Genomic DNA, 1153433 nt, shown 5'->3' on the forward strand with positions numbered 1-1153433 from the left:
TTGAGCAATGAAAGGTAAGTGGTATGGTTGGTCCTTTTACTGATATACCTAATATCAATATGCTGCATGTTGTTTTGGCCTGTGAATCTTGCACTTAGAATTACAAGAAGCAATAGCAAATAGCTTTCATCCTTTACTTATTTCCACATCACTAATAACAATTATACCTATAGGCCAATAGTATAGCGAGGAGACAGTTAATTATAATTACACATTTAGGCAAATGCATGGTTGGCTTGCCTAGTTAGCATTAAAAAAAGACATAATTGAGCTATATATAATACACATCAGTCAAACTGTCAAGTTGCTGGATTTAACAAAACTCAGCCAAGATTTTTTTTTTTTTTTTTTTTTTTTTTTTTACTGTAGAGGCTTTCAGTTTAACAGCTAAATATTTCAGCTGAGTCTGAACAAAAGTAAAACCAAATCCGAATTCTAGTGCAGTGTAGCTCATTTGTGTTTCTAATATTATCAACCGTTCTTTTATAATGTATTTAAGTGCTATCCATGCAAAAATAAAAAAAAAAAAAGTTAAAACTAAATTAACACTATGATGGCATTTTTGGGGACAGGGATTGATGTGAGGCATGAAATTTGGACCGATAATACCTGCTGTTTTTTATAATGGAGCTTCAACTGGAACTTTATGTTTAAAGCTGTATATTTGAACAAAAGTTTCCTTAGTAGCTATGAGGAAGCAAAACCATTCAGCTATTACAATTGGACTTTAAAAATGAATTACAGATTCAATATTTAAAACATTTTAAAAGTATATGTTTGCTAAAATATAATAGAAAATCCTTTATATTTGTTTTTTTTCTTAATTGTTTTGGTTCTTAGACTATATAATCAAGTCATGATCTATACTGTACACTCAAAATTCTTCTTCCAAAAATATTTGCATAAATGGAAAGAGAGTTGTTTAAGAATACTGATAAAAAGTTAACTGAGTTACCAAGATAAAAACGAATTCAGAAATGATGATTCATGATCCTTAGAGATTGCTTTCCCTTCCAAAATGGGCTCTAATCACTACAGTGCTTCGTGGGGGGTGGAGGGGAAAGGCCTTCATTTGTTTGGTTGTTGTTTCTTTAAATAAAATCCACCCTTTAAAAAACTATTATTCCTCTAAAAACAATGAAATGACCTTTGAGGAAAACAACTCAGCTTGAGAATGAAGAGTGTTTATCAGTAGAGTATTTGCCAGGAGTAATGTTAATTAGCATTTGTTTTTTAAAAAATGCAGTCACGAACATTTATCACAAAAGAGTAAGAGCCTGGTCCTGCTCCCATTGAAGTCAATGGGATTTTTGCCACTGATTTCAGAGGGAGCAGAATCAGGTCCAAACATACTGAAAAATAATATAACTAACTGGCTGTTATCTACTGTGCTCTTAATGTTTGATTTCCCATATGTGACTGGTACTATCTCAGGGTGAAAGTCACCTCTGTGCAGAGGGCCAGTACAAGGCCTACAAGGCCTAAGCATTCAAAATTGGGCTTAATTAGGATGTAAGAAGTGCTGACCTTCTGCACAGGGTAAATTTCACCCACAGCATATAGCAGACTTTACAACATTCTTGTAGCATACAGCAGCTAAAAAGTGCTTTAATGTCATCCTGGGATTGATCCTCAGCTAGTTAAATTAGCATAATAGCATCATTTACATGAATGGAGCTACACTGATCTATGCCAGCTAAGGATCCGTCCCACATATGTTTAAAAGATCAGCTGTGAAGAACTGGTCTTTTCCTGGTAGTTAACAATAACCTATTCCTCACTGGTCAAACTGATTTAATGGGCTATAAATGAAATATTAATCTTAGGCTATTAGCAGCTGATGATGAAACAATGTCACTGGTTTAGTGAGTAGAACCTTTCTGAATTATTATATACTACATGGCTTTTCTACATTAACAATTGGCAGTGTAAAAAACCAGTTGTAATAAACAGGTGTGATTTGCTATCCTTGTACTCTGCCATGGACATTTACAACAGAAGCGTGCAAGGCTCCTTCCCCCTAGCACCAGCACAGCTGGCTTTCAATCGTGCATCACCTGTGGCTAAACTACTTTCACTGTTTATTAAAACACTAAATCAGGAGCATTAAACTCCTGCATATTTCTTTTTTAAAAAGCAAAAGTTCAGTGCAGCCCAGCTGTGGGTGAAGGGCTATTGAAAGCAGTGACCATGCCAACAGTTTTTTTTCCCACAGGGAAGGGGGAGGGGAATATAGGTTGGGTATGAAGTCTTTTCTTCTTCATTAGTATTCTCAGAAGAAAAAAGGAGAAGGGAGACTTGGAATGCGAAGACAGGGGGGGAGCTTGAAGGAGAAAGAGCCACGAAGTTTAGAGAGGGAAGATGCGAGGACAATTGAAGGACAAAAGAGAGAGCTTAAATAGAAGAGGGACAACAGGGAAATGAAAGAGAAAAGCAAGACAAAAGGGCATATTACCTGGGTTTGAATTTGTTCTGATATCCATGTATTATAAAACCATTCTTTTCTCTGAAAGAGGTTCTGAATACATAGTGGGGTTCTGATGATATTGCAAAGCTAACTCACTTTCTCATGTGCTATCACCAGACTCCCTGAATATCTATATAGCCTAATTATTCCTAGTTACCTATGTATGACTTTGGCTAACAAGCTGCCGTTTAACAAAACTCCATGATTCTGAGGCCTCGGGCTAGATTGGTAAGAAGGAAACACAACTATGTACAGAAACATTTCCATTTATAAACAAGTAACTGGTACCAAAAAATTGGAGAAAGCACCAAAGCATTTCCCAAGCTGATAGCATATTAATTGCATAACTCCCTTTTTTGTAACTAAGTATAAAAGGCATATTTTAATAACTATAAAAATGAAAGCCAGAGTCTTCCAAGGACTGAGGAGTCTTCCAGGGCTGAGTTAGTGTTGAAAATGTCCTTAACACAAAGGACATTTGATTATGCTACCACTCTCCCATAGCAGTTTCTGACCAATCCGTTTTAAAGAATTGGGTTCATGTCTGTTCTATGACTGGCAAGCTGACTGAGGGTGGAGCTTCCTACGACATCGCTGACGGAAGAGGAAGTTGTAATGGTATTATGCTGGATGACTTGCTGTTGCGAGCAAGCTGGGACGGGGCTTGCAGGAGGACTATTCTCAGGACCTGGGGAAAAAAGAACACACACTAAAATGATGTGTACATGTCGAATGCCTGTGATGTATTACAGTGCTGTTAAATAGAAGATGGACCACCAAGGATGCAGTCCTGCCAACTCCAATCGTTCAAAATCATGAGATTTTAACAATAGGAGATATGGAGGGGTTTTTTTTGTTTTGTTTGCCTTTGAGGTTTTTAGAGCCTTTGAGGTTCACATTTTCAAGCTTTTCTCCACGAGGGCTAGAAACTTACTCCCTTTTAAAAACGAGAGTCATGTAATAACCTGATTCTAGGAGTTGGGACTTTTTCTAACCAGAAGACTTTGATTAGAATTACAAGAGTTGGTAACTGGGTGCTTAAATACTTTATTTATTGCAGCAGAGGGGATTGAAATATGCATTACAATGCAATGCAGCACAGAAACGTTAATATAAGCAAGACTCAGTAGTAAAGATAATGAAATCCCATTGTCCTTAGGACTAATACTAATACTAGGCCTTATTCACTTTGGTGCAGCGGGGATAGAATCTGGCCCTATTTCCCATATTGATAATTTTCCTAATGTAAAGAAACTCCCAAAGGGCATAGAGCTGGCATAGCTGGCACCTATGCAACCCTTTCTGGAGACACCAGTGCAGGGGTGAGAGGGAGGGGGTGAGAGTGTGTGTGTGCGCACATGTTGGGGATACGACTGGAGCACACTGAACTCTGTCTGTTTGTTGCTTTAGGGGAATATTGCCATCTTGCAAATATTAAAACAGCTCTCAGGCTGCTCTAACCTATTCTGGAGCCAGGCAGAGAAGCAGGGAGTTATAGCAATCTTCCTCTGCCATGCTGAGCAGAAACTCAGCACAGCAGAACACCTGTTCCTATACATGCAGTATGTCCACTTGGATTGTTTCTCTCTCTAGTTAGCTACAGTATCTTCATTAACTTTTTCTTTTTTAATGACAGATGAATATTAAAGAAGAGATTGAAGAAGAGATTGCGTACCTCAGACATACCAAGTTCAGAGTATGGTACCATTTTCGTTGGAGGAAAATGTTTGTAATTTTTTCCTGCTTAGTTTTTCTTTCTATGATTAGACTCTTTTGGGTTCCACCATTACCTCTGCTCTGAGGTATTTTACTGGACCCACCAGCATTGTTGCCTGTCGTACATTTGTCAGAATGGAGCATTGAGTTCACTGGGGCTCCTCTTCAGGGGAACAAGTGTCTATCTGTGTGCATCTCATTGCAGGTGCAGTGCCATTGCTTCAAGCACCATGGCGTAGAGACTAGTGATATTTTATGTTTGAACCACACCATGCCATTTTTGGTTGGGGCTTGGTAAATACAAAACTTTATTTTACAAATTATTAATCATTAAAACATACAGTCCTAATCCAGCAGAAATCAGTCTCCTGGCAAATGCAGTAGTTTGTCTTCAAGCACTCAATTGCAGGATTAGGGTTCATAACAGTTATAAGAGTGCTCCTTTAAATGTATCTGCTCACCCCCCAGATATTTCATTTTAAACCTTAATTCTAGGATGTTCAGAAAGAATGGTTTAAATGAAAGGACTGAATGGGTGGAGGAAGGGACTGGTACCTTTGATCGCTGTTCTTATGAATGATTGTAGACCATGGAAATACACCAGTTACTTACTTATATATCCTTGCGACTCTTTCTGCATGGCTGTTATTGGACAGTCTTTATGTGTTAACAATAGCTGTTTCAGCTGTGCTACCTCATTTTTCAACATGGAAACCTCATTCTATGGAAAAAGAAAAAGAGACTTTTACTTAAGACAGTGGCAAAAAGTTAACAAACGAGTGAGACTTCGCCTGTAACTAAGAAAACTGAGCTGCATAGGATTGATCTTTGCACCGAATTTGGCCTACTGTATGAGAATTCTTTTACACAGTAGCTATTGGGACAAATTCCTTCTGTTACATCAGTGCCAATCTGGAGTATCTCCATCAACTTGAGCTATTGTAACCTAGTGTACTAGTCTTGCGTCTGGTTGCATTTACTGTTTGTGTCACAATATTAGTGTTATTTAAGCACCATTATTGTCAATTTACCATATGTTGTATACACAATGCTGTAGATCTGAAGTAAGTACATTATGTGTGTATAATTTTGCTTGGTATAATGGAAATAACACAAATGTTAATTAAAACAACCTTAACAAAGACATTTTTAGTTAAAAAAATCCTTGCTCCAGGTTTTTCTTTGATCGAAAATGTGTCATTTTGCCTTTTAAAAAAATAAGGTAATCTTATCTTGCTTGCAAATCTGGACTCTTCATTATTATGGGTAAGGCTTATAGAATCATATACAGAATCAGAGAGGGAAAAGATCCATTAGATAGTATGGGTGTTGATTTGCATAAATTATTACTCGTCCCTGTAATTTCACTGTACACCATAGCTCCCTCATCCATGGTATGTTAGACTCACTTATCCTGAGCCCCCTCAACAACCACAGACATACAAATACAGTAATATATAGTAAACACATATTTCAGTGATTTTCCAACAACTGCATTTTAATTGGTAGATTTATATAATGTAATTTGTCATACTATATGGTCAAAATGCCTTTTGATACAAACAGGATTAGTTTGCCACAAAACAACTATTTAAAATTTACCAAGTAGTGAAACCTTGTTTTCTTAATTAACTGAGTACAGGGATTGGTTCATTCTTAAAATTAAAGGAGTTTGTGTTTGTCTGAGAATTGCTCCCACCTGATCTGTTCTAATCCCAATTTTAACTGAGGTTGTGTCTGTAAATTTAACAACTCCTTGGACAGTGTGATTTTACATAAAAAAAAACCCCACATTTGTTTTTTAATTATTGTCCAATTTATTTCCAGAAACTTCCATTTACATTGATCCCCACCAGCTGGTGATTATAGAGCAGGGGTGAGCAAACTTTTTGGGCCGAGGGCCACAACTGGGTGGGGAAATTGTATGCAGGGCCAGGGCAGGGGGTTGGGGTGCAGGAGGGAGTGTGGGGTATGGGAGAGGGTGCGGTGTGCAAGAAGGGGCTCAGGACAAGGGATTGGGGCAGAGGAGGGGCGAGGGGTTTATGAGGGGGTTCAGGGCAGGGGGTTGGGGTGCAGGGTGTGTGTGGGGTGTGGCAGGCGGCTCAGGGCAGGAGATTGGGGTACACAGGCATGCAGGGTGCAGCAGGGGGCTCAGGGCAGGGAGTTGGGGTGCAGGAGGGGTGTGAGGTGCAAGCAGGGAGCTTAGGGCAGGGAGCTGGGGGGCGGGGTGAAGGAGGAGTTCGGGCTTCAGCCTGGCGCCACTTACCTAAAGCAGCTCCGGGGTGGCAGCGGCCCGCACCGGGGCCAGGGCAGGCTCCGTGCATGCCTGCCCTGTCCCCAGCCCTGCACCGCTCCAGGAAGCACTGAAGCCCCTGGGGGAGGGGGAAACGGAGGGCTCCGTTCCCAGCCAATGGGAGATGTGGCGGGGGGGGGGGGCGGCGGTGCCTGGAGGCAAGGGCAATGCACGGAGCCCTCTGCCCCCCCGCCCGGGGGCCGCAGGGACTTGGTGCCGGCCGCTTCTGAGAGTGGCACGGGGCCTGTAGCGCCATAGGGGGCAATCCTGCGGGCCAGATCCAAAGCCCTGAGGGGCCAGATTCGGCCCACGGGCCGTATTTGCCCACCCCTGTTATAGAGAATGATTGAAAAGCCATTGGTAGATCCAAGGAGATTTCTTTGGATTTCTCTCTTTCACACATGGATGAAAAACACCACATAAGTAGTAGAAACAGGGTGTATAGTTAGGAAGAAAAGGGGGTTTCCTTTCTTTACACCTATCCCAAAAGGTCTAGGCATTTAATTTTTTAAAATATACAAAAACTAAGAACCCCCCCCCCCCCAAATTCTTCTTTACTTTTCAAAACCAAACACTGCTGGCAACACAAGATTCTGATCTTCGGCAACATTGCGGCTCCTTTCTGCTGCTCTGCTGGTACAAAATGTTCCTAATGCTGGGGTAGCCAGCTATGGGACGCTCACCCTAGTATAGGGGATCTTCCAGTGGTACATATCCAATATAACAGCCTTGCAAAGTTTCAAATCTAAGAACCTGAAAACAATTCTAAAACACTTCACTGCATTCAGAACTAAGAAAACATTTTTGACCATTTGGGGATTATGGTGACAGATGCAATGATGTCTATACATAAATGCAAAGTGTATGGGGAATAAACAGGAAGAACTGGAAGTATTAGTACATAAACTGAATTATGATTTAATAGGTGTGTGGCACTCTAACTCAAAGCAGCACCCCAGAATACCCATATTCACCCCAGTCATATAATTATGATATATTTCATACATGCCATGTAAGATATCATATGAAAGGTCATGATCTGCTGAAACCCATTGCTCTGTCAAAATATGAATATCATTAGTGTGTGTGAAGTTATGAGATTTTGCTGTATGATACAGAAATATGTTGTGAGTTTTAGAGTCTCCACTGCTAGTTCTCCAGTGACAACAAAGGAGGTAACTCACTCCCAGGAGGTGTTAAATGACCATTAATCGGCAGGAGAGTTGTAATCAAGGGATTTACAATGCTGTAAGAGGGCTGTGCAAGCATCACGCAATGGGGGATTATTTATCTCCATGACTCAGGAAAGTCCACCAGGACATGTTGGGGCTAGTGTTTTCCAGGCACATGGACTGAAGATATAAAATAGGTGACAATGGCATCATGCTTTGCCTTTCTCCTCACCCATCTGCACTGGAAGCAACAAGAATGCTGGGAAGACAAAAACTTGAACTGAGGAGACTGGTCCCAGGCTTAAAGGGGCAGCCTGTGTATTAAGAACTATAACCTACCTGCAACATCCAGTGCGGTGAGAAAAACTGCTTGATCAAAATACTGCCTAGTCTAATAAAGTTTAAGATTTAGACTGTGCACTTTCCTTTGCAAACTAACCTGATGCAAAGGAAACATGGAAAGAAAGGCTAAGGCACAAAATGAGATAAACTAGCTATAGACTTAAAGGGTAATAAGAAAACATTCTACAAATACGTTAGAAGCAAGAGGAAGACCAAGGACAGGGTAGGCCCGTTACTCAATGGAGGGGATGGGGGGAACAATAACTGGAAATGGCAGAAGTTCTAAATGACTTTTTTTGTTTCAGTTTTCACCAAAAAGGTTAGTAGTGATTTGATGTCTAACTTAATGAATGCCAGTGAAAATGAGGTAGGATCAGAGGCTGAAATAGGGAAAGAACAAGTTCAAATTTACTTAGACAAGTTAGATGTTTTCAAGTCACCAGGGCCTGATGAAATACACATTAAAATACTCAAGGATCTGATTGAGGAGATATCTGAGCCATTAGAAAGTATATTTAAAACGTCAAGGAAGATTGGCATGATAATTGCCCTTTCCTATCTATAAAAAAGGGGAATAACAATAACTCGGGGAATTACAGACCAGTAACCTTAACTTCAGTACATAAGATCATAAGAGCAGCCATATTGGGTCAGACCAAAGATCCATCTAGCCCAGTATCCTGTCTTCTGACAGTGGCCAATGCCAGGTGCCCCAGAGGGAATGAATAGAACAGGTAATCATCAACTGATCCATCCTGTTGCCCATTCCCAGCTTCCGGCAAACAGAGGCTAGGGACACCTATCTCACAGAACTGGAAGGGACTCCGAAAGGTCATTGAATCCAGCCTCCTGCCTTCACTAGCAGGACCAAGTACTGATTTTGCCCCAGATCCCTAAGTGGCCCCCTCAAGGACTGAACTCACAACCCTGGGTTTAGCAGGCCAATGCTCAAACCACTGGTTGGACATTAGGAAAAACTTCCTGTCGGGGTGGTTAAGCACTGAAATAAATTGCCAAGGGAGGTTGTGGAACCTCCATCACTGGAGATTTTTAAGAGCAGGTTAGACAAACACCTGTCAGGGATGGTCTAGATAATACTTATTCCTGCCATGAATGCAGGAGACTGGACCAGAAGACCTCTCCAGGTCCCTTCCAGTCCTACGAATCTATGATTCTCATAATTATTTTCCAACTTTCCCTTCACTGAAAGGAACTTGGCTTGTAGATATACTGATGCCAACCAGCAGGTGCTGTGAGCTAGCTGTTCATCATCACCCCCAGAACCTCTTTCTTCAGTACTTTAATCCCTTTAGAAAACCATGTGCCACCTGTGGAGGCCAAAACATGGCCACAGACCAAATATGGCTCTCTGAGTTCCACAATAAAATACATGGCTGCTCTCATCTAGATTCTAGAATGTGCCATTGCGGCTAAGGATGGGATGAGTCCCAGTGTGAAGAGTTACAACTTTTTCAGAGCAGAGTCTACACTGCTTAAGATAAGCCATGCCTCCATATTTAAAATAAGGGCAGCAGTAAGCAATTATGTAAATGAACATGGACTTTTGACTCCTGGCAACCTGCAAGAGCAGCCCTTAACCAGAGAAAATCAAGCTGCCTTTGGTGTAGACGCTGCCGCCGCCTGGACTTTGACCACTTATCACTTTCAGACTATATTTACATGCTGTTCCCTTCTTTTTCTTACCACCAGGCCATTCTATTTATAATCGTGTCCCACTGTCTTTGAATTAGGATTAGCTGCATACCCTTTTCTGAAGAAGTCTTTTATAGCTGAGTTATGGTCACTTAAAAAAAAAAAATAAAAAGAGTGACAAAAAAAATAAATAAATATATGACTCAGTCCAGTAAAGCCTCTGAATCCCAAGCTTTTCCTGGCTGGTTTTGCTGAAATTAAAATGTGTTTTTCATTTACAAGTGTATATCTTGATCGGTCAACTTTAATTATGTCTGCGTTCAAAGTATTAATCTAATGTGCAGCGGTAGCACATATGACAACCGGGGCTGGTGGTGTACCCAATGCCCTTGAATGTAAACAGTGCCTCTATGTCTTGGGAATATAGACAGTAGCTCACACCTGAAGCTGCATATTTGTCTGGGTGAGTTCTTCTGCTTTCTTTTCCAGTGACATCACCCAGACCTTCCTCTTCTGTCTGCAGCGTGTGGCAGCCGCTCGATTCCTTTCCAGAAATTTCCGCCGCCTCTCATCTGGGTCTTCATCCACCACCCTCCTCCGGCGACCCCCAGTGGGCTGAGGCGGCTGTATTGTCTGAGTGGGCTGCATCTGCTGTGCCGCTGGTGAAACCTAACGGGAAAACAACAAAAACAAATTCAACATAGATGGTGAGTGGATGGGCTCTAGTCGATGCTGCGAATTCCAAAAAGGAAGAAAAAGTGATGTCAACTGACATTTAACAAAAATACGACCAGGGTGTATTCTGAGATGGCAGACTTTCTGGCAAGATATGAGAGTGGCACAAGTAGAAAGACTCCGTCAGATGCCACTTAAATTATTCTTTGACAAAAAGCCAACACGATTAAGGGGAGATTTTTGGAATGGCCTCCTGAATAGCAGCCAGGGAAATTATTTTTCCCCCTTTGGTTATTAAAATGTTTTATTTAAGTTGTGACAAAGAAAGCACCTGATTGATGAATGAAATGTCAGGCTTCTCACAGTGACTTTTAATTAATCAAAGCAAAAGAGTGGATGCCTTGGGATTTTTTTCATCCCATTCAGAGTTTTAGGACATCTCTGTTTCACATGTTCCTTAATGTATGTTCAAGTATCGTACACATCTTTGGAGAGGCCAGCAGTAGTGCTATTAAAACCTTAGGCTGGGATTATCTAAGGCATCTAAGGATTTTAGGTGACTGGCTCCTATTAAAAGTGAAGGGGAGTCAATTGCCTAACTCCTCTACTTACCTTTGAAAATCCCAGCCTTAATCATGCTACAGAGTCAATGTGGAATACAGGACTCAGTGGAAGCCTGAACTGTCAAATCAGAATTAATCCTGGTATTCTGGCTAATGGCCAAAACCTGCAACTGGTCTCTGGTGACTTTAGGGGTTGGGAGTGCTCAGCAAGTTGTAGGATTGAGCCCTAAATTTCAACTCAGGTAATTACAATCTGTCTGCCGCCCAGGCATCAATTAAAAGCATGCCATCCCCTTGCAAAATCACTTTTCTGTCTGAAAGTTTTATTCTAAAGGTCACTGTCACTGCCAGAAGTCAGCGAGCATTATTATTCTGTTTTCCAGTTTGTTTATTTTATGCATTGACAGCACTTTGTGTACAGGCAGTTTTACTTTGTCGCTATATAGCTGGTTGGTTTCTCCCTTGTTGAAAAAAACCTATAAAAAGAAACATGAGCAGAAAAACCCCAATGAAAAAAAAACTCATTTAAAGAAGGATTTTTTTTAAAAAATGCCAGGACCTACTATTTACTGGATGTTTATTACAAACTGATTTTTTTTTAAATTAGTCAGTTCTTATAAATGCTGGTAAAAAGCCATAAACCATGTCCACACTGCAGTCTCCAATGTTGCTACCACTGGTGGAGCTGCACCAGTGGAGAATTACAGCTTGCTAGGGTAGACACAGTCACTGTAGTTACTAGCATTGTGGTGGTGGAGTAATGTTTGGGACTTTCCTTAGCATGTAGTGCCCCCTAACTGGCTAAAGGAGGTTATTGTTGAGCAATGCCAGATGCTCCCCATCCACTGGGGCTGAACTTGCTACCTCTTTAGCAACACGTCTGAAATGTAGAGGTCTCAAAGATCGCTTTTAATGTCAACATAACATCAAAGGCCTTTCACTTTCTCACATACACCACCTTTTGAGACTTCAAAGATTGGTTATTTATGTTTCTGGACACCAAAAGCTTTCCTTTGCCTGTTACTCTCTCCGTTTCCACCCGGCATAAAAAGCTTTTCTGTGTCTCTGTTCTCAGTTGGGTCTACTGTGCCAACATATTGCTATAGAATTTTTTTTTAATAGGGTGATTTTATTCTGAATAAATAGTGGATGGTTTAATTTTCAGTAAGAAGTGATCAGTAGCTGGCTAGCAAGAGCCAGTTAACAAAACATCTTCCTTCCATCTCTGGCAGGTATTAATTAGAAAGGCTGCAGTTGCATCACTAATGATATCACGTGGGATAATTAATGGAAGCTCCCAGATATATCACGACCCTGAAGTCTATTAGGCCTTATCTTGATAATTGTCTAAGCATTATTCTCCAAGGAGGGCTCCCTCTCCACCCCGTGTGTTGCACGCTCCATTAAGAAAGAGGATGTATAAGTATTATAATTAGGATTCATTCATTTTTAAGGGCTGCTTATCATGTATCCTAATCTACACACAGGTAGAATGGCAAAAAGAACAAAGCAAAATGCAAACCATCCTGCTGTGCCTAAGTTGTCATGGTGGCAAGTTTGATCTAAAGAAATTTCAATGTGAAAAATATAACAATACCCAAATCATTTTTGTAATACCTGAAGCAAAACAGCTTCCACAAAGCAAAACATCTATCACTCAGAAAGGGACACACTAAATGACTATTTCTACCTTGATCCTTGATCCAATACGTCCCTCTATTCTTTGCAACTTAACACAGGATTAGTACTCACTCATTCATTTTAGCAAAACATAATTTGTTAGGTTCATGTGTGTCTTAAAATGCCTGTGGAAAAGTATGCAATGAATTCTGACATTTCACAAGGGCATGGTGTAGAACAATGGAAGTTATGACAAGGGAGCATGCAGCACACAGCAATTCAGATCATGCCTTTCTTTGACAGGAGGCGTGGAACTGAAGTATCAGGCTCAAGAGAAGAAGGAAGTTAATAATTAGTAAAATGCACCATAAAATTAATGTGTCTGCTGAAGCAATCTGACCCTCAAAGAGGCCAATACCGAGTGATTATGGATGGGTTTAGAAAGTAATAACCTTGTATTTATTACTTGCAAAACCCTTCTTTTATCTCTGTTAATGCCCCCTTTCAGAAAGCGTTATTGCTGTTGTGTATCAGGAGGAGACTACTGTGTTGTCAAGGGAAGCAGCTGATGTATAGATCCTACTTAGCCTCCGGACAGTGGTTCTCAACCTTTTCATGACAATTATGTCTGTTTACAAGATCAAGATCTTCTCTGTATCAGCTGGTGCCCACAGTCTCCAGTTCCACTGTGGGTGCTCCAAACTTCATGTTCCTGTTTGAAATGAGCTCCCCAAGGCTTGAAGTGTTCACAGTGGAATCAGATCCAGCCAGTAGGGTATTAGGTCCCCACAACAGTTCATCATTAAAGAGCAGGAAGCTCCAAATCCTGAGGCATGTAACAGAGGTAGGGTGCAAATACACTCACTCATTAGGCTGATCGGTCTATTCTCTTTAAATTTTGTACATTTATTTTTCACTTGTAGACAATTCATTACCACACTGGTAGCTCAAATCAAGGCCCTATCCTGCTCCTGTTTAAAGTCAATGGAAGTTCTGCTATTTATTTATAGGCTTTTCTGTGGTGCTCAACTCAAGTATCTCAGCACCTCAGGGCAAATCCCACAGGGATGGAACCTCCTTTCAAATGGAGTGCCATGCAGACCAATCTCTAGCTATGTCCTTCAGGCAGCCTGGCTGGATGTTCAGTCTGTGTCTGTCTTTGGCAATTATGTCTGAAGCTTTCAGCATCTCACACACACTAACTAATGTATCCTCACAACACCACTGTGCTCTGTGAGGCAGGTCAGTATTATTACACTCATTTGAAGATAGGAAACTGAGGCGCGGAGAGATTAGGTGACTTGCCCAAGCTCACAGAGTGTCGAAGACAGAGCGGGGAACCCAGGCCTTCTGAGTCCCAGTCTAATGCTCTGAGCCCCAAGATTACCTGTACTCTGTTACTGACTTCAAGGACAGACAGATCACACCTCTTTTGCTTTCTATGTTATGAGATTATATAGGGACTTTTACTGCAGTTGTTAAAGAGCTCTGGAAAAAATAATTAATAGATGGAAAAACAACAGAATTCATAACATTTTACGTTGTAAGGAATACTGTAGGGAAATCCCACCGACTTGCAGCAAGAGCAATAACAAAGTAAAACAAGATGTCAGTAAATAGTTAATGTGGTTGGACAGTAGGATGTCAAATCCTCTTATTTTTAATGTCTTGTAAGTTTTTCTAAGAGCCGCCCATGAGGTATCTGTAAGCAATTAAGTGCTTCACAGATTTAACTCCTCCTGGGTAATAAGAAGTCCTCTTTGTTCTGTATCCATGACTCCACTCCCATCCTTCTGAACTCAGATGATAACTTTGCTCTCCAGGTCTGATATCCTGAAGTCATGGCTGACCAAGGACCTTCTCTTTCTTCTCAGATCTCCCTGGCTTGTCTGTCTTTCACCACCTTAAAATATGGCCAGAAGTCCTCTTAACATCAGCTCTGCCTATGCCTAAATTCTTATGTGTGAGTTCATTACTTCCTCTTTCAACTAATAGTTTTTCTTAATCCCTACCCTTTAAATGTCAGGGGGTTCAGAATGCTGTAGCAAGACAACACTTTCACTCCAAGAAATAAGACCTTCATCTTCCATTACCTTTGCTGGCTTCCCATCATCTGGATCCAATTCAAAATTACCTTTCTGGGTTAAATCTTTCCCCAGCGACTGGCTTCATTCTCTCTCTCTCTCTCTCTCTCTGACATAATATTCACCTACTAATCCTCACCTGTTCTCCAGGCTAATCTTGGCCTTCCCTCTGTCTCTATTCTGTAATTTTCTACAGTTGTAATTACAGTTGTAATTTTCTTTCACCTGATCTACAGTATCTGGAACTACTACTCTCTCACTACAAGACAATGAATAACTTCAAGTCTTTAATTCTTGCCTTAAAATTAGAGCCAGCCCTGACTGCAAACTTGGGGTCTGGATTTGGATCCGAATGTGACCAAAATGCAAAAGCATTTAGACTGTAGTTTTTGGTTTGGTTCCCATGATTGAAATAAGGGCCAGCAGCAAAATTTGGATCCAGAACCAAAGTATAGTTATACTTAGATCTGCGGATTTTGTTTGAAGCCATCTATACTTACACCCTTATTTTTTGAGATAGCCTTATGATTGACATTCACTATAAAGTGTCTTGGGACACTTCATATGGAAGTTGCTATACTATATACAAATAAAATATATGCAGGGTCAAACTCATCCTTCAAATATGCATGTGCAATACCATTTACTTCATTGGGGCTTGTGGGACCATCTCTGAGGGCAGAGTGTATTGAACAGTTTAAAAATATGAGCTGCCAAGTAGTCATCCAAGCTCCTTAGACTATGTCGACACTGTGTTTTACAACCCGCGCAATGAGTCTCAGAGCCTGGGTCTAAGGATCGGGATGCTAAAACCAGCTGTATAGATGTTTGCGCTCAGGCTCTGAAACCAGTCCCCTTCCCCAGGCTTCAGAACCTGAGCCTGAATGTCTACACAGCTGTTTTTAGTGCCATAGTGCCAGCCCAAGTCTGTGGACCCAGTCTCTGAGACTTGCTGCTGCATGTTTTAAAATGCAGTGTGGACGTATCCTTAGTGCGCCAAGCTTCACAGTGTGCCAAACTCCATAACATACCAACAGCATAAATGTACACTTGGCACTTTGCTGAAATCATGGCCTGAACAAGCTTTGGGGCTTTTTTGTAGAAAGTTAGACATTTGAAATACATTCTTTTCTTTGTTACTAAGTAAGTTTTGATCCGGGATTTTTGAGTTAGAGCTTGTTGTAAGGTTAATCTGGCAGCCAACAACAGAGAAAATCTATTAGCAACCAGTGGACTTGCTTTTGAAAAGCCATGCACATGTAATCTGTTTTTTTAAACTTGCATCAGAACAGAAGAAGATGATAGCTCATTAAGTGGTTCTACCTGTGCTTGTCCACCTGAGTGCAGTGGTGGGTGTGGAGAGGTCTGGTGATGTGCCGGGTGCGTGTGAAGGTGCGAGTGGGAGTGATGGTGTGGATGGTTCTGCTGGTGATGGGGTTGAGGATGAGGATGGTGTGCTGGATGCTGGTGCTGATGCGGGTATGGGTGATGAGGTGGCAGTGTCTGGTGCTGATGTGGATGTGAGTGCATATGATGATGTGGTGTCTGGTCCTGTCGGGAGCTCATCATTTCCATCATATGGCCCATGGTGTTCATATTTCCATTTGACATGGCTGCAGGATGATGAGTCAATGCTGCCTTCAACCTCTGAAACAGAAGAAAAAGGGTGGGTGGGGGGGGAGAGAATTTGAAATCAATAATACATTTATTAGAGGTTCGTTTTTCCAGATTTGTAGAAACTCTTAACACCTGAAAGTGTCTGGTTTTGTAATTTTTGTGATTTTTTTCTAGATTTTACTTCTTGGCTTAAGTATAGTGCTTTTCATATAACCTTCAATGTCTGTTAGGTTATAATCTAATTTTTTGATCATTATCAGTCAAAACCTATAGAACACTAAATATCTGGATCATAATTTAACAGCTATAACAAGGAGTCTGGTGGCACCTTAAAGACTAACAGATTTATTTGGGCATAAGCTTTCGTGGGTAAAAACCTCACTTCTTCAGATGCATAGCTTCTTCCTATGCATCTGAAGAAGTGAGGTTTTTACCCACGAAAGCTTATGCCCAAATAAATCTGTTAGTCTTTAAGGTGCCACCAGACCCCTTGTTATTTTTGTAGATACAGACTAACACGGCTACCCCCTGATAATTTAACAGCTACAGATTTTCATATGATTGTGCTAGTATGCTGTTGAGGAAAAAAGTATTCTTTTATTCTTAGTCAGCTCATTAAGTTTAAAGTCTCATGCAGTCTTAGTTTTTTTAAAAAAAGAATACCTGCTAAAATGATGCCTTGAACAAAGATCCACACTAAATTACCATCCAGTAATACAGACATTTTTTTACTGCCCCAAAGAAATAGAATATTGACCCTTTTTTTAAATTTCAGAGCCCAAGAACACAAGTCATTTTACAATATTTTACCTCATAAGACCAAACCTTTGTCCTCCCACCAAACTAAAAAAACTATTAGTTAAGTGTGGTCTTGCCATTAAGGTCCTTTGTGTCTGAGCTCGAAAGCTCAAATGCTAACTGTGGTTCATTGTTGCATGCTAATTCCTGCCTCAGTGATGTCCTCATGTCTTTTACTGATGCTGGAGTTGATTTTTGCAGTTCTAACTCCAGCAAAACTACAGTTAATGTCAATAGGATTCTTCTAATTCTCCCACCTTAGGATATCCCGCAATAGCCAAAGGAAGTTTAATCTGAGTAAGTATTGCAGGATAAGGTTCTTTTGTTCATTGTAATGATAGCTAAGGGTGGAAGAATTTCCCCCCTCAATTATTGGATGTACCAACATATTAGCCATATTGTCACACCACATAGTCTTCACATTGGATTACCTAAGACCAGCTTCCTATTTGAGCTCAGCAAAGTCAGTGCCAAAGTTAGTTGTTTTCCAAATCAAAATGCAGCCCTCTCCCCCCCACCAAAAAAAACAACAACTCCGGTTAGCCAGCACTTTTATAAATCATGAATACCTGTATTTGTCAAAACACTCTGAAGCTCAACTACAGTGTGACTTGTTCTAAATGGCATAATTTTCAAAGCCAAAAATGGGGCAGGGGAGACCTAATTTGCGAATAATCTTTTTCTTTTAGCTACAAAAACTGTGGCTATTACTGTGGCGTGACTTCAAGCAGAATACAATATTTTGTTTTCTTTCCATGGTCCCTTCTACCACATCCATTTATCTGCGATAGCAAATCAAGAGAGACACATGCAGCTGGTTTCAGTCAATAGGGGTAATTTCCATTTGGTCTGTGTATTTTACAAGCTCCTTGTTCACGTTTCCCTATGGGAAGGTGGGCCAGCTGCCCTGGATCAGGATCCTGGTAAGAAACCAGCTATCTTCCCCATCCTGTCCCAGTGCAGCGTTTCTTTAACTTCACACTTCACACACCCCCACACACCCCAAGGCAATTTATTTTTCATTAATGAGAAGCTGCTGCCAATTAGAAACATTTGGGGAACTATCAACATTTTCCCTTGTCTTCGGCAAGATCAACTGTTTTGTGTTGTAGAGCGCTGGAAAAATCCCCAGGAATTTAGTAAACTCTTTGCAATGTGTATGTGTTGGGGTGGGAGGGGAGACTTCAGTTTTGTTGTTTGTTTGGGTCTGGTAATTCCAAACTGCTGTTTTATTGTAGTGTAGAATACAATGTGATGGCACCATATTTACATATGTTCTAGTGCATTTCAAGGCAAAGGGACTCAAACAAAGATACGATCAAGTACCCAATCGTGCTCCCATTCACATCAGCAGAAGTTATGCCACTGACTTTAAAGGGAGCTCCTGGTGCTCAACAATTCTGAACATTGGACTAAGAAAAAAGACAAGTGAGTACTTGGAACTCTGCCATTTTTTCCTGAGAGTAGGTGGCATCCACATTTCTGAAGATCCTCACACTGTTTCCTTACCTTAGATTCCACCTCTAGATGCCTCACCTCAGAGTAACCAGTCACCTACCCCAAAAGGACTGCAGAACATTTCTTTAATAGCCCCTCATTGCAGATCATTAGTTAACCAGAGGGACTGCTATTGAGCATCACTGAGCAAACCCTGCCCGGGCAGAAATGGGTAGCAAGAGACTAAGATGAGGAATTGGCAATGAAATTAGGTTTCCTGCATGCCACTGCAATTTGTTTGACATCTTTACTGCTTTTTTGCCATTTTTTCTCCTGTGTCTCAACATCAATAACTTGATGGTCGAAAAAAATGCCATTTTTTTCCCCAACAGGAATTTCCCCCCAACATCTCCAGTGGAAAACAATTGGTGTTTTTCAGTGTTTTTAGAAGAAACCAAAAGTGAAAAAACAGATTTTTTTTCTGATCACTAAGTTTTTAAAAACTGAAAATAATTTGGCATTAGACATTTTCTGTTAAAAAAACAACAACCCTGAACCATGGATGGAAAAAAACAATCAGTGAAAATATTTGTTTCCTTCTCAAAGCTATTTTTGTTGAACAGAAATTTAAGTAAATTATTTTGATCATCTCTAAGCTTCAGTCACTGCATGAAATAAAACTGTACTGTCCTATTCATCTTTTGCTCTCTAGCTCTCATCACAGTAGTACTCCAGGTTAGGACAGCAAGGAAGCAAAGGATATGAATATTGATGTTTTTCTAATTCTAATTCAGTTTGTGCTACTGCACTCATATAAATATATCAAGCGGTCTGTCCCTTTTCCCTGCGTGGTGCACATGCCTAAATCCCATTAACATCAGTGAAGAAACATGACCAACTGTAGTATCAGCTTAATGTCTGCAATGTCCTTTATCAGAGACTTTAACATGCCCTTGCAAGCAGATGGAGTGTGATTTGAAAGGTATTTCCTAGCTCTAACTACTATGTCCTAGTCTCTAAAGTATGATATTGTATTATAAACTCCATAGAAAAAACAGGAAAAATCCATATGTTGGCCTTCCCTATACCTATATATCTATAGTAATGTAGCACCAATCTACAAGGTGAAAACCTGACTCCTTTGGAGTCAATTGCAAAATTCCCATTGACTTTAATGATGCAAGAATTTTACCCATAATGTTTCTTGATAATGACAACATCTCCATATACCAATAACCACCTAAGCAATCACTGTACGATCATGCACAAGACTACCATAGCTAATAGTATTGCAATGGGGAAGCTGAGAGCAGAATTTGGCCTAGGGTACTTTAGAGTGTCACAATGGATTTTCCTCCTTGCCTCATTCAATGATTGTGACGGGAGAACGTGAGAATAAATTTCACTCAATTCTTAGCTGTTTATAAATATTTCATACTGTAAATAGCAGGAACCACTTTTTGCAAATCTTCATGCTATTTAAGTTCATAAAAACAAATTGGAGGGGATTCATCTCTATCCAAACAATGAACACATTTCAGAGACTGATTAAACTTAGATGTCACATTGAGAGCTTGATCCTGCATTCCTGTGCACTTAAAACTCCTACTAACTTCAGGAGAAGTTTGAGGAATACAAGGTATGCAGGATCCAGCCATAAATCACACTGTCCTAAAGTTAAGAGAAAGGGGACACAAGTTGCTAATCTTCTAATTGGGTGACCTTAAGCAAGGTCTCTGTGCCTTTGTTTCTCCATCTGTGAAATGGTAATAATGATATTGACCTCCTTTGTAAAGCACTTTGAGATATATAGGTTTCAGAGTAGCAGCCGTGTTAGTCTGTATCCGCAAAAAGAACAGGAGAACTTGTGGCACCTTAGAGACTAACAAATTAATTTGAGCATAAGCTTTCGTGGGCTACAGCCTACTTCATCGGATGCATAGAATGGAACATATAGTGAGGAGATATATATACACATAGAGAGAGCATGAAAAGGTGGGAGTTGTCCCACCAACTCTAAGAGGCTAATTTCATCTTTTCATGCACGCTGTATGTGTATATATATATATCTCCTCACTATATGTTCCATTCTATGCATCCAATGATGTAGGCTGTAGCCCACAAAAGCTTATGCTCAAATAAATTTGTTAGTCTCTAATGTGCCACAAGTACTCCTGTTCTTTTTGAGATATATATGGATGCAAGGCAATATGTAAGAGTAAGGTATTATTATTATGACTCACTCTCAGGCTGTTTGGCACATCTGAATTATACTCTCCCATTCCTCTGAGCTCTTTTACATAGTCTATTAGAGGACTGGGTCAAAAGAAATCTGATGAGGTTCAACAAGGACAAGTTCAGAGTCCTGCACTTAGGATGGAAGAATCTCATGCACTGCTATAGACTAGGGACCGAGTGGCTAAGCAGCAGTTCTGCAGAAAAGGATCTAGGGGTTACAGTGGACGAGAAGCTGGATATGAGTCAACAGTGTGCCCTTGTTGCCAAGAAGGCTAACGGCATTTTGGGATGTATAAGTAGGAGAATTGCCAGCAGATCGAGGGACGTGATCATTACCCTCTATTCAGCATTGGTGAGGCCTCATCTGGAGTACTGTGTCCAGTTTTGGGTGCCACACTACAAGAAGGATGTGGAAAAATTGGAAAGAGTCCAGCAGAGGGCAACAAAAATGATTAGGGGGCTGGAGCACATGACTTATGAGGAGTGGTTGAGGGAAATGGGGTTATTTAGTCTGCAGAAGAGAAGAATGAGGGGGGATTTATAGCTGCTTTCAACTACCTGAAAGGGGGTTCCAAGGAGGATGGATCTAGACTGTTCTCAGTGGTACCAGATGACAGAACAAGGAGGTCTCAAGTTGCAGTGGGGGAGGTTTAGGTTTGATATTAGGAAAAACTTTTTCACTAGGAGGGTGGTGAAGCACTGGAATGGATTACCTAGGGAGGTGGTGGAATCTCCTTCCTTACAGGTTTTTAAGGTCAGGCTTGACAAAGGAATGATTTAATTGGGGATTAGTCCTGCTTTGAGCAGGGGGTTGGACTAGATGACCTCCTGAGGTCCCTTCCAACCCTGATATTCTATGATTCTATAAGATTTTGTAACAGCACTATACATGGACTGCCATCAAGTCTACAGCATATCTCAGCTTCTAATAGAAAGCTAACTCCGTTGTCCTCCCAAACTCAAATTTGCTAAATTGAATTAATCTTTAGGAAGAAATGATCAGTTGAAAACAATGAAACCGGTAATAAAACAAACTGCAGAGTACACAAAAGATGTACCATCCGAAGTAAGCACTTTAATACTTCTGAGATCTGGGCCTGAATCTATGGTGGGCTGTGTAGCTTCATCTCCTAATGCCATACATATAAATTGATGACATCATCTCACAAGATAAGACCTTCAGACACTGAGCATTATCATTTTGTTATTTCTGGAAGTGTCACACCTTGAAGTTGTACAATGGTAGTGACTGACAATAGTACAATGGCGTTCATCACAAAAGAACCATCCACTGGTGATGGCATTGCTGAAGGGATGTCCATTGTTTTGGGAGTGCCTAAGTGTAGGTTGGACCACAATGGAAGTACCAGCAAAAATAACAATAATAACACCTACCTTCTATTTAGTGATTTTCATCTGTAAATCTCAAAGCATTTTACAAAGGAGGTAAGCATCATTATTCCTGTGCATAGAATATTTTTGACTTCCAATTATTTAGAAAAATAAGTTCCCTGTTAATTTATTCTATATCCATTTTGATCAATAAATACCCTATAGCAGGGACAGAAATATGTTGCAGAAATACACTTGAAACATACTCTGTGTTTCTTGATTATTAAATGCAAGAAGTGATATTTGTGAAATGTTAAAGTTGACATTTATTTGGACAGAACTCAGGAAATTCAAAGTTAAGGTTCCCACAATATTTGTAATTCGGTCTATGTGTGTACATTATTATTTCCATTTTTATCCAGTATTTGATTATTCATTATTCTAAGGAAAGGAAGGAGTGAGAGCCACAGAATAAAGACAATGGACTTCAAAAAAGCAGACTTTAGTAAACTCAGAGAACTGGTAGATAGGGTTCCAGGGGACGAAAATCTAAGGGAAAAAGGTGTTCAGGAGCAATGGCAGTTTCAAGGCAACAATATTAAAGACAGAACAGCAAACTATCCTGATGTGCAGGAAAGATAGGAAGAATAATAAGAGGTCAATATGGCTCCATCAGGAGCTCTTTAACGAAGTAAAAATCAAAAAAGAATTCTACACAAAGTGGAAACGTGGATGAATTGCTAAGGAGTACAGAAGACTAGCATAAGTATGTAGGGACAAAATCAGAAAGGCTAAGGCACAAGATGAGTTGAACTAGCAATGGACATGGAAGGCAATAAGAAGAGGTTGTTTAATACATTGGGGCAAGAGAAAGACAAAGAAAAGTGCAGGTCTTCTACTTAATAACAGATGACATCAAGAAAGGTGAAGTATTTATTACCTATTTTGTTTCAGTCTTCCCTAAAAAGGTAATTGTGACCAGATAGTTAACATGATTAATATTAATCACAGGGGGGAAGGAACACAGGCCAACATAAGGAAAGAACAGGTAAAATAATATTTAGATAAGTTAGATGCATTCAAGTCATCCTAAGGTTCTTAAGAAACTAGCTGACAGAATCTTGGAACTGTTAGCAATTATCTTTGAGACTTCAAGGAGGACAGGTGAAGTCCCAGAGGACTGGAGAAGGGCAATATAGTACCGCTCTTTAAAACGGGGGGAAAAACAGAACTGGGGAATTATAGACTGGTCAGCCTAACTTCGATACCTGGAAAGATACTGAAAAATTATTAAACAAATAATTTGTAAGCCCCTAGAGCATAATAGGGTTACAAGGAATAGCCACCATAGATCTGTCAAGAACAAATCATGCCAAAAATCTATCTAATTTCCTTCTTTGATGGGGTTAGTGGCCTAGTGGATAGTAGGGGAAATGATATATCTAGATTTTAGTAATTTCTTTGACACCATCCTCCAAGACATTCTCATAAGCAAACTACAGAAATGTGTGTAGATAAAAGTATTATAAGGTTGGTGCAAAACTTTTTGAAAGACCATACTCAAAGAGTAGTTACCAATCGTTAGCTGCCAAATTGGGGGATGTACCTAGTGGGTTTCCACAGGATCTATCCTGGGTCTGGTACTATTCAATATTTCCATTAATTACTTGGATAATGCAGTGGAGAGCGTGCTTATAAAATTTGTGGATGATACCAAGCTGGGAAGCGTTGCTAGCACTTTGGAAGACAGGGTTAGAATTCAAAATGACCGTGACAAATTGATCTGAAATCAACAAGATGCAATTCAATAAAGACAAAGTAATGAAGTGCAAAGTATTAAATTTAGGAAGGAAAAAAATGCACAATTATAAAATGGGGAATAACTGCCTAGGCAGTAGTACTGCTGAAAAGGATCTGGAAGTTATATTGGATCATGAATATGAGTCAACAATGTGATGCAATTACAAAAAAGGCTAATATTATTCTGGTGCGTACTAACAAGAGTAGTGTATGCAAAACACAGAAGGAATTGTCCCATTCTACTTAGCACTAGTGAGGACTCAGCTGGAGTATTGTGTCCATTTCTGGGTACTACACCTTAAGAAAGATGTGAGAAAATTGGAAAGAGTACAGGGGGGAGGAACAAAAGTGATAAAAATTTTACCATACCCAATTTATCAGGAAAAGTTAAAAAAAACTGGGCCTGTTTAGTCTTAAGAAAAGAAGACTAAGCGGGACCCGATAATAGTCTTCAAATATGTTAAGAGCTCTTATAAAACGGACAGCGATCAATTGTTCTCCATGTCCAGTGAAGGTCGTTCAAGAAATAATTTGCCTTATATGCAGTCTGGGAGACACAGGTTTGGTATTAGGAACAACTTTCTAACTTTGAGGATAGTTAAGCACTGAAATAGGCTTCCCAGGGAGTTGTGGAATCCCTGTCATTGGGGGTTAAGAATAGGTTAGATAAAACACCTGTCAGGGATGGTCTACAAACTCTACATATATTTTGTCCTGCCTCAGTGCAGGACTCATGAGGTTCCACCCAGCCTTACATTTTGATGATTATAATATGGTATCTGTAACCCAAGGTCCTCTTGATGCCAACTGGCAGCAGGAATAAGGGGTAAAGGGATCTCCAGGGTCTGCCATTTATATTCTAATTCATGAAAAGGAGTGCTGTGAGGTCTCTAACAAAAGTCTGTGTCACACTGGTCATAATTGTAAAACACATCAGGCAGTTTTTTAAATAGTTATGTATATACACTGAAAATTATGTTCTTAAAGTCTGTATCTAAGGGCTGGTCACCAGCAAAGTTGAAACACAATTTATCTATCTGTTTATATGTAAACTAAGTATTGTATGGTTCACAGTGGGCCTCTACTCACCAGTCTGAACTGACTGTTAATGACAGGCTGCGAAATCTTCAAAGAAGAAGGTGGGCTGGACATGTCATGAGAATGTCAGATGAACATATTCCTAATCAGCTCTTCTACGGAGAAGTCACTCAGGGAAAGCGCTCCCATGGAGGACAAAAGAAGCGGTTCAAGGACACGCTGAAGACTTCTTTGAAGTCCTTCGAGATCAACACTGCCACATGGGAAACCTTTGCACTGAACCGTCCAGTATGGCGCAGCCTCATTCACACAGGCAGTAATAGCTCTGAGGCGAGGCGTATTGCTGAGGCTGAAAAAAAGCGTGAACTGTGCAAGTCCAGAGCTGCTCGTACATCATCAACAGTGCCATTACATGTCTGCCTGACATGTGACAGGATGTTCCATGCCCGAATCGGACACACAGAGCCCAGTCATTGAAAGAATGAGTTGTTGAGGTCTTCATTGATAACGATGGACGAACATCAGTAATCATCTGTTTCCAGTATCCTTACTGACTGTCACTTGAATCTCTGTCCTTTGATAATGAATTTATTTTTGTTTCCACTAACATCTAAGTGCTGTGTTCTGAGGTATAACTAATAAGCCTTTGTGAACAGCTAGCCAAGTAATTTTGTGAGTGTTCAGAGAATAAGGAGATAGACAACAAAGGGAATGCTCCATGGACTCAGGGGTGGTGTGTTCCTATGGCTAACCTGTATAGAGATAAGCGAGGCCTGGAAGTCAGTGCTTGTGTTACAAAGGCGATGGTTTCAGGGAACTGACAGCAGGCACATGCTAAGGGAAGATGGTGGTGAGATGCCTCATAACCTAGGTAACCCTGGGAAGCATATTTAGTTACAGGATCACACAAGAATGAGCAATGGGACATACTATTGGCAAATAATATCACATAATGTAATAGAGACTAACTCCTTTTTTCCTACACCGCTCTTCCAGTGAGATTGTATATATAGGATAAACTACGCTATGGTAGTTTAATGTTTAACTGCATTGTTTTCTATGATATATTCACATATGTAGCATTTTGTAGTGCTTCCTAGGTGTTGTTTGATCATGTAATGAATATTGGAATACATGGGTACAAGTAGAGACTGATTTCATCGGGAGTTTTGTCTGAATAAAGAATAAGGGCTGCAGGATTTGCCTCATTCAGACCAGATCTGAATCAAAACCTCACATCAGACAACTCTTTAACTTTTGGGAGAGGATGTTTCAAAGTCTGAACCCAAAAGTAGATCTGAATGTCAAGGTAAGGATTTCTCTCTCTAAAAAACAGCATTGACACCCCAAATCTAAGCACCCCTGAACTACGCATAGGGAGTAAAAATTTGGATTCTGATCCAAGTTTTGTAACTTCGATCTCTATCTAATATTTCCTAGGGCTCTATGGGTTGAACTCTATATAGCTATGGCTGTAGCAGTGGTGGGTCAGAGATTGCAGAAATCCACCTCACGTAGGGAAGAGAGGTTGGAACAGTGTCAAGCAGCCACAAGCCCCACGGTTTTGGGGGACCAGCAGCACTGTCCCCAAATAGGCAGAGCATCAAGGGTGTATGCTGCTTCAGTGTCGCCACAGCAGTCTCCATGGCTGAGCTTTAACTGAGCTCCTGCCAGAGATTAAACCTGAGTCTATGAGCAGAACTCCAGGGGAATGGGGACAGAGGAAACTCCCTGTCCTCCCCGAGGGGGTGAATCCCAAAAAAGTAAATGGTGGATGTTTTCCCTTTGTCAGATAAGGAAAGGGATGTGTCCTACTGGGCTGATTTTCAGAAGTCCTGAGCATCCACTATTCTAATTGAAGTCAGGGGGAGATCTGGGTGCTGAGCATTGTGAAAAATCAACCCATACAGGTTCACGTAACGCACACAAGAGAACTGTATTCAGGTTTTTGTCCCATGCCCATCATCATGGTATCTGAGCAACTTCGTCATGGTATCCTTGCACTCGAAAACAGAAGTTGAGAATATTATACTCCCTTGCTGAGCACTAACCCACTGAAAGCATGACTCTGCAGCTACTAGTAGAAGATGATAGCTACTTATTTCCATCTGCATAATGCCTAGTAACACGACTCATATTTAGTCAGCCTCATTCAGGAGATTGAACACGCAGTATATGAGACTTGAGTTTTGCTTTTGCTGGTGTAATTTTGGAAACTCGTTACTGGAGTAAACACATTTTAAAGGAGCACTAGGAGAGTCAAAATCTGATGCACGTACGTTTTAAAACTACATTTTATTGTTTTAATCCCAGATGTGGCAGTACTCAAGGGCGTGTGCACACACACACACATGAACACACAAATCCACTGCTGTATACACAGGATACAATCAGATTCTTAGATTTTGTTTCAAGATTATACCAATAAGTGTCTGAAATGGAAAACCAAGGCCATAACTACTTACAGCCATTAAAGATCCCATGGCACTGTTTCAAAGAGTATTGATGTTTGTTTGCCTAGTGTCCTGACTAATTCAACAAGGGTAAAGATTTCGCCTACCTAATATTCCCATGTAGTTTCAGGTGAAGTCATTTTTCATTTCTAAAACGAAGTGGTCCCTAAATATACAGTGTAGTCTGCAAAGTATTTAGAGATTTTTCTGGAGAAGCAACACTACGGTAAATAAAAAGTGATACTATTCTTATGATTATTTCATGTTTTTAGGATGAATTCCGGTATGAATAAAGTACGATAACTGCAATTAAATGGATGGCTTTCAATTACCTGCCTCCGATAGTCCTATGACTGATGATTTCCTATGTACAATATTCTTATTCTCTCTCTCTCTAAATATCCAAACACACGGGATGTAGGTATGGATGATACAGTCTAACAACCTTAATTTAACCAAGTTTATTTTTGGAAATTTGCCTGTTTCTTAAATAAATATGTCAGTGTGGATAGTTATTAATATGAATAGCTATCTGGATTGATATGTATTGTCCCCTCAATGGCTCCATGCAAAGACCAAAGTCTCTTGTACCTTCCCTTTTAACAGCTTCTCTTCACACCTCCATTGTGTCCCTTTGTACATCTCCCCCCTATGCCACACCAGATCGCTCCCATGTCTCTCACCACCCCACTCCACAACACTCTCCCTCACAAATCCCTGCTCCCTTCAAGCTGCAGGACTTTGGTACAGACACACAGTGCTCCACATCCACCCCAAGCCCTATGCACAGCCACATACTTCCTCCTTCAACCCAGTCCTCATCCATAAACAAGCTTCTTTTCCCTTAGATGTCTGTCCCCCACCCCCTACTACTGTATCTGCAGTAACTCATCACTTCTCTTTAATCCTGTGACAGTTCTCAAGATACCCAGGACTGAGAGTCACCCCTGCCTTCAGCATGAGGAATTGTTGCTTGTGCTTAGCAGGGTGTCATCTCCCCGACACCACTACCCTGTCAGCCACCAAGCACTCTCCTCTGGGGCTTTACTTTGCCTTGCAGGTTAACAATAGGTGCACCCACATCTCCAGGTCCCTTTGAGGGGTTCCCCTGGAGTGTTCAGCCCCTTCTCCACTGAACACTCACAGAAATACCACTATTCAAGTAAGTAAAAAGCTTGTTATAAAGAGGTGGATGATAAATTGTTCTCCTTAACCACTGAGAATAGGACAAGCAGTAATGGGCTGAAATTGCAGCAAGGGAAATGTAGGTTAGTCATTAGGAAAAACTCCCTAACTGTAAGGGTAGTTAAGTACTGGAACAAATTACCTAGGGAGGTTCTGGAATCTCCATCATTTGACATTTTAAAGAACAGGATAGACAAACATCTGCCAGGGATGGTCTAGATAATACTTAGTCCTGCCGCAGTGCAGGGGACTGAACTAAATGACCTGCTTAGGTCCTACAGTTCTATAATTCTGCTCTTCGCAAAGGAACAGTGTACACACCAGCCTATATGATTCAACTCAGGATCATAAATGATCTGGAGAAAGGGGTAAAAAGTGAGGTTCATAAATGATCTGGAGAAAGGGGTAAAAAGTGAGGTGGCAAAGTTTGCAGATGATACTAAACTGCTCAAGGTAGTTAAGACCAAATCAGACTGTGAAGAACTTCAAAAAGATCTCACAAAACGAAGTGACTGGGCAACAAAATGGCAAATGAAATTTAATGTGGATAAATGTAAAGTAATGCACACTGGAAAAAATAACCCCAACTATACATACAATATGCTGGGGGCTAATTTAGCTACAACGAATCAGGAAAAAGATCTTGGAGTCATCGTGGATAGTTCTCTGAAGATGTCCTCGCAGTGTGCAGAGGCGGTCAAAAAAGCAAACAGGATGTTAGGAATCATTAAAAAGGGGGTAGAGAATAAAACAGAGAATATATTATTGCCCTTATATAAATTGATGGTACGCCCACATCTTGAATACTGCATACAGATGTGGTCTCCTCATCTCAAAAAAGATATACTGGCACTAGAAAAGGTTCAGAGAAGGGCAACTAAAATGATTAGGCGTTTGGAGAGGGTCCCATATGAGGAGAGATTAAAGAGGCTAGGGCTTTTCAGCTTGGAAAAGAGGAGACTAAGGGGGGATATGATAGAGGTATATAAAATTATGAGTGATGTGGAGAAAGTAGATAAGGAAAAGTTATTTACTTATTCCCATAATACAAGAACTAGGGGTCACCAAATGAAATTAATAGGCAGCAGGTTTAAAACAAATAAATGGAAGTTCTTCTTCACACAGTGCACAGTCAACTTGTGGAACTTCTTACCTGAGGAGGTTGTAAAGGCTAGGACTATAACAGCATTTAAAAGAGAACTGGATAAATTCATGGAGGTTAAGTCCATTAATGGCTATTAGCCACGATGGGTAAGGAATGGTGTCCCTAGACTCTGTTTGTCAGAGGGTGGAGATGGATGGCAGGAGAGAGAGCACTTGATCATTACTCCCTCTGGGGCACCTGGCATTGGCCACTGTCGGTAGACAGGATACTGGGCTAGATGGACCTTTGGTCTGACCCAGTACGGCTGTTCTTATGTTCTTATATTCTTATGATCAGCGCCTTGCTTAGTATCACAGCACTTAGATATATTTATAGTGAAAACAAGAATAAGTTTATCAAAGATTCAAGTGATAGGAAATAAGAATATTGAAAACAAATGGTTATATGTAAAACAAAATCATAACACATTTTCTAGAGACTAAACTTGACTAACAAATTAAGCTCCTCTCTAAAGAAGTTTATCTCACCTGAAGTTCTCTACAGAGTTTTCAACCAAGGTTGGCTGAGATTCCATTTTTATGAATGTAAACACATTGCCCATTTAATTCCTAGGTGCAGGATAAGAGGGTCTCTTCTTTGCTTTCTATTTATACCCCTAAAATTTATTGTTTGTATTCAGAGACAGAATAACCATCTGTGGCCTACTTTTCCTGTGCGCTGCTTCCTTGTTGACTGCATGTCTTTTCGTTTACTTTATATGTAAATGGGTATCTATTGTGTTAGCTTACAATACTTAATTTACATCCCATCAGAGAGACAAGAGAATAAACATCTTATCTGACCAAAAATCTGTTTTTTCACCTCTGCTGGTGACTCATACTTTGATACAGACTCTAAGAATATGTTTCTAGTATACATACATAACTCCTTACATAGTGTCTGTACATATTTTCACAATGATATTAATGACCAGTGTGACCTCAGCTTTCACTTAAGATCTCACATGACATTCTTTGGTGAACTAAAACGTACATAACAGAATCAAGATATTTCTGTAACCCTCTTGCCAGTTGGCATTCAGGGGTTCTTGGGTCACAGATCCACTTTAAGAAATGTAAAGTATGAAACATGAGAGATAAACGCAGACAGTTTATAATATTTTAACAGAAAAATCTTTCCACACAATAACCACATAGTCAAAAGCAGAAATGTTCTTTTTTCCCATTAGGAAAAAAATGAGTGATATACACTGTATATTTGTACCTCAGTTATATTCTCTTTCAAAACAATACAGCAGGATTAAGCTAAGAATAAACTTTCCAAGCAAGTAACCTTTTTAAATAGAAATTCAAATTTGCATGGCCTGATTTGTCAGTATAAATCCAGATCTATCTACAATGGAGGAAAAATGTATCTGCTGACGCATTCTAAACTGAGTCATACTAACACTGTTTAAATGCATCGTAGTCCTGTTGATGGTATAGCATATTTGTCTGCAGTTTTAAATGGCTGTGCCCCGCTGTACACAGTGGCTAGATAAACCATGTTTAAATCACACTTGCCCAATCTAAATGTGTCTTTGCTTAATTCCTGCTCCCCTTCTTTTTCCTCATTCTAGGGAGGGAAGGGTGCTGTCCATTCGGTGAGTCCCTAAGTCAACCTGCTAGCGCTCAGGAAAGCCAGGTGTAAACATGGTTTTGTACTGTAAGAAGCAGTTTGGCTTCCCTATAGCACATAATGGAGGCTACAGCACAGGTGCAAGATGTCTGGGGCTTGGCCACAGACCCAAGTGCTCTGGTTGACACATTGCCAGGGTCTCTCCTCTTACAAGGAATGTACTCTACCTTGCTCTTGTGTGGGTTCACCGTGGTTGGAAAGAGCTCTCTTCACACACTTTTCCCAAGTGTACCATGCAACAGAGGGGAGAAATAGCCCTAAGTCCTTAAGACCAAATTCTTAAGCAGACGCACATTGTGTGGGCAGGAGGGCATAAAAAGCCTTCCCCTGTGCAATTAGCATTAAGGGCCAAGCAGAACTGCAGTTCCCTGCACTCCGGGGAGCACAGAGACTGCTCTCTCCCTGAGGGGAATGCAGTGCCCCAATGGAAGTGGGAAGGAAGTGGAGTCATGGCTCCTTTCCCCCCACCAGGCACTGGCCAGCAGCACCTGCCAAACTCATGTGGGACAGTATAATACCCTCCCTGGACTGTAATGGCACATGCAGATTGCCTCCTGGAGCTCACTGTCTCTTACTATGGGCTATGATAGGTGGCACAATGTAGCCCTTAGAAAGGTACTTTGGGGACCCAATTTCCCACCACTTTCCTCGAATCTCATGTTCTTTGAAAGGGGGTGGAAGGAAGCATTTATAAAGACCTGTTTTGACGCTTAATGCAGCTCCCTGTCTACTCTCTCAGCCTGTCTATTAGCCATCAGTGTTAGTCTTTCTGATACCAGCACTGTGTGATTCATCTGACACATACACCAGAAAAAGTCACATTCTGACGAAGATAGTGATGCTGTGATCTCACACTTCAGCACTCTCGGTAACTGCACCTAACAGCGGCTCCAGTTTCCTGCTGCTTCAGAAAGATAAGGTTTGGAGAGGTTTTAAAAACATTTTTTATTCCAGGCTTGCTTGTCTCACTGTGAAGCTAATGGCTGGCGGCACATAGCAAGGCAAAAGGGATGTAGTGAGCTGGAATAGGCCAAAAAGAACACAGCAGCTGTAACCAATATTGGGAATCAAACTTTAATAACAGTGATAAGTTAAATATATAAAATAAACTTAAGCCAAATTCCAATTGTGTATTTTCATCCTACCTACCTAATATGCCCCCTATAGGTTGAAACAGAGAAGTCATGCTTTGCTTCTACCACTACATGCGGTGCCAGTACTGTAACTGTGGCACTTGTAAAATAGATAGCTTGTTCCACCTCAGAGGGGGCAGTGTTTCAGAGGTGGGCGATGTTACCTCCTACCGGATTTATGGAACTCACTTAACCAACCTGCTTCTCTGTTTCCCCACCTGTAAAATGGGGATCACAATGCTTATCTAATTTTTGTAAAGTGCTTTGAACTGTGTGGAAGAAAAGCAGAACAGAAGTGCTAACGTGTAATTAAAGAAGTCTTTTCTCAACAGAGTTTACAACCTAAGGGATAAATGGTGCCATTTGGGCACCACGGTACAATGGGGGTGGGGGGGGAAGAGGAGGTGTGTGAAAGGCACAATCCTCCCCTCAGTTATGTGATGTGCAGGCGGAGTGGACAAGGATGATGCAACTGTTCTTTAGGTTGCAGCTAGATGGGAACTTATCTGGATCCGAATGTATCTGAATCCAAACTTCTCCACAGTTTAGGAGTATTTGAATTCAGGCTTTTCCTTCTGGCAACTGTTAGAGCGGGAAATTATGACACCAAGAGGCTTGCAGAACATGAAAAAAGATGGGGGGGGGGGGCGGGAGGGTTAGATGGCTCCATTTGTCTTTATGCCATTTTGTACCATTCCTTAGAGAAATGGATAGCGAGGCCCTTGTCTTTGCCTGCGTGCTATGTGAATTCATATCAGAGCAGCCTGAAAGCTGTTTGGTATTAATAGAGAGAAAACTAGAGAAACCAGACACTGCAGTATTAAGCTAGTGAACCACATCACTCACCCCGCTTTTTTAACAAGTATCGTGTGCTTAAATTGCAGCAGGCTCAGATCTGAACCCACCCTGCCAGTGGAGCAGACGATCTCTCTTTCCCACAGCAGAGCATGGAATGTTAGCATCCTACCACAGTCTAGAAGCTTAATAACCAATTATCAACGTGGCCAAATAAGTTCCCACTCACAACTACTTCTCCTTGGAAGGCTGCCAAAGTATAGAAGACAAGGAGAGGGGAGGGTGAAGCCAAACCAATATGGGGGCTTGGGTGGGCGGGAGGAAGGGTTAAGGCAGCTAATTTTTCCTTTTTTCCCTGTGGTTAAAGCAGTGACAGATAATTTATCACACATTTTGATGGTGCTCCAGCTGGCAGGAAAAAGAGCTATCTGTTTATTAATTCAATTAGCCTGCTTATTTATCAGTGGAGGGCTAGAAGGTGCAGTCACAGGCCACGCTGTGCCAGTTTCAGCCTGTCTGCAGCTGGACCTACAGGGAAACAGTAAGATGGAACATTCTCACCCCTGCAGCTCTGACTATGTGCATTGATCGCTGTGTTTATCCAGAGCTTTTTGATGTGAGAAAAGGAAAAATTAAAAAAACAAACCAAAAAAAAAAAAAAAAAACCCAAAACCAAACCCCATACATTTTTGATGAATGCTCAAGATGGGCCTAAAACAGAGGTCTGGCTTTTGTGCCAGCAGGACAATGTTATAAATGTATTCGTTATGTCTGACATTCTGCCCTGAACTAATTTTTTAATTTGTGAAAACCAATGAATACATTGTTAATTTCAAGTTCAATGGTGATATTGTTCCAACAGACTCATTAATATAACACTGAGGTGATGTTTAGGGTAATGAAGCTCCCTAGTTACCTGCCAGTATTTGAAATCGATAAAAAGGGGACATTTGTGAGGGAGAAACAAACAAAAAAACAAACGTATAACTCCACTGAATTCCTTTGAACTAAGCAAGTGCTTCAGAGGGGCAGGATGGCAGTGATGTGCTGGAGGAGGCTCTCAGGGGATCCCGGTTAAAATTCTGCCATCAGATTGAAGGAAGGGTCGGTAAAATATTTTCTTTTTTTTCCCATTGGCAGTTATCATCACCCAAAAGTCCATGCCTTTCTATAAGCAGGCATGCACTATTGAATAGATTCTCCAATTCCTCACGCCTCTACTCTATGAGCATGTGCTCCCTAGTATATGGCATTTATTTCCAGATCAAAGGTCAGAATCTCTTTTTAAAATATGACTTCACATGAACTGTACAGTGAGAAAGCAAGAACTATTTTGTTAAAAAATAAGCAGTGTCCTTGCTATGGAAGGATATTTGACATGCATGTCCAGCCCTCAATTAAATGTATTGTTCATGAATATTTGTCTATGCTACTCTTTGGCTGCAGCTAATCCATGGATGTTTCTTAACTATATTATTGGTTCTATAGAATGCACAGAAGGTGAAAAACCCTTTATAGTGGCATTTCATTTATCTCAGTTTGTTTTCACAAACTACCAAAAAAAAAAAAACAAAAAAAAAAACCCCACTTGGGAAGGAGGTTTTAGAGGAAGAATAGTTTTATTCCATAAGTGACAATAAGCCAAAATCCAGCATCCTTACTCCATCCTTAATCAGCTAAGAATCAGCTAAGGTTCAATAAAAGTTTTGTGAGAGCAAGGATTAGGAGATTTTTAGTGTCTCTCCTAAATTGCAAACCAAATAAAATGGAAGAACTAACTCAAACTGATCAGTTATTTTAGCTATTTGTAGCTTTCCGTTCTCCAAGTCCCTGTCCACTCCAACGGTGGAGATTTCTGGCACTATTGATTCAAAGCTCTAGGTTCAGAAATTTTGTGGGAAGAGCCAGTCCTTTGAATGGCCAGAGGCGAGCAGGGCTGTTGCTAGCAACTTGAAATATATATACATGTGGAAGATCTGATATGATACCCATAATCTCAAAGGTACGCATACAGACCTCTATACTAATATAATATTAACAAAGTTGGTCCAGTTATATAAGCCTTTTTAGTTGTGTTTTGATAAAAAGGCTTTTATCTTGCTACATTAAATTATAATTGTACAATGTGGCACACATGGCTTATTCCTCCCTACCGATACAGAGCCCATCCCAGCATGAAAAAAAAAAAAATCTAGTGACTTCATGTCACTAAATATTCCTAATTTCTGTGAGATTTCAACACTGCCATAAACAGTAGTTACTTTTTTTCCTGTGGCTTATATAAAGCATCAAACTTCCTCATCTCCCTCTCACACACATACGTGCACAATGTTCTAATTTAGGCCTTAAAAAAACAGGCGCATTCCCCCAACCCTCACTCCAGCAATTAGTATTTTGATTCACTGACTGCTCACATGAACATGGGTTTCTCATGGAGTAAGAACTGGTCCATAATCACTTGGGAGCTGTACATGTCATTCTGTTCATTCGATTCCCCATCCCTCCTCTTCTTGACGTGTTTAAAGTAAGAATCTGTTTTTGGTAAAGTTTCTCCAAGCAAACTTTAATATTATGAAACTGTAAAAATCTTATAGGCCCTTCAGAGCCAGAACACCATATCAAGTTAGGATGGCAATGCATGTTTCCACTACAGATGAGCTCGCTTGAGCCTTTAACAAAGGTTCCCAACAAGTGTAACCTGCCCCACCCATCATCTCCACCACCCCCTCTGAATTTTCCTTTTTGCTTCTCATGCCTAAGGATTAATTTTATATTTTGAACTGAGATTCTGTTTGACAGATGATTCCACTAATGCCAATAGTTTAAGCCACATATCAACATTTTAAAAATTCTTAATTTTCTCACTGCAGCCATATTGAACAGTTTTGTGCAAATGAGACTTATAATTACCCAGATAAATCAGTCCAATGTAGTATTTCTTAGGATCTTTCTCAATATACTCCCTGGAGGATGGGATCCCATCTGCTTCACTGCAGTCAGGCTAATTGAAGGGCACTGACTTTTCCAAATGGATTCATTAATTACCCTAGCTAGATTCTCTCTGGGGTTCTGTATTCAGTAGGTGACACTTCAGCTGTACTATGCCATCTACACATGTTCAGCAATGTTACCCTGGTTCTCAGTTATGATCTAAAACATTTGCAGATGCGCTGGCAGGAATGATTTTGCCTTTGGAGTACAATGTTACAAAATGAACGTAATTCCATTCCTCCTTTGCCTATTAATTTAATGTGCATTCAGAATCTATAAATATTGTAACCGAGACTGTTTCAATATGTTTTACTCCCTGCCATCATAAATATAAATGATGGTCAGAGAGAAAAAAGCATTAATTTGAAGGTATTGAATTGCCAAAAAAAAAAAAAAAAGTATTTACTATTGTGTTGCAGAAAATCTAGTTTGTTCAACAGCATGTGAAAGAAACTATTAAACTTAAATGCAGTGCTGCCCTGCATAATTATGGGAATGTGATGATTTTATTTAACATGATAGTGGGCCAGATTTTAAATAGGCTCACGCCTAATCCCGTTGCTCAGCCAACAGCCTTCCAGCCAAGGGAGAAAACTAAAGAGCTACCTGATGCAGCCCTAACTTTAAGGAACAGATTTTTATGTTACTTGTCAGATATACACTTCTCTTTTCTTAAAGGTCAAATGAGAGCGCCCCTGTAAATCCACAGTCTGACTCTCTGTTTGAATATATATATTTTATGGCTCAATCCTGCAAACTCTCATTACGCTGCAGCAGAATTATGTTACTGCTATGTAGCGATATATTACAGTATCTGAATGACTATATCTCTAATGTGCTAATTTTACGCTATTTATAAGATTATTTTATATATCAATATTTAGTTTGTAAATTCATGCTGTGGTTGGTAACCATGAGGTAGTTAGCCTGGGAATTAAAGACACAATCCCTTGTGATGAAATAACAACACTTCACACTTTCATCCAAGGATCTCAAAGTATTGCATAAAATGGGCCCACCCTGAAAATGAGTTGGGCTATTAATGTGAGTAAGGACTGTAAGATCTGGCCCAGTTTAATGATGAAATGTCACGCCTCTCCTGTGATGTGGACGCAAGTACTCTTATACCCACTTTACAGATGGGCAAACTGAGACACAGAGATTTCCCCAATGTTGTATTGTCAGTCAGTGGCAAAGCCACAAACTGAATCCAAGGGTACTATGTCTCAGTCTCCCACACTAAGCAGTAGAGAATACTCTCTTTCATTCACTCTTTGCTTTAGTGCCTTAAGTCTTTATGATACAATAGGTTTCAGTTGTTTGTTATCCATGTTTACAATTTTCATCATGCTTTATTATAGGTGAGAACACAATGATTACACGATATTCTCTTTTATGTATTTTATCTATGTTTGTATTGCTTGCTTTTGCAAGTTAATGACATACACAAAGTTCAATCTAATTAGGTGCCCTTACACATAAATAATCCTTGCTCCACGAGATGATTTGCAGAGTGGACCAGGCCCTATACACCCAATATGGACTTTTCTCTTCCCTCTTACTACAGTTCAATGATTGTGCCTCTAAAACTCACCCCCAGCCCAAGAAATGACTAAGAGATATTATTAACCCAAGGTAGATAAGGAGCCTCTTTTGGGGGAAGGGAAAATCCTCCACCTCTCTTCACTGTGTTTGCCAGTTTGTCTCTTTTAAATAAGGCACCTCTCTCAGCAGCTAATAAATTCACTCCTTTACTCTCGCCAGCAGAGCAAGTTAAGCACCTTCAAAGAGAAAGCCTGAGGCAACTCTGTCATCACCTGGCAGAACAGAGTTATTCTGCATTTGAGTAGTTAGCTATTTGATTTTTTTTTTCCAATTTTGTTTCCCTCTTATCCCTCCCCAGTTTATAAACAACTGTTCAAAAATTGCAAAGCAGTTCATAAATTGCTCTGTAAAAACGGGAAAAGCTATGCAATAAGCCCACTTCTATTACTGCTTGTTTTCTTATACAGATTTGGTGCTGGCAGACAAGTTCCTGCAGGCAGCATCCATCCCTTTCACTGCACAAAATAATTCTGTACAGAAAATATATATTTTCCCCTCAGCTGGTGAAATTTGGCGTAGCCCTACTGACGGCAATGAAACTATGCTGATTTACATCAACTCGGAATCTGGCCTTGTCTATTTTAATTCCATGCTAACTTTGTTGGTTAGCAAAGCGTGTGGTTGTAGCTGATTTCTCAGAAGTCAGCCAAAGCTTTTGTTTAGTTTTAATACCTTTTTATCACCTTTATGACAGTGAAAATCTGTAGCCAAAATACTCCATCTTAGAAACCTGGGGTTGAGGACCATATGAACTACAAGAAACTGCTTGCAGTAAGGGACTGTCAGAATGCTTGGCAGTGTCAGAAAACTATCTAGGCTTTACACAAAAAATAAAGAGCAAGCAGCTAAAGTTCTTTTGAATTGAATTCTTTGAAAAAACTAAAAAGACAACTTTACATGACTGCATGAACAAGATATTACGGGTCAAAACAGCAAGCTAATCTCAACCTATTGTGCCACTGCCCTATTGTAATAGATCTAGCAAATATGACATATACATTAGTGAACTGAAAAGTCGTTAATCCCTTTGTACAGCCGATAAACATGATTGACTGGACTCTTCCCTACTTCTCTCACCTCCTCTTACTTCCTTTGACCTTCTCACCTCCCTTTCTCTATCTCTGCATAGGAAAAGAAACATGCAATAGGAAAAGGATCTGCAATATGGATCAGACCAGAATTTGCAACATGGATTGGACCAGAGATCCTTCGAGTCTCATATAGTTCTGTCAGCAGCCCATGCTTTCTGCTTCAAATGTTAGTAAACACAACTTCACACCCATCATGCACTTATAGCATCAGGGGCAAAGTTCCATTCAGACACTTCTGGATCAGAAGAATGATTTTCATTCTAATTTTCTACCACATCACAGTGTCCTCTCATCGCAGTTGGCTGAAATAGTAAGCAATTTTTGGTTAATTTCAGATTAAATTTGAGAGGTTTTGTTTAAAAACAAAGAAACTTAAATGGCAGCTGGTCTTGCCAATCCCTAGCAGATCTCAGCATTTACCCTAGAATCTTGTACTCATTTTATGTTCTTTTAGTGAAACAGATGGGTTTTTTAATATAAACCCGTAACTTTTCTAGTTGACCGTTTACTGCACTTGCTATTTAAATAAAAAGAACATACAGGATTTCAATACTATTTTACTATGCTTTAAAGTCCATACCTCTGCGTGGCAAGTTTTAATTATTTATTATTTTCTGACTGAAAACCATTTGGACGGGGATGACATTGAACCTTTGACCTTAAATTTGCTACAATTATAAATGAAAAGTAAGATTCGTAACTTCAAGACCAACAAAGAAAATTTGGTAAGGACTTGTCTATGCACAGAAATTACACTGGCATACCTTAAATATGTATTAAATTGGTGCAAACCTCTGTGAGAGCATGCTTATATTGGTTTAAACAAAGTTTACATTGGTTTAAACCAGGTTTAAACCAATATAGTGTCCATTCACAAAGCTGAACTGTTAACTAAAATTGTTTAAAATCAAGCATTAGTTAAATTAATACAACTTTTGTAGGTCTTGTATGATTTTGTTGTTGTTGTTGTTTTCTTTGCTCTTCTGGAGGTTTAAACCAAACACCTGTCAAAATACTCTGTTAAGGATCATACAATATCAGTGGTATTTGACTTATTTTCTGGTAAACTTGCTCCCCCTTATATTGAGAACAAAATGGGATAAATGGAAGCCACTGCAGAGGTGATGGGAGAATAGACTTCACCACACATATGAAGTTGCTGCCCGGGGACAGCTGAGTAAACAGCTTGCAAAAGCTTGTTTGAAGACTGCCAGCTAGTTACGCCCATAATTTCATCTCTATTAACAAAAACAACTAAACTGTCGCAGTGTTGATTATCCAGCACAAGAATTATAGAGTAATATTCTGCAGCAGTAGGGGCTGCGTTTTGATGTTCTTTATGTACTCCCACCTTGCTGATTTACAGGACAGCACATTAGGATGTCAATCAAAACCAGCAAACATGTGAAACGATGCAAAACAGAGGTTTCTGGCATTATCATCACATGCCAGATAGAAAAATAATTCCATAATACCGACTACAGCTAAGTGAGTCAGAGTAATATGTCTTATAAATGTGTCCTTCTATGCAGGAGGTAGAAGGATGCTGGGAAAGAAAGACAGATTTTACAAAACAATCCAGAGCAACTGCTTTTACAAGTAACGCCATCACCAAATCCAAAGATCTGGGTTTTGTCTACTGCCCCATTTACCCAGTCTGAAGCAGCAATAGGTTTTACCTGCTCAGACTTATAAAATGTCAGTGATGAACTGATACAAAGCAGAAAACCGCTTCTGCCTTGACAGCAGTAGAGTAATGGAAAGTAATGGCTAAATTGTGACCTCCTTACTGCAAACATGAGGGTTATTCAGTAGGACTATTTGGGTGAGTAACTCTTCACCAGTGTGAGTAAGGGGGTCACAGTATGACCATAAATCAATATGAAATACTTTAGCTGGTGACCATAGGCACAAAAACAAAGCTGACAATTCTTCATTCATCCAGAATGGAGCCCTCTTGCACAAGTCCATCAGTGAATGAAAAACCATTATGGGACGGGAAATATGAAATAAATGGCACGGACTCTATTCCAGATTAAAATTACAATGCTATAGGCTTTCTACATTGTTGTCCATTTGAATTTCAAAGTAAAATAGGTAGAGAATGTTCCTCACAAATTGCACGATGATCACCCTTTCCAAAACCCTTAACAAAAGTAAAAGGAGAAGGTGAGCTCCCTCAGGCAGAAACTGTTGAGAGAGGATCTGATGTAGGAACCAAACAGGAGTCTTTGTGAGGGATTTGTATCAGCTTCCAAACTTTTGAATCTCAACCCTAAACAATTGAGGTGCTAGATAATTAAGAAAGTTGTATTTAAAATAATCTAAGTTTAACAGTATATGAATAACCTCTACCCACAACATCCATACGTCCCCCTTCTCCAGCAACCTCAACTCTTGAAGAATTTTGTTTTGAAATGTTGGTACCTGTGGTCCAGATTTTACCTGTGAAAGGCCTAGAGAGCTTAATGAAGGCATTAACAAAGACTTCGGAAATGGATACGCTGGTTTTTGTATTTTCTTTCAAATTAACATGCCCTCTGAAGGGTGGATTTACACTCATTCAAACTACTGCTGGTCAGAGTTGTTTCTCACCATTATCTTAATGTATTTATGCACTACAGAAATTGAACAATAATTTTAATCGCAAGAGTGGGTGAAGATATTAAGTTTTCTCTTAGAAATTATCTGGAGGCATTTTAGCCCCCCACCTTCAATAAAGAGCACCTTTTATCTTTTTCTTTTTCCAACTTCTTTGTCACAATACTGTGAAGCAGTTTCTTGGGCAAAAAAATAGAGATGAACTGACTGACTTGAGCTGTCTGGGTAATAGGCTTTATGTAGTACACAGAATTCTAACATAACTACCCTCACATCACCAGAACCATTTCTGGGCATATGTGTGTGTACATATATTATAAGTGGTACTAGGTACACTACATACATATACACACACACAAACGGTTTTGGCAAGTTGAAGAAAGTTATATTAGAATTGTGTGTGTGTATATGTATACACACACGCACATACACACACACAAAATTCTAATAGTACTTGTGATACTGTATAAAAAAGAAAGCTGACCATGTTTGCACTAAGGTATCACCACTGATGTATCACCACTGTTGCAACCACTGATATATCACCACTGTTGCACAATTGTGATAAATCTTATACAAAGTATGTCTTGAAAGGTATCATTGGAAAACTGTAATCTTTTGAACAATGTTATCCTGTTTATATGAGTATATTATCATTGTATATGAAGTTATGAATTGTTGCTATGCATTTGTATCTCAAACTTGTTGTGTTCCTGGGTAACAGCCATAAGACAGATTTACATCAAGACCAGCCAGCAAATTTGATGGGCCATTAAGGAGAATCAAGTATTCCAATGCGCCCTTCCTGAGGACGCCTCAGGGAGCATATGGACACTGGAGGCTCAGCGACTCAGCAAGGCACATAGAACATGTGATCCAAGACACTGTTTGACCCAGTAACTTTCCATGCACATGGGCTGAGGGTATAAATTGGAGACAGACATCACCTTCTTGCCTCTTTCCTGCGCCACATTTCTGGGCTATGATTTCTAACAAAGGAAAGCTTTGAACAATGGACTGAGGATCTCCAATCTTTCGGGTTATCCAGAGAGACTTATTGCAAGCTAGCAAATTTAACATCGCTGCTATTATTCTGATCTACAAACTCTGAAATCAACTGTAATGTATATGATTCATTTTAATGATTTAATAACTCTTTCCTCTCTTTCCCCCCTATTATTAAGCCTTTAGTTTAGTTTACTTAGAGACTGGCTACCAGCGTGGTTTTTCGGTGAGATCATGAAGCATATTTTGACCTGGGGCTAAGTGGCTGGTTCTTTGGAACTGGAAGAACCTAATATATGTGATTTCATATAACCTCTGTATAAACCCATGGTTCACCCACATCTTGAATACTGCGTGCAGATGTGGTCGCCCCATCTCAAAAAAGATATATTGGACTTGGAAAAGGTTAAGAAAAGGGCAACAAAAATTATTAGGGGTATGGAACGGCTGCCATATGAGCAGAGATTAATAAGACTGGGACTTTTCTGCTTGGAAAAGAGACAACTATGGGGGGATGTGATAGAGGCCTATACAATCATGACTGGTGTGGAGCAAGTAAATAAGCAAGTGTTATTTACTCCTCATAACACAAGAATTAGGGGTCACCAAATGAAATTAATAGGCAGCAGGTTTAAAACAAACAATAGGAATTGCTTCACACAAGGCACAGTCAACCTGTGGAACTCCTTGCCAGAGGATGTTGTGAAGGCCAAGACTATAACAGGATTAAAAAAAGAACTAGATAAATTCATGGAGGATAGGTCCATCAATTAGCTATTAGCCAGATGGGCAGGAATGGTGTCCCTAGCCTCTGTTTGCCAGAAGCTGGGAATGGGCGACAGGGGATGGATCACTTGATGATTACCTGTTCTGTTCGTTCCCTCTGGGGAACCTAGTATTGGCCACTGTTGGAAGACAGGATACTGGGCTAGATGGACCTTTGGTCTGACTCAGTATGGCCGTTCTTATGTTCTAGTGTAAATATTCATTTGTCACAGAATTTGTCTGGGTGGTGAATCAGGGGCTAGAGGGACTTAAGGGGACTGTCTGTGGCTTCATAAAAAGAAGAACAGGAGTACTTGTGGCACCTTAGAGACTAACAAATTTATTAGAGCATAAGCTTTCGTGGACTACAGCCCACTTCTTCGGATGCATATGCATCCGAAGAAGTGGGCTGTAGTCCACGAAAGCTTATGCTCTAATAAATTTGTTAGTCTCTAAGGTGCCACAAGTACTCCTGTTCTTCTTTTTGCGGATACAGACTAACACGGCTGTTACTCTGAAACTTGTGGCTTCATAATGACTAGTATAGTAATTTGGAAGCACACATTTGTTCCCGACTTGGTGAAATCTTATGATAGAATATACCACCAGTTTGGGGTACATGCCCTGTTTTCTGGCAGTTTGACCTGAGATGGGCCTCTTGGTGATCCATACCAGGCAGTGTGACAGTACTCTCTTATATACACACCTACACAAAACACTTTGTTAACTCTGAGCTAAGACTCAGAGACTTGCAAGACTACATATGTCACCAGTAACATGACAAAACAAGAAAGGAAGTAGAGTTAATTTGTTTAACCACCCATTTATACTCCACTGATCAGTTTCTCTCAACCTAAGCTACCCCCCTTCTAATACCACCCTTCCCCCTATCCCCAACCTTATCATGACCAGACAGTGGGTACCCTGGAACTTTGACTATATTCACTGGTTATACATTCATGGGTCTTGATGATTTGTAGAAGGTTTACATGGATTTCATAAATTACATTGTTCTGTATGTGGTTTTGAATGGCTGTCTGCAAGTACTACAAGATACAATGTTAGATTGCAAATGGTTGTTGGGGTAAATGCCTTTTCTGTGTTGTTTAGGAAAACCTAGGTGAAGGGATGATCTGTGCTGCCTGTGATTTTGTGTCGAGATTACAGAACTGAAATCTGCAGGTGTGCACCTGCTGGTGTATTATATTAATAGCTGGAGTTAAGTCTCCTTCCTCCAGCTTTTTTTTCAATCCTTCCTATCTCTCTGTAAACGCACCCAACTTCTGCTCATACCCCGCTTGTGATCAGTCTGTGCACCCCCAGTCAGCCTAGGCAGCCATCTATGCTTGTTACTTATCCTGTGCCTCCCTCCCCCATTCACTCTAGGCAACACCTCTTCACTGCCTATTAAAATTATCTGCAACCTCCCTGTACCTCCATTCACGCTATGTACTTATTAAGTTCCTGCATCGGAGCATTTCATATCCATATTCATTAGTGTTTGTAAAGCGGCTTGAGATTCTTGGATGGAAGATGTTCTGCAGGTGAATTGTATTATTGCTATTATGGAAGTCCAAATGGAAATGTCTGCCAGATTCTGCAGAAGCCTGAACGTTCCATAAAGCTTCACTTCTATGCAAGTAGAGAGTATAGAAATGTAAGTATGGAATATTAAAACACGGGTGGGGGTTTGTTAATGTTTTTAATTGTTATGAAGGCAACAGTTGAGAGAGAGCTCAGAGATGGCATTGTTTTTCCCCATTCAGCATACCAAGGAAAAGAAATGATAGAAATAGGAGGAACACCAGAGGAGACCTACCACTGCTGAGAACTCAAGGCTGCAGAAGTTAAAAAGCATACCACCCATCCCGGGCAGGACTGTGCTGTTGTGCACAGTGACTATAGCTGTGGAATTAAAAACAAGGTTACAAAATAAGAAGAATAAGGAACCAAAAAGCTGTGTCCAATCCACTCAAACACATATGTGAAACTATAAATCAAATATTAACAACACAGCGAACTGGCAGCTGGCATAGTAAGCTATGTGCAGCTATGAGCCCCCTTGCAGATTTTTTTGTTTTGTTTTAGGAATTGGCCACTAAATGAACTATTAAAAAATACATCTACTCATTGGCTAGACCCGAGCTGAACACAACTACTAAATACATCAAGAAATAAAATCTACAGTAGAAAAAGCATGGAGAATATTTTAAGTTCTATCTTTTCCAGTGCATTCAATGAACAATGGGACTAATGGCTCATCGCTAAAGTTTAATTCTGATTTTTGTACTAAATGCATTGGTAATGTCCTAACCATTGTATTTTCCTTCCATAGCAACAGAACTCACCTCTCCCCTTCCCGGCACTGCTCACTTCTAGGTATTGACTCATACATAGGAGGAAGGGAAGGTAATAGATCCATTGGGTGCATAGTGTGAGAAGGACCCAACTAATCTCTACATTTTAATCATTCCTACTTATTTGCTGCTGATTGCCTGCTTGCTTATTTTGCCTATAGTCATGCCACCTTGGATTGGGATGTCTTCAAATCTCATAAGCCAAGCACAGTCAGACCTAGTTAGTACATGAATGGTAAAGATCCGAGGAAAATCTAGCTACCTCAGGAACTTAGTTATTCAGTTGGCATTTTTCTCTGCATTAGCAGAAAACAGTTACTCATCATGGTTGAGGGGGCATTTTACTATTGGAGGGGCCATCTTTTGAGGAGGAGTCTTGGCCACCTGTAATAATTACAGATACCATGAGACTTTTACCAAGAGCAGTTGTGTAAACCCAGAAGTCCAGATCAAACTCTAACTTGAATTACAGTTTACCTACCTAAAAGTATACCTGCAACCCAACTGGATATGGCATTCTTCTCTTCCTGTCCTAAACTACTGTGTAGATTTGCTCAGAGTTTTTAGAAGCTGCCACATTTCATAGACTCATAGACTCACAGACTTTAAGGTCAGAAGGAACCATTATGATCATCTAGTCTGACCTCCCGCATGATGCAGGCCACAAAGCCGTCCCAACCTTTTCCCTTGACTCTGCTGTTGAAGTCCCCAAATCCTGTGGTTTAGAGACTTCAAGTAGCAGAGAATCCTCCAGCTAGCGACCCCTAGCGACCCGTTTGAAAGACAGCTGCATTTTAATGGGAAGGAAAATAATTCTATGTCTTTGGCATAAAAGTTAATGGGCCTGTTTCTCTATTACAGGGGTGGGTCACATCTGGGTGGGGAAACTGCATGCAGGGCCATGAATGTAGGGCTGGGGCAGGGGGTTGGGGTGCAGTAAGGGGTTCGGTGCGCAGGAAGGGGCTCAGGGCAGGGGGTTTGGGTGCAGGAGGGGATGCAGAGTGTGGGAGGGGGCTCAGAGCAGGAGTGCAGGGAGGAGTGCAGGAGGGGGCTCAGGGCAGGGGGTTGGGGTGCAGGAAGGGGTTCAGGGTGTGGCGGGGGCTCAGGGCAGGGGGTAGAGTGCAGGAGGGGTGCGAGGTGCGGCAGGGGGTTGCGGTGCTGGAGGGGTGCGGGGTGTTCAAAGGGGCTCAGGGCAGGGGGTTGTGGTGCAGGGTGCAGGAGGGTTTCAGGCTCTGGCCCGGCACCACTTACCTGGACCAGCTCCGGGGTGGCAGCAGCGTGCACTGGGGCCAGGGCAGGCTCCCTGCCTGCCTGCCCTGGCCCTGCACCGCTCCTGGAAGTGGCTGGCACCATGTCCCTGCGGCCCCTGGGGGTGGGGGGAAGAGGCTCTGCACGCTGCCCTCGCCTGTGGGTACATTCACCGAAGCTCCCACTGGCCGCAGTTCCCCGTTCCCAGCCAATGGGAGCTGTGGGGGGAGGTACTCACAGGCAAGGGCAGTGCGCGGAGTCCTCTGCCCCTCCACCCCCAGGGACGACAGGGACGTAGTGCCGGCTGCTTCCGGGAGCGGTGCAGGGCCCGCAGGGCCACGGGGTGGCAATCCTGTGGGCGGGATCCAAAGCCCTGATTGGCCGGATCTGGCCCATGGGCCATAGTTTGCTCACCCCTGCTCTATTACCTTGCAACTTGTTTAGTCATTTAGATGGGTTTAAACTGAATGCAAAGTGGGTGAAAATGCTCTCAATCTAATCTGTTAGCTATTTAAGATCATTTCGCACAAGGTACAAGACACTTGTAGAATCAGGCCCAATACGTTCTAGAGGAAAGATCTGGAGACTATTTTTGCAGGGGCAATAATTCACCGTCTTTTTTTAAACTTCTCTCGTTGCATAGGATTTGTATGTCTCCCTAGATTTCTGTCCCATCACTCACGGCCCCTGAAATCCACCTGCTTTACAAAGAAAAACATAAATACCACTTTTAATATCTGAACTGCCATCCTCCAATAGTTCCCTAGTTGGGACAGTGCCTGCTTCTAGCTATGTGAAAAAGAGCCAAATTGAGACCACTGAAGGAATGACCCGAATGTAAACGCTGATTCTATGTCTCTATGGTATTTATAGAGCATCCAGTATTGCAGAACCTAGGCACACCAAAATGGCACACATCTCTCTCTCAGCCAAAGGGAAAAACATGTTTGATGTAATTCATAAAACTGCATCTAATGAAGAGGGACCTTTTCCATCATTTTTTCAACATGGGCACATTTCACCACATTGGCTCAACATCATGTGACAACTTTTGTACACATTTGTAGACAGAACATTTAAAAACTGTGAAAATTAGCACAGCTGATATCAATTAGTACTAGACGATACAGTAAGTTAACCAAACCTGCCACTTCAAAACAACCAAAAAAAAAAAAAAAGAAAAAAAAAGAAGCAGCTCTGGGGATTAGAACACCACTTCAGAGGGGAAAAATACCCTCAAACCCACAAAACCACTGTTCCTACTATAGTCCTTGTTGGTGGAATAGTGAAGCTTAGCACACAATCTTTTTGAGGGCACTAGTACTGATACAACATCTTTTTGAGAGTTCTGGTACAAAAGAAGCCCATAGGAGCTTTCTGCTCCTGAAAAGTTATAAACTGTTTCAGTGGCCGAGCACAGAGGTCACCACTCTAAGTCACCATTTACCCTCAGTTACCGCACTGTGGTATCAGAGATACCACAACCCCTCATTTTGGTACAGGAGATGCTACGTTTGGAAATTACCATGGTATTTCAAATGCCACTGTGTAGTAATGTGGGAAAATATTGACTTTTTAATGGTGATCTCAGCAGATTATTCCAAAATCTGTGACTAATTACAATTAATGTGGAAAGTTCTGCTAGACTGAGAGGTGCCTAGAAAATCATGAAGGTCCTTGATGCTGCTGCTGATTCTCATGATAAGTTCAAGACTGTTCAGGCTATCAGATCTTGCAAAAGAACCGAAACTGCTTTTTTCTGGTGGCATGCCTAGGCTATGTTGAGGGTTGGAGGAATTTTCTGACATGCACTTATTGATACTGTGATGCCAATGGGACTGAAATGTCTGAAAGACTGAACTTCGATGGCTTAAAAAGAACTGATAACTACAATGAACCGTTTGGGAGAAAAAATCTTGTTAGAGATGCAGAAACTGAAAGGTAGCAGAACTTCTACTAAACTATAGTAAGTGCCTTTTTACAGGAGGTGCTGTTAAAATGTTTTCTTTCCTCTTTTCACTGGTAGTTGCTGTTGGTCGTAGCAATATTCCCCACTGTCAGTACAGGGGAATACCTGATCAAACGAGGAATATCTTACCCCAACTATTTTACTTAGCTCATTGTACCTGAACAATGAAGAAACAATAAAAAATAATGTTGACTTTCCTTGCTGTGATTTTCCCTCATGTTAATGACTTTCTCAAGTTTATAATGTGTCTTCCATTAATTCATATTGGAAACTTTGACCTGTTCTGGCTTCCATTAGCGTCAACGGAAACACTTCCAATGGGAGCATTTTGCTTGAAAGTCTATTCTTTACCTTGGCATCTAATGTTCTAATCAGACCTCCTGCCAAGTAAACTAAAGTAAACTATCACAAGTTTGGTAGGATACTCAGGATGGGCCTGATTCTGCAAACATTAGTGGGTTTTTACCTTTCAAAATAGATCAATTTCAATGTAGTGATCCAGTTCTAATAGTTTTGAAAGTTTGAGGGTATTCAGGTCTGCAGTATTCAGGCCCTTCTCTACTTGACTGTCTAAAAAAATTAAAGCAGAGCAAATAAAGTAGGAGTTTACTCTTTTCCTTTTTAACTTTAAATTTTTATTAGATTCTTTTTGTACTTTATGAACATTTCCAAATAATTAGACCATAATGAGGATTAATTTATTTTGTTAACAGTCCTCCCCTTTCCCCCGGGTCAAAACAGCCAAGCTAATGAAGGTCAAAAAGCAGCTAACACAAAGAAACCACTTTTCAGAAGGAATTTTACTCCATGTAATTTGGAATTATATGTTACCACAGGCCACTACAGTACATATGTTAGTTAATATGGCATTAAGGGACTCATCCAACTCCCTTTAAAGTCAGTGGAAAAACTCCTTTCGACTTCGGTGGGAGTTGGATCAGGCCTGTAATGTGTGGTGAATGAGTAATAAAAATAATACACAAAACAATTCAAGTTTAATGGGACAACTGTCAAAATACCATGTCAGAAGGAGCCACAGACCTCAAGAATGTTTGTCAATAAGCCCCTTTTCCATGTTTCCCCTTCATTTATATTACTGTAGCTACAAAAATGACAGCAATGTAATATTGAGAATCTGACTTAAACCCAAATCAGCCAACAAAAAATTCAAACTAAAGCTGGGACTCCTTCCTTAGCCCAGCTCATTGTCCCTGGATATTGCCAAAGTTTGGGGATGATTCTGCCATGGGCCACGCTATGGGATATTGGATGCAATGGCATGCTCCTATTCCAGCTGAATCAGTCCCACTCACAGTCTCCTCGTGCGATCTATTCTTACTAAGACTAGGAAAAATCAGTGTTTGGTAGATGGTGGGGAGAAGCTGTGCAGAGATTATTCTAAAAAGACTATAATAGGGTTCAAAAAAGAACTAGATAAATTCATGGAGGATAGGTCCATCAATGGCTATTAGCCAGATGGGCAGGGATGGTGTCCCTAGCCTCTGTTTACCAGAAGCTGGGAATGAGCGACAGGGGATGGATTACTTGATGATTCCCTGTTCTGTTCATTCCCTCTGGGGCACCTGGCATTGGCCACTGTTGGAAGACAGAATACTGGGCTAGATAGATCTTTGGTCTGACCTAGTATGGCCGTTCTTATGTTCTTAGCGATCACTACCTGGTCAGGGAGTGTTCGTCACATGAATGTGCACACATGCCTCTGATCTTTGGAGAGGAAGAGTTTTTAAGAACATTTTATTATTTAATACCAGTAGTGCCTACAGGCCCCCATCAGGATCAAAACCCCATTTGGTAGGTGCTGTACAGACATATATAACAAAGAAGGTCCCCGTCCCCTGCGAACTTACAGTCTAATTAGAGGTTTTTTTAGTTTTAAGATACAAACAAGATATGTCAGGCTTGGCAGGGAGGGGCTCAGAGTGGAGGGAAGAGGCAGCCAGCACAGGGGCAGGCAGCACTGCTTGCTATGCTGAGGAGACTGTAATGGCTCACCATGCCTTGTTAGTGGAGTGAGAAGAGCAGTGTTTTCGGTAACTACTTTGTTCATGCTGGGAGCTATGGCTAGAGAGGCTATCGGCATGGGCTGGAGAGGGACAACACCCCCATTGCCTCCCACTAGCGAGAAGGTTTTCTGCCATAAGCTTATGTGCAGCTCTAACAAAAATTCGGACTTACATATGCTGCAATATCTAGACCCGAGGTATAGCTAGTCTGTGGGAAAGAGCCTTGGACAGCCATTTCTAAGGCGTTCCATTGACGGCCAATTCACAGAATAACAGTGGCATAAGCATCAGAGAAAGTTACTAATCTGTTTGCTTGACTGCAGAATGGGCTCAGAATTATCAGGGAAGAGGAAGAGGTGAAAACAACTTTGAATGAAGGAATGGGGCAATCCAGATGATGTCCTCCAAATTCACAAGATATCTGAAATGCCTCTTGGGTATGAAAGAAGGGGGAGGGAAGAGACTCTCTTCACCCTCTTTTAAAACAGAAAACAACAATGCAATTGTAATGGATGTTAAATGAAGCATGTACTGTAACATACTGCAGTGTGTTTTTTAATTTAATATCGACAAAACAATTGCTTACAACTGTCTGTGGTGATAGCAAGTGTTTGTTATCCTTGCCTGCTCTATAGTGACAGCCCTTTAACATCTGAAAACAATAAATGGAATGCTAAAATGCAAACAATGCTTTCAGTTCATTGATTTAATGATCTAAAATAATGAAAGCCACATCTCATTTAATAATTTTGTAATTGTGGAAACCTGGCATTACCAGTGTACTTTTGCTACTGTTTCCATTAATACTATTTTCTGGATTTTATAAACAGAGAATATGAATAGTTACAAATGGCATAAAATATTTACCCATGAGAGAAAAGGTAAAAGCCACAAGTCTTAAAATAGTGGATACATTTGATTTATACAACACCAAAAGCACATAAATGGCCCCACTAAATCTTACTATCCTAAGTATAGATATAAATTCCCAGATGACAACTGAAACGTGGAAAAAGCATAAGCATTTAGATCTGCAATCTTCTATTGCTTCAGTAAAGTACAAAAGAAAATAAACTTACAAAAGTTAGTATGATATACAGTAATTTAACAACAAGGGCATTTACTCCTGCACAGGAGGGTAAAGACTTTATTATCTCCTGGTTTGAACTTCCTTTTTCTTAATAAACAAAAATAAAACCTGGGTATGAATTCTATATAATATGCTTGATCCTACTCCCATTTTAGTCAATGGAAGTTTTGCCATTGGCCTCAAAGGGAGTGGAAAAAGCCAAATAACACTTAAGACAAAACTACTATAAATAAATATTTAACAACTGCTAGCTAACGCATTTTAGTTTTGTTTTTCTTCTAAGAAGTATTAATTGTGTAGCCTTGTTCTCTCTGTTACACTAGTGCATTTCCAATGAAGTCAATGGGGTTGTACTTGTGTAAACGGAGAGGCTATTCTGGCCCACTGCGTTCAACGAGAGTCAGTAAATGTTAGTATCTAGTTAGACATTTGGTCACGTCATCGAGCATGACACCTAGTCCCAGCAGACATGAATGGGTAGGGTAATAAGCTCAGACACAGAGGAAAGCTTCTGAGAAAGTAAGAAATCCAATATAACAATAAGTATAGAAACCACAATACAATGTTAGGTATGCTATGCTGAGTAGTTTTTTTTCTTAATTTAAGTATCAAAATAAAAATTCATTAAAATCCACAAGCAATTAAAATACCCCATAATCTCTTTCAATAATTTCAAAACAGACACACAAGAATCACTCTCAAGTAGAGTTAAACTCCTTTTTTGGCTAGTTACGCTTCCTTTCTAACATCTGGCAATCTGTACCTTTACCATACAAAGTTTGTGAAGGAACCCCCCGCCCCTCTCATTTACGGTACTGTACCTTATATAGTTCTATAAATAAAGTCCTATAGGTCTAATCATGTGAGGTGTTTATGTTTCATGATTACAACTAATAGTTTGTAATGGTTTCATCAAACCTTTCAGTCACTGGATGAATTTCTGATGAATTTAGCAAAGGAAAGGGGTGAAAAAAAGTATATAAAAAAAGTTATATGAATCTATTTAGCAATTTTCTGACAATTTCACTGCCTAATGGTCATCAGAATAAAGTCACAGCACCTGCCAAGAGTTTGGGTTACTTTGCTGAACAAAAGCTAAATCCAATAAGACTTACCTCGTAAGTCTGTATGTACATGTGGCTTTATAAATGCAATGAACCACAGAGTTGCTCACTGAATCTACTGTGAATCACAGAACTACTGTATGACAAGCTGTGTGGAATGCTTGCATTCAATTCTCAAAATATGATTTCAGGCATTTGCCAATTAAGAAGTAAACCCAAGTTTTGCTTTATTTGTTCTCACAAGAAGCCCCATTTACTTGCACACCTTCCCCTCTCTGGTTCGACCTTCCTTCAAATCTTCCTCCCAAAGCGGAGGCCTGAAGGGCCCCCAGAGAAGGCAGGGAGCATGTGATTCCCAGAGATTTGCAAAGAATGGATTTCCCTCCACGCAGCTGCTCTGAGCACCCCTTACCAGGCAGTATGCTGCCATTGGCACAGTCTCTGCCATGACTGCACAACAGCAGCCTCAGAACATGCCCAGCAGGACATAATACTGTTTCAAGAACCATTAACTCACTGATTTTCCAAACAGAAATTAGCGGGGTCACAGTCAGAGGACAGCCTCCTTCTTGTATCAGAGGGGTAGCCGTGTTAGTCTGGATCTGTAAAAGCAGCGAAGAGTCCCGTGGCACCTTATAGACTAACAGACTTATTGGAGCATGAGCTTTCGTGGGTGAATACCCACTTCGTCGGATGCAGTCTCCTTCTTTACACCCTCAAAGCACCGTGGAACACTGATCTCACAGAGCTCCAGCAGAGAAGTTTCTCTAGGGCCCTTCTGAGGGAGGGGAGAGACACCATGTAGCTGCAGCTCCACCATCTGCATCCCCTAAGAGAGGTCTGATGGCTCTTAGTCCCTTCTGTTCCTAGAAACAGAGGGAGTGATCAGAGTCTCTGGTTTTAATAACGCAGAATTCCAACACAAAGGAAATAACTCTAATGTACTTAATGGACCATCTACACTGTCTTGAAGCTTGGCACCTATTTCACAGTAGGCCAACTTTTCTAACTCAAGCCTTTTGCCAATCCAGAGATGCTTCCATGAAACAAAGAGGAAAAAACACACCTCGTGCATAGTTTAAAGTCATTTGTAAAGGGAATATGTTTTGGCTTCTCTCCCAGTTACACAATATATGAGTTATATGACTCGATCAGACCCAATCGCCCTCTGCCCCCAAAATTTATTGTGGTTACATTCCTGCTTTTGCCTTTTGGGGCCTTATGAAAGAACAATTCAAAATTACAGTTAATAACCTTCAGCCCATTGTTCCAAATAACTATCATCAAAATACTATTTTTGGCAATGTAGACATTAATTAATGACATCTGCATTGTTCAGAGGGTGGGGAGGGATCTGTCACATGCCTATAATACCTAGGTAACCAACAGTATTTTGATTTCAAAGTCTATACTAACGCTGAAGAGCTACCAAATAAATGTACAAACAGAAATAGATTTTAATTCTTTTGTTTTGTTGATTAGCTTCAAACTTCAGAGTTACTATTACCAATATGCTGCCTTTTGAAGAATCAGTTTGAACTGAATGCTTGGGAAAAGTGACTGATTAACAGACCTGGAGACCAAAGTCCTCTGGCTCACAGAAACAAAGTGCAACATAGACAGCATGAGTAAAAGCTTCTTCACAATGCCCCTCCCCTGACTTGGAAGAAATACCTCTAGAATTATGATTAAAGGCTTAATCCAAAACCCAGTTAAGTCACTTGAAGTATTCCCACTTCAACTGTCTTACATTTCCAAGTCCATTCAACCTCTGAGCACTCTACTGAGATTGACAGGGTTGCCAACAAGGTGATGTAGGCACCTGTCAACTGGAACGAGACTACTAAACTCCTTTTGAAAAAGGCAGCAAATAACAATCTGATGGCAATACTTGTTGACCATTAATGACCTGGGCTGGATTCTATGCAGGGGTCATTGTCTAGCTGGCTGAAAGAAAAGGGGTTGTTTCCCCTTTAAGGGCTGCCCCAGCAACTGGTAACAGAAATAGAGGATAGGAGAAAGTTTATGCAGACAGAGTGGGTAGGAACAGGAAGCAGCTAGACCAGTTCTGGGGCACTGCCCTTCTAGCTAGCCAGTTGTGGGGTTATTTATATCCAATGCTGTCCAGAGAAACCATCTTTCACCTGGATAGAGCTGGCATCACCCTCCTACCCACCCATGAAATCTGAAAAAGGACGGAGTCCCTTCAGGGTCTGCTGTAGGCATCACACTACTTACCCCTTTTTATTCTGGAGCTGGGAAGGAAATTTTACCTCACTGCCAGATTTTTCATAGCAGGTTTGGGACCCAGTGGAGCAGGACAGGGGGGTTAGGTTATAATGTTGCAACTTAATACATAAAACTTGTGGCAGATGTACAGTTCAGGTACTTATTCTGGAAGGGATACAACTATTGGATAAAATGGATTGGAAAAGAATTTTGAAGGAAAACAACAACACTTTAGGAACAATGGCTTTCAACCTGGGGTCCGCAGACTATTCTAAGATTTCCAAAGGGGTCTGTACCTCCATTTGAAAATTTTAGGGGTCTGCAAATGAAAAAAAAAAAGGTTGAAAACCACTGCTTTAGGCTGCTGAGGAAGGGGCAGGTCAGGGCTCCTACCTCTGGTACAGTGGAAAATTGCCCCGCCTTATTTTCTAGCCTGCTTTAACCTTCATATGAGGGAAGGGTGTCAGGGTACCAGCAACGGGAAGGCTGGAACCAGGTTGGGGATATGTGGAAATGATTAAGGAAACTGTGATAACCTGCACTGTACAATTTATTTCCAGGTACTCTCAGATATTGTAAATTAATGAAGTTGTGACCTAATGAAACCTCATTCATTGCATCCTTTCTTTCTTTCTTCCAGCGTGGCTGGGCAATGGCCTAGAAGTAAAGGCTGTATACATGCCATTACTCCTGAACCACCCATCCAGCAGAGTTTTCCCTTTTTAACAGGTATTCGTGCTATAAAATCTAACCTGCAAATTAGGCATATATGACAGTGACCTGATTTGCTGCTGTGCCATTTGTGCATCTGAAAATGTATATTTTTAATATCATGCTGCCAAAATGATGCAGTATCCTTCATTAACAAAGTTAAATGCTGAATCATGACAAAGTAACCTGGAATGGTGATCTGTACTTTGTTGTAATTATATTAGTAGTACAGATAATCCACTGGAAAAAAACGGAGCTGATTTAATAGTTAACAATATTAAAACAAAACCTTAAAGCTGATTGCGTGGGAAATGTAATGAATAGTATTGAGAAATCACCTCTGAAATTAGTTGTTAATAAGGAGGAATTTTCATTTTTCAAAACACATTGTATGACAGTACAATCAAAACAAAACTTGGGAAGGGATGTAACTGGCATTCACCTATTGCGCATCAAGTAATGGATGAGGAATTGGAGCTGACATCCTGGCATAACCAGCAGTTTGGGACCTATTTGTATGTGGTTAGGAACAAAATCCTAGTTTGCTGCTAACGTCATTTGACAAAGTGGCATTAGTGATGTGGATTGGCAGGATTTCCTCTCCTCCCCCCAATAATAAACACCCATGGCATGCCACAGGCATACAGTAACTTGCGCATGTCATAAAAACTGAAAAGGGACCTGGTATTTAAAATCAGAACAACTCTTATTCCAGTGCTGCACATGTACAGACAAGAAGTGATGACATACACTACAACTGTTTTAGATCCTGTACATATAAGCAAGCAATCCATGTCCCACAATTAACCAAAATGGAATGGGAATATATTTAAGGCAAACCTATTTATATAGAAACATTGTTAGCAAATATTATATTTGATAATCAAAAAAAAAAAAACCCAAACAAACAAAACAAACAACCCAATCTTCCCCCCAAAAATAGTTTAAGCCATACACTGTGTAAATCAATTATGCATAACTGTACAATTTTAGTATTCTGTGTATATGTACTCTGAAATTTTTGAAGCACTACATATTTATAACCCTGAATTATTGCCTTTGAAATATTAAGTCTTTTCACCCAACATAACCTTGATACATCTTCAGATATAAACAACCAAAGCCAATTTACAGTCACTTTTGTTTCCGACCTGATTAGAAAAAAAACATACATAATAATTGACTAGAGTTACCTTTCATTTTGTTTTCCCTTCAAGGGTAGGTTATTTTTATACAGACATACATAGTATCTAAATGCAATTTTTCTAGGCTAGCTAACATATGTTACAAATATACACTGAGAGCTTTAAAAAGTCCTGACTGTTTCTATTGCAGTGTACTGTGACAAGGTAAAGCAATGTAATTAATCATGCTGATGCAAATGAAGATTGCTTTTTGGTTGAACCAGTTTGTTGCAACAATTGCCTTCTGACTGTGTGCTTTTCATTAATACTGTAACTGTTGGGGCACTACTTACTTCTTGCTTTAAATATGCTTTTCTGTAAGTCAACTAACAAAACTAATTAGGAGCTGTGAAAGACCATATTGATAGAGTAAAACTATATAAAACAGCTCTGACAATTCACATGGTGGACCCCATATATCATGGGATTTTTCTTAGTACTCCAGGCCCTTTTTCCTAGTATAAATAAACCCATGTAAAATCTCAGGTTCTTAAACTTGTCTTTAGAAAACCATATGCTTCCTGAAAGAACCATTTTTAAATTACACATAAACATGTTTAATCAATCTTTACTATGTAGCTAGGGATTTTGGCAAGAAAGGCTTTTGGGGGGATTTTTTTTAAGGTAGGCGTATGGAACTTACAAATGGAAATGTACAACTAACACACAGTGACCTGGTCTCTGATGAAAAACAAGTTTTACAATATTTTGCTATGGCAGGACCACTGTAATAATTGAAAAATGCAATCACAGCAGCTCTGCTCAGTATACAAGAGAGGGACTTGGGTTTACAGTTTTCTCAAAGGTAGAGTAGCTTTGAAGTCACTGGAGCTGTGACAATTTACACCAGCTGAGGATCTGCCCTCGAGTGTAAAAATCAAACTCAATTTTCAAAAGTGATTAATGATGTTGGGTGCACAACACGGGACAATCTTAAAGGAGCCTGAGGTTCACAAGGCAGGCGCTCAGGCCTTTCTGAAAAAAATCAGGCCTCTTTAAGATGCCTCTAAAATCGCTACTTTTGAAAATTCAGGCCGCTGAACATTCATGCAGCTAAGGTGACCGATTCACAAAAATACAATGGAACAAATACAGCAAATACCCCAAAAAACAGCTGGAGAGGGAGCCCCACCCATCATCACTGGAAAGTACTCTCCTCCAACTGCTTCATAAACGTGTGCGTTTCTGGTTCAATGGGCCCCTTTTACTCCCTTTTCTCGATGACCTCCACAATGGAGCTACCAGCCAGGGAGATCCCAGCGTCTTTTGGCCTGTGGTTCATTTAAAATTCTTCCTAAGCTGACTGGAGGTGGGTCAGTGATGACAATGGGGGGGACTGACTGGGTCCCAGTCAAAAGTAACAATTCCTGGCAAGCAGTCATGCATACATACAGAAATAAGTCAAAGGGGGAAGCGGTCAGAAGTATGGAAACACCAGTGGTATTCTTTTTTTAATGAGATTTGCTTAGGATCACAGAACCACCAGCAGAATTTCCAGGGAGCTGTGGTCTTTAAAAAGTTGCTTTGGGTAAGGAGAAACAAATGTAGTCCAGGCCAGATTGCTGCCAGGCCAGTCACGATCCTACTCCGACTTACATCCAACATACGAGTTGGAGAAAATGTCACCAATCAAGACACAGGGAGGGGTAACCTACACCTCCCTGCAGACGCACGGCCCACTACACCTCCAGGGGGTAATTAGGCAAGCAATCTTGTCTTGGGATGTCTGCCACACGAAGGCAGCTTTAAACTCCACAGGAGGCTCTTTGGCAGCAGCTGCTCTGCATCAGCAAATTCCCTAGTCGTCCTCAGCCATTCCTCTGCCATGAGCCGCGTTTCCCAAACTGTACTAGTAACCACTAGTAACCAACGTGACCCATACTGAATTTAGCCCCATAGCTTTAATCCATTAGTTTTAAAACAAAAGTTTAATTTTTTAAAAAGGAGAAGATGAAGTAAAAATAAATGGGTGCAGAGGGGGGAAAAGAAACCTTCTTACAAGTGAAATTAGTGCTGGAGAGACAACCCTCCAGTCTGAATTCCTGTTTACCTGCAGAACTAGTAAAGAACAGACAACAACAGTGGGAGCCACCCCTTGCTAACCTGCCAACCTGCTTTAACCCAGACTTAGAGGGACCACCCATGAGAGAGTATCTTAGGCTTTGTGCCCGATCACTCTTCAGCTTCTCTTCTGAGACTGCCAGCAAAGATGCCAATTAGGGCCAATGTGATTTGGTCACCCCTCCACTAGGAACTAGAATGAGACCACCAAGGAATGCAATTCACACAGGTTCTCAGACACTACTGATGTGGGCTGGATTTGAACTACTGACCTGGATGTGAAATCTCATTTGTGCTGTATCCCCAACTTCTGAATCCTCTCTCTCTTCTCTGCCTGCTTCCCCCACCCCTTACACAATACAAAGTCTGGATGAAAAAAATGAAAATATAATTAAGATATGAATATGACCAAATTTCAAAAAACACCTATTGGAGCAACTGAGGATGGGGGAGTGTAGTGAGTCGGTGTGGCTCCCTGCTGCCCCGGAGGAGGACGAGCCCATCCGGAGGCCGGAGTGGACAGAGCTAGGGAGCTCTGAGCCCACCCCTCAGGGGGTCAGGCGGCGACCCAGAAGTACAAAGGCTCGCCCTCAGAACTCAGTCAGGGCCCAGCCGCCGGAGAGACCAGACTTCTCCAGCCTAGCTCGGGGCTGGGAAACCTCCGCGGACCAGGGCGGCCGCCAGGAACCACCGGGCCTGCCCTGCGCCCGCTACCCAGAGGAGCCGCCGGGCCTGCCCTGCGCCTACTATCCAGAGGAGCTGTCGGACCTGCCGAACGATCCCTGGCCAGATGAACCCATGGTCCAGGATCTCCCTGAGGCCGACACCAGCCCCCAGATTCCCCTAGAGGGGGAGGTAGGAAGTAGCCCGGGGGCAGCCGACCCCAGTCTGGCTGCAGCAATGCCAGAGCCTATGTCAGTGTGTTGTGGCCAGGATCCCCACTGACCAAGCAGTGGGCCTTCTGCCGCTGCTAGGGACCCGGGCTGGGACGCAGTGGAGTGGGAGGGCCTGTGTCCCCCCGCCACCCAACCCGTGGGTGGCAGACTCCCCCTCTCCCAGGCCTGTTGAGGCTTAGGCCTACTACTATTGCTCAGCCCTGACTGAGGGCCTGAGCGCTTGACTCAGCGCTTGTTGCCCCGCCCTGACCCAGGGCCGGGGCTTGTTGCTCAACCCTGACTGAGGGTCTGAACCCTGACATAACGTTGGTGCCCGCCCTGAGCCAGGGTCGGGCTTACTGTATCTTTCAGGATTGCAAGGACTGCCGGGGGAGACCCTGCAGCCAGACAAAGTGCCCAAGCCCCAGTAGGTAGTGAGTCGGTGTGGCTCCCCGCCGCCCCGGAGAGGGTCGAGCCCCGGAAAACTCTTGTACAGGGAGATACAGAGATATGTTTGGGGGAACTGGCAGCTTGGCAGGGGGGAGAGAGAGAGAAGGGTACCCACTCTTTCCCTCTTCACAGCCTCCTTCTTTCTTCTGCCCAACAATCCACTCCTTTATCAGAATAAAATCTAGGAAATGTTATGGTAAAGGCTGCACTGGAGAGGAAATAATAATATTTTGTCTTTTGTGCCCTTTTACTGTTTTCTCCCAGTCCCAGTCTCTTTCTTTGCAGGTCTAGCTCCTGAGCTTATATAGTCTATACTTTTGTCTTCTCTTCTCCCTCTTCCTCATTTTCTCCTCTGCTAAATCCTCCTCTTCCCTCCTCCCCCCCACTTCTATCTATTCTTCCTTTTCGTTCAGCATTCCAGCTCTCACCCTCTTATCTTTCCCACTCTCCATCATTCCTTCCAAAACTCTCAGTTCTTTGTCTTCCCTTGTTGCATCCTACCACAATCCAGAACTCACATCTGGGGCAGTGGTGGTGAGAAGTGCAGTTGCTAGCTAGGCCAGAGCAGATCAGTAGCTGCTTGCTAGCAGTAGTGTGGCTGAGCTGTCTGGAAGCTCACCACTCACAGACCTGCAGTCAGATTCCCTGAATCCATATGGATCTGAGACTACACGCAAGAAAGCGCTGGCTTGAAGACTCATGAGGAAAAATAGGACAACTGGGGTGTGTGGGAGGATAGGAAAAACTGGGATATTCCTGGCTTTCAGAGAAACATGGCTCAGCCTAAAGGGAACAGGAAGAAAAAACAAAACAAAGAGTAGTAGCTTTTTCTTATATATATATAAAAAAATATATATGTTTGCATGGGTCAAAATCCTGCCTGATTTGTCAGAATTGATGAGGTCTTGCCTCAGGTACAAACAAATAAGTATATTAAAGAGTTCAAGCCAGGAAGAGTGCTTTGTGACACTGCATGTGCCCTGCGTCTGCCTCCTGATCTCCTACCTCGTTTGTCTGTGCTGGCAAATGTGAGGGCACCTAATGAGCCACAAAGTCTTTCTAAAACCTTTATGATTTTACTTTAAAAACATTTTTTTAAGTGGTTCAAGTCACTGCCTGTAAGGTGAGGGGGGGAAAAAACGTGCAAAGAAAACCTGGTATTGGCTTGGTCACAAACCTCCTGTTGCAGAAATTCACTGTTGAATGCTCTGGTCTGGTTATGTCCTGCAAAGGTCCTGTCAGCCTAAAGTGGCTCCAGGATCCTGCAAGAAGATATTTCTGTCAAGTCTGCAGCAAAGACAAGACTTGAGCTCTGCAGCTGCACAGAGTGGGGAAGAGGAAAGGAGGCAAAGGCGAGTCTCATTTCTATTCTAAAGGAATTAATTTGCCAATTATGGGGCTGGTATGGGATAGCCAAACTGTGAAGTGCAAAGAGGATGAGACTAGCATTATCCATTTTGCTTTTACATTGAGCAGCAAGGCAGGGGCAGACGTTCCCCAGTTTAAAACAGCAGTGGCTTAAAGTCTCCCTAGGCTTGTGAGCTTGGAGGGACTGGTGGAAAAAGGGAGAGAAGAACTTGCTCACCGAGCCGGTTTTTCCAAGTTCTCACAGCTCTAATTATGATGGTGGGTGAGGAGAGGCTACTTGCCAGTGTACCCTTGGCAACCCATTGCTACATCCTTTAAAGTTAGCGCAAAGAGTAGGTAAAATATGAACTGACAAACGGATCTCACAAATCTCACACTCCTTTTTCCATGTAGCTTTGCTATGTCACCCGTCCACTGCTTAAATTGGAGACACCCTGGGCTATGCCATACTGTATATTTGTAAAAGTTCCCACTAGGTACAAAGGTGACGCCAATAGGAAACCATCAGTCTTTATAAAGTTGAGTCATTTCTTTTTTAAAAGAACGAAGGGGGGGCTCATTCATGGGCCACATTCTGCTCTCCTTTAGACTGGGGTAAACCCTGAACAGCACTGGTGATTTCAAAGCAGCTGCTCAGGATTTAAACTATGTTACTAAGAGCAGAATGTGGCCCAATGACTTTAATTTTTTAAACGCACAATAAGCCATATGGATTTTCACTTATATTAGAAGTATAAAGAGGTCTCCGAAGTGCAGTTTGTAAGGGCTGAGGAAAGTGTATACTGTGCATCAGACCATAGAGCGCAGTATGTATCTAGACCCCTGTGAGAGGCATTCAGCCATACATGCAGTGCCCGCAGTGACTTCAGCACAAGAAAAAGAACCCTGTTGCTTTAAGAACAAGCTGGTGCACCATGTAGCAGAGAAGCCTGTAGATTCAGCTGTGTTCTTACCTCACTTTCCCTTCTGCAGTGACCTCATCCTGTTACAATGCTACTATTCATGCAGATGGGGTGGAAGACTGCATACAAAAGTTTCATTTAGGCACATAAACATGAATATTTAGCCTGTTTGATTAAAAATGAAAGCCAAATATTTCTGCCTTTTGCAACTGGGGGGAGATTTTTTTTAATAAGCCTAATTTTATTGACCGGCCGTGAAAAGAATAATATAATGAAATGCATTTAATGCTTTCACTGATAACCATTCAATTACTTTTTTTATATCCCAGTCCTTAAGTTCAATAGATTTTTCTTTTCTAAAAAAATAGCAGTGGAAATCTAAAAGATGCATCTTAAAATATACATATAGGCTATGGGCCAGATCCTCAGCAACTTCTATAGATTGTTGTAACTGACGCCAATGGAACTGCTCTGATACACCAACTGAAGAACTAGTCTCAGGCCTCTTGAAATAAATGCTATTTCACAAAGCAGCTACTGCATCCTTTTTCATGACCCTCAGAGCTGTTAACACACATAACTATGGTGACAAGCACTGTATAATATTTACATCTCAATTTGGTTAACTTACAGCTACAGTTGCTTGAGTACATACTTCACTATCCCGTTGGTTATATCTTCATGTCTTTTGACGATTTTTGTGGCTTTCATAAAGGACGCTGTACATGGTTCTGCATGGCTGTCTAGTAGCCTTTAGAGTAAATTAAAGCTTTGTGTTGGAAATTCCCAACTTATTCATAAGTACACAACAGGGCTGATAGGTGTTCACGTGTGGCCCAAATCATACATCCATTGATTTTAATGGGTGATGGATATGTTCTATGGATAGTTATCACACTGATATGTACTATTCCCTGACAACCCCCTGCAGAGTTCTGATACCCACCTATGCCCCCTTTTCCATGCAGAGCTGTACTTCTCCCTGTAAATCCCCATACATCCCCCACTTCTGCCCATAGTTTTCAATGCCCCTTTCTCATCCCTCTATAGGCTTCTTCTTCCTCCCATCCTCCGCTCATCCCTGCAGCCCATTAATAAAAATAAAGAAGAAAACACATTTTCAATTTGGAATGAGATTATGGAGGAGTATATGCAGGGGGAGCCCACTGAGCTAGGGGCCAGGGAATTCGCTGTGCAGCAGAGGTGGGAGCCAGTGGGTAACAAGGACCAGGAGGGCATCGGCCAAAAGCTTGTCTGCTTATCCCTGCTCTCTAGGCTCTGCTCCAGCAATGCTGCAAATCTCTGTGCATCCCACATCCATTTCCCTCTTTATCCACGCTTCATCAACATCCAGAATCTACCATGTCCTTTGCAGTCAAATCTCAACTTACTGAACTTCCTCAGATCCATCAGAGTTTTATCTATGTCAAGATTGCAGGATTATCCCCTGCCTCATCAGATCTATTCTTTTTCTTGATGCACGTGGAGAACAGTTCCGCAAAGCAGGAGTAGGTTACTAGTTAAGTAATTATTTGGTATATATCACCAAGGGAAAATTCTCTTTTCAGATCCAGATGGCAAATCACAACTCTGATATCCTGCTCTCCTGGAATGCAGCAGATCTCCCTTTGCTGTCAAGGGGAAACCTCCATATGGTGAGAGAGCAAAACTGAACTCCACAAGAAAGATTTGAGAGGACAATTTTGCTCTAATTTTTTTAGCCCATTAATTAACATATCTTTACAAGGGTCTGTCTGAATAGCTATTAGTCTCATATAACAATGTTGATAATTTTACAAGCAATTTTTTAAAAACAGTAATAAACATTACAAAATTCCTCATAGTAAATAATGGCCTAATTCTGCACTGTCTTACATTCAGCGTTGGGGCTATTTATGTGTAAGTCAGTTCAGAATATAAATTACCATAGAGAAATACTCTTCCTTTCTCATTTGGCTTGGTCCCCTAGAGCCACCTGACTGCGTGCCCTGCACAGCAAACTATCCCTTCCTCACTGGCTAGAAGGGAGCATTCACTCATCTCCCACACACACTCTGGCATCTGGTAAAGGTTTAAGAATTCCTCATCTTCCACACTGAGAATCATCTTTTAAATCGAGATGAATTCTCAAAAGATGACAACTCTGACCTTAAAAGCATTTCAAAAGCCACAGTTGTAGTAAAAATGATTGTTGCAAGATTCCACTGTGATGATTAAGCAAATGTTGGGGACGACCCTGAAAACTGCAGAAAGGAAAACTTGGCATTGTTGCTCCAAATCATCCCTAACAGATTAGATTTTACCCAGTGGCACTTTCAATTACGTGCCTCAAATAAGGATTTAATTTAGATTTAATAAGACAGTTATTGCATGCTAATTAAATACTACAGGATTATTAAAAACATATTTTCTTCAGGTTTAACAGCCCTGTAGTCAACACATCTATCTGAACCTGAATACACATGGTTTTAATCTTCCGTTTGAATTAAGTTTAAACATATTGCTGAAAGTTGAAGTATCTCATTAGATTCCAGCAGACAATTACTATATGTCTGTTAACCATGTATGGATTTGATGGAAGGATTACTATGTTTATACTTATTATTTATCTATTAAATAGTTACATTTAGTTTTAGTAATATATTCATGTTTCACATGCAATAATTGCATTTAAATGAAAATGAATATTTAAGTATGGACATGCAATGCTATGGAGATTCACACAGGATTGTTCAGTACATTTTCTTTTAAAAACTGATTCTCTATCAAAAAGCATTTCATTGTTCTCAGAAACAAATCTGACTCTTAGAAGACATATAGTGCATTTTTATATAGCATATGTTAAAAAAAAAAAAAAAGATTATTTTTAGCAGTTGCCAAGAATGATGTCACATTTTAGTCTTTAGCCAATTCCTCAGCCAATTGGATTCTACTTCTGAGACATGTAAAACTATTTATCTTTCTAAAAATCTGGCAATTGCATTAAACACTTCCACTCATATTGATGTATTAGGTACCCCTAGCAACCCAATAAACACAAAATAACCTCGAAGATTGCCTTAACTAATAACCTAATTTAGATATTACAGGTATTGTTTTAATTAGTACTTACAAAAATACAAATAATTGATTAATGATTGATAGTCATGTACAGAGTTACAGATGGTAAAATCTAGGGGGAAATCCTGCCCCACTAAAGTCAATGGGAATTTTGCTGTTGACTTCAACAGGGCCTGGATTTCTTCCTTAAAAGTTCTATATAGGGCCTGCCTGATCCCATGGCCACAGAAATTAATAGCAAAATTCCTATTGATTTCAATGAGTGCAGGATGAGGCCGATGTTATGATATTTTTATCCATAGCTGGAACTACTGATGACTGTCGAAATAAAAAAAGGTTTAAGGTAGAATGCATGCTTTGAAGCTATTACCCACTTTCTATTATATAGACTCATAGGACTGGAAGGGACCATGAGAGGTCATCTAATCCAGTCCCCTGAACTCATGGCAGGACTAAGTATTATCTAGACCACCCCTGACAGGTGTTTGTGTAACCTGCTTTTAAAAATCTCCGATGATGGAGATACCACAACATCTCTAGGCAATTTATAGTAAGACCATCATATACCTGTACATCATAGGTATATACCTAATGCCTATGCTCTCACTGAGTCCATCCTTCCACAAGGGCAGGGTTATAGTTCCTGGACAGAGGATAGATCTGTGATTAAATAATACTACACCAAAATTTGCATTTTTGATGGAATTTTTTAGGGCTTTTTTGCCCCTGGTGAAAACTGAATATTGACAAAAAAACATTTGTTGAAAAAATTGAAATATTGATAATTTCAACCTGCTTTAATAGATTCTCATCATGTACACAGATCTTCTACTAAAATCTTGGGAAAGGCCCTAACTGGAACCTGAATCTAAATCCCCATCTGACTCAAACTTTGAGTTAATTCTAGTCCAGATTCAAAGTCTGTGGTTTTGGCCTCTATCTCTGCAGTTCTCATCTAAATTTATCCAAGCTAGTCAACCCCTATCTTAAAATTTCAGTCTTTTACTGCATACATTCTGTTTATGTCAGCCAGTTACATAGCATACAAAGGTACTTTGTAATAAGTCAGCAGTATAAACAGGTAGGGAAGGACATACTTCATAACCTATGTAGTTAAGAAGTCATGGCCATGTCCTGGGGCTAACAAATTATTAACATAAATCATGAACCTGGAGACCTAGGTGTAAATTCTGACTAAGTCAAAAGTAAAAATGAGTTTTTTTCCATCTTAGACCCAATTTTGAAGACACTGTAAAACCACTACCAAAGTCAGCATGATTAGTGTCTCTTTTTCTGGTGTCCACAATTCAAGAAGGATGTTGAACAACTGGAAAGGATTCAGACAAGAACCATGAGATAGCCTCAAAGAGCTCAATCTACTTAGCTTAACAAAGAAAAGGATAAAAGGTGACTTGATTACAGTATGTAAGTACCTACATGGGGAACAAATATTTAATGATGGATTCTTTGATCTAGCAGAGAAAAGTATAACATGACCCAATGGCTGGAAATTGAAGCTATTCAAATTCAGACGGGAAATAAGGCAGAATTTTTTTAAACAGTGAGAGTAATTAACCATTGGAACATTTTACCAAGGGGTGTGGTGGAGTCTCCTACTGACAATTTTAAAATCAAGAAAGAGATGCTCTAGGAATTGTTTTAGAGAAGTTCTGTGGCCTGTGTTATACAATAGGTCAGACTACATGACCACAGTGGTCCCTTTTGACCTTGGAATGTATGAATCTGCTGAAGTGAGGCCCAGGATTGGAAGAGAAAAGGTGTTGCAAGTCAGGATAAATACACCCTGGCAGATTGTATCCACTCCTGCCTACTCTGTAACTATTAGATCCTCTTAGTCCTTTGCTTTCACTTACACTGAATTCATGCAGACTTTTAAAAGAAACCAACCACGCAACAGATATAATGGACCACCAGGAATTTTATTCTGACAAGTGTGCAACCTTATTCATCTAATAGTCATGCTCCTGAAGCTGAACCATAGAAAACAGAGTAAAATCAACAAAAATGCATATACTTATTTTTTCAGTTATTCTTCTAGACAACACAGGAAAAGAAAAAAAATACAGAAAGTATGCAGCAGTATCCATGGGATGACAATCTAAAGCACAGGCACAGAGTTATACTCAGTGCCAAATTACAATGACATGCTTCAGTAACACGAGTTGCTTACTGTTGAGGTTTCATTTAACCACGGTGCTTCTAGCGGCTCTCTGAGCTATGGGTTCCTCTTCAGAAATACAAAAGCAAAAGGTCTGAAGTCATTGCTCAAGAACGAGAGTGTGTCAGCAGCACAGGCTGCCTGGTGATTTGCTGAACTGCTCTGCCAGTTGTGATTTTTCTACTAACTTAACTATTATGGGTTTTAGTAACAAAGCATCCACTTGGTCAACCAGCATATACTCCATCATTAACTTAATCTCAGTCAGAAAGATATCCCTTTACTAAGACCTTAATACCTTGGCTCTCAATAAAGAAAATGCACATCCCTAAAGATTGATCAGTATTTGCAATAATGACTATTATTTGGATTATTTGTTTTACTTTTCCATTATTATTTCAGAGGTGACAGGTTTTGCCAATAATAAGGTGTTACAGTTATTTTGTCTCAGTGCTCCAAAGCAATCTACAACTCTTGTTATTATAACAGTGTAATTATTAGTGTTAAGCAAATGTTTTCCTAGTGCACATAGCCATCTGATAAACTATAATTTGTGACTAGCCATTGTATTTAGTAATAGACTAACATGGAGTCAGAATCCATTAATTAGCTTCTGGCATAAAGCTCTGGTATTCTGTGTAACAGAGCAGAGACTAATGCTAGCATTGTACTCAGGGTGGCTCCCACGTTGGGATCCCAGTGGATTCAGCTGTATCTACAAATACATGCCAGGAATCTTTTCTTTTCACAGTAGTAAAGCCATTATCAAATCAAAGGGGTGGCACTTGGAAAGGAAGGATCATATTCTACCAATCAGTATGCGCTCTGCATCTTTGATTTTTATGTTATTTCCACACCAAATGGGATATGCATTTCAATTACATACCAATAGCATTCTCTGATCCAGAAAAATAAATTGTAACAGCCTTTTGAGTGAGATGCAATTGAGGAGGAGGGAAAGGAGATACTTGTCTACTAAACTGGGGGTACACCTAAAAAGATGGTTTGACACCTCATTAAAAGAGAATTTGCTCATCATGCAGATATTACTTGATTTTCCTGGCCTGTTTAGCCCAATCTAATCAAAAAACCTGCATCCAGCGGCAACCAGAAGGCCAATAGAACTTGAGCACTGGTGAATTTTTTCAAGAGACAATTTTCTTTTTTAAATATGGAAAAGAGATAAAGGGCCTGACTGAAAGCCCATTGAAGTCAATGGACAGGCTCCGACTGACTTCAATGAACTCTGGCTAAACATCAGAGTGTAGTCCTCACTATGCCACTAATACATCAGGTTTCAAACATACCCTAAAAAGTCTCAACAAAAACAGACAATGACTCAAGAAGTTAAAAAAAAAAAAACACCAACTCTCTGACCAAGTTAATAAAACTGTTCCAGTACATTCCAAAATGTACAATTAGCTTCAATTAAGTTAAAAAGCAAGATCAGAGTATCAGGATTGTGGTGTTGAAAGCCGGTGTGGTGGCTCTCTGGAAGGCCCCCCAGCCTCTGTGCCACAACGATACACAGAGCCATCACACATGAGCAACAGCCTGAGTGCTCACAGCCTGTGGTCCCACAGCAGCTATGCTGACTGGCTGGAGAGACAGCACTCCCATTGGATACCTGGACTATATAAAGACCTCAACACAAAGAAGCTACCTTGTCTTGCTACCTTGTGTAACTTTACCTTGCCACCCAACTGCCTTGCCTGACTCTGCCCTGCTGCTCTGTAGCCTCACCTAGCCCTGCCTTGCTGATCTTACCTTACTGACTTGCCCATCATGGCTTTCCTAACCCACTGACTCGATCCCTTGGATTGGATCTCCTTGCTACTGATTCTTGTGAGCTCTCAGACCATTGCCCCAGACTGCCTCTGATCGGGATTGATCGACCAGCTACCCAATCACCTGCACAAACTTGCCCACTGCTCTGGGTTCCCCCTAGCCCACTTCAGCCATTGGGCTTCACACTGACAGCACTCATAATTGGCTCCTGGTAAGTTCAAAAACTGCCCCCAGTAAAGCTAAAAAATGGCTCCAACAAAGCTCAAAGGCCACTAGAGCAAAGCAACCCAGAGCTGCGAACCTCAAACAAAGTAGAGATGTTTTACAGCTCAATGGCCAGATTATTTCCTCTATGTGGAAAAAACTGAGCACAGAACAGGAATCCCTGCAAATTTTCCATCACAGAATTTCCACCAAAATATTCTGTGGGGTTTTCTTTTTGTCAGGGGTTTGGACTATAATAAAACAATGACCTTAGAGAATGTGCTTAGTGTACCCCTTTACTTCCTTCTCTAGTGCCTGGACATGCCTCCACCTCCCGCCTTCCTCTGAATGGATCCGTGATCTTGCAGAGAGTAGCAGAGGCAACTGATGATTCTTTTTGCATGACCAAGGAAAGGATCAATGCACAGAGGTGCCCCCACAAACAGTTCCAGGGAGCAATCTGGGCCCAAGGATCTTCAGGTGTTTTGTTAACAGTTGAATCAGGAATCTTTAACTTATCCAGTACTATTGGGACCTCTGACTACAAGCTGCAGGGTGTGGAGACAGCACACTATCTTTATCTGGCCAGTGTTGCAAGATCTTGGTCCTGTGAATGTTACTCATCACTCACCATATTGTGAGATCACAAATATATTTAGTCAAATTGCATAAAATTTGGTAAGTGCTAGAAATGGAACACGTTTGGTGATTTTAGAGTCAATCTATTTAGTGTCATTGATTAGCACTAAGATGGTATGGAGTCACAGTGATAGGTGCCTTAGAAAAACCTTAACTAGACAGATGCCAAAAGTTAGCTATAGAGTGAGATAAACTGGTAGGTGTCTATAGAGACACAAAGACAAAGACAGAGTAATATCTTAATCAGAGGCTAGGTCTACACTACCCGCCTGAATCGGCGGGTAGAAATCGACCTCTCGGGGATCGATTTATCGCGTCCCGTCGGGACGTGACAATCGATCCCCAAATCGACGCTCTTACTCCACCAGCGGAGGTGGGAGTAAGCGCCGTCGACAGAAAGCCGCAGAAGTCGATTTTGCCACCGTCCTCACAGCGGGGTAAGTCGGCTGCGATACGTCGAATTCAGCTACGCTATTCACGTAGCTGAATTTGCATATCTTAAATCGACTCCCCCCTGTAGTGTAGATGTACCCACAGTGTTACAAGTACTGGCCAAATTCATTCTTGGGGAAATTCCACATACACCTCTACCCCGATATAACACGAATTCGGATATAACGTGGTAAAGCAGTGCTCCGGGTGGGGCAGGGCTGTGCACTCCGGCGGATCAAAACAAGTTTGATATAATGCGGTTTCACCTATAACGTGGTAAGATTTTTTTGGCTCCTGAGGACAGCGTTATATCGGGGTAGAGGTGTACTCCCATGGAGTTACAACAGGGAATAACTGGGACCTTAAATCTTAAATCATGAGGCTATTTGTGGGTTTGCCGTATTGTTTTCATTAAATCTATTAATGCTAGCATCAGGTAAGATTTTATATAACTATTTTAGAATTAAGTTTTCCAAAAGCATTTAATGGATGTGTCATTTTCAAACAGCTAGGACTTATTTGTGAAACAGAGGCTTTTAAAGCATCCATTCTTCACTTTCTGGCCTGAATTCTTTTGTAGCATTATTATGGGCTGTTACACTGCTGCTGCCTTCCCACCGAAGAGGAGGCTGCATTTCAGGGCTAGAAGAAGTGATCTCTAGACACAGTTTGTAAATCAGATTCTAAGGTCTGTCTGGTGCTTTGTGCTCTTTGGATGAAATATGCTATATAAAAGTTAATTATTTTATACTTCATTCCTTACATTTGGGGTGTATTTATGGATACAGAATAACAAATTGTTTAAATCATTCATCTCTGACTGTGCCTTGCCTCTATAAGAGGAAAAGCAGTGTTATTGCCATAGTCATATATGAAATGATACATACTATGTAAAGCTCTACCTAGCAAAACCCCTTTGAAGCTCTGCTACAGCTCCTTATTTTAGGCATTAGAAATAAAAAATGCCAGACAGAGTACTTGCCCCTCAAGCTATGGGACAATCCAGGATACAACAGCATAAGTCCCCCAACTCTGAAAGGGGAGGTTAGCTAAGGATGCCTGTGAGACCATAGTCTTTGTGCCATTTTCTAGCTTCCAGAATATAGGAGTTGGTTTGACATTGAAAGGCCTTGTAAAGGTTGGTCATTCTCTCAAACCTGACACCAGCCATAAATCCAAGTAACTGTGCAGCCAAGCACTGGGTGTTGGTTTTTTTTCCCCAGGATGAGATGAGAACACATACGAAACAACACACTTAGACAGTATGGTATTATTTACCTACAGAAGAGTCAAAGAGATCAGTTAACAGCCTCAGAAATGATCTCAAGTATTTGAAATTGCAGTATATTGTAAGAAAGCATGGGTAGAGGGGAGTACAAGTTACACAGCAGTGAGGAAAAAAATAAAGATTGCACTTGTTTTTAATAAAGGAAAATGAATCAGGCAAGTGTTCAGAAATAAGTTACTGAAGCTGTTTTATAAACTAGCTTCAAAATCTCTTAACGGCATTAGCTTACCTTCTGTTGTGTCTAAAGAAATATATCTGAACCAATAACATTCTCATGAGATTTCATTACTGAAAAGGCTCATTAGAAAAGGCATTAAAATACTAATTACCTCATAAACTATTTAGTGTGTACCCACTGGGATAGTACTTACTAGTGCTCAAGCTCTTCATAGATCCAGCTAATCAATTAATGCTCATTACAACTAGAAAGAGTATGCAGACTGCACCATGCAGGAGAAATAAATAAGTCAGAGGTTAGCTAAGAAAGTGAGTTGGCTGTAATAGAGCCCTCCTTTGTAACACAACTGTTGTCTGCTACAATTTAATTTTAATCAGCCTTTCTGGTACTTCTGGTAATGTGACTCTTCCTGCCTTAAGAATCTCAGCTATTGCTATTGCTTCTTAAGTACATAATTTATTAAGGGAGACACATTGAATGGCATGTGGGGATTAAAGTGGGCAGGTATAGTATTCACTAATGCCATGCTAACATTACATATTGTGGGTGTAACGAGAGAGATTTTTATAAAGGAGCACGGAGCCATGCAGTGCAAGTTTTCTTCTACACGTTCAGACACAAAACAGTGTAAAAGTGGCCATAGTGTGAATGAGAATCAGGCCCAGAAAATCTAATGTATAATGGCAAACTTCCAATATTGTGGGCAAGTTTTGAATCTAATATTGTAAAACTGTACATGCCTGACCATGCCAGAGCGGTGTAAAGGGGCCATAGTGTAAATGAAAATCAGGTCCTCTCTCTGTATCCTTTTAGAATTACTTCATAAAGAAACTACAAAATTCCATCTCATATTTCTAGAACTCTCATGTACAGGGCAGCTAATAGCATACTTTTTTGTCAGTGTTTTGTCAGAAGCCATACATATTTTAAAAACGTATATAATTTAAAATAATTTTCCAGGTAACTGCAAAGTAATGCACATTGGAAAACATAATCCCAATGTTCCATACAAAATGATGGGATCTAAATTAGCTGTAACCACTCAAGAAAGAGCTCTTGGAGTCATCGTGGATAATTTTCTGAAAACATCCGCTCAATGTGCAGTGGCAGTCAAAAAAAGCGAAGAGAATGTTGGGAATCATTAAGAAAGGGATAGATAATAAGACAGAAAATATCATATTGCCTCTATATAAATTCATGGTACACCCTCACCTTGAATACTGTGTGCAGATGTGGTCACCCCATCTCAAAAAAGATATATTAGAAATGGAAAGGTACCGAAAAGGGCAACAAAAAGTGATTAAGGGCATGGAACAGCTTCCATATGAGGAGAGATTAAAAAGACTGGGACTGTTCAAAACGCAACTAAGGGGGGATATGATAGAGGTCTATAAAATCATGAAGGGTGTGGAGAAAGTGAATAAGGACATATTGGCATAACACAAGAACAAGGGGTCACCTGATGAAGTTAATAGGCAGCAGGTTTAAAACAAATAAAAGGAGGCACTTCTTCACACGATACGGTCAACCCATGGAACTCATTGCCCAGGGGATGTTGTGAAGGCCACAAGTATAATTGGGTTCAAAAATGAACTGGGTAATTTCAGGGAGGACAGATCCATCAGTGGCTGTTAGCCAAGATGGTCAGGGATGCAACCCCATGGTGTGGGTGTCCCTAAGCCTCTGACTCCAACATGCAAGGATTAGACATCTGCAGATGGATCGCTCAATAATTGCCCTGCTCTGTTCACTCCCTCTGTAGCATCTGGCATTGGCCATTGTTGGGAGACAAGATACTGGGCAAGATGGTCTGACCCAGTAGGGTAATTTTTATGCTTTATGCTCTTTAAGGATATATACTAACGAGAAAATTAATCTGTGATACAAATTCACATAACAGGACTGAGTGGAGTAAAGTTTCGGTCATATCCACAGAGTTACAGTCACATTCTTCCCTCACTTGCACCTGACTGATCTCCTGATGTTTATGCAGTTTAAAAGGGCTGGCTAATTTTATGACCAATTCAAGATTTAAAGCAGTATTCAAAACTTGAGGTACAAGTTCCAGACAGCTTGGAAAAATGTGAGGTTTGGGCTACTGAATATTTCTTTAAACATTTTTGTTCCCCTCTTACTTGTGGAAGCTGGACAAAAATTACTTGCCAAAAAGAAGTGTTCTTGCTTGCATAGCAGAGGCTTCTAATTGGTTGGAAACTTTTTTTTTTTAATTAAACTTCCCCTGAAAACCAGTTGTTTGAACTGAGGCAAAAAAAAAAAAATGTTTTGTGAGACCTGAAAAAGTTCTAGACGTTTCATAAAACCTAAAATACACCAGACTCTCCCATCCTATCCCCTACTTGGAGTGGTGGATGTGAGGAAATTCCCCTTCCCTCTCAGAGAGGCCGGGGTAGTGGCATGAATCTTTCTTTTTCTTGCAGAAGTAGCAGCAGGGATCTTCCCTTTCTCTCTCCTCCACTCAGAGAGGAGAAATGGCTTATGAGAACCCTCCAATACTTACCTGGGCAGCTAGGGGTCATCTGCTTGGGTGGGAGGGTTGGACCCATAGCACTCTTCTCCTGCCTCACATGCAATCCTCTGCTGGGGTGGTGGCAGCTAGGGCCCCCAAGAGCTGTTGGTGTTAACACTCCATTGATATAAACTAAACAATAGGTTTGGGAATTAACATACCATTGAGATGCATTGGGCTGATCATACCTCTCACAGCTATGGTTTCAGGCTGTCTGCAAATTCAGGAAGATAACAGTGCATTGATTATACTCAGGTAATGACCTCAAACTTTCCTTCATAACCATGAGAGCAACAAATATACTTATTTTTAAATGAAAGCTGAGATTCTGCTGTGATCACATGACTCCAGGAGCTGGGGCTCCCAACATGGAGCGCTTATGGCTATGCATTAAACCGGCCCAGGTTAAAGGGATGTAGGACCTAAGCCTGACCCATAGGGTCCTCCATGCCAAAATACCCAATTGCAGCAGAAGTGCCTTATTTCTGCTTTGAAGCCTTCACAGTCCTATGTAATGTAGTGTCATGCCCCATGGCTGGTTTCACTGCAGGAATAGGTGGGACAAAGAAATGGGTTGTGGAAGTGGAAACTGCACAGATTCACCAGACTATAACACGACATTAGAGTTGAAGGAGTATACACCATACCTGAGCTGGTTGTAGTAGTGACCAAGGCGGGGCTGCACATGTGGTCCACCTCTGCATTTCCTCTCCCCTGGATTGCCATAGCTCTGTGCAAAGCCATTTTACGTGGGGCTTCGGGGGGCATTAGGTGATCCCTAAATCTACTGAGTTAATATAACAACATCCTGAACCTTTCAGTATGAGAGAAACACGTTTAATTTTTAAAGTTTTAAAATGGAACAGTCTACCCAATTTTCTGAAGTGACAGATCCTAATATTCTTGGAAGTCTCCGTAGCTGCTAGTTTCATCACGGGAGCAGAAAGCCTCCTATATGAATTCTCTGTGTGCTGATGTATATATTCACAAGTTATTTGCATAATCCTTAAACTCCCTCTGGGAATCCTTTATTCAACTACCTAACGCAAACACTACTTAGATCAAGCTTCCCAGCAAACTAATCCACCACTAACACCATTTAGAAGATAGACGGTTCAGCAGAACAAATTTCCCATTGTTGATGTAAATGGAAGTCACCCCAGATAGATGTTAATAAGTGAGCTTTGGGTAATACCCCTTGCTTTTCAGTTATTGATCCTCAACATTCTAAAGTATTTCATGAGATTGAAATGCTTTCTTAACGAACAAAAAAAAAAAAAAAAGCACTGCCCAGATAAATAAAAAGGCAGAGATTATATGTGTTTATATAGATTAAGAATGTGCAGCAGAAACACAAGGAATGAATCATTCTGGAAAAGAAAAATATAAAAGCAGCCATTTGAGCAACAGACTTGGTTTAAGAAATACACACAGCTCTTCAATTTATCCATCTTAAAATCTCAAAACTCTGCCTGCTGTTAAAATGAAGCTTTGAGAATTCCACATTTTAATAACCTCCTGTTATTAAACCCTGGCTTTAGCAGGAAGGTCTAGTTAAGAAAATCCTAGGTGATAATGTTCACTCTACTTATGAAATGAGATAAAGATGTTTGTTGCAGGAACCCAATATATACTCTCTTCTCCCACACACACACACACACACACACACACACACATGCATCATACAAGCCTACGGAACTGCTGTACATGATTATCAGATCAGAAAGCAAACTGGGACTTCACATTCTTATCTCTGTACTTAGCACTATGTTGGCAGCAAGAATAAAGATCATTCTGAACCTTGTCCTAATGAAATCTGTGTCTCCATTAGTAAAAGAATCTAGGTCTATCTTCTCCACAAACATTTTTGTTGAACCACATACAGTACAAGAAGCGGGCTCTAGACTGAACCAATAACGATGCTAAGTATGTTGGGAAAAAAATGTGAAAAGTTGGCACAGGGCAGCTAATGTCATACTTCGGTATATAGTAGTGTTCTGTCAGAAGCCAGACATATTAAAATATTTATATAATTTAAAATAATTTGTACAGGTCTAATAAAGACTATTTTAGGCTTTAGTACATATTTAAACATTTGTTTGATCCCACCAGGCTTCATGTGTAACCTTGGCACTTGAGGGCAGAACTGAGGATATGCCATTACTAAACTTTTCACATTAGTGTGAGTGTGAACTGAAATACCATAATAAAAATATCACAATATTTCTTGCAAACTTGAAAAGCAGCACTGAATTACATATGTATTTCCAGATGCAGAATGAAGAATGAACTTTGTTTGTGTATACACTGAGGAGTGGCTTTTAGGTTAATTTAAACATTCCAGAATAATATGGCTTAGATGTAACAGTTTGAATTATCCAAACTTTTCAGAGAAAGAGTTGGCAACTCTTGGCTCAGAATCATTATTCACCAGTACAAATACCAGACACAAAAGAGACAAATATTTTCTGAAACTGTCCAAAGTTACATATTCATTTTTAAATCTCTTGATTGTCTATTTGGAATTGCACAAATGAATTTATTTTGAAAGATCACATAATAAATAAATATATAAAATAATGCTGAAAATTGTTCAGACAAATAATATTCATATAGGATGATTGAAGATGGTGATGAAATATCAATGCATGAAAAGAAAAGATATCTAAACAAAGTGAGGCCACCAAAAATAGAGCAAAACATTAAATTTCATCCTCCCAAAGTTTGTTTGTCTGTTAGAACAGAGTCAAAGATGTCTTCACTGCACAGTTAACCCAGGTGTTTGGTGCTGGGGCTTAGCACGCAGGTTAGCCTAGCCCATGTATGTGGGTCTCCATAGCAAAGACATACCCAGGTTACTGTGCTCGCACTGTTTCTGTACTTCCCTGTGTGTGTGTCTGGGGCCAAATCCTATGTTTCTATGAGGTTCCGGGATTCTTTCCCAGTCAATTGTGTCAATTGCAGGAACCTTGTGAGGTTAAAAACATGAGCTAGTCCTCAGCTGATGTAAAGCAGCATAGCTCTATTGAAGTCAATGAAGCTAAACCACTTTCCAGCAGCTGAGGAGCTGGACCATATCGTTAAAAAAATATTCCTACCCTATGTCACCAACCTCACCTCAGAGTCTCAAAACCAGAGGAATCAGAAAAATCTATTTTAAACTGTTTATATTGCTTGTTTCCTTTTTACACTCTGTTTGGAAAATGAAAACAAACTAGTCCCTTTCACCTTTGTATCTAGTCAGTTTCAAGGCAAGCTCTGAAATGACAGCACAATGTTGCAAAGTTTGGGTTGCAATGTTACCAGGAAATGGTGGTTGGTTTTGTTTTTTGTTTCTAAACTGTTTCCCTCAATTGAAAAATAAAATTCATGCAAACATTTATATTTGTCTCTGTTTTTGTGACATCTCATTTTTAACACAACTTAAATATGGAGCCAAATTATACCTGACGGGATCCCTTAACTTGGATGCATGAAGATCTAGTAAGTGGAACTTAATTATCAACAAAAGTACATCCCCACTGATAGTATCTAACTAATCATCTAGTAAAGCTATCTTAAAAGAACAGCTTTATTTTCTAACATTTTCCAGTGTAGTCCTGATTGGTTTCAATAGTGTGCATAAAACTTATATAAAGAAATTATACACATATTGGAAAAAAGGAGACTGAGTTAATCAACCATTATTCTTAAAGGACTTAGGGCCATTCAATCAACCTTCCTAAGTACACCAGACATACCCTTTACCCTTCCCCTACAGCATTAGAGAGGCATGGGGCACCCAGACATTAACGATCTGAGAGACATACTGCCAACTTTCCCGGAGTCCAAGGCACCAGCTAATTATATGAAATGTAGTTGCCTTTACCATAACAGAGGCATGACCTACAAAGGCTACAGTCCCCTGCATGCTAATAAAATGTTCCTAATAAAGATGAGAGTGGTTGTTGGTCACAGTGTCACTAAAATTCTCTAAGCAACACTTTGACTCCCACAGAGCTAGGCAATGAAATACATTACACTATAGGTGGGATACAGAATGCAGAGGATGTAACTATCTACCCCATATACTGTGTAGTCTGCCTGAAACACACATTTGAAAACATTATTCATGGCACTTCATATGCTAAAATCTCAGATAAACATTTAATAGGCCAATGTTTTGCTAGTAAAAACATCAAGTGTAGCATAGTAAAGTTTGCTACGCAAGTGTTTCCAGGGTGGGGCACCTAGTCTGTCTAAGGCATTTCAAATTACCTCCTTGATAACTAGCTGAATATAAATGCTCTACTGAACATCTGGAGGACAGTATGTAATCCTCTCACTTCTGGAAAGTGTCACTGTCAATATTTGAAAGAATCAAACTAAAGAGGGGTAGAAATGTATGAATGTCCCTTCAAACTTAACTTCTAAACTGTTTTTGAACTATGGCCCTTATCTTACAAAAAGCCCCACAGGGGTGTCATTCTGAGCCTTGGTAGAGCTCATTGTGGGATGAGGGCCTGTATTGGCAAATTCTATTATCTAACTAAGTAATTACAGAATCATAGAATATCAGGGTTGGAAGGGACCTCAGGAGGTCATCTAGTCCAACCCCCTGCTCAAAGCAGGACCAATCCCCAACTAAATCATCCCAGCCAGGGCTTTGTCAAGCCTGACCTTAAAAACCTCTAAGGAAGGAGATTCCACCACCTCCCTAGGTAACCCATTCCAGTGCTTCACCACTCTCCTAGTGAAAAAGCTTTTCCTAATATCCAACCTAAACCTCCCCCACTGCAACTTGAGACCATTACTCCTTGTGCTGTCATCTGGTACCACTGAGAACAGTCTAGATCCATCCTCTTTGGAACCCTCTTTCAGGTAGATGAAAGCAGATATCAAATCCCCCCTCATGCTTCTCTTCTGCAGATTAAACAATCCCAGTTCCCTCAGCCTCTCCTCACAAGTCATGTGCTCCAGCCCCCTGATCATTTTTGTTGCCCTCCGCCGGACTCTTTCCAATTTTTCCACACCCTTCTTGTAGTGTGGGGCCCAAAACTGGACACAGTACTCCAGATGAGGCCTCACCAATGTCAACTAGAGGGGAATTATCACTTCCCTGGATCTGCTGGCAATGCCCCTACTTATACAGCCCAAAAAGCCGTTAGCCTTCTTGGCAACAAGGGCATACCTTCAACTCATATCCAGCTTCTCGTCCACTGCAGAACTGCTGTCTAGCCATTTGTCCTTTTCTGCAAAACTACTGTCTAGCCATTCGGTCCGTAGTCTGTCATTTACATTCTCAGTGCTTAAAGAAATTGTCACAGATGGATATGCACACTAAAAACATTTATTATTTCTAGAGAAACCTCAAATATTAAAAACTTTTATATTGCAGGGGAATGGGATCTGAAGCTTTGGATTCTAATACCTCCCTCCTCCGCACCCACCTACTGCGACTTCAAGATTGTGTTACATTCAAAACCGGAAAGAAATGATTTTCCAGGCTTGGTTTGGATGTGGCTGAAATCTTATGAAAATAGGTGCTCTCGTAAGATTTCAATCCAAAATGGTGGAACCCAGAGCATCAGGAAATCTGATCTCACAAAACGTTCATAATTGAGGATGACTGAAATCTCACAAGAAGAACTACTTTATGACATTTGTATCTTTGAGTCAAAAATCTCATGAAAGCAGTTCAGAAGATTTCAGTGTTATTGAATCCAAACTGAAACCCCCACCTCCATTTGGCTTTGACCCCCAGACACACTCTGGAACTGGATGTGTAAACTGTCTCCTAAGCCCAACTTTGCCGATAAAATACATGACTTGTGCACATATTAGCTGTAAGTAAATTCTATCCAGAGAGCAGTAGCATGATCTGATGGACAGAGCTCAGAGTTGGAAACCAGGAACAACTTTTTCCACCCGTCTCATCTCTGCCACTAATAGGTTGTGTGCCCCTAGGCAACTCAATTCACCTCTCCACCTCAGTTCCCAAACTACAACATTGTAACAATATTTAATTACCCCAGATGAAAATTAGTTAATGTTTGTACAGAGCTTTTAAAATGTACCTGGTACATAATATAATAATAGGAAGAGACAGAAGGGAAAGCCTAAAACCTGTACACAGTGAAGAAAAGTGTTTTCTAACTTGCTGTTTAACATGAGGATTTGTTTACGGTACAATAAGTTTCTTGGCTGATAAAATCTGGAGCTGTTCATGTTGTATTAAATATTTTCCCTTGCCTCTGAGAGCATTTATGTTGTGAGGAGACTTACTGTACATCCCAAGTGAATGCCAGACTTCGGCAGGCCTGCCCAAAGTGCAAAACAACTTCCATTATTAGTGACTCTTGCAAAAATCTTGGAAAGAGTGAAAGCTGTACAAATTCCAAGCAAAAGACTGAAGTATATCTCTGTGACGCAGAACTTCCCTATAACACAACAATTTTTTTTATTATTTCCTTTTTTCCTGGCTTCGCTGACACAAGGATTTGCTTTTATTTGCTCCAGTTCCCACAGACACACAGATAGACACATACATGAGTTTACATGAACAGGACTTTGTCTGAAAGGGAGAGCTCTGAACCAGACTACCACAGTCTATACACACACACACATGCATCTGACATAAGTCTTTAGAATCATACAACAAACACAACAACAAGATCCAGCAGCTCGTGTTTGGCAAGATGCTAGGTACAGCACGCAAATATTGGGATTGTATTTCATTTATTGCTATGGTTACAAAATCAGGGTGGACACTGAAGGAAGACGGAGAAAGAGAAACAAATCTGCAAAGACAGTAAATCCTATGAGAAAACAGATGGGGTGGAGAGAGGGAATAAGAGAGGGGAGGGAGAGTAGTTACTATGCGGGGAGACAGAGGTCATTTCAACACCCAGCTGAATAAAGGCAAACAACATAATAAAAATCCAAGATCTTCCAGTCAAATAGTCAATAAGATCACTGTAGATAAAGTGACACAAAGAAAGAAAAAATGCTAAGAATCACTATAACTTGTGGCAACACTTTGTGCACACTTGGTAAAAGCGAGATTAAATATTCAACATGTATTCATAGCCTGTATGACTAACTAACCTGGCTCTTCCTCGATTTCACTTGTCAAGCTACTGAGGGCTTAAGAAGAATTAGTTTCTACTGACTTTAGTTCAATAATGCAGCATTTAGGCCTGATGGGTATATGGTCTCATTTCAGTACACAAAATTAAATATGGCTAGCCTTATCCATAGTTTTATATTACCCAGGGTGTTAAATATTCCAAGGCAAGGCAACCATACCGTCTACAGGAAAAGCTACTGAATTTTGCCTGTAGAACTTTTTAAATGCAATATCGCATTGAAAAGTTGGCTTTTCATAGCTTAAAATGCAAAGTCATATAATAAGAGATATATTTGCAGTAAAGTCAGTGGAGAATTAAATGTGCAATTCATGTAAACAACTGCAGAAGCTGCACACTTCTTAACCTTTGAACTGCCTTGAAAATGTACCATGTAATAGTTTATGTCAGGATCTTTCTATAAAGCAAGACATCATTTTACTGCTGTTTTGTCTTGCTTAGATTTCTCTGCTAGATTCTGAGGGGGCATGTGAAAAATTGTTGTTCAAGGCTTGGCAAAGAGAAAACATTTTTCTTTCCAATCACTGGTGCTGTGCTTAGAAATGTTTATGTCCATGAAAGAATTTTTATTGGTCCACTAAGGTGATTTTAGCCCTGGTGGGTTCAAACTTAAAGCACAGGAATCTACTAATTTATTATTAAACAATTTATTTCAGTATTTTTGCTGTGCTACGGAATGTTAACAATAAAACTAGAACTTTAATAGATCTGTTACTGCAGGTACTTCTCATGTCAAACCCCCACCTGAAGTCAACATGGAAAAATTACAGTACCGAGACCAGGATTTGTCCTTTGCTGTGCTTTCCTTTTCAAACAATCTCCAGAGACTAGCCATGTCCCAAGATGCTACTGATATCATAAGGAGGTCTTGTTTCCATGTTCAAGAGTAGCTACAATAACCCAATTGAATTAAGTGCAGAAAACATCAGACAAGAGAGAGTGTGTTAAATTCAACATTTTTTCCACTTAGCTTAATTGGGCCATCATAACTCCTTGTGGATGAGGAAACAGGTACTATTTATGACATCTGAAGCAGCACAGAACTTAATAGGTCACTCAGAAAGCCAACATGTAAGTAAATGGAAGCTACGACTCCTACCTTTACAGTTGATCTTTCTCAACATATTTGAAACTCTGCAGTTATGGAGAAACTGTATAGATTCACATCTGAACACATAGCTATCTGGGCCCCCACAAGACTGCTGAAAAGGGGGACTTATCTACAACCCGGCTAAGATTTTCAAAGCCACATAGAGAATCTAGATGTTCCATTGCCATTAATTGCATTGGGAACTGGATATTCAAGCCTTAGGTGGCTTTGAAATCTCAGCTCTAAAATGCAAAAACTTTGTAATATTTTCCATGTCTGAAAAGTGTCACAATTTTATTTCCTTCCTCTTCCCCATAAGTTCTCAAAGATTTCTTAGATCGATTATATTAGACCCAGTTAATATGGTTAGTATTGCCATTATAATTAGGAACATGTTCATTATCGGCTTATTGGGTTTTCCTTTTCTAATATATTATGTACGTACTTTTTCATTGGATAAAAAAAATCATGTAACTTTTTATATCATTACTGTTTGCCCTACTAATGCTTAAAGTGCACTAACACTAGTGCATAACTCCATAAAGATAATAAGAATCTGTTGGGGGGGGGGGGGGAAGGCCACTGAGGGTATGTCTATACAACTTGCAGGAGTGAATCTCCCAGCCTGAGTCAACAAGATAGTGGGGCTTATGCTAGCACTATAAAAACACTTTTGAAATTGTGGCTTGGGTGGGAGTTCAGGCTCTGAAGCCCACCTGAGCTCCCCCACCCCTCAATTCTTCCAGAAAAGGGAGGCACAAATAGTACATTTTATTTTGGTTTTGTAAAACCATTGAAAAGTTTTACACAATTAACATTTAATATGAAAAATGTTGAAAAAATCATTTTAAAATCAGGGCATTCTGAGTAGCAACCTGTTCTTCATCCTCTACTCCAATTCTGGCATGCAGCAAATAGTCCAGTAAAGTCACAGAATCAGAGATTATGCTTTGCATCATTTGAAAGTTTGCATTTCAAGTTTTCATATGGTATATATAGTGTTAGTTCCAGCTCTAAGAATTCTTGTGATAGTGTAACTCATGCCCATGTGGTGAGGCACTCTGTCCCCCTCTAGTAGCACCTAGCCCAGGTAGAGCTTGATGAGTCTGCTACAGCCTTAGCTAAGAGCCAGAGGCTCATACACCAAGTTTCAGAGGTCCCAGGTTCAATCCCACCCAATGATGATTGGGGTCTGTTGGTGTTACAATAGCAGCTACCTAAATCAAGTTGGAGTTCTAAACTCTTAAAAATCTGATTTTCAGACTTCCAATGGGACAATGCATACTACTCATTTCTGACCTAGGTGGTTCATAAGATATCAGAACAGGGGCTAAGCAAAGGTTTGAATACGACTGCCTCTAAAATTGCAAACTCAACTAACTGCAGATATGGTACATGAGCAGCTAATGTGATAGTAAAGATGGGGCAGGCAATTTAAGGTCCATAATACCTTTAGTGTATTTAACCACATGTTCATATGCTAGATACACTTTATGCATTTTTAACCTAGTAATTTTAAAGATACATATTACCTCATTAGGAGGGGGAAATATATAACATCAGTGCTTGCTGGGGTTTTAGCTCTGAATCTGACAAGAAAGTAATATTGATGTAGAGGTTCAATCATTCATTCATTAACTGAGACAGTTATAAAGCATTATGTAATATTCTGAAGGAAAGACGTATCATAAAATAAATTGTAAATTTTTGTGATTATAACTTAAATCCATTCTGGTTTATTAGGTACAGCAGATTAATATTTCAAGCAATATATTTTAATCTAAAGTAAAATTTAAAAAATCTAACATTAGGTCACTGGATTTTGCTTCCCCTAAATGGCAGGAAGAAAAAGCTGATTTAAAAATTATACCCTTGTTCCTATTCCCCACAATAAACCGACTTTGGAGAAGTTATTATGGTGAAGTTCTTTAGATTTTGCCATCTATACTGAATAGCCTTCATATATGCTATTTGTCTACAGTGACAAGGTTTATGAACATTTATTCTACAGGAGCAAGGTAATCACTTAGAGACCTAAACACCATTATGTCTAGACTATGGGTCACATCCTGCTAGTCCCATGTAAGGCATGAGGGATTTGGATTACATCTATATCTCATATCTGAAGAGGAGTCTACCATGGAATCTATTCCGCACCCCTTTGTGTTGAGAAGTAAACAGTCAACTATGTAGATGAGTGCTGATCCAACTGCCATTGACTTCAGTAGCCGTTGGCTCAGACCCAGTCACTGGCACTTCTCCAGTTACTATGGGCTGCTTCAGTGACTTTTGTATAGTATATGCTATGTATATAACTCACAGAGTGCAACCAGCAAAATGGCACATATGTGGAGTTGGATGCATCATTGATAATAGCATTAACAAATTGTGAAGAAATCTGAAATTCATTCCTAACGTAGGGCTCGATACTTTGGGATGCTAAGTGCTCTCATCTTCCACTGACTTCAACTTCCAGGAGGTACTCAGCACCTCACATTAGCAGGTCTTTGAATAGGAAGAAGATTGTTCTTTTTAATAAACATGGCAAACAACATGACAGTGAAGAAGACTGAAGTTAAAATGCAGATTGTCAATCTATTAACTAAGTCATAAGGAATGTTTCTCTCTAAATATTTCCTATGTTTTCTTCCTTTATTCTATTTTTTCCATGTAGATTTATATTCCTAATGGATGAATGAAAAGAGATGTTACGTTATATGTGTATTTTCTCATGCATTCATTATATTTGTGTTAACTGCAACATATAATCTAAATACACAATGTGAAATACGAATAGGAGTGAATTTTCGAAGAGGGAAGATCATGGTCTGTAATTGATGCCTCTGTTCTACTGGTTGACACGTGTGCTGCTGCTTTTCTAAGAGAGAGGGGCAGAAAGCCCCATAGAAGCAAGGGGAAGAGGCATCAAGAGTTGTTTGGGCAGTATTTTGTTTTGCAATGTCTTGGTCCTGTTACCAACTCAGACTGGGGAAGATTTCACAGAGCAATACCTTTATGTATCAGAGTTCAGGGCAAAAACGGTTTCTTCAGATTAAGGAGTGATCTGCTTTAAAGTGTAATTTCAGATATTACAACACAGAATTCTCACCATATGTACCAATAATTTAATTTTGTTTTAAGTAGCCTCACAATTTCAGTAAAAAAAAAAAAGGGGGGGGGGAGGGAGAGAGAGAGGAAAGGTGGTGGGCAGAAACTTTAGTCTCCAAAACACATGCCAGTTTTGGATTTATTTAGCCAAGGAGTATTTGGTTTGGCTTAACATTGCTTGGGTTGAAAAAACACATGCCTATTCCAAAAAGATTTAACAAGGTCTGCTGCAGATGCTGTTGCCATTTGGCATGTCACTGTTACTGTGTGGCACAGAAAGAACTCTAGACCACAGATTTTGCTTGGCTGAAGTAGCCAGCATTTTTGGCTACATCTGTTCTTCTGGCCAACTGGCTGTATGTTTACAGAGTGTGGTTGTAGATGGGGTGTTAACAAAGCTTGGGTTAACAGTCTAACCCAAACTAATAGTGAGGTGAATGTGTGACCTATCATGACTAAGAAAATAGAGACAGGAAAACCTTGTATGTTTTCTGGTCCTAAACTGTATACACAGAGGGTTTCTTGCATATACTCTACCAACTGACAGGTACACCTTTTCCTTTGCCTTGGGATGAATGACAATCATTTTACAAACAGACACTATATCTACTAATCAAACTAGGAAATATAAACATGTGGTGGTTTAAGGCTATATGAGACATTAAACTTTGTGGGCCTGAGTCTCCTTGCTCATGTGTTACAGTTTTATACTGGGGTAATTCCACTAACTCCAAAGAGCTCATTCCTGGTTTACATGGGGATGAAAAGACAATCAGACACAAAGTATCTTGAAATGCACCCACCTATTTCATCCGTCAACCTGTGACTTTACACTTACAACTGCCATCAAACAGTTATTACAAGACTAATATTTTAATACATATATATTTAATATAACTGAAACAAAATGTTAATGTTTCAGTTATAATGTAAGCATATGTTGATGGGCACAGCTATGGGATATTATTACTGTATGCTCCACGGGAAGTGGATGTATGGGGCCGAGGGACTTAGAAACTCAATGCTAATGACATTCTCACAAATAAATCCTCTGCATACTACAGGGGAGGTTTGAGCGCACAATACACACATCACAGTAACTTCAGGAAACATTAGAAGCAGTGCTTAATTTGTAAAGAAAGAGGTGCCGGGGCTCAAGCAATTTTTTTTTTTACTTTCATATCTGATGCAGCAAGCCTAGATTAAGCACTGATTAGAAGTAACTATTTCATTTAAAATACTAAATCATTTTTGTCCAAATTATCACTTTGTCAGTTGCTCTAACCTCATCAGCTGCACTCAAGAAAAAAACCACATAATCTTGATTTTCCAAGCATTGTTTAGTTTGTGCCCTAACACTGTTCTCTGACATCACCTCTGCATGCCACATGCCTGCCTAGAAAAGAAATCAGACAGTATGCCCATGCCCACCGCACCAGACCCATTTATTCATAGATTCATAGATTCTAGGACTGGAAGGGACCTCGAGAGATCGAGTCCAGTCCCCTGCCCTCATGGCAGGACCAATACTGTCTAGACCATCCCTGATAGACATTTATCTAACCTACTCTTAAATATCTCCAGAGATGAAGATTCCACAACCTCCCTAGGCAGTTTATTCCAGTGTTCAACCACTCTGACAGTTAGGAACTTTTTCCTAATGTCCAACCTAAACCTCCCTTGCTGCAGTTTAAGCCCATTGCTTCTTGTTCTATCCTTAGAGGCTAAGGTGAACAAGTTTTCTCCCTCCTCCTTATGACACCCTTTCAGATACCTGAAAACTGCTATCATGTCCCCTCTCAGTCTTCTCTTTTCCAAACTAAACAAACCCAATTCTTTCAGCCTTCCTTCATAGGTCATGTTCTCAAGACCTTTAATCATTCTTGTTGCTCTTCTCTGGACCCTCTCCAATTTCTTTCTTGAAATGCAGTGCCCAGAACTGGACACAATACTCCAGCTGAGGCCTAACCAGGGCAGAGTAGACCGGAAGAATGACTTCTCGTGTCTTGTTCACAACACACCTGTTAATACATCCCAGAATCATGTTTGCTTTTTTTGCAACAGCATCACACTGTTGACTCATATTTAGCTTGTGGTCCACTATAACCCCTAGATCCCTTTCTGCCGTACTCCTTCCTAGACAGTCTCTTCCCATTCTGTATGTGTGAAACTGATTGTTCCTTCCTAAGTGGAGCACTTGCATTTGTCTTTGTTAAACTTCATCCTGTTTACCTCAGAACATTTCTCCAATTTGTCCAAATCATTTTGAATTATGACCCTGTCCTCCAAAGCAGTTGCAATCCCTCCCAGTCTGCAAACTTAATAAGTGTACTTTCTATGCCAATATCTAAGTCGTTGATGAAGATATTGAACAGAGCCAGTCCCAAAACAGACCCCTGCGGAATCCCACTTGTTATGCCTTTCCAGCAGGATTGGGAACCATTAATAACAACTCTCTGAGTACAGTTATCCAGCCAGTTATGCACCCACCTTATAGTAGCCCCATCTAAATTGTATTTGCCTAGTTTATCAATAAGAATATTATGCAAGACCGTATCAAATGCCTTACTAAAGTCTAGGTATACCACATCCACAGCTTTTCCCTTATCCACAAGGCTCATTATCCTATCAAAGAAAGCTATCGGATTGGTTTGACACAACTTGTTCTTTACAAATCCATGCTGGCTATTCCCTATCACCTTTACTCTAGTGTTTGTTTACTTACAATTTTTTAACCCAAGTTCAGACACCATCACAGAACCAGCCAGCCCATTTGCTGATTTTTCACACATCTGCACCAAAATTCCTATTAAACATGGTAAGGATCAGATGGTCCACTCTCTTTAACTTCATCTCACCCAGAATCAATGGAGACTGGTAACATCTGAAAGTGCATGTATGCTGACAGCCAATTACAGGCATGGATAAAGATCACATGATCCATGACTAAGAATGCCTGCCTACTGCTCCAGGTAACTGCTGTGTAAAAACAATATAAAAAAGGATTTGTAATTGTTTCTTTTTACCATTTTGGCTTCTGAATGCATTGGAGGGACTTGGGGTGACGCACACGGGTTATTGAGATTTGGGCCTTGCATCCCCATGATACTGGAGTTCATTGACATTTGTCGCTCCATCTTTAAAAGGAAGAAAAAAAGAAAAATGAATTAAACAATATAATAAAGTCTAAAAACATTTTCAAGGGCATATGTTCAGTTTCTCTTCAAAGGGACCCAGCTTTATTTCTTTGAGTCATCCCTCAAAAAATTGTTTTGTGAACTGCTTATATTTGCTTATTCTCCAAATCTGTCCTACAAACACAGCTTTTCTCAAAAGCCATTAAAAAAAAAGAGTTTCTTTTCAAAACAAACATATCAGCCACCCAGGTTTAAGCTTTTTTTTGTAATGATTCCCCCCCTTTTAGTATAACAACACTCTGAGTTAAGTGGTTTTAAAAGCATCACTGTATAAAGTTGTGGCTTCTGCTGTCAATGCAGCCCAGCTCAGCTTGTTGAAAACGTAAATAAAAATCCATGATATAGAGTGTATGGAACATGAGTTGGGCCCTTCTTTCTTCTCTGGGACTGCTCAACCAAGGGGAGTTTTCCATATATCCCAGGTCATGTTAGTGAAGCTTTGGAATCTAAACTAAAACACCCTACCAACCCTTTAGAACTCTTCTTGCAAGCTAAATTCACTACCTTATAGTACCTCGACAAATTCAAAAGACAGTTGGAACAAGGAGAATTTACTATTTAAAACTGCTTCTCTCTAATGTTTTCAGTGAAGAGAGATGTGATAGGATTCAATGTTTTATTCCATTTAGCAACAGATGACTGGATTCACTCCTGTGGGTGAAGTGGGAGCAATTTGCACCCCTGAATGTGAAGATAAGCTGTACTTTAAAGGGATATTCACCCCACTTAGGGCTCCTTCGGAGTCCTTCCCAGACAAGTGCTGCTACACTCTCATTTCTGGAAGACTTAACACAAATAAGAGCCCAAATCTGTTGGGTGAATCACGCCCACAGTCCCACCATTGTCCCACCATGCACAAAACAAATGGTATGTTCTTCCCTTCCAAGAGGTGGAGAAGGATACTTTTATTTTAGGAATAGCACAAACATTAGCTCTCAGATAGCCTTGCAAAATGAACACATTCAGACAGTGACCTGTGAGTGTTTTATTCCATTATTTTTAGCCCTTTCTAATTAATTTCTGCCCTTTGTCTCCCAAAACATTTTATATTAACAGGGCTGTTAAAATACTATGAAAAGTAGGGGCTGCATCTTGCAAGATGGGTAACTGAAGTCAATGGGAGCTGAGGGCAAGGGCAACCATGTAGGATAGGGTCCATATCTACACCAAATGACTGATTACTGGTTCTGAAAAATAAATTACTTTTACTTCTTAGTGACTCACCTCCTCACAGTAGGTGAGTAATTATTTTGAGACTAAATTGGCATTGTGCATGTGCTTTGTCCAGTAAGGGCCCAATTCTAATCTCACAATTATATAACTCCACTGCCTTCGATGAAGACGCTGTTGATTTACACCAGTAAGTAAACGCAATATCAGGATCCAAAACATTCTAATAAAAATAAGGACCTGATTCTAGAATCACATAAAGTGGTTCAAATCAGGTGACCCTCTACTAGAGTTAATTGAGTTACATCTGTGTAAAACGCGTAAATGAGCGCAAAATTACACAAAACTATGAATTCACTTTCACTGTGTGCAGTGAGGTAGATCTTTGCCCCTGATAATGCCTGATACAGTATAAAAATAAAATAACTTACTGGCATTAGTACTGCAGAAGATCCAGGCATGGTAGGATTGGGCAGGGTGCCAGGCATAGAGGCAGGCATGGGTTGTCTTTGTCGGTTGTGTAGGTGTAGTAGTGAAGACAGAGAACCTGGGACAGGCCTAGGAGAAAAGGAGAAAATGTTGTCACGGTCTGTGGAGACTAAAGCAAGCTCGACAGTCCCAGACATTACTATCACAAATAGCAGTAGACAACTATATAGAAGTAGAAGATATAGTATTAGTGCCACTGTCCGTAAATCCATGTAACAGAAAGTATTAAGGAAACGGCAAGTAAAAACCAGGTCTGATTTCCTTTGCTATTTGTTAGTGAATGCCCTAATTTGCTTTATTTCCTGGCAAGTATGATATAGACATTCTATAGTCAATACATTGTTATAAATTCTGTCCACAGACACAAAACAGTGCATGATAGTCAATTAAACATGCATAAATTAATAAAAATCTTATCACCTATAAATTACTTTAATTTGAACATTTTTCACTACTGTATATACAAATATATCTTCTACAATAAACCCCATTTCCTCCTTCCAAAGCAACAGGCCTGATTTTACTGGTCAGCATGTCACTCATGGCACTAGAAATGGGAAAAGTGAGAATTAAGATTAATTCTCAGAGTCAGATTAAGGGGTTTGTAAGGGGAAAAAAGGAGTGGGAAAAAAAAGCAGAATAGGTTAATGTTAGCAAAAGGCATTAAAGGGATTTAGAAGTGTTTTTACAAATATACCGGAGGAAAATAAATATTAGGGGGAAAGTAGACCTATTAACAAATGAGAAGGATCATTAAATGAATGGATTCAAAAATAGCTGGGATACTGAACTACTATTTAATAACTGCCTCTAAGAAGAAAAACATTTGGGAAGTAATGACTCCCTTGAAAAGAGAGGGAAAGTGAATGATGTGAAGACAAAATCAGGCCGCCCAGATCATATGGAGCTTGGGTGTCAGGGGAGTTAGTTAACAAGTTATTCAGGGTTTTTTTGAAAAGTCCTGGAGAAGCGATGGAGAAAAGCAAACCTAGTACTAATTTTCCAAAACCAGGAAAGAAGACATGCAATATGGTAACAAATAAGGCCAGTGCAATTTTGGGTGTCACAGACAGAGCATCACAGACCAGGATGCACCAAGGCATTGGAAGGAGTTAAGAGGAAATGCAAATAATTAGGGAGCTGGAGGGACTGATTTATGACTTAGGTAAGCAATTTGTATGGAGCGAAGATGAGAAAAGTCTACAAATATTTGAAGCCTCTACACTAAAATAAGTGCCCCCATTCCACTGAGGGGTCCACTGCCAGCGACTGCAGCACCCAAAATGAGCTGCTCTCGTCAGGGAGTTGGAGGTCATAACCGCAGTGCTTGGGAGCAGCAAAATTCAGCTCACCCTCTGGTTATCCACTGTCAGTGGGGCTCCTATGAGAGATCAGGCTGCACTTAAAATCTCCCTATCCCTGTGAGAGGAAATAAGCACAAATGTTGCCTTATCTCCCCAGGGTTTGAATTTCCCCCATTGCCTGGAGTGCAGCTGCTACTAGCATCTGTGAGCATGAATCAAGCATCAAGGATGGAGAGAAGTTATGTAGGGTGGGACTGTACAGGGAGGTATAACTAAAAGTAGTGAGATAAATCTAAAAATGAGAAAAATGCGGCTGAATATGGGAGAAACTTGATATTTATTTGGGGTTTTTAGGCTGCAGTCGTCTCCCAATGGAAGTGGTGGAAGCTACCCCCACCCCACTGGACAATGCACTGAGTTTATGTAGAGTACAATCTTGCAGAAGGATAGACAAACTACCATGACCTAAAGGATTTTTCCCTTTTTTAACTTCTGTGAGCTCACAGAAGGATCCTATTCAATAAAATATCAGTCGACTCCCAATGAAACTGAAGTGAAACAAGTACCAGGACAATAGCTTTTCCATCCCCCCCCCCTGCCCCCTCCTCCCCCCGATGCATTCACACTGACAATCTCGTATACAGGCCCTTTGTACAACTCACCAGCTTCATAATAACCGTAGGTGTTAGGCTGTTTGACAGAAACTTATTTTGGCCTGACCTATGCAATTTATGCTAGTGAACCTCCAGGGACGGCACGGTTTGAATTCTGCTTATATGTTCCAGAGCCAAAAAAATTTCTGAAATTGATTTAATGAGCCTGGGAATATGGGACTTAGTCAAAAGGGAATTATTTGTATTTATTGAAATGGCAAATAAGCTACCTCGCTGTACCCAGTCTCACCATTCATGCTGCTTAGCTTTGTGGGTCTGCATATGCTTTACACTTGGTGAAAGATTTTTTTTTCAACACCTCACTACTTCTAGGGTTTTTCCCACTACTAAAGCTCCTGCTTGCCCTTTCCCTGAGTACGATCTTTCCCAGCTCTGCAGTACAATCAGAGATTTTGTGTTTCAAGGCTGACTCTCTTTGTCAAAAAATCTGCACTCTTGCCACTAATAAAAATGCTATATAACATACACACCAGACTCATTTCTGTAGTAGGGGTGTTTGACACTAGCCAGTGCACACAGATATTTCTATTTCTTCCACACTGGAAACAAGCCATTGATTAACACACACACACACACACACACACACACACACACACACACACACTTTCCTACAGATTGAAACTGCTTGAAATACTAAATTTGTCTATTCTTACATTCCATCCCATTTATCACTTCGCTTAAGAGGACAAAGTGCTCTTTTTTTGTTGTTGCTTTTTAACCTTCTGTAGCAGCAGATAAATCAGTGAGACAAAAGTGATGCTTTTGTGACAGACAGGTATTATCATTTTTTATGCTGAAAGTGCACATTGTCCTCCGTTCACCTCCCATCTTTGTACTCTTGATAAAATGCTGAAGATGATGAACAGCCCCCTGACCTGTCGGTCAGTGCTGCTGACTCAAAGGTTTTAGGCCCTTAGCATTAGTCGTTTTCTACTCTAGTAAATAGGTTTGTTGGACAAACAACCTGCAAATAGGGAACTGCTCTATAGAGGAAGCAACATACCAGTCTAGACACTAATGAGACCTAATTTTCAAAGATGTTAAGCCCTCACAGCTATTTGACTTCAATGGAACTTGTGAGTGCTCAACTGTTCTGGAAAACTAGCCATAAGTGAACCCAATGGAGACATTTTGCAACTTTTAACTTCTCTATGGCTTCAATGGGGTCATGCTCAGGACCTATATGCATAGACTAAAATAAAGATAACTCCAACAGTGTATCAAATGCAACACAATGCACAGCTCATGAGGGATAGCTGAGTGGTTTGGGCATTGGCCTGCTAAATTCAGGGTTGTGAGCTCAATCCTTGAGGTAGCCATTTAGGGATCTGGGGCAAAAAATCTGTCTGGGGATTGGTCCTGCTTTGAGCAGGGGGTTGGACTAGATGAACTCCTGAGGTCCCTTCCAACCCTGCCTGATATTCTATTCTGACACCAGGCATGCTACCTGCTATGATGAAAATCCCCTTTGAACCAGTTCTATTTATTGTCTAGTAAGCACTTATTTTACGCATTAAGACCATTTATCTTCACTGAAGTCTCGTGCTTTCTCAGTTCACAGAAATTTCTAGCTGAGGTTCCCTGGGGTTATTTTCAGCCACATAGGACTAGACCCTCATGGCTTTAAATGTAGCAGGACTGAAGCAGTCAGGAGCATGTTTTCTAGTTCGTGGAAGAGCTCCAGATCAAAGGATCTTAAGCATGATACATCCCATCCTGCTCCTCCTAACAGCCTCAATTCAAATGAGAGCCAATGTTTATTATTAATTATTATTATTATTATTATTATTTGTATTGAACCATGCCTAGAAGCCCCAATTAGGGATCAGGGACCCGCTGTGTCAGGTACTGCCCCAAAGGGCTTACAGTCTATGTATATGTGTCAGGAGTAAGGGCCCACAGCTAGCCTACTTACCTTAGCTTAACCCTCAGCAGTCAAATAAGCACAGCTAGGTCCCAACTGAGCCGCCTGATTGGTGAAACTGCCTGATTGGCTGAGGGGATCAGCAGGCCCACCCTTAAGACTAGCAATAGCAGCAGGGCGGTGGTTGCTCAAAGCATACGCCTATGGCTGTGTTAGCTTCAGTTCCTGCCTTGTTCCAGCCCTGTCCCACCCTCACTCCTGCCTCGGACCCAGCCCTGCATCTGCCTTCCCTTACTCCAGATAACCCGGTTCTGACTTTTGGCTTCAATTCTCTGGCTCTGACTCTGACTTAACCCTTAGTTCTGGCATTCAGGTCCTGATCCCAGTTCAGACCTTTGACTCTGATTCCTGGCTCTGACCCCTGGTTTCTGACCCTGGGCTCTAGCTCCTGATCCTGGCTCTGACCCTATGCCCTGACTCCTGGCTCCTGATCCTGGCTCTGACCACTAGGCCTGACTCCACAGCTCTGACCACTAGGCATCCACATCCAGGTCCCTAATAGTTTAAGCACCCCCTTCCCCAAAACTGTAATCCCCATCGGGGAAAAGGGGCCCGGTTCCCTGCTGGCACTGATCCCACCAAGGCAAATATCTCCCTGTTGGAAACAGTGAGTATACAACCTGTAGACTCAGATTGTTGCCTTGCAGGTGCAGAATATGGCACTGCAGATGCAAGCCATGCCACCCTGACACCCTGCGAACCAAAGATTCTGTTGCCGGATAAGTTTGATGGCAACCGTGGCAAATTCCACGGATTCCTGAATCAGTGTCAGCTTCTGTTTCTGTTGCAACCGAGAACATTCCCCAGTGACCAAGCCCATCAGCTTGCTAGTCAGGGAGGCCCTGGCCTTGGCTTCCCAGCTCCTGGAGAAATCTGGTCTGCTCCTGGCTCAATCTGAAAACTTTGTGCAAGCCATGACAGTGATCTTGGATGACCCAAATCACATGCGCAAAGCAGAGTCTGTACTCCAAGCACTGTGGCAGGGGCACCAATCGGTTATCAAATACGCTGTATAATTTTGATGCCTGGTAGCAGATGCTGAGTGGAATGAGGCTGGGCAATGTTACCACTTCCAGTTCAGCCTGCTGATGATCTAATCGAACTGTGCGTTAAGATCGATAACTGTATAAAGGAGCATCTCCAAGAGCAAGGGTCAGCCTCCCATGTACCAGCGGTTTCCCTGGCTCCAACTCACCAATCACTGGCTTTGCCCTCCCAGAGTGAGCCCATCCAAATTGACCAAGCCTGTCCCAGCCTTTCTGATGCTGAGAAAAATTGACAGTGAATGGTGGGCTTATGCCTGTACAGTACTGCTGAGAACCTCAATGCTTCACAATGGGCTGTCCTGCAAAGGCCTGACCTGCATCCCCACCAGGAAATGCCAAATCCCAGTCCCAACAGAAGGTGGGGTAGTGTGTTCCCCTCATTCCAGTACCCAATAAGGATATTTGTCCACCGGTATTCTAGCAACAACTAACCCAAACCCAACACATCTCTGACTCCCTCTCCAACTTTGTAAGTGCTATTGGATTCAGGGGCCTCCAGTAGTTTCATGGACTTGGACTTTGAATAAGTATATATGATTCCCATCCAGTGGGAAAGATCTCCAGATTTGGCAGAGTCTATCAATGGGTTGTTCCTCTCATTGAAACTAGTAACTTAGCAGATTGCCCCTTGGAGGACACCACTCTCCATGGTCATAGAAAAACCCTTCAGTTTGGGCGCATCCGAGCTCAACACCCTCCGGTTATCCTCGGTACGCCCTGGCTCACTATGCAGGATCCGCATATCTGCTGGTGGGCAGGTGCAGTACGTTTCAGGTCCCTGCACTGTCAGCAGTCTTGTCTCCCAAAATTGAGCCATAGACCAGAAGCTCTTTGCGGCTCAGTTTGCCTCCTTGGAGATTCCGAGCCCAAGGCCATTAGTTCACAGGGAATCTCGGCACCCTCCGTTTCCCCTCCTATCACCTCTGCAATAACAGCTAAATACCAAGAATTTGTTGACATGTTTGATAAGAAGAATGCACTGCCTGTCTGCCTATCCCTGGCCTTGCAGCTGCAGCATTTCCCCTGCTGTCCATATGTGTGTGGATCTGGGCACACATGCTCTCTTTTGGAGGTCCCTCCTCTTCCTATGTCAGCCTGCACTGGGCCAACAGGCCTTTTTGTCCCTCTTCCTGCCCATACTCCTCCCCGTGCAGTTTCCTACCTTCACCTCCTCATTTGGCCATGTCCTGCCCCCTTGCTGATCTCTGCTCCCTCCCATAATCCCCCTATGGGATCGCCTCCCTCCTGCAGTTGTTGCCAATTCGCCTGCCACACCCACCTGCCCCCTGCTATTTGTTGCTCCCTGACAAGGTGGGTGGGGCCTTGAGGTGGAGCATGGGTGGGACCATAGGGGGAGTGGAAGAGCACGGGCAGAGCAGAGCTTCCAGCACTCCTGGGCATAGCCTCCCCAAATGAAAGACTCATGCGCCACCTATGCTTGAGCAATATCTTTGTTGTTTTCTGAACTATCACCAAGATGAAGGGGTTTCCCTGCTTCCCTAGGCTGAATTAGTGTATAATAATGCCACACACACTTCCACCCAATAAAGTCCCTCTTTCACCAACTTTGGGTTTCATCCTCATTTTCACCCGGACAGCCCCATAAAGTCTCTCATACCCACTGCTGCAGACTTCACTTCCCACCTCTGCCAGCTACACCAAGAGTGGAAGGAATACCCGATAGCTACTCAAAGGGTTTATAAGCACCATGCTGACCTTGCCGTAAGTGACCAGGTGTGGCTGTCTACTTGGTATCTTAGGTTAATGCATCCATCAGCTATGTTAGACCACCAGTATCTACGTCCATTTAAGATTCTGGAATGGGTAAATCCAGTGGCATTCAGCTTACAGTTGCCTGAGTCTGGAAGGATCCACGAGGTATTCCATGTCTCTCTGCCAAAGCCTTACCTCGAAAAATTGTTTTCAACGTGGTCCACCCCCACCTATCACCATCCAGGAGCAGGAGGAGTATTTGGTTCAATAAATCCTTGCTCTTGACACATTGGAGGGAAACTCCAGTACTTAGTGGACAGAGAGGGTTATAATCCAGACAGACGATCCTGGGAACCAGTGGAAAATATTCACACCTCAGACCCACTGCAGGAGTTTCAGGAAGTTTATCCTGACAAGCCCAACCCTGGGACTCCTGGAAAGCACCCTCAGAGGAGGGGGTACTCTCAGGAGCTTAAGCCCCAGACAGTCTAATGAGCACAGCTGGCCCCAACTGAGCCTCCTGATTGTCCAAACTGTCCAACTGGCTGAGGGGATCAGCAGACCTGCTCTTAAGACCAGCAGCAGCAGGGCACTGGCTGCTTCAAGCAACCACCCACAGCTGTATTAGCATCTGCTCCCGCCTTGTTCCAGTCCCACTCCTGCTTTGTTCCAGCCCTATCCCAGACCCAGTCCTGCTCCTTCCCTCCTTTACTCCAGGTAAACTGTTTCTAACCCTCAGCTCCAATTCCTGGCTCTGGTATTCGACCCCTGATTCTGATACTGACTTTCAATTGTGCTTCCTGGCTCTCACTCCTGACTTCAGCTCTGACCCTTTGCTCTGACTCCTGGTTCTTGACTCTGGCTCCAACCCACTAGGCTTGACCCCCACTGCTCTGACCATGAGGCATTACTGCCTACATCTCGGTCCCTAACAATATGATGAGACACAACAGGTGAATACAACAATCAGACAAGGATGAAACAATCATCAGCATAATAAGCAGCAGTCGCAGCACACCAGCTGCCTGCACATTGTCAGGTGTTACCATAGATTTGTATTTTGAACTGCTTTCAAAGTGGAGCACCTCAGAAAGCCTAGGGCATCTGCAGTGCTACCACATTGCTTAAGTATCTGAAAAGTGCAGCATGAACTACAAAGATAAATCCTCCAAATTCAGGCAGAGGGGAAATATTTGCACCAGGAATTGTATCTAAGACCATAAGTGCTGACTCAGTTATTGCATGACGGCCGGCAATCACTTGACCTATAGTACCACTACTGAAACATACTTTTTCCACTTGCCTAATTGTTGCCTGGTGCTTTAGAAACTTTCATCCTGAAAAGCCAGGACACTTTAAGACTGTGATTCTGTCCACTTTCAGCCTACTACATCATAGGAGAAAAGCATTGTACCAGACACTCTTTTGGAATCCCCTATGTAATTTTATAAACCTCACCTGACCTACAGTACCTGCAGTTTAACAATGTTATGGTTCCAATATCATCAAAGAGCAGAACACTCTAAGAAACAAGAGCTTTGTTTAGCCAAGTTAAGTGCAGAACTGAACTGTATTCTAGGAAAAAGAAAACTGGCACCTAAACAAGCAGATCTTTTCCAATATAGCAGAGATCTCTGTTTGTATTTCACAGACAATTCAGACTCTTTTGTGTGATAGATTTTTTTATCATCAGTAGTAGACACTTATATTATGGTAGCAGCTCAAAGGTCCCAATTGGTTAGGCACTGTACAAATATAGATAAGTGACAGCCTTTACCCCAGTGGGTTTACAATCTAAAAGACACAAAACAGATGAAGGACATAACACACACAGGATGGGGATATAACACACAAGAAAATTAATAGAATGAAGATCTGGCACAGCTTAGTTAGTTACATTTTTGATGTTGGTTTTGTCTTTTTACATATTTATTTTTTTAACTGGAGGTAGAGGTATGGTGGGGAATGACAGGAATGGGGAAGCTTGAAAGAGCAAGCGTGTAGGAAAAGGAAGGAAGGGAAAGAGGGGCAGTCCCAGCTCAGAACCTGCCTAGCTATAATCAGACTTGCAGATGGAAGCAGGACCAAAGAACTCTGAGGGGAGCCTGCTGGGTGAAGAAAGTGGACAGTGGAAGCATGTGACTAAGAGAACCAGGCAGAGGAAAAGACGGGCTAGTGAAGGAGAAATAGAGCTCAGGAACAGGTTTGAGGAGTTGGAAAACGAAGAAGGGGCACAGCAGGTGGTTGCTGAAGGTAAGAGGGCAAGAAAGAAAAGAAGAGCAGCTAGTCCTATAGGAAGAGGGGAAGAGTCAATGGAGATAATAACACCAAATATGAGCCCCAGGAGGATACGGGATGGGTTGCGGAGGATTGCAAGGGACAATAGGAATTGAGAGGACTTGCAGCCAGAGGGAACAGGGGATAGACCAGAGAATCACACCACCACCAAGAAAAGGCAGGTCTACGTGATTGGGGACTCCTTACTGAGAAGAATAGACAGGCCTGGAACTAGAGCTGATCCGGAGAACAGAAGGGTGTACTGTCTGTCTGCCGGGTGCTAAGATATGGGATGTGGATCTGAGGCTGAAGAGGATCCTAATGGGAGCGGGAAAGAATCTGCTGATTGTCCTTCATGTGGGAACAAATGATACAGCTAGATTCTCGCTGGAACGTATCAAGGGAGACTATGCCAGGCTGGGGAAGACGCTAAAGGAAATCGAGGCTCAGGTGATATTCAGTGGGATTCTGCCTGTTCCTAGAGAAAGGCAACAAAGGTGTGACAAGATTATGGCAATCAACAGATGTCTCAGGCAGTGGTGCTATAAGGAGGGCTTTGGGATGTATGGCCACTGGGAAGCATTCATGGACAGAGGACTGTACTCTCGGGATGGACTTTACCTGAGTAAGGAGGGAAATAGACTTTTAGGATGGAGGCTGGCACAACTGATTAAGAGAGCTTTAAACTAGGAGTTTAGGGGAGATGGTTGGGAGATGTCCAGGTAATCTGCCGGAATTTAACATTGAGAGGGAAGAAAACGAAGTAAGAAAGGATACAGCCATGGGTATGAGAATGGACATAAGGAGGAAGGGTAGTGTAGATACCAGTCTAATAGGTGATACTGGTGGTAGAGTGTCTGTGCCTAATCGGGTAAAGAATGTCAGTGAAGCCAAATGGCAAAAATTAAGATGTTTGTACACTAATGCAAGGAGCCTAGGTAACAAAATGAAGGAACTAGAGCTACTGGTGCAGGAAGTGAAACCAGATATTATAGGGATAACAGAAACATGGTGGAATAGTAGTCATGACTGGAGTACAGGTATTGAAGGCTATGTGCTGTTTAGGAAAGACAGAAATAAAGGCAAAGGTGGTGGAGTAGAATTGTATATCAATGATGAGGTAGACTGTAAAGAAATAAGAAGGGATGGAATGGATAAGACAGAGTCTGTCTAGGCAAAAATCACATTGGGAAAGAAAGCTACTAGAGCTTCCCCTGGGATAGTGCTTGGGATGTGCTATAGACTTCCAGGATCCGATTTGGATATGGATAGAGACCTCTTTAATGTTTTTAATGAAGTAAACACTAATGGGAATTGTGGGATCATGGGAGACTTCCCAGATATAGACTGGAGGACAAGTGCTAGTAATAATAATAGGGCTCAGATTTTCCTGGATGCGATAGCTGATGGATTCCTTCACCAAGTAGTTGAAGAACCAACAAGAGGGGATGCCATTTTAGATTTGGTTTTGGTGAGTAGAGAGGACCTCATAGAAGAAATGGTTGTAGGGGACAACCTTGGTTTGAGTGATCATGAGCTAATTCAGTTCAAACTAGATGGAAGGATAAACAAAAAGAGATCTGGGACTAGGGTTTTTGATTTCAAAAGGGCTAACTTTAAAGAATTAAGGAAATTAGTTAGGGAAGTGGATTGGACTGAAGAACGTGTGGATCTAAAGGTGGAGGAGGCCTGGAATTACTTTAAGTCAAAGTTGCAGAAACTATCAGAAGCCTGCATCCCAAGCAAGGGGAAAAATTCATAGGCAGGAGTTATAGACCAAGCTGGATGAGCAAGCATCTCAGAGAGGTGATTAAGAACAAGCAGAAAGCCTACAAGGAGTGGAAGATGGGAGGGATTAGCAAGGAAAGCTACCTTATTGAGGTCAGAACATGTAGGGATAAAGTGAGAAAGGCCAAAAGCCATGTAGAGTTGGACCTTGCAAAGGGAATTAAAACCAATAGTAAAAAGTTCTATAGCCATATAAATAAGAAGAAAACAAAGAAAGAAGAAGTGGGACCGCTAAACACTGAGGATGGAGTGGAGGTTAAGGATAATCTAGGCATGGCCCATATCTAAACAAATACTTTGCCTCAGTCTTTAACGAGGCTAATGAGGAGCTTAGGGATAATGGTAGGATGACAAATGGGAATGAGGATATGGAGGTAGATATTACCACATCTGAGGTAGAAGCCAAACTCGAACAGCTTAATGGGACTAAATCGGGGGGCCCAGATAATCTTCATCCTAGAATATTAAAGGAACTGGCACATGAAATTGCAAGGCCATTAGCAAGAATTTTTGAAGAATCAGTAAACTCAGGGGTTGTACCGTACGACTGGAGAATTGCTAACCTAGTTCCTATTTTTAAGAAAGGAAAAAAAAGTGATCCGAGTAACTATAGGCCTGTTAGTTTGACATCTATAGTATGGAAGGTCTTGGAAAATTTTTGAAGAAGAAAGTAATTAAGGACATTGAGGTCAATGGTAATTGGGACAAAATACAACATGGTTTTACAAAAGGTAGATCGTGCCAAACCAACCTGATCTCCTTCTTTGAGAAGGTAACAGATTTTTTAGACAAAGGAAACACAGTGGATCAAATTTACCTCGATTTCAGTAAAGCATTTGATACAGTTCCACATGGGGAATTATTAGCTAAATTGGGAAAAATGGGGATCAATATGAAAATTGAAGGGTGGATAAGGAACTGGTTAAAGAGGAGACTACAACGGGTCATACTGAAAGGTGAACTGTCAGGCTGGAAGGAGGTTACTAGTGGAGTTCCTCAGGGATCAGTTTTGGGATCAATCTTGTTTAATCTTTTTATTACTGACCTTGGCACAAAAAGTGGGAATGTGCTAATAAAGTCTGCGGATGACACAAAGCTGGGAGGCATTGCTAATACAGAGAAGGACCGGGATATCATACCGGAAGATCTGGATGACCTTGTAAACTGAAGTAATAGTAATAGGATGAAATTTAATAGTGAAAAGTGCAAAGTCATGCATTTAGGGATTAATAACAAGAATTTTGGTTATAAATTGGAGACACATCAGTTGGAAGTAACAAAGGAGGAGAAGGACCTCGGAGTATTGGTTGATCACAGGATGACTATGAGCCGCCAATGTGATATGGCCATTAAAAAAGCTAATGTGGTCTTGGGATGCATCAGGCAAGGTATTTCCAGTAAAGATAAGGAGGTGTTAGTACTGTTATACAAGGCACTGGTGAGACCTCATCTGGAATATTGTGTGCAGTTCTGGTCTCTCATGTTTAAGAAGGATGAATTCAAACTGGAACAGGTATAGAGAAGGGCTACTAGGAAAACCTGTCTTATGAAAGGAGACTCAAAGAGCTTGGCTTGTTTAGCCTAACCAAAAGAAGGCTGAGGGGAGATATGATTGCTCTTTATAAATATATCAGAGGGATAAATATCAGGGAGGGAGAGGAATTATTTAAGCTTAGTACCAATGTGGACAGAAGAACAAATGGATATAAACTGGATAGTAGGAAGTTTAGACTTGAAATTAGACAAAGGTTCCTAACCATTAGAGGACTGAAGTTCAGGAACAGCCTTCCAAGGGGAGTAGTGGGGGTAAAAGACATATCTGGCTTCAAGACTAAGCTTGATAAGTTTATGGAGGGTATGGTATGATGGGATAGCCTAATTTTGGCAATTAATTGATCTTTGATTATTAGCAGTAAATATGCCCAATGGTCTGTGATGGGATGTTAGATGGGGTGGAATCTGAGTTACTACAGAGAATTCTTTCCTGGGTGCTGGCTGGTGCCCAGATGCTCATGGTGCCCATATTTGGGGTTGGGAAGGAATTTTTCTCCAGGGCAGATTGGCAGAGGCCCTGGAGGTTTTTTGCCTTCCTCTGCAGCGTGGGGCACAGGTCGCTTGCTGGAGGATTCTCTGCACCTTGAGGTCTTTAAACCACAAGTTGAGGACTTCAATAACTCAGACATAGGTTAGGGGTTTGTTACAGGAGTGGGTGGGTGAGATTCTGTGGCCTGCGTTGTGCAGGAGGTCAGACTAGATGATTATAATGGTCCCTTCTGACCTTAAAGTCTATGAGTCAGCACAGTTTTGTAGGCATTGTCACAAAGGCGACTCTTGTGGGGAGATTTTAAGGTTGTGGCTGCATGGATTATACCAGAGATTTTCCCAGGCCTAAGAGGTGGAAAAAGCTCAGAGGTGTTTGGGGGAGAAACCGACTAGTGGATGGTAAAGGCCGGGGAGGTTGGCAATCTGAAAGTGTTGGTTGATGTCACAATACATTACTAGAGCAGCTAGCTAAGATGAGGCTAAATTGTGAAAGGTCTTAAAAAGTAAAGATAAGAAGCTTGTTTGATTTGAGGTGAAGCCGAGGAGAAGGGGGCTCCAAAAAGGTAGTTCGGGTGGTTAAAGCAGCAAGTCCAAAAGATGTACTTCGGCATTGGCCCTTTGAATGGACTTGAGTGGAGCACAGTTGCAGTAATCAGGGCCAGAAAGCAGGAAGTTGTAGTAGTCAATATGTGAAATGATGAAGGCATGGTCAATAGCTATCAGAGATATGGAATTCACTGTGCTGACATATAAGAAATTGAGTACAAGGAGCAACTCCTCTGCCTCAGAATTGTAGGGTGTTTTTATTTAATAAAAGGGATGGCATGCTTAAGTACTACCGGGCAAGGATTGGGGAGAAAACAGAGGAAGAAGATGTGGATGAATACTCACATTCCTTATAACAGCTGATTTGTGGAGTAACACCTCCAAAATTCCCTAAGAGTGCTGCGCTCTTCACCTACCCTGATGAAAGAAGGGCACCACAAATCAGGCTACCACAGAGAATATAATGGGCCACACCAGGGTCTGTTTGAGGATTATTATAGGAGGGATTTTTGAGGGGCTCCTGGATGTTGCTATTTAAAAAAAACAAACAGGAGTCTAGGGGCTAGTTAGACCTCTGGAAAATCTTGGATTTTAAGAGATCAAAAAAGTAAAATTTGGCTACTGTGTCAGTTTTGTGCCGTGATTTATATAAAGGATGAAGACTCTTCAGTCTGCGGCTGTTCCACTGCTTAACAATGATTAACTTCGTATATCTTTTGGCCTGACAGTAATTTGGGGACCTTTGAAGATTATTGGGGGGGGGGAGGCAAATGTCCCCTTCCACACACCGCCCCATTAGCACCAGGCCTGGGTCAAACTCTGTTTAAGGGTTTAGTTAATAATAAATCGTGCCTTTCGAAACTCAAATTGTGTAAATACCTCCTATATTTCCTGAACACATGTTCTACAAACCTCTGGGAATTCAGCATAAGTACAAGGACCAGCAGGTCCCTGAAAGCTTCACAGAACTTATTAACATTTGCCTTTTGGCTCTTGTGGGTCTTAGAAACTGCTGGTTTCAATCTTTCTTTCTCTCTAAATATTTCACTTGGTCTTGTTGCCTGACCCATTAGTAGAATAAAAAAAAAAAAAGAGGAGAGCTAGCATAGTTTCTTAGACTTTAGCCTCCTCAGAGCAGAGACTGTCTTCCTCTAAGTTCTGTACACTGCTGGCACTCCACAAATGATAACTATGCCATTGTTCCATATGTAACTGAGTAGAGCAAAACTAGGGAAAACAGCTAAAGGCACACTGGAGAGATTAAAATGAAGAACTGGCTCAGATAAAACCTATACTATAATAAAAGAATGGTATAAAGAGAAAAACAGAACGCAGGAAAACATGACAAAATATGTCCCAGGGATGTTGAGAGCACTAGTAAGTGTCCTTTATCTGATTAAAGTATTGATGCATGCTCTCAGCTCAAGCCAGACCAAAAGTTTGATCATGCAGGAAGACAAGGGATTTTGTCCCACCACAACTAATACTCTAGGAAGAAAAGAAAGGGCACTGACCACATGAACTAATAACTGAATATCCTATACAGCATTATTACCTTAAAACAAATTTTAAAAATAGTTAAGGCAAAACATTTTCAAATGTGTCCTCTAATTTGGGGCATTCAGCTTGAGACATTCAGATTACTCAAGTAGGCATCCAAACGTTAGACATGCAGAATTAGTGGACACTTGAAAAATCTAGGGGTCAGTGAATAAAAATGTCAAAGGGTTAAACAAGCTGAAAGACCCCTAACCCTAACCGCCAGCCACTGGTGACAATGGAACATGTATTAGCTGTTCTGGTAACCTTGTCTATATAGAAGCGTTAGAATGTTCAGCCGCTCCAGCAACCCAGTCAGTTAAATATTCTTGAGTGCTTTACAGCAGCACAATATGTATTTTATTTTCATAACTTTGCATCATAAAACAACTATAGCTCTCAAAAAGAGAAAGATGATGAAGAGAAAGGTTCTCCCCACCTTCAGCAGGTTGACAGGGTAACAGCATTTCACTGAGCACTTAGAACCAACAGCTCCCTAGATTGGATATTTTGGAAAACAAATTTATCAATTAACTTTTCTGATTCTATTCACTTTTATTATTAAGCCAGTAAATGTTAACAAAAATATAAGGAAAACTGGGTGTTTTAAACCTAGTTTTATTCTAAAAGAAAAAAACCTGCCTTCTTTTTGAAGTGATTTATTCATCCTGTCTTTGTTCTTTTTTTTTTTAAACTTCCCAAACAAAGCAGAAGTTTGTCTCTGAAAATAAGATGGCGAATTACAGCTACATTGTGAAAACAAAGGACCAACAGTTTCTCCAGTGCAGGCTTGTTACCATGAGCTAATAATTTAAGCAAGCTCAGCCTCTTTTTTAATAACTGTGTGCCTCTAGGCAAAGTATTTCTACTAAAAATTATTGAGGCATGGAACAAGGCAAGGTGTGTGAGCTAATGTTGGATTGTTCAGTTACTAAACCAAATCTTGTAGCACCGAGCCTGCTCTGAACTGACAGATTATTTCTCTGTATACACTTGTATAAACATACTACTTAAGGTTGAAATCTGTGTAAGCTTTCTTTTCAATTAAAATGTCAAAGATGACAGCACATGTTTTCACTGTCCTCAACCAAATGATGGATGCTGCAGCAGGAGTTTCATGCCCCGTGTTTCAGAAATGTTTGCCTCCCTGGGGTGTCTCAGGATGTACTTGCTGACCCTCTTCTGTGCCCTTATGCTATACTGGAAGAACCAAGGGTTTGTGTTTCAGATGGCTTAAGGGCTCTTTATCCCTTTCTTTCTCAGATTCTCCTCAAATAAGGAATGTTGTCACCAAATAGGTTGGAAGGACAGCTTAGAGCTAAGGCACTGGACTGGAACTCAGGAGATATGGGTTTAATTCCTGGCTTCAGACAACCATGGAAAATTCCCCTAAAATCTCTGAGCCTCAGTTCCCCATTTATAAAATAGGAACAATACTTCCCTCTTCCCACTTTTTGTCCATTTTATCTACTTAGACAGTAAGCTCTTTAGGGCAGAATCCTGCTTCATTGGGTATTTGTATTACCACAATGGGGCTCCAATAGTTCTTGGGACCTGAAGGTGCTACTGTAATACAAATAATAATTAACAGCAGCTATAATAAACAGATGTAATACTCTTATGAGAGCTGGAGCATCCTTGTGATAAGATTAGAGTGGAAACATTTCACAGAGATAATGGCAGCTGAGGAGGAAGAAGATATATAAATACATGGGATTTGCTGTGAGAATACAAATTTAATATACTTGTAATTAGGGAATAGGTAAGCAGTGTGAAGGGGCCTTTTGCAAAAGCCAAAAATCAGATAAACAACACTCTTGACAGGAAAACATCGTGGTCTCTACAACGTGCAAACTTCTCTCCAATCTACGCTGAACCTGCTCTACTTCCTTTGTATAGTCCCTGCATGAGACAATTGCACCATACCCAACATAAGGTAAAAATCTGCCCAACTTTTCTATCAGAAGATATTTAGATTATTACCAGATCTAAGTTCTATAAATGGGGCTAAAAACCTATCATCTTCAAGAGATGTGAGTTAGAAAATTTTAAAATTCCATTATTCCCATTTTACAGAAAATGAGACAAAAAAGAAGTTTGGTGACTTGCCTAAGGTGATATCTGAGGTCTGTGGCAGATCAAACCCATATTTTCTAGCTTCTAGTCTTGTGCCTTAGCAACAATATATGCCATATTCTGTACGTATTTCATGTTGTTCTTAGTTTCCCTCTCTTCACAAACCTGTTTAGCAAGTTATAGCCAGGAGATAAGGCTGCCAAGAACCAGTTTATGGTCAGTAACATCCCACCAACAACCCCTCTTCTGATTCCTTTAAAAATTTCATGAAGATCAAAATGAATATTAAACCATTTCTTGGAAGGAACCTTTGTGCCACCTGCATCATATTAAAAGTTCCTAGTGACAACCGTGTTAGTGTGAATAATGAGAGGGATGGGATGGAGAGCAAATCATTAAGAGAACAGGAAAAAGCCAAAGAAAACAGCTCAAAATGTAGCTCAACACAGATGACCGAGCAAATGTTGATTGCTCTCATTATTTAAAGGACTATGCTTTGTCTTCTCTGTCCACATAAGCAACTGATGTCAGTGGGAGTGGTTCCCTGATTGAGGGAACATGTATCTGAAGCTACTTTTTGACCTAAAGATGGTGCCGAAAGCACCACTGGAAATACTGAGCTAATCTGATTCCTAAACTAATTTGATAACAAAAACGCCCAAGTGCTCCTCAGGGAATAGAATCAAGTCCCCTGCTGTTTTCCTAATAAAATCTCCCATCTCCTTGAATACTGCTGGATGATGAACATAGTAGAAATGCCTCACCATGAAGTGTCACAGGACATGATCTAAAGCCCAACGAAGCTAATAAAATGGCCCCCATTGATTTCAACCATGTTTGTATCAGGCCTGCAATGTGAAGTATTGCCTTTTAGATACCGACATTAAGATTATCTTGAAAAATATGTGCTAGCAGTGCTAGGGACTATTTTTCCAGCAGTGTTCAAGGGGAATGGGTGAAAACTGATTTGAAGTTATAACTCACACCAGTGTTTTTGGTGCCTGCTCCATCCCTTTTAAGTACTGTATTGAACATGAAGCTGCAGCTGATTTTGAGGTTGGAGTTCATTTGTTTTCACATCAATGCAATTAATTTCCATTGGAGATTGCATCTTGGGCATTTAATCAAAATAGGCCTAAAATAATTCTGGAAAGCTCATCTGTCTCCAATCTATATAATGTTTTAAAAATTGGATGCATGCCCTGCAATAACATTGCACTTTACAAAGCTGAAAGCTCTAAACTTGGGGGTATCAGTTACATTTAAACCATGGTAAATTAAAACATCCAGTTTCTGGTTTGCATTGATTTATAAATATTGACAAAATTACTTTTGCAGTCATTACCAATGTGGGAGTATGGAGTTAAATTTGCAACAATTCAGGGTTGTTGTGGGTTTTTTTTTTCATTCTTATTGTGACTATAGAAGCCTTTCATATTGCAGATTAAGTTCCAGATAACTTGAAAATCATAAATCTTTGTGTTTTTTTAATGAATGCATATGACCGACCCAAGCCAATGCCCATAATAAAAAACAATAATACCGAGGAATATATAACCTGCTGGTTCCCAAGTACAGTTTTATGGCATGTACAGTACAACAAGTCAAGGTGGATGTTTACTGCTGTCAAATGTTTTGAAGACCAAATGAGAGAGGAAATGTGATTAAAAAAGTTAAAAGGAAAAAATATTAATATAAAGCCTCTTGATTTCATAGTAAGAGTTTACTGTACTCTCCTGAACAGTTCTCAAGAACACAGACTCATAGACTCTAAGGTTAAAAGGGACCATCATGATCATCTAGTCTGACTTCCTGCACATCGCAGGCCACAGAACCTTGCAGACTCACTCCTCTGGCTGAGTTACTCATAATTTAAAGACTTCAAGTTACAGAGAATCTGCCATTTACACTAGTTTAAACCTGCGAGTGACCCGTGTCCCATGCTGCAGAGGAAGATGAAAAATGTCCAGGGTCTCTGTAAATCTGACCTAGGGGAAAATTCCTTCCCAACCCCAAATATGGTGATCAGCTGGACCCTGAACATGTTAGCAAGACCTACCAGCTAGACACCTGGGAAAGAATTCTCTGTAGTAACTCAGAGCCCGACTCATGAGAGATGGTAAAATCAGAGGCATTTCAGTTTGAATTTTTTAACAAGTATGTTCAGAACTTCTCTCCTAAATAGTTTTATATACTGTTATACCTGATGGCTTCCAAAATATGCCCATTTATGTGTAATATCTTCATTAAGCAAAAGTCATTAAGCAAATATAAATTTGAATAGACAGAGCACAACCTGTGACCCAGTCATCCTCATAATATCCTGAGAAAACAATATAAAATGATCAACATACATACAACAGCAAAAATAAATGGGCCAGATTCTCAACTACTGTAAACTGATCTAGCTCTATTGAGGACAATGTATCATTTATATCTGCATAATCCTGCTCCCATTGAATTTAATGTGAGTGCTGCTATTAACATTAATTAGAGCAGGATCAAACTAATAAATATCTAATCTGTGGTTGAAATTTAAGATACTTTCCTAAGTAATATTCTGAAGTAGTAAGTTACACAGGTTAATGATAGAATATATTCCATAAAAATGTATAGTTTATTTTAAATCTATGCTTTCTAATTTGTGTTAAATATTTTTTATGGCTTGGCAATTCACATCTGCATCTCCTTTTTTTTTCTTCTCCCACCCCTCCCCTTGTCTAGCCCAGAAATCTTATTTTAAAGAAAAAATATTTTCCCAAGACAGAATTTAATGTTAAAGATGAGGATAAAATCCAGTGTCCCATTTTAGTATAAAAGGCTTAAGACCAGACCTCAGTCATGAAAAAAAATGTAAAAGCACACTATACTACATCACTATTCGCCACTTTATTCCTACTGTTTTATCTCATCTGTTCTTGCCTGGAAGGGTTCCTCAGGTGGCCCTTGAATGTCTCCCTTTTAGTAGTTCAAATTAATTTTACAATATTTATGTTTTTCCCTGTTTCCCTTGTGAAGATTGTTATTGAAACACAATACTTTGGCTAAAAAAATCCCTTGTAATGTAAGTAACATAAGTGGCAGTGTTCAAAGCAATTCAGATTGGGCTTTGAAAACTCCTGAGTGCAGGACAGTCTATATTACTGTCTGAGATTTCGCAAACCTCTCTATTTTGGGGATCTGCAAAGCTAGTTCAAGTTGAACTAATTTCCTCCCATTATTTAAACACATTTTATTTTCAAAGGCCAATCAATTTTAAAATAAATATGGATTTCTACCGGAAGAGATGATGTGCAATGTTTGAGGTCTATAGATGGGAAGGCTAGAAATATCTGATTACTCAGGCCCGGTCCACACATAGTAGTTTTTGTACCAGTATAGATATTTTGGTTAAGGGGATGATTATATAGATACACACACACACATTGATAAACAAACATAGTTATAGCAGTACAACCGCTAGTGTGGACACAGTTATACCAGTATAAGCTTATTCCCCATACATGAATAAGCTTCTACTATATAAGTATATTTATACTGTTATAACTGCGCCTATGCTTGTGAGTGGCGAGGTGAGGGACTCTAACTCTTCTGCTATAGTTATAGTGGTACTATTTTTGTGTTTAGACAAGGCCTCAATTTACATCGGCTTTGTGATGCTGTTCTGAGGCATATCATTCACTGAATGCAGCCCTTCGAGGATCAGCAACATAACTTAAACTGACTGACAGATGCTCCGATATCATGTTCCAGAATATTGCTTTTATGTGAAGAACCACCAAAATAGTTGAAATCAGCTGAGGCACCTGAGTTAAGCATTTCCAAATTTAAAAGGTTGGGAATGGTATTGTGGAGTTGTCAGTGGAAGGCCTTTCACAACGTAACTTGCTTCCCCTGCTAGCCTGACAGAGTAAGAGCATATGGACATTCAGAACCCATTTCATTTTTCAAGTGTTTGCTTGATGGGGTTGGGGTGTTTGGCTGGGAAGGGGAGAAATGATTTTTGTTTGCTTTCTTTTTTGGGGGAGGGGACGTCCTTTTCCATCTCCCTTTTGTAAAAGAGTCAAAAATATAAGTTTTCCTTAAATTATGTGCACATGTCCTAAGACATGTAGATATCTTATAAATATGTAACTTAACAAAAGGACACAAAGTGGCAGCTCCCTCAAGATTGGCATAACTGAAAATAAATTGGATCTTGAGTAGAGGGGAGCAACCCATATGGTCAACCTTTTGGGAAATTTTTAATAACCACCTGCACACTCAGCAACGTCCTGGTGAAAGACCGTTGTGTTGTTTACACCTTTATTTTGGTGGCACCATTCTGCAATGGAATAAATCTATGAGACTGCACTACGTACAATAGTCTTCTCCAAAGACATGATCTCAGCTTGGAAAAGAGCAGGAATCTGCACAGCAGTGAGCACGGCTGATTTCCAGGTGTTGGAAGACATAGCTTACTCACTTCACTGTGTTGCAGAGGCATAACAAGTGTGATGGATACAAAGAATACTGGTAAAGTATGGTTGCAGTTGGTCAACCAGCACAGTTTCTTGATGTTTGTGAAGCTTGAGAAGGGTGAATTTAGCTCTTGAGTCACCTTACAACCTAACAATTCACAAAAAAAGTTTGATTCAGAAAATGTTAAGAGAAGTTCAAGATTTAAGGCCAGTGAGCCAAATTTATCCCTGGTATAATGCCACTGAAGTCTGTTTATCTCTATCTTAGAAATGGCAATCAGTCTCTTAAAAGGAGAAAATGTGGGCAGTATATATAAATGATACTTTGCATTTGGCAGAAGTATAAGACCAGCTGTTTGTTCTTTATATTGTGGCTATACATCTATCGAAAAAACCCTTGCTTAGCTCCTGGTCTTATTTCTACTGTAGACTTAACCGTAAGCCTTAGATAAATGTGGTGTTTGGGGTTTAGAGCTAAGTGTCATTTAATATCATTTCTGATGTCTCCATACATGATAATGAGCTTCTTTTCACAAGGGACTTGGGATCTGATTTTAATTTGTGGTAGGGTTATGGTCACAATAAACGTCTATTTCAGATATTCACGAGAAGTTGCAAATGCAAATGGAAATAAAAAGTGACTGTTTTCTTGTACATTGAAAGCTATGCATGTAAAACATACTTATAGTAAATATCTGTTCCACATGGAAGCCTGCCACAAGTCCATGATGAGACTATGCCTCCTCCTTCAACACCAAAAAATATCATACTTGCAAGTCTGAGCGGAGATGCTGTAGTTTGCATGGCAAGGTTTTAAGCCTCTCTTTTGTGGTTTTTAGCTACAGGGATGCCAGTTTGTGTCATTGTGTCTTGCTGACACTTAGAATCATAGAAGATTAGGGTTGGAAGAGACCTCAGGAGGTCATTTAGTCCAACCCCTGCTCAAAGCAGGACCGACACCAACTAAATCATCCCAGCCAGGCAGGAGCGCCGCCAGCTTTTCTGCCGCCCTAGGCGGCGGAAGGTCCCGCCGCCGAAATACCGCCGCGGTTGCCGCCCCCCAAATTGTAATGCCTTAGGCGACCGCCTAGGTCGCCTAATGGGTTGCGCCGGCCCTGCAGCCAGGGCTTTGACAAGCCGGGCTTTAAAAACCTCTAAGGATGGAGATTCCACCACCTACCTAGCTAACCCATTCCAGTGCTTCACCACCCTCCTGGTAAAATAGTGTTTCCTAATATCCAACCTAGATCTACCACACTGCAACTTGAGACCATTGCTCCTTGTTCTGTCATCTGCCACCACTTAGAACAGCCTAGCTCCATCCACTTTGGAACCCCCCTTCAGGTAGTTGAAGGCTGCTATCAAATCCCCCCTCACTCTTCTCTTCTGCAGACTAATAAGCCCAGTTCCCTCCGCCTCTCCTCGTAAGTCATGTGCCCCAGCCCCCTGATTATTTTCATTGCCTTCCACTGGACTCGCTCCAATTTGTCCACATCCTTTTTGTAATGGGAGGCCCAAAACTGGATGCAATACTCCTGATGTTGCCTCACCAGTGCCAAATAGAGGGGAATAATCATTTCCCTCAATCTGCTGGCAATGCTCCTACTAATGCACTAGGAACTTAAGTGAGACCAACAATTTATTTCCTGTAGGCTACCAAACAGCCATTGGTAAATCAGTTTTATACAGTCTGGATTTGAACCTAGAGGGGAACGGTTCTGTAATCCATGACCAGCCCCCTGAGTAATCCAGTCCACGAGACAGATTTAAACTGGAGTTACTCAGATTTACACAGTTTAATTCAGGGCACAGTCACCCTTACACCACCATACCATTCAAGCAGCCAGGGCTGTCTCAAGAAGAGGATGGTGCTCTCCGAAAAGGACGTTAGCTGAGGCAGACACAGTATATGTGGATTCAGCTTATTCTCTGGGCAACAGAGTTCCTATGAAGCCCTGACTGTGATTTAAAGTTGCCCTTCCCTTGGCAGAACCCCTTTGGCAGGATGCAATGCAAAAACAATCTGCACTTTTCTTGGGTGAGTTCACCCTCAGGCAAAGAAAATTGTGCCAGTCCTTGGAGTTGAAGGAAGCTTACCCTTCTTACCCTCCATATCATTAGGGATGAATCAAGCCCCTTAAGTTAAAAAAAGAAAATCCCACACTGGCTGAAAAATGTATCAGCTCCTCCAAAACCAAGGGCAACATCACTGTTTAAAAAAGCAACCTGGGAAACTTGTTCTGGCCCACTAGGATTTGCAAAATTGCAATGATATAAATTTGAGCAAACCTACAAGTTCAGAGCAGCTGAAGAACAGGCAGGTGCCAATCCAATTTATGAACAAGAACAACTAGTTTGTATTCCAATACTTCTGAATCAAGTAACTGGGTGATGATTTTAATAGCTGTAGGTGACAGTTGGGGTATTTAAAGCAACATAGGTAAATATCTTAAGTTTGATTGTAAAACAAACAAACAGCAGCAGAATAGAGAACTTAATGTAGTGATGAAAGGCACTAATACTTAATCGTGGCTTGATAAAGTCTTTTTACTATGTTACTTTTTCATGAGAAATTTTTGATTTATTTAACCAGCAAAAAGTACATAATTTGACTTTCCTAATTACTGACCATCTTAGCCTGGGTTTGGGTTTTTTTTCATGTCCATCACAAGTGTATTATTTAAAACCCTTTGATGCTTCTCTTGAAAAGGATATGCTAGGAAATAAATCATGCTTATTTGCAAGAGGAAAAAAAACAACAACATTGCCATAAAAGTCAACAGAAATAAGGCGTATTGGTCACAGGTATGTGACCAATGTTGTGATTTTTATAGTACCTGTTATTGTTAACAGACTTTACTGAAACCCACATTCATTGCTTCAGAGAAGCATGCCACTTAGCGCATAGGTTCGCATGAAATGTTGTTCACTGGATGGTTTATGATTGTGTCTTTACACTAAATATGAAGAACTCCAAACTACCTGTATACCAGCAAGCAGCTCCACTCCCTCACTCTTGCATGATATCCCCACAGTCCTACTTTTCTGAAGGCCTTTCTCGTGTGAATAGGCTGCTATGACACTTAGCTGAGGTTGACCAAACCACAAACTATTTTATTATGTTGTGCAAAATCCTATGTGCAAAACCCCTCTTTAATTAAGGCAGAGAAAACAGCACTGTGATTGTAATTATCTAGGACTGCTTTACCCCTGGGAATAATGAAACAAAATTGGTCCCTCTCTATTTTTGTTTTTAAACTGAGTAAACCAAAATCAGTTTATTCAACTCAAAGTAAACCAGACAGATCTCACTTCTAAAAGTAAGGGGGGGGAGGGGGGATGACTGGAGGTTGGATATGCAAGGATGACTGAACTGCAAACTGCTGGCAAAATATTTGGCTTGCTGTTGGTCCATGGCCAGTGTTTCCTTTGTAAATTAATCTCACATCTTTATTAAGTTAAGCATTTCTTCTTCTTTTTATTTGAAACATATTTTAAATATTTTGCTTTTATGACGTCCTGGAACACGATATGTCCCCTTCCAGATCAAGAAAAATGGGAAAGTCTGACATTAGGCGAAATCACATAAACACACGTTTCAGCCAATCCGAAAATATTTTTAAAAAATAATGTGTCAAGAATGAATGCAGAGAGAAACAACCAAATGGCATCCTCGCATCATCTGCTGGGGAACACTAATCCAAACTGCTTTCACAAAAGAGACCTTGCTATATAAGAAATGCAAATACACCTGTAAATCCAATAGTTTTTTTCCAGACTTCCTATAAGATTTAAGCTTACATATTTTTCAGTTGTGATTTTTCTTGAGAAAAAAAGTCCATTAAAAAATCCCTTCTAAATGCTATATTTAATGTGTTTTGTTTGTCTCACCCAAAGAACCTTCATTTTTATGACTAACAGAGCCCAACTTTTAAATGGAATTTCATGGATTTCTTCATTAACTTGTGATTCATCCCACAAGAAAAAGAGAGAAAAGAAAAATAATCTAGGATTCTTCCTAAGAGGCCGATATTGAAAAGTGTTTAGCAATATGGGTGCCCAACTTGAGACTCCTTTTAGAGACCTGATTTTCAGAAGGGGGTGTACAGCATTTCTGAAAAGCAGGCCCCTTTGAGGCACCAAAATAACTAGTTACAGTAAGAAGTCTTGGACAGATGCTTCAGCTCTGAAAAGTTCTAAGCTATCTCATGCTAAATAAAAGTGCAAGTCTACACAGAATGCACAACCCTACATTTTGTCCATTCATGGGACTCTCATTGAAGTGAACGGGAGCTCTTGTGTGGAGGTCTTGGTAGGATTGGACACATTAAGCGTTCCCCACTGAATACTCTGAAAGGGTAGGGAGAAAAACCATCCCCCAAGTCTCTTCCATATACCTTTTTCCAAGGCCATTAGGCCCTGATCTTGCAAACACTGATGTGAAAGTTTCAAGATAAGGACATCCGTAAGTGTTTGCAGGACTGGGGCCTTGCAGGATTGACATGGCCCAGAACAAGTCTAAATTAAAACATAATTTGATTCAGTCATCCCATTCAAACTTAGAATTGTTACAGATGTGGGCAAATTTTGTCGATGAGTTTTTCTAAGCCAAAAAAGTGGGGAAGATAAAAGAAGATATTTTTCACGGCCATATAGAAAGCTGGAGAATGGAGGAGATTATGCCCTCAACTAAATAGTAAAGGAATTTAATTGTAATTAGGGCTGTCGCAGTTAACTCAAGTGATTAACTAGACCCCTTAAATCTGTCAATATTTCTCCTATTTATTTTAACCGTTTCATCACTTACTGTAATTTAAATGAATATCATTAAAATAGTAAATGTCAACAAATACCATCACTGCAGCACCTTAAATTATGATATATCATTTTCATTACAATAGTGACCAAAAATCCCCTTTGTGCTAGGCGCTGTACAGATACATATGAACACATGGTCCTTGCCCTGTTAACAGACAAGACAGATAGGCAGACAATAGACAAAAATATAGAAGCAAAATGATTGCGATAAATACATGTCTTGTTAGTTACTTTTTCATCCCTAGCCCCATCTGCAATCCCACCATTCTCTAATGCCCTTCTTCCCAGACAACCAGCTCTGCTATTGCTGCTCTCTCCCTCCTTGCTACCCATCCAATATTGATGTCTGCTCTCCTAGTTCTCCAAGCACCTTGCTATCCTACCTCCACTGAAGCTGTGTGATACTTTGTAGATTTAGTTTACACAGGTTCATATCAACTGTTTCCAGTATGGGTTCACAAGGCTTACATTCACTTTCACTTGGAATGTTTCATTGGGCTGTACTAGTTGATAATCAAAGCTCTATAATCTGTTTGGAGGAGATGGGGGAAGAAAAAAGGAAACAATGTATTACAGACTCTGTAAGCCCCCAAATCAAAGCAAAATTCATGCTCATCTGCCAGGGTTTGGATCAGGTTTTTGCCTGAATGGGGGGACCTCTTTTTGTAGAGAGGGGTTTTTAAAAATTCTTTTGGGAATTTTGACTGAGTCTATTAATTGACATTGAGCCAATCAGTTAATTCATTTGGATATTTAATGTTTATCCCATTTGATAATTACAGTACACAGACGTTCAGATATTCCTCTGAAATCCAGTACACTCTGTCCTCAATATAAGACTCTTGGATAAAGCAGACTAGTGTTCCTGTGCACCCAATTCAATTGAATCTCCACTCTAAAATATCACCTCACAATAGCAGGGCCCCTTTATAACAATGCAAAATGTTGGTCTTCTCAAGCTTAAGATCCAGTATTTAAAGAAGATGAAAGGGATCAGTTAGATGGTGCATGGATATCTAAATGTCACTACTGAATATACTAACACCAACCATACTTCTTGGGTGCAAGATGAAGAGGTTGAGACCAAATGCTAAGGCCCTCCAGAATCCAAAAAGATAACGGGTGCTCTAACATTAGTGTTGTCACTTCGTTGTCTTTTGCCTTAAAGGTGGTCAAACCCCTACCCCATGGAAAATTTAGATTTAGAAACCAAATATTTATTATTGTCATTAGTTTTCTGCAGAAAATTTTGACTTTTGTCACAAAACAAAACCCCCACAAAACTGACCACATTCCATCTTCTCACAACTGAAAATCAAAATGTTTTTGATTTTGGCAAACATTTTCAGTTTTCTGACAAAAAAATGTTGAATGCTTTCCACACAAATTTTAATTTAGTCAAAAACCCAATTTTAAAATCAAAACAAGTTTTGATGGAAAATTTTTGCCCACACTCCTTTACATATCCAGGCAGATTCTTGTTAATCCACTTTTTAGTGAACTGCACACTTTATATTCCACACAATAATACTGTATGTCTTTTGTCACTTCTCAGCAAAGATTTAATACCTGATGCTGTAATGAGGTCATATATGACTCAGATATTCATCAGCACAGCACAACGGTGGGGGGGAGAATAGTACATCTTAGTTCATAACACTGTAGTTGTCCAATAAATGTGTAGGTTTAGCCTCAATTATTCTGCTCCCTCAGCCACTCATATTTCTATATATATTTTACAGGAGAAGCCAGTTTATTCAAACTGTTTCAAAGATATTAACCATCTTCAGATAAATGGAGATTTCTATAGTCAAGGGAGCGACAGGGTAAGAGAAAATGGGCCAAATTTTCTTCTTCTGTAAATGGGCACAGCTCTAATGGCCTTTGCAGAGCAGCACCCGGGTACACAGCAGAGAATGTGACCCAATATCTTTCTCTTCATCTGGTTAGCTGTCTTTTGCAAACTGCAGGAAATAGTTCCTAGTAGAGCATGTGATATAATCACAGTTATCTTGGATTCAAAGTCAGAAACTCTAACCTATGTATATAAATGTCTTTGGTAGGTAAAATTGTACCTAACAACATTAGTATGTAGGACTGTATAGAAGAAATGGCTGTGACACATGAAGTGCCCAGTGATACTGCTGTATGAAAGGTGCTACACAAAAATGAAATGTACTGTATTCCACATATTGTACCATTTAAGAGCAGCATAAAATACCCACTTTGAAGAGTAATTTTATCTACTGATATATCCTATCAAATTGCCTGGTTGTAATTCTGATGTGCAGAAAACTGCGTCTTTCTTTCAGGATTGTAACCAGGGTGTTCATACCACTTTATTCATTTTAACACTGGAACTTCGTGCTGTGGCTATAATGAAACACCAAGGCACTAAATTAATTATGGCAGTGGGTCTGGAACCAAAAGTGTTCTATTGAGTGGGTGATATTTTACTGGCTGTGTCTGAATCTAAGAATTCTACAAAACAAAATAGACCAAGTGTTGCGTTTCATTAGGCTGCACTATTTGATAATCAAGGCTTTACAATCTGTTTGGAAGCAAAGAAGAAAGGGGAAGAAGAAAGGAAGCAATGTATTACAGACTCTATATGTCACATTTAAGAGTAGACATACCTGCTATGGGAAGGGTGGTGCCCAACTATTGGTAGTGATCCAAAATTTGTGTTAATCTATTGGGTCATCTTTGAAACAAAGTAGCTGTCCAGAAGAACACGTCCTGAGGATGGAAGAGTTGCAAAGATGCAGGTTTAGGGGAAGAAAGAGAGAAGAGCTTTATAAGCTCATCAAAAGCTCACTGAAGTCGATGAAAAGACTCCCATTCACTCCAAAAGGCTTTGGATCAGGTCCTAAGTCAAGACATTTTCTTCCCTCTCCAGAATTGGCTGGACAAACTGGAAACGGTTTGGGCAGTGGGACAGTGCACTCCACCCATAAACAGAGCACACACGGGAGAATGCGCTAGCAGGCAACAGATATTTTGTCTCCAAGCCAAGATAAAGGGTTGTGTCTCCTACCAGCCCACCCTCTGAGACAATAGTATAAAAGGCTGTAGTGAGGTTATGTCTCTGAGGAAATCTAGGAAGGAATGCCATCTGAGTGGTAAGCAGGAAGACATGTGCTCCCTGATGGTTGGTGTTGAAGTGGAAGGCATTAATAAGTGACAGGGTGCAGAAAGTCACTACCAGCTGGAGCATTTCCACAGAGCTCCATCTTTCTTTGGGATAAAGGGAAATATAAATCTGAATACAGGAGCAAATTCCCATCAGGAGAATCACCACTTCAGCTAGGTGGGAAAACTAAAGGATGGGCAAGTCCTTTTGCAGTAGAGAGGGAATAACACAGTTAAGTGGATACTAACAAACACTAAACAGTGATGGCAAAATTACTGTTTTGAAATTATAAATTGCATCCACATTAACACCAAATGAATTAACAGAGATTACCACTATTATGAGTACCAAATGGTTTTAAAGGGATTATGGCAAACAGGAGCTGGATACAAGGAGTCAATTATCTACTTATCTTGTCCATCTATTATTTAAGCGCAGAGAAAGACCTCGCAGTCTCTTAATACTAAAGTAACTTAATTTATTATCCCAACTGTAGTTTTCATGGCAATTGGGACTAGACTATGCCCAGCCATGTCTGAGTGAACAAAGGAGCAGGCGGAGGTAAGAAGGGGAAAGGCATAAGAAGCCTTCCCCTGTCCCTTTATCACCAGTGCAGGCACTTGGCACAATTTGGTCTGTGTGCTCCGTTGAATGAAGGTCTAAAGGTGAGGATCATGCTACCATCATCACTACCTTACCCAAAATGAGAATTGTTCTGACTCCAACACACCCAGGGCTGGAAGATCTGGCCAAATGTGGGTAGGAGTGTACTCTGCCCCTTACAACGGCTGGTGCAGCAGTTTAAAGTTCCCAGAGACTTTGTATCTGATTTTTCTTGAACACTAATTATGCACCTAAAAATGTTGTTGTAGAAGAGAAATTCTCATTCCATGAGATGGCACAAAGACTTGCCTATAACTTTGGCAGAGAAGGGATAAGGGGGAAAAAAATTACTATGAAGACAAAGATAATGATAACTATGAAAATAATTTTATCACCAAATATAATATGTTGCCATCAAGGGATAGGTCTCAAATCCCTTCTTGATTACACACCTGTTTTGCACTGGTATAACTCCATTGATTCACACTGATAACACTGGTGAAAAATCAGGCTGATAGTGCATACTTTCTAGGAGTGTGCAAAAAACACACCAGTTTTGCAGAAAACTATCATGATGGCAGCCCCTGATATTCACTTGGAATTCTGGATTTACAAAAATCTGAAATCTTGAAACAAATCCAGTGAAATCTTCTTGTTATGAAGCAAAATCAGCTCCCACTTGCTCTCGCAGAGAACCCCCTTCACTAAGAGTCTGTGGGATCCCCTTTACCTGGAGTCAAACCATGGAGGCGAGCAGGGAGCTGATGAACTTTATAACTGACCCTCTCATGGGTTCTATTGGACAGTAGAAGTTGGCTGGCCCACTCTCTTGCATTCAATTCTTGGGGTACTAAAGTTAGTCAAGTCAGTACGGAAATGGCACCAAGTTAGTTCCTCATATATATATATATATATTCTCATCAGCAGAGCAGACCACTGCCTGCCCCCCAATTCAGTACCAATTTAAATTTGAGCACAGCTGAGCAAAAATTATCAGCCAAAGCTTTTTTTCAGCAAAAATATGTACATTTGGGTTGACCAAAACATTCAGCGAATCCATGTCAATTTCACCCTCCTCCTCTCCAAAAAAGCCTATGAAAATATTCTGAAAAAAATCAAAATGTCTTGTTGGGACATTTTCTAAATGAAATGTTTTGATTTACCGATTTTAAATGACAAAAAAAATTCTGATTTTTTTGGAACTGCCAACAAACCAAAAAATCAGTTATTTGCCCAGTTCTAATTTTAAACACTAAACATGGGACAGGAGTCCTTGGAATTGTCTTTTAATGTGGTTCATTTGCTAACATGAGAACACCAAGCAGAGATAAAAGTCAGGGCAGTCATCATCAGAATGACTAAAAGTAGTGTCTGGAGAACCGCTGCTGCCAAGTGGCTGAGCAGCCAGACAGTTCCCCTAACATTGGCGCCTGTGGACTGGAAATGGGTTGAACTTGCTAGCTCCACAAACACTAAAGAAGGGGGACAGCTGCCCAGCCAGCCATCCCAAAATACTTTGCCACAGGGGTTTTTCAGACTCCTTACCCCCCTTTTGCAGAAGACAATTACGGATAAGGAAGACACCCTGGGCCTGTGGAGGAAAGCACCTGTGTGGGAAGAGAAAGCCTGGCTGAATCTTCTTTGCGGCTGGCATCAACTTCTAAGAAATTGGTTTTAAAAATGAACCATGAAACCTTGTGAATTCAGGCTTCCTTGCAAAAGTTTTGCACAGCTCTAATAACCATGGCTGACATTTTTCAAAAGTATCTATTTGTTTTGGATTCCCAGCTTGAAACACCTTCGGCCTGAATTTCGGAAATGCCAATCCCCCACTGCTCCCATTGATATCAAGTGGAGTTGCAGGTGCTCAGCACATCTTAAAATCAGGTCCATGGTCTTTCAAGCTGGGCACCCAAAACTGGAGGAACCCAAAAAGAGTAGCTACTTTCAAATATTTTGTCCTATATCTATTTGCATTGTAAAAGCACCCATCACTCTGGACCCTTCCTACTATTGTTTGATTTTTCTTGGGAGCAGTTGGGAAGTGCACACTGCAATGTTTATTGCATCTCATCACTCATGTGCTTTTATTGTTGGGATATACATGAGAGAGATTCAATCTCCTTTTCTATTGTGTTACACTAAAGTAAGTTTATTCTAGCAGCAGAAGTGACCAGGAATACAGATATCTGACATGCAATGTATTTTTTGGAGGGGGCAGTCTTCGGGATTTCCCCCTTTACTCCTTTCACCTGGCTTCAAGCCCATTGTGGGATGGATGCAGCTCCCCGTAAAGGCCATCAGTGTGCTACATGCATCAGTCATAGGGTATTCCTTAAGAGCAATATGATATGCTCCCCCAGCCCTATAGAGGATGTGGTGCATTGCTTTCTCAGCACTACAAGCCCCTGATGGTTTGAGATACATGAGATCCAAACTACCTCTCTCTCTCTCTCTGTAATGCAATGTGTTGCAACTGGACTGCTAGACTGGCCTGTATAATACATTTTATATACATTGATAAGGGAAATAACATGCACACAGAATATGTGTCAGGATAGGTATCTGTATTGATGCAAACAGATTGTGGCAAAGCCTGTATCTGTGCACAAGTGGGGGAGGATAATACAACAAGTCATCCTCTACTTTGTACTTCTGCACAAGACCAGCCACAGTGTGCCTGGAGGAAGCAGGCACTGCACAAGCCCACACAGTCACTCTCTTCTGTCCCGTGTTTCCCCCCTCCCCCCGGCCTCTCAAAGGGGCAGGGAGAGGAAGGATGAGGGAAAGGCAATGCAATCTACCAGAACTGGTCAGGCATAGGAGGATCACACACTGCATCTCCCCAAAAAGTGGTGGAGCTACAATAAACATTGCAGTGTGCACTTCCCAAGGCTTCTAGGAGAAAATACAAATCAGACAGACTTCCTATTGGAACTCCCAAAGCAGTACAAGTCCCCTCTGCAAGACTGATACCTTCAATGGAGGGCTGGGGAATGTGACCCATGTGGCATATCTGTATTGTATGTGGCACACTGTTGGCCAAATATTCAGTGTGGCCTCAGGCTGGCCTTTAAAACTGTACAAGTCTGGCACATGAGCATGGCTAACTATCCAGCTTGAAAATCGTGGCATTTATGAAAATGTGGCTACATGTTTACTGTGTGGAAAATTATAGATAGGTTCTGCAGTGGGATATCTGAAGACTCAGGAGAAGATCAGGAGTTAAATTTGGCCCCAGAGAGGGTAATGGGGTTTCATGATTGTAACTGAAACAAGTATCAGGGGGTAGCCGTGTTAGTCTGTATCCACAAAAACAAGGAGTCCGGTGGTACCTTAAAGACTAACAGATTTTTTTGGGCATAAGCTTTCGTTTTTTTACCCACGAAAGCTTATGCCCAAATAAATCTGTTAGTCTTTAAGGTGCCACCAGACTCCTTGTTGTTTTAACTGAGAACAGTATTTTACTTACTCTGGTCCCAGTTCAGAAAAGCACTTACGCACGTGCTTAAGACCATCTTTATTCAGCAAAGCACTTTGATGTGCTTTGCTGAATTGGGTCCCTTGTCTACTGCTGAACCAATGGAAGCCACTCTCCTTGTTAGCATCATCATCAGTAAAGTCCCTGAGGGAGTCTCTTCCAGGAATGGTATCATAATGGCAGACAACTTTTGACACAGAAACCTGATTCAGAGCTCCTGTGAGGAGACTGAGTACTTTGAGGAAACCTACAGATACCAGGGATCTCTTGTTCAGCCCACATCTATGTCCAAGCGCCATACAGATAGCTATTTACTTCATGTTAATTCCTACTTATCCCACATGAATGGTTATGTACTTGCACCTGCACACCATGAATCTACAGAGGAAAGATCACATTTTTCTATACACGGTTAGTCTCAAGAAAAATGCCTTGAAGTCTGTTCATGGGAAGTACAAATATAAGCACCTGAAGGCCCTCGTCCTGCAAAGAAAGCCACAGGTAGGCATAAAGCCCCACAGACTCACATGTGGCACTGGATGGATGCAATTTATGTCCATGTGGTTTACTCTGCAGGATTGGGGCCTCAGCGATCATTAGTTTAAAAAACAAAAGGCAAACAGAGTCAGAATGATGTCAACAGGCATTAGTGTGGAGCTCCAAGGCTCCTAGGGATGAACTACATAAATTGCCTCCTTAAATGATTTATTTTCTAGAGAGTATCTTTAACAGTAAGACCTTTTACTTGCTCTATTAGACAGCGGCTAAGCTGGTCTCTTCATACAGTTACAAATTCACCAGTTACACTTAAAGAACCATCCTCACTTGCTCTTTTCCTTTTTCTTTTTTTGGGTCTTTTTGTAAAAAAGACACCCAGTTTCAAACCATTTTAAAAAATATCAAAACCCTGGTGGAAAATAATTTGCAGCTGTGATAATATCACATTTTTTTAAATACCATAATATAGTTTTACTTTTAATAATAAAAGATAAAAAAGAGAGTCTGTGAATAATTAGAGATTGCAGTCTGAAGCCAGTTACAGTCACTGCAATTGATAATAAACTTAAACCCCTTTGGGAACAGGTAAATGCTTTGCAACCCTGACCCCCTTGCTCTCACATTACTTAACAACCCTGCAGTTCCAGCATTACATCACCATTCAAGCGATTGGTTCCTGCATTTTAACTCTCTCCCTGTCTCCTCCGATTAGGAGCGACACAGTGATGGGTGGGGGACGGACTTCTCTTGAGTTTGCTGCTTCTTGTTTGGGTTTGGTTCATTTTAAAACCAGCTTCTGCTCTACAAGTCCAGGTTACACTCACCAGAAAAAAACTCTAGCAAAGTGAAAAGGAGAGCAGGAAAGGGGGATCGAGAAGTAGGAGGAGAAGAAAGGGAAGAAGGAGGGGTGGCAGAAAAGTCTATAGAAATCAGAAAAGGAAAAGAAAATTAAAAACAAACCTCATGGACATCACTGAGCCTGAATTCCCTGCTGAGGTGCAGAACATGAGAGCCCTGGAATGAGTGTATGTAGAACTTGAGCCAAAGCTTAACTAGCCCGAGTGAGTCATATCCTTCCCATTTGATTCCAGTCCAAATGATGATGTAATGCTCTGGCCCTCTCTCTCTCTCTCTACACTACCTCCCGCCTCCCTGCTCTCCTTTTTAGCTCAGTGCTGGTGAAGTCACCGTTTAAATCTGGCAGAACTGAAGCAAAAACTTCAATGTAACCAAAACAGCCCCAGGCCAAGTTCCAGACGTACTGAGACTTGGTGGTGCAATTGCCATTGGAAACGGGTAAACAGAGAAAGAAACAGTGCCGCCTCAGAATGGCCAGAGCAGCTGCCTGCGAAATCAGAGTAAAACCCGGGGAACTGGGCTGTCAGTGATTTACTGGGTTTGATCAGAAGATATTACACACACAAAAATGCCCATGTGTTTCAGGACCTCAAGAAGGAGAAAGAGCAGTTGGGAAAGGAGAAGAAAGGGAGACAAGGAGTGTAGAAGAAAACATTTTGAGTGTGGGGGTGATCTTTTAGGGTGTGGGGAGAACAAATATTCAATATAGGCATTTGCACTTGTAGAGGTTTGATTCATTAAATCAGAGCAAATCCACTGACTTCAAGCTGTGTAAACCCGGCAAGAGCTTGAAACCAGGCCCCACATTTTTGCAGGGTAATTGTGGGGCTCTGTTTGAGTTTCTTGGGCTGTCAGTGAAGTGAAATGTGCAGGTGTTTTCTTTCCAGAGAATTTCAGACTCTTATCTAAAAGCAACAACAACAACAACAACAAAAAACCACCATCAAACCCTATTGTATTCAATCACACCATTGCAGCACCACTATATGTTCAGTCTCAAACTTCTTAAAGAGATTCTTCTACAAGCTTAAGAAATATCCCATATACTTAAATGGACAATACACTGGAACTGGTAAAGATTGCTTAAAAAAGAGGAAACTTTTCAAGTGAAATATTGTAGTTATATGACACAAATGTTTCCAGCTTTAGCAGCTATATTACATAGGGCTGAAATACACCATGTGTCTATCAGGGTAGCTTAATGTCACCGAGGTTTCTTTTACTGTTCTTTCACAATTACTTTTGATCCATGGAGTAAAAACGTAGCTCCATTGTAAAATGCAATGCTTGTGTTTTTAAAAAGTAACATTAAATTTCCTATCACTCTATTATCCTTGAATATGCCAAATGTGAAAACATAAGTTACGGAACTACAGAAAGATCAGCATGACTTGCACTTAGAACATTGCAAGGATAACCAGAATAGGCCCTCTTTAATTACAGGTCAAGAGAAGAATTTCAACAAGCAGCTCAGAAAACCCAAACACTACCCTATACAAATAAAACAGAAAAGCCTTTACTGACATCTGGGTTGCCAGCCACATCCACCTTTTCCATACCTATCACTTCATTGGACAGCTCAGGGTAAATTTCAGTATTACAAAAGACTTGGGGGGGGGGGGGCGGGAACACCCAGAGCTTTCATAAAATTTGGTGAAAATACAAAAGCCAATGATATTTTGTTCATATTATGGTTTCATTTTATAGCAAAATATTTTCTATTGCTTAGAAGCATCTTGGCAGTAAATGGCTCTTTGTAGCTGAATGATTGATCGCTCCAGCCGTTTAATGCCCCATATGCTGCAAAGCAATAGCGATTATTGTTAAGTAGCGAAGTTTTCCCAGGATGCTGTTATGGCTATCAATGTTCTTAAAGATATATACTTCCAGGGGTCAATGCTGCTAATTTCAGCTTGGTTGGTTTCAGTCATGAATTTAAATGATTAATTTTCTGGGCATATCAGTGTAGGACACAGGCAGGGTGAGAAGGGGAAAAAGCAGTGGTTTGTCCCATTCAAATGGGAAAGCAGGCTGCCCTCCTGCATGACATCCCCAATCGATATTGATGCTGCAGCCACACTGAGTGACACCTTTATCAAGCAAAGCAGCACTGAATTAGAGGTGATCGGCCATAATTATTACTGGCGCCACCGAAGCCTGTGGCTTGACGGCATCAGATGTGGTTGTTATAAAGTTTAGTCCATTGTGTCAGTGGCCTATATAACTCATTTATGTCTGAATTACCAGCTATTGATTTTTTTTTGTCTTCTGTAATGTAATAAAATAAAAGTTAGATCATTCCAAAAGCTTTCTTTTAATTCCAGGCCTTTCTGGCTGTTTTATTTTTAATCCCAATCCTTTTTCTTTTCTTCTTCCTCCTTTTAAAAAAAGCTATATTAATTTTCTTGTGAAATTGCGACAGCTCATCTTTCCCTCTCACTCCCCTTTTATTTTGTTTTCTTACACTTGCAGCTCTGGGTTACACAGCTTAACCTCATTATCTGCCTTTCAGTTATGCCATTGGGATTGCTATAAACAAGAGTGGTCCCAAAGCAGAACCCTGCCCCTGAACACCCCCAACTTTTGAGGAAGTAAAGGTCTGATACAGGCATAAACTCGGGGGCTGAGGTCCATGTCTAGTAAAAGAGGAGCTGCCACTAGGGCAAATATTTGCAGACAGAAAAACTAGTATACTAATCAGTGAGGTGTTACAGATCTCCCTGCACATGCACATGTATCCACTCCTACAGCCTTTACTCATTACTAGCCCCTTTGGCTCCAATGGCATTATTTACAGGAGTAAGGCCCATAGTTCAGCCACCTACTCTAAGTAGAAAGTAGCTGGAAGAGAAAATTCTGTTTGCCCAAATCAAGCACAGACTCCACGTTCCCCTCTATGGATATCTTCTTCTGTTAAAGGGGTATGACAGTGACAATATAGTAATGCTAAGTGGTCCATTAAGTCATTAATACTTACAGAAATATTGTCTCTGAAGGAAAGAGCTCCTTGAAATCAGTTTTTTTTTTTAAAGAAACAGCACTGATTCAAACAGATTCTCATGAATTAGAGATTTCTCAAATAAACAGATAAGACCGGTATGGCCTGGACAGCACATTAAGACACTTTTTAAAAAGCTAAACTGTTTTTATACCAAGTTCATGCTTCAAAGGAATTTAAAAAACATTTGTACTTGTTGGTGGGAATGCAAAAGGTTCTTTCCATCTCAGGTATTTTCAAGGCCTATTGATTTTTTTTTTCCTTTACAGGAAACGCTGTTTTCCCATTTTCCTTCCTGTGACCAGTCAATGATAAAGAATATCCTGTACTCAGAGGAAATTCCACTCACATACAAGGGCTGCCCCTTTTTATCTGTTTATTAGCCTCTTTTTCTTCTCACTTCCCCACATCTTGCCACTATCCTTATGTTTTCAGCAGTCAGCTACACTCAAGAATAGGCCTGTTGTGTTGGGAGTTGTGGGATGTTTTAATTCTAATGGGAGACTTCTTCAAAGCAGTACCCAAGCCAGTCCAGTAATGATTCCAGCTTAGCTGGCTAGCTCCGGAATGCTTACAACACCCTCCCTGCAGCGTATTTCATCCTTAGGGAAAGGGTGGTGAGGCACACCACAGCTGTTTGGTGTAACAAAAAATGACAAATTCACTGCTTCTGCTAAAAGGTTCCAGTCTGAACAACATCTGAATTTTGAGAGCTCAGACCTCAGGGCACACTAGGATTATCTCAAAAGCAGCAATATTATAATAAGGAAATTGTATGGACTGCTTGAACATGGTGTGAAAATAGATTGAGAATGTGACTGGATAAATCATTGGTTCTAAACACATATGCACGGGCATACCCACAAACTCAATGGCTCTGATCCTGTGCCTGTTGAAATCATTGGCAATGGGCAAGAGATAAGGCCCTAAATATAGTGTAAAACTGTATTTATTACATATTTTGTATACACTACTTGGCTTTTTTATGGGCTTGATTGAGAACAATATTCTATAACAATTATTCCATATCGAGGATGATATGTTTGTCATCCAGACATTATTTTTCATTTTTAAACCTGGATCCTTACAGTCCCTGTGGAATTAAGGAGGCCAGATAATTTGAGGGTTAAATAAGCTTTAATGACTATCATATGTACAGAGCCTTAAACCTAGCATTGAAAAATTATTTTTTTAATAAGTGGCATCTCTTCCTTTTTTAATTTAAAATAACCATCCAGGTGGTTTCGTAAGGATTTCTTTGCAAATTACTTCCAGTGAACCTTTCCAGTCACAGACCACTGCAAACCCATGTGGTGTTATTCAGCGTTCGGTTCAACTTGGGTGTCCTGTGTTTTTATAGTGGACAGAGTCTGAGGAATTGTCTGCCCAAGTGCCTATATTTAAGGGCTCGATTTCACAAGATACAGAGGTCTCTAGCCCTAATCCAACAAGGATTTAAGCATGTGCTTAATTTAAGCATAAGTGGACCCACTGACTTCACCTGAACTACTCACAAGTTTAAAATTCCACTGGGGAAGTGGAATTTTCTAAAGCATCTACGTGACTTAGGAGCATCACTCCCATTGACTTTCAATAGGACTTAGGCTCCTAAGTCACTTAGGTGCTTCTGAAAGTCTTTTGCTGGATCAGGGTCAAAGTGCTCAGCACTTTTCAAGATTGAACCCTAAGAGAGGTAAAGCATGTCTCTCTGTAAACTCCCTAAATTGTTTTAAAATAAAATAGCAAGAAATATTCTTTGCAGGAAACACCCTCAAACTTCCAATATATCTGTACTGTATGAAACTTGTTTGGACCAAATCTCTCTCTCTCTCACACACTCACACACACGCACATACCCCTTAGGAAAGGTGCAGGGTTGATAGCCCTGGAGACTGATGCTCTTTAATAGTCCACAAAATATGTACAATACAGGCACGAATGGCAGCAAAATTTCCCCTCATTTCACCATGAATCTCAACCATGACCTTAAGGGACAACCTCTAGGGATATGAGAGTAGTTAAGTCTCCTAGCCCATTCCATTCTTAACCTCTCAGGTGAGATGGTTAAGCCAGTTAATGACAACTGTGCTAGCATTTTTTGTGAGGTGGACATTTAACAACTAGGAAATAGAATGAAACATCACCTACTCATTAAACATAGGCCAAATAGCCTTGGGCCAGCTTTGAGCTGATGACCTGAAAGTGAAGAACTCTGTATCCAATTACCTATCATTGAGTCAGCCAGTCCGAGTAGCTAGCTATTTTATTACAGCTGTAAACCACAAATGCTTACAACAAATAAGGCAGCAATTTATGCAAAATAGTAACATTTTACATTTCTATAGCACCTTTCACCCTGAAGGATCCCAAAGCACTTCACAGACTATATATAAAAAAACAACAACAAAGAAATGTAATCACCTCTGACAAGAACAGTGGCAACCAGCCAGCACACTGCACAAGAACTGGGGGAGAGGAAAAGACAAAGGTAAACACCCACTGTTTTTAAAATGCCATGTAATTATCAGTGTTTATGAAGAGCAAAGTGAGACCTAATTCTTCCCTCACTTATATCAGCATAATTCCATTTGCTTCAATGGAGTTACTTATTTACACCAGCGTACGCTACTCTGTAATGAGAACCATAATTATTTCTATTCTCACTCTAGGAAACTTTGTCACTGTTATCTCAAATATCTCAATCTTGTTTTTCATAAAAAATGGGAAATAGGATCTGTTTCCTCATGAAAGCCGGTTGGGAGTTTTTCAATGATTTTTTTTTTTTTTTAAATGTTTCAATAAAAAAAATTCCAGTTTTCCCATTTGAAATGACATTCCATTTCAAAACTTAAGCTAAGCTTCAGCTAGTGGGGGAAAGGACAAAAATCAAAATCAAAATTTCAAAATAAGTTACAACATTTTGATGGACCCAAAACAACTGCAAAAATGTTGGAGGTTTTTGGATCACAAATATTTTGGCAATTTTGACTTTTCATCCCAATTTTCAGCAGGAAATTTTTTTAAACTCTTGGAAATATTTGCAGGATGGGAAAACTGTTTCCTGCCCAGCTCTATTCTGCATCCCCTCCCAGTGTACTTTAGACAAGAAGAGAACTGACCTCAAATTGGGAGAGCAAAAATTGAAGTAATGCCATAAGGCAAGTCTGAGCTGGGGAGCAAAGTACAGGAGATCAGTAATACTGTAGGAGTGAGCATTGAATAACAGTTCAGTTCAGACTCTGAAATTAATTTTAGTCTTTTCATGACATTTTTTCCTTATAGGTTTCCTTTAACCGTCTGTTTTATTCCTTTAGCCTGAAAAATAAAATAATAATAATAATTTATATCCCGGTGATTTTTTTTTTAAATCAGGCAAACCCCTGGGACTTAACTCCTGTTGGAGAATGGGGTGAGGAACAAATTCTGGAGCTCAGGTCTCTCTCACTTTGGCACTGTAAATTCAAGGCACTGTCTACTAATAGCTAGTGCTACGATTATGTCACGGAGGTCACAGAATCTGTGACTTTCGTGACCTCTGTGACATTTTCTGCCCCGGGACTGAACTGCTGTTAGTAGGCAGCCCTGCAGCTCTCAGCAGCTGCTGGCGGAAGCCCCCAGCAGCTCCTAGCATCTGGGCAGCAGGGGGACCCCGGAGGTCCCTGGGGGTCCCCCAGAGCTCCCATTCCCCCCCAGGTGGCTGGGCTCCCCGCAGTTGCCCAGACACGGTGGGCAGCAGGATTGCCCCCACAGCAGCCTAGCTGAGGGTATATGGCCAGAGCCCCCTCAGCTGCTCAGTTGCCAGGGCGGAGATTGGACCCTGCAGCAGCCCAGCCGCTGTGGGTGCTGGACCTTCCTCCCTCCCCATTTTGTCAGGGCTATTTTTAGTGAAAATCACAGACAGGTCAGGGGCTTCCGTGAGTTTTTTTTTTATTGGCCGGGACCTGTCTGTGATTTTCACTAAAAATAGCCCTGACAAAATCTGATCCTTAGTAACAGCACATAAGTTTGCTTGCTTCTAAAGAAGTGCCTTCTTTGTTGATAATTCAATTGGCCATTCATTATTTCTTGCATGAGAATCAGTGACCATCGTCAACCATTAGCAAACATTTGCTGGATTCTAATCTGGGCAATCTGAATCTGATTTGTATTTCAGGAGCCATGACAGCACAACCCTCCAACTAACAAAGAGTTTTTAGAAAATATATGATACAGTTCAGATGCCAAAGGATTTTTTAAAAATAAATACTTTTCAATTATTAATAATTTAGTATGTGTATAGTGCCATAAGTGTGCATGAACATTAAAATCTAGTTGCCTGATTCTGCACCCACTAAGTTAATGGCAGCACTCTTCTTGATTACAATGGTACTGGATTGGTCCCATAAATAGTATCTCTTTGTCATTCAATGATTCTTATTAACACAAGGAGTTGCATGAATCCTAGTGACATCATTTTTACGTGGCGCCATCCATCGGCTTCCCAGCAGAGTTCAGAATTAATTTATGTCAAACATCCCATGTCTAGATACCTTATCTGTAGCATCCTTTAGTCTATTTTAGCATTGTACTGTGCTTCTGAGAAACAGGAAGGTTTTTGGCAAGAGTACTGAGATAAAGCCACAAGTAAGGGTCACGTTGTGAGCCCCTTACTTGCAATGGTGAGCAGTTACGGGAGTTGTCCCACTGAAGTCAGTGCTCTCCAATGTAAGTAAGGACGTCACAGATTGACGCCTAAGAATTTAAGCTCTTTGACTGATCAAACAAAAACTGTTAACTGATAGAACATATTTTATTTTAATAAGGAAAACACCTACCTTCCACCTTACTATATAAAATGGGGGTAAAAACGAAGCCTAATTCCTGTGCACTGCTATTTGTGGTACATTTTTCTGATATTTGCATTTATGCATCTGTGCATTTTACCAGTGACCTTTTCTCAAACTGAGAAGATTCCAGTAGCACTAAGTTATGTAGTTAGGAGCCCACCGACACTTTGGCGCAGGAAGTGGGGGTGGGGGAGGGAAAAAGTTGAATATTCTCAATTCCCACAGTTTGCAGGGCAAGTGGTATCCATATTTTTAAAATATTGATCATTCTAATATTCATATGAATGTTTCAAATTTTTAGGATTGAATGATTGGGAAGGCACATGCAGGCTACTGGCAGATTCTCATTTAAAGGACTGAAACCCAGAGAGGCAGTGTATATGGACCTCATTTTACTACTACTTCTTCAAGCATCACAGAGAGATATAAAAATGTCTTTATGCCTATTTGAAAAGATATGCCTGATAACATGTATTTTCAAAGTTTATGTAACATTTTTCTAGTAAAATAAAATATCCTTAGTTCAACAAGGTAATTAAGCACATACTTAACTTTAAGTATGTGAGCAGACCCACTGAATTCACTTCAAGCTAGGAACATGTTTAAATACCTAGCAGAATCTGAGCCTAACTTTCTTTCTCCTAATATCACAGGGTAGCTTCCCCAACATAGGCTGCACTTCCACACAGTTGCTAATAGATTATAAAGAGTGAACATTTATAATCAATGGCAATGCAGAAGTAGATCTTACTACCCTTTACCAAAGCTCCTTTCCCCAAGGACATCAGGTACTGAAACACTTGGGAATACTACCAGAGCCTATTTCTTATGCATTGGCCTGTTGATAGCCTGGAACTTCCCTCAACTGACAAAATTCTGCAAACAATCTTTTAGACCATTTTTAATAATAAAATAAAGACATTGTGATCACAACTTATACAGAAAATAAAACCGTTCAGCTGTCTGCTGTCACCCATCAGAGGAATTCTGCATCTGTATCCCATTGAACTCAGAAGCCCTTCCTGGCATTGGCATACCATTCTACTCTAATTACATTCATTACTTAACAAGGATCATTATCATCTTGCAAAACTTTTGGGTCACTGAAAGGGATTTCAGGAATGCCACAGTAAAAACGGACAGCTTGTTGATGCCACAATCTGTGATGTTAATTCTGTGTGCTGTTACTTTCACAGGAAATCTACTCCTGGGTGCTGCTTCACATCCAGCCATACTTCTCTATACATTCATGTGTGCATGAATTATTTGGAGGGCTGCATGTGTGGACAACGATGTAGGTGAAGTACCCGAGTCTGACAAAATTCTTCACTCCCTTCAACATTCAGGTTCTGTCATGATCATCAACTTGTTTATAAATCCTGTGTTGATGCAAACTATCAAGACAGAGCTGAGATAGAGTGAAATCAAAGTGATTAGACACATTTTTTAAAAAAATTATACATGTTTTAGTAGCTTTAAATGCTAAACAAGTTGATTACATCATACTACACAGTAAAAATGATTCCAGAGTAACCAAGGAAACTGTTTTTGCTAAACAACAGCAAGAGTCCCTTCATTTACATCTAAATTCACACAAGACAGAAATTTAGTTTAATCTCACTTTACAGAAATCTGATGCTATAATCCCACGGCGGCTGTTGAGATTGGCTGGGGTGTTCTTGTTGTCAATTCTTAGGGCAAAACTCCTTGGGGACTGCAGCAGGGCTGTGTCAGATGAGGGCCCCTTGTTTTTCGAATACGCTATCCTTGGAGGCCTGCCAAAGGCCCCAAGTTTGGCAAGCTTCAGAGCACAATCTTCTAAAGCCCATTTATCCCGTTTAGTGTTGATTGTCTTTTTTATTTTTCCTTTTGGTGTGGCTTGATTTCATTGTGTTTGTTTGTTTTCATTGTGCTTGGGTTATCAATTTAAGTTATTCTGTATCTTCAGTCTCCTCAGACATTATGATATGCCACTGATAGCCATGACCGTGGTAGTCTAACAATCACTTCTGTGTTTTGGGGGGTCAAATCATGAAGTCATTACTCAGTTTGGGCTAACTCCTTACTTGGGCAAGATTTTCATGAGGCTGATTCTGAGAAATGCTGAGCATTAAAAGCAATAGTATCGTAAATGCTCAGAAGCTGCTGAACTGAGGGTTTAACAAACGGGAGTTTTATCTGGTGGAGTCTTGGAAAAAACTGAAAAGTCTCCAGAATTTGGCTATTTCATATCCTAACAGCTAAGGTGATTTATATACACACATACAGAATGATTTAAGAGATACAGAAATATTATTACTGTAATAATGGCAGAAACCATTATTGTTAAGGTTACATCTTCATTTTTATTCAAAGTTTTTTCCAAAACATTCACCTTTTGGATCTGCAGTGTCGTAACCATGTTGGTTCCAGGCTATGAGAAATAAAAGGTGGGTGAGGTAGCATCTTTTTTTGGTCCACCTTATGTTGAGAAAGAGAGAAGTATTCAAGCTCCACAGAGCACTTCTCTGGTTCTCACTTTCACCAACAGAAGTTGATACAACAAAAGATATTACCTCACTTACCTTGTCTGTCTCACCTTTAGGATGAAATTTTCCCATGCTTGGTCTTTGCCATATAGTGACTATTTCTGGAAATATTTTGATACAGTTGCTCAGCCATTTTTGAGTAGAACTGTGAAAAACAAACACTTTAGATAATTAAGAAAAAAAATCTTGAACTTTTTATTTTAAACTGCTCTACACGCAGAAATCTTGAGAGTTGAAAGTTGAACTTTGTCCTGAAAATAGCTCACAAAAACAAGTGGTTCTGAAGGCACTGGTGAAAATTAAGTTTGATTTGATGGAGCTGTGAGTCTTTCAAAATCCTATTCCACCCATACAGAATATGTTTTCCACATGTTTTCTCACAAAGATTATAAAACATGCAGCTGAGGAAGGCCATGCTGCACATTTATGTTGGTTAATTTAGATAGCCCCTGTGAATCTTTTGTGGACAGCCAAGAAAGGTTTGTAAGATATAAAATGGTTGAGGGAGGAGGGAGCTTGCACACTTGGCGAGGTGCACAGGAAGGAGACCTGCTTTGAAACACTGTAAGAGCTCCACTTGGAAGAGTTATAAGAGACGTTCTCTTAAAGTACTTTTTGTAACATGTATATATTATGAAAGGCACCCACAATGGAGCTTAGATTCTGTGCTGTGCAGGGGAGGGGGCAAAGGTGGCTTTAGGATACCAGTGTACCCTTCTGAATCTGGGTTGCCGCATGGGTCAGCACTTTTGCAGCCTTACATACCTAATTCATGAAAATCTCTTGAGAACTGCCTATGGGCTATTCCACAGCCTGCAGCAGCACAAAATCTCTGTAGTGCTCTGCTCAGTACTACTGAGGCACTCTTAACACACCAGATTGGCATACCAGGGCCACAGCAGAATACAGAATCTCTCTCTCAGAATATACTCGTACTGTACAGCTTAGTGACCCATACTGTCAAAGAGTTCTTCTGCGTATACATCATACTTTCTAATCCATCCAAAACACAGCTGCTAAAATTATCTTCTTCATGCAAACTGCTCCCCCTTGCCCAATGTATCAACTTTAAACTTCCCCTTCTCACTTTTATCCATCCTATCCAAGTCTACATCCCTTTCCTCCACCAAAAATGCCAATCTTTGAAGACTTATGCATGTCCTTTTCCTACATGAAAACCTCCCAGCCCAGTCCACCAAACCATTACCCTCTCCTCTTTCAGTTCCCATAAAACTCAGGTCTTTCCTGGTGCCTATAAGCAGTGAAATAAAAAGCAGAAAAACAAAATGACCTTCCAAGTAATCCACTCCTCTAGGCTTTTGTATGTGTGCATACACTTCACCATAGCTATCATTCCTGATTCTTCATTATTAGCATGTTTGCATGAAACTTGCATTTTTTCCTCCAAATGCTTAGTTGTCTTTCTGATGTTATTCCACTGTTGGGAAATAACAAGACCTGGTACATCTCTGAGACCCCTTTAAAACCTCGTGTTTGCGATGTCTCAAATAAGACTGGCTGCAGGTGTGAAACAGGCATAAGCGGCAAAGGAAATAATAAAAGATAAAGATCTTCTTTCCCCAAAATGGTCTTGGTGATAATGAATGAGGAAAGACATCTGCAGAAAACACATGATTTATAATCCAAACTGTTGCTAAAAATGTTTTTCAAATATTTACCACCAGGTGCCAGCAGTTCTTTAATGCTTTTTATTTTCCATTTCTGTTATATACATTTGAAATAGTGCCATAATCTGAACTAGGAGTTCAGATGGGGTATTCAAAAGGGGAGAAAAATGTAGGGATGAGAGGAAACTTTAAGAAACCAAGATCCTATATTTTCATGCAAATACCCTTCTAGCAAAGAAGAAGGGAAGAAAATTCAGGCCTGATCTACAGAGAGTTTTTGTACCAGTATAACTGTCAGCTAACAGTCTGATTTTTTTAAAGTGAACTAGTTATGTCATTATAACTCTTAGCATGAACACATTTATAATGGGATAAAGGTGCCTTCTATGGATAGAATATATATCCCTTCTCATAATGGAATACACTATACAAGTATAACCACCTTTTTACCAATATAACTGCATCCACACGAGGATGGTTGTACCACTTTTACTATACCAGTATATTTAATGTCATATAACGTGTGTGTGTTTAGACAAGGCCTCAGAGGGTCCTGTCTGGACTAGGAAAATGATGTGTGTTTTGCAATAGGATGACCAGATGTCCTGATTTTATAGGGACAGTCCCGATTTTTGGGTCTTTTTCTTATATAGGCTCCTATTACCCTCCCACCCCCTGTCCCGATTTTTCACACTTGCTATCTGGTCACCCTAGTTTTGCAAATATGTTAGCTAACACATGTTAATTAACATGTTCTCAAACACCAGTTAGTACCAACTGTAGATAAACAGTAGTAGTAGGCATCCTTCAGTCTCAAGAGACCATGGGTATGCGGCCCTGAGAGATAAAGAATTTACTCAATTGTTTTTATGGCAGCCATAAACATGGCTGAAGAGACCCACTCGAGTGAGACAATCTCTGCCGCATCGGTCACATTTAAATGTGATGTTTCGACCATCTGGGCTCTGCCTTCTGTGAGCTCTTTTCTGCTCTGCTAAGATGGACTGCTTCCTCTCATAACTCTGGAGACCTTTGTTATGCTCTTGTCCCCTGCAGTCTTGAGTGTGATCTTCCCATTTTTCCATATCCATGTCCATTTCTTTGATGTCTGGCTTTTACACACCCTTGAAACGCAATTTTGGGTGTCCTTTGGGTCTTTTTCCAAATGCCAGTTCACCGTAGAAGATGTCCTCTGGGATGCGCCTATCATCCATTTGGCACACATGCCCAAGCCAGCGGAGGCGTCTCTGTTTGAGGAGTGTTTGTATGTGGGGTATGCTGGCCCACTTGAGCACCTCAGTGTTGGTGACTCTGTCCCTCCAGGAGATTCCAAAGATTCAATGAAGGCAACACATATGAAAGCTGTTGAGCCTCTTTTCCTTATGAGGGTATAGTGTATGTCTCGCTCCCATACAAAAGTGGGCTGATAACACATGCACGATACACACAGATCTTGGTGTGTTCTGTCAGTTCATTGTTTTGCCAGCCCCTCTTGTCCAGTCTAGACCAGTCATCAACTCTCCCAGTCGATCGCAATCTCTGGCAGTGTAGCGGGGCTGCCGCTAAGGCAGGCTCCCTGCCTGCCATGGCCCCACGCCACTCCTGGAAGTGGCCAGCATGTCCCCGTGGGCCTGGGGGAGGAGCAGGGGTCTCCGCACGTTGCTCCTGCCTCCAAGCACCGCCCCCGCAGCACCCATTGGCCGGATAAGGGGGACTGTGGCCAATGGGTGCTGCGGGGGTGGTGCCCACAGAGAGGGGTAGTGCGCAGAGCCACGTGCCCCAGCAGGGGCCTTAGGGTGCGTTGGCCCCTTCTGGGAGCAGCATGGGGCCAGGGCAGGCAGGGAGCCTGCCTTAGCCCCACTGCACCGCCGACCGAGAGTTGCCCGAGGTAAGTGCTGCCTGGTGGGAGCCCGCACCCCAACCCCCCTCCCAGAGTCAGCACCCTGAACCTCCTCATGCACCCCAAATCCCGACCCCCCTTCCAGAATCAGCACCCCGTAGCCCCTCCTGCACCCCAACACTCTGCCCAGCCCAGAGCCTGCACTCAAACTCCCTGACCCAGGCTCAGCCCAGACCCCTCACCTCCACTGCAAACCCCTCGGCCCCAGCCCAGAGCCTGCACCCCCTCCCGAACCCCAACTCTCTGCCCCAGCCTGGTGAAAGTGAGTGAGGGTGGGGGGAGAGCAAGCAGGGCAGGGCTTCGTGGAAGGGATGGGACCTTGGGGAAGGGGCGGGGTAGATCCTGGGTTTCCCTTAAATTCAAAAAGTGATCTTGGGCATAAAAAGGTTAGAGACAACTGGTCTAGACATTGTTGTGGTAGCTTTTCCAATGCAGATATTGAGTTCTATTTCAAGTGAAAGGTTGACAGTGATAGTAGACCCCTGGTATGTGAACTCGTTCACCACTTCAAATTCATAGTTGATCTTGATGGAGGGTGCTGCCTCAACTCCTTGGCACATTGTATTCATCTTTTTTAGGCTTACAGTAAGCCCGAAGTATTGGCAGGCTTTGGAAAAACTGTCCATTAGGCTTTGAAGATGAACTTCTGTGTGTGCTGTCACCGCTGAGTCATCAGCAAAGTGAAGGTGTTGGATAAGGGCCTCCCAAGTCTTGGTTTTAGATCTTGCAAGATTGAACAGCTTTCCATCAGATCTTTTGTGCAAGTAGATTCCCTCAGTTGAGGAACCAAAAGCTTGTTTCAGTAATGCAGAGAAGAAAATCCCAAACAGGCAGTGGGTTTGATGAGACACAGGTAGTACTGCCTACTCTCATTATGGTAGCAGGCATAGCCTGACTTGACCTGTAGACAAATACAGTTGTTCTTAAAAATGCATTAGCTGGTCACGGTTAGCCCTGGTGCCCTTGTTGATCAACTTAAGCAACATACCAGTGAAGATTTACTACTGTTTGTTTACAGACATCAAAAGCAGATATTCAAGAGTTACATCAAAATAATTTAGTCCTAAAACATCAGACCTTAAGAGAAGCCGTTTTCCTACTTTTTATAGATGTTCAATCACATACCTGTAATACAAAAAGTTATTATACAAATAGTCTTAAACTACCAAAGTGAGCATTCTGTGCATTAAATTTTTTTACAAAGGGTCACAAAGTAATTTATAAATAAAATATACTGAACTCATTTGAAACATTTAATGCAATACAGTCTCCCTCCATAGATGTATCTGACTAAATAGTCTCAATGAGCAACATGATTAGCAGCTATACCAGCCTCAGGTTGTGATCTGGTCTGCTCTCATAAGCCAAACAGGGTTGGTCATGGCCAACAATTAGATGGGAGATCTCCAAGGACATTCTAGGGTGCTGCAGGAAGTGGTGTTCGTGATTCAGTAGATGGCACACTTCCATTTGAGTCAGTTTTGGACCAAAACCTACAAAGGAAATTTTGGTAGTGTAATTACCCAAATGGGATTTTGGGCAGAACACCAGGGCTGAGGATGATCAGTTGTCACACACTCATGGTTTGTTAGGGATACAGAGCGTTTTGCTATTCTTTTTTTAAAAAAAGGCATGGCTGCGCTACAGTCCTCTACAGAATTGCTTTACCTTGTATTTAAAAAGAATTAATTTCTAGCTCTTTTACTTGAAAAAATAATGTTCCGAATGGGAACCAAGTGTTACCAATGCAGTGTTATCTTTCTAAGTCCTACCTACAGCAAGTGCTTCTCCACAGCATTACTTTACTTTATATAAAACGTGTTTAGAGCTATAAAGCCCTGTAAATCAGGGTTGTATAAATTTATTTTATCAAAGCAAGCATAGTACCATTTTAGTAAAAATTTTATCAATATTTTGTGTTTTTAATTTTTCCTATTTGAATTAATTTATGAAGTTTTTAATACAAAAAAAACTCTATACTTGATATATTTGAGAAAAGAAAGTGCTATGACTTTTAGGATCATTTCACCTAAAATTGTGATTTTTGCATTTTGAGGTATGACAAAACTGTGGTTTTGCCAAAAAAAAATTTGTTGTGATAAACAGCAAGACATAATCACAACTAGAATCATAGAAATGTAGCACTGGAAGGGACCTCAAGTCCCCTGCACTGAGGCAGGACTAAGTATTAACTAAACCATCCCTAACAGGTGTTTGTCTAACTTGTTCTTAAAAACCTCCAATGATGGAGATTTCACAACGGTCCTAGGTAATTTTTTCCAGTGCTTAACTGCCCTTACAGTTAGGAAGTTTTTCCTAATGTCCAACCTAAACCTCCCTTGCTGCAATTTAAGTGCATTACTGCTTGTCCTGTCCTCAGAGAATAACAAGAACAATTTATCACCCTTCTCTTTATAACAACCTTTTACTTATTTAAAGACTGTTATGTCATCCCCCCTCAGTCTTCTCTTCTCCAGACTAAACAAAGCCAGTTTTTTTTCAATCTTTCCTAGTAGGTCATGTTTTCTAGACCTTTAATCAGTTTTGTTGCTCTCTTCTGGACTTTCTCCAATTTATCCACACCTTTTCCGAAGCGTGGTGCCCAGAACTGGACACAGTACTCCAGTTGAGTCCTTATCACTGCTGAGTAAAGTGGAAGAATTATTTCTCATGTCTTGCTTACAACACTCTTGCTAATACATCCCAGAATGATGTTCGCTTTTTTTGCAACAGTGCTACATTGTTGACTCGTATTTAGTTTTTGACCCAGATCCTTTTCTGCAGTACTCCTTCCTAGGCAGTCATTTCTCATTTTGTATTTGTGTAAATGATTATTCTGTGCTAATTTCTTTACATTTGTCCTTGTTGAATTTAATCCTATTTATTTCAGACATTTCTCCAGTTTGTCAAGATCATTTGAAATTTTGAATTAATTTTGAACAAATATACCAATCTTTTAATGATCACAGGTGGGGGAGCTTAGCTCTACATCCCATCCAACAGACATGGCCCCCAGCAGAGCAATGCCCACTAATTGCAGATATCAGATTAGTATTGATGAAGAATAAAAAGAGTGCCACCTGCTGAATTACCACCTAGAACACACTGGAGATTCCCCATCCAACTATAGACCAGGCTCAATCCTGTTTATTTTATAAAATCTGACAAATCACAGCCTGAGGTGGTATGGCTCCAAGCCATACTAGTCACTCGGGCATCTTGTCTCATAGGCCTTGATGCAACAAAGCACTTAAGTACATACTTAAATCCTATTAGAACTGGGTGAAAATTTTTGGATACAACTTTTTTCAGCAAAACATACAGATTTGGCAACACAACTGTGTCATGATTTTTTGTCAGTTTTACTGAGTTGTTCATCTCAGAAAAGAGCCCCCCCATCCCAAATTAAAAAAAAGTTTCATTTTGCCTTTTTCTAAACAAAACTTACTGATTTTTCTCTGAAACTCATTTTTGTTTCAAAATTTCCATTAATTTTATTTAAAAAAATTTATTTATTAAAAAAAGCTTAAAATCTAAATAAAATGTTTTGTTTGGGGTCAACTCCTCAAGCTTCCGGTTTAGCTCAAGTGCATACAATGGGAGACAATTAACCTTATACTTTTAGGTCTGTAATTGAGTGACCAGGGAGGTTGAAGTGTTCTCCGACTGGTTTTTGAATGTTATAATTCTTGACGTCTGATTTGTTCTGCTGATAATACCCCACCTTAACTGACTAGTCTCATTAGAGTTGGTATGGCAACACCCATTTTTTTCATGTTCTCTGTGTATATATATCTTTCTACTGTATTTTCCACTGCATGAATCCGATGAAGCGGGTTTTAGCCCATGAAAGCTTATGCCCAAATAAATTTGTTAGTCTCTAAGGTGCCACAAGTACTCCTCGTTCTTTTTGTGGATACAGACTAATACCGCTACCACTCTGATCCCTCTATTATGGTTTCCATTGGGGTGGGCAGGCTTAAAGTGCATCTGGAGCTCTCTGGAAGCCCTAGCAGTGTGGGACTCACTGTATCATCACATCCTACGTATGCTCTAGTCTCAGCCCTTTCACACACAGCGGTCGCTAACTCATTACAGACTGAGCTGGCCACTTATTGGCCCCCATTGGAGCCCATGTTGTGGGCTATTTGCACCACTGACACACCTCTCGAGGGAGACTCACAACTGCCAGTGACCCTGACACCCTGGGTTACACGGATAGAAGCTAACGCAATCCAGGAGCAAATACAACCCACAGAGAACATATGACCACTCCTCCAACTTGAAATTTTAACTTGCCTTTCCTCTAATTTCACAAGACAGTTTTAGAAAGTAGGTAGTGCTTTAGGACTATACATATCTGCCTGTTGCCTGTATCAGTTTGCACTCGGGTGAACTGATTTTGTAGAAAACAGTTTCATAGGGGAAAGAATAGTTTACTCTCCACTGAACAGCTCTCAGCTGACTCTTTCAAGTACTGAGGAGTCATGATCTCTACTTACTACACACAAACAAACTGGTCAAATGAAGACCTTCTTAACAAAATGCTCATAGAAGTCAATAGCCTAAAGAAATGTCTCTCTTTTAGTTAGTCAGTCTGAGACCTTAGTAAATGTAGTATGCTAACAGCTGTGGGAAAACTGACATTTAAAAATATAATCAGTCCAGAAACATGGCTCATGCACAACATCTTTGAGTTCTTATGTTTTATTAGCCATTTGGATTCATTACTGTTTTGGGGAGGAAGGAAGGGAGGTTGATGTTCCTGGAAGTTGTTTCGTTAAAATGTATTGAGCAGAGCTTTCCAATCACGCTTTAACATAACATTGCCCAATCTTCAAAGCTGGATCGTGGGCAATGTATCACCATTTTTTCCATCACTGAAATTTATTCTGCCACACAAGAGGTCATGGCAGGTATTTTAGGGACCTTCCATAAGAATATGAGCTAACCTCCTCTAATCCCAATACACACGCTGATCTTTTCTTGTTTTTTTCTTTCAGGCTAGGCTGCAGCTTGGCTTGCAGCTACCGCACTGTCATTGTGCTTTTAAATTATGACAGTCTGAAAGAGCACTGCAGTATTTAATAGCCTGAGATCACAGACTCTCCTGACACAATACTTAACCAGGTTCTGTCTTTCTTTCAGTGCACTCATTATTTGTACATGTTCTATGACATCTAGGGAGATTATGTTATCACTAAAACTCTTTTCTTTTGCTTTTTGCTCTTCCATTGTATTTATCTTCCCCACCTCACTTTCTCAATGACACGGTCAATTTTTGTCAAAGAAGAGCATTAACACAGATTTGCGAGGCCCTATTCACTAATCTTTTAGGAGTCTTTGGGTGCCCTTTAGGATTTAAAACAAACACTGCACACTGGAAATGACTTATATTCCAAAGCTCAACAAACCACCTGATTATCACATAAAAAAAAAACTCCTACAAGTCTTTGTTCAAACTTCTTCAGACTCAGCTATTCAAATCTCAGGGCAGAAAAGCAGAAGTAGTGAGGGTTCAGAAAAATTACACATAAAACACAGACACGATATTTTGTAGTAAAGAGTTGAAGTGGAGTACTTGCATCTGACTGTAGCCATATTCAAGCTGTACTTCCGGGAGGGGTTCTAATAAGAGCTCCAGTAAAGGTTATAACCCAAGATACATTTCTCCTTTGCATTTACAGACTATGAGATTACTTTATAAATCTTCAGATTGTTTCTATACACCTTCCTTTCCCAGCTCATGCCCTCAGTAACATAGAGTGAACAGTGCAATGAGATTTTGTGAAGTGAATATATCATATGGATGCACATTTTCCAAAGCAGAAAAGTCAGCACCTTACTCTAAGCCTACCCTGCATCTGTCTAATGCACAGAAAAATCATGTCCTTATCAACATTTCTACTGAAGACTCAACAAATACCACTGCACCACCACATTCTTGGGCTATGAGCTTGTCAGATCTCATAAACTGTGTGTGATCCAGGGACAGCCTCATGCCAACTGGCAGAGGGCATAAGGGGTGCCTAAGTGTTACAGGACACCACTGGGTCTGATATATACATTCTGGTTCACAAGAGTGTCACGTGAGCTCTTTAATAAAAACCTGTGTCACACTGGTCAGCAATATCTTTACAAAATGCATGTGTGGATGTTGTGTAATGAGTTATGTATATTCACCGAAAATTATGTTCTTAAGGTCTGTGTATAGGGCCTGGTCGCCAGCAAAGGTGAAAAGCAGGCTCTCTTCCATAGAAGAGATGTTTACCTATCTATCAGTTTACACGTCAACTATGTATTTGTCTGATTCACAATCAGCAACCATTAGCATGCTAAGCTGGTGGGGACTTCAGAAGGAAACTAACAGAAAGATGTAAACAGAGGGAGGGGGGGAGGGATAGCTCAGTGGTTTGAGCATTGGCCTGCTAAACCCAGGGTTGTGAGTTCAATCCTTGAGGGGGCCACTTACGGATCTGGGGCAAAACCAGTACTTGGTCCTGCTAGTGAAGGCAGGGGGCTGGACTCCTTGACCTTTCAAGGTCCCTTCCAGTTCTAGGAGATGGGATATCTCCATTATTAGTTATTAGTAGAGTCGTGGGGACACCCTACCTTGAGGTGCCCATCAAAAGTTTGTTTTGGTGTATCTGGGGGCAACAATGACACCCTGGCATCCTTCACCTAGGAAGTAAATGGGCAGCGAGTTTGCTTCCTGAAAAAGGGATCTCACCGAGGCTTGGCTGAAAACACTGGAGAGAACGTTGGGTGACATAAGCTTCAGTAGACAGGATGATAACTTGTTAGATAAATTTCATCTCAAGAAGACACAATATGATTCTGTTTTATATGTAACCATTTGTTTCCAATACCCTTCCTCACGATCACTTGAATCTCTGTTCTTTGACAATAAACTTATTCTTGTTTTCACTACAAATATGCCTAAGTGCCGTGTGTTCAGCAGAGCTGTCTTCTGAAATATAACTAATAATCGGCAGTGTACTGTTCCTGTGGGAACAGTAGGCCTGGTAATTTTATGAGTTCAGTGGATAAGAGGCTGGACACTGCAGGGAACACTGGGAGCTCTCAGGGGTTGGTGTGTGGTTTTGCTAACCAGTACAGAAAGAGCGAGGCCTGCAGAGGTTTGAGATACTGTATATGTTGCCAGAGGCTGGTGGCTTCAGGCAGCTGATCCACAGCAAGCACAAACAAATTTTCGGCACACTAAGGGCAGGTGGTGGTGAGTTGCCTCGCAATCTGGGTGCTCCTCAAGAGGTCACACTCTGCTGGATTGGGCTTGAGCAGAGGGACCTCCAAGGAAAACCAAGGTGCTGCAGGAAATGGTGCTGGTAATGTAACGGGTGGCACTTGTCTATTTGAATCAGTCTTGAACCAATGTCCCAGTATGGTATAAGAGGATACCAAGCAGCTAGAAGTGTTGTCTTTTCAGTGAGGCATAAAAATGCCCTTGTGATGGGTAAAGATCTCATAGAGCAGTATTGAGGAGTACCAATGTTAATTTAGAGCATTACATTTGGTCCATTTCCTTACCTTGTTGTTTCACTGTATATGGTGTTATTTATTTTCTATACCAAACTATTAAGTGTGGCTGCATGCCTTGAAATGGCTGAAGTGATGATCCCTATGTATCTATAGTGTAAGTACTTAGGTTTCTTTGAGAAAAGGGCTCTTTGTACATTTGTCATTATCTTTTTAAACTTCTAAAGTTTGCTTGTTTTCCCCCCATCTCTTTCTTTTTGTGCCCAGCTGTCTCTGGCTTGGGCATTCCCTCTAAAACTGGCGACATCTGTTCCTCTGATTCCAGAAAATAACTATCCCCCGATTAAACCAAGGCATATTGGATCTGACACACAGGCTGCTGTTTTGACTTGTTCATCTCCCACTTGACCCCACTTAGTAGGAAGCAATGCTTCAAGGTGAACCATCCACCAATTCTGCACCATATACCTGTAGCTACTTGAATATCCGCAAAGCAGAGAAACAGATGTCTTCATCTGGCATCAGACTCATAATTCTTCACTGAAGTCCATGCAGCCAGCCCACCTAACTGGCGTTATGTCCTCTGTTTCTGCCCCATCCCTTTGATACTGAAAAGGTTAATAACCTGCGATTTGAAATATCATGCGCCAATTGCCATAGTCTCTCACTTGGGCTCTCATCTTTTAAAATCAATGTTAGTAGTTGGCCCCTGGCAACACAATAGTATTTAACTCAAAGTTTCATGCAATAAATAGCTCAGATTTAAAAACACACACACACACACACACACAGAACATTCTATGATTGCACAGCAGTTTTATGCATCTAGCAGTTTTACATACTCCGCTGTTATTCATGTAAGGCCAACCAAGCGGTCCTCAGGGGATGGCATGCACAAGCATAACATTCTAAGTGTTAATAGGAAACGGATCTGAACAAAGAACCGCATTTCCCTATTATATTGTGTTTCTGCTTTAGTACAACATGTCAGCTTCCTTCACAGCTGGCTGGTTTGCCTGTTGTATCATCTGCCTGTAACTTTCTTCTTCTTTTCAATCCAATTTATGTACCGTGTGTGTGTGTGTGTGTGTGTGTGTGTGTGTGAGAGAGAGAGAGAGAGAGAGACCTATTTAAATTATGACATACTTTGGAAATCTTGTAACATAAAGTGGCTATCATATCACAAAAGGAAAATGAAGTTATGAATGCATTAGGCCTAAAGAAGAAAACAAAAAGTAATGATCCAATACGGTTTCCAGATGTCCGGTTTTCAACCCCAACACCCAGTCAAAAAGGGACACTGGCGGCTCTGGTCAGCAATGCTGACTGGGTTGTTAAAAGTCCTGTTGCAGCAGGGCTGTCTGGCTCTCTACCTGGCTCTGTGCGGCTCCTGGGAAGCGGTGACGTGTCCCTCTGCACGCTGCCCCTGGCCAGAGCACCAGTTCTGCAGCTCCCATTGGCCAGGAATGCCAGCCAATGGGAGCTGCAGGGGCGGCACCTGTGGGCGGAGGCAGTGTGCACTGCACAGAACAGCCTGGCTGCCCCTATGCCTAGGAGCCAAGGGACATTTTGCCACTTCCGGGGAGCCCCTGAGGTAAGCACCTCCCGAAGCCCGCTCCCCCTCCCACACCCAAACTCCTTCCCAGAGCCCTCACCCCCTCCCGCACCACAATCCACAGCGCTGATCCCCCTCCTGCACCCCAAACCTCTCATCCCTAGCCCCACCCCAGAGCCTGCACCCCCCACCGGAGCCCACACCCCCCACACACACCCTAACCTTCTGCCTCAGCCCTGAGCCCCCTCCCGTACCCAAACTCCCTCCCAGAGTCCACACTCCGAACCCCTCGGCTCCACCCCCCATACTGGAGCCCCCTCTTGCACCCCAAACCCATCCCCAGCCCACCCCAGAGTCCACACCCCAACACCCTGTCCCAGCCCAGAGCCCCCTTCTGCACCCTGAACCTCTCATTTCTGGTCCCACCCCACAGCCTGCATTCCCAGCCAGAGCCCTCACCCCAGGGGTGAAAATAACATAAAAGACTTACCGGTACGGAGGCCTGGCTCCGGTCCCCCAGAAGGGGGGACCTTGAGCAGAAGGGGGGCTTGGGTTCCGGCAGCGATTTAAAGGTCCCGGGGCTCCGGCCACTGCCGTGGTAGCCCCGGGAGCCCCGGGCCATTTTAAATCACCGGGCCCCAGGGCAGCTGTCTCTTTTGCCCCCCCCCCATGTCGGCAGCCCTGCTGGTGTTGGGGGGAGGTAAGAAGGGGCAGGAAAGTTAAAGCGCTGCCATGGTAGCGCTTTAAATCAGCTGCATATGGGCCTATACTGGCGGCCACTTCTTACCAATACTCTGTACTTCAGGGTTCTCTCACTGCGAAGCATCCCTAGCTTTTCAGCAACATTCACAGTCCCAAAATAGAGTAAGTTCAGAGTCTGTCACACTCTTGTTCAGCATTCTGTCGGCAGAGTACTCTTACCCCAAGGTCCAGGATGTGTTCCTCCCGTGGAGAAAGGCCACCTCCCATGGCGAAGCTCAGATTTGTAAAGTAAATTTGTAAAGATTTGTAACACTTAGCTAATTTAGGAGTCTAAATCTCATTTTCACTTGGGATTTTGGCTCCTAACTGCCTAAATTCCTCTTGAAAATGAGAGTTAGGTTCCTAAATCAGTGAGGCACTGGAACCCTGAGAACAGCAACACCAAATATCTTTGGAAATCTAGACCCTACTTCCTGGCTAGGGCTTAGCTCCCTTCAGGACTACAGTTTATAAATCTGAGATATGGCAGGTATTTTCAATTTTTTAGTCACTCTTTACCCCCAAGATACCTATACTCAGTCACACTAGCCACGGCCAGTTTTCACCACCAAGCATTCCCTTTTCCTCAAGTTTGCTCCTGTGAGAAATCACCACCAATCTTTTAAGCCAAAGAGGTGTGTGGACTGAGCAAAAGAGGAAGAAGACAATGTTTCTGCTTTTAATAAGCACAAACAGAATGTTGGAAAATATATTAAATTAGAAAAAGCTTCTCCACCTATGTTGTCCACTAGACACTGACAGCTTGTACCCATTAAAGAACCCATAGAACTATTCATAAATATGAGCATTAGGGCTGCTAGAAAATTTTCTAGCAAACCTTTGATGGAAAACTGGGTTTTCCTGGAAATTAATTTTTTTTGGAAAGTGGCTGTTTTTCTTTAAAATTTTCATTAAAAAAAGAAAGAAAAAATTGTTTTTGTTTGTTTATTTATTAAAAGTCAATGTTTCCATTAAGACAAGGTGGGTGAGGTAATATCTTTTATTGGACCAACTTCTGATGGTGAGAGAGACAAGCTTTCCAGCTTACACAGAGCTGGATCCCTGACCTGAAGAAGCTGGAAAGCTTGTCTCTCAACAACAAAAGTTGGTCTAATGAAAGATATTACCTCACCCACCTCATCTCTCCGATATCCTGGGATCAATACGGCTACAACAACAATGCATACAATTTTTCCACAGAAAATTTTGATAAAAAATGATTGATAAAAATGAAACAAGTTTTCCAAAGTTTTCTAAGGAGGAAAAAATTCTGACCAGCTCTAGTGAGGGTCCCTGGCTGATATCACCATCATTCCAACTCAGGTAACTACACTCTCCTACCTACAGTCTCCTGAAGTTTCAAATAGATAGGACGTTGCCTCTGGACATACATTCTTTAGGAGTATTAGCTGTGTGCTATTAAAGAGTTGCAGCACTGCACTACAAAGGAGGCTTCATTTCAGCAACAGAGACCTTCTATAGCTGTTTGCAAAGTGTTTTGAAATCCTCAGAAGGACAACACAATAGAACTGCAATCTGTTATTTTAAGTGACAGCTACTACAGTTTAAATTCTAACTGAAATTCAATAAATCTTTGCTTATGTTCATATCAACATTCCCAAACTCATAAGCAACCATTTTTCTGGGAAGAGTGTCTAATAAACTGACACTGGCATAATTACAGAGGTATGAATTCTTATGTTAAGTGTGATCTACTCACGAATCACGATCGAGAAGGAAAAAAAAAGGACATGCTTGGTGGTGTGTTTCATTTCCAGTAATCTGAGGCACTTCACAGTACATAGAAAAAGTAGCCAAAGAGCAAGGGATTAGCAGAAGGAGCTAGCAACAGGTTTTATTCCTCTTCTTTGTTATGCAATCTGCTGAAACCCCAGGTAAGAGAATTAAGGGCAAAAATATTGTACGTAGTGCATTTCTGAATTTTCTGGGTAACTAAAGCCTGGATTAGGTGATGGGGTGTGCAAGGCTTAAGGCCAAAGACTGGATGAGTTTAACCCACCCCTAACTGAAAAATGTACATAATCTCCCTGAAATGCTTAACCTGGACTGCTCTACTGACATTATGGAATCTAGTAATAAAAATGAAATTCTGATCAGAGCATTTGGGGGGCATTAGTGACATCATGGGAAGCCAATTAGAAATTTCTTATTGTATCCAGAATTCAAGAGCCATTTCATAATCTTTATATTAGTTTAGACATAACACTTTGGGTGCGTATTAGCTGAATCTAAAAATCTGCTCTGTTCAGTAAATAATAAATACATTTGAGAAACATAAAGTTTATGGTAGATAGGCACAAAGACTCCCATTTACCACTTCTATAAGTAATTTAATTTAGTGTGATTATTTTATGTCGTTTAGAATTAAAAAGTAGCACTAGGGTTTTTTTAGGAAGACACATGGGGGGCAAATTCTAAGTTGTTTTACCTTTTATTCAGACCTATTGACTGACTACATTGGAGCTTCATGAGGAGTAAATCAGTGCAGAATTTGACACATGGCTGTTACTGGAAAAGTATACTGTATTTATTGGGCAAACTGCAGGTGTCACAGGTACCATGGAATCCCATTACCTTGCTTGAAGTCCCTAAGCTTCATTCATTTATTTATGTTTAAAGTTCTGTTTGAGCTTTGCCAATTCTCAAAGGGACTCTTGCTTTAAAAGCTTTTAAAGCTCCCAAAGACTCTCTCTTGTCCACCATCTTGGACTTAGTGGAAGGGTTCCCCCATAGATACTTTTCTAACTTTAATAGAGCTTTTAAAAACATGGCTGAAAGCAATAGCTATTCTCTGTCAGATAAACTTCATTTTTGTAATTTAATGTAAGGATTTGGAAGTGGCCATCAGATCATACTGCAGCTCCAGAAAACCCTTGTGGTCCCCTGCGGGTTCTTTGCTGTGAAATCTCATGGGATCTGCAAGTCCACTATGCTTTTAAATAGAGAAGGGTCCAATGAAACCTTGGATCTAAACACTCCTGAACTTTGGAGAAGTTTGGAACCAGATTCTAACCTGATGATTGATGTCTATGTCTCTGATGGGGTACATTCTCTACTTTTAAAATGATGCTACAGGATGTCAACCTCAAAGCCCTATACATTCAACTCTCTGTGCCTTCCACCAGCAATGACTTTTCTGCATTCTAATTCTGATCTGTCAATCTCTTTTCATTTAAATCCCTCACAAAGATGCACATCTGTGTGGCTCACAAGAATTCATCAACAATACTGTGATACAGGCTCAGATTTTCAAAAGCACTTCCTTTGAAAATCCCAATCATAAGCTACATATTTAAAAAGCACGCTAGCTATTCCCAGTGGGTCTGTCTGCTTTGTGTCAGGCATTGCTTACATTGCAAGGTCTTTAGGATAGGGCATGTCTGTATTTTGTGTCTTCTACAGGACTGAGCGCTCTTTTGGTGCTTAACTAATAATAAATAATACAGAACTGAAATGCAGCTTCAGTGCTTTAAGAGAGCAGTATGCGCAGCATATTGCTGTTTAGCATTGGTCTTCTATGTCTATTTAGACATTTCAATAATTATACTGCGCACACACGCGCACACACACACACACACACGTAATATCTGAATATGCTTATGTTCTTTACAATCTTTCTCTGCTATTCCCAAATTAGCAGCTGCTGTCTCTGCCCCTTGTACCTCCAGTTGTGAGGCAGCTGTCAGCCTCTTCCACTAACCCTCCTAACCCCCAACTAGAGACTCGATATGGCCTTCACATTAACCCTTGTTTTAATCAGCTTGGAGCCTGAGAAACCTAGCCAGCGTCCTCCTGGGAACATTATGAACTGCTGGTGGGCCATTGGGCTAGACCTCATCTAGCAGTCTATTTGATACAGTTGCCTACATTTCTATGTGAATTAATGCAGACGTGCTCTTTCTGGTGCATGCTGGAGCTCTTTGGCACAGCTGTGAAATCTGAATAATCTTTTATAAAGAAGACACAGACTGGGGTGGGGAATAGCAGCAGAGTGAAAAGCAGTCAGAAGCCAGTCTCGACAAGGGGCATGTTTTTGAGGAAAATGGCTTTTTAATTTATTTATTGACGTGGCAGATAGATAAGCAGCATCCGCTATTCTCACTTTCTTCTGCAAGCTTCTGCACAGAGAGCTCGAATGCAGACACTGAAATAGGGCTTACGTTTGGAATCCTAATACATGAGATAAGCAGTATCTTTTGGTACAGGCAAGTATAGGGTTGGACAATTGCCTGCAGAGATGATGCTGAGCCAGAAAATCAGCAGCTCCTTGTATTATTTCATTAGCAATAATTACTGCCAGTGCTCAAACTGTATATGACATGGTCTTGTACACATAGTTGATTTGGTGTCTATTCATTAAAGAGGTGATAGGTGCAGAGTGAATGATGTCAGCAATAACTGATTTAAAAGCATGAGAGAGTCATAAGCCAGGCTATTATACCTGCTCAGTAAACATCCCGGAAATTATAACTAGCAGTTCATCATTCATCTCAATCAGTGTTCAGTGTGTGCAAACAAAGAGATTTACAAACATAATAAAGCAATAAAAACATCCCCAGAATATTTTGATGAACAAGTTTATGACTGCACTAATGAGCTATGCCAGCATATAGCTAACCAGCTGGTTTAAGATTGCTGATTGGTTCCGCTATATTACAAAGGAGAGACTGAGCAGCCGGAATTTTGCAGAATTAATTAAAGAGAGAGAGAAAGACCAGACTCATAGGTAGGTGCTAAAGACACAGTGGTAGGAATTATGAAAGGAGGCTCTGTTTTAGGTCACTAAGTTATTAATCTGACAAGCTGCATTTGAAGATCAGTGTTCCACTGAAACCTGGTACTAGTCACTTTCACAGTGTGTGGGAAAATGTCTGAGCTGCCAGACAGATAGGTTGCATTGCAGCAATTGGGAATCCTTTTAAGGAAGAAAGGGGTGTTGGATACGTATCAGTACAGGATATGCCCACACAAGCTTTGTGGGTGTGTGTTTCTAAATGAGAAGTCATGTCAGACCATGGCACCAAGGGGCTCAGCTCACACACAATGAAACCACAGACCAAAACACAAATTGTAGACATGGCTTAAAATGTGAACAACTTAAGGGAACGGACATATGATCCAAGCCACACTGATGCCTACCTTGGAACCCTCTGGTGCAACTCTTACTCACATAGGTGAGCACTTACATGAGTGAGTGTTGACAACTGTGAGAAACTGCTGATCAGTCAAGCCCTATGTGTTCTGTGTCCTTTCACCAGGGGCAAAGATAGTACAGCCAATTTGCACATGTGGATGTCTCTCCACACAATCCTTGCATTCTGACTGGCTCCCTCATTGTGCGGAGGCCGATGCAAGAGGAGACAGATCACCTTGTTCTTAGTCACAGTCAGACAACAGATACAAATAGCTGAGAAGCAAATGTTGCAATCATCGCAATTCATAGGCCAAAAACTCTTGCTAATTAGCCAAGCCCTGATAGCCAAATAAATCCTAAAAGGGATTGACTACTGTGGGTCCAGTTGGTTGGCATAGGGAGCCGGGTATTGCAATAAGAGGGTCTTTCCAATGAGAAATAAACCTGAAGTCCTAGCTACTTAAAGTGACAATTAAAGATCCCATAACCCTTTTCACAAGAGTAAGGGTTATAACCAAAGTTTTCCTGGTTAAATACCACTTTGGGTTCTTATATTCTGTCCAGACAAACCTCCTGTAGTTTCAGATGGATGCAATATTCTCCTTAATCCCATCTCTAAAGTGTTGTGTAGTGCTGCAGTGTGCTGTTAAATAGAGTAGCTGCCATGTTGCACCTAGCAGTGGATGGATGGTGAGAGTACTTGGGATGAGGGTAGGGAAGATAAGGGTGGCTGCTCATCAGATGGAATGTTCAGCATTAATTTACACGTCTCCTGCAGGCCTGTAAAAGGGGTATGGGGCATTGCAGAGAGTTCACCTCTGCCCTCAGCTTACCCCTCCTCGATCCCTGCCTACGCCTGGGGAAGAAGAAACAATGTCATCCCTTACTGTGTCCTGCCCCAGCCAGAATCACCTGCTTTTCATCCTCACCAGCAGACATTCGGCCATCAACAAAATGTGGCTGTTCATCTGTGGAATTGAAAGCAGCACCAGCCAAAACAAGTGACAGTTACACTATGCCCCAGTTTAGGAATCGAAAAGGAAGAAGCATACCATATCAATCAAAGAGCATGGGAAGGTAAGAACAATAACCATAAGGGAATTTGGCCTTGACACTGGTGTAAATCCCCTTGCTCTTGTGAAAAAAGTACAATCAAGCCTGATTTTTATTAATATTAGATATGTAACTGAATGTGCACAATGTACAAAGTGTGCAACTACTTGCACACACAGTCACAAATGTAAGCTCTCTAACCCGGCTATTGCAGGAACAAATGGCTGATTCTGATCACCCAATTGGTACACACATTGTACACACAAAAGGCAAGTGCATCTTATGCATACAATTGCACACACATTTATGTATATAATTGCGTGTGTTTTTTTTAAATATGGCCCTAACGAGGACATCTTGTCAAGACTTCAGTATTATAGCTCATCTAAAAGATTTTAGCCTGTCTTAGAGAAGTGTGACCTCACCACTAGTTTATCTTTTTTGGATACTGAGTACAATCTACGGCCTGATTCACAAGTGGCTATTCTTTCTGAATAAGCCTGTCTTCCTCAAGTTATAAATAGTGTGAAGTGATTCCTATAGCTCTGGGCCTTGAAAAGTGGGGGGAATAAAAATTACAGTTGCCGAAGGCAAATTCAAGGAATTATAATCATGAAATAAGCCACTGTAAAGGAAAAGGGTTGGGTAAAGACATCAAATAAATGTATAATTAATGTGCCACTGTCTTCAGAATTCAAATGAAACTTCACATTTATGAACAGTTACCAGTACCTACAGCAGCTGATTAGAGCAAGGATAAATGAACAAGGTTAATTAATAGTTACAGAGAGAAAAATACTGTTCCAAAGAAATAACCTGAATTTTTCAATAAAATCACTTTGAAGTACTTCAAAAACTATAAGTCAAATATTTTTGTCTGTGCTGTCAGTTTCCAATTCTACTTTCTAAATGAGAAAAAAAAAGTATCTTTTATGGGCTATTACTTTCAAATAGGAATCACACAGTATTACATTAGTACCTTCATATCTACAGGTTGTAACAAATTATTTGTATTCGATCCAAAATATTTCACGTGGGGATTAAAAAAAAAACCAAGAGCTGCTAAAAGAGCAATTCAGCCATGTAAAGTTGTGTTAGCTATATAAGCAGCCAAGACAAAAGACAAAAAAGGGGTTAAGTCATTGCCCCTCTTCATTCTAGAACTCCTAAGTCTGGGGCACTGAATTTCTGGAGCGGGCCATATTAGCTTTAACTTGGCCATTCAAAAAGCCAGACTTTTTCTAACAGGGCTGTTTTAACAGATATCACAACTGTATATAACAGACCTCTTTTTGTTAATTTGCTTTTCAAGACATGTGAAATGGCTGAAGTTTTTTTTTATTTCTGCTTTAGAAAAGTGATAAAAATTAATTACTCCATAATCACATTGATGAAAAAGTCACACCCCCCCCCAGAAGTTAAACTTTTACAAGATTAGGACTCAGTTTTTGAAATATAATTAAGACATGTTCTGGCCACTATGCTACAGTCTATCATTTACAGCTAGGACAATTTTTTAGAGGTTAAAGTAGCTAGTGAAGGGTTCTCCTAATGCTCCCTGATCTACCAGAAAAATACTGAGAAGTAAAAAATTATACTAAATGCAATAGAAGTGCTATGAAATTAATGCAAAACCTCTTAGGTCCTAAGATTTACATGCCTACGTAATTTCATGCAAATCAGAATTAATAGTGAGTTTTGCTTCTTTAATAACAAGTAAAAACAATAAGGAAAAAGAATTTTGCTTCATATTGATTATGACCTTGTCCATAAACTGGGTGCCAATTAAACTGTTTTGGTTTTTTTGCTCCTTTCTATTGGTAAGTGTGATTAGCTTGCTAGGGGAAAAAATACACACAAATGTGTCTGTCAGACTACTGTCCCATATTCCCATGGAGTTTGGTTTTGTGGAGATAGTAAAGTTGGTAAAAGAACACTACTAACTCTTTTACTGAGGCACCGAACACTTACACACCAACTAAACTTTACTCAAGTGAGTAGCCCCACTGAAACTCATGAATAAAGTTAAACATGCATGTAAGAGGCCATGGCTACACTTTGGGGACTATAGAGGCATAACTACAGCACTGTGGCTAACCCAGCATAACCCCATAGTGTAGACGTAGCCTACAATGCTGGAAGGGGTTTTCCCATTGGTGTAGGAAACTCCACCTTCCCAAGCCCTAGGTGGACAGAACCGTTATTCCATTCCATTTATCTAGCTGTGTCTATTCCTGGGGTTAGGTTGGCATCGCTACGGTGCTCAGGGACATGGATTTGTCAAACCCCTGAGAGTGGTAGCTATGTTGACCTAAGTTTTAAGTGCATGCCAGACAGAGTTTGCAGGACCTGCGCTCAGGGTCCAATTCCATAGCCTTTACTCAGGTTGACTATAGCACTGAAACATTTGAGTAACCAATTAATTATGTGACTAAGTAAATGCCCTCTGGGTGAGGAAGGGTTTCAGGGTTGGGCCATTCATGACTTTGATTCTCAACAAATTTCCCTGGCACATGCTGTAATATATTTGCTAGAAGACATACTGTTTTCCAGCACCAGTCCTGTTTTTCCTAGTAACTGAAGAAAACCCAAACCAAACAAACAAACACAAAAACCCAACAACAAAAACAAAATAATGTCACTCAGCAACTAATTTTCTGTACACACCTCTTTTCCCTCTTCACACCACTGCTTAATGTGGGCCATTGCCACCATCCCTGAAAATAACCTAAAAAGTTTTTTTCTGTTCTTCCAGACCAGGACATTTGGCTCTTCTATTGCCTAAGTGCTGGCAAATCAGAAAACTTCAGCATAAGACGCCAACATCCATTAATCAAAGAAACTCAGTCAGTGGAGAATTAACTTCATAACAGTTTTAAACTATCTCCTTTGGAGCTCTAGAGCAGTGACCTGGACTGCTTACGGGCTTTTTGTTGGTGTGTACACAAGCGTGTACACACGTGTAAGATAGCAGTAACCTGGGCAGCCTGTCCTCTTTTTGGGTGGGAGAGGGGTGTTGCTGGGTGGAAAAGTTAAAGATTTTTTTTTTAAATTGGTGTTTTAAAATACATAAATTTGAGGAAACACTCCAGAGTACTTTACATTATAACGTTACGGCTCCAGGCTTGATTGATTTTTTTCTTTCATCTATTATTTAGAGATAGAATGATTATAGGTATTACATATTAAATATTACTTGCAAGGTTACATTGAACATCCTATAATATAAGTATATCAAAAGCTAAATTCTGTCCTTACTTAGACCGGGACAGTTGCCATAGATCCACTCCTTGAGTTTTTAGTTTTTACTAAGGTAAAAGTCCCATTGATTTAAAACGTGAGTTTTGTCCGAGAGAGACCTGTACAAGTACTGCAGCAGCACGCCCCAAAACAATTATTTAATATTAAATAGTGATAAATAAAAAAGAATTTCATTTGCTGGTTCCCATGCAATAATATCATGCATGTGTGGCTACAAACCCCATAGGAAAATGTTTCAGTGGAAATGAAGGGGAAAAGCCTTGTAGTCTTCAATGTATAATTCTTAAAGAAGCAATAGGAATTCTGGGGGAGTAAGGCCTGAAGACTGAGGCACTGCAACAGTAAAGTATAAATTGCTACTTAACTTAGCTGTGATCTTACGTTTTAAATGTAATCAGAACAGGCATGACAAATCAGGACACAGTAAAACTTATAGCCTGTTTAGGAATTTTCTTTGTAACAGTTTATATGCTTAAAAGTAATTAAAAACAACTACTTTTTTGTGTGCTACACACAGTGATCTCAAGCATAATGTGGATGCACAAAGATTTCTTCCATATAATCTCTTGAATAAAAAATTACTGTTGTGTGCTTTATTAATTCAATTAGCTTGAAAATTACCAATTTGTAAAACTCATGACTCACCCTCCCTCAACTGATCATGGCTAAACAAAGGTTGGACATTTAACTTGTTTTGTTTTAATGTATTGCAAAAAGTTGCAGACATATTTTGCATAATGGTATTTTGGAAGTTAGAGTAGAATTTTTTAGGCTATTACAGTATGTGAATCTGATCCATCTCACACCTCACGTTCTGACAAATCCTATTCACAAATATTTTTTCAAGTAAGAACTTTTGGGTATTGAAATAGTCTGCTTACTTTGTTATATGGTAAACATCAACCTGCAAGAAGCCACTGTGCCTTTTCCTCTGCTAACTTTTTTCATTCAGGGTACTTCTGAATTATGTGGTATTCTTGATCCCAAGTGTTCAAAAATCATGAGTCAGGGCCCACCAAAATGAGGAAATTAGTTTAAAATTATGAGGTCTTTTTTAAATTCTTGTTTGCCTTCCGGTATTTGAGCCTTTAGGAGGTTAAATTTTCTAGCTTTTTTCCACAACCATGTGGGCCAGAAACTTTTAGCTGAGATTTTGATGTATAACAGTACAGCAGCTAGGACTTTAAAGAAAAAAAAAACCCAACAAATATTGTGAGATACATGATGAAATGAGAGATGGCAACACTGTTTGGCCCAATTCAGTGATCTGAACCCCATGTAAATTTATTTAGGTCCTGAGAACATGTTTTTTTGTGCAGCCTTGTTTGAGCTACGGAAGCTGGACATAGTGGAATTTCCTTTTTTGAAGGGGTATGGTAGATAGACGAGACAGAGTGGTAGAGTAGCGAGTGGGACAAGGCCCTCCCAAACATGCTAGGAAGACTAGGGGACCTTTTTCTGGTTTTCACTCCTGCCTGCCCCCACCCTCAGTCCTTATGTTTTCACTACTGGCCTTCTGAATGAAGAGGGCAACTTTTTCCTGAGTTGTAGAACATCATTTCTGATACAGCTACAGCTGTTCTTCTCTGGCCCTTCAAAGAGCTTAAATACATGGACTCAATGATCCCAGCCCGCCAACCTACAGGAATTAAGACTTGAACTGCAATTCCATACATGGTACTAATTTAAAAACTGGCTGTACCAAGTTCTTCACAGGTGTTTATACAATGTCTAGCACAATGAGGTCCTGGTCAGTGACTAGGCAGTATGATAATACAAATAATTAATAATAATAATAATAATAATAATAATAAAGGTACGCATGGAGGAGAAGAGACAAGGTGCCTTCCTTCCCTCTTCTGCTGCTGAGGGGAAATCAGATAGAACCTTGGTCACTGCACTTGCAATTTAAAACCAACAGCATCACTTGGCTCCCCAAAAGATGTGGACCAAGGACAGGTACACTGGGCTACAGCTAGGCTGTCATGGAGGCTGCTGACCTGTTAAAGGGCATAGCAGTGGTCACTCCTGTGTGGTTGTCACTGCTATGTGGTCAACCCTAGCAGCACCAGGGACCTTATGACTGCCTCTGGCATGATGGTTTCCATGAGCTCTTGCTAGTGTGATACACATCTACAGCGGGACATGGTTTGAAGCCAGGATCTAGCTCTTCATGACTACAATAATACAATGGATTACAGGATTATACAAGAATAACAATTTCTACTACTCTTTAAAGGTATCAGCCCTGCTTTCATTCAAGTCAAGGGCAATATTCTCACTGATTTCAGGGTTGGGAAGGAATTTTCCCCCAAGTCAGATTGGCAGCAACCTTGGGAAGTTGCTTTCCTCTGAAGCCTGGGATATGGCCACTTGCTAGGTATATCATCATCTGGGTATATCTCACTTAATCAATTCTCTGCCATTGCAGGGGCCTCAGGCACTGGGGCAGCTTGGTCTCTCCTGTTCTCTGCCTATGGTACATAATAGTTTAGTTTCTTGAGGGCTGAAATACTTTGGTCTAATTCTGGTTGTTGGGCATGGTGTGGGGGTGACTGGTGGATGTTTAGTGGTCCATCAGATACAGGAGGTCAGACTAGATGATCTACTTTAATGGAGCAGAAGCAGGCCCAAGTATTGTAAGACAAATGCTGTGCTTCCCATAATGGTTTCAAGATATAGATAAAAATTGCTGAGTATATCCTTTTAGAATTTTTTTCCCAGTCAGTTGTGGCCTTAACTTTTCTACTTGAAATCTGACAAAGAAAAATAATCTTGTTGATATAAAATACTGTATAAAAAGAGAGAGAGAGATTACAACACCTGAATACATGAAACCAAGTTAACAGAAGGTGAACAAATAGCAAATTCAGGTCATTCTCATCTAATACCTTGTTTGCAACATGCACTGAAAGAATGCCTTCTCCAAGTTTAAATGGTTTGTTTTCTGCTAGGCTAGTTAACTATCAATAGCACTGAACAAGAAAATGAATATCTTTACTAAGCCTCCCCTTCCTTTGAAAAGCATAAAATTCCACTATCTATAGCAGGGGCGGCCAAACTTACTGGCCCTTCGAGCTGCATATGACAATCTTCAGAAGTTCGAGAGCTGGGGCACACCTTCCAGGAGTCAGGGCTTCAGCACCTTGGGAGTCATCTGCCGGGGCTCAGTGTTTCAGCCCTGCTCCTGCTGAAGCTCCAACAGGCGCACCCTGTGGGGCTGAAGCCCTGAGACCCCTCTCCCTGCTGGGCAGAAGCCTCTATCTCTCCACCCCACTGCAAGGCAGAGTTCCTGAGCTCCCCCACCCTTCCAGTCTGGTAGGTGGAGAATGTGGGAGGGGAGGAGGGGGGGGCGCTCCAAGAGCCGCACTTTAACTGTAAAAGAGCTGCATGTGGCTTGGGAGCCACAGTTTGGCCACCCCTGATCTATAATCACTTACAGGATGATTCTCTGCAATATTATCAAAAGCAACCAGAGCACAAGCCTGCCTTACTTGGGGAACCAGTTTTTTGAATGGCTTTGAAAAACAGGCCTAGTGTTTCTGCAGTATATTTGGAGATGACAGCAGCTGGGTAGTCAGAGAAATCTGCAGCAGGAAGATGCCACTGAGACTTCTCTTTTTCACTTCCTTTCTGATCCAGTAGACTAGAGGGACTGCAAAACCACATGAAAAAAAAAAAAAAAAGAAAGAAAAAAGGGACGTCCTCTGAGTTAAGAGGGAGAAGGTTTTTTGTTTGTTTGTTTGTTTGTTTTAAGTCTCCTCATTTTGGTGCCCTGCCTTCTTCCTGGCAAAGAAGCAGTCTCAAAACAGAACAAACCTTCCTCTTACATACATCATACCATTTCCTTGCACATTTCATCATCACGGAAAGGCAGCTTGCATGCTCAGCTTATTGATGGGCATCACTTCATTTCGTACTCTCTTCCTTTCTGGTTTTCAAGGAAATGTGCAACAGTAAGGATAAATCTACACTCAGAGTTTTAACTCCCTCGATTTAATTGGCATCTAACCTGATGCCAATTAAAAAAGCTCAAGTGAAGACAAGACTATTGATGGCTTGAAAAAATTCTACCATTTCAATTGTTCAATTGTGCTACTGAGGCACATCCCATAGTAAGAGGAAGTGGGGAGTCGCATTGTCCTTTGGAGAGTGCCCTCTTTCAGAGGGTGCAACGTCCTCCCTCCTGTGCATGTAGAAAGGCCATAGCCTCGCCTGCTCCTTGCTTCCTTTGGAATTCTGTGCACCTTTTAGTGCAGATGGGAGCAAACATGTCCCCAATATTAGTGCTGCAGTTGTGCCTGGCTCTTATTACAGGCTGTGCAAAGAATGGGGAGGCCCCTTCCCCACTCCCTCACCCACTGCACTCCCTTGTAAGGGCCAGCCTCAATCTGGCCTTAAATGAGGATTAAAAGGTGCATAAAAATAGAAGCTGATGCACACATAGACACTAAACTGTATTACTAAATTCCAGTGCGAAAAGAAAGAGTCAGCTGGCAATGCTGAAGCTTTGCTGTACTGACTAAGGAAGGTGTTGGAATGTCAATCCACGTGCCATCCCCTTGCATGGCATGTAAATGAAAGGTACCAGGAATCTCAGATGTACTTTCACAAACGGCACTGAAGTATGTACAAAATCCTACTGATCTAGGAGACTGCTAGCAAGGCTGTTCAGTAATATCAGCGATGCACTAATTCCGCTTCAAGGGTTTGCACAGCCTGGATTTAAATATGAATTTAACCTTCCTTGTCACAGAAAAAAGAAAGCCTCCAAAAAATTTGATATAAAGGAACTGGATTGTAACAGAAAACTGTAAATGCTATATGGACATATGTTGTTATTATTTATACAGGGCTATAAATGTGCTTGGTGTCTTAAAGACAAAAAATAGGCCCAGTTCTGATCTAACACTCAAGTAACTCCACTGGTTTCTGAGGAGTTACTCCAGACATACACCAGTTTGTTTACTATTATTTATATTATGGCAGTGCCTAGAGGATCCAATCGGGGTCAAGGCCCTGTTGTGCAGACATATGAAAAACATTCCTATCCCCAAGATTTTACAATCAAAAGAAAGAAAGAACAGATCTGGTTCATAGTCTCTGCCCTGAAGATTTCAGTAGCTAAGGGCTTGATCCATCTTCCACTGAAATCAATTTCAAACTGTCTTTGACTTAAATGGAGGCAGGAAAAGGCTCTACAAACATTTTTTTAAAACTCATTCTTTATTTTGTATGAATACTTATTTGGCTCCTACTGAGTCTTTAGGAACAAGTGCATTGTGTCAATATGCAATTCCAGAGATATTACTGAAGGAAACTTTGACAGGATGCCTTGTTCCAGGCTGCCCCCTGCTACATTAGCACTCCAGGTTTTTGTATTATAAACGTTCTGATAACATGGTTGAGTTAGGGTTACCATACGTCCTCTTTTTCCCGGACATGTCCGGCTTTTCGGCACTCAAACCCCTGTCCGGGGGGAATTGCCAAAAAGCCGAACATGTCCGGGAAAATGCCAGCGGGGCACTTCCCCAGCCGGGCTGCTCTGCTCCTCCCCTGACTCTTCGGCTCTGTTTAAGAGCCGAGCTGCCCGAGCGCTATGGGCTTCAGGCAGCCCCCTTGCCTCCGGACCCCAGCCACCGGCCGGGCACTTCCCCTACCGGGCTCTGGTGGCGCAGGGTCCGGAGGCATGGGGGCTGCCCGAAGCCAGTAGCACTCGGGCAGCTCGTCTCTTAAACAGAGCCGAAGAGTCAGGGGAGGAGCAGAGCCTCCGGCCGCGGCGGCTATGCTCCTCCCCAACTCTTCGGCTCTGTTTAAGAGCCAGGCGCTACGGGCTTTGGGCAGCCCCCATGCCTCCGGACTCTGCGCCGCCGGAGCCCGGGAGGGGAAGTGCCCAGCTGGGGGCGCAGGGTCCGGAGGCAAGGGGGCTGCCCGAAGCCAAAGCACTACCGGCTTCACAGTTTGCCGGGCAGCCTCCAGACCCTGCGCCCCCGGCTGGGCGCTTCCCCTCCCGGGCTCCAGCTGCGCTGGAGAAGCGCTGGCCGGGGGCGCAGGGTCTGGGGGCTGCCCAGCAAACCGTGAAGCCGGTAGCGCTCGGGCAGCCCTTTCCGTGTGGCTGAGAGTGGGAGGGAGGAGAGGGCGGAGTTGGGGCGGGGTGGGGAAATGGGCGGGGCCAGGGCCCGTGGAGGGTCCTCTTTTTTTATTTGTTAGATATGGTAACCCTAGTTGAGTAATATACTTTGTCATTTTGAAATTAAAATAAATGTGTTACAGGAGAACAAGAAAGAATCTGAAAGCTTCTGAGGTTTGCTCCCATTAAAACAAAAAAGACTAAATATATTTTACTAATTTTCTATAAAAATACAACGACAAAAAAACAACAATATGCATTTTTTCAAATCAAGGGCCTATGTCCTTCTTTCCTACCCATTTAACTAGCAAAATGCCATCTGGAGTCCCAGCTTTGTATTGTCAATGAAATAAGGATTTCGGTTCTTGCTGGGTAAATACAGAAACTATACCTCAGTGAGTGGCATTCGGACACATGTAGCTTAGGGGAGCGAAAGCAGACATACACTTTTTGTATGCTGCTAGATCACTTGAAATGAAGTATTCCTAGATTCTACCCCATGATGTCTTGTTCTTTGTAACTGGTTCATTTAAATAGCACTGAATAATTCCGACTTTATGAAGACCAAGCCCTGTAATCTGTCTCCTTTCAAAATCAAAATAATATGAGCTTTCCTCACTGTCCATACATTTGGTGCCATGCTGGAGAGCAATCACACCTAGGGATACTATTATGAAGGCAGCTGCTGAAGTACTTTCCAAGGATTAAAGCTTCTTTTCAAGCGTGTGCTGTACTACTATCCATGAGTGCGGGTTCATTCAGGGGCTAGAGATTTTACAGTAAGACAAAGAGTACACTTGTCTCACAATGAGCTGTGTCTTATGTAGCAACATAAAAACAGGAAGCATGGAATGGCTGATTCAAGCTTTGTGACCACAATGTTCAAGAGACAAAAGCTGCTAGGAACTGTTTATCCTCGGGAAGGCTGAGGCTTAAAGCCCTTCCAAGCCCCACGCCTGTCACTCCCCTAACAGGCTCAATTTTCATTCTGAGCCCAAATGCATCTGAGCCTAGAGAGGTTACCCCAGAGACGCAAGTTAGGGAAAAAAGAGATTCAAGGCAAGTGGTATAAAGAATCACAACACTGGCAGTAGCACCAGCCTATCGTTTATTATTATGTAAAATAAAAAAAAAAAGTTTTCTTGACTTCCACCAGTTCATCCCACCATGGGCTGCAACTGAAACAGATCTCAATGTAAGCAGAGTCTGATGTAGTCAGTATTTGAATAGGAAACCCAAGGAGAGGCGAAGTGCTGTATGAAGCGGTGATTCAATAGGTGATGGTAGTGATGAAGATTCCTCCCCCTACAGTGGAGTATTTTCCAGGAGGTTTCTCTGGCCAGCATAAGTTCACTTTGTGCTGTTTATGCAGTGGAAAGTAATCTTAGTGGCCCCAAGAATCTGGTCCATTGAGAATACTTCACCTTTGTTAGAGGGCCTCTTCTCTTGATCAACTGATATTTGTCAGTTCCATGAGTACTTACTTAAAACAGGCTTCACTGGCCAGGAAACTGGCACAGAGACTTGCCAAAAGTATGCCAATACTGACTCAATGCCCCAACAACAAATATGAGGTGCATTGTGCTGGTAGAGATTCCTTCTTTCAGATGAGACACAAAACACAGATTCAGATCATCTGTGGTTATTAAAAGACACTTTCTGCAGGAATACGGACTTGGTGCCAAATACACTGTAAAGACTACAGTGCCTAGATATTACCACACCCTGAGCTCCATAGTGAGTTTTTACTCACTGAATTCATTAGGAGTGTTGTCTGAGTAAGGACTAGTAAAGATCACAGAATTACGCCTAAAGTCTGTAAAGAACTTTGAAAGTTGCTGTATAAATATTACATAACTGCTCCTTCTAATCCAGACAGCTCACCAGAAGTGGGAAGTTAACTCATCTGTGAGTCCAGCTCATCTCTTGAAAGGAAAGGCAATGTAAGAAGTCCAAAACACAAGAGACCAGTTCTGACATTTTCAGCATATAGGTGCTAAGTTCACATCTAATTAGAGTGTGTAATTGTATCAATAGGAGATAATTATTGTCCGGCTGCTGAACAAGGTGTTTGTTTCCATGATTGTTATAATTGTGTAACTGTCAACTCATCATAAAAGTCTCACATTCAGAAAAGCCCTTTGTAAAGCAAATAGCAAAATAAAATTTCAGCCTGACCTATACAAATAAAATAAAATAAAAAACACAAGTTGGTAAATGCAAGATCCTGTTGTTCCAAATTGTATGTTAGTATTAGTAACAGCTTCTCACTTTCTGGAGTTTTAATTATGACTCAAGGGACTGGGAAAAAGAGAGGGAGGGAGGGAATGTAACCTTTAACAGCCTCACTGGTTTCTATCCCTACCTTTACTGCTGTTGAACTAAAAATCTCCACAGGCTAAAATTCTTTACATTGCAAATAAAATAGTTTTTCCCTGGTTTTTATCAGCCCAGGTCCCTCAAGGAACTGACAGCCGGTTTATGTCAATGAACGAGAGTTATTGTTTTCAGGTTTGTTTTTCCTGCAAAAAAATGGTGTTGAACTGAAAGCAAATGTTGCTAATAACAAACAGAAGGCTCTGATTTGGGTTTCTACCAAGACAGCATTTTTGTGCATATTGTATGGTACTGAAAGCTTTGCAAAAGATGTAAATTGTATTGTACTCCTTCTCAAAGTTCCTAATGCAGTGCCACAGACCTTAATCCTAATACCATGTGATGTGATGGGGTCCAGAATGGCTAAAGCTGAGGAAGAAAGCCAGAGAGGGGAGGGAAACTGTGAGGTGATTTTAGGACTTTAAAAACGGAGATTACACTGATGAAGTTGCCATGCCTTGCCATAGCAATTCATTTAGGGTCTGGGAGGGGTTTGGGGGAAGGTGATAATCATTCACTGTGGGCTCCATCCTGTGAGATGCTAGGTGATTCCTCTGAGGTGCTGAATTCCTTTAAATCCCATTGATTTCAAAACCCATCTTTAGCTGACAAGGAGGCATGGGTTGGTTTCCCAAAGCACCAGAGACAAGTTCTCACATAAGATCTCACAGCTCGGAGCAGCTCTTCCTGTTTGCTGACTGATCTAGTAGTATTGATTTTGGAGAAGGTCAGTGGTCCTTCCACTTAGCTGATGGATGAGCAAAGTGACCGTACCTTTCTTATATAACTCAAAAGGAACTTCTCTAGCTGGTTAACCAGGGGAAGCACTGATGATCTCTGAATGGAGGTCTTAGCCAATCCTCCTTGACCATAAGGAGGCTGTTTGTAATGGATGTTTAAGAGATTAGGGAGCCTTAAGGATTCATCAAGGGTTGTTAGAAACCTCTGGGGAAAACATAAATTTAGGGTGGGTAGTTTGAATTAGAAATAGTTCAAACTGAAGTAATGAAAGCTTGTTGTTTTTTAAAAAAAAAAACATTATTGGTATGGTTGGCCAGAGCAGGAGGTGTTGACATTGTCTTTTTTCAATCAAATAAAATACAGAGTTGAGAGAGTTTTCCCATTTTGACTTACTTCTGACTTCAAGATTCAAATGTTTTGAAGCATCAAAGAATGAAAGGTTCAGTTTTCAAGACAAACCAGTTGTACATCCCTAATGAAATCAACAGGAGACTTAGCCCCCTCACTGAGCCCCCTTGGTCATCCAATGGAACACAACTCCAGGAGCCTTTGCTGACTCCTTAACAATCTTTGTACCATAATAAGCAAATTAACCAAAGAAACCAACAGTTTTCCAGAAACATGCACCTGACAATACTTGAAGATTCCTGTTGGTATGTCTGAACTTCCAGCTTTCATAGTCTGCCTTCATGGAGAGTTCTCTGAAGGTTACAGAAGTAGATATGTGACATATAAAATAAAAAGAGTTCATAATTTTACTCTCAAAACTACTGTATGTAGAAGTTTTACATGCAAATAGGAAGAATGATTTTTTTAGGCTACACTAACAGTTACAGAACCAAAATATAACTATTACACTATGCAAAAACATAATTTGTCAAATTCCCATGGCAGCAGTTTTCAAACTGTGGGTCAGGACCCCAAAGTGGGTCGTGACCCTGTTTTAATGGGGTCATCAGGGCTGGTGTTAGACTTGCTGGGGCCAAAGAGCAAGCCCAAGCCCCACCATCTGGGGCTGAAACCCAAGCCCAAGCCCCACCACCCTGAGCAGTGTGGCTTTGGCCCCCTGCCTGGGATTGTGGGCTCAGGCTGTGGTCCCTTCTCCCCCGGGATCGTGTAGTAATTTTTGTTGTCAGAAGGGGGTCACAGTGGATGGATCTGGGAAGTTTTCCACAGTCTGATATGGTATTTTACGTTGGGGATGAGAGAGTGGGGCAAAATCCTATCCATATTGGAAATATAGTACATTGCTGTAGAAGAAATTTTCCTGTTTTCAATTATTTTGTATGTCTTTCCCTCTACTCCCTGTTTAAGACCTGATCCTGCAAATCCTTAATCATATGAACAGTTCTAAGGAGTTAAATGTCCCATAGTTATTACGGAGGCCTCTTTGGGTTTCAGGGTTTCACCAGGTTCATATCCAGTGGAGGGAGGGAGGGATGGAGAAAGAAAGAAAGAAAAACAGTTATCCAATTTTAGGAAAGAAAGGATCAAGACAAGAATAGATCATGAAAAACAGCAGCCGGCATGAATATTTTCTGTATTTTTAATGAAGCCCAAAATATAACCTAGGGACTCTTTTCAGGTTTGTGAGGAGAAAAAAAATTATCCATCTCCGTTGATGTTTTGCTTTTCAGGATGCTTAAAAAGCTAACACATTCTGAGCTGGTAATGGTTAACCACATTCAAAGGTGTCGCTCTCATGGTTGTTCTTGGACCTCTTGCAAAAGAATTCCCTAACTCTTCTCTCAGTCCAACTAAACCTCACAGTTTCTCTCACTCCTGCAGAGTGGTCAAATTATTTCAAGAGTCATTCTAACTTAGTCTCAATCAAAATCTGAGTCACATTCCCAATACTGAGAATGTCAATCTTGAGAAGAACCACAGTAGAAATTATATGCTGACGAAATGGTAGTATTCTTCACTACTCTGCAGACAACCCAGGTTTATTTCCAAATTCCCAGCTCATCAGACTAGCAGTAGTGTAACAGTACAGTAGCTTACTAAACCTGAGGCAGAACAAAACAAGGGGGCATTATCATAAAAGAGAGATATTTTCAAAAGCATCTAAGAGATTTAGGAGCACAAGACCCATTGTCTTTCAGTGGTACTAAGCTCCTAAATCCCTTCAGCGCTGTTAAAAATCTCCCCCAGAGTGAATTAAGGTTTTCATCCTTCCCTTATGACTCTTGGCCTGTAGATTAACATAAAATATCATCCAGTTTCCAAAAGAGAGTGGTACTAGATCCAAGCATAACTTTAAAGCTACTGAACATCCCGCTTGATTCCTAAAATCGTCATTAAAAAGTTAACGGTTAATTAAAAAAAGAAAGATGCAGTACACTGAAAATGTTGTTCAACAAATATTCTCTTAGCGGATGTAGGTGTGGTAGTATTGGAGGCAGTTGACTTCAGAGCTGTTGTAATTTGGGTCATATTTATGTCACTGAAATGTAATCATTTTTGGTTTCCACACCACTACATTTTTAGACATATAGAACAATCCTGAAATGGTTTTGTAACTGGAAAAAAAAATTGTTTCCTTGTTTTGTTTAAAGGGACATTGTCAAGTGGTCTACGCCAAAAATGTATGTTTTTTTTAAATTAAAAGAAAGATGTGGGTACTACCAAATATGAATAGTAAAGTTTCCATTAATTTAATTCAATTAAATGTATGTTATTCCCTGCAGAAGATGAAACCTAGGAGATGAAAAAGATTATGGGTCATATTCTGAAGTTCTCACTTAAGCATCCCATGGAGGCCAATGGGAAAATTAAAGCAGGCCTTCAGAATTTGGCCCTACAGTATAAACAGGAAATGCAATCAACAAATCTAGTTTCACAATGATAAGGGAATGAAAAACAAAAAATTAAACAGCATAAATGCTGAAAAAAAAATTACATTTTTACAAAGAAATCTGCCAGCTTTAACAAACAACCTAGATAGTTGCTAGCAACAAAGGCAAGGGACTTAAAATAACAATCAACATGTCTATAACTCAGCTGGACACTCATGTTTATTGCCACAGACCTGAAAGCAGCATGTTTCAGTATAAGTGGAAATGTCAGTGTCTGCCACTGTGATTCAAAGGCCTGCCTCAGTACACGTGCCTTCTCATCTCTCCTCATCCAGGTTTCCAGCATGAGATGCTCCAGAAGGAGTGAGACGTCAGCTTCAAAAATTTATTGTAAAATGTCTGGTGGGAACAAGCTCCCCTCAAGAGCAGAGTCACATCATGCGGAACAGCATCTGCTAACTCTTATTTGAAAGTCTACAGTGTGGACATGATGGGAGGAGAAAAAACAATGGAAGAGAAAGAAAAAAAAAGTGTTGTGGCTCGTGCTGTCTCTTCGAGCTGAGCTGTGGATGTCTCTAAAGGGTTCCATGGACAAAGTGATTATGTATTTGGAAGTAAAGAAATTATTCAATTTTTAAGACGAATGGGTGGTTTACCAACTCCAAACTAATAAAATAACACCTCTTTCTCAGACAGGATGCCCCCAGAAATATCCCTTTGGGTTCTATTTGTTGCACAAAAGATCTCCAATCTCCCAATCAAATGGGAGCTGTACTGTGCCTGGTGTTTTTATTTGGGGACACTTCCCAAATAACTTTCCCAGAATCTTTATTTTTGCCACAAAAAAAAAAGTAGTCATATAAGCCACTATGAGCTTTAAGAAGATATGAGCTTCTCCGTGATATGCCAGGAGTTAAATCCCATGAGTTTTAGGGTTCCTTCCATGATATATTTCCAACTTGTATTACTGTATTGTAGGCAGAAATTAGATTCCCACTGAAAGCAAAATTTACCTCTGTGACTCCGGATACAAGATTCACACAGCACAACGTCCAGTTGGGAAAGGTCCTACTCTTCTTAATTTTCTCATTACTACAACACTAATTGCACTTCCCTCTCCTACTTTCTGCCTTAGAAGCTTGCATTATTTTGTATGCCCACTTTATTTGCCTCTGTATCTGTGTTTCCCTGTGAAGAGGCATCGCTTGCTTCAGCTCAAACACATCTTATGGCATTTCTGGATTCCAGATATAGCCCAGAGCCAACTGTCACTGTGTTTCAAATGAGATACCACTGTAGCCGATACTAATGATTTGGGGACACAACTGGAACGTGAAAGCACTAAACTGCACATGACTGAACTGGAAACAGCAAAAACCTTTTGTGGAAGGAAATGGGACAGATATGGAAAGAAAGAAAGAAAGAAAGAAAGAAAGAAAGAAAGAAAGAAAGAACCGAGTTTCTCTCTTTCCACAAGTTCAATGTTGCCACCTTTGAGATTGGCTGTCCTGATGATGCAATTATTGTGTCAGCATGCCACAACACAAAATGGTGGACATTCTGACACCGTGTGATCACCCTGCACCAAAATGTTATCACGCTGCACCACAATATTTTAACAAAGCAATGTTTCATGAGCCCCAAAGGTATATGTACAGTCCATAGACACTGCATGCAAGAAATAAATGTCCTGTTAAAAACAAATTATACCGTCCCAAATACACCTACATCCATTTACTTGGTGTTTTGTATCTCTTTGCCTCCAGAATATTGGCCAGTGTGGCACAATGAGATATATAACTTATAAGATAAATGAGCCAAACTATTCCTGTCACTGATAAGGAAGAGAGGTTAGGCTATACATACACAAGAGAGAAAACACAGTATAACTAAAAGCAGTGAGACTGAATGGCACCACAATCTATAAATCTGTATTTCTTCACCACAGAGAATATCTCTGTTCACACCAATGTCATTAATAACCAGGTTGAAGGGTGCATGAGCGAGGGTAGATGGATATTTGACTTTTCTATCATAAAATATCACTATAATTTGATCCAAACAGAAATGCAGATCCATCCATCTACTCAGCCAGAACAAAAGGAACTGAGGGCAATTGAAGCTTTAATGACATAATGAGAATGAAATCCCGCAACCAAGAGGAGTGTCCAGCCATTTCAGAGGGGAAAAGCCTCTCTTTTGTACGCTAAAGCTATACACTGAAATTCATAAAGTTATTTTCCCCTCTTGGGATTTATACTCTCTGTACAAAATATAACCAGGAAAATTAGAAAATGTAGTTCTAAGCACTCTGTACTTTTGGGCCACAACCTTAGTTGGTTTCAGAGTAACAGCCGTGTTAGTCTGTATCCGCAAAAAGAAGAACAGGAGTACTTGTGGCACCTTAGAGACTAACAAATTTATTAGAGCATAAGCTTTCCGAAGAAGTGGGCTGTAGTCCACGAAAGCTTATGCTCTAATAAATTTGTTAACCTTAGTTGGTGTATGTCACCATACCACACCAGTTTACACAAGCCAATGATCTAGCCTTATCTCTTCATGCTGAAGCTTGAGTGTTTGTCTTATTTGAAACTAGAGTGAGATGCCTGTTCCTCAATCTTTCAGGTTTTTACTAGAAAGAAGTAAGAAGCAAAACCAAAGTGCCATTGATTTAAGATTATAAAGCTAGACCCTCAGTAGATTATATACTGGTGCAGCTCCACTGAGCAGAGCCATAGCTTTCCAATATGTTTTCTCAGCCCAAGTGAACAAAGGTAGTAGTAATGTAAGAAATATCAAAATCATTAAAACTGGGTGTATACAATCAAGACAGTCCTATATTATTACCTGAAAAGGCAATGAAATGTCAAAGCCAGACTAGACTTTTTTGGCCTCCAAGAACATAGACCCTAGTGAATCCTTTCATTTGAGATTACATCCCAAGTCTGGCCAGACTGTTCAGGCTACAGACATCAATGTCCTGTCATTAGTCAACTTCAGGAAATATATAGTATTCATTGCCCAATCTGCAAAGACAGGAAGTGGAGGAAATGGAAAAGTTGGGAGGGTGGGAAGGGAGGAAGTTCTGCTCATTGGTAGGTGATGGAAAGCAGTGAGAACACGACTGCTTCTGTTTGTTCAGTCCAGTCATCTAAAGCTTCAGTAGAGCGACAAAGACCTTTACCTCCTCTTGTGGGAATAGAATAAACATCACTGAGCCAGAATGTGAAGGCAAGTCTAGACCTGAGCAAGAAGGATGCTTTGGAGTTGGACTGCATTAAAGAAATTCCAGAAACCAACAGACAGAAGCTGTGCTGCTGTCGCCTTCCAAACAGGCAGTGTTTTTAGATTATGAATCAACTTACAGAGCGAGGGCCCGATCCAAAGCCCATTGCCGTCATTGGAAAGACTCCCATTAGCATCAGTGGGCATTGGATCAGGGCCAGAGTGATGAAGCTCAACAAAATATTCTGAAAACTCAAAAGCCTTCTATACTTTGAAGGTGTGAAGAAAGATTTCCTAAGCAAATCATGAAGCTGATTAGATATACCCCTGAAAAGTATTCCAGATAGAGAAAGATCTCAGGTACTTAAAATGTCCCACTACAAATGTATGGGTAGAGTTCATTGTTTTGAAGCATGGACAGACAAATGACAATTGGATTTTGACAGATGAAAATGATTAATCATTGTGGCTTACAAATGGATAATACAATGAATTCACAATTTTTTTTTGGGGGGGGGGAATGGAGGTTGCAGCTTGATCCCCATGTCTTCAAACATAGGCAACTTTGGAATTGGTCTCATATTTTTCAAGCTTCTAACAGTTTTGTCTTCCTCAATAATGTCTCTCATCCTGATTGTTTCTACCCTATCTCTGCTTATTTTCTACAATAGAATAGCATAGCTTTCTTAGACCTCTCAGACTCTCTCTAAGCAGTCCAAGCCTAACCCTAGGATTTTTGTGAAGTATGATCTGCGGGATCTCACATATGGTTGCACAAATATTGTAATACATTTTGGATGGAAGGTATTGGCTGTGGTGGGGAGAGAGAAAGGTGGTCACAATGGTTAGCACTAATAGAGTTCAGTCATCTGGCAGGGAAGTCAGATTACTGGTGACTGGAGGAAGAAGAGAGCTGAGTCCCCTGTTCAATCTTGTGGAAGGAAGGAAGTGATGATGGTGAGCAAGCAGGCAGTGAGATCTTGGTGTGTGCTGGGAGGAATGTTGAGAGAGTGTGGTACCTTTGTAGCTGCACACACAGCACATGTCTATGATCAGCTCCATGTGAGCTAACTTAGAAATCAATGGGCCTGATTTTCAGAGGGGTGAGCATCTACAAGTCCAACAGAAGTCAATGAGAACTATGAGTGTTCAGTTCTGCTGAAAGTCAAGTGCCAAAATATAGATTTAGGAACCTATGTTAGATACTCACACTTGAAAGTATTGGATCAGGGGGTTGGTAATGGGATGTAAAGCCTCTCAGAAGCTAGGCTACCAATTCAAATTCAGCCTGGATCAGTAATAGTTGGCCAGCTGATAGACGGCCTAACTGAAATGAGTTGGTGACTCCTCTCAATGGCAGTATCATAACTGATGTTAAACACATTTGTTGGGAGTCTTGGAAGACAGGCCAAAGTCTGAAGAGATCTGGAGAGAACATTATTTTTCTTACTGTTAAGAACATAAGTACAGCCATACTAGGTCAGACCAAAGGTCCATCTAGCCCAGTATCCTGTCTTCTGACAGTGGCCAATGCCAGGTGCCCCAGAGGGAATAAACAGAGCAGGTAATCATCAAGTGATCCATCCCATCACCCATTCCCAGCTTCTGGCTAATAGCCATTGATGGACTTATCCTCCATGAACTTATCTAGCTCTTTTTTGAACCCTGTTATAGTGTTGGCCTTCACAACATCCTCTGGCAAGGAGTTCCACAGGTTGACTGTGCATTGTGTGAAGAAATACTTCTTTTGTTTGATTTTAAACCTGCTGCCTATTAATTTCATTTGGTGACCCCTAGTTCTTGTATTATGAGAAGGGGTAAATAACACTTCCTTATTTACTTTCTCGACACCAGTCACGATTTTAATGTGCTCCAGGTCAGGTCTGAGGCACACTGGCAAGAGAGCATAGGAATCTTGCACTGCCGCTATCTGTACAGATTGTCCTACAGATAAATATATTTTGATATACAGCACTGAGAAGTGCAGAGTGAGTGCTGCAGGGGGAGCCTGAGGACAAATCCTAGCTGACTTAGCCAAAATTTCTGCTGTGGTATCTTGGGGAGCACATACTGCAGGTGCAGTTCTGCCATACTTCCAGAGGTATAGAATGCCCTTCACTCAGTGCTCAGCCACATCTTCTGCTTGGTGTGTGAGGACCTAGCACTGCCCTGAATTAACCTTTCAGGTAGATAGTGCCTGTAGGGGAGGAGGAAAGGAAGAGCATATGAGGTATCCAGAGGCATTGTGCAAGACCCCTGTACAATAATCCAAGTCCTCCCTCACATGTGTAAAAGACAATCCAAAAGTAAGCCATATGCAGCCATTCATTCCTCTTTCATTTTTGATACAGAACACCAGGAAAAAATGCTTTCATCAGAGTTATGTTTTTCTTCAAACCATGCGTCTTTGCATTGCTATCCATTAGAAAGGTCACAGTTGTCGCCTGCCCACCCCCTCCCCCTCTTTTTTCAGTTGCTGCAAGTCCAGCATGATTCCTTAAGTTGCAAAATGTCAGGTAAAAACACATGCTTTTTCAGTACTTGAGATTTTAAATTTTGAGGGCATTGAAAAAACAGATTTTAGAAGAGTGTTTTAAAACAAAGAATACTGCCTGCACTGAACAATTCACTTTGAGTGGGTTTCTTTCATTTTGAAATGGCACTGTCAATTAAGCTATGTGAGTGGCTATAAAAAGCCCGTTGCATTACCAGATCAACAGGTACAGTACTTTTATATTCCTTATTGACTTTAAATTCTTTAGCATCTTAAGTTCACAAGCCCTGGCTAGTCACAAGTCAGATGTATGGCACACACGAAAGATATACCGGACCATTGGTTTTCTCACTGATGTTATAAATTCAATGCAATGAGGCATCCATTAAGTATTTATGAATCCTGACATACTACCACACAAAGATTAATCCTGACTTTACAATTTATTAGACAATGTCTTGTACAGAGTTACTATAGTTTTATCATGTAATGCTAGGTATGTCAAGTTGGCATCTCATATGGTCTATCTTAATTAATGCGGAGATCATTATTCATGACCTCACTAGACCCAAAAGCAAGTCAATAAGCAAGGTGATGCCCCATGACAAGTAGGTCTTCAATCTCCAGTTAAAGGTTATTGAATTTTCAAAAATATCAGAAATCTATCAACCACTAACCATTACTGCTATCCCTTAACATCAATGAAAACACAATACACGCAGTATGGCACCCATCAGTTAATCAAATACTGCTCTGTGACTGCCCTGAGTCAACTCTGCTTCTTTCTTGAAGGCTGGACTTATTTTGAGAAGTTCATGAATTGACAAGAGACAAGAGTTCATCTGTGTAGCTGATCCATGACTGGGAGAGGTTGCTCAGAAACATTCACAGGAAGGGGGAGAGAATAACAGAGGGTTTTTTTCCCCCTTCACATTGGTGGTGTTCCTAAAAGTTTCCGTCTTATGTCTTTTTGTATTTACCAGTTAGCACAAGTTAGAATACTGACCCCGGAATGTCTCCCTGGCATGAAAAAAGTACTCAAGGACTAGCAGGATAAGGCGGAAGAAACCATTTGAAGTGGTGTAAGTAGCTCAAAGTGCTATATCCTCATCTCACATCAAGAATAATATTGTACCTCTATTAGATTGTGATAATTAAATATGCTGTCTGGTTACAAACACAATATGTCCATTTAACATATATTGAAACTTTTGTAGCAATATAGGGGCTTGGATAATGATGACATATTGTACTTAGAATCATTGAATCTCAGGGTTTGAAGGTCATCTAGTCCAACCCGCTGCTCAAAGCAGGACCAATCCCCAGACAGATTTTCACCCCAGATCCCTAAATGGCCCCCCTCAAGGATTGAGCTCAGAACTCTGGGTTTAGCAGGCCAATGCTCAAACCACTGAGCTATCCCTCCCCCTTCACAACACTTTGTTGTGTGAAATTAGACATAGAAAAAGGGCAATATGCACAACGTATGTATTTCTATATGTCATAAGTTTGCAATAAAGGATATTATTTCACTGTAACAAAATATCATGGTTGCAGCATTCTTAATGTACTAGATACACCTCTGTATACAAGGTTATGTTGCTTTAATAAAATGAAAAATTACCAGAAGAGCGTTGAATTAGCTGGTATCAATCACCACTTCAGTGTTGGTGGTACATTTTCCATGCACTTAGGCAATGTCGTATCAAAAATTCCCAGCTATTCCTACAGGGCTCTATTTAGGGTTGGAGTTTTTATTGTTTTTTCCTGGGAGGTGTGGGCAGGATGGGGGTGAGTTATACTTGTGCACATAACTTTTTTCCCCAGCGGATCTTCTGCACGACAGGACTGTTGCATTGGCGGTATGGAATTCAGCAGACAGAAATGCGTGACCACAAGATAGCATCTGCATGAGGTTTGGCTAACAGTGTGTCATGATTTCAACAGCAAGCAAAAGGATTTCCTCCTTCCCCACCCCCCTTTTTCTTACCATAAATGTATACCATGTAAGTTTCAATACACGGTGATCACTACTTTGTAATTATTAGTATTTTCCCCCAAATAAAATGCAAAAACAAAACAAATAGATAGACAACTATGGGGCATTTACAAGGGACAGTTCAGTTAACTCGCCAATTAAATCCAGTGTTACATCAATGCTTACACGTCTACCAGCAACCAAGAAATGGTACAAGAGTACACACACTTGTATTGGATTATTGGTTCAATTAGGCTAGACTGCTCCCATACAGCACACATATGCTGATGCTTCCAGTGCTTCCATTTCTGAGGCCTGACAGAATCTGTTGCCATTGCATATTCCTGGGCAATGGGGCTGGAGCCACATAGCCAATCTGTTAGTACTAAGATAAGGGGAATTTATCTCCATCTCAATAAAACAGAAACACTGATGCAAAAAAGCTACTTAACACTGTTGCCACATTATGACACTGAGGTTTTAACATCCAAAAAACCTGGATAGTGATTAAAAACAAAATCCTTTACCCTCAACACTGCTCTGATCTAAGAATATCAAGAGTCCCAAATATAAATATCACTGAATACAATTTTCTTTGCATGGTCCACTACTTATGTATTATGTTACAAAGACTATTTTTCATTGTCAAGTTCACTCCTACATGGGTTAATGGCCCCTTGATGGACTGGGAGAATTTTAATTGCATTTAAAGTATTCAACAATGTTTGATTTCTAAAATGGATGAGAGGTTTGGATTTAAGGCAGATTCTTTATTTGATCCTGCTTCTCTGTCTGCCTGTCTTTCTTCCCCTTCATAAAAAAAATCCTGCCCTGCACACAGTGAAAAAAATCCATTTTGTAGGATGTGGGTGTGTCTAGTTCCATCAATTTTCTGTGTAAATGAATCACAAATAGCCTGCTGCAGGGTGAAATAGCCTCTAAGCATACAAGTAGTCACTGGCAGAAGATTGTTGTATTGCAGGTCAAGTTGAAAGAATGTTCCCTACAATGGAATATATCAGTTTGGGGTTGTCTTCTGATCGGGAACAAGTGCTCCCCATAGAAGCTGTTTTTTTAAGATTCTAAAAATAAGTTGATATATAAAAGTGACTTCGCTGTAACACAGTGAGTCAGATCAAGGAGTAAGAGCCATTTATAGATTATGAAGTAAACTTTACCCCGAACCAACTGCTTAATCTGCAGAAAGAGGAGAAATATATTTTCAGCTTGGATGGAGCCTCATCTGCATAGTAATTTTGGGGGCAACAGGGAGACCCAAATGATTAGGAAACAGGCAACAAAACATACAAATAAAATTCCAACCAACTACATACACTCGTATAGACTAGGGTAATATAGATGATGTAAAAAGAACAGAAGAACAGAAGTACTTGTGGCACCTTAGAGACTAACAAATTTATTAGAGCATTAGCTTTCGTGGACTACAGCGTCCGAAGAAGTGGGCTGTAGTCCACGAAAGCTTATGCTCTAATAAATTTGTTAGTCTCTAAGGTGCCACAAGTACTCCTGTTCTTTTTGCGGATACAGACTAACACGGCTGCTACTCTGAAACCTGTCATAGATGATGTATATAGTTTGCTGCGCTTTTGCATCATTTAACAACTTTTTAAAATCCCCCCTCCCCAATAGCAATAGTCTCCAGATAAACAACTATAAATGTGAATTTATGAAGTTTCATTATTACCATCTAACACTATCATGAATGGATATCTTTCTGCAAAATGGACAGTAGTTAATAGGGTGACCAGATCAGCGCTATAAAATATCGGGACGCGGGGGCGAGCAAAAAAAAAGGGGGGGGGCGTTTCAAAGGGGCTGGGGGCATTAGCTGGCCCCAGCCACACGCGCTGCCCTCCCCATGGAGCCTCCCGCCCCCCGGCCCACCACGGGCATATGCGGCGCGCGGTGGGTCCGGGCAGGGGCCGGGTGGGCAGCGCGGGCCAAATCCCCACTGCTGCCAGGGAGCCCTGCGCCAGTCCCTCCCGCTCACGGCTGCGGCTCCTTCACAGCGGGACGCGCCTCCTGCCGCCCCGCCACATGCAGCGCGCGTCCCCCACGCCTAGTCTCCCTCCTGCCGGGAAGGAGCCATTGGACGCACGCCGCATGTGCCTGGTGCGGGCTGGGGGGCGCGTCCCGCCGGAAAGGAGCTGCAGCCACGAGCGGGAGGGAGAGGTGCGGGGCTCCCCGGCAGCAGTGGGGATTTGGCCCCCACCCCCGCGCCGCCCATCCGGCCCCTGCCCGCTCCGCGCTGCCCCCACCCAGACCCACCGCACTGCCTTGCGGGCTGCAGGGCTGAAGCAGCCTCCAGTCTGTGCTCCCGGCCCCGGCCCCCGGCAGTGCTCGCCGTCGACGCCGGTACTCCTGCTCTGCGAGAGGAGTACGCACAGTTGACGGGGGAGCCTGCCTGCCGCGTCTGGACCCGCGGTAAGTTCGAACTAAGGTACTTCGACTTCAGCTACATTATTCACGTAGCTGAAGTTGCGTATCTTAGTTCGAAGTGGGGGGTTAGTGTGGACCAGCCCTCAGAATAGAACAGAATTCTATGGGCCCAATTCTTATTTATACTAAGGCCTCTTTAGGCTGCCAGAGTGGCCTAATGGGATCTCAGTGTAAATGGGAATTTGATTCTATAGGTTGATTTAAAAAATTCTACAGAGAAGTCATCATTCTCTATTAAATGCCACAGTACTTTTCCACCAGGATTTGTCAAGAAAAGCATTTAGTATTAAATCCAGGTGTAGATTGTCCTTCTTCAGTATATTTATTGTTGTACATTCTACTTATTATAAATTTGCTTTTGCAGGAGAATGTTTAAAAATGTTTTTTTACTTTTAAAGTCTCATTTCAACAATAAAAATTTATCTTTTTCTTGACATGGCTGTGACATCCAACAGCCAATCTGAACACAATTAATATTAGTTCACTTGAATGCTAATGGCTAAAACACTTTGAACTTTCATGCTATAGATATCACATGACTTGATGAGGCCCAGTACAAAATAGTACTTTGGTAGCTGGCATTAGGGTTGCCAAGCCTCCAGGATTGTCTTGGAGTCTCCAGGAATTAATGATTTACATTACATTTCATTACAGATTATGTTGCATGATGAAATCTCCAGGAATATATCCAACCAAAATTGGCAACCCTAGCCGGCATTGAGTTTTTGTCCATATCTAATACAGGTCGGGGAAGTCCAGTATTTTGACTGGATTCTATGTGTCACCCTTGAAGAGCAGAACAGCACAGGTAACAGTTTATTGGCTTAATTTGCCAACATATTACAGAATCTAGGATTCCCTCCACATCCTGCAGCTAGAGTATGTGTGATGTTTTAATTCTTACTGTATTTATAAAATGCCTCTCTGAGCACTGGTAGCATGCACAAAAGAATTTTAGAATTAAAATGTATTTCTTAAGAAATACGACTCTGTTCAATCGGAAAAGACCGTTGCAGCGATGTGCTGCCAAACTTTTAACAAGGGACTCCCTCAAGATTTTTCTGTCTCTCTAAATCTCATCCAACACCAACAGATCTTGAAATCACAAGTGTGGAGACATTTCACAACTCCTCAAAATAAAGGCACCGTGACCTAGTCTCACACATTATTATTAATTAATATTTTATAAAACAATCTAGATGCTTTAGTCTGAGGACCTCTTACCACTCCACTGTAATCCCTGTTGGATGGGATTTTGCAGCTCCTACAGAACTCTGCAGAATTTGGTAGTCTGTCCCATGAAATGAATCACCATTTCATGATGGCTAAGTGTATATATCTAAATAACTATTAATTATTCACAGAAATGAGCCAGGTCTACTACACAGGCAGAACAGGCCAGCACCTAGGAAAGTGAAGTATTGGGACAGCAAAATGTTTAAGGACGGTATATTATGAAAGTGACCGTAAGCTGTGAGGAGTGGACATGTTTTTTTAATTTGACTAGAGCAGCAAAATCCAGACAGCTGGTGTTGGATATGTATCAACAGAGAGAAAGCACTAAGTTGAAAATCTGAAAGACACTTTTTAGAGTAAAGCATTTAACGAGCATATCATTCTTCACTGGTAGAGTCTGCATGAATTTCTATACATCAGGTCTTCCTAAGAAGTGAAAATAAAGATATTATTTCTCTTTTCTCTGTTACATACTGTATTTTATATGCTCTCTCCCATAAATTATTATTTTCGGTGTACTCCAATAGATTCTCTACTGCTTGCATTTCACAGAGTGGAATATATATTTTCTCTGTATAAACCTATGTACCTGCCTAATTCTCATTATCAGGGATGGTGGTTCCACAGGTGCATTGATTCAGCACACATCTCCATGACTGGTTGCAGAAGTTAGAATAACCATCAAAGTGTGTGAATGTTATTTTAACACGTGCGATATCATAGACCAGCTAGACTCATACAGGGGAAAATACTAGATTTTATTGCCCAATATTTTAAATATCCCACAAACACACATAGACATAGGTACATACTTTGCTATGGAAATAGAATTAACAAGAAAGCAGAGGCCACATGTATTTTTTGGCATCCAGGATAAATTGACCTAAAAATACAGTTTGTCCATCTGATAAAGCACTATCTAGCTGGGTGGTAGGAATCAATGTCAGTAAGGATTTTCTAACATCCCAGTCTCTGGTAATTTTTCACGGACTGAGAATACCGGTTCCACAGATTTCCTTCTAAATGTTTCTTCCCTCTGGGGAATGCAGGTCAAGCTCTGAAAACGTATCCCACTTCCTTGCCTGACATGGCCAATTCCTAACCTAACAGTCCTTAAGAATGTTCAAGAATTCCTTGAAGAGATTTTGTATTTTGATTTTCTGAAGAGAAGTCTTCATGAATCTGAAGATGGCATAAAAAATTATAGATGAATTTAAACCCCAGATTTGAATGAAACACATGAACATGCCCACACAGAACTATGGAAAAGTTCTGAGGTGATTCGCAATTTAGACCAATCTTTATACAAGGCCTGAACCAGAACCCTAAAACTGAACACACCTGATTTCAATAAAGCTTTTGATACTCCCTTGCACAACCTTCTCATAAACAAACTAGGGAAATACAATCTAGATGGAGCTACTATATGGTGGGTGCATAACTCGTTGGAAAACAGTTCCCAGAGAGTAATTATCAGAGGTTCACAGTCAAACTGGAAGGGCATATCAAGTGGAGTCCCACAGGGATCAGTTCTGGGTCCGGGTCTGTTCAATATGTTCACCATGATTTAGATAATGGCAGAGAGAGCACACTTATAAAATTTGGGGACAATACCAAGCTGGCAGCAATTGCAAGTGCTTTGGAGGATAGGACTAAAATTCAAAATGATCTGGGCAAAGTGGAGAAATGGTCTGAAGTAAATAGAATGAAATTCAATATGGACAAATGCAAAGAACTCCACTTAGGATCAGTTGCACACATACAAATTGGGAAATGACTGCCTAGAAAGGTGTACTGTAGAATGGGGTCTGGGGGTCATAGTGGATCACAAGCTAAATATGAGTCAACAGTGTAACACTGTTGCAAAAAAAGTGAACATCATTCTGGGATGTATTAGCAGGAATGTTGTAAGCAAGACATGAGAAGTAATTCTTCTGCTCTACTTCGCACTGATTAGATCTTAACTGAAGTATTGTGTCCAGTTCTGGGCCCCACATTTAAGAAAAGATGTGGACGAACTGGAGAAATTCCAGAAAAAGCAACAAAACTGATTAAAGGTCTAGAAAACATGCCCTATGAGGGAAGATTGAAAAAAATGGGTTTGTTAAATCTGGAAAAGAGAAGACTAAGCGGCGACATGATAACAGTTTTCAAGTACATAAAAGGTTGTTACAAGGAGGAGGGAGAAAAATTGTTTTTCTTAACCTCTGAGGATAGGACAAGAAGCAATGGGCTTAAATTACAGCAAGGGCGGTTTAGGTTGGACATTAGGAAAAACTTCCTAATTGTCAGGGTGGTTAAACACTGGAACAAATTGCCTAGGGAGGTTGTGGAATCTCCGTCATTGCAGATTTTTAAGAGCAGGCTAGACAAACACCCATCAGGGATGGTCTAAATAATACTTAGTCCTGCCATAAGTGCAGGGGACTGGACTAGATGACCTCTCGAGGTCCCTTCCAGTCTTATGAATCTATGAATTTAGGGTAAATTTGGATCTAGCTTTGAATGTCATACATAGATCAGTATCTCAGTTACAGCAAAGTGGGTTACAAAGGTGAAACAGTAAATGTACTCGATCGTGCCACACTAATGGTCCTATTTCATAATAAATATGCCTAGCTGCCACATACCAAAGCTTGTTAAGTTTTGTTTTTAAGAGCTTCCATGGGTATGTATGGACTACTGAATTGCACAACTAAATCCCCCCACCCCCCTGCTGAATCAGCTTGTAATTTGTGATGCAGATAGGCCTCTGCTGTATCTCAGTTAGGGTAAGGTAAGTTTGCCTGGTTTCAGCAAACCCAAATTGGAAGATTATAATTGCCAAGGTTAAGATCTCCTGTGTGTCACTTCAGAAGATCATGCAAGCCCTTGCAAAGCTAGCCATTTTCTCTCTGTATAAACCCCCTGGAAATTCCACCTCTCCTTCATTCCTCATTTTTTCTTCCTCTTAGTTCAGGACTGGAGGAGGGGAGGGTATGAAACAAGGGGAAGCTGGGAGAAGGTGAAAATGGAGGGAAGCTAAGATAATGTCTGCATTGGTAGAGCTGCTGTTGCATGCAGTGAGGAGATGTACAGGGAATCCAGAGGGCCAAGGAAAAAGGAATAATACAAAGGGGAGAGTAGCAGGTGAGAAGGGGTAAACTAGTGAGGATTCAGAGAGACTGTTAGAAGGAGGCTGAAATGAGCCACGCAGGTGGCGGTACTGGTGCAGGAAATGAGCAGGTAAGGGAGTTCCTTACAGTAGCAGCAAAGCTAAGGCAAGTGGGGGAGCAATGGAAACAGCAGAAACCACTGGGGATGAGGGAAGAAAAGGGAGGACAAAACTGTGGGTGCCTAGTTAGAGGCAGGTGAGAACGGAGTTGGCAGAAGCAGGAGTGGCACCAGGGTTTTTGCCGCCCTAGGCGGCAGCGCTCCTCCTCTGAGCATTCGGCGGCGGGGGTCCTTCTGCTCCACGTCTTTGGGGCACTTTGGCGGCGGGTCCCGGAGCGAGTGAAGGACCCGCCGCCGAATTTCCGCCGAAGACCCGGAGCGGAAGGACCCCCCACCACTGAATTTCCGCCGAGGGTGGCAAAATGCCACCCCCCAAATCCTGCTGTCCTAGGCGACCACCTAGGGTTGCCTATTGGAAGCGCCGGTCCTGGGCAGAAGGAGTTCTACCAGCTGAAGCTTGCTGCAATAGCTCCTGGCCAGCTAGGGTGATGGGTGCTCTCTCAATGTATCTGCCCATAAGCCAGAAGAAACAGTGCCATTTGGAAAGGCTGCTGGAGGTAGGAGGGAAAGGTAGGAGAGAGAGATCTGCCTAAAGATCATGGGCCAGTTTTAATTCTCAGTTACACCAGGGTGAATCTGGAGCATATCCACAGAAATCCCTGGAATCCACAGGAAGACCATATGGCATTACAATAACACAGACCCCTCCCTATACATAAAAGTTAGGATCATAAATTGAACTACAGCAGAATTTTTAAAACCATATAGATGAGAATAGTGCTAGAGCAAAAACAAAGCATGAACTAGCCCAGGTCACAGGCTGAGCTGCCGCTGAGCCACGCTAGATCAGAGGCATGAGGCAGCACTGCAGTTGGCTCAAATGTAAGGAGATCCACCAGTGGTGCAAAGCCAGTATAATGGCTCCTACACCCTTCCTCCACAACTGACATGGAGAGCATCACTGTGGGAAAAGGTGCATCAGCCCTTCAGACAGTTGGCAGCTGGTGTAAGTCTGCTAGGGAAGCTGGAAAACTGCACAGCTAGCCCAGGTTTGGGCAAGGAGAAGGTGGCTTAAAAATTACCTTTGCACATCTCCCTTCTGAGTTGTGCTGTGTGCTCCTTAACAGCTGCCTAGGATCTGCACCTAGTTCTCCTATATTTTAGATTGGTCCAGTATTTTTATATATATATGGAACAAATGTGTTAACTCAGTATGAATAAATGAATAAAACAGCTTTTAAAAAGGAGAACGTGAGGGTATTTAATCAATCAATGGTAAGTATTTCTCAACAATCACACAGAAGAAGCGAAGCATGTAGTGAACTTTAGATTGCAGCATGTCTTTACTTGGTATTTATATGCACAAATACTGGGCATTAATCATTATTTATAAAAATCCCATAAAAGGTATCCATGATTTTTTTTTGTTATTCCATAAGTGAGTAATGACTTGATCATTTAACATCCATGAGTCATAAGTTTTCCCTTGTAAAGAGGATAAGATCAAATCCCATGGCAACATGTTTGGTCGTATTTAAGCCTTAATTGAATGTTTTTCCCCTTTCCTCCTTTGCCCTCCACCTTCATAGCATTCTCTGCTGTATTCTCTTCTCTGGCTTAGAAAGTGGTCTAAGTTCCAGTCACAATATATCAACATATGCTCCTCAACAATGTATTAACAATTCCAATCCTACCATGCTAAAATCTGTCTTGAGTCAAAGTAGACAAATAAATGCTCATCACCCTGCGTCTAACTGTAGCTGAGGCAGCAATATTCCTCACTCTTGCTGATAATATGAATGGATTTTTCCATGGCATGTCAAATCAGTTTTTGTTTGTTTGGCTATTTCTGAAGGAAGGGAAAATAAATGCTTCTAGACTTTAATCGTGTTGTAGTACACATAGGCTGCTAGTAAGATACTCTCTGTCCAGAGCATAATAAAAAATTCCTGAAGTGAAAAATTTTGGCTTTCACTGCTCTCTTGCTATATCTATACTTTGGGAATGACTGGCAATAGCAACATTTTTTAAATGCAGTTTCAGGGGAGTTGAGCGCACAAATCCCATTAACAATAATGGGATTTGTATGCTCTACTCTAAATACTTTGAACATTCTCCCATAAAGTTATAATGTCTTTCCCTCCCCTCCCTCAAAAACCAGTAACAATTCTACATTATTTAACATAATCTCACTGACAGGTAATTTTGTGACATGAAATTTATGACAGACTTGTCCTTTGAGGGCACGTTTCACCATTAATGTTTCCTTTTAAAAACTGTAGCATGCATTAAATGCTCATACCAAGCTTCCTCATGTTTTCCTTGGAAAATCTTGCTTTCTGTGGTATTTTACGTTCCCCAAATCCCTCTTTACTTCCCCCTCCTCGTCTTCCAATACCCAGGACACACTTGAAAATGAAATATTTCATCTCCAAAGACCCTCCTGGTAAAATATTTTTTAAACAAACACATTACAATATCCACCTATTACCTCAGACATTCATGTGGTGTACATTTTAAATAAATGTCTACCAGTTTGCAATTTGACCAAGTAAACATGAATTTAACATGACTGTTCCAGCAAGCTACTGCTTACAACCTATTATTTGCCACCAGATGTCTATGCAGTTCATTAACAAAGAGGGCCACAAGCTCAAGCTCTTATAGACCAAAGGACTATCTGTGATATAAAGATGTTCTGCTTTGGCTTTCAGCTCTTATAAAATGCAGGTTGCTTTACCTCGTGTATTTGTGTAGGTGACTCATTTGGGAGTTCTCATAAATACCTTTCACATGATGAATCAAAACAAGTCATGCTACTAATTAGCATGAAATACAAAATAATTTCCTATCTATGCAGACAAAATAAAGACCAATAGAAGAGGACAATGCCTTTTTCAGTTGTCACATAACCCAATGAGATTCAAGCACCACCATTGTGGATATTACCAATAGAACACGACAGAACATCACAAGAAAGACTCGTGAACTGTAGTTTAACATATGTCATTGTTACTTTACAAGGTAGAATCTCAAGTTCTAACGAAAAAACTAACTGATGAGGCAGCAAGTTAAGAGTAGGACCTATTAAACTAACTTACAATATAAGTGGAGTTCTTGTGTATATTGCGGTGCACCAGGACACAGGAGATAGTTCAATTCCCACCTTGACCATGGATTTTCTGTATGGCTTTGGGCTGGAATGACTGAACTTGCCAATCAAAACTATATATTGTGGTATTGTGCAGCATATTGTTTTAAAACCCTGTGTTTGCCAAACAAGCTCTAACATTCCTGAGACTTTACACTTACTGATGTGGCTTGAGTTTCTTGCTTTCCTACTATCAGCACTTTCAACTTCAAAATGTCATTTTACATAGGGGGATCATTATTGTACTGCGAAAGTGCCTACGGGTCCACCACCATGGTTCAGAGCTCCATTGTGTTAGTCATTGTACATTGTCACAGGCCGGGCTTCCCCTCAACTACAGCGAGGGTAGCTCATGAAACTAACTAGGAACCACCACAATATTTTTTGTCTTTATAGAACTTAATTTTGCTTTTAAAAAAAAAAGTCTCCCTTTTTTAACTAACAAGCAGATAACAATAACAAAACGTCTTCCCCTTTTTAGGGTACAATTAAAAAAACCTCACAGAGCATTCTCCTCTTTGCACAGTACAAACAAGGCTCTCCAATCTGTACTCAGGAGATAAGTATTGTCTTCCCCATTTCCAGTCACATCTTGCTGGCCTTTAAAAAAAAAAAAAATCTCACAGCTGGATCGTATAGTTCAAATTAACCGCATCTGCACTGGTTCTCCAGCCCACTTAATCCCTGCCCGATTAAATTCCTTTCTTGCAGAATGTGTAGGGAAAACTGAGTTGTTGGCCTACCAAGATAACTCTGCTTCTGCTGTTGGGGCTCACCCAAGAGCAAGATGGATAGTATATGAGACATGATATGGCTCACAGAGAATAGCAAATAATGCTGAAAATACAATCTTACTGTCTAGATGTTACCTATGTTGGGTACTCAGAATTTTATTTATCTGCTAATGGCTGCTGCTTTTGATCCTCAGCCATTTCTTGAAAGACATCTTGCAGTGGACGCAAGACCTAAATACAGCAGATTCTACTAGACTGAAGTCAAGGGCAAAACCCCTACTAACAATAATGGAAACCAGATTGGGCCCATGATTTATTAGAATGCCATAGAATTGGATAAATAAGGAAAAGATAAGGTAAGATATTTTCTGCCATGGTGTTTCCTCCCCTATGAGAAAAAAAATATATGTCAAACACATCACACTATAGTAATGTACAGTTCTATAGTACATGCCATCTGAGGAACTCAAAGTGCTTTTCAAACTTTTAATAACAGAAGTCTCAAAACATTCTGCAAAGCATGTGCTATCATTCCCCTTAAACAGAAGGATAAACTTAGAGAAAGAGAAATGTGCTTGTCAAAATTTGCAGAACAAGTCATCAGCAGAGCCAGCAAAAGGATCTGGTAACCCTACTCTAAATATTAGACATCAGTACCTTTCCCATATAAAATAAGTTCTGAAAGGCTGACTCCTGAAAAGCCAATAGTATTTCCCTTTTATTTAATCAGGATCATCCCCCCACCCACTGACTCCATGCACACACTCACAGGAACAAACAGGGAAATGGAAAATATACTCTACTTCTGATGCACTTATTCCAAATACAGGATGGTTTCTAAACCAAGGGGGAGCACATGTTCTCTGAAGCCCGCCTGCGCTACCACTGAATGGCCCTGCTAAGGACTTTAGCATTGCAGCCGGCATCACTACAAAGGCACTCACTTCTAGATTAGTGGCAGTTGGCGACTCAGTCATCCATTTTTCATTTTAAAGAAACCTTTTTAAGACTGCATTCTTATTTTCAAGTGGCCTATAAATGCACTTCTCCTGTTTTCATTTTCTTTATTCAGCCCTGGGGATTTTGGACCCTCTTTGCAAGCAATAAATTTGTCCTTAAACCTTTCTGGTAATAATATATTTAAAAATGAATCAGACAAGGGGAACAAAAACACAGGCCACCTTTCAAAGCATTTTTGGCAAAGCGTCACAGCTACACAGTGTTTGTAATCAAATTGTGGTCACTAAGCAGAGTGCTATCGACCTCTACAAAAATGCAAAGCCCCATGTGTCAAAACATGTATTTTACTCTGCTGCCCCCTCCAGGGCCATCCTCCCCCCTTACCAGGCTGACAAAGTGGGCCATATACATTAAAAAAAAGGGGGGGGGGAATAAGAAAAAAGGGAAAACATCTACTGCAGCTTTTAAAATTGGTGCTCTAAAAGATTTATTTGAGGTCTGAAGAGACAGCACTCAGAACCTGACAGTATGACTTACAGCACCGGGGGGTGCAGGGGAACGGGGCACAGAAGCAGCTTTGGAGAAGAAAAACTCCAAAGTCTCATGTTTAAAATGCTCTTGGAATACCTCCAACTACCAGTCCAGAACAATGTTGACATTTAGCCTTTCTAATCAGTGTTGTCTGTCACCCAGGGCAGAGATTCCTGCCATATGACGGAGCTCTTCTGCAATTGGCAGCACCAGGCTCCGTCCCTCTGTTCTCCGCTACTCTCAGCAACCACGCACCATCACCTATACTGGCACTCATGACAGACCCCGCTAATTTTAACTCCACAAGAATAGGCTGGGGCATATAATGGCATGGGGCTGGGTGCAACGTATACACAGGGTTTATGGCTCAGCATTATCTGCTGCCTGGAAAGTACTTAAATACCACAAATGCACCTCATTTGATGAGTGCTGGATGGCTCCTGCCAGACTGGAATCAAAAGGTGAAATAAAAGCTCATTTTAGTGCAGGTTCTGTTTAAAGAAATCCAACAGAGGCTGTATATTAAAATATTTCATGCAGCAACAGACCTGGGCTCTAGAGAAGGTGATATGTGTTGAAGGGAATCAGCTTTCTCACTCATTCACCCACATTTGAGAGATATGGATAAAAATGCTTTATAAATACTATTATATCATATTTATTATTATTATTATTATTACTATTATTATTTCCCAATAGGGTTTAAGAGTCATGAATGGTCATTGTACCTCTCATTGTTTAGAAAAGGATCTTATCTTCATATACTGATGAATACACTCTTATCCCTCTTATGAGTGCAATCTCAGGTGCCGTGAGGAACAGAGAACCACAAAGAACAGCTGTTTCACATTACATTTTGTCCAGCAATACAGGACAAGAAGACAATCTGGCACAATTTAGGCCTGGATGACAGCCAACTCAACAAAGATCAAGACTGGAAGGTGCTACACTGAGGAGGCAATGGTAGAGCTTGATGAGGGAGTCTGCAGTGACAGCCTGCACTATATCCAAGTATAACCAAGTCTCTATCAATGCCTCATTTTTAAGAATACTAGATTAACCCACAAAACAAAGAAAAAGAAAAGCAGGGGAAAGAATTCTTACCATTCCAAGAACTGTACAAGACAACTAATAGCTGCCTATCGCCATTGATAAATATACACACATCTCATTGGTATTATTGGGAGTTCTGTTGCAGAGAGAGATGGGGAAGTTTATTTTATGTATTGCCACTGTGTCATTTTGAATTCTTAGTCTCACACTGACCTTACTTCAGCAAGGCACTGAAGTGCAAGTCTAACTTAAACCAAACAAGCAGTCCGACTGACTTCATCTGGAGTTGGGATTACACCAGGGCCGGTGCAACCCATTCAGCAACCTAGGCGGTCGCCTAGGGCACTAGCATTTGGGGGGCGGCATTTCGGGTTCTTCGGCAGTGGCCGGAACTTTGGCCGCCCCGGTCGTCGTCGGCATTTAGGCGGAGGGAGCAGGGGCAAGGGGACACAGGGAGGGCCGCCTGCAGCAAATAAGGGGGGGGGACAGCACGCAGCGGAACTGCTCCCTGCCCCAGCTCACCTCTGCTCCGCCTCCTCCCCTGAGCACGCCGCCCCGCTCTGCTTCTCTCCCTCCCAGGCTTGCGGCGCCAAACAGCTGATTGGCGCCGCAAGCCTGGGCGGCGGTAGAGGTGGAGCAGCGACGGCGTGCTCGGGGGAGGAGGCGGAGCAGAGGTGAGCTGGGGCAGGGAGCAGGGGGAGGGGGAGCGCCTCAGGGCGGGGGGGAGCTGCTGCGGGGGGGCACCTCCGGGTGGGGGGGGAGCTGCCACGGGGGTGGGGGGTGCCTTAGTGTGGAGAGCTGCCACAGGGCTCGGGGGTGGAGGGGCGCAAGGTGGAAGTTTCGCCTAGGGCGCGAAACATCCTTGCACCCTTCCTGGACTACACCTGTGGAGGTCAACAAGACTATTCGTGTACTGAAAGTTAGACTGATGCTTAAGTACTTGTTGAATCACGGCCAGGGCCCCCCAGTTCTGCAAACAATTAAGCATGTATGAAACTTCACTTACAAAATAGATTCCATATACTTCAGTGAGACTATGTCTCATACAAAGCAACTCAGCCTCTTAGCAGTCTAAACTACTTTAAAAGTTAATTGGATTTAGACTCCTAAGTGCCTAAACTACTTTAGAAAATGGGATTTAGGAACCCAAGTCACTTAGGCACTTTAAAAAAAATTAAACTATAAAACTACTCACATGAGTAAAGTTGTGAACATGGTTATGATCCTGCAGGATTGGGGTCGTGGTGGATTTCTTTGAAGATGAAATGGTCTAATTTTGGTTTTTTTTTCTGATTTTGGAATAGAAATAATTCAGCAGAAAATTCAGAAGAAAAAAACCCAAATCATTATTAAATGTAACTTGAATGGAAACTAGTTTTAAATTCCAATTTGTGAAACTTTTCTACTGAAATTTTTGCCCCATTTTTCAGCCTAGGACTTCATCCCTTTTGAAATTTTTTACAACATAATTAGGGTTAGAAGGACTGTTTTTACTGGTAAATGGCGAATTCACGGTATACACACAAACCAACAAAAAATATCTGTAACAGTCAAAATTTACAAATAGGCAAAATAAGAAATATGCTGCCTGAAAACTTATTTGAGTTTGATTTAAGGATATTTACTTTGTATATTTTGACATGTGATGTTGACAATTTGAGTTTTAATGGTTATAAAGCTTTAATTTTTTGAAGCTCAACATCTATTGTACTTAAATTAAGTATAGTTTGACCTCCCCCATAATTTCCCACAATTGTAAACATGTAAATTGATTTAAAAAATTGCTTAAAACCCATAATTATGTGCAACTATGAACATTTAAATAGATAAAAATAGAAAAAATACTTAAAATAATCAATACTCTCAGTTGAAATTATTTTAAAAAATTGAATTCTGCAAAGCCTATACTAATTAATGAACAATATATAAAATAAACAGTTTCCATCCAAGAACATATTACAGGATAAAACCAGGGGCAAGGTTAAGGTTAGTGAATGATACGAGTTGGCTGGGACTGTATGGCAGGAAGGAACTGGCTAGATCACTTAGTTTTCATTTTCATATTTAGGCCCTGCTCCTGCAATGAGTTCTGCAGGAAAGGGACTTGGTTTGATGCTATGTCTTGGTTTTTGTTTGTTTGGGGGTTTTGTATAAATAAAGTGTAACTTTGGGAGGCATAGGGTTTAGAGGGAAGAGATAACGGCAATTGACTCAGACATACTTTAAAACTTTGTAATGACTTTTTGTTTGTTTGTTTGTTTGTTTGGGAGATGTTTATTTCATTTTGATTCTAACTGTATTACCTTATCAAAACCGATTTGATAAACATCCTCTTCCAAAAACAATCCAAATGTTTTAGCTCCATTTTGATAAAGACAATATGCTATTTAATCACATATTTTAACTCTCTCTACTTTTACACCAATCAAACTTTTAAGAAGCAGTGGAATAAAAGGAAAAGAAAGAAACAGTGCAAAAGGTACTTGGAACCAATCCACTACTGCTAAAGAGGAAGAACAGACATGAATGGAGATGAAATGCAGAAAGGTTTTTGTGAAATCCGCCTGGTGCAAGATGAAATAATATAAGAAAATCTCTATGCCCTTAACCTCATGATGGATAAACAATGCTCACAGTCAATGACATTACCCAGAAAATACTGTGCTGTTTTGTGTTTGTTTCATAGAGCACAATCTGGATAAAAGACCAAGGAGATTAGAGTAAAATGAGACTATTGAGTTACCTCTTAGAGCTGGTCAGAAATTTTCCAACGAAACTGTTTCATTGGAAAATGCCAATTTGTTGAACCCAAAATATTTCATGGAAACATCTTCAGTTTGATGAACTTTTGTTGAGTCACAGGCTGGTTTGATTTCCTGGCAGGAATCCAGAAATCCCAAGCTTTTGCCAGTACTGTTAGCTCTTCTAAACTGAATTGTCAAAGAAAGGCATCTATTTATATAGCAAAAAGTGTCCTTTCAAGGGATATAGCATTTTAAAATGCACACACATTGTCCCAATCCTGCACATACTTACACCCATGCTTAACTTTACCACAGTGAGTAGTCTCATCAAATGTACTGGCAGGATAGGGCCCTAAGGGACAATTCTGGGTCCCACTGAAGCAAACAAATGTTTTACTGTTGACTTCAATGAGATCAAGATTTGGCCTAAGAACAACACTTCCAAAATGGATAAAATAGTGATATTTATTGGATGTGGTTAGTTATCCTCCCAAAAGCCACATACAAGTTATATTTATATGTACAATAATTCAGATGGTTGCCAGCAAAATTTGTTTTGAACTGGGCACGGCAATATTTCGTAGGTACTATATATGTACAGGACTTTGATTTTCAGTTCTTTTGCAAAGTTGGAAAGAAGGAACCTTTTACCATGTTTTCACTTGTATCCTCCCACCCATCCCCAAAGGCCCTCTGACTCACAGTAACGCTCCCTCTGGTCAAGGAAGGCTGGACACAGGTCCATCTGCAGTGCACCAGTGCCAGTGTGTGAGCCAGACAGAGACACTCCCTGCCCGCCAGGGCAGGGCATGCTGCACTCCCAGCCCTTTCTGGCCTAGCGAGCAAGAATTATTTACTAGTATTTTTCCTTAGAGAGACTACTGCATTTTAAGGCAGGCGCCACCCTCTTTTCCATTCTATCATCCTGTGTGGGAGGAAGGTTCCTTAATTTGGGTGGGAAACAATCTAAAGTCTAATTTATATCAGAGCCACATTACCCATTAACAAAACACAGGACCTGGATTGGAAACTTGCCTGAATCAAAAACCTTGAACTATAAGTCATATCACTTCTGCTTTTTTCAAATGCAAATTTCCTTTGTTACTGATAACAAAGCGGGGGGGGGGGGGGGGGGGAGAAGAGAGAGATCCTCAAGGTTCCTGGTAAAACTTAGTTGGAGGCTGCCTCTGTAGCACATATCCAAGATGGATCCCATCAGGGTGAAAGGTGAGTGAGTAACTTGTTTGAAATAGATACAGGCCCCAACCAAAACTCTGGATCCCAACACCTTAAGATTTTGACAAAGGTTGGATCTGGAACCAATCTTTGTGGTTTGGGCCTATATCTATTTTAAAACATTTGGCTCCTGAAACCCAGTTGTTTTAAACAATTGGAAGTCACTGGAAATATGTTACCAAGGAAGTAAGAAAAAAATGACAACTTCTTTGTCTAAACAGGATCAAAAGTGGCGAGAACTGGACAAAATTAAATTTCTCAAATCAGTTGCATTATAAGAAAAATTGAGGATTCACTTTGATGATGCTCATGTTCCTGTTTGTTCATTTTCTGTAAACATTTGTATGAGCAGTATTTTGTTTGGAAAAAAAGTTAGAAACAAGCAAAAATCTCACTCATACTTGTTTGAATGTGCTTGTTACACGAATGTATAATTCAAACTCTGGTGACCAATAAACACACAGCGAATAGCAAATTATGAATGGAAATGAAATACTCAAAGCAATAGTCTAGAATTTAGTTCACAAGCTATTTAAATATTGGCTGGAAATAATTTTCCTGAAACATTGGTTGAATTGAGCTGAATAACTTCAAAAAAAGCAAATTAATAAAAATCAAAGTCAGTTTACAGATTATTTATAAACAGGACTAAATATATCAAATGTGTTATTTGCTACAAAGCATTAACTCAGCTCTACAAGTTCCTTGGTAGACATGAAGAACTAAGGAAGCAAAACTAGGAAGCAGTTAAGGTCACAGGACAAAAGCTTAAGGAAACATAGTTGAATTTTGTCAATGTGATATGGGTCCTTTTCCATCCCTTTCTTACTATTTAAGTTCTCACTACATCAGTTTGTCTGTCCCAGCACTGCCAACTCTCACAACTGTAGTGTGAGTCTCACGATATTTGGTGTAATTCTTAAAGCCCCAACACCTGGAGTCAAGTGATTACATGAGAATCTCTAGTTTCATTTAAAAAGAAAACCAATTTCTAGTCCTCATGGATGAGAAAAGCTTGAAAACATGACCAAAATAGTCCCCAAAGGAGCAAAAACCAGACAGCAAACTAAAAAAACCCCAAATGTATTATCTCATGTTTTGCGGGGGCTGGCTCATGATTTTTTAATGATTAGGGTTGGGAATGTGGGTTCATTCTTTCAGTGCAAATAATATGTTACACTTAAATGTGACAGGTCTATAGAATATGTTAACGTGGAAGTGCAGGAGATTACTTTTAACGGTGTTTTTAAAGATATATAAATGGGCAAGAAAAATCAGTGAGCTTAATGAGGTGATGGGAAAAAAGGATTCTAGATTTGAAACTTTTAGCAGCAGTATTTCTGAGGTAGAGTAAGAAAATGAAGGCTGTGTGGAGGGTGTTTCTGTGCTCAGTAATGACCTAGCTAAGTTCCAGCTAAAAATTAAGGACCTAGAGGACAGACTTGGATCAAAACTTACATCTGTTGGGTGTGCCTGAAGATTTAGAAAGAGATGACATGACGGAATTTTTGCTTAAACTTTTTAAAGAGACAACTGCAGAGGCCTTGCCTATGACTACTTTGGAAACTGTAAGAGTGTACTGTTCCCTACAGCCAAAACCAAACTGGGGGAATAAGCCTCAGACAATTATTATTACACACTTGTGTTGTCACAAGAAGGAGGGAATCATGTAGCATGTAAGGAAGGTTAGGATAATAATGCAAGATTATGTTTTCTTGTTTGTCCCCAACACCATTTTTTTCAGGAACAGAAGGTAGAGATTATCCTTCTACTTTGAGAAGTAATACTAATATTGGAAAAGATCCTAGAGTCCTTACTTAGAAAACTCTCATTGATTCCCATGGGAATTTTGTCTGAGTAAGGACCACGAGGCCCTAAATGGGATAGGAACAAACAAAATAGGCGGAAGGCAAATTGTTCTACTATATTGTACCTCTCCTCTTCCCTTTCCTTTTTCAATTTTTTTGTGTGTGTCCTTGACTATAACAACTTGCAGTCTAGCCTTTCTTGGTGGAATGAGTAGACATCAGATGCTAGTCAGTTTTGTACAGCATATTCGTTTGAAGAGTAAACACATACATGTGAACTAACATGAATACAATGCCAAACTCTACCTTCAGATGTGCTTGCACAAAGATGTCATGGTGATGGGTTCAGTAGAAGAACCAGAACAGAACAGAACTTTTATTGACTTCAGTGGAGGCCCTTTCAAGATATATTACCCACCATGACAGCTGTGCTCTCTGGAACAATAAAGATGACAAAACTCAGGAGAACAAGACACACAACAGGTGGAGATGAAATTCTTTTGATCAAGGGGTTCAATTGTTAAAGGAGTTTCCAAAGAAGATCTCGCTTATCCAAAGCCTAACCAGTTCAGGGCATAGTATTTTGATAAAACATGTCCACCATAATAAGAACATTAAAGGGAACAATGTTCTATATTCTCCAAGCAGAGCCTCCTACAAACAGGGAAAGGAGAAGAACAGAAGACTTCATCAAGTTCATTAGGGCTCATATTATATTGATCTTGTTTATATGGGAAGTACTTAGATTCTGTGGTAATGGTCACAACAGAAAAGTCTAAAATAGATCAAGTCAGATAGGTTTTGGATGGCAGACAGAAAGGAAGGCTAGGGTGCTAGCCTTGGACTCAGGGGACCTAGATGCAAATCCCTCCACCACTGACTTCCTGTGTGACATTGCACACATCTCTCAGTGACTGCTACATTGCCTCAGTTCCCCACCTGTAAAATGGACAAAATAGCACTTCCTTACCTCACAGTGGTGTTGCGAAGATAAACATATTAAAGATAGTTAGGTACTACAATAATGGGAGTCAGATAAGTATCTAAAATAGAATTTGGCCAATCTTATTCATTTTGACTAATACATACATAAGGAAATGTTCTAAATTTATAGTTCTCTGCCTCAGTGATTAGGCAGAATTATGGTATTGAGTATTGATTTCTAGAATTATGCACTATTAATGCAGTAGGAGTTGGAAGTCAGGGAACAGGATGGTTGGACTAGAGTGAGAAACTGAGATTGATTATACCAAACTTCCTCAAGGAGAAATGCTAGTTTAAAGGGAAAGGAGTTGCCATGGGGATTAATTATAAACATCAAAGCTGGTAAAAAGCAACAGTAAATTAATCTTAAACATAAACCAGAACTATACATTATGATTAATACCATTCAACTTTGCAAAATCAAGATGAAGGAGACAACAAACAATTTGGAAGGAGAAGCAGCTTTCCCCATTTAGAGCCAGGAAAATGTTTGGATTTTGTGTATGTGTGTACGTGTTTTTTTTAAAAAGTAGTCAAACTATTGTTAAATCATAGATTAAAAAATGCGTCATAAAGCACATTTTCAATTAACTATTTTTTTAAAAAGCAAGTACTATGTCTCACTTGTTTTTCCTTTTATCATTATTATTACTTATTTATATTATTATAGCACCTGAACGTTCCAATCAGGGACTCACTGGACTATGCATGGTGCAAACCAGTGGGCAGACATGGTCCCTGCCTAAAAGAAATACAATCCTCTTCCCACCTGCTTTTCCATATACTCCATTCTTCTTTTTATACTTTGAGATGTATTTTTTCACTCTTCTTCAGTGTCCATGTTTTGCCAGAGAAGAGACAGAGTTTCTGTTTGCCATGCTCCACAAACTGGCTCGGATTTAGGAGGAGGAGGGATTAGGCTTTGGATCACAATTAAATGCTATGCAAAAATCCCAGAGCTATGCTTATCACTAACAGGATACAAACTAATCCATTTCCACTGATGAAGGCTATGCAGCAATGCTATCACCTCTCACTGTTATTTTTCTCCTCTCAATCAAACCCTTGACCATTGTCAGGTACTCAAATACTATGGTGATGCGAGTGTATAAAACTAGATAGCAAGATTAGATCATCCATACCTGTTAGTAAGAGAGACTGTGCAAGCACACACCTCAGGCACACCCACAAATCCAGAGCTTCCAGGTTATGAACAATGCAAATGAAATCATCTTATCTATTTGCAGATGATGCTATCCTTTTTCTACATAAACCCCAAATTTCTGTTACACAATTAGAATAGCATCTGAGACAGTATTTGCAGTATCTGACACCATACAAAACTAACTGAAAATTCCTTCCCTGCAGACAAAGTTTTTGGTACTTTGGTCAGGGGCAACAATATCACCATACCTCACAAAGATCTCTCTCTCGCACACACTACACACAGATTTCTGAGGCTGTATGATATTGTTACTTGCCCAAATGCACACAGACACACACTGTCTGGTTTGGCAAGAGACCTAGGGCAACTGTAGCAGTGCAAAAAATAAAATGAAGGAGGGCACACATTCCCCTAATTGAAAATTCAGTTTTCTATATGGGACAGATCATGATATGCAACAGAACAGAATAATACTGACAGAATAATAATGGCAGATACTGGTGGCATCTATGTGAAACCCATCTAAATTAGCCAAGATGTTCTACACAGAACAGGATTAAATTTCCCCCGAATGTTGTATTTGCCACTAATGTTATATCCACACAAGAGTCTCATCCAATACCCATTGAACTCAATAGGAATCTCTCCACTGACTTCAGTGGGCATTGGATCAAGTCTTTAGTCAGCAGCTAAAAGGTAAATGGGGAATACAAAAAAAGTGCTTGGTATGCCCTCATATCAGTGGATTTGAGCTTCTAGCTAGGATATGAAATACAAAATGTAAGTAGTAGGAGACTAAAATTTGTTATATTATGTCCAGAAAATATATTGCTCTTTTGAAAAACTACCAGACCAAATATAAACTCCTACACAAGGATGTCTATATGTATTTGCAAATAAGACATTCAGAACAAATAGCTTATTTTAGGCAACTTTCACTGGTATGGATTCTAGACTACTTGAACCAACTGCTCCGAAAACACAGCATATCAGTTTTCTACAATCTGTTAACAAAACATGAAGAATGACACCACAAGAACAATTAAAACAACATAGGACACAAACAGAAAGTCATTATTTCCCACAAGTCTTCTGAGCTATGACAACCTCTCAAAGCTGCCCCAGTCCAACAAACATCAGCAAAACGTTGTGCTTCATGGACTGAGCTATTCTCCTAACATCCTAATGTTGTCATATCAACACAGCTAATCTCAATTGTCACACTGCCCGTAACTTTCTTTTTTGGGGGAAGGTTATCTAGAAGGTCATTGAGAAGCAGCTCCGGCATTATCTAGAGCATTATCTTGATCCCTCAGATTTCCTGGAGCCCTTTCAATCTGGTTTAAGAGCTGGTCATGTTACAGATACAGGGCTATGGCTTGGGTATTGCTAGTCTCATTGATCTATGGGCTTCTGCTGATGTAAAAAGGCTAAGTGTCTATTCTGATCTGATTCTTTCAGATCTATCAGTTGGCAGATTGACTCTGCTGCCCTCCCACTCCCCACCTTTTGTTGGTTACACTTAGGGGAGAATGTACTGCACTGACACTTGGGAGGCTAATCTCACTTTTACTAACTGGTATTAATAATTCTGTACCTTTCTCAATCTTGAATATTAAGCAAGGCATCTCAGGTACCCAATCTGGGAACAGAACCTAGTTCTCCACTTTTGCAAACTAGGTGACCTGATAGCAAGTGTGAAAAATCAGGACACTTTTTTTTTAGGGGGGGGGGGGGAGGGAAGGGGGCAGAGGGTAATCATTGCTTATGTAAGACAAAGCCCCTAATATCAGGATGGTCCTGATAATATTGGGACGTCTGGTCACCCTATGGCAGACTCTATTCTCAGACACCCAGCTGCACTGACTCAGTAAGAAACAGTACATCCACTGTACCAAATGAGGCAGGAGGCTGTGGTTAAAAAATCGTGTGTGATCATGTAAGTAAAGACTGTATCATAGAGTATACGCACGACAGGATTATGGTTGTATGGACAACCCAAACTAATAGCATTCTTTTAACACAGTTTTTGTATGCAACATTATCCAGAAAAGTGTAGCTAAAAACAAAAGTTCTTGCAGAGAGCCAATTAAACAATGAGACCCTTGCCTCACTGGAGGAAAAAATGGATACTAAAAATCCATGCATTATTGACAAAGCCCTCCCCAGAACTAGCTGGCTCTGAGCTTGACAAGATAATGCAGAGCTACTGAGACTAGCATACTGTACATACCCAGAAGTCAGTCTGAATATTTTGTACAAGTTACGAGACACACAGGACACACCCTTACACAACTGTCCTTGGTTTGGGGACACATTTTGTACCCTCCTATTCTACCCGGCAACCAATGTACTTCACAGAGATTGAATCACAGTCACTAACAACCAATAAATAAAATTAATTGCCATGTATCAAATTAAGATACCATATCTTTGAAAGTTTACAAAAATGTTGTTAGGGAACAGATTAATAATGCAAAACTTTCACTGGGGCATACTGCAGGGGTTCTCAACCTTTTTTCTTTCTGAGCCGCCCCCATGCTATAAAAACTCCATGGTCCACCTGTGCCACAACAACTGTTTTTCTGCATATAAAAGCCAGGCCCAGCGTTAAGGGGTAGCAAGCAGGACAACTGCCTGGGGCCCCACGCCATAGGGGGCCCAAGAAACTAAGTTGCTCAGGTTTCATCGTCAGCCTGGGGTGGCAGGGCTCAAAGCCCCAGGCTTCAACCCATGAGGTGGAGCTTCAGCTTTCTGCCCTGGGCCCCAGCGAGTCTAATGCCAGCCCTGCTTGGCAGACCCCCTGAAACCTGCTTGCGGCCCCCCAGGGGCCCCGAGACCCTTGGTTGAGAACCACTGATATACTGGAAAAGGCTGAAGGTGTGAAATAAAATTTTAAGTATTCTCCTAAATGTATTTTTTGACCTCATATAATCTGGAGTAACTATGGACAGTGCAGTTGAAACTGTACCATTTTGACACAACATCTGAACAGCTAATTTTTGTGTTCACTTAGGAACTAACATTACCCACATCCACAAAAATTCAAAACAAAACTGAAAAATGAAAACAGATTGGCACATGAGGGATCTAGTGGGGATGCTTTTGAAATAAACAAATACTATCATGTTGTCACACTAGATCAGTGATTCTGAAACTGTGTGTACAAAACATCATTGGACAGTGAATCCCTTGATGATCTGCAGAATGAAACGTTTTGAAATCCACAGGGTGGGGTCCGGGAGAGGATCTCTCTCATGAAGTGCTCTGCAGAATGAAAAGTTCACGCGCCTCAGAGACCTACTGAAGATGACCTAAGGCCCGGCATAGAGACTGCTAGGATTCTTCCATTGACCTAGCTACTGCTTCTCAAGCAGAGGCAGCTCCAGGCACCAGCGCAGCAAGCGTGTGCCTGGGGTCGGCAAGCGGCAGGGGGCAGCCTGCCGGTCACCGTGAGGGCGGCAGTCAGGCTGCCTTCAGCGGCATGCCTGCAGAAGGTCCTCTGGTCCCGCGGCTTCGGCGACGGGTACGCCAAATCCGCGGGACCAGCGGACCGCCTGCAGGTGTGCCGCCAAAGGCTGCCTCACTGCCCTGCTTGGGGCGGCAAAATACATAGAGCCGCCCCTGTTCTCGAGGGGGTGGATTTCTACAGCAACAGAAAAACCCTTTCCATCACTATAGTAAGCATCCACACAACAGCACTATAGTAGCGTACTTGCAGCAGTGCCGCTGTAGCATTGTCAGGGCAAGCTCCAGGCACCAGCGCAGGAAGCAGGCTTGGGGCGGCCAATGGAAAGGGGCGGCACGTCTGGGTCTCCGGCGGCAATTCGGCAGCGGGTCCCTCGGAGGGAAGGACCGGCCGCCGAATTGCCGCCAAAGAATGAAGTGGCACGGTAGAGCTGCCGCCGAAGTGCCGCCAATCGCAGCTTTATCTTTTTTTTTCTTCTTCTTCACTGCTTGGGGTGGCAAAAAAGCTGGAGCCAGCTCTGAGCATTGTAGTGTATGCATATCCTCAGCCCTGGTCTACACTAGGAAATTAGGTCAGTAGAACTACTCTGCTCAGCAGGGTGAAAAATCCACACCCCTGAGTGACACCGTTAAACCGACCTAACCTCCTGGTGTAGACAGCAGTAGGTCAATGGCAGAACTCTCCTGTTGACTTACCAACTGCCTCTCAGGGAGGTGGGTTACCTCCACTGATGGGAGAACCCCTCCTGTTGGCGTAGGAAGCATCTACACTGAAGTGCTACAGCTGGGAAACAGCAGGGGGAAGAGACGGTGATAGGGGAGTGGGGCAGGGGGAGGGAAATGGAGGAGTGGGGCGGGGGAATAGCAGGGGGAAGTGAGAAGGGGAAAGGAGTAGAGTGAGGGAAAAGGCAGTGGGGGAGGGGGATAGGAGCAGGGAACAGTGGGGAGAGGAAGGGGGATGGAGGCAGTGGGGAAGAGGAATGAGATAGGACAGGGGGAAGAGAAGGGGATCAGGAAATGGGGGAGTGGGGAGGGGGATAGGGGCTGGGGACAGTGGGGAGAAGAAGGGGTGGAGTGGGGAGAGGCTGTGGGCAGCAGGGAAGGGGGATGGGGAGGAGACAATGGGGAAGGGGGATGGGATAGGGCAGGGGGAAGAGAAGGGGATAGGGAAATGGGGCAGGGAGGTGGAATCTCCCTGAGCATTTCACAGTCACCATCACCATTCTGGGCAGGCAGTCTGTAATATATCCCTACTGCTATATACTATGGTACAGTTTTGTTCATTTAAGATTTTTACTACATTTGACTATGCTTTTTTTCCCCACATATAGTGTCACTCCACCCACCAGCACAACCTGTTCTGTCCTTCCTATATATTTTGCACCCTGTTATTACCTTGCCCAATTGATTATCTTCATTCCACCAAGTTTTATGTGATGCCTATTATATCAATATCCTCATTTAATACCAGGCACCCACATTCACCCATCTTAGCATTTAGACTTATAGAATTTGTATACAAGCACTTATAATATGTGTCACTTTTTAGCTGTCTGCCTTCATGTGATGTAGTTGATTGGGACTCTTTTTCATTTGACTATGTCTCATCAGAACCTGCCTGTACTTTATCATCTTCCATCCTTCCTAGGGATATAGCGAATCCCCATTAATATATCCTCCTCTATGGGATGTCTCTGTCTGAACTGCATTCTCCCCCGCACCTGTCAGCATTCCCCCAGCCCTTAGTTTAAAAACTCCTCTATGACCTTTTTCATTTTACATGCCAGCAATCTGGTTCTGTTTTGGTTTAGGTGGAGCCCATCCTTCCTGGATAGACTCCTCCTTTCCCCCAGTGCCCAGGCCTCCCAGCAGCTTTAGCCTCCCCCTCCCATCCCCCCGCCCCACCATTTTACAAAGGTTCAGATACCCCTGCCTAGCTACTGTCTCTTGGAGAGCTGGATTACCTACACCGACAGGAAAAACCTGCCCATCAGCATAGGTTTACTGCATTCATCACCATAGTAAGTAGGCATGAGGGGGTGAAATCCTGTCCCCCCTGAAATGAATGGCAAAGCTCCCTTTGATTTCAGTGGAGTCAGAATTTCATCCTGGATATGTTAATGGGAGCAAGAAAAGGCCACAAGTAGTTGTACATTTCAGTCTTGTGGAGAATGAAAGAATGTCCTGGCTTTGATGTTCAGAGGGGCAGACTTATTTCTAAACAGCCCAGAAAAATATATAACGATCGTGAGAACATTATAGTAATGGATGAGGGTTTGCATTTTCCTTTTGCACATTGTAACAACTTACAATATCATCAGTCAGACATTTACACTGTAACAACTAAGCCCAGCCATCAGTCAAGGTAGTGCAGCTCAAACGGCAAACACATCGCCAAAACAAAAAACCCAATGACCCCGCAACGTCTAATCTCATAAAACGTTTGAAATTTTTCATTGCAGCAAACGTAGCAGCATTAGAAAACGGGTTGCTCTGTGGTTCTTTGCGTGAATCAGTGACAGCCCACAGGTAGCTATTTTTAACTGACTGAAAGGCAAACTCCTCCATGGGATATATTTTTACCATGGCCTCATCTTTCTTTCATTAAAAATGAGAGGAGCGGGCTGAACAATAAAACACAATGTTAAGAGAGAAAGTAATTGTGTGCTGCACTTCCAAGTGAGACACACACCCCCTTCGCACCTTCAGAAGGAAGCGAGGCCTGACGGCCCCGCTACAAATCATGTCATCAAGGAAAAATAGTGGATTTGTTACCACTGAGGCAGTCACCACTCAAGAGAGGCCCAGAGTTGGAACAGTGACAACTGAGTTGCATTACTAGGAGATTGGATGTTTTTCTAAAAGATATACTCTAGGAATTATCTGGGGGAAGTTCTATGGCCTGTGTTATACAGGAGGTCAAATAACATGATCGCAATGGTCCCTTCTGGCCTTGGAATTTATGAGCAAGATATTCCCAATTTCCATCACCACCTGCCTCCTGTACTATCCCTGCCTGGCTCCAGCCCTTACTGTTGGTACTCATTTTGATCAATAATTAAAAAAAAACAGAATAAATTGTGCATGTTTTCTTTCTCCTCCTCTGATTGTTGACTCACTCACTAGGCACTGTAACCAAGTTTTGTTTAGTATCAGAGGGGTAGCCGTGTTAGTCTGAATCTGTAAAAAGCAACAGAGGGTCCTGTGGCACCGTTAAGACTAACAGAAGTATTGGGAGCATAAGCTTTCGTGGGTAAGAACCTCATGTCTTCGGATGCAAGAAGTGAGGTTCTTACCCACGAAAGCTTATGCTCCCAATACTTCTGTTAGTCTTAAAGGTGCCACAGGACCCTCCGTTGCTTTTTACAAGTTTTGTTTGTGGATAGTGATATGGAGATTACATAACATACAGACGCCTGACAGCATTAAAAATGTGGTGATGAAGCAAACTATCCCAAGAGATCAGCTTTCCACTGTTTAAAAAGCAATGCACTCCCTGACTCTGTTAATACTGAGAGAGGTGAGCCTTTACATGGCCAAGGGCCTACACCTCATCAACAAACAAAGAAAAAGGATCATGTAGAGGAACTCGCTAGTTCACATTTATTTAACCCTTTGGCACCAGCTGTCTCTTTTCACCAGGCATCCTATTGCTGGCAAAGATAAATACTGGGGCTGCCGGTGCCGAGGAGTTAATCTTAATAATTTCTGTTTTTTATTGTCAGGATGACTCAGTTGCTTCCATTCATCTCTGGGCCAGCAGGTCACGGGGTTCAAATTCCACATCAAGATTTGGGCTCAGTCTCAGTGCTGACTCTGAACTGCAGTACTAGGAGAGGAGGAATACATTATATTGTTACAGATGCTGACTCTCCAATGAGACATTAAACTGAGGTCCCTTCTGCCTAGCTCCAGTTACAACCCACGTGGAAATTAATGAACCTTCGGCACTTTTTTTGCAGCATGGGGTATAAACCTGGTCACTTGCCCAGTACTCCCTCCCTTATTCAAACAGGCTCTAAAATTCAAGACTCTGTGTGAACTTCTGCTAAATGCATAATGGCTATGTTGTAGGTTGCAGAGTAAGTACAATACTGGTATCTGACTCATTGTTTGGCGAAGTACAAATTTCATCCTTATTTTTTAGTGTCAGGATGAGACACAATATAAGAAATCAATACAGCTGAGAAAGATTCAGAATGGACTTGTTACCTGACAGCTTTATTTGAGTTCTATGAACTAGCAACCTCTATTTCTCAATATACTGGGGTGTAAGTGGTAGCGGTTTATAAAAACACTTCTGTCATTTAAAAGAATGGAGAGGTGATCATTTCTGTGCCCCAGGCCAGCCACCAGCTTGCCAGGGAGAAAGGAAGTGAGTGGGACTTTCCTGCCCACTGCAGCCCAGCAGGGGAGCTGATATCTGGACACTGGGTTCCACCAACCTGTCTCCCGCTTCCCACTAGCAGCATTCTTTGAGGGTGGGGATGGTATCTGGACTAAGCCCTCTGTTAAGAAAGAGCTAATTTTAAATAAAATCTCTTCTTCTGGTTTTCCCTGAAACGACATTGCTTTGCCTCAGGAAACAGGAACCTGATGAAACATAAACCCAACCCAAAGGAGTTCGTTTCAACCTTTCACCCACAACTTCCTTGCACGTTGAGAGGGAAGCAGAGAGGGGTGAAGGTGAAAGAGCATTAGAGCTTGAACAAGTGTTTCCAAATGTTTTGCAGTTATTCACAGTTCTCAGCTCTTCCCCTCCCCTCCACCAGCCCTGCTACATAAAGTATTTGAGCATAGCTATCCAATCAAAAAGAAAGCCTCTTTCCCCTTTCAGAGAAACCCATATGTTTTATTACAAGCTTTATAATGCATTAGGTCTTGATTAAGATAACTTGGCATAAGTCAACGTGGTAGATGAGATGAAAACAATGCAGCTGAAGATTTCCCACAGAGCCTGGTAATCCCTGTGATATTGTTTGCTAGGTTCGTGAATCCAGTAAACTTCAGCTAGACTAAAATGAAAGATGAACAAAACTTCCCCCCTACTACTCCCTGCCTTCAGTACAAAAGCAGCAGATTCGTTCCACTTCACTTTGTGTGCAAAATAGGTCTGTATGTGGTATTTAAAATTATTCCCAAGACTACATCTGCTGAACTAAGGAGGCGTGAGCCAGATAGTCTCTCCTGCTCAATCTCTGTGAAAGACTTTGAAAGTTAGATCATTTTGGTGGGGGGAGGAAGAAAGAATACTCTTCTAATTCTTCAAATTGTTAGTGTTTAAACATGTTATTTAAACACTGTTATTTATCACTGAAGTTATCTTTTTCTTGGAGTTTTTGAGGATGTAAAATTGCCAATAACACAAATTCAACCCAACATATTCTTCCATTGGTTTCAGTTGGTTGAATTTGGCCCATTATCTCTTTATGTTCTGTACAGAAATAGTATGAGAAAATAGCATGCGTATACGACAGAAGACAATGCTTCAAGACTAGCTATACTGTAAACAAACTTTATAGCATACAGTTAGGAGTTTTAACACCATTTTGTTACTGACTTGCTGTGTGGCCTTGGGAAAGTCATTTAACCTTTGTGGGCCTGATTCTGATCTCAGTTCCACTAGTTTTAACCAAAGAAACCAGTTGAACTGAGATCAGAGTTGGGTCCACAGAGATTAAGTGACTTTCCCAAGGTCACACAGTTATTGACATAGGAACCTGGCTCTCCATTTCTTCGTTTTCCCATCTGTAAAATAGGAACAATATGTATTTAGTCACATGGGAGATTTGAGTACTAATTAGTTATTATTTGGGCAGTATTTTGAAGAGATAAAGTGTAATACGGACATCTGAATACTATCATCAATGTGAGCGTTTTCAGAAAAACCAAAAAGTTGCCACAACATCCTTTAAAACACAAATGCCAAGTCAAATCTTTTAGCCAGAGTTGGGGGGGAGAGATGTCCTATTATTTTTCACTACTTTATCAATAAGAACATTTTATGAATATGTTGTTGGATTTTCATGCATGGCAGCTCTCAAGAAAAAGGACTGAGCACCCATCTTCAGAAAATCAGATCCCCTTAAGACTGACACTGTAAAGCACCTAAAACTGGAGCACTCAATCACAGCATTGCTAACTTCCATAAGAGTCTTTCAATTTTTGGTATTTTTCTTAGAGCCTCCATTCCCACAGCCATTTGACTACATAAGAATCTCATCGTTCATTTAAAAAATAAATTGAAAAGGTTTCTATCCCTCAGGGTTGCAGAGAAAAGCTAGAACACATGACCCAACTGTGCCCTAAAGAGCCAGAAGGCAAATAAAAAGCATCTCAAATTTTTTAAAACATCACCCAATTTTTAGCCCAATCTCATGATTTTGGATGTTTGGGGCTGATAATATTGTCGGTACTTTTGAAATTTTGGCCTTAGTGACACGTGCAAGATTACACAACAAGTCAGTGGCAGTGTCTAGCATCCAGGGTTAATCCCATCACCTCGCCTTCACTAAAGGTGCTAAAGAAACAGTAAATGCAGTTTACAGTGCATGCAATTAACATTTCAGTTCCATAAGTGTGAATGAACATGATCTTCAGGCTTATAGGACGGTGGACTCTACAAATTACTGACTATTTATTAATCTTACATGGTTTGTCATACTCTGTGAGAAGCATGATTTTTTCGCCACCAAAGGAGGTTTCTGACAGACTTGAAATTAACACAAGTCTCCCCCCAACCCTCTTTATTATTTGTCCAAAGGAAACTAACATCAGTATAGCTCTAGGACCTGAATTTGCATGTGCTCTGGCAGAGTCTGCAAGGGAGTCTGAACATTTATTTTGCAAGTTTCATAAAAAGAGCAGCAGTCAAAAAAAAAAATTCTCAGTGACACAGAGTGCATATTTAAAAGGAAGAGACCAGTCCTCATCAAAATGAAACAATTTAAAAGTAGCCCAATTTTGAATCTAAATGGCAAGGGGCTCTGTGCATGTGCAAGGTCTCCCCAACATCAGCCCCAAAGGCCTGGGAGGTGTAGAGAAGGCAGAGTTCCAGACTTCCCAAATGGGGCAGTGGCTGGAGTAATGCTATTACAAAGCCATACCAAGACAGCTGCTGAGGGAAATAGCTATCTTACCCGGGATTGCAGTTGTGCTCCGAAGTCAGGAAGTCTGGCTCATTCACTGATCTCCAACTGGCTCTGTGCCATGGAACAGAGTGGAATTTGGCCCCCTAAGTCTCATTTTTTTTCCTCCCAAAAATTCTTTCTTCAGGATGGAGTCTATGAGAACAATAGACATTTTACAAAAATCTGTGGGCCTGATGCCCTTCTCTTAATCGGGCAAAAATCTCACTGAAGCCATTGGGAGTTTTTGTTGTGCAAACATAGGATTGAGCACAGTGTGAAACTTACCTATTGAATGCCCCTGAATTCCTCCCAGAGCTGGTGCTAGCCCACTGAGGGCCCTAAGCAGGACTATTCTGGCCCATCTCCCCCACACACAACACATAATAAAAAGCAAATGGGGGCTCTCTTGAGCTGCTCAAGGCCCTACACAATTGCTAAGTTTGCTTATGCCTAATGCTAGCTCTGCCTATTGCCTTTGGAGGTAAACTATACCACTTTACTGAAGTTAGAAGCACTGGGGGGGAATAGTGACAGAGGAAGGGTGGTCCAGTGGTTGCAGCACTACTGTAGGTCTTTGGAGACCTGGGTTTGATTCTCTACTCATCCACAAACTTCCTGTGTGAACCTGGGCAAGGCCTGTTTATTTTCTCTGTGCCTCAGTTCCCAATCTGTCAAATGGGTACTTCCCTTCCTTGCAGAGATGTTGTGAGGGTAAATCTATTAATGGGTGTGAGAACTTTGAGATCTACTAATGAAATGTACTGCATAAGAAGAAGGTATTATACTTAGCTGGCCCTTCACATTTCCCCCTGTGATATTCTGCATAGGGGAAGGGCTCAACATCTTTATACAATTGCTTTTTGCAAGCAAAAGGTAAAACAAAAGTAGCAAACAAACTAACCCTGCATCAGTTTGATGTTGATTTGTTATGTACATGAAATGAACATAGAATGACAGAGAACTAAAAGCACTTGGCAAATGAAACAAGAAAATCAGCAGGCAATTTATTCAAACCAAACACTGATTTTCTCAGTCTCGTATATTTTTGTTCTTATTTTGCCCAGGATTTCCAATGCCAGCATCTTACAGGTGTTTGACCACTAATACAAACTGTTGGTACCGCAGTATATCCAGATTTACCCTGCAACACTGCACAAATAAAAACAAACAAACTGCAGATTAAGGCCAAATTTTAAACTAGTCATTTTAAACATCTATTTAAAAAGGTAAATAATTGCTATTGCATTGCTAAAAGCTGAAGACACAATTACAACAAACATAAATATACTTTTAAGGGACAGAGAAAAAAATGTTGGATGCAGTTGCAATCAGTCTTAATTCATTCTTTATTGCTGCTCTGGTTCTGTGTTATTTGAGCTGGTTTAACTGTTAAAAGCGTTTCGAATGTTCACATGGTCTGCATTAGGTTACCGAATAAAAGTAAGTACAATCCACCAAATGTAACTTTCTGAAATGCAAACCACATGAATTTGATTTCTTTGTGGTATAACTTTAATTGGGTTCAGAGGTCTTTCAGACTTACCTATCTATTTGCTCTCTGATGGCCCGATCTGATAAGGCTAATACAAAGAATCTGAGAGCGCAATCTGAACTGCTTGCTCTCAGTTACAGTATATGGCTTTCCACTGTATGGTGACAGCACTTCAATCTGGTCCCTTTTGAGATTACAAATTCAGACCCTTTTAGGGCTACAGCCCCCATCAAACTGGAAGTAGCCGGGTGTTCCATCTGGTAATAAAAGACTTTGCTCATATGCAATCCTGCAGTCTCAGTGTGTGTGTATGGTGTGCATATGCAGAGTGTTTTACATGATCAAATATCATGCATCAAATATCAGACATATATTGGCATGTTCTCTGTTGTAATATTCTCATACAGAACTGACTGGAAACAAGAGTTGCAGCCAAACATGAAATCCTCAATGACAGATTGGCATTCTGGATTACAACTATTTTGGGGGTTCTGCTCAGTAGCCAATACATCGTATTGCCTTAGGGGTGCTGACTCATTATTTGCTCACCCTTTCTCCTCTATTGTAGTTTCTAATCCCCCATTCCCTTCTGGGATGAAACAGTACTATTTCTGCTCAGGTCCTGGGTCTGTATCCCTACTTCTAAAAAGTAAGGCATATTGAAGAATGAATTTTCATACTTCTCTGCTACTGTGGCCCAGTTATGAAGCAGAGCGACATCTGCTTGCGAGAACACCTCTGCTACAATTCTGAGCAGAGTGGCTCATGAGAAGCAGCGGATGGGCCTGTATGTGGTTACAGGATGTTCTTTGGCTATCTTTTTTACAGAGCTTCTTGGTCGTCTGAAAAATCATTTGAATGGTAAAAGAACTGCAAGTCCTTTTGACTACGGCTGCTAGCTCTCTGACTTTTGGAATGGAATACTTATTTTTAAAGAGCAGTATGAAAAAATATTCAAGTTACTCAGTTATTTTAGGACTCCTCCATATCAACAGGACTATAACAGCTTTTAAACAAGAACTGGATAAATTCATGGAGGTTAAGTCCATTAATGGCTATTAGCCACGATGGGTAAGGAATGGTGTTCCTAGACTCTGTTTGTCAGAGGGTGGAGATGGATGGCAGGAGAGAGATCACTTGATCATTACCTGTTAGGTTCACTCCCTCTGGGACACCTGGCATTGGCTACTGTCGGTAGACAGGATACTGGGCTAGATGGACCTTTGGTCTGATCCAGTACGGCCGTTCTTATGTTCTTATATTAATAAATCAATAACAAATCAATAAATAATTAGTTTAATATCTGATACTGATCACCTTAAAACCACAGTTTGGAACTGTCTAGAAATAAAGGGTTCATCAAAATTTGAAGAGTTCACAGTTTCTAAAAGCTCATAGAAATTAAAGAGAGCTATTTATTTCTTAGAAATTTTGGACTTGATCTCGCAGTCCTCACTTAGGCAAAAGTTCCCGCTGCAGTTAATGGAAGTTTTGTCCAAGTAAGCAGATGCATGATCAGGTCCAAAGAAATGAGTAATGAAAAAATATTACAGAAAGTCATCTAGTTCAGGAAAAGGAATTTTTACACCTGAGAAAACTGTTCGCTTTTCAACATACAAGTTCTAAACTTTTGGAAAAGTTCTACATCTTTCATCATTAAATCCCCAAGAAGTGTCCACGGTGTCCTGGGGCTCTCTCATCAAACATTCCTTACTAGTAGTGATTTTCTCCAGAGTAATTTCTGCTGTGTGCACACACACATATGCACACACACACCCTTCTACCATTGCACACCTCTCCATTACACTCACAAGGTTTACAAACAAACATTCTTGGCAGCCTTGTTTTGGCATTCTGTCCACTATAAAAACATGCAACAGAGAAGCCTGTAAACATAGCAGGAGTATCAATGCTTTCCTGATGAATCACATGCAAGCAGAACATGGCAGGGGCAGGAAAGTTATTAATACAACAGTGACAGGTATTATGCAGTATCTATTGTCATTGCAGGAAAGGTCTGTTGGCTTTGGATTATTTATGCTGTCTTTGAGGACTGAAAAAACACTTCCCCGATCTAGTCATAGAGAACGGTGAACTGACTAAAACACGTTTTCACCCATTATTCAAACTGAATCTGAAATGAACTTTTTTGAGGTTTGAAAACATTATTAGCTTTTTCCTTGTCTTTTTTCCACCTACTTTTTTGTTCTCTCTGCATTTCTGGTGGGGATTGATATGTTTATGTATTATTTGCATTATAGGAAGTATCTGGCTGCCCCAAACAAAGATGTACAAGGAAGTAGCAAATTAAAGACAGTCCCTGCCATAGCAAACTAACTGTCTAGGAGACTGGAAGCACAAGAATTAAATAGGAAAACCTATTATTGTGGGTTTTCAAACTCAATTTTGCTAACCCACGTAGTACCCACGTAGTTTAAAAACATTTTCAGTAAGCATCCAAACTTTTCCACTGAACTCACTGGGTTTGTTGTATCAAGCCTTATGAGAACTTCCAACGTTTAAGTTTACTCCTCACTACTAGTCACTTAAAAAATTATAAAGCTAAAATGAAATTAAAATGTTCTTATGATCTTCAAGATTTTGTTTGGCAAGAGATAGTCAGTACCAGAAGTGTGTGCGATCTCATCTCTCTGTGCTTCCTCTAAATTCTGGAACTGAGGAAAACCAGCAGCCACAGACCCCAGGGCTTTGAAGGATGAGAGAACTCTATTTGACCTCTGAAAAAATGTTGTCTGTTACCCAAGGTATATTGAACAGGTGAAAAATTCTCTAACAACTGTTCTATGAGGTGCTCCTTAATCTACCCAATGGGGCGAGTTAGCCCCAGTTAGCTTGGCCTTCAGAAAGAGAGCCCAGACTGGAAACCGACACCAACTTTCTCATGGCCACTGGGCTGAACCTTGTTTACTACATTTTAACTCAAACCCTTTGAGTCATAAGTTCCATATCGGAACAATGGAACTATGAAAGAGCCCAAGGGAAAACTGGCAACAAGCATGGATTTTCATATCTGTCATGGAGCCCAGAATTCATACCTCATAATCCCTCGTGGCATCACTTCAGCATGTGTTGTGACACAGACAAGAGAACTCACTATCAGTTTCCACCAATAGTGGGTTTTGCAATTGCCCAGCATGCAGTGTGCTGCTTTACTACTTTGCAGCAGGAATGTGATCCTGCTTCTGATACTGATGTCCCCAACAGATAGCATATAAGAACTCACAGATATTCTACCTCTCTTTTTTAGATGGGCCTGGAACTCATGGTTGAAAGGGAAGAAGAAAATAAAATGTGCTACAAGGAAATTTTAAGAAATCAATAAGAGATAAAAAGTTTTCCACAACAGGTTCTTTAGACTCAGTAGTATATGGCCTAGCTCTCAATCACATATGTTCAGTCCAGGCTTAATTTAAAACCTGTACCATGTAACCTCAGGCCAACAAACTACATGAACCGAGCCCAAATCAAGAATATTAAATGAGATTCTATAGGAAATTGGCTCAATTTTGACCACGTTCTTTATGCATTTAAATCTGTGATTCATTTCTTAAAATTTTATATAAATATTTTAAATATAATGGCTTGTTTAATTTAACAAAAAACATTTTTAAACTCCTAAAGAATCTTGCTATCTTCGGCCCATTCATCTGATGCTCATTAACATGTCCCAAAACATTGCACTGAGTGATTCACAATAATAATCTCTGGAAGAAGTTCAACATATCCAAAAAGGAAACTCTTACAGGGACACTAACCCCGCAGTTCATACCTCTACAATACAAAATGGGGAATTTAGAACATAGGCCTGACACAGTGCATGCAGCTGCTGTGCAAGTTTCCCATTCACAGCTCTGCCGATATACCTCCATATTACTGTACCATTCAAATCTCCAACCTCTCTTCATTAGAGACTGCCAATCATTATAAGCCATGCCAAAACTGGTGGTGTTTTTGTGCTGTGGACAAATATTCCCTGGGTACATGACTGAAAAGTTCAAGCTCCACTCCATTAGCAAACTTAACCAGAATCTAAATTATTGTCATGCTGTGGGGTTTAATATAAACCACTTTAGAAACTGCACTTGATTACAGTTTGCATTTGTTAGAAACTAAAAAAACTACAGTAAATTTCCAACTTAGTAACGTTTAAAACACTCTATAGACTGTCCAAGATCTATGACATCCACTGGAATTTATTTATTGTAACAAAGAAAAACGTTGTCCTTTAATATTAACCTGAGCCTCTTCCTTATCAATACAACATGCTCTTTCCTTTCCTTATTGGGAGTTGTGTGTGCATGTCAAAGGGAGAATCCCATTGAGTTTAACATCAGCACTGAATGAAAAGGAAATAATGTCGATATATTATTCACCAAAAGCTCTATATCTTCAATGGGCTTTGTTATTTCCCCATGGCTCCAGCTTTGATATAACTTTCATTAACATGAGATTCTGTGCAGAAATGCATGTTTAATTGATTTCTGAATACTTTCAGACACTATATTGTACATTGCAATTGAGCCAGTATATTGTATACTGTAATTGGTTGGAGATAAAAAAAATCAGTTCATAATTACATAATTATTACAATTTGATGTACATTGCAAAAAATATTCACTGACAAACTTAGTTTGATGGTGTTTGTGTCCCTTTTGTGTTACCTTATTGCACATATTATACATGAATAAATTTATTAGCCAGAAAGTTCACTGAAACAGGGACTTCCAAGTGAACTCTAGAGAATCTTCACAGAAAGAAAATGATAAATTCACAAACAAAAATAGTAACACCAGAAACCTGATTCTGGGCTTCATCCTGCACCCTCTGATGTCAAGGAAAGTGTGGCTTTCAAAACAAAACAACATACACAACTTTTTAGGAAAGTGAATTTGATTTCATATATTCATGTTCCTTTATTGCATTTTCCTGACATACATCCTATACCTCAGTTATTTTAGAGGAAAGGAGTGAGCTGGCTATTTTGAGCCCTCACATTTATATTATTGGCTATCTGGGATGCTACGGGTAAATAACCAGAGAAAGAAAAAGAAAAAGAAAATAACCTAAGATTCCCCAGGAAGCACACACAACTTTCCAATGGCTAACAGCCAAGTGGAAACCCACTTCTTAACTTAGTTGGAGAATTGTTTACTGAAAACATTTTGAAGTCCTGCTAAATATGTATGGACCTTATCACGGCACTTCACTTGCACCAGAGAAAGTTGGTAACAGCACACAGATTTCTCCCTTTGTTTTTCTCCAAAATAAATCAGGAACATTATGCCCTGGCAGAGTTCTGTTGTGTTCACGTGAGTAAGATTCTGTGACAGCAGGATCAGGATCTAAGTGTGGAGATTGTTCCCAAAAAACAATCAGACTGGCCCCCTTCTGAAGTCAGTTTTCTCTGACAGGCACCGTCCCTCCATCCATCAAGAATGCACACATTTAAATTCACCGTCAGGTTTTACCTAATAGCCAGTACCATATTAAGACAGTTTAAAATAATAACCATTCATGTGGAACTTTGACAAAAGTTTCCTGAAAACTTAGATACAATAAAACTATTTGTTCTCTATCACCAATAGTTATTTCATTTTTTAAAATATATTTATCTGATGTAATTATCTTTGATAAATCCATGCTAACTCATACCTACTAAGTAGTGCTTTGCAAAATACATCCTTACCTTATCCATAAATATCATATCAAACATTTCTTAATATGGGGCCACACTATGTGACTGATTTTTAAGCAAAACACTTCATTCAAATGAACGGGGAGTTCTATTTATTCATAGATTCCAAGACCAGAAGGGACCATTGTGATCATCTAGTCTGACCACTTCTATAACAAAGGCCAAAGAACTTCCCCCAAATAATTCCTAGAGCAGATGGTAAAATATGACCCATAAATGTTCCTAGACCCACTTTTTCCTAGACCCTCTGTCTGACCAGTCATCACTGTTTTTCAATCACATACAGTAGAAAATAATCATTAAGGCTTTGCTGAATAAAACTTACATCCTTTGCAAAATCCTTTAAGATCTACTGATGAAAGAAGTAAGAATTATTATTCACTACATCAATACCGAATCCGATTCTTCTCTTGGAAAAACAGAGCAGTCTATAACTTTTTACTGAGTAGTGAGAAAGTAATCAGGGTTCTTCAGAATACATAAATCTCTTCTCTGCTTTGTACTCATTCATTTCTACTAGCAAGTCACCACCACCACACATTTTATCATTTCTTTGAAATTATATGGGCTGAGGCAGCATCTCAAGGCATGTTTGCTCTTCAGAATCTGCAAATTAATTTGCTTTTGCGGCAGAAGGTAGAGCAGACATACACCAGCAGACAAAAAGAAAGGTCTATATTGTTTGATTTAGAGTTTTACTGCAGATTAGGTACAAATCATAAGGGGCCGACACTCGGATAAATCACATATTGGGATCACGCATTAGAGCATGTTAAGTGGAAGCCTGTGTGATGAAGAGCAGAGCTGTGCACTTCAGCTGTGCAGAAATCTAATGATCTTTCCTGATCTAGGAAAAACTTGACCTGTTGTATCAAACCCACTGTGACTTCAAGGTGCTTTTCCACCCGAAAGTGATTTTACATCTGTTTTAGTTCAAAGAAGGGTGTACATTTATGACTATAAATGTTGAGGACACCTTTAGAAAAGATTTGTATGTATACATATCTACTGAACGTATGTAAGAGATACAGATTGTCAGAGTTAAGTAATCTGTATTCCCTGACTATCAAGTGTATCACCTACATTATAACTGTTACTGAGATGTGAGAATTGACCCAATTCTATGAGGTATCAATACTTTTGGTTGGACATTGTAACAGGTCCAGTACACTATAACATCACATTTTTGTTGATCAGCAGGACAAGTTTTCTAAAGAGGCAACCTAATACTCCCTTCTCCGCAGAGAGATTGAGACTAAGCCTAGGAATGCCAAGCCTGAAACAGAAAACATCAATGTATAGAAAAAAGAAGGAACAATAGCAGCTGAAGGTTGGGAAACTTACAGCACTACTATCACACACGCAAAAAGGACATAAAAACTCAAGGGATAAAAAACCTACCCGGGAAATTTCTGCTAACATGGAAAGAGCTTCCTTCTAGTAAGAAAAAACAACAACAATAAAAAGCAGCACCACAAATTCACACAACAGCTTAGGTGCCACATTTTTAAATGAGAAATTAATGACTCATTCCAAATTAGCCAAGGCATTTTCAAAGAGAGAGAGAGTATTCATTAGTAAATTTAACCCACATCATTATACACACACACATACACACACACACTTACACTTCAGTACAGGGGTTAATTTCAAAAGTCAGATAAGAAGTCTCCATTCCTGGTTGACAGGCTATTTATTAAATAGCTACTGATCTTCCAATCACTCCCCTGAAGGTCATCTTGATATACCTTATTGCCCAGAATCTCCCAGGGGACCTTATAGTAAGAAACAGACATTGGAGAGGTAAGGGAGTATATGGTTTTGGATGTGTGTGAGATGTTATTAACCCTATTGTACACTGGCTGAGCCACTGGCCACGTTTCTTTTTCTTCCTGACTCAGCAGTGTCAGAAGGGCCTCAGAGGATTTAAGTCAGCAGCTCATGAATCTTCTCAATGCAAACAACCAGGAGAAGTAGTAGTAGGAGACAGAGGGAGGAGAGTAGTGGGAGAATGCATGGAGGGATCTTGGGGCAGATGTACTGGTGCTGTGTGGGAGGCCTGCTGGGTGGCTTGAATGGCTCCCCTGCCTTAGGCACCTTGGCTCTCAAGCACACAGAGGCACCCGCACCATGAGATCATCTTGTTTTGTCAATGGTTCAAGGGACTATGCAGCCCCAAGGCTTCCAAACAGCTTTGAGCTAGGTCTTGGCCACTTGCTTGACTCTTGAAAACGTCTCATCTCTCCCCTTCCTCCCTGCCTCTCATCTTGCCCTCTGCAACCCATAACCCCTGATAAACCAGTTTTCCTTGCCAACTACTGATGATTTCACTCCCTTTTTAAACCCCTTCATTAGGCTCCTCCCAACTTGCCACTTCTAGCTTATCATCCTCACTGTCAGGGATCTTCTTCTCACAATCCACATTCCAAAAAAACTCTCTTAATTTCTTCTCCCACTCTCTCTGTTCACGCTCTTCCATTCTACCAGATACTCTACAATTTCTTTCCCCGATGTTGTGCCAAACGGCCACTTTGTCTTCATAAAAAATGTCCGTCTTCAAATGTTCCTCTGATAATGGTGTTTATTATACGAACCATGCTGTCTGTCACTTTTAGATTCTAATCTCATTGCTATACTGGTCAGATCTCCCTCTATGTTTAGTAAAGTGCTAAGCACACTATTGGTTCTCAGTATATAATAACACCGAATCCTCTCTTTTTGTTCCATTTCAGCTACAGAATTGTACCAGTGGTTCTGCTACAGACACAGTGAGTACCAGTTATATCTCCCACTCAGTTTCAAAAAAAGAAGCGTACATTTTCCAGGAAGGCTGTAGCCACCTATTAAACGGACTGTTAACTACTATGGAAAAAGCTGTCTTACACTAGCCAAAGAAGTCCACAGATAAAGCACAGAGAATATCATGTTGTCAGTAACTTGCCTTACTATTATTTTCCCATTCCTCGGTTAAGACACTATTACGAATCTGCATGAATTGCATGAAATATAGTTATAATAAAATGACAAACTCAGCCATTGTACATTCTAATACAAGTCTCATATCTGGAGGAGGGTGCTGATTCAGCTTATCTGCCTTTCCATACCTTTGATGAATGCTGGTCTTATATCATTTTTTTCCCCTCACTGGGTATGCCTTACTGTTTTGACACTGTGCAGCTAATCTCCAAACAATGTGCTATTAATCAACCAAAGACACCCTTCACTGTTAAGTGTTCCTCGAATTATTTTCTTTAGCACAAGTAGTTACTAGTTACATAACTCCTCCCATGTTATTTTTTTTCCCTTGGGTAAGGACTGCCTAACCACATAAATACTATCTGGGATGTTTATACCTGCCTGCCAGCTTGCTGCAATAATAATACGGGTGCATGTTCTCAACTGGGTATATGATGGGTAAGGTATTAGCCAATGCCCTGCATTTTTTTAAAGTTATTACTCTTCATGTTCCTCCCCTCTTCTGATTGATTTGGCTCGGTGCCTTTTCAGTAGCAGCATCTATTTAATATCTGAAACAATGTGTATATATTGTCTCAGTAAGCCTTTCTTAACTATCCTCATCCGGTCATGTTTTCCATGCCTTGTATCAATATAATATTTTATTTGCAAGCCTTCAGAGCCAGAGCATGGGGAAGAGGAGGGAGGGAGAGGAGAGGAAGGAGGACAAACAACATCCAGTCGAGTATCCCAGCTGTTGTGAACACACCCACTTCTCACGATGAAACAAAATGTGCGTGGGCACAGGTGGGTCCCAGCCTCTCTTGCTGGAGCAGAGCCCAAGTACAGGGTCTGAAGGCAGACTTTCATTGCTGTTTGCTGTTTTTGTTGGAGTCTGGCCATTGAAAACATTTGCAGGTGGCTTGGCCATATTTTGACACTTAAATATCTGTGGTTGTGATAAAAATCAAAATATTGTTACAAGATGGTTCTATATAACCTTTGGGGCCTGCTTCTGCTCCCACTGAAGCCAAAGGAATTTTATTCAGTTGCTCTCTATAACCGTTCGTGTTCATTAAGAGGCACATTCTCTGGGGCAATTCATGTTTAAGGTAAGTACACACTTTCATTTTGAGGGAAGGAGCGAGCAAACTTTCCTAAAAGTTTTACACACATATGGGCCCAAACCAAAGCCTGAGATCCAAACACATCTGACTCTGGGGTGTTCAAAACCTGCACCAGGACCTTGATCTTAATTTTTTTTTAAAGGCCCAAACCAAAACCACCAAACTTTGGTCTGCTTGTAATTATGTTTCTAGTTATAGACCATCTCTGACTTTTACCATCAGTTTCCTAATATTGAAACCACTGGCTGGTCTGTATTCCTCCAAGATAAGTCCTGACTACAATCCTTACCATATTTAGAACTGATAAAATGAAGATAATGGAACTGACAAGATATATTCTTTGAATAAATGCAGCAGGCCCCACAGGGAAAAGTCTAAACAAAAAGAGACAAACAACATGGATGCTCAAGATTTTGGGAATAGATGATATCCCAAATGCAGCAATTATCTCCTTGGACACACCAGGAAAACACAAAACCATCTTCAATGAGGGGAGAATGGAATATTTTGGAGGTTGTGTCACAGGCCTCATTCACATAAAGAACAAAGATGCTGACAAATGTCTCTCAATACAGCATCTCTAGACACAGCCTTCAGCACTCTCATATTAATCAATCACATGACAGAATGGTGGGTGGTGGGAATATGGTTGCCAAAGACCAATTAACTAGAGATTTCCTCTGGAACACCCCAGCGGGGGATGGTCTTTACCATCACACATTGGTGTATACAGGAGTGAGAGTAGCTGATGACCTGGCCAAAATGAGAAGATTAGAAACTCAGATTGGAATGACAATGGTTAAAGATACTGACCCCCTATCAGTATATTAGCTGAAATACATAGTCAGAAGATGAAAGATCCTCTGATTGATATCAAAGCATCTTGTAAAAAAACATCTGATATCTTGAGACTGTGAATGAGGCACAATGCAGGAATGAAAATCAGTAGAGATAGGACCAAGATATATCCATTCTGCAACATGTGTTGGGAGCATGCTTTAACATCTGCCCATGATTTACAAGGTAGTATTGTAAAGAAAAGGAATTGGATTGGACACCAAGTATCAAACTAGGGTAGTCAAGTGATTTAAAAAATTAATCGCAACTAATCGCACAATTAATCGCACTGTTAAACAATAATAGAATACAATTTATTTAAATATTTTTGGATGTTTTCTACATTTTCAAATATATTGATTTCAATGACAACACAGTATACAGTGTACAGTGCTTATATTTATTTTTGACGACAAGTATTTGCACTGTAAAAAACAAAAAAGAAATAGTATTTTTCAGTTCACTTAATACAAGTACTGTAGTACAATCCCTTTATCATGAAAGTTCAACTTACAAATGTAGAATTATGTTAAAAAATGCATTCAAAAATAAAACTATGTAAAATTTTAGAGATTGCAAGTCCACTCAGTCCTACTTCTTGATCAGCCAATCGCTCAGACAAACAAGCTTGTTTACATTTGCAGGAGATAATGCCGCTCGCTTCTTGATTACAAAGTCACCTGAAAATGAGAATAGGTGTTCTCATGGCTCTGTGGTAGCCAGCTTCGCAAGATATTTACGTGCCACATGCACTAAAGATTCATTGAAGTGTTGCTCTTTTAAGATTTCGGAAAGCATGGTCCATGCCTCGTCCCTCTCAGATTTTGGACAGCATTTCAGATTCTTAAACCTTGGGTCGAGTGCTGTAGCTATCTTTAGAAATCTCACATTGGTACCTTCTTTGCGTTTTGTGAAATCTGCAGTGAAAGTGTTCTTAAAAATCAACATATGATGGGTCATCATCCAAGACTGTTAGAACATGAAATATATGGCAGAATGTGGGTAAAGCAGAGCTGGGGACATACAATTCTATCCCAAGGAGTTCAGTCACAAATTTAATTAACCCATTATTTTTTTTAACGAACGTCATCAGCATGGAAGCATGCCCTCTGCAATGGTGGCCAAAGCATGAAGGGGCATACGATGTTTAGCATATCTGGCACGTAAATACCTTGCAATGCTGGCTACAAAAGTGCCATGCAAATGCCTGTTCTCACTTTCTGGTGACATTGTAAATAAGAAGAGAGCAGCATTATTTCCTGTAAATGTAAACAAACTTGTTTGTCTTAGTGATTGGCTGAACTAGAAGTAGGACTGAGTGGACTTGTAGGCTCTAAAATTTTACATTGTTTTGGGTTTTTTTGAGTGCAATTATGTAACAACAACAAAAATCTACATTTGTAAGTTGCAATTTCACAACAAAGAGATTGCACTACAGTACTTATATGAGGGGAATTGAAAAATACTATTTCTTTTGTTTATCATTTTTATAGTGCAAATATTTGAAATAAAAATAATATACATTTTGCATTCTGTGTTGTAATTGAAATCAATATATATGAAAATGTAGAAAAACATGCAAAATATTTAATAAATTTCAATTGGTATTCTATTGTTTAACAGTGTGATTAAAACTGCGATCAAGCACGATTCATTTTTTTAATCGCGCTTAATTTTTTTGAGTTAATCACGTGAGTTAACTGTGATTAATCGACAACCCTAATCAAAACCTTACAAAGGACTCTGCATGGTTGCAAAATTCATTCTCAAACTTCATGCCTGATATGATTATCGCAGGACAAACCATCAAAACAACAACAATTTGACAGAATTAAGATATTGGTCATCACATAAGGTCCCCCAATGCAGACACTAGCAACTGATCAGGAAACAGATCCTTTTAACCTACATTTCTCAAGCTGATCAAATGGAACCTGAATCCCAACTGTTGCAAACTCAAAACCTGATTGACAGGATCTTGCAAAACCACATGTAGTTCTTGGTCATTGTACTTAAATAGTTGCTTGGAAGCCAAGTGCAGTTCAATATGAAACACAATCACTGAGCATTAAAGATTCCTTTTCAAATTGGAGTCATTTACTCTGAGATACATTAAGGTAGAAACTGAATGGATGGCTTATTCATACTTAACACAAACAAAGTAACTAACTGTTTTGTTTCTTAAACCGGGGGGGGGGGGGGTGAGGGGGAGGGGGAACAGTATACGATCTGCAAACCTTTCCCACTGAGAGGCTCAATCCCTGAAAATCTGCAAACTATTTAGAGAATGGGACACCAACAAGGAGGTGCTCTCAGCTAGGGAGACGCAGGTAGAAGATATTTAAATCCTACAACATCATTTGTGACCAAGAGAGCTAACATTATTATATACTAAATACTGTTAATGTACAATCTATTGAATATATGTGGGCACATCTACATAGTATATTTGCCTAAAACACATACATTAATACACCTCTGCATTCATTGTAAACTCCGGAATCGTAGTAAGAGAGCTTTGTGTGGAGGACCCACATTGGGGTTGGAATTGAAACTCTCTTCCCCATGGTGTGGCTAGGGTGTGGGACTCCTCTGTAGCAGATTGCCTAAGATTTCCACCACCACAGTCGTGTTTGGGGCAAGTGGATCTATGTTGTTTGAAGACTCTCTAGCCACATCCTGCCAGCCCACAAACTGTCCTCTCCAATCCCACAGGCAGAGTCACTCTGGAGTACTGCTTTGCAGTACAAAAGAGCACGCTAAGTCCCCTTGTGGGACTCCCCAAACCCTGCAGAGTGAAAACGTACATTATGACTGCATTTGGGGCCTTGTGTGCCAGGATTTCACCCTAAAATTTTACTTTTAAGAATCTGCAAGCAGATCAACAATTACTTGGAACCACAATTTGGGGCAGTGACTGTCTTCCTGTGTGTGGACTGTGCCAAGCATATAATAGGCACTATCAAACTACAAAAGATAAACAACATCATCTCTCTAATGCTGTTTCATTCTCTGCAACCTCCAGTGGTTTTAGATGTTTATAGCTGTTTATCTCTGTTTTTATATGTTGCACAGGTACACAGGCCCAAGTTTTCAGACTTGTATGTGCAAAACTGTGCACACAATTGGCATATACAATGTTTATATGTTTACGAATGGCTAGTCTTTTTATCTTAAGTTACGGTGATTTCGTGTGCCATTAAAGTAAATTTTGTGGATGTATTGCATATATTTTTATGCATGCAGTTCTGAAAATTTAGGCACAGACAACACAAAGTTTATGTAAACACAATAACTGTTCATGGTATGAATATAGTCAGCAAAAGACCTTACAAATCACAGTTACATGGGAACAAATATTAGTCTATCATTTAAATTAGGCACCATTTCAAAAAGGTCTTCAGTGCCAAAACTCCATTTACTTTAATATTTCCTAGATTGTCTTTGTACTTTATCTCTTGGCAGTCCTCAAATAAATACAGCGCTCAAAACAGAGAGGACCTGATCCTGCACTGTGTTCAGGCCTCCTGCCACGTGCTGAGCACCATCTTCTCCCAACTGAGTCAATGGAAAGTAAGGGCACTCAGCACTTGGAAGGATGGTCCAGAAATATCATCTGTCTTCTTTCTTCCCAATAGAGTTTTAAGAACAGTTTTGAACTTGGAATTTAATAACATAGAAACAAAAAGAAGCAGGAAGTACATCCAAATACAACAATCTAATATTACAGAACCAGAGACATTGGCTTTAGAATAGTGGCATGAACTGTGGCTGGTTTTCCACATGCTGTGCATCACATATTATAGGGGTCTCCCCTGCGTGGTGATGGGATCAACACATGTTTACGTATACTCTTTAAGTATCCAGAGCACAACATATGGGCCAATGCCACAACCGCCAGGGAGAAAAATAGAAACAAAGGGAACGGACATACCCAATCTGTCGGTTTGTGGAAGGTGCTTGTGTTATGACCGAGCTGGACTGTGGAGATGGCATGGCTTGTTGAATCACAACGCTGGTGTCATGGTTTGGCATCCTAGTATTCGTGAGCTGGTGGGTTCCGGGTCCTGCCATTGCTCCTCCGACTGTGTTATGCATCGAGATATTCTGTGAAAGGCAGAGAAGTGGGGGAGAGAAAATGAACATTTTATTTTGTTTCCATGCTCCGTATGCCTAAAATTAGGAATCTGGAAGTGTCAACAAAAAATGAAAAGTTGCTGGCTCCTGGCATACCTCCAGTCAATATATCTCACTCTAACAACTACAAAGAAATGAAAAATATCTATTTATTTTTACAGGACAATACAAATGGAAAATACCTGGAAGTTGACTAATCACTCTTCTGTGGTTCTGACTCGTGATTTATAATGGGGATGTATAGCACATATTCCTTTGACTGAATAAGATATATATTTTTCCTTTGAAAATTATTTTCGCGGTGAGTGCATGGCACTTTGATTTACTATGCTGGCTGTTCACCGAGAATTAGATCTGCTTAGAAGGACAAGTGAATCAGGTTTTATGGTCTTAGAGTAACAACCCGTACGTGATATTTCATGAGAAAGCCATTTCTTCTAGATGCAGTAGGTGTCCTATAGCAATAATGTCCTAGCGAGGCTGGTGAATAAAAATAACTTTATGAGGGCACTTTCTACCACCAATCTAGGGATTGTGTTGCAAGAGAACGAGCAGTAGCCTACCACTAATAGGGGCTCACCTCACTATGTAGCTTATGTAGGCTGAGTTCATTGTACATCCCAGGGGCTCCTTGTATCCCCCAGGGCCGCCCAGAGGGGGAGGAAGTGGGGCAATTTGCCCTAGGTCACGGGCCACGCAGGGGCAACGTGAGCCCTGGCTGAGAATCCCTTTCCTGGCTAGAGACGCCTTTTTACTTACCAGGCGGTGGTCCGGGTCTTCAGCGGCATTTCGGCGGTGGGGGACACTTCAGTCGCTCCGGGTCTTCGACGGCATTTTGGCGGCGGGTCCTTCAGTGGTGCCGAAGACGCGGAGCGACTGAAGGACCCGCCGCCACAGACTCGGAGCGCTGCCCGGTGAGTATGTCTGCTCCCCCGCTTTGCCCCAGGCCCCTGAATCCTCTGGGCGGCCCTGATATCCCGCTATTCCACTCCCCACAATTTCTCTGTGAGCCATCCTCCCACCCTCCCATTTTTTCAAGGAATCCATGCAATCCCCCCAATATCTCCTTTGCCAGGGGTTGTGTGTGTCCCCACTGCCACCTTCCCCCCCCATTGCCAGGGACTCTTTATAGCTCCTCTTCCCCCATTTCAAGGCCCCCTTCATTCTCCCCCGCAATAGCAGGGGCTCTGTGTACATCCTTCTCTCCCCCTTCCCTTCTTCCCCACCTGGCCTGAATTCTAAACTGTATTCATTTCAGGCTTGATCCCAAACCCACTGAAGTAAATGGAAAGACACACATTTGCTCATTAGGCTTCTGATCAAGACCAGAGCCAAATGGATTTCTTGTGTCTGTGGAGTGAAACCCTAACTATCAGCAATGAATAACTGTAAATGTTAATAATAAAATAAAATAATAATAATACAAGCAAAATAGTCTATTAATATCAATGACCAGACAAGTTAGAGATACAAGATGCACATCTATAACTTGTTTAATCTTTCCTCCTAAACCCCAGCCATCCAGCCCCCTTTATTTGTTGCTCTTCACTGAAATATCTCCAGTTTGCCAATAATATTCTGATAATAATTAATCATGTTTAATATAGCACTAAGCTCTGCCTAGGGACCAACCAATACTGGGGCTCCATTGTGCTAGGTTCTGTACAGACACATAGTAGTACCTCAGCCCCAATGTGCAGAGAGCTGAAAGGTATTCCAGGAGTGGCAGCACAGGACTGTTCCTTTCCCGCCAAAGGCATCATGCCTCTCTATACATGGTCCAAAACTACATTGACCTTTTTTGTTGCCATATCGTACTGCAAAATCACATCAAATTTTCTGTCCGCCGTCATGACTAAGTCTCTTTCAGCATTACCAGCTCCCAGGATTTCTCTGTGGCTTCGTTTTTCACCAATAAATAGTATTTGCTTGAATTTTTTTGAGCTGAATTTCAATAAACTTTCTGCCAATGTTTCTAATTTATCCAGGTCTCTCTGCTTTATTTCAGTCCTCGTTAGTGCAACTCCATCCAATTTAGTATCATCTGCAAGTTTTATTAACTTGTCATTTATTTGCTGTTCTAGATCATTAGGATGTTACATAAGACCAGACCTAACACAGATCCCTGTTCTCTTTGTGGAATTTGACAAATATTTTGCTCAGTGTAGAGAGGTCTGGTGCTTTACAGAGCAGGAAGGAGGTGTGGCATTCCTACCCTGTGGATCTAAGTAGGAGCCACAGAGAAAATAAACATAATCCACACAGTATGAGGCCCCTCTGCCATGCCACACAGCCTCTTCTTGTCACTGGCAGCATGATTCCTCTCCCTGCACATACTTCTTATCCAGAAGGGGCTACTCACATGAAGCAGCAGCATACATTCCCACACAGATCTCTGAGGTTCAGACAACCTCTGCTCACTAGACTGCTGCCACTGACCTGTGAAGGGGTCTGCTCCCCACAAGTGCTGCTAGTGGTCTGGTGAAGTTGTCACAGGTGACCTTCTGTCTTGGCACCCCCAGTTGACAGCCACTCTGGCCCTGCAGTGATCTGTCCCCTTCTGTGACTCGGGCCTCCGGTTGGCCACAAGTTGTGTCCAACCCATCTGGGGTATATAGAGCCCAACAAATGCTAGTTCCATTGCCCAGTAGGGGGTTCAGGCTTCACCCGGTCAAAATCCCAGAGTCAGGACTCTCTGGGATATGGGGTCTCTGTAGTCCTGAGTCTCTAGTAGCAGGGATTGGCTTTTCGCCTCCAGCCCCAACACAGGGTGGTCAGGGGAACTCAGGCCCATCCTCTCCTCTGGTTTCCAATCCAGGGCCCAATGATAGGCGGCTGAGTCCTGCCCCCTGGGGTGATATGCGACTGCCTCCCTGGATCACTTCCTACCAGCCTCCCCACACAAGGGGGAAAAGCAAACACGTTTAAACAAAATAAATCAAAGAAGAAGTCTTCATCCTTGCAAATGCCCAAGATCCTTTTCCCTCAACAGGTCAGGTAAACCCTCAAGAGGCCAGGGCCCTGGCAGCTGGGCCATCCACAGTGCTCCTTTTGCAGAGCTTCTCACCTCCACCAGCTGCCCACAAGTGAACTCCTTTTAAGCTCCTCCTCCAGCCTGGGTATACACTGCCAGGTGTGGCAGGGCAGAGTTGCTTGGACTCAGAGCAGGGGGGAGAGCAGTGGAGATGCTTTCTCTTCCATGCTTCTACCCCACTTTTGCCCATTCCACCCATGTAGGGCATTGGGATGTATATTTTGGGAACCCATAATATGCAAAGGGAAACAGGCCAACAAGCCAAAGAGTACTTTATCACACACGGGAAAAAGATACGTCCTATAACGAGCTCCACACATGCAGACTCCTGTGCCTGTGCAGATTCCTGTTGACTTCACTTCTGTTCTGCATAGGCGGAGCTCACTGCAGGACTGGGGTACGAGTTTCAGTTCCTTTGTTCAATGTTTTCATTTTCTTCTACTTGTCTCACTCTCTCCCTGAGATACTGATGGTTTGAGTTACAATGTGTATGATATGCCTTGATTGCACACTAGCTATTATAACTGTAATCGTTAGCCTACATGCATAAACTTGTAATGCAGTCTGAAAATTATAATTATTTAAAATAAACATCTCATATTGTCAGTGGGGTGTCAAAGATAGCAAAAAGCATGAGGGATGGAAAACTAAAATACCTGCTGGAACATCCAATGAATTAATCCCTGCAAGTAATGCAAGTGCTGTTGTCAGGTGTGATCTGTATCTAGGTACCAACCCACAAAAAAAGAAAGCCTGAGATTTCCCAATGAAATGTTAAACTTGGCATGACTTACATTTACAAGTAGAGAGTTTTGCAACCTAAGAATTATTTGCATCTGTATGCTGGTTATGAATTTACAGAGCAGTCAAAATGTGTTTGCATCAGTGCTGATCCCTGAACCGGATCCAAAGTAGATCTGAACTCCTCCAAAAAAAATTTAATAAGCTTCATTTAAATGCAGACACTATTTCAAGGGACTGCAGGCTCTCATAGCAAGGGAAAAAATTCTAACAACAGTAGTAAGTAAAGCAGAGAAACCCCAAACTAATGATTATATCCTTATTTGGTTGTGTGGATCTCCAGTAATATTTCCTTTTAAGAAATTCTGCATGCTTTTCAATCAGGATGGTCAGAGGATCATGCCTGTATCACTGCCACCACATCTCTGAGAGAAGATAGCTGAGTGGATGAGATTCCCTTCAGAAGCCATCGGCCCTAGGGCTGGATGGAAAAGGGTATTCCTGTCCTGTGAAAACTTTCAAGATTTAAAAAATCTTCCGATTTCACATTGGGATGAAAATGAGACCTTTGATGAAGTTTTTTGACAAAAAAACAGAGAGGCCACCCAGCATAGCCAATAGCCTGGTGGCTAAGGCACTCACCTGAGCTGTGGGAGACCTAACAAATGGAGTATTGGCTGTTCTGGTCCTTCTCTCACACCAGCAATTCCATCCTTGTCCTGAGAAACTTTCCCAATGAAAAACTGTTTTGTCAAAACTTTCCCGACCAGCTCTAATTGTCACTATTCCAAACCATCCAGTAGAGGACATTTTTGAGCTATGTTATTATTAATCATTTTATTATACATGTGCGTTCCCAACAGGAATGGGACCTGTTGACCTGGGCACTGGAGAGGCACAGAAAAAGGCAGTCTCCGTCCTGAAGAGCTACATGAGGATTTATTTTCTCTAGGGGTTAAATACAGTGCCTCAGCCAAAGTTCCCAGTCACAAAGAGGAGAGAGACTAGGACTGGGAACAGAAAAAACTTCCCTGGCTAACAGTGCAAAGCCTTTACAGTAGGCTCCTGGGCCAGGTGTGCTCCATTAAATATTTATTATTATTTAGCCTTTAAGTATGTTGCCTAATCTATAGATTATATATAAACTTGATGCACAAGGAGACGTATAAACATAACTTCCTTTAAAGCGAATAGGAATTCCCTGTCCCCTACAAGAGGATGATAGACCACTGAGTCAGACTGATTTGGGGCTAAATACAGTGTTCTCCCTTTCTTATGTTCCCAAGAAACATTTCCCAAGTCCCCAGGAGACATTTTTTTCCCATGTTCAATGGCTTGCCTGATAGATAACTCTTTTCTTCTAGAGGCAGAAGTCTCTAGGGGTCTCTCTTCCATGGTCTAGTGGTCAGGTGCACATATCACATCCCAAACACCACTAGTGGACATCCTAGTGGTAGTTAAAGCAGAGAAACAAGCAATTCAACAGTCACAGGAGATAAACTGCCCTTTCCCTTCTTAATAGTAACTCCTCTGGTGAGACTGCCAATAGGCAGCCAACTGATATCATTTGCAATAAGGATACCCATCCATTAGCCCACAGAACACAGAATATGGATTCATTCTTTATTGGCTACTAAGCGCCCATTAGATGACATTGATTTTCACTCATTGCTCACTACCTCTGGACCTGGAGTTTGGACCACAGACTTGCTCTGTGTCCACTTACTATTCCCTTGGGCTATCAAGACTTCAAGACATGTTTTAGTAAGTATAGCACATACCAGCTTACACAAATGGGCAACAAATCATGTAGGAGTTTCCTGTTTAAAATGAGCTTTTCTGCAGTGGTTGAAGAGTCACTCTTTGGTAAAGAGGACTCCCACCTATAACCTAGACCAACTGCATACAACATATGGGTATTTTGCAAAATATTTTATAACCATTAAAGTCAATAGGTCTTTTGCCATTAACATTAATGGAAGCAGAATCTGGCTCATTGCAACTTTGTATGTTTCTGCAATAAGTGTATCATGTACATATATATTTTCAAAACAGAAAATATCATTAAGATATTAAGGTTGCTAAGTGTAACTCAAGTGAAAATGATCATTGAGCATATCCATTAATACAATAAATTAAAAAACCATTAAGAATTATGGAAATCACAAGCTAAAATAAGGTTACATAGACAATTCTGATATCAACCTTAATGCTCACACATACCATTAAGGAGACATATTCTAAGTTGTCACCCTCCCCCAAACACTCTTAACTCTCTAAAAATATTTTCCTAGCCTACTTTACACAGAAATTTTCAATTTCATTATCTTATTGAGATTAAATGGGAGTGGTATGTGTGCTTTCCTCAAAATAAGCCTTACAATGGAGTTCTCAACACAACCTTAACTGCGCGCACACACACACATACTTCTGCATGAAGAAATGGATTAGAACTCAGGAACCACTATCGTTGAATGAGACCTGCTCAGAATACAGCTAAGGATCTCTCCCTCAGAAACTTGGAGGCCACTGTCAAATAAAATTATAAAGCAACTATGGTAATTTAATAGCAACATATTTCACCAGAGTGCTTATAGCCATATGTAACCAGAGATCAAAATCACTAGCTCTGTGTTAATTCTCTCTCTCTCTCTCTCTGTCTCTCTCTGGACTGGGAAGGAAGGTCTTTTAAAATCCAGATACCAAATCTCCTCACTACAATTGTCTGGTGATAAAATTGATATTTTAGTTCCTCATTGTTTAAATCAATTCTGATAAAGACAAAGAATACAGCTGCATTATCTGTTCCAAAACCCATCCACTGAACTAACATAAACAATGGGGCAAAATTTGGTACCACTATGTATGAGCTCGTACACTCTGAACAACCCCAACAGAGGAACTGGCACAAAAAACTGACTGCAATAAAGCAAGAATTCTTTTGCTAATGCTATGGAAAGGAGACAGGGAAAAAGTCAATTTAAAGTTTATAGGAAATAAGAAAAGAATGGGCATGCAGGAAACAGGGTAGAGGTTAGTAGATGAAGAGTGTAATAAAATACATTTTCAAACTATAACATCTGTACAGCTTGTATGGGAAAAGGCACTAAAAAGGTGAAAAGGACATTAAGCACATAGCAAAGAACTTTTCAAAAATGCTGTGTAGTAACATTAAGCATAGGAAGAGAGCACTAGGAATATCCTATTGCACACTGCTCAAATCCATTTAATTCCCTTCCTTCGTGCAAGGTATGAAGTCATTAAAAAGGTCGACACATAAAAGTACCAAAGTGATGCTAAAGGATCTATTTCTCATACATTTCAAAGAGAATGAAATACTTACTAAACAGCCAGAATATAAAAGTGACACTCTTTTAAAGCTGCTAGTGACACATCACAGAACTGAGGAGAAATGTTGTGGGGGGCACTGATATTTTCTCCCCGAATACACATCACAGCTAGCTGCACAACTGCTTGAAGATTCAATGGCCAGGAGCATTAAGTGTATTCCTGCATTCTTGAACTTCTGGCAAGACTGTTCAGTCACATGTTACAAATGTGATTTTATGAAGGGGGGGGAAATGTTACAAAATACACTGTATTCTCAAGAACCACAGGTAATAAATAGATATACCAGTGGCGGAGGGGAACCAATCCTACTCTCACTGAAGTCATCAGGCCTTGAAGCTATGCTTATCTATCTTTGTAGGCATTTATAGTGCACCCATGATCAAAGTATCTGGACACTATGTTACTAGGGGTAACATTCTCAAAAGCACCTAAGTTACGTATGAGTCTAAGGAGCCTAAGTCTCACTGAAAGTCAAAGGACTCAGGAGCCTAAGTGACTAAATTATTTTGAAAAATAGGAGGCTAAGTCACTCAAGCAATTTTGAAAATTGAACCCTAGGTATCCATCACAGAACCTGTGGGGAAACTCCCTTTTCATTTAAAGGGGGGGAGGGAGAGTGAGTTAAGTTCAACAATTTTAGAAAAGAGACCCTGAGAGCTACTTGTGAGATACTGGTTTAGTTGGAGGAGTTACGAATAAGGAACTCTTTTTAAAATTCTTCCTTTTATCCTTATTATTGTATACACGTACCTGTAACAGATGTTATACACTGGGTTACAGAGTATGTTCTACGAGATGTTATCAGAAAGCCTTCCTGATGTGCATCACAGTCTGGGGAAAGGTGAGTCAAGGTCAGTTAAGGACGTTCGGTGATAATATGTAAAAACTAAAGCCTGATCCTACTCTACTGAAGTCAACAGGTGTAATTCTATGCTGCATCTCTAAGGTCTTGTCTTCACTGAAAAAATTAGCTAGCATTACTACACTTCAGCTATTCCACATGCCAGCCTAGCCTAGCTTGAGTGAGAATGACTGCATTGCAAAGCAATACTCCAGTGACACCGAGTGATTTGATGAGCACAAAGGGGCCAGAATGGGGGTGGGGATCTCACCCAAATGCAATGTTCCATTGATTTCAATGGGACAGGAACAGGCCCTCAGAAGGTTTTGGTGAATTTGCCGGTGGAGTGGAGCGCAGAGGTAATTGTCGTTTCTGGCAGGTTATAACACCACTCTCTAGATCACCAGTCTCGCAATACCAGTCATTTTTCAATCACCTTCGTGGCCAGATCCTCAGCAGTTGGCTATTAACATAGCTCTGTTGGGTTCAATGGAGCCCTACTAATTTACACCAGCTGAGAATCTGCCTTGGTATGTTTAGTGGAGCACTGTCACTTCCTTTGGGCTCCTCCTTGTGCCCTTCAGAGAAAACTTTTACATCAAAAACTCCTTTCCATGATGTGTTAAGAGTCCCACATTGACCGTTCATTGTGGCTGCTAGCCCTAACCAAATGCTCTCTGACTCCTCTGATATCCTGAGGAAAATGCAGGGGATTTAGTGCTTTTGGTCTTTTATCTTAATTTTTGTGACATGATCTAATTACAGACATTCAGTGGTGCCCTCTAATTACCAGTGGAAATGAATACTGAAAGATGCCCCTTGTCTTCCAGGCCTCCCCCCCGACAATCCACCCCCTGCCCTTTTCAGCATGTCTCTACAGACTACGTTTTTGACATATGTTCTGAAGCCTTCTTTACATATGGAGTAATATACAATATACACCAGATGTACCTATGATAAGCCATTACACTACAGGAAAGAAAAAAGAAATATGATATGGGGGAAATTAGTGGAAGCATTTAAAGGAAGAAGAAATTTTGGAACAGCAAGGCTATGTCTCACCAATGTCGATATTACAGATTAAGTTTTAAAAGGAAAATAATTTCCTATGGGAAAAACGAAGATATACTGCATGCTTATGACACAAAGTTTACTACAGCTATACTGCGTTTTGCTCAGGGTTATTTATTTCACACACAATCAATTGCCTGGGATAGTCACTCAAACAGTACAGAAAACAAAGAGCTTCTTATGTTCAAATAAACCTCAGTAACACTAAATGTGCATGGTACAATTAGGGTCATTTAGTGTATGTTGCACTGGGATACTGCACTGCATCCTGCTAATTGGAAGCTGCAGAGCGAGGGAAATACAATTGGCTGCATGGTTCTATACACAAATTTTGTCAAACTTAATGATAAAGTCATAAACTGAATATTTTTTTCTTCCAATTGCGTATTGTAGCATTTATAAACAGGAATCTGGCAACATGTCAGTGGTGCAAACTGATTTCCTTTTCTAAATACAATTTTAAAAAGCAAATAAACGAGGTTATGTCTGCTAATGAAACATTATATGCTATGCTGGATTTAGCTTTTTTTTTTAAATCTGTCTTGAGCAGATGGAACACCAAACAAAAAAACAACAAACTTTTCTATAAAGAACGTATTTACATGAAAATGCATTCCCTATAGAACTTTGTTTAAAGAAAAACTGTGTTATGTCTATAATGTTATATTGAGGGTCTGAGCATGGTCCCATTAGATCAATGTAAAAAAACCCCAAAGAAATCAGCTAGCATCCTATTAACTTATTATTTATTATTTGTACTACAATAGTGCCTAAAGACCTCAACTGACATCAGGGCCCCACTCCATTAGGCAGTATATAGACACATTAGGAGAGCCTGTACTTGTCCCAAAAGAGCTTAGAATCTAAATAGACAAAACAGACAAAGGATGGAAGGGGGCACAGAGGAGGAAGTGACTAGCCCAAGATCACACAGCAGATCAATGAGAAAGTCAGGAACAGAATCCAGGGATCCTGACTCTCAGTCCAGTGCCTTATCTATTAAATCACACTACTTCTCAGCCTTCAACATTACACTGTAGTTACTTCACTATTATGTTAAGAAGTATGAAAACTATTTTCAGAAGGCTAAATTATAAGCCCTAGCCTCTGGTTTCGCACAGCCATTATTACTTATTTGTATTTTTAAAGACAAAACTGATTGCACATACGAAGGTCGGCACTCAAAATGGGTATGTGTCAGTTTTGATAGGGCAATCAGTTAGGGCTTTTCTACACGAACACTTAACTCACGGCAAGCTGGGGTGTAAATCTACCCTGCACTAGCCTGGGTATGTCTACACAGCACATACACATACACACACACACACACACACACACAAACAACCCCCCAAACCATGGCAGCGAGTCTCTGAGGCCAGGCCAACAGACTTGGACTCGTGGGGCTTGCAGTGTGGGGCTAAAAATAGCAGTGTAGACATTGGGGCTTGGGCTGGAGGCAGGCGCCCAGGCTCTGAGACCCTCCCCTGTAGGCCTGAGATATAACTCAACCCCATACTAAACCAGCCTTGGGTGAAACTCAAGGATTTCACCACTAAAATTAAGAAAAAATGCTCCACTGCTGTTAAGGTGACCCCACCTCAGGAATGCCCCTAACAAGAGTTATAACGCCAAAGATTGTAGAGAAGAAACAACCAGGTGCTTGGAAGTTTAAGGAAGAAACAAAAAGACCTCAAAAACTGGTAAAATAGATAAGATAAGCTCTGACCAGTGAATTTATGCTGACCATCTGCACAAACAGAGAAGGTCATAAATAAGTTACAATTTGGGTATGAGAAATAAAATGTAAAAAGAGTTGAGCAGGGAGGAGAAAACATAGGTGCCAGTGCATGATTGGTTAAAGTTTGTTACCTAGGAGTACTGAATAATGTGATAAGTTTAGTGAAGTTAAAGGAGGTAGCTAGTTTTACCTATATGATGTAACAAAAAAAACAATGCTCTTTGGGAACCATCACTGGACTGGAATTTAACATCAAGCTGCTAGAACATTGACTCCTCTGCACGACCGTGATGTGCAGAGGCATCATTGGAAACCTCCAGACGAGAAGATCCTGACTGGCCATCAGGTCAATTTTGTCTGTATATTGGGAGTGGTGAGCATAAGAGGTTTGCTTGGTATATGTATTCTGTGTGTGTTGCTAATGAATAGATGTTGAGAGCACAGCTGTGTAAGGCTCTCTCACTGGGAAAAGGTTCTGCAGACCTGTAAAGCCCTGAGGGAAAGGGCAGGTACTTAAATTGACCAGGTTTCTTACTGAGCCCTGTGGGTAAGGATAAGTGCCTTACACCCTGAGCCCATGGAAGGGAAAGGGTGGGGGGTGCCTATGTTGATTGGATCACGCCTTGGGCCCTCGGTAAGGCATAGGTGGGGTGCCCTGGACTTTTTCTTTTTTTGGTGGGTAACACGCCCCTCGCTAGGTTTCAGAGTCCAGGCTCCAGCCTCAGCCTGAGTGTCTACACTGTTATTTTTACCCCTGCAGCACAAGCTCCACTGGCCCGAGTCAGTTGACCTGGGCTCTGAGACAGCACAGTGGGTCTGGTTTTGCTGCACAGACTTAACCTAAGCGTCCGTGTGAGCCCTGCTGCCACACGCTAAAAGTTCCCCAATGAGCTTTAATCTACTCCCGTTTCAAAGTGGGGGAGATCAAAGCGCATTAGGAAACTGGTGTGCAGCAGCAGGGTCCGCCTGGACATTTAGTGAGCGGCAGGCTAGTGCGGACTAGATTTACGTTCCAGTTTTCCATGAACTCAGCATTTGTGTAGACAAGCCCTCAGAAATACAGAAGTGGCTGTCAGATCTGGAAACTAGTTAGCGGCTAGCTGAAAAAATGGCTTTCCTTTCTCTTTTACAAGAAATTTGTTTTTATCCACATGAAGTAGACATCCTGGGGCAATCCTTTAGATTACAAGTCTTTAGAAACAACTAGCTAAAGATGTGCTTTTCAATGTTAGATGAGCAATTTCTAGACTATTAGTAGCAAATTCACTGGACAATGTTTTGGCATCTAATTTCTTAAGCTTTATTTAGCGATTTTGTGACATTTACTTTACTGATTTCATTGGCATCATGCATGAGTTACAGCAGTGACTACTTGACTGCATAAGAAGTGGGCTGTAGCCCACAAAAGCTTATGCTGAAATAAATTTGTTAGTCCCTAAGGTGCCACAAGTACTCTTGTTCTTTTTGCGGATACAGACTAACACAGCCGCTACTCTGAAACCTACAATGACAAGAGCATTCTTCAGGCCCGATTGCTAGGTCAAGAAGCACAAGCTTTCTAGCTACAACAGACACACACAATTTTCTAGTCAGGCAGTTGCATACAGCAAACCAATAGATGTAACTTTTCTGATAAGAGGTCAAGAGGAAATGTTTCTAGCCAGTAATAAAATGCTCATACTAAAAACTCTCTTGAGCTCCTCTGGCTGTAGCAGCTTTGGTGAGACTGGCAGGATGAAGCATGATAGGGTCCAATACAACGAGGGGCGGGTGAGGGAAGGAAGGATCAGGAGAGTTGCCAGTGGTGCCCCAAAAATCAGCATGGGCCACTGTTAGCTACAGTTCAAAGGTCCAGAAATCAAGGGACTGGGTTAGCTAAGGATCTGTGAGTGAAGGGATGCTCTTAAGGAGAAGCTGAGCAGGGCAAAACGTTGTTGCTCTGCTGTTCCTTAGAGGGTCAAGTTCACTCATCAGTCCTCCTGGATCCAGAGCAGGATTCACGAGGACAAGTTATGGATTTTGCATCCTAGAACCCAGTGTCTAACCAACTAGCAGTTATAGATTTGGAGGGAGAAAGTAAACTTTTTGGACGGAGAGAACTTTTGGAATCATGAGCACAAACTGGGGGTTTAAGAATAACTTGTAATTTTTGTAATCACAAGTAATTTTTTAAAAATGTTTGGATGCAGAAAGGCTACCAGATTAGATAGGTCTAGGTAACTGGAATGGAAAATTTCAAAAGTTAAATTCTCCTGGTTAGAGTCACTGTTCAATGAAGAACCCTTAACTCTGAACAAGTACATTAAGGGTTGAGGATAGATAAACTGGTAGATATTAATGTTCTGTGGAGCTGCAAGGATGACTCTGATGCTGTAACTGTGTTTTGTTTCAATAATAAAGTTGCATCACCCTCAAAATTAAATTAAAGAGACACCATCAACTTGAAATTCACATTTCCGCCGGAATATTTTATACCTATCTTTCTTACAAGCAACACCTAGTTGTATTACAATTGAGATTTAAGGAAAAACAATTTTTCCTACTTTCTTTACTGTGTGCATTTAACATCCCTTTGTGTACAGTCAATGTCACTTCTTGCATCATGCACTAGTACAATAGTAACATATCTCTAGTCCATGCCTTACCTGAGGTTCTGATAGCCCTGAGATCTGAAGGAATGCAAGGTGACAGTGCCAATTTCAAGGAGCATGGAACCATTCCTCTGCCATAAAGGGTTCAGGGACGCCGGAACGGGGGAGCAGGGGGCTATGGTCCTCCCACTTTTTACCAGCCATAAGGGTGAGCAACAGGGGAGGGGGCAGAGAGAAGTGAGCGGGGGGGTGGGTGAAGTCTTGATCGGGAAGAGGCAACGCTAGGGTGGGGATTCAGGAAGAAGGGGTGACATGAAGGCAGGGCCATGGTTCGGGCACCTGTTGCCCCCCACTTTTAGCTTTGGCTGCTCCTGATATGGTTCAAATGCTACCTCTCTAATACAGAAACCAACTTAGAGGCAACTTCTAGGAGGTAAAGGAGAAAGATGTGTGGTACATCCTATCAATGCATTGTTTGAGCTGTTAACCACAATACTGGAAGCCAGGAAAAAGGAGAATGTTTGGCTAACAGCACTGAGGAAATAAACATAGATGAAGGAACTGAAAATGCATGAGGACAACCCTCCTTCAGCTCTATTTTAGGCAAAGGAAGATAAAGCCTTCAGGCCAAAGGTCTGTTATCCATCCTGTCTTTCATTTGCCTTTCCAATTTGGATCTTAAAGTATATCAGAAAGGCCACACTCTAGCTGAAGATTGCTGAGAGAGGAATTATTAAAAGCAGAAAGGCAGCAAGATCAGTAGTCAGAATGTAATATGGAATGGGAAGTTATTAAGTATATTGGGGATTGGAGAACTAGAGCTCATGAGGATGGTTCAAACAAACTCAAGAAAGCTGTTGAAGGTCAGATATGAGGGATAGGAAGACAGAGATCTGCATTCTATTCCCAGCTCGGCTAGAAATTCATTCTATGACCCCGGGAAAGTCACTGTCACTTAACATTCCTGTGCTACAATTGCCCTGTATTTAAAAAGGGACTAATAATGCTGCTAAGGCACTTTGAGATCAATGAATGAAAAGCATTTTTTAAATTATTCTGAACACAACATAGAATATCTACAGAATCAAACACAATAAAATCACTTTAAACAGAAGACTTATGAAAAGTCAGGCAGCTCTACAGGGGAGCATGGAGTACAGGCACACTTGAAAACCAGTCTGACACAAATGACAGAGGAATATATCCATCCACCCTAACAGTGCTAGAAAAGAACTGATGAATCTTAAAGTCTACTGTGTGTTGCTTACTTAGCCCTTTGAGAGCATTGTAAATGTCAAAAGAAAAATAGCTGGACGGTATAGTGTATAGAAATATTTTCATTGCTGCCTAGCAAACAGGAAAGCATAGATGGAGCCTAAACTTTGAAAAATGACTAGTGATTTTGGATGCCCAACTAGAGACACTTTTATAGGATCTGAATTTCAAACAAAGGTGTTCAGCACGTTCTGAAAAACAGGCCTCTTTAAGGTATCTCCGGTTGGGCTCCCAAAATCACTAGTCACTTTTGTAAAATTAGGCCATGGAACTCAGCAAGATTACACAAAGGAGTGGATACTTGGTCACATGCAGCCTCTATTTTGACTGGAGTAAATGGAGAGTAAAACAAACACGCTGTACTATATTCAAATATTTGATCATGTTAACAAGCAAAACACTTATCTTGATGTACATGCATAATTTCCATCATAATTTCATAAGCATTATTAAGGTGTGCACATCCCAGGGAAAATACTACACAATGCACATGCTTCTACAACAGTGAGGAAGTGTCCGACTCAAGCATGACGAACCAGTTACTCATTTTTCACTCTTTCTCAAATAGTAAATAACTTGTCAATCACAAATTACTCGTGATTCAGCTGTATATTCCCTCTAATCTGGGAGAACAAAACCTGATTCAGGCATGAGGTTCCAAGTGAGAACTAGTGGCTAGCTAGGTATATTTCTTTGATAAAGGGGATATCAACAGGAAGGCCCATATCATTCCTACTGAGTGGTCTTTTCTTCCCAATACTGCAGCCCACATAAAAGAGTATGCCAGCAGATGGTTTAACAAAAGCTGGTCGGGATGGCTTGTTAGCTGCAGGTTTAGGCATGAATTAGTGGGGTGCTGCTGTGACCAGATATCTAAAGTTGACAAACCATTCTTCAGAAAATAATGCCATACTCCTGATCTTGTATGAAGAAAGCAAATAGTATACTGAAGCCAATGAAGGCAGTTAAAGTGCCTGTTGTAAAGCCACCATGATCAAGGTTTGGATGGAGGATGTTGCTTCCTCAGGAATCAAAACATAGTTATTGTCTTTGAATCCTATACTTGTTGTCAGGTGCTCTTAGGTGTTCAACAAAAGGCTAGAGGAAGAGTCTGTTTTAGAGATCCATCTGATCACACTTTGGGTGTATAATGGAAATGGCTCCCTATTTCAATACCACTTTGAAGTCTGCCATTTACATAAAAAGGTTATAGGTGATGCCTCCCAGTGAGACAATTTACAGGCACACCAGGAGAGAAGGGTAAGAAAGTAGAGTATCCCAAAGAATGAAGTTTCTAAAGCTATTTGAAGCAACTGGTCATCTAGGGCAAACTAAACAATATAAGTTAGTAGTCGGCTCAAACTATTTGGCAGGAGTTTAAGTATTTACTTGCCACTCTGATAGAGTCAAAACCAAAAGATAATAAGCTGGGGGAATGGGAGATATACTTTAATATAGTGCTTCTTTCAAGGTATGGGATTATGTCTTAAATTTCGGTGTGAGATTAACTGGTTTAGGCTCCAGTTAATTTTGTGAGCTAAACCAGTAGGTTTGGGTTGTGTGAGTTCACATGCCCCTGAAGTTTACAAATATTAAAAAACTCCAAATATATATCAATGCAAACTTAGCTACACTCACCAGCTTTCTTAATGAAACTTTAAACCATGAGATGATGGACAATTGGAAAAAGACAAAGATAGTGCCCATCTTTAAAAAAGGGAAGAAGGAGAATCCGGGGAACTACAGACTGGTCAGCCTCACCTCAGTCCCTGGAAAAATCATGGAGCAGGTTCTCAAGGAATCCATTTTGAAGCACTTGGAGTAGAGGAAGGTGATCAGGAACAGTCAACATGGATTCACCAAAGGCAAGTCATGCCTGACCAATGTGATTGCCTTCTATGATGAGATAACTGGCTCTGTGGATATGGGGAAAGCAGTGACGTGATGTATCTTGACTTTAGCAAGCTTTTGATATGGTCTCCCACAGTATTCTTGCCAGTAAGTTAAAAAAAGTATGGATTGGATGAATGGACTATAAGGGGGATAGAAATCTGGCAAGGTCGTCAGGCTCAACGGGTAGTGATCAACAGTTTGATGGCTAGTTGGCAGCCGGTATCAACAGAATGCCCCTCGGGCCGCTTTTGTTCAACATCTTCATTAATGATCTGGATGATGGGATGGACTGCACCCTCAGCAAGTTCACAGATGACACTAAGGTGGGCAGAGACGTAGATACGCTAGAGAGTAGGGATAGGGTCCAGAGTGACCTAGACAAATTGGAGGATTGGGCCAAAAGAAATCGGATGAGGTTCAACAAGGACAAGAGCAGAGTCCTGCACGTAGGATGGAAGAATCCCATGCACTGCTACAGGCTGGGGACCAACTGGCTAAGCGGCAGTTCTGCAGAAAAGGACCTGGGGATTACAGTGGATGAGAAGTTGGATATGAGTCAACAGTGTGCCTTTGTTTCCAAAAAGGCTAACGGCATATTGGGTTGCATTAATAGGAGCGTTGCCAGCAGATTGAGGGAAGTGATTATTCCCCTCTATTCGGCACTGGTGAGGCCACATCTGGAGTATTATGTCTAGTTTTGTGTCCCCACTACAGAAAGGATGTGGACAAATTTGAGAGAGTCCAGTGGAGGGCAACGAAAATGATTAGGGGGCTGGGGACATGATGTACAAGGAGAGGCTATGGTAACTGGGCTTATTTAATCTGCAGAAGAGAAGAGTGAGGGGGGATTTGATAGCAGCCTTCAACTACCTGAAGGGGGGTTCCAAAGAAGATGGAGCTAGGCTGTTCTCATTGGTGGCAGATGACAAAACAAGAAGCAATGGTCTCAAGTTGCAGTGGGGGAGGTCTAGGTTAGATATTAGGAAAAAATATTTAACTAGTAGAGTGGTGAAGCACTGGAATGGGTTACCTTAGGAGGTGGTGGAATCTCCATCCTTAGAGGTTTTTAAGGCCTGGCTTGACAAAGCCCTGGCTGGGATGATTTAGTTGGTGTTGGTCCTGTTTTGAGCAGGGGGTTGGAATAGATGACCTCCTGAGGTCTCTTCCAACCCTAATCTTCTATGATTCTAGATCAGAAATTGTAAGGCCTCATGACAATGTCTACTAGGCATCAGACAGGATGCTAGTTTATCATTCTGAGAAAGATTATTAATAAGAAAAATTCAAGTCCAAAGAGTTTTAAAGGGAAAAATATTTCTGTCTCTGCATTAAAATTTGAGAGAGAGGGGGGAAATCTTTGCTGCTCTTATTTTGTTTTAAGGAGGAAATATGATACTTGAAACTTCACCAAGGTTTGATAAGGAGCGCTGTGATCTATGAAGTCCTAAAATGACTAGTGTCCCTTCAGAAAGGGACCAGACAAAATACTACCCTACAATACTTGTCTGTCTCTTCCTACAGTAAACATTGCTAATGCTCCTGGAGAGGGGCTGACCTTGCCAGCCAATTACATTATGCTAATTTGTCTGTTACTAAAACTCCTGCAGAGGCATTCACAGCTCAGAGCAGGACAGAGATTTATATTGTGTATTCCAAGCAGCAGACTATGTATGTTAATCTCTCTCTCCCTCTCCTTCTAGTTATAGTTCCACAGGGCAATATCTACATGAAACAACTCTGTACTTTCTAAATGATAGTTCTTGCCAGTTCTGTTCATTTTAGAAGACATGTCCAGGCATTACCTTGCCCTTCTCATAAACAGCTACTTTTTTTTATCTAAGTAAACATGCTCTTGGCAATGGTTGTCTTCCTATGAAAATGTATGATTTCTTATACACTTTGAAAGCCTCGCTGGAATGTATTAGCTTGTTATAGCTATATGGCATTAGCACCTATCGTGCAAAGTGATGACATTGTAAACCGATAGAACTGCACTATGCTAAGTTGTCTACATTGTACTAGTATTTTATTATGAAAGTAGGTGCTGTTTTAGAGCCTGGATATGCAAACTCTTACTCTTGCAATTAAACAAACCCAAAGATTCTGCTCATGTAAGTAAGGCCCATAAATTAGTTTTTTATACATTATTTGTATTAAAGTAACACTCTAGTTTGGGGCCCAATGTTATACATTGCTTTACTAACATCCAGCAGAAAACGAGCCCTGCCAAAAGAGCTTACAATCTATATTGTACTACGAACAAAATTCAAGAGGTTTGGTTCTACCAACTGTCCAAAAATTTTTAGTTGAGATATGAGACTAAGAAATTTACAACTTCTCTCTCAAGAACGATCTGCACTTTCTGATTTCAATCATGTTGGAAATACAGGAGGAGCTTTAGTCTCAGCATTTCTTTATTTCAGCATCTGGTCCCAGCTGGATCCAGAGGTTCAGAGGAGAATAAAAATGAAAAATATACACTTTTAACAGTTAACTGAACTTTTCTGTACCTCAAAGGTTTTGTTCCAGAACTGGGCAAAGGTTTAGGTCAGTTCTTATTTTATCAGAACTGATTTACCCATGCTTAATATTTGCAGCTGCAATTTTCAAAGGGAGTATAGGAATTAAGTACTAATCTGTAATTGAATTTCAGTGAGATTTGGGTGCCTAATTTGCTTAGGTTCCATAGACAATCCCAGCTTACATCTTTATTACTGTACAGTATTTGATTTCTAATAAAAAACGGGAGCAGAAAAGTACAGAATGAAACTTATTTTTAGACAGAACCCCTAAGAACAGGAGTGGGCAAACTATGGCCCACAGACCACATCCGGACTGCCAGCCAATTTTATCCAGCCCTTGAGCTCGCACTGGGGAGCAGGGTCAGGGGTGCTCTGCGCTTGCCGTGGCTCCACGTGGCTCCTGGAAGCAGTGGCACGTCTCCCCCTCCGGCTCCTACGTGTAGGGGCAGCCAGGGGGCTCTGCACACTGCCCCTGCCCCAAGCACCACCCCCATAGCTCCCATTGGCCAGGAACTGCAGCCAATGGGAGCTGCAGGGGCGGCGGCATTGGACAGGGAAGCACACAAAGCCACCTGGCCACGCCTCCATGTAGGAGCTGGAGGGGGGACATGCCGCTGCTTCTAAGAGCTGCTTGAAGTAAGCACCGACTGGAGCCTGCACCCTTGACCCCATCCCAGGCCCCAAGCCCCTGCCCCAGCCTTGATCCCCCTCCCGCTCTCCGAAACTCTCAGGCCCAGCCTGGAGCACCCTCCTATACCCCAAACCCCTCATCCCCAGCCCCACCCCAGAGCCTGCACCTACAACTGGAGCCCTCACCCCCCACCGCACCCCAATCCCCTAGCCCAGCCCCCTCCCACACCCTGAACTCCACATTTCTGGCTCACCCCCAGCCAGAGCCCTCACCCCCTCCTGCACCCCAACCCCAATTTTGTGAGCATTCTTGGCCCACCATATGATTTCCATACCCAGATGTGGCCCTCGGGACAAAAAATTTGCCCACCCCTGCCATAGAATGTGAAGCATTTTAAAATTCAAGAACCATCAACCTCAGGGAAGGACAGTGAAAAGGAAAAAGAAAAGAAAAAGAAAAAGAAAAAGAAAAGCCCAAGTTGTAGGTGCCGACTTCCTAATTTCCGCAGGGGTGCTTGACCCCCTCCTCTGCCCCAGACCGCACCTCCACTCCACCCCTTCCCCCAATTCTCCACTCCTGCACCGCCTCTTCCCACCCTATTCTGCTCCCTCCCCTGAGCATGCCCCGCCTCTTCCTGCCCCGGCTCCTCCCCCTACTCCCAGCACACTAATGAACAGCTGATCACTGGTGGGCGGGATGCGCTGGGGGAAGGAGCTGATCAGCGGGGCCCACCAGCAGGCAGGAGGTGCTGGGATGGAGGGGAAGGAGCTGATCAGTGGGGCTGCTGGTGGGTTCTGAGCACCCACTATTTTTTTCCATGGGTGCTCCAGCCACAGAGCATCCACAGAGTCGGCACCAAGTGACAAACTGGGAGAAAGTTTTTTTAAAACTGGTATAGTATAGGACTGATGGAAAAATGGGAAATTTCTTTCTCTCTCTCTCCCCCCCACACACAATTAGTTATTTCTGTTTTGTGGGGTTCAAAATGGCCCCAATTTCCATTTCCAAAAATCTTCATGATTTTTTTTACAAAAAATGTTGATGATAAAATAATTATTTTTTAAACAGAAATTGTTTTTTAAATTATTGTAACCAAACTATTTTTTGCCAGCATCCAAGTTGGCTTACTGAAAGCCAGGTTTTGGGTAACCCAAACATTTCAATCATGGATTTTGAAAATGGTTTCAATATCAATTTTGATACACATATCGATAAAAAAAAGTGACAGAAAATTTAACAAAAATTGCAGTAATGTTGAGTATTTTGTGAAAAGTTTCCTTTGGAAAAACCAGCATTTTTCAATTATAATAATTTTCACAGAAAAATAATCCACCAGGTCTACTAGAAGATAACTTTAAATAACATATGTCCAAAACTGACACAGAGTAAATTAAGGCTTTCACTCTATCTTTGGGTTCTGGGGACAAGAACAAAATCACTCCAGCTCTGCTGTGATACTTTATGAAGTTACCAATATCTACCAAACACTATTTAGTATGGCTGGGAAAATGTTAGGTCTTTATCTTTGCAGCAGTTAAAAACATGGTGGCACAAAAACACACTAAAATACTTTATTACCTATTAACAGTGGGAGGGAACCCACAAAAGTGCAGACATAGTTGATTGCCTTCAAAATTTCAAGCCTATCCCAATGCATTACTGCATGCGGTTGGAACAGTGGGCCATGTTATGAAGTAGGGTTTTTAGAAAGGTGCTCAAGCAAATGCACCCATCACAAAGCAGTCATTAAATCTCCTAGTATCCAAGAGAGGAACCAAGGTGGATGTCTGGAAGGCAGGTTGATATCCCCAATAGCTTAAAATTAAGGAAAATTCTTTTTTTACTCCCTCATAAATTAGGGCAAACTGCATTTCCCTGCACCAGCTGAAGCTGCTATGCTCTGATTAGGACTCCATAGGAGCGTGGACAAAGGCGGCGGCAAGGGGATCCACTGAATCACCACCACCACCCATCTTGGTCACACCTCCCCCAGTCAGCAATTCCCCACTTTTGAGACGGCACAGGTCAGCTCCAAGCCCCCACTCCCAGCAGAGGGAAGACTGCATGCTCCTTGCATCATCAGCACCCCCAGTGGGCAGATTTGCCACTGCTAGGCCACTGCATTCTGCAATTCTTTGGCAGAAGCCTGCAAAATCCAAGACCGACTCTAGCTCTACATTGGCAGCATGAAGGAGAGCAGCCACAAACGGCTCAGCACTCTGACTGGCTGAACATATGGTCATTACACACAAGGGGCCAAATTGATCAGTTATGCAACTCCATTGTCATCAGAGAGTTATAATACAGCGGGGTGAACCTGGCAAATGGGTTCTCTCTTTCAGAATGTGCAGCCCACATGTGGCATTGGCTGTTATTTGTTCTCTGCAAGACAACTTGACTTCATCTGGCGCTTATCCTGAAGTTCCCTGTTAGTGTTGTTTTTCTCTGGGCTGAGATGTTTTGTTAAGGCCCCTTACAGAAAAAAGAAAAAAATTACACCAGGCAACTCCCGCCCTAGCATAAGTTTCACATGCAAGGAAAGAATGGGAAGAGCACTGGCATTCCCTTAGCCACCCAGCTGCCTGATGTCCAAAACTCTAGTTCATCTTTAGAAAAAGTCCCTTTAAGGCAGCGGTTTTCAGCCTGTGGTCCGCAGTGGATGAGAGAGTCTGTTCAGATACGTTTCTCTCTCTCTCTCTCTCTCTCTTTTTAGAGTGTCGATAGGTTTTTCCATGACGCCAACGGGCTTAACGGGCTTACGGTTATTCTGTGCTGTGTTTCTGAAGCTTCCAAAAGGGTATTACCGTATATAGTTATTAGAAGGTGATGAACAAGAAAAAAATCGGTACCCCTCAAGAATTAACTTAGCTTGATATCCACAGCCCTGCGCAGTCAATACTATTTGAAATAGACTAGCTTCAAGTTTTCCTGGACACAGCCCTGCCTGTGACCTAAGAGGTGACAGTGAAATCATGCTGCAGGCTATAGAAAGTCCAGAGGTGATGGTGAAAGGCACAATGCCCTGGCACTAGACTTGTTTTATGCTATTAAATACAATTTTTGAAAGATGTTTAATAAAGAATGCAGCATTAACATATTTTGCTGTAGAAGCCTTGGAACAAGTTCTCTCAGCCCAATGCAGCAGAGAATCTGGCCCCTTCACTGAGTTTTTAAAAACATCCCTTTTTGAAAGTATAGAACAACCACCATTCAGAAAGGAGACCAGATCCTCAGATGGCATAAATCAGCACTGCTCTCTTGAAGATCTGGCCCACGCAGTATATATAAAGACAGTGCTATAAATTCCTTACCTTCTCAGATCCTTCCTACTGTGTTCATATTCTTTAAATGATATTAACTTTGAATGGATCAACTTTGGAACAAGAAGGGAAATTTTAAACATGCGGTGATATTATGCTAGTAATGTAATTCTGCTGGCAATGTTATAGTTATGGTATAGTTCACCATATTACAGGAGTAAGCCTTAATCATAACCTACATTACTTTTTTTTCCCTACAGTCTGGTTGTGGTGGTTGCCCACTCCCAATTTGCCATCCTATCACAGAGACAAGAAGGGGTAGAGAGCGGAGCTGAGAGACACTGATACAGTCCATCCATCTGCCCTTCCTAACAGTGAGTGACTCCCCATTCCAGTTAATAAAGAGCTCCTTGTCCCTTCATTATGCAGTGTAATCTTTTAAAGATTACACTCTCATTTGGGAACAAGCCAAGAGCCAGTGGGAAATTCTCTAGTAAATTGGCTAGGGAGACGACAATACGAAGGGCAGCTGGATTAGAGCACATTTTTTCAGGGCATTCCTATTCCTGGGGCCCTCGGGCATTGTTAGAACCCCTGTTGTCTGGATTCCTTTCACTGCCATGTTGTCAGGATAATGCTATTCAAGTGGTGGATACAGATTAGCTGTTCTTGAGATGGGATGAGAAGAATTGAATATTGAAATGTGACAGGAAAACAAAGAGAAACCCCAGTAATTTAAAACAAAACAATGGAATTTTGTTTTCTTTTTTTAACATTGTATTTAACACTTTACCAACAGAACAGGTAAAACATACTCATTCCATACAGGCTGCCGTCGTCCTTGTCTGCTGGCAGGAAGTTGATTTAAGCACTCAACCATGAATGCTGTTTTTCCAGTCCCTGACTCCTCCAGCTCACCTGCACAGTGGAGGGACGTATTAGCTCCACCAAGCCTGTTTCCCATCCCATGCCTGCTGAACCTAGGGTTGTGAGTTCAATCCTTGAGGGGGACACTTAGGGATCTGGGGCAAAATCAGTACTTAGTCTGCTAGTGAAGACAGAGGGATGGACTTGATGACCCGTTGGGGTCCCTTCCAGATCTATGAGATAGGTATATCTCCATTTATTATTATATTATTTTTGTCTGTGATGTGAATAGCTAATGCAAGAAAATATGGGGATGCCTTACACCCTCTCCTGTGCCACCTCACATGCTGGGCCATGATTTGGCCAATAAAAGTATTTAATTGTATAAGCCAATAGGAACATCATCTGGATTTGAATTTTTTATTTGAAAAATAAAAGCACTCCCTCACTGAAAAGTTAAGAAAATATCCATGGTTTGCATAGGAGATGAGCATGAACATCACATATGTTGACATGGCTGATGATACTGATACACAAACAAGAGAAAAGACATACAAACCACGGTCATTCCAAGTTCCATTTGAAAAAAAAAAACAGAAAAATGTGGATGTCTGACAACTGGGAGAAAACCATAAGATCTATGAGAAATGTTATGGGTCAGCTTCTTCAAGGGTACTACAAAGAACATAGATTTGAAAATAAATTAATTAGAGTTAGCTATTTTTCAGAATTTATTAATGAGAAATATGTTAAATATATTGTTTTATCTCCTTCAGGAAACCTCACTAACATTTTATTCGTAACGTGAGTACCACTAATTATTTCTTTTCATATAACAAACAAAGATGTTTTTTAGTGGAAAAGCAAGTTGTTGCAGTCAGGGATTAGAAACTAATCAGTCTTTTGTTACTGACTCTTAAATGACCTTGGGCAAGTCACTGAACTCCTCCATAACTTAAAGTTACCCATCTGCAAAATTGACATATTAACAGTTATGTACGGTACTAAACAGGCAGTAGCTAAAATATATTAAAATGGGAGGTTTTGGTTTTGTCATTCCAAGTCTCAATATTAAAGTTCGGTTTCAGCAGTCCTTCCCTATTCAGCAAAGCATTTACATACATGCCTAAAGCAAAGCATATGCTTAAGAACCATTGAAGTCAATGAGACTTAAGCATGTAGTTAAGTGCTTTGCTGAAATGGTGGTTGAGATGGGCTGCCACCAAAAAAAAAAAAAAAAAATATGGGGACAAAAGAAGAAATGTGCCTGAAAGGGGTTCAAGCCTATATTCAGCCAAAGTAGAGTGTGCAGCAGCATATCACAATATGCTGAGGAACACACCCAGTACTTCTTGCCCCTATCCCTATAAACGCCATCATTCAGACTTGACCAAAATGGAAAACCAGTACCATTGCAAACAGGATTTTTGGGGAGGGGGATTAAGGGCTCTTCTGAAAATTTTGAAAAACCTGATACACATTCCTGTGTTATGGAGTCACTTAAAAGATTTCATGCACACACAAAAGCTGACTGCGAAGAGCGTTAACTGGTATTTAATTGTAACAACTTGCCAATGGCAAACTGTATTGGATTTTTAAATCATTAGACACAAAGTACACTCTGATATCCCATGAGACAGGCACATATGCTCCACACAAAATGGGAAGGAAAAAAGGAAGAATATAAAACAAAAAAACAAACACAACAACCCATGTACCCCAAACCTAAACAATATAAAATCAGAGCAGTTTCTTCCCTTCCCTGTATGCAGGAAAACCGTCCTTATCTCCCATCCATAAACAGGTCTCTCGTGTCTCCTCCTCTTCCTGTACAGTCATGTTCCCTGACATTTAAACTAAACATCCAGAAGGACAGTGGGTTGAAATTTTCTGAATTTCAGTTTTTCAAAGATAATCTTAATTGAAATCCTTGATAAAAGGAAAAAATGTCAATGGCATTTTCACAGTTCCCACCTCCCAATCTTACAGTATTTTGACCAGCTCCACTAATGAGTATTTCATTGCAATATTTTGGCCTCACCCTTCCAATATACTAAAAAGTTGACTTCTTTGATATATTACCTTAGTGTTCCATTCAGTTCTTTCTCCTTTCCATCTGTATTTGCTGGTCTGTACCTTTCAGTTTTCCCTGTGACTAACTTTTCTTTTGCATCCATCTAAGTTTTCCACTATTTTCCGCACGAATGTAACTCTGACACTATCACTCACCTGGGCTCAGGAAGCAGGAATAGGGCTTGCCAGTTCAGCATAAGTTAAAGCTGATGGCTCTTCTCCATTCTGCCCATTGATCCCCTTCCCCCCTGCCCTCCATTCCCATCCACGCCACTTAGAGATCTAGCTAGTCTGTCTTTTCAACTCTGAGATATTCAACTCTGAGGGAATTGGCAGTGGGGGTGGTTGTCTACTATCCTTTCTTCTCTTTGGAGGGAGAAGTGATGGTGCGTCTCCCTCATCCTGAAGGGCAAAAGGAAGAAGAAAGAGGGCACAGAGCTTCCTGTACTTGCAGCTGGAACAACTTTTCATTCCCTATCTCTGCTGCATCATCTATTGTTGTGAAGACTGGGAAGCCCAGAAACTCCAGCCTGTCACCAGCTCCACTGCTGCTCCTTCTTCAGACTCCCCTCTTTTCTTCAGCAGACAGGAAGAGAAGGAGTAGCACTCCTTCAAATAAGAGGGAAAAGACAGGAAGAGGAGCTCTCTCTTAGCAGAGAAGGGAAAGCTGTGCTCACACACACACCTCTCCTCTTATTTTAAACTCTACCGAGAAGGATGTTGCAAAGCTTATTTAATTAACAATTGTAAAAAATGTTAGGCTTCTTACTAAAGTGTGATACAGTATAGAGGTCTCAAGTATGATAATAAACACAGGGAATATAATGAGACTCCACGTGGCCTGGTCTTTTCTATCCTCTCAAGATATTTTGGTTGATTTATTTTCCAGATTTCCCTCATTTAGGAAGACAAGATTCAACCTACTAACAAGAAATACTGGGGCAGTGGCCCTCATCCTGTGGGCCACAGTTCCACACCACTTCCTGCCTCTGGGAGTCACCACCATCAGTCAATGGGTGCTGCTCAAGCCTGCTGCTTTTCCCTGTCTCTGGTCTTCTACAGAAACTGCAGTGACTTGCTAAGAGCACCCCATAACTTATTGTGCCAATGCTAGCAGCACCTCCCCTTCCAGTAGGGAACAGCACAAAGGTTTATGGGACTCATCTGAAAAGAACCAGTTGCAAATGTCTGTCACAGTATTTGAATAAGGCTGAGAATTCCCGGCTCTGGGGGAGATGATAAAAAAGAAGCTAGCGCTAATGGAAAGAGAGAGGGAATGCAAAGCTTACACGATAAGCCAGACAAACATTCCTAAAGATTAGCGTGTACATTTTTACCAAGACTCATAGAAATCCTGTTGACCTTCAAGAACAGATTTCCAAATAAAATCTGGCACAAAATCAAAATGGACAGTTTCCTAATCTCCAAAGAAAGGGAAAAAATTACTACTTTTCCATGACCATGAGGTATTTCCTAACCTCTTTAAGCACATTTTTCCTCAGGAAGATCTTCTCTTAATAACGGGATGCCACAGACTATCATTAAGCAGGATCCAAGGCTAGGGGTAGGGGTGGAGGAGATGAAAAGGGAACTATTGAGAGTTCATCTCTCTTGTTTATTTTGAGACACACTTATGATTTGAGTAGGACTATTCAATTTGCATTCAAAGGTTCAGTACTCTGAAGAATATAAACAAAACTAGCCTGGGCCAGGAGCCAGGATAAAGTTTTCCTCATAATCATAGGGAAGAGTCAGCTTTGGCTTATCCTTTTATATGGTAATCACAACTCTATATTGACTTTTTTGACATAGAGAGAGAAACAGGGGAAAAAAGAGACTAATAGTCCATTTCCACAGTGGCAGCTTTTCTAGTGCGGTCATATGTTTTCTCAGATTTTGGGGGGTTGCACTTTCCTTCATGAACATTTTGAACCTTTCATGCTGATTCCAGCTTGGTGTGTTATGGATGGGAGCTTGTACCCTTTGAAAGGAAAGGCAATAATCCATCTAGGGTTAGGGAATTTTCCTAGAGCCAGTGCAGAGTTGTGTCAATTTTAATATCATGCTAGGGAGAGCACACATATGCAGCTCTTTTCACTCTAGAGGATTAAAAGTGACCTCTCTTACCAAAATCAATAAGGGCAGTTTGCTGCGACTAATAGGTTGTAGAAATTCAAAAGAGACTGTTTGTACCGTTGAATTCATTCTATCTCCACTATTTAAACCCTCCTACCCCTTGGCCCCTTGCAGACAGGCAGATCTGCACTTTGACATGTGCACTCACATAATGAACCGACACATGCTCTCTTCCCAGAGACCATATCCAGTCCCACTCCTGGGTCATCTTCATGTCAGGGAAGCGAGAAAGCTACTCTCTATTTGATAAGAGACTGTTATTCTATGGAAATGTATGTGTGTGTGCATGTGAGAGAGAAAAGCTGGAATAGGGAAACAGCATTTGAAATGCACCCTTCTTGCTTTCTGATGTAGTTAAAAGTTTAGTGGTACATATTTTCAGAAACTCCATGTATACCCAAAAGCACTCAGCCACTGCACTTTTCCAAGACCTGAGCATCATTTTTTGTCTTTGAGAGGACTTTTCCTTCATATCTTTGCTTAAGCTATACTGGGCCAAATTCATTCCTTGTGAAATTCCACTGAAGTCAGTAGAGTTGCACCAGGAATAAATATAACCCACTCCAATTGGATCAAAAGAATGAACACCCAGCTATAGGCTTCATTCACTGCAATAGGGTCCATTCACTGCTACGGCTCACTCTCAGAAGCTGCTATTCCAGCTGCTGTACATTCCTCTAGTCCTTTAATTTTATTACCCATGATGCACCACAGAATTATCAATAAAGTTAACAAAACGGCCCCCACAATCTCCACCCACTGAACCACCTTCTCTTTCTCTCAACCTAAACAAGAGATAAAAATCACTTTCCCCGTCCCCCCCAACCAATGCTTTTAAAAAGCAGTATTTGCAGTCTGACAAATGTAGATGGAATATGCCACATTTGTTGCATAATTTTACTGTTTGTGTTTGTTAGGAATCACTAAGGAATCTGTACCAGCTAACTTGCAATAAGACCATCACAAAACTAAAGCAAAATTTAAGCAGCTGAACTGGCGAAGATAGCATGAGAAAACTAGACTCATCCTCAGCAGTCCATCCTGGGGCTGATAAGGAAAAATAAAAGACAAGAAAAATCCTAAAGTGAAATACTATTTTTATAAAATTACCTGAATGACCAGTTTAAAGCATGTTTGGGATTAAGGTCAACAGGGTTGAGGGACATTGAATATATGGGTTAGAGATGAACCTAAACCAACCAATCTGAACATCCCTTAGCTCTTAGGGTCAGAACCCAAATCTAAATTTTGCGGCTTGCCCTGTCTGTGTAATAACAGGCTAACCAAAATCCCAGCTTCAAACACCTCTTCATACTGGCTGGCAGTGGACAGAAACCTAGTTTGGATCTGATTTTTGAGCAACGGACCTATTTCCACTGTGTATGTGCCGCTCTGTGCATGTGTGTTACCACTACTGACTGAGGCACACACCCTCTTTGCTGCCAGCATAGCAGCAAAAAGGGACATAGTTAGAAAACAGGGACATCCCTATGTCACAAAGTCCCTGGGCTACTATTTCAGCCCCTTGTGGCTAGTGAAAGCTGGCATAAGTTAGAGCAGCCCACTGACTGTTCCAACATAGCCCAAGGAGGGTGGGATATGCAGCACCAAGATTAGGGCAAACGAATGCCTGAAGTTGCCTTTTGCCCACAACCATCTGACTTGCATTTGGCCATACCCAAAGATCTCATGCATAGTGTTTTTCAAATCCATCCCCAAATCCATATGCTACACTAGAAATGTAACAGCTCCCAGAACAAACACCAGGACATGTGACCTCTTAAAGAGGATATTGACTAAAGTAACCCTGGGTGATTTGACATAATGTGTTTCTGGATAACTACTGCACATTTCCCAGGGCCTATGAGTGAAACCATTTATATTTAGTCCCTGTCTATATAGACCAGGTAAACTGAGTTAACTCCTATCTAGAAAGAACTATACTGAGGCATGGCTCATTAGAAATGCTCATGGATGTCCCTGGCAAGGGTACAAAGGCGTCTCACTGATCAAAGTCATACATGGGGAACATGTGACTACAAAAACAACAAGGAGTCTGGTGGCACCTTAAAGACTAACAGATTTATTTGGGCATAAGCTTTCGTGGATAAAAACCTCACTTCTTCAGATGCATAGAGTGAAAGTTACAGATGCAGGCATTATATACTGACACATGGAGAGCAGGGAGTTACTTCGCAAGTGGAGAACCAGTGTTGACAGGGCCAATTCAATCAGGGTGGATGTAGTCCACTCCCAATAATAGATGAGGAGGTGTCAATTCCAGGAGAGGAAAAGCTGCTTCTGTAATGAGCCATCCACTCCCAGGCCCTATTCAAGCCCAGATTAATAGTGTTAAATTTGCAAATGAATTTTAGTTCTGCTGTTTCTCTTTGAAGTCTGTTTCTGAAGTTTTTTTGTTCAAGGATAGTGACTTTTAAATCTGTGATAGAATGACCAGGGAGATTGAAGTGTTCACTTACTGGCTTTTGTATGTTACTATTCCTGATGTCCGATTTGTGTCCATTTATTTTTTTTGCGGAGGGACTGTCCAGTTTGGCCAATGTACATGGCAGAGGGGCATTGCTGGCAAATTAAGGCATATATAACATTAGTGGATGTGCAGGTGAATGAGACCTTGATGGTGTGGCTGATGTGGTTGGGTCCTCTGATGGTGTCGCCAGAGTAGATATGGGGACACAGTAGGCAACGAGGTTTGCTACAGGGATTGGTTCCTGGGTTGGTGTTTCTGTGGTGTGGTGTGTAGTTGCTGGTGAGTATTTGCTTCAGGTTGGGGGGTTGTCTGTAAGCGAGGACTGGCCTGTCTTGATTTAAAAGTCACTATCACTGTAACTTTCACTCTATGCATCCGAAGAATTGAGGTTTTTACCCACGAAAGCTTATGCCCAAATAAATCTGTCAGTCTTTAAGGTGCCACCAGACTCCTTGTTGTTTTTGTACATACAGACTAACACGGCTACCCCCTGATATGTGACTACACTCTCACATACTTTCAAGTATTATTGTATGACGCCATTGTGCAAGGAGGATCCCACTTACAGTGGAGTGATGCTGAATGTGAATAGTGTGAGTGACACCAATGACAGCAGGAGGGACAATATGGTTACTTGCTTTCCTCCACAAAATTCTCTAGAGGGTACAATACAATCACTCTGCTAGTTTTCACACATGTACCTTGCAATGGTTTTAGAGGCCATTTGAAAAAGGTAAACCTATTTTAACATGTATATAAATATGGCTGAAGGCTAGTTTTTCAAAATTTCCCATTCTGCACTGCCACAGATTCCCAGTACCTCAAATCTGGATCTTCTATCTTGCTGTGAAAATGCTCTTGCCCCATTAGATTTATGATGTGCCCTGTTTATTTATATATTTATTTGATTTGATTTGCTTTGAGCCTGGGGCTTAAATTAAGGTCCTTACCCACACATTCTCTCCGTATAATAACAATCACCATTATTTATATAGTAAGTAACTTGGGGAGAGGGGAAGCGGGGTAGAGATCCCAACTGTAAAGCTTTAAGAGTCCCCAGGGAGGTCTACAAATAGATGGCTGGTAGATATGCAAATGAAAGAAATCCAGTCAGTGCAAGAGTTATTCTGGTTTTGAAATCCTTAAATATATCCATGTAAGCGTTAGACAAAGCTATAAATAAATGATAAATCATGCAATTATTAGCATTTGAATTTTGGGAAGTGTAGGGGGATAATCAGGAAATAATACAAAAGATCTGCAAGCGAATGCACCAATTAGCAATAAATAAGGCTTGGTACTGACTAACTGAACCAATGTGGATCTCATTAGAGAGCCATGGAACCTGTTGCTGCAGCAGACCTCTTCAAGCACAGGAAAGGTGAGGTAACCGAAATGTCAGAGTGCCCACCCCACTCCCCAGCTCTCTTGCTACAGTATTGTAACCACCTGGGCCAAAATGACTACCTTATGCTCAGTGAAGGCCATTCCACTGTTCTCCAAAACTTTGATAGGTTTCCTGTTCTCAGCTTTTTTTACGCTGGCTTTGGAATTCCATCTAAACAAAGATGACCAGAAACACACAGCTTGCTCACACTGGAATTTTTTCCCCTCTTCCTTTCACCTCATTTTATTAATGGTACCACTTAAACAGATAAAGAGTTCACACACACGGCAGGAGTGGGGGTGAAGGGAAGGGAAGAGAGGGAGAGAACCTTGTCTTATTAGATTAGCAACAGACATATCATATTAATGCAAAGAATCAGCATATGGTTCTAATAGGCTTTCTTAAAATGATTTATCAGCTGTGATTAAGCCCTCAACCACCATGTCTATCTTCATAAATAAAGTAAAAGTGCACCTTGCTCTAAAACATATCAGCAGTATCTTATTACCCAACCATGTATGCTGCACTCCACTTACAGTCTGGTTCTGGGGAGTGAAGAGTTTGTGTTTAATAGCAGAGTGTACACTATAAGGCGATTGCCAAGATTTAGGAACCTTAGCTAAGAGATAGTCTTACTAGAAAGCCATTACAGTGAAGGTTTATCTCCAGTATGTGCCACGAAGTCCAGGCTGCTGAAATATGAACAGGTAATTACAAAGCTATGCTTTTAAAAAAAAAAAAAAAAAGCAGAGAAAGCCTAGTGGAATGGCTTCATTAACATGCCACATGGTCATGAAAAAAATCTTGGGATGAAATCAGCAGGCTCACTTTTTGCAGCCAACAAAAAAAAAAAAAAAAGGACATTCAAAGAGGATGACTCAGTTTCATCACTGGCACAGAGGGACAATAAAAGGGAGTGAGAAGGTCAATCTGGCTATTTTACTCAGAGCACTGAGACTTATCAACTGGAATTCAGAAGAACATGGATGGGTTCTGGTTAAAGAAAGGTTTTGGCTCAATCAAAAAATGTATCACCCCCCGCCCCCAAACTGCTTCTCTGCATGCATTGGGCAGGAACTGCACGAAAAGCATAAGATCTCCTTTCAGAGCATGGAGACTACATCCACAAATCCGTTCAAACAGAACCCATTGCTACAAAGAAAAATAAGTATCCAGCCTGTCAGCAGAAGGTAAACTGCCACCCTGATGGGAGTGAAATGCAAACCTTGTGAATACTTCTGCAAGCCTGTCTCATGAATTGTGTTGTCTTCATGGCCTTCCTGTGCAGTTGAACAGAAAAGCAACTATTTGTGCCATAGTAGAGTGTGCTAAATACCTGACAGGGCAACAAATACATCCATCAAACAAGGATTATCTATCCAAAGGGCAGAAATGCCAACAGCAGAATTCTTATACCAATCCAGCATGGCAAACTGAGGAAAAAAAGGATTAAAATTCAGTGAGATCACCCATGAAGGAGAGGGAGTGGAGGTGTATGTCGTCAGCCCCTAAACACACATAATCTTTAATACATATATGTCTGTGAAGGGCACTGGATTAGGAGTCAGGAGCTCTGGAGTCAATTCCAGGCTTTAAGGCAGACTTCCTGTGTGATTTTAGACAAAAATGACAATTTCTCTGGGACAGATTTTCAAAGCTATTTAGGCACCTAAAGATGTCTATAGATGCCTAGTGGGACTTTCAAAAGTACCTAAACTGGTTAAGTGCCTAGCTTGCATTGATTTCTCACTCCGTACCCTTGATTTCAAAGGAACTGGGCATTAACTTGCTTGGGTGCTTTTGACTTGGGTGCAGATGGGGCACATGTCTGCATCTTTAGGTACCTAAATACTTTTGAAAACCTGGCCCTCTGTGTGCCTTAGTTCTTCACCTAGTAAGGCTGGAACAATAACTCTCCCTACAAAGGCTAGGTCTACACTACCCGCCTGAATCGCCGGGTAGAAATCGATCTCTCGGGGATCGAATTATCGCGGCTCGTCGGGACGCGACAATCGATCCCCAAATCGACGCTCTTACTTCACCAGAGGAGGTGGGAGTAAGCGCCGTCGACGGGGAGCTGCAGAGGTCGATTTTGCTGCCGTCCTCACAGCGGGGTAAGTCGGCTCCGATAGGTCGAATTCAGCTACGCTATTCGCGTAACTGAATTTGCGTATCTTAAATCGACCCCCACCCTGTAGTGAAGACCTGCCCTAAGTCACAGGGATGTTGTGAGGATACATTCATTAAGTATGATGTGTTCAGATAAAGTGATGGTGGGCACCTGAGTACCTAGGTGCTTTATCTTAAGCAATGAATTCACATGATGAGGCATGAAAAGTCCTTGGAAAATTGTATCAGACTCAAGAAGCCTGACAAATGAACAGCTTTACCACTGAAAGGATTTATTTTAAATACTTAATGATAAATTCTCGAGCAAAAACCCCTCTAACCTAGCTAGACTGCACCTTTTCAATACCTAATTGCATCACCCAGAGGAGGATTTGGCTGCACTGGATGCCTTTTAACATGTAAAGACTTTGCCCTTAGTGTTTGGGGACTGAAATATTGATACCTTTTGGGTTTTTCGGGGGGCGATTTTTTACTTTGTAAACTTGAACATGCTGATTTATCCCTTGGACAATAGCTCTGCTTGCACAATGGGGCCTTGGCATCAGAATGGGAATAACCCATAAGGTAGTTCTGCATAGCAGTCACGAGTTTTCTGGGGGTGAGCTTAGGGTTTGTTTGTACTACTTAGCAAAAGGAGTCAGACTGGGTTGGAATACTTCACTCTGAAATGTTTACCATCAGCATACCACACTTCTCCGTCCTGTTCCATTTCAGCAGCCATGCTGTGGCTTCAGGACTCATAGACTTTAAGGTCAGAAGGGACCATTATGATCATCTAGTCTGACCTTCACAACAGAAGTAGGGAGCTAATGGGAATGGTGTTGAGATGGAGTAAATGCTCAAAGGGATCATCATACTCAAAAGGTTCCAGATTGCCACATTTTGGAGTATTGCAGGTGCCAAAAGTGTTCACACTGTCTCCTAAAAAGCCAAAGTTAAAGAAGAGTGAATCTGGAACGTTTTGCCCAATGGCCCCAGAAGACACAGCCATAACCTTGTACCTATACATTTTCTAGACTGTTGCTAAGCATTGCTCTTAAATCATTTAGGGGGAGCACACTTCTTGGAAGGTGGCTATTTCTCCTAAATGCCCTGTGCTAAATCTGTAATCAAACCAACCAACCATCATAACACATGTTCCATGCCTGCTATTTTCTGGTTCACTTAGGCCAGGTCTACACTATCACTTACTGCGGCATAATTACCTCACTCGGGGGTGTGAATAAGCCAACCCCCCTCAGTGACGCAAGTTACACCAACCTAAGTACTGGTGTGGACAGCACTATGTTGATGGGAAAGCTTCTCCTGCCGACATAGCTAGCTCCTCTCGTGGAGGTGGGTTTATTATGCCAATGGAAGAGTGCTTTCCCGTCAGCACAGAAAGTCTGCACCAGATGCGCTACAATGGCACAGCTGCATCGGTGCAGCTGCGCCGATGTAGCACTTCTAGTGGACTAGCCCATAGACACCTTTTATCAGAACTTCAGCAATTCCTTACTGAAACTATAACAGCATTCCTCATCCAATCTCCCAAGCAGTCATGCTTCACTAGTGGAACGATCAGCTTCAGGATCGTCATACAAATAAACGCTGTTGCATTTTGCATCAAATCAAGATTATTGTATGTGACTAGGACTAACTGCAAACTAATATACCGGCCCAAAATGAACCATGATAAACGCTTTAAAAAATTACTTTTTGACAAACAGTATTATCTGTTTGCTCTTTCCTAACCAGGTCCATACCATTTATCTTAGATATTTCTAAGGTGTCTGTGTCTAAGCACCATCTTTTTACAATTGAATCTTGTTAACATATACTTGCTAAGGTGAAAATTTATAGTGTATAAACCGCTTTGCCAATACCATTGCAAGTAAGTTCTAATAGAGTATACACAGTGGTGGATTAGCCAGTGGGCCAACGGGGCCAATGCCCAGGGACCCCAGCCCTTCACTGTAGTATCTAGGCCCCAGGCACACAATTAGCAGTTTAATGTGGTTCTTTGCCTGCCAAAAGACACCTATCAGAGTAACAGCCGTGTTAGTCTGTATCCGCAAAAAGAAGAACAGGAGTACTTGTGGCACCTTAGAGACTAACAAATTTATTAGAGCATAAGCTTTCGTGGACTACAGCCCACTTCTTCTATATGCATCCGAAGAAGTGGGCTGTAGTCCACGAAAGCTTATGCTCTAATAAATTTGTTAGTCTCTAAGGTGCCACAAGTACTCCTGTTCTTCTTTTTAAAAGACACCTAATAGCCCCCATTGCTGGTTTCAGCCGCTAATTTCTGAAGAATTCACTAGAGATGGTTCCACACTTTGGGTCTGTTCCTATTGCCACTAAAGTCAGTGGAGGAGCCTATATTTTTTGTGTCAGAGTTTTAAATGTGTGTGGCAAAAGGAATGTTCTTTTAAATCAAATATTTTTCTTCAGAATTGTGGCACTGCCATCTGTCTGTTAGTTTCTTGACAGAACAACAGCAGTCTCTTTTCTTTAAAAAAAAAAATAAATAAAAACAAACCAAAAACCCATTTATTCAGGCAAGATCTGTTTTCCTGTTTATCTTCTAAAATATATACAAACCTCTAGGCCAGGATTATATTAGGTGAATTTGAACCTGGGACGGGGGCAGAGGAGCAGCTAAACTTTCTCTCCTTTCAAAAATATGCCTACCCAATATGTTGTCAGGTTCCACATTCTTCACTGCAACTGGTGTCAGACTTTCCTGTCCCCCCAACCCCCTTGCTGTGACGTATGCTATTGGTAAGAGTTCAGAGAATATCTGATACTATATATTCTGATGATCACAGAATCATAAGGCCAAATTTACTGTTGATTGGTAAGGTGGCGTCAGAAAGACACAGCCTCCTTTAGATCTATTTACACTCTACCGATTTGTAAGAATCTCAGCTGGTGTAATGAATATGCTGGGGGAGCTGGAAGAAGGGGCAAGCCCTGGTTATGCCTTTCAAATGCATGTTAGATTGTTATGTCCTCTCTTAGTTGGCATGTAGCCAAACTATACATATTTCGGTTTTTTAAATCCTTCCTTACAGTTCAATCATTCCACCACCAAAACCCCATTTTTTTGGTTTCTTTTTACTGGACGCCTGCCAAGTTGTCAAAACCTTTCTAGTAATGAGGTGCCTAGCAAAGAACACAGTAATCCTGGCTAATGCAATAGAAGAAGAGAATATTAACGTTTTGCTTCCTGAGTCGATGGGGTAACGAATGATGTTACAACAGAACTATCTCCCACCCCACCACCATGGCTTTCGCACACTCCTGGAACACAGAGGGTATGTCTACACAGCAAAGAAAAACCCGTGGCTGGTCTATGCCAGCCGACTTGGGCTCGCGGGGCTTGGGCTGCAGGGCTGTTTCATTGCTATGTAGACTTCCTGCAGGGTCCTATAGCCCACGCGTCAGCCCAAGTCAGCTAGCGTGGGCCAGCCACGGATGTCTCGTTCCTTTGTAGACATATCCAGAGATACTGGATGGAAAATTTCAAAAGTACACTGTACGCTGAGCTACCACATGCTTCCCAGTTCTAGTATGCATTAAACAGAACATGGTTTGAACCTGTACAGAACGCAGGTGAGTTTTAATGGGCTAACTTCATTTAATTGGTAGGAGATGGATATCGGTTCTTCCCATCTTTGACACTGCTCTCTCAGACCCATGCTCATGAGCAGATTTGCCAACAAGCCCTATCCAGGGTCATATGGCTGCAAATATAACCTGTGACAAATGCTTTGGATACTTAATGCTCAGATCAGTGTAAATCTAAAACCTCATGCTTGCAGGCTGGGACAATAATCTGATCTGCCAACACTGCCTATCTTGGTGATTTGGGTTGCAGACTCGGAGGCAGAGCCATGAATTGCTGTCTAGTGTCAAAGATACATAGATGGCTCCCTGGCCTGGGGCACCACTGGGTGTTTAGTTTTTCCTTTTCCTGCTTCCAGAAGGTAATTTATTTTTGTTGGTTTTTTTAATTTTGTTAGTAAATTTAGTGGTCAGGATGTTTGAATCAGGAATAGTGCAGCCAGATGCTGTGAAAGCTTCTTCCACATGGCTCTGTCAATACACTTAATCCAGACCTGCAGCATCCCTTGTCTTTCAGGCCTTAGCCTCTCTTGAGCAGGAACTTCCAGTTACATTAGATTATGCCAAATTACCCAAGCCGTTTGACAACAAGCATCTTTGGAGAGTAGAAAGAAACCACCAAGTTCCACTTGTTACTTGCTTTTTGTCATTCCAAATTCAGGTCTTGGAGGTCAATTATTACTACTTGTACTACACCAGTGCCTAGTGGCCTCATCTAAAATTGGGGGCCACTGCACTAGCACTATTATAAACACATAGCAAGAGAGTGCCTATCCCAAAGAGCTTACAGTTCAAATAGAGGGAGAAAGGAAAGGTTATTATTCCCATTTCATAGATTGGGAATTGAAGCAGAGAGAGATTGACTTGGCCAAAGTCACACAGGGAGTCTAGGGCAGACCTGAGAAAAGAACAAACTACGATCTCCTAAGTCCCAGTCCAGTGCCTTGTCTACAAGACCACCTTGCCTTAAAAGAGTCAGTGCACTAGCTGTAGGATACATAGACTTGGAAGGATTCGATTTTTATTGCTAAAAGTCAGTAAATGCCCATTTCACAGCCTACATATAAACCAACGAAAAATATTTCCATCGATAATAATTGAAATTTACAGACAGGAAAGTAAGAAAAATGCTGCTTGAGAACTTATTTGAATTTGATTTAAGAATATTTATTTTATATGTTTTGACATGTGATGTTGACAATTTGTGTTTTAATGATTATAAAGCTTTTATTTTTTTTAACCTCAGCGTCTACTGTCATTAAGTAATTATTATCTGACCCTTCCTATTGTCTGACCTCCCGTAATTTCCCTCAATTGTGAAAATTTAAAATGATAAAAATCAAAAATAATGCTTAAAAATAAAAAAACACTAATATTATCCATCAAAATTATTTTTAAAAAAAATCAAATTCTGCCAAGCCTAAGGATACAGCATGCAGCTTTTCACAACTAATTTGGAGTGTCAATTCACCACATAACCAATTTAATCAAAACAGAAATTCTCATGGAATCTGAAGGTTGAAGGCAATTTGGGTGAAAGTGATCAGGAAATGATTTCATGATTCTAAGGAAAGGAAGGAATTAGAGCAGCAAAATAAGAACACTGGACTTCAAAAAAAGCAGAGTTTGACAAACTCAGACAACTGGTAGGTAAGGTCCCATGGGAAGAAAATCTAAGGGAAAAAGGAGTTCAGGAGAGCTGGCAGTTCCTCGAAGAGCCAATATTAAAAGGTAAAACAGCAAACTATTCTGACGTGAAGGAAAGATAGGAAGAATAGTAAGAGGCCAATATGTCTCCATCATAAGCTCTTTAATAGCCATAAAATTGAAAAGGAATCCTACAAAAAGTGGAAACATGGACAAAATCTAAGTTCAAAAGAATAGCACAAGCAGGTAGGGACACAATCAGAAAGGCTAAGTCACAAAATCAGTTACACCTCGCAAAGGACATAAGAGGCAATAAGAAGAGATTCTATAAATACATTAGGAGCAAGAGAAAGATGAAGTAAAGTGTAGATCTTCCCTTTAGTGGGGAAGGAAAGCTACAAATGGATGACACGAAGAAAGCAGAGGTGTTTAATGCCTCTTTTGCTTCAGTCTTCACTAAAAAGGAAAATTGCAACCAGAGACTCAACATAGTTAATAGTAATAACAAGGGGGAAGGAATGCAAAATAGGGAAAGCACAGGTTAAAGAATATTTAGATAAGTTACATGCATTCAAATCAGCAGAGTCTGATGAAAGTCATGCTAAGATACTTAAGGAACTAGTATCAGAGGGGTAGCCGTGTTAGTCTGGATCTGTAAAAAGCAACAGAGAGACCTGTGGCACCTTTAAGACTAACAGATGTATTGGAGCATAAGCTTCCGTGGGCGAATACCCACTTCATCAGATGCATTCAATAAAGACAAGTGCAAAATACTACACTTATGAAGGAAAAATCAAATGCACAACTACAAAATGCGGGAATATCTGGCTAGGCAATAGTACTGCTGAAAAGGATCTGGGGGTTATAGTAGATCATCAATGGAATATGAGTCAACAATGTGATGCAGTTGCAAAAAAGGCTAATATCATTCTTGGGTGTATTAACAGGAGTGTCATAAGTAAGGCACAAGAGGTAATTCTCCCACTCTACTTGGCACTCGTGAGGCCGCAGCTGGAGTACTGCATATAGTTCTTCACACCACACTCTAGGAAGGATGTGAGAACATTCAGACTAGAACAACAAAAATGATAAAAGGTTTAGAGAATTTGACCTATGAGGAAAGGTTAAAGTTTAGTCTTGAGAAAAGATGACTGGCGTGAGGGGAGGGAGGTGGAAGCATGATAACAGTCTTCAGATATGTAAGCGCTGTTATAAAGAGGACGTTGATCAATTGTTCTACATGGGCACCGAAGGTAGGATAAGTAGTAACAGGCTTAATCTGCAGCAAGGGAGATTTAGGTTAGATATTAGGAAAATCTTTCTAACTATAAAGATAGCTCAGCACTGGAATAGGCTTCCGAGGGAGGCTGTGGAATCCTTGTCATTGAACATACAGGTAGTCCTCAGACTTATGACACAATTAGTTCCTTACAATTGCATCGTAAATTGGAACTCAGAACCGCAATCTACTCCATTGCTGGACCGTGTGTCGTAAACTCGAAACCTATAGTTGTAAGTCGAATCAAGGTATCAATGTAGAAGCGTCATAAGTGCCGTTTGTCGTAACTCAAACGTCGTAAAGTCGAGGCCTGCCTGTATTTAACAACAGATTAGATGAACATCTGTCAGGGATGGCCTAGGTGTAATGCCTCAGTAGAGCAGGCTGGACTAGATGACTTCTCAAAGTCCCTTTCAGCCCTACATTTCTATGACTCTGTGGATTGCACATGGTCTCATGTTTTAAAAAGAAAATAATTTACTGGACTGTAGCCTTGAAGTTTTCAAATAAGGAAACTTGCAAGTTAAAAAAAAAAAAACAATTGTCTTCTTTCTCATAGGATCTCTGTGTCATGCTGTTTTCTCTTTAGCCACTGTGAAGTAAACTAAAATAAACATATATTTTTTTCATAGTCCGATGTAAAAGAATCTCCTAATCCAAAATATTTTGGAAGCCTTTTCTCAGTCATGCATAACATCTCCGGGCTGCTCACATTAAACCTACTTACCATCACTGCAGAAGGCTGCAGAAAGCTATATTTGCACTTCAGAGTGGGACTATTAAGAGCATTTCATGAGTATTACACGTGAAGGAGTCACGTTCCTTTGTATCCTTTGTCTATTGCATTTGCGTATGGCCCTAGTGGGGCCAGCTTCAGATTAATATCTTACAGGCAGTTGGTAATGTAGGAATGAATGTGTAGCAGGCTAATTGGAAACACAGAACAAATGTTACACGTTAACTTGCCTCTGTGACTTTTGCTTTTCTTTTGAAAAACACACATTTTGCTCCCTGGAGATGGCTCATGGCAGCTCCAGTGGCTGACAGAAGGAGGGCAGAATAAGACCTCCAGAGGACCTCAAACAACTGGCAATTATCAAGTAACATGATGCCCTAGTCTAGGTTTTAATCAGATTGTGCAACTACCCCTGGTTAGCTGAAACTGACCCTGCAACATCATACTGTATCATTTGTGGTTAACTTCACAGGGCCCAAGATCATGAGATTGCTGCTCGTCTCTTATTCCTGCAAGATAAATACCACACTGTAGGTGCTGCACTGGAATCTTCTTCAGCACTGATAATCTGTGTAGAAATATTAACACACAAAAATGTCCTAATTTGCTATTTCTGCCAGCTTTCTGCATACTAGTACTAATCAATCTAAGATTAGACACATTTACTCTCTTTACATGGCTGTTTCATAATACTCATCCTATACGTGAGTCTGTAATGGCCGAACTGGCTGGAATATTTTCCCATTCCCTAACCAGAACCCAGGCACTTTCATGTTTGGAGCATGCCCCTTCCTGCCCTCAGCATGCCTAGTACTCCCTTCCTCCCTCTCCAATATCTAACCCCAGCCTCTTTCCATCCTCCAAACCATTCTCAAATAACCCCTTGGACTCCCTTCCCATGACCTTGAACACATCTCATCTTCCTCTTCACAGCCCAGCAATAGGCCGTAGTCTCCTTCCAAGAACCCCCATAGCTCTCGTCCTTTACAAGTTGTCCTATAGTACCTCAAAGATCCTACTGCAAGGCCTTTAATGCTGCTTGCTTAAGATTTCATAAGCTTGGGGTGCACTTCGGCATGCACAGTCCCAGAGCCTGTGCACTCTGAATTCAGCAGCAGCCAAGGCGCAGCACGACCAAACCTAAATTGGGAGCACTCACTACCCCAGCCAAAGAAGCAGGGGCACGATGGGGGACTGTTGCTTACCCAAGCCAAGGGTTAGGAGGTACGGGTGAGCCTCCTGCTGGTTTTAGCAGTGAAGGGGGAGTTGTTTCCCTCCCACCTCCCTTATTTTAGCCTCAAGTGTTGTTTAAGATCTAAATTAGACTAACAGATACAGATCATCATTAGACTAGCTGGGCCCTGTAACAAGAAGTTCAATAGTAGGGGATCCTATTTGCCAAGTGATAGATTAAGGGGGAAGCAGTGAGGATTGCTGAGAGGTAATTGGGGCCCAAAGGAAAGTTAAGGAGAGGTATTTCTGAGAGTTGCAAAGAGGAAGGAGGGAAGCTATGGATTGACTGGGTGATCCCACAGGAGGAGGAGGATGGAAGCCTCACTTTGTTTAGATATGTTTCAGTTCAGGGAAGCAAACAAAAGGTTGGGTGCTTATTTGAAAGTTTTAGCAACTCATCCATCACTTTTATTTATCCCTTAACTATATTTAACTTCATTATAGTCACCTTTAAATTATACCCGCATGCTATGATAGCCCAAATGCAAGGATGTTGGGTCAGGTTGAGTTAGCATATTTAGCCCATTGTAAAGTGACGTAGATGCTCCTAACTTTATGGATGCCAGGTCCATATTTGGAAATGGGATACATGATCTAATGAACTATAGTTTCTCTCTACCTGTACCCTATAACAGTGTTTCTCAAACTGGGTCCACAGACCCCGGGGGTCCCCGAGGCTACTCCGGGGAATCCGCGGGCCCCACTGATCAACTCCTCCACCTACCGAAGCCAAACCGGAAGATTTTAGGCACTTAAAGTCCGGTGGCATAGCAGGGCTAAGGCAGGTCTCCGTGCACTGCCCCCGCCCCGAGCACTGACTCTGCAGCTAACATTGGCTGGGAATTGCAGCCAATTGGAGTTGTGGGGGCAGTGTCTACGGGCAGTGCACAGAGACCCCCTGGCCTCCCCGCCTAGGAGCCGCTGCCAGAGAGATATGCCAATCCTTTTTGGGAGCTGGCTGGCCAGAGCCCTCACCCCTCACCTCCTCCTACACCCAAACTCCCTCCCAGAGCTTGCACCCCTCACCCCCTCCTGCACCCAAACTCCCTCCCAGAGCTTGCACCCCTCTCCCCTGCCTGCAGCCAAACTCCCACCCAGAGCCCACACCCTGCACCCCAACCCTCTGCCCCAGCCCAGAGCCCACACGCAAACTCCCTCCCAGATCCTGCACCCCTCACCCCCTCCTGCACCCAAACTCCTCCACGAGCCTGCACTACAACCCTCTCCTGTGCCCAAACTCCCTCCCAGAGCCCGCACTCTGCACCCCAACCCCCTGCCCCAGCCTGGTGAAAGTGAGTGAGGGTGGGGTAGAGCGAGTGAAGGAGGGAGGGGGGATGGAGTGAGCAGGGGGTGGAAAGTGGTGGAGCGAGGGTAGGTCCTTGGGGGAAGGGGTGGAGTGGGGGTGGCACCTGGGGCGGAGCTGGGGATGTAAAATCAAAATGGGGGTCCTTGGATTACTAAAGTTTGAGAATCGCTGCCCTATAAGGTAGATTTTTTCCCCTTGAGTTTGAATATTTTACCAAAAATACAATCTATATCAGATAAAATTAGGAGTGATGAAAAGTAAATCTAGAGACACAATGGGGGATATTTAACAAGAGCAGAAATCAGATCAGAGGTATTTCTATGCCAATTCCATTCTTCTACTTCCTCTCCACATCCCCCCCAAAACATCTTTTAGCAAGTGAAAGGATTTCACGCTTGATTCCTATTTGTCAGAACATTCGATTTTACCAAGTCTCTCCCTCAAGAGGCATGTGGTTTGCATAGGTTTACTTAAGTGTGGACCTACTAATCAAAAGCTGGCTAAGACACTTTGGGAGATTTAAGCTTGGTTATGCATTTTTATCAATGATTACAATGGTTAGAAAACATGTCACAATCTATAGTGCCACCTAGTTTCCATCCAAAAAAGGTTCTACCAGGTAATGGAGGTCTACCTACTTTCACACAACATCCATAAACACTTAGAGGGTGGGAAAAGGGAAAGAGTCCGTTGCACTACGACATACCCTTTTATTGTTCTCTTCTTCTTGTGCCTTTCTAAACTCGTGTTCTAAGGAACAGTCAATATCATTGAAGAGGCCCACTTCCTCACAGTTCTTCAGGAATCGGGTTGGTGTAGGAGTCTGGTCTGAGAACAGATATCAAAAGGATCTACAATGGATGTTTTGCAGTAAAACAAGGATAAGTAGAATACACGTTTTGAGATAACATCTCTTTCCCAGCAGATGCACAAATATCCACCTGCTCCTTGCCCTCCCCCCGCAACCTCCCAGAATTAAAAACAAAACAAAGCCACTGAGTTTTGCCATGGTATGTGAGGCGCAGGGCTGGAGTTTGGCCAAGGGTGTTTTACAAAGTGTGCAGTACTTTATTTGTAGCAGCTGTCATTCAGCTAGATTTAAGAAAGATTTTAAGGGTCAGATTCCCTGACAGCATAGATGGACAAAAGTGTACCTCTAATTTGCACAAATCATCACTGAATTTGTGCATAAAGCTCCAATAACTGTGTGCCAATAGTTCATTAGACGCACGTCCATGCAGACTCAATGTGTGTGTTTCGCTGCAGGGAGGGAGGGAGTGTACAGATTAGCTATACAATTCTGTGCCTGAACTATCTGAAAATTGGCTTAAGCATGCATATTTTTGTCCTGTGGAACACATAGTAAAGTTGCAGTAATGCAGAGAAGCACTATTGAGTAAGTGGGTTCCAGATTTATTTTTTTGAGGGAGAGGTTGAAATCATACCAGAAACATTATGAAAAGATTTTTGAGACATTGACCACACCAAGAAAACATGGAGAAAGTGTCAACATTTATTGTCATTCATTTAAAATGCTGAAAGATTTATGATCAAATTAATTTAAATATTCCTAACTCCTGAAGCCCTTCTCCCCCACCCCTCGCCAGAATAATAAAGAGAGGGTCAGGTTTCTCTTTAATGTTACACCCAGAAGGGGCTCAAGAAGGTAAGTGGTATGGAAAAAGCCTTTAGGCTTTTCTTCAAGATCCTGAGGGGGTTTTTTTATAAGCAATTGTAATGTTCCCTGGAAGTTTCACCTCCAGTGACAGCACTGACCACAGGTTTCTGATTCATCGAGAGCAGTGGTCTCCCCTTCTTTGTGTCTCTAGTAGTTTACACCCCCCTCTCCTTCCACACAAGTACATATACCGATAAAAAAAATGCAACTCTCACTAAATATTAAATAACAGTAATACATTGATTCAAACAGAGCCATTTAAGTATATAGGCAATACCATATCATACCATCCTTACTTCTGCACTGCTGCTGACGGCAGTGTTGCCTTCAGAGCTGGGCACCTGGCCAGCAGATGCCAGTCTCCACTCTGCCTTCAGAGCTGGGTGGCTGGAAAGTGGCGGCTGCTGGCCAGGCACCCAGCTCTGAAGTCAACACTGCTGCCGGCAGCTTCTCACCCTGGCCCCTCCTGCCCAAGATTACATTCCCCAGTTTGAGAACCTCTGGTCTAGAATAATCCTCAGCAGCAAGGAGATAGTCTAGTTTGCTGAGTGAAAAACTGGGAACCAAGAACTCCTAATTCTAAATCAGCTCTGACACCACCTCCCTCTGTGGTTTGGGGGCAGATCTTTAATCTGTCTGTCTCAGTTTCCCCATCAGTCCAATGACACTATAACTACAGTACCATATTAACGGAAAACTGGCAGGTTTATAAAATACCAGGTCTATCTACAGACATGTGGCAAATCAGTAAATATCACTGGGAACATCCATTCGAACTCAAAATGGGATAAACAACAAGGGGGAAATTCATATTTGTTAAATCCAAACAGCAAAAAAAAAAAAAAAAAAAATCCCTTTTTTCCTCCCTGCATGATTCCCAATCTAGCTCAAACTACTACTTATTTCCTTTGTATGTTTTGACCCACATACATACAGGAACCTGCTACCATACTTGGTCATTGTCAACTCCCCATATTGTTTGAAATTCAGCCCATAAAGGATGAAAACAAGTGTCACTCTCACTAATCCCACCAGCACACAATGGCCAAAATTCGGACCTTAATATAGTTTTAGCATCTATGCTAAAAAAAAATCAACATACACATGAAAAAGGAAAGAAAAACAGTGAATGTGAATGTGTGTGCATATATTAGTTTTCACTGATAGCTACTATATTATTTAACAACCACTAGAATCAGAAACATGACACTCTCAAAGCATCTTCTCTGAAATCTTGGTATAAGGAGCTAGTTTAGGGTGACCATACATCCCGTTTTGGCTGGGACAGTCCCTTTTATAAGCACTGTCCCGGTCACCCCAACTTTTTTGGCAAAAGTGGGCATTTGTCCCTTTTGTCCTTGCCAACTTGATCAGTTGGCAAGAGCAAGCAGGAAAAATGCCTACTTTTGCCAAAAAAGTGGGGTGCGGAGGAACATGCAGGGGGTGTGGAGTTGAGATGCCAGCTCCGTGCAGGGAGGCAGGCAGGGCTTGAATGAGCCGTGACACCAGCCCCACGCAGGGATGGGGGGGCAGGACCCATACAAGGATGCAGGGGGGAGACTCAGGCTAGCCTCATGTGGTGTCCCATTTTCCCTTTGGGAAATATGGTCACCCTGAGCTGCTGACATCAATGAGAATTGAGGACACCCAATGCTTCAGGATCAAACCAAAGTAGTTAGTGTAACCACACTGAACTCAGTGGAGTTACACAAGGATTAATCTGGCACTCTGCCTGGAAGCGCTCTAAAAGGAAGGAGGAGCACGTTTTATATCCAAGGGGATAAACAATAACTCTAATTACTGAAAAATGCAATTTACTTTGTTATGTAACTCAAGCTGAGGAATGCCAAACTCTCCTCGACATAAAGGAGATATTCAATTTAGAATCTATAGTAAATATATAAAATGTTTTCTTAGCTTATTCAATTATATGTTCATATTAGATAAGGTAGGTTTCATTACAATCAAATCTGCACCAGAAAGCAGGATTTCAGAAATAAGTTAATCAGGTTTTTTGGCAAATCTCATAAATAGCCATAATCTAGAATTAATGTGGGCTCACAGGTTGGCCTCTGTCACACAGTAACAGACTCAGGCTAACAGCAATAAATAAATACAGAAATAAAATTAAAATAAACAAACAGACAAAAATTCGAATTGCCCTCCTTTACAGAGCTACCTATACCTGAACCTAGAAAAAGGAGGTTGAAGAGAATGGGTACAGCTAAGGTCTGGGCATGTTTCATTGAAGTACATGACTGGTCAAGAAGTTAGGCATTATTTCAATCTGTTTCACTAGGCCAGGGGTTACAGCATTGACAGCAAAGCATTTCTAAGGCACACCCAGCTGAATACAGCAAGTAGACACTGACTAAGAGCGGCATCATAGAATCATAGAAGATTAGGGTTGGAAGAGACCTTAGGAGGCCATCTAGTGCAACCCCCTGCTCAAAGCAGGACCAACCCCAACTAAATCAGCCCAACCAGGGCTTTGTCAAGCCAGGCCTTAAAAACCTCTAAGGATGGATCATCAGCATCTATTCGGAGAATACGAGACTGAGACAAAGTATCGCATCATGTCAAAAGTTTAGAAGTGATCAGTAGTGATGAAGTAATCTCAAAAAATTGAAGGCCAGATTCTGCCATCGTTACACAGATTGAGTGGTACATCTACACCAAGAGCAGCCCCTGGGCAATAAATGGAGAAAGCTATTACTCGGTGTGAGTTTGGGTGACAGAGTCTGCTCCTCTGGAAGATGTTTTGAATAATTATCCAATTATTGGTGGCAGTTCCTCAGCTGGTCTAAACTGTCACGAGCCCACTGACTTCAATAGGTCTATGCCAATCTATGCCAGCTGAGGACCTGTTCTTGTATGGAATTTTGTGGTCTAGAAACCCGGCTGGCAACCTCATGAGATAAAGATTTCTCACAAAGATTCACAGTCCTCCTGGGTGTCAGCTAAGCCACACATACCTCAAGAACAGACTTCCCCAGAACACTGTGGCACTTCTGTAACCAGCAGAAGCCAGCAGGGCAGAGGTCCACAGAAATTGTGCATGGGGAGGGAGTTACCTAGGAACTAGGCTGTGAACCCCTTACGCTGACGAGCAGTTACTCACAAATGTAGTCCCACTGACCTCATGGCTGCTTTGGTAAATGTTCACAACCTAGCTCTTGGACTTCAAGGTAATCAAATTTAGACATAGGATGAGAAGAATACTTAGGAATGCTTATCTGGTGTTCAAAAGTCTGTTATTACCAGAAAGGCTAAGAATGACATCAATTTTAAGTAAAATATAAACCTCAAATTTGAGGATAATACAACCAAAGGCAAGGTCCAGCTGTCTAATCAAGCAAATATTATGAGTCAACCTATTGTACCGTAACAGACAGATTTTCAAGAGAGCTCAGTACCCACTCTTTTGGGCTGATTTTCAAGAACTCAACTCCCAGTTCAGCACCAAATTAAATAGCCAGACTTTTAAAAAAAAATTATGTAGAATTCAGTACATTGAGTGCGGGTTGGGTGCTGACTACTTTTGAAAATGTGGCCCTTATTTGATTGCATAAATGGGAGCTGAATTCTTTTTGAAACCCTTGCCACAACTGTGTGCACTCAGCACTTGGACATTTGGCCCTTGGCTGCTCTAGACTCGTTTAAAATATATGGTGTGAAGTAACAGGAAATCTGAGGTCTTAACCAAAGTAAAAAAAAAAAAAATCTATTATGTATTCACTATGTTTTGAAACTGCCAAAGTTGTGCCCCCCCAAAAAGGAGGATCAACCTGAATGGACTGCCTTTGAAACAACAGCCCTAGTAAGCACGTGCTAGGAGGAAATGCGTTGTTAGTTTCTTCTACTGAGCGTTTATTTGAATTGTCTACCAGAATGTGTTTTGCAACCCCAGAACTGCCTCCTAGGATTTCATCTAGCAAGACATGAATGGAAATATTACAGCATGATGTTGGTTGGGGAAAAAAACTGCAAAACCAAATGATGTCCATAAAATTTTTTTTTTATTTTAACAGAACTCCAGCTTTTTAAAGTTTATATTGACCACTAAACCATTGCAAATGTTATTCATCCATAATGTAGATATTGGACAGCACATAGCCAAAGGCTGTAACTTGATGCTTCATCTTTCTAAAAAATTGTTTAGTCTGCTGTGCATTAATAACTGGAATTTGGCTTGTTCAGCTGTGGAGCAGCACTGAAGTTATATATTTATCCATGTTTTACTTTCAAGCAATGATAACAAAGTCAGAGTGATAGGACTAGTACTGAAACTTGAAGGGCTGCCCATCACACAGACTAAAATCATCCTAGACCTGAGAAAATTTATTCAAAACTGAATCTGCATTTTCCAACAAAAAAATGTTTTGTTAAAAAATTCCTGACCAGCTCATTTTTTCCATCTTTTTTTTTTAAATATTGGAAGGTGTCAATATATAAATACAAGATTCAACATTAAAAGATTGCTCTTTTGTAAGGATTTTGTACATGTCATATTGGGAGACAGTGGAAAAGTCTAACTCCTGGCTAGCACTGAAAATACTACACCTGCCTTTGCCATAGGGCAATTGCAGCCTCAATTCTTTGAAGGGTATTGATGACAGGAACAACTTTGCCAAAAAAAGGGAAGACAAGACAAATGTCTAAAGGGAAAGCCTGTCTCCTCCTCTCATATATCATTTCATTTTTTCTTTATGAAATCCAAGAATAAAACATCTTTAACTTTAAGGAATTTAAATTTCCCCAGGGTTTTGCTGGGTGATGAAACGACTGCTTCTCAGTATCTCCCAAAGAGTGGGAAAACTATCAGCCCTTCTGAAATGAGGATTGCAAAAATATTAAAAAAAAAACAACCTCTTAACTTACAGGCAGGGTGACTTGCCCACAGAAATATCCAGATGATCTCCTGGTTGGAATAACACACACACATGCATATTACTCTCTTTGTGTGCACGCACCCTTACACTCTCCCTTTTTCACCAATACAAATACCAATTTTTTAACACACAAGAGCGAGTCCCTCAAATATGATCATATGTCCACTGGGCTCATTAAGTTCTGTACTTCCACATGAAAGCTGGGTAACCATGTGCCTTGTGCACACAGTTACTGGTCTGGATGCAAATCTAGTCCCCAGTAGTCAGCCATGTATCTTCCTTCAGAGATCAGCCCAAGGAAACAAGTGGAAGAATCATACTCCAAAGGTTGTTGAGTAGTAATAGAGCCACTCCACTCAGGCTACTCCTGATGGCTGGAGCCAGGACCAGCTCCAGGGTTTTTGCCGCCCCAAGCAGCAGAAAAAAAAAAAAGCCGCGATCACAATTGCAATCGGCGGCACTCCGGCAGCAGCTCTGCTTTCTTCTTCGGCAGGAATTCGGCGGCAGGTGCTTCCCTCCAAGAGGGACCCGCCGCTGAATTGCCGCCGAACAGCCCGATGTGCCGCCCCTTCCCCTTGGCCACCCCAAGCACCTGCTTGCTGGGCTGGTGCCCGGAGCTGGCCCTGGCTGGAGCCAAGTCTATGGCCCTAGTATGTAGCTTCTAAGTTGGCTGGAGAAAGGAGGAAACGACCAGGGAATGTGTACATTGGAAGTTCTTCTAGCCCTGCCTCTCACTCCAGCCTTCCCCAAACATGCATGCTGCCATACAGGCAGCTCTCACAAAGCTGAACTCTGCATTGCCCTGGGAGTGTACACACGCCAGTACAGTGGACTTCAAACAGTTCCACTGCCAAAGGACACCACTACCTGCAAAGAGAGAATTTTTAAAAACTTTCTATTTTTTTTTTCTTCAGAAAACGCAAATTTGTTGAAACAAACTTTTCATAGGAAAGGGTCAGTTTCGACAGATTTCTCAACTCAAAAATTTTTGAAAAAAAGTCTTGAAATTGTCAGTGAAAAATTCCAGGTTTCCAGTTTGCAAAGACTTTTTGTTTAGAAATTTAAGCTAATCTTAGTTAAAAAAAAATAAAGTCAAAATCCAAACAAAACATTTTGAAATTATCAACACGCAAAATGTTTCAATTGACTTGCACTGAAATTTTTTCAGAATGTTGGTTCACAAAAATTTTTCAAGGTTTCAACTTTTCCTCACCCTTTAAGACAGGAAAGTTTTTCAAAATCTGAAAAACTTTTTTCATAGATTCATAGATTCTAGGACTGGAAGGGACCTCGAGAGGTCATCGAGTCCAGTCCCCTGCCCGCATGGCAGGACCAAATACTATCTAGACCATCCCTGATAGACATTTATCTAACCTACTCTTAAATATCTCCAGAGATGGAGATTCCACAACTTCCCTAGGCAATTTATTCCAGTGTTTAACCACCCTGACAGCAAGGAACTTTTTCCTAACATCCAACCTAAACCTCCCTTGCTGCAGTTTAAGCCCATTGCTTCTTGTTCTATCCTTAGAGGCTAAGGTGAACAAGTTTTCTCCTTCCACCTTATGACACCCTTTCAGATACCTGAAAACTGTTATCATGTCCCCTCTCAGTCTTCTCTTTTCCAAACTAAACAAACCCAATTCTTTCAGCCTTCCTTCACAGGTCATGTTCTCAAGACCTTTAATCATTCTTGTTGCTCTTCTCTGGACCCTCTCCAATTTCTCCACATCTTTCTTGAAATGTGATGCCCAGAACTGGACACAATACTCCGGTTGAGGCCTAACCAGCGCAGAGTAGAGCGGAAGAATGACTTCTCGTGTCTTGCTCAGAACACATCTGTTAATACATCCCAGAATCATGTTTGCTTTTTTGCAACAGCATCACACTGTTGACTCATATTTAGCTTGTGGTCCACTATAACCCCTAGATCCCTTTCTGCCGTACTCCTTCCTAGACAGTCTCTTCCCATTCTGTATGTGTGAAACTGATTTTTCCTTCCTAAGTGGAGCACTTTGTATTTGTCCTTGTAAAACTTCATCCTGTTTACCTCAGACCATTTCTCCAATTTGTCCAGATCATTTTTAATTATGACCCTGTCCTCCAAAGCAGTTGCAATCCCTCCCAGTTTGGTATCATCTGCAAACTTAATAAGCATACTTTCTATGCCAAAATCTAAGTCGTTAATGAAGATATTGAACAGAGCCAGTCCCAAAAAAGACTCCTGAGGAACCCCACTTGTTATGCCTTTCCAGCAGGATTGGGAACCATTAATAACAACTCTCTGAGTACAGTTATCCAGCCAGTTATGCACCCACCTTATAGTAGCCCCATCTAAATTGTATTTGCCTAGTTTATTGATAAGAATATCATGCGAGACCGTATCAAATGCCTTACTAAAGTCTAGGTATACCACATCCACCACTTCTCCCTTATCCACAAGACTCGTTATCCTATCAAAGAAAACTACCAGATTGGTTTGACATGATTTGTTCTTTACAAATCCATGCTGGCTATTCCCTATCACCTTACCACCTTCCAAGTGTTTGCAGATGATTTCCTTAATTACTTGCTCCATTATCTTCCCTGGCACAGAAGTTAAACTAACTGGCCTGTAGTTTCCTGGGTTGTTTTTATTTCCCTTTTTATAGGTGGGCACTATATCTGCCTTTTCCAGTCTTCTGGAATCTCTCCCGTCTGCCATGATTTTCCAAAGATAATACTAGAGGCTCAGATACCTCCTCTATTAGCTCCTTGAGTATTCTAGGATGCATTTCACCAGCCCCTGGTGACTTGCAGGCATCTAACTTTTCTAAGTGATTTTTAACTTGTTCTTTTTTCATTTTATCTGCTTTTTTTATTTTTTGGGATGAGAAAACAGTTTCCCACTTTGCTCTAATTTTATGGGCACAGCAAGCAGTTATGCATTTTTGTATGCCCTGCTTTTCAGTGTATTGTACATTTTTGCCTGTCCTGACTTGAAATTTTTACCCTAAATGTTATTTTCAAGGGGAGGGGGAGAGCACATTCAATTTTGGCATTTGTCAATCTTGAATTGTTAAGTACCGAAGGCATGATTTTAACAAACAAAACAAAAACAAAAAAAACATGTACACCCAAATGAAATGTTTGCAAGCAGTTGCTGACTATTTCTAATACAGATGGAGATGTACTGAAATATATAAGCTGAGTGGTATGCAAAAGAGAACAAATACCTTAATTACTTTTGACAAAGATCTTAGTTCATTTATATATGTCCCACAATGTATACATATAATCACCATCTGCTTGGATTCTTACACTGCACCTATTAACATTGTAGCTGAGTGCTCACCATCTAACTCATGCTCAAAGGCCCAGGTTAACATTTCCTTTTTTGATAGCCTTTTAATTTGGTTAAATATCTTGAAAGTTATTAGTAACTCACAGGAGCACCTTGGGATAAATGCATTATGTCATTCTACCTCTTACAAATACATTTTCACCTTCTCATATGGTGCACACCTGTGGCATTTTGGCAAGGCACCCGGTTACAGCATTTAGTTCACCCACTGAGAATGAGGAAGTGATTCCCTAAAAGTCATGATCAATATGAACTGGCTGGCCTAAAGCTAATCTCTTAAAATTGTTTGCCCCCTCCTTTTGAAATATGCATGTTCCTATAAGTGCAAAACCAAAGAAACATGACTACTGATGACTAAAACAAGCATAACTGTAAGGAAAAACATATAGCAAGTTCTTGACCCATCTTTGCCCTGTCTCTCCTAATACAGTCCAATGGACAAGCTCCAGACCACTTCATCACAGCAGTGGAAATGAGCGTATGAGGACCTGTGAACACTTTTACTCCTCAGTGCAGCATGATTACAAAAGTACCTCTGCTAAATAATTTTTATGGAGTCACTGAGAAAAATCCAGTGGAGTAAACTAGTAAATAAATAATTTACACCACAGAACATATGTAAGGAGACTATGTGAAGAACTCTTTAGAGACTTGCCCCACCATTGTTTCCAAAGTCCTCTTCCGCTTCTATTAGTATGGATATTTTATGTTTGTTTGTTTTTTGAGGTTTTCTTAAATGCACCCAAACTCAGAGTTACAGTTTAAAATGGGGATTCCTGAGTTTTATCCACACACAAAAAAAGTCTGAGCCTGTTGCATATCCATTCAATTGTTGCATTGATGCACCTACAACGAACACATTCGGATGGAATTTATGCAGGCAACAGATGCACTACTGTTTTTAGCAGGTACAACTTACTCAGAAGGAGCCCACTTTAGAAAATCTGTCTCCATGAGTACTTAATATGTCAAATAAAGTGAATAAACCCTAACTGGGCATCATAATTTAGCACATTTTATTTTTATATTTAGAATTTGGAATCTTAAAATGGTAAAAAAACTAAGTTTCTAAATATTCTATGGACATAATCTTAGGAATATGCTTAATGTCTTAAAAATATACCCTATAAAACATGAGAAGGGGGAAGCAAAAGGGAAGGAAGCAGAAACTAAAATCAACAGCCAATGCTAGCAAGCCACCAGTGTATGTATGGGCATGGACATACACACCCATGTGTGAAAACTTCAGAACCAGCTCAAGAATAAGGGAATGAGAGGATGATCCTGTACCTAGTAATGTTTTTATCCCAAGGGGCACTTTAGCTATTGTCACTGTTTTAGTTTTTTTTCAGCTGGCTGATTTATAGCTATTGACGTACGTCAGTATCTTAAAAAGGTGACTATTATAAGTGGCATAAAATGGGTGCTGAGGTGCGCTTTTCACATATGAAAATAGTGACTGCTGGAGGAACTTCACAGATGTACTTCAGTAACCTTTTTGTCGCAGATTTCTGTAATGCCACTCTTAAGTGTGTATATTTCACTGGAATGCTGATAGATGGAGGCAGCACTGGAGCTGCCTTTTCCCCGTTGACCTGATATATAATATAGGCAAAACCAATGTGGCTAAGGTTCAGCAATCTCTCTCTCTCTCTCTCTCTCATACCAATCCTCAAACAAGACAAACAAATACCAGTTACCACCTTGTCCAGAGGTGAACCACATAGTTTGTTCCATCTCTACTTGTTATTTGATTGGAATACTTTGAAATTAACCTCTTGGAGGTATCTTGACAATAGCCTTCCAGCAGGAGTCATAATATCAACATCAAAATAGGTACCTCGCTTGTCTCTTACGTTCCATGTCTTCTTACCTGATAACATATTATCTGTTTTTATTGAAGGAAACTTCAAAGTCATTTCGTGTTTGTGCCTGTGAATCATCAGATGATCCTCTGTTGGAAAACGCTGTCAGGCAAACACAGAGAGAGGAAGAAAGAAGTATTTAGTTCTCTAATAAATTTTTGGCAATGGACAGGATTTTTTAAAAAATTCATCCAGCCATCCAAATGACACAGGAACAGCCAAAAACAATTCTAAAATGCAAGTAAGCATAAGTAAGAACTATCTTTGTACTCTATGTGTGAGAGCAAATTTGCTGCAGTGATCTCTTGGACAACACCCAGGTAAAAGGGTTAAAATGCAGATGGCCTATCTAGTCATATACCCAAAATACACACCAGTAGCAAAATTCAGATTGGATACCCATGCCGCCAGCTTATCCTTACTTAAGAACAATAAAAAAGATAATCAAAACAGCCAGCCTTCCCCTACCCAAAGGTGCCCAGGTATCATGCATTTTCCCCCATATGATTCATGTCTGCAATAGATCAAGTAGGTTCTAATCAGAGCTGATTTATTCCAGCCACTATATGGTGGTACTTGATTTCTACTGGGTATTTATAACCAGGAAGATATATTAAACTAATTTCCTTTTCTTTGCCCAGAGGACAAGAGGGAAGGGTTATATGTTGTAAGAAACCTTACACAATATACTAATGGGTGTAATTACATTTATAATCCTGATAACAGAATTATAAATTTCAACTGTTTCTTTAAATAATAATAATAATAAAACAACAGAAACTTGAGCAAACATTTAATAATTATAAAAAAAAACTCGGCACATTGTGGTCTAAATGGTGCCTGTTGAAAAACTTATTATAGTGAAAGAGCAAGTGGACACGACCTTACTAGGCAGAGAGCGGAAAAATGGGGCAGCCTGTGGATTTAATAATCTGAGGTCAACATGTAAGTGAAAAGAACAGGAGTACTTGTGGCACCTTAGAGACTAATAAAGGTGCCACAAGTACTCCTGTTCTTTTTGCGGATACAGACTAACACGGCTGCTACTCTGAAACATGTAAGTGAAAGAATCTGGAAAAACATTTTTGCACATATTGGACAAATTTAATATTTTACTACTAGTTATGATAATTCTTTGCTTTAACAGGGCTAGTCAAGGAGTAGCAAAGGCGGCTAAGATGTGTCTGGATAGCTTTGTAAAGAGCGGCATTTTAAAGCAGCAGGTCCCTAGAAGACAGACAGACAGAAACTGGCAGTAGTAAAATGGAGATGATTCGGTGCCAATCCAGACTAAGTACCTCTGCTGGTGGCTATAGTATGTTATAAACAGACACAGTAAGTTATACTCTGCAGCATCTATGTGCCTCTCAGTATTCACAGAGTACATAATGTGGATGATATGTCAAAAATGTAGATAGATAGATAGATAGAAAGATAAAGTTCCAAGAAGGAGGGGGGGGGGGGGGGGGAGTCCTTTTCCTCACTGTGAAATCCTGGTTCAGTGTTTACTCATCTGGAAGAAGTAAAAGCACTAAAAATTTACATTCAGAGCAAATGGAATGTGGGAAAGACTCTCCACGCTAATGTTGTGAGCAGGAACACATTGTTGAAATGAATTCTCCACCATGGAATGTTATGCTTCCATCTTCAGTGTGCAAATCAGCAGGGCCTAAAGAAGGCCTGGTGGGATTGGGGGAAGAAGCCATTTCTTTAATCCAGACTTGTGTCTTTTCTGTAAACACACTTCCTTTATGGTACACATGGCCAGCTAACTCATTCTTCGAATAGATGCACTGGTTGATGGAGAAGGAAGCCCCTAAACCTCTTAACTAGTTTGCAATACTGTAGTATGCAACTGATGTCTTATAGTAAACAGAAGATGCACTATAATTTAAAGGTGAACTTAAAAGGTATTTTTCATTAAATAAACAATAAAATAGACTATTTGATTTCCCTCCTCTTTGACTGTCCAGTAGAGGTGGAAGCCAAATTCACCACTGCCATAAGTGGGCTCAATTCCATTGATTTCAATGAAAGGTCCATCAGTTGATGCTTCTTGTGAACTTGGCCAAGACTTTTAAAAAGATTAAATTAAATTTTGCTGAAGAGCTTGGAGATATTTTAAAACTAATCTCTTGGCGGTAGGGCCTCTAGTGAAGGTTCAGCTGTGTACACACAGACTTAAAACTACAAATGCACACATTCCTCATTTAGGGACTGATCCAAAATCCACGGAAGTCATTAGTAAGACTCTTATTAAATTAAATGGTGGAGCACATTAGTTATGTGCCAACACATGAATTCAAGATTTCCACATTTCTACTCCAACTGTGGATAAAATTACCAGCATCTAAAACTCTAATAATAATATACGCTGCACTTCTATAGCTCACATCAGAAGAGTACATAGGATTTTACAAACATTAAGGACTGAAGACTCAACACCCCAGCAAAGTAGGGAAGTGTTATCCTCATTTACAGATAGGGAAACTGAGGTAGGGGAAGTAAAATGACTTACCCAAGGTCACACAGCAGGTCTATGATAGCACCTGAAAGGAAGCCCATATCTTATTACTCCTAGTTTTGTACTCTAGTCACTAGACTAAACTAGTATGGGGAATGCAAGGGATGGAAGTTCCTAAATTGCTTTAGGGATTAATGACGTTGTTATCAATTACCAATTGTGTTGAAGAAACACTGAATTCTAAACTCAGTTCTTAATGGGTAAAATACCTGTCAATTCCCTTATAATGAGGAAAAGATCAAACATGTAATGTTATGAGCCAGATTATGTCCTCAGATGCATATGTGGGGCTGCCATTCAAGTAAGCTGGAATGTGTACAAAATGGGTCAGAATTTGGCTAAGAAATGCATTTTAAATGAAGCATATTTAATATGAAGATGTCCTATAAGATGATAAGCATGGAAATGGCAATAAATACAAACGCACACACAAATAAAACTTACTGGTTTATACAAATGTGTGAGAAGCAAGGGCAAATATTACAAAAGCTATAACCATACTAAGCCAGTACGTTTCCTTCCTGAGCTGTTACCACTTGAACACTTAAAGAAGTGTGCAGTGTTGCTTAAAATATTTGGTTTGAGTTTGGGAGCGAGAAAGGCTTGAAAAAACATTTAGTGACACACACGTGAATAGCTGTATATTTGCTTTCATCATTTTGTAATAATATCTTTGTGCAAAAAGAGAAGGTTTTTGAAAACATTATTATTAGGCGTGTGTTAATATATCAGGAGGCATTATACAAGCCAGAGCTGGCGCTGAGGGCTCTGTTAATATTGCTGCTGACTCCACTCACCTGTGAGCAGCCTGGGGCACTGCAGACAAAAGGCCTCTCCTGCTCCAAGTTCATCTTTGATTCCTCATAAATCTACATGTTAAAAGGTGGGGAGGGGAAAAAGGGAACCCATAAATATATGCACCCTAAACTTCAGGAAACATGCAAAATAGAAGCATTTTTAACGTTAAAACATTAATTTCAAAACTCCCAAAACTGACAAGAAAAAATTCATCGTCATTTCAGGGTCCTAACTTACGGTACTAATATTCACTAGGCTCCCTACAGTCTAAGTTCTTATTGCTCTTTCCTGGGTATATATTTACTCTGAAGGAAGAAAAAAGCCATTAGGCTGTTTCAACAGAAATCCTGCTTAGGAAAAAAAAAAAAACATGCTCAGTGTTATTATTAGATAAGACCATGTCTGCTCAGAAAGATCCTGAAATTAAGGGTTTTTACTTTTCCTCCTTCAGTTCCTGACCGAACAACATTTAAACCAGACTAACTGAAATTTTTCTAACTGAAGAGCCTACATTTTAAGTAGTGAATTATCTTAGGTAACATATTTAGCATATAGTATTATATATGCAGTCCAAAGGATCATAAGACTTGAAATCTAGCAGAGAGCAGAACTGTAATGTCCCCAAAAGCCATTGCAGCTCAGTATTTTAATTGTGGACCAGACCTTGGGAGAGAGCTGTTGAGTTAGAGAATGAGAAAAGAACAATAAAAAGAGGCGGAGAAATAAATTTGCCTCTCCACATAGTATGCAACTCTCAGAGTGCAATATTACAGCTGAATTTGTGTCAGTACTCAAGCAGTGTTTCTCACTGATTTGGACTAAATTATTTTATAAAGCATTTGTTACTTCCTAAGTGGCCAATCACCACACTATTTTGAACCTACTATTTCTACAAGTAATATCTAGGATTATAATAAATTAACTACATTAGAAAACAATGCACTGGACAGCATTTTGAGTGTATTCAGTTTCACTCTGTCCCTGCTTAGCAGTATCCCTGCTTAGTCTTGAGTCTTTCACCCAATTAAAGAGGGGAGAAAGACATTTTAATAAGTAGGAAAATTTAATTATAAAGGCCCCAAAATTGGCAGATGGCCTCCTGGGCAGGTGTTGAACCATAAACGACTTGCACCTATTTTTAAGAAAAAACAGAGTAGACTTCAAGTTGATTGTTCCTTTATCATTATGACAGCATAAACAGGAATCTATAATGATGCAACCAAATTATACAGATGCTAATTTTCAAGGCAGCGTTATTTACTTAGAAGTTCTGAGAGTATCCTGCAAAACTGTAAATATCCAGTAAACAGTTTGCATTCTTACCTTGAACATCAGCCCTAACCTGTATCTATAAGCACCTATTCCCCATTATCATATTTACTACAGCAGTGAAAATTCCAGATGATTGGATTTCTACCATATCCTGTCTTTTTCTTTTTTTAAATGAATTTTGTGCTGCTAAAAAGGTGCTGGTTTGATTGTCAGCGAGACATACTTCCTGTTTACCAGGTGAGGTACCACATACCAGACAGCAGCATGAGCTTCCCTATGATGTGCTGTCTGTGTGCTTTAACCCTGACCCAGGCAGCCAATTTCTATGAGTGAGGAGTCAGTCGCCATTTCTATTAAGCCCTTGACCTCACTGCCAAGGCTGCCAATAAAGATGACAATCAGTGCCATTTGCTTTTTGTGAGGGGGACAACTATGCCCTAAAACTCGGCTGAGACCAGCAACTTATTTCACTGAATGGCCAGCAAAGTTAATAAATTTTAGACCAGAGTTAGGACACATCTACACACAAACTGGAATGGAAATGTGTGCAGACATCCCTATTTCAGATTATGAATGCTCTATTTTGATATAACTCAAATCAATTTTAAATAAAATTGAAATAAGAAATAGTGACCATATACAGATTTGTACTGACATAACTGAAGGTGCCAGGTGTGAGCGGCGACCAATTTTAGTTATGTTAGTTCCAGTTTGTGAGTAGAGTGGCCCTTTAGATTTGACCCAATAACCTAGAGATGGAAGGAGTCAGAGGATTTTTGTACATTCCTATCTTAAAGCAATGAAGCAATAGAGAAAACTAACCAATACAAAAATAGCTCTGGTAAATTCATTTTAAAACTCCTCCTTTCTTTAATCCTGGAATGTTGCCTTTTTCTAAAGTGCTTTTAAATAGAACTCTAGAAAGACTTTTTCACAGGAAAAAACTATGTGTGGATAATGAAAGACTTTATCTGATATCTCAATTACTTCTGCAACTGAAGCAATACCAAACACTCTAGCTATCCCTTTCCCTAATCCTCAGGGGAGACAGAAAACTGCACTTCCCATGGGAGAAGAATGGATGATGCTTAGTGAAAAGGAAACAGAGTGAAATAATTTTGATCCCAAGTGTACAAGTGAGTTTAAAAATCCTACCAGCCATTCTTATTGCATTTCCTTCTCTAATCAAATGTTATTTTTGTAAGAAATAAGGCCAATTTTTTCAAAGCTGGAAGCCAAAACTTAAATACCTAAATCCATAGTTAGTCAGATGATTATTAAACAATTGTAAATATTATTTGGATACCTAAATAGGGATATAGGCACCTAAATCTACACTAAATATAGACAGGTATCCCATAGGAAAATTTGGTCTTTGTCTTTTTTCACCACACCCCTCAAAAATGTCAGATTCATTGGCTAATCATTTATGATAAATGTATAAATAATTGCAAGTCTCCTATGCAAATCACATTTCACAGAGAATTTTAAGATAACAAACTAAACTAAAAACAAATAAAATTATAAGGCAGAATGCTCATTAATCAATCAGTTGCACACATATTTTTACAATTATCCATAATTCAGTATGGAAAAAAAATACATGCCCTGTAGAATATTATATTAATTGTAGTTGTAGCAGTGTTGGTCCCAGGATATTAGAGAGACAAGGTGGGTGAGGTAATATCTTTTATTGGACCAACTTCTGTTGGTGAGAGAGACAAGTCCAATAAAAGATATTACCTCACCCACCTTGTCTCTGTAGAATATTGTCCAGCATAGCTTGCCCCTAAAAAATGTGCTATCAAGTACCACAAACCTCTAGAGTCAAATTACACTATGCAGAGTAGTTATCTGCATGTGTGATATCATTAAAACTGAAGAATAACAACACCTCTCATAGCAGGATTTTTCCAGTTGTGCTTTGGAGAAGTTATATGGAGTCCTTGTCAAGGTGTGGTGTAGGTCTCACATCCCCCAGTTCAGAATAGTGACAGTTGCATATACCTATAGCATATGGTTCATAGTGTAAGGCTCATGCATGTGCATCACAACATAATGTAATTCAATTGTTTTACAAATGTGTGCAGGTGCACCAGCATGCATGAGAAAATAACCCACCCAGGGCTGTTGCATCTAATAAAAATCATATTAACACCTCCATCTAAATGAACCTTTAATGCCCTTAAAATTCAAATTACATTTACAATGGATTTTCCATAGAATTTCATGTGACAACCACAACACCACCAAATTAATTCATACAATGAACATCAAATGAATCCAGAACGCTTGGTTAAAAAGTTACTTAGGTCTGAATTCTTGGCTTCTATTCTTATCAATTCCTCAGTATTTGGCAACTTCAGAACTGCAAACAGGAATTATTAATATAAGTGAGCACTTAAAATGATATCGATATGTCAGGATCAGTTCTGATATCATTAACATGGGTTTGAATGCATTATGTATCTGAAAAGGGGGTTGGATTTTAATAGCGATGTTAACAACATCTGTCAGCATTTATTGCCCTATTGTGACTAAATAAAGAGTCTCATTGGCAGGATACATATGTGAGGAAATCTGCTACATTGTTGTAGCCTGCCATTCCCCGGAAATATCATTCTGCCTAGGAGAAGCTGAGGTAGTCAAATGAAAAGATTAAAGGACAGAAGCATGCAAGGGCTTCAGTAGCCAATGCTACATATAAGAGAAACGAAGTTGTGTGTCAAAAAAGGGGCTTGCTTTGTTTTTCCATTTTTATGTTACGCACTTGCAAACACGTTTTAGAATAATTAATAAAACTGAAACACATAGAACAAAAGAAAACGAACCACCCTCAAAATAAAGCAAAACTTCATCTCCTCTCAGCAGCATCCTCTTCTGAGTTGGACTAAAAGTCTTCTCAACAAGGCTGCACAGAGCTTTAGCATCATCACCTCTACAATTAGAAAAACACTTCAAGAAATTCGCACCAGGAAAGTCTGCTCTCTTTTCTCTCTCACTTTAGAAATAAATAAATAAATGAAAGAATAAATAAATAAATAAAAGTCAGCGGTATTCTTATTGCTTTAACTGCTAAAAGCATCAAGCAGGCTTGTTTCCTGTTTCAGTGTTATTCTTGAAGTGGGCTACAGTCAGAATCTGATTTTCATTGGGCCATTATTATTTGCAGCTGTGTGACCTTTTTAACCATTTTTAAAGTGACTTTTCAGCCTTCAACCGCAGACTGGCTGAACATTGCAACGTTTTCAACCCTGTGATTAACAATGAAAAAGGATAGATTGTGTGCTGCACTGAGGATAGGTCAAGGCCCAAATTCTACAGACACTTACTCCGGTGAGTAATTATACTCATGGAAACAGTCCCTATAACTGACATTATCCTGCAAACACTTGCACAGGTGAGTAGTGCCCTTTATGCTGGTGCAGGTGAAGAAGGATAGGGTGGATACAGACTGCTGTTCCCAGCATAGGACCCAATCCTGAAAGTATTTATGAGTGTAGTGCTTACTACTCTAATGGATGACAATGGGATTTCATAATGACAGCCCAAGGATGCCATGGAGATCTGTGGCAGTACTCAGGGTAGTAAGCACTACATATGGTACTAATTGTTCACAGTGTCATGCACACATTTAAACAGTATTAGAGGAGGCTGGGGGTTATGCAATATGAAATTAGATTAAACCTGGGGCGGGGGGAACCCACACCAGTACAAAAAAGGCAATCTCCAGACAATGTAAAATGTTAAGTGGACAGACTAGCCCAGCTGGCGATACTAGTGACCAATCCTCGTAGTGCTATTACAGATCGTTATTTTTGGAACTATAGTGCGCACAGGGTTAATGACCAACTTTGTTACCAATTTCTCCCTGCCTGAATAAACCCAACTGCCAATTTTCAGGATCGCTGCAATGAAATGGAGTATGGTGTTTTTCCTTCTCACAGACTGTTCAGCTGAAGTGCTTGTTTTCTAACACTAGCATCATGCTTTCCACATACACGACTTATTATTATAGCACAGGCCGCATGGGCTGTTACAGTGAAGGGTCTGTCAGCATTTCCAATAGAAACCCCCTATTTTCAGGATTAAAGCATTCCCAAACAGTTCTGGATGCTGGAAAGTAATCTATGTTTGGAGTCCCCAGGTAGGATCTTGATGTGATAGATTGCAAGGGCTCAAATCCTCAATAGTACTTTCGTGATTTTTCCATGATTATATTTATATGACATTTGTATATGGGGGAAAAAACACTCCCACTCCAGCAGAATGCATCTTCTGTGTGGCAGGAAAGGTGTGTAAATGGCACTCCGCCACTGACACCTGTGAAGTGTTTGGCCAGTTGAATACTTCAGTGTGAATTCCAAATGAAGTGCACAAGCATTCCCATTTCTGTCACTACAAAAGGCTTCTAAATGCTTCAGATTTAATGCAGTCAGTTAGTTCATTTACTGCAGGCCTGGACAAATATAATGCAGGGCATACAGCACTTTACAGTCCTGCATTTTTGCCCTGTCTGTCTTTCCCAGGTCCACCTGTCTGTCTGTCCCATGTCAACTGGGATAGAAGAGAAACAGAATGTTTGCTGCTACCTTTGCTTTTGGCTACTAAGGGCCACTGTTCCTGCTATTTATGAAAAAAAGTGGATGTTGTCTCACTCTCTCTAGCATTTCTTCAACTTTTACTCCATGCTGTGGCTTTAGAGGATGAAGAAGAGAATTGGAGAAACCCAAAGAGGGAAGGGGACAAAGACAGGGGAACTCCAAAGAGGAGTGGGGAGGAGGATTGTAATTCCACTCACACACATACCCCTGACGCAGAAGAAAGAGGAAAAACATGCTATAGGAAGCAGCAGATCTACTGGCTGCCTCCAGTCACAGCAAACAGAGATAGCATGCCACTACGTTTCATTCCACTCAGGAAGATAATATTAGGCAGGGGGGAAACTAGGCAATGTTTAGATGAGCAGTGACTGAGTATGGGAAGGTCTCAGGGCCTGGTGGTAGTCTTCACAAGTTCCTAGATACTTAGATTCTAAGGCCAGAAGGGACCATCAGACTTCCCCCAAATAATTCCTAGGGCATTTCTCTTAGGAAAACATCCAATCTTGATTTTAAAATTGTCAGTGATGGAGAATCCACTATGACGCTTGGCAAACTGTTCCAATGGTTAACTACTCTCACTGTTAACAATGTACACCTTATTTCCTGTCTGAATTTCTCTAGCTTCAATTTTCAGCCATTAGATTACGTTACACCTTTCTCTGCTAGATTGAAGAGTCCATTATTAAATATTTGTTCCCCATGTAGATACTTATAGACTGATCATGTCACCTCTTAACCTTCTCTTTGTTAAACTAAATAGATTGAACTCCTTGAGCCTATCACTATCAGGCATGTTTTCTAAACCATTAATCAGTCTTGTGGCTCTTCTCTGAACCCTCTCCAATTTATCAACATCCTTCTTGAATTGTGGGCACCAGAACTAGACACAGCATTCCAGCACCAATCACACCAGTGCCAAATACAGACATAAGTTCAGGGTACTTTTCTAGACTTTTGGTTTTCTCCTACCACTATGTCTTTTTGCTCACTGACAGTTTTTGGAATATTTCAGAACCATGACAAAATATGGCATCTATGTAACCCAGATACAGGAGGTCAGGGGCTATAAAAAGCACAGGTGTTTTGATTATCCAACCACCAATATGAAGCCATTTAACATGAGGACACACAATAAGCAGTAACCTGTTATTTTAGATATATACAGAAGAAAGATGTATTATTACATAGAAATGACCATTTAGTTGTTAACTAATAGGAGATAGATCACAAAGGAAGTAAGAAAATTGGAGGTTAAAGATTAAGGAAGAAGTAACAGGGGCTCTGATAAACTGTTCATGAAAGTTGCCTCAGCACAAAAGTATCCTAAAACTCAAACTGAATCTTTATAAGGAAAGGGACATTACTCCAACGCTGGAAGCAATCCTTCTGGGAGTGAGGTAATCATTTTACACACACACACACACACACACACACACACACACACACACACAGATTGGCTAAATGGATTCACTGCCTCTCTTGGAAGTACTCCAGGCCTTTCTTCTGGGTGTGACATCACTAGAAGTGGCAGCCTCGGTACCCAATATGTCCACAGTAAAGCAGAGTGTTTTTTGGATATCTGTGGGCAGTTATACAAAGTCAGAATCTCATACTCAACTCATCACTACACAATCAGTCATCCTCTGCCTCTCAAATTGTTCTACATGTTTTAAAAAATTGTACTATACAACCAACGGCAACAATCTTCTTCTAAGAAATAACCATCACCAGCTGACATCTTAAAGAGAAATACACCTCTACCTATCCTCAGGAGCCAAAAAGTCTTACCGCGTTACAGGTGAAACTGCGTTATATCGAACTTGCTTTGATCTGCCAGAGCATGCAGTCCCGCCGCCCCCGGAGTGCTGCTTTACTATGTTATATCCGAATTCGTGTTATATCAGGTTGCATTATATCGGGGTAGACGTGTATGTTTCATTTTGTTCTTTCACTAAGCAAGCCTTAACCTTGGGAATAATTACTTGGGGCACAAGCCCATAGACAAGTTAAAACTTCTATTAATTGAAATCAATATTTACCAGAAAACTCCTGCAGGAATTAAGGGGGAAATATATGAGCAGATTTCTGTCTGTTCAAACTTTTTTTTTTGTCTGCTGTCATTGGTCTGAGACTCCCCTACACTCAATATTGTTCTTTGATTAATTCTGATCAGTATCACCCAGTAAGGAGCAATTCTTGAGGTACTCTCAAGAGGATTGCAGCTGACAGCAGCACAAAAACAGATTGCTGAAAAGGGGGAAGGGATTAGGTTCTGAGATTATTCATAAAAAGACCCAGCAGATTTACACCCTATGGGACAAAATCCATCCCAATGTGTACATCAAGCACCCAACCTCACTGAAGTTAATGGGGTTGTGTTAAAGTGTAGTCCTATAGCTCCCACAAGTACAAGCAAAGCTTCCAGAACTAAAGAAGCTGCTACACTTCACATCAGTGGCTCTTTCATGCATATGCTGATGCCAAGAGAGTTATCGTGGGTGTATTAAAGAAAAACAAGAAAGGCTTCAGATCATCTTCATAAGTCAACAGGACAACTTGCCTATTGCTATGAAGCAAAAACATCAACTTCAAGGAGGAACTTGAGTGTCGCACTCTGAAAAAGAGATCGACAGGAAATTTGCAAAGGGCAGGAAAGGCAACTGCGGGGTGAGATGAAGACTATGAAGCAGAGGGTGTCAGTGATGAACTCCCAATAACATCTGGCAAATAAACTAATCTTCTGGGATTTTCCAATGTTGGCAGAGAGTGTATTGTCCATCCCTTCAAAGACTGACATCATATTTCTATCTTTGGGGTCACTGCATGTGGAGCTCTGTGCTACAAGTCACTTTTTTTGTTTTCCAGTTCAACTTTTATTATTAAACACTAAACAACTTTGCCTATTATTGTTTGCATACAATTACTTAAGAGTTTTCCCTCCAGTAATAATATTGACTAAAAGCTTTTGAAGGGTTGTTTTTTTTAAAGTGCACTGTTACTGCAGTATACTAATTGTTTGGTTTATGATACACAAATAGATAAAAGAATTCACCTACCTTGCATGCAAATAAATAATTGTATTTCCAATGGGAAGAGAAAAAAGCATGAAAGACATCCTGGGGGAAACAACAACATGATCCTGTTTAGCTGACTTTCATGCCAGCAACAGTTTATCGTGAACTTTGAAAACTTTGCCAGCCAAAATTCTCCTTTTGGTTTATTATGAAAGACTCCTAAACAAAAGTTCTGCCATCAGACAGTAACATATTTTATTCACAATACTATATATCTAAACACCTACAAACATAGACCAACCTCTACCATGCCTTTTTTCCTTCACAGCTGAAAACGTAAGAGGTAAATAAATGCTTTTATTGTGTAGGAAAGGCAGACTATTAATAACTCATTCACCAGCCTTTAGCCAGTCATTTTTCCATGTCAGTGGGCCAAAAGGAACATAGTTTTATAGTTTTTAAAAGAACTTAGAGAAACCCACACCATCTAAAATTACCAAAGATATTATAAGGCCTGATCTAAAGTCCACTAAAGGCAATTGAAAGGTTCCCATTAACTTCAATGAGCTTTGAATCAGAATCTTAGGGTATATCTACACTGCAATTAGACATCTGTGGCTGACCCATGCCAGCTGACTTGGGCGAAGGGGCTCTGGTTAAGGGGCCCCAGCTAAGGGGACGTTTAATTGCAATGTAGATGTTCTGGCTCAGCCTGCAGCCCAAGCTCTGGGACCCTCCCATATCTAAGAGCCTGGGCTCCAGTCCAAGCCCAAATATTTACATCACAATTAAACAGCCGCTTTGCCTGAGCCCTGCAAACCTGAGTCAGCTGGTACAGGCCAGTCGCGGGTGTCTAACTGCAGTGTAGACATACCCTCGATATGTAAGTTTAATGATATTACCATAGGGGCCAATTCCTTGAGGTGCTGAATGTCTTCTGAGAGCACTGACAATCCTCAACTCCCATCAGGCAATATTCAGCACCGCAGAGTATTACATTAAAAACTAAAAATGTTCACTCCAACCCTGGTAATCAGGGTCAGATCTAGCCTTGATAGATACACATACTAGACATATAAAACTACTGGGCCATTGACACACATTACATATATTAAGACGTTGTTAATTTAACATTACTAAGAACAGCATAGCAGCCTCTATCAAGTGAGCTTTATTCACTGTAAGTTCATGCATGCACGTGTAGAAATGCAGAGCAGAGCAATTATCCATTCCAATTGGTCTCATTCAGATAAAACATTTAGTTTCAGAGCCATCCTAGTAGCCTCCTAAACAACTAATGTGACTGTAAACAGTGAAAATCAGTTGTAAGTTTTCTACTGAGTACAGAGGGCCGGGACTGGACTCTAGAAGAGGTTCACATAGGGTGGGAAAGGATCTGTTTGAACTATATAGCAACCTGAAAATACAGAGACACTCATGCAAGTTACAAAGCATTAAAATCATTGGGCTTCTTTGTCTCAAAAGCCCTCTTGCACTTACACACTGCAGTAAGCCGTCTCTCCTCCAGACTGCAGAGATCCCAGACTGTCCTCATGGCTAAAAATCTCTATGGGCCGAATTTGTTATTGATCTCGATGAGCTGTGGTGGATCAGGTCCATGACCTCAATGATCTTTGGATCAGGCCCTCCTGGCCTAACTCAACTGAAGTCAATGAAGTTACACCAGGAATTGGTGGCAGGACCAATTTAGGTGTCATTGCTAAATCGTGCCCTTCTACAGACACAGACCTTCTCTAGATCTATTAATAAACGAACTGAAATAGAACTGCACATCCACCCGCTCTGTGCTACGTCACATGTGGACATTTCTCCACTGCGAATCATTGCCATTTGGAATTACCTTTAGCATACTAAACCTGTTTAAAAAGATTTGCTTTCCAGTTTACATATTGGCCTTTTGCACCCAGAGCACTATTTTCCTGTGACTAAGCAGACTCATAGGTCATTACTCTCCCTTCCCTTTTCCCCACCTCAAATTAAAAAAGGGGGGACAGAGGGAAATGCACAAATCCAGCAGCAGCTCCACTTTAGCAACCTGGGCATAGTCCAGACGGAACCTGTCACTCTTGTGTAATAACCACTCCACCAAACCCAGCTACTCAGACTATGGTTACTATGGATGGGAGAAAATCTGCCCCCAAGAAGCAAGCATTTACATAGCACTTGCCAGCAACTGAACACAATTCATATGCAGGAGCAGATCTGGAAGATGCTCCTACAGTCACATCCACAACACCCAGATCCACTTGGCTGACCCAGAAAGATGTGAAAAGAGATCTCTACTGGTGCTGCTGCATTTCCCTCTGTATGTATGCATGAAGGGGATTTTCTTCCCTCCCTCTCTCCCCTGATCACCCCTAAAGATTGCAAATATGCCTCAGTTACAAAATTACTCAGAAATCCTTCTCAGAAAAGACTGCTACATTACCAAATGGATTTTTAACAGCAGCCTTTGTGGCTAAAAGAATATTGCCTCCATTAAGAGGGCAGTTCATCACAATAAAACTACTTCCCAGCTAGTGAGTAGCCACAAATTTCTGGCAGCGACCAAGCCATTACTATGAGAAAGAGTATTAAAAACAACACATAAAAAAAAAATCGCTTTCCAGAAGAGAAGGAAACAAACTGGGGACTATCCTCCGTAGACTGCACATTCATAGGCTGCAAAAAGCAAACAACTTTTACACTCTGCAAGTGTAAAGCGGTGAAATTCAAACCTCTCTAAAAACCAGATTTGTAACTTGTACTTACATGAACGCACAGCTTTCAAGCCTCAGCCATCAGAACTGTAGAAAGAATTCTTGGCCGAGATTATGAAGAGTGACTAGTGATTTTGAATGCCTCGCTTTTTAGGAGTCCAAACTGAACTACCTTAAAGGAGCCTCGTTTTCAGAAAGTACTGAGCCCCTCGCTCCAAACAGATCAGACCTCTTTACAGAGTCTTTAATTTAAAAAACTAATCAGCAAAGTTCAGTTTTGTTCACTCTCCTCTCAACTGGGGAAAAAGACTTAAGGGACTATGGTCAAAAATTCCAAGGGAATTCATCTTGAGTCAGAGACCAAGAAGGGATAAAGGTGAATGTTTGCTGTAGAGATAATATCTATAACAAGAGGGTATAATGGAAAAACATTTGCATCTGTAGCAGTTACTACCAAGCTTAGTTAGCCTCTCTGTTTAGCACATGTGCAGCAGAGGTTCTGTTACCTGGAGAATAAAGCTTGATCATTTTAGGTGCTGAGTGCCTCCTGAGGTGTAACAAGCACCACCAACTCCCAGAGAAATCACTGAGATTTTAGGATCCTCAACACCTTGCTGGACTGGGCCCTATATCTACTAGGAAAGAAGACAGACAGGACCACTGAAGAAAAACCCATGCTATTTATTAATGTATTATTGTACCCAGTCAAATTGCCCATATATTTGACTGGGTACAATAATACCCAGTCAGTGTCTCTGAAACACACAGGAGACATTGAGAGGGAAAATGGCAGAGGCTCTTTTTAAAGGCTTATGGACCTGAAATTGTGATGCAATAGAAAATTAAAGATCTATCTTTATGATTCTTGAATCAGGTGCTTAGTGAATTTACAGACATGATTTGAAGATTACTAACTGGACACAAAGAAAGTACCAGTATGGCAAAAATACATGCTATCTTTCAGCTGCCCTCTCACGTGACATGAAATGTAGTACTTCTGAGGTATGTGCAGAGGGTGAGACAGGGGAATAATGGATCTCCGAGGTATAACGGAGGACTTGTCTGCACTGTTCGTTTGATTCTATCTGCCTAATTATATGTCCCCCCATCACCATAGTATCTGAGTGCCTCACAAACACTGACTGATTTTCAAAACATGTGTCAGGGGAGAGCTGTACCCATGATCTCTCCCCAGTCTCTGTGTGGGCAATCTTTCTGGGTGAAAAAACCTCCACCTTCACTTTTCCCAGAGTGGAAGTCCATGGTTCTTGTATTCCCTCAAGAGTGAATCCTTCAGGTGACAAGGTTTGCTACCTTCTCCTCTCCCTAGATGGAACTCCATAGTTCTACCACTCTGAGACTAGACCTTGCAGGTTCAGCCTCCACATATAACCATGCTCACACGACAGGTCCAGCTGCAATTGGTACCTGTGAGAAACTTCTCTCTGAGAGCCTGTGACCAATGCTGATTAAAATGACTCAAAACAGTTTGTTCCAGATAGAGGTATTGTCCATTCACCCAAAGATACACAGCAAGCAGAGAAAAAGGTCTGCACACCTGGGCCTTGCCTGAAGCTGATCATTTCCCTCAACACACAGGCAAGTTTAGGTGCCTCAGACACTCCTCTCTGTCTTAGTTCCATTTAGCCCAGCTACCTCCATCTCTGGGCAGGGAGAGACAGACTGTCCTCTTGCAGTATCTTATTTTCTCTCTCTCTCTCTTCTCCCCACATAGCGCCTCTCCAAGAGCAGCTGGCCACTCAGCTCCCACACACGCTTTTGCTCTTGAGGCAGGGTTTTTATAATGGCTGTGTTCCTTTGAACTTAGGCTCTGGCCTTGGGGAAAAAAAGGCCTGTTACCCTGGCTGGAAACAGCAGGTAGGTAGATATTTCCCAAAGACTAGCTCTCATTGTTCTCATGAGGATCCTTGGTATTCTTCCTGGAGATAACAGCGATAAGGTTTGTTTTCTGCTTGTTCCCCTTCTATAGCCTCTGTTGGTTTAACTCCATGCAGTCACCCAGAATAAATATCATACAGATAAACTGAGGTACATATAATATTCCATACATAATTCTGCACCTATCTCTCTCCTTCGCCACAGCCTCCTATGAAGTCAAAATGTATTATTGTCCCCATTTTACAGGTGGGGATCTGAAGCACAAGGAGATTAAGGCAGAGATTTTCAAAAGGAGTCTACAGCAGTTAGGTGCCCCAAATTACATTGCACTTGAATAATATTTGGGCACAGTCATTTCATTAGGCTCCTCTGAAAATCTCAGCCAAAGGTCTCACAAGAAGTCAGTGGCAAAACCAGGAATTGAACCTATATCTCCTGAGCCCAATTTAGTGTCTGGCCATAAAACCATCCTGGTAGGACTTGGCTGCCTGGATGGGAGCGGTTTTCTGTGTTTTTTACTTTTTTTAAATGTGTATAAACTCAGTTGATGTCAGGGTGCATAGATCCAAGGATAAATGCTTTTTTGTCATTAGAAATAAAAAACATAGAATACGTCAAATTATATGAACATACTTGCACTCAGTTGATAAACAGTGATTTCAAAGGCAAACATCTTTGACAGTCTAATAATTGGAAGCTTTTGAACATTGGCTCCTCTAAACATTGTACCATAAACATTTGTATCTTCTGCAGGTTTTTTGTTAGGAGTTATTGGGGAGGGGGTTGTTTGCTTCTTTTTGAGGAAGTGAAGGTTAATTGTCACATCACGCTCTTGTGGGGACCACACAAAAATATTTCCCTTTCCTTGTAGAAAGGCTAGAAAACATGATGCATGGCATTCTCTAAGGTTATAGGTAATAAATACTATTCCATAGAAAACTTGCCAAAAAGGCCAGGGGATTTTACAACAACAGCTTGCAGGCACAGCTCTTTCCGCTGTGATCTAGCATGTGCTCCATGACATGTGCTATTCCATAAGCAAAGAAAACAGGGTGGATTAGTTTAAAATCAAGGTAATTTAAATCACCAGTTTTAATCATGATTTAGATCACCAAGCAGGAAACCTTGATTGAAATAATCATTTTTAATCTTGTTTTGCATTTGTACTTTTCTTTAGACAAATATCTGAAAAGTTGATTCTCTTTGGTAACCATTAAAACATGTTGATTTGCAACTAAATGTTGCAATGATTTGACTTTACATCCAATTTGGTACTTCTTTCTGCTAATCAGGATACACTATATCTATACACATTTATTTTAGCAATTAACATACATTTATTCAGATTAACAATATTTACATTTTTATGATGTTGGAAAATGGTGGATGATTAATTTTATCTGTGATTTGAGTCAATCTCTATTTGGATGAAAACCAGAATTCAATTAAAATGCATAAAACAACATTTTAATTAATTAAATCAAACAAAATATTTAATTAATTAGTTAAATAAAATTAAGTGTGAAAAGTTTACCAAAACATGTTTTACATTTAAAACTGATTTATTGAACAAAAGGAAGTATTATCTGCAATTAGAGAATTGAACTGATGGTGGCCAGAAACAATGTCCAAAATTTTAGAACTAGTAAATCTCATCCTTTCACACGTAGCTTTTATTCATAAACTAGAAGAAGAGAACAAGGTCTCCGGCTTTTTCAACTCCCAATCAGTTTCTCAACTTCAAATGAATTAGTTATTGAATTACACCAGTGGGAGCTGCGATTGGCTGAACCGGTGGATGCAGCAGGTAAACAAACTGGCATGGCCCGCCAGGGTGCTTACCCTGGCAGCCCGTGTGCAAAGGGTTGCTGATCCCTGGACTAGGGACTTGTTATGTGTTGTTACAGTGCCTAGAAAAATGGGGTCCAGGTCTATGAGTGCAGCTCCTAGGGCCTACCGCAATACAAACAATAACTGCTAGGGCTGTTGATTAACCGCAGTTAACTCATGTGATTAAGCAGGGGTGAAAGTAATATGAAACACTTATCGGTATGGGAGCATGGCTCCGGGCCCCCATAAGGGGCGGGGCTTGAGGCAGAAGGGGCAGGACTCAGGCAGAAGGGGTGGGGCTAGGGGTCAGCCTCTCCCAGCCAGCCAGCCCATCCACGCTGCCTGGCCCGCACCACCCGGGGCTCTGGCGGCGATTTAAAAGGACCTGGGGCTCCAGTTGCTGCCACGGTAGTAGTGGCCGGGAGCCCTGGGCTCTTTTAAATTGCTGGCCCCGGGACAGCTGCCCCTTTTGCCCCACCCCATCGGCGGCCATGGGTGGGGGGCAAAAGGGGCAGTGACATTAAAATGCTGCCAGGGGAACATTTTAAGGAGGGTCCTCTGCCACAGCAGCGCTTTAATGTCGGCTGCATACAGGCTTCTTACCGTTACGCCGTGCCGGCCCACTTTCACCCTTGCGATTAACTCAAAAAAATTAATCATGATTAATCGCAGTTTTAATCGCTGTTAAACAATAGAATACCAACTGAAATTTATTAAATATTTTGGATGTTTTTCTACATTTTCAAATATTTGATTTTGATTTACAACACAGAATACAAAGTGTACAGTGCACACTTTATATTATTATTATTACAAATATATGCACTGTAAAAATGATAAACAAAAATAGTATTTTTCAATTCACCTCATACAAGTAATGTAGTGCAATCTCTTTATCATGAAAGTTTTTCTTGAAAATGTTTTGTTTTCAAGTTTTTTGTTTTTGCTTTAGAATAATAGAATATCAGGGTTGAAAAGGACCATAGAAGGTCATCTAGTCCAACCCCCTGCTCAAAGCAGGACCAATCCCCAGACAGATTTTTACCCCAGTTCCCTAAATGGAACCCTCAAGGATTGAACTCACAACCCTGGGTTTAGCAGGCCAATGCTCAAACCACTGAGCTATTTCACCCTCCACTCCACTCTACTGTAGGTTCCTACTTTAAGAGGGTGCAGGCCCAGTGCACCTGTGTCTCATGAGTACAGCACTCCAATTGGGCTTAAAAGAGGGTACCTGGGCCCTAAAGGGAAGAGAGACATGATGAGGCAGGGCTGCTTGGGGGGAGGAGCAGACTGGCAGGAGGTGAGTGCTGCCAGAGCCAGAAGGTATTTCCTGGGGGGAGGCTGAAAGGCAAGGAGAGCAGCAAGCAGTGTTTGCTAGCTGTCCTCCCTGAGCCAGGGCCAGAGGAGGCAGGAGAGCAGCAGAGGAAACTTCCTGCTGGCTCTAAGCCAAAAACCCCAGGGCCTGAGAGGATTGAAGGCTGGGGAACATTTTACCCTCTAATGTCTCCACCTCGGAGAGATGGGCCTAGGGGAACAGTGAGAGGGCCAGGGGAGGGAGGGATGCTTCGCTTGCGAGGATGATCTCCGCGTAGAGAGACTGTGGGGTTCCTGCTGAGAAGGGCAGGGGCTGCACTTCAGTTGGAAAGGCTGTGGTGGCTGTCCTGGCAGAAGGATGGAAGAGAACCAACAAGGAGCTTAGGTGTGGCAGAAGACACCAAGTATGGTGAGAATGCTCTCACAGCAGAGAGGCGGGGGGAGGGGAGGTGTTCCCACTGGGAAGAGCAGAGTTTTAAGGACTACATGCACTGGGGGTGATATGGACTGTGAAAAATTTCAACCAGCTCTACTCTTTATGCTCAGGGCAGGCTTGCGCATGTAACTCACACTAGGAGAATTAGTAGGGCTACATGAATAAGTCTGCTAGAGCTGCCAACTAGAGGATATAGTCCTACAGCCCAAGAAATAAATGTTTATGCTTTCAGCAGTGAAGGTCCCATGTTCAGATACCACTGCTGGTTGAAGCAAAGTCAGTTATAGATGCTTCCTGAGATGCATAGGTATGAGACTTTCACACACTGTAGACCATGATTTAATGACAACTCTTTCTGCTGTCTGACTTGTATATTGCTAGGCTATTCATTTTGGTGCGTGCAAATCCCTTTGATGTTTCCAAATAATAAGGAGGGTTTGAAAAGGAAAAAAAGGGGGGGGAGGGAGGAGAAGAGGCCCTGACAGGCAGCTTTGAAGGAACATGGGTCTGAGCAAACTCTGAAGTATCTAATTCTAAATTGGGCTTATGTGAGAACATTTGAAAGGAACAGAAATGAAACCATAGAATTAACTAAGTTACTGACTTGTGGGTTTCTCTCAACTTTTGAAACCCTTCTTCTATAAACTCTGGTTGTTATAAAAGCTTATTTACTTCAAGACAACAATGGAAGCTGAGAGGGGAAAGCCTGCCTTATGGGAAATCAAAACAAGCGATCACTGGGAGCACAAAGATGGAAGGGGCTTGATCATTTGCAAACATGAAGTGAGTGGGTTTTCGTCTGTAGGTTTTTTGGCGGAGAGGGGAGATGGGAAACAAAGAGTTATTACCGTACCTCTTTCTGTCCTCTTCACTGTAAAAGATATGCTGACCTCTGGCACCATCTTGGTACCTATGGCCCCAATCCAGAAAGACACTTAAGGATGTGCATGTGCAATAGAACTACGTGTGTGCTTAAAGATATGCACATGTGTAAGTGCTTCACCGGGAGGCTGCATTACTAACCCCACAAGGCCAGACTTTCATGTCACCAGATACCTTATGGTTACACATCAAGTGTTTCTGCTTATTATTAAGACAAAGTAGCACATTCTTTAATCGCAGATGCTAAGGAAAGCCTCCGAATCCATTTTGATCTAGGGAAGTGAGTAGGACGCAACTCTATGTTGTGAATGTCATGAGATTCATGTTCTATTCCTGGCTTGGCCATAGCTTTCCTATTCTTTTGCTAAAACCCTCAGTGCCTTAGTTATACCAACTTCAAAACAGGGATAATAGTGACCCTCCTGTTTGTAAAAGGCTTTTAGATCTACAGATGAAAAGTGCTAAACAAATGCATAAAAAAGGAGGAATTTAAAACCTCATTGAAATGTTGATAGGCTCTCCAAAGTATGTTGGGGTTTTTTTGGTTTTTTTTTTTTTGTGACTGGATCACATTGTTGGGACAGGACACTGCCTAGTGGTAATACTCTCCACACTTCCATGAATCACCTCCAGCACTGGTTAGCATTAGTAGAAGGAAGCATTCTGTACAACCTGAGCAGAAAGGAGTGCTGCGTGTCCTCTCAAAGTGTGACCCATCTGGCCAAGTAAGAAAGGTCTTTGAAGGGAGGTATGTGCAAATCTCACCCAAGTGGATGGCAGCTACGTTGAAGGGCCTTGAGTGAAATGGGAAGATGCAGAGGAGACAGACACATGCTCACATGTGTGAAGACAGGCAAAAAAAACCCCCAAAAACAAGGAAAATCTATTCTTCCTCTCTTCCCAAATATCCAGTTCTCCTTATAGAGGACACCATCTATGAGTCTAACAGTATTTATATCCCATTGTTTTCCACTGATTATTTGTTTAAGAAAAGAAAGTTGCTTCATATGATTTAATGATAAATCTACAATCATGAACTGTGTTAGGGAACTGCAATCAATTTCTAACACTCATTTTGTGGTTCCAAGGCTTCTATAATTTGGATTCTCTACCACAAGACCCTTCCAAATATGCCCCAAATACCATCCATCTGTGACTAGTTGCGAGGCAGCTCAAATTTAAACATTGAGTGCTATAGGAAAAAAAGGAAGGAGGAGGACAGATTACTTAGCATGATGTTCATTCGAAGTTATTTAGATGTTTGTCCTTACTGATTTTATAAATGAGGATGGGCAACACAGATTTTAGAGCTGTGCAAATTCTGTAGCGTTTGCTTTGTAAAAGGATTTTACAAACTGAACTGTTTAGTCCAGTTGTCAGGGGTTAGAGGTGAATCCATCCAGGCAGACTACCTTTGAGGTCTGAGCCCAAACTTCATCCTCCAGTGGTAATATTCCCTCTCTCCCCCCACTTAAACATCCTACAAGCCCTAAGACCTCACTGAAGAGATTTAAGATAAAAAAATAAAATAGGGAAAGTTGTCCTGGGAACTAATTGAGGCAAGAAAGGGACCAGCGCGAGGACAGGGAGAGAAGACTGCATAGAATTGGAGCTTGCATGGATTTGTAAAATCCTCATGCACGTGGAATATATTGAACCTTGAACCTAAACTAAGTTTGAATGAGTTTGAGGCTTGATGCAGATGTTTTGCAGAGCTCTGATAAATGTTGAAGGTGAATGTTGAAGTAAGAGAAATCTCAAGCAATAAAGTTGATTGTTTATTTTTCTTTTCAGTCCATTGTCAAATTTACTTTGTCCCCCTTAAGCCCAGCATTGGCATTTCCTGCATCTGGGTGATGATGGCAGTCTCTTGTACACCACATAAAACAGATTTTGAATTTTGAAAGCACTCCTCGCCTGGTTTCTCTCCAGATATATACCCCTCCAGTGCAGGGGAATATTTGCATTTTCCTGATTCAATTGACATTCATCTTTCAGGTATATAAACAATGTGATTTTAATCTCTCTGTGTACAAAATGGACAGCAACAGCCCTCATAGAAATAAAGCTTTATTTAAAACAAATGGCCCTTGAAATCAATGGATCAGTGCTGTAAGAGGCCTGGCAATAGCACAGAGAGCTTTTGTATTGTGAGTCTTTATTTATTTTTTATTTACATTAAGAAAATATGAATAAGACAGTCGCTTAAAGTCACTACTTTAAAAAAAACTGAAACGATTGTTTTCAGCCAATTGCTTTCCTTTCTGTGGCAAAGCTGTTATATTAAATGGTGTTCGAAAAAGTGGCCGAGAAGCTCCAAATGCTGAATGCCATTGCAGAGCCCAGTTCAACATGGAAGAAATTCTCCTCCCTAGCAAGGTCTGTCTAACAGTGATAATGATGTTGGCTATGGACTTTGCAGTTCGTTTTAATATTTTGCAAATGCAGGAGAAATGCAAATTTGGAAAGTTGCCAGATTTCATGGGGATCTGAAGATTAAATAATGCCTAATAATTATTATTTGATTATGCCAAAGCATGTTACACATATTAACTCTCAGATCGCTCCTAAAAAGTATACAGGTATTGTCCCCATTTTACAGATGGGGCACATGAGGTTAGAGTGATTTGCTCAAAGCCACATCAGTACCAGAACAGATTAGAACAAAAATCTGTGAGCCACAAAGTCCTCCGTTTCTACCACATAACCAAAAAGATTTTGAAGCAAGAGTTAGGGCCCAATCCTGCAAACCCATACTAATGTGACTGGCTTTCCAAGGGCAAACCGTATGTGTAAGTGTTTCCAGGACCAGGCCCCTAACCAGCTCAACTTTAAGAATCACTGCTTTGTAATTTTGTTGTATGGTTGGCTGTTTGATTTGGTCTCTCCAAAACCCTGTTGGAGCTCCAAGGATCCTGGTCCCTGTTCATCATTGCCTTGTCCTTGTGTGGTCATTAGTACCCCGATTCAGTAAGCACTTAGTCACATGCCTAAGTTTAAGTACACAAGTAGTTCCATTGACTTCATTTTGGACTACTCACGTGTTTACAGTTAGGCAAGTAATTAAGTCCTTGCTGAACTGTGGCCTTACATCAGTACAGAAGTTGACTTTGCTCCCACTTTGCAGTGGCATAAGTGACTAGTCAAGATGCAAAGCTATGATGAATTGGGCCCCCCTGACATTAACAGTCCATCCCCACCATCACTCCCCATCTCCCATCAAAAACAAATGCATCCACACACTCATGGTCCTCTGGTTTGGCCACTCCCTCTTTCCATAGCAGGACTGAAAAGGAATTATTCTTGAGCTTGTCAGGGCTATTCCTTGTCTAATCATGCAAGCCTGAGTAACACAAGGCATTCTCTCCTCTGTGCTATCTACGGAACCACACATGCTACCAGTGACTGGAAAGCTAAGTAGATGTATATGGTACTTTCCCCACCAGACAATTACTTTCTATTTATACTTAGATTTATCTTTGGTAGTTAATTATTCCATAGTTATATCTTCTGTGGACACATTCTTTCAAATGCTTTGTGCTAAAAGGCCACACTACACATGAGGAGGTATTGCTATAGAATATGTCTGTATGTCATTTGTGCTTTATAATGGTAGAAAGTGCCTGCTTTCATTCAGACAACCTGCATAAAGAAAAATAAGTACAGTAACTAAATATATTGCAATAAAACTGCCCTATAGCATTTACAATTTCATGCAATTCTACTTTAAATAAAATGTTTTGGATATTGTAGTATTTAGGCCTGTTCTTGCATGTGGTCTTCATTGGGTTTGATTTTCAGAGGTGCTTAGCATTCAACTCCAGTTGACTTCAGAGAGAGCTGTGGGTGTGCAACACCTCTGAAAATCAGACTCAGGCCTTGTCTAGAGGGGAAATTCGATCTAAGGTACGCAATTTGAGTTACGTGAATAGCATAACTCAAATCAACATAACTTAGACCTACTTACCGCGGGGACCACACTACGCGATATCGAGTGTGGGAGCATCTCCCGTCGACTCCCCCTATTCTTCTCAATCCGGTGGAGAATAGGAGTCGACAGGAGAGCGATCTGTGGTCAATTTAGCAGGTCTTCACTAGACCCGCTAAATTGGTCGCTGATGCATTGATCGCTGCTCGTCGATCCCCTGGTAAGTGTAGACAAGCCCTTAATGTCTTCTTAATGTGACTACTCACATGAATATGGACTACCCACAAAAATGAAGATTCTTTGGCCCTTAGTTCTTTATATTCACCATTGCAATACATGCTAAGTAAACATTACTAACAATAACAAAAACCACATGCTCATTATTTTAATGTATTCTCAAACTGTTCAAACACTTCTGTGGTGCGTCAGATGTACAGTAATAAAATAGGGGGATTTGTATGACTTCACAAAAAAATATTAGACTATAATTAGCACACCATGAAAATTTGTTATATCAATATCTCTATGACTCAGCTGTTAACACTCTAGCAACTAAACAAAAGAAGTGCATACGGGTCCAAGTTTCAGGATTTAGGCTGATATGCTATGCCAACTGCTAATACTGAACGTATGGTCCTATCACTACAAACGTTCCTTGTACAAAACTTGCATTGTACTCGGTGAGAGTTCCACAGGAGCAGCGCTTGCAGGATTGGGCCACTATGCTATCAGATCTCATGCTGTAATCTTTGAGCCATATCCTCAACTGGTGTAAATCACTGTAGCGCCATTGAGTTAAATGGACCAATGCTAATTTACACCAGTTGAGGATGTGGCCTTTAGCCCCTCCCTCCCTCCTCCCAAGAGAGCTGAACTCCACAAGCAGACTGGAGTAACTGTAGCAGGTAATCAAGAGCTAGCTATTACTGTTGCAACAGAGTAGCTATTCTCTAAGTGATACTAACTAAACCCATTAAATTGAAGGAAACAAGAAACAACCCCCAAGTAGTCATTAACAAAATTATTCCTAACCAGGTGTCACTTAAAGACTAAGTAAAGCTATCATTTTTCTATCATTCATCAGTAAAATGCTGACTTTTTATATACAGTAAACACAATTTAAGCAGATGGTAAGCTCTCAGAGGGCACAAAACATATACTTAAATAAATCAATGCTGCTAGACGTAAAGTTTTGCATTGATAGTCAGCGGAATTTGTGGCGCATCTTCTTAACATGATTTACTGTCACTCTGAGAAAACAAGCCCAAGATCTAAGTCTAACTGATTAAACTCTATGTACTCCTTGGAAGAATAGAGCTCACACACTCCTACACTGGAGAAGAGTCACTGTCGTCTACCACACCCTATTCCTTAAAGAGAAACATGCCTCTGAATACTTTTGTTATAGTGCATTTCAGGATATTCAGTGTTTCTTTTTTAATGTGTAGGATGAACACATAGAAGAACAAAATAATTCAATAGCCTAAGCCTTGATCCTGCAAAGACTTATACAGGTGACCTTAAAAAGGGCTAAATGTTTGGGGGGAGGGTAGAAGAATACAATAGGGTCACAGGAACAAAAAGAGGGACAACAGCAGGAGAATCTGCTCAATATCTTAGGTGTCTATATACAAATTCAAGGAATATAGGAAATAAGCAGAAAGAACTTGAAGTGTTCCAAAACTAAATTGTGATTTAATTGGCATCACAGAGACTTGGTGGGAAATCTCATGACTGCAATAGTGGTATAGAGGGATATAGCTGGTCCAGGAAGGACAGGCAGGGGAAAAGGGAAGAGGTTTTGCTTTATACATCAGGAATATATACACTTGATCTGAGGTCCAAAAGGAGGTGAGTTGAAAGTGTCTATGTGACGATAAAAGTGAAACAAACCAGGGGCAATGTCAGAATAGGGGTCTATTATAGACCACCAAATCAGAAGGAGATGGTGGATGAGGTATTTCTAAAACAAATAACAGAAATATCCAAAACACAAACCTGGTAGTAATGAGGGACATTAACTACCCAGATATCCGTTGGAAAGGTAATACAGCAAAACACAAAATGTACAATAAGTTCTTGGAATGAATTAGGACAACGTTTTGTTTTAGAAAGTGAAAGAAGTAACTAGGGAGACAGCCATTTTAGACTTGATGCTGCCTAATGGTTGCAAATCTGAAGGTGGAAGGCAATTTGGGTGAAAGTAATCAGGAAATGATAGATTTCATGATTCCAAGGTAAGGAAGGAGTGAGAGCATCAGAATAAGGACAATGGACTTCAAAAAAAGCAGACTTTAGACAAACTCACACAACTGGTAGGTAAGGGCCTATTGGAAGAAAATCTAAAGGAAAAAAGCTCAGGAGAGCTGGAAGTTTCCCAGGGAGACAATTAAAGGCGTGACAACAAAACTAGTCCGATGTGAAGGAAAGATATGCAGAATAGTAATAGGCCCATATGGCTCCATCAGGAGCTCTTTAATGACCTGAAAAATCAAAAAGGAATCCTACAAGAAGTGGAAACATGGATGAATTGCTAAGGAGTACAAAAGAATAGTATAGGCATGTAGGGATAAAAATCAGAAAGGCTAAAGACAAAAGGAGTTGCATCTAGCAAAGGACATACAAGGCAATAAGAAAAGGAGGTTCTATAAATACGTTAGGAACAAGACAAAGGAAAGCATAGATCCTCTACTTAACATTGAGAAGGCTGTGGTGTTTAATGCCTATTTTGTTTTAGTCTTCATTAAAAAGGTAAATTCCTACCAGATACTCAACACAATATTAACAACAAGGGGGAAGGAATGTAAGCCTAAATAGGGAAATAACAGGTTAAAGAATAATTAGATCAGTTAAACATATTCAAGTCCACATGGCTTGATGAAATTCACCCTAAGGTACTTAAGGAACTAGCTGAAACAATCTGACAATGGTCAGCGATGATCAAGAACTCATGGAGGATGGGTGAGGTAGGACTGGAGAAGTGCAAAATTATCTATCTTTAAAAAGAGGACCCAGGGAATTATAAACCAGTCAGCCTAGCTTTGATACCTGGAAAGATAATGAAACGAATTATTAAAACAATCAGTAGGTAAGCATTTAGAGGATAATAGGGTTATAAGGAATAGTCCACATGGATTTATCAAGAACATATCATGCCAAACCAACCTAATTTCCTTTTTTGACAGGGATATTGGCCTAGTGGATAGAGGCAGGCTGTACATCTGACCCCAGATGTACAGTACCTTCCCTCTTAACTTGTGTATATTTAATTTTAAACATTAACTTTAATAAATTTTTTGATCTATCTTGATTTTAGTAAGGCTTTTGATTCAGTCCCAAATGACATTACCAAACAAACTAGGGAAATTTTGTCAACATGAAATTATGAAAAGGTGGGTGCACAACTGGTTGAAAGACCATTCTCAAAAAGTATTTATTACTGATTCACTGTCAGACTGGGGGGGACATATCTAGTGGGAACCCACAGAGGTCTGTCTTGGGTCTGGTACTATTCAATATTTTTATTAATGACTTGGATAATGGAGTGGAGAGCATGCTTATATAATTTGCAGATGACTCCAAGCTGGGAGGGGTTGCAAGCACTCTGGAGGAAGGATTAGAATTCAAAATGACCCTGACAAATTGGATAATTGGTCTGAAATCAACAAAATTAAAGTCACTAAATACAAGTGCAAAGTACTACACTTAGGAAGGGAAAAAAATCAAAAGTACAACTACAAAATGGGGACTAACTGGTGAGGCAGTAGTTCTGTTGAAAAGGTCCTGAGGATTATATTGGATCGCAGATAGAAAATGAGTCAACATGTGATGCAGTTGCAAAAAAAGCTAATATCATTCCAGGGTGTATTAACAGAAGTGGCATATGTCAGACACAGGAGGTAACTGGCCCCCCTCTATGTGGCAGTGGTGAGGCCTCAGATGGAGTATTCTGTCCAGTTCTGGGCATCAAACTTTTAAAAAGATGTTCATAAATTGAAGAGAGTTCAGAGGAGAATAACAAAAATGATAAAAGGTTTAGAAAACCTGCTCTATGAGGAAAGTTTTAAAAAAACTGGGCATGTTTAGTCTTAAGAAAAGAAGACTGAATGGGGGGGGGAGGCAGATGTCAGTGTTCAAATACATTAAGGGCTGCTATAAAGAGGACAGTGATCAGTAGTTCTCAATTTGCACTGAAGGCAGAAAAAGAAGTAATGGGTTTAATCTGCAGCAAGAGAGATTAGGTTAGATATTCGGAACATCTTTGTAACTATAAGGATAGTTCAGCACTGGAATAAGCTTCCAAGGGAGGTTGTGGAATCCCTGTCATGGGAGATTTTTAAGAACAGCTGTCAGGGAGGATCTAGATTTACTTGGTCCTTCCTCAGCGCAGGGGGCTGGACCATATCACCTCTTGAGGTTCCTTCCAGACCTCTATTTCTATGGTTCTGTACGCTTAACTTTACTCAATATGAGTAGCCCCGTTGGCTTAAAGGGACTTACACATGTGCTTAACTTTATGCACTGTGAGTAGTCTTGGCAGCATCAAGGCCATAATGTATGCAGGAAAGAAACAGATACTTTAATAATCTTACTTTGGACTAAATCCTACTGCAAAAATTTACAGCCTAATCAGGAATCATAACGAAATTACATGTCAGAAGAAATGCCTAGAGTTTCCTAAATTGAACTGGAAATAAGTTATATTTTATTGGTTGATGTTTAAAAAAGTTATTTGTGTGGAGAAATGCAACTGATAAACTTAATCTCTGAAACGGAATGACTGTAGTTGAAAGTATGTTTATTTTAGTCTCAGACAGACATTGTGGGTGATCTAATTTAAAAAGTTCTGTCACAGGAAGCTAACAAAACTGTGTCTTTAGCTCATCTGGCCAGGCTCTTGCCTGGGTAAGCAAGAGACCCTGGTTAATTCCCACCTCTAGCTTCCTCCTGTAGATGAATTTCACTGCCAGGCATGCCCACTTATTTAGTGAAGCACATGGTGGCAGCAGCCTCTGCTGGTGAATGTGTGCACAGAAAATGTCACATCTGGATAACATGAAAAAAAGCAACCTGCTTTATTTTCATCATTTACAATCCACTTAATAGATTAAATTTAAGTGAATGACTTTGTACTATGGAGGCAGTGCATCTTTATGTCCATAAAAAAATAACTGGGGGGTGGGGGGGAAAGACAGCTTGCTGTGAAGTTTTGCCAATTTTATGCTTACATTAGCCAGGAATAATAACAGTTTGCATGAAAGTGGTACAGTTCTTCCAACCCCCAAAGCACGTAGCCCATGAGAAGACTGGGGTGATAAACTAGCCCCATGAAGGGCAAACTCCAGTAGGCTTCCAGTTCTTTCCAAACTAATCTATAAATGAAAATGGCTGAATGAAAATGAAAAATGAAATGAAAATGCAATTTGTGTGTAGGTGAGGCAGGGATCATGACAACATTTAAGAGATGCCAGGAAACAGAAATGAAGCAAGGACACATACATATAGGCTGCAATCAGTCTGTAGAAGCCTGGACAACAAACATTGATTTTTACTGGATATGGCATATCAAATTAGAAGAACATACATATTTATTTTATTATAGACAGAACATGAATGGGGAAGAAAGTTACTGGACTGAAGCAAACTGATATCAAATGTAAGGCAGAATTCAGAGGAAAGACTCATTAAAGTTACCGATTTCACATTCCAAACACCAATGTGTTTGTTGTTGCTTTAATTTGATGGGCAGAGTGTTGCTGAATGAAGATCATTTTTCTGACTCGCGATTTGTATAAATAATTTTAACCTTCATTACCCACCTTGTTTTGATTTTTACATGAATATTTTTTCAAGGCTTTGAAAATGCAGAAATTAAAAATATCCTAGTGATCAGTGCCAGCACAACTGTAGAAAGAGCAGCAATCTGGTTTAATACCAAAACGATGTACTACTTTATTTTTTTATTCATCTAGTACAGAGAATTATCTAACCCAAGACATCCACACACAAAAAAAATCAGATAAATAACATTTTTAAAATAGAAATTTATTTCAGAATAATGGTGTGATTTTATAGCACACCAAATCAAATCTTGTTTACTCTTTACAGTGAAGAAATTGGTTGTTTTTTTACTTTTTTGAACACAGAACAGCTTCACTGGAGTAGAGATTCACTTTAACCAACATGACACTTGCACTTTGGAATGAAAGACAGATTGTTTCAGTGCATTCTGCTCACTATAGAGGAAGTTCCATTGCAAGGGATATTAACATGGATGGGTGAACTTGATCCTAATGAGTTGGGAGGAGCTGAAGATGTTGTTGATCCTGAAACATCTCCTGCCCTCCCTCATCCCCAATACTTCCCATTACTTTTGTCAGTGGTCTCCTGGGGGACAGAGAGGAGAGTGCAGGGCCGGTGCAAGGAAGTTTCACGCCCTCGGCAAAACTTCCACCTTGCACCCCCGTCCGGCCCCCCCAGCCCTGCGGCAGCTCCCTGCCCGCTCCCCCCACGGCAGCTCCCCTGCCCCCCGGGGAGCCGTGCGGCAGCTCCCCACCCCAGCTCACCTCTGCTCCGCCTCCTCCCCGAGCACGCCGCCCCTGCTCTAATTCTCCTCCCCTCCCAGGCTTGCGGTGCCAAACAGCTGATTGGCACCCAACCCTGGGAGGCAGAAGAAGTGGAGCAGCGACTGCGCGCTCGGAGAGGGGGCGTAGCAGAGATGAGCTGGGATGGGGAGCTGCCGCCTGGCTCCCCGGGCTGGGAGGGTGGGGAGCTGCCATGCGGGGGTGCCTCAGGGTGGGGGGGAGCTGCCGCAGGGCTCCCCTCCCCGAGCACGCCGCCCCCACTGGCAAGGACAATAATTGCATGGAGCGGCCGCTGCGCTGGGAGAGGGAGTCTGAGCCGCACGTGTCAGCATGCTGCCGGCAGCCCAGCCCAGGAACGCTGTAAAAAAAAAAAAAAAAAAAAACCTGGGGGCACCACTTTTTGGCGCCCCCAAATTTTGGCACCCTAGGCAACCGCCTAGTTTGCCTTAATGGTAACACCGGCCCTGGGAGGGTGGCTAATGAAACAACTCCACTCCTCCATTATCTTCTCAGGGTACAAACTACCTCCCTCTTTTGGTTGGGGCCTGCCAGGAAGGGAAAGCCCACCTCCCACCCTTAATCCAGGCACAAATTCCTTAGGAGCAGGTATCTGCACACACACTCGTTCCCATCCCCCACTCCGTATCTGAGAAACCTACAAATACTCTCCCCCCTCTCACTGATCAGTTCTTTCTGCCACTGCTTAGAGGAAGCACTGCTTAGGCTCAGGGGCACCTAACCTCTGGGAAGTTCCTGGACAGTTACCCCTATCTCAGTGCTCCAGGGATGTCTTGCCCTTAGGGAGCTGCAGCAGGACAGAGAGTGATTTCCACCTCTTATTGCTAATCTAGAAATAGAGGAAGGCCACCAATCTAGAGGATATTCTGTTTTGATTGAAGAGACAATAGCCCATCCTGGTAAGCAAGGGTTAAGATAGGAAGATGTAACAGAGATGTAGGGTTTTGGCAATCAAGCAGTCCAGAAAACAAAAAAATTAGAGAGGTAACCTCAAGGCCTGTAGAGGGATGCTTTATGAGAAGGAGGGTCTGAGTGGTGGTTCTTCTTCCTTTCCCACAGGAAACGGGATGGAGGGATGCATGTACTCTTCTCTAGCCTTCACCCTACTTAAGTCAGGAGCAGAACGTGTGGGGAGAGCTAGGACTGCAAGCTCTTCTGGCACAAAACTGTGTTTTGCCAGCTGTAAACAGAATACAGGTTCAATTTGCATTCCTAATTTTGACCCCTCTATGTTTGAGTGAGCTCAGAACTAGGCAAAACTAGTTTGCCATTTTTTAGTTTGCAGTCAATTTACAGTGCGTCGTTTCTACTAAATGGTGGATTGATGGAACTCGGAGATCTGTGACTGCTTTTGAAACATATTGCTTTTAGCAAAGATTGCAAAAAAGATGACATGAACACCACAAGCGAAAGTGTGCCTGCTTTCTCTGCCATACACACAAGTGTATGGCAGACTTGCAGATATATTTTTTCCACCTACATTTGGATTTTACATAAGGTCCTTAAAGCATACTTAAAATATATATATTCAAACATAAACTGCATTCTGCTGAACAGAAGGACACAAAAATTAACAACCCAGGAAATTCATCTTCTCCCAATCCCCACTCCCAAGTGGCTTTACCCAGACTGTTTTTGAAACTCTCCTAAAATCCTCTGGCCTTTAAATAGTGGCCCAAGTTCTCACTTTCTCTGTATTTATAGCTTCCCAATCTTCCAGTGTTAATAAAAGGTTTAGTTGTTCACATGAGATTCTTTTCAGACTACAGATTGTGGGTTTGATGCAAGGCTGGGTGCCACCTAGAATTTGGCTGAGAGAAGTAATATACGTAGGCGTTTGTTTTTAAAGCATAGTTTGCCCACAGTGCCGGAGTTTCTGTCTAGCCTGCTGCAAATTATGAAATGTGTGCAAACTCTCTTCATGGCATGAATCTAGTAAACCCCTCCTACAACTAACACTAAAGATTAGCACTACTCATATTTGATCATCTAAAATAACAGCCAGCAAGAAAGCATAAGTATGAGAGAGTGATTTTTCCTAGGTGCAGGGCATTCCTGAACTACTGGCTTTAGAGCCCTTTCCTGTAATTGTTCAGTACATGGAATTCCCCTAGACATAAATGGAACAGCACCAGGAGCTGGTGATTTGTTGATGTTTGGCTTGAAAAAATAATTCCTAAACTTTTTTGAAATATTGTAAGTCAAATATTCTCCACTATCTCTCTATAAACAGGAGTTACATGTACTTGTGCCAGAGTATTAAAGGGGGAAATTAAGCCCCTGTATATTTTGGTAGCACCCTACTGAAGGTCAGAGTTTGACAGTTTAACATGTACAAATCCTAATACTAAGGCCATTATACTAATTTAGGGTTCTCTAAATTCACTTGCTTTAGCAGGGGTAGATTAAGTTTAAACAGGGTTTGGGTCCACCATACGTTCATAACCCCCACCCACTCCCCTAATAAAGGTCTTTAGGCTTCTGGACAGATTCTTCCACTCAATCTATCCTAGGGTGACCAGATGCCCTGATTTTTTAGGGATGGCCCCGATATTTGGGGCTTTGTCTTATATAGGTGCCTATTACCCCCCGCCCTGATTTTTCACTCTTGCTGTATGGTCACCGTAATCTATCCCCACATCTGAAGAGACTAATCTTCCCCTACTTTCTTCTCAAACATTCAGCCTTGCTCCCAGCTAAATCCTTGAACTCCCTAATCTTTCCCCAGCCATCTCACAACTCCCCTTCCCCACACCAGATAGAGTCCTTGAGCTTCCTCACTCAGAGTGTTAGTCAAAACTTGAACTGCATGGAAAAACTGGTTCCTGCTCTATTTTTTTTAAATTCCCCAATATGACAGTGAGCGTTGATCTAATTCTGCTGCTCTGATTCATGGCTGCATCCTGGCCGCTTTGGACCTGCTGAGCCTGGATCCCCAGGGTTCTGCCTTAGAGACTAATCCTGCAAAGCCTTACTCAGTTGAGTAAGAACTGTGCTCTTCTTAGTCTGCTCTGCGATTTAATTTTTAGAAGTTAAAAATGAAAGCTGCAGACATGCCTCCCTGATAAGTTACTAACAGAGCTATTGAAATCCCCAGCTACAAAATGTTTGAACAGAACTGAATGATGCAACAAAAATATACTTGCCTGCACAACTGAAACAGTGAAGAATACATTGGACAAAAAAGGAATATGCCAAGATACACCTACATGTATATTAAAACAACAAGGAGTCCGGTGGCACCTTAAAGACTAACAGATTTATTTGGGCATAAGCTTTCGAGGTTTTTTTACCCATGAAAGCTTATGCCCAAATAAATCTGTTACTCTTTAAAGGTGCCACCGGACTCCTTGTTGTTTTTGTGGATACAGACTAACACGGCTACCCCCTGATACTTGACTACATGTACATTCTTACTCATTTGGAAGGTTGCTGACATGAGAAAGAAACACAATATAAAGAAGCTTTATAACATACGGGGAAGATGTGGTTCCATCTCTATATATTTTGAATTGGCTACAATAAATATTTTTATTTCTGTGTTAACATATTGAATAAATATAGTTGTTCCTGATATTCATTTAGCTCTTGATTTTCATAGATTCATAGATTCCAAGATCAGAAGGAACCATTGTGATCATCTAGTCTGACTTTCTGTATAACACAGGCCATAGAACTTTCCCCAAATAATTCCTAGGGCATCTCTCTTAGGAAGAAGAACAGGAGTACTTGTGGCACCTTAGAGACTCTAAGGTGCCACAAGTACTCCTGTTCTTCTTTTTGCGGATACAGACTAACATGGCTGTTACTCTGAAACCTCTCTTAGGAAAACATTCAATCTTGATTTTAAAATTGTCAGTGATGGAGAATACACCACAACCCTTGGTAAAGTGTTCCAATGGTTAATAACTCTAACTGTTAAAAAGTCTGCCTTATTTCCAGTCTCAATTTGTCTTGCTTCAACTACCAGCCATTGGATTGTGTTATACCTTTCTCTGCTAGCCTGAAGAGCCCATTATTAAATATTTGTTCTCCATATAGATACGTATCGACTTATCAAGTCTCCCCTTAACCTTCTCTTTGATAAACTAAACATTGATAGTCTCAAAGAGCCTAATCTATCAGGCATGTTTTCTAACCCTTTTATCATTCTTGTGGCTCTTCTCTGAACCTTCTCCAGTTAATCAACATCTTTTTTGAATTGTGGGCACCAGAACTGAATACAATATTTCTGCAGTGCTCATACCAGTGCCAAATATAGTGGTAAAATAACTTTTCTCCTCCTACTTGAGATTCCCGTGTATGCATTCCAGGATCATATTAGTTCTTTTAGCCACAGCATCACACTGGGAGTTCATGTTCAACTGATTATCCACCAGGACCCACACATCTTTTTCAGAGTCATGACTTCCCACCCTAGAGTCCCCCATTCTGTAATTATGGCCTACATTCTTTGATCCCAGATGTATACATTTACATTTAGCGATATGAAAATACATATTGTTTTCTTGCACCCCATTTTCCAAGAAATGCAGATTGCTCTGTATCAGTGACCTGTCCTCTTAATTATTTATCTCTCCCCTTTGTTTTTATTCCAAAGAAGAACTTTCCTAATTGTACACAACTTTCTCCTTTACATTAAGATACTCCTAAGATAGCTAGTGCCTAATGCTACTAAAATAGTTAAACTAGCTTCATGCACTAATTTTAGCGTTGTCAGGCATCCAGTTTTAATCCGGAATGCCCAGTCGAAAAGGGACCCTGGCGCTTCTGGTCAGCAATGCCAACCGGGCTGTTAAAAGTCTGGTTGGCGGCACAGTGGGGGCCCAGGGCTAAGGCAGGCTCCCTGCCTGCCCTGGCTCCCGGAAGTGGCCACCAGGTCCCTGCAGCCTCTAGGCGCATGGGTGGCCAGGGAGGTTCCATGCGTTGCCACTGTCCTGAGTGGCAGCTCCGCAGCTCCCATTGGCCAGGAACCGCAACCAATAGGAGCTGCGGGGGCAGCACCTGCTGGTGCGAGGGCAGCACGCGGAGCTCCCTGGCCACCCATGAGGTTAGAGGTGCAGCAACTTGGCGCCCACTTCCTGGGTAAGCGCTACCGGGACCCCGCACCCTGAACCCTCTCTCGCACCCCAACCCCCTGCCCCATTCCAGAGTCCCCTCCTGCACCTAAACTCCCTCCCGGACCCCGCACTCCCCCCCGCTCCAGCCCAGAGCCCCCTCCTACACCCCAAACTCCTCATCCCCAGCCTCACCCCAGAGCCCGCACCCTCCCCCCCGCACTCCAACCCCCTGCCCCAGCCCAGTGAAAGTGAGTGAGGGCAGAGAAGAGCGAGTAACGGAGGGAGGGGACGGAGCAAGTGGGGGCCAGGCTTTGGAGAAGGGGTGGGGCAATAAAAAGTTGGCAACCCTAACTAGTTTGTGTGGTACTGATGTGGCTCTTAAACCTCTGTCAGGTAAAACTGAATTAAGTTTTCTTCTAAGGCCTTGTCTACACTAAAGGGAAAAGTTGATCTAAGCTACGCAATTTGAGTTACGACATAGCTTAAATCTACTTATTGCGGAGTCCACACTATGCGACGTCAACAAGAGATGCTCTCCCGTTGACCCCCCTTACTCTTCTCGATGAGGTGGAGTACAGGAGTCAACAGGAGAGCGATCGGCGGTTGATTTAGCGGCTCTTCACTAGACCCACTAAATCAACCGCATATGCATCAATCGCCACAGTGTCGATCCTCCAGTAAGTGTAGACAAGCCCTAAGAAAGGAGTATGATAGCAGTTGGCTGCCTGAGATCAATCATAGGTTGAAGAATATGGACAGGAAATGGATGTTGTTTCAAATCTTCAATCCAACATTGTTTTCAAAGGATAAGGGGGAATATTTTGACAACTTGTAATTAAGCTTCAGTCAGCCACTTTGTATCTCTGTTGTTAGGTTGTTGACGTTTTTCCTTTATGCAGATATTTGAAAGGCACACCAGCATTTTACATAAATTCTAAGCATACAAACATGAAAGAGTCAGCCACAAGATACAATAAATAATTGATAGGGGAACACAAATCAGCACTCTCCACTGATAAAACTCAGGGTTAAGATTTTTTTCAAAGCAATCTAAGGGATGTTTCATTAATTTTTTAATGGAAGGTGTGTAGCTAAATCACCTAGGCAGTTTTTAAAATATCAATTTAGAAGTCTCTGTGCATTCCACTAAGCCTCCTGGACAGTTCCTTAGCCTTTATTAAATATTTTGGTTTTGAGAGAAACATATACCCCCCTCTCTTTTAAATTTCAAACATTATCCATGCCAACAAGGTCAAATACTTTCCTTGTACAGATTATTAGAGTTACTTATTTGACATGGTGTGTGACTTCACAATCTTTGTACTTCAAGATCACAGTCCAAGACAAATTCTGCCTCATTAATCAAGTGAAAAAAGTTACATGAATATTTCCAGTCCATTTATGTTTTTCATTTTTGAAACAATATCTAGAAGAATTCAGCACATTCTGAATAGTAAAAAAAATAGTTATATAGCTCAGTGGGTCTCAGCCAGGAGTCTGGGGCCTCCTGGGGGGGCCACGAGCAGGTTTCAAGGGGTCCATCAAGCAGGGCCAGCATCAGACTCACTGGGGCCCAGGGCAGAAAGCCAAAGCTCCACTGCATGGGGCTGAAGCCCAAGTCCCTGAGCCCCACCCCCAGGGGCTGAAGCCGAAGCCTGAGCAGCTTAGCTTCATGGGGCTCCCTGTGGCATGGGGGCCCCAAGCAATTTCCCTGTTTGCTACCCCCTAACGCCGGCCCTGGCTTTTATATGCAGAAAATCAGTTGCTGTAAAACAGGTGGGCCGTGGAGTTTCTATAGCATGCTGGAGGGGCCTCAGAAACAAAAGGGTTGAGAATCTCTGATATAGCTGAGGTAATGAAGCTACAGCACCACAAGCCAACACTGATTATGAAGTACATGCTGTATGATCCATTTAACTGTAACTTAATTAAGACATAATAGGCCCAATCCTGGTCCAATTGAAGTCAATGACAAAACTCCCATAGTGTCCCGTGGGAGCAGGAATGATCTGTGGCCTCTGAAGAGAAACAGCCTGCAGCTCTCTTGTGAAAGTAGTGACCACTTTTCCAGGGTAACAGAAATCATTCATCTGAATGAGTATTTCCTTCTTTGCACTATAGGCGTTTCTGAAATATATTGCACCCAGTGCTGCAAGATAGACAGGCCACCAAGAACTTCTGCAGAAGTCTCCTAATAATGCCTGCCCTTTATTGAAACTGACCTCTTTTCACCTTGTTAAAAGCAGTAAGATGCAAGTAATAGATCATGCCAAAGGTTAACCTCCGGAGATATTAGATAAAGGTGTCCAGAGAAATACCAAAAAAAGGGGTGCTGACAAGGAAACAGAGAGACTTATGATTAGGAAGTGTGAATAAGCTAAAGTTTCAAACATATTCAGTGTTTTGTTAGAAATGTTGAAGTATGGAAAAATATTCTGTGTACATAATACTCAAAACATTTATATTAAAACTAATAAATAAATGGAGATATCCTATCTCCTAGAACTGGAAGGGACCTTGAAAGGTCATCGAGTCCAGCCCCCTGCCTTCACTAGCAGGACCAAGTACTGATTTTGCCCCAAATCCCTAAGTGGCCCCCTCAAGGATTGAATTCACAACCCTGGGTTTAGTAGGCCAATGCTCAAACCACTGAGCTACGTACTTTACCAATTTTGTAATGTGAACTGCAACAAATGTTATTACAATTTTAATAACAGAGTACACATACCCCCAAACTCCCTCCAAGCAGGGCCGGCTCCAGGCACCAGCTTAACAAGCAGGTGCTTGGGGCGGCCAACGGAGAGGGGCGGCACCTGTGACAATTCGGGGGCGGCAGGTCCCTCACTCCCTCTAGGAGCGAAGGACCTGCTGCTGAACTGCCGCCGCCAATCGTGGCTTTTTTTTTTTTTTTGCTTGGGGCGGCAGAAATGCTGGAGCCGGCCCTGCCTCCAAGCATAGGCACTGACTCCGTGGGTGCTCCGGGACTGGAGCACCCACAGAAAAAAATTGGTGAGTGCTCAGCACCCATCGGCAGCCCCCTGTAGCCCCGCCCCACCCCCCTGCTCCAGCTCACCTCACCTCCACCTCCGCTGCAAGTGCGCTGCCACATCCTGCTTCTCCCCCCCTCCCTCCCAGCCCTTGTGCCGCAAATCAGCCGATTCGCAGGGCAGGAAGAAGAGGGGGAATGTGGCATGCTGGGGGAAGAGGCGGGGCTGGGGCGGGGATTTGGGGAAGGGATCCAATAGGAGCAGGGAGGGGCAGAGTTAGGGCGGGGACTTTGGGGATGGGGCTGGAATAGGGTGGAATCGGGGCGGGGCCGGGGGCGGAGGCACCCACCGGCGCCGGAGAAAGTTGGCATCCATGCCTCCAAGATCATGTCTTGCATCACCACTGTGATAACAACTGAAGAACTAAAGTCCCCAGAGCAAATTAAGAATTTTTCCCCTATAAAATGGTAGATTTTCCTATAACTTGCTTTTTAGCCCACCACATTGAGGCAGGACCATATACACCTAGACCATCCCTGATAGGTGTTTGTCTAACCCATTCTTAAAAATCTCCCATGACAGGGATTCTACAACCTCCCTTGGAAGCTTATTCCAGTTCTTAACTATCTTTATAGTTAGAAAGTTTTTCCTAATATCTAACCTAAATCTCCCTTGGTACAGATTAAGCACTCTATTACTGGTCATACTTTCAGTGCACATGAAGAACAATTAATCACTGTCCTCTTTATAACAGCCCTTAAAATATTTGAAGACTGACATCTGGTCCCCCTTTCGGTTTTCTTTTCTGAAAACTAAACACACCTATTTTTTTTAAAAAGACTTTTCTTCATAGGTGTGGTTTCCTAAACCCATAATTTTTCTTGCTCTCCTCTGGACTCTCTCCAGTTTGTCCACATCTTTCCTAGAGTGTAGCACCCAGAACTGGACACAGTACCCCAGCTGAGCCCTCATCAGTGCCGAGAGTGGAATAATTAGCTCCCATGTCTTACATCGACACTCCTGTTAATACACCCCAGAATATTAGCCTTTTTTGCAACTGCATCACTTTATTGACTCGTATTCAATTTGTGATCTACTATAAGACCCAGATCCTTTTCCGCAGTACTTCTACCTAACCAGTTATTGTCCATTTTGTAGTTGTGCATTTGATTTTTCCTTCCTAGGTGAAGTACTTTGTATTTCTCTTTGCATTTGTATTTGGCCAATTCGTCAAGGTCATTTTAAATTCTAATCCTGTACTCCAAAGTACTTGCAATCTGATGGGTGTCATCTGCAAATTATATAAACAAACTCTCCACTCCAATTTCCAAAGTCATTAATGAAAATATTGACTAGTACCAGACCCAGGACAGTCTTCTGCAGGACCCTACTATATACACCCTCACAGTTTGACAGCAAACCATTGATAACTACTATTTGAATATGGTCTTTCAACCAGTTATGTACTTCTAGTACTTTCATGTAGACATTTCCCTAGTTTGTTTATGAGAATGTTAGTTGGGACTGTGTCAGAAGCCATCCTAGAATCAAAATATAGCATGTCTACAGCTTCCCCCAACTCCATTAAGCTAGTAATGGAAGGTAATTCCCTCCTGCCCCAACCCCGGGGGCAATCAGAGAAAATCCTGGGGGATCTTCTGAAGACACAGGGCCTCCACATCAATAGAGGGACCACCCCCCACTCTCTCCACCTCACAATCAGCATAATTTCAGTGACGCTTTCATCTGTCTTACACTACCCATCACCATACACACTCGCTCCAATAGGATTATGCAGTGCAGAAGGGGCAACAAAAAGTTAATGCAGCCTGAATTCCTCTAGACAGATTATTTGTGCAGCTTGGTAAGGACTGCCCGTTGTCTTCCCCCTGAAGCCCACAACTCTAGCTATGTCCCCAATCTCAGATCATTAGCCCTGTCCAGTGCTGTCCATGACATTCAACTCAGGAATGGACAGTGGTAAAGAGAAATCCTGCGTTAGAGGTAGGAGATCCTGTTTGAGATGATAATATGGATGGGCAAGAGGGGAGAGAAACTGTGAAAGCCTTTAAATTTAGAGACCATATCATGTTCACCTCACAAATGCATATTGAGTGTGACAAGCAGGATTTGGCTCTAGAACTGTACATTATCAGAGGGTTGTTGGTGGGCACTGGAATGTTCATACTGTTTGTTTGTTTGTTTGTTAAGAGAGATGTAATACTAAAGTAGGTGTGTTGGGAAAAGGCTACTCAATTATAAAAAAAAGTGGCATGGCTTTTAGCACATTCACTTAACTATTTTAAAAACAATCATTTATGGCTTGCTATTGTTTCCATAGTAAATTGAATATTTTAGGCCCTCATCCTGAGAATTATTCCCTGCAAGTGCAGGGGTCTACCCAGGCAAAACAGTTTCCAGGATTACAGCCTTGGTTTTGCCCTTCAGTAACAGAAATGTTATAAAGAATATTTTACAACATATAGTCTACATTTGAGACATGGAACTGCCCATTTTTGTGTAAGAGTGGTGGATACAAATAAGAAATTTATTTGAAGGCCTGCAGTTCTGTGAGAAGAGAGACTATACAAGCAACACATAGAGCAGTGGCTCTCAACCTTTCCAGACTACTGTACCCCTTTCAGGAGTCTGATTTGTCTTGTGTACCCCAAGTTTCACCTCACTTACAAACTACTTGTTTACAAAATCAGACCTAAAAATACAGAAGTGTCACAGCACACTATTACCGAAAAATTGCTTACTTTCTTATTTTACCATGTAATTATAAAATAAATCAATTGGAATATAAATTTGTACTTACATTTCAGTGTATAATATATAGAGCAGTGTAAACGTGTCATTCTCTGTATGAAATTTGAGTTTGTACTGACTTCACTAGTGCTTTTTTATGTAGCCTGTTGTAAAACTAGGCAAATACCTAGATGAGGTGATGTACCCCCAGAAGACATCTGCATACCACCAGCCGTATGTGTACCCCTGGTTGAGAACCACTGACCTAGAGGGTGCTCTATTAACAGAGAGTGCACTAGCAGTGACTATGTTCTCTGCAATACACTGGTCCTAAATTTCGCTGCAAGGTATCATGGCTTCGGTGGAATATTGGCAATGTACTCTGCAGCACACAGAAACTACCTGAAACTGTCACAGAGAATTCAACAAATAGATTTGTATTTCTATTTTCATGTTCAATTCACTAATAAAGTCACTGTAATATCCCTTGCACTAGGTATTTTGAATTTAATTTCCATATTAATCTTAAATTTTGGAAAGTTTTTCCCATGCGTTACCCCTAACTTTTCAATATACTGTAAGATTTTGTATTGACAATGCAGAATAGAAGTTGTCAGGAGGCAACTAAGCAGGAGACAGCTGGGACTTTTGGCATCCACAAAAATGCATTTGGTATCTTGGCACAGATGTTCAGTTTCAGCTTGTGGCACTAGGGAGATGTATCTTTTCTTTCCAAGCTTGTCCCCAGAGAGAGGGAAGTGACTTGAAATTTAGGAATAAAGGGTCTTGATCTCCATGTTTCTCATCCTACTATCTTTTCACAAGAACTATCCACCCAACAATGCTCTCAATGCCCACGTCTATATCCTACTACAATGAATAAGAACACAGGTGAATATTTCTGCAGAAAAGAGCTGAGCAAAACATTTAAATGTCATCATTAGGTTTCAAAGCTATCGCCCACTCAGATGACTAGTGCAGTTGACTCCTCTCGGATCAACACTATTTTGAGAAGCTACCTTCAAAACCACATGGGGGTAAGAACTTATGCTCTCAATTTCATTGGTGTAAAATAGAAGCTATTCAAGTCAGTGGTGTTACTCCTGATTTACACCTACATGAGTGGGAGTGGAATTCAGGCCTTGATTTCTCAAATAAAAGCATCGGTCCAAATTCTGTTCTCAGCTACATCACTGTAAGTCTAAACAAACTTCTTTCAAGTGAAGTGATCTTAGGGTACATCTACACTACAGCGGGGAGTCGATTTAAGATACGCAAATTCAGCTACGTGAATAGCGTAGCTGAATTCGACATATTGCAGCCGACTTACCCCGTTGTGAGGACAGCGGCAAAATCGACTTCTGCCGCTTTTTGTTGGCGGCGCTTACTACCACCTCTGCTGGTGGAGTTAGAGCGCCGATTCGGGGATCGATTGTCGCGTCCCAACGGGACGCAATAAATCGATCCCCGAGAGGTCGATTTCTACCCGCCGATTCAGGCGGGTAGTATAGACCAGACCTTAGATTTACACCAGCATAGCAGAAACTAGAATATGTATTTGTTATGAGTCAACCAATCTGTTTTCTTCTTTTTTGCTTAGATTGGAGCGGAAATTAATGTGGATGTTTTGGAGCAGACAACATCCCTGTCAAATTATATAGTAACTTCTCATGCTAAAACTTGTTCGTTTTCACACCATCATCACTGATGACCTCAGCACAGCATTGCTCTGAGAATAATGATTTAGTCAACTGCAGAGCCAGCAGGGGGGACACAAAACAACGTGTGCTTAAATAGTGCTTTTAAAAACATTTTGGCAAGGAATAATAGGGTTTATTATTATTATTATATCATCTAATCTGGAGGATCTTTCCCCATCAGTTTCAGTTATGAGGCTTAAAACTCTTTGCAGTATCCTCTTACAAAACAGAATATGCAAAAGTTACCTACTGTGTGCAGTTTTGCTAACACTATGGGCCAGATCCTCAGCTGGTTCCATTTCATTTAAGCCAATGGAGCCACACAGATTTACAACAGCGAAGATCTGGCCACATATGTTAAAATTTCTCATCTTGACTCTGTATATCAGAGCATCAGGTCAGTTGCTTCCGCACACATTGAAGTCTGCTGTGTAAACATATTTGTTTAATTATTCTTTAGATTGCAACTCTAGCATGTAGCAAGTGTCTTATTTGCAAGTGTCCTGGGCCGTAACTGTGATGACATACAATAGAGCAAAAGCATTCCTTCAGAAGTGTGAAAAAATCTTGCCACCAATCAAAATATTATAAGTCCATGGAGCTACAGGAAAGTGAACTAACATTCCGAATAAGAAAATATTAGGCCCTATCCTCGTCTTGCTTAACCTGTTTTCACACAAATATGATTGTATTGAAGTCAATAGAGCTACCCCAGATTCACAATGGTGTAATTAAGAGCAAAATCTGCGCCAGTGCTAAGAGTCAAATTCTTCGCCTATGGTTAACTGAAAAACCTAGTGGGATTTTGGTATATGTTATACAAGCCTGAGGCCACAGTGGTGTCTGTCGGGGCCAGTGTAAGTAGATGGAGCACCTACACATAAAACTTGTGAGAGGAAGAGATAGAGTGGAAGGAATATGAATTGAGCACGAAAGTAAGTATTCTCAGTATTTCCCTCTCCCCAGACACAGTAAGAGTTGTCACAATAGAAGGAAAGCTATACAAACATGTTCATTTAGAAGAAACAGACATCCTCAACTTGATGACTCAGCTTTTGCTTTAATAATAGGATTTGCACAAACACACAACTGACAAATTGATACACTGCATTCAGAATATACCCCATGAATCTAATTCTCCTCTCACAAGAGAAACTCCAGTGTAACTCCTCTGCTTTCAGCAGAGTTGCTCCTGATTTATATCAGTGTGAGAGAACACTTTTAGGCCCTATTATGATTAATATTTTTGGTTTCTACCATAACAAAAGTATCTTTCCACTTTTATAGATCTTCATTTGATCCTTTCTTTCCAGTTTCATATGTTATTTAGAAAACATTTGTGTCATTTAGGAGGTCCCTGTCAAGGATGTTTCCAAAATATTAAAAATATTATTTTCCGTCACTTTCTGCAATAATGCTTTGGACACCTGAAATTAAAATCTTTTTCCTTGCTAAATCTTTTTCCTCTTCATCTCATGTGAACACACTAGTTTATTAAGGCAAGGGAATGAAAGACAGATCAGAATTTTAAAAAGTTGGTCTAGTTTTGATCTTCCTAACCTTTTAATCTGTTCTTTTAACCCTTTTCTACTGCCTATCCATTTAAAATAATATACACCGGATATATGTGTGTGTGCGCGCGTGTCTTTGGGAACATGGTGATGGGGGAAAAAGAGTAATAATTCCCCAGCTTGTTTTTTTAAAGCATAAAAATATAAAATTTAAGCCTCCCTAGTCTTGCTGGAAGATTACCTGGACACCAAGGGAAGTCTCTGGAGAAGTCAATGTTGAGAACAGAATTTGTGGGAACGTTGAATCTTTAAACAAAGATTAATTTTATCTCCGACCTTCATTAAACATTGAAATTAAATGGTTAAATGTTCACAGCAACAAAAAAGAGTTCTAAACAATTGGACTAAAAATCCCTTCCCCTCTCTACTGCTCAGCTTTCACTTTTTTGCTATATCTTAATTTTGCCATTTCTCCAGTCACCACAGATTGTTCCAAGGTAGATAAAATTTGAGTTTCTAATATAAACAGTATAGAATGGTTTTGTATATCTAAACACACACATTTACTCTATATATACATATGCACACATATGTATATATCCATATCCACTTTTACAGGTCCACCTTAAGAGCCTGCACCTACTCCCATTTGAGTTTAGTGACAATTATGCCCATTGACTTCACTGGGACGGATCTGACTGACTAAAACTAATTCTGAGTGGTGACTATAAATACACCATGATTTGCTACTCACAATTTATGAGCTTCATCACTTAATATAAATATTACTTAAAATATAATTATATAGTTGCAGTAAACACTAAAGTGTGAATAATGGTGTGCTAATTCACACCTCATTGCACTAATGGCAATTGGTTTTGTAACCTCAATGCCCAACACATACACTATGAATTAATAACATTAATACAATAATTCACACCTTGGAGTGTCTTGCTGCTTAATTAGGTAAAATACTGTTACATGGATATGTAAGTGCCCAAACACAACATGTCCGTATTCTAAAGCTGAAAAGTGATCTAAAATGCTCACTTACAAACATTTTAAGGGAGAAAAAATAGCAGGTGCAATATGGACATACACACACACACACTAGTTAGCAGTTTACTTGAGTACTCCAGGAAATGCCTCAGTTTAGCTCATCCTGCTATAGCCACTTCATGCAACATATCCTCAGTCTAATCTTAAATTCCATTTATTGTGCTACAGAGCCCCCTGTGTTGAATGTTTTATATTAGCTACCATTACTCAAGTCTTGCCAGTCAGGTATTGAAGAACAAAAATCTGGGAACTGCTGGCCCCTCTTTATTTCCCACATTAGTCAAATGACTTTCTAAGTACTTGTGAACAGCTATAAATGATGCCATATCACATACCATGTGCAGTAGTGGCGTCCTGGCGTCCATGAACCTACATTGCAACAGGTAAAAAGGCTGCTACTGTCAAACTGTAGGGAAAAGATTTTTCAACTTATTTAAATAATTTCTCTGAAGCCCTCTGTTTCCTACCAAATAAAACGCACACAAAAAATGTGTCACTGAGCCAACCAGAGTAACCTCAGTACCATGGACTGATCGTTGGAAAACTTCAAACATAAATAATTATTGAGATCGCCCAGATCACTCCACTGAAATCAAGTGCCCCAGCAATACAAAGTCATTGGGAAGGAAAGGAATTGAAATGGAGGGCAGATGAGGATGGTAGTATTAGAAAACGTCACTTGCAGAAGATAGCGAAGAAGTGGAAAAGAAAACAATTATTATTTAAAGTGTATTCAGATGTAAGAAATAGAATACATATTAAGGGGTGATCATCAAATGGCCAAAGTATGCATAAAAACACCAAACGGTTGAATTCCTTGGGTACCCAGGACTCCCACTGAAATCAATGGGAGTTTTGGGTGCCCAAGGAAAGCAAAATAAGGCTCTTATTCTGTTAAAGTTATTACAGCATTTGTGGATAGTTTTCTTACTGAAACTGAAATTCCCTTACGCTTGCCTCTCTCTTCGGGCCTCCCCACTAAGGGCATTCTAGTAAGTTTTAATCAGTCTACTGGAGTCCCCTTACTATGAAGGATTATATTGCCACATCCTAAGATCAGCTTGAACAGAATGCTGCCACAATAGCAAGTCCTAATTAACTCAAAATATGAGATTCTAAACAGGAAAATTAAACAAACACTACTAAGTGTAACTTTCTGAAATATTTATTTTGAAGCATGTGGGGGATTGACTTCTTGAGTGGATTCTCAAAAACGAAGACAGAAACAAAAACCAAAGCATAACAGCTAGTAAGCTAAGGAAATTGTACTAAGCTTTGAATGTTTTACTTTGAAAATCCTAGAGCCCTCAATAAAATCCTTAGTCAATCTCTTCTTGTTTATAAAACAGTATTTGGTATCACCATCTTGAAATCTACAAAACAGATACAGCCATCTCTCTTTCTAAAAATCTCTAAATCCAGATTTGCAGCTGCAGTTCCCATTAATGAAGCTTTGATGGGTAACAGAAAAAATGCTGAATGCCAATATTTTTAATTATACAGTAAAATAACTTTAGTGAAAAGACTAGACATGCTATTATTTTAGAAGTGCCAGAGTTACCACATCAACCGGTGCCGTGGTATAGGTAAATGATCAGTGTACAAACAAAATAATTACTTGGCTAAAACAACATACCACAGTATTTTTGCTTCAGAAAGTGTCTTACAACAACAATTATTACTTATACATTGAGTATATCAGAGAGTATACCTATATTTATTTTTACAGAAATGTAATTTTGAGACGTTCACAGAAATATATTCACATTATACATAGGTATGTAAAACTGTACCACAAATCTGTAAAAGCACTGATCTTATTCCTGTAATGTGGTTAATATTCAAATTAGACAAGAAAAGAAATTGAGATAATTGTTTTGTCTACCTTAAAGAACAATCTTTTAAAGATTTTAAATTGATGTAGCAACGCAATTTGTAGTAGGAGGAAAAAAAGTGTGCTGAAGGCTAAGGCTAAAAGTTACTAAAAGCTAAAGTTGCATTAATTTTGTGACTGTTTATTATAATAATGTTTTTAAAATGCAGAAAAACAAAGAACTCTTCAAGTACATCTCTAACAAAGAACTACTTGCCTGTATCTTATAGAATTTACTACGTTTTTCTTTGCAATCAAACTTTCTCAGAGACAAATAGCACAGGTTACATGACATATAACACTTTCTCAGAGAAAAACAACCTGCAGAAATCATGTGTTGGGATACAATAGAATGGTCACCAGGACAACTAGCCGATTGATCAGCCGTGACAATATCACTTATGACTGAGTCAAAGTCAGCAAGAGTGTGAATCTCAAAAATGTTTTCAATGATTCCACTAAAAGATGTTACCAGCTTATTGTGATGAAAGTTTATACGTGAAAAGTTGGCCCAAACAAAATTCAAGTCAGCTAAATACAAGTTCATTTAGTCAACACAGAAACAGAGCTGTATGCATAGCTGAAAGACCTGTTGCTCTCTATCGTTAATGGGTCCATGTCTCAAGCAACTCCGTCGATTGAGGTATATATGTAACGAATGGTTAAAGCTAAATTCTACATAGTCTCTACTTGAGAAAAATTCCCATTTTGTTAAATTAGAGACCTGAGTAACTGAACACTACTTTAAATAGGTGGCAATTTTATTACGTTATTCCAAAAAATAAAGCAAAATTAATTTCATGTATAGCGAGGGTTATTCCAAAAAAAGTTCATTTGGACTAAAATAAAACTTTACGTTAGTTTAAAGGTGGCCAATCCATAAACAGAAGGTTTATTAATAAATCAAAGCAACAGGTCTGCAGTAAATCCAGGAGGTTGCTAACTAGAAAAAGAAATACAAAGTGACAGATTTCTAGGGAAAAGATCTTTGACCAAAAGAGAGTGTAGTCAAAAGATGGGCAACAATACCATCCTGCATAGTTGGAGATATACAAATCTTGCCTGGGGTCCCAGAAGGAAGTAAAAAGTGTCTTAAAAATGGCCCTGTTAATAGTTAAGGGCCAAATCCTCCTGCAAAACTGCCACTGATATCCATAAGGATTTGCCGGAGTGACGACAGAAGGATTGGGCCCTAAGAATTGTCTCAAGCCAATGCAAGGTCCATTGTTACTGGAATGAACTCTAACTCTCACAAACGCAGTATCACACGAAAGACCCCTCTGAAGGATAAACAACCACCTTAGGACATTTCAGGGTATTTCAAAGCCTCTTCTAAACTACAGAGAGCAAATTAATACCAAATTTGAACACATGGGGCCAAATCTTCCTCCCCTTATTCATGCAAGTAGCCCCACTGCATCGTAAGGTGAACAAGATTATGGATACAACCTCTCCCCATTTTACCTTCACTTTTAGTAGTAATACTTGTTTTTCTTCCCTTTCTTTTCCCATAGGTTAAATAAAGAGATCAGACCTTCCCTTGTTCTGAGAGTTGGGTTTCTGTAAAACAGCCTATATTATCAATTGATTTTTATTTGGTTCTCTTTATTTGGTTCTTTATACGAGTTAAAAAAAATCTACTTTTGTTCCCAAATCTTAAATCTCTAAAATAAATGGCATCCAATATTCAATAGTCCAAGGCAAAGCTTATTGTCCTTCCAAGTAGACCAAGTTACTTCCAACCTCATGTCAAGAATATCAAGAAATTTCTTTGTCTTTAGAAAGAAATCTCTTCATCACATAAAATATTATCTGACCTCTCATAATTGTCCAATTAAAGTTACAATAAATAGACAATTTCAGTTTGTTCAATTCAAATATTTAGTATTTCTATTTCCTATCCCATGGTAAATGCATACATGAAAACATTTAAGTTTTGGAAGTTTGATGGTCTAGACATAAAGACAGCAGAAACATTACTAATTCTATGGACAGTAATAGACACTAATTCTTTACAAACCATGCATGAACCAAGCCGAGACATTATCCTTTTCTTATCAATAGTTAAAGATCACTTAGTCAATTAACAGGAAAATAAGAGACTTCTTACCATTATCTATAGAGTAAAATCAGGAATGAGTTGTTTTGTTCAATCAACAAGTCAACTTTTCTCTCCTAGTGACTTTTTTTGTTTTTAAAGCTCCGTTTGCCAGTGATAGCCAGGGAAGAGGTGTCACTGTATATTTCTCTATGTTTGTATTTAAGACGATCAGAATCTTATTTTATTGAACCAATAGAAGACAGATCTCGTACTTTACTATCACGGTTCCAACCAAGAGCTAATCCCCAGGTAGTTCTATTTGCCTCTAACAGTTTCTTTTTGTAATGAGACTAATTTTTCCAGTAGCCTTTAACTCAACTAGATTAACTGACATGGAAAATGTGACTAAAAACTTGTAGAACTGTCTAGCCTCCAACCCAGCACAAAATCAACTTTGTAGTAAGTGCTGAAGGACATCTAGCAAGCAGCAACTTGCTCAGTTTATAATCCTGAAATATATATTCACAGAGAACTGTACTACGCCATCTAGTTAGCTGACAGCAGGCTTCACTTTCTACATTAGAAGTGGATACCTTAAAATACAGGGCTTTGGCACTTGAGAATGTTCAGTTTCTTTAAATGAATATCACTACTGGGATAATCCACATCCAGTTGATATGGGAAAATTTAGCTTATAATAGCAGAGTGACCTTCTACATCTAACTTTGATTTACAAGATAAAAGCAACTTTTAAATTAAAGAGGCTTTCTGCTAATAGAGCTTATTATTCCAGAGACAGGAATGATTTTCCTCGAAAGTTGTCCCTGTGTGCATGCCTATTATCTTCGTTTTTCTCCTTCTACTAATGAGCATTTATCTAAAGAGCCTGTTAATCCTCTGATGTGTGCTTCTGGTCAGAGGTAACAGTTTGAATAAAACCACTAATCACTTATCACTAATCACTGATCGTTAACCACACTTTTCTCTAGTGCTTTGCAACCTGCACTGCTCCCTTTAGGACTAAGGAGTAACAAATAAGAAGTTTAACATTTTATAAGTATTTTTAACATAGTAATGCTGACTTCATCCAAAGACATTTTTCTACAGAAATTTTTAAAAAAATTCTACCAAAGTACATGTACTTCAGAACAAATTCCCACAAACTGTGTCAGAGTATAGATTTTCTTTCATTTTGTTCTCACCCTGTAACTCTAGAAACAATTTATTTAAAAAAAAAAAACTTTACAGTCTGGTTTCTGGATTATTTCTGCATGACAGTTTCTTAGAAGAAAGTTCTTCCTCCACTGTTATTTGACACACTGTATTTTCACCAAATGACCAGGCAAAGAAACTCTGGTGTAATTTAATGGATTAGGAGAAGGGTTATCTTTGAAATGTATGGTCTCCAGGAAAACCCAAGAACCCTATTGTCCTTTGGTCTAACCTCTGTTTTCATCTGTCTGTATATTGTTTCCTACTGATAAACTACAGAAATCCTCTGGCCATGCTGTTTTAAGTAAGTACTATTTAAGCATTTTAATTGTAAAAGACACACATATGGACATTCATTTTATTTTATTGCTATCCATGTCTTTGAACCACTTTTTTTCTTTCAGACTGTAACATTTATAATAAACCCTGGAGATGACAGATCACTCATCATGCCTGGACATAAATAAGAGAAAAGGCAGAGTTTAGCAGGTATCCACCTTATATTTCAGAAGCTCTTAAAATTCTGGAAGGACAAAACTTAGCTAAAGAGAGGGAGAGAGAAACCTAAACCAGAGGAGGGATAAAGGAGATATGCATTGAACTGGGGGGGAGGAGAGGGTGTAAAAACGATGTGCTTAGCCAGTTGGATTGTAAAAGGGAGAGTTGCTTTGTCAGCATTTCTAACCCCCTGAACCCTACAGTATCTAAGGCTGTTAATCAAACACTTACTAGTCTGCAGAATGACGTAATGGCCCACTATCCAGCCTTATTCCCTGAGATATGTCAGAAGGGGTGTGGGGGGGAGACAACCAAACATAGCGATGCAGACACCTAACAACGAAATATACACACAGCCCACTCTAGCCCTGAGCCTTAACAATAGGCATCATGTGGGGACTGGAGATGAGGAAGGGGAGGGGGGTGATCAGTTTGTTGTGCGATTATCAATAAAAGTCCATATAAGAAACAACACATACAGATAAACCAGCAACTCGTATGCAGCTGAGCCTCCGGTACTTTGGACTAAGAAGACTCTTCCAAAACTTAAATCAAAGTTGCAGCGATTGAAATCAAGTTCAGTTAAGAAGAAAGCGAAAGCTTCAAGAAGGGAGGGGGGACTTTGAGAGCAAGTCCAGCAGCCAAAGAGCTGTCATTTCAGCAGCAGCAGCAAGACAAGATGTTATGCCGAAAAGAAATAAGGCAAAGATGGGGGGGGGGGGGGAAGCAGCATCAACCTTCTACTTTTGTGTCTAGTTTAAAAAAAATCCTCTCCCGGAAGAGCTTAAACAAGAATTATAATTTATTTGCAACAATATTTACCTACACGCTCCCTGAAGACAGCGGAGATGGCAGCAGCAGCTACATCTCATCTCAGCGGTTCTTCGACACACATGCATACACAAGCACACGGTCCCGGCAGCATACTAATGACTTTGCTAGCTCTTGTTTCAACACACACACACACAGAGACACAGAGAGAGAGAGAGACAGAGAGTTTCAAAACTTTCCAACTTTTTGGTCGGTGTGTTGAATTGAGGAATCTCAAAGTTGCTCCCCTCGCTGCCTTTCCGCTCCCTCCGCCTGCTTACTGCGCTTCGTGTAGCTTCAACAACTTTTCCGGTCCCCCCGCCACCCCGCGATTCCTGTTACACCCTCGCCCAGTCACTTAGAGGAGTGAGAGGGAGCGATGCACACACACACACACTCGTTCAAAAAGCCATCTTCATAGAAGCATCTCACTGATCAAACATCGCAGCCGGAACGGGAGCGGGGAAATCTCAAATGGTTACTATCATTACAATTAAATTGAAAAACTAACAGCCGTTTATCACAGCCCCCGGAGCAGTCCCAGGGTTAATAACAAAAACTGTTTACTAGCCCCTCAAAACTCCCACAAAACAAAACAAACCCCTTTGCAATTCATGAGATTTCTCCCTCCTCACTTTAGATCCTTCCCCCCACTCTGCTCCCCAGTTAATTCACACATACTCCCAGTCCCTAGATCAGTCCCATGCACACAAGTACTTTAAAGCGTCCAGAAAGCGAGGGTTTAAATGCACTGAAAAGTGAGTTTCATAAAGTCAGATCAGTATTTAGAGGAACTTACCAAACAAGTGTAGAAGGGAAAGGACCAGCAGCTTGGGTGAAGGAACCACGTTGGACTGAGAGAAGGTTACAATACGTTCTATTTAGAGAAGCATTACATCACCCTCGGTGACGTCACGTGGGATTCCTGAACTTCTAAATCATTGCGGTCCCTGTTCAGGGGGAGAGTGGAGGGGTAGGCGTGTCCGGGGGCGTGTCCTCCCCGGGCTCCGCCTCCGCCAGCAAGCCACAGTAGAAGGGGCGGATGGAGGGGGAGGCGAGCGCAAAGCAGGAACAGCGCAAGCAACAGCTTGCAGAGCTGGATGTGACAGGACTGACATTAGGCGTGTGAGTCAGCTTGGAAAAAATCTCCTGCTTTATGGATTTCGGGAGGAAGCAGGGACGAATCCAAAGAGGCGGGTTCCCTAGGCTGTATTGATTTGCAGGGGCTGGGCACGGACTGTTTCCCGAACTGGATGGGTTGGTCTCCATTCAACTAAGTGTGGCACGGGACAACACCCGTTCCAGTCTGCTGAATAAACTCCGGCGCTGCTAGTATACTGTGTATAGGCTGATGGACCCAAACGAAGCAAACACCGAACCTCCTTTGGGAATTAATCCCTCTTGTGTTTCAAAGAGCTCGCTCTCTCTCTCTAAAGAGCTGAGCTAACCCCCTAAATCTGAACGCCCCACTACTTTTGGGGGGAATGGTGATTACTAGGGGGATTTTAGTGCCCACATCCAATTAATTCATCTCTAGATTGTATTGATCCACGGAACTACTTTTCTTACAAAGGGGTTTTATAATAGGACTTTTATTAATATATAGTTCTTCGTAGACGTGATATCGTTGGAGAGATCAGAAGTTACAGCAAGGGAGAAAAGATATTTTGAGTCTTGCACATGCAGAATTAAAGGGACACTGGCAGGGAACCCCCCCCCCCCAAAAAAAAAAAAAGTGCATTACCTTCCTTATCTTACAGCTACCACACAGACCACTACCAATGACTCCAGCATGCTTTGGGTCAGGCCCTTAGTGTCTGCACAAGGAAGAAGAATGACTGAAGAAAAGGAATGGGAGTCAGGAGATCGGTTCTAACCTGATTCTGTTATAGACATCCTGTGTTACCTTAGGCAAATCAGTTGAAAGTGAGTCTCCAGAAAGGTTCTTAGCTGTTGTTCTGTGAGGATAGTACCTTATCTATTCACAAGGTGTTATGTATTAAGCATCAATGTGATCAGCAGCATACAAGATGTAAAAATACAATCTTAGCCCCAATGCTGCAAACAGTAGCATGTGTGTGATCTTTAGTCCCGGGAGCCAATTGGACTAGTCCTGGGAGTAAAGTTATACACATGCAGGACTGAGCCCCAGCACCTCTAGACTTGGCAATTCATTGCCCTGGCACCTCTTTTGGGATCACTTCATTGATCCCATATACTAAGTATTATTCATAGTGGTTAGCATTATATCCTACTAGTCATCTGGAGATAGCATGTTCAAAAGGCAGCAGAATCAGTCCTAAGATCCTACCTCATCTAGTACACGGTCCTTTGAATAAGTGCCCCAGCCCAACCTTTTCCCTTGCTGGCGTTTGATTTATTAATAACTCAACAATAAAATATAAACTTCAGCCTAAACTTCCTCCACAAGCCTGGGTTCCTAGATCAACCTAACTACCCCTGTTTTAGTTTCCTGTAGCCCAAACAGACACTCTCACCCTCTGTATATCCGTTTGGAGCTAATTGGAGGAACCTGCTATTATGAGTCAGCAATAATTACTCAGAATCTTGATGCAAGCTTTTAGCCACAGAGCCTAGGGTGATGCAACATAAATGCTCTGCATTTCTATACAACTGCTTAATAATTACTGTCCTCAACTTTTAACGAGTATTTTATTTAGGGTTTAAAGCCCATAGAAAGAAACAGAGGTCCTCATGATGGACTTTGAGTTAGTTTAGCTAATTAGGATAGGGATGAAGGAACTATGTGCAGTATAGTTTGTATTCATTTTTCCAGGTATTATTCTTGGAAATTGATAAATAAGCCTATGTTTATAAAACACCTTTCATTCTAAGTGTTCCCAATTCATATTACAAACTACAAATAGAAGAATCACTTCACTCACAATTGCAGCTACTTCTGGGGTGAAACATGGCAGTTATTTAACAGAACACAGGAATGCTGTACAATTAAGACCATATATCAGGACCAATGTGTGGGGAGGGGAGAGACAAAGCTGTACTGTTCTTTTGTCAATCAGGAAATGCTGTGTCATCATTCAATTGATATAATAAAATTCTGGGAAATGTTCTTCCATGTAACTGGACTCATGTCAAATTTTTTGGCATTTCAGTAGTGGGATAAGAGCTTCTTTCTCCAAGTTTCTCAAAGAGCCCAAAATGAAATAGCTCATTATTTGGTTACTGTTTTAGGCCCTAATCCTGTCTCCCACTGAAGTCAGTGCAACATCCTCTTCAGTGATGGCAACAGGGATGTGGATAGCCGTGGGAATGGTTTTGGTTGGATTTTGGGGGACAGAATAAAATTGTGACTAATATTTATTTTTGTTCAAAATTTATTTTGATTTTTATAATTGAAGGTGGGTTTTTTGTTGTTTGTTTGCGTTGTTTTTTAGAATGATATTTAGTGCTCAGATGATTTGCTGCTAGACTATAGCGAGTAGAATCTGGATCCCATTTTGGGTCTATACTATTTGACATTTTCTCTTTAACACTGTGTTTAAAATGCTTGATATCATAATTGCTCAGATATTTTGCATGCTGTCACCTGTGTGTCATGCAAAGGGACTTTTAATTTAGATTGTCATCTTGTTTAACTTACTGTGGCATTAAGTGGAATGCACCCGGTATGTTGTGCTCATGAATTCATTGTGCATCAAGAGTTTCATAGATTCTTTTCTATTAAATAAGGTAGGTGCTGGTTATGGAAATAGAACAGACTTAAAGAAGCAGACATTTGATGCAAAATAGCCCACATCTTTAACACCTAGGCCTAGCTTTTTCCCAGTTACCCATACCTGCAAGCTCCAACACACCACTCAAAAAAAACAATGATATATATATCATCTTCCTTTGAGTCAATATGTCCCTCTCCCCTCCAAACTCTGAACCCATCCTGTAACCACCATCAGCTCTTGTTCACATCCCCCTTTGCAGTCTCCTAATCACCAGCATCTCCCTGCACTCTGGATCCTGCAATCCTCACTCCTACCTGCATTCCAGTTCTGCTGCTTTGTCCTCCTACCCGTACGGGAGCATAGAGAATAGAAGAAGTATTTTCCATGTGCTCAGTTCCTGTGCCTGGTGCTATAGCAGCACCTGGCAGCAGGGAGGAACAACTGCTGACAAAGTCCTGCTCAGTCCCTGTAGTCCCAGCTTGGAGCATGCTCAGTGCAGATGGAATCTTCAGCAAATTTAGAAACTCTACCAAGTTTACTGAATATGGGTGAATTGCAATTTTTAGAGGCTAATAACTTGGCCAAATGGCAAAAGGCACACCCCTGACACCAGGAGGTCCATCCTGTCAAATTTCAAGTTCCTGCTCCAAACTACGGAGGTGCTAAACCTACTCAGCTAAACAGTTGTAGGATTAGTTGGTGGTTTTTTTTTTTTTTAAATGAGGGCAAAACAACTTAGGTAATGTCATTCTCAGAAATGGCTGAAACATTTTAGTTGAAACTTTCCAAAGAAATTCAGCCTGAGGCAGACATCCAGCATAGAAAATTTCAGCCAAAACAGTTAATGTGAAAATAGGGCCTTATAATGGGAACTGTTGAATACCCTTAACTAAGGAGATACTACTCACTCAATCTATACTACTATGCTGCTGTTTCATAAATAATAGCAGGTGTAAAACAACCCAGTCCTTTCCAGTTTTTTTTCTCATAAGATTCTATTAAATGATTATATATAAATTATTATTTTTTTTGTCTATCCTTGAAAGTATGAAAGTATCTTTTAAAACATTTTTACATCTGTCTTGTGTTTTCCTGTGAATGGTGTTAAGATTACTTGTATTAAAGGGCCAAACAATGGAGAAGGAAAGGATAGAGGTGAAAACCCCACAATCCAGAATAAAGAGAAGCTTAATGAAAATGAAAACTAGTCAGTTTTGCAGTATGCTGAGATGAATTGGGATGACACTCAATGGTAAAGGTAAAAGACCATAGTGCTGTTTCAGCAAACAGCCAAAATCTTAGTCATTCCAGTAAAATCAATGGTAAGTATAAAGTAAGGATATTACAATAATTATACGAGTTTTGTGGGTTGAAAATCCGTTTTCACCAAGACATTATTGATGTCACATAAAATTAATATTTAGTGCTGTCTTACTTAGTTTCATATTTTACATACCTGTTCTTCTCATAACATCATTAAACATGTGGTTAAGCAAGGTGGTGCCAATGCTGAGTGTTACTCTCATCATTTTTGGCATTTACGATCACCTTGTGACGAGTACTTCACTAGAATCTCAGCAGCTTTTAACCCAATCGAACAGTAATTCATTCTCCTCTGTACAAACTGCTAAACATTTCACATCTGTCAGATCCTTTGCAGTCACATTTATGGCATGTGAAATTTTATCAAAGATCCATACTAGTCACAAAAAGAATTAAGGCTCTAGAAATGAAAGGCGAGGAAGAAAGGTTTTCGCTCCCAGTTTTTAAAATACTCAGTCTGTTTTCATAATAAATCTTGCTTTAAAAGGTGATGTAAATTATGCTATTTAGTAATTAGTAAAACCAGCAATTTCCTGGGCAAATGTGAACAGACTGTTTTTATGCAACAAACTCTAGACAGCACCAACCACACCCTAAATAGTAGATCTGCATTTAAAGATCCCCTTACCCTTTCTACTTAATTTCAGCCATGTTAATAAACAAATTATCCAGTTAACATGGGTACCAGGAAAGGGAAGAAATTGCTTTCAATAACCTCAAGAGATCACTGAGACGCACAGTAGTAATCTTTGCCATATGAGACAAGGGTCAGAAATGGGGTAGAGAATGAACCAAAAGTTAGAGAAAGTCAACACAAAATCCCTTTTTTGCTTACTGCTTTCATCTCATCTCATATTCTTGTTCAAATTGCCATTTCTCCACAAAATCCCTTGGACAACAAACCTACTCTCAGTTATACCAATGTAAAGAGAGGAAGGATGGTGTGGTGGTTAACACACTGAACTGGAACTCAATCTACATTAAATTCTTGGCTTTATCACAGACTTCTTGTGTGAAACTGGGTAAGTTGCTTAACTTCTCTCTGTATTCCAGGTCCCCATCTGTAAAAAGAGGGGAGTTTGATTACCTTTTCTGTTTAGACTGTAAGCTCTTCAGTGAAATGCTTGTCTTACTATGTGCATGTACCATGCCTAACATGATGGGGCATTGATCACAGTTGGTGGCCACCACTATAATACAAACAACATAATAGTTCTACTGAAATTGCTACTCAGGCTAACAATGAAGGGCCTGATTCTGCTTTGATTCCATTGACATCATTGATTTAAATGGGAACAGGCTGGGACACAGAATACTGTTAAATTCCCCCAAACTTCAGGAACACAGAGTTAAGGTTGCTTGGTGGTTCTTCATGCTCTTCCAAACTTAAACCTCTTAAAACCAGGAAACGAAGAGCTGGGGAAAGGTGAACCCGAAGCCTCTTTCCCCATTCCTGGAGGGAGCATGGTGAAAAAGGGGAGTTCTGAATTCCTCCTCATGATCGGAGAGCAGTGGAAAGTAAGGAGAATGCTGGAGCCCCCTCTCTCAGCCTGGTGAAAAAGTCTTGTGGAATGATTACAGGGGACAGAAGGCATTTGGAGGGGATGGGAGGGAAGGGCACATATGGCTCTACTTCCCTTTCCCCTTCCCCACTGTTGGAGAAGGAGCCCAACCTGCCCCCCTAATGGTTCATCTCTACCAGGCCTTCTGAGCTCCCAGAGAGCAAGGGTCCCCTTTGAGAAGAATCCCTTATTCATTGAGAGTTCATAAAATAAAATAAAAAAAAACACTACTTTGGGGAGGGTGAGGGAAATGCAGTACTATGTCAAAGTTGTAGTTATCCAACTGGTTTTTCAAAAACTGTTTTTTTTTTTTAAATCTCTTATTCTAATGAAAGAGTCATCATCTAGGGGTATGCTGGCCTCTCTGTATCTGTGCCAGAGCACAGCCTTATGAAGCACCCACCCTGTACCCTCCAAAATCCCCCACAGTCCCTGCACTGCGCCAACATCCCCCACACTCGCACTGCTCTAACCCACCATATTCCTTAGTTCTGCACCAAAAAGATATAACAATATGAAAATGTTATAAGCAGCTCATTAGAGAGACAAGGTGGGTGAGGTAACATTTTTTATTGGACCAACTTCTGAGAGAGAGATACTACCCCACCCAACTTGTCTCTCTGATATCCTGGGACTAACATGGCTACAAAAACACTGCATAAGGAGACTGTGTATGATGAACCCCTTCACCAAATGACCCAGTAACTTGCTTTGTTTTGATCATGCTAACGTGTGTATGAGTAGAGTATGAATCATGATTACATTACCCTTAATGCTTACTAGAGTCTTTCATCTTCCCTCTATTTAATTAAAGCTAATTTCCTGGAAAATTTACTTCTTAAGTAAAATCATAGTCTACATGTGGATTGTAGAGCACCTTAAAATATTGCTCTTAAACCAGAAATTTTGGTCTCACTACACAACTTCCAAAAGAAGCCCAGGGCAGAATGCAGGCAGAGAGCAACAAACACACAACATACTTTCCCTGAAGGCTTCCAAAGGGTTGGGCTCAAACTCACAGTGCATAGGTATTGCTCAGTTTTGATGACCACAGCTTGTCACTTGGAGCCATTGTGTGCCAGTCCGTTAGCTGTAACTGAGCCCTACTCTTGCTGCTCACATGCATTTCACTCTCTTAATCATGTAAATTTAGTTCATGCCAACCTGGAGTTCCAAACTTTACCCTCAATGACTATTTCAATACTGCTTCCCCAAAGGGGCAGTGGGTGCTGTGCTATAGCTGAGAGAAATCAAGAGTGGCTGAGGTTAGTTGGGGAAGATGAGGACCATACCTGGAACCATACATAGAATCTGGGGTGTGTGCAAAAACAGTCAGAAGAACCAGGTGACTCTGTAAACACGTGATTATTTTGGCGGATCTGTATATCAGGAACACTTTCTTCAAAAGACCTCAAATTTGGACCACTAACCGTACTGCCGCACTTTCATGAGGACAGCAAATTTCTAGACAGATTAAGCATGTGGATTTTAGAGCACTTAGAATAATTAACTTTTAAACAGAAAGTGAGATTCAACCTTAAGTACTACAAAGGTGGCGCTGATCTACAATATTGATTTGTTGTGTAGCCCTTCTGCCAGGTGAAGTCAGCAGCAACAAGGGCCAGATTCAGTTTCTAGGGGTTCTTTTTCAACAATACAACACAAAACCAGCTCTAGTCCCCACCCAGTGACTTGGGACAATGAAACACCACCCAATGGGCACCTCTAAGAGGCAATACTTCCCCTCTCACAAGCACAGAGTCTGAGTGTAGCAAGAACTTTTAATAAAAGAAGGGAAGTAACTCAGCATTCATTTGGGAAAACCCTGCTACTAGGGCTCATAAACCATGAGCAAAAGACCCACCCCCAAGTAAGTTGGGCAGTGTCCTTTTCCGCTAAGGGTCTTAAGTCAAGCAACCCAAAAGTCCCATCCCTTCTCTGTACCCCACTCACAGTTGCTGTCCTTGGCCAGTACAGCCCCAGAGTTCACCACCTAACCTGTGTGGGGGGGAGGGGTAAATGAGGCACCTTACACACTTCACTGCTCAGGCACTCACTCATTGCTCCAACGGCCAATTGCCACACCTCTGCAGGGCTCTTCTCTGGACCTCTCCACCAGCCTCCCTGCTGGCCACTTGTCATGCCTCTCCACAAGCTTGCCATGCCTTTCCACCAGGCACCCTGCTAGCTGCTTGCCACACCTCTCCACCAGCCACTCTGCTGGCCCCTTACAAAGATCTCTTCTGGGCCCAGCCACTTAACACAGTTTTCAGTGATTTCAGCTATTAGTGGGGAAGCCTCGCTACTGGTTCACACTGGGTAGTCTCTTGCAACAGAGACACTATCAGAAAGTAGATCTAATAGGTCAATTGAATCTAAATTTGCACTTTTATTATACTACTGAGAGAGAACAAGTCAAATACAGTCTAAAGACACTTTATCAGAACCCACACCACCAGATACAACTACCCCCTCTCCACTCACTGGGCTTTGGAACCCATGTCCCCTGCCTAGCGAGTGCCATTCAGTTGAGGGTGAGTCTCTCCGTTGGGGTATGCCAGGTACAGTTCTGCTGCCCTTGGTTCACACAACAAGGATAACAACCCTTTATTACTCCTGCACCAATAACAAGGGGACTGGGGATCTAACACCAACCACAAGTGATCATTTGGGCAAGCAGTCCCATCATGCTAAGCACCTAAGCAGGGTGAGTGTGTCCATGCAAACGAGATCAGCTCCTGAAGGCTTTTTCCACAGCTAATCACTAGATGTCAGGGGAGAGCTCATTCAGACTCTGCTTACAGTTGTTATATTTTGTGTGTGTTTTGTTTCTAGTAGCCCACCGATACATGCTTTCTTATATAAAGAAAATATTGAAATAGTTATTGAGGGTAAAGTTTGGAACTCCAGATCAGCATGAGCTAAATTTACACGTGTAAGAGAGTGAAATGCATGTGTGCAGCAGCAGTATGGCTTTATTAACAGCTAGAGGTTTGCTTTATATGTGACTAAAGTGCATATTTTTTATTTTTATTGCCCCTGATTTTATTGTAAATAGAGGACATCTCTGCATGAATACTCATTAGCAGAGTAATTTGAAATATATTTAATACTGAGTATTAGACAAGAACTTGGCAGGTTTTTAGTTGTGACTGATAGGTTCCAGAATCCCTTTAAAGAACTATTGATCATCACCAGTCTTGAAATGTTAGATTAGGGTCAATCAGTTTTATGCTTACGGAATTGTTATCAATTTTTTAAAATCTGACTTCAGGGCTTCTTATTTAGTATTATTTTAATGTGAGGCTTTTTTGAGAATGATTTTTGTTTGTTTGGGACAATTGGGACAGTTGGATTTAATCACATGGCTCAATGTTTTCTGAGGATCCTTGACTGAATGAAACAGTCCCAGGTGTCCAGCAGAAGTCATTTTAACATGTTTTCTCAGGCCACTAGAAGAGAGCGGAAGAGCATAGCAGACAATTCATTCTCTCCACAGAAGGAAAATTCAAGGCACTTAAGCATATGCCTAAGTTTAAGCATGCAAGTATTCCCAAAAATCAATGGGACTAATCACATGCAGAGATAGTCACCGTTTTTGAAACAAATAAATTGTGAAAAAATGGCTTCCCTCTCCCATGAAACAAGTATTAAATTAAAAATTCTCCCCAAAAACTTTTCAGTTTTAACTGAGTTCAAAGAAATTCAGATAGGTGAGAGAAGTGTCTGAAATATCTGATCGTTTGAATGCCTATCAGCACATTTAGAGTCTATTATTATATATTATGTTTTTGGCAACACCCGTGATGTGTTAGGCATTTGCCAAATATAAAAAATGCATTGTTATTGCCCCAAAAGAGCTCCCGTATGACCAGTTTTTTAAAATACGTATACATTTAATTCACTTCTCAACATTGCTTTTTTGCAATGTGAGGCTGGTTTAACAAATACTCTTAGCTGCAGTTTGGATGTGATTAGGCACTGGTTTACTGTTACATGCATGGAGACACTGGTTTAATGCATGCTTTTTAGGTAATGTAGGAGTCTGCATGTTTGGGCAGTGTCCTTTTCCCCTCAGGGTCTTAAGTCCAGCTACCCAAAAGTCCCTTTAACGTGCCCATCCCTTCTCTGTACCCCACTCACAGTTGCTGTCCTTGGCCAGTGCAGCCCCGGAGTTCACCATTGCATGTTTGTATATTTTATTGCCCTTGCAATTCTAAAGATAGGATAATAATTAAATGGGGGAAAGGAGATTTCCTCCCCGCCCCCCATTCTATTTAGGTCCTTATAACATACCAGTTGCTCTGGCATCTACATGCCTAGTTTGGAAGTCATTAACTGAGCAAGAGAAACCTTACGTGTAAATTGTTCCATGAATTCAAATGCGCCTCAGCTTGTCCCATCTCTAGTTTTTAATGCAGCTGAACCACAGCTGTATTTAGCTGCTACTTTACACATAAAAGTCATAGGTGGTTGGGAAAACATAACAAAAAACATCACAAACTATTGTGAATATATATATATAATGTTTGACACTTTCTCTCCCAACCTCTTCCTCCCAAAATGTGGTGTGAAGATGGTTTGTTTCATATGATTCAACAGAAAAAATCCATTGCCTCAAAATTTTGTGAGAAAATCCTACATTTTGGGGGGAAAGTATCAAAAAGAGATTAGAGGGATTTTTTTCATGAAAATCTGCACACACATACTCTGTCTCAAACTCCTCTACAAACTAACCAGGTCAGAAATATTTTTTAAAATGCCTTTAGGGTAAAAACCACTCCTTGTTGAAGGCCCGTACAAGGCCTTTCATGCCACAGAATCACCATAGAAGCACTCTGGTGGCACCTTAAAGACTAACAGATTTATTTGGGCATAAGCTTTTGTGGGTAAAAACCTCACTTCTTCAGATGAAGTGAGGTTTTTACCCACGAAAGCTTATGCCCAAATAAATCTGTTAGTCTTTAAGGTGCCACCAGACTCCTTGTTGTTTTCGTAGATACAGACTAACACGGCTACCCCCTGATACATAGAAGCACTGTGTATGTGGGAACATGGGTAGAGTAGCCTTTCAAGAAGACCACTGCACATCAGGAAAGGAATTCTGCACTGTATAAAACCAGACTAGGGATGGTTGATGGAAGGGTCATTGATTTATGCTGATTGAGGGGCCATGAGCTTCAGTATAGAAGTCCAGGTAGGCTGGGTGTGACGCAATGCACCCCTGTATTCGCACCCTACATGCTATTGTAATAATCTTTGTACAAGGTATGCCTTGTGAGGTATCATTTGAAAACTCCTATCTTGCTGATTAGTAATATCATGGTAAAATGTCTGTAGCACCATTATGTGTAAAGTTATGAATTTCTCCCTGTATGATGTTGAAAAGCATCTTCAGACTCACATAACATCAAACTGGTCAAACAGACCTGTCACATACACTGCCACCCAGCTCTGAAAGCAGAGCGGAGAGCAGTGGCACACAGCTTTGAAGGCAACACCGCACCAGCAGCAGCACAGTAGTAAGGGTGGCAATGTGAAAAGAGATATTTGCCATCACTTTTTGCAGCAGATTTAGTGCCCTCTTGCCACCCTTACTTCTCCACTGCTGCTGCCACCCGAGGACTGACAGCCAGAGCCCCGCTACCTCCAGGGAAGGGATTGGGGTGAGGGAAGGAGAGCCTGAGCCTAGGCTGCCTCCCGGTGAAAGATTGAGGGAGGGGGAAGGAGAACCCAAGCCCAGGCTGCTTACCGGTGAGGGACTGAAGGAAGGTGGGGGGGGGAAGCAAAGCCCAAGCTCAGGTGGTGTGGCTCCGGCTGTCAGCCCCGGGGCGGTGGGACTCCAGCTGTCCCCTTTGTCCGTGTCTCCCAGGTGTGCTGCATGAGCCCATCCACCCGGGGCTGATAGCCAGAGATCTTAAAAATAAAAAAGCATGCAGCTCGCATCTCCCTTGCCATATTCCTGCGCCTCCCTTGGGAGGCCTCCTCCATAGTTTGAGAACCTTAAAGGAATAACAGACTGAATATATTTTTACTATCCAGGAGAGGGCTGGGCAATACAAAACATACATTTTGGGGTAAAAATCCGGGACTGGGAGCGCGTTGAGGTCAACCTGCAAAAATAACCAAGGCTGGTAAAAGCCAGAGTGTAATCGAAGTGTGGCTGGCAGGTTGCAGTTACACACAGATACTCAGAGTGTGGCTTGTATGCTGGAAGGCTGTTGGTGAGTGGCTCAGGTGGGAGCTACTGAAGCAAGGCTTTGTAAGGTACACAAAGTTACAGGGCCGGGATGACATACCCCCTCACTAGTCTGGATTGCATCCTGGTGTGTCAGACTAGGATTAATTTTTTATCCCACAGCCTGGAGCTGCAAAGGGAGTGTAATGCTGTCCCCCCATAGTCTAGAAGTGGTGGGTTTACAACCTCTACACCAGTTCTCTGTACAGTCTGTTTTGTTGGGCTTTGCACAGGGAGGGTTGAATTTCTCCCTTATTCTTTAGTGTAAGTCAGTGCTCTGAAGGAGGACATTTCAAGAGTCAACATGCAACATGCAATTGCAATGTAAAATGACAAAACATCAGAGGCATAAGGGCAAAGCTCTGGCACCATTGAAGTAAATTGGAGTTTTGCCATTGATTTCAGTGGGACCAGATTTCACTCAAAATTGCTATGCAATATTCAGTTTTATTTTGCTTAAAACAAATTAAAAGAGTAATTCTGACAATATGAAAAAGAAATAATGGCAGCCTAACATTTAAAGTTGTTTTCCGTTTAAAAGAAAACATAGTAAAACTGTTCCTGTATTGTTAAGCCTCGTCTCCCATTAAGAACTTAAATAATATACTACTGACATCATGACTATATAAATTACATGCTGTTTTCATATTTGTGACATAGAGATCATATTACTAGTTTATGAAAAATGTGTAATTTACAATTCTTTATTTAGGATGATCTACTGTAGTAAGTATTATAGAATTAAATCCACATAGGAAAACATCTGCTCTACAGTACTTTGACTTTATTACATACCCCTCCAACAGGTATAAAAATGCCAGCAAAAGAAAAACAAGAGCCCTACAGTCTGTCCAAAAAAATAGTATCATACCCCTGTAAGCTTTTTGATTAAAATAAAGTATAGAATCGTGTTTGTTTCACTGCCACAAATCTAGCAGTGAAATTCTGGCCCCACTGAAGTTTATAGGAAAACTTCCACGGACGTCAGTGGGGACAGGATTTTATCCCAGGTCTGCAATCAATCATTAATATGTCACAGTGTTTAGCTGCTGACCGCACAGAAAAAAAATAAAGCAAAATACTCTGAGATATTTGCAAATGTTTTAGAGAACTGAGACTCTGGCAATAATCCCACTATTGGTCACTCCTAGAATAATATTGAATAAAATTGATACTTGTGTGTGTGGTACACATTGAATTTTAGATTTATATTTCGTAGTACATCTTTTCAGAACTCTACATTAAACTTGCCTAGTTTATGCATAAAATTGACTCTTTATAGAACATACTGTATCATATTGTTTTCATAGCTGATACTGAACAAACATCTCTTAAGATTTGTATGTTATGTAATAGTTAGCCTCACTCTTACCTGTCTATATTATTGCCATCCTCATAACATTTTGCTCCTTGGTTGATACAGAGAAATATCTAGCCTGCCTAGATATCTTTGAGTACCATCCAAGGTAATACACATGTGGGTTTGGTTAACCCAAGTTGATAATACCTGCAAATAGTGCAGGCCATATATTTGCTTTCCTCAGAGTTTCAACTGCATTTTCCTGACAACATGACTGCAGTAGTACAGAGAAAATTAAGACAAAACATGAAAATGACAAAAAAGCAAGAAGTAAAACAGCTGCTCAGCTGTACAGGATGTGCTCTTTTTCTCTGATTTTTTTCTTCCAACCCCTATATCAAGCAACATGTTGCATGTTCTGAAGATAGTGCATCAGCAATGCAGAATTTAAGATAAGCAGATAGAAAAGGCTCTGCAGGATCTCTAAAAAGTCTATTTCAATGAGATTATAAATTCCATTATCTAACTAAATATGGGAATATATGAGTGAACTACAGTGTGAGCTGTGAAAACAGCACATTCCAAAGTATTATTTAAACTTGCAAATGGTAGACTACTACCCAGAAATAACTGAACCTTTGTCATTAGCAAAGTTAGGAAATGGGAACATGCTGTGGGATTTTAAAATAAAAGGAGAAAAAAAATTAAGAGATCTCACTTTTCAAACAGATACACCAGAATGAAATAGTAGACTATGAGCCTCCTTTTGGAAGTGATGCACTTGCTTCTCTTAAGCAAGAATTAAAGTAAATTGCAAGTACATAATGTCATATAAAAGTTACTGAAGGGGTTACCCATTTACATTGCAATGAAATAGAGGAAGATTTGTAGGAAATATTAATGAGTAGCACAAATACAACATTATAAAATCCATATTTTAACGTCCATCTCAGGAAAAACTCCCATTGATTTCAAGGGAGTTTTGTTTGAATGATTGTGAAGATCAGGCCCAATGAAACTACTGTTTCTATCTCAGTTCAGAGAGAAAAGTTAGGGTACAAAGATACCTAGTTCTTCATTCTAGGTTATCATCAGAGAGTGCGGAAAGCTAGGGAAGATGGGTGCACCTAAATATCCTCAGACTTTGTCTACTTGAGGGCCTTCAACCATACAGTGCCTCTGAAAATCAGGCTATAGCATACTATAGCAAGGGCTGGCTTGACAGGTCTCTAGGAACCATAGGAGCAGAACAAGAAAAAGAGAGAACTTATTTGTATGAAGTTCCATAACTAAACTGTGTTGAATTTTTGTTTTAGTAGTTGAGAAGGGGAAGGGGAAGACTGATGTAATTTTGATGCTAGAAGAGCTCATTTGAGTGGAACACTCATCACAACAGCATATGAAATAAACAAGGCTGTAAAGACCACAGAGACCAGAATGGAAAGGGAATGGTTAGACAGTCCTAGATTCATAGATTCTAAGGCCAGAAGCAACCATTGTGATCATCTAGTCTGATCTGTGTAGTACAGGCCATCAGACTTCCTCAAAATAATTCCTAGAGCACATATTTTAGAAAACATCCAATCTTGATTTTAAAATTGTCAGTGATAGAGAATCCACTACAACCTTTGGTAAATTGTTCCAATGGTTAATTACTCTCACCATTAAAAATGTCTGCCTTATTTCCAGTCTGAATTTGTCTTGATTCAACTTCCAGCCATTGAATTGTGGAATTGTGTTCTACCTTTCTCTGCTAGACTGAAGAGTCCATTATTAAATATTTGTTCCCCGTGTAGATACTTACAGACTGTTATCAATTCACCCCTTAACATTCTCTTTGTTAAACTAAGTAGACTGAGCTCCTTGACACTATCAGGCATATTTTCTAATCCTTTAATCGTTCCCGTGGCTCTTCTCTGAACCCTCTCCAATTTATCAACACCCTTCTTGAATTGTGGCCACCAGAACTGGACACAGTGATTGTACCAGTGCCAAATACAGAGGTATAATAACCTCTCTACTCCTACTTGAGATTTCCCTGTTTATGCATTTCAGGGTCATATTAACTCTTTTGGTCACAGTGTCACATAGTGAATAATCAGCTGAATATGAGTTCCCTAACACCCCAAAATATTTTTCAGAGACACTGCTTTCCCAGATATAGTCCCCCATCCTGTATGTATGGCCTATATTCTTTGTTCCCAGATGTATACATTTACATTTAGCTGTATGAAAATGCATACTGTTTGCTGGCAGCCAGTTTACCAAGCACTCTAGATATCTCGCTATCATTGACCTGTCCGCTTCATTATTTACCACTCCCCCAATTTTTGTGTCATCTGTAAACTTTATCAGTGATGATTTTATGTTTTCTTCTAGAGTTGGTTTTCTGTAGAAAAACTACCTAGAAAATACAGAGATTTAAAATTTGTCTGACTAATATTGTGCAAGAGTGAATAGGATGTGGAGCTAGCAGTTTGAGCTATTACTGAGATCTTATTATTTGTAAGAAGCCAGAAAAGACAGGAACCAAGTTTGCTGGAAAAACAAGGGGAAGATGAAGATCCAGGATAAAATCCTGATGCCACTGAAGTTTTGCCTTCAAGGGGCCCAGATGTTTGACCATAAATTTCATCTCTGCTGAGGAGAATATGTGAGATGCAGATTTTAAGAGGAAGAACATTGTACCGGAGATGTTGGAGAAATTCTATGAGGATTACTGAGCATACAGTAGGCAATTACTGAAGTTGTTGATGACCCAGGAAAGAAATTACAAACAGGGACTTTGTCTGGAAGGATATTGAGGGAGAGGGAGTGCTGAATCTGTCTGTTCCTGAATAGATGGCTCTCTCAGAAGGAGATAATGATTTTGGAGTAAGAAGCTGTACTTTTTTTGTTAAAGGAGTTTAATCATAGTTCTTTCCCAACAGGGGATAAACCTTTCTCTAAAAACAAATTTGCTGAAAATGACTGCTGTTCAAGACATTGAAAATCTGAATGCAGATGAGGGTAGCTAGGCAAATAGTGAGATGGAATGAATAAGGAGCCTAAAGGCATCTTGAATTGATTAAGGAAGACAACACTACAACTAATAAGAATGTATAAGGATATTGCTATATACTTTGTTTTATTATTATCACCAAATTACCCTACTGTACTTTTTTAGATTTCATGGCGGTCTTCCTCTTCCGAGATGATTAAAGATCAGTTCCTAATTTTATTTATTTCATGTTGGAAAAGTGCAGAAATCTGCAATGACTTTTCACATTTTATAAGAGAACCTTTACAATTTGTATTAATCTAAGTCAAATTTTGTTATTTATAAAGTATTAAGACAAAAAGAGCAAAATAAAATCAAACAGAGAATTGGAGAGAGACTGCTCAATTTCAGAGCAAAATTTCAAGCGCTTTAAAAACTGGAGAGGAATGTCCTTTAAAATTTTGTTTAAAACAAACAAATAAGCAGCCTACTGTCCTGTCTGAGATTTTGTTTTTAAATGTATCTCTTTATAAGAACTACTGTGCAATATTTTATGCTATGCTTTCACAAATAAATCCTATTCTGAGAGATACAGTATTAACATAATGGGTGCTATAGAAACAAAGTAATGAAGTATACCTTTTTTGTCTGGGCTGCCATAAGAAACAAAGAATAAAAACTGTACTTTCTGAAAAGGATAAAACCAACATGGAAACACACAAACAAACCTATTGTTAAGCTTCTGCATCAATGTTACAAATGACAGAAAGTAAAAAACCCAAAATTAGACATTAAAAAGCAAAACACTTAAGATAAAGAAGTAAATTTTTCATTCATTCATAGTATACCAGGAAGATCTGCTGTGCCATGTGTCTTAATTTAAAAAAAAAAAAACTTCTTTTAAAAAAAATCCACTTGACAAAGTATCATACAACAACAAATCTGTGAGAGTAAGTTATCTGGTAACAAGAATTCCAGATTAATCAGAGTAACTGGACTCTTAGTGATGAACAAATCTTTTAGCACATTACAACAGTGCATAAAGTACAGTATCAATGCAGGACATAAAGCATACTATTAGTACAGACCATAAAAACAAGCCTTCATTTAGAAAAAATCGTAAGCACTCTTCAGACAAAAAACAGTTGAGCCATGTTTATTAAGAAAAAGGGCACATATAAATAGTTCTGCCTTTTTTCTTCTTTTATACACTATAATTTTCTCTATATTTTATACTTCATTCTCAGCGTGGTTGTCATTAACAATAGCACCCTCTACAGTAAAACTCAACACCTACAAATCTTTTGTGTTCCACATTTTAGTAAGAGAAATGCATGGCCAACATTAGACAAGAGATAAAATATAATTAATTACATTGCTGAAGAATTTTTTTATTGTTTAGAGCTTTCCACAACTTACCTATAATTATGTTCATTATAAAATTCCAGCTGAATAAGCTAATGGCAGTATTCTATATACATATATATATGATATTCTTTAATTTTTTTTAAAGCTCCAAATTAGATCACTTTCATGAGGTGTCTTGCCTCTCTAATTTGTATTGTTTAGTGGTTGTGACATTAAAAACACAAGTTAGTGAATTTCTAAATTTCACTCAATGTTGTATCTGGAATTGAAAGGGAAAACACCATGAAAAGTTCCATATGGCACAACATGTGGCAGGCAGGCAGTCTTCTAACTAACATAACCCCAGTGCTCCATATACACCTCTGGCAGGTACCTAATATAATTTAAATTCATGAGTTCTATTGATTTCAAAGGGGCCAGGGATTTCACCCATGATCTTGATCAGTTATCTTAGGAACAGCCTACGATCATGGCCTGCCTCAACAGCTGTGTGATTTTCTGGTACAGTACTCTGTGTATTTTATCCTAAGATGCTGATCTGCAGTATCAGGGCACAGGATCATACTTGGCAGTGGTCCATCAGCCCTTGACCACATCTCTTACCACCTTCAGAGCTAAATACAAGACCTGCCTTTTACTTTAGCTTTCTGAGAATAACTTCCCTAAAGATGGCAAACAATAATACAAAAATTCTGCATTTCAGATCAGACATGACAGCCATACCAAGTTAGCAAATACATTTTCCTAGAAATGGGTGAGAAAACAATGTTTCAGATAGATTTTTTTTTCCTTTTTTTCTGGTATACTGAGATTAACTGCTCATTTTGTTATGGACCAAGTTGACAACCTGAATTTCTTTGACAGAAACTTTGTTAAATTGTTTACCTAAACTATTTTTTGCTTAAAAGGTAATAATATTTTAATGATATTTTATAATTTTTGCACCAGACCCTCAGGTGGTGTAAGTCAGTGTAGTTCTATTGATGTTAAGGGAGCCAAGACAATTTATATCAGCTGATGATCTGGCCCCCATCTTTATTTTTAAATCACAAAACATTCTTTGGTAAATAACTTTTAAGTAAGACAAAATGACTGCAATGTAGAATTTACAAAGGGAGTGAGGGGAGAGCTATTTGGGAAATGTCTTCTTTAATAGGCACCTCTTGCCACTCTCAGGGTACAGGTTACACCCGACTCCAGCTCTGCTTAATCGCTGGTGGTAACAAGTTCTGTAGCCCTCAGTCCTCCACTGAGAATGCTCTCCCCACCGACCCCTTTCCACAAGTGTAAAACTAAAGTAAGTCACTCAGATCATCCCAAATGTGCTTACTGCCGCTAACATAGTGCTTTAATCATTTGTTTTACTGGTGCACTAATTTAAAAATTCTATATTAAACACTGAATGGAAAGCTCTTCAACCTCGCAAGCTTGCTGCTGAATTTAGTCACTTGAAACCCATATCTTGTAATAGATGGCGCAAGTGTAGAAAAAGTAGTTAAGGCAAAATAACACTTGGCAACTCATACTTGTAATCTCACATCTTTACATTTTTGTTTTTTTAAATTGAAGGACTAATTATATTGGTTTAAACTGGTTTGATATGAAGAACTATAGTAAGAACTAATCGTTGTTTATTTTCTTTCCAGACATGTGCTCTGAATAAAAATTGTTTCTAGACATGATAGAATGACTTTTCCAATGACTCAAAGACACGTTCCATAAAATAGGGTTTGAAGAAACTGGGGTTTGTTTTCTGTCTAAAAATAGTAATTGAAAATAACTAGAACATCTAAGCTATGACCATTTAGAAATGATGAATCAAAAACTATAGAATGAGGTCAAAGTCTTTAGCACACTTTTTCCCTCCCAGCCCTTTTCATTTGAGGGTTAGTGTACTTATTCTATTCTAATCAATTTTCCTCTTGATGTTTTTATTTGTGATTTTAATTTACAGGGGTAACGCAAAGTAAACAGTCATATTTCCAAATGGCGTGTATTTAAGGGTCTCCACAACTCCAAGGCAAAGTGGAGTAAAAAATAAACTTCTTCATATCATAGAAAAGGCACATGGACCTTCATGTTTATTTCTGTGTAACAAAGATCAAAGAACCAATGTTTTTTTGCAAGCTGCCTGGTTGCCAGTGTTTCAGTTGTTTAGGCCTTTGTCAGGCTAAGTGTCTTGTTTTACCCTATCTTATAATGAAGTTCATTTACAATTCCTTTAATGTGCTGTACTCAGGAGTTAGAGAAAAAACAAACGTAAAATGTTATTTGGAAACTGGGTAACCTGATTAGTTAACAGTGAGTTATTATAGCTGTGTGATTATGGTACAGCAACTACACAAGTGCAACAAACTTGTCAGAATATAGATTCTGAAATAATTTGTGTATCTTTATCAATCTTCTTCTCTTTCCCCCCCACACCTCCAAAATAACACAAACCCATTTTCTGATCCCAATAAAGCATTCTGGGGTGTGCATTGGTGTCCTGCAATTGTATTTCTTAGATAATTAAAGACAGTTGGCCTTTGACCTCATGCCTCATACTCAAAACGTGCAATTGTAGGACAACAATGCATGCCCTGTCCTGTCTCATTGCTAACCTTAAACATGGTTCATCTCTTCAGGTAAGAACTCGGATCTGATAGTCAATATGTTTACACAAATGACTCCATAAAGGTTTGAGAAAGCCCTTGATGGAACATGTAAGATTATCAGTGTTTGAAAGGTCATTCAGAATAATTATCTGTATCCCAAATCTTGAAATAATTAGGGCCTATTGGTTTTAATAATACTGCTCCTCTTCAAATAAAGGATAATAATTTTACAGAAATAAAACTTTGCATTTCCTCATGTTAAGAAACACAGAAGCTAGGGCATAGCCTTGTGTTTCCAAAACTAATTGCCCCAGACTTGACCCCCAAGCTTTGTACAGAACTAAACATGAGCCTCAATAAGCTCTGAATAAATTTGATATTGGGATCTTCCTTTCCTTCTTTTCCGATGATGTCTTCTAATACAAAGGAGTCCTCATCAGTGAGCTCCCTGTAGAGGAAGCACCCTCCACAGCTGATTGGGATCACATTAGAGCAGTGGTGGGCAAACTATGGCCCGGGGACTGCATCCAGCCCTTCAGAAGTTTTAATCCAGCCCTCGAGCTCCCGCTGGGCTCCACATGGCTCCTGGAATTAATGGAGATATCCTATCTCCTAGAACTGGAAGGGACCTTGAAAGGTCATCGAGTCCAGCCCCCTGCCTTCACTAGCAGGACCAAGTACTGATTTTGCCCCAGATCCCTAAGTGGCCCCCTCAAGGATTGAACTCACAACCGTGGGTTTAGGGGACCAATGCTCAAAACCACTGAGCTATCCCTCTCCCCGCAGCAGCATGTCTCCCCTCTGGCTCCAACGCGTAGGGGCAGCCAAGGGGTTCCGCATGCTGCCCCCGCCCCAAGCACTGCCCCCATTGGCCAGGAACTGTGGCCAATGGGAGCTGCAGGGGTGGCACTTGCGGACTGGGCAGAATGCAGAGGCACCTGGCCACGCTTCCGAATAGGAGCCGCAGAGGGGACATGCTGCTGTTTCCGGAAGCTGCTTGAGGGAAGCACCAGCTGGAGCCTGCACCCTGACCCCCTCCCATGCCCCAACCCTCTGCCCCAGCCCTGATCCCTCTTCCGCCCTCCAAACCCCATGGTCCCAGCCTGGAGCACCCTCCTGCAGCTCCAACCCCTCATCCCCAGCCCCACCCCAGAGCTTGCACCCCCAGCTGGAGCCCTCCCGCACACACACCCCAACCTCTGCCCCAGTCCAGAGCTCCCTCCCACACCCTGAACTCCCCATTTCTGGCCCCACTCCAGAGCCCGCACTCCCAGCCAGAGCCCTCACCGCCTCCTGCAACCCAGTCCCCAATTTCATGAGCATTCATGGCCCGCCATTCAATTTCCACACCCAGATGTGGCCTTTGGGCCAAAAAGTTTGCCCACCCCTGCATTAGAGGCTGATGCTGTGTGCCATGCTATATGCATATCTGTATATTCAGTGAAAACTGCACACAAATAGTGGGGGAAACAGTGAGTTGTCAGGTTGTCTCAGACCTCTTCAGCATAACTGTCCAAATCAAGCATTTACTTCTGCTTGTTTGGAGGCTATAGTTCTTGTTCAAAACAGATGAGTAGCCACTTAGTACATTTGATACAGAAAGAGAAAAGAGAGACAGACAGTGGAGGGAAAAAGGAAGTCTTCCTCCTGCACATCATAATTTCAGAAGTAACTACCGTGTCTTTAGCATCAGTCATCTATTCATTAATAAGAACATTGAAAATCTCCAGAGCATTGATATTAAGACCTTTTGCGACGGAAGAACCAAAACATACACGGGCTCCAAATTTGAAGGTTTAGCTTAGTTTGTAGGAGGTATTTTGGACCAAAAATATCATCCCAGTTAAAACTCTGGATTGTAACAAATCAATGGCTGTTTATCTGCAGCCATTGTACAGCACATTGACTTCCAAAGCTTCTTAGAGTGAAATTCACCCTGTTAGGGAGGGCTTACTGAACACTTTACACACCAATTAATCCCCATCATGGAGCTGAGTGGTAGTGCCACCAGATCATAAATTGTAAGAGGATGGATTTGAGGACCGGGGAATGCTTCTTAATGACACTTTACAGTTGCCATGTGAAGGTGGAAGAGAAGCATGCAAATTCAGTTCATAATCTGGAAGAGTGGCTGCAGCCCTCCCGTTCCTTGCCCCCACATTGAGGTGGTGGATTTGGTCCCCCTATCAAGTGTATCATACTTTCCTTCCCAAGCAGAAAATCTGTTCATTTCAGTCTGTCAGTATGTTTCTGCATTGAGGACCACAATACATTTTTTTTAAATGTACTCAAGAAGTCATCAAATTAAGTCATTATCTCATAAACTGAGAGTACAGTAGTCATATTTAAGCACAAATTTACTGATGAGCAGTCACATAATATTATCTATCATACTCTACAACATACTTAAGAGTGTGTGAAAGGCCAATTCTAGCTCTGCCTCTTTGTCTGGTATCAGCATTTCTGCCACCACCAAGGTGCATAAGCCAACACAAATTCATGCACAAAAAAATGACTTACTATTTCAGTGCCCATCCTTGGACCCTTTCTAATTTTGCTATATACTTTTCAGTTATGATGCCCAGGACCAATGGGCACAATGAACCATATAAATAATTTATATGACATAATATTTTCAGTATTATTTTATATTACGGTCATTATACAGCCAAACATTGTTTGCTTTTCTGACCACTGCTGCACACTGAACAGCTTTTTTCTTTGGCACCATGTTTTATTTAGTGATTTCAGTTAATTTGCAACCCACAGATGTGTATGAATATTTTTAATTATTTCTTCCAGAGTTCACCTCTGACTATAATGATGGTAAAGATACATTGCATTTATATGGCAGTATATTTCTCCATTTCAAAGAGCAATCATTTAACATAGGTAGAAAGCTTTCTTCATAGGCCTAGCCCAGTTGTTCTCAACTAGGGGTACGTGTACCCCTGGGGGAATGCAGAGGTCTTCCGGGCGTACATCAAGGCATCTAGATATTTGCCTAGTTTTACAACAGGCTACATAAAAAGCACTAGCAAAGTCAGTACAAACTAAAACTTCATACAATGACTTGTTTATAGTGCTCTATATACTATACACTGAAATGTAAATACAATATTTATATTCCAATTGATTTATTTTATAAAGATATGGTAAAAATGAGAAAACAAGCAATTTTTCAGTAATAATGTGATGTGACACTTTTTTCTATTTTTATGTCTGATTTTGCAACAAGTAGTTTTTTTAAGTGAAGTGAAACTTGTGGGTACACAAGACAAATCAGACTCCTGAAAGGAGTACAGGAGTCTGGAAAGGTTGAGACATTGGCCTAGCCTACATAATACTTGCACTGATCTAACCAAATCAGTTTTCTAAAGCCTGATTTAGTTATTAGAGTGCAAATCTGTGTGTGGCCACTTATTTCAGAATACAAGTGGCTAAAAGTGCTTAAACACTTTAATTCTAAAATAAGAGAGTGTCCACACACAGACTTGCACCAAAATAACCAAATCAGTTTTAGGAGGCCAATCTAATTATAACAGAGCATGCTTGTGTGTAGACCCAGTCTTGGAATACCACAAATGGAAAAACTCCAATGGAATGGAACACTTTTAGCATTGCCAAAAGAGTAGAAAATTACACTTTGTATAAAAAATGAGCTTAAGTGTTCCTGATTTATTTTTTTATCTGCGTTCAATTAGATAAGTACAGTTATTTTCTATTTATTTATTTATAGACATCATTTTTGTTATGCCAGAGTTTCACTGTAAGTTGTTCAGTGTCCAGAGAACAGAGAGATGTGTTTATAAAGCTCTTATCTATAATTAGTGTCACTCAGTGAAACAAGGCACCTCTGTTTTATAACTGCCACAGCTGTCATGCTTTTTTCAGAATTAATTTAATTGATGGACTATGTGAGCCACAGTTTCTTTAGAAAGTAAAATAAAATGTGTTATTGCACTGGACCTGCTACTCTGAGTAACCATATCAGGTGTTAGTCGCCATGACAATACCACTGCTCAGAAAATGCTTCCACTTAATTATACTTGTGCTTTTAAATAACTGGGTGTCATAAAATCATGGTGTATAGTTGAATTGGATTAGCTTCATCCCATCAGGTTACAACAGATTTTTAATCTACTCATTAATCCGTGGTCATAAATTCTAGTATCATATAGATGTAAAAGCAGCCATATTGAAATTTGGGGGAGGATACATTTTATGGATGTACTTTTAAGCAGAATTCCAATCATTGAATCACAGAATCATAGAACTGGAAGGCACCTCAAGTGGTCATCTAGTCCAGACCCCATGCACTCGTGGCAGGACTAAGTATTATTTAGACCATTCCTGACAGGTTTTTGTCCAACCTGCTCTTAAAAATCTCCAATGATGGAGATTCCACAACCTCCCTAGGCAATTTATTCCAGTTCTTAATCACCCTGACAGTTAGGAAGTTTTTCCTAATGTCCAACCTAAACCTCCCTTGTTGTAATTTTAGCCCATTGCTTCTTGTCCTATCCTCAGAGGTTAAGAAAAACAATTTTTCTTCCTCCTCCTTGTAACAACCTTTTACATACTTGAAAACTGTATGTCCCCTCTCAGTCTTCTCAATAAAAGTACCATGTCCACTGGAAGAAGGTTAAAAATGCCTCAGTGCCGAGTTTAATTTTTCTGTAAGACGCTTTTTTGTTAAAATAAGTTGTTGTAAGAGAAAATACGTTAGGAGCAATATTGTTTCCAGACATCATAATAATAAACATATATTAATAATATAATAATAAACATAATAACATCATAAACAATCTTAGAAGCAATATTTTCCTCAGACATCATAAACCACCATCAAGTCTCACTCTTCCTTCTAACAATTCCCTATGCCTAAATGGATGAAAACATAACCCTATGTTGGTCTATGCGTAGGAGAAGATTTTTGCTGAACCATTCATCCTGGGTACCCCATTTTCTTTTATGTCAGCACCTCATCAGGCCTCTTGCAAGGGTATGTCTTTTTTTCCTCCATATTAGGGAGTTCTCATCTAATCAGTCATCTGTTCAGAGGACAGGATTCTGATCTATTAGAGACCCAGCAAAAACAGTACTATGGCTCATATACTTCTGTCTCCCAGGGTCAATTTATCAACTTTTATGCTGCTTTCCTACTTTTCTGGCCAGCAGAACAAGAGACCTTTCTCAGAACTTGAACTGAAACTGCTTCAGTGTTGGGAACCACCTCCAGCTACCTGACAATCTTTGGCATAATTCAACCATTTGATCTCCATATATATATAGTACTATTAGCAGGTCACCAAACCAAAACATGGCTATTTAATTTTTATTGGAAACACAATCATCAAAGTGATGCACTTTAAATCCAGTAAGCAATTCTAGTCATTACGAGTAGTTCTGTTTTGTAAACTACCTGGTATATTCTAGAGATGTTCATTTATATTTTTCTCCCTTATTCATCACTTGCTACAAATATCATGCAACTTTAATTGCATAATACCAGCTGTATTCAAAACTTTCTTACTACCAAATAAAGTTAGATGATAAAGCTACAGGAGAAAACAATATGTAATCATAATGGGAATGGGAAAGGAAAGAAGTATAGACAAAGATGAAAAGATGTTTTCCATCTGATATTTTAAATTAGATGGGAAGCTGATGAGCTTGCAAAATATAGTAAAGCTGTTTGAGCAAAAGGAACTACAAATCAGGCCTCACACCACCAGTGGTGATATTATGGCAAGAGCACATGTTGAGCACGGAAAGTTAAATAGAGAAAGCGAAGGTACTAGAAACTGACTTCGGCAAGTTCATAAGGGTTTTAAAAACAAAGAAAAACATTTTCAACTGGATTCCAGACCCTGAAATTATAAGGGAACCAATGAAGCTATGCTATACTTTTGTCTATCCTCCAAAATATACATTGTGTGGTAACACATAGCTAGGATTCTCGTATCTTAATGTAATATGATTTTTTTAAATTCTTTAAATATTTAGGGCCAAATTCTGTTCCCATTCACAGATGTGCAACCTCATTTGTGTTTCGACTGCATGGTTAATGGAATGCTTGAAGAAGCAAAGTTTTAATCTGCAATGGAAAACCCTAAGGTTCACAGCTAACTCTAAAAACTGAGTCTGTGAAACAGATGTTCATAAAGAAAAAAGAAAGATCATGAAAAATTGTCTGAAATTATATAAAATGATTAAAGCCCAGGATGTAAATCATACTCATCATAGTCAAATCCAGCAGAGTCCTTTGATTTGGCCCAAATAAAGGGTGGGGGGGTCAGTTTTCTAAACACACAAAGGTCTTCAAATAGCACAGAACCTGGAGAAGAAAATTAAGAACATACTGGATTTGTGAACATTTCTTCAATCCAACAGTGCTTGGGCATCACCTGTGGCGCAGGTACCCAAGAAGGCTAGGGCTACGAGATTCTGTGTGGATTACAGAAAGTTCATTGTCATCAACATCTCATGCCTAGAGCAGATGAAGTACTAGACAAATTGGAGGGTGCACAAAATCTTACTATGATTCACCTCACAATAGTCTGTTTGTTGGCAGGTATCTTTGGACCTTGAGGCTAAACTATCATTTACCACACCTGTAGGACTTTTTGAGTTCCTGGTTTTACCTTTCAGATTGCAGGGAAGTAGTCCGCAGTCACTCATTGAGTGGAGGGAGTTGGAGGCTGGCAAACCCAGAAAGGGGGTGGCGGGGAGGAAGCCAGATATATAGGAAGATATATAGGAAGAAGCTCAGGGAAACAGCAGCAAAAGGTAGGACTGCACAGAGACTGTGGCTGCTTGCTATGGGGTCCCTTAGCTAGACCCCAGTGTAGAGGCTGAGATGGGTTCCTCTAACAGTCATTGGTAGGGTTGCCAATTTTCTGATTGCAGAAAACCAAACACCCTTGCCCTGAGGCCCTGCCCCTGCCCCACCCCTTCTCCGAGGCTCACTCGCTCTGCTCACTCATTCCCCCTTCCTCTGTCACTCGCTCTTCTGCACCCTTGCTCACTTGCTCATTTTCACTAGGCTGGGGCAGGGGATTGGTGTGCGGGAGGAGGTGAGGGTTCATGCTTGGGGTGTGAGCTCTGGGGTGGAGCTGGGGATGAGGGGTTTGGGTTACAGGAGGGGGCTCCTGCCTAGGGGGTAGGGCTGAGGGGTTTGGACTTAGGGAGGTGGTTCCAGCCTGGGGCAGGGGGTTGGGGTGTGGTGGGGGTGCAGACTCTTGGGTGGGGCCAGAAATGAGGGGTTCAGGGTACAGGAGTGGACTCAAGGCTGGGGCATGGGGGCTGGGAGTGTGTGTGGGGGGTGAGGGCTCTGGCTGGGGACTCTGGGGTGTGGCCAAGGTTGAGGGGTTTGGGGTACAAGAGGGGGCTCTAGGCTAGGACCAAGGGGTTCAGAGTGCGGAAGGGGGCTCCAGGCTGGGGCAGGGAGTTGGGATGTGGGAGAGGGTGTGGGCTCTGGAAGGGAGTTTGAGTGTGGGAGGGGGCTTAGGGCTAGAGCAGGGGGTTGGGGTGTGGGAGGGGGGAAGGGTGTGGACTCCAGGCAGAGCTTACCTCAGGCAGCTCCTGGAAGTAGCTGGCATGTCTCTCTGGCTCCTAGGCATGGGGCGGCTAGGGAGCTCCATGCGGTTCCCGGACAATGGGAGCTACAGAGCGGGCTCTTGGAGTGGTGCCTGCACCATGGGCAGGGGCAGTGTGTGGAGCCGCCACTGCGTCTAGGAGCTGGAGGGATATGCCAGCCGCTTCCGGGAGCCACGCAAAGCCAGCTGCTGCAGCCAACTGGACATTTAGTGGCCCGGTCAGCTGTGCTGACTGGTGCCGCCAGGGTCCCTTTTCGACCAGGTGTTTCAGTCGAAAACCAGACACCTGGCAACCCTAGTCATTAGGGAGTGGCAAGGGCATTGGAGATGCCAGCCAGACAGCAGGTCTGGACAGACTGAATTCTCTGGAAGGGGAGGACTTTAGTGACCTGGCCAAAGTTGCCAAGCCACAAAGAGGAAGCTGCAGACCTGGGAGTGAGTGGGGCAGCAGAGCGAGACCAGATGGAGAAGACAAAACCGGAGGGAGAGCGCAAGCTGGCAGAGCTAATCCCCACCAGGAGGTGTCACTTGCAGAGAGTGAACCCCATGACAAGGTGCTTCATATCAAAGGGATTGTAAACATAATAGCAGGTAGTACATCCAGGAAGGGGGAGCCAGAACTTCCCTAGGATACCCAGCATGTAACCCCACTCAGTTCCTTTTTTAAGGAACTTAAGGAGCTTATTATTATATTTAAGCGGTGAGGGGGAATGTTGAGAATGCAAACAATAAAAATAAGAATTAATTAATAATGAGAGAAATAGCTGTATTATTTTTATGAATATTCTGTGTACCTCAGTTTACCTTCTTGATGTTAGCTTGATTGTCTGCATGGCATTAAGTCAAAGGAAGCTGTTAAGGGAAACAAACAGGAAATGAAAAAGGACAGATAGGTGCCGTCAAAGAGAATACTAAGGGAACAATGGGGGAAGCTATTTATTGGGATGTTACCCAGCCTGGCTCCAGCCAGGGTGGCAAAGTCTATTCTTTCCAGGCCCAAGCCTGGGATCAAAGAGAGGAAGGGGGCGGGGTTAGAATGCAGTCAGCAGCTGCTTGAGGAGAGAGTCAGAAAGACACTAGGGCCTTGTCTACACTACGAGAGTAGTTCGATTTTACTTAAATCGAATTTTTGGAATCGATATTGCAAAGTCGAACGTGTGTGTCCACACTAAGGACAGTAATTCGACTTTGTGAGTCCACACTAACGGGGAAAGCGTCGACATTGGAAGTGGTGCACTGTGGTCAGCTATCCCACAGTTCCCGGAGTCCCCGCTGCCCATTGGAATTCTGGGTGGAGCCGCAAATGCCTTCTGGGTAAAAAAAAGGTGTCCAGGGTGCTTTTGGGTAACTGTCGTCATCCGTCCATCACTCCCGCCCTCCCTCCCTGAAAGCGCTGGCGGGAAATCAGTTCGCGCACTTTTCTAGTCAGTGACAGCGCGGACGCCACAGCACTGCGAGCATGGAGCCTGCTGCAACCATCACTGCAGTTGTGGCCGCTCTCAACGCCTCGCAACTTATCATACACCTTTCCCTGAGGCAGATGCAGAAAAGTCAGGCGAGGAGGCTACATCAACGCGGTGATGGCCTGAAGTCTGAGAGTAGCACAGACCTCTCAGAAAGCAGGGGACCCAGCGCCGAGAACATCACGGTGGCAATGGGTCATGTTGATGCCGTCGAAAGGAGATTCTGGGCACGGGAAACAAGCACTGAGTGGTGGGACCGCATAGTGCTGCAGGTCTGGGATGAATCCCAGTGGCTGCGAAACTTTCGCATGCGGAAGGGAACTTTCCTGGAACTTTGTGAGTTGCTGTCCCCTGCCCTGAAGCGCAATGACACCCGGATGCGAGCAGCCCTGACTGTCCAGAAGCGAGTGGCCATAGCCCTGTGGAAGCTTGCAACGCCAGACAGCTACCGGTCAGTCGCGAACCAGTTTGGGGTGGGCAAATCTACCGTGGGGGTTGTTGTGATGCAAGTAGCCAAGGCAATCGTTGATGTACTGCTGCCAAAGGTAGTCACCCTGGGAAACGTGGAGGCGATCATAGATGGCTTCGCAGCGATGGGATTCCCAAACTGCGGTGGGGCCATAGATGGAACTCACATCCCTATCCTGGCACCGGAACACCAGGCCAGCCAGTACATTAACAGAAAGGGCTACTTTTCCATGGTGCTGCAAGCACTGGTGGACCACAGGGGATGTTTTACCAACATCTACGTGGGATGGCCGGGCAAGGTTCATGACGCTCGTGTTTTCAGGAACTCTGGTCTGTTTAGACGGCTGCAGCAAGGTATTTACTTCCCGGACCACAAAATAACTCTTGGGGATGTGGAGATGCCTATAGTCATCCTCGGGGACCCAGCCTACCCGCTAATGCCCTGGCTCATGAAGCCCTATACTGGCGCCCTGGACACTGAAAAAGAACTCTTCAACTACCGGCTGAGCAAGTGCAGAATGGTGGTGAAGTGTGCTTTTGGCCGTCTCAAGGGGAGATGGAGAAGCTTACTGACTCGCTGTGATCTCAGCGAAACCAATATCCCCATTGTTATTGCAGCTTGCTGTGTGCTCCACAATCTCTGTGAGAGCAAGGGGGAGACCTTTATGGCGGGGTGGGAGGTTGAGGAAAATAGCCTGGCTGCTGATTACTCACAGCCAGACAGCCGGGCGATTAGAAGAGACCAGCGGGAAGCGCTGTGCATCCGGAAGGCTTTGAAAGCAAAGTTCCTGAGTGAGCAGGGTAACCTGTGACTTTAAAGTTTGTGTATTGAGAAGCTAAACCTGCCCCCGTTTCTTTGCCCAGTTAATGTTGACTATCCTATCCAGTTACATACCCCCTTCACCCCACTTCCAACACACGTTTCAAAATAAAAATAGTTCTACTTTGTTAAAGCACACCGTTTTCTTTAATACTGTATTCGCGGGAATTTTTTAAAACTGGGACGCAGACTGTGGTGCGGAGCGGGTGTACTGTAGTGGCGCGAATGCAGCTTCTAAACTCAAGGATTGACAGGCTCCGCTGCGGTGGGATGGTTGTTTCAACGGAGCCTGTCACCCCTCCTGATAGGGACTGTGTGTATGGGGGGGTCTATGTGACTTTGTGGCAGGGGGAGGACGGTTACAGATCCCCTGCTGTGTGGCTCTGTGATCCTGCCTAAGGACCGCCGCTTAAGATCTGTAACTGCCCTCCCCTGCCACAAAGTCACAGAGCAACCCACCCCCCACCACATAACATGAAAACAACCTCCCAGACTAACCAGGGTAACTAGTCACTGCATCACTGCACTATGTATGTGCCCTGCTGCTGTGCCTGCCCCCGACTATATACCCTGCCAAAGGTGACTGTCCTGTCGAATTACCAACCCCCTATCCCCCCTCCTCCAAAAGAACATGATGGAAACAGTAGTTAACAGAAACGTATTTTTTATTATCAACCAAACATGGAACTGGGAAAGTGAAACTTGGACGGGGGCTTGTGTCAGGCGGGAAGGAAAGAACTTGTCAAATTTTGGGGAATGAGAGCCTTCTGCTGCTCGAGCTCTCTGCAGGGGTGGAGTGAGAGTTAGCAGGGACTCTGCCGCCTCTCCTTCTGTGCACTTTGGGTGAGGGGAGTATGGGACTTGGTGGCGGGGGAGGGCGGTTAGAGATGGACTGCAGCGGGGCACTGTCCTCCTGCCTCCGTTCCTGCAGAACATCCACAAGGCGCCGGAGCGTGTCCGTTTGCTCCCTCATTAGTCCAAGCAGGGTTTGAGTCGCCTGCTGGTCTTCCTGACGCCACCTCTCCTCCCGATCCATGTTGGCTTGGTGCATTCGGGTCAAGTTCTCCCGCCACTGGGTCTGCTGTGCTGCCTGGGCTCTGGAGCAGGCTATAAGCTCCGAGAACATGTCCTCCCGTGTCCTCTTCTTCTTATGCCTAATCCGCGCTAGCCTCTGGGAGTGTGATGACAGGCTAGGTTGTGAGACAGTCGCAGATGGGGCTGTGGGAATGGGAAAAAGGGAGTGAATTCCTCAGAAAGATAAATGTAGTTGTGAACAAAGAACATAGTCTTTCTCTGTTAACAAGACCATGCACAGCACCTATCACATGCGCACTCAGCACAAGGTCGAATTCTCGGCCTTCGCATTCAGTGCCTGGGGTCTTCTACAGCACATTTGAGAAGCCTCTCAGGAGAACGGAATTTCTGTTGCAGGCAGACATGGTAAGCCGTAGACTTGTGGCAGCTTAAAACTTTAATATTAGCAATGGCCTCATTTCACATTGAAATCAATGTCGGTCCCTGCTGCCAGCAATTCGGCAAGCAGGAAGTCTGCTCCTGTCCCACACCCTCGCGGCTGTCCCCGGGAACGATCCCTTTCGGCTGCCCCTCTCCCGCCTCCACCGCGTGGCTGCAAACCAGCGGTTACAGTTCTGTAAAGGAACGGCAAAGCAGTCCCAACACTAACATTCCCCTACCTCATTCAAAGCAGGTCATCATGAGCGACATCACCCTCATGAGGATCTCTGACAGCGAGAAAGAGAGAATGCTCCGGGAAAGCCTGCAAAGACCAGGGCCGTATGCCGCCATGCTGTGCAGAGCAATGATTCCAGAGTACTTGATAGTCTCGTGGCGTGGCAACGTGTCCTACTACGGAGGACCCAATAAGGCCGCTCTCCCCAAGAACCTAATGCAGCGGATTTCCAATTACCTCCAGGAGAGCTTCCTCGAGATGTCACAGGAGGATTTCTGCTCCATCCCCGGACATATAGACCGCATTTTACTGTAGCTGCTGTAGCAGTGACTAACCAGTAGAGCGGCTTGGGCAGGACAATCATGCAAAACCGGACATTGCTAGATTTTTTTTCAATAGTTGTACTGCCCATGACTGAACCGTTAAGCTAATCAAACTAATCATGAGAAACCCATTTTTTAAATTGTTAATATTCCTGTTCTGTTACAAATAAATGTTTAGATTTTTACAACACTTACTGGCTGATCCTTCCCCAGATTCTGTGTCCGGGGTAACGGCTGGGGAGGGTTGGTAGGGGATCTCTGTAAGGGTGATGAAGAGATCCTGGCTGTCGGGGAAATCAGCGTTGTGAGCGCTGTCGACTGCCTCGTCCTCCTCATCTCCTTCCTCATCTTCCCCGTCCGCTAACATGTCCGAGGATCCAGCCGTGGACACTATCCCATCCTCAGAGTCCACGGTCACTGGTGGGGTAGTGGTGGCGGCCGCACCGAGGATGGAATGCAGTGCCTCGTAGAAACGGGATGTCTGGGGATGGGATCCGGAGCGTCCGTTTGCCTCTTTGGTCTTCTGGTAGCCTTGTCTCAGCTCCTTGATTTTCACGCGGCACTGCGTTACATCCCGGCTGTATCCTCTCTCTGCCATGTCTTTAGAGATCTTCTCGTAGATCTTTGCATTCCGTCTTTTGGATCGCAGCTCGGAAAGCACGGACTCATCGCCCCACACAGCGATGAGATCCAAGACTTCCCGATCAGTCCATGCTGGGGCCCTCTTTCTATTCTGAGATTGCACGGCCATCACTGCTGGAGAGCTCTGCATCGTTGCCAGTGCTGCTGAGCTCGCCACGATGTCCAGACAGGAAATGAGATTCAAACTGGCCAGACAGGAAAAGGAATTCAAATTCAAATTTTCCCGGGGCTTTTCCTGTGTGGCAGTTCAGAGCATCCGAGCTCGTACTGCTGTCCAGAGCGTCAACAGAGTGGTGCACTGTGGGATAGCTCCCGGAGCTATTAGCGTCGATTTCCATCCACACCTAGCCTAATTCGACATGGCCATGTCGAATTTAGCGCTACTCCCCTCGTCGGGGAGGAGTACAGAAGTCGAATTAAAGAGACCTCTATGTCGAACTAAATACCTTCGCGGTGTGGACGGGTGCAGGGTTAATTCGATGTAACGGCGCTAACTTCGACATAAACGCCTAGTGTAGACCAGGCCTAAGACAAAGTTGCAGGGACAGTCTGTCTCTCTCAGCAACACACACAGGTAACTGGGTTGAGTAGAATTTACCAAAGCCTGCAAGGAAAGATTAAAGTTAGGTAAGAGGCAACAAGTGCATAGACATTTGTTGTTTTAGCCTTTTCTTTACTAAAGTTTGGTTTAGATGAAGAAGCTGTTTCTGAGTCACTTTAAATCACCTGCTAATCACAGCCCTCCACCGCAAGGAAAAGGAGCTTACAGATGCCAAACACAGTTGGGCCTGTTGTGGTAGGGTTACCATACGTCCGGATTTTCCCGGACATGTCCGGCTTTTGGGGGCTCAAATCCCCGTCCGGGGGGAAATCCCCCAAAGCCGGGCATGTCCGGGAAAATTGGGAGGCTCGGCCGGGGCCTCTTTGTGCGGGGCCGGGGGCATGGTGCCCGGCCGGGAGCCGGGCCGGGGTCGCAGTGCCGGGCCGGTCTGGGCCCGCGGGGCCGGGGAGCCGGGCCGGGGTCGGGGAGCCGGGAGCCGGCCCGCGGGGCTGGGAGCCGGGGGGTGCGCCGGGGGTGGTCGGCCAGGGCCCGAGCCGACCCAGGCTGGAGCCGCCGGGGGCCAGCCTGGGCCGCGCCTCCTCCCCCCCCCCCACTCCCCCTTACCTGCTTCAGGCTTCAAGCAGGGGAGGGGGCGGAGACTTTGGGAGGGGGCGGAGTTGGGGCGGGGGCGTGGGCGGGGCCGGGGGCGGGGCCGGGGCCCCCGGGAGTGTCCTCCATTAGGAGGCACAAAATATGGTAACCCTAGTTGTGGTAACGTGGTTGGGAAATACAGGCAGGGGCTGCCAACCAGAGATCCAGTCGAAGAGTGGTTGGTCACCTTAAGAGAGGTGAAGGAAGTCAAGCCTGTCACTGGAAGGGTGCACTTGAGAGGAAATAAAAGGGGTCTAAAGTGCAGCTTGCCATGTAACCATCATATGGGTCAAAACCACACTCTGTATTTGAATACCTGCAGGCTTTGAAAGTGTGCAGATTCATTTCAGATTTAGTGGTTCAAGCCCATCTCTACAGCATGTGTGCATTATAGTGGTTGTATCAGTAATACAGGTAGGGATGCATGGTTTCCATTATAATGCCCTGTTTTCTTACCTTGCTGAAACAATCACATTTTTAGGCTAATGCTTATTCTGGTGCAGTACTGTATTTTCGTTTTTTTTTTTTTTTTAAGTCTGAGGAGTCTTGCTAACCGAGTGAAAAATGCACTTTTCCCCTTTGTGGTTTTAAAAAAAAAAACTTTAGACATATCTATGGTTCGATATTTTGCATGTGCACAGTCCTCATTGAGGAATAATGCCTTCCCTGGTTTGAAAAAAACCTTCAATTTATCACAGTTTTGGCCAGTGGAAAATTGCATACTGAATATTCACAATAAAAAGTCATTAAGTTTATAAGAGCACCTAGCAGTAGATACAGTGATTTATTAGACTAGCTTGATTTAAGAAACTTAAAAATGCCACTGGGGAAGTTGGCTATTTTTTACTGTACTATGCATTAATGCTGTTTTAGACAGACAAATTCCCTCCATAATCTGGTATAGTCATGTCTGATTTATCCAGTGAAATTTAATTAGATTTATTCAGGGGGGAAAATGTAGAGGGTTGTGACACATATATATTGAATGATCTGTTACCACTTAAATGTTCAAGACACTCCAAGGTATATGGAAAAATCATTAACAGATTAACTATAGCTGTACACAGCAAACATTATCTACCTGTCCCAAGAACACTCTATAGAGAGAGAGAGCTATCAGTTAATGAAAAGTGGAATAGTTTATCCCAGAAGCAGACTAAATTATTACGGCATAATTGTCTCACTTTTATTTTTCTCCATTCCCTTTCCGGAGAATGAGCCCCAACATATAAATGAAGTGATCTAAGAGAAAAATAAATACCATATCCACATTCCCCCACCCCGCCAAAAAGAGACCCACAACAGTAGTCTCATTTAAGTCACAAAGCTCCAATCTATCACTGACAATATTTCAGGCTCAGAATAATCCAATGCTAAGAGCCGCTCTAATAAGATTTAGTATAATTGGGAGGAAGGGGCCTTGCTGTTAAATCAGGATATCCCCAGATATAAAAAACTAATGCTAGAGTACAGGTTTTATTGCAGCAAGCTTGTGGTTCCTATTGCATGAAAAGCTCCAGGAAGTGCTTACTGAATATTTATACTTACAAAACAACAGATAAATAAATACAAAAAATTTAAATAAAGTATTGTCCCCCTCCAATTATACAGAAATTGGTTAATCATGACAAGATAATTGATCAAAGGGTCTGTAGAGCTGTCTCATTTGGAGCAGCTGGTGTTTAGCAGCCTATGTGTTAGGTACCAAGGAAACCTCAAAAACAGGAAATATCAAACACAACTCGGGAGAGTATAACTGTGGTGAATTTGTACTGTTCCGATTCACACAATGATTTGCAGATGTCCTCTGAAACCTATGGCCAAATTATAAGAGGCTTGACATGCTTACTCTTCGTGTGGAGCTGACCTACCAGTCACTACAAGCAAAGTGGAGGTAAAATGTTGCAATTTAGCTTTTGCCAGACAAGATGGATGAGTTTTCAAGGTGTTTCAAATTATTCTGTTCTTAAAAGAAAATAGCTTCATAAAATACATTAGTTAAAAAGTGCTTAGGCATCTGTTATCTGTATAGTTTCAGGAATTTATTATGGTCACAGCACTGTAAGACAAACTCAAACCTGGGGCCAAAATCTGCTTTATTACATTGGGGTAAATCTGAAGCAACTACCCTGAATTCAGTGCAGTTTTTCCAAATGTATATTGGTGTAACTGAGATCAGAATGTGGCCCCTAGTGTAACTGGGTGCAATTCTTTATCAGCTTAATGTGGTTCCACGTGTCTGACACTGTTTAGGTTGTGTGGCTTACTCTCATATCAGGAAATGTACATGCAGTTCGTCAACTGGTATAAATTTTCATTTCTCCATTGACATCAATGACTGTTTATGCCACTGAGGATCTGCTTCATTAAGTGCCATTAATGTTAGGGTTTGTGATGGGGTGTTCACCCCACACTAGCCCTGGAAGGGTTAATAGAAGCAAGAGAGGACAGTTAACCCCGGGCTGCACCTGGAGAGAAGCTAGGACACAATGGGTATGTCTACACTTCAATTAAATGCCCGAGGCTGGCTCATGCCAGTGGGCTCAGGCTAAGGGGCTGTTTAATTGCGGTATAGACGTTCAGGCTCAGGCTGGAGCCTGGGCTCTAGGACCCTGCAATATCTGAGTGTCCCAGAGCTCAGGATACAACCATAGCCTGAACGTCTACACCGCAATAAAACAGCTCCATAGCCTGAACCTCACGAGCCCGAGTCAGCTAACACAGGACAACTACGGGTGTGTACTTGCACCCACAAGGGCTTAATTGGGAATGAAGCTCACCTGGCCAGAAACTGGCAAGGCTTCTATAAAGCCAAGGAGCTGGCAACAGAGCCCTGATACAAAGGGGAAGAATAGGAGCCTGTAGTAGGAATGTAGGAAGCAGTCAGAGGGAAGAAGCCGTACAGGCTGAGAGAATAAACCTAAACTGCTGATTCAAGGGGCTGTGGATTGGAACCTGGTGTAGAGGGTGGACCCAGGTTCCCCTACACCCCACTGTGGGAGCAGCAGAGTGGATATGGAGACTGTGTGGAGAGTGACTCTGATGAGAGACCTTGGAAGAGGAGAATGATTGTGACTTGGCCAGAGGACTAAGCCACAAAGGAGAAGTGCTGCAGCCCCTGACCAGTACGGGGGGAGGGGTCACAGAGCGAGTGACTGAGCAATGGGCTGAGTGACTGCTGGACGGGCGCAGACAGTGGTGAGCTAATTCCCCAGATGAGCCACAAGGAGGAGCCACCAAGTACTAAGTAGCACAACCCTATTACAAAGTGCATAAGGAATGAGATGGAGGATAACATGGAAAATATTATAATGCCACTATACAAGCCAGTGGGTCACCCACACCTGGAAATATTGTGTTCCGTAATGATCACGTCATCTCAAAAAGGATATTGCAAAAATTACAGGAAATTCAGAGATCAGAATAAGTAGGAGGCATGAAAGTCTCTCATATGAACAGAGACTGAAGATTCCGGTTCTTTACTTTAGAAAGGAGATTAATAAGAGGGGACATTATAATAGCATACAAAATAATTAATGGTACTGAGAAGGGGAACTGGGACCTTTGATGCTCCATCTCATAATTAAAAAACAAGAGGACAGTCAGTGAAATTAAAAGGCAACAAATTCAAAGCTGTTAAAAAGGAAATACTTTTTCATGCAACACATAATTAGACCATGGAACTCATTGGCACAGGAATTCATTGAAGCCAAAAACTTAGCAAGATTCAAAAGAGGGACTGAACATTTATATAGATGGCAAGAGATATGACAGTTATTGCTTAAAACTAGGCTTGGAAGGATTCAATTTTTATCAGTAAACATCAATTTTAACGCACACACACACCCCTACCTACCTACCTATAATAACTGAAAATTACAGAGAAGCAAAGTAAGAAAAATGCTGCTTGGGAATTTACTAGAATTTTGATTTAAGGATATTTCTTTGTATATTTCAGAGTAGCAGCCGTGTTAGTCTGTATCCTCAAAAAGAACAGGAGTACTTGTGGCACCTTAGAGACTAACAAATTTATTAGAGCATAAGCTTTCGTGGGCTACAACCCACTTCTTCGGATGCATATAGAGTGAAACATATATTGAGGAGATATATATACCCACATACAGAGAGCATGAACAGGTGGGAGTTGTCTTACCAACTCTGAGAGGCCAATTAAGTAGGAGAAAAAAAACTTTTGAAGTGATACTCAAGCTAGCCCAGTACAGACAGTTTGATAAGAAGCCCTTGAGGAATTCCACCATGATTTCAATAATTTCCATCCCACCATCAACCTCAGCCTAGATCAATCCACACAAGCGGTCCATTTCCTGGACACTACTGTGATAATAAGTGATGGTCACATAAATACCACCCTATACCGGAGAACTACTTTCTCCCCCTTTCCTGGATGTACTACCTGCTATTATGTTTACAATCCCTTTGATATGAAACAACTTGAAGAACAGCTAGCCAAAGACTCAGAGTAATAAAACATTTTTTTAGTACATCAGAAGCAGGAAGCCTGCTAAACAACCAGTGGGACCACTGGACAATCGAGATGCTAAAAGAGCACTCAACGATGATAAAGCCATTGCGGAGAAACTAAATGGTCTTCATGGTTGAGGATGTGAGGGAGATTCCCAAACCTGAGCCATTCTTTTTAGGTGACAAATCTGAGGAACTGGCCCATATTGAGGTGTCATTAGAGGAGGTTTTGGAACAAATTGAAATTAATAGGCAGCAGGTTTAAAACAAACGAATTTTTTTCACACAACGCACAGTCAACCTGTGGAACTCCTTGTCAGAGGATGTTGTGAAGGCCAAGACTATAACAGGGTTCAAAAAAGAACTAGATAAATATATGGAGGATAGGTCCATCAATGGCTATTAATCAGGATGGGCAGGAATGGTGGTCCCTAGCCTCTCTTTGCCAGAAGCTAGGAATGGGTGACAAGAGATGGGTCACTTGGTGATTATCTGTTCTGTTCATTCCCTCTGGGGCACCTGGCATTAGTATCTTGTCTTCTGACAGTGACTGGGCTAGATGGACATTTGGTCTGACCCAGTATGGCTGTTCTTATGTACACCCCTTCAAGTGTCTGGCCTCATTCCTTTATGTCTCCTAGGGTGGAATTCTGTGGTTCTTCCCTTTTGGGGGGAGGGGGGTTGACTAGTGATGAACATAGTCACCAGACAGCCTTCTCAAACCTAAGTATATAGCATGACTTGATTTTTGTCATTTCTAGAAGTTCTCTAGCAGATTGCCATTAAAAGTGTATGGTGGAAAGTAAGTAACATTACCATGACTGTAACAGAACTCCCTTTATTCAGCATAGGAAGTACTGCAGTAAGCTTAATTAGGCAAAGGGTAAAGACTAATGAAAAGCACAGTTCACCAATACTCTAGAAAAGTGATTTTTTGGAATCCCTTCACAAACGAATCTTCAAGACCTTTCACTGGATCCTATTTCTGGAGAACCAACTTCCTCACAACTCTTACTGTTCTCTCTCTCTCTCTCTCTCTCTCTCCCCCATTCAAGTTTATAATACACATATAACCCTGACAGGTGCAATATAAAAACCACAGATTTTAAAAAACCGACAGTGACCAATGTCAGGTGCTTTAGAGGGAATGAACAGAACAGGCAATCATCGAGTGATCCATCCCCTGTTGTCCACTCTCAGCTTCTGGCAGTCAAAAGCTAGGAACACACTAGTAGAAGGTGCCTACATTGTAAATGTCACTTTTTTACCAAATAACAGTAGCATATAAGCAGCCATGATAGAGGTCTTGTAGACTTAGCAAGGCAAGATTTGTTGTCAGGTGTAAAAATATGCATAGATGCCTGGCTTGCAGGAATTCTCAAGAACCAGACTGTAAGTTTCTGTTGCATTAAGTTACTCTTTACAAAGAACAGTATTTTGTATCCCCCTCCACCTGAATTATTCTCACTTCTTCTCTCATTTCTACAGCCCAAATTTAAATAACTGTTACTGACAATACTTTTCCTCCCAACTAAGCAGTGCATCAAGGAAAGGCTTCCAACTCAGCTTTTCCCAGGCATTCTAAGAAATATTTCTACTTTTGATCACTACTGTCTATTGGGTGCACTTGCTCCCGGTGACTGACCTACAAATTCTCCACTCACCAATCTATAAATATCAACTACTAACACCTTCCCTAAAGCCAATATTGAACTTGAAGAAAATTCTTTTGGGTGGACTCACCAAATACTGCAGGCTAAGCATATTAAAAGGTAGAAGTATAGCTACTGTATCACAATGTAATGCCCGTTATCTAACACGGTCTTGTCTCTAGGAATGTGCTATTCTTAATACAAAACAACCCATCTTCTCTTGTTGCAGTTTTATGACAGACTGCTATAATATTACTGCAACACTAATTTCTAGAGCAGAACAGAAAGACCAATTTGGAGGAAACATTATTGGCATCAAGAAGTATTGGGACTTGTCTCAGTTCAAAGTAACAGATGTTATCCTTTTATTTCCTGTTAGGTTAACTTGACAGGAGGCTTTAGTGATGATTTGGAATCTATCTTCCATGTCACTGTCAGTTGTCAGTAAGGTCACTGAAATAAATACATTTTAAGAGTTGTAGACTGTAAGTCCTTGAAGCGCAAAAAAAAAAAGCCAGTGAATTAGTATGACGTTGCTCTGGTAAGTAAGGACATGCAGGTGAATTGACATCTGGTTCTCGGAAGGTGTTGAGTGCCTCTGTCCATAATTGCTCTCTAAGAAATTTGTGTGGTGGTGTTTTGTTTTTTTTAAAGAAAGGATTCGTGAGAAGGAGCCAGTAGTCCTGAAAACTAAGACAACAGATAGCTAGACAGCAGCCACATAAGCTCCCTCACACTGCCCAACCACTGTATTTCAAACGATGACCTCAAAGTGTACATGAGAGTAATTCAAGCTCCCAGTTGTTGCTATGACTACTAGAAGAGGTAACTGAAACAGAACATCTGCCGACTAGGAAGTGGAACTACAAGAACATATAACACTGGACAGGTATCAGAGTCCAAAGGCTGCTCACCATACTAACATAAGTAGTGCAACTGACATCAATGGCACTACTCAGGTGAGAAAGGCAACTAAGATTTGGCTCCAGGGTCATCTTTGAACCAATGATCTAAAAATGAAATGCTTTGTAGCCTATAACCAGTGCACATCATAGCAGAAAGTGATACTTCTCTATATACTGAAGATGTTGGTCCACTAGAAGATTTATATATCCTCACAGTGTATTTTGCACAGCTACAAAACGTGAGGACATCAGGTATACACAATGTCCTCCTACAATACTTCAACGCTCACTGACCTGAGTGAAAACGTATTGATTTTTCACAATGGCTCTCCAAGTGCCGTTAATTTGGACAGAGAGTCTGAAAAAATGGGTACCCTTGTCCTTATCACAACAGGACAAAAGAGGCATCCATTCTCATGGGAGTTCAGGGCTCTGTCACGTTCCTTTGGTTTATGCTAATTGCATGCTCATGTCATTTAACATTTTGTTGTTACTCAGCATATTCCAGTGCTACCCTACTAAAATGAAAAATAAAAACAAAAGGCACAGAGGTATTTTAAAAAGTACCCCCAATAGCAGGATATGATACCGTTTTTAATGTACTTAATCATGTATAATCTAAAGCATTATTTGTCCTTATGGATTTCACTTTATAGATGAGGTTGTGGAACAAAACGTTGTTATCCCGCTATACAATAATTCTTCCTTTGTACACAATTCAGTCTCTCAGACTCCAGCAGCCTCCCTGCAGGCAATGTCTGCAGAAACTGTATATTACCATAGTTCTGCATCATATCAAAGTCATTGATTAAAATGGAATATAAGGGATGTGGGGAGGAGGGCAGATCAAGCCTGCTAAACAGTTGATTTATTACCATATAAGAATATTATTTTTGTTTAAAAAAAAAATGTCCCAAAAGGTCTGTTTTTGATAATTTTGCCTCGAAAGGAGAATTGACATATAGGGATACATTTTCAAAGCATTGCACAGTGTTTTAACAATATGATTCCCATTGACATTAATGAGTCACGTGGCTGAAACCCTGCACAGGGCTTTGAAAATAGACCCTAGAGCCTTTTAAGCCTTCCTTTGGGAAACTGGAGCACATGCCTCCTAACTAACCTTGGAATTATGAGTCAAGATTACAAATATAGGCCCAGATTCACGCCAGCATTAGTGGGCTTTGTGCCATGCTGTTTCAGAGGATCTTCTGAATATGAAGAGCTGCTTCAACATCACCCCTTCTCCCTCTCTAACCAGCATCGAGGAAGTGGTTAGAGAAAGAGGCATGGCTGAAATTTCCCTAAATCCTGCCTCCCAGTCAGCTCCACCTGCTATATATCACCCATTAGGGCCACTGGAAGCTGGCATAATTTAAAGCAGCATTCAAACTTCTCTTAATTATGGAGAACCTGGATAGGCACAGTCTACCCAATATCAAATTGCATCCCTCCCTGTCTCGAACGGCACTGTCACAACTGTAGAACAAGAGTTGGAGGTTAAATTAGACGAGTGAACAGACCCAAGACTAGTGATTTTACTATATGAAAAGTCTGCCCACTGTTGAACAGGGAAGTATGCCTCCCTTCTACTAAGATCTGCTCAGCAGTAGAGTGAACATTTTAAATGGCTTATGCAGCTTTCTTCCAATGAGAGAGGGCTTGTTTCCCCTCAGTACACATGTATACATTTGCACTTTTGGAGAACTTAACAGTTTGAAGTTAAGAACATGGGAGGGGAAATAAACACTGGGGCAATTCCATTCCTGCTGTTGCAACATCCTAGGTTTAACTCACTTAACTTCAGTAAATTTAGTTTTAATATGCTAGAAAGGAATTGTGAACACCATTTGTCCTCCTCCCCCTCCCGTAAGGATAACTCAAAAATAAAATGGCCAAGTCTGACATTTCAATCAATATATCTTAATGAGACGTGTGTGTTTTGATAAATTTGAAAATATTTGGTTGTAATTTTTTTTAATATTTAAAAGTGTGAGACCAAGCATATGTAGCAGCAAATTCAGTTAAACTGTTAGCACTTAAAGATGCAGAGTCATGCACAAGGGGGGGGGGGGAAGCAGGGGCACAGCCCCCTCAATATTCATCTAAAATATGAATTCAACCCCCGGCTGCTGCTTTAACATGCCCCTCCAAAAGTGGTCAAATTTAAGTTCCTGCTCACAACCCCGGATATAGGACAAATGTGTAAGCAGGTAATCAGCTACACTCCCATCAGCTTCAGAGCAAGGGAAATGTGACAGTTAATCACATTTGCTGGTGAACTTGTTAGCTACACAGATAGAACAGATGTGCATAGAAATGGTATCTGCTGTGCATGGAACTTGTGTTCCTTGTAAATACTGCAATGAGATCAGCTTTGTGAGAAGGAATCAGAAGGTGTTTAATGAGCAACAACACAAAGTACAGTGTGCAAGTTTTAGCTGCACACTTCTGGGTTCCCAACAGATGGCAGTCAGCCTTTGTCTGACTGGTGCTTCTTAGTTAAAGAAGTGGGAACTTACTATTTTCTTTTTGATACAGCAAGCTAATTGCAAAATATCACATTAATGCAACATTAAGGCTGCACAGTTAACCACAGGAAATACAAAAGGTTGACTATGCAACCTTAATGCTACCTCTTATGTATATCAATTGTAAAACAGTTTAATCATGTGATGCGTCTTCTTAGTTACACATGAAACAAAATTAGTATTGTATAACAGGAGAAACAGTATAACCATATAATTAGACTGCATTCTAAATGATATGAACAATAGGGCAGAGTTAAGGTTGAACATTCAACAGTAACATCTGCATTTCTTTGACTCCTGAGTAGAGATGGAATCAGACCAAACACCTCAGGCAGATCAGACCACCCTCAACTTTGGGGAACTTCAGATTCAGATCATATGCCAGTATCCAGAGTTCACACCTTCAGTTATAATTGTGAAACCCTAATACTGTATTCATAGAGTTAATTCAAGTAATATACAGCTTGAGGCTTCAGCTGTGTCCATGGCAGGTGCTTCTAGGATGAAACACAGGAGCTGTTTAACAGCATCGAGTAATACTACCTAACAATAAGGAATTACAAATATTTTTTTAAATACCCTGGTCCATCAAAAGTAGTCAGAGAGCCATTTACAACTCTTTGATTCCCTGCCCAGCCCTGGATGCATATTAAAGCAAAGGACATATGTCAGCTGGGGATTGCCGTGGCCCATCATATTCCTGCGCCTCTCTCTCTACTACCTCAATATGCTCTAGGGAGGGAGCTGGCTATACTGGATCTACACATCCAGGGTGGATGGGAGGTTATTCCCCAAGGGATTCGAGGTCAGACTCCACTCCTTTTGCGCTGAGTGAAATGGATAGAGAATCTGTCCCCATATCTAATTGAAATGGCAGAGAGAACTTGAGTGGTTGTAGATACATAAGTGGGAATTTTCCAAGACACTGGGGTTAGCATTCATACATAATAGTGTTTAATTCTCAGCTCTTCATGACCTGCCAATTTAATATATCTAAGTCAGCTGCGCTATATATACTGTGGTATTGTATAGATCCTAGTACTTCTATATAGTCTATCAAAGCTTTTTTTTATTTTCTTGAAAATCTGCTTAGGTTTATTCAAACGATTTTATTGTTGAGGTTATGGAGTATGACCCTTTATACTGTGCTACTTATACTAAAAACTAGTAAGACTAAATCCCAGAGAGTTTACTTCATTCTTTGAAATCATTGAAAGGCCCTTTTGATTATTATAGCAATCACTGTGTTTAAGACTGATATGGCACATTTTTTATAAATCCCTACTTTCTGTTTATTTGGAATAAAAACTCCTTTGGAATAAAACTGTCTCCTTTGGGTAAAATTTCTGTTTTTTCTCAGCCTGGGGAAAAATATTTCCTCACACTTGAAGACATTTGATTCAGTGGTCTGGTTCAAGTTCCAGAAATACAAAAACTCTTTGAGGCTTCAGACATTGTTTCTGCTTACATGTATAAAAACAGATTTTGCAATTCATTAATGTAAAGACTTTGTAGGGACTGCCGAATTTAGCTCAGTCGTCATTTTGAAATGTTAGCTCTAGACTTGCATAAGGCAATGTTTGATATCAAGTTTTTAGTGCTGCAAGACCAGAAAAAACACTCAAAATGGTGAACATTCCTGAAAATGTATTAATAGCTCCTATTTTGAAATCTCTTATTACACGTCACTATTAATTAAGATAAATAAGTGCATTATTCTGTCATACAGTGGAGAAGATCAGAGAGGAGAGACAGTCAACTATGTCTAAGCCTTGAGGTTTAGAATTTATCTGCAGTAGTTTTCAACTTTTATTTATGGTGAGAATAATCCATTATCCTTTTTTCAGCAACAATAACCCTCTTTAAACTTTATATTTTTATCTTTGTATCATGGTCTTCTAACAATAGTTAAGAAAAAAAACTTGACAAATGAACAAGACCTCCAATTCTATGATCTGATCCGCACAAGTAGATGCCTGTGTGTTCACAAAGCCTCAATGACTGAATAGGAAAGGGCTCCTGATGTGTGTGGGCAAACACTTGCACCTGCAGGAGCCTCTCCCAGATCTAAATTTCTGCCCACACAAAGGACCAGCGTCTAAATAAGTAAATAGTTACCACAATTACTTGTGGAACCATAATTACTAGAGATTATCAAGTCCAGTCTTGACCATTAGCTATTTTCGGATACTTCTGAAATAACAAAATATTACCTTATCTTCCTGTCAGGCATGAGTTCTGGACTAGTCACCAGATAATGTGAACACTGGTCCAGGGGATCCCTCAAGATCCATGTGAGGAGGGGACCCTGTGCATGCAATGATCCCTTCCATATAATACAGATGGTCAGCCTCCTCCACAGCAGAGTCACTATGGCCACCAAACTGGGGATGATACTAAGTCACATACCCATACGTGACTTTAGACAATCAAACTCTGGTATACATCTTAAACCTATTCACAGATTTGGGTGTCCTTTATGGAACAGTGAGGTCACACATCTGACAAACTTGCCATCATTTTAGGAAAAGACTGAATAATTCATTTTGCTTGTCTTACATGATGATAATGGTATTTAAATTTACTCTCATAACAGAAATGGAAACAGTAGCCTGGTTACTTTATTCTTCTATTGTATAACTGTTAGTTGTGTTAATATCCAAAAAGATAAACTAAATACACACTAAAAAGGACATGCCTAGGGAACTGAGCATTTACAGTCCAGACAATAAACTTAAAATCTTACCTTTTATTAATGTAAATCAGGAGTGTAGCATTGGGCCATCATCAAGTGCAGCCCCTGCCTCAGTTTCCCCATGTGCTTCAGATTCTGTCTCGCTGACTAGATAGTTGATTTTTATCCTTGCAGGGAGGAACATTAGGATAAACTAAAGTCCAAAGCAGTAACTCCAGCAAGCCATTCTTCTCCCACTCCCAGCCATAGGCTTGCTTCAGGACCTGAGCAATGTGTCTCAAGCAGGGGAGTGAAAGGAACATGGGTGTAGTTATAATGGGGAGACATCTTCCCCACCACAATCTGTCTTGGACAGGAAAATACTATCTTTCCCTCTCTCACCTTCCAGCTTGTGGCTGGCTGAGGAGGAGACGGTGGAGAGGGGCAGAGCAAAGTGGGGCTACAGGAGGCTCAACCCACTCTCTTCCCCTGCCCTCCGCCCAAGGGAGCTAGTTTCTGGGTTCCACTGCATCATCCAGCCAATAGGGGGTCAAGGATTGATCTTCCCCCTACAGGGCAGGGAAGGACTTCAACCTTGTCCTCTCTTCTTTAGTCTTCTCAACCCTTGCCCTTCCTGGGATGCCCTCTGGTCTCCTGAGCTTGTGAGCAGGAAAGGGCAGAGCTGGATGAGCTGGATGACCTCCGGCTGTAGAGCAGCTTCTGCTCTTTGGATAGAGGGACAAGGGGAAATTGTGGGGTGGGGGCATGGAGAGAATTTTTAGGGGCAAGGGCCTGGGTTGACTCAGGAAAGGAGGAAATGTGGTGGGATAGATGGAGTGGAATATTAGCAAAGTGAGGAAAGGGACAAGGACTGAGGTGGTCAGGTACAGAATACCTCAGGGAGAGGCCTTCTAAGGGGAAGCAGGGACAAGGGGGCTGTACTGGGTGGGGAGACTTTGGATAGAGGGGAAGCTGACATGAAGTAACTGAGGGGATCTTGGGGAAAGGCACAAGGGAGAGCTGGGGTGGGTGGACAAGTATAGGGCCCCTTGGTGAGGGAAGAATCTGGGAGGGGGGACAGGAGAGGTATGGGGGACCTTGGGAAGGAAGGAAAATAACTCTGGGAAGTGTGATACAGGGAGCAGTGTGGGGGTTGAGGGAGACAGGTACAGAGAGACCTTGACAGAGGCAGATACTTGTGGGGATGTTTGTGGAAGACAGAGACAGAGGCGCAGGGTAAAGATGGGGGAGCTGGAGAAACAAATAGAAAGGATTAAACTAAGATTTTGAATGACTGTCTTGGAGAGAGAACCGGAAACTTCCAAGGAGTGGAGAAGAGAAGTAGAGGCTTTGAGGAGTGGGCAGACAAAGTGCAGTTTTGTGGGAGAGGTGAATGTAAAGTTTGTGGGGAAGGAAGGGAATGTGGGGTGCATGGGGTGGGGGAAGATATGACAAAATGTGAGTTTTCTGCAGAAGGGAATGGGGAGTTGGAGGAGGATGGGGCAAATATTATGGTGATGAAAAGAATGTGGAGTGTTTTGGGGGAAACTAAGAAGACAGATAGGAGGAAACAGTGTTGCTGTGGGGAAGTGAGTTTGTCCACTCTTCCCTTCTGCCCTCTCTTCACCCCCCTACACAGTTTTATAAAATTACATTGGAGAAGTTTTGTTCCACTCTCTCTTGGAAATTTAGGTTGTCACTTACTGCTATCAATATTTCATTTCTAGCACTTGTGTTCATAATGGTTCAGCATCAATTTATGATTTACACACTTCATGAAAGGATTGCCTTCTAAAATAAACTTCCTCTAAAAGACTGTGAAAACTGCCAGAAACTTGTTAATCTGCATCCTCCGAAAATACCTGCCAAAAGTACAGTAGGAGGTTTCCTAAAGCAATATACAAAACTTTATCTGAAAAGAAAGCAACAGCAGCCGATGCAGTACATCTGCCTATAAGCCCTCGTTCTCTCAAGTGATGGCAAACCGAGGCATTTCTCTCCAGACTATCAAGTGTGCCACCCAGTGGTAATCTACTTTTGTTGTGCTTCAGACTCTTTTAGGATTTTTCTCCTTGGAACCCAAACAGGAAATGGAACATTGTCTGAAATGTTGTTGTAAGGTAGCTCATGCTGAACCAGCCTGCAAGGAGTCTTACAGAACCCTATAATCTGTCTTAACTATTTATAGCATAGCAATTTAGTTACATCTTCCACCCTAGCTCTAGTCTATTCCAACAGGAAACTCTGGGTTACTATCCCTAGTCAGTATTTTGGAGTGTTAGCTAGTAAGATGCAATTGTAACTGGACTCTTGGTGGAAGAGGGAGAGTATATTACAATTCTGAAGACTGACACTGTGGGGGTGGGGCAGGGGTTGTTATTTGTCTACTGTAAAAGGTGTGCATGGTACTTTATAGTTCTGGTCAAAAGATTTAAAATAATATTACATTTTGATGAAACACTAAAATGATTTTTAAAGTCTTCCCATCTTTTTGTTCTGTTTTTTGACAAGCTGTAGTGGTTTATTTCAATTTTTTTAAAGAAAACATTCTTAATTTTCACGTCATACTTCCTAGATCAGATTGGCTAATAATAAGTAGGATCAACTTTTGGATCTATTAATGGCTCTTTAACATCACTGAATATGTTCTTCAGACTTACTAATTTCAAAGAAGTCATTTACATTAGAAAAATTAGACACTTGCTTTTGTTAGCTGATATACTGAAATCAGACATTAAATCAATAGGGACCAGATCATCTGGTCCATATTAGTCTCAAAGTGTTGACTCTCCATTGATACCCCTTCTTGCATGAAAGGAGGGGGTAGTGCCTCCAAAGTCTTCCCTCTAATAACCAACCCAGGCCCTGCAGAACTCCCTACACAAGGTCAGGAATATGAGGCTACTGAAGGGACAGGCTAGGAACAGGGCAGGCCATGGTCAGGAAAGGAAAAGTTAAGAGTGAAGCTAGAGGAAAAGTCCTGTAAAAGCAGCAGCAAAAAGTTAATGATGACCCCTTCCACACTGAGAGTCTCAGGGACAGGGGCAACAAGTGGAATCCTGACAACTTGGCTGCAAGCAACTATGTCTGGTAACCAGGGAGGAGGACAGCAGGGGCCCTGGAACCAGATAGAGGCACAGGGTGTATGTAAAAAGGTCTCTGGAATCCTATGTCTCCCCCCGCACACACACACACACAGACACCTAAGATCCACAGGATTTAGGGTAGTAACTACTAGCTATTCTGTAAGAGAGCAAACCCCTTCAGGGTTTTCAATGCACCCCTGAACTAACTTCTGTGGGTATTTCTCCAGAGAAGTGGGGTGATCCAGGCCCTGCTGGATTCAGAAAAGTTCCGGTGGTGGGTTTAGATTTAAAAAAATATTATATCTGATATTCAAGACTAGAGCATTGAATGGACTTTACTGAAAGCAGCTGCATTAATTCCAGCAACTGGAAACATGACAAATAGTTACCATGCCACTGAAGAGTTATATGTTTGGGTTTGAAACCCATTATCCTTGGGGAATATTCCACAGTCTGATTCACTGAGTGGTAGCAAACTCATATGATGCAAGATCCCTGTATTGATTGTGCAATGCCATTATAACAAACCAGAATGTCTGTTTTTTCTAGAATTACCTTGTTAGAGTAAAAGTTATTTTAATTCACAGTAACAAAGTAAGTATACGGCAGAGATTCTTAGGTCACATTTCCATTCAGTTTGGATAATCTAGCTATGCAGTGACATGCCTTCAACTGCTTAAAAAGTCCATGTGACAGGCAAATGTTGCAGTTTAAATGTATAGATACAAATCAGCCATAGTTTGAGGAAACTCAAAGAGCTTGGCTTGTTTAGCCTAATCAAATGAAGGCTGAGGGGAGATATGATTGCTCTCTATAAATACATCAGAAGGCTAAATACCAGGGAGGGAGAGGAGTTATTTAAGTTAAGCGCCAATGTTGACACAAGAACAAATGGATATAAACTGGCCATCAACAAGTTTAGTCTTGAAATTAGACAATATTTCTAGCCATCAGAGGAGTGAAGTTCTGGAACAGCCTTCCAAGGGAGCAGTGAGGGCAAAATACTTAACTGGCATCAAGACTCAGCTTGATAAGTTTATGGGGGGATAGTATGATGTGACTGCCTACAATGTATGTAACCGATCCATGACTGTTAGTAGCAAATATGCCCAACAGCCATGATGGGACATTAGATGGGGAGGGCTTTGAGTTACTACAAAGAATTCTTTCCCTGGTGTCTGGCTGTTGGGTCTTGCTGAAATGATCAGGGTCCAGCTGACCACCATATTTGGGGTCAGGAAGGAATTTTCCCCTGGGTCAGATTGACAAAGCCCCTGCGGGGGTTTCATCTTCCTCTGCAGCATGAGGCACGGGTCACTTTTAGGATTAAACTAGAGTAAATGTTGGATTCTCTGTAACTTGAAGTCTTTAAATCAAGATTTGAGAACTTCAGTAACTCATCCAGAGGTTATGGGTCTGTTACAGGAGTGAGTGGATGAGGTTCTGTGGCCTGCAACGTTCAGGAGGTCAGACTGGTTGATCATGATGGTCCCTTCTGGCCTTAAAGTCTACGAGAAGGGGAACAAATATATTGAAAATAAAGCTTTTTCTAGTAGTCCTTTCCTTTTCTTTTTAGTTTTCCAAAAGTGGCTGACAATCTTTCTTGCTCCTGGAACCTCAGCTCCCTGAGACTCACCCCTGTATTCTAACATTTATGTGTACAGTTGAAACAAAAGAACAGCTGGGAACTTCTGTGCTTACGCATCTATGACATTCAGTGGCAGTGATTTAAAGCTAAAGAAGTCTTCTTTGATAGATAGTACACAACTTTCACTGTCTCCCATTTGAATGACTAGCATTAAATTAAGATCCTTATTAATATATAGATGAGTGTGTGCAATCCCATTTGACCTCTAAACTGTTCTTTTGGAGTTGACGAGCTCTGTTTTATGTTTTTTTTTTTTTTTTTTAAATAATGGCTTAACATTAAGAATGACATTCTGCTATGGCCAAGGTATGCTGCTACATGATCATACATAGATGAGGTTGGGATTTCATCCATTCTTCTTGTAGCAGAAGAGAGGAGCTGTTCTGTAATAATTTATACTGCAGAAGGCCTTGTTAGTGGGATGTTTACTGCATGACTATTTGGGGATAAATATTGGATTAAATATTGGTTTTATGGGAATATGTTTAGTTTAATAGCAGACAGTTGTTGGAGAGCTGTTTGAGGGAACAGACTGACACCTACGGACACCCACTGCAGAGTCTGAAAATGTTAGGCCTCACAGGCTTCCATTGGGGGATGGTAAACCTTTAGGTAAGATAGACATGCATATAGACTGTTTGTTGTGTTAAAATCCTTTTTCTCTTATATATGCTTTATTCCTACTGTTCAGATTAAGAAAGCTGTCTGGTCACTAACTCCCAAAGGGAAGAACTGCAGGTGTCTGACTCAGTCTCACCTGCTGGGTAAGCACAGTGGATATACAAGGTACTGTAGCTCAGGGCTAGGCCTAAGAGTGGGAGTATTGTGTAATTGTGCCCCAGAAGAAGAAAAGGCATGTGGGGATGCATTCAGAATGACCAGTGTGCGGGGATAGAGGTGCAACTAGTCCTGTAACCAGGAAACTCCTCTTTTCCCATTCACAAATACTGGCAGTGTCTGCACTGATAGTCATTTTAAAAGTGCAGTATGTAATGGTGATCAGGGTTTGTGCATAGTACAGAAACAGTTTTCACAAGAGAACAGAAGCTCCTTCAGCCGATTGTACAGACGATCAAACTTTTATTTGTTGTTTCTCTGCGGGAACTTAGTGGCTGTGGGAACTAGTGCTGGGGTGATGCTCTGGAGACTGAAGATCTTTATGCACAAAAGAATGAGAGCATGGGCAGTGGTCTCTGCCAATATGCTCAACCTTGACCTCAGGAGTTAAAGAGGGGAGCGGGGAAACACAACTCCCCCTTTTCTGCTTAAAGCAGATGGGAAATCCCCCTCTCCTCCCTGGCTTGGGTAGACAGTGCTCTCCCACAGGTCCCCCTCCTCCCTGGATGATGTGGTGAAAGCTCTCCTTTCCTTTTCAAGTGACTTCAGCCCCTACGTAGCCAGGAGGGACCTCCTCTTGAGATGAAAGGGTAGTTCATTCTCCAGGCCCATTCTGTTCTTGGCCGCTGAGACTGCCAACAGTAGTGCCAACTGCAGTAGTGGCTTTTTTTTAATGGAGTGGGCACTTGTGTACGTGGAAGTTAATGAGATTAGTGCTCTTTGCTATTCTTAAGTCTCAAGCATTTTTGTTTATTTGTATTTGCTTAGTGGTTTTTATGCTTCAGGGGAAAGGAAGCAGACTTGTTGTGTATATTTAAAAAAAAAATGAAATATAACAATTTAACATCTTTCTCTTGGATCTGAGTGTGTTATTTTTCACACACAGAAGGAAATATTTTTAAATGACTTTTTTGATGGCTAAACTCACATTTCTGAAAAATGCTTATAAGAGGCTCTGCTGCCAGTTTGTTAATCCTCTGTACACAAACCACCCCAAAACCCACTGTGCCTGCTGGGAAAAGTGCTACTACTACAAATTTAAATGTATAGCTGTGGAAATACTCTTTAATTCTGACTTTTTTTTTTATATATATTTTAAGATTCCATTTAAGTTTCTAGTCCTTCCAATTGGGGAAAATAACCATCTAAATATGAACCAACTGTGCTGTTATTTTGGGTCTTCCAACACAGAGGTTTAAAAATGACTCTAAGAGGTATAAAATGCACATTAGTTTCAATAGACTGTTAATTCTGAAACTTAATGATAATTTAAATACCAAAGTTATCTATTAAACTGTTGATTATGCTGGTAGAAATGTACTGCTAATATACTGTAATGGGTCTGGTGTTACTTGAATGGACATTTCAAAAAAAGGTAGCACATTTTAAAGATACAAATAATTTAATATTCTATCAAGTAGTTGTGTGTATGGTTTTGGTGGGAAGAGAAAGCAAGCTCGTGGGAAGAACTGGAAGTTCTCCAGAGAAGGTCTTGGGAAGGTAAGAAAAAAGATTATAAATTTATTTTATAACAGCCATCAAATATAACAATATTTGGTCACTACCAGCTGAGGTTGGACTCAAGCCAGCAGTGGAAAAATCAATGGACTGTTACCTTAGCAGATTCACTCAGCTACTAAACTTAAATTGCTTTTTATTCAGTTGGAATGTTGACATTAAAACTTCTCAAAGAGAGAATATCAATTTTTTTTAAAAATCAACACTCTCTCGATCATTGTCCTTGGATATTTTGAATCTCAATAGGCAGAAGTTCAGAATTTTTCAGGTTAGTTATCAGCTATTTCCTTTGCTCTCTGCCATTTGGCTGATAAATCCAGACTAGACTGGAAATGGGAATTGATGTTGGTTATTTCCTAATAGAAATAATAATAAAAACCTTCACAGATTTCTTCATGTCGTTTCCAATAGGCATGATTTTAAAGAACACACTTTAACTTGGTTTTGATTCCACTTAAGTTTAAGGGCCAGATTCTCTGATATGCTGTAATTTGTGCAGTTCCATTGTAGTTGGGAGAGCTGCACCAATTTAAGACGACATTATCTGCCTATAATTGTTCTTAGTTAGCCCAGTTTACTGTAAACCAATTATCTACTGCTTTACTTACATGTTTTACTCTCATTGTTTTGTGTTGCCATTCACACTGGACAAGAAAGTTTAGTTACTCTTTTGAGAAGCCTCTTTTCCTCCTATTCCATGAGGATTGATAGACGTGTGATGACATGGATAGAGAGACTGACATACAGTGTTCTGCCCGATACTTTTCCTGCCAAATGAATGGTCACAGACTTTTTTTTTTTTCTTCTGGCCAAGTCCGGGTGGACTACTTGTATATTGCTCTTGTATGACTTCATATACAGGACATTTTCTCTACTTCTTGCTTTGATGCTTATGTATTTGCAAGGCAAATTTCCTACTATAAAGTAGATCAGAATGTAGCTTCCTTTTTTTTTTAAAAGTAATCTGCTGTTTTTATCCTATTAATTGGTCTTTGAAAATTCCAATATTGAGTATTGATGTTGATGTATTAACAAAGTATGATCATTTGAGTATATATGACATCAGCAGTTTATGCCAGCTTCCATAGAGGGAGGTATGACCTTCAATAATCAAAGATGTATGCTGATCACAGAGCAGCCACTTGCATTTTCTTAACAAATGTGCAACTTCTATTTAAACAGTGAAAAATATTGCAAAGAGTTGGAGAACAAATTTGACAGTGCAGCCCATTTAACAGCTTTTAAACTCAGAAGCAGCACTAAAGGTCTCCAGACTGAATACAGACACAAGCTAGAACAGTATTGCAACAATGTGTCATATTCTGTGTATTCCTAGGCATTTGGTTTTATATAACTCATATGTAGCCTAGGATAATTAACCTGTTAGTCACTGGATTGAAATATTGTACAAACTACACATCTAACCAAGGGATTGTCAAAGGACAAACTGAGCAGCAATACAATTCACTTTTGCTTAGAAAAATCACTGCTAAATTTACAAGAGCCAAGGAAGATACATAAACTGTAGTGAACATCGATTTTAGAAGAATGGATTTGTATGGTATTAAATGTGGTTGGATTTTCTCAGAAGTCAATATAGTTGCGCCAGTTTACAATCAGAGACTTTAGCCTATGATTTCTTGACATTGCAATGACTGTTTGTTACCACTACGTGTAACAAATTTTTGCATATGAAAGATAAGATTTCTGTCAGTTTCACAACTGTGGTTAAGGATAAAGTTTCACTATTTCGACAATTGTGGTTTAAGTTTTTTTCGGGGGTTGGAGGGGGAGTTTAAAGCTGAAGTTCCATCCTTGGGCAAATTTTTACTCATTTTCACAAATGCCATTTTTGCTGTGAAAAGAGATTTTCACAATTACATTTTTTCTTTGTACCCCTGCTCTCCCAACATAAGTTCTTCCCTCATTTTTATGGAGAACAATGAAAATGAACAATGAAAGCTTGAAGATGAAACTGCAAAAAATATTGCATTTTTTTAATACAAAACTGAAAAAGGGGGGCTGGGTTTCTTGTTTTGTTTACTGGTTCCTCAGATGGCATGATTCTTTCCCTACACCTACGCAGCTCTAGTATCTCTCTGCATGGAAAATGCTGCACTTTCCAGTACAAGCCTGATCAGCTTCATATAGAAGGGTGTCTCTCTCTGATGCCATCATTTTATTTTTGTTTTGCAGAAGGAGGAGGAGAGTAATAATTATGTGCTCTTTTTCTGGATCTTAATATAAAAGCCCTTGTACTGAACAATAAACAATCACAGATAGCAGCCACCTATGATTTACTAAAGTTAAACTAAATTTGAGGTGTGGTGGCTTATGTCTATTTGTGATCATGCCTGCCCTTGGAAAGCAATGCATCAGCTTTGGGAACACTAGTTTTGGGTTGGATTGACAGGAATTTCACCTTGAATTATACTAAATTGATAGGTGGGAAATGCAAATAAATAAAATGATGCAAATGTTCCATACAATTTCCGTCTCCCTCAATATTTCTGCTATGTTAAATCATGGCACAACACTGAATAGCTTGTTAAATAAGAAATCTTACAATAAGTAGCTTTCTAATCCATAGAAAAACAGATCTAATTTGCACCTTTCAAGGTATGTTTAGTGGAACCTATAGTGACTCAACATACAAATGTTCATAGTGTGTCCTTCTGAAATCATGCTTTATATCCCTGCCTTGATTAAAGTTCTTATTTGTATCTCTATGATATTTTAAGCAGGAGATTGTGAGAAGAAAAATGGTTTTGAATGTATGATTAAAATAAGTGATGGCAGAAATGTACATCTTATTCTGAGTGGGAGAGAGCAAATCAAACCGAAGCACTTTTGGAAGGGGCCATATTCTCTCTTGCTCCAAAATCCATTCAGTGCCAATTTGCGCAGGCTTTCTGGGAGCCAGTTACCGTTCCTTGAACTTTGCCTGCACAGCAACAGCCCAGGCAGAAGTCAGGCTACTGTAATCTACAACAGGTGAATATAGTTTCTAAGGACGGTCCTCCAGCTGAGAAATGCCAGAGCAGAGCAGGATTCCCGCTTCACCTCCTCCTCCTTCCTCCTGCCCCTTACATTGTGCCTGGGGAGCGGTGGCAGCTATACTGATTTTTTGCCAGCTGAGAACTCTCCTCTACTGGGGCAATTCTCACCTAGGGTGACCAGACAGCAAGTGTGAAAAATCAGGACGGGGTGGGGAATAATAGGAGCCTATATAAGAAAAAGACCCAAAAATCAGGACTGTCCCTATAAAATCGGGACATCTGGTCGGGACATCGGGACATCCCTAGTCTCACCAAACCAGACAAAGCTAGTATCTGTCATTTTGCACCTATGAATAGCTGAAAGGAGCCAGATTGAAGGAGAAAAATCTGTCATTATGTGTGCTTTAATGGGTCACTGGCTAACAACTGGGTCACATGAAAACACACCGAGAAATTGAACTTTGATCAATAATTTTAAAAAGAGTTAAAGTTGTTTTATTGGAATCTTGCTAATGCCCAGGGCCAGTGCTACCACTAAGGCAAACTAGGTGGTTGCCGAGGGCGCCAAGATTTGGGGGCGCCAAAAAGGGTGCCCCCAATTTTTTTTTACAGCGTTCCTGAGCTGGGCTGCCGGCGGCGTGCTGACACGTGCGGCTCAGACTCCCTCTCCCAGCGCACCGGCTGCTCCACTTCTCCCGCCTCCCAGGCTTGCGGCGCCAATCAGCTGTTTGGCACCGCAAGCCTGGGAGGAGAGGAGAATTAGAGCGGGGGCAGCATGCTGGGGAGGAGGCGGAGCAGAGGTGAGCTGGGGTGGGGAGCTGCTGCACGGCTCCCCGGGCTGGGGGGTGGGGAGCTGCTGCGGGGGAGGGGATGCCTCAGGGTGGGAGGGAGCTGCCGCAGGGCTCCCCACCCCAGCTCACCTCTGCTACGCACCCTCCCCGAGCACGCCATCACTGCTCCACTTCTTCCGCCTCCCAGGCTTGGGGCGCCAATCAGCTGTTTGGCGCCAATCAGCTGTTTGGCGCCGCAAGCCTGGGAGGGGAGGAGAATTAGAGCGGGGGCAGCGTGCTCGGGGAGGAGGTGGAGCAGAGGTGAACTGGGGTGGGGAGCTGCCACACAGCTCCCCGGGGGGGGGGAGCTGCCGCAGGGGGGTGCCTCAGGGCAGGGGGGGGAGCTGCCATGGGGGGCGGCACCTCAGGGCGGGGGGGTGGGGTGGGGAGCTGCTGCAGGGCTGGGGGGCATAAAGTGGAAGTGTCGCCTAGGGTGCAAAACTTCCTTGCACCAGTCCTGCTAATGCCCCCCTCTCCCCAAAATACCCTTCGCAAAAGTTCTACATTTTTAAAAAAGCCCAAGTGTTATAATATTTGAAAAGTAACTGTTAAGGAATTCAGTCTGTTCCAGACACCCATACCACTCATTCTCACCACACACAATTTACAGCTCCAGCGCAACCTTAAAAAATATTTTAAACATTCAAAAATATCTATGAAAAGGTCAAAATAACAACCTATGGATCAGAGCTCCTTACATCCTTACTCTTAAGGGACAGCACTGTACTTGGGGCCGGGTAGTAATACTATTACACATTGAATAGCACTTCCTTATCAGATAGTACCATTGAAATGAATGGAAGTACTTGAGAGTAAGGTACTACTCAGTTTGAGTGAGATTTGCACAATCTGGTCCTTAGTGAACAGCCCCATCGACATCAATGAGACTATTACTAGCAAAGTTCTAATCAGCATGGATAAGGGTGGCAGACTCTGGTCCTGGGAGATCGTGGATGGAATCCTATTTCCTCATCAAGGTCTGTTTCCAATAAATCCCGACAGGGACATGTGGCTTTCCCTAATTCCATTGCTGCTCTTTTCTGATCTGCAACTGCTGAATTCATCTAGCACCCATTCCCAACCTAGTGGGCTCTTATTGGGAAATGTTGTTATAGGGTTCCTAGACACTACAGCAGGGATGGTCAAACTACAGCCCATGGGCTGGATCCGGCCCACGAGCCATTTTAAGCCGGCCTGCAAGCCGCACCGCGTGGCTTGGCCCCACTCCAGGTGGGACGCTGAGTCGGGGGCTGCACAATGCAGCTCGGCCCCTCTCCAGTACTCCAGCCAGGACGTAGGGTCAGGGGCTGCACCACGTGGTTCCCGGAGCTGCGGCATGGCCCCAGTCTGGCTCCTACGCACCATGCAATGGGAGCTGCAGGGGCAGTGCCTACGGATGGGGCAGCATGCAGAGCCACCTGGCCACATCTCCACATAGGAGCTGGAGAAGGGACATGCCACTGCTTCCAGGAGCCACGTGAGGTAAGCACCACTCGTAACCTGCATCCCTGAGCCTCTCCCCAGGCCTCAACCCTGTGCCCCAGCTATAATCCTCCTCCCGCTCCCCAAAACCCTCGATCCCAGCCTGGAGCACCCTCCTGCTCCCCTAACCTCTCATCCTCAGCCCCACCCCAGAGCCCACACCCCCAGCTGGAACCTACACCCCTTGCCACACCCCTGCCCAAGCCCTGATCCCTCTCCTGCCCTCCAAACCCCTCGGTCCCAACCCAGAGCACCCTCCTACACCCCAAACTCCTCATCTCCATCCCCACCCCAGAGCCCGCACCCCCTCCCGCACCCTAACCCCAATTTTGTGAGCATGCATGGCCCGCCATACAATTTCTATTCCCTGCTGTGGCCCTCAAGCTAAAAAGTTTGCCCACCCCTGCTCTACAGTAATACAAATAATAAGTAATCGTAATTCATCATGGTGCCCCTATATTCACATCCTACACACTACTGTAATAATCTTTGTGCAAAATATGCCTTGTGAGGTATCATTTGAAAACTAACCACACCCTGAGCATGAATATCCTTGCATGGTGCATGTGTACATTTAGAGTTATGAACATATGCTGGAATTATGACAAAAGTATGTGCAAACCAGGTATGTCGGGTAGTTGTTAAACAGGTCTATCCTACACAAAGGAATGTGTGTTTACCTCAGGACCATCAAGACAGCAGAGGGAGGAGATGGCAGGAAACAGAACAATTTGCATTTCAGCAAACTCAAATTGGAGAAGAAAGACCATGGAGCTTCCTTCACTACCAGACTCCATGTTGCCTTTCTCACAGCTTGAATAAACTTGACTTTAAGGAGTAACCCACAGAAGAATCCATTTCAAAGATTTACTGATCTATAAAGACAGGGGGTTGAACCTCAAGTGATAAGCAATTGAGTCATCTGTATTACAAAAGTGTACAAAGTGAGGTCTTTTCTACAAGCAAATGACACACCAGTGATTAATATCATTGTCAAATATATGTATTAACACTATATGAGGAAATATGGATACTTAATGATGATATGTTTTAAAGTTTGTAGTCAAATAGGGAGAAACAGGTTCCCTCCAAGACAGGTGAAAAGGCAACTATATACCTGTCTATGTAAATTAAGTATGATGGAATCAAAAGAATGGAAGCCCTATTTACATACGGGGGATGGGAAGTCCACAGGAAGGTAAGATCAGTATGAGGTCATCCTGCCTCTTATAGAATCATAGAATATCAGGGTTGTAAGGGAGCTCAGGAGGTCATCTAGTCCAACCCCCTGTTCTAAGCAGGACCAATCCGTAACTAAATCATCCCAGCCAGGGCTTCGTCAAGCCTGACCTTAAAAACCAAGGAAGGAGATTCCACCACCTCCCTAGGTAACCCATTCCAGGGCTTCACCACCCTCCTAGTGAAAAAGTTTTTTCATAATATCCAACCTAAACCTCCCCCACTGCAACTTGAGACCATTACTTCTTGTTCTGTCATCTGGTACCACTGAGAACAGTCTAGATCCATCCTCCTTGGAAACCCCCTTTCAGGTAGTTGAAAGCAGCTATCAAATCCCCCCTCAATCTTCTCTTCTGCAGACTAAACAATCTGAGTTCCCTCAGTCTCTCCTCATAAGTCATATGCTCCAGCCCCTTAATCATTTTTGTTGCCCACCCCTGGACTCTTTCCAATTTTTCCACATCCTTCTTGTAGTGTGGAGCCCAAAACTGGACACAGTACTCCAGATGAGGCCTCACCAATGTTAAATAGAGGGGAATGAACATGTCCCTCAATCTGTTGGTAATGCCCCTACTTATACAGCCAAAATGCTGTTAGCCTTCTCGGCAACAAGGGCACACTGTTGATTCATATCCAGCTTGAAGCAAAGTAATTGAATTTTGAAAGATATAAGCAAAGAGAGAAGCCACTTTTGGCATCCATCACTAGACTGACACAAGGAAACAAAGCTTTTGCAAAGTGAGAAAGATGGGTCCTTCAACCAAGGAAAGTGGGGTGGGGATTTGTAGTCCTCTGGGAACTGAATATAAGTGAGAAAAAACATCTTGAACAAAACATATATCTGGATAGATTAAGTTTTAGACTCTTAAAAGTATATTTTGTTTAACTTGTAATTCTATCTTCATTTCTTATACTTGAACTCACTTAATCCTATGTATATTTTGTTAATACATTTGTTTATTTTTAAAATAAACCAACTCAGTTCTGACTTTCAAGGCAAGATTGTATTCACCCCAGTTAAGTTAATAAGCTGGTGGCTTTTGTGTCTTTAGAGGTACAAATGAACCTTATTATTTCTCTGAGCTGTCCAGCAGAGGGCTGGACATTACAGAGCACACGATTTAGGGAGAATTTGGGACTGGGAGTGTGTTGAGGTCACCCTGCAAGTAGTAACCAAGGCTTCTGGAAGCCAGAGTGGAGTTGTAGACTGGCCGCTGGCATCAGAGCTGCTGAACCAGGGATGTCTCACACACAGACACTCAGGGTTTAACCTGCATGGTTCTAGGCTGATTGTGAGAATTCTGGGTTGGGAGCTACAGCAACAAAGTGTTGTAAGCTGTGTTCCCTGTGAGCTGCACGCTTGGGCGGCCGCCCAGGAGAGATTCAAATGCCGCCTAGCTGATTAGCAGAGCGCACACAGCTGGCAGCATGTGTTCAGGTGCCCCTCCCCCCCATATTGCTCCGTCCTGCAGCTGCTTCGCTCCCGGGACTCTCCTGTTGGCTGTGCAGGGGGGTGGGGTAAGAGGAGGGTGCTGATGTCAGAGTGTCCTCCTCCTCCCCGCCCCTGTACCCTATCTCTGCAGAGCAGAGAGGACACAGCCTGGCTCAGGACTTGGAGAGCTGCTGCGGTGAACGGCGAGAGTGCCTTTCTTTAAAAGACAGTGCACTGTTTTCTGAGATTTCCCCAACAGCCAGCTCACACAGTCTCTGTCGCTTTCCCCTCCCCCTGCCCACATACCCCATCTCTGCAGAGCAGGGAAGGGTAGACAACAGGGCTCAGGACAGAGCAGGAGAGCTTTCAGTGTCTTAAAGAGACAGTGCATGGCATCTCTCGGAAATGTCCCCAGCAGCCAGCACACACAGTGTCTCTGTGTCTCTCTCTCTCTCTCTCTCTCACACACACACACACACACACACACACACAGTGCCTCGGTGTCACACACTGTCTCTTTCACACTCACCTCCCAACACATACTTGTATTATTGTTCTTGGTACTTACTTCCTGCAATGCACATATATTCTCTATAATTTTATTCTTTCAAATTGCATTATTTTAGTGTTTTGACTGGTCTATGCATTTCATAATTTTTATTTCTCTTACACTTAAATTTAATTCTTTGAGTAGTGAGTTCTAAAATGCCTAACCTGTCCTGGCTGGAGTAATTATCCCTATGGTAACTTTTTAAAAATATATATTATATCTAGGTGTTTTGTTTCTCCTGGTGGCGCACATCCGCACATACCTCGGTGCACATAACAAAAATTTATTCTGCACATAGAAAAAATTAGAGGGAACAGTGATTGTAAGGCACCCAGGGTTGCATGGCAACTGATGACACAACACACAACCCCTTACTGTCTGGATTGCACCCTGATCCGCATCACAGTCATCCTGGAATTTGAAACATGTAGTTTCATTCATGAAGGAATATTTTTCAGATCGTTATAACAAAAGGAGTTTCATTTAAAATGGAAGCATCTTTTAAACTTAGCCATAGTGTTCACCTCAGTGAATACTATAATAACTCTGTCTTTTCATGACTGCAAATAATTCCTAGTCTCATCTAATACTAAAATTAGACTGTCGAATCACTCGGGCTAGAAAACTATGTAGGAAAGTGATGCTTTAATCATGAGCTCATCTAGCATTCTGAAAATAGGAAATATAAAATAGTCAAGAAGTCCCCTAGAAATGTAAAGTAAAACTGGAAAGATCAAAAAGAGGACCATCAGAGGGCAGATAGACTATATAATAGAGGATGAAATGATTAAGTGCAGGAAAAAAAGGGAAGGTGTCCTATCCATTAAGAGAAACCTAGTCTGAGGAAACTGTGTGACCTTATGCAGAAGACTAGAAGTTAAGAACATGAAAGGAATCATATATATTTTTCCTTACAGATTTCTGGCCTTTTTCAATAGTTGAAAAGTGCCATATTGAGGGGTATGGAGACTCTGAAGTTCTCTGCTTATCTACAGGTACTCTCAGCATACGCAACCGAGCTAGTTTCACTCACACTCTTCTTGGAGTCCTTGACCTCCCTGCAGAGACAGCCAAGTAGGCTGCCAATTAATTCTAGTTGCGGTGGTAGTTTTCTGATATAAACATTTAAACTTGTCTGCATCAAAATCATAAGTCCTGAATGATGGCCAAACTCTTTTTCAGACAGAAATCCCAGCAGACATGAGTAATCCTTTAGAAGTCAGTAAAGAGCAAAGCTCACATTAACTTCAGTGGGGCCAGGATTTCACCTCTATATCTACAGTACCTCATAGAATGCTACACATACCAACACCAAGTCTTTTCTGTTCAGATAGCAGCTAATCCTCTTTTCTGGCACAGTACACAGAAAATCTGGGTGCATATCAGGGGCTTTTGTTTTCTTGAACATGTTACAGCTCTGGACCAGTCGTCTTCTTATTTTGTTGGTGTATTTAATGCTCAGACATTCTACAGGCAGTGACTATGCAAATTTCTCAACACAGCTCTGCTAAATGACCTGAGTCCTGACCTGCAGCATGCCTGCTGTGGCAATCCTGGAGCTCTCTTAGAAAAGGGACCATCAGTTTTGTCAAATCATAGTGATTTCATGAATTGTAAGAAAAGAGAATAGTATAAAACTGTATTCTAAAGAGAGAGAGAGAGAGAGCAGTGCTTGCCTACACAAATATTTCCAAGGCATCTACCTAACTCAACCCCACCAGCTGCATCTGCTGCCAAATCTGTAATGTGTCAATGTTCACCTTGGAATGAATGTGGGTCTATTATGTAACTTGACACATCATAACAGCCCCACACTCATATTTCCCACAAGCTACGTGTGGCTTATTGCAAATGCATTTGACCACGGTGTCGAAAGTTCCTGATTTCAAAGCCTTTGTTCCCACATGTGAATTTCTGTATTCTCGTACAACTATTTCCCAAAATTTATAAAAATGCTGTTTGTCCTCTATTTTAAAATCTATAATATACAAGCAGAGAAAGCGGCATATGCCTGTCTCAGTTAGTTAAGGATCCAGTCCAATTCCTCTTCATGTTAATAAGGGGTTTTCCATTGACTTCAGTGGGAGTGCATCAGGTTCTAAAAGACCAAACAGAATGTAAGAAAAAAACTTTTAGTGAGACTAAAACCCACATTTTTTGTGTTTTTGTTCACTTCACTACGCAGGTGAGTACATGAAGTTAATGGCAAATGTTTTCAATATGGCATAATTTTATGACAGCAACTTTGCAAGTATTGGAAGTGGAAAACAAATTATTTGAAAAGGACTCACTTGCTGTGAGTGAGGAAATGCCCTCCAGAAATAAAATGTGGTATATTTTATGTATCTAGAAAATAAGAATAAAATCATCATAAAAATAAAGGGACCAAATTTTTGTCTCATTTATACCGTTGTAAATCTAGAAACTCCATTTCCTTATGTGGATTTACAATGGTATAACTAAGTAGAATTTGATACATAATATTTTAGAATTTTCATTAGCTAGTATAGCTGAGCCCAATGTAAAATGATTTGATTGCATAATGAGTTCACAATGTAATGTAAAAAAATTGAGTAGGGGAATGGATAGCTCATGTTATTGGTGATGGGATCTGTGACCTTTCAACTCTAGTCACTAGTTCCAATATGGTGGAAGTAGATAATGATCAAATATTGGGTTACCATCTGATGACTACTATGTGATCAATGTGAAATGAGTTGGGTCTCAGCCCAGTTGCTAGTGGACAATTGTCCATATCTCAAACCGCCACAACAGCTGGGCCCCTATTGGCAGTTTCAGCTGAGAGGCTGAAGAATGAATGGACCTGGAGATTGACTTATTCTCACACCCCTAGAGATGGCCCCTCCAGATCAGGGTTAAGGCACATTCATAGAACAACGTGTAAGCTCACACTGCTGCTGCCCATGTGGTACCTGTTCTGATCTAGAGGACTTCAGCATTGAGGGTTACCTGTCTGGCACTTTTCACCAACACTAAATTCACTAAAAAATTATTTTAATAAGTACATCATACTTGAGTATTATGGGAAGTGATAAATGAACCTTAAGCAAAGATTCAGCAAAGATTTAACAGAATGTTCAACCATTAAGAGGTGCTGTTCAGGACCGGCTTCCTCATTCTTTCCATCACTCTTCAGTCTTCTTATATGAAGACAGAATCATTAGGAAGAAGCCAGCCACCCTCCCCTGCCCTACAAGGAACTACTTTTCATGGGGAGTCCATAGCACTTTCTTCAGCAGCAGTATATAGCCACTCACAAAGTGGCAGTGTCCAGCAGGGAGACCACCAGGACCTCTGACCCTCCATCTAAAGCTGGGAGAGAAGGAGAAGCAATGAGAGGGGCTTGGAGGGGTGAATTCTGTAGCTGAACTTCTTAACATATTTAGTTCAGGGACTGGACTAAGGCAGTGGTTCTCAAACTTCTATATTGGTGACCCCTTTCTCGCTGTAAGCCTGTGAGTGTGACTCCCCCTTATAATTATAAAAAAGTGTTTTTAATTTAACACTATTATAAATGCTGGAGGTGAAGCAGGATTTGGGGATTTATCATTCAATTAAAGGGAAGAATCTGAATTTATAAAACATTTAAAGTCACATTGTTAGCTCATACGGGAATAAAGCTTCCATGGTTTTCAAAAACTAGGAGCATAAAGCATGCTGAATGTACTGTTCTGGCAGACATTTCAAGCAGATTTTACATAGATTAGACTTCCTGAGCTGAAGGATGACCACTTATACATGGGACATTTCAGGGGGAAATATAAAGTGGGAAAAGGAACATTGTGGTGGACATTTCTTCTAGAATAAAATAATGGACACTTATTTGGCCAATTGATTTATTGCTGCCAATATAGTGTTTATATAATTAGTTTTTTTAAGTAGGGTTACAAGTTACATACTAGTTTCTATGCAGTTCTTTATTTATACTCTTCCTTGGTTCAGTTTCTCTGGAGACTAAATTTTCTTCAACTTCTGTGACTTTAATTTTTTTAAAGAGAATGGGATGGAACTGCCTAACAGTCTAGGTCAACATTTTGTCCACTAAAACAGTTATAATCTAGTAGGAAATATCATAACTAATTTAGACCTCCATTGTTGTGCCTGCGATGTTGTACCTTCACTTATTTTCACCTGAAACTTAGGCTACTTAGACAGACATCTAAGTAACTGTAATTCTAACTGGACTCTTAGATGTCTGTGTATTGTAAACTTCAGGCACAGATAAATTTGGATGTAAACTTAAACCCACAGTAATTGTGTCATAATTTGTCGATACAAAGATGTTTGATTGTATTGTAGCACCCAGGAACCCTAATCATGGACCACGTCCTCATTGTGTTAGGTGTTCTAAAATCATAGAACAAAAAGATAGTCCCTGCCCAAGAAGCTTACAGTCTAAGTAAAGAGAAAGCCCAGGCTTTCAAAATATCTTTAAAAAATGCCATTGTCATTGGGAAATTAGCATTATTTCCCTCTTCCCTCGCTCTGCACCTCCAACACAGTCACTGTTCATTTAATTGTGACATTCTGAATGATACCCTGGAACCCCCATATTCATCATTCATATGTGGTTGTGATATTTCATACAAAGCCTGCCATGTAAGGTATCGTATGAAAGGTCATGATCTGCTGAAACCCATTGTTCTGTCCAAATATATATATCATTAGTGTGTATAAAGTTATGAGATTGTGCTGTATGGTTGTTACTGAAATTTGCTAGTGTCAAACAGAGGATCCCTGCCAAAGTGCATGTTGACCACCCATTAATCAACTGTATGACTCAACTATGCAAGCACCACACAATGGGAAATTCTCAATCACTGTGACTCAGCAAAGCCCACCAGGACATGCCTGGGCTAGTATCTGCCAGGCATATGGGCCAATGGTATAAAATAAGGAACAGTTGCAGCATGTCTTGGCCTTTCTCCTCCCCCACCTACGCTGGAAACAACCAGAATGCCAAGAAGACAAAGATCATCTGAGGAGACTGGTCCAGACTTCAGGAGAAAGTCTGTACATTAAGGACAGTAACATCCAGTGGGGTGAGAACACTGCTTGATCTTAATGCTGCCTAATGTAATAAGGTTTAAGATTTAGATTGCTCTTTTTTTTTCTTTTTTTCATTTTCTTTGGTAACCATCTCTGTCCTTTTATGCCTGCCACTTATAATCACTTAAAATCTATCTTTCTGTAGTTGATAAACATTTTATATTTTACCTAAAACATTGCATTTTGTTTGAAGTGCTAGGAAATTCTCAGCTCAGTTACAAAGGCTTGTATGTGTCCTCCCCACATTGAGGGAGGGGTGGACTGGGTTATGAACTTACACTGGTCAGGTTTCTGACCAGGGCAGGACGGTACAGCTCAGGGGTGCAAGGTTGGGGAGCTGGGGAGAATTGGCTGGTGCCTTTTCCTGTGTGATTCATGAGAGGTTTTGGGGGTGTTCATACAATCTAGCTGGGCGTGGGGCTCCACCTGCTGTTGTACTGAGTGATAACAGCTCCTCGAGGGGTTTGCTGCTTGTCACTAGCAAAGCATTGTGAGAGACAGTCCAGACTGGAGAGTTAAGGAGGCACAGCGGTACCCCAGTTCCAGGTTGTACCCCAGGGAACCTGTCACAATAGTATAAAAAATCACCCGCCAGGATACTGCTCAGCAATGTGGCCCAGCAGACGCTCCCATCTGTGGGACGGGGAGGAAAGCCCCAGTGAAGCACCCCCTCCTTCAGGATAGGATGACTACTGACTTTGTTTTTAGAAAAAAGTGATGTCTGCACAAAGGCGTTTTCATTTTTATAGCTGACATACTTTCAAGAGGTGTTGTCTGGACCTTAAGGTGTGATTTTTAAACTGATTTAATTGAACTGGTGCAAAAGGCTGTGTGGATGATGTTATTTTGGTTAAACTAGGCTTATTTCAGTATAGGTAAAGTCAACTAGGAACAGGTTTAAACTAAACCAGAATAAGCCATTCTTCAACCAAAATATGTAACCACATAGGAGTTTGTAATGGTTTAACTAAATGAGTGAAAATTTGGGCGTAGACACAGCCCAAATACATTAGGGTTGGCAATTAAGATATATGGGACAGATAGGTGGAATGTCTGGATTATGGGTAGGACTTCTGGTTTTGGGGGTTTATTAATTTTATTTTGGAGGGTTATTTTTAACAATTGAGTTTTATGTAGATGTTCCAAAAATCAGGGTTTTCAGGGCTTTTCTTTGTATATACTGTAAAGATTAATATATATTATACATTACTCATTACAGTAGTCTGAGTACAGTATGTAATGAGTAACCTTTGTAATGTTTCCTAGTCTGCTTTAACATAGTACTGTTTAAACAGGACTACATTGAAATGCATTAGGGAACCTTTAGGGCTCAGCAGTAGAGTGTACACAGACCAGTTAATGTACAACACATTAGTGCACTTTAGAAATCACACCCTTGTAGTCTGCATTACTGTGCAGTGTAGGCAAGCCCTTAGATACAATTAACCATTTCCAGTGTTTTACTGTTTATGGGATAATCACCAATTTCAGAGTGTGTGTGTGTGTGGTGGTGGGAGGGTGGTATTTTAATGGTATTTATCATTTTAATACTGAAAATCAGAAGCCCTAATTATGGGAGAGTGTTTTATTTGTGTGGGCTCTCCTAGTATTACTTTTCATCTTGACCCTAGTGGCAGCAAATGAGAGGATTCTAACAATTATTGCTCTTAGAAAAAGGTGAGAGACCAGTGGAGGATCTGTTCTGAGAGGCATCTTTATTCTTTTTCAGTCTTGTGTAACCAGTCATGCAAAACTCAATTTGACTTCAGTGGGATCAGAATTTCACCCCAGGTGGCTGTAGCAGGGGGCTAGAGATAGTATTGAAAACACTTTCTGTAGGCAAGACTATGAGTTCTGCCTGGTTACAATTGTTGTTTGTTTGGCTTTTTCTGTCCCCTTTTGGAAATTGTTAGTGGAGACACTCCTATTTTCCTAGATACATTTTAGGGGGGGGGGAGAACAGGAGTACTTGTGGCACCTTAGAGACTAACAAATTTATTTGAGCATAAGCTTTTGTGAGCTACAGCCTACAGCATCCTAGGCTGTAGCCCACAAAAGCTTATGCTCAAATAAATTTATTAGTCTCTAAGGTGCCACAAGTACTCCTGTTCTTTTTGCGGATACAGACTAACACGGCTCCTACTCTGAAACCTGTCATTTTAGGAGGAGACGACTTCCACTAAAAAGTGGCTTTTGCTTCTTGCCTGGATGTCTTCATTAAGGCCTTGTCCATATTCAATGTTCAACAGATTAAACTACTATGCAAAATTGCACCAGTTGAACTTAATAGGTTAAAAAACATATTTAGTTAAGATAGTATAAATTCCTATGTAAAAACTTTGATATCAGTTTAAACCTTGACCTAAACAGACTTTAGCCACTTTATTCCAACAAGTGTCCACCCAAAGACTTGCACTGAAATAACTAAATCACTTTTAGGAAACTGATAAAGGGCTTGTCTACACTGCAAAGTTGTCGACAAAACTTTTGTCTTTCACGGGTACTTAACCCCACCCCCTCCCCCCCGCAAAAGTTTTGCCGATGCAAGTGGCAGTGTGAACGTGGCTTTGTTGGCAGGAGCGCTCTCCTGCCATCAAAGCTAAGGTCGCTCATGGGGCTGGAAGTATTTTGTCGACAAAGTACTGAAAAAGAGCATTTACACATGTTGACTTTTAGTGACAAGTGTCACTTGTCTCTAAAAGCTGCGTGGTGTAGACGAGCCCAATGTTAAATTGCTTGCAAGTTTGTGTGTAGACCAGGCCTAAGAGTTTTTCTTGACTAGTTCCCAGTTTAATTAAGCTTTCCTTTGAAGGCATGCTCTATCCCAACTACTAAAGTAGCATAGCCATAGCTGATCATTTTGCTCTTGCATGAGGTGAAGCTGGAGGAAAAGGATTCACCTGTCAGAGGCCCAGTTTCCACGCTGATAGGGGCAGAGTTATAAAGGGTCATGGGAGCTTACTGGAGGAAGTTTTTAATCATTCAAGCAATAGGAAGAAACAGTTTTTGTAAGATGCTCTATGTAATCTCTTTTGGGGCAGAGGGGTCTATTTGGGGGAAAATATAAAGCTTACTTACCAAACTGTATCTGTAGTGCCTTTTGTGTGACATTATTAATATTTGTATATTTATAAACAACTGCCACTTTTTTATTAAATCACTTTTTAAAATGTTCCACTAAACCATGGGTATTTATAAAGGCTTTATTTTAAGATCATTTATTGGGGACTGGATTCTCCAGCTGCTGTTGCAGCAGTAGAAGGAAGTAGAGAGGTGGTGTGGTTCCCCGCAGCCCTAGTGAGGGACGAGCCCCGGCCTAACCCCTCTACATGGGGGTGCTGAGATCTACTGAACCGAGCTGTAAACCCTGTGTATAATGGAAACCACTTCAAGCCAGGGGGTGCAGCAGCATCCCTAATTCCAGCATCTATACATACCTGGGCAGCTTCAGGATGCCATTAGCAGCTGCACTCTGTGCCTTTGTTACCTCAGGAGTGAGATATTGGTTAAAATCACCACTGGCTATGGCAAATAGTGCCATTGCCCTATACTCATAGGGACTGAAATTATGTTACTTCATGCAACAGAAAATACTTTCCCCCTACCCCAGTGGGCCGTACTCACCATGTCTGGGGCTGGAATGCAGTGCTGTGCTGAAGTGCTGCAAAGCTGAAATGTCAATAAGCACGTATTAAAAATGGAAATGGAAATAAAGGAAGGGAGTTCTGAAACTTGTATTTACCTTTCTGTTCTGACTGTCAATCCAGTGGTACATCTGTCTATTTTTTTATCAGCAGTTTCCAGCATGGAAGCCTTGAAGGGCAACCCCTTCACACCTGCAGAACACCTGACCCAGAGGAGGACAAATAGGACTAGGGAGGACATGTTCAGAGAGCTCCTGCAATTCAGGATGCAACCTGCATCGGACCATGACTAAAGGGCTTAAAGGGTCAAGATGACAAACATCACAGAACATAAAGATAGGACAGGAGAAAGGCCCAGGAGCCCAGCAGGACAAGGAGATGGAAATGTACCAGGACATAATGGGTCTTCTCAGGCAGCAAACCCAACTGCTGCAGACCCTGGTTGACCTACAGGTCAACAATTACAGGTTCCACACCATTTACAGTCTTTGGAGAACTGCATAATAGCAACTCACTACACCCCCTCAATATACCATATGGCATCATGGGGTACATAATTACCCTTACCATTCCATGTCAGGGGAGAGCAAGGAAAACAGCAGTTTCACATAGACTGATCGGTGAGAACCATAGTTGGTGTATGTGGAGCCACCATGGACTACATTTGTGCACTGAAACAGACAGAGATGTTTGCTGCCTTTCCAATTTTAAAGTTCCACTCTGTACATTTATGTTAAAAGTTTATATCATATTGTTTTTCTCACTCAAAGTTCTATTTTTGGAGAATAAAATTATCTCTAATAGTACACAACACATTGCAAAATGCATAGTGGTAGTCAAAGCAAAGAGTACTTGTACGTGTACAGCAAGCACCACATAATCCATAGCTTCAAAAAACATCCAATTGTACACACAGCAAGCACTACACAATTCTTAGCAGCACTCAGAGAACACCCCAGTGCACAACACTACTGTGACTGACCATTAAAGTTTTCTTTCAAAGCCTGCCTCAGCTGCACAGCTCCACATTAGTGTCTTGTAATGGCCTTCTTATCTGGCTGTTCAAAGTCAGCAGACAACCACTCCCCCTTAGCAGCAGCTTTTCTCCCTTTGTTTCTCACATATGCAGGACACAACAGGCAGTGATAATCATTTGGAGTTCTCTGAACACTGCCAGCATGCCTTCAATCTACCAAAAGTACATTCAATAGTCATTCTGATTAATTTTTTCTTGGTGCTGTCCGGATGGCCAGCATACGGCTTCATGAGCCAGAGGAGCCATGGGTTGGCTAGGTTCCCGAGAATCACTACTGGCATTTCAATATTGCCAATGGTCATCTGCTGCTTGGGAGAGAATGTCCCAGCATGCAGCTATCAAACCTGGGATCTCTGGAGTAAAATGCATGAGCCTCTACTGTATGAGCTAAAAGCCATATGGCCCTCAGCTAAGGCTGTAGTGCAGACTCATTAATCTCTCTCTAAGTGGTCTCCGTGCCATTAGATGGGACAGAGCACCATACCCAGGAGGTGTGTGGGTTACACAAGCTCAGCACACAGTTTCAGGAATGTGGCCTTTCACATCTGAAAGTTCTACAGCCACTACTTGTGGCTGCATTACAAACCTGCATTACAAGTCAGTCAGTGCATTACACCAGTGAGTGCTCATTTTGCAGGCCCAGAAGTGGCACTCTATCATCTGCAGCTACTCTGCGAATGCCACCAGCAAACTTGAATTGTTTTTTGTTATGTCCCTCAGCAAGCTGTCCTTGAAGAAATCCTCATGGTCCTAGTTGTTGTGGTCCTTCCTGCAGGTCGGTAAATCATGTGTCCTGTATTTGCACATTTATGAGAATTGTGTAGAGCTTTGCAGGCTCCATGCTTCCATCAAAGATGACAGACACCAATTAGTGCCACACAGGTTTGTGGGATTTTTTTAAAAGGCGCACAAATTATGGAACATAGATGGCATTAGGGGATGGAGAAAATTGCATGCTGGGAATTTGACCTCTAGGTCTCGGAGATCCCTGGGTGAGACCTTTCTATCCCACAATACATTTCAAAAAGTTCACAAAAGGCATGGCGGACAGGGGCATACTGGGATACCTACCTGTTGTGCACTGCACTTTGCATTGATGCAAGCACTCTGTGGGTACACACTACCGGTGCCGTAACAAGGGCGGGGCAAGTGAGGCACTTGCCTCGGGTGCGCAAAGCAGAGGGGCACAGCTCTACCGCCCAAGCGGGACGGAGGAAAAAAAAAAGCCGCGATCGGTGGCGCTTCAGTGGCAGCTCTACTGCCACCGCTTCTTCGGCGGCAATTCGGCGGCGGGTCCCGTAGTCCCTCTCGGAGGGGAGGACCTGCCGCCGAATTGCCGTCGCCGCTTCATTCATTCTTCAGCAGCAATTCGGCGGCGGGCCCTTCCCTCCGAGAGGGACTGAGGGACCCGCCGCCAAATTGCCACCGAAGAGCCTGGAGCCGGCCCTTGCCTCGGGCGCAAAATTTCCTTGTTACAGCTTTGCACACTACATCAATGTAAGCAACTATGCATGCGCACAAGCAATGAACAACCTTTGGCAGCTGTACGCTGACATAACTTGCACTGACCAAAGTTTGTAGTGTAGACATGGCCTCAGGCAAAGAGGATTTGGCATTTGTCTGCTCCAGTACATACTCTGCTCCCTCAGAAGCCAACAGTTCTTATTGAATTTCATCCCCAAAATAAGAGGTATTTTTCTGGCAATGGAATTAGCTACAGAGCAAGGACAGCATGGATTCACCAAGCTTGTCAACCACCAAAACAAAATATAAAATTTTGCATCTGCAGTGGTGGAAGCAAAGACCCATTTCTAGTGGATATAGCTCTGTGGATGTATGTGCACTGGAGCTGGAAGGTGTAATTTCTAGCTTGGGTACATATGCCCTCACTAGCTCTGCCCGAGCGAGCATGCTAAAAACAGAAGTCTAGCTGCAATGGTGGGACAGGCTAGCCCAGGGGCTCTCAAGACAAATTATTTGGTGGCCTCAGGGTGCGGCCACCAACTCTTGCTGGTGGCTGCTCTCACACTTTTCCTAAAATATTTAATTAGCCTTAGGAAAAACAAATGAATATGCACATATACACATCCAAATCGTAATTTATTATTTGCTGGTTAGTAAGTCTGTTGTGAAAAGTGATATTAACACACATGCAAGTGTCATTTTTCACAGCAGAATTACTCAGCCCTGGCAAGTCTGGGGACAAATTAAGCCCTGGATGGGAGGTCAGGGGAGGCAGTGGGGCCTAGGGGCGATGGGGGTGGGTGGGCGGCTGGGGGAGGCAGTGGGGGGCTGAAGCCTAAAGCCCTGTAGCCGGAGGACAGAGCCTGAAGCCCTGCGGCCAGAGCCTGGGGCTGGAGCCTGAAGCTCTGAGACCAGAGCCTTCTGCCACGCCACCAGGGCTGAAGTCCAAAGCTTGAGCCCCGCCAAGGTGGTGCACCCAGGAGCACCAGGGAGGGGGAGGGGCCGCTGCTTTGCTCCTGCCCCCAATCACAGCCCAGGAGGCTGTGGCTGCAAGAAAAGCCCCTGGTGGCTGCATGTGGCCACGGTGGCCGCATTTGAGAAACGCTGGGCTAGCCACCCTGAGTATGCTCTTGTCCAGGGATGGGCAGACTTTTGGCCTGAGGGCCACATCTGGGTGGGGAAATTGCTTGCAGGGCCATGAATGTAGGGCTGGAGCAGAGGGTTGGGGTGCGGGAGGGAGTGCGGGGTGGGGGAGGGTGCAGGAAGGGGCTCAGGATAGGGGGTTGGGGCGCAGGAGGGATGCGGGGAGCATGAGGGGCCTCAGGGCAGGGCATTGGGGTGCAGGAGGGGTGCGGCAGGAGGTTGGGATGCGGGATGGGTGTGGCAGGGAGTTGGGGTGCGGGGTGCAGGAGGGGTTTGGGGTGCTGAATCTGGCCCATCAGGACTTTGGATCCGGCCCACGGGATTGCCACCCCCATGGCGCCGCGGGCCCCGCGCTGCTGCTGGAAGCAGCCGGCACCATGTCCCTGCGGCCCCTGGGGTGGGGGGGCAGAGCCCCTCCCGCTGCTCATGCCGCTGCGGCTACACTTCTGTTTTTAGAGCCCTAGCTCAATCAAAGTTAGGGTGGGTATTTCTACTAAAGCTGGAAATTATACCTCCAGCACCAGTGTAGACATATCCTATGTGCAGGAGGAGGTCTGGCTTGAGGACTCAAGAATTAGAGGAGTTAACCTGAGTTTGTCAGAGGGTGGACATGATGTCAGCTGGTGGCCTGTGAAGCACAGACACATTCAGCCTATTGTCCCTTTTGCTGACTCAGCAGGCTGACTGCTTCTTTAGGTGGACAAACCACCTAAGGTGGTGGACCCCAACACTAAATCCTAAAATCGATAGCCTGCTGGGACACAACACTATTTTGTGAAGTGTACCAGGATGCTGGGACAGGCCGCAAACTATCATTCCCAGTTTTCAAGGACAGATGGTCTCTCTAATGAAGACACTATATAAAAAATATAATGTCAAATGTTTCTGCAATGGAGAATAAAATATAAGGTTAGTTTCTCTGGTCTGGTCAAACTCTGCTTGTCACTGGGCACCAAGGTGACTTTAAGCTTCCTTTGCAGTCCTGGGTTCTATTCTGGTCACTGATCTACACTGATCTGTATTCTTGGCACAATTAAAGCAGCCTGAGGAGTATTTTAACCTACACAAGCTGCCTGTGGATCTCAAGGGGCTAACTGGGGTTCAGCAGAGCACTGGGGACATTCTAGTTATGCCCTCTTTCCCTCAGACGCTAGCCTTCTTCTAGCTCTTGGTACAAGGGGTAGGTAGGAATCACTAAGGTGGCTCAGTGCTACTGGATGACTCCTCTAGCCAGAAGGAATTGTCAAGAGTCAGATTAAGCCAACGTCAAGGCTATTTTGTACCATCCGCACATAGCAGAGGTGAGAATCTGGCCTATGTAGTTCTTAAGTATCCTTTGAACAAATTATAAAACACAACAAAATTTGGGTGATAAAGCTTGGTTCCTATAATGTCTTTTGGCAAAAACCAAAGTGAGTTATCCCAATTTCTAAAATAAATGCCTGTCTTGTGAGTTTCACCACTTCAGGTGTCTGCAGAGATAAAAAACAAGCAGTTTTGTCAGGAAAGATAAAGGCCCCAGTGGCATGGGCCTGTGCGTGTGTGGAGTTCCTTTTGACTTCAGCAAGGCTAGCTCTGTGTGGGCTCAGGGGTCTGTCTGCACAGAGGTCATAACAGAAAGCAGGACCTAAACATTCAGAAATTAAGCTGACTGCCCAGTTTGCTCAGCCCAGCTTACTGAAAGTGCCAAAGATAGGAATCAGTCTTCACTATGAAAACACTACAAACACTACAGCACAAACAAACAAAAATTGTATTTACAATTGGAATTTCTTTACTTGCTGATGGCAATTATCTTGTTGCAATGTGACATTATTTGGGAGCCTGATGTCACACTAAAAGAACAGGAGTACTTGTGGCACCTTAGAGACTAACACATTTATTTGAGCATAAGCTTTCGTGGGCTACAGCCCACTTCATCGGACGCATAGAATGGAACATATAGTGAGGAGATATATGTACATACAGAGAACATGAAAAGGTGGGAGTTGCCCAACCAACTCTCAGAGGCTAATTAATTAAGATGAACTGTTGCGGTTGTATCTTAGAGCTTGGCTGTAGACAATGGATCGTGTGGTGTGTCCTGGATGGAAGCTGGAGGCATGTAGGTAAGTATAGAGGTCAGTAGGTTTCTGGTATAGGGTGGTGTTTATGTGACCATCGCTTATTAGCACAGTAGTGTCAAGGAAATGGACCGTTTGTGTGGATTGGTCTAGGCTGAGGTTGATGGTGAGATGGAAATTGTTGAAATCATGGTGGAATTCCTCAAGGGCTTCTTTTCCATGGGTCCAGATTATGCAGATGTCATCAATGTAGCGCAAGTAGAGTAGGGGCATTAGGGGACGAGAGCTAAGGAAGCGTTGTTCTAAGTCAGCCATAAAAATGTTGGCATACTGTGGGGCCATGCAGGTACCCACAGCAGTGCCACTGACTTGAAGGTATATGTTGTCCACACATGTGAAATAGTTGTGGGTGAGAACAAAGTTACAAAGTTCAGCCACCAGGTTTGCCATGACATTATCGGGGATACTGTTCCTGACAGCTTGTAGTCCATCTTTGTTTGGAATGTTGGTGTAGAGAGCTTCTGCATCCATAGTGGCCAGGATGGTGTTTTTTGGAAGATCACCGATGGATTGTAGTTTCCTCAGGAAGTCAGTGGTGTCTCGAAGATAACTGGGAGTGCTGGTAGCATAGGGCCTGAGGAGAGAGTCCACATAGCCAGACAGTCCTGCTGTTAAGGTGCCAATGCCTGAGATGATGGGGCGTCCAGGATTTCCAGGTTTATGGATCTGGGTAGCAAATAAAATACCCCTGGTCGGGGTTCTAGGCATGTATCTGTATGGATCTGTTCCTGTGCTCTTTCAGGGAGTTTCTTGAGCTGATGGTGTAGTTTCTTTTGGTAATCCTCAGTGGGATCAGAGGATAATGGCCTGTAGAATGTGGTGTTAGAGAGCTGCCTAGCAGTCTCTTGTTCATATACCAACCTGTTCATGATGACAACAGCACCTCCTTTGTCAGCCTTTTTGATTATGATGTCAGAGTTGTTCCTGAGGCTGTTGATGGCGTTGTGTTCAGCACGGCTGATGTTATGGGGCAAGTGATGCTGCTTTTCCACATTCCACATTCCAAAATTTTTCCACATTTTCCACATGATGTCACACTGTTAATTAACACCCCCCAAAAAAAACCTCCTCCATCCTGCTTTAAGAATCATAAAGCATCATTATTTTAAAATGTAGTTCAAAAGTTTAAAAAATATCTTTTTCTCAGTGTTACTAGTATAACAGCAGGGTTAGGAGTCAGAGGCAAGTCACTACATCGCAATTATTGCAGGACCTAGAGAGATGGTAGAGCACCACCTGGAGTTTGTGAAGCCTATCAAAGAATTTTTAAAGGTTGTTTTCAACATGCCCAAGTTTACAAGACCCATGCGTTTCATAGTTTGCCTGCTTTGCCAAGAGTGCTGGAACTAGAGGTGCTGGGGTACGCAGCATCCCCTGGCTTGAAGTAGTAATAACAACCAAATACATGGTTTCTGCTTTCGGTACAGCCACTATAAAAATTGTTCAAGCATCCCTGTGCTTTTCTTCTTTTTTTTTAATTCATATGTCTTTTCTATAACAAAAATATTAGGTGAAAAAACTATTCCTGTTTTTTTCGCACATGCCTTTCTTTTTAAAATAACACTGATTTTTTCCCCACATGGGTTTAATTAAAAGTGAACACAAAAACCATGTGAAGTTTGGCATTAATCAGATTAAATGTATAAGGCTTCACACAGAAGAAGTCTTTACCTAAAAACCAGTGCTTCATGGATCATCCAAACTGATGCAGATTGTTCAAGCCTGTAAGTGGGATGAGCCTACCCATTTAGAGGTAAGAGTCTGTGGGGGCAGTCCCGCCTAGCAGATATGGGGTAAGGGAATCCAGGCCCTCCCACTCTATTGGCTCCCAACCCTCACGAGCACCATAAAGCAGGCATCTGCTTCCTGCGGTCTGGCTAATACTCTCCCCTGGGTCTCTTTGTACCGCTCTACCCCACCCCTTCGGGTGCATTGTGGCTTGTGGTTGTCCCTGGCAATCTGGTCCACAGGTCTCAGCAGGCTTGGGAGTTCTGGCTCCAGGCAGCAGACCTCACCCTGAGAATGCTCTCCTGGTGTAGTCCCGCACAGGTCTGCCTCTCTTCACACTCCACCGCCACCCTGCTGTGTTGAAGAGACTCTCTTTAAGTCCTCCTCCCAGCACGCCCTCCAGCCTTACAGGAACGGGCTTCCTGGACCCAGAGTTGTTCCTACACCCTTATGGTATCCACCTCATCACAAAGCCTAACAATCAATACATGGAAGAGAAAAATGTCCAAGGGGAAAATTCTCAGCTGGCGTAAAGTGTCGTAGCTCTGTTGAATTTGATGGTGTTAGGACAATTTTCACCAGTGAGGGTCTTCTCCTAAATGCACATACACAGTCACCTTGCACAACCTATTTACACTCATCCCTTTTTAATTCAAAATATTAAAACTAGGGCTCTAATGCCAAAAGGAACGTGCAGATTTAAAAAAAAAAAAAGTGTTTGACAGTCAGGTCCTGCTGGTTCCTCACAGTTGCTTCCTCAACCCTATGAGGAAGCAGCAGGATATAGCTGTTGAGCACTGTGGGTTTTTATCTGTCTTTTTCACTTTCTGGCATTGTCATTTTCTATGTTGGGGGCCCTAAAGGGTTATTTTTAACTAAGTTTGTGAGGCAACTGTTTGTGTGTATTTGGAACTTTTCTTTTCAAAGCAAAAAATATGAACTTAGAATCTGTTAAACTACAGCTAAGTATGTATAATATAATATATATAATATAAGTATATTTCCAGGGTACAACAGGTGTATGTAACATAGGCATGAGTGAGACATGCTGATGTTTTTGGCTCCATTTCTTATGTATCATCTCAAGGTCTAGTTGCACATACGTTATGTATGTAATAAATTTCTAATAGTAGTCATAGAGATATTCAAGCATCTGTATGCCTAAAAATATAAAAGGGAAATATTAAAAAATAAAGGAGGTAAACCAGATATGCTCACCATGACTATAAACTAGTGATCATTTTAGCAAGTATATAAAAATGTGAGACCTTTTTGTTTTTTAAGCTTCTCAAGTCTTTTTTTCCAGCACAGAAGTTAGGTGTGCATATTTTATGCTGGAGGGTGGAATTGTGTGGAGAATAAACTGATGACTGAGCACTGATATGAAGTAAGCACAGAACAAAGAGCCAGAAATTCTGAGGAGCACCATAAGGACAACCATCATGTTTGACCCCTGGGCACAGTGGAGCATGTGTGAAAAGATCCTTGCAGGATCTCTCCCTTCAGTACTCATGAGGGGGTAGGGAGAGGGGGCTGACTTCAGTCTAGTTGTTTATATATAGGAGATTATAAATAACACAAGGGAAAAGGTAATTTAAAGCATCAGGCTTGGTATCGATGGATCTACAGCAACACTTATGATCAGCTATTCCCATTTTATATTGATTTTTTTTTAAATTACAACTAGACAGATTTAGAATATAAAATGACTATTAATGTTTCTGCAGTGTAGCTGTAACCATGTCAGTCCCAGGACTCTCTAGTAATGTTTTCCTTTTTTCTGAAAGAATGAAGTCCACTTCTCTGCCCATGTTTCCTTAGATCCATAGGACCTCTGTGGCTGGAAATTGGTAATTTGTGATTGGATAGTGAGTAAGTATTCTTGGTTGAAGTAGGGGGAATTTGCAAGGTGCAGAAGTAAACAGAGTGAAGATAAAGGGTTTTTTGGATATTTTTACTCACAAGTGTGTTGGAGCTTTCTAACAGGAAAAGTATATTCTGCTACCTCTTCATACCACATAAACTATCACCAGCGTTTTACCACCTTTCTGTTTCTATAGATCATGAGTTAAGCCAGTGTAGATGCATTAATTGATCCTTATAGCCAGTGTAGATTTATTTTTACCTACTCATGTTTCATATACGATGATCAAATCATGGAAGGAGATGTTCTGAATAGTGAATTATTTGGATTTTGTCTCCAAAGACTACATCAGGGATGCACAGGCTAAGAGAGGTGTGTGTGGTGTTTTGGTTTTGTTGTTGTTTTTAATAAATCTGGCCATGGGACAGGTGCCTTTTTGAGTCTTCAAGAGTGTAGTGCTTGTTGAGTGCAAAGTGGGAAATCCTTAAGCTTACAGATTGGATGCTGCAAGGTGCTGTGTACCCTCAAGTACCACTGACTTCAGTGGGAGGTGTGAGTAGCTCAGTACCTCAAAGGTTCCAGCCCTTGTTTAGGTATATATGGTCATGAAGATGAGGAACAGGATAAATCTTGCAGAAGGCTATAAATTAGTTATAATTATTTGAATTAACAATATGATAAATGTTAAAGGTACCAGCGCACATTTGAGTATTATGAGCAGGCATACGTTAAATTGTAGTACCTTTTTCCTATGACATGGCGTGGCATATTTTGTTTAGGGAGGTAAAAAACAATGACAGTTTTTGTCAATGGTATTAACTCTTTATTTCGTTTCATCTGTTCTCTCCCATTTCACTCAGATCTCTGCTTAGCGTGCTCCTTCATACTGAATTATATTTTGCCTTTTAATTTTTTTCTTAATATTAGATCATAGGCATGAGAGTTTTAGTTCAAACATTACAGCTTTCTGTTCATTCTGTACTTTGTATATGCCATCTTCTTGGTGGTTCAATGACTCAGCTTCAGTTATGTGCAGGATCTTTCACCTCTAAGTTATATAAATTCTATTTCTAGCGCTGCAGCATATTCATTATTCTATACTGGTGAGTCCGAGAGACCCTTGTATGGCACAAAAAGAGAAGCCACTGTTAAAGAAACTAAAGGCTGATTTTTGTAATGTCAACACTCTGCTCAACACAGAGGAAGATCTAATCACAGATTTATAGACCTTAGGCCTATGTTGGAGAGCTATGTCAATTTTCACCAGTTGAATATATGACTTTCTGTTACTATCTTTCAGTACTGTGGTGCCAGTATTCAGTTCTCTGGATCAGTCTGATGACAAGTGGCATGCTCTCTGTATCTCCAATTTAAGCTGTCACAAAATATACATGTTTACTTGACAAGCCCCAGTTGGTGGTGATTGCAACTGATTTGAGATGTTCTCTGACACTCTCTTTGCCTTGTAGATTCTCACCACATCCTAAGGATCATTTGCTCTGTTTATTAAGCTGAGTTTGTCTTTTGTTTGGGAACTGAACTTATATTGAACACTGGCTTGTGAATTTCTCAACATTTCATCCTCCAGGAATATTACAGCCAATGTGCACAAAGATTATAGGGATTGTCAAGCCCTGGGACTTCCTTTTTCTTATGGACTGTAAACCACCTCTAGTGCCTTATGTTGTCATCTGATTTCTTCCACATCTCCCTCTTTCTCCTAGTCTATTTCAGGAATTTTTGTTAAAGACAGGATTCCCTGTGTAACTGTTGGTATTCCTAGTTAATACAGGATTTCCTATGTAACTAGGAGATTCTCTGATTATATATACTATTCACTTGCTAAACAGAGTGGTATTTCTACTGGAATCTATGGCTCAATGCAGAATTCTCCATGTAATTGATATTTTTGGCTCAATGCAGAACTTTCTGTCTAACTGGGAATTTCTCAGGCTAAACAGAGGAGAGACTGTGCTGGAATTGCAGGCTTTAAAATACAGAGTTCTCTATGTAACTGGTAGATATAGAGACTAGGTCTGATTTTTTCAGTTACTACATTTCTGCACTTGGGCCAGGAAGGAGCTGCTGGAAAAGGGAAAATCTAAGATTGCACTAAGCCATCTTTGTGCTTCCTGTGTTCTGGGTCCTTGCAGAGGCCAGCCCAATCCACTGGTGTAAGTTAGATCAACCTTAGGAGTGCTCTAACGTGTGCTCTGATTCCCATAACTGTCTATAGATCTTGGGAATCAGAGATTAGATCATCTACGGCCCTGATAATCCCACCTGTTAATGGTCCAGAGCTGAATTTTACTAATCATGGGGCTCAAGCAGGTGTAAATATGAGGCAGAAATTGCAAATTTCAAGGGAGAAAGAGGAAACATTTCTTCAGCAGGTTGATTTTTTAAAAACAATAGTGCTTGTCTGAAGCTGCTCAGTAGGGTTTGCAATGTTAGAATATGTCCTGGGGAGATGGATTAATGGGCAAAGCACAAGTGAAGTAGTCAAAGATGCATAATAGACATTTGTCACATGAATACCACTTCCATATATGGTCTTTGTGTGCACACTATCTCTTGCTTCCCCTGGATTATATTTTTTAACTCTTCCCTGAACAGTTTGAAGCAATTTTCAGGAAAAGGGGGAAAACAACTCTAAATAGGAAATGTATACTTAGCAACTAAGAATAATCTTCTGATGATTCATACAGATTCTAGAACTTGATAAAAGTTCATTGTTGTCTAAGAAAAGTGCAACATTTGTTTAGATTTGGCTGGCTTTGTTGGCTAAAGAAAAAAATAGTCTGAAGTAGAGCAAGTAAAGAATTTGAATTACAAATACCATACGATGGATAGCATCAGCAGGCCTTTCTCAGTTTACTTAAGATAGGGGAAAATGCTTTTCTACTTTAAGATTTTTCTTATGAAAAAAATCAGTTATAGATGTCTTATGTCTGACTAAATTTGGGGTAAATTTGCACTAAACGTGTTTTATCCTCTGTTAGGTCAGTTATGTCAGGACATGCCATACGGTCCCCTTTAGATGAGATGAGAAAAAAAAATCCATTAGAACTAGCAGAAATTTCAGATTGCTATGTACTAGACTTTTGTGTTAAAATGCTACCAGGCTATTAAACTGAAAGAAAAATATACTATGAACTTATAAATAATTATAAAAAGCAAATTTACCTTTTATTGTAGGTAACTGCAAACATTTTTTATCACTAGTTCATTTCAGTGAATACTGTTAAAAACTTAACAGCTGTTTTAGATAATTCCGTAGATAACCACATTAATTTTGCTTAATTTTTAAAGTATTCCAAATATTGCTTGCAATAAGGATAAAGTAGGATAGTTGATATTTATAAGTTGGCAAGTTTTGACACCATTGAAAAAGCTTATATTTCATCATTTCAATTTTATAACAATAATGTAATGTAATGTTCAGCTCCAAATTTACTCTAAACTAATCAAAACCAAGTAGCCAGACTTCTTTGTTCTGGACCACAGGTAACTGGTCATTTCCCCCCAAATCAATGCATTGCAGGGTTTGATCTCCTGTTTATCTGAAATGTAATTTTTCTGAAGATGCACAGTCTCTCAAAAACTTCAGCTAAATAGTTTTGATCTATTGTTTTGAGGCATCTGGAACTGTTGGGGGATACAGTGCTTGTCCAACTTAGTATTTTGTTCTTCCATTGCACCCTGAAGCTATGCTATACAGTGCCAAGAGAAAACTAATTCAGCAGTATAAATTAAAATAGGATTCCCATGACACAAACTGCATAAATATGTTTTATTTATATAATGACTTTGCAGCAGTAACATGTCTCTGCTGCTGCCTTTTGACTCATGAGAGGCCTCATATACAGCCAACATTCAATGGCAGACAGCAAAGACGAAACAGCATTTTTTTTAATTAATTTTTTTTCTGTTTCGATGGCGGTATTGCCTAACATTCCTTTTTATTATTGCAATGACTCTCTTCTTTTTTCTTAGACAAAAGAACCCAAAACCATTTCCAAGTATAACTGCAATATTATAACATCCAGTACTGTAATAATATTTTGTCTTTAAACTGCTTCACAAATTTATGTCATCCTTGTGCAAGGGTCATGATAATCTTCTCTGTGTTGTTCCAGTTTTAGCATATGTGCTTCTGAAGTAAGCATTTATATTCCAGTTTATAGAAAGCTATAAATGATCATACTAGGATTTCCTTGCTATTTGAGAGTAGACTGTCAGGAGCAAAGGGTTTGTCACCCTCTAAGCATCAGGGGAGCAACTGCAGAGTGCTTCAAACACAGGCCTTTTGACTTCCAAAGAGCATTAGGATATTATCAGACTTCAGCAACCCAGAACAACGAGACAATGGTGGAAGTCTAGCCTCAGACAAGTCACTACATTTAAGTTACTACAGTCAACTACTACATTGCAACTACAATACTACTAGTAAATGATTATAACCTTCAGTACTGCAGTCGAAGGCCTTCTCCTAGCACCCAAGAAGTCTAAGCAGCTAGGGGACTTACCAAACCTAAATGAGATAAAAAGCAATCTATTGAAGAAGACATTTATTTTTTCCTAAATAAAGAATTTTAAACTTTATAAAAATAGACTTAAAATGACTGTTTAGTGGTGAGACATGAAGATGTGAAGCTAATGAAGGGACACTATAGATTCAGTGTGCCTGTTCATTAGAACAGGTTTCAGAGTAACAGCCGTGTTAGTCTGTATCCGCAAAAAGAAGAACAGGAGTACTTGTGGCACCTTAGAGACTAACAAATTTATTAGAGCATAAGCTTTCGTGGACTACAGCCCACTTCTTCGGATGCATATAGAATGGAACATATATTGAGGAGCTATATATACACACATACAGAGAGCATAAACAGGTGGGAGTTGTCTTACCAACTCTGAGAGGCCAATTAATTAAGAGAAAAAAAACTTTTGAAGTGATAATCAAGCTAGCCCAGTACAGACAGTTTGATAATAAGTGTGAGAATACTTACAAGGGGAGATAGAGTCAATGTTTGTAATGGCTCAGCCATTCCCAGTCCTTATTCAAACCGGAGTTGATTGTGTCTAGTTTGCATATCAATTCTAGCTCAGCAGTCTCTCTTTGGAGTCTGTTTTTGAAGTTTTTCTGTTGTAATATAGCCACCCGCAGGTCTGTCATTGAATGGCCAGACAGGTTAAAGTGTTCTCCCACTGGTTTTTGAGTATTTTGATTCCTGATGTCAGATTTGTGTCCATTAATTCTTTTGCGTAGAGACTGTCCGGTTTGGCCAATGTACATGGCAGAGGGGCATTGCTGGCACATGATGGCATATATCACATTGGTAGATGTGCAGGTGAACGAGCCCCTGATGGTATGGCTGATGTGATTAGGTCCTATGATGATGTCACTTGAATAGATATGTGGACAGAGTTGGCATCGGGGTTTGTTACAAGGATAGGTTCCTGGGTTAGTGGTTTTGTTCAGTGATGTGTGGTTGCTGGTGACTATTTGCTTTAGGTTGGGGGGTTGTCTGTAAGCGAGGACAGGTCTGTCTCCCAAGATCTGTGAGAGTAAAGGATCATCTTTCAGGATAGGTTGTAGATCTCTGATGATGCGCTGGAGAGGTTTTAGTTGGGGGCTGAAGGTGACAGCTAGTGGTGTTCTGTTATTTTCTTTGTTGGGCCTGTCTTGTAGGAGGTGACTTCTGGGTACTCGTCTGGCTCTGTCAATCTGTTTTTTCACTTCAGCAGGTGGTTATTGTAGTTTTAAGAATGCTTGATAGAGATCTTGTAGGTGCTTGTCTCTATCCGAGGGATTGGAGCAAATGCGGTTATATCTTAGAGCTTGGCTGTAGACAATGGATCGTGTGGTGTGTCCTGGATGGAAGCTGGAGGCATGTAGGTAAGTGTAGCGGTCAGTAGGTTTCCGGTATAGGGTGGTATTGATGTGACCATCGCTTATTAGCACAGTAGTGTCCAGGAAATAGACCGCTTGTGTGGATTGATCTAGGCTGAGATTGATGGTGGGATGGAAATTATTGAAATCATGGTGAAATTCCTCAAAGATAACTACATGAGATGGAAATCTATTCAGTCAAATATGTCTCAGTCCTGAAATGGGATCCACATGGCAGAGCCGTAAGCCTGTACGGAGCCCTGCTGTAGGCTACACGCCAGTTTGCCTATGCAGAATCAATTGCAGAATTGAGGTTTTAGGTCTTATCCCTTTCAAACTCTGAAATGGGTTCACATGTCTTGCCAGCCCTGTCTGTGCTCCCCTCTCCTATGATTTTCTCCCTTGATCTTTCCTTTTTTTTCGCCTTGTGCTTTCTTTTTGTGCTTTCTCTCCCCAACCTACCAAAAGAGCTTCTGAAATATTTCACCAAACTATTTTTGCTTGCACTGAAATTAAATTCATCTGCACAATGAACCAAACCTCATTAATGTGGGTGATACAGATGAAATAACAAAAACAGGTGAAAGGAAAGGAGGTAAAATTTTCAAAATACTTTGCAAAACAAATGTAATCCCTTTCACCTCTACTAAATGTACATTTCAAGATTTGGACTGCATCACAACCACATCACCATGACCCTGCACCATGGTCTCATGATTAGAGAAGATACTGGGAATACTAGTCCAAAATCATCTTCTAACTCACTATTTGCAAGCCATTTCATCTCTGGGTATCTTATTTACATACAGAACTATAAAATTGGATTAATACTTATCCACCTTTGTAGAGCACTTTGGCCCAGATCCTCAAAGGTATTCCTGTGCCTAACTCCAGTGGTAGTTAGGCATCTGAATACATGTGAGGATATGGGCCTTTGGGTTTTTCAGATAAAAGTGTTATACAAGACTAAAGGTGAGTATATATTTGTTTAAGAGGGATCAGATGAAGTGCATAACAGATATAGTCAAGCTGGCTTAGTGTAAACATTAATTTGTTATATTTTTTATATTAGCTAAGATTTTCCAGTAAGCAATCTCACATCCCCTGGAAATAAAACCACTGAAACGGAGGCTCTCTCAAAAATTCTTTGTTGCTGAAAAGTGAAATCTGTTCCAATCTGCACATATTCCTTCACATATTTGTACATATAAACTATGAAACGAAATAGAAGCCAAATTATTTGCTGTATTAGATAAAAATTGAGAAAACATTTAATTTGGAAATCGTTAATATTCTGCTTCAGAGACAGAATGCAACTGTATGTGTTGCAAGTTTTTTAATCAACTGATGTGAAACTAGTATAATCATAGTGAATTAGTGCAAAATGGTGTGAAGCATGGAAAATGTTTTCCATGAAGCAAGTTACTATGAAAAATGAAATGACTGTTTATGCACATAGTTAAAAAAGTTTCTGAATGAATTTAGTGCAAGGTACCCATAAAATTTGGGAAGAATAGCCCTGACTTCAGCCAGATGTACCCTGGAGGACCTGATCCAATTCCCATTGAGTCAATGGAAAGGCTTCCACTGACATAGGATTCAGCTCGGTATGAGCTGGATTCGGCAAGCCTTCTGCACAGCTTTGCCAACACACCTCATTACTGATTTGCAGCAACCCTGTTATTGCAGGCTGGAACCAGCAGAAATTGCCAGCATTGCTAAATTATGCAGTGGTTTTGTGAGGTGCACTGCAAAAATTTATTTTCAGTATTTGTTATTATCTGTAACCTTAGAAACGATTTGAACTATGTCTCCACTAAACTGTGCCACCAAGCCTTCTCCAACATGCACAGTAGAAATATGACTAGGGAAAGAAATATTTAAACAATATCACAACTTTAAATTATCCTGTAACTTGTTCCATGCAGGCAGACTGCCTGAACAGAAAAAGTTGCAAGATTGGGGTTAAAGCCCCGATCGTGCAAATACTTTACTTTACTACTATGAGTAGCCCCATTGTTTTCAAGTAGAGCATGGGAGAATCAGAGCCTAATTTAATACATAGCCCTACCTGCCACACCAGATGTTATGCTGATCATTTGCTAGTTAGGTATGGGTTTTATTTATTGTGTAACAATGTAGAAGTAACATACTTCTACAGCTTCATGTATAGCACTATCTACTAGCAACCCTGTACTGTCATGTCCATTTGGAGTTTATCTTACTCCAAATTCAGAAAATTGTTCCTTCCTGACTTTCTAAAACTCTGCATGTACTTGCTCCATCCCATCATCTGCTACCTCCACGAGTTGCTTCTATCACCCTCCCCCTTTGTCTCTTTAATTTAGGATTCACACAACTCTCTTCAAGCTTTCCTTTCCCTTTAGTAGTGTATCCTTCCATTCTCCAGGTCACTGTAATTATTTCTAAAAAGTACTTCTTTACCTCATTACCACTTCTAAATTTCAGGTCCTTTTTCTTACACTCTACTCTTCTCTCCAAATGGCACCTCATTTAAGCTTTTTGCCCACATAAAAGCTTTGGTAGTGGTGATGGGATATACAAACCTCACACGGGAGAAGAAAGGGCTATGGAGTAGTTCTGCACCCACGTAGCCCCACCCTGCCACACCTGCAAAGCCTGCACAAGCTGGAGGCAGATCTTAAAAAGGGAAGCACAGAAGCTCAGAGGGAGGAAGATGGTGGAAGGGAGCAGACCTATGCTCTTGGGAAGGAGTAGTCCATCTTGCTGGCTGAGGCTTGGAGACGCTGACCTGACCAAGTCTGTAAAGGAGGGACTGGTGACTTTTGAAAGTCAGAAATTTAAATTTTGTGTTCTGGTTCTTTACTTTACCCTGGGGGAAAAGGGGACACTGGTAGGAGGCAATCCAGGGAGGCAGCTACACAGCACCCCAAAGTGCAGGTCTCAACAGCCTACCACTGGGTCCTGGATTGCAATCAAGTGGAGAGGGTGGACCTGGGCTCCCCTACCAGCCCCTAAAGAGGGAATAATGACCAAAGTTTATCCCTTAGCTGGGAATCTAGTTGGGGAAGATCCTGAACGTGTAAAGGTCCCGACCCTAAGACCCTGACACAAGGGGGAAGCCCTAAAGCCCTTACTGACTTCTGAAGACTTCCACATTATTGGACTATTTATATGTACCCTGAAAAGGGTGGACTTAAATGTGTGACCCAGCTGGAGGGCTGTGTCACAAAAAGGACAGACTCGTATGAGGCAGAGCTATAGTGAGAAAGGGGAATGACTGGGTGGAAGGCAGCTTGTTACATCCTGGTCTGACCACTAGGAGGCACGGTGAGTATTTCCCTTCACAACTGATGCAGAATGTGGACAAACTAACCCCAGTTCTGCTATAGGGAATTATCTAATTTAAAAACAAAAAACAAAAAAAACCTTACCTCACCAACTAGACAGGACTAACAAGAAGATAGATATGGAGAAGCTGTTGAAGTGGGTGACAGATAACCAGCAGCAACAGGCGGAGCAACAGCACGCCACCAACTATTACAACGGATGGGTGCCCAGCAGCAGCAACAAGCAACACAACCGCAGCAGCTTGTTCAAGAGCTGGTTGTACAGCAACAAGAACAATAACAGTGTCTTGTTCAACAGGTGTTGACACCGGTACATCCGCAAGGGCGGCGGCGAATCCTTCCACAGGAGCACCTAATGCAAGCCTGGCCACTACAGTACCAGGGAAGTTAAGAAAGATTGGGCCAGAGGATGAATCTGAAGCATTTTTGGTTACATTCAAATGGGCAGCAACTGCAGCACAATGGCTGCCCAAACACTGGGCTATTTTGCTGGCTCCATACTTGATGAGAGCATCCCAGGCTGCCTACAGGGGACTTGACCCAGTCACCACACACGACTATGTGTGTGTCAAAGCCACCATTTTGGATTATTTAGCCCGCCCCTCTCCCCTCCCCCGGCATGTTCCCTATAGTGGCTGAAACAGTGTCATTGTTTCCACAGTCATAGATATCCACCGGGGTCCCAGCGCTGGGTAGTGGCCAGAAAGTCAAGATATGCTGCTGGTGCTGGCTCCAACCAGAGATGAGGACCAGCAGATGGCTGAGCAAATAGTAATAGAACAGTTTACCCAGATCCTCCCAGCTGGGGGAAGAGATTGGGTGGTGAGGCATCGACAAGAAGATGTAAATCTAATGGACAATTACATGGCTGCTGACCAATTTCCTTCTGGGACGACGGGGTGTAGCTATACTGGGGCCAGGGGAACAGCTTGTCCCAAGGCAAGGGATGAAAGTAACTGGTGGGATTAAGTGAAACAGAGGGACCTCTTGCTGGACAAGGGGCCCTCCCTCTATCCGAAAGAGGGAGACCAAATGCCCATTAGATGTAGAGCTTCTAGCCAGAGATGAAGATTTCATAAGAGAACAGAGAGATGACCAGATGCTAAGGTGGGTCTATGATCAAGTGGCAATGACCAATAGCGAAGAAGTGGATACTCAGCTGCTAAAACAATGGCTCTATTTTGAATTTAGGAGAGAACAGTTATATCAGCTGGAACAGGACCACCAAATCAAAGAGATGACAATACAGCTCCTTATGCCAAGAAGGTACCAAAGAGAAGTGTTATGGATCACTCACTTGACCCCATGTGCATTCACTTGGGGGGTGAATAAAACACTCAAACAGGTGATGAATAGGAGCTATTGGCTGGAAGTGCACATGAAGTCAAGGATTATTGTGTGTCATGGCAAATGGCTGGACCCAAGAAGACCCTGAAAGCCCCTTAGTGGAGATACCATTTGAAAGAACTGGGATGGACCTAGTGGGACTGCAGGAGAAAAGAGGCAGGGTACTAGCATATCCTGGCAGTTCTAGATCACACAACCCAGTATCCAAAGCCATCCCCCTCTGCTCTATAAATGCGGCAACCATCATAGCCGAGTTTATGAAATTATTTGCTCAAGTATACCAAAAGAGATCCTGACTGATCAAGGAACTAATTTTGTGTCGCATTTGATGAAAGAGCTGTGGTGATCTGTTAAGGGTTAAGACACTAAGTACATCAGTTTACCACCCCTAAATGGATGGATTGGTTGAGCAGTTTAATTGGACGCTGAAAAGATGCTGAGGAAATTTGTAGCATCAAACCCCTGCCAGTTATTTCCACCACTGCTGTTTGCCATCAGAGAGGTTCCACAACCATCCATAGGATTCTCCCATTGCCTTCCGTATAGGAGCGCAAATCTCATGGGATTTTAGACCTCCTCCGAGAAGCATAAGAGGAACAAAGACCAAAGGTGATGAATGTAGTTGTGAGACAGGCTTAAGACTTTAGGGGGACTTTTCAAAAGAAAAATTATTGAAAGACCAACAGAACCAAGAAAGGCCTATAACCAAGGGACCATCTATGAGAATTTAGACCTGCTTACCAGGTACTATTATTGCTGTTGAGTTCAGAGTAAAGATTACACTGCTCTACAGCCAAAATGCTTCTGAAATAAATGTAGTCAAACTTTACTAATTCTGGGTCACTGAGAACGAAAATGATGCTTAAAATTGTTGATTGGCTCTAGTTTTCAAGATATACTATTGGGTCAGTATATACGACCCTTGACTTGGGAATGGCGGAGGATAAGTGAGTTATAAAGGGAAGGGATCTCAATTTAAACCAGAAATGACTAAAATACATCTTTGACTGGATCTATGAATAAATCTATGATTGGGTTTGGACAGTACTTGCTTTTTAGGCAAAACAATGAATGATGCAATCTGAAGCTGGTATTGCGTCATACATGATATGAATTGCATCATGTTATTCCTAGAAGTCATGGATGATGCAATCATAACAAAGCTTACATCACTCTGCTGAACAAATTGCCCTATATCAGCTCTAGAAATCATACAGTGTCATGTTCTCTTATTTGTCAGTGTTTGATTTTGCAAAGGAACACATTTCTGTTTAGCCAAAGTGAGCAGAGATGCCTTGTACTTGTGTGAACAGTGTAGATAACTTCTGCTATGTTTGTGGTGAAGTGACTTTTGCATGACAAAAGCGCAGAATAACCACTATGGTTAAGAAAGCCTATCACCTTTATTTTGGCTGCAAAATTGGAGATCAGGACAAGAGGTGGGCCCCATACATATGCTGCAACACTTGTGCAACAAATCTTCGCCAGTGGTTGAACAGGAAAAGGAAATCTAGGCCTTTTGCAGTGCCAATGATTTGGAGAGAGCCAACAGATCATACCAGCAATTGTTACTTCTGCATGGTGCCTCCAGTTAGGAAAGGTGTGTCAAAGAAGAAAAAGTGGACTGTGCATTATCCAAACATTCCATCAGCTATATGCCCAGTACCCCACGGAGGAGGACTGCCGGTTCCTGATGCACCAGAATTATCTCATCTGAGTCAGACGAGGAAGAGGATGAAACTTCTGGTCCTGAACCATCAATGTCACAGGACCCACATTTTCTCCCATCCTCCTCCTCTGAATCACACCTCATAACACAAGGTGAACTGAATGACCTTGTCAGGGATTTGGAACTACCCAAGAGTAAGGCAGAGCTGTTGGGCTCCAGACTACAGCAATGGAATCTCCTGGCAGGTGATGTTAGGGTTTCCATGTTCCGTGACCGTCAAAAGGATCTTGTCCCATTCTTCTTCATGGAAGGTGATCTTGTAGCCTGCAACAACATCGATGGTGTGATGGCAGCCCTCAACATAGTTCACAACCCAGATGAGTGGAGACTGTTCATTGATTCATCGAAGACGAGTCTTAAAGCTGTTTACTGCATAATGGCAATGTTTTGCCATCAATTCCAGTTGGTCATGCAGTCCATATGAAGGAAACCTATGACAACATGAAACAACTTTTGAGGTGCATAAACTATGACCAACATCAGTGGCAGCTTTGTGGCGATTTGAAGGTTGTTGCTCTCTTGCTTGGTCTGCAGGCTGGATACACAAAGTACTGCTGTTTTCTCTGCGAATGGGATAGTCGTACAAGAGATTCCCACTACATCAAGAAAGATTGGCCACTCCGACAGTCATTGAAGCCTGGGAGGAAAAGTGTTCAGCATCCACCACGTGTTGAATCAAGGAAGATTTTGTTACCACCCTTACACATCAAGCTGAGTCTGATGAAGAACTTTGTCAAGGCCATTGACAAAACACAAGCAGCTTTCAAGTACCTCTGTGGAAAATTTCCAAGGTTAAGTGAAGCTAAGATAAAGGAAGGTGTCTTTGTTGGTCCTCAGATTCGTGAACTTCTTCGAGATGATGCATTTGACCATGCACTGCGTGGCAAGGAAAAGACGTCATGGAAAGCCTTCCAGTTAGTGGCAATAAATTTTCTCGGAAACAACAAGGCAGACAACTACAGGTTGTTGGTGGAAAACCTCCTCAAGGCATACAAAAGCCTTGGTTGCAATATGTCACTAAAGATACATTTTTTGCACTCTCATCTAGATTTTTTTTCCACCGAACTGCGGAGCAGTGAGCGACGAGCACGGCGAGCGATTTCACCAGGACATTGCCACAATGGAGAAACGCTATCAGGGCAAATGGAGCCCATCAATGCTTGCAGACTATTGCTGGACAGTGACAAGAGATGCTCCATTTAATGAATACAAGAGACAAGCCAAGAAGCGCCGAGTAGACACTGAATAGGACTAAACTATGTACATAATAGATTTTTGCCTTTTGTTTCATAATAAATTGTATTTATATAACCCTTTTGCTGATTTTTAAAGTGTTACATAAACAGGACAGGTGAAATATTATCATGTAAACAACCATAAACACATGAAAAGACCTAGGTTTACAATTTATGATTAAAACTCTACTATCTACACAATATACATAGACATAAAAAGTAAAAACTTAAATATCTTAGAAACAGTAGCCAATCAGTTGTTTTAATTGTCATATTTGAATTCAGCACATCAAAATACATAATAAATAGCACATTTTATCTCTGAAGCAGACAACTTCTCAAATTGTAGACCAGTGTTATTGGTCTGGTGGCAGGGGCTGTTCAAGGTCATGAAACAGGTGGGACTGGTCAACTATGAAATCTGACAGCCAGGGAAGAAAAAGGAAAGAAGTGTACAACGTTAACCTTTCGAAAGCCTGGAAAGATCAAGAAGGTCTCCTTATAATACCCTATCCACCCAAACCTAGGCTACACCCTCAAGCACCCATAACACCAAAATCCTGAGCCATACCGATGGGAGAAGAGCTTCAATCAGAACAGACAGCCCAAATGAAGCAGCAGATTGAATCCTTCCCTGCAGTATTTTCAACCTTTCCGAGACACACTAACCTGCCTTATCATCACACAGCCACAGAACCAGGACAATGGTGTGATACTATACCCCATATTCTTCATAGTGATATTATTATGATATGATTATTGTACAATTATGATGCATTTTGTACGAGACGGGGCATGTAATGTGTCATTGGAAAAGTTATGATTTACTGAATATGGTTATCTTATTTGTATGCATGTATCATTTTTGTATCCAAAGTTATGAATATTGACTATGTATCTGTATTTCAAATGTAGTCACACTTGGGTGACACCCACTATGTAAAATGTTTCCAGTCTAGATAGCTGGCTGTCAAGGGCCTATTCAAGCTAATGGGCCATTAGGAATAACAATAGGCCTTAGGAGAAGCTTATTCCCCACCTGGTAAGCTTTCGTGAGAATGTTCCAGACTGCCTGTAAGTAATGGCTGCTATGACTCAACAAGGTATGCAAGGGCTGCAAGGGCCTGTGACCACCTCACATGACTCTGGACTCCATTTGGGATGTCTGTATTGTACCACAAACTGGTCTGGGAACCAAGTTTGAAACAAAGGGTTCCCACCACAAGCTATATAACGCAGGGAGTGACATGATCTGTGGTTCTTCACTCCCCCACAACTGAACCACTAAGAGAAGCTCCTAACTTGGAACGGCGGTGGGGATCCCAAGCTGCAAAGCAAATGTAACTTGTCTCTTGAGAATCTGCAAGCCTGCTTGTATCATAAGTCAGGGTGAGAATTTGCTAATTCATATCCTATCTTTCTAATATTTTAGGCTTAAGTTAGTGTTTCTGTTTATTTACTAGGTAATCTGCTTTGATCTCTTTGCTATCACTTATAATAACTTAAAATCTATCTTTTTGTAGTAAAACTTATTTTATGTTTTAATCTAAATCAGTAAGTTTGGACTAAAGTTCTTGGGAATCTTAGCTCAAGGGGCAAAGGCTGTTGCATTTCCTCTCCACATTGAGGGAAGGGTGAACTCTATGAGCTTACTCTGTATAGTTCTCTGTGCAGCGCAAAACAGTATAATTTTGGGTTTATATTCCAGTAGGGTGAGGGGGGAGCATGCCTGGGGAGCTGGGGGTTATCTTGGCTGTAGCCTGTCTATTGTTGCTTCATGCAGCGGCTGGTCAGAGAGCCTGCATATAACTGCAGCTGGGTGTGTCCCTGCCTGTGTGAATGCTGGTGGAAGTGTAAGACTGGGAGTGGGTCTGCAGCTTGTCACAGCAACACAGTGTGAAAGGGAGCTCAGACTGATGAGTCAGAGGGCTCAGTGGTACCCCAGTTCCAGGCACCCCAGGGGTGGACCCATCACAAATTGGTCCTTGAAAACCCACAACCACTCCCGTGAAAGATGTGGGACACCGTCCAAGAGGAGCTATGAGCCATGTTAAACCAGGGGTAGTGGAAGAGTCTTGCAGTGGTAGTGAAGTCCTATTGTGCTGGTACCAAAACCAGATGGGACAACCTATTCTTTTTGATTTCAGAAAGGTAACTATAAATCAAAGTTTGATGCCTACCCTATGCCCAGAGTAGATTAGTTCACTAGAAAGGCTGGAAGCTGCCAACTATATCTGCACCCTAGACCTCAGGAAGGCATATTGGCAGATCCCTCTGACCTCAGAGTCTCAGGAAAAGACAGCTTTCTCCACTCCATTCATTCTGTACCAATTGTGAGCTATGCTATTTTGCCTCCATGGGGCAGCAGCCACTTTCCAATGGCACATGGATCATGTGCTGTAACAACATGGTCAATATGCTGCAGTATCTATCGATGACATTGTGATTTACAGCTGTAAATGGAACAACCACATATGACATATTACCTCCGTCCTACAGATTCTGAAGGGTACAGGATTCACTGTGAACCCAGCAAGGTGTACAGGATTCACCGTGAACCAAGTAAGATGGCAAACTGGAAGTTACTTATCTTAGTTATATCATAGGAAGGGGCAAGTTACGACCATTGGCAAACCACAGGCCTTAGCAACCTGACAAAAATAAAACAGGTCTGACAGTTTTTGGGCCTAACAAGCGATTATGGGCATTTTGTACCAGACTTTGCCATGACTGCAGCACTCTTCCTTTTGAAGGATACCAGTCCTAAGAAAATTGTTTCGTCTGGAGTCTGCGACAGAACATTTTGGAATCCTAAAGACTCTCTGTGTCAGGAACTGGTAAGTTTTCACCCAGATTTTTCCAAAATGTTCATACTACAAACAAATGCCTCCGCTGAAGGATGTAGAACAGTCTTTTCCCAGGAGGCTGAGGAAGAGGAACACCCAATTCTCTATATAAGTAGAAAAGTGTTCCCCCAGGAGGAAGCCTATTCAGACACAGAAAAATAACCATTAGCTGTGAAATGGGCTATGGATGTCTTAAGGTACTATTTGTTGGCAAACCCCTTCTCATTAGTAACTGAACACACACCTCTTCGCTGGTTGAACATCATGAAGGATGTCGACCCAAGAATTTTATGCAGTGGTACCTCTCCTTACAGCTATATAGTTTTCAGGTACTCCACCGAGGTGGGACAGCCCACCAAAATGCTGATTCTCTCTCCCCCTCTTCTTCCTCCCCCCAAGAAGGAGAGCAGAGGACACAATCCTGGATCCTATTTTGAGGCGGAAGGTATGTGATGGGGCATACAAACCCCACATGGGAGAAGAAAGGGTTAAAATGCACCTCTAGGACCCTGCCGCACCTGTAAAGCCTACACAAGCTGGAGGTGGAACTTCAACAGGGAAGTAGAGGAGCTCAGAGGCAGGCAGTGGAAGGAAGCTCTTGGGAAGGAGTACCCCAGGAGCTCTTGCTGCCTGAGGCTTGGAGATATTGACCTGACCAAGACTGCAAAGAAGGGACTGGTGAAGGTCAGAAGCTTTAATTTTGTATTCAGTGCTTTACGCTGGGGGACACCGGTAGGAAGTGATTCAGGAAGGTTGCTGCATAGCACCCCAAGATACAGATCTTAGCTGTCCATCATTGGGCCCTGGATTGGCACCCAATGAAGAGGTTGGGCCCCTAAAGAGTGGACAATGACAGAAGCCTACACTTCAACAGGGATATTAGTTGGGGAAGATCCTGAAGGCATTAAGGGTGCAGACCCGAAGATCCTGACCCAAGGGGGGAGCCTGGAAGCCCTTGATGACTTCTGAAGACTTGCACATTATTTAACTCTTTATGTCTCCCCTGAAAGGCAGACACAAATGTGTGATCTGGCTGGAGGGCTGAGTTGCAAAAAGGACAGACTGCTATATGCTGCAGCTATACCATAGGCACCGAGTTTCTAATCTACCGGGGGTGCTCCCGCCCCCACTCCACTCCTTCCCCCAGTGCGCCACCCCTGCCCTGCTTCTTCCCACCCCCGCTCTGCCCCCCCCTTCCCGCCCAGTTCATCCCCCTCCAGGATAGGAAGAGAACCTGGCACACCCTGGCCTGACCACTAGGAAGCACTGCTGGTGAGTGCTTCACAGTAATCAATTGTGTAAACCATTTGGAACTTCTTTATAGCTAATGGCTGTTAGCCAGAATGGACAGGGATGGTGTCCCTAGCCTCTGTTTGCCAGAAGCTGGGAATGGGCGACAGTGGATGGATCACTTGATGATGACCTGTTCTGTTCATTCCATCTGGGGCACCTGGTACTGGCCACTGTCTGAAGACAGGATACTGGGCCAGATGGACCTTTGGTCTGACCCAGTATGGCCGTTGTTACGTTCTTATGTTATGTTTATACAAGGACACAATATAAAATTAATTACATTAAGTTTCATTAGTAATTTGTCATTTTCAACACTTTTCTATAAAATGTTTAACTCATTGCAGTCCAGTTTTAAGACCAACACTACCGCACAGTGGCACTTGATTATTGTGTGTATTAAGGTTTTGACTCAAGCCCCATCAGGATTGTGCTGGGGACTGAAAACAGATAGGAAGATATGGTACCAGCCCCAAAGAGTTTAAAATTGAGAAACTCAAAGCAACTGGTATAGTCAGTACCTGAATATTACTCTCCAGGACAGGACCAAACTTTGTTGACAACGTGCGACTCAGTACTATTGTGGGAGGGCTGTTGGAGTGTTATTATTCCAGAAAAAGAATGAGACATATTAGCTGGTGGTGTGAGAGGTTGCACCACTTCTGCATACTCCACCTTTTCTGTGGATAGGGAATGTAAATTCCCATTCCTGACCCTCCAGCACTCTTCAAAAGTATTAATTGCACCTATTTTTTTTTTAAAGATAAAGCCCTCATGATGTAAATGATTGAGATGTATCATTTTAGTGGGCACAGAAAGTATGGCTGCATTCGTCAGTCATAAACACAGTTCAGAATAGTAATACAGATAATGTTACCAACAAATAATAAGACATTCTTTTTAAAATCAGAGGACAGTGGAGAGAAAAATTTGGTGGCTTGGGAGGCTGAAAAGTATTTTGCAAGTGTAGAGCCCTAATAAGGGAGGCACTTTTATCTAGTGGTTATAGCAGAAATTAGGTATAGGCAGAGCTGGGTTGTATTTCCAACTCTGCATCACTTTCAGGCCTGATTTTTTTTTTTTTTTTTTAACATTCTTCCCCTACAGATTTCAGTGGGAGTTATGAGTCCTTACTATCTGCTGTTTTAGTTTTCCAAGCTGGAAAATGGAAATAGGCAAGTATCATTATCTGTGTAGAATGCTTTGAAAAGCCTGAATGAGAATTGGAGTAAATTCAAAATGTTATTCATAATAAAGATATAGCACTTCAAAATGTGCTGGTGGGTGGGGAAACTAATTTTATAAGAAGCATCAAGATAACTCAACCACACTCTTCCAGATAGTTGGGAGGAGGGGGGGAAGGGGCATACATATAGTGTGGGGAAATTGACTCTGAAAGTTCTAAAAATTGTATTAAGATGATGTTTTAAAAAAAGTGAACGGTACAGATTTTAAGCGTAGAAGTTTCTGCTTATCAGGGAATAACGTACAGATTATCAACGGGTGCGAAGTTCGGTTTAAGATCGGGTGGCATAAAGTTCTTTCTAAAAGAGCTGTTTATCACGGGGGTAACATGATGTGTTTCTCTTATGCACTAGAAAGAAAGGTAACTGGATGCCAAAACTGGAGAAGGGGGGGAAAAGTAAGCTCAGGGACAATTGTGACAGACAAACATGAATAGGGAAACACAAGGAGTAGTTTTGGCATATAGGGCCTGATCCTGCATCACTGAAGTCTACGGGAGCAGGCCCTTAGTTAATTTGGGAACAAAAAACGGATTCTCTGAAAAGAAGAGAAGTAGTAAGAAGATGGGTCTGAAAAAGTGTTTAGAATAGATCATAGGAGTAAGTTACTAATCATGGGCCTGACTTGATGAACTGCCTCAACTTGCAGTGAAATCATCAGAAGTTAAGCCTGCTTAACACCTGCTAAATCAGGCTCTAAAATACTAGGGAGGAGTGACTTAGGCTTTGTCTATACCAGGGGTTGGCAACCTTTCAGAAGCAGTGTGCCGAGTCTTCATTTATTCACTCTAATTTAAGGTTTCGAGTGCCAGTAATACATTTTAACGTTTTTAGAAGGTCTCTTTCTATAAGTCTATAATATATAACTAAACTATTGTTGTATGTCAAGTAAACATTTTAAAAATCTTATTTAAGAAGCTTCATTTAAAATTAAATTAAAATGCAGAGCCCCCCGGACAAGTGGCCAGGACCCGGGCAGTGTGAGTGCCACTGAAAATCAGCTCGTGTGCCGCCTTCGGCATGCGTGCCATATTTTGCCTACCCCTGGTCTATACTATCCTTTTAGTGACACAGCTGTGCCGCTACAGCTGTGCCACTAAAAGGCTCGCAGTGTAGCTGCTGTTTGTCGGCGGGAGAGAGCTCTCCCGCTGACAAAACTTCCACCCAAACAAGCATCAGCAGCTTTGTCGGCAGGAGCGTTCTCTCACTGACAAAGCGCTGTTCACACCGGTAAAACTTTTGTCGTTCGGGGTGCGTGTGTTTTTTTTTTAAACACCCCTGAACAACAAAAGTTTTGCTGACAAAGTTCCAGTGTAGACAAAGCCTTAGTCAAAGGCATTACCTGGATCATTATCTATGGGATACTGAGTGGCTCCCAAGAAGTGTGCTCAGCATTTCCAACTCCTATTGACTTCCGTGGGAATTGTGTTCTCACCAGCTCATGGAGTCCCTGAAATCCAGAGAATTTAGTAAGCACCTATATCTTTATTTTTATGTATTTATTAGTGATAGTAGACTAGTTGTAGAAAGCAGCTATAGGAAAGTGTTGACAGAGTAGTGATATTTACAGTTTTGTTTCACTGTGGGCTTGATCCTGCATCCACTGAACATATGGGGCAGCTCCCATTGACTTTAATGATGCAGGATCAGCCCCTTACGTAATTCATGTACACAATACTCATTCTACTGAGTATTGGTCTCCTGCTTCTCTGTACAATTTTATTATTTATATTACTATAGAACTCACAATGTGCTAGACACTGTCCATACAAAGATCCAGTCCCCAGCCTGTAAAGGTTAATATTTAAGGCTGCGAGGTTACAAACTGAGCTGTGGACCCCTGCACCCACACAGAGATCTACTGATTTTAATAGTTCTCTGCATAGAGTTAGGATCTGATTGTACAGATTAGAGACCTATGACTAAGAAAAATGCTTAAGGTATTTTTCTCCTGCACCTGTCTGTTGTTCTAAGTCCCAAGCCTACAAAAATTTGCCATGAGTAATCCTATAAAATTTAGTAGCAAAATTAAGCATCTGCATCAATGTTTGCAGGATTGGGGTCTTAATTAGGATCAGATGTCTCCCAAACTTCCCTTTGTCTTAGCCAATTACTAGTTGACTAATTTTCTTGTAAGGATAATGGAAGAAGTGGGCCTTGAGGACAGATTTAAAGGAAGAGAGTAGTGATCTGTGTAATGAATATGCTTGATACAAAGGTACGTCGAGACTAACCGCCGAATCGGCGGGTAGTAATCGATCTATCAGGGACTGATATATCGCGTCTCGTCTAGACGCGATATATCAATCTCCGAACGCGCTCACCGTCAACTCCAGAACTCCACCAGGGCGAGCGGCAGTAGCGGAGTCAACGGGGCAGCCGCGGCCGTTGATCCCGCGCTGTGAAGACCCGAAGTAAGTCGAAATAAGATATATCGACTTCAGCTACGCTATTCCCGTAGCTGAAGTTGCGTATCTTACATTGACCCCCAGTGTAGACCAGCCCAAACAGACCAAATGATAGGTTTTAGATATCAGGAACCTGTGTATTACTCAAGAGAATTCTAACTTTAATATGGAATGCCTTAGAGTGTTGAAGTGAAGACAGGCTTTCCTTAAATCTGTATCTTTGGAAAATAAATGTTGTGCATTTTTAATGCATTTTTTTAATGTACAATTAAGTAAAGTAAATATATACACTAGGAACAATTTTTTTGATTGGATGTTATGCAACATATAGGGAAAAATCAGTGTTAATTTATATGAAAATTGGGAAACTGATCTGTGAACAAAGATGCAGGTTATTTTGTCACCATGAGGTTTTAGGTTCTCAGGTACATAGGTAGTCAGAGATGGCTCCAAGATTTCTGCTGCTCTAAGCAAACTGGCATACCCTCCATGCCTGCAGTCACTAACCATTTTGCTGCCTTGAAAGCTTTGCTACTCTTTAGGCAATGACCCCTTCAGCAATGATGGGAGCAGCTGAGAGAGCAATATAGTTAATAAATCAGAATCTGATTCTGCAGACCCTTATGCACATGCTTAACTTTAGGCATAGAGTTAAACACATGCATAAGTATCTGCATGATTAGGATCTTAAGCCAGTATTTTTATTTTTTTGCAGCACTGGTTTTGCTTGAACTACTAGCATAATTTTAGCATAATATACAATATAGCAAAGATGGGATAATTATTAAAAAAGAACTTTAAAGAACCCACCTGACAGGCAAGCTCTTGCTTTTTTTCCCTTTTAATTTTAAATAAAGCTGTCTATGAATTTTAGCCTCAGGAGAACTTCATTCAAATCAATTAATCAGTCGGCCTCTCCAGTGACTAGCTTTCTGGAGACAAAAAAGTCAAAATAGGTTTTGAGAGTGAGTTTTGCATTTTTATGTTAATTTCCTTCTCCAGTTCTATCAGTTTTACACCACAGCACAATCCCGATTTCTTGCTCTCCTACTTCAACTCCTACCAACACAAGAGTTCAACATGCAAAGATTAGCAGAATCATGTCCTTATGCTGCAAAGATCTATCCTACAGAGCCAAATTCTGTGCCAATTAGACCTTCTGCTACTTCATACTCCAATCCTCTAAACAGTTATGCATGTGCCTAATGTTATTAATTTGAATAGCCTAATTGATTTCAATAGGTTACTTACTGTAGTACAGTCAAGCACCTGTGTCTGTAGGATGAGGGCCTAAAGGCTTGATTCTGCAATTAGCTGAGAACTCTCAACTCCAATGAGATGGGGTTGAGGGTACTCAGTACCTTTTAGGTGCTGACATTCAATAAAGTCAATGGGGATTGTATGAGCTTTAGGTGAATGCACTGCTTAGACCAGTGGCTCTCAACCTTTCCAGACTACTATACTCCTTTCAGGAGTCTGATTTGTCTTGTGTACCCACAAGTTTCACCTCACTTAAAAACTACTTGCTTACAAAATCAGACATAAAAATACAAAAGTGTCACAGCACACTATTACTGAAAAATTGCTTACTTTCTCACTTTTACCATATAATTATAAAATAAATCAATTGGAATACAAACATTGTACTTACATTTCAGTGTTTAGTATATAGAGCACTATAAACAAGTCATTGTCCATATGAAATTGTAGTTTCTATTGACTTCATTAGTGCTTTTTATGTAGCCCATTGTAAAACTAGGCAAATATCTAGATGAGTCGATGTACCCACTGGAAGACCTCTGTGTGCCCCTGGTTGTGAACCACTGGTTTATACCACTTGGTGAACTCCTGTACTGTGGGTCCCCCTCTGTGAACCAGATAATGCTACTGTTAGTAAAAATAAGGTGTCATAGCCTATTCCACAAGTAGTCCCACTGATTTAAATGGGGCTAATTATTGTGTAAAATACTATTCCAGGGATTGTCAAACTGGGGGTCATGACCCCTCAGGGAGTCGCAAGGTTATTACATTGGGGGTTGCGAGCTGTCGGCCTCCACTCCAAACCCCGCTTTGCCGCCAGCATTTATAATGGTGTTAAATATATAAAAAGTGTTTTAATGTATAAGGGGGGGTCACACTCACAAATTGGTTTTATGGGGTAAACAAAAATGAGCTCTTTATAATTCCCCCCCAATGTGTTACTGGAAAAAGTTAAATAAAGTTACAAACAAATATAACATTTCCCCCCTCCAAACTTCACAGTGGCAGTCACACCAATCTGTTGTGTAACACAGCCTTTGAGCACTGAAGTATCTATGTAAACTGCTGTTAAGTCTCCCCCTGAGAAGGTGATGAGTGTGGCCTGGGTCCCTTGATTCTGCTGCTGCTGCTGGAGGAGGCGGTGGCTGCTGAGGTAGCACAGCTGTTACAGTGCAACACTGGTCCCTCCTCCCAGCTGCGGCTGCCTCATCTCCCCCCACCCAGCCCGTCCCTCCCCTCCGCCGCTCCCGACGCTGCTGCTGCCGCCGCGGCCACCTCCTCCTCCCCGCCCCCACCCTCTCTCTCTCTCCATCTCTCTCTGTCCCGTTCCCCCTTTCCCCCGCCTCTCTCCGCCCTGCCGCCGGCGGCCCTGGCAGAGCAGGCACTGCAGGGGGATCTCAATGTAACACCATGACAGGCATCGCCGCCGCCTCCTTCTTCTCCAATACCTGCAGGTTCGGGGGCTGCGGGCTCCACTTCCCAAGCCTGGCTGAGCTCATCGAGCACATTGAGGATAACCACATCGGTGAGTGGCCGGGAGGGGGACCCCCCCCCCGCAGCGCTGGGGAGCGGGGTGCATGTGCAAGGGGCGTGGGGCTGCATGCCGGGCACGGGCAGGGCGGGGGGAGAAGGTGCCGGGGTGGCTGCATACTGGGCATGGGCGTGTTCGGGGCGCGGGGGGGTGTGAAGTGCAGGAGGCGGCATGGCAAGGCGTGGGGCGGAAGGGGTGCTGGGGGAGGCTGCGAGGGGGGCACGAGGGGCTGGGGCGGCTGCACAAGGGGGCATGGTTGGGGGGGGCAAGCTGGGCGCCGCTGCAGCGGGGAGTTAGTTTGCCTTGGCAGGAGGCAGTGCGGAGAGCCGGAGGAGGCGCGGGGAGGGGGAAGAGGAGGACGGGCACGGCACGCCGCCTGCTGCTTCCGCCCCGGCTCTGGCTGTCAGGGCTCCGGGGAGGGAGGGAGCGAGCCGCGGCAGCCATTCCGCTTCCTCCTCTTCCTCGCCGCCGCTGCTGCTGCGTCCTGTCAGCGCTGTTGCTAGGTGTGGTGGGGAGGATCGGGCGCTGCCTGCCCGCTGCAGCCTGGCTGCCCTGAAGGCGCCTCTCCGGGGAGGAAGGGTGTCGGGGAGGCTGGCGGCTGGGTGGGCGTGGAGCAGGGCCCCGCCGGCGGGCGGGCGGGCGGGCGGGGGTGGAGGTTAAGCAGCGGCGGCTGCTGCAGGGGCGAGGTCTGCGTGCGGCTAGTGCCGCGCCTGGGGTCAGGAGACGCCGTGCGGCTCCAGCAGCCGGGGAAGGAGGAACCCCTCGGTGCAGCGCTGGCGGGCGGGGATTCCTCGGCGCTCTGCTGCTGCCATTTGCTGGTGAGCCGCGGCCAGGCCTCTGAGCGGGGTCCCGCCGGCGGGGCATGGAGCTGGGCGCTGCGCCTGTCTGATCATCACCTGTAGGATAGCTCGCTCCCCCCCCGTACACCGTGTTGATCAGACAAGCGCCTTCAACAAGTCCCCTGCCTGGGATGCCGCGGTCCCGAACAAATCTCCGGGAAGATCCGCCCTGTGCCCGTTCCGAGGGGAGTGGGGGCAGGGATTATGCCCAGTGCATTATGCAGCAGGAGGTGGGGTGATGACTCGTCAGTCTGCTGCCTCCGGGAGGGTGCCCCTGGGTTTGTATCCGCACAGCAGTTTGCAGTTACGTGCAGGTATGAATGTGTGAGGAATGACCCCGGCTTCTGTATGCACATCCAAAAGTTAACACTGTGACAAAGCTTTTTTTTTTTTAATCTTTCAGTTAATATGTGAGCAAAAGATAAAACACGAGGCCTATCTTCTGTACATGGATTTTTCTTAGAATAAGCTTTGTTTAAAAAAAATAGTTTAGCAAATCTACTTTTTTTTTTTAAATTGCTGTCTAGAAGGTAATACAATTGATGCATTACAAGAAAAAAACGGTGGGTGAGGTACTATGTTTCATTGGACCCAACTTCTGTTGGTGAGAAATACAAGCTTTCATGCTTATACAGAACTGGAAAGTTTGTCTCTCACCAGCAGATGTTGGAGACATAAAAGATATTACCTCATCCCTCTTGTCTTGTTAATATCATGGGACTGATACAGCTACTAGTACACTGCCTTATCAGACCTTATTTTTGTTGTCCCATTTAACAGGGGTTTTACAGTGACTTTTAGGCAATCCCTTCTGTGTAACCTCTTTGCTGTGTTTTATTAACAATGTAAACTAAGCTGTCAGAAATATAATTTTCTTCAAAGTAGAAACTTGACAGGTTAGTGACTCCTGATTTGTTTTAATCTGAAAGAGGATTATATTATAAAGAAGATGTAAATAATTAGATTTGCTGTGATTCAGTAAAAATATAAGTAAGCAGCATGCTGGTATACAATGATGAAACACGCATGCTGTTCCGTTTTATGACTTCTTTAATAAGCCGGCCCCAACATTTGAAAAAAAATAATTGAAATTTTGATGAAGTTAATAAACTTTAAAATTAGACTTAACTTAAAATTGAGTGTCAAACTGCATTAATACAGTGTTATAGGTGAGATTTAAATTGCAAATCAGGAAATTCCAAGGTATGATTTCCATAACCATAGATGTTTACATGTATGTGATAAAATCATATTCAGGAGCCATTCTCTAACTTTCAGATTTAGCACACCATATCTCAAACTGAAAAATACATAGTATACTCTTGTTATAATCTTAATCAGTGTTGGTATAATGGATTCTCATTTTGATACTATACTATAAACCTGTGATTCTCAACCTTTCCCCATACCGTGAACCATGTTGCAACAGGAAAACGATTTGGGACGTCACTCTCAACTAGACATAAATAAAGGGAAGGTGATCATGATAGTCCCTTCCCGTTTGAATCTGTTTGCACCCCCAAGTTGGGAAATCATGCCATAAACCAAGCCACGTACTGCCTGATTGCGGCCTGTGGACCGTAATTAGAGCACCACTGCCATATAGTTGTACAGAATATTTCATATGCATGAGGGGGAAGGGCAGGCTGAGTTACATTAGGAAACTATACACTTAATTTCCTAATATTTGTGCATTTAAAATTAATATTACATTAATATATATTTGTATGTAATGCTTTTATTTTCTCTAAAAGAAAGTTGCAATGATCACAGATTAAATACCCACACGTACATTCATATGAGCATGAGATATGACACTGCTTTGAGTACATTTATTTGAAGGTTCTTCCATATGGGATTGCACGTTCAAATAACATTACACAAATTTGTGGAAAATAGCTTATAGTGCTTGTGATTTTCAAACATCTATAACATTTATTCTGTACCAGTTTTCTACAAATATGTCAAAAGGTTTTTTTTTTCCTGATGGAAGCCGGTAGTCACTGCATGGGCTCAGAAGTCTGTCCATCCTGAGTTTGGTGCAGAATTGGATCTGAAGTGGATTTCCAGTTTGATGTTTTAAAAATACATCCTATTGGAGTTGTCAGTAAAATCAACTGGAAAAATTCTTACTTGGTGAAGAATCCTGAGCTAAATTCAACCTCAGTGTAAGTCACTGCAACTTCATTGAAGTCAGGGCTTAGTTTGAGTTTTTTATACCCTCAAGATATATGGATGCAACTCCTAGTAAAGTCATTGGGAGTTACATGTGTTAAACTGAACACAGGTCTCATTTCTTTCATACTAAGACCCTACAAGCTCTTTCACATGAGCAAGACCCCATTACTCTCATGGAGCAGCTTAAAAAAATCCTGACATAAAACTTCCTGAACTTTCCAAAACTCTTCAATTTTGTCATGAGAAATTTCAGCTGAAAGAGAATTTTTTTGAAAGGTTATAAGCATCTGAAAATGGAGGCTTATGAAATTGTCTTTACAAGGTGTGTGTTGTGAGCATAATACTGTAATATTCTCTGTGTTGAGAATGCTTTTGTCATATACATATACAATCAGGAAGGGATTAATTTTGGACATATAGAGTACATGGTAATATTTCTTTTAAGAATAAATGATTATTTTGAAGACATCTCTTGTACTTTGTATAAGAATAAAAACAATAGGATTAGATTTGATTGTTGTTAATTTTAAAAAATAAAATAAAATGTCCTGTGTCACAGGTATGCAAACAGTTAAGGTTTATTGTTAATTTAGACTTGGTCCTGCCGACTGCTTTGTGTGAATGGATCCTCACAACATGGAATCCCATTGGTCTGCCCATAGGAGTCAAATTGCAGCACTGGGGTCTTAAACAGAATACACTATTCTGATAGTGTATATTTTCATAGAGAGTTACAATGAATCTTGTGTATTAGCAAAATAATTGATTTGAATTTAGTCATTTTGCACTGTATGTGGAAAGGTGGAAGCTACAAAGTATTTTAATTCCTAAGTACTAATTAAGGGTCAGTTTTTGCCACCCTCCTTCATAAAGTAAGGTACAACTTACTGTGATTAAGGATAGCAAAAACTGGCTTTATATTTTGGCACCAAAATTCCCTGTTAACATTTCTAATCTTCAAGTGCCAGTGGATGATGTTTTTGAGAAATTCTGTAGGTGCTTTACTTACTTAGAAATACAAAATTCATGATTGCAAGTGTGACAGAACTTGATGTCTATCAATAGATTTTTTTTTAAGAGCCTTAGTGTTAATTTTATGTATTAATTAGTACCTACAGCAAGCAACTGCCATAAAAGGTAGATGAAATAACTGGTGCAGATGAGCTGGGAGCATTGCCATCTCTTTCTGTGCTTGGCAGGTAAAGAATAATTAAACTCATGTTTGGTGCCACAGACCTATCCCAACACATACCAACGCTACAGTCTGGTTTTTATGACTGTACGGTGCAGCCTTCAGGGTTGGTTAGGCTTACTCAGGAATAATTATCTCAGGCCTATATAAGGGACCCCATGTACTCCCTGTTGTAATGGGACCAAATTCTGCAGGAACAACCCCGCCATTCCATAACAACATTAACTTATTCTGTTCCCATAACAGATAACCCTCATTCCCATCCTCTACCTCCACACAAACACACGTACCTACAGTTCCTAGATGAAAATACTCATTAATGTAAAATTAATCAGTGATTATTTTCTATGGTAATTATTTCCTAGAATTTTTTTTTATACCCTTGAGATGGCCTGGCTCTACCCAGTCGGCTTTGGCTTCCATGATGTCCAGACTCAGAGCCTCCTTCCCCATATGTGTTCCAGGAAGCAGGGATGATGGAAGGTTCAGGGAAGGGAGGGTTGTAGCCTGCTTCATGGGATCATCTCCCTGCCTCCTGGGGTTTGGCTGCTATGCAGGCAGCCTAGCTCATCAATCTACACGTTTGACTTTCCTACTCCCTGGCTAGAAGCTGAACGTCAGCTGTGGCTCCCTGATCCATGGAATGGCACAGAGGGCATGGACTCTGATCCAACTAACTCCCCTTTTGGAGTGTGTCGGGAGTCAAGGGCAGCTACAGGTGGGTCCCAGGAAGACAGAAAATAAAATGTTCGGTGCTTGGCTTCAACAGAATGGCAGATTCCACAGGAGACATGGCCGATGTTGTGGTCCTAGTGGATTGTATTAGCTTTGTGGAAGGAATATCTGGTAAGGGAACAGATACAGTACTATATACAGCCTGTCATTTTGCAGGGCAGTCCTTAAATTCATTACGATTTTCTGATTCAGATTTAAATTTCATCTTCTGGTTTTCTCACAGCAGTTGCTGAAGCCCACTGGGTAGGTCACATTACTGGCATTCTGTGATTTGATTCTTCATCCTTCTACTTCTTACTAGCATTTTTCAGTAGTTGAACTCCAGCCAGAAGAGCAGGGCACACTAGCTCCCTAAAGGTTTAACAGTGCAAGTATCATGCTCTTTTGGTCTTGAGGTGCTCAAACAGAGATTGTTAGAATTCTTACTCATATTATTTATTGCATTAGTTTTCTTACCTTCATGGCTTCCGTTGGCCCAAGTTTAATATTTTTCCAATGTGCAGATCAGGTTGGTGCTGATATCACACTATGTGCTAAATTGATTACCTCTGTGCATGTATGGTTCATCTGGACCGTTTTGCCTCCCTTGATATCCAGCAGGTGTGAGGGTATCAGATGTGAATCAAATGGAATCGGGGTGGATCAGAGTTACATAACCGTTTAATGAATATAAATGGTCTGAAGAGACAAGGAAAAGTGGGAGGGTGGTGGGAGAGAGTAGTGAAGAATCAAGGCTGAGTACATTCTTATCCTTTATGAGGGTTGTATGATATAGTACTTAACTGAGATTCTGAAGCATCAAAAGGGAATCTTTCAGCCTTTACTTGTACTAAGGCCACACAAAATAGACAACTTACAATAACTGAATAATTCAGTATAACTTGCTCTAGAAAATACAATACCGTGTTGCTGCTTGTCTCCCGGATAGTACCGTATTCATACAGTAGCTTTCACTGTCAAGACTTAAAGCTGGAACTTTTTTTTTTTTTTTTATGGAAATTTTTACTCTGTTCCCAAACATTAGGATTGATGATGGAACAGGGGAAGCTGTTACACTAAGTAGTGGAATTATCAGGAAAGAAAAAAGAAACCTGCAAAGGAGAAACTGAGTGACATAATGAAGATAGAAAAATTTGGGCACAATATTTTCAAAGTGATAGAAGACAGCACAAATCAATCTGGATATTCTAATATGTAGCTCACCAGAGGAAAAGAAAGTATGTTAGTTCTGAAGTTCAACTATGCTAATAATTTTTGGATCCTAATGCCTCCAGTAATTTCAAGCCTTCATGGAACATTAAGGCAAAGGGGTCTATAATCAAGGACCAGAGTGCTGAGATGGAAAAAAAAAAAGTGTGTGTGTGTGTGTGAGAAAGGAGAATTCCCATGACCTGCGTGCATAAAGCTTGCTCAAAACTAGTACTTACAATGGTTAACTTGGGCTGTATGCTCACTTTGGTAGTAACAGGTGCTAGAAACAATAAATGTAGAGAAAGAGAATAAGTTAAGATACTGCATGGGAGAAGCTATGGAGTACTAAGTAAAAAGCATATCTTAAGTGGGGACCACAATGTATGAAAGACGCAACAACCTTTTCTGAGCCCCTGCAGTCTGGCACAAAGGCCACCTACCCTTGCCATTTGCTAATGGCCCCAGCATGCTTGGATTTCCACAGACACATATTGGTAATGCTGAATTTTGCTGATAGTAAAGTATTACTGCTCAGAACAGCATAAACGTAATACTGAATATGTGTAATATAACACTTTTTCCCCCCAGGGTAATGTACAGATTAGCATCTGGTGTTGTCATGACCCGTTACTCATTTCAGAGATTCCTCACACTTATTGTGCATCAGCTTTGTGAAATCATTTTTGTATTGAAAGTTGGTATGGCAGCATCGTATATAGGATGTTTTGTGTAGTGTATAGAAATTTAAAAGCAGGTTTTGTAGTTAGTTGCAACTCTTTCTTCCATGCAGCTTGCATGAACATATGGGCCTTTGTGTGCAATAAAACAAAAATCAAACATACATACCTGTTGTAAAAATATTAATAATTGTAGTTAGTCTCTTGATACAAAAGAACTAGGGAAACAACGTCTAATACTTCTAGTCAACAAAATAATTCTTAATAATGATGTTGGACAAAGCCCAAAGATACATTTGTATTAAGTTTGCACCATGTCCAGTATTTCCACAGCTGTAATCTTTGTCATTCTTATGTCAATCAAAATCTTTGCATCTGGTGGTGCGGGAGATACAATGGGTCCTTTAGAGATAAATCTTTAGCCTTTGAAGAGTATGGGGAGGAGAGGCCCAGGTACCTCAGCAAAGCTTTGTCTATGTTTTAAATAGTGATACTGACTTGTGATTCTGATTAGCAGAGGTGTAGCAGGTTTACAACAGAGCTTCTGCAGATTTAGGGGATTTGCTCGTCAATCATAGTTGCTTTGTCAGAAAGTCTTTTGTTATCTAAGAGAGATCTTAAAAGAAAAACAACATCCCAACCTACTGAAAATTATGTCAAAAGTACTGTCAGTCAATTAGTATGTTTAAAATAAACGAATTAACCTCTTTTTCTCAACTTGCACCATCACTCATTAAGTGAAGGCTACTCTTTTTTGTTCTGTTATTGGGCATATACCTTACATCATAGTGGCTTATATTTCAGGAAAGCATTAAAGATTGTGTTGTGCCCTGAAAATGTATTTTTAAAATCTCATTTACATGCACTCAATAGACATAGTATCAGAGGGGTAGCCGTGTTAGTCTGGATCTGTAAAAAGCAACAGAGAGTCCTGAGGTGCCACAGGACTCTCTGTTGCTTTCAGTAGTCATAATCATCCAGGCCTACAGAGCCTTCTCTCTTTTGTGTGTGCGTGCATGCTATGAAACTGTTTTGAGACCCGCTGAATCTTTTTATGCAGTATATCTTGACTAGTTTTCATAGCCATTTTAAATTAAGTCAAACTGATCTCCCATCTTCTGCCACACAAGGTAGTGTTCTGGAAGATGGGACCTGCCATCTCTAGTTCAGTCCTTTTATGGTCTTTGAAAGGACTCTTTAACTGTCCCAGTTCTGAATTTTTAGCAGTGCAAAACTTGTCCCCAGCTCCATCAACAACAGTTATATCAACCAGAAGATGTAAGTTCTCTCTCATCCTGCCACCAAAGCAATTAACTTCTTTCAGGATCATAGTTTAGGTTTCAGACAAAATATGCACATGAGCTATCTTTCTAGTTTGAATTAGTAGAATGAAGCAAAACAAGAGAGTGTAAGCTCCTGATTTATGCTGGTCTAACTATAGTCAATAGACCTATGAATTTTAGATTGGTGTGAGAGAACTGGACCCCAAACATTTCTTCTCATTTAGTCAGTAAAATAAGTGAAGGCAGATATGAGGAATAAAGCAGATCCTGATGTTTGTTTTCAGCCTTCATTGCATCATGCTTGTGATGGTATCTAGAGAATGGGAACATTCTTTATGTAGTGAAGAGGTAATTGTCCGTTATCATTCACTAAATTATCCTTCAGTCTCTAAAATGCTATTGGCTTATGACTGCAGTAACCTTTCTCAAAGTTAACATACATAGAATGAAACCCTCTTGACATCTGTTTTAACCCCTGATTTTTTCCCAACATATTGCATATTTATATTGGCAGTGATGAAAAAAGCCAATGGGAAAGACATTTTGATTATATGCAGTTCACCATCCAATAAAAATGGATATTAATATTTTAGTTAGTTATTGTTTATCAAATACAGGTAAAGACATTTACCAGACTGCATGCTTTCAAGGGTTATTGTTTTAAGAATGCTATCACATTCCAACAAGCTATGGCTTTCCAGATCCATCTCTGCTTCTCTTGAATTTTCTTCTTTAGGATTTGACCTTACATCATCCTAAAATATAATTATTTTTCCTGTCTGAAATTCATTCTACATCCATTCACATGGAGGCTAAAGAGGCTGTTTTATTTAAAGATGCAATGACATGACTTTTGTTGCTGAAACAAGTGTTCTCATATTGTGGATACCATTGATGAGAATGCTATGTGGGTGAGGCAAAAAATGTTTTTAAAATGGCTTAATATTTGATCTATACATTTTACAGGGAAAAGCAGATGAAAATAAACATTTGTAACGTCACAATGTCTGATTTTTTTTTCTTTTGAGGATTTATGGATTTAAGGCCTGACCAACCCCTTTTAGAATCAATAGGAATCTTTCAATTGATTCCAGTGGGATTTGGAATAGGCCCCTATTGAACTAGGAAGGAATACTGTACTACAATTTATATTGACTGTGCATCATTTACAATACTGCATCTAAATAAGTCTGGAGGTTAGACAAGAGAATGTTTGAGTTAAACTGAAGATGACATCAAAGACTTCATGCTACATTGCACTAGCATAGAACATATTTAATAGATAATCTTCAACATTTCTGAAATATTGTGTTTCTCTTCCTGGAAAAAACATAAAGGATCATGCCAACTAAACATAGCATGTGAGGATACTGTTACAGGTAAGGCTGTAACTCTTATGAGAAATAATATCATGATGATCAGGTGGCTGCCAATATAATTTTTTTCATCTTTCACTTAGTCTTTTCTTCATATTTCATGGACTATATAAAAAGAGGATCACCAGAATATGTGCATTAAAAACAGTTCTGTTTTCTGAAAATGAGAAGCTGATATGGATCTGATAGTGAAAGTCTTATCAGAGGTACCTAAGGACGTTATCTGCTGATTGTCTAAGTTTCCCTAGTACACCTCTACCCTGATATAACGCAACCCGATAACAACACGAATTTGGATATAACGCAGTAAAGCAGTGCTCCGGCGGATCAAAGCAAGTTCAATATAACGCGGTTTCACCTATAATGCGGTAAGATTTTTTGGCTTCCGAAGACAGCGTTATATTGGGGTAGAGGTGTACATTTAATCCACCTTTACCTCAACTCTGTAATCAATCTTATTTGTCATCCCTCTATACATGTATACATTAAAAAGCCAAGCAAGGGCTCAGAACCATTTTGTGTTACACTGTAGTGCATTTTATATATATAAAACAAATACGTGCATTGGATAGCTACCACTTTATTTTACAGCTGTCCTGAAAAGGTTTGTGTTTGCCTGTTAAGATACTCTTGTTAAATATAATGCTATGTATCTACAAACATTAGAATCTTTTTATTTTTTGTTTGATTTTCTGTGTATAGATTAAAAATATAGTAAATTAGATCATATGAGAGATCGGAATCTGAGTAAGCAGCTTTTATATCAATTCTTCAGTACTTTAGTTTCCATCTGATCTATTAGTAAATACAATAAAGGGTACACCCAGTAAACCAGCCATATAAAATGCATCCTTGATCCTAAAAGGGGGTCTCTGAGCAGCTGAATGATGCATATTAGTTGTTTAGTTTTAATTATTCTATGTACAAAATATGATCTTGATTCTTCTGAAAAAGCTTGTTTTCTCCAAAAGCTAAAATAATTCATTGTACAGTAGAATGGAAAAATAATAGTTCTGATCATTACACATGGTTTAATTAGTTCTTTGATATTAACTCTTTTAATAGTATGTATCCAGCATTCCCAGAATACCACTACTATCATGGTCCCTTTATTTACTGCACAATGGAAGTAGAAATCTTGACCTAAGGCCATGCAGATGGTGCCCTAATGCTTGGTAGCTGATCATTCAGAGGCACACACACTAAAGTGCACCACTATGAGCATATTAATGTGATGCTTGACTTGAACCAATGTGATTTAGTTTTGATTTTTGATGTAGTATTATATAATTACCTGGTCTGACCAAAATTTAGAAGTTGATTTATGCTTTTTAATATTCTCTCTGTGTCTTGGTATGACAATCGAGAAAGAGCTAGAATTGCTCTTGTGTTCCTGAGTAGTCTAGAAGGAATGAGAGAGAGTGTTCAGAGGACTCATCACCTTGCTCTCTGGGCATAGATAGAAACAAACATCACTTTTATAATTCAGAAATCAGAAAAAACAACCTTGAAAACAGTACTTTGCATACATATTTGATGTCGGTGTGAGCACCTGAAGATTAACCTTGCTCCATACTATGATAGATAACGTATGTGGTGGCACCAGTGAACAAAAGGTCTTTGTTTCCTGTGATTGGTAGTTTTATTACAGCTATTTCTCTCTAGTACAATCCTTGCCTAGACTGGAGATTTGGATGATCACCTTACATGGGTCTACCTTTGAAAGATCATTTGGAAGCTTCACCTGGTGTAGAATTCAGATGTTCACCTAGTTGCTGGTGCTAGCTACAGAGTGTGTATTACTAAAGGTTGCATTTGCATTACTAAAGGGATAGCTCAGTGGTTTGAGCATTGGCCTGCTAAACCCAGGGTTATGAGTTCAATCCTTGAGGGGGCCACGTAGGGATTTGGGGTAAAAATCTGTCTGGGGATTGGCCCTGCTTTGAGCAGGGGGTTGGACTAGATGATCTCCTCAGGTCCCTTCCAACCCAGATATTCTATGATTCTAAGTCTTGACTAGTGGAGAAATTGCCTCTCCACCTATGTATTTACATGGAACAGAGGATGATAAGGCAGAGTTATAAAAAATAGTTGTCAAGACCACAGAAGAATGTGGGAGAAGCAAGATGATCTGATGGTGAGCTGCTGTGATAAAACCTGACACTTATTTCCACTACCAGAAATGGAGGGGAGTAAAAGCAGGTGGAGAAGGGGTAAGAGAGGGTCTGTAGCATTCTTCTTTCTGCTCTCAAACCTATGGATATTTATCTATCCAAAAGCAGGCCCCTGGGTTAGGAAGGTGGGGATGATAAGCAGCCAGTTGTCCAGTAGAAAAATGCTCCAATAAACTTTTTGCCTTCTACACCCTTTGGAGGGGACAGTTATAGCATGTCAAAAGAGCCTATGGCTGCACAGGCTTCTAGGGAGGAAGGTAGAAGTCCAGGATCTGCACAGCTTCCCTCCAGGAGGAGGGCCTAGGGCTCGAATCTAGTGTCATCATGAACCTTTCCTGCTTGGGGGAGGAGATTTATGTGGTTTCCTGTGTGTTCCCTTCTCCTTGCAAGCCTTTCCTTGTATCTGCCCACACTAGAGAATGCTGGTATTTCCAGGATCAGTTCAAGCATGTGGAACACTTTTGAAACATATGACGTCCATACACAATAGTGCTTCTAACAACATTGGGACTGCTTCTGAATGTTGCAATTTCCCTAGCTCCCAGCAGATACACTAGTTCAGTGCTAAAGTAGGTGAGAAGCACAGGCATTGCAGCTGTATCAGTTAGTCTTAGCACTTTGTCCACCTTCAGCAACCGCTCTAAACAAGATTGCTACTTTTTGGGGTAGCCATCCAGATAGTCATTTTACCTGTATGTAATACCCTGCCCTCACTTCAGACAACTATAATGTACACCACCTCATCAGCATTCACTTCTGTGAGATTGCTCTGTTCTTGTGCATACTGCTCCCCTCCTTTGGATCTGAAAATTCGCTTGTCACAGAAAAGCCTCCCTATTATTTTGCTGCCAGCTATCTCAAGGTAGATAAGCAGGGCTTTCTTTGCTTTTTGGTCTATGAGTAAAGTCTCCTTTGAACACCACAGCCTGGACACCTTGTTTCTGATCAAGATGTTATTGTGTCTGACTGAATCTGGTGTCTATCATAGAGCCAGGACAAAACTTAAGTACGTGGAAGTGCAGCTTAATGAGGTATGAGACAATAATTGGATGTCCAGATTGGGAAGGCAGACCTGTCATTTCTATATTGAGTTTGAGCAGGTGTTCAAGCTCCAAAACATTGATCAAGTCTGAGATTATGGTGTGCAACACTGACACACTTTGTAAAGCGTCTGAGGGGAAGAAGTTGGAGAAGCATAATAAGGATAGGAATAAGTAGTGCACAGCCTTTTGAACCTGCTACTGAAGGCTGCTTTTGTGGTACAGAGTCAAAGACTTGACAGATGTGGCATGATCTTTCCTAGGATGATTTTATTGTGTATTTGGCCAGGGCACATGGTCTGACAGTTGTGTTAGTATTTCAGAGTGCAGCCGATGTAAGAGTCAAAATAGCTACCAGTAATGGTGGAAGTCCATTCCCATCCTCCACGCAGCGAACCACCAGGGTATGAAATTCCACCTGCCAGCAGTGTCCCTCCTCAGTGAACAGGCCTGGTTCCTCATCCACTACTGTCATTGATGTGGCAAGTGTATCTTTGTCTCCTCCAGGTTATTTCCTAAAGCCGTACCTCATGGTCATTGTGCATCCATAGAATCTCTTTGTGGGTGCTTAGATACCATTTGTGATGTGAGGCTTGGAGAGATTCCCCACTTTTGCCATCAACTTGGCTTTTGGCTGCTACCATGTTTCCTTATTGTATTTGTGGAAGTGAGGGCAGATGTTAGGGAGCTTATGGGCTCCTCATTTGATAACTGAATGCCATTGTTGCAGGCACCAAAAATGTTGCCTGAATGACTGAGAATTCTTGCCAGTTCAAAAGCCAAATCTGTTTCTGTAAGCTGCTCACCAGGCTGGCCCACAGTGTCTGCTCTTTCATAGACTAGTCTCTCCATTGCTGCTTTCTCTATTCCATTTCTTAAGGAGCTGGAATATATGTGTAACATTTTATTTCAGTTCTACAACAATACATACTCCATGTTAACAATAACAATCTAATCTCTGTATTTATATTTCCTTATGAAATCATTAATGGGGGAAAAAGTTAGTGAATTTGCCTAAGAATAAAGTGTTCCTAAACCAAATTGCTTGTTCATTATTTCTTCTTCTTCTTCTTCCTTTTAATTCGCTGCAATAATCAATGACACTAGTTTATGTGGTGGACTGACTTGCAAATTTCAGTTTAGAAAGCAAAGTGATTGTCTTAATACGAAAAATGTATTTGGAACAGTTAGCGTCTCTGGGGTTTTTGTGGCTGCATTCTTATATCATAATATTGACTTGTTGGATTCTTAATTGATTTTTTTGCCTCTAAGATGACATTACATGATGAATTTGAGCCTTGGATGAATTTTCATACCATTCTGAGTTATAAATCACATGTTTAAAAAAAAAAAAAAAAAAAAAAAACCTAAATCAGCCATTGCTTTGTCTGAGCTGTGCACATTTTAAATGTTGCATTTAAAAATAGTGAAACAGATATAGTAAAAGTGAGCATTAGCTGATAGATTAATTAATGATCTGCAGAAATGCTGGAAGATTCAGTAGCTGCATTTTCTCTGTAAATGTGAACCTGCAAGTGCATTATTAAAAATGTCAACTGTTTTAGAAGGATAACTCCTGATTCTAAGGCATTTCTATCTGCTAGACTCCCATTGATTCGTGGAAAGGGCTGCTTGCATTGTTAATGGATACACTCCCCCCAACCCACCCCTTCTCAGGGAGCACCATGTTTCAGCATTATGTCTGCTTTCTACATGGAAACACTGGGAGAAGTGGCACTTTGCACCCCCTTCTCTTTCCCTAGCCCAGTGATACTCAGACCAAGGCTTGCGAGCTGCAAGTGGCTCTTTAAGAGCTCCTGCAGCTCTTTGCATCACATGATATTAAAACACTGTGATTTAATTATTAATCAATCAGGATACTTTTAGTATGTTGTTAACCAATTGTAGTTGATATAATAATACTTGGTCAGTCAATTTGCACTCATGGCAGGACTAAGTATTATCTAGACCATTCCTAACAGGTCTCTGTCTAACCAGCTCTTAAAAAACTCCAACAATGGAGATTATAATGTATATCAACATATGTTATATATAAACTAAATATTTCCCTGTCATACTATTTAAATATGAATATATAGTACTATAGTAAATAAAACAATTAATTCACACTACTGTGGTTCTTTTGGGTAATGTTGGTCACTAATTTGGCTCCTGAACCACTGAGGTCTGAGTATAACTGCATAGCATATATACACAGGGCAGACCATAGTTTCCACTTGAAAGACCCAATAGTCAGAGGGGCTGAGCTCCGTCAACTCCTAGTAGAATCAGTGGTAGTGAGGGAATTCAGCACCTCATGTGATTGGGCCCCTACCAAATTTTCAGAGCATGTTTTTTGCTGCTATGTGTTTTGTAGCAGCATGTATGCACAAACAAGTTTAAGGCATGTTAGTATTTGTTTATAATCCCATTTTGTATCTGGCTAATTATTTGCCAGGGAATTGAGTATACAAGTTTATGGAAAATGTTACTTAATTTAGATATTATAAAAATGTAAAAGTTGTTACCTAGCCATTGCATTCCATTAGACTTGGTATATAATTTAGAAGGGTCATCTTGTGTTGCAGTGTAAATATGCTTATGGAAAATAATTCATATGTCTATTACTGTGTGTGTGTGTGTGTGTGTGTGTGTGTGTGTGTATAATATATATATATATATATATATATATATATACACACACACACAGTAATAGACATATGAATTATTTTCCATAAGCATATATATATATATGCTTATGGAAAATAATTCATATGTCTATTACTGTGTGTGTGTGTATATATATATGAATAAAATTAAATGCGGGGGTTTTATTAAAATCAGTTAATGTCTCCTTCAGAAGCCTGTATAAATATTAAGGATGGGAGGTGAGAACTGAATGCAGGTGGTAGAAAGGGCCCAGGTTTAATTTGGTGTAACATTGACATAGATAGGCAGGTTTTTGCTGTACACAGAGACAAATACCCCTCTACCCCAATATAACGCTGTCCTCGGGAGCCAAAAAATTTTACCGCGTTATAGGTGAAACTGAGTTATATCAAACTTGCTTTGATCCGCCGGAGTGCGCTGCTCCGTCCCCCTGGAGCGCTGTTTTACCGCGTTATATCCAAATTAGTGTTATATCGGGTAGAGGTGTACTTGCAGTACTGAAGCATTAGGAAGACTGAGTTTAATTGTTTAAAATGGCTCATCTCATCCGGAATTGGCAAAGGATGACTATATAATATACAAGCATGGGGTTAAAAAAAACCAAAACAATCATCTTTTCTTCTCTTGAGGCATTGTGCTGAGGATGTGTAAAAGCTCATCTTTGTCCCATATCTTTCATTTTGCTATCACCCCCTTAGGATCTTAACTTTGCTCCCAAAGTTAGAAATCCTAGTCCTCCTTCACCTCTAAGAAACTTTTTCTTCCCACCATTTCTTTGTCTGTAAATCTGCTTATTACTCCATGGCCACAAACAAACATAGAACTCAGATCCCCCTCCTCAAAAAGAAAGGCCTTATCACTTGCATAAAAGGAAAATCTGTTAGAATTTTATGTCCTATGACACACAACTGAGCTATTTGGATATCCTCCAATAGAGGGCATTGATACGCATAGGCACAGACTGGCAGTCATCTTTCTCTGTACAAAAAGTAAAAATTCTTTGTGTTCATGGAGGTGGGGGTTGAAGGGAAGATTTTCTTTAAAACCTTCATTGGCTTCTTATAAATCTCTGAACCCAATTCAAAATTGCCTACCTGTTTGTTTTATTTTTCAAAAATCTCCATAACTCACTCCACCCTATGTCTCTGACCTCACTACTGCCACCTCCTATGTCTGCTGACTTTGTTCCTACTTTCTGCTCCTATGTCACTCCCTCTTGTCACTTTATGGATGGGAGATGACTTGTTCTTCCCTGTGTGACTCTTTTTCCAGTCCCGACATCTCCCACCTGAAATCACTGAGCCACTTTCTCCCATTAATTACGCGATTCCCATTACAATATCTTGATAACTTATTCTGTGCAGTTCCCATTACAATGTCCTTATAATTTACGCTGTTGCTAATGAGATTAGATCTTCTTGTTAGTCCTTCAGTTCTTTACTGTAATTGCAAAAATGGAAAAAAATGTATTTGTTGGGTTTTTTATTTTGCCTGGTCATTATTTCTTAAACAGTTGATCATACTTGTGTAGACAATTTTCACCTGAAGTGAACCCATTGTTGTACATGTACCCCTTCCTACAACAGTACAGCAAGTACAGTTAATGCTGTGGTGCCATCTTCCAGTGAGCAAGGAGACAAAAGAATAGATATCCGAACCTGTACTACTCTGCACCCATTCTTTTTCTTCCTCCATCTCTGAAGCATGGAGCCTTGGTCTTAGTTCTCTCTCTCTATCTTGCTCCCACTCTTCTTTTCCTTCTAATCTCACTCTCTTCTTTCTAGGGGAAACAATGAAGCTACGAATGGAGGGGAAGAAAAAAAGGATGAAGAAATCTAAAGCTTTTAGCTGGGGTAGTTGACCCTCAGTAGCCAGCAAAAATTATCTACCACTAGTTTGGAAACCTTCTACTTTGGCTTTCCTGGGGTATCTGTAGAGCCTGCTGTGGCCATCCCAATGTTTCTTCCTGACAGTGGGGTTCAGGCATCCATCCCCTACTCATGGGCATCTGCACTGACTACCTGATCCCTTCTCTGCACTGTTGGGTCATGGGCCTGGTCTCCCTACATGTGGGCACCCCGACCCCCCATCCAGCCTCTTCTGAAATGCCTTACTGTCCACCTATTTTAGCTCTCTCCTATTCATGGCCAGTTCGGAGCTTCCATAAAGGCTGTTTTAGTCACTGTGCTGCTCAAGCCCTGTTAGTCTCCTTTGCTTCTGGGTCCTCCTCCTCTGCATGCCTCCTCCACTTTAGGCCTCCTTGGTCCTCTTTCTAAATTCCTCCTTGCTTTTGCAGAGTTGGATTAAGAAGGGAGCGATCCAGATGTGGATGCGGTTCCTGTTGAATCCTGAGTCCCCGGTGCAGTCTGCAATCTTCGGTATCTCACAGTCTGGAAACTATTTCTGCACACCCTAGCTGGTTTCGACCTAAAGAGCAATGTTCAAAAGATCTCCTTCCATCATGAGAATCCAGATTGATTACACACTCTGCTCAGCTGCCCTAGATGTGACAATACAGGAGTGGGAGCAGGAAACCACCAACTTTGCATGTTTATTCCTGCATTCGGAAGGCTTATTTGGGGTGGTGCATTGCCAGAAACATTGTCTTTTCCAGTTCTTTCTGGAGTATAGTAGACTTAGCATGGTTTAAGTACAGCCTTAAAGTCAGTACATTCAGGGTCCATTCCTCTGTCACTTCCAGAGTCCTTGGATCCACTGAGAGTTGAGATGTTGGTTCCACCACCATGTCCAAAAAATGTCTTTGTTCCTGGCTGTTCCAGAGACTTGCTATTTTCCCAGTGATCCTGTAGGTAGAATGGATCTCTGATTCTGCAGATCTTAATTAACCTTTCCTGTCAGCCCTCTGGGAGACCACCTTAACGACTCTTTCCTAGTTGCCATCATCTTCGCTAGATGGGTTGGCAAAGTGAGCGCCCTGATAATCTTTTTTCTCTTACTGTCCACATACAGTTTTTCTTGAGATGCCGTAACTTTGCCTACTATTGGAATTCATCCCCAAGTTGAACACTGAATTCCATCACAAGAGCATTATATTTCCCCACTCTTGATTCTCCCAAGTCAAGAAATTACTTTATTGGATGATAAAGGTGTTTAAAATTACATAAGAGAACTATGAGAGTCCAGGAAAGCAAAGCAGTTATTTGGCTGTGTCAATAAGGGTAAAATATCAGCAATATGTAGAGAAACTAGGCCCATGATCCAACGGTACTCTTGCCAGAATACTCTTGTATGCACATAGATTAAGCTCAACCATGTAGACCTTGTTCCACACTGGTAGAGAGCCACTGTCCTAGAGAGGTTTGCACTGTGAACTGTGAGATCCATCTCTGAAGTGCATAAGGCAGACACCTGGTTGTCCCCTTACTTTTTCATACAGCACTGTCAGTTGAACTGCTCTGCATCACAAGACTAGGGTCCTTTAGAGGGCATGGTAAAATAAGCCAGCCTCCTTGGGCATGTTTCCTTCATCTGCTAACCACTTAACTGTTCTATTGTAGGATGAGAGAAGAGGGATCTATTATAAGGCAAAATTACTCACCAGTAACTGTTTTCTCTTCTCCCATCCTACATCCCTCCCTCCTATTTTTTCTCCCTCTGATGCTCAAAATTTCTTGTTTCCCTACATAGCTCTGCAAGTTCTGTAAGAGGAGGAAAGGCATGATGGCCTGGGGCTTAGGTAGACAGCAGTGGGGTGGAAGGGTGTCTTACAATGCTTTTGACTCCTTGTTTCTTGGTAGCTGGTATTATAATAATAGATGTCCTGATCATTCTGTATGATGTGAAACAGAGTAGCCAGAGAGTAATTTTCCCTTCCTTTTTGTCTTATTAGAATATAGAATGATAATTATCTGTTGCTTACTTTAAAATATTTTTTTCATTATGAAGCAGAAGTATTTTTAAATGGCTTTCATGGTCAAGTTATATGACACAATATGGTATATGACTTTACTCACTGAACAATTACAAAGAACAAAATTCTACCATCCTTAGTTAAATGGAGCTTCTAAAGATGTAAAGGATGGCAGGATTTGGTCTACACTAGCACCTGTGGTCACAGAATAATGCATAGCATCATGATGTGCAATAGGATGTGTCATACGTTAAGTACTGATTGATTGATTGGCTCTCCAATTAACTGAGTAATTGATTACTCTGACATCACGTGTCTCAAATAAGTCAGTATGCTTGTTGTGGCCAAGATTTTAAAAAGTGACTAGGGATTTTTGGGTGCCTCAAGTTTTGGATGTTCAACCTGAGACACTTCAAAGTGACATGATTTTCAGGACCCACGTTCTGAAATTCAGGCTCTTTACAGTGACTCAGGGTGAGCACCCAAAGTCACTAATCACTTTTAAAAATCTTGGCTTGTATGGTTGCCCTACACAGAACTGGCCTGTTGTATATAAAACCTTATATAGGCAGGAATAACAAACTTGTAGAGTTCTGAGTGTCACTTTTCCAACTTACCCGCTTCGGCTAAGATACAATATGTGCAGCAGTTGCTTTATCCTTCTTTCCAAAAGTTATTTATGCCCGTAGCTCAGGGGATCGCCCAAAGATGTACACTACATAGAATAGGATTGGAAACGCAGTGGACCCCCTGCTTCTGGGGGACGCAAGGCTTGTCTGTGTGCTATACTAGGTGGTAGTTGAGAGAAAGTAGTGTGGCCGTAAGTCCCTTTTCAGGATAACTCATGTGCAGAGGGTATGTTGCTGCAATATGAAAGGCATCCAATAATGATGAAATGACCACCTTCTCAGAAGGGCCCAAATTATTTAGTCACTGGCTTAGGGACATATGGATATTTTGGCAAATGTCTTGATCTGAATAGGACAGAGAAAAGTCTACATATATATGCCTGGCATCCCTCCCTCTGCCACAGAAATACAGTAATAATGAGAAAGGAAGCCAAGCACGCATTTGTCAGGTGTAGTTGAGTGCTAGAGAAACCACAGTGATAGGTGCCATTTAAAAACCTAGATAGTTAGTGTAGTGGCTTGTGGTATCCTTCTGCTGTTTGTTCAGGGCTTGAAATCAAGGACTGATTGTGAGCACTTCCTGAGAATGAGTAAGTGCCCACATTTCCCTGCCATTGTGCAGGCCTCGAGCACTCCCGCCTCTTCTCTGCCTGTGGCACATCATCGTCTAGTCTCCTGTGGGCTGTAACACTCTCATTTTGGTTGTTGGGTTCTGTGTGTGGGTGGTGTAGTTGGCCTGTGATATACAGGAGGAAAGACTAGATGATCTATTCTAGTGGTCCCTTCTGGCCTTAAACTCTGATTGTCTTTTCTTCTTTGGGAGCTGACACTGAGAGTCTGTGTGCAGTTGGTTGAATTTATCAATTTTAGTGCTGAGGCAGCAGCTCCAGCAGAAGCACCCTTCTGATGCACTATTTTAACTTTGGATAAATTAATCTTCTTTTGCTGATGTGTACTTTATTGCCTTTTTGCTCTGTTAATTTCATTTGACTATATTGAATAGACAGGATAGGTAAAAAGCAGTAATTCTAGTTTGGTAAACTTTGGTTATATGCGGTGTCTGCTGTAGCTAGCCAATAAATGTCAGCATTCTGGAGTCTGAGATTTGAGTTCTGTTCCTTTTCTGTAAATCTCAAGTGTCTAGGAGCAGAACATAAACGTGTGGAAAGAGAATGTGTCCATCATAAGAACTAGTGTGAGGGAAATGGCTTTCCAAACATTTTTTCTTCTGCGAGTGATTGATCATGTCTATTCCACTATAGGTGTGCGTGCTCGCCACGTGCATCAGTGCCGGATGTTTTCCCCCTAGCAGTAGCCGTAGGGGAGCGCCTTAATGACCCCTGGAGTGGCGCCTCCATGGCATGGTATAAGGGGCACTCTCCCCACTCCCAGTTCCTTTATGCCACCAGTGAAGGTGCTTCGGAACTGCTCTGCTCCAGCTTTGCTGTAGCTCGTCCCCAAAACTGCTTGTTCATTCAGTGTATGGTACCTGTAGTTAGTTAGTTAAGTTTAGCTAGAGCGCCTGGGCGGGGGCATGCCCCAGGTTTTAAGTCGTGCAACACTTGTAGGCAATATACACCAGTGAGTGATCTGCATTCGGACTGTTTATGCTGTTTGGGGGAAACCCATCTCAGCGATCGCTGCAAGATTTGCAAGTCGTTTAAGCCTCGGACCAAGAGAGAAAGGTACATTAGGCTCCAGGCTATTCTGATGGAGTTGGCACTGACCCCAGCTCTGGTGCGCCGCTCCAAGTCTGCACCAGGCACTGCGGTGTCTGTGCGTGGCAACCCTTCGGCGCCATCGACTAGTCGGCACCGCTCCCCATCCACAGGGCACGCAAAGAAGGCAAGGAAGAGGCCTTCACTGTGGCACCGGAGTAAACCTAGGACATAGGCTAGGCCCATGTTGGGCAGTCCTCAATCCCCACCAGCCTCTAACTCAAGCCGAGCGGATTAGACTGGCCCATTTGGAGCATGCCTCCCCGGATGTCCAGATACCCTTCACACTGGAGGCCCTGCAGGCAGTCCGGGATGTTATGTCCATGCAGGTACCAGGAGCACTGCCGATGTCGGTCCCGCACTCCAGAGGCAAGCCACCGCTGGGATCTCTGCAATCACCCCCAGCTCGGTACCGGTCTCGGTCAAGGGAGTGTTCCTGACGCCGTTCGCCGCCCAGTGACCGTTCAGAGCAAAGTCCACGTGGATCGCCCTCGACGCCCACCAGGCTGTCTGGTTGGGTTCCATCTCGAGGAGCGAACACCGACGGGACCAATGCAGACAACACCAAAGGTCCTCATCTCAGAGGGGCTATCGCAGCCAGTCCCGGCACGAACGTCGACGTCGTTCCCGCTCCAGGACCCCGCCGCGGCACCGCCTTCGCAGCCCCAGGTGTCTATCACCGGCGTCTTGCCATCGCAGGTCCACCCGCTGGAGCCGATTGTGGAGCAGCTGTTACCAATGGTACCGGTCCTCCATGTCGGGATTGCAGTCCTGTGGCAGTGCCGGGAACGATGCCGACCAATTCTCCTGGTCCAGGGACAGCGGAGGTTGTATGTCAGCCCAGCCTTCCTTCGTAGCCATCCATTGATGGGCCAGGCCGAACAGCCGGCTCTGCTGGTGCCACAGCAGGTGCAGTGGCGCTGGGCCCTGTGGCTGGCCCAATGGTACCGGGGGGGCTCGCTCGGTGACCGGAGCCTCAGAAGAACCATTGGCCTCCCTCTCCAGACCTCAGAGGAAGGAATCAGTGGGATGTACTTCCTCGGCACTGTGCCCGGAGACTGACCAGGCGGTGGACACAAAGTACCACGCTGGCCTCCTCACCCTCCCTGGATGAGGCGATTACAGCCCTTCTTCCCTCCGTCCTGCAGGAGGACTTTAGGGCCCACCAAGAACTCTTAAAAAGGGTGGCATCAAGCCTCCACCTCCAAGCAGAAGAGATGGAGGAGCCTTTTGACTCCCTGTTTAATGTATTGTTTTCTTCGGCATCTGGCAGGGCAGCCTTGCCCCTCCACGAAGGGGTGGCAAATTTTCAAATGCCCTGTGGCAAACCCCAGCCTCATTGGCTCCCCATCTCTGAGAGCAGAACCCGCCAAGGGGCATGAATACTTATATACCCACCCTGCTCCTAACTTCCTGGTGGTCAAGTCAGTCAACCACAAGAATGGCAGGGCCAAGTAGCCCCTATCCCAAAAAATAAAGATTCAAGGAGTCTGGACTCATTTAGAAGAAAAATTTATTCGTCCTCGAGCTTCCAGTTATGGGTGGCAAACCACCAGGCTCTCCTGGGTTGGTATGAGTTCAATCTGTAGGGCTCCCTGCCCAAGTTTGAGGACTCCCTTCAGGAGCCTTTTTACCTGGAGCAGACTAAGCTGTTCAGAAAGTCCTCTCAACTGTTCAATCACCTCGGCCGAGTGCATGAAAGGTCAGCCGATCTCCACCCAGCAGCTTTCCAACTGGATCACTTCGTGCATCTGTACCTGTTATGACCTGGTGGGAATCCCTCCGCCACTAATTGTGAAGGCGCACTCGACTCGGGTGCAGGCCTCATCGGCTGCCTGTTTGGCCCACGTCCCCATTCAGGACATTTGTAGGGCTGCCACGTGGTCTTCAGTTCACACATTCACCTCGCATTATGTGATTCTCTCTGACCAGAGAAGATGCTGGGTTCGGCAGGGCTGTCCTCCATCCCGAGAGCTTGTGAATTCCTTCCCACCTCCAACAAATATAGCTTGGAATAACCTATTGTGGAATACACATGAGCAACCACTCGAAGAAGAAAAGAGTTAACTTTTCTGTTAACTGGTGTTCGAGATGTGTTGCTCATGTCTATTCTACATCCCTCCCACCTTCCCCTCTGTCAGAGTTGTCTGGCAAGAAGGAACTGAGGGTGGGGGAGTGCACAGCGCCCCTTATACCATGCCATGGAGGCTCCAATCCAGGGGTCGCTAGGGTGCTCCCCTATGGGTACCGCTAGGGGAAATGAGCAACACATCTCGAACACCAGTAACAGGAAAGGTAACTCTTTTCCCGTGTTTGGAATAAGACCTAGGAATGTGTTAGTTTCTTACCTTGCTTATCACATGAAGCCCAACTACTCTGGGGGGGTAGGGGGGAAGAGGGCGGACTGATAGACCTCCTTGTGGGAGATAATGTCCCAATATTAGTATGTTTGGTTTGGCTCTTTTATGTTTGCAGTTGCCTATTATGCCATTCACACTCGTCAACCCTTATGACTCTTTATACTTGGAGTAGTTTTTGTGCACCTGGTACTTCAATCTCAGAGGTGGAATATCTTTTGAATCAGACATTGCCTCACTTCAGCAGGAATCTGGATGGGAAGGTGTAGAATAAAGTAATAGGTTTTTTCTTTTAAAGCAACATCACCCTTTTTTGGGCAGCACCCTCCACCCCCTATTTTGGCATTTTGCGCCTAATACAAATGTTGTGTGCAGCTGGTACAAATATGTATTCTGGGTGGCTGCAGCTGGAGAATCATCATTTCAGCTTTGAAATGAAAACATCACTATTTCTGCCATGGATGGGTGAAAAGAGTTAATCCAGTATTGTAGGTGGGAGAAGGAAGGAAATAGTTAAGTAATTTCTGAGTACAAAATAAATACTTTAACATTAAAGCAGAATAACTGTTGGTTTAGCCATGGAATATAGTTAAACTGATTGAGTATGAGTGTTAATGCTTGGCAATATCTTGCCTCAGTAGCTGTTACAAGGATTCCCTAGCTCAGTTTACCACTGAGGAAGATTATTAAGTGCAGAGAAAGTCAACAAAGTGCAGGAAACCTGCACAGGCCCTTTTGTACCACGTGGGCACTGTGATTCCCCTTTGTGGGAGTGAGGGGATATAGGCAGAGTGAACACTCTATTCCCTGCATGGGCCAGAGCGGGTTTTGCACCCATCTAGAATAGATCTTTATAAACTGGCTGTGGGAGGTCTATTGGTTTGTGTCTTTTATGGATCCATTGGCCTCACATTCCTGCACAGGAGTAGAGGGAGACGACCACCCTGTAGCTGGAACATTGTACATAAAGATACTGTGCTGTAGACTCATGGCTATTCCCTTCCTCTCCCTGCACATGTACCTCCAGTTTTTTTCTTGGTTCCCTGCCCAAAGTCTGGTTTACTTGAGCTTTTTGAGTAGGGACAAGTAAGTATGGGCATCAAGGTAGACTCTCTCCTATGAAACCAAATAAAAGTAAATGCTGCTTAGCAGTAACATTTCACTTCTGGTTTTCTGGTAGGGATCTTTGCAGTAACATCATTCCTCTTCCCACAGCATTGTCAGTTTTCTTTCTGTACTGTACAAGTCTTGCCACTGTGGCTTTGGCAGCTGTTTCTGCTCAATTGGTTAGGAAGGAGAACATTTTAAACTGTCAAAATACGTGGGCAGGTGAGGTGAACCATAAATATTTACACCAGCTGCCAAGTGTTTAGCTTCTAAACTTTGTGTTGTGTCTACAAACTTTAATTTCAGAGCAGTGACTGCAAGACTGCTTTTGAGCCGAAGGATTATTAAGAGCTTAAGGACTTATTTTATTAATTTGCTACATATATATATATCTGCCTGCCTGTAGAGCTTTCTGTTTTTGTGTATCTTCTTAGTTTTCATGCATGAACCTCTTTCTTTTTTCATTTAGCCACAGATTTGTCTGGTTAGGGCTGTTATTTCAGCAAATGTTGGTCAGGTTTATATGGTCTTTTTTTGAAACTGCCTCTCTTATTTTAATATAGTTACCTTTGTTTACCTTAGCAGTTAGCTGATACTTAGGGTCCTGCAGGTTGTTTGTTAGAAAGAGAAATTGATGGTGGAGTCAAGTATTTCTTTGATGCAATCCTGTGTATTTGTTTTAAAAGACAGTACATAAAATCCTGTTTCCCTGAACACAGTAGGAGAGACTTTCTTTGCTCACAGTTCCAAGCCTCTTTCCACATAGTACTCTACTCAAAATCTCCCTCTTAACTCTTTCGCAGGATCCTACTACAAGTATTCCTCTGGCTGTCATGGGTGCTTCCTTGCTGCCTTCTGTGTAACTTCTTTGGTGTTTCTGCTGCTCCTCTCTCCTGCATCAAATAGATTTCCCCCCCCAGTGTTTGTTATTAAGACCCCCTGGGAAACTCTTTGGATCTCATGGCCCAGCTGTTGCCCAGATTTGCATGCAGTCTAAACCTCGGTTGTGATTTTTCCCAGTTATCGCACCCACCAGCTTCAAAGAGATGCTGCAATTGCCTAACACCCGGCATAACAATAAACTGTTCTGGTTACAACTCTAGAGCTAAATGGTGGTTCTTTATTAGCTTTATTATTCTGACTAGTAATATTCTCCCTAGCTGTGAGATATGTCTGATGCTTCAAAATGGTCAAATATTGGCAAGAAGCAGGATCCTGAGGAGGTGACTAGTACAAGAGGGTGCAGAACAATACAGATATTACAACTCTAGTGCTGTGCAGACTAGCAGATGGTAGTGCATGGTCACTGAAGTTGGAAGGCTTGAAGGTGGTGATGCAGTGGTGGGAGTGACATACAGCCTGCCTACAGAAGAGGAACAGGAAATCCTCTTGTTGGCCCTTGGCTGAGGCGGACTCTGTATTGGACAACAAAAATATTTGGTTTCCAGATCAGCCTGGCAGAGTGCAGATTCACCACCCAACACCCTCCCCAACAGTGTAAGGTAATTCATGTAGAAAACGAAGCAGCAGTGGGGGTGGGATGAGGGACAGCGGTAAAAAGAGTGTTCCTTTCTGCAGTTAATAAAACCTCTATCCGGCAGCTTGCTTAATGCAAAGGCAGCAATGCACTAATACAGGAAATAGGAGAGGAGTCAGTCGATGACCTCCATCTAGCTAGTGCAGGGGTGGGCAAACTTTTTGGCCCAAGGGCCACATCTGGGTATGGAAATTGTATGGCAGGCTATGAATGCTGATGAAATTGGGGGTTGGGTTGCAGGAGGGGGTGAAGGCTCTGGCTGGGGGTGCGGGCTCTGGGGTGGGGCCAGAAATGGGGAATTCAGGGTATGGGAGGGAGCTCTGGGCTAGTGCTGAGGGTTGGGGTGCAGTGGGGTGGAAGGCTCCATCTGGTTGTGCGAGCTCTGGGGTGGGGCTGGGGATGAGGGGTTGGGGGTGCAGGAGGGTGTTCTGGGCTGGGACCGAGGGGTTTGGAGGATGGGAGGGGGATCTGGGCTGGGGGTTTGGGGCACAGCATGGGGGCCAGGGGTGCAGGCTCCGGTTGGTGCTTACCTCAAGTAGCTCCTGGAAGCAGCGGCATGTCTCCCTCTCTGGTTCCTATGCCAGGTGCCTCTGCCCATGGCCTGGTCTGCAGGTTCCACCCCTTCAGCTCCCATTGGCCGCAGTTCCTGACCAATGGGGGGTGGAGTTTGCGGCAAGGACAGCGTGCAGAACCCCTTGGCTGCCCCTACACGTTGGATCCAGAGGAGGGACATGCTGCTGCTTCTGGGAGCCTTGCGGAGCCACGGCATGTGTGGAGCAGGGCAAGCCCCAGATCCCACTCCTCGGCAGGAGCTCAAGGTCCAGATTAAAACATCTGAAGGGCCGGATGCCACCGTAATTTGCCCACCCCTGAGCTAGTGGGTGCTATAGACACAAGCTACATTTTCTGCTTTTAGTTGACCAGCCTTTTCTCTCTCTGTTAATATACTGTAGCTGGCTTTTGTTCTATCTAATGTGTTTTTAAAGGCTTAATTGCAAATCATACTCTTCTCTAATGGTTAAATATTTTAAAAGGACTGTTACTTTAACATTGTTTTTGCACTCTATCACATCTTCCCCTTGTTCTTTAAAATAACACCTAAATTTGTTTCCCAGATATTCAAGTGCATGGGGTTTGTGTAGGTGGGCTTTAAAATCATGTTTGTCATTTAAATTTAGTAACTCATTAAACTTTGTAGTAAAATGGGCTGTTGTATTTGTATACATACAGAGTTGCAAGATATCTAAATAAAATTTTGCTTTTAAGTTGCTAGGTATGTGCTGGAGATCAGGGAGTCTCCTAAGGAGTATCACTTGCCATATCCACAGTCCCATTTACCTTTCCTGCATCTTTCAGAGAAAAGGAGTGAGGCTGTGGGTCATATGGCTTTTTGAAGCTGCCAGGGTAGTTGTCCACCATACCACTTAAAATAATCACAGGCATAAGAACTTCCGGAGACAGGTTTTTCATGTTTGTTTGCTTGATATCAAAGTAATTAAAGTTTTACTTAAGCCTTCAGTCATTTCTTTTAGAATCAGATTCAAAATATTCACTGAAAACTCCTCATGTGAAAGAACTGTGGCAAAATTACAGGCTGTATACATGTGAACTTACGGATGTTTCCATAAATCAAAACCATACTTGTGGTCTGGCCTGTGGCCTACTTGTACTGCTCGACACTGCCATGCATGCAACTTGTGATAATTTTCTAGTCTGTCTCCGTAGGGAGACAGGAACCATGAGTGTCAGTTTCCCCTTAATCTTCCACCCTGCAGTGCAGAGCAATATTCTTTAGAGCATCAGGCCATTCATGAACAGCTCATCATTTTAAATACACTTTTTGTAGTTGTTTGTTTATTTACACCCGCCCCCACCCAAAGCACTTATCACATAAATTACATTAAACATCCAAAGACTGGAAGAAATGTTTCCTCGGGAATTGTAGGACAGGGTATTGTCATATCTGGGAAGATGCAGTGAGAGATGTTTTAAATATAATGCAGGTATTTCAAAGCTTGTTAGAGTAATTAACAGGAGTGAACAATTTGTTTCTGTGTTAGCCATGGTTACTGGCATGCGAAGTCCAGTCTCCTCCATAATTCTCAGTAATAGTTATGACCCACCATTATTATACTTTTTCTTTGTCTCCACCTCCCATGTCTATCTTTCTCTCCTCCTCTCTGCATTTTTTTCCCTGTAACATTTTCACCTTTGTTTTGTCTTGCTTTTTTAGACTCTTTTTCGCATTTACTTCTTTTTGGACTTTTATTTGGTGTTTCCCCTTCCCTCCTGTCTTTTGTTGCTTTCTCCTGATTCTTTTTCCTTTCTAGTGCCCAGCTTACTGATTTTGCTGTAATCCTTACTGTCACATCTGGAAGCAGAGCAGCAAAGTTTAACTGATAAGCCCTGATCTCTAAAATGTGAGCAGCCCTTCAGAAACCATGTCAATTTAACTTTGCCTCCTTGCTAACTCATGTTGTAGGGGAATAAAGTGGAAAAATGCTAATACGTTATGAGTATGTGCTGGACACTTTGATCACTAGAGAAAATGCAAAGTATGAAAGGTAAATCAAACTGCTTTACATTAATGTGACAAGGTTGGGACTCACCACCCAGCACCTCCTGCTGGTTACCTCCAGGAATTAGCTCAGTCCAGTGGAGCGCCCTCTCCTGGTGGTGTCCCACCCATTGTCTCACCCTTGGTTGGCATCTGGTGTCGCTCACCAGCTTGCAGCATCCTCTTCTGGACTACTGCCCTCTGGCAGTGCCCCTCAGTCCATCCACACCCCTTTCCGGGGGGAGGGGGGTTGATCAGCAGTCTTCCTACACCCTAGCCACCATTTCCAATCACACCCCCAAAGTCTAATCCCTCTTGTCAGGGATCTGGCGTAGTCTATGACGGCCGCTCCCTACAGTCGATGGCTAGGTGTACTGCAAGGGGGGATAAGGGGCAACCCAGTCCCGCCCTCTACTCTGGGTCCCAGCCCACAGACACTCTAGTGGCAGCCTCACCGTCTTCCTTCTCTCCCCTCGTCTGTCCACTTCCCAGGGCCGCTTCCCCTACAGCCCCTTGCACCCATTAGGACTTTCCCTTCAGGGCCTGCTCCCTTCTGCTCCCCAAGCCTAGCCAGCACTGCACAGTTCAGGTGCTAGTCTCCCAGCTCAACAGACAGACTTTCCCCTTTCAAAGGCCTGGGACAGACTGACTCTCCTCTCCCTGAGCAGCCTTTTTATATGGCTGAGCCTGGCCCTGATTGGCTGTCTCCAATCTGGGCCCTGATTGGCTCCCGATAAGCCCTTCTCTAATTGGCTGCCTGGCTGCGCAGGTGTACTAGCCTGCTGCAGCCCACACCCTCAGGGAGCGGGGCAGCTGCCCCACTACAATTAATAAATTAGATGCTGGCAATACATTAACTATTTAAGTGTGACAGCTATTTTACACACAGTTATGTACTGATAAACCAAGGTTTCCATGGGAGGTGTGGGCACTCAGCATCTCTGAGGGTCAGGCTATTGAGTCATTCCCCTCTTTTAGGAAAGAAAAATAAAATCTTTGATTTTCATCTAGATAGACATTAGCGATGTAAGGACCTGGGTTTAGTATCTCACTAGAATAATTGCATTTAAAATGTTAGGACTTGATCATGCAACCCTTGCTTAGGGGTGAGTAGTTCCATTGACTTTGATGGGACTACTTGTGTGATTTTAAGGTCTACTCAAGTGAGTATTGGATTGGACCCTTATGGAGTTGGCTCAGGGGTGAGGGAACCATTATTAGATCATGTAATCCACCTCTCCTCCATGTGTGGGCTGATTATTTCTTGAGTGTTTTACATGCCTAATTTTGAATGTCTCTGCTGAGGGAACTTCCTTTGGAATGCTATTCTAGACTCTCATTTGCTTTGCTGTTGACTCATTTTTCTTGAATATCTTGCATAAATTTTGTTTACACAGTTTCATCTCATTATTTCTGCAGTAGTTATTGCTCACTTTACCACTCTAAACAAGTCTGCTGTTTCCTCCAGCAAATGTAGATAATTATCTTTTTAGCAAATTTATACATACTTAGTTTCCAATAGCAAAACTTCTAATGGTTAAAAGCCTCTCTGTTATCTCTGCCAGTGATTGTAGTGGATATCAACTCATGCCCTACTGCATGATTGGAACTCATGACCCAGTTGTGAGAATGCAAACAAGTGAGTCTTATTGTTATTAATATTGACTGTTAAATCACTTGAATTGTCTTTCAAGACAGAACTGTCAGACAACTTACCTTGACTGCATTCTAGTAGTAATTCAAATAACCAGCCTTTGTAAATTTGCAAAATGAGAATTTATTACGTTCAGTTTCATCAGTTTAGATTAGAGCTGCTGCTTACTGCCTAAAGCCTCAACGAAGGCGCATTTCTGTCAGGGTGATATCCCTGAGTCTTACTTCAAACACGGAATATCCACAAGGCAGTGGTTTTGAGCTGCCCTATATTCGCCTTACTCTGAAGGTTGCAACATTGTGGTATTTTATAGGAGCTACACCGCCACGACTAGCCCCACCATGTTGCCACCAGGCCTTCCAGTCAGATGCAGTTTACAGTCATACCCAGGGCCAATTTGATGGTGTACCACTTTTTATAAATTCTTCTAGCTTTGATTTTGAGCTTTGACATCATCAGAGTCCATAGCTTAATGCTTTGGTGGCCTAGGGTCTTGTTTTAAATATTCATAGTCATTCTAATAATATAACATAGTTGAGATAATTAGTAATAATCTTACAACTACTGAGTTCACATAAAAGTCAACAAAATAGTGGAAGGAAGGCTGTTTTTGCAGTCTCATGCATTCCGTCCTAATATGGGTTTACAATACACAGTTATCTATTTAGCACTGATGTAGCTATCCAATGTAAACCTTTAGTGTAAATGTTCTGTGCCGGTATTAAAAAAAAGATTTGCACCAGTACTTCAAAGCAGGGCAGGCTTACACCAATGCAAAAAACCTCAGGTAGACAAAGCCTAAATCTGTCTGCAAACCAATATGTGTTCAGTTGTGTTTCTGTTTTGAAAAGTCTTTTGTATCAGTGAATTCTCTTCAACATGTTTTGAGTTTATTTTGAGTACCTGTTTTGTGCAGAAGGTAAAGTATAGCCATCCAGTTTCCTGTTAGCCTGTAGTAACTAACAGTAAATCAGTTTAATGTGATCTGCACTAAAATGCATTGTTTTACAGTATTCACTTATTACAGTATACGGCAACAACAGGAAACGTTTCTACAGTCTGCTCTATATATATGCTTCCTATTTCTTTCGTGTAAAAATAATCTGGTGTTCAATAACTATATACTTGACATATTGACGTGTTCCACAGTTTATTCATGGTGTAAAGTGCAAACATTGGACTGCTGAAATGAGCAAAGTATGTGCAGCTCCCCCTTTCCCTTTCCATCTTCTCTCCTGTCTCCTTTTTTAAGATTATAACTGCAGCTCACAAAAGCAAGGAAATTTACAAGTTTCTAATGACTCCTTAACTCACTCCATTCTGCCAGGTATTACAACCCACACCGTGCTATATGTGGCGCCTGCATTCCTCTGAGTCTATGACTGTAGAGTGATGTGAAATAAAGATGGATTGTCATTCTTTACTATGTAATATCTTGCTTTGTTGGCAAATCTAATTCATTTACCCATAACTTTTTATTTTTAACTGTTTATTTTATAACATTGAATATCAGTCCTAAATTTTTTGTTTTGTTTTTGGTTCTAAGCAGAGCAGGGAGTGGGGAGAGGATGGAGAAGGCGACTCTCCATCTACTTTCCATTTCCTTCTGTCTGTAGAAGGTCTGTAATAATGTTGCTGTGTTCATGCAAATGATGTTAATCAGGAGATTTTTCGTATCAGCTTTGTCAACATTCACATTCACATTACATATTAAATTTGCATCTGAAAAGAGCTACTATAATCAACATTTAAGGGATAACATAGTCAAATTTACATCTGATTGAGTAGAAATGTTAAGTAATTTTAGCAGAGCTGTTGCTATGAAACCAGTTCGTTTTCCATAATTTGTTTTAAAAATGTGTATCATCTTTCTTTTTATTTAATTTGCAATTCAACTGCCCATAGAAAATTTTAACAGTTTAATGTGATAGGTAAATTATCTCTTTGCCAGATTTATTTGTGTTCACAATTTTTTGGCCTAACTGTCAATACACATTTTAAGATGAAGATTTGAAGAAAAAATGTTTGAAAATCAAGTTATTTGAAATTGTATTATCAGTAATGCTGATCCATTGGTCATGGATAGTGGGCTTGAGTTTATTTCTATGGTGATTATGGATGCATCTGCTGCTTGACTTTAAAAATCATGGATACTTTTTATGATAAATTATCTTTTTGGCAGCATAATTGCACATTTCCTGTCTGGTGACAAATGATTAGAATACTAGTCTCCATTCAGAGAACATCAGGCAGCTGCTTAAGTATTCAGCTGGATTTTATGTATTGCTGACTTTCCATGGTTTGCATACTCCAACTCCCATTTTTGTGCTTATATAGTGTAATTATTTTGATAATTGCATTATTTCATACAATTAGGAAAAACTAATCATATGTCCAAAAAATGAAATCTTTTGATTTCAAAATATCATCTGGCAAACAGTCATGTATCTATTTGAACTTTTAATAGAATTCCACAGCTTGGCACTTTATAGTGTTCATCTGGCAAAAATGCTAATTAAAGAGGAGAATAGTTCCTATTCATATCAGTTTCAAAGCATTTCAAGTGCATTATCTGTGTGGTGCATATAAATGTGGTGATGTCCTCAAACTTGTTACAATGTAATTGAAGGAATGTGGATAGAAACATTACAATTAAGACACTCTCTTCCCTTTCCGATCCTATTGAACCAAATAGAATGGAATTTTGTTTTATATATACTGTCTTTCTCACTCCATGTTCCACAAAGCCTTTTACAAAGCAATCAGTCAGATACTGGTAGTGCAATGACTCTGTAGGCAAACATAGCAGCCATTATCCATGCATCAATAGCTCACAAACAGCATTGGACATTAGAACTTGTATTATCAAGGAGAGTATTGGCCAGATTTTTTTTGTTATCCCTTTTAATCTTTTCGAAAAGTGATCCAGCTGACCTTGTTATCTTCCTAGTCAAGTTAAGTTGGGAAATGAACCCTTCTAGTACTGCATTTCAGTACTAAATCTGAGCTAAGGTGTGGTGTGAAATATGAACCTACCATCTTCTGGCGTGAGTTAAAAGTGCTATTGGCCATAGTCATATTGACAATAATTATTATAACTTTTAACTAAACAAAAAATGCATTTCAAATCTGTGTTACAGGAAAGTCCTTGGATTCCATATATTTTTATGGTCTTTTTGTGGTATTTGCTGCATTCTTCAGATTCTGTGTGCTGTGTTCTTATTAAAAATAGATAGTATACAGTCTGGTGAGGCATGGCCTAGCATTTCAACTAAGCAGATGTGTTTTTTCCATTAGCTCCGAGCACCTGTTGCTTTCTTTGCTAGATAATATCAGTTAAAATATCTTTTACTCACTACTCCTTTCTCTTATAAAAATCCCCTGGACAGTGCAGTACAGATGAGAGAGAATGCTATGGCAACTACCTCTAACATGTATACTCCAAAGACTCCTGTGTTAGTGGTCTTGACCAGGCCATCTGCTTTGGGCTAGTGAGAGGCTGCAATACTTCAGCAGGTCTTCAAGACCATGTTCTTAGACTTCTAGAAGAAATTGATACAAATTATTTGGCTTGAGCTGACTGTGGAGCAATGAAGATTAACTGAGTTAACTGAATACTTGTATGCACAGCACTGAGCACAAAACAAAAACTGGAAATCACAATGGACAACATTAGTTAACTGGTTGCAAGAAGTGGAGAAAGAGGAAAGGTACTCAGATATAATAAATAGCAAAACTACTGTTACTCATAAAATTGAAATGTTCAAGAACCAAAATCATGCTTATGATTTGGGAATCCTGGCATTTCCTAAAGAAGGAAGGCCTGGATATCTTTGCTTCTTGATAAATTCCCCTCCCCCCCCCCCCACACACACATAGACTGGATATTGAGAAGGACCTGCCTGAAGGAATATTTAATTGAATTCTATTGTGTAACTCGTTAAGACTGTGTCATTACTTAACTAAAAAAACACACCTATTTTTTTTTTTTTTAACTCCAACTGGTTATTTTGATTAAAATTCTAGTGAAGAGATGGCACTGTAGTTTTTACCTCTGTGTAGCTAGTCAAGGTCAACACTTGGAGTTTACCTCAAGAAAGTTAGTCAAGGTTAAAAACTAACTATACCTTGTCTCTACTAGGCTTTTATATCAAGTTAGCTTTATCAGTGTAAAAACAAACCTCTTTTAGTAGTGAAGTTACAACTTTAGTCCATGAACAGTATTAATACCATACGTTTCAAATAATGAATGATGAAGGAAAGGAAACTGTGTGTGTTACTTAACATAGAACCACTATTCACTTCTTAGTCCATGTTTATCAATATTGACAGTTCTTTTAGGATATTCGAGTGAAATTTCCCCCAAAATAGAACATGAATTATAAAACAGTTTGTGGACAATATGACACCAGAGGCTAGAATATTGACTTACTTTAAGCACCATTTGAAAATGAGACACATCAGAAATATTCTCATCATCTTGGACTAGTATTAATTCTCTATTTTAGAGCTTGTTTTCTGGGTCTCCAGATCTGCTCAAGAATCACTGAACAAGACCAGAACTGCCGTCCAGGAATCTATACTTTTTACTCTTCATCCTCAGCTTGTCTGGGTGCAAAATTGCAATCTCTGTGCTTCACTTTAGGAAGGATTCTTAAGCCTTGTGAAATCTCTTTCCAATTCTAGGTAGCTAAGCTTATATCTGAAAATTAAAAAATATTTTGTTCCCTGTTTAGAAGATAGTTTTGTCTTAATACTCTCATCACTTTGGCTCTTTCTGTCATTATCAGTTATTATTTGCTGTCTGATTTCTTCCACTTGTTCCACAGTGGCCTTTTCTATTAACTGTCCACTAGAATTGGTTCTTTTTCTTGGTCAAATGCCAGAACTTAACCACAAAACCACTAAGTTTGCATCCTCAACTTCAGGGAACCTCAGAACCCCACGTCTTTACACCTAGTTCTCATCCGTCTGAACTGTTCACTATACTTAACGAATGCTTTTAACCACACATTTTCTAGAAGATTTTTTCCCCTTTCTCTTCAGCCTCCTTTGCCTCTATCTTTTGTTTCAGTGCATAGAATCTTTCCTAGCACTCCCATATCTAGCAAATCCGTTATTGTTAAAGTTGTTTCCTAGGCTGACAAAGAGAGTTCCCTGCACATTATCAGTATTAGCGTTCAGAGCCTATTACTGGAATATCCCTTGTGCTTTCTGTACTGTTTTGATTTTGCAGGATCTTTTTGGTGGTACTAAATTTCTTCTGTACTTTGCACAACCCTTTTACATGAGAGGCACTAGTGATAAAGGGCTCTTTGCCACTCTCATGCAGAAGGTGGCACTGCTTAAGCTACCTCTGCTCCCTATTTTATTTGTAGGTGTTTTTCATGTTGAATGGGGAACAGCACAACAATCAGTGACCTCCACAGAGATGGGCTAATAACAGGAGTGCAAACTGGCACTAGAAAATTGACAGATTGTTTCCTACAATATTCAGCAGGAGACTGAGCTTGACAACCTACTACGTTGACCAAAACTCCAAACAACAAAATAAATAAAAGGGATGAAAAAACCCCAAGTAGTAAATCAAGATGCTATCCTGTTCTTCTAGTTACAAAAGCATCCTTTCAGCTTAAAGGGATTGTCATTTGGAGTATATACCCCATGCAGTCCTGGCAACTAAGGGGTTAATATAGGTACTGGTGGCCATTGCTGATTGGCAGCCTCACAGCAGCTGGGAGCATAAAAGAGCTGGGATGCAGATGGGTGGGCAGTTGCCAGAGGAGTGAGCAGGCTGGAGATGGGAACTCCTGCCAGCAAGCTGCTGAACAGCCACTCGGGGACAGCACCCTAAAAACGGACGACCGGACCAACAGGCTGAAGAGCCTACAGAAACCAGAGGAGGTAAAAAGGAGCTCAGGGAATGGCTGGAATTGTCCAGTCCTGGTTCTGCCTGGTTAGGTTAAGAGCTCTGAACTGGAACCCAGTGGAATGGGCAGACTGGGTTCCCCTACCAACTCCCTGACAGCCTTAAGAACAGAGGGTTTACTTTTCAGACTCCTGGGCACCAAGGACTGACTGGCAGCCTTGCCAGATTGAGAGAACTCAGATGCAATGCTCTGCCTGACCAGAAGGCGCACCAGCTCACAGAATGCACTGATGTCTTATTGAGTCTGCACCTAGACAGATTAAACAATAGCAAACACCACAGGGGCAATTCTGTAAATGGATCCTATCCCTATTCAGTGATCAAGCTACATGGCTGAACGCTTCCAACATTGTACCTCAGCATATCTCTTCCCCTCTGCCCTCCCCCGAAACAAACAACCACATTTTTCTGAACTTTATTGGACAGAATGTTTTGCTAATTTATGTTTTGATACAGTGGAATTTCTGATTATCTGCAATAGTTTCTGCTTGCTGTTACTGTGATGAAACAGAATTGTGTTGAATCAAGCCAATATCATTACATAATTTTGGAGCTCTAATTGCTCCAGTTGTGTAAGAATGAATGCATTACATTGAAGAGAATAGAACTTGAACTGATATCCAGCAATCAAAGCTAGTGCAGTAGCTGCATGCAGTTCTGTTACCCCGCTCTGCCAAGATATTTTGGCAGTCCTTGAACATTACTGATGTTCCTGTTGTTTATTGTTGTCGTGTCTGGAGGCTAACACCCTACATTCAAAAAGAAGAGTGCTGATTTCGTTCAGCGGTGTAGAAAAATTGGCTTTCATGTCAGCCTTGTATGCTAATGAAAATAAAAAACTCTATATTATAGTTCTTTATGACTCACTGAAGAAATAAAATGAGATTAACTTTTAAAAAGTTCTGTTAAAATAGAAAAGTTAATATTTGATTCATTCCATTCAATGAACCTAAAATGGTGATGATGGGAGAAGGGTTCAGAGTGTGTTTATTTTACAATAATATTCTGTATAAGTACTCTGTACTTACACTTCTATTTTAGGAGCTCTCACAACATGCTGAGAGATTAGGAAATATATATTCATTTTACAGGTGTGTAAACTGAAGCACAGAGAGGTATGGGCAACATTTTGTAACTCCTTCTCATTCCTTGTACACCAAGGGCTCTCAAACCCTATTGCAGCTGTGCAGGTAAGTAGTAGGGGGAGTATTCCCCTTCCTCCCTACCCTGCTGCTCCACTGGGGCTGCCTGGATTGCAGCCCTGAGTATGGAGGGAAAGCGGGCTACACAGCTGACATGGACATCAACAACTAGTGGGATGAAACCATAGATCCGCTCTTCCCACATCCCCCATCCCCTGCCAAAGCACCAGCTGTACCTTGAAAAAATGGTGGGCAGATGCAAATCGGAGCTCTAAGAGGATTTACAGCTGAGGCTATAAGTCTTACCTGGCATTCCTCATGGGATGGTGCAACTGTTTTACACCATCTACTCTGGAATGAACATAAAGGCTCAATCCACCCATAATGGCAGATCCCTTATTTTTGGAAGCCTTTCAGTGATATATCATAAAATCAGATGGCTTTAAATAAATGTTTGCCCTGCTGCAACCCTGGATCTTCCTCTTGTGCATCACATACATCTTGAACTGTGTTGTCTGTGTCCGAGTTAGATTAAATTGAATTGCATGAAGCAGTAATTTAGTCCTGTTTGTGTTGCCTTGAGCACATGGACGATGCCAAACAGTTCTTTTTTGCAGACCGTCTTGTAGTTGCTCTAGACTTCTGTGCTATGCTATGAAGTCTGCTCTCAGGCCTGTCTTCCACTAAATGTAATGTTAGCTCCATAGAGTGACCCTGCTATTGCTCTTCCTGCTCTGCACCAGTGTGTTCTGTGTCCCTTACTTATCAGAGCTTAGACCCACAGTCCTCAATTTAAATATTTATAGCTCATGTTTTTCTGCTCTGTTGCAGTATATCACGTTTTTATTCCGATCTGCTTTAATAATAATCTTTGTGGTCTGGCATTAAGGTCTTAGCCTCACTATTGTTTAAGGGAATAGGAAGTACACTGGCCAGAGGTCCATGGCTTGCTACACCCTGTCTTGGACCAAATAAGCACTGCTAGAGGGAGAGACCAGTAACCATTTTACAGTCCTGTGTCTTCTGAATCATCCATGTTAGTAATGAAAGCTGTAAATAGCTGGGGACTTCAGCTTTTCAATGTGTGTGACATTTTTTCCCAACTTTTATTTAATTGATCATTCTTGTTGTCTTGCCTTTCCATCCCACTCCACCTGTCTTCCCTCGTTAGGGTTAAAGAAGAACAGGATAAGCTTTGTTCCTCCTCACCTAGACAATAATCAGGAGAATTTTTCAAATAGTCATTGTATAGTGTAATTCGCTATTTCGTCCATTAGTGTATTTAGCTAGCCCTCTATGACTGTTTTATCCAGGTCAGGACTTAGATAGAACCTGTGGGGTGATGTTGGGCAATGCACACTGTATTCAATTAGTCTGGGAACAAGAAGAGAACTACAGGGTTTGTCTGCGTTTGGCAGCCTCATCATAAGAGAATCCCCATTATAGTCATTACAGCAGAGTCTTGTTTCCTCTCTACTGCAAGAGGCATTAGACCAACATTTAATTGTTGCCCATAATGCTTTGTTTCTCTGATCTTCCATTATGCTACCATAGTTTATAACCTAGAATCATAGAAGATTAGGGTTGGAAGAGACCTCAGGAGGTCATCTAGTCCAACCCCCTGCTCAAAGCAGGACTAACCACAACTAAATCATCCCAGCCAGGGCTTTGTCAAGCTGGGCCTTAAAAACCCCTAAGGATGGAGATTCCACCACCTCCCTAGGTAACCATTCCAGTGCTTCACTACCCTCCTAGTGAAATAGTGTTTCCTAATATCCAACCTAGACCTCCCCCACTGCAACTTGAGACCATTGCTCCTTGTTCTGTTATCTGCCACCACTGAGAACAGTCTAGTTCCATCCTCTTTGGAACCCGCCTTCAGGTAGTTGAAGGCTGATATCAAATCCCCCCTCACTCTTCTCTTCTTCAGACTAAATAACCCCAGTTCCCTCAGCCTCTCCTTGTAGGTCATGTGCCCCAGCCCCCTAGTCATTTTCATTGCCCTCCGCTGGACTCTCTCCAGTTTGTCCACATCCCTTCTGTAGTGTGTGTGGGGGGGGCAAAACTGGACACAATACTCCAGGTTCACTTTGGGGGAGGAGGGGAAGTGAAAGCATTTCTTATCATTAGATTTTTGATAGATCTATTCTGCTCCCTCCCCCACACCTGCCAAGTGAATTGGTTTCACAAACTGGGATTGTGTCATTTCTCTATCTCAGTATGTTCATTATATTTTGGGTTTGTCTGATTTATTACAGTGCACGTTAAAAGTACAAATATTAAAACAGTTTATCACTAAAACAAATGTTACAAAATCAACATCTGGTTTAAATATTTTATGGGTTAAACTTTCATTTTTATTGAATGCCATTTATTCACTACATTCAGGTTTTATGTCAAAAACTTCCCTTTCCTGTAAACTTTCAGTTCTTTTTTCAATATCCTGTTGAGTGCAATGTCATTTATAATTTTTATTAGAGTATTTTGACTTCTGTCATAGAGTTGGCATGTATTTTTGAAGCTCAAAGACACTTTTCCACAGCTAGCATATGGAGGTGGTGACACATTTTATCATGAGATTGTCAGTTCTGTTGCTGCTTCTTATCCACTACAACTGCTTTGGACACTGGAGGTGGGCGGTGGGGGAAGGGAGAGTCAGAAGTCCAAGGCCAGGTGCTGGCAATGAGGAGGGGTGATTATACCATACTTGCAAAAGTGGAAAAAATATTTTAATTGCTCTTTAGTTATACTTCCTAATTGGTGATCTTCCATATAGTTTCCACCCAGTATCATTCACTAAACAACAAATATTGTGAAGTGATTGGATGCTTAAAAAAGAAAATGTAATTTTACGTAGAAAAATAAAAAAAAAAAACCTGAAGGGTCTTTCACAATCTACCATAAAAAGAAGGAAATTAACTATTCTTTGATGTTTCATGTATATTGCATGTTATGATGATCTATTATACAAATTCAAATCTAGGGAGGAAAATACAAGTATTTCATCATGCTCTATAATCAATCTTTCATAAGATACGCAGAAATGACATTTCAAAATTGAAAACCAAAAAAGCATAACCCTTAATATAACCTGAGGGCAAACCTCTGTCTCCTGATTGCTTGGCACAACTGAAATAATAGACAAAAAGGATGTTTTGCCTTGAAGAGTTTTTTTTCTTCCTTTTTTCCAAACCAGATTTAATATTTACAGTGTTTCTGTGCGCTTTACATTGTTTTCTAAGGTCTCCAAATTTCTAAGTGGCAAACAACTTTCTCTCTCATCAGGTTCCTCTTGAAATGATAGCAGGTATATTTGCCTTATTTTGAGATAGGTTATTCCCACATGAATACAGGCCCGCCGACCGGGGGAGGGGAAGGGAGGCAAATGGGGCAATTGCCCAGGGTCCTGGGTGATTTAAAAGTACCAGGGGCCCCCAGCTGCCGCTGGCACTGGCAGCGCAGCAGGGCTAAGGCAGGCTGCCTGCTCGCCCTTGATTCGCACCGCTCCCGTTAGCAGCCAGCACATCCCTGCAGTCCCTGGAGAGGGGGTCTCCACATGCTGCCCCTATCCTGAGCGCCAACTCTGCAGCTCCCATTGGCCGGGAACTGTGGCCAATGGGAGCTGCGGGGGCAGTGCCTGCGAGCAGTGGCGCACGGAGACCCCCTGGGCCTCCTGCCTAGGAGCCGCTGCCAGAGGGGTGTGCTGGTTGCTTCTGGGAGCCGTCCACCCTCTTGCACCCCAACCCCCTGCCCCAGCCCAGAGTCTGCACCCAAACTCCCTCCCAGATCTGCACCTCCTCCCTCACCCAAATTCCCTGCCAGAGACCACACACTGCACCCCATCCCGCACTCCAACTCCCTGCCCCAGCCTGGTGAAAATGAGTGAGGGTGGGTGGATGTAGAGTGAACAGGGGGCAGGGCCTCGGTAAAGGGGCAGGATGGGGGCATGGTCTCAGGGAAGGGGCGGGGCAAGGATCTTTGGGTTTGCACGATTCGACAGTTGGCAGCCCTACCGGGCGGGCATGTGGAAACCCTGGCTATATTGGAAGAGCATGCCCATCAGTGCAGCCGGCAGCTTGCTGGACACTAGCAAGAGGGTCTCCACATGCTGCCCCTATCCTGAGTGCCAACTCTGCAGTGCAGGCACAGCACCACCAAAATGTCAGGTGGACCGTGTCTGCGCGGGCGCAGCTTGTGCGTGCGTGGGGGCCCATTGTTCTGCCCTGGGGCCCGGAATTGCTGTCGGCGGGCCTGCATTAATACAATATCAATAGTCTTTTTTTCAGATTAACTAATTTTGTAATTCACCTATTTCTTCAGATAAACATCTGTTTTCTGTTGGTAACTTGATATCTTTCACTTTTTGCTTCATGTTAAAGCTAATTAAAACATTAAAATACTTCATGTATTGCCTTTCCTTGTGATGATAATACTCACATACTGTTACAGTCTTTGTCATAGGCTGCAGTAGCATTATGTTCAGGAATAGAGCCGACAGATTCAGATTTAGTTACTGTTAGAATTTTTGGTTTGCTGATTGCTGGTTCTTGTCCCGTACTTCATATGGGATGCTGCAAATTAACATCCCCCCATAAGTCTAGGGTGAGAAGAAGTGGTGATTGGTGGTACCAGGAAAGTTCTTATCACTGGGGGAACAAAAAGACTACTTCTGCTCAGAGGTCATACACTTCACTTTAATTGACATACAGAGCAACGTTATTCCTGGTACCATATTCTGCATGTGACTTCATTGTTTTTCAAAACTCGATCTATAAATACCAAAGCATTTCAGGAGATATTAGTGGTGAAACATTACAAACACATACACACTCACACTCAGAATTTACAAAACCTATTTGATAAATCAAACTTGGAGCAAATAGAGATCAAATGTGGTTTTCTGAGAAATACTATTAAATACACGCTTAAAACAGACTAATCTGGGTTCCCTAAAAGCCATTGAGAAGATGGCTCAAATATGGTTGGCTATCATGTAATTTAAAATAAATACTTGTGGGATTCTGAACCATCATTTCCACCCCAGCTATAACGTCTGAAAAGTAACGTCTTAACACCCTGCCTGACTTGTTGGATACATTTCTGCCCTCAGTTAAGCCTTTGGGATCTCAGTCAGGATTGAAAGTTCGCATTATCCTTTGCAAAGTTATGGCTAATGATTTGAATGAGGTTGAATCCCTCAACTTTGCTTGCAAAAGTAAAATCAGACTGGATGACGCAGAAGATCTTTTGTGAATTCTGCTTTCTTCGGGCAGGTATTTAGTACAGTATGGCCAAGGGAGTTCTACAAAGGCACAGTAGCTGTGATGTTTGCTCAAATGTAGGAGGTATCTCATGCCAAAGGTGGCTCGGTTTGCATGTGTTAACTTTGTATGAGAATGCTTTGCTTTGATAGCTACATAGTATTATTACTATAATAGCAGCTGTCAAAATGAATGAGAAAAGTACATTTTATGATGAATTACCCTTGCTTTTAAATTTATTTGTTCATTTACTCACCAATGCACATAACCCAGCCATCGTCAATGGATTTCCCAGTTAATGGTGCAGATAGCTGATATTCTAACTTTATGAGGAATGTGGCTGAATAACAGTTGTTGTGGGAGCCATAAATTTAAATTTTCTTAATATTGATACATTTTTACATCAAGTGGCCACAGTCCATGTCGATTTTGAATTTTTTGTTTTTAAAAGGAAAAAAAATTGTGAGGAGGAGGACGTATAAAGTGATCACACATGGAAATAAATGCACTAAGTACAGTTCAGATGAACAGATTTCAGATCTATCTATGCAAAAGTAGGAGGGTATCGTCAGCTTTTCACCTTAAACTATTACCTTCCTGTGCATATTGAGAACAATTCAGTGTACAGAGTTAAGGTGCAAAGTAATATATATTTAAAGGAAAATCTCTTGTCAGTAACATGGGACAGACCCAGAACTGTGATGGGAGTTTTTCATGTGAGTTTATATATCGTTGGGTCTGACAGAGAGTTAATGTTAGTATGCTGATGATAGGCCAGATTCCCTGGCCCACCATATTCAATTTAAAGTGGCCAGAGATTTGGTGCTTCATGCTCCAGAAAATGAGATGTAAGAAAAGGAGTATGCAAGCAAGGTTCAGCCATGCCCAATTCTCTGCTGGCTAGGGTTCCTACATCAGTGGCATAAATTAAAGCTGCCCGTCTTTAACTTATGCCAGGGCCAAGTGGCTGAGAACAGGGGAGCTGCAATCAGCTCCCTGTTTAGCCCTCTTCTTGTGCGCAATGGAGAATCAAACCCTGTCTTTCTTTTCTCTAAAGAGAAATATGAGAGATTCACAGATTATAAGGCCACAAGGGACCATTGTGATCATCTTGTCTGATCTCCTGAATAACACAGGCCATAGGAATTCCCTGAATTATTTCCTGTTTGAAATACAGTCTGTATAAAAACATCCAATCTTGCTTTGAAAATTGCCAGTGGTGGAGAATTCATGACAGTCTTTGGTAAATTGTCCCAATGGTTAACTGACTTCACCGTTAAAAATTTGTGCCTTATTTCCACTCTGAATTTGTCTACCTTAAACTTCCAGCCATTAGATTGTGTTCTACTTTGTTTGCTAGATTGAAGAGCCCTCTTATCAAATTTCTGTTCCCCTCATAGGTACTATGATCAAATCATACTTTAACCTTCTCTCTCTGATAAGATAAGCTCCTTGAGTCTAAGGCCTATTTTCCAATCCTTTAATAATTCATGTGGGTCTTCTCTGAACGCTCTCCATTTTATCAACATCCTTCTTGAATTGTGAACTCCGGAATTGGACATGGTAGTGATCACACTAGTGCCAAATAGAGAGGTAATATGACCTTGCTATTTCTACTCAATATTCTCCTGTTTACACACTCATATTAGCCCTTTTCGCCACAGCGTTGCACTGGGAGCTTCTGTCCAGCTGATTATCCACCATGACCCTCAAGTCTTTTTCAGGGTCATTGCTTTCTGGGATAGAGTCTCCTATCCTGTAAGCATGGCCTGTATTCTTGGTTCCTAGATTTATCACTTTACCTTTGGCTGTATTGAAATTCACATTGTTTGCACCCAGTTCACTAAGCAATCCAGATAGTTCTATATCAATGACTTGTCCTCTTCCTTATTTACCATTCCCGCAATCTTGATATTATCTGCAAACTTTATCAGTATTATTTTTTCTTCCAAGACCATTGATAAAAATGTTAAATATCTTAGGGCCAAGAACTAGAAACACACGCACTAGATGATGATTCCCAGTTTTCAATTAAATTTTGAGATCTATCAGGTAGCCAGTTTTTAATCAATTTAATTTGAGGCATGTTTATTTGTATTGTTCTAGCTTCTTAATCAAAGTGTCGTACAGGACTAGATGCTGTACAGAAATCTAAGTATGCTACATCAATACTTTTACCTTTATCAACAAATTTGTAATCTCATTTTTAAAAAAAGGTAAATTTGACAGGATCTATTTTCCTTAAAACCATATTGATTGGCATTAATTACATTGTATCCTCCTTTAACTCTTTATTTATCAAGTCCTGTATCAGGCTTTTCATTATTTTGCTCTGGAACAATGTCAGGCAGTTGGCCTATAACTACCCAGTCATTCCATTTGCCTTCTTAAATAATGGCACAATATTAGCTTTCTTCCAGTCCTCTGGAACTTTGCTAGGGTTGCAAGACTTATTGAAAATCAACATTGAGGGTCTAGAGAGCTCCTTTGCCAGCTGTTCTAAAACACTTAGCCCATTAAGGTTTACCTTTTGTTACAGTTGAAAACCGTAGAATACAGGAATTGGTTATTGAAAATACTCATAAGACTGATGTTGAAATTTGCCCAATGCACATACTGGCCAACAGTTGTAAAAGCCCCACATTTAGAGAGGAATTTAACAATGAAAAAAGTTTCCGAAGATGGGTAAAATCCATTGAGGACATTAATGGATTACCCGTTGAGGACATTACCCATTGAGGACATTAATGAATTTACTTAGTGAAGTATTTCCACTTTAAAACCAAGGTAAGGACTGTATTGGAAAAAAAAAAACCTCTTCTTGGAATGAGTTTTCATTGCAATTGCCCTTTTCCTTCCTTTTCCTTATCTCCAGGCTTGCTGGTGAGATGATGAAGTGAGAGGAGTGAGCTTAGTGGGTTTTATCACTGACATTCTGAGCCTGGCAATCAACTTGTGTGATCAGTCTACTTCTGCCAATTTCAGACAGCATGGTGTAGTGGATAGAATACAGACGTGGGAGTCGGCAGCTCCCAACTTCTAATCAGGCTCCCTCTATCCTTGGGCAAGTCACTTAATGCGTTCGTTTCTTTGTCTACAAAATGTGCACAATACTACTTTCCTACTTGGTTGAGAAAGTTAATTAAATTAATGTTTGAAAATAATAAGTGCTATACAATAGGGAACCATCATTATGTTAGCGTTTGAGAAAACATAATTCCACAATTGTCTTAATTCTAAATGCACTGGTAAAAGGGTTTGGGTGTAGCAAAATCTTACTGTGAATGTGAAAAGTAAGGCAGCTGTGTATGAGCTTGTCTTAAAAATCAAAATCTCATGTATTTTGTGATTCTGAAAATAATTCTGCTTGCAAAGAGCTTGCTGTGCTAAGAACTTTTTACCTTCTTAACTGTTGCTTTTGCGTATTTGTGGTTGCCATTTAAAATTATTTAAATAAATGTATTACTAGTGAACATTCAACATTTATATAGAAATCTAACCTGTAAAGGCACAACTGCATTGTTGGTTCCCAAAAAATGGTAAGCAACGGGATCTAGTCTAACCTTGTTGCATGTGTACTTTCCACTGAGACACTATGTGGGTGAGATAATATCTTTTATTGGACCAACTTCTGTTGGTGAGAGAGACAAGCTTTCAAGCCACACAGAGCTTTTTTTCAGGTCTGGGAAAGGTAGTCCAAGCATCACAGCTAAATGCAAGGTGGAACAGATTGTTTAGCATAAGTACTGAACACATATTCTAAGGGACCATTACATGTCCATTGAGGACTTCAATAACTCAGACATAGGTTAGGGGTTTGTTACAGTGGGTGGGTGAGATTCTGTGGCCTGCGTTGTGCAGGAGGTCAGACTAGATGACCATAATGGTCCCTTCTGACCTTAAGTCTATGAGTCTATGTACAGTGGTCCATTAACACCTCTGTAGTCCTAGGAAAAAAGAGAGGGTAGTGGGTTATACAGATATTTCTACTGAGATATTACAGAATTTCCAATGAGGTTAATAGGAGTTACCCCAGATGTATTAAAGAGTAGACCTCTTGGTGCTTTTAGCCAGATTGTCTGCAGCTCCACAGTAGGAAAACATCTTCATTAAATCAGTAGAGGGAGTACTTGCTGTAAGTTAACAGTGGAGCTTGTAATTGGGGACATATACTCTGATTTCAGTGCATATCTGTGGTGTGAGGCATCTTCTGACCATCTGTTGTCCATGTAGAGTAGTTGCATCTGACACGATTTTCCACATGGAAACAGAGCAAATTTAATGTTGTTTAGAGAGCTGAGCGCAAGTTGTTGAGTTCAATCTGAGGATGGATTTCAAAAGACTAGATTAAGTTTGGGACATAAAACCTGACCTTTGCCAAAGTAATGATTGGGTTTCAGCCAGATGGAAGCCCAAATGCAGCAGTATGACAATCAATAAGTATACCCATGGTTTTGATTCAAACTCCTGCGTAAATGAAGCGGGTTAAAACACATTTACTTCTGCTGTGTTTTGTTGAGCGGAGCAGGCTCGCTCGTGTATGTGTGTGGGTTTTTTTATTTGATGTGTTTTTTGAGTCTCAGTAGAAAATGGAATTATAGTGGAATGTTGATGCTTTTATAGTTAATGTGTCAGCACTTCTGTTATGAACCCTGTGTTTGAGGATTTGTAATTGTCAGAAAAAACTTCCTGTGAGTAGAAACTAGGCTAGACATACTTTTAGCCCAGGAGCAAAGAAAACAAGTTATGGGTTTGTAAAAAATGTTTGTTTTTAACTAGTTTTCAAAACATTAGACAGTTGTAAGTAGAGGGAGTTTGAAAAGGTGATGTGTGGACTTGTAGCTTGGTTAAGTGTAGGCTAGTTTAGATATCTAAGCCTGCATAACAGCTAGGATTTGAATTCTGTGGTGATAAAATTGTGTGAGCTGTTCTTGGCAGACTTTAGCAGATCTCTGAAGACTTTTGAACACTTAAATTGTGACACTCTCTTGCAATTTATACTGTTCTTTAGTGATGTCCACCATTTTGGGCCAAAATCTTGTCCAAGTACGTGATTTTCAGCTGCAACTAGACTGGAAAATAGTCTCCTTTCAGTTTGGGAACCAAAACAGGGTAGGTATGTTCAGATCCAGGATTTCTAATTCTCCTCCCTGAACTGTGACATGGTTGAATTCAAGATTAAGATTTTGGTCCATCGCTGTCTCTAGTTTTCAGCAGAGTGTAGTGATGAGCATTTGTTTTTACCAGTTTAAAGTGCTGTGCCATTCTGTTCTGTTAAAATGGCATTGTGGGCCCCCATATTTTCTCCCAGTTATGCCCATAATAAATTTGCTTATTTAAAAATGTTTAAAATTAATTTCTAGCTCTATAACTTCAACCTAGGACCTCATATCCAGCTACCTCATATCTATTGCCAGCAGTGGAAGAATCTGCAGTTGGAATTTACAAGTATTTAAATTGCCTGAGTGATGAAAGAATCCAGCTCACATTCTCCCGTTGCTGTGTTAGTTCAGTATGAGAGTAAACAGGAATAGAAATGAGTAAAACTTACTTTCATCATGAATTAAGTTTATCTGCAATTTTTAAAAAATGGAACAGATGTATTGAGTAACATGATATAATTTTTACTGTTTTTACTTTTCTGACCATAACTATGCTTGAAGATGTTTTTCCTCTCCTTTTTTGTTTAATTTGTAAAGTATTTTATTTTCTTTAAAAAAAAATTGGCAAGAGACTTTTCCAGGAGAAAATGAATTCATTTTGTAATACGCAGATATATTCTTAATGTTTAAAAACAGAGTAAGAGAACTAAAAATGGAATACTGTGCAGTAACATTTCAACAAAGATGTCTCGTAGATTTTTTAGCATACAGACTTAATATCTATCTAGCTGCTGGATTCATGCAATAGATTTTAGGACATTGTGGGATACCAGGTCAGTGATGCACAAAATAAGAAGGATTTTTTTTTAAATGAAACAGAATTGTAGGTTTGTTTTCTCTGATCCTACAATGTTTACTCTCATTCCATGCACGTGATGGCAACTTCCTTCCTCAGCGCAGCGGAAAGCCTTTGGTGGTAGAGCTTTGCCATGCAGCTGTATAGCTTCCTTTGCGTAATTTAATCAGGGTAGGCCCAAATGCTTTTTCTAAGCACTTGATGTCAGCTGAGGCTACATTTTGAGGTTTGGGTTCTAAAGCTTGTGGTTCCAGTAGATAGAATTTGGAGGGCTTATGCCATTTGAGTAAAGGATTGTTATTCAAATCACAGGAGCTGCAAACTGATGTACTTAAAGTTCAAAAATAGAAATTCTTAACTGTTGGCTTTTGGCAACTCTGCCTCAGTTGTGATTTCTAGTTGCTACCCTGTGTAGGGGGATAGTATAGAGCTGCTCTGACACAGGGAGCACTGGGAGAGATTCCTCTCCGCATTCCCACGTGTGCATGGGGAATACATGTAATCACTCCTCCCTGGTCTGTGTGGTCTGCAGGCAGAGCCGTAGCCCCATCCTAGCCACCTGTGGTGACTTACTTAATAGTGACTAGCAATTGTGCCTGTCTCCCAGTGATGGGGGGAAGAAAACTTGTTGCACCACTCTATAAAGTGGCCCATGCAAAGACCTGTTTGGCCTATTGTGTTACAATATATTAAATGTCGTTCTGTTGTTACATAAATGAGTGGCATGCATTTTAACAATTTCTGCTCATGTTGAAAGCATAATGATTATTCAGTGGTAGTTATTACCCATTAGTGGTAACCTTGAAATAATGCTTCACTTTTTGGTATTGAAAAGTAGGTTTTGTATGAGCATAAAATATACCTACAGCATCTGTGTAAAGCGTACTCATGCTTTATTTGCAATTTTATTATTAATTTATAATGCACCTTCCCACTTTGCTGCCTGGGGTTCTGAACAAACACTTTAAAAGACAACTGAAAAGAACCTATGTAAAAACAGATAAAATATTTTAAAATGATTTGGGATCTTCAACAAAAGTGGGGAGGGAATGGTGTTAAAGCAAGAATATCCACAGCAATCGTTTACATTAACTTTCTTTTTTAATAACATTACTCTACAGACATGGGTAAAATAAGCAAAGTTTGAAACCTGCAACACACCTTTTTGTTCAGTGTATGGAAAAAAAAATGGGTAACATAAGTTGCTACTAGGAGCTAGTAAGTTGCAATTGTATTTTTAACTCTAACCTAGATTGGTGACCTGATTGTTTTCAGGGGTACTGAGCACCCATAACTCCCATTCATTTCTGCATCACTGAAAATTGGGCTACTGATTTAGGTGCCTAAATAATCGATTTATGCAGCTAATTATTAGCATCTATGGTTGAAAAGTCTGTTTCTTTTTTTTTAATTATATACATAACTATACCTGACTGCTCCTCAACCTGTCTATTGGCTAGGTTCCTGTAGGAACTGTCACAATATCTGTTCATCAGATACTTCCTTTTTCTGTGGCTCCTGTCCTCAGTGTTCACGCTGGGCCAGACCCATAGTCCACTGGAGTCAAGGAAAAATCTCTGCATTGATTTGAATGAGCTTTTGATCAGGACTTTTTTGATGAGCTTTTTGATCGGGGGGGGAGGGATAGCTCATTGGTTTGAGAATTGGCCTGCTAAACCCAAGGTTGTGAGTTCAATCCTTGAGGGGGCTATTTCGGAAACTGGGGGTTGGTCCTGCTTTGAGCAGGAGGTTGGACTAGATAACCTCCTAAGGTCCCTTCCAACCCTGATGTTCTATGATTCTATAAAGGACATATAAAACCACTGCCTCCTGTCAAGCTATTGTTAGTAGTATAATGTTTCTGATCTGTTTATGCCTGAACTAGATAAGAAGATATGATTCTTTGCTCACAAAAATCTTCGTATGTACAGAGGGTACTGTCAACACATAATAAATGATAATTGTGCTAAGGTTGTATAATAAGTAGAACTGTACTTGTTCATAGAAATGCACTACATTATAAGTTCTCTTCTCTGGAAAGCAGAAAGTGCAGAAAAGAGAGAGCTACCCTTCAGCACCTGCAGAGTATTGTTAGAGCAAAGGCTGTTTGTCTGACTGTGTATATATGTGCTTATGTGCCACAAATTTCATTGAGATTGCTCTGGTGCAAGGTAGCTTCTGTCTTTTATTTATGTATTTATTTATTTATGTATTTTCTTTTCTAGAAAAACGTGTCAGTTGTTTGACACTGATTTAGACACACTTCAATAGACTAATTTTCCTACTCCTATATTGCTATGAGAAGCTTGGATTGCAGAGACTTTGTTTTAAAATCCCTAATTTGTGTGTTTTGGTTTTTTAAAGGCATTTTTGAGCAATAATGCAAAATTATTGGAATCCTGGTAGTGGGCCTGATCCTTGGTGGTTTAAGTTGGCAAAGCACCATTGGCCATCTGAGGATCTGAAACTGTGATCAAAAATTAAATATATCCTTTGTAAAATCTTGTAAGTTGAGACACATGCAGAATTGATACTTTATATATTGTTGGAGGAACTAAAAATTATTCTTTCTCCTACTAACATTTTTTTATATATATTTCAGAGTGGGTAGTAATTTTCCAGATGCCAGTAAGATTAAGTCTTGAAAAAAAACCTTAATACTCTTGACACCAATCCTGAAGCTGGATCCAAGTGGGTGGGCCTCTGTGCCAGTGTTGGATTCCACTGAAGTCAGGGGCATGTTCTAGATCCAAAATTCTGTGACTATGGCTTGGATTGCGCAGGCTCAGGGCTCTAGTGAGTAAAGCACAGTAATCGGGAGACCAGGAGTGAAATCCTGGCCCTCTGAAGTCTCCCACTCTGAATGGGAGTTTTGCCATTGACTTGAATGGAGCCTGTATTTCACCCCCGGACTCTTATTTCCAGCTTAAGGAAATGCTTTGAGGCCTGATTTGCAAAGGTGCTTAGGACTAGTAGCTGCTTTTGGCTTGCTGTGGAATGGAGGGTGCACTGCACTTCTGAAAATGAAGCCTTCGTTGTCTCAAGTTGGGCACCCAAAATTAGTGGCCACTCTTCAAAATTTGTACACTAAACATGCTGTGACTCATCCTCCTCCTCATTCTGTGAAAAAGGGAGGGTAATATTTACCAACTGGCAAAGGTGTATTGGGGTTTAATTCAGTATTGATTGTAAAGGAGCTTTGATATTCTCCAACAGAAGGAACAAGAGACGTCCCAAGTTTAATAATGTGTGTTCATTTTTGTACTAAAAGTACTTTTTTAAAAAAAAAGTTAATGCTGTAATGTTTTCACATTACTGTTCTGGAGAGGTAATAGTGAGAAGGTGTGTATTTTATTATTGCTGCTATTTTACTTCCCATTTGGAAAACAAGCATCACAACACAACCTGCTTTTAGATAAAACTTTCCTAAATTTCTCTGACATTATATAAGAGTTTTCCAATATTTTTAGCTTCTTTGGCGCTGAATATGGGGGTCAGGATAGAAGGAATTACCTTCTTTGTAACTTCTAAATACTGATCAAAATGTCCTACCTGCTTTTGAACAGGCTGAAATGCAGTGGAGAGCAGCCAAAGTGTTATCCATATGTATTTGCTTTATTTGTTTGAGAGAGCTAATTAGAAAACACTTCACAAAGAACTACTGTGAAATTAGTATATATTTAAAAGGAACGTTGGTTTTAAAAAACTTCTATCAGCAGATGTGTTTTGATGCTATCTCATTCTGCACTTATTTCCTTTTCATTAAGTATGTGTGCATGATGTATGTGGTGCAGATGTATTTTAGTTTGTTGGCAATATTTTCTACAAGCTGTACTTATTAATTCATTTAAATTTGCTGCTTCGAATATTGGCATTGGGCAACTTTATGCATTTTGAAGGTTTAAAAAATGTGGTATTTCTACAATTAATCACCAGAGGGCAGTACAAGTCAGTATATTGTTGGTCTGTCAGGTTTCTGGACAGGATTTGTTAAGACATGGTATTATTTAGTAACTCTTCACTTTGCTGCCAGGTTGAAAATGGGGTTTGTTGCTGCATTCTCAAAAATAAATACTCCCCTACCAAAACTCCAAAAACACAGACTATCAAACTATTTGGCTTTCACATTACTGTGCTCCTTACAAATAGGATATATACTTTATTAATAATTTTTATTAAATTTGACTAAGCAATGTGAAATTTAGTTTTCCTACAAAAATACAGAATGTTTTAAAATCAGAAGGGGTTGATTTGTGTTCTCAAAATCAATTTTTCTGAATTCTAAATGTAATTTGCTATATAGTTAAGTGATTTTTTTATTACAAAATGTGTCTGATTTGATAGAATTCTAATTTTGGTGAATTACTCAAGTATAATAACTAAGATAAATTTGGATATTATATGTAATGATTCACCTGATTCATAGAAAGACAGCTATTTAAAATAAATCAATAAATAAATTAGGCTGACAACTTAACACTAGAAACATCATCAAGAAATTCTGAGATATACAAACATAATTAAGAGCCTGCTCCTGTTGTTCTTAAGTCAGTTAACTTGTGGGAGCAAGCTAGTACCCTACCACAGTATCCAACACATTTTGTCATGACATTTGACTGCTATATATCAAAATAACAGTGTATATCTTCTTTGAAACTTAGGCCCCATTTCAGGAAAACATCTTTTTCAGGACAGCAATGAAGCATATGCTTAATATTAAACTTATGTTAAATTCATGCTTCATTGTCATCCTAATCAGGCCTACAGTCAGTTGAAAAATACACATAAAAGCAGAGAACTACTGAGCTCCTTGCATATGGATTTGTACAGATTTCAGTAGTATTTTATCTTGTTTGGAATAGTTACTGCTGCAGAATAAGACTTCAGTTTAGTTTTGCCATAGGCTTTTTATTTCTGTAAACTGGAATTAACACTGACCTGTTGAAATATAAATTGTAGGAGCCTATCTTATGCTGGATTCTAGCAGATGTTCTAATAAACTTGTTTCTTGTCCCCATTCATTTAAAAAAAAAAAAAAGGTTGGTTTATGGCCAAATCCTTTTAATCTTGGTCAAAACTCCCAGCAAAGTCCGTAGGAAGTTTTGGCTAAGGCCTCTATATTCAGCTTCCTTCTGAGGCTTGAAGAGGAGCTAAGAGTGGGAATCAGTCTCCAGAGGGAGTGGAAGACCCAATGTTACATGTTGATCCCATTGCCCAAGCTTGCAAAAACCTTTCTGAATGTACTCCACATTGTGAAAGCACCGGGAGATTTTGTGAGGTGCAATGTGATGTTGGAGGGGTGGAATTCTGGATCAGATACACTGCACAGGATGCTCTCCCCAGGGAATAAATAGGTGCAATCACTGGTGTGCCTGAGGGAACCGTAAATCTTTCAGCATTTAACTGTCCTGTTGATTTCCCCCTCAGTGGAGCTACCAGAGTAATTATTCTAATATGGCCTCATCACTACAAAGAATAGATAGAATCCGTGATAGAATTAATGCTTCACATAGTATTATAAACGTCAGCAGAGATCTATCCACAGCTTCTGTACCTACCTGCAGGGGATGGGGGTTCCCATGGAGGTGTGCTGCTTGGATCTAGAGATTCACACAAAAGCAACATGGAGGTTCAAGGCCCTCTATGGAATTGGGAATAGAAAGGCTCTGCTGTTTTAGAGGGCTCCATCTTCAATCCCTGCCAGACCCCTCCCTACCTCTTATGCCCTCCATTCAACCCACAAGAAGAATAAGGAAAGAACTCTGCAGGGGGAGCTACACAGTGTTTCCTAATACTATTTGGGATGCAGATTTAAAATGTAGTTCTATTGTTTAAATTCAGTATAAATAGTGTAAACAAACAGCCAGCTGGAATCCGGAGGAAAATAATGATCAAACAGATTATGTAATATGCTCAATATCTTTCTCAGATTAAGCCAGATGATTTTTTGTACTCTGATTAATAAATTTATAACTTATGCGGGATATTTTTGTTTAGTCTTGCCCTTTGTATAAAAGCAGAATAAGAACAGTTAAAGACTCAAACTCAAAAAGCTTTTTTCTAAAAGAGAGTTACACTACAAGTAATTGCATATTTGTAAATGACTGTTTTCAGCCTGTGTTTATATATTTTCTCAATTTTCAACTGTAATGCTTTTCTGTAAGTCTATATTCTTTAATATTTGCAGTTCTTTTAAGAAAGAAATTAGTAAAGGGCAAGAGTATATCTCTTACTGCATTTAAGATACAGTACATGCATTTTTTTATGCCACATACGTTTTCCCTTACGTCTAATCCACCTTAGATTCCCAATGAAAAATGCTTTTTACAGCATGAGTAAAGTCTTTTTAAATCACTTTTGTTACTTGATTTTTCACATATAAGTTCTACGATGAAGGTGCTGCTGTATTACCTGAGTGAGTGTGTGCATTTTTCTGTTTCTGGCTTTATAATGATTACAGTAACCAGTCTCTCATGCTGTGAAACATGGATACTAGTCAGTGGAACTCAGTCCTCAGATCACAGGTACATGTGGGAAAGGGAAAAAAAACAAAACAAAAAAACCCTAAAAGGGTTATCGGTAATGGTCAAAACATGGAACAGCTGAAAACGTGGAAACAATTTCCTCCCTAATTTGGGCAGATTGGAATGCACCCCCAAAATCCAAACGGAAATAGTAAAATTTAAAAACTTTTTATTAGTACCCAGCCCAGCTGCACCTGGCTGGCCTAATTGCCTTCAACCTAGTCATTACTCAAAGGCATGAAGTTTAGCCACCAACAGCACTTATTAATGTATAATAGGAATTTACTTGTAAAACAGAATTATTGGAATGGTGTGATATCATAAAGACTGAGGTGCTGACATTTTAGATTTTTATATAGGGATGTTGAGTTATAATTTAGGAGTTGGATATTGTTTGGGTGATTAATCACTATTAGGGTATAATCTAAATCTAGGTCGGATGCACGCAGAATTAATGTTTATAATGATCTCCTATTGAAGAGTGTTTGTGCAAATAAGGTCAGGTTGGTTTCTAAACAATCTACTTCTCTAGTAGTTTACAAAAAAATGGCAAAATCTAGAAATGCAGAGGCAGCAGATTAATGAAATGTTTCAGTAAGACTGCACTCACTGATTTCTGTAAAGATGTCAAAGCCCAAGACCATAAAAGTGCTTGCAAATTCTCTCCTTAGTATCAATGGTGTGATAAACTGAATACATTAATTTTGTTGGACCTCAAACTTTGAATCTGTCAATATGATTCTGGTGATTAATGGTTACAGACTTTTACCTACCTCATAAATATAATGTGCCTTGATTACAGAGGCACTGTTCGTGCTGCTATAGTTAGTTATGTCAGCACTTCCATTATAAGCCCCATTTTTTAGTGGTTTATAACTCTGTCATAAAAATTCACTCTGGGATGAATTTTAGACTATAGGCTCCCAGACTGGAAGTAAATATTTTTAAATTTGAAAGTTACAAGTGCCAAATAATTCAGATTTGCCATTTTTTTTCATCTTTGCTTGCTATTCCTATAACTCAATAATGGCTTTGTTCTTTTTGAAATAAAATGTTGCTACCTCTTATAGGCCGGCTGCTTTTGTAATATGTATTTTTAAAAACTGCAGTGTCATACATATTTTTATAACTGCTCAATACAACTGTGCAATAACTATTTCAAAATATACTTTCAGCGTAATGCCATGATGGTTTTTATCCACCGTGTAAGCTCACACTAAACACCAGCTGACAGATAAAGTATAATGGCTCCAGTGGAGTGTGAAGGTCAGAAGAAAGCATTTTAAAATGTATTTTGTTAAATACAGGGATCTGGACTGGATTCTCAACTGGTGTAAATCAGCATAGCAGAGTTGACTTTGGTGGAGCTATACTGATCTACTCAAGCCAAAGAACTGAACCCCCAAGAACATTTTGCCACATACTTCATTTAAAAAAAAAAGTAGAAAAAAGGGTTTTTAAACAGTTTCTGTAGTGTTAAAAGATTATATAAATATATGAAATCCTAGAAGGCTCTGTTAGTTATACTCTGTTGAATAAAGTCCTGTATTATTTTAAAGCTTCTTGTCCAGATAAAACTATCTAGATTGTCTGTATCAGACCACTCTGTCTTTATCTCATCCATTTGTTTGCTGCATTTCTCTCCTCCCCCGCTATTAAGCAAGAGTGTTTAGTATTTGTGTCACAGCTTTACTAAATACTCTGTTTAAATGTTTATATTTAAGGCATGATGTTTCATAGTATTGGGCCCTTCTTGTAATATTACAGTAATGTCTTTCTAAACAGTGGATGTATTTACAAAGCAGATAACTCTTGTGGCCCATTATTATGCAATTACTTAATGTATTCCGTTAATCAAGTTTTTACTTAAACATATCAGTTGAGTTTTCTTCACCATTCATGGTGCTAAGATACTGTTTAAATAGGGACCTTTTATTTTTTATTAAAGCTGAATGAAATCTGGGAGGAGGGGATCTTCACTACAATTTATGCAGTTTTAGGCCCATACATAATAAAAATTTTGTAACATTCCAACTATCTCTGTTTTTATGAAGGGTCAGATTTTGAAAGGGATGTGGGCACCTAAAGATGCACTTAAGCACCTAGTAAGATTATCAAAAGTGCCTAGGCAATGAGAGTTAGGTACCTATGTGGTTTTGAAAATCTCACTAGGTTCCTATCTTCATCTTTAGGCACCTAAGTGCCTTTGAAAACATGGCCCTAAATCTTTGAGCCTCCAACAGTAGTTTAACCTTTTTTTTTTTTTTTTCTTTTTTTTTTTTTTCTTCAGTCTCAGAGCTTCTGATAAGGAAGTCAAAATAATTTTTATTTATCAAGTGCTTGTATTTAAAGGCTTTCCTTTGTAAAATATATGTTATAGTTTAATACTCAACAGAACATCCTTTGATAAAGGGAACATATTTTTCACTCATTTTTATTCTTTTAAATAACAGGAGTTAGACATTGGTGTGCAGCATATAAAATAATTTCTGGAGTTTGAGTGCTTTTCAGAATTCTAAAAATTCCCTACTTGAGAATGTCATTTGAAGACATTAACTTAATAACTTTATTGTTTGTTTATTTATTTATTTTACTATTATTTGCAGTGTTTCTTGAGGTTTCATGTTGCTAAGCAGGCGCATGGAAACCTGAATAACTATATTTAAAAAAAAAAAGCTTGCATTAAAGCTAAAGGGCATCCGGTGCTCACAGTTTACTTGGCTGGGTGGATAGCTTGAAAGCCTTAATTTAAAAGTCATCTTACAGCCCTCTTTAATTGGCCCCAAAGTCAGTAGTTGAGCATTTGGCCTGATAAGAAGGCTTTTGGTTCTACATGTGCCATAAAATCAGCAAAGAGAGGCATCTGTTTAATGCAACAATGATGCTGGGATTTTTGTTACTGGGGTTTGCTGTAAACAGGATTTACCCCTTAAGGCAGCAGTAACACACCATAAAAAGGCCATTCTTATACACCACAGCAGCAAAGCTTTAACATTTGGGTTTTCAGATTTTTAATAGGCAGCTGATTGTATTGCTGCATACCAACAAGACAACTTGCATAGGGTCACTTGTATAAATACTGTACATCTAAGATCAGAATACATCTTCTACACATTTTATTGCCTCTGATTTATATAGGCCTGGGAAAGAGCATCCAACAAACTTCAAGGTTCAGCTCTTGTTTCTGGAAAGTTGTGTTTAGTGTGGAGACTGTTGGTAGGCAGAATGAAGACGCACCCCAGTTTTTTTGATGGCGTTATCCTGACAAACATTGTTTCAAAATTCCCAAACAAAAACTGTTAAAAATGGAGTGAAGGTCGAATCACATCAGTTACTTCAAAGTAAAAATCCCTAAACATTCTGTATAGTTTATATAACAACCAAAAATCAAGCATGAAGAGCCAGGACATTAAGTTGAAAACACAGACTTCTGTAAAAGAAACACAGACTTCTGAAAGTGTGGAAATTCACACCTAAGGTCACCCAAACACTCTTAACTGTGCTTCTGTAGAGATGCCAGCCTTTTATTTTCCTTTCTTTGTCTCTTTCCCCCGCACCCTCCTCTCCCCCATCTGTGTGTTAAACAGTTGGGTTTGGATCTGTTAATTTTTCAAAGGGATTGAAATTCAGTTTATGTCTATGAAGAGCTTAACTTTGGAAAAGACCCTGTATTTGACCATCCTCCCATCTTCCTTTACAATCTTTTTCTATTCCTTTCCCCCCAAGAGGTTTCAAAGTCTGAAGTCTGTGGGTTGTAGGCTGTCTACTTGCACAGATACCAACTGTGACGCTATCTCATCACACTAAACTGTACTCTTTTGTGTAAGTGCTATAATGTCATAATTGAGAATTAGAAGGTTCACATATGTAAGTACATTAGCTGTGTTTAACAATGCTTATCTAATGGGGGCCTATGGAATTTTAATGACAGGTGAGTAAAGACTGCCTTCATTATGCTATGTGTCCTATCCAAAATTAGTAAAATAAATCTTTCTGTGAACTCACTATGGTTGGTAAAGAAGGCTGGAGTCTATGAACTTAACTCTGAATTGCTTGGTTTTCTAATATGATATTCTTGTACATAGTGAGTCGTCTTTGGATTTTGGTTTAATCCTGAAGCCACTGATATGTACAATCAAACTTAATTCCATTTTCATGCAGATGGTTTTATTTTTATTTTTTGGAATTTCCCTAGATTTAAAAAATCTATAAGAATTATTCAATGACAGGGGTACTAGCAGAGCTTGGGCTATAACTTCCCCATGTTCCATACGGCCTTCCCCTTGGAGTTCTCCTACCTCATGCTCCCCTGTTTGTACTTGGGGGGAGGGATAGCTCAGTGGTTTGAGCATTGGCCTGCTAAACCCAGGGTTGTGAGTTCAATCCTTGAGGGGGCCATTTAGGGATCTGGGGCAAAAATCTGTCTGGGGATTGGCCCTGCTTTGAGCGGGGGGTTGGACTAGATGACCTCCTGAGGTCCCTTCCCACCCTGATATTCTGTGATTCTACTTTCCTGTGAAACCTGTTAGCTACACAGGCAATAACCCCAGGCCATATGCATTCCTCCTATATTCCATTCCACACTCATCCACTCCGGATACTCACTGGCAATCCCACTTCTTATCTATTCCATATGCATCTGATGAAGTGGGTTCTAGCTCACAAAAGCTTATGCCCAAATAAATTTGTTAGTCTCTAAGGTGCCACAAGGACTCCTCACTGTATATGCACTGAGAGATTCAAATGGCCTGGAGAGCTTCTAAATTCTGCAGGCTACTCCCGGCCCCAGGGCTACTGTTGGTGTGCAGAGCTGCTAAGCTCTACAGAGCCTGCCCCTGAACTGGGATGGCAGGACAGAAGCCCTATAGAGTTTACAGGGGTTCTGGAGTGACTGGGACCACAAAAGAGCAGTAGAGATCCATCCTTGGAATTCTATAGCATGCTCTTAGCTCTGCAGCAATCCTTAGAAGCCCACGTGCTCTTTCAGTATTTCTAAACTCCATGCCTTCCCCATTGTCTAGTAGCTCTACCTGTGATGCTTATAGGGTTCATGAGATGAAGAGCCAGTGAACCAGGTCTCCATGCTCTTCTGGACCTTCTAAGATCCACAGGAGGAGTGCTGTGGTGCTGGAATAACACAAACTCATAATGCCTGCATGTTCCATGTGGCCTTGCTTAGGTCAGCCTTCCTTCCCCCCTTATGGATAGGGCATGATAGGCAGGATTTGCTTCGTTTCTTCCCCTCTTGTTCCTTGTGGGTTCCTCCTGCTCCTATTAATGTGAGCATTTCAAAGGCTGCATGATTCTGAGCTCCAGGGATCCTGGGAGCGCCTAGTCTTCTCAGTAGTGCAGACCTTTTAAAGTCTATATGCCTGTGTGGGGAAGCTTACTAGAGGAAGTGGCTACTCTGCAGAGTTTCTAGCTCCATCAGAGTGGGCCCTCTTCTTTGGCAGAGATCAGAGGCAGGCGCCTTCCTTAGCTATGGTCTTCAGGAGCAGGTTTCTTGTTCAGTAGAACTTAGGAGCGCTGTAGGGCAGTGGTCTCCTGAAACTAGACTTCTCCTCCCAGATTCTCCATGATCTTCATTTTGCTGGGTTTTTGCAGGCCTCCTTGTTAAGGTCCCTAACTAGCCACACTATCGCCTCCTGTGGATCTCCTAAGGAAGCAGATACCTGCAGTGGTGGAGAGTAAATTGGTAGGAAGGAAGCCCCCTGTCTTCCATGGCACATTGAGCATGCCCTCGCCCATCAGATGTCAGACAGCTCAAGCCTCATTCAGGGTTTGTTCCCTCAGGTGCTTTGTTCTTCCCTGCTTTGGTCGCTTAAACACCGATTCATCCCCAGCTGTGAAGCAAAGGGAAATGTGGTAAATATTCCCTCACAACGCAGGCATATATTGGAAGTCTGACATAGTGCATGCCCTAATTCTGCTGTGATGTGTTGGGGAATCACTCAGACCTATTATTTCTAGGAGGAAACAGACTGTTCAGAGATCATGTGCCAAAGCATCCCTGGAAGCTGGAAACAGAGTGCTCCAGTTAAGTGTGCTGAGGTAAATCTGGCCTCTCCAAAAGAAGCAGAGGCAGATCTGGCATCTAGACAAAGGACAGGAGTTCCAGCTTCCAGCACTAATGCATTCTTGCTGCCTGTTATCCCAGTTAACTTCATTTCCCAGGGCAGGTCTACACTAACCCCCCAATTCGAACTAAGGTACGCAACTTCAGCTATGTGAATAACGTAGCTGAAGTCTGAAGTACCTTAGTTCGAACTTACCTCGGTCCAGACGCGGCAGGCAGGCTCCCCCGTCGACTTCGCGTACTCCTCTCGCCGAGCTGGAGTACCGCAGTCGACAGCGAGCACTTCTGGGTTCAACTTATCTTGTCCAGACAAGACGCGATAAGTCGAACCCAGAAGTTCGATTTGCTTGCCGCCAAACTACTGGGTAAGTGTTGACCTACCCCCAGAAATGCTCTAATCTACTTCTTCTTCTATGCAGGTGGAGACCCCATATTTCTGATAGGTACATCTACCCTTACAAGGCCCTGGCTTCCCAAGACCTTGTGTGTACTGACAAACCCCCAAGGCAACAATGCACCTGACTGCTGGATATTTTTTTCTTACGTTTTGTTGCCATAGCAGTTTTATTGCTGTATTTAGCTACAAAATGTCTTGTCAGAATGACTTCAGTTGACATTTTATTTTAAAATTCTTGGTGACATTTGGCATACAGTACCAAATATGACACGTTGAAGAGCATATTTAAAAGGTTATACAGTGTTGAATTAAGAATTTAAGAAAACATGTCAGAATGAAGTGACTTTCCTGAGAATCCTGTGATGCTCCTGCATTTCTTACGAAAGTGATCAGGGTGCTGATGAGCTTTAAAAAGTGTCTACGGTGCCCCAGTTAACCTCCAAACACTCCCCATACATAACAAGGTATGTAAGGAAGGCACTTGAACACTGACAAAGTACCATGACAAACTTCCTTAGATTTTGAAGTCTTTCTTTGAAAATGAAAGGGCTGGAGACTAATTTGTTAAAAAATTTAAGCTACAGATTCCATAACTAATGCAATGCCCTTTAAAGCTTGACAGAGCATGACAGACGCATCTAACATTCTTAATTAATCAGTATATACCTTTCCCATATACATGGTCCCTAAGTCAAAATGTAGGCTTTGCTTCATATGCCCTAGTTCTCACCAAGGCTTTTCAAATAGCCTTCATTTGAAGTCCCCAGGACACGGCATTTTTGAAATAAGGCATGGCAAACTGGTTAGAATCATTTTCCGAGCATGGCTGATACCTCCTTTTTTGGTCTCAAAATCTGCTTGTCTTGGTTGTTTGGAATGTGGGCAAAAAAACAACCACCTCCATTGCCTGCAAACTGTACATGAAAAAATTGAAGTGGAAAGATTTTGATTTGTTTTAGGCTTTAAAGGAGAGCTGGAAGCAAGTTTATAAACAAAAACAATTCCTAACCTTTGCAATAGAAAAGGTGCTGTCTCTGTTCTAACACAAACAAAACCTAAACATTAGGGCTAGTTAAATGTTTTCAATTTTTTTTTTTAAAACAAGGAGGGCACAAATTTGTCAAAATAATAATAATAATAATAATCCCATTTTTGACCAGATCTACTACACATTTCCCCAAGTCAAAATTTAGGCACAAATCTGTATAAAAATAACTTCCATTGCATTTGGCTATGAATGTTTTCTTTTGAACTCATATACTTTAGTATTTTCAAGGATGCTAGTAGAAGTTGTAGAGGAGATTTATTACTATGATTGCTTGGACCTCAATTCCCAGCAGTTTCCCAAAGAGCAGTGTTGTTGATGATTAAATTAACTTGTTACATTCACTCACTCAAAAGGAAATTAAATGTACTCTCTACTTTTTTTTTTTTTTTTTTACAAACATTCTTCATATTTCCATTATATCATGTTTTCTTGTAATTTCAGCAAGTCTCTTAGTTGTTCAGAAACTGCAGCTAGCAACATATTGTGTATTTAATAGCCTAATCTAGACCAACCAAAGATTGGAATAACTCTATATTTTTCTCCATAAAAGGAAGAAAGGGAGAGAGAATTATTGTTTTGTTGGTAAACCAAGGGATAGAGTTTATTTGGAACATTTCTGGAACATTTTAAGCTCTGCTAGACATTGTTCTGTACACCAAAAGCTCTGTCTATCATCATTTTCTAAAGTTCCTGTCACAGTACTATGTTGGCACTAAACTAAAAAGCAAACAAATGAAAACGGTCTCAAAGGGCATTTGGTGTTTCCATCCTACTCTATGTTTAATCATGTGCTTTTGCTTTTTGAGTGCAATGTTGGCTTTTCTACTGCTATGGTGAAGAGGGGCATGGCAAGGTGTGATCAGAAGGTGGCATGATTCTTCATGGTCTGCCCTGGGAGAAGGCTGTTCTAGCTACCTTGGTTCTGTACTTAAGTAATATGCTGGACATTCAAAACTGCCATGGTGGGTCCTGAAAGGAGAGAGGGTCTCGGTGATAGAGTGGGCTTTTAAATCAGTACTAGAATTCTCAAGTGGACTTGTCAGTCAATGGAGTCAGTGCAGGCTGCGAAGCAGCAGTGCAACATGATTTCTGTGGCCTGTGATGTTTTAGACAAGGGCTGTCTCATTGTATATGAACTATTCTATCTAGGGCCTGGCAGAGTTAAAATAATCCAAGTTGGGGGTGAAAATGCAATAATCTTTACAAATACATATTTTAAGAAAAAATGAATACTTTCATCAAAAAGGGATTTCAAACATTCTAGAATTATACTGCAAGAATTTGTCAATATATTGATTCAGGTACTGTGGACTATAAGCATGTTCCTTGAAATACTAGAAAAAAGCATTGCTGTTCATGGTACCAGTTACTTAACCAGGATAATAATTTACAATGCCAAAAGGCTAGTGTATGTTCTCAGAATTTCCATTTGGCATTATTATACTCTTTTAATAGTACTTTATAGTCCCCAGCCTTACCTCAATTAGCACTACTGACAGATGCTAGTTCAGCATTTTACCTCCAGCTAGGAGTGCTTTCTTTAGTATAAATGTCAGTGATTTTTATGTTACTAATTTGAGGTGATATACCTACATGCAAAATTACAATTTATCTTTCATGTTACACTTGCAATGAGAGATGGCAGCAAAAGGAAATACAAGAGAAGGGGCCTTGAAGATTGTTCAGGGTTGGAAGGTTCCTTATGGAACTTTTATTACTGAGTGAGGTGTGCTACTTCCCACCCCCAAAAACAAAACCAAAGCTTCCTATCCTTTTGTCTTTTGAAGGGAGCTATACATTTCTTTAAATGCTAATAGTGTTACCTCTACATACCAAACATTGCTTGCTAAGTGTAGAGTAACATTAATCTATTTTAATAGTCTGCTAAAATGCTTTCTGAAAATCTTGGATATAAACATTGCTAAACTAAAGCATTCCATGTAGGTCAAATCAGGAAACATAATGTTACTTGCAGCTCTTCTGCTATTGAGCATAGTTTTAAGGAAAGTTGCAACAAAGGGGAGAGATAGAAAGCAGGAGGAAAAGATTTGGAGGTGTATGCTGCTGACCAACCACAACAGCTATAAAATAATGATTGATATCAGTAGGCTCCACTCAAAACAAGGCTGCACTGTGGTTTGTTGCATATTACCTATATGTCTGCCCACTATACAGATTAGCAGGGAGGATCTCATGAGAAAGCAAAGATGCATTTTAAGATAAAAAATTGGAGCATTAAATAATCCATAAGTTATCTGTGCTTCATTTTTACATTCTGTATTTTTATCTGCACAGATCACATATTTGAAGTCCAGTCTTGAACAAGTCTTTTTCTACCTCTAGTTGTTTATCTTATAATGCAGATTCTATCTGCTACTAAATTATACTTTTATGTATTTGACAGGAGGGAGAAAAGCCACACACAGAGAAAAGATAATAGCTTTATACAATGCACAGGGATGCCTGGAATCAGTGTAGATCTAAAAGTAAGCTAATCATAGCTAATTATAGAAAATAGATGTTGCTTAATTAAATTATTTAAAAGAATAAATTAGTTAGAGCTTTTATTTCACATAGGCATAGATATATGTTTAATAAAGATTTTTTCTATAAAAGATAAAACCCAAATACTAAAGAAAAATAATAAAATTCTACAAAAAGAATGGGTGGATAATTCTTTTGCTTTTCATCTTTTAGGAATATATATTCAAAATTGCTTCTAAATATCATTATTGTAAAGCATTAATTGACATTTTCAGTGCAACTGCCTGGTGTTGCAAGTTTTGGTGTAGCTTTTTCTTTACTTCTGTGGTTTTATATCAATAAAACAATAAATAGATTAATAATAACTTTTTAAAAATAGTTTGAGTGCATTGGCTGGTGTTTCTGCAGCCACATTAATATCCATTTACAAGAGGAGGTCTATCAATTTACATCACTTGTGTTAATGTCTACCTAAGAGCAGTTGAGTTGTAACTGGGAGGAAAAAAATGTGGCCCTGATTCTGGGAGATTCCTACACCCCACATAGAGCCCCACTGACAATAGCGATGGCTTTCTCCAACAAAACATGATCGTAGCCTAGGTTAAAAACCATACAAGCAAACAACCATACCATACCAACATACTTTAAAAAAAAATACACAATATTTATTTACCCATTATGGATATATGAGTTTTAAAATCTTGGCCTGCATGCATTTCGGTCAGGAGTTCGAGTTTGTTTAAGCTAATGCTACATGGGGATAAAAGAAAATGGGTTAAAATAATACTAAAAAGTCTGACATAAGCTGAAAATGCCCCTGTATTTTAGTGTTAAAGCTGAAATGTGCCTCAATTCACTTTTTATGTGTGATTTAATGTTACTACCCATTTCAGTAGTCACCTAGCATAGAATCAAATTCAATGCATCGTGTGCAGTAAAAGGTCAATATTTCTTTCTTTAAAAATATTCACAGTGGTTTTAAGACATATATGTAAGGATATTTTTTCTTTTGCCTGCACTGAACTTTTGGCCTGGTCCCCTAGAGTTTGGGTGGTATATGTTTTAAAATTGATATATTAATGTTGAATTTTTATTGTCACAGTTTCTGTTCGTGCTCCTTTCAAACCCTTCATTTGTTTGTTTCTGAACTTTGGATATCTCGTAAAAATGTCACCATTGTGGTTGAACATTAAGCACCTTCCCATTTTGCTCTGGGCCGTTGAAATAAATTTGGACCAGGTGCTCCTCTCATAATAGAATCCCTTGATGTGCTCTGATAGTGAGCTGGAGAGCGGAAGCTGTCAGCCTTCAGCTGGCTTGAAGAATGCAATTAGAGCAGTTTTAATACTGCTAAGGGACCCCCGTTCAATCAAAGCCATTTGAGTTAAGCCAAGTCTAGAATCCTAAACATGTACTTTTAAGCATATCAGCTTTGTCTTTTTAGCTGGAATGTGGATCTGTCATTCCCACTGTTGGTTTTATACTGGCGAACTCTCCCCCCCCCCCATCCACACCCCCGCCCGCCTGCTAAATAATGATTGCACTTTGTCTTTTGATTCTCCTATCATTATAGCATTATTAATATTTATGGTCCAATGTAGGGTTCAAGTCATCTACTGTCAAATTAGGTATTAAAATAAATCTTAAAATTCTAGTGATGGCCACGCCTGGCTTTTAAATGAACCTGCAGTGGGGTAATTCATAAGCAATTCATCACCAGGTGCTAAGGCTTTATACTGTAAAAAGCAGAGGGAGCATCATAGTTAGTCTGACGTCTTATTTTGTGAAATGTAACATCATTCTTTGGCTTCTGTAAATTATAGTCTTTTTCTGTATGTGAAAAGGATGAAACAGTACTGTGTAAATGATCTTTTTATTGCATTATTTATTTAAACTGGGTAAAAATACAATATAAAGTGTTAACATCACTAGCTTCTTAAAATGTGCACACACATTTATAGGCCCCAATCCTGCAAACACATTGAGCATATGCTTAACTAAAAGCACCAAGTTGTGTGCAGTTAAATCAGTGGCACTACTCATGTAAGTAAAGTTATGCATGCTTTAGTGTTTCTAGGACTGGAGCCATGTTTAGAATTTATTTAATTTAGAACACAGTGAAATTGCAGTAAATATCGGGAATTATAATGGGTTATTTAAATTAAAATGTTATTTGAAGGTTTCAGAAATTTGCATGTGATCCATCAATGAGCAAAAGGAAGGATATATAAATATTTGAATAGCAAGGATCATCCACCCGCTCCCCTTTTTTAACTAATAGTATTTTTAAGTTAGGTAATGATTAAAACTCTTTTTTATTTCTCCCTCCACTTCCTAGTGCCTGAATTGGCCTTATTGGAAGTGGTTCTTCTCCATGAGTGACTGTGTTCAGTGGGATACATTTTCTTTTTGTTTTCTTCCTGTTTTTTTATCTAATTTTCTGTTTGTTTATTTTTTCTTATTATCCCTTGTAATATCTGTCTCCCTCATTCACTCCATATTTACCTTCCTACTTTCGTCTTATCCCCATCTCTCATGGTGACTGGGTGAACTGTGCTTTAGACCTCTTGTAGTCCTCCTTGATTACACCCTTCAGGTGACAAGTTAGGCTTCCTTCACCTCCCTCAAGGATGGAACAGGGCTGTCCTGTCCAACCACTTTAGGACTGGATCTCTTGGTGGCAGCTCCTCTGTTTCCCCAACTGTTTGGCACCTGTAAGCCTTTTTCCTTCAGGACCCTGTGACAGCACCTAATTAAAGTGTCTCAAAAACAGCTTCTTCAAAACAAAGCTTTATTTATTCATCCAAAGTATATAGCAAGCAGAGAAAAGCACTAAAAGAATACATGCTTATACATGTTTCCTTTTATCTAAACATCAGGCCATGTCTACACTATGGGGACTATAATGGTGTGGTGCCATAGCTATGATGGCATAACTGCATAGGAGAGATGCAGCTGTTAGGACACCACCTCCCCGAAAGACGGTAGCGTGCTTGATGGAAACATTCTTCCATCAATCTAGATGTGTCTACATCAGGAGTTAGGTTGGCATAGCTATGGCACTCAGGGTTGTGGCTTTTTCATACCCTTGAGCTCCATAGCTATGTCAGCCTGAGTTTTTTAAGTGTGGACCCGGCCTAACTCTTTCCTTGTAAGCTACGGTAAATTCTGCTCAGCCCAGTTACCTCCATCTCTGGCTGGGAGAGAGACAGACAGACTGACAGGCAGAGAATGAGAGAAGGCTGCAGGGATAGAGTCTACCCTCCAGCAGCTGCTGACAACCCACTCACCCCTGCCCTCTTCCTCTCTATGCAGGCATCTTTAATGGGTTAGCATCTCTTTGATCCCAGGCTGGGGCCTGGGAAGAATAAACTTTGCTACCTGGCTAGAGCCAGGCAGGGGCATTTCCTAATAATAATTCCACCATTGATCCTTTAAAGACCCTTGCTATCTCTCTGAAGGCACCTTATCTCTGTCATTATTTTGTTTCCTGTTTGTTCCCCCCCCCTTTGATTTAACTCCATGCAGACAAGCAGGCAAATGAAGGCACATAATATTCATAAAAAATAATACAAGTAACTATTTTTACTCATCCTCTTGTCCCTTTGGGCAATTTTCTTTTAGCTCCTATTCCTTAACTACTTTACCTCAAGTGCTTCTGGTTTTAGATATTAGCTGATCTCTAGTGCTAGAATGTCTGATTTCTTATTGTAGTTGCACAGTAAAATAGGTTTCTTTACTGTACTAATAGCCAATGCCATTGGCACCGGTTATTTCTAAGATTTAGATATTTTATATGGCAGATTGGAAGGCAAAGAACTTGCTCGTGAGAGAAGGCACTGAAACTCCTCCAGTCACTCTCCCATTTCTTGCAGAAATTTGTAATTTAAAATATTAAGGCTAGTCATTGATTGTGGATAAGACACCAAGAGGTTGATTCTCCCCTACCTTGCACCTTGTGTAGTCATTTATGCCTGTCCAAAGTGAGTTTGGAGTTGATGTCTAAATCTACTGCATTATAATGGTAGCATTGTACACCTGTTTTACACTGGTATAAATGACTACACATGGTATAGGGCAGTGGAGAATCAGTATAATTTGGTGCATTATTTTATTTATTTAGATTTTAGAGTGTAAGCTCTTTGAGACAGGAACTTTCATCTTCTGTGTTCTGCATCTGTGGTTGATCTACAAATTGAGGTACATTTTATTAAATATGCTGGAATATCTGCCTACAGAAATACATAAAATAACAAACTACTTTGCAAATGGGCATGTAACATTCTATCTCTGTCACTCTTGGAGAGCTCACATTTTTACAGGGTAGCTAAGTTGATTTCTTTGATTCTATGTCTACATTGCATCTGGAAGGTGTAATTCCCAGCTCAGTTAGATGTACACATGCTACCTCTGCTTATGCTAAAAAGAGCAGTGGGGCCATGGTGGCATGGGAGAATATTATCACTACTGTCCTGTCCAAGATCTTAGGTATGTACTAGGGTGGCTTGCCTGAGCTACCGCCTGTGCAGCTACAGCAACACTGCTGTTTTTATGGTATGTCTTCACTTTGAGCTGGGACTATGATTTCCAGCATGAGGAGACATGCCTGTGCTACCTGTCATCAAGCTAGCATGCTAAAAATAGAGTGTAGTCATGGTGGTGCAAGCGGCAGGTGAGGCTAGCTGCCCTGGGTACATGCCTCGTGTCTTGGATGGGTAGCGTCTTGGGTGGCTAGCTGCTCGTGCCACTGGGACAGCACTCTACTTTTAGCACACTAGCTCCATGAGAGCTAGCACGGGGTATGTCACCTTGAGCTGTGAATCACACTGTTGTATTAATTTAGATGGAACAAATGGACTCAAAGAGTCAAAGATGTTAACACGACCCTGATGATCCTGTACAACGTTAAACAGTTTTAAAGAAGGTTCAAGGTTTGGAATATAGAACAGCCTGTTTAGTGCCATGGGAAACACGCCATTAAAAATCATTTTAATCCCTTAATAAAGATACAGAAAAGAATGAAAAAAGGTTCAAGCATTTGCAATGTAAAGTATATTAAGTAAGGCTTTCATTTTAACCACTTTCCTTTCCCTGTAGCTGGAGCAAGTTTTTAAAAGGAAACGCCACTTGTTTGACAGTCTCCTAGATTATATTAAAGGTGGTAATAACTATCCATTTGGGGAAAAGAAAATAAGTTAGTTGAAATGGGCTGGTGTCGCTGCTGCTGTTAAAGTCCAATCCCATTTCTTAGAAGAGAAAACAAGACAAACACACAAAAATTGAAAGAAGAGAACGGCAAAGATGAATATGCAGCTTCTGTCTCTGGTGGTGACTATGATGTGCAACCTCACTGCTGGAAAAACGCAAGCATACCACACTGTCTTATTAGCTGCTCTGAGACGTGGCATTGCTTTTAGCTGTCTTTCTGGTCACAGGCTTACAGCAGTATTACACAATATGCAGTTTCAGCTAAGCTGGACTCTTGTGAAAAAGGAAAGAAATAGGAAAAAGAAGAAATAAGTTAGGGAAGGAAAATGACACATTTTGGGGAGGGTGGAGACAAAGTCTCATGGCCCAGGTGATGTTCAGGATTTAGCCGGATCTGGTGGAAGTGGTGGTGTCATCTGAGGTCTATCTCTCTGGTCTGGTCTAGTCAGGACATCCGTCAGGATCAGAATGACGAAGACTCAGTAATGTTAGGATAGATCATAGGGTTCCAGGAGATGCTGAGGGTGACAGACATGATGGTGAAGTTACTCTTTCTCCTTTTTTTTTTTTTTCTTTCCAGTCAGTAGTTTTCCCCCTTTGCTTCGCCTCTGTCATTTGTTCCTCTCAAAGTCTCTCTTTCTTTTAAGGACCCCAAAAGAAAGCAAGGGTGAAATAGTGCATCCCCTCGTTATTTTGTCCACCATCAGGCATAATTTCTGATACACCAATTTCTAGCCCCACACTATTCTGTCTATCAGACATGATATTAACCATCCTTGAATTATATCAGTAAGCCTTTTTGTTTGAACTAATTCACTCTGTCTCCCTTTTGTAACTTTTCCCCTCAACATTGGTTGTTACAGATTACTGTGACATCTTGTGAACTTTCATTCACTTTTCACAACTGCAATCACAATTAGGATAAATTTGTGGGTCCAATTATCACAACACCATCCCCATCTCAAAGTGTAGACATCCGGCTAGCTCCAGTTGAGCTTGCATATATATGTCTATCTGAGCTGGGAATTACACCTCCCAGCTGGAGTGTAGGTGTACCGTAGGGCATGTACTGCTTTTTTTGAGAGACAGAGAGAACCCATCTCCTGCAAGAAACTGCAGTGAAAATATAGACCCATACTCTTGATCACTGTAACATGTACCATGTTTAAAATAAATGAGTAAAGGGGGATGTAAATTGTTCTTTTTTTAGATTTTGTATTTACGGTGAGAAAATATTTACTATAGAACATTTTTGGGAGAGAGCAGAGGTGCATCTATTGTACAGTGCTGTAAAATTGAAGTTTTGGATCCTTGCAATGCAGTTAAGCATTATACAGTGTGTTGCAGGATTAAATTTTGGACCCAATCTTTTAGGCCTTTCTTGGGTAACACCGCAGTTGAAATTAATAGGCCAGATTCTGATTTCACTCCTAGTTTCTCAGGATCTAGACCCTGCCTGGCATGATGCCTAATAAGTGTCTGTGGCAGCTGCAGAATTACAGAGCTATTTGTTGATGCCAGTGCCTTGCCCCCAGGCACTGTGCCTGGATCTAAACAGGGCCATCAACCTCTTTTTTTAGTATGCATTAAAAGTTAATTACACTTTCCTAAATCAATTATTTTTTAAAAGTACGGGACTTAAACTTTTTGTAAGAAAAAATATTATTTACACAAGTATAAAATTAAAACATGGGCTGAATTCTAAAGAAAAAAATATTTCATTCATATTTAGTTTCTATGAAATAGAGACAGAGGATAACTTACTGCATCAGTTTCCCCTAATCCACAACAATAAATGAATGTTAAATATGTTATACCATGTTAATACTATATCCCATCTTTAATTATAATTGTTTATTGATAAATTGAGGTGATTTGCCTGCAAATCAAAAGCAGATTTTGTCGTGAATTTCTTCATTCTCTTCAGTTACAGATGTACCCTTGCAAACTGCCTTCTCTTTAAAACTGAACATATTTTTGTCATCACCTGCAATAACACTTTAATTGCTACAAGTAGTGTCCTTATGGATGAGAAGCCAATTTGTGTAAGTTGACTGTGATAGGTGGGAGTTTAAACAGGAAAAAAGAGATTGCGAGAAAAATCTTTGGAAGCAACAGAGAAGTAAAAATAACATTGCATGGTCAAATTACCAGCCCTCCAGAGCACAGAATGAGATAGAGCTGTGTGGTCTTAGGAGGCCTCCACAGTCACAAAACCCAATGGGATCCTGAGGACATAACTCTTCCTCCAGGACAGCTGCATAACTGCTATCTGGCTGCTAAATCCCAGCATCCTTCTAGGGCAGAATGTAAGACGCTTTCCTTAGCAGCAGGTAGGATGATGATGGCAGAGGCAGGATGGGATTTCCAATTAGGCACAGTAGGCACATGCTCAGGGGTGCCTTACCTCTCTAAAACTGTGTGCAACACAAAGGTTATCTGTAGGCAGGGAGGGGCACTGAAGTTGTGCCTAGGGGCGCATAAAGTGTAAATCCAGCCCTGGGCAGGGGAGGTGTCCTAGTAGGGTAAGGATGAGAAAGTGGGATGCACAGCATGGAGCAAGTGTTTGAGTGACGTTCGTCAGGAGATGAGCACTGGGGCAAATATTTTTTCCTCCCATATAATTGGGAAAGTTTATGTGGGGCATACATCCCCATGTGAAGTGGATCCTTGTGTCTGACTGTCTGTCTATCTGTCTCCCTCCCCTTTAGCACTTGATAGGAATAACTACAGTCTAAGCAGGGGGACCTTAATTTATGGAGGACATCTGAGTGAAGTCTTCATTTATGGCTCTGTCCCTTTTTTTGGCATCAGGCCTGACCATCCACTTGGCTTGTTGAAGAGGCTACTTATACAGCATTAAGGAACTTTTGTGTAGCTGGACCTAAGCATCTGGCCTGCATAAAGTACTAAGACTTGTCTTTCAGCACTAGACCTTGATGTAAACATTTGGGAGGCTGTATTGCCGAAGCCATCTCTCCCAAAACTGGGAACTTTCTTCATATCGCTCTTGAGAGAATGTTGCCATTGAAAGTTCAGTGTTGTAATAACTGGAGGCTATTGAAAGACTGGAAATTTTAAATTAAATATTGTCATACGTTACAATCTGTATTTTCCCAGGATTCAATTATTTTACATAGTACTTTTCTGTATCTACAAATATTCGTATTATGCTGTATCCTTGTATCTACCAAACTCTGGGACTGCATTGATGTAATTTGATTAAACCTACAAAGTAAGTATTGCTTGGGGCAGTTATTGACCCTAATAAGATAGATATATGCTGGAAACGGTTAAATTTCATCAGGAAGACATCGTTACAACTACACTGCAAACATATCAGGAGGTTTAACATTGCTATCTTGTAGGACAAGATATAGGGCTGATCCCAGCCTCTCACACACAGACAGGAACCAGTTGCAGAGGCTGAGAGGGAGAACACAGTCAAGGTAGATCACAACAGTATCATTAATGAACTTACACTAGAAGTCACTTGTTGTTGTTAGGCTTTAAGATAACGTTTATTTAGCTTTCAGAGGGGCAGCCGTGTTAAATCTGTATCAGTAAAAACACCGAGGAGTCCTTGTGCCACCTTAGAGAGTAACAAATTTATTTGGGCATAAGCTGGGAATGGGCCACATCCACCCTAATTGAATTGGCCTCGTTAGCAATGACCCCCCACTTGGTAAGGCAACTCCCATCTTTTCATGTGCTGTATATTTATATCTGCTTACTGTATTTTCCACTCCATACATCTGATGAAGTGGGTTATATCCCACGAAAGCTTATCCCCAAATAAATTTGTTGGTCTCTAAGGTGCCACAAGGACTCCTCGTTGTTTATTTAGCTGTTTCAGCCATCATTGAAATATTATATTTGGGGGCCAACAGGAGAGAACCTTCAAATTTCAAGTCCATGGCACTAATTTGCCATTTTGAGACTGCTAAATTATACTCTCAGTGATGACCCACAATGTGCATTAACAGCCCTGTCACTGTATTGAGCAAGCCAGTATATAGGATCCTGTGGTACAGTGTGTTGTATTAGGGATCAACTTTTACTGGGAAAGTGCCTGTTTTTCCATCCCACTTCCTTAAATAATAGTTAACCTGATTTCAGCCACCTTAGCCTCTGCCTAGTTTTCAATAGCAAACATAGCTCTCAACATAGTACAGCAAGAATGTGGGAAATAATGTAATGAAAGATCAAAAATAAGAAAGCAAGACAATTATTGTTACAAGAATCTTAACATGATATAGGTTTAATGGGTGAAATATTGTTTCCAGTGAAGTCAAAGGTAAAACTCCCCTGACTTCAGTGCAGCCAGGATTATTATATCATTGTTTTCTAATATAAGTTGTTAGCAGTAATAAAAGTGGGAGGATACCACTTGTATGGGACAGAGTAAACTAAATTTGAATGGAGGGGTACCTCTTCTCAGAGATCTGATGGCAAAACTGTATACTATAGCAAATTTTACAAGTTATTCTGTCACAGCATTTTTTCCTGTAGCAGCTGCTGTCATCTGAGACCCACCGTTCCGTGAAAGTAATTGTTTGATCACTTCCCGAAAGTGTGATTTATACAATAGGAGACTGCACCCAATCTGACCAGTGTTAATCCCAAAAATGAACAGAAAATAAAGAGGGGGAGGAACGGGAAGCTAAAAATAGACATTAAAGCCAGCAGCTGCAACTACAGCCAAGAACTGGACAGCAGAATACTAAAACACAAACATTTCACTTCACTTCTTGACTCTTTTTCACATTTACAAGGAGCCAGAGGTACCAACGATTCTTTGCCACTCCTTCCAGTTCATAGCACAGGTTTGTAGGTCTTGGAGATCCAGTCCTTTTTGTCTTCAAACTTCTCTTGACAGAGTATTTCCATTGTAACCTCAGTCTTTCATGTCCTTTCTTGCTGTCTTCTTCCTCCCTTGTTTTCTTTTCTAGTTCTTCTCTCATTTTTATCACGTGGCCAGCCCACTTCAAACACGCGCTTTTCACCTTATCACTGAGAGTCCCAATAATCTTCCCCCCAATTTCTTCCATGCACACTCTGCCTACCCTCTGTTATCCTGCCATTCTCCTCAGTATTTTATTTTCTACAACCTGTATCTGCTTTTCCTCCATCTCCGTAAGACCCACTGTTTCTAAACCATAGACCACATATTTTTCTTTTTGCTTAATTGCCGGTCCAATAGTATTCCTGACATCTTTTTCACTGCAGCCCATGCACATTGGGTTCATATTTTCAGTTCTCCAGATCTCTCTCCAATGGCACTAATGGCATGTCTACATTGCTCCACAGTTTGGGTTCTTGGGGTGTGAATAGCAGCAAACATCAAAGTGTGGCACTTTAACTCGTCCGTGTGGATGCTGCCAGCATGAATTAAAAAGTTCCTAGTTCATATTAATAGTAGGGACCTTTTAGTTTGTGTTGACAGCATCCACATGGGGGAGTTTTAGTGTAGCACCTTAATGCACATAGCTATTCACACCCCATAGTCCGAACTGCGGGGTAATGGAGGAAAGCCCTAAGAATACTTCTCAAGTATACAAATCCTTTCTTTTGCTTTAGCTTTTCTCTCCTGAAACATCAGTCAACAGCTCTTCTTCTGCTTTCTCTACTTTCTTTGTGTTTACCTTCAAATCATGGTCTTCAAATAGATGCCCATTCTGCTACTATAGTTACCAATTCTTTTTTGCTGCCATCCTAAAGGGCCAGCTCATCACAGTGGAATACACATAGGGACCAGCCTTTGAAGATGGCATATGCATGCACTCCATGCGCCTGAGCGTGGAAAATTCTAGCAAGTAGTGTCCATTGTCTCTAGCTGCGCCCTTGCTCTCCTTATGCACTATGCAGCGGGTATGAGGGTCAGTGCGGAACAATGCCTCTCTAGTTCCTTCTTACCTCCACATGACCTGAGTAGGAATCTCCAGTATCTGGAACTTATGTTCTGTCTGTTACGACTTGGAACCATTTAAATCCTACTTTCTGTATTTAATAAAATCACTTTTTACTTATTAATTAACCCAGAGTATGCATTAATACCGGGGGGAGGGGGCGAACAGCTGTGCATCTCTCTCTATCAGTGTTATAGAGGGCGAACAATTTATGAGTTTACCCTGTATAAGATTTATACAGGGTAAAACTGATTTTTGTGGGGTTTGGACCCCATTGGGAGTTGGGCATCTGAGTGTTAAAGACAGGAGCACCACTTAACCTGCTTACAATTAAGCCTACAGCTGTTAGGGGACGTGGTTCAGACCTGGGTCTGGGTTTGCAGCAAGCTAGCGGGTCTGGCTCAAACCAGGGAGGGCACTGAAGTTCCAAGCTGGGAAGGCAGGGAAAGCAGGGGCAGAAGTAGTCTTGGCACATCAGTTGGCAGTTCCCAAGGGGGTTTCTGTGATCCAACCCATCACAATTCCCACTACTGAGTCAGACCTCAAGGTAAGAGGCACACTCCTCGAGGTCTCAGCCCAACGTACGGGGGGGGAGGGGGTCTCACTGCCATGGAAGGGATGGTATGATGGGATAGCCTAATTTTGGCATTAATTGATCTTTTGACTATTAGCAGTAAATATGCCCAATGGCCTGTAATGGGACACTAGAGAGGGTGGGATCTGAGTTACTACGGAGAATTCTTTCCTGGGTGTCTGGCTGGTGAGTCTTGCCCATATGCTCAGGGTTTAGCTGATCACCATATTTGGGGTCAGGAAGGAATTTTCCTCCGGGGCAGATTGGCAGAGGCCCTGGGGATTTTTCGCCTTCCTCTGCAGCATGGGGCATGGGTCACTTGCTGAAGGATTCTCTGCACCTTGAAGTCTTTAAACCACAAGTTGAGGACTTCAATAGCTCAGACATAGGTCAGGGTTTGTTACAGGAGTGGGGTGGGTGAGATTCTGTGGCCTGCGTTGTGCAGGAGGTCAGACTAGAAGATCATAATGGTCCCTTCTGACCTTAAAGTCTATGAAGGAGGAAACCAACTTTGGTATGTAGTTGCACAGTTGGTATGTTGAATCCGAGTGCTTTGCTAGAAGGGAAAGTAGACCGAATGCATAAGGCACTATTCACTCTGCCTGGTCTTCATAACAGACCCAGAGATTTCATTGTAAAATTTTCGTCATTATCAGCAGAAAAAATTAATTATGAAAAAAGCCAGAGAGTATCCAGAGCTTACACTTAACAACCACAAGCTGCAGGTCTTTTCCAAGACCGTAGCTACTTGGTTACCATTTATTCAATAATCAAAGTAAGTTTGCCAACTAAAAAAAAAAAAAAGGCATATTTGTCCAGTTTTTTTACTATTAATTTTTGATAGTTGTGCCTGGTTTGGTAAATGAGTAAGTCAGTAGTTTCACTCTATTTAATAAAATCACCAGCAACAAAGAGGTTCATTCTGATACATAGAGATGATGCTATTTGATCTCTGTTAGAGAGATTTGATGATTATATTACATCATAATATTTCTCTAAAACAAAAAAAATAAACTCACTGTTGTAATGAATATTGTTTTGTTTCTGATCTTTACATGGCAATGATTTGTAAAGCTGTTAAAACTTCCTAAGTAAATAAATAGTTATAAAAATGAATAGCTACTTCATTTACTATGCATCATACAACCTACATGTATTCTGATTCAGGGAAGCCTCTCTATTCAGGACGACAACTGAGCATGTACTTTCATCCCATTGAATTCAAAAGGGACTTAAGCATGAAAAAATACTATGTGTTCAAGTAATTAACAGTATTATAATATATACAGAAGGGAAGAACTAAAATTGCACAGCCATCCTTAATTTAGTAATTCCTGATATTAGTATGTTTCACTATGCAACCTTACTTTTTTTTTTTTTTTAAAGCTAGCATTTTCTATGAAATTTACCAATTGGGAGTCATTGACAGCAAAAAGCAACAGAGGGTCCTGTGGCACCTTTGAGACTAACAGAAGTACTGGGAGCATAAGCTTTCGTGGGTGGTTCTTACCCACGAAAGCTTATGCTCCCAGTACTTCTGTTAGTCTCAAAGGTGCCACAGGACCCTCTGTTGCTTTTTACAGATTCAGACTAACACGGCTACCCCTCTGATAATTGACAGCAAAGAATTTCTGTCTTACCCTATTTGTAACAGATGAATTTGGGTGAATAGAACCTTTGTCATATCTATCCAATATCATCTGTTCTCTGTTTGCATAAGAAACAAGGTATAGGGAGGATCTTGGGTTTGTTTTGTTAGTGTTAAAAAGAGAGATTATTTTAATCAGATGAAAATTATCTATGAGGTTTATGGAAATGTTGTCAGGAAGGAAAGGTCCTGTTGATAGTTATAATTTTTATTTAGATATGGGCATATTGTGTGATCACCAGGGGATAGTCTGGGGCGTTAGGTATTTCACCAATATCTAACACTTAATGGCATTTATACAAATATCTGAAGCCACAATCCTTTTTGATATATTACTGAAAGTACCGTTCTCCAAAGTGGTACTCCGAAAGATTATCTTCACTATCAGTTACTGTTGTCTAATGCCAAAACATCACTTCCAGTGGTACTGCTAGAGTGATGCCCTATTGTTATTTGGACAGGAGGTTGATGGTGAAGGACTTCCATTTTTTGTGGGTACAGCTCTGCACCTGAAATGAATTGCACAGGGGCTCTTTCATGCTCATTCTTGGCAATTTATTGGAGAGTAATTCATTGCAGGTGCAAAATTTCAGCCACCAACTTGGAGTAAAAATATGCTGCTGTTCTCTCCTGTTAACATTCACATAATTGAGGCACATGGGAATATGCAGAAATCACTAGTCACAGTTTCCCAAGTAATGGGATTCATAAATAAACATCTTTATGCTGATAAGAGCTTAACAGAAATCCATCTCTTGGAGGATAGCTTAGTATATAATTCCCTGTTGCATGGATTTATCTCAGTAGCATATAAAATGCTACAAAATACACACAAAAAATACCTCCTAAGTACTTAGAGGCATGTATCATTTGGCAGTGGGATTTGGGATTATAGAATCGGGCAAAGGAGAATGCTTAGGAGTCTTAAAAACCCCCAGAATATCTAGAGAAAAGATTATATACATTCAGACGTGTGTTGTGTACACAGAGCCTGATTTTCAAGGGTGATGGGTAATGGGAACATGCAGCTCCTGTTAACTTCAGCAGCAGTTGTGGGTGCTCAGTCCTTCTCAGAATCAGACTTTATTTAATCAAAATATGACCCAATTTGTAAGAACAAGTTTGAAGTGTTGCACAGAGTACTAACTCTCGAGTAGTATTTTGACATGCAATATGGAACTAAGTACAAACTTTTTGGAATGAAATGCGTGAAACAAGAAGCGCATTGCTTTAAATATAATTTTTCACTTAATCCTAAACTGTTTATATAGGCTATTAAAAAGGACCATTGCCAGATTATTATCATTGCCAAAAAAGTAATGTCTTAAGTCAAGAGTCACTAGAGAACTTGGGTGAACCTCTCAGAGAAAAATTTAATAGTGGAACAGATCACAATGCAATGTTTCTTTGCAAAACTCTGACATCATGGAAAAATGGGCAACTCTCACCTGACTAAACTCTGAGTCAATGGGCCTTATGAAAACTGATTCTTTCATTAACCAAAATATTGAACCACTGTTCACCTCTCCAGCATTTATATACCAAAACCTATGGTTGTAACCATGCTTCTGCTGGTAACTAGAAAAGAATCTTGATATGTGGGAGGGGAAGGATGAGGAGATTGTGGTGTAGCTTGTGGGAATCTGTGCACCCCTAGGAAGCAAAAAGAATTTTTTTTCAAAATTAGGGAAGAGGGCCTCAAAAGAGTAGAATGAGAGAGAAGAAGGGGCAGAGACAGTGATGAGGAGAATTATTGTAATAATTGTGCTAATTTTCTGCTAAAGAAAGCAAATACGATGCATGTTAGCTCTCATGCTTCTTGTCTGATGTACTCAAATCTGTGTAAACATGTAATATTTTAATAGCTATTAATCTTTATAGGTAGGTATGCGTGTGTGACATTTTTCCATGACACAAAAACAAAACAAAATTTCCATCTTCTCTGAGAGGATTACTATAGAAATTCAGTCTTATTTTGGACTAAAAACTTGCCGCTCTTTGCCAGTTCATTGCTTGAGTTGATGGTAACGCTCAAGAAAGAGTAGGAACATCAGCTATTTTTAATGTTTTTGACCTCATGCAAATAAAATTTCAATCTCATCGTTGCAATTACTGATATTTTTCAAGTAGGCATCCCTTACTGAGTACCCTCAACAATGTCTTTGTGTTGTAATCATTCATGTAATGTAATAGCCATAAAAATAAGATGAATCAAGAAAAAATTAAATTTAACAAATGCAAGTGCTATTGAAAGCAAGTTTGGCTCTCTGTTAGGAGGTTATCCAGATAACGGTAAATTCTGTCTTTGGCTACTAACTGAAGAAAATAGTTACCTTTACAGAAATTAGTATTGCTCAAAAAATTGCTAAATATTTTAAGAAGTATTTGCATGTCCAAAATTCCAGATGTGCTTTCCTTGATGTTTTTTTATTTTATTTCATTTCACTTTGGTTTCCTGCTGGCTGGTACAAGCAGCAGACACTACAAATTTTTGTTATATGGCCTTTCAGTTAGACAAAAATAAATAGCTAAAATACATAAATAGTTTTTCTTGGCATTATTTGGGGCTAGTTCCACATTTTTTGATTTTCTGTGCTCAGTCTGTCTCTCATCTCCTACACCAACCGAGTAAGGAGAAAGCTTGTGCTTTTAATGTTATATATTTTTTTCAATAATAATACATTTCTTCAGCCTAGAGAAGAGTTTTTTCTAATCCAGTCCACAGCAAGCCAAAACTTTGCAACAATTGCAAACCTCTTCTCTTGCATCTGACGAAGTGAGGTTCTTACCCACGAAAGCTTATGCTCCCAATACTTCTGTTAGTCTCAAAGGTGCCACAGGACCCTCTGTTGCTTTCTTCTGAGTGAGTCTTCCTAAATTATTTTCTCAGTCTTATTAGCTATAATGAATGGACCAGGAGGCTACCTCTGCTGATACCATTAAAATGATATGAAAAAGAGATGAGTACAATTATAAAGCATGTAATTATAAAGATTATAAAGTTATTTGCAGATTATATCCTGGCTTGTATTTTTTATACAGATTTTGAGTTTGTTTGTTTTTCTTTTGTGATGATTTTAAAATTTAAATTATTTGCAAACTGAGCATATTGTTTCAGTACATATATAAAACTTTGTTCAGAAATGCTAAATTTGTGAAATTTTGGGTTTGTGCAGTATTTGCATATATGGTAGACGTTAATACAACACTCAAAATACAATACAAAATGAAGTTTTAAAAAGATAGCACTCCTGGTAAATATTTTGCTGTCACTTGACTAATGTATATTTACAACGTTACATTTAAGTGAATTTTTTAGGTTAAATTAATAGTAGCAGATGTTTGCATTGCACCTGCTCCTGCTGCATTTAAATCAAACTTTCCCTATGAGTGCCACCTCTGCACCTGGAGCTAGCAAAACACCCCTCCCCTTCTGTAAACTTGGATTTTTCCTGAGAAGACGCTGCCAAATAGTTCAATTTCTTACTTAGTTTAACTTTGTCTGTAAACTCAGTACAACAGTGTTTCGGTGCTACAGGCAGGAAAGGAAATTCCCCTCCTTTCCTGCCCTCCTCTGGAGACTCTGAAGATGCAGAGAGACTACAGCCTCCAGTAGTTACTCCCAGGCTGCTCTCATACGCAATAGACCCTACCTCCCCATGAACCAGCAGCTGAGTTGCAGAACAGGGGGACATCACTCCCACCTGCATCTTATGAACCAGAGGAGAACTGATTTAACAGGCTATCCCACTTCTAACCTTAGTTATTAATTTATAGCATAAAGCAAAGGCACCATCAGAAGCTCTGTTTAATTCTCTTACACGGAGTAGCAGTATTAGTATCTGGAGAAGGGCAGGTGAGGGGCTCCCTACTGTGATCTCAGCACTATGAACACAGATCACAGTAGTACCTTGTTTATAGAGGGAACATATCTGACATTTCCTTGTACTGGGAGAGTTTTCCCTTTGCAGTCGTTGTATGCAATTCAAAGCTGAATCTTTTAGTAGATCCCTCCTGTCATAAGGGCTGTCCTTCTAGAATCCCCCTACTTAAGGTTGTGAAGGAAAATTGGGGTTTGAGGTGAGAGATATGTTCCTTTTTATAGTTAGCAAAGTAGTGAAGTGCATGTTATATTTCAGTATTTACCAAATATTGCACTCTGATAGTTGCAATTAATATAGTAATTTAATATTTTAATTTCTAGCTTTCTGGGCATAGTCTGAAAAAAATCAGGCCTGTCTAGTATGGGGCACATATATTTTATATTTTACTTTAAAAACTGATGTATGCCAGGTTTAATAGATTTTCTATTTAAACACCAATTTCCCAAATGTAATTGATTTCAGATTTCCTTTGAACTTATCAGGAACACAAACTACTCTTTATTGTGGTCCAGTAACACTTATCTTTTAGGTGCTTTCTTTCACATGAAAGAGTCAGGATTTCAGAAATAGAAGTGAATGAGTAACCATTCGATATTGAGCTACCTCAAAAAGGGCTCCACATGTACAGTAACTCCTCACTTAACGTTGTAGTTATGTTCCTGAAAAATGCTACTTTAAGTGGAACGATGTTAAGCGAATCCAATTTCCCCATAAGAATTAATGTAAATTGGGGGGTTAGGTTCCAGGGAAATTTTTTTCACCAACAATTTAATACTGGTACACAGCGATGGTGATTGTGCAGCTTGGTTGAGGTGGTGAAGTCAGAGGGTGGGATATTTCCCAGGGAATGCCTTACTGCTAAATGATGAACTAGCAATTGGCTGAGCCATCAAGGGTTAACTCGTTGTGGTTAATGTAGCCTCACACTCTATAAAGCAGCACTAATGGAGGGAGGGGAGACAGCATGGCAGACAGAGACCGAGACATACACCAGGTGTGTGGGAGAGAGATGTGCATTGCTCCTTTAAGCACGCTGACCCCATTCTAAGTACACTGCCTTTTTAAGTAGATCAGCAAGCTGAGACGGCAGCTGCTGCCAGGTAGCTCCCTCTGTCCTGAGCTCTGTTGTGTGTCCCCACTGCTCTACGGAAGATGGGGTAAGCAGGGGACAGAAGCAGGGGGGAGGGGGACACCCTGACATTAGCTCCCCTCTTTCCCCCCAGCTCCCTCACAGCAAGCAGGAGGGTCCGGGGAGCAGCTCCAAGGCAGAGGGCAGGAGCAGCACATGGCAGTGGGGGGAGGGACAGCTGAACTGCCAGCAATTGATAGCCTGCTGGGCGACTGCCGCACAGGGAAGTTAGGGGAACAGGGAGCTGATAGCGGGTCCACCCTGGTTCCAAGCCCCCACCAGCTAGCTGCAAGGGGCTGCTCTTCCTGCAAGCAGTGGACAAAGCAGGTGGCTGCCAAACAACAATGCATAAGGGAGCATTGTGCAACTTTAAACAAGCATGTTCTCTAATTGATCAGCAACGTAACAATGAAACAACGTTAACCGGGATGACTTTAAGTGAGGAGTTACTGTACTACTAATAACATAGCAATTTATGAGTACAACACACTGATAATCCAAATGCTTGTTTTTTATTTGAGGTGTATTGGGTATCCCACAGATTTAGGTAAGAACTATATCAAGATGCTGTTCTGATCTTTATGTAAATAAATGAATTGATGCTAACTGATATTTAGGGCCAGATTCTGCCACCTTTGCTCATACTGAATGGTATTTACTTCATGAGTAGGTCCACTGCAGTTGGTTGCACCATTTGCAGAGTCATGTTCAATGTGAAGAAAGGTGACAGAATCTGGGCCTTAGTGTTCACTTCACTATAGTGGTGAATGATAGAATATCCTCTTGATTTATAACCTATACAGATGTAAATCCATAGAACACCAGGCATAAGTTCTGACCTGGCCCCACTGAAGTTAATGAGACTTGCGCCATTGACTTCAGTGGAGCCGGGATTTTAGTTCAGGTGTATTATCTAAAACTAGTTTTGTTTTGTTTTTGGTTTCTGGTGGGCCTTAACTCAATCCTAAGTGAACCACTAAGCAAATAAAAATGGTTTAATTTAGGGAGGTTCGTACCTTTCTTTTGATCTTAAAAACAATTCAGTTTCTTCTTTTTAATTTCACTAAAACATGAGCATAACTTGTATGATGTGTTTTAACTTGCAATATCGTTTTCCACTCCCTCCAGAAAATTATAAACTTCTCATAATAAAGTATAATTGTGAAATCTGCATTAGGGGACTTGGCCCTTCTCCTGGCTGTGAATTGTATCCAATTATGCAAAGACTTTACTGCCATCATATGTCTGAAACCTAGGAACCAATAGCTCTTGTAATTTTATTTTAGCTGGTGTAACTTCACATGCTGCTTTTATTCAGTGTCCAGTCCTTCATTCTGAAATGTGTTGACTTTTAATTTTATGACATGCCACCCTCCCCCAACGTGTCCTCGTACAGTGTCTGTGGGAGCACGCCGCTTTCTCTCTCACATTCATTATTCTCACATGTCTCTCTTTTGGTCACTAATTACTACTAATACATGATTGGAAGGAAAATTAACATAAAATAATATACAGATTTTATTCTATTACAAATTGTACTAGTAAAAAATTCTTGGTGTGTTTTTTAACTTTTGGCAAGGCAAATCAGTATTAGAAACATTAATGCCTTATAACATTATATTAAAAAATTATCATGTCACAATTAATACATATTGATGTTTTTCCTAGAATAATACATTTCTCGGAAATGCTTTGGTGTTCTAAAAATGGTCTGTTTGCACCATCTGCTGCATTTTCAAGTTAACTTTTTGAAAGCTTGCTTTTAAATAGGTTGTGCCTCTTAATCAAATATCAGTCTGACTCTTTAACAGCATAGGTAAACCTCTTAATTTTTTATGAAAAAGATCTCATAACCCTGGTGCTTTGCTTTAGTATGAACTCACTAACAAAAAACACTTTTATGAAGATGGTTTACAAGTATAAAATGTTAAATGTCCTTCAGTATTGAACTGAAATTCCCTGTGCATAATTATAATCAACTTCTAGAGGCTAATTTTGCATTACAGAGTCTAATGTGGTAATATTTTAAAATTTCAGTAATGGTGGTTTCTTCCTTCCAAATAACATTGTATAGGATGATTTTCAAAGGTATGGATGCCAGGTAGGTGCCTACCTCCCATCGAGGTTTTTATCAGAGGTAAGTACCTAACTGCCAATTTTGCCTTGGAAGAACTCCTTTACAATAAACATTTTTCTCATTTGTACATGCCCTATGAAAAAGCATGTAAAGTAAAATATAAGGAGAGCAGTGTAATCGGGTGTAATCTTTAGTATAAACATACTCTATCGGGAGTCCTGTGGCACTTTTAAGACTAACAGATGTATTGGAGCATAAGCTTTCGTGGGTGACTACCCACTTCGTCAGACGTAATGACGAATTGGGTATACACCCACAAAAGCTTATGCTCCATTACATCTGTTAGTCTTAAAGGTGCCACAGGACTCTCTGTTGCTTTTTACAGATCCAGACTAACACGGCTACCCCTCTGATACTTGATACTCTATCGGGGGACTTAGTTTCATTAGGTCTCCACCATCTCTTAGCTATAGTAGAACTTTAATAATTCACATTTATGCTTGGGAAGTCCACTGCTGACTATTTTTGCAAATACACTAATCCCTTTAACCTGCAAACACTTAACTGGGGTTGCTCTATGTTGCAAAAGGAGCAGTATTCAGGTGTCAGAAAGGTGGCTTTATGCCACCTTTGCTGAGCCCTCACCTTCCTTCTTGTGTCCATTTCAGGAAAGAGACAAAAGAATCTTTCCCTTAACATGAACTGGTTGTAATTCCTGTTCTAACTGAAGCTTCATTTCCTTGACACTTATTTGCTGAAAATTTTAATGGGGTATATTCCAGCCACTGTTCAGGCTAACCTGGAATATTTTGTCTCTTATTGTGCTTTGTATTTCCAGATGTTCAGAACTGTGCCTTTCTATAATGCTATGCTACTACTACTGCAGTATTGCCTAAGCCCAACATTAAAAAATCCTAAGATTGGAGTAGAAATCATGAGATTTTTATAAAATAGTGGGTGTTATATATGTCTTCTGGCTTTTGAGAGTTCGGTTGCACTCAAGTCATATTTTCAAACTTTAATCTGTAATTAAGGGGGTTAGAAATTTACTCCTCCCCCTCCCACCCACCTCGCCTCATGTGAAAGCTGAGATTTTCATATAATATCTAGTCTCGCGGGGATAGGGGCTATAAACAAAATGCAAATATCTAGCGAAGATTACCCTCAAACAAAGTTTTTACGATCATTGGGGATGTTAATAAATTACAAGATCTATTTTTTAACATTTTTGTGTTTATTTGCGTATACTTGTAGGAGATTAAATTACATTCTTGTTGCTATTACAGCTGTAGGAATCACAGGTTCTCTTGCTAGATCAATTAAGGTATCAGTCCTGTGAATACACATGGAGATGTTTCACTTTACTACTGTGAGTAGTCCCAAGTTAAGTGAATGTATAACTGTTGGTATCTAAGAGAATCAAGTAAATTTGGATGCTATCGTTATAATAGTTTGATCTTATCGCCTCCAAGTATTCATGTCAAAGAAGAAACTTGAAAGCATAGGGTCTAAAACCTTACCTAGAGGTTTATCAGAATTAAGTTAATATGAATATGATGAAAATGACAGAAAGTTTTTCTTTAGTTGATCTAAAGGCCATAAAATGTTACCATTGTAAATTGTATTTGACAGTTTGGAGTCCTCCAGTGCTGATCTAACTTGTAACATTGAGACTAAATCCCTCATTATATTGATATGGATGACAGATTAGTTTCTAATTAGGGTATTTTCATCTGATATGCTAGAGATATGTTATCCTGTTCCTTTGCCCCCTTCTTAATTGTGTAGCACAGTAAAGCACATCATACTTATCAATAGCAAATATTTCTTAATTACTGGTAAGAGAGAGGTGACTTACACAGTATAAGAATATAAACCAGGACAAAAGCTTTAAAAGAAGTGAATGCTTTGCATATAGAGCAACATACCATGGAAATATTGGCAAATTAGCGATTGATGTAAATTACCAAATCCAAGTATGTGCTCCTAATCCATAAACTCTACTGGTGCAGTGAACAAGATTAAAAGAGTCTAATAATGAAATTACCTCTTTAGCAGGCTATATATCAGTATTAAATGACCCTTCCCACTTCCACTTCTCCTGAAGTTAAAATTAAAAAAGGTTTAACATTTTCATTTATGAACAGCTAAATTATGGTGGATTACTGTAAAGGTTTGATTTCAGGCCAAGATTCATTTTTACTTGGTGTCTAGTCTCTAAGAACAAGGGATGTCTGATGGGGTACCTACTATGACTTGAGTGCCTGCCAAATCTTGTATGTCAGCATTCCCTCTGATCTTTTAATGGGGGTTAAAAGGAGAAAACCAAGGTTTTATTAGAAGTGGAAAGTAGTTTGCAATAGAGATTTAGGTTTTTTTAAGTTATTGTAATGACGGTAGTGCATCAAATACCATTCTATTTTGCGATAGCCTTTTAGATTTATGGGTGTATTGTAGAAAACAGTAAGAGGGAACTCATTTAGGAGAATACTAAAGGATGAAACATTTACAAAAAACTTTTGAGTGGTAATTCAAGTGTCAGAATAAACACTAGACATCTATGAGCTTGAGAGCTGTTGTGGTATGTAGTGGAAAGTTGCATTTAGGCACATTTAAAAACAAAAAAAATCTCATTGGCTGGTGGGGGTGTAGTTGCCTGATATCTGAACATGCGATGAACTCACTGGTCCTGGCTATGGATTGTGCCACGGAACAGGGAACCAAACTAAAATGCAGATTTCCAGGGCTTCCCCCATTCTTTTTCTTATGGAGGACTCTGACACAAATTATTGGGAAACAGTAATCTTTGTATAGTTATTTGAATCTTCCTGTAGCATTTAACAGAAAATTATGACCCTGCTATGGAAGTATATAGGAAGTTTTTAAAACAAAAAAACACAAACTATAAAAAGTGTCAAGTATCAGAGGGGTAGCCATGTTAGTCTGAATCTGTAAAAAGCAACAGAGGGTCCTGTGGCACCTTTAAGACTAACAAAAGTATTGGAGCATAAGCTTTCGTGGGTGAATGCCCACTTCATCAGACGCAAGTCATTCTCTGATAACTTCTATTTCTGTAGAACCATATTGTTTTCATTCCTGTTAAATTCTATAGGCCTTGTCTATAAGGGTTCATTCAGGGCTACCTTTCCATTGCACCGTCCAATCTTTCTTACATCATAACTTCACAACAGCCTCAGTTGCAACACTAACCACGCAGCGAGGAAAGAAGGCCGACTACAAGTCTGCAACTCTTCCTAGGTCAGCTATTGAAATGCAATGCATGGTGCACTCTCTGACCAAATGGCTTGAATTGTGAGAGGTCCCAAGTTGCTTCTCAACATGCTTTTCCTACAGAACAAAAGCCAAACTTTGAAAAAGTTGTGCTAGGCGCCAATAAGTACTGTACTATGGGATTGTATTACAATATGAACATAGTGGCTTCCATTATGTCAGAAGGGCTATTCTACATATGAACTAAGGCCAGTATTTTCAATCTTAGGTACCTAACTTCAGGTTCCAAAAATCCATATTTAACCACCTAAATATGCTGCTTAGGTGCCTATTTTAGATTCCCAAGTTTGACTATTTTGACATAAATCCACAATTTAAAATTAGTTAAAATATTTGCTAGAAAAAATTAGCTGTTTTTTTTTTTTTTTTTTTTTAAGTCAATGATTTGGTTTTATTGCTAGTCTCCTTTTGGATTATTGAATTGCTAATTGTTTAATATATGAAGCTAATTTTGAGATACAGTCAAATATTAAGTTTTTCATCTTTTTATATTAAAAATACTTTATTCTCCCCTGTGGTCCCCAAGTGTATTAAAAACAATTTAAAAAATCATTTGAACTAAGACCATGTATGCCAGGTTTCAGTTAGGAGCACATTTTTCTGGCTGTTTTCTACTGAAAATACAGTAGCAGAAAAATGTAAAAAACTAGCAGAAAAGCTGATGCAGTCTTAGAAAGGATACTGTCAAGATTTAAACAAAAACCACCCTATTAACTGTTTAAATTAATCATTTGCAAATTCAGATTAAAATCTGTTTAACAAAACTTTTTCTTCCATCACTGGTTTGTTACTATAATGTCAGCTATGAATGTTGAATCATGTGTCATAGGCTATATATCTGCCTTTTTTGAGAAGAATCTTGAAGCATTTGTGTTTGTACAAAAATGGCACAGTCTCTAAAGAAAGACTTAGATATCCTTTTATAAAATTCGATGTGGGGAAAAACAAGGTCAAATTTTGGGCCTATGAATAAGGCTACGGTTTTGTCATGGAGGTCACGGAAGTCACGGAATCCATGACTTCCAAAGACCTCCGTGACTTCAGCCCCGGCGGCTGGGAGCTGCAAGGTTCCACCGCCTTCTGCAGCGGCAGGGAGCTACGAGGTACCCCCACCTTCTGAGGCAGCAGGACCCAAGCTCCCAGCCGCCCTGGGCAGCGGGGGTACCCCACAGCTCCCAGCTGCTGCAGGCAGGGGAGGTACCCCGCAGCTTCAGGCTTCTGTGGGGGACGGGTGACCCTGGCAGCTCCCCACCCATTGCCGTGGGACATGGGGACCCTGGCAGCTCCCCGCCCGCCACTGCAAGGGGGTCAGGGGGACCTCCCCGGCTGCTGTGGGAGGGGGGCAGGGGAAACCCCGCAACTCCCCACTGCGATGGCGGCAGGGGGGTTCCCACAGCTCTCCGCCACTGGGGGAGGGATAGCTCAGTGGTTTGAGCATTGGCCTGCTAAACCCAAGGTTGTGAGTTCAATCCTTGAGGGGGCCACTTAGGGATCTGGGGCAAAAATCAGTACTTGGTCCTGCTAGTGAAGGCAGGAGCCTGGACTTGATGACCTTTCAAGGTCCCTTCCAGTTCTAGGAGATAGGATATCTCCATAAATTATTATTATTATTATTATAGGGGGTAGGAGGACCCTGCAGCTCCCCTCCACTGCTGGGGATAGGGGGACCCTGGAGCTCTGAATCTCCATGGGTGATAGGGGCCCCAGAGCTCCCAGCCACCCTGCACTACCCAGTCCCTTCCCATTTTATTATGGGTATTTTTAGTAAAAATCAGGGAGAGGTCACGGGCTTCTGTGAATTTTTCTTTATTGCTCGTGACCTCTCCCTGACTTTCACTAAAAATATCCATGACAAAATCTTAGCCTTACCTATGAATCTTGATGATGTTCTCTTAACTATATTAGAATAGGGTTGCCAGGCATCCGGTTTTGGACCGGAACACCTGATCGAAAAGGGACCCTGGCGGCTCCGGTCAGCGCTGCTGATTGGGCCGTTAAAAGTCCGGTCGGCAGCGCAGCGGGGCTAAGGCAGGCTCCCTGCCTGCCCTGGCTCGGTGCAGCTCCCGGAAGCAGCCGGCATGCCCCTGTGGCCTGGGAAGCTCCGCACAGTGCCCCCGCCACGAGTGCAGGCTCTGCAGCACCCATTGCCCAGGAACTTTGATAATGCAGAGACATTGAGAATACATATTAATGGTTGTCAGGAATAGTGGATTAATACTAAAGAACAATTCTGATTACTGTCTGTTCACAAGTGTGAACCGTTTTTTCCATAAAATAACATGTATAGTCTGATTGTTCTGTCTGCTTTGTCCTGCATTAGGAGCCTAAGCCAAAGCCCAGTAAAGTGAATGGAAAAACTTCCACTGAGGTCTGTGTATTTTGAATCAGGTCCTAGGGTTTTATCTGCCCAGGCCCTGACCCAGCAACCCTTACGAAAGTGCTAGTAGAGCCCAGTAGAGACTGGCATCACACGGGCCCGCCAGACCCACTGCCATAACAGTGGGGCGGGTAAAATGGACTTTGTTGTGGGTAGGATTGGGTGGACACAAAAACCAGACTGCGGTAATTTGTGGGAAAACACTAAATCTCTCATCAGTTTGCCATAAATAGAATTTCATAATGTAAAGCAAGATTTTCTTCTTCTATTTAAATAAAGGTTTTAATATTTAAATGTAAGCAAGGGATAGAAAGAGATTTGCTGCCTGTTTAAACAGGTGTTAAAGTATTTTTACATGGTTTAAGCAAGATTTGTTTATACCTATCTCAGAGAACTGGAAGGGACCCTGAAAGGTAATTGAGTCCAGCCCTCTGCCTTCACTAGCAGGACCAAGTGCTGATTTTTGCCCCAGATCCGTAAGGGCCCCTTCAAGGATTGAGCTCACAACCCTGGGTTTAGCAGACTAGTGGTCAAACCAGTGAGCTATCCCTCCCTCCACAAAATCCTTTTTGTGGTAAAAATTGTGTCTGAATTCCATTTTTTTTAATATATAAAAAGCAAACTTATTTTATTTTATATATTAAAAAAAGTTGGCTTTTATTTTATTTATATAATATATAATTATTTTTGTGGCATGGGAGAAATCTCTCTTGCGGGTTTTGCAGGATCTAAGATTTTTGCGGGTGGGAGTGGGATTAAATTGCAAGAAAGAATGCAGGAGCAAATCGAAGAGGGTATGGCACGGTGCAAGTAGTCTTCTTGGTCACAGAAGTAACACTTTAAATGGCAAACATTCAAAAAGAGCCTTAATCCACTCACCTAAACTTGCACCGTTTTTAATTGCTCCCTCAGATTTTGAGCGTAAAATTGTGAACATTAATTTCGAGAATTTTTCATGTAACTTCCCCTATAATCCTGAGACTTTATTTTGAAAATAAATTGCAACAAAATCTGTAGCATAAAGCAATGTGAAGTACTGCTGGTTTTGTCTTTCCTAGTGTTTTATTCTTTGAAGAGTTTGGGTGGAAAACAAAAAGATTAAAACAGCAAATTCTTGCTCTCTTTGGCCCTAACCCTTGAGAGCTGTGACTGGGACCTGCAGCCACCCAACGAAGGTAGGGAGCAGCCCCAACTGAGTAGGGGCTGGAGCACATGATGACTCGGTGTCTCCCCGCCTCCCTCGCCTGCAGTAACTGGACTTAGGTTGTCCAGTCAACAGATTTGACCGGACTCTGTGAGGTCCCCTTTTCGACCAGACACCTGGCCACCCTATGCCACACCTCTACACTATCCACTGCCTCCTAAGCCTTTATGGAGCAGTGTGCAAAGTGTGTGGGCCGAAGAAAGCAAGAATTTGCTGTTTTATTTTTTGTTTCCCACCAAAACTCTTCAAAGAAAAAAGAATACAGGAAAGACAAAACCAGCAGGGCCTTAGTTACTGTGCCAATTTTCTTTGTGTTTAGCCAGAATTTAGATAAGAGAATGTTGTCTTCTGTTCTGTTGTCAATAGAGTGATGGCTCTTGTTGGTGTTAACTTGTTTGGTGGGAGTTACTTAGGTGAATGGACATTGAAACAGAAATGTGTCAGAAGCTGCACAGTGTACTTGTGATGTCAACTGGGTTAAACCAATCAAAAAAAAGGTGTCAGAGATGTAATGTTGACTGTATGTATTATATATTTTCCTTGTTGCAGTTCCCGTAGCATGAAGTTAGGAGGAGGAGACAACACCTAATTTTTAATACGAGCAGTTTACAACCCCTCATAGTTAAACAGTTTATAGGATTCTTAGTAACAAAAGGTGGTCTAATTACAGAGAAAGGAAAAACAATATTGTAAGAATATTTACAATGTGTGACCTATTTGAATTATGATCCTGTTAACTATACAGAAATGACAAAAAGCAGAAACATCCCAGTGAATTAAACATTTAGCCTTTCATTAATGAGCTTTAATATAGAAGGTATGCAGAAGGTTAATTTTTTTCCTTTTAACATCAAAAGAAGCATGCACTCTGGGTGAACCTGTAGTTTCTAAGATTCAGTGCACCAGCTCTTGAACAGGAAAAAAATGACAATATTTTTTCTTTACAACTAGCCCACACCAGTGTGTTTAGTTTCTGACAGTAAATCACATGCCAGTGTTTCTAATGCCTGTCTAAATCAATTGAAGGTGTGATTTCTTCCCCTGTGATTTTTGTTTTACTTCCCTTTTGTATTTGATTTTAATTGTTCTTATTTACAGGCTTTAAATGTTGATGGATCGTGTCATTTATAACCCTTTTCATTGCAGAGTGACCTTCATAGGGAAATTTCATACCAGCTTTCACTGGGCTTTGAATGTGTTTTTGTTTTTTGAATGTAAGAGAACTGGCAATAAAAATTAGTATGCAGAAGTACCAATTTCTGAGTGGAGTGATGCAATAAAACAGCTGGTTGCATCATAGATAAAACATTATTCTGAAATGATTCTGCAAGAAATGATTCTAGACCAAGCTAATACTTCTCATATAGTTTGCTGAAAATGTAATGTACTGAATAAATGAAGACCTGTATGCTATACAATTATTAAAATGTTCATGTGATTTCTTCTGGACAAACATAAGTAACTGTTTTTTTTTACATTAGCCTTACATATATACAATGTATATGCATAACCGAATCTAAGTATTGTAGTACATCTAGTCACTTATTATTATTTTTCTTTTATTACAGTGTTAGGTGATTAATTACTCTGAGTGCTAACCGAGTGGAAACAGTAGAGGATACAGTCTCAAATTTATCCTAGACAAGCTGTGGTTTGAGAAACTACAAAAATTGCTCACTGCTTTTGATAATTGAATACTGACCTGTGAGGATGAGCATGCGTTGTCTGCAAAGTATCCTATGACGTTGTTAAGAACTGGAGTCACTGCCAAGCTGATTATCCAATGTAAAGCAATGCATAAATCCTGTTCACCAAACATGAGTATACCCACATGAGTGAGGCAAGCGGGATTGGGACTTCTGTGTTGCTTTTGTGGAATAGCCTTTTAATTATTTGAAATCATCTAAGACTACTTGGCTAGTTTTACATTTAATAAAAGAAAAACACCCTTAAAATCAAATGTATTCTGGTTGCGTTTTTAGTTTTAATTCCTGAGATGAAAGCCCTGGGGGGAGGGAGGTTCCTTCCTCTGCAGCATAGGATATGGGTCACTTCCAGGTTTAAACTAGAATAAATGGTGGATTTTCTGTAACCATAAATCATGATTTGAGGACTTCAGGAACTCAGCCCGGGGTAGGGATGTATTACAGGAGTAGGTAGGTGAGGTTCTGTAGCCTGCAATGTGCAAGAGGTCAGACTAGATCAGGGATTGGCCACCTTGGCACGCGGATCATCAGGGAAAGCCGCTGGCAGGCCAGGCCGGTTTGTTTACCTGCAGCGTCCACAGGTTCTGCTGATCGCAGCTCCCATTGGCCGTAGTTCGCCGCTTCAGTCCAATGGGGGCTGCGGGAAGAGGCGGCCAGCACATCTGTCGGCCCATGCCGCTTCCCGCAGCCAGTGGGAGCTGCAATCGGTCGAACCTGCAGACGCTGCAGGTAACAAACCGTCCTGGCCCGCCAGCGGCTTTCCCTGACGGGCCACGTGCCAAAGGTTGCCGATCCCTGGACCAGATGATGGTGATGGTCCCGTCTAGCCTTAAAGTCTGAGTCTGTTCTTTTTCAGGATTAAGTAACATAGTTTTGACAAAAATTGCAAAGTTGTCATTTGCTCCCATATATGCTGTTGCTTTTTTCCCTATACCCATCTATCTGGTACTCTATCCTTTGCTAAAGGGTAGAGAAGCATGGAAGTTCATCTTGTGTTGCACTCTGCAGCATGAGCCATGCACCAAAATTAGTGCCTGACTCATGTGTTGATTTTTCTTGCCCCAAATGACAAATAAGGACAGTTGACATGAAATCCAGACAGAAGCTTTAGGACCTTTGAGGAAGCAATGCAGCCTAGTGTGGCAGGATAATTTTGTCTCTCTTGCTTAAAGGCTGACAATAACATCTAACATCCTTCCCAGGGAATATGGAGTACCTGCTAGCTGCCTAGGTTTACCAGAAGTCTGTCATCACGTTGTATTCAGTATCAGATTCCTAGTGAGAGTTATTCTCTCTCTCTCTCTCTCTCTCTCTCTCTCTCTCTCACACACACACACACACACACACACACACACACACACACACACACACACACACACACACACACACACACACACACACACACACACACACACACAGTTTACTGCATTTTTTTTCTCCTGAAAGACCCAGGACTACTGGCTTATTTTAAATATGGCCTATATATACTCTCAAAGGTGGATTCCTTAGCTCAGGTGTAAAGAGAGAAAATTTTTGAGTAGCCTGACATGTGGCCTCCTCATTTGGACCCTGATGTAGACATAAGAGCTTGATGTTTACACACCAGTTTCTGTTTGGGAAGCGACTGATCCACAGGTTGGAGGTCAAAAAAGGGGAAAGTCTTTTGGATTCAGCAGAGTTCAGGCTGTTGTAAAAAGAAGGCTTTTCACTCCGAACCTGTATAGTCTTTACTGCTCTCTACTTGGAAGTTGTCTAATCCAACTTACGTTTCCATTTTGGCTAGTTCTTAAAAGGACATTAAGGAGTTGTGTGCTTTTTTTCACAGTTCAGTATAAGAAATGTTAGATGGGGTGGAAGCTTCACATTCATCTGTTTAGGAAGGTATATTCACTATCTAATGATAAATCAGAAATACTGTCATTCTTATTTCCTGCCCAGTTAGATGCCTATGTTTCTAGGTTTCCAGGAAAAGCACTCTGCCAGCAGAAGGAGACCATGGTGGAAGGTAGAAGCAGACTCCTCTATGCAGGATAATTTAGACAAGGGGTTCTCTGTCAGTTCTTTATGGGTACAGGCTGCTATCTGAAGTGTTAAGCAGGATAGTGTGTGACAGTGGTTGGGAAGAGCACATTTGGAGCGGTATTTATATGCTCCTTGGTGTTATATAAATAGTTATTTTTAAGGTAATCAGTAGATAGACGTGTAGAAGAGTGTCCACGTAGTGCCCCCATTAGGACATGAGGCGTGTCCACAGTGCTCTGACAGAAGCACTTTTGTGAAATAGGAAAATACTATTACTCCCATTTTTACAGACTGGGAACTGAGGCACAGATTGAGTACGGACTGGCCCAAGGTCACATAGGAAGTCTGTGACAGAGCAGGGAATTGAACCTGGTCTCCTAAGTCCCATGCTAGCACCCTAACCACTGGACTGTCCTTCCTCTTCATTTGCATTGTATTATTACATTCTCATTCATGCAATTCATACAATTCACCTTTATTTGGTATTGCACTGGACAAGGGTGTTGACCAAGACTGCACCATATTATTTACCTAAGGTAATTTTGCAGTTTCACCTCGGCCAAGAGATTTTACTATCTATACTTGGTCTTTCTTGAGTGTGGAAATAACAAAAGGAAAAGACTTTATTGAGCAGATATGAAAATGGCAGACAGACTCTGTCCTAGCAGATTCTCTAGACTAGAAGGTTGCATTTTTCTGGCAATAACAAGAACAGTTTTGTCAGCTTCCAAGGGAACTATTTATTTGCTATATATATATAGAGAGAGAGAGAGAGGCTTATTTAACTAAAAAACTGAGACATAAGCAGAAGAGTAGAGATTCACTCTATTGGGGAAATGTTGACTTTGCTAGAAGAAAGACCTGAAGCATCTCTGCTAGACTTATCTTCCTGGATATCCCCAAATATAGTTAGGCAGCACTATGTAGTATATGGGGGTCCTTCCGCTTTTTATGTTCTGTTAAAAAGTTAATGTTGGAGGAGCATAGTTCCCTATCTGATAGTTTGTGTTCTCTCAGCCTTCCTTATTCGCATTTCAGATCCTACCAAAGTTACTACTTGCTGATTGTTACACAATTCATGAGGTTTTTTAAAAATGTACTAATAATTGGACAAATTCTGCTCTCACAGGATCTAAACCTGTGAAGAACAGAATGGCTGGAATTCCTTTTGATATAGTAGGAGTTGGAGACACACAGCCCCTTGCAGGGTTAGGTACTCCTATGGTACTCAGCTGACATTAACACCATTGGATTTGCATAGCAGTGAGTGAGGAGATCATTTGTCTCAGTACATTTTAGTGCTTGTCAAACAGATTTGGGAGTGATTGCTAGCCAGTAGAGCTTGCTGGAAAATTTCCAACCAAACATTGTTTTGTCAGAATTTGCCAATTTCAGGTAAATCAAAATGTTTAGCAGAAAGTGGTCCACTTTGCTGAAGTTCTAATGGAACTCTGCCTGGTTTCCTGCCAGCTTGCCCGCCTTCTCAGTAACCTGGGCTTCCAAGCTCTGGGGTAGCCAGTGGGCAGAATGCCCCTGGACCAAGTGCCCAATTGCTTCTAGAGTCCACATCTCCAGGACCTTATTCCCTTTCACACGGTATTTTAAAACTTCAGTTTTTTGTTTCTAATCAGAACTAAACCAGTTTCAAAATATCTACATCTTCTGCAAAACGGAATTAACTTTTTCCACCCGACTCTACCAATAAGCCAAGTCTTCAAGGACAGAAAAACACATAGTCCTTAGAATGTTTATTGCTATTACTTACACCTTTTCATAGATAGGAAATAAAGTCACTTGGTAAAGGCAGCCTTGAACAGCATAAATTAATGGTTAAGAAATGATTCAACATCCTAGGCACATAAGCATGAGCAGCATTCTCCCATTGACTTTTTCTTCGTAAGATCCTATATGAAATCACAACAGACTCCTTGGTCTTCCAGATCATTCATACAAATGGTGGAGACAGGATAAACGAGACATTATGAAGTTGGGTTGTACTTGTTCTGAATGAATGCCGCCTCTAGTATTAACATAAGTGGCATGGGGCAGCTTTCTAATGGACCTTCCTGTAATCTGCCTCCCAATCCCATGAAGCCTCACCATATTTTCTCATTTAATACCTTTAACCTTGCCCCTCTCCGGAGCGGCCACCCCAAGCACCTGCTTGAGAAGCTGGTGCCTGGAGCCGGCCCTGATGCAGACCAAGGTCCTGTCCCCAACCCTAACGCTGACTCAGTGTTATCATGGGCAAACTTAAGTGCTTTCTGCCTTACTTTCGCCACCTTTGTAAACTTTCCCCACCTTTGTAAACTGCTTTGAGTTATCTCAATGCAATGCACTGTAGAAATTCAAAGCAATATTTATTAACCAAAGTTACCCTCCATTTGCACAACAGTTTTAAAGATAATTCCAATTTAAGATAAAATTGTTGCAAATCATGTGCCTTTTTTTTAATGGATTATAAATAAGGTCTGTAAAGCTTTTTCCAAGGTTTTTTTTTTTTAAAGGTCTATGACAGGGGTTGGCAACGTTCGGCACGCGGCTCGCCAGGGTAAGCACCCTGGCGGGCCGGGCCAGTTTTATTTACCTGCTGACGCGGCAGGTTCGGCCAATTGCGACCCCCACTGGCCGCGGTTCGCCGTCCCGGGCCAATGGGGGCGGCGAGAAGCTGCAGCCAGCACATCGCTTGCCCGCGCCGCTTCTCGCTGCCCCCATTGGCCCGGGACGGTGAGTGGGGGTCGCAATCGGCCGAACCTGCCGCGTCAGCAGGTAAATAAAACTGGCCCGGCCCGCCAGGGTGCTTACCCTGGCGAGCCGCGTGCCGAACGTTGTCGACCCCTGGTCTATGAGGCTATCAGGTATGGTCCTTGGTTTTTACCTTTTTGGGTTTATGTCAGCACCAGTACTTTAATTCAGGGGCTGAGTTACTGAATCATTCACAAAGATAATTTCTCCAAAATGTTGATTAGACATTAGATATTAGACAGCTACTAATAGAAACAAAAGTATTTTAAACAGACTGATTCAAATTCCTTCTCTCAGTGGCTCATTTCATTTGTTCATCTGTCACCATAGTCTCCCAGGTTAGACAAGGCCTGAATTTTTAATGTAAAAAGCCAAGGCCTTCTACCCCTCTTCTTTCCCACTCTCTGCTTCCTTTATCTATTTAAAAGAGGCTGAAGAGGCCAGAATCCCAATATTTCTCATTTGCAGGTTACTTCTCAAGCTAAAATCTCAAAGCAGAAAGTTTTCCCCTTGCTTGGCTGCTAGCACAAATGTAGATTTAACCCTTCTTTCTGTCTCTCTGTGTGTCTGTTTCTCTGTGTGTCTTTTTTAAATTCCTATTTGTTTCTGTGGCAACCATCACATTATCCCTAGAACACCATGCAATATCTTTCTTTAACCTAAGGAAACAGCTGCATGCGGGGCTATTAAGAATCATACAGAGCTTGATAACCATGTGTTGTGTATCAGTAGTATTTGCCCTTAGTACAGGGAAATCTCAGCCCTGACACCAAGAAGCTAAACTACCACAATAAGCTATTAAAAATAAATATAGCAATTATGTAATTAGTTTTCTCTTCCTTCACGCTTTAGTTACAGGAGATAAATGGGGGGATTGGGGATGGCAGAAAGAATACTACCTATGGTTTAATCAAACAAAAATAATATATGGGACAACTTGTACAGTTTGTAATCTTAATCTGACTTGAAGGTTGTATTCTGTTACTGTAAGGGAATAACTGCTGTGGCATGAGACCACATTGTTAAGGAAGTGAAAAAATACCATACTGTATGCTTCCCTAATAATGGGGGCTTTCCTTCATACTGCAAAAGCATTCCCTGGATTTCAGTCAGACTGCTGCAGATATGCTTAAGGAATATGATGAGGCTGCCAGAGCAATGCATCACCAGTTTCATGAATTCTAAAATGCTGCTGCTGTTGCTGAACAGTAACGTTGCAGTAAATCCCAGAGACCCTGCTCAGGATCAGCGTAGCATTATTTCTAGGTGCTGTAGAAACTTATGAAAAGAACCTGTCCCTTTTGGAAGAGTTAATAATTTACAAGACTGTGGCACACTAAAGATAGTGGGAGAGGGATGCCATCAAATATCTACACATTTATACAATGTGTGTGGGTGTCTATAAAATATACACAAACATTTGTAGTTAAAACAAATTCCAGCTAACCCCATATGTCCCAGTAGAGGTTATTAACTTACTGATTGAGCACTGAGGAGTCAGCAATGGGTTTATGGATTTAGTTCAGGGAGGATGTTGACTGGGTAAGAGTTAGTCTGGGAGAAGGTGGGGAGATGTTTTTGTGAGAGGTTGACAAATAGGTGAATGAGGCTGGCATCTGCAGCTGAGCAGAGAGGGAATGTATTTGAGATATTACTTACAGTGATTTACAATGCTATAAAAAGGTCTACTAGTGTAGGATTAAATTCTGCTGTTCAGATGTGACACATTATTTGGAAACTAACTGGCACACTCTTCCCCTGTAGTTACTCGAGGCTTGAAAAGTAATATTGCTGGTTACTGTGAGGTCTTGTTTAGATCAGTGGTAGAATTCCTGCATTTTGACCCAAAGTTCCCTGGTTCAACTCCTTTCAGGAGTAGGTTTCTTACCTGCTAAGAAGATATTGCCAGATTACAAGGGCCCTCTAGCATGATACTGCTACATGGATACATAAGAAAACAAGCAAAATACTCTTGAGGAATGCTCTTGTGCCTCTAAAAGATAACTGAATCCATTTGGCTAAGGTTAGCCCCATGTTTATGAAAGTTCATGGGCTGAGGAGCAGTTATCACTATGAATAACTTGTCAACTTCTTTTAAAAAAAGTTTTTGTTACAACCAGCATTCTTTAGCCGCTAGCTATAGGCAGTCATTTTACTGAAAACGGATATAATTTATGGCACTGGTCATTTCAGAGCTCAGTGTAGGAGACTATAAACCAGTTTAAAATCTGCTTTACTAATGGATTGACAGTCAGGAAAAAGTCCATTAGTGTTTTAAGTAAAAAATGTCCTTGAAAATATTAGCTTTTTTAGAAAAATAATCTGACATTCCTAGTCAAGATGGTTTGAAAATGGATTATGACATCTTTCATTATGCTCTCAGTTTTGGTACATTTGGTAAGATGGCTGTAAGTTGGGTTTGTGTGGTTTTTTTTAATTACATTTTGCAGTTTGTTCATGCTAATGATTGCTTCTTTTCCTGTGAACTTTCATACAGCTGGTTTGAATAAAATGAGTTCAGCTTTCTTTTAATAGCCTTCCAAAGTATATAACCACCATTTTTGAGTCTTCTAGACCTGCAGTTCTCTTGCAGTGTCATTAATATAACTGAAGTTGGGACTTATAGTATTTAGTGCTCTCTAAATTGTTTTAATACGGGCTGAACTCCTCGAGGACTGAAAGGGGGACTTGAATAGCACTGCAAGACTACTAGGGCATGATTCAAAACCCAGTGAAGTCAATGGACAGACTCCTGTTGACTGAAATGGGTTTTAGACCAGGCCCCCAGTGAGGGAAGTCATTTTGGCTAACATTTTTGCTGGGTTTATTCCATGGCTTGAGTTATGGAGGGGCACTCAACTTTGCTTTATGCATCACTGTAGACCGGGGTGGCCAACCTGAGCCTGAGAAGGAGCCACAATTTACCAATGTACATTGCCAAAGAGCCACAGTAATATATCAGCAGCTCCCATCAGCTCCCCCCACCACCTGCTGCCCACCAACAGCCCTGCCGATCAGCACCTCCCCCTCCCTGTGCCTCCTGCCCACCGTGATCAGCGTACAGGAGGCTCTGGGATGGAGGGGGGAGGAGCAAGGTCGCAGCAGGCTATGGGGAGGGGGCAGGGCCTCGGGTTGAACAGTGGAAAGTTGGCACCTGTAGCTCCAGCCCCAGAGTCAGCACCTATGCAAGGAGCCACATATTAACTTCTGAAGAGCCGCATGCGGCTCTGGAGCCACGGGTTGGCCACCCCTGCTATAGCCAATCAACTATAGAATTAGCCTACGTAAAACTCACAGGTAGTGTTGCATCCTAAAATAAATAACATTATTTCTAGGAATATACATTATGATGATTCATTTTTATCTAGGTTCTGTAGTCTTAACAAATAAATATATTTTCCTTATATTCTATCAAACAATTTATCAGAATAAAATATATTTCAGTTCCAATGTCCCCGTAGCCATAGGACTTGTCCTCAAGAGGTTACAACCCCAGCCCAAAAATATGTGGTGGGAAATTTTAATAGAGCTGGGAAAGTGAATGAACAAATGGATTTGGGGACTGATGGGTAAGGAAGAAATTTATTTTGTGCCATTTCCTTATGAGGCACTAAAAGCAGATATCTAGTTCCATTTTTCTTTTTCTATATTACCTTACGTCTTTTTAATAAGAGTCTACACAGATCCAATTTAGAGTCTCCAACTCTGATATAGAACAATGTATTTGAAAGAACTGCTAGTAAGGAAGTTGTAACCATTTGTCTGAGAATGTGTGACTTATTTGGAAATGGACCATAATTTTCCCCTTGGGCACTAACTGATCTATTTATGTTAACCACATTCTTTTATCAGAGGAGAAACCATAGTTCCTTTGGATAAGCACTGTGAACCATCATTGTAAGAATGTTTGCTACATGGCTCCTAACTTCATTAAATTCTAAATACCTGGCTTGTAACATGCATTTCCTTATAGTACCCACATTCTTTGACTCCTAGGAATAGCCGAATACAAATAGTGCACTGTATGTACATAGTGTTTTTTTTAAAAATGACGTCTGTGGAGTGTTTTCTTCCTGTTGAAAGAAAAAGAGAGAGCTGATGCTGGTGAGTCTACTGTTAGGGAATATATAGTGTGTGCTTTTGTGCTCATTAGAAGCTTCCCAAAATATCGTATTTAAGGAGCAGAATTTACTCTATCACATATAAAAGAGAAACCTCTTAGTATTTTATTCGCTCTTGATGAGTTGGATTGTAGTGAACTTATTTTTAGTATAATGTATAATATAATTTTAATAGTTTTAGATTTTGCATGGTCTGTAGTCTCATAAATTCTTCGAATGGTAGTCCATATACATATTCCATGTTAAGTGAATGTGCACCTAGTGCACATGTGTCAGAGAATCTTCTAGACCGTGGACCAGTGCATCCGCCCGCCTTCCCTCCTCATGGATTCCATGAGGGTATAAAGGGCATAGCTGCCCTACCACACTCAGTTCCTTCTCCATCTCCTGTGGTACGTGTCATTACTACTCTTACAAAGAATCAGACCTGCAACTAGTTAGGCAGACCATAGTTGAATTAGTTAGTTAGGCTTCCATATGTCTTCGGTCCACCATTGCCACTACGGCAAGTCCCCAGGCTTCAAGTACTGCCTGTTCTGTGAGGCAGCCATGGCTCTCAACAACGGACACACAAAGTATCTGTTCTGCCTTGGCAAGGGACATTTCCCAAGCACTGCGATATTCACAGGTCTATTTCCAAGCAGACCCAACGTTCAGGAGGGGCATGTGTAATCCTGGACTCTAGGTTTCTGGATGACCAGATGCTACCAAAATCAGCCCTGTGATCTTGACCTTGTAAGGTAGCAAAGGAACTGGGTGCGGCAGGACAGCTCAGCCCTTTATACCCCTGCAGAACACAGAGCTCATGTGCCGCTCTGCTCAATACTGGTCACTGGTGCTAACGTGAACTATACATCTCGAAGAACATCTGTTTTTGTACAAGTAATCAATCTCTCTTTTTAATGCACAATAGTTCTCTGTGTTAAGACTATATGAAAGCTTAACTTTCAGATTAGACCTACGACTTCCGCGGGACTTTAGAATAGCATGTGAAATGCCAGGGGAAATGAAATACAAGAAATGCATATTTTAGAAAAAAATTGTTTCACGTCTGCCTAGATACAGTGTTAAATGTACCATGTTGGGCCACATCTGTGTTATCTAATGACTAAAGTTTTTGAGTGTCAGCATTTATTTGCTAAAAACCTGTGGGGGGGGAAGGAAAGGTACCTTTTTGGCATATTGTTGCATTTCTTGATCAGTGCTCCCACTCATCCCTGCCTCCTGGACTGTGGTTAAGAATAGTGGTGAACCATGTGAACAGCACAAAAAATCCTCATATATTATTCCTCATTCACTAAAATTTAATTTTTTGTTCAACAGAAAAAAAGTGTCTAGCTCACCTTGTTGCAGAGAGAGCTTAAAAATGTGCATTGATGCATCAGCTGTTTTAATGATGGTGTAACCAGACTCTATCAATGGTACCATCAGAAAGTTTGAAGCTAATTTCCCTCTGTTAATGGGATATCAAAGCTTACTTTTGAAGTAGGGCAATGTGAAACCCATTTTACATAATTGGATTCAGTTCCTTTGGGGTCGCAGCAGTTTCAGATTTGTATGAATAATAATTTTAAAAAATCCAAGGAAAGTCAGTGAAATGCTCCATCGCGCTTTCCCTCTGACCAACACATTTGCCCTTCTCCTAGAAAGCTCAGTACCCTTCCTTTACCTGTTGCTGTCATCTTGATGGTGGGGAAGGAGAGCCTGGTAACCTCCCAGCTTTTGATGACTCCTGCCTGAAATCCTTTCAGAGGCCCCTGCTGGTTCCCTCATCTGCTATCTTTAGAGGAGTCTATCAAAGATGCTTGCTTGCCCACCATTCTTCCTGGCATCTTCAGTTGGAAGGAGGGTTGCTGTGGGGCACATGCATGACAGTATAGCTTAATAGAGAAAATGAGCCTGCACTGAAACTACACTTTGCATCTGTTGCACCCTTTGCTTAAGTAAAAGCAGCGCCTACATCAGATGTCTGGAGCAGGAAATTGATGACAGGGTGTCAGATGGAAACTAGGATCAACAGCAGTGTCTTTTCATAGAGACACTAGTCATGAAAGTACTAGAACCCTTGAAAAAAAGAACACATGTAACTCCAGTGACAGCACAGCATAATTACATCAATTCATTCTTGCAGTGTATATTCTCTAGATTTCTACATCTTTGCTAAACCAGGAATAGAATAGTGCAAACAGGCCCCTCATGATACAGCTGCTGTTCTTGCACCACAGAAAATAGTTGTCAGCCATTTTTAACAGCAGCATTTTCATCTGTGCAATGATCCCAGAGACTGCAATTTTATATTAAGAGCTTCAGGATTAAAGAAGTTAAACACCCAGTGATTCACTACAATGTGGGGGAGCATGTAGAGTTGTGCTGCAGAGGAAGCAGCAATGTCAGGCTACAGTGAGCCACTAAAGGCTATTGATGAGAGACGGTTTCACCCTTTGCAGAATTGTCCCTTATGGAATTTCACTAGTGGGGCCTAGTAGAAGTTCCAAGGTCTGGCAGGATAGGTAGGAATATTACCAGTGACTGGATAGAGCTCAGCATTTATTCCCTTTAAGCAAAAACGAGGACTGCGATACAACCACTTTCTGCTGAGCATTTATTCGAACACACCCATCATTGTGGTACATCCAAGTATAAACAAATATACAAAAGGAAAGCTTCAGTCTCTAACAGCATGTGTTCTCTGCCCTTTCTTATACATGGCTGTGTATGCAAAGTAGAAAATTTTCTTTCTTCATTTTAATGTGACAGCATCTGTCAGATGGAGAGTTCATGAAAGATGTACTTTTGTTGAGACCATTTGGCTTTATTTATCCAATCTGCAGGCCAACCCTGTAAATATATGGAGGTCATGTCACTGCCAACAGTATAACCTTGGAGAGGATTTTTGTGCAACAGGGAAGTAATGTCCGCCCATCTTCTCAGGCTCGAAAGCCTCACAGCTAATGCATTCCTCTCTCTGCCAAGGCTGCTCTGACCAGCTCATAAGGGTTATGGATGGACAACCATAATAAAATTAACTTCAATATAAAAGCAATCTCGGTTCTCACCTCTGCCAACTCTTATGTTGCTGCTAACCATTTCCTAGCCATTACTATGTACTGGAGTGCGGTTGCCCAACAACTATCACAGTGCTGCCCATTGCCTTGTCATTCCTGTTTGCAACAGCTGTCTTTGTGTGTTATACTCTATCAGCCCTAATAATGTGGTTAATGACTAAAGTCCCAGCCCACAAGTTGCAGTGGGAGCCCCTAGAAGGAATTTTAACGGGGCAGATGGTTTGTCCTTAACTGGCTGCTGTTCTTTTGGAGAGTGCCTGTGCTCTCCAATGAAAATGTGACTGGCCCTGGAACAGGGACACAAGGATTAGCATGACTCCTTGTGTCCTATCTCTGTACACTTTGCTCAGATCCAGCCACAGTCTGTCCTAGATTCTATAATACACAGGTTTGTGTACACACATAAGGATATCTTATTGCAGCCTGGTTGGCTGTGTTAGGGTCAGTAATGACAGAACTTCATTCATCCTTTCTGACTGCTTGACTGTGGAAGCGTAACACTTGAATCATTCTGTCTAATATCTGTTGTATTTAGAAAAATAGTCTCCATTCTCTCCCCTGTCTGCTCTTATGTGGCTGCCATCGCCTTCCACATTTCACCTATTCTTTATGGGGGGTGGCTGCTTCGAGTGCTGAACTCCTGCTGCACACTGCAGTGCTGCCTAACTTCTAGTCATTCCCATTTGTGGCTGAGATTCTCTGTTCGCCTCGGACTGTCCCATCTCTCGCCACTACTGCTAGGATTATTTCACAGATGGATAGCATTTCATATGGGCATGAATGCTGTGCACTTGAAAGGGGTGTTTTATCCTCCCTGCTTATTCTTCTGACACTAATGCTGTTGCTATACCATTGCCCAAAAGAATTAGATTAACTTATTCCCCACAGGACTTCCAAGAACAAATAGCATTCAAATCCTAACATAAACCAGTTTGCCCAACCCTCACTTTCCCTTCTTCTGTCCATATTGCTTTCTTATGGGTTGTGTCTGTCTGTCTAAATTATCTGATCTTAGGGTAGAGATTGTGGGCCCAATTCTTTAGCTTTTCCTCATGTCAGATAGTCTTACTGAAGCCGTGAAACTAGCTCATATGAGGAAAGGCTGTAGAATCAAACCACTTCTTCTTTCTAAATGTATGCCAGGTACAAGAGGATATGAAGTACAAAACAAGTCTGTTTTAATAATTGTTTAAATTCCCAGGAACAGCTATGTTCTGTAAACATCCATCCAGTTCCTAGATCTTTATTTTCTGTTTTATTTTGTTTTACATAATATTGAGCACCCTTCATCCCCCCTCAAGCTAGACAGAAAACAGCAATAACAGAAGAAAAACAACATGACAAAGAGCCAATTTTCAAAGCAATGTATAGCGATTTAGCTGTGCCATTGTGGTTTATATAAACATGCCATAAAGTGAATTTACATGGTTAAATATCCTCACTCTGCTATGAAAACATATGATGGGAAAGGCATGAAAGTCTGCACAGATACATTTTCTGTAATTCGTTCTGTAGGTCAGAGGTACTGAAGAACACTAAAGTCAGAGTGTGGTAGTAATTGTACCAGATTGAAATCTCCAGAAATCACAGGGAGTAAATGATAGAGACTTGACTTCATTTCTGATTTACTTACTTTTCTGAGTTTAATTCATACGCTCAGAATTAGAGCGGACTCCAGAAGAGAGTTTGGGTGCGGGAGGAGGCTCAGGGCTGGGGTTGGGGTGCAGGGGAGCAGGCTCCGGGCAGCCGAGCTGGGCCAGGGGGTTGGGGTATGGGAGGGGGTGCGGGCTCTGGGAGGCAGTTTGGGTGTGGGCAGAGGCTCAGTAGGGTTGCCAACCCTGCAGGATTGGCCTGAAGTTTTCAGGAATTAAAGATTATGTCATGTGATGAAATCTCCAGGAATATATCCAACCAAAATTGGCAACGCTAGGGCTCAGGGCTAGGGCTGGGGCAGGGGCAGGGGGTTGGAGTGCGGGAGAGGGTGTGGGTTACAGGCTTTGGGAGGGAGTTTGAGTGCAGGAGGAGGCTGGGGCAGGGGGTTTGAATGCAGGACGGGGTGCGGGCTCCGGGCGGCGCTTAACTCAGATGGCTCCCCAGAAGCAGCAACTTGTCCCTCAGCTCTTAGCTGGAGGGGCCAGTGTGCTCTGCGCGCTGCCAGCGCCTGTAGGGGCCACCCCTGCAACTCCCATTGGCCATGGTTCCCAGCTAATAGGAGCTGCAGAGCTGGTGCTTGCTTGGGGCAGGGGCAGCACGTGGAGCCCCTGTGGCTGCCTCTCCACCTAGGAGCCGAGGGACATGTCGCTGCTTCTGGGGAGCCGCATGTAGCCAGGTAGGGAGCCTGCCAGCCCCGCCAACCAGACTTTTAATGACCCTGTCAGCAGTGCTGACCAGAGCCGCCAGAGTCCCTTTTCGATCAGGTGTTCCGATTGAAAACCAGACACCTGGCAACCCTATAATGCCTACTGCTGCTACTAGTTATTCTGTCAAAATGAGAATAGACCCTAAACTTTTTAACAAGCAAAATGGTTTAAAATGATCAGGAATGCATTTTGCAAAACCAGTTAATTAATTTTAGTACATTTTATATCCTCATCTTACATTTTAAAGAATCAAAGAATGATTTTAAGTTGAAAGTATTTTTTTTCAGACAGCCAGTGCAAGAATACAGGAAAGTTTATAACATAAAATGTAAATCTCCCCTTTTCCCCAGTACAAAATACATGAAAACTGAAGCTTGAACACAATAACACCCATTACTTATGGAGACATATCCATAACAACTACTACTTACTTTCGTGCTTTTTGGTCAAGGATGAGGAGCCTATATATACACTGTTTTTTCTCATCAAGGCACACCATATCTCCTGTGTTTTCATAAAGCACTGTAACTGGAAATAGTCTGACAGAAGCTTTCCAAGTCTTCATCTTGACAACAAATCTGGCTACAGTGTGATTCTAGTTGCATGAAGCAGTTGAAACTGTTTATTTCTCACTGTTGGCATTCATTGATCTGTTTGTATTTCTTCAGTGCCTTCTCCAGGCTTATAAAATTATCTGCTGTGTTTCAGCCAGATTTTGTGCCAGGAGCATGACAGTGTATATAATCCAAGGCCTTTTTTTTTTTTTTTTTTTTTTTTTTTTTTTTTATAAATATATTATTTTCTGCCTTTCACACTGGATCCTTCTCTTTTGTTAGCTCATGGCATCCATGGCTGACTTAGTGTTTGGATATGGTGCTGAATAGCGTTCTATAAATACTTGAGAGTCTCTCTTGCAGCCTATTTACAATGTTGCGCCTCAAAGCTTGACAGTCTTTACTCTGCTGGCAGTAATGTAGACAAATAGCGTTGGCCTTTTTTCTTCTACACATTCCACTTGTCTAAGGTAAGATCTTTCTAAGTACTGTTAATCTTAAGATTCTGTCTGTCACCAGCAGATGTACAGTATTTCACTGAGTTTGCTTTGGGATTGCTCACATTTCTAATCCAGAGGAGGCATGGACAGATAGACATAGAAGTTATCTAATTGCAGTGAAAAACTGTATGTTGAAATCTTAGAGTGTACCTACTCTAAAAGAGCCAAATCCAATCTGACTACGACAAACATTTATTTGTTTGATCTTTATACCCTGTCACATTGTGACTGTCTCTTTAAGGAGAGATGGGTCCAATCTCATCTCTGACACACTTAGCTCACCTCCCCAGGTGAAGAAAATAAGTAAGGTCATGTTACAGGCAGGTCATGTGGTTAAACTATGCCTTCTGGGGTGGAGATAACACAGAAGTCTGGGGAGAGCTAAATGGAGAGAAGGGAGATTCCAAGTAGGAAGCCCTGGGAATTGGTAGAGAACAGGTTGAAACTCAAAGGAATCCAGAAAGGACTGAGATGAGAGACTGTACAGAGCCTGGGAACACCTGAGAGCCAAATCCAGAAGGCAGGCTGAAGAATGTCAGAAGTTTGAAGAGAAGACAGACCCTCAGGAAGGAGAGGCTGGCCCCAGCAGTGGGGAAAGGCAGAGAGTTGGAAGATGAGACAAAACAGACCCTCAGGAAGGAATGTCTATTCCCATCTTGAGACTAGGGGGGGACTTGGACTTGGATACTCTGGAAGGGGTGGATTTTGTCTTTTATGACTTGGCCAGAGAGTCAAGTCACTGAAGTAACAAAACCAGGTTGGAAGGTCGGGAGTGGGGCAAAATTGAGGCAGCAGCTGGATTGAAGCCAGACCGCAGGGTAGGTGGCACTACTACATACCAAATTCTTCCACTCCACTGCATTAAGATACGGGGGTTAGACTAGATGACACTTGCAGTCTCTTCTAAACCTATGACTCTAAGATCTCCCACAACTCCACTAGGAGTTCTATGATTGGCACTGTGGCAGAGTATAAATAGACATCAGACTCTAGCTAGTGGGCTTAAAGTCCGTGATTAGGCAGTCAATTAACATATGTCTCATATTGGGTCTCTGATGATCACCAATACCGGTGCTTCAGAGGAAAGGGTAAGAACCCATTAGTGGATAAATAAGGAATAGTCTGCCCATGGAAAAAGTTTGTAGGAGTCATCTAGAGCAGGGCCAGACATGTGCTTTCTACAAACAGCCAAACTGATTGTTGCACAATAGCTGCATAAATCTCCTTGGGATTGCAGCTCACTTCCAAATACAAATGCACAACATTTGTTCAAACAGACCTCTCACTTTTTTTGCTATCTGCAGTAGTGTCTTTTCTCATGGCTGTTTCCTCCACTAGGTGAGTTACTGAACTAGTGACCTTCTCATTAGATCTTCAGTTCTGTGCTTCTGGTATAGACAATGAAGAACCTCAGCTTCATTTCTCAAATAAATTCTCATGTTTTGCAAATTGCTGGAAAAAATACTTCCAAAACTTTTGCACTCATTAGAAAAGCTATGGCACGCCCAAAGGACAAGCAAAATGTATCTTTAATGCACCAAGGTGGTGGTGGTGGTGGTCATGCTATATCATCTATGGGGAGGGAGGAGGGAAGACAGCAAAAAAAAGACACCTTCAACTCAAAATGCATTGGCTGAGATGACTGGATTCATGTAATCTCCTTCTGCTATCAGAGCTCACACCCCGAGAGTGGTGGCAGTTCTGTGAATACAGAAATTCAGGTGTCCACATCGTCACTTCTCCCTAGTATCACAAGGCTGTACAAAACAGATACAGTGTCTGTACACACAGATACACACAGTAAGAGACAATCAGAGCCCTGAAGAACTTAAAAAGTTAAATAGGGTGAGAGGATAGAAAGAATTCTTCTTCTTGCTTTACTGATGGGAACTAAGGCACAGAGAAATTACTTGACCAAAATCACATAGGAAGGCTGTGGCAGAGCTGTAAATTGAACCCAGAGCTCCTAGGCCCAGTCTAGTGTCTTAACTACAAGGACATCCTTCTTCAGACGTCTGTACTTTGCTCTTGGAAATTTGACCCAAAATCGCCTTCAGAATCTTTTTTTAATTGATTTATCTGTATTCTTGTTGTAGTTATTTTAAATCGGAATGAGAAAAGGTGGCTGAGTGGATCAGTAACCAAACTCTCTTACCCAGTGGTATGCTGCCAAAGTTTTAGTATCAGCCAGTGATACTTTGCAATGTTACCTGGGTAAAAAAATACCCAATCAATTTCATCCTCTTCACACTGCCCTAATGACCTAGTCCTTCTTTCCCACTCCTGGCCTGAATCTCTTATGAAACATCTCATGGATACCCCTCTGATTGCTCCCCTATTGGGCAGTTGCTGCTTGCAGGAGCAGTGGTGGCAGGCAGGTGTATTCTAGGGCCTCCGGCTATGGGGTGATTGTCCAAATCAGAAGTGGATCCTTTCTGGTTGTGGACTGAGTGGTCAATTCAGGAAAGGAAAGAAACTACAAACAGACCTAAAAACAGAAAACTACAACTAAAAATCAAACCAGCTGAAATTCCCATTCATAGGACTCAGTGGCCAGATCTGTTAACAAAGAACTCATAGGAGCTTCTTCCAGTTCATCAATGCTTTCATAACGGGAATGACCAAAATCCATTACCATGTCTGATATCTATTCAGGGGTGTCTATGAAATCAGCTGATAATCTGACTTTGTTCCAATTGGACAGGTGTCCGGACAGCAAAACACATCAGTTGAAATCCTTGTTGGTAGTCTCAGTAAAGAGGCCTAGAATTGAATGGATGTGGAGAATGAACTGTTCTCTTTCTAGCAGACACCCGTAGTCCCCCAATATGTGGCATTGGTAGGAAAGCTTGGAGTGGCACTGCCAGTATTGTGTTTGTTCTGTGAATAAATCATAAGGCTTCAGATTCTGCAGCTGTCAGTCTGGTACATTTCACCAGCATTGAATTCACTTAAAAGATTTTTTTTTAAATTATGTAATGGAAAAGGAGATACATGTGTACTCAGAAGAAGGTGGGAAGCAAGAGCAATACCCTACTTGGAGTAGTGAGCCCAGTTTCTGAGCTGATGCAGAGGAAAACATGTGGTAAGTGGTGGATGAAGATTTTATGATTCAGCCAAATTGTGGGCCTTGATTTTAACTACCTAGCATTAATGTGTGTTACCCCTACAGAAAAGTACTATTGCACTTTTTAAATTAGCGCTTGGCATCAACAGGTTCCAACTGAAGAGAGTAATCTTTGGATATGTTTCTTTCTAAAAATAAAAAAATAAAAAAATTAACCTATTAAAATATTTTTGCAAATTATTCTGTTTATTTTTCTGGCTTCTGGACTGGGACTGGCAAAGGAATCTTGGAACTACATACGGCTTTTACTGTCTCATAGGGCTTCAGAACTTCTCATTTTCAGTTCATACCCAAACACTCTGCTAGTCTCTCACTTAGAAAGTTTGTTTAAGCTCTTGTTATAGGTCTCTCAGTTCACACTGCCCTCATCACAGTTTTTTTCCCCCACAGAAGATACTTTTCATCATCTTATCAAAATTATTAGAAAGTCTAATGACTATAGTGAAAGGCTACAGAGCCATTGTAATACAGAGGTTAGCAGGCATCTGTGTGCTTCCCTCTGCAGATCAATAACACTCTCGGCAGAGCAAGAGGTAATCATACCTGTAGCCTTAATCTTAGGGGAAGAATATAAAAGGAATGAAAACCGGGCTCTCAGGTAGGGAAGTTGTAGATTGCTTCACTTAAGTAGAGGTGCCCAGGGGCATTATGCCTGTAGAGGCAGCCAAAATGCTTAAGGAACAGTGGGTGAACCATGCTCAGTGGTGACTTTAATATCTCATATCTCCCAAAATTCATATTAGTTTCCTTAAAATAACATGTAAATTAATCTGTGTGTCAGGACTGTGGCATGACATGTAGATTCTGTCAAAAAACAAAAGTCTATAGCCTTTTAAACAGAAGAGAGTGCAGTTGTGAAGAACTATATATTTACACGAAATGCTCTTGTCCTGTCAGTGAAACGGTGGATTTCTGTACTGTCTTACGTTCTTTCTGAGAAGTTCTACTACAGTCTTGCTGGAGTCTGTTTACCATCGACATGTTAAGTGACAAAAACCTCAGTGGGATTTGCTCAGTTTGTGTGACAGTGAAAAATAAATCAAAATGCCTTCCTATGCCTGAGCCGTGTATCAAATATATAAAAATCCATTTCAGTTAATGGTGTGTCTAATGCAATGTTTATGTGCCAAATCGGTAATGCTTTTATGTTTCTTCTAATAAATTATAAAAATAAATGAATATAGGACTTTCAGCTCATGTGATACTACCTTTTGATAATTAAGGAAGCAGATATAATTGGTTTTACAGTCTTTCCGTGGAGAAGTTATCCTTCATAGTGGTCTAATTGTACATATTGGTAGTGATGTGTATTACACATTTTATAAATTATACTTTGTTGTAATTTAATTTTGTGTAAATTACAATAAATATTGACTTGGTGAGCTGTTCTGTGTTCCAGTTGTGTTTCTGTGAGCAAGGTGATGATTGTCATAATGAATATAATGACTTTATAGCACCATCATTACATTGAGAAATTCTTTCCAGTTTATCCTGAACATAGTATTTAATGGTCAGTCTGGGGGCATTGTGCTCAATGACAGCATTACATATTTCTTCTATAGAGAATATGCTAACCCTCAAAAACCTATATGGTAGTGCTAAAGGAACTCGATAAGTTTTTAAGTGTAATATTCTACATATACTTTAAAACTTTTGTTTGTTAAAAAACTTTTCCCTACATATTTCTATTTCCAAGTTATCCTTCAAGCCTTTTAAAAAAATAATAAAACTTCAAAAGTTTGGCTTGGTTTAGTTGAGAATGTTTTGGTTTGGCTTTGATTAGTTTGTTAGGACTAAAATAAAATATTGCTAATAGCCTTCTGTATTGAAGGAGTGGCTTGAAAAACAAATACCTAGAGGAAATGTGGGAGTTAAAATATGAAAATTCAAGCACGTTACAGTAATATTTTAGATTCTAACTTAAAATTATAAAAGCATGGAAATTCAGAATTATGGTAGCATTTCATTCTTAGCTCAATACACAACAGAGAAAAAGCTGACTCTAAATGCAACTGCTATGTGCATTCCTGAATCCCTACTTAAAATTGGGTATAGAAATCCTTCACAAAATTGTTTGCACGCACATGGAGGCTGGGTTGAGGGCCTCTATATGACAATGTCACACAGCCAGTCACTGGCAGAGTTCGCAATATATCCCAGGTCTTCTGACTCTGTCCTGTGCTCTGACTGCTGGACTTTCCAGGGAAAGCATGCTCATTTAAAAAGTAGAATAATTCAGGCCTTTGTACTTTTGGGTATTTTCATGTGCTTGTGAGAGTGAAAGTCTAATAGCCTGTCAATTTCACATGAACAATGATTCATTTGTCAGTGACTTTATGGAAGGATAAACTATGTCTATAAGAAAGTTCTAATTATTTTTTCTTCACTTAGAAAACTGAAAATCGGAGTGAGATGAAATAATGTGTCAAATTTGAACCTTATAGATCCCTAAAATAGTTGACCTGTAATGGAAATACTGACACAACTTCTGTTCTGGTAGCCCAATGTTACTGTTCTAAAACTCCAAGCATAATTGTTCCTCCCACAATTGGGCTGAAATTAACTTTCTCCCTTTAAGAAGTTCAACAGTTTTTAAGGCTAGGATTAAAAAAAAACCCTAAGGGATTTAGGTGCTTACATCTTATTTAATTTTGGAGGGATTTGGACACACAGCTCCTTTGGGCTCCTTTGAAAATTTCAGCCTAAACCATTTTCAAGTAAAATTATAGGCTGCTTCTCCCCCTTTTCCCTCCTCCCACCCCGCAGCTGTAGAATATTTTAAGTGTTATAATAAAGCTGACCACAAGGTGTCGGTATGGTATCAGCACTGGCTGAAAGAAAATTCCCAGAATGAACCTGAAAGTGACTTTCCTGAGCATAAGGGACTAGTCATTGTCAATGGGGTTTTTTGTGTTTATGTTTGATCCTGAGGATCTTCTAATATACGATTACATAACTCCTAGTTAAAACATATGTAAGAGGGACTACTAACAACTTAAAGCCCTCCACACATTTAAAGAGCAAATGTGTTTAATTGCATTACCAAAAGCATTTTAGAGTGCCAAAACTGAGCACATTTTAGAAAGCTAATTTAATTTTCATCATTTATGCTATTCTACTTTCTGCATTTTCCTGGGTTAGTGCAATGAAGTAGGCTAGTCACTTCATTTTTGTTTCTAGTCGCTAACACTGATTCTTGTGCACTAGGCAAATGTGCATTGCTTGCTGTGCAGTTTGCAGTGACTATTTTTAAATCCAAAACAAAAGCTTTCATTTTTTAAAATTAAACCATTCACAAAAACCTACACATGCAACATTTTGAAGCTCAAACTCATGCTATTATCTCTTTAAACTTTCAGTAAGGATCTTATTCATAAGCAGTTTCTTCTAATTAATAACCTTCAGAGAGATAAAGTCAGATCAGTCTAGGTATTGAAGCTTTCAAGAATAGCATTGCAGCCAGGGTGTGCTAGACATGACAGATAAGAGTTTGTAACATTTTCCTAATGAGGCCTGAATTCTGCCTTCCCACCAACGCTTCATGTAGAAATCTTATGCAATTTGATTTTTTTTATTATAATTTTGGGTGGATTTAATGCTGATTGACAGCTCTAGAAACCAAATTTGCCTATTCAAAAAACAACCAGCTGCAATGCAGGCACAGTGGTAATGAAAACTTCTCTTCTCCGCTGGTGAGTCTCATTGCTGATGTGGTGGGGTGAGCTTTCAGAGCGAAAACACCATCCAATCCAGGCTTCTCTGCTGAGAATACAAATGACTGGGTGCCAGTTTTGATCAAGGTCTGGGGTGGAATTTCCCTGTAAACTCCTGTCCACTAGGAGCTGACCTGAGACCACCAAATCATTTTACAGCGACACCAAAGAGCTGCCAGATGGTAATGATTTTCAGCTGCTAGTGATATGAGCTGGACTTGAACAGGTAACCTAAAAGTGAAATGCTCTATATCCTCCCCCTCTTACAAATCCACAGAGAGAGAGAGAGAGAGAGAGAGTCTACTATTTCAAGAACCAGTATCGAAGATGCTTAAATTCTAGAAAACCAACATCATCATTTTCAAAGAGCTGGCCACCTTTTGCTAAGCGCTCTACAAACACAGAGACAGATCTTGTCCCTTGATTTCAATGGAGGTATAACAATTTACACCACTTGAAGATCTGTTCTAACTAGCAAAAGGTAGTTGCTGTCCCAATGAATGAATAGTGAAACTTTTTAACAGGTACTGCAGCATGTGTATTTTTTTAATATAGCCTAACTTAAATCAGTTCTTAATTTCTTTGTTTTCTGACAACTAGGGATTTCTTTTAATATGCAACAGTACAGAATGAATAAACCATAAGAGTTTCTATTGGCATCTTTTGCTGCTTAAAAAAAAAATTAAGACCTGGAATTAAGTCACTGGTATATTTATTTATTTATTACAGCAGTAGACTCGGATCTCCAAATTTAATGGGCAATTGTGATGACAGATTTGGAGTTGTGTTTAGCCTCAGGTCTGACATGGTGGTGGTTGTGGTAAAATATGTAGTCAGGCCTACAAAAGGGTTAGGTCCACTAAAAGATGATTGGAGTACATTCCTCTCTGGCTATGAATGAGAGTAATATGTGTGCAGTGATTGGAAACTTGCATATAGCATGTCTAAGTGAGCTTGCTGACCAAACTGGCATTGGCATCCACAGATCCAGCTTGGTTTACACAAAGTTTTCTTTGTTCCCTACCTTCTCATATTACAATCACCATCTTTCTGGATGGGACTTCTCCAGAGTACATCTATACAGTTCCTACATTGGCTGGAGGGGTTGGTATGGCATGATGCAAGGCTCTCCTCACAGGAGCATGCTGAGTTCACAGCACTTCTACCCCCTGCTAGTGAGAAATCAGGACTAGGAATCCAATCTGAGCTTCCAGCAAGACCATGCAGAGCACTTACAGTAGGCTAGCTCCCATGTCAACTTTTGTGAGTCAAGAGTAAAGTATGTACTAAGTTTTCTTCCAATGCACTGAAGGCTCTTTTTTTGTTAGTATATGTGTTTGTGTACAGTAAATAATTTCTGTCAATAAGCTTTCTGTTTTTGATTCAGGGCAAGATGGAGAGATTTAACATGTGAAATATTAGCTGACTTTAGCAGTTCATTTTACAGTGCTGCAAGCCAAAATTAGAAGTGGCCTGTTTTCAATGACCGATCAAAATTTAGTGCTATGTTGATAGTCCAAAATGAAGATCTCATGACATTGCAAATGAAATATGTACCACTGAAGTCCAGCTTGCGGTTTAGTTGGCCATGGAGTTGGGATATAATTACATTATTTTAACTCCTGGAGATCATTAATATTTTTGGGAATTAAATCCTCAAACATCAGAACTGTCAAGAGGTATATTTTGAACTTTTACTTAAAATGATATTAAGTTTTATTTATTCCAGACTTTTGAGATATTATTAAAACTAGGCTAGGACAAGCATTTGAATAGTTGAGCAATAATAATTAAAAAACCCAAAGCCTATAAATTTTATATATTTTTTTAATACGAGGACCAACTGTGGTGAAATAATTGCCTGTTTTATGCAAAATTGGTGAGGACCTTCGTTTTTGGTTTGTATTTTGTTTAAAATGTCCCAGGAATTTCAATGTTTGTTACAAAAATGTAAAAATATGTGAAAATTGGTGCAAAATCTGGGTAAATAGTCACGTTAATATTGGGGGATGGGAAGATGAAAAAAAGAAGCAAACAGAGAAAAGTAAAAGTATTGCAAGTAAAAGCAGTTTATGCTGTGGTATTTCATGAACTGTGTATTAACAGAACATACACAGGCATGCACACACGTGCATATGTGATGTATCTTCCACTATATTGCCTTACCTTAACAGTCTCACATATACACTTAAACTAATTTATTGTTAACATAAACACGTCTACCTAATGTAATGTATTTCATTTGTTTAACAAAATTGGTATTTTCATGTACTTGAGTGGTCCAAAATTCAGGTGAAAAATCAGTAAAAATCGAATGATAGTTTTTATGTAACCTGGAAAAATTTTGGTAAAAATTGTTAAAAACCAGAAATGGTTTTAAAAATTGTTTTTCCTAGACTGAGAGTCCTGATACTCATTTTAATAACAACTGTTTGATTTATTCTGTGCTCTCCTCTCTCTTTCATGCTTCATTTTAACAACTAAGAAAAACACAAATGATACATGGCAAGAAATTTGTAGATCAAGGATAGAGATGGTCAGAGTTATATGAAAACCATTTTTGGCCCCTGTCCTCCCTCTGGCTCTGCTTGGGTAGACTCCCACTGAATTTTGTGGGGTTCTGCAAGGGTGCAGGGGTCTACCCACACAAATCCGTTGGCAGGACTGGGCTTTGTTTAAGCAGGGCCAGCTGTCCAGTGGTAGCAGAGCAATCTGTCAACAAGACCAGTGCCCAAAACTGATGCTTTGTGTTTGTAAGTTGGAAAGATGCTTGGGCATGGTGTAGAGCCTTAGAAGGTGGGGGAAATGTATGTATGTGGGGATAGGAGAATTGACAGGGTAGGGAAAGTAGAAGTCCTCTGGCCCAGACACCCAGAGAACTTGTCTCCAAATGGGATAAAAAGAGAGGCTTGTGGGTACATATTTGTTTCAGAAGAGAAAGCGAGAAAACTAGATGCAGTTTTATTATGGGATAACACAATAGCCTGAAATTATGTGTTTGACTTCTTAAAAATAATCTGGGAGCTTCATTTTTTTTCATTTTGGGTACATTAGTCTTTATGGCCTGTTTAATCTGTTTGTGTTTATATGTGAAGCTTGGTGATTTTAATAAAAGTAGTTTCCTGCCACACCTATACAAGAATACAGTTGTGGAGTTTGATGCGAGTCCCCAATATAATCTGATATATCAGCATTAATTGGTTGTGTTGCACATTAGATTTAAACCTTTTGAACTCTATATGATTGAATAGGTTTAACCTGTATTTTTTTTTCTTCTTCAAATAAAGTCCCAGCAGATTCATTTTTCTCTTTTTCTGTAAGGACCTTTCCAACTCTGCAGATCTCTTGTCTGTTGACTTGATTAATGAATATTTTACCCACTCATAGTAGCCATTAATTATTGCCTTGTGTTACAGCAATAATTATCGGTTTCAAATAAAAACTAATTAACATAAGTGGAAAATCATCATAGCATATGAAGTGCGCTTGCAGCTAGCTACATCTGAAAGATCATGAGACATCAATATGTGACATATGTATATTTGCAGCTAGTTACCAACAATTACCTTTTATTTGAGTGGAAAATAGTAAGTAAATAGCTTGCAGTATCCTATTATAATAATCTCAGACATGAGATGCTGGGAATATTACTAGGGAGTTGTAGTCATAACATATACTCTTATCTTAACAAATCACAATCACCCCCTGCTATTTTATTAAAGCTTATTTTCCTATGTATTTTACTTTTTAAATTAAAAATTATCATAGGGTTTGTTTTCTTTCTATAAATGAGAGGTGACTCAAGCTCAGTGAGTGTAAACTGGAGCAAATCAAGAGTAAGTAAAGTGGAGTTACTGTACACCAGTGTAGAACCAATGTCCACTACATATAAAGTTTGTGGACCTTCTTAGACATAGGGATTTTCTTCATGATTTGTGTTCTTTTCCATTTATCTAAGATGTGTGTGCATGTGTGTAATTTGTGTATGTATTTATACAGGGTTGTGTGTGTGTATTTATATATATGCACTTGCATACATGTCACCAATCACCACTGTATTTAGATGCTAAGATGTAATAAAAAGAGGGGTGTACTAACCCAAATTAAAGTGACCAACTGCTATTAAATTCTGATAACTCAAATCCCTACTATTCAAATTTCTTGCAAATGTGGAAACAAATCAGTAGCACGATCCCTTGTCCATTAACTCATGGTTAATGACTGGCTAGGAAGGAGTATTGCGGAAAGGGATCTGGGGGTCATAGTGGACCAACAGATAAATATGAGTCAACAGTATAATGCTGTTGCAAAAAAAGTGAACATCATTCTAGGATGTATTAGCAGGAGTGTTGTAAGCAAGACACGAGAAGTAATTCTTCTGCTCTACTCCACGCTGATTAGGCCTCAACTGGAGTATTGTGTCCAGTTCTGGGCGCCACATTTCAGGAAGGATGTGGACAAATTGGAGAAAGCCCAGAGAAGAAGAACAAAAATGATTAAAGGTCTAGAAAACATGACCTATGAGGGACGATTGAAAAAATTGGGTTTGTTTAGTCCGGAAAAGAGAAGACTGAGAGGGGACATAACAGTTTTCAAGTGTGTAAAACGTTGTTACAAGGAGGAAGAAGAAAAATTGTTTTTCTTAATCTCTGAGGATAGGAATGGGAAGCAATGGGCTTAAATTACAGCAAGGGAGGTTTAGGTTGGACATTAGGAAAAAATTCCTAATTGTCAGGGTGGTTAAGCACTGGAATAAATTGCCTAGCGAGGTTGTGGAATCTCCATCATTGGAGATTTTTTAAGAGCAGGTTAGACAAACACCTGTCAGGGATGGTCTAGATAATTAGTCCTGTCGTGAGTGCAGGGGACTGGACTAAGTGACCTCTCAAAGTCTCTTCTATTTCTATGATTCTGTGGTTATCCAAGCATATTTGTTACAGCCTGAGTTCAACTAATGGCATTCTACTGTACTTCAAAATACAAATTAACCCCCAAAGGTTTTTGTGCTGTGGGAGGGAAAGTCCTTTTAACTTGTAAATAGGAAATAAAGAACTCTTTTCATGGCAGCAGAACACCACAGTTATAGGACCAGAAAATGACAGGAAAGTGCATTTTTAAAGCAAACAAATGAAGATGTGACTGAGCTGATAAATGTTTGGGTTGAATCCCACTGTCTTGCCCTTGTTTGTATGTAGTGTTATTTATATATAATAGACAGTGCTGGAAAGTTATGCACACTCTCATTTTTCACTTTAATTGCCTGTTTGAAGATAACATGACAGCTCCAAAGGTTACTTTTAGTTACATTGTTCAAACCCAAAGAGCAATATGGCCAATTATAATTAAGCTAAAAGCATGATCTTGAAAGATTTAAAATAATCATAAAATCCATAATTTTACCTGATGATTTTTTTCATAGTACGTCCAAGTGTTGTCAGCAGCTTAAGAATCACTGTAATGTTTCTGATGTCTGATTTTATTATGTATTGTCACAAATAAATCAAATAGATGTTAACTGATAAAAGATTCATAAATCTTCTGTTTTGTTTTATTTCTTTTATTCTGTTTTTACGTATAAAAATCAGAAAATGCCAAGTGAGCTGGTCAGTTTTGTTGCTGAGCCACCAGTAAGCATGGAATCGTTAACAAGGATTTTGTATTACATTAGCATCTAGAGGCTTCAGTCAGAACTCTATTGTGCTGGGGTCTGTAGAAACATAGTAAGAACATGTCTGAATGGGGACACTCTGGCAAGTTAAGATGAATTAACTAAAGCTGTGAAGTTAACGTAGATTAGTTAAAGGCTTAAGCACATTAAACCCCTACCTCGATGTTCTCGTTCAAAAGTAAAGTGACCTCGGTTTGAGATTGTGGGGTGGCCTACACTTAAAATGTAGGGGGAGTGAAAAATCCACATCCCTGCCCATTGTAGCTATGCCGATTTAACCCCTAGTGTAGGCGCAGTTAAGTCTACGGAAGCTACTGTCACTTGGAGAGGTGGTGTTCCTACAGCAACAGAAAAACCCCTTCTCTTGCTGTAAGCTGTTTCTACACAATGGAGTTACACTGCATAGCTACAGTGGTATGGCTATGTCACTATAGTTCCTGTACTGAAGACATGGGTTAAGCTGAAGCCAACTAAAGCCACTTATTTCAGAATGAGAGCATCCATATAGGAGCTAAATGGGCTTTAACTAAGGTATTTTAACTTCCGAAAATTATTTAATTCATCTTAAAATTTCCATGTAGAGAAGGCTTAGCCAGTCCCTGCCCGAGAGCTTACAGTATAAATAAAAAAAGACAGGCAGAGGGAGGGAGATTGTATTGTTCATTAATTATGCTGTTGATATAAGAATGGATCATAGATTTGCTTCTGCATATGTTCATTGAATTGACATATACCTTTGCAGTATCCATCAAGAAACTATATATTTTCCTATGACACAACAGGGAAGGGTTCTTGTTTCTCAGATGTTGTCACTGTATAAAAAATGTTGACTTTTATTTTGAGCTGAAAAAATTTTTTTTTGGCTTACATTACTTGAAGTAAGCTAGTGTCTAGGGAAGGGTAGTTATAATTAATGAGCTGAGCTGGTTTGTAGCAGCCAGTTTTTAAGGTGAAGTGAAATACCAAGTTAAATACAACAGTCTGATGCTGGGTGGTGTGTAGGTGGTAATATGTGCATGAATGTTCATCAAATGAAGTTAATGGGGAATTTGGGGACCTTTGAGAATCTATAATAGTATGTTGTGCGTTTGTTTTGATTTTATGTTAGGGAGCTGATTTTCATAAGTCCCTAAGTGACTTAGGAGCACAGGTCCCATTGAAAGTCAGTGTTTCCATTATTTAGGTATTTTTGAAAATTGCACCCAGGATTTTTACTTTTTTCTTTTGTAAATATTGGGGAAATGTCCACATTCTCTAAGATTTATTAGAAACAGAGAAATAGTTATTCTAAAAATCCTGAAAATATTTTGTGATTCTGTTGTTGTGAATTTAGTGCTCATGTAATGGGATGGAACGATTGGCTCTGGAGATAAAAGAATCAGTTTTGAAACTTAATATTAGGGGCCAAAATGAGTGGCCTGATTTTTTTTTTCCAAAGACACGCAGTAGATGCATCTCCACTGAAGTCAATAAGAGTTACAGATGATAATCACCTTTGAAAATCGGGCAACTTACTTTGCACCTGAATATGGATTTATGTGCCTCACTTTAGGCACCCAACTTTGATGATCTTTGCTTAAGGTCATCTGCTAATGCAAAACTGGTACAACATAGGCCCTGGCAGTGCAAGCTTTCTCACCACTGGTCTGACAGCATACTCAACCCTGCTGTGGAAAGACTACCTCTATGAAGTGAAAGAATAGTTCAGTCTTCACCACATTCAGCCATTAGTCTTTTTTCTGAGACTATCACAAATAGTACTAGAACTAGTAATAGTTTTGTAATAAGGACACCTGATACCAGGAACTGGATTAAGACTATCAACTCATTTTAAAGGCCTCTTAAAAAGTGTTCAGATAACAATGTAGGCTGGATTTGAACCTGGGATCTAGAGGTGAAAGACTCTGGCTCAGTGGACTGCTGCTATTCAGTTCACTGCTAACAATTGTGTCTAATTCTTTACTGCCTTGCTTTGTGTTAGAAAGGAATGCAAAGTGGGTGTAAAATGCCACCATTGTAATGTAGATAGTGTTTTTCACCCCTCTTACATCAGTGTCAATAATTACAAATGGTAAAAGGCTGTGGAGAATAAAGCCAGTTGTCACTGTGGCTTATTTTTTTAAATATTTTTTATAAACTTTATTAAATTTTCTTATCAAAACTGTTTGATCTTTATCCAGTGTATACCTGATTAAAAACTGACTCTGTATTTTAGAATAGTAAATGGACATAAAATTAGTAACGATAATAGCATTTTTTATTTGGCATTAGTGAAAATTATATTTAAACAATGTGGCAGGGTGAGCTTTTGGATTTTTGTTTGTTTCACTTATTGAAACGAAGTTGCTTCTTGAGTTTTAAAAGAACACCTTAGACTGTGTTTGGGTGTAACATTGGAACTTGGTGCTGTAATCAGTGATTCATTTTTTATAATATGCTCCACTGAAAAAGCTTGGCTTTCTACATCAGCCCATATAAAGATGGTGCAGTATAGTTTATTTACAGTCTTGGAAGACCAGATTAGTTAAATGCTGACACTTCTTGTCTCCTTGCCAGTTTAAAGCATGGCATATTGGCATGAAAAATTTAAGTGTTTACATCCTATTATTTACTGAAGTTGATCATCTCATGACTGTTTTAGTCAATGTTCAAGTTTTAACGGTGGCATAACCAAACAAAGCAGGGTAGCATCTGGGTAGCTGTATGTTTTGTTTTGTTTTAATTAGTGTTATGTTCCATCTCTTATAGCAAAGCTGTGTACAGGCAGAGTAACAATGCAATATGAAGTGAAGTGAAGAAGTTCCCTTGTTAGAACTGTTGATTAGAAAACCTAGTACTGTAGGGGGGATGTGTGAGAGAGAAAGAGAACTGTCGAGTAAAGAGCAGTGCTACAAAAACTGATTATTGCTGGTCTCCTGATGCTATAAAATATTCAGTGATGCATATTGCATTGTGTGAGAGAAAAGAAATAATGAAGGTGGCTTATATATTTTGCAGTTGGGAAGTGAAGCTTTGTTCTACTGGATCTAAAGATGCATCCGAAGAAGTGGGCTGTAGTCCACGAAAGCTTATGCTCTAATAAATTTGTTAGTCTCTAAGGTGCCACAAGTACTCCTGTTCTTCTTTTTGTGGATCTAAAGAGCTTCACTATATAATTTAATGAAAGCAGTAAAATAGTGAGTCATTAGTACCACACACTAATAACTCAGGAAGCAAGTGGTTAAAGTGATACTTGTGCAGACCAACAACTGATCAATTCCTGCAGCTTTTTGTGTGTACTGATTTGTGGATGCTTGCAGTGAGATATATTGAAGATTTGACACCTGCAAATACATTTAACTTTATAGGTGTCCCATCGAAAACTGTTTAGGCAACTTTGTACTAAGATTACTAACCTGCAGGTACTTAAGGAAACATTGACAGAGCATTTTTATATAGCCATTATATATATATGGCCATTTATATACATAGAAATATAATTATATTTCTTTTTGAGACTACACAGATCTGTTTTACCATTTGAGCGTGTGTAATATTTTTCCTGTCACACCACAAGTACAATCTATACAGTATCGCAAACACAGGTATCCGAACTATTAATTTAACTTTGGGCAATATATATGTTGGTTATTCAAATGGATGATATTTAGAAAACAATGTGAAATATCTGTGTGAATGTCTTTGGGAAGAGAGAGTGAAAGAGAGCAGGGGACTTGGAGTCAGGGCTTATGGCTTTGATGCCAGGCATTGCCACTAACTTGCTCTTTAATCTTGAGTAGGACAGTTAATCTCTTTGTACCTCAGTTTATCCAGCTGTAAAATGTGTATAATAATTCACAGCTGACTTAGGTAAAAAATAGTTTTTAATTAATAATTACTACTAAATAATAGCATATATTCATTATATGCACCAAAGTCTGCTAGTGCCATCCACTAAATGGATAGAAATATAAAATAAAATAGACACTATCTGTAGTTAAAGCAGGGCACAATAACAAAGAGCACACTAAAAGTCAGAGGGAATAGGGGAAGTAACTACAAGGTTTAGTAGAGTAAAAATTCATGGGATACCTTAGGTTTGTCATGTGCAAATGTTGACTGGTGTTTATACACATCTATATAATGTTTTTTATTTTATCTCATTCAATAACTGCATTGACAATTTTAGGGGGGAATGAGAAATTGGTGGGAAAGTGGGAGGAGAGAAAGGGAGATAAAGAAATGAAAATGAGATGTGTGAAGGGAGCATGAGAGGAAGGGATGTTGAAGGGAAAGGGTACTGGTATGGGCATGGAGAGGAAGTTGGGCAAGGAATGAGTAAATAGCTAATAGGGTTCAAGACTATGGGCTTGTCTTCACTACCGGGGTATGTCGACCTAAGTTACGCTACTCCAGCTACATGAATAACGTAGCTGGAGTTGATGTATCTTAGGTCGACTTACCCCCGTGTCTTCACTGTGCTGCCTGGATGGGAGACGTTCTCTGGTCGACTTACCTTACTCCTCTCTGAAAGGTGGAGTACGGTGGTCGACTGGAGACTCTGCTGTTGATTTAGCGGGTCTTCACTAGACCCGCTAAATCGACACCCACTGCATTGATTGGAGCAATGTCGATCTCCCCAGTAGTGAAGACCAGCCCTATGACAAGACCAGCCCTATGACATAATAGTGCTTACCACAACTGCATGTGGTGATTCTTTGTCTGGGCAGTGGGAAAATCAGAACAGGGCTCCTTTCATGATCCCTGCTGCATTACAAGGCAGAGGAAAGCGGGACAGACTTACCTGAGTGGAGCCCAAAGGAGAACAAGGCGTGACCAGACAAGGTGCGGGCACCAACTCACCGTGGGAGGATATTTATATCCAATGTACTCTAGAGGGATCTCTCTCTCATCAATCAGCAGCACCCTCCCAACCATGGGATTAAGTAGGACTGGATTTTGAGATCTGCTGTGGTCTTGCACTAGTCTCCTTTTTTCTTTAGGGCTGATAAGGCATTTGTCCTTCACTGCTAGACTGGCTGAGGCGGGGTAGGTTTTTTCACAGGTCAGGGACCTGGTGAGGTAGATAAGGAGGTTAGGTCAAGATGTTGCAACTTAGTGAATATCAAGTGTGGCAGGTACCCTTTGTGGCTACTCATTACAGAGGGATACAGTTCCCTGATAAACAGGAGTTGGAAGTGGATTTAGGGGAGGCATCCCCTAAGGAAGCTGGAAGAAGGGGGTTGGGGTTCCTAACATCTGGTACAGCAGGGAGACAGTCCTCCCTCCCTGTTTTTCCCATCCCTCTGAACCTGCATACGAGGGGAGAACGGTGGGGTCTCAGCAATGGGCTGGCTGTGCCCAGGTTGGGAAAGGAGAGGGTGGATGGCAGCCCTCCCCAAATAAATGGAAGCAGTTAAGAACCTGCACCATATGATTTATTGCCGAGTATTCCCCAGATATGTTAAGTGAAAAAAATTGCAGCCTTATTCAACTACTCCCATTGTGTCTTGTCTTGTCTTCCCATGTTGCTGGAACAAAGGCAGGAGAGGTGGGAAAATAGTTAGTTGTAGTCTTGCAGAACCAGTACTGTGAGGCTGGAGTGAAAGCTGTTCGGAGGAGTGAAACAGAGAAGAAATTAGCCAAAAGCTCAGAAGACAGCAGCAACAGCTTCTGCTGTTCCCACAGCTTCACCCTCCTTTAAAGCTTTAAAGCTCCACCCCAAAAGCCAATGAATAATTGTGCTTGGAGAGTCTCTGATAAGACGTGCTAAGTGCAAGTAAGTTACATTATTATAGGTACAAATAAATATTTAGAAAAGCAAATGTGGTTTTCATTCGTCTAGTGGAAAACATTTTTGGAATTTTAAATTTGAAAGTGAATTTCAGCTTGAGCATCTTTACTACCCTTTTGTGTTTTCTTTCTGCATACATTCAAGGTCTCAAGCTTTAGAAGTGCAAATGCAAAAGCAGTTTTTAAACTAATTACCAATTTCACAATATATATCATTTGCTTTTTTGGTGAGTTATGTATGTCATCCAACCAGAGAACAGAAGGAATATCCCATGACTTGTATAGCTGCCCAACACAGCACTCTGTGTGAAGTGTATTTACCAAATGATTAGCAAACCAAAAATCATTCACTGAGGACATTTTGAAATCAATTTGATACTATAATAATATGACCTTTGCTACCTGTTCCTAGACCATTTATGAATAGAAGCTCTGTGTAGCTCGAAAGCTTGACTGTTTCACCACCAGAAGTTGATCCAATAAAAGATGCTACAAGAATGCTACAGACAGTGATCTGAGGGTTCAGTTTTGATCTGTCCTGTGCGCAGATGCTAGGTAAACAGTTTCCCATACTCTGTTCTGACATATCAAGATGAATGTCATGTGGGCTTTCTTATCTCCAGTCAGTGCTAGGAGGAGCTGCTCCCATAAAGCAAATAGGTGGTGGACACTCCACAATAAAGTTTTTCCCTTAGCCCCTCTCTCCCACGTACACATGTAATGCTCTGACTCAAACCAGCCCCAAAGTCGCCTCATTCAGTCACAGAAACTGTTCATTGTTGATGAAGGTTAATCCAAGTTAAGAACTGGATTAGGGAAGCTGCAGTCATTTAGCCACAGATGCCTAAACTTGGGTTGAAGCAGTTTTAGGATGACCCCGACGGGGGATAATGCTCTGCAGACATTCTGCATGAAGGCAGTCCCATGGTAGACCTTGAACCACAAAGATGTAAATCTAACAGAGTTCATCATGACGCAGGTTGTGTGCTTGGCTTGCTAAATGAATGGCAGTCTCACAGTAATGCAAAGGCACATAAAAGAGATCTTTTTGTGTTTGAGCCTGCCATTCCTGGTTGAGTGGAGCATAAAGATAACATAGTGACAAATCAGTTATCTCATATCTTCAGTTAGAGCAGTCCAGCACACTGTGTGTTGGTGATCGCTGTAATCTCTGTAGTCTGCAACTGCTTTTCAGACATAAGAAAAGGTCTGTTTCCTGTTAAAAGTAATTGGCTATGGGTTGTTGATCTGCTTGACACTATGTATGTATATGTGACTGTTCTCTGAACCTGCTCAATCAAATATATTGTCATTGTAAGTTTCCATCTCTGTATGGGCGTGGTGGTGAAGTATGTTGTCAAACTTAGAGTCTGAGTTGCCATGGAACAAATCTGGGTGGCCGGGGGAAGTCTTTTTGAATTATTCTTAAGCTTTATGGCAGCCCAGGAGTGACTGCACTCATTAAACAAAATGTTAATTGACTAGAAACGAGAGTTGAATCATCTTGTACTCCTCAGTCAAAAACTGCTATTCCTTTTGATAGAAGTTTTACCTGAGTAGGGCTAAAGAACTGGGGCCTAAGATTATTACTGGAATGTTTTTAAATAGAATACAGATGCTGCTGACTAGCTCAAAAGTACATATGACATTATTAGGGAAATGAACTTTTGAAAAATAACATGGCTTAAAGTTGTGTGGAGAAAATAGGTTCAGTTTAGAATATTGCAAGCGTGTGTTGACAATATTCTTTGCAGTGAGAAATGAAAGATGGATACCAGCAGTACTATAGAGAGCTATTTAGTAAAACAGTCTGCATTCTTCATAGTTAGGAAACATAAGTTGTCCATAGAATTGCTGTTAAAGACATACATACAGTTTGTGATGATGACAGCATAGTAACGTTCATATGCATGATACACCTTTTTGTGCTAGAAGCTTTTTAAAACCTTTCTTGTTTTTAATTTCTAAAGGGGCTCTATTGGAACACGAGGCCACACTCCATTTTTAAAATCAAGATTATCCTATTTTTTTTTTAAAAGTACTTTTTTGTTTTTTAAAAATGTGTGTGCTCTTTCTTCTCCTTTTCAGCAACATGGACTAAGACTGCTTCTTTGTTTAGATAAAAGCAAAGTTGAATTGAACAAGACTAGTGCATAAAACCAGGTACAGTTCATTCTTGAACTGTAAAGTCAGTGTTAGTGGGAATTGACGAATGCTTGCTTCTGTGCTTCTGAAGGGCAATCCTCTGCTGGGCATATATTTTGCTACATGTGTATTTTCATGTGCATTTCTGATTGAGAGAGTTAGAAAATAACACACCTAGGGTAGGAGAAGAAGCAGAATTTGTGTGTGCAGAGGTAAATAGGTGATGAACCTCAACAGTTAGCTGTTTGTGAAAACTGCTCCCTTTGTAAAGTGTCACAGTTTGGTTGATCAACTTTAGAAATGTCTTAAAAGAAATCTTTAATTCTTGACTCTATTTCATTTTTAACAGTGTAAACCATGGAAACGATGCCAACATTGTTACTGTAAGCAATGAAAACTAATATTTATGAGAGGGATTATGAAGTTTGTATGACAGATGGAAATTATATCACTGTTGATGTTTGGAATTCCATTGAAAAGTAATGCAATATCTTGTTGTTTATGAATGAATGAACAAATGATTGTGCTGCACTGAGCTTATTCTAAGAAGGGGTTTAGCTACGGTGCTTGACATTTTTCTTCAGATATGTTGCTTATAGACTCCTATATTTCAGTGCAAATATAGCAAATTCATACTTGTATTTTTATTACAGATACAGACCCACGTGTGTTAGAGAAACAAGAACTACAGCAGCCAACATATGTTGCTCTTAGTTACATTAACAGGTAAGCATTTTTTTCAGTTGTAAATATGACCCCCTATGGTTTGCCCTGACTGTCAGCAATATATGTGCATACTATATATACCAGAACAGTGCACATACCTACACACTTCTTACTTTATTTACAATTTTATACTGCATGTTTGCTAACTTCTGAAAATATTTACATAGTTTACTGGATGTCTGATCATCTTGATACCTTGGGCTGAGAATTAAACCTTTTATGTTGAGACCAATATTGTACAAAACAAGTGTTTTAAAATATTCTGTGTTAAAATGTCTATAACAGAATATATTTGGTTTAATCAAAATGACTAGTTGGAGATGGTTGCAAACTGGTATGCTTTTTTAAAAAAATCTATAATGTCACTTCATTTGCAGCTGTCAAGAGAAGCCTTTTTAAAGCTAGCATGTATTTGGCATGTCGGCTAGCATAAGTCTTGGTAAAGACACACCATTTCTATGAGAAAATGTAGTGAACATGTAGAAACTAAAAGCAGTGGAGGTAAAAGGGTCCTACCAATTAATGGACTAATACTGCAGTTTGAGCCAGACATGCAAACCACTGAGCCCATAAGGAGCCTTTTTGATTTCAGAAATTTTCTCTTCAGGGGTAAGGGTCTGCCTGCATGTGTAGAATCAGGGCGTGATTATCAGCTTTTGTAATTACATGACTGAAGTCTAATTTATATGGGTGAATTATTAAACAGTTCTCTGTGAGGTGTTGTTATTTAGGAGTGTGTCTACACGGCTGTAATTCCCAGTTAGAATAGACATGTATGCACTAGCTCTGCTCCAGCTAGTGCACTAAAAATAGCAGTGTGGCTGTAGTGGCACGGGCAGTGGCTTGGGCTAGCCACCCACGAATGTACCTAGGATCTTTGACAGGGTTGTACTCGAGTAGCTAACCCATGCTGCTGTGGCCACACTTTTATTTTTAACACATTAGCTTGAGCAGAGTTAGTGCATGGATGTCTACCCAATCTGGGAATTGCACCTTCCAACTGAAGTAGTTACAGCAAGGGACTAGGAGTCAAGTATTTTGTATTCCTTTCCCGTTTCTCCCACTGATTTGTGTCTAGACCTTATGCAAATCATTAAATCATGTTACCTCTCTGACTTGATTTTCCCATCAATAAAATGGATATGTTGTAATAGTTCCTAATTCTCCAAGGTGTTGTGAGATCTACTTAAAGGAACTGAAAGCACTCTGATGTTCTCAAATGAAGAGAAAAAAGAAGAACAGGAGTACTTGTGGCACCTTAGAGACTAACAAATTTATTAGAGCATAAGCTTTCGTGGACTACAGCCCACTTCTTCGGATGCATAGAAGAAGTGGGCTGTAGTCCACGAAAGCTTATGCTCTAATAAATTTGTTAGTCTCTAAGGTGCCACAAGTACTCCTGTTCTTCTTTTTGCGGATACAGACTAACACGGCTGTTACTCTGAAACTTGTCAAATGAAGAGTACTATGTATAACATGTGCAAAGTTTTGTTGTTGTTTACTATTAGTATGTGCTTTCTCTACAGTCTCTTTTTAGGAGATAGTAAGTGGGGAAGGCCTGAAATGAGCCACTTTATTTTCATTCTCTTTAAAAGGCTCCAGGCTTTTTAATCACTTGATCATCATTCATTTCGTTTTGTCAATAATTTGGAATTATTAAAAATAAATATTTTGCAAGATTCTGGGCATTGAGGTATGGATTTACTTTTGTAATCTTGTTGCTTCCTGGAAAGAGTCACTCACTAAAGTGCACTTGTGAAATTTCAAAGCAGTAAAGGGAGCGTCCTGGCTAAAACTCTATTTAGTGCTTTGAAAATTTACCTCAACCAGTGTCTCTCCCTTTTTAAAGTCTGGCCTGAGTCACCAGATGCATTACATTTAAGACCCGAAGTTGCTGAGAAGTTAAAAATTATTTATCTAGCTAATAAAGCTCTTGCTTTTAAATTGTTGAATGAGAGCGCAGTTGTGATCCTCGGTATGTGCCAATGCAGGAGAATTAGATGGCTAGCTGTATCTCAGATCACAGCCTCACCTCACCTCCCTCTCTTCACCCTATTCAAGTGGACAGGGCATGAGTGGGGAGCAGATGGAGCCTTGACTTTCTCTCCCTGTCCTTGATGTGCCAGACAGCTCAGCTGAGCCAGAGCAGAGTCAAGTAGTCTGTGCAAGGCAGAGAGCTGGCGCAGATTACTTCTCCCCTGAGAGCAGGGTGAACCAGGAGCCATATTGTGAGAGAGAGATCTGGTCTGCTCCCAAGGCAGTACAACTAAGCAATGCTCCTTATTTAGGGATTTTTAGTAAGGCCACAATTTAGCCCTAACTAAACATACATGAAGTATCACACACAATGTGGCATTCTTCATTTAAAACAGGTTTCCCCATTTTGGGTAAATCAGCATGCTGCTGTTTTGGGGATGTTTGGGTTTCTTTTATAGAAAATTCAATGATTCTTGGGATTTTTTTTCTTTTCCAGTCACTTGGGAGATATGTATTTGAGACATGTACTATATGGGATTATCTGTATCGATAGATAGGATGCCAGTTTCTATCTCCATCTATGCTCTGTGGCAGCTGAGATACGAATCTGAGTCTGTCACTGCTCTCAACCTCATAAGGCTGGGCAGACTGAACCTAGATCTCAGTGCAAAGTACTGACAATAGACTGCAATACCAAGCCACTGAGTTTAAACTTGCCTAAATTATAAGTGAAATAAGTGTGTTGGTCCCATCTTAGTTTTTGTTGTTGGATTTTCCCTCCCCCTCTTCCCCTCCTCCCCCCAACATCTAAAATCCATCATACACCTTGGGATAGTTTCTGCTCCAGAGGAGGGATGACAGTGGAATAATGGGGAAAGTATATGAAAGTAAGCACTGGAGTGCGTTTTAGTGAGTGACTATTTTACCCGACAAAAGAAGATACATATGGTTGATAATAGTTGGCATTGGCGTGATTTCCTCTATGACAAAGGGATGCCACTAACTTCAAAAACGTTTGTATGATGTATTTTTGTGTACTATTAACATAAATTTAGAGAGAGATTTTTATTCCCCTCTCGCCCAGTTTGTTTGTTTCGTACATAAGTCTTTGGGTGAGAGAGGCATTTAAAAATTAGGAAAAGGTTATTGTAAAATCACAGAAATTGCCAATGGTATTTTCAGGATCATATCTAATATTAGAAACTACTTTAAATTCAAATTTTCTAAATTTCAAATTGATTGTCTCCCTTTTAAATTGTGTGTGATTGAAGCTGTCTAGTTAGTGGTTATTTTGCCCAAATGTTTCACTTGCAACATCATTTTGTAGAACAAAGATTAATTGCTTCAGTAATTAACTTTTGTGCATATAGACCTTATTTGATTTTTTTTATTTCAAGCCAACCTGCTGCCATTTAATTTTTTTGAATTTTTTTAAGCAATGGTTTCATTGAACCACCTGCTCTATGCAGCTCAAGGGAACAGCTGTATCCATTACACTAAAAAGACAGGCATTCTATTTCCAATCTACGTATGCCAGAGCTGGGTTCTGCTTTGTTATCCAAGGCTAGGAACTCAGATTTTGTATCCTATTACATGTCATAAGCATGTTGCATACTGTTCAATATCAAACACCAGTTACTCAATGGTGGTTGATATTGAACAGTATGCAACATGCTTTTATGGTTGCAAAGTGGAACAGAACTTAGACTGGTTCCTGCTGTGAGCTCCAGACCTTAAAACAATCTTCCTCTGCAGGTTTGGATGCTCAATGTGTTCTGTGTGGGCCATGCATTCTCATGGAGCCTGAGAAAATAAGAATTCTTAATGCTGTGGGGTTGCCAAAACTGTATTATAAAATCAGTACATTTTGAGTGCATAGGGGCAAGAAGAAAGGATGGTGAGAAGTCACTCATGTGTAGGCTACATTGTCTACTGATAGGACACATTATGTGATGAGCAGCACAAATATAACTACAGCCTACATTTTGGATATTTGTATGATGTCTTGCGTGGCTGCTGTAATAACATTAAAATGGTAGCAGAAGTGGAGAGCAGAGGAAAAAGGGTTACTAAAACATGGGTTTTTTTACTTTAGATCACTCTTCCCTATTCTCTTCCTCCTCCACCTCCACCTCCGATCCCTGATATTATTTTTTCAGGAATATAGGTGGTAGAACGTTTTATGTTCCCGTAAAGCTGTCCTGCAGCGGCTCAAGAGCACAAGTACCAAACTCAGGGCAGACTGTTAAGAACCAGGGCACAAACCCCAAAGTGTTTGTGAGTTCTAGACTTAGGCCTGGTCTACAATGGGGGGGGATCGACCGAAGGTACGCAACTTCAGCTACGAGAATAGCATAGCTGAAGTCGACGTATCTTAGTTCGACTTACCTCGCGTCCTCACGGCGCGGGGTCGATTGCCGCAGCTCCCCTGTCGACTTTGCTTCCACCTCGGGCTGAGCTGGAGTTCAGCAGTCGACGGGAGAGTGATTGGGGATCAATTTATTGCATCTACACTACTCGTGATAAATCGATCCCCGATAGATAGATTGCTACCTGCCGATCCGGTGGGTAGTGTAGACGTATCCTTAGATTTCACTAACTAATTATCAAGTGTAAACTTCTCAGGCACTGTAGCAGCTTTAACACAGAGTTGCAGACAGTGACCTTGGGTATTCCAATCTGTTTTGCCATCCAGGTGAGCCTACCTTTGTGATAGATGGTCCCTTACACCAAGTATTGTAGCAATATTCAGTTTATTCCCAGTTCCAAAGGGCCAGTCACTTACCACAGGTCAATTGCACTTTAGATCTCACACCAAAGACAACATTTGTAGCCAATCCTATAATATAGTATCTAAAGATTTATTATATTAGAATAGGAAACGAGAGATTTATTTACAGGATTAGAGCAGGTAAACATATATACACACAAATTAGTTCCAATCTTAAATTTTGAAAAGTAATAGAAGCTTCTATAATAAATAAGCTCTATGTGGCCTTCAGGGCTAATCCAGGCTAAACACTTGGGATCTTTTGCTTATGCCTAGTAATCCTTGTCCCCATAGTCCAAGCTGCATACAGTTCCAGTTCCTTCTTGTAAGGTGTTTTTATTCCCTTCCCTCCCTTGAGCTCTGAGCTGCAAACTTGGCTGATGGAAGAAATTCACTTGCATGACTCATTTTCATGGGGGGAGGAGGCGGAAAGAGCAATCAACAAAGTCTTTTGTTCCTCAATAATTTGTTTGGTGTTGATGGGTCTTTCCTGTTGTGCATGAGATAATAGCTTCTGTTGGAGACCAGCATTCCACACTAGGTAATGTCTCTCTCCTGTCTGGTGAGTTACAGAGCCTTACAATACAAACGCTCAAATATTATCATATAATATAGGATACCGATATTATAAGCGATATTAATGCATGCAGCAACTTACAAACATGCCATAAACTCTAAACACATTCTTATAATTCTAATATCCATTTTAACAGTGCTAACACACAGGTGAGCCAGACTGGTTCCAGCTATGTATGTGGCAATTGAGTCATGGGGACCTTGGCATGAGCTGGCATTTGGTCTGCCAGCATCACAGCTCCCTTAAGTTCTAATGCAGCTCCCAAATTATGGTCATCTCAATCATTGAGGCTCAGGTCTCATCTCTGCAGGAGATCTGCTGCAATTACAGCTGTCAGCCACGGATGTACTAGTGCACAAGAGTAGGCTAATTAAAATTCTATTTGCACTGGTGGAGTTTTCCTTTGCTTGAAAGCAGGATAAGCTTCTCCAGTGCAAATCTCAGTTTGCAGAGGTTTACACTGTCTAGAGGTTTGCACCAGTAACTGACTAAAATTGCAGCAAATTCGTAGTATAGACGAGGCATAAGTGAATGCCCTTTTTAACATAATCCACCAATATTGATGATCGTTTCCTGATTGCATTGCCCTTTACTCTCAGAAGTCAAGATAGGAGTCAATAAGATACAATACTCCCAGAGCTGATGCATCCATTCCATAATTACAGAGACAGCAGATTGCAAGGTAGTCAGAAATGTATAGCTATAATCCTGGTGCCATCCAGAAAGAGATTTCAGTTCAGTAATCCTTCAGGGGTAGTTTTTCAGAATGCTGAGCTGCAACATCTGCTACTCCTTAGAGATCTTTCTTTTGTGCAGGTTAACAAGAGGGGCTCAAGGCACCTATTTGTCTTATTTCATTTAGATGTGAAGATCAGTGGCAGTAATCTACATGATTTGTCACTTTTCTCTTGTGCGCTGCACCTTGGAGTTAATTAACATGGTTATGAATCTAGCTCAGTCTATTATTTGAACATTCTCACCTACATGACACTCATTTATGTTTCTGAGACTGTTGGCCTGGGACTTGAGTAGAGACACTTCTTAACTCTGTCATATTATAGTACCGCATAATGTACTGTGCTTGAAGAATACTATCAAGGTTTTTAGGCCTAACACAGGGGTAGGCAACTATGGCACACGTGCCGAAGGCGGCACGCGAGCTGATTTTCAGTGGCACTCACACTGCCTGGGTCCTGGCCACCAGACCAGGGGGCTCTGCATTTTAATTTAATTTTAAATGAAGCTTCTTAAACATTTTAAAAACCTTATTTACTTTACATACAACAACAGTTTTGTTCTATATTATAGACTTATAGAAAGAGACCTTCTAAAAACGTTAAAATGTATTTCTGGCACGCGAAACCATAAATTAGAGTGAATAAATGAAGACTCGGCACACTGCTTCTGAAAGGTTGCTGACCCCTGGCCTAACATATTACCAATTTTTCTAATAGGAAAGATCCTCCAGTGCCTGTTTATGCCAAGAAAGATGTTTGATATCAGGCATTACTGAGTACAAATTGTTGACCCAAAACCAAAAACCCTGTGTCTCAATTTCAAATGCATCTTTTCAAATCCACTTTATTTTTAAATTATCATTATTGATAATATAAAAAGGCAATCACTAGGGAAAATATTTTCATTGTTCTAAGAATGCAATATTAATAATTGTGTGGATATTTTTAAAAAAATGAACAGTTGATGCCAAGACCTAATTATAATGGAATATTTCCCCTACTGAAATGTATACAATAAGTAGGGGGCTAGAAGTTCACTAAAGGCTTGAAAATAAATCAGAAATACTTGCCACAATGACTGATGTTTTATAAGTGACCACTCAGAAATACCAGGTGTGAGGTCAGTCTAACGAGACAATTCAATTAACAGTAGGATACCAAGGGAGGAAAAATAACTTTTGTAGCGGTAATGAGAGCGGCCCATTTCAAACAGTCGACAAGAAGGTGTGAGTAACAGTAGGGGGAAATTAGTATGGGGGAAATTAGGTTTAGGTTTTGTAATGACCCAACCACTCCAAGTCTTTATTCAGGCCTATTTTGATGGTGTCCAGTTTGCAAATTAATTCCAGTTCTGCAGTTTCACGTTGGAGTCTGTTTTTGAAGTTTTTTTGTTGAAGAATTGCTACTTTTAGGTCTGTTATTGAGTGACCAGAGAGATTGAAGTGTTCCCTGATGGTGTGGCTGACGTGGTTAGGTCCTATGATGGTGTCCCTTGAATAGATATGTGGACAGAGTTGGCACCGGAGTTTGTAGCAGGGTTTGGGTCCTGGGTTGGTGTTTTTGTTATGTGGTGTGTAGTTGCTGGTGAGTATTTGCTTCAGGTTGGGGGACTGTCTGTAAGCCAAGACTGGCCTGTCTCCCAAGATATGTGAGAGTAAGGGATCGTCCTTCAGGATAGGTTGTAGATCTTTGATGATACACAGGAGAAGTTTTAGTTGGGGGCTGTAGGTAATGGCTAGTGGCGTTCTGTTACTTTCTTTGTTGGGCCTGTCTTGTAGTAGGTGACTTCTGGGTACCCTTCTGGCTCTGTCAATCTGTTTCTTCACTTTACCAGGAGGGTATTGTAGCTTTAAGAACGCTTGATAGAGATCCTGTAGGTGTTTGCCTCTGTCTGAGGGATCAGAGCAAATGCGGTTGTATCTTAGAGCTTGGCTGTAGACAATGGATCATGTGATGTGGTCTGGTTGAAAGCTGGAGGCATGTAGGTAAGTATAGCGGTCAGTAGGTTTCCGGTATAGGATTTCAACAATTTTCACCCCACCATCAACCTCAGCCTGGACCAGTCCACACAAGAGGTCCACTTCCTAGACACTACAGTGCTAATAAGTGATAGTCACATAAACACCACCCTATACTGGGGGAGGATACCAAAGGAGTTATTTTTCCTCCCTTGGTATCCTACTGTTAACTGAGTTGTCTCATTAGACTGACCTCACACTTGGTAAGGCAACTCCCATCTTTTCATGTATTTATACCTGCTCCTGTATTTTCCACGCCATGCATCTGATGAAGTGGGTTCTAGCCCACGAAAGCTTATGCCCAAATAAATTTGTTAGTCTCTATGGTGCCACAAGGACTCCTCGTTGTTTTTGCTGATACAGACTAAACGACTACCACTCTGAAACCACTCGGAAATAGATAAATAGATAAACTTATTGGCTATAAACTGTTAAAATCATATTTTATTTATTAAGATATATTATCTTTTCCTACATAATTTATTAGTTGTAGCTATTAAAAACAGTGTAGATTAATCTGTTGCAAAAAAGAAGAGTAAAAACTGACTTTAAGACTGCATTCAAGAACTATATCCAAAATAATGCCTATAAAACTGCAAGGGAAAAAATTAAGATTAATTGTATAATACACTGATTTTTGTAACTCAGAAATACTGTAAGAATGTTTTAATTCTTGTGTATAAACATTTTTTTAACATAGTCTAAACTATTCTAATTGTTTGTCTAATATGGTCCAAAGATACAATCTATTGCTGAGAAAACAGAATTTGCAGTGTCTTTGGCACTGACTTATACACTCTTTTCTCAGCAGCAAGCTGCAGCTTTGGACCATAGGAGGTTTCATCTGAAGATATATTAGCCACTGCTGCACATGCTAGTATGTTTTTGCTTTCTCTGTGTGTCTCCTGTTCATATTATGTCTTTTTATTACCTTTCATATATGTTCACTGTTTTGCCTCTAAAATAGATTGGCCACAGCTCAAGATAAGGTCAGGAAATATTCAAGTCATATATATCAGACCCCAATGAAGAATGCAAGCTACAATGTCATCTGTTGCCTCAGGCTGCTAGCAGATTCACAAATAGATTTCCTGATACATTTGATGATCAGCCTGCACTGTTAGTTCCTTGACTATTGTGGCAAGGTTAAAGACTTTGCATACCATATTTTGTTGGTCTGCTGTATCAGGAGGCCTTGTTTTCTTCAGGGTAATGTTCTTTTTACGGTCTGATATTCATAAATTAGGACTACGTTCAGCAACGGTACTTTACCATCTCAATATAATTAAAATAGCTTGTATCATTGATATAAATGCATTTCCATAGCAAAAACAGTTATTTCAAATGTTGAAAAATAACATTACAGTGATAAATATCCCCAAGAGGAGGAGGAGGAGTGGTGGTGATGGTGATGATGATAATGATGTATGAAATATATTTATCCCAAGTCATAGGTTTCCTTTCAAAGCTTGGAGGGCAGGGGGAGAGAAATCCAGTGTTATGGAATCAATTATATAGAATTCCTTCAATCTTTTAAACTTCTAAACAGTCTAATCCTTTCTCCCCTTCCTGCCAGCAGGTTAATTTCGTAACCCTGATAGATTGTCATTCTGCTGAATCATAGGCAAAAAGAAAGAGAGCATACACATAATTTTAATCAGTTTATTTTGTTTCCCTCTCTCTCAAAAACAGTACTTGGGTTTTTCCAGGTCATGATTCAAAAATGACTTTTCACAAGATTGTGAAAATAGCATTTGCTAAGGGCCAGATCTTGAAGTGATTATTTAGCTTTCATTCAGTTTTTACTCGGTCCGTTTTACTCGTTTTTTCCTAAAAGGCTAAGCAAAAGCTGAGTGAAGATCTCAGAATTTGACTAAAAATGTGGTATATAGTAAAGTGTATGAATTTTTGCAATAGTCCTTCTTTTGTTCAGCAGTTCCCAAGATCAAAAAGCAGCTGCCAGTCTTGTTTCTCCTGAAAATTGATAGATGTAGCAATAATATTTTTAAAGGAATAAATTTATCTGATTTTACACTTCGTTAGGAGATTAGATATGTAAACTAATAGTTATTTTAATAGGTTTCTTTTTATTCAAATGAAAATTGAAAATATTGGCCTTTTTTGCATGGAGTATAGATATTACTGAAATAAAAGTTTATGTTTATACTTGACACTTGTGTGTAACATTTTGAAATAGAATTCTAAATCAATTACAACCTGGCATTGAATATTGGTTATATCAAACTTAAATACAGGCTCCTGTGTTAAGAAAAGTGATGTCTGTTATTTCCATTCACATAGCATTAGTTCGCGCAAATTTGATTGGCATCGGACTAGCACTGATTATTTACATCCTTTAATATTTAAAGGCCAGATTAGGGCCTTTTGAAAATTGCACTAAGACAAATACTGAACCTTGTTTTTCTCCCTCCAAAAAACACTTTCCCTATTGGCCCTTTTTGGTCATTCTTGGCAATAAAACCAAGAGCTGAACATGTATAGTGACTGAACAACCTACTTTTCCCTAGAAATGATCTTTCCATGTAAGCAATGGGGAATTTTGGCAGGGCAATGTGGGGAAGTTTACAATGCCACTTTGCATGATGAATCAGCAATTGTTCTATGTTTGAATGAATAAAGGGCTTCAGCATCCAGGTTGGTCACTCCAATACCTTTGGCCAACAGTATTCATGTAACTTTTTTTTTTTTAATAAACAATGAATATTGAAATAAAAGGACATTGCTGAGAAGGCCCATGTTTTGCAAAAATGATATAGAAGCACTTTACTAATAGTTTCTTGGTCAAGGCACTGGACTGGGAGTCAGAAGATCTAGGTTTATTTCCTGGCCCTGCCTATATGGTATAGTGTGATCTTTGGCAATAGCTGGGTACATTGAAAACAATGGAAAGAGTTCTGGTGACTTCAGTGGACGCTGGATCAGGTCCATCATTTTTCTGGCCCTCAGTTCCTTATCTCTCAAATGGGGATAATAATACTTCCTTACTTCATAGAATTGTGAGGATTAACTCATTAATGTTTGTGAGCTGCTTGGATACTGTGATGATAAGGGCCATATAAATAGTTGGAGGGACTGTCATAACAAAACAACATTTGAGTTTTAAACATCCACTCCTTTGCATGAGGCACCAGAATTCAGTGGAATCAAAATTTTTGTTCCTAAAAAGCATAAATGATGACACTAGCACGAAATCACTCTCCTTTGACACCTATTATCAATTTGAAGCTGAATGATTACAGACTTCGTAGTCCTCTCTGGGGTTTTATATATAAAAAACTATGGGTTACTCTTGCTTTGGTGCCTCAAAATGTGGAGTAATTCTTAGCTAACTTGATGCTATTGCCTCTATCAATAAGAAGACATTGTTGCTGAGATTTTAATCTTTATTCTTCCATGTACGTTGAGGAAATGAAGCAAGGAACAAAGTTAGAAGTCAAATAGAGTTTCTGGTACAGTACTTGGAAACTCATGATCAAATTCTCTCTTTATCGTTGAGGCTGGTGTGGCCAGATTCATCCCCTGAGATAATCGAGGGAACCTCCACAGAAGTTAATAGAAATACCTTGTTTTCATCCAGGACTGAATCTGACTCAGAATTAATAAGGTTAAAATTTGATGATTGGACTATTCAAATGTAAATCTTCTCAGATTCAACCAGACTTCTACCTGAAATCTGTATCTTTATTGGCAAGTCTCTGTTTGGCGCAGGATCCCTGAAATGTATTAACATTAACATTAACATTCTGCCTAAACTTTAAAGAGGCAGAATAGATGGTCAAACATTTCTTCTTGTGTCTTAATCCTGTCCTGTTTCTGAGCCCTGAATGAAAAAGATCAATGAAATATACTTTTAAGATGCAACTACTGATGCATTTCAGCTTTTACCAGCCATACCACAAATGAATTCTTTTAAAAACTGATTCAACCTGAAACTTTACTTATCAATTATAAATTTGACTTTTAATAGGAAAAAGCAAAATTGCCTTTGTTTTATGTGCCATGTTTTAAAGCTCATTTAAAAAATCTTCTCCCTGCCTACTTGCCTCAAAATAATGCACTTTCTCTTAATAATGCTGGTGCCCTGCTTCATAAGAGAGAAAATTGGTGGAAGAGATTTTTCTCTTCATGAATCCTATTCAAATCCTGTATTTATCCATGAGAATATCTCTACAGAAGAATCTGATGCATTTTTGAGTTGCTGTCCCATGTGTTCGGGTTTTTTAAATGTTTGATATGTTTATAGTGGTTAGTACTGCAGTTCTCTTGCCTATTTTTTAAATAAAACTTTCCCTTCTGTAACATAATACTGTCTTATTTGTATTAAATACCATACCTCTGTAAAAGTATGATCATTCTCTCAGAACATTACTCTCACTTGCACTGGAGGAGAAGGTGCATGCAGATGCTTCCAGTAGCTGCTGGATTGAATATTTGTGACAGAATACAGAAACAGATGGATCAAAGTAACATGTCACTTGACAGATAATATTTTTCTGTCTCTATCTTATTTTTATGTTTGTGGTGACTAAGTCGATCATGTGTTTTTATTCATGTAGTCATATCTTTACACTCTGCCATCTGACTTGTTCTGGAGATAGAACAAGACAAACTTCAGATGGTAATTTAAACAAGATGTGCTGAATGAATTTTATTTAGCGCAAGGGGAATGCCTTTGGGTTTGGAAAGATTTATGCAGTTGGCTTTGTTTTTCTCTCTCTTGTTCTTGCTCTGTCTTTAGCTGTCTTTAAACTAAACAAAATATAAAATGCCCAAGATTTGTAAAATGCGTGGCTCTTTTATTTCATGTCAGAAATGAAGATTAAAAAACGGTAAATCAGCACTTTAAGGAAAATCCCCAGCATTATTCTCAAATAAAAAAAAAATAGGATGAATTAAGATGAAAAGTGCATTCTAGAATGTATTTTTGAAGACTATCAGAGAAAGTTGACTAGCTTTCCCCATGTGGTGTTCAAGCAGATAGAAAGTGAGAAGGGAAGAATAATCCACATCTCATAGTCATTCTCAGACTTCTCAAAATTATATTTAAGATCTTGAATGAAAGATGTTTAACCATGCTAGAATTACCTACAAGGAACATATGTATGTGGTTTAGTTAGCACATATTTAGGTCATAAAAATAAATAGGTTCAAGACTCTCTTTCAGTAATACTTGAATTTATCAGTATTTTCATTTTGCCTTCATTCAAGGAAGGACGGTCTTATGCTTAAACCATTAGATTGGGACTTGGGAGATCTACTGTCAATTCGTATCTCTTCCACAAACTTCATATGTAATCTTGGGTATGTCACTTAATCTCTGTTCCTCTGTTAGAAATGGAGATATTTCCTTTCTCTTATTCATTGTCTGTTTTATGTTTTTAGGCTCTGATACTAAAGACAATACACATGTGCTTAAATTTGAGCATATGAGTGGTATTACTGACTTCAAAGGGATGATGCATGTGCTTAATGTTAATTGTGTACGTATTTTCATCATCAAGGTGTTAGATTTTAAGCTATGTGGGGCAAGGATGTTCTCTTACAGCATCTGGCCCCCTGATTGGGTTCTAGGCATAATGTAATATACATACATAATGACCTTTTATTATGTAGCATGTTCATGAAGTTATTTAAAGAAATCATGAAGGAGCATCTCTGCTTCCAAATTGCTTGCAGAAATCAGAATTTGTTAGTGATACCAGAGGAAGATTTATACAGTGGTTTGATTTCAGAAGGAAAAGCGATATACATTTTTACATTTATATTGCATAGTATATTAAAGTCCTGAAAAGAAAAGTCTACAGCCATTTCTGCTTCCTGTTTCATCCACTGAAATAACTACAGTGCATGGCTAGTCACTTCTTATGCTGATAATTTTTTTTAATTGGTTACAGACATCATGGAAAATTCCAAGCTATAAAGATAATTTTCTGGGAAAGTTCCTTCTTCTTCTTCCTCTTTTTTTTTTTTTTTTTTTTTTTAGATCATCTTGACCATCTTAGCTAAATTTTAATGACTTTCAGATTTGTGAGTTTACCATCTCTGGAATCTTGAGGCAATCCAGGTTAACCACATGTAATGTTCATTGACTGTGGCCTGATTTTTTGCTTAGTAATCCAAAGTATACTTGTATAAAGAGAGAAGCACTGTTTTTATAGAACTATCTTAGTATATTTTGTTGAAATAAAAAGGGATAATAAAATAATTTCTTCTTAACCTGAGCCGATGCTTGCTATTTTAGCAGAGTTTATCTCTACAGATGTGTGTAGGATCAGTCCACAGCAGGGACCAAAGATTAGACTCTCTTGGGGTTTAGAGGCATTCTCAGTGGAAATGTTTGTTGTTTTTAATGCAATTTGTTCCACATTTATATTTTTTTAATTATAGCATTAGATACAAAAGCTACAGCAAGAAGGAAGTTCCTGATGGTTTTCGGTTAATGCACTTTGCCATTTGTGTACTTAACTAAAAATCTAGAAAACCGTACAGTTCTTGAGTTTGGCCTCTGTGGCTGTGAACATTTGACATTTTCTAGATCTTTACTGCATTTAGAAAGCTACTTTGATAAAGATCTCTTCTTTTCACATTTGCACATGGTGACAACTCCCAGTAAACATTCTAGGGGGAAAATTGGGCGTGCAGAAGAAATATATTCCTCTATATTCTCACCCTCAAAAATAATAATAATAAAAAAAAACTGGTAGTGAATGTTCTCTAGACTGATGATCAAGCACAGAGAAAGATATTTTGATCTATTACGATGCTCTACATTGTGGGCCAGATCTGTCCCGCTCTGCTCCCTATACACTGCTCAAGTAGTCCCTTGGGGACTGTAACTAGATGAAACAGCTTAGATCAGTTCCTAACTATCTCTAACCTGTTTTGTGGCCTGTACTGGGGTGGAATCTGACAGTTAATAAGGGAGCCATAATGGGCTTTTTTGATAACTCACACTCTCTGTAGTGTTGAGCAGATGTAGCCTGCAACATAGATTCTGTACTGTGTGTAGAAGTAGTTAAACAAAATGGGGTATGTTAATTTCAGCTCTGTTCTAAAACCTGTAGGGATGTGTGGTGAATCAGGGTTTGATCATTTTTTGTTTTGCTTTATTAAAGGACCAATTTAGCAATGTGAGAAAAGAAAGTATCTAAACTCCTTAGAGGCTTTTATAAACAATAGAAAGCCAAAACCAACCAACCAAAAGTAAATAATTCCTATTTTTCTTACACAAAGAACCATCATATATTTTCAATCTAGATTATTTATTTTACATTTATAAAATAAGAAACAGAACAAATGTAAAATTGCCATGAGAGAGAGAGAGAGAGAGAGAGAGAGAGAGAGAGTGTGTGCATGATATGAGTCTGCCATTGTAAGATTCTCTATTTTGTGTTGAATCCCAGAGTAGACTCCCCATAGCAGACAAATGGAGAGATTCTTCCCATTTAAGGGTCAGTGGACAGAAAATAGTATATATTTATATTAGAGTAGCACTTACAGGCCCTAACTGAGACAGTCCCCTTTGTGCTATGCACTGTGCAAACACAAGCTACGACTGGTTAGATCAGATGATGGCTGAAACTCCGTATGTCCCCCAGTCATATTCTGCTGCCTTCCCAATGGTGATGGCGGCTATCAGTCGTAGTACACTATTTTCTGCCAAGCGCCCAGAAGATGATGAGGGCTATCAGTCATGCTGCACCGTCGGCTGCCAGCTTAAGATGTAAAAAATAGATTTGTTCTGTATTCATTTGCTTCCCCCTCCTTCCATGAAATCAACAGCCTGCTAAACCCAGGGTTTTGAGTTCAATCTTGGGGGGGGCCATTCTGTGTGAAAGTTGTTTGTGTTTCTCCCTGATGCACAGCCACCTTTGTTGATTTTAATTCCCTGTATCTGTACGCCATGTCGTCACTCACCCCTCCCTCCCTCCGTCAGACAATAGTTTCGTGCCTTTTTTCAGACCAGACGCCATAGCACTGGGATCATGGAGCCTGCTCAGATCACCGCGGCAATTATGAGCACTATGAACACCACGCGCATTGTCCTGGAGTATATGCAGAGCCAGGACATGCCAAAGCAAAACCAGGACCAGCCGATGAGGCGATTGCAGTGCGGCGATGAGAGTGATGAGGAAATTGACATGGACATAGACCTCACAGAAGTTACAGGCCCCAGGAGTGTGCAAATCATGGTGTTACTGGGGCAGGTTCATGCCGTGGAACGCCAATTCTGGGCCCAGGAAACAAGCACAGACTGGTGGGACCGCATCGTGTTGCAGGTGTGGGACGATTCCCAGTGGCTGCAAAACTTTCGCATGTGTAAGGGCACTTTCATGGAACTTTGTGACTTGCTTTCCCCTGCCCTGAAGTGCCAGAATACCAGGATGAGAGCAGCCCTCACAGTTGAGAAGCGAGTGGCGATAGCCCTGTGGAAGCTTGCAACGCCTGACAGCTACCGGTCAGTTGGGAATCAATTTGGAGTGGGCAAATCTACTGTGGGGGCTGCTGTGATCCGAGTTGCCAGGGCAATCAAAGACCTGGTAATATCAAGGGTAGTGACTCTGGGAAACGTGCAGGCCATAGTGGATGGCTTTGCTGCAATGGGATTCCCAAACTGTGGTGGGGCGATAGACGGAACCCATATCCCTATCTTGTCACCAGAGCACCAAGCCACCGAGTACATAAACTGCAAGGGGTACTTTTCAATGCTGCTGCAAGCCCTGGTGAATCATAAGGGACGTTTCACCAACATCAACGTGGGATGGCTGGGAAAGGTACATGATGCTCGCATCTTCAGGCACTCTGGTCTGTTTCGAAAGCTGGAGGAAGGGACTTTCTTCCCGGACCAGAAAATAACCGTTGGGGATGTTGAAATGCCTATCGTGATCCTTCGGGACCCAGCCTACCCCTTAATGCCATGGCTCATGAAGCCATACACAGGCAGCCTGGACAGTAGTCAGGACCCGTTCAACTACAGGCTGAGCAAGTGCCGAATGGTGGTGGAATGTGCATTTGGATGTTTAAAAGCGTGCTGGCGCAGCTTACTGACTTGCTCAGACCTCAGCAAAAAGAATATCCCCGTTGTTATTGCTGCTTGCTGTGCGCTCCACAATATCTGTGAGAGTAAGGGGGAGACATTTATGGCGGGGTGGGAGGTTGAGGCAAATCGCCTGGCCACTGATTACGCACAGTCAGACACCAGGGTGGTTAGAAGAGCACAGCAGGGCGCGGTGCACATCAGAGAAGCTTTGAAAATGAGTTTTGTGACTGGCCAGGCTACGGTGTGAAACTTCTGTTTGTTTCTCCTTGATGAACCTTCCGCCCCCTCCCCCCCCGGTTCCTCTACTTCCCTGTAAACCAACTACCCTCCCCTCCCCTCCCCCCTTCGAGCACTGCTTGCAGAGGCAATAAAGTCATTGTTACTTCACATTCATGCATTCTTTATTAATTCATCACACAACTAGGGGGATAATTGCCAAGGTAGCCCGGGATGAGTGGGGGAGGAGGGAAGGAAAAGGACACACTGCAGTTTAAAACTTTAACTCTTATTGAAGGCCAGCCTTCTGATGCTCGGGCAATCATCTGGGGTGGAGTGACTGGGTGGCCGGAAGCCCCCCCACTGTGTTCTTGGGCATCTGGGTGAGGAGGCTATGGAACTTGGGGAGGAGGGCTGTTAGTTACACAGGGGCTGTAGCGGCGGTCTCTGCTCCTGCTGCCTTTCCTGCAGCTCAACCATATGCTGGAGCATATCAGTTTGATGCTCCAGCAGCCGGAGCATCCACTCTTGCCTTCTGTCTGCAAGCTGACGCCACCTATCATCTTCAGCTCGCCACTTGCTCTGTTCATCCCACGATTCAGCCCGCCACCTCTCCTCTCGTTCGTATTGTGCTTTTTTGCACTCTGACATTGACTGCCTCCACGCATTCTGCTGTACTCTATCAGTGTGGGAGGACATCTGGAGCTCCGAGAACATATCATCCTGAGTCCACCGTTTTCTCCTTCTAATCATCGCTAGCCTCTGTGAAGGAGAAATATTTGCAGCTGATGGAGGAGAAGGGTAGGTGGTTAAAAAAGACACATTTTAGAGAACAATGGGTATACTCTTTCGCATTAAATTTTGCTGTTCACATTACACAGCACATGTGTTTTCGTTACAAGGTCGCATTTTTCCTCTTATATTGAGGGCCTGCCGGTTTGGTGTGAGAGATCACTCACGCAGTGCCAGGCAACAGATTTTGGCTTGCAGGCAGCCATGGTAAGCCACAGTCTTTTGGCTTTTTTAACCTTCTTAACATGTGGGAATGGTTTCAAACAGTAGCGCCCTCATTTCCCATACCAAGCACCCCTTGGGTTAGCCATTTAAAATGGGTTTGCAATGTAAAAGGAGGGGCTGCGGTTTCCGGGTTAACTGCAACAAAAACCCAACTTACCCCCCCCCAATTCTCTGGGATGATCACTTCACCCCTCCCCCCTACCGCGTGACTAACAGCGGGGAACATTTCTGTTCAGCCGACCAGGAACGGGCACCTCTGAATGTCCCCTTAATAAAATCACCCCATTTCAACCAGGTGACCGTGAATGATATCACTCTCCTGAGGATAACAAAGAGAGATAAGGAATGGATGTTGTCTGCATGCCAGCAAACACCGGGACCATACACTGCCATGCTTTGTTATGCAATGATTCCAGACTACATGCTACTGGCCTGGCGTGGTAAAATGTCCTACCATGGCGGACGGGATAAGGCAGCCCTCCCCAGAAACCTTTTGCAAAGGCTTTGGGAGTACATGAAGGAGAGCTTTCTGGAGATGTCCCTGGAGGATTTCCGCTCCATCCCCATACAAGTTAACAGACTTTTCCAGTAGCTGTACTGGCCGCGATTGCCTGGGCAAATTAATCATTAATCATTAAATACGCTTGCTTTTAAACCATATGTAATATTTACAAAGGTACACTCACCAGAGGTCCCCTGTGTGCCCTCAGGGTCTGGGAGCATGCCTTGGGTGAGTTCGGGGGTTACTGGTTCCAGGTCCAGGGTGATAAACATATCCTGACTGTTAGGGAAACCGGTTTCTCTGCTTCCTTGCTGCTGTGAGCTATCTACATTATCTTCATCCTCATCTTCCTCGTACCCCGAACCCGCTTCCCTGTTGTGTGTTTCTCCATTGACGGAGTCATAGCACACGGTTGGGGTAGTGGTGGCTGCACCCGCTAGGATTGCATGCAGCTCCGCGTAGAAGCGGCATGTTTGCGGCTCTGCCCTGGACCTTCCGTTTGCCTCTCTGTCTTTGTGGTAGGCTTGCCTTAGCTCCTTAATTTTCACACGGCACTGCTGTGCATCCCTGTTATGGCCTCTGTCCTTCATGGCCTTTGAGACCTTTTCTAATATTTTGCCATTTCGTTTACTGCTACGGAGTTCAGCTAGCACTGATTCATCTCCCTATATGGCAAGCAGATCCCGTACCTCCCATTCAGTCCATGCTGGAGCTCTTTTGCGATCCTGGGACTCCATCATGGTTACCTGTGCTGATGAGCTCTGCGTGGTCACCTGTGCTCTCCTCGCTGGGTAAACAGGAAATGAAATTCAAAAGTTCACGGGGCTTTTCCTGTTTACCTGGTCAGTGCATCTGAGTTGAGAGTGCTGTCCAGAGCGGTCACAATGAAGCACTGTGGGATAGCTCCCGGAGGCCAATAACGTCGAATTCCGTCCACACTACCCCAATTCCGACCCGCAAAGGCTGATTTTAGCGCTAATCCCCTCGTCAGAGGTGGAGTAAAGAAACCGGTTTAAAGGGCCCTTTAAGTAAAAAAAAAAGGGCTTCGTCGTGTGAACGTGTCCAGGCTTAATTCAAATTAACGCTGCTAAATTCGACCTAAACTCATAGTGTAGACCAGGCCTAAGAGACAGCTCCTACCCCTGAATAATCTAAATAGGTAAGACAGACAGAGGGTGGGAGGGGAAACAGAAGCATAAAGAGATGGTCTTCGAGTACTGGCCCCATGTGTATTCCACACATGGGTACACATGCACACCCTGCGCCTGACACGTCAGCATTTTGCAAGTAGTGTCAGTTAGTCTGGCTATGTGCCCTGGGTCTTCTTGTGCTCAGGACTCTGTCACGCCAGTTCCCATTAAGGGAAGTAAATTGGAGCTGTCTAGAGAAAACATGTGCCTAATTGGGGAATGGGAGACAGCTGCCTGTCCAATTAGGCTGTGGCTATATAAAAGGCAGGGAGGAAGGAAGCCAGGAAAAGAGGGGGAGTGGAAGCAGAGCGATAGCGCTTCCCTCCTGGGTGCAGACGTTACAACCCAGTAAAAAGGTGGCGGGAGCACAACCTGTAAATAAACGGCACCAGTGGTTACTGAACCACAGGGTCTCAGAGTGACTTTGTCAGCACAGCAAGGGCAGGAGCAAGGAGGGCCCAGCAGCGCCCTGCTACAAGACCGAGGGTATAACAAAAGGCGTGGACTGACTGCCTCCCCAGTTCTTTCTTACGACTTGAGTCAGAATCCTGTGTCTGGAGCTATCCTTGCATTGTCTTCATTTCTGTATATAGTTGGTTAGTGTTTTTGTAGTATTTTATCATATTTTATATAGTTAACGTTCCTTAGTTTCTCCCTGGAGACCCTCTCTGTTCCCCCTTTGGGGAGTAGGAGTATGCCCAGAATTCAAAAACTCCTCTCCGCGCTTCTTATCGGTCACGAGCAGCTGCTAACGCTGCCTTTCCTGGCTTGGGGAGGCTTGTATATCTGCCAAGTGCAATATCTTTCATTCCATCCTACCTCAGACCCGAAAGGGATGAGAGTGCCGACTGAGACGGCCATGGAGAAAGCCATGCAAACCCCATCTGATCCAGACTGGGGAGACATTGGCCGCAGTCCTCAAGTAGCGTGCCTCTGAGCATGAGCTCTGGAGCAGACACTGGATCAAATAACTCTGAAGACCCATTGCTTCATGAGAGCAAGGGGTACTCTCACAGACATAAAAACAGATCTCCCTCTAAGCCTGGTTCCAGAAGAAGGGACCCTAGCTGGGTGAGTCTTTACATGCAGGTCCTGAGGACTTAGATCTGCATCAGCCTCCCCACCACAAAGAGAAAGCATGAAGGAGCATAGCTCCAATGGTACCAGTCCCAACGCCAATGCTGTGACCGTTAGCAAGCTGAAGGGTCAACATCCACTGGACCCACACAGACCCATGGCAGCGATTCTCAGAGCTAGGGTGTAGATATTTAGGCTCAGGCTCTGAAACCTAGCAATGGGGGAGAGTCTCAGAGCATGGTCTCCAGCCTGAGCAGAAATGTCTACACTGCTATTTTTTGCCCTGCAGCGTTAGCCCTGCTAGCCCTAGTCTGTTAACTCAGGGTCCAAGATTTGCTGCCATGGGTTTTGTTTTGTTTTGTTTTACTGTGTAGACGTACCCTAAGTCTCTGCTGTGGCACCAGATTTAGCAGAACCAACAACCAGGACCTCTCATACTCCAGGACAGACTGAGACATATACTACTCTAGAGGATATCTTCACCCTTCCAAACCCCAGTCTCTACTTTTGGGCCCAGTCCTTCTGAGGAACATTTTGACCTTGAGAAGGCCCACCCTCGAGGGAAAGGTGCTATGCCCCTAGTCTATCCACGAGGTGGAGCTTCCTCCAACTGATGCTGCCTGTGAAGCTGGAGCTGGCCTACTCTTCAGCTGAATTCAATGGCCAAGACAAACCATTTCCTTTCCAACCCAGGGAGGTCAGCCCAGATAGAGCTTCAGGAGTTTCTTAGATACATCCTCTGCCCAAGCAGGGTTACCCTCCAAGAGATTGCTGGTTCCTAATGTCTTGGGCCTTCGACCCTTCATACTGGCCCTATTGGGGTCCATGGGATCCTTGTGTATGACACCCCAGATCCATGCACTTTACCAGAGAATCATATCATCCCTCTCCTCCTAGACAAAAGCCACCAGCTCTGTAGCAGGAGGAGGAAAACGACAAGCCAGATCTGGTGGGACTGACGGGTATATCATCATCTTCACCCAATGAGGCAGCTGCCCCATTTTCACCATTCCTACCTGATGACCATAAGCAATATTGAAAACTATTGCAGAGGTTAGTGGCAGAACTTCAGATTCCATTAGAAGAAGTTCAGGATATGTAGCACAAGCTCTCCAGACAAAATGGGTAGCTCTCCTGGTGAATTAGTTCATTATGGAACCAATTAGAGTGGTATGGCAAATACCATCAATGTGTACTTCTACCTCTAAAAGGACTGAGAAATGTTTCTTTGTACCTGCAAAAGGGGTTGAATTTTTGTTCACCCACCCTATCCTGTATCCCTAGTAGTACAAGCAGTCACAGAAAGATCCAGACATCAATACCCTAAAAATCACCCCTGCGGACAAGGGAGCTAAATGCCTGAACCTTCTGGAGATAAAGATATTTATAAAGTCACCCATGTGTGGAATACACTTAGGGACCAGCATTCAAAGAAGAAATGGAAGTTACTTACCTGTAACTGGAAGTTCTATGGTACGTATAGTCCCTATTTGTATTCCGCTACCTGTCCTCCTTCCCCTCTGCTTCAGATCATGACTGGATTTGAGGTAGAGCAGGAACTGGAGAAGTAGTCAGTCCTCCCTTCCCCTTATGCCCTTGGTCCTGAGCATGAGGAGATTCGGGTCACAGGCACAGGCCTATGGACGCTACTTGTGAGATTTTCCTATCTCAGCTCATGGTGCCCATGCATACCCACATGTGGAATACAGATAGGGAACCACACATCTCGAAGAACCTCCATTTACAGGTAAGTAACCTCCATTTGTGACTTGCTCAAGGTCACATAATCAGTCTGGTAAACTGGGAATAGTACACAGCAACCAATCCTTTGCATCAGCATTTCTCAAACTAAGGGTCCTGACCAAAAGGTAGGGTGACCATATGTCCTGTTTTAGATGGGACAGTGCCTTTTTTAAGCCCTGTCCCAACCATCCCGACTTTTTTGGCAAAAATGGCATTTGTCCCATTTGCTCTTGCTGACTTGATCAGTTGGCAAGAGCAAATGGGACAAATGCCCACCTTTGTCAAAAAATGGGGTGCATTGTGGAGGAATGTATGGGAGGGAGGCAGGGTTTGAGCGAGCAGCGACAGCCTTGTGCTGGGGGTGGTGTTGGGAGCTCGGGCCAGCCCCACGGGGGGAGGGAGGGTTCGGGTTAATGGCTCATGACAGCCCCACGGGTGTCCCGTTTTCCCTTTGGGAAATATGGTCACCCAACCAAAAGGGGATCGTAAGACTGTTGTAGGGGGGTTGTGGTATTACCACCCTTACTTCTGTGCTACCTTCAGACCTGGGCGGCCGGAGAGTGGCGGCTGCTGGCTGGGCACACAGCTCTGAAGGCAGTGCCACCGCCAACAGCCGTGCAGAAGTAATGGTGGCCTGATATGGGGAGGAGCATCACTTTTGGGGAGGTTATTGCAGCCTGAAATATTTTCCCCAAGGGGGGCCCTGCAAAAAAAAGTTTGAGCCCCTGCTCTACATCATGCTGTTTCTCTGTTACCACATGCATCACCTAATTGAGTTCATAATGTGAAAAATATATATTAACCAACTTGAAAACACTAGCTGTGCATGTATCTGACCTATATAAACACGTGTTTCTATTACTGTTTGATACATCTTTCCTCCCCCATTCCTTCTGATGGTTATACTCAATTGTAGTCTTGTGTAAATTCGAATGTAAGGTCTTCAGGGCAGGAACAAGCTCTTACTCTGTGTTCTGTGCAGCACCTAACACAATGGGTCACAATCCATTTCTACATGCTACTGTAATGCAAATAATATATTTTAACTATTTTTGTATGTCTTCTACTTTATACACATTAAAAATATCATGGTATCTGAATTTTATGTATCTGGACAAAAACATTACTCTACAGATTTTGCCTTTCATCTCTCCCTGAATTTCTTTTTTTTTTTTTTTTTGAGAAATGTGTGTTTAAGCTTCATCTACTGTGTTTTTTGACCAGTCTTTGTCTGCAGCAAACTGCAGAGTTTCCTAGCTTTGCCCGCTAGGAGGAGAGCCTGGACAATTATCTGTAATGAAGGGAAATGTTCATAATCTTAAAGTTTTTGTTTAAAACTTGTTTTTTTTTCACTACTAAGATCAAGTGACTTTATGAATTAACTCTATTAGAAACAAATCTGTATCTTCGATACACCAGAACAAATTCGGCTTTAACAAATAATGAAGTAACTGAATAGTTAGAAGAATTGCCGTGTGCTGAGCCCATTTCCAGAACCATTACAAATGAAATGCCCAAACAAATTACTGCTGAAATGAAGTAAAAACCGAGGATGCTAAAAGTTCTAGTAGTCCTGTAAATGCTTTCCACACCTAAGTTATTCCCCAGGACAGTAAATGCATTACAATATGCATGTCCTGACTTGACTGCATGAGTATAATAACTTGTGGGAGAGGTGTGAGAATATATCAAGAGCTACTATTTTCACATTCTGATGTCTGTGTGCACGCACATGTGTGTGTTTGCACATGCATTTTGTGCAAGGCTGAAAGTTCTGTTTTCTTTCCAGTGCTCAGTTCACAGTACAAAGGACCCAAGGTACTTTGTGGCTCTCCTTGTTGTCTTTATGGAGATCACATGATGGTTCATAAATAATAGGTAAGGCTTTCATTTGTGGTGGATACTGTACCACATTCTGTATGTTAGAAATACATGAGTACTTTCCATTGGAATAAGGAGTCATACCTAGTGATTAGAGCACAAGTATGGGAATCAAGCGTTTTAGTTTGGTTTTCATGCTATGCCAGTATCTGTGTGTCTGTATTTGTGGAAATTGCTTACTGTCTTTGCCTGAATGTTCCATTTAGAAAAGTAGCTATGATAACCTGACAGGGTGCTGTGGGTCCTACTTAATGATTGGGAAGCTCTTTGAGATAATCTGTGAAAGACACCCATTTTAAATGTGTTTATTTTCAGGTACTGCAGGCACAGATTAGAGGTCCACATAATACCATAAAAAAGAAGGACATCACTTTTCACAAACAGAAAAGCAAAGCATTTTTCTGGAGACTATTGTCCCCCTTTCTGACTAATTCAGGACTGGAATAGCAGAGGAGTGGCACGTTAGAGAGGAAATGCATTGGCAAAACTGAAGTGAGAAACTTGTACAAAGCAGCATTTAAATATTAAGGGCCAGATTTTCAAATGTATTTATGTATAATTACTCATATACATATAAAATTTGCTTCTGGTGTACGTTACCATGGGTGCATGTTCATGATTGTACATTCCTGACTTAGAAAGTCTGGCCCTAAGCATATAACTGTAATTCAGTGTTTTATGTACATTTGTTTTATTTATGTTGTAGTTATGTATTGGTTCTCATTACTGCTTTTTCTCGGGTCCCAAAGTTAGAGTCAAATGGGCTGAAAGAGTTAAACAAATGGCACAGTTAACTGAGTGACAATTCCTCGCAATAGCTTTATTCAAGTAGGTTTCACTATAGTACACTTCGCAAGACTGACTTAATACTTTGCACCCTGGCTTCCATGCTAGCAATTTATTTGAAGGCACTTGGTCTGTTGATCTAATTTCCCAGAGAATTGAGAAAGTGTCTTCCTCAGACACACCTTTCCAAAAGTGACAGATAAAGGTTCTGGTAGAGACAGCTAGGAGCTTGTGGTTGGAAAGGCCCCCTGTACTTCCACCTGGAAAGGACTTTATATTCAATTGATAGCCCACCATTGTGCAGCACCATCTATTTGGAAACTCAAGCGTTTGAGTAACATATCCTCCAATTTGAAAAATGCTGTTTGGTTTTTAACTCTTCTTTCCTTTTTTTTACAATGTTTTTCTGGTCTTTTCTGATATTTCTATTGTTGTCCTAATCTATATTCCTAATGGAATTACTAAATTGGATCAGAACCCTGGCCTGTCTGTCTCTAACAGTGGGCAGGACCTCTGGGTGAAGGTGCAAGAAACACTGCAATAGATAGTTATGGAAGAACCTGCCTATAGGTAAAGTTTTTTCCTACCCTCCATCAGTTAGGGGTTGGTTTTATTCCAAGTAGCATGAGGGTTTGTAATACTGCCAAAATTTTTAAGGTTGTAGATTTCTATTTTTAATCTTTGCTTTTGTAGCTCTTGATGTTCTTTTTATGTAGTATCCATGTAAATATCCAGTCCATGTTGGAATCCTCCTATGTTCTTGCCTTAAGTAATACCTTGTAGCAGTGAGGTCCTCTGCTGCTGTACTTTATAAAGTATTTTCAACACAAACTAATTAACAGAAGGAATCCAATCTTAATGATCTTCATCTGCTCTCTGTGTGACATACCATAATTATTTTAAAGATCTACATTTTTTATCTGTAACCTCCTATCCCAGTCACTCTTATTTCAGTTACTTACAGTGGCCATTGCTAAAAGGTCAATATTTATCAACAGTTTAAACAGGGTCAGTGGGGCCATACTGTTTGAGAGGGGTTGCTGGGAAGCTTCTATCCTACATAGGTGATTGAGTGATTGTAAGGGTTGATGTTGGCTTTATTAGCCACTAACCTTGCATATAACAGCATGATTTGAATATTTACATTACTGCACCACTGAAAGGATGTTCTTAATGGAGCCTTTGGGACACCTGGTAAATATTTGCTAACCAACAGGAGATTATTATCCCCTAGCTATGTTCGGTTCCTAGAGATAAATTGTTCTCAAAATGCCCTGAATTTGGATTGAACTACATATAGCAACCTTTGCAATAAAATTAAAACTGGAAATGTTCTGATTTTAGATAGAGGAGTGAATATTCTTTTGGTGAAGGATATTCTAACTTACCTCCTATCACATGCTAAGAATATTGTTTTTATGCTCTTGCAGGGGAGATTTTAAAGGCATGAAGGGAACTCCCTTTCACTTTCAGTGGGAGTTGTGTGGCTGACTGCTCTTAGGTTTTATGGCTACATTACCAGGCCTGCTTTAGTTCTGCAATTTTATATAATTAATTGTACACTTGTAATTTTGAAATAAGGTGGGAAGCCAGAGAAAATACAAAATTTTGAACACTGAAGCTGAGTTATGCATCCAGATTATATTGTGTTCATATAATACCTTGTTTTCCTTGTCACAGGTTTTATGAATGTTTATTTTAACACACTGGAATTTTCAAAGGGTATGTCTACACAGCAGCTGGGAAGTGTAATTCCCAGTGGAGACAGACATGTGTGTGCTAGTTCTGCTTGAGTTAGCACCTAAAAACAGCAATGTGGCCACGCCAGTGCAGGCAACAGCTTGGGCTAGCCCCCTCAGTAAGTACCCAGGGGGTCAGGCAGGACTCTGCTCGGGTGGCTAGCCCTAGTTACTGCCCACACTGCAATGGCCACATTGCTATTTTTAGGCACTAGCTTGAGCAGTGCTATGGTGTTATATCTGCCCAGACTGGGAATTATACCTCCTGGCTGCTGCATAGAAACACAGCCTTAGTATTGACTACCAATAAGGTAAACAGGAGCTGTGCAGCTAAAGACCTGCATCTAATTGAAAGTTTGCACCATAGTTTTAAGAGTCAATAAAATGTTGCTATTTCCTCCCTGAATGCAGTAGTTTAATTCTGTCTGTCTGATACCAGCAGCAGGAGCAGCGGAAGCTTCCTAAAAGTGTGGGGACGCACTGGCACCCGAACAGTGACCCCTCTCCTGCACTGCCCCTTCCCCCAAGGCCCCGCTCCCTTGTTGCCTCTTCCCCCTTCCCAAGGCCCTGCCTCTCGCTCACTCCTCTCTGTCCCTTCCCCATTGCTCTCCCTTATGGCCTGTAAAAAGTGATGTGGTCATGGCCCCCCCCATTCCGGCGTCCCTGACCAGCAGTACTGAAAGCAAAACTTCTGGGTCAATCCATCCCAATGCAATAAATAAAGAATGATTTTCCTGTAGACTTAAGAGGCTAATCCAGCAAATATTCAAATAAAAGGAAAGATGCCTATTGACTTCAGTGCGAGTTGGATCAGGTTTAAAAGCCTGTACATCTGCAGGTCTCTAGTGATGGTGTCTGAATGACTTTCCCTGGCAAATTATTCCATTGTCTGATTGACATGAAAAAGTTTCCTAATTTCTAACTCAATTTCTCCCCCTTCTGAATCCCTTCAGGGGGTTGCTTCTTGTTAATACCGCAGCTAAATCATCTCAAAATTGACATCTCTGCTGGAGAGAATTATTCCAGCCAAGTCACTACCTATATAATAAGACAAGTTGGGTGAATTCCTGGCCCTATTAAAATTGATGACAAAACTCCCATTGACATCTCTAGAGCCAGGATTTCACCCAATGAGCTTTACTCACAAACTTAGTCCTCCCTCTGGAAAGTACTCATGCATGAGTTACCCACGTACCTAAATCCAACTAGACCTTATCCAACTAGATGTGATTGCCACAAATTGAATGGTCCTGTCTGAGGGCTTGATCCTGAACTCTCCGCAGTATAAATCAAGAATAACTCCAGTGAACGTAATGATTTTACTGGTGTGTAAGTGATATCAGAATCAGGCCTTTGGCCTCTCTGGTGACTCTCATGATTGCAATGTGATGCTTTTAAAAAAAATGATGTATTCAAGGATCAAACAATTTTAATTAATCCCAAAGCTGAATTTAGTGAGTATTTGTATTTCCAATTTCAAACTGTAACATTTAATAGACTTTTATAGAAGTAGAATGACAATCTGTGAGCAAACAAAGCGAATCAAACCACCGTCTTGCGGAACATCGGCACAACCCCAGGAAACATTTTCTCAAAAAGGGGTGGTTTTAGAATGATTGGAAAGACTTCTGGCAGATGTGGCCAGTAATACAAGCTTAACCATATTGAATGAAAAGCTATACATTATTTTTTTGTAAAAAGCAGCCATGTAAATTGAATGCAATTTGGTATTGTTTTCGTATGAACTGGGAAGTGTGTTCATTACTTTCTCATTACTCATTTCCCTGCAGTTACTTCACTGATCTGGCGAATATTCATGTTTAATATGCAAGTGGATAATGTGTTTTCTTAAATAAAAGTACTATTTGACTTTGCCAGGTCTGAGGTATTTACAGGCTAGCTGACTTATTCTACAGCTCAGATGTCAATGAAAAGAATGTGTTTTCCTGCTTGCTATGCTGAAATGGTCTATAATCACTTACACAAATTAAGATTAATAGCTTCTGTGCTTTGGTATTTTAACATCAAAAGGTTTATTGTCCACAGTTCTTGAAAAGTCTTTCTCAGATAAAAATTATAGACCATAATAATCCCCCAGTCTGCAGTATTTTTACTTTTTAAAAGGAATGTGGTTTCTCTACTGTTTGGTCCAATGTATGTTCTCTTTAGAAAATGGTTAATTTTTGCTGGCATACAAACTTGGTTTGAGAGGTCATTGTAATCAACAGGGCTGGGGACAAGAATCAGAAGAGAGTTATTTGTAGTGTGCTGGGACACTTTCATAATGAAACCTGGAACTGGGTGAAACAAACATGAAACTTGGAGCAGGTTCACGAAATGTTTGCTGAGGTTTGGAAGCCTGGGCTGAATTTCAGGCAGACCTGTGTTGACTGATTGGGGGGGAAACCATGAGAAATGTAGTGGTTTTCATATGGCTTCATCTTCACATAATCCAAAATATTGTGATTTAGCAGAGTTTCAAGTTTGTTCAAACTCAAAGTGAGACTGAAGTAGTTTGAGTACATGTAAACTGATACCAAAGATGTGAGGTGTGGTAGGGAGTTTGATCAGAACTGCAGGCAGGAAGAGGAGGGTGAATAATAGTTTCCTTACTCCCAGTAGAACGGAGAGGGAAGCACTGGCATAGACAAAAGCTCCAATCACACTGAGGGGGAGGAATTGAGACATTCTCTCTCATCCATTAGTGGGCGGGGGATATGAAAGGTTGTGAATTGGTGGGAAGATGGGCTCTCTTTCCCAGATACAGAGGAAAGAGAAGCCCATTAGTGTAAGAAGAGAAAAGGAAAGCTCCTCCTCAGATCCAAGTGGGGGAACGATGCGGGAGGGTGTCTCACAGCTATAGGAAGAGAGTGAGCAAGATGAAGTTGAGGGAGTTGTTAAGAGGTGTAAGTGCAGAAGGATGTGTCAGATGGGGGAATTAGAGTGAGGTGAACTCTCCCTTGCAGCATGTAAAGATGAAAGGGATGAAGAGAGAAAAAGCACTCTGGGGGGGGGGAAAACTCCCCCTAGCAGCTGAGTTATGGATGACTGAAATTCATTCACAAAGAAAGAACAGTGCAAAAGAGGTGACCCATAAGCAAGGGCCAGGACCAGTACTTCAGGGGTAGGTGGGGTCCAGGATCCCTTCCAGCAGCTGGAGTGGGAAGGCATTGGACTTCTCATGAAGGTGCTGTTCCTGGACCTTGGTGTGTGGGAACTGATGAAAGCCTCCTATTTTGTGTTGGCCTCTAGCTGGTAGATTTAGTCATGGTTGTTAGGTGTCAGGTAAAAACTTCAGTTCCTTATTATAACTGATGCTGGGACTCAGAAAATATATTTGCTGCTGTCTCTGATGTCCTTTGTGAGGCCCTTTAAACGATAGTTGCTTGTTCTTATGAAGTGTAATGCATTTTATATTTTAATACACTTTATCTAAAAACAGTCCATTTATTTGCATCACAACTATCACATATACAATTATACGTATCTGTGCTGTAGTGACTGGACCTTGGAATGGTGCCAACCTCAGATAGCTGCTTTTCTGTCACCAAAGGCCAAATCAGTTGATTATTATTTGAAACTGCTAAAATATGTAATAGTACACAAAAAAGTTTGACAAAAATGAGTTTTCCATAATACATAATACAGTTTTATCAGATCATATTGTGTAACAAAAACATATACAACTGCAGGCTGGGCAGCCTAGTCTCCTTTGTACACAAGTAGAGCTACCATTAGCACTAATGGGAATTATGGACACGTCAATGGAAGAATAGAGTGCCTAGTCTAATGCAAGAATCAATCAATAGGAAATGTATTAAACATTTTCAGTAAGCCATGTCAGTTTGACACCATAATTAAAGTTCTCTCAAGAATTGTTTATCATTCAGATGAACCAAGAAATGTTGTAAATCCTGCAAATAACATTTCTTGGCATTTGTGTTTCCAGAAGATGGTGTGGGTCACAGATAAATTCAGGTCTGTGTAGCCAAGGGATTGTGTATCCTGAGGAAACCATGGGAAACAACAGTGTTTAAAAGCAGGAATGTTAGCAATCTTGCACCGTTGGCCTTCAGTGTAGTCTATATCATGATTTCACTTGTGACCAAGAGATGGTGCTGACTTTCAACAGCTGGTCCACAATAGATGCACCAGAAATATGACTCCAGTAATGAGTGATGGACACTGAAGCCTTGAGTCAACATAACGTTGACATTTACTCTTGGGGATCAGGGCTCCAAGCTGTGAACATAAAAGGGGCCAACTGAGAGAGTTTTGACAAATGAATTGCTGTTCCTAGAAAGTATACCAAGCAGAATTTTTATGATCAGGTCAGTGAAATGGCTCTGGGGAAACTGTACATAGGAGAAGAACAAAACCAGATGTTCTGTGAAGAACAAACCCACTACGATGGCTCAGGTCTACAACCACAAGCGGCTATTAACCTTGTTGTAGTTCTAACAACCGTAGTCTTTTTCTTTCCTGGAATGCTATTCTTTTTAAGTTATAAGTAAAGGGTGATGTTGCAAATGATCAATTAAACTGTGTTCTGGAATGCAAGTCAGAAATGAGCAAAATCAAGTGAGAGATGCGGATGGCATCCTAGATGAATTGTTACATCTCCATGGCATGGTTGAACTGAATTAAAAAAAATGGTACGTAACTTAATTTTTCAACTGCAGTTTCTTTATTACTATTAAATGGTAGTTTGTTTATTTGTAGTATTTGTTATGATGGCAGCAGTCATAATGTATTCACCATACACTTTTATTTTAATTTTCTAGACACTCGACCTTCCTGGGGGCTTTTGTTTTGTTTTGTTTTACTGTCCAAACTGGCCATTTACCTGGCTTAATGGAGTTACACTCAGGGGACACTATGCCAGGGTGGTTGCTGAGCTGAGCCGATTACCATCCTACCTCTCCTGGTCTGGTTATGAGATTTGGTCCCGCTTCTTATACTGCTGGTTATCAGCTCCAGTGTCTCAGAGGGAGCCCATCATCACAGTAGGGGCTGGCAGAGGTGACTTCTCAGCTATGTGATTAGGAGGTGTCTGGTAGGTAAAGGAAGGTGGTGGAGAGTGATGTAGTCTCTAGTGGGTGAAGGGATTAGGGCCCTCTTTGAGAGAGGGAAGAGAGTGGAAGGAGATAGGAGCTGAAGGCAGTGTGTAGAGGAGAATGAAGACAAGTTCATTCACCCCACTCATGCATTAGGATTTTGAGGCTGAGAATAGTCATTCTTAGGGCTCTGCTGGTTAAAATTATAGAGGAAGAGAAGAACAGGAGTACTTGTGGCACCTTAGAGGAAGAGAGATGGTTTGTAAATGAAGCACTCTTTCTGTCGTGCAGTTCAGTTGCTGCAACGAGAAATACAATGAAATAAGTGTTAACTTACCTGACAATGATAAAGAAAAAAACAATTATTTTCATTGTTAAAAGAATAAAATAATTTATGTACAAACCCTTCAGTATAGATGAACAGAATTATTGATAATGTTATTTTCTTACAAGAGTGTCAAAGGGGATGACGTCAAATGTTCAAGATAAGGAAATGTTACAGTTTGTAATATAAAATTACGTTAAGGATTTCTGTTTTAGTTCATACCAATTTATCATCTTTCCTTAACCAGCACAGCTTACTACTTGTACCAGATTCATAGCTGAACTACTTCTCTATATTGTTTTATTGTTGGGAGGCAGGATGGCTCAGTTGCTAGAGTGCTAGACTGAGAGTCAGGATACCTGACTTCTGTCCCCAGCTCTTCCGCTAACTTGCTGTGTGATTTTGGGTGAGTCACGTCTCTGTTTTTCCCCTCAGTTTCCTCATCTGTTAATTGGGGATAGTAATACTTAATAAGGGCTTTGAGACGTATGGATCGAAAAGTGCTGTACAACAGCTAAGGATTATTACTGTTGTCAACTGTATATCAATAGTTAGTAATACATTTATTAGCTGCAGTCACAAGTATTCTAAATTGGTCTAAACAACTTTAATTTCTCTAAATAGGGACATTTCTGTAACATCCTAATATAGGAATTTGAGGGATATATCCTGGAATATTTCTTGCATACGTTTTTTTATATGCCAAAAGCTTTTCAGTTTGGGACAGTCTCAGATGATTTTCCTCCCTTCCCTCAGCATTTTTTTATCTGAATTTTGTAAGACCAAACAAGATGGGAAACCTGGGGTGGATTAAATCCAAACCTTCTCCAAAACGTGAACAAAGGCTGTGTTCTGGTTTAAAATATATTGGCTAACTTTTTCCCCTTCAACTTTTCATTTTCATACATATCTACCGGTAGATAGTTCTTTGTGATGTGGCCTGGACTAGAAGCAAAAATACCTTGAGAGAGGCTGCTTCTGGGTTTCTTGCTTCCTGTCCGGAAACTAGGTAGTACAGTACTGGCAACTTTGTAAGAGAGCTTGTTCCCAGGAGACTTCTAGCCATTTTTTGCAGATTCAGCAGTTTCAGATAATTTAGATACAATTAAATCACCAAATTTCTAGGTGTATTTTTCACCAGAAGCAAACTTCCATGCTGTTTGAGGTTCACCCATCTCTGCTTAAAAATTCAGTTTGTGAGTAAAAACACGGCAGTGTGACTAGAATTGATTGTACTTGGCATTTATGTAATAAAGAATGTGGATTTGTTGGCTCCCTAAACTTGCCATTTGTCAGAAAATAGGCAGTTATGAATTTCAACATATGGTATGCATAAAATATGACTAAAATTAGGCTATATAAACTTCAAAAATTATATTCTAAATAAATATCAGAATTAGTTTGAGGTCTTTTGAAGTTTTTCATGTAATACATGTTATATTTAATAAAAAGCCAACACCTCAAAATATTGTTGTCCAGGCTTGATATTTTGCTATAGTTTTTGTGGTATTAGTGGGTTTGAAATATCTTTGACTAAGAATATTTTAGTCCAGATGGCCTCAGCATTATGTAATTTGCCTTTTAATGTGTGACTTGCCAGCTAGGAAAACTTTGGTTTGCGTGAAACTTGCATAGCCATCAGATATTTGTTACATGCTTGGAGAGGGGGAAGGGGGGGTGAGTTCTGGATTATGCTAATACTTTGCTAATGCCACATGCTACTGCCGAAGTAGCAACAAAGAGGAGCTATGCTTTTTCATTTGTTCTACGCAGTTAAATTGTGAGCCGGTGCATTATAAAGATTAGATTTCTTTTTCAGAGGTGTCTTTTATACTGAAGAAACTGGCAGAACTTTAATCTCAAAATTATTCCACCTTGTTAAAATCTCTGCACTTTTTGTTGAATAAAATAGTTGAAATATATATAAAAATAGAGAGAAATATCCATATATTGAATACTTGTGTCAAGCATTTCTAGTCCTCAGAATAATGAACACACTAAAACATTGAGGGACTACACTTCTTTATATTTACCTGTTTTTGCTACAATTTTAAAAGACTAGATATTAATTGATCCTAAAATAGTGGCATATCCCTTCTTGTAGATGTCTCAATAATAGCAATTATTATTAACATATCTGTATTTTCATTTTAAGCCATTTCTTTTCCCCTAGTCATTTATTATTTTGATGTAAAAATTCATTCCTAGCTGAAACTTGGCATAAAAGGCCTGAATTCCTTGCTTTACCAGATGTAGAAATAAAAAAATCAGCATTTTTAAAGAGTCCAATAAAGAATAATTAGATTTGTGTTGTTTCAATGCATTTTTTGGTAACTTATAAATTTCAAAATGGCTTGATTTAAAAAAATTAATTAATTTAAAACTCCCACCTGAAGTATAAAAACATTTTGGGCTCTGTCCTAAAAAGTGCTAAGCACCCCACAATTCCTACAGGCTTTCAAAGAAGAACTGAGCACCTTTATAGGATGGCCTTGAAAGATGGCAGTTTTATACCACAGAGAACCTTGATCACCCATCCATTTCACTGCAAAGGTGATGATGGATTTGGTCTCAAGCTGTGGAGGGTGCTAATCAAACCTCTCTTGAAACACTTTCAGGGAGCGAATTCACTGAGGGGCATTTCCAGATCAATACCTGCACTGGAATAAACGATGTTCCCCTCCTTTCCTGGGAGGGTGGGAGTGAATAACACACCATAGCACTGTATGATTAGTTTCAGTAGAAGTCAGTGGGAGTTTTTCCTGCAGAGTGAAGACTGCATTATGAGCGTTGCGGGAAAACAGGTGGATGAGAGCTGGGCAGTCCTCCTGGTGGATCATCTGCCAGCAGATCGAGGAACGTGATCGTTCCCCTTTATTCGACATTGGTGAGGCCTCATCTGGAATACTGTGTCCAGTTTTGGGCCCCACACTACAAGAAGGATGTGGAAAAATTGGAAAGAGTCCAGCGGAGGGCAACAAAAATGATTAGGGGTCTGGAGCACATGACTTATGAGGAGAGGCTGAGGGAACTGGGATTGTTTAGTTTCCAGAAGAGAAGAATGAGGGGGGATTTGATAGCAGCCTTCAACTACCTAAAGGGGGGTTCCAAAGAGGATGGAGCTCGGCTGTTCTCAGTGGTGGCAGATGACAGAACAAGGAGCAATGGTCTCAAGTTGCAGTGGGGGAGGTCCAGGTTGGATATTAGGAAACACTGTTTCACTAGGAGGGTGGTGAAGCACTGGAATGCGTTACCTAGGGAGGTGGTGGAGTCTCCTTCCTTGGAGGTTTTTAAGGCCCGGCTTGACAAAGCCCTGGCTGGGATGATTTAGTTGGGAATTGGTCCTGCTTTGAGCAGGGGGTTGGACTAGATGACCTCTTGAGGTCCCTTCCAACCCTGATATTCTATGATTCTATGAAGAAAGCCTAAGGGAAAACTCAATGCATTGACACTAAGGCTTCATCTACATTAGCATTTTTGGGGAAATCTGTGGCACTACATGTAGTAAATTTAATAAAGCACCAAGATGTTTTGTTGTTGTTTTATCTCTGAACCTATATCTAAACCCATCTAAACCTGCTCTGTTCAGAGATAAGGAAAATGGGGGTTAAAATTCCTGTTCCTCCTGTTGCTAACACCAACAGAACTGCTTTGGTGGTTATGCAATGGTGGGAGATTTTTCCAAAAATGCTAGCTACGACATGGTCTTGGTGTGAAAGCCCTAGCACGCCCATACAGATTTTCATTGAACTTAACTAGCTGAATAAACTGAAATGAAGAAAATATTCATTCTGCACCTGCAGAAAAGGCTACTGCTGTCAAAAGCTGGTTCCAGGTACTGTCAGTGACTTCCACCAGATAAGTGGTTTGACTTTCTTTAAAACTTGGCAGCAAATGTACCGCTTATTTTTTTTTATTTAATTTAAATTATTTTAACAGATTATGATAAATTTAGGCCTTAACATAGGTTGTCAGTTTCAAACTTAATTTTAAATAATTCCCTTTAAAAATAAACCTGTATTTAATTTAAATAATAAAAAACAGATTTAAAAGAAAAACATTGATTTTTATCCACCATGTTTTCTCTTCAAATGAAGTGTGTTGCTTCCAGCTGAGAAGATCAGGATAAATGATTCTGAGATGATGAACAGACCAGGCTATGAACACATTGACCATTATTTCTTGCCAGCATTTAATTTGGAACATTTTGGCTTTGTTCCAAAATTGGGTCAGTTTTAATTCTTTGAATTATTGTAAGGTGCCTTGATACTTGTGAAAACCAGAGAGTTCTCAGTTGCACCTGCTAGTACACAGCCCTGCACCGGGGGTCAGTACTGAGCTGCATCACTTAAAGGGCATCGCCTCCCAGAGCACCCCTGTATGCAAACCCCTGTGGTGCTGGAGCCCATTGCTGCACACTATTATAGGATGCAACATGCTGCCCCTTGCACGCTGGTTCCACTTTGTGAACCAATGTGGAGGGAAACACAGGGCCACTGAACGTAGGCTCTGCACACACAATCATGCCAGTAACTTCATTGGAAGCAGGGTTAGGCCGACACCGAGCACTTTTTCAAAGTCCTGCCTAAATATGTAAATGTTGATGTACAGAAATGGATGTTTAAAATATGTTACAGAGAAGAGAAGGAACATTGCAAGGCCATGCCTCATGCAAATGACAAAAGAACAGACATGTTATGTAACTTGAAATTCAGGAATCCTTCCCATTTCTGTCTCTGGTGGTTAGAATTTTTCACTCTTGCTATATTACAAGCCCATGGGGACTTTTAAAACTACTTATACAGACTTTACTGTTTTGGATATACAAGAGTTAGTTGCATTAAGTTGTAGTTTGGGGAAAAAAGAAACAATTTTTATAGCATTTTTAAAATAACTGTTTATTAAAGGATAGTGTAAAAGATCACAGTTTCTATATTTTTACTGTTTAGCTTTGAAAAGATAATAAAGTTACCATGCAGGAAGTGTAGCAAATGGACACATTTGATACCAGCCTAATATAACTTTAAATACTGTGTATTAGAATGTATGAAAATGTCACATAATTAAATAGCAAAGGAAAGACAAGGAAAATATTGTACTGTAATGTATGGCAAGATAATATCAAAAAATCTAAAATGTACTTAAATCCTGTAAGGGTCTAATTTATTTCTTTAGTGAAATAATATTTTTATAGTGCCTTCTAAGGATCTCAGAATACTTTATAAACGTATAATGAAGAATTCTCTTGTGAGGTAGGGCAAGTAGTACTGTAGTATCCCTATATTACATGAAGGAAAACTGAGGCACATGGTGGTTAAATGACTTGCCTTACGGTTGTCCTTTAGCCACAAGTCTATGCTTAAGTCAAAATACTCAGAAATGGAAGCCTGAAGTTATAGTTCTAAGTTCATATTTAAGCATTAATGGCCTAATTTTCAAAAGTGTTGATCACCCTGTATTTCTCACTGGCTCTAGTAGCACCTTTGTAGAGGGCAATAGGTGCTGTAATGCCAGTTGATCATGCCTGGTATCTGTCACAACAACTTTCTCTCCACCCTGCTGCTTGGGACCATCATCCTCTCTTGAAGGGTCAGGGGAGACCTCAAAGGATGTACCCTCTCATAGATCACCCCAATCCCCACTAAGTGGGCCATGGGAGGTACTGGGTGTCCCCATGTCTCTGTGTCACCTAACTCCTCTTACCCTCCTTAACCCTCTACTTGCTGAGGACCAGTGGGAGTTAGCTCTCTTTTCTCCCCACTCACTCATCTACCCTTTGAAGTTCCAGTACCAGAGGGGCTCACAATTGAGCAGGCACTGTTTTCCTCAGTGTCTCCCCTACTTCCTTCCCAATACTGTCATGATTCCTTGAACAGGATGGAGTCCACTTCATGGGAGGAGATGCTGAGGTCTCGCAATCCCTCATCTCCACCTCTCCTCACTCCAAATCAACAAGGGACAAGCCATCCTTATTTACCATCCCAGAGCCCTCATGAGCTCTGAGGAAGAGGTTGAATGTCTGGGAAGGATGCACTCCCCTGAGGCAAGACAAAACCGGATTATTTTTTTACAGTTTTGAGAAAATTAGGCACGGCTTCTACAAGGAAGTCAAAGCTCTGGACATGACCCAAGGATACTCCACCAATCAACCCCCAGGAAGAGGTTGTTCAAGTCTTAGAAGAAACCCTCACTCCATCTGCTTTCCATTTCACAAGGAAAACCATTAAATTATATGGAAGCCTTGCAAGAAACCTGGTGACTACTTTGCCTCTCCAAGACAATATCCTTCTTTTATCAGCTATGCAAGCACTACTTTGAGACCTGGGGATCTCTGCACGTAGAAACAAGTTACCTCTGATTACAAAAAAAAAATAATAATCATAGAAAAATAGGCTTATCCTGTGAAGTAGCAATATTTCTCAGATGCTCTCTCTAGCAGAAAATTGAGACAGTTTTCTGGAGGGAGAGACACTTGTCACCAAGATTATTTCTGCTGATTCTGCCATGGTCTTCTCTAGAAAGACAAACTCCCCGCAGAACTTTGTGAAAAGCTTCTTGATGAAGCCATGGATCAGGATCTGCAAGGTGGTAGTGAAAGAGCTTGAAGAAAGGACCTCCCTGTTAGAACCTCCAAAAAAATCATTGTTTCTCTTTCCCCAAAGAAGATGGCTCTGATCCCATTAAGCCTCTTTACAAGTCCCATTAATCATAGTTCCAAAGATCCTATTGAATGAAGTCTTCAAAAAACAGAAAGTGATCCAGTGGAGCAAGAGGAAGTGAAGATGTGGACCAGGATTTCACACATTGTGTTATAAAATACAATGTTAAATGTATTTAAAATGTAGGTGATAAGTGGTAGCATCAATTCTCTTTATCCAAAGTGCTCCCCTCTCTTCAGCCAGACCCTTATAGTCTCTCTTTCATTAACAATAAAGCTCATTCATTTTCTGTAATGGGGTGAATAAACTCCATTCAGCCACTAAGGGAGTAAGGGACAGAGTAGCTATTCCCCCAGCTGCAGCCAGTTGGTTGACTAACAACACTTGGGATAAGAGGCTGTCCTGCAAAAGGGCAGCTGCCAGAGAGGCTGAGAGCTGCATCACCACAGACTGGCAGAAATTCATCCAAGGAACAGACTCCAAAGCCCCTGTGGACTGGGGTGAGACTGCTGGAGGGGGTGAAGTCCTTAAGCATGTACCCTTTGTCCTATACTCTATGAACTAGCCCAGAACTGGATTCCCTAGAGTCCTGCTACCAGGAGATGTATGATATAGGCATAGGAGGACAGCTGAAGTTAACTAGAAGGCTAGGAAAGCATGGTCTTAAGGGCCAGTGTATCTCCAAGGGACCTGAGGCCAGGCACAAGGGGACTGAAACCCCACATCTTCATAATATTTCTAGCTTGTGATGGGGCCTCTGCTCCACACTGGCCAATAAGGAGTTAATAGAGCCCTAGGGAGGTTGCGCCGGAGGCAGCCAATTAGAGAGAGGCTGTGTGGAGCAGCCAATGAGGGCCAGGGTTGCCCATATAAGAAGGGCTGGGGAGCAGAGCAGCTTCAGTCACTCTCTCGAGCATGAGGAGGGAGGAGGCCTGGCTGCCTTGCAGGCTGAAGGCAGCAAGTGTAACGCCAACAGACCCCGGTCGTCAGCGAGCGGGCGGGATTGAACCTGGGATCTCTGGAACTTAGTGCATGAGCCTCTACCGCACGAGCTAAAAGCCAACTGGCTGTTAGCTAAGCTTGTACAGCAGACTCATTAATCTTTTTCTCTCTCTCTAAGTAGTCTCAGTGCCACTAGATGGGACAGAACACCACACCCTGGAGGTGTGTGGGTTACACAAGCACCCTGGGCAGAGCAGTGCCTCGGGGAGACCAAGGGAGCTAAAGGCAGCTCCTGGCGGGCTGCAAGGAGCTGCAGCCTGAGGCCATGGGGAAGTGGCCCAGGGAAATCTACTGAGGAGTCAGAGGGGATGCACCAAGTGGCAGCCATCTACAGGGTCCCTGGGCCAGGATCCTGAGTAGTGGGCAGGCCTGGGTCTCTCCCCACTTCGCCATTGAGAAATGACAATTGGCTGCAGTAACCACTGACAGAAGTGGCTGGACAGCAGACTGTGATACTGTCCCCAGAAATGGGGGAAACACAGAGTGCGGCACAGCCGGAGAGTGGTGTCATGAAGAGAATGCCGCAATCCTGGGAGTGACCTGGGTCCAGGAGCAGAAGAAGTGATGACAGCAAGACATCACCAGAAGAGGGCACACTAGCGAACAGAGCTAATCCCCAGGACAGCCAGCAGGAGGTGCCATAGTGGTGAGTCCGCTCCGTCACATAGCTAAACTTTATTTTTTCGTGACATCATTGCTTAAATAGTTCAAAGTCAGTTCTGTTCCAACATCACCTTGCCTCTAGGGTATCATATTTCCTGGAACCCTTGGCACCCTGGTATGATTTTGTAGTAGCACTGCTGTAATTTTACCAAATAAATAGCAGAAATTAGTACAGGGATAGATGTGTAGTTGTCTCTTTTACACAGTTGCCTGTTGAACTCCAGATGTATCCCATCAGACTTTCAGTTGCCAGCTCACCAAAGTTGTGTAAGGAATGTTATTGTATGTTGGCTTGCAGTTTGCTGGAGTTAACTATGAAGGTTAAATAAGATAAATTTCATAGGGAATATATATTTTTAGATCATCTGAATTCTAAATAAAGCCACTAAATATTTCAATAGGCATAACAGAGTTTTAAAAAACAGGGATAAAAGGTCCATGTGTTCCCATAACTTGTAAGCTGAACAAATGTAGCAAATTGTTATAAAACCTTTTTCTTTTTGTATGGCTATCTCATCATACATCTTGCAGCACAGGTATGATCCTATGCAGCAGTCTTGCAGGCTGCAGAAGATGTGTGGTCTAAATCAACATGGGAGGAGTCAGGTCAAAGGCATGCTACTGACCAGAAAGGTAGCAGTAAACCAGCAAAGGGACTATCATAGAATCAGCGAATATTAGGTGTTGGAAAAGACCTCAGGAGGTCATCTAGTCCAATCCCCTGCTCAGCCACCCTTCCCGCGATTGGCCGAACCTGCGGACACAGCGGGTAAACAAACCGTCCCGGCCCGCCAGGGGCTTTCCCTGAACAAGCGGCGGACTGGCTTTGAGAACCACTGGTTTAGTGGACTAAGCATTAGGTCTGAAACAGCACAGGTTCAACCTTCTAAGGCAGAGACCCTGTGTGCTGTACTGGAGGCAGGGTTGCCAATTTTGGTTGGATGTATTCCTGGAGGTTTCATCACATGAAGTCTTTAATTGAAGATTAATCTTTAATTCCTGAAGACTCCAGGACAATCCTGTAGGATTGGCAACCCTAGTGGAGGTATGGGCAAACTAGAGAGCCTAGAGGAATGCTCTATATAAACACTAAAATTTCTGTGGTGTTTTTGAGAAGAAAAAAAATGGGTTATCCCACTGTCTCTAGTCAAATTCTGCCTTACCCCTCCCCCATCTTAAAGTGTACTGTGTGCCAAATTGCTGCTAACCTGCCCTCCACAGGGGCTGCATTTCAGTGATGCTTTCTGTATAGAGTTTGTGAAATAGTTTGGGAGCTATTGAGGTGAGTAGTGCTGTAGAAATTTAAAATATTATTATTTTGTTATTGTAGATGTAGTCTGCACAGTTGTCCAGCAGAAGCAATTGAGTCAAAAAGTCAAAACAGGAATTGTTAATAATTCAGTATATTGAATGTTTCTGAATCATGTTAGACAACTCTTCTGTTCATGTCTCTTTTATATTGTGATTATGAATTCAGCAGGGAGAAAGAGCATTAAAGGGATAAAGACAAACTGTGAAATTATCAAGGGTTATCATTACCCTAATTCACTCGGGTACATCAAACAGGATATTTCACTCTCAAAAGAATTCAGATACACAGCAAATAATATTTTGTGACTGTTCCAAAGTCTTGAACATCTGCAGTTAGCTATGGTAATTAGTCTGTGTGACAGTGCATTGAATCATTTCCCATGTAAATAATAATCAAGATGCCCCAAGTCACATCTCTAGGTTTCGGCCCACATACCAAATCACATTCTTTGGTTCACATGCTTCAGTTTGATTATCTGGCAGGCTCTCCTGATGGAATTTTCCCTATTAAATCTTTGAAAGGATGAAATGCTTTATGGTTTTGCATTAAAATTACCAGAACTTTTGCTGAGCTCACTTAAAAGATAAATGGATAATTAACCACAAAAAAAAAGAACAAATTTTACATCGGTTCGTTTCAAACATCTTCAGGAATATTTTTCAATTCACCCCGCCCCAAAATGTTTAATGAAAACATTGTTGAAAATGTTATCAAAATGTGTATTGAAATTTTTTAGTGAAAACCCAATTTTCAGTGAATGAAACATTTGTATAACACTGCTGGTAATGATTTACAATAAATAATGTTCTCAATATACAAAAATTAAAAATCAAATCAAATAAATGATACTTTGTGAAAAATTAAAATCTTTGAATCCCTACAACTCCGCAAACTATGATGAATGGTTATAGTAAGAGTAACCTCTGATTTAAGAAATACAAACTGTAACCTTTTTCAGAATAGTTGGACAGTAGAACATACTTTTGGTGCAACTACAGTTAACTAGACCAAATTTGAATCCAGAGTAATTACATTGTTCATAATTGGATTCATATAGCTGTAATTTAGGACTGAATCTGATCTATTGTCTCAAGACTCTGAAGTATCAGAGTACAGTAGTATCTTTAGGGTCAGAAGTCTCGCTGAAGTCTGGGAGTTTAGCCTCTAACTTCAGTGTGACCATGAACATGGTTCTAATAATTTTAGTATTCTGTTGTAATTAACTTTAGAGCAGTAGTGTTCTCTAACTGGTTAACATTTGTGGCTTAAATATTTTTGAGATGTGTATGTAAAAAGTTAAGGAAACAAAAAAGTGGCAATAGAACACATGTACAAATATATTAGCTATCTGTTCAGCTTCAAAGAGCAAATTGAGAAATCCTGTTTTTCTGGAGAAAGCAAAATGATGGGAACCTCCTAGCTTGTATTCAACTTCAGATTTTTTAAAAAATGAGATGAATATGCTTGCTCACATCTAAAACTAGAGGAGGGGGATAGTACACCTCTACCTCGCTATAACGCTGTCCTCGGGAGCTAAAAAATCTTACCACGTTATAGGTGAAACTGCGTTATATCGAACTTGCTTTGATCCGCCGGAGTGCACAGCCCCACCCCCCCTGGAGCACTGCTTTACTGCGCTATATAAGAATCCGTGTTATATCGGGATAGAGGTGTCGTTCAACAAAGGAGACAATTGGAATCAAAGCCAGGAACATTTGCTTTATATAGAAAGAATTAATACTCATAAAGGATGATAATTAAAGGGTAAGTGCAGCTTGAAGAAGATTAGGCCCTGTAGAACTTATGAAACATTTTATTTCAATATTTGCGGTGCTAATTTGAAGTACTATTGGCACAAAGATTGGGTCATTACACTGAGCTCATTTATGAAAGGAGAAATAATACAGTGCTGAAATGTCTGCTCTTGAGATTTTGTTGAGTCTGAAATTACGTCATTTCTTTTATAGCTGGGCTTACAGTCTCCCACGTATTGCACAGCACCACCACATTTGAACCAAATATTCTTTTCTGCTAAGAGAGCATTTTGCAGGATATATTATTGGAAGTATGCTATGCAACTCCATATTCAGTAGAACCTCAGAGTTACGGACACGGGAATGGAGGTTGTCCATAACTCTTAATAAAGCGCAGTTTGGGCCCCAGATCCAGCAGCTGATACTCCAGGCCAGTCTTCAGCAGTGGTTGAGCTCCCTACTCAGCACCAGCATGAGTTTGCAAACTTGCGCGTAGGTGTGTGTGTGTCAGTGTGTTCTCCTCCCGGCTGGGAAAGTGGGGGTAAAAACAGTGCATTCCTCTCGGGGGCCTTGAAAGTGGCGCAGACCCCAGCGCTGCTCCTGCTCTGCCTTGGGCTAGCAGCCCCCGCGTCTTGCTGTATGTGGCTTCCCTGCGCGTGAGGGTGGGGTGGGTACGGGGACAGGCACCCCAGCTGTGCCTACCTTTAAGATGCAATACAGGCACTATACTGTACAGAACTTGCTTTATTTACTTATTTGTTTATTTTTATCTCTGCTGCGGCCTGATTGGTTACTTCCAGTTTTACATTGTGGCCAGTTGACCGGTCAGTCCGTAACTCTGGTGTTCATATCTTTGAGATTCTACTGTAGACCTTTGAATTTATTCCATCTTCTTGATTTATAAATTGACTCAGTCTTCAGTAGCTTTTTTCAAGCATGGCAACTCAACATTTGGAAACATTTAGCTAAGCAAGTCACTTAAAAAATCATGCATATACTATATAAAACAGATCTGTATTGTTCTTGTGTTCCATTGGGGTATTGGTTGAGTTTGCAGTCCACTATGCTCTTTGGTCGTATACTATATGGCTGCAGAGTGTTGTGAGAATAAACATAATGTTAAAAAAAAATGAGCAGGACAGGGAGCACAGGAGAATCATTTCTTTAGTTAGGGCTGTTGTGTGGACAGTGACATCAGGTTACTCCTTAGTATCAGGAATAAGGCCAAAGAGGGGACTATGTTGCTATATGCCTCATTTGCATGCCAAGGATTTCACTTAAGCCCATGTCTCAGTCACAACCATGCTGTACCCATGACTACCTCTCCTTTATCCAGTGCTCTTAAGAGTAAGGGATCAGGTGCACAAGGGACTTGAGACTTCCATTTAGTGTGGATGACTGTGCCTCTTGCCTGGTGGACTTCCTAGCCTGTCTGAAAGCTTTTTCAGTAACAAATAATTTTTTTAAAAGTTCATAATGAAGAATGTGATCAAGCCCTCTCTGTCATTCACTGTGTAGTCACTCTGAAACATACATCATCTTTCACTTTCTACAGGAAGCTTTTGAATCCTGTGCACTTCTGAGCAGTTAGGACATATTAAGAATTGGTCAAAGAAAAATATTAGCTAATCTGAAATCACCTTGCTCAGTTCTTTCTTCTTCATGGCAACGCTGCTCTTTTTTCCAGCAGCTGATGACATGGGATGGTCAGTTTTCAAGCCAACACAGGAACATCTTCTCAAAATACAAGATGTCACAATTTGGTTCTTTTATGCTGTTTAAAGTGTCATATCCTTGGTAACAAATATATAAGTTACAACTCAGCTTGCGCTCTCCAAAAATCCCGCACTTCATAAGTCAGATAAACACTAAGATTTTCCATGCCCAGATTGGGCTTTTAGAGATAAAACTGTATTACAAAGCTAATGTGCGTTCTTCTTCTGAAATTACCCTACTCTGATTGATACGGCCTCCGGCAGGGTTTGGACCAGTTGTTCCTTCTCCTCCTCTAGCAGCTGTGGCCAGCCATAAGGTAGCTGGAACCAAATGACTCGTGCCGCCCGCCCAGCATCTGGGTGTGTGTTGCAAACTTCTTGGATAATGTTTGGTGGGCTGTGTAAATATCTACGGAGGAGGGAAAGTTGAGTTATATTGAACAATCTTGACCTTGTTTGTCTCTTTCCAATTCACTAGCCCTTTAGTTTAAAAAAACAAACAAACCACTGATCACATTTAAAATGGGTGGGTGGATGGGGCGGGGGTGTTAGTGTATGTGAATTTAGTGCTGGTGCAAAGTTCTGGCTTGATAGTCTTGGAGACTAAATTCTATTTATCTACAAAATAGCAATAGCAGAGGCAGAAGCACTGGAGGATTCTCCGCACCACCCTGACAAGGCATCTTGACTATAATGAAGAGTCTCAGTGAGTGAGACTAGTTCCTTCTCCTTGCACTCATTCTCATTAGCATCCTTTTTGTCAGCCTCAGCAGGTCATGGAGGGCAAATGACACATTCATCTTTGGAAGGTCATTAAGGTTTAGACTTTAGTGGGGTGATGATAGGAAGTTTGTGTTACTGCAGTCCAGATTGCTTTTGTTATATGGAGAAGCTAGAGAACTTCAGTCTCCAGGACTGTCCAACTGACACGTCTCACAAATTTTAAAAAATGAATTAACTAAGTATTTGAAGCAAATACTTGGCTTAGTTGCTTCCCTGTTGCAGCTAACTACAAAATATAGCCAAAAATAATTCCAAAACGAAAGACAGAGGACAGAAATTTGCCTCCTGCAGGCCAGGCTTATGCTGATGTCCAACCCTGATATGAAGCAAACAGCTAACCCGTGCAGTTGGGATGACCTGTAGGTCCATTAGCATAGGCTGTCAATAAAGTGCATCGCAATTAAGTGTGTCGTGTTGATCTCCCACTGACAGGAGCTGTAGTGTGTAATTGTCTAATGGTGGGAGTTTTGCTGTGGCTAGCTTTATCATTTTGTCAGTTCACTAATAAAAGGTTGCCACAGGTACAGAGAATCTCAGATTTACATATGGCAGCTAAGAAAGCATTATGGGAAAGCTGCCTCAAAGACAGACTAGTGTGTTGTTGCAATTGACACCCATGCTGTGATTCCATAATTGACAAGAAATGCTATTATTAAGCAGGTCTGCTGAGATAATTAGCATTCAGGGTTGCATTTTTAATCGGACTTGAGTCAGATAATTTATCACAGCAGTAGCAAGCTGTCAGGGTCACACAATAAATACTCATTAAGGATGAATAAAGATTAAGTGCAGTCTGAAAGAAAATTAGGCCAACTAGTACTTATGAAACATTTCACTTCAATATTTACCATACTAATTTGGTATAATATTGGCAAAAAGATCAGCTGCCTACATTGAGCTCATTTATGAAAGAGAAGATAATGCTGTGCTGAAATGTTTGTGCTTTGTATGTGTAAATCTGAAATTGTATTCCTAATTGCCAAAAATATTAATTTTGAAACACTGATTTAGCATGACTGTTCCGTCAGCATCTGTGTCACCACCATAATAAGTTGACACTTTAAAGAGAAAAATGTTCCATCTTCAAGGCAGACCTAATTTGTTAGCATTAGTGAGATACTGCACTTTAAATTTAATGTAACTCTCTTGTCTTTGATTGGTTCACACATGGGCAGTTTATGGCACTTTCAGTTAATTAAAAACACCCGTTATTAAAATAGGCAACATTTTTAAATGAAAAAGAAAAAGACATTTACAGGCTACTGCCAGTAAAGAATCAGGACATTTATGAACTTGCCTATAATTTATAGATATAAAATCAAATGAGGACACGAGTGTTTATGAATATAGAACATTTTGTTGGCAAAACCAGTTTAAAGGTCAGGTACAAAATCCACAGTAAATGTGCAGTTTGCTTAACTGCCTGATGTTAGTGGAAAATCAATTTCAAGAGTTGCTGAAATATGATGCAAAATAACCAGTATTTAGTCTTACAGAAGAAAAAGAGTGAAAGAAAGGTTTTAAGAAGTAATCATCATTTTTATTTACTACTGTAAGTATTTCACAGATTAGTGAGGGTAAATTCTAAGGGGAAATAAGTGGTGCATTATTATCACAATGTTCAATTTCAGTACTGCCACCCCCATTCATCCAAAAAATCATGACATTGGTTTAAAAGTCATGAGACTTTTTTAAAAAAGTGGTGTTCTTTTTATTTGGTTTGTGGTTTTTGAACATATAGGGTGTACTCAGGTCATATTTTCAAGCTCTAATCTGCAACTATGAGGACTAAAAAATTACCTGTTTTATTTTCTTTTAAATTAAAGCTGAGATTCTCGTGAAAGCACGTAACTCCAAGCACTGGGGCTTTAAAGAGAAGCCCAAAGACTGTGAAACTCTTGATAAAATTGCAAGAGTTGGTAACCCTGGTGCTTAATATTAAAATGTTATTGAATCTTAAGGACTGATTTTTATTAAATAACTGCAGTAAACATAACATACTTTGGAATTGCATAATTTAGTTACAAAATATAAATCACTAATTTTGATTGTTTTAACTTGTCTTATGTGAAACATCAACTTTGATATAGATGTTCTTTTAAAATATATATATATTTAGCTGTGGTATTAGAGCTAATCTCAGCAAACAGAGAGGAAGGGACATTATTAAAAAAGATATTGGTTCCTAGCCATTTTGACAGAAATTGTTGCCAATGAGTTATTTGAAGAAATATAAGAAATAAAGTATTTTTAGATGTACGCCAAAAAAGAAATTCATTAATTTACTGAAAAGACTTGAACAAATACTTTTTATATAAAAAAAAATCTTTTTAAAGCTAATGCTGGTCTTTCAGTAGGTACTGAAACATTAGACGTCTATATTACAATTATTATTATCACAGTAAGAATACAGAAAGCTTGAGTCTTTGATCAGATGTGTATTTAAAAGTACTTTAGTATTGTGAGTATGAGTGCAAAGAACATGTCTTTGAAATTAATTTAGAATAATGTTATGTAACAGACTGTTTGGGTGTGCCTGAAACATTGAGGTGTTGATCCTGATGGGAAAGGGTTAAGTGGGTTCTGCTGGCTCACTGAGGCATGTGGCTCATTACCCCCACCTGAATATCAGAGAACACAGAGACAGAAGACATGTCTTCAGATACAGAATCTAATGAATAGGCTGAGCACTTTTAAGGTAGGAACCCTTGGAGCTGATTTTTTTTTACCTTATTGAGCTAAATTTTGTTACCTTATTGTTAATTTGTGTTAATATAATCAAACCTCGGAAAGGCATGAAGTTAGATTCTACAGAATGGGTGAGCTTTGTTTGCAAGCAGATTGGGAACAGCACCTGCTCAGAGGGTATTATTTAGGAATTTGATTTCAGAAGTTTCTTTTATATTTCATTGACAACAGTATGGCTGCAGTTGGGCCTGGAATAAAATAGAAAGGAGAGAACACACCATCCCCAGGGAGCTCAGCAGATATGAGCCTCCACAGAACCATCAGATTGTTTTCTCTCTCCTGGATAGAGATATCTGTGGAGCAAGGATGAGAAGGATGGCAAATAGAGACAGGGGTGCAGCAGGCTGGCTGGGGCACTCAGGCAGTGGAGAGGAGGAAAGAGGTGGGTTATCATTATTTAGACAGACTAAAAAAGTGGGTGTAGAAACTCTTTGGGGCAGGAGTTATCTCTTATTACATGTGTGAAGTAGGTTGATACCCTCATTATTCTTATTAATATTATATGTGATTTGGTTTCCCTGTTCATTTTATGTTCCTGCCTGCTTGATTGCAAGGTTAAATCAGACTAGAGCTGGGAGTTGGCCTAGGCAGGAAAAGAAACAAGGACTAACGCTAGGTCTACACTACCCGCCTGAATCGGCGGGTAGAAATCGACCTCTCGGGGATCAATTTATCGCGTCCCGTTGGGACGCGTCAATCAATCCCCAAATCAGCGCTCTTACTCCACCAGCGGAGGTAGGAGTAAGCGCCGCCGACAGAAAGCCGCAGAAGTCGATTTTGCCGCCGTCCTCACAGCGGGGTAAGTCGGCTGCGATACGTCGAATTCAGCTACGCTATTCACGTAGCTGAATTTGCGTATCTTAAATCGACTCCCCCATGTAGTGTAGATGTACCCTAAGATAAGACAGCCTCAGGTACATACCTAAAAAGCAGCCAAGGCCTGGTCTTTGTGGCTAAAAAGAGGCGTACTTGGGGTAACTCTCACACATGCACTATCCAAGGTAAAATCCATACAGTTAAGCCTTTTCTCTTTTTTTGGTGTAATTTTTAACCGATGTCTCTGAATGCTGAATTCCTACTGTTTGAGAAGGCTGAATGGTCCCTATGTATTAACCAGAAGTTACAACTTCCACAGAGAAGTAAACAACAGGGTCTAAATTCCAGCTGGACCTGCTGAATTAGTCATGGTTGATGCCCAGAGGGGTGTAACTCAGGTCTGGGTTTAAGAGTGGGCAAATTGTGGATTCCATCCTGGGAGAGAGAGAGAGAGAGGTCCAAGGCTAGGGTTGTCAACTTTCTAACTGGACACAACTGAATACCCCTGCCCCTTCTCTGAGGCCCTGCCCCCCACTCGCTCCATCCCCCCTACCTCTGTTGCTTGCTCTCCCCCACCCTTACTCACTTCAGCAGGCTGGGACAGGGGGTTGGGGTGTGGGAGGGAGGTGAGGGCTTCAGCTGGGAATGAGGGGTTCAAGGTGTGGGAGAGGGCTCCAGGCTGTGGCAGGGGGTTGGGGTGTGGACGAAGGTCTCCGGTTGCGGGGGGGCTCTGGGATGGGGCTTTTCAACCAGCCTGACCCCTATGGGAGTGCACTTAGTGAGACTGAGGAGGGACAGTGGTGCAGCTAGCCTTGTAATGGTGACAATGTGATCATAAAGTTAAAGTGCCAAATGCTCGAGTTCAGCGGTTATCAAACTGTGGGTTGCGATCCCATTTTAATAGGGTTCCCAGGGCTGGTGTTGGACTTGATGGGGCCTGAGGCTGAAGTGGAAGCCTGAGCCCCACTGCCTGGGTGATGGGGCTCAGGCTTTGCCCACCCACCCCATCCAGAGAGATGGGACTTGGGCTTTCCCCCCCAACCCCCATCTGGGACGGTCAGGCTCAGGCTTCAGTCCCCCCCCCCCCCTTCCTGGGGTTGTGTAGTAATTTTTGTTGTCAAAAGTGGGTTGTGGTGCAATGAAGTTTGAGAACCCCTGCTCTAGTTATATACATGATAATATTCTGATAGGAAGATGAGTTAGATATATGTAGTATAGTGGTAATGCAAACAAATGTGTAAGTAATTACTCTCAACACAGCTTGTTTTCTCAGTTTAGAGCTATTTTGGCAACTTGAGTTTTCATAGCTGGCAAGCTGAGTGATTAAAAATAACCTCTCCATTGGTGTGTTTGAAGGCAGTGTCCTTTTGTTTACTATGATTTATTTAAAATGTGGGTTTCACACTAGGGAACATCTTTAAAATCTTTCTTAATAACATGGATGTATATTGCTGTCTTTACGGGGGGTTTAACACAATTTTCCATTTCATTTTTGCTAATTAAAAATATATTTGTGTCAGACAAATGTTGCTTCTCTCAGCCCATCTCTGCAGTGAAATCACACTGACAAATTTATGACATCATTCAGTCTCATGCCACAACATATTATGTCAATGTAAAGCAGGGGTAAAAATCAGAGCATAAAAGAAAATATCTTAAGCATGTTTAATTTTTGTTACACATATACATAAAGTGTAGTGAATAGGGATGAACTTAAGCACATTTTCATAGGGTCTACTCACTGCTAGTGGTGCCTCCTGGTTGCTCTGGGGATGAGCTCTTTCCAGGGGCCACACTCTCCTCTGGCAGCCTCTCAACCTGTCCCTCTCTCTCCAGGACCTGCAGCTTCCTTTTCATGACTTGGCCCTCTGGCCGGGTCACTGTGGTCTTCCCCTTCTAGAGTATCAGTCTTCCAAGGCAGACTGTCCCAGGCAGAGGGCTGCTCTATGCTAGGGGTTTCAGCTCAGGGGCCCCCTTATCCCATGCCTTGCTGTTTTTCCTCTGAGCCTTTCTTACCTCTCTGGCTCTCCCCCTTTTCTGGATTTGCCAGTCCAAGTCCAAACTCCCTCCTCCGAGGGAGTAACTGTAGACTACTTGCCTCTCTAGCTGAGTGGTTTTCAACCTGTTTATCATTGTGGGCCACAGGTTGAGAACCACAGACCCTCCCCCCGAAAAAACCCAACTTCCCACATACCCCTATGCTCAGAGACCCCTCCCCGCCCAGAGACCCCTCCATGGAGCGGGGCCAGGAGTGGAGGCACAGGGCTGGGCAACCGGGACCGGATTATTTTTAGCACACAGCTGGGCCACAGCTGTGTGCTAATTGGGTGGGCCACAGGTTGGGAACTACTGCTTTAGCCCCAAACACACCACCCTACTCCCAGGGAGTGACTGCAGACTACGTCCCCTGCAGCCCTCTTGCTGCTCTCAGCTCCTTGACTTTCTACAGGCCCCTCCTGTTCCTGTCCATCTGAGCCTAATTTAATCAATCCATGCTCCTTGGCTCCTCCTCCAGGTGCAACCTGGGGGAGTTAATTGGCCTACCTTCCACCTTACCCCCTTCAAGTCTTGTGTGGGGTGGACACCTCATCACATACATACTTAAATGTTTTCCTGAACTGAAGCCAAAAAAGCTAAATGCCTGACTAACCTACAGCATAGTGAATAACTTAAACATGAGGGTATCAGGCATGTCAGTGATTTCAAATATCTGAGCTCAATGATAGTTGAAAGTGATATGAAAATATATTTTGCTAAAACTTGGGTCATATTCCGGGGGATAAAAACATGGAAATATATGATGGGTGTGAATATTTGAAAAATTAGAGGTAACATTTCCAAAAGCACCTAAGTCCTATTTTGAGAAATGAATTAGTCACCTGAGAGCCTAATTTTCATTGAAAGTCAGTGGAACTTACACTGCTAAGTGCCTAGGTCGCTTTTGAAAATGGGACTTGGATTCCAGCACCACTTAGATGCTTTTGAAATTTTTACCCACTGTCACTTGACCATTTTCCTCTGTCCCTGTGAATCATAGTTAATCAGAAAAGACTTGAAAAAGCATTTTAAGTTTTTACCACCACTTGTTATTGAATTGTCTTGGCCATAAAGTAAAGTGAAAAAACAGAAATGTACATGTGCACATCAGGTGAGGAATCCATGTCCTTTGATTTATACAGTATTATTCATAACATAAGAGTTGTGTCCATTAGTTTGAATAAATATCCAGTAGATGTGTTGGTTAGCCAACACAAAAACCATGAAAAAGTTTATTAAAAATATTATAGTCTAGTTTTATATAATATCAGTTGAAACTATAAAAATATGAATATGGGATTTCTAACACCATTGTATAGCTTTCTGCAGTGTTTTCAATTGACCTTAGGTGGTGCTGTTGCATTTTCTCTCTTTTTCTGCTGCTGCCTTTAGAGCAGGGGTCGGCAACCTTTCAGAAGTGGTGTGCTGAGTCTTCATTTATTCACTGTAATTTAAGGTTTCACGTGCCGGTAATACATTTTAACATTTTTTAGAAGGTCTCCTTTCTATAAGTCTATATATAATATAACTAAACTACTGTTGTATGTAAAGTAAACCAGGTTTTCAAAATGTTTAAGAAGCTTCATTTAAAATTAAATTAAAATTCTGATCTTAAGCCGCCGACCTGCTCATCCCGCTGCCAGCCTGGGGTTCCGTTCACCTAGGCCGGCAGCGGGCTGAGCGGAGCCTGCAGCCGGAACCCCGGCTGGCAAGGGGCCGGCAGCCAGAACCCCAGGTTGGCAGGGGGCTGAGCGGGGCCAGGGGCCGGGACCCCAGACCGGCGGCGGGCTGAGTGGGGCTGGCACCCCAGACCAGCAGCGGGCCGAGCGGCTCAGCCCGCTGCCGGTCTGGGATTCCGTCCGCTGGCTCCTGCCAGCCAGGGTCCCGGCTGCTGGCCCCGCTCAGCCCGCTGCCGGTCTGGGGTTCTGGCTGCCGGCCCCTTGCCAGCTGGGGTCCCAGCCGCCAGCCCTGCTCAGCCCGCTGCCAACCTGGTGCTCAGGGTTTGGGGGATGCAAGAGTCAGGGCATGGGGTGTGGGGAGTGCAAGAGTCAGGGCAGGGTGTGTGGAAGGGCTGGGTATGTGTGAGGAGTGCAGAAGTCAGGGCAGGGGGTATGGGGAGGCTGGGTGTGGGGGAGCTGGGTATGTGTTGGGAGTGCAGAAGTCAGGGCAGGGGGTGTGGGGAGTGCAGGAGTCAGGGCAGGAGGGTGTGGGGGGCTGGGTATGTGTGGAAGGTGCCGGAGTCAGGGATGGGGTCGTGGGGGGGTGCAGGGGGCTGGGGTGAAAGGGGGGTGCAGCGGTCAGGGCAGAGGGCTGGGTGGGGTGGGCTGGGATCTGTGGGGTGCTCCCTGCCCCCTGAGCAGCTCATGGCAGGGAGCTGGAGGGATACGCCCCGCTCCTACCCCCCTTGCCCCTGCCCCCCTTGCCCCTGCCTCTTCTCCTCCTCCTTACCGGTCTGAGCAGCGAGGGTGCTGGGGCTGTTCTTCTCCCTTCCCTTGCAAGGGCCATCGGCAGCAGGCAGAGAGAGGAGGCAGGGCTCGATGCAGCACACTGGGGGAAGAGGCGGGGGAGGGGGAAGTTTGGCTGCCGGCAGAGCCTGCCCTACAGCAGCAGCCGGCAGGACCAAGCTTGCTTCTGCCCCCTGCCCCCGCCAGAGAGAGCGGTAGCCGGGGGGTGGAGAAGAGCGGGCTGGGTCAGGCAGGATTTTTAATGGCATGCTGCTGCCTGCCGGGGTCCGGCTCAGCCCGCTGCCGAACCCCGGCGGTACGCGTGCCAAAATCGGCTCGCGTACCGTCTTTGGCACGCGTGCCATAGGTTGCTGACCCCTGCTTTAGAGCTTCTATCACTTTTATTCTGCTTTGCTTTTCTAGACTATAACTGGAAACTAAGAATAATTGACTTTATCAAAATCTGTAAGGACTACCCAGCTGGAAAACTAAAATGTAATCGCTTCTATATGGATTTGAATGATATTCCATTTCCTAATTTGGAATGCTTTAGCACCTTATAAGCTCCAAGTAATACTGCATTATGCTTACTGCATAAGGAATATCTTGTTCTAACTGTTTTATTGTGTCTGGTGTATGTATTTGTCTGTAAAAATAAACTAAAGACAAGTTGGTGAGTAAAAACCACTAAGAAATTAAGATCTGCTTGTAGGCTTGAGGATGTTAGTTCACTCCTCTTTCAACTTCCATATGGCTAATTAAAAAAAGCTGAATTTTAGACATCCAAATGCATGTCACACTGACAACTTGCAGAGTGCCTCCTGTGTTAAAGGGCCTGTGCTAGAGTGACCAGATGTCCCGATTTTATAGGGACAGTCCTGATATTTGGGGATTTTTTTTTTAAATGGGCTCCTATTACCTCCCCACCCCGTCCCGATTTTTCACACTTGTTATCTGGTCACCCTAGCCTGTGCATAACTTTAACATCCAGTTTCCTGCCCTTGTCTTCCCTGTGCCAACTCACAGTGTGGGACATGAGGATACAGAATATAGTTTGCTTTTTCTCCCCCTAAAACTTAAAAAAAATCCCCATGAAGTTTTTTTCCACTATAACTGCCTACCCGTTATGTTCTGCAATCTGCCAAGCCTGCCAAGGCTCAGCAGGTAGCCCACATGGTATGCATGTCTGTGTGCGAAAGCTCCCCTGATGTAGACAAGATGTTGGTTGTAAAATGAAGCCAACATCATGTCCACAATTGTGCAAGAAAATATTCTCAGTCTCAACAGCCAAAGAAGTATGCTGGTCAGACATGATTTTATCGGCTGAGTATACTGACTGTATTAATTCCAAGAATAAAAATTTTAATCCAGAGAACGTGTTATGGTTACAAGATCCACAGTGCTTTCAAAATGGCAAGTTGTTGTCTTAACATGTCTGGTTTTAATTAATTTGGGGGCTTCTTGGTTTGATTTTTCCTGCCCTCTATATTTATAATGCTTCTGTTGGCATTTATATATTTAATTCTTCGATTAGCATCTATTTTTAACCTGTACAACATGAAATACTAATATTATGGAAGTAAACCTCAAACTTATGGGCTGATCCTGCATTAGCCCCTGTGTGTGGCAGAACTGGGAGCACAGGGGCATCACACAACAATTGCAAGAAAATAATCTATAGGTTCAGACTTCTCAGCCTGCATTTAGCTCAAAGTTGCACATGACATGAACACTCTTGATTTGCACCTCTGCGCTACAAGTTTGTACAGGGGCACATGACTGAGAGAAGGGTGAGTTGTGGCAGAATATTGTAGTGCAGGGGCAGGCAAACTTTTTGGCCTGAGGACTGCATCGGGTTTCTGAAATTGTATGGAGGGCTGTTTAGGCTGTGCCTCCCCAAACTGTCAGGTATGGCCCAGGCCCCGCCACCTCTCCGACCCCTCCTGCTTCTCACCCCTGAAGGTCCCCTGGGACTCCTGTCCCATCCAACCCCCCTGTTCCCTCTCCCCTGACAGCCCCCAGAACCCCCATCCCTGACTGCCCCCTGCCACCCCACCCAACCCCTGCTCTCATTCCTGACTGCCCCCCAGAACCCCTGCCCCATCCAACCACCCCTTCTCCCTGTCCCCTGATCGCCCCGGAACCCCTGCCCCTGACTGCCCTCTGTTGCCCCATCCAACCCCCCCACTCCTTCCTGACTGCCCCCTGAGGACCTCTGCCCCCATTCAAGCCCCCCCCCCACTCCCTGCCCCCTTACCACGCTGCCTGGAGCCCCCATCGCTGGTGGTGCTACAGCTGCGGCGCCCAGAGCAGCAGGACAGGCAGCTGCGCCACCCGGCTGGAGCCAGCCACGCCACCGCGCAGCACAGAGCAGTGGGTCAGGCCCCAGCTCTGTAGCTCTGCTGCCCCAGGAGCTCGCAGCCCTGCCACCCAGAGCATTACGACGGCAGCCGAGCGAGCTGAGGCTGCGGCAGAGGGGGAACAGCAGGGGAGAGGCCAGGGGCTAGCCTTCTGGGCCAGGAGCTCAGGGGCCGGGCAGGAGGGTCCCGCAGGCCAGATGTGGCCCGTGGGCTGTAGTTTGCCCACCTCTGTTGTAGTGTCTAGAATAAGTTCTTTTTACATCTGTTCCCCAGCCCCACACTCTAGCATGCAGCTGCTATTTGAGACAAAATCACTATTGGAGTAACAGAAGACATGCCAGTCCATGGTATGTACCTCCCTTCTCAGGATGCCTGATCCTATCAGCATTACAAGTGCACACAACAAAGTTAATTGGCTTTGGTCAGGAAAAAGAACATTGAGCAGCTGTGAGAGAAAGTATTGAGAATCTTGTGATTTCCAATCCATAGAAGTTCAAGTTAGAATTGAGTAAAACTTGGTGGTGTCGATTTGAGAAGTACGAACTTTTTTATAGTTTAATTTTCACATTGAGTTTTAGTTTTTCTGATATGAACAAACCAAAAGCTCAGTGTGAAAGCCCACTGAAACCACCAAGTTTTTAGGGTCTCATTTTAGACTGAATCTATGTGAAATGGCCAAGTTTTGCTTGGTTTTCACTTAAAACCATGTCAGTCCACGTTTATGTAAAATTCAACATTGGTTCAAGAACTGATGGGCATAGGGTTGCCAGGTGTCCAGTTTTCGACTAGAATGCCCGGTCGAAAGGGGACCTTGGTGGCTCCGGTCAGCACTGCTGACCAGGCCACTAAAAGTCTGGTGGATGGCGCAGTGGGGCTAAGGCAGGCTCCCTGCCTGCCATGACTCTTCATGGCTCCCAGAAGCGTCCAGCATGTCCGGCTTCTAGATGTAGGAGCGACCACAGAGTGCTGTGCTCCGCAGCTCCCATTAGCCGGGAACCATGGCCAATGGGAGCTGCAGGAGCAGTGCCTGTGGGTGTGGGCAGCTCATGGAGCCTCTTGGCTGCCCCGTACCTAGGAGCCAAAAGGACACGCCGGACGCTTCCGAGAGCCACCTGAGGTTCCTGTTGCCTGGAGCCCAAACCCCCCTCCTACACTCAACCCCTTGCTCCAGGTCAGAACACCCTCCTGCACCCAAACTCCCTCCCAGACCCCACACCGCCTCCTGCACTCCGAAATCCTCGGCCTCAGCCCAAAGCCACCTTACTGCACCTCAAACCCCTCATCCACGGCCCCACCCCGAAGCCCGCACCCCCTGCCCAGAGCCTGTACCCCCTGACACATCCCAGCCCCTTACCCCAGTCTGCACCCCAAACCAGGTGAGTTTTGTATACTTGTAGTTCAGATAGTTCTCCAGACCTATAAACCATTTGAGCTTCAGCCATTATTAATCACAAGAGGACACTCTTAGGCTGAAAACTAGACTAATCACTAGACGAATGTGAAATTTAGTAGAAATCTGATTTTGAAGCAATTTCATGAGTCAAAATAAAGTCGGCGTGGATAGCCCATGTCTGACTGAAACCTCAGTTTGTGTGTCTTTCCATCATCCATGTTATGAATTCTCCATTTTATTTTCTTAGGGAATGTGAAACACCATGCTGTTAATTTTGTAACTGATTATAACAGTCACTATGGTCCCAATCCTGCTTCAACTGATTTCAGTGGGAGCAGGCTCAATCTCTCAGGCCTGGTCTCCATGCAGTTTTTGTACCAATTAAACTGTTTTGGCTAGGGATATGATTTTTTTTTAACCAAAATAGTTAAATTGGTACCGCCTCTAGTGTGGATTCAGTTATACTAGTTATAGTAAATTGACAGAAATAAGCTACACTGGTATAAGCACAAAAACCAAAACAATCTCTCAGGCTTTCCTAAGGAAGAGAAAAGGGCACAAGTCCTTTCTCTGCCTTTTCCCCTTTGTGGGTTGTCATTCAAACTAAAATAAGAGGGATTTGGGTGTTTTTGTTGTTTGTTTAAACAGTTATGTTGCTTGAACAGTAGTTGTATGCAGTATTGGGATTTGGGAATTTTTTCACACACTGAGAATTTCACACTATGCATTATCCACAGGGGAATGTTTCACAAAATCAGTATTTTTTTAATAATAGACTGTGGTTTAATTTTCCTGTTACATTATGTTTAAAAATTTGCTGAGAAAAATGTGAAGTTTCTGAAAAGATCTGCAGTATAGGCCAACATCCTGATTTTGCATGGTGCTGAACACCCTTCATTGTCTTTTGACATCAGTGAAAGCTGTGAATTTTCAGCATCTCACATAATAAGGGTTTAAAAAACATGCTTGGTTTTTACCTGGAAAAATACGTATTGCATAGTCTCATATTTATTTGCACATATCAAGTAAATGCTTTTGCAAATTTAGGTTTTGTGAGTGCATTTGCCTTGCATATGTACACATTTTTTTGCAGATACAATGCAGGCCCAAAGTTCAAAAACATGATCCTCATGCTTTATAATTGTACCTGTTAAATGTACAAACATCTTGTTCTAACTAAAATATTATTAACTCTTATGTAGTGGTTTTCATCCGTAGATCTCCAAGGCACATTTTTTTTATATATATATATATACTGGAATTTCATGGACTATACATTTTGTTTTAAAAACGAAGAGTCAACAAATGTTTTAAAAACAAAATTTTGCCACCACATTCTAAGAAGAAGAAAAACTGAAATGGTGAAGTTCAAAAAACAATTGTGTAGATATTTTTGAATATATTTCTTAGTTCCTGTAATTCTATGTAGTTTACACATGTACAGCAGACAGTTGATTACCAACATTCAGTGCTAATGAGGTAAAGATGTATTTTCTTTCTTTCGTGAGTTTTTCCATGGTGGTGTGTCACTGCATACGTGTGTACTGAATACACAAGGTAAATGAACCATGTTCACACAGTTTCTGTGGTCTTTGGATATGACAGTGAAAGAGTGAACTATTGTTAAGTGTTTTTGTCAATGCAGATGTTTCAATATATATACAGTTTGGCTTGCTAGTACTCTGAATCTCTGGTAAATTACATGCAACTCCCATTCTCGTGGTGGAAAGGACTTTTTCATTTTTCTTCATAAATGTCAATTTTGAGTCTATTACAGGTGAACATGGCTCATAATTTATGTGTTACACTGACAGACTACAAATAATAATGTCTCTTGGAAGAACAAGTCAGAAAACCATTCAGCATATTAATTACAATTGTCAAGCAATGACTGGTCATAAGTTTAATATCAAAGACCAAACAGTTCTTAAGAAAGCATCTCAAAACATGTTAATAAATTTGACCTTGAAATCGCACAGTGCATATTAAAGTGGAATATTTTAGATCTTTGACTTTAAAACTATCATTAAAATAATGTAATTTGTAAGAAAAATCCATATACATTTTATTTTAAGAAATTGCTTTTTGTTATCCTATCATTGCATAAATTTATATACATAAATCTCAGTAATAATCTAGTTATAATTAATATTTTTAGAGTGCCCAACATTGTCCAAGGTGTTAAAACAGGACAAATAAGAAGAGAGAGACCGCAGGATGAAATCCTGGCCCCATTGAAGTCAATAGGAGTTTTGCTTTTGTTTTCAATGGGACCAAGATTTCACTCAAGATTTTCTAAGTAACTAGTGATTTGGGGAGTCTGAAATTTTGGGTGTCTTACTCTAGAATCATTGGAAGGAGGCTCATTTTCAGAGGGTGGATGTTTAACATTGTCTGAAAATTTGGTACCATTTAGCTGTTTTAAGTTGGACACCCAAAATCACTAGTTACTTTTGCAAGTCAGTGGGACCGCTCTCCAGGGATTATGTTGCTAATATGCCCAAATCCCAACCTTTATCAGAACTCTGAACTGGTGCAAACACTTCAGCGGATCCTGGTATTTGAGCCTACATTTCACTGGGATGTAATGAGGAGGTAACAAGTAAGGGTGATGGGGTGAGAGAGGACGAATTACAGTAATAAAATTATAAAGTGACGTTTTTTGTTGTGTATATCTTGATGATGGGTCCTTTGTAATACAGTTTTTTCACATGATTTTATTTTGGTGATTAACACCCTTCCTGCAGGCAAGATAACAAAATTTGTTGGAGCAATGGATCACAACAGTTGATTTTTATAGATTAGTGGGGTAGCTCCTTTGACAGTGTAACCCTTTGTACACTGGCTACTTTTCTATGTTTATTTTAGATTAGATGAGTAGGGCACAGTGGCCAAGAGATCAGGGAGTGAGGTGACAGATTTGCCAGCTGGGAAGATAAGGGTGACCATATTTACCAAAGTAAAATTGGGACCATGCGTGGGGCTGGCCTGAGCTGCCTGGCATCACTGCTCGCCTGAGCCCCGCCTCTGCCCCCCCTCGCACGGGGCTGTCCCAAGCCACCTGGTGTTGCTGCTTGCCCAAACCCGACGCCACTCAGGACTGGGGCTGATCGCCTGAGCCCCGCACCGCCCTGAGCTAACTACTTGAGTCCCACACTTCCCAGGACTGGGGTTTTCTGCCTGACCCCCATGCTGCACTGGGCTGACTGCCCAAGACCCACTGCCCAGAACCTTGTGTCGCCATTGGCCTCCCCAAATGTTCCTCCACACACCCCTGAGGAGGTGCAACCCACTTTTTTGGCAAAACTGGGCATTTGTTCCCTTTGCTCTTGCCAACTGATCGGAGCAACTTGCAACTGGCAAGAGCAAAGGGGACAAATGCCCATTTTTGCCAAAAAACTCAGGACATCCGGGACAGGGAATGCATATCTGCAAATGTTTGGAGGGAATCTGCACCACAGTGAGATAGTTTGAGAACTTTGAAGAGGGGTTCTGGGAGGGAAGGCCTTTTGTGTGGAATGAGTGTGGGAATCAGCAGCTGGGAAAGAGACCATATATCCTAGTTTCACCAAGGGAGTCCTAATTTTTTACATCCACGTCCTGAGAACTTTCCAGAACACTTGAAATATTCTGTTTGTTTGTTTTTTCATTTAATCAGTGAAAGAATTTGGGTTGTGAGGGGTTTTTATATATATATATATATATAATAAAAATTTACAAAATGCTAATGAAAACCACAGTGTTATACCCTTGTACATATTTGTTTCTCTCATCAAGCTGCAAACGTGTTTCATGCCAGTCATTGTTCAAGGCCAAAGTTGGTCATGACTCATCAGATGATAACACTGATTGCAGTGATGAATATACAATATGAATCTAAGTCAATTATCCCGTCGAGTCAATGCAAGAACGCCTGTGCTCTGGCCTTTGAAGGTTGAGGGGGCAGATTTAAGAGGAGGGATGTGTACCTACCAGTCCCTTTGGCCTTTCCTTGTTTTTCCTTTCAGTATTGTCTGTCCACAAATTTCAAAAATCATTGGTCAATCTCCCAAAATACATGAGATTGGCCAAAAAATTGAGATTTTTTTTTTAAAAGACTAAATAATGTATTTTTGATTATCTTCTGATTTTGGAGATCCCCTTTTTTGCATTGCCAAGCTATGTGCAACAATTAGTGTTGTCAACTCTTGCAAATTTAGCAACAAATAACGTAATTTTGGCCTTTGCTGCAGGAGCTCTCTCTAGAGCAGGAGTTCTCAAACTGGGGGTTGGGACCCCTCAGGAGGTTGTGAGGTTATTACATGGGGGGTCGGGAGCTGTCAGCCTTCACCCCAAGCCCCGCTTTGCCTCCAGCATTTATAATGGTGTTAAATATATAAAAAAGTGTTTTTAATTTATAAGGGGGGGGTCGCTCTCAGAGACTTGCTATTTGAAAGGGGTCACCAGTACAAAAGTTTGAGAACCATTGCTCTTGAGGGACCCAACCATGACTGAGGCCCTACTGTGCCCGGCACTGTACAAACACATAGTAAGAGACAGTCCCTGAGATAAAGAGCTTCCATTTTCCTACCTTGGTATCCTGCTGTTAATTGAATTGTCTCGTTAGACTGACCTTACACTTGGTAAGGCAACTCCCATCCTTTCATGTATTTATACCTGCTCCTGTATTTTCCACTCCATGCATCTGATGAAGTGGGTTCTAGCCCATGAAAGCTTATGCCCAAATAAATCTGTTAGTCTCTAAGGTGCCACAAGGACTCCTCGTTGTTTTTACAATCTAGTGGAAACCACAGTAGTAAGTTTGTGATATGGGAACTGGAAATAGGACTCTCCAAACTCAACTCATATAAGGCCACCAACATTCAGTATATGGGATCAACTTTTAATCCCTGTGGAGTTGGGCTGGATTCAAACTGGTAACCCACAGGTGAAATGTTCTGTAGCTCATTAGTGATGCCTTGAAGCATTCAATTAATTCTCCATCTACTGCAGTGTTGTACCTTTGAGAGCGAAGTTTGTGTAACCTTTGGGTGGGCTAGAGTTCACTCCATTACCTTTCTCCAGTGTCTACAAAAACCCCAACTCCCATAGAAGCAGAGTAGCTGGAGACCCAGAGTTCAGTCTCTAAGGATTTTCAGCAAGGATTGCACAGGGTCAACTTCCCTACATTCAAGTCCCAAAAGGAACTAAAGAAATGAATGTAATTAAATAACTTTATAAAATCTTATGATAAAGAAACAAATCTAATTTTTACAGAATGACATGGCTATTTTATAATCCACAGACATTATCTTCACAGTTATACATAAACATAAATAAAGAAAAACAAATTAAAATCTGAACAGTTCAGTCCCCACAGAAATACAGTGAAAAGAAACTGAAAGTTCCCAAAAGCTTAGGTTTTATTCACCTAAGTCTCAGTTAGTCTTTGATCACCAAATCTATACAGTCTGCTGAGCTTAAACAGGGGTTCTCAAACTGGGGGCTGGGACCCCTGAGGGGGTCACGAGGTTATTACATGGGGGGTCACGAGCTGTCAGCCTCCACCCCAAACCCCGCTTTGTCTCCAGCATTTATAATAGTGTTAAATATATTTTAAAATGCTTTTAATTCATAAGGGGGGGTCGCACTCAGAGGCTTGCTATGTGAAAGGGGTCACCAGTACAAAAGTTTGAGAACCATTAGTCTAAAACAACATCTTTCCTCCACTTGCTTGTAGGAATCTTCAGTTGGAATCCATGCAGACTCTTTCTCTGCTGAAATCATTGCTAGCCAGTCAGCTAACTGATTAACCAACTCACACAGGGCACATGGCCTTCTGCAAAGCAGCTGCCCTGACTACTTGCCCTCATGGCGATTGACTCCAGTAACAGGGAACCTATTGGAGCAGACCCAAAACTACCACACCCAATTCTAGAAGCTTCTGGATGTGGAGTGCTTAATCTGCCTAGCAACAATGACCCAGACACAGCTAGGGTGACCAGATGTCCCATTTTTAAAGGGACAGTCCTGTTTTTGGGAACTTTTTCTTATATAGGTGCCTATTATCCCCTGTCCCATTTTTTCACAGTTGCTATCTGGTAACTCTAGACACAGCTCACTCCTACCTCCTCCACCAATGGGTCTTAAAGAGATATCTCCCTATTAGGCACATGGGTTACATTTGCTTTCTGGAAATTAAAGCTGCTTATATCAAGCTCTGACCTTTTTGGAGCTTACACAGATAGGGTCTTCCACTCTTTGGAGAGACAGGCAGAATTTCTTACAGCATGCTCTAAATCTCAAAGAAATACAATAAAGTTCCCCATTCTGTTCTTAAAGTGACAACTCTCATTAAACAAAATACAAGGACTAAAAATACAATACAACAAATATTAATACAACATCCAAATCACTTCTAAATACAATTTCTTGAAATAGAAAGTGATTCCAACCATTACAGTTATTCTAGGGTCCTTAAACTAATTGTTATACAATTTTTTCACCTCCACATGGGTCATCCTTCAGAACCACAGTACAGACCTCTTCTACTTCAGACAATACACACTTTGCATTGGGTTACACAGTTATCTATGAGGCAGCAATCGGATGTTGGACTTCAAGATCCCTGCTTTCTGTTCATGACTCCGGGTGATGTATGTCGTCTGGTTATAGACAGCATAGCCAATGTCCCAGTTTGGGTCATCTGCAGGGATTGAACCTGGGCATTCTGCATGTTAAAAACATTAGTCTCTACCACTTTAACTAAGAAGCAAGTCTGTTAGATTGAAGGCATTAGCAGCATCATAAATCTTTACGTGTGGTCTAGCCATTTGAGGTCCACAAGAGCTGCACTGTTAGCATGGGTTACACAAGCACATAATTTGGCACATCCCTTCTAAAAAGCAGTATGGCAAAGTGGATGAGATTTTGTTAGGTTAGGTTATTTTAGAGATCCCATTGCACAGTCAGTAACTTTTCACAAGTGGTTCTGAAGCCAGGGATAATGTGTTGTTAGCAGGAGCTGGCAGTGCTGCAGTTTACTGTCTCCAGAACTGGGGATAGGAGGGACAGAGAGTGATAGGGAGAATAGGCAGAGCCCAGCCTTTCTTTGATCTCCTCAAGGGTGAGCTATTCTGATCCACACAGAGCGTAGCAAAGAAAGGAGTCAGAATGTGGAGAACGTATGTTTTTCTGATAATGCATAAGGGTGCTTTCACCTTTTATAGGAATAGTTTGTGAACATAAAAAAACCTGTTTCAGTTTTTTCCTTTGAAAATATGGCCACTTAAGCAATTGGGGGAGAACTGGCATGCTTTTGGATGGATGCGGGGACAGCTGGGGTATTTCAAGCTCTGGAGGTGGGGGACTGAAAAAAAATATACAGTTTAGTTCCACAGGCAATTTATGGAGGATGAAAATACTCAAGTTCTAAAGGTTTAAAGGCAGAACTAGAATTGTATTTATTTGTTTGCTTTATAAAAATATGTTGTTGGTTGGGTTCTTTTAGGCTGTAAATAGCTAAGGGGTTGTCAGATGTGAAACTCTCTATTTAAGAGCCAAATGAAACTTTCTCTGTTGGATGAAGCCAAAAGTTACTGAAGGCAACCTTTTTAGAATTACATTTTATTTCTCATTAGAGTGTAAATCTCAAAGAATTGCCAGCAGTAATTTTTCAGTAAATGCATCTCCTACAACTTGTTGAGTCTAATAAAATTCATTAACATGTCATGATTCAAGGTTTCTATAAGTTAAGAAAAATACAACTAAATCTAAATAAAACATTATTAATTGTTTATTTTTATACTAGGCTTAAGCCACATTAGCAATTATATTTTCCCTTTATTGTTCAACAATTTAGAATGTACCAGAAAATATTGGCAGAAGATTGTTGCCGAAGTGAAAACAGCTAGACTTAAACTTATAAACAACATGAAGAAAAGTTGATTAACTGTTAAAAGTAATCCCAGCAACTTTAAGGATAGAAGTTAAATGACTTTTGTCAAACCTTCCAATAAATGTATAAATGTTTAAAAAGGACAAATAAATTTCTAGAACAACTTGAAGAGTCATAAGTTGAATCCACAAAAGCCAGGGAATTTCTTAACAGAGCTTTTCACTTGAGGTCCTATCCTGCACCCATTGATGGGTAAGTTGGTTGGTATAAGTTTTGCCAAAGACTTCAGTGGGAGCAGGCTTAGATCTCTTGCTCTCCCATGACGGGGGAGATTCTGAGAGTATGGGCTCCAGCCTGAACCCGAACAGCTACAGTGCAGTTTTTAGCCCCACAGCCTGCAATCCATGAGCCTGAGGCAGCTGACCCAGGGAAGCCACAGCCTTGCCGCAGGTCTTTTATCAAAGGTTAAACATAAGTGACACTTCTGTTGTGCCTGGATATTGCCACATGTATGAAACCACCCTTTAAAAGTATATATACATAATTTCTGCACACGTAAATAGGTATTGGTGTATATCAGTCTAGCAGCTATGCATGTAAAGACTTATTTGAATTGGTACTTACTGTAACAGATAGATGCAACTGAGTTTAAAGGGCATGCTACTCTAGACCTTGGTTAGTGCAAGGTCTAGAGTAGCATGCCCTTTAATTTAGTCTGCCTTTCCCTCTGCCACAGAGAATCCATGGCAATGCACTATAAGATCATCAGCTCCACTAAGTCAGAGATAAATCAAGTGATTACAATACAGTGCTAGGACAGGTAGATTAGCAGGCGGTCAGACACTGCAATAAATATTTATTTAAATAGAATTGAGACTTACTGATGAAAGTGAAGAGAAGGAAGCTTGAAAACGTCCCTGGGATTACTTTTAACTTCTAGCCATTTTTATTAGTACAATTCCAAATTGTTGTTCTTTCTCTGGCATCCTGCACTACCTGTACATGTGAGAAAATTTGTGTGGAGGAAAATTCGTCATTAGAACAAGTCGTCAGGAAATGACAAACGTTACCACTTTACTTGGTAAATTGTTTTAATGACAAATTTTCCTCCACACGAATTTTTCTTCCTTTTTCTTAAAAAGTTCCATCTTATTCCCAATTAGAATGTTTTTAACTTCCAGCTGTTGAATGTTGTTGTACCTTTGTCTGCTAGATTAAAGCGGTCTATGTAGCTATTTACTGGCTGTGATCAAGTGTCTTCTTAATCTTTAATAAACTATATAGATTGGGCTCTTAAGTCTCTCACTGTACAGTGTGTTTTCCAAACTTTTCTCTATTGCTTTGCATTGTGGTATGTGCTGTGGAGAAAACTTTTTTCTTCTTTTAATGGGGAAAAGTGATTAAAATTATTTTCCAATTTCTAACTTGCTGTTGTAGCAAAAAATCTACTGCTGCATCACTTCTAGAAAAGGAAACGGGTAGAACATTTCAATCTGGTTTAGCACCAAACTGAGACAACGTTCCTAATAAAATAATTAATAAGGATGATATTTAGCTCTTATGTGGATATTTTTTTCATTTTCAATCTTTATAAATTAATTATTTCCATTAATTTATTATTCGAGTGACTCTGAGTCTCTTTTCTCATCTTTTTTTAAATTTTAATAGATTTTTAATGTGATTATGACTATATTATTTTCCATAGTCTTCTGTCATAATTGATTTAACTGCTAGCTGTGTTTCTTCCATTAGCTATTGTCTGCTCATCACTGCCAATAGTTACACTGAGTAGTCTCCCCTCCTCCACTACTACATGAGTTTTGCTATTCCTGCAGGGTTGGTTTTCAATTTTATGCATTTTTGTGTTCATGTTGTTGCCATTAAATCATGTCACTGTGGTGTTAATTTCCACTGCTGTGCTGAAAATATGAAAAATTTATTTTACTCTTAATCCTCATCACCTGTCCTCTCCCCAGGTTTTGAATGTGGTGATCAATATGGATTGTTTGAATTACACTGTGGCCCATAAGGATTGAGCTACAGTACCTAAGAGAGGGTGGGAGAACTGGAGGGTCAGGGAACAATTTTAAATGTTGGCAGGACTTTAACCACGTAAACTGTGCCAGCTCTTATTCAGCTCCTGTGTTGCAGGCAATCTGATATACTGAGGTGTGTGGTGCATTAAAATGCTTCATACAGTCTTACATGGAAGACTAACTGAAAGTAGAGCTATATTCCAATAGGAGAGCCTGATTTTAACCCATGAATCAATATACAAGTTTACAGAGGAGCAACTAGCTAACATTTGAGTTGGACAATTTCTTACTTATCTTGATGACTAAGGATTGTTCATATGAAGTCAATTGTCAGGAATAGGGATGTCAATTTTTTTTTATATTCAGTTTTCACTGAAATACAGTAGTTGAACTTTAATCAAGTATCCTTTCGTGTCAACATAGGATTGTTATATGTGGTACGCCCTTGAATCCTAGCCTTGACTTACCTAGCACTTTATTTTAATTCACCATTTGTCACCCAAGGGTGGTGTTTGTTGTCTCAAATTGCTGCTGACAAGAATGTTAACACCTACGGAATCAGGTCCTTTTATGGTATCACTCCCAATTTATTCTACTTGCCCTGGCTTCTAGCCAAATCCTGGGTTGACCCTAATGTTTTACTGCTTATGTGCATAACTCAGGACCCTAGTTATATTTTAGTCTGATCTAAAGGGGTGCTGAGCAACTCATGCAAATGGTCTCAATTTCCTCTGACTTCAGTGGGAATTGAGGGGAGATAGCACCTCGCAGGAGCTGTCAGCACCTTCCAGGATCAGGCTTTGTTGTTGCTGGAAGTAGATCATGAGGCTGGGAGGTTTACTGGCTAATGAGCAAGGATTTAAACTCCATATTTAATGGAGGATTTTCTTTTCTGATTGTAAATGTCTTTAAATCTGTGTCCTCAGTAATGGTGGGATTGGGAAGAATGATCACTTTCTATAGAAAATCTCCATTTCTCAGCTTTTTGCTCTTTACTTTATGAATGTAAAATACTTTGCAGTGACTTGGCATAAAAATAGCATGTCTATTTAACTGATACTTGGTTTAATTTTAACAACATGTTGGGCCACTGGGTAAACACTACTGTAGTTTGGAGGGGTATGTGGGGTGTTACATCTACATCTTATAGCCTCCGTCTGAAAATCTCTTATACATTATCAGTGCAAAGCCAAGGGTATGATGGTTTGGCAATGAAGCATACTTAGAGTAGTGAAAAGTTCACTAAATCTGGTGGGTTATGATGGATTTTTAGAGCTTTCAGAGACGACAGAAAGACCTGCTCCTAGACGATTTTTTTTTCTTTTAAAGTTTCATACAATGTGAATGCTTCTTTAAACAAGAAAAACAGACACACACCCCCCAGTATAGTATTTCAATATTCGCTGCTCTTTATTATGTACTGTATTGGAATAGATCTTAGTTATTGTGGTGGTAGAGCAGAGTGCTTTAAAATATCATTATCAATTTTATATGACCCTTCATTTACAAATTACATGGGAAAGTACTAAAAAGGCAATTATTAAATTCTTTCTTTTGTAGAAAGGGGTAGATGGCAAGAGCCTTTTTAAGTAACCTGGAAAACCTTCTTAAACAAATATTATTGGAAAGGAGAGTTCATATATAGTTTAGTGGAGCTTTGCGTGTATAATAAAGAGGCAGCAGCTTCTCTGTAGTTCAGGTAACAACCAGCTTCCATGGAGGGAGGGAAATACTGTTTTGTGGAAAATTGGTTTGGCCTGAAAATTGACATTTTCACTGAAGGCAAAGGAGAATGTTTCTGCATAGTGTGAAGAAAAGTCATCAAATAGTTTTTGAACTTACAGATTAAAAAAAAAATCTGATTTTGAAATTGTCACGTTTGTCTTAACGTTTCATTGTCCCCTTGAAAGATGGCTTGGAGGTAACCCTTCATGTTTTCTAAATAGCCATATAGCCTAGAAAACTTGTGCATTGGCTAAATTTGTATAAAATTGGATTTTAATTACAGAAAATGATTAACCATTTCTGTTGTGGATAGACTTAGGCCCAGTTCTGCCTCCATGGAAGTTCTTTGCCATTGACTACTGTAGGAGCAGAATCTGTGTATAAGTATATTGGCCAATATTGGTTGCATCTTAGAAAGGATGTTGTGAAAATGTAGCTAAGAGGTCTTCCTTGAGTTCATGTAGTAGAAACCTGTAGCTCTGAAGCTAAAGGACCAACGACCCAGTCTCAGCTCTACTGGGATGAGGTTTTGTTTTTGTTTTTTATTATGGAGAGATGGTAGCTTCTTCATATCTAAGATTGCAACCACAATCCCGTTTTAAGGCTAATTTGATCCCCCTTATGACTCTAGTCCTACCTACAGTAGATAAATTTCTTCTGATGTAGATACAGTGATGCAAATCCGAAATGTTGGTGCACTGCACTGATGTAAGTTTCATTAAGCATGGCTTTTACTAAGAGCTTGTCTACATTTGAAATGTTGCAGTGGCACAGCTGCACCAGTGCAACTGTGCAGCTGAAGCCCCTCAGTGAAACACTACGTGCACTGACAGGAAGGGTTCTCCTGTTGGTGTAGGTAATCCACTTCCCCAAGAGCAGACAGTTAATTCAATGGAAGAATTCTCCCAACGACCTAGTGATACACTAGGGCTTACGTCTGCTTAACTAAGCCGCTCAGCTGCAAGGATTTTTCACACCCCTGAGCGATGTAGTTAGGCCTAAGTGTGACTTTCTAAAGTAAGAAAAATCCTTGTTCTTTTGGATTTTGAGGATGAAGTCTCATTGACGTAGGGTGACCAGGTGTCCGGTTTTCGACTGGAACACCTGGTTGAAAAGGGACCCCGGCGGCTCCGATCAGCACCGCAGACCAGGCCGTTAAAAGTCCAGTTGGCGGTGCTGCTGTGCTAAGGCAAAATAGTCCCTACCTGTCCTGGCTGGCACTGCACTGCTCCCCAGAAGCGGCCATCGGGTCCGGGTCCTAGGTTGGGGGGGCCACGGGGCTCCGTGCACTGCTTCTGCCCTGAGCAGTGGCTCCGCACTACCATTGGCCGGTTCCCTGCCAATGGGAGTTGGGGGGCAGTGCCTGTGGGCGAGAGTGGTGCGTGGAGCCTCCTGGCCCCCCCCCGCCTAGGATCCAGACCTGCTGGCTGCTTCCGGGGTGCACGCAACGTGGTGCCAGGACAGGCAGGCAGCCTGCTTTAGCCCCCCTGCTGAGCTGCTGACCGTGAGCCACCTGAGGTAAACCCACACCCAACCCCAATCCCCTGCCCCAGCCCTGAGATCTCCCCATACCCGGAGCACCCTCCTTCACCCCAAACTCCTCATCCGTGGCCCCACTCCAGAGCCCGCGCCCTCAGACCAGAGCCCTTAGCCCCCCTGTACCCCAACCTCCTGCCCCATCCCAGAGCTCCCTCCCACACCCTGATCTCCTCATCCCCCTCGGCCCCACCCCAGAGCCCTCACCTCCTCCTGCATCCAACCCCCTGCCTCAACCCGCAGCACCCTTCCGCACTCCAAATCCTTCAGCCCCACTCCCCAGCCTGGAACCCCCTTTTGCACCCCAAGCCCCACATTCCCAGCACCACCACAGAGCCCTCACCCCCTCCCACACCCCAACTCCCAGCCCAGAGCCCCCTCCCACACCCTGAACCCCTCATTTCTGGCCCCACCCTGGAGCCCTCCCCCCCAATTAGAGCCCTCCTCCCCCCCCCCGCACTCCAACTCCCTGCCCCAGCCCAGTGACAGTGAGTGAGGGTGGGGGAGAGCGAGCCACCGAGGGAAGAGGAATGTAGCAAGTGGAGGGTGGGGCCTCGGGGAAGGGGCAGGGCTAGGGTGTTTGGTTTTGTGTGACTAGAAAGTTGGCAACCCTACATTGACAGCTAAAACATTTTTGTAAATTTTTGATTAAATTGAGTAAGCACATTTTGAGATCGAAAGGTTTTTTTTTTTGTTTTTTTAAAGGTTCCTTAATGAACATTTTACAAAGTGTCTAATGTTTCTTTGTATCTTTCAATCTGCCCAATGAAACCGCATTACACTAAAAAATTTGAAAGCTAATTAGATGTTGGCACTGGCTCCATACAATGGGTGTTTTCAGTGGTAGTAATTAGTAACACGTTTAAGAAATTGCAATTATTTGAAAACTTGACATGATTTTTAAAACAAACAAATGAACAAACAAACATGAATCTCACAATATTTGGTGTTTTTTTTTTCCCTTAAGGCTCCTGCTCCAGATGCATGTTATATGAGAATCTCAGCTTTCTATTTAAAATAAAAATGTTTTTCTTGCCCTTATTGTTGCAGAGGAAAGCTTGAAAATGTGAATCCTAAAGGCTCAAAACCAGAAGACAAATAAAAAGAAAACAAAATTTATTATTTTAAATCTCAAGATTACCAAGTGTTGGTAACACTGAGAGAAGAAGAAAAAAAAAACAGAAATTATATTGTCAGACCCTTAACTGTCTAGGGCTACTTTACTTTGCCAAAATGAAAGGAAATTTCTCCTCCTGGTTTCCTACTTGGCCTAAGTATGAATATGCACAGGGCCGATTTTTAGATGGGATGATTGAGGAATACATTTGCTACAGATTACATATGCAGTTTGTGGCAGAACTGGGAACAGAACCCCGGTTTCCAAGGTTGTAGGCCTGTGTCTTTTACCCTATTGCCTCATACAGGCTTCAATCTTAGTACTTGGTTAGGACAACTGTAAGATGTGGATAATAATTGTTTACACAAAATACAGATGACAAAGTACTAGGTTAAATGCAAAGCATTATTATTAGCCTCATTTTTTAGTTAGGCAAGCTAAAGCACAAGGAGTTTGGGGGTATTCACTGGAAGGTACTGTAGTATTGGAGATTGGGCACTGAATAAAAGAATCAACCTACTTAAAGTCTGTCTTGGGACTGACACAGAATTTGCTGTCTTTTAGAACTTATGCCAACATTTAGAGTGAAGGCAGACAGAGTTATTCATACATGCTAACTTATTTCAGTATTGCCAAAACCCAGCATTCAAAAATCGTGCATCAAGCTTTTAAAAAATCATAAGAGTTTTTAAAAAAATAAGTTTGAGTTTCTTTTTATTTACTTTCTAGATTTTGAACCTTTAGGATACACTCAGGGCATATTTTCAAGCTTTCTCAGCAACTACAAGGGCTAGAGATTCTTTTTATAAATGAAAGCTGCGATTCTCACAAAATAGCCTGCTTCCAGGGGCCGAGGCTTTAAGAAAAATACCTAATATTGCAACATGCATGATAAAATACCAAGAGTTGAAAATGCTGTTATACACATACTGAATATATGTCTCATGTCAGGTGTCCATTGTAAAAAGGAGACTCTTTGGGAGCCATATTTAGTTTGGCCAGTACTTCTCTAATTTCATAATTTAGTGACTTTAGTAGCCATTAACATTTTAAAAACAGTGTTTTATTTGCTAAGTGAATGGGAAATTAAATACACCTCTACCCCGATATAATGCGACCTGATATAACGCAAATTCGGATAGAACGCGGTAAAGCGGTGCTCCGGGGCGGGCGGGGCTGTGCACTCCCGTGGATCAAAGCAAGTTCAATATAACGCGGTTTCACCTAAAACGCAAGGACAGCGTTATGTCGAGGTAGAGGTGTATGTAAACATAAATCTGAGAAATTCCAAAGATGAAAAATTTGATTCAATAAAAATAGTTAAGGTAGCTAAACTACGACAAAGTACTGTAGTAATTTATCACTAAGGACAAAAATCTTAAACTACCCACATAAAAAAACAGGAAAGATGATTTACATTTTAAATGGTTTAGAGGGGCAGTAATGTGGAGATTGGGCATGTCAGAAAGGAGGCTGTTGCAGTTGTTAATATGGGAAATAAGGACTTAGGTAGGAAGGGGAGGGGTTTTTTTTGTTTGTGTGTTTGCTTGTTTGATTGGATATAAAGAAAAGGTCAGATCTTAAAAGTGTTGTGGAATAAGAAGCAACAAGATTTGGACCAAGAGTGGATGTGTGAGGTGATAGGAGGAGGAGACAAAGGTGACCCCCAAGTTAAGAGTCTGGGCAAGAGAGGTGATGGTGGCATTGTTGACACTGACAGAGAATGGAGTGTATGGAGATGGTGCTGGTAGAAAAATAAGGAATTCAGTTTTGGCTAAATTGTCAGCTAGCCATTCAGGAGGAGCTACTGGAGAACTAGGCAGAAATGGAATTTGAATGCCTGGAGTCAGAGCAGATGTGGTGAGAGAGATTTGTAAATTGTCACCGTGAATATAGAAGAAACTACATGAGTGGCTGAGATCGCCGGAAGAGAGTTTGTAGAGAAAGAAGAGGAGGGGCAACGGATAGAGCCCTATTATACTTCAGAGGAAGAGTGATTGGCGGTATTAGGTGGACCCATCAAAGGAGACGTCAAAAAGGAGCCAGAGGGAAAAAGTACTTTGATATTTGTCTTGTCTTGATTTTCAATAAGAATAGCATTGATCCTGTGCTGTCAAAAGCTGTGGAAAGGTCAAGAATGGAGATAGAGTATAGGCCTTGATACTGAAATAAAGATTTAAAACAATGTGTGAAAACATACCCCAGCAACCCGTCGGTAAAAGTTAAGGTTGTTGTGTTGTGATGAAATCTACACTGCTTTATATGTGATAAGAATGTGTTTATTGTGCAGGCTGAGCAATATTTATGATGCCCCTAACAATTAATTTCCTTATTTCTTAAGTGCTTGGGTTTCCAAAATGATGTGGTAGGTAAGTACATTAATAAAAAAAACAGTTGAGATAATAATTGATAAAGTTTTTGTTTTTAGAATCATTTAGGAAAAAATGAGGCTGAGCAGTTACATCAGAGAATCATGAGTCAAGAGATTGGGTTGTGTTCTCCAGTTCTGCTACTGACTCATTGTGTGACATTTATCAAGTTAGGTAGGGCCAAATTATCTAATGTGTCTCCTCATTTTTCAGTGCCCAACTGAGGAACACTTACAGGCTGATTTTCTGGTCTCATTGGCAAATCCCATTGACTTCCATTGGAATAGTGGATGCTCAGCTCCCCTGAAAAATCAGGGCCTAGATGTCTGAAGCTGGGCAGCCAAAATTAGAGGACTCTTTTGAAAATATGCTTTTTTTTTTCTATTTAAAGGTATATGTATGCTTCCCATTGCTGTAGTATCTGGATGTAGTATATTACAGGGTTTAGAGTGAGGCATAAAAAAACCAGTTCCAATGACTAGAGAACTAGTATTCCCCAGCTCTCTTCTCTTTACTGTAAAATGGTTCATACTAGTCTTGTGAGCTTCAACCTATCTTATATGAAAAATCTTTCCAGTTGTCACTAAGATGGCATTTACCAATACCAGAATCTTTGGCATTCTGTTCTAGGTCTTACTGCTGAAACAGAGGTTCATCTTGGTGAGGGCTATGGTGCTGGCAATGACCTGTAGAGGTCTCTGTTATACCATATTTTGCATGGTAAAATAAAGTAGGTGGTGGAAGGGGGAAGGGAATTCACGAATAATGCTTCCAACCGTCTGGTCTAAGTCTGGTAAACAGACTAGGAATTGTGGGCAAAGTCCTTTTCCTCAGGCTTTGCACCAAGCATGAGATCAGATGACTCAGTCCGGACTCATTATTTTAATAGCCTACAGCTAGTTCACATAGCAGCAGGAGTCCACAAAAAAGGCATTTAATTGTTGAAACTCAAACTGGTACATTGTAACTGCAGATTATAGTATTCAGATTTAAGTAATTCAAGTAATTTATAAAGCTTTTGCACAAGCAAACAGAAAGTTAAAATAGTGATATTGTAATAAAAGTAAATAAAAATACTTTTATACATTAAGACCCAATTACAGAGCATGATTTCATTTAACAAACTTAAAACAGGCAGGTGATATTTGCCAACATTACTACAGCTGTGTTTTACATTAGGAAATTAACTAAAATAGTCATTTATACTTTTTTCCACTTACAAGTATTAGACCTTTCTCTATTACACCATATATTTTCCTTTCAGTCATTACGTGTTACGGTATATTTGTAATCTGATTTAGCAGGCTCCATCTTACTTTGTTTTTTTCTTACCTAATGAAAAACTTGCTTTGTGCAATAATAGTGAAGCAGATCAAACAGTGCTGAAGGAACTTCCTGCTGTCTGCCTGAGAGGCAGTGCATTCTTACTTATTCAGATGTCAGTCTTTTCCTCATCATCATAGCAGGGTTTCACTTTGTTTTGCCAGATCAGTCTATTACTGTATTCCAGTGATTCCGGAGGAAGGAGCGTGACTGAGAGGAAATTGGTGTGTATGTGTGTGTGTGTGTGTATGTGTATGTAATATTGTGCCCTCCGACCTGGTTTTATACATCATAGCTGAATGATGCTTCCCAAGAGATATCTGGAATTATTCCATATTCTTGGGCATTTATTTTTGTCTAACCTACTAATATAATTATTGGATAATCAACTTTTAACTGTATTAGGCACTTGTTCCTTGAAAGGAACTTTGAATAGTGCAAAAGGTACATACTTAAAATGCTATTTAATTACAGAGGTGTGATCTTTATTTTTTCTGTATAAAATACAATAGTTGAAAAAAGGAAACATATAATAGGTAATTCCAGCAAGTATTTAACCCCTTTTTTTCCCCTCTCCTTACTCCCTTTACTTCCCCCTACACCCTTAATTTGCCTACTTTGTACTGGAAGTGTATATCATCAGCCATTGTACTGACATGTGACTGATCGTTGAAGACTTTCTTGCACTAGAATCCTATAGAGTTTGGAGATTGATTGAGTCCGGTGAGGCTGGGGTATTAGAGAGTGGCTGCTGTCTGAAAAAGCAAATCGCTGTGTCTGAAAACTAGTTATTAAAACAGGAGATTTCACATTGCTAAATGTTAAGGTTGCTGCAACTTTTCCATTCATCTAAATTCAGATGTATACATGTATTTCCATTCTAACCTTGATATATAAATTCTTAGCTTGAGAGAACATCTTTTGAACAGAATATTATTAACATTGGGGTAAATAACAAGGATTTTTAAATAGAGAGGAGCAAAAATTCTTTGAATAAATTTCAGGGGTGTTTTATCAGACAAAATGTTTTTTAAAAAGAGTACATTTTAAACATCAAATTTTCAGTGCACTTTGCATGGCACTGGTGTTTCTTTGTGTTTTAAAAAAATCAAGTCCTTAAAATATTTGATAGCTGCTGTGTGTGCACTACAGCTGCTTTCTTTTCACTTTCGTTTAAATGATGATGTATTCTGGATTATTTACTGTATGCACTGATACCTGTAGAGTTCCATGGGGTGAACTGGCACAATACTTGGCAATCTGTTGAAGCACTGATCAAAAATCTGCTGATCAACGTGGCTGTACCACAGGGCTGACATAGTGTATCATATCAAAGATTTGCTCATTTATGCCTTTGCATTGCAGAATGATATTACACATCCTCTGTAACCATTAATCAATGCTTTGTATCAATGACTTTGTTTAATTCCTTGCCTGGTGGACCTGTCTAGGTATGTTGAGACGAAGAATTTGCCAAACAACTCGGTATGAATTAGCACAGAAATACCTTGACACAAACTGAAAATTCCAGTAACATTTCACCTTATTGCTCCCCACTTCTTCATTACCATCAAAAGAAAAAAATAGATCTTTGAAGCATCAGTTAATTCAAATCAAGTCCAGCAATTAAAGTGGATATTACACATGTGTGGGTTTGTTTATACGTAGGACCTACAAAAATAGTAAAGTTTTTTTTTTAAATTGCAATAATGAGAACTTTGAAAAAGAAAAAGGTGAAATTTGCAAGAAAAAAATAGTAGTAGTTTTAGAATTAAGCAAATTTAGAGCCAAACCTCTTAGAACTTCAGCAAATGGTCTTTTGGGATAAAATTCACCCCTCTGCAGAGAGTAAAAACAAGGCCAATGCACCACTTAAGTCCTACTTAACAACTATTTTGAGGGAATCAAGTGAGATTGAAGTAATACATAGATCTTATTCTTGTTCTTTGTACATGGATGAATGTCACCCTGTGAGAGCAAGTTGATGATTTGTACAAATAACAATACTGAATTATGATTTAACATCCCATATCTCATCTCACCTTTGTTAATATGAGAGATAGTATCACTTTCAGGGGTCCATTGACCTTTTAGTTTATTTCACCATCATGAGTTTTAATACTATCACATAAAGCACAGCATAGCCCAGATACTAAATAAACTGACAAAATATTTAAATATAATAGCTGATTTATTAACCAAAATTTAACGTTGATGTTAAAATATTACTACCCTTTTATGTGAGCTGATCTTCATTATTCATTAGTTATGTCTGCAGTAAAATAAATGATTTTGTGTGTGTGTGAAGTGAATTATAAACAATATTGCTGTGATTCAGATGCTTTAAACTTAAACTAATATTTCACATGCAAAACCTTTTTAACTTTTTATGCTGTATAATAATGCAATATTATTGTGTAATAACAAGGATGTGAAATGAAATATAAGTGTCCATTAAAGTTATGTCCTATGATTAATGAAGCAATAATCCATGAAGTATCTGTTGTTAGCAGCGGGCAATATTAGTTAATGGCCCAAAGCAAAGCCAAGGCTGCTGAATGCTCTACCATGCCAGTTGCTAACTGCGGGGAGGATGAATTCTGAGATGATGGTTGCATTATTAGGCTGAATTCAGTGGCTTATTACAGCAGTTTTAGTGCAGGATTTTGAAAATTAGTTTTATTCTAGAAAAGTCTGTAACTGTTTTGCAGCAACCAGAATATAGGCCATTCCCTTTTTGCTTTATAATTTATGCAACAAACCACACAAAATTGGTTGTTCCCAGGATTAATTACTAGCTTGATTATTAACTGCTAAAGGAGAAGCAGCAGGTAGTTAGTGCTTTTAATAGGATTTGCTTTAAAGGGATTATCTCAGATCTGCAAACTGTATTCAATAGTTTGTAATTCAAATTGTTGAATTTAATGACAAATATCTTATTAATGGAGTCTATTTATTTGAAATGTACATAATACTAGTTACTGTTACAGTCATATTGCCAATGTATACATTCTTTAAAAAAGGCCCAGATTGACCCCTCTACTTATGCATGCATGGCTATCCAACCCTTATCACCTCAAGAGTGGATTATTGTGGTGCCATCTGCATAAGGGCTACACCTTAGACTATCCTGAAATTGCAGCAAAGACAGAATGAGGCATCCCACTTAGCTTATTAAATAGTGTTTCATGTAGAAAACATATTACATCTGTGTTCTGTGATCTATGTTGCTTACCAGATTATTTCTGGGTGAAGTTTATAGTGTTGGTTTTAATCCTAAAAGGCCTATGTGGTTTAGATTCAGGTTACCTTAGTGACTGCCTCTCTTCCTATGGGATATTGAGGCAGTCTCAATCATCAGAGATGCTTAAGAGAGCAGGCTTCTGCTTTAAAAAGGTGACTGGTGATGGCTTTTCTTAATGAGGAGTATTAGCTTTGGAAATTGCATTCCACTTATAGAAGAACTGTTACCAATAAATGGTGCCCAGTAGTTGGCTACAAGAGGATGTTTCATCTTTGGAAGAGGGTGGTGATGATAGCTTATTTCAGAGGAAGGGTAGGAGAAAATACAGAAGACTATGATAGCCCATAATAAAAAATTGCATGAAACCAATGAGGTATTTCTTTGTCTTCACCCACTACAAGCAGTTGTTGAACTACTGTCTATCAGTCCACTGGCATGAGGTCCCCACCTGAAAATAGATACTCTAAGCACTAGCTCCTGTTTAGAAGTTTGTAACCCCCACCCACATTCTCGGAACAGAAAGTTCTTATTTTTTGTTTGGTTAGAAATGACAAACAATTTTGTAATGATTTTGGAAATATAATTTTAAGCCATTTTATGAACTCTAATTCTGTTTGTTTTGAATGATTGTCTGACTACTCTAGACCATTATAATTGTTATGAAAATGCTCCTGAATAGGACTCATTAAGATTTTTCCATTTATATTAATGTTTTTTATCTGAGTTAAATACTTGCATGCCTTTTCTGACCCATGTTTTTAAAAATTCACTTTCAGTAAACCTGGGTTTTGTTTTTGCTACATGGACTCTACAAATCAATGAAATAAAATACCATGTGGTTTAAAAATCTAAAAATTACAGTCAGGAAGATATTACACTTTTTTTTAAAGGGCAATTAAATCTAAATAATTATGGATTAGAAGTTTTGAATAACAATAAAAGATAATTTTACCTTGGTCACCAAAGAAAAATGCAAATAAGTGAAATATTTTCAGTATAAAACAGAACAAATAGGAGAAAAAAAGTCATCATAAATTAGAAACATTAAATGGAGAAAATGATAAGGCAGAGAAGGGATTATATTCAGCATGTGATATATATATATATATAATTATTGTCTGACTCCCCCACATAATTACCAGTAACTGTTAAAATTAAAAATAAAAATAGGGAAAAAAAGGCTTAAAAATAAACATCAATATTATCTGTCAAAATCATTACAAAATAAACATCAAATTCTGCCACACCAAATTACAAAGTATGTCTCTGGTCCTGGTTCTCAAAGGGAAAGTGTGAGTACAATAGTAAAGTCATGGATTGGAAGATTATAACAGGTAAATATGAAATTTACTCAATAAATTTTCTTCTTCACATATGTCTTTATGCACATTGAATTTTTGGCTTGTATTGGAACAATTATGAATCTCTCAGTAATATTGAAGAAGAAAATTTATTGAGTAAATTTCATATTTACCTGTTATAATCTTCCAATCCATGACTTTACTATTGTATTCACACTTTCCCTTTGAAAACCAGGTCCAGAGACATACTTTGTAATTTGGTGTGGCAGAATTTGATGTTTATTTTGTAATGATTTTGACAGATAATATTGATGTTTATTTTTAAGCCTTTTTTTCCCTATTTTTATTTTTAATTTTAACAGTTGCTGGTAATTATGTGGGGGAGTCAGACAATAATTATTTAATGACCATAGACATTGAGATTCGAAAAGCTAAATATTTGTAACCATTAAAATACAAATTGTCAACATCACATGTCAAAATATATAAAGTAAATATCCTTAGATCAAACTCTGAGTGTTCAAGCAGAATTTCTTTTCTTTGCCTCTCTGAAATTTTGTAATTAATAGAAGTATTTTATATCAATTTGTGTGTGTATGGCGAAATCAACATTTCTGACCATTACTGATGATAAAATCTAATCCTTCCAAGCCTATTTGTAATGCATGGAATCATGGTAAGGAGACAGTCACATACATCCCATGTTTTTTGATGTTGGGGGTTGCGTTGACCAGCAATGCTCTAAGGGAAAGATCCTCCCCAATGTATGTATTTTTAAATAAGCATGTTAAAATAATATACATTCAATTGCTATAGGTGTGAATATTTTAATATATAAATGTCCAAATAGGCATACCTGCAGTTATTAGAATGACTGGGCATTTAGATATATACAGGTGCATGTATTTGTATTTGAATGATATTTGCACCTGAGGTTATTTTACTTGATAGTTTTTCATTCAGTTTAAGTAACTGCAGGTGTGTATGTTTGGACTGGCACATTCAAATGAATCCACTTTCATTTATTTAAATATGCAGTCATACCAAACCTCTGTATTAATTTCCTGTTTGGAAGTTGGAAGAAGATTGTATGCAAGCACGTACTTTGTGGTCATTCTGCTGTGTGTTGTGGGACTGCCCAAAGACTAAAACTATCTTCAGCAAACTCACTGAACCTCATTCATGACCAGGGGTCCAATACTGTTCCATTTGACCTCAGTGAGAGTGAGATTGGGTGCTGTGTTCAAGACTACCTTTTGCAGATGTAGCGATCGAATATTAGTCTATTTTTGACTGATATGCATGCCTATAACTTTCTAAAGCTACAGTACTTATTTGTAGCGTTGCCAACTTTCTGATTTCAGAAAACCAAACATCCTGCCCCGCCCTCTGATCTGCCCATAGGCCCTGCCCCCCACTCACTCCATCCCCCCTCCCTCCGTCTCTTGCTCTCCCCCACCCTCGCTCACTTTCTCATTTTCACTGGGCTGGGACAGGGGGGTGCGGGAGGGGTTGAGGGCTCTGGCCAGGGGCGCGGGCTCTAGGGTGGGGCCAGGGATGAAGGGTTTGGAGTGTGGCAGGGGGCTCCGGGCAGGGGCAGGAGGTTGGGGTGTGGGGGCAGGTGAGGGCTCCGGCTGGGGGTGCAGGCTATGGGGTGGGGCCAGGGATGAGGGGTTTGGGATGCAGGAGGGTGCTCCAGGATGGGGCCGAGGGGTTCAGAGAGCAGGAGGGGACTCAGAGCTAGGGTAGGGGGTTGGAGTGGAGGAGGGGTTTCGGGGTGTAGGCTCCAGGCAGAGCTTACTTCAGATGGCTCCTGGAAGTGGCAGCATGTCCCCCCTCCGGCTCCTAGGCAGAGGCATGCCAGGCAGCTCTGCACGCTCCCCCGTCCACAAGCGCCTCCCCCGTAGCGCCCATTGGCCACAATTCTAGCGCTCGGGGTAGGGGCAGTGCATGGAGCCGCACTGGCCATCCCTGCACCTAGGAGCCAGATGGGGGACATGCCATTACTTCCGGGAGCTGTGTGGAGCCATGGCAGGCAGGGAGCCTGCCTTTGCCCCGCTGCACCGCCAATCGGACTTTTAACAGCCCAGTCAGTGGTGTTGACTAGAGCCGCCAGGGTCCGTTTTTGCCTGGGCATTGCTGTAAAAACCAGACGCTTGGCAACCCTACTTATTTGTGCACCAAGTAAGCTCTAATACTTCCATTTGAAATGCACATTGTCAAAACAGTGGCTATGCAGCACTCCATGTGCTGTAGATTAGGCTAGGCTTTAATTGATTCCATTATAATCAATGATCAAAAAGGATGAATAATAAAATATTCCACCCAACTAAAAATGTTGCTGTAAAGACTCCTTCAAGAAGTTTTATAGGTAAAGCGTTATCAGGTGGTAGTCTTTTATTTAATGACATCCTCGAATCAACAAAAGTAAGGTTAAAGGTTGATCTTGCTGCTCTTTCCATAATCCTCATTGATTTGTTACTATTACAAATGCAACCGATCATTCATTATTTAGAATGTAAATGATGATTTCAGTAAATTAATCTGAGTAAGGTTAAACAATGAAACTCCTTTATATGGACTGGTTTCAGATTGATTTGTCGCTTTTAGCCTATTATCCGTAAAGCTCCTGTGGTATGACTTCCATGCATGTACTACTCTGGGTGTATCCATATATATATATGGAAAACAGTGCTTTCTAAATAACTTTGTGTTGAAAATATCCACTTTCATATTATGCAACAAAAATGCAGAATGTTTCAACCACCATAAATGCATTGACCCCAGCAGTGATGGCAACTCTCCCTACCCCTAATTTCAGGATTAAGAAAGTTCACATATGTAATGTGCAAAGAATGTTATCAACAAACAAAAGTAAAATATGCATTTTTCATTGATTCTCGGGCGCTGATAAAAGTGAATATAGGAAAGTCACTGTTAAGCCAATGCAAAATGAAAATCTTAATGCATGGTCTTAATACTGCATTTTTAGCCTATCTCTTTGTAAGCAAAACACTTCTATAGTGAATTAACAAAAATGACTCCTAATAGCTGCCATCATATTCTGATTGATTTCCAAAAAACCACAGTATTTTAATGTTTTGAAATTGCATCCATTCCTGATTTAGAGGAAAATAAAGTTGTATCTAGGGTTTTGTGAAAAGTTGGCATAGAATCACAAACCCAGCCAAAATATGTTTCATTATTTTCTCACAGAGAAAACCCAGGTTCACGCATAGGGTTTTTAACTGTTAGACTATCAGTGTGAGTCTTGCATGCAGTGTGGCTGCAAAATTGAGTCTTAGTGGTTTATTTGATGTAGTGAGAGAGTAAATCCTAAATAGAGTATTTGTGGAATGTGGTCTGGATTTGGGAATGCACATTACAGGATGACTCCTCCTGTTTCTGTTAGCCCTTTAAATATTTTTGATTTCTCTCTCACCCTCTCACTCAGGCAGAATTTGCATGAGTAGGATATATATGAATGCCATGTAAATACCCCATACCTAAATGGTGTGTGAGATGCCAAATAAAACCCTTGTGGTTAGGGACACAAGTGTCTAAATCCAGACATGTTTTCACAACTGCTGGGTTTGGATTTACTATGTTTCATTAGAATTTTAATGAAAACCTGTAAAAATGGTTCAAAGCGTTTGTGAAGGAAGTACAGGGTTTTACAAAGGTGCAAAATCACCCACACTCTACAAATGATAGTCATGAAAGGGCTTGAAGATAGCCAAGAGTTTGATGAGTTAATGCTTAATGACAGGAAACTTCAGATTCAGTGTTAGTTGCTGATATTTATTTTTTTCTCCACGCAGTACAAAGTACAGTATTCTATGTTAAAGCTTTACTAAGCAAATTTATTTTTGCATTAGTCCAATTTTGCTCTGTTTATTTAGAAAATGCTTTCATCGTTCCCAGAGCACAAGAAAATGCACTACTTAGTTCCCACAGGTTATATTTATTCAGATTTCTGATTAACCCAACAGTTCTTCAATTTAAAGATTGATTTAGTCACTGCTGAAAAGAGGAAAAACAAACATGGTGTTTTATAGCAGATTTGGGTAAGTTTCTGACTGCATATTATCATCTTTAGGTCAGGGGTGGCCAGACTTATTTGATGGGTGGTCCACACAGTAACTGCACATGGAAGTCACCCATTAGTTCTCATGCCATTTCCCATACTTATCAGAGCAAAGTACTAAGTATGTCTGCTTTGCCCTCACTTTTTTGTCCATCTTTGTCTAACGTTTATTTGCAGCAAGAGAAAGCAGCAAGAGAAAGCAGAAGTGGGTATTGTAAAAGTTGGCTTTCATACTGGCATATGTCATCACTTTAGAAGAGTTGTGTTCTAATGGGACAAAATTATAGGATTTGGAGTACCATGCAGGACCCGTCACATCATTTAAAAACAATAAGAAAGCTTCAGTCTTAGGCTGGTGTGGGCAGTCTAGGTTTATTAGCTAAATCACTAGTTAGCCTTATGAACCCTCCTTCACTGCTTCATTGTAGGTTCTCATGAACTTCTGTTCTCTGTGGTCAGATTTAGAGTGAATTTTGTGCTACCACATTCTGCCCTGTTGTTCATTTGATGTTGTCATAACTATAAAGGGAAGGGTAACAGCTGTCCTGTGTACAGTACTATAAAATCCCTCCTGGCCAGAGACTCCAAAATCCTTTTCCCTGTAAAGGGTTAAGAAGCTCAGGTACCCTGGCTGGCATCTGACCCAAAGGACCAATAAGGGGACAAGATACTTTCAAATCTTGGGGGGGGGGGAGGCTTGTGTTTGTGCTCTTTGTTTGGGAAGTCGTTTGCTCTTGGGACTGAGAGGGACCAGACATAAATCCAGGTTCTCCACATCTTTCTAAACAAGTCTCTCATATTTCAAACTTGTAAGTAAACAGCCAGGCAAGGCATGTTAGTTTTTACTTTGTTTTCTCGACTTGTAAATGTACCTTTTACTAGAGTGTTTATCTCTGTTTGCTGTACTTTGAACCTGAGGCTAGAGGGGGGTCCTCTGAGCTCTTTAAGTTTGATTACCCTGTAAAGTTATTTTCCATACTGATTTTACAGAGATGATTTTTACCTTTTTTCTTTAATTAAAAGTCTTCTTTTTAAGAACCTGATTGATTTTTTTCCTTGTTTTTAGATCCAAGGGGGTTGGATCTGTATTCACCAGGAGTTGGTGGAAGGAAGGAGGGAGGGGGGATGGTTAATTTCTCCTTGATTTAAGATCCAAGGGGTTTGGATCTGTATTCACCAGGGAATTGGTGAAGAGTTTCTCAAGGCTTCCCAGGGAAGGGAATCCACTTGGGAATGGTGGCAGCGGACCAGATCTAAGCTGGTAGTTAAGCTTAGAAGTTTTCATGCAGGCCCCCACATTTGTAGCCTAAAGTTCAGAGTGGGGAAGCAGCCTTGACAGATGTAGTTTGTCAGTGATCTGTAGGGGAGATGCAGGACAATAAGATATTAGTCAAAGTGTCAAGGATGTCAGGTGACTGCAAGGATACTGGAACTAGGGGCACTAAGGGTGAGGCTTGAAATGGTTTCCATCCTATACGGGGTTTACAGTTTTGTTCAGTGGCTTTCAGCACCGCCACTATAAAAATTGTTCCAACACCACTGGATGATTGTAGTGTTCTTCAAGGCCAGCTGTGTGTTAAAATCTGCAACTGGACAGCATTCTCTGCTAGGCTGGTCTGGAAGTACACTGGATCTTTGAGTCTCCGGGGCGTACCAGTACAGACAGTCTACCTCTAAGACGGACTACTGACTTAAAAATAAATATGTGGAGATATACCTATCTCATAGAGCTGGAAGGGTCTTTGAAAGGTTATTGAGTCCAGCCTCCTGTCTTCACTATCAGGACCAAGTACTGATTTTGCCCCAGATCCCTAAATGGCCCCCTCAAGGACTGAACTCACAACCCTGGGTTTAGCAGGCCAATGAGGTTACAGTGTCTCCTACATCTATGCCAGAGAGTAGATTTAGAGCATGAAAGAGGGAGAATGCTTGCAGTATATGGCTACAAGATGGTTGTCATAGACTTTGCCCTTTTACCTAGAGGGGTCTGTGGATGTGGAGACACATATGCCCCAAGCTGGACTGGCCTCTTATGTTCCAAAATGAACTGAAGTGAGCAAAGTTGGGGAACTAGGAAGAAGTGCAGAGCCATATCCGATCTGTAGGTCTTGGTGTCCCAAAGTCTGGATCTGCGGTTACTGAAGCCAGACTTCCATTACTGACAGGACTGATTATGTCTAAAAGATTTATCCTATGGAACAATCGTATTTAGGTTATCTAAAAGACAGTTGTCTGTCTAATTTGTACCCACCAAACACAAATGGCTAATAATTGACACACACATGCTGTGAGAGAGAGGCTGGATGACATTATATACCAGGGGTGGGCAACCTATGGCACGTGTGCCGAAGTCAGCACGTGAGCTGATTTTCAGTGCCACTCACACTGCCCGGGTCCTGGCCACTGGTCTGGGGGGGTCCTGCATTTTAATTTAATTTTAATGAAGCTTCTTAAACATTTTAAAAACCTTATTTACTTTACATACAACAATAGTTTAGTTATATATTATAGACTTATAGAAAGAGACCTTCTAAAAACGTTACAATGTATTACTGGCATGCGAAACCTGAAATTAGAGTGAATAAATGAAGACTCGGCACAGCACTTCTGAAAGGTTGCCGACCCCTATTGTATACAGCATCTCAAATAAACTAGTCCCAAAGTCTAAAGAGGGGTAGGTTTGGCTACCAGGTACTACCTCTCCACTTCTTTGGAATTCTGTTTTTATAACCATCTTACCAGGGCTCTGGCTATGTACAGTCAATCAGCACCAGAGCACGTTTAGCTCTCTTAAGAGCTACCTCCAGGGAGAGTGCTATGGTACAGGAGATGTAACATCACAGTGTGCGTCACCCTGGGGCATGAAATTGGAGCAGGAGCTGGTAAGTCACAGCTTGTTTAGGTAACATGGAGTTATATCCCTCTTTACTAGCAATGATTCTTGATTTTTAATGTTTTTAATAACTTAAAACTTTGTAAGAGAATGCAATTAAGGAGAATTTTATTTTTAATTTAAACACAACTCTGGATCACATTTTTGTGCAACTTTATATGCAGCTGGTGGCAGCACCTGCTATGCTGTTGTGTTATAGGTGTAGCTGGAAGTGCAGCCTGTTATTAAGACCGTGTTTTCAGTTGCTTATAACTTTCCCAAACTTCAACCACTAGAGCTGAAATTTTCCATGCTGTGTCTGCCTCAGGCTAAATTTCTTGGGAAAGTTTCAGTAAAAATAGTTCATCTGTTTGCAAGAATAAGATTAGGAGAAAATCCATTGTTTTGACCATATTAAAAAAATTCTTACAACCATTTGGTTCAGCTCTGGTTCATGCTTTGGAGCAGGGACTTCAAATTTGGCAGGCAGTCCCCTTTGTGTCAGCAATTCCTCTTTTGATATTCCTATACAAAAAAACACACAACGTTGACCAAATTATAAGCATTTGATAAATCTCAATTTGCACATGCTCAGTAGACACTCGATAGAGTTTGCCAGTTTAATTCTCCATTGAGCATGCTGCAACCGAGAGCTGCAGGGCTAAGCAGACTTTTTCTGCAGTTGCTGCTCATGGCTGCTGTGGGACACTCTGGTGCTGGGCAGAGGAACTAAGAGCAGGGATATGATCTCTTCTGTGCTATCGATGCTCCTGCTGGTGTCCAGGCAGTGTGGGGGAGGAAGCCACCTTATTCTCGTGCAGAAGGAACGAGCCAAACCGAGGGGTTGTGGAGGGAATAGACTGGGACAAGAAGTCTAAGGTTGGAACGAGGGGGACTGAGACATGGAACTAGGAGGAGGGCAGGGCAGACTGGGACAAGAAGTCTGGAGAGAGACACTGAATGGGAGCAGAGTACAAGCAGATGGGAATGAGATCAAAGAAGACCGGTGTGGGGGACTAGGAGTAGGGAGCCAGATGATGAGAAGAGTGGTACTCAGATGGGGTGTCCATTTGTAAGCCTACCTGGAAAAGGAGATCAGAACTGGGATTAGGAGCCTAAGGCCTGGTCTACACTGGGAAGGGGCAGGGGGATCGACCTATTCAGCCACGAGAATAGTGTAGCTGAAGTTGATGGATCTTAGGTCGACTTACCTCGTGTCCTTGTGGCGCGGGGTTGACCGCCGCCACTCCCCCGTCCATTCCACTTCCGCCTTTTGCCGTGGTGGAGTAGAGGAGTCAATGGCAGAGCGATCCAGTGGGTAATGTAGACATACCCTGAGAGGTGGAGGTTGGGACTGGCTAGGTGAAGAGACTGGGATTGGCATGAGAAACTGAACTCTGGCTGAGGGAGACTGGGATGAGTAGCCAGGTAGGGAATCAGGACAGGGAAAGGGCAGAAGGGGTCAGTCTTGGAGTGGGGAACAGGGATAGAAGGATCTGTCCCCACCAGAGCACACTCTGTAATCTGGAATGGAATCTAAAATTCCTGATTCTCACTGTTCCTCTACTATCAACAAATATCGGTGAAACCCACTGGCAAAACTTGTCTCATAGTGCTGGTCCATAGGGCCAGCTTCGTATTGCTCTCAGTTCCTCTGTTAGTTCAAGTGGCAGAGATCTGTGCGGTGGATCTAAAGGTTCTAACCTTGATATATTCCATGTGATTAGGGTTCCATGTAAAATTCATGACAGTGTAATGGCAAAGTATTGAGTTTCTTGGAGTTTGAATGGAATAAATTTTCCAAATATCCTTAGTCAGTTTCAAGGACAGAATGAATTTTACAAGTGATGTTAGTCAAAATTCACTAAGGTTAATTGTAAAATTCACTCTGTCCTTAAAACTGACTAGCTAATGTAATGTTTTGTATTGAACACTTCATTGTAATCATTTTCCTTTTTAAAAAAAATATTTAAAAGATTGTGGTTTGGGGGCATTTTTACAATTCCCAGAAAATCATGATTTACACAGGGCCCCACACATGATGGAATTGTGGGAGGTGGGATTCAGTGTTTGTTTGTTCGGTTGTTGTTGTTGTTGTTTTAATCAAGGCAATATCTGCCCCAACAATGACAAGATCTGTGGATCCTGGATTGGCCTCGTTAGCCATCTGCGGACCCATCAGCAATAAATGGCTATCATATTGGGAAAGACAATCATCCTTGAAGTCTGAGGGATTGCTGACCGAGCCCCATTTTACAAATGGGAAATTGGGGCACAGAGAGATTAAGGCCAAAATTGTCAAAAGTATCCACTAATTTTGGGTGCTGAACTTGACACTGATTTTTTGTTAAGCATACCTACATTTTCGTAGGAATTCAAAGCTCAGTTCCAATCAACTTCAGTTGCAAATGCTCAGCATGTTTGTAAATCTGTCCCCAGATGTCTCCGGTTGGGCACCCAGAAAATAAGGAACATACATTTAGTGGCCACCTGTGAAAATTTTGATTTAGGACTTTGGCCGAAACGGGGATAGAATCCAGTTCTCCAGGGTATCAATGAATGTCCATAACCATGAGACTGTCCTTTCTCTTCCTGCCTCATTCATTGTACACCTTCCAATTTATGCAAGAAATGAGATAGGAATCCTCCAGACAACAGCCTAATTCAGTATTCAACCCTGATTCATTCCCGGAGAACCATCCATACTGTCTGAACTGAATGATGCAGGGTCCTGTGGAGGGAAAAGTAGTATGAGATCATGTAATTAAAGATAAATAAGGTTTAGTTAATTTGTTAATTTTTGTTAATTCTATTCTAAACCTAATATTTCATAATTTTATTGCATATTTTAAAGAATGCCGTAATAACTCAGCACAAATATGACATTTGGAATCCAGTATCACAGTTCAAATAAAATCTCAAAGAAAGGACTAACTAATCTATTACAAGAAATGAAAAGTTTTCGATTTAAAAATATTACAATTTCTATTCAATATTGAAACACAATGTTATGCTGAAGAATTATGTGTTTTATTATACCGAGCAAATAAAGGATTTCAAATGTAAGGCTGTTATTCCAGACTGACTCCATCCTTCGTTTGCCCCAACGTTTCATGGTATGAACAATATATTATCTTTCAGAACATACTGTGCATGCTGCAACACCTTGGCATAATAAGAGTGAGTAACGGGACAGCTCCAGCCAGAAGTTTCAATGTTAACTTTCATTTTCCATGTTTTTATGGATTTAAACCAGACTGATTATCCCTTAGCATTATTTTAACATTGTTATTTGTGGCTGAGTTTATTATATGGTCGTGTTCATACTGCTGCGCTTAACATATCATACATTAGGTTATAATCCAAGCTTTTCAGGGATTTATAATGTTGCTATAAAATTTGCTCAAGGAATAAAGCTTTTAACCCAAGAGCAAATACTCTCATATATTTTACTACAAATTCTAAATGTAAGTGAGTTTGACACTTCCTAGTTAGAGAAAAGCAAATGTGTATGTTCATTTTATTAAAATCCTTTAATCCTATATTTTTCTTTACTAAAATTCAGATTTTTATTTGTGTGATGTTAATAGATCAACCCTTGGGGAAAGAGGTTTGTCGGGGGGAGAAGAGGGAAGGGTGGGAAATAAAAAAACCACAAAAAAACAAAAAACAAAAATCTTAAACTGTTACCATAGATATCCAACACTGTAAAAGCTCCATACCACTGCTTGACATGATACATTGTTTCTGTTCCAAAGGTGGATAAGCTGTCATGTCAAAGACCTGTTTATTAATGTCTTCATACTACAAATTGACATTAGGTATCATGGGAAAAATCCACTTATTAATGTCTCCATACTATGGATAGACAGGCTACATCTTTATGACTCTAAAGGTACTTACGAATTTCATGCCACAGTGTTTGAGGATGTGTCAAAGTACACTAGCCTTTCAGAAAGAGAGCTGGTTCTTTTTTCCCCCACAGAGCCAAGTTGGAGTCTTCTATACTGGGCTCTGGTTAGTAAAAGTTAATTTTTTCTCCTCTTTCCCTCTACCCCCAAAATGCCAGCTTTTCTATAAAGACTTCTCCATGATCTATAGCAGCTTCAGACTATCTTCCAGCAGCCTCTGCACAGTTTCAGCTGAAGCCACCTGTAAGCTGCAAACTGCTACAACAGTTAGAATTCCGGAAAGCATTAAAGAATATAGCGTATTCATATTCATATAAAATGTGTGTTGGAAGAATAGGGAAGGAACAAGGCAGTCTTATGGCACTATAGTGCAAATGCCATCACATGCATTGCTTACTACCATGGGAAGTCCAAACCAATAGTAATCACTATTCCTGTTTCTGTTTGCAGAATTGGGCCCTTTACATATATCCCTATTTTTTCCGCAGTATCCTGTGCCATTGTGCTGTCATCTAATTTTGTTTCTTAATACGTTCATATGTATAAAGTGCTCTGGTACTTTGTATTCATCTATAAAGAGAACAATTGACAGAAGTTAGTTATGAGTAAGGGTTATGTCAGTTCACACACTCAGAATTGATACACACTCAGGCCCAACGTAGTCATGTTTATCAGGTCCAAAAAGAGAGATGTGCATATTTTAAGGTGGATGCATAGCCAAAGGTATGAATATTTCAATCCAGTAGACAATGTGTACTTATTGTTTATTTGTCTCTTGTATTGGAGCATCCAGAAAACAAGATAAAATGGGCAGATAATTGCCCATCATAATTGCTCTATCTCTGAACTTGATGAGTTCTGAACTAGCTTTCTGCCACCATATTCTTGAGTCTCCCTCACTCTTGTTGTGGTGGGCTGATGAAATGTTTGACTTTTGAAAGAAAACCCATTTTATTTGTACTTAGTCCAATAAAAAAGAGTGCCAATAACTCTTGACATTTCCCTGACCACACTCCCTCCCTGGAGTTTGAAATGTATTTTTCTAGGTGATAAAGACAATTCTAATGCAAGCGCAACACAAAACTGCTTTGTACCGTATTACTAGTATTTATTATTTGAGCTCTCTCTGATGATATCTCTGCTGTTCAAGGCATAAATAAACACAGTCCCTGCCCTAAGGACCTTAAAATCTAAAACCAGTACAACTTATAATACAGCTAAAACCTGGTTTCACTCCTTCAAAACTATGATAAAGCCTAACCACCAGCTGCTAAGCCGTCTAGGGTGGTATTATACTCCCATTTTTTTAAATAAATGTATTGCATATTATATTGTAATGCAATGTTTCTCAAACTGTGGAGCGCATCCCTGAGAGGACAGTATGTAGAAGGGGATGAACAGACTTTTCAGTCCACACTGCAGTAGTTATACTGACGTAACTCTCCACGTGGACTCATAGATTCCTAGAGTCAGGGCCGGCTCCAGGTTTTTTGCCGCCCCCAAAAAAAAAAAGGCCGGAGTGCCGTCGCCAAAGCAAAAAACACACACAAAAACGGAGTACCACTGCCCCCCTTGAGAAGTGCAGCCCCAAGCACATGCTTGGAATGCTGATGCCTAGAGTCGGCCCTGCCCAGATTTTAAGGCCAGATGGGGACAGCAGATCATCTAATCCAGGGGTCCCCAACGCGGTGCCTGCGGGCGCCATGGCACCCACTGGGGTGTCTAAGTGCGCCTGCGTACTGGCCGGTGGACGAGCATCAGCCAAAATGCCGCCGAGAAGCAGCGTCATCCACAGGCATTGCCGCCGAAATGCCGCCGCTGCCTCTGGATGACGCTGCTTGTCGGGGGCATTTCGGTGGATGCTCGTCCGCCGCCACGGTTGACGAAAAAGGTTGGGGACCACTGATCTAATCTGACCTCCTGTATATTACAAGCCCTTAAATATCACCCAGTTAACCTTAAATGGAGCCTAATAACTTGTGTTTGACTATTATCTCACTTCCAGAGTGAATTAATTAAAAAAATGAGAGCATCCACATGAAGGGTTACACCCGTTTAAAAAGAAAAACACACTGCAAAATAAATTCATGTCTTTCCTTATACTGGTGTAACTTCCTGATAACTTCTTGTGTAGACAAGCCCTAAACTGTGCAGGCCTTTAATAGCACACAGTAGGGGTGACACAGGGTATTGTGATTGGTTTTATTTTCTAGAAGTGGGACTCAGCTTTCAAGAGCTGGGAAACAACTATTTAAGAAATTGCCGTTTTAATTGTATAAATACACTGCATTACATAAGTTCCATTGAATAAATGTATACCCATGGACATTTCAGGTATAAAAGCAGAAATTTAAACACACTGTAATTATAACCCTGTTTTGTTTGAAGTTCCCCTTCTGATTTTAGTTTAAAACAAAATTTTGCTCCACTCTTTTCCCCCTCAAATTGCTTTCTCTTCTGATCTTGGGACACAGTTAAGAAAATATCCTCTGCAGTGCAGTGCCTCTAGTCTGAGTACGAATACCCTGGATATGCATGCAACTTTAAAGGATACCTAATCAGCTATGACAAATAGTAATGTAATTATTGTGAGATTAAAATGACCCAATCCCCTTGATTTGAGTGCATTAAGCTCTTCCATGTCAGATGGGATAACTTCCATTTCCAGGAAAAATATGTATTCGGTTTTGGGGCCATGCCTAGATTATGCAATGTGGATGGGAAGGACAGTAAAGACAGAGGACCAACGTTGTCTATCCTTATTGTCTTTTTATTTACATAACTAAGAAAACCTCTTATTTATTGTAACTTCCTTGGCAAGAGTTGATTCAGCTTGACTTTTAGCAATTCTCACTTTATTCCTACATTTTCTAACCTACAAGATGTACTTTTCTTGCTTATCAATCCCTTTTTCCATTCCCTCTAGGTGCTCTGTTTACTTCTAATAACCTTTTTGAAGTGATTATTCATCCAGTTGTTCCCTACAAGTTTTCTACCCCTGGTTTGAGATGTAAAATCAGACAGTTTTTGTATAGTTGATTTAAAGAAATTCCAAGCCTCCTCCACATTTAAGTCTTTTTAAGTCTTCAGTCCGGTTGACGCCTTTAACTAATTCTCTTAATTTCCTAAAGTCTGCCGTTTTGAAATCAAATAGCACATCTGATGACCAGTTTTGATTATCCTTCCATTTAATTTAAACTGAATCAATTTGTAATTAATTAAGCCAAGATTATTTCCTACAACCAGCTCTTCTATTATGTCCTCGCTGCTTACGAAAACCAAGTCTAAAATTGCATCTCCTCTTGTGGGCTCAGTGATGATTTGATGAAGAAAACGGCCATCTAGCCCATCCAAGAATAACTGGGCACTGCCAGTATTAGTAGCATTTATTCTCCAATCTCCCATTATGACATAATATCCCATAGTATTTGTCTCTAATAATATTAATGAGATCTCTATCCATATCTGAGTCTGACCCTGGGAGTCAGTTCCTAAACCTAACAAAACTTCTTTTATAATCCTTTCCCAAAGTGAATTTAACTCTTTCTGTTTTGTCCATTCTATCATATCTTATTTCTTTACAGCTTACCACCTCATTGATGTGTACTGCTACCCCACCACCTTTACCTTTATTCCTATCTCTTCTAAACAGCATACACCCTTCAGTACCTGTATGCCAGTCATGAGTGCTTTTCCACCATGTTTCTGTAATATAATATCCAGTCTGACTTCCTGTGCCAGTAGTTCCAGTTCCTGCATTTTTTTTATTGCCCAGACTCCTTGCATTCGTGTACAAACATTTCAGTTGTTTCCCTTGGACATAACCCAGTTTTGCAACCACATTAGGTATAGTCCTTTCACTAAGTGTGACAGCTGCCTGATTATTACTCTAATCAATATTTGTACTTTATTTTGCTGTGCTGTCTATACTTTTATCTTCTAGGGTTCCATTATCTTATCATACCTTCATTTAGCAGATTTCCCCCCTCCTGTATATTGAAGCCAGGCATGGAGATCTCATGAGTCTCTCCCAACTTTTTCCCCTCACCAACTAGTTTAAAGCCCAGCTTATCAATGATCAACATGCCAAAGCAGTTTCACACCTATAGTGTCTGTCTACCTTGCAGTGGAATACATCTCTCATAGCTGAGTTTGAAACGCCATTATTAAGGGCTAATTTACTGTTTCAAAATTGTAATTTTTGTCTTATCATTGTTGGTTTTGTTCTAGATTTATGACTGATGCAGCTCGCCGTGAGCAGGAATCCTTGAAGAAAAAGATTCAGCCTAAACTCTCTTTGACTTTGTCAAGCTCAGTGTCCCGTGGGAATGTATCTACTCCACCCCGCCACAGCAGTGGAAGCCTTACTCCTCCAGTCACCCCCCCAATCACTCCCTCCTCCTCATTTCGTAGTAGTACACCAACAGGTAAGGAGCTACAGCTTCACTTAGGCCTTTTGGTTATGCTGAGAGAGAGTCTCAATAGACCATAGATGTATCTGTTGCTGCAGCATTACCAACTCCCAAACTTTCAAAAATCACAAGTCAGGTACCCAAAAATCATGAGATGAGCTGAAAAATTGTGAATCTTAAAAACAAAACAAAACCCCACGCACATAGAGCTTTTGGGTTCTTTTTATTTGCCTTCTGTTTCTGAACTTTGGGAGTGTGCTTTGGTCATATGTTCAAGCTTTTTTCTCCACAAATATGCAGGCTAGAAGCTTTTTTTTATTTTTATGGAAGCTGAGATTCTCACATATGCAAAGGAAGCTGAGATTCTCACATATGCTTTATGGAAAACACCAAATATGGTGAGACTCGAGATACAATTGCAAGTACTGGCAAAACCTGTAGGACTTGATTCTTGAGATCTAAAAGAAAGTGTAGTGTAATCTCATCTGTCGACTGTATTCACAGTGAACCTAATTCACCCAAGGTTATGCCAGCTTCTTCCAGTGTAACACAGAGCCCCTTGTGGCACAAAGCCCTTGCAGAAGGGGATGTGGCAACATAAAGCACTTGCAATCCCCATCCAACTGCGGGGCTTGCAGCTAACCAGCAGAGCCCCTGAATGTGGACAGTACTAACTGGAGAACAAACAGAACACTTAAAGATGGGCTTTATGGGATTGTGTGGGCTACTTCATAAGGGAGAATCATGCTGGAGGTCAAATCCAAGATGCCACTGCTAAGAAGGAACAGACTGACTGCTTGAGTCCAGGATTATATAGAAGTATGAAATATTTGTTCTGGATGGTTGAGGCATACAATTCAAAACTGAATATTGAGTACAGTCAATCTTACCTGCCTGTCTAGGTCCTTTATTTATAATGCACCCATCACCATGGTATCTGGGTGCTAACAAAATATAAAGCAAAACTAAGTTTTTGGGACACTTCTCCACTTCTGGCTCTTTATAGTACATGGGGTTATGTGGAGTTTTGTTTTTTTCTTTGGGTAAAATGTATCCTGAGATATGTGCATCCAGTGGGTCAGAGATGCAAGGATTTCTTGCATCTGGAGCAGTAAGTCTGTCCCTCTTAAGTTTTTCCCCTCCAAGTTCAAAAGTAAACAGTAAAACCAAGCATGATACTGGAGATTAATTTTCTTATAGATTTTCTGCCTCCTTTATGCTGAGCTTCACTTCAAAAGCAAAACCCAAATGGACACCCCAGCACTAAAATTAATTGTAGCGAATTCTTTCCAGTGCCATTGTACAGTTTTATTCTGCACTGATTGAAAGTTATAAACGGCTAGACATGCTGGGCCAGATCCTCACCATCAATGAGGCTGAGGCTAGACCAATTTACACCAGCTAGGAATCTGGCCCACTGTTTCTGGATATGCTTCAGAATAAGTGTACTTCAGTATCTTCAGTTCTGTGCACCTTGCCCTATAGTCTGAATACAGGAAGATATAGTGGAAACTGTTGGAATCTGTCACCAATAGTCTAACAGAAAAGGAATATATTTTATCCCATTTTACAAAGTATAGACCCAACACAGTCATTTTACTGAAAAAACAGCATGAACACCCTTAGCTTGATATATTGCTATGTAATGTGTTTTCCATAAGTTATTTAATGTTTTGGTATTAATGATTAAATGGAAAAATATGCATGACATCTATGTCTGGAGAGCTGTGAAATGAATGGATTAGTAAATGTCCCCATATATGCAAAAATTAAACATGTACAGTGTAGCTAAAATGTTCTTTTTTACATAAGAATATTAACATTTCAGAATTGAGTTTATTAATAATTATTTTGTAAATAGTGTGTGGAAGAAATTGAATCATTTCCTTTGCTGCAGATGTTGAGGAATCATTCTGACATATTGCATTTTTTAGCAATCCCCACTGAAAAGACTAATTTATGATATAGTCGGGATGTATAATTTTGTGTGTCTGTGAAGAACACTGGTTAGCTATCTACTGTTTTAACCATATTCCATAATATGTTAAAAATTAATAAGGAAGCTAGTTTCTGTCTACCAAAGTACTTTCCTGTTTTGATTGTATATATTTTTACATTTAGATTATTTAGAATGTTGTTTTACCTGTATTAGAAGGATCAGCTTGTTTTGGCTAACAAACTTAGTTCTGGGAGTCCTGTTTGCCAGGTTATAAATAATACCAGATTCCACATTCTTAATTTTCTGTTCCAAGTTCCACATTCAAACAACATTCCAAGGTCAGAATTTGGAATAGCCTGGTAGCAAAATTCATATATAAAACAGATATTCTTTCTTAAAGAATTTTACTTTATTAGCTCTCAACTTAGTTGCATTTCAGCAGCCTCACCCCAGAATTTCCAATTTTATCATCTTTAAAACTTTTCTGGACCTGAAATAAATCTTTGAGATGTTTCAATTGCTATGAAACTATTGCTCTAGGCCACAGGTTTTTTTAATATAATTAAATATATTTTTGGGAAATTGGGGAAAATGCAAATGCAACCCAACTTAAAAGTTACTCAGGAGAGAGAGTTAATGCCAGTCTTCAGGGAGGCTTGGTGGCCTCCTCCTGCTGCCTTCTGGATTAGTGAGATAACGGATGACTGCTAATCCAAGATTCTACCTTCAGAGAGCACTGCCATGTACGGCTACTGCCTCCCTTACCTCCATTTTGAGGGTCTTCTGACTGGGCAAGAAACCCACCAGACCTTGCTCCTCCACTGGGGAGGGCAGCAGGAAGGAAAGAGTTCATTTTCCTACTGCAGCCAGCTGTGCAGGAAGACAGGGCCAAGTAGAACCCATAATGCCTAAAAGGGTAGTTAGGGAACCTTCAGGTGTTCCTTAGCAATTATGTTGTAGTGACCATTTGCAAGGGAATCTTTAATGCTTCCCTAGCTCCATTGCTATTGCTTAAGGTGTGGGGCAATGTTTTAACATCCCATAGCACCACTGTGTAGCAGATTTTGGGAGACGTGAAGAACAATTTCCATTATTTATTGATTTAGATGTACAGAACAACCCGGTGCCCATGTTGCACTTCGGGGCCCTTACATAATGTAACCTTTACAGTAAATACCTTAATACAAATTTGTTCCAGCAGTAAAAATAACATAACTAAAACCTCCTCTGCTTCAGACATAAAAATATAATCCCTCTTACTCATAACCTGCCCAGATGTGTGGAACTAAACATGAGAGTTGCAGCATGCCCAGTAGATTAAGTAATCTGGGGTCTGGAAGACCATGGTGGGTAGAAAAGTCCAGGATCAAAGACCCCTCACATAGATACCCATCTTTAATGCAAGCTGTTGATATTTTTGTATAGTTTTTGATATACATCTGTGTTGGTGAAGGATGACGTTTCCACCCTTAATTTTTTTGCCTTTGGGTTAAATCAGATCATTGATGTCCCTTTGAAAATTATAGTAAATCTTCATAATAATCTTTTTCAAATTTTCAGTGATAGTAATATACTGATAACTCATTTTTAAAATGAAAGAACATGGACCCCCCCCCCAACCCCTCCCTTTTTTTTTAAATAGCAAAAATGGTTAATTTCTTCTATGGAAAATAAGTCAGATGTTTCTTTAGTTATTTTTTTTTAAAATAAAATAAAGCTACTTTTGGGTTGTAGGATGCCAAAAAAGCATCTGAAGCCACTGCCTTGCATGTATTGGGTGGTTTGTTTGTTTGTGTGTTTGTTTTTGTTACCCCCTCCCCTCAAAGATTTCCACAAAGAATTTTAAAGAAATTATTCCAAGCGTTAGCCTGGAATAATAAATTTCAACCTAGAGTGAATTTTTGACCTAGTTATAAAACCTAAAGCAGGGGTTTAATGTTACCAACTGGCTTTTAAATGGCTCAGGTTGTTGTTTGCAGTGTTGTTTTAGCTGTGTCGGTCCCAGGATATTAGAGACACAAGGTGGGTGAGGTAATATATTTTATTGGACCAACTTCTTTTGGTTAAAGAGACAAGCTTTCGAGCCATACGGAGTTCTTCAGGCCTGGGTTCTTCAGTCCTGAAGATGAACTCTGTGTAGCTTGCAAGGTTGTCCCTTTCACCAATACCACTTGGTCAATAAATGATATTACCTCACTCAACTTCTCACTCTAAATGAGTCATATATAATTCTCTCTTTTTTTTTGGGTGGGGGGGGAAGGTCAGGAATGTTGGAAATATTTGAAAAATGAGCATTTCACTCAACTTCCTGTGCAAAACTGGCTCTGACTTCTTTTCTCATGTTTAATGTGTAATCTATTAAAATCTAAACAATTTTATAATTTTAATAGGTTTCTAATCATACTGCCTGATATATTTTGGTAGGTAATGGTTCTGCTGTGGTAGCCAGCTCTGGAATTGCACTCTGACAGCAAGCATAGGCGATGCTGTCTGGCACATGAACAGGTATTAGTCAGTCTCTCTACTTGCAAGGGAGATGTAAGGGTCAAGTTTTCATGGGTGGCCCACACTGATCCTATATCAGAGACTGTATCTTATTTGGACCCACAGGTAACTGACTGGTGCATTATTGGGCTATCTGCTGGCTTATTCAGTGAGTTAAATACCAAATGTTGGGTTGTCATATTTGCAAATTCATTTTTTGTTATTCGGTTTCTATGTATACTCACAAACAAATAATCCATACAATCCAAACTTTTGTGGCGTGTGCAGTACTGTACTGAATACCTGAATACTGCGTACTAAATATACCTGAATACATATACACGTCAAGTATGCCTATATTCAACTGTTGTAATTATTTTATGGTAGATTAGGCCTCAAAGAAGTTAAGCACATTTTAAAATCTTTACAAAAATGTAAAATAAGTGGATACTCTAATTAATGATAATATAAGCAGTTTACCATGTAATATGTCCATTTAATAGTTAATTTAAATCCATGGTGGCACTTTTCTCCTGTTTTTCTTTAAGATTTTAGGAATCCAATATCTAGGCAGTGGGTAAAATGATATGACAATATGCCAAATATGCTAAAGATTTTTGCAATAGCAATATTTTAAGAATAAAAAAGCTGCAGTTGAGGTTTTCAAAGCACTTCTTTGAAATTCTCAACCTATGTATGTGCTATGATATAGAAATCATTGCACATTTCTTAGATACCCAAAAGATACAGAGTCCTTGATTCTTTATTTGAAACTACAGTATGAGAGTGGAGTTAAGCAATATAAAAGAGCTGCAACAGGTTCCCGCCTCTTCCCCCCCCCCCTCCCCCATCCCTGCCCCGAAACCCTTTCCAGACAGTACAGTCTCAGGATACCATTTGAAAAATGATTTAGTAGCTCTAGTAGCAAATTATAGCATCTGGGCACTTCAGTGATATAGAAAGCATATTTTTTCAGGTTGAAACCAAGACGGCTTTGTTGCATTTTCAGAAATCTGAAAGCTGCAGAATTTCAGGTAATATAGAGCAGCAAATTGTGTAAAGTGCAGCAATTTTTCCTAAATAAATCTCTCATTGATGATGGGCCATAATTTACACAGTATTTAATATTTTGATTTAATACCATGTGCAACAACAACAAAAGTGAAGCTAATCTATCAATGAATGAAAAAGACGTTCATTGCTAGGGTGAATATCCTTAGCTGGTGTAAATTGTCAGAATTCTACTGAAGTCAAAAGTATTTCTGATACCCAATGGTAATTGCATGCTTAATGCAGTATGATGGCTTAACTAGCTCTTTTCCAGTTCAAAAGAAATAGCATACCCACTGTTCAGAATTAATCCTAATAGTCTTGACATTCTTTTGTATGCAGCCAAATTTGCCCCAGTTCTTGAAATGCAATCACAGGCAAAACTTGACTCTGAAAAGTTACACCTTCCTTTTTGTGTCAGCGGGTGTTCCTGCTACAGCCAAAATAATTTAAAGCCCCGTTGTCTCCTATGTGGAATAACCCACAAAAGGGAAAGGAAACTCCATGCGTTTCAACTTCCAGCGTTTCCTACTCCTTCCGTGGAAGAAGGCACTGACCCTGGAGACACATGGACAGCCCTTTTCTCTGTCCTTCAGCTGGTCCTTGAAGAGTCTAGCTTCTGCAGATCCTTTGCTCCTGCATGCATAGCTGAAGTCTGGTCTCTCCCAGGGTATCCCACAGTATAGGGTGAAGTAGTACAGTAACTCCTCGCTTAATGTTGTAGTTATGTTCGTGAAAAATGTGACTGTAAGCGAAACAATGATAAGCGAATCCAATTTCCCCATAAGAATTAATGTAAATGGGGGGGTTAGGTTCAAGGGAATTTTTTTCCACCAAACAAAAAACTATATGTTATATAGATATACACAGTATATGTTTTAAACAAACAATTTAATATTGTACACAGCTATGATGATTGTGAAGCTTGGTTGAGGTGATGAAGTCAGAGGGTGGAAGAGGGAGGGATATTTCCCAGGGAATGCCTTGCTGCTAAATGATGAACTAGCACTCGACTGAGCCCTCAAGGGTTAACACATTGTTGTTAATGTAGCCTCTCACACAAGGCAGCACGAATATGAGGGAGGGGAGACAGCATTGCAGACAGAGACAGACACACACCTTGTGTGTGGGGGGGGGGAGAGAGCGAGATGGACACTGCCCCTTTAAGTAATGTGACCCACTCTTAAGTACATTGTCTTTTTAAGTGGATCAGGAAGTTGAGACCGCAGCTGCTGCCCCAAGCTCTCTGTCTCTCTCCGTCGGTGTCCCCTCCCTGCTCTATATGGAGAAGGGGTAAGCGGGGTGCAGGAGTAGGGGGGAGGGGGACACCCTGACATTAGCCCCCCCTTCCCACCCTGCACAGCAAGCAGGAGTCTCTGGGAGCAGCTCCAAGGCAGAGGGCAGGAGCAGCACATGGCAGAGTGGGGAGGGACACCTGAACTGCCAGCAATTGCTAGCCTGCAATTGCTAGCCTGCTGGGTGGCTGCAGCACAGGGAACTTAGGGGAGCGGGGAGCTGATAGGGGGGCTGCCAGTCCACCCTGGTTACAAGCCCCCACCAGCTAGCTACAATGGGCTGCTCTTCCTGCAAGCAGTGGACAAAGCAGGTGGCTGCCAAACGATGTTAGAAGGGAGCACTGCACAACTTTAAATGAGCATGTTCCCTAATTGATCAGCAACCTAACACCGAAACAACGTTAACCAGGATGACTTTAAGTGAGGAGTTGCTGTACATGCTAATACAGCTCCAGGCTGTATCAATTTGCACCTGTATGGTTGGTGAAAGAATCCTGAGGAACCCAAACTGCTCTGTTAACCTCCCACACTTCTAATACTGCTCTTAAAAAAAAAAAAAAAATGTTAAACAAAATCCAGTGTTTTGCTTGTTGCTAATACCAGCCAACACACACAACAGGAATTTACCTTTGGAAAGAAGCACTAAAAAAAGTCACACAAATAGTGAAGACAGAAGTGTTATGTACTCAGTTAATGCAGTTTAGATTCTAATTGTGTGTTTTATTTAGCTGTTTTGTAAGTATTTTTAAGTACATGCTCTTTCATCTTCATAGCTTTTTTTAATGTATTTTCCATATGTTATACTTTTAACCACGAAGTAATCATATAGCACAGCTATCTGTTAGGCTGAATACCATAACAGCACATTAGAAAGAATTTAGCTAAAAATGAGAATTACTTGAATAAGCTATGTTAAGAACATAAGAATGGCCATACTGGGTCAGACCAAGGGTCCATCTAACCCAGTATCCTATCTGCCGACAGTGGCCAATGCCAGGTGCCCCAGAGGGAGTGAACCTAACAGGTAATGATCAAGTGATCTCTCTCCTGCCATCCATCTCCACCCTCTGACAAACAGAGGCTAGGGACACCATTCCTTACCCATCCTGGCTAATAGCCATTAATGGACTTAACCTCCATGTATTTATCTAGTTCTCTTTTAAACCCTGTTATAGACCTAGCCTTCACAACCTCCTCAGACAAGGAGTTCCACAGGTTGATTGTGTGCTGTGTGAAGAACTTCCTTTTATTTGTTTTAAACCTGCTGCCCATTAATTTCATTTGGTGGCCCCTAGTTCTTATATTATGGGAACAAGTAAATAACTCTTCCTTATTCACTTTCTCCACACCACTCATGATTTTATGTACCTCTATCATATCCCCCCTTAGTCTCCTCTTTTCCAAGCTGAAAAGTCCTAGCCTCTTTAATCTCTCCCCATATGGGATCCATTCCAAACCCCTAATCATTTTAGTTGCCCTTCTCTGAACCTTTTCTAATGCCAGTATATCTTTTTTGAGATGAGGAGACCACATCTGTACTCAGTATTCAAGATGTGGGTGTACCATGGATTTATATAAAGGCAATAAGATATTTATTCTCTGTCTTATTCTCTATCCCTTTTTTAATTATTCCTAACATCCTGTTTGCTTTTTTGACTGCCGTTGCACACTGCATGGACGTCTTCAGAGAACTATCCATGATGACTCCAAGATCTCTTTCCTGATCAGTTGTAGCTAAATTAGCCCCCATCATATTGTATGTATAGTTGGGGTTATTTTTTCCAGTGTGCATTACCTTGCATTTATCCACATTAAATTCATTTGCCATTTTGTTGCCAAATCACTTAGTTTTGTGAGATCTTTTTGAAGTTCTTCATAGTCTGCTTTGGTCTTAACTATCTTGAGCAGTTTAGTATCATCTGCAAACTTTGCCACTTCACTGTTACCCCTTTCTCCAGATCATTTATGAATAAGTTGAACAGGATTTGTCCTAGAACTGACCCTTGGGGAACACCACTAGTTACCCCTCTCCATTCTGAAAATTTACCATTTATTCCTACCCTTTGTTCCCTGTCTTTTAACAGTTCTCAATCCATAAAAGGATCTTCCCTCTTATCCCATGACAACTTAATTTACGTAAGAGCCTTTGGTGAAGACCTTGTCAAAGCCTCTCTGGAAATCTAAATACACTATGTCCACTGGATCCCCCTTGTCCACCTGTTTGTTGACCCCTTCAAAGAACTCTACTAGATTAGTAAGACATGATTTCCCTTTACAGAAACCATGTTGACTTTTGCCCAACAATTTATGTTCTATGTGTCTGACAATTTTATTCTTTATTATTGTTTCAACTAATTTGCCTGGTACTGATGTTAGACTTACCGGTTTGTAATTGCCGGGATCACCTCTAGAGTCCTTTTTAAATATTGGCGTTACATTTGCTATCTTCCAGTCATTGGGTACAGAAGCTGATTTAAAGGACAGGTTACAAACCATAGTTAATAGTTCTGCAATTTCACATTTGAGTTCTTTCAGAACTCTTGGGTGAATGCCATCTGGTCCCAGTGACTTGTTAATGTTAAGTTTATCAATTAATTCCAAAACCTCCTCTAATGACACTTCAACCTGTGACAGTTCCTCAGATTTGTCACCTACAAAGGACGGCTCAGGTTTGGGAATCTCCCTAACATCCTCAGCCGTGAAGACTGAAGCAAAGAATTCGTTTAGTTTCTCCGCAATGACTTTATCGTCTTTAAGTGCTCCTTTTGTATCTGGGTCATCCAGGGGCCCAACTGGTGGTTTAGCAGGCTTCCTGCTTCTAGTGTACTTAAAAAACATTTTGTTATTACCTTTTGAGTTTTTGGCTAGGTGTTCTTCAAACTCCTTTTTGGCTTTTCTTATTACATTTTTACACTTAAGTTGACAGTGTTTATGCTCCTTTCTATTTACCTCACTAGGATTTGACTTCCACTTTTTAAAAGATGCCTTTTTATCTCCCACTGCTTCTTTTACCTGGTTATTAAGCCACGGTGGCTCTTTTTTAGTTCTTTTACTGTGTTTTTTAATTTGGGGTATACATTTAAGTTGGGCCTCTATTATGGTGTCTATGAAAAGTGTCCATGCAGCTTGCAGGGATTTCACTTTAGGGCTGGTCTACACTTAGTCCGGACTTCGGACTAAGGTACGCAAATTCAGCTACGTTAATAACGTAGCTGAATTCGAAGTACCTTACTCCGGACTTACCGCGGTCCAGACGCGGCCGGAAGTCTCCCCCCGTCGACGCCGCGTACTCCTCTCGGCGAGCTGGAGTACCGGCGTCGATTGTGAGCACTTCCGGGATCGATCCGGGATCGATTTATCGCGTCTTAACCAGACGCGACAAATCGATCCCAGAACATCGATGGCGTGCCTCCGGACCAGCCGGTAAGTGAAGACTAGGCCTTAGTCACTGTACCTTTTAATTTCTATTTAACTAACCTCCTCATTTTTGCATAGTTCCCCTTTCTGAAATTAAATGCCACAGTGTTGGGCTGTTGAGGTGTTCTTCCCACCACAGGAATGTTAAATGTTATTATATTATGGTCACTATTTCCAAGCAGTCCTGTTATAGTTACCTCTTGGACCAGATCCTGTGCTCCACTCAGGACTAAATCGAGAATTGCCTCTCCCCTTTTGGGTTCCTGTACCAGCTGCTCCAAGAAGCAGTCATTTAAAGTATTGAGTAATTTTGTCTCTGCATTTCGTCCTGAGGGGACATGTTCCCAGTCAAAATGGGGATAATTGAAATCCCCCACTATTATTGATTTCTTTATTTTGATAGCCTCTCTCATCTCCCTTAGCATTTCATAGTCACTATTGCTTCCTGGTCAGATGGTCGATAATAGATCCCTACTACTGTATTCTTATTAGAGCATGGAATTACTATCCATAGAGATTCTGTGGAATATGTGGATCCATTTAAGATTTTTACTTCATTTGATTCTACATTTTCTTCCACATATTTTTGTGTGTGTGTGTTTAAGGCAGATGGTAGAAGTGTAAAATTAGGATGAGGTTCTTTTAAGACAAATTGAGGATTCAGTGAAGGAGGAATAAGAGCTCCGAGATCTTTTGATGAGTGCACTTTTAATAAATAGCAAAATATTTTGTTTTGATATAACTACTTAACCAGAAACTCAGCCTGCTGCATCTCACCTATCAGGCATCTCTACAGTACAGTTCTTTCTAACACCAGGTTAGATCATTGGATTGGATTAGTGCTGAATCAGAGGGACAACTGTCAGCTATTGAATACCCAACCCCACTACCTGCAGCAAGTGGGGATTTTCTTGGGCCACATGTCCAAGTACAGTACTAACGAGGCTCAATATTAATGAGGAACAAGATTTTTTTTTTTAAAGGGGAAAGAAAAGATAATTCACCACAAAATATTCTATGGCTGGGATTTAAAAAAAATATGTACCTACAATTAGGCTTGTAAATCAAGTCACTGAACGAGTGGGTGCTCAGCCCCTTTGAAAATCAGGTCACAAATTTAGGGATTCGGTTCTGCATTGTGCTGAGCACACTGGCCCCGATCCAGCAGAACACTTAAGCATGTGTTTATTTCAGTACCTGAGTAGTACCATGAAGTCAGCTGCTTAAAGTTAAACATGTGCTTATGTGCGCCACTGAATCAGTGCCTTGCCTTGCAGGAGCAAGCCCCAATAACCTTAATGGGTAAGTCTGCACTGCAGCTGGGAGTGAGCCTCCCAGCTCTGGTAGGCAGACTCATGCTACCCGGGTTGAGCTAGCGTGCTAAAAAGAGCAGTGTGGATGTTGTGGTTCAGCCAGCAGGCCACTCAACCCCCTGGTAGCTAACCCAAGTCTCCGCCGGAACCACAGCTTCCACCCTGCTGCTATTAGTGCTCTAGCTCAAGCCCTGCTAGCGTGAGTCTCTCTACCTGGGCTCCCAGTGGCAGTGTCAGCATACCCAGTATGCCCAGAAGTGGAACTTCAGCCACTTGTTTTTAAAAATCTTCATTTATTTGGTGTGGTGTTTAGGTATAATTAATTATAATACCTTATGTTAAATTTGTAGATGTTCTCCTGTAGAATAATTTGTAAAAGTAATGAAAACCTATTAATATGAGACCTAACTTCAGAGCTCTGCTATTAAATCTTTGCTGAGAAGTAGGCAGAGAATGCCACATTTTTTGTATATGAACTATGGGGTGTGCAGACTAGCAGTGTGAATTAACAAAGTTCTACTGTAATTTGAAAAACATTTAAAAATATGTTCAAGGAATCGTCTCATTAGTCGTTCAGATTGACGGAAGCTCTAACTTCCCTAATTGTCTATTGAGAGCAAATTAACCCAGCAGCTACAAAACCTATAATGTGTGCCACATTTTTTATGAAAATTAGATGTAGACTTGCCCAGGTGTAAATAGCAGAGTGGTGTGTTAGTTCATAATATAAAGAGAAAAAATCCTGTTCTCCAGCATTGTCTGCACTTGTTTCACACCTAAGTCTCCTGTTTATTTGCATTAGATGTTTAATGTATAGAAAATAAGAATATAAAGATCTGGAATGAAATCCTGGCCCCAATGAAGTCAGTGCCAAAACTCCGAGTGACTTCTGTGGGGGCAGGATTTCACCTTCTGCCATGTGGATGATGGTAGAGAACTTGGCCTACCGCTACTGAAGCTAAAGGGGCTCCATGAGGGTGCAGATCCAAATGTGGGATTGGAGCCTAGATTAGTACCATGTGTTAATTATTAATACTGTATATAGTTCCTATGCCTTTGCACAGCACCTAGCACTCTGAGACCTCTCTCTTGATTGGGGCCTATGTATGCTCCAATAATAGAAATAATTAATAGGATTTTTGAGTGGTCATTTGTAAAATTATGGAGAACTTCTGACCTGCGTATTAATTAGCTATGATACAGTCAGTGCTTCTAAGCAATTGCATTGCTAGCATGTGAACATTTAGATATCTTACATGCCAGGAGCATTTGTGTTTAATTGTGCAATGCATCTTCTGGTAACAAAACCAAAGAAAACACTCCTATCACATCACCAAAACTAAACAAAACCCTTACACTGTAAGATCTGCAGAGTAAGGACTGTTTCGTACTATAGGTATGTATAGCCCCTTAACCATGGTTGAGGCCCCTAAGCCTCTACTGTAGTACAAGTAATAACTATATTAGACTCAGAAACTAGTGTTAGAAAATATCTATAAAGCCCTGCAAGAATGTTCCTCTTATTGCGATTTCAAACAGCAGTAGATCAAAGCACACTCCAGAACCCGTAAGGCATGGTAGCAGGGTCCACTCAACCCAATAGGGGTGCTGCAGATTTACACCCCTGCTTGCTGCATACTAACTCTCTGTTTAGCTAAGTCCTTAGTCTACTACTTCTACCTTTGCACAAAAAGCTGGTTTAGCCATTTCTAGGACTTTTATATTTAAAAATGCATATACTGATGCCATCAAGAAAGCTGCGCTGACAGCAGTATTTCCACATGAGATTCATGATATCAACAAAGTAAAGAAATGTAGATCTAGTCTCATAATCACACCATAGGATTAAGTTAAAACCTTAACATTATGTTGTAGGTTTGTTGGCACATATGAGCCTCCTGATTAGCAAAAACAAGGATGATAAAAGCATGGAATCTGACTCATTAATCAGTAAATAGATTAGCAAGAATAATTGGTACAAAGTAGTTTGGTTGAAGAAAAATGACCTTCTAGATTATCTTGATGAGTTTATAAAAACTGGAAGGGGGGGCAGATTCTTTAAAAGCAAACGAAGGGTTATGTAAAGTATATTTTGCATCCAGGTCTTCAAAAATCCAGGAGTACTCACCCCAAGAAACTAGGCAGTGTTTCTACTACCACCCTCCCTCAAGTTTTCTGCGGTGCACATGCTTTAAATTCTATTGGAGGCTACAGAGGACATCTGCCAGTGTGAAGCTGCTGAATCAGTTTACTCTTGGGCCACCCTGGCTATGTCCTCTTCCCAGCTGGGCTGCGCACTGGCTCCTTCCCCAGTGGACTTTCTGCCACCGAGCCCTTAGGATTCAAATCACTTTAATCCTGGCCCTGAGAGTTAAAGGCCCCAACTTTAAGCATGTAGGACTATTTACATGCTCAAAGTTATGTACATACTTAAGTTCTTTGCTGGATTGGGCCTAACTGAGCTAGAAGACTTTATGCAGGTTGGTACGTATTATTTAGATCCCTCTAATAAATGCAACACACATAGCAGTTGGTATAGGTAAATACTGTTCACTGTACATTAGAAGTTTTATTTTATGGCCTGTCCTATAAGTGGCTGAATGGCTTTTGTACAGCTGTAAAGCCTGTTTAACCTGATGCTATAAAACATGTCTTGAATGTATTTTCATAGCTTCATAAACTGTAGTTCATTTAGGTAGGTACTTTTTATTGTAATTCTTTATCTTAAACATGAATCTGTTTCCTGATATTGTTCCTTTAAAAGAAAAAAAAAAAAGACCCTGTGTCTTTGTTATGTGCATCAGGAGAGTCCTTACATACAGTAATGGTGCTCTGAACTTGTGTTTTTAACAAAAGAACTCAGGCTCAACAAGCAGAGTGCCAAAACAGCATTAATTATGAATTTTCTTCATTGTGGTTGTTTGGAACAGACGTTCACTTTTTTTCCTCCACTCCTGTTTTTAATTCTTTCTTGAGTGTTTTGAGAAATATCTTTAAACATTCGCCAGAGGTCAATTAACATCCCGTGACTGAAGGTGGAAAATAGCCTACTTTGTTTTTCCTCGGCCACATACCTGCTCTTGCTGTACGTGAAGAAGAAAGGGTTCAAGCTGGAACGGGTTTTATTACTGTTAAGTTAATTTGCAGGATAAGCTTTTAGTGGGAGGGGTCTGTTCACTTTTATTTATTTATTTACTTTTTATATTCATTATTTTAAAAATTGCACTGTAAAGCATTGCAGTTTAATTACAGGAAGCGACTGCTCCTTTTGAGGAGGCAGCGGCAAGTGCTTAATACAGTCCCTTTTTTTTGTTTACATGAAGTTGTAGAAATCCTATTTTAAGAATATGTTTAAAGCAGAGATTGTGTTACTCAGTTTATCATGTTTTTCCTGTACTGTGTATAAACAGAAGGTTGTACATTATTGAAAGGCCTTTTTTGTGGAAAACAGGATTGAAAAAAAAAGTTTATATAAGAATGCAAAATAACTTCCAGAGACTATTGGCGCAGGGTGACCATAAAACCTCAACAGCACATTGTGAAGTAACATTATATCAATTTGCTTTAGCACCTCTACAACATTTTGACTGCATTTTCAGAACACAAGTCATACTCTACAAAACACATGGCATGGTATCAGTTGACTGTTTTTTTTCCAGAATCAGTTCTTTACATGCATGTTTTTGTGATTAGTTGCTATTTTACAATTAGTTTCAGCTGAAGAAATATTGCCTATTATTGTGTACACACCTCAGATTCAGTAACAACAAAAAATACTAGCTGTAACATAATTGGAATTTCTCTTGTCTGTATAAGTATGCACATTTTTGTACTTGAATATAATTTCTGGATTATAAAAATCCAGATGTATTCTGTGCATCTGAGTTTTAAACTAGATTGTTTAGGTTTATTAATAAGGTTTTGCTGTTGGACTGTAACTATTCTGGTGGTGGTGCACAAGACAGGATAAAATCCAGATCTCTTCTGTATCGATATTGGCTCTGCAGAGGTATCAGGTGTAAAAAAAACATATATTTTTAACTATTGTCACACAAGTAAGCTGATATGATTTAGTCATGAGCGGATCTAACATGTAAGAAGGTCTCATTTTTACAGCCATTTATCTGATGCTAGCTGCATTTCAGATTTTTAAAAATATGGATTATGTTCCGTTTTTACAGTTGCCGTCTTTTCTTTATCATAAATATCCTTGCCATGTCTCAAAGATTTTAAGATGAGTCTATTCGTAGATTTGCTTAGTTAGTAAATGCCCTGTGCCCAACGATGGTATAATCAGTCCCATGTTAGGATTAGACACAAAGCCCCGATCCAGCAATGCCCTTAAGCACATATTTAACTTTAATATGGATTGGGGCCTTATGTACTGTAGTAATATGTGACTTTGGTGGGCTGATCACATGCTTAAACACTTGGCTGGTTCATGGCGTAAGTTACTAAAGTAACAGATACCTTGAAGTATATAAATAATACTTGAAGCAGATAAGTAGAAAAGAATGAGACCTACACACCTACTGCTGACCATGGCACTGCAGTGTTGATGCAGCATCTCAGGTGCTATGCTTCAAAGTAGGTATAAACTTGTGTCCCTTCACACAGCCTTGTGGCAGTCCAGGTGAAAGTCAGAGACCCCTTAACATCTTTCAGAAAAGGTAAGGGCGTTCAGTGTGGCCTTGCCAATAATGGCAGCAATGTCCTTGACCTAATGCGATTGCTCAGTTAAAAATAGCTGTGAAGTTTGCCATCAGAATCACTTCATCCAACTTCTTTTTTTCAAGTGCTTTTAAATGCCTGGAGTATGAAAAATTGTATTTAAAAAAATACACATTCTGTGTGTTTGAATCCCTCTATCTATGGTTACGTAAGGTGTGTTTTAAAAACACTCTCAATATGCGTTCACCAGTGAGGCCTTGAATTCAGGGAGAGCCAGCAGGAGGATAGTTCCTCTTGTTAAAAATCATTAAGTAGTTCATTAGATAGTTCTGTATAAGGAGAGGAGAGAAAGAAAAGATAGTTTCCCCCTGACAAACTTTTCAGGCCAAATCCTGCTCCTGCAAGGGAAAGCAGGATGCTGCTAGCCAAGTCCACTACTACAAGGTTTCTGTTGTACTGCTGACTTCAGAATATGAATTAGTAGGCAAGGGGTTGGAGCCAGCAGACCACACAACAATTGAGACAGGCTGCTCAGAGGACTGGTATTAGGATACAGAGCATCTCCTCTAGCTCAGTGATTTAAATCCAGATCCAACTCAGTAATTAATCATTGTAAGTTGTTGCCATTTTGACAGCTGTTTGGTGACCTACATATAATGATCTGATTGCCTCGGCCCTGTTACCAGCAGACAGGTGCCCATCTGACAAACAACAACAGTGCCGATTGGCAGCTTTGGCAGCAATCTCAGCAGAGATGCCAAGGATTCAGTGGCCATGAAGAATGAACTAATATCCAATCCCCTGAAAGGTGCGATTGAGGGTATGTCTACATGAGCACTGGATGTGTAATTTCCAGCTTGGGTAGACATAATAGAAACAGAAGTGCAGCTGTCAGTGGGAGGTGGGAAGGGCTAGATTTGCACTAAGATTTCAGATGTGATCACACACAGAGTGGCTAAGCCATCCCATTGCTTGTGCCGCGTGGCTACACTTCTATTTTTAGTGCACTAGCTCGATCAAGACAAGCACAGTTATGTCTACCAAAGCTGGACATTGAAGCTCCAGCCCCATTGTAGGCTCGCCCTGAGCCACATTGATGGCGAAGCAAGAGAATACTTGCCCTGCGTGTGCTGTGTCTGTTCTCTGGAGAAAAAAGTCAGTCTTCATAGATATCAGTCTAGTACCTCAGATGCGTGTTTAATCCACATCCAAAAATCCCACCCGAACTCTAAAGGAGATGGGGAAAAAAGTGTGTGTGTGAGCGGGAGAGAGAGGGAGACTTGCCAGTGTTCTGTGAAACAATTCTGTGGTGGTGGGTTTTGGGGGTTTTTTTGCACGGGGGGAGTTGAGGGTTTCCCCCCCCAGGTACATAGTGCGTCTACAGCATGTCACTAGGGTTACACAGATGAAAAATATTTAAAACATACAAAAACACATCTAAATCGGCATGTCACACACACACACCCTAGCCCCCATTCCAATACGCAGCCCTCTCAACCCAGCAGAAAACCCAGAGTCTAAAATTCAGCCTTGGTGCAGAGGGCCAGTGTATGGCTCTCTCTACACAAATGAAAGTGCAGCTCCACTCTAAAAATATGACTTTTTTTAAGGCATCTTCTCAGTTAACACTATTGGTCCCTTTGTCAGATCAGTGTAATCGCTGCTGACCTCAGTGACTACAATAAGATTACCAGGCTTTTTCTCCTGTTATCACTGCAGGAGCCAAAAGGAAATCTGCTGTCATCTGTTCTACCTGCTGACAAATGTAGGATGAAAGAAGCACATTGCTCTGGCATCCCAATTGTTGCTCTGGTTATCCACAGAATATTGGTCAGATTTAAAGTCCCTAGGCCCTTATTTGGGTCCAGTTCAGCTCTGCTCAATCAGGACCTGAAGGAGTTGGTGAGGGCAAAGGCATCTTAAAGCCACGTGTATGTGCTCCCAATCCCAGGGGCTGAGTCACAATAGGGATTGTGAGAGCACAAGGTACTCTAGTCACATTCTTCTCCTGCTCTGGTATCTCTCTTATACTGGGATGCCCCAAGAAGGGGTGATACAGAGCTGGCTTAGCCAGCTTTCTGCTACCAGAGGCTTTCACAGCAGCTAGGACCCTGGTATTGGGAGCATATTTCACCCCCCAATGGCCCCAGCACTGATTTCCTGTGCTAAGTGCAGATGAAGAGTATTTCACTGTGAATGACTTCATAGGCATTTCAGTGTTATCAATGAGTATCTTCTGTGGAAATGTATTTTCCTTGCTGCTTGTGAGAGAGAGAAATTTCAACAAATCAATAAATATATTAGCATTAGATCAAAATTCACAGTATACTAAAAATAGTTCGCAGGCTTTTATTTCGAGGAAGCTGTCAAAGTATGTAGGAAAACAGGTTTCTTAAAATAAGAAGTACTCTCATAAAACTATTTTTTATGAAACACAAACTGCAAGTCCCACACAGGACAAAGTGTGAAACTGAGGTTTTATGGGAGAACATTGGAACTTGCATGAACTTTCAGTGACACTAAAAGCATTATGTCCAACCGCAGTAAATTAAGTTACTCTTAAACTACATTGTTATATACTGTGTACAGAGACAACAGTTATATTTTTGGAGGGGAGGGAACAGAAGGGGAAGTACAGCATTAATACTCTTGATTATACTGTAGAAATGAATTGTTTCTTATAATGATTATTCCAGCCTTTTTGTGTTTGTAGTTCATTTTTCTTGGCAAATACTGAAGTCTTTAGATATGAATGGGAGGCCAAACTGTACCAGTTGGATCATCACAAGTGATGTGCAACAGCTGGAAACTGCTTACTTAGGGTATATCTACACTGCAATTAAAGGCGTTCCTGAAGATTAGCTTTAATCTAACTAGCCTGGCTAAACATAGCAGTGAAGATGCGGCAGCATGGATTTCAGGCTGTACAAGTCTGTGCAAGGACCCTGAATAGATACTCCCATTGCTAGCCCACACTGAAGCCGACACCAACACATCTTCACTGCTATCTTTTTTTGTGTGTTACCTACATTAGCTTTAATCTAGCTATGCCTACCCAAGCTGCAATCACATCTTCAATTACAGTGCAGACATACTGTTTTACTCAAACAGCTGAGAAAAAGAAATAATAAATCACACACATGGAGGGGCAGATTTTGGTCTAAGTTACAGCAATGTAAATACACAGTAAATTCCACAAAAGTAAATTGTTTTTCCAGATTTACAGCAGTGGATCTGAGAAACTGGCCTGCAATATTGACTACATGATGATTTAGTCCCTGTGACGTGATCAATATCTCCCTCCTAAGCAATGCAAGTTATGGATTCAATCGATTGGAAAAAGGAGAAATGTTATTCTTTTCATAAAGAATTCAGACAGTGGCTTGGGGCCCAGTCCTGCTTCCACTGAAGTGAATAGCAACACGCCTGTGACCTTAATAAGAGGAGAATCAGGCCCTTATGGTATTCTACCTCTTTTTATCATGCTGCAAAGACATTTTAGCACACAGGCAATAATCATAGATCGTCTCTTTTCACATATGTGTTTTATTTCAACAAATCAAAATATTTTGTTTCTGTTTCTGTTTTTAACTTTTTTTTATTGTAAATGTCAGAAATGAAGTAATTTGTCAGCATATTTTACAGTATTTTGTGGCCCAGTATAATTTTTTTCCATCCTAGTAACTGGCATTTTAATTAGTTGGAGCTTTCTGAGGGCATAAAGTGCCATTTATAATTAGTTTCAATGAAAGGGGGACTTGTGTTGTCAATGAAAAATGGCTTGGTGAGTGGATCACATGTATTCTATGGCATGATGAGGATGGTTTGTCTATATTATATTCATTCGTACACCTGGCTGAGACAAGGCAATCTGGGGTCCTAAACACAGCATAGCATGAGGCCTTCATGCTTCCTTCCCTCCACTGTGATCCCACCCTCTGCTTGGTGTTCCCTCAGAGAGGCAGCGGCCTGGAGCCACTTTCTTACTCCCCAGACAGTCTCACAGCATAGGAGAGAGAGTTCAGTAGAAGGAATAACTAGTTTAAAATAAACCAAAAAGATCTATTCTATTACTGGCTCACTTATTGTGGGAAGCACGGAGGAGGTTAATCTATGGAGAGAATTGAATGAAGAGAAGGGAAGTGGCTTTGTGGGCCAGAATTGTGAAAACATTGCATGCAAAAGGTGAGGCATAAGAGATGGCATGGAACGAACTGGAGGAGAAACAGATGAATAGATTTTTGAAGTCTATTCCTAATATTTTAGTTTGGGGGTACTGATCTCTGGAATGATTGATCAGCCTTCCCATCTAAGCAGTAGGAGAAATGGTAAGCCCACTAACAATTTTGCTAGGGCCCTTTTAGGGGCAGCATGCCCTAACAGAACATTCAGTTTTCTGTGTGCAAGGCAACATACTAACCCCGAAGGGCTAACTAAGTCGCTGAGCCCTTTTAAATAGGCCTTTGATGTCTGAATCAGACAAGTGTAACAATCTGTGGTCCGACTGAGGGCAAATATTTATGTGCTGATTTCCCCCTCCCCCCATTTTTTTTTATATTATTGTAAAATACCAGCGGAGATCAAAATCTATATCTTGATCAACATGCACTGTTGTGTGCGTCCCCTTCAGCCCACTGCTGGCAAACCGCCCAAAAGGAGCAAGCAGGAGCCGGTGGATCAAATTGCATTTGGTACACCTGATGCGGTAACGGAGTGCAGTGGAATCCTGGCCGGCGTGGGAAAGACTGCACAAAGCTGGGATTCTTAAGACTCAAACTACTTCATCTAAGGCCTGTTTATTGTGGCAAAGCCAACCTATATGTTTAAAAAAACCCGATTCATTTTCACACAATTGGCAAAGCTGACACGGCACCTCTTGGGCTGCTGCTCTTAGATGCTGACAAGTGAGGAAATGAAATTCAGAGGGGGAAACGGTTAAAATACTAACTACGCGGATGTTATTTTTCTAAGGCAACTGAAACCACATTCATTATTTAAAGGATACATTTTTATTGCTAGAAATATTTTTATATATTTCATTTAGACTAGAATCTGCTTAAATAGATTGTTTTTTTTTTTATTCAGTTTCATGGGATTAGAATCACAATGGACCCTGAGGCTCCAACTCAAAGTAAAATAATATGTCTGTAAAATATTTCATATTGATAGCAACACACTTGAATTATTATATTTACCTGCCAGTTCATCTGTGGAATAGTACTGCTAACTTTCAAACTCCCTAGACTTAAGACTTGGTTTAAAACAAAATTTCCTTCTTTGACGGGTAACCAGCCTAGTGGATGGGGAGAACCAGTAAACATAATATATCTTGACTTTAGTATGGCCTATGATACAGTCCTACATAACATCCTCACAAGGAAATTAGGGAACTAGATGAAATTACTATAAGATGGGTGCACAACTAGCTGAAGAACCATTCTCAGGGAGTGATTATCAATGGTTTGCTGTCAGACTGGGAGGGCATGTCAAGTGGGCTCCAGTAGTGTCTGTCCTGCAGCTGGTACTAATCAATATTTGCATTAACAACTTGGATGATGGAGTAAAGAGAACACTTGTAAAATTTGAGGATGACACTAACCTGGGAGGGGCTGTAAGCACTTTGGAGGACAGAATTAGAATTCAAAATGACCTGATAAATTGGAGAATTGGTCTGAAATCAGTAAGTTGAGATTCAGTAAAGAAGAAATGCAGAGTATTGCACATAGGAAGGAAAAATCAAATTCATAGATACAAAATGGGGACTAACTGGGCTAGGCAGTGGTGCTGAAGAAAAGGATCTGGGGATTATAGTGGATCACAAATTTAATATGAGCCAACAATTTGATGCTGTTACAAAAAAAAGGCATGTGCCATTCTGGGCTGTATTAACAGGGCTATTGTATGTAAGACATGGGAGGTAATTGTTCCACTCTACTCAGCACTGAAGTATTGTGTTCAGTTTTGGTCTTGTTTTGGCAAGGGAGATTTAAGTTGGAAGTTTTTCTTAATACCAATTGTAAGGATAGTTAAGGACTGGCACAGGTTACCCAGGGAGGTTGTGGAATTCCCTTCCCTGGAAGTTTTTAAAACCAGGTTAGACAAACAGCTGTCAAGGATGGTCTGGGTATACTTACTCCTTCCTCAATGTGGGGGAATGGACTAGGTGACCTCGAAGTCCCTATTTGCCCTACATTTCTGTGACTGATATGGGAGGTGGGAGACGTGTTTTCAAATCTCTGCTCTGCCTGATTTGGAGCGGGGACTTGAACCCACATCTCAGGCAATCTGTCTCCCCTCATCTGCACTCCACCCTGTAAGAATGAAAACCATAGGAAAAAAAGTAGTACAGCCTGACATATGTGACCTAATGTAAAATATCTGATTATTGCTCCACATCATAAGTACTTTACAGCTCCCAGCTGACATACATATTTACTCATGAGTAAAGAGTTATTGATTATGAGAGTGAGGGCAGGGAAAATGAGAGATCAAGAAGGGATAGATAATTTCATAGAGTACAGGGCATATTTAATTTCACATGTAATAAAAAGTGAAGACTCTATTACATGCTGAAACGTGGGTTTTCTTTGTGAAGTTTATTTCCTTACAGCTTCTTCAGAATCTGATTGATCCGGAGTCCATCTGCAGTGTTGCCTCAGAATAAAGAGCTGCTTACAGACACGTATGCAAAGTGCATAATGAGGGAAGCAACCGAAACAGTTGTATAAAACTCATAAGGCTTAGTCTGGAACTGCTGAAATTATTCCAACAGTTGGAGCTAAATCATCCCCTCTTGCCAGGGCAGGGACAAAAATCACGGGTGGGAGCAAGATCAGAGGGGAGTTGCCATTTCCCACAGCACCTCGTGCAAGCTGCACAGTCCGTACAAGTCTCTCCAGAAGAAGTTCCCTCCTCCTCTCTCTCTCTGGGTATATTTGCTGCTTTTATCAGCTGAGACTCTCCTTTTTTTATTGTACTTATCATTATTGTTGAAATTCTGCCTTTCCACTTTCCTTGTTTTGCATTTAATTTCTTCTTCAGACTTTTTTATTGAGTTATTGCAATTTAAAAAAAAAATTAAAAACCTCAGTACCAGGTGCTCAAACGACTGCTGTAGCATATCTGGAACAGAATGGGGTCAAAGCAGCCATTTATCCCTAAACCTGAGGGAATGAATTTCGCAACTATAATTGCTACACTATAATTCTTATTAATGTTGTGCTATAATTCCATTTAATTCCAAAGGGCTAGTAAATGCATTAGGACTTGTCAATGTATTATTTTACACTGTTTATGATCTGTCAAATTATGCTCTTCGGTATTGTATCGTGTAAAGGAAAAGCCCTAAAAAATACCAGGTTGGAGAAAATTATCTGTTTTCTAGGTGGGGTTTGGAAGAGAGAGGGACTCTTTTATTAGAAAAGTAGTGAAGATGAGTTTGTAGTCAATCCCTTGTTGAACCTTTAATGCCACTGTGGTTGATTGTTCATGAAAATAAATTATCAGCTATCTTGTAGCTACTTAAGAAAGGTACTGTGACTGTTTTTATGAAGTAGTAGCTATAGCCAGGACATTTTATGTGATTAAAAGTACCTGTCTTCCTGCATTGTAAGTAAGAAGGGTGTAGGCGAGTTATAAGGCACTGGGAACAATGAAATAAAAATGAATTGTGTTGCAATGATTTCACTTTATTCTTGTGAAATACCCTGGTTTCTTAGGTAGCGAATATGATGAGGAAGAAGTAGACTATGAAGAATCAGACAGTGATGAGTCCTGGACCACAGAAAGCGCCATCAGCTCGGAAGCTATCCTCAGTTCAATGTGTATGAATGGAGGGGATGAGAAGCCTTTTGCCTGTCCTGTTCCTGGATGTAAAAAAAGATACAAGGTGAGTTATAACAGAGACTTGGTTTATTCCTGTTTCGTTGCAGTAGGGGAGAGAGTCTGGGAAAGCAGATCAAATCTTTCTGTTTTATTAGACCTTTAGCTTTTATTTTTACAAGACTTCAACAGATTCTCATATAGCTGCACAATGTTCTTTTCAGACTGATTTTCCTCTCAAATACTTTCAAATCATATACAGCATATGTTGCATCTATATCTACTGATCAAGAGAGATTGTTAAAAGGAACGATTAAAGCAATTGGGTCACATAATTAGCAAGCCTTATTCCAAGAAATTATCTGCTGAAATGGAAAGATGATGCCAACATTCATCTGTTGAATGGAATCACGCACATTACATATAGAACTTGTCCATACCAATGCTAGAATGGGTCCTCTTTATATAACCATTACAGATTTTGTGCTATCCTGTACTGAAAGTATGCCAGCGATGCCTCTGCTGATACAGGTGATGTGCAAAAGGTAGCATTTAATTTTAAAAAGCCAAAGGCCACCTCAGGGAAGACTGAGCAGTAACCCCATAGAAAACTTATGAAAACATTTGTATAGGGTAAATTCTGACCCGGATCCTGAAAACGGATCTGTATGAGCAGAATCTTGTCCTGGTCCAGAATCCCTCTGACTTCTCATGGGCATGTCAATCTGTATGGATTTGATTGCAGGATTGGGGGCTTCTGTTTGAATACCATATATTCTGGGAAAACTTGTCTTTCTTTTTTTGTTGGTTCGTTGTATCTTATGAGGAACCTTTGCATAAAAGTCTGTTAATCAGCTTCTGCTTATGTTCTCCTTGCGACATCACAGTTGTCTAGCATGCATATCTCTCTGATATTATAGGCAAAGCAATATTATTTCACATGAATTAGAGCAGGAGCAGATGGATTCATTTTTATGCAAACGTCCCTAAGCAATAAAAATGTGGGGATATGTGACTGGATTCTCTCTCTCAAGTAAATGTTTTTCGAAGTTCTCCATGAAGCATTAGAGAATGTTTTAAAATCCAACAGGCTCAAAGGACCCCAACCTACAGTGTATACACCAGCAAAACTGCCACTGAAGATAAGGCTTTTTTAACAACTGCATAGTAAAGTCCTAAAATGGAATACAAAACTGAAATATGAAAGAGAGAAAATGCAGGAAGACTAGTAACATTTGAAGGTCTATAAATCCTGACAATAGCAAATATACTGTGCATAAAAATGTGCAGTAGTTGAAAATGTGTGCCTTTTATTGATTCTGCAGCTATTCTGAATCACTTACAGCCCCTTTAACTCAGTAATACTTGTCACAAAATGTATGTGCATGTACGTGGAGATCAGTCACAAGTGGAAATACTGTGCAAAAGTGTGTACACTTTCTATAGCAATGTGTTAGTCCTCTATATGGAGATTAGTTTGAATTGTGAATTACATAATAATTGTTCTACTTTTCAGGAAAATCTCAGCATAACCTCTTGGGGTGATGGGGGGGAAATATATTTTGGGGCTATTTGGAAGTGTCAATGAGTAGATGTGGTCACATTATGCAAGATTATCACATTTTCTTTATGGCAGAAGGTATGTAAGGGGAAGAGTGTAGAATAAAAGGTAAATGCTTAGCTCAGGAAGCAAACAAGCCATGGCAGTTGTTAGGAGTTACTTTCCCAAGAGGGCATCTGTGCATTGCGGAAAACATTTATTTAGTGGAAAAAGCTAGAAGAAGAACCCTGTAATTTGCTATATCCTGTCTGTTCTCTGTTTGACTGCCAGCTCCTCTGTCTTTTTACTGCCAAATAAGCAAGCTGTTCCTGCCTGCTTCTGCTATCTCGCTGCCTTCATCTCAAATGCATGAGGACTGTCTACGGGATGTCTTGTGCACCATTAATGGTAGAACAGTCAGACAGGGAACAAATTAATGACCCATAGAGAGGCTGACAAACCGAGAAAGCAGCAAATAAAAAGTACCATAGTTTTGGGAAAATACGTATCCCTGTTAAGCCCAGATGGGTAAGGACATTTCCTTTAGCTGTCTCACTTCCAGTTAGTTGCTTCTGTTTCCTCATTTCTCCTCTTAGTCTAATTTATTTTCTGTGTTTATCTTTGTTTCCTCTTCCCTTTGTTTTGTGTCAACTGCATGTCATGTTTCCTCTTGATCTTCCGTCTGTTTAAGCCCCACTCAGAAGAAATATTTGCTGAGTTTAGGTAGGAGTCCTGATATCAAAGGATCATGCACTGGAACTTCCTGCTGGGTGCTGGGTAATAACATTGATGGCTGTAAAACAGGACCATGGCTACAAACAGGAATATTGATGCACACATACAGTAATTATCAGAATCACCTGACATCTGAAAAGGTCGAAATTACTTCTGGGTGGGGGAGGGCGGATGAATGAACACAGCTTCCTTTTGTCCAGCATTTAGATTATGTGTTTTTATATGATGATGATGATGATGATGATTTATTATTATTTGTATTGTGAGAGTGCCTGGAGGTCCCAGTCAGGGTCTGGCCTCCATTCTGCCTGGCATGGTACAACAGTAAAAGACTGGCTCTGCACCAACGAGTAATTAATGTAATTAAGACAGGATTCAGCAGTGAGTGTAAAAATATTCTGACGGAATGGGGGAGGGAGGATGATGGAAACTGTAATAAGAACTTGTTTTTACAAGGGCCAGATAAATATCAGAAGTCCCTATTGGCCATCTGCCTAGCTGTTATCTGGTGACAGTTTCCCGTAGGCATCACAGTAGAAGTGAGTCACAAACATTTAATTGCTGTTTTTCAGTCTTATTTTTTTTTAAAGATATAAAATTGTCTACCAATAAATTATAACAATAATATTAACAGAGGGTCCTGTGGCACCTTTAAGACTAACAGAAGTATTGGGAGCATAAGTTTTCGTGGGTAAGAACCTCACTTCTTGCATCTGAAGAAGTGAGGTTCTTACCCACGAAAGCTTATGCTCCCAATACTTCTGTTAGTCTTAAAGGTGCCACAGGACCCTCTGTTGCTTTTTACAGATTCAGACTAACACGGACTGATACTTAACAATAATATTGTTACTCTAGCCTCTATTTACTATAATCTGCCTTAGATTTTTCTTCTATTACAATTGTCAATTTTTTCTAAAATATGACCCTAAGCTTCCTTAAAAGGTTCTAAGTCTATATTTGGAAGGATTTTCAAAAGCATCTAAGTAACTCATTAGTGAGAGGTAGGTGAGGTAATATCTTTTATCAGAGAAAATTCTGTTGGTAAAAGACATAAGCTTTTGTGTAACTCATTGACTTCTAGAGGCTCTAGAGCAGGGGTGGGCAAACTTTTTGGCATGAGGGCCGCATCAGGTTTCCAAAATTGTATGGAGGGCTGGTTAGGGGAGGCTGTGCCTCCCCAAACAGCCAGGCGCAGCCCGGCCTCGCCCCTTGGCGCCCCCCCCACCCCCCGGAACTGCTGCCCCATCCAACCCCCCCGTTCCCTGTCCCCTGACAGTCCCCGGACCCCCTGCCGCCCCATCCAACCCCCCCTGTTCCCTGTCCCCTGACAGCCCCCGGACCCCCTGCCGCCCCATCCAACCCCCCCTGTTCCCTGTCCCCTGCCACCCCCCGGACTCCCTGCCACCCCATTCAACCCCCTCTCTCCTTCCTGACTGCTCCCCCAGACCCCTGCCCCCATTCAACCCCCCTGTTCCCTGCCCTTTGACCGCCCCAAGCCCTAGCCACACCCCCACCCCCTGGCCACCACCCTGAACTCCTCTGTCCAACTCCCCCTGCTCCCTGTCCCCTTACCGTGCTGCCTGGAGCACCAGTGGTTGGCAGTGCTACAGCCGCGCCACCCAGAGCAGCAGGACAGGAAGCCACACCGCCCGGCTGGAGCCAGTCACACCACCGCGCAGCACAGAGCACTCTGTGCTGCATGGTGGCGGCAGCAGCGGTAGCATGACCCAGCTCCAGCCAGGCGGTGCAGCTGTAGCACCACCAGCCACTGGTGCTCCGGGCAGTGCGGTAACGGGGCAGGGAGGGTTGGATTGAGGGATGGGGAGTTCCGGGTGGTGGTCAGGGGGGCGGGGATGTGGATGCTGGTTGGGGGGGAGGAAACGGGGTTGAATGGGGGCAGGGGTTCCAGGGGGCAGTCAGGAAGGAGGGGGAGTTGGATGGGGCGGCAGGGGGCAGTCAGGGGCAGGGGTTCCAGGGGCAGTCAGGGGACAAGGAAAAGGAGTGGCTGGATGGGGCAGGAGTCCCAGGGGCAGTCAGGGAGCAGGGGTCTGTGGATGGGGCAGGGGTCCCGGGGGGATTGGATGGGGCAGGAGTCCTGGGGGGCAGATAGGAGGTGGGGGCCAGGCCACAACCTCCTCCCCTAACCGGCCCTCCATACAATTTACGAAACCCAATGTGGCCCTCAGGCCAAAAAGTTTGCCCGCCACTGAGTTAGGGCATCATATGCATCCAGACCAAACTCAATTCACGTATCTCACCATTCAGATATTACAACCAAACAGATACACTCATTGACACAACAAATTCCCTTTCACTTCCAACATGTAGCCACCCACAATGCACACATCCAGTTCCTCTGCACAAGGCACAGTTCAACTCCAAGCTCATAGTTTTTCCATGTACAAATAACATATCATTGAGTTTCTCCAGTGCACATATATTTAGAGAGCGTACATCATCCCAGAAAGGGAATTGGATGTGGAAGTTACAGATCTGAGTGCATCTGCTTTACTGTGATGGCTGAATGGAAAGTTCAGGAGTTGAGGTTGGTCTAAATGTGAACATTGCCTTAACTGGTGATTTCTAAGGTTTTTGGTGACTGTGTTGTTAGGAAATGCACTTGAGCAACTTCAGCTACATTTTTTGAAGGCAGCGGTTTCCTGGTTTTTTTAGAATGTGTAAAAGTTCAGGGTATGATTGGGCAGAGGCACAGGGAAGCAGAGGGCAGCCAAAATCAGTAGTCAAGAAAACATGTAGTGATGGCTATAAGCATGGGGAAAACAAGACTAGTGGGGACTGCCGGTTGTGAATGGGGGCTTGGAAAGACTGGGGGCAGCAGTGTCTGGTGGGCTATGTAGGGTATTTAGTGGAGATGGTGTAGTGTGCAGCACAGTTTTGCAGATAGGGATTTAGTTAGAGGGTTGTTGGGTAGGGGGAAACTGGAGAACAGCAAATGTTTGGCAATCAAGAGTGCAGGGGAGCCTGTGGTAGCAGGAAGGGGGAGGATATGGTCTGTGTTGAATGGGTGGCATTGGAGTTCACAGAGGCAGCATAGAGTTGGGAAAGCGAGAGCCTATGGAGAGGTGGAATGAGCAGGGAGTTTGGGGCAGGGCAGATCACTCCGTAATAGGCAGGATGTCTCTTCTGCTGGTAGGATCTGTAATTAATTTGTTTTGGATCTTTCCCAGCTAAGAAATCCTTCCCCTGAGTGGTGAAGAAATCCTTCACCAACTGGGCTTTCCCTGCTCGTGGAGATCCCCTATTACAAAGAAACCCATCCCTCTAAGGAGCATTATTTCCTTGGGCCCTGTCTATAAAAGGGGATGGGAAGGGCTCAGTGAGCCTGATGGGCCTGGGCTCCCTGAGGCTGGGAAGCCCAGTGGTCTTTCTCTTGAAAATGCTGGCAACTGCCCAAATGGATTGGAAGGGATGGTGTCCCCTTCCAGCACCCTCAAAGAATGCAAAGATACCAGCCTCCCCAGAAGAGGATGGGGGAATGGCTGCTGGGCCTCCTCTCTCCTTCCCGTATCCCCCTCCCCAAAGCCTCCTAAGGGTGAGCCTTGGGGGATCCAAGACAGAGACATAAGTGGGAGTTGATTTAAGGGCAAAGGGGCATGGGAGTGGCTGGGCAGGCATGAGATAACAAGCAGTGAGTGAAAGGGGGCATGGAGAAAGAACAAGTCTGGTGGGGTAGATGGAAGAGTGAGAGGAGGAAGCAGGCCTGTGGCTTATGGAGTTTGTGAGAGGAAGTGAGCTGGAGTGGATGAGGATTGTGCAACAGAAGCAAGCCCAGTACCTGGGAGAAAGAGGCTTGTCCATGGGGCAGTTTTCTTGCCCTACTCAACTAAAGATGGCACCTAAAAGCAGCTACGTTTGGTCAGGTGCAAGCAACTCCTGCATTAATAACCTCACTGTGTGTAAGGTAAACACCACAGACTGTGCACAAATTAAAGTGAGTGTCCAAGCACTAAACAGAATAAAATGAAACCCCAAAACAACTACATTCATGTCCCTGTCTCGTGTCCTTGCACATTTGTACTATTCCCGTACGTGATCCCAAACTTTAATGCCTTAGCTAGTGGTAGCATCCTAGGGCATATGGTCCTGCCAAACCAATGCCACTGTAGCCACACAAATGCACCAATACCATTACTAGAACTCTTTGGTATCTCCTCCTGTTCTGGTCCTAGTTTCATTGTTCTTTCTTCTAGTTTAAGATTTCTGAATGTCTTTCTATGCTGCAGCCTTTTTCCTCAACTGCGTGTCTCATCATTAATCTAAGTATCTAGAGCAATAAAAGTGACAGATGGGTCTGGCAGCGTTGTTCTCTATACCTCAAAAATTTAACCCAAGACACACAACAAGGTGTTTATATTAGAGCAGTGGAAAAAATTAGGAAGAGTTGACTTGAAGTTCCAACAAAAGTTTTCTTTCAGTGCTTTTATGGAGAGATGTAGATCAAGTTTCATGTTGCATTGGTTTCTCATAGCCTGAACATTTTGCTATTTTTTCAAACCCTTCTCTAACCCAATTAATCTTAAAACACAAGCCAAGATGGAATTTCCTAGCACCTTCTGCCTGGAAAAAGGCTGTGCTGTCTTTTTCATCCGTCGAGGTGTGTGTATCTGATTTCTGCACATGAAGTGTTTCAGAATAACTCATTAAAGAATCCAATAACAAAGTTTCAAGTAAACCCGAAGTGAAACATTTGCCATAAATGATCATGTTATTGCCATGCAAACTGAGGGTATTTATGCTCTGTAGCTTTTACTGCACAGATGCCACCATTAACCGTACATTTTACTTCTAGTATAATTGTCAAATGACTATCTCTTGAGTTGAAGTTATAAAAAAGGGAAAACTTCTTGCACATTACTCTGGGCAAACTTTTCAAAAGTTTCTAAAGATAAACTTAGGTTGTTGGGTCAGTCCTCCATTGCCCCACCCCACCCCCACACCCTATAGCTGAAGATTAGCATTTCATCCCCGATACTTTGTTCTCAAGCTCCATCACATTTTCAAGCACAAATAGTTCATAGGCTTCATTTTATACTGAGTTGGAGACAGTTGCTTTAACAAAACAAAAAATATATATAGCTGAAGAGGCACAGTTCTGTGTGAAATAGGTCAGGAGAAACTTTCCATGTAGCGTAAGGTGAGATGGGGCATTGTAATGTAGTCTCCTCTACAGCCCACTTACCTTTTTTTTCCCTCTCTCTCTCTCTCTCTCCTTAATGCGGGCTCCACTGATCACTGATTCTCTAGTAAAGGTTGAAAGTTGTGTAATATTTCTACTGATATGAATTGCTTGAAATTGTGTCAGGGAAGATCAGCACAGGATTGGGAACAAAGATTTGTTACTCAGGAGCATAGAATACAACATATCCCAGTTTAGAATAGATACATCATTGATTGTTTGGAATCAGACTTTAGAAGGACATGTGCTGTGGGAGGTATTACCTTACGTGCATTTCCTGGTTTTCTGATGTTTTTGTTTTGTTATTTCCTGCTTCTGAGGTTTCAGTTTTTGGCTACCAACTTTCATGTTCTGTAAGAGTACAAAGGAACCACAACTCTTTAATGAAGCTTTGTTAGTGAATTGTCCAGCAGCAGCTGTAGAATGAAAGTCGTAATCAGAGGGCTTGATTTTCTGAACTTCCACACAGCATGAGCTCTGGGTAGGCATAGCTCATATTCCCATCTTAACAAAACCCTTCTTGTCCCTTATAACTATTAGAAGGCAGTGTTCAGCATAGTAAAAATTCCTGAATCTAAGCCTGGCTGACTATGCCCTTACGTTCAGGGTAGTAATTAGTGCATATTACTACCGAGTTCTCATCCTCTTAGTTTAGTAAACATAATACTAAGTGCAGCCAATCAAATCTACAAGCTTCAGAAAGGAGTTGAGTTCTAGGGCTGCGGCCTTGTCATAGTAATTGCTCTTTGAATGTCCATAAACCTTTCCTCTGGAAGAACAAGAAAAACACCATCCACTGGACAGTTCACAGCTGCTATAATGAAATCAATCTCAGACTCTCCTAGTTTATTCAAAGGCCCAGACCCTAGAAGAGGAAGCAGATAATATACTTGGGGCTTGTCTACATGGCTCAGTAAAGTGCATTAGAGGAGTGTGATTTATAGAGTGCTCTGACTGCCCTATGAAGACTCTGCGGGTGTTATGTAAAAGGCACCTACTTCAATATTAATACGAACTAGCTATCTTTCAGTTAGTGGCAGCAGGGTCCACATGGGGCATTTAATGCACTCTACAAGTCACACACTTCTAATGAACTTTCCTATGCCATGTAAACAAGCCTTGAGAGAAAGAGAGAGAGCATGCCTCAATTAGATGAGTCCTTAATTAATCATCCAACCCACTAAAGGCAGATATATAAAATGTCACAGCTTAGATAGACCACCACGGCCGGTCTCAGAATCTGCAAGAAGAATGTAAGATATTATTACCACATTAGGAAAGCAACAGAGGCTTTCAACCAGTCTTAGTACAAGGCTCTTGAGCTACCAGCTTCCTGATCCTGCAAGTGTAACTAAAAGATACTTAAGGATTTTCTCAGGCAAAGTTGACATCTTCCCTTAAAGGCAAACTATGCAGGAACTGTGATGGTAGCAATTCTAAGCATAGTAGTTCTTCTCTAAGACAGCTAGAGAACTGTGGTTTCAGTGGTAAATATCCACAAACATGGTTATTTATTTTTCAAGTGTGTTTTAAGGGTTGGGGGCTTAGAGAAATGGGGAGGTTTGTGGAATCATGTGAAAGTCCAACCTAAAGGTGACTGTTTCCTGTGTACTTAATTCTCTAGGTACAATACATGTACGGCAGTGGTTCTATTTACCATAGTGGGCAGCATATGCAGCTTTCTATGTGTTATGTGGGCCGAATCCACGCGCGCACACACACACACACACAATCTGTATGGGCCTGAGGATGTCACATGGGCTGCAGTTGTGTGCTGATTGGACAATGGGTTGAGAACCACTGATGTAAGGCAATCAAGCTTTCTTGCTGCCTCATGAAAAAAATTAAAAATCTTAAAATAAAAATAGGGCAAATGGTGATAGCTGCTTTGAGCCTTTTGAAGGAGTGTAGCTGAATACTACTGTGCTCGCTCTTTTTTGCTTGAATATGTTCCTTAGAGCTTGTCTAAAGCTACGTAGCGCATGGAAGGCTAGCACAACATAGACTTACCCCCCAGCTCATTGCACGCTAAATGTCCACATGGAACCTACTGCTACACACTAAAAGTTTCCCTGTGTTTTGACTCACCCTGCTTTGAAACAGGAGAATAAAGCGCACCACAGAATTTTTCATGCGTGGCAGCAGGGCCCACACAGGCAGGTGGTAGGCTACAAGCTAGCGTAAGGCAGATTTACACCCCAGCTTGCCGTGAACTGTTGGTAAGACAAGCCCTAAGTTAACTTACTGGTGTTTTTCCAATAGCATGAATGGACCATTGGAAAATCCCTATTCAAAGTGTCAGGAAGTAAAGAACATCTATTTTCCTTCAAGTGAGGGACCCTATATGTATTCCAAACGTAGGTGCACCATGCGCCGGAAGTTTTCAGCAGCAGCCTGTTGACCTGTACACACGCCGTATGTTGCCTCGTGCTCCAGGAAGGTTTTGAGGCCATGCGGGGCGATGCCTCCTCAGTTTCCTCATAGCGCTGTGTGGTTGGAGTCAGAATCTTCTCTTCCGCTTGCTCATAATCTCTACAAGAACTGGCCGTTGTATTTAGTTAGCTAGTTTGTTTTTTCTTCTTAGTTGTGTATAGTCTATAGTTAGTTAGTGTAGGTTACTTGCCCCGCTCGGGGGCTGCCCCAACTTTGTCGGGGGACTATGCTCTGCATTCTGGGATTTAAGAACTGTGCCTCATGCCCTCAATTCGTTTTCCATGAGAAATGAGCACTGCCGTTGCTTATACTACCTAGGAGAAGCTCATTGCCACACATTGCGACATCTGTAAGTCTTTTCCCCTGCAGACCCATGAGTCTCGTCTCCTGCGATTCAGGAAGTTCCTTATGGAAAAAGCTCTCCGGCCCCTTGTGGAGTCCAATCCTGGACTGGCAGAACCAGCAGTGCACCACCCTTCACCAGTGGTGAGCATCCTACCCACCGCCCAGATCTGACAAGGTCAAGCAGGAGAGTTGCAAGTGCTCTCAGCCATTGCAGCAAGTCTCTGTTACAAGCTTTGCCAGATCGGGCAAGACGTTGCATGTGGACTGCACCTGCCACCTCCTAAGCCTTCCCATGCACAGGGTAAAGCTAAAAAGGAGGCAACATAGGTAGCGTTGGCTGCCACACTAACCATACCACAAGACAGCCCTCCATGCTGTGCATCTCCACCGCAACATGAGTTCTCATGCTCTGCACCACATACACACCCCTGCTTCACCAGTCAGCGAGATGTGCCATGGACAGCTGGATGAGCCAAACGCTTGCTCCCCACAGTGCACTTCACCTGCCATATCCTCCCCTTGCCGCTGCTTTTGGCTTCGCAGCCCCCCCACCACCACGACCACCAACGGATGCACTTCTCTTCCTGGGCTGGAGACCACATCCCATGGTTGCGGGACCACCTTTATTGACAGCTGCCACCATTGGAGATCTCTCTGGACTCCAAAGCCTTTTCAACGAAGGAACCATCATTCTCCTCGATCCCCAGGCGTTGTTCGGACTCTCGGGCATGGCCACTGCACCAGGCAGGATATGCTCCGACCCCGCCGCATTGGTATGTGTACTCTTGGGGCCTGCAGTATCCCTAGGACTAGACCCCCTGAGCACACTGGCCAACATGGGACGCTTACCACCACCCATATCCATCTTCTCATGCCTTGCACCCTTCCATCTGGGCCCCTTCGCCAGAACCATCCAGCTCGGACCTGGAGGCAGAGACAGCAAGGGAGCCGATCCCGACAACAGCCTCCTGTCTGGACAGAGCACTGATTCCCCTGACCCTCTCTCCTCCTGATGACCACCACTAATACCAGGAGCTGCTGCAGAGGATGGCCCTGAATTTGGGCATCCCATGGGAAGTAGTCCAGGACCAACACCATCAGCTCCTAGACATTCTCCAGCCTAGGGGACAGTCCTGCATTGCATTTCCCATAAACAAAGCCCATCCTTCAAACTGCATGGGCGGTCTGGCACACACCAGTGTCCTGCACCCCCACAGCCATCCAAAGGGACTGATTTTTTTTCCCCTGACTCCTCCCCACTTTGCTGGTGGCACACGCAGCGATGGAACAGGCAAGGCAGCACTCACACACCTCCACTCCTCCAGATAGGGTAGCAACGCACCTAGAGCTCCTGGGATGCATAGTTTACTCCTCTGCAGCCCTGCAATTCTGCATATCAAACTACCAGGCTCTGCTAGCAAAGTATGATTTTAAAACTATGCCAAGCTAGTAGCGTTCTTGGAGCATCTCCTGCAGGACAAGCAACAGCGTTTCCAAGCCCTGGTTGAGGAAGGTCACTTGTCGGCCAAGGTTACCCTCTAAGCAGTGATGGATGCAGCAGACACATCCTCCCGCTCCCTGCCACAGGCATAGTGATGCAACAGGAGGCCTGACTGCAGTCCTCCGGCTTCCCAAGGGAGATCCACACCACCATCCAGTACCTCACCTTTGACGAGGACAAGTTGTTCTTGACAAAGACAGAGGAGTCCCTACACTCTCTAAAGGACTCACAAATGATTCTCCCATCTCCAGGAATTTACAGAAGCAACAGAAGTCACCCTACCAACCATGCCCCTATGCACCGTACCAGCCCATGTACACCCTGTATCAGGACCCCACCCGATGGCACCCCAGATCACAGCATCCACTACCATCAGCCTCTGTCACCTACTCTGCCATACCATGGGACCAATCTAAGGCCCAGTTTTGGCAAGCCCCCATCGTCACCGCCTCCAGCCCCCCTTACTGCCTTTGGGGCCCATCTTGCCCTATTTGCCCACCACTGGGGCAAGCTCACCATGGATCATTGGATATTGGAGGTTGTGAGATATGGCTATTCTATCGAGTTTCTTACCTTCCCCTCTTCCCGCCCAGTGCCTCCTGGAAGTCTCTCTCATCACAACCTCCTACAGTGTGAGGCAAACACCCTCCTAACGAAAGGTGCAATTGAACCCGTGCCTTCCCTCTTCATCGGTAAGGGTTTCTACTCCCTATACTTTTCTCATCCCAAAAAAGGGAGGAGGTCTCTGCTTTATCCTCGATCACTGCTTACTTAACAACTTCATCCGAAAGGCCATGTTCCATATAGTGACATTCGCATCAATCATCACCTCCTTTCCCCAGGGGGTATGGTTCACAGCCCTCAACATGAAGAACGCATACTTGCATAGTGATATCCATCCAGTCCACCACAAGTTCCTTTGCTTCCATGTGGGTGACAACCACTTCAGAGTTCTCCCCTTTGATATTGCCATGGCCCCATGAGTCTTCACAGCGGTGGTCGCAGCCCAACTACAATGCCTGGGGTATTCTGTGTGTGTTTCCTTACTTGGACGACTGGCTCTTGGTGGCGACAACCCTTGCCAAAACGACATCACAAATCCTCGCTGTCCACTCACTCCTCGTCGTATGCCCCTGCAGTGGTGTTGTTGGAGAGGAGCTGAATATGTTGGTTGTGGATAAGAGGCAGGAATGTGTGGTGGTTAAGCGGACTGCCTACAGCTCTAGGATATTGATGTGATGTGTGCCTTGCAATAAGTTCAAGCCCCTTGTGCGGCACAGCCATCTAGGTGGACTCCCCAACCAGCCAGGGAGGCATCCGTGGTAAGGGTGGTCATGGGGCCGGAGGTGGCAAGTGGGGTGCCTTGCAGCATCGGTCCACCACGAGAGGGAGGTGCAGACCAACCATGGGTCAGTGTCCAGATGGTTGATGTGGGGCCTGCAGACTGAAGGGGGCCAGAGTTGTAGACAGTGAATGTGGGTATGTGGCATCAGATGGGGTGCAGGCCACCATATGGCTGAGGAGACAGAGAAAGCGGCGCACTGTGGTGTGTGAGGTATGAGCATTACTTGGGCTGTCAGGGCAGCAAAATGGTCCACCAGGAGGAAGGCCCAAGCTGCCATCATATCTAAGCATGCCCTGATGTACCCCAGGCATTGTAGTTGGCCTGCAACCACCGCTCCTCCTGGTAGTCTTATTCTGGCCCAGATAGTTCTGGTTTCCAGTTCTGGTTACTCAGACTCTCTCCCACCCCCAATCGGTCTCCCCGATCTGCCAGACCTCCTCACCCAGGACCTGGGCAGAGTCCATCATCCCAGCCCAGACCTGCTTCAAATGATGGCCTGGTTTTTGAATGGGGATTGCATGTAGACAATGCCTGCTCCACCCATACTTATGCACAGCAGATGATCTTCCACTCTAGTGTGCTACACAACGAAATGGAAGTGTTTCACCTCCTGGGCACAACACCACCGTTTCTCTCAAGTACATCTCTCTCCCCATCATCCTAGACTACCTCTTAGAACTTAAGACCTCAGGCCTCTCCCTTAGCTGTCTGGTCCACCTGGTGGCTCTTAGTGCCTTGCTCCCATTTGTGGATGGCCACGTGGTGTTTACTTACCCTACCACCACCCAATTTCTGAAAGAGCTGATAAACAGCTTCCCTCTGGTCCTCAAACCTACCCCTCCTTGGAACTTCAATCTTGTGCTCTCTGCCCTCCCCAGAGCGCCCTTCGAGTCCCTGGTCACATGCTCTGTCTCACGCTTATCCATGAAGGTCTTCTTCCTTGTAGCCATCACCTCCACTCGGTGGGTCAGCAAACTGGTGGCCATGATGGCTGACCGCCCCCCACACCCCACACCCCACCCCCACCCGATATATGGTCTTCCATAAGGACACGGTCTCATTACGTCTTCACCCTAAGTTTCTCCTGAAAGTGGTCTCGGAGTTCTACCTCAACCAATCCATCCATCTCCTGGACTTCCACCCTAAATCTCACGCAACTCCCACAGACAAGAACCTGCAGTCCTTGGATGTCTGCTGCGCACTCACATTCTACCTAGACAGGGCCACTCCTCTCCATGTCTCTTCGTTGCCATTATGGAGAGGTCCAGGGGCCAAGCCTTCTCCTCACTACGCATATCCAAGTGGATCTCTGCTTGCATCATGGAGTCCAATACCACACGCACAGTCCAATGCCACACCAACTGGTAGAATTACAGCCCACTCCACAAGGGCCCAAGCAACCACCTCCACCTTCCTGGCAGATGTCTCCTGGTACGACATCTGCCAAGTGGCGACTTGGCACTCTGTACACACCTTCACCACCCACTACAGCAGTGGTTCTCAAACTTTGTACTGGTGACCCCTTTCATACAGCAAGCCTCTGAGTGCAACCTCCTTTATAAATTAAAAACCCTTTTATATTTAACACTATTATAAATGCTGGAGGCAAAGTGGGGTTTGGGGATGGAAGCCAACAGCTCATGACCCCCCACATAATAATCTTGCGACCTCCCTAAGGGGTCATGAACCCCGTTTGAGAATCCCTGCACTACGGCATCGACAGAGGGGCAGCCGAAGATGTGACTGTGGACCATGCCATCCTGCGGATGGCTATACCTCTCACCCATCTTCGAGCTGATGCTGCTTGGTACTCACCCGTGTTTGGAATGAATATACCATCACTTGAAGAGGAGGTTACTTACCTGTAACTGGAGGTTCTTCAAGTTGTATGGTCCCTATTTGTATTCCAGGACCCGCCCACTGTCCCCTCCATTGCAGACAGACAGCCCGATTCAGCAGTAAGAGAATGACTAAGGGGGCATCGCCCTGCATGGCCTGTTATAACCTTGCCTGGAGTACGAGGCAACATATGAAGTGCGTGCAGGTCAGTGGACACAGCTGCTGAAAACTTCCAGTGCATGGCATGCATGCGCACTCATGTTTGGAATACAAATAGGGACCACACATTCCAAAGAACCTCCAGTTAGAGGTAAGTAACCTCCTCTTTTTTTGTCATACCACATATTTTAAAAAGGTTAACCATTTAGTGATAGGTTACAAGGTAAGTTTGACCCATTAAAACTGTATGCCCTAGTTTGCAGATGATGCCTTCCTAGGGCCCGAGCCCTTAGTCATGTCTTGAATGCATTAGAAGGGAGGGCATATTTGTATTGTAGCAAACACCTAGAGACAGTTACTAATAATTATGCAATTTTGTCCCAAAAAGTTTAATAGTCAGTTCCGGTTTTTATATCAGGAAGCCAAGCCATTATGTTAGACGATATATGACAACCAATATTTCACTCTTTCACCCACAGAATGTGAACGGTATAAAGTACCATGCCAAGAATGGCCACAGAACACAGATCCGTGTACGCAAACCATTCAAATGTCGTTGTGGAAAGAGTTACAAGACAGCTCAGGGCTTGCGGCACCACACAATCAATTTCCATCCCCCAGTGTCTGCTGAGATTATCAGGAAGATGCAGCAATAACATGCTGGTCACAAATGTGCCAAGAAATCCTCACCAGCAGTTGCTGATTTTGAAACCAGCCACCTTTTTCAGGGGAAGCATTCAGCAACCCTTGAAAAAAATGAAATGCATGCTTTAAATTTTTCTGTAATTTTGGAATGATGTATCTTTGTAGAGTTAATGATTTTGTACATTTGCACTTGTAATCATCATACCCATTTTCATTACTTTGATATAAGGTGCTAAAAAAAAGCTATAGGTTCTTCAGAACACTTTCCCCAAAACAAAAATTAGGGGGTGTTGCATATTTAGTTGTACTGCAGTGTTAAATAGGGGCGTGAAGAGGAACGCTTGGCACTGACATCATTTCAAGATTGTAATGTGGTTGAAGATTTTCAACACATCCGTTCATGTGTGTGTAAAACCAAAACAATACCACCATTGTCAAACTGGTTAACATGCCTTACATAATGGAGTTTATCAGTGGTGTAGCAAGTCTTTAGGTATTGGAAATATAAATAAGAAAGAATGTTTAACATAATATGCTAAAAATATTTTCATACTTAAATAACATACATAAAAAGGTGTGCTTGCTGTATTTTATATTATCTTGCAAATTCTTTTTTCCCTTTTGAAATGCTGAAAATCTTGCCATTTGAACTAGTAAACAATCACCTTTAGTGTTAGGATTATTACTTTGTTTTTATACAAGATGATGTATTAAGTTCATGCCCATCAAGCTTTTGAGGACCAAGATCCCAGGCCAACTAAATATTTTCTCCTGAAATCTACTGTTAGAAAGACACTTCAAAATACTTAAGTGCAAATTTGTGTGTGAGAGAGAAACAATTCTATCTTCATCTCAGATGAAGTTTTAAAGCACTTTGTAGTTCTCTGTTGCCAACAGATTTAATGTTTTATGCGTTGCCAATTCTTGCAACTACAGTACTAACTTATGCCTGTGGTTGCAAATAAAAATTCTAAGTTTGGTTTAAGGAGGTATGTTATTTGTGTTACGGAAATTTCTAGTTACCCTCCTTCACGTTCATTATATTTTGAAATTTTCTTTGTATATTTTTTGCCTCTTATTGTACATCACTGCATTCCAATTGGAAATGTCTGTTTAGCTTTACAAATCACTTTGCTGAAATATGACATGAGCCTTACTGAAGATGAAGTGCTTCTTGCAGCCAGTGTCAAAGATTGACTTGAAACAAGAGCCATCATAAAATAACTTGTCTGGACCATACATGAACATATATTGCTTACAGTACCATCATGCCTTGAGCATTCTTCTCTCACAAGTGCTATTCTTTGAAGCTTAGATTAAAAAAAACCTATAAAAATTCAGACCTATTTCCCATGAAAACAAATTAAGTGTTTTGAAATGTAGTAACTTTCCTCTCTCCCTGTATTTTGCATGAAAGTTCAGACAAATGGGAAACAGACCTCTCCATTTTTCTAAAACATTTAAAATGAACTTCGAAAGGATGACAATTTTCTGTTAACCAACTATTGACTCCCTCATAATGAGGTTTTAAAGAAGCATTTGCAAACCCCCCATTTAAACAAATTATCTTCTCTTCAGGATTTGAGGCAATGGAGTGTTGTCTGTTCAGTTTAAATGATCCAGACATGAGAATCAACTTGTTGATGTATAAAATATCTCATTTGGCTACTTCCTACCTTCTGAACTGTTTTGGCAGCAGATTGGGACAGCAAGTATCATTTGGCTCTGCTCTAGTGCAAGAAACTATAGGCTGGTTAAGTTAATTTAACAGCTAAACAGTCATAAAAAGTCATTGCATGTAAATTCCTTTCAACTATGAAAATGAAATTCCAGTTTCTATTTACCTATTCATTGTGACAGTATTATTAAACAGGTAAAGATGGGACTATTTTGTTATACTGTGTATAGTGAATGTATTGTACTGTGTCTGTGAAAAGTGTGCTTTAAATTATATTTTCATATGTTTTGTTGGGGACAAAGTACATTAAGTTTGAAAGTGACAGAGGTTTGTTTTAGAACTGAAGGCAACTTAATGAATCAAAATTCCTGTCAAGAAAGCTGCTTATAAATGTAAATCAAATCACATTTAAAATAAACTGCCTCTGACCCAAAACAAATATGAATGCTTTATTATTACTTCTCATTATCTTTAAGGGTAATCAGTTTGATCTGCACAGACTGATAGTATTTTTATGCATTATTCATTTCCTTTTTTGGCAGTTTCTCAATGTAGTAATTAAAACCAAATACACCAAAACATTCGGGCAACCTGTTTAGTTGTCAAATTCTGTGGAATGCTACAAACTATCCTTTAAAAAAGCTACATCAAGATTTTCAAGATGTGCCAGTTTTTAGCTGTAGCAACGAGCTTCTTTCCAGTTGTTTCCCCACACAAAACACTCTCCAACATTTTTAAAGAAAAAGTGAATTCTTCGGAGGCTGTTCGATAATGACGTCTTCATTCAGAGATTCAAGACTGGCCCCTCAGGTAAAGTGTGCATATTCGTATTCCCCATTGGGCCAAAGCAGCCCAGCTTAGGTGGTTTTCAGGGATGGAGGCATGATTTTGAGATGGATAATTGTCTGAGGATTTGGGAAGTTAAATAGGAACATGTTGTGGGGGTTTGATACCTGTCTGTGGCCCTTTTTGTGAACCAGTCAGAGCACTAGGTAGGTACTTTATAAATGTAAACAAGTACAAATCTCCCTGCTATACATATCAGTTGGAGGAGGAAAAAAAGATTGCTCGCTTTGTGCAGTAACTGTAGTTCTTTGAGGTGTGTCCCCCTATGGGTGCTCCACTATGCACCCTCCTCCATCTCTGCTTCAGCTTGTTCCTTCTTCACACAAATGTCCCCTAAGGAACCATCTGAAGCAGAGATGGAGGAGGGTGCATAGTGACGCACCCGTAAGGGGGACACATCTCAAAGAACTGCAGTTATTGCACAGCGCGAGTAAGTTCCTCTTCTTTGAGAAGCATCCGTGTGGGTGCTCCACTTCAGGTGACTTCTACTTAATATCCCTAGATGGAGGAGAGAGCTTTGTAATAGAGTCCAGAGCTGAAGATAATACTGCAAAACCAAGTGCCACATCAGATCTGACAGCACAGATCAGGGTGTAATGTTTTGAAAACATACATACTGAAGCCCATACAGAGGTCCTACATATTTCAAATATTGGTACATTCTTCAGTAATGCCATAGCTGTTGCCTGTGATCTGGGTGAATGTGCTATCACCTGTTGGTGGGTGGAGATGATCACCTGCAGTATTATAACAAGTGATAATACATGGCTATTGAATATCTCAATAGTCTCTGAGCAGAGATCGAAGACTCCATAGATCTATCTGCAAAAGAAATGAAGAGCCTAGGCCATTTCTTAAATTCCTTGGGTCCTAGTTAAATAGACAGCCAATGCCCTTCTAACATCCAGGATCTGTAAACAGGATTCCTATAGAGAACTCTCTAGCTTCGGGAAAAACATTGGTAGATTGAATGGAGTGATTAAGGTAGAACGCTGATAGAACCTTAGGTACGAGTTTTGGATGTGGACGTAAAGAGACTAAACCTTAAAGAACACCATAAAGGAGGAATCTGCCATCAAGGCTCCAATCTCCACAACCCTATGGATCAATGTGATGGTTACTAAAAGGGCCATCTTCATAGATAAATGTAACAAAGAACAGGCTGCCATTGGTTCAAGCAGAGGTCTCATAAGGTAACTGAGTACCAGGTTGAGATTCCAGGTCAAGATAAGATTTCTAATCTATGGGTAGAGATGCCCCAAACCCTTAATAAACCTAGACAACACCAGATGAGCAAATATGGAGAATCCTACTGGAGGATGAAAGGCTGATTTGTAGCTAAACGGACCTTAATGGAACTGATAACCCCACTTTCTTTAGCTCCAACAGATAATCCAGGATGACTGAAAGGATGGCATTGACGACAATACCAATGGAAGAATCTTTCATTTCTGCAAGTAAGTAGTGCTGGTTGATCTTTCTACTATTCAGTAACCCCTGTTGTACTTCTGTAGAGCAGGAGGATTCTAAACCAATGAACCAACCAGGAGCCATGCCCTGAGGCAGAGAACCACTAGGTTGGGGTGAAGCATATGACCCACATTCTCTGATAAGAGATGAGGAATGTTCAGGAATTTGAATGACAGTTGAACATCCAGGTGAAGCAGGTAAGGGTACCAATCTTGTCTCAGCCAGGTCAGCACTACACAAATAACTCTAGCTCTGTCCTATCTGGTCTTGTTCATCACTCTTAGTATCAGCGACATTGATGGAAACACACAGAACAGACCCTTATTCCAAGATAGAATAAAAACACCTCCCAAGGAATGGTGGCCCAGAAAAGGGGACACTTCCTGTTCTTAAGGGTGACAAAGAGATCCACCTCTGGCAGTCCCCATCTTAGGAATATGCTACAGATAGGACCCTTCAGTTTTGGTTTTTATTTTATTTAATTTTCCCCAGGAATTTATCAGTTTATTTTGGAGGACTGAAGGACGGGGGAAAGTATTCAGTAGATTAATGCTTTGATGAATGTGGTTTGCTGCAGAACTAAAACACAATGCCACTTCTGAGTTTAAGAAAATAATAGATCTCTAATTCCCAAATAAAACTTTTCATTTGAATAAAGAATTTATTGTTGTAGATGTGGAACTATTAGCCTATAAATAGTTATATTTAATAATTGGGCCACACCATTTGCAATGTATACACTCAACTACATGCCTTTCTGCTATTTTTGAATACTTGTGTTCTGAAACATTCTGATAAAGATTTTTGTTTTCTTCCCATTTTAGTGTGTCAGATTTAAACCGTTATCTGCTAACAGCTTGAAATGCGTATGTGGTGAGTAAGAGATTCATCAGTACGTTCAGATGCACAAGCCCTTCAGAGCTTACGTGCGTGCCTCTTTGTTTATTGTGTGCAACTTCCAGACTAATACATAGTCTTACTTCAACAGGCAGCTTTTCATATACACACAGACTAACATTTTATCCTAATATAATACATTGCATGAGATATATGTATTTTCCTAATAAAACAAGTTTTTTTATATATATTTGAATGATACAAAAGTAGGGTGAAAATCAGGAGGAAAAAAAAACACACACTTTTTGTAAAGCCTGGGGTTTTTTTTGGTAAAAATCAATTTAAACTGAAAACTAAGGGGCGTGCCTGTGGAGAAATTGGGTGTCTAACTCCCATTTGTAATTCTGTGAAAAGCATCTGCTGAGGATATCAGCTGTGGTGTTCTGAATACCTAGGAGGTAGACTGCTTAAATCTGGCTCTTATGAGCTATGCACAATTTCCATATTTTCATGGCTTCGGCACACAGAAAGGGGGTCTTATGCCTCCGTGCTTAATACAGAACAGACAAGATACTTGTCCATCATGATCCTGATTGATTTGCCCCTTTTGAGAGATAGAAAATGACACACCAGAACTCCAACAGATTGATGTGGAGAGTGTGCAGGTGAACAACTCAGGAAATCTGAGTTGTGAGGATATTGAGGTTGGCTTGCCAACTCAACTATGATGCATCTATTGTTAAAGTCGCTGAAGGGACTGGGTGACAGAAGGGAACATGTGCACAGATATGGAGTTGATTCTTCCACCATCTAAGGAGTTCCTCACTTGTAGACTCACCATCACCTGTCTGTCCAAGGTGTGTCTGACTGGAGAATAGGTCGTTCTGAGACATGGCCTTGTGGGATTGGTCACAAAGATGCAAGCTGCCATGTTTCCCAGGAGCTGAAGACTATTCCTTATTGTGGTTGGAGGTTGCCCCTGAATTGCCCATACCAGACCCAATAAGGATAAAATCTATCTAATGGAGAGTAGGCTCAGGCTCTCCATGAGTGCAAATATGCCTCTGCAAACTGTATCTTCAATATAGGGGTTAATGTGGACTTTTCTTTTTTTTTTTTTTTTTAATGTTCAGTTGCAGATCCCAACTCCTGGAACAGACCAAGGACCATCTGGTTGGAAGATAGCACTGCTTCGTAGGAATGGCCCTTGAGTAGCCAGTTGTTGAGATATGGGAAAACTAGGATCGCTTCTAGTTGGAGGTAAAAAGCCAGGACTCTTGAGAACATCCTTGGGACCATGAAAAGGCCGAAGGGTAACACTCAGTATTGAAAATTATCCTGCCCTCTAGTGAAGCATAATTTCCCATGTGATGGGTATATTGTTATATGGAATTATGCATCATGCAGGCTGAGGACTGAAAAAAAATCAAACCTCCTCCTCTAAAAAAGGAATTATAGCTGCCAGAGCCACCACCCCGAACTTTTGAGACTTTACAAACTTGTTTAGAAGCCTTAGATCTGAGATCGGTCTCCACCCTCTGGCCTTCTTTGGCACAAGGAAATACTTTTACTAAAATCCCTTGCGAGGAGGCAAAACCTGCTCTATTGCTCCTAATCAAAGGAGAGTTCACTTCTTGTCTCAATAAAAGCTTGAGGGGGCAGGGAGGGAGTGATGTAAAATGGATGGTATGATCCACTTGTCTGTAGTGATCCGTCTCCCAAGGGAGAAGTGGGCTAATGGGCACAGTTTGTAAATTAAAAGGTTTGAGAGGATTCGAATCCTCGAGCAACCCATCAAACCTGTTGCTTCAAAGTCGGTAATCATGCAGGGCAGGTGGGTGACCCTCTTTCTCTGAAATTTTGTCTTTTTCTAAGGGATCAGTAGAACTATGGAACCTAGAAAACTGAGCAGGACATGATCTCTGTGCAATCTGTGGCCTACTGAATCTTTTGCTATTTGTATATATGCCCATAGATCATAAAGTAGCTCTGGTATGATTTAGCATGTGCAAGGATTCAACCATGGTTTCTGAGGGCAGTTTAAAACTGTCAAAAGCTAGGTGCTCCACAGTGTTCTTCTATGCTTCTTTCAGCACCCCGAGAGATAGACCCATGATGGCCTGTGCATAACCACCACCATGGACATGCCCCTGGCAGCAGTGTCCATAGCATCTAAGGATGCTTCAAGAGCAGTTCTGGCCACCAACTGGCCAGATGAACTGAGATGTTAGACTGGAACTGCTCCCTATATTCTTGTGGCAGATGTTCAATAAAAGCCATGAATCTGTTATCTAGAAGCTTAAATTTGGCCATGATCACCTGATCATTTGTGATCTCAATTGCAGGGTTGCTCACAAATAGGCCTTTTGCCTTTTCTGATCCTTGTCATATGGGGTAGACTTACAGAAGTGCTATCCTACCCCTCATTTACCGCATCCACCACCAGGGAGTGAGATGGAGTGTGGGAGAAAAGTAGTATTATGATCCCCTTACTTTCTGATCTGCCCATTTACATGTGAGCAGAATAGTCGCAGGTGGCTGCCACACCATCTTAGCCGGATCTAGGAGCATCTCATTGATGGGAAACACCATCCTAGAGGTTGTTGCTGACATACGCTACCTTGTGCTGTGAATCCTTGTCCTCTTCAAAAAAGAATTAAGAGTGTCAGCTATCTTTATGAGGTCTTGAAATCACCAACAACCATCAGTCATGGATGGTGGTGGAGGAATAACCGCCTTAGCTGGAGAGGAGTATGAAATACGTGTTTAAGGGGTGGCCTCCTCTGCTCTAGCTTCTTGTTCCTGAAATGTCCCCTCCTGTGAGGGGTAGGGGAAGAGAGGGCTGTACTACTCTGTCCTCCTTATTAGATGGTCCCTAAACTGGGGGGCATGTACAGAAGTGGGGGTAGTATGCAAAGTTGGTTCAATCACCCTTGATAATGAACCTGATCTTCCCTATGACTTTCAGAGAATGTGTTCCTAAAGGGATATGCTTGAGAACCCTGTACAGAAATAGAAAGAGAGGAGACTGACCGGAAGTCTCCTTCATCCTCCTCCATCTCATCCAAAGGAGAAACACCTGCAGAAAACAGTGGAGAGTCCTGTGGTACCAAAGGACAGTAGTCTGGAGATCAGGGTCTTGGTACTGAGAGAGACTCGGTACCCATGAGGAAAGGGAACTCCAGTTCGTATGTTATCAAGAAGCCCTTAAATGTATCTGGAACTCCTAGGATACCAAATACGGAATTGGTCCTGATGTGCTAGCAGAGACCACGGTCGCTGAAGTAGATGACAATGGCATCTGGTGCTGTTTGCTCAATGCTGAGGGTGCGACATGCATAGGTACTTACTGATGGCTGGCCTGAATTTAACTGTGCCAGTCCCAAGTGTCTGCTTGTCCTCCTTGTGGTGAAAGGTGCTGAGGCCTTGTTGGAGCCGTCCCTCTCCTTCATGCTATGTGACTTTATGGCGCCGTGGTTACCAGAAAAGGAATCCTTCGACTCAATGATATGGCGTTGAAGAGGTCGACACTTCAGATCTTACCAGGGACCTGGACTTCTTTGGAGCTGGCTCCCTAAGGTTAGAATCCACACTCCTCTTTTTGGAAGCCTCCCCCGAAGCCTCCAAAGTCTTCCAAGGTATCTCCCTGGTGACAGATGTACTGTGGGGAGGGGCATTGTCTCCTGACCTGACTCAGAAGCTGGCCAAAGGGAGTGTTCTATCATTAGCTGTTTGAGTTTAATCTCCCAGTTTTTCCTTGCACTGGACATGAGGGCCAGGCAGAAGTTGCACTTCTGGGAGACATGGGACTCCCCCAAGCAATGGACACACTTTGAGTGACCATTGCTTAAGGGTTATAGTCTCTCAGCAGGAGAGGAAATGTTTAAAACTTGATGAGCCAGGCATGTCCTGCCAGAAAAAAAAGTTTCCCGAAGGGGAAAGAGGAGTAAAGCAATCCTCGCACTGCTTATCTAACTACAAATACATGAAGATTGTTTTTTATAGTTAGTTGTTAACCACTATAGAAATATTAGAAAAGCCAAGTCCACCCAAGGTGGACACACTAGGACTCCACCTCAGGCCGAGGCAGTTAAGAAGGAACTGAGACCCTTATTTTTGCAATCGGTATCTGGCATGAGGAGGCATAGGGCACAGGCCAAACGGACACTTCTAATTGAAAATCTATCAGGAGCTCAAGAGATGCACGTGCACCTGAAGCAAAGCATCTCTAGGGATACTACTCAGAGAAGACACCTTAATTTTGGTAAGAAAGTTCTACCAGTCCTGAATCTGCTTCAAGACAAACTTGGATTCTGAAGCGGTTTTCAGATTTTGGTGGCCCACACAGCCATAATAAGACTTGTGCCTTTACTAATAATTTTATCTTTAAAATGTGTTTGTTTATATATTTTTTATACTAGTAAATAAGAGTCACAATAATAGCGTAACAAAATACTGAGCACTGATTTTAGTACAAATTTTCTAAGAACCCTCGACAGTACTAGTTTTCCTCTCTAATTTCCTCAACAGAATTACAAGACTTAAAAGAAAACATGGAGAACTGATGATGTAATGGCTGCATACTCAGATGTAATTTGTCCATGACCACCAGCTTTAGTTGGGAAAATCCAACCTCTTATTAAACACTAGCCACATAAATGAAAAAGGGAACTGCAGACAACACAATTGTTCAGGTCTTCTCTTCTGGAAGAGAAGCAAATAAGTATTCATGAGAGTAAGTCATCTCTTACTCCAGCTAAGAGAAACTTTTTTTAAAAGTAAATTACATAAATTTACTACTTTAATTGGTTAAAGAAACATAGGGGGAACATCAGACTCCATGAACAATTTTGTCTTTAATGTAACAAGACTACTGTACAACAGGTGAAAGGCAAATTATTTTATCCAAAGGAACATATTACTTTCTTGGTTTAGTTAGTACATATTTTAAAGTAATTCTTCAAATATAAAATGTTTTTAGATATACATACTGATAGTTACATAGTGGAAAGAATGTGCAAAATTAAGATGTCAAAGATTTTAAAAACCCTAGTCCAAAAAAAAAAACAAAAACACTATTTGATTCTGTATGAAAACCATATACGATGAGTTTCTCCAAACAATATTTACTACTAAATGCAAATGAAACTGAATGGTAGCGATTTTTAAACAATTATTTTTTAGTCATCCTAAGCATAACAGTTCCTCTTAATTCATAAAAATACTTCTCTAAAGCATAAATGTACTTTATTTAAAGTTATTCGCTAAGACAAACATAAGTAAAAGTAAAGTATTTGCCATAAATTATTTTTTGTTGCAAGCATGTAGTCTCTCAATACATGCAACTACATTACATTTCTGAAGTAGATTAGAAAACTATATTTTCATAGGATAAGTTTTGTAATGTTCTGAATCAACAGTTATCCAAAGAAATACTTCACAAGGTTACTATGAGAAACATCCTTTTATTACATACTGTAAGTTTTAATATTTAATCATGCTCCAATTATCATGGTCAAGAGAAACCTCCGGTCATTCTGTATAACTGAACAGCACCAAGAAATTAGACTTTGTTTCTGAGGCCAATTACATCCAAGTTCTCCCTGTGTCCTTACAGGTTTCACTAAACAGGGAATAAACACAGACACATATATACAAGGTGGATTTTTTTCCTTCTAGAATATTAGATGGAGAGGCTAACCTGACAATTGCTGATAGGCCAAAGATTTACCTTAACTCCAATTACACTGTAGAGTATTGTATACTGAAAGTAGCATTTAGATATCTGCATTAAGTTATATGAAAGCTGCATTTTCTTTTCTCTAGGTGGACTGCCTGTTGGAGATGTTTTTTAAGCTTGACTACAAAAAAAAAAAAAAAAATTACTTATACTTATCTAGTCAAAATTTAAAACATTCTGCTCAAAGTGCATCTGAACATGCTTTTCAAAGCCTTGCTGATCATAGTCAGGAGGGAACTGCTCACTGCACATGGGGCACACCTTCCAGTGACTTTCGACATGTTCTTCAAACTTGCTCTGGTCATAGTTAGGAGGAAACATCACTTCACAAAGGGGACACTTCTTGTGCACATCAAAACTTGGGAGAAAGAAAAAAGAAAATGAAACACTGACACAATGTATCATTGAGTAAAGATGAGAAATAAAGGTCTGATCCTGTTGCCACTGAAGTCAATGGGAGTTTTGCCACTGATTTAAATGGGAGCAGGTTTAGCCCCCTAAGTATCCAAGTAAGTGTTTTACAGTTAATTAGAACAGACATTAACTGAAATGTTCAATACAGTTAAAACAGTTTTATATTGAAATTCCAAAATAACATGGCGTCAAAAAGGTTACATAATATTGACATAATTCCAGCTACTACTGAATGCAAACTCTACTGAATGTCTTAATGACCAAGCAGGTTCTTAGGAAACCATTCTCTCTGCTCATAAATGCTTAGTCTGCTCTTAGCAAACATAACACTTTATAAAAGTTCTTAACTAAGACTCACAATTAGGTTGGCAAAAAAAAAAATTTCATTTATGTGCCAAAAATATTGTCATGTTCTGTGAAATGAGGCATAATGCCAACAGTCCTCCGAATTGCACATCTAAGAGTGAATTCCCTGGTAATAATGAACACCACTCGGAAGTTCTGAACAGTAACATTTTTTCTTTGAGTTGGTGACAGTGCTGAAAGATATGACAAATTTACCTGGAGTCAAAACAAAAACCTGTTCCACGCTCATGTAAGAGAAGACTTGGAGGATCAGGAGCAGAAGGTACAGTTTCATCATCATCCTATGAAAAAATGTGCAGTGTTATCAAGAATATCCAGGAGAAAACATATTCTCTCAAATACATCTTTAGAGAAAACTTGGGGACTAGATTTTCATTTTTTACTTTGGACCTTCTGAAACACTATTTTTACTGGAACATACAAAAAACAAGGAACTTGTTAATGAATATAAAAAGCTAAACAAACTGCCTTTTGACCAAGCACCTACACTATAAATCTGTGCCAGTGATACTAGAACACTTCTACCAATACATTTATTAAGGAAATACATTGGTCACCTGACTGCAAATGCCTGGGGCCATATCAGAACAAAAATCCAATGTTAAACCAAATGCAGGGCACCAGACTACAAGGCACAATAACATTTTATGAAGGACTAAAATTCAGAAATAAAATTCAGATTGACAGATTAAGAGTCTAACTTGACATCCTATTATCTAGAATTTCAATGGGGAAAAAAAAATCCACTGATTTAGATTCACATTCTTGCTTCCCAACAGTCAGTTTTGAGTGATCTGTATATGCTGCTATCGCCAGCCAAGCATGTCACACATTTCACACTGCAGTCAGGCACATCAGCTAAATTGCCCTGTTTGGCTGCTTCCTCTCATCAGCTCTGTCAGTTGTGTCCTCATTTCATGAACGCTAACAGCACATAAACAGCTGCAGCAGGCACTGATGAGGATCACTATGCTGATAGACAACCAGGTTTGCCTCAGAGCTTCTATTAAGAGTTAGCCCCAGTCAGGTCTGCCACTGGAGAATACACCCAAAAAAATCTGTCTGTGGTGTGAAACTCTAAAACTGAATAAGCTGCAGGATACCCTATCCTGGTACTTCAATTTAGTTCTGACAGTTTCTTTCTGACAGTTGAAGAAACCAGGGCAGTGCTGTGTTTTGTTTTTTAATCAATCATAATGATGTCACAAATTTAGGATTTGCTTGCACCACTGCTCTTGTATAACACAGGTGAAGGAAACAAGATACAAAGAAAAACCTTGAGAGAAGAAAAGAAAAATTAGAGTTGTGCATGTTTTTGATACTGTATGAAGTACAAGCCTACTACTAATAAACTTGTCTTCTGCATATCCTCTCAGGTCCATTCTGCAAATGGATACAGAAACCAAGAAGCTTTTCTAAGTAAATTCTGCTTATTTATAAAAGCCTTCAGCAAAACCTATAAAACATTCTGGAATCCAATCTCCTAGATCAGTGTTTCCCAAACTTAGGACGCCGCTTGTGTAGGGAAAGCCCCTGGCGGCCGGGCCTGTTTGCTTACCTGCCGCGTCCGCAGGTCCAGCCGATCGCAGCTCCCACTGGCCGCGGTTCGCTGCTCCAGGCCAATGGGAGCTTCTGGAAGCAGCGCAGGCCGAGGGACGTACTGGCCGCCACTTCCAGCAGCTCCCATTGGCCTGGAGCAGCGAACCGCGGCCAGTGAGAGCTGCGATCGGCTGGACCTGCGGACGCGGCGGGTAAACAAACCGGCCCAGCCACCAGGGACTTTTCCTACACAAGCGGTGTCCCAAGTTTGGGAAACACTGGCCTAGATCATTTTTCTCCTCGTACTCAACACAAGCATGAAGTGTGAATAACAACATTGGGAGCCTGATTTTCAAAAAAAATCATGTACAAAAGATATGTGCAACTGCATGTCTACTTTGCACAGACAACTCATATCTACATTCAAATTGCACTAGGTTCTTTATTCTTATTTTTTTAATTATTACGCAGTGTTCTCAAAAAAAGTTAATGGAAACTAGACAGATTTAGAAATTCCTTCAATAGTTTTCTCCTCCTCACTCTCTGAACAACAGCTGCTTAATTTCAACTATTTAACATTTTCATTAAGCAGCTAGTGGGGCTTACTGCAGCAGATGCTAGAGACAGACATGTTTTCCTATCTAACATGCTTGCCAAGCACCTGCAGAAGAAGGGGCATATGGATTGTAAAAGCACTATTTGTTCCTTTTGTCACCAATGAGGAGAGTATAATTATTAACAGAGAAAAACTACTGGTTAATATCTAAAATGTTTCAACATTACATAGTAAAAGGTTGTTATTGCTGAAAACACACACACACACACACACAAACATAGGGAAATCATGTTCCGAGCAAATCAAAACTATTTCACATTACTGTTTAAATATTTACCATAAGAAAATAAAAAACACAATTTATCTAAACATGCATATTTATACTGCAAATACATACCTAGTTTAATTTAAATCCGTTAAAACTGACTTCCTTTATAATCATTTCATTTTTATAGCTAGAAGGCCATTTCTTGGACACTTGGAATTATTTCAATGGGTCTGTTAACAGTATTCTAGATAGTGAAGCAGATGGCACTTCCCTCTAGAGATAGGGCTCTTCAATAGAGCTGGTCAAAAAAATTTTGTACCAACAGTTTTCCATCAGAAAATACAGTTTCGACAAAACTGAAGTTTTTCGCCAAAATATATACATTGACAAAACTTTGGTATTTATTTAATATGTTAGAAAATAACATTTTGAAAATGTCAAAATGCCTCATTTTGGAACTAAAGGCTTTGATTATTGGTTTCAAAATTACTTCATTTTCAAATTCACTTTACATACGTGCGTGCACACACACACACACACACAAAATAAATAAATAAAAGGGCTGAAAGCAAACAAAATGTTTCAAGTGACAGAACAATTTGTTTTCAGAATTTAATTTTGTGAAAAAATACAAAATTTTTGCTGTTTATCCTGATTTGCCATTAAATGTTTTTAAAATCTCTAATTTTTTCACAGGACAGAAAATCTGTTTTCTGATCAGTTCTGCTCCTATACTCCCTCCCTTCCATGCTTACATATATCCTTTGTTTAGTGCAGAGCGCCAAACCAGAAAACATGCTCAGAAGTTATGCATCATAATCACACTGTTAATCTATTTAACTTCTTAGGGTCAGCAATCAGGATTTACCAGTAATAAATATTAATTCAAAATGTCCTTAGCAGAGAGTACTAAAGATGAAGGAGTTAATGACTACCAGCTGTATGTTAACAATTATGGATGAGCAAAGAGACTCCCCACCTTCATCATTCCAGTTACACAAATTATAGTTAATGCTATCTACTTTAGAAAGAGCACTTGTACAGTCCTGAAAGAAATCGTTAATGTGCCTTACTATTAAAGCATAACTGTCTGTAAAGAAACATCAGATAATTATTGAGAGGATTTATTATTACACACAAAGCTTGGTGTATCATAAATTCTACTAGGGATTTTTAGATCACAAAACAAAAACCAATTATACTTGGAAATATATTTCCAGCAAACATTAAAACGTATAAAATGGTGCATACTGAATATGTATGCTTTGCACCATGTATTAATTACTCATAATGCTAGTCAATGCCTCCTGTTCAATTGTGGAAGCTGGATCAGCAAACAGTGGATTGTGCCTTAGTTCAGCTTCACTGCATGTGCATTTCTGCCCCATTAACACATCCAGAAGAAAACTAGATTTTATCAGAATTAACAAATTATCTTTATATTGAGGGTTCACCAGGTTTAAAGAATTCCTTAAACACATCAACATTTACTCTCCACGGTATATAAAATTTTGCCATGAGAGATGCTTCAGCATTTGTTTTACATTTCTCTATCTAGTAATTATGAATTTTGCTCATGAGTTCTCGATCTTATAGGTCATTGATAACAGTTCTCTATATTTCCTTGTGCTTTGTTTATTTTTGCTGTCTGTATTAATAATTACACTGTCGATTAATCGCAGTTAATTCAAAAATTAATCGCAATGTTAAAAAAATAGAATACCAACTGAAATTTATTAAATATTTTGGATGTTTTTCTACGTTTTCAAATATATTGATTTCTATTACAACACAGAATACAAAGTGTACAGTGCTCACTTTATATTTTTTATTACAAATATTTGCACTGTAAAATGATAAATAAAAAATTATATTTTTCAACTAACCTCATACAAGTACTGTAGTGTAATCACTTTATCGTGAAAGTGTAACTTACAAATGTAGATTTTTTTTTGTTACATAACTGCACTCAAAAACAAAATAATGTAAAAGTTTAGAGCCTACAAGTCCCCTCAGTCCTACTTTTTGTTCAGCCAAGTTTGTTTACATTTATGGGAGATACTGCCTGCTTCTTATTTACAATGTCACCTGAAAGTGAGAAGAGGCGTCCTGACAAGTACATGTACCATAAGGCACATACACCTATACATCATACCTATCAGATACATACCCTCTTTTAGGCTTTTTATAACAAAGTCTCTTTCCTTAGCTAAAAATTTGAGTGTGTGTCAGTTTATAGGCACATATCATCCTTGCACTGCTGCTTATTAGAAAGGTCTCACGCTACCAATATCCATTTTTAAAGTGAAGCTAGATTCACTGATGGCATGACAGGTGAGCTAGGACATTCTCAATAGTTTAAGAAAAACAAGATTTTCCTTCTCACATAAGAGGAACCCTAATTATTTGGTCTATTTAGAGAACTTTGAAATGGTTCAAAACTGTACGATATCAAAAATATCCATATGAGGGAGAGCAGGGAATCTTATCTGTAGAGAGGACACTGTGCTACAGGAAACCCTAAATTAGACAGATAGGTATAAAGATTGCTACAGCTATTCAAATATCTCTTATCCGTACAGAAATATATGATGGTTCTCTAAGACAAATAATGAGGATCAGCCTTGTAAAAGATTTATCCAGAGGATATCTTCTGTTTCTGAAGGTAAATACTTCTTATCAATGGCTTTTTATTGTTTCCAACACCCGTTGTACCTCTGTTGAACAAGAAGCCGCTACCCCGGAGAATCATTGTGACTGGGTGCCTGGGATGTGCCACACTGAGAATGCCACACTCAGGGCAGACTGCAAGAAATAGGGCAGACAATCCCCACAACTGGTGGTTTATTATATAATTAGATTCACCAAACTAGTAACAAAAGAGCTTCTGCAGTACCACACTTGTTAACAAGAAGTCAAATACAGTCCCCTTTAGGCATTCCAGCCCTTGGCATTGGTATTGTGCTGCTTCCTATGTTCATTAACTCCATCCACAACCAAGGAATTCAGTGTCAGATGTGAGAATAAAAATTCCAAATCCTTGGCTGGGATATTTTTTGTTAGCACATTTGAATGTAGGCAATGCTGTGGCAGGAATTTACCAGATTGTCTTGGCTGGCTCTAGAAAAGCTTCATTAATCGGAAGTGCCACGTTTCAAATTTGAGGCATGTAAAATGTCCAGGAGTTCATGATGGGAGTCCTGGATTTCCTTAAGAGAAGTTTGGAGCGTATCCGTTGACTCATCAGTTCCTGGAACTGTCAAAAATCATCAATCCTGGAGAGTGGTTGAGGCAATACAGCTTCATTCAGCAATGCTGAGGAAAATTGGTGTGAGGTGTTACCTTCTTGTCAGCCCTTGCCTCCTGCTCTTCTTCAAAGGTCTCCTCTATCAGTTCTGGTTGGTGAGGGGAAAGTCAGGGAATAGGAGAATGAGACTGTCCATGCTCCCTATGAGAGGGACTTGTGGCCCTTAAAAATTGTTGGCAGTGTAAGGACCATGGATTTCAATAAGAGCACTGAGCAGGACCACAGGGCACAGGAGAAGGTAGCTACTGTTGGGCATCCCAGCTGGTGAAAGATGGAGGTCGTCTATCCTCTCTTCTCTTTGCATGCAGAGAATAATGTCTCCTCAAATAAAGAGGAAACCCTTGGACAGAGAGCTCTGAGTCTAAATCACAGTCCTCTTCCACATAGTCTAATGAGTTGATAAAGTCGGAAAAGTAGAGGATCTTAACAAAGCAGTCGTGTCCCAGAAGATATTGGTACTAAGAGGTAAGCACTGGAGACAAAGAGGTCATTTGAGGTCAGTATTGGTATGGAGATAGGTAACTGGTTACTCTGTGTGGAGAGTACATTTTCCATTACTTGCATCTGAAGAAGTGAGGTTCTTACCCACGAAAGCTTATGCTCCCAATACTTCTGTTAGTCTTAAAGGTGCCACAGGACCCTCTGATGCTTTTTTCTGTGTGGAGAGGTAAGCAGGCACAGACTCGTTTGTTAACAGTCTGGAGCACTGAAGTAGGTATCAAGGGTACCAAAGAGTCTGATGGTGCTGATCTGCTGCTTGGATGGACCTGATCATGGGAAGCAGAGGAAGTCTTCCAGTACCAGGTCTTTCATGGTAGAGGCACGACTGTTAGAAGCAGTCCTTGCTGTCTTAAAAGGTACTGGAAGCACTCAGAGCCTTGACAGTACTCCTCTGTGGCCTGAGGTCTCCAGAGACCAGGGCAGCTTTGAAGGAGATCTAACACTCCTGCTCTTCTTGTCACTACCCATCGACTTAAGAGCAGGGGTGGGCAAACTTTTTGGCCTGAGGGCCACATTGGGGTTGCAAAACTGTATGGAGGGCCAGGTAGGGAAGGCTGTGCCTCCCCCAACAGCCTGGCCCCCGCCTCCTCCTATTCCCCGCCCCCCTGACTGCCCCCTCAGAACTTCCGACCCATCCAGCCCCCCCCCCGCTCCTTGTCCCCTAACCACCCTCTCCCAGGACCCCCCACCCCTAACTGCCCCCCAGGACTCCACCCCCTATCCAGCCCCCCTGCTTCCAGTCCCCTGACTGCCCTCCTGACCCCTATCCACACCCCCGCCCTGACAGGCCCCCCACACCTATCCAACCCCCCCAGTTCCCTGACCCTTATCCACACCCCTGCCCCCTGATAGGCCCCCCTGGACTCCCACACTTATCCAACCCTCCCCCCCCCGAACCTCCACCCCTTATTCAACCCCCTGGCCCCCTTACCATGCCGCTCAGAGTAGCATGTCTGGCAGCCGCGCCGCCCGGCCAGAGCCTGACATGCTGCCCTGCAGGAGCACACAACCCCGCTGCCCGTGTGGTGGCGTGGCTGCAGGGGAGGTGGGACAGCAGGGGAGGAGCCAGGGGCTAGCCTCCCCGGCCGGGAGCTCAGGATTTGGGCCAGATGTGGCCCACGGGCCATAGTTTGCCCACCTCTGACTCAGAGTGAAAGCCTCTCAGTACTGCTAGCACAGGTACAGGTGCCTCAGCCTTAGAGGCTTCTGGTGAATGGGTTCTTGAGATGGACGGGTAGCAGCTCTCAGTGACTGAGATCCTAAAGTAGATGGGGTATCAGAAGTCTTACCCCTTTACGCTCTCAGTGGCCTAAATCCAGAGGTAGTCTGGTATCAGCAGCATTACCCCATGACGCTCTCAATGACTGGGACCATGAGGTAGATGGGGCATTACATACAGACGGTTCTCAAATCTCTGGTCTGAAGACCATTTTAAAACTCATTCCATTATGAGAAGCCTGAACTTTACCTCCCTGTTCTTATGAGATCTGCTTTTAAATGAAGTGTAGATCTTACATTTTGAGGGACTATGAGTATTCCCAAATACTTCGGACATTGAGTGTGTCTGTCACTAACCGGAATAGCTTTCTGGTGGGAAAGACACTATTTAAGTCTGGGGATCCCAACATACCCCACAAATAAAAGTCCAGTGACCCCACAAATGGGAAAACGCAAGTAAAAGGGAACAGACAAGAACCCCAAAAGGAATGATCTACAACTGTATGCTATGTAACAACATTAAGGCACCAATAAAAGCTGGCATGCTTGACAGTCCGTCTCAGGCTGAAGGCAACTGTGAAGGATCCGAGGGTGATTCACCCGCACAGTCCTATATATCCTCAGTTTGGGGTGTGAGGATGGGTAGGGTGCACGTAGGGGCTGAATGATCACTGCTAACAAATTTCCAATTAAAGGCGCTGGGGCACATGCGCACCTGAAGCGGAGCACCCAGAGGGACACAACTTGAAGAAGAATGAAGGTTCTGTATTGGAGGATTTTGCCTCATGCTCTGAGGCCATTTCCACAATCATTTTCATTTCAAACTACTACAGAATCAAATTGTCCTGAATGTTGACCTGTACAGAATCAACTACTACTCAAGACATACTAAAAAGAGGATTACCATGTTCTCTAGTGTTATCTGTTTCCTCAGAGTAATTTGAAATCATGGAAAAATTATCAAGTGCCCCATCTAATCTAATATCCTGATCCCAACAATTGCCTAACTCAGGAGTAGGCCAAAAGCCCACAATGCACCTGACTGAACTGTGGAATACACATAGGAATGGAAAGTTCACAGTAATTTAGTTCCCAATTTCTCCCAGCCAATGTAATTGAAGATTCCTCTTTAGCCATATAAATTATAATAATTTATATTGAGTTATAAGGCATGCATAGCACTTTACAATTGGTCACTGTCCCATGGATAAACAATTCTTGCCCTAAGGCATTCAGAGAGTAAGCACCAATGAGTGGAAATACAGTTAAATTTACAATACAGAAAGTATCAGACAGTAATCACTGGAGGACATACCCTCACTGTCACTGGAATGTAAATGCCACCCTTTTTTTTTTTTTTATTTTATTTTAATTTTAATGATCTATTTATCCCCCATGTATCTTGTCACGAGTTCCACGGTGCATAAACTATTTCTGTAATTTGTTTTATATGTTATCTTTTATGTGCATTGTCTTTTTTTTATTATTCCTGTGGAAGATGATACAAGTAAATGAGTGGGTTTGGTATGACCTGCTACGGAGTAAATGGGAAGGAAGGAAGAAAGCTAAATCCAAGAGGTCAAAAAAGTATGAGTCACTCCCATAGTCCAAAACAGGATTGGGACCTCATTGTGTTTGGTACTGGGCACACATTCATAAAGGCCTTGTGGTCCCTGCCCTGAAGAGCTTTACAGATCATTAACATGTGACGGTAAATTAAACAATACTGATCCTGTGCTGACTGCTGAGGGGTCACATCTATTCACCCTTAGAACTGGTGACTATACTAGTCATTTGTGCTTTGCATGAAAGGACTGAAATAAATGTGTGTGTTTTCCCTCAGCCCCTTCCGCACTCAGCAGATGTCCTGCCTCCCTCTGTGCAGTAAAGTCTGCATCTTTGCAATCAGCCAGTCTGGGCTCCAAGGCAGTTCTTCCTCATCCTCGGCTAAACAGATCTGCTCCTTGCGGATTCCTGATCTGGGGAAGCAGATGGGAAGTGGCAGCAAGGAGACTATTCACAGGTAGAGGAGGGTATTTTGACTAGTTGAGGTGGAAAGGCCGTTTTGGACACATTCCAGAAAAAAGGCCTGACCCAATTTCCAGTGGCCACAAATTCTCAACTCACTACCCACATACCTACTGTGACTAATAACATTCTTTAAGAGTCTTTAGGCAGTTACTCTGGCCATACTGCAAGCTGGGATCAGTTCTACATTTCCTAAATAAAACTAATCAACTTCATCATTAATAAAAACCTCTTGTATCTTGCACTCTTCTTATATCTTCATGCCTCTAGGAATGATTTCCTCTCCCAGAATGTCTAACAATTATATTCTTGTCACTGTTACTTAGTAACTTAGCACCTACTGTAGGTCCTAGAACAATTTGTTATAAAGGTCTATGTCAAGAGCAGACTCTCTTGTATGTGCCAGACTAAGATGTGCCAAGACAACAACATTTGATATTAAGCAACAGTTTCTCTGAAACTGGTCCTGATGTGCTGTTCAACCCAATCTACACATGAATTAACAAACAAAACAATGTTTTGTGGGAGTTACGGTTGAAGCAGGACATGTTCCATTCACCCAAATCCTTAAAAGAATGGAAAGAAGAAATTAATGGGAAACACTCTGCATTTATTTTCACTCCCATATTGCCTACAATGCTTTTGATAACACACTTCAACACTCCATAAAGCTCTCTCCTTCCATCTCCAGCAGATACCAAAAGGCCAAGTATACCCCATCTTCGCTAAATTTGCACTCTAAGTGCAAAACCTCATATGCTTTTATATCAATTATACCAACAGATCAGCACATCTGACTGTCACATATGCCATGTATTTGAAAGGTTATTCCATTGTAACATTGCAGAGGTCACTGCTTAAGTTTTGTGTTAGAAAGTCAGATGGAACTGCTAGTTGCTCTGTAGACCAGCCATTGGAGGAAAACTTGTCATACACATTTTCCCACTCCTAGTGAGTTACAACTATTTACTACTTAACACTAGAACATTGGTAATAAGGAATCCTCAATTCGATCCCTAGCTCTGCGGGAGAAGTTTGATTTATGATGGTTAGAGCTAGGATAGCCCAAACTTGTTTAGTGACTCTGAAAGGCAGCGTGATGCTGTGAATAAAACTGGAGTTACAGGCCTGCAACGATGTTGCATAAACTCTCTGCTAACTTATTAGAAAATGGAAATGGGGGCAAGTGTTAACAGCTCTTCCATGACAGTCTTCTATATTGGGGTTCATGGACTTAGCCTAGCTTAAGAGTAGTGAATTATATGGGAATTTCAACTACAATTAGAAGAGGTAAGATTTTAACTCCTGGTCTTCTCTTCCCTGCTCAGGGAATTTCCTCTAGGCTAGAGGGATATTTGAGAAGGAGGTTGTCTCTCTGTCCTTCCCTCCCTGGAAATGAGTGACAGTATTTGCACCGCCTGCTGAATTGGTCATCAAATTCAAAGGGTTTGCCTTGGTGCAAATATTCTCCATTATGGCTAAACTACTATAAAATGCCCTATAGCCAAACACTACCCATGCATACCTGATATTCTAGGAATCTGCACAAGAGGAGCAATGATGTGGACAAATGACGGGTCCCAGAGTGCTTTAGAGTTCTTGCAAAAAGTCGTCCCCTCCCCCCCCCCCCCCCAAAAAAAAAAAAATAAAAGAAAGAAAAAAAATCCAGTACAGAAAAATTTCTAAAGGGCTGATTTCTGAACTCTTATTTTTTCTGTATCAATTCATTTTTCATCAAACCACCATGAAAAAAAATCAAATAGAGCTCAAATATTTTATGTTTTCCATCACAATAAGATTTTTATCAAATAAAAGTTTAAAGCTCTTGGTAAACTGAGCTCTAAAACATATGATTAAATCAGACGTCTGCATGAGAAGATGAAATTATCCATTACAATTACCCCAAAAGAATTACTGCTTCTCTGATCTCTCCAGCATTTTGAAGATGGCAAAGTTAGAGACAAGTAGTGCACCCAAAATATTGCATTTGTATTCTTATGATATGGGCTTTATATACATGCAGATTCTACCTCAAGTTCTTCTCTACCAGAAAAATATTATTTCTGAGAGAGTCTCTGGAATATTTTGTGCAGTACTACTACTCCACTTAATCAAGATAATGTTTCTGTCATATATTTTTTTACCCAAGAATTACCGTATCCTATTGGTTATTAAATTACCATATTTCAGAAATATCTATTTGTGCAGAGGTTATGTATTTTACACATAACAAAGCAAGACATTGTAAATACCAAATTTTGCTGATAGGCTTCCTTCATTAGTATTTTTAGATTTTATTCCTAACAAAGCAACCATTGTTTTACTTGTCCTTTTGCTGACATTCTTATTTCAAAGTATTCGCCATCGGAGAGGCTTACCCATTTTCTAGAAAGTGAACTAGAGAGCTTACTAGTCTCTTTATCAAGGATTCCCACAAATTAGGGAAGGAAAAGACCTATTAGAACATCTAGTCCATATGTATACCAATGCAGGATCATTCCCTAACATGCATTTTAAGACTAGTGTCACTGTCTGTTTTCTTGTCTCCATCTCTCTCTTGGAGGATGCAATATCCAGTTCAAACTGCCCCACCTTGACCAAGAAGAAACAGAAAATGAAACAATGCTGACATCAGACGAGTTAGGAAATGTCAGGAAAAAGTGCCCTGTGCTATCTTAATTCACCCCTTTGTGCATATGCATTATGATACAATCTTTAGTTACATGATCACATATTTTTTCCACAAGGCTCCTGCCTCATTCAGTGGACAGGATGGATGGTGTTCACTTAGCAGCTATTAAATATTTTGTTTTATCCTCATTGTTCAGTGTGTGGCCTCTTGACTTTACTGCATATTATTCAAACACCACTCATGGGCCTTTCTAGGACACTCCTCACTGTAGCATTCAAGTGCTTCACAAATATTTTATTTATCTTCAGAACACCCCTCTGAGGTGAGAGGGTGTAATCTCCATTTTACAGAGGGGAACTGAGGAACAGAGAGATTTGGGTCAAAAGTTTCCTCTAATTTTGGGTGCCCAATTTGATACACCTACTCTGAAAAAATTAGATCCTAATTCAGCATTATATAGGATTTTATAAATACATTCAAAGCAGAGCTCCATTGACTTCAGTTGCAGCTGTGAGAACTCAGCAGTTCTGCAAATCAGATCCCATGGTATCAAGCTGGATACCCAGAAAATGAGAAACAATTAGTAACCACCTATGTAAAGTTTGGTTTAAGTGGCTAGTATCATACAGAAATTCAGGGAGGAGGGGAAAAGATATTGTCAGTTGCTTTGACTGCCTATGCAACTTCTTCTATCAGGGCTTGTCTATACTTACCGCGCTGGTTCGGCGGCAGGCAATCGAACTTCTGGGTTCGATTTATCGCGTCTAGTCTGGACGCGATAAATCGAACTCAGAAGTGCTCCCCGTCGACTCCGGTAATCCTGCTCGCCGCGAGGAGTACGCGGAGTCGACGGGGGAGCCTGCCTGCCGCGTCTGGACGGCGGTAAGTTCGAACTAAGGTATGTCGACTTCAGCTACGTTATTCACGTAGCTGAAGTTGCGTACCTTAGTTCGATTTGGGGGTTTAGTGTAGACCAAGCCTTAGTCTCCAACTCAGACAATAACTTTGCCCCTAAGTCAACCCTGACCATGAATTTTTTCCCACCCATTCTTGGCTACAAGTCTACTTTATCTAGAATACTGTCAGAATGAGCACTCTTATTTACTATCAGGACTACAACAATTCCCTCAAGCTCTTTACGTTGTTTCTCAAGATAAGCAGTTTTGGGGTGAGACTGGGGAGGCTATAATGTGGTGGTCAGACAACCATCTTCTATCACATTTACAAGCTGAAATTCAAACACTGTCCTGCTGGTTTTCAAGCCAGTTTGTGGGCTTGCACCATCCTGTTTCCGAGACATCAAAGCCATTTAATTTCATACATGCACACACAACTCAGGTATTGTCTTCTCCTCCCTGCCACTATTTACAGTTGGAAAAAAGCAGAGGTGCTGGATCCAGGACACAGGCTGGAAGGTCGCCCTCGAGCGCACCCTCAAAATGCCTGCTTATTACCCGGTTGGTTGCAGATAGAGCTCGAGTGAGATGAAAGGGCCGGCTGATGGTCTGCCGGCACTTACAGCCTTGCCCTTCTTTTGGACGGGTTCTGGTTGAGTTTGGGTCCCGAACCTGCAGGACTGTTGCGGCTTAAACCGCTTCCTCTCAGGCCCCGGCGTGTAAAGGCCCAGAGAGCGCAAGGTAGTCCTGGAGGCTTTTAGGCCGTGTAATTTACTGACTGTCCATTCCAAAAACAGTGCCAGGCCATGCAATCTGAGGTCCTGGATGGACTGCTGAACCTCCACGACAGGCCCAACGACTGCAACCAGGATGCATGCCTCATAGAAATAGCTGAAGCCATGGTCTGGGCCACAGAATCTGCTGCATCTGAGACCGCTTGGAGGGCTGCCCTGGCCACAGTCCTGCCCTCATTGAGGATAGCTGGGAATTCCTTCCTGGACTCCTCTGGCAGTGAGTCCATGAACTTAGCCATGGACTGCCAAATACTAAAATCACAGCAGCCAAGCAAGGCCTGATAGTTGGGCACTCTCAGCTGGAGGCTGGACGTAGAAGATCGAGCCTCTTTGCCTCCTTTTTCTTAGGAGTCAACCCCAATTGGCCTGGTCTATTGTGCTCATTGGCTGCTGACACAACCAGTGAGTGTGGGGCAGGATGAGTATAAAGATATTCAAAACCCTTAGCGGTGACGTAGTACTTTCTTTCCACCTGCTTAGAGATGGGGGGCAGGGAGGAGGGTGTCTGCCACAGGGCCTTGATTAGTTTCATCACTCCCTCGTGTACTAGCAATGCCAACCTGGAGGGGCACTTAATACATTGAACAGGGAGTCTGAGGGCTCTGCCAGCTCCTCAGCTTCCAGCCCCAGTTTGATGCCACCCTCTTCAAAAGCTCTTGGTGGGCCCTTGCACCATCCTGGGGGACTGCATGAGAAGCCCCCACTATCACCTCATCTGTCAAAGATAAGGAGGCAGCAGGTACAGGTGGGTCTGCCAACTCCACTACTTCTGCCAAAGGATTCCTCAGCTGAGTCTGTCCCTGGGGAGCTTGCTCTGACTCCACATCCAAGTCAGGTGGTGGGCAGGAGACTGTCACCAACTGTCTTTCGGGTGCCCCTGCGACCAACCAATGCCCCTGCGATGGTTGGGGAAATCCCCAGGGGTTCCAGAGTGGCCAGGCGGCCACTGGTGGCCCAAAGGGGAATGCCAATGTCCCCTGTGGGTGACCTTGGCTTGCAGGCAGGTCTTCCTCCTCTGGCTCTATATACTTCCTCCTCACTGTCTGAGCCCAAGGAGGGAGAGACTTGTCTGGGGAACCAGAACGGTTCTGAGGCCCCCTATCTACTCCATTCCTGTCGGCTCTCTCTGCAGACCTCCACTGGGACGATGGGTCTCAATGCCGCGACTCCGGTGACGGGCGGATCAGCAACAATACCCTGGTGATCAATGCCTCACACTTTGCCACTCCGTAAACCAGGACCGAGAGTGAGAGGATTGATGTCTCGGAGACCGTTGACATTCTCGTGGTGATCCGTACTGGCAATCCAGAGACTGGTGATGGGACTCCAATGACGGAGGAACACTGCCTAGAGTCCAGGGACTGACCAGGAACTCTGGCAAGTAAGCCAACCCCCATCCAGGGACTGGTGGCGCTGTTCAGGCGAGCGCCGGCAGGGTGCCCCCTGCAGCGGTGAGTGGTGCCGCACTAATGGAGACCAGGGCAGGTTTACCTTTCGAACGGGGCACTTCACTGGCAGGCGTGGACAGCACCACTAGGTGCAGTGTGCCTCTGCTGCTTCCCAGAGCAACGAGCAGGTCTGGAAGTGGGCTCAGCAGCTCAATGGGAGCTGGAGCCTGACAACTGTCCGGAGGGGAAGAGCCACCCCTCGTGGGTCTTTGCTCTCCTCTGGCTCTCTCCCTCCCTTTATGGGATGTATGTGAACACCCTCTCCTGGCCCTTCTTTGCATTTTTAGCCAGTACCGTGGATGAGGATTGGCGCCGGTCAGCAGTTGGTGTCGGCAGCATGCTCTGCATTGAGGCCACGGTGCTTGGAGCAGAAACCGATCTTATCAGCTCCGAGGCTGGTGCGAGGGCCGACTCCATAAGGAGTGCTCGAAGACGAATGTCCACTCCTTTTTTGTCCGCGGCCTGAAGCTCTTGCAAATGCGACACTTGCCGCTCATGCGGGTTTCCCCTAAACACTTCAGGCAGTGTTTCTATGAGGATCACTGAGTGGCACAGATTTTTTGCAGCAGTCGCAAGGCTTGAAGCCCGGGGACCAGGGCATCCCCCATCCCTAAGCTAAGTCCCGTATGGGACTAACCAACTAATTCTAACTTTACACTAAGGGAGCTATTAAACTATATAACTTTCACAACTATATACAACGAATTCGCTACTAGGCACAGTTGAGATAGGAAAGCTTGCCGAGGCAAGGAGACGTTCCAGCACGATCACAGGCAGTAAGAAGGAACTATGGAGGGGGAGCCAATGGTGCCTCTTATACCAGTGCATATACACGTCACTCCAGAGGGCACCAGAGCCAGTACCCTACGGATATACTGAGGGAAAAACTTCCGACACCGGTGCATGTGTCGAGCACACACACCTACAATGGAACCTATAATAGAATGGACATGAGCAAGCACTCGAAGAAGAATTTTGACTTATTCACATATATCCCCCTCTCGCTTTTATTTGGAAACTAATTATGTTTTACCATTCTCAGTCTATTTCCATTTGACAGGAAGAATATCAATTCTTATAGTATATTAAAATATAAATTGCTATTTGATCTGAGAAAAGAAGTATCTTCTTGACACATTTACCTGAAGTTGTTTCCTATTTGAGCATATTAGGTTCCTTCCATCTCATTACAAAATCTAAGCTGTGTCAGCAAATGAGCACAAGACTCTAGCACTGTTTCTCTGGGGTTTGCGAAAGGGCAAAACACATAGATCAGGAAGAACACTCTGCTAATTAAACTGCAGCAGATGACTCAAGAAGAGAAGGGCTTGTCATAAGTAATGTCTATGCCAAGAATGATCAGATTAAATATGCAAAATGTGAAGAAAAGGTGGGCAACAGCACAAAGCTGATATTCCAGACCTTAACTAGGCTGCAATAGTTCTGACAGTTTCCCTAATTATTCACAATAATGGACATAGGGTTCAAAAGGCAGGAGGAAGAAATACATTTTTCTCCATTATAGGTGCTGAGCACCAAGGCTAAAATCATGCCTGTCTGAACACTGATCAGTTTCTGCAAAGGTTAATAGCAATTAAATGTGGCAAACTAGACTAAATGAGAAACAGGTCATGATACCACCGTACTTGCAAAGAGCACAATACTTTGTAGAAAACTATTTCTGAAATATTTCTTAAAGTAGCAACAGCATCTAAAAACTGAAACACAGTAAAAAAACCTGTTCAAATTAAAACATACATATAGTTTTAATATATAGTTTAAGTATAGTTTTCTTCATAAACCAGTTCACTAACCCTCATTTTTCTTTTTTATACGAGAGTATTTGAGCTAACCAAATAAAACAAAAAAATAAAGATTCCTAACATCCCTTAAAAGATATGTTTGACCCTAAAAACTCCTCAATGCCAACAGTAACAGTAGCTCCTGACAGGCCTGACAAACTCAATAGATCCAACACATTGCTTTCGTAGTATTTATCCAATGAGGGTCAAGTGAGGTATCTAATAAAAGTTTATGTCATACTGAGTCTCGTAATAGTTGCGAGATGGATGGATGAATATTTAAAAGGTTTCAGAGTAGCAGCCGGGTTAGTCTGTAGCCGCAAAAAGAACAGGAGTACTTGTGGCACCTTAGGCCTGGTCTACACTAGGCGTTTATGTCGAAGTTAGCGCCGTTACATCGAATTAACCCTGCACCCGTCCACACCACGAAGGTATTTAGTTCGATATAGAGGTCTCTTTAATTCGACTTCTGTACTCCTCCCCGACGAGGGGAGTAGCGCTAAATTCGACATGGCCATGTCGAATTAGGCTAGGTGTGGATGGAAATCGACGCTAATAGCTCCGGGAGCTATCCCACAGTGCACCACTCTGTTGACGCTCTGGACAGCAGTACGAGCTCGGATGCTCTGAACAGCCACACAGGAAAAGCCCCGGGAAAATTTGAATTTGAATTCCTTTTCCTGTCTGGCCAGTTTGAATCTCATTTCCTGTCTGGACATTGTGGCGAGCTCAGCAGCACTGGCAATGATGCAGAGCTCTCCAGCAGTGATGGCCGTGCAATCTCAGAATAGAAAGAGGGCCCCAGCATGGACTGATCGGGAAGTCTTGGATCTCATTGCTGTGTGGGGCGATGAGTCCGTGCTTTCCGAGCTGCGCTCCAAGAAACGGAATGCAAAGATCTACGAGAAGATCTCTAAAGACATGTCAGAGAGAGGATACAGCCGGGATGCAACGCAGTGCCGCGTGAAAATCAAGGAGCTGAGACAAGGCTACCAGAAGACCAAAGAGGCAAACGGACGCTCCGGATCCCATCCCCAGACATCCCGTTTCTACGAGGCACTGCATTCCATCCTAGGTGCGGCCGCCACCACTACCCCACCAGTGACCGTGGACTCTGAGGATGGGATATTGTCCACGGCCGGATCCTCGGACATGTTAGCGGACGGGGAAGATGAGGAAGGAGAAGAGGTGGACGAGGCAGTCGACAGCACTCACAACGCTGATTTCCCCGACAGCCAGGATCTCTTCATCACCCTTACAGAGATCCCCTACCAACCGTCCCCAGCCGTTACCCCGGACACAGAATCTGGGGAAGGATCAGCCAGTAAGTGTTGTAAACATCTAAACATTTATTTTTAACAGAACAGGAATATTAACAATTAAAAAAATGGGTTTCTCATGATTAGTTTGCCCTAGGCGCTTAACGGTTCAGTCATGGGCAGTGCAACTATTGAAAAAAAAATCTAGCAATGTCCAGTTTTGCATGATTGTCCTGCCCAAGCCGCTCTACTGTTTAGTCACTGCTACAGCAGCTAGAGTAAAATGCGGTCTATATGTCCGGGGATGGAGCAGAAATCCTCCTGTGACATCTCGAGGAAGCTCTCCTGGAGGTAATTGGAAATCCGTTGCATTAGGTTCCTGGGGAGAGCGGCCTTATTGGGTCCTCCGTAGTACGACACGTTGCCGCGCCACGAGACAAGCAAGTACTCGGGAATCATTGCTCTGCACAGCAGGGCGGCATACGGCCCTGGTCTTTGGAGGCTTTCCCGGAGCATTCTCTCTTTCTCGCTGTCAGAGATCCTCATGAGGGTGATGTCGCTCATGGTGACCTGCTTTGAATGAGGTAGGGGAATGTTAGTGTTGGGACTGCTTTACCGTTCCTTTACAGAACTGTAACTGCTGGTTTGCAGCCACGCGGTGGAGGCGGGAGAGGGGCAGCCGAAAGGGATCGTTCCCGGGGACAGCCGCGAGGGTGTGGGACAGGAGCAGAGTTCCTGCTTGCCGGATTGCTGGCAGCAGGGACCGACATTGATTTCAATGTGAAATGAGGCCATTGCTAATATAAAAGTTTTAAGCTGCCACGAGTCTACGGCTTACCATGTCTGCCTGCAACAGAAATTCCGTTGTCCTGACACGCTTCTCAAATGTGCTGTGCAAGACCCCAGGCACTGAATGCGAAGGCCGAGAATTCGACCTTGTGCTGAGTGCGCATGTGATAGGTGCTGTGCATGGTCTTGTTCACAGAGAAAGACTATGTTCTTTGTTCACAACTACATTTATCTTTCTGAGGAATTCACTCCCTATTTCCCATTCCCACAGCCCCATCTGCGACTGTCTCACAACCTAGCCTGGCATCACACTCCCAGAGGCTAGTGAGGATTAGGCATAGGAAGAAGAGGACACGGGAGGACATGTTCTCAGAGCTTATGGCCTGCTCCCGAGCCCAGGCAGCACAGCAGACCCAGTGGCGGGAGAACTTGTCCCAAATGCAGCAAGCAAACATGGATCGGGAGGAGAGGTGGCGGCAGGAAGACCAGCAGGCGACTCAAACCCTGCTTGGACTACTGAGGGAGCAAACGGACACGCTCCGGCGCCTTGTGGATGTTCTGCAGGAACGGAGGCAGGAGGACAGAGCCCCACTGCAGTCCATCTCTAACCGCCCTCCCCCGCCACCAAGTCCCATACCCCCCTCACCCAAAGTGCACAGAAGGAGAGGCGGCAGAGTCCACGCAAACTCTCACTCCACCCCTGCAGAGAGCTCTAGTAGCAGAAGGCTCTCATTCCCCAAAATTTGACAAGTTCTTTCCTTCCCGCCTGACACAAGCCCCCGTCCAAGTTTCACCTCCCAGTTCCATGTGTAGTTGATAATAAAAAATATGTTTCTGTTAACTAATGTTTCCATCATGTTCTTTTGGAGGAGGGGGGGAAAGGGGGATGGTAATTGGACAGGACAGTCACCTTTGGCAGGGTACATAGGCGGGGGCAGGTACAGCAGCAGGGCACATACACAGTGCAGTGACTAGTTGCCCTGGTCAGTCTGGGAGGTGGTTTTCATGTTCTGTAGTGGGGGGTGGGTTGCTCTGTGACTTTGTGGCGGGGGAGGGCAGTTACAGATCTTAAGCGGCGGTCCTTATGCAGGATCACAGAGCCACACAGCAGGAGATCTGTAACCGTCCTCCCCCTGCCACAAAGTCACATAGCCCCCCCATACACACAGTCCCGATCAGGAGGGGTGACAGGCTCCGTTGAAAGAACCAGCCCAGCACAGCGGAGCCTGTCAATCCTTGAGTTTAGAAGCTTTCTTTGCGTCACTACACTACACCCGCTCCGCACCACAATCCGCGTCCCAGTTTTAAAAAATCCCCGCGAAAACAGTAGGAAAGAAAACGGTGTTCATTAACAAAGTAGAACTGATTTTATTTCGAAACGTGTGTTGGAAGGGGGGGAGAAGGGGGTATGTAACTGGAGAGGATAGTCAACATTAACTGGGTAAAGAAACGGGGGCAGGTTCGGCTTCTCTGTACACAAACTTTACAGTCACAGGTTACCCTGCTCACTCAGGAACCTAGCTTTCAAAGCCTCCCGGATGCACAGCGCGTCCCGCTGGTCTCTTCTAATCGCCCGGCCGTCTGGCTGTGCGTAATCAGAAGCCAGGCTATTTTCCTCAACCTCCCACCCCGCCATAAAGGTCTCCCCCTTGCTCTCACAGAGATTGTGGAGCACACAGCAAGCTGCTATAACAATGGGGATATTGGTTTCGCTGAGATCACAGCGAGTCAGCAAGCTTCTCCATCTCCCCTTGAGACGGCCAAAAGCACACTCCACCACCATTCTGCACTTGCTCAGCCGGTAGTTGAAGAGTTCTTTTTCACTGTCCAGGGCGCCAGTATAGGGCTTCATGAGCCAGGGCATTAGCGCGTAGGCTGGGTCCCCGAGGATGACTATAGGCATCTCCACATCCCCAACAGTTATTTTGTGGTCCGGGAAGTAAATACCTTGCTGCAGCCGTCTAAACAGACCAGAGTTCCTGAAAACACGAGCGTCATGAACCTTGCCCGGCCATCCCACGTAGATGTTGGTAAAACGTCCCCTGTGGTCCACCAGTGCTTGCAGCACCATGGAAAAGTAGCCCTTTCTGTTAATGTACTGGCTGGCCTGGTGGTCCGGTGCCAGGATAGGGATGTGAGTTCCATCTATGGCCCCACCGCAGTTTGGGAATCCCATCGCTGCGAAGCCATCTATGATCGCCTCCACGTTTCCCAGGGTCACTACCTTTGGCAGCAGTACATCAACGATTGCCTTGGCTACTTGCATCACAACAACCCCCACAGTAGATTTGCCCACCCCAAACTGGTTCGCGACTGACCGGTAGCTGTCTGGCGTTGCAAGCTTCCAGAGGGCTATGGCCACTCGCTTCTGGACAGTCAGGGCTACTCGCATCCGGGTGTCATTGCGCTTCAGGGCAGGGGACAGCAACTCACAAAGTTCCAGGAAAGTTCCCTTCCGCATGCGAAAGTTTCGCAGCCACTGGGATTCATCCCAGACCTGCAGCACTATGCGGTCCCACCACTCAGTGCTTGTTTCCCGTGCCCAGAATCGCCGTTCCACGGCATCAACATGACCCATTGCGACCGTGATGTCCTCGGCGCTGGGTCCCCTGCTTTCTGAGAGGTCTGTGCTACTCTCAGACTTCAGGCCATCACCGCGGTGACGTAGCCTCCTCGCCTGACTTATCTGCATCTGCCTCAGGGAAAGGTGTATGATAAGCTGCGAGGCGTTGAGAGCGGCCACAACTGCAGCGATGGTCGCAGTGTGCTCCATGCTCGCAGTGCTGTGGCGTCCGCGCTGTCACTGACTAGAAAAGTGCGCGAACGGATTTCCCGCCGGCGCTTTCAGGGAGGGAGGGCGGGAGTGATGGACGGATGACGACAGTTACCCAAAAGCACCCTGGACACATTTTTTTTACCCAGAAGGCATTTGCGGCTCCACCCAGAATTCCAATGGGCAGCGGGGACTCCGGGAACTGTGGGATAGCTGCCCACAGTGCACAGCTTCCAATGTCGACGCTTTCCCCGTTAGTGTGGACTCACAAAGTCGAATTACTGTCCTTAGTGTGGACACACACGTTCGACTTTGCAATATCGATTCCAAAAATTCGATTTAAGTAAAATCGAACTACTCTCGTAGTGTAGACAAGGCCTTAGAGACTAACAAATGTATTTGAACATAAGCTCACAAAAGCTTATGCTCACATAAATTTGTTAGTCTCTAAGGCTTGGTCTACACCTCACCCCACAAATCGAACTAAGGTACGCAACTTCAGCTACGTGAATAACGTAGCTGAAGTTCGAAGTACCTTAGTTCGATCTTACCTCGGTCCACACGCGGCAGGCAGGCTCCCCTGTTGACTCCGCGGTACTCCTCTCGTCTAGCTGGAGTACCGCAGTCGACGGCGAGCACTTCCGGGTTCGACTTATCGCGTCCAGACAAGACGCGATAAGTCGAACCCAGAACTTCAATTGCCAGCCGCCGAACTAGCGGCTGGGTGTAGACATACCCTGAGGTGCCACTAGTACTCCTGTTCTTTAAAAGGTTGTGTATGTACTGAAAAGATCTTTTAAAATCTGTGTCCCAGGCAAGGTGAACAAACAGTTACACCAGACAAAGGGATGTAGATTCACCTATCTGCCTTGGTTCATATGTAGATTAAAGCATTGTAAGCCAACACAATGGAAGCACTGTTTTGCATATAGTCAACAGGAGGATGTGAAGGCAACTTGGAGCCAGCACACCAGGAGAAGCAAAAAGACGGTTATCCATTCACTAAGGAAATGAAGAGCGGAAGGTATTCATGAACTCTTGGACCCTGGGTGAGTGAAAACCAGCTAGCTCTACAAAAGACTGAATCCTTGGGGGGAAAATCTACTTAGCTACATAGAAAAAGTAACTGTTGATAAACACAAACCCAGGTTTGCATTCTATGTTTTTGTTTTATATGCAACAATTTTTGTTTCCATTATCCTAATTTACAATCTCTTAAATTTTAGCCTTTGATAATAAGCATATGATAATATAGAAGGGCACTTTCCATAGGGTTACCATATTTCAGATTCCCAAAAACAGAACACTGCCGGGGGGGAGGGGGGGCGCGTAGAGCTGGGGATGCTAGAAGGGGTGCATTGTCACTCCCTGGCATGGGTGGCTGGCAAAAACCCAGGATGCAGCAACAGCTGTCATTCAGCACCTCTTTGTGGGACACTCTTCTCAGGGCTGGGAACTGGGGCCTGGGTGGGCGGGATCTGGCAGCTATGGCTTCCAGGGGAATAGACCAACCTGCTGCGGATGCAGGGAAGGGACCAATCAGCTGCAGCTTGTCTGCTCGGCAAACCCACAGAAATTTCCTGTTATTGAAAAATCCGTCCGTACAGAGAAAGGAAGCTCAAAGAAGAGGCTATGTCCAGGAAAACCCGGACGTATGGTGACCCTACTTTCAGAAGCACTCGGGCTGGGGCTCACCTACTGTTAACTTACAAGACAAAGTAAGGGGTAGCAGAGCCCTAAGGAGATTGTTTGGGTGGTGTTGGCGAGCCAATACTCAGTTAAGCACAAGCAAATCTTCCTCTCACTGGAGGCAGGAGGGTAACAAGGTGGCTCTCAGTCCAGGGCACTCCGAGAAACAGCGATAACCCATAACTCTTGATGGGGGTGGCGGGGAGTGGCACAATTTAAAGGGGAGGGACACATGACCGCCACATGTGTCACCTCTGGCCCTTTTCCCTACCCCTGCGCCCCCCACACCCTTCCTAGCCGGCACCACCTTTCTCTCATTCCCCACAGTTGCAGGAAAGGAAGGGACTCAGAGGTCTTCCCCACACCCCTCTGGGGGAGCTGTGCTGCCATCCCCGTCTCTCTTCCCTGCTCCAGGCACCTCCTGGTAGGATTCAGCAGGGGCGCTAGGTGCTGGTGCCTTTCCCAGACACATCCACCTCAGCTATGCTCAGCCCGACTCCCACCCTGGAAGAAACTGGTGGCGCGGGGGAGGGATGTGATTCCCTCCCCCTGCACTCTCTGACCTCTGCAGACAAAGCGTCACACTATGAAGCCCTGGAAAATATATTAGCAAACAATACCATTTTTACTTTACCCTGTTTTAGATGACAGACAAGAGTTTCTGCCACTTCAAACTTTTGGTGATTGTAAAAGGCCAAAATGGAAATTGTTTCAATGTTTAATATTTTCATTCTGTTTAAATATTTCTTTGATTCTGTATCTCTTGCAAATCTGTCTTCATAAATTTACACTTTGCATTAAACTATATGCCAAACATTTAATTCAGAAACACTGGTAATACAATCCTCCAGCTTTTTTGTCTCGTCTTCGGTGTCAATTAAGTTTTCATATACTGGTGAGAGAATTAAAAACATCTGTGTTCTACAAGCAAGGCTGTGTATGTAATGTTAAGGAATGGGAATATGGTTATATATTGAAATAGCAATATGGACTTGAAATAAGTTAACTTTTTTCTTTTTAAATATTAAAGCAATCAGAGGCTATGACTCCAAAACCAAAATAAACTGGTATTAGAATTCAAAAGAGATTTCTATTACTTGAATTTTCATCATTTTGTGTGCACATTTTTCACCTTAAATAGTGCTCATCCGGTATTTTTCAATAAAATTTCAGTTCTGATATGCTTAAACGCATCAGAATTTTTAAATGCTTATTATAGCCAAGCAATTGTTAGCTCCTGGATGCTGATTAATAAATGAAGAAAAAAAAAAAAAAAAAAGTAAGCTAACTTACATTGCTATCCTCAGGGTCTTCCAGACCATCAGGCCGACTAAGGTTGCGAGCAGGCTGACTGCAGACTACGTTGTCTTCCAGTTCCCAACAGGAAGTCCTTACAGGCAGCCTTTGGAGCTCCTCAGGATAAAAAGCACCATCTGCTCCATCTGAAATAAAAATTAGAAGAACAGTCCTCTTATTTTGTAAAAAAAAGTTCTGTTCAATACAATTAGTACACTTTTTGTCATATCAAAATAATAATGAAATCAAAATTTCAAATGTTTTCAGTTTAGATTTCATAAAACTAGGAGTTCTCAACCAAAGCCCAAAATCTGGTAAACGGAATGCACACCTAGAACAAACTTGGTGTGAGTACACCATTGTTCTTGTGTCCTCTTGAAAATTTTCCTTTTAGTGACCAGAGTCGACAGACTTATTAATGAATCCAACCATTTACGACAAACATATTATATGCCAGGATATCAACAGTCCGGTCCCACCTCTACATAAATAAAATGGCACCATTATTTTTAAATTGTGGGACAAAAGAAAGCTGAGGAAAATAAAACTTTACAAACCTCTTGTTTCCTGGATTGCGTAAGGGTTTCCAAACTGCAGTACTGGTAGTCTACTTGGCACTGCAGGAACCAGTCCACTCTCCTCTGAGTATGGACTGAGAAAATGTACACCTTGCTGAGAAATCTGTCCCTTAGTTATCCTTTCAGTTTGATTTTCTGGACTCCTGCCAAGTTCCTAATTAACAAAAAGTTTCCATGTGTTAATTACATTTTTAGTCAAATTATCAAATGTTTTAAATTATGATTAAATACATCGTTTAATTAAAAGCTTCAATTTTTTAAAAAAAAAATCCAATATTTATCTGCCAATTTTCAGATCTACCTTTCACGACTTGACTGGGCTGATTAAGTAACTCCAGGTTTTTGTTAAGTTATCGATATATTTAATAATGTATTTGTAAGAAATTTTATTTCGAAGTTCTATCATCAATAGATGCAAACTCAATAAAAAAAGCCAAATCACCAATATTGTTCATACAAATACCTACTTTTGCAAAGCAAATAAAAAAAATCTGTTACAAAATATGTCGAGGCTCTGCTACTTTCAACTGATCTCTCCTTACAACTGAGATGATGTGCATATTGTGAACAATTCACAAATAAAATTCTTGTTTTATCTAAAAAAACACTATAATTTAGGAACACCCCGATTATGCAGAAATCAGGTACAGGCTTGATGCAATACTCTAAAAATATTTCTCTTTTGATAGATGCATAAAAACTTACTAGATATATTGGGCTGGATCATCTACTGGTATACATCGAGGTAGCTCTGTTGACTTAAATGGAGTTATCCCAATTTATACCAGCAGAGGTTCTGGCCCACTGGGTTAAGTTTCTTGCTCTCAGTAAGAGAAGAATTTTAAGATGGATGGGCCTTTATTCCACCCATTTCAAACTCGAGAAGAAACAAAACAACATCACTGGAGAAAAAGTCAGAAGCTGTCCTAACTTTTTCTGTCCTACAATTTGTAGGCTGTTTGTTTATCAACCCCAAGGAGCAATCAAAAGAAGTTCAAAGCGCAGGGTCTACTTTCTAAAAGTCTGAGACACTTTCTGAAAGTGGAAATGTCCCATATGCTTATCTTTTTTTCTACAATATGGAAACATTTTTGCTAAAAACATGATGGCATTTAATACTTTAATTCCAGCATCACCTAAGATTAAAATAGAATGTACATCAAAGTGCTTGTAAAAGGTGCTATAAAATAGTCTTAGCCATAAGCTGGACTGCTAGGGTAGAGACTGATTAAAAAAAATCAAAGGCTATATAACTATGTAAATAAAACAGAAACTAAGTAATTTTATAGGTTTGAAGAGACTACAAATGAACATTTTTAGCATGCTATGTTTAGTGACATTTATAAACAAACACTGATAATGGAGTATAAATTGAAAAGCTGTTTACTGTACGATGCTTAACCTTTTAAATCATGGTTTCAGCCTAGCAGAGCACTTTGATTCTTCCTTGGAATTGTTCTAGCAAATTTATAGATATTTACATTACGAGCTTTTATAAGCTTCATACAATATTTTTACAGTTGCACTCCTCATGTGTGTTGTTTAAAATGATTCCCTCCAGCTAAAAATGATTCCCTCCAGATAAATAGTTCTATCAAAATCCTGATGTTCACTTAGCTTTTCTATGAATTAGAGAAATATGGTACAGACATATTTCAAAAAAGAAAACCACCAATGTATTTGGCTATTCCTTTGTATGAAAAACAGCATCAACAGCATTTTTGGGTTTCTTTTGAGAAAAAAAATAAGTTAAATATTCTCATTTTCCAACTAGTTTACTCTATACTGAAATTACTTGAAGTCACTGTTTATTAAATAAAACTGCTGTGCTGAATGCCACTCACGTATATCTTCTCTTCCATCTTGGGTCGTTCATGTAGCATGGAATGAATGTACTTACATATTTTTAACTAACGTTACTCTCTCCATTAGCAATGCCTTGCAAAAATTATCATATTGTGATTAAGACATTGTATTGGGAAGTGGAATAAGAACACCTACTAATAATCACCCTACAAAACACTGAAGATACTTTCAGCATTAGAACATCATCTTTAATATTTCAGCATGGATTTCTTTAGTTTTAATCATACACATACTGAACTCTATGAGAAAGCCAGCTTTTGAAAGAGTGGCAGTTCCTTTTCAAACACATTTAAAAATCTGGAATGGCATTAGAAGGTATACAAATGTCCTTTTAGATAATGATCTCTTCAGAGTTGTAGTTTATCAAAGTCACACTGTAACATCTGTCAATCTGTTCTCTTACTGGCTGCTTGTGGAAATAATCAACAATGGTAGTGAATGCGTGTGTCTGGTTATAACAGAAACAATCCTTACGAAACAACAGTGGAAATAATTTATCAAACTATATATGAATATGCACTGTTCTTCTTAGATGTCAGATTAGAATTTGACACACCCACTTATCCCAATTTCTAAGGAAAAAAGAAAAAATTCTGTTCTAAGTATATGGATGACAGTTAATGCTAAACAAACAGCCAGTATATAAAAAGATTCTGCCTTACAAATTTCACTAGATTAAATGCAGCATATGATTAAATGTTCTGGAATTCTATTATAGCACAAAAAAATTATTTCTAAACATAGTATTTCCAAATATCAAGTCAGATGTTTTGATGTTTCACTATTTTTTGTTTTGGTTTGGGGTTCTTATTTTTTGATAAATAAGAAAGTTATTTATAGAAATCTCACCATTAAATTATTTTTTATTACTTAAAAATCAGTTAATTCATTTTTACTGCATTTTAAAATTTACCTTTACATGTTTTATGAGTGGTCTTCTTTATATACTATTCCCCACTGTATCTCTTTAAAACAAATTAACCAAGGCTGGCTAGAGTAGTCAGGAGGGAGTTAAACTAATAACAAAAGGGGAGACAGTAAAAAGAGGAAAGATATGCACTCTCAGCTCAAAACTGAGATGTTGAGAACAAAACCAAGAAATCAAAGGATATGAAGAGAAGAAATTCTTGAATTGCCTAAACACCAATACTAGGAACCTGGGTAACAAACAAGAGGAACTGGAAATGTTCATTTATGAACAGAAATTTGATCTAGTTGGTACTACTGAAACCTAGTGGGATGATTCGCATGATGGAACGTTAAAAAGGTAATAACCATTGATTTTAGGAAGGATCAAGTGGGCAAAAGGGGAGAGGGAGTGGCATTCTATGTCAAGAGGCATTACCTGTTTCCAAGTCATTGATAACTAGGACTAAAATCATCTTACATTCTTTGGCTCAATGTCCTAACAGTTAAAGCACAAGACGGGGTAGTAGTTGGTGTCTGCTACAGACCACCAAATCACAGTAGGGAACAGGATGACCACCTCTTTATGCATCTATGTATAAGAAAAAAAAACTCTGGTCATGGGAGGACTTCAATTTGAATGACATATGCTGGAAGTATCATGCTGCCATTACTTAAAAAATCCTTGGAATTTCTAAACACTATAGATGACAATTTCCTAACTCAAAAAGTGTTGCAATTTGTCCTAATAGATAAAGAGGAACTGATCACAGAACTAAAAATTAGGGCAGTCAAACGATTAAAAAAATTAATTGCGATTAATCACAAGATTAAAAAATAGTTTGATTAATCACAGTTTTAATCGCACTGTTAACCAATAATAAAATACCATATATTTAAATAATAGAATATCATTTATTTTGGATTTTTACATTTTCAAATATATTGATTTCAATTACAATACAGAATACAAAATGTACAGTGCTCACTTTATATTACAAATATTTGCATTGCAAAAAAAGGTAAATAGTATTTTTCAATTCAACTCAGGCAAATATGATAGTACACTCTCTATCATAAAGTTCAACTTACAAATATAGATTTTTTTTCTTTTTAATGTAACTGTACTCAAAAATAAAACAATGTAAAACTTTAGCACAGTGGTGGGCAACCCACGGCCTGCATGCAGCCCGTCAGGGTAATCCACTGGCGGGCCGCATGACAGTTTGTTTACATTGACTGTCTGCAGGCACGGCCGCCTGCAGCTCTCAGTGACTGTGGTTCACCGTCCCTGGCCAATGGTAGCTGTGGGAAGCGGCACGGGCCGCACGGATGTGCTGGCCGCCGCTTCCCACAGCTCCCATTAGCCGGGAATGGCAAACCGCAAGTGGCCATTCCAGTGTAAACCAACTGTCTCGCGGCCTGCCAGTGGATTACACTGACAGGCCACGTGCAGCCCATGGGCTGCTCACCACTGCTTTAGAGCCTACAAGTCCAGTCAGTCTTACTTCTTGTTCAGTCAATCACTACATTTACGGGAGATAATGCTGCCCGCTTCTTATTTACAGACTACTGGACAGGATCACGAGCGATTAGTGCAGGGGCGAGGAGAGGAGACCGCTAGAGTCACCCAGAGTGGTGGGGGGGGGTTTCCTGTGGCAAAGGCTCCAAAGCGCCCTTTCCCTGCTTCACGTCCTCACAGCTACTGGCAATTGCCCTTCCCCCTTCCCTCATGTAAAACAAATAAATAGATTAACCCTAAAGGAGTGAGCACAAGACTGGTTCCGAGGAGTCAGGAGGCATTTCAGTAATGTGCACTTCTGGTCTGGATAATACAGAGTCTCTTGTCCCTGGATGCCTCCTGCTTGCTACCGCAGCAAGTGCGTGCCTCCCTTCCTACCTGGCAGCTGAGTCCCATCTCCAGAGATGTGCAATTAATGCTCGTTTAAAAAAAAAAAGTGTTAATTTGTTTTGCACTAAACACGTGATTAATTGACAGCCCTACTAAAAATTAATGGTAGCTTAGGTACAAGTTATCATGACTTGATCACATTTATAATTTGAAAACAGAATAAATTCCAGACTAGTGTATATACTTGGTGCTTTAATAGGGCCACTTTCACAAAGCTAAAAACAACTGTTAGCTAAAAACTTCAGCTCGGAAGAAGAATTTAATCAGAAAAATCTGAATGATAATTGGGAGTCGTTTAAGAACACCCTACTACATCCCCAAAAAGCTACAATCCCACAACTGAGGAAGAACACTGTACTGGTGAAAAAAAACAAACAATCTGGTTTAGAGAGGAAGTGAAGGCAGATTATATTATATATACTATATATATATTATACTATATATATTACTATATATATTATTATACTATATATATATATTATACTATATATATATAGCAACTGGAAGAAAGGGGAAGCTGATAGTAATGAATACAAATCAGAAGAAATTGTAGAAAACTGATTAAGGGAAGCAAAGGGACATAAAGAGAAATCTATGGCCAGAAGAGTTAAAGACAATAGGGAGTTTTTAACTATATAAAGAACAAAAATAATTCTGACACTAGTATTGGTCCATTACTAGATAGAAACAGTAGAATTATCAATAGTAATGCAGAAAAGGCAAAAAAAGTTAAATAAAAATTTCTGTTCAGTATTTGGGGGGGAAATAGATGATATAGTCTCATCACATTGTGATAACACTCTTTCATACCAATAGTATCTCTTGAAGATGTTAGACAGATGCTACTAGAGTCATACATTTTTAAATCAGCAGGTCCAGAGAGCTTGCATCCAAGAGTTTGAAAAGAGATTGGCTGACGAACTCACTGGACCATTAATGTTCATTTTCAACAAATCTTGGAGCACTGAGGAAGTTCCAGAAGTTTGGAAGAAAGATAGTTGTGCCAAACAAGATGACTCGGGTAATTATAGGCCTATCAGCCTACCATCAATCCCAGACAAGATAACAAAGCAGCTGATTTGGGACTCAATTTATGAAGTATTAAAGGAGGATAATGTAATTAATGCAAATCAAAATGGTTTATGGAAAATACATCTTGTCAAACTAACTTGATTTTTTTTGATGAAATGACAAGTGTGGTCATTACAGGTGATGGTGTTGATGCATCAGAGAATCATAGAATATCAGGGTTGGAAGGGACCTCAGAAGGTCATCTAGTCCAACCCCCTGCTCAAAGCAGGAGCTATCCCCAAATCCCTAAATGGCCCCCTCAAGAATTGAACTCACAACCCTGGGTTTAGCAGGCCAATGCTCAAACCACTGAGCTATCCCTCCTCCCTCAGACTTCTGTAAGGCATTTGACTTAGTAGTGCACAACATTTTGACTAAAAAACTACAATATAAAATTAATGTGGCACTCATTAAATGTATTAAAAACTGGCTAAGTGATAGATCTCAAAATATAACTGTAAATAGGGAATCAAATAAGTGTGTTTCCAGAGGGGAGCTGCAGGAATCCGTTCTTGACCCTATGCTAGTCTACATTTTGAAAATAAAACTCATTACTGATAAAGTTTGCAGATGACAAAAATTAGGGAAGTGGTAAATAATGAAGAGGACATGTCACTCATTCAGAATCTGGATCACCTGGTAAACTGGATACAAGCAAACAACATGTGTTTTAATAAGGCTAAATGTACACATCTAAGAACAAAAGTATGTAGGCCATATTTACAGAATGGGGGACTATCCTCAGAAGCAGTGGTTCTGAAAAAGATTTAGGGGTTGTGCCAGATAATCAGCGGACCATGAGCTCCCAATAGGACACTGTGGCCAGAAGAGCTAATACAATCCTGGCATGCATAACCAGGGGAATCTTGAGTAAAAGTAGAGAGGTTATTTTACCTCTATATCTGGCACTGGTACAACCATTGGTGGAATACTATGTCCTGTTCTGGTGCCCACAATTCAATGATTGTTGATAAATTGGAGAGGGTTTAGAGAAGAGCTGTGAGAATGATTAAAGGATTAGAAAAAGTGCCTTACAGAAAGAGATTCAAGCAGCTCAATCTACTTAGTTTAACAAAGAGAAGATTATGCGGTGATTTGATTCCAGTCTATAATTATCTACATGGGGAAAAAATATTTAACAGTGGTCTCTGCAATCTAGTGGAGAAAGGTATAAAATGATCCAAAGGCTGGAAGTTGAAGTTAGACAAATTCAGACTGGAAATAAGGGAAATTTTTTTTTGACATTGATGGTAATTTACCATTGAAATAATTTCCCAAAGGTATTAGTTGATACTTCATTACTGACATTTTTTAAACCAAGACTGAATTTTTTTCTAAAAGATACACTCTAGGAATTATTTGGGGGAAGTTCAATGGTCTGTGTTATTACAGGAGGTCAGACTGGAGGATCAGAATGGTCCCTTCTGACCTTGGAATCTATGAAGCACCAGAGCCCACTAAACATAACATCTGATGGTTACAGTACCTTCTCACTGGTGAAGACCTCCAAATGTGATATCAGCTCTTTTATTGTTCTCTCCTTTTCTGCCAGCTGAACCTACATGAAAAAAAGTTTGCTTCACTTAAATTATGGAATGTATATCATTTCCCCATGTATTATGCTGTAAACACAAAACGCTCAGCAACTTAAAATCACATTTCTGTCTGAAAATATTTTACCTACTATAATTACATGCAACATCCTTTACAATTGAATGAAGTTAGCAAAAAAATATTTCTCTATTTTCTTCAGTTTGTTTACTGTGTGCATTTTTCAGCACTTTGTGTTTATTCAACGTCATTTAGCCTGGTAGCAGTGGGACGTTAGAAGGACTCTTCTTCAGATACATGGCTAGGGTACAAGGGAAAAGGGCAGGAGTGATGATGATGATGATGATAGTGGTAAGGGATACATCTCTCCCAGGGAGATTAGCAATGGGAGGTAAATACTGGTCCTGATGAAGCCTGCCAACAGGTTTGTATTTGCATGGATGAGGGGCCAACTACTTTGATTGTGTTGTTCTCAGGCCTGCCCACACTCCTGCTCAAAAATCCCACATGAACATCAGTAGATGGGTTAGAAAAACTCTTATTTTTTTTTCTAAAAGAATTCTTATTAAATGTGTGTGTGGTTCCTCAATGCTCTACTTTGTGTCTCTTCCTGGTCATGTGTAGTTATGTGTAGCCAAATAAGCTTACTTTATACTGGTCCTCCATTGCTGCTAGCTGGAGTTTTGCACTCTCACTGATTTTCACTTGTTCTTTCCATTTCAGCTCCAATTTGGCCAATTCATCAGCATAAACACTGCATTTCATCTTCTCATCCTAAAATAGTATAACAGAAGTCATGATCAATCACTTAATATTTTACAAATTATGGATTTTTTTTTTTTTTTTTTTTTTTTTTTTAAATCATCTGACCATTCAACACTCAGTGCTTCCCAGAAATTAGACAATTGTCAGGTGGCTTCCCCGTGGATTGATTACAGGCCCCTATTTATGTGGTAAGGCTTTGAAGAGGACAAGGATACCGTGAACTATAGCAATGAGGTCCAATATACTTTTCTTTCTTGCGTCTTCAACAAGATGCTATTGTTCTCTCCCCTTATCTGTTCTAGCTTTTCTGTATACACACAGTTTTACTCCTGCTCTTCAAAACATGCTGCCACTCTGTAAGGTGTCTCACATCCACTTCAATAAAAAACCCATTCCAGCAAGCTTTGCAAACACCCAGAGCACCTTTCATCCAGAAGGCCAAAGGCAAAGGTTTCCTTTAAAGCATGACCAACACAAATGACCAACACAAGTCAGTAATGAACCAGCACAAATGTGACCCTCCCGCCACAGAAAGTAATTAATACAATTGCCTTGCACATGTCACACCACGGTAAACAAACATTAGCATAATATGTTTGTGAAAACATGAAATATAGGGTGGTAATCTTAATGGAAACAAGTGAATGCACTTTATTTAAATAGTTGCCTCCGAAGATCTCTTTACAGATATTTCCATTTCACCATTTCAGGTTGTTCTCACCCCAATATTTGCTTTATAAAATTACTGACATTCCATTTCCACCCAAAAATAGCAGACAATCAAACATGCAACAAAGAATACCATAGCACCCACACAACGAGGTCTTAAAATTCTACTATGAAGATACCTGCTTATGATAAAGTTTCTATTATGATCACATATGTGCTATATGAATGACTATTAAGGGAACAAACAGTTCAGTAGCCGAGAAGAGTATTTCAACGTTTGAGATTTATTCCTTGTAGCTACTCTCTGTTCAACTTTCCAAAACAGGCCTTTACTTACTGATAACATTTGCTTGCATTTCTTATACTTCTCTGTTTTCTCAGCAATTTCTTTGTTCATTTCACATGCTTGATCCTTTACCACGAACTCTGAAACTATATCAGGTGAAATGGGACTAGCTGCAAATATTGGGAAAAAAATATGAATATTTGTTCTTTGTTTTTTAAAGAAACGCAGCACAACAGGAATGAATGAAGGGTGGACAACTGTTCAAATCTTGCCAATGTCACACACACTAATATGCATCTTGGAGACAACATGTATATGACCCAATCTCTGCTGGCCACAGGCATATTAAGATGAGGGCAGCTATATCTGGCTCTTGCCAATGAGGCCCTCAACTGGGCAAGGTTTGGATACCCATGCTGAGCAGAAAATATTCCACAGCACATAAAAAGTGTTTGGAGAGTTGAACATCCCTTTGAGAAATTAAACCTTTTATAAACTTAATTCTCAGAGCACAATATTATTGGTACATATATTTTACCCTTTTGAAAAAATGCTTAATACTCTAAATGTCACAAAATTGCAACTATTTACTTTCTCTCCAGGATGTGTTATGACATATTACAAGTTCCTTTCTTTATGCTTCGAAGGCTAGATTTGTGGGAAGCTTAATAGTCCATGAAAACTACAACATAGACAAGTGTTTTCTAGCAAATCATTCATGTCTATAAATTATTAGGATACATATTTCTGTTCTTTTCTGCAGATAACTGAACACTTTACCAGCATGGATTTTGCAATAAAATATATTAAACTGTAACTGTGCCATGGCTGAAGAGATGTTATGCTACCGTACACATTTCTTTTTACTGAAATTCTGTTTATTAACTAAACAAAAACAAACAAACCATGCTATATAACTTAATAATTGATCTTAAACACCAACTCAGGGCTCAATCCTGCCAACACTTACATATGTAAGCTTCACTCATGTCAGCAGACTTGGGTGCAAGTATTTGCAGGAGCAGGCTCTCAAACTGGTGTTCATATTTCTAATCGGTTTCCATTGGGTTATCCAAACCCCAAGGGCTAGTTGTTTATATACAAGGTACTTTTATAGATTACTTCACAAATTAATATTCTATTTGAGGCCAACAAATAGAAACCATTACAAAAAAAGTTTACGTTGTTGATACCTGGAGATGTGGTCAACTTTTTATCTGTAACGACTGCAGTAGCTGTCTCAATGTTTGAGGCATCTGTCACTTTCTGCTGGTTCCCTGCAGTTTTCTTTATGAAAAAACAATTTTGGTACTTTATTCAAAGAAAACATCAATCAAGAATTACGATTGTGGAACTGCTGAGAACACAGATATGTTATAATTTAACTCAGTTCACTACTTTTTGAAGAAGTGGATAACTGTACACCATCCACCACTTTTTTTTTTTTTTTTTTTAAAGAAAAACACAAAAGCAAACTAATATATTTCTCTGGCTTATATCTTCTCCTGGAAATGGACTCATCAAAGTTTCTGGTGTCAAGGTGAGATAAGATTCAAAAATCTACACTTTATACTATCTCCACTGCATCTTTGCCACTGACTCTAAAATATGATCAGTTTACTGCCTTTATAATGCCGTATTTTATAATAATTTTCTTGCAAAAACAGCAATTATAAAAAATATTTTACAAAATAGATTATGGAAATCTCCACAGAGTATCTGATAAACTTTAAAAATTTAAGTTTAATATTCCAATTTAAACTGGAATCTATGTTGTGAATTGGGACAGAGATAGATTAATAAAGACAGATCTTGGATACTATAGTTCCTTTTTTTTTTTTAAGCTAACATTTGAGCTGGGTGTCAGATATACACGACATACACACGACATAGCATACCCCAAGACACAGGCAGGTGACCAGACATTGGCCAACAGACATTATGGGATGATACCTCATTCCCTATTGACCTTCAGGATGATACAGGAAATAGCAGATATGAATCAGGTAGCTTCTGCAATATCGATAGATCGATATAGATAAAATAAGCAACCAAGCACGCACATAAAAGAGGTGCAGATGCACAGTTCTGCTGCTGCATGAAATCCCTTTACCCATCTCTGTACACAGTCTTTCTCCCAAGTGTTCTCACCCTCTCTGCAGGGGAGATGAGTGAAGGAATGAAAATGCAATGCCACGGTTTCCTCTCTTTCACAGTTGGGGAGAGAAGATGCCTCAGCAAAAGAATAGTATGCCTTGAAGATAATCCAGTTTATAACAACATCACACAAACTCAATAAGCTTTCAACATATACCAAATACTAGGATACTATGTTTGGTTTCAACAGCTTATATCCAACATCATAGATAGAAATTGGCTCTACTATAGAAAGTATTATATTCATTGACCATTCCTCACACAATGTTCTGATTCTTGTTTAAATGCATTGTTCTTTGCTACAACAAATTTTAAACGAACATTGAAAAGTCACAAAGAGCAAATGGATTCTCCAATGCTACTTACTGTCTGGTCTACAAGTTTATTCACTTGTTTTTGGAGCTTCTGGCATTCCTTGAACTTTTCTCGATAATGGTCAGCAGCCATCTGCAGTCGAAGCTTCAGATCCTCAACCTCTCTGCGCAGTTCCTGCTCTACTGTGTTGGACATTTCCTTTTAAAAAAAATTTTAAAATAAATATCAGAAAATATATTCTCTTTTGTTCAAATCAATACTATAGAACCTTTTTCAGGCAGTGGTAATGAAGACAAAGATTTGATTTTGGGGGGAGAAGGTGGGGGATAATTCTTTTTCTTGGTTGCAAGAACTCAGGTCCTACAATGAGAGCCACTTTGAGCAGAAGAAGGTGATGGAGTGAGAGGGCATTCATCAGAGACACAAATGTGTCTCTCTGGGTCTGTGAGATGATCTGCATCCACCACAACATGAGTTTGAGCATTCTAGGGCCTATTCTAATTTATAGCAACTGACTATGGTTCTGAAGGAACTATATACAACTAAGAATTGGCAGAGCAGAACTGTGTTCCATCATGCCCCATATGTCAGTGGGAGAAGAGAAGTGGAGATATACGATTGTTGCAGGAACCAAATAACTCAGCTTTAGCCACTGGGGTAATTCTCACCTGTTCAGCTTTGGCCAAACTTTGGCTCCTTTCTGCAGGCTGAATGGCGCAATGGACCACAGATAATCTGGCTAATTTTTCTGAGAATACTTTTCAAAGATACGTTGTAAAGTAATAAATACCTTTTCAACTATACCCTCATAATAAAGAATGCTGGGATATTTGAAAATGAAAGAATAAAGTAAATTGCTTTTGCTACATTTTGGAACTGTAGGTGCACATTCCATGAATTTTCAGGCTGGCACACTATTTTTATAATCCTATCTGTAATAGCCACAAGCCCACTGAAGTCAATGCAAGTCTTTCCATTTGACTTCAATGGGCTTTGGATTAAACAACCTCTGATGGATAATATACCCATTCATGATGGTTTTAAGTATATGAATATATTACTACTTATTAAAAAAGTTTAGCAAACAATCTACTTTGATCCACAAATTCTGAACCGTTTGAGAGAAGGATATATAGTTTTCTTCTAATGAGGAGAGAAACTTTAGCAAGAGAAGAATCCCATCCAGTAGTTCTTATATCTCAATTGCACCGATTTTAGAACAACCTGACCCACAGACATTCAGAAGAGTTAAAAAGAGTCAATTTAAAATAATCCAGATATCATATTGCTGTATTAATCTGTTAGACTGTCTGAAAAAAATATTCTTAAATATTCCCATACAAACTATTAAAGAATCTTCTTTCTAATCAGACCTCCTAATCAATTTACATGCTTTAAATTACAAGTAATATCATCAGTGGTGAGATAGAGGTTTTATTAATTATCCAGAAACAAGTTTTGTTTTCATGATTTTATCAAAACTGAAAACTGCTGTAACTAAACAAGCTCACATCATCAGGTTTTGTGAACAACATGAATAAATCTCAGAACAAAAAAAGGTAACATTTTACCTGTTCATTTTTCACAAGAGTGACTTTTTTAAGCTCAGCTACAGCATCAGCAAGCTGCTTCTTCAACTTCTCATTTTCCAGTCGAGCACTATGAAGATCTGCCATTGTCTTATCTCGCACATTTACTGTATCACTCAGCTCTTTTGACATTAAGACAGCTTCCTGCTTGCTAGCCTGAATATGATCTTCAGCTTTCCGAAGTTGTTCCTTTAAAATATCTGCATCCTCCTGAAAGAAAAAAATAAAAATAAACTTGTTTGAATATAATGCTTCCCATTGGCATGGTTATGCTTATTAGATGTGAACATTTCAAATAAAAAGCAAATATCCCTGATAGCTCTAGCAAAGACATTATGAAGTATAATAAGTAAAAGACAGTTAACTGGTGTTCTTCAAGATACGTTGCTCATATCCATTCCATAGTAGGTGTGCACGCGCCACATGCAGCGGTGCCGGAAGTTTTTTCCCCTCAGCAGTATCCGTAGGGGACTGGCTCTGGCGCCCACATGGCGCAGTAAAAGGGGCACCGGCGGCTCCCCCATCCTCAGTTCCTTCTTGTTGGAAACGCTGAGTAGTGGAGATGGAGGGCGGGTTGTGGAATGGACATGAGCAACACATCTCAAAGAACACCAATTACGGAAAAGGTAACCGCCTTTTCTTCTTTGAGTCCTTGCTCATGTCCATTCCATATTAGGTAACTCCAAAGCAGTATCAACAGAGGTGTATAGAAGTTCACGGACGTGTAAATTGCAACCCAGCTCTGCCGAACCCAGCATCATCCCTGGCCTGCTGAGTGATGGCATAATGAGTTGTGAATGTGTGGACAGAGGACTACGCTGTGGCTCTACAGATGTCCAGGATAGGGATGTGCACCAGGAAGGCCGCCGAAGACACCTGAGCTCTAGTCGAGTGGGCTCTGACAACTGGCGGCAGCGGAACCCCGGCCAGGTTGTAGCAGGTCTTTATGCATGAGCTAATCCAATTGGAAATCCTCTTCGTGGACACTGGAAGGTCCTTCATCTTGTCTACTGTAGCGATGAAGAGCTGAGATGAGTTACGGAAAGGCTTGGTACGTTCAAAGTAAAACCTTCGGCCATCCAGCACATGAAGACGCCTCTTTACTGGTCTTGTGCGATTTGGGACAGAACACGGGGAGGAAGATGTCCCAGTTCATATGGAAGATGGATACCACCTTTGACAGGAAGGCCGAGTGGGGCCGCAACTGAACCTTGTCTTTGTAGAAGACCATGTACGGCGGTTCTGAGGTCAAGGCTTTAATTTCAGAGACCCATCTCGCTGACGTCACCGCCACCAGAAACGCGACCTTCCATGACAGGTGGGAAAGGGAGCAGGAACCAAGCAGCTCAAAGGGCAGGCCAGTGAGCCTAGAGAGGACCAAGTTAAGATCCCACTGCAGGACAGGAGCCCATACCTGTTGGAAGAGTCTCTTGAGCCCTCTCAAGAATCTGACTGTCATATCATGGGAAAACACCGTCTGTCCTAGGCTTGGCGGGTGAAAAGCGGAGATGGCCGCGAGATGCACTCTAATGGAAGTGTGCGCCAGGCCCTAGTTCCTCAAATGGAACAGGTAGTCCAGGACAGCCTGTTTGGAAGAATGCGAGGGAGAGAGCCCACGTTCAGATGCCCAGCGGGAAAACCTCGGCCACTTGACCAGGTAAGTCAGTCTAGTTGAGGGTTTCCAACTCCCCAGGAGAACCTGTTGAACCTCTTCCAAACAGGTCTGCTCTTCCGGGTTCAGCCACACAGCATCAACACTGAGGGGTGGAAGGAATCGAGGTTGCAATGTAAGAGCCGACCGTGGTCCTGTGACAGCAGGTCCGGTCGGTTGGGCAGAGGCCGCTGATAGGCTCATGAGCATGCCAAACCAGTGCTGGTGAGGCCATGCCAGGGCAATCATGACAACCTGCGCCTTGTCTCTCTTGATCTTTGCCAGGTCCCTGCTGATGAGTAGAATCAGAGGGAATGCGTACAGCAGACTCCCTGACCACGACAGGAGGAAGGCATCGGAGAGGAAGCCCTTGCTCAGGCCTTGCCGAGAACAAAACTAGTGGCACTTCCTGTTTTGTCTGGTAGCAAACAGGTCAACTTGGGGAGTTCCCCACCTTTGGAAGATCATGAAGGCTCCCTCTGGATGGAGAGACCACTCGTGTGGAGAGGAGAAGTCCCTATTGAGCTGGTCCGCCAGCATATTCTTGACGTCGGGAAGGTGACAAGCTTCCAGGTGGATTCATGGCTGATGCAAAAGTCCCATAGACGGAGTGCCTCTTGACAGAGAGCCAACAAGCGTATTCCCCCTTGCCTGTTGATGTAGCACATTGAGGCTGTGTTGTCCTTCAGGACTCATACCACAGATGCGGCAGGAAGACTCCACACCCCAGCAGGACTGCTCTGAGTTCTTTGATGTTCATGTGTAACTTTGCCTCATCCAGGGACCACATCCCCTGTGTCTGGAGGTCACCGAGATGCACACCCCAGCCGTGGTCCGAGGTGTCCAACACCAACTCAATGGAGTGAGGGGGGTTATCGAATGGAAATCCCTCCAGGACTCTCCTGGGGTCGGTCCACCATCGCAGAGAGGTCAGTATCGCCTGGAGAATGGTAATGATCTTTTCTAGAGAGTCCCAGGACTGGGAATAGACCATCGCCAGCCATTGTTGCAGGGGCCGCATCCAGAGCCTGGCATGGTGGACAACATAAATACACGCTGCCATGTGATCCAGAAGGTGCAGACCCTGGCTGTAGTCAGAGGGAACATGGAGACTTCCACGATGAGGTTCGTCAATGTGCGGAACCTTTCCAGCAGCAGGACCACTCTGGTGCAGGTCAAGTCAAGGACCACTCCAATGAACTCTACCCTCTGCACCGGCATTAACCATATACAACTATATTACAGGATTTCAAAGTTTGCCAGAACAGAGAATGAAACAATGCTAGCTGAAGCAGATAGTCCAGCACAGATATGGCAGCAAGGAGGAACTGAGGGTGGGGGGAGATGGCGATGCCCCTTATACCGCGCCATGTAGGTGCCACAGTCCCCTGTGGATACTGCTAAGGAAAAATCTTCCAGCACCGCTGCATGTGGCGAGCACACATACCTAATGTGGAATGGACATGAGCAAGCACTCAAAGAAGAACTGACTTGTACACGTGCACCTCCTATTTTTTCCCTTATTTGATTGACTCAAAATTGTGTACAATCATTTATCACTAAAATGAGTTAAAAGTATACTATATATGAACAATCTGTTTCAAAATAGAAGTGTTAATAAATAATATTTTTACTTACTACTTTGCACACTACCTTTTTATTGCATTTCAAGCTTACATTTTAAACACAATTAACATAACTTTAAAAACTTATTTTGTACTCTATTAACATTACAACAGTTCTGATAAGCAGAAACAGCTATCTATAGTTTCACAAACAGAATTCACTTGTATGGTAGAGGAGACTTTACATAAAAGTACTGGATGACATCCTCTCTCTTGCTCGGGCCCTGTACACCATGAAAAGGCTGGGAGTGGTGAAGAGGTGCCCTAAAAGCCCCATATCTGGCCAAAGGAGGATTCTTTTGGTGCAGGCACTGGGAAAGATAGAGCTGTAAGGGTATCTTCCAAGGACCTGCTTCACCAGCCTGGCATCAGAAGCATGCCAGGATGGGACTACAGCAGGACAGGGACAGAGTCACCACACACAGTGCTGCAAAGATTCCAGGCAGCACTGCATACCACAGGGCAGCTCCAGGAGGTTGATGTAATTTAGACAAGCACATGCCCTTTGACTGTTTTCTGGGTTGCACCCAATGTGTTTCATTATTTCAGATACTTGAATTTATTCATAATTACATTCACCAAAGGTTAGAGTAGCCTAATAGTCTCAAGTATCAGAGAGAGAGCCATGTTAGTCTGAATCTGTAAAAAGTAACAGAGGTGCCACAGGACCCTCTGTTACTTTCTAATAGTCTCAAGTTTGTCCTTTTGGGGGGAAAAAATTACGTGACATTGAAAGTAACAGATTAGGTTGGATATTAAATACAATTCAAGGAAATGTATGTATAAAAACCACCCAGCATAAAAATATTTCAGTGGTAAATCTTTAGTTGCTGAAAAGAGTACCACTGAGTAGACCAGGGAGGGGCAAACTTTTTGGCCTGAGGGCCACATCTGGGTGGGGAAATTGCATGCAGGGCCATGAATGTAGGGCTGGGACAGGGGGTTGAGGTGTGGGGTGTATGAGGGGGCTCAGGGCAGGGGGTTGGGGTGCAGGAGGAGTTCAGCAGAGGGCTCAGGGCAGGGGGTTGGGCTGCAGGAGGGGTTCAGGGTGCGGGCTCCAGCCCAGTGCCGCTTACCTTGAGTGGCTCCCGGGTGGCAGTGGCGTGCAGCGGGGCTAAGGCAGGCTCCCTGTTCCAAGCCAATGGGAGCTGCAAGGGGAGGTACCCGCAGGCGAGGGCAGTGTGTGGAGGAACCCTCAGGCCCTCCCCCCCCCCGGGGACATGATGGCAGCCGCTTCCAGAGTGATGCAGGGCCTGCAGCACCACAGGGGTGGCAATCCCGCGGGCTGGATCCAAAGCCCTGATGGGCCGGATCCGGCCTGCAGGCCATAGTTTGTCCACCCCTGGAGTAGACTGCTGAGGTGTGGGAATCGTAAGTAAGGGATACTTGAGAAGATGTCGAGAGGCAGCTGTTGAAGACAGTTTGGGCACACTTCAAAATGGCTACCATTACATGATGTTGGCCATTGAGGTATCCAAAACCAGATTTTTTTTTTTTTTTTTAAATAAAAGCTGGAGTGGAATCTTACAAAGACAATTTTATTTTTTTAAATCATATACCTAGTTTGAATATGTTTTTAGAAAGTTTACATTGTGCATATGAGCTTTTCATTCATACACTAGTAAATAGGGTATAATTCCATCATTACAGAATAAACTAGTGTCCAAAAGCCCCAACCAAGATTGGGGCTTCATTGTACTAGATATTCTAGAACCACATGATCACTGCTTCTTTACCCTTGTGGTACTAGGTCATATTAATCAGTTACATCTCTGCAAATCTGTGGGATTTAGTAACACATAATAAAGAAATGTTAGGGACCCCCTCAAGAAATGGCCGTAAGTGCTCAGCAAGTTTAACAAATGAATATAGATACTGTTTTATTCATTCCTGGAACAAACCCTTCTGAGGTAAAACACAGTAGCTGTTTTATCAATATATTCAGCAGCAAAACCATAAAGCAGTCAAAAGAAGGACATGAGAAATACCATATCTAGTCTAAACGGCAGACAACATGCTTTCCTCTTTCTTCTCTTGCTATTTCCCTTGTCAATAGCACTACTTTCACACTTCCATTGAATACCATTCCCACAATCCTTGTTACTAGATTGCAAGTTTCTGTTCTTTCAAGATCTTGATGACTTCTTCAAAGAGAAGACTAACAAGCCCAGTTGATTTGCCTTCCTTGTCATATACTGCCCAAAATCCTCTCTATTGTGACTCCTACCTTTTCCACCCTGCTCTCAAGGTTAATTCTTCCTGAAAAAGTCTTGGAGCCAATTCTCTTCTCTCATCCTCTTTGAGCTTTTTGAGGATCTTGTCCTCTTGTTTGATACCTTGTCCTCCCCTTGGTTTTCATGTCACTGTTAAATCTTGTCAATGCATTATACTAATTGTTCCTTCAACATCTCTTTTGGTGGCTCCTCTTCCCCTCCCTCCACCTCACTCCGTAAAGTGAAGTCCTAACAGGGCTACAACCTTGGCTCCCTTCTCTTCTGGTATTTTTAACCTACTGACATGACAACTACCATCTCTGTGCTGACAACTCACAAATTAACTCTCCATGCCTGTGTCCCTCCATCTCCCCCTTCATTTTAGCCTGTCTCAGATATCTCCCCCCGCCCCCCAGATATTTTTCCATCAACTCAAACTTAGCATGGCTAAAATTGAACTTATTTTGTTCCTAAACTCTCTCCCACACTCTCATTTCTCTGTCTTTATTGAAAACTCCTCTATCCTCCCTGATATTCAGGCATATATCCTGGAGGTGACCATCAACTCCTCCCGCTCCTTTGCCAAACACATATAACCTTAAATTAAAAACGATTAAAGTTTGTGAAATGTATTTTCAAATTGGGCCAATTATATGCGTACCGCTTACCTTGTTTGAGGAGGAAAGCAAGAAAGCTCTCTTCAGGTTTTCTTTTTCAGCTATACATAGCTGTAACTTGCCAACTTCCTCTTTGTAATGGGATATCATATTTTCTTTGTTCGCATCCAAATTCTTTAATGTATGAACCTCTTTTACTAGCTTGGTGGTTTCTATTTCTGTATTCTTCAAGTGTATCTGTAATGATGCTCAAAAGTGTCAAACTCATCTTTTCCAATTAAATCACAGGAATCAGTCACATTATAAAGACTATTGTGTATCTCAAATCAAAGAATAACTTCTCACCTGTTCATTTAAACGTTTTCTAAGTCCTCCTATATCAGGCTTGACTAGTATCTATCTGCTGGAAACTGATAATCAAACACTTGATAATGTCACTATCCTTATATTAGAAGCTTTCTGACTGCTGCTTTCCAGCTATACCATCCAAACACCAGCTTTACTATACTACTAGAAAACACAGCCTTGTTCTAAGAATAGGGCAAGCATAACAATTCTGAAAACTCTAACACAGTGGCTCTCAACCTTTCCAGACTACTGTACCCCTTTAAGGAACCTGTACCCCCTTTCACCTCACTTAAAAACTACTTGGTCACAAAATCAGACATAAGAATATACAAGTGTGACTACACACTATGAAAAATTGCTTACTTCCTTGTTTCTACCATATAATTATAAAATAAATCGATTAGAATACATATATGGTACTTACTTTTCAGTGTATAATATATAAAGCCATATAAACAAGTTATTGTCCGCATGAAAGTTTAGTTTATACCGACTTTCCTAGTGCTTTTTATGTAGCCTATTGTAAAACTAGTCAAATATCTAAATGAGCTGACATACGCACTGGAAGACCTCAGCCTACTCCCAGGAATACGCATACCCCTGGTTGAGAACCACTGGGCTAACACTTTCCTGATGGGGATGGGATGTCTAGACAGGTATAAAATGATTTGGGGGAAATTACAGAGAGGCGTTACTCTTCTAACAACATCCTCTTATACCAGTCTAGACAAATGGGACTGCAACAGCAGTACCCAGTACCAGAGACAATGGGTGGGACTACCTGGAAAGAGCAGTCAGTTACAGCCAAGTAATATTTGAAGATGCCACCATACCTAATATGTAATAGCTAGTAAATAAGTGTTACATATCCCAAGCATGTGCCCAATGCAGATCTAGAAGTCTCCCATTTGCTCTGCCCACTGACAAGGAAAACACTGTGGTTATGGAATGCGCCTTGATGTTTACAGGAGACTTAGGGACTAGGCTTTTCCAGTATTGTCTCTAATACAAAGAGCTGCTCCTTGGATGCAGACATGCTTTCAGGCACACCCTTTTTTTTTTTTTTTTAAAGCTATGTAGATAACCTAAAGATGTTAATGTTCTAACATCTCATCCAGACAACTGCTTCTAAGAGGAGAAGATAAAGAACAATAGCCTTAAGTAAGCCCTAGTTCAGGGGTGGGCAAATGATGGCCCGCGGGACTGTCCTGCCCGGCCCCGATCTCCTGGCCTGGGAGGCTTGCCCCCGGCCCCTCCCCTGCTGCTCCCCCTCCCCCGCAGCCTCAGCTCGCTCGTTCAGCCGCCGGCGCAATGCTCTGGGCAGCGGGGCTGTGACCACCTGGGGCAGCGCAGTGGCAGAGCCCAGCCTAACCCGGTGCTCTCTGCTGCGTGGTGGCAGCGACAGCAGCCGAGCGGCGCAGCTATAGCGCCGCCAGCCACTGGTGCTCCAGGCAGTGTGGTAAGGGGGCAGGGAGCGCGGGGGGGTTGGATAGAGGGCAGGGAAGTTTGGGGTGGTGGTCGGGGGCGGGGGTGTGGATGGTGGTTGGGGGGGAACAGGGGATTGAATGGGGGCAGGGGTCCCGGGGGGCAGTCAGGAAGGAAGAGGGGTTGGATAGGGTGGCAGGGAGCAGTCAGGGGCAGTCAGGGGACAGGGAGAAGGGGTGGCTGGATGGGGAAAGGGTCCTGGGGTGGGAGAGGGATGTCAGGAATGAGAGGAGGGGTTGGATGGGGCAGCGGGAGTCCGGGGGCACTCAGGGGACAGGGAGCGGAGTGTGTTTATGGGGCAGGGCTCCCAGAGGGGCCATGATAGGAGATGGGGGCCAGGCCATGACTCCTTCCCCTAACCGGCCCTCCATACAATTTACAAAACTTGATGCGGCCCTCAGGCCAAAACGTTTGCCCGACCCTGCCCTAGTACAAGTTAGTAGAGACATTTCTGAAGTACCACTGATTCTTGTATCTACCTTCTCAAATCCATTTGTCTGAGGTAGTACCATAGATTGATATAAAAAGAAATACATATTTCATCGTAACCAGGGTGGCTCCAAAAGCTCACTTTGACTAGTTAGGAGGGTTTGGAATTTTACCATTGAAGCCTTGTCTACAACAGAAAGGGTTTACAAGTATAGCTACACTGGCTAAATCACCTAGTGAAGATGCAATTTGTAAAAAGAGTTCAATCATTGGGTCTCCATTGATACAGTATGCCTCTAGAGACCCTTCCACATCTTGTGCTAAATTCTGATGTTTTTCCCATCCATTTTTATCTAAGAGTATTCAGTTTATCACATCTCTCTCTAAAATGTCATTAGTCTTATTCTAAGTCATCTAGCTTATGGACATGCAGCTGGAAAGAATATGTTACCTTGTAAAGTTCCTTCTCGTCCTTTTCAGTCTTTAACTGACATTCAAGTTGTTCTTTCTCAAAGACGACTTTCTTCAATTTGTCTTTCAGACTAGGGAATGGATTGATTGATATTAATGTAGTAATTCATTCAAATGTTATATTTCCTCTCAATTTATATGACTGCATAAACAAACACTAAAATAAAACAAGTCTGGCAAGAAGATGGCCAAATACCTGTCTAACTCAGTTTCTTTTGCAATAGCTTTCTGAGTGACAGTCATGATATCTTCTTCAAGTTGGAGAACTTTCGAAGTAGTCTCATCATACTTTTTCTTCAGTTCTTCATTTTCAATTTTAAGAGTTTCTGATGCTTCAAGATTAGCCTTTTAAAATATATATACATACATAGATATAATTTATTATAAGAAATACATTTAGAAACACATTTTCAAATAGTTTAGAGGGCCAATTTCTATACTTTTAACGCTGACTCTACTCAAAACATCTTCCTTATTACACTCAATGCATTTTTAAAATATAATTTTCCCCTTTAAAACACTATTTATTATAAATTCTAAACTAACCAAATTGTGCATACATACAACCTATTTTCACACTGTAGCACACTTGTTCAACTAAAGAAGCATGGGATGTAAATCAATTGTTTTTTCGTCATGTTACATCTTTCCCGTTCTCAGTATTTTAAAAAAAGCAATACTTATGTCTCTAAAATGGAAACATACTTGCAAAAAGAAATTTCAGTTTTAAGATTTAATGCAAATTGGGGTCTTGAGGATGATACCTGTCTTCATATAAGTGTAACTAACCAACTCACCAGATGGGAGAGAAATTGTATTGGGTTCTCTCACTGAATATACTTTTAACTACATATAACAGGATGAAACAGAAAGGACTTAAAGACGTAATATCACACCGTAGAATAGACTGTACTAACACAAAGATGGGCTGGATGGCCCCAAAAGGTCTTTTCTTATGTCTCTAATGTTGTATCTTTTCATATAGATGTATATATTTATAAGCCTGTTGCCAACTACATACAGAAAATAGGTGTATTTACTTAACACATATATATAAATCCACACAAGGGATTAAGGATTAAGCAGAGATTGAAAAGGGGGAAAAAAGTAACCAATTTTTACAGATACAAAACAGTATCTGCATCTGATCCACGAAAATTGTCTGCGGATATCGGCAGATTTGTAGGGCTCTACTTACCGTGGCCAGGGTGAGGCTCCAAGCCCCCTCCCCCGAACCCAGTTGCAGAGTGCCACGCTGACAGCTGTGGGGAGCCCACACCAAGTCGCAGACCCTCCACCTGTCCTCGGCTGGGTGGGGACACCACCGGGGACTGCTCTCAGCCCCCCCGCATGCAGCTCCACAGCGGCCTGGCAGGGGAGGGGTGACCTGTGGAGCTGCCTGGGCTCCCGACCCAGGGCAGGTGGGGGGTCCGCCGCGGCTCCCCACAGCTGTCCATCCTGCTCTTACCGTGGCCGGGCTATGACTCCGAGCCCCATCTCACCCACCCTGGCTGGGTCGGGGAGAGCAACACTGGCAGCTGTGGGGAGCCTAGGTCCCTCCACCTGCCCTGGGCAGAAGGCCTGGGGGCAGGGACATGGGCCGCGGGCTGCTTGACCTCCCCACCCAGGGCAGGTGGAGGAACCCAGGCTCCCCACAGCTGCCAGCATGGGTCTCCCTGACCCAGCTCCGGAGGAGGGACTCGGAGCCGCAGCCCGGCCACTGTGTTCTACCTCTTTACAATCATTACCAGTAATAAAGATTCTGGAAACTAAGTTAGCTGGCAATGCTGTTTATGATGCCTATGGCTAAAGAGAATCCAGCTCATTCTCCCATAACTGTCAGTTCTAAGATGTTGTCAGTAGTAAAACTATGTTTTTGTCAGTCAAGCAAGCAGATACAATTTTGGAAGACATCTAAAATAAATTCCTTATCATACTTAAAACATACTTTAAAAAAGATATTTGCACCTGCAAATCCAAAAAATCCAGGGTTTATCATAAAAACTAAAACATAACCTCACTTGTATCAACCACTACAATTATTATTTCAATTTCTAAGAAAATACAGAAGTGGGAAACAGGTGAATACATCTGAATTAACTATGAAGGCAATGTACATTTGCTTTCAACAAAATCTTAAAACGTTTATATTGTGCATAAATCTCAGATATTTAAAAACAGATTTAAGGCTTAATCCTGCAAACACTCATGTGAAGTAACATTGTTCACATAATTAGCTCCACTAGCTTCAATGGGATTACTCAAATGTGTAATGTTTGCAGGAAGGAGTCTATGGACACTACTATAAACATACACACAAAAAAGCCCCATATTGATTTTGTAGTATGTTATAGTTTACTTTAGGACACATTAATTCTGTCATTTCACAAAAAACTGCCATTTGCTCATGGCTATTCTCATAAATAAATCTGAAATAAAATGCAAGAACTTCATTTATCTATACTACTTAAGAATGTCTGCAAATTAGTCCTTCCACCAAATTAGATCAACAATTTGTCTAAATTAATCAATTTAAAAAATAAATAAGGTAAGATCAATTAAAACATTTACAGATAGTCAAACAGTTTTCTCCTCATAAGAACATTGACAGCACCTAAGGGAGAAATTCCTGGTGCCAAAACAAGTAACTCTAGGGGTTGTTTCATTTTTAAAATCTTTTTTTTTTTTTAATTTTAAATAAAGATTTCTACCCACAAAAGGTTCACATTTTAAAATTGTGCAAGTTATCAAAAATCATACAGTTTGGGTAAAAAATTAGCACAAAAAATATTTAAAAATGCTCAGTTTTTGTACTTTACGCAGATCCCACAGGTAAAGTGGGATCTGTGTCATCTGATCTGGGCACTTGCAATGCAGACTGAACACACTGCATTAGTAACAAGGTGCTCCCAGTCATTTTCCAACCACTTCTAGTAAACCTGGTAGGGAAGCTAACTCAAATGAATATTTGATATTTGAATACGACTTTTAAATGAATAACGTTATTGTGCAGATCATCGCTGTAGAACCTCGATTTATGCTGATACCCGTTAGAGAAATAAATCAGATTCACATAAAAACCTCCAAACAGCAAAATAAATTTTTAAGACCTGTTGAAAGAACAAATTTATTAAATCAATAAATCTGCCTGTGTTCCAGTTTATATCAGTGTTATATGTACTGAAACATTTTCCAAAAGTTTACAGGATCAAAGAAAAAGCAGGTTAAAGGAACAGATTCACTGTACACCAAGGTTATACATTTAGCAAACTACTGTAAGAGTTGTCACCACTGCAATGTTAGAACATTGTTCACTAGTCCTATCTGGCCACGAGAGGGAGACAAATAACTGCTTAAGATTCAGAACAGCAGTATCTTTGCTCTGTACAGTCAACTCAAAATTACAAAAAATCTCTGTCTATGAGATTTTTAGTGGTGGCACAGACTGTCAAAAGGGCAATTCAAATTAAGGCTGACATTTAACTACAACATGCTCCTTGTGCCCAGGCAGAGCAATATTAAGTCTAAGAATATCAGGCAACCAGATGTAATGGGATAGAGCTTAGCACAACAAAATGGAAAGTTAAATGACAAAAGTTAACGACAGAAAGACAGATATAATATACCAATAAATACTCCAGGCCAAAATGACACAGTAAAGATGATCTTATCTAAGGACCTGAAGATCTCATACATGGTTACCAGAAGGTCTATCAGGGTTCTTTAGAGCACAGACTTTTCTACCAGTTTCCCATGCACGGAAGAATCCCATGCACTGCTACAGATTAGGGACTGAGTGGCTAGGCAGCAGTTCTGCAGAAAAAAAGACATAGGGGTTACAGTGGACGAGAAGCTCACTTCAGTTCCTGGAAAAAATAATGGAGCAGGTCCTCAGGGAATCAATTCTGAAGCACGTAGAGAAGAGGAAAGTGATCAGGAAGATGCTGAGATTGTATGAGTTGTAGGAATGCTTTGCAAGGATCTCTACTGCTCTCAGGTCCAGATTTAGATGCATTCTGGTTCTCTGAAGCATCCAAGTACCTTGATTACACATCACCCATGTGCACTTCCCAGACCATAAGGGAGGCAACTGTAACTACCAACTTGTTGGGTGTGGGGAATAGAAAGGGAACAAGGGCTTTGGAGCTGTGCTCCAGCTCCGTTCCAGCTCCCGGCAAAAACCTGCAGCTCCACTGCTCCGGAGCTACTCCGCGCTCCAGCTCCGGGCTCCACTCCAAAGCCCTGAAGGGAACACCAACAAACTCATGTCCAGGGTCCATCTACCATGTCACCTCATGGTGATCATGCTGCACTTGCTCAGTGCATATACTGTTTGGTGGCACGCTTCTAAGCAACGGAGGCAGGGTCTGGTGAAAGGCGTCACATAAGAACATGATACCATATGCCCCAAGAGAGTGAGGCACATCTGAACTGATGTTCTAGGGATTTGTGTAACTAGGTCTATCAGAGCACCCATGATGCAAAAATCTTTCCTGGGGATGGGAGCTGGTCTTCACCCTGATCAAATCCAAGGTCACTCTTATAAATTCTATGACCTGCATCAGGCAGGGGTTTCCCTACACCCCGATGAACTCTCCAATCACCACCCCCCGCGGGGTCAAACCAAACAAGATGAAGAACATACCAAGAGCCAAGAATATACCAACATGTCATCTGAAGATTCAAATGGTGCATCAACATCCAAACAGCCCAAAGCACAAATGCAGCTACCTACTGAAAAAACAGTGTCTCCACAACCTAAATTCAGTTCCAGATGTTTGTCGGTCAAACTTTTCCCATTTATTGAAGTTACAAAAGATGACTACTGGTGCACTCTTGCAAATAACCTTACGAAGAAGGAAAGCTTCCCACTGCTATAATTGGTAAAACTGGAAGAGCTTGATTTGCCAGACGGATCAGCAAAGCCAATGCTGACAAACTCCATGAAAAGGCTACAAAACACCAGGCCTCTGGACTGTATCAACATTCAGAAAGCCTTATAAACCAGCCACTATCAAAGCCAGTTTTAGAAGTACTTAATGAGGCTTTAAGAATGCTGGAGACTCAACACAGTTTATTTAAGCAAGAGATACCACACACTACAAGCTGGAGGCCAATGTTAAGTGCATTGTCATTTGTTAACCCTGAAGTCAGATACTGGCTCCGAACAAGACCTGCAAATGCTCACTATATTTCTGCAAGAAACTCAACTGACTGGTTAGAATCAGGCGATTCAACAATGAAAGACTCAGTAGTTGAAAAATTCAAGAACTCTCTCACCACCTTAAAAAATGTGCATACATGGCTAATGAATACACTCATGCAAACGTGCATCAAGTATTAAGTCGTTGCATACATTATCTTGATGTCAGTGGTAGGCCAGTAGATGCATTTCTATATGTTCAGGTTATAGAAGCCACATCAGCTGCATCTGTGACAACCCACATCTTAGAAGAGTTAAATGCTTGTAAATTGGACACCAAACAGATGGCTACTTGTGCATTTGATGGAGCTGCAAACTTCTCTGGAAGACATGGTGGAGTACAAGCTTTGGTTCAGATAAAAGTGTAACCCTAACCTTTTCTATACACACTGCAGAGGTCATCTTAACTTCAGTAACTGAAAAGCTAATGGAGCAAATAATTAAGGAATCAATTTGCAAACAACTAGAAGATAATAACGTGATAAGTAACAGTCAGCATGGATTTATCAAGAACATAGCGTGTCAAACCAACCTAATAGCTTTCTTTGACAGGGTAACAAGACTTGTGAATGGGGGAAAAGCAGTGGATGTAGTATATCTTGACTTCAGTAAGGCTTTTAATACTGTCTCACATGAGCTTCTCCTAAACAAACCAGAGAAATATAACCTAGATGGAACTACTATAAGGTGAGTGCATAACTGGTTAGGAGACCATTCCCAGAGGTTAGTAATCAGTGGTTCACAGTCAAGATGGAAGGGCATATCAAGTGGGGTCTCGCAGGGATTGGTCCTGGGTCCAGTTCTGTTCAATATCTTCACCAATGATTTAGATAATGGCACAGACAGTACACTTATAAAGTCTGCGGATGATACCAAGCTGGGATGGGTTGCAAGTGCTTTGGAGGACAGGATTAAAATTCAAAATGATCTGGACAAACTGGAGAAACAGTCTGAAGTAAATAGGATAAAATTCAATAAGGAAAAATGCAAAGTACTCCATGTAGGAAGGAACAATCAGTTGCACACATACAAAATGGGAAATGACTGCCTAGGAAGGAGTAGTGCGGAAAGGGATCTGGGGGCAATAAGGGATCACAAGCTAAATATGAGTCAACAGTGTAACACTCACAAAAAAATAAAATAAAAAAATAAAATAAAATAAAAAGGGGAGGGGGCAAATATTCTGGGATGTTTTAGCAGGAGTGTTGTAAGCAAGACACGAGAAGTAATTCTTCTGCTCTAGTCCACGCTGATATGGCCTCAACTGGAGTACTGTCCTGTTTGGTTTTATAAAAGCCCAGTTACTGTATTGCTTAGATTATTGCCTTCTTCAAAAATTATCGAGTCATGCAAACCTGCTAGTTTAAACTGATCTCATTGTAAATCGCAGAGAAAATAAAAGCTAGTTACTGCAATTTAAATGAATACTGTACAATTGTTTCAGAGGAATCTTTAAACCAACCCTTTAAGTTGTTATGTAGTGTTTCTATTAAAGGTAAATCATGTATTCCACTTATAAGTGGCTGAATTTTAGAGTTGAGTAAATTAGGTTTAGAAAACAGCACCTTTGGATTTGAAAATGCTGGGTGAAAGGCAGCATGCAAAGTGTTACGCTCTCTTACAAGAAATAGATTAATTCATTTTGCCTAATTTCAAACCTGAGTTAACATCCTGAGTTCAGAAATGTGATCTGAACTCTAATGATATTAGGTTTATATTCTGCTTAGATAAGATTGTAAAGTGGACTGAGAAAGTAATGGGGTGAAATATGGAGAATAGAACAAAAGAGTACTAACAGAGGGGAAACAAGATTAGAGTGGTGGAGAGAATGGAAGTAGGAACAGAACTCAGAAAAGAAAGGTTTATAGTACTACTTTTTGACACCTGTGTCAGCTTTACTTTGGGAAAAGGAAGTTCTACCCAAAAAAAAAAAAAAAAATTAGGGAACTGTTGGGAAAAATCTGGAGAATTCCCATAGGAAATTTTGCCATTTACTTCAATAGGACCAAGATTTCATTCACAGTGTCATACCAATGAGAAATTTTCTGTTCTCACACTGCCAGGCAAGCATGATGGAACAAAATGTTAGAGCAGTCTCACCCTAAGCTCGAGCACTGGTCTGTGTACATTTTGTTCAGTTTAACCTATACACTCTGGCCAGCTAAAGCACTCTAGAGCCCCATTAGACAAGTGGCTTTTAAACTTTGTTGTAAGCTAGTGTAGGTGGGATTTTACAATACTAGCTCAACTGCAGACTTACTTCACACACAAGTGTTGGGGCACTATAAATATGTGTCTAACATACATGATCACTCAGGAGACACCAAACAAGACAAGCATTAATAAATTTCACTTTAGTAGACATTCAGAAAATCATAAAAATTATAAATGGTTAATATAATTGGTGCCAATCATTCATACAATTAAAATTTAATGCAAACACACTTCTGTGTCTACTAATTGAGTATTACTGTACTTTTACATGTGTGATTTTTTGTGTGCAGAAATTATAGCAAGCAAAAATTAAACCCACACATGATTTGCACTCTGAATATAAACAAATGGAAGCCAGGGTAACGCACCTCAGGTCAACTACCACATTCACCTGCTAATACAAGATTGTTCCCTACGGTATACTGTGCAGAGTAATTGTCAATAATGGGCTTTTGCCACCTCTTTCAGGAGACTATTCTATAATCTAATAAGCCTCCGATGAAGTGGGTTTTAGCCCACAAAAGCTTATACTCAAATAAATTTGTTAGTCTCTAAGGTGCCACAAGTATTCCTCAAATCAGTATTTTTGCTGATACGGACTAACATGGCTACCACTCTGAAACCTGATAGAAAGCCCTATTATTTTGCCTAAATTTAATTTCATTCAAATTATAATTATTCCTACTTGTATTTCCCTAAAATTATTGTATTAGCCTTTATTTGAAAACAATTCACATTGCAATTTTATATCTACTTTACTGTCTCTCACCATCTGTGGTCTGTTGACGTCACCACTTTCTAACTCTCTTTCTTTAATTGAATCTCTCTGTTTCAGTTTATTTTCCCTTAGATGTATTTGTTTATTTGTCAGGCCATATCTCAATGTTGTTTCCTGATTGTATTGCCAAGCTTCTCGAAGTCTGTTCGCATTCGCATTCTGTCCTCAATGTTTCCAACTCAACTGAATTTAGTATCAGAAAATTAAATGCTTTTACCTCCTTTTCACGATCACTAACACGAATGTGTATGATATCCCACAAATCCCTCCCCCAAAATCAATAAATTGTCTTTATTACCTTTAATTTACAGTCCTTCAGATACTTTTCAATCCATATTCATATTCTAGACCAAATAAATTTCGCATCCCCGGACAAATTCATTTTCAAATGCTTTAGTGAAGCCTACTTTGGTGCCACAATGATAAACACATCATAGACCTAGGGTGGCCAAACTGTGGCTCACGAGCCACACGTGGCTCTTTTACTGTTGAAGTGCGGCTTGCGGAGCCCCCCAGACCCCTCCTCCATTCTCCACCTACCAGACTGGGGGTGAGAGAGCTAGGGACCTCTGCTTTGCAGTGGAGTGATAGGATAGGGGCTTCTGCCCAGTGGGAAGCTGAAGCCCTGAGCCCCAGCAGGCACCCCCCACGGGGCTGAAGCCCCGAGCCCCAGCAGGTGTGCCCCAGCTCTCGAACTTTGGAAGATTAGCATACGTGGCTCAGAGGATCAGTAAGTTTGGCTGCCCCTGTCATAGATCCACTAAGGCCAGATTCTTATAATTAGTCCCACTGCTTTCAGTGGGCCTTCTTACATGCTTGAAGTTAAATACATCCCTAAGTGTTTGGACCATTGGCCTTTATTTGTAATATTATCCTTTCCCCTTCCTTTGTCCCCATCCATTTCCCAAAAAGTTACCTTCTAGGCACTTACAGATTTCTCTCTTAATATTTATTACATTCTTTTATTAAAGACTAAAGTAAGATTTACTGGCTAGTAATAGCCAGATTGCTGCTTCTTCCATGATTTAAAACTGATACTAGAACTTCTTCATCCTGCAATACTCTAGCACCTGCTCATGACTCTTCAAAAGTAAATTACAACGGTTCATTAAGGTATTCAGCAGAATTTCTTCAGATCCCTGGCTACATCGTTCAGAACTGTTGATTTGTATGTACTGACATTTTATAAGTATTCTATTAACTCCTTTTTTTCCACAGCTATATTATACAGGCTTCATTACTTCAAAGTTGTCCATGCCATCACCTCGTGTCTGTCCCCCAACTTTATTTCCTTCTTAAAGATAGGGTTTTTAAAAAAAAAAAAAAAAAAAAAAAAAGCATTATATTTTAAATAATTGATTAGGAGTCTATAAATACTCTGCCTAGAGTAATTTGTTTCCTCCCTAGTATATGCAGAGAAGTAATTCTTATTAATTCGAATTACAACCATTAGTTCTCTCTTATTTCCTCTGCAAACCTTACCTAACACTGTAAATTCATTTTTAGATTTCTCTGCTTTTACCATTTCTAATGCCAGTACTTTTTACCCTCAGATCTTTGAAACATCCTTCAAAGAAGCCAACCCAATTAGTTTTCATTCCCCATAATTATGCTTTGTCAGTGGAACTGCTAGCTAAAACTTATGTTCCTTAATTCCCTAGAATTTGTTTTTTGAAATTTAATACCCTTTTAATGCTGTTTTCTATGAGCCCATTGCTTGGAATGAATTTGAAAACACTTCCTCTCTTTTAAAGAAACACAAGAAAACTGAATTACCTCAACTAGTTTTCCCACTATGAACTCTACAATTAAATGTCAAACATCTTTTAACAGGTGCCATCAAGCCTGGTACCAAAATCCTGAAGTATTTTAACCATTTTACAACACAAAAATAATAGTGGTAGATAAGTAATAGGAACTGACCTAATTTAGTGTAAACATCTAATTGCTGAGGGTTTTTTGATAGTTCTTGAAAAAGGTGGATTACACGTTATGCAGTCAGCTTTAATCAGTTATGTAACTAACCTTTTGCTCTGTTTGGAGTTGATCACATCTCTGCTTTTCATGGTTAAGTTCTTTTTCCAGTCTTTCAAGTTGATCTCTAAGTTGTACAGTTTCTTTTTCCAGAGCAGTAGCTACCTTTAACAGCTCCTCTTTTTCTTTCATTGTTTTTTCAATTTTAAACTAGAAAACAGAATAAATATTCTTTTCAGGTGATTTCCGCCCCTCCCCTCCCCCCCCCCCCCCCGCCCCCCGACTCCCATCAAACCATTACAAACTAATGTGTATTACTTCCCATCACATCAGTCAAGCACTAGATGACAACCAGCAGAAGACAAAAACATGTGCACCCTCTGGCTACATCAGCTTAACATACTCTCTCTCTCTTCCCTAGTTTGTGAAATTTCAGAGTGTAGTTTAACTTTGATTAGTACTAGACAACCAAATTTTGTTGTGGGCTTTACTTACACTCATGTTTCGGTGAAATTTTCCTTACCCTTCAATAAAGTACTATTGTTGCTCCACCAGTGCTAGCAACAGTGGAAGAGCTATGTTAGACCCAGAAGAAGCAAGGTTTTTAGCATGCTATCTTCTAGACCTACCCTAAGCAGGTGTCTATATGTGGTACAGCAATGTTGGGTGAACTTCACAAAATCCTGAATATAGACACAGCCAAAGTGAAGGAAAGACAAACAAAGCATGTAACAGAATAACAGACAGGAATTCAAGTGGGAATTTCTTTTTTCTGTGATTCTGGTGACATAGAATGCAGACTGATCTGAATAGCCATTCTTCAACAGACAGCAAACAAGACAGGGAAGGTAAGCTATCTCAGCTAGATACCTTGCACCGTGTAAAGTCCCTTTTATCCCCAGTACTTGAAATCCCCAAACCAACTAGCACAGATACATAACAATAATCTAGGTAGGGGCACAAACATGATATCTGAAGGCAAGTTAAAAACAACAAATCAAATCTGAAGCATGGGGAGAAGATGCAGAGTGATTTTGCCACTCGTTAATTCAAACAATTTCAACAAAGAAATTGCCTTTTTCTGTTTATGAAGTAGTGACCACAAATAAAATGTGGGATTCTCACTGGGCACATCTTTGTAGGCATTTGTGATACAATCACTAAATGGATGCAATTGTGTGAGGCAGAAGATAACAGAACATTGCTTGGAGAAAATAAAAGTGATTTCTAACTTGTTAGACATCTGGGTACTATGCAGCTTGAGTTTTCTTTTTCTGCTTTGGGGCTCTTTCAGAGGGAACACAGATTTAAAAAAAAACCACTAAAACAGGAATGCAGTTGAAAGACAAGGAAGGGAAGCACAAGATGGCTCCTATAAATATAGCTACTTAACTTTTTATGCTATGCTCACTGCCATGCTGAGCACTTAAGTCTAAACTTTAATTCGTGTATTTTATAAGTATCTTCTGCAACGAGACCTGCATTCAAGTTTTAGGCATCAAAAACCTTTGGAATCTGCTTAGCTTTATATTTTTATATAAAGTTAATTCACCAAGCCCTACAGATAAAACCAGAAATAAACATATATAAATAAGAATATGGGTAACATTTCTGAGTTTGTTGAATCAAACCTCAAGAAGTCCAGCTTTTGTGGTCACCACCAACATATCAGAATTTCCTTCATCCTCCATAGTCAGCAATTCTTCAACAGGAGAAGAGGTTCGAAACTGAAAAGGGGTACTTGCTCCACGGATCTCACCCTTATGGGTTACATAACAGAATTGGTAAAATTCTCCATCATCATTTGGTAGATAGTATCCTAAAGAAAGAAAAATTCACATTTAAAACAGAACAGTTTTACATGGCAACAAATTGACCATGAGAACTACTACACACAGTACACAATTATGATTCCTATATGTTAGTTTTGCTTCATTGCTTAATTTAAACCAAGTGTGAATTATGATATAATTCAATGGCTAAAAACTACATTAACGCAGAGTTAAGTTTTCTTGGTGGTATGTCATCCTCCTGCAGACCACTGAATTGGGCAAAACAAACTTCTGAAAACCAGGAAATGCAGTTAAGATTACCCATGCAACCTTATCTCTGCCTCTTTCAGCAATATACCCCATTAACACACATACCTTTACACTAATTCCACAATTGCTGAAATGTACAAACTCATTCACTCTCACCCACAGGATTCCATCTAACACTATTACAGGACAAAAAGGTGGGGAGGGGGGAAAAGGTTGCCCATGCCACCTTCCCTTCTGGTCCCCTGGAGCTGGCAGTAGCCAATGGGAATTATCTGCATATATTCCAGGTGCAGTCAGTGTGTTAGGTGTACCTACATTAAATGGTGGCAGCAGTAGTTGGGCCTGCTTGGTAAATGTGTGTTTGTGATGTGAGGTTGTATGCGAGGTATTTTGAAATGTATGACTGAGTTATGACTATAATATGAGGAAATTTATGTTTTGCAGCCTTTCAACTGTGTGAGCAAAAAGAAGGGCTGCATGTGACTCTTCAGGATCCAGTAGGCAACACTGCAATGCAGAATTGTGTAGGTTATGTTAGTAGCAGGGCATAGGGCAGGAGTAGGCAACCTATTGCACGCGTGCCAAAGGCGACACACGAGCTGATTTTCAGTGGCACTCACACCGCCCAGGTCCTGGCCACCAGTCCGGGGGGCTCTGCATTTTAATTCAATTTTAAATGAAGCTTCTTAAACATTTTAAAAACCTTATTTACTTTACATACAACAATAGTTTAGTTATATATTATAGACTTATAGAAAGAGACCTAAAAACGTTAAAATGTATTACTGGCACACAAAACCTTAAATCAGAGTGAATAAATGAAGACTCAGCACACCACTTCTGAAAGGTTGCTGACCCCTGGCATAGGGTTTTTATTACAAAAGATATTGTCAAAAATGAAGTGGAATATGAGAGAATTCTAACGGTTTAATGATGGGTAAGCAAACATGTAGGTTGAGATGGTGTCCTGTGAGTAAATGTAAGGGAGCTGTAAAAGGCCATGAAGGGATTCTTAAATTGTACACATGAGGTATTGATTCTGGGGAGTTAGCTAAGTGTGCAAGTATAAGCCAGGATCTGGAACCTCCCAAATTTTATAGTGCCAAGGGCAAGTGTGACTATGTTCTGATATACATTGCATTGAGGCATTGCTCGAAGAGCGTGAAGGGAAGGTGATGTGGGCAACCTTCTCCCTCCTTTCAGTCCTTTAACAGTGTTACATGGAATCCTGTGGGTGAGAGTGAATGGGTCATAAAAGGAGGTGAAGCACATTTCAGCATCTGTGGCAGAGTAAATGTATGTCTGTATTAACAGTGCGTATTGGGTTATTGCTGAAAGAAGACAGAGTTATGGTTGTATGAGCAACCCTAACTGTGCATTTACTAGTTTTCAGGCATTTGAGTTTTCTCATCTCAGTGGTCTGCAAGGGGACAACATACCACCAAGCAACCTTAACTCTGCATTAACATAGGTTTTTGACAGTATTTCCCACCCCAAAGACTCTTGGGGGTAGAGGGAAGTTGGGGTGCTCTTGCAGAGCTGGAGGGTCCAGGGCATTGGGGTGTGCTAGAAGAGCTGGGGGTGCATTGGGATGAGCCAATGAGTGCAGGGGGTTGGGGTGCACTGGCAGAACAGAGGTGCCATACCTCCCTCAATTGAGCCCCCAGTCTCTCTCGCCTCCCCTACCATTCATCATCATTTACCCCTCCTCCTTACTGCTACTGCAAACCCCTCTCCTCCTAGTCTCCTACTCCTCTGCCCCCTAATACCTCTCCCCAGAAGCTACCTCCCAGGAAGTATTCAAATGTTTATTCCCCCACCCTGCTGCTAAGAAAACTGCTACCCATGACTCACAAACTGCAGCAACTCCCAGCCACTCACTCCAAAACTCCTTTTGCCTTAGATGGGGGCTTGTGATTACCTTTATCCTTAGTTATGTTAACTGAAGGGTAAATTCACAGCCCAGGAGTCTCAACAAGGTCTGTGATTGAGCCATTCATTAGTATCTCTCTGTTTAACAGTACAAGGCAGGAGAAGGAAACCAGTTTGGGGGAGGGGGCTTGAAACTCAGGAACCCCTCAGTCTAAAGACCCCAAATTTGGATTACTAAGGCTACCAGTATCTCTGAGGCACACCAAGCCTCAAAGCAATCCGATTAACCATTCCCATTTTAGAGCACTTACAAGAGTCAAGCTTTAAAGTATATAACATAGCGAGAATAGAAACCCGCTAGTCATTTTTCTGTATTGGCACATGCACAGTGGAAAAAATGTATATCTTCTTAAATACTGTTCTCAATTTGGGTCCCCAGTGCCATGCACTACCTTGCTTAAAATTTGACAGCTTGAGACTATTTTGACTGGCAGCACCTGCGTAGTTTGATCTCTAGCTGGGCCGGGGAAAGAGGAGGTGGAACCCACCTAGAAACTTTTTTTTTTTAAATAACTTTGTTTCTGGGCTTATGTCTCCAGAATTCCTGGCTCAAATTACTCCAAATTTGGTGTCAAATATCAGGGGTAGCCGTGTTAGTCTGTATCTACAAAAACAACAAGGAGTCTGGTGGCACCTTAAAGACTAACAGATAATCACCCAAATTTGGGTGATTAACCCTATCCTACACTTTCCTGAGGCACATCAAATTTCAAAGAAACTCAACTAAGCATATTGATTTTAGAGGACTTAGAAAGGTCAGACTTTTAAACAGATGTCATGATGCAACCTTAAATACAGTGGTGCTCTTGCACCACTATGATATTTCACACCCAGAATCTTGAGGCACAAGGATGAAAAGAGGACATAGGCACCTCCTAAATCATCAAATCCAATCCCCTGTTATGGCAAGTAAACCAGTTTCATTATCCTATTCATAAATGTATCAAACTCCATCTTAAAACTAGTTAGGTCGTTTGTCCCTTCTACTGCTACTGGTTTAAGATCTAATGCTTCTCAATACACCAGCAGTGAATTTTACACTGTAATTTACATCTTGTAATGTATTACTAAATTGTCCTTTTATATTACTGAATTTTAAATTTGATGACACGCATTCCATATATGCCCATTATATAAACCTTTCCCAATGACAAGCAAGTAAAGGCAGTATAAGAAAAGTACTTTACAGAGATGAGAAGTACTGCTGATTGAGAGCTGACTTAAACAAAACTCCATCAATGAGGGATACCACAACGAACACTTCCTTCGTGAACTGCAAAGGTGACCAGAAATTTAGATCCAAGTTTCTGTGAAATCTCATTTTTTGACGGCCACGTGATCAACACATACAACATTAAAGACCGTCAAGACAGAAAGAAACCTTATACTGTGATGTTTATACTTTATCATAGAACGGCAAAGATTAAACTACTTTAACAAGCCAATTTCTGAAGCTGCTCCAAAACAACACTATTTTTCTTGTTATTAAATTTTGTAACAATATCAATAAAATATATTTATATTATAGAAGGGCTGATAGGGGTTCTGATCCGGGCTTGGGCCTATCTGCTAGGCACTGTACACACATATTAGTAGATACAGCCTCTGTCACAGAGAGTTTATAAACTAAGAAGTCAATCAACATACAAAGGGTGAGGGAGAGAAAGACAATCACACAAATTTTACTTTAAATTTGTCTAAAGACACATATTCAGGTTGAAGTGCCCTGGTCATTTATTTAAATTGCTCATTTTGTGATACACCGAAGGCAATGCTAGGACAAAAGAAGTCTGCAACTTTACCACATTCAAGTCTTTGTGTTTAAAGTGTTTTATGATACATTCACTATTGATTTTTGCTATTTTTAAGTGCCAAGGACAAAGATTGCTCCTGCTTGAATGAATATAACACTGAGGAGCTGCCAAAAGACTTGGATCAGGGACTTAAAAGATTTAACTTTATTCAAAGCCTGAGGAATCAAAAACAGATTTGTCTGGACTTTTGTAAATAACCTGTAATAATGTTCATAGTTTACTTCAGAAGAATTCTGTTTTGATTACTTCAATGTACTCATTTGTTTCCTACTTCTTCCTACAACTTCAGGCATGATGAGTTAGGTAAATCCATTCCCTGGAGTTTGGCAGACAATCACTCATTTGCAAACCTGATCAGGAGCTTTTGCATTTACTAGTTAAAACAAGCAACCACCATCTAGTGAATTCAACACTGGTAAGACTGAAACAGTAAGACAGGGTATCCAGTTTTATACAGAATCCTGTTATCAGATAGCCTGCCCAGCTTCCAAAAACTTCTAGAATCTAGGAAACCAAGCTACCTACAACAGTGTACAACTCACTTCCATCTCTTCAATATCCAGTGATGCCACCCACTAATCATGCTCCTCAATGTCTCAACCCATTCTCCTTCTCTCTAATCTATTGTTCGCTCCTTAATAGGCATAAAAATAACCTTGAAGCTCTCATCACTTCCCTTTTAACTCTCCTTATACAACATAACTACTTCTGAATGACAGGTGCAGAGAACAGCTCCTGGCATGATCAGGGGGAATGGAGAGCCACTTCTATGAGAGGAGAGCTTGACTTGTTTAGCCTAGCAAAATGAAAACTTAGAGGGGATTTCATTTCTCTCTATAAATCATCAGAGGCATAAACAACAGGGAGGGAGAAGAACTATTTAAGCTAAAGGACAATGTTGGCACAAAAACAAATTGATATAAACTGGCCATGAATAAGGCTATTGTTTTGTCACAGAGGTCGTGGAAGTCACGGAATCCATGACTTCTAAAGACCTCAGTAACTTCAGCCCTGGTGGCTGGGAGCTGCAGGGTCCTGCCACCTCCCAAAGTGGCAGGGAGCTGTGAGGTACCCCCGCCGCCTGAGGCAGCGGGTCCCCCAGGATCTCAGCCGCCATGGGCAGCAGGGATAACCCACAGCTCCCAGGCACAAGCAGGGGGACCCCCACAGCTTCCCGGCTGCCACTGTGGGGCAGGGGGACCCCAGCAGCCCCCTGCTGCTGCACAGGTACCCTGCAGCCCCTGGCCTGCCATGGGAGGCCTCAGAGCAACCAGCCATCCCAGAGCTGCCCAGTCCCTTCCTATTTTATCATGGATATTTTTAGTTAAAGTCAGGGACAGGTCACGGGCTTCCAATAATTTTTCTTTATTGCCTGTGACCTAACTTTTACTAAAATATGCATGACAAAAATCTTAGCCTTAGCCATGAATAAATTCAGGCTGGAAACTAGAAGAAAGTTTCTAACTATCAGAGGAGTGAGATTCTGGAACTGTCTCCCAATAGGAGTTGTCAGGACAAACAACTTAATTAACAAATTTATGAGTGGGATTGAATGAAAGGGTTGCCTGTGGTGATGGGGACAGGACTCGGTAGCCCTAGGGATGACAGGTCCCTTGCAGTTTATGTCTTATGTTCCTAAAATTTCATGCTTCAAGTCACCTGCTGATCTCACAATACTCACTAATCATTAGAGCCCTGTGCGGATACAAAATTTGGATCCGCATCCATCCACAATCCTCAAAAATGGTCGATGGATATCAGCATCCGCAGATATAAAGCAAATATCTATGGATTTGCAGGGCTCTTACGAATCCTGTTCTTTTAAGCTGTGCGCACGCATGGCCATACAGTAACGTGGTATCTACTGCACATTTCACATGGCTAGCACCTAGGCCCTCATCCTGTCAGAACCCATGAAAACTCCACTCGGCACCAGGCACCATCCACAAGCCTTGAGCCAGCAGGAAGGAGCAGTAAGGAGTAGGGTGCAGGAGTCAGGGGCTCTGAAGGGAGTGTGGCCAGCACCCAGGTCCCACTCTGCCTGCTAGAGCCCATAGCAGCTTCTCTTGGTACCACAGAAAGCCTCAAGCCAGGAGAGATGGGGGAGGCAGAGTGGAGGGGCAGGAAGGCTGTTCATAGTCCCATCCTGGGGCACATGGAGCTGGCTGCAGAAAGGCTGTCCCTTGCTGCTGACAGCAGTATCTAAGGGCTTGTAGTGTTGAAATGAGCCCCCAGCAGCCTGGCTCTGCAGTGCAGAGGGACGGATGGGGAGCCGTGCTGCTGGGGCAGTGGTGCTCCAGGCTTCGATGTCAACTCCCTGCCTTGGATCCTGGGAGCAGGAGAGGAGTACAGCTGGCAATGGGGCAGAGAAGGGAAGATCCTAAAATCTCTCCCCAAGAAAACCCTTGAGCCAGCATGGAGGAGTAATGAACAGAATGGGGAGGAGCTGAGGCTTCTGGGAGGAAATGGCAGGGGGGCTCCTGAAAGGAAAACTAGGGGCTCCTACCTTCCTGGGTTTATAACTTTGGGTGGTTTTCAACTCTAAAAGTCTTGAAAGTTAATAGGTACTCAAACCACTGATATGTATTCTGTGTATCCCATATGTATATGTATTACTGAAATGTCACTTTACCCTTTTAAATGCAATATAGTAGATCGCTTTAAAAAAAATGGGGGGGGGGGGTGAGACAAAGGACAAAAAGGACAAGGATAAAATTGTAGTGCTCAGTGGAGTTTGTAGCCCACTCAGAAAAAAGAAAATTTACAGGGACCATTTCTCACTAATAATGTTTTTCTTTTTTACATAAATAATTCTGAGATTTGCTATGACTCAGGGAATATCACCTTACTATCAAATGCAGAAGAGTCCTATGCTTTGGGACCTGGTCTATGCTGGGTACATTATTCCAAATTTCTAAATAGTTTTAAAATTAATTTAGTGACCGAACGTTAAAATCAGTTGGAGCTGCAGTAAAAATGATTCTGGCCACTGTGACTCCAGCACGTTTTAAAATTTGTTTACCCAAACCACTTTTAAAACCAGTTAGAATATTTTGGAAAATTTCCCCAGCATTGACCAGGCATTGGAGAGAACAGAATCTCAACAGTGCAGTTTTTTCAAAACACCTAATTGCTAAATCTAAAATATCCTAAAGCATGCTGCACAAGAATCTTTCCCATCCAATAATCTTGACTAATTAAACTCCTGTAAATTTTAATGAGCTCATCTCATCAGATTTTAAATATTTTCCAATGTGTAACTGGGAAATAGCTTGAATGCTAGAGAGGTTAAAATCTGGTAGGCTTTATAAGAATGATGGACTTTAAACAAAGGAATATAGCAGATGAAATTTTATTTGAAGTTTCACTTCCCATCAAGGGATTGGATCACCCTATGGGCTGGTAATGGATATGGATCCTTTTACTTTTAAGTCACTGGCAGTTTGAATCCTACCCAACTCCACAGTCATTTCCATCCAATGGCTGTTTGGGATTCTGTAAAAGCAATTGGTGATCACTATTTAGCTCCTTTCACTTTACAAAAAAAATCTACCTTGGCATCTGGGTAAAATATTAGGACAAAATGACAACTTTTTGATAGACAAGGTGGGTGAGGTAATATCTTTATTGGACCAACTTCTGTTGGTGAAAGAGACAAGCTTTCAAGCTTACACAGAGCTCTTCTTCAGGACCTGAATCTTGTCTCTCTCACCAACAGAAGTTGGTCCTATAAAAGATATTTCCTCACCCACCTTGTCTCAATAATATCCTGGGACCAACACGGCTACAATTCTGCATACGACTTTTTGACAGACTGAAATGGAAGACTGACTGGACTTTGGACCAAACTCTTCTCTCACCATTAAATGTGGCCACTTCTGGACAAGGCTGGCAAGTTTGTTTAGGGGAAGAGAGAGAGACTACGCTGTAGTCATTTACAGCTACATTGGAGTGCAGATCAGTCACTTTAAAGAAAGAAAAAAAATGAATAGCCATATGAAGGACTCTGGTCACAGATTATCAACCACCACTATTGGATACTGAACATTACATGACTGTCTTGTTTGTAGGAAGCTGACTGAAGTTGACTGTGGCTAAAAAGGAGTGCTGTAAAGATGACAACATTACATTAAATCAAGAGATTGCTAGTCCCAATTAGTGCGGCTGCCATTTCAGGTTAGTGAAAAGAAAGCGCTTTCCTTCAAAGTTGGAAAATGGGGTTGGTTTGTTTTTAAACAGCAAAAATAAAAGTGGTGATTTCACAATTACACAGTTTCTGCAGACACTGCAGTCCTCAGTTAAGAATTACAAAAGTATACAAAACAAATGTGCACAGATTAAAACAGCAGCAAAGTGAACCAAGGCCCAGTCCCTCAAAGATATTTAGGCTCCTAACTTCCATTGATTTCAGTGGAAATTAGGACTCTAAATACCTTTGAGGATTTGGAGCTAACTGCCTTTCAATAACTTACTAGCCCAATTTGTGTGTACATCCTTTAACAGTCAGAAAAAACAGATAAATTGTTATGCATTCTGTTACAATATCAACAACCTTTTAGAATGTTATGTGGTATCTTGTAATCTTTATCACCATACAGGCCACAAAGAAATAGGTCATGCCAAATTACCACTCCCAGCCACGCTACACCAGTCCTGTGTGTTCTGCTATTAGTTTAGAGAACATAATTTCACCACCAGCACATCAAGCAGTGCAACGTGACTGGGAAAACAGGGATCAGAACAACAAGTGAGGAGGCCACAAATAATAAGGGGAGGGGGGGGGGGGAAGAGAGAAAAACAAACAAACCTTAGTTTACTACTCAGAACTCCTACAAAAGCATGGAAGGTGGAGTTTTGGGGAATTTTCTAAAGAAAATCACAGGGTTTACATTTTGATACCAAAATGGAGTTCTTACCATGCTCTTCCTTTCATTTCTGTTCCTCTAAAAAACCCCATGGCCACATATAACAAGTCTACAGGATTATGTAAACAAATTGAAAACATGTATTTGATTGTTGAAATCTAAAAAAAAATATTTCAGGAAATTTCACTGATATAAAGAGATGTCACAACTCAAAAGTATTTCAAAATATTCTAAACAAGATGTTTCAAAATTTATTAAAGAGGGATATGTTTCCAAAATTCATTCATCCATGTTTCTCCAACCATTTCAAATTACCTCTTGGAAATATAACATGTAGATAAAAAATGCTAAATTACAATAGATATCATGGAACCAACAAGCTAATTAATCAACCAAGGCCAGTCAAAAACCTTGTTTTCTGCTGCATTCCCCTATCTGTATTCTGTCTACATGAAAGTGCTTTGGAGCAGGGATCTGTCCTGCTATATGTACAAGGGTTTTAGCATGCTTTTGGGTGACTGATAACACAAAGAATAAAAATCTAATAATTCAGCCTCAGAAGCGAGACATCAGTAGCTCTAGATTCTAGAGTCTAGAATGTGATGTATTTTTCCTTAAGCACTCCACACGATCTCAGATTTTAAAACAAAACTTCCTAACTGTTTGGACTATTTGTAGAACCTTCAGTTTAGGCATTAGACATAAACGCTGCTAGTAGTTGGTGGTAGACCAAAAAAACCCCACAAAGCTAGCAATATGCAAATGCAAGTAACTAGAACCTGGAATAGGACAGAAAATCTTAAATGAAAGGGAAAAAAATGAAAACTTGAAAAGAAGAATTTCATTTCCATCGCTCTATTGTCTCTTAACCCGAACATCATTCTCAATTTAATGAGGGGGCTTCAACATCAGAGCAATTTTTCAAAAGAATGTTTGTAGTGAGGCAGAGTGGCCTCCCACTCAGACCCAGAGGAGAAGGGACCACTCGCTGAGCCCTGGCGGGTGGAGCCAGGCCATGCTCACCCCTTCCACCAGAAGTCAGTGGGTGGGACAGGAAGTATAAAAGGTGAGTCTGGAAGCTCAGTTGGGCTACAGCCGCTGAAGGAGCCAGACGCCTCCTCCCGGGAGACTGCCACAGACCCCTGTGGCACTGACTGGCAAAGCTGTCAGAGCTACCCGCTGACCAAACCATGGAGGAGCTGCCAGAACTGCTGCTGGCCTTCTACCCTGACAACCCAAGGACCCCCTACGGATCCAGGTAGACCCCGAGGGGGAGATAGGAAGTAGCCCAGAGAAACTAGACAAGAGTCTGGTTAAGAGCTAGCCTGGTACAAGGTCAGTGTGTTGTGGGTGGATCCCCACTGACCCAGTGGTGAACCACTCTGCCACTGTTGGAGCCCTGGGTTGGGATGCTGTAGAACTGGGTGGGCCTGCTCCCCCCCCGCCACCCATTCCTAGATTCTGTTTGGGTGCTCTACCCCCATCCTAAGTCCTAAGGATTTGTTGCCCCACCCTGACTAAGGCCTTGGGCCCCTAACTGTGTTTGCTACTCTGTCCTGACTGCAGGCCAGAGCCCCAGGCTTGTGTATTGCCCCGCTAATTCCCCAACAGTGGGAGACACACACAGACGTAATGAGGGGGTGTGGCCTCCCACAGACCCAGAGGAGGGTGGGAGAGGACCACCACCAACCTGCTACGATCTTTAATGGTATTAAAAAATCCCAAATGATTGAACACTTAATTTTCTGTATTCCTTTTTCTCTTTATTGAAAAAAATGTGTTTGACTACACCTTCCAGGCAACATGGTTCTCCTGTGATCAGTCATTTATTAACAATCTGTTACTATGTAAAATATGTGAAATCACAAATTTACTATTATAATTTCCCTGAAGCTTGAAGTATAGAAACAGATAGTCTGCAAAAGGGAAGACTCTCAAACATCTCATAAAAATTAGTAAAATGTGACAAGGGGGAAAAAAAAAAAACACGTGAAAAAAAAAAACCCGACATGGAAAATTCCATTCTTAAGTCCAAGTTCTCTTTGTTAAACTTGGAGACACTATACACTCATAGCACATTTAAAAATTCAATAAATGTACAGTTAAATTAATAAAATTGCTGTTTTTAAACTGCAAAAATTGGCAATACAATATCAAATCCAGACAGATGCTGATTTACCAAGTATGTACTTGCTCACCTTGAAAAGACAGCAAACAGTTAACAGTTGATCCTTCCACATAATTTTCTGGCATAGGTGACCACAGAAACGTATAATAGTCTCGAGCAGTACTCCAACCAACCTAAAGGAAACAACCAAAAGAGAAAAACCTAAGTAGAGTAATATGTTAAGACAGCATGGTCTGATCTTTACAACACACTGTAACCCGCATACTTGAGTTTCACCATATAGAAAAAAAAGAGATGGACTAATGTTTACAAATTAGGAATATTTAACAAGTATGTCACATTTTTAGTATGGATTTTATTAAGCTGTTACCTAATGCAATAAGAGTTTAATTTATTATATAAAACACCAGACAGTTTTTATAAATTTGATAAAGACACATCAATAAATAAAAAAAGAGAGACATTTTTACTACTTAGATAAGGAGACAACCTATGCCAATATTGACTACAAATTTCTGTCACAATGCAAGTAGAAATAAGCTTTTGGAGGGTTAGGAGTGCTATCTTCTCCATCGAAAAAGCAGGAATTGATTGGGATACAAGACTGACGCAGTCCCAAAACAATGGATTTCAAATCCTTTGCCAATCATTGCAGAATATGCATGTGTTGACTTTAAGACTAACGCTGTACTGGAACATTGATTCCATTGGGAGTTGGGCATCTGAGTGTTAAAGACAGGAACACTTCTTAAACTGCTTTCAGTTTAAGCCTATAGCTGTTAGGGGTCGTTGTTCAGATCCTGGGTCTGTGTTGGAGCAGACTGGCGTGTCTGGCTCAACAAGACAGGATGCTAGAGTCCCAATCTGGCAGGGATAGCAGGGGCATAAGTAGTCCTGGCACATCAGTTGGCAGCCCCACGGGGGTTTCTGTGATCCAACCCATCACACACTCCAATACTAGGAGGAGGAATAGCTACAAAGAAATACTGCTAAGTGTACAATCCTTCTGGCAGAAGTTATAGTGATTAGCAAGCAACTTTGATAAAACAGAAGCATAACTGATCTTTAACAGTTCAGCAACAAATTGGAAAAGTTCTCTCAAGCACCAAAATGAAACCAACTGGTTCTTGACCCTAATCTTAGCTAAAAGAAAAAGGCTTCCATGACATCTCCAAACTGGTACCTTACAAAGGTATGTTTGAAATATACTGTCCTGAGAAAAAAGTAACATCACTATAAAATGCTTTTGGAATAAGTCAAACATGAAATTCCCAATAACTTTGCACAGGCATGATATTTTTACATTATTCTATGAGAATCCATAATACCTAAGTACTGACCATTTAGCAAACAAATGAATTTTTGCTTTTGTGGGTTTTCAAACCTATTTTTCTTCAAGTTCTGGGAACAGACACTTGAGAACCTCACAATTCACTTGTAGGAAGAGCTAATACATTTCATTGTATCCTCCTCTGCCAGAAGTTTTCACATATTTTCCTTCGAAACAGTTAAGTCTCATTTAGATGCTTAGTCTTTAAGGTTTTGAGTCAAAGCTTTCATTTTTGAAATTTGAATTAATTTCAGTGAGAAATGGTGGTTCCAAACATATGCTATACTTACTCTTTCATTTCTTTGATTTCTTCAAATACACCCTGAAAACCTACAACACAACCAAGCTTCACCCACTGAAAGTATTCTTTACAATTTCTGTATTAAAATACAGACCAAGGACAAAATTTCTAAAGGTGAAGTGTCAAATTTTACTGTGATTTTAAAATTTAGAAAAGTTACATTTTATGAAAACACACTGTTGAGTTTCCCTAACTAACCTATTTTGCAGAAGCTACTTTTCACTCACACATACAGACTACTACATTAAATAACTAGTTGCCTTTCCACAATCAGATACTAAATTAAGGCCTTCGCTTTTTAAGACTGACTAGGTTTTTTTTTTTTTTAAATCTTGGTCTTTTAACTGGAGAACAATGTCAACTTTGAAATTCAGAAACTGATTCCTCAGTGAGCAATCAAGGGGGAGGGATAGCTCAGTGCTTTGAGCATTGGCCTGCTAAACCCAGGGTTGTGAGTTCAATCCTTGAGGGAGCCACTTAGGGATCTGGGACAAAATCAGTACTTGGTCCTGCTAGTGAAGGCAGGGGCTGGACTCTATGACCTTTCGGGGTCCCTTCCAGTTCTATGAGATAGGTCATTGAGATTGATAAACTAGTCTCCATTCATTGCATTAGTGTGTTTTGTAGTGTTATCCAGGCTACACGAAATCATGGCTTTGGAAGGAAGCAACAGATTCAAATATTTTGTTCTATAGTTACACCTTAATTATTTCTCTCAATTGACTTTTCACTATTCATGACAAATCATATTTAGAAACAATTCAACTACATCATACAGTATTTTTCCTTCATTTGTTATAGAACAATAATTGACTGATTATTAAGATGTGATCCTACAAACACTTACACAAGTTCTTGACATTTGTGAAGTCAAAGGCAGGACTAACCAGTTTTCATTCGAGTATTGTTTAAAAAATGAGCTAATATGAAGCAAGACCGAGGTAGAATTTTTAAAATAATGCTTTTCAAAGTTTGCCATAAGCAGTAAATGGTTCTTTCAGCATTTTGACATGTAATATACAAGGATTACCCTAAAAAAATTAATATTAAATTCAGACCACCACCATTGGACTTTTATTTTTAAACCAGTAGCACATGAAACAGATGGTACAGAGCACCAATAAGACCATAAATATAGCTCTTGTGTGAGAACTGCACTGGAACTCAGTTTAGTGAAAGTACAACATATTTAAATATCACTTTTTCCTCTAAGACCAATATACAGTAAGTCCCAGTTCCAATTAAAAGAAATGCAAACAACAAACAAACAGCAATTCCTTACAAATAATTGTAATTATTTTCCCCCTTATTCACTTGGATTTGGGGAGCAGGGGGGAAGGGAGGGGGAAAAAAAACCACTTTCACAATTACTCAGTTGATCCTGAAACTTTTACAGACACCAGTAGTCCCAATTATCAGAAGGGAAGCCGTGTTAGTCTGTATCCACAAAAACAACGAGGAGTCCAGTGGCACCTTAAAGACTAACAGATTTATTAGGTCAAGTCTCCCTCAGACTGAGGCAAACACCTACAAGATCTTCATCAAGCATTCTTAAAACTACAATACCCACCTGGGGAAGTGAGGAAACAGACTGACAGAGCGAGACGGGTACCCGAAGTCACCTACTACAGGACAGGCCCAACAAGGAAAATAACAAAACCATTAGCCATCACGTACAGCCCCCAGCTAAAACCTCTCCAGCACATCATCAACAATCTACAACCTATCCTGGAAAATGATCCCTCACTCTCACAGACCTTGGGAGGCAGGCCAGTCCTCGCTTACAGATTGCCCCCCAATCTGAAGCAAATACTCACTAATAACTACACACCACACCCCAGAAACATAAACCCAGGAACCAATCCCTGTAACAAACCCCGTTGCCTACTCTGTCCCCATATCTAATCTAGCGATACCATCAGAGGGCCCAACCACACTACCAGGGGCTCATTCACCTGCACATCTACTAATGTGATGTATGCCATCATCTGCCAACAATGACCCTCTGCCATGTATATTGGCCAAACGGGACAGTCTCTATGTAAAAGAATAAATGGACACAAATCGGACATCAGGAATGGTACCATACAAAAGCCAGTAGGAGAACACTTCAATCTACCTGGACATTCAATAACAGATTTAAAAGTAGCCATCCTTCAACAACAAAAAACTTCAAAAAACAGACTTCAAAGAGGAACCGCAGAGCTACAATTCATTTGCAAACTTAACACCATTAATTTGGGCTTGAATAGGGACTGGGAGTGGCTGACTCACTACAAAAGCAATTTTCCCCTCTCTTGGTACTGGCACCTCCTTATCAATTATTGGGAGAGGACCACATCCACCCTGACTGATTTGGCCCTGTCAACACTGGTTCTCAACTTGTAAGGTAACTCCCTTCTCTTCATGTGCCAATATATTTATGCCTGTGAAAATTACAGATACTCCATGCAGCTGAAGAAGTGTTTTTTTTAACCCATGAAAGCTCATGCCCTAATAAATCTGTTAGTCTTTAAGGTGCCACCAGACTCCTTGTTCATTCAGTAGTCCCAATGACATCAAAGCTCAGATCTATACCATTTAGTGTCATCTGTTCTCAAAAGTAGTTTTTGTCATAGAAAGAAAGTGATGCGCTATTCTTTTTCTCAGAAGTTAGATCTTATGGAGAGACTAATTTCCCACAGTTAAGGATACAACTAGCTTTCCTTTATAAACCCAACTGATTAACTTCAAAATTTACCGTCCACCATTTACACCTAGAATCACTAGCTCTCACTGTAGCCAAAAGATATAAAAGGAATCAGAATTTATATGTTCCTCCCTCTTCCCGCCCCCCCCAACACCACCACCACAATTTTTTTCAAATAGTGAAATACTTCACTTTGAAAGAAAAAAATAGTAATAAAGTCAGGAAATCCTTGAAGTTGCCTGATTTCTTTTCTTTAAAGTGGAATATAAAAAGGACAAGGAAAAAAAAAAAAACTTCCAAAAAAATTCTCTAGTTGAAGAGAATACAAGAGAAATGTCAGGTGGATCAGTTAATTTTTCTCAAAATTGTCAGAAGCATGGGAAAGTCAAAATCCATTGTTTGCTAACATAATACAAAATTTATTTGGCATGATTAAGGCTACGAGTTGGTCACAGATTTCATGATTTTTTGTGACCTTTGCAACTTCAGCCCTGGGCGGCAGGGCTAAGGCAGTCAGTTCAGAAATACAGAATTCTTTTTGATAAAGTCACTGCTTTTGTCATGACAATGCTGCATATATGAACAGAACCTGGGAATGAAGCCTCAAAGCATTTTTTCTGAATGCAGTGCACATAACATGCACTGCACATTATCTCAACTTAGTGGGTGATACCTGGAGAAAAACATTTGGAAAAGTAAATGAACTTGTCATTGCTGTAAAACATGCATTCGCTGCCTGCCTTGCCCACAAAGTATGGTTCAATCAATCATTGCAGGAAAAAAGGAAAGTGCCTGCAATTCCCCTTCCCCAGTAATCACATGATGGAACAGCTGATTTGAAGCTGTCCATTTTCATATCAGGCAACTGTAGAATTATGTGGGGTTTTTTTGAGGAATGGGAGTGAAGCAGTAGTTCATCTGTTTAAGATGCGGTCACTTTAACAAAATCAACCGAAATAAAAGCAGCAATTGAAGCGCTTGCACCAAGAATAATGGCAACTCTCACTGCTTATGAAAGACCAGAAATCGGGCTGCATAAGGTGGCAAATGATTTGACTAATCTTGCCAGTTGGGAAAAGTACTTCAGTGGCACAACTGACAACCTGTTAGCTAAGAAAACCCTTTGTGAAAACAGTATTAACTGAAGTCTATATGACTGGTTCTTAATAGTTTTGTCAACCCACTGTGTTGTGGTTTTTTTTTTTTTTTTTTTTTTTTTTCTTCTTTTTTAAACCCTGCCAAGTGTTTGATCCCAATCAGGCCATACTTCTTGACCTTGCATCACTAAATGTATTTGAGTCTATTCCCTTGTTTGAAGACAATGACTTGGCAAAACCCATGTGTTTTAGCTACAGCAGTGCAGTTTCTAAAATGAAGTACCTTGACATTGTGGTACTTGGAAAGATTGCTTTCCACATCAGCAATAGCTCTGAGGTGTTTATCATTGCCGGTTAACAGTGCAGACAGAGATCATTTTAGTCTTACAAAGATATCTTGCAAGATGACAGATGCTCAAAGATGATAACCTTGCTGTTTCAGAATCGTGGAAAGCTCTGTTAGTAAAGGACCATTTTACACTCTAACAATTAATCATGTCTGTAGTCAAAATTATAGAAGGTTTGATAGCAATTCAAAAGCTCCTGTACTGATGTAGTGAAAACTGCATTACTGTGTGCACATTTCCATGATTTCATTGTTTATTGCTACATCCTGTCCGTGACTTTTAATAAAAATACCAGAGACAAAATCTTAGTTTTAGTCATGATCCAATATGGACATTACAATAGCCACATCCAACCATGAAAAGATTACAAGGTATAGAGTAACTCTGAATTTATTAAAATTATGCACGCGAGAGACGTGACTTATCAATTTAAATAAAAGAGGAAGAGCCAGGAAATGTTTAACTACTTGCCCCAAAGCTGCAGGTTTACCAGAAAACAGCTCACAGAAGTGTGCTTGTCTTTAGCACTCAGATGCCCAACTCCCAACGGGGTCTAAACCTAAATAAATCCGTTTTACCCTGTATAAAACTTATGCAGGGTAAACTCAAATTGTTCGCCCTCTATAACACTGATAGAGAGATATGCACAGATGTTTGCACCTCCAGGTATTAATACATACTCCGAGTTAACTAATAAGTAAAGTGATTTTATTAAATACAGAAAGTAGGATTTAAGTGGTTCCAAGTAGTAACAGACGGAACAAAGTAAGTCACCAAGCAAAAATAAAATAAAATGTGCAAATCTATGTCTAACCAAACTGAATACAGATAATCTCACCCTCAGAGATGCTTCAGTAAGTTTTTTCCTCAGACTGGACACTTTCCAGGCCTGGGCACAATTCTTTCCCCTGGTACAGCTCTTGTTCCAGCTCAGGTGGTAGCTAGGGGATTCTTCACGATGGCTCCTCTCTCCTTTTTGTTCTTATATATCTTATATATCTTTTGCATAAGGCGGGAACCCTTTGTCCCTCTGGGTTTCCACCCCCCCCCCCCCCCCCCACTGGAAAAGCACCAGGTTAAAGATGGATTCCAGTTCAGGTGACATGATCACATGTCACTGCAAGACTTCATTACCCACTTGCCAGCACACACACACATACAGGAAGACTCGGAGGTAAAACACAGCCATCTGCAGACAATGATCCTGGTTAATGGAAGTCATCAAGATTCCAAACCACCATAAATGGCCCACACTTTGCATAATTACAATAGGCCCTCAGAGTTATATTTTATATTTCTAGTTTTAGATACAAGAGTGGTACATTTATACAAATAGGATGATCACACTCAGTAGATTATAAGCTTTGTAATGATCCACGAAGCATATCCCAATTACATTATATTCACTTATCATATTTTTATAAAACCATATAGACTGCACAACATCACAGTTGACTCCTAGTCTTGGATCTGCTGCACTGTGTGGTCCTAATATTATTATTATGGTAAGTTATACAGCACCTTTCATCCAAAGATCTCAATGTATTACAAACCTTAATTATGTGTCAAAACACTCTTAGGATAGGTTGGTATCAGTATCCTCATTTTACAAATAAAAAATGAAGGCTCCAAGAGATTAAACTTGCCCAAAACCACAGAACAAATCAGTGACAAAATCAGGACTCAACTCCCAATTCCATCCATAATCCAGCAGGGCACATTAGCTTCTAAGTAAGTCATTTAACTTCTCTGTGCCCCATCTATAACATTAAGATGTGTTGCCTTCCACAAAGCTCAAAGAAAACAGTATAGGCAATAGGCATGGCTAAATTCTTTCCTCATATTCCCTATCCATACTCGATCCACGAGCATGAGAGTACTCTGACTGGACACAATCATCTATACTGACAAAATGAAGCAAACTACCAGACTATGATCATACACAACACAACGCATGCACACCTTACACAGTACTTAAGTTATCCTTAGCAACTAAAAACTATTCTATTCATCACTCCTTTATAAGACAATACTAGTATCACATCTTTTTTCATTTCAGACATAGGACAATAACCCAATATATTTCCCTCATACCAGAAGTTGGAAATTTTACTATCATTTTAGCACTTTGCTATCTACAATGAACAGGTGTACTCCAGTCACAAACATCTTCAACATAAGAACAGCCATACTAAGTCAGACCAATGGTCCATCTAACCCAGTATCCTGTCTTTTGACCGGAGCCTGTAAAAGATGATTCAGAAGGAAAGAACTGAACAGGACAATTTCAAGTGATCCATCCTCTGTGGTCCAGTCCCACTTTCTAGCAGTTGAAAGTTTAGAGGCAACCGGAGTGCAGGGTTGTATCCCTAACCATTTGAGCTAATAGCCATTGATGGACCTATCCTCCATAAACTAATTCTTTTTTGAACTGAGTTATAGTTTTTTTCCCACAATATCCCTTGGCAAAAGACTTCCACAAGCTGACTCTGCATTGTGTGAAATACTTCCTTATGTTTGTTTTAAACTTATTAACTGCCTGTTAATTGTGTGACCCCTAGTGTGTGTTATATGAAGGGGTAAAGAACACTTCCCTATTCATTTTCTCCATACCACTCATTATTTTATGAGCCTCTCTCATATTCCTGGTTAGTGGTCTCTCTTCTCAGCTCGACAGTCCCAGTCTTTTTCATTTCTTCTTATATCAAAAGCTGTTCCACACCGCTAATAATTTTTGTTGCCCTTCGCTGCACTTTTTCCAATCTCTCTCTTACACACACACACACGTATATGTATATATACACACACACACATCAAATTTACATGGTGGTGTTAGATCTTCTCTTTTATTATCTATCCCTTTCCTAATGGTTCCTAACACTGTTAGCTCTTTTGACTGCTGCTGCACACTGAGTAGATCGGGGTCGGCAACCTTTGGCACGCAGCTCGCCAGGGTAAGCACTCTGGCGGGCTGGGCCATTTTGTTTACCTGCCGCGTCTGGAGGTTCAGCCAATCGCAGCTCCCACTGGCCACGGTTCACCATCCCAGGCCAATGGGGGTAGCGGGAAGCGGTGACCAGCATACCCCTCGGCCCATGCCGCTTCCCACTGCCCCCATTGGCCTGGGATGGCGAACCGCGGCCAGTGGGAGCCGCGATCGGCCGAACCTGCAGAAGCGGCAGGTAAACAAACCAGCCCGGCCTGCTAGGGTGCTTACTCTGGCGAGCTGCGTGCCAAAGGTTGCTGACCCCTGGAGTAGATGTTTTCACACCACTATCCACAAGAATGCCAATCTCTTTTTCTTGAGTGGTAACTGATAATTTAGATCTTGTCATTTTGTACATATAGTTGGGATTATGTTTTCCAATGTGCATTACTTTGCACTTATTGAGTTTCATCTAGTAGCCCAGTCACCAGTTTTCTGACATCCATTTAACTCTTCACAGTCAGCTTTGGACTTAGTTATCTTGAGTAACTTTGTATCATCTGCAACTTTTGCCTCATCTGTCCCCTTTTCCAGATCATTTATGAATATGCTGAAAAGCACAGGTCCTACTACAGATCCGTAGGGAGCCCAATGTGAAAACTGACCATTTATTCCTACCCCTTGATTCCTATCTTCAGTAACTGGTTAAATCTATGAGACCTTCACTCTTACCCTGACTGCTTAGTCTGCTTAAGAGCCTTTGGTAAGGGAAAGGCTTTCTGAAACTCCAAGTACCTATATGAGGCTTTCCGGGACACTGTAGAATTGTCCCACCTCTGGTCAGACAGCCCCTGTGCTGCTGAGGAGGATGGAAGGCCCAGGGAAGCAGAGCAGTCAACGGGAGCAGAGGGAAACTTTCCCATAGTTGGGACCCTCCTTCCAGATGGTGCTGGGGTTACCTCTTGCACTGAGGTTACCTCTCCAGGGGAGGGAACTCCAGTTGCTAGGAAAAGGCAGGAGTTAGTAATGGGAGATTCAATCATTAAAAACATAGATAGCTGGGTTTGTGATAACCGGGAGAACCGCATGGTGACTTGCCTGCCTGGTGCGAAGGTTGCGGATCTCTCGAGGCATCTAGACAGACTTATGTGTAGTGCTGGGGAGGAGCCGGTGGTCGTGGTACATGTAGGTACTAATGACATAGGGAAGGGTAGGAGAGATGTCCTGGAGGCCAAATTTAGGCTGCTAGGGAAGAAACTGAAATCCAGGACTCTATGGTGGCATTCTCAGAAATGCTACCAGTTCCACGCGCAGGGCCAGGTAGGCAGGCAGAGCTTCAGAGTCTCAATGCGTGGATGAGACTATGGTGTAGAGAGGAGGGGTTTACATTAATTAGGAACTGGGGAAACTTTTGGGATGGGAGGAGCCTATACAGGAGAGATGGGCGCCACCTAAACCAAAGTGGAATCAGACTGCTGGCACTAAACATTAAAAAGGTTGTAGAGCAGTTCTTAAACTAGGAGATGGGGGAAAGCCGACTGCTGCAGAGGAGCATGTGGATTGGACAGAGACTTTTCTTAGGAGAGAGTCTAATGATAGAGAATCTCCAGGTTATAGTCAGGAGCAGAGAATGGAGGAGGATAATGTAAGGGCCAGATCAGATGATAAACATTCACATAAAAAAGAATCTAACATCAGAAAAGGGCAGACAAATAAACAGTGACAGGTTTTTAAAGTGCTTGTACACAAATGCTAGAAGTCTAAATAATAAGATGGGTGAACTAGACTGCCTTGTGATAAAGGAGGATATTGATATAATAGGCATCACAGAAACCTGGTGGACTGAGAGCAATCAATGGAACACAATCATTCCGGGGTACAAAATATATTGGAATGACAGAACAGGTCGTGCAGGGGGGGAGTGGCACTACATGTGAAAGAAAATGTAGAATCAAATGAAGTAAAAATCTTAAGTGAATCCACATGTTCCATAGAATCTCTATGGATAGAAATTTCATGCTCTAATAAGAATATAACATTAGGGATCTATTATAGACCATCTGACCGGAACAGTGATAGTGATGATGAAATGCTAAGGGAAATTAGAGAGGCTATCAAAATTAAGAACCCCATAATAATGGGGGATTTCAATTATCCCCATATTGACTGGGAACATTTCACTTCAGGACAAAATGCAGAGATAAAATTTCTCGATACTTTAAATTACTGCTTCATGGAGCAGCAGGTACGGGAACCCACAAGGGGAGAGGCAACTCTAAATTTAGTCCTGAGTGGAGCACAGGAGCTGGTCCAAGAGGTAACTATAACAGGACCGCTTGGAAATAGTGACCATAAGACAATAGCATTCAACATCCCTGTGGTGGGAAGAACATCTCAACAGCCCAACAGTGTGGCATTTAATTTCAAAAGGGGGAACTATGCAAAAAAATGAGGGGGTTAGTTAAACAGAAGTTAAAAAGTACAGTCCCTGCAAGCTGCATGGGCGCTTTTTAAAGACACCATAATACAGGCCCAACTTCAATGTATACCCCAAATTAAGAAACACAGTAAAAGAACTAAAGAAGAGCCACCATGGCTTAACAACCATGTAAAAGAAGCAGTGAGAGATAAAGACTTCCTTTAAAAAGTGGGAGTCAAATCCTTGTGAGGCAAATAGAAAGGAGCATAAACGCTGCCAAATTAAGGGCACGAATGTAATAAGAAAAGCCAAAGAGGAGTTTGAAGAACAGCTAGCCAAAAACTCCGAAGGTGGTAATAAAATGTTTAAGTACATCAGAAGCAGGAAGCCTGCTAAGTGGGGCCCCTTGATGATCGAGATACAAAAGGAGCACTTAAAGACGATAAAGTCATTACGGAGAAACTAAATGGATTCTTTGCTTCAGTCTTCACAGCTGAGGATGTTAGGGAGATTCCCAAACCTGAGCCGGCTTTTGTAGGTGACAAATCTGAGGAACTGTCACAGATTGAAGTGTCACTAGAGGAGGTTTTAGAATTTATTGATAAACTTAACATTAACAAGTCACCGGGACCAGATGGCATTCACCCAAGAGTTCTGAAAGAACTCAAATGTGAAGTTGTGGAACTATTAACTAAGGTTTGTTAGTTAGGGGGGGGATAGCTCAGTGGTTTGAGCATTGGCCCGCTAAACCCAGGGTTGAGAGTTCAATCCTTGAGGGGGCCATTTAGGGACCTGGGCCAAAAAAATTGGTCCTACTAGTGAAGGCAGGGAACTGGACTTGATGACCTTTCAAGGTCCCTTCCAGTTCTATGAGATAATAATATATGGAGATATACCTATTATTTTATTATTTAACCTGTCCTTTAAATCAGCTTCTGTACCTAATGACTGGAAGTTATATTAGCTAACACCAATATTTAAAAAGGGCTCTACAGGTGATCCCAGCAATTACAGACCAGTAAGTCTAACATCGGTACCGGGCAAATTAGTTGAAACAATAGTTAAGAATAAAATTGTCAGACACATAGAAAAACAAACTGTTGAGCAATAGTCAACATGGTTTCTGTAAAGGGAAATCATGTCTTACTACTCTATTAGAGTTCTTTGAAGGGGTCAACAAACATGTGGACAAGGGGGAATCCAGTGGATATAGTGTACTTAGATTTCCAGAAAGCCTTTGACAAGGTCCCTCACCAAAGGCTCTTACATAAATTAAGCTGTCATGGAATAAAAGGGAAGGTCCTTTCATGGATTGAGAACTGGTTAAAAGACAGGGAACAAAGGGTAGGAATTAATGGTAAATTTTCAGAATGGAGAAGGGTAACTAGTGGTGTTCCCCAAGGATAAGTCCTCAGACCAATCCTATTCAACTTATTTATAAATGATCTGGAGAAAGGGGTAAACAGTGAGGTGGCAAAGTTTGCAGATGATACTAAACTGCTCAAGATAGTTAAGACCAAAGCAGACTGTGACCAATTTCAAAAAGATCTCACAAAACTAAGTGACTGGGCAACAAAATGGCAAATGAAATTTAATGTGGATAAATGTAAAGTAATGCACATTGGAAAAAATAACCCCTACTATACATACAATATGATGGGGGCTAATTTAGCTACAACTAATCAGGAAAGAGATCTTGGAGTCATCATGGATAGTTCTCTGAAGATGTCCACGCAGTGTGCAGAGGCAGACAAAAAAGCAAACAGGATGTTAGGGATCATTTAAAAGGGGACAGAGAATAAGACTGAGAATATATTATTGCCCTTATATAAAATCGATGGTACACCCACCCACATCTCGAATACTGCGTACAGATGTGGTCTCCTCATCTAAAAAAAGATATACTGGCACTAGAAAAGGTTCAGAGAAGGGCAACTAAAATGATTAGGGGTTTGGAACAGATCCTATATGAGGAGAGATTAAAGAGGCTAGGACTCTTCAGCTTGGAAAAGAGGAGACTAAGGGGGGGGATATGATAGAGGTATATAAAATCATGAGTGATATTTACTTATTCCCATAATACAAGAACTAGGGGTCACCAAATGAAATTAATAGGCAGCAGGTTTAAAACAAATACAAGGAAGTTCTTCTTCACGTGGCACACAGTCAACTTGTGGAACTCCTTACCTGAGGAGGTTGTGAAGGCTAGGACTATAACAGTGTTTAAAAGAGAACTGGATAAATTCATGGTGATTAAGTCTATTAATGGCTATTAGCCATGATGGGTAAGGAATGGTGTCCCTAGCCTCTGTTTGTCAGAGGATGGAGATGGATGGCAGGAGAGAGATCACTTGATCATTTCTTGTTAGGTCCACTCCCTCTGGAGCACCTGGCATTGGTCACTGTCGGTAGACAGGATACTGGGCTAGATGGACCTTTGGTCTGACCCGGTACGGCCGTTCTTATGTATCTCTACTTTCACCTTTTCCATATGCTTGTTGACACCCTCAAAGAATTCTAATAGATTGGTGAGGCATGATTTACCTTTACAAAAGCTGTGTTGACTTTTCCTCAATTTATACATAACTTTTTGGCTACATATATTCAGCTGTATAACCCATAGAGGACATGTTGTAAGAGCACCATACCCACAGATAAACATCACATACTTTGGCATTTCAAGACTTCCCCACCTGTGTTCCCTCTAAGCTGCGTGGTTGGGCATCCGCCCAGGAGAGAGTCAAGTGCCGCCCAGTTGATTAGCAGAGCACACACATCTGGCAACATGTGTTCAGGTGGTCCTCACCCCCGCTGCTTTGCAGCCACATTGCTCCATCCTGCAGCTGCTTCCGGGACCCTCCTGGTGACTGTACAGAGCAGGGGAGAAGGGAGGTGCTGATGTCAGGGTGTCCCCCTCCCTCTACCCCATACCCCCATCTCTGCAGAGCAGGGGAGAGGGAACAGTCTGGCTCAGGACTCAAAGCTGCTGCAGGCTGAGGTCTGAACAGTAAGTGCCTTTCTTAGAGACACTGCATGGTTTCTGAAACTTCAGCTCACACAGTGTCTCTCTCTATGTACCCCCATCTCCGCAGAGTGGGGGAGGGAGACGGGGCTTTCAATGAGTGCTTTAAAGAGACAGTGCATGGCATCTCTCAAACTTCCCCAGCCGCCAGCAGTGTCTCTGGGTTGATCACTCTCCCCAGGCTGTGGGTCGATCTTACACACACACACACACACACACCAGAGTCTTTCAAACTCACCTCCCAAACACATACTTGTTTTATTGTTGTTCTTACTTCTTGGTACTTCCTGCAATGCACATATATTCTCTGTACATTTCAAAGTGTTATTTTAGTGTTTTGACTGGTCTATGCATTTGATAGTTTTTATTTCTCTTACACTTAAATTTCATTATTTATTTGAGTAGTGAGTTCTAAAATGCCTAAGTAATTATCCCTATGGTAACTTATTAAAAATATTATATCTAGGTTTTTTGTTTCTACTGGTAGCGCACATCTGCACATAAAAATTTATTCTGCACATGAATGGAAAGAGAAGGAACATTGTTCCCCACCCCTTTAGGGGTAAGCCAAAATAAAGGTACAACCTTATTGCTAAAAAACTGGTAGATGTGCATCAGCTGCATAAACATACATCATGATGTATCAGATGTGTCTTTCTGGTTTTATCAGTTGAGTTGTATAATAATAATCAGTTTAAAACATAAGTATGAAAAAGTAGCTGACCCCCCCACCAAAAAAAAGTACATTAATTCCTCTTACTTGAAAGAGGAAACTTCTATTAAATTTCATAGATACATGCAAAGTAGCATAATACATTGTTTTTTCCTTCCACTATTGCTTTTGTCAGTGATTGACTATTTGCTATTCCATTCTTCTCTTATCAAATGTAACTACTTTAAGAAAACTAATACATCTATATGACAAAGAAAAAAATTTATGTAATTCAACTCAAGGACACTATTAGTTAAGTCCAGGTGTCCTTAGTCATTTCCACGTTAAAGGGTATTATCTTATCCATTTTCTCTACGAAAAAAAGAAAAATTTTCAGATCCTGTAGCAGAAGAGTCTGAAGCCATTTCCTCCTCTGTCCCTGGTGTATGCAATTCCTTTCATCCTCTTCTTTGTTCAAGACTGGCTCAGGCTATCAAATCAGATGTTTCTTCAGAGGAGATGCAAGTGGAAAGAAACAGCATCAGTTCAGCTGAGACAGTACAGTGCTTCTCTAGTGGGATAAGGCACTTTCTCCCAGTTTTAAAAATGAGGGGAATTTTGCCAACTACCCCACTGCATTCCTCTCATGACGGACCTTGAAGTCATGACCCCAAAGCTGAGAATCCATGATTCAGTCTATATCTAGGTGATGCGGCAACACGAAAATCAATATTCATCATGCTATTCAAGAAATCAAAATGTTGCTCGGATGCTAGGATTTGACCTATAGATGGCATGAGCAGTCAAGATTGGTATAAAGTCTGAAACAAGAACTGAAGCTGGGCGACAAAGGATGGTCACCCCCTAAGGCCTTTATTTGCACTTCAAGAGGCCAAGCTTCTTTGTATAGTGATACACAAAAATTACATCAATGTTCTCATCATTCTGAAGCTTTGGTGTGGGCCTCTTCACTCAAACCTGGAAAAGCCAGCAAAATGTTTTAAGAACATAGTTCCACTGTAGATGTATTAGGCTTGTAGCTGATTCAAAAGCGCCTGCAAACCTTTATTATATAATATTCAATCTTGCCTTACTTTCCAGTTTACTCCTAGGAGAATTTTGTATTACTGCACGTGCACAGAATTCATGTCCCCTGCAGATTTCTTTGCTTCCCCACAAAAAATTACATTTGATGAGTAAGTAAAGGGAAGGTACAAGAGCAGTCACTCGCTCCTCCCTGGCAGTACAGGCAGGTTGGCTTGGGCACCCAGAGCAGCCAGTAGAGACATGAATCACCGCCAGGGGCCAGCAAATATGCATATGAGAGAGAGAGAGAGAGAGAGACACACACACTCTCTCCCTCGCTATTTCAGCAAGCTCAGCGTGGAGGGGCAGAGCTTTGGGATGTTTCTGAGGAGGCACATGGGGCAGGATCTGTCCCCTCAGTCAGAGCAGAATATAGCAGCCTACCTGCTTAGTGAATTATTCCCATTGTATTTGTGAATTTCCTCAGGAGTATAAAATAGGTTTAAGAGTTTCACGGCTCCTTTACATTGCTAGAGTGGTGTAGAGGACAGTATGACCTTATAAATGCTTATGATGATTTAGTGATCAGAACTGGTCTGAATCCTTGGACTGAAAAAATTTCCTATCAAAATGTGCTTCATGAACTGTTTACTACTGACCTTTCTGGAGATGGTCAGTAGCCAATATAAATATTGAGTTTGATTCCCCAGCCCTCACTTGCTCTTCAGTTGCCTACAATGTAACACTGTGCATATGGCTGCATATATTTTTTTGACTAATAACTAGAAATAAAGGGTCAAACCTACTTACATTATTATTAGGCAAGGGGGCTTGGGGATTTCCTCCAATGCTCCCCACTCACATTCTCCATCCATTGTATTGTAGTTTAAATAAGTTACCAAAATAATTGAAACCAGAGTAATTATATTGCATCATTTTGACAAATAAAATATGCAGAATTTTAATATATTGTGTGCAGAATTTTTTGGCACAGTATTCCCCCAGGAGTACCAGTTGTCTAACTTCACTGTGCTTCTGCATACTTGAACAGAGAGAACTAAAGTATGATATGTGAATATTTGATCCTGGCAATGTCGATCCTGCAGAAATATTTCAAGGCATCCCTGCAGCAACACATGGATAGAGATTCCTCCTCCCTCCCCGCCCCCCACCCCAGGCTGCCCTCCCCTCCCTAGCACCTGTGGCGCCCTCCGAGCTGCCCTCCTGAGGGTCCCCCTCAAAAGTTTTAGTCACAGGTATTTGTAGTAAAAGTCATGAACAGGTAAGGGACGTGAATTTTTGTTTACTGCTTGTGACCTGTCCATGACATTTACTAAAAATACCCTTGACTAAAATGTAGCCTTACTAATAAGTCACTTTTTGTGTAAAGAGTGTTTCCCTTCTATTATAATATGTAGGTGGTTCAATTTTTTTTTTTTAAATAGTCTCCACATTGGATTTTGTTCCTACTCAGTCCACAGCATTTCATGCTAGATGTATGAATAAAATTTGCTTTTTAAGATCTTCCTACCTTTGTCTCTATTTATAACTAAGTATTTATAACTATTTATAAAGAAAAGCAACAAGGAAGAGAGGAAGGATGGTCCATTGGTTAGGAAACTAACCTAGGACTTAGGAGACCGTGGTTCAATTCCCTATTCCTCTGGGCAAGATGCTTACGGTCTCTGTAGCTCAGTTTCCTATTTGTAAAATGGGAATAAAAGTACTGCCCTATCTCACAGAGGTGCTGTGAAGATAAATTTAAGATTGTGAGATGCTCAGATATGATGATAGAGAAAAGTTAGGTACTTAAGACAACCTAATGTGATCACCTTCTAAATACATCACTAGGACATTATGGAGAAATCAGAAGCAACACTTGTGTGTGTGCACTGAAACAAAAGTATATTATTTGTTAGAAGTACAGATCATAAACGTTAAAAAAAAACCCACTAAATACTCCTGTTATAGCTTGGTTTTGAGTCTTCAGAAGCTCAGAGAAGTAACAAATGATCTAGTTTCCAATTCTCTCTGAAACATTAAGTCACAGATAAATCCATATATTGAATTGACACTAATGCCAATTTAAGTTTTGACCTTTTCAGCACTAACACCCAAGGTGAGTATGTCTGCCCCAGGATAAATTCAAAGGCTTACCATGGTTTGTCATTCAATTTTCTCTTTCTGTCTATGCTTAAAACTCAGACCAGGCATCAATACATAAACAGAAAAATAAATTTACTTTTTTTCTAAAAGGGCAAAAAGCCAGTCAAAAAGAAAATATCAGTATTAAAGAACAGCCTAGAATAGGGGTTGGCAACCTTTCAGAAGTGGTGTGCCGAGTCTTCATTTATTCACTAATTTAAGGTTTTGTGTGCCAGTAATACATTTTAATGTTTTTAGAAGGTCTTTCTATAAGTCTATAATATATAACTAAACTATTGTTGTATGTAAAGTAAATACGGTTTTTAAAATGTTTAAGAAGCTGCATTTAAAATTAAATTAAAATGCAGAGCCCCCCAGACCAGTGGCCAGGACCCGGGCAGTGTGAAAAATCATCTCGTGTGCCGCCTTTGGCACGCATGCCATAGATTGCCTACCCCTGGCCTAGAACAACATGTCACAATCTGTCCAAAGTTATGAGTCTGAATTCAGAAGGCAAGGTAATTCATTTAAAGAAACATGTATAAATTAATTAGGACACCAGTTCCCCAGCTGTGGTCTATTAACCACTGGTGGCTCAGAAAGCACCTGCTGGTGATTAACCAAGAACTGATAGGTAACATGGTGCTGGACCTTCCTCTTTTTCATCTTCTTCAAATGTCCTTGCCAGAATGCCTGTAAAAGCAGCTGCAAATGAGGCCAGTCTAGCTGCCTCCCTTTCAGGCCACTGCTCCATAACATAAGTAAACACAAGCCAGGCACCATCAGCAGCCCTTTAGTGAAAAAGGAATACCTAGAGAAAGATGGAAACGAGCAGCATGCACAAAAGAGGAACAGAACAGAATGGGTATGATAACAAAATGAAGAGAAAACAGTGATTTAAAAAAGACAATACATTTATTGCATTAAGGACAGTTGAAAATATATTTAGTCCTTTGCTAAAATTACTTATTCATGTAAGCAACTGCTATAGTTGCTACAACAATGTCCTGCAACCCCAAAGGCAAGGAGAGATAAAACACTTAAGTTGTGGTTCTCTCCATGAGGATGTCTGAGAACCCAGGCTAGGAGCTTGAGAAAACAAATGCCTTATACAACACACAAAAAATGGGGAAACTGACTGTTTGTGAAAGGAATCAGTTTAAAACTGCATTTAAGGATGGAATTCTAAAAGGGACAAAAAGAATAGGGGCAAGTACTAAAATGAAGGCCTTAAAAGGCATTAGGGCAAACTTCATTACACTGAGCAAATTTTATATACATAACCAGAGGCAGCAAAGGACAAAAGGGGGGGGGGGGAGAGAGAGAGAGAGAACACAGTTTTACAAAGGGGGTTAACACATTTAGATGGCAAGATACCACAACTCACCTCAGTATGTGGAAACAAACAAAGCCTTGTCTAAACTTAAAATGAACACTGACATAGCTACGTCACTACAGAGCTCTGTAGTTAAGCTGAGCTAACCCATGGTGCAGGCAGGACTACTGCCGCTCAGGGAGGTGGATTAACTGCATTGATATAGGAAGCGTCTACACTACAGTGGCATAGCTGCAGTTGTGCCACTGTGACTCCCATAGTGTACACAGCCCTTAGATCTTAGTCAGGTCCCTCATCCATCCCTGTAATTTCCTATGTTTAACTAAATGAAAATTCCACTAGACATCTTGACATAACAGTTTTTAAATACAGACAACTATCACTGGTGCAACAGCAATAACGTCCCATAAGACTCAAAGATGACATTCATTTAAACTTTGAACAGTTTTGGTCTTTAAGCAATTCATTCTCCTCCACAAAAAGCCAAGGTCTTCCCAACCCTCTACATTCACCGCCAATAAACTTACACTTTGAGGTCACTGACAGAAGCCTGATTCTCTTTAGACACAATATCAAGACCACTACTACATAGGACTTTAATCATTCTTGTTATTTAGTGAGTTCAGAATCCCTTGCAGACCCACTTCACTAGGCATGCATCGTATCCTTCACACTATTACTCACCTTTCTAAACCTCATAAATAATAATCAAGTGTGATTCATCAACTTTCCCAGCAACCCCAAGGTATAATCAATCTCTAACAGTCGTTTATAATCTTTGTCCCCAGTACAGAGTCTGATCTTGTATCAATAATGGTTGTTTCAGCAAGAAAGCAGTATCTCGATCAGACATTTTTCATTTTACTGCAAAGAATGTTTAAAAAGAAGAAAAACAAACCAATCTTATGGGGCTAGATTTGGAATTTTTTCTCTTTTAAACAGGGACACTAGAATGTATACTAACTGTCTCCCTGATTTTTAATCAAACGCATGTAACATCAGTTTTTAAAATTTAAATTCTAACTCCTTCAAAAGAATGACAGGACTATATGTGGGTTACCTTGCCTCTTCCCAGTTCATCTAAAAAATTATGCCAACTCCAAAATTTAAAGATGTTCTTTAAATTCAAAGTTTCTTACAGTAGTAGTATATACCCATAATCAATTACAACCTCAAAAATGTCTCCTAACTTTAAATTTGAGTTCATTGTCATAATTTAAATTTATAAAACAAAATGAAACTGTTATACAAATAGTCACTGCCTATTACTGCAAACTTATAGTAAAACATCTTAATCCCATTATCCTCTTCACTAAAACATTCCTTTGAAATTCCAGTGGAATGCTTGCAGCTCCATTCTTCAAATGGATGTGCATTTTACCTCACGTACCAGGTTTATTCAGTTGCAGTCAAATGACTGAAATCATACTTTGATTCTCTCCTGGCCCCAAACTTTGCAGATTTACAAAATGTGTGCTTAAAAAAATTTCTCCTTTATAAAACCCATGTACTCCTCCTGCATAATTCTTGTAGCAATTTCATTTCAATGCTGCAGACAGTGATTGTACAATGTCCACAGATACAATAGAGGTGTAAGCAAGTCACCTATCTATGGGGAAAAAATGATTTGTTGGTCTTAAAAAAAAAAAAAAAAAAAAAAAAAAAATAGTATTACCTTTTGACAATCTGAAGACTAGAGATGTCAAGTTACTTGAAAGAGCATTTAAACCTAACATTTGACAGTACCAATATAGCTAAGAGACAAAACTTTCTAGTGTAGGCAAACCCTAAGACATACGCAGCAAGGAATGCAAAGCAGGCAAGGGAGATGCAATCTATATCTATATCTATATCGCCTGCTTTGCATTCCTTGCTGTGTATATATATAAAAATTGCCTTGCATTCCTTTTTTATTTATATTTATTTATTTAATATATTAAAAAATTCTGTCAACAATAATGGAAAACTGTGGGAGAAACATCCAAGAGACATTATCTTAGAGACAGGAGGAACACTGCAGCGAAGCTCAGCGAATTATTATAATGAAGCCAACTCCAAATGCTGAGCTCCATAGTTCCTTCCACTGCCGTCTCACCTGGTTTTGATCTACAGATAACAGGCAGGAAACAAAGAGCCTACATTCTCTAACATCCTTTCTCTGTGAGCAATTATTGAGGTGCACAGAGAAGTTTTTCTAGAACATTCTAAAAATTAACACATTAACAAGAGACTTAACTTTAGCTACATGTAAAAAATAGAAAAAATATTTGATAAATGGAAGTTGATAAAGCCATAAGAAAAGGCTACAACTTTAAACATTTCATTTTTCTGTAATAGTCCTACTCTTGCTTGTTTTCCTGTATTCTGTTACACAAGCTACATTAAAATAAATAAATAAATAAATAAAATCACATTTGCAAAATCAAGCACTTAAAAGTTAACAAACACCAGAATTAAGGCTGTCTCTGCAACTTTAGTTTGGCCCCCTTGTGGGTACGCTTTATCATACAGTCTAATTACATGATCACATGCTATTTTTTTCCCCCCACAAGACCAATGTCTGATTAAGTGTACAGAATGGACCTAGCTCTGGGGATGAGTCAGGATTGCAAAGTGAAGAAAACTATTGTCTGTAGGATTCCTGCCTCATTTGTTGCAGAAGATAGAAAGGCAAATGAGGCAGGGGACCGAGGAGGAGAAGGGTCTGTTTCTTGGTTAAGGTAACTGAATTCTGCTTGGGAAAACTGGATTCTATCCCTGCCTCTGGCACAGAGTTCCTATATGATCCTAGGCAAGTCACAAACAAAAAACTTTCCAGAGATGGTACGAATTAATTGTGTGTTCCTCATTTTCTGGGTGTCTGACTTGAGACCCAGGAATCTGATTTTCAGAAGTGCTGAGCATTTGCATCTGCAACCCAAGTCAATGGGAGTTGTGCTTTGAAGATAAACAGTGCTACATAATGCTAAATATGCTAAAAATATCTCAGACTGGGCACTAAGAATTAGTGAATACTTTTGAACTTAACCGCTCTGTGCCTCACCTGCCCATATGTATCATCTCACAGGGGTGTTATGAAGATTAACTATGTTTGTGAACAGGGTTTGGCAGTGTCTGGGTGGGAAAAGTAGTACCTTAGCCCTCCCAAAATGTCTAATATCTGTGTAAATAAAACGAAACGGGAGAGGATGGGGCCCCAGCCAACATGATGTACTAGAATCCCAAATTTCTCTCAGTAGACCTGTTTGTGAAGTGGATACCACAATGTGTGCCACAGAAAAGCACATGAATTAGTTAATAATCCTGCCTTCAGAGGAGAATTTGAATAATGTGCAATAAATAAAGCAAGTGGCCACAGTTGAACAGTTTTTCTCATTAAGTGAACACCATCCACTCTGCACACTGATTGAGGCAGGGCTCCTGTGGAAAATATAGTATGTGATCATGTAATGGAAGACTCTTATAATGCATTCGCACAAAGGGACTGAATTGAGGTTGCACAGATGTCAGAGTTAACTTATTTCCTAACTTCTCATGCTTCTCCTTGCAATCTCACCAATGTCCTTTTTGACATAGATTGTGTTTGTGTCACTTCCCAATTTTTTTTTTTTTTTTAAGCAGACAACAAACAAACAAACAAACCCACCACACAATTCCACTATGTGGCATCATACTGGGGAAAAACAACAACAAACTACAGAAATAGCATCATGTGGCATGATGTTGACATCCACATGGGTCACCAGGGCTGGAACCTTTAGATCCACTGCAGTCTCTGCCACTTGGGCTAGCAGAGTAATCGATAGCAATCGTGAGTTGTAATCCTCTATTTGGACCAGCATTTGAGAGGGATGAGACACTTTGCCCATGCGTTTCACAAATATCTGCTGATAGCAGAGAAATAGGGAGACAAGAATTTCAGGTTCCATTCTAGGCTTTGGAGGGGAGCATTCGCCAGTGGACACAGAGTTCTGCCATTTCCCCCAAGACTAACACATTCTCCTGTGTCCTCTCCAACTTGTCATTGTTCTAGTCCTTTCTCTTCCCCACTTCCTTACTCCTTTTCTCGGCCCAAAATGTCCACTCCTCAGACTTCTCATCCAGTCCTTCTCTATGGACTCCGAGTCCCAGTCTGCCCCCCATTGTTCCAATCCCAGTCCCCCTCCATTCCCCTGGCTCCATGTCTCCAGTGTCTATACTTAGCCAGTCCCACTTCCCCAGTCTTGACTCTTCATTCAATCTTCCCCTTCAGATGTCCCCACACACATGTTCCTCATCCCATTGGCTTCCAGTACCTGTCTCCCTCCCCAGGTTCTTCATCCAATCTTACTGCCCCACCTCCAGGTTCCCTGTCCCAGTCTCTTTGGCCAACCAGTCCCCATTCTATTGGCACACCAAAGCTCCTTAAAAGCTATGTCTCTCCACCTCCCAACAAGCTCCCATACTCCTCATCCAGTTTCAGGCTCTCCCCACCAGCCTCCCACTCCTAATTTTCTTGCCCAGCCAGTGCCAGTCTCCCCACTACCCCAACTCCCACTCTGTTTTCCTCCTCTTCACCTTTGATTCCTTCCACCACCATTCTATTCAAATGGCTTCTTACTACATGCTGCCTTGGTAACACCAAGGGGGGCACTCAGAGCACAGGGGAGACAGTCCTTGCTCTCAGTTCCCTGACCAGCCCACAGAAACCTGAAGTTTCTATTACTAGAAAAGTCCTACTCAGTCCCCTGCAGGCCTATGCAGGAGCTTGCTCAGCGTGGACAGATTCTTTGGGTAATTGAGCTACGACGCTCTAGCAAGCCTCTACTGAGCATGTGCAAACTGATTTTTCACATTATTATAAATTGGCCAAATTTGGGCAGATTTTCACAAGGACTGCAAAAGGCACATCCTTAAAACAGAGACCATACCCCTTCCAAAGTTCTTTGCTCCAAAACATGGGCGCACTAGAGTTTCTCAAAGAAAAGGTTGCTAGAATTTAACATAGCGAGACAACAATTTTGTCCCTACCCCTATTCTCAGAAATAGCCAAACTGTTTTGGCTGAAGTTCACATCAAGCTTAATTTTTTGGGAAGACACCCAGCATGGAAAATTTCATCCCAAACAGTTATAGTTTGGCAAAGTTACAAGCTTCTGTTTCAGTTGCTTATCACAGAAAGCATTGTGCTTCCTTCATAATAGATGGTGCTACCAGCTCACTTAGAATACCTGCATTGCAATTAGCATATTTGAAAACCAAGATAAGACACTACTTTGCAAGCAAGTGTCAAGATCTAACGTCACCAGGATTTATCCCACAAACATTTCAAAGAGCTTTTAGAGTTTATTTTTTGAATCAGTAATTTAGAATGCAATGGATATTCAGTTATTGAAAAAGTACAAACTCGCTTACCTTGAAAATACCAACCCAATCCTTTTGGTGGGGTTGGATATACTGGGTCAGCGTGTAATGACATTCAAGGTGTACATTAGGAAGGTAACTTTTTGCCACATTTTGAAAGATCACATGTGCAAAGTTGGAAGTCTGCAGAGCATTACTTGAAGATGGAGCTTCTTGAAAGGATGACATGACTGCTCTGTAACAATATTAGAATTTTATTACTTCAGAAAAGTTATACCAGAAGAATAGTCTAAGACGTCATAAATGAGTTTAGTTCTCTTGAACCGTGCAACAACGTGAGCCCTACAAAATAAATTTCTTCATTCACAGAAAATATACTCCATAGCGAGCAGCTACAGCACAAGGTTTCACAAAATACTCTGCCTTGTCTAGACGACTTCTAAGGACAAAAGGGTAGCTTGCTTTGCATGTCCGAAGACAATAAGAAGATGGAGCACTCCAGGTGGGTGTCTCTGAATCCAGAGACAAGGAGGGCTATGACTTACAACCAATATTCTTAATGATGCTGGTTGCCTTGGTAAAGAGCACCCTAGGCTTGCGGACTGCCATAATCTCCCCTCCCAACCTGCGGCTGTTCTTTCTCTGGAGAGAAGGTTACTAAGCCTGGTGCCCCACCTCGTATGGCAAGCAAACAGGAAGGTCCACTCCTCAGTTGCTGTAACTGAAACAGTAGTGTGTTTTTTTTTAAAAACACAAGTACTAGTTTCATTCTAAGACATTAAACTGTTTATTAAGAAGCTGTCCTATTGATTTCAATTGCACTATTCATGGTAGTAAACCTAAGCACATGCACAAGTGGTAACAAGATTAAAGCTTTATACATCTATAGGGAGAGCAGGCAGAATATTTGAATGTTGCAATTTATCTTACTCCATTTTGCAGTTGCTGTTATTAAAAATTATAGAAATTACAACAACTGAGTACAAGCCTTGATTTGGGCGACAACTGAACCATCAGTAAAACATATTTTTTCAGGAACTACACTCCCAATACCCATTGGAAATATTTCCATAGGGGGCTGATCAATTCTAGTCCCCACTGAAGTGAGAGGGAGTAGAATCAGCTCTTAGAATGTTCCCACTAGCTTACCAGAATATTACTATATTTCCAAAAATTTAAAAAATAAAGCGGTTAAGAGTTAGCCCCATTTTTCAAATAAAATGGGCAACTGGAATGAACAGATACTGCTCAGTCAAATCCAGGAAGGATTAAACAAGATTTTCTAGCCCTAAACTCAAATATCTTTAGCCTATTACCATCGGATTTAGTTCAATACATAAACCATGCACTAAAAGCAAGGGCATATTGTTTTGCTAGATTAGACTTTAAATAAGGATCAACACAGTTCTGCACTTTCACCAACACAACAAAATGGTAAAATAAGATTTTGAATTAGCGATTCCCCATGACTGCAAAGTACAGGTGAAAAATTAAACTTCAATTTACACAAAATAAATTAAAAAGCAAATTAAGTGTAAAGGAAGACATTAACATAGCTTTGGAGAGACAAGGAAAGAGAAGATGACAGGGCTGAAGTATATTAGGGTAGTAGCACCCACTGGGGTTAAGGGTCTGCCTAAGCAACTCAAACATATTACAACTTTATTCCTTGGATATACTTGTTCCATTCTCGCCTCTCCCCCCCAGAATAACAAGAAGTGATATTAAGAGACTCCCCTCACCTTTTATCCAAAATATAAGTTCTATAAAAGCTAACTTTTACAAACGTGCAGCACAGTTTCCACAATTTTCTTTAAGTCTAATTAAAATATTTGTTTTTAGCAGTCCCCACTGGTGCTTGAAACCAAAACATCACAGCAGGAATTGCAGAAAAATTGATATTTTTGATTTTCATTGTCCAAGGTGTGAAGTGCAAAAGAGTAACCGAAACAAAAAGGAGTGACAAGCACATTGTACTTCTAAAATTCTTTCACTGCTTAAAAAAAATCTTAAGATCTTTTTAGTAATACAAACACAAAGATATTAGTTTCTGCAGACAGCCAAGCCATCTGGCACGACCAACAACTTTACTGAAATCTGTTTTTTACTGTTTTCAAAACAGGCTCATCTAGTCTTCTACAAATTTGCATTTCTGTAAATCAGCAGAATGTGTCTGGGATTATTACTTATAGGTAGGAAAAATCTCTGAAGTTTGGATGCAGCTGAAACCTATTTAGAGTTACAAGGATGACCCCAGATACGTCGTGAAGCAGCGAGGACCGCTTGTTTACCCAGCTCAGAGTGAGCAGGTTGGCTGCCAGGAGAAGCATTTACACTTCGCTGTTGCCATACACTAAACAGGGCGTCCCGCAACACACCGTAGTTTAACGTCAGGAACAGATCCTCGGAAAACAAGGACCAGCTCTGCCCCCTCCTGCTGCAGCTGGGCTCTAAGCAGTTCCGGTGCCAGGCGGTCAGCGCCTGATAGCCCCCCCCGCTTCCTCATCAGCAGCCGGGGCGAGGCGCGACTGACCCCAGACAGGTCACCTTTCCCCGACACCCCTCCGCTGCTCGCCATGGATTCCCCTTCCTTCCCCCCCCCCGCACACGGAGGTCCAGCCCCGCCCCCATTTCCCCCTCCCCAACACAAAGCGGCCGTAGCAACACCGCCGCCCCCCCGCCTTTGACCAGTGCCAGGCGGTTGGGCCGACAGAGGCCGCGAGAGCCAGGGAGCCGCTGCGGCCGGTAACCGGGCAGAGCGACTTGAGGCTACGAGACTGAACATGTAGCGCCCCCCACCCCGCCGGGCCCAGAGTCACGGGGCACGAGCGCTCTGCCGCCCCGCCCCGCCCGGGCACGGACAGACCGAGAAAGGCCCTTACCTGGGACGCCCACGGAGGAAGCTGGGGACATCAACACGGCACCGCAGCCACCGTCATCAGATCAGCACCTAGCTGTCGTGGCCCCACCCCTGCAACGTCACTTCCGGTCCCTCGCCGGAACTGGTGGACGAGGGGGGCGTGGCAGGGCCTGCTCTGAGAAAGCCGAGTCCCTCCCGCGGCTAGGCCTGGGGTGGTCTCCTAACAACCCCTGCCTAGCAGACACCTACAGAAGTCCGGGAGTTAGTCCCATACACCCTCCCGTGAGGGGATTAGCCCCAGAGCCCGACACCTGGGAGCTGGCCCCATACCACTTGCTTCTCGCCCCTAAACACACACACACACACACACAGGCTTTAGGGATCGTGCACTATAGCGCTCGCTCTTTTCCCCCACCTCCCCCCGGAGAGCCTGTCCTATAGCTCTTCCTCCCCCCACACAAACACTCTGATCCTGGCGAGCCGGCCCCGTATCGCTCCCTCCGCCCCCCGACACTGAGGAGCTGGCCCCACAGCACTCCCCACCTCACACTCTTGCACTGACCCTGAGGAACCAGACCCATAACGCACTGACCCCTAATCACTCTAACCCTTCCCCATCTCATGCACTTGCCTCATACACATACATCCGCCCTAGGGAGCTGGCACCAAAGCACTCCCCTCGCTCCACACAAACTGACCACAGAAAGCCACCCCTATAGCTCACTCCCCTACCTCCAAATACACACTTTGGGGAGTAAGTGTGGATGGGAAGGGCAGCTCCAGTGCTCACATTCCCAAACATACATCCCAAGCACAGTCTTTACCCCCATAAAACACATCTATCCCACCTCTCACCTTTTACACACATCATTACACCTATCCCCCCACCTAATACTTATCCCTAAATCTTCACTATGTGCTCCTACACTTGCCCTGATGTACACACTCCCCTGCTCTGTGTGCACCCCCAATTCACTAACATTAACCCATTACTCAGCTGAACATCCTCTACTTCCAAATCTATCAAAGGATTAGATAACAGGCATGACACACTAGTCCCAATTCTCAGATGGTATAAATTGGCAATCTCCATTAAAGTCAATGGCTAGGCTATATCAGCTGAAGATCAAGCCCAATGATCCACTCAGTCCTGCCTGAATTGGATTCAAAGTCCTAGGCTATAAAGGCCCTTCCTAGGTGATTTACCTGAACGAAAGAGGGATTGATTGGGTAAGAAAACTGATGAGCAATCATCATCTGCCTAATGAATCTTGTTCAGTACACTGAAACCTCTTCTTCCTCAAAACTTCCTTTACCCTGAATGTACTCCTGCATTCTCTCCCTGTGAAAGAAGTACATAACAGAGGCATGAAGTCATACTAGTCATTGAGGAACCAGATTTACCTTTTTGGTAAGGTTATAACTCCTTAATGACTAGCTCTGACAGAAACATAGCTACAATTGATTATATTAATTTATATTTCAAGTGATAAAGCAATTCACTACTCTTTTCAAGCAACAAATTACAAAAAGAACTTTAGTGTTTTATTTCTACTACAATTTAATATTTAAATGACTGATATTTATATTTAGTTATATCATGGGATATATAGTAAGCTTTTCAAAAGCAGCAAGTGTGTACATTTTACTTTCAGATCAGTTCACAAGGCAAAGGAAGAGAGCATGCAATAATCTTACTCGTGTAAGCATAAGTGAATTTGTTAGAGTGAAGAATGAAGCTAGCTTGTATGTTAATCAGAAAACCAATAAATATTTCTAAAGAAATGGGGAGAGTTATTTTTGCTTTACCATTTCTTCCCCACACTGCTCTTTGAAATGTGACATGTACCAGCCTCTTGTTATGAGCCACTTTCACTGTTTTTTTGTGATCTGAAGTTACTGTATATACTGATCTGAAGTAATATAATTAGGGCCGTACCAAATTCATGACTGTGAAAAATGTGTCACGGACTGTGAAATCTAGACTCCCCCTTGAAATCTGTATAGTATAGGTTAAAAGTCATTTGTGTACTTTTAACCTATACTATGCAGATTTCACTGGGGAGAGTAGAGCTCTGGTCAAGTGTCAGTAGTCTCTTGATCTATCCAAGGCCGTGATCGAGTGTCTTGATGTTTTTGGTCTTTTGGCCTCAAGATGAAAACCTTGTCTTTGCTTCTGGGACCTTGAAGTGAAAAATTTCTCTAACCCAGGGTTCCAACCCAAAAGGGAGTCTTGGGAGGGTGGGGTCGCAAGGTGATTATAGAGGGGTCATAGTATTGCCACTCTCCCTTCTGCACTGCCTTCAGAGCTGAGTAGCCAGACAGTGGTGGCTGATGACGAGGGCCAGCTCTGAAGGCAGCAGTGCAGTAGTAATGGTGGCAATATCATACCATGCCATACTTACTTCTGCACTGCTGCTGGTGGTGGCACTGCATTCAGAGCTGGGTTCCCATCCAGCAGCCAATGCTTTCCAACCTCCAAGCTCTGAAGGCAGTGCTGCCGTCAGTAGCAGCACAGAAGTAAGGGTGGCAATACCGCAAACCCCTATAATAACTTGACGACCACCCCCACAACCTGCTTTTGGGTCAGGACTCCTACAGTTACAACACTGTGAAATTTCAGATTTAAATATTTGAATTCATGAAATTTACTATTTTTAAAATCTTATGACCATGAAATTGACCAAAATGACCTATGAATTTGGTAGGTCTCTAAATATAGTGTAAGTTGTACAGTCAGCACTGGGGAGTTGATGAAAATAATCAATTTTGCTTTCATTTTGTATTCTTGTACTCATACTACTGGTTTTTGGGAATGTAATGGGTGTGCTAAATCATGACTAAGGCTACAATTTAGTCATGGGTATTTTTAGTAAAAGTCATGGACAGGTTATGTGCAATAAACAAAAATTCACAGCCTTTGACCTGTCCATAACTTTTATTAAAAATACCCAGGATTAAATCTTGGGGGGTGGTGTGGGGAGACCGCTGCAGGGAGGTACAGGGGGCTGCTGGAGGGACATGGGCTGCTGCTGGGGGGGCACCCGTGAACTGCAGCTGCTCCAGCCATCTGGGGACCACTGCCTGGGGCCGTGGACCACAGCTGCTCCGGCCGGCCGGAGACCACTGCCCAGGGCTGCATTGGCCAGCCAGACAGGGACTTGAATCTGAAGAAGTGAGGTTCTTACCCACGAAAGCTTATGCTCCCAATACTTCTGTTAGTCTTAAAGGTGCCACAGGACCCTCTGTTGCTTTTTACAGATTCAGACTAACACGGCTACCCCTCTGATACTTGGTTGGGGCTGTGGACCGCGACTGCTCCAGCCACCTCAGTGGGCCGCCAGAACAGCTGCTTGTGTGGCTATCACCATGGCAGCTCCAGCAGCCACTGGTGTGGCTGTCCCAGGGGCCATCTGAGCAGCTGACCCTGGGGTCAGCCACACTGGCCCCTGCATGGAGGTTGCAGAAAGTCATGGAATCCTGAACACAGGAATCAAAGAACAGGAGGCAGCTTTTTGGCCACTTCCACACCTCTTTCCAGCTAGCACTCTGTCCAAAAAGATCTCTGTCCAATTTTTTCACCTGCAAATTACCATTGTTTTGCTTACTTACTTTCTGCCTGTCTCTGGCTGCTCTGGGTGTTTCTGCTCCCAGATAACATGCACACCTCAATCAAGCAATACCCAGAGAAATCCCTCTGCCCCCATAGCTCAGTTCCTGACAGGCCTTGCACATGGCCTGTGTTTTGGGTGGGGATCCTGTTGTTTCAGATATCTTACTTCAAAAGGAGTTTAACTGCTTCTTACATTTATCCTGAATGAAGGGTGATCGTCATGGTCACCAGCTTCAAGGAGATTTCACTCAATCTCCCTCTTAAAAGTACTAAACAAGAAAAGACCTACTGCTATGAAACATCTTTATGGACAGCTGATAAGGAGAAAGTAAAAGGACTAAAGAAAAAAAGGTTTTATTTAAATGTCTTCTAAGTAACAGCAGATGTAGTAAGCAGGGGAAGAAATAGTCCTTAAATGACAATTTTTGGACATCTCTTAATTTTGGATCTCGTGCTTAAATATTACAGAAGTGGGCACATTAGAAATGTCTAAAATAGTAAGCCAACTTTATCTTTGTCAAGAAAAATTGACTTGTCGGTATATTCTTCCTGAAGCTGACCACAAAGTGGGTAGAACCCTTTTGTTACTTGTGTGGATATTAGAATGTGAAAAGACAAATAGGAATAAATATATATTAATGTGACTCACATATACTCTGTCACTTATCCATTTTACCTCCTGTTCATCTCTGTGCCTTCTTTAACAAGCCCAAAAATAGCCACAGAGGAAAATGTAAGAGTTAAGAGAACGCTAGGTTACCAAGTCAGAATTTTATCAGAGATTGTAGCATCTTATTCTCTGTTCTTAATGCAAAGGGATATCAAGGAACCAAAAAGATACCAAGGACAAGTGAGTTTACAAAAATGTATATCACATAGAAATATTTCAACAGAGTGCCCATCCCCAATTGTAAAAATGGAAAGAGTGTATTTTGGATCTGATTAAGATTCAATGAAGAATGTTTAATGATCTCAGAGCAACATGAGGTGTGATCATGTTCTTGTATAGCATCCAAAGAAATATTTCATGCCATGCAGTTTTCACGGGGAGATAATTGATTTTAATTTTTAGCTTCATTTCCTAAATCAAATAATAGTTTTCATCTTTAAAGTTCTGTACAAATAAACAATTATTTCTCATAAATGCCTGTGAGAGAAGTAAGTATAATCCCTAGTCTAGAGTTGGAAATCTGAAGCACAGAAGTTAGACATTTTTTTCCAGACATGATTGATTTAAGCACCTAACTTAATCATGCAGGTTTGGGTACTGAATGTATACTTAGAAATGGGATAAAACCACCATTTATTGTGTTTGAATTATGAATTGCACAGAGTAGTATAGTGCAATTTAGGAAGATACAAATGAGCGTGAATCCAAACCTTGGATCTGAAGATCAAAATTCAAAGAAATATCCCTTTGCGTCTTAATCATATTGAGCACTTATATAGAGCATTTAAGCTAGGCCTCCTTGGCCAAGAGGGAATCAGCACAGTCCTCAGAGGAGGGTAGGTGAAGAATAGAGAATTTAAGTGACTGCTCAAAGGTTACAGAGCAAGTTTGTGGCAGATTGTGAGTTCTTGGTGAAGGGACTCTTCTGTGTGTGGATATCACTTACTATTCCCAAAAGCACAGAGAGTGTCTGATGAAAAATATGAGTATGGTCTCACTCAGTATCATTAGAAAATATAAAAACATTGTTTGCAGGATATATTTTAATGACAAGTCATTTAATGAGCAAACCAATTTGGGGAGTTGACACAGCAAAAAAAAAACAAACAAACAAACAAAAAACCACTGCAGTGAATCTCAAAGTGCTTGTGAGGCTTTCATTGTAGAGCTAGAAATAGCAGTGTATGAGTTTGAGATCAGGCTGGTCTGGAACCAGACTCTGAGACCCTCCCTCATCACCAGGTTTCAGAGCCCTGGCACCAGACTGAGCCCAAACACCTACATTGCTATTTTTAGACCTGCAGCACAAGCCCTGAAATCCTGAGTAAGCTGACATGGGCCGTCCGTGAGTATTTTGCTGCACTATAGACATACCCATAAAGACTAATTCACCTAGGATCCTTCCTTTCAGTGTACTATCTCAGAATCATGCCTCGTATTCATGGATCTAATAAATAGCAGCCCGAAGATTGCTTCCAGGCTACTGCCTTCATGGTATATCAGTGCACTGCTGTCATTTCTTACTTCTGCATTGGTTCAAATACAAATATCTCCACTTCTAATAATAGGTCCTCCAGCAGATAAAGTAAAGATAGTAAAATTTGGAAATCTTTGAGGATAATGCAATACTTATCAGTAATATGAACTTTCCAAAAAGGATAACTGTTGAAAAAATATTTCTGATGAGGACACCCTAATGTCTGGCAGGATTAAAACCACTCATTGGTACAGCTATCTTTGCATGGGCACCTTTTCCCAACAATATGAAGATACTGCTGCAGTACCAACACTACTAATGGGAACAAAAGGAAGGGATTCACCTTCCTACTAATAACTTCTATTTTAAAAAATAAGAGCTCCTTTAATAATTTAATGCCTGGAAATTAGAGATGGGGCCAAAACAAAACTGTAACCTTGGGTAAATCTGAATCTGGATTCAGGTTCAGATCCAAAAGTCTTGTTTGATCCCTGTCTCCATCATGGAATGAACCAAAACCATGGGAGGCTTCAGGCTTCAATTAGATCTGAACTTTTCCATTCAGGCTCCTCTCTGCTTTATACACACTGCAAACAAACTATATACTTCTAATTATTAGTACCCAAGAAAGGGTACTATATATTGTGGCTAAATAGTATAAGGGCATGATTTAGTGCTACTGATGAAGTTTGGCATTGATTTGTGTAGGTTCCAATGATTCCACTTAGTTGTAATCCTACCCATACTCCAACCCCCGTAAAAAGCCTGGGGCTGCTATGAAATGTAAAAGATATATATCAATCATTAAAGCAGGAACTCTTTCTAGATATGTTGTAAAGTATACCTTCTAATTAACTCCTGTATCTAAGATCATTTTACAGAAAATTAATAGTTACATTACTGTGAAGCAGTCACATAGTTACAAATAATATTCTTTCATTGCTGACAATGTTTCATTTCTGAACATTAAAAAGTGTAACTAAAGTGCTTACAGACTTCACCTTCAAAAAAGATTGGGAGGCACCCCTTTGGAACATATTAGAAATCACATATTGCTAACATTCCTTATTAAGGAGAAGGTTTCGGTATGTGTACTTTGGATTTCTTTTCCAGCACTTAATTGGAATTGATGAAGAAAAGCTATTCAAAAGCTGCCAGGATTTTTAAATCTGTATGAGTGAGATTGATTAAATTTGTGACTTTTCCCATAAAGGTATAGGTGAGAGCAGACATGTTAATTTTGTGTGTGTGTGCATGCATGTGTGTATGAGAAAGAAAGAGAGAGCTTACTCCTAAGGTGTGAGACTTGGCAGCTTTGCACTGTACAATGGGCATAAGAAACCACATTTCTGTAAATGACCACATTTGAATTGCTGTTATTTCACAGTTGGATTACTGTATTGTTAAAGTGAAAAGGAATGTTTTTAATACATCCAAATAATGAAGTAAATGCTAGCACACACTGAGTCTTTGCTCTCTGGGGTATAATTAATATATGTTCACTGGAGACCCAGGTCTGGGGGAGTGTTTAATTTCTTATTTATGGTGTTTTCTACTTTTAGCACACCTCCTACTGGCACACAGAGAGCTGCATGTAAATGACCATTGCGTAGGTGCTATTTAAATTTTAACAAATATAAAACAAGTATTTTTACTGTATACTTTATATGATATGGTAGATTTACTGCTTTCACCAGCCTTGTGTCTTCCTGTATTCTATCTGACATTAATGAGAAGCTACACTCCCAAAAAGCCAATCTTTTATATTCAGATACAGAGAAATCACATGTGGCATATCATATATTGTAAGTTACAATAGTGAAGGCTAAAACAAACCAAAATCCCAAGAGCTTTGGAAGGAATATAAACTCTTATGGATCAGGGCATAATGCCCAACCCCTAACTCAGTGGTTTTCAACATGTGGTCCATGGAACCCTGGGGGTCCGCAGACTGTGTCTAAGGGGGCCATGAAAGGTTGTTGTTACCCTCAGGATCTGCACTGCCACTCAAAAATTTTTAGGGGTCCTCAAATGAAAACCACTGCCCTAAACTGATGAAGATTAGGAAGATACTTTCCCCACTGAATGCCTGTAGTCCTAAACTATTTTGCTACTTGTATGACCATCCTACAACACCAGTGTGTAACTTAAACCACCATTTATATCACCATTACACTTGGCTCATAGTAGTATTAAGTAGTATTGATGGTATGAAAGTTTATTTCCAATAAGGCTTATGGAGAACAGCCGAACAAGTATGATCTCCTGACCTCAAAGTGTTCGTTTATTGGGAAATGTATTCCAGTTCTCTAAATTTAATCTATCTTGGACAAGGCTGGCATTCTCTAGATTTGTTACATCTCTGTAGGCTGTAACAAACACAATATTGTCACTCTCTTTTATCTGATAAAATGATAATAGGATTGTATTACACCACTTATAATGAGAAATTTGTGATCATTTTTAAAAGTAGTAAACCAATGATGGTTTATTTGTGTTGAGGATGATGTAGTTCTGGTGCAAAAAAAAAAAAAACAATATAAAAGTATACATATTTCAAACCAGTTGGTCTTCTCATTTGTGAATCAAGACTTCAGTTAGTGTACATGAAGGGGTACAGAAAGTCCAGTCTGCTATCTAAAAAAAAAAGAAAGTGGGAACTAAGAAACTCTGGATTTTGGAAATGTATCAGGATAGTTTTTCTTGTGTTATCTGTCATTAGAGTTGGTCAAGAGTGGACAGGCAGATATAATAAGACAGATTCTGATTTCAATAATACTTTGTTATCTCCAGTGATTCCAGAGTAATTCCATTAATTGTATTGATGATACACTGGTGTAAGTCCATATTAAGTGAGTTCAAAATCTACCCAAATTTATTTTTTTACAAATAGATTACTCTTTTTGTCTTTTTGCTGGGTTTAAATGGTTACTGATAGAATAATGTTCAGTGCCTTTATATGTAGTTCTTAATTTATTATTACCTCAGACAGTAAGGACCAAATCTCCTGTTAATGTCAATGAGGTTGGAGCAGTGTAAATAAATACTTTGTCCTTTCCAAGTGGTTGTGGAAAAAGCAAACATTGCTTTTGTCCAATGATTCTTTATAGCAACACTTACATCATGTTGATCTTTAAGAGGTGACTGTATTGTTTTGATGGCCAGTTCCCCAGTGACATTGCTCTTAGCAGCAGTAGTATCACAAATGGCAATGGTGAAGCATGTCCCACCAGTTCTTGAGTTAGAAGAAGCTACAGAGCCTGTGAAAGTTAGCCCCCCAAAGAGTATTATTCTCTAATAGCCTCTCCAATATTTTTTTTTGTTTTTAGTTGCAGGTGACTACTTTCTTAAGTTTTGTTAACCTACAGAAATGGTCTGCAAGAGCTAACACAGAATACAGACACCACAAAATGGATGAGAAAAACATTTCAGAGTTAAGTATGCTGCAAGGTAATATTTTGGTAGTATGTTCAAATGAAACAAGTGTGCTATATATTTAGAATATTTAAACATCAAAGTGTATTCTTCCTCTTTAATTAGTAGGATGTGACAGAAGTTTGTTAAAGTAAATATCTGTACCTAATTGCCCTATATATTTGCAAACTACAGAACTTTGTATAAAATTTTAATTCCAAATACTTTGAGACAATAAATATTACAATAATTGAGCAGTTTTGTCTTTCTATGGATCAGAGAATATATTGATATACACTGACTTCAATGATGGTTAAGTGAAAATACAACAATAGATTTTTTTTCTTGTGAAGGGCTTAGTGCCCTATTCTGCTCCCATTGAAGTCAGTGAGTCCTGTGTTCCAAACACACCCCAAACTGCAAAGGACTTAAACCCTAATTCTGAAGTCTGTATCCAAGAGTAGACAATAATCTTCAGAAGTTGATTCTTCTGTGCTGAGTTATGTTACTTCATTAAAAATGTCCCTGTATTCAAAGTTAATTAATTATTTTCATATACTACAGTAGGCTCCATTCGTTCATGGATACCGGTACTCCTTTAGGTCAGACAGCCCGTTAGTGATGGAGGTCTTTTTCTTTCCCATGGGCCTTATACAATTCCCATTGATTTCAATGCAACTAGAATCAGCCCCTATGTTAAGGTGATTCAAGATTTTGCTAAGAGCAGTACCTAATGAAGAAAATGTTTCCAATTTGACAGAATGTATTGTTATGCCTTTTTGTAGACAAAGACAAAAGTGAGGACTGAGGCATTGCCAAATTTATATATTACATCCCCTTTGCATATCCAAGTGGAAGCAGTTTGGGCTTTGATCAGAGTGGTAGGAGGCTAACAGTTGGAATGATATATTTTGTATTATTTATAAAATTATAAATATTTTATATTGATAGATATTTTCACGTGCGGTGAAGATTATCCCATCCTCTTTTGGCCCATGTAAGTTTGAGATCAGCTTTTCTCTGTTGCTTTCTTTTTTTTTGTAACACATTTTTTTTAACTGTATCACAGTATCTCATAATCAACAGATGTGCATTGTGTGGTCTTTGTTTATTGCAGTTCTCATAGACTTTAAGGCTAGAAGGGATCATCATGTCATCCAGCCTGACTTCCTGCACATTGCAGGCCACAGAACCTCGTCACATTCTGACATAAATCAGTACATTTTGTTATGTAACATGTTGCATATCTTAATGATGAAAATAAAATAGTTGAAAACTTCAAACACTTATCATTACTTCTGTATACGTATCAATATTTTTTTTTTTTGTTTTCATCTTTAGTTGCTTTCCCAAGAACCCTTCCCTTCACCCAAAATAAAATTACCCTCTACGTTAGATTCCTAAGTGATGTACAGTAGGGCTAGTCTGTGGGCCTTACTCTTGTCTCTTTGTTAGTGTACAGACTAGCATCTGAAAATGAGCAGCATAAAGTGTCTGATCCAAAATCCATTGAAGTCAGTTGAAATATTCTTCAATTACAACACAAAAGTGGAACAGAACCAGAAGTTTCTTAGGCTGCAGTACACACAACTTCCCATATTGTGATGTCTTGCAAATTCTGGTAGTGGAGTAGCTCTGCTGCTAGTGGCCCAGCTATTCTCATGAGGAGAGCCCCAGAATTGGAGTGACTGAAGTTTCTCACAGCCAGCACTCCAGCACCATCCCCTTACATGTTTCAGAGTAGCAGCCGTGTTAGTCTGTATCCGCAAAAAGAACAGGAGTACTTGTGGCACCTTAGAGACTAACAAATTTATTAGAGCATAAGCTTTCGTGGTCTGGGATTGGAGTTCTCTTTCTTCCTCCAAAGATTTCTATCTTTACTACTCTATATGTTTTTCTCTTTTTAGAGTGGGATTTTCAAAGGAACCTCAGGGAGTTAGGTGACCAAATCTCATTTGATGCCTAGCCCCTTTTGGAAATTCCATCCACAGGTTCAAGGTTATGAGCCCTAATGTAATTACTCTCAGACAAGAAGAAAACTAACACTTGGCTTTGTTGAACTCAATGTAAACACAGATGACATATACTATGCAGTCTGGCATGTCCTCAGATGTCCAACTAGACAGCAACAGAATTGTATATAACAGAAAAAATATCTAACAAAATAGGACTACGGTAAGCATTAATGCAAACACTGTATAAATGCAACATTGACATTGAGATTTTAATCTTTTAACTCTCAGGAATTTCAGAAGCAGGGTTCCCACAAAAGTTTTAATTTTGCCTCCTAATATGTATGCATTACATACAGGAGTGTTGTTAAGTACTTGATTACACACCATTGAGCAATCATGTGTCACACAACTAAGCAAAAAATACATCAATGCAAACGAGCTGCACTTTTTGTATAATACTAGGTGCAAAAATACATCAATTTATATTATTATTTATATATCTTATTTGAAAATTATGCACATTGTGGAAAACTAAAACAATCCCAAACTCTGAAATTCCTGAATTTGACAGTATAATATTTATAGAAACTGCTTTGCATTGGTAAAGTGCCTTTCATTCGGGATCTCAAAATATTTTACAAACATTAAGGCATGTCTACTATGCAGCTAGGAGTGCTAAAAATAGCCATGTAGCCTGCAGCAGCATGGGCAGTAACTCAGGGTAGTCACCCAAGTACAAACCCATTTGGCCCTCTGGGTGCAGACTTGGGCAGCTAGCTCAAGCTGCCACATATGTTACTCCCTGACTACATTGCTATTTTTAGTATGCCAGCTTCTATAGAGCTAGTGTATGTCTGTCAATTCTGGAGGTTTTCAAAAGGAGGCTGGATAGCGATCTTTCTTGGATGGTTTAGACCCAATAAATCCTGCATCTTGGCAGGGGGTTAGACTATATGACCCGAGCTGCAGTGTAGACATACTCATGTAAGGAAACTATACAAGTTAGGTAAGTATACCGAGGAAGTGAGAGGTTAAGTGTTAGAGCAAGGAATAGAATTCTGTAGTCCTGGTTACCAGTTCTCTTCTAACTAAAACCTCACATTTACTTCTGCATCCATTCCAGCTTGCTATCACCAAATTGAGTTAATGTTGAATTTAAATACTCTATAGTTAGGACCTCATTTTTCATAAGTGCTGAGCACATACAATTCCAGATAAATTCAGTGGAAGCTATGCATACTCAGACCCCCTGAAAATAAAACCCTAGGTCTCAAAAAATTAATCACCCCCAACTAGTGGAAACTTCTGAAAAATCTGCCCAATCCTGACTAAATGAGTAGCCCAAGTCACAGAAGGTATATCTACACCAGGGGTCAGCAACCTTTGGCACTCGGCTCACCAGGGTAAGTGTCTGTGGTACCATATGCTCTCAGGTTATGCGTCAAAGGGCACATGGAAGATCTTCACATAGTAGCATCATAAAAATCAATTTAAATCATTAAAAGACATGGAACTCATAGTATTGGAGGTCACCAAGCATTAGCAAGGATGCATTGATATTATTATTATTAAATTATAGATCAATGGAAGAGTTTTTGATGAACTACAAACTGTGAGATTGCAGCATGATCATTGTTTAACAATATCAGACCTCAGTGACTGATTTGTAACAGTATTTCATTCTCATTTATTATGGTTTATGATATATGCTAAATATTTAAATTGTGTATGGGGAACAAAAACACTTTTTGGAGTTATATTTTAGGTTCCACTATATTAGAATAGCTGGATTGTGGATGATAGCATGAAAAAAAACTTGCCAGACAACAAAGCAAGATATTTTGGGCTCAGTTCATCTCCAACTGAAGCCACTGGGGAAAATGGAGGGTGTCCTTCCATGGACCTCAATGGTGGGGGGAGGTTGGAATAGGACCTTACAACCAAGCTCTGTCAATTTCTACTGAGCGTTTTTAGTCTGGGAAGCCGAACTGTAGTGGCCAAGAAGAGTCGCTTCATGCAATTCTGCCTGAGCGGAGAAAATGCAGGCAGAATGTCTTGGAAAGGTCCAGGAAGAATATGCTTGACCTTATTAGTTTGTTTAAGAAAAGAGCAGCATTTGCTCCCCACCAGCACCTGCTGCCACACACCAGTAGATATTTAGAGTGGGCACAATCCTGACTGTATCCCCAACCCTTGTGATTACTAGCTCAGGGATCACTAATGGCAGCATTTTGCTTGCTTTCTGAGCTGGTGGGGAAGGGATGGGAGGCAGTGAAAAGGTTGCTGCACTGTCTTCTGTACCTAATGCACCACTCAGGATTAGCCACAATTTATCCATTAGTGTTTTACAAGGACAGATGATACAATAATTAATTATTCACTGGTTATAGTGAGGCAGTGTGATTTAGTGAATAGGACACTGGAATGATAGTCAGGAGTCCTGTGTTCTCTTCCCTCTGCCATTGACCTGCTGAGTGTCCTTGGGAAACTCACTACAGCTCTCAGTACCTCAGTTTTACCATCTGTAAAATAGATGTAATGTTGCTTATCCTCCTTTTTTAAAGCAGTTTGAGGTATACTGATGAAAAGTGCTGTATAAGAGCTATGGTTTTTTTTGTTTCTATTCAGATTCTTGCTGCATAATACAAAATTAACATTGCAGTTAAACTAAGGTGACAAATATTTTAGCAAATTTCATTGAAGAAAATAGTTGCTTCATGCCACATTCAGTTAGATACTTTGATCTCCCTCTTCACACCTAAATCATAAGGCTATTATTATTGCCTTTAAGACATAATACACCATTGACGGAACAGAACCTTTAAAGCCAATTAAATGTTGGCAATCTTCCTACTACTGGAAAAGTCACACTTGTTAACAGTTCCCCTTTGTGATGTATTTGAAGTGTAATCACTGATTTCTGGACAATGTATTTAGCACTTACAGATATTTTGAAATCTTTATTGAATTTCTTTTTATAGACACTCAAGATTTTACTGTAATATTTTTAAAAGTATGCAAGTAGTTCTATTTGATGCACCCAGAAAGTGTATGCACCCAGATATTTAAAATGTGGAAGACAAAATGTTTCAATATGTAGAAATATGCTATACACATAATAAGATATTGCTGCTAGGTTGAATAAATGAGAACATACTTGTCCCAGAGTCTAATACAAGTGAAAGCTTTCATAGCTATTTACTTCAAACAAAATCATTTTGGAGTCTAACAAAGCTTTTTTCTGCATTTTGTGTGGAAAGAATGTGATTAGCTTGGCAAAGAAATGAGAAATGTATAAAAATAAATTAACTAGGAAAGCTTAGTTTATATTAAGATAAACTGTACTAAAAGTGAAATTTATATATTTTTCAACAAAATGAGCTAACTTTATTATAAACTACTAAAAGTTCAAACATCACTAGAGGGTATTTTGGGGGGGGGGGGGGGGAGAGAGAAGCCTCTTAATTTACCTACTTATTTTTGTTTTTTATGTCCATAGTGGTGTTGTCCTGCAAATGCTAGTTTCCTTCTCAAATTGGCTATTCCAGAATGCCTGGGCTGGTGATCTATGGTCAGTGTGGGAAAAGGGACTCTAATTAATCTATTCTAGTCTAAAGTATTTCTAATGTGCCTATCTCTGTAATATATTCTCTACAAAAGCTATGTAAGAGGTGCATTAAGATTAGTAAATGCAGTACTCAAAATCCATGAAATCCCAAGCTTTGAGTTGCACATGAGCACATGTAACCTTAACTGTGCCCTCTTGTAAGCATGCATTAACTCTGTTATTCACCGCTGCATTACACCTTGAGTAGTCATTTGCACCTATGGAGTTACACTAATGATGAGTTTGGCACTGAGTGCACAGATTGGATAATGTGTAATGAATGAGTCAGGGAGCCAGAGCCACATTCAGTGTACAGGCTGGGCAGAATGCAGCAAGAGAGCCGTCCAGTCACTGAACACTGAGGATACAATTCACAAATAACCGCACAATTGCCTCTTTCACTTTGCATTGTTCAACCTTCACAGTGAAATAGGAAAAGGCTCTTTCAGAAAAAATAGCTGGACCTGTTCCTCTGTGGCTTTGCAGGCGTGTAAAATGCTAGCAAGTCAGAATGGCTCCAGATCTCCTGGGTCCTATTTCATTGTTTTAGCCACAGTGTCATGTTTTCTCTTCCTGCAGGCCTCTGCCTCATATACTACACAGAAATTCCATCATGTGCAACTATTTGCTAAGCAGTTCAACTGTGTGTCTCACTACTCTGTGTAGAGATGAATATGTAAAAGTAGTCTTGTTCTACAGACAGTACAGCCAAGCATGTAGATTTGGCATAATATCTGTGAGGAAATAGGGTAAGTGAGTAAAAGTTAGTTCTGCTATATGAAAGTTCCTAGTTATTACTCTGTAAAAGTGAATGAATTATACTTCATAATGCCTAGGTCAAAGGGTATTTTCATGTGGCTATGTAAGTGTAGTCCAATGGTTCAATGTGCATTATGTCTTCCTCTGTAGTGGCTAGTCTCTATATTAGGCTACTACTGTTACCAAGTAAAGAAATTACTCCTTCAATTCAAGTTGTAGACATCTGTGCTGTGGTATGGGAGGTCCTGAATTCATATTCTGCACTGAGAAGCAAGCATTTGTCTATCCCCACCAAATTCCCTTTTAGATTTGGAAGAGAACTGTCACTGAAGCTCTTTCAGTAGTTGCCATAAGGAGTCTGCATGCTATCTGGTGATATCGCCAGCAATGCAGCGTTCCAGTCTGTAGTTCCAAATAGGAGGTCTAATTCATATTCATATCTCTTGTGTTAGACCTTCTTTGGCATTATGCACTAGATTTCAGCAAAGGGAATCCAGAAATATAAATTTAATGTGTTCCTATCCCTGTATGTGAAAAAACTATGAGAAGACTTTTTCAACTTTGAAAAAGCTCAGTTTTTAGGGTGCCTCCTCCAGGGAACCCCTTGTTCAAATTATGAAAAGTTTTCTTTACAAACTCTACTTTAGCTATTGACCTGACTTACCAATTTTCAAACTGATGTGACTTTTTAAATTTTATTTTGTTGTAGGTTTTAGAAAAGTTGCAAAATTTGGCTGTAAGTGAAATGTAGCTTCAGTCTTAACTACCTTTCTAGTCACGTAAATTAACCCTTGTACTGAAAAAGGTGATTCCTAGACTATTGTTATTTTAGTAATTCTTAACTTTTAATATTGTATGTAGGTGATATGAAAATTTTGCCTAATTTAGTATGTTAATCTGACAATGCTGCTAATTGAATTAAAATGTGATGTAATCCAAAACCTATATTCTGGTTGATTTTGCCATGTGATGTATGAAGTACCTTATTCATTGTGTTGTAATGTGATCTACCCACTGGACTTCTTACTGTATGATGAACAGTAAGAAAAGCGGAATCTTGTTTATAATATGGGTGGAGTTGAGAGTCCTGTCTTTGAGATTATTATATTGGCATGCTAATAATTTAAGGCTTAAAAAGAACAGTCAGCCTATCAGTTTATTAAGGCTTTAACTTGATTTCCAAATTACCTCTAGTTCCTACGCTGTGTAATGTGACCGATGAAGCGGGCCTCTTTGATTTCTACATGGAATCAATGTAGGAATAGATTTTGGATCAGCTGTTTTATACAGTTCATTAGTGGATCTACTAATTCTGCCATATGCTGGATTTCTACTCAATTAAATTACATTTTAAACAGTATTATCTACATTGACTATGACAAGTGGAAAATTACACCTCTCCATTTGCAATGGCCCATATGTGGAACGCAAGATGAAATAAAATTAAGAATGAAAAGGGAGCAGGTCACATTTCATCGGCCTAGCTGCACCTTTGACTTCTCTCTATTCTTTCCAAGTACACCCCTCTCAGCTCTTAGCCCTCATCCCTTTACCTGCCCTGGGATGGAATCTAGGGGTTATAGTGGACCACAAGCTAAATATGGGTCAACAGTGTGATGCTGTTGCAAAAAAAGCAAACATGATTCTGGGATGCATTAACAGGTGTGTTGTGAGCAAGACACGAGAAGTCATTCTTCCGCTCTACTCTGCTCTGGTTAGGCCTCAGCTGGAGTATTGTGTCCAGTTCTGGGCGCCGCATTTTAAAAAAGATGTGGAGAAACTGGAAAGGGTCCAAAGAAGAGCAACAAGAATGATTAAAGGTCTTGAGAACATGACCTATGAAGGAAGGCTGAAAGAACTGGGTTTGTTTAGTTTGGAAAAGAGAAGACTGAGAGGGGACATGATAGCAGTTTTCAGGTATATAAAAGGGTGTCATAAGGAGGAGGGAGAGAACTTGTTCACCTTAGCCTCTAAGGATAGAACCAGAAACAATGGGTTTAAACTGCAGCAAGGGAGGTCTAGATTGGACATTAGGAAAAAGTTCCTAACTGTCAGGGTGGTTAAACACTGGAACAAATTGCCTAGGGAGGTTGTGGAATCTCCGTCTCTGGAGATATTTAAGAGTAGGTTAGATAAATGTCTATTAGGGATGGTCTAGGCAGTATTTGGTCCTGCCATGCGGGCAGGGGACTGGACTCGATGACCTCTCGAGGTCCCTTCCAGTCCTAGAATCTATGAATCTATGAATCTATGATTCTCCCACTCTTAGACCCTGCCCCTGGGCAGCAGTACCCTGTGTACCAATTGTGATTCCTCAGCAGGCCTGACTAGGTTTGGCAACATGAAACTTCCCTCAGGAGCTGTGACCAATTGTGAATACAGCAACAACAAAACAGTCTTTTCAAAACAAAATATTTTTTAATCTCAACAGTAAGTCCCTTTTCTCCTGTTATATTTTGTTCTATTTACTTGAACATGTGCAGGATCAGATCTTATATTAATTACATATATTAATTAATTCTATATTACATTCCGGTTATGCATTACATATTATGACAACAGAAATGACCCCACCAGCTAGATGGAAAAAATACAATGTGAGCTATGTAATATGTAAGATTTTATGTCCAAGAATATTTGAAAACGTAATTGATGTGTGTATAAAAATGCTAGCAGGGTGGTGAACTCTAGGGCTACAGTAGGATGGCATTTTGAGAAGCAGGATAAAATGTCAGATGTTTTTTACAGACATCAAGAAGATTCTATTGATTGGTTGCAGAGGAAATATTCAAGCTAAAAGCTGTCACAGCAAGGGAGAGGCAGGCAGAGCGAGAGAAAGGAAACCTGAGAGTGTAACCCTAAAACACCGTGAACGTTAAGTCCAAAAAGGATGTTGCACTAGTGCGTGTACTGAGATACATACCGATTGCGTGGCAGCTGCACGGAGTTGAGGCTGGCTATAGTGTAGACTAGCTGGCTAACCACCCTCTGGAGCTAGGCGGCTGCTCTGCTTGCCCTCTTTCTAGTTAAAGCCATACGCACAGAAGGTAGCGCAGGGAAGCAGAGGCTGGCGGGGATGGCATGGGGGGGGAATGCCTTACAGGAGTAGGCGGGGATAAATTAAGGGTAAATGAAGGCGGCACAGAGGTGGGTGGAGAAATCCTCGCCTTGTCCCCAGGTGCTACTCCAGTCCAGCAGCAACTACCCACGAGCGGGCGCCGCCCAGCAGAATAGCCCATCCCTTCGGTTTCAGAGCAGCGAGGGGAGGCAGGCTGCTCCCCTGTCTATCATGAGGCTGGAGGCAAACCCGGCAGGTCACCGACAGGAGGATGTCCCCTCTCATTGGTGTGCGGCTGCCAAGGCTAAGCTGTGGTTGGCTACCCTGGCCGTCACTCGTCTCCTCTCTCTCCTCCCCGTCCACGGTCACAGGCAGAGAGGGCAGCCAGGGGAGGTGTTTAACCGGAGGTCACGCAGAGTGGAGCTTAGGGAAGCGGCATGGCAGCGGTTTTAATGCTCAGAGGCTCCGCCAGGCTGTTATACAAGCACAGGAAGGTGCGTGCTGCCAGCATTGCAATGGGTAAGGACCCGCCTCTCCCTCTTTGCCTTGGGTTTTGTGGTGACATTTTAGCAGCGCGAGCTGGGGTTGCAAATCGTTACCCAATTGTGTTGAAAGGCTCAGGCCTCCTTGTTGAACCAGCAAGAGAAATGCTTCTGCTGCTGCTTCCTACCCCCCTCGCTAAATTGGCATGTGAGTCACTCAAGTGACAGCAGCGCCCTAGAACTTCTTATCACGTGAAAACAGTGGAGGTGGGGTGGGTGGTAGTTGCAGGCACACAGGAGCTGCATTCCGGATTTAAGTGCACTTGGAGGACACCCCTGACAAGCTTCTAATTCCTCAGCTGAAACATGGTTTGGGTTTTGAAACCCCTGATAAATGTGCTTCATAGCACGAGAGGATTATCACTTGTGTTTTGCACCTTTTACAAGTATTGTGCACTCTATTAAAGCCATACAGGTTGTAAAATTATATGAGGCTCATATCAATACTTACTTAATCTTATGAGTACCTTAGTGTAATAAATATTTTAACATGTTTATTTAAAATAGCATATGTAGAGTTTAAAACAGCCCACAGAAGTTTATGTGAAGCTAGTGACTTAAAACAGCCTGTTATTCATACCTGTAATCTGTACTCATACTTTGCTTTCTTTGTGATTATATTTCATTATTTTTGAGCCAACGCTGAATCCAGCAGCACTTTTTTTATATTCAAGACCCTGTTACTGCATACATTTGCTTCACTTTACACACAGAGGTAGTTCAGTTGAATGCAAAGTGAAGCAAGTGTATATGCAGGATTAGAGCCCAAATTATAACCTTTCCCCTGTCTCCTATCTTTCCTTTTAAAGGGACACTGGTGATTTAAAGATTATATTTTTGTTTGAAATTGTTCTACCTTGTGTTGCTACAAGTAACACCTCAGATTACTATAAGTGAAATAAATTGTAAAATCTTTTTCTACAGTCTCTTTAATGTTTATTTTGTGCATTCGACAGCACTTCATTTATAGTCAATTTTACTGTTTCCCTTGTGTAGCTCAGTCAGTTTCCCCTGTGTTTATTAGGGGTCTCTCACATAGTAACAGAAGAGAAATATATGTGTATATTTTTTTTAAAAGGGGGAATGTGACTTTCAAACCACAACATTTGACAGGGGACTCAGCAAAGGGTGCACCTGAAACTACTCTATTTTAAAAGTATTTTTTTAAGCTTCTAGTGCCTTTTATAATTTTATTTTACAGATCAATAAAAATAATTTTATTTTAAAACGAACTTTTAGTGGCATTGTTTTACTTTAATATCTCTCTTCCACTAAAACAATCCATTAAAGTTTTCACAGTTCCGAGTCTGACTTTTAAAAAAGTTTTTAGTTGTTCAGGTGGAATACAGATTTATGGATACACTTGGTCATATGTTAGTGAAGTTAAATGAAATACACAAATGGTACAGAGACTAGGTCTATCTGGTTTTTTTTTTTTTTTTTTTGCCACAATATTATCAGTAGTAATTGTCACTATGTTTCATACCTGCTGTCTATACTAGTCATAAAGACGTTTCTGTAACAGCTTTGAAGTAGCATTATGATTTTGTTCACTGTCTTAAACATGACAGCTTGAATGTTGTCAACACATGCACGAGAGAAGAGATCCAGAATGCAGTTCTCCTGAAGTACCACAAAGTAACTTTCATTATTTCTTTGAGATCTATAATCTTTAATGGGGAGGGGAGAGAATGGCAAATGTATGCTTTATTTTTGCATAGAGACCTGAGAGAGCAATGACTGCAGTCTGAGATGAAATTCTGGCTCTATTGAAGTCAATAGCAAAACTTCCACTGATTTAACTGAAGCCAGGATTTCACTCTAAGGGTATGTGTACACTGCAATGTAAGCCCAGGGTTAGTGGGATTTGAGTCAGCTGGCCTGTGTTGGGGAACTCTTGAGCTTGAATGTGTACACTGTTTTTTAACCCTGCATTAAGAATTTTCTAACCTGTGTTGAACCTGGGGTCTAGCGTCCACACTGCAGCATGCAGATCTAAGTCAAACCAGCCATATCCCAGAGTCCTTTGCACCCTCCTGAAATGTGGCTACTCTACCCTATGACTGTGATGCGCTGTGGGAAAACTTTACTGCCCTCCCTGCATGTTACAGGAAGTTTGAACAGGCTGCCAACACAGCCTGCTGAGCAGTCATTTTGGTCTCTGTGCTCCCAGCTACTGGAGCCAGCAGTGTGGAGGAGGCAACTTCTGAAGAACTTCTCTTGCTTGTGTTTTCACTCCTATGTCCGGAAACTGGCATAGCATCTGTGAGGCACCGGTGGACATTTCAGTGATGTTTTCTGCCCCACCAAATGTACCTATTAGATTTCCTGATAGAGGAGGAGGAGGAGGAGGTGGTGGCAGAAGAGAAGGAAGAATACCCTGGCATGGCATGGTAAACTTAGACTGACAGATGCTGCTCAGTACAATTGGCATAGCCACTGATGCTCTCTACATAGACCGGCAAGCACAGACTGATGGGAACACATCGTCATGCAGACCTGGGATGACCAGCTGTGGGTCCAGAACTTTCGCATGAAGAAAGCTACATTTCTGGAGCTTTGTGAGCAGTTTGCTTCTGCCATTCAATATTAAGAGAGACAACGGAGGTCAGCTTTGCCGGTCCAGAAGTGGGTTGCTATAAGTGTCTGGAAGCTGGCTACCCTGGACTGCTACAGGTTCATTGACAAACAGTAAGATGTGGGTAAAATGGTGGCAGAGGTATCTGAGGTGACGGGCATTAAAGATATTCTGGAGGTAACTGCTGGCTTTAAGAAAATGGCAGTTCCTAACTGCACTGGGACCATTGATGGGACTTGTGCCAACGGTTTACCCTCCTCAAGGAGTACATCAATACATTATTATGCAGTTCCTCCTGGACCACAGAGGCTTAGGAATATCAATGTGGGCTGTACTGGAAATGTTCATAATGCCAATTTTTTGCCACTCAGTAGTCTACATTCATGGACAGACTGACACTATTCCTACCAAATGACATTGACATAAACAGAGTTCCTGTCCCCATCGTTATTCTGGAGGACCCTGCCTACCCACTTTTGCCTTGGCTTATGAAACCATACCCTGATTTCATAAGCCCCGATAAAAGATGGGTTTAATTACACTCTCAGCAGGTGTAGAATAGCTGATGAATGTGCTTTTGGCAAATTAAAATCACGTTGGAGATGTCTACAGACCTATTTGGATGCCAGTGTCATCAATGCTGTCTGCATTACAGTAGTTTGCTGTGCTCCTCTCAACATTTATGAAACTAGAGGTGAGCCATTTCCCCCTGAATGGACCTATGACAGTGAGGGGCTACTGGATCGGTACCCTCAACCAGCAAGTGCAGCTACCACTGCAGGAGCTGGTTGCACCCAGGCAGCAGAAGTCAGGGATACTTTGTGTTCTCACATTATGGACTTACTTGGCCCAATGGAAGAAAGGGAATAGTACCTGTACGAATGTGCTTTTGGGGGTGGAAAGTGGCTAATTAAATGTTGGGGCAGGGTGTTTAGTGCTTTGGAAGGTGTATGGGTTGATTGCCATCCAATGTAATTATGAATGGCCTGGTGATTAATGAATTGGGGGGGCAGCATGGGTTTATGTATAGAATTTATTGAAATGTGAATTGCTGTACCTTGGTAAATAGAGGAATAGTGTTTGCTTACTAATGTATAATTTATTATCTGAAATCATGATTGTCATGTGATGTAGTGATAGCAATAAACTTTCTTGAAGACCTAAAAGGGTTTGTTTGTAAACACGTATTAAAACAGTACAAGTGTCACTCAGTGCTGGACAGACTAGCTCCCATTACAACACATCAAAACACATACCAGAAGAACATTATTCCCTTCCCCTGAAAATGGTGCAAACCCAATCCAACCCCCTGACTTCTCTATGCTTCCTGACCCTGCATTCTTTCCCCCCTTGTTTTCTGCTCACTTGGCACTGGGAGAGGGAGTTGCAGGTATCCACAGGAGAGGGGTTGAAGAAGGAAAGCTGCATGGTGTTTAGTTGCCCTACCCAGCTGCTCATGAGGCCTGAATGCTTGGGCTGCCCCAACACGGAGTTGTCCAAACTACTACTATTGCCTGATGTACAATGCAGGGGGATCAGGCCATGGTGTCGGGAGGCAGTAGGAGCTAATGCTCTTGCAGCCATGATGGACATAAATTGATGAAACCGTTCTCTCCGAGCTCGATCCTCCTCCTGTAGCTGCTGTTCCTGTCCCAGGAATTGTTTTGCAAGTGCCTGCTCAATCTCTGAAACCTTGTCCTTCACTTGGACTGCAAGTCTCAGCCTTTCTGCCTGCTTGTCACCAACCCCTTGCTCCAGTCTTTCATGCCTCTGCTTTTGGTACAGGACCTGCTGGTCTGCTCTCTCAAGAACATCTCCCATAACTTCACCACAAAAACACTTCCATTTAGGATAGTCCATGAAGGTACGTTGGGTCAGGATTGAGTTCCTGATGAACCACAGGCAATAGAGGTTGAGAGGCCCTGAAATAGGACAAGAAATAGAGGGTTATTGTCTAAAGTAGCTCAGTGAAGGAGCACAGAATTAATTCTCGTGGAATCTCAAGGACCTAAAATGTTACATTTCTCAACCGAACTATCCTATATTGTGAAGGGATGCTGTAGTCTACATACTTTCTCGGGACACAGCCTTGTTAACTGCAGAGCAATAGTAAAGTTAAAATTACAACCTTTTTTCTGGGGGGTGGGTGGAGGGGATGCAGATAATGCCCTTGCTGCAAAAGGCTTTCTCTATCATTTCAGGCCTTTCACATTTTGGAGGCTGTAACCGTTCTTGTGGGGCCCTAGTGGCAAAGGGAAATGTTAATCCAAGCTGCTGGTGGGAAACCTGCACTGTATGCAGCAGAAGTATTCAAACATATAGTGACCAAACACCACATCTATGAGTGGAGTGGGCTATAAAGGAGGGCCTGTAAAATACACCCTTCTCTCTATTTAACTATCTGGAGTTCCTGCTTAAATAAAAGTTTGCAGCTCTTAGCAACCAGGATTGTGTCAGAGTTCCTGAGGGAATTAACAGGATGCTGTATTAGCTCACACATGGTTTACCCTGTTGTTGCTGCATACAAACATGCAGAACTCTACAGCGTTCCTCCTCTCTGTGGTTAGTTTTTGCCCAGAACTTGTACAGACACCTCACTCCTACTTGAGAGAAATGATTTTGTGACCTGAAAACATCATGGACTATCTCTAACTGAAATAGACTAGATTTGGAAATAGAAGAATGTTTCCCAAACACTGAGTGCACTGTTTCCAGGTGGCTTCATAGACAGAGGAGAAATGATTAGAGTGGCAAATTTCAAGCCCTTACTACTGAAAGGAAAACGTGAATGATCCTGGCAAACATTCATTACTTTACAATGAAAATGCCCTTTACGCCTCTTTATGAATGTTTGACATTCCCAGTCACCATTTTGCACTCCATATAGTAGGATGGCAGGGGAGGGGAAATACCAAGATGTTGTGATACAATCTGCCAGTAGTGAAGACGCTGGTAGCTGGGGCTTATTGTAATTTTTGCATTGTTTCTTATTATTGTAATAATTAACTGTAAATTGGAGTCATACACTTACTGGCATCTGGGGTGGCTTCTGTCTCCACCAGGTTTCCTGCAGGCTCAGCAGTGGTCTGTTCCTTGGAGGTGGGGGAACCAAACAGCTCTTCCTAATAGGGACCTAGAATTTGCCATTGATCCTGATCCATAGTCTGCTCTGGGACTGATTTCATAAATAGTCACTTCATGCACCTCACTCAGAGCCTGCTGCTGGCTCCCATTTGTGAGATTCAGGGGCCAGCTGGGCACCATCCCAGTCATCATGAAGCATAGTTGGTTCCATCCCCAGCACCAGGCACTCAGTGTCCAGCACCTGGTGAAACTCCTCATACAATGGGCATGTCGTTGGAGAGTTACCCAAGGTGTGGTTCTTGTCCCTGGTCTTCCAGTATTTGCTCTTCAGTGTCTTAATACACTCCCTGCACAGATCACCTATCCTGCAAAGCTGCCAGCTTTTTAGCTATCTGCTGGTATGCCTGGTCATTCCTGGTGCCAGTGCTGAAGGCCACGGTTTTACTGGCCTTGCACCAGAGATTCACCAAAATTTGGCTGTGCTCCCATGACCATAAAGCAGCATTCTTTGCAGAAGACTTCCTTTGCTCAGTCTCCATTGCAAACCCAGGAGGCTCATTAATCAGCTTGCAGCTCAGTGATCAGAAGAGAATGGGTTAACACTGATGGGAGCAGCTGCCATACTCCAAGGAGTGGGGCTGGCTTCCGTTTTCAACAGAGTCAATTACAGATTATTGGGATAGAGAGGACTAAGGAAGTTGGTACATGGAATTGTTTGATACTTCTGGCAGACTCCCAGGTTACGAGTCAAGCGTCTACAGTGCAAAGCAGTAGGGCTCAAACCCTGGGCCCCAGCTTGACTCGTGCTTGGACCCTGCATCTGAGCCCTGGGTTGGTGCAATAGCAGTGTAGATGCAAAGGGGTTTAGCCTTGAACCCAAGCTTAAGCACAGTCTTATAGTGCAGTGTAGACATACCCTAGGTGCTTAAATTGATTCTGCTGCAGGCACTTATATGTTATTATCATAAAGTCCCATTGACTGTGAGAAGTGTTTGCAGGATTGGGTGCCTTAAATGTACCGTACAGTTGCCTGTTAAAGGCAGTGTCAGTCATTCATATGGTCTCTCCTTTCCTCTCTTTCTACACACACATCAGTCTTGTCATCCTCCCTTGTTAATTTTGATTAGTCTAAGGGTTTGCCTGGTTTTAGAGAGATCAGTTGATTGTAATGTCCACAGTGTCATGACTGGTTCAGTCAGCTCTGACAGTTTTCAGATCTGACAGCTCCCTCAGCCAGTGAACCTTCTTAGCACACTTGCTGTGAGTTCCCTAGTGGCTTGCTTGAACTGCTACTTGCAGCTGGCAAACCACACCTGCATTGCTGACTTTGTACATTTGTACTGGAGGCATAAATTTAGCTAAGAGAGAAACATGTAGGGAGAATATTTGTGGTTGTGGACATGTCCGTATGAGGGTACCAGATGGTCAAGGTATGCAGTTTCATCTGGTAATTTCCAGCTGGATGGATTGGGGGGGAGAGAAAGAGAGAGATTGAGATGAAAATATGTAGGGTCATGATGGGGGAAAGCCTTCCTGGGTGGGACTGCTGATTGCTGAAGGAGGTATGTTGGGATAGTGGAGCGGCTTTGCTGGCAAAGTAAGAAGTTTTGCTAACTTAGGGAGTGCTGTTGTTTTTGACAAAGATGACAGCCCTCTCTCCGTCCCCACTGAATCTGTGTTAAGCAGCCCTGTTGTGGACACACACAAACAAACCTTGTATCAATTCAGGGTTGGTAATGTGGATCTACTCAATTGGTTGGTGCTTCTGTTGGTGCCATACAGTTGACTGAAGCACCACTAACTTTAGTGTTCTAATGCAGATTAGCTCTATTAGCCTAATGACAAGTAGATGAAAAGAGAACAAATCCAATATAGTATTTAATCACAGGGTCAAATGTGAATTGTAACATTACATGCATGTTTGGAAAAGAATAGTAGTTACATTTTTATCTTTAAAGTACAAACATAGTTTATTAATCCTCCCAACAGCCCAGTGTCTGTAAAATAATACTTACCTCCATGAGGAAATTAAGGCAAGGGGGCATCTTCACTGGAAGTATCTTACCCATTGATCAGCAATTGCCTGTGAATGTTAATCAAGGAACAGGCATTCAGAGATTCACTCAGTTTTATAGAATTCTTCAGCAAAACTGTGAAATCATAGAATATTTTAGTAGTACTCTGATAGACTTATTTTAAAAGAGAAACATTTAAATTTATAGTCTTGAAATCCTTCTATTCTAAGGCCCTGATCCTGCAACTGGATCAGCACAGGTAGATCCTTGATGTAAACGGGCGAAAGGGTCTGCCTGCACAGATTTGATTGCAGGATCAGAGTTTCTGTTTGTGAGTAAAATGAAGGGAAGGCCTAGCCAGTGGTTTCTTCATGACAACAGAGCAATTGCAAGTATTTTAGGTATTGAGCCTGAAGACATTATAACCAAGCCAAGTTAACTTCTGATGTATGTAGGCACAATTCCGCCAGTATTAATAAAGTTATATCTATGCTTATGCCAGCAGTGAATGTCAGACCCATATGCTTAACCAATGTTTGTGGTTCTATTCCTGATAAGTGAAGGGTAGATTAACTTGGTTAGGAGCCAGGTAAAAAATTTGCACAAATAGTTTATTTGCCAAAACATGCAGTTTGGTCAACTCAAAACTATTCACAAACTTGTCAGATAGTTTAGGGCCAAACTTTTTTTTTTTATTGAGAACTCAGAAGAGGAGGAAGTGGTCTCCCTTAAAACCTTAGCACAGTGATTAGAGCACTCATCTGGGCTTTGGGAGACCTTTCTCTACATCAGGCAAAGGGAGAAAGAGAAGGGATTTGAACTTGAGTTTCCTACATTACAGGAGAGTGCCCCAGCCACTAAGTTATGGGATATTCTGGGGACTGGTCTTGCTCAATTTCTCCTACTGAAGCTGTTCCACTTTCTATGACTATCTGGTCATTAGAGCAGGAACTTGAATTTGAATCTCCAATGTACTAGGTGAGTGCCCTAACCACCAGGGTATAGGTCCATTCTTTCTCTGTCTAGCTCAGGGCAGATCTACACTACCGCTTACCTCGATATTACTTGCGTTGCTCGGGAGTGAAAAAGCCACCACTCTGAGTGACGCAAATTACAGCAACCTAAGCACTGTCCGCACCAGGGCTATGTCGGCGGGAGATGTTCTCCTGACCCCCACTACCTCTGGTGTCCCCCCGCAACTCCCAGCTGCCAGCTTCCGGCCGCTGCGGGCAGTGTGGGAACCCCCAAGCTCCCGGACTCCGCAGGCAGCTCCTGGCTGTGGCGGGGGAACCCCGGAGCTCCTGGCTGCTGTGGGTCCCTGGAGCTGTGGGCAGCAGGGGCACCCCAGAGCCCCCAGCTGCTGCAGGCAGCTCCTAGCCCCTGTGCAGCTGCCCTGCGGTGTGGGGACCTGCAGATCCCCATTTTATCACAGATATTTTTAATAAAAGTCACAGACAGGTCATGGCTTCTGTGAATTTTTCTTTTTTGCCTGTAAGCTGTCCGTGACTTTTACTAAAAATATCCATTACAAAACCTTAGCCTTAGTCATCAGCATAGAGACTGTCGTTGAATTTGTGTTTGTGGATGAGATTACCTAGAGATAACGTATAGAGGGAAAAGAGAAGGGGACTAGGGATAGAGCCCTGTGAAAGATAGAGCACAGAAAGTTGTGGGGAGGAGATATGAGGTGGATCCTCTGAAGGACATGCTGAAGGAGCAATTAGAAAGACAGGAGGTGAACCAAGAGAGGTCAGAATCACAGAAGCCAAGACAGGACTATATTTCAAGAAGAGTATGGTCAGGGGTGTATGTTGCCTCTTTGTTCAGTTGTTTACTATGTTTGGCATGTTTAATGTTTTATAATGATTTGCTCTTTGCATACTTGGACATATAGATATTAGAACATGTATATAAATTATAGTGTAGTCTTCTTTTTCTTTTTTTTATTTAAACTGACAGTATTTATCCAGCCAGATAATTGTTATTGGCATTTGTGGAAACCAGGGCTTAACAGCAGTCCTCTCGATACACCTGACTTATTAAATATGACACTAACAAAATAGTGGTGAAATAAGAGCCTGACTGTTGTTAGCTAAGAAGGCACTTTAATGTCAGAAAAAAACTTTAAAATAATTAATGAAGTGTTTTCTGAACTAAGAAAAATTCTGCTTTAAGCAATGAGACATCTCAAAAGCTAAGTATAGGATATGCAATTTTTCTTTTGAGTTTGGATAGTTTAATTTATTATCCTTATTTCTGTTTGGTCTTCACTTGTCTTAAGGTTTAATCTGAATGAGATTTTCTCTTCCTTTCAAAGAAAAATTGTCTTCTGTAACTGGCAGTGAGACCTAAAAACTGGCATCTGCCCTAGCATTGAGCTAATATTATTTTAATTTAGAATTATTAGAAAGGAATTATTGTACATTGGTATTTATGGGAATTATGCATTGCCTGACATTATATACTCATACACAGTAGCTTGTGCTAAAAATGGCTGAAAACGACATTATTTTCCATGTATCCATAAACTGCCATAGCACATGGTATTAGTATATTGTACATCATGTTATATTTTTCTGTCATATTTTTTGTACTTCTATGAAAGTTGTTCCTGCAGTGAAGACTGTAGCATTTTATAAATAATTTTTATGCCATTGTTCAAGGGACTGATAATGTGTAATTGAGACTTTCTCTTTCAGTGATTTACATTTGGCCACAGACAGTAGTGACAGTCACCATCTGATAGTGGTTTGGCAACCTATGTGAAATGAATTGGTGGTTTTCACAGAACCACAGGGTCTGGTCTGTGCCCTAGCCTGTGACCTCTTTAGTGCCGAGCCCCAGTGGTTCACACAGTTCTGAAGGGGCAGGCCTGTGGCCTCCAAGACTGGACCTTTCTGCTGTGAATTCAGCCAAGCTAGACATGTGCAGGAGGCTTGTACTGTACCCCTTCAGGGTGCAATGCTCTCAGTGAGTATTTGCATCTACAGTAGGTAGCCTTTTCAAAACAAGGTAATATATTAGTCACTTGGCATACAGAATCTGAAAGTCCTCAGCTTAGCAAAGAGAGGCAAAGGTTATAGTCCAGGGGTTGGCAACCTTTCAGAAGTGGTGTGCCAAGTCTTCATTTATTCACTCTAATTTAAGGTTTCATGTGCCAGTAATACATTTTAATGTTTTTAGAAGGTCTCTTTCTATAAGTCTATAATATATAACTAAACTATTGTTGTATGTAAAGTAAATAAGGTTTTTAAAATGTTTAAGAAGCTTCATTTAAAATTAAATTAAAATGCAGAGCCCTCCGGACCGGTGGCCAGGACCTGGGCAATGTGAGTGCCACTGAAAATCCGCTTGTGTGCCGCCTTTGGCACACATACCATAGGTTGCCTACCACTGTTATAGTCCATCCTGGCCAAGCCAGTGCACTCAGCCAACCAAGCTGGAATCCATTTCTGGCTCCAGCTCTCCCCCTTTGTCCTTGGTCCCAAGTGAGAGCCCTTTGTGTCTCCGAGAAGCAGCCTTTATTTCACCTTTCCCCTTTGTTGTATGCAGTGGTGTTGTAGCCATGTCAGTCCCGGCATATTAGAGAGACAAGGTGGGTGAGGTAATATCTTTTATTGGACCAACTTCTTTTGGTGAGAAAGATAAGCTTTTGGGCTACATGGAGCTCTTCCTCAGGTCTGGGAAAGGTACTCCGGGAAAGAAATCTTTCCTTAACCTCTTCTGGCCTTCAAACAACCTTCCAACCTAATCATCGGAAGCAAGCTCCCCACAGACCAGGACATACCAACTCAGAGTCGCACCAGACCCTGCCACAACAACAGTTACAAAACCAGCAAACATGTCTCCACTGCTGCAGTGATCAACACCCCCCACAAAACACCTTTCAAGATCCATGGGTCTTACACATTCCTATCACAACGTGTGGTGTACCTCATCCAGTGCACTAACTGCGCTAATAACAACTATGTGGGAGAAACCAGACAATCAATACACTCTCAAATGAATTCACACAGGAAAATGACAAAAGACAAAATGCCACATCACCTGTGGGTGAACACTTTTCAAAAAGTAATCACTCTTTATCTGATCTATCAGTCCTCATCTTCAAAGGATATCTGCGCAACACTTTCAAAAGACAAGCCTGGGAGTTTAAATTCATAACTTTGCTAGATGCGATGTACCATTGTCTTAATAAAGACACTGGATTTATGGTTTATTACAACAATCTGTAATCCACTAACTCCCCTTTTTGTCCTACGACTACAAGGGTGTTAACAGGCCATGCCACCTTGAACAGTCCCTTAGAATATATGCTAACTACTTAAGCTATGACCTTATATTTAGCTGTGACACTCAATACCTTTCACAGACCTGAGGAAGAGCTCTGTACAGCATGAAAGCTTGTCTCTTTCACCAACAGAAGTTGGTCCAATAAAAGATATTACCTCACCCACCTTATCTGTTCTGTGGCTAAATGGGATTTCTGTCTCCAGGGTTATTGATTAGGTATCATTCATTAATATTCAATTAAAAAATATCCAATATTTAAGTTGGAGAAATATTTTTAAAATTAAATAAAATGTAAATTGCTTTGTCTCAGATTGAGATTATATAGGTAAAAAGTAATGGGACACTGTTTACATTTTACGTGAATAGGATTTAAATCTGTCCACCTAATGAAATTTAAATATAACTGGGTTTGAAGTTACTCCCCCCCCCCCCATGTTTAAATGATGCCAACTAAATTGCTCACTAGATTTTACTCTTATGTTTTAAGGTGTATTTCTCCAGAATATTAATTTATTGTATTGAAATCAGTGTGTTCTAGGGCAATGGCCTCCAAAACCCCAGTTGGATTCATTGGGCTGGGTAACATGGGAAATCCAATGGCAAAAAACCTGGTAAAACACGGATATCCTGTTGTTGCATATGATGTATTCCCAGAAGCTTGCAAAGAATTTCAAGACTCGGGGGCACAGGTATAGTAACCAACTTTCTTTATTTTAATGTTAACTGTTCATTTGTTAAAATGACTTTCCTTCTTAGACGTTCTGACTTTGGTACACATCACTAAGCGTAATTTAAAACAACAAATTACTGATGTGATTATTTATTTTGTTGGGAGGGTTGTAGTGGGAGAAAAAGGGAGGGAAGGAAAGTAAATGATGGATATGTGTTGCTAATTATAAAGCTAATAAGCTGTTCTTCTCCCTCTCCCCGTCTCGTACTTGTGCATCTTGTGATAGCCTGACCCTGTTGCAATGAATGGCAATACTCTCGTTGCTTTTTAATGGGCCCTGGATTCTAACCACTATCCTGCATGATTGTGTGGTTTACACTTGAGAGCAAGTGTCTGATTTAAAAAAAAAAATAAAAAAAAATAAAAAATGTCTTTTTAGATGCTACAGGGCTCTAATAGTCTTGGCACTTGCCCATTATTTGTAGGTGGACTAACGGGCACAGAAGAGCTAAAGACAAAAGATATTGCTAGGGTAAGTGGAAACCAGAACAGAAATAATGTTGTGGCTACTCAGCATGTGATATGATGAACAGTGGGAGAAAAAATATTCAGCAGTTATAAGGGAAGTGTGAGTAGGTGCAGGGAATACAGTTCTAACTAAAGGTCTTTAATTGTTAGAGCTGATTGTAATTGTATTCTTAAATAGTGATAAAGTTACTATCAAGGTGTTCTGCGGGGCAGAACACACTAGTAATTGGACATCTAATTCCGTCTGGTTTTGAATAATGATTTAAAGCTAAAAGCCTGTAAGTGGATCAGTAACCTTTACAGCCTGTTTCTTGGCTTTTATTATTTTGTTTTGTGATAGCACATAGGAGCCCCATGCATGGAGCAGGGCACTGTTGTGCTAGGTACTATACAAACACACAACAACAAAAAAGACTGTATAGTTGATTGTATTCTTGGTATCCTTTGTTCAATGGGACTTGTCAAGGCTGACCATTCATTCACTTCATTGTAATAGAATCCTTGGCATCAGCTGCAAGACTTAACATGAGATATTAAGTGACTTTAAAGATGAGCAGAAATGCTTTTAAAAGTAAGTAAAGCCAAAAGCCTGTTTATGCTCCTGAACACTATATTTATAGTCTCAAATACAAATAACACACTTTAAAAAAAACCCTTGAAAATAATTTCCCCCTTTTCTTCCAGAGCTGTAAATCCTACACCAGCAGTTTTTGCAGGACTTGGAAACTTGAGTCCAGGGGGCCTTGTAGAAGCTACTGGAAAAGGAACATTGGGTGGCAAGGGCTGCCTTTCCTTTGATCTGGGGTGTGGGGTTGAACCAGTAGGAGTGCCAGAGAAGAGAGCAGGGAGCAGTGAAGGCTGTCAAATATCCACGTTCGCTGCAGGTGGTTCCTGCTACTGCTAGGAACTGTTGAATGGGGAGGGGATGCTTGTGTCTTTGCCTGTCCACTGCCTTGTTCCCCAATTACTACAGTAGTCTCAGAAGCAGTCAACTGGGGAAGCAACATATGTAAGAAATAGGGTGGCCAATTATGCATCCCCAAAATACTGGATGTTCCACTGCTTGCAGGAATGTCACACTGCCGGGGTACATATTAGGTCATGTTGGTAGGGGGCAGAGCAGCGCTCTCTTCAAAATGGTATCCCTGGCTGTCTGTGATTCCAGACAAAATCAGATGTGGTTTTGTCTTAGTACCAGATATGGGACGTGCGTAACAAAACCAGGACTGTGTGGTTTAAAACTGGATGAATGTCCTACCTAGCAGGAAGGTGGCCACCTACCTGCCTGTGATGAATAGCAGGTAGTAACAGCCTCTTTTGCTAAACCCAGGTACCTGTAGTAGAGGGTGAAAGGCAGATAGGTAAGGAAAAGGGCAGAGGCATCTGAGTATAGGGGAGGAGCTACAAGAGACTTGGGAAAAGTGCTCTGAGGTGGTATGGCTTAGGATGGGCTTCTATGATGGGTGGCAGAAGGAGTAATCACAGGAAAAGGGATACTTCAGAATAATTTAGAGGTGACCCAATTGTGGGAATTTGGAAGTCTATCCAATTATGACTCCATTTACATACCTTCTAGGACCTGAGTTTGTAGGGGGTGTTCACTAAAATAGTTGAAGATGCTAGAGGCTCATCAAAAAGCCTAAAAAATTGAGTTTTCTGTGCTGCTTTGGGTATATGCAATGGTGTCAGCCTTGCAGGAGAAACACAGAACTGTGAATTGAGTTATAATAGTAAATATTTTTTTTAAATTATTAAACAAGAACTTTAGAAGTGATGCAAACCTCCATGCTTCTGGGCATCAACCAGCTTACAACCATTGGGTGTTAGAAGGAAACTTTTCTGGGGTTTGGTTATCTCATAACTGCCTACTGCTGCAGAGTTTCTTCTTCCAAAACATCTGGCACTGGCCACTGTTGGAGGCAGGATCTAAACTAGGTGGGCCACTACTCTGCTCCGTATGGCAAGTCTTATGTTGGCAGTTGTGGTTTTTTTGTTTTTAAATTAACTCTTACTTTAAAAAGTACAAGTAAATACTGTAAGGCAAGTATTCCCAATTACTTACAATTTTAAACATTTTTATTTCTTTCAAAGTATTTTAGTTAATTTCTGACTGTGCAAATACTAAATGAGATGTATACTGCCAATAGAAGTAGTTTGCTCTGGAAATATTACGCAGATTTATTTCAGTGTCTGAGGGACAAGTGTGAGGGCTTCCCCTTTTTAAAAATAGCAAAAAAGCTTTTAGATATGTGAAGATACTGTCCACTCTTCATGATTGTGCATAATTTTCCTCTTCTCATTCTTTTCTGGATTTAAAGGAATGTTTGTTTGGAAGAGCTCTGAATCAGAACATGGGGAGTAATCAAATAGCTATTTCACGTATATACTATACACACGGTCAGTAGACTTCCAGCTTTTCTGAGGCCTGGTACAGTTTATCCTGTCAGATCATATGCATTCTAGAGCTTTCTCCATCAGAGGTATTTGATGAACTCTTGTCTTAGACTGCAAACTCTTTGAGACAGGGACCGTCTTTGTGTTCTGTATTTGCATAGCACCTAGCATAGTGGGGTCGTGGTTCATGAGTATGGCTCTTCGGCACTATGATAAATAATAATAGATTGGTGGCACTTGTGTTTCCCACTATTTTTGAAAAAAGAAGGCTTTTCCATGGACAGAATGAATAAGCATCTATAGAAAGAAATATTGTTCAATATCTTCTATACACCTGTCTATCCTGATACAGGCTCTGTCTGCACAGGAAATATGTATTACTGGACCAGTTCTAAAACTTACTCAGGTTTTTCTGGGTGGTGTGAATGGGGCAAAGGTTTTAGTTTTGGATTTTGTTTTTGTTTTTTGTGTGTTTTTAATGTATCAGACTGTCTTAATGCAGCTTTGCCCTGCAACCATAACATCCAGGTTTCAGAGTAGCAGTCGTGTTAGTCTGTATCTGCAAAAAGAACAGGAGTACTTGTGGCACCTTAGAGACTAACAAATTTATTTCAGCATAAGCTTTCGTGAGCTACAGCTCACTTCTTCAGATGCATAGAGTGGATATGTGTTCCACTCTATGCATCTGAAGAAGTGAGCTGTAGCCCACGAAAGCTTATGCTGAAATAAATTTGTTAGTCTCTAAAATGCCACAAGTACTCCTGTTCGTTTTGCATAACATCCAGGTAAACTATTAAACTGAAGTGATTTTAACTTATGTACCCAATACAGTGTAGATAGTGTGACTTTATAATGTCTGTAAAAGGATGGAAATAGGTTGCTGAATCTTCAGCTGTACTATCAGTATAAATAACTGACATTTCCACCCCTATCAATAGGGTTGCCAACCCTCCCGGTTTCAGGCCCTATCTCCCGGAGGCTACTGAAGCCAAACTGGGAGATTTTAGGCCACTAAAAGTCTGGTGGTGCAGCGGGGCTAAGGCAGGCTCCCTGCCTGCCCTGGTCCCGCAGCGCTCCTGGAAGCAGCCAGCACATCCCTGTGGCCGCTGGTGGGTGGGTAGGGGGTCTCCGTGCACTGCTTCCGCCCCCAGCGCTGACTCCGCAGCTCCCATTGGCCAGGAAGTGCGGCCAATGGGAGCTATGGGAGCGGCTCCTATGGGTGCGGGCAGCTCGTGGAGCCACCTGCTCTCCCCCACCCCCCAGGGGCCGCAGGGACATGCTGGCCGCTTCTGGAACTGGTGCGTGGAGCCCCCTGGCCCCGCTTACCTTGGGCAGCTCCCGGTCAGCGGCACAGTGGGCTCCGCCCCTGCAGCTCCCCTTGGCTGCAGTTCCCGGCCAATGGGAACTGTGGAGTTGGCGCTCGGAGTGGGGGCAGCGCACGGAGCCCCCTGTCCTCCCAGGGGCTGCAGAGACATGCTGGCCACTTCCAGGAGTGACATGGAGCCTGGGCAGGCAGGGAACCTGTCTTAGCCCTGCTGCGCTGCCACCTGGAAGCTGCCTGAAGTAAGCACCTCCCAGCCGAAGCCCGCATCCCTCACCCCTCCTGCACCCCAGCCCTGGGCCCCATCCTGCACCCAACTTGTTCACAGAGCCTGCACTCCGTCCCGCACCCCAATCTCCTGCCCCAGCCCTAAGTCCCCTCCAGCATTCAAACTCCTTCCCAGGGCTTGCACCCCACAGCCCCTACTGCACCCCAACCCCTGCCCTAGGTTCAACCCAGAGCCCCCTCCCGCACTCCAACCCGCTGCCGCAGCCCGGTGAAAGTGAGTGAGGGTGGGGGAGAGCAAGTGATTGGGGGATGGGCCTCTGGGAAGGGATGGGGTAAGGGGCAGGGCAAGGGTGTTTGGGTTTGTGTGATTAAACAGTTGTCAACCCTACCTATCAGAAAGCTGGAAATAGTTATTTCAAATAAGAAGCTGCATGCAAGTCCAGGTTAAAATTCTGGCTTAGCCCCCACTTATGTGATGGCTGTCATCTTGACTAGATTGAATTGGAGACCCCCCAGAACTAAAAGCATGAGTTTCTACAGCTTGAACTAAAGAAGGACAGACTCCCATCATCTGTGGATTGGGCACAGAGGGAACACATCCTACATACTAACCAGTAGTAAGCCCTTCTGCTGATTATTGCTTCATTCATTCTACCTAGTGTCAATTTTGTGTTTTGGAATCTGTCTACCTCCTTTCACCTTCTGCAATTTTGTCTTACCGCTCAGCAGATACTGTATTGTGTATTTAAAACAAAAAGAAAAAAAAAGTTAATCATTCTTTTGGGTAAACCCAGCTACCCAAACTGTTCCATTTTTTTCTCTTTCAACTTCTCTCTCATGGTCACTGTTTAAAAGCAAGGAAAAAGCCTACCATCTTAAATAAAAGGCAATGGGCCCTTTTGAGGTTTAGAACTTCATAAATACATTATGTATATGAGAGAGTTATATTTATATGTCCTTTGATGTTTGATGTGTTTACTTATTGTGTAAACTCATAGATATCCATTGTGTAGGGATGGTTGGACTGGTTTAGGGTCAAATAAACATGGACCCATATTTTCATTTTTAACCAAACTTCCCCCCCCCCAACATTAACAGTGCCTTGTGATGTAGAAAGCCTTAATTAAATCTTCTTTTTTTTTTTTTTTAAAGTCTAAAAAGCAGAATCTTTTATTTATGCTTTTGTGATTCAGAGTTTATATGGAAATAGACAATCATACTATCAAGGATATTCTTTAGCATGAATGTGTGATATTTAGGCTCTTGAATAGATGGAGTTCTGCCATTGACTTCAATGGGGCCAGGATTTCACCCGCAGCGTGTGTATTTATGCTGTTGATGGTCAGATCGATATCTTTTGTAACAGCTTGATAATTAGCAGGGTGGACATGTTGAAACCTGTATGGAAGTTTTCTGGAGAGGGACATTTGAGCCGTTAACTTTTTACTTAAAAACAAAAACAGTTGTCAGAAACGCATCATTTTGACTGTTTTTTTTTTTTTAAGATGGGGCTCAAAGAAAGAATGAGTACCTTTTTTCTTTTTAACAACTCCTTTCTGTTCATTGTTGCTGTAACTATGCCAAGTAAAATGTGAGATTGTTGTGATCAGCAAATAAACTGTTGCCCTTGGACACCAAAACTTACTCATTTTTAGGTTTGGTGGCTTTGGCTGATTTTAATTTTGCAACACTTCTCCAAAGATTAATTTCCATCCAGTTTGTCTTTGTGATGTAAGAAGTCTCCTACTATGAAAAAGGGAGTTAATGTATTGAAAATAAGCATAAGTCTTTTAGGACTTATTTTAAAATGTCTTTTCTCGCTATACATTTAAAATAATTTTATTAGCAGTTATCAATTGAATTCAATATTGAATTGTGAATTTTTTTTATACATTTTCTGCAATGTTTCAAATGAATACAATGATTCAAAAATTGTAGCAATGAAGTTTGTGTCTTTTTCTCCGTCTTTTATGTGGTTTTGACTTTTATTGTTGTCTGGTCTTGTGTTTTTAAGTGTGACACATCAGTTATTTTTCTCATGTTGCTTTTCTTAAAACACAACTCTTAAGTTCCATCAGTAAGAAACTTTTCATGTAATAAATTGTATTTTGAGGTTAGACTATATGAATGCAGCTGTACTTGTGTTAACTTATTTTGCATTGTAATTGGTCATAATAATAATATCAATCAAGCATATCCGTGCCATAAAATTGATTTTAATTAAACTTATTCTTGCACTCTAATTTTTCTATAAAGTAAAATTTTATTTTCCTGATCTCTCATCTTGTCAAGTTATTTTATTTTGCTTGCTGTCCTTTATAGACAGAAGATATTTAGTGTTGCTTGTCCTTGGGAATACTTTGCTTTTCTCTGCAGCATGCGTTATGCCCAGATGACTGGTGAGATATGGTTTGCTTAATCAATTCCTTGTCATTTCAGGGGCCTCAGATATTGGTAGCACCTGGGTCTCTCCTATCCACTGCCTGTGGCACACAACAGCTTAGGGCTAGTCTACACTTAAAATGCTGCAGAAGCACTGCTGTAGCGCTTCAGTGAAAATGCTGCATACACCAGTGAGGGGGGTTCTTCTGTTGGTGTAGGTAATCCACCTCCCCAAGAGGCAGTAGCTAGCTTGACACGGTGGGTTAGGTCTCAGTGGCATAGTTTATATGACCTAATATCCTAATATAGACCAGGCCTTCATCTCTTGAGGGCTAAAGTCATTGGGGTCCATATAGAGCTATTGGGGTGAAATTTAGTGGCCTGTGATATAGAGGAGGTCAGACTACATGATCTGATGGTCCCTTCTGGCCTTAAATTCTGTGGCACTCCAGGAATTATGCTGCCTGTGACAGTCTTGCCCAGGCTCGTCTAGTCATTCTAATAGGTCTCTGTTTCTAATTTCTAATAATATATATTGTTGTTGGCTGCATTTACCTGTTCCTAAACTGACTTCATTTGTAGGTGAGAGTATGATTATGGCAAGGTGGAAACAAAAAGTCTGAAGATTTCACTCTTTTCACTTTGTGTATCAGTTGTGCTATTGCAGTAATTTAAGATTGGCTGGGGTGGCTTTGCTGTCAGAACTTTTCCAGGACCAATTGCTCTTTTTGCAGAGGGCCTTGGCCTTTGGAAGGCTCCCTGGCAGTCAGCCAGAACATGCATGATGCTGCCAATATGTTCCTGCTGGCAGCATTGGTTAGCTTTAGTTAAAGCTTTAGTTAAAGCTAACCGCAGTATGTTGCTCTAAAATTAAATACATCTGTGGAAAGGGGGGTCTTTTCCTGTCCCTCCCAGTATCTATAGAAGGGACCTATGGGCAGTCATCCATGTGGGACTAATTCTCTAATATTATGGGACCACCCCAGAGACAGTGTGGAGATGCATTTTGCATAGATGGCCTTGTGCTTGTAGTAGATCATTAGTTAGCCCTCAATCTTGGAGGATCCATGGATAGCATGATGATCACACCCCTGGATGGAGAATTTGGAGGAATCTCTGTGACAGGATCCTCATCAAATTTTCTCCCTCCATCACTAAAGCTTGTCTAATGGTGTGTTCTGTTTCCTGTGTCTTCATTTTTGTCTGGCTGTTAAGTTTGGTGCTTTACAAGTCATTAAAGAAGATATTTTCTTTCTGTCTTTCAACAGCAGTTACATTATTTATTTTATTTTATTTTTAAAGGTAATGGATTCCCCAGCAGATGTAGCAGAAAGAGCAGACAGGATTATTACTATGCTACCCTCCAGCCCCAATGCCGTAGAAGTTTACACAGGAGCAAATGGAATTCTAAAGTAAGAATTTGCTCTATGCTAGTTAATTTCCATTTATGATAAAGCCAATATTGATTTTATCAAGTGATTTTTCTATTGTTTTAACTAAATGTTATGCCAGACATGCATTTAACTGATTGGCTTTTATCTGCTTGGTGGTTGTTTGATTGATTTGCTAACTGTAGGATTCTTTCAATAGTAAATATTGGTTAAATGTCATTGACTGAAATAACTTTATCTTTTATTAGCACAAGATTTATCTGTGAAGTTAAGGAGGGACACAATTTAAACTTCATGTTTTTCTAAAAATAAGTGCATATTCCTATTAATATGATACCTAGCTGTTTTATAGTTATTCTCCAGTGTTTCCATATTCATTGGCAATGAATCACTTGCTCAAGCATATCATTTTATTTATTTATTTATTAAATCCTTTGGAGTCAGTGAATCCCATGTCTGGGTTAGATCTGAAATGATGCCATGTTGGCTCACAATAGTGCAGAACATTACCATAGAGTATCTGGACAGACTTTATTAATTTATTTTATTTTAAATTTTAACAAGTTTTAACAAGTTTACAAATCCTTGCAATTGACTCTTGCCGTATTTGAAAGACTATTTGATAAAGAAACTCTAGGACTTGTGGGTGGAAAAAGAATTGCTAGATTATTGAAAAGCGAGAATCATTGACCTGTCTAATATTGATCTTTTCTAACTCAAGACTGAATTCTGCTTTTGGATATACTGAAGGGCTTTTATAAAATCACCTTTTATTCACATTTTAGAATGTCCATTAATATGACAAATGGTACCTCATGGTTTGAATAAGTACACCAGGTAAAGTGCAAAAGGATTTACTCTGCTCCTCTTCTTGGGTGGTTGGGGAATACCTTTGAAAATATGCATATCATTTAAACTGTGCCTTGAAGATGTTAAGATTTGGAGCCAGATTCTCAGCTGTTGTAAATCAGCACAGCTCCATCTGTCCTTCTGGAGTCATCTAAACTCCAATTCATAACAGATGGCACTCCATTAGGAAACTCTACCCCTAATTCATGTGTGGGCAAATCAGGGGTTCACCATTCAGGTATGCTCAATAGGGATGCTCCAAGTTGTTGGTACACAAAGCTCTAGCCAGTCATTGAGATGATGCTCCCTAATCCATTTAGAGCTTTAAAGAGATGGATCAGGACCTTGAAATGGATTGGACATTTGTAGTTATAGCTGCTAGGGTTCGGAGCACTGGTATGATCTATTTTAATCAGGAGTTTGGCTGCTACATGCTTAACCCTCTGAAGTTATTGGGTGGCCTTTAGGGTCTTCCCCAAGTAGAATTAATTGAAATTGTCTCATTTGGCAGTGGTTTGCTTATAGGGGTGACCATAGTTAGCTCTACGTCTGGTAGGAAGGCCCAGAGTCTTTTGACTAGCCAAAGGTACTTCTGGCCATTGCTGCAATGAAAACCATCAAGGATTAGCATCATCTCTAGCAGGATTCCAAGGTTCTGCACCATTTTGATTGATGGAGGAAACCCTTGGTGTGTGAGGGCAGGGGCGGGAAGGGGTGAGTTCTAGCCAGCTCCTTGAGGTTCTTCCTTTTTCTGATCAGTACCTCAATCTTGTTTTTGTTTTGAGCTTGAACCAGCTATTTTCACCCAGGCCCTCAGTTTTGTCAGGCATTCTAACTTGAATGGAGAATCTTTACTCTACACATGTTGAAGGAAGAGTGCTTGTGTAATATTGATGATATTAGAGTCCATAGGATATCTGTGCTACATCTACCCTTGCAACTGTACATGGTTAGATGTGCACTGTTGTGCCATAACCCTCCCCCCTTCCTATTGTCTACATTTGAAGCCCTGAAGCAGGTTCCTGAAGGAGAGTGCTCAGCAAGAAAGCTAGCACGCATGAGGGATGTGGGTATGTACACGGCTCTGCTGTGGCGTGGCCCATACATGTTCTACAGTGCAGTATGGACAGGAGCAAGGGGCATGTACCAGGTCATGAGTCTCAATAGTCCTCCAGGACCATTCCCACGATGCACTGACCCCTTTGCTGCCAGACCCTTATCCCCTGTTGCCACCATTAGTAGCAGCCAGCGCTGAGGACTTCAGAACAGTTTTCTGGTGAACTGCTCTGTTAATCAGCACAGACCATTGTGGATCATGTTCCAAGAGCTGCCACTTGATTTCTGGAGCATACCAGTGTGCTCATCAAGGTGTGGTCAGAGTACACTGTCCTCCTCAACTTCAGCTGAAGTGGCAGGAATGTACACCTCTACTGGAAGATTTCACAGATGCTGGAAGAGTCGGGCATTCACCAAACTCCATCCCAGTGCTGGGATTTCTGGAAGCACCTGAGGTTCCTGTACCCGGAGGGTGATGGACTCAAACAATCATTCCAGGAGGGGACCTAGCACATGCCCATGCTATGATGAGCTAAACTGGGTGCTCCCCAGGGCTCCAAGTACAGACCCTGAAGTGACTCACGACCACCTTCTCAAACTCGCTGGCCTCATATGATGGGACTGAGGGGCAGGGCAAGAAGGCAACGGGGACTGCTGAGGAAGCCCTGGGAGACCTGAAGGACAAGAAGTGTGTGATTCTGTACCTCTGCCCAGCAGACCTGGGTGAGGAAGCCTTCCCCTGAAGAGCCTGAGGAGGACTGAGTGCCGCTGCAGGAACCAGAACCCGAAACTGGTAAATTGCAATATACCCCCGTGTTCCCCTCTTACTCTGGTGATGCACGCCTGAAGCTGCCCCACCTCCCTGCCCCACCTCAACAGGGTCCCCAAGCAGGACGTAGCTGTAAATCAATGATTTCAGTGAAATCCTATGAACTACTGTAATGCATTTAGCAGAAGCTATAACAAAAGATTATTAACGAGCAGTCCCTATGCCTCTTCATTTCACTGCCAACACCGTGAACAGTGATAGTCCCTGGGCTGTGTGAACTGGAGAGAAAAAGAGTGTGTGTGTAAAGGGTTCGAGTGGGTAGAAGAACAATTTTATGACACTTATGGCTGGTCAAAGACCCCAAAACACTCCTCTGTCCTACCCCCTTTCCTTTCCTTTTTCCTTTCCAAATGGGAGCCTGCAGAAGGGAAATGGGAGTATTTGGTGACTTGGTGCAGGCCTTGTTAGATCTGGAAACAGAAAGGGCACACTTTGGTTGTCCGAGGAGTATCAGAGCGGTCCATTCTCCTGATGACCATTTCATATGTTTATGACCGTTCCCAGTCCCTGGTGTCTGGCCTCTCTGGTGCTGAATCACTCTGCAGGAGCCAGGTGAAGTGGAAGTGGGTGAAGGATCCTCTCTGGCAGTTGCACAAACACAATGCTGTGTCCTTTAGCAGTGGAGAGGTGACAGGCTTGCAGTGTTAATCAGAAAGTTCAGGGAAGAAAATACACTTGCAGTGTGACTCTCTGCCCCTTTCAGTGCTGTTCACTGGACACGGGGCCAGTTCTTTCTAGTGCTGCAGGGTTGACTAGGGGGTGGGTGAACATTCTTAGTGATTCTCTGTTCCTCTTGTGTCTGGAAACTGTCTACTAGCTTGGAATATGGTCAATTGCCTCTCAGATTGCCTCCCTGTCCTATAAGCATAATTCAACAAATTTTTCATGCAGCTGAAATTCAAACTGGTTCTTCAGGTTTAAGGACAGGGCAAATGTGCTTGGTTCACCTTCATAGCTCACCAAACCCCTCCACTCATAAATACATAGACAGGTGGCCATTAGTAAAAACTTCTCTCTGACATAGGTGGCTGGAGCCCCTCCACAGCACTGGAAGTACACCTTTCTGTTTTCATTTCGGCACCTTGAAAAGTACTATGTTCTCCAAATAGTGTCCAGCCTTTAAAGAACAAATAAATAAGTGGTGATGTACCCCTGGAAAGGAACTAAACCTCAACCCAACCAGCTCCTCCATGCACTGTAAACATTACAGCATTTTAATAATAGTACTGCAGGTATATTCCCATTATTACACTTAGCGCCTTCCTCATGGGCTGCAAAAGTGGTCTGAGAAGGAAGGAGACTAACAGTTGCATTCCTGAGATGCTAAAAAGTATCAATATTGTGGCCTTTGGCAGCACAGTTATATTATGGGGGTAGGCGGGTTTCTTAGGTTCCTTCAAAGAAGAAATCAAATATAATTCAACCCACTCCACTGGGTTAGGGCAGGAGCAATGTCCTAGAGATAGCAGACGAAGAAGGGCCATGGGGGACCTGCTCATTGGCATTGACAGAAGGAGCAGGAGCAGTTTGAGTTCCTTAGGGTGAGGGATAATTGGGCCTTTGGGCAGGATGAGACACTGATGAACTGGTTCCTGGATCTGGAGTCACACCACAGTTAACAGGAGTATGCCCAGAGAGAACAGAATTGTGAATTCACGCAGCTGCTAGAACTGGTGGCAGAACACTTTCGGGGCTTGCCCGCCTCTGTGACCACTGCTTCTCCCCAGGAACAGGCACTGCCACCTCCCACTGCTCCCCCAGCTGCCAAGCAGGATGCTGCTGATGTGGTGGATCCAACCCACTGTCCTCTCGTGGTGGGGAGGAGCACGCTGGACACCTGTCACAACACCCTCCACTGGCACCTGAAGCCCCTTGCAGGGGAATTCCCCAGAATATGCAGGAGTGGAACGATGAGCCTGAGCCGGTGGCTGTATCCCAGCCGGTGTTCAGCACCCAAACTCCACCCAGGAGTCATCGTTGTTTGCCCCCTTGCACAATATTCTGCATCTGTTTCCCCCTCTTTCTGAAGGGGAGTGGAAGGACAAGGAGATGGGTCCAAAGCAGGGTTCATGACAGTGAACTAAATTGTGAAATAACTGTTGCTCTCCAAAGCACTGGAATGGAAAACAGAAGAGAAATTAACTGAAATGTCTTTACGCTTTTGTTGATAACTTGAGCGACAATACAGACAGAAGAAACCAACCTACATTAACATTGAAGATATCTGACACTGAGCTGTGCTTTTATGACTCATCCTGCCTCACCCCCAAACAATCACCACTTGCACCCGGGGTGTACTCATTCGTAACAGCGAAGTGTTGTGAGCACCGGTTTCAGAAAACATTGTGAAGAAGGAATGTGGGAAGCCCACCCCCCCCAAAACCTTACATAACATAATCAGTTATTTAAGAATGATTAAGTGCATAAAGCATGCAGTTTCTTGGTCAGCTGTCTTTGGTGTTTCAAATAGTTTTGGGTCCATTCCATCCAATAACTAGTACTGCACCGCACGAACATTTGTCCCGCCAGCAGGAGCAGAACCACATCATCATACACTTGCTCCATGCCTTCCATGCAGTTTGGCAGAGGTGAGAGGGAACTGCCATTGCCAGACGTGTGAAGGTGCCATACCGTACCAGCACTTCCCAGAGTATCTCCTGTGATGCACAAGACTCTGGGTTACAGATCCTGAAGTGGTAGCACTAACATTGTTTACCAAAAAGGGACATCGTGGATGTGGGTATATGCCTGTCAGTGAATTATACCCTGGCCAAGCACAGCATGTGTGGACACTCAGTGCAGGTACAGGGTGCATGTGCTAGCAGTAGATAGACAAGTACCTGGGCCCAAGTGGAAGTGTAGACCTAGCCTTAGAGTCTCTTAATAGATATTGATTTGGTGTATGGTTAGGGCAGATTGGACAGAAATCTTACCACACTAGGCAAGGAGGAGGAGAAACTGTGTGGGAGCACTCCTTACCCAAACCAGAGAGAGGAGGGGGAGCTCCCCTCTCCGTTCAGCAGAGGAGTGGGACACTTTTCTCCCTGCATTCTATTACCGTAATTGCTGGCAAGATGGAAGGACAGAATAGGGCCCTGAAGGAATCTGTAGATTAGAACCTTTGGAGAAGCATAGTTGTCCCATGCTTTGGGACCTGTTCAGGTGAAACCTGATGAGTTTAGGGCATAACTCTCTCCACAGTGGCTGCCTTCCGTGGGTGGAAGTAGCACTTAATCATGTGTCAAAGGCAGCCAGTAGGTCTAAGAGTACTCTGATAGTGAGTTCAAGCTGTAGAGAACCTAAAATCCTGAAAGCAGTTAAAAGCTGCTGGAATTTCCCTCCTGCTACCTTCTCAATTCCCTCACTCAATAAAGGAAAGCTAGAGACTAGCAGTAACTGCCAGATTATGTGTTGATTTTTTTGTATAATTTTTTGATAATAGGTTGGACTTTGACCATTTTTAAGGATTCTTCACTCTTGCCAAGAAAGCATTGATCCCAAGAGCTTAAGAACGGTCCTAGTCATACTCCAGAAGTTTCCATTTGCCAGAGGAGGTGTGGGTTTACATCAGTGGTTTTCAAACTTTGTGAGCTGAGCCCTCCCCGTTGAGTTACAATTTTTAGTTGTGTTTCCTCCGGGGGCTGCTGGCCAGGGCTCCTGCTGTCAGCCTGGTGTGTGTGTGGGGGGGCCCTACTAGTGCCCCACAAATGTTCCTCCATCTCCCTGTCTCCCCCCCCCCCACCAGAAGTGTGCCCCACAGTTTGAAAACCTCTGGTCTATATTCTGTCTGGTGGCACAGACTTCCATCAGTCCCCTATTTGAGGGCTTGTTCTGAACCTGGAGGAAGGTAACCCAATAGTATCTTCATAATTGGCTTTTGTTAGGCTGTATCCAAAGTAATCTCTCTAGTCTGTTTCTTCTGTTAAATAGGACAAGAACTCCATATGTTGGGTAATGTTTGAGTCTGGAGTTGTAGTATGGGCTAGAAGTCAAAAAATGTTTGTATCTGTATATCCAAGAGCAAAATTTAACCATTTATGTTAAACAACAAGATGTGTTTGTGTACTTGCAACAATGTTGCATTGATACAGAAGTAACACATTGAGACAGAAATAAAATTAAATGTATTTGTACTGTACTCTAAATAGAAATTGGATACAACATATCATCATAGAATGGGTTTTTATTGCCTAATAGATAGCTTTAAATTACCTTTTTTTAATTGGAAATATGTGCTGTGTGAGCTGAGTGTTATGGGTTGTTTGAGCAAGAATTGCGTGTGGGGTGGGGAGGAAGAAGGCAAAGAAGCAGTCTGAATTTGATTTTTGACCCAAATATGGATAGCTGCCATTTAAAGGTATATTTTGTGTGTAATATCTGCATTTTACTTCATGTATGTTTCAAAGGTGCAATATGAAAAATGAACTTTTCCATGCTACATACATATACCAGACCCCAGTAGGAAAAAACCGAACAACTCCACAACTTTTTTCCATGTTGCTTCACATTTCTCTTACCTATTTCAATCTGCTGGATTTACAACTTGTAATTATAGTTTTTATTTAGCGCAAGTTCGGGTGGTAAATAAAAGGAGGTTGCTACATTGAAAGAAATAGGTAATTCTCATCAGATACTTTTATATGAAAGAAATTGCTTATGGAAAAAAGATCCATTGTGTATGTAACTTTAAAAGTTTGAAGGGAATTGCATTTATATACCTGTATACAGTACTCTACTATTCATTGCATAAACATATTTTAAGTCTGCCACATATAGAACTATATATAATCTTGTTTGATAGAATTTGTACCTAAACAATGCAAGTCGTCTTGATCCTTTGTGTTATAGCAGGGTTTAGGCAGAACATCCTTTTTCTGTTCAGGTTCATAAGGGTTTTGTATATCTGTTAGTCCATTTTAAGTGACTGGTTTTGGATTATCAACCAAACCAAACATACAAACAAACAAACAAAAAACCCCAAATAAACCCATAACCCTGTATAATGAAGTTCAAGAGGAACAGGTATATATGTTGGTACCTTAGCAGGTCTCACTCACTGTAGGGTTATCATATTTTAATATGCTAAAAGGAGGACACTCCATGGGGCCGCAGCCCCACCCCAACTCCGCCCCTTCCCCAAAGTCCCCGCCCCAACTCCACCCCCTCCCCTGAACGCTCCGCCCCCTGCTTCCTGCCAATCAAATGTTTGCGGGAAGTCTGAAGCAGTCAGGCAGCAGGTAGGCTGGGGTGGTGGGGGGGCGCGAGGAGGCGCGGCCGAGTCCGGCCCCCCGGCCAAGAGGCTCTGGCCCCGGCGTCTCCAGCCCGACTCGGGCCCTGGGGCGCCGGCCCCGGTTCCGGCCAAGTGGCTCTGGCCCTAGTGACTCCAGCTCTGCTTGGGCCCTGGGGCCCTGGCCGAGCGGTGCCGGCCGGCAGCCGAGCACCCCCAACCCCGGTCCCAGCAGCTCCGGCCCGGCTCAGGCCCTGGTTCCGGACGAGCGGCTCCGCCCCGGCCCCGGCCCTGGGTGAGCGGTGCCAGTCAGCGGCCGAGCACCCCTAGCCCCGGTCCCAGCGGCTCGGGCCCCGGTTCCGGTCGAGCGGCTGTGGCCCGGCCCCGGCCCTGGCTGAGCGGCACCGGCCGGTGTCCGAGCACAGCCGGCCCCAGTGGCTCCGGCTCTGGCCCCAGCGGCTCCAGCCCAGACCCAAGCTCCACAACCCCTCCCTATTTTCCCGGACATATCCGGCTTTTTGGAATTTCCTCCCGGACAGGGATTTGACCAAAAAGCTGGACATGTCCGGGAAAATCAGGACGTATGGTAACCCTAACTCACTAGGATTTTAAGATTGTGTTCTGAAGAGTATCTGTGGCCACTTTCTTGCATGGAGTGCATTGGCTTTACTAGCCAGTGACAGCAGTCAGAGATGTCATCATGTGCAGTTTCTACTTAGCTACAAATATTTTATTTATTGATATTGTTTTTTTAGGAAAGTGAAGAAAGGTTCATTGTTAATAGACTCCAGTACTATTGACCCTGCCGTTTCAAAAGAAATAGCTAAAGCAGTTGAAAAAATGGGAGCTGTTTTCATGGATGCCCCTGTTTCTGGTGGTAAGTCTCTTTGCTAAATATATAATCCTGTATGTTGAACAAGACATTTCTTGCCCTTGCCCTTTTTTTTCTTTCTTGTTATTGCTATGAGCAACTCTTTGTGCCATAAACTGGCACAGTTGCTACCCCTTTTTGTTAATGTTTTTTCTTTTTCCCTCCTATCCTTTGTTTGTTCAGTTGTATAGATATATTTTTCTTGGTTTCGTTAATTTTTTTTTATTGCTCTTGGGCTGCTTGCCTACCTTAACACATGCACTGGCACACACAGTTGCTTCAGAGTGTGGTGTTTGGCCCTCTCTAAAGGCTGGGGCATGTTACTTGTTGTGCTCTCTTGGCTGAGAGGAGTGCTGCTGAAGCAGAGAGAGGTAGCTTGGGCTTGTAGGCTTCTGCCTGATCTTGCAGCCTGGTACATTTCAAGTGTTTCCACAGCCAGCAGCATTAGAGTCTCCTGAAGGAGTAGGGATGGAAGGCGGCTGGCCTTCAAGAAGCTGTCTGTGACGTTACCTAAAGCCTTAGCTGTACACTTTGCTGCAGTGGTTGTAGGCTGGATCTGAACTCACGGAGCCTTCTCTCAGCACTATGGTCCTTTCTTTTGCCCCAAGTTTCCTAGGACAGCACTATTAGTAAGCAAACTGTTTGCACACACCCCTTCTTAAAAAACAAAAACAACAAAACAAAAAAACCCCCAACTTCCTGTTTGGGAAATGTTAGCTTAAAGTTTAGGGCGTCAGTTAAATGATTTAAAAATAGAAAGGCAGGACAATTTTTTTTAAATGATTTTTCAAATGTTTTCAGTGTTTATGTAGAACATACTAACTGTATCCCATAATGGCTAACGGTGAGATGTAGCAAACTTTCTCTTGTCTCTGGTTTGGAAATGATTGGAATGTGTATATGTAATATTTGTATACTCTTGAAGTTGGAGGCTGATGCTCTAGACCTTAGTATTGCATGCGTCAGGAGACACTTTTTAAAATACACAAGTCTTTCCCATTTTCTTGGGTAAAATTAGATGTTAAAAAAAAAATCACACTAACGGATCATTATTAAAGCCTAATTCTTGTCTAAATTTTTTACAACCTGCAACATAGCAAAGGCGGTCTTGAAATTTAAAACAAAAAATACCAGACAGTTTTATTGAATATTTGGGACAATCATTCTTGGCCATCCAGAGTTTAATTGCAGTTCTACTCTAAAAATAACTGTGTAAATGGCATTGTGTGGTTTCATATTTATTATCTTTTACTGACTTCAGATAAAACTTTCTCAGTTTACAAGTAAAAAGATGTTCCTTTTCCCCCCCCCCCCCCACCTCTCCAAGCTGGCAGTCCTGCAAACTGGCTCTAGGAGCTGAAGTTCAAATTGGGTTCTTCTAGTTTGTGTATCATCATGATGATAGAGAGTCTGCAAGGGCAAATTCTGCTTCTACTCTGCGCAGCTTCATTCCCTTCAAGATCTAATTGAGGCTGAATTTGGCCATGCAATTGGAGTTTGGGGGACAACGTTTTTCTCTGCCTCTGTGAACAGAGGGTAGAAAAACTCAGAAGATATCAGCTGACAGGATGTGGAAGGAAGGGTTCTTACTCCACAGCCAAAATATCTGTTTCCCATTTGTAAAATTAGATAAATTGTTAGCCTGGGAATAGATATCCCCCTCTACCACATTTTTTCTTTTCTTTCTGTTTCTGCATCATCTTTTACTGAACATAGCAGTGGTTCTCAACCTATTTACCATTGTGGGCCGTATATGCAGCTCTCTATGTAATGTGGGTCGTATCCACACAATATATATATATATACTACCTGTCTGGCCCTGAGGATGTCACATGGGCTGCAGCTGTGTGCTGACTGGGCCACAAGCAGATTGAGAACCATTGAAACATAGTATGTTGTATTTATCTGTTTGGCAGCATTGAGACCTTTTATGTGGTTCCCTTTGTTACACCACTTCAGGTATAATTTCACAAATTGTTTGCCTGTTATGATTGGTTATCTTCTGAAAGTGTTCCCTGTTCTCTTTCTACCCAGAACTCATTGAGGTAATTTATTTTAAAACAGTCCATTCAAACTATTGTATTGGCTGCTTTTTTGTTGCTTGGGAATATAAAATGGAGATTTGGTTAAAGCAATAACAGACATAGTTGCCTTATCTGAATAAAAATTCTTTCACTTAGTTTGTAATGCCAATAAAATACAAAATATCATGAGCAACTTAGCATTTTGAGGGGAAGGGAAATCAATATTTAGCTTTCTAGTAGATAAAGATAACATTAACTGTACACTAAACCAAATGAAAATGGACAATTGCAGGGTATGTTCTGTGTTAAGTGCCGCATTAGAAGAATTAAAAAGATAAAGCATTCAGTAATAAAACATAACATCAAGCAGTAAGTCATAAAAGGAGGAATTACTGTATATCTTGATTGCATTATTTAATATTGGTCTAATGACCAACAGAAGTACAGTAATTCCCCTAGAAATATACAAGCCTTGTGTTGTTTTGAAATGCAGTGGTGTGGGGGTTGGAGATGGCAGGCAAGAGACATGAACAATCATCCGTGTACCTGTACATTTACAGGGCATTGTTGACAGATGGTTCCACTTGTGCCCAGAGTAATGCTGTTTCTAATGGAAGTTAATATTTGTCTGTTTTGTGAAAGCATATGTTTACATTCCAAATAATCTTTTGGAAATCGTTTGGGCTGTAGAGTTCATGGAGAAAGTGCTGGCCTCCAGTATATGAGATTGGTGGTTCCAAATGAAATGCAAACTGGAGGTCATATGTATTCAACATTAATTTGACAGTTTATTTGCATTTTTTACTCTCTTATAAGGCTTATTTCAGGACAGACCTAGAATTCCCTGGAGTAGTGACACCCTTTCTTGGTTGGTGTGAAACTGGCATGTTGTACACCAGTTATACGCAGATCTCAGTGGTTCAGGAGCCACATTGGCAATCAACATTACCCAAAAGAGCCACAGTACTGTGAATTCATTGTTTCATTTACTATAGTACTATATATTGTAGTTGATATAATAATAATAATTGGGCAGTCAGGGAGAGAGTGTGTGTGTGTGTATAATTGGAGAGAGAGAAAATGAAAATGAATTTATATGTATTATGTTCACAGCAGAATGACTGACCAAATATTATTTTATTTTCAACTACAAGTGGTTAATGCAGGGGTCTCAAACATGCGGCCCGCGGGGTTATGTCCTGTGGCCCACCAAGCTCCCTGTGACTCCCCCCCGCCCCCTGGAGTTATTTCCTGTGGGCTGCTTTCCTCCCCCTCCCCCCAGCGTGCCGCGTCCCCACTCCTCTGCCTACCTCCAGGCACTGTTTGGCAGTGTTTAGTACTTTCCAGGAGGGAGGGGGAGGAGCGGGGAGCCATGCGCTCAGGGGAGGAGGCGGAGAAGAGGCGGGGCCGGGGCGGGGATTTGGGGAAGGGGTTGGAGTGGGGCAGGGAGGGGGCAGAGTTGGAGTGGGGACTTTGGGGAAGGGGTTGGAATGAGGGCAGGGAAGGGGTAGGAAGAGGCGGGGGTAGGGGTGGGGCCTCATGGAAGGGGTGGAGGGGGGGGGGGCTTTTGTACCTTTATATGCAAAGGTGGCAGTGATGCGGCCCTCAGGCCAATGTACTAGTCCTCATGTGGCCCTCGTGGTTATTCCAGTTTGAGATCCCTGGGTTAATGACATAGTAAAGGCATCCTTATTGGTTAATAACTTAGAGTGGTTAATAATTAAATCACACAGTGTTCTAATATCATCATGTGCTGCAAAGAGCCACAGGAGACACATTAAAGAGCAAATTGCAGCTTGAGAGCCTCAGTCTGAGTATCACTGTTATACACACTTGTAGCCTAGATTCAGGACTTTCTAATTGGAAATTAATACACAAACCCGCTACAGTGTTGTATTAACTAACTTTGGAAAATACTTCATTCCCACTGTTGCATTCAGATTTAACTATTAATACTGTCTAGAGATGGCAATCACTTTACATTGGGGATTAGGATCGTTGGCAGGTCTATGTGAGAAAGTTTGTACCATCGTTGCCAGCACTATATTGATGTGAATGAAAACAGGACATGAGTTCATGAATATAAATATTCAATGCCAAATGAGGATACAATGAAAACCAATAAATGTCTATTACAATTAGACTAATAATAAATTGATCCTTTTTTTGGTTGGGCTCAGTTTTGGCTCAGCAAAGATTTTTGGTTTGGCAACTTTACAACAGCCTCCTATAAATACAAATTATCACACAAAGAAGCTTATTTATGTAGCATATTAAAATTAACTTTCTTTAAAATCAGTGGGGCTTTGCGCAGGGTAGGATATCTCATCATGAGTCAGGGTGTCAAAATCTATTCCTTAACAACAGGGATAAAATCCTGACCCCATTGGCTTCAGTGGAGGCAAGATATAGCCTTGGGGTGTAATACTGATTTAACTCTAAGTAGATATTGTTCTACAGTAAGCCACAGATAAACTCTTCTCCCATTGCATCATATATAAAGGAAAGTATTCAATGTATATCCGAAACAACAGAACAGAATCAAAATAGTTTGTTTTATGAAGTTACAGGATTCTGATTTTACTGTTCATAGAACATTTTAGTCTTGCAGCTCACAGGAATACTTCTTTAATATATTGAATTTAGTATGTTTGCATATTATATATTTTATGCTGTGTCTAAAACTACAGCTGATATGTTCATGTAACATTTTTTATAATTTTAAAAGCAATGTATGTTTCATTATCAGTGTTATGAACCTTTTTTGACATACAAGAATATAATTATTTTAAAGACTAGTGAAAAAATCCAGGATAAGATATCCATCAGCCGTTCTACTCAAAATACTTGGTATTGCAGTCTCTTAAAGGTGGTATATAAAAACAAAATCGGTGAGCTTGTGTGGTTTTTAACTTCCCAGAGCTGTAGGCAAGACTGTCTCCAGGAATGTCTGAAATATTGTCAGTCTGACTATGAGATTTGAATGGGTTTTCCTTCACCACGTACTGCAGCCATGACATTTTTATGTCTCTTGTGAGAATCTGTGGAAGATGGTGGTCTGATGCTGACTAAAAAGGGCTGTGAAGTATAGAACAATTCTCATGCTAACTTGGTGATTAAGAAGGGGCAAACCATCCATATATTGGAACAGCTCATTTTGCATCTCCAGGCTGAAAATGGTCACAAAAGGGCAGAGTTCCTTTTTCCACAACCATCCCAAAACTGATGTAGTGGATTTCCCTTTTCTTTGCCTTCCACCAGCTTCTACTAACCATTAAACAATTTAAGGTGCTCTTACTGCAGCACCTGAAATCTGAACTTTTTGACTTCATAATGCTTTTGCCAAATAGAAGAAGTTAATATTTATAGTGGATGGCATGATCATAGTATCCAAGGCAGCAGATCAGCATGGTCAAATCCTATATCAGGTGATGGAAACATACTAGCCATAATGTCAGCTGTAGTAAAGATCCAGTATGTATTTTTCCCAAGTGAAGCAAAGCTGACTGCACCATTGCAGTAACTGCTAAATTATGTGCTGTATCAGTGGATGCCAGAACAAAGAGCCTTTTGTTGCAGTGAAGTTAGCACTACCCGAAGCAGCTCTGCCTCAGTATAGCTGACCAGTTCAGTAGTTGTGCAAGCTGATGCCTTCATAAATGGCTTAGGGATATGCTTAATACAAGCAAACTGGCCAGCAGAGTGTACCTTAAGAGGACTCAAAGCAGAACAAAATTATGCACAAGTTAAAAGAAAGCTGAGTACATGCAATGAGAAAGGTTCAGCAATATGTTTTTGACAACACTCCTGGTTGTCTTTTGTTTCGTTAGACAAACTTCCAGAGATGTGAGGATTTTTGTTTTCTAAAAACTAATTATTTTTGAGTGCCTATGCCCTATTTCTGATGCCACTGTGTACATATGGTCCTTTAAACTCCATAATTTTTGGATTTGTCATCTCTGCTATGAGAGAGACAGTTCTCTTTGTTCTAGCATGTGGAGCGGGGAGGCACTTCAGTTGTCTCCTCAGAGGGTGTGTGTGTGTGTGTGTGTATTTGTTTCTGTTTGGAGTAGAAACTAATTATTAGGATCTTTGGAACAATACCCAGAAGAAGGAACGTCTTCAAAACTATTTTTTTTTCCAGTCATGATCTATAACCCTTTTACTCACTGGCAAGCCTATTGTAAGTGGAAGAAGATGCTCCTCTGCCCACTTCCACTTCTTGCACTACTGATATTTTTGGGGTTATGCCTTGTTTTATAACTCTCATGGACATGCTCCAGCCCTCTTCACAAACCTTGCCCCTTGTACAGCTGGCAACAGTATAATCTGTACTGCTCCTGACATCGGGAAGAGCTTTCCCATCTCTCTGTCTCCTTCCTCTGCTCTCCCCTTTCCATTTCATGTCTTGTCCACTATTTTCTTCCTTGACTGTACTGCTTGTTTTTCTCTCTTCCTGTTTGTGTTATAGCTGAATTCTTTAATATAGTCTACGAACAATGTTTTTTTGCACTGCTGCTTTTTGTTGTTCAGACTACAGTATAAATCATTTTATGTGACTGTTTATATTAAAGATGGTATGCAAAATGTTGTGATATTATTCTGAAAGCCAAATGAGCTATTGATAATCAAAGAGGTAAGTGGTAATATAAAGGGGATTTACAGGTGAATTGGGAGTGGAGCAGGCAGGCGTGAAGGAGGAAGAAATATTAGAATGAAAGTTGGGCCACTAAAATTGAAGATTATAAATTATTTTAAAAGTTTCTGAATTACTGACTATTTATTTCTAAAGTCTTTAACAAGAAGTAGGAAGTAAGGAGGTGCAATCTGGACGACCAGAAAGTATTGAAAATCTTGGAAATCTAGCTATTTATAAAATGCAAGTTATTGAACACATGAAAATTTATAAACTTCCAGTATAAATATCAACAGGCTTGAACAATATGCTGCAAAAGAATTTGGATAACAAATTTACTCGACTTTTGTTTTCTGGTTTTACATATTATGGAGAACTGGAGAGGTATTAGAAGATTGGGAATGGGTAAATAAAGTCTGTATCAATATGTTAAAAAAGAAGTGGGGTGGGGAGAAAAATGGGGATGGAGGGATTGATTTATTTAAGTTGAACATATAATGTGGCTATAATAGGAACTTTGTTTTTTGGCCAAGAAGTCACAGGTGTTCAGAGGAAAGTATTAATCTTCATATATTTGAAGGTGTAAATGACAAGGAGAGAAGGGAATCATTGAGGTGGTCCAGTGGAATAGAACTAGCTATAATGGGCTAGAAATATTATCATTATTTTTTTAAAGGAAAAATGTAGGCTGAATACACCAGGAAAAACTTCTTAAAAATGTTCTTAATAGATTATGGAATGCTTTTCAAAGGAGGGATGGGAGGTAGAAGCCAATCCTCTTGATATGCTTAAAAATAGACTGGGCAAAGCACTAGAAAGTATTCTGTAGGGAAAAATATTTAACTGGCAAGAGGATGGGTTACATGATCTAATAGATCTTTTCCTATTTTCTACAATTCTATTGTGTTTTCACAAATAGTGTTCAAAAACAGTTAAAGGAAAACTGTCCAGATGGAAGTTAATGATCCCCATGGCACCCTTTGAAAAGAGTAGGGGATAACCCTGGAATTATGCTCAACGTTCATTTCTTTTCTCAATAAAACTGGTTCTAATATGTGAGCTGTTACTAAATTTCTAATGGCTGCTCTGTTTGTCTACAGTCGCTTCAATGCCAGTATCTAACTCACCCCTTAGTGAAGTGCTTTGTGATACACAAAGTGAGAAAAAGGCTACAGAAATTCAAACTCTAGTTTATCATAATCCCAAGGGAAAACCTTATTTCTTTTAAATTTATTTTGGTGATTGGCCTTTTATAAGTGCTTTAACTTTTAAGGGGATGCAGGTGGTATAGGCTGGTGCCTCTGGAATGCAAAGGCTGCTGTGAAGCTATATACAACTGTTCATTCTTTTTTATATTTAAATGTTATGGGGAATTTTTTTTAATGAAGCCTCTTGTTTAAAGAAAAGTATACTAGATTTTTGTGTTTCATCTAGCATACAATAATAATGTAGTCAGAATCTTTTTCTCAACTAAAAGCAATTGCTGTAACTGACTGAGAGCACCCATTGGATGTTTTCAAAGATGCCTCAAAACAGACTTTAAATTAACAGGTGCACTTTCATATGTATAACCACTTGTTCAACAAGACAATCTGCATTAACATCTTAAATTGCATTTGCAAACTTTGACCCTGATTCAGGAAGGTACTTAAGCACATGTCTGCTTTTAGGTACACGAGTAGTCCCATTGACATCCATGAGACTATTGTACCTCAGTGTCTTGCTTCCTAAATACTCCAATCCTGTTAGCTGCTCTGCAGTGGGGTGGACTCCTGTGCCTGTGTGCAGCCCCACTGAAATCTTCTGCTATTTTAAAAAATAAAATAAAATGGAAGGTGCAGGGGTCCACCAACACAGAATATCTTGCAGAGTAGGGGCTTTGAAGCTCACTTCTGAAGATGTCACTTATTGATCTTTTAAATGGATTTAGTCAAGATCAATAGGTCTGAAACTGAACCTACTGTTGGGTCCCATCTGAATGATGTTTGCATTAGGATTTTCTTTCCATTTATTCTTAAAACTATGAAGCTGGTTGGGCAAGAAAGGAGATTTGAAAACACAGCTGATTCCAAGTGACTGTGCAAGAAGCCAATTTGTTTGTTGAGACTACTAGCCCTATAATGGAGGACGCCTCTCTGTTTTTACTTTTCTCTTTTTAAGCAGGGCTGATAAAAAGGGAAAATGTTCTAACAGAAGCAATCCCTCTTTATTTAAAAAAAAAGAAGAAAAATAAATTGTGAAAGTAGTACAGTTTGTAGCAGTATCTACATTAATCGTGTCAGTTTTTCATTGATTCAGCATCTTGGGTCATTCTCCTTGAAAGGATTGATCTTGGATTACTTGAAACTATGTGGAAGCTCTGGATTAACTTGATTGATTGGAAGAGGAACAAATTTAGATAGAAGTACCACTACTTTGCATTAAATGTGAGTGCATAACCAAATGAAACTGCATAGCCTTGTACTGCTCATGAGATGTGACTATAAGACATATGCCAAGGTTGGCACAGTCTGACAAGTAATATTTGGTCTGGTGGAGAGGAAGCACAGAGAATAAGGAAGATTCATTTAACTCCATTCCTGGGTTAAAAGAGGATTATTGTGGTAACTAAGATTCCTCCATGCCAAGTATAATATAAAACTGAAATGAAAGCAAAATGGTTTGCTGCGTTAGAAGTTTGACCTGAGATCTTAACTCTTAAAATTGGGGAGAAAAAAAAACTTTGCATTTTTTACATTGCTTCGTTAATCCTTGTAGTTCACTTAGCTTGGACACTGAGTGTGGGATTTTATAAAGCACACCCAGCATTGGCTTAACTCTGCTCCTAAGACGAATAAAAGTGAATTTTACTATTGGCTTCAGTGGAGCAGAGTTAGGCCAACCTTGAGTGCTTTTGAAAACCATGCCCTAAAACTAGTTTGTTTGGCTTCAAGTTTCTGTTTCAGGTTCTCAGCACAGTGCAGTTGTGTTTGGCTTTTCAGTACTCCAGGGGAATGTTAAAATAAAAATATCTCCACTGAAATGAAAAAAAAAGTGTGAAAACATTGTATAAAGTTTTATTAAACCCTTTAGGTGTTTTAAAAAAAAACTGACATAAATTATTTGAGGATGGCCCTTTAAGTTGAGTAGAATGTCGGCAAACTTTTCTTTCTTTTTCTGTTAATGTTTAGCTGCAATATTCTTGCCAATGAGATATCTGATGTTTAGTTTTGTGGTTTTTTTGTTTAAAAAGATATGGCTTGCTGGATTCTGTACTTTGTTGTAAGACCCTGGTTATTGGGTAACCCACACAATATGATGATTTGAGTGTTGTCAAAGATAACATGCATTCTTGCTGTCATGTTGTTTTCAGTTTCTGTATACTTCCTCTGCTTCATGAAAAGCCACAGTTGTTGGGTATGTCTGGTCACAACAACTATGTTTGCAAACCCACAGATATTGAAGAAGCCTTCTTTTGACTTTATCTTGTTCTGGCAATATTTTTGGATTGTGAGTGTATATGACGTAAATAGTTGGCAAGGTTGCACCTATGACCTATTTTTTATTTTTTTAAAATTAATTGCATATCAGGACTGAACATGTAATTTGAAGCTTGGATTAATCTGGATGCTTGAAGGGTTAGCTGAGTTAATTCATAAGCTTTACTGGTTTCTGAAGACTTGCACTGAATAACTCAGTTATTTGCCTACTGTTACTAAAATTGCCAATAGTCAAAAACACAAGTGATGATTTTGGAGACAACTGAGTGAAATACATTTGGAGTTTCTAAACAAGGCATTTGAGATGGAATATTCTGGAAAAAATGTAGACTTTTTTCCAGAAGGAGGAAAAAGTATTATTTTTCATACTTGCAACCGGTAAACCTTGTCAGATTAATATTTCAAATATTTCACAACAAACAGAACAAAAGCACCACCATCACCATAAAACCATCATCTGGCTAGACAACATGCATAAGAAATTTTGAGTAGAAACCAGCTTTTCGTGGAATTTAGATGGGGGCGAGGAGGGGGGCAGGAATTCAGAAGCAAGCTAGTAATGGTTAAGCTATTTACAATCGTAAGTGTGTCATGCTCCCTAGCAAAGGCATTTCTTGGCAGATACGGTCACTTTTGTGATGACACACTATTTATTACATCTTCACTAAAAGATATACACACACCTCAAGTTAAGCAGAGTTCTGGCTACTGGAGAGAACCAAACTTTTAGTAAAAATTAGATAGTCTTTCTGTATCTCTAACGAATGAGGCATTCAAGAAAAAACACAATTATCACAGTAGACTCTTGCTAACTTGCACTGGTGACTGGGAGACTTAAATTAACACGCAACAAAGTAAAGGCTGAGGATTTTGTATCTTAAAATGTACACTGTTTATTTAAGATCAGATTGAGCTTTGAACTGTACCTTGAATATGGGATGGTGTGTTGCTTCAAGACCCCAGGAAAAAATCGTGACTCAGTGAAAACTTCCTCTTCCCAGAAGCAAGAGGACAGCATGGGAGGAGTAATTTGTGTCCCTTCCTCTTCAGAGTGCAGTTTCTCCTGCCTCTCTTGTGCTTCCCATGTGGCTGGCATGTAGAGAAGCAGTGGCATGGCTCCACCTTCTCCCTGTCTTCTTGCTTGAGTGGGTATTGGGTGTGCAGTACCTGCCACTCCCTCATCCCAGCTGCATTTTTGGGTATGTTTACACTGCAGCTGGGACAGTGTTTCCCAGCTTGAGTAGACAGTCACATGGTAGCGCTGATTGAGCAAGCACTCTAGAAATAGCAGTATAGCTGGGTGTAGCCACTTCAGTACACGCCCAGGGGTCTGGGAGGGTTTATACTCCGGCACCTAGCCTGAGCTCTTGCCCCTCCTACTCTGGTTACCTTGCTGATTTTAGCATGTTAGCCAGAGTAGAGCTAGTGCACGTCTGCTCACCCGAGCTGGGCAACATGCTCCCAGCTGCAGTGTAGACATACTCTTTGAGTAAGCCCTGTGTGGACAGAGTGGGAGGGGTTTTATTCAGTGTAGCTGCATTGTACTGGGGCACAATCTTGTCTTTAGTTTAAATGTAATTCAGTGTTTATTTTGTAATCCTTTTGGGTAGAGTAGTAAATCTTAGTATATTTTGTGAAACTGTTGAACTCACTGTAGCACTCTTAAGGGTCTGCTGAGAGAATGTGTGAATATTACCAGCTTGGTGGAATAATGAGTTAGTAAGGCTCTGGTTAATAGTGCCTACATCTGATTTTCTTTGGGATACATTCAGCCCAGGATACATCTCAGCAGAGGGTTCTGAGGGTGATCTGGTATCAGAGTAAATCTGCTGTAAGTATCACTCTTTGGGCAGTCCTGACTAGGAAGGCGGCAGGGATGAGCGAACTAAGAACATTCACTGAATCAGGGTATCCTCTTGGATAGCCTCTGCTTGAATCCTGGCTGTAACTTAGAGCTCCCACTCTATCCCATATGGAAACTTAAATGGGGTGTGCTGGTGGTACCACTGGTTACCTCTCCCACCCATCTTGTCAAGGGCATAGGAGACGAGGCTGCCTTAGAGAGAGAGAAAGTTCTGACTTCCCCATGCCATCATGAGTATATCTGATCCTCTAAGTGCATCACTCTTCCACTGAGACAAACTAGGATATGCCAAGCCATTTATTAATGATGTAACAAGCACCAGTGTAAACTGAGTAATGAAGCAAGTGACTCTAATGTGGCATTGTATAGCCATCACGTGCTACTTTTTTGCAGAATGTGCTCACGTATATGTTGTATTCAGGAATTGCTTGTGTCCAGTATGAGTAATTGTGCTTCATACTGTGCGTGCACGCATTGAATTTTTTAAAGAGACAATTATACAAAGGTTGAATGGAGCATTTTTTGGTAACTTGCTTAAAGGATTCCTAGAAGATTGAAACAGTAGGCAACAGAGCTTGTTAAGGAGCTGTTACTTTACAGGCTCTCAAGAATTGAGAACATGGCTTGCTTACTAAATTTTTTTTTTATCCAGCAGCCCCTTATAGACTTCATTTCAGAGCCAATGTCATATCTATGCTATGCTTGTCTTAAAATACAAACATGCACTCTTGGTCTTTACTGTTTACTGAATCAGAACCCTACTGTTTCTACTAGCACTGTATCTAATTTACGGTGAGGTGACCACAAAAACTAAAATTATTTATATGTTGGCCCCTAACAGCACCACTATAGTTAAAGGTCTGTTGGCCTTTCCATTATAAACCTTGTCTTTGAGAGGTTTATAACTTGGTGGTTTTAGTTTGCTTTGGGCTCAAACATGCCATTTCTTTCCAAGAACAAATTCTTTTACAGATTTCATTTAAATCAGTTTGGTCACTGTTTATTAGAGGATGGGAGTGGGAGTATTTGGAGTTGAAGGGAATACAGGGTTTAATTTTGGTTTCAGAAGCTTTTTGGTCAACCTATGTAATGAAAGAAAAATGGTGTTTTTATTTTATTTTGTAGTCATTTAACCCTTCCTTGGTTATATCAAATTACCTAAAACCACTTTTTGAAGTTGCTACTAACACTTTCTCTTCTGCCCCTACCCAAAGGCACAGTTTGCTTTAACTAGCAGAAGAACCAGACTGGACCCCAGTAGTAAAAGTCCATCTGGACCAGGGGTTCTCAAACTGGGAATCGGGACCCGTCACGAGGTTATTACATGGGGGGTTGTGAGCTGTCAGCCTCCACCCCAAACCCCGCTTTGCCTCCAGAATTTATAATAGTGTTAAATATATTTAAAAGTGCTTTTAATTTATGAGGGGGGGGTCGCACTCAGAGGCTTGCTACATGGAGGGGGTCACCAGTACAAAACTTTGAGAACCACTGGTCTGGAGGCACAAATTGCCCAGCTCCACTTGGAGGCCTGAAGCTGGTCATTGCAGTCCATAAAATGGGTGGAGCTCACTAGGAAAGAGATGGAGCCAAGAGATCTGTCAGTGTGATTGATTCATCACAACCCTTGTGCTTGGTAAAGCTGCATTCCCAACAGTCTGCTCTTTCCTGGAGGCACTTGTGAATTGCCTTTTTTTGGTTGCAGCTTGCCCTTTGAGTCAAGGTTGGTGTGAATTGCATTCCCCCAATTCCAGCATGCCATGGACAGAGTAAATTTAACTCATTTTGTTCTCATATGTTGCTCTACTGTAGTACTAAGCAAAGTGAGCAAAGTATGTTTTACTACACATCAACATGTATGTTCTTACTAGAATAATATGCATAAATAATGCTCTTTGACATGATGCATGGCAAGCCCCAGAAATAATAATCATAACTGTGAAAACAATAGTAAAATAGCTTGGCTTATCCTTTTGTTTTTCTAATGACTGGGTTCAATTAGAAAAAAAGGGTAAACTACTTAGTGCAAAACTGAAAAAAGAATAAACCATTTTGTAACTTTGCATAGAGTTTCTCTGGATATATTTTTGTTTTGCTCTAAGTCTGCATTTTAAAAAAAGTTTACCACCTTGTGTTTTTTAAAAAGGTGTATTCTTTGGCATGAAACCTAAACTAGTCTAAAGTAATGGAGGTGATAACGTATGAATTTCAGGATGAAAAGAAACCTAATTTCTTTCTTCAGACAGAGTGTTTTATTCTGTCTTTATGCATATCATCAAAAACTCAGTAAAGGAGAGATTTTCAAAGGCACATTTAGGGCAGATGGGCACCCAGCTCCCATTTGTGCCCTTTAAAATCAAACTATACATCACAGTATTGCCAGTCCCAAGCATCCAAAACTCATGAGTCAGACCCCCCCAAAATCATGAGATTGGCTTAAAAAAAATCATGATTTTTTTTTTTTTTTAAAATACACATTTGTGTACTCTTTCTCTTTTGCTTTTTGAGCTTGTTAGGATTCTTGTTTCCAAGCTTTTTGCTCATGACTGAGGGCTAGTATTTTTTTTTTTTTTTTTTTAATGAAACCCGAGATTTTCACAAATGCATGACTCCAGGAGGCAGGGACATTAATGAAAACACTAAATATCAGAATAAAATTACAAGGTTTGTTAACACTGAAATCATTTAAGGCGTTAGTGTCACTGGTATCCAAATATCACCAAAGACCAAGAAATGTATACTCAACTACACCAGGAAAAGAGTACCTTCCACCCCTCATGTAAGCATACACAGGTAGTATGTGCACTCATTGAAGGCCCCAATTCAGCAAAACACTTAAGTAGATGCTTAAGTCCCATTGACAGCAGTGGGAATTAAGCATGATATTAACATATGTGCTGAATTGGGTTTTAAGGCTCTGATCTCGCAAGCTGTTCTGCATGTGTGGACCCTCATCCTCAGAAGTTCATATATTTCTGGATTATAAAGACTGAAAGTGATTGTGATCATCTGGTCTGATCTCTTATATAACACAGGCCATAGGACTTCCCTGAATTGGTTCCTGTTTTGAACTAGACCATATATTTTAGAAAACCATCTAATCACTCCCTTTCCCCAGCCCTGAGCCCCTTCCCACACCCAAACTCCCTCAGGGAGCCCACACTCCAACCCCCTGAACCAGCCCTGATCCCCCTCCAAACTCCTTGGTTTCAGCTCATAGCCCCCTCCTGCAGCTCAAACCCCTCATCCCCAGCCCCACCCCAGAGCCCGAATCCCAACTGTTTTCCCCAGCCTGGAGCCCCCTCCTGTACCCTGAACTCCTCATTTCTGGCTCCATCCTGGGGCCCGCACCCACAGATGGAGCCCTCACCCCCTCCTACACCGCAACCCTCTGCCCCAGCCTTGTGAAAATGAGCGAGAGCAAGCAACAGAGGGAGGGGGGATGGAGTGAGGAGAGCGGGGGCTCGGAGGAGGGGTGGGACCTTGGAGAAAGGGCAGGGGCAGGCTCTCAGGGAAGGGGTGGGGAAGGGACAGGGCAAGGGTGTTCGGTTTTGTGTGATTGGAAAGTTGTCAACCCCAGTTGTATTTTGAGACTGTATTTGTCTATCTTCAATTTCCAGCCATTGGATCTTGTACCTTTGTCTGCTAGACTGAAGAGCCCATTATCCAATTTTTGTTCCTCATGTAGGTATTTAATCAAGTCACCCCTTAACTTTTTCTTTGTTAAACTAAATAGATTGAACTCCTTAAGTTTTTCACTAAAAGGCCTGATCGTTCTCATGGTTCTTCTCTGAACCCTCTCCAATTTATCCACATTCTTCTTGAATTGTTTGTTAGTGTTGCTCAATGAGGGCCTATGGGTCCACCTACACTGAACAGTTTGCAGAATGGGTGCTCAGGATTTGATTATTTAGCTATAGTGTTGTGCTAAACACTAAGGGCTTCATCTTGCAATGAGCCTCATGAAGGGACAGTGGTTTGCCTTACAGAACATCTCACAGGACCAGCCTCATTGGGTATTTCAAAGCAGTGCAGGTGTTAATGGAAGATGTTTAGCTGAATCTCTTGCATTGCTTTGAAAAATCTCATCCTTTTTATTTTCAGATGAAATTGTTTTTGAAGTTTGAAGTAAGCCTAAAGGAATTGGTGTTGATATCAATTAAATCTTAGTAGCAAAGCAAGGTGTTACTTTCAATTTAATATCAAAAACCTCATTGAAATATAACTTGAACACACAAATTCAGACTGCTTGTTTGCCGTTTTTGGAAAGGTAGTAATAAATTTCACTTATTTATGTAATTGACTTCTGCAAATATGACGGTAAACCAATGTATGTATTTAGACTTCATAAACTGTAGTCTTTATTATAATTAGCATTGATGATTTTTCCAATACAACTTTGACTGACTCCTTTTAAATACTGCCCTTTACTTTTCAGTTCACTGACTGAGGCAGAAATACTGTCCAGTTTTTTTCTTGTTGAAGCTAGAGCTCAGACTACTGTTTCCAGTGAAGTCTCAGCTGGGAAAGAACTGCATTCTTGAATCCTTATCAGTTGATTCTTTAACAGCTTGAATGTCTTCCACACAAGTTAATGGGATAAAAGATAATGTGACCTAAATTCCCATTATCGTCTGGATGTCTAATGACAAATCCAAAAGTATAGGATTCTTTGGGGGTTTTGGGAGTGGGGGAGAGAAAATTGGTTTATTAGCTGCTGTGTAGTTGTCGGTAAGTACTTGACTTGGACTGCAATAGCAAGAGAAACTACCAAGTGTTTTTATAGCCATGTGTTTTTAGTCTAAAATTCTAACTTCACATCCAAATGCTTATATACATTACCAATAAAGGGGGTTTGTCTTTAATACCATTTTGCAGGAGAAAGGAAAACTAGTCTGGGAGAGGGGAATTGAACTAAGGAATTAGGTTCATTTAGCAGTGCTGCTGGTGTTCAATCATAAATGATTCACTGGAGTCCTGCATATACATTTTGTAGGCAAAAGATAAGATGCTAAATTAGGATGATATAGTCTGGACAAAGAGTTTTAATCATTAGATTTTTAGGCTCTGCTCTTGCATTTGGCTCCCCATGGAGAGGTGTGTGTGGGTGGGGGAGTGGAACCCCTGAACCTATAGAGAATTTGGTTGATGACAGTGGGACTCTGTACAGATGTAATGATCTTGGTATTGCAGCCTCTTGTGATTTTTATTGCAGATCTTTTAGTAATAGGTGGGATATTTGTTTGTCTGAAGCACCTGCTGCTGGAATCAAGAGAGAACATGAAAATACCAGCGTCTGTTAAAATTCTCCTAGCCTTCATGGTTGGAGAAAAGATTGAAAACATAAACGGGGTGTATCTTAGAGACTCAAAAACTAGAAAACAAATTCCCCGCACCCCCCACAATTTGGGGCTCTATTCACACACATTTGAGTGCAGTGTCCTGGTCTAAGTGGATGTACATCCTGTGTATGCACACACAATAGTGCACAAAACACATTCTCTACTCGAAATTTTGTGTGCACAACCAGAGGCTTCATTTTGAATGCTTGGTCTGTAAGACAAAAGTGGAATGGACAGGAGTGACATTTAAAATAAAAAGAACAGGAGTACTTGTGGCACCTTAGAGACTAACAGATTTATTAGAGCATAAGCTTTCGTGGACTACAGCCCGAAGAAGTCCACGAAAGCTTATGCTCTAATAAATCTGTTAGTCTCTAAGGTGCCACAAGTACTCCTGTTCTTTTTGCGGATACAGACTAACACGGCTGCTACTCTGAAACCTGTCATTTAAAATAAAAATAGTTTATTTAATTGATGTAAGTTCATTTCTAAAAACAGTGAAATTTTGTTCCGTGTATAGAGGTAGCTGAATGTCACTTTTAAAGTATTTACTTTATATCTAATTAGTACTATGTCATCTTTTAGCAGTAGTCATATCACTTTAAACATATGGCTTACTGGTAATATGTTTTGTGAACAGTACTGTGTCATTCAATGATCTCTTACCACCACCTTTCTGAATACTTTTACACAGTAAACAAATTATTTTAGTAAATTGACATATTGCGAAATGAGAAGGTATGTGAAGCTCTACATGACTTCTATGGAAAACAACACAAGTCTAATTTATTTTGGACTTCCCTTTTCTTTTGGAAATGTAAATGAGAATTTAATTGCAGTCCATTCATTGCTAAACTAGATACTTGGCAGACAAGTGCAGTATGGGTTTCTTTTTCTGCCTTGCAATGACCTTAACCTGACCTGAAGTGACACTTCTGTGAAGGTTGCATTTTCTCAGGCTTTCTGCTGATGGTCTTAGATTGGTAACTGCTTGAACTGTGTGTTATTTCTTTAATTATCTGGATTATTGTCCTGTTTGGTAAGAACAGAGATAGAAAAACTCTCTTAAAAATCAGTTTGTTTTAAATTATTTTCACAAATGCATACAGCAACACTAATAATTGTTTCCTACAACTTTTTAAAGTATGTAATTTCAAATATAGGAGGCCAATTATTTTTAGCATATACTGGAAATATAATAGTTTTAAGACGCCTGTCCACACAATGCAAATCCTTTTTTAAATGTTGATCATAGTTCATTTTCCTCTCATTCTTTCCCATATTTAGGGGTATTACCTGTTTTTAGAATAGTCAGCTGTTTCAAATGCTGTCCTCATTTTAAAGGAATAAGAGTGTCTTGGCAGAAACTGGAGCAATTAATTGCCTTTTTCAGCCAAGTCAGGTTAGGAAAGAATTTTGGGGGGAGTGTGGTGATGGGGAAACCGAACCTCCTGGTTTAAAGTGCAAGCTATATTCACCCTTAAGGGATGAAAGTCAGAGTGTTCCCTTTGCTAAGCATAACTGTATTGGTCTGTAGTACTTGTAAAATTTCGAGTAGCAAAGCATTAAATCAAATTATGCAATATAATACTAATAGGTCTTGTTAGGAGGAGAGGGACTAAAATGACCATTGCTGAATCAGAAAATGGTTTGTATAACTTCATACAAACACCCTAAGATGAAATAAGCATTTGGATGTACATCCATACGTCTACTTAGATTTCTTTTAGTGTGCAGGAGATGAGGGCATAGAATGATTCTCTCTTCTGATTTCTCCATGATAGAAGTATTTTATCTTGGAATTTCTCCTGCATTCATCACCCTAGTTTGAGCCTCTCTGAGCTTTTACCAAAAATGCTTAATTGATGTTTATGCTTAAATTTGACAATTTGCTTTACTTTGCTTAAAAGCTACAACTGGTACTGAACTGAGAATTTAAATTTTTTATATGGCTGTGTAAATATTGGGATTATACTTCTGAAATATGTCTGAAGTAGTTGTTTAAAATTTTACCTTTCACAGGTCTGCAGAGTTTTCAAAATTGAAAAACTGATCCATAGCAAAGAATTCCCGAAAGTTGTTGCATGTAGCATTGCGGTGTTCTTGTGCAGAGAGAGAGAGGGTTTTTTTGTTTCAGTTGTCCTTTATGGATATATGCTACTTGTAGTTTGGACTGGAAACTGTAAAGTTAAACTTTTTGGACTTGTTACTGCCCCAAGTGGGAATATAAACCATACTGAACAAAATTTATTTAGCCTATTAAAAAGTCAACCTAAAACTACAGTTAATTAGTTTACACTATTACATCACTTCTAGTGGAGACTAAAACTTATGCAGAGTAAAAGGAGCTGTATCAGGTGAGCTGACTGTTGCCCATATGGGGCTCTCAGATAATGATGAGTTTAAATTTCCTCTTAGACCTAAGTGAGAATAAAACTGGAGGCAATAAATACTCTTGGCCAAAGCCATTAAATGAAAAAGCTGGGAATTCTCCAGCTCTTGACTTAAATTGTTTGTTTATCAGCTGGCGCCTAGTCTGGAGTCAAGAGCTGGAGATTTCTATCTGTGACAGAACTTTGAAACTTTTGCAGGACACTTTCATTTTAACTTAAGGTAACTTGAGTTTATAGCTTTGGCTTTAAAGATTACTAATGATTTACTCATTTCCTTACCATTTAACCAGAGTGGACTTTTTCCCAGGAAGGGATCTGTGTTTATTTAGGGCTTTTGTCTGCGGAGGGATTAAAAGGCAGCCCACCAGCATTGTGAACTTGATGGTAATAAAAGGTCACCAAAACACACCATAAAAACGTTCTTACTATGGAATTAATTATACAGTGTAATTTTACAAAGCAGTTCAGTAACCCTTCTTTAAGACTTCTGCAGCATTTCATTTTTCCTCAGATGGAAAAATTCAACTTTTTTGGGGGCTAATTCTAAGAAGCCTGAAGTGTGTATACATTCTGATCGAGGAGTTCAATGTACAGGACTCAAAACAATTGTAAAATCCCAGTTTAGTTTGTGCTGTATGTATGAATTTTAAAAATTCCTCTAGAATGCAGAACATTGACAAATCAATATGAAAGAAATTGTATACTAATAAATGCAAATGATTAACTTAAACAATTTTTGCAAGGTTTACTATTTTATAGAACATTGCATATTTGCCAAACTATTTGAAGCACAGTGCAACAAAATCTGTTAGTTTTCTAAACCACCAGGTGGCGTTGCAACCAAACTTGCTCAGAATAGTCAATGAATGGAATTGGAAATTTGGACAGAAGTGTGCATTTTCTTTTTATTATTTTCTGTAACTTTTAAAACCTGTTTTAAAAACCTTTCTGGTAGTGGTAACTAATAAGATTAAAATATTGCTTTTTAAGCATCTCTAGGAAACAGTAAGGGATTTTACTCCATGTTATTAGGAGGACAAGATAAAAGCAATGTTAAAATTGCCACGTCAAAACTTTGGTGAGGTGGTGTGGTATTTTCTGTGATGCACTGATAATACAATTGAATGTACAAGTTGAACTTAATGAGTCAATGTGGATTCATTCATTCATGTAATTATTTTCCTAAAGTGTGTGTGTGTGTGTGTGTGTGTGTGTGTTCGTTCCGGAGGCAGGGGGGAAGGTGGTGGTGGTGGGTGGTTGGAAAGGAATTATGCGTTTTCCTTTTACCAAGTGTAAAGGGAGTCTATCCAACTCTTCAATTCTAAGTTTGCAAGAAAATGATCATTGGAAAACTTATTTCTCTCCCCTCTTTTATTTAAGGAGAATTTTTTTTATTGACACCCTAATGATTCACTTGAAATTATTCTGTAACTTAATTATTTTTAGTTTTTTCCCCCTCAACTAGACAAAAAAGGCTGCTTCCCATTAAGTGTGACTATAAAACTTTCACCATTTAACAAAATTAAATAGCTAATAATATTTGTCATCTGGTCTGACAAGTTTTAATTTCATTTGATAAAATACAATCAGAAAATCATAGAATAAAGAAGGCAATTTTTTCATACTGTACTTTTGGGTTTTTTAGTCTACCCATTGGTTTTATGCTTTTACTATATAGGGAGTACTTTAATGCACTACTCTGGTAATTTATCTACAATTTTATGAAGTGTCACTCATCTTGTACCATTGCCCCGTCTCTTACTTGGACTATTTGATGTGCGTAACCTGTTTTTAAGAAATCTATATGTTTTCAAAGTGAGTGTCTGTGACCTCCCACCTTGTTGAAGTCCAAGTGTGTATGTTGCCCTAGTCTTATAGAGTATCTGCAATACAATGTAACCAAAAATCTAAAAGCTCAAGTGTTAAGAGAATAAAGAGGAAATATTATAAATTAGATAGTGTTTTACTATTTGTTTAAAACTGACCTTGATTTCACTTGAAAATAGTGGTAGTATATGGTAATTGTGACTTTTGACCCTGAATATTACACTTTTAAACTTGATACAACAGTCTGCCTCTAAGCTTTGTTGTATGCTGATATTGCTACTTAACATCAAAAAGCTGTGGTAGTTTGCCTTTATAGATTGCGCCTGTGTTCTGGAATTGCCTCCTGCTGTCCTTGAACTGTTTCTTGGTTTAACGTGTTAGATTTTCTCATCAAAGCTTTTAAGCAAGGCATTTAGTTAACACTTGTTTTATCAAATCTGATACAGTAGACTGGTTTAGAATAACTGTTCTTTTCATTAACATGCAGTAGTTTGATGGGCCTCTCTTCTAGCACATCGTGATTTTGTGGCATAATGATATGCACATGCAGATTTTACATTGCATGTAATCTTTATATTTGCTCATTTTGCAATCATTGCTCTAGGACTGGAGTAAATGACTGTTTGTTGCCAAGATTCCAAAAGTAAACTAGCCTCATTAAAAATAATGGTTGCTGAGAGTGGGGTTGGGGGGAAATCTCTACATGTTAAACTATTCACTTATAGAACTATTTAATCATATTACAGTTTTGATTCTGGCTCTACCGATTTCAGCTAGGAATGGCACCAGTACTTTGGAAGTAGCTGTGGGAACCTTGCATGGGGTGAAAAATAAGGAGGACTGGGTGAAAGGAAAAAAATGGAATAATCGTTACCAGACTAAAACGTTAGGCCCTGATTTGTGGGGAAATGGAAAGAAAGCAAACAACTTACTTTTTCACTGAGTTGCAGAGTCCTCTTTGATTCTTCATTTACATTAGTAATGTCTATATTTTGTCACACTCATATCAAAGTTGTATACCACTTTGCTAATTTTATAAGTACTTGGATAAACAAATTTCTTTGTTAAACACCAATTTTAAGTGTATGTTGAAATTGTTTAATTACTAAAATCTGTTCCAGTAAGCTACAATTTAGAATAAAATATCTGTAGAAAATATGTACCCTTCAACCTTGCAGTAAACTTTACAGGATTGTGATTTATTTCCTACTTGGACAGTTTTTGACTTTTAACATTTTCTTTCCTTTGTTTTCCTGGGTCAGTGAAAATGGAAAAAGAATTGTACAGCATATGGTTTTAGCTACAAACTTTTTAAAACTTTCTACTTCCACACATAATAGGATTTAAAAGATGCATCTTTAAGAATGAAAAAGTGTAGTTGTGTATGCAGTAGGGGGTATACGTGTGTGCGTGAGAGTTTTTGCACATTTGCTTCTTAATATTCTGCACTGGCCCAACATTAAGGTGATGTTTAAAAATATAGCCTGTTAGGAAAGATGGAAACAAAAAAAGGATTTTTATTTTAAAAAACCCAAGCTAACTATATAGATTTCAAACTCAGATATTTATTTTTTTTAAAATAACATAAAATTATATTTTTATCAAACAAGTCAGTGCAGCAAAATAAAGACAAGACGCTACACTGACAATGCTTAACATTGTTATACACTATTTGTAACTATTACAGAAAAAGTCTAGAAGCGCAGCGTTTCAAGATCAATTTATACTTACCTTAGTAGTAAATATAGAGGAAAAATTAACACTGCCTCTGTGGAAAACACCCCAAAGCTTTTAAATTACAAATTCTGTGGCATTAGTTCCAACACTGCCAGGAATGCTGAAATTTGAAATGAACAGAATGACTAGTGGAATTATACACTATTTTAACTCTTCTTGAAAACACAGCTGTCTTTTAGGATCATCAATCTGTAAGCTGTATATTAAAAAGAATGGGGAGAGAGTGTATAAAGTAAAGTGTTAAAAGCCCCAAAGTAGTACACCTCTACCCCGATATAATGCGACCCAATATAACACGAATTCGAATATAACGTGGTAAAGCAGCGCTCTAGCGGGGCGGGGCTGCGCACTCCGGTGGATCAAAGCAAGTTCAATATAACGCGGTTTCACCTATAACATGGTAAGATTTTTTTGGCTCCCGAGGACAGCATTATATTGAGATAGAGGTGTATATAGAAATGAAATCTGCAGAAATTCAAGTGATCCGCTGTAGAATCTGAGTTCACAGATGGGATGCATTGGGCAATAGAGCATAAGTGAGATCAGTTAAGAACAATCATGTTGAAGGAAGGTCATTCTAACTGAAATACAGCAATTTTTAAGGGTGCAGACATCTCTTCTATAGCTGTAATGTATTTCAAAAGACTTATTCAAGTAAATGCATTTCCTTGTATTCTAAACTATATCTCATTGCAGTGTAAACTGTGGGGGATTTATGCAACAACGTCCTGTGTTCCAAAGAAAATGAATAACAGTAACAGGAAAATCTTCATTCACAAGATTGTGGTTCTCAGGAATGTATTGTTCCTCCTTGATTCTGACAAATGTTAAATTAGTACTATCACAAAATACTGAGTGAGGGAAAAGAAGAATGTGAAAGAAGGGTGTGTTATTGACATGTGTTTGTAACTGGGAAATCAGAAGAATATTCCTCTGGAGAAATAAAAAATGGAAGGAAAAAAAACAATTGAAATAGCAGGGGGTAGCATGGAGAGTATGTGAAATGAATAAAGGGAGAGTGCATGTTGAAAAGTGAGATGAAGCATTCATAGTTATTAGGTTAAGGGATTTAAGTTCCTTACTATATTATTTAGTTTCCTTATAGTTATTCTGTGGCTCTGTATGCTTGATGAAAAGGGGAGGGGTAGACACGTCAGAAAATGGTTGCTCTAGGCCCTAAGGGTAGTCATATAGCTGGTTACTATTGGGCATGTAACTCAGTTAATGGATTAAAAATTATTTGCTAGAGCAATAGAGACTTTATCCCCTTTGTTTCCCTGAATCTCAAGTCCTTTTTCTGCCATGGCTTTTACTGTTTCATAATCAATGAGTCTAATCAAGAGGGTTTTTGATTTTCGTTCCCTTTTAAAAATGAAACCTTAATACATCAACTAATAAACGAGGTAACTGAATTAATGTGATCCTAGGTATTATTTTAAATATAAAACAAATCAGGGAAGGTGTACGTTGGGTTGAGGAGGATGAGGAGTGACAGAAATGTTTTGAGCAAGAGGATAGGGCCCTGCGAGTATTTAGAACTCTTCACAGTTTAGTTTAAAGCCTGCAGTATTAGGGTGACAGTGGAGAGGACAAATGTTAAATCAAGTATTTTCTTTTTAAACGTCTTCTCCTTCATCTCTTATCCTACAGTGTCCTGCTTCTCATATCAGAAGTTCAATAAAATGAAAAACAAAACCCTTTTAAAACTTGCTTACAACAAAAAAAATACCCATTTTATAATGCCAATGAGGCACTTCAGGGTGTGTATTATTGGGTAATAATGCATTATCTGATATGTTTATTGCACTCGACCTTCAGCCTCATGCCTATCAATGTATCGCAGCCATAAAAGTGGCAGTAAAATCCAGTAGCACACCTCTTCTTCTCTTATTGCTTAATTATTTCAATTACATTAATGATTATCCCAATTTTGTTGGCAATGCTGCTGTCTTTGTGTGCGCACGCTATAGACAGCATTAATTCTTCTACTGTAAGAATTGAGTAGCTTTTCAACTTGCCTGAAATGATTAAACTTTGTCATGCCTTCACAACCTATGTCAATCTGAAGCCCTTCAGAGACTCTAAGTGCTGTGAACCACTATAGTGTAATGTCTGTGAGAGAGGGCTTTAAATCTTATATTTGGATGAAATGATTTTTTAATAATTTTTAGGAAAAAAGCTATTTCACAAGAAACTTTTTCACAGGACTTTAAGTACAATAATTAATATGGCTGTCAATTAATCACAGTTAATTCACGCGATTAACTCAAAATTAATTGCGATTTAAAGAAAATTAATCGTGATTAATCGCACTTATAACACTAGAATACCAAATGAAATTTATTAAATATTTTTGGATTTTTTCCACATTTTCAATATTGATTTCAGTTACAACACAGAATACAAAGTGCACAGTGATCACTTTATATTATTTTTATTACAAATGTATGCACTGCAAAAATGATAAATAAAAGAAATAGTACTTTTCAGTTCACCTCATACAAGTACTGAAGTGCAATCTCTTTATCGTGAAAGTGTAACTTGCAAATGCAGATTTTTTTTTGCTTACATAACTGCACTCAAAACCAAAACAGTGTAAAACTTTAGAGCCTACAAGTCCATTCAGTCCTACTTCTTATTCTGTCAATCGCTAAAACAAACAAGTTTGTTTACATTGACAGGAGATACTGCTGCCTGCTTCTTATTTACAATGTCACCTGAAAGTAAGAACAGGCATTCGCATGGCACTTTTGTAGCCGGTGTTGCAAGGTATTTACATGCCAGATATGCTAAACATTCATATGCCCCTTCCATACTTCGGCCACCAGAGGACATGCTTCCATGCTGATGATGCTCATTTAAAAAAAAAAAAGTCAATTAAATTTGTGACTGTACTCCTTGGGGGAGAATTGTGCGTCTCCTGCTCTGTTTTACCCGCATTCTGCATATATTTCATGCTATAGCAGTCTCAGATGATGACCCAGCAAATGTTTGTTTTAAGAACCCTTTCACAACAGATTTGACAAAACGCAAAGAAGGTACCGGCGTGAGATTTCTAAAAATAGCTACAGCACTCGACGCAAGGTTTAAGAATCTGAAGAGCTGTCCAAAATCTGAGAGGGAAGCAGTATGGAGCATGCTTTTAGAAGTCTTAAAAGAGCAACACTCTGATGTGGAAACTACAGAACCCGAACCACCAAAAAAAGAAAATCAACCTTCTGGTGGCATCTGACTCAGATGATGATGAAAATGAATGTGCGTCAGTCGGCACTGCTTAGGATCGTTATCAAGCAGAAGCCATCATCAGCATCGAAGCATGTCCTCTGGAATGGTGGTTGAAGCATGAAGGGATATATGAATCTTCAGCGCATCTGGCAAATAAATATTTTATAATGCCAGTTACAGCGGTGCCCTGCAAACGCCAGTTCTGACTTTCAGGTGACACTGTAAACAAGAAGCAGGCAGCATTATCTCCTGTAAATTGTAACCAACCTTGTTTGAGTGATTGGCTGATCAAGAAGTAGGACTGAGTGGACTTGTAGTCTCTAACGTTTTACATTGTTTTATTTTTGAATGGAGTTTTTTGTACAGAATTCTACATTTGTAAGTTCAACTTTCATGATAAAGAGATTGCACTATTGTATGAGGTGAATTTAAAAATACATTTTTTTGTTTTTTTACGGTGCAAATATTTATAATCCAAAAATAAAGTGAGCACTGTACACTTTGTATTCTGTTGTAATTGAAATTAATATACCGTATATACTCTATCATAAGCCGGTTCGTTTATAAGCCGACCCCCCCACCCCAAGATGGATAAGTAAAAATGGAAAATTTTTATAACCCGTTCATAAGCCAACCCTATAATTCAGAGGTCAGCAAACTTTGGCTCCCCGGCCATCAGGATAAGCCGCTGGTGGGCTGAGATAGTTTGTTTACCTCGAGCATCCGCAGGCACGGAGGTAAACCTAAGTAAACAAAGTGCCCCGGCGTGCCAGCTGCTTACCCTGACGGACCGGGATAGCAACTGGTGGGGAAATTTTTTTGCGGGGGAGAAACTGGGAGTCAGGAGAGTAACCCTGGTGACCACTCCCCACATGACCCCACCCCTAACCCCGGACCCCCACACTCTCCCCATTCTATCCCATCCCATCTCACCTTATCTGGGGAGGGCCTGGGGAGGATGTCTCTGGCCTGGCTGGAGCTGCTCTGGCAGGCTGAACACTCAGCCAGAAAGTGTCCCACTCGTAACTGGAGCAAGATGCACAAGGGCAACAGAAATCATGCTTTGTGCACCCACATTATGGAATTGCATGAACCAATGGAAGAGGGAGACTAGTATGTTTATGGATGTACAGTAGAACCTCAGAGTTACGAACACCAGAGTTACAAACTAACCAGTCAACCGCACACCTAATTTGGAACCGGGATTACGCAATCAGACTTACGCAGAAGAAACCAAAAAAAAGCAAACACAATATAACACTGTTAAATGTAAACTCCCTCCCCCCCCCCCCCAAAAAAAAAGGGAAAGTAGCATTTTTCTCCTGCATAGTAAAGTTTCATGGCTGCATTAAGTCAATGTTCAGTTGGAAACTTTTGAAAGAACAGCCATTATGTTTTGTTCGGAGTTATGAACAACTTCCATTCCCGAGGTGTTCGAAACTCTGAGGTTCTACTGTATTCATACAGCATTTTTTACAGTAAACAAAGTACTCTTGCTATATGCTATGAATGGGGGGGTGTGCATAATTGTCATGAATTGTTAATTGTGGCTGAGATGACTTCTTTAGAAGGGAGAGGACAGTAGTTTGTGCAACATGAATAGTGGACTTTCATTATGGATTGATCTAAATAGATGTATTGAGAAATTGTGTATGGATATAACTTCCCAGTTCTGCCTTTATCTTTATTCTTCAAAATACACATTATATGATGTTATACAGGATGTTAATACACTTTTTAATAAGTTAAAACCCTTTATCTGTGAGCCTGACAGTATTTAAATCCCTCCTCTCAAAAATAAATAAATTAAAGCCTTGACAGGAAGGTCAGCTGCCATTACAACACCAAAACACCAGTAATAAACCAATATCAAAACCAGTAATAAAATAATGTGCATAACAGAAACACTAAACAGTGCAAAACAGCGAAACCAGTGCAAACAAATAAATACTACGCTTTTACATGTCCCCTAGATCCCCATTCTCCTTTCCCTTTCTAGCACATTTAGCATGCACTTGGCGCCACTGCAGAGTGGAATGGAGGACTGCTGAGGTTAAATTTGCCCCCTCCAACTGGTGTTCAGTTCTGGTTGCATGGGCCACCCAACGCTGGTATTGTCCAATGCACTCCTGGTCTACAGGACATGGTACTGTGGAGGGGACTCAGGACGTGGTGCGGGTGGAGCAGAAGCCTAAAGTCTTGTGCCATTCATGCAAATAGCCTCTCAAACAGGTCTTTCTGCTGCATTCTATCTTTGAACATTGCTCAAGGGACCAGAAACAGCGGGGCAAGTCTCTCCTCACTCTCTGCTGCTTGACTGTGCCTTTCCACTTGCTGTCAATCATTTTCCCTTTGGTATTCTACCTGTTTGTTGGCCCTGTCTGGGATGTCCACCATAAATTCATCACAGAAACGCTTCCTCCTTGACTGGTCCTTGACTGTTCAAAATCCCAGGCTCCAGCTGGAGTGTAACTGGGCTGCTGAGGTGGAAGGGCATGAAAGCAGACCACAAACAACGAACAAAATCCTCTAAAGCATAGAACTTGGTTGTGGTGATGGGGGACTTCAACTACCCAGACATCTGTTGGGAAAATAACACAGCAGGGCACAGATTATCCAACAAGTTCTTGGAATGCATTGGAGACCATTTTTTCTCCCATTTCAGATGGGGATGGAAAGCAGCTGTGGGAGAGACAGTTGTATATTTGATTTTGACAAATAGGAAGGAATTGGTTGAGAATTTGAAAGTGGAAGGCAGCTTGGGTGAAAGAGATCATGAAATGATATAGTTCATGATTCTGAGAAATGGTAGGAGGGAAAAGAGCCCAGTAAAGACAGTGGATTTCAAGAAGGCAAACTTTAGCAAACTCTGGGAGTTGATAGGTAATATCTAATGGGAAAAACAGTTTGAGAGAGTTGGCAATTTTTCAAAGAGGCATTATTAAGGGCACAATAGCAAACTCTTCCACTCTATAGGAAGATAGGAAATATAGCAAGAGACCATCCTGGCTTAACCAGGAGATGTTTAATGATCTGAAACTCAAAAAAAGAGTCTTACAAAAAGTGGAAATTATGTCAGATTACAAAGGATGAATATAAACAAACAACACAAATATGTAGGGACAAAATTAGAAAGGCCAATGCACAAAATGAGATTAAACTAGCTAGAGACATAAAGGATAACAAGAAAATGTTCTACAAATCAAGTGGAAGAAAGATGATGACCAAGGACAGGGTAGGCTCATGTGACAGAGTGCTAGGCAAGAAAGGCTGAGTCAGCACTCTGTTCACAGTAGCTCCAATCAAGCAAGGCAGAATTGAGCTGACTAAGTAGAGCTGTGCCTAATTTGTGGGTGGGGCAGGGCAGAAAGGCTAATTAAGCCATTAGCCAGAGCCCACAAATAGGCACAGGAAGGAGGTGGAAAGGGGGAAGAAGGCAGCAAGGGGAGAGAAAGATTGCCCTCCCCTGCTTGTTACAGGAACTGTATATGTTATGAAGGTGGTGGAAATCCATTTGTAAATGAACTGCATAAGGTGTTGGACCAGCGCAAGGGTCTTTGAGTAGTTTGTAGGCCAGGAGGCCCTGTTACAGCCCATTACTCAATGAAAGGAGAAGGATAACAGAAAATGTGGAAATGGCAGATGTGCTATATGACTTTTTTTGTTTGTTTTCACAAAGGTTAGTAGCAATTGGATGTCTAACATAGTGAACACCAGTGAAAATGAGGTAGGATCTGAGGCTAAAATAGGTAAAGAATAAGTTAAAATTATTTAGACAAGTCAGATGTCTTCAAGTTGGCAGGGTCTGATGAAATACATCCTAGAATACTCAAGGAACTTACTGAGGAGATATCTGAGCCATTATCGATTCTCTTAAAAAACTCCTAGAAGACTGGAGAGATTCCAGAGGACTAGAAGAGGGCAAATCATAGAACAGGGGTCAGCAACCTTTCAGAAGTGGTATGCCAAGTCTTCATTTATTCAATCTAACTTAAGGTTTTGCGTGCCAGTAATACATTTTGACGTTTTTAGAAGGTCTCTTTCTATAAGTCTATAATATATAACTAAACTATTGTTGTATGTAAAGTAAATAAGGTTTTTAAAATGTTTAAGAAGCTTCATTTAAAATTAAATTAAATTGCAGAGCCCCCCCGGACCGGTGGCCAGGACCCGGGCAGTGTGAGTGCCACTGAAAATCAGCTCACATGCCGCCTTTGGCACGTGTGCCATAGGTTGCCTACCCCGTCATAGAATATCAAGGTTGGAAGGGACATCAGGAGGTCATCTAGTCCAACATCCTGCTCAAAGCATGACCAATCCCCAAGTAAATCATTCCAGCCAGAGCTTTGTCAATATAGTGCCAATCTATAAAAAGGTGGATAAGGACCACCCAGGCAATTATAGATCAGCATCTTAACTTCACTACCGGGAAAGATAATAGAACAATTAATTGAGCAATCAGTTTGCAAACATCTAGAAGATAATGTGATAAATAACAATCATCTTGGATTTGTCAAGAACAAATTGTGTCAGACCAACCTAATAGCTTTCTTTGACAGGGTAACAAGCCTTGTGGATAGGGGGGAAGCGGTAGATGTGATATATCTTGACTTTAGTAAGGCTTTTGATACTGTCTTGCATGGCCTTCTGATAAACAAACCAGGGAAATACAACTTAGCTGGAGCTACTATAAGGTGGGTGCATAAGTGATTGGGAGACCATTCCCAGAGAGTAATTCAGTGGTTCAGTCAACCTGGAAGGGCATATCAAGTGAGGTCCTATAGGGTTTAGTCCTGGGTCCAGTCCTGTTCAATATCTTCATCAGTGATTTAGATAATGGCATAGAGAGTACACTTATAAAGTTTGTGGATGATACCAAGCTGGGAGGAGTTGCAAGTGCTTTGAAGGAGAGGATAAAAATTCAAAATGATCAGGACAAAATGGAGAAATGGTCTGAAGTTACATTCTATAAAGACAAATACAAAGTACTCCATTTAGGAAAGAACAATCAGTTGCACACATACAAAATGGGAAATGACTGCCCAGGAAGGAGTACTTACAAAAGGGATCTGGGGGTTTTAGTGGATCACAAGTTAAATATGAGTCAACAGTGTAACACTGTTGGGGGGGGGGGGGGGAAGAGAGAGAGAACATAATTCTGGGATGTATTAACAGGTGTGTTATAAGCAGGACACAAGAAGCAATTTTTCCATTTTTCTCCAGCCTGATAAGCCCTCAGCTGGAGTATTGTGTCCAGTTCTGGGTGCCACATTTCAGCAAAGATGTGAACAAATTGGAGAAAATCCAGAGGACAGCAACAAAAATGATTAAAGGTCTAGAAAACTTGACCTATAAATAAAGATGTAAAAATTGGGTTTGTTTAGTCTGGAGAAGAGAAGACTGAGGGGGGACATAGGTTATTACAAGGAGGAGGGTGAAAAATTGTTCTCGTTAACCTTTGAGGATAGGACAAGAAGCAATGGGCTTAAATTACATGCTTAAAAGGGAGGTTTAGGTTGGATGTTAGGAAAAACTTCCTACTGTCAAGGTAGTTAAGCACTAAAACAAATTGCCTAGGGATGTTGTGGAATCTCTGTCATTGGAGGTTTTTAAGAACAGGTTAGACAAACACCTATCAGGATTGGTCTAGTTATTATGTAGTGCTGCCTTGAGTCCTGCCTGCAGGGGACTGGATTAAATGACTTTTTGAGGTCCCTTCCGGTCCTACACGCATGATTCTCTATCCAAAAAGCTAGCTGTGTATTTGGCTGTCGTATGGAAACAACATAAGATCAAACTCTACAGTACCAGTACAGTAGTGCTTTCCACCCAATTATATGTTGAAAAGCCATGGGTTTGCTACCAGTATAATGTGCAAACTCCCATATAAGATCTCTGTGGTCGCTCTCAGTTGTAAAATGGCAAGATAAAATAACCAACACTATTCTGGAGTGAGCTAGTCTCACTAGAATGCAGAAAAGCTGCAGAAATGCATCTTTGATGAAGTAATTGTATTCTCTGAATAGATGGGAAGTATAAGCAGCGAATCTGTCATGAACTAGTTGGTGAAAAATATTTATCCAAGAGTGCTTAATCTGTGTAATAGTGGCAGTGGCCCAGAGCATTAAAATTTATAGTTGCTGACTGACTGAACTGGTGACAAACGATGAAATGGGGCTTTCTGAAAATGGGCTGGCATAACAAAGAGCCAGTATTTACAGCAGCCATGGTATCGGCCTTACCTGCCAGAGCAACGTATTTTGCCTCTGGTCAGACATGCAAGTCCTGTTTTGGCTGTGAACAAATGCAAAAGCCATAAATTCCTTAATCTTGAATTATAGAGGGATGACCATCATTATGTGTATGCTCGTGTTCTCTTTCCTCTCTCCATCATCTTAATATCCGAGCACCTCCCAAATATTTAATAATAGAAATTGCAACTGTCTCCTTTCCTACCTATAGGAGAAATAGCTTGATTCGTTTATAGGGTTTTGTGTTTGTATTGGGGGGGGAGGTGAGAAATATACTGTAATATATTAAACGTATTTGAGTTCTAAACGTGCTGAGTTTGTGGTCATTCTTATCTTCATATGGGATTGAATTCCATAATTTAGGACTAGCTCCTGTGGAACTCCTGTTTCACATCTTTGTGCACCTACTCACACATTTGTGCACCTATTGTCAGTTTTGTCATTTCAGTGAAGCATATTATTTAAAGACCACAGGCATGGAGGATGAACCAATCTCTTGAATAGATATGTCCGCTTCCATGAAAGGCTCTAACTATATCAGGATAGTGGATTCTGTTCAATGGTGGGGACTAGTGCAACTAGCAGAGCATTAGGACGGTGTGCTCACAGTGACCTGTGTTGGTACATAGTAGGCTGCTATGATTTTTGTACAACCTAGAGCTTTTTTTCAAAAGGGTGTGACTTCAGACCTGGATATGAGTTGTAATAACAAAACCTGGAATTCATAGAAACATGGATCACTGTCCAGTTTTGAGCCCAACAGGCTGGCTTGCAAACCTCTAGCTACTCACGTATGGAAGTGAGTATGTTTTGCCACCATAGATATATGGGCATTTAATACCATGGAGGAGTCCAAAAGGTCCCTATGGCTGTATACTGGCAACAATCTGAGGGCAGATATCTCTTCTATAATATCCCCCATTGTAGAGGGCAGGTTCTTCATGTCACTTCCCTCTTCCTACCAGCATCCTCAGTCTTCCGTGAATTTAGCTTGAGCCAGCTGCTCTTTTTATTTTATTTTTAAAGCTTTGAGAAAGAGGGGTTGCTGTTTATGCTTGACACCAAGCAATTTTAACTGAGTGACCTCCGTGCACTTCAGCCCATGTTGTTTTATCAGCTATCCCATTAGCTTCACAGATGTTGAATAACATGTGGTAGATGACTGTGGTGGAATGAAGGATTTGATATTAGTGTCTCTACAGCCACTCCTTGACTAATGTCTAGTGCCTCATTAACCATTTAAGAGGCCAAAGAATAAAAGAATTAGATTTTTCTGCAAGTTAATTTTGGACTTTAACAGGTCTCAGGAGTTTCTGAGGTGTAGACCATGGTGATGGGCTTTTTCTTGCCTTATGACAGGAGAGGTGGGTTGTTGATTTATTTTATTTTATTTTTATTTTTTTTTATTGGTGGTGATTATTTCTGACAAGAAGGGGAAGTGATCTGGCCAGGTTTTGGGGCAAGAGGGAGCAGTTCTTAAATTTATGTCCATCCCCTGCCCAAGATTCAGTCCAGAGTATGGCCAGCTGTATGTATGCACTATGTGAGAACTGTGAGAAACTCACAGTGAAGAGTTTGGACTGCCAGTTTTGGGCCACAGTTGTATAACTGTTGAAGCTTCCCAAGGTGAATAATCTTATGTATTTCATTGACATGTAAAAAAAAAATCTCTATTTTTGAGGCTTTGGTGTCTTGAGGGTTTATGGAGAAGCAGGATTCTCAAGCTGGCCATTGTACCAAAAACACTATCATCCATGAAATTAATAATTTTTTTATTTGGATGGCTATGGATCTTTCTATTCCTCCCCTCCCTTTCTCCCCCCCCCCCCCCCCCCACTTTCCTTGGTGCAGCTTTTGCCAGTATGGCTCATTTCATTACCCGGGTCAAATCCATAGCTAAATAGGCTTCTCTAGTAATTCTCCTGCCTGTCAAATCACTGCTCTTTCTGACAACAATTCCACCTTACCACCAAGACCAGAACTTTGAAGTTTCAACCACAGGCTTAAGGAAAGATTTGCTTGGTGCTAGAGGGAGATTTGAATTTTTGTCTTTTGATTTACATTTTCATTCCTTCCGGTCTGTCTTTCACTCATTCTTTGACCTGGGCAACAATGTCCCAGGGAGAACTGCTTACATTGCTGATACTCTACACCTGCTGCAGTAATCAGAGCACCCTACCTGGCCATGGGGAACTGAGCAGAGGAGCAATTATTTTTCAACAGACCACTTAGCTGATATAGCAAGAGCAGGTACTCAACAACAACCTGCTTAGCCAGGTAGAGAGCTGATGATTCAAGTAACAGAATGGGAGAGCTTGGATATCGTGGTGATGAGTGTGGCATATGAGTTTTTAGGGCTGTCTGAGTGGAACTTTGGAGAAGGTGGCAGACAACTGTCATGTGGTTTGTGGCACCTTCTGCTTTTGCCCTTAGTTGCTTCCCTACCGCACTGCTCCACGGCCCATTGTCCTATCCGCAGAGTGGGAATTTAAAAAGAATCTGACTGAATGGCAGTGCATTTAATACTACGTTGGTGGCTTTGAAGCAAAGATGAACTTGTCAACACTTAGTTTCACTTGGAATCTTACTATCCAGTGAGCTGTGCAGAAGCAGAGGAGGAAGAAGCCGGTAACCTCTAAAACTTTCTGTATCAGAGTAGCCATAGAGGGGATCAGGAGGATGCTGTTGTACCAGGGATGATTGAGAGCTATGGCTAAAACCTTTCCTCAATGACATCCCACAAGGTTAAATTCTCCAATCCTTAGCTCTTTTGTTCCCCACTTACCTTCTCCCTCTTGGTTATCTTATCTTATCTTTTACCGCTTCTACCCTGATGGTTAATTTTATGTGTCTTTTGACCTCTGTAATGACGGCGTCCCCCCTTCCTCCATCCATCCACTCATGCTTTCCTTGACCAAGTAAACGTGGCTTCATCTCAACTTCCTTCAGCTAAGTGTTTCAAACAAAAGTTTTCTTAGGCAAGAAAAACATCCTCAAATATAAATCTCTCTTCTTGCTCTCCTCAGGCCTCAAATATAAATCTCTCTCCTTTCTGTACTCAGGCCTTTTATCTGCCTCCTCTGACCTGTTCCTTGACTTTGGACTCTCCTCCTTAAACTCCCATGTTTGTAAATCTGCCTATCACCACCTCCACAGCTTGTCTTCTTTTGCCCTTGGTATTGCAACTCCCTTCTCCATAGTCCCCACTCCAAAGCCCAGCTGTCCAGGTTCCAGCATGTGCAATATTCTACTGCCCATCTCTTGGCACAGCCAAAGAAACGTAACTGCTCCACCACAGTTTAGCACATCTCCAAGCAGTTTTAAACTTATGGATCCAGTGCTAGATGCTGCAAAAGGAGGAGTGGAAAAATTAAGATGAAACATTGTCATTAATACAAGATGACTTGTCAGAAATCAGAAGTGAACCAATAATGCCTACAAGTGTTTCTACTTAATGCTATTGATTCTACAACTGAACAGAAAATTCCAGAATATTATGTCTGAGTTGCTGAAGATGCCATCCAAGAATGCAGAGGAAAAACATGACCAGGATGTCTTTGCTATTTGCTCAGAAAACAAAAATAGAATTAAAGATGAGGAGAACTTCCCAGGTTCAGTCATCCTAAGCTTCTTTCATATGCATGTTCAGAACAATATTAGTTAATTATTCATTATAAGTTAACTATTAGTTAATAATGCTAACTTAGTCCTAAAAGCATATTGTGAAAGGTCAACCATATTTCTACATTACCATCAGCCTTGTAACTGACTGTTCAGAAAACTTAAGTGCCAATGTTGCAGTGACACTCCAGTGGAACTCAGAAATATTTGTGTCTCTGTATCTCCATCCATGTGCCCTAAATATGTTGAAGCTTCTACTAAATATGGGTGCTTTGATCAAAATATAGCATGCATTTTACGCAAGGAGGCCCTAATTTACCAAAGCAACTGAAGGAGATTTCAGAGGGATTTGACAGACTCTGGACATTACTGTCATAGTCTAAGTGGAAATCTGATTTGATCTACTTAACTTTAAAATTGAAAATCACACAAGATTTAAAAGTTTAAAAGGTGTGCACTCCTGTCCAGCCAGCTCAGCATCAATAGAGTATGGGTATGGCACTTCTGGACTGGTTTGACTGAAACGCTGTAGTAAGAAGTAACTGACTCAAAACAATTTTGGAGAAGTGTGTGTGTATGTATAAGCAAAGTGCTTTAATCATTTTTATAATTGTTCATTTCATGCTATGTTGAAGGAGATGTTATTAAGCAAAGAGGGTTGCTGCTTTCTTAACAAGTTCAAGACTTTGTCTTTCAGTTGGTTTTTATGACATAATCACCAGTTTCTCCTTACCATTTTTTTGGGGTGTCCAGGGTTTGATACTCATGACATTGTTTTCATTTGCACATGTTTTAGAGGTGTATATATTGTAAGCTGTAGTGTTTTTCATTAATGGTTGGAATTTTTACACTATTCAAGTGTATGTTGCAAACATAGGTAGTTTTTAGGAGGTGGCAGTGGTGCAGAGGTCCTGTTGAAACATGCCTAGTTCTGCAAAGTACAGGTTCTGTTTTCTTCAAAGGTGCTAGGTTTACAGTTGGTCTTTTGGAGAGCTCTATTAAGTATCCTTTTGGTTGGAGCAGATGTGGTAGTATATAATGAATTAGCTATGTTTGTGTTTTAGTATGTGCTGGACAGAAGCTCTCTATGTGGAAATAACCATTCCCATCTGTTGTTTTCTTTTAAAATAAATTACTCTCCATAGTTTTGTTACAAACACTTGTCATAGACACCATTCTGTTTCTGACCTGACTGTTTCAGTTTTCAAAGACTCTGAAAATCACACAATAATGATGACCTTTTGGGACTCTAATATTAATCTGTTGTGCATACTCTAAAAGAGAGGATTTCGAAGGAGGCATTGGCTTTCTTACACTGTATCAATAATTTTACACAATTCTCTTTCTTATAAACTGAAAGGGGTGGGCATGTAGATTCTACACTCTCCCTTCTGGTTTTTATCATCTTCCTTTTGTTTTCATTCTGATTGGAATAAAATGGGCAAGATCACCTGAAAGCAGCTCTGTTGAAGTGGCAATATTGCCATTTTTTGGATCCATAGAACTTTGTCATTTCAAATGCCCTAAAGATCTAGGTCCCATTCTGTGTGGATTTTTTCCCTCCCATTTTTATTTTGTTTGTTTTAATACGGAGTTTGGGTTTGAATGATTTCTACTCTAACTTCACAAGGTCTGGGAGGCAGTCACTACCTAGAATGCAGGAGAGAAACAGCAGTTACACAGAGATCGCTTCCTGACAAGATCCCAGATGCTATTCAGGGAGCATGCTTTAGGGAAAGGGGACCTCGTTTCCAGTATTTTAACAACGGAAGGGAGAAACCCTGAATCCCAGCAGTGAATGGCTGGAATAGTGGTAGGGAGGGCAGCCAGAGTGAATTCTTGCTAAAGGGAGAGGATGTAGGACCTGCTGAAAGGCTGCAAGTAAGAAGATACCCCAGGACTCCCACAAGAAAAAGAACTTGGTGGTGAGGTCCCCAATCCCACCAGCTGAGGGTGGGAAGAAGAGACAGGCCTGATGGTGCATGCCAGAATCAGTGTAAGGTGGGGAAAGAGAGAGACCACTGTTGTCACTGCTCACAGCAAGGGTAGTGGAGGTATAGAAAACTCCTAATACACAGGAGGTTGAATTAAGCTTCAAAATGTCATCTGAATCATTGGCAACGGTTCTAACAGAGCAGTCGATTCACCTAACTAGAGATTTTTCTCCTCCCCATTTAAGTTCTAGTTTTATTGCAAGGTGAAGAGGCTGTACTTGATATTGATGTTTTCCCATACATCCAGCAGTAGTAGTAGTATTAAAGCTAGGGTACCTGGAGGTTTTGAACTAAGAATGGTGTTACTTAACATATTAATCAATTATCAGAAAAAAGAAGCGAACAGTTAGGTGGCAACTCTTGTAAATGACCCAATGTTACGTAGATTACGCATGACTAGAGAAGACCATTAGGAGCTTCAGGAAGACATCATAAAGCTAGGTAGTTAAGCAACTTGAGGTCAGATGCAGTTTAGTGTTGATAAATACTACGTAATATATATTGGAAAGAATTATTTGAATGACTCCTATATATTGCTGGGTTCCAAGTAAGTGGGGCGGTTGCCCCTGTGCATCATTGTATACAATTCAATGAAAACACCTATTCAAAGTGCTGCAGCATTCAAACAAACAGTATTAGAGTGCATGAGGAATGGGATAGAAAATACATCTACTAGTAATAATGCTAATAATAATGCCACTATGCAAATCAAGGGGGGGTCCTCACATGTAATACTATGTTTAATTCTGGTCATACTCCCTCTAAATTTCTTTAGCTGAAATGAAGAAGATATAGAGATAGGTAAGCAAAATTGTTTAGAGGCACGGAAAGACTTCATAGAAAGAGAGGCTGAAAATGTGGGGTCTTTAAAGAGGAGATGAATAAAAGGTAACATGACAGAAGCATACAAAATAATGGTGTAGAGAAGGTGATAGTGCACTTGTTGGTTTGCCTTGTCTCATGATATGAGAACAAAGGGATGCTCAATGAAACTGAAAGGCAACAAATTTAAAACTCATACTACACTTTTTTTTTTTTTTTAAATGCAATGCATGATTAGCCCATGGAACTCAATACCAAAAGTTGTCTTTGGAGCCAAGAGCTTAGCACAGTTTAAGGATTAAACATGTGTATGGCTAATAAGAACATCCACAGATACATTAGATATTAGATTTTTTTTAAAACAAGTTAGAGAGAACCTTTCATGCAACTTTGGGATTTTTGGATGTATGTGGGTATGTGGACGATAGTAAGCATCTGAGTCCATTTTAATGAGAACATTGAGAACTATCAACTTTAAAATCTAGGCTTCCTTTGTGGCTTCAGAGCAGAAACTTGCATAATTAGTGACTTGTCATGAGTATTCCATGCATGGATTCCATGATTTCTCTGAGATATTCTCTGGGAACTGTGATATAGCGTTTAAACAGTTTTAAACTGTTACTTAAGTGATTTAGAACCTTGCAGTATTGGCAATTCAAAGACTTGTGTGACCTGTGACTTTTGAAATGTGTTTACTCTACATTGGTAACTTTTACCTATTTTTCACACCAACAGGGGCTTTTTTTCCCCCTTTACCCCATTACAGACAACCAGCTGTAACTAATGCCCAAATAACATGTAGTGATGCAGTCTCCTGAAATGTGCTAGAGCATAGCTCAGAATACTCTTCAAACTTCTGGTGCTATTAATAAGCCAGATGTGTCTCCCTTACTACAAGGACGTGCAAGGGAAAGGGTGCAAGAAGCCTTCCCTCTCCTTCATTTCTCACCCACCCCCCCACATGTCCCGCAGACATGTGCAGCTCAGTCCCTGGACTCTCAGAAGTGCAATCACTTGTGATTTCTCCCTCTTGATGGCCGAGGGCTGGACTGGATGGGATTGGGTCCTGCTTCCTTTAAGCACCAGCGAGAAGAACTGGATAGATGCACTTGGACTGGCTTCCTGCTCCCCAGAGGTATGTTCCACCAGCTACCAAGCAGCTATAGGATTTATTTTGCCTCCTTGAGCCAAAATTCCTCTGGTAACTACTCCTAAGGCAGTGCAGTTTGGCTGTGCTCTGCCACTAACTTGGGGTACTGGTTAGGAGGTGTGACAGAATCTATCCTATTGTGACTAAGGAGTGTAGAAAGTCAGATTAGTAGAATCAATATTGTGTTATATAAAAACAGTTAATCAGACTAGTTCAGTTAGCGTATATTTCAATAAAATTTGATCAAATCTCTTTTCAGACTCATGATCTTGTATATGTGCCAGGGAGATGTGTGTAGTACTGTTTTAATAGCGTCCATTTATTTGGATAGCTATTGATTTGGCAAAAAATACTATTGCCACATAAGTATGAAATAGAATGCAATGTTGCAGAGGTTCAGTCTAATAACAATATATGAACCTCCATAACGAACTTTTTTTTGTTCTCCTTTTATGGTAAAGCTCACCTTGTTTTATTAACCATAAATGATTGCTAGGCAATGTTTGATGCTTATTGACAAGATCATCTTTGCTGTTATGTTATTTTGTTTTGAAAAGTATCATTCAGCATAACTTGTAAAATGGAATTTCACTAGTCTGTTAACTTTACTGTTGCTTAACTGCATTTGTAGGGGGTAGAAAACTTTGTGTGTGTTTGGAGTATAAACAATATTCGATTTAGAGCCTTTTTATTATTTAGACTATCCCAATCTTTCCTAGAAGTTGCAATATGACAGATAAACTTAAATGCATTTATTAAAACAAGAGGGTCTGAAGGGGAAAGGTAATTCCCCACACATCCTACTCCCATTTGAAGCCAATAGCAAAACTCCAAACAGCAATAGGAGCAAGGCTTCTAATGTGTCTTCAATAGCAGTGTTGCTACATCAAAAACAAATGTTGTAGTGATGTACATTTCCATTAGTCCCCATCCTACAAACTCTTTCCTGCGTTGTCTTCGTTAACTAAGCTCTGATTCAGTAAAGCACTTAAGTATATGCTTATGTCCCACTGGCTTTTAAGAGAGCTCTTTTAGACTCAGCAAGTCATTTGTTCTATCACTTTCATAAATTCTTACACAAACGGTGCCTTTTCTGATACACCTGTGAAAAGAAGGGTGTATTTTCTATTTCTAGCTTTAATTTTTAAAGATTTTTCTTTATTTTACAATTATATGCTTCTTGATTCTATGAGCCAATTGAATTCTGATCTCTCTAATACTTTCTCCTTTCAGCCAACCTTCCAACTCACCTAATATTTAAAAAGTTAGACAGATGCTAATAAGATAAATCAGTGTTCACAAATAGAAAGGCAGTTTCAGTGCTATAAAAGTGGAGAAAACTCATATAACAAGGCTCGTTGTCCTTTGTTGTGTTATCTGAATTAGATTGTAAGATATTTATCTTATTTATTCTGTAAAACACAATGGACGCCCATATGTAAAATAGCTATATTGTAAGTTGTTATTATTTACCTTGTATTTTCGAATCCAGGCAAAGATCTACCAATAGCTGAAGTGTGATCTCTTATTCTGGCTTTTAGGCTACAGACATCAGATATACTTTAAATTTTAGCATATATACGCTAGACACAGACAGTTACAGTAGCTTGTTCTACCTACTAAAATTCTCTTCTTTTGCTTAGTTTTCTGTGGCCATGACAAATTATTTTGAAAAATATAAATAAATGCACCTTAAAAATGACTTTGTATGTAGGAAATTGTATTGATATGCTGGGGGAGTCACCTCAAAAGGCTTATCATTTAACTCTTCGTTTCTCAATCTTGGCCAGATAGCTTTCATATATAATTATCATTGTATTTGCACGATGACATCCCTGAGTAAACTGTTTTGTATGTCTCCTCACCAGGCAAACATGGACAGCTAAAAGATTGTTGGATCCAGTGTTTTAATGTGTCAGGGAAATGTAAGGCTATTGATAAAACAGTCTCATTAATTAAACAAATCTAAACGTCATTGTGGTATACGTCTGACTAAAAGATCTTGCTTGCTTTACAGAAATCACTTTAGATGAAGCGAGTATCCAAATACAACAGAGGGTCCTGTGGCACCTTTGAGACTAACAGAAGTATTGGGAGCATAAGCTTTCGTGGGTCAGAACCTCACTTCTTCAGATGCAAGTGAGGTTCTGACCCACGAAAGCTTATGCTCCCAGTACTTCTGTTAGTCTCAAAGGTGCCACAGGACCCTCTGTTGCTTTTTACAGATTCAGACTAACACGGCTACCCCTCTGATACTATCCAAATACAGTTCACGAACATCCTGACTATTTTGTTTCATGCTTTTAAAATAGATTGTCAGACTAGCTAGACTTTTGTTCAGAGTTTTAAAATTCACATTTTTGTTCAAAATTGTCTGAAATTGTGTAGATACTGTGGCTTTAACAAGATCATGTTTGATTAGAAGGTTTTTTTTTTAATTAATTTCTCTCCAAGCTCTTTGCAAGGAACAGTAGCCCACTGAAGAGAGGTTACAGTACTGTGGACTTTGGCTCGTCTGCTTTAATGATACAAGGGAATAGCTGAGCAAAAATAAATGAGGTACTTTTCGTGAGTAAAACTGTGAATGGACTGTCAGTATGAGATTGGTTCTAGGAGCAGTTAGCCAGCAATAATAGGGCACACTTGAGTAATTGAATTTGCATAACAAGGCTTGCTGAAGAGATCTGACAGGCGTAGAGATTTGTCTGGCTGGAGATCTCCAGATGGACGTGACCACACAGCAGCTGGGTGGCACGCTGCTCAGCATGGTCAGCAACACCCAGACTGTCAGCTGGCCCGTGCAATTGCAAAGCCCTGGCAGGCCAGCTGGTGGCTTCTGACAGCCAATAGCCCCGTTAGAAAATCTTTTCATACTGCCTGTCAAGGTACTGGACCTGCAGGGACAAGTGGTAGGATGTAACAAGTCACCAGTGAGAGTTGTTAAGAAGCTTCAGAAATCTGCTTCTGTTTAAGTAGCTGCTGCTTCACTATTGAGACCAAACCTTCCAAAAGCTTTTCTGTTCTTGAACAAGGACAAGACAAACGTATTTTCATGCAGTTTGTTAGGAATCTATCAATCTGAGATAGTCTCTGCATATTTAGTTCCAATACTGTAACCTCTCTTTTTTGTGCACCTCTAACCAACCCTGCAGAATCTAAGGGAATTTTTCGTGCCTTTTGTTACCTTTTCAATTAAACACCACAGCTTGTTTCTTTTATCCCCCTCACTGGGATTATACTGTTGTAGTCCATGTGCTTAGGCAACAACCATTTTAGTTACACACACATTCCACATAGGTGAAAGATTAATATACATATTTTTTAAAAATTAATCTTGAGTATCATTTAATAATAGAAAACTTAAAACTCCAACAATAACCAATTTTTATTTGTATTTGAGAATGCTTTTGAGCTCTTTTTTTGAGGGGGGGGAATTGAATTTGGCATTTTATTATTCGAAGTCACTTAGCTATAACGTCTGATACTTTTAAAGAAAATGTCTTCCAAAAACTTAACTGGAGTTTTAAAAAAAAAATGTATTTATTTAAATGCCAGTTAAGTGTGCAACAACAAAGTAAGTTGTGCAAGTAAGACAGGCATTGTTTAAATAGTATTTAAGAACTGCATGGCACTTGCAGACATAAGAAAAGGTGTCTACTTCCAAGAGTTTATAGCCAAGGGCCCTGAAATCACATTGGGATGTGTTAGCTGGGCTTGTGTGATGGTTCATTGAAGTTGAGGACACAATGGGTCCAGCCCTGTTGGGGTCTTGTTCAGCAACATGCAGGGCTGGCTCCAGGGTTTTTACCTCCCCAAGCGGTGGGGGGGAGGGGAAGGGGAGAAAGGCACGATCGGCAGCAGCTCCACTGCACCGCTTTCTTCTTCAGCAGCAGGTTCTTCCCTCCGAGAGGGACTGAGGGACCCGCCACCGAATTGCCTCCGAAGAGCCCGACTTGCCGCCTCTTCCCCTTGGCCGCCCCAAGCACCTGCTTGCTGAGCTAGTGCCTGGAGCTGGCCCTGGCAACATGACATCTCCAATAGTTTATACAGGCTTGGCTTTCCCCTCAGGCTTGGCTTCCCTTAAGGCTCCTTCAGACCAGTCTGTTCCCAAAAGTTTCCAGGGCTTCTCCTAAAGCTTGGTATCGCTCCTTTTGGGGCTTCCTCCATAGACAGAGCATGAGAACCACCTATCGCATGTCTCTTCTAGACTGAGCAACAGGCCCTGCCTTTGTTTCCTGCCTTGCTCACGTGATCAGTCATATGACTTAGAACTTCATTCTCTTGATCTTAAAGGGCTCAGGACCTGTAACAGTTGTGCTGGGCCAAGCCTGTCCTTACAGCAACAGAGCCATGTTACCAGGCCCAGATTAAGCCAATCTGGGGCTCTAGGTGCACACCTCCTGGGAAGACTCCCCACTCTGGAACCGTGGCTCCACTTCTGGGTTTGTCAGTGGCAGGGGCCACCCACATAAGAGCTGTCCACTGGTTTAATGAGGGAGCTACGCTTCCCCTCTCCCTGGTCAGGCTGGCCTCCCTCTCTGGACCACTGCACCCTGTCTTCAGGCAGACTGGGGTCTCCCTCCGAAAAAGCAGGACTCAGCACCTATGTTTAGGGTTGCCTTCCTGACAGCACACAGAGTTATGAGGGGATGGCAGCAGCAAGGCCCCCTGAAACACAGTCCTCAGCTGGGTGATGATGGCGGGGGGCTCCCAGAGCAGCATATTTCAGAATTAAGATGAATGGGATGCTTCATGAAGCTGTTGTTTCAGGCCCTCTACACATTTAAGCAGTCATTGATTGCACTTGGGTCACATTTTCAAGCTTTTCTTTGCGACCATGAGCACTAGTGTTTTTTAAGAAATGAAAGGTGGATTCTGCTCTCATCATGTGACATAGAAACTGCCAGCCAAGGCATGGGCCTATTGTACCTAAACCTTAATCTGACTTTGGATGTTTATCATTTTGTCGTAAAAGACATGTAAAACTATAACAGTAAGATCTTCAATATAAAATTAACTCCTTTTCTCAACAAGGACATTTAATACTATTGGAGAAACTATTGGAGTGGATTTTCCACTTTAAAAGATTCTATACAAATAGAGAACTAATAAGAGAAATTGTCAAACTGAAGACTGACTTGATTTTTTTGCGTTTTAAAAGTGTTATATTTTTTGTGACAATATTTAGAAATATGTGTGACGCTCTGTACCTCAGGGGAACATCCTTCATCCCCATGTTCATCCTTCTAATATGATTGTGTAGTATCCAATGTAAAGTTTGTCATGTCAGGTGTCTTCGGAAGGCTCATGATGCACTGAGTATTGTTGTTATAGTAATGTTATAGGTTGTAATTTCATGTATATAGTTATGAGGCTGAAAATGTGGCCTCATGGCTTAAAACAAACCCAGGCAAAACTCTCCAGGAGCAGAGGGGCAATTCACACCTCATCAGGGCATGTATGGGACAAACCCAGCCCAGCCTCACAGGAACAAAGGACACTGGCCTACGCAGCAACAAAGGGTCTGTTGGACTCTCACGTGAGTCACTCCCCTTCCCTTGGTCAGTTTGGGACTATAATGAGGTAATGCTCACCTGACTCTGAAGAGGCTGGGCAAAGCCATGAGGGAAGAAAGAACATGATGAAAGGGAGAGACATTTGCCATGCTCTCTCTCTCTCTCTCTCTCTCTCTCTTTCTCCCTCTCTCCCCCCCCCCCCCCCATCTACAGACACCACCACCAAGCGATTGAAGTGCTGATCAAAGGGGAGAGCCTGGCTGAAGGGCAACCAGCCAGCCTGTGGTGAGAAGCATCTAAGTTTGTAAGGGCTCTGAAAGTGTTAAGATCAACGTAGAATGTGTTTTGCTTTTATTTCATTTGACCAAATCTGACTTGTGCTTTGACTTATGATCACTTAAAATATATCTTTTGTAGTTAATAAATGTGTTTGTTTATTCTACCTGTTAAACTTATCTGCCTAACAATATATAGATATAACTTTCATAACAGTATGTTTCCCTACCAGGAAAGAATTTTATAAGATTTTTGTGTTCACATTTGCTATTTCAATATTACCCATGCCTTATTTCCCTCAGGAGAGTTCAATACTTCTCATTCCAATAATATTTTTGGTTTAAATTATTATTTTCTGCCAATCTGTCTATATTTTGGGGCAGAACCAAATTAGACATACTAAATTTTCTTTTCTGTTGCAGTTTGTCCCAAACTGCTTATGAAACTTATTAATGTGGAAGGGGTATAAAATAATCTACCTAATATACGCATTTATACTGCGTTTCCATCAATAGCAGTGCTTCTTGTGTATGTTCTTCTCTGTTCATTCACCAACTTCCATAAGGAAGTTAAGTGCTTTTTCCTCCATTTATCTTTGATTTGCTTTTGTTAATTTTGTTCAAACTGTGTAAAATTTTAAGAGCTGTACTGGTAATTCATTTCCACTAAGAATCCTTGAATAAAAGTTTTGTCCAAATCAATGTATATAGGTTTTGCTATTTTTCTGTGATTAAACTACCCAGAGGAAGTATAGGTACAGTAGGAAGGAAAGCTATGGAGAACCCTACTTTTACTGATAATGTTCAGGGATTGAATTTTCATTCTGAAACAAATTGCCATAATAGGGTGGACTGTTGTCTGCTAGACCATAATTGTTGGGTAACTGGTGTAATCTTATGTATCGCTCCTAGTTTTTTCTTTTTTATATATATATTTTATTGAAGCCCACATTTCAGAGTTGCGATAGCAAGAGGATGCTTCTTAAGAATAGACTCCTTATCTTCAGACCGTGGTAAGCCTGAGAGAGATTGAACCAATGCAATTACTTTTTAACTTTCATTCCAGTCTGCTGCTGTTCTTAAATTTGCTGCTCAATAACATTTAAATTTTTGAAGTCCAATGCCTCCCTGTGCTGAAGGCAATGGTTTTTAAAGGCCCATAAAAATCTAGCTGCAGTTCTTTTCTAACTTTTCAAAGAAGATCTTAGGTATTTTTATAGCGTGCATATAAAACAAGTAGAAAACATGCAGAAGTCAGTTAATACATGTGGCCCATGATCTATCCAGACACATTACAAAAGATTTATTTCAGGTTCTTGCTTCCTCCTGAAATTTTTGTGAGGAGGAGAAAAATTAGCCTAATAAGTGAGTCTACTGAACCAGTTACATATATGTCTAAATATTTTATTTTTGTAGACTCTTAGGCAATAATTCTATCTGTTTTTGTCTTTGAATATCCACTTTGTAGCCCAATATTTGTCTAATTCAATCATCTTCTTCTTTCCCCATATCTCATGATCTGGGGTTGGACTGTCGTGCAATTATCTGCCATCTTCATCTGTCTGAGGCAGTACTTAGGTCCACCTGCTTACCATCTTCATAGAAAATCAGGGTTGGAAGGGACCTCAGGAGGTCATCTAGTCCAACCCCCTGCTCAAAGCAGGGCCAATCCCCAGACAGATTTTTGCCCCAGATCCCTAAATGGCCCCCTCAAGGATTGAACTCACAACCCTGGGTTTAGCAGGCCAATGCTCAAACCACTGAGCTATCCCACCCCCCTTCCATCCATTGCTTCCTCAGTTTTCCTCTGGGTCTCTTTTCTTACCACCATCTCCTGCCCTGCCATCTGCACCAGGTCCTCTTCATTTATCCTCTGTATGTGTCCAAACCAGTGAAGTTGTGTTTCCTGGGTTTTGTCAGCCACATTACAGACTTTGACCTCCATCCTAATGCTTTCATTTTGAAATCTGTCTCTTCGTGTAACTCTCTTTATTGCTTTATGACATCTTGGCTTGAACACTGGTAGGTGTTGAACTTTCTCTTTACCAACCATGCTTCTGCACCATACAGCATTGCAGTGCACACCATAGTTCTATACATTTGGGCTTTCAGTCTCAGTGGCATATGCTTGTCTCACACACAACCCCTGACATGTTATTCCACACTCTTTCAGAGCTCCCCAGTCGGGACTGTATCTCACTTTTAAGCTCTCCATCTTCCATAACCCAGCCACCAAGGTACTAGAACTGGTCTGTCTGGCTTAATTGTACTCCATTAATCTCTATATCCAGTTTTCCTGTGACACCTCTGCTAACTCACATGATCTCAGTCTTAGTCATGTTCATTTGCAATCCATGCCTGCTTAGTTGGTCATACCACTGATTTAGTGTTTTCCCTAGACCTTCTTTTGAGGATGCCCTTTATTGCTACATCATCTGCATACATAAGCTTCTCATCTTTTCCCATTGGAATCTTCCTGCTGACATAGTCCATCAGTATGATAAACAGCAATGGACTGAGGGCCAACTTTTATGTCAAAGGAGCTTGTTGTTCTACAGTTCCACAGGTTTAGGTGATCTATGTAGTGCATTCACCATATGACCCAGGAACACCTCAATACCAACTGGCAAAGAGGTTACAAGTATATCTTGACCTTGGTTTGTACTTTCTCCTTAACCAAAGAATATCATGTGAGATCTTAAATGAAGCCAGGGTCATGAGTTGACAAACCGGTATTTTGCCAGACAAAAGATGTTTATCCACCTACCTCTGGGTCAGCATATAAATTAAGTATTATAAGCCAACCCAAACGAACTCCCATTAATATACAAAGTCAACAGGGGTGTGTGAAATCAACAGGAAAAACAATGGGGATTTTTACTGTCTCTGAGGACTGGCAATGAACTTTGGGGCTATAAGTTGAAGGCAAGGAGACACCCCTTTATCCTGGACTGAAGAAGTAATTGGGTGGTGCAGTTACATTCATGAAAATGGGATCTTAACCAGACTTGATTGAAAAGCTGCAAAGGACATTTGGGTGAGATGAACTTCTTTAGACTTTAGTTAAGTTTAGTCTCTAGAAATTGTGTTGTGATTTTTGTTGTATATGTAACCCTTTTGTTTCCATGATCTTTACTCACTTTCTCTTGAATCTCAAATCTTTGGTAAAAAAAAATAATAAATCTTAATTGTTTTTGCAATAAATTTATCTCTGTGCTGTGGTGTTATACAAGGAGGTGATCCTGAGTTGAGTCATTCAAGTTGGGTGTGTACACTGTTTCCCTTGGGGACAGCAGACATGGGATTTCTGAGTGTTCAGTAGAGAAGGGGCTGGACACTACAGAGGACTGGGGTACACATATTGTTAATCTGCAAGGCAAAGCGAGAGCTACCATACTGCAGAGGAGATTATTTGGGTGGCTAACAGGCTGGTGGTATCAGGGAACTCACACCCAGCTAAGTACTCTTTCTCTCTACACCATTTTCCTGTTTCAGGTTCCCACCTGCACTTCATTGGGCCACAAACACTCCTCTTTCTTCCTTAGTTTTCCCCATCTGCATTGTACACAAACCTCTTCTACCATGGCAATCCATGTTTTTTTGAGGTGGTTCCACTCCTCTTCAACTGATTCCAAATCTGTTTCTTGGTAGTTATCCTATATTGCTTGCACAAGCTTCCCCTTAATTTCCCATACTTGAATCTCAGTTCACTCCTTGTCCAATGCTGTACTATAGTCTTTGCCACAAGAGGCTTACCCTTGATGCCCTTACCATCTCAGTTGGTATAAATTTGCCATCTATAACTGAACTCCACTGAGATTTCCTCACCAATATCACATCAGTCTGGCCAATACAATCTAATTCCTGTCCTGTAGGTATCGAGGATATGTGCAATATGAAGATAAAGAAATATTTCATCTTTTTAAAAGGCTATTTTATGTTTTGTGGTTTCAGTTATAAGTCCTGTAATATTTTCATTGCTTCTCATTTGTCGCCACAAGTGACTCCGTTGCCAAAATAAATTTTTATGATGCTACTGCTGATATCCTTCAGTCCTGATCTAACTCAAGAACTAATAACATTTTGCTTTCTGACTGGCTGCTTTCCCCCCACTGCCTTGATTGCTTTGCGCTTTACTTATTGCTCCCTGCTTGACACTGCATACCAGTGACTGATTATTTACGGATTGATTGATTCCTCCTGCAGTTTCTTTTTTAATTTATCTGATCCATAACCGATTCACTGTACTTTAGTTCATTGCTTAATAAATTCAAGTTTTGTTTCCTCTATTAACTGCTTCTTGTCTATAACTAATTAATATGACCATATGGCATTCCCCTCTTCCCTTCAGTGCATTACCTTTGTCCTCTCCCTCATCTCCTCTTCCTCCCTGCTACCTCCTCAGCATCTCACAGCAACTATACTATCTCCTTCAAGGTTGCCACCTGGATGGTTTTTGCCAGGTGCTACAAAATCTCCTGCTTTTTTTTTTTAATGGCACTAATGTTCCATCTGTAAACTGCAGTGCGCAAACACAGTAGTGCCTGTGCAGCGTGTAACTTCTGGCATTCACCTGTCACATGACTGGGAGGGGAGCACAGCCGGCACAGCACACGGATCCCTCTCTGCGTCCCAAGCACTCAGTCTTCTAGAGACCCGACTCCAAGAAGACCCGGTCCCGGCGCGCCGGGGGCCGCTACCGGCCTCACACCGTCCACGGGCACCTCTTAACGGTTTCACGCCCTCTTGAACTCTCTCTTCAAAGTTCTTTTCAACTTTCCCTTACGGTACTTGTTGACTATCGGTCTCGTGCCAGTATTTAGCCTTAGATGGAGTTTACCACCAGCTTTGGGCTGCATTCCCAAGCAACCCGACTCCAAGAAGACCCGGTCCCGGCGCGCCGGGGGCCGCTACCGGCCTCACACCGTCCACGGGCACCTCTTAACGGTTTCACGCCCTCTTGAACTTGAGAGTTCCTCTTCTTCCTTACCCAGTACCCTCACCTCTAATTGTACCAACTCAAACTTGGTCCTCCTGCCATCCCCACCTTCTCCTCCTCCTATGCCTTTCTCCATCAGCCATTCTGCTTTAATGGTCCTTCCCTTTCAGATCTCATATCCCTCTCTCTAAGATTCCTCTTGAACATCTGCAAATGGATGTGGCAAAGTTATCAGGTTCTTCCTCTTCTTCCACCCTCTCCTGGCACTTTCAGTCCCCCCCTCTTCCCACTTGCATGGAACAGCATTCAGTCAGTCTCCTCTCTCCCCTCCCCATCAAGCTTTTGTCATCTATTGCCTTGCAGTTCCCTCTCATCCATCTTCATCTCTGATCATGACTCTTGGCTCTCCATCTTCCTCTCATACCTCAGGGGCCTTACTCCACCCTCATCTTCCTTGACCAACTGGCTGGTTTTGCCACAGTTGATCATACTCCTCCTCTTGAAATCCTGTCAGCTCTTGACTTTTATGACTTCATTTCCACCTGGTTCTCCTACGCCTTTGATTGTCCCTTTGGTGTCTCATTTGGTAGTAGTCGTCTTCTTTTCTCCCCCTGTTGGTAGGGGTTCCTCAGGGATCCTTCCTTTGCACCCTCCTCTTCTCTCTTTATGCCATATCTCTGGGTGATCATATATGCAAACATAGCATTGACTTAAATTTTATGATGATGACTCATTTATACTCCAGACCAGTCTTCCTGTATCCAACTAATATCTCAGCCTGTCTTGCTGACATCTCTCTGTGGATGTGCACCCATCAACAAATATTAATATAGCCAAGACTGAGCAACAGATCTGTTCCCTGAGGCTCTCACCACTCTCCTTTCTCTGTCATGGTCCACAGCATCAGCATCCTCCAATCTATCTAGTATAGGCTCATGTCATAACTATAAAGGGATGGGTAACAGCTCTCTTGTGGACAGTATTATAAAATCCCTCCTGGCCAGAGACTCCAAAATCCTTTTACCTGTAAAGGGTTAAGAAGCTCAGGTAACCTGTCTGACACCTGACCCAAAGGACCAATAAGGGGACAAGATACTTTCAAATCTTGGGGTCGGGGGGAAAGGCTTTTGTTTGTGCTCTTTGTTTGGGAGGTTGTTCACTCTTGGGACTGAGAGGGACCAGACATCAATCCAGGTTCTCCAAATCTTTCTGAACAAGTCTCTTATATTTCAAACTTGTAAGTAAACAGCCAGGCAAGGCATGTTAGTTTATCTTTGTTTTCTCAACTTGTAAATGTACCTTTTACTAGAGTGTTTATCTCTGTTTGCTGTACTTTGAACCTAAGGCTAGAGGGGGGTCCTCTGAGCTCTTTAAGTTTGATTACCCTGTAAAGTTATTTTCCATCCTGATTTTAGAGAGATGATTTTTACCTTTTTCTCTAATTAAAGCCTTCTTTTTAAGAACCTGATTGATTTTTCCTTGTTTTTAGATCCAAGGGGGTTGGATCTTGATCCACCAGAAGTTGGTGGGAGGAAGGAGGGGGGATGGTTAATTTCTCCTTGTTTTAAGATCCAAGGGGTTTGGATCTGTATTCACCAGGGAATTGGTGAAGAGTTTCTCAAGGCTTCCCAGGGAAGGGAATTAGCTTTGGGAATGGTGGCAGCGGACCAGATCTAAGCTGTTAGTTAAGCTTAGAAGTTTTCATGCAGGCCCCCACATTTGTACCCTAAAGTTCAGAGTGGGGAAGCAGCCTTGACAGCTCATCTCAAGCCTATAATCTCTCTTTATCTTTGAATCTGACACTTTTTTCACCTACTTATCTAGGCAGTGTCTAAATCTTGCTGCATTTTCCTGTACAACTTGTCCAAGATCTGATCTTGCCTGTCTGCCCACCCTAATGAAACTCTTGTCCAAGCCCGAATTATCCCCCTCCTTGATCATTGCAGTTTGGTCTTCTCTGGGCTTCCTTGACCTCCCCCTCTTCCCCCCAAGTCTACACATATGCTGCTGCTAAGATCGTCTTCCTGGCTCGTTATCCTCCCTTCTTTAAGTGCATAGGTGCTAAAACTGGGGGTGCTGCAGCACCCTCTGGCATGAAGTGGTTTCCATAATATACAGGGTTTACAGTTTGGTTTAATGGCTCTCAGCACCCCCACTAAACAAACTGTTCCAACACCGTTGTTTAAGTCCCTATTTTGATGCAGTGGAAGGGGGTAAGCCAAACATAAACTTGTTCTAACCTTCAAAGCTCGCCACAGTTTGGCCTCATCCCACCCATCTGTCCTATTTTATTGCGAGTTCATCTTCGGTCTCCACTCTGCCAAGGATACCAGCCTCAAAGAGCCACTTCTTGAATTCTCCTGCAAGCATCTTGATGCTTTGTCCATGCTGCCTCTATTGCAACAGAAAATCTCCAGACAAAATCCATAAAGCCACCACCATTTCCTTCTTTAAGTCCGTCCTCACCTCTGCTGTAATGCATACAGAAAACAACCATCTGGTTACAGGCTAGGTAAGTGTTGAATAATGATTTATTTCTACCAGTTGGCTAAAATTGTGGAAACAGCCTGTGCTAAAATATCCTACTATTTCTGTTTACTGTCGTCGTCATCCTCCTCCTCTCTCATTCCAGCCTGGCCTACTGGTTTGTCTTTATTTTATAATTGAGAACATTTTGGGATGGGAACCATCACTTGTTATATATTTGTACAGTGCCTAATACAATGAGGCCTTCTTGCAATGTTTGATAAAACAGGAATGTGAGAGTGGGCATCCTTTGTCTGGATTTAGTTTTCAGGAGTATTTCTATAGTAAGATGTTAGCTTCTGATGTTAACTGTAATGTATATATTTGTTTTCTACATTTCAATCCATAGCATTCAAGGCAGCCCACTAGGAAAGGCCAGTCAACCCACTCAAAGACCTTCTATATGTCAGGAGGTGACAAGGCAAATTCCTGTCTCTTCATATGGGCCAAATGGTTACAGTTCAATGTGTGTCTCAGATTGTTTGAGGATGATCTTCCAGAAATAAAACCGAACTGTTTGGTATTGATCTGTTTTAGTCAGGGGTGGGCAAACTTTTTGGGCTGAGGGCCACATCTGGGTGGGGAAATTGTATGCGGGGCTGGGGCAAGGGGTTGGGGTGTGGGAGGGAGTGCGGGGTGTGGGAGGGGGTGCAGTGCGCAGAAAGGGGCTCAGGGCAAAGGATTGGGGCAGAGGAGGGGTGTGGGGTGTATGAGGGGGCTCAGGGAAGCGGGTTTAGAAGCGGGGGGGTGCAGGAGGGGTTTCGAGCTCCGGCGCTCGAAGCATGCCTGCCCTGGCCCCATGCTGCACCGCTCTGCTCCGCTCCAGGAAGCGCTGTGGCCCCTGGGGGTGGGAGGGCAGAGGGCTCTGCGTGCACTGCCCTTGCTGCGCCTCCAGTTACCTCCCCCGAAGCGCCCATTGGCCGCAGTTCCCCATTCCCAGCCAATGGGAGCTGCAGGGGGTGGTGCTTGGAGGCAAGGCAACGCATATGGAGCCCTCGTGCCCCCCCCCCTCCGCCCGGGGGCTGCTTCTGAGAGTGGTGCCGGGCCCACGGCGCCACGGGGGGCAATTCCGCGAGCTGGATCCAAAGCCCTGAGGGGCCGGATCTGGCCCGCGGGCTGTAGTTTGCCCACCCCTGGTTTAAGTAGTCTTATTGCCTGTATTTTGGCATAATTTCTGATGTCTGTATGGAGAAGTGATTGGCTCACAGCACAAAGAGAGAGTGTAGGTCCTATCAGTATTCTAATACATACTGCATAGTTTCCTGGAGCCTACTCTTTTTTATTTCTGTAGAGAACGTACTCAATTAAAAGGATTAATTTCTGCCAAAAAGATTTTAAAAACCTAGCAGTGGAGCCATCTTGCCCAATTTTATGTTGTTTCTATTATAGCCCTTTCAGCTTTAGCTTGGGATATTGGTTTCTCTATTTTAATTACCAAATTTCTGATATGATGGCTAGTTTTGTTTTTTCTAAGTAATATTGTATCTGTTATGAGGAATTGTGACGTTGTGCAGTCTATATGGTTTTATAAAAACCTGATAATAAGTCAATATAATGTAACTGAGATAGTTTTAGAGAAAATACGGTAATAAGTGAATGTAAGTAACTGGGATATGCCTCATGCAAAAGGTCTCTTGTAAGGTATCATTACAAAGCTTATAATCTACTGAGTGTGATCATCTGATTTGTATAAATGTACCACTCTTGTATCTAAAACTAGAAATATAAAATGTAACTCTGAGGGCCTATTGTAATTGGGTAAAGTGTGGACCATTAATGATGGTTTGGAATCTTGATGACTCCCATTGTCTGCAGATGGCTGTATTTACCTGTGAGTCTTCCTGTATATGTGTGTGCTGGCAAGTGAGTAATGAAGTCTTGCAGTGACATGTGATCATGTCACCTGAACTGGAATCCATCTTTAACCTGGTGCTTTTCCAGTGAGGGGGGGTGGAAACCCAGAGAGACAAAGAGTTCCCGCCTTATGCAAAAGATATATAAAGGGGGGAAGAGAACAGGGAGGGAGAGAAGCCATCATGAAGAATCCCCTAGCTACCACCTGAGCTGCAACAAGAGCTGTACCAGGGGAAAGAATTGTGCCCAGGCCTGGAAGGTGTCCAGTCTGAGAAAAACTTACTGAAGCATCTCTGAGGGTGAGATTATCTGTATTCAGTTTGATTAGGCATAGATTTGCGCATTTTATTTTATTTTGCTTGTGACTTACTTTGTTCTGTCTGTTACTACTTTGAACCACTTAAATCCTACTGTCTGTATTTAATAAAATCACTTTCTATTTAGTAATTTACTCAGAGTATGTATTAATACCTGGGGGAGCAAACAGCTGTGCATATCTCTCTATCAGTGTTATAGAGGGCGAACAATTTATGAGTTTGCCCTGCATAAGCTTTATGCAGGGTAAAACGGATTTATCTGGGTTTAGACCCCATTGGGAGTTGGGCATCTGAGTGCTAAAGACAAGCACGCTACTGCGAGCTGTTTTCAGGTAAACTTGCAGCTTTGGGACAAGTGATTCAGACCCTGGGTCTGTGTCTGGAGCCAGACGGGAGTGTCTGGCTCAGCAAGACAGGGTGCTGGAGTCCTGAGCTGGCAGGGAAAACAGAAGCAGGGGTAGTCTTTGCACATTGGGTGGCAGCTCCCAAGGGGGTTTCTGTGATCCAACCCGTCACAGTATCTGTTATGAGGAATTTACATATTGTGATGTATAGAAATACTGAAAGGAGACTTAATAGTTCTAGGTCTTTCATCATATGCCTGTCTGCTTTAGTCTGCAAGAGATCTTGGAAGGAGAGTTTATAGGAAGGATTAGCCAAATTATTATCAGCTTTATTGCAGTTTGTGGTCTTAAAAAAACCAAAACTTTTATCAGGGAGTGAAGTGATCCATAAAAATCTGCTGACCTGCTGACTAGGGCTGTTAATGTGGTGTTGCAGAATTGTGGGAACAAAATTGACCATTGTGAGGTAGATGTGGGAGAAGAATGTTTCTGTTAAACTCAATTCATATGGAGCTTTAGAGATTTCTAATCTACACCCAGTAAACTTGTTAAGCATTGCTAGGCAAAATTAACTTTTTTCTATGAGCCATACAGTTTCACTAAATAACTGCTCCTTAAAAACTGCTCCTTTATCTTTTTTAGGTAATAATTTCTCTTTGCAAAACAAAAAGTCTGGATTTCAAGATGGACCATTTAAACTCTGCTTTATTTTTGGTAGAAGATATGGGAGCATATTCCTATCTTGTTTATGCAGCCCCCAAATTAAAGGAAATAGAAGTAGAAAATTCTAATACACAGGCCAAATTCTGCACTGACTTGAATGTCATGCAAACTCATTGATTTCAGAGGAAAAATGAACAATTTCTTATTATTATATCATAGTATCAATTGACAGAAGCAACTCTTAAACTAAACTCATAACCTAATTTGATGACATACAAAAGGTAAGACAACGTTTTTAAACTCCCCTTTCAAATGTTATTTTATTGTACAGTACCGAGCTTCTGTTGGTGAGGGAGACAAGTTTTCGAGCTTACACAGAACTGCTCTTCAGGTCAGTGTAAGCTCTGTGTAAACTCAAAAGCTTGTCTCTCTTGCTAACAGAAATTGATCCAATAAAAGATATTACCTCACCCACCTTGTCTCTCTAATATCCTGGGACCAACATGGCTACAACAACACTGTATATTTTAATGTATAGTGAGGCATATCTTCTAAAGGGTTGCATTCTAGTCTAGCAGATGAAATGCATTTTATTAAAAACATGTTATTTTGTGGCTTTGCATATTTTAAGGCATACAGCAGAGCAAAAGCAAATAGATTTTATTTTAAAGATTTTGCTTAATCAGATGTTTATATTCTCTGTATTTTTAATATATAAAATATTCTGACAATAAGGTGGCTTTTCTTTTCTGAGGTCAGCGGCATTTAGATTAATCAGGCTGACATTTCGTGCTGGTGGGTCATGAACTGTTGATAATAGCATTAAATGGTGCTTCGTTTGCTGTGGGAAGCCCAACTCATTATCCAGCCACTATATTAAATCATAGTCACAAACAACTGGAATCTTATGAACAGTCTACAGAAATGGTGAATCAAGGAAAGTGGGTGTCCATCCCTACCCCCCATCCTTTCCACTCCCTATGCATGCAAAAATTGTTCAAGCTGACTGTGATATATGAGGTCGAGAGCAGTATCCCCTATTTGAGAAGCTGGAATGGTCCTGGGTGAAAAATCTCTGTTTTGTATGAAACAGAAACCTGAACACTTCGCATTTTCTGCTCTTCCTAATTAAGGGATATTATTTTCATAGTCAGTCTGTGTGAAAGGCTTCACAAACAATCAAAACAAAAATGCATTTTCCAGAGCTAAAAGAAAATATAACTTGATGCAAAACTAAAATCAACTAATTAAAAAGCTGTTTTTCCTATATATTGTAAAATGTAAGTTCTCATTTAAAAAATAAATTTTGTTGGGGGCTTCTAAATTATTCTCTTACTTGCCATTCACTGTTGAAATAGATGGCAAAATATGTTTTTATCTTAACACCGCATCATTGTTCTAGAGATGAGAGAAAGCAACATATCATAATGGATCATAATGGGGGGAAGATGTGTGCTTTTGAAGTGCAGGTCAAATGTGTATTGCAGCTTTACAGCTAAATGGATGCCTTACACCAAATAACCTGTGCTTATTCTCCTCAGAACAGATCTGGGAGGCTTTTCTTTATATGAGTCAGTCTTCTGGTGCTTAACAGCACTATACTTCTGATATCAAGGAATGCTTAAAAAAATGAGCTAGTCTAATTTCTACATCCAGCACTAGATAACTGATGATTCGAATACTGTTGGAAGACATGCTGTCCATATGTTAATTGGTATATAAATATTCATTAATGTGAAAAACATGTTAATCGTAATGCTGAATTCTTTCAGACTGAGTTCAACATTTCCTGTTCTTTCAGCTAGAATATACATTTGTATATTTTATAAATGGTCACAGTAAGGTAAACATTTTTCTAGAACTATACTTTGCACTGTGCATATATTTTAGGGGTACAGGAAGAGGAAAAACTGACTAGAATGTGCAAGAAAAACATATTTTAACTCCTCAAATTAATTGCCTTTTAGGTTAAATACCAGCTGAAAACTGTCTCTTTAAGAGAACAAGAGAGCATGAGAAAATCCTGGGCCACTAGAGGTCACTGTTTGGTAATCAACTTCTAATGAACCAGAACTGTCAGGAAAGCCAATAAATTACACTGTGGATTTTTTCTAATTATGAATTCCTATTTAATCATTCAATGACAAGTTAACTGTGGCAGTGGTTTTATGTACTTTGCATACACAGTTATGCTAATATACTATTATATTTCTTGGGATGCAAGTCCTCCATCATTAGAGCAGTTCATTACCAAAGACTCTCTTATCTAATCATAATTACTGATTATGAGAAATAATTAACTTTGTTACCCTCTTAATTCTGTTCATGGGCAAAAGGCAATTTTCCTTTTTTTCCTTTTAAGTGGAAGAGCCTGGCATTTTATTTAATACTGTAGCAAACATTTACCTTTAAAGAAAAGTAGTTAGCAGTATTTGGTTTTTTTTTTTTTTGCAAGTGAGTTAATGCAATGATGTTGGGGAAACTATATTTATTTTAAAAAGTTGACAATTTTGTTGTGGAGCTTTTTTGAACTTTGATTCATTATATTAAACAAATTGAAAACATTCTCATTTCCATGGAAATGAAGTCTGTGGAGTGTATAAAGATTTGTAAAGCTACAATATATTTAAGTAGAAAGGTGAGATCTAATGATATATTTCTGCTTTCTGCTCTAAGATTTTTCAGTCTACTTTTTATATTTCCATGTTAAACTTTGTATTAAGAAGTATTTCAAGAGTTCAATGTGATTTTAATCATAGCTGCTCTAAATTAATGTGTAAATTGCATCAGGTAATTTTTGAGGGCATTGAATGCATTAAAGCTTACACTGAAGTGCAGTATCATGAAATAGGGTTCTGTGAAATAAGAAAACCTAACTATTCTGGAAGAGGAGTAATAAGGGAGCTGTGGCTAGAGGATCCAAGTAGGATATTTTTTGTAAGAGAGAATTTTATAATCACCGTCAAGTAATTCATCAAATGTAAGTTCTGTAATGTTTCTCTTCAGGTTGCTTTCGTAGCATTTGTTCATAGGCTTGCATTGCTACATCACTTGGCTCTTCCACTGCTGGATAAAAACTTCTGTAATTTCCTTTGTTTGGTTAAACTGAAATTATTTGAGGAAAATATTTGATTGCATTATGGATACAAAATTAAGTGAAAACACACCTTGCAAGTAAATTTGTATTTAGGAGGAGAAGTTGTAAGAAAGAAAGAAAATAGAATGTGGATTGTTTACTGTACCCTGTAAAGATCAAAAGTTAAAATGGGTGGGAGTAAGGATAGCAGCATCTAAAACTCATTTTTATGGTGTCTCAGATTATCCAGAAAGTTCTAAATCTTAGCACCTCCTCTCCCATTTAGTTTAGTGTGACATAGTGGTTCACAAGCTTAGAATGTAACCAGCAGTTCTATATTTTTAAAAGCTTTTCCCTTTTGATCCAATAAAATTCTATTAGATATTAAGTCATAGACTACTCCATAGTTAAAATTCAAACTTTTTTGGTGGGCAAGCCTCCAATAGAAAACATCAGCACTGGATTTCTTTTGAGGTGTATTATGTATCACTTTTCAGGTTTTATATAGATCTAATGTATATAAAATTTGTTATATTGTTTGAGAATTTAATTATTGCTACTGTTGAATACTCTTATTTTACAAAAAGCATAATTATGTACATATGCACACTTTCTTCTCGTCCATATTTTTTTGCTCCTTGAATTTGAAACTATAAATCTGGGAGCTGGGAGTCTCTCTCCCATCCCCCTCTTCTCTAAATTGTTCAGTGTTTTCTAAAAAAAAACTTATTTGTCATATTCTGTTTGAATGATTTCCTTATTCCCGCCACACAATTAGAAGTGGCTACAGATACCTGGGCAGACTTCAGGACTGTGCAGCTGTTGTTGTTTTTTAAGCGAGTCCCTGATTAAACAAAATACTTAAGTATATCCTTAAGTCTGTCTTGATGAGGGACTTATGCACATGCTTAGGATCTTTCCTATTCAACTGCATGTAGGTAAGCGTTTTGGTGAACAGGGGCCTATAGGGGGATAGAGAGAGAGAAGGGGAAGGGCAAAGGCACCATTTCTGAAGCATAGGGAATAGTTTTGTTCTCCTGTTTGTATTAGACAAATTCTTTTGCTGTGTCTTTTTGGTATTGTGTTATTCCTGTGGTGCTATTACTGGAAAATACTTTAAAATTAATAAAAATAAAAATTCTAAATCCTTTTTTCCTTGAAAGAGAAAAATCACTCATTTCCCTGTTGTAAAATTGAGGTTTAAACTCTTGAGTTGATACCTGTATTCTAAATGGTATTAATGTATTTAAGACTCATAGAATCAGATAAAACAAAGTACAATCCAGTCCCAAAACATGGTGGACTGTGACCATTTGTGGACTATGGCCAATTGTTCCTTGTATATGCAGAGAGGGGTAAGTCTGTCCAACTGCAGGTGTGTTGATGAACTTGCTATTTATATTCATCAGTCAAGATAGATGACAGTAAAAATTGTGATGACCATGTTGACTCATGGTTCTGTCATTTTACTTTTGATACCAGTAACTATGAGATGTTGACTTGTCTGAAGACCCTGGCTAGCTCTTCCTTCTGTGTTTCCATTCTTTCATTTCTCAGCGATCTGAAGTGGGGCTTTATAACTATTCATCTGTCATGAGAGATCTTTCTCACGGGGTACCACAAGGTTCTGTTCTTTCACCACTCAAGTTCACTGTGTTATGGTCTCTTATTTAGACCTAGACAATGAAATGTCTTTTGCTTTTGCAGCACATGACGGATTGGGATTTAGATGTGTGGAACATGAACTTAATGCAAAGAGATGGAGATGATGCTAGTAGGTTGGCGGAAGGATTTTGAGTGTATAGCAGGGATGGCTACTGCCCCTTTAATTGAGAGTTTGTTTGCCATTTGTTCACAAGATTCACAGTTCAGGGATATTTTCATATTCCTATATACGGTAGAACCTCAGAGTTACGAACACCAGAGTTACGAACTGACCAGTCAACCACACACCTCATTTGGAACCAAAAGTATGCAATCAGGCAGCAGAGAGAGACCAAAAAAAAGGGAGGGGAGGGGGCAAATACTGTGCAGTGGTTCTCAAACCTTTTTTCCGTGGACCACTTGAAAATTGCTGAGGGTCTCGGCGGACCATTTAATGATCTTTCCAAATGTTGTTTGTACCATTAGATAACTATTGTAAAGCGCTTTGGATAAAAGCGCTAGATAAAAAAAAACCCTTAATAATAATTAGCTTTTTTTATTCTAGAAATAAAGGCACACAACTCCTATTTTAATATCAGCAGTCTTACCTTTCAAATGTGATGGATGTGCCCTCTTTCCCGCGCCATGGCAGCCCCCAAACTGGGGCTGGGAAGGAGGGGGGTCTCTCCTCTCTCCCCCACCGTGGCAGCCACTGAGCTGGGCTGGGAAGGAGGGCCGTCTCTCCCTGGCAGCTGCAGCCCTGGAGCTGGGGAAAGTCGCCTCTTTCTCTGGCCGCTCTAGCCACCTGAATGGAGCTTGCGGACCACTGGTGGTCCACAGACCGAAGTTTGAAAACCTGTGCTGTATAGTACACAGTACCTGTTAAATGTAAACTACTAAAAAAATAACGGGAAAGTTTAAAAAAGATTTGACAAGGTAAGGAAACTGTTTCTGTGCTTGCTTCGTTTAAATTAAAGATGATTACTATGCAGATGAAAAATGCTGCTTTTAAAGTTTCAAAGCTGTATTAAGTCAATGTTCAGTTGTAAACTTTTGAAAGAACAGCCATAATGTTTTGATCAGAGTTATGGACATTTCAGAGTTACGAACAACTTCCATTCCTGAGGTGTTCGTAACTCTGAGGTTCTACTGTACTACTGGAACCTGTGGTGGTGGTGATGGTATTGGCCAAGAGAGCCACTTTATCCACTTTTGGTAATGCGTTAGCTATCTTTTTCTCAATCAGGACCTAGGTGTGGTTATGCAGACATCTCTTTCCTTTAGCTTGGTATAAGCAAGTCAGTCTGATAGCCAGCTGGCCGAGTGGTCAGGCAGTGGCTCCACAATTCTTTCTGATCTGGTCATTCTGGAGGGGCGGTGTATGCGGTATGTCTCAGTCCTCCTGAGTGTCCTCTCCACTTAGGGTTCTGTTACGGCAGAGGGGTGGGGGAGCAAGATAAGAGGACCTACATCCCAGGGTCACAAAGGGGCATTACAGTGTCTGTATCGCTCATTGGTTCACCCTGAATTGCACTCCCCCTTAGGTTGGGTTCTGATCAGGCTACGGCTCCTCTGTGTGTGGCGTGGTCACAGATTTAGGAGTATCTGTTTAGTCTGACAGTGGGATGCTCACCTCTTGTTCCCAGGCTCTAGTGAGTTTCCAACTCCCACAGCTGGGGGGATCTGAATCACTGCTTTCAGAGTAGCCTTAACAATACTATAGCCATGCCCCTCACAGTTCCAGTCCTCATCCTCACTTCCTGCAGCTCCTTCCCCTGTGCTACCAGTACCCTTTTAGACTATCCCTTTAGCTGCTATGGGGTGGGACCTCCCTAAGCCAGTACTGCTCTGTGTCTTGCCCTGGTTTAGTGTGGGGTCCATAAATCCCATCATAACTGCCTCAGTGCAGTATGATCTTACTGGGCTATCCTTGAAGATGGCTCTGAATCTTGGCATAATTGATGCCAGGAACATATTGCATCAGTTCTTTGCCAGTTGTACCATGTTCCTGTTCCCCGCTGGGTAAAATTCAAGGTGTTGCCTTATGATTTGTAAAGCCCTAAGACTTGGGCTCTGACTTTCTGAGAGACTGCTTTTCTTTCCACATACTGCCAAGGCAATTGTCATTTTAATATTTTGGAATATAGCACTGTAGATGTGCATGAGGATTTGGGCACCTGAGCTAAATGTCAGCCATTGGAGGTAAGGCAATAAATTCCAGAATTCAAATATGAACACTAATCTTTTTTGTCAGGATTTGTATTTGACCAGGGGACTGGGAAGAACACTGGCATTACCTACTGCTTTTAAATTATTCTGTACAGGTTTTAGGTATATACTATTTTAGGCATTACAAATGTAAAGGTAAAAGAATTTTCTTGTACTTTGTCATCATAATTTATTTCCTTTCCTAGTGGAGCAGTAGCCTTTTTACCCTATTCGGCAGCTTTTCAAGCGCTGTAATCTCTCTCTCTGACATTACAGTGACCAGAACTGAACACAGTACTTTATAAATTGCAGCATACAGAACAACCTCATCATAACTTTCTTTGGGCTTGTATTTTGTCGCAGAAGCTACAGTAACTTCTACATATAGTTACCTTTTTGTGACCTATTTTCTTTGGCTAATAATTTCTGAGGTGTCAATGATTTCTTGAAAGCTTCTTTTAAATTTGTCATGATCTATTCCTTTCACATTAAACTTTCTTGACTATAGCTTCTGCTCTGTCTTTTGTACTGTAATTAGTAAGAATGCATATTGTTTTCTGTGTTTCAGCATCTCATATAACATATATAAATTAGTTGGAGGTTTTATTACTTTTTTGGTGTCCCTGACTAAGTTCATGTATTGATCCCTACGTAATTTCACTCAACACTTCCTTTCAAAGCGTAAATCTTCTCATTAACCATTCCGATTTTGGTTTTACCAGTTCCTTATCCTTCCATATGCACCACCTTGGATCCCTGGTGGTGTTTAACTGAATCTCATCTGTGCCCTACAGGCACACACTGTATTACTGCAACACCCATATGGATCTATGGCTTATATCCATATATCCTTGTGATGCATGCACGCATGTGAAAGTCAATGCATTAGAATCCCTGAATATCTCTATTGAAGTCAGTGGGGCTCTGAGCAGGCACAGCAGTTCTTCACTGATTATGATGCAGGATTAGGGCTTTAGACAGTATACATTATTTAGGAGAGGGACTGCTATTATCTTTTGTATTTGTACAGCACCTAACGTAGTTGGGCCCAATCCCGATTGCAATATAAGTATTAAGAGATGCAACAGTCACTTCTGCATGCTTGTATTTTTTTTTTTTAACATGCTTATAGAAAACAAAGTCAGATATTTTAATACTCCATCTCATGCTGGCCCATCCAGAACGGAGATGCTAACAAACTGAGCACCTCATCCACACACGTTCTCCTTTTCAATCTGCTCTACTTTCATTCAAGTATATGGTTTCTGGGGGTCCTGTTGGTAATGCACACTGTCCAATCCGGTCTTCCTTTTTATACTTGTCCATACTTGGAAGGAGGAGGTGGAGAGATTATTATTCTACTGCTGACACAGGAAGAATGAGAGTGGCTTGATGCAAAGGAAAATTACGTTCCCTGAGGATAACAAACAGAAGGAGATAAATTAGGAGAGAGGATAATCCTGTATATATGTACATTCCTTAATTTTGATTCAATTTTGCAAAATATGCAAAACAGAGCATTTAGAAGTATAATTAAACCATTCTAAACAAGGAGAAAATTAAAGCATTAAGATGTTTACTTTTTTTAGACTTTAGAGTAATGCTTCATGAGTTGAGAATTCAGATGCACAAATTTTGTCATAAACAGGAATTATGGGCCATGGTGGGGAGATTGTGAAAAGAACCGCTTGCATCCCCTTTTCAGGTTTTTTAAAAAATACACCTATATATCGTACTTACTTCAGTTCTTTAGATTTCAACACAGTCTGATGGTTCTGAAGTCAGAGCTGCTCACCTCTTACAGCGTTCTGTTGCTCCTTTCAGCAGAAGCTGGGCCATTGTGATATTTATCTGAATTCAAACAAGGCTAATTAAAAGAGCTGCTGACAGTTGTTGTGATTTGACTTTGACTGGAGCTTGATGGTCATTATGGGTAAATAATGAACCAGGTCTGCAAATGTAGCAGCTGCCAACTTGGGATAGAAGAGCAGCTATTGCTTCCAATTTAGGGATCTATCGACCGCTTCCCTTCTCCCTGCAGATCTTCTGCACAAAATGAATGTTTTCTGCTGCTGTGTTTTGTGGTTTCAGCTATTTCAGATATAGCCTATAATTTCCTTCTTAAATATTTAATTTAGCCCATTATTAGCTTTCAAATTAACAACTTTTCTGAATTTTTTTAATGAAGATTTTTTGTGCACAATATAACTAGATAAACGATTGTCAGCATGTAGTTAGTTGACATGTTATCCAAGAATCTGCTAGTTAATCTTGTCTTTGTGTAGACATATTTCAATAAATCATATAACTAGATTATTCTAGAAAAAGAGAGAGAGAGAGATTACTGAGGCTTCCTTAACAAACTCTTTTTGTTAGGAATCCGAATACTGAGCACTAAGACATACTTCTTCAAAGCACTGACCTAACCCTTAGTTTTCATTTTTGTTCAGACATCAATAGCTTATGAAATATTTTGATGCAGAGTTCTATTTATCAATACAGAGAAACTGCAGTGACTTTCATTAAGGTGCACTTGTGAATACATTGTCGCTTCATCATGAGGTTTGTCTTGTCCCATTAGCAAGGAGGAACAGGTGCATTAAAGGGAGAAAAAGGCAAATTGTAATTACAGATTAATATAACATTCTTGTAGAATTCCTACCATTATAAAAATAGCACAGAAATTTCAAAATCATAGTCTAGAATTTTATATACATCAGCACTTACTGCATCTATCCAGCATTTGTTCAGCTGCGATTAAAAGGGCTATGTGCATTTTGTAAAATGTAAGAACATTCTTGTGTATAGTGCATAATGCAGCAAAACTAGAGATCTTGCTGGGAGGAAATGATCCCAAACGTGCCCCTAAAAGACAAGTCTTGCTTTGAGAAATAATGATGAAAAATTGTCCATTTATGTGTGTCTGTGTTTCAGCAGAAACTAAACTCTGTATTGTCTGTAGAACCACCTCAATAGTTATTTGTGGGTATATTTTTGTGTGTGCGTGCGCGCATGTGTGCATGTTGTTTCCATCCTGGATAAGGCCAACAATACGGTAACAAGGGGTTATGTTATGCTGGTTTATGTTAAACCAGATCACACCCTAACATGTGCAGAGCCATTCATCTGTGTCACCAAAACCCAAGAGAACATCTGACATGGACTCTGAAACAGAAACAGTGATCACTTACAAATCAAACATGGCACGCTCTAAACCGATTGTGCACGGCAATCTTTTCTAGAAAGGACAACTAATTGAACATGATAAAGTGTAAAGTTAATTAACACCCTTAAATTTGTTGATTACTTTCACGGGATTATATTGTTCGTTGAGTAGCAGCTTTCTGTCCCAGCTGTCGCCTTTTTAGCGCATGTCGCTGGTAAACAATAGAGACACCATAACAAGTCGTAAATGGTCCCTTTGACAGCAGCCCCTTGTGAGGCTGCATCTGTAGAAAATGATTAGAACAATTGCATTTTAAAGACGGCTCACATTGCAGCCCAGGTCCCATCGGCCCTCTTCTTTATCTCTTTTGATGGCAGACTGGTTAAAACCTTTAAGTTCTTTTAAATAAATTAAGTGATTTACTGTGTTTAGTTATATAGCCATAAAATAGCTTTGTATGGCTACCTTAGATGCTGATTGCATAATATTAAGAAATATACTTACTTTTGTTGGAAATTCTAGGAGCATTCCTCTAACTTCCCAAGTCTGAGACATCCTAAGTCTGTTTTTAGCAAACTAGTGGAAGAAAATGGTTCCCTTATTGTCTTTGTATGATTATGTGACATTTAATCTGCTATTGTACATATCAGAATTTAAATAATTTGCTTTTAATTTTGATTGAGGTTTATAACTGGCGTTTCCTCTAAGTGCTTTTTGTTTGTTTTGGTTTGGTTTTGCATATAACAAAACAATGGTAACCTTCACAGAATTTTTCTTTCTGTATCTTGGTGCTTAGTGTGTAACTTGTGCACTGCTTAAGACAAAGTTTTTCATGGGAGCTGGCAAGAATTTTAATAAGAATCGCATAACCCTTAAAAGAAAACAAACACATGCAGCTCTCAAGTTAAGCCTATGTGAAAGGCAGCAAAGAGATGACAAGAAGCTACTTGTTTTAGGGGATTATAGTCCTTTAACTGTATTTTTGCAGAAATACTGGAATAAGGAGCTAGTGTTCTCTTGCATTTTCCAAAGCATAACAGTCAAAGCTTAAAACTCTCACACTAGAAGGTACGACATTGTAAAACAGGAGAGGATTAAAACTCTAACCCTGTTTCTTTTTTGCTTTTTAAATCTGTTTCAGATCATAAATTAGTTTTAAATACAACATTTTTCAATCCACTGTATACATAATAGAACAAGGAAGAAATAGATATTTATGCCTAAACCTCTCACAGTTCTAAAAGGCAGGGTGAAGGTGGGAGCTGCAGTCTCCAGAACAGTCACAGGATCATACAGTTTTCATAATCAATGGATAAGCTAAATTTCGTTTTTCTTTCTAACTTGTCAACAATAAAATCATTTATAAAGTGTGGGTGCATGTGTATGTATACACAACACGCAGCAAGACTCTGATTATCTTGGTATATGCACACCCCCTAGGTGCAATGGGAAGCTTTGTGTTTTCAACAATGTAACTGGATAATGCACACCCTTGGAATGTTGGTCTGTTATTATTTTTTTTAATGTACTATGTTTTGTTTGGGGAGAAGGTGAATGGTGCTCTAAAATAAGAGCAAATCATTTACATGTAAATGCAATCAGTTATTTTTTTCAGTGATTTTCAGTTCACGTTCCTAAAGAATAAACAAGCTGGGTATTAGCAAATTGTTCTTACCATTGCAAATATTTGGAGAGTGCTGGTTGTAAAAAGCCTAGCTCTTAGAGCTGGAAATACTGCCATACCAGTATGCCTTATGCACACCTCATGATTTTTCAAGATATAAGATGCTGTGAGTTTTAAAAAAATGAGGCTAAATTAATTGGGAGAAATAGGTGTTTGAGGGATTACTGATTAGGTACAGAGCTTTTCACTTGTAGGTCATTTAGCACAAACCTGTTCCAGTTCAGTAGTGACCTGACTGACCCAGGTCAGTAGTGACCAGTTACCATTACCATCTGAAGGCTCTTGGACCCCAGTGAAATGAGCGGGTGTTCTCCATCTTGAAGAGGGGTTCCAAAGAGGATGGAGCTAGGCTGTTCTCAGTGGTGGCAGATAACAGAACAAGGAGCAATGGTCTCAAGTTGCAGTGGGAGAGGTCTAGGTTGGATATTAGGAAAAACTATTTCACAAGGAGGGTGGTGAAGCACTGGAATGCGTTACCTAGGATGGTGGTGGAATCTCCATTCTTAAAGGTTTTCGAGGCCCGGCTTGACAAAGCCCTGACTGGGATGATTTAGTTGGGGTTGGTTCTGCTTTGAGCAGAGGGTTGGACTAGATGACCTCCTGAGGTCTCTTCCAACCGTAATCTTCTATGATTCTGTGATCCAGGTTTTAGTAGACAAGTGTCCATATCACCACTTTTAACACTAATTGGCTACACCTCTGGCAGTTTGAAAAGAGGATTGTGGAAACTGAACTAATTCTCACCCCATAGGTGGCCCTTCTAGATTGGCTGAGGTACATTGCATAACAATGTTGCTGCTACTACCTAATGTTGTACCCATTCAGTATACAAATAGAGGACTTCAGACTCCAAAGCTGTCAGTCCAGTACCTTACAGGCAGCTAGATAGAGAGCCCCTGACATACCTACCTCCATTCCGCCAGGTTGCACCTCTCTTCTGGCTCCTGCAGAACATCTTGCTGGTTCTGGCTGCAACATTTCCCTACTTCTACTCCCTCTATGCACACCCCATCTATGACTCTATGAAATTGTGAGACATCCCCATCAACCTTCAACTGGCAGTGGCCAAGATAGCCATCTACCAGTCCAGGAAGTAGAAGCTTGATGGGGAGGCTCTCTGAGAATGTGTGTCTTATTTTCATTTCCTGGTCAATTCTCTTCTCTATGCAGAGTTTCTCTGGGTGACCTCTGCTCACTCCTTGGATTCCTTCAGGGAGCAGTGAGTGCTGTGTGGGGTTCTCTGTTCAGTGTCCCCATACAGTTCCCTCATTTTAAATCTTTGACCTCCACCTCCATTGCTGTTTTATCATTTTGTTGTTCCCAGTGTTTAGTTGATTCCTAGATCTGTGGTCCCTCCTGTATTTAAGGGAGTAGGTCTTTTGTTCTAGAGGGCTCTGCCTTCAAGATTTCAGATTGGCCCATACCTTCCAGCAGCAATAAATTATCTTAGATTTTAAATTTTAATTTGTTAATATTTTTGTTGTAAGAAAAATGTTTTCTCTCTCTCTCTGTTCTGTACTGTTATAGTCGTGTGACTATATGGTAAGAAAAGTAGAATATGGGGCAGTGTGCTAAATTGGTTCCCGATCCTGCTTTGCATTCTGCTATCAGGACTTCAATAAGACTTCAGAGAAATGGAGGCAACTCTGGAGAAACCCAGTGCAGTATTGGGACCTTGTGGGTCAAATGATGTTGGCTCGCTGGAGGAGAGAATCTTACAAGTGAAATCTTATACTGATCACAAATGTAATTTCTTATCAGCCATTCCCTAAGGACCAATGCTCTTCCTTTAAATTCAGGCCACTGTACCTCCTTCATGCTCTCTCCTAAAGTAGTGTTAAGAACTATAGTGCTGATATTTTATTATACTCCAAAATAATGAAATGAAATTAGTGTTGTGCATGTCCTTATGCCCTCTTGCTTCCATTTGGAGCTGAAGTCACAATATCTTGAGGCTGAATTAACCACAAATTACCAATACTGTGTGTTCGCTGGATTGCTTGTTTGTTTCTGATCGGTTGGCTGACAGTTGGTGAGGAATCTTGATGGAAAAGCCCATCATGATATAAATGGTTTTTTGTTTTTAAAAGTAGATATTTCCAAAGCTTCCTCATTATAAAACAAATTTTTTCTTTCTTTTGCTTAACTAATTTAATTTTTTGTACTTGAAATGTAAGCATTTGAATGAGTGAGAGAGTGCAGCTGTCAAAAGATTAACCAGCTGAAAACTATTGTCAGCATTAATTTTGCTCTAATAAATGACTCTCTGAAGCTATTTAGCAGTCTGTAATCTAGATACAAGGCTATTGACCTATGATGGATAGTGTTGGATTTTGTTTGTAAGCTTTGACTTAAATTGTCCACTTAATTTGCTGCAGGTCAGATCACAGGATTAGTAATAAAGGTCGTGATGTGGTTTGCATAAAAATAGCTAGAGGAACAGGATGAAAATCATTGCAAAGCATTTATTAATGTAGTGATCTTTGCAGACATGTTGCATGGTAAATTAATAGCCAACAAGATGACAATTATGTGTTCACGTAGGCACCAAATCCAGGCTCCTGTCCCCGTCTGCTGAAACTTTGGAGTTTATAGTGTTGGGAAGATCTGTATAGTGGTGGATACTCTGGCAGTGCCACACTGTTAAAAAACCTATGATGCCCATCTTACCACGGAGATGGGCTCTACATACAAAGACAGTCCAATCCCCTACTCCAATCCTGACCCCTTCATTGTGTAGCAGTACAGCACAGGTTCCATTGCCTTGGGGCCTTTTGCACCTGCAGAGATAGGGGCATGACTTACCAGGAGAGTGGTTCAAGGTAGTGCACTGCTACAGACCAATTAATCAAAACCTCTGCATTTTAACTGGGTTTTCAGTTATTGTGATGGTTTTGCCATGGATTTCATTGAGATTGGGGTCCAATCATACTCTTATAAAAGTGACCCTTTTAAAAAAAGGTCAAATGCTTCCGTGTAATAGGAAAAACTAAATGGAGCAAGTGTCCCATTGAATGTCATTTTAAAAGAAGGATTTTTGCTCTGATGGCTTTTCCAGGCTAGTTTTTACAAAGGTAATGCAGATTTGCCTTAGGCTATAAGCATTTTGGGATTGTATCTTCATATGTTACAACATCTAGCACAATGAGGCCCGATGCCAATTAGACCTCTACTACTACTGCAATTCAAACATTTAATAATCGTTGTTATTGTAACTAATTGGTTAAAAGCTGTATGGACCCTAACGGAAAGACACAGTTTGATTTTTTGCAGAAACAAAATAGTTAAATGTGGAAGAAAAATGAATTCCCGTACTTGGATTTTTTATTTGTAAAAACACGAACTGCTTGAATATATTAAATTCAGAAGTAGGCCATTACTTGCAGCAGTTTGTTCTAATAGGCCAAGGTTCGATGCATAGTGTAGACAATTTATGGTGTCTAGGTTCCTAGCTGTATTGCAAAATGAATTGTAAAGCTAAGTTGCTAATCACTTTTCCAAGTAGTCTCCTTGGGCCAAATTTACCTGGCAGTTACATCCATTAAAATCAGTTTTGGCTGGGAGAAGGGGTTGAAGAGGATGCAATTCACATCAGACTTGTTTATTTCCTCCTAGAACAAAAGATACCATAAGCTAAAACTTGATGTGTTGCCATTTTGAAATTCTGTAGCCAATGAATTATCGTCTTTGTTTGCTGACCCTTGATAAAGGTGGGACAGATTTATAGGAATGAAGTTGTAAATATTGTGTGTTTAATCATTTTTTCCCCTCTGCCTGTTTAAACTTTTTTACATTGCTATGCAATACATTTTTCCCTTATAAATTATATGTGGGAAATTGGTCTCAAGTTCCCTTAATTCAGAAAAATAGATCTTCTAATTCTGATTAGAAGTATGCAAAATATTTGTAACGAAATGTTAATATACTTAAAAATAAATCAGATGTTGAGCCTTTTATGTCTTTGTTTTTTGGATTTCATTATAAATTTGAAAACGGGCCAACTTTTCACAAAGTTTACTAAGTTATGTAATAGTCTGATCAAAAATGGTCTTGTTTTTGAGCAAAGATAGCTTCCCATCAATAACCTGCAGGATTGTGTTGTTGATTCCAAAATAGTCATTTCTTTAAAAACTTAAGATAAAGTTGAATTCAGAGAGATGTGGAATTGCACAAAATGGTGACTATTTTTATGTGAAACTATACAAAATTAAATTTTGGAATTTCAAGTAAGTTTGATGTATGACTATAATTTACCTCTCGGCATTAATACAATGTTCAAAAAACAACAACAAACTCTCCAGTAATTTTAGATGAATGCTTTGCTGGGTTTATATATATACCCTGATTACGTGTTTAAGAATCAAGGTCTTGATCCTGCAGAAAGTCAAACCCAAACTTAACTGTGCACATGAATAGGACTATTGACTTCCATGGGATTATTCACAAGTACAAAGTTAAACACATGAGTGTTCTATCCTTTAAAAGGTTGGTATTGAATCTAATGTTTTCCTCTCAATTCAGGTGTTGGAGCTGCTCGAGCTGGGAACCTTACGTTCATGGTTGGTGGAGTGGAACAAGAGTTTGATGCTGCCAAAGAACTGCTGACATGCATGGGTTCCAATGTGATCTACTGCGGAGAGGTTGGAACTGGACAGGTAATGCTTGCTGAATGTTTGGTATTCAATCAGCCTGGCCTTTCCCTTTTTGTTACCATATTTGTCTTCCATTTTAACCCAATTCCCTTTTATCTACCCCAAGTAAATTATCTAGAACCAAAATCCACAATGAAATCCAGTATAAGATGGTGGTATCAGCAAAAAGGTGAAAATTCTTCTACAAAATATCTCATGGTACCATTACCCAGCATCTTGGCTTGGTAACCAATAATACACATCTGAACTAGCATTTTCTCAATTTGGCTTGTTAAGATTGTACTTTTCAATGGTCACAATTTTTTTTAAAAATTATGCAGTAGAAATAGATTTATGGTATAGTCTGAGAGAGTAGGTAGCCCACACACTCAAAGCAAAGCAAGCGGAGTTACTGTGCTAGCAAAACAAAAATATTTCACACTATCTGAAGTATCTATAGGTCAACCTTCATTGACCTGATGCCTATAGTACATTGGTACTTACAGGTGTTACATTTAGGGAAAGGTTGTTTAAACATATACCGTCAAAAATCCCGTTGGAGCTGGATGAAAAAAAATCCTATGTGATATCTACATGGAAACGGAGAATCTTACTAGGTATTTAATTTATTTTCAGGCAGCGAAGATCTGCAACAACATGCTCTTAGCTATCAGTATGATTGGAACTGCTGAGGCTATGAATCTTGGAATCAGGTTTGTTGGATTTTATGTGTTTTTATATTAGCAGTTTTTATGTGCAGTGCTGGTTGACTTTTTTGTGGCTAGAGAATGATGATCAGAAGAAATAGATGAGATTCTGCCAGAAAAAAGGTAGAAGTGTTTCATTATTAGAATGCAATAAGGCTTATTTATTTGACCAAGAGTAGGACCCTTGAGAACATGAATGTTCTTTGCAGTGGCCATAAAATATTACAAATATCTAAAGTTACATTATATTTTTTCTATGATGTCTCAGTTTCTTCTGTTATGATGATACATGCACTATAAAATGTAAATGTACTCAGAAAACATGCAGGTATATTTGTTTGAAGCATAGGCTAATGTACCGTGTATCACAAGTGTTATGCTCCCACATGGCTCCATTTGGCTTTATTTGCCCCAAAATGTGCTAAAAAGAAACCGCTAGCATTTTTTCATATCTCAAAAGAAACTAGGATGCAGTCATAAAATGTCAATTTACCCTCCTGTCAAACTTAACTACTGTTGTTTCTCATGCTAATCATCACAGATACTTGCTTGTGAAAAATTCAAAATATATTCCATTACTTTGCTTTAACTATTTCCTGTTTTAAAAACAACATTTTTCTGTAACAGGTGATGTATCTAACTTGTAGGTAGCAACATTTTGAGATATTTAAATTTCTAAAACCAATTTTTCTTTCATTTTAAAGTATTCATTTTTTAGAATTTTTTATGTTTCCAGTCCTGTGTGAGCCTCTACATGTAACAAGCCATTTAATTAAACTTTGCAATATTTTTACCTTTGATTCCCTTGCCCAAGCTTACATCAATAGAAATACCGTTTGTAGGTTTATAAATAGAAAAGTCTGTGCTTCTGAGAAAATTATCCTGTAAATGCATAGCTTCGTAGGATTTTCATGAATTATTCATCTCTTTAGCTACACCTTCACAACCGCCGACTAGAAACTACAGATACTGCAGATATTTGTCAGTTCACTATTGCATGTCCTACTATGGTTTTTGATATAAACTACAAAACCAGTAAGAGGGCTTCAGAAATTTTAAATAAATAAAAAAATGCATATGCACACACACGCGCGCGTGCACACAGTTACACAAAAGGCAGGGTAATGGATTCACATTTCCTCTTAATTACCATATCAAGATGCAGTTGTTTTATTGAATTGCCCTTGTCTCAGATGTTAGACTATCTTGACCTATTAAGTTGTCATGTTGTAATTGAGATAAAAGAGGAATTTGCTTTGCATCAGTGCTAATTGGTTTATCAATATCCTGTACCATTTACATTTTAAAATTGAGTGTCTGTACGATAGATAGTGAAGCATATCTGTACCAAGCCATAATAAAATTGGTAGGATTGTATACAACTATTATAATTCAGGATGGTAAAGCTGTATCATGGTCAGTTTTAAGTGTGGGTTCACTTAATGAAAAATCAGTTCCATATGACTTCGTTATATTTTTGTCCACATTTCTAGGGATTATTTTACTTTGTTTATTTGTTTTTGTTTTATTTTAAGAAGCCTTGAACACAAATTCTTGGCATCAAATCCCATTTGAAACTAATAGGTGTTTGCAGCCGCTATAGCCTGCAAGTGTCTGGATTGTCTTATTACAGGTTAATTTTTTCTCTCAAGAGTGTTGAGTGAATTTGGGTTGTATGAAAGTAGCATTCTGATAGTGCATGCTAATGCCAGATTTTAGTGAAGGCAGGCACTGTGCAAGCTTCCCCACCTCACAGCAACAGTAATGCAGCTCAGCTTGACCTGCTATTCCTATACTGGGCATTGCTTGAGTACAGACTGTTCATCATACCAAATAACATGAGGGTTTGTTATATAGGCCCTAATGAAAGATCATTGAAGTAAATGGTAGTCTTTCCATGGGCATTAATGGGCTTTGGATCGAGCTCATGGGGGGCACCTTTTCTGCTTTAAACAAAAGTAGGATTTTTCCATAGGTGAAATTCTTGTGTGTATAAATCCATTGTGTGACCTAGTCTCGGTATTCCAAGTTATGGCGGTAGTGTCCTTCTTCAAAACAACTTGCCTGACTCGGTTTAATCACAGTTAATTGACATGATGCTGAGCACAATTTGTTGCAGTCTCCACTGGCCACTAGGTTGTGGTCATCATCCTCAAGATGTCATCTAACTGGATTATTCCACACAGTGTTCAAACGGGATGAAGTTGTTTGTTGTAGATAAGCCCAAAGGATGTCAGTGGCTGGGGTTAGAGAAGTGGAAATCTGAGTGCAACTAATTAAGTTGACAAGTGTCTGGCATTGAAAGTCCAACTTCTGGCAATGGAGAAAGCTTATTGGTAGCTTTACTAACTTGAAACTGGTAGGGATTTTTTGTGTGTGTTGGGCAGGGAAGGTTGGCTATTGAGCAGGGGTGCGAAGGAACAAGGAAATGTCCAGCAGAAAAAAAGAAATTGAATACACAAATGAAAACATCCTGTAACCAAACAAGGTAACTTCCCCGGGTTTCTCTTTCCTAGAAGAAAGATACTTCATTAACACAAGCCCTCATATTTGGGCTCGTGTTAATGAACTTCTGCTCCACTACAGAATTTGCCAACAGTACTGCATCTCTTTCATTTTCTTACAGGCAGAGAGTCTCTTTATATTAGTTTAGAATCACTAAAACAAGTACTTCTCTTATTTTCTATGAGATTTACATATGTATTTTTGAAATGACAGATTTGTTCCATAATACAGTATACTGAGAGCTTCCCCAATTGGTCAGGGGTGATGGAACCATTTGTAGAGTGGGGGTGCTGAGTCATTGAATCAAACTGTAAACCCTGTATATAATGGAATCCACTTCAAGCTAGCACCCCTAGTTCGAGCACCTATGAAATTGGTATCAGTGAGCATAAATTTCCCAGTAGTAAACTTCCACAAAAAGCAGTATCCCAATCACTACAGGACTGCTATATTTATATTCAATTTGCTCCTCTGGGTTTTCTTTTTTCTTTTTTTTTTTTTTTTAATTAAAAGGGTGGGAACCATATTTCTTCTTGCATGATAACTTCATTTACAAATTTTTTTATTAGAAGCGTTTATTTCTTAGTTAGTTTCAGATTTATAATTTGGATTTTTAAGTGGCTTTTATTTGTTTTGATCATTGAGTTCTGGCAATTCTTAAAATTGTTGAATTGCCTTTTTAATTTATTTTTTTCTATTCACTCCATGGCCCTTTATGAATGTTAATAATAAAAGGTAGTGGAAAGATATATGGCAAAAATACTGGAAAGTAATATACATTTTGAATTAGAGCTTTTCTTTTCCTAGTTTAGTGCTGCAGTCTGATAGTGAAAGTCTCTAGTATGAGAGAGGTTTAGCATGTGTGTGTGGATGTACATGCATGTAGGAACATATAAGTGTATAAGTATATTGCTATAAGCTATAATATATTGGTGCCAAAGCAATAGACAGAATGCACCTAAATTTCATTAATGAGAAATTAAAATATATATTGATACTGTCAGCAACCTCAGATTACTTTTTCTCTTCTTCTTTCTCCCTCGGTTGCTGACCATCTCAGTTTGTAGTGGCCTCCTTTTATTGATCTTTGGGTTCTCAGGTAAAAAAATGAAGTATTAGCAAGATAAAGCTTGAAAATTTAAAGAAACTATTGTGGATATTTGACTTGCAACTAAGTCATGTGGAGATTGCTGCTGCCTGCAATGTAGTGGGGAGTCCTTTCTGGGGCTGCCTGTGCAGTCTTGGGGTATGTCTGTACTGCAATTAGGCACTCATGGCTGGCCTGTGCCAGCTGACTTCAGCTTGGGCTAAGGGGCTGTTTAATTACAGTATAGATGTATGGGCTCCGGCTCAAACTCTGTGACCCTCCCACCTCACAAGTCCTAGAGCCTGGGCTCCAGCCCGAGCCCGAATGTCTACATTGCAGCTAAGCAGCCCCTTAGTCCAAGCCCCACGTGCTTGAGTCAGCTGGCACGGGGCAGCCGTGGGTTTTTAATTGCAGTGTTGACATACCCTTAAAGGAGAACCCATGTGGTGGTGACAATAGGTAGCACAGGATTTTATAATTAGTTTGGGAGCTAGAGAGCCACAAAAGAGCTACAAGGTTTGTCTGTATCAGACGTCTTCATAAAGAATTCCCTTTATATTTATTACAGCCAAGTCCAGTCTCCTGTCTACCATGAGAGAGATTACAGTGGCCACCACAAGTGTAGCAAAAGATTCTTTTTTCTCCTACAGAGTTTTATTATGGGCCAGGTTATGCCTGGCTGCTTTGTGGGTGTGCAGGTGGGTCTGAGGACACAAGAATTTCCTCCTCCTTTTATGCCATTGTTTAGCAGCCAAGCACAGTTGTAGTCCTTGCACTCCAGTCTCTGGATTGCTGTCTCCGTATGCATCTGTGGGGCACAAGATACCACAATGTGGAGCTGAGGGGTTGGGAAGGACAATCACAGAAGAGTTGGGCAGGAACAGAGGAAAGAAACATGCTGTGCCCCCCCTGTGGGGATGTAGCACTGGGTGAACACTGGGAAATTTTGGAAGGAATGGCTGGAGACACCTAGATTGCACTCTGGGGCAGTGTGACTATGCTGCCCTCGATGTGGGTCTGTACCTAAATGGCATGATCGAGCCCTGTGTGAATATTACTATTCCACTCAGGGTACGTGGATAATAAAAACCACGCTGGTGTACACATTTCTACTAGTGATGGGCGAGTCTCAAAAGCTTCTGTCTGAATAATTATCTGAAAGATCAGATGCTGCTTACCCAAAGCACCTCAGGCTGGAAATTTCTCAAGAGTTTAGCTACTTTCTAGTCTCATTCAGGGAATCCCAGAACTGCCTTTCTTGGGGGGGGTCTCACTGCTGATTTGTTACTGCTACAGACTGAAACAGGGAAGAAGTCTGTGAACATTTTAAAATACGTTGGTAAAGACTTTTTTCAAACTTCAATGAATGTGGTTGGGTTTTTAACAGTGCTTAGAATTGTTCTTATTTTTATCCAGATCTGTGTGTCCATCTTTAGTTTCTACCTCCCTGGTAGCTCATTAGTATTTCTGTTGCAGATGCATTGATTTGACACAGCAATTGTTTTTGCGTTACATTATTAATAATGTTGGGATATTGGCTGCTTTCTCTGTGTCTGGAAGAACATTTTGGCAATTGTAAATGCACACGCGCGTGCACATACTCTTGCCACGTCCAGTGGCAAGTTATTATGGGGACTGACAGACTGTCATCATTTTGATAGCTTGAGCAGTATATCTCTGGAACAGCAATGGAGCTCTTATGCAGAAAGTATCATATGTTCCTAGCCAATTTACAGGGAAACAGCAATAACATTTTATCATGGTTGAGAGCCCAGTAGCTGCTTCCTATTAAACTTGCCCTTTCAGATACCTGTCTTGGATTAATTTGTTGATTTCAAATGGAAACTCAGTCTTCTCCACTGAAGCATGACTTTCTAGGATAGACTCTCACTGAATGACAATTACTGTATATTCTAGCTGGTTTCAGACCATTACAAGCTTTGAGCGCAGTGGAAGACAGAGGACTTCTTCAGTAACTGATTTTAATACATGTCTAATTTTAACTGTCAGTTATATATGCACCAGTAGATGAATTCTCAGAAAGATGAAATGCAAAACACTTCTAACTTGCTCTTTTTAATGATACACTTGCTGCCAAAAAAAAAAAAAAAGTATTGCAGGTCTTCTGAAGTGAATCTGCATGGTGCATAAGAGCATCAAAGTTTAAAAAATAGAGATTCAAACTGACACACAAATCTTTTCCCCCACCACAAGCAAAAATCTTTTTACATTGCCTTTTCACACCTAGTGCTGAAAATTCATTCAGTATATATTTACTGTGTCTGTATTTTTAAAATGTATTTTGTTCAAGGAACTGACTGGAATGCTACGAGGACAATACTCATTTTGGGGTGAGGGATTATATGCATTTTAAGATTTCGCCCCTTCCTCCCCACCCCAGTCTTGCAGTGTAAACTCCATTGGAAGCTGTAGCTAAGATCCAGCGGAGGTGCTGCGCTGCTGAAGGGACTTATCCTGGAGACAGAACAAACAAACAAACCAGTGTGCTGTGTGGCTGAGAGATCAGGAGTTCTTAATATTCTTTTTAGTCAATGTTCCAATGTACAACTTATTTGGATGAGAACACTTTCAATGTTTTTATTCATAAAGTGCTCCTTGCTGAGGCCTTTGATGCACTATAAAAGATAAAACATGATTAAAATGCAATCAAAACATAATGGTGGGGGGGAAATACTTTCAATTTAAAAATCAAATTAAATAAAAATTGAAAGCTCAATTCAAAAAGGAGGGAGAGGGGAGGATAATAAGGCCCTGATCCAAATGAAGTCAATAAGAAACTATCCACTGACTTCCATGGGCTGTAGCATCAGGCCCTAAATATGGGACTAACAGTGGTAATTCTAAAAAGCACCTTTGAAATATTGGGTATTTTTAAAAGGAGGAGGGAATAGCTGAGACATATTTCCAAGGGAGCAGGATCCACACCTTAGTACCCACCATATAAAGTGTCATTTTATATTTGAGAAGTTGTAACTTGCCAGTTTAAAATGTAACACTTATTTATTTATTTGTAAATTCCACTAATAAATGACCCTTAATCTCCCATAAATTAAATATTGCATGCTACAAACAAAGATTCCTATGATTAGTTTGGATACATTGCTGATCTGTTGTTGCTACAATTAAAGAATTGGTGCTAAGAGGAGGAACCGTCTCTTTGTGAGAATGTAAAACCAGTGCAGGATTAAGGCATAAACTAACTAAGCTACAGTTTAGGGCCTCGCAAATGAAAAAAAACTCAAAATTTGAAATGGAGTCTTTTTTTCTTTTTTAATCAAAATTGGTTGATAAATAAGAGGTATGAGAAAAAGAAGATTCTCTCTAAATATACACATTTTTGTTCAAATATGACAAAAATATACACATCTGGCTACACAAATACCCTTACCCTACCCTTATCCTTCAATGATTATTCATTATTGACAGGCGGGAGGCCAGGGCTGAGAAAAAAACGATAATTGCACTTGTAAAATTAGTATTTCTACAAGTAAGTCTGCTATCAGTCTCCTAAGGCAGTGTTTTGCTGGCCAGCTACTACTGGTAAAATTCTGACCTTCATAATTTATTTAAATAAATAATCTCACTGCTGATAATAATAAAATGTTGTTTTTTAAGTACATCAGAAGCAGGAAGCCTGCTAAACAACCAGTGGGGCCCCTTGATGATCGAGATACAAGAGGAGCACTTAAAGACAATAAAGTCATTGCGGAGAAACTAAATGGATTCTTTGCTTGAGTCTTCACGGCCGAGGATGTTAGGGAGATTCCCAAACCTGAGCTGGCTTTTGTGGGTGACAAATCTGAGGAATTGTCACGGATTGAAGTGTCACAAGAGGAGGTTTTGGAATTAATTGATAAACTTAACATTAACAAGTCACCGGGATCAGATGGCATTCACCCAAAAGTTCTGAAAGAACTCAAATGTGAAGTTGCGGAACTGTTAACTAAGGTTTGTAACCTGTCCTTTAAATCGGCTTCTGTACCCAATGATTGGAAGTTAGCTAATGTAACGCCAATATTTAAAAAGGGCTCTAGAGGTGATCCCGGCAATTACAGACCGGTAAGTCTAACTTCTGTACCGGGCAAATTAGTCGAAACAATAGTTAAGAATAAAATTGTCCGAAACATATAAAAACATAAACTGTTGAGCAATAGTCAACATGGTTTCTGTAAAGGGAAATCGTGTCTTACTAATCTATTAGAATTCTTTGAAGGGGTCAACAAACATGTGGACAAGGGGGATCCAGTGGACATAGTGTACTTAGATTTCCAGAAAGCCTTTGACAAGGCCCTCACCAAAGGCTCTTATGTAAATTAAGCTGCCATGGGATAAAAGGGAAGGTCCTTTCATGGACTGAGAACTGGTTAAAAGACCGGGAACAAAGGGTAGGAATAATGGAGAGGGGTAACTAGTGGTGTTCCCCAAGGATCAGTCCTCGGACCGATCCTATTCAACTTATTCATAAATGATCTGGAGAAAGGGGTAAACAGTGAGGTGGCAAAGTTTGCAGATGATACTAAACTGCTAAAGATAGTTAAGACCAAAGTAGACTGTGAAGAACTTCAAAAAGATCTCACAAAATTAAGTGATTGGGCAACAAAATGGCAAATGAAATTTAATGTGGATAAATGTAAAGTAATGCACATTGGAAAAAAATAACCCCAACTATACATACAATATGATGGGGGCTAATTTAGCTACAATAAGTCAGGAAAAAGATCTTGGAGTCATCATGGATAGTTCTCTGAAAATGTCCACGCAGTGTGCAGAGGCAGTCAAAAAAGCAAACAGGATGTTAGGAATCCTTAAAAAGGGGATAGAGAATAAGACTGAGAATATATTATTGCCCTTATATAAATTGATGGTATGCCCTCATCTCGAATACTGCGTACAGATGTGGTCTCCTCATCTCAAAAAAGATATACTGGCACTAGAAAAGGTTCAGAGAAGGACAACTAAAATGATTAGGGGTTTGGAACGGGTCCCATATGAGGAGAGATTAAAGAGGCTAGGACTCTTCAGCTTGGAAAAGAGGAGACTAAGGGGGGATATGATAGAGGTATATAAAATCATGAGTGATGTGGAGAAAGTGGATAAGGAAAAGTTATTTACTTATTCCCATAATACAAGAACTAGGGGTCATCAAATGAAATTAATAGGCAGCAGGTTTAAAACAAATAAAAGGAAGTTCTTCTTCACGCAGCGCACAGTCAACTTGTGGAACTCCTTACCTGAGGAGGTTGTGAAGGCTAGGACTATAACAGAGTTTGAAAGAGAACTGGATAAATTTATGGTGGTTAAGTCCATTAATGGCTATTAGCCAGGACGGGTAAGGAATGGTGTCCCTAGCCTCTGTCAGAGGGTGGAGATGGATGGCAGGAGAGAGATCACTTGATCATTGCCTGTTAGGTTCACTCCCTCTGGGGCACCTGGCATTGGCCACTGTCGGTAGACAGGATACTGGGCTAGGTGGACCTTTGGTCTGACTCGGTACGGCCTTTCTTATGTTCTTATGATAAAATTGGGAAAAATGTGAGGTTGGAGACAGCAGTGTTGTGAAGCAATTATGCCAAGCTCATACTCTGATTGGACTCATCCTAGGAGAGACGTCATGTATAGCGTCCCCCTTGGCTGGTAATAGCTGGAAGGCCGCCATCTTTTGTTCACGGTCCAGCACGCTCAGTCATATAGTGCCTTCGGTCCTGTTTTTCTTCATTTTCTTAAGTGTTAGTGTGTTCTTTCTTCTTTTTGATCTGTATATACATACAATTGCGTATTTTAGTGTGGACGACGCTTTCTGCTTCATGCGCTCTCCGTTCTTCACATGATTGAGTTTGCAGGTGATCATCTTATAGACTTGGGTTGAGTGGATCTTGAGGAGGATAAATTTTTGTTGGCTTCCTTCCATCAGTTTCAGGAACCTTCACCGCATTTTTATAGCATGGCAAAAGAAAAATCCCAACAATTCATTTATTTTATTTTTGTAGCGAAAATTAAATTGGAATAAACATTTGTAAATATATTTTATATATAGTCTGGATAAACTTTGTATTTCCCTATCAAAATAAATCGTATGTTTTTTTTTTTTCATTTATTCATATGAAAAGGATACTTTTCCTTATTTATGGCTTTAAAAATTATATATCCTCTCTTGTTTTCCTGTGAGAACTTTTGTGTTTATATATTCAGTGTCCTTTCTATGAAAAAAAATGAATTTATTATTTATGTTCGGGAGTTGCTTACACTTGACATAGCTTAGGGCCTCAGAATGTCATAATCCGGCCCTGGGTAAAACTGACTTGGAATTATGGTATGAAACATATTTTATGTTTAGTCTTGTCAGTTTTCCTGCAGGAAGTATATGACTATAGTAGGTTGTGAAGTCTCTTTCAAAAATTCTTGTTCTGCTTTGCATTAGGAGATATAGGAGATAATTGTGTCTGATTTCTTTTTTTCATGGAGAGTGCAACTGAATATAAATAGAACCTTTAAAAAATATTGCTACCAATTATTGATATAAATGCAATTGTTGTAAAATTACATTTGCAACTTGATATTCAGCAAAAACGCAAAATAATAACAGGTCTAAAAACTCAATGTGTTAAAGTAATATCTTGACTACATTTCTTTGAAAGTCCACAATGAACAGCAGTTTATGCCATCAGCTCAGTGATAGAACAAATGATGTTTCTGCTCGGACAAGCTTTGTTTTATCAGGATCAGTAACCTTATCAGCAGTTGACCCAGAACTATAATGCATGTCTGTGAACAGATAGAGAGCATATGTCACAGTTTCATGCAGACTTGCTTCCTAAGCAAGAGTGGATAATGAAGATTTAATAACAATAAAAACTAATTTGCAAATGTGAATAACAGTAAATGTTTTTTAAAAGGGATAACATCTTTCAGTCTCCTTATTGTTAATATTACATTGCTTGCATTAACAAGTAAATATATACCCATAAATTCACCAAAACATACTTCCATAATGCACCTTTTATTTGCCAATACTTAGTTTTGAAATAGTTCATCCAGTTTCTAAGATAATCATTTGGCTGTAAGGGTATGAAGCACAGGTATACAGTAGCATGTGGAAGAACTGAAAACTTCTTTTGGTAATAGGCATACAAGAGAACTGCTATTCTCAGATGGCCTTTATTTTCCTTGCATTTTCAGGTGAAAGGTCTTTTCATAGAGCAGAAGGCAGAAGCTTTGAAAACTTATTGCTTAAACAATTGATTGATGCCCTTTAATTTAAGATAGGGGATCCCCTCCCCCCATATCAATACTCTATCATTTTTCTTGACTTCTAATAAAGGGAGAGAAATGATAGTGTGGTCCTAGCATATAAAACAAGTCACCCATATCTTGTGCATTTTGACATTAATACTTCTCTTCCTTGACCTTTGACAGGTTAGGGCTTGACCCGAAACTGCTGGCTAAAATCCTAAATATGAGTTCGGGCCGTTGTTGGTCAAGCGACACTTACAACCCTGTTCCGGGAGTAATGGAAGGAGTACCCTCTGCTAATAATTACCAAGGTGGCTTTGGAACAACGCTCATGGCTAAGGTATATAAATATAATCATAAGTATATTATATTATAAAAAGAATATTATAAAAATATAATATATAAAAGTATATTATAAAAAGAACTGTTTTATTGTTCTTGAGTGTCAGAATACATGAGAAATGTGTCTATGTTGTGGGTGTGTTCTCCCTGAATGTCATTGATCGCTTATACCACACTTCTAATGGTGTACCACACTTCCAGCGGACACTGGATGGAGTGCGATGTTCTTCCCTCAGTTAAAATTGTTAATGGTGTTTGGAATTATGTGCACTCCTGGAGAGGACCACACATTACTGTAGTTCTGAATTATCAGCTGAGTCCTTGATAGGTGTGGTTGTAGGGTTACTCTTAGCGTAGAATCAGTGAAGATTAGTGTTAGGACTCTATGTTCCAAAGACGGTCAACAAAGCCACATCCTCCCTCTTTGAAGTTGGACTTTCTTCCAGCAGCACATGCTCCTGGTCAACTAGTGGCTATATAGAACAATTCCTAGCACTTGTGTAGGATCAGATCCTCAGATGATATAAATCAGTGTATTTCTATTGACTTCAGTGGAATTATCTGATTTACACTAGCCTAGGATTTGGCCCACGGTGTCTTCCAATTGACAATCTCAAAGGGCTTCACAAACATTGATTGACTTAACCCTCCCAACACCCCTGTAGGGTAGGTGTAAGTATTATACCTATTGATGTGGACATGGAGACAATGAGATTTAAAATGGTGACCTCTGTATTTAATTAAGAACCCTTAACCAATGAGGAACCCTAACTACTCAGCTGGGCTGTTCCAGGGTGGATTTCAACCATGTACCTATGTCCTACAGTCTTGATGGTGGGTATGAAGGAAGTACCCCTCTATGCTCTTAGGCCTGCCCAGGGATCCCGGCTGGAAGCCAGTGTCTCAACCTATTTCCCTCCTCCATGCAGGAAGTAGGAGAGATGAGATGAGGGGAGCCATATGCTGCATGAGACTTGCAGTGTCATGCTCTGGGCCCATGACCAGGCAGTCCATTGTGTTACAGGGACCTTGCATCAGACCTTTTAAATCCAGCAACTGCACTAGACCCTGCCAAAGTTGTGACTGTAATTTAAACTGCGCCCCCCCTGAAAGCTGACCTCTGAGACGCTGGGTGGCAGGTAAGAAAATCCACATGGCAATTTGCCACATGGGAAAATTCCCATCCAATTGGCAACTGGCCTAGCCCCTGGCATCATAAAAGATCCAGCTCACTAGGTGAGGGTGAGCAAGATGGTGATGGAATGGAGCCCAGCTGGCTACTTGCCAGCTGCAAGAGCAAACAGGGCCCAAAATGGCCACCCACCAGCAGCAAGGGCAAGCAGATGCTATCCCCTTCCCCTGGCAGGCAAGAGCCATCAGCTGGCCCCTTATGACAGGCTCTATTACCTGGATACCCCCTGTGCCCTACCGCCAAGGAAAGGGGAGGGAACAGGAGAGAAGCAGTACTCTCCCGCTCCCACAGACATATATTCTACAGGGAGGGGGGATCTCAGGGAGCAAATGTAGCACTGCCCCAGCCAGATAGATAGATAGATGACTAACAGGTCAAATGCAGATACAAACAGGCCATATTTCCTTGCCTTCTCTCTATTGGAGATGCAAAAGTGATGCTTTCAGGGTGCATAGAGAGACAGTAATCTTCTCTCTCCTGTAATATCTGATGAAAGAGGTGGGAGAATGAAACTTGCAGTATCTTCCTTATTATTGCAACTGCCTCCTCTCCTGTCTCTCTTGAGGTCCCATATTGCTCCTTTCCAGTACATCCACAATGCAGCAGCTAAATAATTTCCTCACTTGATCGACATCCCATACCATCATTATCTTCTCACATCTATTATCCTTGCTCTTAAAGTCTTTGCACAATGCTGCTCCCTTCTCCTCCTTTGTTCTTTTCTCTTATTATTTTCCAACTTTTCTCTCTTCCATCCCCTCTTGTTCCCTTCTCCCTCCTTCCTGTTTGTGCCTACCCTTTAGGCCTGAAGCTACTTTCCCATCAGTGCTCCGGGCTCCTTCCCTCCTTTCATTCTATCATCATCCAAAATCCCACATGCTCCATGTGATCTTTTTCTGTCTTTATAGAATAGACTCCCTAGGGCAGGAATTTACTCTGTGTGCTGTGCTGCACAGAACACTTTGGTCTGGAGCTTAATTTTCCTTTATTAAAAATAAATATTTGGAGCTTGCATGCCACAGGCCTGTTCACAGCATCTTCACTTTCAAGCGGAGTAAAAGCTGCAGAAAGGAAGTTTTATGTGCATTCTTCCTAGTTTCCCAGCCTTTTCTTTATTGACTCTAATACTTCAGAGTTGAAACCAAAAGCTGCACACGCAAAAAATAATGATGATGATAATAATAATTAATAATTAAAAAAAACCAAAAACCCTACCCTGGCCACGTGTGTCTATGTGACATAAACACACGCATTCTCACTCTTTCATACTTCCATACAAATCAGTTTGCAGTTTACCAACCCTGATGCCTGCATGAAACCTCTGCAGGGTGGGAAGCCTTACAGATCAGCTTGTGGGATTGGGGCCTGTCTAGGAGTATGTGTGGGATTTGCAGTGTGCAGAAGGAAGTTGGATTTTTTGCTGGTCTCTTTGGTTTTAACCACCTCAAAATATTTCAGAGTATATTAGCCTGTTAGTATTTTTCACTTATCTCCCCATCACAAGATTGTTTTCAGTGGGGTTCTGGACAGATGCAGGAGTAGCTTGCAGGATCCTTTATTTATGCCACCTCCCACCCCCAATATCCCACAAGGTCAGGTGAAAGAAGAGAGACAGGAGCAGAACTAGAAAGTGAAACTGATGGGGCTAGTTTTACTATCTTTCAGGTTCCCCAAAAGAGGATGGTGGGAGGAGCTGAAGGGGGGGGTGCTGTATGTGTCCTGGGAGGACTGCTTTGGGGGCTGCTGGAGGGGATATTTGGGGGTATGGAAAGAGTGTGTGTGTACTGGCAGTGGTATTTGAGGATACTGGAGGGGTGTGTACTGGGAGGGGGTATTTAGGGGTGCTGGAGGGATGTGTGTACTGGGAGCGGGCATTTGGGGGTGCTAGAGGGGATCTTTGGGGGTGCTGGAGGGGTGGGTGGGTGTGTATTGGGAGGTGCTGGAGGTGTGAATGTACTGGGAGGGGGGTATTTGGGGATGCAGGAGGGATATTTGGTGGGGTACTGGAGGGGTATGAGTACTGAGAGTGGTGTTTGGGGGTGCTGGAGGAGGTATTTGGGGGTATGGGAAGAGTATGTATGTACTGGAAGGGGTTATTTGGGGGTGCTGGAGGGGTCTGTGTGTACTGGGAGGGGTCTGGTGCCCTGGTACTATGAGAGACATTTTTCTAATGTGAATAAAATAGAGCATATTGGTGGAGCAGTAGCAGATTGGGGAGGGGTGTAAGGAAAGTTACTAGGGAACAGGAAGGAGGAGAAAGATAGAAAGGAGTCCATGGAAGAGGGGGAAAAGGTAGAGGAAAAGGGTACAGGAAAAAAGGAGACACCAGTGCAAAGGCACCTAATGTATGTGTGTGAACTGTCTTTAAAATTGATGTGAGCTAACTAATTTGGCACTTCATTCTTCAAAATCAAAATTTAATTTCGGTCACTGATAAGGCTGCCAACCTCTGGCCTATCAAGTGTCAAGGATATAGCTAAGGAAAGGTTTCCTAAAGCACAAGAGTGTTCATAATGTAAATCATACAGTCAGAGTGCTAGCAGCCCTCATCTGAGTCTCTTCCTCTTTTCCCCCATTGAGCAAAGCTGAAATGTCCGACTGTCTTCTTCTAATCTTGAATCTGCAACACAGAGGGAAGGGAGGGGCCGTAGATTTTTCTAGCACTTCTTCAACAATCCTCAGGGGACACATTCTTCGATGCAGAGGGAACAATTACTTGAGTAAGCATTTAGCTAAGGCACTAGAGCTATCTGTTACTGAACATCCCAAAAGGTGAAAATTAGTGGTGTGGTGACCTCTTCCAGGTACTAAACAGTCCATTCCCTAGTCTGTGTAAAGAGATTTGTGAGATGAGAATTTATCCTTTTGTTTGTTCCACCCACTCATGCCATTACTCAAATTAGATTGTAAATTCTTCGGGCCGGGGACCTACTCTTTTATTTTTCCTGTAAACCGCACAGCACACTTTTGCCATAAAACAATAATGAATAATAAGAGTTTGTAGAGGAAGGGAAGGAGAGAATCTCTTGAAGTGGAGAAGATGACTGTCTACGAAGACAATTATTTAAAGAGTCAAATGACCACAAGATAGCTGTTGTCCTAAGATGGTCATAAAACTTCATCTTCTCAGATGTCAAACATGGTGATAGTTGAAAGATTTATTAAAGTATTCCACCACTGATGGATCCCACAGACAAAGTTATAGGCTCCAAGTTTTTTTTGGCAGCAAATTTTCTACAAGACACCTCTCTGGAAATCACCTCTCTTCTGTCTTGAAGTCTGAAGTAACCTAGTGTCTAGACAAGCTCTCTAATATGAGCCCTGGTCTGGAGATTTCACTTCAAAGATCAGATTTATTGCTTTTCCTTTTAAGGGTCAGAGGGTTATACAGAGAAGACATTACAGATCAGAAGTCCTCTCCTCCCATTAACATTAAAGGTGTTGATAACAGCCTTCCTTTTAGGATTCCTGGAAGAGCTAGATTTAGATCATATTAATCTTGACCCTTGTCAGGGGTGATTTATCCAGACAGAGTAGGGGCAGAAGTAGGGCTTTCCATTTCTTTTTACTAAAGAGTTTCTGATGCTAGGTCAAGGCAGTCTTTGAGTTTTCCTTTCAATGGCAGAATCTGATTCAGGTCAGACTAGAAAATAATTAAAAATAAATGAAGTATTTCCTTAATAACAATAACAGTTCTTTTTAAAATGTTAGCCACCGCTTCCCCATAAAAGACTGGTATTTCTCCAAGTCCAGCAAAAATTGCTTTAGTCTCTGATAGTAAGACATCTGGAAGCCATTGCCTCAGTTCCCAAGAAGGGGAGGGGGGCAGGAAAGTATATTCTGATTCTGCCTTTCCCAAAAGGTCAGGAAGAGCCATATCCCAGTCAGAACAACTTTGTCATCTGAAGAAATTCAGAATATAAATTCTGAAGACAAGTGACTGTGCCCAGAGATTGCGTGTTTTTGATAAAGTTGCAGGATGCCTATTGACACACGGTTTCCATGATTGGGTTGGTTTAGGTAAATATAGTTCATTTTACTTAGGTCTTCATCCCTGTTACAAAAGTGCTAGTATTGCTAGCAGCTGCTTTAAGAGGATACAAAGTATATCTTATTGAATGCTGATTAGTCAAAGTTGTCTTGTTCAAGGAGCTTCAAGCAGCTACAGAAAAGATGCTGGAAACTACACAATCTGAAGTTTATGATAATGTTTAGCAGTCTATTGTTCTGTAACAGCATCTATGCTACTTCAGAGTTCAGCATGAAACAGAAGGTGAGGGAATCGCATCCATCATGGGACAGAAGAGCAAAATTGTTTCTCTCATTTCTTACGCTGAAGTCAGAGAAGTCCTTCTCCATTTAGGGGTCATGTGCTTATGATGACCATCGAGCAAAAGATCAGGTACACCCCCAACAAATAGCAGCTCTGTGTTTCAACAGTCTTGGAGCAGGGACTCATTATCCATGTTGAATGGTCATGCCAAGATCTATGGAAATTCTGCCTATGCTAGTGAATGGTCTCTCAGAATTTAGAGTGTACCATTGGAAAATTGTGATCATAAACACATTCTCAAGAGTTGGGGAGCCCATTTATATTTCATGTCCATTCATAGAAAAAGGTATCTCTACAAGAAAGCAGCATACTGGTTTTCTGGGGTTAGGGCAGTCTTCTGCACACTACTAGCCAATGATGTCAACAGTGTGTTGACCTCAACAGACAACATAGTAACAGCTTTTCTGGGGCCCTGTGAGGGTGGAGGGTTCCGGAGCTTGGGCTCCAGCCCAAGCCCATACATCTACAGAGCAATTTTTAGCCCCGCAGCCCAAGCCCCAAGAGCCCAAGTCAAGTCACCATGGCTGTGCCACACAGGGCTTTTATCCCCAAGTAGACGTATTCTGTGGGTATGGTCTACACTGAAGCTGAGAGTAAGACTACCAGCTTGGGTAGACAAACTCACGAGCTCCAACCTGAGCCACAACATCCAAACTGCTATTTTTAGTATGCTAGCATGAGTCTGTCTGCTCACTCCCAGCTGCAGCATAGACATACCCTTAGGCTAATATGCCCAGGAAAGTGGAGTGATACTAGCTGAGGAGTGGGCATAGCCAGGACAGCCCAGGAACCTGGTTTATCAGAACTCTACTGCAATTTCCATGGACAGAGCTTTTGGTGGTATTTAAAGCTGTCCCAGCTGACACAAGGGAAATCTTAACTGGTCCCCAGGGGAGAGCTATGATGGAAACAGAATGTGCTTTCTCCTGGTATAAACTCCTCATGCAGCTCAAGAGACCAGGTCTAGGAGGGTTTGAGGCAAATAAATACTATTATGTCCACTTGAAGATGGTTAACCTGAGGCTCTGATAAGCTGATTTTATGCAAGTGGCACATGGTCAGTGGCAGTGCCAGTTATAGAGCTCAGGAATCCTGACACAGAGTCCTCTGCTCCTGCCAGTAGGCATGCTGCCTCTACTTCTAAAGCAACAGTGATTGAGAGAGAAAGCTGAGCTCCAAAGTGGTGCTAAAAACTGATGGGTTCATTTGGTTCTTCAGCATAAATTCACCGGAAAATGCACTTTCTGTGGTGCTCAAAGTATTCACTGAATGTATGTCAAATTTGGCTAATAGTTTCAGCCAGAAAAATAATAGGAAAATGTCAAAATGTTTTGACTTTTTTTCTAAATGGTATTTCATTTAGAAATTTAACTGTTTTTTTTTTTTTTTAAAGGTGAAAGAGACCCCAAATATAAAGGAAATAAGTTGTTTTGGTTTTGTTTTCCCTCCCCCCCCATTTCAGGTGTTTTTTAAATCAAAATGGATTTTTTTTTCCTGCATTCATTTCATTTGAGAAAAACTGAAAAAAAAATCAGTTTTGGTTTGAAGTGAATCAAAAGCTGTTTTGGACTTTCTGGTTCAGCCCCTGTAGCAATACCAAAAAATGAAGGCAATACCTGCCTTCTTCCAGGGCTGGAATTTTAAGGCTGCAGTATTTCATTTGTTGGCAGTGGCTTCTCTTTTTCAAGGAAGCCAAATAGCCGGTAATATTCATAGGGCTACTTAATTCCTTGTTGTTTCTCCCAATGTTTTTTCTGCTTTCAGGATCTTGGCTTGGCACAGATTACTGCTACCAACACTAAAACACCTGTTCCTCTGGGATCTCTAGCACATCAGATCTACAGGATGATGTGTGCAAAGGGCTATGCCCTGAAAGACTTCTCAGCTGTGTTCCAGTTTTTACGTGAAGAGGAGAACTTGTGAGCTGTTATTTTGGCAATGGACACTATTAGAAACCAAACACTTTTTTTGGAACCTCCTTGTAGCTCATTTGAGAAGTATATGGGTTTAATCAAAGGTCACAAGTCATGAACCCACACCGACCTGTCTGCTTTTGGTTGTCTAGGTCTCAGCAAACTCCAGCATTTTTCATCAATTCTTTAAAAAGCAGGCTGGGAGAGGGGTTGTTTATTTGGTCAGATAAAAAATATACTGACTGTTTAAGAACCATAATAGCATATTCACAAAATCCAGTTAAGTGCTTTTTTTTTTTTTTTATACTAAGTACCCAATGATTTGCATATAAAACAACTGACATTATGGCTCTAAATTGTGCAAACTAAGTTGAATCTTCAATAGTAATAACATAGGGTGACAAACCAGCTTTCATTAACTTTTAATAAAGATAAAGCCTTCATGGAAAAAGGGAAGGTCCTTATAATGAAGAAACAGAATGTGGTTTTTTTTCTTTTCTTTTCTTGCTATTTATTTTTAACTATTAGCTTGGGCCTGATAATCAGTGATGGATTTTTCCTGGGATTAGTGTTACAGATTTATGTTTATGGGGGTATGTAAGTTAGTGGAAAGCTGTTACAGCATGTTTAACTGGTAGACTTAGTTAAAATAACACAGTATATATGTCTCTCTTGTAAAGCTCCAGTACTATATTTGGCTAACCCAATTTTATATTTCCTTCTTGTACCCTGTCATATATTTTCAAAAGTCAAGAATGGCACCTACTAAAAATTCTGACAAATGTACATTTGCTTTAGATAATTACTGCATTATTATAAATATAAATAAAATGAATCCCATTATTTTGAAATCAAATAAAAATCTATGTTGGTAAATGCCTGCTATAAGATTGTTTGGTTTTTTTAAATGCAAGTTTGCAAAAATACAAATAGCTGCAAATTTGTGCTAGGTCGTTCATTTTTTGGTCTTCTACAGTCCATCTTTCATAAGCACGGAGTAGTTTTTATTGTAAAATGTGTAGGGTGGCATATTTGCATGTTAATTTCCCTAACCATTCATCTACCCCTGATCTAGCATTCTGAAGATGAGTATTCCTGTTGACGTCAGTGGGATGACTCAGTGTAAAGTTATTTGCAGGATTGGGGTCTTAATGGTCACTATGCAGCCTAACCTCTACATTTTCAGACTTTTGCATGTACAGTGGTGCATCTAATAGGCGTGTGGCAGGTAACACAATTGTGTGCACAACATAGGCACCAATTGTGCATGGAAAACTCAGAAAATTTGGGCATAGATTTTTATAGATTAGCTGCAACATTATACAAAATTCATTAAATATTACTGGTTGTTCTGTTTATTCTTTTCAAAGCTTGTTTTGATATCTAAATAAAGCTCTAGGTTAGTCTAGTACTTTCTTAATTACTACTATGTATGGGCACTATACTATTAAAAGCAAGCATATGTTTCCAAATGATCAATCTGCCTATAACTAATTAGATAAAAAGTAGTTCATCTGCTCAATTGCAGTGGTTCTGAATCTACCTAATATTACATACAAAACAAACGTCATTAAAAGAACATTATTAAGGTTGCAAAAGTCAATTACTCAAAAGTTAGGAAATGCCAGAATTAAGATTATTTGTGCATCCTTAATTTTTTTCCTCCTGTGCATATGCACTGTCATACAGTCTTTAATTACATGACCACATAATATTTTTCCACAGCACTCCTGTCTCATTCAGTGAATAGGGTGGACCTGCTCTGGGGATGAATCAGGACTGGGTAGTGAAGGGAGGCTGTTGTCTTTAAGCAGGGCCAGCCTTAGGGGTGGGCCATCTGGGCAACCACCCAGGGGCGCCATGGTCAAGGGGAGCGCCGTGCGGCAGCACAGAGGTGTTTGCTGCCAGTATAGCATCAGAAGCTGCTTCCAGCTGGCAGGGGAGTGCTGTGGGGGGAGAGGGCTGTGAGCAGTGGAGCGAGGAGCAATACCAAGCACTCCATGCACCCAGGTAAATTTTCCTATGTGGGTGCAGAAGCGGGGTCAGGGGTTAGTGGTGATAGGGGCGCAGTGCAGAGGTTAGGGTGTGGGGCCCACACGGCCAGGTGAAATGCATGAGGAACTCACATGGGCAAGGGGCAATGGGGGGGGGCGGCAAAATACAAGTTCACCCAGGGTGCCATTTCCCCTAAGGCTGGCCTTGTCTATAGGACCCCCTCCCTCATCTGTTGCATAGTTGGAAGGTGTGCAGTGAATGAGGCAGGGAACTGCAGGAAGAACCTGGTCCCTCTACATTTGAATCATAAGGCTTCCTCTTCCTCATTGCCTACATACCAGCAGGGGTGTCACTGACAGACAGGTTCCTTGCTCTTCATTTCTAGTGCATGTCGGCACGCTGGCCTGGAGTAGCCATGACAGGAATAGCCAGGCATTGCCTCTGTAGCCCTAGGCTGGAGGGAGCATGCTCAGTTGCTCTGTGTGGCTGGCTAAATGGGTAGTTTGGTCACAGTAGGAGATCTGAGGGGTTGGAGCATGTGTAGTCTGTTCAGCAGTAAGAGCTGAGAGGCTCAAGCATGCTCAGTGAGGATGGACTTTTCAGAGATTTTAGTTGATAAAATTGAAGAAGTCTCTACTGAGCATATGTGAACTGCAGTTTGCAAAGGCTTATAACTTAGGCAAATGTGGGAAGATTTTCATGGCAACAGAGAGAGAGAGTGATTCCTGACACAATAGTCACCCACTTGTTAAATTTCAAGTCCCTGCTCCAAAGAATGGGGGTTAAAAAACTGTTCAGAGAAAAGGATGCCATAATCTAACAAGCACAAAACTGTATTTCCCCCATCCTCGTTTTTGTAAACAACTGAATTGTTTTGGCTGGGGAAAAAAAGTTCAGCCTGAGGCAGACACCCAACCTGGAAAGTTTCAGCCCAGACAATTAAATCTGGCAAAGTTATAATGGAAAGTGTCTGGCAACCTTAATCAGCCCTGCCAATAATACAATTTATATTAGAATTTATATTTTCCTATTTCTATAGAGGAAAATTAGATATATATCATATTGGTATTCATATTAGAACTGTATGTACAGTATATAAAATTGTAATTTCCCCTCTGCATGGGATTTACTATTCTATGCAAGTTAGCCAAGTAGTAAGGCTGTTATCATTTTCAACATCTGTTGCTGGCAGTGACAACTTGTTAAGCAAAACAGAAAGCATGTAAAACAAAACTTGAATTTTTACACTAATGACCCAACAGTATATACATCCAAATTAAATGCAACAAATTAACTGCATACTATGTAAATGTTCCAAAGGGAAACTTCAGGTAACTTATTTTTAAATTACTTTGAATATTAAACTGGCCCTTCCATCATGCTTGATGAGAAACTGCCTACATCTAATGCATTGTGCCTAACATGAAACCACTGTTAACCACTAAAGTTGTAGGGGGGTGGTTAATAAAAGTATATCTAAGCAGTCTTATTCATATTCAATCTGTCTTTGTTTCCACCCCCACTTCATTGGGCATCAAAGATCCAGCTCATTCTCTCCTCGTATCAGGGGCCCATGATTCGAGTTAGTGCCTCTCCCCATACACAGCCTGCCCCAATCACTCCTCTTCCTGCCCATTACAGGCATTTATAGCCCCACTTTTAGCCCTGCCCCCTTTAAGTGGCTCAGTTAGACCCACTTGCTCTGACACAGGGAAGCAACAGGGACCAACTATTGACAGGCAGCAATCATTGTTTGGGATACTTAGCAACTGTAGTTGATATTCCTGATATTTTGCCATCTTCAAAATATGGAGATATAAAAGATATGCAGTAGATCTGAATATTTTCTGATGGTTCCTAAAAAGGGAAGGCCTGGTTAGCACAAAAAGGGGGTGGATTTATATGCAAGGTCTCTTCCTATCCCCCCAAAAACCACTTTGTTTCAAGCCAGTTCAGGTTGCTTAAGGGTTTTTGTGAGGGGGTGTCCCCTTTAAAAATAAAGGAATGTCCTCTTAAGGTACCCTTCTTTAATGCTCATTATCCTCCACTCATTGCTTTCACTGACCGTTTCTCTCCATTTATAGGGAATTCCCATACACCTCCAACGTATACAGCAATTCAGTACACACATCACATTCCTCATGATCACACTGTAGCATAAGGCTGTAACTCTGACTGCGTATTTAACCATGAGAATACAACACATTGTGCAATTCAAGGTACATGTTAGACCTCAACACGTTGGATATAACACATCTGTATGTGGTGTTTTCCTATGGGGAAGAATGAGGTAGGAGTTAAGGTTTTCGACTATAGCATGGTTGTCAGGCATATGATATATGTATTGTCATTGTATGTGCTGGAGGTATGTGGGAATTGATTATAGAGGAGTGGAAACTTCCATCCAAATTTCAATTTTCAAAAAGGTGCTAAGAAAATGAATTTACTGTATCTTTTTGATGTGATGAAACACAACTGTAGAGCTAGGTTTCCTTCCGTATTATGGATTTAGGCACTGATTATACACCCTAACATTGATTATACAACCTTAAAGTCAATGGGAGTCTTTTCATTGACTTCAGTGACAGATGGATATGATTGTTAGTGGAAACCATACAAAACTGAAAGCTATTCTACAATATTGGGATGAATTTAGTTGTGTCCTCAAATTACCACAAATGCTCTCAATCTGACAGGCTCATACCTGCAACAGTTGAGACTTTCTCTTTTCTGTGGAATGCAACAGCCTAACAGATGTGTAACCGATCTTTTAAACACTGGCATTTTCAGATTTGGAAAGACTTGTCACTTTCACCTGTTTTATTTGGCAGAGCCTGACAAGATTCTAGTATGGCTAGTAAAAGTTGTATAAATAAGGAAACTCTGTAAATTTTACTGTTGTTGTCAGGCTGATAAAGAGAATGAATTAATTATTTCACATGGTAGAACTGGAGTAGATTCAATATATTGAAAAGTATTTTTAAACCTTGATCAAGGTGTACATATGTCAATTATTCTTGTGCATTATTCATGCATTCAGTGAATATTTGCAGTGTATTGAAACCAATAAATTCTAAAAAGTAATAATTTCTAAATATAGTTTCTATGTAGTTAAAAGCAGTTTGAATATTCTGTCCCCTTTCCCCCCTCCCATACCCCTTTCCCTACTGATCTTAACCCTGACTTGGAGTCTTCATTCTCATTAGGGGTCAGAGGTATTCTCTCTGCTAGTTTAGTTTTGGGTTTTACTGAGCCTAGAAGGCAGGATGGCTTTTTGTGGTGGTGGTGATGGTGGTGTAACAGTAGGCCATTAATCACCAGGCATTACCTTGATTCGGAAATAGTAATACACTGTCTTGCAGTTTATACAACACATAGATTTCAAAAGATCCCAAAGCACTTCACAAGTCCCAAAGCACTTCACAAGTGTAACTGGTACATGACTGATACATGTATCACTTAATTGACAATTGAAATGCAACCACCCTGAAAAATTCAGAAACTGTTACAGTGCATAGCATCATTACACAATAGTTTAGAGAAACAACTTAATCATATTATAGCCAACTGTAATTGCAGGGTGGAACCTGGGTGAGCAGAATATAATTACCAGAGTTGAAATTTAGCCAGGACAAACTTTTTTTCTCAAAGGTGAACTTGTGCTCACAGACACTTTGCATTGGTCTTACACATGGTATGATTTCTGAAAAAAAGTATTTATACATTAGATACCTGATAGCTGGTATAGGTAGGCACAGACTACTTATGTATGGCACCAACATTCAGAGGGAAAGATAAAAGAAGGCAACTGAACTAAGAAGATAATTTGACCCAGGTAGTACTTTTTAAAATTCTCTTCAGGTTGGGTACCTAGTTAGAGCTTCCTCTTAAGTCTTCCTCTTTTGTTCCAAGAGACTTGCTTTCTCCATGACTGTCTAGTTTGCAAACACATTGTACAGTACAGCATGGTAGACTATCCTGTTGTCCTAGGTGTTTTACAAATACAGACTAAAAGACAAGTCCTTGCCCTGAAGAGCTTACAGTTTAACAGAAGACACTTAAGCTTGTGTACACATGCTTCTAAATTCCACGCCACCTTGCCCTCTTTAGCTGCTGTGCTCCAGATCTCCTACCTCCATGTCTTGCTGCTTTATTCCTATGACTCTCAGCACTGTTGTATAGTTGGCTTTTTTTTTTTTTCCTTTTGTGTAGTAAATGTCATCTTGCTTGGAAGTGATATTTTTCATTGTCTTGGGGGCATGTCCATGCATAACTAAATTTTGCAGATTTAGGACAGTAGTACGTTACCTTAACTATAATTTAAACTCTTATGCTGTCATTGTATGATGGTGGCTGGGAGGCCAGCTTAAAGGTCCATAACCAGTCAAAGCACCTGAGCACCTACCACACAATATAACCAAACAATATGTCAATGTCAGCATAACTGACCGACTGTACCTGAAGATTGACACAGTCGTCAGTATCATTCAAAAGGGTGCTCATCAGGACTGGCACTGACAATAGTATCAGCAAATGTCTAAGGGCTCCTGGGTGCCAAATAAGACCTTAGAGCCAAAATGTGCACTGACTACAACTGCCAGATGTTATTCCTCCAGGAGACACACGGGGGAATTAACAACAGTCCCCGGATAGGACCATACACGCAATAGGGCAGCACCATTTTTGTCAATCCTGAACTTATCAACACAGCATCTATGACTAATAATAATGACATTGAAGTCCTGACTGTAGACATTGGTGGCATTTCCATCACGTCTGTCTACAAACCACCATGCAAACAATTCAAGTTCACTACCCCACATAAAGTGTTTTGTCATGTTCCAGGTTAACAGTTACACTGTAGCCCCATTTGATGCTGATACTGTTGAAAATGGTGAATTAGTTGAATTATGGGTAGAGGCACACAACTTTGAGCTAATTCATGACCCCAATTCCCCAATTCCTTCTACAGCAGCTAGTGGAAACAGGACTACAACCCTGATCTGGCATTTTTGAGTAACAACATAGCTGGTTTGTGTAACAAACTTAGTTTGGGTCTGATTCCACATTTGCAGCACTCACCCATCCAGATCTGTGAAGGTATATCATCGAATTCACTACCATTTCAGCACCACTTTAATTTTAAGACGGTGAAATGGAAGACTCCACCAACAACCTCACTGACGTAAGAAAGAGCGAACCAATACCAGAAAATTATGACCAGTTTGTCAATGCAGTACACGCTGCCTCAAAGAAGCATATTCCACAAGGCTGCAGAACAAATTATGTACCAGGACTAACAGCCGAGTTACTAGATTGGTATGCAAAATACATGCAGAAGTTTGAAGCAGACCCATTTGCTGAGGATACTATTGCAGATGGTGAAGAATTGGTCTCTGCACTAAAAGAGGAAAAACAGAAGTCATGGTAGAATCTCACTGAGCGCATGGATGTGACCCACAGCACCAAGAAAACATGGATAACCATCCGGATGCTTAACAATGACCCAAGGAAGGCGGAGCAACACTACAACATTACTGCAGACCAGGGTGCACACCAACTCATAGAAAATGGCAGGGCACTGAACAAACAACACTAGACATGGCTTAAGTGGCAAGAAGACTACGAGACTTGTAATTTTAGGGCATAGTACATAATGACCGAATTAAACCTCTGGAATGAACACCCTCAAGAGTGGTAAAGCCGCCAGTATAGATGACATTCATACTGACCAAATCAAACACTTCAGACCAGCCACAAAGAATTCTTAAGTTGTCTAACACATGCTCAGCCACTTAAAAAGTAACCAAGATCTGTCAACGAGCATGTATTGCCACATTCCTGAAGCTGGGGAAGAAGGCAACAGAGCTGAAGATCTTCAGGCCTATATCACTACAATGTCACCTCTACAAACTGTATAAGTGTCTCATTTTAAACTACCTATTGGCACTTGTTGAAAAGCACCTAATCCCAGAGCAAGTTGGATTCTGCCCAGGCAAATCATGCACCAGTCAAGTGCTGAACATCATTCAATACATTGAAGATGGCTTCAGAAAGGGTATGGTAACGGGCTCAGTGTTTGTCAACCTATTAGCAGCATATGACACATTGAATCAATGAAGGCCCTTCACTAAAATACAACATGATGAAAGATAACCATCTCGTACAACTGACACAATCTCTACTAGATAACTGACTTTTTTACGTCAAACTATGCAGGAAGCAGAGTCAGTGTGGCAATAGAAAAATGGCCTACCACAAAGGAGTGTACTCTCACCAATAATCATCGATGTGTACCCGAATGATCAACCAATCCATCTCAGCGCAAAAAGTTTTATATAAGCCAATGACTTACATGTTGCTGCCCAAGCCAAGGATCTCTCTCATATTGAAGTTATGTTAACATCAGCACTATCTGTGCTCAGTCTATTACACCAAGAACCAACTGCGAACCAACCCAGCCAAAATGCAAATGAGTCTCTTCCATTTTCTGAATCATGAAGCTAGTAGACAACTCAACATCATCTGGAATGGGGTATCACTTGCCCACCGCTGGAATCTTGTCTACCTTGGAGTGACACTAGACAGCACTCTCTCCTTCAAAGTACATGTGGAGAAGACAAATGGCAGTGTTAGCACCCAGAACAACATATTCAGGAAGCTTGCTAATTCAAAATGGGGAACCAACCCAGCAACCATAAGACCCATCACGCTTGTACTTTGCCATTCAACAGCTGAATACACATGTCCAGTGTGGGAAAGATCACCTCGTGCAAAGAAGCTGGACCCTGTACTGAATGACAGCTGCCGCTTCATCACAGGATGTCTAAAGCCAACAAATGTGAACAGCCTTTATCTGCTTGCCAGAATCACTCCACTGGATATTAGGAGGGCAGTCACAAGCAAAATGGAACAATTATGACAGGTTGAAGACACCAGACATCTGCTATATGGCCACACTGCAGCAGTTAGCCACCTGAAAATATGAAAAAGCTTCTTAGCTGCAGCAGGGCCACTTAAAAAATCACCAGTGCTTCATGACTGGAAATGTGGTGCACACAGCTCAAAATATTTGAGACAGACATCAACATGCACATTGATGTCACTAAAGCCTTCACCCAAGGGTGGAGAAGGATTGGTTGAGCTGGAGATGTTTAAATTGCCGGTGAAGGAGAATTGGCAGATAAAAAGCCAATATGCAGAGGTAGGGCCAGGCACATGTGACTGTGGTAAAACACAACACAAACCAAGGCACATCTATTGATCTGCCAACTCATGGAGAAACTGTGCACTGTGGAAGCTCTCGCCAGGGCTACAGACCAGGCTGCATCGTGTTCCCAACACTGGAAAAACCTCTGATTGTGGTGGAAGGATATTTGAAGTCAAAGCACCGGATATTTGAAGTCAAAGCACCAAAAAGGGTAATTTTGCTTGCCAATTCTAGTCAAGAAATATGTTCCAGACATGTGGACTTAAGACATTCCAGGATATCCGTGCAGTCCTGGCCCTTACACAATATCTGACTCAACTTTGATTAAACCTATGTTGCACAGAGCAGGGCTCTTAGAAATGTGTTTTTTTTTTTTTAAACCTTTTGACAAAGGCTCCTGGCTGCTGTGAATTTCTGCTTCTAATGTACTATATGTTTCTCAACTAGGTTAGAACATTAAACATATATATGTAATTACATCATATAATGTTTGTACAGTGCTGCACGCTCTGTGGGTGCTCAATGATAACTACTTTGCCCTGCCAGAATTAAAAACCTGTTAAAGGAAACTAGAGCAACAGCTCTTCAGTGCCCCCAAGAGTTACTACACACAAATGAGGCCCTCTGAAAAGCCATTCAGTTGTATTTCCCAACCTCAATTGTGGGACCCAGGTTTCTGCACCTACCCCCAACTTCTTATACCAGGCTAGTTCACATGAGGAGTGGGGAATGGTTCATTCCATCAAGAGTAGGCAGGGAAGAGTAGCAACTGTCTAGCACTGGTGTGTCTTATTTGTGGAGGGGTATTGGGGAATAGTGGATGGGAGGTTTCCTGTTACAGGAGAATAGGGGAACCCACAATTTGCCCAGCCAGAACCCCTAATAAAGAGGGAGGTGTTCTGAGTCCATAGGGAGCTCTAGTTCCTGCTGGAGGGCTCTCAGGAAGCAAGAAGCAGCTCCTGCTCTACCCCACCCAGCACTAAAATCTGAGCAATAAACATCACACCAGCATTTCTAATCTCTCCCTCTGCACAAGTTTCGTAGAACTGTCTGTCTTGGCCCTGGCTGTGTAGAGCCTACTTATGGGCTTTCTCTTGAACAGCCAGCTTTTGTTTCTGTAACCGGTCGCCATTTGTGTGGAAATAAGATGTTAGCTCTTTCTTGTTTTCCAGGTGCTCACAATAGTGCACAAAGTTAATATATGGAGATATACCTATCTCATAGAGCTGGAAGGGACCCTGAAAGGTCATCGAGTCCAGCACCCTGCCTTCACTAGCAGGACCAAGTACTGATTTTGCCCCAGATCTGTAAGTGACCCCCCTCAAGGATTGAGCTCACAACCAGGCCAATGCTCAAACCACTGAACTATCTCTCCCCCAGTGTCACTCAATCTGAAAGAAACAAGGGATAGTAAGTAAATATGGTTACAATCTGTGAGCCAAAATGATGGGGGATGTGGAAAATTCCTCATAAACTGACTACATAAAATTGTACAATAATTTTGAAATGGGTTTTCTCATTGCAACTTATACATTCACAGGGAAAATGAGAAACAACCTTTTCCATATGTAGCTACATCAAACTACATGCTATCTTTTAAAAATTCACAATAAACTCTTGAGATTATACTCCCAATTCCTTCTGCCCTTTATCCAGTTGTATAGAAATGTGTGTTTTGATTTCTTTATTAATGTAGGTCTTGATTATCCATCTATCTGATAGACTACATGTTATTGGCTATATATATATATATATATATATTTATATTTTTTTAAAATATACGTAGGGATTTATTAAGGAACAGTTGCATTTTGATAAACTAGCAAGTCTCAAGGCAAACCTGCGATGGTGCTGTTAACACATTACAAACAAGAAAGTAGTAAGTGGAAATAATGCACTCATTTAGAAGTAATAAAGCTTTTGATCTTTCTTTGAAGAAAGAGTATATGCTTAAACTACCTATTCAGGGACAACCAGATGCCCATAAAGAAGGGTAGTTTGCGTTGATAGAAAATCACTGAGGCCTGCCAGCAGCTCTGGTTTGTAAACAGATTAGTTAAGTGCTCATCAGCACTGATTTGCATAGGACAAACTTTGAAATGGGGCTAGTGCACAAACATTAATGAGCTATGAAGCCTCTACTTTCAGGAAAGCTACCAGGTTCCTGCTAGCTAGAAATCTCAGTAGATAATTATTTTGTGGGGGGAGAAACAGTCATTATTTAGAAATGAGGGCCCTTGCACTGTTCAGTAGTTAATAGGGAATTGGTGAATGACAGGTTGTCTTGTTTGCCTGAAATCTTTAATATAAGATAAATGGGAGTTGGGCAAAATGGGTCATAGATAAAAAATTTGGAAAGAAGGTGTATCCTTTTGTTCATTGTTGCATTGGTCATCAGTTTAACACAGAATGTACAATGTTGCTCCAATGACCGATAAATGTTGAAGTATTGTGAAATGGACCTATGTTTGGACTGTGCGGTAAGATCCATGATCTAAAAAGTTCATGGCTGGGGTTGGTTAGGCTGTAAAATACCTGTCACTTTATAATAAGAATAAGTGAGATGTGTGTGCTTGGAGTTCTGTGTGTGGAAGTTGGTGCTTGCCTGAAAACTAGGCAGTTACACTTTCTCTAGTTAAACATCATTTGATACAAGCAATTACTTTTGTTTAATACGAAGACAGAGGCTCAGTCTTTCTTTGCAACAAATACAACAGATGGTGAGGTTCGCCATTTCATAGAAAGCATAAAAGAGCTACAGTACTTCAGTGTCTTCTGCATTGTTAAGGATACTCACTTCTCATTTGATTTCTGACTAGCCAGTGATTTGCTATCCCTCTCAATAACAAAGCTACAGAGAAGCAGTCATTCCCAAAAGAGGGAGGGGGGAAATCTAGAGAAAACATGCCAAATGTCACTTGAACCATTCTGAAAATTTCAGAGCAAACTTCTTGTATCTAGAAACAGTATTATAATGACTCTAAACACAGCTGGCTAAGTTCTTTCCTTAAAATCCACTAACACAGTGGTTCTCAACCAGGAGTACGCAGAGGTCTTCCAGGGGGTACATCAACTCATCTAGTTATTTGCCTAGTTTTACAACAGGTTACATAAAAATCACTAGTGAAGTCAGTACAAACTAAAATTTCATACAGACAGTGACTTGTTTATACTGCTCTATATACTATACACTGAAATGTAAGTACAATATTTATATTCCAATTGATTTATTTTATAATTATATGGTAAAAATGAGAAAGTAAGCAAATTTTCAGTAATGCTGTGCTGTGACACGTTTGTATTTTTATGTCTGATTTTGTAAGCAAGTAGTTTTTAAGTGAGGTGAAACTTGGGATTACGCAAGACAGATCAGATTCCTGCAAGGGGTACAGTAGTCTGGAAAGGTTGAGAGCCACTGCATTAGCATATTGACTTCAGAAGTGTGAGAAAATGAGAATAGGGATTCAGAGTGTGTGTTAACAGAGAGTCTATATGTTGGACACAGTTGGGCTAATCGTACCGCTTAAAATATACCCCCACCTGTGTTACTAACTTTATCTTACTTTGTGTCATAGGTTATGTCTACACTATCACGGTAAGTCGACCTATGCTATGCAACTCCAGCTACGTGAATAACGTAGCTTGAGTCTACGTACTTTAGGTTGAGTTACCACGGGGTCTACACCGCGGGGGGTCGACGGGAGAAAATCTGTCAACTTACCTTACTCTTCTCATCAGGGGTAGAGTACAGGGGCTAACTGGAGAGCGATCTGCAGTCGATTTGGCTGGTCTTTACTAGACCCGCTAAATCAACCGCCGGTGGATCGATCTCAGAGCGTTGTTCCCCGCTGTAGTGTAGACCTGCCCTCAGGCTCACATCCTGTGTCTGACATCTGGCTACACCCAGACTCCCATGAAGCCTTCTCATTGCTCCATGCATATATAATACCAACAAAATGCATCATTTCCCTCTATTTCTGCTAATAAAAATCTTGTTCACACCTTGGTCATCTATAACTTTGTTGTCTCTAGCCTTTCTTATCCCTCTTCCCTGCACTTCAGTGCTATCCAGTTTTTTGCTGCTAAAGTTACCTTCTTCTCCCACAATCATGACAACTACAGTACCTCAAATCATTTTGCTGGCTTTCTTTTATCACATCCTGATTTAAACTCCTAATTCTTCCCTTCCAAGACCCTATTTAACCTCACCCCAGTCTAGATCCCTCTTCTCTTTTCTTCCTACTTCTGTCTCACTTACTTGCTTCCCTATACTCTTCTGCCTCCTTATGGCTCTCTTTGAACCCAATATTCTCCATTGCCGTGCACCTTATTTAGTCATTACACCCATGTTAATGCTGCCAATGAGAATGGTAGCATTTTACTCTCACTTGGCACTCAGTTTATAACTATGCAAGACTCAAGGCAGTGGAGAATCAGGATCTTTGTCTTCAACACTCTTAATTTGAAGCTTGCATCATACCATCTGCTATTGAAACAGTTTCCCCATTAACCAGCCAATACATACCCTCTCCCTCTTTCATCAAGCCTATTTTCCCACATGAATCTTTCCTGTGTGGGCCACCTCAACAATAGTCTTTTTCTACATCCTCCCTTACTTAAGCTGTTTTATCTGACATGGGATTTTCTATAGTGCCTAATACCTAAGTACTGCCTGCATCTTGTCATGTTGATGTTAGAGTGTAAGTTCTTCAGGACAGAGACCGGGGGCCTGATTCACTTCTCTTTTACATTTACACCCATGCAACTCTATTGACTTCCATAGGGGGTTCTCCTGATTCTGAGAGCAGAACTGAAACCCAAATTGGATCTTATTCTATATTTTGTAACATGCTATGTATATTTAATTTACTGCCCTATGTAAATACTGATTAGTAATATTCCCCTCTGGAAAATATAGGAATATTGGATTAAGGATAAATTTTAGTCTTAACTTCTTGAATTTCCATCTTCATGTTGGATGTAAGCAAGAATTGTAACACTAAGTGGGCTGTAGTCCACAAAAGCTCATGCTCTAATAAATTTGTTAGTCTCTAAGGTGCCACAAGTACTCCTGTTCTTCTTTTTGCGGATACAGACTAACACGGCTGTTACTCTGAAACTTGATTTAGTTTTGTATTCTTTATGAAGATGATCAGTTTTGTATTCTGGAAACCATGTAAATAAACATGAGGCAACAAGTTGAAATCTATTTTCTTTTTGGTATTGCTTTTACAATCCTGGGTTTAAACAGATTTCAAAATTATTTACTTTTATTACTGGGAAATTAGATTTAACAATGTAATGACTGATGTTGCTGTATTGATGACCTAGCTAGTTACAAAGAATACCTTTGATGTTAGTTCTAAAAGGGGTTGTTAGCAGATGTTTCAGGTATATAAGAAAAAAACCTTACTTTACTTTACCTGAAAGCATCACCTCCAAAAACACTAAGGTGAAATAGAAACTGATAATCAATGTTGAGGTGATTTTTCTCCTTCCTTCTCTCCCATGTAGCTGTTAACAGTAATTTACAGTTACTCAGTTACATTTAGAAAGCTGTGATCTTCCTACCTGAAGTAATAAATATCAGGATGGGTGCAAGTAGCCTTTATTGCATGCAATAAATTAACAAATTGTGCTGTACTAAAAGACCATTGCCAAAGTGTTTACCAAAAAACATATAATATTGAAGAAAGATCCATTTTCCTTGTACTTCCTCATGTATACAGAGAAAATTATGATAAAACTAAACATATTTGTTAGTTTAATTGTGCCAATTTCTTTATAGCTAGAACTTAAGTATTGTATTTTATGGCTAGAAACATAATGGAAACCCCTATTCTGATTTTTTTTTTTTTTTTTTTTATGTACATGCCTTCATTTCTTTTCTGTGGATCTTTACCTGGCTTGATCTATGTTACTCTGAGCCTGTTTCTTCTCACAGATATAACACTGTAGCTCAAGAGTGACTGTGTTAAAGTCAGTGAGTGAAAACCTGGCTCTGTTGGTTGGTCTGGGAGGTTTGCCATTGACTTCTGTGGGGCCAGGATTTCACCCAATGTAGTTAGTCCCCTGTAAACAAAACCAGAATCAGGCTCTTAGTTTTTTAATGAACAACAAGGGTTTATAAAGAGCCATTTTTTTTTCAGGAAACTAGATTGTTTGGGTACAATTACAAAATTAGTGAATGAAAAGAATGCAGTAGATTTCTGGATTTTATTAAAGTGTGATAGTGTGTCTTAAAAATCTTATGGTCAATATTAATTCAAATTGACATACATAGGAGTCATATGCTTTGATAATTGGCTAATGGACCACAAAAAATGTAATGATAAATGGCAATGTACTGTGTGGTAGGAAGTTTTGTGGTGGAATGTTGTAGTTAAATCTAGTCCTAATGTTTTCATTGATGTGAAAGAGGGGATTAACAGCACATTATTGAAATTTGCAGATGACAACACATTGATGGCATCACCTCATGTATACAGAAGATATCTCTTTGACAATCTACAGGTGACCGCTTTTGAGGAAGAAAAACAGCAGCCTGCTACCTCTCTGTGTCCTTTTGAACAGGATTGATTGGAGTGCTGCACCACCTCTTCCAACTGTGTTATGTAAGCACCTTGGTCACCTGTCTCAAAAGTTGCTGATAGATTGAGTAGTCTGAATATTGGGATGTGGCCAACATCCACTACCATTTTGAGGTCATCTGTTAGTACCACTCAGGTTGTTTCCATGTCATGCTCCCATCTGAACCTGATTGCAAAGCATCCAGAACGTTGACATATGTCACACATTGTTATTTAAGCTAGGTTTCCACTACTTGCTTAAAGTTTTTGCCTAGAAATGAGAGGTTGGAGATGGGGCAGTAGTTGGAAAGGTTTTCTGAACCTAATGTTGTTTTTTAGACCTCCAAATATAAACAAGTTCACTTCTCTGAAGGAGATGTTCATGGTTTCTATAAAAGGTGTTCTTTGCTGGTTTTCACCATTATAAATGGGAGAGAACTTTGGATTCCAAACAGAAAGTGGCTGGCAACCTACCACTCTAACAGCTATTCCATCCTGAACGAAGGCATATATCAAAACATATCCTGAGGGTCAGGACTCCTACAGAGTATATGAAAACAAAAGAGGGCACTGGCTCTGTGTTTCTTGAAGACATTTGGCATGTCAATGCTCACGGTGCTAACAGAAGTAATGCATGTCCGCCCAGCCACTGACCATGAAAAACACCAGTGTAATCAGAGATGCGTCAAGTAGGCAGAGTTCTAGAAAATGTCTTTTATTAAGCATGCTGAATGGCCAATATTACATGCTGAGGTTCTCAAGTTTGAATGCAGCAGCCTGTGTCCCAGCTTGCATTCCTGCACCCTTGGTGCCACACTAAACTTTATTCCTCCTTAAGCCTGACCCTCTTTCTTCAGTTCCACTCATCATACCACATATTTACTATTTTATAAACAAACAATTAAGTAACTTCTAATCCCACAGAACACCCATAGTTTACTATTGCGTAGCCTAGTCAGAGTTCTGCCTTTGCCATGAACTCAAGTAGACACTTAATTCCTGATATAATATGGTTTCCTCAATGGGTGACTGTACTGCATTACTCCTGCCTTTAACACCCATTTTCAAATTTAGTAACCTGTCTCTCTCTAGAGTCTCTTCCAAGACTGCAGGGCTAGCATCAGGATTATTCTCAGTCTCTATGTTCTCTGGCACACTTGGCATCTCAACAGACTCACAATGGATGGTTTCCCATTCTTCCCCACTGTGTCTGTTGGCATATAGAAGCCTACGGCTTCATCATAGCCAGGCCCTACCAAATTCACAGTCCCTTTTGGTCAATTTCACAGTCATAGGATTTTAAAAATTTTAAATTTCATGATTTCAGCTATTTAAATCTGAAATTTCATGGTCTTGTAATTATAGGGGTACTGACCCAAAAAGGAGGTGTGTGTGTGGGGGGGGTGTCAAAAGGTTATTGTAGGGGGGGTTGCAGTACTGCTACCCTTATTCTGTGCTGCTGCAGGCGGTGGTGCTGCCTTCAGAGTTGGGCAGCTGGAAAGCGGCTGTTGCTGGTCGGGATCCCAGCTCTGAAGGCAGCGCCGCCGCCAGCAGCAGCGCAGAAGTAAGGATGGCCTGGTATGGTATTGCCACCCTTACTTCTGAGCTGCTGCCTGCAGAGCTGGGCCCTCAGTCAACAGCTGCCACTCTCTGGCCACCCAGCTCTGAAAGCAGCAATGCAGAAGTAAGGGTGGCATGGTATGGTATTGCTGGCCTTACTTCTGCGCTCCTGCTGCTGGGGCATTGCCTTCAGAGCTGGGCGCCTGGCCAACAGCTGCTGCTCTCCGGCTGCCCAGTTCTGAAGGCAGCGCAGAATTAAGGGTGGCAATACCATGACACCCCTAAAATAACTTTGTGACACCTCCCCCTCCACCCGCAACTCCCTTTTGGATCAGGACCCCCAGGATCTTGAATCCTTGGTGTCTGACCAAACTCTGTTCATTCAGAAACCAGCCTCTTGTTCTTCAGTTCCAATCATCACACTACAACCTGGAGCAGCAAAACCAGGTTCCAGGTGGCAGATCCATGCCAGCAGCCAAATAGGGCACTATAAAAGGAACCATTTGAAGAACAAAAAGTGGTTATGTCCTCAGAAACAGTTGTAGTTCAGAGACAGTAACTGAGAGATGTTGAGTAAGAGGCAGAGAAATCCTCTTGTCTGTTAGGAGGTTCAGGTTGACTAGCCAGGTCTTTATCATAGACCTCTTCATTTGTGTGTTTGCCTGTATTTATTTGTGGTGATTATTTGTATTTAGTAGTGTTTTATTTGCATTTCATTTTCAAACAATGATGAAGTTGTAAAAGCTAGTGGAGTCAGTAGATGCTGTCCCTGGTCATGTGATGGGGTGTACACTTTGGTAACCCTGATCTGTGTCAAGTGAGTAGGACCAGAAAATAAAGTCCATCGTCATACCAGCATGCCCGTGTGTTGCACATTTATTACAGTTAAAGTGAGGTTTAGTTTTCTTCCTCAGCAAATTCCTCGTGAATGCATTTGATCTTTTCTGTGAAATAGGATGGGACCTCTTTGCACTGGTGCATGCTTATGTCTGATGCTTGTATTATACAGTGTGGATGAGACTGTTCTCTCTGGGGTAGCTTGGGTTGTTTAGTCTGACAAAGCGAAGGCTGAGGGGGGATATGATTGCTATCTTTAAATATATCAGAGGGATAAATACAAGGGAGGGAGAGGAATTATTCCAGCTTAGTACTAATGTGGACACGAGAACGAATGGATATAAACTGGCCGTGGGGAAGTTCAGACTTGAAATTAGACGAAGGTTTCTGACCATCAAAAAAGTGAAATATTGGAACGGCCTTCCGAGGGAAACGGTGGGGGCAACGGACCTGTCTGGTTTTAAGAGTAAGTTAGATAAGTTTATGGAGGGAATGGTTTAATGGTAAAACATAGTAGCCAAGGAAAACCAAGCAATGGTACGTAAATAGTATAATGGCCAACATGGGTCAGGCTAGAGACTCTTGCCTACATGCTCGGGGTCTTACTGATCGCCATATTTGGGGTCGGGAAGGAATTTTCCTCCAGGGTAGATTGGCTGAGCCTCTGGAGGTTTTTCGCCTTCCTCCGCAGCATGGGGCAGGGATCACTAGCAGGAGGGTCTCTGCCGATTGAAGTCACTAAAACACAGGATTGGGGACTTCAACAGCAGAGTCCAGGGAAGGGTTTTGTGGCCTGCAGCATGCAGGGGGTCAGACCAGATGATCATAATGGTCCCTTCTGACCTTAAAGTCTATGAGTCTATGAGCTCTGTTGGATGTGATTTTTGTGGCTGTCAAGACAAAGGAGGGACAAGCTTTGCCTTAGCTTCTTAACTGCAGTATGATAGTCCTTCATAAAATCTTTGTGCCGTTGGCAGTTGAATTCAGAATAAATTTTTACACTAGCGGACTTCTATTCTTCTGCCAATTAATTTCCTCTGATGTAATTCATCCATTAACCTGGGTGGTTTTGTGGGCAGTAGCCAAAAACCTTCCATTGATATGGGATAGCCTACATGAGTTAATAGTTCTTTAACATTTTTAACGCAAGCCTCTGTTCCGAGTAGCTGTCACAATGCCGAATTTGGCTTAGTTCAGTCTTTACAGAGGGACTGCAGGCAGCAACGCAGATGCTCAAACATGTGGTGGAGCAGGAGTTCATAATTAGAAGATTACAGTGTGGACTGCAACACCTTGCTACCCTCAGTCATGCAACAGTTAGGTGGCTGAACAATCTAAATAGACTTACTTTAATTTCAAATTTGAGAAAATCATAAACAAATAGTAAACAGAAAGGGTCAAAATTCACTTTGTGTTTTGCAACCTTAAGTGGTCTCTTTAATTCTTTCAACTCTATGAACAATATTTGGATTGTATTAAACTATTCAGGTAAGGAACAATCCTCCTAAATGATTTGCTTCACCAAATAAGTAAATAAATAAATAAATAAAATAGAATAATGACAAAACCCTAATGCACTTACTCAAATGAGAAACTGGAAAACGGTGATAGATGTGACCTTTGGAGAAACAGTCTATTTTGTTCGTCATTGTTTGAAAATAATATAATGTACCTAACAGTTGGTGAGACACACACAGCAGGAATGCCAACGTTTTTTGCCTATAGCCTATGTGCTGCGCTAAAGCAAGTTAAAAGGGCCAATACAATTTAACAAATTCCCTGTTTTCCTTATGCATTCATAGAGGTCTAGTATGTGCACTCATGAAGGGTTTCTTTGTCATTTTTTTTAATTGTTAGGTAGCGTTATGCCAGACTTTGATATTGCTCTAATGTGTGTTTCATTGTTGTGAGTTTATCCCTGTTGCCAGCCGTAGGCAACTTTTCAACAGCTTGTTTTCTGAATGACTTTACACTTCACTCTAGTCAAATCTGCCTAACAATAATTTCCACAGTTAGGTGTTCTTCTGTGGTGCTGTGAATTTATACCATAAGCTTTAAAGTGGAATACTTTAGCCTTTAATGTGTTGATTAGCTGGCCTTTCACCTTGTTATGTCTGATCTAGATCAAAAGGGTAACTGCACCTTGGCATACCCCATTTAAAATACACTCATAAAATCATAAAAGGTGCCATGCAAATTAATTTGATATTATTAGGATAAAGGTGTGAAGGTGAAAAGTGGGGGAAACTTTCTACAATCTTTGCTCACAAATTGCATAGGAAAAAAACTCACATCACACTAAAACATACAAAATATCAGCATTGCTGCAACATCACTGTAAGCTGGGACAGCATGCTGTGTATTGACATGCAAAACCAAGCCAATAAATGTCCTACTGTGCTTCAGAAGTCCTATATCCAGTATCTTTTCAACTAGTGTAGGGTTTAACCAAGATTTGGGTATGCCTGATTATTTGCATGTCAATACCCAGAACACTCTTCCAGCTCTTTCATATCAGTGCTAGTGTCTGAATTTTGTTAGTAGACTACTGTGTCTCGTTTTAGTGTCCACACTTTAAAAAAAAAAAAAGTCAGAAAACTGGAAACGGTTAAAAAAAGAGCTACAAAAATGATATTATGTCTGGAAAATATACCTTGCAGTGAGAGTCTTAGGGAGCTCAATCTATTTAATTTATCAAAAAGATGGTTAAGAGGTGACTGGATTATTGTCTAGGAGACCTAGACAGGGAGAATATATCTGACAGTGGTCCCTTTAATATAGTAGACAAAGGCATAATAAAAGCTAATGGCTGGACACTGATGTTTGAAAAATTCAAATAGAATGTAAAATGCAAATTCTGAACAGTGAAGGTAACTAATCATTGAAACAATCTACCAAGAGAAGTGGTAAATTCAGCTATCTTTTAAGTCTTTAAATCAAGATTGGATAGCATTCCAAGAAATATGCTATAGTTCAACCACATGTTATTGGGCTTGATAGTAGAGAGCTCTAAAAGAATTACTCTGGCCTGTGTTATGCAGGATGTCAGATGATCATAGTACCCTTTTGGTCTTGAAATCTATGAAAAACTGAAAGATTTGGGCGTGTCTGTGATTCAGTTCTTTTCTATATAGTTCTTCGATTGTAACATTAAACTGAAATCCTGCCCTAATAAAAGTTAAAGACCCCGTGATTCCAGTGGCAAATATATTTTTCAGATCCTTATTGTACCACTGCTTTAGATGACACTGAGGCCAAAGGATAGGTGTATTTGAGATAACGGTGCATTCCTTTGTAAAGTTTTTTGGCATCAGATGTGAAGGACTATAACATAGAAGTGAATCAGAGCTTGATTTTTCATGCCAAGAGAATCCAAAACTCTAATTGACTTCCGTTGTATTTGTGGGTGCTCAGTCTTCTTCAAAATCCAGCTTTTGATTGTTTTACTGTAAGTTATAAAAATGGGGAAAAAAACCCACCCAGACTGATGTAGTGTTATTTTTATTATTTATTAATATTTGTGCTCCTGTAATTTAAAATAGCTTTCTTTTCAAATTAATTGATAGTTGTGCAGCAGGCACTTCTAGTTTGAAGATGAAATGCAAAACTATCAAGTTCCATATAAATAAATGCTGTAATTCATTTCATAGCAGAGTGATTATGCCTGTAGTAACGTCGCAAGAGTTGACATGTACTCATGTACCATAGTAATATTTTAAGGAAGCATGGTCACCTATAGTAATAAATATGTGTGACCTGAAGGAAGTCAAGTTAACTTCCTGGAGTCCCAGTCATTGGAGCTGAAAATTGGATAAAATGCTGGCCCTTACTAGCAACCATATGTTGTAACTCAGATGAGCTTGCCTGGGAAATAAATTGCAAAAGAAGTCAGCCCATAACTATTATTTTAATTTAGGTTTTGGTGATTTAACCTGAGTGGTGTTATTGTTTCAGTTGTTACTAGGCAAGCATGCTATCCTTAATCCCAATTGTGTTATATGAAGGACGATGATCTTTTCAGATTTTTGGAAACTTTACATTTCCTTACCAAAAAAAAAAAAAACACCTGGGGGGAAACCAGCCATATAGTCAATGCTCAAGTTGCATTATCTCCAATTTCCAAACCATTTTTTTAAAGCTTTCAAACAGTTTAGAAAGACTTTATACTTCTTCCTTTTTTCCACACCTGCAATGGGTGACATAACTGGAGTGGAGGAGAAGTTCATGAACTCCAGTTCATGAATTCCACTGATGATCCTCTTTCTTGTCAATTCCAGGAATCTTGGTTGCTGGATTAAATTAGAGGAAACTAGTCTTGTTTGAAAAACAGAAGTTGAGATGTTAGTATTGGAAATTCTAATAATGACTTGCTGCAAAATGGAGTGTTGTGGGCTGTTTCTCTGCAAATAAAATGCTCTCAACCCCAACCAAGAAAGCATTAAGCTTCCAACTGGGCTTATTTCGCACACGCACCCTTCAAATATGAAAATACATACAAGCAGTAGTTCATTTTTACTCCTCAATGTTTGGTTGCTTTTATTGTATCTAGAAAGGGGGAGGATAGCAAATAGCACTATTCAAGACAAGGAGAAAAGGTGAAGAGTGGGGTGGGGAGGGAGCTTCCTTCTTCCTCTCAGAAGACTTCAAAAAGCAAAGATTTGTAAAGATTTCAAGATGACTAGGGACAGCATTGACTTCTTGTTAAATCAGATAGGGATCTAATTAGAGATTTATGAAAGCAACAAAGTGCCCTGCAGCAGGCAGTTTCCCTGCTGGGAGAAAACTCACTGAAACATGAGGCTAAGGCTAAAAGTAACAGAATGGAAAACACTCAGACAAAAGAAAAAAGCATGTCCCTTTTAATCACTTCAAGCCCTCCAGCAATCAGATAGTACTGATCAGACTTTAGAGGGGATGGCCTCACTTGCTTGATGTGTAGGCAGGGCTTCATGAAGAGAGAAGAGACAGAGATCTGTTGCCAAAGGCCATTGAGGAGGTTTGCAAAAGGCGAAGGCAATCAGCAGATGCACAGACATCACACCTACAAGTAGAGGGATAATTAGCCTTCTAGTTACTAAAACACACAGCAACAAATCTGCCTAAAGACTTGCTTCCTCATTTGGGAAAATCACCTTTGAATGGATCTCCAGAGCAAGAGAAAGAGATCAAGGAAAATGTGTCAATTTGGGATAATAAAGGAAACAGAAGGGTCATAAATTAGAAGGCAGATATGCATTCTTGGGCAGCAGCCACCTTTTTATGTAATTGGCAGTGGCTCTCAAGATGCTGTAATATGTGATGTATTCAACAATTTGTTACAACAGAGCTCTTTTCAGAGACTGGCTACTGCATTTTCACTCATTTCTACTTATATAGTATAATCCTTTCATGTTCGAAGTGTGGAGAATGTTGTGATGGAAAAGTTAATGCATGGAGACCAATCATCCATGCTCTTCAAGCAAGAGAGATCCTCTGATTGGGTGCATTTAGACTCAAATTGTTTTTTATGTACTAATTTCTATCACACCTATAAGTGTGGCAGCGAGGTGCTGCAATTACAAAGACTAAATCACAAATTAAATATGCCGTGCCTCTCCACTGAAAGCAAAACAAAACCCAAACGGACTAACAAAAAGTGCTTTGCATTATGCATGGCAAGCTGCTAGCACTGTGCTCTGGTGGATTGCCAAGGAGAGCAAATTCTGAAGGCGGGGTCTTGAAACTGAGAAAGCTTGAGGGTTGGCATTGAAAGAGCCAGCCAGAGACATTCTCCAATAGAAATAGGTCTTAAACCATCCAGAGCTTCCAAGACCATAAACAACCCCTCAAATTTTATCTAGAGGCAAATTGGAGGCCGGTGCAGAGAATAGAGTCAAGATATAATGTGCTCATGGCAGCCTGCAGCACTCAGAATCAGGTTTCCGTGTTCATCATCAGTCATAGCTTCTAGTGTGATAGACCATGTGAGGTTTACAGTATTGCCAAACACAAATGTTCACAAATCATGAATCAGGCTCACCAAAAATCATGAGATTGGCTTTAAAATCATGAGATTATGTAAAAATAATAGATTTGGTGTTCTTTTTATGTGCTTTGTGCTTTTTGAGCCTGTAGGTGCACTGGGGTCACATTTTGAAGCTTTCTTCACAGACACACGGTCACTTACTTTTTCTTTAAGAATGAAGGCTGAAATCATCACATATCCACTTGACTCCAGAAGCTGGGGCTTTAAGGAAAACAATAATTATCATGAGACTCATGACAAAATCATGAGAGTTGGAGTACAAGAGCAGTGATGAAACCAATAGAATCCTGAGGCTGGGAACTATTTTGCTAAAGGTAAGAATACACTCAGTAAATAATGCCGACACTGCTCCGTCATTCCTTGGCATTTCTTGCCATCAAACTTTAGTCTTGCATGTATTTGGGCTGAATCATGGGCAGTTTTCATCCATATCTCTACCTCTGCCCGATGCTGTTAGGTTAACAAGAGTTGTATCTGGGTTTGAGGAAAAGGAGGCAGAGCATCACAATTTTGATGACTCTGTAGTCTAATCCATAGTGGATTGAGCATTGGCCTGCTAAACCCAGGGTTGTGAGTTCAATCCTTGAGGGGGCCACTTAGGGATCTGGGGCAAAATCAGTACTTGGTCCTGCTAGTGAAGGCAGGGGGCTGGACTCGATGACCTTTCAAGGTCCCTTCCAGTTCTAGGAGATGGGATATCTCCATTAATTTAATTTATTTTTTTATTTATTTACTCTCCCCTTGTGGCTTAATATAAACATTGAACAAGAGGGTTGACTAGAGGCTGAAGACTTAGCCAATAATTCTGTGACCTTTTTAAAAATAAAGGAGCAAATCCAACCCCTGGTGGATACTGCAAGGGAGTCAATAGCCCCTCATGGTAAATGATGTACCAGGTTTGTGGGCCAAAGTTAAACTTCTGCCTACCCTTACTTGTGCTGCAGTTTATTATGGGTGCAATATTGTGTCTACCGAAACAGAGACCAGTACTGAAAATCAGGTCCTGACAGTTTTCGTGATGAGAAATTAATAAAGGTGAAGCCAGATGTGCTGAAGTGATAATGGAATTGATGCTTGTAAGCATAATTTTAGACAAAAACAAGACTTGCATGTTTTGTCTCTAGTAAGTTTTGAATACTTTACTAATAGCTGTATGCTTAAGTGATAGAAATGCATGCTCCACTACAGGGGTTGGCAACGTTCGGCACGCAGCTCGCCAGAGTAAGCACCCTGGCGGGCCGGGCCAGTTTTATTTACCTGCTGACGCGGCAGGTTCGGCAGATCGCGGCCCCCACTGGCCGCGGTTCGCCGTCCAGGCCAATGGGGATGGCGAGAAGCGGTGCGGGCGAGCGATGTGCTGGCCGCGGCTTCTCGTCACCACCATTGGCCTGGGACGGCGAACCGCGGGCAGTGGGGGCCGCGATTGGCTGAATCTGCCACATCAGCAGGTAAATAAAACTGGCCTGGCCCGCCAGGGTGATTACCCTGGTGAGCCGCGTGCCAAATGTTGCCGACCCCTGCTCTACTAGTTTAATTTTCATAAAATTAGTTGATTCAAATGTAGCCTTCATTACCATAGATTTTATATCCTCATTTAATCAGACTGCATGTTTATTTCAATGTTTACATATTTTAGTAATTGGATTGCATACCTTAATAGTACAGTACGTTATTGTATACTTTGCTGATCAAACTGCTGACGTAGCACAGTTTGTCTTACTTAATTTAGTGCTCTGGTCTTATTAAGTTTTTCTGGGCCAAGCTAAACTATGCTGATGTTGGCTGGACAGAAGTACTTCTTATTCCATTCTTAGAGCTTGTGAGAAGAATGGAACGTTGTGAACAAGATTAACTCTGGTCAACTGCCCTCTGTGCCATTTTTGGGAGGTACAGAATCTCATCTTAAACTTTCTTTGGTGTTGGCAAGGAATCTTTTGCTTTTGTCGTATCAATCAGGCCTTCCAATTTTTTTCTCTCTGTTGACATTTAACTGTTATCTAAATATATTGGGAAACATCCTCTGACTGTGTAAGTGGTATAGCTCCATTGACTCCAATAGAGTTATGTTCATGTACACCAGATTAGGGTCTGGCCATTTTAGTTGCATTTGCCTGACATAATTGTTGTGGCTCACTTGTTAAACACTAGCATGAGAGTGGGCACAATCCTGACATCCTGCTCATGACCTACTACTTGGAAAGTGGAAGAGTATTTGCAAAGCACAGGGTTGGAGTTGTAACATGGCTGAACCATGACAAAAGTGTACGGATTTGCCCTTTTTTGTTCAACATTGGTAAGATATAGCCTAAAATTATGCACAAAGTGTTATTTTAAAAATTGTGCTTCTGGCTCAGACTTCTTCTGGAGGGAATACATCTGCAGACAGTTTCTGTGCTCATTCAGCTGCTGCTTGGTGTTGGTTCAATCGTAATGGTGCATTCTGTCAGTGTTGTTAACTCTGATAGGAGCCAGTTCTTCCCTTGAGCCATTGTCTTCAACCTTCCACTTTACTTATGCAAGCACTTGATTCTAAATGCTATATATTTGTCCCTTCCCTATTCACCAGACCCTACCATTCTTTCTGTACTGGATGATAGTCCACAAGAATACTTTAATCTTTCCTACTTTTAAATTTTACTTTTCAACCAAGATTACCCAAAGTGATTAGTGATTTGAGGTGATTAACTTGAGATACCATAGTGAAAATCAGGAAGGCACCTTTAATGTGTTTCAGGTTGGACATTCAAAAAATGGAGGCACCCAAAATCACTAGTCACTTTTGAAAATCTTGGCCTCGATCTTTACTAGTTAAGCTCCCTGTTCTTTGAATGTCCCCTTATCTTTGTATGCCATTTCCTTTTCTGCCTGCATGACGGTTCTACCCATCTCTATAAATCAACTTTTTTCTACCTCACCCTTCTGTGATAGGAATGCTATACAAAAATAAATATTGTAGAGGTTTGGCTTTCGTTTAGTAGCTAAATTTTTAAAGTCCCAATGAATATTAGTAAAAACACAGAAGACTGAATTTCACCCCCAGGCAGAAGATAGATTTTTTTTTTTATAATTAGCAAAATATGCACTTTGATGCAGTAATTTATTTGTATAGTTATACTATGTGAAATGCATCGAATCTAAGAGAACTGCCATCTTTACTGAATGAGTCATGCATGTCTGGATAGTGCAGTAATTCAGTTATAATTTTAAATCTATACTTTCTTAGTTCATGTTTTATATCACTGAGCAAACTGCTATACTATAAAAAATAAGATCATATGATCAATGTATTAATGTAATTTATTGATCAAGCTCTCTGTGTTAATATTTTAGAATACGTGTTTGGATTTTATGCTTCAATTATAGTTGTTTTTAGCAAATTTCGTATATATATTTTAAACAAAATGATGACTGAAAATAGATCTGATGGGTTAATTTATATTTTGACAAGAGTAATGAGTAGATTGGGTGGCAAATATTTTTCCAGTCATAATAGATGCTACTTTTGCCCTCCTCACCATCTTCTAATCAGTGGATTAATGAGCTCCAAAGATTTCACGTAATTGGTTCAAAAACCTCTCAATCATTACCACTTTGTGGTGTGTTCATATTAGATCTCGCAAGCTAAGCAGGATTTGAGGTAAGTCTGTACTTGGCTAGAAGGTCCCAATGAATGTGTGGTGCTGCTGTAAGAGTTGGTAGTGATTTAGTACGTTGGAAGCTCCCTTTGCAGTCAGAACTGAACTCCTGACCCAGTCTGCTCTGGGGGGACTAGGCTGATGGAGTCACCACATTTTGGATGAAACTTAAAACCAAGGATCTGTCCATTTGTGGTCATTAAAAATCTCTACATCCTCTCCTAAATTGCAATGTAGTGTTGCTGTGAAACACAAGGAGATGCATTTTACTGGTCGATGAATGATCCCATTGTATAGTTTCTAAAACACTTTGGGATGTTTCAGGATGAAAGATGCTATAGAAACGTAAGTTACTATAACATAAAAAAATTAAAAATATCTGCCTTCCTCTTTCCAATGGGAGCATATCACTTTAAAAAGAACATAGCCAATCTGATGTTCTTTTAGCATATGAGCTCAGGAGATGGTGACCAGTTGTGGTTTGAGATCAGCTTTAAAATTGGGGATGGATTTCAAGTTCCAGGCTGAGTTTTGGCAGGGGTTCAGGTTCTGATTTAATGATAAAGAAATCTCATAAGGTGTTCCTAAGAGAACATGGTGAAAATGTCAGGAAGTTTGTCACAGTGGCCCGCATCTGCATGCAAACGCCTTCTAGTTTTGAACCAGAATAGTAGGGGTGGATTTGGATTTAACCCTTTGAATATGATTTAGCTCCAAAACACTTTTAAAATGCCACTTGGTAAGCAAAAACGTACCGGTACACTACTTACGTGGTACATAGCTTTAGAACTGAATGATCCATGCATTATTTAAAAAATATTCACTGCTAGCAGTCTGGGAACCCATTAAAAATGCATGTTTTGGACACATCACTTTCTAATACTGCAATAATCCATGTTGCTGAGTAGTTAACTTATCTTTGCACAACTCAGCATATTTCTGTCACACATGCCAGCTGTACTGATCGGAGCAATGTAGTAGTGGGTTTGTGTTGTCTGGACCTGTGGCCTAAAACAGTGTGCGTTCTATAATTCTGCATCTGCCCCATCCCTCCTGGGTCTGTTTTAGAACCTTTGGCAGATGCAGTTGAAATACCAGTGCGGTAGGTGAGTATTTGCTATCTGTAAGTCATAATAAAGACTAACATGAATTCTAGGATGGTACGACTAAGAAAAGTTTCCATCATGAAGTTAGAGAGCACATGATGGAGAACTTAATTTGGGGGTAATCCCAACAGCTGTAAAATAGTCTGTTTATGATGTTCAAATGTTGGTAGAAATGCTCAGTTACTTGAAAACATAACTGAAGTGCTAATCAGGAACTACAGTAGGCAGCTTGGTAAAAACGTGTTCAATAAAGCCAAACAGATGGCAGAATTTACCCCCACATGAATCGTACAATCAGTTATGTACCCTCAACCTCACTGTAGTGAGTAGGGTTGAATGAGTGTAAATAGATGTCAGAATTTGGCCCATAGAATGTAATTAATAAATTTTGGCTGATGGATTAAGAGTAAAATAATTGGTAAAGTAGAAAACCTAGTTTGGGCCTAATTCTTATCCAAAGCCCACTGAAGTCGATAGGAGTCTTTCCATTCAGGCCACTCAGGCCCACTATAAAGGTGTTGAGGGGCCTCAACTCCCATTGAAGCCATTCAGAAACTTGCAGCGTTGCCCTGTATCCACTGTGTGTATAATTTAGGACCTAATCTTGCAATGTGCTCATTGCCCTTACATCCCATTGGCGCCAGCAGGAATTGTGGAGGCTCAGCACATCACAGGACTCGGCCCCTCAGTGTCAATACATGCATGTAATTTAAGTTGTTCCAGCAAACTAAGGGGAGTTATGAGAGAAGGACTGTATGTAACTTGATCTGAGTGAGTTTTCTGATGCAAGGACTTTATCACTTTCATCTTCATGACAAATGAATGCAAGTGCGTCAACAGATTTTTGCTAGAAAAGTATGTCAACCTGATACTACACTTTGTTTAAAATGAATAATGAATGAATCTATATAAAGTTTTATAGCAAAAATAAAGTTGATGCAGTTCAGCCATGAAAGTCTATTGAAAAATGAATTGGTAAAACATGTTTTAACTCAACAGTCAGCAATGCAGTCAGCTTGTTTCTTTCTTTTTGATTAAATACAATAAAAATTGGCTGTTGAAATCCTCTAAAGAGAGTTGTTGTACTATACTGACTAGCCCTGTTATACTACATCACATATGTATGGTTGTAAAGCACCCGCTTTAATACAGCTAATTAATGCATCAGTAGAAATTCTGAAGCAAAGAAACAGATGATTATTGTAGCAGTTCTTCCAGTTAACAGCTATTTCATAGCAGTGATAAAGTAGAAAGATGTGAGTGTGTGTTTTGTTGGTGCACAGAATTCTTTTCTAAAGTGGTTTTGGCAATCAAAATTTTCTTTTTAAAATATTAGCAAATAAAGCACATACTGAGTCTTCTACATTTATATCTTCTATGATTCTATGAAAGCAAACCCCTGGCAACTGCAGATTATGATTATAAAATGCTGGCATAAAGGAATATGCTTAGCATATTTAAGTGCTCATCACCTTATCCAGGTTCTTTACAAAAATATAAAAATTAAGCTCCACCCTACCCAAAAGGGTAGCCTAAAAGCCACAAGCATGCTGTCACTAGGAAACATCTGCAGCCATATTCCCCTCTCATTGTCAGCTGATGTATTATCAATTAGCTAAAAGACTGACCAAACACATGTGCCTTACAACCTGCCCTGAAGATTGCTGAATGGGAGCTTTACCAGACTGCCTGGAGCTTTGATACCACGGTGATGAATGTCATATAAATGCCAAAATAGACAGTGTTCCTTAGGCAAGCGCTTTCTCTACTGAGAAAGCTCTGCCACCTGTTCTGGAAAGGAGCAGTGTCTAGCTAATCAGTACAATACTATACCCCAAATCTCAAAATGTAGGAAGATTTCAAAGTATCTTTCCAGGCTGTGAACAAAGTAAAGGATACTTCTCCAGTGACACCATTTCCCGACTCTCAGTAGTTTCAGAATTCTCATTACACTGGTGAGTCAAAGAAGCCTAATAAATAAGTTTTATAAAGTCAAATACTGAGGGATAAAAGTTTTCAGAATCACCTATATTAAAATAACAGCGCAATAGCTCACATTTAATAGAAGTAGGAGACTTAGATGAGAAATTATCTCAAGGAAAATGTAAAATCTTTTAGGTGAAAAACACACATTTGCTTTGGCTTACAGGCAAAGATGAGAGACAAATGGACCTAACGTTTATTTTTAAGCGCACTCATCTTTGGCACTGCTGTATATTTGCCTCAGTACATGTCATGATTCATACATTTCTATATGGAGAATTGCACCAGCATATCAAGAAAGATGAATTGACATAAAGTGCTGACTACAGAACAGGTTGGAAGTGATAATTATTATCGATGATCAGCCTTAGCATCTATTGTAATGTTAGGAAGGAATACAGCATTGGGAGAGTTCTTTACAGTTCAATTCTAAGAATGCTGATTAGTGGGTTTACTGTGGCCCCATTACATCTATTGGAACAGAAGAGCTGTCGTAGATTTGTGTTTGGTGCAATATAGGCAGCTGGAGAACAGGAGAAAACAGTAAAAAGTGAGCATTTGCACTGTTTCCATCTTGGACATAAGGGGCCAGAACCTGCTGTTGTTTATACTGGTACAGTAACTAAGGGTATTGTGTGGTGCCTGTGAGAAAAGAATTTGACACACTGATTTTCCAAATATTAATAGGACATTTCACTTAGGGCTGATTCACTGTAGCTGTTGGATATTTTATTTTACTCCTGGACTCAGTGGTACATATACGCTGGGTTTCTAAGCAGCACACACTATGCCATCGGAAGTCAAGGACAGGTTCATTGGTTCATTGCTGACCTACCAAATGTCCCGGGACTGACTATTTATTCTCCATGTTAGCTGAATTAGATAAGCAATAGTTGCCCAAAAGCAGGGACCAGGTCTATATATGAATTAATATACCCAGAGTCAGTGATTTCAGGGACATACTAAAATAGTTTGCAAATCATTTTAATTTTGCCTTAATTCACAAATAAATGGTTAATGTTGTATACAGATATATGGTAACTCTTGCTTTTGTCTTTCAACAAAAAGAAATGAGAATAAAAACAAAAACACCTCTCTGTTGTAACTTTAAGCAGGGCTCTACCTGGAACAAGGTGCTGAAGACTGCAGTAGTTCAATGGATGACATTCTTGTAGTTTAAAGTTTAAACAAGAAACGGTACTAACAGCTGAGAACTAATTCAGTCCTAAAATATTTAATAAAATAGATTCCTCTGATTACGATGGGTACTTAATTTTAATATAATATGGGGCTGTTTCCAGTAACGTCGCGGGAATAAAATTAACAGAAAACGTTGAGTTTTCTTCTTCCTGATAGATACACAATCAAAAGCCTCAATACATCAGAACAAAAAAATGCCATCTAGGTGGATGAAATGTTTACTTCTGTGATCAAGTCTACTTTGATGGTCAAAAGGGAAAGCAAAGAACTCAGGGGTGTGTACATTATTCTTGAATTGGTCTATTTCTTGTATTATAGCATATCATTGTCTATGGTCCTAGCCTTGTGACACTCTTCTAGTTTGTATCAGACTGGTTCTGTTAGGACTGACCATCCTTGTGGAAGATCCAACAGTTAGGACATTAGCCTGGTAGTTGGGACACCCGAGTTCAAGTCCCTGCTTTGTGACACACTTCCGCTGTGGCATTGGGAAAGTCATTTATTCCCTCTGTGCCCCATCTGTAAAATGAAGATCATAATACTTCCTTATCTCTCTATTGTGAGGATAAATACATTAAAGACTGTGAGGAGTTCAGATACTATAGTAATGGGTGCCATATAAATAGACTGCCCAGGTTTTGCAGTGTGATTTTTTTTTTTTGTAACGTGCTTGTTGTACATAGAGAAGGATCCGACTCATGAAGTTAGGATCTCAACTTTGATCTTACCCTGCAACTTCCCCAAGGCTTGTGGTTGCCTGTTTGGCCTTTTTCAATGAAAGGCCAGACTTGCAAAGTTCAGTCTAGACCTGGAATTTGAGCTAAATTGCTCTTGTTTGTGGTGGGAGGGGAGAGGGTTCAGATTCACTGCTCTGATTTTGGCTTCCCTCTACTTCAGGGATGGACAAACTACGGCCCGACCGTCCTGCCCAGCCCCCGAGCTCCTGGCCCAGGAGGCTCGCCCCGGCCTCTCCCATACTGTCCCCCTTCCCCCGCAGTCTCAGTTCACTCACTCCACCACCGGCGCAATGCTCTGGGTGGCGTGGCTGTGAGCTCCTGGGGCAGTGCAGCTGCAGAGCCCGGCCTGACCCGATCTCTGTGCTGTGTGGTGGCAGGGGCAGCGTGGAGGGCAGGGGAGTTCAGGGTGATGGTCAGGGGGTGGGGATGTGGATGGTGGTCGGGGGGGAAACGGGGGGTTGAATGGGGGCAAGGATCCCAGGGGGCAGTCAGGAAGGAGGGGGGAGGTTGGATGGGGTTGCAGGGGGTAGTCAGGGGACAGGGAGAAGGGGTGGTTGGAAGGGGCAGGGGTCCCTGGGTGGGGGCCGTCAGGAATGAGAGGAGGGGTTGGATGGGGTGGCGGAGGTCCGGGGGCAGTTAGGGGACAGGGAGCAGGGGTGTGTGGATGGGGCAAGGGTCTCAGAGGGGCCGTCAGGGAACGGGGGGGGTTGGATGGGGCAGGAGTCCCGGGGGGGCAGATAGGATGTGGGGGCTGGGCCACGACCCCCTCCCCTAACCGGCCCTGCATACAATTTACAAAACCCAATGCAGCCTTCAGGCCAAAAAGTTTGCCCGCCCCTGCTCTACTTGGATGAAGTGAAAAATTTAAATAAACTGACATTTTTAAACTGTATTATTTGGCTGCCATGGCCAGTGCCAGAGAATGAAGCAAAATTAGCAAAACTGAACTTCCCTTTAGCTGCTTTTCTCATCGCAGAGACACTAGACTGATGAAAAATAGTATATCAATCAAGTCAGCAAAACCATGTGGAGCACTTCCTTTGGTGGTGGTGACAGTTGTAGAGTTAATGCATTCCTTCTTAATGGAATACCATAAATTTAGATTCAAAGTACCAAAATAATGGCTGCAGTTCTTGCTGAAGAAGTAGGAACTATCCTTAGTTTCCATAAGCCTAAAAAGGCTCTTTAAGCTATGTCTACACTACAGTTTATGTCAGCCAGTGGCTGATTAGCCACTGGGCCAATGGGGCCCGTGCCCAGGGGCCCTGGAAAAATGGGCGCCCCAGTGCCCCGACCCACTCTGCCTGCCTGGCGCTTCTGCTGGGGAGTGGGGTTGGGGTGCTGGGGCTTGCGCCTGGCGCTCCTGCTGGGGAGTAGGGGAAGCCCGTGCACCTCAACCCCATTCCCCAGCAGGAGCACTGGGGGTGGGGAGGCCCCTGCAGCCTGCTCCCCAGGAGGAGTACTGGAGGTGGGTGGGAGAGGACTGCAGGCAGAAGGAGTTGGGAGGGGCCCCCACTTGCTCTGGCCCAGAGCCCCACAAAAGCATAATCTGCCTTTGATGTCGGCATAATTTATGTCACTCAGGGGTAGGCTGACCAGACAGCAAGTATGAAAAATCGGGATGGGGGTGGGAGGTAATAGGCGCCTATGTAAGAAAAAGCCCCAAATATCCAGACTGTCCCTATAAAATCGGACATCTGGTCACCCTACTCGGGGGTGTGAATAAACCACCCACCTGAGCGACGTAAGTTACAGCAGCATAAGCGTTCATATGCACAGTGCTGTGTCGGCAGGAGAGCACTTCAAAAAGTATCTAAGGGCAATGTCTACACGTACAGCACTGCAGTGGCACAGCTGTACTGATGCAGCACATCTGGTGAAGATGCTCTAGGCCGACAGGAGAGAGCTTCGCCTGCTGACTTACCTTCTGCTGTTTGTGGAGGTAGCTTTATTATGCCAATCAGAGAGCTCATAACTGTGTAGAAAAAGGCCAGGATATGGATAAAATATGACCAGAGAGCACCCTAAAAGCTGAGAAACCAGAGGACAAATAAAAAGAACCTCACATGTATTGCTTTAGTTTTTTTAATCTCATGTTTATTAAGCTAATTTCAAAATTTTCTGGGGCTGACTCATGATTTTTTGCACATTGAGGGTGTCTCTACACAGTGGCTGGGAGGCGCAGTTCTCAGCTTGGCTAGACATACACTCACTGGCTCTGCTCAAGCTAGTGTGTTACAATACCAATGTGTCCGTGGTGGCATGGGTGGCGACTAGAGCTAGCTATCCAAGTAAAATCCCACCTGACCTCAGGAGTATATACTCGGATGACTAGCCCAAGCTGCTGCCTGTGCCACCATGGCCACATGACTATTGTTAGCATGCTAGCTCAAGCAGAGCTAGCGCACATTTGTCTGCCTGAGCTGGGAATCTGACTTTCCAGCTGCTGCATAGACATACCCTTAGGACTGGTAATCAGAGTAAATTAACCCAATATATGCATAGGAATTATTTCAGCACTGATAACCAGTTGGCATTGAACCTAGGAATCTCTCTGTTGGTCCTCCTTTGGTAGTGTATAATAATTGCATGTATATGAGAAAAAAAGTCAATGGGGAAGGATTTTGGAAAGGGAATTCATGTTGTGGGCCATCAGAAGCTTGATCATGGTGGCTCTCTACCTTATGTCTTCGTCTGAGCCCAGTTCCATTCAAGAGAAGAACTGCAACAGCAGTGTGTGCATTTTTATTGATCTTTGAAACATGCAGAATGTTGTTAATTTGAAGAATCTGCTGCTGTTCAACCATTGCAAAGTTTTAGGTGCCACTAAAGCATCCAGGCATTTCTGATTCTAATTATGCCATTGCTATGTTGTCACTTCAGGTCTCACAAACTGTATTTACTCAGACAAAAGCTGATGGTGACCTATTTTATTGGACTAAAAAAACAGGCAAGCTTTCAAGAATCAGAGAGTACAGTATGTGTGCATGTAATTATGAGAGCTGAATCAATCGACATCCTCCCAGTGTATCCGTGTTTCCTCTTTCTCTTTTTCCACAGCTAGTTGCAGAGCAAGTGCAGGCCTCATAAGGTTTCCATTTATAATTGATTTAATTCACTTATTTTCAGTTAGCACAAGAGGGGATCACCTAGAACTTCTTAGCAGGAGGAAGTCTTGTCTAGGGGATAGGACATTAGGTTAGGATCCACTTCCTGGACACTACAGTGCAAATAAGTGATGGTCACATAAACACTACCCTATACTGGAAACCTACTGACCACTATACTTACCTACATGCCTCCAGCTTCCATTCAGGACACATCACACGATCCATTGTCTATAGCCAAGCCCTAAGATACAACCGAATTTGCTCCAATCCCTCAGACAGAGACAAACACCGTGTAGAGGTGCTGGCCAGGGCTCGACCCTCTCCGGGGCGGTGGGTAGCCACACCGGCTCACTGCACACCACTGAGGTTTGGGGAATTAGTCCAGCCGCGGGAGTCTTTCCTGGCGGCCCTTGCAGGGGCAGAAATAAGTACAATTACGCCGGGACCCTAGGTCAGGGCGGGGCAGTAATAAATCAGGAGCTCAGGCTCTCAGGCAGGGCTGAGCAACACCAGTACAAACAGTAGCAAGCCCCGGCCTTAGGTCAGGGCGGGGCAATAATGAGTCAGGAGCTCAGGCCCTCAGGCAGGGGCTGAGCCATAACAGTAGGCCCAAGCCTTCAAAGGCCTGGGAGAGGGGGAGACTGCCACCCATGAGTTGGGTGGCGGGGGGATGCAGGCCCACCCACTCCACTGCATCCCAGCCCGGGGCCCTAGCAGCAGGAGAAGACCCGCTGCTGTGTCAGTGGGGATCCTGGCCGCAACACAAAGACATGGGCTCTGGCTGTGCTGCAGCCAGACTAGGGTCAGCTGCCCCCGGGCTACTTCCTGACTCCCCCTCTTGTGGTTCCTGAGTCACGGTGGTGTCCTCCGAGGGGTCCAGCACCATGGGTTCCTCGGGGTAATGGTCAAGCGGCAGGCCCAGCAGCTCCTCCTGGTAGCGAGCGCAGGGCTGGCCCGGCAGCTCCTCTGGGTAGTGGACACAGGGCAAGTCAGGCTAGTCCTGGTGGGCACCTTGGGCTGCAGGGGTTTTGCAGTCGCGGACTAGGCTGGAGGCGTCTGGCCTCCCCAGCGTCTGGCCCTCTACTGAGCTCTGAGGGCGAGCCTTTATACTTCTGGGTCGCCGCCTGACCTTCTGAGGGGCGGGCTCAGAGCTCCCTAGCTCTGCCCACTCTGGCCTCTGGATGGGCTCGTCCTCCTCCGGGGCGGCGGGGACCTACACCGTCTCTCTACACACCTACAAGATCTTTATCAAGCATTCTTAAAACTACAATACCCACCTAGGGAAGTGAGGAAACAGATTGACAGAGTGAGACGGATACCCAGAAATCACCTACTACAGGACAGGCCCAACAAGGAAAATAACAGAACACCACTGGCCATCACGTACAGCCCCCACCTAAAACCTCTCCAGCACATTATCAACAACATACAACCTATCCTGGAAAATGATCCCTCACTCTCACAGACCTTGGGAGGCAGGCCAGTCCTCGCTTACAGACAACCCCCAAACCTGAAGCAAATACTCACCAGCAACTACACACCACACCACAGAAACACCAACCCAGAAACCAATCCCTGTAGCAAACCTTGTTGCCTACCCTGTCCCCATATCTACTTTGGTGACACCATCAGAGGACCCAACCACATCAGCCACACCATCAAGGGCCCATTCACCTGCACGTCTACTAATGTTATATATGCTATCATGTGCCAGCAATGCCCCTCTGCCATCTACATTGGCCAAACTGGACAGTCCCTATGTAAAAGAATAAATGGACACAAATCGGACATGAGGAATGGTAACATACAAAAGCCAGTAGGTGAACACTTCAACCTCCCTGGACATTCTATAACAGCTTTAAAAGTAACTATTCTTGAACAAAAAAACTTCAGAAACAGACTTCAGAGAGAAACAGCAGAACTAAAATTCATTTGCAAATTTAACACCATTAATTTGGGCTTGAATAGGGACTGGGAGTGGCTGGCTCATTACAAAAGCAGCTTTGCCTTTCCTGGAATTGACACCTCCTCATCTATTATTGGGAGTGGACTACATTCACCCAGAATTGGCCCTGTCAACACTGGTTCTCCACTTGTGAGGTACTCCCTTCTCTTCATGTGTCATTATATAATGCCTGCATCTGTAACTTTCACTCCATGCATCTGAAGAAGTGAGGTTTTTTACCCATGAAAGCTTATGCCCAAATAAATCTGTTAGTCTTTAAGGTGCCACCGGACTCCTTGTTGTTTTTGTAGGTAAGGACGTGTGAGTCCTGCATTCAATTCCCAGCTCAGCCTTCTCTTGTAGTTTTGGACAAATCACTCAATCTGATTTATATCTCAGTTCCCCATCTGTCAAGGTGGATAGTACTTCCATGACGTGAGGATAAAAATCTATTAGTGATTGTGCGGTGATCTGATACTACAATGATGAGGGCCATTCAAATACCTCAGTAGATTCCTGGCTTTTATTCTCCATACACAGATTAACCTGGTTGGGACTTTTATGTCTGTTGTGTCCCAGTATACCTAGAGAACCTTGAATTGAAGCACCAAGGCATGATAGAAAGGTATGTAGCTATGGCCTTGATTCAAGAAAACTGGGAAACACATACTTAAGTCCATCTCTATTCAGGACAATACTTAAGTATGTGTGATATTACCCAGGGTACAATCTGGACTGTTGAACCCCACAATTCTCCAGCCTGGGGTGCCTTTTACACTGCTTCACTGTGAGAGCAACCACTCCTGGTCTGCCCCCACATAGCCTCTAGCATATAAATCACTCCCAGCTATATTGTATGAGTGCTATAGCTAGTCACCCACCCATGCAAGAATTATATTACAGAGTGACACCAGCAAATGCCCAGTCCCAGACTTGTCCCCAGAAATGTGTGTCTTGTACTGCTCAGTACCCTCCTGGACAATCCAAGCTCATAGAAAGTGTCATTTCATTAATAGAAAATGATATGCACATATTTTGTTATCCCAAATGAAGTTCCCAAACACTTCAATCAAACAATTGTTTAGATAAAACAATAAAACAAGTTTATTAATTACAGAAAGATAGATTTTAAGTGATTACAAGTAAAGAGGCATAAAACTCAGAATTGGTTACAAAGAAATAAAAGGTAAAAGGCAAACTAATGCCTAACTTAACAAGCTAAGTGAACTTAAAGCAAAAGGGTCTCTCCCACCACATCTTCTATCAATCTTATTGGTTGAATCTTTCATCCAGGATCCCTCCCCAGTCCATTGATGTTTCCTTTGTCTTTCAAATGTTGTTGATGCCGTGAGTAGAGATGAAGAGAGAGATAATCTGGGGAGTTTGCTCTCTTTTCTTATAGCAATTGTCTTCTGTGAGAATCATCTCCAGCTGGGTTTCAGGTGACAGAAAGTCTGTTTTCACGGGAACCTCCAGCTGTTCCATTGCCAAGATGTAAACTTCTTGCTCACACCCTTCTTCCTGCCAAGAATGGATGCTTAACCAGGTGATAGTCCATTTGATTGTGATGAGACCTGGCTGAGGAGTTGGCTAGACTTTTGTTTCTGGGGAACTGGTTTGAAGCTGTTTCCCCAGACTTGGAACATGTTTTAAGCAGCAGAATTTTATAACTTTACATACAATGTTGCCACACACATTTTAGCAGGAATATAATGTTCAGCAGATTATGAGTTTTCAGCTGATACCTCACAAAGCATACTTTGTATTAAATGTATCATAGTCTTGTGAACATAAGGGTACAGACTGTCACAGTATGTACTTAATTTACAGCACATGCTTAAGTCCCATTGAAATAAAAACTATTACGATACCATAGATTGTTTGTTTATTTTAAATGACTCTAACTAGTTGTTCGCTTTGCAACATCTCCGTAACTACAAAACAGATTTTGATCATAACTTCAGTCACTCAATCTGCCATACAGTGCAGCCCATTTGCAAACCATGTACAATGTGACAGATTAAAATTACTCCAAGTGGTGCTTCCTGGGGCCGGTAGGGACTGTTACACCCAAGAGGGGTTTCTGTCCTGCAGGTGCAAAGGTGGTGGTTGTACTGCCATCTTTGCTTAGGGATTTCACCAGGGGATGACAGATTTAATTTGAGGACAGGTGCCTGCTGCACGAGGCTACAAAGGGATGCACTGGCAACTCGGACTCATACATTCTGTGGCATTGCTTTACCATAACCTCCCTCCAAATATGCATTCCACCACTGGCTGTCTTGTGCACTGGGTTTTAATGGCAGAAGCTGATGTAACCTAGAACTGAATGTCACCATCTGCTTATATTCCTCTTTGACTGTACTTTTTTGATGAATTCAGTCAAGGCACTACTTGAAGACATGTTACCGGAGCTCTTCGGGATGCATTGGCTTGCTTCACAATAGCTGAGTCAAAGACCTAATAATTTGGATCATGGTCTGAATGCCTGAAAGGTGACTTTGTTTTAAGTGGATGAGAATCCAGGAAGCTTGCATGGATGTCCTTTAAAGATTCCATCTGCACCACGAAGCCAAATGTGAAATGGACATGGGACTGGAACATCTAGAATAGAAGCATTTGATTGCTCTGACACATACACGTTTCTTTCTGTGTTTTCCACCCCTTGGGCCATTTCAAATTCAACTGTGGAAAACCTGAATTATCCTTATCAAATCACTTATCACTGGCAAGAATCTCCAGTTCCCATTTTGGATTGGGAGACATTTGCATAGCTTTTGGATATCTGCTTATTACTGTGGTCACCTTTCCATGCTGGGGTAAGCATCTGCCATGCTTGGGGAGGAGCTCCTCCTTCTCACCCCTCTGTGAAGAGTTTACACTATTTTAAGACAGAAAAGCACAACATAGCATTGACTTGCCACCTTTATTTTTTTTTTTAAACTAAGAAATCAATTTTGATTTTTAAAAAAATGTGTGCGAGTAGCAATCAGAGAATAAAGTTATAGAATCATTTAGAATCAAATATGATATTGAAATTCAAGGGAAATAGTGCACAATAACTATTCACATACACCTCTACCTCGATATAATGTGACCCAATATAACACGAATTTGGATATAACGCGGTAAAGCAGCGCTCCGGGGGGCGGGGGGGGGGGGGGAGCAGGGCTGTGCACTCCGGTGGATCAAAGCAAGTTCAATATAACGTGGTTTCACCTATAATGCAGGAAGATTTTTGGCTCCTGAGGACAGCATTATATCGAGGTAGAGGTGTATATGCAATCACATGTATTACCCACATGTCCAGTACTGACACTTTGCCTACCAGTCCTTTTACAAAGCATTCCTGGAAGTTATTATTTCCCATAATGAACTACCACTATATTTATTGGTCTACTAATAGTTCTTCTATTTAATCTTTTGCTGCTGATTCCTTAGCCTATCATCTATTTCCCTTCCATTTAAGCCCAATGGATTGTTAGGGCACATAGTCCTATAACATCCAATTAGATTTATATTATCACTGGGGATTAAGACTAAATGGGGCCTAACTCCCCCCAAAATCTTTTGCCTTGCCTTCAATTACTTGATATTCTTCTCCTAGTCTATTAAAATGGACTCTTCCTCCCAGTGCCTCTCTCTCAATTAATTTCTTGATCTTTCCCTCTTAGCCCAGTGTCTCAAATTAGGTACCCAAAATCAGGAGCCACTTTTTGAATATTTTGCACTTAGTTTCTCTCTGATTCACTATGGGGAGGCTCCCTCAGATGGCTCAGGTCCATATCCGTACGATTCTACTACAATTGCTTCCTCATGCCACTCTTTCTATAGACAATTGAAAGATTCAGAACAACAACTAGTCAGATCAAAATATCTTTTATTTACTTTTCTGGTTACAACTGTAGAATGACTATTAAAAAAACTGCTGTAGAGAAATATATGGTGTTGATGCTTCTGGCCCAGTGAGTGAAGATCTAATTTCTGTTTAATTGAACAGCAGCCAATTTATGGTTGGATCAAAGTTTGAAATGTTGGTTGGTTTCTCATTGGGACTAGCTGGCTGTCATGAACGTGAACCACAACAGTTCTCAGGGGCCAATCCTATGAGATACTGAGCACCCTCCTGCATGGGAGTAGAGACTACTCAGCACTACCTGCTTAGTGCCTTACAGTATCAGATCCATACTGCCCTTTTGAAGCTCTTCTGGAATTAATTTATTGTCAGCATATGCAATTCCATACCGCAGCTGGAAGAGTGTGCACAGAGAAGTCATCGTCATCATTGGCGAGTCACTAAAAAAAGCAGAAGATAATTGCATACATCCTATTCACCATTGTATTACTCCAGATTTAAGTTAATATAAATCCATTACACCAGCCTAAAACTGGAATAAACCAGTGGTGAAGCAGGCCCAGTAACCTCAGTTAGTTATTTACTCCAACAACAGTCATTTAGAACTGGCAAGAATAAACCAAATAGCTTTAGTCAGATATTTATGAATAAATCTAATCTACCTTATTCTGAGGAAAAATCCCTAGGTAACATATTACATGAAATGATTGAGCAAATTGTTGGAAGACAATAAAAGAAGACAATAGAAGACAATAAAAACAGTCTGTTAAGCTTCATAGTAAGTTACTTTGAAAAGGTAATTAAAATTGAAGGAAATGGTTGTAAGGTCAGGATCAACAGCTGTTTCATATGTAGATATTTTTCAATCTGGTTATGTTATCTTGAATTATATGCAAGACTCAAAGGAAGGTGTGTAGTGGGAAGAAGATGGAGTTTTTCAGGGTAAAATTGTCCAATTAATTTAATATACACCATATGGGAAATGACCTGACAGGAAACAGAATTATTCTTATTAAGGGCCAGGTCCTGCACTCTGAAGTCAATGGAAATTATGCTATTGCCTACAATGGAATTGGGTAGAGTCTTTAATGAATACCATTGAGTTTCTGATTGGTGACTCAATTCTGTAAAATCACCATGTGTGGAAAACAATGCAGAAATAATTAGGAATTCCATGAATAGGGAACCACTTCTGTTGACTCCAGTGGGCTTTGTATCAGGCCAGAGAGGTCAAGGAGAGGCAGAGTGGTCCAGAGGATTGAGCACCACATTGAGAGCCAACTCTGATCCTCTCCCCATCCATTGAAGTCCATGGCAACACTCCCACTGAATCAAAGGGAGCTGGATCATGCCTTGAGGGAATGCATGATTGGCTCATATATATTTTCCACAACATAGAAGTGATGTAATTAATTCAGGTGATGCTTAGGAGCTAAGTGAACTTAAACTTTTTAGGGTTTGTCTGCATGCAGAACTGAAGCAGTTTTTAACTTAAGCTGTGATTTTTAAACCAGTTTTAAAGAGGGGCAAAAGGCTGAATCTCAGTTTAGTTTAATTTAAGTCAACTGGGAACAGGTTTAAGCTAAACCAAACTGGACTGCACTGAAAACTTAGGTCAACATAGCTACATTGCTCAATCCACACCCCTGGCTGCCATAACTATACCAACCTAACCCTCAGTGTAGATGCAGCTAGATTGATGGGAGAATGCTTCTATTGACGTAGCTAACATTGCTCAGGGAGGTGGGAGAAGGAGCAGAAAAACTCCTTCTGTTGCTGTAATCTGCATCTACCCTACAGGGTTAGAGTGGCATAGCTACAGATATTTAGCTATGATGCTGTAGCAGCCATAGTGTAGTCATGGCCTAAACCATATTTCAACTGAAATAAGTGTGTCCACACAGGGTTTGCACCCATTTAACTAAACTGCTGCAAATTGGCCTGTAGAAAAAGCTTAAGCACTTTCACTGCCAGTATTTAGTGCACTAAAGGATATTGCTCTGTACTGAAATGTAGGCGCAACTCACAAAACTCCAAACTGAAATGTGTGGGGGCCACCTCATTATCCAGGCAGATTTTAACGCACATGTTCTTTTCTCATAACCACTGTGATAATATGGTCACTGGGGAAGCTGGGCAAGAGGCCTGTGATTTACCATAATGATTAAATTCATTCACCCATAACTATTACAAACTAATAATGAATGTGTATGACGCTGGTTATGGGATCTTGGGCATCAATTAACTGGAGTTACTTGAGTTTTCAAACTCTATTTTAGTGAATGTTGCAACCAAATTGTTTTCTCACTAGCCTCTCTCACAAGTAGTGATTTTCCTGCATTTCATATACTATCTACTCCCTGTCCCCCAAATGCTGCCCAACCCACATTCTTTTATCCTTCAGTATGTTATGTTCTTTTATCCTTCAGTATGTTATATTCTCAATACTAAATAAGCACCATTTATATCTGGTGGTTAGAGGAGTTAATAATAAATAGAATGAAATGTCATTTGAAAGGGTTAGCTAGTCAGAAATCACCTTTTCTTTATGTGTGAAGATTTCATCATTTGCTAACTGCTAACAGTATAAGACTGTATGGTTAGAAATTTGGAGGTGGATAAAAATCTAAACCTGCTTTCTTTTAGTTTCAAAAGGGATGGAGTGCCCCACTGAAGTCAATGGCAGGGGAGTATGGATTTTCACCTCAGGTGTTCTGAGCCCACATAGCCCCTCTACCACCAACCCATCCACTTCTTCTCAGTAGTAAAAGTAGACCAAAACAAGAGGGAGAGTTCTGACTACATCAGCCAAGAAGATGTGGTGCTGTTCAGCCAATCCAGGGAAAAGAGGGGGAGCTCCTTTCTTCTTTAGGTAGAGGAGGGAAAACTATGTTCCCCCTAGTTTCTCTTTTATTTTGACTCCTGTCTTATGCACAGAATCTGAAACCCGTGAAACAACCATGGAAGGACTTCTGTGAAATCAAAGGTGAAGTTGGAGCATGCCTCAGAGCTAGTTGTCTTCTGTGGTCTCTAAGCCATACCCTTGGAATCAAGCTCCAATCTGCTTGTGTAAATGGAGGAGTCCACTTATCCCCTTTCCATTATAAACTTTAATAATAAAAACTAAAAGAGAAAATAAAATTACACTTTCTCCTAATGCGCTACTTTCCCTTCTTTTCCCTCTCCCTGTCCCCTTTAGTATTTTAACACAGTCACGACTTTCAATAGTCCTTACTGCAATGCCAGCTTTCAGTTTTTATTAAGAAAGCTTAATCAGGAGTTTATAATAGTCCTTTTATACTTTTAATGTTACCCATTTTACTGCTGCATTTAACATTCATTGCCCAGACCTGGCTTGTATTCCATGTTCCCAGGTCTTAACAACAGAACACCCCTATTAATTTAACTGTGTCATTTCTATTCTGATATATCTTAGGCAGTACAGCTGTGATTTTTGTCTTAATTTACCTCTAGACCTTAAACATTGTTTCAATCTATAAATGTAATCACTGTGAGGCAGAATGTCAATGGGGGAATTCAATGTTTCTTACTCCTCCAAGAACTCAGCAACTGTGTACTGCCATTTTATCTACGGTGGGTAAAATGTGAGCTGCACTGGAGTGTAGTAGTCTGTTGGGTGCACTCAATGACTTGGCATGCCAGAGGCAGGACTGACTAAGGTGTGTTGATGACATAGGTGGAGTTTTCCCTTTTTTTTGTACCAACTCCAGTCAAAAAAGCAGATCTTCATTCTTTTTCTCTCCACTGTTTCCCCTGCTGACCACAATATCTCCTGTCTACCCTAGACCATGCAAGGATCCTGTCTCCTCCTACAAACTATTTTTTCTAAGATAGGATCCTTTGATAGTCTTGTAGCTGTCCTCTGACTTCCTGCCCCCTGGTTACATGGCTTCTTTCTGCAGTGGGAGTTAAGCATCTAGGTGCTTTTGAAATCCGACTAGGTGCTTATCTGCACCTAAATGATCTTTAAGTAATAAATCTCTTGTACAGTGCAATCCCTGGACATACAGGATTAAGACACAAGTACCACCTTGTTCCTAAGTGGCAATATATTAAAACTGTTATTGTATTTAATGTATTCAGAACTAGCACTAATCAGAAAAACTAGTAGCAATGTTATATTCCTTCCTTAGTGACAGGTTTGTCAATAGAATAAAAAAAAATTCAGTCTAGGCATGTTAGCATAAATAATGGCGCCTTAATGGATTAACTAAAATAAACAGAGAGAGACAAGGTGGGTGAGGTAATATCTTTTATTGGACCAACTTCTGTTATATTACCTCACTCACCTTGTCTCTCTAATATCCTGGGACCGACATGGCTACAACTACACTGCATAAAATAAACATAGACAGAAAGGAGATACTTTTTACCAGGTAAAAAAATGTTAAGTTACTGACTTATTTATTGTAAATCTGTCTTTCTCTTTTTAATCAGTTGATAACAATCGAAGGCCACTGACCTGACTTAATAGAGCCTAATTTACCTGGGGCCAGAACTTGCATTCCTTGCACAGTGCAGACTGCCAGTAGATACAAAGAATGAAGCACAGGCCATCAGAGGAAAAACAAGAGAAATGATTGACAATGAAAATCCTTTTTTCATGAAAAAATTCAAAATTTTAGACACACGTGTTTTTTTATCAACATTAAAAGTTTTTGAAAAATGTTGACTACTTTGTACATTGGTGGAACGAAAGCAAGATTTTTTTTTTTATTGCAAAAAGTTTGTTGAAAATTTTAAGAAAAAAATTCCTACCATTTCTGAAAAACAGGATGATCCGGTGCCAGGGTCTATACCACACTCATTGCATTCTATAAATATCTTTGGTACATTCTTTGGAGCATGGACTCTTGCTACTTTTTGGCCTCAGAAAGGATCTTGGAGAATTTTGATCTGACAGTGTAAAACTCTGTTTAGTTTCAGAGTAACAGCCGTGTTAGTCTGTATCCGCAAAAAGAAGAACAGGAGTACTTGTGGCACCTTAGAGACTAACAAATTTATTAGAGCATAAGCTTTCGTGGACTACAGCCCACTTCTTAGTCAGTGTAGGAAACAGTGGTTTTGTGGGAGAGACTGTACTCTCCCAGGCAACGAGCTTCCGTCCTGGCACCAGGAAGGATCCTGGTGAGAGGCCACTAACAGTCTTCTGTCCCCTCTGCAGGAAAACCTTTTGTCTTACAGATTCTTTAATAGGCTCCCTCTTTCTTCCACTGCCAGAGATGGGGTTCCAAGCAGGAGACTCGCAATCTTATTTTTGACTGAAACTAAGTCTTTGGAGTGATTCCTGGCATATGACAACTTTTGTTTGTAGTCCTGAGGCCCTCTACTCTGGCCTAATGAAAGACTGGATTTTTTTGGTTTGGTGGCCAAAACAAGAAACTGAAAAAAATGTCATTTGGGGTTAAACAAAGCATTGTGTTCAACCTGAAATTAAAAATGTTGTTTGGCTTTAGGATGGATTTTACTCCTTTAGTTTCTGTTTGTCAGTTAAATCTAGCTAAATTTCAGAACAAAAAGTCAAAACATTTTGTTTGCAAAGTTTCAAAATGGAATCATTTTGACTTTTTCTGAATTTTTTTCTCACTTTTTTGTTTTGGCTGAAACCATTTGCTGAATTCAACCCTAACTTGCAAATAGTTTCAGTTGACTTGAAACTGCATTTTTGGGCAAATAAATTATTCACTGAAAAAAATTTCCCCTAACTCATCTCAGGGTATGTCTATACTACAAGTGTTACAATGCCTCAGCTGCAGTGCTCCAGCTACGCTGTTGTACACTGTAGTGTAAACACTTGCTATAGTGATGGAAGGGGTTTTCAACTATCCCCATATTGACTGGATATATGTCACCTCAGGACGGAATGCAGAGATAAAATTTCTAGGCCTTGGCTACACTTACCAGCTAGTTCGACGGCTGGAAATCGAAGTTCTGGGTTCGACTTATCGCGTCTAGTCTGGACGCGATAAGTCGAACCCGGAAGTGCTTGCCATCGACTGCGGTACTCCAGCTCGGCGAGAGGAGTAACGCGGAGTCGACGGGGGAGCCTGCCTGCCGCGTGTGGACCAAGGTAAGTTCGAACTAAGGTACTTCGACTTCAGCTACGTTATTCACGTAGCTGAAGTTGCGTACCTTAGTTCGAATTAGGGGGGGTAGTGTAGACCAAGCCCTAGATACCATTGAAGACTGCTCCTTGGAGCAGCTAGTCCCCATGAGGGAGAGGCAATTCTTGATTTAGTCCTAAATGGAGCACAGGATCTGGCCAACAGGTGAATATAGCTGAACCACTTGGTAATAGCAACCATAATGTAATTAAATTTAACATCCTTGTAGGGGGAAAAATACAAAGAAACCCACCACAGTAACATTTAACTTCAAAAAGGGGGACTACACAAAAATGAGGAAGCTAATTAAATGGAAATTAAAAGGAACAAGTGGCACAGAAACGGCACGCGGCATGGAAACTATTAACACCATAATAGAGGCTCAAACTAAATGTATACCCCAAATTAAAAAACAAAAACGAAACAGTAAGAAGACCAAAAAATGCCAGCATGGCTAAACAGCAGAGTAAAAGAGGAGTTAAAGGCAAAAAGGCATCCTTTAAAAATTGGAAGTCAAATCCTAGTGAGGAAAATAGAAAGGAGCATAAACTCTGGGAAGTCAAGTGTAAAAGTTTAATTAGTTAGACCAAAAAAGAATTTGAAGAGCAACTAGCTAAAGGCAGAAAAACAAATAGCAATTTTTTGTTTAAAGTACAGCAGGAAGTCAGGGCTGGTGCAACCCATTAAGTGACCTAGGCACTCACCTAGGGCGCTAGCATTGGGGAGGCAGCATTTCGGGTCCTTTGGTGGCGACCACGGTGGCCGGATCTTCGACTGCCCAGGTCGTCGTCGGCATTTAGGCGGAGGGAGCTGGGGCAGGGGGGCGTGGGGAGGGCTGCCTGCAGCAAGTAAGGGGGGGGCGGCATGCAGGGGAACTCCCCGCCCCAGCTCACCAAACATCTGATTGGCGCCGCAAGCCTGGGAGGCGCGAGAAGTGGAGCGGCGACGACGTGCTCGGGGAGGAGGCAGAGCAGCGGTGAGCTGGGGCGGGGAGCTGCCGCATGGCTCCTCGGGCTGTGGGGAGCTGCTGCGGGGGGGGGGGCGCCTCAGGCTGGGGGGGGGGCTGCCGCGGGGGGCACCTTAGGGCGGGGGGGGCAGAGAGCTGCCACAGGCTCGGGGGGGGGCATGCAAGGTGGAAGTTTGGTCTAGGGTGCGAAACATCCTTGAACCCGCCCTGCAGGAAGTCTGCCAAACAATCAGTGGGGCCACTGGGTGATGAAGGTATTAAAGAAGCACTCAAGGAAGACAAGGCTGTTGCAGAGAAGCTAACTGAATTCTTTGCATCAGTCTTCACTGCAGGTGATGTGAGAGATCCCCACACCTGTACTATTCTTAGGTGACAAATCTGAGGCACTGTCCTAGATTGAGGTGTCAGTAGAGGAGGTTTTGAAATAAACTGATAAATTAAACAGTATAATTCACCAGGACTAGATGGTATTCACCAAAGAGTTCTACAGGAACTCAAATGTGAAACTGAAGAACTACTTACTGTGGTATGTAACCTATTGCTTAAATCAGCCTCTGTACCAGATGACTGGAGGATAGCTAATGTAACACTGATTTTTAAAAAAGGCTCCAGAGGCAACTACAGGCCAGTAAGACTAACTTCAGTACCAGGCAAATTGGTTGACTCTATAGTAAAAACAGAATTATCAGACACATAGATGAACACAACACGTTGGGGAAGAGTCAACACGGTCATGCCTCACCAATCTATTAGAATTCTTTGAGGGTGTGAGCAAGCATGTGAACCAGGATGATCCAGTTGATATAGTATAGTTGGACTTTCAGAAAGCCTTTGACAAGGTACCTCACCAAAGGCTCTTATGCAAAGTAAGCTGTCATGGAATAAGAGGTAAGATCCTCTCATGGATCAGTAACTGGTTAAAAAGATAGGAAACAAAAGGTAGGAATAAATGGTCAGTTTTCAATGGAAAGAGGTAAATAATGGTGTTACCCTAAGATCTGTACTGTGCTATTCAAAAAAAGTAAACAGTGAGGTGGCAAAATTTGCAGACGATACAAAATTACTCAAGATAATTAAGTTCAAAGCTGACTGTGAAGAGTTACAAAGGGATCTCTCTAAAACGGGTGCTGGGCAACAAAATGGTAGATGAAGTTCAATATTGATAAGTGCAAAGTAATGCACGTTGGAAAAATAATCCTAATTATACATACAAAATGATGGGATCTAAATTAACTGTTAACTCCAAGATTTCTTTCTTGAGTGGTATCATGGATAGTTCTTTGAAAACATCTGCTCAATGTGCAGCAGCAGTCAAAAAAGCTAACCGAATGTTAGGAACCATTAGGAAGGGAATATATAATAAGACAGTAAGTATCAAAATGTCACTATATAAATCCATGTCCATCCACATCTTGAATACTGCATGCAGTTTTTGTTACCCATCTCAAAAAAGATATATTAGAATAGAAAAACTTACAGAAAATAGCAACAAAAATTATTAGGGATATGGAACAACTTCCATATGAGGAGAGATTAAAAAGAAAAGAGACAACTAAAGGGGGAAATGACGAAAGTGTATAAAAACATGACTGGTGTGGAGAAAGTGAATAGGGAAGTTTTATTTCCCCCTTCATATAATTCACGACCCCAGGGTCACACAATGAAATTAATAAGCAGTTAATACTTTTAAAAGGAATGTAAGGAGGTACTTCTTCACACAATGCACAATCAACCTGTGGAACTCATTGCCAGGGGATGTTGTGAAGGCCAAAACTATAAACTGGTTCAAGAAAGAATTAGATACGTTTATGGAGGATAGGTCCATCAAAGGCTATTAGCCAAGTTGGTCAGGGATGCAACCCCTTGCTCTGGATGTCCCTAGACCTCTGACTGCCAGAAACGGGGATGGGATGACAGGGGATAGATCACTTGAGAATTGCCCTGTTCTGTTCATTCCCTCTGAAGCATCTAGCACTGGCCATTGTCTGCAGACAGGACACTGGCCTCAATGGACCATTAGTCTGACCCAGTATGGCCTTTCTTATGTTCTTACGTTAAAAAAAAAATATATATTTAAAGACAAATGCTGCTTATGAGAGTGTGCTATATCAGTCAATACTACATGATCCATTCCATTGCAGCACTATAATTGTAGAATGAGACATACCATTCATATTACAAGGGCAGCACACCTAATTCCCAATCCAGTTCCCCCTCAGCGTAGATGGGATCAGGCCCCATGTTAGTCAAAGCTCTGTGTGTATAGAAGGGCCTGAGTTAGGGTTGGGCACATAGAATATTTCCTGAAGTGCATGGATACCAGCAGTATTCAGGTTCAGACAGAGGGGTAGCCGTGTTAGTCTGAATCTGTAAAAAGCAACAGAGGGTCCTGTGGCACCTTTGAGACTAACAGAAGTATTGGGAGCATAAGCTTTTGTGGGTAAGAACCTCACTTCTTGCATCTGAAGAAGTGAGGTTCTTACCCACGAAAGCTTATGCTCCCAATACTTCTGTTAGTCTCAAAGGTGCCACAGGACCCTCTGTTGCTTTTTACAGGTTCAGACAAATACCCTGAACATACTAGCTCTACATCATTTGCAGATTCAAACATGCTGGGGAATCCTTAGCTGCCTGGATCTGCCGGGCTTATTATTCTGCTGATTAGACTGATGGATGCAAAGTGGCAATAACATGGGGGAGAATCTCCCCCATAGGTTTCAGCTCAGGGCAAATATTTGAGAACAACTCATGTTTATAGTACTAGATTCTGATTTATGTTATTCTTGTGTAAATCTGGAGCAGCTCCACTGAAACCAGTGGGGTTACACAAAAGTAATGGAGATCACAATCTGGCCCATAAACTCAGGAAAGTGGGGGTAATTCTGGTAGAACAATAACTAGAACTGCTGCTATATACAGACGGCTTCATGTCTCTGCTTTAGAAAATTATCAAAACGTAACTGAACTATAACTAATCTGCCTCCATCAATTATTGCAAATTCCCACTAATAGAATGCGAACAGGTATTTATTTCTCTGCTACTTGCGAAACAGTTCATTAAAAGTACTGGAGAAGTCAGGGCATTGGAATAATCAAAATCATGCTCTTTACTGGTAGAAGTGGCATCTCCTTGGTCACATTGCACCAGCATAACCTTCGCTATCCTACGTGGGAAGGCTACTTTCAATGGGGAAAAGTCAATTGTTACATTTTCAGGCCACTTCCTGTCATATGCCTCATTGTAATCTGGCAGGAAAGAAGTTTAAACTAAACAAATGCTCGCTTTCCTTCACTTCCCTCTCCACATCAGTCATTGTCAGCTTGATCTGGAAAATATGGCTGTTAATAGCTTGCAGCGGAACAAACATTTGCATAACTGTTACCTCAGAGCCCATAACTCTGAGCTAATTGGCTGATGGTGATTAAAATGATTAAGTGACTGTAATTTATATGATTAACCAATTAAACCATTCTCCAGTGATTGGCCCAAGATAGGCACTGGGATGTGAGCTTGTTTCCCAGCATGCATGCTGGCAGTATATGGTATTAAATATTCTTTTAAATACTTGCAGTTGTTTCTGCTAACGGCACTCAAGATGCTTTAAAGGTAGTTTAATCACTCCAGATCATTTGTGTAAAATAGAGACTCATAAGCTGAAGATACTACATGAATTATTAAAAAAAAAAATCCAGTTCCTGGTAGAATAACACAACACTGTAAAGAGTAAATAGAACAATGAGTGTAAACATCCAGGGTCAGATCCTTAGCTGGTGTAAGTGGATGTAGCTCCATTGACTTGACCAGAACTAAGTTGATTTATACCAGCTAAGAATCTGGCCTTCACTCATCTCAAAAGAGAAAGGTCATCCTCAGGTCTTCATAAGAACTAGAACGAAAAAAATATAATTCCTTTCATTTAAAATAAAGAAAACAGGCTTGGTTAATTTGTAACCACTTACATTATGAGTAAATTTGCCAAGGGAGTGAATGTTATTTGAGTGAGTCCTGGTTCTTGAAGAAACGAGGCAGGTGGGCAGGAAGCAATAATTAAGCATATTCTTTGTTAATCTCCTGCTAGGTACACTGACGAGAAAACTTGCTGTGTTTTAGCCCCCCCTCCCCTTATATCCCCCACTTTCCTGTGGGCTGTTGTTGCTGAAGTGAGGGACTGCTGCTGTTTCTAGCTTTTTTTTCTTCTTCCTACCAGCAGACAGTTTAATTCCACCTTTCCTGGGGCTAAACACATCACCTTCATTCACATTACTTTCAGCTTCAGCTGCTGTGTGACCTGAAATCTTAAGTCCATTGCCAGGCAGGCTGGGCTATCAGGGCTGGTACTACAATTTGTTAGTTTTTTAAGCAAAGGAGATAATTCATTTCTCTTTTCAGTATGCTCCAGCAGGGACTACAATTTGCTTTGTGTTTCTCATCTTTTTCAACTGGTTATTAAACATCAACATAATAAAGATCAACAGTGTTTTACTATCACAAGAGTTAAATAGTTCCATGTGCAGTTGTGCAGTAAACAGTACCCTTGGCAGATTAACAAATATTGCATTTCTTTTTTTGCTACCACTGCGATTTAACTATAGTAAACTGGATGGTCCCAGTATTTGGCTAGATGATTTCTTAGTTTAGCAGCCATTGTGTTTTTAGGGAAATAAGGTTTATAAAGTCATCTGTTTCGTGTAGGGTATTAAAATACATTCTGAACTATAATCCTAAGCCTGTATACAGCACTTATTGTCCACAATCTCAAAATACCTTGTAAACATACGTGAGTATCATTATGCCTGTTTTATAGGTGGGTAAACTGAGGCACAGTGTAGTTAAGCAATTTGTCCATGGTCACACAGTAGGTGAGTGGTAAAACCAAGAATTTTACCGAAGTCTTCTGACTTCCAGAATCTGTGCCCTGTCTGTTGGACCAAGTTTCCTCTATATTCCTAGCTGAAGGTATTTAATATAACCATGCTAAGGTAGATCAGTGGGAGAGGGATGTACATAGAATTTTGGTGCTGGAATGTTAGCTCAAGAAAGAAAAGGTTTCATTCTCAAAATGGACTGTTTGTAATTTATAGTTGAACTAAAATGTCTTCTTTTTAATTGTGTGGGCTTAATGTTTGTGAAAAGTTGGGCTTAATGTTTGTGAAAAGTACCAAGTTATTAATATTAGAAGAAGAAGAAAAGTGTTTAAGATCCAATGGGCCAGATCCTGTGAGGCATTGAGATCCCTCGACTCCCACACAAGTAAAAAACTGGACCCTTGATTGGCAAAACAGAGGGATTTGTGGTGAAGGCAGGAGGGATAGCTCAGTGGTTTGAGCATTGGCCTGTTAAACCTAGAGTTTTGAGTTCAATCCTTGAGGGGGCCATTTAGGGATCTGGGGCAAAAATCAGTCTGGGGATTGGCCCTGCTTTGAGCAGGGGATTGGACTAGATGACCTCCTGAGGTCCTTTCCAAGCCTGAGATTCTATGATCTGGATTCTATTCTGTCACAGATCTGTGTGACCTTGGGCAAGTAATCATTTCATCTCTTTGCCTCAGTTCCCCATTTCAAAACAGGGATAATAATACTTCCTTAACTCACAGCGTATAGTGAGGGTAATTCCATTAGTATGCATGGTCCCCCAGATACTCCAATGATGAACTCCTCAGAAAAGCTTATAAATATAAATTAGCACCTGATTAGCAAAGGCTGGATCCTGATTAGACTTCAGTGAGAGCTGAGGGTGTTCAGCAACTGGCAGGATCAAGCCCTAACAGAATGAATGTGTAGCCTTAAAAGGACCACACAATCAATGCATCTTAAAATAGAATATTTGAAGATCAGAGCCTCCTGCCCTTAGCTGTCAAGACCTGACGTGAGGCTTTGCCTGCAAAGTGATGGCACTACTGATGACATCAACACTGTACATTCAGGTTTTGGCAGGTAATAGCCATTCATTTCACCCTGAAAACTGTTCACCCAAGAATTTCCTTGGAGCCATGATTGACTGAGCACTTTTATGGCAACTACTGTTTAGTTTATGTTAAAAAATAACCCTCTCACTCTGGCTAAAAATCTGCTCCTTTGATATCAGGAGCTGAGAAAAGCAGAGTCCCTAACTGATTTTCTGACAGGTTATAAAATATTAAAAGACGGTAAAGGTTTAAAACTCATTTTTAAGTATCTGTCTAAAGCCAAATCCAGCTGGTATAAAGAATCAATGAAACAACATTACATAGAAATGCTGAATTCAGACTATCCTGGCTAATCTATATTTCAAAAATGAGACTGAGCTCTTAAATGACCTGCACATGGATTTGATCTGCTCCCCTCTTAAACTGCACTTTTGTATCCTGGCTTAAAAAAAATTAACTATTTCAATAGTGTGGGAGCTCTCTCATTCCCACAGCTCATTCTGATTAGCTCCAATAAAACTGGGCAGCAATAACGTTAAAATCCGTTAGTGGGTACAAGACACACAACAGAATTTGCAATGTTTTTTTTTTTAAATATAGTGCTAATTTTTCCTCAGGCCAACTGATTTTAGCCCAGTGATTGAGAACATTGTGCATTTTCCACTTTCAAGCCACATCACACTGGGTTTCATTTTACCACATGATCCCTTTGAAATATACTATAAGTAGTCTACAAGTAAGGCTCAAAACACTAAAGCACAAGGACAGAGAAACTGCAAATGACTTCTCTTGCCCCCCCCAGTCTAGACGCGATATATCGATCCCCGAACATGCTCCCGTCGACTCCGGAACTCCACCAGGGCGAGCGGCGGTAGCGGAGTCGACGGGGGAGCCGCGGCTGTCGATCCCACGCCGTGATGATGGGAGGTAAGTCGAAATAAGATACGTCGACTTCAGCTACGCTATTCCCGTAGCTGAAGTTGCATATCTTATATCGACCCCCTCCCTCCCAGTGTAGACCAGGCCATCATCAGTGACATTGTGGAATAGAAATTCTTTGGTTTTCAGCCAAAATTTTTCAATTTTCAGGTATTCAGTTTTTCAATGAAAGTTTGTCATTTTGGGGGGAAAGCAGGCAGATGTCATTAAAAATTCATTTGTTAAAACTGCAATTTTTTATCATAAAATATTGGCCAGCCCTAATTTGCACATTCTGCACTCTGATCCTGATTTGTCAATGCATTAGAGCACACGCTTAAAGCTGTTCCTAGTCAGTGAAGCAAAACTTAAGCAAATACTTAAATGCTTTGCTGAGTAAAAATGCTTTGCTGAATCAGGGCTGCTTTGCATTAAACGGTGCAGCCCCAAAATCTATTGCTGTCTGGTCCTCAACTTTCAGAGCTGAACTGTGACTGGGTACTAAATTGAATTAGGTTTTACTTCTATCTTTTAGTTAGTAGCTAAAGTCTTGTAGTTGTTTTTGATTTTACAGTTTTTCTTTACTTTTGCCCACTAACAACTAATTAAGCTTCTTATTCCCACTCATTGCAAGCTCCCCTATGCTCACTCTGTCAGTACCTAACTGAGTGGGGCCTCTCTCAGCTTGAGAAGCATCAACAGGATAATAGAGTATTACCAACAATCCAGTCCTTCATATGCATGCATGCACGGCGCTCCCTCTCTCCCTCCCTAGGTCTATCTTTTACACAAGTCCTTTTAAAATACTTTTGACTTTATTTTTCCCTTTAAGTTTATAAACTGGGTCATTTGGGCACCCTTCATTATCAGCTTCTCACAAAACCTGGGGGAATGTGTTGTATTGTAAACTTGGACCCCATGGGAATCCTCTCTCTTTCTCTCTCTCTTTTACACACACACACACACACACACACACACACAAAGTTTCCCTCTCATCTGAGAAATTCAATTAAGATCTCATGATGTAAGGGTACTTTTTATTGAATTTTTTTTAATGCTTTCCCAGCGTGCAGCCAACATACTGCACAGAATAGCTTCTTACAGAAAAAAAAACTCTCCAGCATGCACAGGGGACTGTGAGTTTGTATATAATCTTACAGGAAACCAGTTTTACAATAAGCACAGTTCAGCAGATTGTATTTTCCTCCTTTATACTTGAGTAATTTCTCCCCCGCCCATCAGAATTTGTTTTTATTTGTTGTGGGAGAAAAGATAGGGCAAAGCTGCAGTAAACAGAATAAGCAGGTAGAGCGGGATGAACTCCAGGCTGGATTTCTGTTCAGCTTCTTCTTAAGTGAGCCAAAAAGTTTTTTTTTTATATATATATATATATATATATGTATGTATGTATATGTATTTTATTTGGGCCAGATCCTCAGATGGCACAAATTGACATAGCTTCATGGATTTCAATGGGCTACATTGATTTAGATCAGCGGAAGATCTGGAGCAGAGAAATTTTAACAGAGCCCAGCCCTATGAGTAACAGGAGAGCCTCAGTCAGACCCTTTCTACTTAGAATGGATATCAACTGTCTCATTTGCTTCTCACTCACAGGAGAGAGTAATTTATCCAGAATACTGCCCACCCTAACAGTATTATTTTATTAGGAAAAAGGTTACTTTAAAGCCATGAGCTCAAAAAAAAAAAAAAAAAAGTGGTAAGAAAATACATATCATACAGAGTCCAAGAGGCAAGATGCAAACTTCCAGGCAAAGTAACATAAAAGATAGGTAGTCTCACAGCTAGAGATAGGAAAGGACAAGTCAAGGAAGCAAAAAAACTAGACTGTTCCAGCCAAATAACATGGGTGGCAACTTGAGACTTCATTCATAATCCTGCTGTGAATATGACATATTGCACAGGAGCAAAAGAGATGTTCTCCATACTGTTATATGATTTTCCCCTGAATCAGTATTTTGTACATCATCTCATTTAGGTGCTGCTAGCCAGATGTGTAATTCACCAGATGATTTCCTCCCCACCCCACCTAGAACGGGTCCAAGTCAATCAGAAGTACAAATAAAACAATAAAAAACCCACTTATTAATGGTCAAGCTCCCTCTCAAATGCTTATAGCCTTCTATGGTCTGAGTAATTATTTTAATAGACCCAAACCATAAAGCTAGGGGTTCCTGGTTGGTATTCTAGTTTATAAAGCTAGATGATTTGATAAATAGTTCTTTGATCTTTTCCATTGTGGGCCAAGAGCTGCTTATGGTTTAAGACTTCCACAGATTGTGTTAGGTTGACAGAGACCCAGGTTTAAGTCCAGCTTGTTGTGTGGGCCACAGTTTAGATTCTTATTCTGAGATTCTGTGAAAGAAGATAATAGCTTGAGTTGACTAGAAAAGAAAAATGCACCGATATTATAGCCTAGTCATTGGGTTTTCTAACATAGCTGCCTGGAATGAGATAGGCCAGAACTGATTCTCAGCCTTGCAGAGCTTTTATAACCTTTGATTGTGTGGGTTACCAAGAGTGGGAAAGGAAGACAGCTTAACATGTCACAACCAGGGAGTCAGATAAGCACCTCCCCATAGAACCGTGACTGACAAAGAAGTTTCTCGAGACAAGCAGCACCCCTTAATAACAACATATGCTTTACTTTTTTGCAGTAGACAATCGAGATTAATATCCAGTAAATTATTGTGACCATGCCTATTCCAGCAATTATTTGTATAGGTATTTATGTGGGGGATGAGCTAGTAATGGGGAAATAACAGATAGTGCCTCCTTGGCTTCCTAGCTGTGTCAAACTTGAAGGATGAGCGCTCTGTGAGCTGGTGACTTCCTTGTGCTGCTTACACGTTATCCTCCTTGGACAACAACCAATTTATGTGCCACAGTACTTCATTGTTTTAATTTAGCTTATTGCAAGAGTAATCATCATTGCCATCAGTATCAATCATCAGCAATATTTCCAATGATGGCTGTAAGTGATGAAGGTTCTAGCTGACAATAAATGATAATGCTGCTGGCTTGAGCTGACACTTCATTGGACTTTGCAGCCTTGCTCTAAATACTCATGGGCTTGCTACGTAAAGAACTATTTATCTATGACAAAAGCTGGGTCTACATCATATTTGTTTTTGCTTCCCACATGGCTATGTTCATAATGTTCACAGAATTTATCCTTTGGTTATGACAGCCACCATGTCTGAACCCATTTTAAAAGAAATTAGATAGGTCTTAGCCCAGGGCTGCAGAACCTTTTTGTCCTTAATGTGTATTAATTGAATTATATATATTTTTTTGCTTGAACAAATGCAAAAAATAAAGTTGTTTTTGATTGCAACTTTGCTGTTTGCAGGAAAAGTTTGTTAATAGGGAAGAAAAATCCGAAGGGAACACATCTCCATTTCATGTTTAACTGTGCTTCCTTTCCATTGGGTCAAGATATGACTGAAATTCTTCAAAATGTAAGATTGTTTTTAATAACAACAATAGTACAGTTATTTTTGTTGTTACATTTCTATGGTTTAAGCATTCCCAGTCTTCTACAATTTATGCTGCAAATATTCTTAATTGGGCAAAGAAACCCCTGATATTTTAGAAATTACATTCCAGCTAAAGAACTCTGGAATTCCCAGCATTTCACTCTCAGTATTGTGTGGGATTTCACTCTCTTTACTTTGCCTTAATATATTTTCCCCTACATATATTATTTTGCAAACTTCAAAGGTAACTCAAGGTTCTCTTATAAAGGGGGAGGTAGTGGCTAGGACTGGACCTGGATTCAGGAAACTTTGATTCTAATCCTGGCTCTGCCTCTGAGCTGTTGGGTGACAAGCCAGTTCATCTCTCTGTGGCTTCAGTTTCCTCATGTATAAAAAGAGAATCATGATCCTTACCTCCTTGGTAAAGCACTTTAGGAATAAACATGTGAAAGGTGCTATATAGGAACCAGGTATGCTTATTATATACTGTATATAAAGCTTCTGTTAGTAGGTTGTACACAATAACTTGTAGTGGTAGTTTATATGCCCCCCTGCTTTACTATACAGGAAGAACAAGCTGCTGCCTACCAAAGCAACACTTTCCATGACTTTAAAGTGTAATAGACTATGGGTGGGAAAAGGTGGATATTTCCAATTTGGTTAGAGCAACAAAATCCCTTCAGCCAGCAATGGTGGTAACCCATGTTATCTTCCTTTCTGGCGCAATGTGTTTTGTCATGCTGGTGTTGGGTAACCGGAACCCATTGTTTCTCTAAACAACATTAACAATGAACTGGGAAGTGTTACTGTCCATATTGTCACAAGAACATGGGAAGGTGGGAAGATATGCAGGAGGGGCTGGAAGCTCTGCAAAGGCAGCCTCAGCACTGCGAAATGGGGTGGCTGCATTTACAGATTTTGACACCTTTTATCTGTTGACATCAAAACAGCGCCTTCTTCCCTTCTGGGGAACTCAGCCAAAGCCCATTGCCATCAGGGGGAGTCTTTCCATCCACTGCAGTGGTCTTTGAATTAGGCCCCTCCTTAAAGAATGGATCTAATGATTTGGAAGTGTCATTGCTGATATTTTATACCATGACTGAAGTGGAATGCAACTGCACCTCCAGAGTTTCAATCATTCAGACAGCAGTAAAATGAAAAACAAACTAGAGAATCATTGGTAGAAAAGCCAAACTCTTTATATTTCAGTAACTGCTCAACCATTGAAAGTGAGGAGAAAATGCTGCCAGACACATGAAGATCTCTGTGTCCATAGATATCTGCATACTGTACAATAGTCTAGGCCCTTACAAGAGGCAAAATTCCCCATTATGATTCCCATTTATAAACAGTCTCCATTGCGTCTCAGCCATGTTCTCATTATAATAAACAATAGAAAATAGAAGAGTACCCCCGGTATACAGGTGCAGGAAAAGCAGTTACAATTGCCTGCCAAAATTAGCTGTGCACCTAGTGAATGGGGGAGACTATGGAAGTGAAGGCATTTGTTTCAGGTGAGTGAGAGAAGCTCATTAGTGGGGTAGTTTGTTAGGTTGACGCATCCATCACGCCTTCTTTATCCTACACATATTCCAGCAAGTAGATAACTACTATCTATTTTGTCCTAAATTTACACACATATATTAAAACGATTCCTGGTAGTGTCACTGGACATTGTACATTATGAGGTTGACTTCAGGCGGCTTCCGTTGACCTAAGTTTGTAATGTAGACCAGGCCATAGTGATTTTAAGTGCCTTTTCATTAAATTTCTTTTTCACAAAAAGAAAAGCTCAACATAGTAACTGAATGGAGATAAACCTGCTTAACAAGGTTGCTCACCACTCAGGACAGTTCCCCCTTCTCTTATCTCTGCTACCTGCAATGACATTAGCAGGCTGTAGGGAGGATTTACAGGCCTTCAAACAGCATGACTCATGTCTCATTCCTTCTGCCTTCCCCCAACAAATTCCCTTCTGTCTCACTTCATGGGCTCTGTAGTTTTCCATTTCCATCTTCTCCAATGCTTTTCTGGCTTGTTTAGGGTTTTTATTATTATTATTATTATTTATTTAAATGGCTCTTTGCTTCCTGGCAGGCCGGGAGTAAAGAATTATTCTGAGGCAAGAAAACGTATCTGGGAGTGGCAGGGATGCTGCAACCCCCTTTTGCCAAGCCAGTGTGGAGAAGGGGTGAGTCCATATTGAGCACTACTGAACAGGAGAATCCTCCAATTTAGATCTCCCCATATGCATAATTAATTCACCAAATCCACTGTTTTGATCAACCAAACTAAAGTTGGGCACTTGCCCAAAGCTCATTGCTTTTCTGGTTTTCAGAGCCAGCATTTTTGTTTGGGCCCATCTCTAAAACAGATATATTAAATGAGTAGAATCTTTTTCTGATCATAGACTCACCATCCCATGTGGGACTGTTAAGGCAAAAATATTATCATTGCTTCATTATTGCAAAGCTCCCTTCAACTGATAAAGTTACCTACTACCTGATTATCCACTCACTGAATGGAAGTATCTGTCTTTCTTTGGACTTTGGTTCTCTAATGCATCTTTACAGAGATGTCTCACTTTCCCAGTTTCTTATACTTACTAGTGTTGAATTTCCAAGTACCTCTTCCTATATATCATGTAACAGAGTGTCACACTCCTAGGGCTTTGGGCTTTTTTTAAAATTACATTTTACACATCAGTAAACTTGTAATGTAGGAACTGCTTTCTTAGTGTTATTTATATCCCTGTGTTGCAAAAGGATTTGTCAGGGAATAATATGAATGTTATTTATCAGACAGCTCAGCTTTATTGACTGTTACATTTCACATCCTTCAGTACTCTTTGGCAAAGAAGTAAATAACAGTGCTATTAACCTCTAACACCAATATAAAAATAGGCAGTTATTAAGGGGTAAATATTACTTTGTTGATTATTGCCCCAGTCTGCTTTCTCTGTGATAAATAAGATCCCTTTGTGGGTCTGCACAATCCCAAATTGTATTAAATTACGAACAGCTATTTTGACCACTTGAGCTAAGTTGTTTCTGGTACCTTGTACATCAAAAAGGGGATATTTCACAGTCTGGCTGCCTGGCTGGATAAGACTGAAATCAGGTAAGAAAACAATAGGAATCATGCAAATTAAACCAATGTGCTCATGGTTGTCTTAACAGCTCACTGAATTGTATCAATGGCTGCTTTTTGTAATCTTTAATAGTCTCAGATAAATACCATATAGTCTTAGTAAGGACCCAATCCTGTTCCTATTAAAACTGATGATAAAACTCCCAGTTAGTTTGATGGGCATAAGGGATAAGGCCTAAACCGTCTCTTTCAGTGGGAGTTAAGGGCTCAGAACCACACCGGGGGTGTTCAGCACCTTGCAGGATCAAGGCCTTTGCAGGCAATTCTGTAAATTCCCTAGAGTAGCAATATTTCATTTCATAGACAAGGAAAACCAATATAAGTGGCATTTCTGTTACTATGGTGATTGTCGCTGCAAGAATCATTAGGGTTTGTTCCTCTAGAGAACCCAATACCTTCTGTCACTGAATGTTATTATCCTTATCAGACCTGGTCTGCTTTACTTTAAAACATTAAATTGTTAATAACATAAATGTATTTTAAAATAGCTAGTAAATAAAATATTTTGTTTAAAACTATACTTTTCTAAATAATTAGAATAAATCAACTAAGGAGTCAGGGTTTTAAAGTGGGAGCATACTTTTTGGTGTCCCTCAGATATGCAGTTGGTTTTTTTCTTATTCCCTAGCATTGACTATGCTACATAAGACATCATTGCTGAATCAGACACATTAGTTTTTCAGACCATACAGCATGTTGGATTTCTTCCTACAATGTATTTTCATTTTGGTAGATATTTTTATCCTTTTAATTTCATTCTTCAAGTCATTGGTGATGGTGGCACTTATCTTCGCGCAGTCTAAAAACCAATGCCTGCGTGTCCCCATGAATCACTGTGGTAGGGGGATCCCCATTCCTTCAGTAACTCGTGACAAGGTGCAAGCAATAATCAGTCCTAAGTCTGCGGCTAAAGGACCCAGTGTATATCAGGATGCGTACCATCAGCTCTGTGAAAGCCATCTTGAATCTATATGGTGACTTTTTACTCATATCCTTCCCTGATGGCTCAGCAATGGTGCTGAGGCTTTTGGGTCTGAGAGCAACAACCTCGTGCACTATGTAGTCTATGGGATAAGAGTAGTCCTTGGCTACATTGGTAAGCAAGGCTGGGGAAGCAAATATGACATAGGGAACCTCTTTGCCTTGTGCAAATGGCAGGATGGGATTTTGCCAGAGTGCTCAAATGAGCATTAGGCTCATGATCCAGTACTCAGTGAAATCAGTGGAATCATTCGCTTGATTTCTGTGGTAGCTGAATTGAGCTGTAAGATCGACCCCACTGACTAACACTCTGGCCAGTGTACTATGAATGGTCTATGCTTTAGAGGGATGTCTAGCCCTTCCATCATAATAGCACATATGTTGGAGTAAACAGCAAACTTCAGCCAGCAGATGGGAAAGGGTGCACTCTGCTCCTGCTCATAGGAGCAACCAAATGTACCCTGGCTTATTGTGTGGAATCCTGATGTGGTCCGTGGGACCCTGGAGCAGGAAATGCACTGGGAAGTATCTGTGATTCCTGACACTGTACTGATTAGAGCTTGATTTGGCCCTCCCTGTTGTAAGGAGAATGAGGTGGCAGTTAAAGATCTTGTGAGATTTTTGAAAAGAGTTGGGGATATTGTTACTAGCATGGCCCAAAATTGCCTCTTAATAAAATCACTTACAGTCAACTTCTGCTCTCAGTTACACTGCTATAAAGCCGAAGTAAATGGACACTGGTCATAATGACCCCACCCTCACAATTCAAACAAGTCATTTGAAAAAAAAGGAGGAAGGGCAGGGGAACTAGATTGAAGCCTTTGAAAGCAAAATTGTAGGATAAAGAAAACCTTTTTAGGGGGACCCTTTATATTTGACCCAACTTACTGAATCATTGCAGTGAGGATGAGGAACTTTAGTACATGTAATTAATACATGCACACTAATTATGTGCCTTCGGATCAGATAAAAGCAGATGGAAAAAGAAAACAAACTTTGAAAGAGCAGCAGCTAAAGCATCTTGTTCTCTGTACGCACACTTGCTTAATGAGGCTATATCTATTATGAGTTTACTTGCTGCAAATCCAAACTTCTTCCTTTCCAAAAAAAAGATTAGTCACAATTAATAAGAACAATGTATGTAGTTTATATTCTTATTGAGCCAGCCTGACCCAGAGAGGGCATTTTGCAGATTCATTGTTTTACTGATTAATTATAAGTTAACCAAACCTATTCTGTACTGTAGCCTCTCAGTGATTCAGAGTTTAATATATATACAGTTTTTAAACCATTAAGCAGATTTTTTTTTACATGTTGAACTTTTCAACCTCGCCTAGTAAATAGGCAGGAATTAAATATCCCGGGAGATTTGCAGTGGAAGGAGATCGGAGAGAGACAGGCACTATTTTAAAATTTAATTTAAATGATTTTTATATGCAAACAGGAGGATGGTAATACTGGGGGCTGCATCTTTAAAAAAACATAAGAGATGTTGTCTGAATAATTTGGATACTTATGGAAATGAGGTAGGGCACTGATCCAGATATTTCTTTTGGGTGTAGGGTTGTACCTGTATCATGTGCCATATGTACACACGTACATAGATCATAAACCAATATTTTTGTTGTAAATAAGATAATGAGTAAAACTCACAATGAAGAATTTGGAAGGGCAAGAAGACTTTATTTTCACTACATTCCTATAGGCTGAAGAAAGAGAGGGGAGATTTTTCTTCTTTCTTTTTAGCTTTTATCAAGTGTCCCTAATCCCAGTTCCCATATCTACACTTAGAGTGCTCAGTGCTTTTTCTCTTGTACTTATCAATTGTGATTCCTTTGTTTTTAACACCTTGCACAGTTAGAAGGGGAAGAACTAATAGATATTGCTGAGTGAATTATTATGCATGTGTGCAGCTATAATACAGTGAGTGGCAGGGAATTGCAAAAGGTCACATGTGGGAACAAATGCCAAATTCATCTCTGGGAGTCGGTCTTTACTGACCTCACAAATCAGTGACGTTCTTTTGAAGCTCTGAAACTCACATTCCTGCATGATGGCTTTTTGGCCTACAGGAAAGAAGCTGGTGAAGTCTAGTATCATATGGACTAATTTTGTGGACTCATCAAGTTTTAACCCCTGTTTTGGAAATGGTACTAAAGACACTTTGTCTATAGTTGTCTATACAGCTGCACCCACTGCCAACACCTGTTGTCAACACTGGGTCATTTTTGTAGTGTAGGCCATGCCAAAAAGAGTAAGTCTGAAAGCAATGAGAAATCTAGAGGGGGGAAAAAAGGGATGTGTGACGGGCAGAGGAAGGAATAGAGTTCAGAGAGAAGCTACATGGAAACTTTTTCAAACACTGCAGTTCCATTTTTGAGCAAGAGTGATCCTTGAGAGAACATCACAACATAGCTCCACACACTTCACTGGCTCCCCGTTAGATCCTAGATACATGGCAGGGTCCTAGACCTGCTGTTTAAGACCCTTTATCGTCATCTTTGAATGCAGACATCAGATCTCATTGTCCAGGTTCCATTACCGTAGGATAACCTCTGTATCAAGGGAGGCTAGGCATTGTAATCTGCCCTCCAGATGTCGAGTTGGGCACTCCTCCACCACATGAGTTATTGTCTGCAATGCTGCTCCACAGTCAGTGTGAAGAGGAAACCAGGACAAGCTGGTACATGTTTGTGGCAACTCTAGATTAGCTAGCAAGTAGAATATTGAGCCTGGTCCAGGATCTAAAATCAAGTGAAGAAGGAAGCAGGAGCAGCAATGGACTACTGAATTTACTTAGTGTGTTAGACCCTCTTTCCCACCAATGATTCCACTCTATAAGAACATGGTTTTCAGCTCCCTGCTGGTACTGATCATCCATGCCTGGTAAAGGGCCAGTACTGCTCTTATCCAGGAGTGCATGAGCTGCCATAGAAAAGGGGTGTTGAGAGATCAGCCGTGGTGTTACATCCTGGTCTACAGGAGTGGGAGTCCTCCCCTCGATACAAGCAGACCTTCAAGTTGGCACTGTGTGTTTTTCCTATCTGAAAATGGAGCATTGGTCAACCGGAGCTATAGTAGGTTGGTTTCATCTGTTACAATTCTTCAGGCAGACTCAACAGGAATGGCATCTCACTGAAGGTCTGGCAGAGCTGTGTGTACTAGCACATGCAATCTGGAAGTTGGTATATAACTCAAACAGCCACTAATAATGTTGGGGCTGAATTCAGCTCCATGTCAGCAAGCTGAGTGTGGTGGCTGTACCCTGAGACCACAAAGCAGTATTCAGAGGAGCGAACAAGAGGGCCATTATGGATGTTTGAAGGAACAAAGGGTTTGCTCCCCAGGAGTTCCTGATAGTTTATGTAACAAGGGGGTAAGGGAAGAGATCTTCATTTACAGATGTTCCAGGTGAGGCCAGTCTGTCAGGGTACAGTCAAGCTTTACTCCCCATTAAGGACCTTTATGAAGTCAAGGCATGCTTTTTTAGAGCCTGATTATCCATCTTCAACCTACTGAGACAGAGGTGCTTAGGGGGAACGTTGCAACTCAGGGATATTAGGGTGAAAGTCTCAGGAACACAGGGAGGAGCATTCTTAGTGGAAGATTGAATAAGTTCAAGCCTGACTGTTTTCATAGCAAGTTGCCAAAACCAGCTCTTGACCAAGACCTTCATTCAATAATGACAGCTGAAGAATGGTCTTGTAGCTGTATGGAGTTTTATTTGATAGCGGTCTGGATACCTGACTCATCTTCATATCTGTCTTGATTCTTCATGGTCAGAATAATGAGAGGGAAGAGGCAGAAGAAGAAGGGGGAAGGAAAGAAAAAAAATAACTGGCTGAAGCAAGGAAATGGAGGAGAGTAGAAACGTAATGGATCATTCAATTAAATGCTTAATTTTGTATCTGGGGATCTGTCTATGATGGTGATTCAGAAATGTCATGGAATAGGTCAAATAGCAAAAGAGGAATCAAAAGACCTGGATAAAGTACTAAGTTATAGAGAAAGTGGCCACAGAGTTACCTGGAAAGGGTAAGAACCTTTCATGGAGGGAATTTAACCCCCTAGCAATTCATCCAGCTAAAGAGGATGCATACATTTTAAATTACCACTTTATCCAGCACACTCCACTATGTCAAGTAATGCATTTTCTCACACATTTTATTGTATTATGAATAATTTCTCTCTAAAACTTCCCAAAGCATGGCTCTAAAAATGTTTTATTCGAAGACAGCAACAACACAGTTCTAAGTACCAAAAATATTTCATAATTATCCCATCTTTCTCTCTGGGAAGGAATATGGTATATTGACACAGACAATCCATCTAATGAAGAAGAATTGAGAAGAATACTACTTTGATTCCAATCTTATTCTCTATGCAATGTTTTATCACTACATCTACATGATATAGCCACAGCTTCACTTGGGAGATACGCAAATGTTGATTGCACTGATACAGTCTACTTAATCTTCAAAACTTTGCATACCATTTTTCCAGTGTGTCACTTATGACAAGAAAATGTTTTTAGACAGCTCCTTGTAATTTTTAAAGTTTGCATTTATCTGAGTCAATATAGAAAGGTAACCAGAAATGCAATAAAAATCTATCATTTATATCTTTTCACATTTAAATATATTATCCATACCTAAATTAGACATCTATTAAGATCAAGATATTTATTTCATACTCAGGATTTTTAAAGTCTGCAGGATCAGCAGTATGGAAAATAGCAATTTTTGCAATTGTTACATTAAACTGTAGGTTAAACTGAGCATAAAGGCAAAGGCATGACTGTGATTCACAACTACACTAAGTCTTGTCTCTGTTATCCTGCTCCGTGGCTTAAGGGCCTGATCCAACGCCCACTGGAGCCAAGGGAGTCTTTTAATTGACTTGAAAGGATATAGAATAAGACCCTTCATGTTTGTTGTCTGCAACATGCATTATAGTTACATTTGCTAGAACCAATGTAGTTTAGTTTGAATCAGTATTATAATTTGCTATTTTCAGGGACCTGTAACTCTTTGATACAAATTCCTTTCAGGGTGGGAACTCAGCATATGGTCTTGTCCCCTGTTAAAGTTTGTTTATTTAATTAAGAAATGTTTCCACTATTTTTTTTTTCATGTTATAGGGAACTAAGAGAAAGTTATACATTTAGATCGCTCTCCAGCTGTAATTCCTATACAGTTGAGAAATAGATTGCCATAGAAAATATCTTTTGACAAATCAACAATGTAGATTAATCAATTTTGTTTTGTAAATTACATTAATTACTCTGTTTCTCTTCCCTCTGAAAGTTGTGGACATAGGTGTAGTTACTGTGACTAGGTTCAAAGGACCTCTTTTTTTTCTTCTTCCAGCTAGCAGGGTGTTAGAACTGTGCTTAAACCCCAGACACAGCTGAGTTACTCCTCGGGGAATTCTGCACCTAAAAACTCTGTGCACACTATTTTAAAATGCTGCAAAACTCTGCATATTTTATTTGTCCAAATAACACAATATAATCACACCAGTTTCAGTTATTTTAGTAATTTATTGCAAAATACCTGTCAGCAAGTATGTCTGTAACAATACAGCCAACAAAAAAGATTCCCCCAGGAGTAGAGAGTTAAAGAAACCCCTACGACAACCCAGTCGCTGTTTCTCTGTTATACTTTTGTTGGGCGCCTCAGTCTGGGTGTGTTGCACATGCCAGCTGGGCGCACCTTGGAGGAAAATTCTGCCCCTCTGGACTTTTAGTAGTTTTTTTCAATTCTTGTTTTTTTGCCCTTCCCCCATAGAGTTACCATATAGAGTTTCCCAAATAGAGGATACTGATGGGGAGGGAAGGGGAGCTGAGGGGGTACAGTTGGTAGGCACTGTAGAGGGTCTCTGGGGGTGCTGTAGAGGTGTGTGTGTACTGGGAGGGGACATTTGGGGGAACTGTATGGGGTGTATGTACTGGGAGCAGGTATCTGGGGGATGCTATAGGGGTGTGTGTGTACTGGGAGAGGGTATCTGGGGGGTGCTGTGGGGGTATATGTGTGTACTGGAAGGGGGCATGTGAGGGATGCTGGAGGGGCTATTTGGAAGTGCTGGAGGGGTCTGTGTGTTCTGGGAGAGAGTGTTTGGGGGGTGCATTGCAAACTGGTGCAGAATCCCCCCAGGAATACAAAGTGGAATAATGTGCAGAGGACTGAAACAGGTTCTTAGAGGAAACATAGGACTCTCTCTTTTGGTAATCAGAAAGGGAGAATGACTTCAAGAAAGTAGGGCCTCAATGCTTGGGTCTGGCTAAGTTCTGCTCAGTGCAGGACCCAAAAGGAGATGGATGACAAGATGGCTTTCCTTCAGCTTTGTTTTCTCCTGATCCTGGGATGTGGTAGGGACCAAACTGGTACTTAGCATAAGCTAATCCAACCTCAAGACTTCCCCCTAACCTTCAAACACAGTGAGAAATCTCAGTTGGCCAAGTGAGGCCAAATAACATTCCCTTTGTGCCAGGTAGGTTGAGAATCTGGCCCGCATACATTACAGTTGTTCTTACATAAGAAATACATGCTGTATTCTTTCTTGTCTTACTGAAGTTGACATAAACATATAAAAAGAACAGTGCAAAGTTGCTTGCTCAGATTAAAGCTGTTGGAGTATGACTCCTTTTGAAAAAAACATTCTGCTCTTTCAGAGTGTTGGTATCCACTCTATATTCTGCTTTCTCCTAGAAAATAAATCTTTCCATTTTGTTTAACAAATCACCAAAAAGACGTTCACTGAAGAGCATAGCCTGTGTTCCTACCAGCTTAACTATTGTATATATGAAATTTCATAACAAGATAATTGTTCTTTGTCTCTCCTCTTGTCCCAGGAAAATGCTGTACATGGTATTTTAAATTTGGACTTGTAAAGCTAATAACATCAGGTTTTATATCTCTCCCTACCTACCCACTTGTATCTGTGTAGAGAGTTCAATTATGTAGTAGCTTTCCATCCTTTAAATAGGGATGGCTGTTCTTACTCTATTGGCTACACATTTGATATGCAGGCTAAATTAGGTCTTTTTCTAGTGCTGTCATTATTGTTAGGCTGTGAGTTTTCAGCAAGAAAAGGTTAATGAGAAAAACATCAGAAAGTTGCAGATTAACGTGTTTTTTTGTCAAAATAAACCTTCCTTTCTTCCTTCCTTCCTTTCTTTCGTTCTTTCTTTCGTTCTTTCTTTCAACTATAACAGGGACACAAAAATCTCAAAATGAGAACTTTCTGCTGAGTTTATTTACTGCTTAACCAGTTGAGGTACGTATTTAACCTTTTATTAAGGTTTGAAACTCCTTTTTCATATTTTATAACCCCAGAGACACTTCCTCTGATCTCAGTTTCCCATCAGCTGCCCCTCGCATATGTAATAGTGTAACAGTAAAAACAAACAAGCCATAAACAAGCACAGCCTACCACAAACTAGAACACAGCTATTGTTATGACATCTTTTATCATTTACTTGCATCATTATAACTTCTGGGGCCATAATGTGGTATGCATCAATGTTGGATAAACCAGTTTTGAACGTCTGAGATGTAGCAATTGAGAAGATGACAAGCATCAGAAGGGGACACTTATGAGAAGTCATTGTCACTATTGATTACTCAGAGAGAAAACAATGAGGGGGACTTAGAAGTCAGCAAGTCAGCCTTGCTATATTCCAAAGTGCCAACAAATTGGTGTCTTGAATAAAGTAGAATTTAGCACCAAGCCACCACTAATTTCATTATGATTCAACAAAATGAAAACGCCACCAAAAAGTTTTTGCAAAACCTGGCTTCCCTGATGTATCTCTGCTTTCTACTGAATGAGTTCCTACTAGTTGTTACTCTTGTATATGATAGTGCCAGATTTTCAGAAGTTAGACTTTTAAATGCTGTTCTTCTCTTGCTAGTAACTGTGAAAAGGGCATTGTGTGGTTCTGTGTTCTTTGTTGTTTCTCATAGAGTCCCAGCAGGTTCTTTCCTTCTCCTGTATCATCATCAGTAATATAAATTCTGCAAATCAAATTCTACCTTCAGATATGCCCAGTGAGGACCATGCATGAAATAAGAACCCAGCTTGACTCTCAGATTCCAGGTTATATTTGCAGAGCTGCCTGTTAGAAGAAATATATTTTTTCTTATGAACTGAGCAAATATGATATGGAATAAGTGAGATGAAATGGGACCCTGCCTTGCCAGTGTACAGAGTCACTTTTTCAAAGCAGTACTATACTTTGAGTAATGTTGGACCCAAGTCCAGACCTCAGAATTCACATCTTGAGCTTGTCTCTATAAAAAGCCAAATCAGAACACTCTGCAATTTCGTTAAATTCCAATCTGGATTACAATTCAATGTAATGACACTTTAAATGCATAACAATCTGTACAAATGTCAAAATGTAGGATCTCCCAGATGTCTGCCAAGGGTGGATACCGCCCACTCAGCCTGGATAGGGATACAATAGGACAGGATAGGATTGCAAACCCCAAATGTGGAAATATTTGCATCTGTTTCTCTCCACCGTAGAGGCTCAAGTATCCTCTTCCTCTGTCTTTAAACCTGTATAACGTCATTGACTTCAACAGGGTTCTTCCAGATTTACACCAGTGCAAGTGAGAGGAGAATCAGACACACAAAGTTCTGATCCACAGCATAGCTCCAGGATTTTAATTCAAGCAGAACTGTAACAGAGCACATGCACAGGTAAATGCATGTACAAACTTCACATTTCTGCATGCATTTAGAGTTGTCTGTTTACTTGTGCAAACTTATCTTAGTGTTCTTATTTTGAAAGTTTAGTCATATTTTTACCATTAGCCCTACTGTAACCTGTTTAGTGTTGTTTTCCCAATTTAGGAACCTGTAAAAAAAGAGATTTTTAAAAAAAAAAAGTATAAGCAAAAGACTGAAAAAAGAGTAAGACTGGTGAGCTATAAAGGGTGTTGAGGGGATGGAATAATTGAAGTCATGAACAATGATCTGCTAATAGGCACTTAAGAATTTGATTGATGATGGTAGAGGTCAAATAAAAATGGATCATCACAGACAGCCATGACAAAGTAGGAAAAAAGCTGAAAATTGTGAAACAGCCAAAACAAAGCAATTTTCCTCAAACTCTGCAGAAATAAAAATGAATATAAATGAAAAATTTAGATGCAAAAGGAACTCTCAGGAAAACATCTTTGTCTCTGTGCTGAGTTCTAACCACCCACAGGCTTGCTAGGTAGAATCCTAGAGCAGGGTTTCTCAATCCGTGGGTCGGGATAAAAGGTTGCGTGGCAGCTCCTGTCCCACAGGTTTGGCTGGGCTTACCTCCCAGCTCCAGGCACTGCAACTTCTGGGGTCCCAGTGCTACTCATGTTTGGCCCAGCTGTCATGATGACGGGAGTCCAGGTAGGTCAGATTTGAGTGAGTGGCACTGCAACCCTATGAGCCAGGACACAACTCCACTCTCACAAATTTGGTCCAGTCTGGGGGTGGAGGATGGGGAGGGGAGTGGGGCCAAACCAGAGTGACACTGCACCCCGGAGATTGCAATGCCTGGAACAGAGAGCCAAGCCCGGTCAGGCCCACAGCACACAAGCTGCAGGAGCACCCAGTGGGGGGGGGAGGGTGAGTGCTGGGTAGGACCCAACACCCAGGGGTGCAGGACCCAATCGAAACCACTCCCAGGACTCCACCCCCAGACTATTTACTGAGTTGTGACAAGCCATCAACGTTTATAAATGGATCCTGAGCCCAAAAAGGTTGAGAACCACTGTCCTAGAGGACTCAGTAGACTTAAGCCTCACAGAATAATGGTGGAATCTTTGGTGTTAGAGAGAGAAGAAATGGAGAAAAAAAAACCAGACATTAAATGCTGAAAAAAAGTTGGTAACGTGTTTTACCAAAAATGGTTTTCAAATACTGAATTTAAAAAGAAAAAATAATAAAAGAAGATCTCTGCGTAAGCTTGAAAGCTTGTCTCTCTCACCAACAGAAGTTGGTCCAATAAAAGATATTACCTCACCCACTTTGCCTCTCTAACATCCTGGGACTGACACATCAGAATTGTAATAACACTATGCACAACTCTGTCACCTGTGATGTCACATTCCCTCCCCCCTCCCAGCAAATGCTAAGATTGAAGGATTTAGGACCAAATTCTTTCCCCAGTACCAAGACTAAATAAAAGAGCTTTGCACTGGGGAGATCTGCAGGGGGTTAGTGGGATGAAATCTTTCATTCAGGATGCAGAGTGGCAATACAACCCTACAGTTATTAGTTTGGCCTCCAGGCTTCTGTGCCTACTCTCTGCAGTGGGATTTGGTCAGTGTGTCTGCATAGTCACAGATCCATCAGCCCCATCCCATTTGCAGCCTACCCTCAAAACTCCCCTAGCCACAGTGGCACAGGGAGTCCCGATGGAGGTGCATTCTCTGGTCTATGGTTTGCAGGGTGTTTTGACTGTTGGATGTGCTCCCCTCACACTCAACCTTTCCTCTCTCAGCTCTTTTAATTGGGCCATAAGGTGTGCCCCTCAGGGTCTGGTCTAAGCTTTTGTATAGGGTTTATGACACTGGTCCACATGTTCGGTATTTTACCCCAGAGGTGCCCGCCTTTCAGTGATGAGGGAAGGGAGCTATTTATATTTACAGATTGTCTTCATGCCAGAATAGCACTAAAATGAAGGGCAGTTTTAACAGGTGCAAAGCCTGTCAGTTTGGTGTGTTAATACTCAGAAAGCAGAAAATGGTGGTTTCACACAATTCTTTTCGTCCTTAAGCTGTTTTGCAGCCTAGTTGTCTGATGCTGACGAGCAGTGAATAAGCACGTTCTGTCTGTCAGCTAGTGGCTAGATATTTCATCTGAGGTTAGAGAATTGGCAGATAGCCCATCCTGTGGCTGGACTTGTGTGTGTGCAACACACATGCCTCCACAGCTGAAACTCAAGCTGGGCCCTTTATGGTCTGTAAGCAGTAATTCTAGCAGCTGAGCCAAATGGAAGCCTCCTATCGCCAAGCCTGCAGGAGCTGTGCTAAGCTTTCCTCAGTTGGAAGTTGTTCTTATGTTATATATCACTCTACAGATGTAGATGCTGTAGTGCTTTAAAGAACAGAGCTCTGTCTTAACTTATAATAATTTCCTTTGAACTCAGATACCGCGAGAAATGCCAGTAAGCCCACCAGAGAGTATTTCTTACAAGAAAGTTGATTGTATAGGAGTGTGGCCTTGATTTGGACTCACAGATCTCAACAATAGGTTTACTAAATGTGAGAAAGGGGCAGATGCAGTATTTCAGTAAGAGATTAATTGCTCTTATCCAGATCACCAATGCTGTAAGTGCAAACGTAAAAATGAAAATGTGTAACCACTACACTTACTTGACTTACCATTCAAATAACTGATGTAACAGCACCTACTTGGGAGAAACATAGAGTTTAATCAGTGCTCTCTGCATTTTATCAGCAACGTAAGAGGATTTAAAATCACAACAGAGTAAAACAAAAGAATCAGAAAAGCCTTTTTAAATATTTCCCTAATTTGGGTGGAAATATACATAGGCTGGTCACCAAACACCCTTGAACTTTGGGAATGAAAGGGGAGATATGGCTTTGGTGCCTGGATCCTGTTTTAATTCTACTCCTGTCTCTTTAAACGAGCTGGACCAAAACATTAGATTTGAGCACCCCCTCAACTTTGAAAGGGTTCTAAGCCTGGATTCAGGTCTGAATTTTGCAACTTAGGCCCATTCCTAATATATCTTTGTATGAATTTACAGTAGAATTGTATTGCTGGTGTTATCCACATGAGCAACACCTCATAGCTGGCTGACAGTTTAATGAGACATTCTGCATTTTACCTAAGGCATTCTCACCAGTAGGAAATCCTGTTAGATTTACAAGTGTCCATCTGTTAAAATTCTCTGGAGTCATTTTAGATGCTACACTGTTTGTTGGGTTTTGACCTCCTTTGCTGTGATTGTTCAATTAATTCTGTTGTGTTCAGTGCACACTTGTCCTATGCATCTCGGAGAGCATAGCTGGAAAAGAAAAGCACTTTTAAAAGCTCAGTTTTGAGTATTAAAATATGATCCAGTCTCTGGCAGAAGTTCTTGTTTACTTACTCATCAGCAGAATACATGGTGAAATGTGATGCACACCTCCCCTTCCTTATTTTCTTTATGTGACTGATTACATAAGCACTGTTAGAGTTGTGGTTAGGGTATTTATACTGAGTTTGTGCTCTTGGATTAAACCTCTTTTTGTCCTATTCATTCACCTGGAAGGCAGTGTGCTCAAATGGCTCTAGATGGGGATTAGATAGCAAGGCTCTTATTATTATATTGCTCGCTCTCATTGTGTGCCCTTGGGTAAATCCCTTACCCTCTCTGTGAATCAGTTTTACCCATCTGTAGAATGGGCAAAATGTATACCTACAGCATTTGGGTGTTCAGAATTTGTTAATGTTTGTGCAGCCCTTTGAAAATCCTGGGATGAAAGTGCAAAGTAAGAACCCCCCCTTTTTTAATCTGAGCTTCCCACACTATCACCACCTAACCCTCCCCCATTCCCAAAAGAACCACAACAAAATTCAGGTCCTGATGCCTGGAGGGAAGAGAGAGCCAGATCAGTATATCCTTATGTAGGCTCACACACCGAGGCACTCAGATACCATAGCTGTCACAGTGCCAGAATGGCTATTTTATGCAAAACACTCTATGCAGCTGTCTCGCCCAAACAGCTCAAGAGCAAACATCGCAATAATAAAATCGATCTTCACTGTGTATTGCACATACTGTATGTGGAAATTGTACTAGGCAAAGGATATACTTAGTGCATCATAAAGTAATAAACATATAATTCACTGTGGCTAATCACCTTGAGAGGGATGTTCCACACCCCTCCCCCACTGGAACAGTGAATGGAAGGGGCCCTTCAGGCACATCTCCTCCTTTCCTCACAGAAGTTGGGGAGTGTCGCTGATGGAAGAAACCCAGACAGCATGGATGGGGGAGCAGATACAGTACCCCACATTTGATGTGGGGACACAGAGTATTGTGAAGATGGCCCTGATCTCTAAGAAGGAAATTGAATCTTTTAGGGATTTGGGGGTTCTCACCTGTTCAGAACCTACCTCTGAATGGAACAACTTGTGGAAAGATCCATGTGAGGGTACTTGTGGAGTTTCATCTTGTGGACTTTGCCCTGGAAGGGTAATCTCTCCATTTTATATTATCAAATTATTATGTAAAGTTTTGTTGACTCTACTGTATGAGAGTTACTTTTGACTCTGAGTCAACATCCTCTCCCATTCATTTCTTTAAAAACATCCTGGATCAAAAGTACATTATTTAAAGGCACTTTGGAGACACAGGACCAACTTCAGTGGTGAGATTAAGAGGTATTCTAACCTGGTAAAACGTACAGCTTCTTCTTGCCTCCATAATGAATACATTATACTGACTTAGACGCCTTCTAGATTCCCTTAGACTGACACCTTACCAGCATGTAAATTATACATACACCCTTATACTTTGCCTCTGAATTTGGCCTGATGAATGCGTGAATGTCTAAGTAGGTGCCAAGGGGAAAAAAGAGAATAGTTTAGCAATGAAAGCTACTAACAAAAGAATAGAAGTAGAAATAAGTTAAGGCAGAGGTCGGCAACTTTTCAGAAGTGGTGTGCCAAGTCTTCATTTATTCATTGTAATTTAAGGTTTCACGTGCCAGTAATACATTTTAATGTTTTTAGAAGGTCTCTCTCTCTATAAGTCTATATTATATAACTAAACTATTGTTGTATTTAAAGTAAATAAGGTTTTTAAAATGTTTAAGAAGCTTCATTTAAAATTAAATTAAAATGCAGATCTTATCAGTTTAGTGTGATCCTTGCCCTTACTTTTCCTTGCTGAGTTTTCCAATGTTCCCAGGCTGGCAGCAGGCTGAGCGGGGCCAGCAGCTGGGACACCAACTGGCAAGATGCTGGCGGATGGAACCCCAGGCTGGCAGCAGACAGAGCGGGGTCAGTGAACGGAACCCCAGACTGGCAGTGGGCTGAGTGGGGCTGGCGGATGGAACCCTGACTCAGCCTGCTGCTGGTCTTGGGTTCTGTCCGCCAGCCCCACTCAGCCTGCTGCCGGCCTGGGGTTCCATCCATCCAGGCTGGCAGCGGGCTGAGTGGGGCCGGCGGTTGGGATGGAACCCCAGGCCGACAGCAGAGTGCCACTGAAAATCAGCTCACGTGCCACCTTTGGCACACGTGCCATCGGTTGCTGACCCCTGAGTTAAGGGCTAGATTTTAACTTTAGGCACAGTCCTGATTTTAGGGTGATGCATAAGCTACACCACCCACAGAAGGAGCCCCAAGAGACATTGTAACTTGGAGACTCACCTTTTCCTCCTTACTCATGGGGGTAATAATTTACTGCTGTCCTGAAGTAAAATTATGCCTCCCACCTCGCAAACACTGGTTGGGCAGATGGAACCAATGCTCCAGCCATTTTCCACCCCTCCCTTCCTACTCCTTTGGAGGAAATAAATGGATGTGTAATCCCACTTGCTATTGTGCACCTGGACCCAAAGTGTGAATTGTCCATGTAGGGTTTAAAGGGGTAGGGAGATTTAAAGTCTGACTGGATGCAGAGTTTGTTTTTTGCTTTGCTTACTTTCCATGAAAGTGAGGGTCAGGGAAGGTAAAAAGCCTGCCTTGACCTTTAAATATATCACTATTTATAATATTGCTGCTGTTGTTTAATATTTTAAGGGCTCCTGACTGATCCCTTCTTTTTCTCTTCTTGATTGTAGGTTTTTATCCAAGTCCCCTACCCAGCTAGAATCCTAATTCGCTGGAGGTGGTCAACTAGAGACACTGTCAAACTGCAGCAGCCCTAAGAAGGCAATGGGGGGCAGACAGATACACCCATGTCCTCTCACTACCCCAATAGAAGGATGCAGTGCAGCTTAGGGAGAGGAACAATTCCACTCTGCCACACAAAGGAGTCAGTGGGGCATGGGCAGGTACACATGTGCTGTGTCCTGCCAAGTAACCTAGAACAATTAGTGGAGTGGAGTACTCTTCCCGTCCACCCACCCACCCCCAGTAATGGGAGAGACCGAGGAGGGTGGAGGATGGGGGTAGCACGTGTGACCTCCATCTAAAGGAAACTGGGGCAACCTAATGAATAAGGGCAGAAAGAACACAGAGATTCCAAAGATGGAGAGCAGGAGGGTACAGCCATAGGGGTGTTCACTGGGATGGTTACCAAACCCAACCCAACCCAACCCAACCCTGAGTGCTGAGGTCCCCACCTCTTCCTGCTCCTCATTGCAGAGCTACCAGTGCCATGTCTGCTCTTCCCTCCCACTCCCAGCAGCAATCTGATCTGCTTCCTGAGGAGGGGAGGACATAGAGCAGGTGAGTTCACCTTTCTCTCCAGGGCGAGGTAGATGAATTCCCTGCTCTGAGAGGGGGCCTGATTGCATGCAGGGGATGCTGAAAGGTGATGTCAATGGGAAGAACTTCACTTTAAGGCCTGAGGGTTCACATTAGTGGAGGCAGTGATTACCTGAAGCTAGACTGGAGTAAGAGTCACATTCATAAACCACATATAGGAGTAGAGAGGTTATTTTACCCCTGTATTTGGCATAGTGCAACCTCTGCTGGAATACTGTGTCCAGTTCTGGTGCCCACAATTCAAGAAGCATGTTGATACATTCAGGGAGGTTCAGAGAAGAGCTAGGAGAATGATTAAAGAATTAGAAAACATGCCTTATAGTTGTAGACTCAAGGAGCTCAATGTATTTAGCTTAACAAAGAGAGGGTGAAGAGATGACTTGATTCCAGTCTATAAGTACCTACAAGGGGACAGTATTTAATAATAGGCTCTTCAGTCTAGCAGAGAAAGGTATAACATGATACAATGGCTGGAAGTTGAAGCTAGACAAATTCAGATTGGAAATAATGGGTACATTTTTATCAGTGAGTATAATTAACCATTGGAACAATTTACCAATGGACCTTGTGGATTCTCTATCACTGATCATTTTACAATCAAGATTGGGTGTTTTTTTAAAAAATATACTCTAGGAATTATTTTGGGTGAAGTTCTCCGGCCTGTATCAGACTAAATGATCATAATGGTCCCTTTTGGCCTTAGAATCTATGAATCTATATTCACCCTTTGCCCAAAAAGGCTATTCATATTTTGATTGTATATGTCAGTCCTCCTTTCTCCTGTTGCACTCCCATGCCCTTTATCTCTCAGGCAGTTGTGAATATATTCTTACAATGATGAGGCTGGTTGTTAACAGAGATGATTCTGGTTATGTCGTTCTTTGCTGCCATTGTTCAGACCCTGACATTCACCAAGTTCCAACAGCCTGTAGTATTGCTCTCTCTCATACTTTCATTGCACGTCTTATGATTGTGGGTGTTTTTCTTAAAGCCCAGGCTGCTGGAATCATGTGATTGCATGAGACGCTCAGCTTTCATTTGAAAAAAAGTAAGTTTCTATCCTCATGATGCTGGAGAAAAGCGTGAAAACATGAAGCAAGTGCATCCTGAAGGTCTCAGAAACCAAAGGGCACAGAAAAAGAAACTGAAAAATATTATTTTAAAAATAAAACCTTGTGATTTTTAGGGGTCTGACTCAATGTTCCCTCTAATTTTTTCCATCCATATGCAGAATAAATTTTGTTATGTGCACCAAGGTATGTGCAGATGCGCGCCACCAGAAGAAATAAAACACCTAGATATAATATATATTTTTAAAAAGTTACCATAGGGATAATTACTCCAGCCAGGACAGGTTAGGCATTTTAGAACTCACTATTCAAAGAATTAAATTTAAGTGTAGGAGAAATAAAAATTATGAAATGCATAGACCAGTCAAAACACTAAAATAACGCACTTTGAAAGAATAAAATTACAGAGAATGTATATGCACTGCAGGAAGTACTAAGAAGTAACAACAACCATAATACAAGTATGTGTTGGGAGGTGAGTGGAAAAGAGACTGTGTGTGTGTGTGTGTGTGTGTGTGTGTGTGTGTGTGTGTGTGTGTGTGTGTGTGTGTGTGTGTGTGTGTGTGTGTGTGTGTGTGTGTGTGTGAGAGAGAGAGAGAGAGAGAGAGAGAGCGACTGTGTGAGCTAGCTGCTGGGGAAAGCTAAGAGACAGTGCACTGCCTCTTTAAGAAAGGCACTTGACTCTCTGTTTTCCACAGCAGCTCTGAGACCTGAGCCAGGCTGTGTCCCCTGCTCTGCAGAAATGGGGTACAAGGGCAGGCAGAGGGGGTCACCCTGACCTCAGCACTCTCCCTCTCCCCCACCCCCACACAGTCAGCAGGAAGGTCCTGGGAGTAGCTGCAGGATGGAGCAATGTGGGGGGAAGGGCACCTGAACACATGCTGCCAGCTGTGCGCGCTATGCTAATCAGCTGGGCAGCATTTGAATTTCTCTTGGGCGGCCGTGTAAGCGCACAGCTTACAGGGAACACAGGTCTGACTCATGATTTTCGAATGCTGGGGATGGCAATGCTGGGTTTGTATAGCCTCAGTGCCAGAACCTCAGCAGGTATGAATGGTGTAGCTGCATTGAAGTCAAAGTTAATTGACTCCAATAGAGCTAAACTTATTCCAGCCAAGGATCTAGCCTTGAGCATTTTAGGTCACTTTGTAAAAGTTTGCAGTCTAACTCTGTCATGTTCTGGGGTGCAATCCGGACCAGTGAGGGGTTGTGTCACTGCCTTCCGTAACTCTGGGTGTCTTAAAATGCACTGCTGCTATAACATCCTTGTCTGGACGCTCCCAGACAGCATAGAAGCATGCCCTTAGTGTCTGTGTGATAAGCAGCTCTGGATCAGAAACTCTGACACCAGCAGCCTGCCCTTTACACCCCAGCCACACTCTGGTATCCACCCGCTTTTTGGTTACACCTGGCAAGATGACCCTAACACCTGCCAGTCCCGAATTTTCCCAAAACTGTGTGCTCTGCAATGTTCAACCCTTTCCTGAACCATTCAGAGGAATAATAAGGCTGATTTGCTCCTCTAAAGAGACAAAATGCACATCTTATCACTTTAACTGGAGTTAACAGTCACTTCAGTTCAAACACAGCACTAGGTTGGTTTAGATTATAATTAAGACAAGTTTATTAACAAAAGGAGATAGGATTTTAAGTAAGTTCAAGTATGAAGGGTAGAGTTAGAAATAATTACAAGCAAATAAAAGAGGAAAATGATTTCTAGGGGCTAAGACTTAACAAATTTGCAGTCTTGGTTCAAGGTAAAATTTTTACCACACTATCTTCCAGCAAGATGGCTGACCACTCCTCTGGTCAGGATCTCCCACAAAGTCCAAAGTACTCAGTTCCTTTGTCTTCTTAGGTGAAAGATAACTGCTCTTTTATAGTCCAGTGAACCTTTGAAATGGATTCATCTGAAGGTTAGCAAAGTAAGTTCATTCAAGCTGTGAACATGGAGTCTGTTGGTGAAGATAATTCCATGCTGGTGTCTTCCTCCACTTGTGTTTATTAAAATGCAAATGAGTGGTCACTTGACATGAGATTTCTAATTGATTGTGATGACACCTGGTTGGAGTATCTGCCTATCCTTTGTCTGAGAGAAACCTGGTTACCCTCTCCCCAGATTTGTCTGGAAAACATATTTTAGTTCCACATTCCCTTCATATTTGTATTGTCCCTTGGGAGTTTACCGTACATCAGTGGTCACCAACCGGTAGATTGTGATTGACTGGTCGATCCTGGAGCCTCTGACAGTCGATCGCGATCTCTGGCTGATAAAATTCCGGTGGCACAGCAGGGCTAAGGCAGGCTCCCTGCCTGCCCTGGCCCCATGCCATTCCTGGAAGTGGCCAGCACGCTCCTGAGGCCCATGTGGGGGGAGGCAGGGGTCTCTGCATGCTGCTCCTCCTTGCAAGCACCAACCCCACAGCTCCCATTGGCCAGGAATAGGGAGCTGCGGCCGATGGGAGCTGCGGGGGCAGTGCCTGCAGAGAGGAGCAGTGCGTGGAGCCATGTGCACCCCCAGGGGCTGCAGGGGCGTGATGGTTGCTTCCGGGAACAGCATGGGGCCAGGGAGCCTGCCTTAGCCCCACTGCACTGCTGACCAGGAGCTGCCCAAGGTAAGTGCCGCCTGGCAGGAGCCCGCACCCCTCCCGTACGCCAACCCCCAGCTCTGAGCCCCCTCCCAGAGCCAGCACCCCATACCCTTCCTGCATCCCAATACTCTGCCCCAGCCCGGAGCTCCTTCCTGCACCCAAACTCCCTCCCAGAGCTTGCACCCCTCACCACCTCCTGCACTCCAAACCCCTGTCCTAGGCTCATCCCGGAGCCCCCTCCCACCATCCGAACCCCTCAGCCCCAGCCTAGAGCCCGCACCCCCTCCCACACCCCAAATCCTGCCCCGGCCCAGTGAAAGTGAGTGAGGGTGGGGGAGAGCAAGCGATGGAGGGGGGTGGAGTGATTGGGGCGGGGCCTCAGGGAACGGGCAGGGCCTTGCGGAAGGTAGATCCTGTGTTACACTTAAATTCAAAAAGTGATCTTGTGCATGAAAAGGTTGGAGACCACTGCTATACATACATCACACAAGAATATTAATGACTGGTGTGTTATTAATTTTCCAATGATACCTTTCATGACACATACCAGATACAGTTTATGATATTAATGAATTGGGGCACATTGAACTCCCATTTGAGCAGGGCCGGCTCCAGGCACCAGCCTGGCAAGCAGGTGCGTGGGGCGGCCGCTCCGGATAGGGGCGGCACGTCCAGCTATTCAGCGGCAATTCGGTGGACGGTTCCTCACTCCCGCTTGGAGCGAAGGACCTTCCGCTGAATTGCTGCCGCAGATCGCGATCTCGGCTTTTTTTTTTTTGGCTGCTTGGGGCGGCCAAAACCCTGGAGCCAGCCCTACATTTGAGTCACTGCAAAGACTCCTTAACTGCAGTGTTTTGGATCAGGCCCTTTAACTGTGTGTTCAGAACATGATTTAACTAAGACAATTATTTTAGTTTTAGGAACAAAAGCAGCTAATCCACCCAGAAAAGGCATTTGATTCATTCAGGCTTTTAAGCAAATGAAAATGTCAAAAGAATGTAATTGACAGATGAAACAAACATGGAAACTGATCATGTTTTCAGAAATGTATTAACTTGTGATCAGTCACTAAAGTTGAAAATAAAATACACATGGGGAAAATTTCAGTGTGAAAAATAAGAAAATGCAAACTAGGAAGTCATCAAGAACATGTGAGACTGGCTGGTCAATTAAGTACTGTGTAAAGATTTCCAATTTTCTTGTAGTAAATTATTTATTTAGCCATTGTATGCCAGCAATATATTTTACAAGTTTAATACCCAAATTATAGCTACCCACCCATTTATGGCCCTGTAAATGAGTCCTGACTTATCAATGTGAATTCTTGTTCGAGGCAGTGTCAAATTTAGATTGGATTTGGATGTATTGCTTTTACCCTTATCAAGAAGGTTTGCTAGTCTGGTATTTTATTGCTATATTTAAAATGGAAAGTGCTTTTAAATAGACTTGCCTGGATAGCACAACTGATCACTGCTCAGATATGTCATTTCCTGATTTAAAATCCTGCCCTAATCTAGGCTGAAAGCTTGGAGGTGCAGCAGAACCCATTTATACTGAATTTGTTTCTCCACAAGTTGAATTCTCTTGTAACAAGGGAGGGCAATTGTGACAAGAATGACTTTAATCTTAAGTAAGGATGGCTAGAGGATTTAAGTAATAAAACTGATTGGTAATTTACATGCTTCTTGAGGCTTTATAAGGAAAATGAATAATAAAGAATGTAAATGAACCCATGTAATTTTCTTAAAGTTAACGAAGATTGAGTTAAATTTGGCTATGCTTAATGTGTTTATCTTTCACAATTTATTAAACCATGGGAAAATATTCAGAAAAGGTAACTAAATCAGCCAAGGAGAATAACAAATAAATGACAAAGTAATCAAACAGGTGCATGAAAATCAGAGTACAGTCATGTACAGTAATACCTAAATAACAGGAGTATCTGCAAAATAAAAATAAGTACGTCAAACCAAACTCTGCTCTCAGTTGTACTAGCCTAACAAAAATCAGGATTCTCATGTAGTGAGCACGTGGAATGTTAATAGGATTGAGGGAAATTTCATTCACAATGTCAAAGTCAGTTTGGGTTTGAGGAGTTTTTGAGGAAATTATTGAATGTTGTAATATAATATCAATGATAGTTGTGTTCTGATTATTTCACTGTATTATTGTTTTTATGTTCTTCACCGTGCTCTTAATGTGCTAGGGATTACCCAATAACTAAATAAACCCCCAAGGGCTTATACCTTAAAAAGGCAAACAAATATAGATGGGGAAAAGTAGGGGAAAGGGTAGAACAGTATAAGTAGAGGCCAGGTGGTGACTGGCCTTGTCCTGGTGAAACAATGTTTCAATAACAAATATTTTCCTTGTTAAATTATATAATCCATCCCCAAATTTCAGTGGGGAAAAGCCAGATTGGAGAGGATCCAGGATGGAGTTGGAAGAGGGGAACTCAAGGCAACAATTGTAAATGTTGTGTGCAGTGAGGTTAGAGATAAGCAGAAGACAAGAGATGATGCCTGAAGAGGAGAAGTGCGTAGAGTTAGGGGATGGGTTTGTAATGTGAGGGGTGGAGACAGAAGAGAGTGAGAAGTTAATGAGGAAGACAAGACAGAGGGTAGGAGTGGGGCAAGGGACCTTAAGAAGCAGAAAGGGATGGGGGAAGTGGAAGGATTAGAAGTGGAGATTAGGCAAGAAACCTCAATATCAGTCACAGGGGAGAAGGAGAAAATGTTGTCAGAGGGAGAGGGGGAAGAAACTGGTAGAGTTAGGAAGTAGGTCATGGCAGATCTTGTTGATCTTTTGAGAATGTCTGCAAGATCATGCCTGGAGAAGGAGAAAGGTGCAGGAGCAGGAAATGGTTTAAGGAGGAGGGGGGGTCAGTGATTGCAAATAGGCAAGAGGGATTGAAGGTTTGGACATCAGTGAGAGTGGACAAATAATGCTGTTAATCAAGAAAATGGCTAAAGCAAAGGAGGGGAGAACAACTTGTAATGAAGTAAGTCTGCATGGCCAAAGGAATCAGATGTAGGGTGTTAGCCAGAGATGATAGTTAAAGGGATAGACTTTACAATGCAAAAGGAAAGAATCAAGGGTGGAAGAGAGAGCTGAGTGGAGGGAACTGACAACTGAATCTGTGGTGCTGACTGAAGCGAGAACTGAGAAGGAGGGGATTGAAGTGAAACAAAACCAACCATTTCAGTGGCATTCAGATCTGATGCTCCAGAGCATATTCTGAACACACTGTTGAGATTCAACAAATAATAAATATAATAATAATTAATTAATGACTGTAGGCTTAAATCTTTCTTTTAGCTGTTGGAGGAAGGGAAAAAGAGAAATTATGCTTCTATATCATGGGCCTGGTGATATCCAGGTACACATCCAAAAAAATGTGTTAGAGAAGAGTGAGTTGAAAGTGGGTGCTCAGCAGCTCAGAGCATGGTCCAGCAAGGCTACTATGTGGCCACATAAGGACAAAGGATTGGGAAAGGGATTGTCTCAAAAGAGAGCAATACAAAGTCCAAAGGGTAATGGTTAGTGAACAAAACACTGGTAACTGATCCAGCCCGTGACAGGGAATAGGAAGCAGTGTAAAGTGATAATAGCAGCAAAGCTGCACAGGGCACATCTCTGTACGGCACGTGTAACAGGGCTGTAAGAAGCCTGGAGTGGGATAAGTAGCCATGCAGGAGGTCCAGCTGGGAAGGTAAATAAAATCTTGGGTCCAAGTGCATATCTCACTTAGAGTACGGAATCCATATTTCTAGTATTCATTAACAGCCAGCAATTGCAGAGATACAACAAAAGGAAACTATTTGTTAGAAAGCAAGGCCTCTCCAGACAATGACAAGTTTCAGAGTAACAGCCGTGTTAGTCTGTATCCGCAAAAAGAAGAACAGGAGTACTTGTGGCACCTTAGAGACTAACAAATTTATTAGAGCATAAGCTTTCGTGGACTACAGCCCACTTCTTCGAAGAAGTGGGCTGTAGTCCACGAAAGCTTATGCTCTAATAAATTTGTTAGTCTCTAAGGTGCCACAAGTACTCCTGTTCTTCTTTTTCCAGACAATGAGTGACCTATGTCAGTAGTGTCAGTAGAATTTGGTTGATGTTGTCTATGGTTGCTGCCTACCTGGCACATACATACTCAATTTCCAGCACTTTACCAGGAACTTTAAAGCATCCTCTGGTTTACTTATTTTGAGTGCCATTTTTTATCTATGTTTCAAGTGAGAAGCATACCTGGTTTGCTCAGCTGCAGTCTGTATACCTCCTTTTCTCATGTTCATGGCTCCATTTCCTTTATTGCCCTTCCTGTGTGTGCCTCTGCTGTTGACCCCAGACCCAGTATGGATTGTGCTTTGTTGGAACATACCAATGCTCATAGTCTGAATAGGTTGCTACTCTTCTGGGGGGATGCCAAAGATATGACCCTCTTCTATAGAGATGCATGTGATGTTGCCAATGGTATAGTTGAATCCCATATAATTATGGTTCATGGGTGGAGAGGAGGAGGTGTGAAATGCAGGGAAGGGCAGGTTTTAAGTCTCCCTTTCTCTCCTCATCTTCCACACCCCAAGGCTTACAGACGTAGAGATTTTAAAAGGAAGAATGGGATTTTTTTTTACAGCTGTCTTCAGTGGGAATAGATCTAAGCCAGCACTGAGTGCTTTTAAAAATCCCACCCTAACTCAAGATTTTATATTGGTAATTTAACATACCTCACAGCTATCTTTTATTTGTTATGGACACTGGCCTATGTCAAGCTGAACTTTCTCCTGAATTAACAAGTGCATTCTAACCCGGATGTCTCAGCCAAATTCCATCTCAGATAATTATTTTCTGGCCTGTTTTTAAGTCTTGAACTTGCTTCCATTGGCTTCAGTGGGAGCAAGCTTTGACCCATTGATTTCTACTAGAATTTCAACTGGATAGTTATTCTCTGTTTACTGTCCTAAACTGTTGTGTAGGGAACTTGTAAACAGAAAGCATGTTCCACCCAGAGGTAGCTGCATTTCAGTGGTGGTTCATTGAAAAAGAGTTCGTGGGGTTCTGCTTCTTCTGGAAGAAATGTGTGCTGTGTAAATGGAAAGCATTGTTACTGTGGTTTTACTTAATCCTTTGTATGTTATAAATAGGTGTTTTAGTAAATCACTCCAATTGACTGTAGAGGTGCAGTTACATTTTAAGACTAAAATCATGCCATTGATACACTGTGGGTTCAGGGGAAAACCTCCCATTGCACTATAAATAGCTCCTACAAAGTGAAAACAACATAATCCTTGTTAATCACAAATTAGGAAGGTGTGTGCCAAAAGCAGCACCATCATAGGGTGTCCAATCAAAAGACTTCTTGCAAGTTGTGTGTCCAGTACCAGGTGACTTTAACTGTTGTGGGAATATCACTGTTGGGAAAACAGCTCTGTGCAGTGCCAAGTAGCCATCAGTGACAGACTGTCTCACTCTTCCCTATTTGAAAGGCATCTCTGCAACAGAAATGAATGATATGCTCCATTCTGTCTGCCTTACTCTGCTCTCAGTGGTGGAACAGTATAGTCTCTGTAATGTGAAACCATGCAGTTGTCTGAACATTGCCTAGCATAATGTAAATCTAGCAATATCTGTGCCAGATAGTTCTCTAATCCCACTTTTGACTGCATTCTGAACATAGGTTTGTATTAATAATCTGCCATGCAGATTATGCTGAAATGTACACTTTCTGTGTGATATAAATCTGCTGAGATTTCAGACTCTTTGGTGAGTCCTTTCAGCTAGTGCCATTTGATCAATTTATATCTCTGCCCTTTCCCAATATTTTATAAAAAAGAACTGTATTTTTTCCACTCTTAGACTTCCGTCAATATGTGTATTATATTAGATAAATTACCCATTGAACTTTAGATGCCTTGGTTGACACTATGTTTTATACCAGGTTTCAGAGTAGCAGCCGTGTTAGTCTGTATCCGCAAAAAGAACAGGAGTACTTGTGGCACCTTAGAGACTAACAAATTTATTTGAGCATAAGCTTTCGTGGGCTACATCCCACTTCTTCGGATGCATAGAATGGAACATATATTGAGGAGATATATATACACACACATACAGAGAGCATGAACAGGTGGGAGTTGTCTTACCAACTCTGAGAGGCCAATTAAGTAAGTTTATGCGTTTTCCATAAACCCTTATTTACTAATGGCTAGTCTTACTTTGTTCAGTCTATTGTAGGACTTTAACCTTTCCTAATAGTGGGCACCTGATTCAAATCACTTTTATGTTACATTAAAAGAGGTGCATCATAAAACTGCAAAAAATATTACATAATATTATAATGTAATACTTGTAATGTAATAATGTAAATTTTGTTTCATAAAAATCCATTTTTTCCCAGTGTCTTTCATATAAGTGACTTTATTTTTTTAAACTATTTTTTTAACTGTTAATTCAGAGTAGATAGGTAAAAGCCTTAGAACAAAAGCAGGATCTTTGAAAAATGAACAGGTTGAATCCTTTAAGGACTCCAAACATGGACTTCTCCTGGACTTCCACAGATCGCATTGTCTTCAGATGACACTAGATTGCTCATCACCTCTGAAAAATTAGGCTATGTTTGTCTGTAAGTAGATAAAAGTTTCTCTTTTATTTGAACATACAGTGTACTTAAGAGATACAAGAGCCCTGTGTAGCATTTTTAAACTAATATTTTCAAGCTCTATAGAGCAATGAAAACAATTGATTTGGGGTCCAATCTAGCAAATCCTTACCCACGTGAATCACCCTTATTTACATGAGTAGTCTTGTTAGCCTTACTCACATGAGTAAGAGCTTGTAGAATCAAGCCCTTGATATCTGCCATGCCCCTTTCCTGGTATCTTCTCCTTACTGGAAAGCAGTTTAAAATAATTCCGGTGATAGCTAACTAGTAGGATTTTTATTGGTGTATGTTAGGATGTGCTGAAGTATTTAGAAAAAGTCAGGAAAAAGCTTTCCACCTCACCACCAAGTGTGAATATTTTGTGCATAGGGCTGTATCTTAATACACTGGCAGGGTTACCTTACCAAAAATGCATTATGGTGAGATCTCTTAATTATCGTAAAATACAAGCACAGGAAATGGCATAAGGCTGTGATAGGCTTTGCAACACTGAATTCCTTCTTTTAAACAGTGTTAGTCATTTTAAATTCAGCTTTTTAAAAGTCTTAGTAAAATTGCCCACTGGGAACGATAAAATGGCAATTACGTATGACAAAGGTATAGAACAGAAACAATTAATTATTACCATAGTAAAAGAAAGAAGATGGGACCATGAACCTATCAGGCAAACTTTAGAAAATGGAATAGGCTGCTTGACCTTAAGAAAAATATCTGGATATTTGGAGTAGGTATTTTTGGCTCACTCACTGTAAAGATATTAGGCCATTTTATTTTATCATACAATTATACTACCAATACATTCAACATTAATTTAATGGCTTTGATCAGGCAGTGAGGCACAATCATCATTTATTTGCTTTCATTACAGGTCCCTTAATACTTTATCTGAAAGGGAGAATATTTCATAGGATATGCTGCAAGGATCCCTGCAGAGGAATTACCTTACAGTGGCTTTAACACATTTGGCCAAACCCTGTTCACCATATTCACATCCTCCATCAGAAGGAACTACTTTACCTTCCAGTTTTGGCTAGCTTGAGCTTTCATTTGTTGGGTGACTGTTTTACTGTGATGGGAGAGTCTTATAAAACTGAATAGGGATGAAATCCATGGAGCTCTATAGAAATTACTCTAAAACATATAGAATAATATTTTTCCATATTTTGTTTTTAAACCATCCTATGAAGTTCTATAGCAGGGGTAAAATTTTCTATGGAAAACCATAGGGTGTCTCAAAAATATACTTTTTAAGTTATTAATTTTTCTGTTTAATTCTATAGGACCATTCCATAACGATAAAGAGGCTACGGCTTCCATCTCAACACTTTTGATATATTTTATTTATTTATTCCTGTTAATATAGACCAAGACTGTCACTTTCCCTATGGATTCACACGGGAATAATACACTCTGGGTGGCTTCCCTGCATCTCCAGTCTGTTCCTGACAGGCTGAGCAGGCTCCATGGACTTGCTCCTGCCAGAAAATGAGTGGAGTCTTGGCTCTGCTCTCCCCCGACCCTAACACAGAGGAGTGTTGCTACTGATCTGGGCCCATAGCAGGTTACTTCCGCCGAGGGACCTGTCACTTGCTGAGTCCTGGGCAGCTCTTTGCTAAGTTCGAGGAACAAGGTCTCTGTCTAGTCCATATTTCTTACTAAAATGCAGAATAAACTAGATCACAATGAAGTTGTGTAACAGCACTGGGTCTTGGAGCATGTGTGCATGCACCAGTGTGCCTGGTGTACCCACCGATCCTTTCAAACTGAGGTCTGTAGCTGCAGATCATATGCTTGCTCCTAGTTATGTGCCCTACATGTAATCACACAAAAGATTTCCTGCCTGCTAGGCAGGGGGCGGAGAGGAGAGACCGTAGGTCAGTGAAGGACCAAAGAAAAGGCTTTTGCTACTAGCCAGGAAGGGTTACCTAAGGGGGAAGGAAGGATTGTCCTTCCCTTTCCCGGCCATGGAAAGCAGGAAAGGTTCCTGCTTCTAAGTGTTTTGCATTATTTTGAATAATCAGCATTCTCTTGGTTGATTAATAAACCTACCCTGAGAAAAGGGAATGTGGACTGAAGCGTGAGTGTGCGGGGTTTATTTGGATTGCCTTGGCTGGTGAAGCTGCGCTCTGTTTTAAAAACTGATGGCTGGATTATTTTTAAAATAGCCAGAGCCATTTCTAAAATAAACCAGCTTTGTCCCTGCCTGCCTTCCTTCCTTTAGCTGTTTTGTTACCTTTTTAATGCACCTGATGAAATGACTAAGAAAAGTCAACTGTACACGCTGCAATAATTGTTGTAATGCTGAAGCCATGGCTTTTCCCCCAGTAGTATGGTGTCTAATACAGCAGTATAACCATAAAATTCTATTGCCTATTTGAAGCAATTCACATAATCTTGCGCGCTGAGAAAGGTGTTATCGTGGTGAATCAGTAGGGCTCTCCCACTGGCTATAAGAATAAAATAGATGATAGATAGTTCACTTATTATCTTTGTCTTCATTTAGAACATTTTGTCTGCAGTGCAAACAGAATAATCAGAGGGTGAATCAACAATGAAAGTCATTGTAGCTACTGTATATGATTGTAAATTCCTGCTCATTTGGTCTGACATTTCTTGACAGACAATTTTTCATGTATATTACCTTTGGTATCCATTTGTGTCCCCATCTATTGATAGATAATGAGTTCTCTGTTATTATTCTCTGTTGCAGATAGGGTTATTCAGTAACAATACAATGATATAAGACATAAAGTATTAATAGCTAATTCATAAAAAGTATAAAATTTAAGATTCAAATTAATAAAAAAGAAATGGTGGGAATCTAAAACCCTCTAAACATGAAGAATTGGACATGTGGGTGTAAGCAGAGGTCTGACTCAGAACTTGACTCCCTTAATAAGCCTGGAAGATTATCCAAAAATTCTAAAAAGAAACGCATTAGGTAGAATGGAAAGTGGAGTGGTGAGTGGCAATATAAACAATACATAAACTGGTATTTGTGGGACCGAACTGAATTGGTCACAATGGGCTAAATCCTTTTTCAGGATAAACTTCCAATGACTATGGTGAGAATTTTGCCCAAGTGAGAGCTGAAAGATGCATGCTACCTTACATGAGTATGTAGGGGAGTGACAATATTATTCAGATAACACTATGAGGATGATTCTCAGCTGAGCCAGGCACACGCTCCATACAGCGGAGGGGAGGAGGTGACACAAGTGGGTGTAAATCACCGTTCTACCTCCCCTGATCCTGGGGCTAGTTGACAGCCAAATTAACCTCCAGGACACGTTAGATCATCCTAAGGCTACACCAGCGAGAATCACTGCACAGCCGTGTCTTCCAGTCACTGGAATATGTCCCCTATGCTGGGGAATAGGGTGGGGGCAGGTATAGAGCTGGTTATGCTTGCTGATGCCAGCTGAGAGTTCCCACACCCCAAGGGAGTCCATAGCTGTCAATTTAGTTTTCCTAGTGCACTGCTCTGGTGATGCAACGTGGGGCTGGAAATCTGCCCAATGGCTTTAATCTCACAGGGATTCCACTTCATTCTTCCTGCTCATTGGAGGATTTGCTCCCCACATGAAAGCTATGGACCTCATGATTTGGGCGGATCTCCCTTATGGAGGCCTCATGCCTCTGCATTGTCCTCCAGCTGCTGCTTCTCTTGGGAGGAGCAGAAGCAGTGCAGAGGGGGAATCTGCATCTGTTATGGAAGACTCAGACTTCCTTTGTTGATTCACACACTGGTAATTCTCTTGGTGTTGAAGACTTATACTGAATGTTCAGAGGGGGAATCTAAATGAGTTACTGCAGACTTATGGAGCCTTGACTTTCCCCATTGCTTTATATGAATGGGGGAACTGGGGCAGAGCCTGCACTGATGTCTTAGTGGGTAGTGGGAGGGGTTGACCTTTTCTTCTGGTGACAACTGGGAAGGTGGAAGAAGATGGCAGCTTACAGCCCGCTACTGTCATTTGGAAAGGATGAGCTTATGAGGCCAAATGTATCCCACAGAAAAATTAGGGAGGACAGGACGTATCCCCTTGGGACTCACCACCACCCAAAAAGGATCATTTTGTCAACCCATTGCCAGCCCCTTCTCCCTTCTGTGGAAGTTCTGTGGGGGGTGCTTGAGGGTCAGATTAACTCTCCTCTGGGCCTGGGGATATTAGATTTTGTGGGGCCCCTGTATATGAGTCTTTTTCCTAATTTAAAACAAAATGATCACAATTATGGAATCGAGGCTATCAGGGCCGGCTCCAGGCACCAGCTCAGCAAGCAGGTGCTTGGGGCGGCCAACGGAGAGGGGCGGCATGTCCAGCAATTCGGTGGCAATTCGGTGGCGGGTCCCTCACTCCTTCTCGGAGCGAAGGACCTGCCGCCGAATTGCCGCCGAAGAATGAAGCAGCGGCGGCAGAGCTGCCGCGGAGATGCCACAGATTGCAATTGCGGCTTTTTTTTTTTTTTTTTTTTTTGCTGCTTGGGGTGGCAAAAACCCTGGAGCTGGCTCTGGAGGCTATTAACGCTATACTAAATTTGCCTTTTAATTAACATAAAGCCATTCTGTGATTAATGTTACTTATTAATGTAGCTCCTCTGGTTATCCGTTCTGTGGTTACATGTAGAATATAGTTAAGTTAATTCAAAATAGCCTACGTCTTACCTTAGAACAGCTGCTATATCAGTTTCTTTCTGGGAGGGAGTTTGCGTGCAGGAGGAGTCGCCAGGCTGGGGCAGAGTGTTGGGGTGCAGGAGAGGGTGAGGAGTGCAGGCTCTGGGAGGGAGTGCAGGAGGGGATTCTGACCTGGGGCAAGGGGTTCGAGTGCAGGAAGGGGTGGCCTCAGGCCTGCAGTTCCCATATGCAGGGTAGGAGCTGCCATCGCTCTCTCCTGCACAAGAGTTAGGTGAAAGATTTGATGTAGAGTAAGAAAGGTTCTCAGTGGCCCTGATTCATCCCTGCCCCAGTGCAGGTCTCTGTGCAGGCACGGAGAGGGGGTGGCTTCTGTGTTCTGTTCTCCCTTTCCCCAGTCAAAGGACTATTGAGACTGGTTGAGTCCCTGGCATAAAAACCACTCTGGACACACTCTCTCCCACTCCTTTGACTGCCCCCTGTATTAGGAATTTGTGGGGGTGGAGGGAGAACAAGAACTGGCTCTGGGCCTAGTGAGGAACCTCTTTTACTCAAGGGGTATTCAGAGGAGTGGAGGAGGCAGCAATGTGACTGTTTTGTGGCCCCTTTATATAGTCAGTGGAAGGAGGCCATGGGGAAGACATGAATCAACCAGCAGTATTTCTGGCCTTACTGGAAGCGGGAAGTTCTGGAAATCTCAAGAAAAAAAGCATTTTTTCAAGATTTCTTACCAAATGTTTCAGACTTGAAAGATGTATTGATGCAGAGAAGGTTTAGATACACACACAAACTTCTGGGTTCTTATCTCAACCCGAACTCTAAACCTTCTGAGATTTCCCTATCACTAATTTGTAAACACAGGGAATAGTTGCTGACCTGACAACAATGGAGATGTATGTGCTTGCTAAACATATTCTATTTCTTTAATGAGGCACAAACACTTGAAGTCTCTTTAAAATGACAGAGTTTAGATTGGATAAAAGTTTTTAAAAGGGAAAGTGTGCTCTCCACTGACATCCTGCAGGATCAATACAAAATCAAGATGAAGGTGTTTTATATTCCTGTTCAAATTAAAGGGAATTTCTAACATCTGTTCACTTTAAAAGGGGTAAAACATGGTACTAGACTTTTCTTTCCCAGAATGCAATTTTCCTCCCAGAATGCAATAGTGATAGCATTAATTATCTCTTCCATTATCTGTACTGTTCTATTCATGTCCCAGGAAATATTAAAAGAAATTATTACAATCTTACTCGTAATGTAAGTATACACTGAATTCCACTTCAAACTGATGAATTCTATTATTGAGAAGGAAGGTTTAGTACAGAATGTTAGGAAAAGACTCGATACTGATGTAGTAGCTATATGGGAAAGTAGACTGGTCCATTTTCACCATGTGATTTTTCCTTTTTATTTTTTTTAACTCCACAGATCTCTCTGATTTACTCGGCTGCTGGGGTACTGTTTTGAGAAGCTGATGTTGTAGAATCCTTAAGTCATCTGTGACCTAGGTCACTAAAGACAGGAGCAATTTAGTAAAAGTATTAATTGAAACTCTTCTGACAAGCCGTACTCCCACAGATGAAGTTACACATCAAACCTACACAGACTGCTGTGCACTTCAGAGCAGACTAAGAGTTTCAATATCTCATAAACAGGCTCCTCAATCACTAGAATCTAATAAGGCTATAATCATCATTGACACTATAATGATTAAAATGAATAAAACCCATTAAGAAAAGTCATGTTGAGTTATTAAAAGTTTCGCTCTGTGTGATATGTAATCTTTTATCCATTTTTTATGATGAAATCTGTAACCATCTATCCACAAAAGACCATTAATTTACTGCTCTGTGGATGTTACCATGCTCTTTAGTTTAACAGCTTATCATTGATTTCTTGAGGGAGATATTATATTTGGAGAAATACACATGGAACAAAAGCCAGAATGTTGCTGTAAATTTGCCACTGACAGGATGATCAAAGTATTTTGGTCTAAGGCAGAAGGCTGGTGAACAAGTTCAGAAGAGCCTGTGATCATATCCTTGCTCTAAGAGGCAAGGCAGCAGATACATGTTTTCAAGAATCACAAATGCTTGTAAGAAAAGGTCATGTGCACTGCAGGGGGGAAAACAATAAAATTTCCATTAACTAGAGCCTAGTTAACTGGCTTATTGGCATCTATTAGAAACAAATTGCAAACAAAACTGATCCTATTATAAACTTTCCCTTGTTCCTTCAGTAAAATAGTCACTGAATGGCTCACGAAAGGCAGGGAAAATACAGTTTGTCAGATGACTTACTTTATTTGCAAGGGAAGTACTGAGTTTCATCCAGTGAAGGGTCCTGCTGTCATGACTGGCAGAAAACTGCTAAGTTATGGGAAGTACGTGAATCCATGCAGCTAGAGAAAACTGGAAAGTGAAGTCAGTTGACTCCTGCTCACATTCTTTTAACAGGATTTTCTCCCCCACCCCCGGGCAAACAGTAATAAAAAAATCTGAATGGAAGGATGTGTACACAAAGTGTTGAACTAAGTGGTGGGAGAGGACTCTTCCCAAAGTGTACTTTTGCTCATCATAAACTCTGCTCCCGTATCTTTATTACTCATCTCCTTTTTAATGTTATTAACAATAAGGCCTAAAATGTTTTAAAGAAGTCAAATAAAGGGCGTTGTCTTTCTTTTCAGAGCATTTCTTCAACTTACCTGAGATGACTAAGAAACTGGCTTTCCCATCCTTTTTAATACATGGGCCAGATCCGCAACGGGTGTAAGTCAGAATAGTTCCATTGAAGACTATGGAGCGATGACAATTTTTGCCAGCCTAGTCTCTGATCCAATACAGTGTTTGTTTAGCACTGGTTGCTGAGGTACCCCTCAGCACTCTCTATGCATATATATGATTCAGTTTCTCAATTTTTATTTGATAAAATTACTCTAGTTTAGCTGAATAATGTGATGTAAGTCTTACACCATAGACATATGAGTCACTTCACAAAATAATATCCCTTCACAAAAGCCACAAAATTACCTATATGAGTTCAGATTTTCTCAAGATAAGCTCAAGGCAGGGAGATGGGGATCGGGGGACATCAGAGAGGTGGAAATGTCTTACTAATTTTCAAGTTGCCCCTTCCCCAGCTCTGATGCAATGTAGAGCTGTCTAGGGACTGCTCTCCCTTACTACCGCTGGCTACAGTCTCTAAAAGAGATAACACCCTGCTTGAGAACTGACATAAGGGAACTCCACTCCAACCTGCCCTGCCCCATCCTAGTCACTGTCCCTGCCTCAGCCAACATATCCCTTATGCTAGTGAAATGGGAAGACTGGTGTAGGAACCATCTTTCACTGTGGGAATTTTCAGCTGTCCAGCTGTGGCCAGATTGTGCCGCCTTTGCACCACTCCGGCAGTGTAAAGCAAATGGTCTTGGAGTTGAGAATCTGGCCCACTGGTTTTTTTCTCTGCATTTTTAAATTGCAACAAGCTGCATTTATGGAACCAAGTTCTCACTGGTACCTGGAAACAGGTGTAAAAGACACTCAAATATGTGGAAACACTGTTCACATGAACCCAATGTGTACAATCAAACCCAGCACCCCATACAATCCCCATTAAAGGACTTATCTGTGCTGGGGGCTAACTGTAGAAGGCATTGTTTTGTATTATAATAAAACTACATGCACTTTACGACGGTAAGCTCCTCAGCAGAGAGGTTTCATAATAAATTGTCCCTGGTCCTAGTAATGGTGCACAGGTGGAACATAAGGAGATTTGCTCCATCTTTTGTCCCACTCTCATGTAAGGGCCAGAGACAACAGCAGACCCTTTGCTCCGGGGAAGTACAGGGATTTCTCTCTTAGCTCCCCGGGGTGCAAAACATCTAAAAAGGGAGTGGGGAGGAGATGGAGCCATAGCTCACTGTCCTGCTCTCCCTCTGCACCATCCTGTACAGGGAAGAGCATACTGTGCCATCCTAAGGAATAGTTTGGATGGACACTCCCTTTGTGGGCTGAGGAGATGGGAGAGGGATTGGACCTCTGGGAAAGGTCCCTCTTGTTTTTCTTATACCTTCTAGGTTACACATTCCGCTTGTATGCTTTTCCTGCTACAACCCACTCTTCTGATCCCCTCCTCAATTTACACTTACAAACATGTGTAATTTACATTAACCCTTCCCTGGACCCATTGTCTTTATACGTCTCTGAAAAGAGTCATGCATGCCAATGATGCTATAGAAATGATGCTAAAAGCTTTATGAATAAGAAAAATCTCTGAAGTGCCATAAGGTAGAATAAAGTTTAGAAAAGCTAATTCTAACGCTTCGAACTGATCACTAGGTTGGGTTCAGGCAGAAATACCCGATCTTGCAAAGGTTAGTTCTGCACTACTGTTCAGGTGTACTATTGCAGGAAAGAGGAGTGGATGCCTTCCTCTGCAGCACCTGGTATAAGCTACTGTTGGGGATCAGATACTGGCTTTGGTGAATCATCACTAGACTATTGCACTATAGCATTTCCTTTGATCCTGTGGTGTTTTTATCTTGTGAGTGAAAAAGCTAAAGTACTATGTTATAGCCTCCATTAGATGTTCTATTCCTTAACAAATAGGCCATATCATTAAAGGATGATACTAATCATTAAAGATTTAAGGTGGAAAAACCTGACACGTAGAAGAAATTTGTGATGAAGTAAATATGCCACAGTAGTGAATAAAGAAGTACAAAGGAAATCATCTCAATCCTTGAAGGAAGGCCTATTTTATCACAACTTAAGCAAAAGGTAAAATATCTATTTTTAAAAAATAATTATTCATGAATTTTAATTCATTTTCATGTTATTAAAATATATATTGTTCCAAAATTAACTTTAACTAGCCCATTCTCCCCTGGAACCAGCCCTTCCAAATCAAGCATTATGTTTCTCAACTTTCTATAAAATCTGTTTTATACAGAAAGCTAACTTTAATAGATGCAATGGTATCTGGCCAATTAGGAAACAAACAAATTATAATTATTTTATGTCAATTTTTGCAGACAACTTTCCTAACAAAAGAAGTCCATATATGGCATCCTAGGGAAAGGATCTGGATAGACAAATTACTAAGGAATAGGATTTGATCTGGAAAAGAGAACCAGCAACCTCAGTCTGTAGCACAATAAAAGAAAATTTCTTTAAGATTCTGTTTCAATGGTACCTCACACTGGTGCAATTAAAAATATGTAGAGAGATTGAATGGGGATAGATATTGGAAAAATTGTGGGGAGAGGAATTTTATACATACAGGGTGGACAAGTCCAGTCATTAGAGAATATTGGGATGCAATCCATAACCAAATATCACAAATTGTTGGATATTCATTACCAAATGATCCTTCGGTAATTCTCCTAGGGCTTCTAGTGGAAATGGTCACAGAAGAGGAAATGAAAAATTACTTTCTCATCTGCGAGTAGCTGCTCGGTTATTCGTAGCATCTCATTAGAAAAAGAAAAATAGCCCAACCATTGGGGAATGGTTCAAAAATATATGGGAGGTTGAAGGTATGGAAAAATTAACATATCAGTTACGTACCTGGCAAAATAGAGAGAGGACAGATAGATACTTAGACATTTGGTTACCTTTTATTCAATACAAAATGCATTCACCTGCAAAAAATCCAGCACACCCCTGTCCAATTGTTTTGAATATTAACATTTGATAGGTATGCCTGGGCTGCTCAATATGTGTATATTGATATTTCACTCAATTTAATAAAAATCACTAGAAATGCCATATAATAGGTATTGTAATGATGCTCATGCTATAATATGGAAACACTGTTAAATACAAAGATCTGATGACTATATTCCCGTAAAATGTTTCTTTAAACAGAAGCTAACTGTTATAATGATTGTTTTGTTTCTGATATTTACATGGCAAGGCTTTGTAAACTTGTTAAAACTTCCTAAATAAATAAATAGTTTAAAAAATATATATAGCTCTTTCTGATTAGCAAGGCAGTGAAGAATATGTCACATGAATGTGTCTCTGGTGTTAATCTGAGTTTTTAATTGATTATACCTTTGGGAGAGGGCTCTTTTACTGGGGAAAAAAGGGTTATGCAGGAAAGATGAGAAAACAAGTCACTTTGCAAAATTCAGTGAAGCAATGTATTGGTGAGCTATGATTATGGACTGATGAATCAGCTCTTCTGCGATTACAGGTGGAGAGAGCAATGAAATCTTGCTGAGTTTGGTTATTGAAATTATATGGATTCATAAATAGCATAATGTTGTTCTCAGCAGATAAATGTTATATTTTAATGACATCCCACATTACAACACATAGAGATTTCCAGTGACTGAAGGTCAACAGGGCTTCCTGCAAAATGGATAGAAAACCACAGAGCTACTTAGTAAAAAAAATTAAAGCAGGTTGTGAAATAATTATTGAGAAGGTCAGATCAGGATTGTTTTTTTTATTGTAAATATTCACTATAGAAGCACCAAAGGGTTTGGTGTACAAGAAATATTTTCCAGTTTGTCTAACTGTTTGTGCAAGAAATACCATATTTTATGCTAAACCACCAAAACTGGCAGGTCCTTTTCCTATTAGTTGGTGGAGAAAAACACGGTTTCCCACCTTTCATTTCTTGCTAAGTTTAAACTTTTTAATTTTATTTTGCCAGGCTTTGATAAGAAAACATGAGTGCAAAGCAACATGTCCCCAGATGAATCTGGATAAGGAGGGGTTTTGATCCTGCACAGTGAAGTTGTAAAGATTTGCCCATACAAAATCTGAGGTAAAATGTGATGAGTACAAGGTAATCTGTTTTTGCATTAGTGAAAGCACTGCTGCAGGGCCACCAAAGTTAATACTGTCTAGTTGTCTAGTTGCAGAGTAAGGACAAAGGGGAAATACATAGCTAAATGACATATCTGCATGGGGTCCCTAATATCATTTCTCCTAAGACAGCTCACTCTCTCTCCACGCAGATCCCACTCTATTTTTTTTTCTACCTGTGCTCTTTCAGAAAAGGGATTAGGTGCATGGGAATTTAAGACATTACTCTGCTCAGTGTGGTGCTTAGTGTTTAACCTTATTTGTGCTCATACAGATCCCCTGCTCCGACTTTTAGGGAGACATGACAACTACTGTATGCACCCCTTACTGTGCACCACATGCAGACTTCCTCTCTATCACACTCAAGAACACTCAACAACGTTTGCTCAAATGTTCCAAAAAGTGTCAAGTTCAGGTAGAGATCAAACCTCAAAACTTTCCATCATGAAAATGAAGTTTAGAAGCCACTAAAAACAGTGGGTTGGCAAGCTTAACAATCATGGTCACTGCCAGACCCACTATAATGTGAGAATTGTTTTTGTCAGGGCTGAATTGCAAAACCTTTTTTCTAATAAAAGAAGGGAATGTGCCTAACATGATGGTTAAATCTTAAATTCTAAGTTACAGTTCACTGCAAAGTTTCTATGTGGCATGTGACTGAGTTGTAGGGAAGTTAAACTGGGAAACGTTTAGTTAACGTGTGGACAGTACAGATGACTATAACTGTGGAAATTACAGCTGGTTGAAAAATGTTAATTGATGTTTGTAGGAATTTTAATTCTTTTTTTTTTTTTTTTTTAATTTCCGGTGAAAATTATCTGTTTTTGTTGAAAAATGGAAACATTTTCATATTTTCTGTGAAATTTTCATTTCAAAAATGAAAACTGTTGTTGTTGACATTTTTGCGCTAGCTCTATATACAATATAAACTGTGCATTTAGGTAAGATTTTCCATTGCCATCTGTCTTCTCAACATATCTGAGTCACAGACTATTCTGATACAAAACATGATGAGACAAACCGTTTTTATAATCACTTTTTCCTTCGTGATTCGGGCACATACAATGCATGTGAAAGGGAAGAGACTGGGACATGCTGTTGCTTACCAGATACCCCCAGATTCCTGTCCTGTATCTCCGGGCTAATGTTCGTAAGGCACTGTCCCACACCAGGGGTGGTCTGTAGCTGCATATGCCTGTCAGTGCTCCGGGGGGGATTGTGCCTCAGTATGGTGCTGCTCACTTTGCTATAGAGAGGACGGTGCGGCCTTTATCCTGACTCCTCCCCCATCTCTTGGGCCATGTGCCTCTCCGGCAGTGCACTGTGCTCTCTCTGTGCATAAGGACTGTAATTGTTCCTCACCCTTATGCGGGGGGGGGGGGGTAAGCCTGGATGTCAGGAGCTCCTTCCTCCCTATCCTCTGCCCACCCACATAAGGGCCAGGGAAAATTATGTTGAGTAGCACCTTAGTTCACAGATTAGTCTCTAAGGTGCCACAAGTACTCCTGTTCTTCTTAGTTCACAGATAGTCCCATTGAAGTCAACGGAACTACTTACAGATTAGGGTACTTTTCAGGGGGAATAGATGTACCGCCATCTGGCACTAAGAAATCGAATGATGACTGCAAGTCTGTTAGCCAAAATATGACAGGCCTTGGGAAATCCTCAGAATAGATAACTGTTAAATAGTTGCCCACTAAGCTACAACTAATTTCTTGTAAGTAGGATATAAATGTCATTTTGAGGACCTATTTGCAAAGCAGCTTTTTTACCCAGAGTAATATATGGAAAGTTAGCAACGCTGTTCTACAAATACACCATATCAGATCAGGTATTGAGATTAGTTCTGCAAATCCAATAAGCCATCAAAGAAAACTGACCACAGTCTTTCCTGGTTGTGCTTCTGAAAGAATGTTTTCTATAAAAAGACATTTTAATGGAGTCTAAGGAATTTTATCCTGGGAATGAAAATACTCAAACTCACAAATTTTGCTATGTGAGCAAGCTACAGTTCCTTGAAGGTTCAATTACATATTCATACAGAGGAAGCACACGTGTTACAAAAGAAGTTCTCATATGAAGCAGTCTTTACAAGATACAGTTTAAAGAAGAGAGCTACTGTTCTCAGGTAATACCACAGTGCTCACTGTCAATGATCAACATTTACCAACATTTTCAGCGATCAAACAGAAGGATGTTTCACAGAAATAGTCAAGTATGAATGTTCACTTGTCGGGGTGGGGGAGGGCATAGACTGTCAAAGAAGCTATTAGTAGTTGATTAAGTTCAACTGAAATATGCAAGATACCAGACAACAATTAATAAATAATAGTAAATAATAATAAGCAGTTATACAGTGCATTTAAAGCATTTTTTAAAAAAACATTACCTACTTATTCATCAAAAGTTAATGATACTGAGCACTTATATAGCACTTTCAGTACCTAGATCTCAAATAGATTTACCAAAGTGAGGAAATATCATTCTTCCCATTTTACAAATGGGAAATCTGAGCCCCATTGAGGTTAAGTGACTGGCCTAAGGTCACGTAGCGGAAGAGCCGGGAACAGAACCCACGCCAGCTGAATTCCAAGACAGAACCCTTCACACTGCTTCCCTGTACAACTCTGATGTGGATAAGTATTATTATTAAGTTAACAGAGAGGAGCATTTCACTGATAAAGTTGCTATCTGAAGATTCAGTTTCAACAGACAAGTAAATTAAATGGTAATATTTGCCTCATATCTCTATAGGGAATGGATATCTGACTAGACTTTTGCTGTTTTGAAGCTAAATTGCCTATTTCTTTTCTGCCTTTTTATATTTAGTGTGGATTTAGGTATTATGGCAATAACAGCATATGTGGTAGCATATATATTATTGTGTCACCCTGAATGACTATAGGAACGGTTGGACTCCTCCTGGACTATTAAATTGAAAGGCAGTTTTTCTTAGATATGCAATGAAGTCTTCGTTTTGACATTTGACCTCAGTTTGACCATTCAGATTCAATTGGCATGGAAAAGTTCTGACAGAATTCGCCATTACCAGTGTCACAAATTCCTAATAATCTCCATACAAGTAATATATGGACAAGCAATATACAATTTTGCTAGAATTTTATTTATTTGCAAGGATAAACTGAGTTAATAGAGCTTGGTTTTAAAATGTCATCTGTTTTCATTCACTTGAAATTACCTGTTTCTGACATGAGTAACTTTACTAATTTGTGTGTTATATTTTAAATATACACACACAATAGCATTCTCTTTTCTATGAGCTTTTTTGCTCCTTTTTTAGGTTTGTTTTAGTCACGTGGATTTCTCCCCAGTTTAGATAAAAAAGGAAAGATATTTAAATCAAGGATATTTTCCATTAATTTGGTCTGTATTACAATGTAATACCTATCATATTACTGTCAAGACAACTAATTTATACATATTTAAGCCGTGTTCTGTTTATTTTGAAATATTTACAATTCAGGGTGCTACAGGTCCCCAATTTAGCAAAACATGTAAGCATGTACTTAATTCCATCCCAATTCAGCAAAGCACATAGGCAAAGTAACAAGTCTCATTGAATTTTAACATGTGCTTATGTGATTTTTTTGAATAGGAATGGAATGCTGCATCAGAACCAAAATAATATTAAAATGGTTGTAGTACTTGAGAGGCTCAGAGTAAGCATTCCATTTGGAGGATGTTTCCCTGCCTTGTTTTTGCATACAAATTTTATTGTGAGAAAAAAAATGTTGCAGTGATACATAACGATTTAAAGTGTCTGTGTGTAAGGCTGATTTGCACTATAGGATTTTGTAGTCAAAAAACTCCAGCAAGAAAACTAGCTTTCACATTCGATTAAAATAGGCACACTTTTTTCAAGCCTGAAATTTCAGAAGACATATTCTCTAGATCTTTGGCTCAGAGACCATAGCTTTTTACTTTTGTATGTACAACGCCTAACACAGTGGAGCCTCAACAATGTTGGCAGCTAGGTGCTGCCACAATAAAAATGTTACAATATTAATAATAATAATAACAATGGAATTAATTGCCAACCCCAAACATTCCAAAATCTTGAGTTGAGTCCCTAAAAATCATGAGAGTGTTTAAAAATTGTGAAATTAAAAAAAAAAAAAAGTTCTGGTTATAGAGCCTTCAGGGTGCAGTTGGGTCACATTTTCAAGCTTTTCTCCACCATCATGATGGCTAGAAAATTACTTTTATCAAGATGAAAGTCAAGATTCTCATGTAATCACTTGTTCCCAGGAGCTTGGGCTTTAAGTAAACCATCAAACATTGCAAGACTTGTGATAAAATTGTTGGAGTTGGCAGCTCTGGGGTATCAAAAATTCATGATGTCTAGTGTGACTCTGTCAAGTATGTAGGTTTCCTAGCACTGTGTCCATACAATCAAAGGGTCTATCCCTGAGAATTTCTGAACATCCACAAAGCCCCTGGATTTTAATGGGAGTTATGGGTGGCTTAGAACTTCTCAGGATCAGGCCCTAAACTGCCATTGTTTACACATAGGAAATGTTAAAGAACCTAAATGACTGAACCTGGGAAAAGAAACAGAAAGAAAATACAGTGGTTTTTACCTGTCCCATAAATATATATTGGGAGTAAATCCAACAAAATAGACGATTAGGGCCAAATTTTCAAAAATGGTCTCTAAACTTGTAGCTGCAGTTTTGCATGCCTAGTTTTTATATGTAAGCTTTGGCGTATATAAACACTCGTATTTGTGAGCTGAAAAACTTGCATACACCAATTGCTCATACAATTTCAGAGGCTGTGGTGAGGTGCTTTTGAAAACTGAGCCTACCAGTTATCAATCTACTGTAGAGATAAAATGCTCTTTGCTGTCCCTTGATCTATCAGGATTTTCACTCACTCCAAATGAAAATACATTTTAAACTTCTTGAAGTAGTTTTCACAAGGTACATCCGGTAAATCACCCACAAAATGTAAGTGAGTGCATCTGATAGTTGGAGACCCTTAAAGCTTCTATAATAAAACTATACTGATGAAAGACTTTTGTATTGATTGCAATCATTATTGGCTCAACCTGCCTAAAGGAGAGTAAATATGCATTATACCCCTTGAGAAAACACATTTCAGAATTACACAGATTTTATTAGACAAACACGATAAAAAAAGCATTTATTGCAAGCTGCATTGTGATCTCTTTCAGAAGGCCTGTCTAAACTAGCTGTAGGAGCCAGCAGCAGCTCTCGACATTATGAGATTCAGCTGTCTCTATAGATAGTTCATATACATCACAGAACAGTGTACTGATTAGAAGGATGTTACTAGAACCAAGAGGCCTAAATTGATATTAGATACTGCATTAACATTTCACATTTATTAACTCAACATACAAACTATTGATCTAAAAATAAAATTAGTAGTTGCTCTGGCATAGCAGTGAAGTATAGCACTTTATAATGAAAGAAATTCTCATACTTGATTGCATAATATAAATCATTAAAATTCCTTTTTATAAGGTAGCTAATTAGCAAAGATTTTCATGTTCCCCCTATACCACAGGGGGCCAATCACTATTCTGAGCACATATCACTTAGGTGCATAAAAATTTGCATTGTGCAGTTGGTTTTCCTTTAGAGACAATGCTTGGGAATATATCAGAATATAGATGTGGTACAAGTGTTTGGTACATAAAATTAAAATTTAGCTCAGTTGATACTGTGCTTTGAGGAAATATATTTGGGGTGTCTGCTTAATCTGTGTGTTATTGCCTAATTCTTTACTGTTTCTACATTTGAAAATTTGTTAAAGGCTATTGTTCCAACAAATAAAATGTTTGCTTTTTTTCTGATAAGCAAAGTTCCAGCGAAGCAGATAAAAGATTTTAATAACATTTTTCTTCCCTTCAACACTCTCCGGTTTCAGTTAAACCAAACAAATCCATCAGAAGCCATAATTTCTGAGAAGCTACCTGCACATCTCTCCAGGGTACCTCATTTTGAGGGACATTACTCATTTTAGACTCAAAGTTACCTAGGTTTTCCACAAATTAGGGATCACCTCACTCTTCTTGTTGAAAATTATTTACACTGGAAATAAAGAATCAATAAAACTGAGGTTATAGAAAAAGATATTTACAGTGAAGGTACAAATCTCATAGCATTTGAAATATTCTGAATGAACAATTTTTTGTGTCCTTACATTGTATCCTACATTTGTGCCTCATCGGGTGGAGGGTTATGGCTGTGTGGTATAATCTAATCTGAAGGATCACGGACTGAGCCTCTTTGTTTGCATGATTCACCATATACAGTATGAAAGTCACTACTTCCAAACATTAATTTCTGGAAGTCATTCAAAGATCTTAAATCAAGTGTGCAGATATCTTGAGCTGTATTTTGAAAGTGTGAATGACAAATTGCATGCACACTGCATGTACCAGCTGTGTGTGTGTGTGGAAGATCAGTGTACATGCATACCCATACCTTTATCCGTGTGCAAATCAATGTTCATCTTCATGCTGGAGTTTGCATGCTGCACATTGGGAACACATAAAACCATAAGCACAAGTGCCTGCAATTCTGGACATTTGGATCCTCCTGGCCTTGGCATTGCATTTTTCATTTGCTTCTGTTTGATTTTATCTTTCAGAAAGTGCAGCAAGATGTTTGCATGTAGGTTGTAATTATTGCTATATGTCTGACAAGTGGCTCAGTTCATATGTTTGTGTATTTTGGATTTTCACATAATTTAAGCAAAATCATCTCTGAAAGGTTTCTACGGTGGGTGCTACATAGGGGAAAAGTGGATTTGAAAAAAGCCTCTGGCCAGTAAGTTATTCTTAAACTTATGTCCCACAGAAGTGAAAATATGTTGTGTAAGGCCATTCCTGTACATCTAGAGTCCTGATCCTGCAACTTGCTCCATGCTGGCAGAACCTACATGGAGACCCATTGATTTCAAGTGGGAACCTGGTGCACCCCAAGATTGAAAAAAAAAATCTCAGTGTCAATATTGTTAACTATTTGTGTTACTGAATACATGCTGTTTATTTTGGCAGGAACAATCAGCTACTCTGGTTTACAGGTGGAGCTTGGACTCATGAGTAGGCCTTCAGTAATTCACTGCCACTTAGTATTTTCAACTTTGACACTGTTTGAAGGCACATTTGTAGAAATGCTAGTTTTCAGCCCTTCTTTTTATATAGCAAATCAAAGCTTGAAATGGAGAAAATGTAAAAGTGATGGTGAGGTAGATAGTCTTTCATTCTGGAGTCTCTGAGAAGTGTGCAGCTAATACAGCTATGATGGAGTCAGAACTTTTAGTATGTCTTCCAAAACAAGGTTATATCAGACTGGTTTATACTACTTCAATTACAGCAGCACAACTAATGATAATTATATACTATAGCATTATTATGCCGAGAGCGTATGAAACCAAGAGAGAACATTTCATTTTAAACTTTGCTGATTTTTCACATTTGCTTTGTATTTCCTGAAATGATTTCTTGCACCATTTTTATGCTTCCTCAGATAAAATGCCATCATGTATGATATTTGCACCATTAGCCACAAAGTATTCATTAGTTATGATTAGAGACAGTGCTGTGAAGCATTACAAAATTAGAAAGGAAATGATTTTCTAGCATACTTGCAAAGACTCTGCAGTTGGAGTTTAGATCTTCCTGCATTTGCTTTCACTACACCATCGGGTGTTGATGGGCACTTTAGTGAAGATGGCTGATGTTTCTTATGATGTCATACCAGGTCTGTAATTTTAACTTTTGTATGAGAACTTTTAGTAAAGACAAGTGCTCAGTTTAGAAATCAAAATAAATAAATAATAAATTGCTGAAATAAGTGAAACAAGATGCAATAAAATCAATTTTGTCACTTCAGTGACCTATTGATAAATTTGGCCCACTCATACATGATGAGATCCTTTTTAAGGAGAGGCAGCCGCATTCTAGCACATCATGTAGCGTCATGTAATACAATTCCTACAGTATTTAGTTTTCATTCACAATTCTTCCTTTTGAGGAATAAAAGAATGTTTTGGCATACTCGATGGTAGTGGATGAATAATGTAATTAGCCATGTGAATTAATAAAACTCAAGTGTTTTGTGGTATCAAAATTAATACACTACTCCTACTGTATCCCAGGTGGTACTATGGAAAATATTTTCCACAGCTATTCTAACAATGGACTCTAATGTAATATAATTCCGCAGAATTCAACGTCCAAGATTAATCTGTCCATTACCTAGTTGGTGAAAAGGGGAGAGGAAGCCGAATTTTTAAAAGTCTGATCTTCATATACATCCAAGATTTTTCTGTCACCATTTAGCTAGTTCAGTTGAGAAAGCCCAATCAGTAAAAAAAACACAATAGAAGCTTTGGAATAAGCTTGCAGCAGAGTGAAATTCAGTCACTGGATATTTCTAGGGTTTTGATCTTCCATAGACCAAACATTTTCATGGCCTTATCCTATGTAATGATAGTTTTGGATCAGGGATGTGTTTTGGTCTTTAATTTACCTCAGGCACAGAATCTGATTTTCAGTGAGGCAACTGCTTTCATTACTTCATTGTTTCTTTCCAGACTGATGGAGGCACAAAAGGCACTCAGATTACTTCTTTAAGGACAGACATTGGACTGGAGACTGCTGCTAACATTTACACTGATGTAAATCAGGAGTAACTCCACTCAAGTCCATGCCTCTGTACCTGACAAGACCCAAATGTAAGATGCCAATAAAACTATTCATGCAGGAAATTTCAAATGCTGTCACATTCATCCTATTAATACAAATAACTCTTTTTATAACCTCACTTTCAGGAGCCTGTATTTCTGATGTAAATAATTTTTAACAATAAAACCAAGGGCCTATGAAATTTGTGCAGAATGTAGGTAACTTTCAGACTAAAATGACTGACATTACTCAAAATGAGGGACATTTAAACAGGTTCAAGGCCTCTGTCTGATCAAGCAAATGGACAGGACCCCGATCCACAGAAGGCCCCAATCCTTAGGGAAAGGTTAGAAGGACTGGGCCTACTAAGGCCCCATAAGTCTGTGTGCTTTTTCTGAGCTAAAGCCGTGATGAACTTGAAAGCCACAAGGAAACCTGTTGGGTGCAGTATTGAAGGACTGCTCCTGCAAGAGTCCATGTTAGGGTTGAGGTGATCTCTGGCAAGCTTATTAGCATGTATGAAGGCTCTTTTATTGTTTTCAATATGTTTTCTCTAGTGCTTTTACCTTAAGAATAAAATAGACTTGCATCAAAAGATCTGTGTGGTCACTATAACAGTGGGCAGTCAGACTGTTAAACATCTGTGAAGAGAAAGCATGCAGGCCTGCTTAGGCAGCCCATCTCTGCTGGGTATCACACAGAGAAGGCAGGGAACTGTTCAGTCTGGAGATATCTGACTCAGAAGAGAGAAAGAGATGCATGTCTCCAGCCTGGTCTGGGAGCCAGAAGCCTAAGAGTGGAATCACTGAGGGGAAATACAGGTGCAGTTGCCCTGAACTGTGACACCTCGTAAATGGCTAAGTCAGGGATCGGCAACCTTTGGCACGCGGCTCGCCAGGGTAAGCATCCTGGCGGGCTGGGCTGGTTTGTTTACCTGCCACGTCCGCAGGTTTGGCTGATCACGACTTTCACTAGCAGTGGTTCGCTGCTCCAGGCCAATGGGGGCAGCGGGAAGCGGCGGCCAGGACATCCCTCAGCCTGCTCAACGACCCGCAGCCCCCATTGGCTTGGAACGGTGAACCACGGCCAATGGGAGCCGCGATCAGACGAACCTGCGGACACGGCAGATAAACAAACCGTCCTGGCCTGCCATGGTGCTTACCTTGGGGTGCCATGTGCCAAAGTTTGCTGATCCCTGGGCTAAGTCCACATATCTTTACCAAAAGACATCTTTTTACAGTTTTTTCTGTGGGTCTACTGAATGATCATTTATGGAAACAATATCTCCTTGGACATAGTGTTTCTGGTTATATGGTATCACTAATGAAAAGACTGAGAGTGTTTCAGTCTAGTGATCTCCTTTTTGCACCCTGATGAACAGGAAACTATCTAGTACACTTGTCTTCTTTGGATAAGTCAAATTGCTAAGCAGCTGAGGCCTTACCAACTGTGCACATCAGCAATGATGTGGTTCAGAGGTCAGCAATCTTTCAGAAGTGGTGTGCCAAGTCTTCATTTGTTCACTTTAATTTAAGGTTTCGCGTGCCAGTAATACATTTTAATGTTTTTTAGAAGGTCTCTCTCTAAAAGTCTATATATTATATAACTAAACTAGTGTTGTATTGTAAAAGAAACAAGGTTTTCAAAATGTTTAAGAAGCTTAATTTAAAATTAAATTAAAATGTTGATCTTATGCCACCGGCCTGCTCAGCCCGCTGTTGGTCTGGGGTTCTGTTCACCTAGGCCAGCAGCGGGCTGAATGGGGCCTGCAGCTGGAACCCTGGCTGGCAAGGGTCCGGCAGCCAGAACCCCAGACCGGCAGCGGGCTGTGCGGGGCTGGTGGCCGGGACCCCAGACTGGCAGTGGGCTGAGTCGCTCATCCCACTGCCGCTCACAGGTTCCATCCGCCGGCTCCTGCCAGCCAGGATCCCAGCTGCCGGACCCGCTAAGCCCGCTGCCAGTCTGGGGTCCTGGTCCTGCCCACATACAGTGGGTACCTACCTTCTCCCTGGTTCTGGTCCATTCTCTTCCTCTCTCTGCACTGAGCTGAGAGTGGGAGTGCACTGAACACAGGGCTGGGGGTGAAGAGTCTGGCCAGGAGCTAGAAGGAGGGAGGGGGCTCAGGGTTGGGCCAGGAGGTTTGTGTGTGGGGCGCTTACCTGGGCAGCTCCCATTTGGTGTGAGGGGTGCAGGTGGGAATGTGGGTGTGGGTGTGTGCAGGAGCTCCTGTTTGGTGCTCAGGGTGGGGGTGGGGATGTGGGGGGTGCAAGAGTCAGGATATGGGGGGTGCATAGGGTATGGGGGGCTGGGTAGGTGGGGGGGTGCAGGTGTCAGGGCAGGGGGAGCTGGGTATGTGTGGGGGTGCCAGAGTCAGGGCTGGGATTGTGGGTGTGTGTGTGTGAACGAGTCAAGTAGAGGGCTGGCTGTGTATGAGGGGGGTACAGGGCTCAGGGCATGGGCCTGGGGTGTGTGCGGGGCTGCGGGGCTCAGGGCAGATGGCTGGGTTTATGTGGGGGGGGTCGTCAGGGCAGAGGGCTGGGAGGTGTGTGAAGGGGGGTTAGGGCAGGAGGCTACAAGGAATATGCCCCTATTCCACCCCCCCCTCTTCCCCAAGGCCCTGCCCCCTCTTCTTCTCTGCCTCCGCTGGGAGCAGCGAGCACACTGACCCATCAGCTGACCCCTGCCCCTAACTGCCCCCCAGGAACCCACCCCTTATCTAAGCATCCCTGCTCCTTGTTCCCTGACTGCCCCCCTAGGACCTTACCCCCTACCTGTCCCCTGACTGCCTCGACCCTTATCCACACCCCCGCCCCCAGACAGACCCCCGGGACTCCCATGCCTATCCAACTGCTCCCTGCCCCCTGACAGGGCCCCCAGAACTCCCGACCCATACAACCCCCCCTGCTCCCTGCCTGCCCCAACCCCTCTCCACACCCCTGCCTCCTGACAGGCCCCCCCACAGAACTCCTGACTCATCCAAACCCCCCCAGCTCCTTGTCCCCTGACCACCCCCTCCAGAGACCCCCCACCCTAACTGCCCCCCCAGGACCCTCCTTTCTCCCTGTCCCCTGACTGCCCTGACCCCTATCCACCCCCTGCCCCCTGACAGACCCCAGGACTCCCATGTCCCATCCAAACCCCCTGCTCCCTGACTGGCCCCTCCAGAGTCCCCCCACCCCTAACCACCCCGCCCGGGATCCCACCCCCTATCCAACCCACCCTGCTCCCTGTCCCCTGACTGCCCCCACCCCTTATCCAACCTCCCCCCGGCCCCAGACCCCTTACCATGAGGCTCCTAGCAGCATGTTCTGCTCCACGCAGAGCCAGACACGCTGCCCCGCGGGAGCGGGCAACCCCGCCCCACAGAGCGCTGTGCACGCAGTGGCATGCCTCCAGGGTAGGGGGGGAAGGTGGGGGAGGGGCCGGCAGCTTGTTGCGCTCGGCCGGGTGCTCCGGCCCGGCAGCGCAGACGCCATGGCTTGCCGCGCCAGGAGAGTGGGGCCATTTGCCCACCCCTGCATTAGGGTGTGCCTGGGCACATCCCGTGTGCATACCTATGCTCCTGCCCCCTACCCCTTGCCCCTGCGGGGGTGGGAGCGGAAGGTGGAGAAGAGCGGCCCGGGCTGGGCAGGATTTTTAATGGCACGCTGCTGCCTGCCGGGACTCCGGCAGGCAGCAGCGTGCCATAGGTTGCCGACTCCTGATGTGGTTAAATAAAGTTTTAAAATAGGGCTAGTTAGAAATAGGCTTTGAAGCTTGGGCTTGAGGCCAAACCAAGTGTACACTAGGTTTCAGGTATCGGTTCATTTTCAAACTTGTTCTCGTGAGACTTTTGCCCAAGATGGCAGAAACCTCACAAATTCAATGTTTATTGTAAGATATTGACCACAGCTGAACTTGAATCAGAAACCAAGCCATTTGTGGATATGATCCAGAAGCAAACCCATGCAAGTGGATTCAGATCTGGATATTCATAAATGAACTCCACTCCTTGAAATTCAAAGGAATTTGAAGTTTGGTGTCGGCCAATCTCTACTCTAAATGGATCCTTCTGTGGTTTAAGTTATTTAGGGAGTATGTAGGCAGTAATACTGAATTGTATATAATTCAGTATTACTGCCTACATACTTATATTGTATAATTTTATAACTATGAGCTCTCAAATAAAGCCATAAATGTACATTTCCATAGTTCCCAGACAAAAATAAACAAAGTCTGTTATTTCTAATCTATTCCCTCTTGCCCTGGATACTGATTAGATTGCATATCCTGCAAATGGATGAATTCAAGCTTTTCTGAAGTTATTTTCCTAGGAGGTTCGTCTGTGATTTAGTGCAAACATTTTGCAGATTTGGAAGATGTACGACACAGCTGTTCTTTCTGCATGTAACAACTGAAGTCTAAGATCATCTAAAAAAAAGAGAAAAAAACTCATAATTGTTTTGTTCTCATGCTCAGAGTATAGCTCTCTTGATTCTAAAGAGGACCCTCTCATACTGGAATCTAAGATAATGGTGTTTGATGACCACTGTTTATCCATCACATTAATTCCTTGTTTAGAATTTTGAAGGTTGGTATGCATTTTATCTCTTATGCCTTTTTATAAAATATAGCTTCCTGGGCAAAATGAAATGTCATATAATGAAGCCTGATAAGCTTACAGTAACTGAATATGTCTTAAAGCTTTACAAATAATTAAAACACAAGTGTTTAAAATAAAATAAAATAAAATGATTTGATTCCACAGAAATAAACTCATCACATGACTAAGAGCTGAGACATTGCCAATTATCCAGACTTTTTTCTTAAATTTTACAATTTTGCTTCTAAGGCAACTGGCTAGCACTAACCTTTCCAGTTTCTTCCTTTCTGTACAACTGTTAGTCTATTCAAAATAGCACCCCATAGTCTGATTTCTAATCTGTATTGAAATCCCAAGGAACCATTTCAAAATTGATGTTTATGGGTCATCCTTATCCTAAGAAAGGCTGTGGGTGGTGCTTCTATACCACCATTCCTCTCAGTTGGCCACTGCTATTACTCCTGCATATTAATGACATGTAGGATGTTCATATAAAGCCCCATGCTTACAGTAGTCTGCACATATACCAATGTTCCTTCACCATCAGGAGTCTGCTTGACTTTATAGCAAATATGTTCTGATTTTTCTTTAGGTAACCAATTTAATTTATACTGAAGGATAAAAGCTTGTTACATCATCAAATATAAAACAATATGTAATTCAAATCAGTGAATACATCACAGGAAAGACAAAAGCTTCGTGCTACTCTGACATGTATACAGAAGGCCTTTACTCAGTAGTATTTCAGGGTAAAAACCAGAAAAAACAAAATAATAATAATAATAATCCCCTCAAAACCATTAAAATGTAGTTAAAGTTGAGAGTACATATCAGTAACTTAAAGGGAAAAAGTATTATAGAGATGTTGTAATTATCTGAATACCAAGCATTACAAACCCAGGAAATTCAGAGTTAAGGATACACTTAAAAGAAACCCAAATATGTTAAGGTATAGAAATGTACAGTACGAGCACCCAAACAACCTTAACTCTGCCCCTTCCCCCACAAATAGCAGCAACACCATGCAATAAAAATACAAGTATGATTAAGTCATTTTAGTATTTGTGCTCTCAAATTAGATTAAACTGTTTTGTAAAGATACACTAGGTTTGTTTTATACATTTTTTCCCTTCTTGGGGTCATTACAGGGCTTTTTGGATGCTTATCTGTGCATTTCCACAACAGTTACCTGAGTTGTTGACCTAACCCTGTTATTATGATTATATAGACTATAATTAGATACAATAATCATTAATGACAGCCTCATTTCTTCAAATGCAGTCTATGCACAAGATTTCAATTAATTTTAACTATGTTGGAAATTTTTCATATTTATATTATTCTGTTATTAAAATCATTCAGGACAAAGTCTGAAACATGCTAAATTTCTTAAAGATCCAGTTTTCAAGTGATTTTTTAACATTTACATTAACAAATGTACTTGTAAATTTTCAGCTAATTGATAATATACTCAGAGAGGAAGTGCTATAAGTTTGGGGAGGCTAAGTTGTATTTTTCATACATAACAAAGAGGTTGAATTTCTTCTTTAAGTGCAAAACAGTACTCATCCTTAACTATGAAGTCAAAGCCAGTACACTCATACTGTCATAATTTAAAATAAATCTCTGATGGCTAGAAATTCAAGAAATTTGCAGTTGCAACACAAACCTTAACTGTTCCTATATTTCTGCTCACCTTCCACCTATGGGTTAGAAAGCCACATCAGTTATGAAATCAAATGTAAGCACTACCATCATCCCTTTTGCAGATAGGTGGGGACGAAGATGCTTACTGCTGGGATCAAGAACTCAAGGCAGGAGCTCTGGCAATCACTGTCTGTGGGTGGATGGGAGAAATGGGAAGAGAAAACTATACTGGGAAGCTCCTATTATTTTTATGAACAAATTATTGTGAATAAACCATGGATTTTAGGAAAGATTACCCTAACAAAGGTACAAGCTAGAAGTTGGTTTACATTTTGAAGGTGGTCTTTAGAACAAACGGGGCTAGTGTAGCTACCAAGTCCTAGGTAGTGACGTTTTTCATGCATGTGAGTGAAATGAGAGAGGTTTTTCTGACAATAATTATTAATTTTAATTAATAATAAATGGGCAGTAATATAACACCTTCCATCTGAGAGTTTTAAGGCACTTTCACCTTCCTGTGAAACACAGAAGTACTATTATCCTTCTTTTTTTTTTTACGGATAGGTGAATGGAGACACAAAATATTCCCATGACTTGCCTGAGTCCAGGTGGTAAAGCTGGAAATGGAACCCAGTTCTCCTGACTTCTATTCCTGGGCGTTAGCTACAGAATCATCTTGCCCCTATTTTACCTTCAGGCATTTTTTCTCCCTTTCCCTCTCTTAATCCCAATCTCTCCCCCATATCCTCTGTCATTGTCATTGTTTGCCCATAACTCAAGTCTTTCTCCCTCCATTTCCACTAGTCCCCTCTCCCTCAATGATCTGCTGCCTCAGTCCTTTTCCCTTGCATTTCTTCATCACCCTCTAGTCCTGTTTCCCGCACTCCTATATATCCAACCCACAGGCCACAGCCTATCTTTTTCCTCTTTACTTCCAGAAACTCCTCTCTCTCCTGCCCTCACAATAATATTGTCTCCTCAGAACCTTTCACACTGGTGATGGTGCTTCTCCAAGGGCCCAGGAGGCAGGTAGGTGAGTGAATATGAAATAGCCAGTGTTGACTTCCTAGTCCTCTCTACTGTATGTCTCTTCTCCCCATTGCCTGCCCCTTTGTCCTTCAGTGAGTGGCTAGCAGTGCATCAGAAAAGGAAGGCAGAGTTGGAGGATGTGTGAGCTTCCCCCTGCAACAGCTCCTAGCCAAGCCTTTAGCAACTGGGAGGAAGAAATGCAGGGAAAACCTTTCTCACTCTGCAGTCTTGATGATGAGTGACATTTCAGCTGGGATGAGTGCCAAAGCAGGGACAAATGTCTGTCACTCTAGATATGGCACACTTGGCCGGCATGGGCTGGAAAGCATACATTAAAAAAAAAAGGCAGAATAAAACGTGAAATTTACAAAAACTCTCATCGAGGTTTCTACATAATTAGAAATCTATTTTCCATTCCAACTTGGTAAAAATAGTACAGTGTGCTAGTTCTTGTCGAGGATTGGTACAGAAAGCAGGACTGAGGTTTTTACAGAATGACCCTTTGGAATTAGGGATGGACCAAAAACATCAGACCAACTATCAAAAAGTGGGAAACAAAGCCTTGTGACTCTAAAATGATGTCTGATAATTGCAACCTCATGACTCCTCTCATCAATATATCTCCCACCCCCATTCTACCCCACACCACATAGTTCTCTGGGGAAGGTCAACATAGTGAAACATTTTCTGTGGAAAGGAGCTTTTTTCAGCAAGAGGTCTGAGTGTGGGGTGGGTGAAAATTGGGCTTATATTGGAAATTATCACACAAATTTAACCATACTGCATTTTATTGACAAAGCTTTGGTTCTTTTATATTTCTAAATATTTCAACACAAGCATTAATTATAAATATTGCTTGAAGAAATTATGTTAAAAGGCTGATTTGTTGTCGTTAGCCTACAGACCAGTATACTTATCCCTGTATCAAGCACTATGAGGAAACTTAACATTTCAATATGGGTGCCATTCGCTATTTTACAGAGGGCCAGCATAAGGCCAATGCACCATTTGAGTTCCATCCTTTTTTGACGACTTTAGTAGTGCATAGACCTTGTCCAGATCCTCTGCAAAGGTGTGAATTTTACCATCGGTAAGTAAAGTAAAAATTGTTCAGGACAAACTGCAATAAAAATATCAGTGTTCAGGGATTGTAGGGGCATGTGTAAAGAGTTTCCTTAATTCTCTTGAAACTTGCGAGCTTGAAATGTCAATACAGAACAGATCCAGCTAATTTGAAAAACATAGGGTCTGGTCCTGCAAACACTTACACATATGCGCAGATGCTCACATGAGTAGTTCCATTGAACTCATGTGTATAAGTGGTTGCAGGACTTGGTGCCAAAACAGCATCTCTAGTCAGAGATAGTGTCCCTTGAATTGCCAAATGGAGATATGCTTCTAATAGTATCAGTTGAGGGAATCAAGTGGACAAGCAGAGTAGGATGGAGGTCTTTAATAAACCTTTTAAAAACCTGTTTTATAAAAAATGTGACAACCTGGCAATGAGGGGCAATAATAGAAGAGAAGGCAGAGAGTGGGCGAAGGTTCACGTTCACAGGCCTCTCTCCTATAAATTTGCTACTAATTGCTTTCTCCTTCTTAAGAAACCAAATGATGCCATTGATCATCTGCAATGGCTAAAGATAGCATAAGGGTGGTTAAACGTATCAGTGAAGAAACATTCTTAATGAGACAGAAAGAAGGGTAAATCTTGCCCAGCAAATTTATCCACTCTGTAAATGAAAAGGAAAATGTGCTTGAGCCTCAGCTGCACTTATTTTGAAGCTGTAAAATTTGGGGAAGGGGTGAAAATCATGCAATCATAGTGAATTGTACTTGTTCAAATGCTTCCAGGATTTTTAACACCAAAGTTAAAATCACAGTGATAAATGGGCAGCTAGCTTCAATTCTCTTTTACCATATCCACTTGTGAAGGATAAAGTGGGATCATAAGTGGGGGGGAAAAAAGTGATAACAACGAAGCCAGATTTACTCCAAAAGAGTTCATGCAAATATTTCTAATTCATGTTTTGTCAAGCTGCTTTAACCAGTCAATCCTTGTTGTAAGAATATGCTAATACGTAATTAAACTGCACTCACATCATGCCATATGGTACATTTGAAACATAAAACACTGTGCTCTATTATTTGGGAAGGGTCGTTTGAAAAAAAGAGAGAGAGAGATAGAGCCCAGGGGAAAGGATAGTTTATCTGTCCACTCAGACTTTATATGCCAGCTTTTAGCATTAGATACTGTTATTTTTGATGAGATTTGACAGCTTTAGGTTAAAGGGACTTGATTTTCTGGCTATGGTAGATTACCGTATGTATTAGTATGTTACAAACAATAAAGTTACATTGAATCAGTATTTTTTTAATTTAGCCTTAATTAAGATTTTACATAATAAGATATTAACTCCAAATCTGCAAATAGACAGGTGCATATATATGATTATACATTGGTAGTAAACAGATTGTGTAGCTTATCCTACTCCCTTTGGAGTCAGTGGGAGTTTTGCCATTGACTTCAATACCATTGACATAGGAGCAGACCCCTATATGTTCTGATTCTCTGGGAGTTTCCTATGTGATATTAATATGCAAGTCAGGATGGGTGAGAGAGAGATGCTGGATTCAAAAAGAGACCTTGGCAGTTAGGTGCTTAATTGCATAGTGGCATGTGGACAATATTTGAGCGAGAATGCAGATGCATGCAAAAATCAAATGATGAATCTCTTGTTTTAATTATACTTGATGTGACTGTGTGGTCATAATTGGAATTAAACTGGTATTTCATGTGGCAAATTTGGAGTGGCAAGAAGGTGACAGCATCTCTGTAGTTTAAGGCATTAGATTCTTACTACTCTATATTTGGGTTTAAATGTGGCCTGACACGTCACAAAGAAATGAATGATGAGCTCAGTCTAACCAATGGCAGATGATCACCTACATTAAAAAAAAAACCCAATCAATTTATTACAAATAGTTCAAATTTTTATTTTTTTTTGGCAGAGTTTTCGTCGTCTGTTAGACATGATAGAACAACCCTTCTTTATGTTACCTTCTGGTGTCTATTCAAAGGAGCCTGTGTGAAATGAGTAGTTTGGTGCTCTGAGACCAGTTCCCAGAGGATAAGTATAAAAAAAAACAACCCATGACAATTTGAACTGACCAGCAACCTTGTTGGCAAGATCAGCAGAGAGGCCAAGAATTGAATGGTGACCCCTCCAGGTGGTAGTCTCCAGTTCAGGACTGAGGTACATTTATAGAGCAATGTGGGGAAGCTTGAACTGCCCATGAGTTATCTTATCTGTGACTTTAGTCTCCAGAGCTGTCAGCCTGCAATCGTTCTCTGGGTGGCTGGTTGATTCAGGTGTATGTTTCTGGCTTTGGGGCCAGTAGACTATGTGGTCATATCCTGCTTAATAGCTTGCATTGTGGATGAAATAAAAGGCATTTTTCAAATGCTAAAACCTCTCAGAAGAACTCAGGTCACAAACATAATTTTTAGAAAATTTAAAAGCAAAATAAAACAAAAATCAATAACCCTTGCTGTAGTAGCATGTTCCACCAAGAAAAAACGAACTAACTTGTCAGCCAATCAAGGTTTTCCCTGATTCAGCTGAGAACATGCTTAAATCCATCCCTGTTCAGCAAAGCAGGTAAGCATATGTGTAACCTTAAGTTAAATGGAGGCTTAAATGCTTTGCTGAGTAAAGGCCTCTGAGAGCTGTGTGAAAGTACTTTTTGCATAAGTCTGCTTTAGAAAAGTTTGGAATCATTGACTATGATTTGCCAGTGAGGGGGTAATGACAAAGTTTGGATTGACTGGCAGTCAGTTTATGAAAAAACAGTCGTTCATAGATCACATGATAAAATCCTGGCCCCAATGAAGTCAATGTGATTTTTGCCGTTGACTTCAAAAGGCCAGTATTTCACCCACAGATTATAAGGCCAGAAGGGACTATTATAATCATCTTTTATGATCTTCTGCAAAAAACTGACCATAAAATTTCATCCAGTAATTTCTACATCAAGCCCATAACTTCTGATTTAAAGTCTTCAAGGGATGAAAATCCTTAGGTAGATTGTTCTCATTGTTATTTACTCTCACTGTTTTAAAATGTGCACCTTATTTCCAGTCTTAATTTGTCTATTTTCAACTTCCAGACACTGGATATTGTCATGCTTTCTTCTGCTAGATTAAAGAACTCTCATCTATGAGAAATCTCTCCCCAGGTAGGTGCTTTTATACCATCATCTCTTAACCTTCTTTTCTGACAAACTAAATACACTGAGCTGGATATCAGTGGTCCGACTGGCTTTCAAGCAACTAAAGAAGGCTTTCACCTTCGCACCTACATTGAAGTGCTCACACCCATCCAAGCCCTTTGTTGTTAGGCAGATACTTCCTATTATGCCATTGGAGTGGTACTGTCACAACCGCAGGAATCACAGAGCATTCTCCACCCAGGCACATTCTACTCCAGAAAGCTAACTCCCAAGGAACAGAACTATAAAATCTATGACAAAGAACTGCTAGCCATCAAGGCTACCTTTGAGGAGAGGAGTCACCATTTGGAAAGCTTGCATTTCCCTGTCCAAGTATTCAACACCAATAAAAATGTAGCACACCTGCAGTCTGCAAAGGCCCTCAACCAGCAGCAGATCCAATGGTCACTGTTTTTCTCCTGTTTTGAGTTCATGCTACATTATTGGCCAGAGGTTGCAACAGGAAGCCCAATGCTCTCTCCTGCAAGGGAGAGTACCTTGATGGCAAGAAAGGACCATAAGAATCCTCCACCGTGCTGAAGCCCTGCCATTTTGCCAGTGTGCTAATGAACATGGATCTGTTAACCCTTGTAAAATCCCCTCCCAGATGTCTCTATTAGAGATGGGGTACTTCTGTTCAAAGACTGCATTTATGGCCCTGAAGGCCTGCCCTACCTTGCGATTCTCTGACTGTACCACAACTCAACTCAGACTGGCTATTTTGGACACTGGAAGACCATAAAACTGATTGTGTGACATTTCTGGTGACCCCGCTTGCATACTTCCATGAGAGCATACATCAACTTGTGCAAGATATGTTGCCGTATGTAGATCCCCCACCTAAGACCCTGCATGCCTTGGTCCGCCTACCTACTCCTACCCTTTGTGGAGTTTATCTATAACAATTCTGAGGATAAGTCCACCTTCTAGAGCCCCTTTTTCTCCAGCTACAGTTTCCACCCTCAGTTCTACCTGTCCCTACCCTCAGCTTCCCACCTCCCTGCCACTTCTGGCCTGGTCAAACACCTCCAACACCTCCTGAAGGAACTAAGATCCCAGCTGGATGCTGCCAAGGCAGACTATAAGTTTGTTGACTGCAGCCATGAGACTAACCCTCCCATCACTGTTGGAAACAGGGTATGGCTCTCCAAACAACACTTGACACCTCTCATCCCTCTTGTAAACTTGACCCCTTTTTTTGTCACTCAGTAAATTAAACCAGTTACTTTCCACCTCCCGCTACCCCCAATAACGCAAGTACCTCTCCCAGAGAGTAGTTATCAGTGGCTCACATTCAAGCTAGAAGGGCATATCGAGTGTTCAATATCTTCATCAATGATTTAGATAATGGCATAGAGAGTACACTTATAAAGTTTGCAGATGATACCAAGCTGGGAGGGGTTGCAAGTGCCTTGGAAGATAAGATTAAAATTCAAAATGTTCTGGACAAACTGGAGAAATCGGCTGAAGTAAATAGGATGAAATTCAATAAGGACAAATGCAGTTTGTCAAACAATCAGTTGCACACATAAAAACTGGAAAATGACTGCCTAGGAAAGAATACTACAGAAAGAGATCTGGGGGTCATAGTGGATCACAAGCTAAATATGAGTCAACAGTGTAATGCTGTTGCAAAAAAAGCAAACATCATTCTGCTCTACTCCGCGCTGATTAGGCCTCAAAGGGAGTTCGGGGTGCCACATGTCAGTAAGGATGTGGACAAAATGGAGAAAGTCCAGAGAAGAACAACAAAATGATTAAAGCTCTAGAAAACATGACCTATGAGGGAAAGTTGAAAAAAATGGGTTTATTCAGTCTGGCGAAGAGAAGACTGAGAGGTTTGTAAATGTTCGTAAAGCTCTTTGAGATCCTCAGATGGAAGGTGCTATAAAAATGCGAATTATTATTATATGCAAAAGTAAATTAATCTATTTAGAGATGGACTGGCTTCCCATTCACACTTCTACAATCTAGGTTCTTATATAATTTCAACAGCATATATTGCATCCAGGTGACAATAATTCAGGAAATAAATTAATAATGGTTAGCTGAATTTTTTTTAAAGCTCTCTGTGAATGCATGAACCTGCACGGAATATCTGATTCACTAAGGGCCAAATACAATCTATGAATTTCATATAAAATGGGTTTTTATGACTAGGAGGACACCTGGAGGAATAAACTAAAGGTTTTCTCAGGTGTGTGAAAGTATATGTGCCCACACAATTACATAAATATGTCTCGTACATGGGTATGTGTTGATTACTAGGATGGTGACTAGAAATGGGTCCAAACATTCAGATCTAAATATCTTTGAACTTCACAAAAGTTCTGATCTGGATCCAAACTTTGCGACTCAAGCCCATTTCTAATAGCTATTTCAAGTCTATTGGCTTAATTCACATTTACAAAAGTAGCAACTTCTCAGATGTAGGTTACCAAATATGAAAGGCTGGTGGCCAAAAGAGAGAAGAGAAGTTGTCTGAACAGATCTGGTATTTTATTCCCTGCATATGTGTGGTATGAGTGCAGCAGTATAAAGTCTCCTAATTTGCAACATTCTTTGATTCTAGTGTGCTTGACATAATTGTTTTAATTTATGGTTATCTAAAACATATTTAGAAGGAGTAAGTTAAAACTTCATAAGACGGAGTTGATTGAAATGTAAGTACCAGAATAAATTTTGAGGTTTGCTGGCCTACAAACAATTCCCTTGCTTCAGAGGACATCTTTGTGACATGTTTAATGTTCTTCAGAGTCTTCAATTCTTGGGCAAACTGGGTACTAGCTAGAGGTTTTGTATTAACTTTGTCTGGGCAGTTTGTGTGAACTTTTTCTGGTTTTGCACCCCCGAATGCCACTTTTAATTTCAGCTGCAAAAAGAAACCCCACATATTTAAAGCCAATCCACATGAAAGCACCAACTTTCTTATGATTTTCATCTGAAACCATCCATCAGCCCAAGTTTGTACAAAACCAGATGTAGGCTCACTAAATATTGGTTTGTGAACCTTGATGAATCAGGCCTGAGCTTCAGATTTAATTACAAATGTTTCACACAGAACTAGTCACACAACTGTCTCCAAACCAGGTCAAAATTAGCTTTTACTATTTCTATGACAGTTTCTTTTGTGGAATCTTGTGGAGCACACCATCTTCTATTGAGCCAATGCATCACACAAACAAGAATGGTATCTGTAGAGATGCATAGCTCCCGAATCGCCAGTCCACAGGCGCGGCAAACTGCTCCCATGGCTACGAGGCAGGAGTGACCTTCAATCCAGCGTTTGTGTTTGGGAAACTTATTTGGCTGATTTGATTGTACCCTCGCAGCTGGTGTTCACGCGCTCAAGAGATGGGTTCGTTATCTTATGTGCATGTATACTGCCTGGCTCTTCTATGCGCAAGAATGTAACCACTAAGAAGAGTTGTAAACAAAGTAAGGAGAGAAATAAAAACCCCAGGAAAAGTTTTCCTGGGAGGCTTTTTGTAAGAGGCTTGTAAAGCTCTCTAGCTACCACAGACCTGGCGTTCTGTTTCCTTTCCTGCGTCGTCACCACAGCTGGTGACCCCGACGTGATACCCCTCTACTCACCGGCTGGATACGCCGAGCGCGCCCGCGGCTGTTTGCCGCCCCTTATTCGTGAGTATGGGGGGGAAACTTTCCAGTGCCCAGAAGGAGCACGCAAGAGAGTTACAAGAGATTATACGACAGCGATCATGTGTCGCTGTCCCGGTCGCTCATATTGAGGACCTCCTAAGGGAAATAGATCGCCAGTGCCCCTGGTATCCAGACTGCGGGTCATTGCAGCTTTTTGATTGGATACAGATTGGGATCACCTTGTATAGTAAACCCCGTGCCCCAGTTCAGTGCCTGCTGCTCTGGCAGCGTTGTAAGGAGGCACTGGAGGGGATCGGCCCCAACAGCCCCAAGCCGGTCCCCCTTTTGCCCCCAGGTGATGGGCCACCCCCCTCCTGCCCACAGCTGACCCTCCCTGCGCCGCCGCCCGTGGCGGCGCCCCCCTGCCTACCGGTCGGGCAGGGGGGCGTTGTCGCCGCGGCGGTGCGGCAAGCGCGTGAGGCCGGTCTCTTGACCGATGAGGAATCCAAGTGTGGGTTCGAGGCGTTTCCCGTCTCTTGGCGGGATAATGGAAATGGGGGGCAGATAGTGGACTGGGAGGCTCTCCCCTACTCAGTTCTGCGCGAGCTCCGCAAGGCAGTTCGTGAGACCGGGGTGCGGTCCACTTTCACCCTGGGGATCTTGGAAGGTGTGTCAAACGGTTACTTCTTGCTCCCCCAAGATTGGAAAGACATGTGTCGCATGGTGCTGTCTCCCGCGCAATACGTTGTGTGGGATAGCGAGTACCAGCGAGAGGCGCTTGCAGCAGCAGCGCAAGGTGGGGGGGCTTATCTTGCTGAGCAGTTATATGGCACAGGGCAGTTTTCGAGCATCCCCGAGCAGGCGGCGGGCACGCCCCGGGTAGCTTTTCCCATCATTGGCCAGTGTGTCCGTCGCGCGTTCCGCAGGGTCCCCGCTGCAGGCGAGTCCTCTAAGTCCTTTGCGGTTACTCGGCAGGGTGCCACCGAACCATTCCACCAGTTTATTGACCGCCTCCAAGAGGCAGTCCAGAGGCAGATTGATAACCCGCAAGCCCAGACTGAACTAATGATAAAATTGGCTTACGAAAATGCCAATGCAGACTGCCGCCGTGCCATGCAGGCAGTGGTCGGGCGCCCCGGGTATACCCTGGCAGAATTGCTGCAGGCGTGTGCTGACGTAGGCACTCAGACCCATCAGATGGCCCTGCTGGCAGCTGCCCTGCACAAGGGGCAGAAGCCTCAGGGGAACTGCTTTAACTGCCAGAAGCCCGGACATTTTTGGCGGGAGTGTCGGGCCCCTGCGGGGGGCATGTGTAAAAACAAACCCAAGCCCCGGACAGACCAGAGGCCCCGCACGCTGTGTCCGAAATGCAAAAAGGGCTACCATTGGGCTGCGCAGTGTCGCTTGGCCGGGGGTGACAGCCGGGTCTTGGCTGCTAACCGAGACAACCCCCCGGGAAACTAGTAGGCGGGCCTGCGACCAGCCCGAGACCCAAGGCCGCGCCCCTCTCCGTGCACGACGCCCCCGCCGCCACAAGGGGCAGTGCGGGGATTGACCTTGTTAATCAGGAAAATATGGATATCACTCTCCCCGGGGAGGTCCTCCTCATGCCGTCCCAGATTCAGGGCCCGCTGCCGGAGGGCATGGTGGGCCTTGTCCTACCCCGCTCGTCCGCCAGCAAGCAGGGCCTGTTTGTGGTGCCTGGGGTGGTGGATTCGGACTATGGTGGAATTATCCATGTTCAACTGTGGAGTCATCTCCCGAAACGGCTGTTTCAGGGAGATGCCTGGGCGCAACTCATACTTGTGCCCTACTCCCTTCCGGCAGGGGGAAGAAACGTTCCCCGAACCGGAGGCTTCGGGTCCACCGACCAGCGCACTATTCACCCACAAGTGGCAGCAGTTGTTAAAGACATTGGAGCACCCCAACCCAAACGCATTTACTGCCTCAACGATCAGCCGTTCGAGGGTGTTATCGACTCTGGGGCAGACATTACCGTCATTGCCGCTGCGCAGTGGCCCGCCCATTGGCCCACAGAGCAGGCTCCGGCAGTTTGGGGTGTGGGCGGGGCACAGGACTCACAACGAAGTGCCCGATGGTTGGAGGTTAGGGCGCCCCAAGGCATCCGCCGCGCCCGTATCCGGCCTATCATTCTCCCCGTCCACCTCAACCTGTGGGGCCGTGATTTATTGACACAGTTCACTGCCACCATCCATATCAATGATTAGGCATACGGCCCTCCCCCTCCGTTGGCTCACTGACGAACCCGTATGGGTTGCGCAGTGGCCGCTTCCTTTAGAAAAGCTGGAGGCCCTCCAGCACTTGGTTAATGACCAGCTGAAGGCAGGACGTTTGGAGGAGTCCACTAGCCCCTTTAATACCCCCGTGTTTGTGATTAAAAAGAAATCTGGCAAGTGGCGCCTCCTGCAGGACCTTCGCGCCATTAACAAAATTATACAGCCTATGGGTCCCCTGCAGTGTGGTACCCCTAATCCCAACCTTATTCCCTGTGATTACCGGTTATTTGTAATAGATTTAAAGGATTGTTTTTTTACCATCCCCTTGCACCCTGAGGACCGGGTGCACTTTGCCTTCACTGTTCCGGTTTTGAATCACTCCCAGCCCACTCCACGCTATCAGTGGAATGTGCTCCCTCAAGGCATGTTGAATAGCCCCACCTTGTGTCAGCATTTTGTTGCGCAGGCCCTACGGCCCTTCCGCGCAGCACACCCAGATGCCTTAATTTACCACTACATGGATGACATCCTGGTGGCTCACCCCGTCCTCCCTGATGACTGGCTGGACGAACTGCGCCACCAGCTTGCGGCGTGTGGCCTGGTTGTGGCACCGGACAAGATCCAGCGTCAGCCACCCTTTTTGTATCTTGGTCACCGCATGCTCCAGTCATATGCCCGTCCAGTTTGTCCCGAGTTGGTATTGCCCAACCCTCTTACGTTTGTACAGCTTCAACAGTTATTGGGGTCCCTTAATTGGATTCGTCCTTTTTGCCCTCTGACTACCTCCATGCTGTCCCCTCTTTTTTCTGGCCTTCGGCAGGGCCGTCTCCCCGGAGATATCATTCCCGTTTCCCAGGAACAGCGCCAAGCGGTCACCCTCATTAACCAGACCCTGGCCCAGGTGTGGGTCGACCGCCGAGAAAGGGAACAGCCCCTTTTTGCCATTTTGCTTCCCACACTCTCACAACCGACAGCTGTCCTCGCCCAGGAGGGGGCGGCAGCGCGTCTTCGTTTAATTGAATGGATTTATTTGACCCACTCCCCTCCGCATACTATTCAGACACTCCCTCAACAGGCCGCAGAGCTGATTTTTAAAGTGCGAGAACGGTCCCGTACCCTCTTGGGTTGGGACCCCGTTGCCATTATTGTCCCCATCCCGGCTAAAGACTGGGAACGCACTGTCTCTTGCAGTGCCACCCTCCAATTGTCTCTTGCTGACTATGTTGGGGAAGTTAAATATCACATTCCCCCTGACCCCCGTCTTTCATTCCTACAACAACGTTGCCTTCACCTCCGGCCGTCCTTGTCAACCGTCCCCATTAAGGATGCACTTACCCTTTTTACGGACGGCGGCCCAACACGAGGTGCGGTCAGCTGGCAGGTGCAAGGCACTTGGCAAGTCCGCTTTACCCTGCCTCAGCGCTCCCCACAGCGCGCAGAGTTGGCTGCTGTCATCCTGGCCTGCCGATGCTTCCAGGATGACCCTTTTAATTTGATTACTGACAGTCTTTATGTTACTAATGTTCTTAAGTCTCTTCCAGGTTCCTATGTGTCGCCCTCCTGTGATGACAATTTGTTGGCCCTTTTTCTTACCCTGCAACAGCTCCTTTCCTCCCGCTCTAGCCCACTGTTTGTGGCACACATTCGCAGTCACACCACACTACCGGGCCTATTAACAGAAGGCAACACGGTGGCCGACCAGGCGGTCAAATCGGTGGCCTCAATTTTTTCCTCCCCAATCGAAAGCCACGCCTTTTTTCATCAATCCGCCAAGGCCCTTGCCAAGCAGTTCACTCTCCCATTGTATCAGGCGCAGGCCATTGTTCGCCAGTGTGACCTTTGCGCTTCTCTCTCCAATAGCCCGGAGGTAGGGGTTAACCCTCGTGGAACCTCGGCCAACCAGCTCTGGCAAATGGATGTTACACATTTCCCTCCCTTTGCCCCCTGGCAGTATCTTCACGTGTGTGTAGATACCTTTTCCCATTATGTGTGGGTCACCCCCCAGAAGGGTGAGGCCTCTCGTCATGTTATTAATCACATGATTCGCGCTATGGCAATCATGGGTCACCCATCCCATCTTAAGACCGACAACGGCCCCGCCTACTGTAGCTCGGCCTTTGCCTCCTTCTGTACCACGTGGGACATTGTCCACACGTTTGGTATCCCGTATAACCCCACAGGCCAGGCCATTGTGGAACGAGCCAATCGTGCGCTCAAACAAGCCCTGGTCCGCCAAAAACAGAAAGGGGGGATTCCCGTAGGCCTTCCTCCCCGCCAGGAATGGCTGGCTGCAGTGCTTTTTACCCTGAATCATTTGAATTTGACTGACAACTACTCTGCAGCAGAATGTCATTTTCGCAGCTACCAGGCCTTGCCCCGCCCCTTTGTTAAATATCGCAAGGCCCCAGACCCTCAGTGGCATGGCCCAGTGCCCCTTATAACGTGGGGACGAGGGCATGCTGCCGTTTCTCTTCCTACAGGTCCGTTGTGGGTCCCGGCGCGTAACGTCCGCCCGTGGCACGGCGATGGCCTGGCACCAGGGACTATCGAACCCCATTCCACAGTTCAACCTACATCTGCAGGATCCCGAGCGTCCTCGCCAGCGCCCCCCGCGGGGGCCCCCGCAGCGCATAACCTGGGGACAGGTTAAAGCCCTTTCATTGCAGGCCGAGCAGCTGCGAGTGCAGCAGCAGCTAGAACCTACCGCAGAAAATTACCTTGTGACATTGTTAGCTTGCCTTAATGCTAATTCACTCCTTATTTTGTGTGTATTGGGGAGTTTCCTGTTGGCCCCTAGCTGCCAAGGCGAACCCCAGATGGAGCAGCGGCTGCAGTTTAACACCTGGGTCCACCTGGCAGAAGTATTAAATCAATCTGATTTCTGCCTGGCCGTTGCCCCGGAAATGCAAGGTCTGTTAAGTACCTGCCTTGTTCCTGTCTGTAAACCACCCAGCAACATCTGGGGTGTGAGACAGTGAAAGAAATGTGCTGTTTTAAGCTTGCTGATAATAGTTTTGTATGCAATAGCAAATTGATATGCTGAAATGCTATGCTTAAGTCATCCGCCAAGACGTTTTTCTTCCTTGGTAGGATTATATTTAGTTATAGCCACCCTTAGAGTGGATGAAGACCCTTTTATAGTATGGGGTCCTAGTTTTGATGTTTGACGTTTTACTTTGCTGCTTTGTTTAATGTATACCCAATCTAGTGGCATTGTGTATGCTACCCTGCGAGAGTGTTTTGTTTAAACACCGCATTTATAAAATAAAACAGGGGGAGATGTAGAGATGCATAGCTCCCGAATCGCCAGTCCACAGGCGCGGCAAACTGCTCCCATGGCTACGAGGCAGGAGTGACCTTCAATCCAGCGTTTGTGTTTGGGAAACTTATTTGGCTGATTTGATTGTACCCTCGCAGCTGGTGTTCACGCGCTCAAGAGATGGGTTCGTTATCTTATGTGCATGTATACTGCCTGGCTCTTCTATGCGCAAGAATGTAACCACTAAGAAGAGTTGTAAACAAAGTAAGGAGAGAAATAAAAACCCCAGGAAAAGTTTTCCTGGGAGGCTTTTTGCAAGAGGCTTGTAAAGCTCTCTAGCTACCACAGACCTGGCGTTCTGTTTCCTTTCCTGCGTCGTCACCACAGGTATCATGCTTTTTTCTGATAGGATTTACATTCAGGCAAAAGATGTAAAGCGGAACAAGAGTTTCTAAGGAGGAAAGAGCTTTTCCCTCTCCTCAGACATCCTGATTTTGCTCTAGCTAGAGGCTCTCATTGAGATCATGCTATTGTGAAGCTGGCAGACCAGATGCCAGCTCTTGCCAAGGCTTTTGACCTTATCCAAGCACAGACAAATTCATTGCTGGAAACCAGTCCAGCTCACTTGCAGGTTAGTATGGTTTAGATGGGTATTGGACTTATAACAATGTGTTTAGTCTTTAGACTTTATTAAATGCTTATAAGTTGCTATGAGTATTAATCCTTCTTATAATGTCTGTATCCCAAGCTATAAGGTAATACTTAAATGTTTGATATATAGCTGTAAAATGTTTGCTCTGAACTGTGTAACTCATCAAACAAGGAAAAACTTTACCTAGTACTAAATGCTAAAGCCCTATGAAAAGTATTACCTCTTGCCCTCAGGAAGGACTATCAAACAATACAAAGACTTTCGCTAATTGCCTCTGCATGGGCTACATTCAAAAGGGCTCCTCCTATCAGTTTGAAAGCTGGAAGAAAGAAATACAGACAGCTGACCATGAACATTTTCCATGTCTTTGCTGTTTGGACTTTCACAGGACTGGAGCTAGGAAACAGAAGCAGAGATTGCCTCAGATCAACCTGGGTTAGCCCTAAAAGACAGTCAGTGCTAACAGATGACTACAGCTCTGTCACCTTTTGGACCCATCGACTGTAACTCATTTGTGTATGTATGTTTGCCTGCTTCAACCTGTAAATAACTCTCTCATTTCTTTCTCCTAGTTAAAAAATCCTTAGTTTACTAAAGGATTGGCTACAAGCCTTGTCTGTGGTGTGAGATCTGAGGTACAAATTGACCTGGGGTAAGTGACTGGTCTCTTGGGACTGGAAGCCACCTGACTCTTCTGTGATCTTTGGTGTATAGCAACCAACTATCATGAAGTCCAGCTTGCCTGAGTGGCAAAATAGAGTTGAATGCCCAAGAGGACTATCTGTGACTCCATGGTAAGACATATAGTGCTTCAGGAGTTCACATTTGTTACTGGGTTGGTGAAATCTAATTATAGAACATACAACTAGTTTGGAGTGTCTGCCCTGCTTTTTTACAGTCTGCCCTGAGTCTGACACTTATGGTCATGAACCACTCCAGACAGCATGACAGATATATCTATCCATAAGTCATAATATGTACCCTTTTGAAAGTCCCTCAAGAGCCAAATCCTGGTCTGATTGAGAGAGTTTTGTCATTGACTTCATTTGGATAAGAATTTGGTATGAAAAGTCCAAGGTGAATCTCCAGCATAGAGCCTGAGCAAGTAGGCTATAGACTAGAGACTTTCTCAGGGTCAGGGTGAAATGAATTCTATATTATGGGGTAATTAAAATGTCAAATAAATTGGAAAAAGTAATGGTTTTTCGAAGTGTTGAGTAAGTGCAAACTGGTTCTTATTAAGAATTGGTGACCATGCCATAGTTATGCTAAATTCCTATTATAAGATTATTTTCAACTGCACCCCAACTTCTCTGCTCTGACCATATCTCCTCCCTGCCCTTACATGCTCCTTGTGCATGGAGCTGCAGAGGGGCTGGTGTAGGAGCCAGCTATGCCAGCTTTATGTACACTTGGGATTCCTCAATGCCAGACAACCCCACAGCTTCTGGTCAGTCCATCTCTGGTCTCTTAGGTGCTTTTGAGAATTTCACTCTAAATCTATTCTCGAACAATAGCAGTCAGTTCAAAGGAACCATACAGAAAAAATAAACAAACAATCTATATGAGATGACAAAACCCATTATATGCAACAGGAATTTAAATTTACTCTGAAAATTCTATCTACCTAGGGTTCTTTTATTGGCACTGATTACTACGTGTCACAAATTATTCTTGAGTAAAATGTCTGCTCTTTCAGTTCTTTGAACACTTCCCCTGTAAGCACTTCAAATGGCCACCCACCAATGCAGGATTATTCCTTATGGTATATTCCTAAACCCTTTGGACAGGCAAGTTTTCAATGAATCAGGGAATGGAACTTCTACCACTTCACTTGAGAGATCATTCCACTGTAACTTAAACTTATTAGTTACCTGTTTCTATTTTCTCATCCTGATGCTCCTCTAGCACTTTTGGTGGGGCATGGAAAAAACAGTGTATGATTATGGTGTATACCGGGTTTCATTCAAATGCATATTTCCCATAGAGTAGAGAGGTACTATAGCTGAAGTCACTGGAGAGTTCTACTTAAAAACTGATTACTCAATATCATCTGATTTCAGTAAAGATACTACATTGACCAAAATGTGCAATTACTTTTTAAATAAAATGTGGTGTTAGGCATCAAATTTCTATAGCTGAAGCAACATATGAACACATGGCATCTTTGCTAAGTAATTTCCTCTTAATTGTCAGCACACTTAGCATTGGCATTTTCAGACACATTTTTGGTTCATTCTGTAACAAATTACTCTACACTAATTGTTTCTCCCAGCAATTTATTGCACAGCTGGGAGACCTGGTTGCAGAGCTGCACACACTGTCTTGGATTTAATTCGTTGCTTGAAAATGTTTAATATTCCACAAGGTATTCAAGAAATATTTGAATTGCAATGTCTAAAATGAAGGAAGTGAATTAATATAAAATAGTTCTTTCTATTGCTGAGGGATGTTTCAACAATTGTAATAATATCAATCAAAGTACCTTTTAATAAGGGGGGATAATTGTGATGTCTCACAGGAGCTCTTAAAAGCACATTTTTATTTAAAAGGTGAACATCTGCTAATATAACAAACTCATCTGCATGCTAAAGAATTGTCTTTCTAAGGATCTTTCTATTACGAAATATCTGTCATGATCCCCTTGAGCAAGTCTGTTAGATCATACAAATCTCTGTCCCATGTCTCTCCTGTGAGGATCTCACTTTCAGAGAGCCATGCTTGGGAGTTGGCTCCACATAGTCTTAGCACAAGGAGGTGCAGTGCCACAGAGACTCTCAGAGAGAGTGGTCAGATGGTCGAGATCTTACTTGTAATAAAGAACCATCTCCCTCAGCTTTGCCTAAATCTCCTTCATAAGAACCCACAAATATTGCATTTTACTAGGAGTGGGGTGAAGAGGACAAAGACAGGAAGTGGAGCAGCTCAGAGCCCCAGCAGAGCTCAAACTCTCCATCAATGCAGCAGACAAATGGAGGAGTTTCAAGCATTAGCTCAGCCTCTACATGTTGGTAAGCAGAGCCACTGAGAAGGCAGATAAACAAAAGGTAGCTATTTTCCTTAATGTAACTGGACCAGAAGCACTGGATGTATATAATAGTCTACAGCTAAGCCAGGAAGAGCAGACTAGTTATGAGACAGTGCTGCAAAAATTTGAGGAGTACCGCGGTCCCCAAAAGAATGAGACTTTTTAAAGATACAACTTTTGTATGAGAGCTCAGAAAGAGAGAGAAACTTTTGAAGATTTGTGACTGATCTCAGACTGCTGAGCCAATCATGTAATTATGGAGAGTCCGCAGATTCCCTGATTAGAGACCAGATTGTTATGGGGATCAGAGACAGAAAGCTGAGATAGAGACTGTTGGAAGATCCAGACTTGAATTTAGAAAAGGCCGTCAGAATTTGCCAGGCATCTGAGGTTACTCAGGGCCAGATGGAAACTGTTGGAGGGAAAACAAAATAGACTGAAGCAGTGGACAGGATTATAACCCTTCAAAGTTACAGAAAACAAAAGAGGCAAAATAGATTTTAGAGTTCTAAAGAGAAATTTGAAAAAAAAAAAAAATTAGAATGAGCTTCCAGAAGGCAGCAAAAAGAGCTGTGTGCAGTGTGGTGGCAGACATGGGCCTCAGCAATGTCCTGCTTTTAGACAATGCTGCAACAACTGCAAAAAGCTTAACCACTTTGCAAGAGTTTGCAGGCAGCAACAACATATGCTCAAACACCCTGTACCAAGAAGAGAACAAGCACCAGCGAAAAATTCTTCATAGGAACTATACATGAAACAGCAGCACCAAGTGATGGGACTATTACTTTAGAAACAAATGGAACTTTTGTTGGGCACTGGTGCATAAGCAAATCTGGTGCCAGAATCTATTATACAGGGCTTAAAGAAAAAAAACAAGACGTTGAAAAAAATACAGGTAAAGTTCAGAGCTTATTCCATCTGTTGGTGTATGTGAGCTTGAAGTAAAGGTAAAAGACAGTGTGGAAAGGATAATGTTGGTAATTGTGCAAGGGAAAAGAGTACAAATACTAGGGTTGAAAGTATGTCAGATCCTGGGCCTTATGCAGAGAGTGTCGTCTTTGGAGTTGCAGGGGATCACACACTCTGAGGACTAGTTCCAACATGTCTTTAAGGGTACTGGAAAGCTATCGACAGAATATAAATTGAGAATAGAGTTGACTCAGACCAATAGTCCCATTATATATGTCCCTAGGAATGTAGCTCTTGTTCTTAAGCAGAAACTCAAAGAGGAATTGGACAAGTTAGTTGCACTAGACATCACAGAGAAAGTAGAATAACCAATAGAGTGTGTCCATTCTTTAGTAGTTGTTGAACAGAAAGATGGAACCCTCCGTCTATGTCTAGACCCCAAACAACTTAGTAAGTATGTAAAAAGGGAACATTTTCCTTTACCTATAAGGGAAGACATTTTTGGAGAAATGGCTGATGCCAAATATTTCTCCACAGTAGATGCATCTGCTGGATTTTGGCAAAATCGCTTCGAAAAAAGGAGCACAAGTTTGTGCATTTTAACACAACCATTGGGAGATACTGCTTTTGCAGCCTGTCCTTTGGGTTATGTTCTGCATCTGAAGTGTTCCACAGAAAAGTACAACAAATATTTGATGGTGTGATAGAAAGGGTTCATTCATCTGGGTTAAAGCTAAATCAACAAAAATGTAAATTTAAGGTCAGAGAAACAACATACCTGGGAGAAAGGTTGATGGAAGAAGTGGTACAGGTAGAGTCCAGCAGGGTGCAGGTGATTACCAATATGCTAGTGTCAGCAGACAAAAAAAGATATATCAAAATCCCTAGGAATCATAAATTTGGTAGGGAAGTTTGTACCCAACTTGGCTGATAAAACCAACAACATGAGAGCAGGTCTATGTAAAAATGCCCAATGGACATGGGATGCCAATCATAAGAAGGTATTTGAAAACCTGAAAAAGTTAATAAAGGAGGCTCCAGTCCTTAGCTATTATGACTGTAACCACCAGATGATTTCATCTACTGATACTTCCAAGGAAGACATTGGAGCAGCTTAGTGGTTTGAGCATTGGCCTACTTATTCTAGGGTTATGAGTTCAATCCTTGAGGGGAGCCACTTAAGGTTCTGGGGCAAAAATCAGTACTTGGTCCTGCTACTGAAGGCAGGGGGCTGGACTCAAAGACCTTTTGAGGTCCCTTCCAGTTCTATGAGATAGGTATATCTCCATATATTATATTATTATTACACATGCAAAGGTAGGGTGAGCACTGGAGACCTGTGGCATATGCTTCCAAAGTGCTAACCAAAACAGAGTATGTTCAGTATGCTCAGCTAGAAAAGAAGGACTTAGCCCTGGTTGATGGATGTGAAAAGTTTCATGCTTTTATTTATGGCAGACAAGTAATAGCAGAAACAGATCACAAGCCACTAGTGGCTCTTAAGAAAATGGGATGCATACTGTTTGTTGGATTCACTGTCAAGGAGCACTGATGTGACATCATAAGTAGGGATAAATTGCTAGAAGTCCATCTTTCTCACAGCTCATGCATCACACCACTCTGATGTGTCAAACCTAAATCAGGTGTCATCTACCATGTCACCTGACATCATATAGAGAAGCACTTTTTCCTTAAGAGAATGATCTCTCAGCTGTCAAACTTTTCCATGTGAAACAAGATATTAGGTGGGTATTAAAAGTTGTTAAATATCTCATGTCTGTGGCAAGTATGTTTCTGCCAAATTCGTCATCAGGTATTTTCTTAAAGAGTTATGTTAATAGTTACTTGTCACTGTATTGTGATTTTGTTCATTAATTTAAAGGAAAACCCCTGTGTAATATTTTATAAAATATAAGATATATAGTGCTGCAGGAGGGCTGAATACAACCTGTACTCCTTTGAATGAAAGAGTATGGTGAGGTAAACCAAATCACCAGGGACTCCTAGACCTAACTTTTGGCTGTGATTCTTCTGTAAATGGGAAATCAGGAGGGCCAACTGAATGAGAGCAGCCTGCTTCTTGCCCTGGGCAGTATCATAAAATGGACTTATCTCTGTTGTAAGTGCTAATAACAATCACTCAGAACAGCCATGCCATCCAGAGAAACAGAGGGCCAGATTTTCAGAAAAGTGGGCATTCAATTGTGCATCTAAATTGTGTGTGCTCTTTCCATATTTGCAAAAAGGATTGTGCATAGGCCACTGTGGTTGGTCATTTGTACATGCAATTGTTGGGATTATATGGACAATCATGCTATTAGTACATGCTGTCACAGCTCCTATCAAGCGCCCCATCTGGTCACTCACTAGGACTGCTGTGTGGGGAATCCAGGCCGCTGAATCTCTGGATCCCTAGGTAATTATAGCTTTCTTGGACCTCAGCAGGCTGCAGCACTCTTTCCTCTCTTGACCTCTTTGGTACATTTTCTGGACACTGACTGTCAGTCTGCTATCCCTTCTCAGAAATGAAGCTCCTCCCTTAGGACCCCAGGACCAATGCTGGCCCCCAAGATACTTAGTTGCTTAAACACACCCTCTCCCAGAACTCAACCAAAAAAGTGTAAAGCTTCTGGTTTACCATTTAAGTCACTCAGAGGCACAGAGCAGTTGTGAAATAGTTAACACAGACTCACTTTGCACAGCATCTAACACATTTGTTCTTTTACTTAATCGCAAAAAGCACAGGCGAGTACAGATCATATAAAACAAACACTATACACAATTCTCTGCCTCAGTTTCTTCGCCACTCCAGGGCATTCTTTGGGCTGGAGCCTGAGTCCCTTAGGTTGTCCAGAGTCTTGCTTCAGTGCCTGGCTTGTGGGCTGAAACATACTGTGTTGCTTCTCCCTCATGGACTAGCCCCTGAGCAGCAGCAGACCTGCTTCTGCCCTTTTAAAATCTTCAGCCCCTGAAGTCAGGTGACACCCTTGCCAGTTTGCCCAGATCAGCACAAACTTCTGCCAGGTAACTTTGTTGCCAAGGAAGGCGACCTTCCCCTGCTAAACTAGTCCTGGACAGGGACCAGTGAGTCTTTTGTCTAGAGTAAATAGATGTCCAGTGATTGGATACTAAAAGTCAACTACCCTCTATTGTCAGCCTGAATCTCTACATGTTGGAGCTTCAAGAAGGCAAAAAAATTCATATTCAAAATGGAGTTTTCAGCCTGACACAGATACAGAGTTCACAATTCATACATTGCATAGAGTCGCAAATCATCACACAGGTAAATTAGGCAAAGAAATGCACACACAGTTTTGCATATAAATTTCACATGTTTTTATGAACATAATAATAAAGAATCTATGGTTCATTCAATCGGAGGAGAATGTACTGCACTAATCTAAACTCCATACAGCCCTTTAAAATGTACTGATGCATCCATTTTTAATCAAATTAAAAAAGGTCAATGGTACATTGTGTGTATGTACTTTGATGCCATGGGGCATTCTGTGTGACAGTCAGGGTCCAGACACCACAGAGAGAACAAGGGGTCTGAACCCCAAAGAATAAGCAATTGGATCTACTGATTGTATATAATGTTATTATGTATAAATATATGTCAAGTAAGGTCTTTTATGAAAGCTTGTAATGTTCTGATCTTGACGATCATTAGATGGGCATACAGGGTCTGGTTATGAATGGGTACATGTATGTATGTGTGGAATTGTGGTACAATTACAGCATCACCTCAGAACAGGGGGTGAACTAATCAGCAGGGATCCTAGAAATCCGTTTGCCACGGAAAAACGTGGAAAAATACAGAATTTGTATTTTTTTCAGAGTTTTTACTCTGGACACCCAGCTCTGAAGGCAGAGTGGAGAGCAGCGTGGAGAGCAGATCCGCCACCACCAGCAGCACAGAAGTAAGGGTGGCATAGAATGGTATTGCCACCCTTACTTCTGCACTGCCTTCAGGGCTAGGCGCCCAGCCAGGGACAAATTTCATGTACATGGTAATGTTCTGTTCTGTACTGTATGTGTTCAGCTGATACCTATATACATATATATTGTGGCTAGGGAAACTAAAGTTCAGTGTTTCATTTTAATCGTAGAAATACGCGGATTTTTGTTTTTTTAATCAGATAATTTTGTTTTTATCATGGAAAACTAGGAACCCTGGCAATCAGGCAAGGGAGGTCAGCCAGGCATCCCAGGTTAGTTGTTTACATTAAACTAACTGCAAGCATCTAGCCTATACAACCTTGGAAAGACACAATGGTGGACCATTAAATTTAATTGAAAGACATTGAAACAGAAATGAAAAGAAAAGCTGAGCTTTGGAAAACTGGGCCAGCAAGTGCATGCCTGGGCGGCAAGCCACGGGGGGCGGCCTGCCAGTCGCTGTGAGGGCGGCAGTCAGGCGGCCGTCAGCGGCATGCCTGGGGGAGGTCGGCCGGTCCTGCAGATTCGGCGGCAATTCGGCGGCAAGTACGCCGAAGCCACGGGACCGGCAGATCACCCGCAGAAACGCTGCCGAATCTGCATGACCGTGGACCGCCCACAGGCATGCCACTGAATCCGCGTTACCAGCGGACCGCCTGCAGGCATGCCGCAGGAGGCCGCCTGACTGCCGTACTTGGGGCGGCAAAAAACATAGAGCCGCCCCTGACAGTGGTGCTACTGTAGCATTTCAAGTATAGAAAAGCCCTGAGAGAGGAGGGAATTTCCTGCACCACAATTCACCATTGTCTTAGGTCTGATCTACACTACAGACCTATTTTGGATTTTTCACACCCCCGAGTGACATAGTTATACTGATCTAACCCCCCGTGTAGACAGCGCTATGTCAGCAGGAGAGCTGCTACCGCCTCTCCGGGAGGTGGATTAACTGCACCGACAGAAGAGCTCTCTCCTGTCGGCTTAGAGCGTCTTCATTAAAGTGCTGCCGCCGTGCAGCTGTGCCGATGCAGCATTTTGAGTGTAGACTTGCCCTTAGAGAAAAGAAAACAAACAACCAAACAAACAACACCCCTCCCCCTGGAAACCCTTAAAAGAGAAGGGGTTTGAACGGAAGGCTATGCAGAAACTGAGGGCCAGCATCTAACAGGGTGCTGTTCATAAAACAGTGGATCCCCTCTAGGACAGAGGACATGCTGGGAAACTGTTCAGAGGCAATAGGTAACCTGTATTGGAAAAGGGAATTTGGCTAATATAGAAGTGTAAAGCATGAGATTGCATCTTGATGTTTATTTTCTGTGTAACTTGTATGTGTTTTTTCTCCCTTACTGTTTCCTCTCTGAACCTGTGATTTTTCTATTAAATAAATATTTTGTTTATTTTTACCCCAAGCAGGTCTTTGGTAAGCAAACTGTCTGGAATGTCAGGTTTCAGAGTAGCAGCCGTGTTAGTCTGTATCCGCAAAAAGAAGAACAGGAGTACTTGTGGCACCTTAGAGACTAACAAATTTATTAGAGCATAAGCTTTCGTGGACTACAGCCCACTTCTTCGGATGCAGCTTATGCTCTAATAAATTTGTTAGTCTCTAAGGTGCCACAAGTACTCTTGTCTGGAATGTGAGTCCCAAAATGAACTAATAATTAGGGGCACATTTCACTTGTGCCAGGGTGATGAACCAGAGGGGAAAAGTCCAAGTGTCTGGTAGTTAAGAACTCAGGGAGCTCGGGATCTGAGGGCGTTGTTGAGGTCACCCGGTAAGGAATAACTAGGCTGGTAGAAGTCAGAGTTGAAAGCTTTCTGCTTGTAGACTGGGTACTGGTATCAGAGCTCTGAGCCAGCATAGCATTAAAGCATAGCATTAAAGCACCCAAAGGTATGAGGCAGGCAGTGACAGAACCCTTTACTGCTCCAGGTGATCCCCAAAATGTCACATCCTATTACTTTGTCCAAGGTTATAGCATATTCCCAAACATGCTGTTCCTTAGAAAAAGTCACTTGCTACTAAGGGGGGTGAATCTCCTGTAGTTAGAGATTTCAGGAACCTCTCAGACTATATTTTGGAGTGGGTGGGTTTTTGAATGTTTTTAGTTTTCTTTGGAAGGAGGATTCAGTTTTTTTAAACCTGTGTTTTCCAGCTAAAGCAAAGCTTGCAGTATGGATTGAGAAAACAACACCATCCAGAAAGCTAGGCTGGCACACATAGGTGGCATATGGTGTATTTCCATATTTATACTTTCATTTGAATATTTCTCTCCCTAGCCTCTGATCTTTATCTACATAGGACTAGAACATCCCCTCTGATTCTAGCCATGAATGGGATGAAAGTATTATTATACATTGAGATGAATTCAGCCCTGGCAAAACAGGCACAGGTCTGTTGTTGTCATCGCAGAGTTGTGCCCGCTTAATTAAATAATCATTGCTAAAATATCTGCATCTCATTTAATAGTCAAATGCTTGCTTTCTTCCACACTGAAATGTATAATTCTGGTGTTAAAATTGCCACGTCAAACACCATTATCTGTGAAAGTCAGAAGAAATAAGAAGCGCTTATGTTTGTGAAGGAGGCCTTATAACCAGTATACGTCCATAGTAACTAGAAAAGATACATGTGTGTGCACACACGCACATCTATATCTGGCTAGACGACGTGGGAAAATATGCATATTTTGCATACCAAGAGTACACGTCAATAATGAAACCTTTCCTGAAGTTTCAAGGCTCTTCACAATTCTGCCCCTCATCCCCTGTCTTCTACCAGGGTTCCCTTGTTTGCAACTGATGCTGTATCAGGGTAGTGCATGGGGCTTGGTCCAGTGTTGACAGAGGTCAATGGAGAAATTCCCCGACTTCAATGGGTGCTAGGCCTTTTGTCACTTCCTACAAGTGGCTCTCACTTTCTCCCCCACTGTCACAGCTTCTGAGTGTTTTGTCAACTTGCTCTTCTCCTTCAAATCTCACTTTGGTCATCCTTCCATTATCGTTCTCCCCTCCCCCCGCCCCCCAGGCCTTCAGTTCAGACCATGTATGTGAATGGTAATACATCCTACCGATATATAAGCAGATATCATAATCTTTTACTATTGTACACCTTAGTCTCTCCTTCCCTTCCCTTTGTTTAATTGTCATCCCTTGCTATGTGATTCTAATCGAGACTATAAGGACCTCAGGTTTGGCTTTCAAATACAGAATATAGAAAGGCTGAATCACTATATCCTGAACTTGTCTCTCAGTACTTATGAGTGGCCTTTTTTTATACTCCCTCCCCCTCTCATTTTTTTGTCCCTATTAATATAGGACTTGTTCTCCCTACCTAACCAGTTGGAAAGGCATGTGTCCTGGATGTAAAACTTTGATTGAAGTTTGGAGTGTCAGTTATTACTGTCCTCAGTCACAGAAATATGAGTGTGTATTTTTGCTTTGATATGCAACGGGGTATGCTGGTATTTTCACTTATTGCATTGACATTGGAGCTATCTGTCAAAAATCCCACCCATCAATATTAGAACATACCTGTTTCTCAACTGTTTTTTTGCTACCCCTCCCAGTCAATAAATATACTTTAAAATCTAGGTATGAAAAACAGGTGGTGCAACTTCTTCTAAAGTTCAAATAATTGTCACATCTTGATTTTATTGGACCCACATCTGTTGGTGAGAGAGACAAGCTGAAGTTGGTCCAATAAAAGATGTTTTTTCACCCACCTTGTCTCTAATATTGTGGGACCAACCCGGCTACAACATAATGCATACATCCTGATTTGGAAGACAAGTGATATTACAGGCCAACTTTTCAAAAGCGATCAGAACAATGGGAGTTGATGAGTGTTGATTCCTTTGAAAATCTGGGCCAATGTGTCTAGCACTTTTTCTTCCTTAGACCAGATTTTCAAATTAGCCTGTAAATGTGGATACATTTTCAGCATACGCCCATTTACATGCACAAAATCCTGCATTTGGTCATGCAAATCAAATGATTAGATGGGCAGTTACCCAATCTATGCACACAAGTGATTAATTATCACTATTACAACAGTGCATCCGGGGCCCAACGAGGTCCGTTCCCCATTTTGCTAGGCACCATATAAACAGTTAGCCAAAAGAGAGTCACTGCCCCAAAGAGCTTGCAATTTATGTTACAACGGGTGGATGAAACAAACAAATGGGAGGTGAGAGAGGTAGATGACAAGGTAATAGTAAAACAAGCATATGTTAGCACAGTAAGCATTAGTCATGTCTTGTCACCTGCCTATCCATTGCCAGTTGGCAGGAGGAATTACACCAAATTTAGTTTAGTTTTTGGACACAGATACATGTGCATGCAAAATGTATATGAATGAGATCAGAGGCTGGTTGAAAATTTGGCTCTAGTCATAATATCTAGTTCTTCTACAGCGTGTTTCATCTATAGGGACAGATCCTCAGCTGAAGTCAATGGAGCTGTACCAGTTTTCACCCACTGAGGATCTAGCCCTTAGATCTCAGAGCACTATAATAAAGGGGGATATAATTATTCCCATTTTAAAGATGGGGAAACTGAGACACAAAAGTGAAATTAGTTGCCTAAAGTCAAGTAACAGATCAATGACAGAACTTGGATTATAACCCACGCCTCCCAATTTATAGTCCAGTGTCCAAACTAGATTATGTTGCCACCTAAGTATTTTAGCTTTGCATCATATGCACATGACACAGCTAGCCCATGGTATAAAATAATGATAGGTACAGTAGTATCAGACAGTAGTATCTCACATTGCAGCCCTAAAGCACATAAAATATATTATAGACACACACAATAAAACCCCCTCAAGTATGCCAAAAGAACATTATTAAAGTTGCAAAGCCAAGCACTCAAAAGTTAGGAAGTGTTAGAATTAAGATTGTTTTTGCAGCCTTAACTCAGCCCCCTGGTACATATACATTATGATACGGTCTCTAATTACATGATCATATCTATTTTTTCTTCTGGACCCCTGCTTCCTTCAATGCACAGAAAGGACTTAACAAGCAGCTATTCAATATTTTACTTTCTCTTCATTGTTCAATGTGTGGTCTTATGTCTTATTTACTGCACACTATTTCAAACCCTGCTCTGAAGACTTAATTATTAATTTCTTCATGGGCTGTTCTATGGTGCTCATCACTATATTATTTGAGTGCTTCACAAACATTAATTTATTTTCACATGATCCCTGCAAGGTGTGGGGGTCGTATTATCCCCATTTTACAGACGGGAAATTGAGGCATGGAGAGATTAAAGTCAAAAGTTTCCACTAAATTTGGGTGCCCAATTTGAGAGGCCTAGGACCTATTTTTTCAAAGTACTTAGCATTACATAGTACTTTATATATTCAAAACACAACTCCCACGGACTTCAGTTGCAGCTATGAGTGCTCAGCACTTCTACAAATTAGACCCTAGGGTTTCAAGTAAGGCACCAGAAAATGAGGAACATGCAATTCATGACCACCTGTGAAAAGTTTGATTTAAGTGACTTACCCAGCATCACATAGGAACTCTGGCAGAGGCAGGGGTAGAATCCAATTCTCCAGAACAGCATTCATCTTCCTTAGCCAAGACCCTTCCTTTGCTTCCTGAAATGCCCCGCTTCATTCACGTCACACTTTCCAACTTCTGCAATAAATGCAGCAGGGGTCCTACAGACAAGAGTTTCCTTTTCTACACCCTTAGGAGAGCAAGGAAACCCTGTGGGCCAGTTTGTACTCCACTCCAGTCCCACAGCCTGCTGGGGATACTAGCTGGTGGCTCCTTCACAGAGCCGTGAGCATAGGGATGTGCCTGGTGTGGTTCACAAACTCTCTGCCACCTGCCTCTTTTGCAGTGAGAGGGAGACCCTGCTGCACACCTATGCAGGGGCGTTGGAACAGTTTGTATAGTGGGGGTGCTGAAAGCCATTGAACCAAACTGTAAGGTCTGTATATGATAGAACCCACTTCAAGCCAGGCGGTGCTGCTGCACTGCCAGCACCCCTCATTCCAGCACCCCTGCATCTATGTAGAGTGAGTCAGATTGCAGCCCCTCTTTTTCTGGCTCCTTCAGTACCTCTTACTGAGGTTCTGGCTGCACTTTTTCCCACACTTCCTGATTTTTGCACACCCCATCTGTGGCCCCACTTAAGGCGCAAGACCTCCTAGTCAGCCTCCTCCTGGCGCTGGCCAAGATGGCCATCCATCATACCAGGAGGAGGAAGCTAGATGTGGGAGTGGGGTGCTCTGTGACTTTGGAGCCTACTTCTGTTCCCTTGTCTATCCTGCCTCTGGGGAGAGTTTCTCTGGGCGGTGTCCTCTGACTACTTGGATGCCTTTGAGGAGCAGTGGGCGCTGTCAGGAGTTCTCTGATCTGGGTCCCCTTCTGGGTCCCTGATTTTTTGCCCTCTGATCTTCACCCCCATTTTTCATCTGTTGTCCCCAATATTCAATTGTGGCCCAGGTCCCCTTGTCCCTTCCCCCAGCTAAGGGGGAGGGTCTGTAGCTATGGGCAGACTTAGGCCTGCCATTCCCCCTGGTTCCACAATCGGTCCAGGTTCCCCCATGCCCTAACTCCTTATCCCTAGTCTTCTTGCCCGGCCAGCTCCCCCCTCTGGGCTCTTTACATAAACTGTTTCTCTCCCTCACCTTGGCCTCCAGTGGCTCCCTCCTGCCCACATTCTCTGTCCTCAATGGCTCCCATTCCCAATCTCCCCCACACTCTGACTCCTTGTCCAAATTCAATTGCACCCTTGGCTCCATTTTCCAGTCTTTTAGACTTCATTCAATAAGTCCTATTTCTCTCCCTCACTCCCCCGACATCCTTTTTCCTTGTCAGGTCTTGCTCCCCTCTCTCTTATCCTTCTTCCCCCTGCCTTCACTGGTTCTCAGTCTTAGTCTCTTTGCCCAACTTGTCCTAATCTCCTCCAGGCTCCTCATCTAATCTCAGTCCTCTTCCCCCCCACAGCTCTCTCAGTCCCCACATTTCACTCCCTGGTTCCCAGGCCCAGTCTCTCTCACCTCTCACCCCCAGGGCTATTTTCCTTCTCTCCCCTGCCCCCTACCTCCAGTCCCTGGTTCACCCCCAGTTCCCAGGCTTCTTCTCTCAACAATCTACTTCTCTCACAGGTCTAAGGCTAGGTGTTATCTTCATTCAAATCAGACAGCTTCCTCCTCTACACTGCCTGGGCCCAGTAGGGGAATCAGTGAGACCACAGGAGAGAGAGAGACTCCTTGCTCTCAGTTCAGATGTCTGGACCTGTCATGGCCCAGAACAGGGAAATTCTTGCTTAGCCCCAGGCTGGAGCATGTGCTCTTTGTGGACAGAATTTTCAGACATTTTAGCTGCTAAAATATAAAATGTCTTTACTGACCATGTGCAGTATAATTTTTCAAAGACCTATAACTTGGCCAAATATGAGCAGATTTTCATGGGGTTGGCATAAAGTCCATCCCACCCCACCCCCTGCCAAATTTCAAGTCCCTGTTCTAAAGCATAGAGGAGACAGTTTTTTTAAAGAAAAAGGTTGCCAGAATTTTTTAACATGGGCAAAACAACATTTTTTTCTTGGAAATGGCTGAACTGTTTTGGCTGAAATTTTCAAAGAAAGAAAGAAAGAAAGAAAACCCCATCAGCCTGAGGTAGAATCTGACACGGACAATTTCAGCCGAAACATGTTAAGTTTGGAAAAGTTATATGTGACTGAAAAAAAGATCTTATAAGGGGAAATGTCAGGAAATCTTAATAAGAGGTGGTGCTATGTGTCCTGCTACCTCTAGTAAAATATAGACCTGGTAAGCATGAGACACTGGTGGATTTTTTGTCTCACCTCTGTGACCCCCATACTTCAATATGAAGCAGATGAGGAAAGACAAGTTGGGGAGAGGGGAATTAGTAGCAGACTTTAAGATGTGTGTCACTGCTGTCCTGAAGAAAATGCATATGAAAGCCTCAGACTGCATTCCCAAAGAGATAGAAACACTTCCTAATATGAAGCTGTGACTTTGGGAAGTGAGGATTCTAAGGATCTCAGAAGTTGAGGCAAATAATGTGACATGGTCAGTTTTGCCTGAGTGAAGTCCCTTCCTCCTTCTTCAACTATCTTCCTGGGGCACACAAATGGTTAAAGATGCAGGGAACTAGCTAGGGAAGAATAATCTCTCTGTTAATTGAACTGCCTGGCTGGTGATGAGGACCAGCTGAAGCTCATAATAAAGGGCATGGAGAGATGCAAGTTTGAACCTTACATAAAAAACAGGCACCTGGGAGGGGCTTTGTCCCTATATAGAGAGCTATTGCTCTTTCTCCTTTGGTTTGGTAGGGTGGAAAGAGTTGGTCCCTAGAAAGAAGTTATAGAGAGAGTTTTCAAAGCTGCAATAGGTCTAAAGGCAGTTAGCTGCTTATGTATTAATGGTTTAATAGGAAGCACATTGGGGTTTTTACTGTTTTTTTTTAATAAATACACTGAACCCAGGATATGTTTATTGTAATAACTATCCTTCTAATATTGTAGGCAGAAATACTATAATGTGCTACCATGTGTGGATTGTGGTATTTCCACAGAGTCTTTTAGTAAGCCACCTCACTGTCTCCCAAGAGAAAGCAATTAAATGAGTTTAATTTCCAGCTTAGTTTGCCTTTCAGGGAGATCCTGTGTACTTTTTAACTTAAAGTTTAGCTAAAGAGATGTTTGATTATTTCTACTAGAGATGATTAGCTTAATGGTAAATTTTCACAGATTTAAAAAATGCTGCTGTAAACAAGACTAAAACCCTTTTCTACCTGCAGTAGACAAATGGAGTAGGAGAAAATATGCATACTTTATTTGGCATCTGCCATTAGAGATGTGGTTCTGAAAAAAAAAAAAAGTCTCTGAATAAGGACATCTGTAATGTTATATTAACTTTGATTAATGAAGAGGAAGGCATTGTACCTCCTGAGCCCTTGAATGCTAGTCTGCAATTATGTCATAACTGATCTTTATTGTTTCAGTGGATTATTTATCTCATTCCCTCATGACGGTCTTAAGGTACCTTCTTTATAAAGTAGCAACATTCATTAATTTCCCTTTGAGAAGGCTCACATTTTCAGAGGGAAATGTTGCATTTAGAACAAAATTAGTTCATCAGTACAACTTAAAGGGTTGTTTTGTTACTGCTGAAGGTTGCAAAAAGGCTATTAAAAGCAAACAACTTAAAACATAAATGTTGTTTAAAAAACAAACAAACCTGAAAGTTGTTCTAGACCCAACAATTCAGTCTACAAATGCAAGACATCTTCAGGTGAGATTAATGAACATTGCAGGGAACTGAATCCATTTAGGCTGAGAAAATCACTACTAAATTCTAAAGCAGTTCTTTATCTGGAACAACTGAAGAGCAGTGGAGATAACCCACTGCCCCAATTATAGTATTAAAATGCTGTTTCAAATAGTTGATGAAGGCTGTTGTAATAATGGAAAAGCAAGTTGTTGTTACCCAGGAGAGTCTGAGTATTTTATGCTGTATTATTTAAGTGCCAATAATGTGTTCAACTGTTATAAAGACACAGTGTGGGATCCACAAAGGGACTTTGCTGTTGCCATGTGGAGTGCCACAGCATCTAACTTTTAGGTGCCTAGAAAACCAGGGGGCAATACTGTTATCTGCAGTGTCAAGTTAAGTGCCTAAAGCCCCCTAGAGGATGAATGGGAAAAGTTAGGTCCCTAAAAATGTGATCCACAAGTCCAGCACACTAGGTGAGGAGCCACCCAAACTAGTCAATGAGAGATGATGACCAGAGGTGTGTGTGCTGAGCCCCGCCCCTCTCTCACATATCGGTGCCTAGCTCTGCTAGTGATCCATTAGCAGGGAAGGAGGGAGGAGAAGGAGTTGGTGGTAGACCACAGGTTAGAGAATTCATCATGGATGAGGTGGACCCAAGGTCCTGTGCCCACTGCCTGCCAGCTGGTGAAGAAGGATTGAAGTGGGATTCTGTAATCACTCTCAGGAGAGTTCTCTAACCATTGGCTATGGGGTATTCTGATGTGGGACTATTTCAGCCTTTCCTGTTGAAACTGTTCTAGTGTGGAGAAATTGGGCCAGAACCCTGAAGGCTGTGGACCAGCTGATGATGATTTTCTGTGCAGCAACTCACTGAAATGATCCTATGGCCAGCATGGTGCTGACCTATGAGGTGATGGATAGTGCCTGACTCCTGTGCGTGGTGATGGACTGGTCATCCAGCAGCATATCACAAAGATGGTGGAGTGCGTCCAAGTCGAGTCTGTAGAACTGGTGTTATGCATACTGGTTTCATGCATGCATGAAATTGCAGCAGGGTGGTACATTCTCGGGGATGGCAGTAGATGACGGCTAGGCTTCAATTTTGGCTGGCCTCAGGGTTGGAGTGCATCTACCCTCTGCCTACGTTCCTCTTCATCCTGCTGCTGTCACAGCAGATGATGCATTATGAATGTGCATGAATGACGCACTCTTTAGCCTTCTCTCTCCCTTCCTGGTAGCCACTCTTCCCCCCACCCTTGTCTACCCACATGCGTCTCTCCCTTGCCCTTTCCAAGTCCTCCCTCTCCCTCCCCTGAGTGCCCTCCCCTCCTTCCTGCCCTAGCTATCTGTGGCTCCCCACCCCATCCAGTTACACCAAGTTGCCCTTGACTTCTAACTTATGCCCTTCTGGATGCCCCACTAGCGATCCCTCTTCTGCACTAACCTGATCCCCATCCCTGGCAAGATACCCTACCACCTGCACCTAGCTCTGCCTAACTCCTGTGCCCCTAATAGATCTCCTCACAGCTCTCTGGTTTGCACGCAAGACCTCACTCATGCTTGCCCTATACATGCCTGTGGTTCACATGATGCATGGAATGTGGAGCCCTGCACTTATCAGAGTGCTACATTCTGTCCCCCATGCTGCGTGAGCTGGTGTACAGCAAGTGCTAGGTGGCCTCTGAGCACACCTACTGGATCAGGTCTGAAACATGGAGTAGGTGTTGCTCTGTGTATCTTCTTCTGGCTTATTGATTGCTCTTGGTTCAGGTGAGAGTGAGGCATTTGGCTGCCTACAGTGAGATGGCCGTGCACATACCCCAGGGCCTGAGACTTAGACACCCTGGGCACCTACAGAAGTTAGGTAGTAGCTGAGCAGAAGTGTTGTGGATCATAATGGTGCCACAGATGGGACTTAGGTACTTAACGATGGAACTGAATTGAACTCATAGTCCCTGCCCTAAGGAGTTTACAATCAGAAAATATAGTTGACACATAATACATAGAGTGTTGAGAATTGCTAGGAATAGTTTTAGGTGTCTCAATCGATCACCACTGAAAACCTCCAGGTACATGGAAGGAACTAATTTTAAGCAGGAATTTTAATGGACACAGTCAGGACCGATGAGAGAAAGGGGGGACAATTGTATCAGGGCCCCAAACTCAGAGGGGCCCCCAAAACATTTGTTAGTGTTTGTGATAACATTTGTGTAAACAGTGCAGAGGCAGGGCCCAGGGAACTTGATGTACTGGGTCCCTAAATTTCCCTTGATGGTTGCTATCATATGATGCAAGAAAGAGAGAACATTCCAGGACTAAGGGATTGCATAGAAGGTGCAAGGATGATGATGGGAGAAGAATGCACAGAAAGCATTGAGGAGAAAAGGCCTGGGGAGAGTGCAAACGTGAAGAGGACAGCTAGAATGAAAGGAGGAAAGAGATGCAGAGAGGGGAGAAGCTAGGCCAGATCTTGAAGGTGTTTAGGTGCATGCTTAAGCATATATATATATATGTTGATAGTGCACTCTTGATAGTGCAGAGATGGGTGACAAAAATGATTAGGAGCATGGAAAGACCACCTTACAAAAAGAGACTGAGGGCAGGTCTACTCTTAAAAAGCTGCAGTGGCACAACTGCAGCACTCTATTGACGATGCTACTACGTGGAGTGGGAGAGCTTCTCCTGTCTGTGTAACTAATTCACCTCCTTGAGAGGAGGTAGTTATGTTGACCGGAGAAGCTCTCCCATCCACATAGTGCTGTCTACACCAGGGGTTGGGTGGGGGGTTTACCTCAGTGTAACTGTGTTGCTCAGGGATGTGGCTTTTTCACACTGATGTGTGTTTGTATTGTAGACTGGTCTGAGAATGATTAACTGTTCAGAGAGGAGACTAATAAGGCCTGGTCTACACAACAGGGTTAGGTTGATGTAAGCTGCCTTCTGTTGACCTAGCTGAGGAAGTATCTTCACTTACATTTGGCTCCCGCTGATGTAAGTGTCTCTCTACTCCGATTTAGTAACACCACCTCCCCAAGCGGCGTAGAGTCACGGTTGAAGGAATTAGGTCAACATAGTGTCAGGGTACGTCTACATCGATCTATCGGGGATCGATTTATCGCGTCTAGTGTAGACGCAATAAATTGATCCCCGATCGCTCTGCCGTCGACTCCGGAACTCCACCACGGTGAGAGGCAGAAGCAGAGTCGACGGGGGAGCGGCGGCCGTTGATCCCACGCCACAAGGACTCAAAGTAAGTGATTCTAAGTCAATCTAAGATACGTCGACTTCAGCTACGCTATTCTCATAGCTGAAGTTGCGTATCTTAGATCGATCACCCCCCAGTGTAGACCAGGCCTCAGTGTGGACACCGCATTGTTTACTTTGACCATTACTGTCCTCCAGAAGCTATCCCACAAGGTCCCACACCAACTATAAAATTGATACAAGCCCTCCTGGTGAGGATGTGCACTGCCAACACAAGGAGCCAAGTGTGCATACACAGAAGTGATTTAATAACTGCAGTGGTTGTATGCCGACGTAAGTTAAGTCAACATAATTTTGTAGTAACATAATTTTGACATGGCCTAACATGGGACATGATAAAAATGTACAAAATAATAATGCAAAGAAGGTAAATCTGTGCAAAAACATCCCTTTGAAAAGGCAGATTTCCTTTAGAATAAACTAGCTGCAAGGTGAGATGATCAACCCTTACGTTATGGACCTATTTAATACATCTAACTTATGTGTATTTGAACAGTTAACAGAGTGAGCAGATCTTGAACTATTTGTGATATAACCGATAACCTGCTCACAGCAATGTTAATGCAAGAAATGAACTTGATGCCGCAAAGAGCAATATTTGGAAAGCTAGTGAAAAGTGTGCTTACACACATAAGTGATGAGCGAACAGAAGTGCAACTAATTAAAAATGCATACCAAAGCATAAAGACAGAATACGAGGGTAAACACACAGCAGAGATCAGATTTGTTTGCAATAAATGTGGAGGAAATCAACACAATGCAAAGGTGTTTGTCACAAATGCACTTATTAGCAAAATGCACTTATGAACGTGCAGCTTAAGGAGAAAGCTCTGATGATGAAACAGAATTGTATTGGGTCCCTTAATTTACAAAGGAAGATTCTACAACAGATTGGTTTCTGACTTTGGAAATAAATGAACAAAAAGTGAATTTCAAAATAGATACTGGAGCTGAGTGCACCATAATCACAGCAATTGCTGGGCCCAAGGTCCACACTGAAAACTGAGCTAGTTTCATAAATTAGGCACAAAATGAATCTTTCTGGCAAAGCTACACTGTCATGTCTTTATAAGGACAGAAGAGTTTGAAATAGTGGCATAGGAAGTCCCATGTGTGTTTGAATTGAAGAGCAGTCTGCAAATACACATGATCAAACTGAGTATAAAACCTGTCTACAGAACAGGATGTAGACGTTATTCTCAAAGAATTTGATGGGATGTTGAATAGTCTAGAATGTATTTAAGATAGCAAACATTAGAATATTGGGGAAAATTCAGAGCTAATGTGCCAATATGAAAATGGGCAAATGGGATGACCTGGGCATAGGTGGGTTAACTTGATATTGATCCTGGGCAAAATCATAGAAAGAATGATAAGGGATGCAATTGGTAAAGAATTACAGGATGATAACATAATTAATGCCAATCAAATTATTTTATGGAAAACAGATCTTGTCAAACAAACTTGATATCGTTTTATAATGAGGTCATGTTTGGTTGATAAACATCTGCATTGATAGAATATACTTAACTTCTGTAAGGCATTTGACTTATTACCACATGACATTCTGATTAAAAAATAGCACTATACAAAATCAATGTAGCACATATTACATGAATAAAAACTGACTGACAGATCTCAAAAAATAATTGTAAAAGGAGATCCATTGTCTTATAGGAGTGTTTCTACTAGGATCCCACAGGAATCTGTACTTGGACCAATGTTATTCAATGATCTATGGGGGGAATATATATATATGAAATCATTGTTGGTAAAGTTTGCAGATGACACACAAGATGGTGAAGTGGTAAATAATGATAAGATCAGGTCAGTTCTACCAAGTTATCTGGACTGCATGGTAAGGAGGCTCACTTGACCAGTGTAGGTGTTAGTACAGGTAATTGTGAGGTCATATGTCTAGGACAAAGAATGTAAGTCACGCTTCTAGGATAAAGGAGATGGACAGACTGTAGTTTTGAAAACAGCAACACCTAATGATCATGATGATGATGATGAGTTTCCAATGCCATGTGGTGGCTAAAATAGATAACTTAATTCTTAGCTATATATAAACAGGCAGTCATATAGAAGTAGGGCGAGGTATTATCACCCTATATGTCATTAGTGATCCCACTACTAGAATACTGTGTCCAGTTACAGTGCCCATACTTTTAAAAAGATGTTGACAGATTGGAAAGAATTCCAATTTGGACATTAAGAAAAACTTCCTAACTGTTGGGGCAGTTAAGCATTGGAATAAATTGCCTAGGGAGGTTGTGGAATCTCCGTCATTGGAGATTTTTAAGAGCAGGTTAGACAAGCACCTGTCAAGGATGGTCTAGATAATATTTAGTCCTGCCTTGAGTGCATGGGACAGGACTAGATGACCTCTCGAGCTAAGTTTGCTCTAAGCTGTGCAGCCACGCAGCAGCCTATTAAGCGCCACGCAAGCACTCAGGGCTGCGGCGGGGAGAGATACCTCTCCCCCAGCCCCAGACCTGCCATGGCCGGGAGAGAGGCATCCCTCCTCTGGCCCCAATCCAGCCCTTCCCTGGACCTGCCGTGGCCAGGAGAAAGGTGCCCCTTCCCCAGCCCCAGCCTGGCCCTGACTTGCCCAGCCGGGGGAGAGGCGCCTCAGCCCAGCCAGGACCTGCCGCAGCCGGGGGAGAGGCGCCTCAGCCCAGCCAGGACCTGCCGCAGCCGGGGGAGAGGCGCCTCAGCCCAGCCAGGACCTGCCGCAGCCGGGGGAGAGGCGCCTCAGCCCAGCCAGGACCTGCCGCAGCCGGGGGAGAGGCGCCTCAGCCCAGCCAGGACCTGCCGCAGCCGGGGGAGAGGTGCCTCAGCCCAACCAGGACCTGCCGTAGCCAGGGGAGAGGTGCCCCTCCCCCGGCCCCAACCCGACTCCAACCCAGCCCCAACCCGGACCTGCTGCGGCCGGGGGAGAGGCACCTATCCCGCAGCCCCAGCCCCCAAGCTGCCACGGCGGGGAAAGGCACCTCTCCCCCCCCCAGCCCAGGTGCAGCTGCAGGGAGAGAGAGCTGGGGGGAGTCCTCTCTCTCCACTATAGCCCCGGGGCACCCTGCACCCCAAACTCCTCATCCCCAGCCCCACCCCAGAGCCCACACCCCCAGCTAGAGCCCTCCCCCTCCCTCACCTCAACCCTCTGCCCTAGCCCTAAGCCCCCTCCAAACCCCTCGGCCCCACCCCGCCACATGAATTTTGTTATGTGCACCAATATGGAGGTGATGTGTTACACAACACCTCCATATTGGTGCTCATAACAAAATTCATTTCGCACAGGCATGGGAAAAATTAGAGGGAACACTGCTCTTGAGGTCCCTTCCAGTCCTACGAATCTATGATTCTATGAAAGAGCTAGAAGAATGATTCAGGTCTTGAAAGCCGGCTTAATTCTTTCAATCTATTTAGTTTATCCAAGAGAAGATTAAGAGAAGATTTGATCATGAACTATAAGTACCTACGTAGTGACAGTATTTCTGACAGCAGATGTCTCTTTAATCTAGCAGAAAAAGGCATAACAAGACTTAATGGCTGAAAGATGAAGCTAGGCAAACTCAGACTAGAAATATAGGGCATGAAAACATATCTAAGCATATTGTTGTCCCTTTTTGATCTGTTCAGCACTCTAAGAGTGTTCCTGTTGGGAGTAGAAGTTGATGGTAGCCAGTTATTTCTTTGATGCAATCTTATTTATTTACAAGGAATGTACCAAGTCCTGTGTCTCTGAATGCAGAAGGATCCAAGAACAAAAAAGAAGTTCCTTAGCTTACCAGCCCCTTTAGCTAATACCAGGCCCAAAAATGCTCTTTCTAAGGCCTTGTCTACACTGGCAAGTTTCTGTGCAGTAAAGCAGCTTTCTGCACTGTAACTCCTGAGGTGTACACACTGCCAAGCCGCTTAGTGCACAGAAACTGCGCAGTTGCAGCACTGTAAAAAAAAAAAAATAAAACACCATGATGAGAGGCGTAGAGCTTTCTGCGCCGGGGTACAGCATCACGGTGCCAGTATAGACATCCTGCTCGATTACAGCGCTGTGGTTGGCCTCTGGGAGGAGTCCAACAATGCTTGTTCTCACCTCTCTGGTCATCAGTTTGAACTCTACTGCCCTCCCCTCAGGTGACCAACCGTCATCCCCATCCCTTAAATTCCTTTGGAATTTTGAAAGTCCCCTTCCTGTTTTCTCTGTGACACATGCAGTGGTCTCAGCGCATCTTTCCAGGTGGCCATGCCTGCTCCATGCACCAGGCGATCCACACTTGAAACAATGCTGAGCTGCTGGACCTCATCAGCATTTGGAGAGAGGAGGCTGTCCAGTCCCAGCTGCGCTCCAGCCATAGGAATTATGATACCTACAGACAGATTTCACGATGCATGACAGAAGGGGGCCATGACACTGCAGTGCAGGGTCAAAGTGAAGGAGCTGTGGAATGCCTATCACAAGGCATGGGAGGCAAACCAACGTTCCGGTGCTGTGCCCACAAGCTGCCAGTTCTACAACGAGCTGGACACGATATTCGGTGGCGACCCCACCTCCACTGCGAAGGCCACTGTGGATACTTTGGTGGCTTACGTGCCAGTCGAGAGTGGACCGAGCCAGGAGGAGGAAATCTTGGACGAGGAGTGGGAGGGGGACCCAGAGGCAGAGGACGACTCGGCGGTCAGAGATGCATGGAGCCCAGAGCTCTTCTCTGCCACAGAGGAGGCTAGCCAGTCACAGCTGTCAAATCTTGGAAAAGCACAAACAGGAGAGGAGGCCTCTGGTAAGTGGCTTTGATTTTAGGAATCGCTGAAGCGAGTTGTTGGGGGCAGGAGGGTTGCAGAAAGCAGGCTTGTGTCTGTATGATGCACGTACCACCACATGCCTAGTCTGAGCGGCGGAACAGGGTGTTGATTGACTCCCTCACTTCATGGGAATCTGCCTCAGAGATCTCCAGGAAACTCTCATGGAGATACTGGCAATCCGCGGCCGCAGGTTCTTTGGCAGAGCTGCTTTGTTTCTTGCCCCATTGAGGGTAACTTTCCCACGCCACTCCGCTGTGACTGGTGGGGGGACCATTGCTGCGCACAGGCAAGCCACATAAGGGGCAGGGCGGAACTGCAGTCTTGGAGAAGACCCTCCCTTGATTCTCTGCTTACCCTCAGCAGCGAGATATCTTCCATAATGAACACAGCCTGTGGAAAATGTGGGGACAGGAATGATTATAAGGCCCCCGCTACAGTGCTGGCTCTCCCCAAAAGTCATGTGCCCAGTGTACAGTACGGTCCTGGAACACTGATTTCCCCTGCCCCTGTGGTTACTCACCATTTTGGGGCTCTTGTGGCTCATGTGTGCTTGCCTGGGGTCAGCCAGTTAGTGACAGGTATGTGAATAGTGGCTGTGTTTTAAATCAGTGGTCTCTGTGTTGCAAACAATACTGCTTCTGTAAAAGGTTGCATTTTGGCTTCACAGATATGATCTTGGGAGCCCAGCCTCCCTCTTTGTTATCACCGGCTGAGCGGCTGCCCAGAATTAGAAAGCAGCCACGAAAAACTAAGGAGGACTTTCTGTGTGATGTCATGATGCAGTCCGCCACTGAGAAACAGGAATTGAAGTAGTGTCACCAGAACAAAGCCACGGAGCAGCTGTTAAACATTATGGAGCACCAAGTGGACACGCTCCAGGTGCTACAAGCACTGCAAACTGAGCAGCTCCGTTCCCGTCCTCCCCTGCAGCTGGTGTCGCAAAACTCTTTCCCATGCAGCCCCCAGACACCACCAACACACTCTTATCAACCTCCTGGCTCCACTCTCTACCCGCAGCATTCCACTCCTCCCCCCTCACAGTCCAGCCCTGTGGACTCCCAGTACCCACTGCACTCAACACCCATCCCTCTGCAGTTTAGCCCTGCTGAAGTACAGTACCTGCTGCACTGTACTCCAAAGGAGAAGTTTGCATATGATACCTGGACATACACAAATCTTTAACCATCCCGGGACCTCGCTTCCTCCTGGGACCCTTCCTTCCTCCAACCCCCACAGTGCTGATGTGGGGTTTTTTTGTTTGTCACTCTCCTCTGGTGGTTGTTTTTTGATAAAATAATTGTTTTGGTTTGAAAGCATCTTTATTCCATTAATTGAAAGCAAACAGAGCCCTGCAGAGCAACAGGCAGTGTTTTTACATCTTCATAGTGCATCATCTGCACCAATCATAATCACCTCTTAGCATTACAAGCACTGCACTCCCGAGCATAGCAACAAATGTTAATGGCTTTCAGCTTCAAATTGCTGCCTCAAGGCATCCCTGATCCTTATGGCCCTGCGCTGCACCCCTCTAATAGCCTTGGTCTCTGGCTGTTCAAATTCAGCCTCCAGGCACTGAGCCTCAGCAGTCCAGCCCTGAGTGAAGCTTTTACCCTTCCCTTCACAAATATTATGGAGCGTACAGCATGCGGCTATAAGCATAGGAATATTGTCATCGGCCAGGTCCAGACTCCCATATAGGCAGTGCCAATGGGCCTTTAAACGGCCAAAAGCACATTCAACAGCCATTCTGCACTTGCTCAGCCTGTTGTTGAACCGCTCCTTGCTGCTGTCAAGGTGCCCTGTGTATGGCTTCATAAGCCACTGCATTAAGGGGTAGGCAGGGTCTCCCAGAATCACAATGGGTGTTTTGACTTCCCCTACGGTGATCTTCTGGTCCAGGAAGAAAGTCCCTGCTTGCAGCTTCTTGAACAGGCCAGTGTTCCAAAAGATGCGTGTGTCATGCACCTTTCCGGACCTGCCTGTGTTAATGTCCATGAAACGCCCACAGTGATCCATAAGCGCCTGCAGAACCACTGAGAAATACCCCTTGCGATTAATGTACTAGGTGGCTAGGTGGTCTGGTGCCAGAATTGGAATGTGCGTGCCATCTATCACCCCTCCTCAGTTAGGGAAGCCCGTTTGTGCAAAGCCATCCACAATGTCACACATGTTGCCCAGAGTGACGGTCTTTCAGAGCAGGATGTGATTAATGGCCCTGCACATTTCCATCAACATGAGTCCAATGATCGACTTTCCCACTCCAAACTGGTTAGTGACTAATTGATAGCAGTCTGGAGTAGCCAGCTTCCATACACTTCTCCAGCAACAGGGCAGCTCTCATTCTTGTGTACTTGTGCCGCTGGGCTGGAGTGAGCTCATAACACAGTCCCATGAATGTGGCTTTCCTCATCCGAAAGTTCTGCAGTCACTGCTCGTCAACCCAGACCTGCATGACGATGTGATCCCACCACTCAGTGCTTGTTTCCCGAGCCCAAAAGCAGCATTCCACTGTGGTCAGCACCTCCATAAATGCCACAAGCAATCTCGTGTTGTAGCTACTATGTGTGGCAAGATCAATGTCTTCTTGCCTTTGTAGTTTAAGGAATAACTCCACTGCCACATGTGATGTGTTAGTGAGAGCAAGCAGCATATTGGTCATCAGTGTGGGATCCATTCCTGCAGACCAAAGAGGCAGAGTGTGCATTACACAAACCATTGAAAGATGGTACCAAATGCGGACGGAAGCACAGGGATTGCTGGGATGTGAAGCAATGCATCACAGGGCACTGGGACAGGACCCAGGATGCCCTGTGACCCCCTCCGCCTTCCCACAACTCTTAGCAGCAGAAGAGGAAGAAGTGCTCTGTGGGATAGCTGCCCAGAGTGCACCGCTCTGACTAGCGCTGCAAGTGCCACAGGTGTGAACACGCTAGTGTGCAGGCAGCTGACAGTGTGAACACACAACTGCGGCTTCCCTTCAGCGCTTTCTGAGCAGTGCTGTAACTCTGCCAGTGTAGACATATCATAACTTTTTCTAGGGTCAAGCTGTGCTTACAGGCTCCTGCTTGGCATTTCTTGCCTCTTTTTTTCTGCTTCTCTCTTTTCTTATCTGTAACCTCCGTTTCTGTGTGTTCTCTCACCCTCACACGCACACCTAGCAAAACAATACTCGGTCCAAAGGTTCCTGGGTGGGTTCACACATGCCTTTTATCTAAGATGGGAGTTATGTTAATACTTAGTTTAATTGAAGGGTGAGTTCACACTTATTAACCTCACTGGGGTTTTAACCCAACCCACAACAAGGCTTGACCCAGCTCATAACTGTGACCAATTAGGGATGAATATTTTTAAGTGCTCCACTTAAAATTATTCTTGAGAATGGTACAGAATTGCACTGGGATGACTGGGAAAATTAAAAACTTTGGGGAATTAAAAAGTTATCACACAAGGAAGGGTGTTGAAATACTAAGTGCTTGTCTTCATGTACAGCCACTGTAGCACTTTAGTGAAGATGATACTATGTTGATGTGAGACCTTCCCTTGTCAGTGTAGTTAATCCACCTCTGTGCAAGGTGGTAGTTATGTCAATGGGAGAAGCTCTCCCATCAAAATAGCATTGTCTACATGGGGGGCAGGGTTAGGTTGGTATAATGACGTTGCTTGGGGTGTGGATTTTTCACACCCCTGAGCAATGTAGTTATACCGATATAGGTCTGTAGTGTAGACCTGGCCTTTGAAACTTATAAAGAATCTAAAACCTCCATGGATACAAGATCACACAGGATGGGGTGCCCATATACTTCCAAAGCACTTACTAAAACACAGAAGAACTATTAGAATATAAGAACTGCCATACTTGTTCAGACCAATGGTCCATCTAGCGCAATATCATGTCTTCAACAGTGGCCAGTATCAGAGCTTCAGGGGGATGTAGGGAACAGAGCAGTTGGAGTGATCCAGCCCTATCTTCCCCTCCCAGATTCTAGAGAGACAAGGTGTATCCTGGGACTGACAAGGCTACAACAACCCTGCATAGCTCCCAGATTATGGCAGTCAACGTTTAGGGTCACCCCAAACTTGGGGTTGCATCCCTGATAGCCACTGATAGAGCTATTGGCCATGAACTTGTCCATTTCTTTTCTGAATCCAGGTATCCTTTTGATCATCACAACTTCCTATAGCAATGAATTCCACAGTTTAATCGTGCATTCTGTGAAAAAGTACTGTCACCTGTTAATTTCATTGAGTGACCATGGTTTTTGTATTTTGGGAAAGGATAAATAACACTTCTCTATTTACTTTTTCCACACCATTCATGATTTTATAGACTCTATCATATCCCCTGTGGTAGGCAGGGCATTTCTCAAAGGTCACACTCATGTGGATTCAAAGCCCTTTCCCCTTTTCAGATGTCCTGTTTGGGATTTGGTAAGTCTTTGGCCAGTTTGTCAAATGTTTTCCTCTTGGCTACTCTGTAACGAGGGTCAGTCGTCTCTAAGGCACAGCAGCTTTCCTCCTAGTTGCTGCCCTTCCTGTGACCAGCCCTCCTTTCTAAGCTTACTGCTTTCAACTGGGTCAGGCTCTGCAGGTAAAGCTGTTTGGTAGGGATTGAGGCCAGAGATGCTCATGAGCCTTCTCCTGACTGGGGGGAGCATGTCCCATCACATTCCCCCTTAGTCGTCTCTTTTCTAAGATGAACAGCCATAATCTTTTTAGTCTCTCCTTGATGGAAGCCATTCCATATCCTTGATCAATTTGTTGCCTTTCTCTGAATCTTTTCCACTTTCACTATATCCTTTGAGATGTGGTGACCAGAACTGGACACAGTATTCAAGGTGTGGGCACACAACGGCTTAATATAATGGCCTTTTGATATTTTCTGTCCTGTTTTCTATCACTTTCCTAATAGTTCCTAACACTCTGTTAGCCTTTTTGACCACTGCTGTACTTTGACCTGAAGTTTTCTAAGGACTATCCATGATGGCTCCAATATCTCTTTCATGAGTGGTAACAGCTGATTTAAAACCCATCATTATATATGTGCAGTTGGGATTATTTTTTCCACTGTGCATTATTTTTCACTTATCATGTTGAAATTCATCTGCCAATTTGTTGCCCATTCACCCAGTTTAATAAGATTAACCTGTAACTCTTCACTGTCATCTTTGGATTCAACAATCTCAAATAATTTTGTATCATCTGCAAAGTTTGCCACTTTACTGTTCACTCCCCTTTCCAGAACAGTGGAAAAAATATTAATGAATATGTGACTAGCACAGGTCCCAGTACAGATCCTTAAGAGACCCTGCTCTTTACCTCTCTCCATTGTGAAAACTGTTCATTTAGACTTACCCTTTGTTTCCTATCTTTTAACTGGTTACTGATCCATGAGAGGCACTCTGTTACCCCACTACTACTTAGTTTCTTTAAGAGCCTTTGATCAGGGACCTTGTCAAAGGCTTTCTGAAAATCTAAGTACATTATATCCACTGTATCACCCTTATTCACATGCTTGTTGACAGCCTCAGAGAATTCTAATAGATTAGTGAGGCATGACTTCCCTTTACAAAAGTCATGTTGACTCTTCCCCAACAAATCATGTTTCTCTGTGTGTCTGATAATTTTGTTCTTTGCTATAGTTTCTACCAATTTGCCTGGTATTGAAGTTAGGCTTACTGGCATGTAATTGTCAGGATCACCTCTCGAGCCCTTTTTAAAAATTGGCAGTACATGACCTACCTTCCTACCTACCTGTTCTCTGATTGAAAAAGAAATACAGGTGATTGTTTGTTTTTGGTTGTGAGTGCTTACATGAATGTGTTCATGAGCAGAAACAGAAACAAACAATAAACCATTGCAAGCCACGTCACAGAAACCATAGTGCAAACCACCATCCAGACTTTAGAAAATGATCATGAGATTGTAGTACTAGATAGGATTATGAAGTTGTCTGACAAGTCTCCACTGGTAATACACATCAGAACCAATAACATGGCATCATGTGGAACTATACAGATTATAGAAGACTTTAGGGAACTTGGAAGTGAGTTAAAGAAAAGTCCTACTGATCTTCTCAGAGATCCCTCTGGCCCCAGAAGTGAAAAATACTCAAAGTGAACTGTTGGCTGCATAACCTGCGTGAAACTGAATGTTATGGTTTTGTGAAATACTGGGTCAGATTCCAGTGGGAATGGGGGCTGTACAAAAGTGGCCTGCATCTCACAGACTAATCTTCTTGGTGGGAGGCTAGCTAGAGTAGCCAGAAAGGTGTTAAACTAACAACACAATGGGAGGGTACTAAGGAGAGAAATATGGTACAAAATCAAACTGTATCATGAATAACTTGAACCAATGTTACAAAGAATATACAGAGATTTTTTTTCAATTGCTTATATACCAATGCTAAGAGTCTGGGTAATAAGGAGAATTGGAAATTCTCATTGATGGGAAGAAATTTGATATAATTAGCATTGCTGAAACTTGGTGGGACAATTTGCATGACTGGAATGTTGAAATCACTGATTATAACCTGGAAAAATACAGGCAAAAGATGGAGTTAAGGTCACATGATCTAGTCACATATCCTTCTATGCTTCAATGAGTCATAGCAAGGGCCATTACCCATATTCTGGCTAAAATGTCCACAGGAAAGCCCATCAAGTGGGGATAAGCTTCTTCCATGGCCCGTTGTGTTCATCAATGGGCCATCAACTTGAATGGTCCATTCACAATGTGCTGCTCAGACTGGACATAAATTAACTACCTTGTGAGTGTTACCACAGGAGCAAACACAGCTTGAAATACTGGTACACAGTCAATATTCATAACTTCAAATACAAATATGATACATACATATGAATAGGTTAATCATATTCAGCAAAGCATATCTTTTCCATTGACACCTTACATGACATACTTTGTATAAGATTTGTTGCAATTATATAACAGTGCTAGCAACAAGGATCTACATCAGTGATTCTCAAAGCGGGTCCGCCGCTTGTTAAGGGAAAGCCCTGGCAGGCTGGGGTGGTTTGTTTACCTGCCGTGTCCGCAGGTTTGCCCAATTGCGGCTCCCACTGGCCACAGTTCGCTGCTCCAGGCCAATGGGGGCTGCGGGAAGCGGTGCAGGCCGAGGGATGTGGTGGCCACCCTTCCTGCAGCCCCCATTGGCCTGGAGTGGTGAATCATGGCCAGTGAGAGCCACGATCAGCCGAACCTGCAGACGCGGCAGGTAAACAAACCAGCCTGGCCCACCAGGGGCTTTCCCTGAACAAGCGGCAGACCAGCTTTGAGAACCACTGATCTACATGGTCATATTTTAATCATATAATGTCACAGCTTCAAAGGGACTTGGGGGTTGGGGTGCACTGATTGTTAAGCTGCAAAGCAAAGTAAGGACTGACATTGCCCAGGGTAGAGTGCATGTGTGGCTAGCAGACCACAAAAGAACCACTGAAATCACATGAGATTCCTGGTTGCTCTTTGCTTGAGGTTGACACATATCGATTTGAATTTCTTGGGAAAGATTACCTCATATTCCTGGTGTAATGCTACCTGCAGTCACTCAAGAGCATGCAGACAGTTAGGAACCAGGGCACAAAGCCGAAATTGGTTGTGAGTTCTATACTTCACTCTCACCAACCAATTATCAAATGGAAACTCCTCGGTCATTATAACTGCTTTACCATGCAGTCACAGACACCGTCCTTGGGTACTCCAATCTATCTTGCTACCCAGGTGAACATAGCTTTGTGGTAGATGGTCCCTTACACCAAGAATCACAGCAATCAGGTTACTCCCAGTCCCAAAGGACCAGTCACTCACCCCAGGTCAATTTCACCTTGGATCTCCTATGAAAGGCAACGCTTGTAGCCAATCCTATAATAAACTATATAAAGATTTATTAATAGAAAAAGGAAATCAGAGATTTATTTACAAGGTTAAAGTGGGTAAACATAGATACATAAATGAGTTACAATCTTAAGTCTCAAAAGGTAATAGAAGCTTCTATAATCAGCAAGTGCTATATGTTCTTTCAGGCTAACCCAGGCTTAACAGCTGGGGACCTCTTGCTTATGCCCAAAAATCTTTGCGCCCCCCCCCCCCCATGAGAGTCCAAGCAGCAAAGAGATACCAATTCCTTTTCACGTTTTTTTTTATCCTGCTCCTGCCATATGCTCTGAGCTGCAGACTCAGCTGATGGGAGGAGTCTACTTTCATGACTCACCTTACGGGGAGGAGAGCCCAACAACAGAAGTCTTTTGTCCTCTTGTTGGCAGCACCCAGGGAAATTCCAAGTTGCAACATCCCACGGTAGTCTGTCTGGCATCATTGGCTCTTTCCTTCTCGGAAGGGCGTAACACTTTCTGTTGAAGATCAGCCCTCACACTAATTAATGTCTCTCTCGAGTCTGGTGATTTAAAGAGTCACAGAGGTTCAAATACAACCACTCATATAATACCTTACAATATGGCACACAGATGTTATAGGTGAAATTAGTGCATGCAGCAACTCATAAGTATTCAATAAAGTCTAAACACTAAGCACATTCTTATGAGTCTAATACCTATTTTAACAATACTTAACACACAGGTGAAGCAGACTGATTCCAGCTAGGTATCTGTCAGTGTTCAGTTGAGACTTGGGGATCTTGGCATGAGCTGGCACCTGGTCTGCCAGCATGACTTACTGTTCAAATGTATCTGAAATTGAGCTTTTGCACAGCAAACTGAGTAGCAATTGGAAATCACAGTTTGCATGCCATGGGATTCCAGGCGAATTAATAACAAATAAAGGCCCACGTTTCATGAGTGACTCATTTCAGCAATCTCTTTGATATGTTATGAATCAAAGTACTCCACACCAGCCCTTATTATGAACAGTCAAATGGGTTAGCAGAAAAGTCAGTATAAATAGCAAATAACTTGATTTTAAAAAGTGCTGTCAGATTCAAGGAATCCATGTTTGAAACTGTTGGAATATCACAACACACCCCACAGAGTTTTATTGGAATCATAAGTCAGGAGACACATGGACAAGGATAAAAATCTTAATGCCAATATCTGACTAGTTTATTGAGCCAATTAATCCAGAAGTAGTTACATAAAAGCTACATTGCAGGATGCCAGAACAGAAGTACTACAACAAGAATACCAAACAGTTACCTTTATTACAAGTGGGAGGGAATGTTAGATTCCAAACAGAAAGTGGTTGTTACCTGTGAATGTAAAACTATATGCATCAGCACCAAGGCTATATGCCATAATCACTTCCAGGAGATCATTCCAATAGGAGGACTAGCAGACATCTAACCAAGGAGGAGGCTGACTCTGTTTCTTGAAGACAATCAGACATTGGCATGCACTGACGGAGGAGACACATGCCCATCCAGTCATTGACAATGAAAAACACTAGGAGCAGCAAACAAGTGGTGGTGATCCCACTTCCATAGCTGACCAAGCCACCACATAAAGAACTGTTTTGAGAACAAGGTGTGGCTCTGTGGTCAGGAAGCCATCAAAATTCAGAGGTAGTAACTGCTGACTGGTTAGCTTATGCTTGCTTTTATATTTGGGAATATATTTTGTTTTCATTTGACTTTTTTTTTAAATAAAAGGAAATCTATAACAATAAACACTGGAATCAGAGGCTGCTGACCCCGCAACCTTGTGACAGGGCAATCAATTTCTCAGTCACGTGCCAAAAAATAGTTGAATCTCCTCCCAGTATTCCTGTATTTCAGAGCAGGGCCAGCCACTTTCATCACAGGGTCACTGGCAGTGACAACAGCAGTAGCATTCCCATATCCTGTAGCTGAATCTTCCCTCGTGGAACCACTAGTGGAAGAGGCTGAAGAGGGCAAGAGGCAGGGAAGCTGCGATTGCTGTTGGAGCTACATAAGAGTTCCAACTGCTGGCAACAACTGGAGTAGAGGACATATGGTAGGCTTAATGTCAACAGCAGAGATAATCTGGGCAGCCTGATTGTAAGAGGTTCATTCCCCATCATGAAGCAGTGGGTGCAGAGCAAGTGTGGGCAGTTTGCATAGCTTAAAAAAAGCTTCATGGTAGATGGGAGGCTGAGGGGAAAATGAGCCAATCTCTTTTAGGTCTCCCTATTTTAAATTCTTTCTACTCTGAAAAGTGACTCTATAAAAATGACATGATGAGGCTCCTTGTTTCATTATATCATTAATTTCCATATGAAATATATTTGGTTTACAAATAGGTCTCTGGGAGTTTAACCATGTGCCCTGCAAACTTAACCCATGATCTAAGTTAAGCTATTCTGCTATTCACAGAATCATCAGTAATAAAGATGTTGTAGGCAAAATTCTACCTTCAGTTATACCTGTGCAATCCCTGTCTTCAACTTATCTATCTGATTTCTAATTCACTTATCACTTTTAGACCCAAGTGCTAATACATTGTCTTCAATGGGATTGTGACTGAGGGCACAATTTGCCTCTGTCTGCACTCCCATCAAGCAGCCTGACCAGTAAGGTAGGCCTCTCACTGTGGGAGGAAGGGGTGGCTGGGATAGCTACACAAAACTCTAATCATTGGAACATCGCAGTTCTGGTCAGGCACATGCCAAAAAAATCCCAGTTCATTCTGCCATAGCTGCATGAGCTTACAGGGCTAACATAAAAAGTAGGAAACACCTATTCGTATTGAGCTAAGTGAATACAACTCTGTATGCACACAGGGATCAGCTTTTCTGAGTAGAACTGCTCTGTTCAAACCTGCTGCTCTGTAAGGAGCAGGAATCAGACACCTTCACCTTTGCAAAATGGAAGTCTGTTATTGCCCGACTGGAAGGGAGCGCTTGCTGTCCACACTCCCAGCAGGCTGCCCTACCAGTAAGTTTACCACTGGGCTGGGGGAGGAAGGGGTGGCCAGGATAGCTGCACAAAACTCCAATCATTATTTATTTATTTATTACCTTAAGTGTGTCTGGCTCAGTGGTGCTGGAACAATTTGTATACTGGGGGGTGCTGCAAGCCATTGACCCAAACTGTAAACCCTGTATATAATGGAAACCATTTCAAGCCGGAGGTGCAGCAGCACCCCGGCACCCCTAGTTCCAGCACCTATAGTCTGGCTTTCTGCAGGCAGGTGGCCCACTTCTGATAAGTGGCAGTAACTTTCAAACAGCTTTTCAAATGATTCCTTTGACCCTTCATAATTACGAAGGTGAAAGCAAGCTGGTGCTCATAAGAGAGAGGACACACTTGTGAAGACTGGGACTCAGAAACACTGGGATCAGTGCCTGGCTCTTCCACAGCTTTTCTATCTCATCATGGGGGAGGGATAGCTCAGTGGTTTGAGCATTGACCTGCTAAACTCAGGGTTCTAAGTTCAATCCTTGAGGGGGCCACCTAGGGCAAAATCAGTACTTGCTCCTGATAGTGAAGGCAGGGGGCTTTCAAGGTCCCTTCCAGTTCTAGGAGATAGGATAGGATGTCTCAGTCACTCTTCTATAAAATGGTAATATTTCTTTTTTGCCCCTCTTCACCTAGTCTGCTTAGACTGTAAACTCTTTGGGGCAGGGACAGTCTTTTCCGCTGTGTACGGGTAGCAGTGAGCACAGTGGGAACCCGACTGGTTGAAATGTCTAGCTGCTATTGTAATACAAATAATTACAAACAAAAAAGAATTTGTACATCAGAACTTCAGCGCTTTAGTCTTTTGCTTACAGTTATAGACCTCAACAAGCACTACTGATTTCAGTGCTAAGAAATTGTAATGAGTGATGTTATTATCTTCCTGCTTTGATGATTTGAGGTCATGATCTTAAGTTATATTAACACATATTGGGCTAAATTCATCACTGGTGTAAATCCATTGTTTTCAGTAGAGATCCAGCGGTTCTGCACTACTGTTCTGCTTTGCTGTAGCATGACATTTTGACCCAAATAATATGCTGTCTTTTTGATAGTGAGGTTTCAATGCCTAAACTGAATGAAGTTATAAGGGAGCATGTGCTCTCCTTGCTCTTGTACCTTGTGAACAAATGTTAATGGGCTGCACCCATTGCTCGGAGCTGAGGACAAGTTTCCCAAGGCCCTGGGCCACTTTGGTTTATATACACACTGAAATGTGCAGTTCACTGAGTTGGGAATTTGTTGATTGCATGATCTGGGTACAGACAAACAGAAAAGGAACCTCAAGTAATTGGGTAAGTCACTTGCCAGTGCAGCACAGATATAATTTATGTTCTTTGGCCTGGAAGGATATCTTTTAAAGGACATAAGAACTTTCAGTAAGGTGAGTCTTATTGCTCTATGATTGTCTAATAACTGAGTTTTTCAAGTAGCCCTCCATATTTCTTTCTAGCTGAATGTTTAGTAACAACCTTACATGAAACAGAATCTCTTATTTTTGGTCCACATTTTATTTCATATCAGGTCACTGGAGGGTGAATTTGAATCATGTGACTCAATATCACCACATTAGTAGTAACTTGTTACCTTGAAATGCATAGACCTGTGTAAATTAGAATAATACTGTGCCATTCCCAAGAGTGGTTCATAGATGGTAGACATGCCACACTACATATTACTTCTACAGATCTAGTATCAGTACTTGTTTTATCCTCTTGTAATTCAGCTTGGGTCTGAACTTGCGGTCCCTGTGCAGGCAAAACTCCTCATGGGAGGCCTTTTCCTTCTTGGGTGAAACCAATCAAGCTACAAAGCTTTTGAATGTTATAAAAGTATAACACAGTGAAATCAAATGGATAAAGCTGCTGATTTAACAAAGCCTGGGTGCCACTTCTCTTAAAGGAGAAGATTAATGTATTCACCTTTATGCAAATCTAGCCCATTAATGAAAGGAAATTGGTTCAAAAACACCCTTAGTAGCGCTTTCCGTCGGTGACATCTCACCGATGTTCACATTACAAGATATGCCACACATATTCAACATCTGCATCTGAACCTTTTTTTAAAGAAGTATTCCTAATGTAACATCAAATGGCTTTGGGGGCAGTCTATAAGAATGGGTTAAAATTAATATTCATTACTGTTGAAATAGTGAATTCAAAGAACAATTAAAACAATTCAACTTACAATAATTGACCTTTGCCTTTTCTCTCTAAAGTCCAGTGGTTAAGTAGAAGTATATAGGTGAGTGTGTGTACTTGTTTATATAGCTCCAGAAACATAATTGAGCGCCAGCTACATTCCTGATAGATTTTTATATTAAAATCGCTATTGAGGGATCAAGATCTGTTTCCGTTTGTCAGGTTTAATTTCCTATTAAGCAAAAATCTTGTTTCTCTTTAGCGTCAGATGTAAGTCTTGAAAGACTTTAGGGCTACCCAGAAAAAAAAAAATGCGGCAAGCTGATCTTAAAGTGGCAGCTTCTCCTTATTAGAGTATCAGTCCCATTTTTAGCTAAAACACACACACCTTTGAGGATCTTCCAAAGAAAGCTCAGCAAGAAGTTTTTAGAAGGACTGTTGTTCTCTAAAAGATATTTTGCACGTTTGGTAGAGAGAAGCGATCGATGTTTCTTTCGACTGAACATTTTTTCTGTTCGGAATAAGTTGGTGTTTTTCCAGGGTACCGGTAAATTCAGACAATTGTAATGTTGTCTGTACAATACCTGTAATTTAAATAAGGTGTTTTATCCAGTATATTTAATCTCCTGTCAACATCATTTAGCTTCTAAAATTTATTCCTAACAAACAGTCTTTATTAGCCAGTTTGGAAATAACATGTGGTATTGTTTAAAATATAATGCAGCTTCAATTTTGATTAACAATCATCCGCAGCTCAATCTGAAATAAACCGGGGTTAAATTGCACGTCTGGTGTAAATGTTGAAATAGCTACAGTTCTACATTTGCCCCAAGGTCCATAGGTGCAAACCCTGCTCCACGGAGGTCTATAAACAGTGGGCTTAGCATGCAAAGCTTCCACCGCCGCGATTTAATTGTTCGCTCCCGTTTAAGTGCAGTATTAATGCTGCATGTTACGATTTACTTACTTATTTATTTTTACCATGCCAGTGTGCAGAATGTGCCAGTAGAACTCTCACTGTCCCAGCTCCAGGTCCGCCTGTCCCCGAGGACACCAATTAAAGGCACTAATTGGACAGCAATACATCAAAGTCCGCTCCTGAGATTGGTTCCTTGGAGCTTCAGGAATCCTTTGGTTTAGGCTTTTGTTTTATATATAAATATTGCACAACATTTCCATGTAAAACAGGCGCCTGAAACGTGAAGGCGGCTCTGCTAGTCTGGGTCCTGTTATGGTATTTTCTCCACAATAATCTCATTCACTGGCCAAGCGTAGAAGACAAATCTATATTTATAGTCGAGATCTGTCCAGTGTAATGAAATGTTTAGCTCCAGTTACAGTTAGATCAAAACAATACCCGAAAGACAGAAAGTGACCACCTCTCCACACTTCTTAAATCATGTGTACAACAATTTTTACAAAGATAAAACTTTGAATAATTCTAGTGACAGCAAAAACATTTACACATTCTTGGTTTCCTCACAGAAGTGTGACTTGGAACTGTTTCCTCCAGGCATGTAAAAATACCCCTTACACCAGGCAAAACCTACAAACTGCTTTAAATGAGCAATATTCGTCTGTGAATTAAGTTTTCCCACTTGGAAGATTTCAGATAGAGGTGACCAAACTTGTGGGACAGAAGTTTTGTAAATCGGTCACGAAATGGAAACAAATTAAAAAATATTTCCTTAATATAACCAATGCGATAATTGCTATGCTACGTATATTCAGAGACTCTGACTTCACAGTGGTGAGGTATAAGTGGATTATGTTTATGTGTATGGATAGTGTACATAGGGCAATCGGTGCTGTACACAAATGTAAGAAGACCAGTCCCTGTCTCGTAAGAGCTCACAGTCTAATCAGGCATTTCCTCCAGGCTTTTTGACAATGCCCCCACACTGAACCACACCTGGGAAGCAGGTACTTGTTCACTTTTCACCTTTAAGCATCGGAGTAAAACAAAACTAGCCCTTAGAGCACAGGAAAGCGCTCAGTGAAGCTTCTTATAGTAAATATTTACCAGATTTTAGCTAGTCTCAGTTATTGCAGTGTGTGTGTATGTGTGTGCGCGCTGGGGGGGGGGGGGATATTGCACAGGAAACCTGGAGAATAAGCCAATCCTGTGAAGTTACCTTCTCCCCTCCTTTCCCTCCCCACCCTTCAAAATACAATAGTTCTCTTGATTATCTAGATTTTCGGGTTCGAAGACGTTTAATTAACCCATAGCTAACTGCGACCTAAGGGTTTTCCAGCTTCAGCATGCCAGCGTCAGAAAGAAGAGGCAATTGTTTAGACGAACAACATAATATTCTTTTGGAGAGGGTCACTGATACATACCCAGCTGAGGGGAGAAATTGGAAATATCTTTTATTTCTCCAGTTTGGCTCATCTTTCCACATGATGGAACAAATAAGCCACTTTGCTACTTCTCTGCAAAGTTCGGCAGGTCCCCTTCAAAACATTCAAGGTGCATAACATAGTCGCCTGAAAACCCCCCACCCCTTGGACATCCCTGTCTTCCAGTGCATATTGCCACAGCTGTGCAAAAAGAGACAAAATGATGCTCTGATCTTGATTCAAAGGGTTAACCGTCGTGCGGTGGGTAAGGGTGTAGGTACTGGTTAGGCGTTGTATTTATTTATTTATTTATTTATTTATGACATTGCTGTCATGAAAAAAGCACAGCTGGTCCCATGTCCAGGAGAAACCTGCATTCAGGAAATCCGTGTAATCTGTAAATAAGCAATAGTTCCCATTGATCATTATTTCAATAAAGAACGTAACAGCTGATATGATCCATACTCGACTTTGCCAGTTGCCTCTTTTAAATGATAACTGCAGCTTCGTTCTCTTTAAATGGAGAGGCTGCCTTTCTCATACAGAGGCGGATATACAGCAAAGCATTTGATCATTTACTGCCCAGGAAGGCATTTGTTTTTCATTTTGAAAACGCTTCCCTATAAGTAATTGTTCTTGTTAACAGTGTATTCCTTTCCCTAGTCTTCACTGCGCTATAAATAATCTCGATGAAGATGCAAGGATATGACTTTCACAAGATTGGACAATTGATTAAATCTGTGACCTGCAATTGCGAATAATCTTGGAAGGCTATTTAAACAGATGAAGGCCTAAATTGTCTTGCTTGTATCTGAATTAATTTCTCATTCATCATCATTATGGAGTGATTGGTCTATTCAGCCTCTTCAGCCTGCTGGAACGAAGCTGGATTTAAATGACACAATTTAAATGCTCTCCAGCTTTAACGAGGCCAATTGAGCAGCTGCAATAAATACAAATATTTTTCTAAACAGCCTTGTTTTAAATAATTACTTAATGCTTTCATGTTATTTCTAAGGGGCAATCTCTGTCTCTGACATCACGAATTCTTCTTTGCTGAAATAGCAGTTCTGCAAACTATTTGGTGTACTTGCTGGTTCTGTGGATATAAATATACGTCTGGCGATTGGTTTATTTAACACTTATCTTGTAAATGTTTAGTGTAACTGTTCTACGTGTATGTAAGTTCAGCTATGGCACAGTCATGCAGTTGAATTTGTTTTAAGGGGTTAAATAGACACAGCGTGTCTGGAGCTAATACGAGATATTTTCTAGTAAACAAACCTATTGAATCAGATGGCACATGTTTGTATTTGAGCTTGGCTTGACTGTTTAAAGATCCTGAAATAGCCATCATTTAATCTCTCATCTGTCATTTAAAAAAACCCCACCCAGATAAAAGCGATTTAGTCTTGTATATGTCTTATGTAATGGTGTCGTCTTCAGCTGTATCTGAAGAGTTTTCTATCGTTTTTTTTTTTTAAGGTCTAGTTTAAAAATTTATCATCATCACCACTCATTTACTATGTATATTTGCTACGGCTGCATATATCTAATTTAATTCGTGAGAGTGAATGACAATGTATTTTGTTTGAAAATGAACTAGCCAAAAGGTTGAGTTATGTTGACAATACGTGAGTTACTTGGGAAGGTGGGAGAAATGGAGGGGGGAAATTGCCCTCTACACACGGTAATAAATGATACCTTAAGAGCATATTAAGCCATTTTGGAAACGAGACTCCAACTCATCTTGACATAATTTTAACTCTATTATGACACTATTGTGACTGGCATGCTATTGGGTCTCAGCTTGACATATGGTGGCGGGTGTTTCCAGTGGCGAAACTCCGCAGTGAAATAATGCAACCAGCGGAGCAGGAGAATAATTGAAAACAAAAGAATCCTTCAGATATACAAACACAAGGAAAGAGCTAATGGGCCCACGTGTCTTTCTGCAGGTGCTGGAAAGCGAGCTAACCATCTAGCAGAAAGCATGAAATATGAAGAGACTATTTTTTAATGATCTAAACACTGGAGCCGGGAATAGTGCTGGGGAAAGCAGACCCGATCCAGTTTAATCATGTAACCTTAATAAAAACATATAGCCTTAGCCGGGAAGGTAAGAGCCGGTTTCGATGTTATCTGGCTAATGGTGCAGAGGGTGACACATAAAGCAAAACAAAGATGGCCAGAGTGCAGATGAAAAGGGCTGAGTGAGATGATGGTAACGGAGCAATTTAATGCACGAGTTACAAAACTGCTCGCTGGGATCATTTAGCCTTAACCCGCTCTCTAGAGCTCATCTTCTTTTATTCAGTTGTTTAAAATGAGCATTATTCCAAACATATGCAATGCAATCAGTTTGGTCACACTTACAAGAACACGCTTTAATAAGGCAATCAATCAAACGCTAACAACCCGGGGACTGCCTGTTGGAGCTGAATTTGGCTGGATGGAAACTGGAACCTTCTGTGTGGCACATGAGGTACCCGACGACAACTCTAGCTTGCTACTGACAAGTGGGACGATGCACACACCGTTTGCTGCAGCTTTTTCCCAGAATATGCAAAACACGGATTACCCAGAGGTTCAAAACGTTCTATCCTGTGTAAATTGTTAACAGGAGGGTAGCTTTATTTGTCTGGCTAGACCTTCGCAGTCCAGGTACCTGTTCTCTTACCCATTCCCCCTTGTCTTTTCTCAACATACCCAGAAAACCTTACCTCAGATAGGGGCCTGATCTAAAGCCAATTTAAATCAATGGATAAACTCCGTTTGATTTAAATAGGCCCATAGTGAAGCTATATACTTTGTCTTGACTTCACCCTTTCCCCCTCTCCCGCCCCCATCGGTTTTTAGAAGCTGTTCCCAAACTGCCGTCGGGATTGGCTTAGAACGTGTTAAAAGAAATCACCCAACATAGCAAAAGGAAAATTTCATTATGAAGTAATGAGTAATTCCCCCAGCAAGATGTATTGTTATGTCTTCAACTTCAATTTCGAAGTAGAAGTGGCCCAATTACCTAGCAAATACAGTCAATTAAAGGCTGCTGATTGGACACGAGGACGGATCATCGATCTTGTACTTTCCAATATCGCTCCAGACACCTCATTTTCCCTCCCTATTAACTGAAAATACGCCTGGCATTACCGCGACCCGCAGCCTATTTACCTGTCGCAGGCAATTTCTGCCCTATGACCGAGCAACAGAGAGATTCACAATCATCTTTGCAGTAGGATCCTCCAAGAAATCCCAGTGGGAAGACAATAACTCCCTGAGGGAGAGTTGTAGAGTGACTATGGCTTGTGTGTGTGTGAGAGAGAGAGCGCATTTCATTTAGATTGCTGGGGAAGAAATGCACAGCCCGGCAATGCCCATCCCAGGCTCCCTGACTACACCTATCCACCGCTCACATACACATGGGATTGCCTAAATAAGTGCAGAGATGTGGTGTATATATATATAATATTAATACGGCTGTGTTCCCAAGAGGAGCAATATGCCCGAGTGAACGCCACAGCCTGCTTCCATCCTGGGGCATGCGAGATTACAACGAAATCCTTGTGCAAGCGAATTTCCCATTGAAGTCAATGAATGATTTGCCACCAGGAAGTCTGCAGGATCCTAGCTAGCTGTGGACAGTTGAAAGAGGTCCTCTTCAGTGTTCTGTCCCTTTATCCCACCTGGCCAAGGTTCATATATTCTGGTTGCTTTACTGTGCTGTTATTCATTCGTTCATATTTCACTGCATTGATTCTTTTAGTGAATGAGATGCATGTTAAGAGAGGCAGGTAAAGCAGCCCCCGCCCCAAACTTTTAAATCTTAATGCCTAGATTTGATTTGGGGCTTTTAGTACACTCCTTTGCCACTATCTGAAATCGCAACCGTCCTATTATTCATAGAGCGAAATACCATTCTAATAATACTTTGGCGTACATGAAAGGCCCATCAGTTTTAATAAAAAAAGGAGATTTCTGCTTTAAAATTGATAGAAAGGGTTGGTCCTTAATGATGAGCGTGGAGAATTCCCACCCCCCTTTGGATCAGTTTTTCGGATAAGCAGTTTTTATTAAAAGGAGAAATGGTTTGAGAGGTATTTGTATCTTTCTTCCTCTTGAGCAGCCACGACAGAAATATGTCATTCGCCCCATTGTCCCGCGGACAAAAAGTCTTAAATGTGACAATAAACTATACAGAAGTTCCTCGGCAATTTAACACACAGTAGATAACAGAGGTGTCAAAATGTCTTTGTTTCAGTGCAACATTTATTTTCCTGACTGTTGAAGTGTAACTAAAAGGAACTGCAAGAAATAGAAACGGTAGTAAGCAGTAATCTTAAGGGTTTTTTTAAAAACAAACACAATAAAAATATTTGTGATACAGTATTAAAATTTGTCTAGCTCTTTATTGCGACATGGTAACATATGGTAACAGTGAATTCTTTGGGCTATTTAAAAAGAGAATTCGTTAAACAATTTCTGTCTTGAAAGAAACTATTAGCCCAATCCAATATTTGTGTTTTTAGAATTTCAGGTTGACAGCTGCACCCCACTCAGACAAAAATCCAAGCAAAATCACGAATACTATCTTCCACTGTAACATACAAGAAGCAAAGGGAAGAAGAAATAAATTAATCTCCAGGAGGAGGAAAGACTTTACACACAAATGGTGTGAAAGTCACATACAAATGCAGAGGTTGGGGAAGGAAGGGGGACGAGGGGAAACTAACAAAAAAACAGCACTCGAATCTAAAACCCAAATGCAGCAAAGGAATAGAAAAGGAATAAGCCAATGGGAGATCTGAAGGTGAAATACAAAGGAAGGAAAATCGCCTTTGCTCTAATTTGCAGACTAGTGATTGTCTGAAGGAGTTCAGCTCCCTGTCACCTAATCTCTTCCCTTGGCGGCTTGTTAACGTTTGGCACAGGGTCTCTGTTCAGAGAATATTATACATTCGACATTCAAAAAGCCTCCTTACATATACATCACTTGCTAATTTCGTCAGTGTGTGCACGTTTCAGCAACTGATAATAGGACATTGTTAGTTAAAGGACAAATAGCTCTGACCCACAAACTGACAGGATCTTTTTTTTTCTGCCAGTTTCTTAAAAATAAAAGTTGGGAGGAAGGAGGAGACGAAATATTGGATTTCTGCTAAAAAACGAAGGGTTTATATTACTGAGACAGGGAGAGAGGTAAAGAGTGCAATTAAACCAGGAAAGTAATGTACAATATGTCACTGTTTTTTATGGCAAAAACATTTTTCTTGTTTCTAGAAATAACAGGATAATACTGTTGAGTTGCTATCTAGAAACCCTTTTAGTTGGTTGTTGAACAATCTGGTAAAGCATAAATCTTTATTTTGTATTATGCACACAAGACATTTTATTATCAGCAATTTTTCTTTCAAGTATTTCAGATTTTACTTTTCAGTCACGTATAATTGGGCATAAAGATTTTGCTGTGGTTTGGAGAAGTTCTGCTCCTTGATAGGTTATCTGGCCATAGGAAATAAAGTCCTAGCTCATTTCTATGGTATATTGTAGAAAATAGTGTATATCAATTTTTGCCTTCATAGTGCAGAAGCCTAAATTCCTCCTTATGCGCTTACATCACTAGTGGTTTTTTTCCCCCTTCTTCTTCATTCCTGTTTTATCTTGGAATGTAAATCCTTCAAAGACAGAGCTATTTTTAGTCTTTTTTCCCCATAGGTGTCCACTTATGGGAGAGAACGCAATTAAATAAACGTTGGATGTAAGTACTTCAACCTTATGTGAGCCCATGAAAGGGGCATATTATTTATAAACCTGAGACGAAGCTTTATCTTGTTAAAGGTACTTCTTCCCGCTGGTCCATGGATACTGAGGTTGCTTTGCTCAGCACCGAGGGTGTGAAAGTGAGAAAAGAGTCAGTCCGGGTTGTGGCTGAACAGGTAAAGTCTGATCCTGAAGGTCTCTGTGCCAGTCCATTGGACTGGCTGCTATGGCAAGCCAAGCATGAGCAAGGGCTGCCTCCAGCACTACTGAGTCCATGAGTTGGGGCAGGGTAAAGAGAAGGATGTCTGAATGCACAGAGCAGTTCTGGTCTAGGGTAAGGATGAGAGAGGACCCTAAAGGTGTCCAGTGGTCTCAGAGGGGTACTGAAAGGGGTGGCAGCAGAGGCCGAGGTGGCGCCAATGCCCATGTGGGAGTAGTAAGGAAGGGGCAGGTGGGATGGGAAGGGGTAGGGAAGATTGCCAGTTGCCGCTGCATGACTCATCATGTACGTGTAAAAAGCAGGATCTGCTGGGTGAGGCCAGGTCATGGCCAAACGCTGCCTCTTGTCCTTCATCCTGCGGTTCTGGAACCAGACCTGGGAGAGACAGAGGAAAGAGAGAACGCTCTTAAAACCTGCACAGGGTCGGGCAGACAGAAAGGCCATGCCAGAAGATGCATTTTGGACACAACTGTTTGCTCCGTCTGTCCTCGCTTCAGACTGAGAGACACCCACCAAAGTCCTGACTGGTACATTCATTTTCCACAGTGAAAATATTGTGTGCGAAGGTTGGTTTGTTGGCGAACGAGAGCTAACCCACTATTTTAACTATATAGGTTGAACTGGCAAAATAAAAATATATCGTTCAAATAATGAGCTGTCATCAAGTAAAAACTACAATTTGTCCACGTAAAAGTTGCTATAAATTTAGAGGGAGATCCAAAGTGGTGGCCTTTTTGTAGGCACTTTTTCTTTCTTACTTCAGAATTGCTCTCCTATTGTACTTGCTGTGTATTTACACACACTCCAAACAAGTGTACCTACCGCCTAGAAGCACTGCATCCTTCGCAGCATCTTGTGAACGCCACCTGGGACATTTGCTGTTCAGTTTGTGTTTTATTTAACGTGGCAAAAGGTTGAAACGTTTCTGTTAAATGCTTATTATTTAAAATTTCCCAGAGTTTAAAGGTAACGAATTCTTAAAATCGGGTGAAAGGAAGATTAAAAACACTTAGAGGCTGGGCTGTCAGAGGCCTCGCTCGCCTGATCGCTGATAACTTTTATTAAAAGCTACCTAGCGCTGCTTTGGTGCAGAAAGTAGCAGGGCGCAGCCGGGAAATGTTTGTTCTGAAAGCGCTTCCCAGCGTTTTGCAAGGAAGCCTGGCCGTTTAGATTTATATCGTGCTAATTGAAAACATGTCCAAGCGGTGTGTACCTTGATGGTGGTTTCTGGCAGATTTAAAGCAGCTGCCAGTTCACATCTTCTGGGCCTGGACACGTAATTCTCCCGGTAGAATTCCTTCTCCAGCCGGGCTATCTGCTCGCGGGTGAAGGCTGTGCGGTAGCGGCGCATCTGATCGCTGGAGTTGCAGGCCAGTGAACCCTGGGAGCCGCCGCTGCCTCCGCTGCCCTTGGGCGGCTCCCCCCCGCTGCCGGGGCTGCCACCGGCCAAAGCCTCCGAGCACTGCCCTGCACAGTGGAGGAGCCGAGAGCAGAGACACACGCGTGATACACAGACAGGGGGGGTCGCCCCCGCCCGCCTCCCCATCGATCCCCTGCTCCCGCTGCCGTTGCCCCCCTTCCTTCTCCCTCCAACACAAGACAGTATCCACAGCATCCTCTGTTCACAGGCGCAGCCCTGTGGATGCTGGGGGCACTGACCCCCGGCTGCCTGGGCACATAGGGCGTAGGGAGTGGGGGCATTTACTTGGTGTTTACTTTCTGGAAGTAAGGGAGTGTGACTTCCCCGGTCCCCTCCTCGGATCCTACCAGGGGCTCTTACTGGTTGCGATGCTTCCTTTACGCATTGTGTGTGGTAGGAGCTGAGCTCCTCAGCACCCAGTTTAAATATCAAGCTATGACTCCCTCTCCCTCCAGTTGCGTGTTTTCTTTTTGTGGGTGTGCGTGTCCGTTCCTACCCCAGTCATCGGCACCATGCAGTGCAGTCGCCATAGCCAGCATTCCCAGCAGCAAACCAATGGCAAATGGCCTTGACAGAGACATGGCAGCAGGCAGAGAGCTCCTTCCTGACCTGGGGGGAGGGTGGAGATTTTGGGGATTCTTCCCTCAGAGTCAATATCCCCTCAGGTTAAGTTTAAATAAAGCTCCTGGGGAAATGACCTTTTTCTGTGCCCAGTCTCCCAACTTCTAGGGACAGAAAAGGAACTGATTTGTTTTTCTTGGGGGGGTGGAAGGAGAGGTGAGGGGGTGGGGTGGCAGAAGTAAAAAGGCCTGGACGCTGCGTTTGCTTTCAAATGCAGCCAGTTCTCATTGTGCCTGAGACCAAAGGCAATTAAATCATTGGGACCATTTCCGAGCTGGCGCCACCGAGACATGGAAGTGACAAGGTAATTTGGACCTTTAACCAACGTGCAAACAGGCACCTACTGCTGCAGCTTTGGCAGCCAGGAGTCTGCAGCGATTTTACGGTCTTTATGGCTGTTTCCGTGCTCATCCAAACACATTTCACCCTGCTCTCTGCCCGCAGTCACACAAACCGTTTGATCTTGCAAAGCCTAGGGAAGGTTGCTCTCAACCCTTGAAAAACGAACACAAAACCGGGGGAGGGGGAGAGGAGAAGGGCTTCCTAGTGCACGCACTACGGAGGAAAAGGCTCGCAGACGGGGTGTGAATTAGGATAAAGTCTTGCTGCAGGAAAACTTGCAAAGGCAACGAACGATATGTTTAAAGGAGGATGCGATTTCGCCCACTCTGATAAGTCATCAGGACTCTTCAGAGCCATATGCGCCTCCGGGTGTGTAACAGCCACATCTGGAACCCCACCCCGTTCCATGCAGAACAAATGCATAAAAAGGAAACGAATTCGGGTACAAAACAACCCGACTCCGGGCCGGTCACTAAAACAAACTGAAGCCTGACAGAGATCTCACGCTCAAGGACACTAGTTACCCAGCGTGGCCGGCGCCCGAGCCCGGGGAAGGGAAGGGAAGGGAAGGGGGGAAGCAATGGGAAGTGGTGGGTACCTTTGCTGGGCTGGTACTCGGCGTTTCCCGTGGCGCAGTCCGGGGTGCAGCTCACCTCGATTTCCTCATAGAAATCCGACTCGGTGTCCGAGCTGCTCTGTTGCCCTTTGCTAGAGAGGGGCTCCGAGGCGAGTTGCTGTCCGGCCGAAAGCAGGGCTGCTGCCGCCGCCGCCGAGCGACTCTCCGGGACCGTCCCTGTCCCTGGAAGCGCTTCCACCTCCTCCTCTCCTCCTCCCCTTTCCCGGGAGGACAAGGGGCCAGATCTGGGGCTCAGGCAACTCCGATGGATCATCTTGTCCTGTGGTTCTTGGACTGGGCTTCCCACTGCTTCTGACAAATTAGAGACTCTCTTGCCAGCCAGAGTGCCAAGTTGACCTCCTTCCAGAAACATCACCATATCCTTTCTGGGTTCCATTGTGGTTTTCTTACCAAAAAAATCCAAGTAGTCCCCCCCCCCCTTTCCCCGCGCCTCCCGCCCCAATCCTGTGCAACGCACAGACCAGTGCAGAGGAGCCCGCGGTGAGATAGGGTGACCTTGTGATGCGAACGCTACACTGTGCAGTGCCGGCTCTGGGAGGGATCACCATTGCCTTCTTCTTTCTAAGCTGTCATTCTTAATGGTGCAATCGTCATTACAGTACCACCGGTGACGCCACACATTGATTGCGGGTGGATAAATAGAAACGTCTGCTACGGCAGAGATGAAAGGAAGAGCCGGAGCTAATGGCTAGCGGTGATGCACCAGGTGTAAGGGCTTGGGATGCGGAGGGAAGTGTGAAAAAGAGATGCATATGGAATTCAGCTGCAAAGAGACTGTAACATGCGGAAAGAGTTCCTCAGGGGGAAGCCTTGATAATTAAGTAACCTTTTGATTTTTCTTTTCTTTCTTTTTTTTTTTTTTTTGAAGCAGAACCTTGATCTAAAACGCACCAGAAGATCCAGAGATGCATTGTAGAAGTGTGAAGCTGCATATTCAAGCCTCGTCTTTCGACGCATTATGTAGTGCTTGCAGCCAGCTTCCTTATCACCGCACATATGAGGTTTTAAGAATCCTTTGCAAACTCGAGGATAAGGAAACGTTTTATTAATATTTCAGTGTATACGTAGCCTGGGTCACTTGTTCCGTTTCAACATTTCTCCTTTGACAGCGTTTGCTTTGTGATTTTCATTGTTACCAAAGGGGTGTTTTAAATGCTAGAATTGGCGCTAATGTGATTACTGCAGTTGTAAACTTCAAATACTATTTATTACTGGTGCGGTTTTCGTAATTGTAGATGTCCTAGCTGTTTAGCACTTACCATTTGAATCTGCTTATTTCTTCTTCCACAGTTTCCATTTGCAAGATGATTTTTCTGCGGTTGGGAGGTTCCCCCCTTTATAATAAAATATTTCTCATACGATTCTATTTTTCGCAAGAAGGGAAAACTTGCCACAAAAACTGCCAGGACGAGAAGCAGGCTCATCAACATAGAAGTTATCAAATCCACTCCTTTATGCAAAATAGCAGATGCTGTGAAATATAAATGGCAGAGGCCACTATTTATACAGTACTTATCAAAAATAAGGAACCCGATCTAAAGATAGTGTATATCTGCATACAAAGCAGTAGCATATGGAGTCCCTTAAGTGTATTTTGATATTTACAACGAGCAGGGGAAGCAACTAATCTATTTTTTAAAATATTTACTTATACATATAGTGTAAGGTAATTTTCACCATCTGTTGTAAGTAGATTATCCGGTCTTTTCAAAATGTTAATGGTTAGTCATGTTACAGAACACGTTCACTCAATTACCTTTCCAATCTGGTAGGGAATTTACTGGCATATTTGAGGTGACGTTGTTTTGATGGGAGAATAGGAAACATAAAGAAAGAAGCATTTTATACATTTACAGCCCTGTGAAGAAGGTTTATGATGATGATAGGGAAAAGAAACCAGGATTTACAATATTATCAGTATATAGGTTAAAAATCTGTATCTGTTTATCTGTATAGGGATAAACATACTACTTTGCGGCAAATCAAATATTTTGATGAGGAGACAGTGACAAAACCACCCTCCGTGGTACTAAATACTATAATAATTTAGGCAATGCACCAGATATGTCTCCAGGTGAATGCGCCGCACAAATTTGTAGCATGCAATATTGATAATCTCCTGAAATGATGAAAACTGAATACTAGATTTGTATTCTGCTCTCTTCCTTGCAAGTTTAGACAGTCTCTGGACCTGCGCCCCTCCTAGTGCTAGAAGAGGAATCGAATTGCAAGATTGGGCACCGGTGGGAAGTAAGATACTTTCTTCTCCGGAAGCTCCAGCAATGTGACGCCCACACCAGTATAACAGTGGTTGGATTGTTTTTAATGTTATCCTTTTTAACCGTTGGCAGAGGGTACCATCTGGAGAGTGAGGGGAGGGGATTCGCAGCTGGGGAGCTGCACTCCAGTTCAATAGAGTTTGAGACGGAAGTTTATGAATAATCTTGAATAAATAGACCCCTTCGCTGATATAAAGCAACCAATGGGTAATGAGGGGGAAAGACACCAAACGATGAGACAGACAAAACTCAGGTTTGTCTTGTTCAATGCCAAATGTATGCAAGTTATTGTCACGGGGTGGAGGGAGGAGTCTTGAAGGTAAGATACAGCATTAAAGTGTCTTGAACAAACTGAAATAACTAATCGGCTAAACTAGTCAGTACTGCTGGGGTACAGATCTGCTCAGATTCTGAGGGGAAGGGATGGATGAGAAGCCCTTGGAAATAGGAACGGCTCAATTGACAGGTGTCTTTTGCTTAGTTGGTACTTTAGGGAATGCTTCCCGATCGCGTGAAGAAAATTACCACTGAGCTGCTTGGAAAATAACCCTTTTGAGAGGCTTGTAGATTGGGACTGCACTGTAACAGTTTACTGTGCTCCATTCGTAAAATTATTTGAATGAGGTCTGTTCTCCGTCCCTTACAGACATTCAATTTTAGTATAAATTTCTTTATCTGGCTCCCCTTCTGAGTACCCCTCTCTTCCCTCCCACTACCCCAAAAATCCCATCCTTCACGTGCATTGGTTTAGAGCGTTTGCCAATGCCTTATGCTGTCTGAATATCGCAGAAGATCAAACGCAGACCAAACCAATACTGAGCCGGGCTCACATAGCATCAAAAATATCCTTATTTGCGCGCACAAATCAAAGGAAGTTTTGCCAGTGATTTAAATGGGAGCAGGATAGGGCCTTAAAGAGGTCGTCTTTAGTTTCTAAACTCTGGTTGGATCGTCACAATGGATAATTCCTTTTACGTCAACAATTCTGTGGTAGAACCGATCTCTGAAATGAACTCCCACCTGTTCCATTCTCACTCCTTTGCAAACCCCAACCTCCAACTGAAATGAATGGGAGATTTGAGTGCGCAAGGAATGAACGCAGGACTCGGCTGGCTGTAGTCTGTCTAGTGTTTACCACAGATCTGTCAAGACTCATTTGGAGGGAGACTCCCTCATTTGAGATTAATTTCAAGCAGTTTGGAAAGTATATCTCCCACGGTTTTGCTGCGTGTTTCTATGAGACATTTAAACCCTAACGTTTTATTCTTAAATCTCCCTCATACAGATGGCCACAGTCATGATGTAGTACTCACTTAAGTTCAAAACGTTTAAAATCGATTTATTCCATCGTGTTTACAGCTTTCCTTGCTGATATATGGCTGAAGAGAGAGACCAAAGGGATGGCATTCAAAGGGTAATATGTCAACTCAAAGTTTACCAATTCTAAAAAGCAAACGAAATGAACGGGATTCTTGTATGCCCACGAATAAGACCTGTAAATAGTAATGGAAAATGTATACATTACTGCTAATGACACATATAAAACAGAAGATTCCCTTCGAACTAATCTGCTTGGGAAAGAATTTTTGATTAATCCGCTTCTCACATACAGCTAGGTATTATTTTTCATTCACCAGTCAATATGGTGTCAAAATAACCTTTCAGTGATATTGTCTAATTTTCATTGTCATCTGAATCTATGATGATTTTTGGTTTTCTCCAAATTATCCTCCGCCTTGCCTTCCTTTTAAAAAATGCTTTAAAATACATCTCTAAATTAGTAATAACCAAATACACTTATACCTAACTCAAGTGAATTACAAAAACAGAAAGCCTATTTTTAAAATGTTAATGGGTGGTGTTAACAATAATGGTGTAATTATCACTGTTTTATTAAAGCTATTTTTATTACATTTTTAGAGGTGAAAGCTTTGGGGAGAAGGAAATAGGGGCTTTATTCTTTAACTCTTAGGGTGTAAAGACAAGATGATACAATAAGAGCAAATAACATACAAGTGGGAATAAGGATAAAGAGCATATAAGTGATATGTGTGTACATGGGCATATGTATGTTCTGTATTCTGCTTAGCAAGCAGAAAACGAATCCCAACATCTATATGTAAGACATATTCCTTTGTTCCTTATTTTTACTTGTTGGATACCGGAAGCGGTGCTTTCCTGACACTTCAGAAGGCAACTGAAGATTTCTAACCTGTTTGCTAGAGCAATAATAAAGTAGAGCCCAATTCTGCTCCCATTAAACTCAATGGGCGTTTCACCATTTACTTCAAATGGAGCTGGATCGGGGCCATTACTTACTCGAGTGAGTGAAGTGTATCATTTCCCGAATCGTATTTAAATACGTAAAACTTCAGTATCTTTTTATGTGGAAATAGATGGTAAAAATAGACATGCATCGTAAACTAACTGATTTGAAGATATTTATCCTGTTAAGCTAATTCATTACAGGGACAGATATCACGCGCTAGATTTTTTTGACTTGACAAATATTGATTCAGAAGCCCGGGTTCCTAGGTTTTGTTCTCATTCTTTTCAAGCTTGTCCAGAAAGTCGAACTGGAAAACTAACAACACTTTTGTGCATGTTTCAATGGCTTTTGTGGCAACTGATTATATTTATTTAACAGAAGCTCCTACCCATGTATCTTTTTATAAAACCACTATAGAAAGTACTTGTGGTGGATGGCATTTATTCACCTGCGTTTCTCAGACAAACAAATGGAAACTGGTATCCAGAGGGTTTTTAATGGTGTGTCAGTACCTAATTATTAAAGTTGACTGAATGAGAATTCTTCTAGGCAAATGTAATCCTACTAATAATAGAAATAGTTAAGAATGTGATTAACAAATAGCTATAATCGTATTGGGTTTATTATTTTACTTTACAAGTTTCAACAGTGACTGTTGTTTTGATTAAATTATCATGTAAAGGTTAAAAGTGATCTTTTCTCTTTGAAATTTTTTCCCCTTGCAGAATAGACCGACTGGTTCACTACCTAGAATTAATTTGAAAGGAAAAAAAGTTCCAGATATGTTTCACGATTCAATTTTATGAAAGTCAGTGTCATGTTTTATTAAAACAAAATGACTGTTCTCAAAATGTGGCGTTGAGCATCAAAGTGTAGCATTGTTCCGTTCAGTAAAATGTGGTGAATCGTGTAATTAACAGGTCTAGAGACTTTTATGTCCATATAGTATATATCATTCCACGCGGACACTGCACAAATAAATAGCTTCCATAATTTTACATGCTGATCGTATCAGACGTGTATACATATTAATTCACATAAAGTCTACACGGCGCCATATTTTGCAAATGAATGGCCCTCTGCTCTTTCCAGAGATGAAATGACTGGAATAAAAAGAGTTTGACACCAGGCACATACACTGTAAAAGAGTTATGTATGGATTAGGTTTGTAGCAGCATCCTTTCAAGTTCTTTCGAGTCTTTATTTTACGTATCTAATTACTCTTGTCAGGCATGATCCTGCTCTTCTTGGGTCAGATTCTGATACTCATGTTGGGTAGTGTCTTATTCTACAAATGGTCTTATTGAAGTTAGTGGGACGAGTTGTTGAGCAAGACATGGTTCAGCATGAGGGTGCCAGAATGTGACTCACTGAACTCAGTGTCAAATTTTCATTGACTTCAATAGGACCAAATCGGCCCCTTTGCCCAAAACACCTGCTATGAGATGTTTGGGTCTGATCCTTCATTCTTTATCCACGTGAATAAGCCCCAATGAAGATTCCTATTTAAGTCATTGAGTAAGGAATGCAGGCTGGGGTCATTCTGCCCTAGGTCCTGCAGGGAGACTGGGTCAAATGCTTCAAGCCAGCACATCTGAACCCAGGATAGATAAGCATCCCTCCCTGGAGGCCCCGATCATAGGGCACAATCCTGCTGTTTATTTCAGTGAAAGGGAGTTTAGTCTTTGATTTTAAAACGAGCAGGCTCGGGCCCGGTATAAAGACCTTCCTGTAGGCTTTTGGGAAATTGTTGTCCCAGTCATGCGCAAAAAAGCGGCTCTGTGGTGTTACCACGCAAAATGTGATTAAAAACCTTCTATCATTAAAGGAATCCCGAAGACAATTTCCAAGTATGCAATACAGGTTAGTGTATCATAAAAAAAAGATAGAGTTGCCCCAAAGTGACCCTTGTTAATATACTTCTCTCTTCTCCTCTTCTACCCCTGTCAGATATGCACTTCGCCTCTTCCCCCCTCGACCCCCCACAAAAAAAGGGGACAAAAACTCACACAGGAAATTCAGATACACATGTTTAAGGGGATCACTCTAGGGAGCCACTAATGTCTCTAATATCAAGTAATTGTGACAACATGCTCATATTTCTGCATTCACATATAACAGTCCCAGCGACGTTGTTGCATAGGTTTTATCCAGCCTAATTATTTTGAATACAGGTGTTTGAGACGTTCCTGTCATCTGATCCCATTGCATAGCTCACATCAATAAGGAGAAAATGCAAACATAGGCTATACAGCTATAACATTTCTGGAAAAGTATGAGGCCTTTTATGCTTGACTAACAACCTTCAATACTGGCAAGGAGATGCTAATGTCAAAATAACCATCAGCCGTTTGCACTTGTGCAAAGTTGGATGTAAAACGCTACCAGAGCAAAATGGTAGCATTTGACACGAATCTGGGACAGGTGCAGGACAGAGGAGAATCCGGCCATGAGCCTGGTTATAAAAAGCAGACAATGAATAGTACAATTAAGCTAAGCACGTGTGGCTTCTTATGTGAAAAAACCTTCCTTCTTCCTGCCTCAAAGCTCATATCTAGAGATGATAGGCTGTAACATCTAAAGAGCATAAGACTAAGGATCTTATCCTGGAGTCCCCAATGAGCAAACAACAAGTAGCCAGGTAACTCTCATGACAGAAAATGTGCTTCTGCAAGCGTACATTGTGTTCAGCCTGGATGGCGAAATCATCTTGTTGCACTCTGCGATTAAGAATAAAGTACAGGTACCAATGAAAAGAACGTAATTGTATCATGGCAGTGTGAATTGTCTCAAGAATACAAATCTGTGGGTTAATAAAGGGCCAGATCATTCAGACCACCCAATTCTTAACCAGGTAAACAACCCATCGACTTGAATGAGAGAGGACTGCTATATTTGGCCCTCTATTGTTTCCTAATTAAAAATTGTCTCAATATTTATTTACTTATAGATTCTCACAGGCCATAGACTTCTCCAAAATCATTCCTAGCGCATATTGTTTAGAAAAACATCCAAACTTGATTTTAAAATGTTCATTGGTGGAGAACAACGCAATGTGTTCTATTCCTGTTGTATTTTGTTATTCCATTTCCTAGGCCTCTTAATAGGATAGACAAAGGAGCCAGAGGGAAAGCATAAAACGCCATACAATAGATATTAATGTTGTTAGCGAACTTGAGCTAACTCTTTGAATCATATGTAATAGAGGTACAGAATTTCAATCTTAAATGTGACTGCATTTATTCCCTATCGGTCCATAACCATTCTTTAGTAAGTTAAGGGCGCAAAGGCTCAGATGAAAGACACTTGTAAGCCTCTGATATTTACTAGGACTATTATAAATGCTTAAAATCAATATTGTTTATTAGCGAGGACGTCCATAGTGCAGAGATAAGAGAAGAGAAAAAATTGAGAGAATTTACCTCATTCAAAAGAAGAAGTCTGAATAAAAGCCTTTCATGCAGTTTATAGTAGTCATCTAAATATACCGCTGTATAGCAATTTCACATGTTCTTCCTACAGAAGGGCTGTGTCCCCTATTCCTTGATATCAGTGGGACTTTTGGCTGTGCAAGGACCTCATCTTGGCCCTTCATAGTGTTAACATGAGCCGAACTGACCCATATTTTTCTCAGCTTCAGCAAAGAAATTGTGGACAAAATAGATGTACAGATAACGTGAAGCTTTGCTTACGTTTGTCAGCCATGCTCGGCAAAATAATGAATACCTTTTTCTACCTCAGAGGGTCCTGTGGCACCTTTGAGACTAACAGAAGTATTGGGGGCATAAGCTTTCCTGGGTAAGAACCTCACTTCTTCAGATGCATCTGAAGAAGTGAGGTTCTTACCCAGGAAAGCTTATGCCCCCAATACTTCTGTTAGTCTCAAAGGTGCCACAGGACCCTCTGATGCTTTTTACAGATTCAGACTAACACGGCTACCCCTCTGATACTTGATTTTTCTACCTCATTATTCAACTCACCACGGGACTGGCTCTTCTCCAAAGTAGCTGAAACCAACATTCTAATAAATTATGTGGGGTCCAGTGAAGAATCGGTACAGTCACAGTGGGGATTTTCAGAAATCTGCCATTAAAAATAACCTCAGTTGGAAATAGGAGATTATTATTGCTACTTCAAAGAAAAATTGAATTGAGTACATTATTTGAATCGGCTATTCTGTTGTTTTAAACGGTGTGTGAGAACATACATGCTAATCTAGATCTACACTGCTCAAGTATTTTGTGTTTGTGAGAGAGGGGAGGAATAGGCTGCACATGCCCGGGAACACAGCCAGAGAAACGCATAGACTGCTTTTCGGCAAGGAAAGCAAAGCACAAGCACAACGTTTTCACATGAAGCTGAAGCAGGTATTTATTATTCGCTGTAGACAGAACACGGCTAAGTGGGCGGGGTGGGGGAGAGAGAATAAGGACAATAGAAGGATCAGCAAATCAGGAGTTGCAGCTACTGACCCAACCCAAGCGCTGCTTAGTGGGGTTTTGCAATTCATATTTTTTGACTACTGTATGGAGGTCTCCTCTCTCGGGTTATGCACCACCAGAGTTCGTTTTGAACAGAGTAGGAATGGTCTTCCAGTCCAGGGTTATAGGCGAAACACGTACACTGAGTGAAACATCTCTCCCTTTTTAGCTACGATGCTCAACAGCAAAGCACAGCACCAACAAAGAATGCAAGAGGACCCCGGAGGGGGCCGGAGGGGGAGGGAATCAAAGCATCACGGATTCAAAATCTTTGCGAGGCTCATTGGAACTAGAAGGGGGACTAGAGGTGGCTGTTCTGCTTCAGCTCCCCTTTCTGCTCAGTGCCAGGAGTGCGCATAGCCAGCGCTGGGCGGGGCGCTCCCCCAGGCTGCAGCCTTGCGTTCCTACCAGAGCTCCAGTTGTCTCATCCCACCTCCCTCCAGCCCAACGGCCCATTGCAGTGATCGCAAAGAGCTTGCACAAACTGCTGTCTTCTTGCGCCCCCCACTGCTGATGGGCCGCAGACATGAAAGGAGCCAGCTAGTCCGCCCTATGCCTGTGCTGGAGAGAATCGGTGGCCACACAGGCTGCTGCTGCAGTGATGGATATCCCTGCTTTGCTTTGCTTGAAGTTGTTTTCCTCTGCCCATGTTGCGAGAAGATGGGGTAGGTCCCCGCCGCCCCAACTTGCTAGCGGAAGAAGAGAAGATATGCTGCCCTTACAGGACATTCAGAGAAAAGGTACAGCCCAGGTGGACCCTGAAGGTTCCCAAAACGGCCGGGTGTGCAGGGGACAGGAACAGGAACACCCCCGCTGACTGATTCTGTTTGTTCTGTAGACATGTTAGATTGACTGCTATTGTTTTGTCCTTCCGTGCGACCTTGGAGCCAAGAATATTTTGAAAGATCTGAATTAAAACTGCTCAAAGCACGTAAGATGAAAGAGAAGCTCTCCCCTTCCCCCCTCCCCAGAGCCCCCAAAGCCTGTGTACAAAATGTTGGCGACTAATGTAAAACCATCCGAGTGATAACATGTGAGATTTGCTGCACCGCATCTCAGTGTAGTGATCACATCAGTTTATAAGTGGCTGATTGTTTTTCCTTTATCATGTTACCATGTTCTCCTGTATCTGTTCCAGCCCGGAGTTACATGCATTGTTTTTAAGTGGACATTTTCTATAGGCGTCTGGGGATTTGTATATATCAAAAACTGATCAAAATGAGAAAGTGGGGTTTATGGATCAGAAGAAGTCAGTGAAACTGAGGGGCTGAAGTGAATACATTTACTTATTTCAATATATTTAAAATTCTCCCATACAAATTTTATATTCATTTACACACATACACATTTATACATATTATAGTATGTATATGTATGTATATAAAATCATAGGAGGTTTTCATTATAAATCCACATAGCCAGTTTGAATCACTGTATTAATGTTTGTTACTATTATCCAGGTTGGTTAAAAATAAAAACCATGTTGAAACAAATTCTAGATATTTGTTTCTTCTTATTTGGCACGGCTTTCCAATCATCTACTTTTCTAACTGGCCCAAGATATGCTATGATCGGGGAGGAATGGCCTGATCCTGATATGATTTGTTTTCTCTGGACTTCAACAGGAACAAAATGGGTCTCTCAATTATAAAATCTGAACAGTAAACAGTTCAGATTTGAAATGCCAATGTCTCTTTTAATGTACAAGTTTTCACATCCCTCTCCCCCAAAGTATTGTAAGTCTGGCCTGAAACTATTTGAGGGCATTTTAAAAGCTAAGAGAGCGCTGCAAACCAGAAACTAGTCACTATCAGCCCCATCCGAAGTCCACTGAAGTCCATAGGAGCCTTTCCACTGATTTATAAATGCTCTAGGCAAGGGCACCCTGGCCTTCCGTTCCCAATAAAAAACGTTCACTGGAAATCTAGATTCTCATTAAACGTTTCCATGTTCGAGAATGTATATAGCTGTTCTCTCTATACATATTCTGTCATAGACATACTCTGAAGCTAAGCACAGAAGTTTTCAACACATTTTAATTTCCTTTTGCTGGAGGGAGGTTGATGGGCCCTTAAGATAAATCAGTCCACCCTTATTAATCTGGTTTAAAAGAACCACAGTACGTGAAAAGCAAATATATCCCGAGTTTCAGAGCTTTTCTTGCCCCGCCCCTCCTCCACCCGGTATATAAGCAGTTAATGTTAAAAAGCCATTTTAGGGTTTACTTTTTAAAAGTGTAACATAGTGCCGAGAAGTGTGTCCTCCTAATAAGCACATTCTTAATTTTTTTTGTGCGTGTGAGGGGAGGTTTAGTAACCCCTACAGTGGAACAAAAAGCAGAGTACACTCCAACCTATTCCTATACAGTATTTCCTGGGAGAGCCCACCTCTGAGAGAAGACATTTGGAAAGCACATTGTCAGTGGAAAGGAAAAAGTATCTGGCATAAAAGTGAACCGAAATACAAGGAAAGAGTGGGGAAGTAGTGGAGGTACATCCTAGAAGAGGGAGGAAGCCTTTAGCTGTAGGGATGGGCGTGGAGAGAGAGCAAACCTTGGCTGTTTATGGGACTGGAGACGATAAACAGGATGCCTAGAGGCGTATAGGGGGAGGAAATGTTGATTATGCTTTAGGCCAGGGTGTATCGATGTCAAGGGAGAATGAGCAAGTCTGCGCTTTGTGCCTGGAAACTTAGTTTATTAAAAACATGATCGTGTACGTAGAGCCTCAAAGCTAGAAGATTCTTAAAGTTCTTTACAGGGTATAGATACATTGTGAGGACCCTCTTTTCCCCACTGAAATGCAGCCACTTCTGGGTTGGGAAGATTTGTTTATTTGTTTGTGTGTCCCCCACCCCAGAAGAGAAAGTGCAGAAGTATTTTTGTTCTTTGAAACTGTAAGGGCACGGTTGGCAGGCTGTAGGTCATTATCCAAACGGAATGTTTTCCAGCAGAGTTCTGGGACTCCGGCTGTCGATTTTTAGGTCTGGTTTGATAGAAGGCACCTCCGGAACCCAGGGCACTGAATGAGAGGAAAGAGGGCAAACTATTGAATCAACATCTCCACATCTCGCAGCACCTAGTTTACCCTATACTTGCACCAGGCTTGGAAGATGAAAAGTGCTGTTTGCAAATGAATTATTATTGTGACTGTTGTATCGAAAGCTTCATATCCAACTACTGGGCAGACTTGCTCTAATAAGATCAGTGCCTGGCTGAGGAGGTATGGATGCAGACCGAGTGGGGTGGAAGAAGAGAAGAAAAGGGATGGAGAATTTCCAGTGAGCTGGAGGAACTTTTTGACGCACTAACCCCAGTCATTGCAATCATATTGTTTCATGCAAACTAATTGCAGTCTTTGGGGTTCCTGCTAAGGGAGTTTAACTTGCCATAACTGGACCCTTTCAGGCTTCCTTTTTGTGTTCTCCAGATCTGACCTCAATAAAGCAAAAAGGACATCTAGATTCAACCCTCCAGTGGGATCAGATGAACTCCCTCGGCGTCCTTCCACAAAGATCGGAGTAGCTCCCCTACACACTAAAGGACCAAAGAGTATAAGCAGCCCCCATAGTACATGAAGAAGCAATCATGGCCTAATCGCACAATTAGTGGTGGGTTCAGTTTTGAATATAACATCATTCTATCTGGAGATGGCGTGACGTCAAGTAGCATGAAGTTCCAGTCCTAGTTGGAATGGCCTTGTGTTCTATGTGGTAATTCCTGCCAAACTTTGCCTTAGCTCAAGTTTTATCTTGGTATATCACGATGCATTGTCATTTTGTTCCCACGCTAAATGTACGCTGCCTGTTGAACTTAGGTAGGTAGGTGACCAAGTCTGCAATGGAGGAGAACTTCGCGAGGTATGTAGATCGGTGGGTGTTAACATGTTTTGTTGTAGCAACAAAATCATGTCTGTTTTTCTTTATACTGCCCCGAAAGGGCTTATTTAAAACAATGAACAATGGAAAACTTTTGCCGTTGAAAAACATGTTGGAAGTTTATGCTCCAGAGTATTTGGGAGGGGAGGAGGAGGGGTTTTCCAAGTGTCAGAAGCAACTACCACAGCAATAGGAGTGATATTTGAATTTCATTTTTAATGTCAACAGGACCAAGTGTGCTTGTACCCAATCCTGGGTCATTTCAAGCTTCCCCACGATAATATCACTGGCCTGTTGTCATGATTTCCTCGCCGCCTGCACAGTTTTAGATGTATAGGTCTCTTACACAGTCATTCACAAAAAGACCTGAGTTCTTGCAGACCTACCAGGTTTTAGTGCGGGATACCTGGAAGCCATAGAGCTCTGGGCCCTTAGCCAATGAGATTTATTGGACCCTCCTTAAGCAGAGGTGCTAGAACGAGGGGTGCTGCCTCACCCCCTGGCTTGAAGTGGTTTCCATTCTATACATTTTGGTTCAATGGCTCTCAGCACCCCCACTATACAAATTGTTCCAGCGCCCCTGCTCTTTGAAGGATAGCAGCCAGTTTTGAGGGGTGGGGGTCACAAAAATCTCGTTTAGACGAAGGTTAGAAACTGATATGGTGCACATTGTAAAAAAACAAATAGGATTGGGGAAAAAATTTGCTCGGCAGGTGCATGTAATCCCTATGCAATAACCGATCTGCTGCCTGCTGTGTCTAAACTCTTCCAGCTCCAGGAAATCCAAACTTGTGTGTGGATTTGGATGAAATCAAATGAATGAAAATTGGGAAGTGGAAAAGCAGCTGCTGGAGCAGTCAAAGGATTGGGATTTCCAGAAGGTTAAGGTCTAAACTGCGTATCATCCAGTTGAAGTAAGCAATGCAAGTAGGGGCGATATAGAGGATCAGCAAAAGAATATCCTAAACCCGATTCTTTTTCCATTTGAGGGGAACTATCGGATTATCTCCCTGTTCGGGGGTAAAATTCCACTATTTGCACGACTTAATCTACATGTTTCAAATGTGTTTTCCCAAGGATGGAAAAATCCTTAAATAAAGCACGAGTCTCTGAGCACAGTCCACCCCAGACAAGCTTGGAAACTTGCACACAACAGATTACCCATAACTATGGCAATGTAGCTCAGATCCAGCAGAAAGATTCAGATAGACAAGCTGAGTGTGGGTGAGTAGGTCCGGGAATGCTGTGTGGAGTCACAGCTGAGAGAATAACCTATCATTAGGTTGTGAGAGGACAGGAGCATCTGAATGGGGTAAGTGTGTCCGTACTGAAAATATTACATTTTACCGTATCTTCCCGTAGATTCTTCTGTACTCCCCCATGCTTATCAGCTCTGCCAGGGTGCTTTCGTTGATGTTGTTAATGGAAATGCCATCTGTGGCTAATAGCATATCAACAAGGACCAGCCACACCGCAAAGAGAACGGAAATATTGTTCACAATAGAGATCTGAGCAATTCAGACAAACACAGAGAGCTCACACTGGAAGCTAAAAAGGCAGACGCTCCAATGCACATCATTCCAGTAGGTTTGTACTGCCAATGTAATATCAATGACATGGAGACAGCTCATATGAGGTATATTCGTTTGTCACCGGTCCATCCCACAAGTATAC

At 41.2% G+C, this 1153433-nt stretch overlaps 5 protein-coding genes and 1 pseudogene across 13 annotated transcripts; 2 read left to right on the forward strand and 4 right to left on the reverse strand.

The window, feature by feature from the left end:
* Positions 1 to 341: 341 nt before the first annotated feature.
* CREB5 (cAMP responsive element binding protein 5) lies at positions 342 to 336892 on the reverse strand. Of its 5 annotated transcripts, XM_054020417.1 has the most exons (12): positions 336809 to 336850; positions 336022 to 336143; positions 286003 to 286074; positions 282690 to 282783; positions 271610 to 271731; positions 226859 to 227031; positions 91202 to 91328; positions 89430 to 89540; positions 15909 to 16232; positions 10085 to 10312; positions 4796 to 4904; positions 342 to 3155 (listed from the first exon to the last, which is right to left on the reverse strand). In XM_054020417.1, exons 3-12 carry the CDS (start codon positions 286054 to 286056, stop codon positions 2992 to 2994), a joined length of 1506 nt encoding a protein of 501 aa, XP_053876392.1. In that variant the 5' UTR covers positions 286057 to 286074; positions 336022 to 336143; positions 336809 to 336850; the 3' UTR covers positions 342 to 2991. The 5 variants fall into 5 exon arrangements, with proteins under 5 accessions (XP_053876392.1, XP_053876393.1, XP_053876394.1 ...); XM_054020418.1 differs by lacking the exon at positions 336022 to 336143 and having other exon boundaries at positions 336809 to 336892; XM_054020419.1 differs by lacking the exons at positions 286003 to 286074; positions 336022 to 336143 and having other exon boundaries at positions 336809 to 336844.
* An 84374-nt stretch (positions 336893 to 421266) lies between these two features.
* LOC128833273 (U6 spliceosomal RNA) lies at positions 421267 to 421380 on the reverse strand (annotated as a pseudogene).
* Positions 421381 to 441097: 19717 nt separating this feature from the next.
* JAZF1 (JAZF zinc finger 1) lies at positions 441098 to 710469 on the forward strand. Its single transcript, XM_054018230.1, has 5 exons — positions 441098 to 441320; positions 572383 to 572455; positions 668442 to 668638; positions 692511 to 692680; positions 708187 to 710469. Exons 1-5 carry the CDS (start codon positions 441206 to 441208, stop codon positions 708361 to 708363), a joined length of 732 nt encoding a protein of 243 aa, XP_053874205.1. The 5' UTR covers positions 441098 to 441205; the 3' UTR covers positions 708364 to 710469.
* A 7551-nt stretch (positions 710470 to 718020) lies between these two features.
* Positions 718021 to 817559, reverse strand: TAX1BP1 (Tax1 binding protein 1). Of its 4 annotated transcripts, XM_054020075.1 has the most exons (18): positions 817467 to 817559; positions 814636 to 814819; positions 790023 to 790125; positions 778803 to 778990; positions 777223 to 777381; positions 767199 to 767347; positions 766983 to 767073; positions 764321 to 764506; positions 758146 to 758373; positions 756626 to 756772; positions 755296 to 755389; positions 754154 to 754272; positions 753031 to 753156; positions 752318 to 752389; positions 745056 to 745230; positions 744496 to 744644; positions 719899 to 719984; positions 718021 to 719281 (listed from the first exon to the last, which is right to left on the reverse strand). In XM_054020075.1, the coding sequence occupies exons 2-18, from the start codon at positions 814810 to 814812 to the stop codon at positions 719080 to 719082; spliced, it is 2451 nt and encodes an 816-aa protein (XP_053876050.1). In that variant the 5' UTR covers positions 814813 to 814819; positions 817467 to 817559; the 3' UTR covers positions 718021 to 719079. The 4 variants fall into 4 exon arrangements, with proteins under 4 accessions (XP_053876050.1, XP_053876052.1, XP_053876049.1 ...); XM_054020074.1 differs by lacking the exons at positions 718021 to 719281; positions 719899 to 719984 and adding an exon at positions 738210 to 738524; XM_054020077.1 differs by lacking the exons at positions 754154 to 754272; positions 755296 to 755389.
* Positions 817560 to 836385: 18826 nt separating this feature from the next.
* HIBADH (3-hydroxyisobutyrate dehydrogenase) lies at positions 836386 to 959672 on the forward strand. Its single transcript, XM_054020078.1, has 8 exons — positions 836386 to 836516; positions 849038 to 849198; positions 857335 to 857444; positions 866140 to 866261; positions 939351 to 939484; positions 940097 to 940173; positions 951194 to 951350; positions 958642 to 959672. Exons 1-8 carry the CDS (start codon positions 836435 to 836437, stop codon positions 958798 to 958800), a joined length of 1002 nt encoding a protein of 333 aa, XP_053876053.1. The 5' UTR covers positions 836386 to 836434; the 3' UTR covers positions 958801 to 959672.
* Positions 959673 to 1135678: 176006 nt separating this feature from the next.
* On the reverse strand, positions 1135679 to 1139230 carry EVX1 (even-skipped homeobox 1). Of its 2 annotated transcripts, none has more exons than XM_054017075.1 (3): positions 1138824 to 1139230; positions 1137048 to 1137312; positions 1135679 to 1136209 (listed from the first exon to the last, which is right to left on the reverse strand). In XM_054017075.1, the coding sequence occupies exons 1-3, from the start codon at positions 1139228 to 1139230 to the stop codon at positions 1135679 to 1135681; spliced, it is 1203 nt and encodes a 400-aa protein (XP_053873050.1). The 2 variants fall into 2 exon arrangements, with proteins under 2 accessions (XP_053873050.1, XP_053873052.1); XM_054017077.1 differs by having other exon boundaries at positions 1137048 to 1137301; positions 1138816 to 1139230.
* Between the last annotated feature and the right edge of the window lie 14203 nt (positions 1139231 to 1153433).

This window comes from Malaclemys terrapin, chromosome 2 (assembly GCF_027887155.1).
Source record: "Malaclemys terrapin pileata isolate rMalTer1 chromosome 2, rMalTer1.hap1, whole genome shotgun sequence".
Classification (NCBI taxonomy): Eukaryota; Metazoa; Chordata; order Testudines; family Emydidae; genus Malaclemys; species Malaclemys terrapin.

Coding starts and splice junctions, on each gene's coding strand:
- TAX1BP1 (XM_054020074.1), bottom strand. CDS start 814,812: ATGTCATCCTTTCAAGAAGCTCCATCTTCAAGTAATGCTCTGCAGACT. Junction 778,991..790,022: donor CTGTTTGCTGTCTTTTCAAG/GTGAGCAAGTAC, acceptor TTCTTTCTTTAG/GATACTATCTACCAAATGAT. Junction 767,348..777,222: donor AACTCCAAACAGAGCAAAAG/GTTAGTTACATA, acceptor ATATTTTAAAAG/GCTAATCTTGAAGCATCAGA.
- EVX1 (XM_054017075.1), bottom strand. CDS start 1,139,230: ATGGAACCCAGAAAGGATATGGTGATGTTTCTGGAAGGAGGTCAACTT. Junction 1,137,313..1,138,823: donor GGAAACGCCGAGTACCAGCC/CAGCAAAGGTAC, acceptor CTCTCGGCTCCT/CCACTGTGCAGGGCAGTGCT. Junction 1,136,210..1,137,047: donor TGCCAGAAACCACCATCAAG/GTACACACCGCT, acceptor TGTCTCTCCCAG/GTCTGGTTCCAGAACCGCAG.
- CREB5 (XM_054020418.1), bottom strand. CDS start 286,056: ATGAACTTGGAGCAGGAGAGGCCTTTTGTCTGCAGTGCCCCAGGCTGC. Junction 16,233..89,429: donor TGCATTCAGAAGCCAAAATG/GTAAAAAGAAAC, acceptor CTTCTGTTTCAG/AGGTTGAAGGCAGCATTGAC. Junction 3,156..4,795: donor AGAGTCGCAAGGATATATAA/GTAAGTAACTGG, acceptor TTTTTTCCCCAG/GTCCTGAGAATAGTCCTCCT.
- JAZF1 (XM_054018230.1), top strand. CDS start 441,206: ATGACAGGCATCGCCGCCGCCTCCTTCTTCTCCAATACCTGCAGGTTC. Junction 441,321..572,382: donor CATTGAGGATAACCACATCG/GTGAGTGGCCGG, acceptor TTTTTATTACAG/ATACAGACCCACGTGTGTTA. Junction 572,456..668,441: donor GCTCTTAGTTACATTAACAG/GTAAGCATTTTT, acceptor GTTTTGTTCTAG/ATTTATGACTGATGCAGCTC.
- HIBADH (XM_054020078.1), top strand. CDS start 836,435: ATGGCAGCGGTTTTAATGCTCAGAGGCTCCGCCAGGCTGTTATACAAG. Junction 857,445..866,139: donor GGAGCAAATGGAATTCTAAA/GTAAGAATTTGC, acceptor TTGTTTTTTTAG/GAAAGTGAAGAAAGGTTCAT. Junction 939,485..940,096: donor GAGAGGTTGGAACTGGACAG/GTAATGCTTGCT, acceptor ATTTATTTTCAG/GCAGCGAAGATCTGCAACAA.